Source organism: Sorex fumeus, unplaced genomic scaffold, assembly GCF_029834395.1.
Source record: "Sorex fumeus unplaced genomic scaffold, SorFum_2.1 ptg000043l, whole genome shotgun sequence".
Lineage (NCBI taxonomy): Eukaryota > Metazoa > Chordata > Mammalia > Eulipotyphla > Soricidae > Sorex > Sorex fumeus.
In genome coordinates, this window is record NW_026606100.1 from 35,902,866 (window position 1) to 37,056,298 (window position 1,153,433).

A 1,153,433-nucleotide genomic window follows, 5' to 3' on the forward strand; every position below is an offset into this window, starting at 1 on the left:
ATCTGCAACTGTATGTTACTTGCAGAATTGTTCATAATAGCAAGAATCTGAAAACAACCTGAATGCCAGAGAACAGAACTGGTTAAAGAAACTTTGGTACATCTACACAATGTAACGCTATGCAGCTGTTAGGAAAGATGAAGTCATGAAATTTGCTTATAAGTGGATTTTCATGGAGAGTATCATGCTAAGTGAAAGGAGTCAGAAAGAGAGGGACAGACATTGAATGACTGCACTCATTTGTGGAATATAAAATAACATAATGAGACTGACACTCAAGGATAATAGAGGCAAGGGACAGGAATATTTTTCCATAGCTGGAAGACTTCCTCATGAGCTGAGGAGAAAGAAGCTGGAATAAAGAAGAGATCACTAAGTCAATGATGGTTGGAGGGGTCATTCAAGATGGGAGGTGTGTGCTAAATGTAGATAAAACATCAAATGTGATAGCTTCCCCATATGTACATTGCAAACCATAATGCTACCAGAAGTAGAGAGTATTGGGTAAATTGTCTGCCATAGAGACAGGGGAAGGGTGGAGGAGGGGGAGGGGATACTGGGGACATTGGTGGTAGAAATGTGCACTGGTGGAGGGATAAGTGTTCAATCATTGTATGATAGAAACTCAAACATGAAAGCTTTGTAACTGTATCTCATGGTGATTCAATAAAAATTAAAATCGGTAAAATTATCTTCAAGTATAAAAAATTGTAATAGAAACAAAAACTCTAAGGAAAAACAATATTCTTGGGTTGCATTTGATTGCATTTGAACTGTTTTCTTTCTCTGCCATGTTTGGGATGCTTTACATAATTGGGTTTAAAATGATTCTTAAAAGGATAGAAACATGAGCATCAATGTTCCATATGTGATTTTAGATGCACAAAAAATGATTTAGAGAAAACTCGTGAGGGATGAAAAACTCTTGTGGGAACAAAATAATATTTATAAAATATTAATGAAACTGTTTGTTTTCCTTATGCAACCAACAAGACTTATTTTATTTTAAATGGGCATCCTATAATATGTGCTAGCTCATGAAATGTTCTGAAATTTCCCAAGGTTTTAAACATTTAATGATAGATAATTGTTAACCTGAGCCATGATCTAAAACTAAGGAGAAAGTTTCTTCCACTTCTAAAAATTTGGAAGTAGTGAGAGTTGAACCCTACAGGAAAGTAGTTTAGGCTCATATTTTGTGAGTGTATCTTCAGATATCCTGGAGGCATGAGAATTTATCTTTTTACCAGAGATTACAATTAATATTTTAAGGTTGAATTAAATCTGCTCACCAAAGATGGAACAAAACACCCTAAAGAAAACACTTCAGAGAGGGTATATAAAAAGACAAGTTACTGCCTAAAATTATAACTGTAAAGGTATGAAAAGCATCCACCAGATAGGAAAGTACTGACTTTTCCCTGAGAAAACATTATAGTAAATCCTATCTTGGTTCTTTTGGCCTGAGGTAAATATTTAAACTCTATATACAACATATTCCTTTTGGAGATGGACTATTGAATCACTTGAGAATCTTTGAATATAAAACACAGAATAAAATAAATCCAAAGAATAATTCAAAGGCAGGTTCTTCCCCTACAGCATAAAGTATTTCCCAGATCTCCAACCTAATGTAATTTCCTACAACACAAAAAGAAATCAAATATCTAAATACTGATTCAGAGTAGAAAACCCAGTACCACTCTCAGAGCTGCACACTTCTTTGTAGAGAGCAAGTTCCTAAATGGAGTTATTGCATTTAAAAATCATTTCATCGAGAGCTTCAGTTAAGAAATATCCAGTTAGAGCCCCAGAATCTAATAATGAAGGTAACTCCCTCATTTAAGTTGACTATAATTAAACTGACATAACAGTTGTGTTGAGTTTAGCAGCACTGCCCCAACCATTATTGAGCTCTCTGAAATACTATAACCATCAATGGGCTTAGCACACTATGATTCATGGGCATGACTGCTACTTTTGTATGATCCATAAACTAAGGCTGAATTTTACACTTTTAATAGCCAAAGAACCATTCAAAAGAAGAAGAATTTTTGCACATAAACATATGTGGAATACAAATTTTAATATATCTAAATAAATGTTTATTGGAACACAGTCAACTTAATTTATTATTATTATTTACAAATATTCCAGGACTCCTTTTACCCTAAAAAAGGTCAAATAGTCATAAGAAGTGTGTTTGGTCCACAAACTTTATTTATTCTTTCATAGAAAAATTTTGGGTATTCAACCTGTATTATTTAACATCAAATATTATCTTTCATAATGTTCATGAGTCCCAATTATTTTTTAAAAAACACATGCTCTCTAAGCTAGAAATCTTTGATATTACAAATAATTCAATTCTTAAAATTATCGAGTTCATGACATAAAGTGGAATTTCTAACAGGAATTGTTGTTCCCAGAGGTTAGTGTTTTGCTTGGAACCCACTAAAGATTCTAAATGTTAAGCCATTGTTTAAAACTAAATGAGTAGAGGATCATTCATAGTAGAAAACCCTTAGCTATTATCCGTATATTTACTTATTCAGTAACTTTATAACCTGAGTGAGCCAACTGTGCTTAGGAAGCTATGCAAACTGTGTCATGTGCATGGCTTCCGCAATCCAAAGAAGAAAAGAGTTATCCACCCTCAAAAAATATCCATGTATGGACTGAAGGAAGCATAGCGGGTCAGGTGCTTTGCCTTGCATCCACTTGATCTGGGTGTGAATCCGGCCCCACATATCCTCCCATGAGTCCCTCTAGAAGTGATCCCTGAGCGAAGAGCCAGGAATACATGCTGAGAATCATCAAGTGTGGATCCAAAAAACAAAACAACAAAAAAGAGTCCATATCTTCTAAGGCGGGAAATTACAGAATGTTTTTAAGAAATAATCAGATTTGTGTTTCCTATATTGTTAGTGAAAACAGTAAAACCAGTTATATTATTGTTAGTGTATTATAAAGTCACATTTGTTTAATTTTTAAAAAAATATTTTAGAATGCGGGCTGGAGCGACAGCACAGTGGTAGGACATTTGACTTGCACGCGACCGGCCCTGCAGAGATGGATTTGATTCCTCTGTCCCACTCGAAGAGCCCGGCAAGCTACCAAGAGTATCGTGCCTGCACGGCAAAATCTGGGAAGCTACCCATGATGTATTCAATATGCCAAACACAGTAACAACAAGTCTCAAAATGGAGACGTTATTGGGCCTGCTCGAGCAAATCTATGAGCAACAGGACAGTGCTATTCTAGAATCTAGAGAGACAGTATAGGGGTTAAGGTGCTCACCTTGCGTGTGGGGGGCACTGTTTGACTCTTGGCATCATATGTGATCCACTGAGCCCTCCTGAAGTGATCCTTGAGCACAAAACCAGAAGTAAGTAAGACCTGAGATTTTCTGGTCTGGCCCACCACCATCCCCCAAATTCCAAATTTGATAATTGTTAAAGTTTAAAATTCTTTATATTAGTAAAGAACTGAATAATTTTAGTAAATGACAATTTTTCTATTTATATTTTGTACTAGTATTACATATAGTGTGATTTTATGAATAAAGGATATGTTCAGATCCCCAAGTTAAAATAACAGTAATAATATCCATTAAGTCCCACTCTTTTAACTACTCACCTGGTTGGAAGAAAATAGATTCCAAAGAGTAGAAGTATAGCTGGAACAGTTGATAGTGAGTTGGTGATTTTAAATTGTCCAGGATCAATTGTGACCAAGTAAAAGATAAATAAATAAATAAATAAATGAATGCATGAATAAATTTATGAGTCAAGTGGAGCTACTGAAAGCTTTTAAGTTCATCACAGCTTTGGGAGAGCTGTGCTTCAGACAGATTAATTTGATTATGGGAAGTGTTACCCAAGGAGTAGACTGAGGATAGGAAGAGCACCTAGAAGAATGCTATGGTTAGATGAGATAGTGAAGTCCTGAAATTAAAGTAGGTGTGGTGATAAGAAAGGAAAAAGAACAGTTGGGAGACCAATGCAGAGTCAGGCTGGACAGAACACTGATTCTGTGACCAAAGGTGATAGAGATATGAGAACAGAAAAAGTCCAAGATGCCATATGGACATCTGGAAAGAACTTGATGTTGTCCATAGAAAGAACACATGGTGAACTAAACAGTACAATGGGTAAGGTACTTGCCTTGTACACAGCCACCCTCCCCCGGGGTTCAATTCCTTACACCACTAATGATATCCGCCCCCAAAACACTGTCCCCCTAAATCTCACCAGAGTAGATCCAATGATAGACCCTGAACACAGATGGGTATTACCAAACCCCTCCACCCTGTTTAAAGAGCAAATGGTGAAAGTGGAACCTATTTTGTATGGGAAGAAGTGTCTAAAATTGTAATATTATAATACGAAGAATAGCAACTACTCTGTATTTAAAGCATAGGGTCTTGCTACTGAAAATGTGGATCTAACTTAAATTCTGTAATTTATTTAAATTCTGTAACACTGTCATGATTTTTTTTTTGCTTTTTGGATCATATCCAGTGATGCTTCGCAGTTACTCCTGGTTCTGCATTTATGAATAATTTCTGGCAGTGCTCAGGGGATCATATGGGAGACCAGGGATCAAACCTGGGTCAGCCGCATGCAAGGCAAATGTCCTACCCACTATACTAATCACTCTGGCCTCCCATCATGATCTTTTTAATATAATACTTAGATATGAATCTTCCTGGTGCTCACAGGTAAAGAAACAAAGAAATATGTATATATACATATATCACTTAATCACTTAATCACTTAACTTCCCATTAGTCGTCGATTTGCTCGAGCGGGCGCCAGTAACATCTCCATTTGTCCCTGTCGCATGCTAGTGTAGCCCAATGGCATCTGTTTGCTCCGGGAACATGAAGGGCCTGAAACTGATCGTTCATGATCTTGACGAAGAAGTCTGACCATCTGGTAGGTGGGCGGCCACGCGGTCTTTTGACATCCCATGGAATCCAGTCGGTAACAGCTCTAGTCCAGCGGTTGTCTTTAAATCTCATTACGTGACTAGCCCATCTGATTTTCGACACCTTGGCAAATGAGACAGCATCCCTGATTCTTGATCGTCGACGGATGTCAGAACTCCGGATTCTTTCTCTCATTTGAGTGAAACGTGATATTCCAAGCATAGCTCTTTCTATTCCTCTTTGGGAGACCTGAATAGCGTTCTCATCTTGTTTGCGTAGGGCCCAGGTCTCCGAGGCATATGTTAATGCAGGAAGAACAGTGGAATCAAAGAGATGTGCCCGGAGTCGGAGGTTCTTCGTCCTCTTAGCTATTTCTTCGACGTTCTTGAAGGCATTCCAAGCTGCTCTCTTCCTCCTGCACATCTCGGGTGCCAGGTCATTTGTCATGTTGAACTCTCGACCTAGGTACACATAGCTGTTGCATTCGGAGATGGTCGTTCCATTGAGAGCGAATGGGGCGTCAGGAACAAGGCTGTTTCTCATAAACATTGTCTTCGTAAGATTCAGCTGTAGTCCTACCTTTCCACACTCACGGTCAAAGTCGGCCAGCATTTGTGTCGCTTGGCTGATGTTTGGTGTTATTGAAACAATGTCATCAGCAAAGCGGAGGTGGTGTAGTTGCCGACCATCTATCTTCACTCCCATTCCTTCCCATTCCAGTTGTCGCATGATGTTCTCGAGGGTGGCACTGAAGAGTTTCGGTGAAATGGTATCACCCTGCCGAACCCCTCTCTTGACATCAATGATTACTTCTTTGTAGAATGGTGAGATCCTGGTAGTGAATCCACAATACAGCTCACGGAGGATCCTGATGTATTGGGCTTGAATGCCCTGATTGGCTAGGGCTTCAATGACCGCTTCCGTCTCAACAGCATCAAAGGCCTTCTTTAAATCAATGAACGTTAAACAGAGTGGCATCTTGAACTCCCGAGAAACCTCAATGAGCTTGGTTATTGTGTGGATATGGTCGATGGTGCTGAATCCTTTGCGGAACTCTGCTTGCTCGCATGGTTGTCCTTCATCTAGTGTTCTGCCAATCCTATTTAGGATGACTGGAGTGAACAAGTTGTAGATGACAGACAATAGGCAGATCGGGCGATAGTTGCCAATGTCATGGATGTCTCCCTTCTTGAACAGTAGTACGGATGTCATGGATGTCTCCCTTCTTGAACAGTAGTACGGTCCTGCTGGTTTTCCATTGGGACGGAACCTTGCATTCAGACAGGTAGCGTGTGAAGAGCCGAGCCAGTGTATAGATGAGTACTGATGGCAGGTTCTTCAGGTGTTCAGGTCTGACCTTGTCTGGGCCGGGTGCTGTTTGTTTCTTTACCGACAAAATGGCATGTCGGATTTCGGAAGGGAGAACATTGGGAACGACATATCCATCCTGTGGAATTTGGTATGTCGGCAAGTGGACATGGCTATCGAAGAGATTTGAGTAGAAGTCATGGATAATCTTCTCCATTGCCGTTCTGGAGGATGTGATGGATCCATCAGGACGTCGGAGGGCAGTCATCTTGGTCTTATAGTTGGCGAAGGACAGGCGGGTGTTACAAATACTTTTCCCAGCTTCTGCCGCATCTACCAGTACTTCTTCTCTTCTCTCTTTGAGGTCTTCCTTGATCGCATCTCTGCACTGCTTTGCGAGCTTGGACATTAGCTTGCGGTTGCCTGAGGCATGCGCCAAACCACGCTGGCGAATTAGCTCAAGAGTTTTCGAAGATAGGCGATTTTTTGTGGATATCTCTCTCTTGGCATTCCTCGCACATTCATGGAGGTGCTGAACCAGTCGATCTTATTCCTCGTCAATGTTGTCAACAATGGCATCTTCCCATGTTGCCGCAATAGTACCAAAGAGTTCCCAGTTGGTGGTTGTTCTGGGAGTTCTCTTTTTGAACTTTGCAGCCCTTTCTCCCCGCTCTGTGAAGTAGAATTTTGCACGAAGGAGACGGTGGTCCGATCCCGTTCGAAATTTTGGGACAACAGCGACATCAGTCAGGCAAAACCGTCGATTGAATATGATATGGTCTATTTCCTTGTGGAATCGTCCACCGGGAGACTCCCATGTCCATCGTTTAGATTCTGCCTTCTGGAACTGTGAGTTACCATGAATGGTCTTGGTCGACATGATGAACTCAGACAGTCTCTCACCCTGTTCGTTCCATTCTAGGCCATGGGTCCCGATGTGAAGTTCTTCAGCTGATCTTCTCGGTCCTATCTTGGCATTAAAATCACCCACAATGATCTTGTATATATTCCCCAAGGGCTATAAATACTGGGCATCTTAACATATAACTAAGTCACTACAATGAGGGCTAGCAATTCTTGAGAGCTATGATAGAGCAACCCAGAATAGAAGAGGATCATTTAATTCAAATAGGCTTATAAATTCCTAGTTTCAAGACACAATAGTGATACTTCAAATTTCCATAAGAAATCAGCATTTCTGTATACATGCTGCATCAACTACCCACTTGGCTCTGGCAAATAGTGTACTGCACTATAAAATTATCACTCCAACTGCTTTGCTCCCAGTACCTATGACTATGGATCATAAATAATTCTAACAATTCTAAACTTCAAGAATGTAATGAATTATGAGCTTTTCATCAGAAGACACGAGAATCAATAGAAGCAGAGGGTTTCTAGATAAGCACATTCTATAATTACTGCTTAGGTCTGAATAAATCAATTTAATCCACACTTCAGAAAAGTTTTCAAAATGTATTTTCCCCCAGATTTATTAGAGTAATGATATGTTGGTTCATGGTTCCATCCCATCTCCTTCTTAATATAACCTTTTAAGGAAATTTAATTTCTACTTCAAAAGGAGTTACATGAAACATCAATTCTCAATAAATGGATTTGACACATTTATGTTTTAATTTTTTTCCTCTAGAGGAGATGAATCAATCACCCAGCTACTTCTCCATTTATCTTATTTTTTCAGTGTTCCAATTATTTAAATGTATAAGGCTTATTTAGCAATTAGATAATAAATAGATACTCAAATATTCTTTTTTATATAGTCTAATAGCCCAGGTAATGAGGCTGAAGTAAACTGCATGATGCATGTCTAGCTGGACACTTCTTTCAAATTTAATAAACCTTTTGAATAATAATTAAAAATTCACACTTGCTGATTACCTAAACAGTCCACAAAACTATACATAATTGAACACTTTAACATCAATGACAACAATGGTAAAAAAAATCATTTAGGTCATTATTTCTGTTTTAAGATGCACATTAAAGATTAACAAGTGCCAAATTACAAAAGTACAATATTTGTTTTCTGGCCTGGGTATATATGCATGTATAAGTGTATGATTAAAAATTTACTGATCTTCTAAAAATCTGTTGACGTATCCAAGGGACAATCACAGTTAACCACTGCAAATGCTGCAAAGATTATATAGCTGATGTCTTACAGATTGAAAAAAAACAATTTGATAAAACTGACTATCTAAATAGCAAAGACTTTCTCATGGTTATTCTTAACTAAAAATGATATATATATATATCACATATTTTAGAAATTTATGGTTTCTGTAACATGTCTTATAAGGAAATAAATAGAGTTCTATGGATGTAAAAAGGAAAAAGTGAGATCAACTATCAGGAAATTTTAGTGGAAGAAGGGCTATTAGATGGTAAATAAGTAATCTGTGATGCTTATAGAAATTCTCTTGTTAGCAATTCTAGAATCAAAGATCTAGTAGACAAAGAAGGTCAAGAATTTAGAGTGTATAAAATTACAGACTTAAGTGGTCAGGCAAACTCTTCCTTCTTATTAAAGGACTCAAAGGCAAGGTCAGGCAAGAAGAAACCCTCTCGATCTCCCTCTTTGCATTCAAAATATCCCCTTGAAAACACATTTCCCACACCCAGGTTTCTGAGGCCACATGACTATAACTCAACCCCAAGAGAAATCAGTATACTAGAACTAAGTAGAAGATTAGTGTTGGGGAATCAATAACATCTGCAGAGATAGCAATTTTTGATTTTATTTTCAGTAACAAAAATTTTTAAAATTAGATTTTGAAAGAAAAGCTTGAAGAGAATGCCACCATCATTTACATCATGTATTTAAGTTCTTATCTCTGGTACAGTTCATGAGTTTCATAGTCCATAGGTTTTGTGTTTTTTCTACTTGTATTGTTTTGGGAGTTATTTAATTTGGGAAAGCAGTTTTCAGAAAATAAAACTGCTTTTTTTCAATTATTGAGAGTTTTTAAATCTTGGGTTTGGTTTTTAATCATAGCCAATACAATAGGAGTCTGAAAATAGAATGGAATTTTTTTTTCAAAGAAACAGAGAACGTGTCCTTTCGTAAAACAAAGTTTAAAAATAAAGATTTAATATAAAATTCACGAGACTTAGTTAACCTCATAATTTTTTTTATTGATTTCAGAGAGCTTAAAAAAAAACCTAGAAAGCAGACTGATTTTCCTAAGAACTCTCAATTGACTTTAAAAAGAAAGAATTTTTGTTAAACTTCTACCCAAAGATTATCATTAAGAATTTTTGTTATACTAAAGTTCTACCCAAAGATTATCATATACATATTCAGTCAGCATTCATTTGCACTCATCATTGAACATGAGATATGGTGATGGTGTTAATTTCAGAGAATGGCACTGAACAGCACATCATGGCAACCAAATGAAGACAGCTTTGCATTATCAGTGTCACGGTGATCAAGATTGTAACTGGAGGTGCCTTGGGGAGTCAGAGTAATAAAAGCACTTGGCTTACAAGCATGAGGTCACAGGTTTGATCCCTCAATATCTGACATGAGCACAAACCAGTAGCTCTTGCTATTATCATTATTATTATTTGTAATCCCCATGTAGTATAATAGTTTGTGACTTCTAATACATTGCAGCCAGATGTGTGAGATCACTACAACTAAAGAGTATCACGATCACGACCATCCTGTTATTTGTTGACTGCCTCAAGCAGGCCCCAGTAACGTCTCCTTCGTCCTAGCCCTGAGATTTTTTTTAAAAAGTTCCATATTCAAGGCTCTTTCAGAGTTAGGAGAATGAGACCCTTCATTGTTACTGGTATTTGGCATATTGGGTACACCACGGGGAGTTTGCCAGACTCTGCCGTGTGGGCAAGTTACATTCGGTAGCTTGCCAGTTTGTCCAAAGCAGGAATGAGATGATAAGATGGCATGCGGCCACAAATGTGGCTGCGCGCTTCCGGGAGCTGGGTTTTATAGTCTCTGAGTCTTGGGCATTGATGGGATTACACGGCACCAGGGGGCCAGTTGGTGGGTGTGACCCCCGCCTACTGGAATTTGGAGGATCTGGGTGGAGGATGCTCAGCCCCGATCCGAATAGACTTGGAGATCTCAGCCCCAGGACCCGCATGGCTTTGTTCCCCTGCTGGTACCTTCATGTGTGCGGAGAATGGTTTCAGCATTGTGGTGGCTGGTTCTGGAGGTCTTTGGCTGCCAGATCCCTGATCGGGGTGGGGAGGAAAACTCAACCCACTCCCCTCTAAGGGGCCCCGGCGAGGACAGCCAGATGCGGGGGCACGAGACTGCGCTCTTCTCTTCCGGGAGCTGGGTTTTATAGTCTCTGAGTCTTGGGCGTTGATGGGATTACACGGTGCCAGGGGGCCAGTTGGTGGTGTGACCCCCGCCTACTGGAATTTGGAGGATCTGAGTGGAGGATGCTCAGCCCCGATCCGAGTAGGCTTGGAAATCTCCAACTAAAGAGTATAATACTCTCCAACTTCCCTGTGAATAATGCAACTAAAATTGTGTGAGCACCTTGGCCAGATATAGAGGCTGCAGTGAATATGTATATAATAATCATATAGGAAGTACCACACCAAGTGTTTGAGCACCACAACCAACACACATGTGTGTTCATACGCCTTTACAGCAATAGCAACAATAAAAGGAAAGGCTATTTTTTAATATATTGCAGTTGTACTTAACAACTAATTCCTACCTCTAGAGAAGCTCCCACTAAAAATATTTGCTTCTATTAAAAATACTCCTAAACACAAATTAAAACTGTAGGCATCCTTTTCAGTACTGAGTTGAAAATTGACTTTACTTCCACTTATCTGGGTCCTCCTATCAACAGCAATTTTACTTCAGGAGACATTCCACCAATGTTACAAGAAAAATGAATCCTATGAAAGGGAAGATTTATTACAAATATTTTTCATTAAACCAATTTATGTGCCTACAACAGTTTCTCAGCTCCAGTGAATAATCTTTCAGGATGAGGGTTGGCAAAAAGAAAGATTTCAGTGGACTGTTCCTGAACTCCAGACACATTGATTCCTTCCCATATTGCTTGCTTTGTGCATTGCACCTCATTTTTAATCTTCTAAAAGAGGAATGAGAATGATACAAGTATCCAGTTGAGCCATCTCAGTAAACGGAAAGTTTTGTAAATAACATGAATAACGTTATAAATATTAAATATAGAAAGAGAGAAACAGGAAGCTAATACATTCAGAATTTCAAAGAGCTTGAAGAGTTTGCCTGTAGATGAAGATTAGAATCACTCAACCTTAGAAAAACAGACTTTTTTTAAACCTTTTTTTTTCTTTTTCACATTTCCAAGTATTGAATCTATGACACCACAGATGCAAAGCATGTGCTTTACTATAGAGTCATATTCCTGGCCCTGGGTACAGACTTTTAAATCTGAATACATTTGGAAGTTATTTAGGTATTAGACCATGTTATAGGAGGTAAGAATGAAGGTAGGAAGTTGGGAAGGAAAGAGCAAAGGAGGAAAAAATGTGTGTGAATAACATAGGGGTTTAGAGCATTGACCTTCTATGTGTATTATGATGAGTTCAAATCCTTGGTGTATTCTGGTATATCTGCTCTCTGAGCCTGGAAGATTTGTTGTCCAGAATTATCCTCAGTGTCACAAGTGAGTTTGGTTGCACAATAACCAGGTGTGTGTGTGTGTGTGTGTGTGTGTGTACCACACAAAAGGCCGTGCCCAAGGAACCAGCATAACTAACAAGATGTGAGAACATTATTATCAGAAAGTGCAATCTCTGGCAAGTTGCATTTATATACCCCAAAGAGGCCAGAGAGCACCAACATGATAACATGTGTGCCACAACTACAAGTGTGTCCTAGAAGGCATGTTCTAACCACAACTAAATGGGTGCAGAAACAGTGAAGTGTGTAAGCACCACAAGCTGATGCACAACTCTCAGTGAGTTCCATACTGAAAAACATGTGAACACCTATAGTCAGGTGAGGTCATCACAACTAATCAACAACAGCAAAGGGGAGAGAGAAGATACTTAAAAATAAAATAAATATTTGAAGACAGTAAAATATTAACGCAGAATAAACTCTCAATTAAAAAGGCTAAATAAAATGTTCCAGTGTGGTCATAATAATGCCTGAGTAGATTTCATCTTGTGTTGGATATTATACAAAAACTGAGTTCAAAGTATTCTCGTGATCTTATTTTGATGGCACTGATGCCAGTTTAACCCCTCCCGCTCTCCCAAACCCAGCTCACCAACTCACTGTGGATGATGATGCATTGACTCAGCATGCCAGGCATGGAATTCCGCGTGTGATCCCTGCTGGAACTCTGCGCATGATTCCTGCTGGACATTACCGGCTGCTTTTCGGGATTAATACAGAACGGCGTTTGCAAGGCGAAGAAAAACCGAGGCAGCGGCTACAGCATCACTGTCTCCCCTGGCTGGGCCGAGTCACAACACCATCGAAAATGAAACAGTGACAGTAGCGCTCACAAAGACTTGTCCACTGCAGAACACTGTCCGCCAACCACCGAGTGTCTTGGGACTCAGCACAGGTGTTCGACCTGGCACAGGCCCTATGTGATGGGGTCTTGTTCTGCCAAGCTATTCCACAACCTCCCAGCGCACTCCATCCACCTCAAGGAGATCAACCTGAGGTTGCAGATGCCCCCAGGCACTGCACGGAGGGCATGCAGGTGCATGTTTTCAGCGTACAAATTATCACCAGCGTACAAATTGTCACCAGGAGCTTACATTCGCTAGACTGGGAACACCTGCAGGGACAATTAGAGATCGCCACCCCCCCCCCCCAACCTCCATCTCGCCCCTCCTCCAGAGCCTGGCAAGCTACCCGTGAAGAACCAAATATGCCAACAGTAGCTTAAGTGGGTCTCATTTCTCTAACCCTGAAGGAGTCTCCAGCTGAGTTGGGAAGAACGAGAGGGCTAAGCAGACAGTGCACATGTCAACAAGTAGGAAGGTGCTCCGCAAGCAGCTGGCCACCAAGGTGGCCTGCAAGAGCGTGCCAGCCTCGGGCAGTGTGGAGAAGTCGCACTGCTACCAGCCTGACACCGTGACACTACGCAAGATCCACCACTACCAGAAGTCCACCGAGCTGCTCATCTGCCAGCTGCCATTGCAGCTGCAGGTGCCAGATCATGCAGGACTTTAAGACCAACCTGCGCTTCCAGAGCCTGGCCCTCACGGCCCTGCAGGAAGCGTGTGAGGCCTACCTGGTGGGATTCTTTGAGAACAGCAACCTCTGTGCATTCCCCCCTCCCCCCAAGCGAGTCACCATTATGCCCAAGGACATATAGTTGGCATGATGCACCGTAGAGAGAGAGAGCATAAAGTTTATGATGCTAAAATCTCAGAGCTGGGACAAATGCAGACGCTACTGGCACCCACTTGAGTAAATGGATGATTAAAGGGATGAAAGTGACAGTGATAGTGATCTTATTTTAAAAGTATTATTTATATGCTATTTTGTCTTCCACGATGTCAAATGTACAGTAAGCGTCTTTGTATTCTGTTTCTATAGAGCCCTATCAATATTTTAGTAAAACAATATAAAATCTTAAAAATAAAAAGTATTGGATTTAAAGATGGTTGATGCCCAAATCACTCTTCTCTAGTTATGAGATCTTAGAAAGGCAATTTTAATTTTTCTTTGTATTTCTTACCTGTAAAATAATAATAGCTTATCTATATAAAAATGGTTTTATTAAGTGTAATAATGTAGAAACTTCTTGAAATGAATTTTAAAATCCAATGCGCCTTGTTGCTTAATATTATGATGCTTAGAATAGCATTTTAATTATTATTGAAATTTATTTATAATCAAAAAAATGATTCTGATTCCTCAGGTTTTGTAATAGACTATTTAAAGAAAACAGAGGTGTCCTTGACTTAGTTAGAAAAGAGAATATTTATTTGGGAAAGGGAATTTCTGACTATGACTGCCTTGCCTTATCTGCATCAAACAACTTCTAATTATCTCTTGCAGTGAAATGGAAGAATAAATGAGGAATACAGAAATCAAAATCATTAGAAGAAGAATAAGTGAAAAGCACTCAAATCAAATGATATAGACTACAAACATGTGGGAGGCAACTTGACTTTCTGTTACAGGAAAAGTTGAGAGGAAAAAAACAAAAGGCTCTTCTTTTTTTAAGTATTTTGCAATATTGGTGAACAACCTATTACCTGAGTTAATTATTGCTAGTAAATCCCATAAAACTCTAAAGAACTTTGTCAAACCTGGAAAGCTAATGTAGAATAAATTAAAAAAATTCTCTTACAATTTTATTTAAACTGAAAATGCAAATATCCTTCTATACTGTGTTTTTCTTATCTTTGTGAATGCCTTTCTTGCTCTAGAAGGATTCTTGAGTCAAAACTCTCCCTGACAGGTAGACAGATCTCCCCAGAGGTTACTTGAAATAGAACCAGCACAGAATAAATCTGGAAACAATCCACTGCCACTGCCATAGATAACTTGGTGAAACATCTAAAGATTTAGTGTTTGCATGGTCAAGTTCAGATCATTTACATTTCACAGTTTGTCCTTGATTGGCAGTGTAGCAACCTCTAAATATTTTAATATCAGGAAAGAATAAGTCAGCATAGACAATCCGTTAGGACAGTGCTACAGAACTTGAAATCTGAATCAAGTTTAAGAAGTGTCACAAAAGAAACCCACCTAGTTCTTTTTAGTTCAGTTATATTATTGTACACCTCAGAGGCAAAAGATGTGGAGTCCATGAAACGAAACCCTAAAGGCTTTAATTTCTCACCAAATTAATTTGATAAATTAGGTAACAGCAAAGAGAAATAGACCACAGAGGATTTTCTAAAGAGATATGTCAAAAATAACTGAAATACAGTCACTCATTCCTCCAACAATGTGACATTTACTGAAGATATACAATATATATGGTACTCACTGAGTATAGGGGGTAGAGACTTTCCAAAAACATACAATTAAGGTATCCATGATTAAACCTAACAAAATGTGCAAGCATTTATAGATAGAATTGCAAAATATCATTGAGGGATATGCATAAGTGAAAAAGACAGTGCAACTGAATTTTAGATTCGAAGATATAGCACTGATTCTGTCATACAGAGTAGGGCTGGTTTTTAGCTGTAACTGTCACAATATGAAAAAAATATACTCTTATAAATTTATCAAAATATTCCTGATTTTTATGGTCATTAGTAATTGTAAGAGGAAGCCTCAGTTTCTCCTTGCCAACAAGAGGGAAATCCCCAAAACGACATTATTCTGTCCCAGAATTAGGAGTCACAAGACTAAGAAAAGGAACCAGATGCAAGGCAGGTGACCAGAAAGACAAACCAGCCAAACCACCCTGTGGATCCCCCACATTCTCTGTTGATACTTGTTGATTGGTGCAAAGGGCCTTTAAAAAGGCCCACACAAAGCTCTTCCTTTTAACTTAGTCCTGTACTAAATTCCTCCCAACATGGGGAGTTCTTTTTTCTTTCTCTTTCCAATAAACTTTCTACTCTCCAACTCTGTCTGAGCATCTTAATTATCCAGTATTTTCATTCTTGAAAATATTGAAGAACCTGGGAATTGTGAACAGAGTGCCACTGCCATCAATTTTGCCTCACCTGCTTCATAACTATCACAACTATTTGATACATAACTCATTATATCACTGCTGTTTTACTAACAAAGCTACTGAATTAAATCAAGAGAAATACATTAAATTTCAACAAGTATAATTCATAAAATTTGAGCAATTTCAGTATCTATGTATTTTTACTATCATCTATCTATCTATCTATCTATCTATCTATCTATCTATATGTATCATCGTTATACCAAGAATAACAAAGACATTTTTGCAGAATAAAGATTAATAAAGAAAACTTATCCTATTATATATCAAAATGCATAACATCATTTTGGTGCTTACACAAAAATAGGCAAGATGACCATAACCAGACTAGCAATCACAGGGAAGAAATTCTGCTGAATATATTCATACTTGATCATATTATGTAACAAAATTATTAAATAATTTGTTTTAAAGGTAAAGGTAAGGTAAAGGCCCTCCCGTTGATCGTCGATTTGCTCGAGCGGGCCCAGTAACGTCTCCATTGGAGACTTTGTTGTTACTGTGTCTGGCATATCGAATACTCTCGGTAGCTTGCCGGGCTCTCCGAGAGGGGCGGAGGAATCGAACTCGGGTCGGCCATGTTGGCCGCGTGTAAGGCAAACGCCCTACCCGCTGTGCTAATTTGTTTTAAAATGTAATAATATTTAATAAATTGCTGAATAATTAGTTACTTGGATGGATTTGTACTTAAAATGTTATACAAAAAGTAATTTATAGACATATTAAATATATGTAGCACTGGAGCACTGTCCTCCCATTGTTCATTGATTTGATCAAGCAGGCACCAGTAACGTCTCCACTGTGAAACTTGTTGTTACTGTTTTTGGCATATCGAATATGCCATGAGGAGATTGCCAGGCTCTGCCATGCAGGAGGGATACTCTTGGTAGCTTGCTGGGCTCTCCGAGAGGGATGGAGGAATCGAACCCAGGTTGACCATATGCAAGGCAAACGCCCTACCCACTATGCTATCACTCCATCCCAACATATATTAAAAATATGTATTTAATTTTACATTTAAATATATAAATGTAAAAACTAAACTTAAAATTATTAGACATATAAATGTATTTAGTGGTGTGAAAATGCATTATCACTGTATCACTGTCCTCCCGTTGTTCATCAATTTGCTCGAGCAGGCCCAGTAACATTGTGAGACTTGTTGTTGTGTTTGGCTTTTATAAAAATGTAATGCCATAAAAATAGAGCATTAAAATGACGATATAATGGAGCAATTTATATAACATAAATTAACAACTAAATTAAAGATATAAAATAATATTTAAAGAAAGCAGAATACAGATGCACAAGACTGGGATCTTGTAATCAGAATATACAGACTTGTTTCCCTTGTACTATATAATTCAACAGTTGAAAAAATAATAAAAAATTCTCAGATTCTATAATTCATTGAAAATACAAATGTCCATAGAGCAATTTTACTTTCCACCTAAGAAATTAAGTATAAATAATAGGGCCATAAATCATTCTTTTTAAAGTCTATATTTGACAAACATTGGCTGGAGTTCTCATACTCCATGGGGGAAGTAAACTTAATATAAAAACAAAAGCATCTGCAATATCATGTAGAAGATGTATAATATTTTTCTACCAAAACATCCTCTCATAAGTATGCACTCATCAAAAACTTCAAGTAATGGTCTCAGAAGTATATGAGAGTACATTTGTCATATCATTGTAACAATCAAAAGTTAAACACAGCTCCATTATTTATGACAGGATGATTGCTACTTGCTTTGTGATCAAGTCCCACAAGTGTTACCATAGTATCTAATAAAAGAATTCTAATAAAAGTAAAGTAAAGTAAAGGCCCTCCCGTTGATCGTCGATTTGCTCGAGCGGGCCCAGTAACGTCTCCATTGGAGACTTTGTTGTTACTGTGTCTGGCATATCGAATACTCTCGGTAGCTTGCCGGGCTCTCCGAGAGGGGCAGAGGAATCGAACTCGGGTCGGCCATGTTGGCTGCGTGCAAGGCAGACGCCCTACCCGCTGTGCTATCGCTGGAGCGAATTCTAATAGTTATTAATATTATTCATTTGTTTTGGGGTCATACCCAGCAACGTTCAGAGTGTATCCCTTGCTCTGTGACCAGGGATCACTCCTCGAAGTACTTAAGAGTGCCTAGACTGGAGTCATTCGAACCCAGGACTTGACTTTCCCTGCATAAGTGCCCCAGGCATCCTCTAGGACCCTGGGACGCTTACCATTCCTGAGCCTCTTCTGTTCATTCCCCACGCTGTGCCCGGTCTTCTTCCTCCCCCAGGTTGTACCCTCACACACACCAGGTACCTGTAGGGGGGTGGCCTCTTCAGAAGTGGGCGTGCCTATTCAGAAGTGGGTGGAGCCTAAATTTGGGTCGAACAACGCTCACGTGGCCGCAGATAGTTTACTCATACCCAGAAATCTCATATAACATCTCAGTCTCCATACCTCCACACCAACACGAAGAAACAACACAAATCCCTACCACAAGGGGAGGACAATGAAAAGTGTCCAGAAGCCTCATTAGGTGCTACTCACCTAAGGGACCTCTCTGGGAAAGAATTCAAACATGAAATAATGAAGATGTTCAATGAACTCAATGAAACAGTGAGACAGATATCCAGTAAATTAAAGAAGAACATGAGGGAAACAATCGAGAAAATACAGGAAGAAATGAGAGCAGAAATTGGAAAGCTACACACAGAAATGTCATGAATAAAAGATTCGGTAGATGAAATAAAAAATTTAGTCTGTGCCCTGAACAGTGGAATGGCCACAGCTGAAGAAAGAATCAGTGAGCTGAAAGATAAGCTGCACCAAGCCTACAGGCAAAAACAAACAATGGCATGAGACCGCAAAATAGCTCTAGAACAAATCAGAGCCCTAGGTGATGATTCCAAGAGGAACATTAGAATCACTGGAGTACCAGAAGGTCCCAATGAAAAAGCCACGGTTAAACAAATCAATGCTAAAAATTTTCCAGAGCTGGACAATGCAGCCATTCAGATTTAAGGAGCCTGAAAGGTGCCAGCTAAAAGAGATCCTAAAAAAAAAACACCGCAAGACATATCATAGTTAGAATGATGGATACCTCGAATAGAAACACAATACTGCAAGTAGAAAGGTCAAAGAAGAAAAATACATACGAAGGAGCACCCCTTAGATTAAAAAAAAACCTATCAGAGGAAACCCTCCAAGTCCGAAAACAATGGTGGGATATAATGAAAAAACTAAATGTAATGAATGCTTCACCAAGAATACTCTATCTGGCTAAACTCTCACTCAAACTTGAAGGAACGGTACACCATTTTGTGGATAAACAGCAGCTCAGGAACTTCATAGACTCAAAACCAAACCTAAAAGAAGGGCTAAGGTGGCTACTATAAGACAAAACAAACCCTACAAGCAGAAGAGACCCTTAAAGGAAGATGACACAAAACACCATAACAATAATCTCTCTCAACATCAAGAGTGGTATAAATTCACCAATTAAGAGACACAGAGTGGCAAAATGGATTCAGAGACAGAACCCAACATTCTGCTGCCTACAAGAAACTCATCTCAATAGTCAGAGCAAACACAGACTCAAAGTTAAAGGATGGAGAACAATCCTGCAAGCAAACAGCTCCCTCAAAAAAAGATGAGGTAGCCATATTAGTATCCGAAAACATCAATTTTAGGTTGAAAAAGATTAGAAGGGACAGCAAAGGCCATTTTCTATTAATCAAGGGATACGTACAACAGAAGAAATCATACTCTTAATTGTATATGCTTATTTTAAGGGAACAGCTAAAAATTTAAAACAACGGCTAACAAATTTTAAGAAGAACATTACTACAAACACAATTCAACATCGCCTCATCACCTCTGAATAGATTAACAAAAACAAAACTCAGCAAGGGAACTTTGGCTTTGAAAGAAGAAATAGAAGAGAGAGAGCTTATAGACCTATACAGGGCTTTACACTCCTAAAAGAAAGAATACACATTCTTCTCCAGTGCACATGGAACATTTTCCAATATAGACCATGTGCTAGGCACAAAACATACCTCAATAGAATCAGGAAGATAGAAACAGTGTCAACAATCTTTTCAGACCACGATGCACTGAAGATAGAAGTGAATCACACACAGACACGGAGAACCAAATCAAACACCTGGAAATTATACAACTCAATGTTGAACAATGAGTGTATCAGGAAGAAAGCCAAGGATGAAATCAAAAGATACCTGGAAACAAATGAGAATGAAGACATGAGCTACCAGAACCAGATACCAGCTATGGGATGCAGCTAAAACTGTGTTAAGGGGAAAATTTATAGCTCTGTAAGAATTTCTCAGGAAGGAGAAAGGGCCCACATAAACAACTTGACTTCACATCTCAATACCTTAGAAAAGGAAAAACAAAAGAACTCAAAACAGTAGAAAAAAAGAGATCAAAAAATTTACAGCAGAAATCAACGACTTGGAAACCCAAAAAACAGTCTGAAAGATCACTGAAACCAAGAGCTGGTTTGTCGAGAAAATAAACAAGATAGATAAACCACTAGCAAGACTCACAAAGAAAGAGAGAGAGAGAGAGAGAACACTAATAAACCAAATCAGAAATGAGAATGGGGATACCACAACAGAAACCAAAGAAATTCAAAAGATCATCAGAGACTAATTTGAAAGTCTGTATGCCACAAAACAAGAGAACCTGGAAGAAATGGATAAATTCCTGGATTCCTACAATCTCCAAAAGCTGAATCAAGATCTAGAGTACCTGAATAGTCCAATTAACATCAAGGAAATCGAAACTGTAATCAAAGGGCGCTCCTGTTGATCATTGATTTGCTCGAGCGGGCCCAGTAACATCTCCATTGGAGACTTTGTTGTTACTGTGTTTGGCATATCGAATACATCATGGGGAGCTTGCCAGGCCCTGCCGTTTGGGTGAGATACTCTCGGTAGCTTCCCGGGCTCTCCGAGAGGGGCAGAAGAATTGAACTCGGGTCAGCCATGTTGACTGCGTGCAAGGCAAATGCCCTACCGTTGTGCTATCTTCCCAAAAACAAAAGCCCAGGTCCAGATGGATTCACCAGCAAATTTTTTCAAACATTTAAAGAGGACCTATTGCCAGTTATTCTCAAGCTTTTCCAGTAAATTGAAAAAACAGAAACTCTCCTAAACAGTTTCTATGAAGCCCATATCTCTCTAATACCAAAAGTAAACAAAGATACTATAAGAAAAGGAAACTACAGGCCGATATCCCTGATGAACACAGATGTGAAGATCCTCAACAAAATACTAGCCAACAGAATTCACCAACTCATCAAAAAGACCATACACCATGACCAAATGGGATTCATCCCGGGGATGCAAGGATGGTTTAACATTCTGAAATCAATCAATATAATCCATCATATCAACAAAAAAGATAAAAACAATATGATCATATCTATAGATGCAGAAAAAGCTTTTGACAAGATCCAGCACTCGTGTATGATGAAAACCCTCGCCAAAATGGGTGTAAAATGGAATTTTCTCAATATAGTTCAAGCCATCACCACAAGCCTATATCAAGCATCATCCTCAATGTAGTAAAAACTGAGAGCCTTCCCTTTAAGATCAGTGACGAGACAAGGATGCCCACTCTTGCCACTGCTGTTCAATATAGTACTGGAAGTACTTGCAATAGTGATTAGGCAAGAAAAAGATATTAAGGGCATTCAGGTAGGAAAGGAAGAAATCAAGCTCTCACTATTCACAGATGATATGATATTATACTTAGAGAACCCTAAAACCTCCACCAAGAAACACCTAGAAATAATAGACTTGTATAGTAAAGTTGTAAGCTATAAAATCAATACTCAAAAGTCCATGGCTTTCCTATATGCAAATAATGAGAGAAGAAATTGATATGAAAAAAAAAATCCCACTGACAATTGTGCCCCAGAAAATCAAGTACCTAGGAATCAGCTTAACTAAGGAAGTAAAGGACCTGTACTAAGAAAACTACTAGAGGAATTAAAAGAGGACACAAGAATATGAAAAAACACTACTAGAGGAATTAAAAGAGGACACAAGAATATGAAAAGATATCCCCTGCTCATGGATTGGGAGAATTAACATTGTCAAAATGGCAATACTCTCCAAAGTATTGTACAAATTCAATGTGATCCCTATAATGATACCCATGACATTCTTCAAAAAAATGGAACAAACACTACTGAAGTTAACATGGAACAATAAGCATCTATGAATAGCTAAAGCAATTCTTGGGAAAAAGAAAATGGGAGGAATCACCCTCCCTAACTTCAAATTCTACTACAAAGCAGTAATAATTATAACAGCATGGTACTGGAACAAAGGCAGAGCTGCAGACAAATGGAACAGGGTTGAATATACTGACATCTACCCCCAAACATATGATCATCTAAACTTTGATAAGGGAGCAAGAAATGTGAAGTGGAGCAAGGAAAGCCTCTTTTATTAATTTTGCTGTCAAAACTGGACAGCTACATGTAAAACATGGACTCAGACCTCTGCCTAATGCCATGTACAAAAGTAAGATCAAAATGGATTAAAGGAAGAGGTGTGGCCTGGAAACTGGGAGAAAGAAAATCAGGAAACTTCTCTCCCCCAGGCACTGTTCTTAAGGTCCCTTCACCCTACACTCATCCCAGGAACCACAGAGCAGGGTTCTGTAAGAGTCATCACAGGTCAGCTCATCCACCGGTACTTGAACCCGGGACTTGGACTTGGATCTCTCCCTGCAAGACCACAGGCGTCCACCCAGACGCCTGGAGAAAAGCAGCTCTGAGTGTCTGCCTTTCCCTCTCACTCCTGACACGCTGATCTCCTCCCAAACCCAAGTTCCCATGGGGGCGTGGCTTCTTCAGAAGTGGTTGTGGCTTCTGTAGAAGTGGGCATGGTCTATTTTTAAGCGGGCAAATGCTCACACGGCCAGAGGTACTTTAGCCATTCTAAGGAACCTAGTCCCCAAAGAACCTAGTCCCCAACCTACACAGAAATATGAAGAAACAACGCAAATCCCCACCACATGGGGGAGGACAACGAAAAGAATCCAGAAGACTCTGTCTATACTGCTCACCTAAGGGACATCTATCACAAAAAATTTAGATACAATGTGCCCGAGAACAGATGACTGGTTCAAGAAACTTTGGTCCATTTACACAATGGAGTACTATGTAGCTGTTAGAAAAGATGAAGTCATGAAATTTACATACAAGTGGTACTACATGGAAAGTATCATGTTAAGCAAAATGAGTCAGAAAGAGTGGGATAGACATAGAAAGATTGCATTCATCTAAAGTAACAAAATGGAAGACTAACACCCAGGAGTGGCCGAAATTAGTACCAGAAATTTTGCTCCATGACTTAGAGGCCAGCCACATGTGCTAGAGGGAAAGGAAGCTCAGATAGAAAAGGGAACACCAAATAAATGGTGTTGGGAGGATCCTCCCAGGATGGGAGAAACATGCTGAAAGTAGACTATAGACCAAACATGATTGCCACTCAATGCCTCTCTTGCAAACCACAGGACCCAAAAGGAGAGAGAGAGAACAAACGGGAATGCCCTGCCACAGAGGCAGGGTGGGATTGTGGAGACGGGGGGTGGGAGGGATGCTGGGCCCTGTGGTGGTTGAGGAAGGGCGCTGGTGGAGGGATGGGTACTTGATCATTGTATAACTGAAACCCAAGCACAAAAATTTGTAAGTCTAAAAAAAAAGTAATTTGACTGAAATGATGAAATAGATGTTATACTACTGGGGAAAAAAGGAAAAGATAAAAATAAATAAATAAATATAAGTTGGACCTCAAAAAAATGGATTAAAGACCTCACCATCAGACAGAAATCCATAAGGTACATTGAAGACAAGGTTGGCAAAACGCTCCACAAAATCAAAGCTAATGGTATCTTCAAAGATGATAGGCCACTATCAAAACAAATGAAAAAAAATAGACAAACAGGACTATCTTAAACTAAGAAGCTTCTGCACCTCAAAAGAAACAGTGACCAAAATACAAAGACAGTCTGCAGAATGGGAAAGAATATTCTCCCAATACCCATCTGACAAGGAGTTGATATCAAGGATTTACAAAGTACTGATGGAACTCCTCAAGAAGAAAACATCAAACCCCATCAAAATATGGGGCGACGAATTGAACAGAAATTTTCTGAAAGAAGAAATCCCAATGGCAAAAAGGCACATGACATAATTCTCTACATCACTAATAATCAAGGAGATGCAGATCAAAACAACAATGAGACATCATCTCTCACCACTGAGACTGGCCCACATCCAAAAGAACAAAAGCAACTAGTGTTGGCATGGATGTGGTGAGAAAGGGACCCTTCCTCACCACTGGTGGGAATGTCGACTGGTTCTGCCCTTTCAGGAAACAGTATGGACAATTCTTAAAAAGTTAGAAATTGAGCTTCCATTTGACCCAGCAATACCACTCCTGAGGATATATCCCAGAAAGGCAAAAAAGTACAGTCAAAATGACATCTGTATTTCTATGTTCATTGCTGCACTGTTAACAATTACCAAAATTTGGAAAAAACCCAAGTGCCCAAAAACAGATGACTAGGTAAAGAAACTTTGGTACATCTACACAATGGAATCCATGCAGCTGTCAGAAAAGATGAAGTCATGAAATTTACATACAAGTGGTTCTAGATGGAAAGTATCATGCTAAGTGAAATGAGCCAGAAAGAAATGTAGAGATATAGAAAGACTGCACTCATCTGGAGAATAACAGAATGGAAGTCGAACACCCAAGAATAATTGAGATAAGTACCAGGATGTCTGCTCCAGGGCTTGGAATCTGGCCTCACATGCTGGGGAAAAAGGCATCTCAGATAGAGTACGGAACACCAAGTAAAAGATGTTTGGATGACTTGCTCGGGATGCAAGATGCATGCTGAAAGTAGACTATAGATCAAACACAATGGCCACTCAAAACCTCTATTGCAAATTACAACACCCTAAGGGGAAAAGTGAGCAAAAGGGAATGCCCTGCTACAGAGGCGGAGTAGGGTGTGGGGGTGGGAGGGCTACTAGGATCATTGGTGGTGAAGAATGGACACTGGTAGAGAGATGGGTACTCCATCATTGTATAACTGAAATCCAAGCACAAACCCAGGTAGATCATTTGGAAGGCAAGCATCCTGTTGTACTAGCTCTTCTGCAAAAAACTTCTTTTGGAGGGGTTGGGGAAAGATAAGGTTGGGGGAATTTTGGTCATACCCAGCTGTCCTCTGGGCTTTCTTCTGGTTCTGTGCTTAGGGCTCACTCCTGGTCATTTTGGGGGACCACATACACAATGGAGATTAAACCAGGGTTTAATTTAATTAATTTAATTTAATTTAATAATCATTAGTTTTTCTATTGTATATATCTAAAAAAAATAAACTTAAGCTATTTTTAAGCAGTTACGGTACTTGCCTCATGTACCACTGACCCTGGTTTAATATCCGTTGTGGATATGGTCCCCCAAAAAAAACCAGGAGTGAGCCCTAAGCACATAACCACACCTACCTAATATCTGATGGGAATGGATGCAAAAATTCTGCACTGAATTATAGCAAATAAAATTCGACAATGAACCCAAAGTTTCAACGATAATAAAGAGTTTCTGGACTTATTTACTTAATGCATCTTCTCAGGAAAATAAAACAGACACATACATAGTGCATCCTGGCAGGTTTTCTCTCTTGGAGAATAAAAGAAACTGCCTTCCAGTTGGACTTGAGACTGATAATCACTTATGCATCTACTTTTTCCAGTATCCCTATACAGATGCAGTGTACCCCTTTTCAGGAAATACCACAGAGCATGTTTCTAATATATAAAGAGGTTCAATATATATTGGAATATACTATATTGTTGAAAAGTAAGATAAAAATCATCTGAAAAATGTGGTGAACATATTGACAAGTGTCAGTGTCTATTTATGGTAAGAAAAAACCCTCAGTTTTATGGTGATAGAAAGACAGTATTTCAGCATAATAAAGCTATAAACTATAAATATGCCATTCCTGTTATAGTCAATAAAAAATTAAATTTTTTACTTAAAAGCAAGACTATGACAAAGCTTTCCACTATCAATAGCTCTCTTTTCATTATGAAAGTGCTAGTCAGAACTATTAGACAACAGCAACAAAAATAAATAAATTTAGATTTATAAAAGAAGTGACATTGTCATTACTCGCAATGACAAAACAACATATACACACTGTAGCACTGTCCTCCCATTGATCAGCGATTTGCTAAAGTGGGCCCAGTAAGTCTCCATTCTGACTTGTTGTCACTACTTTTGGAATATCAATATATCATGGGTAGTTTGCCAGGCTTTATCATGTGGGCGGAATACTCTCGGTAGATTGCCAGGCTCTCCGAGAGGGGCAGAGAAATCAATCCCGGGTCGGCCGCATACAAGGCAAATGCCCTACTCACTGTGCTATAACTCCAACCTAACATATGCAAGAACCTTTTAAAAGTTATTACAATTAATAAAACAAATTGTCTGATTACAAAGATGATATAAATTTGTTTTTATCATATCTATATATAATAAAGAAAACACTGATAATCTCATCGAAAATAAATAGATAAAAATAAATTTTTATCAAGTAGGTGAAATTTTTACAAGTAGGTGAAAGACCTGTTTAATGAAAACTTTGAGATATCATAACAAGGCATTAAGGTATAGCAGACAAAATGGTTCAGCATATGTAAATCAATTAATATAGTACACCAAATTAGTAAAAAGAAAGGTAAAAATCATATGATCATATCAATTGATGCAGAGAAAGCCCTTGACAACATCAAATATCCTTTCATGATAAAAATCCTAAACAAAAATAGAGGTGAAAAGAAATTTCCTCAAAATGGTAACAGGCATCTTTAACAACCTCACAGCCAGTATCGTTCTTTGTGATGAAAAACTGACAGAGTTCCCCGAGATCAGGAATGAGGCAAGGATATACGCTCCACTTTTAATCATCATAGTATTGGAAGTCCTAGCTACAGCAATCAGGAAAGAAAAACAAATCAAAGGGATCCAAATTGGAAAAGAATTCAAATTAGCACCACTTGCAGATGACATGATGATATATAGATATATAAGACCATAAATAATCCACAAAGAAGCTTCTAGAAACAATTAAGCAATATAGCAAAGTGGATGGCTACATAGACATTACACAAAAATTGTTCATCTTATATACAAACTATGAATCAGAGGAAAAAGCAATCAAAGAGTTTATAACATTAAAATTATATCCAAAAATATAAAATATCTAGAACAAAAGACATTATATACCATAATAAGTTTAAATCACTTCAGAAATAGAAGACCTTAAGAAATGGAAAAATAGCCCATTCTCATGGATTTCAAGAATCAATATTATTAAAACGACTATCCTACCTAAGATTTTATATAGATTCAGTGAAATCCAAATTCAGACGACATTCTTTGGGGATCTAGAATAGTCAGTAATAAAGTTTGTATGGATACAAAAGAGATCATAAATAGTCAAGCCATACTGAAAAAGAGAAAGTGTGAGGTATTTCATTACTGAATTTATAACTGTTTTATAATGCCATCGTGATTAAAACTGTATGGTACTGGAATATAGATAGGCTCTCAAATCAATTGATCAAAATCAAATATTCTGGGGTGGTGGGAGGGATATTGGGATCATTGGTGGGGGAGAATGGGCACTGGTGGAGGGATAGGTACTTGATCATTGTGTGACTGGAATTCAAGCACAAAAGTTTATTAACTCTGTAACTGTATCTCACAGTGATCCACTAACAACAACAACAACAACAAAAATGGAATACCCAATGACAGAACCACAAATATATGGACAGTTAACTGTATTCATATTTACAACTTACACATAATGGACCTTACACAAACGTCAATTCAAAGAGAATCAAAGACCTTAAAATCTGACCAATCTATAAATATATTGAGAAAAATATAGGAAAATGATACAAGATTTGAATCTCAAAGGCATCTTCAACGTCCTGATACCACTGGCAAATACAGCTAAATAAATAAATGGGACTGCATAAAATTAAACAGCATATGCATGGCAAAAGAACCAGGTTAAAACTAAAAACAGCTAACTGAATGGGAATAAATATTTGCATTCAACACATCAGATAAATGTTTGATATATAGGATATGAAGGCCCTCCCGTTGATCGTGGATTTGCTCGAGCGGGCCCAGTAACGTCTCCATTGGAGACTTTGTTGTTACTGTGTCTGGCATATCGAATACTCTCGGTAGCTTGCCGGGCTCTCCGAGAGGGGCGGAGGAATCGAACTCGGGTCGGCCATGTTGGCTGCGTGCAAGGCAAACGCCCTACCCACTGTGCTATCGCTCCAGCCCTGAGTACTCACAAGCTTCAACCAAAAAAATAAAATAAAATAAAACCTAATCAAAAAAGTGGGGAGAAGAAATGAATATACACTTCTCAGAGAAACATAGGAGCATAACAAGTATGCAAATGGAAAAAATGCTCAATATCACTTCTCATCAGAGAAATCCAAATCAAGACAACAAAGAGGTACCATCTCACACCAGAAAGAAAGCCACATATCAAAAATAGTTGGGGGGTGTGGTGAAAGAGGAACTCTCATTCACAGCTGGTGGAAATTTTATCTCCTACAATCCCTGTGAAAAACAGTATTGAAAGATAGCAGCAAACTTAGAATTAGACTTCCATATGACCCAGCAATTCCACTTTTTTGTACATTTACCCCAATACATAAAGACCTTCATTCAAAAGCATATATACAAACCACTTTTCATTGCTTCACTCAAGTACAATAGCTAAGATATGGTATTAATCCAGGTGTACAACAACAGATGAATGGATTTTGAAGATGTGGTGTGTGTACACAATAAAACACAATACAGCTGCAAGAAATGATGAATTCATGCAATTTGCTGCAACCTAATTGGAGCCAGAATGTTGAGTGAAGTAAGCCAGAAGAAGAAAATAAACACAGGATGATCTCACCTACCTGTGGTATATAGAGTATTGGATGAGGAAATGCATTGTAAGTGGGGGTTGCCTAGATCAATTTTGACCCCAGTCTATAGAGAGGAGGACAGAGAAGGAAAAAAATCAAGGGGGGAAGAAGATAAGGAAAGTAGTGGGTAAAAAGGAGTTAAGGCCTCAGTTATATTGGTGATATAGATGAATGGTAAAATGCATATCCAAAACTCTTACTCAACCACACTGAAACATGAGATCCAAGCTGTAAGCAATCGAACTTGTAATGTGCCTGTCAAGTTGACAGTTGAGAATGGGACGGGGGTTTAGGATGGGGATGGATATGGAAACACTGGTGGAGATAAGTTGACACTGGTATTGGAGTTAGTGTTGAAATATTATATGTTTGAAACTCAACTATCAATAACTTTGCAAATTACAATTCTTTAAAAAAAATTTAAAATAAGTATCAATAGAAAAACTAGATAGTAACATGCAACAGGATAAAAATTCTACTGCATTTTTGACCCATATAAAAGAAGTAATTAAAATCAATAAAAGACCATGTGATATCTATAACTATAAACTACATAACAATAATATAGGTGAAGCATTTCATGATATTAATGTTAAAGATGTTTGGGGGAATCCATTCTCAATACCAAGGGAAATGAAATAAAGCTAAACAATTGGGTGGGACTTCATTCAGCATAAAGGTGTTTATGCTGCAAAATAAAATAGGAACAGAAATTTAAAAAAACTGAATGGGAGAGAGTAATGGCATATTACACATTTGATAAATGGTTAGTATCTCACTATTATAAAGAATTCATGCAACTAACCAAGCACAAACAAAGCAAACAATAACAAAAATAAACTACTCAATTACAAAATGGGCAGGTGATCTGAATGGACACTTCTCCAAAGATGACATATATTTGGCTGATACCTTGCTTTTGAACTGTGGGAAAGTAAGTGAATATGGGTGACATTTTAAAATAAACTCTATAATTTTTATGACTATTTACATATCCATATCTCTGGATTATTTATAAATAATCTAAGGTCTAAGCCCGAATTTATAGCCTTGGGAAATTGTATTAAGGAATTTGCAGGGATGTTTAAAATGTAGGATGGGGACAGCTAAAATATAGCTGCTTGCAGCATCTGACAAAGGGAAACTGAGACTTCCTCTTCCCTTGGGAAAACATATAAAGGCAGAATGAGTTATAGTTGTAAAGAGACTAATAAGCAAAGATATAAACAAAATATAAAATATCAAAATAGGGTCTTGTAATGTAGCACAGTATAGCTCAAAACATATATTAAATAATGCCCAATTGCAAGTGTGAGGCTAAGGGTTTGATCTTGGCACCACAACATATGTCCAGTGTCATCCCAGAAACACTGAAATTGATGGTGCAGGCCATCAAATAAAAAGTGTGTGGTCTCTGGTACACCCAATCATGCACAAGGGCACTGCAACTAAAGTGTGTCACCCACGGAAAACACCTCAAACAAGCGTGAACAATACCTGGTTAATGCAACAAAAAATGAAAAAGGAAGAGGAAACTTAAAAAGTAACAATGAAGGGGCAAAAAAAGTTCATTAAATTACATGGTAAAAATAAATGTTAATAACATTCTCCACTTTCTCTTTTATTTGAAATAATTTACTACAATTATTTCCAGAGCTGACTCAACTTATAAATATAACTTCTAAGCTGAAATTTTGAGACTGCCGTCCTTGAGGTTTTCAAATAATAAATGAGTCAGATAAAAATATCACACTCTTGATGTTAGCAGAAGGAAGACTTCATTTCCTGCAAATGAAGATGATCAGCCCTGACCTATTCCTTGACCTCACAGTCAGGTAAATCTCTGCATTTCATCTGAATGTTCTACTACTCTCTGTGTCTATGTAGGGTTCCTGGATTTTCTTTAAAAGTTTTGTGTTCCTGTACTCTTCTCATTTGCAGATAAATCTAACTCCAGCCTTTGGTCACCCCTGAGGCACAATTTGTTCTGCGTGCTTGAAGAGTACAGGGCTACCTCAGCTCCATCCTGAGAAACAAACTATTCTCTGGTTTAAATTTGTACAAAGCTTTGCAAAATCACCATAAAACTCACTCTTCTATGAAACTGGTGAGGCAGATCGCTGGGAAGACACTGGAGGAAATGAGTTTGGGAGCGATCTCAACACCCTGCAGAGATTTTGGCTTCACTTCAATATTAAAATCCCCTCCCTAACCTATGACCCATCTCTCCTCCCAACAACTACATCAAGCCCCTCAGTTAAATGGATTATTTTACTAACACTTCAATTTATACACAAAATTTTACGCAGCAGGAAAATAATGTTAGAACAGCAGAGACTACTATAATCAAATAGTAAAGTCGAATAATTGGAAAGAACGCATTATTTTAGAGTTTTTCCAGCACCAGGCCTCACACTTTCAGGGCACGATGACAATGCCATCCCTAGCGAACTGTTTTATAAACCTTGTTGTCTTCCATGACAAAATTGTTGCTCTATCTTAAAATGTAAAGACTCTCTATTGATAAACACATCCATTTTATGTGCCTCTGTTACTACTACCACATTTATTCAAACCACCATCTCTCAGGTCAGGGAAATAGTTCAAATGGCTATGATGTCCTTCCCTCCCTTTTCCTTTCTCTTTTCCTTTCCCTTTCCCTTTTTCTTTCCCTCCCCCCTCTCCCCTCCCTCCTTCAGTCCTTTCTATTTTCTCTCGATGGGAAGGAAGGAGGGAAGGAAGGAAGGAAAGAAGGAAGGGAGGGAAGAAGGAAGGAAGGAATGAAGGAAGGAAGGAAGGAAAGAAGGGAGGGAGGGAGGGAGGGAGGGAGGAAGGAAGGAAGGAAGGAAGGAAGGAAGGAAGGAAGGAAGGAAGGAAGGAAGGAAGGAAGAAACTTCCACTTGATTCCGTTCCCTACCCTAAGTATTCCCATTGCCCCTTAAATAAGTGGCTCTGCAATTACTAATGCTCCTTAGGAGAGAGGAGTTCTTACCTGTGCTGTTAAAACTTATTTTTCAATAATATAAATTCCAAAATCAGACTTTCTCTTTAAATCAATTAAATGTTTATGATGAATGGGAATAATCAACTTTTACTCAAGGTAAATTTGTGTAGGGAGGAATATTGATTTTGAAAGAAATCCTAGATTATAGCCTTGAGAGCAAGAAATCAAACAAAGGATAGCAGAAGTTTTCTAGTTTGGAAAGTATAATAAAAACACAGATACAACCTTTGAACAGTATATCCTTACTAATATATTACTTATAGGTGACAAGGCCATCAAAACTTACATTGCTTTCTCAGTATTGATTTATATATTCCTTCCAAGAAATCAAAAGTACTTCCCCAGAATCTTTTTTATGAGATAATACCCTGCATTTTGAATGCATAATTCATGTCTAAACTGATTTTATATCCATTATCTCATATGATATTCACACATAGCCACCAGTGACATCAATAAACCAGCGGATTCCCATGTGGCATTAGAGGACAGTCAAACACAAAAGTTTTGTTGAATGTCTATGATCACACTAAATTCATCAAGCACTTTGAATTGTTCAGCTAAATATATCACTCTACTGTTTTTCTGTAAGAAACACTGCAAAAAAGAGACCAAGAAGTTTCAATGGATAATTAGGAATCTGAGATCAAAAGTTGTTTTCAAGTCTGTGTCAGAAGAGAGTGATAAAGTTATATGTAAACTGTAAAGAGAATAAAGTACCACATAGGAAAAGTACAATTTGATAGTAATAAGAAAAATTAAAACATGCCTGAAAGGAAATGATTTAGTGGAGTAAAAGTTTAGCTTATTGCACATCAAAAAACACACCTTCTTAGTTTTCCTCCTAAATTATATATCAATAACTCAAGAGAAAAGAAGCATGAAGAATGTTTAAATCTTCTAAAATTCATTAAAATCCTTAATTGTTATTATTCAGAGAACCCTCCCCTTAGATATTTTTAAACCCCCTTTATTAAAATGGAATTTGAAACACAACTATGATTACGGATGCTCATAAATTAGTTATTAAGTCTACTAAGTCTAAGTCTAGTTGATTATGGGGAAAGGACAATCCTATTGTGCTCGGGAATCACTCCTGGTGCTGCTCAGGGGACCACATGGGATATTGGGATCGAAGCCAGGTCAGCCATGTGCAAGGCAAATACCTTACCAATCTATTGCTCTGGCCCCTGCTTTATAAATAAGATTAAATTTGCAATATGAAAGTGATTTAGTCAGAGAGTACCTAGTACTTTCATAAAACAGTCCACAATCAATACTATCATAACTAAGATCCCATGTTGCTGTTTATAAAAACATATTTTTATTCTCTTTATAGAGAGATATTCTTTGCAGTCTAATTTTAGTATATGTAGACATTCGATATAATGATAAACACTGCAAAGAGAAAATAGAAACACAATAGGTTATGGAAGACCTGATATTAGCTGTGTTGTGATTGCTTACTAATAATGATAAAATATCATGGGGAGTCAGGAATTCTTGACAAGGCCACCAAATTCTTTGCCAGTAGAAGATAAAAAAGCAAATGAGTCCTAAAGTCTATCTCTAACCTGCATTTCTCAAACCCTTTATGGGAAAAGGGAAATAAGTCTATATATTCCCTTTCGAAGTCATCACAGATGAGTATAGTAAGTACTTTACTGTACTATGAGAAACATAAAATTAAAAGCCTAACCCTAAACAACAATACTAATACATTGGTTTTAGGTCACAATGCAGGAAAGGATATTGGTCAAGGGTCATAGAACACTTACTATGAAGGAAATATTTTTGTTTTTGTTTTGGAACCACACCCTGTGGTGCTCAGATCTTACTCTTGACTCTGTACTCAGGGATAACTTCTGGTGGACTCGGGTAAGCACTAAGTGAGACCATGCAAGAGAAGCACCCTCCCTATTGTTCTATCACTCTGACCCTAAATGAAGTATCATTATAGTAAATTGTTGATGTATTTATTTATTTTTATTATTAGTGAAACACCATGAGGTACAGTTGTAGATTTACAATTTTTTGTGCTTGGATTTCTAGTATACAATGATCAAATACCCATCCCGCCACCAGTGCCCATTTTCCACCACCATGGATAATATCCCTCTCACCCTCATCCCTCCGATCCCACCCTGCCTCTGTGGCAGGGCAATCCCCTGTGTTCTCTCTCTCCTTTCGGGTGTTGTAGTCTGCAAAAGAGGCTTTGAGTGGCAAACATGTTCAGTCCATAGCTAACTTTCAACATGCATCTCCCCTCCTGGGAGGATCCTCCAAACACCCTTTATTTGGTGCTCCCTTCTCTATCTGAGCTGCCCTTTCCCCTAGAATGCCCGGCTGGCCTCTAAGCTATGGAGTAATTCTCCTGGTGCTGATTTCAGCTATTCTTGGGTATTAATCTCATATTTTGTTACTTTATATTCCCCAGATGAATGCAATATTTCTATGTCTATCCCTCTCTTTCTGACTCATTTCGCTTAGCATGATACTTTCCATGTTGTACCACTTGTATATAAATTTCATGACTTCATCTTTTCTAAAAGCTACATAGTACTCCATTGTGTAGATGTACCAAAGTTTCTTTAACCAGTCATCTGTTCTTGGCATTCAGGTTTCTTCCAGTTTCTGGCTATTGTAAAGAGTGCTGCAATGAACAAACAAGTGCAGATGTCACTTCGACTATATATTTTTGCCTCTCTGGGATATATTCCCAGGAGTGGTATTGCTGGGTCAAATGGGAGCTCAATTTCTAATTTTTTGAGAATCATCCATACTGTTTTCCAGAAGGGCTGAACCAGTGGACATTCCCACCAACAGTGAAGGAGTGTCCCTTTCTTTCCAAATCCGGGCCAAGCATTGGTTGCTTTTGTTCTTTTGGATGTTCTTTGGATGTTCTTTTGGCCAGTCTCTGAGGTGTGAGATGGTATCTCATTGTGGTTTTGATCTGCATCTCCCTGATGATTAATGATGTAGAGCATTTTCTCATGTGCTTTTTTGCCATTCGGATTTCTTCTTTGAGAAAGTTTCTGTTCATTTCATTACCCCATTTTTTGATGGGGTTGGATGTTTTCTTCTTGTGGAGTTCAACCAGTATTTTGTATATCCTTGATATCAACCCCTTGTCAGATGTGTATTCGGCGGATATCCTTTCCCATTCTGTAGACTGCCTTTGTATTTTGGTCACTGTTTCTTTGGAGGTGCAGAAGCTTCTTAATTTAAGATAGTCCCATTTATCTATCTCCATTTTCACTTGCTCGGCCAGTGACGTGGCATCTTTGAAGATAGCATTAGCTTCAATGTCATGAAGGGTTTTGCCAACTTTGTCTTCAATGTACCTTATGGTGTCTGGTCTGATGTTGAGGTCTTTAATCCATTTTGATCTTACTTTTGTACATGGTGTTAGGCAGAGTTCGAGCCCATTTTTTGCATGTAGCCGTCCAGTGATGCCAGCACAATTTGTTAAAGAGGCTTTCCTTACTCCACTTCACATTACTTGCACCTTTATCAAAGATTAGATGATCATATGATTGACGGGAAATGTCAGTGTATTCAACCCTGTTCCATTTGTCTGCAGTTCTGCTTTTGTTCCAGTACCATGCTGTTTTAATTACTACTGCTTTGTAGTAGAGTTTGAAGTTAGGGAGGTTGATTCCTCCCATTTTCTTTTTCAGAAGAATTGCTTTAGCTATTCGTGGGGGCTTATTGTTCCATATAAATTTCAGGAGTGTTTGTTCCAATTCTTTGAAGAATGTCATGGGTATCCTTATAGGGATTGCATTGAATTTATACAATGCTTTTGGTAGTATTGCCATTTTGACAATGTTAAGTCTCCCGACCCATGAGCAGGGGATATCTTTCCATTTCTTCATGTTCTCTTTTATTTCCTGAAGTAGCGTTTTGTAGTTTTCTTTGTACAGGTCCTTTACTTCCTTAGTTAAGCTGATTTCTAGGTACTTGATTTTCTGGGGCACAATTTTGAACGTGATTGTTTTTTTCATGTAGTTTTCTTCTCTCTTACTGTTTGTGTATAGGAAAGCCATAGACTTTTGGGTATTGATTTTATAGCCTGCAACTTTACTATACAAGTCTATTGTTTCTAGGAGTTTTTTGGTGGAGGTTATTGGGTTCTCTAAGTATAGTATCATATCATCTGCGAATAGTGAGAGCTTAATTTCTTCCTTTCCTACCTGAATGCCCTTAATATCTTTTTCTTGCCTAATCGCTATTGCAAGTACTTCCAGAACTATCTTGAACAGCAGTGGAGAGAGTGGGCATCCTTGTCTTACAGGGAAGGCTCTCAGTTTTTCCCCATTGAGGATAATGCTTGCTGTAGGCTTGTGGTAGATGGCTTTAACTATGTTGAGGAAAGTCCCCTCTATACCCATTTTGGCTAGGGTTTTCATCATAAAGGGGTGCTGGATCTTGTCAAATGTTTTCTCTGCATCTATTGATATGATCACATGCTTTTTATATTTTCTTTTGTTGATATGATGGATTATGTTGATTGATTTCTGAATATTAAACCATACTTGCATCCCTGGGATGAATCCTACTTGGTCATGCTGTATGATCTTTTTGATGAGTAGTTGGATTCTATTTGCTAGTAGTTTGTTGAGGATCTTTGCATCTGTGTTCATCAGGGATATCGGTCTGTAATTCTCTTTCTTTGTGGTATCTCTGTCTGCTTTTGGTATCAGTGTGATATTTGCTTCGTAGAAACTGTTCGGAAGTGTTTTTGATATTTCAATTTCATGGAAAAGCTTAAAGAGCATTGGAAGTAAGTCCTCTTTAAAGATTTGGAAGAATTCACTAGTGAATCCATCCGGGCCAGGACTTTTGTGCTTGGGGAGACTTTTTATTACCATTTCAATTTCCTTGATGGTGATAGGTCTGTTCAGGTATTCCAGGTCTTCTTGGTTTAGCCTTGGGAGTCTGTAGGAGTCTAGGAATTTATCCATTTCCTTGAGGTTTTGATGTTCCGTGGCATAAAGCTTCTCAAAGTACTCCCTGGGGATCCTTTGAATTTCTGTAATTTCTGTTGTAATGACCCCCTCTTCATTTCTGATTCGGTTTATTAGGATTTTCTCTCTCCCTTTCTTTGTGAGTTTTGCCAGAGGCTTATCGATCTTGTTAATTTTCTCGAAGAACCAGCTCTTGGTTTCATTGATCTTTCGGATTGTTTTTTGGGTTTCCATCTCCTTAATCTCTACTCTGAGTTTTATTATTTCCTTTCTCCTGTTCGGGTTGTGCTCCTTTTTTTGGTCCTTCTCCAAGCTCTTAAGCTGTGAGGTTAGGTTACTTATGTGTGCTCGTTCCTCCTTCCTGAGGAATGCTGGTAGAGCTATAAACTTTCCTCTTAACACAGCTTTTGCTGTGTCCCATAAGTTTTGGTAACTCGTGTTCTCATTTTCATTTGTTTCTAGGAATCTTTTGATTTCCTCTTTGATTTCCTTTCTAAGCCACTCGTTGTTCAGTAGCGCACTGTTTAATTTCCAGGTGTTTGATTTAGTTTTCTGTTTTTGTGTGTGATTTACTACTAATTTCAGCGCATTATGGTCTGAGAAGATTGTTGATACAATCTCTATCTTCTTAATTTTATGGAGGCATGTTTTGTGGCTCAGCATGTGGTCTATCTTGGAGAATGTTCCATGTACGCTTGAGAAGAATGTGTATTCAGCTTTTTGTGGATGAAGTGTCCTGTATATATCTACTAGGTCCCTTTCTTCCATTGTTTTCCTCAGATGAAGTATGTCCTTGCTAAGCTTGAGTCTGCTTGATCTATCAAGAGGTGATAAAGCGGTGTTGAAGTCTGCCACTACTATTGTGTTGCTATTGATGTCTTTTTCCAAATCTATGAGTAGTTGTTTTAAGTATTTTGTTGGTCTCTCATTAGGTGCAAATACATTTATTATTGTAAGTTCTTCCTGTTGTACAGATCCTTTGATCAATAAGAAATGGCCTTCACTGTCTCTTATGACCTTCTTCACTCTGAAATCGATATGGTCTGATATTAGGATGGCTACCCCAGCTTTTTTATGGGAGCTGTTTGCCTGTAGAATTGTTTTCCAGCCTTTGACTCTGAGTCTGTGTTTGCTTTGACTATTGAGATGTGTTTCTTGCAGGCAGCAGAATGTTGGGTTCAATTTTCTAATCCAGCCTGTCACTCTGTGTCTTTTTTTTTTATTTTTTAAAAAAAAATTATTAGTGAGACATCATGAGGTCCAGTTGTAGACTTACAATTTTTTGTGCTTGGGTTTAAATTATACCACAGCGGGTAGGGCGTTTGCCTTACACGCGGCCAACATGGCCGACCCGAGTTCGATTCCTCTGCCCCTCTCGGAGAGCCCGGCAAGCTACCGAGAGTATTCGATATGCCAGACACAGTAACAACAAAGTCTCCAATGGAGATGTTACTGGACCCGCTCGAGCAAATCGACGATCAACGGGAGGGCCTTTACCTTTAAATTATACAATGTTGAAATACCCATCACTCCACCAGTGCCCATTTCCCACCACCATGGATCCCAGTATTCTTGTCAATTTTTTTTGTCTTTTTTTCCCTTTATTTTATTTTATTTTTTTTTTACAGATGTAGATTTACAATTTTTTGTGCTTTGGTTTCAATTATACAATGATCAGATACCCATCCCTCCACCAGTGCCCATTTTCCACCACCATGGATAATATCCCTCCCACCCCCATCCCCCCATCCCCCCTGTCTCTGTGGCAGGGCAATCCCCTGTGTTCTCTCTCTCCTTTTGGGTGTTGTGGTCTGCAAAAGAGGCATTGAGTGGCAAACATGTTCAGTCCATAGTCTACTTTCAACATGCATCTCCCCTCCTGGGAGGATCCTCCAAACATCCTTTATTTGGTGCTCCCGTCTCTATCTGAACTGCCCTTTCCTCTAGGATACCCGGCTGGCCTCTAAGTTATGGAGTAATCGTCCTGCTGCTGATCTCAGCTATTCTTGGGTATTAATCTCATACTTTGTTACTTTATATCCCCCAGATGAATGCAATCTTTCTATGTCTATCCCTCTCTTTCTGACTCATTTCGCTTAGCATGATACTTTCCATATTGTACCACTTGTATGTAAATTTCATGACTTCATCTTTTCTAACAGCTACATAGTACTCCATTGTGTAGATGTACCAAAGTTTCTTTAACCAGTCATCTGTTCTTGGGCATTCAGGTTTCTTCCAGTTTCTGGCTATTGTAAAGAGTGCTGCAATGAACAAACAAGTGCAGATGTCACTTCGACTATACATTTTTGCCTCTCTGGGATATATTCCCAGGAGTGGTATTGCTGGGTCAAATGGGAGCTCAATTTCTAATTTTTTGAGAATCGTCCATACTGTTTTCCAGAAGGGCTGAACCAGTCGACATTCCCACCAACAGTGAAGGAGTGTCCCTTTCTCGCCACATCCACGCCAGCATTGGTTGCTTTTGTTCTTTTGAATGTGGGCCAGTCTCTGAGGTGTGAGCTGGTATCTCATTGTGGTTTTGATCTGCATCTCCCTGATGATTAATGATGTAGAGCATTTTCTCATGTGCTTTTTTGCCATTCGGATTTCTTCTTTGAGAAAGTTTCTGTTCATTTCATTACCCCATTTTTGATGGGGTTGGATGTTTTCTTCTTGTGGAGTTTAACCAGTATTTTGTATATCCTGGATATCAACACCTTGTCAGATGTGTATTCGTTGAATATCCTTTCCCATTCTGTAGACTGTCTTTGTATTTTGGTCACTGTTTCTTTGGAGGTGCAGAAGCTTCTTAGTTTAAGATAGTCCCGTTTATCTATCTCTGTTTTCACTTGCTCGACCAGTGGCGTGGCATCTTTGAAGATACCATTAGCTTCAATGTTACGGAGGGTTTTGCCAACTTTATCTTCAATGTACCTTATGGTTTCTGGTCTGATGTTGAGGTCTTTAATCCATTTTGATCTTACTTTTGTACATGGTGTTAGGCAGAGTTCTGAGCCTATTTTTTTGCATGTAGCCTTCCAGTGATGCCAACACAATTTATTAAAGAGGCTTTCCTTACTCCACTTCACATTACTTGCACCTTTATCAAAGATTAGATGAGCATATGATTGAGGGTAATGTCAGTGTATTCAACCCTGTTCCATTGGTCTGCAGTTCTGCCTTTGTTCCAGTACCATGCTGTTTTAATTATTACTGCTTTGTAGTAGAGTTTGAAGTTTGGGAGGTTGATTCCTCCCATTTTCTTTTTCCCAAGAATTTCTTTAGCTATTCGTGGGGGCTTATTGTTCCATATAAATTTCAGGAGTGTTTGCTCCATTTCTTTGAAGAATGTCATGGGTATCCTTATAGGGATTGCATTGAATTTATACAATGCTTCGGTAGTATTGCCATTTTGACAATGTTAAGTCTCCCGACCCATGAGCAGGGGATATCTTTTCATTTCCTCATGTCCTCTTTTATTTCCTGAAGTAGCGTTTTGTAGTTTTCTTTGTACAGGTCCTCTACTTCCTTAGTTAAGCTAGGTACTTGATTTTCTGGGGCACAATTTTGAACGTGATTGTTTTTTTCATGTGGCTTTCTTCTCTCTCACCTTTTGCGTATAGGAAAGCCATGGACTTTTGGATATTGATTTTATAACCTGCAACTTTACTATACGAGTCTATTGTTTCTAGGAGTTTTTTGGTGGAAGTTATTGGATTCTCTAAGTAGAGTATCATATCATCTGCGAATAGTGAGAGCTTGATTTCTTCCTTGCCTACCTGAATGCCCTTAATATCTTTTTCCTGCCTAATTGTTATTGCAAGTACTTCCAGTACTATATTGAACAGCAGTGGAGAGAGTGGCATCCCTGTCTCGTCCCTGATCTTAGAGGGAAGGCTCTCAGTTTTTCCCCATTGAGAATGATGCTTGCTGTAGGCTTGTGGTAGATGGCTTTAATTATGTTGAGGAAGGTTCCCTCTATACCCATTTTGGCTAGGTTTTTCATCATAAAGGGGTGCTGGATCTTATCAAGTGCTTTCTCTGCATCTATTGATATGATCATATTCTTTTTATCTTTTCTTTTGTTGATATGGTGGATTATGTTGATTGATTTCCGAATGTTAAACCATCCTTGCATCCCTGGGATGAATCCTACTTGGTCATGGTGTATGATCTTTTTGATGAGTAGTTGGATTCTATTTGCTAGCAGTTTGTTGAGGATCTTTGCATCTGTGTTCATCAGGGATATCGGTCTGTAATTCTCTTTCTTTGTGGTATCTCTGTCTGCTTTTGGTATCAGTGTGATATTTGCTTCGTAGAAACTGTTCGGAAGTGTTTTTGATATTTCAATTTCATGGAAAAGCTTAAAGAGCATTGGGAGTACGTCCTCTTTAAAGATTTGGAAGAATTCACCAGTGAATCCATCCGGGCCAGGACTTTTGTGCTTGGGGAGACTTTTTATTACCATTTCAATTTCCTTGATGGTGATAGGTCTGTTCAGGTATTCCAGGTCTTCTTGGTTCAGCCTTGGGAGTCTGTAGGAGGCTAGGAATTTATCCATTTCCTCGAGGTTTTGATGTTCCATGGCATAAAGCTTATCAAAGTACTCCCTGAGGATCCTCTGAATTTCTGTGGTTTCTGTTGTAATGACCCCCTTTTCATTTCTGATTCGGTTTATTATGGCTTTCTCTCTCCCTTTCTTTGTGAGTTTTGCTAGAGGCTTATCGATCTTGTTAATTTTCTCAAAGAACCAGCTTTTGGTTTCATTGATCTTTCAGATTGTTTTTTGGGTTTCCATCTCGTTAATCTCTGCTCTGAGTTTTATTATTTCCTTTCTCCTGTTCGGGTTGTGCTCCTTTTTTGGTCCTTCTCCAAGCTCTTAAGCTGTGAGGTTAGGTTACTTATGTGTGCTCGCTGCTCCTTCCTGAGGAATGCTTGTAGAGCTATAAACTTTCCTCTTAACATAGCCTTTGCTGTGTCCCATAAGTTTTGGTAACTCGTGTTCTCATTTTCATTCGTTTCTAGGAATCTTTTGATTTCCTCTTTGATTTCCTGTCTAATCCACTCGTTGTTCAATAGTGCACTGTTTAATTTCCAGGTGTTTGATTTAGTTTTCTGTTTTTGTGTGTGATTTACTTCTAATTTCAGCGCATTATGGTCTGAGAAGATTCTTGATACAATCTCTATCTTCTTAATTTTATGGAGGCATGTTTTGTGGCTCAGCATGTGGTCTATCTTAGAGAATGTTCCATGTACGCTTGAGAAGAATGTGTATTCAGCTTTTTGTGGATGAAGTGTCCTGTATATATCTACTAAGTCCCTTTCTTCCATTGTTTCCCTCAAATGAAGTATGTCCTTGCTAAGCTTGAGTCTGGTTGATCTATCAAGAGGTGACAAAGCAGTGTTGAAGTCTCCCACTAGTATTTTGTTGCTATTGATGTCTTTTTCCAAATCTATGAGTAGTTGTTTTAAGTACTTTTCTGGTCTCTCATTAGGTGCATATACATTTATTATTGTAAGTTCTTTCTTTTTTACAGATCCTTTGATCAATAAGAAATGGCCTTCACTGTCTCTTATGACCTTCCTCACTCTGAAATCGATGTGGTCTGATATAAGGATGGCTACCCCAGCTTTTTTATGGGAGCTGTTTGCCTGTAGGATTGTTTTCCAGCCTTTGACTCTGAGTCTGTGTTTGCTTTGACTATTGAGATGCATTTCTTGCAGGCAGCAGAATGTTGTGTTCAATTTTCTAATCCATCCTGCCACTCTGTGTCTTTTAATTGGTGCGTTTAGCCCATTGACAATGAGAGAGATTATTGTTATGGGATTTTGTCCCATTGTTCTGTTGAAATTTGGTGTATTTGAGGGACCTTTCTTGACTTAAAGTAGCCCATTTAGTTGTTCTTGTAACCATGGTTTTGAGTCTATGAAGTTCCTGAGCTGTTGTTTGTCTGTGAAACTGTGTGTTGTTCCTTCTATTATGAATGAGAGTCTCGCTGGGTAAAGTATTTTTGGAGAGGCATTTATTTCATTGAGTTTTTTCACTATGTCCCACCACTGTTTCGGGCCATGAGGGTTTCATCAGAAAAATCAGCTGTGAATTTTAAGGATGCTCCTTTGTAAGAGATTTCTTTCTTCGATCTTGCTGCCTTCAGAATTTTGTCTCTGTCTAAAGTTTTGGTCATTTTGATCAGAATGTGTCCTGGCGTATTTTTATTCGGATTTCTTCTAGCTGGTACCCTTCGGGCCTCCTGAATGTGGTCACAAGTTTTCTTCAGCTCTGGAAACGTAGCAATGATGTCTTTGACAGTTTCTTCTTCATCAAGGTTTTCTTCCTGTCCCTCTGGGACTCCGAAAATTCTTATGTTACCCCTCTTGGCTTCATCATGATCTTCTCTTGTCATCTGTTCCCGAATTGTGGTCTCTTTTCCATTTTCTGCTCTTTTCTGGAGAGTCTTTGAACTTCATCTTCGAGCTCACTGATTCTGTTCTCAGCAGCTGTTATTCTGCTGCTGAGGCCTTCCACTGAGTTTTTCAATTCGCCTACTAGGTTTTTCAGGTCTGACATTTCCGATTGCATTTTCCTCATTTCTGCCTTCAAATCCTCTTGTCTGTTGTTGGCATTGCTTTCCATTGTATCTTTTAGTTCCCTAAGTATCCTAAGTAGCTCCCTTCTGAATTCCTTGTCAGAGAGGTTGTCTAACACTACAGTACTGTTGATGTCTTCTGGGCTAGACTCTTCTATAAGAAAGGTTGGTGGGCTTTTGCGTTGCTTTACCATTGTGACAAGTGTGGTTTAGTCCTTCACGTTAACTATTACTATTCTGCTTGATATGCAATGTGAGTTGAGATAGGCTTATGAGTTATTGGCTACTGTGTTTCTAGTGGCTGAGCTAAAATAGAGAAGATTTCATCTAAGAAGGTAGCTTATGGTTCCTAGGGCATATGTAGTGGGAGAATATTTCGCGGCTGCATTAGCGGCCGCAGCTCCGGAAAGGGTCCCTGCGCTGGTCCCACGTAGATGAGGGGAAATAAACGGCTGTTCTATGAGATCGAGCTAGCTGCGCATGCCCAGAGAGAGTCCCAGGCCCTGGAGGCGGGCTGTACCTGGTAGGTATGGGGAGAGGGTACCTGGACATGTTCAGCTTTGTTCCTGAGAGATGCGGCTCAGTTCCCATCCCGCACAGATCAGGGGAAAAAACCGGCTGTTCTATGAGATCGAGCTAGCTCTGCATGCCCAGAGAGATTCCCAGACCCTGGAGGCGGACTGTACCTGGTTGGGATGGGGAGAGGGTACCCAGAGACGTTCAGCTTTGTTCCTGAGAGGTGCGGCTCAGTTCCTGTCCAGCACAGATGAGGGGAAAAAAATGGCTGTTCTATGAGATCGAGCTTGCTGCTCATGCCCAGAGAGAGTCCCAGGCCCTGGAGGCGGGCTGTACCTGGTTGGAAGGAAGTGTCTTATAATGTGACTAATAGGTTTGATCTCTGAGTCACCGGAGACTGGGGGTAGCAGATAGAGAATCTCCTCTCTAGGTTCCATTGAGTCCGGAGTCCAAGGTCACAAAGTTCCACATTATCTGGGTTCTGTGGGACTTCATTCTTGCATGAGGCTCAGCTTGAGCATCTGGAAAGCGACCTGGAGCATGACAATGGTTGGGCAGTGAAGGTTCACTGCCGGGATTGGGTCCCTTGTGGTGGGGAGGGCTCTTACGCACCCCACAGCCTCACGTGGAGTCCCTTCAACTCATATAACTTGTGTAAATATTTGGCATATTAGTTTAATAAGGTTGTTTTAATGAATTTATCAAGGCTATCTGGGCAAATACTTCTAATGTAATAAATAACTTTGAGACAATGCCACTAGACAGAACTTTTAAGTTGTAGGCAGAGAAGCAGATGGGTTCTTATAACTGTTAAGCTATTCATGGTTCCTCAGAACTGACCTTCTCCTCCATCTCTAAGTTTGTCCTGCTAGCTAAAGTTTAACATTTACCACGTTGCAGGGCATCTGTAAATAGACTGCTCTATGGGCCACTAAAGAATTAACTGAAACTCCTGTATCTCATTATGTTGTTCAGGAAAAAATAATTTACTATAGAACTGAGCATCGAAGAAATAGAACTGACGGCTAAGCCATACCAAAGGCTTTTAACTTGCAAACCAAGGAATCAATCTGATTGCCACCACTGTCCTAAATCTACCAGCTAAGACACTTTGATTCAAACAACTGTGCATCTTTTCAATTAATTGTCCTAAAACTTGGCATTTGAGTTTCTAATCAATGCCAAATACTAATTTAGCATTTTATTTTATTTTCACAGAAATCCTCATTAAATATCTAATGACTAACATATTGTCTAACAAATATGTTCCATGATAAGTTCCATGATTCTGCTGGTTCTTAAAGAACAGGGAATGAACAAGAAATGACCTTCTAAACCAGAAAAAAAGATTAAATATCCTTTTCTTAAACAAGAAGAGGAATGCACAAAACTTCCTTTCGACCACAGTTTAGTCTTACTCCTTTGAGCTCTCTTTGCTCACAGGTCCCATTATTGACTTTTTTAGCTAGTTTTAGCGAGAATACTACTAAGCCATATTAACAATAAAACATTAATATCTGATCATCTCCCACGTTTGATCTCTATGTCCTTGGCCTACTTTCAGAAAGAATACCCAAGATGTTTCAAACCAATATTACATCATAAAAAGATTAAGCAAAACATGATTAAAATAGGACAAATAAATTTAAGGCCAGCTTTTCTTAACTACAGAACTCAACAAACAAAATAAGAAAGGGATAATATTAATTTTAAATTAATCACAGAGAGCATATTTTAAAAGCCCTGACAGTGAGGCAGTTTTTCTTAATTATGTTACAAACAGTATATCCTAGGCTCTTAAAAGCATTAACAGGGTGGAGAAATTGAATCCTGCTCTTCCACTTACTAGCTGTATAACTTTTGCAAACAATGCATATCTCTATTCTTCATTTATATGTAAAATGGGAATTCAATACTTAAATCATTAGATTATTGTGTTTTGTATATTAATACCTATGAATATGTTCAAAATTATCTGATATAGAGTAAATATTTAAGTGTTCTTTTTATCGTCATCATGATATTGCTACTTCAGTATGAATGTTAGACAAGAAGTGTGATACTCTGGAGTAGGTTTTATATTTCTTTTTTAATATACTGATAAAGACAAAGTGAAATAGATTAACTACTGTGTTAATCTAATAGGTTAGTTGAGATAAGATAAGAAATATTAGATATAGGATAAGATAGAAAATGTTATAGGGGTGTCTAAAACTTATTTTCTCGTAATCACTACATCTTGTATTTATCACCAATAAGATCTTTAAAAACATAATATTTTCTTTTTTATGATCTATAATTTTTCTGATGAATTCTTGAAAGTGTTTAAGATCATTTTTATCCTTCTGCTAGGTCAGTTATTTCAGAGTTTGGCTAAGGCAGTTCATTTTTTTAACCACTTTTTGATTTTTGTGCTCTAAGCACTAACATTTTTTCCTCTTTCTTTATTCCTATAAAGAATATCAAGTTTCAAATAAATAAATCTTAGTCCAAATATTTTAAATACTTCATAGTACATTTTAACTTTTGGCAACATTGCTAAATATTATAACTAGAGATGCAATTTGCAAACTTCAGAATGCCTTTCAACTATGGATAAAAGGAAGATGTGCAATATATTTACCATTGATCACAAAATAATTCACAGAAATAAGCATATTTTATTTTTTATCGGGTCATTGAGAGAAATAAAGTCAGGAAGGTCAAGAAGAAAATTGTCTTTACCCACAAATCTCCCAAGGTATTATGAGATATTAAAACTGATCGTACTGACTCTATTAAGGGAACACAGTGTCAGGAAGCTTGTGAAATTTCTGTGGCCTCTGAACCAGAGGTCTGACACATTCAATCATTTTGGTTGATAGAGATCTCATAATTCCTACATGTTAAAAAGTTTCCATGAACTACAGAATATCATGCTAAGTAAAGTCAATCAAAAAGAAAGGAATAGATACAGAATGATCTCTCTCATAGCCAAGACTTAAAAAAGTGCAGGGTGACATAGCAACAAAGGTCTAAAGGCATTGTCATGGAATAACAGATATACAACAGAGTAGTGGGAAAGGGGGAGGTGGGGTGGTGGAAGGAAGGGATGTTGGTGTCCATAAGAGACGAAGAGAGGAGGAGATGGTGTTATGGTGATGGTTGTGCTGTTGGAATTATGTGACTGAGGAATCATCATTGAAAGTACTGTAAAGATAGAATGTTAATTAAAAAATAAAATTAATAAAAAGATTTCACGAACTTGTTTCTACTTATCTTGGCAGATTTCAACAAGGGGAGAAATACTGGTTTCACTCTTTAGCCTTTTTATGAGCTCAGTGTCACAAATTATGACAAAGAACACTGACCTTTGACTCGGAGCCTCTCGAAATAACTAATCTGGCAACCTTATTTCATAATTAAAAATAGTCTTTGCCATTTCTCAAATCTCCTTGGTGGCAAGAAGCATCTTAACTTTATATCACACACATTATCTAAACCTGGTAGTTTGTGTTCAGTATTCATTAAATACCTTTTCTAATTTAGTTGATTATTGTTCATCTATAAGACCAGAAATGGTGCATTTGTTTATAGAAATGGGGACTTTAATGGAAAAATCTTTAGATAAATTGTATACTATTTTGCCACATAATCATCATGTCTTAGAGAACAGAGTTACACAGGGATGAGTTTTACACAATTAAGGAGAAAAAATTAATTGTTTCCTCAGATCAAAATGCCAACGTTGTATAAATTATATCACAATATTCAACACAGAAACATGTTTTTTTCCAAGACCAATTTAAAAGAGAAAGAATATTGTTCAGTTTGAATAATGAAAGTGGGCAGAATTTGTCCTTAAAAGTCATGATAAAATTGTTATTAAGGTTTGCAGGACTGTAATTACCCTGGGGCTAAATGTTGTAAATACACCCTGTAAAGCAAAAAATAAAAAGGAAATATAATTAGTTTCACTCCTTAAGCTATTATGCCTTTTGATTATGGGGCTGGGCAAGGTGGAGCAGAATTATTTTTAAAAATCACAGTCCTCACTAAATGCTGAACAGAATAGTTCACCGGAAGAATTTCTCCTTCAAAGAAAGTTGTATAACTTCTGGTGACTCTCTATTTAGAATATAAATCTAAAATAATTAAATTTATGGAATTTTTAATGTTACTCAAATATGAAAATTTAGATATTCTTATGTGGTTTTTTGTTGATATTTTTCAAAATATAAGCCTTACCACAATTAGTTTTCTATGGCTAAATTTTATCCAGTATATATGTATAATAAACTACTAACAGCAAAGCATTTCCCTAGGAAACCTCAGAATTTTATGAACTGGTCAAAAAGTCAACCAGTTTCAATATCTGTCTTCTGAGACCATCTTCACAGGTATGAGTAACTCTGACCTAGACAAATGTGGGCTATGAGATTATATCATAAGGAGCTAAATCATAGATACTCATGGAAATAGAGGAATCTGGCCTCATGTACAGAAATGAGGAACTAGTAAATAACAACAGATCTGAGTGAAACTATCTCATCTAAGCAAAAGAGCTCGAAAAAGCATGCATTGAGCCTTGGCAGAAATGACAATGGAGACAGTGGTTTCTGTTTTTGTTTTTCTTAATACCCACCTATTATGCAAGCTAATAAAGCAATAATTCCTCTAGAACAAAGGCTTTAATTTGTCAGTAAAATTATTTACTAGCCTTCATAAATAAGTAGCATACAAAAAGCAAGTAGATTATACTAGCATTAAGGTTTCTCTAATCTGTTGTACAAATTAATTGAGCCAAAACTTGTAACTTGTACTCATTCTAACCAACACTGTCCCTTCACTTGTGTACATTGTCCACTGTCATGTCCCCATTTCCTTCATGCCACCCTACCCACCACCCCAGCCTGCCTCCATGGATCCATGGAGGGCACTTTTCTTATCTCTCTCTCTCTTTCTCTCTCTCTTTCTCTCTCTCTCCTCTCTCTTCTCTCTTTCTCTCTCTTTTCCCTTTCTCCTCTTTTCCCTCCCTTCCTTTCCTCTCTCTCTCTTTCTCCTCCAAATTATAAATTTGGGGCATTATGGTTTGAAATACAGGTACTGAAAGTGATAAACTTATGATAGAATATATATATCCCTTGATTTATTTTCAGCACTCAGTTCTTGTCCAGAGTTCTAACTATCATTGTCACAGTGGACCCTTCTCTATTCTAAGGGTCCTCCCCCACCCTGAAACCTGTGGCAAACTTCCAACTGTGGACCAATATAATCATTTTCAATTTTTAAAATCTTCTTGAGGACTTACTGTAGATAAGCATATGTCAGCTTAGGGGTTATAAATCCTCAGACTATTTCAAGGGTGCCAGAGGTGAAAGTCACATAAGAGTGTGCATGGATGATATAAGACTAGGGTTCAACCATCAGAAAAGGAGAGCTAAGGAAGAAAATCAAGTCATTTAAAGACCACCGAGGCTGGCAAGACAGTACAGAGATTAATGAGTTTTCCTAGTATCCTGCCAACCTGGTTCCATTTCCAGTATCTCATCAGGTTCCCCCTAGTACTGCTATGGGTCATCCTTGAGCACATAGTCAGAAATTCAGAAATAACCCATTAGTACCTGTGGGTATCACTTAAACCACCACCAATACAAATAACAGAAAAGAAAATGGAAAGAGGGCATAGACAAGAAAAGTTTGATAAAACTGTTCTACTAAACTCCATACTATTCAAAGAAAAACTTGTTTTTACTTCTCAGTTGCCCAGAATTTCATGTTATATATACTGTCTCTGTCCTCCCGTTGTTCGTCGTTTTGCTCGAACGGGCCCAGTAACTTCTCCATCGTGAGACCTGTTGTTACTGTGTTTGGCATATTGAATACATCGCGGCCGGGCTGGCTGCGCGCAAGGCAAATGCCCTACCACTGTTACCCTACCACTATTGCTCCAGCACGATGGTGTGTGTGTGTGTGTGTGTGTGTGTGTGTGTGTGTGTGTGTGTGTGTATTATGGGACTGGAGTGATAGCACAGCTGGTAGGGCATTTGCCTTGCACGCGGCCAACCCAGGTTCGATTCCCAGCAGCCCATATGGTCCCCTGAGCACTGCCAGGAATGATTCCTGAGTGCAGAGCTAGGAGAGACCCCTGTGCGTCACCGGGTGTGACCCCCCAAAAATCTCTATCTATCTATCTATCTATCTATCTATCTATCTATCTATCTATCTAAAAAGTCTTATAGCAATGGGAAATTGGTACAATAGGAGTATATGGAGAGTGTTGTCAATTCTTAGATGTGCAGGGGCTGGAGCGATAGCACAGCAGTAGGGTGTTTGCCTTGCACACAGCCTGCCCTGCTGAGCCAGATTCGATTCCTCCATCCCTCTCGGAGAGCCTGGCAAGCTACCAAGAGCATTTCACCCACACAGCAAAGCCTGGCAAGCAACCAGGGGCATATTGAATATGCCAAACCCAGTAACAACAAGTCTCACGATGGAGAGTTACTGGGCCCACTCGAGCAAATAAATGAACAATGGGAGGACAGTGCTACAGTGCTCTATGGAAATTTCATCAGGGAAAAGATGCTATGTGATTCTCAAGTAAGCGTAAGTATTTAAGTTTGAAAAGAAGAGAGGAGGTCCACGAATTTTAACTCTTCCTTCCAATTAAAGCCGTTCATGGCTACTTATGTTCCTAAGAAAACGTCAAAGTCCTCATTAATAAGGTCTTCATATTCTACATAATTTGACATCAATGAACTAAACAACATTGTTAATGCATGTTATCTACTATAATTTTAAATGTGCACTTGAAAATAATTTATTGTATTTCCATGAAGTTGCATTGTGGAGAAAAATTATAAATCAGAGAAATACTGTGAAGCACCTTTAAAATTTAGTGGGGAGAAAGATAAATGCATAATGACCAAGTAAAATTATATCATATAGTAAGTGCAATAAAATAAATAAAGTTGTCATAGAGCAAAGAAGTGGGAGTTAATATGCTAGATGGCGTGGGCTCAATGAGGAAGCAATTTGCTCAGAGATTTTAAGTTTAAGAAGGAACATGCCTTAATTGAAAAAAAATCTTTCCAGACTTAGAGAATTATTAATGCAAAAGTCATAAGAGAAATTATTACATCCATAAAAGGAATAATATCAGTCAACATTGAAGGAGTTGCTTATGAATTTTTTAGAACCCTACTAAAAATATGGATTTTATTCAAGGTCAAATAATATATACTGAACTTGCCTTCTACAAGTTTCATACATATGTACCCACTGCCTGAAATGCGCTATTTCTAATTTCTTCACTTGGAAATATGTTAATGAATGACATTAAAGACCAAAGCTAAATTCACTTTTTCATCTTTAGATGGGCTGGAGCAATAGCACAATGGGTAGGGCATTTGCCTTGCACGCGGCCGACCCAGTCAGCCCAGGTTCGATTATTCCATCCCCTTGGAGAGCTCAGCAAGCAAGAGTATCTTGCCCGCACAGCAATGCCTGGCAAGCTACCCATGACGTATTTGATATGCCAAACACAGTAACAACAAGTCTCACAATGGAGACGTTACTGGGCCTGCTGGAGCAAATCGATGAATCTAGTGTATACTTGGTGTTTGATGAAGAAAGTAATGGAATAGCAAGATGATCCTTTTACTAAATACTGCTTTTGAGGAATTGTAGAATTCTTTTTTCAATTTCGATGTGGACATGGAAAATAATACCAAGATCCGGTGTCAGAGGAAATATCATAAATGTGAAGAAGGAATCTCCCTATTTCCATTGAAATGTATATAAAGTAGTGTGCTTCATTCTTTACTTTTTACAGTATGTTCCTTATCTTTCTCTTTTTTCAATTGACTTCCCAAATGGTATTTATGGGGTTTGGAGGCAACTTTCAGAAATTTACATTAATCCACTGCTAGGGCCCTAGAATGCAATTGTGCTTTAGCCATGTGGTGCTGGGAATGGAGCCTGGATCAGGGCCCTGATATGCATATGACTTAACCTCTGCATCTTTTTCTCGCCAATAGTTTTGTTTTGATTTTTGGGGTCATGCCCCAAAACCATTGTTGGAATTACTCCTGGCTCTGTGCTCAAGGAATCATATTTGAAGGTACTCAAGGGACCATATCAGATAAGGCATTTAAAAGGCAAACTCCTAAAACACTACTATGTCTCTAGATGTAACCAAAATTTAAAAAAAAAATTACATTAACCACCATGATTTACAATGTTAGAGTATTGCAAATGGTAGGGTTTTATGCATTCAGTGTTTTAACACCCTACTGCCTATCATAGTATCCATTTCTCTCTCCCATTGTCTCAGCATTCCCCCTTCTCAAAATCCTCTCTTTATTTCTCACATTTCACTGCTCTGGTAAGCTTCATTCTGTACACCGGTTCTTAGATTCTGTTATTTATGACCCATTTTTTTATTCTTTTACTATGAGTTTTTATATTCCACATATGAGAGAAATCATTCTTTCTTCTGAGTTCATTTAGCATAATACCCTTCAGTTTCATCCACATAGTATCAAATTGCAACATTTTATCATGCCTTATAGCTGAGTATTATTCCATTGTGTACATGTGTAATTATAATTTCTTTATCCAGTCATCTGTACTTGAATATTTATGATGTTTTCAGATTTTTGATATTATTAGTAGTGCTGCAATGAACATAGGGGGCACAACTAATCTTTTGTGAGTAGAAATTTTGGGTCCTGGGATAGTTGCCCCTATGAAAACAACATGACAAATTCTCAGAAAACTAATAATTGAGTTTCTATATGACTATTACTGAGTCATGTAGAAACTGAGTCATGTAGGAACACAATTCTTAGTTTTTTGAGAATTTCTCAAGTTGCTTTTCCAAAAATGTGGAGCCAGTTGACTTTCTACTAGCACTTTTCCCCACAGACACACCAACACTGGTTGTTTTTATTGTTTTTGATGTATACTGCTCTCATTGGTGTAAGGTGATACCTCATCACTGCTTTTTAGACTTCACTGATAACTGATGACAAGAATTTATTAATATGCCTATGGCCATCTCTGTTTTTTTGAGGAGGTTTTTATTAATTTTTCTTTTTCTGTGAACAGATTTGTTCTATTTTTTTTCTTGTTAAGATTCTCAAATGCTTTAAATATCTTAGAAATTAACCCTTTGTCAGATGAGTGGTGGGAAAATATTTTCTTTCAGTTTGTGGATTGTCTTTTTATTCTAGTCGTTTTTTTTTTTCAAGGTGCAGCAACTTCTTAATTTGACATAGTCCTATCTACCTTTCCTTCCTTTGCTTGCCCAAGAGTATTGAATTGTTGATGATTTAATGGCAGGATTCAATGTCAAGAAGAGTTCTATGCTTTCTTCAATATAATTTATGGATTGAGGTCTTATATCTAGGCCTTTAATCCAGTTTGAATTTACTTTAGTACATGATATAAGATAGGGGTGGGTTCTAATTTTTTTCTTTCTTTATTTAAATGTAATTGATCATTTTTCTCAACACCATTTGTTGAAGAGGCTTTCCTTACTCCATTTCATGCCCTTAACATTTTTATCAAAGACTAATTGAAAATACACCTGTGGATCTTTTTCTTGGTCCTCAGTTCTATCCCATTGGTGTGGGAATCTATCATTACTCAGAGGGGTGAGGAGATGACTTGAGCCAAACTCCCAGCAGTGATCAGGACTTGCTCCTGGCTCTGCCCTCAGGGATCACTCCTGGAAGTGCTTGGGGACTATATGTATTGAAGTTAGGTCAGCCACATACAAGGCAAGTACCTTCTCCTGTACTATCTCTCTAGTCCCTGAGACTCAGGAGAAAAATATTTTCAACTTTTTTCTAAAAATTTTTCATATATATATATGGTTTCACATTAGGTAACAAAGTATATTTTATTATTAATGGGTTACTTTCAGGCCACACCCAGAAGTGCTCACAGCTTCCTCCTAGCTCTGTGCTTAGGAGGCATATTGGAGCCAGGATCAAGCCTGGAGAGGCCACATGCAGGACAAGCACCCTACCTATTGTATTATCTTGGTGGCCTCACCAAATATCTATTTCTAATGCTGACACCATGCTGCTGTTTGGCAATGAGAATGTGATAACACCTCTATGATCAAGGATAAACTGAACATCTCCCACAAGGAATTTCTCAGCTTCAACAAGATATTTTTGCAGATCATTTTTCAGGAAATATTGGTGAGCAGGGGCAATAATTTCTTTCAATGAATATAGTTTCAGTTGTGCAAAGGAAAAAAAAAGCAGCCAATTGTTATGAGTAAAAATATAAATAGGAAAATTTTAACAAGAGTAAACTTTCAATTGGTCATTCACATCAGTGAGATGATTTTATGCTTTGTGAAAGCCATTTGGTGAAAAGTAAATTCAAACCTAAGATTTATTTTTTAAGTTTTCAGTAAAACACATTTGACATTGGATTATGGTTTTTTAATAAGCAGTCATAAAAAGAGGCTTTTTGAGGAAAAATATTCTCTCATTTCTTACCTTGTGATATCTATGTATTATCAGAAAAACTTTAGCAGTTATAAACTATAGAAAAATTATGATTCAATCTCCTAGGTGGGTGTGGATAAAACATCTCTCTAAATTTATTTAGCTACATTTATAATTCTAGCAGAACACCTGCAAACATTCATTTAATTTCATTTATATTTATCAATTTTAACATTTCATATAGCCTTTGAAATCTTTAAATGTCAGATAGATGTACCTCTCTTCAAAATGTGACATCCAGAAGCAATATCAACATCTATATATAAATACTTTACTTCTGTGGTCTTTGTGGAGATTTGTATTTTTAATAATAGATCTGGCTAATGAAAGTCTTCTTTCTTTGTAGTAAATATTTTACAGCTACATACACAATTTAAATCCCCTAATGTAATGAGGGTTTTTATGATTTTAAAATAAAAACTTAAAATCCCACTGTGTGATTCATCTTCTATGTTGAGAAATAACCAGAATGTACCAATTAACTGAAGTAAATGAATATCTTGAGATTAGTTGATGTACTGATAAAGCAGAAATTGAATTTTTTTTCCTATAGTCAAACAAGAAGTATTTTAGACTCCAGCTACTCAATACAACTTTCAGGGCTCAAAATCTAGACTATGCATAAAGGGGTGTATGTGATCTAACAATTTTTTATTTACAAAAACAAGTTATGAGCTGGAGTTGACTTATGGCCCATAAGTCAACTTTTTATGTCTCTATACATATAAGAGTCATTTTATACTAAATATGCTTTGAAGACACTTTCATCATTATACTGAAGCTATAAAATTTCATTCAAGATTTACAAAGAACAATATTCACAAAGAACCAAAAAAGTTCTGATAATATTTCATATGTGCAACTTGTATATTTTATGTATATTTGGTACTTTTGCAATATTTTACAGCCATTTGATATACCAATTAATAACTACTGTTAATAATCCTCAGCAAAATTATTTGTTTAAAACTATTCCATATTTAAGAAATGTAATTATTTAGTTATCTCTTATCTCTTGAGTATTATAATTACATAGAAAAGCAATTCTCGGGGGCTGGAGCAATAGCACAGCGGTAGGGCATTTGCCTTGCATGTAGCCAACATGGCCAACACAGGTTCGATTCCCAGCATCCCATATGGTCCCCCGAGCACCGCCAGGAGTAATTCCTGAGTGCATGAGCCAGGAGTAAGCCCTGAGCATCGCCGGGTGTGACCCAAAAAGCAAAAAAGCAAAAAAAAAAAAAAAGCAATTATCATGTATTTTCCTATACACAAACTCTTCTTTGAACCTGTATTTAGTTGCCAGGATGATCAATGATAAATAGAAACAAGTCATTTCTCTTTATCCAGTTTAAAGCTTCTAATGCTTCTATATTAGAGTTTAAGATAGCACTGTAGCACTGTGTTTCCATTGTTCATCGATTTGCTCAAGCGGGCCCAGTAATATCTCCATTGTGAGACTTATTGTTATTGTGTTTGGCATATCAAATACATCACGGGTAGCTTGCCAGGCTTTGCCGTGTGGGCGAGATACTCTTGGTAGCTTGCCGGGCTCTCTGAGAGGAGCGGAGGAATTGAACCTGGGCCAACTGGGTCGGCCGCATGCAAGGCAAACGACCTACCCGCTGTGCTATTGCTCCAGCCCAGAGTTTAATATAAGGACAAAAAAATTGGCCTACCCAAAGTCTTAGCTTGATTTTGCATGTAAATTTCTGCCTCAACCTCTTCTTTGATTCAAACTGTCATGTATCTTAAGGGGATTGCATATACTGTTCACTGTGTATGAACTAGAATTCTTTAAATCTCTCTTTCTTCCAGTTTCCATGAAGGTAAGTAGGCATGATAGAAAAGATACAAGCTTTCAGCTTGCTCTTATCTGCAATAAACATGTTTATTAGTTGCGCCCTAATCTGTATCTTTTTCTATAAAATCTTCTGAGTCTTTCCCTCACCTTGACCATGTAGTATTTCAGTTTTCATCAAATCTAAGTTCTTTTACAAAAATTTTGACCACTAACACTAATTATAAAATAGAAGCTTTCATCAGGCAATCTGAGATCCTTGTAGGGCTTTCAGAACAATGGAGAGCTGGCAACATGCCCAGGTTTTAGCTCCAACCTGCTGACAGCTTAGAGTTATAAACTATGCAAAAGAGCAAAGCTGTTAAATCAATTTGTCTTATACAAGTTCTCAGACAGTTTGCTCATGCACACTTTCTTTCTGATATGTTCAGCAGTGTAGAGCTCTTTTGCTGAGCTGACGAGACACATGACTTACCAGATGCTAAAACAGCTGTCAGGTTCACCCCTAGGGGATCCTGCAATTGCTAAAGTTTTTGTGTATTTTGTTTTTCTTCTAGATGAAATTTGTAAAATGTTAGAAACTTCACCCAGTGAGAGCTGATCTTTCTCATCCAATGTTTCTGCAAATCCTCTTAACTTTGTGAGTTGTGCAAGAGTAAGGCTGTAGAGAAGAAGTGGAAAGTCACAAAACTCTGGATAGGATTTTCAGTGAAATGGTGTAATATCTAAATCTTGTGAATTATTATGAGGCCCTGGATTCAACTCCTAGTACCTTAAAATAGATATCAATAAAACATAAATACTTCTTGTAAACTGAAGAGTATCTTTGATTCAGTTTGGGGGCCATACCTGACTGAGTTCAGGGCTTACTCCTGAATTACTGCTGGTTGGCATAAGGGACCATCATGGGTGACAGGGATTAAATCTAGTCAGCCACTTGATCACTTGATCACTTGACTTCCCGTTAATTGTCGATTTGCTCGAGCAGGCGCCAGTAACGTCTCGATTTGTCCCTGTCACGTGCTAATGTAGCCCTAGTCAGCCACATGCAAGGCAAATGCCCTACTTGCTGTACTATCTCTCAGACTACTGAAGAATATGTGAATTCCAAAATTTTTTTAAGAGGAAAAGTACTTAAAGAATTCCCACCAGAAAGAAAAGTACTCAAAAAACACTAAAGTATCAGGAACTGAATGTATCCTCAAACTCTTATTTATGTTTGATATTAACAATCACAAAAATATTCTTGGTTAATAATCTGTTTCAAAGTCGTATTTTTCTCAGTATTTTTTGATGCTAAGAAAAGAGAAAATTTCATTCAAAGATAATTTTTATATAAAATATATAATTATACATCATTTAATATAGAGTATCAATGTATAATATAAATGCATATTATATATTATAATTATATAATGTATATTTTCAATGCATAGCAAATGTTTACTCTATAAATACGTAATATTCATATATAATAAATTATTTAAATATATATTTGCATGTATACCCAAATACTTTTGAAGGGAATAGAAATTACAGTTTCAAAATATTTTACTCTATAAAAGAAAAACTTTTATAAAAAGTAAGAGAGAAAATATAAAATAAATTTCCAGTAAAACTGGCTATTTAGTGACACAGCCTGAACCAGAATTCTGTATACTCAGTCTTAGTTGAAACTCATTTTCCAGTACATCACACCAATTGTTGTACTAAAAGGAAAAAAAAGAACTTCAATTCTGTCATTCTACAAATAAATTTCCTACTTTAATTAAAATGTATGATGATTTATTTTTCAACTCTGCTTTAAAATTTGCAACTCTAAATTTCATGCAAATAAAACTTTCCCCCTCTGTCTTAAGCAACTAAGTAAGATTCACACATCAACTTACACTAATTATGCGCATTTGACATCCAAAGGAATAGAAGCTTTCAAGACTTAAAAAAAAAAGCAAGGAAAATAATTCCACATATTTATAGAGCACACTTTTTTTTTTCAGAAGAAATGCTTTTTGTTTGTGTTCTGTGAGAATGAAGAAATTGAAAGAGAAAAGTGCTGAGACTATTTGCTGCAATATTTTATCATTAAATGCAATTTGAATTAACTCTGTCCTCTGTTTCCCTGAAATTAGGACAGATTATCTATAATAAACCATAAAGATAGGTTTTAGAACCCCGTAAGAATCCTCTGAATATTGAACAAAGATTTTTTTTGCAAGGAAAACAGAGAGATATAAAATATAGGACAATAATTGTCAACCACATTAAGGAAAAGTTTTTAATATAATCCTACTGTTGGTAATTGTAGCAAGATTAACACAAATAAATCTAGGCACTAAAACTATAGCTATTTCTGTCATTTTTACCCAAAATAAAAGTTTGAATATGCCTTATTATTATATGGTGTCTTTGCAATAAGACAACTGGAATGTTTTAACTTAAAGAATAAAATACTTAATTACATAATCACCTACTGATTTAAATCCTGTGTCATGGGAGGTTATCTCTTGGCAGGACTTAGTTAATGCTCTTTCCTGGCATAAGAACTATTTTCAAAAGGGACACTCAGCATGCATTCTTGATCATTCAACCTAACCTCATCAGACGTTCTATCTTAAGACATTGACTCAGGCAAGTTCATAGTTGAACACAAAATGCATGACATAGTGATTGATACAAAATGAGTCCTTCAAGATAAAAAGTGGAGCTGGAGCGATAGCACAGCGGGTAGGGCATTTGCCTTGCACACAGCCGACCTGGGTTCATTCTCAGCATCCCTTATGGTCCTCTGAGTACCGCCAGGAGTAATTCCTGAGTGCAGAGCCAGGAGTAACCCCTGTGCATTGCCGGATGTGACCCAAAACGCAAAAATAAATAAATAAATAGATAAATAAAAATCAATGCTAGGTGTGTTTGCTCGAGTGGGCCCAGTAACGTCTCCATTGGAGACTTTGTTGTTACTGTGTCTGGCATATTGAATACTCTCGGTAGCTTGCCGGGCTCTCCGAGAGGGGCGGAAGAATCGAACTCGGGTCGGCCATGTTGGCTGCGTGCAACGCAAACGCCCTACCCGCTGTGCTGGAGCGATAGCACAGTGGTAGGGCGTTCGCCTTACAAGCGGCCAATATGGCCGACCCGAGTTCAATTCCTCCGCCCCTCTCGGAGAGCCTGGCAAGCTACCGAGAGTATTCGATATGCCAGACACAGTAACAACAAAGTCTCCAATGGAGACGTTACTGGGCCCGCTTGAGCAAATCAACGATCAACGGGAGGGCCTCTATGTTGTAGCTGTGTTAGGAATCTGTACATTTCAGGCAATCCAGAAGAAATTAAATAAAAAATTGAGTTGAGTAATAAGAATTACATATTGTAGAATTGTTTTTGGATTTCAGGAAAATTTTGGGGGGAGCATTATTTCTCCATAGAAATAATTATGAGTTCTTGTTTCAGCTTTTTAAGAATCCTAATTTTGTTTTCTATAAATGTAGCTCTGTCCTTATATTTGATCTCTGTTCTCTTAGCCTTACAGAGCTTAATTCTCTAGAAGAAGATACTAGTTAGGAACTTGAATATCTTATCTAATGAAAAATGCTTGATGTTTTCAGGCAGAGGGGATAGTGTTAACACTGTCATCGTTTGTCCCTTAAATGCAATTAGCTAATATGATAATCACTTTGATAGAACAGAGAGAAATGGATTTCTCTTCATAAATTCCTTCTATTCATAAGCCCATATTATTTAAGATGGCAACATAACTTTACATGCTTAATTAGCTGCTTTAACATTGTGAAGGACACATACTAAACTGGTTTGTGTGTTTTCACTCTTCCTCTGTATATTTTCTCCATGATTCTACAAAAAAATATGAACTTTCTCAAACTACAGACCTAACATTCAGGAAAGCAGAAATGAAAAGTGTCTATAAACAATATGTCTTCAGAGTTGACACTAATAGGTGACCTTGGAATATGGTAGATATTCAGTCACCACATCCTGATTTGTAATGCTTAATTTTAGAACCTAAAGGGACTTTAGATAATTATCATTTATTGAGCACATATGATGAGCCAGGCATTTAATTTACATGATCTCATTTTAATCCCACATCAACCTCCAAGTAGAAATCATTATTATCTCTATTTTAAGGATAAGATAAATGAGGCTTGGAGAGGTCAATGACTTACTCAAAGAAAGGCCTGTCTGTAACTGTGCAGTTAAAATCCCACATTTAGGCATGAAAACTTGCACTTTGAACCAATGTCTTTGAGTATCATTTATGCTTTGTAAACCCATTCTCATTGCAAGGGAAAAAATGGAAGTTTTTTTTGAAGGGTTTTCTCTTTATCCCCCAAACTTAGATGATGTGAGATTAAATACATTTGATGAAATTCATATGATGACTCCATGACATAGCTGGACCTGTACATTTGCTCAAAAGATGTCCTGTCATTCTATGTTATGCTTGATATTAAAAGTGGGCAGGTGACACAAGTGTGCAATTTGCTTGATGATCTTTGGTGATCTTTGCTAAATTATTTTAACTTTTTGTAGTACATTTTTAAAATATTTAATATAAGGACATTATTCTATTAACCATAACTTCTTTTTTCTTGTAGTCTATGGTATTATTAATCTCTAGAAAATATTTAAGTACTATAGCAGCTTTTTTTTTCTTTTTGGGTCATACCCGGCGATACACAGGGGTTACTCCTGACTCTGTACTCAGGAATTACTCCTGGTGGTGCTCAGAGGACGATATGGGATGCTAGGAATTGAAACCATGTTGGCCGAAAAGTAAATGCCCTATCTGCTGAAGCTAGGTTCCAGCTTCCAAGAGCAACTTTGGATCAAGATCAGTATAGTATGAATTATATAACTGTATTCATAATTTTATAAATCTGAAAATTTAAAATAATATAGCTTATATAAAAAACAGCACAATTTTTTAGGTACAAATATTGAGGGGAGGCTGAAGCAATAGAACAGTGGGTAGAGCCCACCTGGCTTTGAACCACGACACTCCATATGATCTACCAAGCTTGCCAGGAGTGATCTCTGAGCATCACAGGATGTGGTCCACAAACAAAACAAAATTACTGGGGGGATTTAAATAGCTCTGGACCTTAGATATTACACTTAAAAATGAAATTAATATTTTTTCTTGATTGGAGGATGGTATGTCAAGGTAAAAGTAGGTGAGGTAGGTGAAATTAGATGAGGTAAATGTGATATCTCAGAGACGATGAGAACTGACAGGGTAAAGCACTCAATAAACATAAAATGATAATGATGAGAATGCCTATCTCTCTCTCATATACACAAACACACACATACACACACATACACACTTCTCTCCATATCCTCTTATTTCCCCTTCCTTTTCTCTCTTAATGAAATTAATATAAATGAATTTCCCTTAATGATATAAGAATAATTTTTAAATATGCAGGACATCACAAAGAGTTTTGAAACAATTGTACATATAAATATAACATATTTCTATAACTTCTATTATATAGATGTTATAGATATTATATGCTTGCCAGGCTATCCGCTGTGTATTCGATATGCCAAAACCAGTAACTACAACTGGTCTCATTCACCTGACCCTGAAGGCTTCACCGACATGGCAGCACTGAGAAGGATGAGAAAGGAGAGGCCGACAAAATCTCAAGGCCGACCTAGGCTGCCACAACGAAGGAAGACAAAAATGATCGTCTGTACTTTCAATGCACGTACGCTAGCATCAGATGCATCCATCGAGGACCTGATGGTACAAGCGCGAATGATCAAGTACGACATCATTGGTCTGACCGAGACAAGAAGACACGAATCTCACCATGCCGTTTTCGACACTGGAGAAGAATTGTTCCTCAGAACATGCGATAAAAGAGGTGTTGGAGGCGTCGGTGTCCTTATCAACACAAACGTGGCCAAGAGCATTGATTCATTCGAATGCCTAACAACCCGAATCGGACGTTTACATTTGAATAGATGTGGCTCACTGCCTGCAGTTTCTATCTTCGTTGTCTACGCACCAACATCTCATTATGATGAAAGAGAAATCGAGAAGTTCTACATGGAGCTAGAGAAATTCTATAAAGAAGACCACACCTTCTACAAGATCATTGTGGGTGATTTTAATGCCAAGATAGGACCGAGAAGATCAGCTGAAGAACTTCACATTGGAACCCATGGCCTAGAATGGAAGGAACAGGGTGAGAGACTGTCTGAGTTCATCATGTCGACCAAGACCATTCATGGTAACTCACAGTTCCAGAAGGCAGAATCTAAACGATGGACATGGGAGTCTCCCGGTGGACGATTCCACAACGAAATAGACCACATCATATTCAATCGACGGTTTTGCCTGACTGATGTCGCTGTTGTCCCAAAATTTCGAACGGGATCGGACCACCGTCTCCTTCGTGCAAAATTCTACTTCACAGAGCAGGGAGAAAGGGCTGCAAACTTCAAAAAGAGAACTCCCAGAACGACCACCAACTGGGAACTCTTTGGTACTATTGCGGCAACATGGGAAGATGCCATTGTTGACAACATTGACAAGGAATACGATCGACTGGTTCAGCACCTCCATGAATGTGCGAGGAACGCCAAGAGAGAGATAGCCACAAAAAGTCGCCTATCTTCGAAAACTCTTGAGCTAATTCGCCAGCGTGGTTTGGCGCATGCCTCAGGCAACCGCAAGCTAACGTCCGAGCTTGCAAAGCAGTGCAGAGATGCGATCAAGGAAGACCTCAAAGAGAGAAGAGCAGAAGTACTGGTAGATGCGGCAGAAGCCGGGAAAAGTATTCGTAAGGCCCGCCTGTCCTTCGCCAACTATAAGACCAAGATGACTGCCCTCCGACGTCCTGATGGATCCATCACATCCTCCAGAACGGCAATGGAGAAGATTATCCATGACTTCTACTCAAATCTCTTCGATAGCCATGTCCACTTGCCGACATACCAAATTCCACAGGATGGGTATGTCGTTCCCAACGTTCTCCCTTCCGAAATCCGACACGCCATTTCATCAGTAAAGAAGCAAACAGCACCCGGCCCAGACAAGGTCAGACCTGAACACCTGAAGAACCTGCCGTCAGTACTCATCAATACACTGGCTCGGCTCTTCACTCGCTACCTGTCTGAATGCAAGGTTCCATCTCAATGGAAAACCAGCAGGACTGTACTACTGTTCAAGAAGGGAGACATCCATGACATTGGCAACTATCGCCCGATCTGCCTATTGTCTGTCATCTACAAGTTGTTCACTCGAGTCATCCTGAATAGGATTGGCAGAACACTAGATGAAGGACAACCATGTGAGCAAGCAGGGTTCCGCAAAGGATTCAGCACCATCGACCATATCCACACGATAACCAAACTCATTGAGGTTTCTCGGGAGTTCAAGATGCCGCTCTGCTTAACGTTCATTGATTTAAAGAAGGCCTTTGATTCTGTTGAGACGGAAGCAGTCATTGAAGCCCTAGCCAATCAGGGCATTCAAGCCCAATACATCAGGATCCTCCTTGAGCTGTATTGCGGATTCACTACCAGGATCTCACCATTCTACAAAGAAGTGATCGTTGATGTCAAGAGAGGGGTGCGGCAGGGTGATACCATTTCACCAAAACTCTTCAGTGCCACCCTCGAGAACATCATGCGACGACTGGAATGGGAAGGAATGGGAGTGAAGATAGATGGTCAGCAACTACACCACCTCCGCTTTGCTGATGACATTGTTTTAATAACACCAAACATCAGCCAAGCGGCACAAATGCTGGCCGACTTTGACCGTGAGTGTGGAAAGGTAGGACTACAGCTGAATCTTACGAAGACAATGTTTATGAGAAACAGCCTTGTTCCTGACGCCCCATTCGCTCTCAATGGAACGACCATCTCCGAATGCAACAGCTATGTCTACCTAGGTCGAGAGGTCAACATGACAAATGACCTGGCACCCGAGCTGCGCAGGAGGAAGAGAGCGGCTTGGAACGCCTTCAAGAACGTCGAAGAAATAGCTAAGAGGACGAAGAACCTCCGGCTCCGGGCACATCTCTTTGATTCCACTGTTCTTCCTGCATTAACATATGCCTCAGAGACCTGGGCCCTACGCAAACAAGATGAGAACGCCATTCAGGTCTCCCAAAGAAGAATAGAAAGAGCTATGCTTGGAATATCACGTTTCACTCAAATGAGAGAACGAATCCGGGGTTCTGACATCCGTCGACGATCAAGGATCAGGGACGCTGTCTCATTTGCCAAGGTGTCGAAAATCAGATGGGCTGGTCACGTAATGAGATTTAAAGACGACCGTTGGACTAGAGCTGTTACTGATTGGATTCCACGGGATGTCAAGAGACCGCGTGGCCGCCCACCTACCAGATGGTCAGACTTCTTTGTCAAGGTCATGAATGATCGGTTTGAGGCCCTCCATGTTCCCGGAGCGAAGAGATGCCATTGGGCTACACTAGCACGCGACAGGGACAAATGGAGACGTTACTGGCGCCCGCTCGAGCAAATCGACGACTAACGGGAAGTTAAGTGATTAAGTGATTAAGATATTATATATCGATGTTATAAATGTTATATATCATGGTAAATATATATATGTATATATATATAACTGTAGCACTGTCCTCCAATTGTTCATTGATTTGCTCAAGCAGGCACCAGTAACATTTCACAACAAATTGTGAGACTTGTTTTGTTACTGTTTTTGGCATATCAAACATGTCTTGAGTAGCTTGCCAGGCTTTGCCATGAGGGTGAGATACTCTTGGTAACTTGCCGGGCTCTCTCTCTCTCTTTCTCTCTCTCTCTCTCTCTCTGTCTCTCTCTCTCTCTCTCTCTCTCTCTCTCTATATATATATATATATATATATATATATATATATGTAGCACTGTCTGTAGCACTGTCCACTGTCCTCCTGTTGTTCATGGATTTGCTTGAGTGGGTACCAGAAATGTCTCCATTGTTGTATACATATGAATTTGTATGAAAAAATCCTTAAAAGTTAAAAGTTAAAATACCTATATTGTGAAATTCAATAAACTTAACTCATATGTCTTATAAATGTCTGCTTTTCACAAATCTATGCAGATTTTCGTTGGATATTAACTCTAAGTGTTTTAGGCCTAATCAGTGAATTGCCCTTTCCTCCTCCCAGAGAATCTTATCATGCTCTTGCTAGAATACCTAATTTAGTTACCTTTATCTATAATCTTTCCTTTGTTAAAATTATATGAAAATATATACCTACACTATAAAATAAGATGATAAATATAATTTAACTCATTATTCAATAGTTCACCTAAGAGGCAGTTATATACTTACAATTTATAAAACTTAAAATTATTTGACATTAAGCTAATTATTGAATATGAGCCTTAACATATCCTACTATATAACTTAAATAACTATTTTCCTCACAGAATGATCATGAGGATTAAGTGGGGGAAAGGTGGAGAACCTGTAACGATGCTCCACATTTGATAACCCCAAATAGCCAACCCTCCCCTGCCTCCCAATTCAATATTATTAAGTCTGCCAGTACCTGAGAAATGAAGATGCTAGACTCATGGCCTACATACAGCTGCTAAATCCAACATCTTTGCATTCCCATTGCTTTAAAAATTCTGCAAAAATTTATAATCTTTAACATTACATATAATTGAAGTATCACTATCTAATTTTTAAAAAAGCTGGTATGAATATTTTTAAAAGAAGAAAATATCAAGTCAAATTATTATCCTGATAAAAATTGTTTACAAGAGTGATTTTTTGTAGGTAAAGAGATAGTTTGTCTATGAAGAATGATCTTGATGTATAGTTATCTGCATCAGTACCTATGCCCTTCTGCAGAGATGAGGAATCTAGTAGAACTGCTTTGGATTCAAAGACGAAAATTCACTTCCAATCACCATATATTCCATGCACTTAACTCTCATGTTGTTCAGTCATACTCTCTATTACAACATTTTGTTTACTGAAAAAGCAAAAGCTTAGGACAGAGAAGAAAAGAAATCAAGAAAGGAAGATTAGAATGGGATTAATGGGTGACTGGGCACCAGAGCTTCAGTATACTGGTGATATGGATGAGTGGTATAGCCCTATACCTAAAACACAAACCCAACAATATTGAAAAACATGAGGTCTAAGCTGAAATCATTGGAACTTTGTAATGTGTCTGGGTTGGGAATATGGGAATAGAAGAACACTGGTGGAGGGAAGTTGACACTGGTGAGTGGGATTGGTGTTGAAATAGTGTATGCCTAAAACTCAACTATCAATAACTTTGTAAATCACAGTTCTTCAATTAAAAAAAGATAAACTTGGAGTTAACACTTGAAATTAAGTCCTCAATGAAAGTAAAATCTGAAACTTAGCAATTACTGTACAATTGTGTTTGCAAATATTTGATTTGGAAAGATACAAGTTCAATTGAAAAGCCCATTCTTTTAAACATGATAGTATCATTAAGTGAGAAACAATTTAATGAAAAAAGTAATATTTGGTCAGACCAAAGGCAAAGCAACTATATTCCCCTGATTATTGTGAGTTATCTAAGTGTTTCCCATACACTTGACGATTTTATTTTTGCTTTTTGGGTCACACCCAGCGATGCTCAGTGGTTACTCCTGGCTCATGCACTCAGGAATTGCTCCTGGCGGTGCTTGGGGGACCATATGGGATGCTGGGAATCGAACCTGTGTTGGCCATGTTGGCTGCGTGCAAGACAAACGCCCTACCCGCTGTGCTATCACTCCAGCCCCACATTTGATCATTTTTAATGCATTAATATATTAATATCAAATCTGGTATTTCTTCTTGTACAGTGTGTATATATATTATCAGCAGGATATTAACTTAATATCCAAACTTAATATACTTTACATCTAGAGTTTCTATTTGGATAACAGAGTCTGGGTACCTGGTGCTGAAGATAAGGTGTAAATGAAGATAAAACTCTGTTACAATTAAAATGAAATTAGACATAAAAGAAAATTTTAAAGACTATATACGAATAGCCATAATTTAGCATTTCAAGTAGACTAGACAGCTTAGTTCTCATTTATTTTTGTTTCTCTTAGTCTTTCCAATATGCTAATTATGATCACATATTTCCACATTAATTATGATCATTTCTATTTTATAGGTTATAAAATAATTTTATTATTCTTTTCTAAATATCTACCCTGAACTATAGCTACTTAGAACCATAACCATTTTATTTTTTTAAATTTTATTATTTATGGCAATAGGTTTTTTTCAGTCCCTTGAGATCTGTGGTATTTTTTGAGAGAGTTCAAAGTGTCAAAGGACTTCAGAGTTAGAGATGGAACGATCTAAGATCATGTCATGTTCAAACATAGCTCAAAGATTTCTTAAAAATTAAAACTTCTGGAGATGGATTCATAGTACATTAGGTAGGGTTTTGCCTTGAATGAGACTGAACCAGATTTGATTACTGGCTTTACATATAGTACCCTAAACTCTTCCAGGAGTAATTTCTGAGTGCCAAGCTAGGAGTAACTCCTGAGTACTGCTGGGTAAGGCCCCAAACAAACAAACAAATGGGGGTGAAATAGCACCCTTACCCTTGCTGCTGGGGAAAGTGGAAACTACAAATAATCAAAATATCTAACATAACTCTATTCAAAAATGATTAATGAAATTTGTAGAACATGTAGCATATAAAACTCATCCTTTTAAGCTGAAAAAAATCAGTAAGCTTTATCATTATTTTATTGAAAATAATCCCTTTTTTCCAAGATTGATTTGCCTATTATAAGTGAGTCTTCCATTTTCTAGTTCACATAGTTTTACAACATGTGCTCCTACTTCACCATTCTTTTTGCCCATCTGTATTACAAGCAAGTTTCATAGGTTTCAAGGGAAAAAAATCTCATCTCAATAATATTCATGCTCTGATGCCCCGACCCACAGGGCTAGTCAACGTGGATAACCGGGACTTCAGAGTTAGAGATGGAACGATCTAAGATCACCTCATGTTCAAACATAGCTCAAAGATTTCTTAAAAATTAAAACTTCTGGAGATGGATTCATAGTACATTAGGTAGGGTTTTGCCTTGAATGAGACTGAACCAGGTTTGATTACTGGCTTTACATATAGGGTGCGCAAGTGGGAAAAAGAGATAGAAGAATGGGAGCAAGTCAAGACTCTGACAAGCTCCAAATCTATTTCTCCCAAGCTAGCTTTTTATAATTGATTACATTAGGAAGTGGGCAAAATGGGGAATTAACAAAGCATGCAGATTTTCAATAAACCATGGTGTAAGCCCTAACAGTGGGCTCATGGCACTTATCTCAGGAATAGCTCAGAAACTTACACAATATATTTTAACATTTTTCCAAGAAGAGATTAATTTTTAAATTGCAGGTCAGGCTGTACTGACATTTTGGCTCCTTGTACTCTGATTTTTCTGTCCTTTCAGGAGATGTGGGATATTGGTATTGTTTGGTAACTTTTGGAAACCAAACAGATCTCACGTGCATGCAAACTGACAATGACAAGCTAACAGCCTAGGTGAGCAGGGTAAAGAGAAGTGTCTGTAGATAAACTGCCTTTACCTCTTTTTCTTGTATCACACCTCACCACTGAAAACAGACCCTAGAATTCATATCTACATAAGTTTTACCATCTTTCTCTAATTCTCTCTCCAGACTCATATTTCTATATTCTGCGACCACTTATCAAATAATTTAGCCGCATACAAGTTTTGGTAAAGTTTTGCAATCTAAGAGTACTCAAATTCTTACAAATCCCTAAACATCAGCACAATTATGAAGGCAGTAATATATATTGATCATATACTACATATATAGTATGAAAAGAGATAGTAAGAGATAAAGGCCTTCAGATCATGATTTCTCTGCTTTCAACTCCACCTTATTTTCACCATAAAACAGAATTTCTGTTATATAAAGCTGATTTATGTATATTGATTTTTAGGTTATTTCTTCACAGCAAGCTGAAATGCAATAACTCAAAAAAATCTGTTGATGCTAAACTCAAAATTTTATATATTCAATGTTTTTTTCATTAAACAGAACCTGTATAAGCAGATATTTTTCTACATTTAGAATCTGTCTGCATTACATATGGTGGAAAACTTTACCCATCATCTGTTAGACTAATTCTGGTGCTATAAATACCCCAGCCTATTTTTGTTTCTTTGGAGTTCTGACCCAGACAATTTTCGCACTGAGTCACACCATCTAGATATGAAGCTTCTTTGTTCTCTTACCAATCTATAGGGCACCCTTTCTCTCCTGTACCTTTTAGGCAACCATGTGATATTATTTGCCCTTTTCCAATATTGTCAGAGAATTATCCAAATAAAGTTTTTGTTTGTTACTATCACATGTAGCAATATTTTATTCTGATTTTCTCACAAGTATTTTGAACACCGTACACTCATTTTGAGATTATTTTCTCTTCACTGGCCTAGGTGCTAAACAAAAGCAAGCCCTTAAAAATCAAGGAGTGATATGGACTAATACAAAGTGAGTCTTATTTGAGAGAGTAAGGAATGGATTTATAAAATATACTGCCACAAGAGGTAACTTGGGTTGAGCACAAAGCAATGACAAGAAAATTCAGATAAATTGAAAAATACCAAGGCTATGCTGGTTTATAAATATTGTCATTTTCATATGCTTTTAAACTAAACAAAGAGTATAAAAAGCAAAAAGAGTATAAAAAGCAAGAAGAGGATCTTTTTGATTTTCTAGCTATCCTACATAACTACTAAGCAAAATTGCTTGCTAACACAAAAAATATTTTTTTAGACTTCTTAAAATGAAACCAGTTTTTCAAATTCCATTTTCATCGTCACTAAATATGTGATAAAAGAGACATAGGACAGGTCCATGAGGGTTATTTTAATTTTTCCTGTGTGTGTCAGTTTTGGTAGATATCCAGAACACAAAGTTGATTTTATCTTATAATTTCAATTAATTAGTTTCCATAAAGCTCACGTACCACCTATGAAAATAATTTATTTGATTCAAGATAATCATTAGACAAACTTAAGCTCTACTGATCTTTAATATATCTATAGAAATCAAAATTTCAAAAGTATTCTAAACTATTCCCAAATTTTACAACTTAAGTCATAATGATATTCATATAATGTAATATGATTTAGAAAGGTCAGAGTGTATATTCAGAATAAAGGAGCATTAGAAAATTTGGAGCTTGGGCAATCAAAGAAAATGGGTATTTCTTCCTATCTTATTAGAAGCATTATCTTTCCTACTTATTAATATACAAAAAAGTATAGTTAGGCCATATAGTCAGTGATGGGTTAAGGCACTTACCTTGCATGTGCTAACCCCAGTTTGAACCCAGACACTGCATAACATTTCTCAAGCACCACCAGGATTAATTCCTGATAACAGACTTAGAAGTAAGTCCTAAGCACAGACAATGGCAGGTGTGTGTGTGTGTGTTTGTGTGTGTGTGTGTGTGTGTAGGAGAGGGAGGTGGAGGGGCAAACAAACAAACCCCCCCAAATCCTAAATAAGTCAACTTGTCTAATAATCTGGCAGTTTTTAATTCTAGTTCAACTCACATAGATTTCTTGTAAGGTAAAGGTAAGGTAAAGGCCCTCCCGTTGATCGTCGATTTGCTCGAGCGGGCCCAGTAACGTCTCCATTGGAGATTTTGTTGTTACTGTGTCTGGCATATCGAATACTCTCGGTAGCTTGCTGGGCTCTCCGAGAGGGGCGGAGGAATCGAACTCGGGTCGGCCATGTGGGCCGCGTGTAAGGCGAACGCCCTACCCGCTGTGTTATCGCTCCAGCCCGGGCTGGAGATTTCTTGTAATTTCCATAATATTATGAATACTTCTGATCTTTTACATCTAAAACAATTCCTAATAACTTTGTTTTATAATTAGTATTAATATTATATCACACAAGTGTATTAATACACTGACCATGAGAGTTTATCCCACACCCTTTCCTTGCTCATTCAATTTTCCAGGTTAACCTCCTGACTGGTGCATTTTGAAGCCTGAAGAAGCAGCAGCCTCCACATCTTATCTCTGCCATATCCACATCTCAGACCCTTTATTTGCCCACTCAGCTCTGCAAGCTCACATTCATACCCCATACACAATTATACTTGTTGCTACTTGTATTCCAAACTGTGTCTGCTTAGATTACAGTGTGCACCCTTATACTCCTGCTATTGGGTGAAGAGCAGTAGAGAAGGAAAAAAACAAGATTAAATCTAATACTGAAGATAGCTACCAACAGGGATTAACTACAAAGATTTTCATCCGTAGACCACAATAAGCAAAATGAAGAGGTGCTGTAGGTCCCACAAAGCTTAATAAATGAAGATTCTACCAGTACCAACCACTTTTGTAACCTCTCAGATAATGATACCTGATGAGGATGTTTAATGCACTGAAAGAAATGATGGTACCAGTAGTCAGTAAAGCACAGGAAAGTATGAGTATGGCAATAAGAAAATGATGATGTAAGGTGAGAAAGAAGATTATGATAGGTGAAAAACTCAATAGAATCAGTGAAATCCAAAATGAGATGCAGAAAACCTCTAGAAAACAAGACTAAAAGTGGAGAGAACCTAAAAAAAAAACAGTACAGAGGGAATTATGGGATGAGTTCAAGAACAATAGAAGAATCAGCAGAGTCCCTGAGAACAGGAAGATAAATTTGATAAAGGCACACTAGAACATCATAGATAAGAATGTCTCTGAGTTGAGGAGTAGGAAAACTCAAGACATATTGTAATCATACTAACAAAATCCAAGGAGACAGATTATAGAAAGCAGAAAGATCAAAGAAGAAGCTTACGAAGGAAAACTCATAAAAATCAGGGCAGAATCCTTCCCAGCCTGAAGCCTGGCATCCACAAAAAGGGAAGCCTGACAGCTGCATCCTACAGAATTTCACCACCAGAACTACCACCCGTACAAGGCACCATCCCTCAAACCAATGGTCTAACATCTTAAAACTCAGGTGTGTGTACCACCCCAGGATCTGTACCCTCCTCAACCTGAATTCCCAGCATCCACATAAAGGGAAGTCTGAGGCTGGGTCCTGCAGCATTTCGCTGCTCGAACCATGATTTATGATTTCCTTCTAAAATCTAACCCCCAATCTACAATGATGTGAATGGATCCTTGTGAAGAGTTCATTTCATGTATATCCTTTATTAGAGGTACCAGTGAACCCAGGCCTCACATTTCTTCTCATCTCCATAACTCACCACAAATATATGAAGACATCATAACTGTAGGTTCCTAACCATAAAACAATGTACAAGAAACAACTCCAAACTGCAAAGGTCACCATGGAAAAGCAACACAGGAAACTACAAGGCTTAGCGAGTGGAGTCACTAGAGTCACTAGCCCAGATGACCCAGCCAGTAATAATGAGCTATATAATCTCTCTGATAAGGAATTCAAAATGAACTGGTAGGGATGCATAAGGAGCTCAAAGAAAATATGTAACACACAGCCAATAAAATATAAGAGGATAAGTAAAGTAAAGGCCCTCCCGTTGTTCATCGATTTGCTCGAGTGGGCCCAGTAACGTCTCAATTGGAGATTTTGTTGTTACTGTGTTTGGCATATCGAATACATCACAGGTGGCTTGCTAGGCTCTGCCGTGTGTGCGAGATACTCTCGGTAGCTTGCCGGGCTCTCCGAGAGGGGCGGAGGAATCGAACTCAGGTCGGCCATGTTGACTGCGTGCAAGGGAAATAAATGCCCTACCGCTGTGCTATCGCAAGAGGATATGAGAGCAGAAATGAGGAAAATACACAAAAATACAAGCAGAAATGACAAATCAAAAAACTTGGTAGGTGAAATGAAAAACTAACTGAAAGGCCTCAACAATAGAAAAAATAAAAAACTCACTGAAAGGCCTCAACAACAGAGAAACTGCTGCTGAGGACTCAATCAGTGATCTCCAAAGAATCTCCAGACAGAAGCAGAAGATGGAAAAGAGCCTCGAAATAAGCAAAGAGATGACAAGAGAACATTGAGATGGAGTTAAGAGGGATACATAAGAATCATCGGGGTCCCAGAGGGCAGGAAGAAAACCCTGATGAAGAAGTAACTGTCAAGGCCATCATTGCTGAGAACTTCCCAGAGCTGAAGACTGAAGGATCCAGATCCAGAAGGCCGAAGGATACCAGCCAAAAGAAATCCAAATAAAAAATACTCCAAGACACATTCTCATTAGAATGAATACAAACAAAGACAGAATATGGAAAGCAGCAAGATGAAAGTAGGAAATTATTTTCAAAGGAGCAGTCTTAAGATTTACAGTAGACTTATCAGATGAAACCCTCTGGGCCCCAAGACAGTGGTGGAATATGATGAAAAACATTCAATGAAATGAATGCCTCATCAAGAATACTTTTTCCAGCCACAATCACATTCATATTTAAAGGAACAATACACAACTTCACAGATAAACAACTCAGCAACTTCATAGACGCAAAACAATTGTCACAAGAAAAACTACATAGGCTAGTTTGAGATAAGACAAGCTCCACAATACACCAAACTCCCGCAGAAGATGGCACAAAATCACAACAATAATCTGTCTCAACACCAATGGGCTAAATGTACCAATTAAGATTCATGGAGTAGCAGAATGGATAAGAAAATTGAACCCAACACTCTGATGCCTGTAAGAAACACATCTGATCAGTCAGAGCAAACACGGATTCAAAGTCAAGGGCTGGAAAACAACTCTTAACACAAACAACACAAAAATAACAAGGATTATCATACCAGTATATCAGACAACATAGAATTCAGGATGAAGTAGGTTCTAAGAAACAGGTAAGAGGGTAATTTCTTAATGATCAAGAGATCTGAACATCAGGAAGATCTCACACTCCTAAACAGATATGAACCAAATGAGGGACCAGCAAAATACTTAAAACAACTGCTAATAGACTTAAAGAAAGACATCAATAGCGACATAACAGTAGTTGGAGACTTCAACACTGCTTTGTCACCTCTTGATAGATCAATTAGACTAAGACTTAATAGGGAAATGCATTATTTGAATGAAAAAATGGAAGAAAGGAGGTTAGTAGGTATATACCAGGCTTTGCATCCTCCAAGAGCCGAATACACATTCTTCTCCAGTGTACCTGGGACTTTTCCATGATAGACAACATATGGACCACAAAACATACCTCCATAAATTAAGAGGATAAAAATTATATCAATGATTTTTTCAGATCATAATGCTCTGAAAATAGAAATTAATCACACATAGAAGCAGAGAATCAAATCACATGCCTAGAAATTAAACAACTTAATACTGAACAAGTGGGTTGGAGAGGAAATCAAAGGGGAAATCAAAAGATTCCTGGAAACAAATGATAATGAAGATAGGAGCTACTATAACTTGTGGGGAACAGCAAAGGCAGTATTAAGAGGAAAATGTATAGCTCTGCACGCATTCACCAGGAAAGAAGAAAGAGCCCACATAAATAATCTAACCTCACAGCTTAAGATCTTGGAAAATCACCAACTAAAGTAGTCCAAACCAGGAAGAAGGAAGGAAACAATAAAAGAGTAGAAATAAATGAGCTGTAATTCCAAAAAAACAATCCAAAAGGTGAATGAAATCAAGATCTGGTTCCTTGAGAAATAAACAAGATTGATAAAGCACTAGCAAGACTCAAAATGAAAGACAGAGAACCCTAATAAACTGAGTTAGAAATGAAAAGGGGGACATCACTATAGAAACCACAGAAATTCAAAGGATCATTAGGCACAAGACAAAGCTGATGATCCTTTGAATTGAGAAACTTTATGCCACAAGGCAAGAGAAACTCAAAAAAAAATGAATGAATTCTTACATTCCTATAACCTCTTAAGATTGAACCAAAAAGATCTGGAATACCTTAACAGACCTATCACTACTTGAGTAAATTGAAGTGATAATCAAATGTCTTCCCTGAAACAAAAGCCCTGACCCAGATGGAGTCACTACTGGATTCTTCCAAACTTTTAAATAGAACCTACTCCCATTTTTTTCAAACTTCTCCAGGAAATTGAAAAAACAGAACACTTCCAAACTGTTTCTAAAGGGCAAATATCTCCCTGATACAAAAAGTAGACAGAAACACCACATAAGAGAATTACAGGCTGGTATCCCTGACAACATCCAGTACCTTTTCATGATAAAAAAAAAAAACTCAACAAAATGGGAGTTGAAGGAGCTTTCCCTAATATAGTCAAAGCCATCTACCACAAGCCCATAGCAATCATTATTCTCAATGGGAAAAGACTAAAAGTCTTCCCTCTAATACTAGGCACAAGACAAAGCTGCACACTCTCACCACTATTATTCTTTATAGTACTGAAAGTGGAAGTCGTGTCCTAGCATCAGATGCATCCATCGAGGACCTGATGGTACAAGCGCGAATGATCAAGTACGACATCATTGGTCTGACCGAGACAAGAAGGCACGAATCTCACCACGCCGTTTTCGACACTGGAGAAGAATTGTTCCTCAGAACATGCGATAAAAGAGGTGTTGGAGGCATCGGTGTCCTTGTCAACACAAACTTGGCCAAGAGCATTGATTCATTCAAATGCCTAACAACCCGAATCGGACGTTTACATTTGAATAGATGTGGCTCACTGCCTGCAGTTTCTATCTTCGTTGTCTACGCACCAACATCTCATTATGATGAAAGAGAAATCGAGAAGTTCTACATGGAGCTAGAGAAATTCTATAAAGAAGACCACACCTTCTACAAGATCATTGTGGGTGATTTTAATGCCAAGATAGGACCGAGAAGATCAGCTGAAGAACTTCACATCGGAACCCATGGCCTAGAATGGAAGGAACAGGGTGAGAGACTGTCTGAGTTCATCATGTCGACCAAGACCATTCATGGTAACTCACAGTTCCAGAAGGCAGAATCTAAACGATGGACATGGGAGTCTCCCGGTGGACGATTCCACAACGAAATAGACCACATCATATTCAATCGACGGTTTTGCCTGACTGATGTCGCTGTTGTCCCAAAATTTCGAACGGGATCGGACCACCGTCTCCTTCGTGCAAAATTCTACTTCACAGAGCGGGGAGAAAGGGCTGCAAAGTTCAAAAAGAGAACTCCCAGAATGACCACCAACTGGGAACTCTTTGGTACTATTGCAGCAACATGGGAAGATGCCATTGTTGACAACATTGATGAGGAATACGATCGACTGGTTCAGCACCTCCATGAATGTGCGAGGAACGCCAAGAGAGAGATAGCCACAAAAAGTCGCCTATCTTCGAAAACTCTTGAGCTAATTCGCCAGCGTGGTTTGGCGCATGCCTCAGGCAACCGCAAGCTAACGTCCGAGCTTGCAAAGCAGTGCAGAGATGCGATCAAGGAAGACCTCAAAGAGAGAAGAGCAGAAGTACTGGTAGATGCGGCAGAAGCCGGGAAAAGTATTCGTAAGGCCCGCCTGTCCTTCGCCAACTATAAGACCAAGATGACTGCCCTCCGACGTCCTGATGGATCCATCACATCCTCCAGAACGGCAATGAAGAGGATTATCCATGACTTCTACTCAAATCTCTTCGATAGCCATGTCCACTTGCCAACATACCAAATTCCACAGGATGGGTATGTTGTTCCCAATGTTCTCCCCTCCGAAATCCGACACGCCATTTCGTCGGTAAAGAAACAAACAGCACCCGGCCCAGACAAGGTCAGACCTGAACACCTGAAGAACCTGCCGTCAGTACTCATCAATACACTGGCTCGGCTCTTCACTCGCTACCTGTCTGAATGCAAGGTTCCGTCCCAATGGAAAACCAGCAGGACCGTACTACTGTTCAAGAAGGGAGACATCCATGACATTGGCAACTATCACCCGATCTGCCTATTGTCTGTCATCTACAAGTTGTTCACTCGAGTCATCCTGAATAGGATTGGCAGAACACTAGATGAAGGACAACCATGCGAGCAAGCAGGGTTCCGCAAAGGATTCAGCACCATCGACCATATCCACACGGTAACCAAGCTCATTGAGGTTTCTTGGGAGTTCAAGATGCCGCTCTGCTTAACGTTCATTGATTTAAAGAAGGCCTTTGATTCTGTTGAGACGGAAGCGGTCATTGAAGCCCTAGCTAATCAGGGCATTCAAGCCCAATACATCAGGATCCTCCGTGAGCTGTATTGCGGATTCACTACCAGGATCTCACCATTCTACAAAGAAGTGATCGTTGATGTCAAGAGAGGGGTGCGGCAGGGTGATACCATTTCACCGAAACTCTTCAGTGCCACCCTCGAGAACATCATGCGACGGCTGGAATGGGAAGGAATGGGAGTGAAGATAGATGGTCGGCAATTACACCACCTCCGCTTTGCTGATGATATTGTTTTAATAACACCAAACATCAGCCAAGCGGCACAAATGCTGGCCGACTTTGACCGTGAGTGTGGAAAGGTAGGACTACAGCTGAATCTTACGAAGACAATGTTTATGAGAAACAGCCTTGTTCCTGACGCCCCATTCGCTCTCAATGGAACGACCATCTCCGAATGCAACAGCTATGTCTACCTAGGTCGAGAGGTCAACATGACAAATGACCTGGCACCCGAGCTGCGCAGGAGGAAGAGAGCGGCTTGGAACGCCTTCAAGAACGTCGAAGAAATAGCTAAGAGGACGAAGAACCTCTGGCTCTGGGCACATCTCTTTGATTCCACTGTTCTTCCTGCATTAACATATGCCTCAGAGACCTGGGCCCTACGCAAACAAGATGAGAACGCCATTCAGGTCTCCCAAAGAAGAATAGAAAGAGCTATGCTTGGAATATCACATTTCACTCAAATGAGAGAAAGAATCCGGAGTTCTGACATCCGTCGACGATTAAGGATCAGGGACGCTGTCTCATTTGCCAAGGTGTCGAAAATCAGATGGGCTGGTCACGTAATGAGATTTAAAGACGACCGTTGGACTAGAGCTGTTACTGATTGGATTCCACGGGATGTCAAGAGACCGCGTGGCCGCCCACCTACCAGATGGTCAGACTTCTTCCTGAAGATCATGAACGATCGGTTTGAGGCCCTTCATGTTCCCGGAGCGAACAGATGCCATTGGGCTACACTAGCACGCGACAGGGACAAATGGAGACGTTACTGGCGCCCGCTCGAGCAAATCGACGACTAACGGGAAGTTAAGTGATTAAGTGATTAAGTACTGAAAGTACTTGCCATAATAGTTAACTATTAAGTTAATATTAATAGTTATATGAAGGCTGGAGCGATAGCACAGCGGGTAGGGCGTCTGCCTTGCACGCAGCCAACATGGCCGACCCGAGTTCGATTCCTCCGCCCCTCTCGGAGAGCCCGGCAAGCTACCGAGAGTATTCGATATGCCAGACACAGTAACAACAAAGTCTCCAATGGAGACGTTACTGGGCCCGCACGAGCAAATCGATGATCAACAGGAGGGCCAAATAGTTATATTACTACTATTATACAGTAATATTAATATAGTTATATTAATATAAAATTAATTTTAATTAGTAAAACAAATTAATATGGAATCAAGTACTTAATATTAAATATTAACTATTATGTTGATATTAATAGTTAACTATTATGCAAGGAAAAGATGTCAAAGACATACAGATAGGAAAGGAAGCAGTCAAGCTCTCACTATTTGCGAATGACATGATACTAAGAAAATCCTAACAACTCTAAAAAAGTTCCTAGAAGCAATTGTTTAGATTAGTAAAGTGGAGTCTAAAAAGTAAATACCCAAAAGTCCATGGCTTTCCTATATACAAATAATAAAAGAGAAGAAGAGATACTAAAAAAATCTCTCACAATGTGCCTCAGAAAATCAAGTACCTCAGAATCAGCTTAAATAAGGAGGTGAAGGACTGTACAAAGAAATCTACAAAACACTATTGCAAGAAATAAAAGAGGACGTAAGGAAAAGATGACACATTCCCTGCTCATGGATTAGGAGAATTAACATTGTCAAAATGGCAATACTTCCCAAAGCATTATACAGAGTCAATGCATCCCTATCAGGATACCCATGATATGTTTCAAAGAAATAGATAAAACACTCCTTGAAATTCATATTGAAAAATAAACCCCCACAAGTAGCTAAACAATTCTTAGGAAAAAGAAGATGGAAGGCATCACCTTCCCCAACTTCAAACTGTTCTACAAAGTAGTAATTTAAAAGGCATGGTATTGGAATAAAGACAGACACATAGGCCAGTGAAATAAAGTTGAATATCCTGACACAGACCCTCAAACATATGGCCATCTAATCTTTGAAACAGTAGTAAGAAATGTGAAGTGGAGCAAGGAAATCCTCTTCAACAAGTAGTGCTTGGAAAACTAGACAGCTATATGCAAAAAAGAAAATTAACTCAGATCTCTCTCTAATGCTAGGCACAAAACTCAGATCAAATGGATTAAAGGCCTCACTATCAGACCTGAATCCCTAAGGTTCATCGATTTCTCTAGCTGGCCCAATAATGTCTCCATTGTATGACTTTATTGTTACTGTGTTTGGCATATCGAATACGTCACGGGTAGCTTGCCGGGCTCTGTGGTGCGGGTGAGATACTCTCGGTAGCTTGCCGGGCTCTCCGAGAGGGGCGGAGGAATCGAACTCGGGTCGGCCATGTTGGCTACGTGCAAGGCAAACGCCCTGCCGCTGTGCTATCGCTCCAGCTCCCTAAGGTACATGGAGAAAAACGCAGGAAAGTCTCCATGACATTGAAGCTAAAGGCATCTTTAAACATTAAACATCACTGACCCAACAAGTGGAGGCAAACACAAACAAGCGGAACTCTCATTTATTGTTAGTGAGAATGCTGACTGTTCCAGCCTTTTTGGAAAACATTACAGGCATTCCTCAAAATACTAGAAATTGAGTTTCCATGTGACCCAACAATATCACTTCTGTGAATATACCCTGGGGGTGCAAAAACACACAGCAGAAATGCCATCTGCACTTCTGTGTTCATTTGCAGCACCAAGTACCTGAAAACAGACACCAAATTAAAAAACTATGGTACATCTACACAATGGAATACTACATGGCTGTTAGGAAAAATAAAGTCATGAAATTTGCTTATAAATGGATGGACATGAAGAGTATCATGCTGAGTGAAATAAGTCAGAAGGAGAGACACAGACACAGAATAATTGCACTCATTTGTGGAGCATTAAAAAATATGGTATGAGACCAATATCCAAGGACAGCAGAAACACCAGCCAGAAGGATTGGTCCTCCTGGTTGGAAGCCTGCTTCAGATGCTGTGGGAGAGGACAATTGGGATATAGAAGGAACCACTATGATAATGATAGTTAGAAATGATCGCTCTGGATAAGAAACACATGCTGAAAGTAGTTAAGAGAACAAACATGATAACCTCTCAGTATTAGTATTGCAAACCACAATGTCCAAAAGGAGGGGGAGGGAGAGAGAGAAAGAGAGAGAGAGGGAGAGAGAGAGAGAAAGCACTTGCCACAAATACAGGCTAGGGGTGAGAGGTGAGAAAATAGGTTCACTAGTGGTGGGAATGTACCCTGGTGGAGTGATGGATGTTGGAACATTGTATGACTGAAACATTGTATGGCAGATCATGACCAGCTTTGCTCTGTAACTGTGTATCTCATGGTAACTTAAATAAATAAAAATCAGCACAGACCCTGTATGATTGAAACTTAATCAAGAAAAAACTATATTGCATGTAGAGTCAAAAAATAATTTGAAAAAACTATAGCAAACCTTTGTGATGAGACCAGAAGAGAATGATTGGTTATAGCAAACTCAGTGAAATGAATACTTCACCAAGAATATGTTATCCAACTAGATTATCATTTAGATTTGAAAAAATAGTGCAGAGTTTCAAGTACAAGAAGAGCTAGATAGTTCACAGTCTTTAAAGGAACTTCTGCCTTAAAAGATAAGGTAAATTTCTCAACACTTCAATAAGTATGGTTGCATTTTACTGGATTATGAAGCTTTGTTTATATTTATTTTGCTAAGGGCTTTATACTTTTAAAATAATAAATGTTTTGTGTACTTTGAATGTTTTTTCTATGTCGACTTAGCTGATTATTTTTATATATATAAAATTTTTTACTTACTAAAGCAGCTACTTAAGACTTAGTAATATTTTTAACATAAAACCACCATTTATAAAGATTCCAAAATTTATCAATTTATCATTGATTTACAATTATTTGTATTTCAAGACTTTAGCTTTATTTATCTATGCATAGTTATTACCACCTCCATAACAAAGATCTCTCTTATGATGGGGGGGGGGTGGAAATAAAGAAACATAAGGGAATAGTAAAGAACCAAAGGTATCAGAACTGAAAAGTTTTTCTATAGAACTGAGTTTACCGGAGACAGTGGGATTAGGCAGAACACAGATGTGGTGGCAGATTCAGTGGGTGTTTAAAACTATCTGTAAAAAGTATTGCAAATCAGGGCTGAACGATAGCACAGCGGGTAGGGCATTTGCCTTGCAAGCGGACAACCCCGGTTCAAATCCCAGCATCCCATATGGTCCCCTGAGCACCGCCAGAAACAATTCCTGAGTGCAGAGCCAGGAGTAACCCCTGTGCAGCACTTGGTGTGACCCAAAAAGAAAAAAAAAGTATTGTAAATCACAGAATCTTAATAAAATGGGAAAACAATCTAAATAAAGAATGCAAAAGCTGCCGCCTCGGAGCTTTTTGGAAAGCCAGGTATGAGTCGGAGGTGACAGGGCAATTGCAGCCTCATGGGAAGGGGGTTGTTTCCACCTCGTCCTTCATGCCCTACCGAGGTCACGAATTGCCCCCCACAAGCGGCTCTCCGGCACGGCCATTGCTCCAGAGCCACAGAAACCAATCTCGTAATTACCTGGCTCTTGGCAGAAATCCCTCCAGACTTAATAAGTAAAATATCAGAAATCCAAAATCTTTGGCCACAATAGCAGCCGCACGACATCATATGGTTCTCACGACCAGCTGTAGACAACAAATAATTTCACAATGCCTTTTCAGCAGTTCTGATTGTTGGGTGTAAACTCTAACAATAATGGTGCATCTTTTGTCAAAATAATGGCTGTAATCAAAATAGGTAATTATGTATAATTCATCTGCCTCACAGGCTTTGGGAGGGTTGGAAGAGGGGGTATATTGCGGTTCTTGGTGGTGAAAACTAAGTACTGGTAAAGGAAAAGGTGTTTGATCATTGCATGACTGAACTTAAACCTGAAAGCTTTGTAACTTTTTCCACAGTGATTCAATAAAAAAAGAATGCAAACGCAAAAATTATTTTATCATTTTATGAATCATATTTTCTCTTATTCCTTCTTCATGTTACACTCAGCTTTTGTCTTGTTTCATTATGTACTCAAGTAGGCTATTTTCATATAATTTGTAATAACAAATAGCATGTAATATATTGTAATAAAAGCTATTAGATATGATAAAACAAACTTTAGTTATTTTTGTTTGAAGATTTGGATAGCATAACACTTTGTTCAGATACTTTCCCTGAACCTGTTGTTCATGTCATTGTTTAGCAACCATATGACATGAAGAGTATCAGACTGGTTTGTCCAAATGTAAGACAAGTGCTTTACCTCCTAAACTGCATCACTAACCCCTGAGAAAAGGCCATATTTTTACTTGCTGTGTAGATTCTAAAACTTAGAAAACTTAATTTCTATCTATCGGGTTTGGGGCCATCTTCCAAATTAGTGCTTAAGGGATCCAGCACCATTCCCTGCTATCCTCTCTCTACCAATGCCAGGACTAGAGGACACAACACTATTTGGGCCATGTATTGTCAGAGACCACATGGGCCACACCTCAAAATACATGGAAGCCACCAGGATATCACTTATCATGTTCAGGGAGCGAAGTGGGTTTGTGGGATGTGATGTCAAAGATTATATAGAGCTCAGGTGCATGCTTTTCATATATCCTAATCCGTATCCTCTCAGAATCCTTAAATTTTTAAGTTATTTTATTTTGGGGGGAGGGGAAAACTTGGTAGGGTAGTGTGCTCAGGGTTTACTTCTGGTTTTGCTCTGAGGAATCACTCCTGGTGGCCTAAAGGGTCCATATGTGTATGCTGGGATATTATCTGGGTTGGCTGAGTGCAAGACAAGCACCCTACCTGCTGTCCTTTGACTCCAACCCCTAAACTCTTATTTCTCAACCTCAAGCCTCTCATATATAAAAAGGTATCATACACAGAATGACTGCACTCATTTGTGGAATATAGAATAGCATAATATGAGACTAACACCTAAGGAGAGTAGAGTTAAGGGCCAGGAAGATCACATCTTATTTTGGAAGCCAGACCTATATGATAGGGGAAAAGGCAGTTAGGATGGCAAATCACAATGCCCCAAATTAGAGAGAGAGTAAGAAATACTGTACCTGCCACAGAGGCTGGGAGTGGGGTAGGGTGGCAGTTAGGATGGCAAATCACAATGCCCCAAATTAGAGAGAGAGTAAGAAATACTGTACCTGCCACAGAGGCTGGGAGTGGGGTAGGGTGGGGGTGGTAGGTGGGACACCAGGAACAATGGTGGTGAAAAATGTGCACTGGTGGAGGGATGGGTGTTTGAGAATTGTTCGAATGAAATGCAATCATGCAATTCTGTAACTGTATCTCACAGTGATCCAATACATTTTTTTATTAAAAACAAAAAAGGTGTCATAATACTTGTCCCACAGGAATAAATTTAGATAGAAATGATATTATATATGACAGATTGTCTGGGTCATGTTAATTACCATTTTTATCTTACCCATTATTTGAAAATAAATACATTAAATATGTTAAAAGTAAATATATACTTAAAATATAATATATAAGAACACAGACATCTGAATTTTTAATCATAACAAGATATAAGCATGCTTCTTTTGGTTGGGGGGAGGAGGGTGAGCTTGGGGGCCATGTCCAGTAGTGCTCAGGCTTTTTTCAGGCTCTGCGCTCTGGCAATATCTAGGGGACCATATGAAATTTTAGCTATTGAACCCAAGAGGGTCCTATGCAAGGCAAATGCCCTACCTGCTGTAATATAGCTCTGCCCCCTCACATTTAACTAAAAACTCTAAAGAAATGGGAAATAACCATATGAAGAGATACTCAACATCACCTGTCAATAGGAAAACATAAATAGAATAAATTTAAATGAATTATCTCCTTGAGAAGAACCGAGTAGCTGAGACCTTTACTAAGTGAAAGAATCATGTCTCTGTTTTATTTCTTGCTAAACACAAAATCACCCTATTTTAAGTACATTATACATTCATGTCTGATTCAAAATATATTTTACCTTCTTCTGTTTGATTTTCACCCCTTTTACAAGCGGATTTGGATCCTGATCCTGTGGTCCTTGACTAAATTGTTTGATTTCTCATCGTATAGTCCTCATTCATAAAATAGAAATAGCCAATTGAGTAGTAGTTGTGCATTAACTGCAAAGCCTACGTAGAAACAATAAAAAAGAGACTGATACACAGGATGTACCTATATTAGCCAGTATCACACTTTGCTCTTTATCACTCTCTTTACTTATCTAACTATGTCTTACTAAATTGTTTCACTTTCTAGGTATAATTACATTAAATAAAAAATGTCTTTCCTTTGTGATAAAGTCCCGCTTATTGTACTCTTAAGTATATATGTCTTGAATATATGCTTAAAAATTTAATACAGTATTGTGATAATATTCATTCCTGTTTCTAACAGGCTATGCATTAATATACAATTTTTATTCAGTGAATGTGAAATCTAAAATAGTCTATTTTCTAAGGACTTCAATTTTAAGGTAGACTCTTCAATTAAAATAAAGTGTTTTCCAATTCTTCTTGTTTTAATGAAATGATACTCATCAAGTTGGATCCTTGTCAGTGATACTTAGACCTTCCCAAGTGAGCTGGTCATCAACACAAAAAGAAAATCAGTCAAAATGGACCTTCACAGATGGTTCTCTTAGACAATAGAAATTTTATGAGATAAAAAATTTGACCAATAGGGTGAAGATGAAACAATAAATATGTCACTCATAATTTAAATCTTAGAGCATTATTAACTTTATAGTACAGCTACGCCACATTCTGTACTGTTTTATTTTTCTAAGCATGCTAAGAATCTTTCCTGCCTATGATCTGCATTTGCATCTGAATGCATTTGGGAACCAGTGAACTAAAAACAATATTATTTATGCAAATCATGCTGTGAACTGCATTAATAAAAGAGTTTTAAGAACATTTGTGATATTTTGCATTTAAATTCTGTCTATATCTTCACCCTTTGGTGACAAAGGGCTTTGCACAAATGGTAAGGAGTTGAAAATCAATTCATTTTTTTGTGACAAGCTTGCAAATGTGAAGGTGAATATTAAAGGAAACTAAGAAAATATAGGAAGTACTGAATTTTTCACAAAAGAACATTTCAAATATTGCCATGACCAAGAAACAAACTAAAAGGCCAAAAAAGTAACTCATGTATATGAATTCCTATATGATAAAACTGCCAAATTAGAGATCTTTAAAAACTAATATAAGGATTAGATTTTGGTTGTACTGCACACATTAGCAACCAATCCCCTAACTCAAATGCAGAGAAAAATTCAAGAATTCTAAGTGGAGAATCTGTTCAAGTTGTATATATAATTAATGTTATATCACACAGAGTAAAGAACTAATTAACACTTTTTCCTTCCATAAAAAATAGCTTAAATCTTACAGTTGATACTAGTTTCCATGCATTACTATATAGATCTTCAATACAAATACAAAGTAATAATGAATAAATTGAAAGTGTCTATTAAGTCTTAAAACAATCTTTTACCTGAGAATAGTAAATATTACCTTAATAGAGGCAAGAAAAATAAAACGAAGGAAGAGGGGATTTACCCAAAATAGCAGGTGAGAAGATAGGATTTGCCCAAAATAACTATTCTTCTTCATCCATACGATTAAATTTGAGAACTACGTCCTTAGGAAAAATGCATAGCTAATTTAGACTAAAGCTTTCTATGTTGAATTGTGTCTTCTATATATTTATCTACCAATAACATTTCATTGATTTGAGTTGTAATATTTTCTACCATATAATCATATTGCAGTATTGTTATTACTGCATAATATTAATATAAGAAATGTAGCTCTTTAAAAAAACAAAAATTCATTATCTTATAATGTGTGTCAAGAACATAGACATGGCAAAATTGCATTATTTGCTTAGTATTCTTTTAAGCAAAATTGTTTTATTTTAAAAAATTACTTAGAAAAATGTGAGGTGGTTCAACTTTAATCATCACTTATAATCATAATTAAGAAATAAAAAGAAAGAGGGGCTGGATCAATAGTATAACTGGTAGGGTGCTTGCTTTGCATGTGACCCAAAGGAGAAAACCCTGAGCACTACGTGTGTGGTCCCCCCCCAAAAAAAGATAAGGAGATCACGATGATCTAAGATGGGTCAACACAATTTATTGATTGCTATTTTATGCTGGTCTTAACATGAAGTCAATCTGAAATTTTATTAGAATTAAATGTTGATTATATATAATTATATATTTTATATTATATATTATATTATATAATTAAATATATAATTATATTTACTATATAAAGCTCTTAGTACCTTTCTTACATTCAATGTATATATTTCCTATATTACATTTTCAGTCAGAAAATTTCCATTTATGAGTGCTGTAAATGATCTTTATTGGTTCTTCCAACGCAAGTTCTTTTAAGACTATAGCAAAGACATACTAAAATCAAATAAGGATATCACATGGGTCTTTTGTACATCCAGTTTAACTTGTAAAGAACTTCTACAGAGAAAACTTGGTAAAACTACATTCATTAACCTCAGGGTTGATGTTTATATTCTCTTTGATTGTCCCTCAGTGTCCCTTGATTTCCTTTGTTTACTGCAAAAAGTAAACATGTCTGTTATATAAATGGAGGTAATGCAATCTGGAGTTAGTGATCCTTTCCTCTGCTTCTACATGAAAACTAGAGCAAAACACACTTTCCCCAAAGCATTAATGGTACACTTAATCCACAGAAAGAAGTCCTTTAAAATTTCAAGTCAGTTTGATTGTAGCATTATTTCCTCTGCACAAAGCATTCCTGCTATATTTTCCCCCACTATAACATGACATTTTATTTTCATAACCATTTTTGTGCAATTGTTCAAGTCTTAGATTATTAATATTTGAAGTGAATATAAGGATTTTAATGAGAAAGTTTGCAATTATTGTTAAGACTTTAATCTCTGTAAATAGGTTGAGTTTTGTATCATCGGGATACTTTTCATATAGAGACAGACTTTATTTTTAATGATAGTAATATGTGAGAGATTTCAAACTGCTCATCTTGCAATAGGAAGTAGTATAGCAACCATTTATACAGATAATCTATTCCATGCTGAGTCAACTGAGTTCCAGCACCTGTTTTCTTTATTAGAACACATTACTACGCTGAATTATCCTGATTACTGTTTCAGTTCTCCTTTTACTTTGCCAGTGGGGATGGTTTGCCAATATCCAGGCCTTCAACCAAGAATGACAAAAATCCACAGGGGACTCCATTTGGATTTTGCCAACCAAGGAAAGAATTGGACTAGAAATATGAGCTGCTCCTTAGACTCTCCTGGTTGATTTCAGCTTTTCTCTGTCCTTCTAAAAATGCCTATTTATGTACGTACATTACAAACCAAGCTATATAATTCACTTCAACTATACTCCTGTACTGTAAGACTGTTGCTCTTAATAGCACTCAAATTTCCAAGAAAACAAGGATTTACTGGTACTATCAGTTCCTGATACTGTAACACTGCCAGTTTAGAAAATAAAAAATCACATGAGCTGTAGCTAAACACACTTGATCACTTGATACCCCGTTACTCATTAATTTACTCAAGCGGGGACCAGTAACGTCTCCATTCATCCCTGTTGCGTGCTAGCATAGCCCAATGGCATCTGCTCATTCTAGGAATATGCAGAGCCTCAAACCAATCATTCAGGGTCTTGAAGAAGAAGTCTGACAATCTTGTAGGTGGGCATCCACACGATCTTTTGACATCCCATGGAATCCAGTCAGTAATGGCTCTAGTCCAGCGGTCATCTCTAAACCTCATTACGTGTCCAGCCCATCTGATTTTTGATGCCTTGGCAAATGAGACAGTGTCTCTGATTCTTGAGCGTTGACGGAGATCGGAACTCCAGATTGATTCTATCTCTCATTTGAGTGAAGTGTGATACTCCAAGCATAGCTCTTTCAATTCCTCTTTGAGAGACCCGAGTAGCATTTTCATCCTGTTTTCATAGGGCCCAGGTCTCTGAGGCATATGTTTATGCAGGAAGAATAGTGGAATCGAAGAGATGTGCTTGGAGCTGGAGGTTCTTTGTCCTCTTAGTTATTTCTTCAATGCTCTTGAAGGCATTCCAAGCCGCTCTCTTCCTCCTGCATAACTCCGGTGCCAGGCATTCATCATGTTGATTTCTCACCTAGGTATATATAACTGTTGCATTTGGATATGGTGGTTCCGTTTAGAGTGAATGGAACATCAGGAACAAGACTGTTTCTCATGAATATTGTCTTTGTGAGATTCAGTTGTAATCTGACCTTTCCACACTCACGGTCAAAGTCGGTTAGCATATGTGCCATTTGGCTGATGTTTGGTGTTATTAGAACAGTGTCATCAGCAAAGTGGAGGTGGTGTAGTTGCCTACCATCTATCTTCACTCCCATTCCTTCTCATTCCAGTTGTTGCGTGATGTTCTCAAGGGTGGCACTGAAGAGTTTTGGTGAAATGGTATCACCCTGCCGAACCACTCTCTTGACATGGATGATTACTTCTTTGTAGAATGGTGAGATCCTGGTAGTGAATCTGTAATAGAGCTCATGGAAGATCCTGATGTATTGAGTTTGTATGCCCTGATTGGCTAGGGATTCGATGACTGCTTCCATCTCAACAGAATCAAACGCTTTCTTTAAATCAATGAACGTTAGACAGAACGGCATCTTGAACTCCTGAGAAACCTCAATGAGCTTGGTTATGTGTGGATATTGTCGATGGTGCTGAATCCTTTTCGGAACCCAGCTTGTTCACCTGGTTGTCCTTCATCTAGTGTTCTGCCAATCCTATTCAGGATGACTCGAGAACAGTTTGTAGATGACAGACAATAGGCAGATTGGGCAACAGTTGCCAATGTCGTGGATGTCCCCCTTCTTGTATAGTAGTACAGTCCTGCTGGTTTTCCATTGGAATGGAAACTTGCATTCAGACAGGTAAAAAAAAATGGAGTTAAACACACATCATCCAATATTTTGTAGGTTAAAAAAAAGTGTGAATTCTCTTTCTGGAAACAAAAAAAAAGTGTGAAATGAAAACCATGTATCTCAATATTGCTTTTACTATTTATGTAAGTCTCCTACCCTGTGCCTGACTATCCTCGCCAGGGCCCAACAGCTGAAGACCTCCAGGCCCCAGCCAAGGCCTTACAGGGGCCACTCTCCACACACTTGGATAAGCCTCAGACATAACAGAACTGGCAGAGGAAGCCAGGTGTGTGGGACCCGGGGCTGAGATCTCCAAGCCTGCACGGTTTGGGACTGGACCTGTCAGTAGCTAGATAGTTACACCCTCCAACTGCCGTGTAACCCCAACAAAGGCCAGGATCCAGAGATTATCACAACAAGCTCCCGGGAGAGCACAAGGCAGAGTCTCCTACCCTGTGTCTGACTATCCTCGCCAGGGCCCAACAGCTGAAGACCTGCAGGCCCCAACCAAGGCCTTACTGGGGCCACTCTCCACACACTTGGATAAGCCTCAGGCATAACAGAACTGGCAGAGGAAACCAGGTGTGTGGGACCCGGGGCTGAGATCTCCAAGCCTGCACGGTTTGGGACTGGATCTGTCAGTAGCTAGACAGTTAAGCCCTCCAACTGCCGTGTAACCCCAAGAACGTCCAGGATCCAGAGATTATTACAACAAGCTCCCGGGAGCACGCGGCCGCTAATGCGGCCGCGTGACTATTTATTTACTTTTCTCTAAGTTTTCAGGGTACCTTAAATATCCCACCCGCATGGGGAGCCTGGCAAGCTATCCGTGGTCTATGCCAAATAGACCAAATTGATATGCCAAATCCAGTAATAAATGGATCTCATTTCCCTAACCCTGAATATGCAGAGTCGAGAAGGATATGGAAGGAGAGGCTGATAAAATACCAAGGCAGAAATAGGCTGCCAAAACGCAGAAAAATGAAAATGATTGTCTGTACTTTTAATGCTCGTATGCTGGCATCTACTGCATCCATTGAAGACCTTATGGTACAAGCACGAAAGATCAAGTACGACATCATTGGTCTGAGCGAAACGAGAAGACATCAATCACATCATGCTGTTTTCGACACTGGAGAAGAACTGTTCCTTGGAACATGTGATAAAAGAGGCGTCGGTGGTGTCGGTATCCTTGTCAACACAAACTTAGCCGGGAGCATTGATTCATTTGAATGCCTAACAACCCGAATCGGACGATTACACTTGAATAGATGTGGCTCACTACGGGCAGTTTCTATCTTTGTTGTCTATGCACCAACATCCAGTTATGGTGAAAGAGAAACTGAGAAGTTCTACATGAAGCTGGAGAAGTTCTATAAAGAAGATCACACCTTCTACAAGATAATTGTTGGTGATTTTAATGCCAAGATAGGACCAAGAAGATCAGTCGATGAACTCCACATCGGGACCCATGGCCTGGAATGGAACGAACAGGGTGACAGACTGTTTGAGTTCATCATGTCAACTAAAACCTTCCATGGTAACTTACAGTTCCAAAAGGCTGAATCTAAACGTTGGACATGGGAATCTCCCGATGGACGGTTCCACAATGAAATAGACCACATCATATTCAATCGGCAGTTTTGCCTAACCGATGTTGCTGTTGTCCCAAAGTTCCAAATGGGATCAGACCACCGTCTTCTTTGTGCAAAATTCTACCTCACAGAACGAGGAGAAAAGAATGCAAGGTTTAAGAAGAGGACTCCCAGAACGACCACCAACTGGGAGCTCTTTGGCTCTGTTGTGGCAACATGGGAAGATGCCGTCATTGACAACATTGATGAAGAATACGATCGAATGATTCAGCACCTCCATGATTGTGCGAAGAATGCCAAGAGAGAGAAAACCACAAAAAACCGCCTTTCTTCGAACACTCTTGAACTTATTCGCCAACGTGGCTTGGCACATGCCTCAGGCAACCACAAGCCAACATCCGAACTGGCAAAGCAGTGCAGAGAAGCCATCAAGGATGACCTCAAAAACAGGAGAGCAGCAGTACTGGTAGATGCAGCAGAAGCTGGGAAAAGCATTCGTAATGCCCGCCTGTCCTTCACCAACTACAAAACCAAGATGACTGCCCTCCGACATCATGATGGATCTATCACATCTTCCAGAAGGGCAATGGAGAAGATTATTCATGACTTCTACTCAGATCTCTTTAATAGCCATGTCCACTTGCCCACATACCACATTCCGCATGATGGATATGTCGTTCCCAATGTTCTCCCTTCCGAAATCCAACATGCCATCTCGTCGGTAAAGAAACAAAGAGCTCCTGGCCCAGACAAGATCAGACCTGAACACCTGAAGAACTTACCATCAGTACTCATCGATACATTGGCTCGACTCTTCACACGCTACCTGTCCGAATGCAAGGTTCCATCCCAATGGAAAACCAGCAGGACTGTACTACTATACAAGAAAGGAGACATCCACAACATTGGCAACTATCGCCCAATCTGCCTATTGTCTGTCATCTACAAACTATTCACTCAAGTCATCCTGAATAGGATTAGCAGAACACTAGATGAAGGACAACCATGTGAACAAGATGGATTCCGAAAAGGATTCAATACCATCGACCATATCCACACAATAACCAAGCTCATTGAGGTATCTCGGGAGTTCAAGATGCCGCTCTGTCTACCGTTCATTGATTTAAAGAAGGCCTTTGATTCTGTTGAGACAGAAGCGGTCATGGAAGCCCTAGCCAATCAGGGCGTACAAACTCAATACATCAGGATCCTTCGTGAGCTCTATTGCGGATTCACTACCAAGATCTCACCATTCTACAAAGAAGTAATCATCCATATCAAGAGAGGGGTTCGGCAGGGTGATACCATTTCATCAAAACTCTTCAGTGCCACCCTCGAGAACATCATGCGACGACTGGAATGGGAAAACATGGGAGTGAAGTTAGATGGTCGGCAACTACACCACCTCCGCTTTGCTGATGACATCGTTCTAATAACACCAAACATCAGCCAAGCGGCACAAATGCTGGCCGACTTTGACCGTGAGTGTGGAAAGGTCGGACTACAGCTGAATCTTACGAAGACAATGTTTATGAGAAACAGCCTTGTTCCTGACGCTCCATTCGTTCTCAACGGAACCACCATCTCCAAATGCAACAGTTATATATACCTAGGTCGAGAAATCAACATGATGAATGACCTGGCACCTGAGTTGCGCAGGAGGAAGAGAGCAGCTTGGAATGCCTTCAAGAGCATTGAAGAAATAACTAAAAGGACAAAGAACCTCCAACTACGAGCACATCTCTTTGATTCCACTATTCTTCCTGCATTAACATATGCCTCAGAGACCTGGACCCTACGAAAACAGGATGAGAACGCTATTCGGGTCTCTCAAAGAGGAATCGAAAGAACTATGCTTGGAATATCTCAATTCACTCAAATGAGAGATAGAATCCGGAGTTCTGATCTTCGTCAACGCTCAAGAATCAGGGACGCTGTCTCATTTGCCAAGACATCAAAAATCAGATGGGCTGGACACGTAATGAGGTTTACAGACAACCGCTGGACTAGAGCCATTACTGATTGGATTCCATGGGACATCAAAAGATCACGTGGACGCCCACCTACAATATGGTCAGACTTCTTCGTCAAGACCCTGAATGATCGGTTTGAGGCTCTGCATGTTCCTAGAACGAACAGATACCATTGGGCTACGCTAGCACGCAACTGGGAAGAATGGAGAAGTTACTGGTACCCGCTCTAGTAAATCGATGAATAACGGGGATTAAGTGATTAAGTGATGATTTATGTAAGTAGTTAGTCCAGTCAACCGTACCCAAATCATATTAAAAGGCACTTTTGAATTTAAGGACTACAAAGTCATAGATTACTTTAATAATTGCCCTGGTTTTTGTTCCATACTAGGATAATTAAATTCTATTAAGAAGAGAATAAGTCTGGGATTGGAGTGATAGTACAGTAGATATGGTACTTGCCTTGCACATGGCCAACCTGGGTTTGATTTCCAGCATTCCATATGGTCCCCTGAGCACTTCCAGGAGTAATACCTAAGTGCAAAGCCAGGATTAACCTCTGTACATCACTGAATGTGCACCCCCCACAAAAAAGAAGAGACTAACTCACATACATTTGAAAAGTAGAGGATTAAATTCTTAAAATAATCTTTAAAAATAAAAAGATTGATGAGCCAAAGGAGGAAAATATTGCCAGTGTAGAGGCAAAGAAAGTAAGAAAAAATATGTCAGAGGAATACATATACATATGAAAACACAATTAGAAAAGAAAAAGAAGTGGGCAAGTCATAGAAAGCTCTAATAAAATTGAGCTTTGAACATGATTATCTTTTTCAGTCAAAAATTGTAGCAAGAAAATTTAAATATTATTTCATGAAAAGATTCTGGAAATTTGACATTGCCAACATATTTTATTCAGTGCCAGCATAAAAAAGGTTCAATGTACAAGAATAGTGATCTAAAGACTACAAATGTTTTGGGAATGACTTAAATGCAAAAAGAAAAAATTTAGATCAAATATCCAAACTCCAAAGTATTGCCATATGAGTTTCCTAAGAAGTTACAAGTTATCTCAACACAGTAACTTCAAAAAGTTCTATATTTATTTTCACTTAGTGTCAAAAAACTGGTTTCAGTATAAATGGGATCTCCATGCATGGTATCATAAGACTGCAGTCAAGATGCCAGCCAGTTTATGATCTATTTTAAAGGTATGAAATCATCTTTCAAGCTCATGTGGTTATTGGCAAAAGTGAATTACCCACCTTTGTAAAACTGGGCCATCTTAGGGGACTCACCCAGTCCCTTACCATGGGTCCTCCTTTCTAGGCAATTTATAACATAGTCACATGCTTTTTAAAGACAAATGAGAATCTCACCAGTCTTCTAAAATCGAATGTCATAAACATTCTATCATCTTTGCAATAGCACAGCGAGTGACAAGCAATCAACTTTGCAATATTCTATTGTTGAGAAGTAAATTACAGATTGTACCTCTACTCAAGGAGAAGTGTATATACAAGGATGTGATGCACTGAAGATTCTTTTTAGGAAGTACTTCCAACAAGTAAAGTTACTATTGATTTTATCTTAATCAGCATGCATTGACTTTTTGTCCATGAATGCATTACCATAATATATATTCCTTTTCTTAGACACACAAAATCTTTAATTTAGGCACCTGACTCAATGCTGTAGGGATTCCTAATATGGAGAATAGTTATGTCATTCCATATGGGAAACAGTCGGTAGAGTCAAATCAATAAGGCCAGCTGGAGCCTACATACTCCAATGTTATTATTATTATTTGTGTGTGTGTGTGTGTGTGTGTGTGTGTGTGTGTGTGTGTGTGCATGTGCGTAGGGGCGGGTTTCTCCCAAACTCAGGAATTTGGAGAACTACACCAGCGAACTGAATATTGACAACTGACTACCAGGTCAGGTCAGTGCTAGGAATGAAGGCTGTGATGCTGCTTGGGTCCTATCATTTCATCTAAGCTATCCTGGCCATGCTTAGGGTCCCCCAGAGTGCTCAGCTGCAAGTTTTCTTCCCATGGCATTTTGTCCTTTTCCTTTGTCTTACCTCCTAAGAATAGGACAGGTCACACTGATATGTAACTTTAGGTCTTTAGGTCCTAAAAGTGGTACCACGGATAACTCTTTCCAAGAAGGTATTGACTGATGGAAACTGGAACTTAAAACCTGACTTTCTGAGTTCAGGCTGGAAATCAGAAAAGAATCAAAGAAGTAGGTAGGTATTGAGGATTCTCTAAGTGTCCTCTACTGCAAATGCTACTGGTAGTTCTGATATACAGAATTTATACAGATCTAAAGGATAAATTGCAGTTAAAGGGGATCATTTCATTCTTGGTCATGGTTCATTCTGGAACTGAAAAGAGAGTCAAAGAGGTGGATATTGAGGATTCTCTAAGTGTCCTCTTCTGCAAAAGTTACTGGTAGGTCTGATATACAGAATATATACAGACATCAAGGACAAATTGGACTTAAAGGAGATCATTTCATTCTTGCTCATGGTATCTTTGAAAATCCATTCAAATATTTTCCCTCTTTGCAGAGCAAAAAGCAGTTTTTTGAGAACTTGGAATACAAAGTGCCACCTCAACAGTAAAAGCAAGCAAATTAAAAAGCTCACAACCATTCCAAAAATAAAATGGTTCTCCATAGGATAATTATGATATAAGATGCCTGGACACAAATGTTTTCAACTATACATTTTTAAAGGAAATGAAATAATGTGCAAGTATGAGGCATGAGAAATGCAATAAAATGTTAAATGCAAAACTTATAAGAGACCCTGGGGAAAAGAAGAAAAGAAATTTCTCATGAAAGCTCATTAATTGGAAATATCATTCAGAAATGAAAAAAAAACCTCTCTGAATTGAGGTTTTACTGCTGAACACAGAGCATCTGCAGCTTCTCTATTACTAGAGAATTGTAAGAGAATCAGGTATTAATGCTACTCCTTGGAGGCTGTCCTGTCTGTTTACAATATGGCTTTGGAGAGGTTTTGGAACTCAATAGCTTTCTTCCAAGTTTTCATCTTCCAACTTCATGGCCATTCCAGATAAACATCTGTTCTTCATATCGTGTGCTGGGCACATTGATACTGAACTGGTATCAAATGGCTTTTCCTCCATCTGTTGCCTGCTGAGGTAATACTTGATTAAAATTTTCCTAAAAAGCAGTTCAGTCACATCTCAACTTCCACCACAGTTGACACCTAAAAAGAGAGACAATCTGGGGAAGAACTCATTTAACATTAATAGCAAAAGGAATTTGCATAAATTGGACTTTCTGTAAGAAATTAGAATACAAGTACCTTAGTAAGGATTGTTATAATTTGCCGTGGGTTTCACTTAGTGTATGCATAGTCATACCTGAAATCTTAATGATAGAAAATACATTTGACATAGACCATAAAGTGTGAGTCTGAAGGGATGTTACATAAAGTTAATCACTCTAATTAATCTAGTTACTATTTTTCCCAGGAATACCTTATCATTTGTTTGTCACATATAAAATTTAATAATGGTCAAAAAGATAAAGTCAAAGAGGTTAAACATGGCCCCCCAGCACGATCTTACAGCACACAGCAACAAAGAAGAAAACCGACTGGAGGGCCCCACAGCTCCCGGAGAACACTCCAGGCCCCAAACAGAGCCAATATCACCTGGAGATCCCAGATGGGGTAGGTGCTGCCGTCCCACCTTCTCCAGATAGAAACCCGGTGACCATGAGCTTCTACAAGCATGGCTCTGGCATGCAGGTACCAGGCCATTTTTTCTGAACTGCAATGGGGCTGCCCCGGCTCCCATGAAACCTCTGATTCCGGAAGTCATGCCCGCAACTTGCCCCCACAGCGTCATCTTACAGCACACAGCAACAAAGAAGAAAACTTACTGGAGGGCCCCACAGCTCCTGGAGAATGCTCCAGGCCCCAAACAGAGCCAATATCTAGCTGACATTTCCTTATATGCAAAGTGATCAATGGAAAGTAAATGACACTGCCACAGAGGCAGGGTGGGACGGGGGGAGGTCGGGGAGTGGGAGGGATACTGGGACCCGTGGTGGTGGAAAATGGGCACTGGTAGAGGGATGGGTGTTTGATCATTGTACAATTGAAACCCAAGCACAAAAAATTTGTAAATCTACAACTGTACCTCATGGTGTTTCACTAACAAAAATTAAAAAAATGTAAATAATAGAGAATGGGCACTGGTGGAGGGATGGGTACTGGATCATTGCATAACTGAAACTCAAGCACAAAAATTTGTAAGTCTACAACTGTACCTCATGGTGTTTCACTAATAAAAATTTTTAAAAAAGAGGTTAAACTTTAGTTTCCTCAACACTGATGAGTGCCAATTCATACTTTCAGTTTTTCTAACAATAAAAAATGACACTGATCTTCCTTACAAACTCTTTGTTTTGAAAAATTACATTAATCAACCAGATGACAGTCATTAATTTTTCATATGATCATTGTTTATTATAAAGATACATGTTGCTGTCAATCAATGTGATTCATTAGTAAGAACTTATAACTGATTAATTCAGTAAACTGATCTAGGACAAGTCGAGCAAGATCAAAAGAAATTAGACTTTCAGCTAAATGGACCTCAGAGTGTAAAATATTTAGGATAAGAGTGAAATAAGAAAAATTACATAAGGCAGTGATTTTTTTTTCATTTTGTCAAGTATATCCATTTGGAACAATCTTTCATTGTAGGGTTATGCTTTTCCACTTTGTTTGTTTGGGGGAGGATCTCCCAAAAGGTCCTCAGAATGCTTAGAGATGTCTGGAGTGATAGTACAGTGGGTTGGGTGCTTGCCTTGCATGCACCTGATCTGAGTTCAAATTCCGACATCGCATATGGTCTGCAGAATTCCTAGAATCACTTCCTGATGCTTCTGAGCTATCTGGGAATATAAGTCAATGCTAAAGCTCAAAGATGCATTTCTCCTTAGGCCCTTCAGTGACTGCCTGGTCCACCCTAGCAGTGCTCAGAACCCTAGTGATGCTCAAGGGACCATGTAGTGCTAGAAATTGAACAGTATCATCTGCTTGCAAAGCTTGAGCTTCAACCAGTTTATCTCCTGTCTCCTTTCCCCTCCCCCTACTTTTCTTTTTAAATATTGATTTTCCCATGAAACATACTGATAGAAAACATTTTCCCTTTTGTGGGTAAGTGTTAGATAAGAGTATTCTTTCCATTGAGTAAATGGAAACACACAACTATAAGTGATTCCCATATTTTTGTATTTTTTTTTGAATTTTCAATGCTATAAAAAATTGATAGCACAGCGGTAGGGCATTTGCCTTGCACGCAGCCAACATGGCTGACCCGAGTTCGATTCCTCTGCCCCTCTCAGAGAGCCGGGCAAGCTACCGAGAGTATCTTGCCCGCACGGCAGAGCCTGGCAAGCTCCCCGTGACGTATTCGATATGCCAAACACAGTAACAACAAAGTCTCCAATGGAGACGTTACTGGGCCCGCTCGAGCAAATCGACAAACAACAGGAGGGCCTTTACCTTTACCTTTACCTTTATAAAAAATTGAAAAAAAAGTTACCATGTGTATGCTCTGTCATTAAAAAGAACTTTTGTATGTAAATTATAGGAATGTTTGCACTATTTACGAAAAAAATATTTAGTATGCTAAATCATTAAGACCTCCTATTGTACTCTAGCTAGGAATACTGAAAAGTAGCATTTGGTAATATAAATTTGGTTTCCAACTAGAAGTATACAAAGAAATGAAAAGTAAAATAAAGCAAGTTAACAAAATTAACAAAAAATGCTAAATGTTATGTTAATTTAAAATTACTTCTTTGGTTTTGGGATGTAAGGAAATAAGGAAATAAGGATATAAGAATATAAGGAAATTGTTATCTCCTTAAGAGTAGGGATTTTCTTTCATTTACCCAACAGGCTACAATGGAATAAATACTGCTCCACTTACCATAGAGTGTTCAATATAACAAATTTCATAGCATTATATTAATATATATAATATATTAATTATATATTATATACAACATTATATTAATGTGGATATAGTTGACTTCCTCCTGAACTGATTTTTGATTATAATAATTCTTAACTAGTCACAACTCTGAGTTCAAATAAGAAGTTATAGGTTTATTGAAAGCATACAGTATAAACATGACTCAATTGCAAGGACAGTGTATCAGAAATTCTTTTCTGACCAGCTTTTAGTTTCTATGATTCTCAATGTCTTTTTCACAATCCTCTGTCCTGCAAGGTTCTTTATTCTACACTTCTGTCAAAGTTCTTGTATTTTTCCCCTCTTATTTTCTTTTCTCTGTTTTTGTTTGTTTTTGGAGCACACCCACTTGTATACTCAGGGCTTACCTCTGGCCTGGCTCTGCACTCAGGGATCACTCTCAGTGAAGCTCAGGGGACCACATGTTATGTTGGGGATCAAACTCAAGTCAGTCACATGCAAGCAAGAACCCTACCTGCTAAATTCTGTAATCCAGACTCTGTGGTTTTATTTTTCATATAAGATTAAATCCCCAATATGCAATGACTGTAGTTTCCATGTCAACTACTGCCTTTGATCTTTTTTTTCTCAGCGAAAACTCCTAATAGATCATTTAATTAACCCGTAAATGGTGTTCTTTACTCACTCATGTTACATCAACAGATATCAATTATCATAAGCTTGTATATCTCAAATGTATTTCCTGATAAAATTACATTTTTAAAAGCAAATTGAAAAATACAATATATACCAAAGATGTGAACATGTAAATTAGTATGGATCGTTCAATCACTAATTTGTAAATTAAGTTGTAGACTACATTAGGTCAAAGACATTCCCAGTCTTACTCCTCCCATAAAGGAGACAGGTAATTGCATGACCAATCTCTCTTTGAGTCAAGTTCTAGGTATCTTTAGTCTGTAAGAAGAATAAATTGTTTTTGATATTTGGAAGTTTCATTACAATTGCAGACAACTATGCTTTCTAAAGGGTATTGTTATAGCAGACATAATAAAACAAAAGTCCAAAATTGCCTTCTGGAAGGGAACAATAGTGAAGAAAGGCTGATAAACACTGAACACTGCCGATATATAGTTGTGATAGTCATGGCTGACACAATATGTTAAAGTTCAGTTAGATGAAGAGAAAGTATATGTAGCAAAAACATTTGCCCAAGTGACATACAAAATGCTAGTGTGGTTGTGAGGTATGAGGACAAATGTTGGAATTATAGAATGTTTCATTAAACTATAATAAAATTAAAATATATGAAGACTTATTTAATAAATTAAATATTAGGGTCAGAGAAATAGTAGATTGACTTGCATGCAGTCGATACAGGTTCAATCCCTGGCACTTAATATTCTCTCTAGAGTCCTACCAGGAATGAGTCCTGAGCACAGAGTCAGAAATAAACCCCAAGAAAAGTTAAGTACGGTACAAAAACAAAAAGTGAATTTTACATGCAATTTTTCATGCAGCCCTCTTCATGATCATTTCCTGTGCAATCAATTTAGATGAAACTAAAGAATTGTCGATTGCCTCGAGCAGGCCCCAGTAACGTCTCTTTCATCCTAGCCCTGAGATTATATTCAAGGCTATTTAGGAGAAAGAGACCCATCATTGTTACTGGTATTTGGCATATTTGGTACGCCACGGGGAGTTTGCCAGACTCTGCCCTGTGGGCAGGCTACATTCGATGGCCTGCAAGTTTGTCCAAAGTAGGAATGAGACAATAAGATGTCATAAAAAAAAAGTTCTAGTAAGAATTGTAACCAGGTCAAAAGATGATTCAGAGGCAGGGTGGGATGGGGGGATGGGAGGTGGGAGGGATGCTGGGACCCGTGGTGGTGGAGGATGGACACTGGTGGAGGGATGGGTACTTGATCATTGTATAACTGAAACCCAAGCACAAAAATTTATAAGTCTATAACTGTATCTCATGGTGTTTCACTAATAAAAAAATTTTAAAAAAAGACGATTCAGAAGCAGTCTTTCTGGAAAAGAAAGAGAGCCATAGTTGGTGAAATATATAGGAAAGTATGAAACAAAACTTCTGCTATAGGCTCTAATTCAAAAGAGAGAGGGGAAAACAAGAATCCTTTGCCATGCAAAGCTGAAACTCACTAGTTTGAATATATATTGAACACTGCTTCAAAGCATCCATAGTGAAAGTGTAAAAGACTCCTTAAACTGCAGCAAGTAAGTCTGCGGGTGAATGCAGATACCCTTTTCAAGCAACTGGAATATCTGGTGAATGAGAAAGACTTCTATATTATGCACTGAATTACCACCAAGTATATTTAGATCGCCAAATTCAGAGTTAGTATGGTTTCTTGAAAGAGTATGTAAAATTCTAATTTCCTCTTTTCTCCAACCACCTGATCTTCCAGATACTTGGACTGACAGTAAAACATCAACAATAGCTATCCATTTTTAACAGCACAAATATGAATAATGAGAGAAATCAAGAGAATGTAAAAACCTTGACTATGAACATAAAAGAGATGCATAAACATATGTTCAAACAGTGATAAGTAGTAAGTGGACAACATTTGATGCAGTCTATAAATCATTCAACAACATTGAAATAAACAGAAGCATGCCACTTAGAATCCAAAGGAGATGCTTTCAAGTGAAGATATGTTGAAAGAATCAAAAATAAGGAAAATATCATATTACAATCAATGAAATCCCTTTATGAAGACTGTTACATGACAATTATATAGTAAGAGTTTTCAATAGCAGCTTAAATGTCTTTATTAAAAGCATACCAAAAGGGTACGAAAAGATAGTACAGTGGATAGGGCACTTGATTTAGACATTGTTGATCTGGGTCCAATTCCCTACATAAAACATAATCCCCACCCCCACTCAGAGTAATCCCTGAGCTATATCCAGAAGTCAGCCCTTAACACTGCTAGGTGTGAGTCAAAAACAAATAAAAAAGTATTAATACACACACACTGGAAAAATAGCTGTCATAATAGCACTCATAAAATAAGTAGGAATGGTTTTTAGAGATAAATGTTTAGTGGCATAAAACAGCATATTTATGAAAAATCTGTACAGAAAATTAATTACTTAGATTAAATAAGGCCATTTGAAAGAGATGAACTATAAAGTGAAGTTTTTTGCACTTCCAAATATTAAATAATGATGGTCTAGCATATCAGAAAAAGATAATTGAATTTTACCAGAGGATTGAACATATGAAAAAACTGATAATTTTTAATGCAGGGGAAGATAGGTTGCTTGTATTTTTTATGTATTCTAGGAAAATTAATTAAATAAAGGATAGAATTGGATTCTCTACTCCACACTATAAATAGAAATATAGATGTGCTAAAAATATGAAATGTATTTACATTTCTAATGTGACAAATGGGTTGGAGTAGAAGTATGCATTCAACTATCTCATTTTCCAAAGAACACAGGCTTTGCAAACACAAAGTCAAGAACAAGACAAAAATTTAAGTATATAAAAATATAACACATTTTTTCTACTTAAACAACATCATGAAAAACATTATCAAATACGATGAAAATGACTAACTGGACAATAGATTTGTAACTAGAAAGGCTAAAATGAACTTATACGTTTGTGAAATAACAGAAAAGATATTGGATTTCAAACTTTTTATTTTTCTATTCACATAGGTATATTTCTTATACTCTTAGCATTTAGTAATTATATTACTAAATCTCGGGCTGGAGCGATAGCACAGAGGATAGGGCATCAGCCTTGCACACGGCTGACCCTGGTTTGATCCCTCCATCCCTCTTGGAGAGCATGGCACACTGCTGAGAGTGTATTGCCTGAATGGCAAAGCCTGGCAAGTTACCTTTGATGATTTGATATGCCAAAAACAAGTCTCACAATTTGTTATAAGATGTTACTGGTGCTGGCTCAAGCAAATCAATGAACAAAGGGAGGACAGTGCCATAGTTCTATTACTAAATCTCACAAGTGACCTAAAAGTGACACTTCATTTCATTTCTTTAATCTTTAAGGATAGATTTTCTAGAAATATTTTTTTAAAGATTTTCTTCATATTAGAGTGACTTAATTCTACTTTATCCCCTATAATTTTCAATAGATACAGAATTAACAGTAAATAATTTTTAGTAAAAGTACCTTTCCTACACATAGAAAATATCGGCCCTTTATCTCATAGATGGTTCACAAATATGTTCAGCTGTCCCATAGATTTTATTTTTGTTATATCATTTGTTCCTTTTGCATTTGTTTTAATGTAATCCTGCTTATATATTGTTACCTGTGTTTTCTATATCAAACCCAAAAACAAAATCAATTATTTTTCCTAGGATCTGCTTTGATACTTTCAGGTATTATGTTTAAAAGTCCTTGGTTCATTTTAAATTCATCATTAAGTAGAGTATTTTATCATTTCGTTTTTCTTATTGCACAGGAATATCCAGTTTTTCCATTACCATTTATTCAAGAGACTCTTTTTAACCCACTTTATGTTCTTAGATGTTCTTAGTACATTTGTCAAAAGTTTGTTCACCATATATGCCAGTAGAATAGAACTTCTACTTTATGTAGCCATCTAATGAAATCTGGAAACTCAAAATCTGTGATTAATCCACAGCTCTTTTCTTCTGACTCAAATTACTTTGGCAAGTTTGTCTCTATGTCTCTTCCTGTGAATTGTAGCATTGCTTCTCTATTAGTAAAGTAAAAGGCCCTCCCGTTGATCGTCGATTTGCTCGAGCGGGCCCAGTAACGTCTCCATTGGAGACTTTGTTGTTACTGTGTCTGGTATATTGAATACGTCACGGGGAGCTTGCCAGGCTCTGCCGAGCGGGCTAGATACTCTCGGTAGCTTGCCGGGCTCTCCGAGAGGGGCGGAGGAATCGAACTCGGGTCGGCCATGTTGACTGCGTGCAAGGCAAACGCCCTACCACTGTGCTATCGCTCCAGCCCATATATTTCAAATATATTTGAAATATATTTCAAAATATTGAAACTTTGAAATATTTACATGAAGCCTTTGGGAAACATTAGATAATACTGATATTTAAACTATTAATTTTCTCAGCCCTGAACAAGGGTTTACATTTCCTTTTGTTTGTGTCTTCTCACCTCCAATATTTTCATCACTGATCATAGAGCTATTTCACTTCTGTTGTTAATTTATGGGTAAAGCATGTATTCTTTTAATGCTGCTGTAAATTGGTTGCATCTCTTAGTGCCTTATTTTGTTATAAGTGCATAAAAATGTGACTGGTGTACTACATTGATTTTTTGGCCTTTGAATTTTCTGTGGTTCTTCTGTTGTTATGTGTGTGTCATTTTGTGGTATTTTTTAATTTACTACTATACTCTGAAAAAAGAAAAAATTTCATTTCTCTTTTTCATTTTAATGCTTTCAATTTTTTTTCTTGTCAAATTTTCCAATCAAGAACTAACTGTCAAGAAGGGACAAAAATATCATGCCACTGATCTTAGAGAAAATATCTTCAATTTTTCATCATTGAATATGAAATTAATTGTGTGTCATTTATCACTATCATTGTATAGGTATATCTCTCCTTTTGATCAGAATATTTTAAGAGATAAAACTACCTTTCAAAATATAAAATAATGTGGCTATATCCTGAATATAGAAAACTAATCCTACAAAAAAAGACAGTTGAAAAGTCAATAGCATTAATAATTATCTACATTCAAATATAGAGAGCTACAAATTAATTTTTTAATTTCATGTATTAAAAAACTCTAATGTTTAAAATAAATGGGACTCAGGGATATAGTTAAGAGGAAGAGTGTATGTCTTGCACACATGGAGTGCTGAATGAATTTGCAGCACTAGAAGTACAAAACACAAAAGCCCTCACTCATTCATTTTTTACTAGTGATTTTGAGAATATGTGATCTGTCTTTTTCAACTTTCAAAGCAAGAGTTATAGTAGTGCTAGTCAATGAAACAGATTGCATTTAAATACAAAATAAACAATCATTCCTTAGGGGGGAACCATATTATTTATAGATTCCACATCCAGTATTTCAGGAAAGATCAGCAGAACATAAAATGCAGTTCATTTTATGACTGCACCTTCGTTAACTGTGTGAGACCATTGAGTCAGCAGAAATCAATTCCTTGTAGCTGGAACACCAAGGGTTTTGGAGTTTTGAATGAATTTACTTGCTGTTGCCTTGAAAAATTGAAGATATTGCCTTAATTCTAGGAGATGCCCACATTCCCTTGCCTTATATCAGTTCCCAAATAGGCCTGTGCTTCCACAATTAAGGTGACAGAGATTCTAGCAAGGCACTATTACCATCTAATGAAATGTACTCATATGGTTAGGTGAACAATAACAAAACACCCCCACACCTGTGTCATATTGTATTGCTTAGAAACAAATTGGTCTGTGAAAGTGCTCAAGGAAAGAGATCACATAAGGGCATGCACACTAGGAGATGCAGATCATGACTTTCTTTCTTTGTTTTTCTACCACATGAGGATAATTTTCTTTGTCAAATAAATTGAAGAAATTTTTCTCCAAAGAACTCTGCTATTATTGATTTGTCATCAAATGGAAATAAAATTGTGGTAACTAGTGAGCTGACATGCAGAGCTGAGAGTGGGGTCTGGGAGGATGGAGAAATTACATAAATGATATAATTAGAAATTAGGTTTGACTGATGTTTTTCAAAAGATATATTTCCTCATATATTTTCTACATTACTTAAATTAATACAGATGAAAAAATTGAAAGTGAAAAATTGAATAACTGAGGTAGTTACAGGACTTCTGAATATCTGCTTCAGTTCCCATTATCTCCGAGAACATCTGTCAGCGTTCCCTATTTCTTTCAGATGAGGTAAAGAGACCTCTGACATTTCAAATGCATCACCCTAATCAAATCCCCATTCTCTGGAATTATTACAGAGAATGTATTACAGGCCTAAGGAAAGTCCTGAATGGCTAACATTTCCAGCATAATAGATCAACATGGAAAAAGAGCTAGAGAAGAAAACAATAGGCCAGGGTTTCAGATCAGGCACTTTCACATTCCCCATGATGGAGGCAGGAAATTGGCCATATAAACTGTGGAACAAATGAAAGCATATATCTACGCAGGCATATAACATCACCCCTTTGAGTGACACATTTTAGCTTTTGCTATTTGCAATGCCAGACCCAAAATTATCTGGGGGCAAAGGAGAAACCCTGTACATAAAACTTTCATTGGCCAGAAGATAGGAACAACCAGTCATTCAACACACAGGTCTGTCTCTCCTGGTGATTGCACTGCAGGCATTTAAACGGGGACTTCCAGTTCACTACTTGTCTGGCTTTGGTGAATAAAAGTACCTTAACTTCTACAGACCTCAATCTCATTTTGTGAAGTGAGGACATGTCCTTCATTTTCACAGTCTCCCCACTGAACTGAGTCACGCTAGTAAGAGACATCCTTTGGGGAAACTATTTAAAAATACAAATTCCTTGGTCTCTCTCCTTAAAGATGCTCAAATGGCAGTATAGCCGTTGGGTAACTGTGTATTTATCTTTTTCCTAAGGGGTTAAAATGTAATTTGGAAATTGTTAATTCTTAAGGATCTTTTGTATTCATTATGCTAATTTTTCCATCCGTAGAATTCCAGGTCTCCCGGGTCTTAGGAAAACTTGCTAATGAGGAGAGCCTGAGTTTGAGGATAGCTGGATTAAAAAATAGTGACTGTTATAGCCAGACTGAAAATAAGACAGGATATACAACTGAGACAAATGTGGCTTCCACTTTAGTTTTAGCGTTTCATTTTTTGTTTTTGGGCTACAGCTGGCAGTGTTCAGGGATCACAGCTGAGGCTCTGGGAATTGAACCCTGGCCAGATGTGTGGAAGACAATTGTCCTACCCACAGTACTATGGCTCTTGCCCCATCCATTAGGATTTTAGTTATTTACTGAGTATTGTGATTACTTCCTTTACTTATGTTGAAGATTTACTATTTGCGCCTTCACAAAATTCACATGATGAGACTTGATCCCCAATATTATGGCATTTAGAGTGTTGCTTAGCTCTTGAGGATAGAGACCTTATCAGTGGAATTAAGATACTACATACATGAAAGAAATTCTAGACAGCTTCCTGTCCCAGTTTCTCCATGTGAGAGCACAGAGGGAAAAATGAATATCTTTGAACTAGAAGTAGCTGCTTAGCAGACACTAAACTTGTAAGTGCCTTGATTTAGGATGTTTTAACCTGAAAAACTTAGAAATAAATTTCTGTGTAAAAAAACGCCCCATCTATATTATGTACAGAAAATTGAGTGGACAAAGAATCCATTGTACTGGCATAGCCTTTGGTACATCACCTTTTTAAGCAGAGCATTTCTTCTGTTCTGGGTCTTGTTCCAATACTACATGATCCTTTGTGCTTCAGAACTGACCATTTGATCCAGATATGCCTCAGTGTATTCCAGCCCAATTAGTTTGCCTTCCTCTTTGATTCAGAGATATGTATATAAACATGCCAAACTTGATTCTGGTTGCATTGTAATTGGAAGTATGGGTGCTGAATAAGTACTCTCTGGTACTAAAGAATCAAGCAGACAACAGAAATGTTAGATCAAGAAGATAGCACTCTCTGTCCACTGTAGCACTGTCCTCCCATCTTTCATTGATTTGCTCAAGCAGGTACCAGTAATGTCACCATTGTGAGACTTATTGTTACTGTTTTTGGCATATAAAATATGCCACAGGGAGCTTGCCATGCTCTGCTATGTGGGTGGGATACTTTCGGTAGCTTGCCGGGCTCTCAGAGAGGGACAGAGGAATCAAACCCGGATTGGCCCGTGCAAGGCAAATGCCCTACCTGCTGTGCTATAGTTCCATCCCAGATCAAGAGGATACACAGAAATAAACCTAAAGTCTATTAAAATGATGTAAATATACTCTCCTATATATGACAATTTTTTGAAAATTGATTCCCTTTAGTGATTTCTCCTTTACACTTAGGGAATCTATTCATCCAATTATTCAAGGCATCTTACAAGTAGTCAATTGATCTATATTTGGATAAAATAATATCTCTTACCAACAAAGCCGTAGAACCTATAATTACGTTCCTTAATAGAACAAAGGGATGTAAGAACCTTGGAGTGAAAAAGTTCTCCTTGACTATATAGATATGTCCAATGTAACTCTATGTACTCTTCAAATTAGAGTATCATAGTAGAACAGAGAAATACAGCACTTGATACTGTTGATTTTGAAAATAAAGGAAGGACACAATAAACCAAAGAATGCAAATAGCTTAGAGGTATCCCAAAAGACAAAGTATAGAACCATCTGCCTTTAACTTTTCAAGAAAAAAATCTAGACCTGTTAGGGTTTATCCCAGTGAGGGTTTTCCAAATCCAAGGTTGTTTTTTTGTTTTTCCCACAAGAGTGTACATGTTCATGTTTTAGGGGTGCAATTTCACAGTACTAGGCCTACTAGCAGAATTCTAATATCCTTCCACCACTCATCACAGGACCTTCTCTCATATCTTCTTCCTCAGGTTATTTATAATTTAAGTGCTGTAAAAAATAGAGCCTTTTTTGTCCTAAGCTTATAGTGTGGAAATCTGTTACATTTGTTATTGAAAACAAATATATCCCACATTGAAACATTCATTATCTCAAACGTTTGTTCCAACTGACCTTACAAGCAAACTATTCTCACCTTCCCCAAATATTAAACTTCAGTTTTTGCATTTGTGATCATCTTACTCTCTCTGTCTTTATATTTGACCTTGCATACCTGTTAAGATAGAGCTAAAAATCATATCTTTTTTCAACTTTGTGTCACATCAAACAATTGAAAATGAACATCCAAGCTCTAATAGCGATATACACACCATTTTCCACTTTTATTTATAATAAGCTAATATTTATTTATAATAAGCTAATCCCCTCTTGGAGAGCCCGGCAAGCTACCGAGAGTATCTTGCCCACGCGGCAGAGCCTGGCAAGCTCCCCGTGACATATTCGATATGCCAGACACAGTAACAACAAAGTCTCCAATGGAGACGTTACTGGGCCCGCTCGAGCAAATTGATGATCAACAGGAGGGCCTTTACTTACTTTTACTTTTAATAAGCTAATACTGCAACATAATTTGGTGCTTACATCTTAAGAAATGCACTTAATGGCAAATACTATTTCATAGCAATTTAAAAATTACAGTTATGTACTGAAAGAGAGCAGTATCTAATAGATGTATAGATAGATAGATAGATAGATAGATAGATAGATAGATAGATAGATATGTATATATACATAAATAGGGCTGGAGCAATAGCATAGCAGGTAGGGTGTTTGCCTTGCACACAGCCAACCTGGGTTCAATTCCTCGGTCCCTCTCTTAGAGTCCAGCAAGCTACTGAGAGCATCCTGCCCGCACTGCAGAGCCTGGCAAACTTCCCGTGGTGTATTCGATATGCCAAAAACAGTAACAATAAGTCTTACAATGGAGATGTTACTGGTGCCCGCTCGAGCAAATCGATGGACAACAGGAGGACAGTGCTACAATGCTACAGGTAGAAATAGACTACTTACCTGAGACATTGTAATTGGCGAAAAATGAAAAAATTGGTAAAATAGATTACATGTTAATATATTTTGATAAACTTTGAAGTGACAGCTGTGAATGAGCCCAACGCAATGACTATTAAACTCAAGTACATGTGGATATGACTATTCAACAACCAATATAGATTTTTAAATATTATGCATGGTTTTACATTTTCAGACTATGTTATTGATTTCATTATAATTCACTCTGAAAGGTGTTTCAAGAGAACAGTGGGGTTTTACAACGTATGATTCTGACCTCAAAATTTTGAAGTACCTTAAGGTTGAAAAGAGAAACCAGAGTGATTGTGTCCAAAGATCAATAAAGAACTCAGTGGATGATTGAAAAGAGAGGTATCATGGTAAACCATCATAGTCATTACATCAAAACTGAAACTCCTTTGTAAAAGATATTTAGGAAGTGAGAATTAATTATGTAATGGTTTTGTGGAAGAGAAACTTGAACCATTCTGCCTGCTGAAAAATATATCAAATGATTATAGTAAATACAGAAGTCAGAGATATATTCCCAAAACCAAACAAACACAGGTCAGGGGTGGGTGTGAAGAGACTGAGAGATGTAACAATTATATATTCAGCATTAGAAGTACTGCATTCTGGATACTGAGAGAAATAAATGACTCATCAAAACTCAACGAATCATCTGAGCTATTTCTGGGTGCTTGGAAGAAATTAGATAAAATGGGAAAGATGCAACAAAGCTGGAGGTGGGTTAATAGCTTTCCAAGACTCAAAGTGAAACAGGCAGATTTTGCAAATGCTTGACTAGCAAATGTTATGTAATCTCCAGGAAAATTTCTAGAATAATGTTGTAAAGAAGTATTTTGTGGGTTTTAAGAGATAAAATTGTGTTTTCTTATTATATGGGTAACTGAAAATGAGCAACGTCAAACTAATCATGTTCCATTTTTGTACATGTATAATAACTAATTTATTATACATGGCATCAGTTGATTGTCATAACATTTAAAAATTCTTTGTTAATATCAATATGTAAAATAAAAAATGAGTTTGAAACCAGTAAATTTTGGTACATTAATATTAAATGAAGTACAATGCCCGAAGAGTAGCAGTTAATGACTCAGTTCCCTCAGGATTTAGACCTAGCCTATTTCAACATCAATATTTTTGTCAGTGACTTTGCTGAAGGTGTTAGAGACATTATTTATCAAATCACAGTGACAGAAACCTGAGTGTTATGAATATTATACATAAGCAAATTGTGATGTCAGATAGATGGGAAGAAAGGAGAATTTTCATAGATTCCTCAGATTTTATAAATGGGGAAAATTTTGGTCAAGATCTTCATTTTTTTTATTAGTGAAGCACCATGAGGTACAGTTGTAGATTTACAAATCTTTGTGCTTGGGTTTCGGTCATACGATGATCAAATACCCTTCCCTCCACCAGTGCCCATTTTCCACCACCATGGATAATATCCTCCCCCCCTGCCTCTGTGACAGGGCATTCCCTTTTGTTCTCTCTCTCCTTTTGGGTGTTGTGGTCTGCAAAAGAGGCATTGAGTGGCAAACATGTTCAGTCCATAGTCTACTTTCAACATGTATCTCCCCTCCTGGGAGGATCCTCCAAACACCCTTTATTTGGTGCTCCCTTCTCTATCTGAACTGCCCTTTCCCCTAGAATACCCGGCTGGCCTCTAAGCTATGGAGTAATCCTCCTGGTGTTGAAGATCTTCGTTTTTTTATACAAGGTAATGACACAGGTGGTAATTTTATGTATTTCAGTAAGAGTTAATATAGCAACCTTTGAGATTACAGGAAAGTAAATAGGAACAGTAGATTAAAAATAACAAAAAAGAATGATTTACTGGTTTTCTCAAGAAGTTATTTAAATATACTGTCGTCTTTGCAAATGCCGTAGAAATATATATATATATATATAAAAGATTGAAAAGCCCTACAGCCATCCCATTCTGCATGAATAAAGATGCAGTTATTGATGACAAGAGGATTTTAGATTTATTCCTCATACTTTTTATACATTTTAAAAGTGTAATATAGTATTTACAAAGACAAAAAAGACAAATTAGTTTCTATACTGATATTTTTGTCTTGGAAAAATACTCCATATGAAAATGACTTTATAAAATGTGGAAAAATGACTTTATAAAGGAAGCCAATGTGCTGGGAGGGGAAAGAAAAAAATGTCAATCTGCAATTTATTTTTAGAATTAAAATATACTAATTCCAGGTTTTCAGGTAGTGTCAATAAACATAAACACTAGTATAAGAACTTGCTGTTACTACCATTGATATGAATCATTGTGTGTCAAATTCTCTGAAATGAAAAAGACAAGAAAATCATATTCCCTTCATAAAGATAGAAGAAAGCATTTCCTAAAGGAAATGACAGATCTTTTATAAATGTCTGAAGTAATATAGCACTGTAGCACTGTCCTCCCATTGTTCATCGATTTGCTTGAATGGGCTCCAGTAACATCTCCATTGTGAGACTTGTTGAGACTGTTTTTAGCATATCAAATACGCCATGGGGAGCTTGCCAAGCTTTGCTGTGCTGGGGGATACTCTTGGTAGCTTGCCAGGCTTTCAGAGAGAGATGGAGGAATCGAACCCAGGTCGGCCGTGCCCAAGGCAAAGGCCCTATCTGCTGTGCTATTGCTCCAGCCCATTAAATCACCATTACCCAATCTGTGTATCATCTGTGGTGCTGGACCTAAAGTAATATAAGCAAAAATATTTTAGAATACTCAATTTGTATGGACATTAGAGTTAGAAATGAAAGTTTCTTTTCTCAGCTCAAAGGACAAGGATTAGAAGAAATTTCATGTTAAGGAGAAGGATGATTACATCTGCTGATATAATTAAATATTTATTGAAATTGCATGGGAATTACACTTGATGACATTAATTAAATTACTCATTTATTTCTTCCTGTGATCATTCAACTAATTTCAATGAATATTTCCCACATGTCAGACACAGTTATAAGTACTGTATATACACAGAAAAATAAAATGCAGCCCTCATATACACAATTTGCAGTCTTTTAGAAAACACATAAATCCCCAACAAAAAATTTTGCAATGAAGCATAATATATACTATAAGGATCAAGTCTGTTGGGTAATGGTTATTTCATGGAGGAGAAACATCACCTCTCCTGTATGGGTTTTCTGTAAAAATGGCAACACAAAATCTACAGTAGTAAATTTCAAAACTTGTTTTGAGTTTCTTGATGTCTTTGCTTAGGACAGAACAGTTGAGGTGACAATGATCATGATACTGGAATATTAGTTATGAATAACTGAGTTATAGATAATCACAAAATCACAAATCACAAATCATCCTGTTAATCGTCGATTGCCTCGAGCAGGCCCCAGTAACGTCTCCTTCATCCTAGTCCTGAGATTATATTCAAGGCTCTTTAGGAGAATGAGACCCATCATTGTTACTGGTATTTGGCATATTGGGTACGCCACGGGGAGTTTGCCAGACTCTGCCGTGTGGGCAGGCTACATTCGGTAGCCTGCCAGTTTGTCCAAAGTAGGAATGTGATAATAAGATGTCTCTGGGTCTTCCGGGAGCTGGTTTTTATAGTCTCTGAGTCTTGGCCGTTGATGGGATTACACGGCGCCAGGGGGGCAGTTGGTGGGTGTGACCCCCACCTACTGGAATTTGGAGGATCTGGGTGGAGGATGCCCAGCCCCAATCCGAGTAGGCTTGGAGATCTTGGCCCCGGAACCCGCGTGACTTTGTCCCTCTGCCAGTACCTTCATGTGTGCGGAGAGTGGTCTCAGCATGGTGGTGGCTGGTCCTGGAGGTCTTTGGCTGCCGGAGCCCTGGTCGGGGTGGGGAGGAAAGCTCAACCCACTCCCCTCCAAGGGGCCCCGGCGGCGAGGACAGTCAGGCGTTATAGATAATAGCCATAAGAATTTAGAAACATTCATATCTTTATGGTGGAGTGGAGGTGGTCTTTGGCACTTCAAGAGTTGTAAAAAACAGGTAATATGTGCACAAAAAATCATAAATATTAACACGAATGAAAAAATGTACTTCAACTATATTTTTATAAAAGACAAAACAGTCACTAAAATTGCCTAAATCCTATCAACCCCTAATTTTCTCAAACATCTCTATTAATATGAAGTAGTATCATCATAAAATATCATACGAAATTATTCTGATACCCAAATTGTAACTCTATTAGCAATCTACATAAAAGGCCTCCTTCCCCAACTGAACTGAAACCTGTATCTCAGATATTGATGTATCCAAATGAATACTTGGACACTTAACCTCAGAAGAGATGAGATAATAAAGAGAAGATTCACAAACTGGGCTGGATTCTCATTCATTCCACATAGAATGGAACAAATGCAATGGCAGCTGTATCCATGCACAGCATTTATAGTACACGCAGAAATCAGAATTGTAAGAAATTGCCCTGTTGAGTGTAGGAGATGGGGAGACAACTGCTATTGTTTTAACACCAGAGATATAGAGATATACCCCGCTTCCCAGGGCAACATGGACCAAGAGAAAAATGGCACACAATGTATGCTGTCAATTGAATGTTGGTGTGGAAGAATACTTTCCTTATCATTTGTCATAAAACATACTTGCATATTAGAGTATATATAGCAGCAATATAAGGAATTTCCATCCATTTTTATAATCTTATCCATCTATAGTAGCATCCTACAAATTAGTATATATATTTTTCTATTTTATTGAATCACCGTGAGATATAGTTACAAGCTTTCATGTTTGAGTTAAAATCACACAATGAGCAAACACCCATCCCTCCACCAGTGCACATTTCTCACCACCAATATCCCCAGTAGTAATATATTTTTAACTTGTTCTATTTATATAATAGGCTTTAAAGTTTGGGCAGTAGGGTGTCTCCCAAGTGGTTCTCAGGGGGTAACGCCTTGGTGATTCCTGGCCAGGTGCATTAGTGGTTCAATAAAAGGACCTAAGGATGCAGTGTTGCTTGAGCCTGGGATTACCTTAACCCAGGTGGAGTTTGAAGACACCAGACCCACACCAGGCAATATTTAGGTGACCACATAGTACTGGAGAATGAACCAGGTTTAGTCACATGCAAATTCACACATATTAAGCCCTGCACTCTCTCACTAGGTACAGACTTTTAAAAGTTTAAATGGTACCAACATCTACTTTTTTTTCCTGGTAAATGCAGTGAGTGTTTAATGATATTTTAAACAAATAAATAAGTTTAAAAGCAAAAAAAAAGAGGAAAGAAAAAAGATTATGGAATAAACATTTTAAATGATAGCATTAAAAATAACTAACATTCACACCAGTCAGCAAATGTAATAACATTAAGTGATAATGAGTAAAAGACAGTATCTGGAAAAAGTGACCTATACATTTCCCTTACTGATGTAATTTTACCATAAGTATACTAATACTTTGAAGATTGTCTTACCCCAATATTTCTTGATGCTTAAGAGGCCTGTGTACATCATCTTTAGACAGAGAACTGTTGCCACTCAAATTGAATATATTTGAAACATTTCCTACACTAACATTGACGGAATGCCTGAGAGAGATTTGTGAGTGCCTGCATTCAGTTGGTAGAACCATTTCCATCATAAAATGCGGGTGGGCAAATGTTGAATGGTTTCCATGGCAATAGGACGGTGAGTGTCACCATAGCTATGAAATTAAGGATGGAGTTCAGAATAATGAACCTCTAAACAGTTTTAAATCAGAAGAAAATTAAATTTCATGTTGTAAGAATATGGCCCAGGGATGTTAAATTAAGAATAATTAAAAAAAAGAAAGAAAAGAAAAGAAAAGAGGATGTTTTGGGAAAATTTTATGGCAAATTGTATAATTCAGAGCAAAGCTTTCAAGATCCACTGTACCCTGGGAAAGTATTAGCTGAATTAATTTTCTAGTCAGAAAATCAGCTGAGAATTCACTTCATCAACATGGCTTTATGTGTAATTAAAGCAAGATAGTTTATGAACAACCGCTTAAGGTCCTGGCATTCATTTGCTACACTAAGGACTTTTACCAAGAAAGAATTTCCTGTTTCTATCTAATCTGGTTATCACTGAAAAGCTGATATTTATAGAGCATTCTGTAGACAAAAAAGATCTTATTTAAAAATTATTCCTCTCTTAAAAAATATAGGAGCCCTTGTAGGACAGTGTCTGTCACACATCATTCTTTTCAAGCAAAATTCTAAATATGTTGGTTCTTTGCAAAAAGGAAATAACTAGATTTTAGTCACTGAGCAAAACATTATGGCCTTAGTTACACAACATTGACTAATTTAAAAAGACTCAACTAAGTCTATTTTTAATTTAAATCGTGAAATTACTGTTCATCAGCTGAAATTAATTAAAGCTGACTGAGTTACATGCTCCTCTCATCATGCTTTGTGCACACATGTTAATGAAAAACTTGCTTTATATTAGTCCTTTTGTGTCCTTTGCTACATTAATTAGTCACAATTTCTACAATCTTTTAATCTTAATATATACCATGTAGAACTAGGAAATGCTATCCCAGTTTGCATTTTTACGGCACCTTTTATTTCCACAGAACTTAAATTCATTGTTGTATTTCAACCTAGCAGAACAGTGATGTAGTAAGAATAAAATGTGCCCCTTATCTTAAATCACTTCAACAATTATTTTCTACACAAGGAATATTTCTTGAAAATCTTTATCCAAGAGATGAGGAGACCAGACTTCTGCACTTAATCTTTTTCTAGAATATTCAGTTTCTCAACAGAGTGACTTAGCTCCTTTCAATAATTCTATGCCAGCAATTTTCAGTCGTTTGTGTGTATGTATGTGTGTGTGCGTGTGTTTATTTGTGACAATGCTTAGGTCCTCCTACTCTCATAATTCATGAGTTTACTAGGTTTTGTTTTGCTTCTTTTGGTTTGGAGTAACAATGTCATCTGATGGGTCTCTTTCCTGGTTACAAATTGATTTGCAATTACACAAAGCACTGTAGTCACTGAAGGGTGTTGAGATTCTTTGGTTGAGACTTGGGTTCCCTCTTAAACATTTGTCTTCCTAGTCCTGGAATCTTTTATTGCCTGGTCTCTACTTCTGAGGTTTCCTTGGGACCCCTCTATTAAGATCATTTTATGTAGGGGAGGAGATGGAAGCATTGACATGTTTTCACCAACTCTGTCATAATACCCAACTTTTTTTCTTTTACCTCAACTTTTCCCCCGTCACCACCTCCTCCCCTTGTTCCTCTCAGGCATGGTCCATACATTTTATAATCTTTAATTTGAGGAGGGCTGGAGCTATAGCACAGCAGGTAGGGTGTTTGCCTTGCACATGGCAGACCCAGGTTCTATTTCTCTGCCCCTCTCAGAGGGCCCAGCAAACTACCGAGAGTATCCCACCTGCACGGCAGAGCCTGGCAAGCTCCCTGTGGAGTATTCGATCTGCCAAAAACAGTAACAACAAGTCTCACAATGGAGACGTTACTGGTGTCCGCTTGAGCAAATCAATGAACAATGGCAGGCCAGTGCTACAGTCCAGTCATTTGAGGATTCTGCAACAGTGAGGCATACCCCTATACTGTGCTAATTCATCTGACCCTTCACTCAAAAACCATATCATGGAGTAAAATGAAACTGAATGAATCTACACTGTTTTCCAACTCCTGAATGCACTAACTCAAAATTCACTAACTCTTTCCCACTCAACTTGTTTCTTTAATTGGCCAGTACAGCACTAGGCAGTGCCATCATTTTCTAGGTGTGGTTCAAGTACTATTGATGCTACTCCAGGTGGATCTATGATCCAGTTCTGATAACTGACAATACTTCAACTCCAGAGAGGTATTTCAAGTGGTAGCAGATAGGACTTGCACCTAGGTGGCCTTGAGTTAGATGCTTGGAATTACAACCTTCTCTTATAAGTGTATGGCATTCAGTGCTGCTGTATGTGGCTTTTGTGCTCCACAGATTCATTGGGAGTGATCACGGCTAGACATCATAATTTTTTAATTTAAATAATCATTTAAATTATGATTGGGATTTTGGGATGTGCTAATTATTCATGAATAAAGAAGTCATCTGGGAGTGGCCAATGAGAGTAATCCTAATCCCTGCACAGTGACACAAACAACAAAGGTCCCTGAGAATTACAAAAACCTAGAATTGCCCACAGTGATCCTTTGCACAAAAAGAAACACTGTCAATAAAGGAAGTCACTCTGATGAAAACAAAAGAAACTGGTAAGGAAAACAATGCTCTGATAATAGTATTTGAATTCAAATATTGAGTTGAACCTTTGACTTCAGTGGTAAGAAATCCAATAAGATTCCATTTGGTAGTTTTTATAAATTGGCATTCCTTAGATATGTGCCCAGGATGACTAAAATGGGACAAGAATTTAAGACCTGAGTTCTCAAACTTCAGTGAAGCCTCCCACTGTACCTAGAGCTCTTGTTCAGCAGATTTAAGATCCACCTTAAAAATTTCTGTTCTAACCAGTCATGGGTGGTGCTAAAGCATCTGGGGTGTGGCTGTTCCAAGAACAATACTTTGAGAACTTGTTTTAGAGAGATCATTTAGATGACAGTTTGGTAGATGGAATAATTCTGTGCAGTAGAGCTGAGAATTATAGTACTCCTACTTTACTTATTACTCTTAAAATCACAACAGATTCAATGAAAATGTTATTTGGTATCTGACATCTTATAAGTGCTTCCTTTTTTCAGTGATGTTCAGAACAAAACCAAGTCTCAAGCTTCAGGGCCTTAACTAATTTCCATGCAAATGAATAGATTCAGGTTGCTCTCACAATATCAGAAATTATTTGCACACCCCTTTCAGAGTGGAACTTCATTGCTACCAGATTAATGTAATTTTCTATAGCAGAATTCAAGCTGCAGCGATTTCCCTGGAGGCCAAAGGAGTTTATTATTGCCTAGCATCAACAACAACCCAAAAATGTAATCACATGCCACCTGGTCATGTATGATGATGTATCAATTTTGATAGCAGGCACTCATCTAGGACCTCTCCAATGTGAAATCAGTCCAACAGGCATAGTCATTTAGATGGAATACTCCCCCCCTAGAACCTCTATAGGTCAAAATATTTTGTCAATCAATGAATACATTTCTAGATTCAAGTTTCAGGCTGCCTTGGAAGATAGAGGAAGGGAGAATGTAAAGATTCCAAACTTTCAATCACCTCCATACTCAATGGCATGAACTAAAGAAGTACCCCCAAAATAGGGACATGATACTGACCTAGAAATCTAGGGGTAAAGGCTTCAGTGATTGTTTGACTAAACTAGGAAGAAAAATCTTGGAAGACTACTTCCCTGAACAAAGCTAAGAATGACACACAGTTAATGTTCCATTAAACTACTTGAATTAGATTTCTCTTTCCTGTCTCCTACCCTTTTTATTCCCCTAGTAGAGGTGGTGTTCTGACCTAGAATTCCTTTAGTGGCAAAGAAAGCCTGGTGATAAAGATCAGGAAACAAAGACAACAACAACAAAACAACTTTCAATTCAAATACAACTGGCACAGATGCATGGCTCTGCACAGCATACCTGCACAATCCTAGATAGGTTTACTAAATCACTGAGTTATAACTTCCTCATCAGGGAAATTGAAGTAAAAATACTTACCTGGAGGGTTCTTGTGAGGATTAGAGATAATATATGCAAAGCAGCACTGTGCATCAGTTCTCAATCAAGGATGGTATAAATCATTTGGTATCTTAAGGAATTTTCTTGAAGTCAAAATTTCTAAAGGTAGACCATAAAAAAAAAATGGCAAGGAAAAATAAAATTCAGCAGAATGAGGGCCTCATTCAGCAGAGTTCCTTCCTGAGTGCTTCTTTTGTCATAATAAAATATCTGAGTTTACTAGGGGCCGGGGGTTGGGGGGTGGGGGAAACACCCAGCAGTGCTCAGGCCTTACTACTGGCTCCGTCCTCAGGGATCACTCATGGCAGGCATGGGGAGCCATATGTAATGCCAGAGATCAATCCCAGGTCAGCTACATGCAAGGCAAGAGCCCTACCTGCTGTACTAATGCTCCAGCCACTAAAATATATAAATTTTAGCTCACATTGTTTCTGTCATGTCACAGAATATGTATTTGTGTAGTGCTTTATTTCCCTTACTCTTAGGCACCAGACCTGAGCTATAGTCTTATAAGGAGCATCACCTGGCTAACCTGTTAAGGCTAACCTGAGTAGAATCGTCTCCAATTTTGCCTAGTTTAAATGTATTTCCATGGCTGCTTTTGGCTAATGACATGATTGCTCTCTCTGTATTCTGCCTCTAATACTAGTGTGTTTGTAGTGATAAGGACAAAGATAACCAATATTTCTATATAAGTGAGCTAAAATGAAACATGGTATTGGTGACTTTTTGTTTCTTCTATACCACTATGAATGGAAAAGAACAAAAATGCTTCTATGATTGCAGTGACAGATGATGGAAATAATCAGAAAAAGCAAGAATAAAAGGAGTTTCAAAGACAAAAGCACTGGTACCAACACAAAACAGCACTAAGGACAATTTCCCATTTCTAAGTCTAATGGTGAGAGGCAAAGGCAAAGAGCTCAGGGGGAAAGATTATCTCCAGTAATAAATAACAAAGACTGACCTTCCCATACTCTGGTAACCAAGGACAGATTCTGCAAAATAACTTTAAAGCTGGTAGGACTCTTAACATCTGAATGGAGCAATCACTGAGAAATCACCAAATCTAATGTTGCATTTCTGATAGCTATAAACAAATTAGATTTATTCAGCAGGGCAGTCTAAATGTCTGAGCCACTCCTAAATTGGCCTAGAGGTAGGAGGATGATCTTAATGACGTATGACAAGACTTGCATTACAAAATAATTTCAATTACTGGACACGTTAGAAAGCCACTTTGCAGCTGTTAGGAAAATTTGCAAATAGACTTTAAATACCTCTAATTCAAATTAGGCTTTAACCTTTTGGTTCCAATTCTAATATCATTCTAACCTACAGAAGCAAGTTAGGGAAAATATACAGAAATGAAAACAGGATGTTCCCAGAGAAATTGAAATAAAATAAATTTCAGAAAGATGCTTCTAATTGAGAAGACACACCTTTTTAGGAGTGACAAGATAGAATTAAATGATGATCATTGAGTTATGATTTTCTAAAGAATTTAGCACAGAAGATCTATAGATAAAGATTTATATTGAGTAAATTGAAAACCAAGTAATTAGTAAAGCAGACCAGGCAAGAAAGTGTGGAGGTTTGGATGAGAATTATGGTAACTAAGAGAAAAAAAAATTGTAGAAAGACACACTTGGTATATTGCAAAAGTAAAAGTTGATAGTGGATGTTAGGTGGTAACTGAAGATAAACACAAAGTTAAATTTTATCTTTTGGATTTTTTTTGTATAAGCAACTGAGTGGTGGTTTTTGTAATTAGTTAAATGGAAACAAATTTAGACTAGGTAGAATAAGGGTGATTAAATTTATATTTCAAATTTTAAGATTTCTATTAGAAATATCAATGGTATGTGGTTAAATATATATTTCTAGAGTTATGGGCACAGGAACTGTGAAGAGAACCTGTGAAGGTCAGATTTGTATTTTTAGGAAGAAGACTGAGTGAATTCACCTAGAAAAAATGGGTACTTAGGGAAGAGAAATTGGTCCAGGAATGGAGCAACAATTAAATGTCGAGCAGAGAAAGTACATTTAGCAAAGTAGGTCAACGACACATGCCCGCCACAGTAGAAAAGCTCAAAAGTATTCTGACACAGAAACCAAGAGGAGTGTTGAATGGTTATGAAGTAATCAAGCATGGTTAAAATTATGAGTTTAAAATAAGAGCAAAGCAGATGATATGATACTATTTCTTGAGAATACTAAATCCTCTACCAAGAAACTCCTAGAAACAATAGACTTGTGCAGTAGTAAAGTCGCAGGCTATAAAATTAATGCCCAAAAATCCATGGCCTTCCTAAACGCAAATAATGAGACAGAGGAAAGTGACGGGAAAAAAACAATCCCTTTCACAGTCGTGCCCCAGAAAATCAAATACCTCGGAATCAGCCTAACTAAAGAGGTAAAGGACCTTTACAATGAAAACTACAAAACGCTACTCCATGAAATAAAAGAGGACACAAGGAAATAGAAACATATTCCCTGATCATGGATAGGAAGAATTAACATTGTCAAAATGACAATACTCCCCAAAGTATTATACAGATTCAATGTGATCCCTATAAGGATACCTATGAAATTCTTCAAAGAAATCGATCAAGCACTCCTGAAATTCATATGGAACAACAAACGCCCATGAATAGCTAAAGCAATTCTTGAGAAAAAGATGTGGGGAGGCATTACCCTCCCCAACCTCAAACTCTACTACAAAGCAGTAATAATTAAAACAGCATGGTACTGGAACAAAGGCAGGGCTGGAGACCAATGCAACAGGGTGTGATATCCGTACACACAACCCCAAATGTATGAACATCTAATCTTTGATAAGGGAGCAAGAAATGTGAAGTGGAGCAAAGAAAGTCTCTTCAATTAATGGTGCTGGCATAACTGGACAACCACTTGCAAAATAATGGGCTTAGACCTCAACCTAAAACCATATGCAAAAGTCAGATCAAAATGGATTAAAGAGCTTAACATCAGGCCAAAATCCATAAGGTACATTGAAGACAAGGTCAGCAACAACTTCCACAATATTGAGGCTAATGGTATCTTCAAAGACGACACTCCACTGACCAACCAAGTGGAAACAAAGATAAACAAATAGGACTATCTTAAATTAAGAAGCGTCTGCACCTCAAAAGATAGAGTGACAAGAATACAAAGACAGGCCATCTTTGAAACGTTCAGAATAAGAGAAGGAACACATGGAGGGTGCGGGATCCCGGAGGAAAAGAAAAAAGAAAAAACAGGTTCCAAAAAGAGCCGAGAGCACCGGCAAGTTCCAGATGGAGTAGGCGCCGCATCCCGCCTCCCCCAGATGGAACCCTGGTGACCAGAAGCCTCTACAAACACAGCTCGAGTATGCGGGAACGAGGACTTTTTCTCAAATCTGCCGGACTACACCTCCCAGGTAACCTCTGATCCCGGAAGTCACGCCCACAGCCCGCCCCCCAGCGCCATCTTTGAAACGTTCAGAATAAGAGAAGGAACACATGGAGGGTGCGGGATCCCGGAGGAAAAGAAAAAAGAAAAAACAGGTTCCAAAAAGAGCCGAGAGCACCGGCAAGTTCCAGATGGAGTAGGCGCCGCATCCCGCCTCCCCCAGATGGAACCCTGGTGACCAGAAGCCTCTACAAACACAGCTCGAGTATGCGGGAACGAGGACTTTTTCTCAAAACCGCGCGGCCGCTTATGCGGCCGCGCGACATCTCTCTATGTACAAAGTGATCAATGAGAAGTAAACCACCCAATCTTTCTCCCTGAAAATCAGAGTTAAATTTGGAGCATGGCCACAGCCCCAGAAACACAAGGACTTAATGCAGAAACCAGCAGCTTAGAGCGGAAAAGTGAACGGACGATGAGTTAACCCAGGCCATCATTTCTGCCCAGAGGGGAAAGGGTGTTGCCCCATTCGCCCTCTCTTCTCTGGAAAGAAGGATGGCGGCCGCATGGGAGCCTTGTGGACAGCAGGTATGAGCCGGGGGTGTGGGGGCGACTAAAACCTCATGGGAAGGGGGGCGTTCCGGTCCGTCCTTCACGCCCTACCGAGGTCACCAGTTGCCCCCCACGAGCGGCTCTCCAGCACGGCCACAGCCCCAGAAGCACAAGGGCTTAATGCAGAACCCAGCAGCTTGGAGCAGAAAAGTGAAAGGACTATGCGTTAATCCAGGCAATCATTTCTGCCCAGAGGGGAAAGGGTGTTGCTCCCTTCCGCCCTCCTCCCTCTGGAAAGAAAGATGGCGGCCACATGGGGGCCTTGTGGACAGCAGGTATGAGCCGGGGGTGTGGGGGCGACTAAAACCTCATGGGAAGGGGGGCGTTCTGGTCCGTCCTTCACGCCCTACCGAGGTCACCAGTTGCCCCCCACGAGAGGCTCTCCAGCACAGCCACGGCCCCAGAAGCACAAGGACTTAATGCAGAACCCAGCAGCTTGGAGCAGAAAAGTAAACGGACTATGCATTGATCCAGGCCATCAAGTCTGCCAGAGGGGAAAGGGTGTTGCCCCATTTGCCCTCTCCTCTCTGGAAAGAAAGATGGCGGCCACATGGGAGCCTTGTGGACAGCAGGTATGAGCCGGGAGTGTGGGGGCGACTAAAACCTCATGGGAAGGGGGGCGTTCCGGTCCGTCCTTCACGCCCTACCGAGGTCACCAGTTGCCCCCCACGAGCGGCTCTCCAGCATGGCCACAGCCCCAGAAGCACAAGGGCTTAATGCAGAACCCAGCAGCTTGGAGCAGAAAAGTGAACGGACTATGCATTGATCCAGGCCATCAAGTCTGCCGGAGGGGAAAGGGTGTTGCCCCATTCGCCCTCTCCTCTGGAAAGAAAGATGGCGGCCACCTGGGAGCCTTGTGGACAGCAGGTATGAGCCGGGAGTGTGGGGGCGACTAAAACCTCATGGGAAGGGGGGCGTTTCAGTCCGCCCTTCACGCCCTACCGAGGCCACCAGTTGCCCCCACGAGCGGCTCTCCAGCACGGCCACAGCCCCAGAAGGACAATGACCTAATGCAGAACCCAGCAGCTTGGAGCAGAAAAGTGAAAGGACTATGCATTAATCCAGGCAATCATTTCTGCCCAGAGGGGAAAGGGTGTTGCTCCCTTCCGCCCTCCTCCCTCTGGAAAGAAAGATGGCGGCCACATGGGAGCCTTGTGGACAGCAGGTATGAGCCGGGGGTGTGGGGGCGACTAAAACCTCATGGGAAGGGGGGCGTTCTGGTCCGTCCTTCACGCCCGACCGAGGTCACCAGTTGCCCCCCACGAGCGGCTCTCCAGCATGGCCACAGCCCCAGAAGCACAAGGGCTTAATGCAGAACCCAGCAGCTTGGAGCAGAAAAGTGAACGGACTATGCATTGATCCAGGCCATCAAGTCTGCTGGAGGGGAAAGGGTGTTGCCCCATTCGCCCTCTCCTCTGGAAAGAAAGATGGCGGCCACCTGGGAGCCTTGTGGACAGCAGGTATGAGCCGGGAGTGTGGGGGCGACTAAAACCTCATGGGAAGGGGGGCGTTTCAGTCCGCCCTTCACGCCCTACCGAGGCCACCAGTTGCCCCCACGAGCGGCTCTCCAGCACGGCCACAGCCCCAGAAGGACAATGACCTAATGCAGAACCCAGCAGCTTGGAGCAGAAAAGTGAAAGGACTATGCATTAATCCAGGCAATCATTTCTGCCCAGAGGGGAAAGGGTGTTGCTCCCTTCCGCCCTCCTCCCTCTGGAAAGAAAGATGGCGGCCACATGGGAGCCTTGTGGACAGCAGGTATGAGCCGGGGGTGTGGGGGCGACTAAAACCTCATGGGAAGGGGGGCGTTCTGGTCCGTCCTTCACGCCCGACCGAGGTCACCAGTTGCCCCCCGCGAGCGGCTCTCCAGCACGGCCACGGCCCCAGAAGCACAAGGACTTAATGCAGAACCCAGCAGCTTGGAGCAGAAAAGTGAACGGACTATGCATTGATCCAGGCCATCAAGTCTGCCGGAGGGGAAAGGGTGTTGCCCCATTCGCCCTCTCCTCTCTGGAAAGAAAGATGGCGGCCACATGGGAGCCTTGTGGACAGCAGGTATGAGCCGGGAGTGTGGGGGCGACTAAAACCTCATGGGAAGTGGGGCGTTTCGGTCCGCCCTTCACGCCCTACCGAGGCCACCGGTTGCCCCCCGCGAGCGGCTCTCCAGCACGGCCAGGACTCCAGAACACAGAAACCAATTTCTTAACTATCTGACTTTCAGTAGAAATACTTCCAGGGTCAATAGGTAAAAGAGCAGAAATCCAAAACCAACATTTAATTCTTGAACCCAGCCGTAGAAGGCAAATCACTTCACAATGCTTTTTCAGCATGTCTGATTTGGGGGGGGGGGTAAACTCTAAATAATAGTGATGAATCTTTTATTGAAACAATGAATCTAATCAAAGCAGATAGAGTGTTAACTAGAATTCATCTGCTTCACAGGGACGGGGAGGGGTGGGGGGGGGTTTATTGGGGTTCTTCATGGTAAAAAATAAGTATTGGTAAAGGGAAATGTGTTTGATATTTGCATGACTGAGACATAAACCTGAAATCTTTGTAACCTTTCCCACAGTGATTCAATAAATAAATTTAAAAAAAAAAAAAAAAGAATACAAAGACAATCTACAGAACAGGAAAGGATATTCACCCATACCCATCTGACAAGGGATTGATATCAAGGATATACAAAGGACTGGTTGAACTCCACAAGAAGAAAACATCCAACTCCATAAAAAGAAAAATGGGGTGATGAAATGAACAGTAGCTTTCTCAAAGAAGAAATCCGAATAGCTTAAAGGCACATGAGAAAATGCTCTGCATCACTAATCATCAGGGAGATTCAGATCAAGACAACTATGAGATATCATCTCACACCACAGAGACTGGCCCACATCCAAAAGAACAAAAGCAACCGGGGTTGGTGCGGATGTGGCGAGAAAGGGACCCTCCTTCACTGCTGGTGGGAATGCCGACTGGTTCAGCCCTTTTGGAAAACAGTATGGACGATTCTCAAAAAATTAGAAATTGAGCTCCCATTTGACTCAGCAATACTACTCCTGGGAATATATCCCAGAGAAACAAAAAAATATATAGTCAAAATGACATCTATACTTCTATGTTTATTGCTGCACTGTTCACAATCGTAAAAAATCTGGAAAAAAACCTGAGTTCCCAAGAACAGGTCCCTGGTTAAAGAAACTTTGCTACATCTACACAATGGAGTACTACCCAGCTGTTAGAAAAGATGAAGTCATGAAATTTACATATAAGTGGTACAACATGGAAAGTATCATGCTAAGTGAAATAAGTCAGAAAAGAGAGGGACAGACGTAGAAAGATTGCATTCATCTGTGGAATATAAAGTAACAAAATAGGAAACTAACATCCAAGAATAGTTGAGATAAGTACCAGGAGGTTCATTCCATGGCTTGACGACCAGCTGCACATGCTAGGGGAAAAGACAGCTCAGATAGAGAAGAGAACATCTAGTAAAGGGTGTTGGGAGGATCCCCCAAGGATGGAAGATGCATGCTGAAAGTAGACTATAGACCGAACATGATTGCCACTCAATGCCTCTTTTGCAAACCTCAGAACCCAAAAAGAGAGAGAGAACAAAAGGGAATGCCCTGCCACAGAGGTGGGATGGGATGGGGGAAATGGGAGGGTGGGAGGGATACTGGAATCATTGGTGGTAGAGAATGGGCACTGGTGGAGGGATGGGTACTTGATCATTGAATAACTGAAACTCAAGCACAAAAACTTCTAAGTCTACAACTGTACTTCATGGTGTTTCACTAATAAAAATTAAAAAACAAAAAGAAAAAAATAAAATTTAAAAACAGAAAAAATAAATAAAATAAAATAAGAGCAAAAAACTAATCACAAGGTTAGGAATATGGCTCTCACTGATAATTGAAAAAGGAGCAGTTTTCTCAGTGGAGTAGAGTAGGGAAGCACAATAAGATGAGTTGATTAAAAAAAGCAACGTTATGAAGTTAAAAGCACCACCATATGCCACATTTTTTACAATGCTATTTAAAAGGAAGAATAGAAGGACGGTATGCTGACAAGAAGTTTGTTAGAGTCAACAGATGTAATTTAAGATAGGAAATACATGGGTAGTGAGAACAGAATTATCCACCAGAGGAAATATGACGATGCTAAAGTGAGTGTATTTAAAAAGGAATGAGATTATTGATCAGAGAGAGTAAATTTAGAGCCTAAACTGATGGGTCAGTCTCTCTAGGAGCAAAAACTAATTCAGCTAGTATAAGTTAAGGGGAGTCAGAATATGATTAGAAATTCATGTGGGTTGGTAAATATGTTGGAAGTACCTACTGATCATTTCTATTAGCTCAATAAATTATGAGGGAACCTATCAGTTGAGGCTAAGTGACTATTAAAATGCAGGGGGGTTGAGGAATGTCAATAGGACCACATATGGTTGTTTAGAGAGTGAAAAAAATGTACATAATTGACATGAATAATAGAATTGCTGGAGAGGGCTATGTCTACATTTGAGAAAGGGAATGAATGTGAAATGAACAAAAATCACTATATTTTATTTTTCTCCATCAATCCTAAGTATTTGCATGTAAGCAGGAAAAAGAAATTGTTGAGGCAGTTCCATTATTTATGTATCATAGAAATATTTCCCAAACAACCAAGAAATATTTACACAATAAAGGACAAAAGAGGTGTAAATATTGGCCATGCAAAGTCAGAGGTACTGATGAGGCAGGACCAAATACTTAGAATGAAGAGAAAAATGAAAACCTGTCTAATATAGACCGAGAACAAAGCTTTTCCCAAGTAACTGCAGCACATTGGAGGAAAGTGAAGTCTCTGCAGTTTTACTGATACAGGACACTTATACCAGCAGTTCACACTTCTTGAAGCATCCTAGCCCACAAATTTCCTCCTGTGATGCTTTCCTTGTTCAACTTAACGAATGGGTCCCTACAGTCTATTTTTCCTAATAGTCTTAACTGGCCACTACTCACTATTGACTTATGTAGAGATGATTATCTTCTCTAAGAAGGTCAATTCACTTTGTTTTGAATTTTTGAATCAAGATGAATTACTGCTCACTAGTCTTTCCTGGCACTCTGATACAGATCTATAAGCTCAGAAACTAAAGAATGAAGAAAAAAATCTGAAAAAATAGAGATATAAAATTATATATCTGGAAAGGGCTAACTTTTCATTAAATTTTCTTTAATTTTTGATTACTTTACACACTACAGATTTAATTGTACTCCCCAGAATGAAAGAAAGTTCTATATCCTTAAAGTGATCTATCTTTATGTACCTAAACATTTTTAAGTAGGTTTTTGCAACTGGTAAACAAAGAGATTCCCATGGCACAAAAACTTCTATGCCTTAAAAAACTTTGCATACTTATATAAACAATGGCAGTACCCTCCTGAAATTGTAAAATGATATAAGGGATCAATAGCTCAGCATGGACCCATGCACTTAGCAATAGGACATAAGAAATTATTATGCAAAGGCAAATTCTATCAAAACAAATATTCTTGCCTCAGCTATTCTAAATAAGAGATTTTACTAGCTAACAACTACTGAAAAAGAATAAATATTGCAGCTCCCTGTGTAGGATAGTTGGCATATTTAATCATGTTAACATAGATGATGGAACACATACATATATAATCTTATAAGGGATTAGGTGAGGTGATATTTGGGCACAACAGTTAGAGCTTACTCCTGTCTCTTTGTACAATCGTTACTCCTGGCAGTACTCAGGGGACCATATGCAATGGTAAGAACTGAACCTGGGTCGTTACGTAAGGCAAATGCTTTTCTCACTGTACTATTTCTCTGGCCCATATTCTTCTCACATAGTATAAATTCAGTTAGTGTCAATCTTGTTATGAATTTCATAAATTTTAAATCTAAGATCCCTAAAATGTTCAAAATAAGCAATGAAAGAGAAATTCTCTACCTGAATAGTCATGATTATTACTGTCAGGCTGAGTAAATTAAAGTAAATAATAATTTGGAGAAGGAAATGTTGCTTTAACTTACATCAATCTGGACATATTACAAGTCACATCATAATGATCTGTTATGATGAATCCTGCATCTTGGAAGGGATAGACTGGAATACAGAACTGAGCTGACATACTTATTACTGCTGCTAATACCAATTCCCACTATTGATAAACATTCTTTGATGGTAGCATGGAAGCCTTGAGAAATGACTAAGGAACCACCATGTTTTAATTACTCGGTCTCCTTTCCCCACTTTCCCAAGCATGAAAAAAAAAAACTATTCTTGTAAAATAGTTTTATTTTACAAGAGAAGGGAAACAGAATTTGGGGTGTGGGAAATAGGGAACTCTGAAGTAATGCACAGGAATTGGGAGGCCACACTGTGGTACTCAACTGAATGGACCAGATGGTTTTAATGTTTGGGCTGCCCTGACACAGTGTTGTTAATGCTGCTCAAAAATCTGTAGGGCTAGAACCAGTGGTACTATATAGGGCCATAAGATACTCAGAACTTCATGACCACAAAGGATTCCAGCACTTCAGCTACTTTCCCATCTTCAAATAGAATTTTTCATTGCAAAATCAAGAATATTTTATCTATTGGGTATTATTTACCTATGACTATAAGAATGTGAGAATTATTTTAGTTTTTCATAACTATAGCTTGTTCACATCAAACGGTTTTAGCTATTAAGCTCTATCATTCTTTTCTGCTATTATTGGTTATGTTAGTAAAATGAATGAAGATACTCAGTTGGTTTTTTGGAACGTTACTGTTGGCTTTACATTCTGAAATCACTCCCAGATAGGCCTGGGGGACCATATGGGATGCCAGGAATTGAACCCAATCAGCCACATCCAAGGCAAGTTGCCCTACTGGCTGTACTATTTCTGAGACCTCAGAAAATCAATGTAGATATCCAATTCTTACTGCAAGAAAAATAATAAAATACATATTCAGTGTCTCCCTGAAATGGATGCTACCTATATGAGCTATCAGAATTAAATTTCTTAGCAGTGATTTACATTTAACTGAAAATAGAGAACTAAACCTCTATTTCCATTTTAACTGTTTTCATGTTTTATGTAACTATAAAGATATATATTTAAACTTTCAGTCAATTTAAAAATTTATACAAGCAAATGACTAACAAATGTGAAAGGTACTGCATTGATTCAATTAAATTTGACAAATATTTATTGAGTAATTATTATATGCTCATTTGTGCAGTTGATACTGATTGTGCTACAGTAACTGTTCATAGTTTTGAAGGGAGAGTTTTATTAGAAAAGTATACCAACAAAAGATAATAAGTAATGGATTGTAATAAATAGAAGATGAGAAGCTCTTATAGCTATTTTAGCTATAACGGCTCAGATACAATTCTTTGAGACAGTAATAATTTTATTATTTTATTTTATGCATTTATTTTTATTTAGATCCCGTGATTTACAAAGTTGTTAATAACAGAGATCCATACATGCAATGTTCTCTCGCCAAACTCACCACCAGAATCTGAGTCCCTTTACTAATGAGCCAAGGTTCTCTTCCTCTCGCTTTCCTACCTTCTTAACAATATTTTCAAGCCTAGTAAAGTCTTGAAGATGGAGAGAGGCAGTCTGTCCATCTTGCCAGACACAAGAAGAACTTGCTGCTGAGATGGAAAGAAGCTGAGGTACTCAGGAAACCATGTGGTGGTTAGTGTGGATGAAGCAACTGTGTGCTTGTGGGGGAGAATTGGCAAAGAAATCAAAGAGACAGCCTTGTTCAGTCATGGAAGAAATTTTATTTGAAAATTTTACCCTATTTTTAGCTTTGGTTCCATCTCCTGCTGCACTCAGGGTTATCCCTGGCTCTTTGCTCAGGAATGCCCTGATGGTGATCAGGGGAGCATCTGATATTAGGAATCCAACCAGGTTTAGCCACTTGCAAGGCAAGTGCCTTGCCATTTGGACTCCCTATACAGTTAAGGCATTTAATTTTGACTGAAATGGGAGGCTACAGAGGGGTTTTGAGCAGAGGAATGACATAATATGATCTTCTAAAATAATTTCAGTTATTTTTCTTTATTGGAGATCTCCCAAAATGGTATTTAAGAGTCCTATTGCTTCCATTCTGTGGGGCTCAGAGATCTCCAGGGCTGACCCAGTAATGCTCAGGGAACCATATGCTTCTGGAGGTCATCCCAACGTCAGTAAGGCAAGCATCTCAACCTCTCAACCTCTCAACCTCTACCTTATTTCTTCAGCCCGAATATGATTTTTTAAATATCTGCCTGCCTACTTCATAAAGAATTCACATGAAGAGGGGAAAGGAAGAATAAAGAAGATCAGGTGTGAGACCAACAGTCAGGCAAGTCAGAGAGAAGGTAAGCTTGGATTAGGAAGGTAACAATAGAAGTGCTCAAGTGTAAAGTTCACAGAACTTGCTGATTGGACATATCTATATTTGAATAATTTGCACTTGCTTGCTTGATTTATTATAAGTTCTATTTGGGAAATTGTTTGATCAAGATTCCGACTAAAACTTTGATAGAAGGACTGGAATGTGCAACTGGATTTTTACATATAGAACTCAAGGGAAATGACAGACCCTGAAATTAAACTGGGGAGTCATCGACAAAGGCATTCAGAGCCATGAGACTAAATAATGTCATTTTAAGAGTGGATATAGAATAGGAATAAAGACCAATCAGTGACCAAGATAAATGGAAGTATATATGGAAACCAGAGCTAGTAAGAGTTCAAGATAGCTCTAAGTGTTGGCATAGGCTAGAGAAATGTACATGGATGAAAATGCTTGCCTTGCATGTGACTAACCACAGTTTGATTTTTAGTGTTATATATGGTCCCTAGAGCACCACCAGAAAGGACCTCTGAACACATAGCCAGGAATAGCCCCTGAGTACTGCCAGGTATGGCTCAACAAACTTTCTTTCAATATACAACAAAGAAACATTTTGGAATATACTATTATAAACTATAATTTTCAATAACATATTAGTAAAGTAAAATGCAGATATATACATAGTCATATAGAAGCACAAATGCTCACATTCTAAATTTCTCATCCTACACTAGTTATTATTACTTTGAATATTTTCCTTTGCAATCTTTAATTCACACAACTTTACCATTTTTGCAAAACTTAATAATACATAACCTACTATTGCCCCATATATATTGTAAGTGCATTATGGTCAATTGCAAATGTGACCTACAATAAATGAAGGTGCAAGAATGAGATCACTCATGAGTATTATATATTAAGTGGTTCAATAAATATTTGCTGAAATAATAAATGAATAGGTATATTCTATATCATATCTACAAGTCAGAAATTATATTTATGGATCACTAAAAAAAGGAGATCAAAATTGCCTACCACTTTTAAAGTCCCTTAGGAGTATTATTGGAATAACATTTCCTTTAATCTTCAAGCAAATATTTCTCAAAGTCACACAAAAGAAAGATAGCCAAGAATTCTCCCACCCAGTTTCTCATGATGTATTTTTTAAATATATCATTGTAACAGAACACCTCCAATATTTTATTACTGAAACGAAATATTAAAAAAATATTTCTAATAGCAAATAACCAAAAATGCTGCGAATGTTTTTTTGCTTTTTATTGCCGCTGTTATTATTTCTAAAATGACCATACTTTAAAGGCCTAATAAACAAGAAGGACTTTGAAAGAGGGGTACTCATTTGTGTTAATAATAGCTACCCTATTGACATAATTATATTTTACCCACTGATTATTTCATTTCTTTTCCTTAAATATGTCTAAGTATAGAATTATACTTCACACTTGAATTTACTTTTTAAGGAAAACCAGTACAGGTCAAGAGAAGCTTTCTTTACTAATAATGATAGTGAAAACTGGAAACTACCATTTTCCAAAACTTTTCTCTGTGTTCAATTTATAATGATCTTAATGGAGCATCTCTTTTCATTTTAAAAAATTTGTTTATTGAATATCCATGAGATAGACCATTACAAAGCTGTCCATGATTGTGTTTCAGTCATATAATAATCCCAAAACCCATAAATCCACCAGTGTACATTTCCAAAGACCAATGTTCCCCGTTTCTCTCCCATCATCCCCCTAACCCACCCTCTCCCCCAGACTATGTTTACGGCAGGCACTTTTCTTCTTTCTCTCTCTCCTGTGCATTGTGATTTGCAATACAGATACTAAAAAGTCATCTTATTTGTTCAGGGCGTTCAGCACTTTTATTGGGAAAATAAGGCTGAAGTACCTTTTTTTTTTAACTGAGTGGAACCTTTGGAGGGGGGTGGGCGTGAATTCCGAGGCTCCTGGAATTACAGGGGTGTGGGAGAAGGTAACCTATCCTGACCACAAAAAAGCCTGGGGATTTCTGTTACAAAACCTGAGTACCCAAATTTTTAGCAGATTTTAACTTGATGATGTCCATCCCAAGACAGTGGAGTCTAGCTGCGAACATGGTGGTGATTTTAGGTTATGGAAGGAAGTGAATGCTAGGGCTTCTGCTTGGGCAGGCACCAGGCTGACATGATCCCTTCAGATTTACCCTGGTCTGTTCAGCCTTACATGGGTACAAGATTAACTGCAGCTTTTGATCTCTTTCGAGATTTATTTATGGGTCTCTGAAGCAAGGCTGGTAAATGAGCTTGTAAATCTTCCACATACCTAACTTTTGGACCTTTAATTCTCAGGAAACTTGGTTCCTAGTTGTTGGGGTCCAGCCAGAGGCACAATGGAAATTTTGGGGTATCAGGAAGCCTGAAGGCACCATGAGGCTGCTGATGGATATGCCCTGAGTGGTAAAGTTGACCTGCTGGGAATACCACAACCCCTCTTTGTTTTTTTTTCTTTTTGGGTCACACCTGGCAATGCTCAGGGGTTACTCCTGGCTCATGCACTCAGGAATTCCTCCTGGCAGTGCTCGGGGGACCATATGGGATGCTGGGAATCGAACCTGTGTCTGCCATGTTGGCTGCGCGCAAGGCAAACGCCTTACTCGCTGTGCTATCGCTCCAGCCCACAACCCCTCTTTTTAATTTTTTTTTTTGCTTTTTGGGTCACACCCGGCGATGCTCAGGGGTATTCCTGGCTCTGCACTCAGGAATTACTCCTGCCATTTCTCTGGGGACCATGTGGGATGCCAGGGATGGAACCCGGGTTAGTCACGTGCAAGGTAAACATCCTCCCCACTATACTATCACGTCAGCCACCTCTTTTTAATTTTTATATTTTTTTCAATAGTTTGTACATTTCCAGTGGTGCTCTGTAATCTCCAAAGCAATACCTAGCAGTGTCAAGGGGGTTCCAGGTGGGGGTTAATATCAAGCTTCATCTGTACATGCTAGACATGAGATATACCACTTGAGCTATTTCTTTAGCCCCAAAGTTGAAAGCAGGAGCACTGTGCTACGGAAAAATTATTTTAAAGACCTCAGAGGTTTTGTACAATGACTACTGATACTACTGGTGCAGAAGGTTGGGTGGTGATGGAGAAATTTTATAACCAAATATTCTTTAGTAAAATGGCAGTTACTAAATATCTTTGAATCTCTCATATGTAAAAGTAAAATTTTTTTCAAGCCTAGATGGACTTGAAGTGAGAAAATATATGATAGATATCAGTATTGCAGTATTGTACTTAATTCAAAGGCCACTAAAAATCTCCATTTATATATTTACAAAGCAGATATGTGTGTGTGTGTGTGTGTGTGTGTGTGTGTGTGTGTGTGTGTGTTGAATAAGTAGCACTAAGGAACTGTTTTTATTTGTTGGAAATCAGGAAAACTGTCAACTGAAGTATTTCTGGGAAGGTGAAGATCCAATTCTATTTCCATTCCTGGGGCATAATCAATGGAGAGTTAGAGTATTAGGTAGAGCAGAGTTTAATGAGCCACAAGTCAGCTTGGTAGAAAAGGGCAGATTCACATCCTAGAGAACCATCTTGCCTGGAGGGTCACAAGGAGCAGCTGTACAGAAAAATAATAAGGAAGCCTATTTTTAGAAAGGGCAGGTTGCAGACAGGTGGACATCAGATGGTCAATCAATTCCCTATGGGCTGTCCCCTGAGACATATTTATATTGCAACTTTCATATTTTTTTCAGATTTTCGGAAGAATAAGGTGAGGGAGACTTTTATTTATTTGTTTGTTTTTATTCTCAGCAACCAAAAATATTTCTTACTTTTTGTTTGTGTTTTAATACTTTTTGTTTGGGGGCCACACCTGGTAGTGCTCAGAGTTTATTTCTGGCTCTGTGCTCAAGAATCTTGTCTCAAGATAGTCAGGGGACTCTATGCAGTGCCTGGGATAGAACTGGAGTGGGTCTGCTACTTGCAAGGCAAATGCTTTCGCCCCTGTCTCATCTCTTCAGTCCCAGTGTTTGTTTGGTGTTTTTACATTTTTAATTGTCTGTTTACTTATTTGGGGCCAGTTTCAGAATGTGTCTTTATCTTGGGATTAAAAAAAGGTAAAATAATTTGTTGTTTTAATTATAAAAATATAGCCCACTAATTCAGATGTTTTCTTTGGTGCCCATGTCCGTAGTTGCTTCCTAAAGAGATCACAAATGACTTAGAGTAGCAGAATCAGTCTATTTCAGGTTGAAGCATTGCCAGAGTAAATTATCTTCTTGACCTACAGTCTCAGGAGTGCCCAGTCCTTGGAAGTAAGATACTTACACGAGGGAAAACAAAATGTGACTCTATTAGGAGTGTTATTAAGACTAACCCCAGAGCCACAGAATGCTTAGAAATACCAAGGTGTGGCAGTGATTGAGGTCATTGTCACTGTCCTCCCGTTGTTCATCGATTTGCTCGAGCGGGCCCAGTAACGTCTCCATTGGAGACTTTGTTGTTACTGTATTTGGCATATCGAATACATCACGGGTAGCCTTCCAGGCTCTACCGTGCGGGCGAGATGAGATACTCTAAGTAGCTTGCCGGGCTCTCCGAGAGGGGCGGAGGAATCGAACTCGGGTCGGCCATGTTGGCTGCATGCAAGGCAAACACCCTACCGCTGTGCTATCGCTCCAGCCCAGTCATTGTATTTTGGTCATTGTATTTTGGTAATTTTCTCAGGAGTTCCAGACTAGAAAGATTCAGGGTGTGTAGCAGGATTGATAGGGCATGTGAAGGTGAAATCTGGTGTGTGTGTGTGTGTGTGTGTGTGTGTGTGTGTGGTGTGTATGTGTGTTGACAAAAAGAATTACATTCAAGAGTAGCTACAAGGTACTCCAGTACCTTTTTAGTTTGGTGGAATGTCAGATCTGATCGCAAATTAGGGAAGCTATGGGATTACTCACTGAGAATAACCAAATAATCAATTAATCAAAATGATGAACACAGCAAAAGGGTATTGTCAGCCATAATATTTACTAGATTAAGTGTTATACACAAAGGGAAAAGAGTAAAGACACAATAAGAGCATACCAATCAAGGTCAATATTATCAGCTGAGTTTTAGAAATTTTAATTATGGGAGTCAGGCTGACGGGTATAAGTATAGCTCTTTTATTTACTATCTGAGTGACCTTGGGTAAGCAATTCTAGTCTGTTTCAGATCCCTCATCTATAAAGAGCAACAGGAAGAGTACCCTCTTTATGGTACTGTTAGAGGGTTTATAGTGAGAAAACGCCAGCACAGTGCTTGATATATATATATTATCAACCTAATAAATGTTTGTTGTAATGGATATAGTAATAGTCAGTATTCAATAAATTTTTGTCGTTACTATACACTAGATATTGAGTCAAATGTATTTAATCTTCCTAACAATCTTTTGAAATAAACACAATTATTTTCCTTCTATAACCAAGAAAAAGGCTGAAGCACTGAAGACTCAGTAAGTTGACAATGAAATACAACGGGTGCATGACAGAGTTAGAACTAAAATCAAAGTGATATGGTTATATGAACTGGAATTGAGAGCTAGGACAGTCACTAGGATGATGGTAACAATAGAATTATAAAAGTGTGGTAGTCTATTAAAATAAAATGGACATCATTCTTTTCTAATCAAGCAGTGAATAATTAATGCACTTACGAAATTTGAAATGTGCATAGCTTTCTACCAGAGTGAGATTTAGACATCAATGACTAGTTTCATAAGAACCTATGAAATTCCTAAAGCAAAAGCATATATTAAAATTTGAATTAAAGTTCTGCTAGTACTGTAGGATACAGAGAATGTTGCTTAACTCCGAAGATTCAGGTCCTTTTCTTTAGTGAAAGTTCATAGTATTACTGTCAAACACTGTCCTCCCGTTGTTCATCAATTTGCTCAAGCGGACCCAGTAATGTCTCCATTTTGAGACTTGTTGTTACTATGTTTGGCATATTGAATACATCATGGGTAGCTTGCCAGGCTTTTGCCATCCAGGCAAGATACTCTCGGTAGCTTGCAGGGCTCTCCAAGAGGGGCGGAGAAATCGAACTCAGCTCAGCCCGGCTGGCTGCGCCCTACCACTGGGCTATCGCTACCGCCCCTCCAGCACCTTCATAGTATTACTATGAAGACTAAATAAAAGAAGATAAACCTATAATTTATTTCATAGAGCATTCTATAAATGAAAAACCTGTAGTTTTAACTAGATGGTAGGACTTATTTTCATATTAAAAGTTAAACCAAAAACCATAATGTGTGAAATATCAAAGTATTTTTTCCTTGACCTTTATTTTGACTTATATTTCTTCATCCTTTCCTTCCTCCTATCTTTCATCACATACTGTATATTCACAACCTACCAGTATTATCTTTTCTTCCCATTGAAGAGGATATCAGAAACAGACAACAAAAATATGATGAAGTATTCTACTTAATGTTCCAGAGGGAGAGATCATGCCCTGTTGAAGTGATGGGGTATAGTCCTTCACTGAAAATGAAACTTGGGTCTGCCCTGAGGACAAAGAGCCTGAAAGACAACCATGCTAATCAATATTTCACCAACATTAGGAACAGAGGATCTGGGAAAAATGTAATAGAAAGGTAGAAAGACAATGGCAAAATATTAGAAGCCAAAATGTGTGAGGATTTTGGTAATCAGATTGCTTGCTAAATGAATTTTCCTTAGAAAAGTGACACTGTAAGTAAAATAACCCCGAATGTATCCATGGAATCCTGGTCTAAAACACCTGCCAATGAAACATAAACCAGATGATACCAAAGTATTCTGTTTGAAGTTGGGGTGGGGAGTGGAATATCCAGAGATATTTAACAAACATGTGTCTTGCTCCAGGGCATGCATGGAGATTCCCTCTGCTCTTTTCAGCATAAAATCTATAGCAAAAAGGAAACAAAGACTAAAAGTTCCTTCAGAGCGTAGTGAAAGCTTAATAATTCTGTTGGGAAAAGTCTAATAACAAAGAATGAGTAAACAGATATAAAGCAGAAATTGAATGATTTGAATAATAATATAATAAAAAATACATTGAAGAAAAATAACCTTCGATGAACATACTGAGTTGAAGGACTAAAATTTCATTTACAAAGTGATTGAGTGATTATTATTCATCTCATTTTAATGTGCCCCAGAGATTCTTATAGAAAAATCAACATGATCTGATTGCAATATGAATCTATACACAAATTTACTTGAAACTATGAGGATCTCACTTTCCCAAGAGAAGGAAGTGGAGTTCTACTATTTTCTATTCATGTTAGAAATCTGGACACTTATACATATCAAATGAAAATGCACAAAACACTTGTTTTCAAAGAGACTTTTCTCAGATCAACCTGAACCTACACCAGTAATTTCTATCTTTCCCTACAAACAAGAGTCCCATAGACAAATTTCAGTAAGTAAATTAGCCTTTGATTTGATTCAGAACATGTCTCACTGAACACCTTGATACTGCTTTAGATTAAATGGTGCTGATTGACTCTTTGCTTGAGGAATAAAAACTAAATAAAACTTCCGATGTTGTTCCAGCTATCCTCTATTCCCTGCTTAGACATGTCGTGCATAGAATAATGATCGTGCAGGAGGCCCATCATTTAAACTCTGGAACTTATGAAACTGTTACCTAACATAGCAAACAGTACTTTTCTGAGATGGTTAAACTAAAAGTCTCAAGACAGGAGATCATTCTGGATTTATTCTGCGTAGACCCAGAGTAATCATGAGAGCCCTTAGAAGCAAAAGACAGAGAAAGAGAGAGGGGAACAGTGAGGACGAGAGCCAGTGTTGCTGTAAGAGAGTCTCAATAGGTCACTGTTTCAAAGTTGGTGATGTGGTGGTATCTAAAAACTTGAAAAGGTAGTAAAAAAAAATTCTTCTCTTGCGTATCCAAAAGGAACATAGCCCTACCAATATTTAGTCTTTTAGCCTAGTAGAACCAGTTTTGTTCTGCTGACCTTCAAAAACTGTAAGGTAATAAATTTATGTTGTTTTAAGCTACCAGATTTATGGTCATTTTTCATATCAGCCATGGAAAACAACTATAAATCAATCTCAGCAATTTGATAGATATCAAACTATATAGAGTATCAGTACTCTCAAAGAGCTTACAGAGGAACTCATTACAGATGCTTTGTAAATATTGACGTATGTTGCTATATAGTAACTGCTCATTACTGATGACATGTAGTAAATTATTTCTTTATTGGCAGAGTGAGAGCAAATATCTACTAGTTATGCTTATAAATATATGATTTGTTAATAAAGACATGGTAGGATGCTCAATACTCTTACATAACACTCAGTATCTTTGACATATGAAGCTATATTAACAAGTATTTTCTCTATCTCTGTACAATTCATATATGTAATTACTAAATATGTACTACAATGTGGCAAGTGTCATTTACTCGTTGAAAGTAAATTCTACCAGGAGAATAATTCTGTGCTTATACCTCTGTGGAAGAAGCCCTTTTGCTTTTGGGGTATACCATAAAATTTTTTCTAGCCTATAATGATACAGAGAAGTATAAAAGTATAACCAATCTACTAATGCTCGAACTAATGTGCAATAGAATATCTTGTCCTGTATGTCAAATTGACATGGGGCTTTGACCAAATGCAAAAAGTTTCCAAGCAGGACATATATTTTACTTTACTGGTCTCTGAATTTCTCCAAAATTCACCTCTTCCCAGCTACAATATATACATTCCCTAAAAATCTACCAAATGAAAACAGGAATACAAATAGAATACATCATATGAGCCTTGAAACCTGAAGAACTTAAGCATAGCAGGGTAAACTGGAATTTCCTAAGACAAGATTAAACTGCAGTTCAGGGAAAAGCCACTGAAATGAAAACTTCATATTCGAAGGCAACATATATTTACAGAAAATGAAATCTTGGTTAAAACGTTTTTGAATCATGCCTAAATGTTCACTATAAACTAGAAAGATTTTCCTTGATTTACTTGGTTCAATTTCTAGGCTTTTCCCCCCTCTGTGCTAATGGCAAGTTATCAATCATCAAACCTGTAATCAGATTTTGCAGAAGGCCACCAGCATCATTTTCAATCATTTAAACTTTGCCAGCCTGCAACACTCTTTATGAATCATGGAGATTAATGTTAAGGGATTTATAAATGCGTTTTAGAAAAATTAGCAAATTATGATTGTTCTTTAACTCACAGACTACCATTTCATCAGGCATTGTGTGCAATCTCAAGTGTACCTTCTAATAGCTTTATTTTAAGAAGTGAAAAACAAAAATCAAAACCAAAATCCATAGAGAATGCAACATATAATTAAAATAGTGGAAAAATCTTTTGAATATATGATACACCTATTCAAAATAGAAACCTCTGCTAGAGGTGTATTTGTTGTTTTATTTATCCCCCTTCCTGAGTGATTCTCCTGAATATCTCAAGATAGAATGATAAAAATAAAATTATATAAATTTTACTTCTAAACTGGTTACCATGTGAAGTACCTCATAGATTCTCTAAGCACACAATTTCAATTTCAATTTGGACATGAATATTTTCAGATTTTTCAACCAACAATTTACTTTAAAAATCTGTTTACCAGTGTATTGAAATCAAATTTAATATCTTACTGTACAAATATTTCAATAAGAAATTAAAAAAACAAATTATAACAGATACATTTAAAATGGTCTAAAATTCTACATGTTGAGGCAACAACCTTTAATCTTAAAATGATTCTTATAGAAATGTACACAAATTTTAATGCTTCCTTCTTCCTCCTTTTTCTTTTTCTCACTCTTGCCTTGCTTTTTTCTTCTTCCCTTTCTCCTCAACATCCCAGTCTTTCTCAACAAAAACTAAGTTAACAACGTAAGGGTTCTCTAAATATTTCATCATGTCTACTTAAAGCATACTATTGTTAAGTATAGAACAACTTGACAAGCAGAAACTTTTATGTTTGTATAAAGCCTACTATTTTCAAGTATAGCACAGACAGGAAAGCAGAAAGTCAGTGATGCAATAGATGTACATAATAATGACATCAATCACTGGGTATAATAGATATCTATAGATGACTTTATTTACCAATAGCAGAGGATGTAATATTATCAGGCTAAAACAGGATGTCTACCAATTTAAACCACATTCTTGGACCAGTGACTGTATCTTAGTAGATTTTTAAAATAGAAGTCATACAATATGGGATGAAAAGATAATACAGTGGTAGGGCCTTGTATGCAGACCTGGGTTCAATTCTCCTGCCCCCCAAAGGGTCCCCAGAATCCCCCAGGAGTTATTCCCTAACCACAGAGTCAGCAGTGTTCCCTGAGCACCGTCAGGTATGGCCCCCCTAAAAAAAATTTGGTATGCTGTGCTTACTCTCGAACAACAATGCAATAAATCTAAGATTACATAATAGAAGGACAATTCAAAATCCAAATATACAAGGGGAGGAAAAAAGTCACACAATTCTAAATCACAATATCATATAAACCAAATAGGAAATATCCAAATAGGAAATATCAAGATAAAGTAAAGAATAAGCAAAATTGTGAGTGAGCATATAAGTTATCAGCTCCCGGAAGAGAACAGCTCAGAGTCTCCTGCCCCCACGCCTGGCTGTCCTCGCTGGGGCCCCTTGGAGGGGAGTGAGTTGAGTTTTCCTCCCCGCCCCAACCAGGGCTCTGGCAGCCGAAAACCTCCAGAACCAGCCACCACCATGCTGAGACCACTCTCCACACACATGAAGGTACCAGCAGAGGAACAAAGCCACATGGGTCCCGGGGGCCAAGATCTCCAAGCTTGCTCAGATCAGGACTGAGCATCCTCCACCCAGATCCTCCATCTTCCAGTAGGCAGGAGTCACACCCACCAACTGGCCCCCTGGCACCGTGTCATCCCATCAACGGCCAAGACCCAGAGACTGTAAAACCCAGCTCCTGGAAGACATCTTATCATCTCATTCCTACTTTGGACAAACTGGCAGGCTACCAAATGTAACTTGCCCACACGGCAGAGTCTGGCAAACTCCCCGTGGCGTACCCAATATGCCAAATACCAGTAACAATGAGGGTCTCATTCTCCTAACTCTGAAAGAGCCTTGAATATGGCACTTTTTAAAAAAAATCTCAGGGCTAGGATGAAGGAGACGTTACTGGGGCCTGCTCGAGGCAATTGACGAATAACAGGATGGTTGTGATTGTGACATAATTTATCAAAATGTGTACATTATAGGAAAATTTACAGAATTTATAGCACTTATTTCATACTTTTGATAAGTTTTTAAATAATTCCCTTTTATTTCCATCTACAGAACGCAGAAAATACATGTATATTACATCCAAAGATAGGGCTGAAGCGATAGCACAGCAGTATGGCATTTTCCTTGCATGCAGCCAGTGTGGCTGACCCAGGTTTGATTCCTCCGTCCCTCTCAGAGACCCCGGCAAGCTACTGAGAGTATCTCGCCTGCATGGCAAAGCCTGGCAAGCTCCCCGTGACATATTCGATATGCCAAACACAGTAACAACAAGTCTCACAATGGAGACGTTACTGGGCCCATTTAAGCAAATGGATGAGCAATGGGAGGACAGTGCTACAGTGCTACATCCAAAGAAAACTGGACAGAAATATTGAAAATTGGAGCAGAATTAATAAAATTAAAAACAAAATCAATTGATAAAAATCTATGAAACAAAAGCCTTTTATTTAAAAAGACAAAAATAAAAATCAATAGAGTTCTAGCCATATTAGGAATAACAATAAAGATGCAAACTTATAATTGATAAATATATATATATATATTTGCATTTTGGGTCATACCCAGCGATGCTCAGGGGTGACTCCTGTCTCTGCACTCAGGAACCTCTCCTGGCAGTGCTTGGGGGACCATCTGGGATGCTGGGGATTGAACTTGGGCCGGCCACGTGAAAGCCCTACCAGCTGTACTATTGCTTTGGTCCATAATTGATAATTAAGGAGAGAATATTACCATAGATTCTATAGACATTAAGTGGATAAATTAATATTAAAAACAACCTTATGTCCACATATTTCATAATATATGAATCAGATCAATTCCTTAAAGGACATAATCTGTCAAAAACTAGAGGAATATTATTCCTATATAAGTTTAAGAGAAGTTGAATTAATAATTAGTGAGTTTTTATAAAAAATGACAGGATTCTGACTAATTCTGGTAAAATATATCAAACATTTAAAGGAAAAATTATGCAAATTTTAAATAATCTACTTCAGAAGTTAAAAGCAGAAGGGATACTTTCTATCTCATTTTATGAGACTAGAAGAACAATTTATACCACAACCAGACCCAAAAGAATATAGAAAAAAATACTACAGAATATGGAATAAAATAATTATGAAGAGAATTGTCTACAGATCAAGAAAGCTTTAACTTAGTCATGCAAATTTGTTTCAACCTTAGAAAATCAATTTAATTAATAACAAGAGTGTAAATTGAGAAAAATTGCTTAATCATATTAAGTGATCAGTGAAATAATTTAATAAAATTTAATAACCATTTATGGTAAAAAAATAAACCACAGATGTATCAACTATAAATAGAAAATTCTTCAACTTGAATATGTACCAACAATCTATAGTTAGTATTGTACTTAATGGTGAGAAACAAACATTTTCCAACAATTCACTGAAAGTATCAACACTAAAACATAAGAAAAAAATAAGAGGTAGGCTGATTTGTAAGAAAGAAATAAAATGCACTTTGCTTTCAGATGACATGATTATCTATGTAGGAAATCTGTGAGAATCAAAATAAAACCCCTTGGACTACAAAGCAACTATAGTAAGAGTGCAGGACACAAGGTTAATGTACAGAATGCAATTGCATTTCTTTTTGCCAACAATGAACAAGTGGGATTTAATATGAAATTTAATGCATAATATTTACAAAAGATTGCTGGAGCTATAGCACAGCAGGTAGGGCATTTTGCGTTGCACGCGGCTGACCCGGGTTCGATTCCTCAATCCCTCTTGGAGAGTCCGGCAGGCTACCAAGAGTATCCCACCCACAAGGCAGAGCCTGGCAAGCTCCCCATGGCATATTCAATATGCCAAAAACAGTAACAATGAGTCTCACAACGGAGATGTTACTGGTGTCCACTGGAGCAAATCAGTGAACAAGAGGAGGACAGTGCTACAGTGCATTTACAGAAGTACCTCATAAGTGAAACGTTTATATGTAAATCTAACAAAGTACTGTGCCTGGGATAATGACTCAGGGGTGATCTAGGCCCTGAGTTTGACCCATGGCACTGGATGACCCCCTCCAGGTACCACTACGCTCATATCTGGTGACCACTGAGCCAGAAAGTAATGTAGATCTAGACCTTAACATTGCACCATGCAGTCCAGTTGGTATCACTGCTCAGAATGACCCGCATGACCACTCTGAGCACTGTTTGCAAGCTCCGGAAAATAGTGCTGTTTTACTGAATCACAGACACCATGTTGATGTATGAAGTGTTTTTGTTTGCTTGTTTGTTTAAGAACTGGGATCATCTGTAATTAGAGACCTGCATGAGGAAAGAAGAAATGCTCTGTGGCTGAGTCCTGGTAGAATTTGAGCCTCTGTTCTGAGACTGATGCTTTCTGGGGGCTGTGCCTCCATGAAGAAATATTTGAAACACGAATTCTTCCCCAGTATTCCATGCTAGTTTCTGTTTTCAGGTCCGTTGCATGAAGTCCTTAGTTCCAGGTTACTGATTAGTGTCTATTTTGAACCTTGCCTAAATCTTTACCACTTGAATTTAATTACTGCTTTGGATAGAACAAGTTCTCAGTGAGTTGACTTAGGTATTTAAGTTTATTAAGTGGCAAATATTCATTACACGTATGTGCAGTATTTGTTAACTCATATTTTTTAAAGATATGGCCAGAGTGATGTGTGAAGGGTGCTTGCTTTGTGGGTGTTCAATTTGGAATCCATTCCTGGTATTCTGTGTGGTCTCCCAAGGCCTGCCAGGAATTATCTCTCAGTGCAGAGTCAGAAGTAAGGCCTGAGAACTGCTGGTGTGGCCCCCAAAAGTAAATAAATAAAACAAAACAAAAAGAAACATTTATTGTCTGTTACATTCTGTTAAATCATATGGCTGTACTAAATAGACCAAGACTAGTCCCTGACCTAGTCTGTTTTTGCCAAATAGGTCAGGACATTGCTACTCTGCCCTGCTTTCTCTTCTTGGAATTGTAATAAACATTATGTAAGTGGAGCTTATTATATGTTCTAACTGTGTTAGTTTAAGCTTGATTTTCTTCTGTTTTTATGTACAGGTTGATTTGCATAAAAAAGAAAAAAAAACAGTAGTAACATAATAGCTAATTTAGTGAACCTTTGCCAACTGTTTCTCGGTCTGAACAGTCTGAAATGTTTGATCCATCTGGTCACTTACCACTCATCATCAGCACCAAGAACCAAGGTTCCTTTCCTGCCTTCCCATTCTTAGAGAATGTGTAGCTGTAAACAGACAGAAAGGCAGGATCTTGGCACTGAGCTTTTCCAAGAAACTGCCAACTCACCAGCTCTGAAGTAACCCAGAGGCCTGAAGATCACATGCCTTTCAGATGCAAATACCCATGAACCCTTTAGAAGAAAAGATGTAAATGTGGCACCACCCAAAGAAGGGTGGGTCCCTTATGAAAATCCCTTACTTCTTCCCCATGAATCAATTTGGACGAAGCTTTACTTACTATACAATCAGTTATGTTAAGGTTTGTGCAGTGCATTTTCCCCAGTGGAGAATTGGTCCATATCTGCACCTGAGATCAGGATTTTTCCCTTCTAGAGAAGTCAGACACATGTTGCTCTCTTTCTCCCCACTTTTTTTTTTGTTTGCTTTTGGGTCACACCGGCAATGCACATGGGTTACTCCTCACTCATGCACTCAGGAATTACTCTTGGTGGTGCTTGGGGGACGAGAGGGGATGCTGGGAATTGAATCTGGGTCGGCTGCATGCAAGGCAAATGCCCTACCCGCTGTACTATCTATCGCTCCAGCCCCACTCTCCTCTCATATTTTTATAAGTAAATTGCTTTAAATAAAACTATTTTACTTCATTCTTATCTCCTCCTGACATTAGTTTCTATGAGGGAAGATAGAATTCCTGGTAGAGCTGTGCAAAGTTCAGGACTGACTTTTCTTTTCCTGCAAAGAACAATTCCTCACTTCAGCAAGAGTCCATGGCTCCCTAACAACTCAGATACTTGAAACCAAGTGGTCTTCAGATACAGCTTGACAGCTACCCTGATAAGTTGGTGGTAAACTACCATCCATGTTAGTTAGGTGCTTTTGGCAGACTTGTCTTAACCCATGCCCCAGATGATCAGGTGATCGATATGTGTCAAGCAGAGAGTGGGGAGTAATATTACACTACACTTCCCATAAGTCACCTGTAACAGGTGTGACATTATTTATTTATTTAGTCAAAATGAGTAACTGTACCAGCTTGGTAATGATGGTGCTTGTGAATAAACATTGTCGTAAATTTTTGAAGAGTCTTAATTTTTAGAAATAAAGAAGTTAATTTGTAGCGCTATAGCACTGTCCTCCTATTGTTCATCAATTAGCTTGAGCAGGCACCAGTAACGTCTCCACTGTGAGACTTGTTGTTAGTGTTTTTGGCATATTGAATATGCAATGGGGAGCATGTCAGGCTCTTCTGTGCAGGCGGGATACTCTCAGTAGCTTGCTAGTCTCTCCGATAGGGATAGAGGAATCAAACCCGAGTTGGACCTGAGTCAGCCACGTGCAAGGCAAATACCCTACCCACTGTGCTATTGCTCCATAATTATGATTATTCATAATCAGATTCTTAAAAAGCAACACTGATGGTATGAATAAAACCTATTAACAGATGTATCCTCTGATTTTTAAACAGATGCTTTACTTTGACTACATAGTTAGGTTTCTTGGAGGTAGACTAAAGGATGAGAAATGAGCGAGCATCAGATTTCAAGCCAGAAGCATGTTAATTTGATAAAAACAAAAACAATCATAAATTGTCTTAAGTTTCTGTCATCATCTGCAGTATGATCTTCTTTGCTCCTTTTCTAGAGGACCCTTATTTTTACAAGCTGAGCTTACCTATATTTTTTAAATATTCTTTTTCTTTGGGGGAGTTGTGGTGGTGGTGGGAAATCTAGTGGTACTCAGGGTCACACCTGATTCTGTGCTCACTACATATGTAGTGCTGAGATTCAAGCCACTGTAGTAATGGCAGTTGCAATTACTTCAAGTGCCTTAACCTCTATACTAACTCTCTGGCCCTATTTTGTTTGTGGTTTTCTTGTTTGTTTGGGGGCGACAGCCACTGGTGTAAAGGACTTACTCCTAGATCTGCACTCATGGATCACTCCTGATATACTTTGGGGAACTGCACTGGGGTGCTGGGGATTGTACTCTGGTCAGCCACATGAAGTCAAGCACTTGACTCACTGTACTATCTCTCTGGCCCTATTTGTAAAAACATTCTTGCTTTATACCTTCTCTGACAATTATCTTAGCAGCACTGTTGTAAACAGATAGATGAGGGGGGACCTGGTGATAATTTTTTTTAATAAGAAGCAGATGCTGATTTCTTTAGAGATAGAGTAGGAACTGCATAGATATAGGAGCTGAGGAAACACCCAGAGAAATGGAGAAACTCCATTGACAAGAATATGAAAAACTTTATCTAGTCTAAGGCTCTTCCACTTAAAATACATACACAATCCCCACCTAAAAGCCACTCAAGGTTTTAACCTTTCTGAAGAATACATCTGTATCCCTTCCATGAGTTCCCCATGCGCACACACACACACACACACACACAGACACAAAAGGCAATGATCCTGGAAAACCTGGGCAGAGATAGGACTGATTCTCCTTTTCTTCACTGACGATGTCTCCTCTTCTTCACTGTCAATGTCCTCCTATAGTTCATCTATGTGCTCGAGTGGGCCCAGTAACGTCTCCATTGTGACAACTGTTACTGTGTTTGGCACATCAAATACTTCACGGGTAGCTTGCCAGGCTTTGCCGTGGGGGCGAAATACTCTTGGTAGCTTTCTGGGCTCTCCGAGAGGGGTGGGGGAATGGATCTCGGGCTGGCCATGTTGGCCGCTTGCAAGGCAAACACCCTACCCGCTGTGCTATTGCCCCCTCCTTTTCTTACAAAGACTAATTCCTTGCTTCAGCTTTCCAAAAGCTATAATAGGGACCATTTCTCTTGATATGTGGACCCAAGGTCCAGTCAGATATTTGCCAGTGGAACTGGTAGGATTCTGGTTCCACACCAGGAAGCACTCATACAGACTTTGCCAGCCCTAACCCTTTCAGGATTTTTCCAGGTTACTGAGATGGACAGAGCAATAGGAAGTAAACTAATTCCTCAAGGCTACTTTTCTTGTGCCCCATTAACACTATCATCTACGATATACATTCAAGCATCAGTTTCATTATTCTACATTTTGTTCTCTGATGAGTCTTCCTGTTTCTTTGTGGTGGTAAAGATGAAACCAGGGCCTCAAATATTTTTCTATCACTGAGCCACATCTCCATTGCCCCCTGACCACAGTCAAGTTTTCTGGTTCCTTGAGATTAGGAATCACATAAGAAAATTATAATTTTCTCACATGAAAAGAGAAAGAGGACTACTACCTGAAATTTCATTCATTGATGCTAGAAATAATCATTGAGGCTTCTATTATGTTATAGACACTGTGTCAGTCATTTAACTGTCAAGACATCCAGCGTACAGAATGTCTAGTATACAAGAAGAAAAAGGAAAAGAAAAAGAAATTCTAAATAAAAGAAAAAAAACAGAAGGCACATTGAGATAGCTCAAAGGGCATGTGCCTGGCACAGAGACCCCAATTGTGGTTCCTGAAACCACAAGCAATAGAAAGTGTAGCTCTGGTAGCCCCTGGGAAATGCAGTGTGTCCTTGCTGCCCCCAGCATGCTAGATTTGAGAAGTATTGAATTGTCAGTCTGAGCATTAAACCACTGAGTACATGCTCTCTATCACTAGGAGAGACCCATAGACCACTTCAGCATTGCTTGGAAGATGACCCAAAAAGAAAGATTATTGAGAATTACTTCTGCCTTTATTTCTTTTAATTTTTATTAGTGAAACACCATGAGGTACAGTTGTAGACTTATAAATTTTTGTGGTTGTGTTTCAGTTACACAATGATCGAATACCCATCACTCCACCAGTGCCCATTCTCTACCACCACTGATCCCAGTATCCCTCCCACCTCCCATCCCCCCATCCCACCCTACCTCTGTGGCAGGGCATTCCTTTTTGTTCTCTCTCTCTCCTTTTGAGTGCTGTGGTTGGAAAAGAGACATTAATTGGCAATCATGTTCGTTTTATAGTCTAGTCTCATCACGCATTTCCCATCCTGGGAGGAACCTCCCAACACCCTTTATTTGGTGAAGAATTTTATATTTTTAAATAAATGGTGATATAGATGTCTATAAAGAGAAACCATTGTAGTCCTCGTTAGCAAATATTTAAATTTCCTAGGGAAAGAGGCAGGAACGAAAGCACAGTGGGTAGGGCATTTGCCTTGCATGCAGCCGACCTGGGTTCAATTCCTCCGTTCCTCTCGGAGAGCCTGGCAAGCTACCAAGAGTATCCCACCTACATGGCAGAGCCTGGTAAGCTCCCCATGGTGTATTCAATATGCCAAAAATAGTAACAAAAAGTCTCATAATGGAAACATTACTGGTGCCCGCTCAAGCAACTTAATGAACAGTGGGAGGACAGTGCTACAGTGCTACCAGGACAGAGATACTGGTCTTTATATGAAACACATTAGGAAGTTAAGAAATTAAGACTTTCTGTCATGAATAATTCTGGTGAGTGAGGGTTTTCTAACTATAAAGGGATTAAAGTATTCTACAACAAATATTCGTTGATTATAGTTCACTGGGGCTGGAGCAATAGCACATTGGGTCGGATGCATGCTGCCGACCCAGGTTCAATTCCTCTGTCCCTCTCGAGAGCCTGGCAAGCTACCAAGAGTATACCACCCACATGGCAAAGCCTGGAAAGCTACCCATGACGTACTAAATATGCTAAACACAAGTCTCACAATGGAGACAACACTGGGCCCACTCGAGTAAATCCATGAACAATGGGAGGACAATTCTACAGTGCTATATTTCACTGAAGATCCCAAGCTAAAGTAGGCAATTATTTACCCCAGATTTATATCCTTGTGGTTTTCTGGTTAAAAGGGAATATGAAGCCTCTCTTAAAATGTCTAGAATTATTTCTTAAAGCTATCCAAATTGAACCTCAAGTTTGGTAGTACTTCCTTTGGAGCATTCATAACAAATCATCATTTTTCACCTTCATATGACATTATGAGCTCAACTGCACTCCTTTCCCAGTTCATGTTAAATTCATATGCCCTAACTTTCTAGCATCTCAGAATGTTACTATATTTGGAAACAGGATTTTGAAAAGGTGATCAAGTTGAAATGAAGTCAGAGATGGGTCCTAGTTCAGTATGATGGTGTTCTAATCAGAAGAGGTAGAGGCACTAACATGCATGTGTTCAGAGAAAAGGTCAGTGAAGCTACAATGTGAAGATGGCCATATGCAAGTCAGTACATTGGCCTGGGTTTGGTGGTCTCCAGAACCAAAGAAAATCAATTTCTCCTGTTGAATTACCTCATGATTTGTGTCTTGATAGGGCATCCATTGCAATTTAGTGCATGCAGTCAGGACAGATCAAATTTCTCCAAATTCCCATCTTTTCTGATCAAAATTTCTGCTGCTGATGAATAGAACATGTACCTCTTCCTCACAACCCACCAAGATGTCACTCTCCTTATTCTTCTGAAACTGTCATTTTATTATTTATTTTGAGGGTGAAGGGGAATTTGAGCCACAGCCATAATGCTTAAGGGTCACTCTTAACTTTGTTTTGGGGGACCATGTGCAATGCTAAAGCCACATTTAAAGAAAATGCCTTACCTCCTGTATGATCTTTCTAGCTCCCTTTGTTTGTTAAGATTAAAATGGAACACTGTTCTGCCCCACACCTGTCACAGAAAAAATTCAAATCTACCTAAACACTTCTCACATTAAACACTATGGCATGGGATGCACTGAGACACAGAGAAATCATTTCTTACCAACAATGATCTGCTCTTTTCTAAGATATCCTGATGCTTGGGATATAGAACTCCTTTTCCCAAGCAGTGCCTTCACTGAAAATTATTGCCATAAAAGTAGGAAAATTTAAAAAAAAACTGTATTCAAAAGAGATCAGGTATATTCAGGGTACTAAGCTGCAGACAATAACTCTAGTCATATTTTATTCAACTAGTTCCTGGCCTCATTGCCTTCTCAAGGTCCATATAATCCGTAGGTTTTCAGTGCTCTCACCTGAATTATTATTTCTCAAGTGCCATGACTTAACTTGTTGGTAAAATATCTGCAGAGGAGCTAGATAAACCTTGAGGGTCTTTGATTTATTATTTTTCTAGTTGCAAGGGGCTTTTCAAAGGGCATTTTACGTTTGCCATTAGGAAGAACTGTGTCTTTGGAAAAGTACCTTTCACACATGATATATCCTCTCTCCTTGTTCTGAAGCAATATTGTATAAGAATAAAATAATCCTTATTGAATTCTATTAGGTCATATAACATTCTGGACAACTGAAAAGACTCTTTCCTGGAATTAGATACGGGACATTGCAGAATATTCCCGGCAACACTCTTCGGTTGCAGGGGTATATAATGTGCTCGGGCCAGCACTTTTATGGCTCAAGAGAGTCATTATCTGAATCATCTGGAGTTAAGAAAGTTGTTTAAACATTTCAGAGAAAAAATTAAATGTAGGCAAAATGTGAAAGGAAGGTTAGCATGCAGCAGCTTATCTAAGACATTTATAGTCTCCAATGATCATTTGTTATAAAGATAAATCTAACGGTTTTCAAGTAGATACCCAATGCTTTCTATAAATTTTTCTATATTTAATGCTGACAATCTAAAATGATGTGAAACAAACACCTCCAATAATATATTAGTCAATGATCATTTTACTTTCATTTTATTATCATATTCCCAGAAATATAAGTGAATTTTATTCATAGAACTCTAGTAATTTGCTGTTAGTAAAATAAGTGCAGCAAGAAATTGATCTCACAGGGCATATTATTCACCATTATAGAATGATGAGTTTTCAATACACAAATTTTGCATTTTACCTCAAAACTAGGCACTCAACAAACTTGAAAAGAAATATAAAAAATAATCTTTGTTCATATATTTAACTAGTGTATTAAGAAAAAAATGGAGAGTAAATAGCAAATACTTTAAGATTTCTCTAGCGGCTATATTTTTTGATTATAACATATAATGTTTAAGGTTAGGATTCAGCTGGTTGAAATTTTGGATTGATGCAGAATTTTTACCCTCTTCTGAAAAAGTCCCCCAGAAAGGATGTTAAGTTGTATTTAGAAGCCATATTTGATAGAATCAGATGAAATTTTCTATCATACCCATTCTTTAATATCACTATGAATAGAGCAGTAATCCCAGAGACTTGAAAAGTTACACAATTAGTGATTTCCTTGGAATAGAACATTGATTCCTTCATTTTAGACCATATCTATCTCTAACTGAGCATACATTCTTCTAACTTCAATTTAGACAGACTGAAAAATTCCTTCCTTCCTTCCTTCCTTCCTTCCTTCCTTCCTTCCTTCCTTCCTTCCTTCCTTCCTCTCTCCTTCCTTCCTTCCTTCCTTCCTTCCTTCCTTCCTTTCTTCCTTCCTTCCTTCCTTCCTCTCTCCTTCCTTCCTTCCTTCCTTCCTTCCTTCCTTCCTTCCTTCCTTCCGTCCTTCCTCTCTCCTTCCTTCCTTCCTTCCTTCCTTCCTTCCTTCCTTCCTTCCTCTCTCCTTCCTTCCTTCTTTCCTTCCTTCCTTCCTTCCTTCCTTCCTTCCTTCCTTCCTTCCTCCCTCCCTCTCCCTCCCTCCTTCCTTCCTTCCTTCCCTCTTCCCTTCTCTCCTTCCTTCCTTCTTTTGTTTTCATTTTTGGGCCACACTCAGCAATGCTCAGGGGTTACTCCTGGCTATGCACTTAGAAACTACTCCTGGCAGTGTTCAGGAAACCATAAGGGATGCTTGGGATTGAACTCACTGTGTGCAAGGAAAATGCCCTACCTGATGTGCTATCACTTTCACGATCCAGCCCCAGAAAGGAAAATTTCATGGAAAATTCACACTGCTCATTCTCAAAATAATCTGGTCTTGAGAAATGTCTATTTAGGAAGGTAGTTATTATAGCAAAGTAAAAAACATCAAATAAGTCAGCCTTAATGTCATTTGAGGCATTTATCCTACAACAAACTTTTTAATGTCATTATCAACAAACCCAAAGACAGGTGAAACATAATACTCAGAAACTACTCGTATGAGGGTATTTTGAGCCCAGTCAATAAATTAGTAACCGAAGGACTGAGGAGAGTAGACACTTTAGGTAGTCTCATCCATCAAAGCGTTACTTAATCCCATCATTTATAACATTAATATATTGTGAAATAGGCTACTAGACATTTTCCAATATCACAAAAAGAAGCAAACAGCTTGCAAGTATTGATATGTGGGTAGAGCAGTAAGATTGGCACAAATATGCCAAAATATTAAGTGTCCATAGACTTATGTTATTATCTTGGGAAAAGTGTACTTCAACATTCCTATTCATATTTTTTGCATCATTTAATTATACTGGAAGGAAAAGAAAGCGCAATGTGAATGGAATGGATTAATCATGCAGTACTCTTCAAATAACTTAACCTACAGAAGATTTTTAATAAAAGTGACATGAACAATCTTCTTCTATAAAAGCAACATCAATTTCTCTTGGCTACTTAACTAGCTTCAACCTAAAACTTTTCTAGCTAAAGTAAAATTTCATAATTAATGTCTTGCTTTGTTCTTAACAAAAATTTTTACTTACCTATTGAGTTCAAGGTCAAAATCTGGAAATATATCAATGTGGCTCTCATTTTAAATTAACAGGAAAGTTTTAATTCAAAACTGTGTTTCAAAGACTGTGCTTCATTGTTCAATATTTTAATACAGCTCTTCGACACTCTGCTACAGTTTTGTTGACTCTAATTGGTAAGTTAATATTTTTTAAAGTGTACTTAATTCCTTTCCATTTTCCAGGGATTTTACTCTCCATATTATAAGAGAATTAAGGGAGATAATATAACAGGCAGGGCACTTGGCTTGCACATGGCTGACCCAGGTTCAATCTTCAGCATCCCATATGCTCCCCTGAGCACTGTCAGGAGTGATTTTTGAGTATAAAGCCAGGAGTAATCCCTGACAATCTCTGAGTGTGACCCAAAAACTAAAGAGAGGGAGAGGGAGAGCGAGAGGGAGAGAGAGAGAGAGAGAGAGAGAGAGAGAGAGAGAGAGAGAGAGAGAGAACACAAGCATGAGAGAGAAAGAGTATTTTAAATGTTTGAGAAGAAATAATATATAAAAATGAAGCTGGGGATGAAATATGGATAGTAAAGCAGCACATGGTTGCAAACTCTGAGACAATAACTTTATTGTAATTATATTTGAGAAGAAATTGAAAAGAAATAAGGGGAGTGCCATGCATATATCCAGAGAACAACTATTTATGAAAGAAAAAAGGAAAAAGCAAAAACTCTGAAGTAGAAATGTGTGTAGCTTATTTTAAGAAAAGCAAAAGAACTCAGTGCAGTTGAATAGTGAAGATTGAATGGACAAGTAGTTGAAAATGAGAAAGGAGAGGGTGAGGTCCTAAGAACTTTAACTGTTACCATGAGCAAGATAGAAAAACATTACACTGGTCTTAGATTTTTAAGCAGAGTTATCAAATACCCACTACCATACAGACACTCAACTACAAAGGAACAGAAGTGGAAACAGGAAACTTAGGGATCCCTCTACTGCAATAATCCACATGAGAAATATGGCGGCTTAGACCAAGTAAGAACTGTTCAACATATCTATTGTTTCTCAGTTCGTGTAATGAATGAGAGTCAACCTTGTAGGCCTGATCTCTTCCTTTCTTCATATAACTTCCGGAACTAACCAGGTTTTCTTTCTATCCCCTAACCTATATTACTATCACTAGAGTGTGGTGTCAGAGCAGAAAACGATTTATTATCCTCTTTGTAATCAACTACAAGGAGCATTCTGAAGGGGTCTCATGAGAACCAATTATTATGCAATATATATTCTCCTTCCACTCTGTAACAAGGCTCACCCCTTAGCTAAACCTAGATTTTTCTTACTTGATGGGGAAAGTTATGCAGAGGGATTCTCCCAGATTGTATAAGGAAGTTCGTGTAAAAGGGAATGCCCTGCCACAGAGGCAGGGTGGGAGGGAGGGATGGGGGGGGATATTATCCATGGTGGTGGAAAATGGGCACTGGTGGAGGGATGGGTATTTGATCATTGTATGACCGAAACCCAAGAAGAAAGATTTGTAAATCTACAACTGTACCCCATGGTGCTTCACTAATAAAAAAATAAATAAATAAATAAAAATAAAAATAAAAATAAAAATAAAGGAAGTTCGTGTGCTATGAGTTTTACTCTTCATCCTGATTTAGAGAAATAGGCAGGATACAAGTATCTCTCTTCCTGTTTTGTCCTTTTCCCCTTTTGTTATTTTTTTCTGAAATAAAATTGATCGTCTTTACGTAATGACCTTTGGAACATATTATCCTAAAATTTAGCTTCAGGACTTTGCTTGACTCTAATAGTGAAAGATAATTTCTCCATGTTAAATATGAAATTCTATCTCTTGTTGTTTAGTATTACTGAAAAAGCTTTTATAGTTTAATATGGTGGGAAGAGTGCTAAATTTTATGATGTTGGTGTACAAAATTACTGCACACCACCACCACCACCACCATCACCACCACTACTACCAAAGTACCTATGATTCTGCATCACTCTCCTGTGCCATCTGTGGTCTGATCTAGGTGTTGTTGTTTACTGACTAAACAAATATGGAATAATATCTGTCTGACTGTCCTGCTAAAGATACCTGAAATTTTGCTAAACAAGTCAAGTCACTTTTTCTTTACATGGAATAGAAAAGTTGAACATTAGGTCCCCAAGAAAGGAATGTTACAAGGAAATACAATTTTAGACAAGAATATACCAATACATCAATTTGCCAAATTTCTCTGGAAAATAAAATGGTAAGTATCACTGTCACTTTCACTGTCCTCCCATTCTTCATCGATTTGCTCGAGCGGGCCCAGTAACGTCTCCATTGTGACACTTTTTACTGTGTTTGACATATCAAATACATCATGGGTAGCTTGCCAAGCTTTGCCGTGCAGGCGAGATACTCTTGGTAGCTTGCTGGGCTCTCCAAGAGGGGCAGAGGAATCGAACTGGGGTCAGCTATGTTGCCTGCATGCAAGGCAAACACCCTACCCACTGTGCTATTACTCCAGCCTGGTAAATATCAAATATAAAATAAATATGGATAATTATACATATTTAATGAATGATTTATATTAGTTTATTCTCTCTACTATAACAAATCACCATAAATTTATTTCCTTGGGAGAAAAGAAAGTGCACAAATAAGTTTCCTCTACATTTGTAGAGGTCAGAAGCATACAAACTCAATAGGATAAAAATCGAGGAGTCAGCAGGGCATGGTGCATTGTGAATATTCTAGGAATCTACTGCTTTTTTGTTCCCAGTTTCTGGAAATTATTTGCATTCCTTGACTCATAGCTATTCCTTTCATTTTCAAAGTAGGTGACTCCAGTTTCTGCCTCTACAATAACCTAGACTTTGACCCATTTGTTTCATTAAAAAAAAAAAAAACTCTCTTGATTACATTGGGCCCAAACAAATAATCCAGAATAATTCTTTACCTCAAGATCCTTCATTAATTAAACCTGCAAAATTATTTCTGCCAAGTAACATGTTTATAAGTTCAAAAGGTTAGTATATTTTATTGTGGCATTTATTATCAAAGGTTAGTACATTTTGTTGTGGCACTTATTATCACATTTTGCTAGAGAAAATATTTAATCACTTAAAATAAATTAAAGACAGTAAATTATATGCATAATATAATGCAATAAATTATTCACAGATTAAAAATTCAAATATGGACATTAAGAGCAACATTTATAAAACCTGGGACCTTATTACAGATGACAGAAAGTTGGAAGTGATATGAAACCTAATTAATTTCTTATTCTGTTTATTACACATATGTGGGTAGGTGAGGTAGCTAAATAGGCTGAGTGTAAGCTTTTTGTCTGGGAGGGGAGGGAAGGGAAGGGAAGGGAGGGGAGGGAAGGGAGGGGAGGGGAGGGGAGGGTGGGAGGGAGGGAGGGAGAGAGGGAGGTGGAAGGAAGGAAGGAAGAAGGAAGGAGGAAGGAAGGAAGGAAGGAAGGAAGGAAGGAAGGAAGGAAGGAAGGAAGGAAGGAAGGAAGGAAATATGTAATGTTAAGGGTTGGGGAAATATGACAGAGGCCATGTGTCCAACAGCAATTCAGTCTCTATTACCCAATGCCCTCAAGAACTACCAGGTATGATCCTGGTGATCTTAGAACAACATCAGGTAGTCCAGCAGGCCCCAACACCACATCATTGGACCATCACATTAAACTATTGGACTTAATGGCTAAGAGTGGTCCCTAGGATTCCTAAGCACCACCTGGGAACCCTCCCTACTCCTTCTCCAAAGAAAATATACTGTTATTGCTTATTTAGCTTTAAGCAAGTAGCTAAATGAAAAATGGAGACATGTGTAATATGCTTTAGAATTAGAGTCATACGATTCTCAAAAAATTAGAAATTGAGCTCCCATTTGACCAGCAATACCACTCCTGGGAATATATCCCAGAGAGGCAAAAATGTATAGTCGAAGTGACATCTGCACTTGTTTGTTCATTGCAGCACTCTTTACAATAGCCAGAAACTGGAAGAAACCTGAATGCCCAAGAACAGAAGGGAACACCAAATAAAGGGTGCTGGAAAGATCCGCCCAGGATGGGAGATGCACGCTGAAAGTAGTCTATAGACAGAACATGATTGCCACCCAATGTCTCTTCTGCAGACCACAACCGTCAAAAGGAGAGCTAGAACAAAAGGGAGGCAAGGTGCGATGGGGGATGGGAGGGGTGGAAGGGATACTGGGATTGATGGGGGTGGAGAATGGGCACTGGTGGAGGGATGGGAACTCGATCATTGTATAACTGAAACCCAAGCACAACAACTTGTAAGTCTACAACTGTACCTCATGGTATTTCACTAATAAAAAAATTAAAAAAAAAAAGAAACTTTGGTACATCTACACAATGGAGTACTATGTAGCTCTTAGAAAAGATGAAGTAATGAAATTTACATACAAGTGGTACAACATGGAAAGTATCATGCTAAGCGAAATGAGTCAGAAAGAGAGGGATAGACATAGAAAGATTGCATTCATCTGGGGGATATAAAGTAACAAAATATGAGATTAATACCCAAGAATAGCTGAGATCAGCACCAGGAGGATTACTCCATAGTTTAGTGGCCAGTCGGGCATTCTAGAGGAAAGGGCAGCTCAGATAGAGAAGGGAACACCAAATAAAGGGTGTTTGGAGGATCCTCCCAGGAGGGGAGATGCATGTCGAAAGTAGACTATGGACTGAACATGTTTGCCACTCAATGCCTCTTTTGCAGACCACAACACCCAAAAGGAGAGAGAGAACACAGGGGATTGCCCTGCCACAGAGGCAGGGGGGGGATGGGGGGATGGGGGTGGGGGGGATATTATCCATGGTGGTGGAAAATGGGCACTGGTGGAGGGATGGGTATCTGATCATTGTATAATCAAACCCAAGCACAAAAAATTGTAAATCTACAACTGTACCTCATGGTGTTTCACTAATAAAAAAAATAAATTTTAAAAAAAATTAAAAAAAAAAGAATTAGAGTCATAGAAGAACATTGGTGGTATTCACTGAGACAGGATTTTCGTCATGGTTTGCCTGTTACTTTTGTTAATGTCTAAATAAAAGGATGGTAATCTAGGTTCCACTTTTAGTTCAAACTTTTTGACAAAATTGGTTTATCTCATATATCTAACATCATTTAATCAAATAATGCGAAAAAGACAGTACCATGATTTTTATATTGTCCAAATTGAAAAGTGCCATTCAAGAATTTTATAAAATTGGTATATAGATGCACACAAATATTACACACATACTTATGTATGCATACATATGCGCTCTCTCAAATCATCATTTCTAAAGTATTCTTTATTTAATACATTGGAAAAAGACATGTTTGTGAAATCTTATATAAAGGCTGCTTCCAGTGATGCAAATGCCAGAAAAGGATAGTGTGGAGAAGATTCAAACCATATTGTACCTCCATACAAACAACAATATCATTGGTTAAAACTATAATCAGAGTGTTTTTAAAACTCTGAAAACTAGCCAAAGGCTTACAGCAATTAGGGAACTGTTTTCGCAAGAAAACAGCTGACTCCCTAAGATCTTCAAGATATCTGGCAGTTTAACCTACTCTATTAACAAACTCACCTTCTTAGATCTGTAGTATTCTTCAAAACTGATAGTCCCAATCAGAATGAAGATCAATCTGGAGGAAGCATCAAGGGTTAGAACTTCAAAGACCCAAGGGAACTGTCATTATTTGATTTGTCTGTTGGCTCCCTGGAACATTATGTTTGCAAGACTAACATTTTTGACCTGACTCAGTACACACAGTACCAAAGCATCCTTTTTTCACAAGGTATCTAATTGAAAACCAGAGGCAATTGTGGAACACAGTAACTCCTTGAATTGCTATATAACAGGACAAACAACGAACTACCCTAAAGTTAATTGTACTATCTGGGGTATGTGACATTTGTAAGTAGTTTTGAAAAGTTCAGAACTATTTCTCTGAAATCTGAGCATATATATTTACACAGAAGTATAAATGCTCAGGAACGACCAGAGTAAGCCCTAAACTCTCCTTTATAACTAACCTGAGCCTCCTACACAAGCAGAAAATTATGGTTAATATGGTGTTGTAAACTTCATGGCTAGTCGAATGTGGAAAATATATAACCCACATCAGAGCCCAACAAAGACTGAAAAGCTTACTGATTCCAGATATCAAAAGAAATATTTTTCCATTCATTAACTGATTGCTAGAAAACTGATTGAATATAACACTCTATGACCACATATGAGAAAGGTTATAGATTTTATATAATTCATTTGAAAAAAATCACCAAACAAACAATAACACCAAAAAACAACAAACACTGGGACGTGGGAAGAATAATTTCCAGTGCTGTAATATTATCTCGAATACTCATTTTAAACATTACAATTCAAACAAAGATTAGGAAACAATAGAAATTCTATAGTAAATGAAATTGTCTTTAGTATGAAAGAGAAATTAATACATTCTGAGATAAGCAAAATCTTGAGTATTTGTCCATAACTGACCTGCCATAGAGATGTCCAGGAGAGATGTGAAAATTTGAAAGAAGATTAAACAGTAACATAAAAACCCATGAAGAATTAAAGAATATCATTAAACATAATTGCATAAATATAAATTATAAATTTTTATTGAAGTAATTTTCTCCTATTTTATTTTAAAGACAACTACAAATCTACTAATTATAAAACTGAGTTGTTGTGCATGTCTAAAAAATGTACTTGATGTGGACAGTTAAATTATGACAAAAGGACCAAGAATAAGTAGTGGAGAAAGAAAAAGCTCTTCAATAATTATACTGGGAAAATCTGGACAACACATGAAAAGAATAAAACAGGATCGTTCTTTCACACAATACACAAAAGTTCACCAAATGGAGGAAAGACTTAGGATTAGATCTGAAATTGTAAATTGTATCTAATAAAAATCTTCAAATGATAATGTCACATGGTCACAGAAGTTTCTTCAATGTTTAAACTCTACAGGCAAGGGGCAGGAAGCAAAAATAAGCATACGATATTAGGACAAAACAATAGAAACCCTCATTAAAACAAACAAAAAATAAACTACTCTGGGATAAAATATCCTCACACCATACACTGGACAAAGTGTTAATATCTAAGTTTTATTAAAACATCACAGACACAATAACAAGAAGCTCAATAGAAAATAATTATCAAAAATTGGGAAGAAAAGCTAACTAAACACTATAACAAAGACAACATTAAGATGGCCAATAAGCACAAGGAAAAATAATGCTTATTATAACTTATTATCAGTGAAATAAGAATCAAAACGAGAAAATATCACTTTATACCTGTAAAATTCAAGAGTCAAAATCCAATTTCTGGCAGGGATGTAGAATAAAAGGAACACTCTTTACTAATTGTGGGAAAACTGATCCAACCTCTATGAAAAAATAGGTATGGGGAACTTCAAAATAGACTGTATGATCCAACAATCTGCAACAAGATATATATTTGTAAAGCACAAAGATAATAATGCAAAATAATATTCACACATCTAGAGCTTTATTTGCAACAGCTAAGATAAGAAAACAACCCAAATCAAATAGCAGACAAAAAAAATATATTATATGAGTTCAGAGCAATATGGGTTCAGGTAGGGCACTTGCCTTACATAAGGCCAAACAAGATTCAATCGATTCAATCCCTGGAACCCCTTATGGTGCCCTGAGCCCATCAGTAATTATTCCTGGGGTTAGAGACAAGGAGTAAGCCCTGAGCATTCCCAGATGTGGTCTCTTACCCACAAAAGAAACTGAAGAATTGTTATATTTATGCATATGTGTATATATGTATGTGTGTATATATACAATACATATGTACATGTATGTATGTATGTATGTATGTGGGCTGGAGCGATAGCACAGCAGGTAGGGCATTTGCATTGCACACAGCCGACATGGCCAACCCATGTTCAATTCCTCCCCGCCTCTCGGAGAGTCTGGCAAGCTACCAAGAGTATCTCACCCTCATGGCAAAGCCTGGCAAGCTACCTGTGACATATTCGATATGCGAAATACAGTAACAACAAGTCTCACAATGTTACTGGGCCCACTCGAGCAAATCTATGAACAATGGGAGGACAGTGACAGTGATGTATGTATGTATATATGTAAGTATATATGTATTCACACACATACACATGCTACTAATAGATTTGAAAACCCTGTCTGGCATGGGCAGAGATACAGAAACAAATAAAGTGACAGAAATAAGATAAGTTTATTGGGGTGAGCACCTAGATGGAACTCTATGAACCATGGGTTAAGCTGGGGTAGAGCCACACCCTGGGAGAGACTAAGGGGGCTTTTAAGTTGTGTTGGGAAGTAAAAGGGAGAAGGAACAAAGACTAGTAGAACCAGTGTGCTTGGTCTGGCCTGTTATCTATAAGGGATAGACGTGAGGAAGCATAGAATGCAGCCTGGTTGCCTCCTATTGCCAAGTGGGCCATCAGTCCTCTCTTCTCCTCTGGGGGCAGGTTGATCATTGATTCTCTGAATGCCACCATTTCATTTTCGGTCACCATTTGGTCCTGAGCAAATCTTACAGCAATGAAATTCTATTTAGCTATGAGAAAAGAGGAAATCTTGCCCTTTGCTACCACAAGGCTGAAATGGAGAATCAATCTAAGCTAAATGAATCAGAAGGGGAAAGACAAATGCAGAATAATATCACTGCATATGTGGTATATAAAGAATTAAAACAAGGAATGAGATAATGTACAACAAAACAATCTTTAGAGTTTAACCATATAATTAAGGTGAGTGAGAAGTGCAAGTGTCTGAAAACCTCCTGCACTGTGGTATAACATTATGTCCCTAAAACATATTAATATTTACTCTACAAATCAATGTTACTCAATGGAAAATAAATTTAAAATAATTAAAATAAAGGTTGAAAAGATAAAATAGTACAAGGTAAAATCAAGTAATGTGGCTCTAAAAGAGCATAGCACAGTGGGTAGGGCGTTCGCCTTCCACGCAGCCAACATGGCCGACCCGAGTTCGATTCCTCCACCCCTCTCGGAGAGCCCGGCAAGCTACCGAGAGTGTTCGATATGCCAGACACAGTAACAACAAAGTCTCCAATGGAGATGTTACTGGGCCCGCTCTAGCAAATTATTATAATTAAGTTAATATTTATGTAGATTTTAATGGTAATACATTAGATCATATACACTTAAGACAAAATAAAGTATTAAATAGAGAATTTTATTTCTAAAATACATGACAAAAGAAAATACGTAGAATTCGTGTCCAACCATATTGGTAATTTTTTATTAAATGAATGCAATATTTTAATTAGAATGAAGATGGGTAGAAACCTTTAAATAAATAGTACAACTATATACTGATTCAGAGACAAATAAGTTGAAGTAAAAGGATGAAAATTATACATAACATGAAGCAGTAACAAAAGAAAGCCTAGCTACCGAGAGTATCTCGCCCACACGGCAAAGCCTGGCAAGCTACCTGTGATGTATTCGATATGCCAAACACAGTAACAACAAGTCTCACAATGGAGACATTTCTGGGACCACTCGAGCAAATTGATGAACAATGGGAGGACAGTGCTACAGTGCTACAGACTGATAATACTATTATTAAACAAATAGAAAAATAATGTTTACTATTGATAAAGACCTTTGATAATGTGTGGTCCATCTCTGCCTTTGAACCTCATGGACTGCAACTTCAATTACAGTCTTACAGTTAGTTTCCAAGAATGAAACAAATGTAGTGACTTTCCAAGCAAGGAGCTGTTTGTTTTTATTTAGTCCCATATTAGTTTCTTCCAGTGCCCAACATGTTGGCCTTTATTTACTAGTTATCATAAGTTTAGAACAAAGGAGAAATCTTTACATTGCTATGACCATAAGGTGATAAACATTTAGCAAGTACCTTTTATGCATAGTTCAGAAGTTATGGTAATCTTCTCTCCTATCCTAGCAGGATGTTTCTTGCTTGGCTATATGTTTGTAGCCATTATAATTCTATTAAGTTTGTTTTACCCAGGGATTATCCTAACCTGGGGTTTAATTAGTGAGGTGATTTCCCACAATAATAAAACCTGGAAAACTGTTAAAAGGATGTAATAAATATTGATACAATAAGCTACCAACAAAAGATATCCAAAATACAGAAGCAAAAATTCAGATTAAAGGGAGAAGTGACTGATTCAAGAATAGTTATGGATAGGAGTACATTAATTATCACATAATAAATATAGAAAAGAAGACTTGTAAGGAAATAAAGACATTAAGAAAAGCAGAAACTAACTTGTTCGAACAGATGCAGATATCATAGTCTATTCAAGAGCAAGAGAATGCCAGATGGCTCTAAGTATACATACAATAATCCACAGGACAGAATAAATTTTCAGCCATAAAAATTAGCGTCAATGTACTTAGGAGGCTTAGCATGTATGATATCTGATATGGAATGAAATTAGAAATAATGATAGAAAATAACATATTAACAAAGAAAAAGTTTATAAAGGAAATATGATTTATACACTGAAAGCAGATTAACTGTTGTTTAAAGTAATGAAGTACTAAGTGAAAAGAAAAATATTTAGTCTTTATGAATTGGAAAGGGTGGTATTGTTATAATGGCAAAACTTGACAAATTGATCTATGATTATTTAATGTAATCAAATTATGACTGCTTTCAGTATTGGCTGCTACAAACAATGGTGATCAGGGACAGCTCAGGGATCATTCCTGGCAATGCTTGGAAGACCATACATGGTGCTGGGAAATGAAATGAAAATAAGGTCAGGTGTAAGCAAGGGAAGTACTTTAACTCTTGTACTACCTCTTAGCCCTCAACTGCCTTTTTAAAAATAGAAACTGACTAGCTGATCCAAAACTTTATTTGGAAATGCAATGGGAACAATCATGACAAAATTGGAAACCAAAATTGGAAGATTCATTTTTGCCAATTTCAAAAGCTATTGTAAACCTAAAATAATACATATAATAGTAGTATGACAGAAAATGTATAAAAGTAATGGAGTAAAATTCAGAGTTCATTTATATGCATATATTCATGTATTCAAATATATATTGAATGAGTTCATGTATGAGCCATGGATACGATCACTATCAAATGTTAATATCTTTTGAGACACTATTTTTGGACTATGCCTAAGGAACAATGGCCATCCATGAAAATATATGTTTTAATTGTTCAAAGATTATAAAATTCCAACTATAAGCTAAGTTCTTCAGTAAAATGCAAAGCATGGAGATTATGACCAATAATAATGCATTATATGTTTAAAATTTTCTTTAAAGGTAAATTTTAAGTACTAGACACAGTGGTGACTATATGAAGTGATAGGCATGTTAATTATCTTGATCATGGCAAGACAGAGATACTTATATCAAAATAGCATGTAATATAACTTATATGCAAGTAAATATATGATTGTTGTCTCAATGAAGTTAGGGAAATAAGTAGATCTAAGTTACTAAAGTAAATTATTTTGTTTAAAGAAAACATTCCTATCAGAGAATATAAACATATCTATGTGCTTGGTAAAATCAACCTGGGTGCTGGTTCAGCTAGAATTATTTATGAAACTACACTTTTTTTCTGCCTTGATGTCATCTGACAGTTGTAAACATGCTTATTAAGTTTCTTATATTCTTGTCTCAGATAAATCTTGGTATTAAAATTATAAGTATCCTAATTAATACATGTAGATATATTAGCTACGTTATGTTTTTAAGAGTGGCAAAACAAACAGAACAATATGGTGGGGCAGAAAAAGCAAAGGAACTGTCTTTTAAAAGAGGTGGGCAATCTACATCTGCATGCAATAATGTAGGCCTGTATGAACCAACTGCCTAATTGAATTCTACATTATGTGGGATGAAACTTTTCTTCCAGCCTCTGATTGGAAATATAGTATATCATTGTCCTACTTTAAAGATCGAGACACCTGCCTGAGCTATAACTACTGAACAGTGAATAACAAGGCAAATAAATTATCAAGTCCCAGAAGCTCAGCTTCTGTAATGAAGTCCTTTGTTACTTTTCAAAAGTGATTCTTGGGAAATGCAGAATGGGAAACAATACTTTCATTGATGAGAAATGAAAATTGCTCTCTCATCCCTCGGATGAAAATTTATGAGAAGAGAAAAAAGGAATTGCATAATGCCAATGTGTTCTAGGGAGAACAGTAAGAAAGAAAAAGAAAATTTTATTTTTTTCCCCAAAGTTTGGTAAGAGTGAGTCAAAATTCTCTACCTTAATAAAGTCTCCTACCACTCAGAACATTATGGTGTTGTTGCAGATCTAAATTGCAGCTTCTTAATAATATAGTTCAGGTAAACAAATGCCAGATAAGATTCCCATTAATTTTTTTTTAAGTCTCTGCTTCTATTATGCTTACACTGCTGCATAATTAGCTACCAACAAGTTTAGTGACATTAAACAAAACACCTTTTTCATAACCGTTGTGTATCTGATACTTGATACTCCATTCAGATACTAGAAAATGGTTTGGTGGAGTCTGTTGCTTTGGGACTCACAAGTTATCTAAACAACACATATAGATTGCATTTCATCTTGACTGGGAAAAAAATTCTACAAGTCCATTCAGGGAATTGGCAAATTCATTTTGTGTGACATAAGGGCCCAAGATGTTCCTTGTTAGTTTGAACCCACCTTAACTCCAACTCCAAAAGTCTACTGACAATTCTTAAAGATCCTCCAGTCAGTTTCTTGAATTACAGGGGTTTCCACAGCAAAGTCACTTGTTTCAAGAAGCCCATAAAGATAGATTCACTCTGATAGGCTGAGCCTCTCGTACTAAAAATAGCAGGGATGTCACATCATCTTTATCATATATCACAAACTCATCAGAAAATTGTATTCTATCACTGTTGTATTCAATAGCCTTAAAGAAAGTCGTTCATAGAGAAGGGATACATTCATTTCAAGGGCAAGGGACACACAAGAGTGTGTCCGCAAAGGTTAGTTGTAATCCCAGAGTCCATCTGCCAAACTTCTCTTTGGCTGTTTTTAAATCCAAAAAGTCATTCTAGGGATTAAAAATATTATCCTCAAAATAAATTATTATTTTTCAGACCTGGTTTGTGCTGCAATAGCAGCGAAATAACAACAGTAGTACATAATAGTAATAGGTACTGTTTGCTTCAGGAATACCATAGCAGGAACAGCCAGTTACTTGGTATAGACAACTGAGTTGCTAATGATATCACCCACACCTCAATGATCATATTCATGATCCTTGCATAAAAAAGCTCCTGCAGAAAGAATGTAAATGCAATCCCATGTAGAAGCCACTTTAAAAGACACCAAACACTAGCTGCATTGTCATATCCCTTAAAATGAGATTGTATGCATTGTTATCTTTTGCATTTGTATTCTGTGTGTAGCTTTCTTTTATTTCTAAATCTAATAGTCTGAGTCCTTGGTACCTTCAGGACCAATTAATTGAAGGCTATATTGGACATTCCTTTTCACTTTTTTTAACTCTCTATCAGAGGCTGAAAATATGTGCATCTATGTACCCTAAGATTGCATGAAACTATACCTGTTACCTATTCACATCTGTAAGGAAGTGAAAATCCATAAATATCCAACCTCAGGACATTTACTTGATTTAAAAGATAGACATGCTTTGTTTTCTTTCATTCTGAAGGAACGAAGTATACATCAGACTCAAGTATTAAATTGATGACAGCATTGTTGCTGCATTTGATGTAGCATTAAAATGATTCCAAAAGCAGATCTTAATTCTGGAAGAAGTAATCAACCCAGGAAAGAAAGCCTGGTGGAAAAATGTTGGTAGTGGTGGATGAGGTGGTAAAACAGCTCGAATAGCCAAGAAATAAGCAACAAAATTGATAATTTCTTCCAAAATCTCAATACTACCTTTTATTTTGACCTAGTTGAGACAAAAAAGAATCGGTTCCCACTGCAATTTCAGCATAGGCAGTTAGTTTTCTAAACAGCAGAAAGCCTTTTTGAGAGAACTTTATTCAAAACTAAGTTGCTTTGCTCCTTGAAAAGATGGGTGGAATGATGAACATATGCTATGAACACCTTAAGTAAAACCTTCTCTCCCCCTCAGCCTCCAGAGGGGAATCTGTACCACTAACCCCTGTCATCAAATACAAATTCTTAAAAATTAAGTGCTGTGTGTGTGTGTGTCAGGGGGTAGGGGTGGGGTGGAGTGACAGTATTGCTTGAAGAAAGATCTATCTTTTGGGGTTAAAGAAGGCAAAGACAAAGTTTAATGGTCAAGGAAAGTCATTTCAGGTGGTCTTATGGACTGGAATTTTATAAAAATGACAACAAGCTATACTGTGGTTCTCAATTGAGGCTGTGCATTAGAGCTAACTGAAATGCTCACTGTTATTCCAAGGCCTAATCAAAAATAATTATAGCAGCATCTCCTAGAAGTGAGGCTGTCATGAGCTTGATTTAAAGGCATCCACATGATTGTAATCAGTAGCAAGAGGGGAAAACCTCTGCTTATAGCTACAAAAATACCATATTTTGTTTGTTTGTTTGTTTGTTTTTCAGCCCTGGTTCTGTGCCCAGGGATCACTTATGGGTGCACTTAGAAGACTGGCATTAAACCCTGACTGACCACATGCAAAGTAAGCACCTACCTACTGCACAATTTCCCCAGCCCTGAAAAATATCAGTTTTATATGAACACCAATGACCTTGTTAGTGCTAACCCTCTTAAGCTTCATTTTCAAATTCTTGGGCATATCCATTTTCAAATTCTTGGTCATAGCCATTGAATTCTCTGAGATGGTGCTCTGAATAATATATTTTAGCTCTCAAATTCACTATGATATGACCTCTTGACTGATCCATGATTCATAGGTTTTAAAAACCATGATTCTGGGCTGATGGTTCTATTTTTTTCCTTTTCTTTTTTCTTTTCTTCTCTTTTTCTTTTTTTTACCCTTTCCTATTAATTCTTAACTGTTCACAATTCGGAGTTCAGGATGGCAGAGTCTTAGATAATTTGGATACATTGCAGCACTATTCACAGTAGTCAAAATGTGGAACAACCCAAGTGCCCAATAACTAATGACTGGATAAAGAGTCTATGGTACATATATAAGATGGAATATTATTTGGTTATAAGAAAAGATGAAGTCACGCAATTTGCTGATAAATGAATGCGTCTAGCGAGCATAATACTGAGTGAAATGTGTCCGAGGGAGAGGGGCAGACATAGAATGATAGGAGGAATCTCACTCATATGAGGGATATAAAGACACAAAGTAGAGGAATAACCAAGGCCCAAAGGCAATTTTAATAAAGAGCAGGAGAATTGGTCCTTAGTAGGAAGCTAGCCAGTGGAGGGGAGTTGGTGGGAAGAGTTAGGTCAGGAAAGGGATCACTAAAACAAGGAAAGAGGTAAGTGGCCACTCTGGAAGAGGACTGGATGCTGAAAGGTAATGTGATATGGGCAATTCGCCATCCATAACACTACTGTAAACCACAGTACATAAAAGGAAAAAAGAAAGTGCTTTCAAGGAGGAAGTCTGGGGGTGGGAGGAAAATCAGAGACACTGGTGGAACAAGTGGACAGTGGCAAATGGATTGGTATTGGAATACTGTATAACTGAAATTTAATCATGAATAACTTTTCAACTTTGTTATTCAGTTATAAATCAGTTATTCAATAAAAATAAAATAAAATTTATAAAAAGAAAATTTGTCTATTGTATTTATCTACATGTATTACAGTTACTTTAGGCTTATTTATACAAAGATAAATAACATGTGGGCTGGAGCAATAGCACAGCGGTAGGGTGTTTGCCTTGTGTGCAGCCAGCCCGTCTGAGCTGAGTTTGAGTCCTCTGCCCCTCTCGGAGAGCCCTACAAGCTACCAAGAGTATCTCGCCTGCACAGCAAAGCCTGGCAAGCTCCCCATGACGTATTCGATATGCCAAACACAGTAACAACAAGTCTCAAAATTGAGATGTTACTGGGCCTGCTCGAGTAAAATCGATGAACAATGGGAGGACAGTGTTTGTTTGTGGTTCCTTTTTATTAAAGCACCATAAATTACAAAGTTATTTATAGTTTGGTTTTCAATATAAAATGTTCCAGCACCAATTCCACAACTAGTGTCAACTTCTCTCCTCCAATGTTCCCAGGATCCCTCCCATAACTACCCACCCCCAGCCGGCCATCTTGCCAGACACTTCTTTAAGTTTGGTTTTAAAGTTTAGATCTCATGATTTCAGTGTTGTTGACTCTGGACATTTAGCTCTTTCTTTCCTTAACACTACTAATGTAATTGAATCCCCTTGATCTCCTGCTAACCCCCTTATTTTTTTCATCTATCTCTTTTCCACCTCCCTTCCACTTTCTTTTCTTTTCCTCCCTTAATCTTAATCTAGGCATTCCTCCCCGCCCCCTTTATTTTAATTTTGTTTTGGCTTTTTGGTCACACCAAGTGATGCTCAGGGGTTGCTCTTGGTTCTGCATTCCTGGCGATACTTGGGGGACCGTATGGCATGCTGAGGATCGAACATGGGTCAGCCACATGCAAGGCAAATGCCTTACCACTCTACTATCACTCTGGCCCCCGTCATTCCTTCCTTTAAATCGTTGCATTCTCATCCAGTTAGTCTAAATATCACAGACAAGTGATATCTCCCTGTGTTTATCCTTTTTCTTCTGGCTTCCTTCATTTAGCAAGATATCTTCCAGTCCCTTCAATGTTGCAGGAAATTGCATTATCTCATTATTCCTTACAGATGCATAATATTTCACTGTGTATATATACCACGCACGACAGAGTCTAGCAAACTTCCCCCTGTCGTACTCAACATGCCAAATACCAGTAACAATGATGGGTCTCATTCTCCGAATCCTAAAAGAGCATTGAAATGGCTCTTTTAAAATCTCAGGGCTAGGAAGAAGGAGACATTACTGGTGCCTGCTCGAGGAAATCGATGAACAACAGGATGATCGTGATCGTGATATATACCACATCTTCATGATCTACTTATCTGTCTTTGGACATTTAGGTTGATTCCAAATCTTAGCTTCTGTATTGAGTGCTGCAATGAATAATAATGTACATAGGTTGGTCCTTTTGATTTAATGTTTTTCTGTTGTGGGGATAGATGTTTAAAAGAGGAATTGCTGGGTCATCTCACAGCTCAATTCTGAGTTTATTGAGAATCCTTCATAGTGTTTTCCATAAGGGTTGGACCAGACAACATTACCCTTAAGCAGTGGATGTGAGTTCCTTTTTCACCACATCCTCACCAATACAGATTGTTTCCCTTATTTTTGTTATGTTGTAAGGTCCCTAGAGACCCTGAGAAAAATTCCAGAGCTAAACTCTGCTAATTAGTAACTCTCCCTTTCCTGCCCCCTCCCTAGTAGACCCTTAGCTGTGAAGCCCTTCCTTATTGGGATGTAAATTATGAAACCATTTGTTGACTCTTTCTTGCTGGGATGTTAATTCGAAAACCATTTGTTGGCCCTTCCTTATCTGTTACCTCTGTTAGGAACTTTTCCCTTAGGTTCCTCCACCATAATGCAGGAGCCATGAGCTTTGTTCAAAGCAAAGAAGATAACCAAATGTTTATCTTCTTTGTTACCAGATGCCCACTAGCCACAATACCTATGTACGTAAATGCTGATCTTTGAATCTATAGGCTAAGGAGTGATGTACTTTTAAATGAATTGGTTAAGAAAGTATATGTTGTTACAAATCTATTGGCTATGAAATGCGCGGGCTTTGCTGTAACGGCTAGTAAAGGCCTATATAAGATCCCCGTTGAGGAAGTTCAAGGTCTTGCCTGATGGCTTGACCCTGGCTAGCCAGCTCAATAAACTACCTGCTTGCTAATTGCATTCCTGCGTGGTCCTTGCTTGCCGTGGTCCAAGATCCAGAGTTCTGCCCTAACAATGTGTCATTCTCACTGGTTAAGATGTTATCTTGATTTGGATTTCCCATAATATATGGTTCTTAATTACATATTGCCAGAAGACTGGAAAGGCTCACATTTATTGACATGTTATTACTTGAGGGATTCAGGAAAAATTACTCAGGGAAATATTATGAAAGTAGAAACATATTTATTGTGTCTGTAGCCTTAAAGGTATAGATAGAATTAGAATTCCAAACAAAAGAATGAAATTGGAGAAAGTTATTAATAGAACTGACATAATCAGAATAAAAAGGTCAAGATATACTTAAGAAATGGAAATATACTGAGGATTAATATTAGATAACACTGAAAATGGAAACTCAAAAATAACCCTATTTTGTGTTTATTCATAGAAGCAAAAACTTGTGATAAGTGATAAATTATAAACTCATTTACAGGTGGAACCAGCTATATCTATAAATAGGCACATCTTGAGACCAATTACTACTGGGGAAATCAGTCAAAGATGAAAGCAATATCTATACACTCAAGTGAGAATAATTGACATTTATTGATTGTCTAGGTTTTGCCTAATCACTCTCATTTCCAGCTTCTTTATCACATTTTGCAATAAATACGCTTACACACATATATGCATGATATATGTGTGTGTAAGCAGTCAAATGTATAGCACACAAACTCAAAAAGAAGAGAAAAAAATTCTCTGTTGCTTATTCTCTGAATCATGCTGAGAGTGTGAAATAAAATATTCAAAGCTCAATAAAAACATTGAAATTAATTTGAGAGATAAGTGGGATTTAGTTTCTTTTTTCTACTTATTAGTAGCATGACCTTGAGAAAATTGATTCCAATTCCAGCAACAAATTTCTAAGAAAACAGATAGAGGTAGCAATGTAAAGATGAAGGTAGGTAATTAAGTCCTTAGGCTTTTGAGAATTGTGTAGCTTTGGCCATATGTTTATATGTATTGGCAGAGTAGGATTTATAATAAATCAGACCTCATCTTCTATCAAAAAAAAAACAATAAAAGACTATTTGTACTTTGCAAACATTCATTCTTTGTTCTCACTATAGCTATAATTTCTTTGACGTGGCAAAGCATTTACAGATGAAGGTAGAAAAGATGGAGGGAAGTGGAAAACTCATTTGTGATAAATGAGCATAGCATAATTCCCTACAGTTGTTATTTTTATTACATTTATTAACAAATTATAAATGTGATACATAAAGATTTAAAAAAGTTAAGTCTCTAGGGAGGTGGAGGGGATGTGGTAGGGAGGAAGATAGCTTCCTTAGTAATGTATGTTGGGGAAAACTGACCAAAAACATATATGTCTTAAGGCCTAGAGGCCTTTGACACAAAGGAAGCATCTCAGGAGGTAAGAAAGCCACTGAGGTGCAGATTTCCAGGCTGCACCCTCAGGCTCTAGTTTGGAGAGGTGACTGGATTCCTTGGGAGGAGAGGGTAACCCAAACAAAAGCCACACAAAAAGTAGCAAATGAAAACCATCAACTGCACCAAACTCTCCCCCTTGGCAAACAGGGACTGCTTTGGGAGTGGGAAGCAGTTTGGGAAAAGTGTATAACCTGACTAGGCTTGCCCATGTTGTCAGAGCCCACATTGTAGCATCCATGGTGCCCTGCATAAGCTGCCTTTGCCCCTACTGCCCTCACACACACATGCCACCCAGGTCTCCCCTCTTGAGTTGTGGACTTTTATACATTCTCATATTAATGTACGGTTATGTGTTGGCTCTCCCCTTTCTGAAGAAGCCCATGTTTTCTCTTGAAGTTGTATCTGAATCTGCCTCTCACTTTATGACCATTTATTTCCCCAGTAAACTTATTCTACTTAAAAGGAGAAAAATTTTATAATTATCTAAAAAGATAGTTTAAAAGATCAAAGGAAACAATGTCCATAAAATCCTGTTAAATAATGACTTAAAATTGATTGTTCTTACCTTAATATTACGTCCTAGACAAATAAACTATTGGTACAAAAAATTACATATTTCCAGAAGGTAGATTAACACCATATTGCATTTTTTATGTAGGTTTCTGTAGTTTAGTGGTTATCACGTTCACTTAACAGTGAAAGTTCTCCAGTTCGAAACCGGGTGGAAACAATGATTAATTTTATGTAGAAAGGTTAAAAAAGTCAGCAAAAAAGAAAAATCACTCATAATCATAACACTCAATCATAAAACTAATTATAATTTTAACTTACCTTGTTCTGCATATTATTTATATAGTCGGACTTGCATTTTGACTTCTCATTTGCCTTATAATTTTTTACTGTCTTTAAATACTTGACAACCTCCCCACCCCAACGAGACCCCAAGTTACCACCAACAAACAGTCTCTCTGGCTCCTGACCAAGCTGCTTAATGACCATGATCCCAGAGACTCAGAAACACATCTCGGGACCTAACAGCTTTTGGCAGAAATGTGTCCTGCCCCTGCAGTAGGTTACTGGCACTGGGCCACCCAGGTGAGAATAGGTTTCGTGCTTTGGTCTGTTCTCCTTGGCGGCCTGGTGGCCATCATCCTCCAGAGGCCACTGGACAGTCAGGTTTTGGCCACAGTGATGAGACACACAGGGCCTCATGGGATGGGGGTGGAGCCGGCCCTTTCCTCTCTGTCCCAACGAGAGCTTGAGTCGCCACCCACGAACAGCCTCTCTGGCTCCTGATCAAGCTGCTTAATGGCTGTGATCCCAGAGACTCAGAAACAGATCTTGGAACCCAGCAGCTTTTGGCAGAAATGTGTCTAGACCTCTCATTAGGTTACTGTCGCCAGCCACCCCAGCAGGGAAAGGCTGCTGTCCCTCTACCTGCTCCCCCTAGGCAGCTTAGTGGCCGCCATCTGCCAGAAGTCATTGGACAGTCAGGTTTGGGCCCACAGTGATGAGACACATGGGGCATCATGGGATGGGGGTGGAGCCGGCACTTTCCTCCCCTTCCCAATGAGACCCCAAGTCGCCACCCATGAATGGCCTCTCTGGCTCCTGATCAAGCTTCTTAATGGCCATGATCCCAGAGACTTAGAAACAAATCTCGGAACCCAGCAGCTTTTGAAAGAAATGCATCTGGACCCCGCAGTAGGTTACTGCCACTGGTCCACCCCAGGGGGGAAAGGATGCTGTCTCTTTGTCTGCTCCCCCTTGGCAGTTCGGTGGCCGCCATCCTCCAGAGGCCATGGGCCAGTCAGATTTGGGCCTCAGTGACAAGACACGCAGGGCCTCATGGGATGGGGGTGGAGCTGGCCCTTTCCTCCCCATCCAAACAAGACCCTGAGTCGCTGCACACGAATGGCCTCTCTGGCTACTGATCAAGCTACTTCACGTCATAATCCCAGAGACTCAGGAACAAATCTCAGAACTCAGCAGGTTTGGGCAGAAATCCCTCCCAGATTTTATTGTTAAAATTTCAGAATTTCAAAATCACATGGCCACTACTGCAGCTGCGTGACATCATATGTTATTCATAACCAGCAATAGAAGACAAATTGTCTACAGTTGCCTTTTCAGCATATCTGAATGTTGGGGTAAAATCCCAAATAATAATGGTGGGTCTGGTGTCAAATGTAGAAATCATCTGCCTCACAGGTAGGGGGAGGGTGTGGGAGGGGGGTATACTGAGGTTTTTGGGGGTGGAGAATGGGCACTGGTGAAGGTATGTGTGTTTCTTTGTATGACCGAGACTTAAATCCAAAAGCTTTGTAACTACTCTCATGGTGATTCCATAAATAAAATTATAAAAAAATGAAAAAAAAGTAAGGTGGCGTTCATACCCAATTCAATCAGCCTAATCAGTGGCTGAATAAATAGCAGTACTCCTACATTAAAAAAATAATAATAATAAATAAAACACTTGGCAAATATCATGTTTATCTTTTTTCTTTTTGTGTCACACCCGGTGAAGCACAGGGGTTACTGGCTCATGCACTCAGGAATTACTCCTGGCAGTGCTCGGAAGACCATATGGGATGCTGGGAATCAAACTCAGTTTGGCCTCATGCAAGGCAAATGCCCTACCAGCTATGCTATTATTCCAGCCCCAAATATCATGTTTAATGCTATATTATCCTTTATGTTGTAAGGCAGTTTCAAGAGAAGCAGATGAGGCCTCTCAGAGAGGCCAGATTAGAAGTCCTTATTACAGAAGCAGTTGATGTGTCCCAAAGAACTTGTGGTCCTGATGACAGTTAGGGATGAATTTATGAGGATAAAAATCACATCCTACTCAAACAACAGATACAATGGCTCAGGGGCTAGTAGAGCTGTGATCAGCAAAGCAAGTTACAGAAGCAAAATGACCTAGTAAATAGTGAAACTAGTTTTTGGATATGGAGTACAAATGGTTTTTGGTTATGGACTACAAACATGGTTGGGGGCTAAAGATTCAGGAGATGAACTTATGGGCTGTACTTGTTAATAGGCTACACTGATTAGAACAATGATGAGGAGCTCCCTTCTTGCTGACAGACTAGGAGAGGAATAAAGTTGAATTCCTTTATGTTAGGAGCTGGTATCTCAATATAATACTTTTAATATAACATAATATATTAATATAATATATTAATATAATATAATACATATTACAATATAATATTATATTGTATTAATATAATATAATACAATATAATACTATTTTCCACTATATTGTATCAAATATTCCCAAAGACCTCTATTTAAGAATGGAATATACTTTAAAACAAGGAAATGTATTTTTAAGGTATCTGTCTCTTGGTGGATGGACTTGTGGTCCAAGTAGCAGGATACCCACCTTATATGTGTAAGAGACTGGGATCAATCCCGGCACCAAATGTAGCCTGAGAGGATGACCCCTCAAATAGTAAGTAGCCATTATGTGATGGTCTTACACTGCTATACGTTATTCTGCTAATTTTTCCTAAATTAATAAAAAAGTTTTTAGTGACAAAACTGTCTTTTTGAGACCGCAAATCAGTTATTAAACTTCAGTTTCACTTTAAATCCAAATGGCTCAGAATAGCCGATGCTTTCCGAAACTAGATACTTTGCTGTTGATATTTCACTGTTTGAGACCTTAAGTAGGTTTCAACCCTCAAGGTACTACTCATCTTCCAGAAAATTTGAATTGATGCAAATTTCACCAGAGACTCACATATAATAAAATAAAAACATATTACAATCTCTTGCTTTCTATAGTCTATTAATTTAGTAATACTATAAAAAAGTCATTAAATTCCATCTGTCACAGTTTTTTCTTTATAAGCCAATTATATTTATTGTTCATGATTTTGTTACCTTTGAGAGGTTTTCACAGGTCTTGTTTTAAAGTCCTCCCATTATTGAAGGATTTAAGTTACATTGACTAAACCATAATTACCATGATAGTGGTTATTTCTACTCTATAAAATTGATATAATGTTGGCATTCAATTTTGTCATTTCCCAGTTCTCAGAAAATTTTCATAAATAATCATCAGCAATAGTTCAGTAAGTTTTTCAACAAAACTCATTAACACCTTTGATGGTAGATCATTCAGACCTTGCACACTTATTTTGCCCAAGTGCATTCTTACCTGTTTTTAATCAACAGCTATTTTTGAAAGTATTGTGTTACATTGAAATCCTAGAGTGAAAATAACGATTTTGTGTAAAGTAATTTACTTGCGTGAAATATAATTCCCATATTCTCACTTACAATAAAAATGACAGTAGTCTGAGGGGATACATACATTGGTCACTAATAGACTATAAGTTCTGTGTTCAGAGACTAAATCCTTCCTTCTCTGAGTGGTCCAACATGAATCTTTTCCTCTTGCTGTGCAGAACACTCTGTTTTTGTCCCCAGAAAACACCCAGAAGTGTTTGGGGTCCTTAATGCTATATCTTCAGTACTCAGGGAACAATGTGGTGCTGGAGTTAAAACCAAGGTTGGTTGCATGTTTATTATTTTTAAACTATCCATTTTGAGTGAATTTTGATAGCAATCGCAGAAATCGAATAAAGAAACTTTGAAGGGAAATACTAAATAATGTGGTCAATAATATTTAAATACGGAACTTTTATTCATTTGCATTCAGGTAAAAGACAAATTTGAAATTATCTTTGAAGCAGGATCTTTACAAGGCTGCTACTGTACAGCTTTTAGTTTCTAATTAGGAACATTAGGATCATAGTCATTTCTAAGTTTCATTTAAATTTCATTTTATTTTTTGTTTTTAGGTCATACCTGGCATTGCTAAGGGTTTACTCCTGACTTGGTGCTCAGAGGTTATTCTTGGTGATAATATGCAGTGTTGGTGAGCAAGCTGTTGGTGAACAAGCCACATGCACGGCGAGTTCCTTAATCCCTGTGACTCCTATATTTTTAGTTTTAAAATTGTTCTCCATATAGTTTAGGTAGCATGTTAATACTACTAATGCTAGCATGTTAATGCTATAACTAAGCTTTAATATTTGTATTCTTATTTCATGTATAAATGACAACACCCTCCACCAACCAAATAGTCAAGCAATGACCAATGGCACTTCTAGTTCACCTCCAAATTCCTTCAAACTCTTCATTTGACAATCTCAGTTTTATAATTCAAAGTCAAGGGCTTTTCATAATTTTTATTCTACATCAACCATTCCCATGTTTAATGTCTATTTTAAATGAGTGAGATCATCCGATATTCTCCCATGATACCGGTTCATAGCCCTGTACATACAATCCAATAGATTTTTCTGCAGGTTGTACTGGAAAGGTGAATGATTTCCTGGAACTGGCTAGTGTTACTAGTTCTCAGAATCACTTTAACCACAGAAAATAGGATTAGTGAAGGATTTATGATTTTGACTATTGGTTCCTTTCACTAGATTTTGACACAGTTCTGATCCATAGCCTATAGACCTTAATAGGTTCCAACTATAAATTAAGAAATTACTTGTAAAACTTTAAAGACAAATTGATTCTGGTGCATGTGTATGTATGTATGTGTGTGTGTGTAGGTATGTGTAAACTTCAGCTAAATATAACTGCCCTACGAACAATCTAAAATATTCATAGGCTACAAGTTGCAATGTTTTACTGCAAAGTAATAAAGTAGCTCATCCAAAACTATTTTAGGTCCTTAAAATTTGGTAGATACAATTTCTTCTAAGCTATCTTTGATTTATCATAGTTCATTTGGAGCACCATGACAGGTAAAGTCACCTCACTGCCTTCAAAGTCAAGGAAACACTTCCTCTTCTCATGTAAAGATGAGGAACCTCGAAAATCAAATTCAAATAATATATAATGACAAAGAAACTAAAAATTATTTTAGTTTATATTTTTACTAAATTTATATTTTTATTTTATTTATTTAGATTTATATTTTTACTAAAATAATTTTTAGTTTCTTTGATTTATATTTTTACTATATCAAATCACTTTGATTTATATTTTTACTATATCAAATCACTTTGATTTATATTTTTACTAAAATAATTTTTAGTTTCTTTGGGGAAGGTGGATAAAGTGATGGTACAACATATAGGATATTTGCCTTGCATGCAGTTGGCCTGGGTTTGATCTCTGGTATTCCATATAGAGCTCAACCAGGAGTAATTTCTGAATGTAGATCCAGCAATAATCCTGAGCATTGCCAAACCAAACCAAAAAACAAAGACAAAACCAAAAACCACATGCATTGCCTCTTGATCTCAGCCCTGATTCTTGTCAGGGACTACATTACTGAACTAATGAATAGATTATTATACTTTTACCCCTTTAGGTTATTAATATTGCATTATGGTTAATACACAATATTTTAATTTTTATATTTAATATTTTCATATTGAATCAGTTGTACATACATGGATAAAACATAAGCATATTTAGCAAAGGTTCATGTGTTGCTAAATTTAATTCATTTATCTGATTAAGGCATTTGGTATTTATTTTCATATTATTTGTAATATTATTTTCTTGTACCTTTTTACTGTGGTTTTACTATCATTGGTTTTGTCCTTATTTATATTAGTAAAGTCTCTGTTTTCATATTTTCTGGTAAAACTCATAAAGAATTGATTTATTTATTAATTTATAAAATTCATCAGTGAAACCAAACATCTAGCTTTTTATTTAGGAGGATTTTAACTATACATTTAACATATTTAGTAACTATCAACATTATGCTGGGTGAATATGGTTAATTTTTTCTTTTCAGAAAAACAAAGCCATTTTATCCTAACCAGCAGACATAAATATGTTGAATTATAGCATTCCATCATTATGGTTTAAATATCTGTAGTGTCCATATTAAAATTTTGTTTTTCTATTTTTATGCTCGAGCTGGAGCGATAGCACAGCGGGTAGGGCGTTCGCCTTACACGCGGCCAACATGGCCGACCCGAGTTCGATTCCTCCGCCCCTCTCGGAGAGCCCGGCAAGCTACTGAGAGTATTCGATATGCCAGACACAGTAACAACAAAGTCTCCAATGGAGACGTTACTGGGCCCGCTCGAGCAAATCGACGATCAACGGGAGGGCCTTTACCTTTACCTATTTTTATGAGTAATTAGTGATTGGCTCTTTACATTTTCATTCTTTATCAGAAATGCCTATTTTCTTGTGTTTTGCTTTACTTTGATTTATTAATATTAAATATTAAATTAAAGGCCCTCCCGTTGATCATTGATTTGTTCGAGTGGGCCCAGTAACGTCTCCATTGGAGACTTTGTTGTTACTGTGTTTGGCATATCGAATACGTCACGGGCAGCTTGCTAGGCTCTGCTGTGCAGGCGAGATACTCTCGGTAGCTTGCTGGGCTCTCCGAGAGGGGCGGAGGAATCAAACTCTGGTTGGCCATGTTGGCTGCGTGCAAGGCAAACGCCCTACTGCTGTGCTATCACATACCCCTGTTCAGTTCCATCAGGCCCTGATAAACCATGAGTTCACAGGAGGTTCCTAAACTTCCAAGAACAACCAGGCTTGGTTTTCTCCCCAGGAAATAAAGTATTTGACTATTTAATGTATGTTAGTGACATAAATTTCAGCAAAGTATTCGTTTAAATAAAATTTCTAAAAAAGTATAAAGAGTATTTGAGCAAAACCAAAATGTACAATTAACTTGTAATGTAAAAGACATTATGTTCCCTAATACATAAATGCCGAGGGATTTGTTCTGCTCTCCCTTTTCTAATAAATTGTATATTAACAAGTCAGGGAAGAGAAACAAAAGCAATAAAAATCAGAAAAGAAGAAATACTTCTCATTTGTAGGTGTGATTAATGTCTTCCTAAAAAATTTCAACAAGTCTACCAAAAAAATTTCCAAGAACAAGTGATATAACAAGACGTAAAGTCAACATGCAATATACAGTATCAATCATACCTCTATAAACTATCAGTTATTACATACTGACATTTAACAAATAGTATTATAAATGTAAGAAAACATGTACTAGAGCTATATGCTGAAATCTATAATGTTGATAAATTTCAATAAAATGAATAAAGTAAGAATATATATGTGGATTTGAGATTCAAAATAGCACAAATCCTACAGATAGATATGTAAAATTTGTTCTCAATATCTATGATTCCATTTCATATTCTTTTTTTTTTTCTTGGTCTTTGGGCTACACCTAGTTGTGCTCAGGGCTTACTCTTGTCTGTGTCCTCAGGCATCACTCCTGGCATGCTTGGGGACCATATAGGGTACAGGGAATCCAAACACTAGATTGGCCACATGCAAGGCAAGCACCCTACCTGCTGTACTATTGCTCTGCCCTCTCACTAATACTGTCTTTTCTGCTCTCAGTTTAAAACTCAAGTTTGGGTCATGCCAAACTTTTTTTATTTGTATCAATCATATCAATCAAATACAAATTTTCTTACATTTATAATACTATTTGTTAAATAAGTTTGATTTTCAGCATCCCAGCACTGCCATGAATAATTCCTGAGTACAAACCCAGGAATAACCCCTGAGCATCACCGGGTGTGACCCAACACCGCCCCCCTCGAAAAAAAATCATGTTCTGAAACAAATGTTCTAAAATTTCATGTGATCAATGTCAGATGGAAAATAGTTGCTCTTGGTTGGCTAAGGTCAAGCTCAGAGAATTTATACCATATGTAAAACAGGTAAATCGATATTTTGTCTCTTTAATGTCTCCTCTGAAAGGAAAGTCACAGAAGAAAAACAATGTCACTTTGTATATAGCATTATTTAGCAGATAGATACTTTTTTAATGATCTGAGTTGGAAGCATACATTATCTAAAAATCGCCAACGTAGCATGGGCTGAGAAATCATTTTATATGACCTAAAATATGTAGAATAAATGTGATAAAGTGAAACCTAATGCACACTTTGTATATATTTTATATGATGGTGGCTATTTTAAGTCCTTTTGTGCAATATAAATTTAACATGAATTTTTAAATATGGGAAAATACATTTGTATTCATGATTTAACTGCATTGAAAATCTTAAATGTCAATGAGTTTCTTTTCTCACTTGAAACAGTAATACATTCCCAATGTGGTTGCATAATCATTGCGCCTCATTCAAAGAAAATGTCCATACAAATTCATTACAGGGCTTTCTATAGCATTCTGGTATAGTTTCTTGTTTAAGTACTATTCTTTTAACAGCCTTCCTTCTTCAAAATTAATTAGCAGTTTTCCAATACTTTTAAACAAGCATAAACATCAACACATAACATTTAAAACATTTTATAGAGAGACAAAGAGAGATAGTACAGGGGTTAAGGTGCTGGCCTTGCACTCAGCCCACTATTGTTCTACTCCCAGCACATCATTTCTCCAGAGCAACACTATGAGTGACCCCTGAACACACAGCCAGGGATAATCCCTGAGCATTGGTGGGTGTACCCCTCCCGTCCTTGAGAACCAACAACCACCACAACAGTAAAACACTGCATAGGACTGGGGAGGAAATTTCAAGTTACAGAGCATATGCCTAACATACTCCAGACTTCGAGTCTCTTTCCGTGAATTGCATGACCACTTCCAGATTGTCCCTGATATTCCCCAGACCCAAGTATCAAGAACAGAATCATCAGATTCACCACATCAGACCTGCAATACTGGGTCGGAAATGCAAGAAATGCCACTTCCCTGCACCCAAACACACACTCTGATACCACTAGGGGTGGCTGGCATTAAATGGGCACACATTTTGTAACTTTATAATATGGTCTGAGCATGTATCATATACATACATTTCCTAAATTCAGCTTTACTGACTTATCATATTTGATGAATGTGCTTAAGTTAGAATGACTATATCAATAAAATACTCTCCTAATTTTTTAGGGGGGCACTCAGCAGTGTTCAGGGGTTATTCCTGGTTCTGCATTCTGAAATTACTTCTGGCCATACTCAGGGCACCATTTGGGATGCCAGGATGAACACAGGATGGTCACATGCAAGTCAAATGCTCTATCTGCTGTATTTGCTTTGCTCCAGCCACAAAATTCTCTCCTAAATTAATCCTTGCTTATATTCTTTCACTTTAAAATGTAATTCTCCTCGTGAGAATATCTCTGATTATTTCACAGATAAAAGTGGTTTTTTTTCAAGTCTTTCTATTTGCTTTCTACTTAAATTCTCTAGTAACCACTGACAAACAATTCAACATAATCTAAGTCTTGCCTGTTTTCTATCCCTTAGTAATTAGAAAGGACATTTTCTCCTTTCTTGAATCTTTAACATTTTCCATACCTAGGACAAATAAATAATTCAGTATAAACCTTCCAAATGATGGAATATAAAATCAGCCATGGTCTATGCCAGATTTATAGTATGTGTGATGTCTTTCCTTATACTTGTAATATTTATATTTAATAATTATAGCTTTGAAATTTATCTTCTTACACACACACACATACACACACAAACACACACCTCATTTTAAAGCACAGCTATTTCTTGAAGTGACAAAAGATTTGATTCTTGATATTGCTTATTAAATTCTGATCCTTAAATTCTGGTCCAAAACCTGAGTTCCCTTAATAAGTATTTGCTAAAGTATATAAAGGAGAATTAACATAAAGTATATGGCAGACCCTATATACAAATGTCTCCTGATACCAGCACTAATATGAGTTATGGTGAGTAGTAATAAATGTACATTGTGAAAATGAGTGAGGAAAATGAGAGAGGGCTGGAATGTCAATCAAGTAAAATTAGAAGGACACTTGGAATTCTAAATGCTCCAAAAAGGAGAATCATGCTAGAAATAGCAACTGAACCATTGAACTCAGGACCTACCCAAAGAGAGAAAGAGAAAGAAAGAGAGAGAGAGCTAGAAATAGACTTTAAAGAGAATTAATGCTTACCAACTTTAAACTATATGATGCCAATTTACATGCGACAGTTCATCCTTATGAAAAAACATGGACAATAGATATCATCAAACCATTTTACAGCACACAGCAACGAAGAAAACCAGCTTGTGGGCTCCACAACTTCCGGAGAATTCTCCAGGCCCCAGACTGAGCCGATATCACCGGGAGGTCCCAGATAGGGTAGATACTGTCTCCCCACCTTCTCCTGATGGAATCCCGGTGACCATGAGCTTCTACAAGCATGGCTCTGGTACGTGGGCACCAGGTCTATTTTCCAAACTGCGTGGGGACCACCCTGGTTCCCAGGCAACCTCTGATTCTGGAAGTCACGCCCACAACCCACCTCCAGCACCATCTTAAAGCACACAACAGCGAAGAATACTGGCTGGTGGGCTTCACAACTCCCAGAGAATTCTCCGGGCCCATACGCAGCCCCATGACATCTCCTGATACGCAAAGTGATCAATGGGAAGTAAATGAACTAGCATTTGTCCCTGAAAAACAGGCTTGAATAGTGGTGAGCAAAATATAATGCCCAGCCGAAATGCATCTGGACTGTGCATTTAACTATGGTGCTATGCCGCCCTGGGAAGGAAAGGGTGTCTGTCCCTCTGCCTGTCTCCTCTCGTGGCAGCGACACGGTGGCCTGTATCTTTTAGAACCTAATGAACAGCCAGGTATGAGACTGCATTGACGAGGCACGTCATGGGATGGGGGGTGGAATTGCCCCGGCTTCTGAACGACCATGATCCCAGAGGCACAGAAACCAATCTCAGAACCCAGGGACTTTTGGCAGTAATCCCTATAGGTTTATTTCTAAAATATTAGAAATCCAAATTTGTGTGACCACTATTGTGGCCATATGACATCATATGCTCTTCATAATCAGCAGTAGAAAACAAATTATCTAATAATGTCTTTTTTGGCAGGTCTGAATGTTGGGGAAAATTCCAAATAATAATGTTGGGTCTTTTGTCGTAATATTGAATGTGATCAACATAGAGAGAGAGAGTAAAGTGGAAATCTGCCAGACAGGCAGGGTGTGAGTGGGAGGGGGGCATACTGGGGTTCTTGGCAGTGGGAAATGTGCACTGGTGAAGGGATGGGTGTTTGATCATTGTATGACCGACCAAGACTTGAACTGAAATGTTTTGTGACTGTTCTCATGGTGATTCAATAAATAGATAGATAGATAGATAGATAGATAGATAGATAGATATCATCAGTCTTTTATGCAATAGTGATGTGGGTGTATTTTTAAAGGCATGTTTTGTTAGAGATAATATGACAGAAATATAATTCTAGCCCTATGCTTATTGCAGTAAACCCATGTTGCTTTTAGCAGAAGCTTCTTACAGAATAGTTATTTTAGACATGACCAAAGGTTTTTATACTACATAATCACGAAAGTCCAATTCTAAAGACTAGAGTTGATCACACAAAGGATTGTCTGAGTCCCAATTTTATATAATAATCCCTCTCTTATTGTGAAGAGAGAGGCACTAGAATGAAATTCTTTTAGAACCTACTAATATCAACTCACTTCAAAATTACCTGATTACACAGCTCCTTTTGAGAATTTATATTAGTGAACACTATAAACTACTCAGAATATCTAACCTGCTAAACACTCTATCAGATCTATTAATAATACCAAATAAAATTGAACAATTTGGGGCTGAAGTAATAATACAGTGGGCAAGGAGTTTACTTGCAGGTGACCAGCCTGGGTTCAATAATCTACACCCTGAGCACCACCAGAAGTGACCCATGAGCACAGAACCTGGGGTAAGCACCCCTGTGTGTGCCTCTTAAAAATAAAATTGAACAATCTGAGTACAATTTTTGGTACTCTATGATTTTCCTGTTATCAGGACTTATGTGACAGTTCATTCTGACTACTGACATATCTTCTATATCTTCTATATCTTCTTCCAAATCTGGGCACTTAATTTGTTGTTGTTGTTGTTTGTTTGAAATTTGTTGTTGTTGTTGTTTGTTTGCAGTACAGGGATCAAATATCCAGAGTGTCACACATAGAAGCATTTTTCTCTATCACTGAGCCATATCTGATAACTCCTTAATTTCTCTATGAGGAGAAAATACTGGTCCCAAATAAAGAAGAGTATTTGAGGAGGGGGCATATCTGGTTGTTCTTGGAGGACCATGGGCACAGAGGATCCAACCCAAGTATCTATCATGCAATTAATACACTTATACCTTTGAGGTATTGAAGTCAATGGGTCCACACGGGTGGCTTATGTGAGGTAGGGAGAAGAAAAAGTCACTTTCTCCCAATCCACCTCTGCTACCCAAGGACCCACTGGGAAGACTGGGACTGATAAAGTCTGTGACAAACCCCTGCACAGCCTGGGCCAGAGCCTCAACAGGTTCACCAGGTGTCAGTGAGGACACACTTGACATCTGCTTGATCTTCTCAGCATAGAAGCTGATCCCCACCACCCAATTTCTCAGGGAGCCATGGACACAGGTTGGTGCAAGGATTTGCTTTTTTCAAGAAACCAAAGTCAGTCCTAGGCCTTACTCAGGATTTCAGAGTTCTTGTCTCACCTAGCAGAAAAAAATTTCAGGAGTAGATGAGCAGTGAATTAAAAACAGATTTTATTGAGAGAGTTTTAGGAAGAGGAAGAAGGGAGAGAAAGTGAAAGAGAGAGAGTAATGAACTCCAAGAGAGAACAGAGGCTTCTCCATAGATGGAGAGAGACCCTACATACATTCCAGCATTACATATGAAAGCATGAAAGTGAAAGATAGCTCCCATGACAATTGTGCCCTAGCAAAGCAAGTCCCAGCCCATATTCTGCCCTGCAGCTACGTCCGGCTGACAACACCAAGTACCCCCATCTTCTCCTTGCCCCTGGAATTCGCCAAGTAAGGCCACAAGGCCGGAGAAGGACTAATGAGGTATTTCCTTGCCCTGGAATTCATCTAATATGGCCATAAGGCCAGAAAAGGCCTAATTGACTGCCCATTGGGATGGCCTGGTGACATGTACAGAAGAGAGTGGCTGGTACTGATGGCTTGTTGAAAAATGATTGGCTGCCTGTGTGCCGCTTCTAATGTAATAGTTCAAATGTATTGGATGACTTGTACGTGGGCTTTCTGAAATGCACGGGAAGATGCCCTATAAAAAGCCCCCTTTGAAGAGGCTCAGGGCTCTCAGCCACTGACTGTTTGCGGTCACGCTGTGAGCACGAGCATGCTCGAATAAACCTCTTGCTTTTGCATGGACTTGGTCTCTCAGAGTTTTCCTTGACAGGTGTGGTTGTCCTGTGCTCGAACCTTAACAAAAGTACACAACTGAAGAGGAGAGACGTGGGTGACATATGTGCTCAGGAACCACGTATACTCAGTCATCTGGGCACAAGCAGCACATGGGCTCAGGCAGCATACGTGTGTGCTTCCTTTGTTCAAGGTGACTTTTATAGGGCTTTGCCATCCTACCCCATGTGGAGACTCTACCTAGGTAAAAATATGTTGCTAGGGAGGTTGCCAATGGAGCAGAGTAGGGAGTGGTCTATGGACTTCTTTGAAATTCCTGTTCTGAACTTTTATTCCTGCTGGAGCTTCTCTGGGAGGGGATCCAGCCTTCTCTGTGTCTGTTACTGGTGCCTGGTAAAAGTCTTATGAGCCCTTAGTTCCTGTGCTCACAAGGTGGGTTCTGATAGCCTTAAGGCTAGGTAGTTTTTATAACATACTAGGAATTCCATTTCTGAGGGTCCCTTCCTTGTCTACTTGCTTACATCAGTATTTCTCTGATCCAGAGAAAAATTCTTTGACTAGAGTTATATTCCTATCCACTAGAAATCCCCGCATATGTTCTTTAAGCCCACTGATAGTAAATCATAAGAGTATAATCATAAACCAGTATAAGGAACTGAACCAATTAAGTCACCATTCCAATTTTGTTATTGGCAGTTATAAAATATTTGCCAACTGTAAGTTTGGCCCATTAGTTGACTCCTCAGTCCTTTCTTTATTTTTCTTGGATTATAAATCTAATTTATCAATTCATATTTCTTAAATATTACAATGCATTTCTGGTTCTTTTTAAAACGAAACATATGAACTGTCTTCCCAATTTCACACCAGTCTATGAGTCCCACTTGTCTTTGCTATTCTTCTCCTCACTTGCACTGTCCTCATGTTAGTCTTCAATCTCTGCTGCCATCAGTTTCATCACGGTTCCACTTCTTATTCTCTCTGCCTTCAGAGCTCTTTTCTATTGCTCCTGAGATCTAGTTTATTTCCCCTCACCCCTTTAGATCTCAGCTCCAATAATCTAATCCTACTAATCATAATCCTGCAATTACCTTCAGAGACCGTATAGTGGCTTGTATTTTTTATTGTTTTTTTTCACTAGTTGATTGAATTTCTCATTATACTGACATATCATATTTCTCTCACAATAGAATCATCTTTATTCCATTTATTGCACCATTAAATATTTATTTAGCACTTAGTTTGTGCCAAGCACTGCTGTTGGTATTGTAGATATGAGAAAAGCAATGTTTGATTCTACATTATGATTTCTTGTCAGCAGACTAAAAAATTATAAAAGCAAAATTTAATCAATTTTCATGATTAGCAGTAGGCACAGCACTGCAATGTTCTAGAAAATGACCATGGACACTGAATCATGGTCTATTAAATGACTGCTCTTGGGGGAATAGAGGCTAGATAACTACCAGCTTCTGGTCATAGTATTTTTGTGGGAATTAGTCCTCCTAAAAACAACAACAACAAAACAACAACAACAAAAAGCCAAAGATGAGATATGCCAGTAGGTAAAATGGTTAGGTTTTAGAAAGCAAAGGGTTTGCAAATGTGCATCCAGGACATTGCATCACAGGAAAGAATAGAACAGATGACAGATATCCACCAACCACAAATGTGTGCCAGACAAGCATATGAATAAGACTATTTAGATCCTTACATGTAAGGGCACAATGTGCAGAAGTGAAATAGGAAACTGCCAGGACTTGTTTATTTTAAGGGTACCTGCTGATAGCAATGTAAAATGCCCCACTCTCTGCTCTTCAAGTACCTATTGAATGTTGTTGTATTTACTAATTGTCCTTAAAGTCTGTCAACAATGGCTCAACTAATGAGGGGGGGAGGGTAGTGTAGGTGGGGCAGCAATACTGTACTGAATAAAGGTCAGCTTTGTGAGACCAGCAATGTTTGCCCAGGTGACCTAAAGCTTGAACAGTCTATGTATACTTTGCTTGACTCCTTATATGTGCTTGTCTCCTTATATGTTTGTCTAATTCTCTGGGACTAACCTCTGCTGGGTGGAGGTTGAAGGAGCCAATCAGATTGGTAATAGACTTATTTTATCAAGCAATGAATATATTGCCTTGATTTATGTGTGTTTCTGTTTGGAAAAAAAAAAAACCTTTAAAACAACTGATGTAGGCAAGTATAAAGAGAAGGCCCATGGCAATGGAATTCCTAGGATAATAGAATAAATAGCCCAAAGATGCAAAGATCCAACCTTGTGAGCTCAGGCCTGATAAGACTTTCACCTGGCACCAGCAATAGACCCAGAGAAGGCTAATTTCCCTCTAGATGCTCCAGAAAGAACAAAAGAACAGGAAAAGAATTTCAAAGATGAACACTAACCACTCCCAATTCTACCTCTTAGGAATGGATTCTTACCTAGCTAGAGCCCCACATGGGGGCAGATTGGAGAAACCCTATAAAAGCCACCTTGAACAAAGGAAGCATATGTTGCCTGAGCCTATGTGCTGCTTGTGCCCATGTGGCTGAGCACATATGGCACCCAAATACATGTGGCGCCCACAACTCCCCTCTTGAGTTGTGTAATTTCATTATTTCAATTCTAATGCTGGAGTGTGTGTAAGGCCTCTCTCCATCTTTGGAGAATCTTTCATTCTCTCTTGGAGTGTGTTACTTACTCTCACTTTCTCTCCCTCCTTCCCCTTCCTAAAACCCTCCAAATAAAATCTGTTTTTGCTTCACTGCTCATCTATTCCTGAAATTCTTTTCTGTGAGGAGAGATAAGAACCCCAAAACCTTTGGTAAGGACTAGCACTGACTGTCCTTTCCTGAAAAGAGCAAATTCTTGCTCCAACATGAGTCTGTGGCCACCAAGAGACAAGGTAGAAGAGACCAATTCTCATACCTAAAAGACCAAGTGATGATAGGTGTGGCTTGACGGCCACCTGGTGGGGCTGGCAGGGCTCTGGCTTGTGCTGTGCAGAGCCTCATCGCAGACGTCACAAATACTAGGCTTTCCAGTCAGTCCTGGGTGACAAAGGTGTTTCGGGAGAAAGTGACTGTCTCTCTTCTTTGTCTCACATAAGCTACCCAAGAGTCCCGCCAACTTCACAACTATTGATTTTATACTATTTACTGTTATTGATATTATATATATCAATAACTACATGTTATTGATATTATATATATTTATTATACAACATTTAAATTATGGCCAACACTACTTTGACTCATGGTTGAGAGAATGTGATTTAGTGTAGATGCTTTATCTTTAAGTCACATCATACTAAGAACTTTGGATCCAGTTAAGATCACTTGAACCGTGAAAAAACAACAAAGATACAAAACTAAAAAAGATACACAACTAACAGATTATAAAAATGATAATGCTTTTGGTATGCAAACTGAAATAAGAAAGTAGAGCCTACCTTGTTTGACCTCAGCTGGTAACAGAGAACATCAGGCGCTTAATTCTTTTTCACCACTCCACATCTCTATTATTGGCCATGAAAATGCTACAAGCACTTTTGGGGGGATACAAATACTCTTTAACAAGTGGGACAATTCACAAATTTGGAATATGTGATAATAGATGATCAGTTATAATTAGAGATGATTAAAGTGTGGTATCACCCTGCCGCACCCCTCTCTTGACATCAACGATCACTTCTTTGTAGAATGGTGAGATCCTGGTAGTGAATCCGCAATACAGCTCACGGAGGATCCTGATGTATTGGGCTTGAATGCCCTGATTGGCTAGGGCTTCAATGACTGCTTCCGTCTCAACAGAATCAAAGGCCTTCTTTAAATCAATGAACGTTAAACAGAGCGGCATCTTGAACTCCCGAGAAACCTCAATGAGCTTGGTTATCGTGTGGATATGGTCGATGGTGCTGAATCCTTTGCGGAACCCTGCTTGCTCACATGGTTGTCCTTCATCTAGTGTTCTGCCAATCCTATTCAGGATGACTCGAGTGAACAACTTGTAGATGACAGACAATAGGCAGATCGGGCGATAGTTGCCAATGTCATGGATGTCTCCCTTCTTGAACAGTAGTATGGTCCTGCTGGTTTTCCATTGAGATGGAACCTTGCATTCAGACAGGTAGCGAGTGAAGAGCCGAGCCAGTGTATTGATGAGTACTGACGGCAGGTTCTTCAGGTGTTCAGGTCTGACCTTGTCTGGGCCGGGTGCTGTTTGCTTCTTTACTGACGAAATGGCGTGTCGGATTTCGGAAGGGAGAACGTTGGGAACGACATACCCATCCTGTGGAATTTGGTATGTTGGCAAGTGGACATGGCTATCGAAGAGATTTGAGTAGAAGTCATGGATAATCTTCTCCATTGCCGTTCTGGAGGATGTGATGGATCCATCAGGACGTCGGAGGGCAGTCATCTTGGTCTTATAGTTGGCGAAGGACAGGCGGGCGTTACGAATACTTTTCCCGGCTTCTGCCGCATCTACCAGTACTTCTGCTCTTCTCTCTTTGAGGTCTTCCTTGATTGCATCTCTGCACTGCTTTGCGAGCTCGGACGTTAGCTTGCGGTTGCCTGAGGCATGCGCCAAACCACGCTGGCGAATTAGCTCAAGAGTTTTCGAAGATAGGCGACTTTTTGTGGCTATCTCTCTCTTGGCGTTCCTCGCACATTCATGGAGGTGCTGAACCAGTCGATCGTATTCCTCGTCAATGTTGTCAACAATGGCATCTTCCCATGTTGCCGCAATAGTACCAAAGAGTTCCCAGTTGGTGGTCGTTCTGGGAGTTCTCTTTTTGAACTTTGCAGCCCTTTCTCCCCGCTCTGTGAAGTAGAATTTTGCACGAAGGAGACGGTGGTCCGATCCCGTTCGAAATTTTGGGACAACAGCGACATCAGTCAGGCAAAACCGTCGATTGAATATGATGTGGTCTATTTCGTTGTGGAATCGTCCACCGGGAGACTCCCATGTCCATCGTTTAGATTCTGCCTTCTGGAACTGTGAGTTACCATGAATGGTCTTGGTCGACATGATGAACTCAGACAGTCTCTCACCCTGTTCGTTCCATTCTAGGCCATGGGTTCCGATGTGAAGTTCTTCAGCTGATCTTCTCGGTCCTATCTTGGCATTAAAATCACCCACAATGATCTTGTAGAAGGTGTGGTCTTCTTTATAGAACTTCTCTAGCTCCATGTAGAACTTCTCGATTTCTCTTTCATCATAATGAGATGTTGGTGCGTAGACAACGAAGATAGAAACTGCAGGCAGTGAGCCACATCTATTCAAATGTAAACGTCCGATTCGGGTTGTTAGGCATTCGAATGAATCAATGCTCTTGGCCAAGTTTGTGTTGACAAGGACACCAACGCCTCCAACACCTCTTTTATCGCATGTTCCGAGGAACAATTCTTCTCCAGTGTCGAAAACGGCATGGTGAGATTCGTGCCTTCTTGTCTCGGTCAGACCAATGATGTCGTACTTGATCATTCGCGCTTGTACCATCAGGTCCTCGATGGATGCATCTGATGTTAGCGTACGTGCATTGAAAGTACAGACGATCATTTTTGTCTTCCTTCGTTGTGGCAGCCTAGGTCGGCCTTGAGATTTTGTCGGCCTCTCCTTTCTCATCCTTCTCAGTGCTGCCATGTCGGTGAAGCCTTCAGGGTCAGGTGAATGAGACCAGTTGTAGTTACTGGTTTTGGCATATCGAATACACAGCGGATAGCTTGCCAGGCTCTTCCGTGCGGGCGGAATACTCTCGGTAGCTTGCCAGTCTTTCCGAGAGGTATAGAGGCTTTTGGGGTGACCTCTAATCCCCCTTGTAGGTGTTACCATATTTGAACCCTATCAAATATGGTACGACAATTCCAGAAGACAGGTATTTAGTGTCTTATGATGTGCCGCGCGGCCGCTTGCGGCCGCGCGGGTCCGGAAAGCATCCTGGAGTGTGGCGACGGCTGGGTAGTGGAAGTAGTGTCGAGAGTGGAAGTCTGCCAGTGGGGTATTTATCTGGGTAGGGTGGGTCTCCTGTGCACAATTCGATCCCTGGGTGGTTGATGGAAGCAGACAGGGCAGGGTATGGTGGGGCTCCTGATTAGAATCCCTTTGTCACCTGTGGTGGTGGGAGCAAGCAGAGAAGCTCTGTCCCTGGGTCCGGCGAGCCTGGAGTCCAAGGTCTCAGAGAGTTCCGCTTACCTTGTTCTGTGGGTCTTCAGTTGTGCGTGGGTCTAGGCCGGAGCTGCCGCGCGGATCCGGAAAGCGTCCTGGAGTGTGGCGACGGCTGGGTAGTGGAAGTAGTGATACCATTTCACCAAAACTCTTCAGTGCCACCCTCGAGAACATCATGCGATGACTGGAATGGGAAGGAATGGGAGTGAAGATAGATGGTCGGCAACTACACCACCTCTGCTTTGCTGATGACATTGTTTTAATAACACCAAACATCAGCCAAGCGGCACAAATGCTGGCCGACTTTGACCGTGAGTGTGGAAAGGTAGGACTACAGCTGAATCTTACGAAGACAATGTTTATGAAAAACAGCCTTGTTCCTGACGCCCCATTCGCTCTCAATGGAACGACCATCTCCGAATGCAACAGCTATGTGTACCTAGGTCGAGAGGTCAACATGACAAATGACCTGGCACCCGAGCTGCTCAGGAGGAAGAGAGCGGCTTGGAACGCCTTCAAGAACGTCGAAGAAATAGCTAAGAGGACGAAGAACCTCCGGCTCCGGGCACATCTCTTTGATTCCACTGTTCTTCCTGCATTAACATATGCCTCAGAGACCTGGGCCCTACGCAAACAAGATGAGAACGCCATTCAGGTCTCCCAAAGAAGAATAGAAAGAGCTATGCTTGGAATATCACGTTTCACTCAAATGAAAGAACGAATCCGGGGTTCTGACATCCGTCGACGATCAAGGATCAGGGACGCTGTCTCATTTGCCAAGGTGTCGAAAATCAGATGGGCTGGTCACGTAATGAGATTTAAAGACGACCGTTGGACTAGAGCTGTTACTGATTGGATTCCACGGGATGTCAAGAGACCGCGTGGCCGCCCACCTACCAGATGGTCAGACTTCTTTGTCAAGATCATGAACGATCGGTTTGAGGCCCTCCATGTTCCCGGAGCGAAGAGATGCCATTGGGCTACACTAGCACGCGACAGGGACAAATGGAGACGTTACTGGCGCCCGCTCGAGCAAATCGACGACTAACTGGAAGTTAAGTGATTAAGTGATTAAAGTGTGAGAAATACTAAAAATAAGAACAACAGAAATTTAAAGGCAGAATAAAATGGATTAAACGTATTCTTCTGCATGGTCTATGAGGGAAGGTCACTCTTATGTAGTGAAATCTATATGAAAAAAAATTTTGTCAAGGTAGAAAGCTGGGTTGAACTGGGAGTCAGTGTAAGGGATCTTGGGAAATAAAGAGGAAGCCTCAGTCTACTCTTGTTAGGTACTGTGAGCAGTCCTGTTTTGACTGCCCCATCCTACATTTTTGACTTCCTGAGGATTCTTGGTCTCTTTATGATAAACAGGGTGTTAACAGTTTTCCAACATAAAATTATACACTAGAGCTTAGGCTCACCTTGAAGCTAAGATAACGGGAAATACCTAAATTGAATGGCTAGACCAAGGATCTATGAGATCCTTGTGTCCGCTGTAATACTTGTCATTGATAAAAAAATATTTAAAAGGGTCTATAGAGAAACCCTTATTTTTAACTTCCCTGCATTCTCTGTAACACCAAGACCCAGTTTTCCTGTTAAAAACTCCACAAAAAGATCCATAGTTAAGTTACTCCTGTAAGTTCCTCCCTACTTGGAGAATTTCTTTACCTGTCTCTCCTATTTTCCAATAAACTTTCCCAGCCCTGAGACTAACATCTTTATTACTCAAAACTTTTGATGTAGGCAGGTAGAAAGGAAAGGGCCCATGGCAATGGAATTTCTTGGAAGTAGTAAAACCAGTAACTCTAAGGCTGTCTAAAGCCCACTTTGCCGAAACAGGAACTAAGGCCTGATAAGACTTCACCTGACACCAAGAGACCAGAAAAGACTGCCCCTTCCCCCCAAGTTCCAACAGAAACAAAGGTCAGGAAAGGAATTACATAGGCAAAAGCCCCATATGGAGGCAGGTTGGAGAAACACTGTAAAAGTCACCTTGAACAATGAAAAAAGGTTTATATGCTGCCCTAACCCATGTGCTGTTTGAGCCCAGATGTTTAAGCACATGTGGTACCCAAGCAAGTGTCACCTGCACCTCCCCTCTTGAGATGTGTATTGGGGCTCTCTACATCTTTGGAGAATCCCGTGTTCTCTCCTGAACACCTTATTCTCTCTTTCTCTCTCTCATTGCTTTCCTCAAAAACCTCCAAATAAATTCTGGGTTTTTTTTTTTCTGTACTGCTTATCTCCCCTAAAGTTCTTTTCTGTGATATAAAACAAAGATCTGTAAGGCCTGAGTAAGACCTAGGACTGCTTTTCTTTTCCTGCAAAGAGCAATTCCTTGTTTTCACCAGCTTGAGTCTAGGGTTCCCCAAGAAATAAGGTGGAAAGGATCAACACCCATGCTAAGAAGATGAAGCAGACATGCATGGCTCGATGGCCACCTTGTGGGGCCATGGTATGCAGGAGCTCATCTGCACTTCATCAGTCCGAGACTTCTCAGCCAGTTCTGGGTTGGCAGAGGTAGACTGGGTGAAAGTGACCATCTAAGCCATCTCTCTGCCTCATATAAGCCATTTGTGGGGCCAACCAACTTCACTTTTGTTCTTAAAAATATTGGAGAACTGGGAACTGTGGATCAACACAGGAAACAGCTGCCACTGCTCCTGATCAAGAACACTAACGGCAAGAAGTTGACTCTGGTCATAGAATTGGTGCTGGAACACTGTATATGATAGACTCAACTATGAGTAACTTTATAAATCATAGTTCTTTAACAAAATAAAATTATTTTAATAGAATCTAATAAAATGAAAGAACATATGTTTATATTTGTGGAGAAAAGTGTACCAAACCTACTGAAGGCAAAGGGCAATATCTGGGAGAGAAAACATAACTGCAGTGAAAGGAGGTCGACAGAGTAAAAGCGAATTACATAAAGGGGCTGAGGGAGAATGTGGATACACCATATTGGCCATATTTGATATCATTATTGGGGCTTTGATGCTTACCTAGATTTGGTAAGCGTGAAAAGCACTAGAGGTTTTCTTAAGCAAGGTAGTACCAAGACCTAAAATTTAAAAACAAAAATTCTGACTGTGCAAGAAATAAAAGACAAGAGTTATCTTTGGACGCTAAACCTAATTAGGTTGATATCAATATTCTAGATGAGAAAAAATTGTGGCCTATTATACATAGAATAATGACATTATTTTGAGGTGATAGAATTGGGGGTATAATTCAGAACTACCATCAATATAATTAACACATTAACAGTATTAGATTTTCATGTTATGAGAGAGATATTAGAAAGTTTAAGATTATAAGAGACAGAGATAGTGACAGAGAGATGGAGGAAACAGACTAATTGTAAGCTTTCTTCCTGGCAGATAAACAAAATAGGAGAAATTATTTTGTGGATGGAGAGAAGGGAAGATAAAGAAGTAGAAGATGTTGTTGACAGTTAAACAGTGATCAGTGGAACACAAGAGGTCTATGAGTTTGAAAAAAGTTTCCCATTCTGCTCAAGTCTAAAGATCTAGTTTATATGAATCAGTGGAAAAGCAGGATCCTTTATTTCAAACTAAGTATGGCTATTATTAATTATATTGTCTCATTTATAAACGCTAGTGGACACCAATAATGTCTCCTTTGTGAGACTTGTTACTGTGTTTGGCATATCGAATACGTGCCAAACACAGTAACAAGTCTCACAATGAAGACATTACTGGGCCCGCCGGAGTAAAATATTGGTGTCCACTACTGTTTATAAATGAGAAAATATAGCTAATAATAGCCATATTTAGTTTTGAAATAAAGGATCCTGCTTAAGTCTTATGGAAAAACGTACTTAAAATGCTTGTCAAATTATTGTTTCTTCAAATCATCATGATTATAATTTTATTTTAATGATTCAGATTTCTCAGAGTAACCTAGTTATCATTGTACAATAATTGCTAGTTAATAAATATTTTTTGAAGTGATCATAAGTTCACCTAACAACTTGAAATAAGTAGGCACAGTTGTGATTACTTTTTATTTTAATGAGATTTTGGGAAAAAAGCCCTCGACAGAATCACTTTTTACTAATGTCAGAGAGAACTGAAATATCTGACAATGAAATATCATACTTGTCTTTAAAGAAATCAGTATACTGAGACATGGTGTCTTTGAGTAACTCAAGTCACTATATTTCTACATTTATTCTTCATGTAAGTATCATTGTGTAACATCACAAATGCTTTGTCAGAGTATTATTTTTTCACAATGAAGGTACCTTCATTCTGTAACACTATCAGGAGAAAGGATTTAACCAAGGTCCCTCACTGAGTGGATGAATAGAATATTAACTATACTCAGATATTAGTACATTCTTTATAATCAGCTGAGGATAAGGGCATTCACTTGAGAAACCTCAAAGAAGCTGAAGGACTCCAATTAGGAAATAAATTTGATAGAAGAGGTTTATGTTCAAATAAGTTACAGGTTAAAAAATGCCAATTTGAGGGTTGTAGGAAATAAGCTGTGAGCTCACACAAAGAGAAATTTGCTAGGATTGGGGGAAGGGGCATAAATCTAAAAATTTTCCTGTAAAATTCTGTTAAGTATAAAGCCTAGATTATATTTATGGTAGCAGTGTGCCTTATTCTATATCAGCTTAATTAGTTGTGCAATTTTCTATGTCCTTTATCCTTTCCTTGATATGCTTATAGCTGGTAGAAAAGAAGCTGGACATGGTGATAAGACTAAAAATTAAGGAAAGAGAAACCCTATATCTACCAAAATGATTGATAACAAATTCCTGTTCCTGACTGTCCCTCCAGGCCAGCTAAATCAGAATTCACAAGGAGAGCACCCAGAAATAATTATTTCTCAAAAATATTCCAGCATTTCTCAGGTCACTAAAAGGTGATTCTTTTTCTCAAAGGGAAGATTAAAAAGAAAAACAAACTCAGGAAGATTGCCTTTATCACTTTTTCCTTCTTACATAGTCTCAGATTATCTTCTGCTGAATATTCTAAGTCAATGTTTTCTTTAAGTAGATTTTTTTCTCATGAGTTTTTCAATGGATTTTAATTTCTTCATATTCACTCCAATAATAAAAAAAAGTTATTTCTAACCCTCAAAAAGGTACATTGAACAATTCCTTACTAGCTCTACCCACTTATTTTTTGAGCTTCAATTCAGATGTCAATTTTTCTCTGGAAAATTTTTTTTAACCTCACTTCTGGAATAAATTAGGTGTTCCTCCTCTTGTTTCTAAACACCCTATATTTATTTCTGAACACTGTTATAGAATCATTTGTTTTCTTCCCTATTTTCTAAACTAAAGATCTTTCATATCAGATTTCGCATTATTTGTCATTCACTTTTTTTTCTTCTAGCTTCTGAACCAGCACCTGGAATATGACAAATACTCAATAAATGCTAGTTCAAAACAAACATGCACACATGAATAAATGCATAAAATTATGATCCTGAAAGGAACATTCAACAAGGCAAGCCTGAAACCATAATTTCAGGAACCAGAATTTCATTCTCTTGTTGACACATAAGGACATATCTGAGAAGCAGTTCAGATTATCTGAATCTTAGGATCTTGAGAAAATAAATCCCAATTGTTATCTTGTCAAAGCATCCGTTTCCCAAAACAACTGAAAGGAAAAACTAGACCATTATTCTCTGCTGTGATTCCAAGGTAACCAATGTCTTAAGTGTTTTACCCATGACAAGTGAGAAATGCTTGTACACTAATGGGCTTCCTATTCATCATGCAACATGCAGACTCAAAAATATAATTAAACAACTGAAAACTTTAGAGTAATAAAAAATAACCTAAGACCAAGGAAAGAAACTCTGAATTATCCCTTCTTTGTTTCCTGTGCTCTTAGAGTATAATGCCCTACAATATGGAGATTTTTCTGCCATGTAAAATGAATACTTTAATAAGTAAAAGTAAAGTAAAGGCCCTCCCGTTGATCATCGATTTGCTCGAGCAGGCCCAGTAATGTCTCCATTGGAGACTTTGTTGTTACTATGTTTGGCATATCGAGTATGTCACGGGGAGCTTGCCAGGCTCTGCCGTGCGGGCGAGATACTCTCGGTAGCTTGCCGGGCTCTCCGAGAGGGGCGGAGGAATCGAACTCGGGTAGGCCATGTTGGCTGCATGCAAGGCAAACACCCTACCGCTGTGCTATAGCTCTAGCTATATTTTAATGTATATGCAAAATGTGCTACGAGCACATCTCTTTGATTCCACTGTTCTTCCTGCATTAACATATGCCTCAGAGACCTGGACCCTACGAAAACTGGATGAGAACGCTATTCGGGTCTCTCAAAGAGGAATCGAAAGAACTATGCTTGGAATATCTCGATTCACTCAAATGAAAGATAGAATCCGGAGTTCTGATCTTCGTCACTTCACTTAATCACTTAATCCCCGTTATTCATCTATTTATTTGAGCGGGTGCCAGTAACGTCTCCATTCATCCCGGTTGCGTGCTAGCGTAGCCCAGTGGTATCTGTTCGTTCTAGGAACATGCAGAGCCTCAAACCGATCATTCAGGGTCTTGACGAAGAAGTCTGACCATCTTATAGGTGGGCGTCCACGTGATCTTTTGATGTCCCGTGGAATCCAATCAGTAATGGCTCTAGTCCAGCGGTTGTCTGTAAACCTCATTACGTGTCCAGCCCATCTGATTTTTGATGTCTTGGCAAATGAGACAGCATCCCTGATTCTTGAGCGTTGACGAATAATAATAATAATAATAATAATAATAATCCAGTAATAAATGGATCTCTGATCTTCGTCAACGCTCAAAAATCAGGGACGCTGTCTCATTTGCCAAGACATCAAAAATCAGATGGGCTGGACACGTAATGAGGTTTACAGACAACCGCTGGACTAGAGCCATTACTGATTGGATTCCACGGGACATCAAAAGATCACGTGGAGGCCCACCTACAAGATAGTCAGACTTCTTCGTCAAGACCATGAATGATCGGTTTGAGGCTCTGCATGTTCCTAGAACAAACAGATACCATTGGGCTACGCTAACACGCAACTGGGATGAATGGAGACGTTACTGGCACCCGCTCGAGTAAATCGATGAATAACGAGGATTAAGTGATTAAGTGATGCAAAATAAATATGCTTAAATGTATTTACTATATATATGCTGTGGTAAGTGCATTTATGCTTACACAGCACAAATGTTTATAGTATTTCACTGATTTTAAGGGTGAGATTTTTCACATGACATGACTGAAGATAGATTGTGGAAATTTTCAAGAAGGAGGAGGAAAACTTTCTCATCTTATTTACAATGAATCGCCAGAGGAGAGTCACCAGCTTGCCACTATTGAGTTTTAGTTTAGTTGCTTTTCCACAAATCTCCAATTAAAGATAGCCTCTTGTTGACCAATAAGAGCAACAGAAAATTAAATGGGTTTCACATCATCTATTTGCTGAAATTCATAAGATATAAATTGACTCATGGTGACTCCTTAAATAAATCCATTATTAAGAGATATCTGCCAAGGTCAAGATGAAAAGAAGGGATCAAGACTGACTAACATAGTCACCTAGCTAAGAGTTTCCCCTTCAAGACTTTTAATGTTTCCATCCCAACTTAGCACAAGGAAAAATAAACTAGCAGAACTTTATCCAGTGCATAGCTTATACACTTTCAAACTATTCGCGATGGTTCTGGTTTTGCTAGATGGTGCTTAATGGCAACAAACCAAGACTTAATGGAATATACCTTATTTTGACATTTTAGTTTGGAGCTCCAAAATTAACTTGCATATTATTATTTCAATATATGATTTTCTTTTCTAGAAAAAGAAATATTTAAATATAATTGAAATATTTCCTTAAACCGACAACTTTTATTTAAGCATGGTATAGGATCACAGCACCCCATTTGGGAGCATTGTATATCTATTGGAGCCAGAAAAATCTGTTAGCAGAGAATATCAGGAGCACCTGGGGACCATTGTCTAAATTTATAACCTAAAGCAAGAAAATTCTTGCTCTGGAAAAACTATAATTCATTAAATTAGGAAGCCAGGGAGAAAAATATAATTACAATGCATGTAAATTGCATCATATAAAGTATAACTAAATTGGTAGTAGGAATTAGGCCCCATCCAGTGGTGCTGAATGACTATTCCCAGAGTTCAGGGGTCACTATTGTGGTGCTTGGGATCAAATGAGAATCACTTTCAGAGAAGACAAGCACTTTAAACACTAGACTATCTCTCTGGCATGAAGTGTATTGATTTTACCAAAAAGGGAGGCAACTAAGGGGAAACAATGATCCCAGAACCCCATATTACCAAAATAATTTATTTTCCTCCACTATTAATTACACGGAGAGTCAATGAAATTTTCTTAATAATAATCACAATCTACATTCAAGGGCTTTTAAATTGACAATGTTTATATACAGAAACTTTTTTAAATCTCAACCTAAACAGCAGAAGTTATTGTTACTCAAAACTGTTTTTTTAATTTAAATTTTGTTTTTAATTGAAAGAAGCAATATATAAATGATAAATTTTCAAACAAAACAAAGAAGAATATAAAATATAATTTAAATATTTCCTTATTTGTTAGCTATGGTGTCCCTACAACTTCCACACAAAAAGCTTTATAACCAATTTCTTGGTCATTTCTCCAGAAATAATCTACATATATAATGTTCAAGGAAATTCATTGGAAAGATAAACTACACACGATAGTTTGCTTTATAATTAATGTTGGTATTACATGGCCTGCATTTGGGGCACATGAAGTTTATCAGATTTTTAGAGTTTTTATAGATTATATATATTCTTATTTATTTAATCATCTTACCTTAATGGAAAGCAAGGATTTACATGGAGCGATAGCACAGCAGTAGGGCGTTTGCCTTGTGTGCAGCCAGCCCGGCAGAGCCAGGTTCGATTCCTCTGCCCCTCTTGGAGAGCTCGGCAAGCTACTGAGAGTATCTCGCTTGCACGGCAAAGCCTGGCAAGCTACCCGTGATGTATTCGGTATGCCAAGCACAGTAACAACAAGTCTCAAACATGGAGATGTTACTGGGCCCGCTCGAGCAAATCGATGAACAATGGTTTGTTTGTGGTATTTGTACATTTACATTAACATATATTAAATGTAAGGATTTTATATTTACATTTCTTTACAGCAATAAAAATATTATTAATTACTTTTGTGTACCAAATGCTCAAAAATCTCAATGTGATAAGCAATAGTATTCATTTTATCTTATAGATAAGGAAATTATTTTAAGAAAAGTTAGAAATGTCCCCAAAGTTAGTGAGGTCTGGATGCTTAATTATGATGTCTTCTAACACATTTTTCTATTTATTTTTTCTCTATCTCTCCCCTGCTTATTATTTTTCAAAACTTTTTTTCACTCCCCACGTTATAAACACTTACACTCCCAATTGTTTTTTTCTCTTCCTTCTCCCCTTGTTGACTGAGTGAAGGGAAGAGCTCAAATAGCTCAGATATATTAAATTCAGAGTGAATATGGTCATGGACTTTAAAGCAAGCACTCTGTCTTTGAGGAAAAAAAATTGTACTGACGAAGACTTTATCATACCTGTCTAGAAAATTTTGCTAAACTTTTTATTCACACGGAAATGGGAAAGTTCCATTTAGAGAGCTGATATTCTCTCAAACTCTTCTTTCTCGCTTCTTCTCTTATACTCGTATCCTTTTTATTCTTTTCCTTCTGCCTATTTTTATTTGTAATCGGTCTTATATGATAAAGTCATTAATTTATTTTAACTTTTGTTCTTTTGTTTTGCTTCACTTGTGCTTTAGTTCACATGTTTTGGAAAATGCTCAGACCAGTCTGTTCACGTCTGAATTACCTGTTCTACTCTCCAGGACTGTCATGTCACCATTTCAACTCTTACATGGAGTGGTCAATAGCAGGTTCTAATATTTTCAGAATGATCCTTTGAGTACTTATGTATCATAGATACTATTTTCATATAAGGTCACATTTTAAGGAGATATATCCTAAAGTGGTCAAGTTTTCATTAGATTTTTTTTATTTTTTCAGTTGTAGGGTCTGGAGCAATAGTACAGCGGGTAGGGTGTTTGCCTTGCATGCAGCCAACCCGGGTTTGATTCCTCCTCCCCTCTCAGAGAGCCCGGCAAGCTACCGAGAGTATCTTGCCAGCACCACAAAGCCTGGCAAGCTACCCAAAAACAGTATTAACAAGTCTCACAATTTGTTGTGAGACGTTACTGGTGCCTGCTCAAGCAAATTGATGAACAAGGGGAGGGTAGTGCTACAGTGCTTAGTAGTAGGGACGGCAAAATTCAACAAACAGGGTACATTTTCTCAATTAACATTTCTATTGTTCAGAAGCAGGAATAATTAACATTTGTAGTAACATTTTTTTTGCTTTTTGAGTCACACCCAGAGATGCCCAGGGGTTACTCCTGGCTTTGCACTCAGGAATTACTCCTGGCGGTGCTCAAGGCACCAAATGGTATGCTGGGAATCGAACCCAGGTCGACTGCGTGCAAGGCAAATGCCCTATCTGCTGTGCTATTGTTTCAGCCCCTGTAGTAAATTTTTTTTAAATAAATAAAAAGGAACACTGAGACTTTTAGAGATTTCGTAATGTACTAGAAGTCAAAGCCCAAACAGCATTTTTTTAATATAAAAAAGAATCCAGGAATATAGCTCAAGAGGCTAAATCTGGGTTGTATTCCTTCCACACAAAGTCCTTTGAGGTGGTCCCTGAATACTCCCAACCACTACCACTTCCCCCCCAAAAAAAGTTCCCAAATGAAGTATTACTTTTAAGACCTGGTTGCAGTTTCACCCTCTTTCAAAAAACATATTGCTGGTCCCCACAAGTGCATAAATTTGCATGGTAAAACCCTTCTGCTTTTTTCCTGAAAGAAGGTAGAGATATTACTTTATTGTGTTTTTAATTGTAGATTTATTAATTAATATGCTAATAATTTCTCCCACTCTCTTTTCTTGGCTAAAAAAGCTTTAATTTTGTTCAACACATAGCGGAGCAAAATCTTTGACCTTTCAATTTGCTAAGCAGTATGCCCAATACAGAAACCAATAAAGCCAATCATATCTTTAAATATATTCAGATGAATGTTGATTTTTAATACCAGGGCAGAGTTCATATTTATGCTAAGACATCTTACTTTTTACCCTGAGTCCCTACACATTCTGTATAGTCTCCTTACAGAACAGACCCCTGTAGTCTACATTGCGCTGGTTAGACATTTTCTATTGCAGCATCACATGGCATGTTATAATGTCTATACGTTAATTGCATAAACCTTTAGTAGAGGAAGATGTGAGATAAGATTATAAGTAATTATTGACAAAGAGTTGGGTCTTATCTGCCATAATAGGAGAAATAGGAGAATAGCAGAAAGAAACAGGTCTTATTCCTTAAACAACAAACTGATTGATGGGGGCAAAAGTTTCCATCACTTGATCTTATTAAATGTCAATCATATGCCATCTCTGACTGCTTGTAAACCATTCCTTTGTTTTAAGAAAAAAGTTCTAAATGTGACATTCAAAGATTTTCTTTTCTCTGTAATCCTTAGCATCCTCTAAAATATGTTATCTTTAAAAACATATTTCTGTGGTCATATGTCCAGGGCCAAATGAGTCATCTTTTAGTAACCGAGAGCAGTTTTACAAACAAATATTATCCAGAGTAAAGATTAAAGTATATCAAAAAATACACTGGATCCACACCAAAGATTCAAAACTACTTCAAGAACTTTTTCCCAACTCTGCCACAAAAGGCTGGCTCTTCTCATGATTTGAAATATATATATATATATATGTATATATATATTATATATATATTTGTACATATATATCTTGATGTAGAATGCTGGAGAGTTCTCTGGAGTATATGAGTGGATTTATATCTCTTAAGACTAGGTGTCATCAATATTTCAGATTTGCTCAGACTCATGTCTTTATAACTTGAGTATTTCTAAAGTGAATGTTACCTATAAAGAAAACCAAAGATAAAAATCTGAGGCAGCTGACTATTCAAAAGGACTTAAAACAGTAAATTAACTTTGGAGGCCTATAGTGACCCAAGATATTTATTATGTGCTGGGTACATTATACATATTAAGTCTTCAAACCTATTTAATAATGCTAGAAGTGTTATTAGAGGTCTCATTTCATTTTGTTCTGAGGTACAATCACCTGCAAAAGTTCGAACCAAAAGCAAGAGAACCAGAAGCAGCTTGGGTTAGCTGGATTTCAAAGCCCAAATGTTTAAACTCTCAGAATATTGTCTCAACTTACAGCTGATCGGTGCATTTCATTTTATAGTGAAAGAATAAGACAATTTAGACTTAATGTGACAAGTTTAATAAAAATGGCAAACTCTGTCTCTTCTATTTAGCAAGGACTCTGATTAGAGTTGGTAATGACAAAGTATAAAAGGAAAAAAATATCTTCCCTTGCCAAACTCTGTGAGCTATTTTGAATTTGAAAATAATTTTCACTCTTGAAAATTTCCCTCTTCCTATCAAAGCAGCATGTGTAGATCCAAGCTTTGACAGAAACCCAATGAGCCAAAATTTTGTTGAAACAGCTGTTCTGGAGACATTTCTAGACTGACTGAAACCAGGAGACTCTGAAAATACCTTAATTCATAAACAGTAAATATAGATGTTGTTTGTTGTTTAAAATTATCACTGAGTGTTTGTCAAAATTTACCTTGTGGGATACATGTCAATGATACATTTCTAGGCTTTTAAATTTGTTTTCTTGAATTAAAATTCACACAGAGGCCATCTCAAAGGGGAATGGTAGCAGGTGTATTTTTATTACGTAATAAATACAACGCAGAAAATAGTGAACATTTGTCATAATTATTGAGTGAGAAAAAATGCTAATACCCTCTATTCCAAGTCTTTATTGATGGATTGGGTGTATTAAAATGTAACTGTCTTCTTTGAAAATCTCATATAGGAACTAAAACTATAGCATTGTAAATATTTTTCTTGTCATTCTATTATTGGTTAAATGAGATCCCAAGCTTATTAATATGGATTAGTTTTTAAAATTTATCTTTTGAGATCTCTAATTTATGTTGAGTATTTTATGCTTGAATTAGCTTATTTTTTCCATTATAATTTTGATGAATTTTTTCACCAAAGAATAGTTCACTAGCAATCACATTCTACTTAATTCATGCTAACCTGACTAATCCCACCAAATATTTTTTATAGCAAGATTTCTTAGAATTAAAATCTTCACGTGTATAATTTTCTTCAGAAGATGTTCCCAGGAAGATTCCATATTTAAATATACATGGACTGTTTCCCAATAATACATTTGGTTAGAATAAATCAAAATTTTAAAAGATAAAGAAACATAAAAATAATTTAATTTAGAGGCTTTCAGTGGAATGTAGTGAAATTTAGTGGAAGTCAGGTTGTTTTGTAGAATAGATTTAGTATAAGTTCAACTATCCAAAACCAAAAGATGGAAAGATCTGGAATCTTTAATAATGACATAGAACCTACTCTGAGCCCTTACATCTGTCCTTAAACAGTTTTGTTTTGCAGCTTTTATGACCTCATTGAAAGGATCTTAAATCCAGCCGTGTTCGAGTCCTCCACCCCTCTCAGAGAGCCCTGCAAGCTACTGAGAGTATCTCGCCTGCACGGCAAAGCCTGGCAAGCTACCTGTGATGTATTCAATATGCCAAACACAGTAACAAGTCTCACGATGGAGACGTTACTGGGCCTTCTTGAGCAAATCAATGAATAACGGGAGGACCATAACTGTGACATCCATTCACAATCCTGGAATGTAGTCTGTATTGAACAGAACTAAAGATGGACTTTAGCCCAAAACAAAAAAGTTTCACTTTGGAAACAAGGAGATAGCTCAAAATCTGGAACACTGGTTTTGCATATGGGAGCCCTGGTTTCTTTCTTTCTTTTCTTTTCTTTTTTTTTTTTTTTTGCTTTTTGGGTTATACCCAGCGATGCTCAGGGGTTATTCCTGGCTCTGCACTCAGGAATTACTCCTGGCGGTGCTTGGGGGACCATATGGGATGCCGGGGATCGACCCAGGTCGGCTGCGTGCCAGGCAAACGCCCTACCCGCTATGCTATCGCTCCGGCCCAGGGAGCCCTGGTTTCAATCCTCATGATTACATGGTCTCCAACCACCACCAGGAACAACTCCTGAGCACCATATTGTAATTAGTCCCAATCATGGCTTAGTATTGCTCCAAAAAAACCAGGAGAAACTTCCCATCAAGTGGTATTAAATATGAGACTCACTAATAGTGGATATGATTGTCCTCTACTAGATTAAGAAAGGTTAAAAACATGTAGCAATTAATCATTACAAATTGACTTTTACTAATTTATTTCTATTGCTGTTCCTTTAAGATTTTTGGACCAAGTAATATGAAATAACTTTGTTATATATCTGCCAAGGGGGAGGGAAAAAGCCTTATTTGTGACAGGAAAGATATAATGATTTATGCAATAAAGTTCAAGCATAGAAAATAAAATTTAATGCAATGTTTTATTTGCCAGAGTTGAAAACTTATTTATATGAATGAGAATAGGTAGTATACTATATTGTATTCAATTATTTTAATTGCCATTTACATAGGTTAAAATCACACAGTAATTAATCACACAAATTGACTTTTGTTGCTTTATTTTCTGATAATTTCATTTGTTATTCCTTTAAGTTTTTCTGAAGCAAGCAATATGAAACAAATTATTATATGCCTGCCAAGGGGACAGGTGATAACAGATACGCTGGGCATGCTGGTGATGGGATTGGTGTTGCAACATTGTTTGCCTGAAACAATGCTTTTATAAACAACTTTGTAAATCACAGTGTTTTATTTAAAAATAAATAAATATAATTTTTATAAAAATAAAACAGACAATAAAAATTTTTGCTTTTTCCTGACATTTATCAGCATGGGCACATACATCACAAGTTCTACTTCTTGCATTGGTCCTGCAACAAAAATCTGCAGTTAAAATCTTAGAGGGAGAGAACTAAATTGCCATTATCTCTCAGAGACTCAAAAGAGGAGTGTTAATTTTTTCAAAGAACTTTAAGTAATGTAAAGTCTTTGCTAATTTTTCAGCAGTCTGACAAAAGATTGGTAATTAGTTCTCTTACATTGTATCCCTATACCCATATTTTACTACTTTGTTTGCCTGTTAGATCTATAATGCATGATTTATTTTTTTTCAGTTTTTAACATAATTCTTGTAGAAGCAGTTTCTTTTTAATGTGAATTTATTATAATGTACTGGCTTTATTTCTAAATACTAGAATCTTCAAATCTACAGTTTAAGCTTATCATGAGTGCAATTACACTTTAACCAGTAATTATATCAAGTCATATGATTCAATTTGCATCAAATGGCACAAATTTTTGTGACAATTTCTAATTTACACTACCTTTTTCAGGTAAAAGCTATCTTCAGAAAGATTAATGATGTGTGTATGTGTCTGCAAAAGTGTGTCTTACCCCAATTATCTTTGTAAGAAGTTTCTGCTAAGATCTCTGGCTTCTGGTCAAAGTATCATTTAATGAATTGATTGAAACCACAAAAATCTAAAAAGTTTTATTTTTCACTATTCAGTATTTGCATATTCATTTTGTTCCAGCCTATTTGCTAGGATCTTTGTTCCAGAATTTTTCGATTTGAAATTATATCAGCATGCCAGATCCTGCTTGACTTCTTTCCTGAAATGTGGCCAAATGATTGCAGGCAGTCATCCTATTATCCTATTCTGTTTTGTAATGTTAGCAGCGGGGGATTGGGAAGGCTCTGTACACCTGGTGGGGTTCAGAATTCACTCTGTGCTCAGGGATCACTCCTGCTGGTGCTTTGGGGACCACTTGAAGTGCTGGGAATAGAACTAGGTTAAGCACTTGTAAAACAAGAACCTTAATCCTTGCAGTAATTCTCTGGTCCCCAAAGAGTTTTACTGCCTTAGAGCTCTTTTAAAAATTTGAATAGAGGGGTTACATATGTCAATAGAAAGTATAGGGACTTTTTTCCCCACTTTAAGTACTTTAGAATACCAAATGTTTGCTAGTCCAGTGCTGAAAAGATTCCAATGCATAGATTTCAGATTTTCTTCTGATTGTGTCTCCAAGCGTACACTTTTGTATTCTTAGACAAACTGGGAAGATACACAATTAGTTAATACAATTCAAAAAGTTCTAATATTGCAGAACTGTTCTCCTTGGAATTCTCTAGGTAGAACAGCTCCAATAAATCTTCACTTATCCACAACATCAAGAACACGAGTGCCATCCTTCTTGCAGCTTAGACACACACACACACACACACACACACACACACACACACACACACACACACTGCCCTCCTGTTGTTCATCAATTTTGCTCAAGCAGGCCCAGTAACATATCCACTGTGAGACTTCTTGTTACTGTGTTTGGCATATTGAATATTCTCAGTAGCTTGCCAGGCTCTCTGAGACCAGCTTAGTCATTGTCAACTAATTAACTTTGCCCTGAGAGTCAACAAATGTCTTCTAAAATTCTAACTATTTGTATATAAAAAGTTCCAACAGAAAAGGACTGTTTCTTCCCTATGTCTTTTATTGTAAGTACAGCAAGCTGTCCCTAGAAACCTTTCCTTTGTCTGCCTTCAGCCAGAATTATATCATATACCTACTCCCAAGCCATTCACAGGGAAAGACAAATTGTATTCCTGGGACTAGCTTAGTGAGATATAGGGCCATGTTAAGAAGATTGAATTGCCCAAACAAAAATGCAGTTTTGTTAGCATCTATCAGATAGACAACTGGTCATGCCACTACAATATTATAGAAAGGGAAAGTAAAGCTGGACTCTGCTTTCTCTAGATAGCACAAAATTTATATTTGATAGCACACTCTAGTGGAAACAAAAACAAACATAAAAGAATATATTGATTTCACGATCTTTCAGAATAAACATTTAAAAATAAATATTTGTTTTTAATTAGTGGAAAATTATGAAAGTCTGAAAAAGTCAAAGTGGGCAAATTGCTTTGCTTATGGCAGTATTATAGTTAATGTTTACTAAATGATGCTAGATGACAAATATGAATAAAGATGTTAAGACCCATAATTATTTTGGGAAATAGCAAACAACAGTTGAATTCATGATTTGAAAGGGTTCACACATATATTTTAGGACAACCACATTCCCTAAAATGCTCTCTCACGAGCATCACATAAAATGTTCAGAGGAATCATCATCTTTATCTGTAAAGCACCCTGCTTCAAAATTTTCAGGACACTTTGGATTGCTAATTGTTAATGGAAACTAAGGTATAGTAAGGAATAGTTCTTTAAAAAATACTTTTTGTGGGGGTACACCTGTATAATCTCCTTGCTCGTGGTCGCTAGGAGCAATCACACATTAATGGATGCTCGTGGGCTCTCCAGGTGACTCTCTCTCACTGTCTGTGTTCAGTTCCCTCCAACTGCTTCTCCACTTGGGATGTCCATTGCTCTGGGCAGAGCAAGGAGGAAGGAGAGCCACGCTGCTTGGTGATTAGTTTTCGTTTATTCCATTCTCATCTCTCCCAAACTCTCTTCACAACTCTCCCCTCCAGCCCTCTCTCTAACTCGCTCCACCATGCTCTCGCTCTCCCCAACTCTCCCTGAAACTCTGTCTGTCATTCTCCCCCTCACTCTGCCCTCAGCTCTCTCCACAATTCTCAATCCCAGCTCTCTCCACAATTCTCAATCCCAGCTCATCTCACAACTCCTGCTGCAGCCACCACCCCAACCACCTCTTCTTTAAGTCTCCCAAACCAAGCACCCCACCCCCACAAAGCGCAATCAACATGTTTATCAAGCTTTCCTGACCACCTGCAATCCCTGAGGGCAAAGTAGCATTTAAAGTGTGTTTCTCCTCTCCTTAGATCAGTAAGTAATATTTGTCATTCTTTATGGACACAGTAATAGACACATTTAGGCTTCTAGGGTGACTAATAGTCATATTTACAAGTCAGCAGAGTCTGATCAGAAGACAGGTTGGGGAAGCAATCAACAAACCCAAGCTCCCAAGCAGCCAGGGAGCAAGGGCAAACCAATGTTACCCTATATACACCTCCTAATCCTCAGGGATTATTTCTGGTTCTTCCTGCACTCAGGATTTATTCATGGTGGTTATCAGAGGACCATATGGATACCAGGAATGGAACTAAGCTTGGTTGCATGCAAGGCAATCCTCCTACCAAATGTACTATCACTTCAGCATGTTGGATTTTTTTAAATTTACTCTTACATTTTAATAATTTTCTAGAGGGGAAATTGCTTAGTAAATAATTAAATTACATCATAATAAATATAATACTTAAAAAGTAAAAAAATACAGATGGGCACAGACCACTAATCTTTTAAATGTGATAGATTTAAAAACTTACTTTCACATGCAGATTCAGAAGATTTTATGCTTAAAAAAATTGGGCTTTTTCATATCTTAACTCTTTAAGTTTTGAAAATTATCTTAAAGTCCAACCGCTAAATATTATCAATATGCTATTTCAAATCACAAATACATCTTAATTTCTTGAATTCTGGTTAAAATCTATCTCACTGTGATTCAATAAAAAAGTAAAAATTAAAAAAAAAATAGACTATCCAGACTCAAAACACACACATGTACCCTTAACAAAGAGTTTTAGATTGCAAACCATTTTAAGTAAACAGTAAGCAAATTTGGTTTTCTTAAATATTATAGGAGCATCTAATAATGAGCACCTAATGCCTCTTGGTATATCGGTGCCTTTGTTCTTTGGAAGAGCATGGCCTTTTTGAAGATTAAAACAAAAACAGAAGGAAGAGAGCGACTTGGAATGCCCTCAAGAGTGTCGAAGAAATAGCTAAGAGGACAAAGAAACTCTGGCTCTGGACACATCTCTTTGATTCCACCGTATTAACATATGCCTTGGAGACCTGGGCCCTATGAAAACAAGATGAAAATGCTATTCAGGTCTCCCAAAGAGAAATCAAAAGAGCTATGCTTGAGTACCATGCTGCACTCAAGTGAGAGAAAGAATATGGAGTTCTGACCTCAGTGGATGTTCCTGAATCAGGGACGCTGTCTCATTTGCCAAGGCATCAAAAATCAGATGGGTTGGACACATAATGCGATTTGGAGATGACCGCTGGACTAGAACCATTACCAACTGGATTCCATGGGATGTGAAAAGATCATGTGGCCGCCACCTACGAGATAGTCAGACTTCTTCATCAAGACCCTGAACGATCAGTTTGAGGCTCTTTATGTTCCTGGAGTGAGCAGATGCCACTGGGCTACACTAGCACGCGGCAGGGATAAATGGAGAGGTTACTGGTGTCCGCTCGAGCAAATCAATGAGTAATGGGATGTCAAGTGATGAAGTGATCAAGTGAAAATAAAAGCAGCACAAATGACTGTTATCCTATAGAGATTCCTATGACCATTATGCTAACCATTGTGTGATACTTAATATGCTCTGATTTTTATCAGATTAGTCCTAAGGCTGACATCAGCCATGGAATTCTAGAAAAATAAGGCAAAGAAAATTGCAATTTTTTCTTTAATGTAGTTCTACTGGTATATAAGAGATGGGCTGGAGAGATAGTACAGCAGGTAGGGCACTCATCTTGCATGCAGCTAACCCAGTTTGATCCCCTTTATGGTCGCCTGAGTCCTACAAGAGTGATCCCTGAGAACAGAAAAAAGAGCAAAAAGTAAGTCTTGAGCACCACTGTTTATGGGCCCAACCCCCCACCCCACACACTGCTCCAAGAAAAAAGAACCTAAAAAAGGAAAAATATATGTAAAACCTAATCATCTATTAAAAATAAAATAATAAAGGCCCTCCCATTGACCATCGATTTGCTCGAGTGGGCCCAGTAACATGCCCATTGGAGACTTTGTTGTTACTGTGTTTGGCATATCATGGGGAGCTTGCCAGGCACTGCCGTGCGGGCAAGATACTCTCGGTAGCTTGCCGGTCTCTCTGAGAGGGGCAGAGGAATCGAACTCGGGTCGGCCATGCTGGCTGCGTGCAAGGCAAACGCCCTCATCATCTATTATAGACAGGAAACTCATTCACAATATTCACTTTTAAAATTGTCTTCTGACTTATAATATAAGATATAACAGATGGAATTGAGCCATATAGAAACATATATTACATATATTATTAATATATAGCTATAATATAATTTCTGGGTCAGGGAGTTGTCTAAGTGGTTAAGGGTATCCAAGATTGATCACCACTCTGCCTTAGCACCACTGAGTGTGGTCCTGCTGCCCACTAGTAGTGCTGAGATGACTTTCTCTGGTCAGCCACAGCATCACAGAGCCAGTTGCAGAGCGCTATCACCAGGTCTGAGCATTGAATATCTGGCTAGGTTGGTCAAATGTCACAGGAAGAGGCACTAATGTCCGCTTTAGCTTAGCAATGACAACATGCTGACTGAGGTGAACAGTGAGACCCAGGTAAATACAACGTTCAATTTCTACTATCTATCATTCATTCTGAGATCTCCAAGCCTGCTTGGATCAGGGCTGAGTATCCTCCACCCAGATCCTCCATCTTCCAGTAGGCAGGGGTCACACCCACCAACTGACTCCTCCCCCCCTCCACCCCGGTGTTGTGTAATCCAGTCAACGGCCAAGACCCAGAGACTATAAAGAAAGCCCAGCTCCCGGAAGTAATGCAGCCACGCGACATCTTACTATCTTATTCTTACTTTGGACAACCTGGAAAGCTACCGAATGTAACCTGCGTACACGGCAAACTCCCCGTGGAGAACCCAATATGCCAAATACCAGTATCAATGATGGGTTTCGTTCTCCTAACCCTGAAAGGGCCTTGAATATGGCACTTTAAAATCTCAGGGCTAGGACGAAGGAGACATTACTGGTGCCTGCTCGAGGCAATCGACGAACAACAGGATGATCATGATGATCACGATCGTGATCATTCATTCTCAAGGCAAATCTCAGACTTGTTCATGCAGCATATTTTCAGTTTCAAATTTCAATAGTATCTACTTACTATTGGCATTCATATTATTTGCTAAACCAGATCCCGCCCCCCCGCCAGCAACAATTTGAATTTTAGGCACAGTGATTTATAAAACTGTCGGTTTTAGGGTTTCTGGCATGAAATATTTCAGAACCACACCCTCCACCAGAGTGCCAGCATCTCTCCACTGTTGACCCAATGAACTCGACACCCTTCCATGCATGACAATGACAACCCCCACCCCCCCCCCCAGCCATACTAAGCTTCCTATCAGTTCTCAGTTTTTGTTGCCTTTGGGTATTTTTATTTCCTTACTAAGTCCTCTATATCTTACTGGATGAGAGAATTCATTCTTTATCTGTCTCTACTATTTTTTTTTGTTTGTTGTTTTTTGGGTGGATCCCACCTCAAAGATAGCCTCTGAGAGAATTTGGGCAAACTAAATTTGAGGGTCTGTTAATCTATCTACAAAATGAGAGGGATAAATTTTACACTTATCTCAAAGTCCTCTTTCACCTTTAATTCTTGAAGATTGGATAATTAAATGAATAATAATTTTGTTCACCAATCAAATGGTAAAAAAAAATTACATTTACAAGTGGCTATTAGACAATCTATGAGAATAATGAAAAATGGAATGTCAAAAAAAAAAATGTTTCGAGAGAGGTCTCCTAAGCTGACATTCTATGAAGCCTCCTGAGACGGATGCCAGTCACAGAAACATGTACACATGTACTAGAAGTAGAAACAGCAACATTTACAGGTTTTTTCAAATTTTTGCCAAATTATTTCCATATTTGTAACTTTCCTAGAATCTCAAAATAACCTCAGAAGAGAAATGGTTGATACCATTCCATTTTTATAGGATAATCAACTTAGATCAGTGGAATAAATGATTGATTCTAATCTTAAAGCTCATAACTTAAATCGGATATAAAGCTTTTACCATCTCAACCTATTTATAACCCCGATACTTTCCCTTTAAATTCAGTGTGATAATGAAGATGAAATTTGGTCTTTACTTTGTTCTGGGTTCCATTGTGTCTCTAATGCTTTTCTCTTTTGGTTTTTATGTGCCAATATTCACTGAATCCTGCTCTTAATCCTATTCATAAGATAGAGACATTCTTTAGTTTATTTACCAGTCTCATTATGTTTCTTCTATATCTCCTCCCAAATTTCTCTCTCTGGTCTTATATGTCCTAAACTTTGGCAGTTAGCTCTTCGCAGATAGATAGCTGATTACTCCTCTAGTAGACTGCCATATTTCTAACTGCCTGGTGGCAATTCCCCTTTGAAACCACTCTAATGAACCTTATCCTTCTTATGCATTTTATTCCTTATTTTGGTTAATTACACCACCTTCTTTATATTCACTGCTGCATGAAATTATAATTATTTATGACCCTATTATCCTCCCTTAATTTTTATTATAATTACTCAGGGATCAATGTCTTTTAGTTTTACCCTGGTAAACATTCAAATCTTTTATAGCTATTCCTCCTATTATATTTGCTACAAAAACTTAAAATGAAATTTTATTATTAAAGTAACATAGATAATTTCAATAATCTATAATCTGAAATTTCTATTCCTTGCTTTTCCTTCTAAACAAAATAGTCTGCTGCTGTTCCTCTGTAATCCCTTCTTATCTGTAACTTTCATTTAATGATGGCTGTACATACAGACCTTTCGTTGCTCCCTAAAAACTTTGTCCAGGCATATAAAGCCTTCTACTTTCAAACTCTAAACTATCTGCCCCAGCTTATCTCTCTATACTCCCTTACCTATTTCCTTCATTTTATTCAAATAGAACTAATTTTCTTATGTGCCACCTGTAGCTAGCAATATAAAGAAATCATCTACTGCCCACCCCAGAATTTCTGCCCTCTGGTTATTCAATCAAAGACTAATCTACTGCTGTGAAAAGATTTTGCAGATGGAATTTAAATCACTAATCAGCAGATTTTAAAATAAGGAAATTACACTTGATTATCCGGGTGGGTACAATGTGATCACATCAGACTTTAAAAGCAGAAAAGAAAGCAAAAGTGTCAGTAAGAGGGGGTAGAAAAAGAATAGGGGAAAATGCTAAAATAAAAGCCAAACTCCACCTCCAAATTTAGGCATATCTTTTGGAGGGAAAAAAAAAACAACTTCTGGAACCACCAAGATTCTGATTTATCAATACCGAACCCAAGAGTAGCAAGGAAACAGAGACCCTAATCAATCTTACCATTTGAATTTGGTTGACAGCCTGAGTGACAGCCCATAATGCATACATACCAGAGTCTCCAGAAAAAATAAAGTTTTTCCACTGTTATTAGCCTTGCAAAATGATAAGCGGAGTATCTAAGTGAGAGTGTATCCAGATTTCTTATATAACTGCAACATGAAAAATTTCTATTTCATTTTTCAAGCTAATAGAGTTGTGGGAATTTGTCTTGATAGTCATAAAAACCAAATGCACTACCTCATTTATATGTTGCAAATTTTTCCCCAGTGGATTCCACTTTTTAATATGGAGTAACATCTGACGTGCCTTAGCCTACATGATCCACACAATGCCTGTGAGCACTCACTTGTCTTCACATAAACATTCGGGATGTGGCCCCCTTCTAGTTCTCTTGATGGCAAGACACAAAAACTAAAAATAACAAGAAAACTCATAAGGTACAGGTTCATGAAGGTAGATGCATGTCTGGCATCACACAAGGGGTGAGTTGGATAGACACAGAAAACACTGCCCTGGGTTTCTGCTTTCATGAGGGTCAAGGCTAAGCCTCCTAGGATTTCTCTTTTCACTCTCTGTTGGTGAATTAAATCCTAAAACTTAAAACATGAAGCCAAATGGTCTATTACTGAAAGCAGCCAGACTACAAAAAGGGAGATCCTGGGCTTCTAGCTACTATAAAGCTGGCAACGCATTAATTCCTGAGAGCTGTCACTGAAGTGGACACCTAGACAAGCATAGCTTATTGTCAGGCATTTGTTTTACCCAAACCAAACACACTGTGTCAGATACTTACACTACACTTACCTTCTAGATCTTCCCTTGCTCACTACTCTGCATAAATCCAACTTTCCTCTTAAAGTACCTCCAATGCTGTAATCTTCATAAAGACTTTGTAATGCTCAGACTTCTCAGCTCCTTTGTGAACACTATTCCTCAGAATACTTTATGCTTCTTTCAAAACGTATCTTATTCACTGAATAGTAGGCTTATTTCAACATTGTCTCATGAGGACAACCTTAATTTCTTTATCAGTCAGTTTTTGTAGTGCAACAAAAGAACTATAATATTTCAATTGCCTGTAAAAGATGTGTTTATTCTCTCTTGTTCTTGACTTGCAAGTTAAGACACCCATTAAGGATTTACCAAATAAATTTGTGTGGTCAACACCAAGTGAGATAGGTACATCCAAGGCACAGTCTAAGTGACTATATTAAGCCAGAAATTAGAACTTGTAGAAATTGGAACCTCATGATCATGCCATTCCTCATGATGATACCAGCATACTCCCTCATCCAATACAAGAAAAATGTAAAGTAAAGTAAGTAAAGGCCCTCCCGTTGTTCGTCGATTTGCTCGAGCGGGCCCAGTAACGTCTCCATTGGATACTTTGTTGTTACCGTGTTTGGCATATCGAATACTTCTCGGGAGCTTGCCAGGCTCTGCCGTGCGGGGGAGATACTCTCAGTAGCTTGCCGGGCTCTCCGAGAGGGGCGGAGGAATCGAACTCGGTCATGTTGGCTGCGTGCAAGGCAAACGCCCTACCGCTGTGCTACCATCTGTATGCTAGGTGGTCTTATGGAGTTGATTTGTCTTCCAAGACATTGTCTATCCAGAAGATCTGATTTCTTTATTATCATTCGCAACATATATTATTTTTAACATCTACATATTTTCCAATATCAAGTTAGCATTCAATTCATTTAGGATTCTAAAAACTTATTTCCATCATATATACTTTTCTGTATATACTTTCCCAATGTCATGATTTTCTAAGGCTTCTACACAGTTCTATCAGAGAGAGGAATAAAGTGGTTACTCAGTAAGAAATCGATGAATGCTATTTTCACAAAAAATTATGGGTCTTCTTACCGGAATATTTTCAGAACATGTAAACTGTCTAACTATTTGAAGGACATCAATAGTGTTCCTCTCCTTACAAACTTGAGTGTCAGCTTCAGTTGTATTTTATTTAAAGGTGAATAATGATACATAAAAGCTTTCATAGTACTTTGAAGAGCTGATGTGTTACATTTTCTGTCAATCTAAGATTGTTCTGTCAGGTTAGCTGAGACTGTTCTGAAAATTCCTACTGATAATTTTCCTGCACTGTGGGGGAATTTAAAGAATCCTTTGGTATTGTACCAAGTTGTGGGCAATAATATAATGTTACTATTTGTTTAGCTTTTAGAAACTTGAGTAGTTGAAGAAATGCAGGGCAGCCAGGAGACTTGGGAGTGGAAATTATGCTATTGCTGTATTTGATTATATTAAATAAGATAAAACTGAGGACAAAAAAATCTTTTAATATACTCTTTGGCTGCAAGATAATATAACCAATTTAAATTCATTATTATTCATAAGTAAGCCTCTGACAGGTTAACAAACTTTTGCAAAAGGCTCCCATGCATTATAGTTCATGCTATTAAGAATAGGCATAACATTAGAAATTAAACTGAACGAATTTCTTAAAGATTTCAAGCTGGATGTATCCCACAGTAGTTTTAGGATACTGAAAAGTGTTGTGGCTTCAGTTCAGTATAAGTCACAAGGGGTGTTGGCAAAGTAATCACATTGGCATGTATATAAAAAGGACAGACTCAGCCCGAATCAGGGGGAAAAATTCACATAGGAGCAATGATCTCAGTAATACAACAAGATTTCCTTCTTAAATTCATGAGTAGACTGTGATATAGTAACATTATTTATTTCTTTAGTTAATAAGGATTAAAAGTGAGAACAATGAGTGACTCCTTATCTACTACATGACTTAACCAGACTATTGAAGACAAAGGCTGGGGATATTGTAAAAATCATGATAGAAGAATAGGAGCATATAGGCATTGTGCCACAAACATTACATTTAAGTCAGAGGAATAGCATAGTGATTGTGCACAGTGAGTTCATCTCTGTGATTCTCTATTTTTCCTTCATAAAACAGAAAGTGATTTATCTTGATTTCCTTTTTCTTAGTTGTAAGGGATGCTGCTTGGTGTATTTTTAAATGGTCTTGCAAACCAATAGTAATGTATAGAAGAATGGTTAAAGTTTTGCATTTGAGGATTTCAGAAATATTTTCAAGGATATGACCATAAAGAGAAAGACAACATAAACAAAAATAAACAAATGGGATTAAATTAAGTGAGAAAGCTTCTGCAAACTATCCCTAAGAGCAACAATGGGTGTGACCTCCCAAACAAACTAATAAACAAACAAAAAACAAAAAAAAATCTCTGTACAGCAAAAGAAACTCAAGATAAAAGACACCCTATAAATTGAGATAAAATATTTTCACAAAATACAACAGACAAAGGACTAATATCCAAGATTTATAAAGCACTCACAAAGCGCAGTAACAAAAAAATTCTGACAACCCCTTACAAAACTGGGGAGACCAAATTAATAGACTTTGTGCCAATGAAAACATCAGATAGGTGATAGTCATATGAAACAGTGTTGATCATAACTTATGATTAGGAAAATGCAATTCAAAACAACAATGAGCTGTTATACCAGCATGGATGGCATATTTCAAAAAAATCAGAAAATGATCAGTATTGGCAAGGTTGTTGTGAGAAAGAAATTTTTGTTCACTGTTAGTGAGAATGTCATCTATTTCTAACTCTATAGAACATAATTTGGAGATTCTCAAATAAAGTAAAATTAGAACTTGCCTATGAACCATCAATACCACTTCTTGGCTTCACTCTACAAACACAAAACATTAATTTTAAAGTATACATATGTGTGTGTTCATTGCGAATCTTAATAAAATAGCTGATATACTGAAACAGCCCAAATGCCCAGCCATGGATGAATGGATTAAGAAAGAAAGAAAAAAATCAGGTAATTTGCTGCTTTATAAATGAGTGAAGTCAGTCCAAAGGAAAGGGAAAGATGAAGGATGATCTCACTCATATGTGATGCTTAAAGATACTTAGTGAGGGAGCAATAAATGGTCAGAGAAAATGAGGCAGGAAAGTTGGTCCACAAAATTGAGTTTATTGAAGTAGGTTGAAAAGGAGGAAACTTTGAAACTTGATGGAGGAAAGTGAGTACTCTGATGGTGATTGTGGTATTAGAATTATGTATGCATAATTCTAACCAGCACTTACATTATTGAAAGTCAAAGTACTTCAACCAGGGTTTTTAAATAATATTTAAAATAGTTTTCAAAACAATTTCTCAAAAATAATTTCAAAAACTATTTTGCTTGAGATTCAGATTTAGAAAAACTATTTTCCCCAAACTATGATTGTTATCAGTGGGTAGTTATAGAATAACAACAATAATAATAGCATAAAATTAGGTAGCACATAGTTGGAATTTACTTTCGCTCACAAATCATGCACAGTCTAAGATTAGTTCTATCATCATTTTATACATCTATATTTAACTTTCATAGAAACAAAGTATAAAATTGATACTGTTAATTCCATTTTCTAGTCCCAAAATCCAATTCAGATTTTTAGTAACATGTCGGAATTTGCACAATTAGCAAATGATGGAACTAGGATTTGAACAAAGTTAATACTCAAAAACTACATTTGTATAACAAATTACAGAAATATAGTTTTGAAATATGAAAGATATGTTTTGATCAATTGTAAAATTTTTTCAGTCTGTTATGAATATTAAAGTAATATTTTCTATGTCCTAGAAGTTGCAGAACACAAATTTTCTTTTTATCCCTGGGCTAATTTTGTTGTTGTTCCTCTGAATCTTCTCAGAGTTATTTGGTTGTGGCAAGAAATGTTTCTTGTTTACTTTGTTTTGCTTAATTTTCCTCATGACTCTGCGAATATACTAAGTACTGTGTCTTCTAATGTTTGCATGTGAATCAGTCAGACCATAACCATAACCTGACTTCTCAAATCATAATGAAGGACACTCAACTTGCTTTTATTTTGGTCCTGAATTAAAGTTAATAACAGGTTCAGTAATAACTCTAGTAACTGCCTTATATTAAAAATGTAAGCCTGAGGCTGGAGTGACAACATAGGTGGTAGGGCACTTGCTTTGAATGTTGCTAACCCAGGTCTGATCCCTGGCATCACAAATGGGTCCCTTGAGCACTGCCAGGAGTGATTCCTGAGTGCAAAGCCAGGAATCCTGGAACCCCTGAACATGACCAGGTGCAGAAGAAAAAAAAAAGTATGCCTGATTTCTAAGTAAATCGATGACAATCTGCCCTTGCCTGTCATAAAAATCATTCCTGATAGTTCTTTTCAAACGCCCACAGCTACATATTCTCTCTCTCTCTCTCTCTCTCCCTCTCTCTCTCTCTCCCTCTCTCTCTCTCTCTCTCTCTCTCTCTCTCTCTCTCTCTCTCTCTCTCTCTCTCATACTCTCTTTCTCACCCTTTCTCCCTACCCTCCTCCTTCCCCCCGCAACTTCTTCTCCTCCTAGGTAGTTCTCCTTTCATTCTCCCCTTCAGTCCTCTTCCCTCCCACACACAAAGAATATGTCTTGAAGTGTGCTGCTTCGTACTTGAAGGAATTCAGCTTAGTTCTGGCAGACTAAATTCTAGTTTAGTTAATGTGCATTTGAAATATAATAGATCTTATTGTTGGGATAAGCTTTCATAATTGAACTGATGCCTGTACTTTGCCAAAATAGATAAAAGAAAATATAAAACCAGAGAGAAATAGTTCTGTATACATTGCTTATAAGACTGAAGATTGTCACAAAATCTTAGAGGACTTGATATCTCTGTTATAAAGATCCATGGATTATACATGGTTTTACAGAGTTGGTTGCACAGTTAAAACATCCACCACTGTTGTGTAACTGACTGAGCTCATGATACATGTTATACACATGTACAGAGAAATTTTCTATATAACTTATACTTAATATTTTGTTCATTTTGATGGGCTGGAGCAGTAGCACAGCAGGTAGGGTGTTTGCCTTACACACAGCCTACCCGGGTTTGATTCCTCTGCCCTTCTCAGAGAGCCCTGCAAACTACCCAGAGTATCCCACCTGCACAGCAGAGCCTGGCAAGCTCCCTGTGGCATATTCAATATGCCAAAAACAGTAACAACTAATCTCACAATGGAGATGTTACTGGTGCCCATTCAAGCAAATCGATGAACAACAGGAGGACAGTGCTACAATGCTACTCATTTTGACCATGGCAAAAATCATATACCAAATTTTCACCAAGTAGTTACTTTGTGGATTAGCTAAGAATTCTTGGCACAGACTTGTATTTGCATGAATAATCAAATTTGTAACCCCGACATTTACTTAATTTTAATTCTTATTGAAATTATAAATTATAAATGAAATTATAAATGTGTCAGAGTAAATCTCACACCTATAGACTGTAATAATGTAAGTTCCATAAAATTTTTGTCTTGAGAGAAATGATACAAGAAAAATATAAGACAATCCATCTATGTGAATTTTACATAGGTCATATCTAAAATGATATCTAACCAAGACTGTATTTCATCTTTACCTAGATTTTAACCTAAGTCTCATTGAGTGTTATCTTGATGGTGATATTTCACCACCAAAATACCATTTCACTCATTTCAGTAGTACCCCTGCCCTTTTAGTCTAATAATAATAATTTTCAAAGGATCTGAAGTAGAGCACGGCAAAGCCTGGCAAGCTATCCGTGATGTATTCGATATGCCAAACACAGTAACAACAAAGTCTCACAATGGAGACTCTACTGGGCCCACTCGAGAAAATCAATGAACAACGGGAGGACAGTGACAGTGACTAGAAGTAGAAGTTTTTTCTGTGTTTTTCTAGTTGGTCCACTTTTACTAACATCACACTTACAAATGAAAGAAAATATAATTGTTTGACATATTCACTTTGCTTAGCCTGCCCCCTTCATCTGTTTTATGTACAATGGCTCGATTTCATTATTTTTAGTGTCAGAATAGTATCAAATATGCATATAAAATGCACACACATATATAATGTTTTTGTTACATCTCCATATTGTATATATATACATATATATGTCTGTATATATGCACACACCTATGTAGATGTGCATGTGTGTATATATATATGTTCTTCATACATGTTCTTTGTACAATATACATTATATTACATATATATCATTTCAATGTAGTGCTTTCATATTTTTTAGAAAAATGCCTTGCAACAATATTTTTGATATTTTGATATCATATGATATTTCCATGTGTGTGTATGTGTGTGTGTAATATCTACCTATTGTTTTATATAGAAACAGCACTGATTTACATTTTCAGTGGTTACTCAAGTAACATTCCTTCACAGTCTCATCAACTCTTAGTGTTTTTGTATTTTTTGATTTAGGCCAATCTCACTGCAGTGAGGTATTATTTTTTTGTGTTTTTATTTTTCATTTCCTTAATAAGTGATGCTGATAATTTTTTCCATGCTGTTCTAGACTATCAATATGTCTCTATGTGGAAATATCAGATCTTTTGCACACTTTCCTACTGGGCTAGCATTTTTGTTGAGTTGAATGTCCCCGCGCCTGACTGCCCTCGCCGGGGCCCCTTGGAGGGGAGCGGGTTGAGCTTTCCTCCCCGCCCCGACCAGGGCTCCAGTAGCCGAAAACCTCCAGGACCAGACACCACCATGCTGAGAACACTCTCCACACACATGAAGATATACTGGCAGAGGGACAAAGCCACGCGGGTTCTGGGGCCGAGATCTCCAAGCCTACTCGAATTGGGGCCGGACATCCTCCACCCAGATCCTCCAAATTCCAGTAGGCGGGGGTCACACCCACCAACTGGCCCCCTGGCACCATGTAATCCCATCAACGGCCAAGACTCAGAGACTATAAAAACCAGCTCCTGGAAGACATCTTATTATCTCATTCCTACTTTGGACAAACTGGCAGGCTACCAAATGTAGCCTGCCCACACGGCAGAGTCTGGCAAACTCCCCGTGGCATACCCAATATGCCAAATACCGGTAACAATGATGGGTCTCATTCTCCTAAAGAGCCTTGAATATAATCTCAGGGCTAGGATAAAGGAGACGTTAGTGGGGACTGCTCAAGGCAATCGACGAATAACAGGATGGTCGTGATTTGTGATTCGTGAATGAGTTATTGATAAACTTTGAATACAAAATCTCTCGACTGCTATAATGTCTTTGGGGTTTTGCGGTTGAAGCAGGCAGGCAGGTAGACAAACAGAAGGCCCTCCATCCCCATGGCAATGAGTACTTGGAAGAAATAAAACCAAGAGATGGCATTTGAAGATGTTACTCTGTCACTGGGCTGGAGCGATAGCACAGCGGTAGGGCGTTCGCCTTACAAGCGGCCAACATGGCCGACCCGAGTTCGATTCCTCCGCCCCTCTCGGAGAGCCTGGCAAGCTACCGAGAGTATTCGATATGCCAGACACAGTAACAACAAAGTCTCCAATGGAGACGTTACTGGGCCCGCTCGAGCAAATCGACGATCAACGGGAGGGCCTTTACCTTTACCTTTTACTCTGTCACTAGACCTAAAGCTGCCAGGACCCACCTTGTGGACACAGGAAGTAATTCTGATAAGACCTTTACCTGGCTCCACCGCAGGCATAGGGAATATTGGAACCCCCTCTGAGAGTAGCTCAGGCAGAAACAATGGCCAGGAAAGGAATACCAAAGACCATCAACTCCCAACTCTTCCCCACCTTAGCAATGGACTCTCACGTAGGTTAAAAGCCCCACGTGGCGCAGCTTGGAAGAAAACTTATAAAAGCCATCTTTTAGAAAAAAGAAGTGCTCTGGCATGCTGCCCCAGTCCATGCACTGCCTGTGCCCATGTGTTGCTGCTGAGAGCATGTGTGTCAAAACATGGCACCAGCTTCACCCCTCTTGAGGTGTGCACTTTCATACCTTCAAACTTTAACACTGGGATGTCTACTGGACCCCCCCACTTCATCTCTCTCTCTCTCTCTCTCTCTTTCTCTCTCTCTCTCTCTCTCCCCATTCTCTTCCTCTCCCTCTCCCTGTGTAAACTCAAAAAGGGGGCACAGCACAGCAGCGGTGGCTCTATCTCTCCATCTCTCCCGCTGCCTGCGTTCGGTAGTCTCACACCGCTTCCCCCACCCCGGGGAGGTCGATGCTGATGGGGAGGCAAGGAAAGGAACGAGGTCCAGACTGGTTGGTCTTAGTCGCAGTTTATTCCAATCCTCTCTCCATCCACTCCAGTCTCTCTCCTCCGCCTCTGCCCCTGCTTCTTCCTCCCCCATGCTACTTCATTCTCCTTCTCCATCCCCTTTCATCCTCCTTCTCTGGAGTCTGGATTCTGATCCTGATCTCCTTTCTCCTCCTTCTGAATCCCCAGCCCACTCTTACAGTCTAGTAAAATCCCAAAGCATGAGGGGTTGGGGTAATAATTATGCATAGGTGTGGTCACAATCAATAGGGGTAGAATCCTTTCCCTCAGGGAAAGCTGCTCCTGGGACAGATCCTCTCTCAGCAGGATGACCCACCCTAGAGCAGAATCCCATGAGTGTGTTTCTCCTCTCCTTGTCAAGCATATAAGCATATATAATATAAATCATTTTGTATGGATACAGTAAGAAATATCTTAAACGTATAGAATTGCTCTCCTAGGGCCATCTCAATCTCAGACTACAGTGCTCAGGCCAGATAGTTTTTCCCACCCCTAGCAGGATCCTAGTCTCGTCGTTACTTTTGGATCATGACAGCATTTGTCTATGATCAAACTCTTAACTTATAGTTAAGAAATGTGGCACTTTGACCTGGCCCATTTCGATGCCAGGGTAGCTCACCACTTGCCCTGGGTCCATTCAGTCCCTCATCAGGACCCTGCTTTGGGGGTGTTAGGAACTAAGGGCAACTAAGGCTTAAGTCGAGAAAGCAGATACCCGGGAGTGAATAATATTCAAATCCTAAGTTACAAAGCATAATGTTAACGGTCTTCCTGTATCTATACAAAGAGGGCATTGCTTTAAAGTAAACTGTTCAGAAGGCATAAGCAGAGGAGAAAGGCAATATTTCACTCATACATATAAAATCATAGATTTCTGAGGAGTCTAACCTTACAAGTTAACAGAGTCTGATTAGGGGGAAAGCTGATTAAGTGGTTGGGGAGGAGAGTATAGGGAAGAATGTTTACAGATAAACACAATGGAATGGAAATGCCTCAGGAGCACTGTGATGAGTGTAACCAGATAAACCTAAACTCCTTGTGGAGGAAAGACAAAGCAATGTCATCCTACACTCCCCCCTCTGCCTTCCTCTTCCTCTTCCCCTCCCTCTCCCTTTTCTTCTCTCTCTCTCTCTCTCTCTCTCTCTCTCTCTCTCTCTCTCTCTCTCTGTCTCCCCCCCCCCCCCATTGCTCATCTTCTCCTGAATTTCTTTTCTGAGAGGAAAAAGGCAACAAACCCTCAAGACCTGGTTAAGGTCTAAGACTAACTTTCATGCAAGTTCCAAGGTTCACAGCTGACTCTTATCACCTAGATTTCCCCAGCCATTGCCCAGATGGTGGAGATGGATAGAGAGAAAGGTTGCTTCTCAAGGTTGCTGCCTCTTTACTCTCCTCTTTGCATAGTCATCTGAGGACCCTACTGGCATCTTGGTGCTGTGTAAAAGCTTTCTAGTTTTATTTGTTCCAATTTTCTTATTCTTGCTTTTGTTTCCCTTTCTGCCGCCATTAGACCATTAGAGTTGAGTCTTTAAACTCATATCTGTTTCTAGGCCCTACCGTAGGCCCTGTCTATGTATCTTATGACTAAGTCTCTAAGTATCTCACACTACCCATTTTTAATTGATTTGAGTGTTGATATTATGCAGAGAACTATTTTTTTTCTGGAAAAAAATTGATAACAAAAATCTGCCACTTTCAGAAACTTCTGACAAAAAGCTAATTTCACAGGAAGCGTCTTGAATGCAGATAAGATTGACCAAGCAATCAAGTTAACTCGTGTTCTTTAGCTCCACAAAGGATTTTGCTCTTGGGTTTTTGTACTTCCTAGCTTACTTAGGACACATGTAGCAATTTCACTGGTATACAGCCCTGATAAATCTTTGAAAGCTGCATTCACAAGGAAACATCTCCCTTAAGGGTATGCTTAAGGAAGATCTAATCAATGGGGAAGGCAGAACTTGTTTCACAGTGACTTTCCTGATACTCTTTCTGTCTAATATTCCTCTTCTTCTTAGTAAAATCCTACGTGTTAGCAAAGCTGCTTGAAAATGGTGTCTAAGATCACAGTCATTCAGCTTTGCTGGCTCTCTCCCGTAGCTATGTTATACTGAGTTTCTCCTTACTTTTATAAGTGGATCTCATAATTTTTAAAAAAATTTTTTATAATTTTTATTAGTGAGACATCATGAGGTACAATTGTAGACTTATAAATTTTTGTGCTTGGGTTTCAATTATGCAATGATCAAACATCCATCCCTCCACCAGTGTCCATTTCCCACCACCACGAATCCCAGTATCCCTCCCACCCCCCATCCCCCCCATCCCACCCTGCCTCTGTGGCAGGGCATTCCCTTTTGTTATCTCTCTTTTATTGGGTGTTGTGGTTTGCAAAAGAGGCAATGGGTGACAATCATGTTTGGTCTATAGTCTACTTTCAGCATGCTTCGCCCATCCTGGGAGGATCCTCCCAACACCCTTTATTTGGTATTTTGTTCTCTATCTGAGCTCCCTTTTCCCCTAGCATGTGTGGCTGGCCTCCAAGCCATGGAGTAAAGTTTCTGGTACTAATCTTGGTCATTCTTGGGTATTAGTCTCCTATTTTGTTACTTTATGTTCCCCAGATGAATGCAATCTTTCTATGTCTATCCCTTTTTCTTTCTGAGTCATTTCACTTGACATGATACTTTCCATGTAGTACCACTTGTATGTAAATTTCATGACTTCATCTTTTCTAAAATCTACATAGTACTCCATTGTGTAAATGTACCAAAGTTTCTGTAACCAGTCATCTGTTCTTGGGCATTCAGGTTTTTTCCAGATTCTGGCTATTGTAAAGAGTGCTGCAATGAACAAAGAAGTGCAGACATCACATCGACTATACTTTTTTGCCTCTCTGGGATATATTCCCAGGAGTGGTATTGCTGGGTCAAATGGTAGCTCAATTTCTAATTTTTTGAGAATTGTCCATACTGTTTTCCAATCATATTTTTAATTATTTCCCTAGAACATGAAGAACTCATAGGAATAATGGGAGGATGGAATACAAGAAGGAAGGAAGGAAGGAAGGAAGGAAGGAAGGAAGGAAGGAAGGAAGGGAAGGAAGGAAAGAGGGAGGGAGGGAGGGAGGGAGGGAGGGAGGGAGGGAGGGAGGGAGGACAAAGAAGGCGGAAAGGAAGAAGAGTTAATGACAAACATACTGATCACATAATGCAAGCTGGAGACAATAATTTTATCCTGGACTCATGAAAGAAAAGGATTTGTTACTCACAATCTAAAATCACAAGCCTGCAAAGGTAAACCAAGCCCCAGATTGCTACACATGTTTTATCCAGCCTCTGAAATGTTTGGGAACTTTTGACTCTTTATAATATATCAGAAACAATTGCTAAAAGTTTTCCTTATACATTCATTTTGGTCAAAGAACAGCATACACATGAATTAATGAATCTCTACAAAATCTTCCTCATCTTTTCCAATAAGAAAGAATGTAAATTATAAGATTTACTGATAATAAAAAAGGCCTTTTTTCTTGATTTTATTTCCTAGTCTCTGCTGCCAAGTCTTGCACACAAGCAATTATAATGTTTTGAGTACTAAATATTATTGTATGGAAAGAATATCCAAAAGACACACTCAGGGACCCACAGCATAATACTCCTGATTCACTTGAGAAACAAACTAAAGGGTGTTTTTCACTTTCTTCCTTAAAATAGAGTAGGTCACAATACAATATTTTCATTGATAAAGACAAGAACTTATACCATCTCTGCTTTTTCACCATCTCCTTGGATGTCTTTTTAGAAACTGATTAAGGAAGAGTTAAAAAAAAAAAAACTTTGTAGGAATATCCAAAGAACCACATAAAATCACTTTTTCTGTTTGCTTGTTTTGGGACCCAAGTGACTGTTCTTGTTATTTACTGGCTGTTCTGCACTCAGGGATCACTCATGATGGGACTTAAGGGACCATTTGGATACTGTATTTTAAAGGGAAAAAAATACTGGCTTATAATCCTTATAAACTACTCATTAGGATCATAAAGGTATATTATAAATTACCATCTTGGTCTCATAGGACATGAACTAAATTGTTTCTGGCTTGTCATCGACCATGCTTCTTTCTGACCACTTTAACCTCTTTATGACTATTTTATGGAGTCCTATCATGCATAAGAATCTACTACTCCTAAAAGTACTTTCTCTATAGAGCACATTATTTCCATTTACCTGTTCTTGGGCTATGTGTTAAGTCCAGCTAAATCAATTTTAACAAGCCCTTTCTTCAGTTGTGAAGAAGCAATTAGCACCCAGTGATGTCACCCAAGTTCCAGTAATTGTGAAGAAAATGTCTTCCATCTTTTCTGGCTGATTTTAAAATTCTGACAACTTGGCATTGTTACTGATCCATTTGCAAATGAAATTTCATTTGTCTTTTTTAAAGCAGCCCAGTTTTCCCCATGTTATCTAAATTACACATGCAAAGAAAATAATCTGACAGCCAGAAAAATATCTATGAATCTCTATGGCTTTTATGACAAACCTATTTTAGAAGAGTTTTCTATTAAGAATGGGTATCAATTCTAAGAGAACATGATGTCTGATTGACAGAAATTCTCTCCCCTTTCTTCCACCTTCTACCTTAAAGTATCATGACTAAGTAAAGAATATGTGCACAGTTCTCATTTCAGTTTTCTGCTTCCTTAATTCTGGTCTCATTACACTATGCTAATCTTCGTCTTGCTGAATTTGTTGCTTATTAGACCTCATGCTGAAATAATCAAAATGCCACTGTGTTTCAGTGTCATGGTCTCTTTGTCTTTCCTCTTAGCCTAATCCCTCTAATATTATTTGATGTCACAGATCTTTCTCATGCCTGGAAGTCTTCCTTTTTATCTCAGTCTCTCTTATATAAAACAACAATGAGCACTTTGAAAATTTGATGTCTTTGATACTTTAAAAGAGACCTGTTCACAAAGTTGCTTTTATTTGAAGAAGAGATGATGATGACATTGATGTAAATTTGAGAATGAATTTAAGTTATCTCAATTCCCAACCTTTGAAATAAGGACAGAGTCATGGATATATAATCTATATTAGGAAACCTCCCTTTGTATCATGGACTTTCTATTTTTAGGAGAAGGAAAACATAAGTTATGTCCAATTTTACTCACAATAGAATAAACATGCTATGTTTTTGTACCGAGTAGTCTGATCCCAGTGCCCTTTTGAGGACCAACAAGATTCCACTACTCATTGAGTGCCAAATAAGAGACAGTGATGGGTCAAAAAAGAACTTAATGGGAAAGGGACCATGTGTTGGAAGAGGGCAGATCCATGTTCTCAAAATAGTTATCTTGTCTTCATGGTCACGGTCACGGTCCTCCCATTGTTCATCGATTTGCTCCAGCGGGCCCAGTAATGTCTCCATCGTGAGACTTGTTGTTACTGTGTTTGGCATATTGAATACATCACAGGTAGCTTTGCCAGGCTCTGCCATGTGGGCGAGATACTCTCGGTAGCTTGCGGCCTTTCCGAGAGGGGCGGAAGAATCGAACTCGGGTCGGCCATATTGGCTGCGTGCAAGGCAAATGCCCAACCGCTGTGCTATCGCTCCAGCCCAGTCTTCATGGTCACAAGAAGTTTTTATAGGAAAAAGAACAGGAAAACATATTTCTTTAAAATGCTATGTTGTAGACTCGCAAGCACCAGAATGATCAAGGAATTCCCTGTGGATTGCGTTCCTTCATCACACTTCATCGTACACGTAAAAATTAACAATGACTTCGGAGTAAGGGTTTCTTCAAACAAACTCAACAAAAAAAAAACAATAACACAGAAGGCTCAGCTAGCAATAAACAACTTAATTAATTCTCAGACAAGGATTTTTAACAACCTCATGATCAGATATAACAATTTTCACATGAAAATTGACTTTATATACTTATTTGTTTTAATATTGGAGCTTTGTTATGCAATCAATTTCAAATCTAGTATTGTCTCAACTGTTGTGGCTTTTGTTTATATTGAAAAAAAAATTAAATAAAATAAAATAAGATCCTGTCTTGGTTCAATCAGGGTCAAAAGAATACAACAAGATAACTTCCTCCAGAGACTTTATCATATACTACAAATTATAAGCCTCATACAGTCCTGTTTTATTTTCTTAATTTCGAAGAGTCCTTCCAAATATGAGGGACATAAAAGGAGATAGAGATCGTGCAGGAAATTGCAAAAATACTTGATGATTTGATTACTTAACCCAGATGATAATAAAAAAGAGAAAATGGTAAAAATATCACTAAAGTTACCTGTTATTCACTTTAAGTGTTTCAGATATTTATTTGTGTGTCAAGTAATGAAAAGATAAATACAATCGATCTTTGAACACTTTTCTGGGAAGGCTATTTTACACGTTTTCTGAGCCTCCAAGTCTTCCAGTATCTTCCTTTATGCTCTCTGAAGTCATTAAAATTTTTATTACAATGCATACTTTGGACTGAAAGAGAAATATTTTTGTTTTGTTTTTGTGTTACAGGAGGTGAGGTGGGACTCTCAAACAGTGTTTTGGAGACACAGGACCCAGGGCTCCACTTTCAATGATACTTGACCAACCAGACTTGTCGTTTTGTACCTGAAGATTAAGCACAGCTCTGGTCCTGTGGTGCGACCTCTAGGACAAAACCCAGTAATGCTCAGGGAGTCATCAAGGCTGACCTTGGCAATGATAGGGAACCAAGTACAAGGCATGTGCCCTTACCTCTAAACTTTATCATTGCTTCAAAAGAAGAGTTTTTAAAATTTGGTCACATCTTTGGCAGTATCACATTTTTGTCAGCAGCACAGAATTTATAGCAAATTAATTTAGTTTATTTCTCTTTTATAAATAGGTTAGACTAACAGTAGCAAGAATATTGAACATAAAACTCGTACATATTTCTTTGGCATCAAGTGTCTACCTCCACTATCCAGCCGCCACCACACTCCAGGCCGCTTTCTGGACCTTAATACCCATGTTTCAAGATTACCGCACCATATTTGATGGGGTTCAAATATGGTTTGAACCATGGAAACAACTGCAAGGGTGATTAGAAGCTGTGCTAAAAGCCTCTGTCACTTTTGGAGAGCCCTGCAAGCTACTGTGAGTATCCCACTTGCATGGCAGAGTCTAGCAAGCTATCCGTGGCATATTCAATATGCTAAAAACAGTAAATACAATGGGTCTCATTAACCTGACCCTGAAAGAGGCCCCAATAGGACAGCAGTAAGAAGGATGAGGAAGGAGAGGCTGATAAAATCTCAAGGCCGAACTAGGCTGCCAAAACGAAGAAGGACTAAAATGATTGTCTGTACTTTCAATGCACGTATGCTGGCATCAGATGCATCCACTGAGGACCTGATGGTGCAAGCACAAGAGATCAAGTACAACATCATTGGTCTTACCAAAACAAGAAAGCATCAACCACATCACACCATTTTCAACACTGGAGAAGACTGTTTCTCGGAACATGCGACAGAAGAGGCATCAGTGGTGTCGGTGTCCTTGTCAACACCAACTTGGCCATAAGCATTGATTCATTCCAGTGCCTAACAACCCGAATTGGACAATTACACTTGAATAGTTGTGGCTCACTGACAGCAGTTTCTATCTTCATTGTCTATGCACCAACATCCAATTATGATGAAGAAGAAATTGAGAAGTTCTACATGGAGCTGGAGAAGTTTTATAAAGAAGACACATCTTCTACAAGATCATTGTCAGTGATTTTAATGCCAACATAGGACCAAGAAGATCAGCCAAAGAACTCCACATCAGGACCCATGGCCTAGAATGGAATGAACACAGTGAGAGACTGTCTGAGTTCATCGTGTCGACCAAGACCATCCATGGTAACTCACAGTTCCAAAAGGCCGAATCTAAACGTTGGACTTGGGAGTCTCCCGGTGGATGATTCCACAACAAAACTTACCAAATCATATTCAACTGATGGTTTTACCTGACTGATGTTGCTGTTGTCCCAACATTCCAAATGGGATCGGACCACTGTCTCCTTTATACAAAATTCTACTTCACGGAGCAGGGAGAAAGGGCTGCAAAGTTTAAGAAGAGAACTCTCAGAATGATCACCAAATGGGAGCTCCTTGGCACTATTGTGGCAACATGGTAAGATGCCATCATTGGCGACATTGAAGAAGAAAATGATCGACTGCTTCAGCACCTCCATGATTGTGCAAGGAATGCCGAGAGAAAGCCTGTCTTCAAAAACTTTCGAGCTCATTCACCAAGGTGACTTGGTGTGAGCCTCAGGAAACCACAAGCAAACATCTGAGCTCGCAAAGCAGTGCAGAGAAATGATAAAGGAAAACCTCAAAGGGAGAAGAGCAGCAGTACTGGTAGATGTGACAGAAGCTGGGAAAAGCATTTGCAATGCCCTCCTGTCCTTTGCCAACTACAAGACCAAGATGACTGCCCTCTGAAATCCTGATAGATGTATCATATCTTCCAGAAGGACAATAAAGAAGATTATCCATGATTTCTACTCGGATCTCTTCAATAGCCACATCCACTTGCCCACATACCAAATTCCACAGGATGAATATGTCATTCCTAACGTTCTCCCTTCCAATCTGACACATTATTTCATCGGTAAAGAAGTGAACAGCACCCATCCCAGATTAGGTCAGACCAGAACACCTGAAGAATCTGCCATCAGTACTCATCGATAAGCTGGCTCAGCTCTTCACACGCTACCTGTCTGAATGCAAGGTTACATCCCAATGGAAAACCAGCAGGACTATTTTAATATACAAGAAGGGAGATATCCATGACATTGGCAACTATCACCCGATCTGCCTGTTATCTGTCATCTACAAGCTGTTCACTCGAGTCATCCTGAATAGGATTGGCAGAACACTAGATGAAGGACAACCATGCAAACAAGCTGGGTTCTGCAAAGGATTCAGCACAATTGACCATATTCACAGGATAACCAAGCTCGTTGAGTTTTCTCGGGTGTTCAAGATGCCGCTCTGTCTAATGTTCATTGATTTAATGAAGGCCTTTGATTCTGTTGAGACTGAAGCAGTCATTGAAGCTCTAGCCAAACAGGGCGTTCAAAGTCAATACATCATGATCCTCCATGAGCTGTATTACAGATTCACTATGAGGATCTCAGCATTCTACAAGGAAGTGAACATCAATATCAAGAGAGGGGTTTGGCAGGGTGATACCATTTCACCAAAACTCTTCAATGACATGCTTGAGAACACCATGCGATGACTGAAATAGGAAGGAATGGGAGTGAAGATAGACAGCCAGCAACTATAATACCTCTGCTTCACTAATAACATTGTTCTAATAACACCAAACATTAGCCAAGCAGCACAAATTCTGGCCAACTTTGACCGTATGTGTGGAAAAGTTTGAACTGCAGCTGAATCTCACTAAGATGGTGTTTATGAGAAACGGACTCATTCCTGACATTCCATTCGCTCTCAACAGAACAAACATGTCTGAACGCAACAGTTATGTGTATCTATGTCGAGAATTCAACATGATGAACAACCTGGCACCTGAGCTGCACAGGAGGAACAGATCTGGGTGGAGTGACTTCAAGAGCATCGAAGAAGTTATTAAGAGGACGAAGAACCTCTAGCTCCAGGCACATCTCTTCGACTCCACTGTTCTTCCTGCATTACATAGCCTCAGAGACCTGGGCCCTATAAAAACAGAATGAGAATGCTATTCGGGTCTCACAAAGAGGAATGGAAAGAGCTAGGCTTGGAGTATCATGCTTCACTCAAATGAGAGAAAGAATCTGGATTTCTGACCTCCATCGATGATCAAGAATCAGAGATGCTGTCTCTTTTGCCAAGTCAAAAATCAGATGGGTCAGACACATAATGCGATTTGGAGATGACCGCTGGACTAGAGCCATTACTGACGAGATTCCACGGGATGTCAAAAGATCACATGGCCACCCACCTCTGAGATGGTCACACTTCTTCATCAAGGCTCTTTGTGTTCCTGAGCTAGCAGATGCCATTGGGCTACACTAGCATGGGACAGGGACGAATGAAGACATTACTGGCACTCACTCTAGCAAATCGATGACTAACGGGATGTCAAGTGATCAAGTGATCAAGTATCTAATGTTGGAAATAGGCAGGGGCTAGGTAAGGTTTTAGGGATAGAACAAAACACTGTAGCACTGTCCTCCTGTCGTTCATCAATTTGTTCGAGCAGGCCCAGTAACATCTTCATTTTGAGACATATTGTTACTGTGTTTGGCATATCTAATATATCACGGGTAGCTTGCCAGGCTTTGTTGTGCAGGCAAAATACTCTCAGTATCTTTCCAGGCTCTTCAAGAGGGGCAGAGGAATTGAACCCGGCTCGGTCGGGCCAGCCGTGTGCAAGGTAAACACCCTACTGTTGTGCTGTCGCTCCAGCCTGGGACAGAACAAAATGGGTATGGAATTATAAGAAATCATAAAGTCAGGATACTTCAAGAAAAATCTATTTTCACAAGTATCTGAGGCCAATCCTTTGTTCTGAGATGCTGATAATAAATACTTCTTTTTATAACCTCAACCTCTGTATGTTATATCTTTATTTCTTCTTTTTCTTTCCTCTTCATTTCCATCTCATCCTCTTTGACCGTTTCATTCTTCCCAACCTTGATATTTTGATTCAAAGACTCAACCACCAAACCTATGTTATTTGCAATAAACAAGTTACATTCACATTTTACCACAAACATAGGTGATGGAAGTCAAGTCGTGAATTCTTCTGTACTCATAGAGTATGCATCTTTTATTATACTGATCTTTTGCTCCAACACAAGTGAATATTTACCACATGGATTTTTTTTTGTATTTTTTTATTATTTTTTTTACAGTTGTAGATTTACAATTTTTGTGCTTGGGTTTCAATTATACAATGATCAGATACCCATCCCTCCACCAGTGCCCGTTTTTCACCACCATGGATAATATCCCCCCCACCCCCATCCTCCCATCCCCCCTGCCTCTGTGGCAGGGCAATCCCCTGTGTTCTCTCTCTCCGTTTGGGTGTTGTGGTCTGCAAAAGAGGCATTGAGTGGCAAACATGTTCAGTCCATAGTCTACTTTCGACATGCATCTCCCCTCCTGGGAGGATCCTCCAAACACCCTTTATTTGGTGCTCCCTTCTCTATCTGAACTGCCCTTTCCTCTAGGATACCCGGCTGGCCTCTAAGTTATGGAGTAATCCTCCTGGTGCTGATCTCAGCTATTCTTGGGTATTAATCTCATACTTTGTTACTTTATATTCCCCAGATGAATGCAATCTTTCTATGTCTATCCCTCTCTTTCTGACTCATTTCGCTTAGCATGATACTTTCCATATTGTACCACTTGTATGTAAATTTCATGACTTCATCTTTTCTAACAGCTACATAGCACTCCATTGTGTAGATGTACCAAAGTTTCTTTAACCAGTCATCTGTTCTTGGGCATTCAGGTTTCTTCCAGTTTCTGGCTATTGTAAAGAGTGCTGCAATGAACAAACAAGTGCAGATGTCACTTCGACTATACATTTTTGCCTCTCTGGGTTATATTCCCAGGAGTTACCACATGGATCTTGTTCATACTTCAGTTCCATAACAAACATGATGTACAAAGATAGAAACAAAAGGTTTATAAGGCATAATTTTTTTCTCCAAATTATCATAGCTTTGATATTGTTTCTGTTGATTGCTACCATTTACAAGTAATCAAGTTAATGCCATTGCACCACAAATACTTTATTATATTCATTTTATTGAATCTGCTTGAAATCCATCCATAACACTTTCTATTCTTGATCACTTCAGTAGCACTGTAGCACTGTCCTGTAGCACTGTCCTCCCGTTGTTTATCAATTTGTTCGAACGGGCCCAGTAACATCTTCATTATGAGACTTCTTATTACTATGTTTGGCCTATTGAATACATCACTGGTTGTTTGCCAGGATTTTCCGTGTGGGTGAGATAGTCTCAGTAGCTTGCAGGGCTTTCCGAGGGAGGCGGAGGAATCAAACCTGGCTCGGCTGGGCCGGCTGTGTGCAAGGCAAATGCCCTGCCACTGTGCTATTGCTCCAGCCCAATCACTTCAATACAAACAAGAAAGTACAAGTTCCGTGTTTGAGTAGTCTGCCATAAGACACTGTATAACAATCATGGTTCCAGGAGATAATTGTAATCGAAAGAAATGGACTTTGTCTTCTAGAGAAGGTAATTGCATAGACTAGATTTTTTTTCCTATAAATATAACATTTTTATACAGTGTTATTTGCCTCCTGGCTATTAAGTTTACTAAATGATAGTTATTATAAGAAATGGCTAAAGTTTATTAAATTTCATTTAATAGTAATTTAAGCCATGTTACTTATATACAAATGTATTCTAATCCCAATACACAGAGCTATAACAAAGTTCTTAATATTTATTTTTTATAGTTGAGTATGTCTGGATTCCTCCATAGATTTGTGATCTCCACTGAAGACAAACATATTAGGGATCCTCTACAGTAGGTCAGTGGTAGGTCACCTTTCTTGCATATATTAGGTCATGCACACAATGTCTTGTGCTGCCTCACATGCCGATGTGCGTGACAAAAAAATATGCTCTTAGAAGTATTGACTTTTGGGCCAGCATGATTTAGACAAGTCCACTGAACCACCAAAATTCAGAATTTGCCTCTAGTGCTTGCTATAAATGTTTATTTATCTCTAGTTTCACCAGTCTGAGACTTATCATTAGGCTTATCTACAGGCTGAACATATAAACACTGTAGCACTGTTCTCCCATTGTTCATTGATTTGCTTGAGTGGGCCCAGTAACATCTCCATTGTGGGACTTATTGTTACTGTGTTTGGCATATACAGTACATCACAGGTAGCTTGCCAGGCTTTGCTGTGTGGGCAATTATTCTTGGTAGCTTGCTGGGCTCTCCAAGAGGGACGGAGAAATCGAACACGGGTTGGCCGGGTCAGCCGCGTGCAAGGCAAATGGCCTATCCACTATGCTATCGCTCCAGCCCTGAACATATAAAACTGTATCAAACATATAAAACTATACCATACATATAAAACTGCACCATATAAAACATATAAAATGAAATATAAAACTGTAACATACAAACATATAAAACTACCAAAATTCTATTCACTCTTTGACTGCAAAAACAAACAAAAATACAAACAAAAATACCCTTCCCTTTTAGAGTCACCCCTGAAGTTTTTATTTTTACTTTCTTCCAATTTATGCAGTCAGTCCCAATCCAACAAAGGTTCCTTTTGTGGTGAACACTCAAAGCATCTTTTGTTTATGCCAGGTAACAACCTGGCATGTTATAATAATTTTAGTTAGTATAATAATGGATTCAAAAACAAGATGCTGATAGAGTGGCTTCAAATAGCTGAGGTCATTGACAAAGTACCATGGTTAGGGTTCTTCCCCTCCATGTGATCAACCCCAAGTTTGATCCCCAGCTCTCCATATGGTCCCTCTGAGCCTGCGAGGAGTGATCTATGAGCACAGAGGCAGGAGTTTTCTAGACAATCCCAGATGTGGCTCCAAAATAGACAAGCAAAAAATTAAACAACTGCCTCTTATTTCCTCCGACTTTCATGGAGATGGCATTCTGCCAACTAGCCTTATTATTGAACATTCTGTGAAAGTTCGCCACATATTCTATAATAGAGATTCCTCACCTATATTCCTTAACTGGCACACGTCAATAGAGATCTAAAAGAAATAATTTCACCTGAAATTAGGAGTAACTTCAGAGGTCAATTTGGTGCCCTAAATGAGCTCAGCCTTGAAGGAGATCTACATGGAATAAAGTTAATGATTAAAAAAGGATCCAGATCCAAACTTCTTTCAAAGCCTAAATCCTTAGCTCTGACATTTTAATAAAAGTTAAATGTTATCGATAGGGTTAAATATACACCAGCTTTATTGTAAGACACAACAGAGTCACACTTCAAATAAAGCTAAAATTCAAGTATAAGTTTGTGTTGAAATTACTTAATTAGCAATTTAAACTTCTGAAACATAAATTGGATTATAATAGCTCTCAATAGGAGGTCCTGATTTCATTCTTCATGGACAGTAATTATAATTACAAATGGAATGGCACCTACATGAGAAAAGACAAAAGCACTGATTTCTATTGATGACCGGTTTGGTAGAAAAACTACTCTGTTTAGTGTCAGGGATCTGGATTTAATTTTAGTTCCAGTACTTACTAACTGCATGATCTTGATGATTCTACTATTTTAATGCTTTATTCCTCTATGGTGCTGAAAACTAACATTTTGCTGAATTTTCTCTATATTCCAGACTCCCTGCTGGTGCTGTAAGTGTGTGTTACTTCATTTTCTTGTTAGATCTATTTGGGTATTTAATATTATCCCTATTATATAGGCTGAGGACCTAAAGGTCAAGGAAATTAAATAATTTTACCAGAAACAGCAACTATTTAACATAGCTAGGATTTTTTTAGCGCTATTTGACTTCAAAATCTCTTTGATTTACATATGAACTGACAGAGAGAGTATGTGAGGGATACCTTGAGCTTATTGAAGATAGAGATGTGTAAAAGATATAATTTTAATTTGAGAATTTGATGTCAATCATACCATTTAGCTTAACAAATCCTTCCTATACCACTTCAGTGGGCTAGGACCCATACATCCCTTTTGGACATCATGCATCCCTTTCTATGGCTAGGGGCAAAAATTTCAACTGCTGGCACATGGATATCTTTGCCAGACATCTCTTTCTGGTCTTCAGCATCTCTTACCATTTATACTGGTGGCTTGACAAAGCAGGGAATTATAATATCTATCATATGCATCAGTCTAATAGTGACTAATGAAATTTGGTAAGAAATCCATTTCTTTCATCTCTCAACTAGGACAAATCTGGGGTCACACTCTGTACTTTTTCCTTAGTTTTTGAAATAGATAAAATTCTAACTGGTGATCCTGGAAACTGACTTATCTAACAGAACTTATTTTTCCCCTTTTCTTCCTTTTTCTCTTTTCTCTCATTTACCTACTAAAAATTCTCATATTCTAATCTGACTGGAGACCTACTTCTGAGAGACAATAGAACTAGACAGACATTTTTTAGCTAATACCATCAGTAGAGTTAGAAATCAACAAACAAAACCTTTCCTTTGTGTTTTAAACTAGAGTTTTCAAATTGTTAAAAGTTATCATATGATAGTGAAGCATATAATTACTAAATTATTATAATTACTAAAAATATGATCAGTATCTGTGGGACCCTCCTAACATGACTTTTCAGAATTATGTAACTATTTTCTTTTCTTTTTCTGTTTTTTAATTTTGTTTTAATTTTTCCCCACATCCAGTGATGTTCAGGAGTTACTCCTGGCTCTGCACTCAGGGACCAATTCTGGCAATGCTTGGGAAACTGTAGGGGATGCCAGGGATTGAAACTGGGTCTATAGCATACCAGGCAAGAAATCTATCCACTGTACTCTCTCTCTAGGCCGTCTGTAATTATTTTTCTCAGTCTCAGTAAAACTTGGACAAGTCATATCCCATTACTCCCACATCAGAAACTGGAGAATATCTTGGTCTTTGGGCATAAAATTCTGATAGAAGGAAGAGAATATGGCTGTTAGACCAAAGATATAGTACAGAATGCAAGGAGCTAGTTTTGTAAGTAGCTGACTGACCCTCCTCTCCCATAGCCCATCCATGGCGTCCTATATAGTCCTCTGAACACTGCATGGAGTGATCCCTGAATACAGAAACAGGAGTAAGCCCTAAACATCACACTGCTTCCCCCAGGTGTGGCCCCAAAACCAAAAATAAAGGGAAAGTGGCTGATTTTTCTTGTCATACCTACCAATTAGATTGTCTATCTCTAGAATTAAAGTAAAGAGGCAAGATGAATGAAAAGTATTGTGCTCACTGATACCCATCTGTGTGGAAGGAAATCATAATGTGTGGGAGATAAAAATGTTTATAAAATGTATCCAAAGAGAGAAGAGCACTTTAGCACACAAGACACAGTGTAAATATCTTTTAAGATGTCAGTATTAGTCACCTAATCTTTCCAAATCTGATCAGTTTTCATCTTTAATCAGGTTTCTTTTTACACACATGCACACACACACACACATACACACACACAAACCAGAAGTCCTGTATGTGAATGACAACAACAAAACTAATTACAGATGTCTTGACATCAAAAGGTGAAAACAAGACTAACCAGAACCAGGTGAAAGGCATATGTGAGCAACAGATAACCCAACTTACTTATTTAATAATTAAAATGCATTTGGATTATAAAATTTTCACACACTCCCACCATGATAGTTTACAATTGATATGGCAACTAGCATTAGTAATCAAAGTATAGGTGTTGCATTGGCTCCAAAAAAATCCCCACTTCATTCTCCCTCGTTTTCTGAGCTATTCCAAATCTATTCCACCTTTCATTAATTCACCTTATGGCTGTACTTATATAACCTAAAAAGTTGTAAGAATTAATGCTTCTTTCTCTAGAACAGGGCTTTTCAAACTTTTACTACTAGTGACTCCTCTTTTACAAGAAATCTTTATGTGATTCAAGGTTGACAGACAAATCTGTTTACTGATATTAAATCATATAATATTGATTTTGAAATGATTCCTACATTCAATTATGTGGCCATGTATAGAGTTAAACCTTCGGTTTAAGAAACTATACTATACTATACTATACTATACTATACTATACTATACTATACTATACTCACCTATACTATATGCTTGCATTCAAATTCTTAGGAGTGTACTTTGCTTTAATAAACTACATAGCGTACTATATTTTTCTGATTCAAACATGAGATTTTCTTCTTTAATGAAGCCAAGAATCTGGACTCCCATGATTCATGGAAGGACTATAGCTTTGTTCCTGACTAGGTTTTCCTATAATAGTACTGTTATCTAATAATACTATTATTATTTGTTGACATTATGTACTACAGATATAAGCCAATTCAAGTCTTACGGTCTTATTACAAATGCTGAAATATTTTTCTATCTTGAAGTCTTTTGAGCTAAGATTTCAGTGTGTTTGTTAGTTTTATTTTTGGGGTCACACTTGTGGATTGGACCCAGTATGGTGACAAGACAAGAGCTTTACCCACTATAGAATGCTTGCCTTTTACATGACTGACCTAGGTTTGCTCTATCTCTGGCACCCCAAATTGTCCCCCAGCCTTCACCAGGAGTAATCCCTGAGCACAGAATCAGAATTAATACCTGAAGAGCACATGGTTGCCTCCACCCCCCAAAAAATATATAGAAATATATTATCTGGTAGAAATGGAAAAAATTTCATTTATAGGGTATAATAAGTAAGTAAGTAAAGGCCCTCCCATTGATCATCGATTTGCTCGAGCGGGCCCAGTAACGTCTCCATTGGAGACTTTGTTGTTACTGTGTCTGGCATATCCAATACTCTCGGTAGCTTGCCGGGCTCTCCGAGAGGGGCGGAGGAATCGAACTCGGGTCGGCCATGTTGGCCGCTTATAAGGAGAACGCCCTACCTGTTGTGCTATCGCTCCAGCCCAGGATTATAGGGTATAATAAAAAAACACCCATTTATAATATCTTAAATGATTGCCCTTATATTTAACTTATAATCAAGAACTTAAGGACTGTTCCATAATTTAAAATCATGCATTTTTTTAACACTTGATCATTTAACACTTGACATTCCGTTACTCATCGATTTGCTCGAGTGAGTGCCAGTAATGTCTCTATTCATCCCTTTCACATGCTAGTGTAGCCCAATGGCGTCAGCTCATTCTAGGAACATGAACAACCTCAAACCGATCATACAGGTTCTTGACGAAGAAGTCTGAGCATCTTGTACGTGTGTGGCCATGCAATCTTTTGACATCCCGTAGAATCTAGTCAGTGATGGCTCTAGTCCAGTGGTTGTCTCCAAATCTCATTACGTGTCCAGCCCATCTGATTTTCAACTAGGCAAAAGAGACAGTGTCTTTGATTCTTGACCATCAACAGATGTCGGAACTCTGGATTCTTTCTCTCATTTGAGTGAAGCATGATACTCCAGGCATAGCTCTTTCGATTCCTCTTTGGGAGACCCAAATGGCATTCTCATTCTGTTTTCATAGGGCCCAGGTCTCTGAGGCGTATGTTAGTGCAGGAAGAACAGTGGAATTGAAGAGATGTGCCTGGAGCTGGAGGTCCTTCGTCCTTTTAGCTATTTCTTCGATGCTCTTGAAGGCATTCCAAGCCGCTCTCTTCCTCCTGCACATCTCACGTGCCAGGTCATTCCTCATGTTGACTTCTCGACCTAGGTACACATAACTGTTGCATTTGGAGATCTTCATTCTGTTGAGAGTGAATGGAATGTCAGGAACGAGTCTGATTCTCATAAACACTGTCTCCGTGAGGTCAGCTGTAGTCCGATCTTTCCACACTCACAGTCGAAGTTGACAAGCATTTGTGCTGCTTGTCTAATGTTTGGTGTTATTAGAATGATATCATCAGTGAAGCGGAGGTGGTATAGTTGCTGGCCATCTATCTTCACTCCCATTCCTTTCTATTCCAGTCATCTCAGACATTCTCCAGGGTGGCACTGAAGAGTTTCAGTGAAATGGTATCACCCTGCTGAACCCCTCTTTTTACATCGATGATCACTTCCTTGTAGATTGGTGAGATCCTGGTAGTGAATTCGTAATACAGCTCACGGAGGATCCTGATGCATTGAGTTTGAATGCCTTGTTTGACTAGGGCTTCGATGACCACTTCAGTCTCAACAGAATCAAAGCCCTTCTTTAAATCAATGAACATTAGACAGAGCGGCAGCTTGAACACCCGAGAATCCTCAATGCGCTTGGTTATAGTGTGGATATGGTGCTGAATCCTTTTCAGAACCCGACTTGCTTACATGTTTGTCCTTCATCTAGTGTTCTGCCAATCCTATTCAGGATGACTCGAGTGACCAGCTTATAGAAGACAGAAAACAGGCATATCAGGCAATCGTTGCCAATGTCGTGGATGATTCCCTTCTTATACAGGGAAACAGTCCTGCTGGTTTTCCATTGGGATGGAACCTTTCATTCAGACAGGTAGCATGTGAAGAGCCGAGCCATTTGTTTTATATAATAAATTAATAGTTAAGAATACTTTAAAGGAACAAAGAGACAGTACAGAGCATTGAATTCATAGGTAAATAACAAGGAAAGAGAAGTATTTGATAATATAACATATATTTTCTATTTACTAGTCTCCAAATAGCAAATTTAAAATGTCTAATGATTTTAATTTTGCTACTATTAAGAAAGTAATTGTTATATAATTTTGCAGCATTAGATATCCTATTCAAGACTTCTTGATATCCACTACCCTTTGTTTGCTTAGTAGTCAATTCTACTATCTTTTTTACATTAATCAAGAAACAGTCAAACTCCAACTTAGCTACCAAGTATCTTGAATCTACCAAAATGTCTCACACAGAAAATGATTATAGAAAATCCACCTAGCAGATTTTTAGATCTCTGATTATAGGTACAGTGTGTTATTCATCTTTGCTAAAAGTATATATGTCTGGGGCCATTAAATGGATAGAAAATCACTGCTTTTTGCTTGTGTCTGGACCACACCTGGTGGTGCTTAGGGCTTTCATCTGACTTTTTGCTATATTCCCTTCTGGTAGTGCTTAGGGATCCCTATATCTTGTCAGGGACCAAACTAGGGTTGCACAATTCAAGGAAAGATTCTTAATTCCTATATTTTCTCTCCAGCACAGAAAATTGCTAATAGTTTTAAATAATGATATTGGTCTCTAGAAACACCCTAAGAGTCAAGACAATTTAGTTTGAAACACGAGACATTGGGGCCAGAGCCATAATATAGTGGGCAGGGTGCTTTACTTGCCAACTCATTTTCCATCCCCAACACCACATATGGTTCCTACCAGGAGTGAACCCTGAGTGCAGAGCCAGAAATAACCCCATAGCTGGGAATGGCCCCAAAACAAACAAAAAAGAAACACACACCATTACCGTTGTTACGTATAAACTCTCTTCCTTACATTAATTACCACAAAACTCAACTAACTGTTCTAGAAAAAAAATGTTTCTGATTATTCTGGCTTTTCTAAATCAACTAGGCATAAATAGGATTTACGAGCAGAATAAGATCTTATTCTGTCCATACATAATGACATTCAAAAACAGGTACATCTCTCTCTAATCAAAACTGAAAGATATAAGGCACTGGAGACATTTAGTAGACATGTATATTACAAATTGACTGTGATCTTTTCCTTCTTGAACATTTAACTAAGAGTGTAGGGAGTTGCCATACAATTTTCAGATTTCTAATAATTCTCTATTGAATTATATAATATAATGTTTTAAGGTAATCACAGTATTACTTAGAGACTGTTTCTTTATCTTTGAATAAATATAGGTAAAAATGGTTATATATTGAATTTTGTAAGTGAACTAATAACATAAAAGGAAATCTAAGAATAAAAGTCACTGTTAATCTGAAATATCACAAAGTCATATTTTGAAATATTCATATTTCAAAGTTCATTTGTACTCTATTGTCATCATCCTTGGAAAAATCACTCATAAACAGGGGGTGCAGTGCTACCACCAGGTCAGCCTGGACATACAGGGTGAGTGCATCCACAGCCTTCTGGCTTCCTGATACCCCCAAATTGTCAGTGCCTCTGGCCAAGTTTCCTGAGAAATTAAATTGTCAAAAGTTAGGTATGTGGGAGCCATACCCACAAACCACCTTTGGCTCAGCTATACAAGCTCATATATTGGCTTTGCTTTAGAGACCCATAAATAAATCTCAAAAGAGATCAAAGACACAATTAATTTTGGACCTGCACAAGGCTGAACAGACTGGGGTAAATCAGAGGGTAGCAGGTCAGTCTGGTGCCCACCTAAGCAAAGCCCCCATCAGCTGCTTGCTTCCACAATCCAAAATTGCTGCCATCCCCCCAGCAAATTCCACCATATCAGAATGGACCTCACCAAGATAGAATCTGCTGAAAATTAGGGCATGTGGGTTTTGTGATTGAAATCTCCTGTCTTTTTTGGGGGTCGGAATGGGCTACCTTATCCACCTTCCTGTACTTCCGGAAGTCTCAGCAGTCACATTCACACCCCAAGATGTCAGCCAGTTAAAAAAAATTACTCCAACCTTACTTTTCGAATAAAAATACTGAACTTCCTGAACAAACACCATGGTCTCTTAGTACTTGCATTGCAAGCCATAATGTACAAAAAGAGAGAAAGAAAGAAAAAGTGTCGGCCAGGTGGGGATGGAAGGGTGTTGGGGGGGGGGGTAGAGACAAACAGGGCACATTGGTGGGAGGAAATGAACACTGTTGAAGGGATGGGTGTTTAATCATTGTATGACTGAAACTCAATCATGAACAGCTTTGTAATGGTCTATTTCATGGATATTCAAATTTTTTTAAAAAAATCACTCATAAATGCTCATTACCGTAGAGAAACACGCAAACATGTATATAAATACACAAAGACACAAATATGCATGTATACTATAGGATAATCAGTAACAGCAAAATTATAATACAAGAATAAGCCTGAAAATATATACAATAAAATTGCTTCCTATCATCTTTTCAATTTTTACTTCTCTATTTATGTATTTATTTAATTTTTCCCTAGCAAGGACTCAGATTCTGGGGGAGTCAGGATCAATTCCATGTATTTGCTGTAACAGGTACTCAAGCTAAGATTAACATTTGATGTTAAACAATGAGTCACCTTCCAGACCCCTTTTCACCAAATATGTTAAACAGCAGAGCAGTTAGGATCATTGTGTACTTTCAGCAGTACCAGAGTTTGAAGTTATGACCTATCCATTAACTGAGCTGTCTTCTGAGCGCCACATTTCATATTTTTAAACCTTTTTTCCCCTAACTATATGAATAAAACATGACGGTAGTATAAAACTGGGCAATGAAATAATGTCAACTTCAGACATTTCGTTGTTGGTATTTTAATTCATATCTCTAATATCGCTCCAGCCCAAAAGTAAAGGGCCTCCCATTGATCATCGATTTGCTCGAGCGGGCCCAGTAACATCTCCATTGGAGACTTTGTTGTTACTGTGTCTGGCCGGCAAGCTACCGAGAGTATTTGATATGCCAAACACAGTAACAACAAAGTCTCCAATGGAGACGTTACTGGGCCCGCTCGAGCAAATCGATGATCAATGGGAGGGCCTTTACCTTTACCTTACCTTTACACATTTTAACCAAGAATTCATAGAATTGAGCTGAAGATTATTGAACAATCTGAGATATTATCTATGATCTAGTATTTCAATAAAGTTGACTAGATGTGATTTAATACATCCAATAGGGCTATTAAAATAGTAGAAAGGGTAATTATTAATTCACACATTTAATAAACAAGTAATGAGCTATATAAACTAGATGGCTTAAAATAAATTTTATGGCAGAGATGGCATGGGGTTTGCCTTGGTGCTACGTTGTTGAGAATAAAGAGAAAAAGTTAAAACCAGTGTTTCAATATTTTTATAAAGACAAAGGCCTGAAATCACTGCAAGAAAAAAATTTATGCAATACAAGCATAGAGTTTTGAAACAAAAAATCAAGTTAAAAATCACATGTGTCATGAACATTTACTGAGTCTTTACCATTGGTGTTTATAAAAGTGGTATGTATTAAGGCTACTTTGTTTTGCCTTCACTTCTATGGGATCGAAGGATGTCTGTGAAAATAGTAACAGCTGGCTCTGAAGAGATTCATTAAAGGGATGGGGTAGTTTTTTGGTGTGTAGGAGGTCAGGGTTCAAACCCAGCACTCAGTATCACCAAGAGGGACCCAAAGCAATGACTTAGGGGTTAACCTCTGAGGACTACTGCTTATTGTAGACCTAAACAAACAAAATTAGTGGCATTTATGATAATTATGTGATAATATAATGAAGGCTTTGAAAATCAAAGCACACTATGTTGATTTGAAAGTGCCAGGTGATGAGTGATTTACTCTGTCCAAATCATTGAAAAGAGGACTCTTTACAAACGAACAACAAATCATTGGTTAAAATAGTTATAAAGCAGATTCGACAAGTTAAAATAATTCTAAACCTCACTGATTTAGACAGTACAACTACACCCTGACGTTCCAATGGGAAACTCTCTTTTTTTCTACTTTTATTCCAAGTTTTGATAAAATACCCATGGTCAATTAGAGGAACTCTGCAGTCCATCTGCAGTAATCAACACCAAGATAAATCTGGAATTCAAACCAATAAAATGCAATTGTGGGACTGGAGCGATAGAACAGCAGGTAGGGCATTTGCCTTGCAATCGGCTGACCAGGGTTTGATTCCCAGCATCCCATATCGTCCCCTGAGAACCACCAGGAGTAATTCCTGAGTGCAGAGCCAGGAGTAACCCCTGTGCATTGTCGGGTGTGACCCAAAAACCAAACAACAACAACAACAAAACCATAAAATGCAATTGTGAAATTCTATGCTCAGTTTATAAAGACCTGGGGCAATATATATATATATATATATACATATGTTGAAAAGAGAACATATCTATATATATGTACATATATATGTGCACACACACACAATCAGCAGGAACCTGCCGGAGGATATATCCAAAGAAAATAAAACTGATACACGGAGTTAAATAAACTAAGTACTAATAATCTGACTTGAAAACCTGAAAGTGGTCATAAATAAGGTAAAATTCAAATTCAACACTGGGATTTTCAGTAAATCAAAGAATTAAAAATTTAAGAAAGGGGGAGAAGGTATGTGTGTAATAAGTTCCACTTATTTAACTCCCTTTGTTCGAATTACACTTTATTTGAATTCCAGTGTTTGTGCTGAACTTATAAAATGTTGATTTTTATAAGGAATTAATGGTAAACATGTTTCTAGATGAAGAGCCAAAATATATGAAGGGAAATTTATTCCCCAGTGAAAATAGATAAATTATTTCTCTACGAGAGAACTTATATTTCTAAACATTGTCACCAGCAACACCTGGCATGTGGCAATATATTCTACTTTTATAATACACGTACCAAGAAAGAGAACCTCTTTATTTCTTAGTTTGAGAGTCATCATCACTAAACTAATACTGTTTGTGCTGATAAAAATCCCTCTTAGGGACCCTATATGTTTTATTTGTTTTGTTTCACACAGAGAAATTTTTTTTCTCTGCAATTTCTCTTATTTTCATTGACATGCCAGCAGTGTTAGAGATGGATTGGTGTGACTCCTTTCATTGGTACCTTCTGAAATGAAAGCTGCCACATAATAATTACTGGTGAGAAACTGCCTAGCTATGGAATTGCTCGCTGCAACAAAATAGAGATAGGTTTTACTTAATCTCCTTCTTTGGAAGGCTATTTGTTTTATCATGGAATTTGGAAGCTAGATTTCTTTTAAAGAAAACCGGACAAAGACATAAGTGGGCATTTGTATATTTAGAGAAATAGTAGAAATGAGCATTGTTACTAAATTAGAAACCTATCATTCTTTGGCAAAACTGGTTTTAAAAAATGAATAGAGAGTATAGTAGAAGGTAATCATTAATACAAAGTATAATGGCTTCCTTTGACTTGATATTAATCCTCTTTGGGAAGCATAAAAATATCTGTAGCTACCAACATAGTATCGTTTGTTCAATTAAACAACTGGTATTTTAAAAGTAACTAACCACTGATCAGATAAATTGATACTATGGTGGGTACAATCACTGATATTATTCACTTGCAGAATGATTTTTAAATAGCCTAAGGAAAAAATATACATATTTATCGGTATTAACTTCATTATTACAATTTAGAAATTTACTCACTGCAAAAATGGACTAGAATTAGCTCTTAATCATAAGGAAAACAACAAATCGAATTTGTCCCAACATCAATTACTAATTATGTCGAACTATTTGTAGAAGAATTGAAGAGTTCATTTATTTTCCTGCTCCTGCTCCTGCTCCTGCTCCTCCTCCTCCTCCTCCTCCTCCTCCTCCTCCTCCTCCTCCTCCTCCTCCTCCTCCTCTTTCTTCTTTCTGCTTGGTTTTGCTGTATCTATTTAGGTAGAGGGAGGTTGTGCTGTCAAATTGTAGCCATACATCCATACATCCATGGTAGATTTGGTTCATTCACTCTAATATGAAAATCACAATAAGTAGCATCACCGTCTAATTATAGCATGCCAGCAGCATTTATAAGTCTAAGTGTGAACAGAAAACATGACAAAGCTTAGCCTAAAAACAAACTCTTCTCCCTAAACCTAACAAAATGACCCATGAAATCAGAAGATAAAATGCAGTGATTAAGAAAAGATTAACCTACTTTGTGTGAGAAAAAAAAGGCTATACTTTTCTAGCAGAGATTTGTTTGGGGGGAGGGGTTGGAAAGTATAGACATGAGGTGGGGAATTTTGAAGTATTTCAGGAAAAAAATTGAAACAAAAATGAAACAAAGATGCAGGCAAATAGTAGACTAAGATACATGCATTGAATGAACTGGGTTTTATGTAACTTCCCTCTCTGATGTGTTCATACCCCTTGTGTACATAGACGGCCTATGATTATCTTGAGGTAGACCCACTTGAAGTGTTTCCATGATTTTCTTACTGGGTCACAGACTTACCACCAATGCACCTTCTCTTTCAGGCATCATTCCCAGCAGTTTGACTCAGGAAACTGCCTCAGTGCACTGGATTTTACACTCTTAAAATGGATCACATAATTATGTACTGACAAAATAAACATGTTATGCCCAAATCCAAACAAAATAGCAGCTTTGGTCCCATTTCTTAATCTTCAATTCATAATCACCTTTATTTTTTTTCTGTGTCTTTAAGTGATTGTCTCACACACATGGTCAAAAACCTACAGAAAAAAATGCATGTCTTTTCTGCTGGCTTCATTGACATGCTTGATTGTACCACCCATTTCAGGATAGTCAATTTTAAAACAACATACTGACTTTTGATTCCTGTTTCTGATTATCCTCTATCTATCATTAGTTAAAGGTGATATTTATACTTTTGCAAAATCTTTCCTATGCTTCTTCATTGTTCAAAATCTCACATGCGCTTCAAGAGCTTCCTATCTTGTCTAATTTTAGTCTTATTACTGCAATACAGAATACATCACACACTGTAAAGAATCTGGTTTATGCAGAATTTTTTTCTGATTCTGGCAGAAATGTTTCTTGAGTTTCCAAGCCCTTTAAATATTGTTTTCAGCATCATCAGGCTTCTCACATATTTGCTGTTTCTTCTTCCATATTTGCTCCTTCATTCCTTCAATCCTTCCTACTGATATTGGGGCCACAACTGACAGTGCTTTGTGACTATTTCTGCCTTGATGCTTGGGGGTTTGCTCTCAGTCTTGCTCTAGGGAACAATGCACTGCTGTTGATCAAACCAAAGCTTCTTATATGCAAAGCATGCATTCTAGTGCTTTGAACTATTTCCCCAGTCTTGAGCAGCTTCATAGGATCTCTTCAAAGAACACTAAGTGTAAGACTCAATCACTGACAGGTTCACAAATCCCTTGGAACCAGTGCAGGTAACTGAATTTTTGCATAATTTTCCATTTTAACTTTTCGGATAGATTATTTTGATTTCTTTGATTTAATTTCTAATCCTCCTTGAATAAGCAAGCATATCAAACATGGAATAAATAATACGAAAAATTAACTAGTTTACTATAAAATAAAAGTAGGCTCAAAATTTTTTAAGTGAAGAAAAATAGAAAAAAAAATATCCTTGTCATAGTTAGAATACATTAGTAATTTGCTATAGTGAATTACACTATAAAATGCATTCTTATCATTTCTTTGTCCTGAACTAATCTTGAGTCCATAGAATAGGAAAACAGCATGGAAGCATGTTCAGGGTTTACAGAGCTACCTAGTAAGCACAATTAAAGATAAACCAATCGGTTAGATTCATCTCAACATTTCTAACTGTCTGCAAGACAGCTCTGCTATGAGTAGCTTTCATTTAAAGAAACCAAATAAAGTCTACCAGAACTTCATCACGTCAACTTTAAAAACCTCAAGTCTCTTCGCCCTGAGGTTCCCTTGTTTTGTTATTGATTACACTCTTTAGAAAACACTGGTGTAAACATGTCTGTTTTCTTTTAACCTGGCAGTGCTCAGGGTCTATTCTCTACTAGGTGTTTTGTGATCATCTTTGGTAATGCTCAGAAGACTATGTGGTATGAAGAATCAATTATGGATCTCCCACGTACAAAGAATGTGTTCCAAACTTTTCAGCAATCTCTCTGATTCCAGCCTCTACTGGAATCTATGTTCTCATTTATAATTATATGCCTATCATGAGACTAAAAATCTGACAATTTCTTAGCTGGAAAACTTAACTAAGCTCAAGAAAACTATCTTTCCTTTTGGTAATGTACCATTGCCAGAATTTTAGCACCTGGGTTATGGCCTCGCTCAAAATATTTATTCTTCCATTTTCAAAGTTACTAGGCCTAAGCTAAATGATTTGTGGATAGGCCCATTACTTTACCAGTATAAAAATGACAGGGTCATCTTCATTTTCACTACTATATTTAGAACATATTTATAGATATTTTTTTAAAAATCCGTAAAAAATATTTATTTCCATGATACTACTATGTTGAACTAAACAAGTTAAAGAAATAACAAAAAAAGGTGGATAATGATGCATGGACCAATAATTCCTCACAATTACTCTTTGCCAGACACAATGCTATTAGAACCTTCTCTGTATTAAACAATTCTATGTAATGACTACAATAAGAAACAAAAATAAAGTGCCCCATTGTCCAGCTTCAGGTTAATCTTTTCTTAATCACAGACCAGAGCTTACCTCTAAAAAGCAAATGTTATTGTGTACCTTTATAATAAGTTCAGTTAAAAATTCTGAACAGACGGTATATTTTGATGCTGGCCTAATTTCCTGTCTTATCATTTTCTATTCCATGAAGTAACACATCTCCAGAGCACAGTTCCCTCTTGTGTGGAACACCTTGTATTTTTTTCACTTTTACCACATCTTTTAACCTGTACTCTTCCTTCTACTGGATATTGAAAGACTGCCTCTATTAATGTTTGCAACCAGTTGTTGATCTAAAGATTTTAATTACCCATTTATATGTGATCTAGTCATCTTTAGAAATGAATACATTGCTGCAAGTCTTTTAATATTTATCACTTTATCACTTTCCAAGTTGAAATATATAATTTGTGAACATATTTTTTTCTGACTTGTCTTAAATATCACTGGAGATGCCTGTATTCTCATCTTTCTTTTCAGAACAGAAAGGAATAAGTTGGTGGATATAAAAACACATAGAATAGTATCCATTATATGGCAAATGCTCAACAAAAATGAAGTATTATTAGCAAGAGAAAATTTAAATTTTCATGAGAATTCCAGTGGGAACAGAATCCCTTAAGTATTATTATCCCTCTTTCAGAAGGGAAGAAGCTGCAACTCAAATAAGCTTAAAGGTATTATCACATTTTTGTATAATAAGCAGTGCTAGGCAATAAAAGCAAAGTTTCAAAGCCAGATAACTTCATGATGCTCTTTTATTTATAAGATTTAATTGCTAGATTTTTGAATTAAAATTGAAATAAACGAGCTGTTCATCTGAATACTCAATGCCAGGTCAAAACTGATCTTACTAGGGTGTAGCCATATTTATTTGTTTGATACTATTGATGCATTCATGGCAGAGTTGCATAGTAGTGACAGAATTGAATGGCTTTAACAAACTTAACATTTTCCCCTTTTTATTTTGTTACAGAAAAATTGTTCACTTCCTATCAGAGTGAATATCAACTCTGGTGCCCTTCAGAACCAACTACCTCTGGAGATTACATTGCTCTGGATACATTGGGCATATGTGGTTTTAAGAGTCTCTCAAGGTGATTCTCATATTCAGTCAGGCTTAAGAATCACTGGCTAGGAACTGCTTTACAAAGTGATTGTAATGACTGCCTGAGTCACTGGATACGAAATTAGAAAATGGAACCAAGTCACAATTCAGAATTGTGTAATGTGCCTGGCTGGTAAAGATACTGGCATGATTAACTCGGTGATTGCATGAGGCTTGCAATGTATAAGCACTAATTTTCTGGCTCTCATGATAAAACCATTGGAAAGAGGAGTGAGAAGCCTCATGATAGACTGGGATTAGACTACCTCTACTTGATTTTCCTAAACAAAAAATTGCATTCATTCCACTGGATCAGACAAAAGCATTAATTAGAAGATCATTTGTGCCTAGCTTAGGAGTCTCACTTCATGAAAAATACCAAATGGCACTTACATTAAACACAATTGAAACAAGTGGAATACAGCTTTGGTGCTTGTGTTGTCAATTACCCACAGAATCAGCTTATAATTACAGCTACTCTTGTCATGTGCATCTCATAATAAAGAATGATTCTTGAATAGTCCCTCCTACTGTCACATTTCAGTTCACATTACATAAACAGATTTATGAATGGTGCAATTTTGAGGCTGGGGTGGGCAGAGGGAGAGAATCCACCTAAATACTTCTAAGATTAAATTCATATTTTGCACCCTACAGTTTTATAGCAATATAATATCTTTTGTGAATAATGAGAAAGGATTTAAAGAGGGATTCATATGCACATAGGAATTTTTCTATTTTATATAGTTACTCGGAGAGCCTGGCAAGCTACCGAGAGTATTCGATATGCCAGACACAGTAACAACAAAGTCTCCAATGGAGACGTTACTGGGCCCGCTCGAGCAAATCGACGATCAACGGGAGGGCCTTTACCTTTACCTTATAGTTACTCAACCCATGAAAGATACTCTTCATCTAATCATTTCAAAAGGTATTAGGGAGTTTCTGGGGAGGTAAAATACTAAGAGGATTGTCCAGAATATGAAGAGCTAGGATTAGAGTTAACTGACATGTGTCACTAGGCTAGTTATGGTTCCCACTATTGCTTTTCTATTCACTGTGAAAATATTTGCAGTTCTCCTGATTAGGAAATTTATATTGATACACCATTGTATCTAAATCATTGCCACTGAAAGAAAAAAGTCACAAAAATAATAGAAATATAATGTCAGTAAAAATAATTTCCTAGTAATGTGCATCAAGAGAACTTTTATTGCTTAAATGTAATGAAGATAAAGATTCTGTATCTCTTCTTTCTAAATAGCTTCTCATCACTGGAAGAGTAATGCTTTCTTTGACTGGTAAGAGCACTACATTGCTAGACATACAACCATATTTCTTTCCTAGGACTGACATGTCAATGACTGTGTGTCTCCTATCTTGAAATCTTTGCTTTTTTGTGTTCAACAAGATAACAGTGTGGCTATCTTCTCTGCAACCAGCCAGGTAAGAATCTCATCTGCAGATGCAGCTGTCCCATCTGAATTACAGACTTAAAGAGGAGAACGGATATGATGGGTAACTATTCTAAGATTCCTGCTCTATTTTAAATCATCATTTTGTAATACTGAAGATAACGCCACTGATTCAGAATTTAGAGAAAAAATAAGTGTGATTCATTGATGCTTCAAACCTCTCCACTAGTTTCTAACATATTGACTATTTTTTTATGTGACTCAAAGCATTCACCTTTCATAATAACCCTGTGAGGTCATTAAAATAAATACTTGTTTTAAATCTTTTGAAGGCATCTGACTAATCCTTCCAATTAAGTCCAAAAGCATTTTATATAGCATGAAGTGGGTGTTGGGCCCTATCCAGATGTGCTTTAGGCTCATCCCTGGCTCTGTGTTCAGGGATCACTGTGATGCATGGGATTGAATCTGGTGAGCTGTGTACAAGAAACACAGCTTAACTGCTCTACTATCTCTCCAGTCCTATTCCCATAAGTTTATTTTTAAAGAAGCTACAATAATTGATTCCTCCTACTGCCCCATCCTTCCATCACACTTCCATCAAATGTGTTTCTGTTAACAAGATTTATCCTACATTTTGTTTCTTCTCCAACGAACTTCATTATGCAATTTGGTTTTCACTCCAAGAAAGTTTTCAGTCACTTACCTAAGTAAAAGAAATCATAAAAAATTTTTGTGGATACACTTAAGTGTAGAATGGAAGAGAATAAAACTATAATCTCATTATCTAGATAAAAATAAGGGCTTTCTATCACAAGTTAGGTACTGGACATATAAAAGAAAAATATTGGTGGCCTGTTCTTTTAGTGAGTTCATAATCGAATGGGTAATGTTTAGTGCATTACCATGATCAACAACTCATTCCTATAAAATCAGCGTTGTCCTATTGTTTCCCAGTATTCAGTCACTCCCCCAGACCATCGTATATGTTAACAAAAAAAAAAAGAAGAGTATTTGAACTGGAGTGAGAGTATAGAGGGTAGAGGACGTGCCTTCCATGCGGCCAACCAGGATTTGATTCCCAGCATCTACATGGTCCACCAGCAGTGATCCTATAGTAAAGATCCAGGAGCAAGCCCCTAAGCATGGCTGAATATGGCCCAAAATCAAGAACAAAATAATACTGTGCTCATCTTATACCTATAGACATGAATTAAATACAGTTATTATAAAAAGTCACATGGACTTCATTTTCAAAGTTTCTAAAGCCCATTGTTATACTTCTTTACTTATTTTAAATAAGGAAATAAAAACATTTTGTGAGACTTGAGTCTTCTTCCCCAAACCAAAGAGGTAAAAATATGAATTGCAAATGAAAATAGAATAGAAAAAAAGAGTAGGAGAAGTAGGTGAACTTTTAAAAGGAAAAACTGCATCTCCACTCAGCTGTGTCATGAAAGAATTACTTCCAATATTAAAAATATGAAGAACACTAGATGCAGTAAATAGCAACAGTTGTTTCAAATGTTATAGAAAATTTTTAAAATACCCTGAAGCATCAAAAGTTAAGATTCAGCAATCGAAATAAACACAACTTGCAGAATTTACACATTATTTTGAATTTGAAATGAGGTTCACATTTTACAGCTTGAATCTATGTTAAGACAGTCATCACAATTTTAATAACATCATGAGATAATCTTGAGGTTTCATTTAGACACTGTAAATCAAACAATTAAAAAACCTATTAGTTGGAATGAAAATTTTATTTTATTATAAAACAATAAAACCCCAAGAGCCAGAAAAATGGTACAGCAGGTAGGGCACTTGTCTTGTCATGACCAGAATTTAATTTTCATCTGGTCTCCTGAGCACCTTTAGGAGTGATCTCTGAGTGCAGAACCAGGAGTAACCCTTAGCACTGTCAGGTATGATCCAAAAAGCACTGTAGCACTGTCCTCCCATTATTCATCAATTTGCTCAAGTGGGCCCAGAAACATCTTCATTGTGAGACTTTGTTGTTACTGTGTTTGGCATATCAAATATGTCACAAGTAACTTGCCAGGCTTTGTCGTTTGGGTAAGTTACTCTCAGTAGCTTGCCGAACTCTCCAAGAGGGGTGGAGGAATTGAACTTGGGTCGGCCAGGCTGGCCACATGCAAGGCAAATGCCCTACCACTGTGCTATCACTCTAGCCCCAAAAAGAAAACACAAAAATAAAAAAGTAAATAAAACACCAAATTGTCCTGCAGAAATATATATATACATATATATATACACATATATATACATATATATACATATATATATATATCACAGCAGGTAGGACGTCTGCCTTGCACGCAGCCAACATGGCCGACCCGCGTTCAATTCCTCCGCCCCTCTCGGAGAGCCCAGCAAGGTACCGAGAGTATTCGATATGCCAGACACAGTAACAACAAAGTCTCCAATGGAGACGTTACTGGGCCCGCTCGAGCAAATATATATATATATATATATATATATATATATATATATATATATCAGGAAATAGAAAATCTACTCAGTAGGGTGGTGAGATTATTGTAATACATGCTTAGTATTAATCATTTTGTTAATCATTCACCTGCTTGACTTTTTTTGGCATGAACTAGCAAAAACACATAACATATAGGCATATAGTATGTTGTTATTTTTCCAATATATCAGTAGAAAAAAATTTTGTTTGGGTTCTTTATTTCTGATGTGTAACTTTTACTGCCACCTGATGTCCTGGGTTGTGAATTTTCTAACTAGAACAGAAATGGTTAATAACTGCCAGGAAATACTGCTGACCCTTAAATATATTAACATTTGCCTATGTGAATTATTTCCTTATGCTTGCTGAGAGGACAATGTTTACCTGAAATGCTGCAGTATAATAAAATCACTCTTGAATAATATATTCTGGGTGAGGGGGTTTTATATCCCTCAGAAAAAATTTTCAGGCCTTAAGATTTCTGCAATCAAGTCAAGTAATCAATGGGTTTTTGTAGTTCATAATGGATGAATTCATCTTTTACTTAAATAGCCTGAGATAGCTAAAAGCTTCTGGTAATTTTCTCATTATAATTTTTTTTGTTTAAAGATAAACTGTTTTTTAAATTTGACTAAGCATATTGTATAAATCATAGTTCTGGCAGCTTATTCTTACAACCCTATATAAATATCTTCCTTTCTGAAGTAGATTCTGGATTCATAGAATATTCATTTGTGTGTGTGGACACTTCATCAAACAAAAAAATCTGCATGATTAAATTGAATATATTATTCCATTTCTTTATTTGCATAATAAATCAGATCTACACCGTAGATCACTGAGCGCTAGTTATAACATAAAGCGTGCCTTCTGCCTTGCTCAATGTTCAAGTTAAACTTATTTTAATGGTACAAAAGTTTCTCCACAATTATGAAATTGCAAATGTATATTTAAGAATACGTGAAGTATGTGAATAAGAACATTGTAACATGATGCAAATTAAATAATTCTATCAATTACAGAGTTCAGTGTAACTCTGCAATTAAATGAAGCAAGTTAAATAATTAAATACTGCAAACTCAATAATTTTATCAGCTACAGAAATTTGCCTACTATATGATAGTAGACTTTTAAGATTGAACATAGCATTAGGATGTAATAGACATGAACTTCTCTCACAGTGAGACTCAGTATTAGGAATGGACTGTCTCAGCTTTTATCATTATGCCATTCTGACCGTCCTTTCAAGTAAAATGTTATTTAATTTTAATCATGTTCAATAGATTCATATATCAAGATAACTAGACTCAAATCATAAATATGCTTGCAGCTAAATATTTAATTCTTAAAATACTGACATTGAAAGGAAAATAACTCAGACAGTCCTTGTTCTGCTCATTATTAACCATTAAATGCACAATATGTGTAAAAATAGATGTCCATGTGATAACAAAATTACGAATTTTATTACATATAGCACACAATTAAAAGTCATGGTACGGTCACAGTTCTACCATTGTTCATCAATTTGCTCGAGCGGGTCCAGTAACGTCTCTATCGTGAGACTTGTTACTGTGTTTGGCATATTTAATATGTCACAGGTAGCTTGCCAGGCTTAATTTAAAATAAGTTAACTAGTAATAATATACCTACTACTTAAGTAATGCTTCCAAGTTGGAAGATAACTTACATTATTGAATATTTACCGAATTGTGTTTAATGATGAGTGAGACTAGGCCTCAAGAAGTCTATTGATGCAATAAATACAGTAGCATTCTGAGAAATACTTACATCAAAAGAAATGAGAAGTTTTAAGTTGGAACATTAAGCTGGTCCCAGCACAATAAATCCTTAAGTTGGAAAGACAGTACAGAATGCAAGAAGCTTGCCGTAAATGTGGCTTTAGAGGCCACTACCACAGTTCAAATTCCCAGCAGTATATGTAGTCACCTGAGCACTGCAACTGCTTACTCCTGAGCACAAAGCCAGGAAAAGTCCCTGATAACCATCAGGAGTGATCCAAAAACCAAACTGACAAAAACAATAGACCCAGGGAGAAGAGTCTTGAGCAGAAAAGATGAATCAACTTTAGAATCAAGTTTTCATAAATTTACAAGTAGATTGGTTAGATATTTTTAATCAGTAAAAAGAAAGGGACTGCCTGGCTGAGTTTTGTGAAGGCACCAAAGGAATGAGGTCATTGTTCTTTTTTATGTGGACAACAAAATGAATCAATAATAGGGGAGCAAAGTATCATCTCAGTTACTCTTATGTGTTGGAAAAGTGTGGAAGTTTATATGAACAAAGATATAGACCACATAACAACAGGAATGTATACTATATCAAAAAGTTTTTGATGGCCTCAACAGATGAAGCACAAAACAAATAAAATAAATCTAAGTTCATAGTCATATAGAGTATCTCCTGTATACTTGGATAATTCTTTGAATCAAACTACATTTTTGCAATGTTTTGTCTTTAGTTTCATAACATATAAACAGTATAGAAAAATCACAAATTAAATATTCATTAGTCATTAACAATATCAGAACTAATTCACTGGGAAATAAAACTCCCATAGAAAAACACTACAGCTAATAATAACTACATCAAAATTCTTTTGCTGTTACTGGATCTCACATACATTCCTCACCAAATGGTCTGAATGGTTTTATGTATTCACATTAGCATACTAGAGGTAACCAATGTTTGTGACTCATTCATTAAATAGCTTATTTCCTTTGATTACTTAGAAGTCAAATTTTAAGTCACGATTGTTTTAGACCTAGGTAACAGCATCCCTTGAAACATGGAGTCATGAGACCAACAAAATATCTAAAGAGTCTCATAAATATTTTCTTGCTTAGTTGAATGCTCAGCTTATTCTCTTTTACCTTGATTTTCTTTCAGGTAAACTAAAGCAATATACCTCTCCCAGAAGAATTCAACACAGTGATTAATATTGTCCTTTGAGATGTAATTTTATGTCATAAAAATGGAACCAATAGCAGCAGCAGAATGATACATATTGTAAGCTTCTCTATAATTGTGGTTTTTAATATGTTATCATATTTGGACTTTTGAATGTTACATTACAATTGTCATTTTCTCGGATAATTTAATGTAGGTTATGATACTAGTGTCATTTATTTCTTTTGTTTAGACAAACATTTATGTGCGTTGTTCATGCAAATAGACAGGTATGCATTGTTGTTTGGCTGTATAGTAGATATACATGAATATCATGTAAAACCCAAGTTATACACGGCAGCTGAACATAGCTAAGCTTTGTGCCATAACCTAAAAGAAATATTAAAATCTAAAATTTAATTTTAAAAAATCATCCTTATTAAAAAGTTGTCTAGATAAAATTAGGCATTTGACATAGTATGCTTCCGCTGCAATTATCTGAAAATATTTGAATCCTCACTAATTGTCTATTTCTTCACCCATGATATAGGATCAAAGAAATTTATATTGAATAAATGAATTAATCCGTCTAGCTATGAATATAACACAGTTTTAAATATTTACTTGCATAAAACTCGGTAGTGTTTATGGAATGTACCATGGATGTCATAGTCAAATTATGGAAACCATTACTTTATTGCAGTATTGCTGACACCAGTATCTGAAAATCTGTTTTGTTGAATTTCCTACTCAACTGCCCTTCCCTGTACTACACACAGACTTGGTCACTATCTCCATCATCTCACTCCTGAGCACAAAACTTCACATTTGATATTGTATGAAATTTGAACTTAAATTTCTTTTCCTAATTTTCAAAGATTTTTATGATATGTGGCATAGTGAATCCTATTGCCTCTTATTCCTCTTGCCATTCTTTCATTTTTTTCTTGCATTAGTTTTTCATGTCTACTATTCTATGATCACTCAATAATCATTCTTATGTCCTGCAATTCATATTATCAAGTTTTTCACATGCAAATAATCTTTTCTTCCCTTTGTTCTAAATTCTACATAGTTTTTAATATTTATGCTAAAGTTGTCTTTACAACTCTTTTTAAATAACCTATGATTTATTTCCTGCTTATTCACTTAGGGATAGAATTTTCCTGAGCCAGAAATACAAATATTCATATAGTTCAGGTCTAAGTTTTAAAAGCCTTGCATTTTAATGTGAAAATTCAATATATAAAACTATGGCAAAGCACAAATTTCAATGTATAGACATTCAGAAAATAACTCACGGCAGAGCCTTGCAAGCTACCCATGTCGTATTCGATATACCAAAACAGTAGCAAAGCAGGTCCCATTCTCCTGGTGCTGAAAGACTCTCCAATACCGCAGTGTTTGGGAGGATGAGTAAGGGGAGGCTGCTAATATCTTAGGGCTGTGATGAATGGAGATGTTACTCGAGCAGATTGATGAACAATGGAACGACAGTGATACAGTGATATGTTAACTATGTGTATATATGAATATTTTTTAAGGTTCTATGTTCATTGATATTAAAATATGTTAAATTTGTGTATACATGTACAAGGACTGGAGCAATAGCACAGTGGGTAGGGTGTTTGCCTCACATGCAGCTGACCTGGGTTCAATTCTTCCACCCCTCTTGGATAGCCTGGCAAGCTACCGAGAGTATCCCGCCCGCATAAGCAAAGCCTGGCAAGCTACCCGAGATGTATTCGGTATGACAAACACAGTGACAACAAGTCTCACAATGGAGACGTTACTGGGCCCGCTCCAGCAAATCAATGAACAACAGGAGGACAGTGCTAGAGTGCTACACCCAACTTCAGTGATAGCTATGGATTCCACATAAAGAAATAATGAATAGATAATAACTATCCTTAAAATTATTTTGAGTTGATAAGCCTAAAAGCATAGATGTTGACTAAATATCTGTATTATTATTAGTTATTATTATTATTTTGGTTTGGAGACACACCCAGTAATGATTAGGGCTTACTTCTGGCTCTGTGCTCAGGGATCACTTCTAGCAGTGCCCAGGGAACACATATAGTGTCAGGAATCAAACTAGGATCTGCATGCAAAACAAGCACGTTAACTCTTGTACTATCTCTCCAGTCTCTCCCCCTACCTGTGGAGAGATGATTTTCACATTACTCTCTCTCTATTTTGATTACATTCAATATTTTGACACCAGACCCACCATTATTATTTGGGATTTTACCCCCACACTCAGATCTGCTGAAAAGCAACAGTAGATAATTTGTTTTCTATTGCTGGTTATGGAAAAACATATGATGTCGCATGGCTGCAGTAGTGACTGCACGATTTTGAAATTCCAAAATTTTAACAATTAAATCTGGAGGGATTTCTGCCAAAATCTGCTGAGTTCTGAGATTTGTTCCCGAGTCTCTGGGATCATGGTGGTTAAGCAGCTTGATCAGGAGCCAGGAAGGCCATTTGTGGGTAGTGACTCAGGGTCTTGTTGGGACGGGGAGGAAAGGGCCCACCCCACCCACATCCTGTGAGGTCCCATGTGTCTCGTCAATGAGGGCCCAAACCTGAATGTCCAGTGGCCTCTGGAGGATGGCGGCCACCGAGCAGACTAGAAGGAGAAGGCGGAGGGACAGCACCCATTTCCCCCTGGGGTGGCCAAGCGACAGTAACCTACTACGGGGTCCAGACGTATTTCTGCCAAAAGCCATTGGGTTCCGAGATTCGTTTCTGAGTCTCTGGGATCAAGGCCATTAAGGAGCTTGATCAGGAGCCAGAGAGACCATTTGTGGGCAGTGACTCGGAGTCTCGTTGGGGTGAGGAGGAAAGGGCCAGATCCAACCACATCCCATGAGGCCCCGCATGTCTCGTCACTGTGGGACCAAACCTGACTGTCCAATGTCCTCTGAAAAATGGCGGCCACTGAGCCGCCTATGGGGAGCAGGCGGAGAGACAGCACCCTTTCCCCCTGGGGTGACTTGGTGACAGTAACCTACTGCAGGAATTGGACGCATTTCTGCCAAAAGCCGTTGGGTTACGAGATTTGTTTCTGAGTCTCTGGGATCATGGCCATTAAGCAGTTTAATCAGGAACCAGAGAGGCTATGCCTCCAAGTACATAGCTGAGCTGGAGGTGATTTGTGGGTGTGTCTCCCACATACCTAACTTTTGGCTATTTACTTTCTTGGTAAACTTTGCCCCAAGTTTTTGGGGTCTGGCCAAAGGCACAGCAGCAATTTGGGGGTATCTGGATGTCTATAAGCGCCATCAGACTGCTGATTCACTCGCCTCACAGGTACAGATTGACCTGCTGGCAGCAGCATAACCCCTAATAGTAGTTTTTATAAAAGGATATTTGATGTTGATGAGAGCTCTTTTGTCCTCACAGAGCTGAAGATCAGTGATAGGACCCAGATATTTGTTTCCTTTCGAAAAAGATCTATTAAGTATATATCTGCTTGATTCTGAAGTACCTGCTTAAGGGAAATAAACTGAAACCATTCTGTTTATAAACAATGTACAACATTTCCTGCTCGGTTCTAGTGAACAGTGGACTTGATTCAGTCACTGAAGAACAGTAGCTAATTTTCCATTCTAATCCCCAGAGTATACTTTGAATTAAATGGAAATAGTAAATTGGTCTATAGAAAGCATTTAATAAATGGTGAGAAAAGTCTTCCATACTCTTTGGATGAGTCCTTTTGAAAGAATATTTATTATTTTCATTTTATAGATAATGAAATAGATGCTCAGGCACTTTGTAAAAAGTTGGCATATAACATATCTGGATTTGAACCATAATTTTACCATTTTCTAACATTGTATCTTTGGGAAAAATCTGTCCTTTTCCCATTAAATCAGTATATATCCATTTTCCCCTTCAACAAGCAATCAATAGCACTCACACTTTGTGGAACTTCCTTATCCATTGTCTCCCTTTTATTTTGGATTGCCCTGACTGGACACAACAGCAATGATCTCTCTGCAAATATACTCTTGTCACATCGCGATGTGTGCCCTTGTTCTTACATGGCTGATGCCAGGGGAATTTAGAGCTTATTGTTCTGCTCATGCAAAGCTTAAATTGAGCTTGGGAAGTAGTCCAACTTTCAAAAGTGATTTGTCTTTTTGATAAAATTTCATCTGATACTTCATAAAAAAAAATCAGGGAAAGCTATCATACTACAGGGCACCTTGGATAGATCAGAGCTCAATATTACAGAAACTTTCTTCCAGATTTTTCAGATCATCAAGCTAAATAATAAATCTGAAGCTTCCTGATGTCTTTTGTGCCATGCAGTTTAAATTGGATGTAGTCTCCCTTGGGTATCATTCAAAAGGGTTTTAATGACAGTGTAAAAATATTGAAAGAAGCTAAATGAGATTCTTTTATTTAAATATACATAACTATATATGTACTAACTTCACTTCATTGAAATGAAAAGGAAAGAGCTAAGTTCAATGTTAATATCTTTCTCTCATTGCTTGACTTTACATATAAATGCCAATAATTCTAAGGCTTTGCAAGATGGATACTTATAATTACTGCAGATTTCATTAGCTAAAAAGTCAGCATTAGAAGGCAAAAAATTAGATTTTAATGAACAATTCTTTAGAAGGATGTCATGAATTGGTATCTGGAGGATATAATCATGACTTAAAAATCAAGCAGATTAAATGAGTCCAGGAAGGAACTAGATAGAATAAAGATTAATATAACTTCAAAGACAGGCCCCTATTGAAACATTTTTCTCACCCAATGGGAAAAATGACACAGTAAGAAAGTAGATAAGAAAGGATAGATGTGTGTTTTAAAAATGTTATTTGTGTTTAATGCTTTATATTTGGTGGGGAAAATTTGGGTTGACAATTTTTTACAGTAGTGATTTAAACACAGCAAATTAATGGCATTGGCAACAGATGAATAGATTCACAGAGATTAGTACTGAAATTCTATGGCCTTCCATAGGATATGGTCCAAACTCTGCCTTGTCAGGATTCATGAATCCAGCACCATCTCAGGAGAGGTTAATGAGCAAAATAAATTTAGGATATGAGTTTTCCAGTGCAGCCAGAGAGATCTTCTGCAGATGATGACAGAAATAATAACAAGTAATATTGTTATCATAGCCAAATGCGCAGAGCTCTTTTCTATGCCTTGTACTGTGCTAAACACACCTTATGCATAAAACATGTTTACTTAAAGAGATCATTTAACAGGGAGATTTAAAAGCCAAAAACATAAGGAGAAGCTTGCCTTGCAGTCTTAGTTTATTTCTGTTAAGTATTGTGCTTTGGGTTATAATAACTTCCCATCAATTCAACATGAAATTGCTTTGTATATTTTAAAATACTACTTTTAAAAATATAGGACATGCAGAGTGTGAAGTATAAAACTTCACATCTGAAACATAAATACTATGATCTAATTCTATTTCAATAAAATAATTATAAGATAAAATAGACCTTCTTCCTTAAAAAAAAGAAAGAAAAGAAAAGATAAAGTTCCCCTCTATCTACTCTGCTAATCATTCAGCATGATCTCTTCATTCTCAGTAAGGACACTTATAAGAAGTTCTGAATTCACTAGCACTATCTAACAGCATTTGCTGGTTTAAAGTAAGTTAGGCTACTTTTGTGCAGCAAAATTAGTAATTCAGCCTACAGTGATAAGTCTTACTTTATACTCTTGCCCAGTTCCTAATATCCTTCCTTTTTGACAAAATATATCTTTCTTTCTACAATATTATTTAAAAAATCTCTATTTGAATCTAGATAAAGGGAATAGAACTTATCAAATGGCAAACTGTTAGCCATAAATTATAGAACTGAAAATACCAAGGAACACAGGCAGAAGAGGAGTTTGGGGATGATGAGGTGAAATGAAGGTAACATAAGAACGTTGGTTGAGGATCCTGTGCACTTTGGAGTTGAAGTAACTAAGTATAACAAACACATAAGTCTTAACACTAATGTAAGCATGCAGCCCAAATTACAATATTGTTTAAGGGTGGAATGTCACCTTGTTGACACCAGTGGTCAGTGTAGAAGTGAAACTCTATCAATAGTATTGTAAATCAGAGGCTAAATGAAAATTTGCAGAAAAAATAATAAGGAATTTTTGTTTGTTTCTGGCTATAATCGGGGCTTCTTCCTGGTTTTGCATCAGGGATCAGTCCTGGCCAGCTTGGGGGAACATATGTGATGTCAGGGATCGAATCCTGGTCTGCCACACACAAGGCAAACTTCCTACCCATTGTACTATCTCTCTGGTTGCTAATTTTTTTTAATTTTATTGAATCACCATGAGAGAGTTACAAGCTTTCATGTTTGGATTATAGTCACACAATGATCAAACACCCATCCCTCCACCAATGCACATTCCCCACCACCGATATCCCCGGTATACCACCCCCCCCCCTTTGCAGACAATGTTCCCCATAATCTCTCTCTACTTTGGGGCATTATGGTTTGCAGTACAGACACTGAGAGGTTATCATGTTTGGTCCTTTATCTACTTTCTAAACACACCTCCCATCCTGACCGGTTCCTCAAGCCATCATTTTCTTAGTGATCCCTTCTCTATTTCAGCTGACTTTCTTTTGCTCATAAGGCAGGCTTCCAGTTATGGAGCAATCTACCTGTCCCATGTATCTACTATCCTTAGGTGTCAGCCTCATGTTGTTTTATACTCCACAAATGAGTGCAGTCCTTCTGTTCCTCTCTTTCTGACTCATTTTACTTAGCATGATACTCTCCATGTCTATCCATTTATAAGCAAAGTTCATGACTTCATCTCTCCTGACAGCTGCATAGTCTGGTTGCTAATTTTAAGGAAAATCTTCATTTGTGGGAGTCTTTCAAGCAGTGCTCAGGTCCTTCCCATTGATTCTCAGCCAACCTCAAGGGACCAAGGACAAAATGTAGTCACTGATCCCCTGCAGTACCAGTGATTACCCAGTGGTTCTAGGGGTCCTCCTGGACTTTGTGTAGTGATGTTTGGGGAGAATTTGATGCTCACACCTCACCAAAGTCAAATGCTTACAAGAAATAAACATTACTCCTATATTATCTCTGGCATCTCTGTTCATTTTATTGGTGGGGTGGGAAGGGGGCACATTCAGCAGTGCTCAGGGCTTACTCCTGGCTCTGGGTTCAAGCATCCCTTGTAGCAGGGATCAAGCACAGTAGTACGTGCTGAGAATCAAATCTGAGTCAGCCAATTACAAGGCAAAAGCCCTAATCACTGTACTATCTCTCCAGCTCCTGACCCCTCTATTGTTAAATTTATTTTATAAACAAAGCAAGGGGCTAGAGCGATAGCACATCAGTAGGACTGTTGCCTTGCGCGCAGCCAGCCCAGACAAGCTGGGTTTGCTTCTTCCGCCCCTCTCGGAGAGCCTGGCAAGCTTCCAAGAGTATTTTGCCTGCACAGCAAAACCTGGCAAGCTACCCGTGACGTATTTGATATGCCAAATACAGTAAGAAGAAGTCTCAAAATGGAGACATTGCTGAGCTCACTCAAGCAAAATCGATGAACAACAGGATTGTTTGTTTGTTTGTTTGTAAACAAAGCAAGGAGAGGGAATACTTTACTGTTCTGTGTCTGTCCACAAGTCCAAGTTGACTGCCCTCCAATGTTCTGATGGATCTATCACATCTTCCAGAAGGGCAATGGAGAAGATTATCCATGACTTCTACTCGGATCTCTTTGATAGCCATGTCCACCTGCCCACATACCAAATTCTGCAGTATATGTCATTCCCAAAAGTCTCCCATCTGAATTCCAACACGCCATTTCGTTGGTAAAGAAGCGAACAGCACCCAGCCCAGACAAGATCAAACCCGAATATCTGAAGAACCTGACGTCAGTACTCATCAATACACTGGCTCGGCTCTTCACATGCTACCTGTCTGAATGCAAGGTTCTGTCCCAGTGGAAAACCAGCAGGACTCTACTACTGTACAAGAAGGGAGACATCCATGACATTGGCAACTATCGCCTGATCTGCCTGTTGTCTGTCGTCTCCAAGCTGTCTACTCAAGTCTTTTTGAATAGGATTGGCAGAACACTAGATGAAGGACAACCATGCGAACAAGCCAGGTTCTGCAAAGGATTCAGCACGATCGACCATATCCACAGGACAACCAAGCTCATTGAGGTTTCTCGGGAGTTCAAGATGGCGCTCTGTCTAACGTTCATTGATTTAAAGAAGGCCTTTGATTCTGTTGAGACTGAAGCGATCATTGAGGCCCTAGCCAAACAGGGCGGTCAAATTAAATACATCAGGATCCTTTGTGAGCTGTATTGCAGATTTACTACCAGGATCTCACCATTCTACAGGTAAAGGCCCTCCCGTTGATCGTTGATTTGCTCGAGCAGACCCAGTAACGTCTCCATTGGAGACTTTGTTGTTACTGTGTCTGGCATATCGAATACTCTCGGTAGCTTGCCGGGCTCTCCGAACCATTCTACAGGGAGGTGATCATTGACTTCAAGAGAGGGGTTCGGCAGGGTGATACCATTTCACCGAAACTCTTCAGTGCCACCCTCGAGAACATCATGTGACGACTGGAATGGGAAGGAATGGGAGTGAAGATAGATGGTCGGCATCTACACCACCTCTGCTTTGTTGATGATGTTGTTCTAATAACACCAAGCATCAGCCAAGCGGCACAACAGCTGTCCTTCTTCAACTGTGAGTGTGGAAAGGTTAGACTACAGCTGAATCTCATGAAGACAAAGTTTATGAGAAACGGTCTCGTTCCTGACATTCCATTTTCTCTCAACGGAATGAACATCTCCGAATGCAACAGTTATGTGTACCTAGGTCGAGAAGTCAACATGATGAATGACCTGGCACCTGAGTTGCACAGAAAGAAGAGAGCAGCTTGGAACGCCTTCAAGAACATCGAAGAAATAGCTAAGAGGACGAAGAACCTTCGGCTCTGGGCACATCTCTTCGATTCCACTGTTCTTCCTGCATTAACATATGCCTCAGAGACCTGGGCCCTAAAAAAAGAGGATGAGAATGCCATTCAGGTCTCCCAAAGAGGAATCAAAAGAGCTATGCTGGAGTATCACGCTTCACTCAAACGAGAGAAAGATTCCAGAGTTTCTACCTCTGTCAGTGATCAAGAATCAGGGACACTGTTTCATTTGCTAAGGCATCAAAAGTCAGATGGGCTGGATATGTAATGAGATTTGGAGAGGACAGCTGAACTAGAGCCGTTACCGACTGGATTCTATGGGACGTCAAAAGATCACATGGCCACCCACCTATAAGATGGTCAGACTTCTTCGTCAAAAACCCTGAATGATTGGTTTGAGGCTCTTCGTGTTCGTAGGATGAGCAGACGCCATTGGGCTAGACTAGCACGTGACAGGGACGATTGGAGACATTACTCCATTACGAATGGAGAATGTAGTCCCACTTGAGCAAATCGATGAATAACGGGATGTCAAGTGATCAAGTGATCTGTGTCTGTTGATAATTGTGTTGTGGGGGCATTAGTGTGTGTGTGTGTGAGAGAGAGAGAGAGAGAGAGAGAGAGAGAGAGAGAGAGAGAGAGAGAGAGAGAGATAGAAGAAATAGAGACAGAGAGATCAGGGAATAGATTCAATTGCAAAAGGTGATAAATAAAACTAAAACACCTTAGTAGGCATACCTTTGCCCTCAGTTGTCTCTCATTCTTTTCTGATTCATTCTAAAAATCTTAGTTACAGAATAGCTGTACTTTTTCTTGCATTTGCTGTCACAAAATAATGTTTAGTGTTGTCATAATGTTGATATAAAAAAAACTGATCCTTATCAACAAAAGAATTTTCTTTCATATCTCTCTACCAAGATTTAGACTATTTCTCAGGATGTAAGCCAATATATCCACTATATCTATATAGACATTTCTTAACATGCAGGTAAAAATATACTCTCATATATCTAATATCACATATCTAACTCCCCGTGGCATACCCAATATACCAAATACCACTAACAATGATGGGTCTCATTCTCCGAACTCTGAAAGAGCCTTGAATATGGCATTTTTTTAAAAATCTCAGGGCTAGGATGAAGGAGACGTTACTGGGGCCTGCCCGAGGCAATTGACGAATAACATATCTAATATCTTTAGAAATATTCTCTTGAGTTTGTCCACATGAGATTCTACTAGTCACAAATTACCTCTTTTACCAACCAAAAAAAAGTTTAAAGAAGGCATTCATGATCTCCAAGCCTACTCGGATCGGGGCCGAGCATCCTCCACCCAGATCCTCCAAATTCCAGTAGGCGGGGGTCACACCCACCAACTGGCCCCCTGGCGCCATGTAATCCCATCAGCGGCCATGACTCAGAGACTATAAAAACTAGCTCCCGGAAACGCGCAGCCGCAAATGACATCTTATTATGACATCTCATTATCTCATTCCTACTTTGGACAAACTGGCAGGCTACCAAATGTAGCCTGCCCACACGGCAGAGTCTGGCAAACTCCCCGTGGTGTACCCAGTATGCCAAATACCAGTAACAATGATGGGTCTCATTCTCCTAAAGAGCCTTGAATATAATCTCAGGGCTAGGATGAAGGAGACGTTACTGGGGCCTGCTCAAGGCAATCGACGAATCGACGAATTCCTGATTTGTATATTTTTATACTTATTACTGCTCCGTAGTTTGGGCCCCCACAGAGAAAAATGATATAATATGAATGTTACCATAGCAGCAGCTATGACCATTACTTTCTCTTCTTCTCCTGGTCAGCATTTATGAACATACTTTAGTTACCACAAACCTTAACAGGCACAGTTACCACATACCTTAACAAACACAACTGAAATTATGCACAAACTCAAAGAAACTTACAAAGTTGGCATTTGTTAGTTTTCTTTTGTTTCAGTATTGGTTCACACCCAGTGGTGTTCAGGGCTCATTCATCACTCTGTACTCAGGGATCATTCCTGAAGAGGCTCAGTGTGTCCTATATGGTGCCTACAACTGAAACTCAGTCATCTGTGGTGAGGTTTGAGACATTCATTGTACAATCTCCTTAAGGTTGTTATTGTGTTTGGCATATCGAATACTCTCGGTAGCTTGCCGGGCTCTCCGAGAGGGGCGGAGGAATCGAACTCGGGTCGGCCATGTTGGCCGCTTGTAAGGCGAACGCCCTACCCGCTGTGCTATCGCTGTGCTATCGCTGTGCTATCGCTCCAGCCCTTAAGTACCTCCTTAAGGTAGGTACTAATAATTTAAACATACAAATAAAATGCAAAAGAGGTTCAATGAAGTACAGTGTCATTGTCAACATCAGTGACAATGCCAAGACAACCTTGGACTGTCTGGTTCTATTTTTACCTCTGTTCCCTTTGCTAGCCTTTCTTCTCTCACGCAGTATTTATTTGCATACTGAAGAACATAGAGAGAGGGTGCCTTTAGCCCTATTGTACATATTGTACAAGAATGAAAACATATGCAGACAGTAGAGGAAGAATGCGACAGAGGTAAGTAAGCACATTCCTGGGACAAATATATTGTTCCTCTATGAGAAATGTGAGTGGCAACTAAAGAGAAACAAACAACAACAACAACAACAAAAATACACCTTTCACCACACCATGATCTCCTACAGTGAAATGTTATGAAGTGAGACAAAAGCCTTTAAAGATATTTTTCAATTGCTGATACTCAGCTCCAATTTAGATCATATAAAACTTCTGCTTGAAAAGCAGAATAACCTCTTCATAATGAGGAACCTGTAATTCATAACAATGCATTTGTACTGAGATTATAAACTGGGAAGGTGTTTCAAGCAGAAATTACTGTATATGTCTAAATAGTGAATTAAGTATTCATTATTCATTATCATTAGGATACATAACAAACATTTTCATTATTTTACTAAGAATAATTTTCAGTAGCTTTTTGATTTTTGTTTGTAGCTCCATTGAATTCCATGGAGCTCATACTATTATTTTGCTGAATCACTGGCAATATTACTCTAAGAATTATGAATTATGTCTGTTGGAAAGAGAAGGTGATTTTTTGCAGAACCTGATACTCTTTTTTGATTCTCTAAGAAGCAATGTATTTAATACAATGTTTCAATTTCAAAATAAATTATATAGGCTGACATGAAATTCTATCTTCTCTCCTTTCCCCAGAAAAGTACATAAAAATCAGGCTATAATCTGTTTTAACAATTGTCTGGCAGTCCTGATACCCAGATATAAAGTTATACTTATTCTGCTTAATTAATACATCTCAAGATATAGTATTACATATATTATATATTATTTTTTTCAATATTAAATGTTGCATAATACTTAGGCAAAAACGTCAATATTTTATTTAGAGACCAACTCCTGCAAGCCCCCCCCAAAATTAATCTCGATAGAAAATACAATCTCGATTGTTGATGGTATTACACATGGTGGTCGTTAAAGATATTCACCAAAATTATATGAATATAAATTAAACAAATTGAGATCTATCTTCAGAAAATGAGCAAAATCCTTTGGAATTTCATATGATACAGCAAAACTCTTCCTATACATTAATTCAAACAATTAGAAAATAGTAATTCAAAAGGATATTTCACATTCATGTTCTTAGTATTGTTTCAATAGTCAAAAATGGAATAAGGGGAGGAAGGGATAGTATAAAGATTAAGATACTTTTCTTGCATGAGATTGTGGCCACAACAATGTCTCAAATCCAAGTACCACATACAAACTTCTGAGCACTGGAAGGTATGGCAACTGAACCCAGAGCCAGATGTGGTCCTTGAGCAGAAAGTCAGCTGTGGTCCCTGAGCACTGTCAGTTGCATCCCCCCACCCTAACTTAATAAAACCAACCTGTATATTCACTGATAGATGACCGAATAAAGGATACAAACATATAAAAAATATATATCTAAATGTATATATCTAGATATGTAGATATACATATGCACATCTATATATATATGAGTATGTATTCAACAAAATATTACTTGGTCATTGATATGATAAAACTATGATCTTTGGACACAATCGATGTATTATGAAGTGAACAAGCTAAGTAAAATAAATTAGAAAGTGAAAGAGTATGTTGGGGTTGGTTTCACTTAAATGTGAATTATTAAGTGTGAATTATTAAAGCTAACAAATGGATAGGAGACAAACAAATCTAACCTCTAGACTTGGTAAAATTGATGATTACAAGAGGGAGAAGGAAACAGGAGTAGGACAAATAAGTAGAGGGGTCTTTTGGTAATAGAACGATCACTGAAATCTTGATGTCAGCAATGGGGAAAAGTATGCCTAGTAAAATACAAAACTAAATCCTTGAAATCCTACTCGGTTGCATACTATTGACAAATCAAAGAGAAAACAAATTATAGTGGGAATTAGTAAGTATAAGCAAAGTAAACAAATGACAAAATTCTGAGATCTATTGGAATTTACCTTGGTTTCAATCTAAACTGAAAATGCTACCAAAATAATATCTGACTACTATAGCATAAAATAGCAATTCCTGTAAACACGGAATAATCAAGTACAACTATTTAACAGTCAACTGTTACTACTGTTTTTCATTTATATGTACAAAATAATACATCATATACATAGCACCCACTCTCCCTGAATATGTCAACACATCAATCTGGCGTTCTGACTTGTGTAAGTTCTCAATCATCTTTAAATGAACAAATAGTCACATTCTCAGGGAAGCACATATTCTAATATATTCATGCTATTATTGTTCCTTGGAAAAGAGCCAGAACCTCAATAAGGCAGTGATTGGAAATGCACAAAGTATTTTAATATCCTAATTATTTTGATTTAACTTCCTTTAATAGTTTAAATTGATACCGAATTTATTTAGAACCCATTAGAGGTTTTTTTTTTCTCCCTTTCTGAACAGATCATAAACACAGACTGAGCTTAAACTCAAGACAAAATTAATTATTCATGCTTCAAATTGCTGATACACTTTTCCAAAAATCTGCCACCCCTTTCTACATTCTGTTTTTTATTTAAATTTCTTTTCCATTTTAGGAAAGTAATTACTGGCAATGTATATGTCATTCTGAAGAGCAGTGAATTTGAACACAAATACACAGAGATAGAAAGAGAGATGTTGGTTGGTGTCACCAATTCAATATCTCCCACCTAGCCTATATTTCCTTGAAGCCGAGCAGACCAGTGAAAAGGACAAAAGTCACAAAATCTATTTTGTGTTAATATAAGAGAACGAACCATTAAATTGTCTCTCGCACAGCACAGAAAATTCAGCACTATTTCCTGTAAACCTGGTGTCCCTCTGTCTTTTCAAATACCTTTTATTATTTTCACATTTATTTTGTCTCCATACATTCAGGAATTCAATGTTTCTATGGCATACTCACTGCCAAATTATCAGCAACCTTTGACATAGTCTCTAGATCCCACATCATCTCCCTAACACCCACCCCCCAACTTTTTTTTCCCTGTCACATCTAACTTTGCTCAAGGTTTACTCCTGATTTTGCACTAAGGAATCACTTCTGGCAGTTTAGGGCACCATGTGGGATGTCGGGGATCAAATTCCGGTCACTGCATGCAAAGCAAGTGCCTACTTACTGTATTATCTCTCTGGCTCCTCTTGATGCCTATGGACAGCTACCCCAAAAAACAAATTTTGTGAATAAGAAGAGGTTTGGGTCATACTTGGAAGTGCTCAGGGTTTACTCCTGGCTCTTTACTCAGGGTTTAAACCTGGTAGTGCTAGCAGAACCATATATTTCTGCTGGGAATCAAATTAGGATGAGCCACATGCAAAAGAAGTGCCTTAATCCCTATACTATCTTTCCAGCACTACTCCAGGGTAAGATATTAATGGCACTAGCTCCATCAGCTGAGTCATTCCATCTCTGGATTCTATTATATAGCACTGTAGCACTGTCCTGTTTTTCATCCATTTGCTTGAGTGGGCACCAGTAACATCTCTACTGTGAGATTTGTTAATGTTTTTGGCATATTGAATATGTCACGGGTAGCTTGTCAGGCTCTGCTGTGCTGGCGAAATACTCTTAGTAGCTTGCCGGGCTCTCTGAGAGGAGCGAAGGAATTGAACCCGGGTCGGCTGAATGCAAGGCAAACACCATACCTGCTGTGCTATCACTCCAGCCCAGATTCCGTTACACTGTATCACTGTCCTGTCACTGTCCTCCCGTTTTGCTTGAGAGGACAGTGACAGGACAGTGATATAGTATAATGGAATTGGCTGGAGCAATAGCACAGTGGGTAGGGTATTTGCCTTGCACGCCGCCAACTTGGCTGACCCAAGTTTGATTATACTGTATAAAAAGTGATAATTCCAAAGAATCACTTTTAAAAAGCTGCAAAGATTTTTCTTTTTATGAAAACCCATTTCATTAAAAAAGAAATATTTTCCTCCCTTTTTTTTTTCTCTCTGTACTAATTTTTGTTGCGTAAAAAGGCTCTGATCAGTGATATACCCAGGGCCTAGGGCAAAGAGAATGATCGACTAAAAGACAGCCAGAGGGATGAAGCAGCAGACTTGTCTTTCCTTGGCTCTGGTTGAAGTAGCAAATGGAAATTAATTCCATAAGTCATCTGTCTAGTATAGGATAAAACCTATTTCTGTTATTCAATTTCTAGTATTCCGAACCATCACCTTGTTGGACTGTGCAGGAGCATACTCTAAGCATGCCAAAATATGTAATTTGGGCATAAATTGCAAAATTTTCAAAATAATTACAATTTTTATCCCCTCTTATTCCTCTGTGAGTTTTACTTTTTTATTCAGTTTCATCTGTTCAAAGAGCAGAGAGTGTTAGTTTCACATACACACCACCCAGAGACTCTCTTTTTGTCATAGAGTAGCTATTAAAATCCCTGAAGCTGACCCCAAAGTTTTGTGAGTTTGGGCTTGTTCTTAATATTTACCAAAATTTAACATTCTCATCGTTTAATGGAGAAATGTAGTCCATGACCAATAATTTAAATATGCTAATATATGTAAATATATTATGGTGGCATATATAATACTTGAGTAGGAAATGTCAATTAGTGTTATAATTTGTGTTATCCAAAGGTCTATTAATAAACACTTTCACTGTGTAAATTATAGAGCTCTTTTTTTTGCTTGTGTTTTTAACTTGTTTGATGGCATTCACTTTTTTAAATTTTTTATTTGATATCTCCTCTTTTAGAATTTTTTTCAGGTGTAGCTTTCTTATTCAATTTTGAATTGAAGGAGATATGAGTTGTCTGTTTCTATATTCTCCATACTACACAGTAGAGTGCATACAAATACAAGGTGCTTGATAATATTTGATATGTAAATATATGAATTAATGGGATATTTGCTGGGCTTCTGACAAGGCTTCCTCTGAATATTTCACTTGCTGCTTCTTCTGGCTCCTACAAGAGTCTGATGTTTGCAATATCTCTGTCCAACATGTACTAGGAGGTCAGTGTTAAGCTTTCACTCCACTGTGACCCATTAAGAAAGGACAAGATTCATACTGGCAGGCTGAATGCATTTAGACACCAGGGCACATGGGCTGAACAAGAGTTGGGATGTTCAGATGATTGACAAGACAACACATTAAAATTTCAAGAGTATCTTTGATGCCAAGTGAACAAACATGTGCTCACCACATACTTACAATATTCTTCTTAGTAGGAATACCGCTACTGAAACTTTGGTACAAATACCACTCTTGCAATGAGCCCCTTGTAAGGAATAGAGAAGTATTGTGCAAATTTTCCTGACTAGAGAGTGATTACAAGAATTACCGTAACTCCTCTTATTGCATGAGATCAGACCCAGGGATGGCGCAGTGCTAAGGAAGGACCTGAATGACTTCCTGTTGTGCACAGCTCATTATTACCCAGAAAGTCCTAAGAAGTATCTATTAGTCCACATCTAGGTCCATTTGATCTGCTGAACAGACTGTAAATTATCTCTTGCCATCCTGAGTCTCATAAGAACTGTGGAAACTAGACTGACATGAGATTTAGGGAACCAGAAAGAAAAAGAAGAGGGACTTGCATCTGAATGACAGATTCTTATCTTTATGATGGAAGGAATAATTCAAGGACAAAACAGTGTAGAGATGACAGAGGGAATTTTTTTAAAGCAGAATTCACACCTAGAATTGGGTGTTCTTGCTCTATAGGAGAGCCATGCACCAGGTTTTGGCATAATTTGAATATACTAAAACTGTTTATGCATGTTGCAATTATATGGTTATTCATATGACCCATGAGCCACTAGAGTTATGCAGTTTAGGGAGCATCTGATTTTGGTTTTTTGGTTTGTTTGTTTTTTTTATAAAAATCTAATTATAGTTTAAGCAAAATATTTACAATAAAGTTTATAGTATTGATATATAACCAGACCCAAACTGTTTGTCCATGATCTCCCCCACTGGTCCAATGACCTCTGTTCCAATCTTCATTTTCCCACACCACATGCCTTCCCCCAACTGTTTTCCACTTAGATTTGTAATGCAAGATCAATACTGTCAATTCCTTTATTTCATATTTCTATATTTCATAGATAACTGAGATCATCAATAATTGTTTTTCTCCCACTTATTTTGGCCTTAATGGAGGAAAACGTATGATTAAGGTGAAAGTTCTGTTCTCTTTGCATATTCTGGTTAGAGCTAGTTTTCAGAATTTTCTGAAAACTAATATATTAGACAGTTGGTAACTATAAGATTGTGGGACTCACAGCACATTTCTCTTTCCTGATGGTCTTTTGGTAGTATCAGGAGATAGTACTTTTTGTTACTTATGGCTGTTTGCCACATTGACTTCAATACCTCAGTATTAGTCTCTTCTCTATTTGAAACTGAAAAAAAGATCTGAGTTTTCCTTATGCAAAAGAGAGTAAACTGAAAGCACTCAGATTATTTTTAATATGTGCACCTTTCTGGGGGAAAAAAATATATATATATTGTAAAACACAAATTGCATGGAGTAATAAACTACGCCAGGGTAGAGAGTAGTTAAAATTAGAAATATTTTGAGATTCACTTTTATAAAACTATTCAGTTTAATAAACTTGATCCCTATCTCAGTAAATCATGTCCAGACAATTCAATAATGATCTGACATTATCAAAGTCACCTGATTTGGAATTAGAATGAAATAGGATTACATTTCATTTGACACATCTCAGAGTTATTTCAGAATAAAGTTACACATAAACAGAAAGCAAGTGAAGGTTTTTCTTGATAAAATATTTTGCAGTAAAGGATATAAGGTTAAAAGAGATGGTATGTGTTTGTTCATTCATCAATTCATTCACTTTCATCTTTGAAGGGTGTGAGTGAAAAGCACTGGAATGTATTATTCTTACAGCTTTTATATAGATCAGTTTATGAAGACAGAGTGAACTTTTAAAATCTTTTCTTTCTCAAAGAATGCGAAAACAAGTATAAAGATCTGGATTTAAATAGTTCCTATTGTTTAAAGTCTGGGACCTGGAAAGTCCTTCATTTGAAATGCATATTAGAAACTACCTGAGCTGAAGAAATAGTTGAAGGGGTGGGCAGGAGTATGTGCTTTGCATACAGGAAGCTCTGGTGCAATCCCCAGCATGGCCTGGTCCCCTGAGCACTCAGAGCAAGCACCTAGCAAGGAGTCAGTTTAGAGCAAACACCAAGCAGGGAGTGGGTTCTGAGCACCTCCCCACTCCCTACACCAAAAGATTTCTAGCAATTTCCTTCGGTCTCCCTGGTGCCCTTACATGTTTATCAACATCCCTCCAGCCCACACTCATTCTACCCAAGTGCATGCCAGGGGTGAGACTAGGTCCACGCAGGAGAAGAGAAGAGAGGAGTAGGTACAGGTGGTGCAGGAAGCTGTGTGCCATTTGTAACTATTTCCCCCAAATGTTCCAAGTTGCTTGGCAGCAAGCTACAAGTAAGTTAAATCTGAAGTGCTAATTTGACACCTTTTAAAATTAGTCACATCGATTCTCCACATTAATTTTGACATATTATTTTTTCTTTCATTCCTTTTTCTCCTTGTAGTATTTCCAACTGGAACTGGAAAATTATTTGGTGAAAGTAGTCGTTAGCGAAAAATACGAGCTCCCTGCGTCTGGCTCTAGGTGAGCTGTAGTTCCTGCCTCTCCTGGGTGGCAGGAACTATTTTCTTATTAGGCAGAGAAATCGGCTGTTACTCTCACTCTGTGCCTTTGACTCTGGAGAGCTGATAAATGGTTCTTATTTCCACTCATGACCTAGTTTGTAAGCTCATAAATCACAGCTAACACCCCGAGACCCATTTGCTGGAGTCTCCTCTTGATAAACAATAGAGTTAGGTAACACATGGAGGTTAGGGGTTCAGCCCTGAGATTTGGGTTTGCACTACTAGAGCGCATTAGGCTCACGAGGAAGTTTTTTTAGTCATTAGGATACTGCCAGGAGGAATGTTTACCATTAGATGACTATGTGTATGTCAGAGGTTTATTACATGCCATCTGTGGGAGATGAGTGTGTGTATGTGTGTGGTGTGTATTGTGGGGCGTAGGTTGAGGTACAGAAAATTACCGGTAAAGTAACATGAAGGGTCACCCTGCTAAAGTGTACTTAAAAATAACCCCCCCCACACACACACACACAATTGAAGCAATGCCATTTTGCCTTTATGACTTTTACCACATTCATGCTCCCCAAAATAAATTAGAATGTTTTTAAGCATTCATAATTTCCTATCAGGTTAGATTAACTCTAAGTTTTTGGCCCTCATAACTGATTGGCCATAGAGCAATTTTGACATAAATGAAAAAATACCTGCATGCTTATTTGGTTTGAAAGTTTGGTTTTGTCTGATGCATTCTGTTTTAGAACACAGTAACCTTCCTTCCCAAACCCTTAGTGAAAGGTCTTCTTTTCATCATCCCTAATCAAAGGTTTACCAAACTATGGCAAACATGGAAGAGGTGGTCATAAAAAGACTTTGAGAGCAGTTCTTTAGATACTATGGCTAGTACTTTAATAACATATTTTGTCAATTTATAACACAATACTACAAATTGGAGGCAAGATAATTGAACCTTTCTCCTAAAAATGAAATATTGCATGACTTGAGGAATACAAGTCAAAATTGTCTTTTGGCCTACTTGGTAAGCAGCAAATAAATTGCAACAAAAGAATTTCTGGTGAAAATACCTAGAAGCGTATTTTCAATTCGGTATCTACCTTAAGACTTGTCTTTAAAATAACCATGAGTCCAGAGCAATGATACAAAGGACAGGGTATTTGCCTTCTCCAACTTTACTCCCCGGCACCCCAAATGGTCCCTGAGTACCACCAGATACCCGAGTGCAGAGCCAGGAGTAAGTCCTGAGTGTCACCAGGTGTGACCCCAAAGCCAAAATAATAATAATCAGTGGGCCAGAGTGTTAGTGCAGTGGGTAGGACATTTGCCTTACTTGTGGTCAAACTGAGTTTGATCCTGGCACCACACGGGTCACCTGTGGCCCACCAGAAGTGATCTACTCCAAGCCTGCTCGAATCGGGGCTGAGCATCCTCCACCCAGATCCTCCTTCTTCCAATAGACAGGGGTCACACCCACCAACTGGCCCCCTGGTGCTGTGTAATCCCATCTACGGCCAAGACCCAAAGACTATAAAAACCCTGCTCTTATTATCTCATTCTTGCTTTGGACAACCTGGCAGGCTACCAATTGTAACCTGCCCACACGGCAGAGTCTGGCAAACTCCCCGTGGTGTACCCAAAATGTCAAATACCAGTAACAATGATGGGTCTCATTCTCCTAACCCTGAAAGAGCCTTGAATATGGCACTTTTTAAAAATCTCAGGGCTAGGACGAAAGAGACGTTACTGGGGCCTGCTCGAGGCAATCGACGAACAACAAGATGGTCGTGATCGTGATAGTAATGATGGAATTACTAACAAAAATCATGCACTTCTGGTTAGTAAATTCTATACTGTACCCTCAGAAACTGCTCTAGGACAGAGGTTCCCAATTTTACTTAAATCAGCTGAAGAACTCATAAATTTCCAGGGTATAATTAATAGTCTTAATAGCATGCCTACGGGCAGATCATAATCAGATCAGAATAATCTCTGATGGTGAACCCAAGCTTTAAGTTTGTTCGTGTGTTCTCAAAAGGTCCAGCAGCGCTCTATCTCTCCTGCCACCCATGTTCCATAGTCTCAAGCCGTTTCCCCCACCCCGGGAAGGTCATTGGTGATGGGCAGGCAAAGGAACAAATGAAGGCCAGGCTGTTCGATATCAATTGCAGTTTATTCCAATTTTCACTCTCACCTCTGACTCTGCCCTCTGGAGCCCGAGCTCCCAAAGCCCGAGCCTGCGCCTCTACCTGAGCCTCAGTCTCTGCTCTCTCGAGCCCAAGCCCGAGCCCGAGCCTGAGTCTGAGCTTCAGCCTCCTCCTCAGCCTGAGCTGTCTCCCTCCACTCTCTCGAGCCCCAAGCCCCCTCCAAGCTTACAGTCTTAGTTTATATAGCAATCATGAAGGGTGGTGACACAAAAGTGGGCTGAACATTAACAAATCAGCAAAGAGAGGTAAGACCACTCCTCGAGGAGTTTAACTCAAGGATAAAATCTCATCTAAAGAGATTATTCCAGATTACTAGGAGATCTGATCAAGGGTGGGATCCCAACAAGGGTCTATTCTTCCTCAGCTAGTAATCTACTTAAATAGTTGTAGTAAGTCTACTTCTAATATTTCTAGCAATTCATTCTGTATGGTAGGAGGGGGTCACACCCACCAACTGGCCCCCTGGCGCCAGTGTAATCCCATCAACGGCCAAGATTCAGAGACTATAAAACCCAGCTCCCGGAAGAGAACAGCGCAGAGTCTCCTGCCCCTGTGCCTGGCTGTCCTCGCCAGGGCCCCTTGGAGGGGAGCAGGTTGAGTTTTCCTCCCCACCCCGACCAGGCCTCCGGCAGCCGAAGACCTCCAGAACCAGCCACCACCATGCTGAGACCACTCTCCGCACACATGAAGGTACTGGCAGGAGAATGAAGGAACGCGGGTCCCGGGGCCGAGATCTCCAAGCCTACTCAGATCGCGGCTGGGCATCCTCCACCCATATCCTCCAAATTCCAGTAGGCGGGGTCACACCCACCAACTGGCCCCCTGGCTCCGTGTAGCCGTGTAATCCCATCAATGGCCAAGACTCAGAGACTGTAAAACCCAGCTCCTGGAAGCGCACGGCCGCTTTTGCAGCCGCACGACATCTTATCATCTCATTCCTACTTTGGACAAACTGGCAGGCTACCGAATGTAACCTGCCCACATGGCAGAGTCTGGCAAACTCCCCGTGGTGTACCCAATATGCCAAATACCAGTAATAATGAAGGGTCTCATTCTCCTGACTCTGAAAGAGCCTTGAATATGGCACTTTTTTTAAAAATTTCAGGGCTAGGACGAAGGAGACGTTATTGGGGCCTGCTTGAGGCAATCGACAAATAACAGGATGGTCATGATAGTCGTGATTCTGTATGAGCACAGTAAGAGATATAAACTTAAGGTTTGGTTCTTCCTGAGGACATCTCACCATATATTCCGCATTCCTCAGGTCAGGTTAGTCTTCCTAGCCCCAGCAGGGTCCTAGTCTCGTTGTTACTTACTTTTGGACCATGACAGCATTTGTCCATGATCATGCCGTCAACTTATAGTTGAGTACCGTGGCGCTTTGGCCTGGCCCATTTCGATGCCAGGGTAGCTCACAGCTTGCCCTGGGTCCATTCAGTCCCTTGTTGTGACCCTGCTTTTGGGGTGCTAGGAACTAAGGGCAACTGAGTCAACACGCAGATGCCCAGGAGTAAATATTATTCGGACTTAACTCCCAAGTTACAAAGCATAATATTAACTGCTTTTCTGCATCCATACAGAAAGGACATTGCTTTAAGGTAGACTATGCAAAAGACATAACTTACAAGTTCAGTGTCCTTAGAAGGATCTGATCTTACAAGCTAACAGAATCTGATTAGGGAGAAAAGGTGATTAACTGGCTGGGGAGGAGAGCACAGAGAAGAGTTTACAGATAAACGGAAGAATGGGAGTGACTAGGGAGCATTGTGTTGGGTGTAACCCAATAAACCTAAACTCCCTGTGGCAATGTTATCCTACATTTGTTGAGATAAATTCAATGCACAATCAACTTTAAGAACCTCTGCTGCAGAAGATTCATTACCAGTGGTACTAAATGTTGATGTGCTTTAGTATAAAGTAGCTAAATTCTTGGTGAAAATGTTTTTATCTATTTTACTTCTAAAACTGAATGGGACCTTCCTAGAGATTATATGGCAGAATTCCTTTAATTGGTTTTGAATATAATTGATTTTAATAAAAACTATGCATAATATATTCAGTTATAAAAGAGAACTTTAAAATAAGAGACACATATAGTACATTATTTAGTGCAAAAGAAAATGCTTTATTATTGAAAGGCAACATACAACTCAGAGTAACGTGCTACATGTCTACTTTGAGACTACTGAGAAAATCTGAACTTTGCAACTCCTTTCTCTTTTGGGACAGAGACTTCAAGATTTCAAGTAGGAACATGAACAAATCTTGAGTCAAAATTGGGATATAAGGGTCTTTCTAAATCATTTTTTAAAGTATTTTGCTCTTCTTTGGGGGATGACCGTTATTACTTTACTTATTATATTATTCATTATTATTATTACTTTATAGTTGAGTTTATTATGTATGCTGGATATGAGTATGTATGCTGGATATGAGTAATTCACTGGATCCAGGCTTACTGTCTTTCTGCTTTATAATTTCCTGAGATTTATTGAATACTGAAATTCCCAATTAGAGCTGGGCGTTTGCCACTTCTTTTTTGTGAATTTGAATTATAGAGTTTCAGATACATGAAGTGTATTTGAAATCCTCTAATTGAATATAATTGAGGTTTCTAAATCACTTAAATTCCTGATTTTCAAATATGAATAGGTTTAATCTACAATCCTGCCGTTTCCTATATATAAAATGCCTGAGTCTGTTTTTTTTTTTTTTAATTATACTTGTGTCCCTTTCCTGTGCCTTGGATCAAATTAATGTATTCTATTTTATGCTATGTGTTAGTATAATAGCTGCTTCTTATTTCACAATATGTGTCCAAAATGTGAAAATGTATCAGCCTAAGAACAGCAACCTTTGCAGGGTGACAGTTGCAAGTGTGCCCTGAATCCTGCTCAGTTGTGCCAATGCTAACCTCATGGCCAATTGTTGGGCTCTCAGGCCATGGGTTCTGAGTTCTGTGCCCTTCACCACTGCTGGGGCACCTGGTCCATCCCAGGAGTTGAAGCAACCAAAGGAGGAGCCCAGCTGTGGCGGAAGAATCTAACTCAATGGAACTGCAGATATTCCAGTTGCCTTATATAAAAGTTCTTCTCTCTAGTGGTCTCTAGGATCTTCCTGCTTTCTTGAAGACTGAGGAGTAATTTGTGGTTCTCATGGATCCCCCAAGTTTCTTGGAGTCCAGGAAAACAGCTAACAGCAATGATGGAGATTCTTCTTCCCTTCGAGGCTATCTGGATTTATTCCAGTGTATAGCAGCTTCTAACAACAGCTTCAGCTGGCAACCTTTGGTCTTCCAGGCTGGGTAGCTCACTGCTCTATCTCTTAGTTGCAGCTCTTTTCCACTCTGTACTCCATTGGACCAACTCTTTAGACCCTGTCTGTGTCTATGTATTTGTCTGTCTCTGTTTCTGTCTCTGTTTTTGTCTCGTTGTCTCTCTATTTCTGTGTCTCTGTTTCTCTCTCTCTCTCTCTCTCTCTCTTTCTCTCTCTCTCTTTCTCTCTCTCTCTTTCTCTCTCTCTCTCTCACCACACACACACACTCACACACACATACTGTTTATAGTTAGAGCTCTCTTCCTTGGGTCACTGTGAGTTGCTCTGAGGGGTCTGAGTAGGTAGTGGACTCCTCCACCCTTCCTTGGTTCTCTGGGCTCATCTCAGAGGCCAGGGTTTGTGTCAGTTTGACAGGAACCCCATGCTAACTTGATCATTCTTACAGGGACAGGGCAAAGAAAATGCAAAAACCTGCAGAAAAATAAATTCTTACAACCCTGGTGTATTCAACAAACCCAAGTTCCACTATTTTGCCTAAATCAAGGTCTCATTCCCAACACAGACCCTCAAATGTGACACCTGGAAAGTAGCCCCGTCAGCCTGAGTTCTATGTTTAGTGTGAGGAAAAAAGCCTAATTCTTCTACCAAAAGCTCCACAGTATTCATTTTCCATCTTTGGTACTTTGGTACTTTGTATTATTCTGATCATATATATTCCAACATACATTATAAAGCCCATAAAAAATTGCTGTATTTTAAACCATTAATTTTCCTTTAACGACTATAAAAATTGAAAAACTATCTTTTATATTGACTATTTTGGGTGAACTTCATTTATTTATTCAAATTCAACTGACTCTGATATTATTCTTTCTAGTTGAAAAGTCTTAAAAATTTCCCATAGTATGAATTTACATATTTGATGGGGTTCAGACAGTAGGCAACAAATCATAGAGGGAAATATATAAAAAAAATATATATATATATACATACACACACACACACACACACACATCTCAGAGAGTCCAGAAAGCTACCGAGAGTAACCCATCTGAACAGTAGAGCCTGGCAAGTTACCCGTGGCATATTCAATATTCCAAAAACAATAACAATGGGTCTCATTCCCCTGACCCTGAAAGAGCCTCCAATATGGCAGCATTAGGAAAGATGAGTAAGGAGAGGCTGCTAAAATCTCAAAATGGGATGAATGGAGATATTACTGGCACATGCTCGAGTAAATCGATGAACAACAGGATGACAATAATACAGTGATGAATTTACTGTCACCCATTCTTTCCACTTTTGTTGAGATGAATGAAGTTCATTCCAGGTATTTCATGGGGACCACTCCTAGCTGGGACCATGTGGTGCTGGGGAGTTAACCCAGGACTCTCGAATACAAAGCATGTGCTCCAGGCCTTTGAGCCATCTTTCTGGTCCTGTTCATTTCCTCTAACTTGTGAAGGATCTACTTTGCTGGATACAGACTTCTAAGCTCTTATACTTGATTTTTCATAAGCACTGTGATTTTTCTCATTTGTCTTTTCATCTACATAGTTTATGATGAGAGAACGTAAGCAGCTGTTGTTATTTTTTTTTTTTGCATCGGTGTGTTCTTTTTCTCTGTGGTAATGCTAACCCTGATTGCTTGATATTTGTTTCTATAAATATACTGATATTTTCACATTAGACTTTTCCTAGAATTTTTACATTAGTCTTAATATTTTTAGTTTATTTTATTTTAATAGAAAATTATAAGAATATCACACAGGACAGACAACATTCAAAATGTGTGCTTGCATGCAGTATATCTGTTAAAAATTATAGTGAATGATGGAATCTACTGCATAATAAAAAATACTACCAAAAGCATGTAGTTGTGGGGGTATGGTACCACCAGCAGGTCAATCTGTACCTGTGAGGCGAGTGCATCAGCAGCCTGATGGTAATGTCAGACTTTCAGCTACCCCAAAATTGCTGCTGTGCCTTTGGCCAGACACCAAAAAATTGGGGCAAAGTTTACCAAGAAAGTAAACTGCGAAAAAGTTAGGTATGTGGGAGACACACCCACAAACCACCTCCAGCTCAAGCTATATAATTGGAGGCATGGCCTCTCTGGTTCCTGATCGACCTGCTTAATGGCCATGATTCCAGAGACTCAGAAACGAATCTCAGAACCCAAAGGCTTTTGGCAGAAATGCCTCCTGTTCCTGCAGTAGGTTACTGGCACTGGGCCACTCCAGGTGAGAATAGGTTTCGTGCTTTGGCCTGTTCTTCCTGGCGGCCCCGTGACTGCCATCCTCCAGAGGCCACTGGACAGTCAGGTTTGGGGCTGCAGTGATGAGACACACAGGGCCTCACCAGATGGGGATGGAACCGACTCTTTCCTCCCCATCCCAACTAGACCCCGAGTTGCCACCTACAAATGGCTTCTCTGGCTTCTGATCAAGATGATTAACGGCCGTGATCCCAAAAACTCAGAAACAAATCTGGAAACCCAGCGACTTTTGGCAGAAATGCATCTGGAATGCATACAAGGTGGCCGCTGCCTCAGAGCTTATAGGAAAGCCAGGCATGAGCCAGCGGTGACAGGGCAACTGGTACCGGCTCATTTTTCATGGCCTACCGAGGTCACGAGTTGGCCCCCCATGAGTGGCTCCCCGGCACAGCCATAACACCAGATGCACAGAAACCAATCTCGTAATTATTTGACTCTGCAGAAATTCAAAATCGCGGCCGCATGGCATTATACGATTCTCATAACCAGCTATAGAAAACAAGTATTTCACAATCAATGCCTTTTCAGCAATTCTGATTATTGGGGAGGGGGGGAATTCGAAACAATAATGGTGCATCTTTTGTCGAAATAATGAATGTAATCAATGTAGAGAAGAGTTAAGTAGAAATCATCTGCCTCACAGGCATTGGGAGGGATGGGGGTTATATTGGGGTTCTTGGTCGTAAAAAATGAGTACTGGTGAAGGGAAAGGTGTTTGATCATTGTATGACTGAGACAAACCTGAAAGCTTAGTAACTTTTCTTGCTGTGATTCAATAAATAAATATAAGATGAAAAAAATTAAATAAAATTATAAAAAAAAAAGTAAGGTGGAGTTCATGCCCAATTCAATCAGCTAATCAGTGGCTGAATAAATAGCAGTACTCCTACATAAAAAAAAAGCATGTAGTTGCATTTTGTTTTTAATTCAAATTCTGGCAGTATACAGAAAAAAATGTAAAGGTAAAGGTAAAGGCCCTCCCGTTGATCGTCGATTTGCTCGAGCAGGCCCAGTAACGTCTCCATTGGAGACTTTGTTGTTACTGTGTTTGGCATATCGAATACTCTCGGTAGCTTGCCGGGCTCTCCGAGAGGGGTGGAGGAATCGAACTCGGGTCGGCCATGTTGGCCGCTTGCAAGGCAAACGCCCTACCCGCTGTGCTATCGCTAAAAATGAACAGAATTATTTGTAATTTTTGTAATGTAAAACTGCTGAAACTTTTTTACTGAAACATGTGTACTTGAATTCTATATTTAATGTATCCACATTTATATTTAAAATTCACAAAATCAAAAATAGAAAAACTGCCAGTATCACATTTCTGTTCTTTCTATTCTGTTTTTCCACTTCAAACCATGGTTCAAACACTACCCCTAAGCAAGGATGTGAGGAAATTTTAGTAATGTCTACAATTACTTCCCTTCTGTGGGGCATCACATTTCAGCACTTCCTAAATCCTCTAATGTGTAAACACATAAAAGGGAAAGGCAAAGGGATGGCAGTGACCTATCTCTCCGGCAGCTCAGGCCCACTCCAGGGAGTGGGGATGGTCCATGGCGATGGTCCATGGCCCACTCCAGGGAGTGGGGATGGTCCATGGCGATGGTCAGGCGAAGGAAGGAAATGAGGACCAGGCTGGTTGGTCTTAGTAGCAATTTATTACATGGAAGAAATATACCTCATGGAGGCCCCAGGATCTCTCAAGCACGTGCTCCTTTGTACTCTCAGCTTCTGTTCCCATTCTCTCAGACCTGTCTCTTCGGTTCTCTCAGTACATCTTCCCAGGTTCTCTCAGGCACGTGTTCCCCAGAGAGCCCTGAAATCTCCCTTATATAGATCATGGTACCTCTAAAGGGCGCAATACAGTGATGTCATCAAAAGGAGTTACAGAAAGAACATTGAGGTGGCAAAACATACATTGTTTCTTTACATCTGCAGGCCAGTAATCTTGGCCTCCAGAAAGAAGATACAAAACCAAGACTGAAACCTTTCACAAGCACTTTCACAAGCTACAAGCCCTTGGATTTGCATCCAGAAGACCAGTCTGCTAGAGTTTGGAATCTACATTCCAAAGACAAGTATTTGAGCTCTGCATCCCAAAGGCTAACCTGCTAGAGCAGGGAGTCTACATACCAAAGATCAGGCCTGGCTAGCACCTGAGATTTCTGTGAGAAAAGGGAAACTGCTTCTTACAATATACAGAAATTATTTACTGAAGGCAATTTGAAGGGGAGAAATGTTCAGCTTCATCCAAGCTAGTCAGGACACACGGGAAAGCTGCTTCTAGGACAGATTCTCATTTAGAAGATCAACCCACCCTAGAACAGAATTTTCTGGGTGTGTTTCTCTTAACCTTGTCTGACCAACATTTAAGCATACATAATATAAATCATTTTTTATGGACACAGTAAGAAATACTTTAAGCTTATAGAATTGCTCTCCTAGGGCCATCTCAATCTCAGACTGCAGTGCTCAGGCCAGATATCTTTCCTATTCCTGACAGGGTCCTAGTCTCTTCGTTACTTTTGGATCATGACAGCATTTGCCTATGATCAAACTCTTAACCTATAGCTAAGAATCGTGGCACCTTGGCCTGGCCCATCTCGATGCCAGAGTAGCACATAACTTACTGGCTTGCCCTGATTCTATCCAGTCCCACGTCAGGACCCTGCTTTTGGGGGCGCTAGAAAGTGAGGGCAACTGAGGCTTAAATTGAGAAAGCAGATGCCCGGGAGTGAATAATATTCAAAGCCAATTAAATCTTAAGTTAAAGCATAATATTAATTATCTTCCTGTAATTATACAAAAAGGATATTGTATTAAAGTAAACTATTCAAAAGACATAAGGAGAGGAGAAAGGCAATATTAACTTACAGTACAAGTTCAGTATCCTAGAAGAATCCGACCTTACAAATTGGTTGGCGAAGAGAGCACAAAGAAGTAGTTACAGACAAACAAAGTAATGGGAGTGACTCAGGAGCACTGTGATGGGTGCAACCTGATAAACCTAAGATCATTGTACTCCAACACTCTAAAAATAATCAGCTAGTATATATTTCATGTTTAATAGTTGTCTCTGGTCCTTTATACTGAATTTTGGTGAGGAATTGAAGGAAGTCCTGTTCTTTACGATGTTTTGATAAATATACTATGCTTTAGTATATTCACAAGACAGTTTGAAGTTTCAACTTTTGGTACATTATGTAAAGCACTGAATTTGTGTTTATGCCATGCCAAATATCCAATGAAATATAGCTTTTGTCTTTCCAAAATCATAAAGAAATTTCATTATTACACTGAAAATAAAGAGAATATTTAAGTTAACCCTTGTATGATGCCTGAATGACCTTTTTCAAAACTGTACTGTTTTATTAGCAGCTTATATTTAAACATCTGTAATGGTGTAGAACTCCATCTCCCCAAAGGAATTGTATCCTATGATAAGAGAGCACTGTTGCAAACTGCTTTCTTAAATTGAACTAAATTCTTTAGCTTTCCAATATTTGACCCTTATGCCAGTGACTGAAATCATCCAAAATTTAATTTTTTAATCATTCAAATCCTATTTGCTTCCAAATCAAATTTGAAGCAGTCTATTCAGACGATATGCATGACAGATATTTGATGCATGAGAATAGCTCTTAGGTCCCCTAGGCAAATCTAGTCCAAATAAAGCATTTCTGGTCTTTCAAATATTTCTCATTTGATTAGCGATTAGTGCTCTTTTCAAAGAGAATCTCTTTTCCTCTCTCTCACCCTCCCACTCTCATGTGAGGACAAAGAAAAATATGACTTTCAGACTATAAATCTCTCATCAAGGCCTAATCAAACCAGTCACCTGATCCAGGACTTTTGATATCCATTATTAATTTTTAAATCATCTTTAAATGTTATATCATATAATTTATGGTATGTTGATCTGGAAGCCTGAGCTAACCAATACTCTCACATTTGTGGTAAATTTATTTACAATAGAAAGAGGTGGAAGAAACTAAATACCCACTGATGTTGAATAGATAAAGAACATGTGGAATCCTTATCTTTTTCCAAAAAAGGGAATTTTCTATATTACACTACAACAGATAAATCTTTAGGATGTTATTCTAAATGAAATAATGTGACCGCAAAAGACAAATACTATATAAAAACAATCACATGCAATATCCAAAGGATTAAAACTTACAAAAAGTCAATGTTTATTTGACAAAAAGTCAATGGCTATGGGGACAAAAGGGGTAATGTTATTCAGTGGTATATTGTTTTCATTTCAGGATTAAAATAGGATACTAGACACTTTTTTTTAAAAAAATACAATGCTGTACAATTAGAAATGGTCAACAGGGTAAATATGTTGTTTACCAAATTTTTTTGTCAGAGGGTAGTCACACCTGGTGATGTTCATGGGTTACATCTGACTCTGCACTCAGAAATCACTCTTGGCTGTGCTCAAGGGACTATATGGGATGCTGGGAATCAAACCAAGATCGGCCACATGCAAGGCAAACACCCTACCCACTGTGCTATCTCTCCAGCCAATTTACTAAAATTTTTTAAAAAATTACAATGTATAGATGGTATAAGAGCAATTGAAGCCATAAGGAGTAAAACTTCTCTCTGAGAGTTAATGTTTTCACTCTATTTGGCTTCCATCATAGATCTTATCAATGAACATGTCAAATTAATCACTGTTTCAGTGATCAGTGAGTGTAATTCAGGGTGAAAGGAGAGAGAAAGTTGAGCCTCGAAAAGGCTCCAAAAGCCAGAAGCTATAATTGAGACATCAGTCTCAAACAACAAAGTCATTGTTGCTGGTCTCTTGTTGAGACAGCATTGTCCCAGGACTTTAAGGTTTTTACATTGGATTAAAATCAGCACTGTGAACTTGGTAGCCTCCTGAGAGCCAGTGCAAATTAATGTTCTGGACTAGAAGTCAGTCAACTGGTCCTGGGAGATGCTGCCTGCTAGATGTGGACAAGGAGAGCTTCTCTACTGATCAAAAAGTGAAAGTACCTTGTGAGACTATCATGACATGACCTGCTGTAGTTCACTGAGTAGAGTCACATGCCATACGATATTATACACCAGGGGTCTAGAGTGACATGAAAGGATTCTGTTGTTATGCCTCTGCAGAATCAGACTGTCCCTCACTAGTCAAACCAACTTGTGCTCACTCTGGGAATTCCCAATCTGAATCCACATGGAGTGGACGTTGCCAAATCACCTCAGTCCTAGATCAGATACACGACATTGGCCAGTCAATGAATTTCTTTCTCTCAGTCATAGAAATTCTTTTTTCCACTGGTCAGAGTCAAAGGATTATATATAATCCAAAGTGGGTTTACCAGACTTAAATTTTCTGGAATTATGAAGAAATTTATTTTCCACTTCAACTACTAAGCTAAAGAAAGATAATTTCTAGAGGCAATTTCTAGAGGCAGAATGATCTAAGTGAAAGGAAAGAAGTGATTTCCAAATGGTTCTTTGTGAGCATATTGGCTTACTTCATGTCAAAGTAGGAAGTTCAAAATATCCCTCAAGTCTAGGTTTATTTTAGCTGTTTTGCTGTCATGTGTAATGGAAAGTGATCTGAAAAATAATATTTTAGCAAGAAGAATCATTTAAATTTTTTTCTCCTCACTCCATATAACTGTACCTCATGTCTCTGAGACTTTGACAATGGCCTGAGGACTCTCAGAAAGACTTTTTTTTACTTTCATGACTAATCATACTGAATACAGCAATACTAGACCATAAATTGTGCTCAGTAAACAGCTGGTGATTAATCCCCAGCTCCCCAACCATCACTTGGTCAATGACATCTTTTCTGATTTGAGGAATTAGAATTTTTTTTTGGTGTTTTTGTTTTCTTTTTGGGTCATACCCGATGCTTGGGGGTTAGTCCTGGCTCTGCACTCAGGAATTATTCCTGGCGGTGCCTGGGAGACTGTATGGAAAGCCAGGGATTAAACTCAAGTTGGCCACGTACAAGGCAAACACCCTACCCATTGTACTATTGTTCCAGCCCCAAGACTTAGAAGTTTTTAAAAGAAACATTTATTAGTTTCCTCCTCACACCCCCTACTACACACAAGAACAAAATCAGTCCTTCACATATCTGTTTCAGTCTTTTTTCTGCTGGAATCTTAAATTCCAGTTTCAGACCTATTGCACACATATAATAAACACAGCCTTCCATGAAAAGGATTTGATAAATGCTGACATGAATCTATCATATCCAGTACTTACTTTTTTATGTGCCAGATGTTTTTATTAAATCTCTTGAATATTTAAGGTTAAAATGTTTATCTCTAGGAACAGGGAGATGAAAAATTTGCATTGCAAAGTCCAAAAATAAAAGAGCAAGTAGACTGTTTATAAATAATCTGAGCTAACCTATTGGCTCCAATAAACTCTCCTTATTAATGAGAAACAGAGACAGAGGGAGTGAGAGAGAGAAAGAGAGAGAGAGCGAGAGAGAGAGAGAGAGAGAGAGAGAGAGAGAGAATAAGGCAGTTATCTTAGGTGAAAATTGATAAGCACTATTAAATTGGGAACTCTGGGGCGGTTGGTGGTCCCATCTAGTTTGGTGATCTGACTAATTATATTCAATTAAAAGTAGCACCGTTGTCCTGTTTTTAACCGAATTGCTTGAGCGGCACCAATAACGTCTCAATTGTGAGATTTGTTGTTACTGTTTTTGGCATATCAAATATGCCAGGAGGAGCTTCCCAGGCTCTGCCGGGCTCTGACGTGCAGGTAGATCACTCTCTGTAGCTGGCCAGGCTCCCCAAGAGAGGCAGAGGAACAGAACCCAAGTCATCCATGTGCAATTCAAACGCCCAAATGCCCTCCCTACCCACTGTGCTATAGCTCCTGTCCAATGAAAAGCTATTCTAATTTAAACACTACTTTTTAACATATAAGTTTGAGTGAAATCTCTCACCTTCCTGTGACTTTGTTTCTTCACTGTCAAATGAATTCATAATAGAATCCATCCCATCAAATTATTGTGAGGATCAAGTAACACCATACATACAAAACATCTAAAGAAGTACACAGAGTACTCAATATGTTAGCTTTGCATCATAAAGTAACAAGAGGATAAATAAAGGAAAGGCAAATTCTGTAGGCTCCTTATTATCTTTCTCAGAGAAAAATCCTAAATAAAAGATAAAGAAAACAAACAAAACAAAAACCAAAAAACATTCATTGATTTTTTTAAAAAATGTCCTTTATTTCCCTCACAAGCTAGAGAAAAGGTAAGTCACTTCTAAAAAATAACAGAGTTAGAGATGTATCTTTGTGCATCTTCTACATTATATTATTTTCCTAAATTCTAAGGATCTTTCCTAAATGTTATGGACCTAGATTGAGGAATGTCAGTTCTTATCTGATCTGTGGTACTATGTTTGTTTTCCCTCCTGACACCTTAAAATAATGATAAATATCACAATTGATGAAAACTGGATACATTTTTACTCATTACTTTGTTTTCAACTTGTCACGCATTAATTACTGGAGAAATGTAAGATTTTTTTCTTTTTCTTTCTCTCTCTCTCTCTCTTTTTTTTTTAATTTGGGCACCTGAGAGTGGAGGAATGAAGTAGATAGTTCATTTAGAGTGGATCATTCATCATTAAGTTCCAGTGACTATTAGCAGATTAAGAATGAGCCTGTGCCACTCTAGAGCTCATTTGTGGGTACTATAGGATTATTTATTGAGGTGAGGCTTTGTTGCTGGAAATCATCTTCCAAATCACCATAAAATAAATCCATCTTTGCCCTTCCCCAGATTGATTTCATCTGCACCTCCACCTTTATTCATTTCTCTCAACACTGTACTTTTTCTGTTCTGCCCCACTACTTATTTCCAAAGCCAGTCCTACATATCCATGATCCCAACATTTCCTTTTTCATTTTATTTGGTGGGAACACAAGGAAAAAATATGAAGAAAGAGGACAGTATGAGCTGAGGAAGACTTCTAACTGACAGCATGGTTCTGAGATCCTAAGTTCTGTATCCTCAGGAAAATAATTTTGCCAAGTATGTGATGCACTTAAAAAGTTATTCCTCCCTAGGTGATATTTTCCCGTGATAACGTAGTCCTAGTCACACCTTGATTACAGCCTGGGAGATGCTAAAAAGAACATCCAAACGATCCATGCTCAGCATCCTGACTCACAAATATTGTCAGTTCAAATTCCATTACAGGTTGTCTTCATATTATACTGGATCACTCATTAATGTATACATGCAATTAAGAAAATCATTGACATATGCAAACATGATATTTTGCTATTGGGGCTCTTTAAAAAAAGAAAAAAAACATGCAAAATTAGGAGGTACATGGATACACACAGCAGTTATGTACATATATTCATTCACTTGCTTACTGTAAGGAACTAGCTCACATAATTATAGACACTGTCAATTCCCATATCCAAAGTCTACAGTAATACAGCAGCATGGATACCTGGATATTTAGAAAATCTGGTGACTCAGTTTGGGTTTGAGTTAAGGCAATGTGTAGACCTGAGAACACTGATGATCCAATTCTGTCCAAAATTTTCTCTTGCTCCACATTTTAGTCTATTCATTCCTATAGCTGAGTATATAAGGCTAACCACACCTTGGGGGGAAATTTGATTATTTATAACTTACCAGTTAAAGCTGTTAAGTTCTATAAATCCCTCTAGATCAACCTATAAAAGTAGCAAGGGCTGAAGAGATAGTGCATCAGGTAGGGCATTTATCTTATATGTAGCTGACCCGGGTTTGTTCCTCAGCATCCCATATGGTCCCCAAGCACATCCAGAAGTAATTTATGATTGCAAAGCCAAGAGTTACCCCTGAAAACTGCCAAGTATGACCCTAAAACAAACAAAAGTAGCCCCCACAGATACCTTAACTATTGGAGAACAGTTATCCTCAACAGATCCAGACTCATTGCACACTCGGGTGGGGCAGGAGCCTGGTCGTGGAGTGAAGAAGGACAGGCGTGCAGAGAAACCTCTCAGGGAGCAGTTGATCACAGCTCACTTTATTGTCAAATACACACATTTTTAAAGAGTCTTGGCTTACAGGGTGTCCAACCGCATAGAGCTTAACACTGTTGGCCTAACACCTTTTCCTCTCTGCTTTGCCCCGGGTCCAGTACCCTTCCAGGCTTTATGTTGTGGTTATAATAACTTGTGAAAGGCATACTTGACAGTTTCTGCATTTTTAGGCTTATGTGACTAGGGGATCAAGTAAGCTTCAAGGACGGACATGATGCAAGCACTCTCTTTTGCGGTCTCTGCCCAGTTACTCTCTCTTACGAGGTTTCACTTCAGGGCCGCTTTGCAAGATCACGTTTTTCCTGATCCAGTGTCCATGGCCTGCTGGTTAGCTCAATGGTAGTGTACATATCTGAAAGGCATGAACTCACTGCTACCAGGAGTATAATCCTGGAAAAAAACATGTGTGTGTGTGTGTGTGTGTGTGTGTGTGTGTGTGTGTGTGTGTGTGTGTATGCACGCCCGCGTACATTTAAATGTATGGGAAACTCTTGGTCATCATAACAACAAAGGGAAGGAAGGAAATAATCTTCAAAGATGTTTATATATAAGATATAAGGACTTCTAAATAAGATTTCTTTTAACAAGAGAGATAGGAGGTGCTAGCCATTACATTAAGAGAGGAATTTAAAAATTCATAATAATCCCTGAAATTAAAGGGAAAGGGCATGTCCAATAGAAAACTAGGGAGAAGATGCTCCAAGTGTGGGTGCCAGTGAGTGCAGAGGCCTAGTACAGACACATACTTCTCTAGAATCCACGGCGGAGGTCAGTGGAATGGTATCTTAAGTAATGTAGGAGAAGGAATAGCAATTGAGGACAGAGAGAAAATGCGAAGTCAGATCATTAGTCATGGAAGAGACATAGGGTTTTAATCTTGGTGAAACAGCACACCATTCAATGCTATGAGTAGAGATAAAGCATGATTTCGTTGTTCATTATGTCTTTTATTGATATTATTTCAATTAAAAGAGTTCTACAAAGTAGTAAGACAGACATTATTTCAAACATGTCTTATATGTCATTTGAACTAAAGTTCAAAGCACTTAAGTGAATTATTGAAGGTCACAAAGCTAACAGACAAAGCCAGATCTGATTCTCTTCTTTTTTAACATAATATTCTATCATCCAGGTCATTCTGCCCCTTTCTAGTATCTGGAGGTTTTCTGGGCCATTATTTGGTGATTTAGATTCACAATGACCTGAACTGTCATGTGGCTTTTTCAGAAAGAAGAATCAAATTAATGTAAATATAAAAACATCCAAATGTATACATTTTTCCATGAGCTTACAACTTTAAATTATATGCAGTGATAGGAACCCTTCCTATTTTCTTCTTAAAATTGTCAGCTTGTTCATTTCCCCAGATTTCAATCTACTCTGTTATGTAAATATAGGGTTTTTTTTCCTTCCTTTTTCTACTCAGGAGGGTAAAAAATATTTCCCTAGATGATGATATTACAATATTCAACAGCAGCTCCCTGGAGAGAAAGGATAATTCAAAATCTTAAATAAGATATTCAATTTGAGATTAGTTAAGTGGTTATTTGGCTGAAAGCGATTTGACAAACAAAAATCACTTCTATATATCAGGTAAAGAAAAAAGTGGGTTTTAATTAGCAGCGGGATTTTTCTGGCACTTCTCCATTATGAACCTTCAAGCACTGAAAGGATAATTAAAATTTCTGCAGGTTAATAATCACAATAAGCTTTCATTTAAAGAATGAGAATTTTAAGCTCAAGTGCAAAATACTGGTGTGGAAGTCCCAAGTGTATTTCCTCTGAGATCACAGTTCATAAATACAGACTGTAGTCATGCATTTTATTAACAGTTGTGGTCTTGATCAATTTGCTTTAAATCACACAACTTTCAAGCCTGATAATTTTAGGCTTGGAAGAACATGCATCATGAGTAAACATTGGCACTGAGTTTCTTCGAAGTTCTTAAGTGAATGCGTTATCCTCTGGCACAGAAGAAACATGTGTTTGAAGAGAGCTTCTGTCTTTGCTTAGTTGGCAATCCTTTGAAGAGGTAGGGTGGCTCTGTGCCAAGGATACCCACTGACCAAAGGCAAAATGAGGCTGGGAATTATAGATGTGCTGGCAGAAGACAAGATGGGTATCTGTTTTTTTTTTTTTTTTTACTTTGAACTCTCATTTTACATCTTCTAAGCGTGGAGGGGCATGATTACTTTTCTTCTTTTTTTGAAAAACAAAAATTCTTTCCTGGGTCTGGAAGGACCTTAAGCACAACATAGAAAAATTCTACTGGGTTGGAACGATAGTACACTGGGTAGGGCATTTGCCTTGCACATGGTCGACTCAATCCCCAGCATCCCAGATGGTTCCCCAAGCACCAGCACTGCCAGGAGTAATTCCTGAGTGCAGAACCAGGAGGAGTAATCCCTGAGCATCAATGGGTGTAACCCCCAAAATAAAAGAAATATAAAAAAATTTCTACTATAACGGATGATTTGATTTTGTTCATTTGATTTTGTTCAAATGATTTTGTTCATTTGTTCATATTATTTGATTTTGTTCATTTTTGTTTGTTTGTTTGTCTGGGCCACACCTGTTCTATGCTCAGGTCTTACTCCTGGCTCTATACTAAAGGATCACTCTTGACTGAGCTTTGGGGATACCAAGGAAGTTTTGAATCTTGCACTCTAGTCAGCTGCATTCAGGCAAACACTTTGCTATCTCTCAAATCCTGTGATAATGGACATTAATGGAAGAAGTTTGCTTGTTTTTAGGTACTTCATTTATGAGAAAAGTGAATGCTTTAAGTGAAGCAGTCATACTGGCAACGCCTAATTCAAATATCAGATGATTACAGTCTGCCAACAGCTTGATGGCTACACTAAAGAGGAACCTTGAATTAGAATTTTTGAGCAATTCCTGAGCCCTGAAAATGGAGATAAGACATATTTGTTTTTAATTGGGAGGTTTGGGGCTAGAGAGATGGCTCAAAGGGCTTACGGAACTTTTTAATATTTTTCCTGTGGATCTCCTGAGTTTGATCCTGGCAATTCTTAGTTCCTGAGAATTGTCAGGAGTGACCTTAAAAGAAAATAAACAAACCAAATAAACCAATACAAAACTGGCAGGTTTAGAAATAACGTCTATGAAACAATGAAGAGTAACAAAGGCATGCGGGTAGCGGCAGAGGAACAAAGGCATGCGGGTCCTGGGGTTGAGATCTCCAAGCCTGCTCGGATTGGGGCTGAGCATCCTCCACCCAGATCCTCCATCTTCCAGTAGGCAGGAGTCACACCCACCAACTGACCCCCTGGCACCATGTAATCCCATAAAAGGCCAGGACCCAGAGCCAGCTCCCGGAAGAGAACAGCACAGAGTCTCCTGCCCCCGCGCCTGGCTACCCTCGCCGGAGCCCCTTAGAGGGGGGAGGGTTGAGTTTCCCTCCCCACCCCAAGCAGAGCTCCAGCATCCGAAGACTACCAGAACCAGCCACAACAATGCTGAGACCACTCTCCACATGCATGAAGGTACTGGGAGAGGAACAAAGGCATGCAGGTCCCGGGGCTGAGATCTCCATGCCTGCTCGGATCAGGGATGAGCATCCTCCACCCAGATCCTCCATATTCCAGTATGCAGGGGTCACACCCACCAACTGACCCCCTGGCGCCGTGTAATCCCATCAATGGCCAAGACCCAGAGACTACAAAACCGAGCTCCCGGAAGTGCGTGCCCACATTTGTGGCCACACGACTTCTTATTATCTCATTCTTACTTTGGACAACCTGGCAGGCTACCAAATGTAATCTGTCCACATGGCAGAGTCTGGCAAACTCCCCGTGGTGTACCCAATATGCCAAATACCAGTAACAGTGATGGGTCTCATTCTCCTAACACTGAAAGAGCCTTGAATATGGCACTTTAAAACCTTAGGGCTAGGATGAAGGAGATGTTACTGGTGCCTGCTCGAGGCAATTGACGAACAACAGGATGATCGTGATCATGAACAATGAAGAGAAAACCAATCTAATTTTTACCTTGCTATGGTGCAACTTTGCCTAAAATTCTAAAGACTTTAGCTTTGCAAGAAGAAGCTTTGTGTTTCTAATCTGGTACTTATGGTTCTTTACAATACCTCAAGAAACACATCTTTTAAATATTATATCTTAAAATACTGTTTCAGATGATAGTTCAGCAATCTAGAAGATTATTCTCTCTCACACACACATAAATATATCTTTATATATCTTTATATATATATATATATAAAGGGGGCTGGAGCGATAGCACAGCGGGTAGGGCGTTCGCCTTACAAGCAGCCAACATGGCCGACCCGAGTTCGATTCCTCCACCCCTCTCGGAGAGCCCGGCAAGCTACCGAGACTATTCGATATGCCAGACACAGTAACAACAAAGTCTCCAATGGAGACGTTACTGGGCCCGCTCGAGCAAATCGACGATCAACGGGAGGGCCTTTACCTTATATATCTTTATATTATATTTATATATCTTAATATTATGCTGTTATGCTGTGTATTTCCTATCTTATTCATCACTTGATCACTTGATCACTTGATCACTTGACATCCTATTACTCATCGATTTGTTCAAGTGGGTGCCAGTAATGTCTCCATTACTGGTGCTACTGTAGCCCAACGGCATCTGCTCACTCCAGGAACATGAAGAGCCTCAAACCATTTATTCAGGGTATTGACAAAGAAGTCTCACCATCATGAAGGTGGGTATCCACGCAATATTTTGACATCCCGTAGAATCCAGTTGGTAACAGCTCTAGTCCAGCAGTCCTCTCAAATCACATTACATGTCTGACCCATCTGATTTTCAACGCCTTGGCAAACAAGACAGCGTCCTTGATTCTTGATTGTAGACGGAGGTCAGAACTCCAGATTCTTTCTCTCAATTTGAGTGAAGCATGATACTCCAAGTATAGCTCTTTTGATTCCTCTTTGGGAGACCCGAATAGTGTTCTCATCCTGTTTTCATAGGGCCCAGGTCTCTGAGGCATATGTTAGTGCAGGAAGAATGGTGGAGTCCAAGATATGTGCTGGAGCCAGAGGTTCTTCATCCTCTTAATAACTTCCTCGACACTCTTGAAGGTTTTCCACGCCAATCTCTTCCTCCTGCATAGCTCAGGTGCCAGTTCGTTCATTCTGTTGAGTTCTCAACCTAGGTACACATAACTGCTGCATTCAGAGATGTTGGTTCTATTGAGAGTGAATGGAATGTCAGGAATGAGTCCGTTTCTCATGAACATTATCTTTGTAAGATTCAATTGCAGTCTGACATTTCCACACTCATGGTCGAAGTCAACCAGCATTTGTGCTGTTTGGCTAATGTTTGGTGTTATTAGAATGATGTCATCAGTGAAGTGAAGGTAGTATAATGGCTGACTATCTATCTTCACTCCCATTTCTTCCCATTCCAGTCATCATATGATGTTCTCAAGGGTGGCACAGGTTCCACTTTACCTGGTTCTGTGGGGCTTCACTCATGCATGAGGCTCGGCCTGAACAGTCCATAAAGTGGTCTTGAGCATGGTGGCAGCTGGGTAGTGGAGATCTTATTCATAAAATTCCCAAAGAGGAATGTAGTATCTTTGTTATAGTGATTGCAGGACATTTAGTGTTACCATCTTTTGTAAATTCCTTTCCTTAAGGAAAATTCCACATTAAATACTTCTCATATATAGCACCTTGAAGGACTCAGTCTTAGAAGGAAAATGAGAATCACATCTATTCCAGGTTATCTTGCATTAATGTGGTTAAAGGTATCTAGACATTTGTTTTGATTGATCAAAGGACTCAAAGCTCTTTTCTCTGTCTCCTCTGCTGTCTTTGCCTTGAATCCACTTCCTCTAAAGCTGCTGCTTTATGGCACACCCTGTTGGCCTGCCTCTAGCAATTTTTTTGTCCTAATTTTAATTTTTTAAATTGAATTACAGTGAAATATACAGTTACAATTGAGATTCAGTCATACAATGTTCTAACACCCATCCCTTCACCAGTGCACACTGCCTACCACCCATGGCCCTAGTTTTCCTCTTAGCCACCCCTTTTCCCTATTCTCACAGCCTGCCTCTATGGAAATTATTATTTTCTTTCTCTCTGTGTGTCTTTTTAATTTTCCTTGTGCCTCTAGTCTTAACGATTACTTTACCTCCCCACTAGGGAAGTGCTCTATTCCTGCTTGAGCCGTGGAAACAACAATTTATTGTTTTTTTCAACTATTCATTTTCTCTTATACTTTTATTCCCCTCCCCCCCCCCCCCCCCCAGCATTTGAGCTTAATAGAATGCAAAATATACGACACACCATCTTCTACTTACTGGGTCTTCTGACCATCTCTATCCTGCCTGCAGTTTCATGAGGCACATAAAGAAATATGGAGGGGCTGGAGAGATAGTATGGGAGATAATGCACTAGTCTGGCACTTAGCTGACCTTAGTTCCATTCCATGCACCATACATGGTTCCTTGAACATCCCCCCAGGGGTCGTTCCTGAGAACAAAGTTAAGAACAGCTGCTGAGACACACTGGGTATGCTGCCTCCCCTACCCCACCCTCACCCCCCAGCCCTCAAAGAAGTAAACATTGATGTCACCTCTAGCCCTCCAGATGCTTCTCATCATACATACAGTTATGTCTGTGGATTTGATCAAGCAACTAGTTCAAGCATGATTTTCCTATAAAAATGTCTCTCCCTTTCCCCTTTCTTTTTCCTTGTTCTTGCCTTCAGGGTTTTCATTTTCAGTTGTTATCAGTTTCTCTTTTTTTCCTTCTCTCTATGATTATGTGCTGTTCTTCATGCTTTCACAGGGTGGAAAGTGTGTTTGTGCAAAAAGTAGTAAATATTTCCGTAAGATATTTTTTCATGAAAAAAAAATAAACGAGTAGTTTAGCATGTAGCAGCAGCTGCTGTAAAGAGGGTAAATTTTGACTTATGTTGGTGTCATTGGATTAATGATGGGGAAATCACAAGTACTGATTCGCTCTGTCCATTTTAGCGATCTTAGTTTGATTATAGGAATTAACTAAGGCTTATTTTCATTCTAGCTGCCTATATTCAAAAAGGCCTGAAGAGCAGGTCATCTGACATGGATGCATTTCTAGAGGATTGAAAATCAATCACCCCAAAGTATGTCTTTAGCAAAAGGTTATTTCTAGGTAAGACTGTGAAGGCTGGGCAGAAGTTGTTTGTTTGTTTGTTTTTAATTTTCAATGTGATTTGTTTGAACATAATTTTTCCCCTAAAAGCCTCTTCCTGAAAAACTTGATCTGTTTTTTCTTTGAGAAGGTAAACCTCAAATGAGCATACCTTGTTTACAATGCATTTTTCTTGACAACCTCCATAAATCACCTCCCTTTTTTCTTCTCACTCTTCTAAACTGTAGTCAACATCTGTAAAGATGGCATATACTGCTATACAGACAATTTCCTTGACTTTGCAAAGTTTCTTCTCATAAATCTGAATACTACTGTATATAATATATATACATATGTCTCTCTATATATTTCTTAGTCTCTTATCTATTTATCTGATGCTTGTCTGATTATTGTTCAGTCTCTACAAGATCTAAAGAGACAAGGGATGATTTCCTTTGAGCCCCAGGACTGCTAGCTAACATGGTCAGTTACTTTACATATTTCTAGTGTCTTGAGGTCTCTGGCTTCACAAGTTTTATATCCTAATGAGAAAAAGTTTATATTTGCATCTACAAGACTGCCACACACATGCATGCACCATTTCTCAAAAAACGACCATCTACTGATTCTCCTAAATGAACACAAACTCTGAGTAGGAACATAAGAAATTGAAAATACAAGTATCTCCTAAGGAAGAACTCAGATCTGCTCAGGAAATAAGTGACTTAGCTGAGGAGAGTGAGGGGTAAAGGAAAACCAAAAGGGCAAACATAGTACCTAATGGCCAGATAAGTGTATATTCTAGTGCACTAATGACAATGATGACAATGGTGATAAGTAGATTTTCTTGACAATTTGGCTATGGTGCTTGAGTACTTGGTTAAACACAATGCTTTTGTCATTTTGATTTTTTTTAGATAAGAATTAATTTTTAAATCTGTAGCCTTTGAATAAAACATATGACCATTCATAATAATGGGTGAGCTTTATCCAATAAACTGAAGGCCTTAAGAGAAACAAACAAAGAAAACAAAACAAAACAAAACAAAAACTGTGATCCCTAGAGGAAAAAGGCATTCCTCCATGTTTGCCTATTTATTAGTCAGTCCACGAGAGCAACATATCTGGATTCTCAATTTACTGGTCCGTCCTGTGAATTCAAATTTGAAAGCCCCCACAATTCCAAGGAGGCACAATCCCAGAAAATAAATGCATGCATATATCATCTTAGTTTTGCTTCACTGAATACTCCTGTCTAATACATGAAAACATTGCATTTAAGCTTCATTTATCATGTCTTATTTCAAATTACCAGATCCAAAAACCACAATATTTCCTGCTTCCTCCTCCTCCTCCTCCTCCTCCTCCTCCTCCTCCTCCTCCTCCTCCTCCTCCTCCTCCTTCTCCTTCTCCTCCTCCCCTTCCTTCACCACTATTCCTCTTCTGTTTACTAGAATTTTCCTGGTTAGCATTTATTGCATTTTTACCATATACCAGGATGTACACTAAATATTTTCCATAAATTATACTTTTTAAAATCATACATCAACTGTTTGAACCATTACATTCATACTATTGGATTTAGAAAAAAAGATAAAAAGGAGAGAGCAAAGAAAAAAAAACAAAAGGCAAGACAAACAAAAAAAAGAAAACAAATAGGGCAAAAAAAAATCATTTTCCATGCCCACAGTCTCACTAAGAGAAATCTTCAGAAAATTGATCCCCATAGAACTCTGATGCCACGGCACTAAAGGTAAAAGCAGGAAAGCCATTAGTAACTTGTCAATGGTGATGCCAATATTAGCAATTACAAGCACATTTTTAGAAGTCCAGTTTAGTGATCCTATTAACTGTCATTACTTCAGGATAATTTCTAAGTAGCTGACTCTGGAGAGAAATGGCTTTGGGCGGGTGCAATGGTATAGTGGTTAGGGCACTTGGCTTGCACTCACCCAACCTGGGTTAGATCCCAGCCATCCCCTATGGTCTCTGAGCAGTGCTTGGAGAAATTCCTGATTGCACAATCAGAAATAATTCCTGAGCATTGCTAGATATATCCCCCAAACAAAACAAAATTAAAAAAGGGTTTAATCTAAAATGGGGCTGGAGCGATAGCACAACGGTAGGGCGTTTGCCTTGCACACAGCCAACATGGCTGACCCGAGTTCGATTCCTCCGCCCCTCTCAGAGAGCCCGGCAAGCTACCGAGAGTATCTCGCCCGCACAACAGGGCCTGGCAAGCTCCCCGTGACGTATTCGATATGCCAAACACAGTAACAACAAAGTCTCCAATGGAGACGTTACTGGGCCCGCTCGAGCAAATCGTTGATCAACGGGAGGGCCTTTACTTTACTTAATCTGAAATGAAAAAAAAATAGTGATTACAAAGCCATAATTTTTATATTCAACGACCAGATTTGCTGGCTTCCTTTGAATAATGAAACTATAGAAAAGTCACAGTTAGCTTATTTAATTTGGGTGTCCATCATTAGGGCATTTGGATTATGGCATGAATGAGTTTTCTTCTGTTCTTTTTTTAAATAACTGAAACATACTACTTCAAATGGCAAAAGTACTACAGAATAATAGTTGATGAGTTTTCTAAAACACATTTCCCTTGCCTTTTCCCATCCTAGGCTGAATATACTAAAACTCAGGAGCACATTTCTGAGGTGGTTCCCATCAGGTCGGTCCGCACATCTTTATTCAGAGGGATGCTGTACAGAAGTAATGATGCACCCAAGATTCTCTTTACCTGCTCTACAGTGCATGGGACACCTGAGATTTTATTTTTCATTTAACATGATGGGCCTCCCAATCTTGCTTGGTGGCCAGGGATTGGTGTGAGGTGCGACTCCCATTGTTGTGCCTGGTGCTGCTCTGATGAAAAATGGAAAACAGAAAATTCCATTCTGCAGGAGCTGGTATAGAACAACACTAGGGCCTAGGGATGGAGCAAACTGCAGCTGGAGTGCTTGTAGCTGCAGATAACTGGATCAGAAAATGGGGGCATCAGGGGTTGCAGTATATATCAGACTATCACAAAGCTGCCCTGCTTTGTGATACATGTGCCCCTTCCTGATATTTGTGGTATAAAAGTGCTCTTAGCCTTGAGTCAGGGCTCAGCTTTTTTGGTGCAAACTGGCTTAATACCACTGGCAAAATAAAACTGTTCTCCCTCCATGTGCCATCTGACTTCTTCCGGAATAGTTAGGTGCTGGCAGTGGTACTGTGGGGCTGTTTTGGGTGCTGGAAGTTGTGAGGGTAATGCCCAGCAATGCTTCAGCAGCTGCTTGGTACCAAGGATTACAAGGCTTGTGCTCCATCCACTTACCATATCTCCCCAACCCTGGGACCACATATTACTGTCCACATCTTACATTTCAATTTGCTTATATTACTTGCTGTTATCACTCACCACTGCAATTTAGCAGATTATATTGGTGCCTAGAAGTAGTGTGTCTATACCTGAAATCATTTTGGCATATTGTTTCAAATAGTATTGCCTTTCTCCCTGCTCCAAAAATCATAATACTGTTTACTTTTTATTTCTCCTTTATCCTATTTTACATATTTTCAAACTTTATTGAATCTACTACTTCCCATCAATTCTAAGGGACTTTTTAATATAATTGTCAGACAAGATTTATTATAGGTTTGCATTCTCTTCCCTCTCACTCATCCACATGTCTAAAGAGAGCTTTAGGAATGCAGAACCAAACGAATGGGTAAATATCTGGGCAGAGACTGGATTTCAAGAGTAACCAAAGTTATCTTATATCGTAAAGAAGTCTGGGCAGCAAGAGCCTTTAGGAGTGCGAAGCAGAAAAAAATAATTAGAGGTAAGGGCTGACTGTGAGCAACTCCAAGGAAATTATAGGAAGGAGAAAACTGGGGCATGCAAAAAGTTTTGAGGATGGTTGGAAGGGTTATAATCACATTCTCAATAACATTCTTTGAAAGATACAAGAAGAGGTTAAACTTTACTGTTAGTGAAGTATGATGACTCTGCATTTATTGACACATGTATTGATTCCTTGTTCATTATAGTGGGTCTCCCAAAAAATGCTAAGAAGGCCAGGTGCCCCAGCAGTGAGTTTTGGTTACCTGGGCTGGTGGTTAAATGTAAGGCACTGAGGCTGTTTGGGCTGTGCAGTGCCAGGGACACCAGGACACCGAGTCAGCATTGGGGACCTTGATGCTCTCACCTAATGGTACTTAGGGTCCATATGGTACCAGGAATCAGACCCAGGAAAGGAACATATTTCTGCACCTCCTTCTTGTGAAATTATACCCTCTAAGACTGTCTTGTGATTCAGTATTCAGAATAAGTGAGTAAGTAGATAAATAAATGGATAAACCAATTCTTAATTCTTTTTTAAGAATTTCATTGTATCACAGTATCACTGTCATCCCGTTGTTCATCGATTTGCTTGAGCAGGCACCAGTAATATCTCCATTCATCCTAGCCCTGAGATTTTAGCAGCCTCTCTTTACTTGTCCTTCCCAACAATGCTGCGTTAGAGGCTCTTTCAGGGTCAGGGGAATGAGATCCATTATTGTTACTGTTTTTGGCATATTGAATACTCCACGGGTAGCTTGCCAGGCTCTGCCATGAGGGCAGTATACTCTCAGTAGCTTGCCCGGTTCTTTGAGAGGAAGAATTAGACAATAAGAAGTTGCAAATGCAGCCTTGTACTTCCGGGAGTTTTGTTTTATAGTCTCTGGATCTTGGCCATTGATGGAATTGCATGGTGCTAGGGGCATTTTGTGGGTGTGACTTCCTAGCTGCTGGGAGGTGGCCAATACAGGCCAGAAACTCTATGCTTTCAAGCTAGCTGGGCTGCGCTGTGAGCAACTAGGATTTGCAGGGTACCAGTCTGAATGACCTGGGTCACGGCATGGGATTAAGTGACAGAAATAAGAGTAAAGACATGAGATCAAGATGCTCACAGTTTTATGGACTGAGGTCCCTCACTGTTCTGCATGTTCAATACTTAGTGCTTCATCATCAGAAGAACATTTTTTGGTCAAATGCCAATCTTAACCCAGCAGTGCTAAACTTTACACAACAGAGGGACTTAGCATATGGGGAATGAGGGGTGATATGACATTTTTATAATGGGCTTTCTTAAAGGGAGTTACTTCAGAGAGAAATGACAGATATGAAAAAAAAATTTTTTAAGGATTTAGGATCGTGGATACCTGAAGAGTTTTGGTTTGTGGCATACTTATTCTCACTTCTCCTGGAATCTTTTTTCTTTGCTCTCAGGATTTTAGCTGTGTTCTGCATCCATGGGAATGGGTGGAGGTATCAAAGAAATTACACTAACAACATGCAATGTACATGGATGCTTAATCTACCTGCAAGAACCTTTGATGCTAAATTGCTTTATTCCCATGACAAAAGAGTCAGGCCTAAGTCTAATGAGGTGATGTACCACACCTAACCAGTGCTCAACAAACACTCTCAAAATTATTTCTAATTTCCTTTCAGCTTCAAAATTCTGAGGTTCATATTCCAGCAAAACAGTTTGGACAGACTTGACTGTTAATAAAGACATCCCTTGAGTGCTGAAACTTTGGACTCAGGCAGAGTTCATATTTTCTCTCCTGCTTCCCACGAGTAGATGGATGGCAGTTTCATTTGTAATGCTGTTGAAATTATGCAGAGTGGGCTACTCTAACATGCTTAATAAACCATCCTGGAATTGTTTTGTTTTGTTCCTAGAAACTGCCTACTGCATATTAAACCCCCCAAAAGTATATCTGCATATGCGCAGTGAACACAAACTGCTGGTTCACTAAAGCACCTCCTCTGCAAAATAGTTCCAGGTGATTATATCTATGCATTGGCTTTATGTGTGAACCCTTAAAATCATAAAGACCCGGTAACAGATTAGTGTTGATGCCAGAGAAGGAAGAATAGCCTGGGAAGTGTTAGGGGAAATAAACTTCCCAGTAAATAGGCTGGAATCTTATAGCAATAGACAATCTCTCTCTTTAGTTTTTTCATGCCACTGTCTGAAGACTGTCAAGTTCGGAAACTATCACGTATCAACTCCTGAGGGTCTGCAGTCAGTGGGACCCACACTGGCCTGGAATCAAGGTTGACAGGATTGGAGAGTAAGTTGGAAATGACCATCACAGAATGGCTTTCGCATATGGTCCTGCATATGCAGTGGGGTTAGTTCTGGACACTGAAGTCTTAGTTGATTTCGGCTATTCTTGTCTCAGTATATGAATAAGACCTTTTATTTGACCTCAGCCTCAGCTTTTTACTCAGAACCCGGGCTCTGTCCTGCTACATCAGCCTATTAAAACTAATGTCAGAGGCTCTGATTTATTTCTGTCACTCGTTGGACTTCAGGGTCAATTCTTGTTGACCTTCCAAACCCAGGCTCTTGAGTAGTGATTCATAATAGACTGATATTGATGACTGAGAGCACTCAAGGGTCACCTAGATTATGGCTACTAACCTGATATGTTGTATAATCATGATTGGACTCTTCTATGGTATCAGGTCTGGCACAATCTAAATTTCCTGTGCCTCGTTGACTCCTACATTATCTTTACCCAACAGCAGCTCAGTTGAGTCAATCCTGCCTCACCAATCCTTTGCGGTCTTGCCTTCTTCTTTCTTCCCACAGTGTTCTCACCATAATTTTTGACATAGCAGAACTTACAAATGAACCATTATTTCTGTTTACAATTATACTGCAGATTTACAATTATACAATTATAACATCAGTTATAAATATACAAATCAAAAAAGATAGTCAAATACACCCATGTCTTACAGAGTCACAAGACTTTATTCTGAATTACTGCAAAAACATTTGTTAGTCCCGTATGCCAAAGCTGGGAAGGAGTTTTGCCTCAGATTCAGGCCACTAAAAAGAAAGTGGGCTTCTTTTCAGTGCACGAGCTCCATGCAGAGGGCTACATAAGGCAATTAGGAGTCCATTTCTAATGGGTAACCAAGTTTATAGCTATGGTTTATCTGTAGTTTTCTGGAGGTTGTGAGCTGCTGGTTGTTAGATTCCCTAGTGTTGGCATTTGGAAAACACTTCCTATATATCCACTAGTTTACACAAGATAGTAGTAAATAACCCACCTTCTCTCCAGGAACACTCAGTATTTTGTTGCCTATTTTTCCCAAGCACCATGACAAATTAGGTAAAAAAAAAATTAAGTATTTGTGCAACTCAATATCAAGAACTGGCATGAGATTTAGTATGTACTATCAAACGAATAACACTTTTCTTATTTGCCGTTCCTACAACCGTATTTAGAACAAAAAATTATATGAACCAACCCGGGTTCGATTCTTCTGCCCCTCTCAGAGAGCTCGGCAAGCTACTGAGAGTATCTTGCCTGCACAGCAAAGCCTGGCAAGCTACCCATGACATATTTAATATGCCAGAACACAGTAAAAAGTCTCACAATGTTACTGGGCCCACTTGAGCAAATCGATGAACAATGGGAGGACAGTGGCAGTAACAGTGATAAAATTTTTATTGTAGTTTTTTAATCAGGACCACACCTGGAAAAGCTGTGGGCTACCGGGCCCAAGCCCAGCCATGCTAGTGTGGGTGGAGTGTTGGCACGTGGCATGGAGGGTTGACCTTAGAATCTTGCACATTAGGCATGTGCTCTAGCACTTGCATAATCTCTCTGGCCCAATGTTTTGATTTCAAACCCAACTTATGACTTAGCTATAAAAGGATTGCAAGACAGGGTATGTAGAGTGGAGAAAGGACTAAACATGTCAATGTGGATCATTGACTTGAAATTCTGCTCTCACTGGTATGTGACCTTGAACAAGTGACTGAAACTTTTTAGGCAGAGGTTTCTGCAATATTAAATGAGCAGAGCTACCTAAAATAACTTGCATGCTTGAAATAACTTATTTTTTTACTACCCAGAAAACATATCATCTACCTCACCTTTTATAGCCTCCTTCTTATGCTCCTGTCCCTGAGTCTCAACACTTCTAACTACTGCATTTAGTTAAGAAGCTAAGAAGAACTGTTGATAGCAAGACATTTGGAATCACATCTACAAACAGATCAGACATGACAAATTACTTGCTAGTGTGCCTGCAATTAAAAAAAAATTAACATTTATCTATCTTTCAAAATTTTTTGATTTTTCAGATTATTTCTATGAGATATATCATCTCATATTAATCATTGGTGTTATTCTGACTAGTCTAACAATTTACCCTCCTACTCCCCATCTTCTAACACCCCCCATCCTCCCCACAGAATAAGAGCAAACATTCAGGAGAAAAGTCCATTTTACCAACTTATTATGCTCACCTTTTTTTTTGTCCTGGCTGCCCAGTGATATTATTTCGTAAATATCCTGGGACTCATATTTAATCCCAAACCAGAAGAATTCCACAGAGCAAGAAGGAAAAATTGGATCTTTTCTGGGCATCCTTCCAGAAGGTATCTTGGCCAAGCATGTCACTGAGGACAACTGTGTCTGCTGTGCTCAGTGTTGTCTGAAATGCAGCACACCAGAGAAATCGAAAATGGTCCCATTGCATCAAGCAGATTTTCCTTAAATAATCTAGCACATGAGAGGACTTTTGTTTTGGAGTAGATCTGGTGTTGTTTCTCGTCCTTTTTTTTCTTTAAATCAGCCCAGACCTCACATAAACTGTCCATTAACCACTTCGATGTGTCTGCATCATTATTCATCTTTTTTGTCTGCTTCTTGGGGATGACTTTTAATGCCTGGCAGTGTTCTTAGGGCTTACTCCTAGTTCTGAGCACAGGTACCACTCTGAGCATGGTCGGGGGGACCAAATGTGGTACAAGGGATAGAACTCGGGTTACCACATATAAAGCAAGCACCCTGCTCACTGTACTGTTTCTTTGGCCCCAACATTATTCATCTTTCAGGAAGAAACATGGCAGATGGGGTTGAGGGATAGTAGCAGGTTGCAGCATTTGCCTTGCATGTGGCTGAGCTCACCTGAATCCACAGTCCTGCATATAGTCTCCTGAATACAGATATAAGAGTAGCCCCTCTCTATATTGTATAAGCAAGTTGGTGTCATATAGACCTGCTACCCTGTAATCACACATGAATCACTTAACTTTTCCGCAGCCCTTTTACACTAAATTAAAAAAAAAAAAGAAAGAAAAAATATTACTTTAGGAACCTGTGTGAGTGAATGTAGACAAACAAAAGATTTAAGGAGTCCTACATCATGACCCACGTCATGTTCAAAAGCAGTACCTGTATAAGTATTTTTAACACAGTAACAAGTGTCACAATGGAGATGTTAGTGGGCCCGTTCGAGCAAATCGATGAACAACGGCAGGACAGTGACAGTGACAGTGACTATTATAGTTTATAAAACTTCCATTCACAACTTCCTTGTTCTATACTTTGGTTTCAGTCTTATCGTATAATTTTCATGTAAATCTGAACCCTCAGCTTGGATATTCATTGTGATAACTGGCTGGGTTTTGGCCTTAGTGTTTCTATATGCTCCCATGACGGTTGGACCATGGCTGTTGGCTGCCCAACCGTGTCCCTAGCCAACTCTTAACTAACCTAGGGTAGGGAGATTGAATGAGGTAAGTCAGAGGGCATCATCCACTGCTCATGCAGAAGTAACCTGCTAAATATTCTCCATCTCACCCTGTTTAGATGAGGATCATGATGCCTTGAGAACACCATTAGAGAGCTCTGACGTGGGAGACTCAACAGAGTTTAATATAGACCCATTTATTAATAGGACTTGTTGCATGTTGATGGCTCATTAGTGACTGTCACCTCATTATTTCACTGTCTATGTGTGTGGGTTATTACATCATATGTGTATGTTCATATATCTAAATAATGGGAAAATAAATATGCATAACTGCACCTTATATTTATACTGTGACATTTTATTAGTCCTGCACATGAGTATGTATGCATATATAAATATATACTGCATCTATAATTCATGGTAAAGTTTAAAAGTTAAAGTTTAAATTTTTATCATTATTATTTTTTTGTTGTTGTGGGGGTCAAATCAAATTGTACACATGTTTGGTAATACTCAGAATCAGTGGTTCTCAGTGGCCACTAGAGTGATACCGGGCATAGCTCAAGAAGAGGGTGCTGGGCATAACATGGTGGGAATCACACTCAAGGCCTTCCCCAGGAAAAGTATGAACTCTACCACTTGAGAAATATCTGCTGGCCCTAACATTACATTTGAAAGATTTAAAATTCTACAAATTCAACTATAGATACACAATAGCTATGTGCTTTATCTCAGTATAATTTAAGTTGACAAAAATAAAAAGTGTCTTCATTCAGAAGAGCTCTTTTAAGAGGAATTTGAGCATAGAGTATCCACTATTATGAAGTAAGTGACTATACACTTTATTCTTCACATTAAATAAAAGAATAATTTATTTAAATATGGCTAATTCATTAAAACATATATTTAAAAATTTTATTTGTAGTACTTCTGACGATGCACTATATGTTATTTCAGGAAAAAAATTAATCATAAATATCATTGAATTTTGAGTTAGAGATAACCAATATTTCACATTTCAATTTCTGCTATATCTCCATATATTTTCCATGCAAATTATTTTCATACACTGTGAAATCTCAGTATTGCATGCATTTTTATGCCATAAAAGTCTTGAGATAGTTTTAATTGGAGTATTCTACTTTATTGTATAACTATAGACCATAATTCATTGTTAAAAATTATTTGAAAAAATCTTGTTTACTGAATCTTTTTCCACAGCTACAAGCTATTATTGTTTACACAGGCAGGAATGTTTTTATAAAGACTTGATTTGCATTAAATGAATTATCTTAGTGTTGGTTGTAGTGGTTTTATTCTCTAGTTAAGCTTATCTTTAAAATTTTTATGGTTTCCTTTGTCCCCCTTTTTTAATTGAATATCTTGTAACTAAATTTTTCATATTTTTCATTACCTAAGAGTTCTGACCATAATTCAGCATTCTTTAATTTAACATCCTCTTCTTAAACATGAAGTTGTTGGGATTGGGTAGAAATTGAGTGATGCTTTTTTTTTGCTTGTTTTTAATGGAATCACTATGCATTACGAAGCAGCAAAGATATTTATGACTGAGTTTTGGGCGCATATTGTTTTCATATCAATCCCTTCACCAGTGCTCATTACCTTCCAGCAGGGTCCAGAATTTCCCTCCTGATCACCAGCAGGCCTCTATGGCAGGTACTTTTCCTCTCCCCATTGTCTTGGTGTTCCCTTCCCTAACTTATCCCTCCCAATCCTTCCCCAGTGGTGAGCGTTCTACTAGAGACCAGTTCTCCTGCTTTTCATTTCTGATGCCTATGGGCATTTGATATCCCATACGAAGTTTCTTTGTATTGCACATAAGAGGGAGATCATTCTGAGTTTGTTCCTCCCTCTGACTGATTTCACTCAACATGATACTCTGAAGGCCTGTGAAAGTGTGCAAGGCTCCTCGTCTCCTTGGGAAAACTCAGCTTGAGAAGATGATGAGAAAGCAGCTTTCTCTCTGCTAACAAGTAAGACATTATTCTTCTATCCGTATATTCAAATGACTTTGAAACCTAAATATGGATTACAGTCAGATTTGGTATGCCCAGTAAACACTTTTTTGATAATGTAATGCATATATTAGGGAAGAGCCAGAAATAATGCAAATTTTGAGGGTCTTTTTATGCATCACTTTGTCAATGAGAAACACTAGCTGAACTCAGAAAATTGTGGAAAGACATACTCCCCAGGCATCTATCAGCTTCTCCCATTGGGCTGTATGTTATGAGCAACACACAACACTTAGTGGCACAATTTTCGAGATGATTTCAGATCACTCTCCTTCCAGTAATTCACAAAGGCAATTTTTCAAAAGTTGAATGTTTGTGAAAACACTTTACAAGGAAAGATTTGGTCTTGAAACATAAGTATGAAGTTGGCAGGCAGGCAAACATGTGGTGGGATGGGAGGGGGGCCCCCTGGCAGAGAGCGAGACATAAAATCAACATGTAAGGACTTCCTGCTGCCAACCCCCAGCCCTAGACTGAGGCAGCCAACAGGAACCCCAAGGTTGGTACTAAAGGCCCTGATAAGGCTTAATCACAGCCACCTGAACTCCAAGTCTCCCTTGATAACACCCTCGCACTGGACTCTAATCTTCACAGAGAATTTGACACAGAAGCACAGCAGAACAATCTACAAAAGCAGCTTCACAAAATCAGTGCACAAATTCCATTCAGGATTAATGGCACCCCAACTAGAGATGTGTCATTTTTGTCCCCTAAGTTAGGGGTCCTCCCTTCTCCCTTCATTCTCTGCAAAAGCCTGCATCCTGTCTAGGAGGCAATTTATTTCTCCCAATGTCTTTTAACATTTCTTGGCTTCGCGAAGTATTGTTCTCTGAAATTCCTTCCTGTGAGTACAGGCAGTGATGCTGAGAGACCTGGGTGGGGGTCACGCATGACTTTACCTTTTCCCACAGACAGCATAACGACACATCAGAGAGAGAACCATGAAGCTCCAAATATTCAGGGGGCACAAACCAGCAAGCATCAAGTGGTTTTCAGGTGTAGCCTGTTGGTTACACTGGTGGGGCTTCCAGTGCAAGAGTATCTGTGCTATCAGAAGCACATGCCGACTTCCATGAGCGCAGCTCTCTCTGAGCAAACACTGGCAAGTCCACGGAGCACCAAGCAGGAGAGAGACACACTCTACTGTGGCCACCTCCTCCTGGTCTATACTGCCCTACCTATCCTACTAGTGTCAGATGTCTGAATATTTTTTTTTCCGATTTTTGGCCACAACCAAGGGTGCTCAGTTATTACTCCCGCTGAGGCTTGGAGGGCCATATGAGGCTTGGGGGACCATAAGAACAAGGCTGATACATGCACTATCAGCCTCTACTACAGAGAGAAATGCTGTTATAAACCACCTTGCCACCTCTCTATGAACTTAAGTTTGTATCCTGTTTTGTGTGTGACACTGACATCATTACACATTGCTCTGACATGGGAGAAAATGTGTGCGTGTTATATTCAGGTCCTATTTATTTCTATGCCTGGTGGTTTTTAGAAAGTCATTTTGCATAGTGAAGTGATTTTTAGTAACACACATGTCATTATAGTCAAACTGAATATATATATGTGTATATATATATATATATATATATATATATGATTCCTTCACTCCCTAGAGCAATTCCTGTGCATGAGAATGGTGAGAACTATTTCTCCTTAAACCTAAATATTTCTCATAGTGATTGAGGTCCCAAAAGTTGTTTTCTTTTGAGATTTTCCTAAGATTGACTTTGGACACTTTGGGACAAATGTCATTGTCTCTAAGGAGCTGGTTTCTTTATAACCTTCAGATCTCAGAGAAATGAGCAATCAGCTGCCTCACTTCTTCATCCTTATGCTTGGTTACTTTGCTCCATGATGTGCTTAGTTCTTTCATGTCTGTATCTTGAAATTACCTTATATTTATATGAGCATTGTATATGTAACATAAAATTATATTAACTTCTCTTTTTATTGGAATATGTGCTCATAAATGCAGATTCTTTATCAGGTTCACAGTTGTGCTAATACCATCTAAAACAATCTTGAATCTTATATGTATATGAACATTGCATATGAAATATAAAATTATATTAACTTCTCTTCTTATTGGAATATATGCTCATAAATGAAGATTCTTTATCTGGTTCACAATTGTGCAAGTACCACCGAAAACAGTCTTGACCATACATAAATTAATATCTTTATTATATAGATCTAAGGTTTCCTTTTCATGTGTGTAACATGAAAATCTTATAACAGCCATGTCTTCACAGATTTCCATCAGGAATTATTAGGAGACCCCCCCATCCCCATTATAAAAGCGAACATTATGAGGAGAACATGCATCTTTCAAAATACTTTCACACCCTAGGCATTAGGTAACTAAATTACATAAATATCAAGAAACCAAACTTGGGCTTTTGTTTTTCATGCTGCTTTTCTAGCCAGCTTATCCCCTTGTTTCTAAACTGCAATTATTTCACGTAAATTAATGTCTAAGAATAGCTCCCGGAATACAGCAGTTTGAGTGGTAAATGAGAAGGGCAACGATGTGCTGATTCTTGACAAATGCCGATTGAACATGTAATTAGAGGTGCTAGAAGGGTAAGGGGAGTCGGACCCTAGATGGCACCTCCGAGATCTTTGCTAAATAAAATGGACTTCCAATGCAAAACTGAAAAATCTAACATTTCAGCAAACATTTCTCTAGCGCCCCCTAATGGCGATTTCTGTGCTACAGCCTGAAGGAGAGAAAAGGAAATAAAAGATCTTCCTTTAAATGATGATAGATTGAATTCAACGAGAAAGAGCTAAATACAAACAAAATGCTGTATTTTAAATGTGTCTTATTTAAAGGAAATTATGCACAAGAACAGGAGTGCAGAGAATGCTATTTATTAAATGCTCTGGGCTTGGGGAAGATTTGTGAGATTTGACATTAAAAGATCTCTGTACCAACCCCTTGTCTGGGCTCCAGTCTACTCCTCACTCCTCTCCTGCTCTGCTTTCTATTTCAGGACACTGGGTTTCCATGGCCCCACTGTCCATTGGCTCCCAGGCTATGTGGAGGTCAGTGGGAAATCTCGGCTGGAGAGAGTGTTATAGTAGAAAAAGAGGGTTTGCACGTAATCTCATTAATCCAATAGGCCACTTTAAATCTCAGCTGCTGGGAAGGGGGAAACTGATGAGACAGTGGAATAGTTTAGAATGAAAAAAGTTAGTCTTAAAGGAGGGCACTGAGCAGGTGGCTTCCTCTCTGTATGTAGGAGAGCGGAATGAAGCATCAGTCCCCCCATACCCCCTAAAACACACACGCACACACACACACGCTGAAGAACTGAGAAGTTGGAGGGTAAAAGACAGTTAGAAATCATTAATATGGAAGAACAGACACTGAGGCAGGTGCCAGAGCCCCAGGGACCAGAGCAGTGGACCTCAGACCTGGATTCCCTCCAAGGGAAGGACAGAACTCTAAATTCAATCCATGGGAAGGAGGGGGACATAGGCATTGGCTGTAGACCCTAAAAGGAACATACCTGCCTTAACCATCAAGAAGCCTTGATTCCAAAGTCATTTGGGCTTCTTTGGGTTAATTTTACACATTTTTTTTGTTGTTGTTTTGCTTTGTTTTGTTTTCCCCAAGGACCCAGAAAGCTAGCCAGAATACACTGTGACAGTTGGACCATCAGACCAAGGAAAAGATATGCTCCCGCTCTGCCTCTGCTCATTCGGGCAGCATCTATGGTTGTGAGCACAGTTCCACTTGGACTCCCGTTCTTGTCAGCTGCATGATCCATGTATTAGCTTCAGTTTCCAGGTCTTAGGCTCTGGGCACTGGTAAAAGCTGCATCCACGCAGCCCACAGAAGGGAGAGACTTCATACTAACACTCTTCTTGGCATCACCTCCTCTGCACCCATCGGTATCGTGGCTTTTCTATTACTAAGCAACCCTGTCCCTATATGTCTTTTCCATGTTGGAAATCTCTAGGGACGATTGTTTGTCCTCCTGTTCCTTCCCTGATGCAGGAAATAAATTGCCACTGAAAAGGTAAAAACAGTAGAGAACTGGCCAGTGGACCAGAGCGGGTGAGTGTTGAACTGACACAGGGCCGACCCAGGTTTGATCTCTGGCACCTTGAGGACCGCCAGAAGTGATAACTCAGTGTAAACCCAGAGCACAGAACAGATGCAGCCCCCAAACCCAAAAACAAATAAACAAAATTTAAGGATGACTAGGATGATTTTGCCTAGGGAAAGGAAAGGTTAATGGTGATATAAATAACAATAGATAGTATACCCAGGCCCAATGTTGGAGATCTGCCTTGGGTTCATCTGCAAACAGAAGTGATAAGATTTCCATTTCACACTAATGGTACTTTAGAGGCAGCACCATTCTGTGCCCAGTAGGTGTTTGGGAAGGTTAGCTAGGGTTCTTTGTCAACAAAAAGTATTTCGATTCAATATCAGGTCAAAATGTTGCCAAGAAGAGAGGCTGCCAGATTGAAAAGGTCTGAATTCAGTCCATCTCCAGTAGCTGCTAGCAGTTATTAAGGGATGTTTGGGTATGTCACCCTTTATGCCCCAATTCCAGAGTTAAGAGGGCTCTTTTGGCTTCAAATTATATGCACGCTGACATTGAAGGTTTTGAATGGTAGAGCACTCTACTTTAGGCTATAGAGGGCAGAGTTTCAGGGGACTCCCACTCTTGATTCCTGGCCCAAAGTCATGCCACACTCTCACCGAAACCTTCCTTGCTTTCCAAGTTTCCATTCACTACTTATAGGTTTGATCCTTCATCATTTGAAGACAAGGTACAGACCGAATAGGTTTTTTTCCATATTAATGATTTCTAACTGTCACTGTCATTGTCCTCCCATTGTTCATCGATTTGCTCGAGCGGGCCAAGTAACATCTCCATCATGAGACTTGTTGTTACTGTGTTTGGCATATTGAATACATCACAGGTAGCTTGACAGGCTTTGCCATGCAGGCGAGATACTCTCAGTAGCCTAACACAGTGGTAGGGTGTTTGCCTTGTGCACAGCCGGCCCAGCCAAGCTGGGTTCGAATCCTCTGCCCCTCTCAGAGAGCCTGGCAAGCTATTGAGATTTCTAACTAGGAGCTTATAATAACGAACATGTTCCTTATCCTGAATACATTTAGAGTGATATTTAAAGTCATGTAACAGAAAAAATATAAATTCAGAAAGTAGAATGTATCCTATAAAACAGGAAACAAATCCAAAACAAGAAGAGGGCAGCTACAAAATAACCCAAGCCTGGAATCCTCAGGACCACATATTCTCATGCAATGGCTTTTGAAAACTTCATCTGAGCTTCACTTCTACAGGGAGATAAGACACCAAAGTTAGAATCAAAAAAACACAATGAAGCAGAAACCTTATAGACATTTTCTGTTTAATAAATATGATTGTAAAAGCAATAAACAAGAGCAATTATACATTACACTACAGAGTATTTAACAAAAAATACATCAAAAAAGTCATTTGAAAATTAGAAGTAGTTCCGATACTATAAGAAAACTTTTTTTTTGTTTTGTTTTAAATTGGCTTCCTATAAAAATAAGTTGGCAAATGAGGGATTTCAATGCTCAGTTGGAATCCTGGAAAACACAGAACAGCTGCCAAGCACCCCACTGTTCTCAAAGTTGCTGTTTGGAACTTCTGAAAAATACCAAAGCAAATCTTTGCACTTTGGACTATGAATCCAATTAGAAATAAGGCAAAGGAGAAAATGGTGGTTAGATAGTTCAGGGGAGAGAGTTTGCCTTCTGAGATTTTTGAAAGCAAAGCAGGATCAGACTTTTTAGCTTGCTCTTAATCTGACCTTCCAAATCCATTCCTCCCCACCCACTCCTTTGTCCTTAAACCCATCAAACTCCTCACTGTGTTTTGTACCTGCTGCTAGTGAGTAGGTAGGCACTTGGGTCCTTCCAATTTGTAGGCTCTGATTAGTATCTTATCTTTGGAACTGAGTTGGAGTGGCCTAAAACAGAGGTTCTCGAATGAGCATACATTACAATAATCTAGTGGGTTTAGCAAACCAGAGGGACCCATTCCTTGAGATTCTGATTAAGTTGTTGGAGGATAGGGACTTCAAATTTGCATTTCTATCAAGTCCAAGGTGACGCCAATACTGCTGGTCCAGAGAGCGAACTCTGAGAACTCAGGGGCATGGTCATAAGAACAACCCTGAGCAGTACCTTGCCTCGCTAATCTCCTACAGGTGGAGGGAAGCTTTGCAGAGAGGAACGTGATGAATCTGGAGACGCTGAACTGGAGTTGGTCATCTTTGGTCACTTACCAAATTTCCTGGGATCTCATGTCCATCTCTATTTTCACAAGAATCCCACCCCCAGCCCCGCTTCATTCTTCCACGTGACTTTTTATGTATTCATATATTTATTCCTTTAAGGAATACTTGTTTTACTCCTACTCTAGGCAAGGCACTGTACTAGATTAAGAGTGTTATTTTCCTCTTTCATTATTTTCTAATTAAATTGAACTGGACTGCAACTCTAAGGACTCCCTGAACTGTTTTGAGCAAGCCTCTCTTGATTTCCAAATGCTTTGTCATCCAGATTAAATCTGGGAGAGTCCAACTGAATAGAATCAATGGGGATTTTTTTTTTCCTATGAGATAAGGAAGCCTGGCTAATCAGGGATTCATTGAGTTCTACAAATAGATGATTGCCTCAGGTATAATCCATTTCCCAGATCTATACTGGACATCCTCACCCATAAATTCATCTGCTTGATTCATTTGTGATTAGAACTTTGCTAGTATCTACTCACTATCTTAGCTATCAAAAGGCAGGGGTCATTAGGATCTTTAGAATCCCCCTTTTACACACAGGGCCTATTATACTTGTTGGCTGGCGTGGGGCCTTAGCCAACAAAGGAAACTAAGCTTCTCAGTGGCCCTTCAAATTTTCTTGCATTTCATTCATGCAGAAAGCTGAGCGGTGCCCATTATATAATATTTCCAAGTCTTCTCTGGAGCCTACTATATGTTTTCTTTGTCATGAGTGACCTGGGAAAACTAGCATTTCTTTATGCTTCTAGAAAAGCTGAGTTTGTCAGCTAACTCATCCCCTTTAAACTTTACACTCTTTTTCTTTGCTGATATTCTGATATCAAGAGAGAAGCAAGCATCCAAGTGAATTGATTGGGATCACCTTACCTAACCCAAATTCTCTCCCAATGCAAAACAAGACTTCCATATGTTCTCAGACTTTTTTGACACCCTTAAACATGAAATCCATTAACCTGCTGCTGCCTCTGGTTAAAAATAAGCTTTATTTTACAAATAGCTTTACTGGACTGTAAGATAAGAAATACCAGATAACAGCAACCATCACAGGAGGAAACTGGCCTGTAGCATAGGAACATGTTCAAAACATTTCGCACAAGAATCTTCTAGAATCTGACTGCATAAGATTTGTTAAGGTGTGAGAATACCAGGTTTCATCTGTATGCTTTTTTTTTCAATGTACATGGACATAAATTTGAATTGCTTTGCATATATCAACTCTTTTACACATATTATGTTTCCAGGTGGGAAAAAGGCAAGGGTATTTGGAAGGGGCAGGTTCTACAGGAAGAGATGAGGATTTATGAAGCTGAGCCTCGCACAGGAGGATGCAGCTTGGTCAGTGTGTACAGAAGTTGGCATGCTTGGGAGTGTACAAAATTGAGAGATCAGAAACTTGCGGGCGGGGGTTGGGGTGGGTGGGGACAGGGGCAGGATTGGCAGAGGTGAGGCCAATATTTAGGGAACATCAGAGTTAAAGTTCAGAATCTAGCAATAAGATTGGGAAGTATAGGTAGGAGCAGTTTGAAGGACAACTTGGGGCTCAGAAGGAAGAGATACAAAGACATCAACAGATCATGACCACATAACAGCAAATCAGAGAAAGGCCAGGTGATGGGGGGATTCTGTTCTCTTCCTAAAGGTGCAGTAGGGAAAACTCCAAGGGAAAGGAGTCATTTCAGAAGGGGTGACCATGAACCAAGGTCTGCTTCTGATGTGACTGCCTCTTCCGGTCTTCCTTTCCTCCCTTCCCTCCCTTTTTCCCTCCTTCCTTCCCTATTCTGTCTGCATACAAGGAAATGCAATGCATTTCACCGTCCCCAGGGCCTAACAGAATAGAGAAAAATCAGCCTATGGCCACTGCTGGTCAATAGAGCCATCAAATATAATTCAGTAGGGAAAATGACAGTAAGGGAGGTGAAACAGAGAAACAGCTCAGGGGCTGAACCTCCTGGGCATGTTTCTGTGTCTTAGGAAAAAGGCTGGGGTGGCTAACCCACCCATTAGCCTGGAGTGCTAAAATAGCTGTTAACTCTAGAGCCAAGGATATTTCCAAAAACACATGCAGGTTTCCTTGGCTTCTCTGTTATGAATTTTCTACAAACACGACCGATCAGAAAAAAGAGAAAGGAAGAAAGGGGGGAGGGGAGTGTTTTCCGTTAAAAGAGAGCACCTGTACACTGCCCCTCATAGCATGTTCTCAAGGTATTGTCCACATGCACAGGCTTAAAGCTAAAAACCCTTGTTGTCTCTGTCTGAAGAATTAAAAAGTCCCGATGCAGTGAGTGTTTAGTTTGTTTTGTTTGTTTGGATTTTTTTGACTGTTTTTATTTTATTTTTTTTTGTTTTTGTATTTTTGTTTGTTTTTACTGGCGTCCTCCATTCAAACATTTACATAGGTAGGGATTTCTTTTGTGCTTTGATTCTCAGCAACTATGGAAATACTTCCTGGCAAAATAGGAAACAGAACAACAGAGGAAAGAAAAAAAAAACATAAAGTTAGTGGTCATGAAGGATGATGCACTTGACAAGAGCGAAATTCTTTTCCTGATCAGCAGGTCTCCTGGAGCCTTTTGGGGCTGTTCCTTAAATTGCAAATTGCGCCCCAGCAGATCCCCGCTTTGGCGTTGCAGGTGGAGTGGCGTGTCTTGCTCTTTGCAATCGGAGAGATGAGTCACCAGGTTGAGTAGAAGGGGAGGGAGGGGAGGGTAAAGCTACTCTCCTAAGAGAAAACGTGTAACACTTACTTATTTAATGACACTGGAAATGGAAAGGTGTCAGAGATTTTTTGCAATGGACAGCAAGATGGTCCTGGTGAAGGAGGGATTGCGACTTTAATAAAGTAAACAGCGGCTGTGTTTCATACCCCGTGGAAACGGGATTGAAAACCAAGTGACCCAAAAAAATGCACTTAGAAACACTGGAAGTGAATAGACAGGGCAAATGCATCTCTGAACTCGAAGACAGTAAAGCCTTTTTCTTTTTTTAACCCAAAGCAATTACACATTTATCACCTTGTCTCACCAAATAAAAGAAAGTGCATCATGAAAATTGGGCACCAGATGTGACTGCAGTTGTTATTACCTCCGACAGGAGCTAGTCATTGCATTTAAATTTCCCCTTAATACAACCACAGAATCTTCCAATATCTATTTAAAGAGAGGGATGTGTTTCTATTTAGGGACTCATCTTTTCCCCCAGGAGCAGAATAAGTATCCTAAGAAATGGTATTGAGGTGATTGGGCATTAGTTACATTTAGAATGAAGCATAGAGAGTTACACAATAACTTATCCATCATCATCAGCAATGCAGGACCTATAGGGAATATTTACAGTCCAACTCCTGATGCCAACAGACAGGAAGAAATAAGGAGAGAAATAGATCAGCAATGGTGGCTCCATGAATATATCTACATTTCTGGAAATTTTCCCTTGCAATAAAGAGTGGAACTTGGCAATTCCACTTTGGATTCTACACCTAGCTGCGGGATTTCCATGCCTACATCACAGGCAGAGAACTCTATGGAGCTATGAGGAAGTTCGTTTTAAAACTTCTGCTAGAAGACAGGGTAAAGAGGAAATAGACATTGGCCAATATCCTCTGTAAATATAGCCCACCCCTGTTCTCTCTCAGGAAGCACCATTTCCAGGAGGTTCTATAAACTACCTCGCTGTAAATGTCTTAGTGTCCTCAACATTTTAGGCTTCATTCATTCTGGAGAACGGTTTTCAGATTACTGCCCAACTAAAAGAAAAAATACCCAGGGAGGTAAGGTTGTCACTTCCGGTCAGGGCTCCTGGTAGCTTTGGTCTCTGAAGCAGTTGACCCGCATCAGAGTGGTCTCCAGGTGGTGCTGGCTTTTGCTCTCCTCAGTGCACCGCTGTCCCTCAAATAATGCAGGGCCCTCTGGAACTTCAGACCTGGCCTTGGAGGCCTGTCTTTCTTGTGCTTGGTGGTTTGCTCTCTGCCCAAGATCATTTAAAGCCCAATGTGTTGAAAGGAATTTTTGCGAAACAAGGAATACACTTAAGAGAAAAATAAAACTAGAGATAAAAGCAAGAAGGGTTCCCCGCACCCCACATTCTAATGGAAGAAAGCAGGGTAGGAGGTATCTTAGCTGTTTCTCTGACGAACGTTAGAGCAGAAGAAAGTGGTTATGTCAAGCCAGAAAAAGGTTAGAGAGAGACTCAGCCACTGACTACGAAGACTGAAGAGCTTAAGGCTACTGGGAATCATTTACCTATGAGCTGTGACTCCACCTTCTCATCTATCAGCTGGCCAGGCCTCCTGAGTTCAGTCTGAGGGATATGGGGCCTGCTTTCGGGCTGACTGACTCGACTGACCATCTCTCGTTCTTTCTCATTCTGCATCTGGGCATAAACATTAATCCCCGGGATTTTCCTAAAATATTAACAGAAACCATCACTGCTCTGTGCGACTGAGAGACTTTCACTGCGATGTATGCTTCGGAACCTGCCAGGGAGAAGTGGGGGGTGGAATTGGGTAGGGGGGTCTGCATGGATGGACACATACCTTTTGAACTTGTAGATGACAAACACTGCCAGACCCACAAACACCACCGAAAGGAGCATCAGCATGGCAGAGCCACTGTGGGTGGGATTGAGGTCCACCAGCGGAGCTAGGAGAAATCACAGAGAAGGGTGTGAGGAGGAAAAAGGGTGGCTGAGATGCCACGAGAGATGACCACTACGTGCGCAGAAGTACCCTAAGTCCCAGAACACTGCTTTGATCCTTCACACAGCCTGTTAGAGCCAACTATCCTATTCAAGAAGGGCAGTGAAGCAATTAAAATGAATTTAAAGAGGTTCAGTGGAACAATCTCAATTCCACACACAGGAAGCAGACTGCTTGGATTTAAAGTCTCCCTTACTACTAAGGCTTCCATAGGTCTTTCACATGGAGGGTGCATTGGTGGGAGAGGAAAATGAGAACACAGTCTCACCAGGTTTTAGCTGGACCTCCAAGAGACACTGCATGTGAATCCCTGATAACAGTGCTAGACCCCTAGTAACTGTTCTGTACGTATCCCCTTTTATTATTACTGCTGTTACTATTTTCAATCAATATGCATCATGATATGATAATTAGACATTCCAGCATTATGAACACAAGCTTTCCCCACCAGGTAACACAGATAACCAATGGAAAAAGAAAACAACAGCAGAAATATTTTTTCTGAATTATTCTGTTGTGCTCACTCCTATCCTTGATAGAAAAGAAAGGAAGGAGTAATGGAGCATGCTGGTATATTTTGTATGCAGGAATCCAATAGTGGAGTGAATATTTATCAAGGGAAGCCACTCTGTGGATGAAGAGGAGGTAAAATCTGGGATTCTCACTACAGCCCTGACAGTTCTGTAGACCAGAGCAGCTCTCAGATGCAGTCACTTCTCTCAGGCCAAACAAGACCCTGCCTCCCGGGGTTTATTTACCCCTAGAACATAATTCTGGGAAACATCTCTCCTCTTCAAAACTTCTTCCATCTCAGGGTCAAACATGTTGCATTTTAATGACTTTGCAACTAATTTTCACCCTCTGGAAAACTGACATTTTCACACACAGAATAGCTGAAGCATAAAATACAAGGATGTGTATCCACATAAAAGACCAAATGTCGACCTTTACCTCCCAGCAATTTAAGTGCAGCCTCATACCTAGAGATGCTAGTGACCTTTCAGCATCATTTTCAGTACTTTGTGATGAATCAGAACTAGAAAAATTATGCGCCCCCACCCCCAAGTTATAGAAATTCAACAATATACCTCTTAGATAGGGTGCAAGATTGTGTTGCTTAGGTCTGGCTAGATTTTATAAGATTATATCCCAGCCACTTCTATACCAACAAGTATGTTCTATACGTTTGCTAGTTTTGGTGGAACACAAAGTGAAGGTCTTTCTCATGAAATATTTTTAGCATAATGGAATTTTAGCAGGTACTGAATATAAGGAACCCCTCCCTCCTCCTCCTCCTGGGATCTGTGATCCTGTGTCAGGGGGGCTGTGGTTTCACCACAGTGGGGATACCCAAAGGACATTCAATTTGATATTGGAAAGAAAGTAAAGGTCTCTTTAGTTGAAGTAGGCAAACAAAGCCAGCAGCAAAGGAGTCCAGAAATTCTTCTTAATTCAGAATACAATTGGTGGTAAGTCACCAGGGAAGAGAATACCTTCCCTATGTAATGCACATTATGTGGCTCTCAAAGCAGAGCAGAAAGCAGCTGCAGTTGTTTTCATCAGTTCTCCCAAAGAACTCTGAATTAGTCAATAAAGAGTGTGAGTTTGAACTTAAATTCACATAAAGACATGGTTTTCTTTACTTTTTTTTATACTCAATTCAGTGCTAATTTCAGTAAGAAAAATCAGAAAATGAAAATGGCATTTCTAAGAATGGGATTTAGAGCTAAAATTACAGACACAAAACAAATGAAAAAAAGACACAGTTATATTAACTTTCTAATAGGTGGGGAACCTTTTTGCCAAGGGTCATTTGGATATTTACATCATTTATGATGTATCCTTTATGATGTAAATATTCCATAAATATTTTATGGATTTATGATTCAAATGGGCTGGAGCGATAGCACAGCGGGTAGGGCGTTCGCCTTACAAGCGGCCAACATGGCCGACCCGAGTTCGATTCCTCCACCCCTCTCGGAGAGCCCGGCAAGCTACCGAGAGTATTCGATATGCCAAACACAGTAACAACAAAATCTCCAATGGAGACGTTACTGGGCCCGCTCGAGCAAATCGACGATCAACGGGAGGGCCTTTACCTTTACCTTATGATTCAAATATGGATTTATGATGTAAATATTCCATAAATATTCCATAAATACACAATACAGACAAAAGATCATGGGCAGTGGATGAGAAGCATATGTGTCTGTCCTGGCATGTGCCAGGGTCAAACGATATGATTTCACAGACCTTAGTTGACCCTGTGTAGGTTGGATATTCCCCATTCTATTTGAAAAGAAGCAGTTAAGATCATAGATCAGACACTCCAATTCTGATGGCAAATACATTGTATAAAGATATATGTGTACAGGCTGCCTGATATTTTGTACTCATGTTTGTATGTATGTATATATGTGTAATATGCATATGAGGGAGTCAAAGCTTTGGTTTTCTATCACCAAGCTCCAATATCCATTAGCCCATTGACAGTAGTATTTTATTTCCCCCATGCAGCCTTTACAATGCCAACTACTGGATTACTTTAAAGTAAATGTCAGCTATCATAATGTCATTTGTAACTCTAATGATAAAGTTTCTTTCCCTTCCAGTGTCCTCAGTACTCTCTCTATTACCATCACAATACCATTATCACACTTGAGGAATAATAATAGGATGATATTTGAAAGATAATCATCTAGTACAAACCCTTAAGTTGACAGGGAACAAATGGAGGCCAAGAGAGAAGACAGAGATAGGACAATGAGAGGCAGGTTAGTTAAACTTCTTATTTCAAGATGAATGTTCTTAAATAATAAGCAGAATATCAGTGGCACAACCAGGAAGAGTGCCAAATCTGCTTGACAGACTGGAATTTCAAATGAAGAGAAATTGCTTTGACCAGGATTTCACACAGACACACAGAAATACAGACACATAGACACACAGACATGTGCGCGTGCACACGCGCACACACACACACACACACACACACACACACACACTCCCCTTCTACCCAGTTCCTCTCTTCTCTTTCCCCATCACGAGCTAAAATATTTCAGTTCCAAATCATTCCTACTCAAATCATCATTCATAAGCAAGCAGCATCAACACTGTTAAGCAATCAGCACATTACTTGGGGAACACGAGCTTCTGCAATCTGAGTTTGAAAATGTATGCTATCTCTTCTCTGGTTGTCCCCCCAACCCCCACACACCCTTCGCCTCTCAGTCACTTCTCAGAGCCAGCAAGCAGGAAGAGGCAACAGCAGCAGGAGATTGGACACCACTGGTCTCTGTTCCCTGGGTGGCTTCTGTTGGCTCATTGGGGAGCGAATATAAAAGGGGCCTATTATTGCTCTGCACAACAGCAGCTGTGTATCTTAGTTTGCCCAACACTTAGGTGCATTTGTGTGTGTTTTGCTGAGGAATGGAAACTTGTGATAAATGGGGTTTAGCATGTTGTGTAGAATTAGCATAAATTAATCTGTCTCCAATTGCAGCCTAAATAAGGTGGAAACTAGAAGCGTGGAGGGAAGTGCTGAGCAGCTTATTTGCCATTTTTCATGCAGAGTAAAGATCAGCACAACAGGCTTCAAAGGACCCAACATTTCTTAAGTCTGGGTGCAGGCACACAAGCTCCCTAACATCTTGCAAGGAACTCAGAACTGCACTGAGTGTGTATGTTGCATTCATTCGGGTCTGAGATGCTGATATTGATAACAATAGTTCTCTCAGGAAAAGTGAATGGCATCTGGTGAGCACTAAATATATGGTTATAGGTTGTACAAACAGGATCAATTCAAACTTCTATGTTTAGAATGAAGCAGCTGATTTGCTCCTTTAAATTAGATTCCAAGTTTGACATTTATGGGTTAACGGACTTTAACTTGAACCTCAGCTACAAGATGGAGAGAAAATATAGTGTTTTAGAAAGTTGTGAGAATAAAAACAAAATAAATGAGAAAAAGTAAATGTAATATTTTAGAAAGTTGTGAGAATCAAAAGCAAAGAAATGAGAAAAAGTAGTTTTATTATTTCTTTGGCAGGGCAGGTAAATTTAGCTATACTTGGAGCTTACTCCTGGCTCTGCACTCAGGGATTTTGTCCTAGGGAACCAGATGTGGTGCTAGGGATTAAACTCAGGTCAGCCCCATGGAACGAAAACATGTTACCTGCTGTACTAATTCTTCAGCCCTTCACAAATGAATTTTTAACTTATTTCATTTTGAAATTAATTTTGGTGAGGGGACCACACAGAAAGAGTACAAAAAGGATGGAGAGATTATGTATAATAAGAGAAGACTTATGAATATGATAGTTCTTCCTTACAGTTCAAATGCAAACTGAATCAGATTCTTAAGCAAGGCTTTTTTTTTTTTTTACCTTACTTGGTAGAGCAATGAGTCTGGATCCTAGACTAGGTGGAAACTGACAGAAAGGCTCTAATGACTAGGGATTCATCAGTGCATATTTTAAAATAAGATGGAGTCTTCCAGAATTTCTTAGAATCGGGAGTTGAGGTCAATGGGCCAACTAATTTCCAGCATGGTACTTTGGAGAACAAACTTATCAAGGTGTTTGAGATGGATGCCTTTTGATTTTCTAAGGTTTAAAGTCAGTGAAGAACCCTGCTTACTATGCAAAATATTTCTCAAAGTGTGGTTCATAGACTACCTGAATCATAATCACCTGGACAACCTGTGAAAATTCAATTTTCTTAGACTGTGTTTGAGAAAAATAAATACCAATTTCTAAAGTTCTACCCCAGAAATCTCTAAAGGTATCAGGCTGAACAAGTCAGTGTGCGTATGAGTTTGAGAGCACTGCATGGTAGACTTCACTTAGTCACTCATTCAATAGCCTTTATCTTTTGAAGTGTGCCTGATCTTTATATTTTCTAGGTTACTTAAAGATAATAAACCAACACCCCATACTCCTTGACTGCTAACAATAGCCAGGTTTGGTTATAGCTTCAGAGTTTTCTAAACTACATAAAAGCTTTTCAAAGCCTTTCCTAAGAGAGAGCCCAGTTTCCTGCAGAACTGCGTTGTTGGAACTAGTTTTCAGCTGTCTCCCTGCCCAAGCCTTGTGAAATCTGAATTTCAAGCTTCTTCTATAATTAGTCATGACCTGTGCTCTCTTTTCTCGACTCTGAGATGGCATCATAAATTGGACTAGTAATGGAATGAAATAAAATTTATGAGATAGCTGATTATGAGCTTCAAGGTTTTGTGACTTTTCCACTATCATGGAATCCTATCATAATTGCATGTAGACATAAACCAAAGGCATCTTGTTGAAAGCTGAGAGACCACATAGAGGACAGCTGATGTACCACAACCAAGGCCATGATAGATAAATGTTTAGTCAGCCAACTTCCAACTTGTTGAGCCAGCCCCATCAGGGTTAACAGAATTCCCTACCTAACATTCCATAACTCATTGAAGACACAATTAACATGGACAAAACCAAAAGGATAATCTGGTGACTCAAGCAATAATTAAAAGGTATTGTGACACCACTGTTTTGTTAATGAACAATCACTAGTATATTTACTCTTTAAAATTTTCTTTTTCAGTTTTCAATTAACAATATTCCCCTTTGAGTACTATATTACCCTGTTGTTGCTACAGATTTCTGTTATCATTGACCAGCTATAAGATGACCATGAATGGTCTCTTTTAAAAGAAGATATTTGATGAATGGAAGGGAAGGAGATCAAAGCAGAAGCAGACACAACAGACAAAAGCTAGAGAACTTAAGTTACTCTTGGCACAGGAAACTTGGTGTCTAAAAGGCAGCTTGTTCCTGGGAGCCCAAAAATACAATGCAGAAACACCCTCTGCACTCCAATTGCTGCACTCTCATTGCAGCACTATTCACAATACCTAAGATTAGTATAGCCCAAAAGCCCAAGAACGTATAAGTGGATAAAGAAATTATGGCACATCTTCACAATGAATAGTATGCAGATGTTATGAAAAAAGGAAATTATGAAATTTACTTATACATGGATGGACATAGAGAGTGTCATGTTGAGTGAAATGAGTCTCAGGGACAGACAGAATGATTGTACTCATTTAAGGGATTTAAAAAAAATAGTATGAGATATATACCCCAATACATATACCAATGACAGTAGAAACAAGGGCCAGTAGGATTTGTCTGTGGTAGGAAGAATGCAACTAAGGAGGTGGGGGAATGCAGTTATGAAAAGAAATGTCCACTATGACAATGATAGTTAGAAATGATTACTCTGCACGAGAACTGAGTGCTGAAAGTTCAGTAACAGTATTGTAAACTACAGTGCCTAAAAGGAGGGAGTGGGAGAGAGAGAGAGAGAAAGAGAGAGAGAGAGAGACAGACAGACAGACAGAGAGACAGAGAGACAGAGAGAGACACACAGAGAGAGGTATCTAGAGGCAGACTATGTATGTGGGGGGGAGGAAACTGGGGATATCATTGGTGGCAGGAAATGTACACTGGTAAAGGGATGGGTGTTGGAACATCCCAACACCCAGTTGTTCATGTGAACAACTTTGTAACTGTGTATCTCACAGTGATTCAATTAAAAAATATTTAAAAGTCAGCATGTCTTAGATTCCTATATCTTCTCCTTATTTATATTTATTCTCCTGCTTTACACCCCCCTCAACACTCTACAGTCAGTTTCTCTTGACTATCTGATTAACCTTCGTCACCCTGGGGAAAGGAATCTTCTATTTTATAATTAACACTTACTTCCAACGTGCTGCATGCCTTTCTTTGGGCACCTAAATGTTGCCATTCATTTTAACTTTCCCCCCACTCTTATCATCCTAGAATCTGTCATAGATTTTCTTGGTATATCTTCAGGCCTAAAAAATTCAATCTGGTTATCTTTTAGGTATTTTAGGCCCTTTTGTGAAAAGAAACTTAAAGATGGCAAAGGAAGAATCTATTTGGCACTGATCAGATACCTCATTGTGGGTCCCTACTTTAGTTATAAATAGTTACAAATGTTTTGCATTCATCTAATCATATAGGAGAGACATGTTTAGGCATATTAATACCTATCATTACTTATAACATCATAATGGCTTAATAACTGTATACAGCTATTGGGCTCTTATGTCTGTGAAATGGTTCAATTATTTGTAGAGAATAAAAATTTATTTTGAGGAAAAAATAGAGAGCAAAATACTATTAGCATAACTTTATTCAAAAAAGGCTAGGATAATAAATGATAATTGTGTAAATAAGAAGGCAACTAGAATCTAAAAAGGCAAATAAATTTATTGGTGGTAGAAGAATTCCCAAGTAGTAATTTCATCCTTAAATGGAAAATGTTGTGCCACAACTTATTTTACTTTATAGCTCTGAGTTCTACAGCTAGACAAAGTAGCAGCTGCATCTGTAACAATATGGCTTTGATTATACTGTATTTTCTAATATTTTGTGACTGATACAAATGCAGCCTACAAGTATAAATGACTAAATGTGAATTTGTTGAGAAGAGTCGTGATATATGATAGTCTAGACTGAGTTTCTTTCTGAGTTCCTTAACCCCTCTCACATGAGCTCATCACATAGCCAGAGGTAGCCACTGAAGCCTGGAGTATTAATTTTCTAATATCTGTGATAATATCTTTTTATTACACCTGAAAAAGAAATTGAACCAGTCAGCCACAATCACAGAGGCCAAGATAACACAAGATCACAGTTTTATTAAAAGCCATACAATACCCTTGACAAAGGACAATTATTCTAAACAGAAGAGCTTTAGTAAGGGAGTCAGAGCAGCATATATGTGTGTTTGTGTGTGTGTGTGTATAATTAATTTTTAAAATATAATCTGGGATTTGAGACTCTTCATTTGAGAAATATTGACTTTCATGTTTCTTAATCACGTGGTTCCAAAACTCTGGAAGAACAGTGACCTCACTGGAAAAGTAGAAATAGAGCAGCATCCTGAATGTCTAACACACGCAAAAATATAGCTAGATGCAGTGGTATTGTTTTCTGCTTATATTAGCACATTAATAGCATCTGGATAATATCATTTATTTAAATTTTATAAAAGTGCATGGCTGTTCAATTATATCTTCTGCTATGATCTTAGTTTACTTTGTGGTAATCATATTTTAACTGTTTCATGGCTACAACTCTTGACTGACCTTTGCCATCCATCTAGATTATGGATATGCTTTGTCCCCCAAGTCATAGATACACTGTATTTTCTTTACTCCCACTGTCACCTAGCCATACTGTCAGTTTGGTTGGCTCTGGAGATGCTGAGAAATTAGATTGTAATGTTTATCACTAACTTCTTCCAACTTCAATATCAAAGGCAATTATTAAGGCAATAATATTCTGGAGCTATAAATCAGATTTACTTGAACTTTTCCTTGATAGTCACATGACTTTCTATCCCTAGAAAGCTACAGGGGACTGGTTGTGGAGACCAGTGAAAGGTCTGCCAGCATAACATCATTTGGGAAATTTAGAAAAAAAAACACTGATTTCTCAAGAGTACTTCCTGGGAGTCTCAGGATTTGTGCAGTAATGCTTCAAAAAAAACTCTGAAGTTCTGTGGGTGACTATTATAGAGTGTCAGGGTCAAGAATAATACTATAGGTGTTGGAGCGATAGCACAGGGGGTAGAGTGTTTGCCTTGCACGCAGCCAGCTGACCCGGGTTTGATTCCCAGAATCGCATATGGTCCCCTGAGCACTGCAAGGGTAATTCCTGAGTGCAGAGCCAGGAGTGAACCCTCTGCATCGATGGTTGTAACCCAAAAAGCCAAAAAAAAGAAAGAAAAGAATAATACTATAATGTCCCTTTGCATACCAAATGTCCTCCCTGAGTCCAGCCAGGAGTGATCTCTGCCAGGTGTGGTCCCCCCAAAAAATTAAAAAAAAATACAAAGAAAGAATCCTGTTGCTTTATGACAGGATTCTGAAGGTTTATTTTTTCTTCGAGCTATATAACAGGGGTTCATTTTTTAATTTTTTAAGGAAATGGATCTGTTCTATCCATTCTAGTCTTATTCTATAGAGGTTCTGTCAATCAAGTTTCTGTTTACCTGATCAATAAATCTCTTGTGAAATGCAAATTCTCACTGAAATTCTACTGCTTGTAATTGAATAGGGATCAGTTGGGTTAGGTTTGTGGTTGGCAATGCTGCCCTTGCTTGCTGGGTCTCTAACACTCACACTTATATATTACCTCATTAATTCTACCATGGAAAAATCAACTTGCTGATACCATTCGTTTCCACCTCTGCTTGTTTATTTTCCCAGTCTCTGAAGAACTTGGAGAATTCCCTTCATTTCACCCTAACATTAAGGACAAATAACAATTTGATAAAACTTTAAAAAAATGTTTCAGTAATTAGTGTTTCAGTTTATTACCTGATAGCAGATTCCATCACCTGGAACTCTACCAAGAGGTGGTAAATTTCAGGTCAAAATTGAATGCACCACCTGGTCTTGATCTTTTCAGAAGAAATGCAAGCCCCTCTTTCAGCTTTCTGATTAGATTTTTGATTTATATGTGAACTCAGAACATCAAGCACAAAAGCAATCTTCTTCAGCAACCAAAAAAGAGGGTCCTAATTCTAGATACTCGTGTCTATCAAACAAATTACCATCATTTTCAGTTGGGTTGAAGTTTCTTGTAAAATAATTTGGGAAATATATCTCATCTTACATGGAAAGGGGTGGATTTTAATGAAAGAATTATTGACTAGTGCAGAATATATTGTTTTGCATGTAATTTCATTTGCCCATTTCCACTGTTTCCATGTTTTGCAGACTTTGAAAATTTTAACTTACCTATGGATGAACAATATTTATAATGTGTTATATTCTTCATCTGTATTTTATCCTTCTCTTTTGCGTTATATTTTACCCCAGATTATATACCAATTAGGAAATTAGGAGGACATGCAACTCAGAGATCTAAGCTATGTCACATTATTCACTTTGTATGCATACAATGTCACCTTTCTCTATCATTGCTCAATATATTCCTTTTTAGTTCAGATTCAACATTAATGTTTCTTTATTCATAACCTTCAGTATGAAATTATTTTAATCCACTTTATTTAGAATTAGCAAAGCTTTTTAAAGCTAGCATTGTTTCAAATCCCATCTGATATCTGAAGTGACAATCCTAGTTTATCTCATTGCCCTGTAAGGCCCTCCCGTTGATCGTCGATTTGCTCGAGCGGGCCCAGTAACGTCTCCATTGAAGACTTTGTTGTTACTGTGTCTGGCATATCGAATACTCTCGGTAGCTTGCCGGGCTCTCCGAGAGGGGCGGAGGAATCGAACTCGGGTCGGCCATGTTGGTCGCTTGTAAGGCGAACACCCTACCCGCTGTGCTATCGCTCCAGCCCTGTAAGTACCGAGTTTTTAGAAAAATGGTTAAGTGTAGATTCATGTAGGAAAAATATTGAGATATCTTAAATAGACCTTTCTATTGAGTAAATTTTGAATTATCAGAGGCAACGAGGAGACTAATGACATTTAAGTGCATTTTTCTAACTCAAGTTTGTTCGACCATTAAGTACCATAGATATCAAGTACTCTGCATCAGATTCAGTTTTCCTGTGCATCTTTGTAGAAAAACCCTCCTTAATATGAGACAGCTAGTAAAACAGAGAGGAATGTGCAAAATTGATGACAAGCAAATACAAAGAAATTACAGAATATTTATAAATCATGAGTGAGAAAGTACACAGAAGAAAGTTCAATAAAACAAAACAGAACAAAACAAATGAAATGTCTGCTTTGTTTGACTAGGTAATAAGAGGGTAATCTAAGGTGTGCGACCCTTACATCTCCCATGATTTAATGCTGTTCTCTCATACTAGGACACTAATGAGAGCATCCAGAGCAGTCCAGTAAGGGCTTTTGAAGTTATTTTTTGCTTGGTATCACTTAGCAATAGTACTCTTACCAGTCTTTCCCCCCTTATGTCAAAGTTGTCTTGTTCTGAGATACATAATTACATGTAGTACACACCCACTTTTTCTTCAACTGTACCCATTCTCTAAAATGTGCATAAAATATCAATAGTAACATTAAAAAGTTACTAACAAAATAAAAATTCAAAGATTGGTTTTTCCTGGATGATCACCTGGCAAATTAAGGCATGACTTTATTCACCAGTAATCTGATAAGAAATAGGATGTCCTACAGATATGCTCACTGAATAAATCAGAAGATTAAGAGAGGCTTGGATGGGAGTAGGTTGGGAGTTTTGACTATACCTCTATAAAGTAAAAATAGATTTTCTATCTAGTTATTTACATCAGCAATAACTATTGAACATCTGATATAGGCAAACTCTGTGGTATTATAACAGAGATGATATCAATATGATAAAATATATCCTCAATAATTTAAATTGGAGTGATAATCTCATAGAAATATAGATTTAAAAAAATCCATGTAGTTGAGACAAGGGATTGATGGTATAAGGTAGAGTTTTTAGAAAGTAGCCATGAAAATGTGGGCAAATTTTATTGAGTTTTTACACAAAAAACCTTTACAAAAAAAGGTTTATGAGATGTGGGAAGGTAAAGAGGGAATGCTTAACCCAGTAGAGCATGCTATGAGTAAAAGTAAAATACCAGATTTTTCAGTCCAATACCCAGTTTGACTTTAATTCCCTTTTCCAACTGTCTAGGTTGTTTAGCCTTTGTGTACTAAACAGGGATGTTGGGTGCCACCAAGTCCTAAAAACCAAAGTAAGCCCCTTAAATCACAGTCCTGTCTGACCTTCTTAACTTATTCCCATCATCTCCTTGTTCTCAAACAATCTCAAAGCTCTCCTTTTGACAGTGGGAACATCAGAAATAGCTATGAGGAATGGTCAGAACTTAAAGAAGAATTCCAAAGAAACAGAAGCAGAGGAATGGTTAAGAAGAAAACATGGCTAGGGTTTAAAGTTGGGCTAAATTTACAGAATAGAGATAATAAATTTACCAATAGAACATGGGGGTAGGAGCTTGGAACCAAATAAATTCAGTTTCTGGCTGTTCAGATACCTGGAAATGCTTACCTTGTGTTCCCATTAAAGTGATCAGGGAACTGAATTTAAAAAGCAAAACAAGGCCAGTAAATTCTTGAAAAGAGACAGTTCTTTCCCCTTGGAGACAAACCAAAAAAAAAAAAAAACCGCATTGGTTCTCTAACCAGCAACATACTCTGGCTGAAATATTTTGAAAAAAAGTCTGCCGAACATCTGCCGGGCAATTAATGTGATGCCGCAGTGCGCGGGAATGGTCCCTGGGAAGGTATCAGCAATCCTGCTTATGAGACATGAAATGTTGCAAACAGTAGTCCTTTTTTTTTTTCTTCCTCTTTTTAAATTTTTTTTTTAATTTTATCTTGCCTGGGGTGGGGGTGTGAGAGGAAAGAAGAAAGATTGGAGGTAGAAGTTCTAAACCAAATTCTATTCCTTCTTTTCAATGTCTCTAAAGCGACCCACTTTAAGATTGGGCTTTCCCCCCACTTTCATTCTGTTGTTGTCGGTGTTGTTTTCATAGTAATTTTGTGCAACTGTGGCCCTAAAGGGACAAAGCTACTGACAGTGATGAATTAGATGAAAAATCATAACTTTTTTCAGCACCTGCTTTGCAGAAGCAGTAAACAGGTTAAAATTGTTTTATGCAGGAAGCAACAATTTGGAGAAACTCAGATATCCCAGTCCTTCTAGCTCACCCTTTACCTTCAGAACACTTGGAAGGATTTAAAGATTGTTACAGATTTCCTTTTAGGGAAAAATAAGAAAATCATCCTATTTGTTGCCATCATCATCCTATTTATTCTGAGACAGTGGTGTTTCACCACAAGACCCCACTTCACTTTCTACCAAGATCCACCCCCTGTGTCAAGAAACAAGACAAGATGGGACTTGTAAAATTTCTATCTGTAGAAATATTTCAGAAGCAAAGAGACAGAGAGATTGAGTTGACCGCTGTTCCTGCCTCTTCTGTGCTCTGGACATTAATAACACTTTTCTCTTCTTGCAAAAGCCAGAAAGACAGTGTCTGCCTCCCTGAAGCACCAGTAAGTGGGCCCTTGTTTGGCTTCACCCGCTCATACAATGCTGTCTTCATACAAAGACTCTAGCAAGAGTCTTTCCTTCAATCCCCAGGGCTCTTGCCTCACCTCTTAGAAACATGTTTTTCTTCCCAGAAATCACACTCCTGCTCAACAAATTCCCTATTTGGAATAAACTATAAACAATGATTTGGGAGTATTTTCCTGATCTTCCCAATTTTGTGTTATATTTTGTCATCATCAGTGAGCTTTGCTCACTCCAGTGGGATTAAACTCTTCAAAATTATTGGGTGTTTAGGCTTCAATTCTTAGTTCAAGTTGATTTTACTGTTCTACTAAATCCCTGAATTTAAATATATGTGCATATGTCTACATATATATTTCTAATATGAATGATATGAAAGTGGAAATTCACAGAAAATTAGAAAAAAAGTTCTTTGCAAGGTTAACTGATTTTCAAGATTTCAGTTTATCCGAAGCATGCTATATGAGTAAAATTGGGTTGAGTATGGAAGTTATTTTCCAGGGATTAAGGAAAATGATCTCTTATTGATTTAGGGATTCCTATTGAGGTCAAAATACCAAACAAAAGAAGAAGTGATGCCTTATTTCTGATTAGCTGTGTTCTCATCTCATTTTGTTTGGCTGAAATGACAGAAAGAAATACCTCCTTTCCAGAGCCACAGACCCAGATCAAGAATGCCAAAACTTACCTGCTGTTAAGTGAGCTGCATGGACAAGGACTTGGACTCCAGGCTTCAGCTCAAAGTGTACCAAGTTTTGGTTGAGCTTGTGGATCAAAAGCTCTGATATCTGAAAGAGGAAGTGTCACAGTGAATGCCACCATCATCATGCTTCCAATAAAACACATGCTGAGGAGTATCTACTTATGCATCCCAATAGTATACCTGTTAATTATATGAAGCAGTTTTAAATGATTTGGAGCATTGATTCCAGAATATGCAGACATATTTATTTTCATTCATTACCTGACCTTCCACCTAATTGTTAGAATAGAAGACGCATTATTTGCTTGACACAATTAATACTCTTAGGGAAAGTGCCTCAAGAGGCTGGAGTGTGTACTTCCTGTGAGAGTCTTGGATTCCATCCTCAGCACTGGTTAGTCTCCTGATCACACAACCAGCTGTAGCTTCTGAGCACAACCAGGTATGACTCACATACATGAATATTATACTCTTAGAAATTATCCTGTGTTATCTAAGTGTAGTCACTTCCCATATATTGAGACAGGTTTGTTATAGTTAGAACTTAAAAGAAGTAAGTATGTACACAATAAAATATTCTGATAAGACTGACACATATTTATTTGCCTTCATTTAAAATGTATCAATTATATCAAATTTAGTAGAATTAAAGTAATGTGTTTGCAACTGTGTTAACATTTATGGTCTTGGTGTACAGTTGCCTCATCTCCTCTTCACTGCAGTGCCCCACTCCCACACCCATGGCCCATCCTTTCATAAGATCCAACTTATTTCTCGTCGGGTCATTTTATGTACCAGAATGAGGTATGTTTTCAAAGATAAAACTGTTTACTTAATTATTACTAGAATGCCCAGCTCAATTTGTTTTATTTTAATATTCTTTAGAGTAATTTCAAGAAAACCATCAGGGAAAATCATACTCTAGTTATTGGTATTTGGTTCCCTTGTCTTATTTTTAATATTCTAATAATCAATTTACTGTTTACTGTTTCATTTAATATGCTTTTAAAGTTCAATTAGATGCCTTCATACTGGCATTCTGCCAAATACATTCTTAATTCTTTCCTTTTATATTCATCATTTCATTTATTCTACTCAGTTGTCAAAATAAAACCTGCAATCCATTTGGAAATTAAGCTACATGATGGCTTTGTTTTGAAGCAGAAAGCTCTTACTGGTTAAAAAAAAAATTTCCTGTAGATTAACCTGTTTGCCAAACTGTAGGTTCCTAGGAAGAATTTCAGTGGTCAGTGGTTGAATGAGTGCCTGGGATCCAATGAATAGTCAGCCTCTTATTTGCATTTTTCAAACAAGACAATGATCCAATTATGTTGGAATAAATTTTATTCTTTATCTTAGGTTATTCTTTTTTCCTGGGATTATCAGAATGCTACAGATTTATAGTAAGACTAGATCTGGGGGTGGGGATTATTTGTTTCTTTATTTTTGGACAATATCCTCTGTGCTCAGGAGTACTCCACTTCAGTATTCCCTGGTTGCTCCCAGCCGTACCTGGAGGACCATATGTTTCCAGGGATTGAGCCAGGGTCTCCTGCATGCAAAGCATGATCTCTAACTGAATTAACTTTTCAGCTACAGAAAAATCAGATTTCCAACAGATTGTGCAGAGTGCTTTTTCTTTGAAATAGTGAAATGTAAAGCTTTCTATTTTATGTTATTCTTTTAGTTTGTTTGGTTTGGAGGTCAGATCTGGTCATGCTCAATGCTTACTCCTGGCTCTGCTCTTGGGATCACTCCTAACAGGGCTTAGAGGACTGTTTGGGATGACAGGGATTGAACCTGGGTTGGCTATGTGCAAAGCAAGATAGTACCTCCTTTAGTATCTCTCTGGTCATTTTACCTTATTCTTACTCATTCTGTAAAGTCTTTCCAAGAGTCTGACATTAGAATATAATAGAAGTCAGAAATGTTTGGTTATGAAATATACATGAACAGAAAATTTGTGTGTATATATATAGATATGTGTGCATGAACAATACATTATAAATGTTTATGAATTATGTTTATACATGTAAGTATAATAAACTTATATTTCTAGGAAAATATCATTTACATAAAAAAGAGATGTAAGGTGTAGGTAATGAATTGTCTTGTCGAGAGTGCGGCAAGAAAAAAAAAGGAAAACATGTGTTTATAAGAGAAAGACTTCTATCTTTCAACCTGTTGAAGTGTTACTCATTTTTTATCTCTGAGAACATTTTTTCCTCAAGTGAGAGACATAAATAACTAAATTAGAAAACAGAGTTCATCAGAAGAACGTACTTTTAATTTATAATCTCCAGGAGAGTCTCTTGTTAAAATAATTAACTTCCAGATTTGTTTTGGTTTAACACATTGCTTCATTGGTTTTATCTGCATCATTTACAAAATTAAGCAGCCTATGCAAATACAATTTGGCAGCAGAAAGTATATTTTATGCATTTAACTTTCATCAAAGGGCATGCAATAAAGAACATGTGCTTTGTGTGGAAAAATAATGCAGAGACACAAAGTTAAATAAAAACTACATTTCATACAAGAATAATATCAATTATAACCATGTACTTCTCTACTCAAATAAATTGAGTATGAAACTATTTTCAGATTTTGACACTAGTATTAATGTTTCTATGCCTGTTGCAGAAATGTTTATTCTGATTTATTTTCATCAGATCATGAGTTACTTATTCTCTCTATCTCTGAATATATATGTACATATACATATGCTTATATATAATATACAAATAATATATTTTATATGCTTTGAACACCTTATATTGATAAGGCTGAAGATATCTTCTGAATTTTTTCTAATGGTATAAACAGCTCCATGGAAAGTATGAAATTTACATGCCCAAGTTTACAGTTATATTTATAGAGTTGACACTAGGTTTCAACTTTGACTTCTAATCCTAGAGTATTTTTGTTATACAACATCTTCCTTAAAAACAATTTTTCTCGGGGTGAAGCGATAGTACAGAGGGGAGGGCATTTGCATTGCACACGGCAGACCCGGATCGATACCTGGCATCCCATATGGTCCCCTAAGCACTGCAGGAGTAATTTCTGACTGCAGAGCCAGGAGTAACCCCTGAGCATCATTGCTGGGTATGACCCAACAAGAAAAAATAAATTCTCGAACCAACAACAAAATGAAAATGTAAAGGCATTTTGAAAAATAACCTGGCTGATTAGGCTTAAGATGTTTCAAAATACAGGGTTATATTAATTATGTTGCTACATATCATTCATCCGTGAAACAGGCAACTTTAAATCCCGGAATCACATCAGCAACCAATGTGAGCTAACAGAATTTCTAACCTGATCCTTACAATTATCACATTTGGTTCTCCCACTAATGTAACTGATAAAGTGTGAGAGTTCTGGCTCTGAAAGGAGTGGAATGACTGCAATCTCCTGAGAGGCTGCAGACCCTACGTGCAAAGAGCAAAATTCTGCAGGATAAAGACTCACGTGAAGTTACACTGACTGCTGAATAACTGAATCTGATGCAGTAAGTTGACTTAACTTTCACTTGCTGTCTACTGAATGCAGATTTTCCCCCTTTTGGAATATTTCCCATTTTACTCTCATCTCTCTTTGCCATGTTCCTATGCAATCTATTTCCCACCCTTCAGCTAAGTCTCATAACCAAAGCAGCTTCCTATCATTCTTTGTATCTGTATATTTGCCTGTGATTCAGATGCAGCCCACAGTTCACCTCAAGTGCCACTTCAAAAAGACAGTGGGGACTCAGTACAAATACTTGCAAAGCAGCCATCAAAAGGAAGCTGCAATAGAAAACACAACTCCTCTCCATCTTTTCAATAGGAGAAATTTGAATGTTGCCATCTGAATAAGCAAGGTTAGACTAAGGGAATAACAATGCTAAATTCTCAGGGACTCCCAACCATGAAGGCACATTTCTTGCTCACACTAGGGAGTGATGCTGTGCATATGATGGCGAAACAGGGAGACAGGCTGGTGGTGGAGTCTCCACAAACATTTCCATTCATAATATAATAGGAGGGGATAGGAGCACACAAGGTCCTGTAACTAGCATTTTGACTACAAAGTAACACACACTGCTTCTGCTCCCAACTCATTAGTTTTCTCGAGGCTCATGGTTCTTCCCCAAGAAGAGACCTATGGATATATCTGTATCATCCACCCAGAAGGCAGTCAGCTGGAAACCATCATGCTGATTATCACACTAAAGAATGATCTGAACCATTTTAATGAAGTTGTAGGGGAAATTCTGCTCTCCGACTATTATCATGCAAGTGCCAAGCATTAAAACCCTAAGAAGTTTAGGGACGACAGGCTAGTTAGTAAATGTATAACCACAATACACAAAGCTGTGGCATAAGTGAAAGCAATTGATTCAAAACATGGCTTAACCAGTGTCAATGCCACATTTAGGTCAAAAGTAAATGCTGATATAAAAAAGTGTTCATTCTCAATTATAGCACTGTAGCACTGTCCTCCTGTTGTTTATCAATTTGCTTGAGCAGGCACAAGTTGCTTGACATATTGGATACATCACAGGGAACTTGCCAGGCCTTGCCATGCGGGTGAGATACTCTCGGTAGCTTGCTTGGCTCTCCGAGAGGGGCAGAGGAATCTAGGAACCTAGGTTGGCCATGTTGCCTGCGTGCAAGGCAAACACCTAACTAGCTGTGCTATCACTCCAGCCCAATTCTCAATCATAATTAGGGAAATTATATCCTAGTTATTAGAACACATTTTCTAAATTAAATTGTGAGGTGAGGACTGCAGTCAAATACTAAATCTAAATACTAAATAACTATCTCATTCAGTTCCAATTTCTTAGCACAAAATAATTGTTTGTCAAAGTGCTAAAGAAGTTTCCCAGAAGGAACAATGAAGAAGAAACTATTTAAACATCACCCCCTTCCTGGTATTCCTCATCAATAAGCATTACTCAGAGAAACTCTGTTTCTAATTTCCATTTTTGCATTCCTCTTACCCCAACTCTTACCTACACTATTTCTGTCCTTGTTTCCTGTTTTATGAACTTTTCTTGTCAACTCCAAAGTATTTCTAGATTCAAGTCCTCACATTAAAATCAGAGGATAAGGCAAATCATATGAGTATATGGAACATAGTTTGAGATCATCAATTAAATTTTATAATGCATCCTTAATTCCTTAAAACACTGCCAATCATCGATTTAATTTTCTCAGATGTCATTCCTTTGTATTTCAGATTCTGAAACTGTTGACAGTGACTCTATTTTTTGTTTTATAGCACAGTGGTAGGGCGTTTGCCTTGCACGCAGCCAACATGGCCGACTGGAGTTTGATTCCTCGGCCCCTCTCGGAGAGCCTGGCAAGCTACTGAGAGTATCTCGCCTGCACGGCAGAGCCTGGCAAGATCCCCGTGACGTATTCGATATGCCAAACACAGTAACAGCAAAGTCTCCAATGGAGACGTTACTGGGCCCGCTCGAGCAAATCGACGATCAACGGGAGGGCCTTTACCTTTACCTTTTACCTTATTTTTTTCAATAGTCATTACACAGGTTTCAAATGCTTTCATTCTCTTTACAGATAGTGTAAGACAATAAGCAGACTTCCTATCTCTCTTGTAACATCACAGAAAGAATGATGCTTTTTCCCTTTGCTTTGGACAGTCAGAAACACATCTCTGGCCACCCCTGGGGTTTCACTGCGGCAAGGAAGTATAGTGGGGAGGGCTTTAGAATTCAAGTGCTTGTCCACACTGGAGCAGATGGCCTCTGAAGCAGGATGTGCTGTCCTGATGAGGCCAGCGAAGGGCAAGTGAGCCTTTTCTCACTCCCCAGATATCTGAAATAGAGACTGGTAAGAAGCCCTTGACAGAGGTCACCTGATTAACCCAGCCCCCTTTCTCTCGGTAACAGGGTCAAGTACTATTTACGATGAAAGAATTTTTTATTTATTTCATAGACAAGATAGCTCGATCAAAGTCAGGATGCTATTTCCCCTGAGATTAGTATTAGGAAATGCTTAGGAATGAACATCACAAAAACTTTGCTGAGGCTTGTATTCTTCAGGGTCTATAGGCAACTGGGTCTCGTGCCTGCCCCTACCAGGGCAACTAGGAGTTATCTTTAGAAGAAGGAGGTTAAACCATTAAGAGATGATAAGATTAGGCCTCCTTTGTTTCCTCTGTGATTCAGAATGTACCCTTCACAGGAAGGAAGTTCTTTCTGTGTGGCTAGTTTTGCATTAATTTTGAATTTCTGTGTAATTTTTTATAAGAGGAGTCAGCTTCTTTTTGCCTCTCAAGTGTCCCTTAATTTCCCTCCACATTTTTCTTTAGGGCACCATGTTCTTTGCAAGTTTCAGTTTCATTTTGATTCTGCAGGAGCTTCCTACCCCTCGGATCCAAAAGGGGATAAAACATCTCAGTGATCACTGATTTCACTCTCTCTGTCTGATTTCATAAGCTGGTAAAAAGATGTCCACTACACTCAGGTTATGGGGCCTGGAAGGTGTTCCAAGGAGACTTTTTTTGAGCAACCAGGGCCCTGTCTAAGGGTGGGGTAGTAAGCTAAGAGAACCTTGGGATATATATGGTCACTCCTGAGATTTTCTGTGCATGTTTACTCTGTCTCAAACACACATTTCTTGTATGTTTACTTTTTTTTCTTTTTCTGCTTTTTGGGTCACATCTGACGAAGCTCAGAAGGGATTATTCCTTGCTCTGCACTCAGAAATCACTTCTAATGTTACTCATCGGACCATATGGGATGCCCAGGATTGAACCTGTGTCTACCGTGTTAAAGGCAAATGTCCTCCCCACTGTACTATCACTCTGACCCCAGTTCTTCTTTGCTGCACTAGTCTCATGTGCAGCAAAGAGATGAGAGAGAGAAAGATGAAGGGAGGGAGGAAAGGGAGTTAGTTAATGACATTATTGACTGACTAAATTCATCCAAGTCCCTGAACTATGTTAGATATCAATATCCAATTTAATAAGTTCATATTTTTAGCACCCTCCCTCCTGCTTAAATCTGTGATATTTGGCTAGCTAACACTTACATAAGAAAAAAATGAAGTGAAAAGACAAAAATCCAAACCAATAACAAACAAATTACTCTTCCTTCTGTTCCAGATATAACAATCTTGGTATCTGGGGACTCATAGAAGTGAAATGCTATCTAACTCCAGATTCATGTCTGCATAATGGATTAGTTGGGGGCCTTTCAGCTGGAGAAACAGAGCTAGGACTGTAATCTTCTGGAAAGTTGTCACCTGAAACAAGTTACTTCTCTGTTCACGTCACGGTCCTCCTGTTGTTCATCGATTTGCTCGAGTGGGTCCAGTAACGTCTCCATCATGAGACTTGTTGTTACTGTGTTTGGCATATCGAATACATCACAGGTAGCTTGCCAGGCTCTGCCGTGTGGGCGAGATACTCTCGGTAGCTTGTCGGGCTCTCCAAGAGGGGCGGAGGAATCGAACTCGGGTCGGCCATGTTGGCTGCGTGCAAGGCAAACACCCTACCGCTGTGCTATCGCTTCATTTTAGTGTCTGGTTAAGAAAGAAGAACCCAAAGATCCCTCAAAGATTGAAAACTATAGAGTTATGATAAACAGCTCCAACTCTAGAGGCTCTTGAAGACTTGGGTTCCAGTCTATATGTAGATTTCATTATTGGACTTCTGGAAAGCTAGCCGTGATACATTCAATATGCCAAACACAGTAACGAGTCTCACAATGGAGACGTTACTGGGCCCACTCAAGCAAATCAATGAAAAATGGAAGGACAGTACTACAGTGCTACAGTGCTACAATCAGCATAGAATTTTCTACGAAAAGGTAACTGATTTCTATGTGCTCGGCTGGTTTTAGTTTGGTCACTGCATTCACTCAGGTTTGAGTCTTGGATCAGATTGATAAAACTCTCAGCATCCCTTAAACCAGAATTACAAATCTCTAGCTGTGCTCTTTGAAGGCAATATGTCTGCAAGGTATCTCAGATGGGTCATTCTCGCCTTATTGTCTTTGTTCCCTGTGCAATTTCATTCATATTGTTTTCCCTTTCACCCTCATTATATTTTTATCTAACAACTGCCGTTAGCTACACCAGTCTTAAGAAAAAGGGTAACCACTTGTTTATTTTGAAGACACCTGTGAAGGTGCTCAGAGTTGACTGCTTGCTCTGTTCTTGGGGCTTCTTCCTAGCAGTGATCATGAGGCCCTGGGGTGCCTGGGATTGAACCTGTGCTTCCCTCATGCAAAGCATGTGCTCAGTCCCTGGAGCTATCTCTCTGGCTCCAAAAGTGTAAAAAGGCAAAGGTAAAGGCCCTTCCGTTGATCGTCGATTTGCTCGAGCAGGCCCAGTAACATCTCCATTGGAGACTTTGTTGTTACTGTGTCTGGCATATCGAATACTCTCGGTAGCTTGCCGGGCTCTCTGAGAGGGGCGGAGGAATCGAACTCGGGTCGGCCATGTTGGCTGCTTGTAAGGCGAACGCCCTACCCGCTGTGCTATCGCTCCAGCCCTCCAAAAGTGTAAAGCTACAGTTTTCCTTCTAAATACATCCTTCTATCATAAAATAACCAGCAGTACAATGCAATCAATCATCATCCATTTACCATCTGTTGATCACATCTTCTAAAAGTCCAACTGTTTGTATATCATTCCTTTACTCTTTCTCAAATACTTTATGATTTGGGGACTGTGTGTGTGTGTGTGTGTGTGTGTGTGTGTGTGTGTGTGTGACTTTGCTTAAAATTTTTGAGTTTTCTGGTCCTAACTTTTTTTTCTACAAAAGAGAAAGAATTATCAGGACTGTAATTTAAAAACAGGTATATATTTTTCCAAATGTATATTTTTTTATAATTATAGTTTGACTGCCCAGATGCATGCCGAATGATGTCACCTAGTGTTCTGCAAGTCAACTGCTTTCAGATCTGATGAAATGGTTCCTCAAAATCCTATAACATGTTCTTAAAGGAGATGTTAAGACAAAAGAGCAGAAGAAAAGAACTCCAGAGAAAATACACAATCAAAGCAAACTGTATTCCTACATAAAGTAAAAAAAAAGTTTCTTTTTCTATACTTCCCTCTGAAAAGGACATCTAGAAATGATTTGCAAGGTGTTGAGAAATAATCCATTCGTTCTCCCATGAAATCAAGGTACAGACACTAATTTGTAGAACTGTAATGGGAGGTTGAGTGTCAGGGTTGGGCAAGGTCAGATGCAAATATGCTGGGTTACCTCATTGCAGTTCTCTAGGAAATGGGGCTCAAGGGGGCTCCATGACAGCTCTCATCATCATTACTTGTACGTGGGAAAATTATAGAGGTGAATACTTTGCCAAGTATGAAAGCTACATTTGAAAAGAGGGCATGTTCTAAGAGGGAGACCAGGCTATAATTTTATGTTCCTGCTAATAAAGATTTTGCAGGAGGTTCTTAAGACATTTGGGAAGACCAGAGATCAAGCACTTGTTTGTATGCTTATTTTTAGTGAAAAGCTTGAAGCACAGAGAGGAAAAAGCCCATATTTACTTTTTTGTTTGGGAAGAACTCTAATTTTAATCTATCTGCTAGAAAATTTCAAGAGACTAAAATCATGTAGTTTCTAATAGGGCAACCAGATCAAGATGAATTATTTGAGCCAAAAAGATCAAAAACAACATCTTAATAACAGTAATTTCTTCTATAGAGATTGATTGTGGTCTTAAAAAGTTAAAAACAGGGCCAGAGAGATAATAGTGTGCTGTGTGCATGCTTTGCATGCGGGAAGCATGGGTTTGATTCTGCATGGTCCCCTAAGAAACACCAGGAATGACCACCGGCACTGAGTTTGGACCATTATGTAACTCTTAGGGATTAGATGAGAGAGATGAAGAAAAAGAGACCCATGCCAAAGTCCCAGACAGTTAAGGTACAGTCTGGAGCCAAGATTACTCAAGTGTCATCAATGCCAAACAAGTCATCTTCGCAGGCAGGGGTGGGAGGTGGTTTAGAGGGGTGGGAGGGAAACTGAGGACACTGGTGCTGGAAAATTACACTGGTGGAGGGATGGGTGTTAAAACATTGTATGGGGCTGGAGCGATAGCACAGCGGGTAGGGCATTTGCCTTATGCGGCCAACCCGAGTTCGATTCCCAGCATCCCATATGATCCCCTGAGCACTGCCAGGAGTAATTCCTGAGTGCAGAGCTAGGAGTAACCTCTGAGCATCTCCGGGTGTGACCCAAAAAGCAAAAAAAAAAAAAAATTGTATGACTGAAACCCAATCATGAGCACCTTTGTAATGGTCTCACAGTGATTTAATAAACTAATTTCTGTTCTGTATTAAGTTGTGACTTTAAAAACACAATCACACACAATCACAAATCATCCTGTTATTCGTCGATTGCCTTGAGCAGGCCCCAGTAACGTCTCCTTCATCCTAGCCCTGAGATTATATTCAAGGCTCTTTAGGAGAATGAGACCCATCATTGTTACTGGTATTTGGCAAATTGGGTACACCAAGGGGAGTTTGCCAGACTCTGCCCTGTGGGCAGGCTACATTTGGTAACCTGCCAGTTTGTCCAAAGTAAGAATGAGATAATAAGATGTCATAATAAGATGTCACGCGGCCATGAATGCGGCCGCGCGGTTCCGGGAGCTGGTTTTTATAGTCTCTGAGTCTTGGCCGCTGATGGGATTACACAGCGCCAGGGGGCCAGTTGGTGGGTGTGACCCCCACCTACTGGAATTTGGAGGATCTGGGTGGAGGATGCTCAGCCCAAATCTGAGTAGGCTTGGAGATCTCGGCCCCGGAACCCGCGTGACTTTGTCCCTCTGCCAGTACCTTCATGTGTGCGGAGAGTGGTCTCAGCATGGTGGTGGCTGGTCCTGGAGGTCTTCGGCTGCCGGAGCCCTGGTCGGGGTGGGGAGGAAAGCTCAACCTGCTCCCCTCCAAGGGGTCCCAGTGAGCGAGGACAGTCAGGTGTGGGGGCAGAAGAAAGACTGCACTCTTCTCTTCCGGGAGCTGGTTTTTATAGTCTCTGAGTCTTGGCCGCTGATGGGATTACACTCAGAGACTATAAAAACCAGCTCCCGGAAGAGAAGAGTGCAGTCTTCTGCCCCCGCACCTGACTGTCCTCACTCGCCGGGACCCCTTGGAGGGGAGCGGGTTGAGCTTTCCTCCCCACCCCAACCAGGGCTCCGGCAGCCGAAGACCTCCAGGACCAGCCACCACCATGCTGAGACCACTCTCCGCACACATGAAGGTACTGGCAGAGGGACAAAGTCACGTGGGTTCTGGGGCCGAGATCTCCAAGCCTACTCAGATTGGGGCCGAGCATCCTCCATCCAGATCCTCCAAATTCCAGTAGGAAGGGGTCACACCCACCACCTGGCCCCCTGGCGCCGTGTAATCCCATCAGTGGCCAAGACTTTAAAAACATACCATGTATATCGAGTCATTGATTCTTATGACACAGAGAAAACTTCATAAATAGTATGTAAAGGAGTTCAATTTCTAATCTTCAGCTACTGACTTTTTATTCCCACTCACTGTCCTGCACAGCATGTCAGTATGCACAGACTGAGCTGATTCATCATAAACACTGTAAGGTAAAGGTAAGGTAAAGGCCCTCCCGTTGATCGTCGATTTGCTCGAGCGGGCCCAGTAACGTCTCCATTGGAGACTTTGTTGTTACTGTGTCTGGCATATCGAATACTCTCGGTAGCTTGCTGGGCTCTCCGAGAGGGGCGGAGGAATCGAACTCGGGTCGGCCATGTTGGCCGCTTGTAAGGCGAATGCCCTACCCGCTGTGCTAAACACTGTAGACAATTTTATACTGTGCATACACTGTGTGACTCAGTCACTGCCTACAATAAACATTCCTGCATGCTTTGGTGAAGCTTAGTCAGGATCATGAGTTTCTAGATGGAAAAAAAAGAAAACGAGAGGAAACAAAGTCCACAAAGAGCTGGTTCCTGCCCCTTAAATCGCAGCATCTCCAGAAATCCTTGGAAGCTGGTCTAGTAGCACCGAGAGCCTAGCAAAGCCAAAATATTCCGCAACCAGATGCATATGCTGCTTGCGCCCATGTTCTGAGAACATACAGTGCCTGAGCACATGTGTCACCCGCATCTCCCCTCTTGAGATATGTACTTTTATGCTTTCATGTCTACTGCTGGGACGTGTATAGGGGCTCTCTCTGTCCTTGGAGAAACCGGGTTCTCTCTTGAGCACATTACAGTCCACTCTCTCCCTCTTTCTCTCCCTCCTTCCCTTCAAAACCTCCAATACAAACTGTGTACACTATCTACTCCTGAAATTCTTTTCTGCAGGGCGAGACAAGAACCCAGTAACCCTGGGTCCCAGGTGACAGAGGTGGATTGGTAGAAAGTAACTATCTTTCTCCTCCCCACTTCACATGAGCTACTCGTGGGGCCCACCAACATTAGTATGGGATCCTATCTCATTATTGTTTTGGCCTGCATTTTCCTAATACTAATAAAAGATAAAGAATCTTTAAAAAATATTCTGTGGCTCACCTGTTCCAGGTCCTCTGCTGACTTTTTGTTTTCTCCTGCAGGATCCTGATAGGGCAAGACAAAAAGCTCTGCAGCAGTGGGCAAGCCGGGGAGCACTGCCACCAATATGTGTTGGCCTGGAACTCCTGTGACCTGAGGGAGAGACACAGAAGTTCATGGAAATTCTGCAAGAAAGGAGTTAAGGTTAGGCTCAGTCCTCAGTGGGGAGAGGTAGGTTGGAGCTGAGCAAACGCAGGTGTGTGCGTGTATGGGAAAGTGTGTAGGCTGGGTCCAGGGCCCACTGGGAAGGAAAGAATGAGAGATCCCAGCCAGTGCTATAGAAGTTTGAGCTAAACCCTAGCATTATGAGTCCTGAAATACATTGCTATCCCTCTGTACTGACATTTCTCTAAATAGAAGTATGTGGATAATAGCAGTATTTGCCATGTAAAATTTGATTTCAAGAATTAAGTAAGTTACAGTACAAGAAGCACTTGCAGTAATGCCTAGGGAATCAAACATTAGGTCTTCTTCCTAAATGGTCCAGTAAGTGGGGACTCGCAAAGAAGACATCCTCTTACTGAACCTATCTCTTCTTTCTAACCTTAATCCTTTCCAAGACTGATTTCTCCTTGCTGCAGCACTAGTTATTCTCCAGACTGACCAATCACATGCCAGTCATCTACCCAAATAGGATCACCCATATTCAACCCTGAGGTTATCTTTTCAACAGCTCCTGAACCTGAAGACCAGCCCATTTCAGAAAGTACTTTGAGCTTTTCACTTTGCCATATTGAGGCTCCTGTTAACATAATATCTGTCACGCAAGGACTTCCTCTTTTGAGCACATATTCCATTAAGATATTAATTTCTCTCCCTGAGCAGGTTTACAATAGGATTTTCATCCCCAAGAGAGAGGAAATCATATCTAGATTTATATTACTACATTCCAGCTCTGATCAGTTTCCTTAAACAGTTTCCTTGTTCAAATTCTTGTAATGGGTCTCATTACCAAGTGGATTAAACATATATTCAGTGCCTTCTGCAATATGGCTCTGCCCTTTGCAAACAAATGTTTCACTACTCACAAAGCCATATGCCCAGCTAAATGGAATTATGTATAAAGCATCAATATTCCAGATTTCTCCTGCAAGTATTTTGAGCATGCCAGCTTCCCAGCCTGTCTTTTTCTCTACATCTGTAGCTAGAACTCTACCCTTCAGGCACGTTTAGAAAGTCCACTTCTTTCAGTATATTTAATTTTTTTTCCAATTAGATAACTGATTTTAAATTTCACATTTGTGAAATCCCTTTTCAAAACAATAATGCCTTATTATATTTTTTGGGTTGTGATCATGTGTCAACTCACTTGTCAGTAATAGTGCAATCACTAATCTCCAAAAGACGGTGGGATATTAGGAACAGGAGCAAGATCCATTGCCTTTTAAGACTGGGTAATTACCAGTCTTAGAAATTTTATTGTGTTAACCCTCTGTTGAGTCAGGCTGTTTATTGTGCAGTTAATTCATTATATTATACAGCAGGCTAGAAACACTGCTGAGAAGTCACTTCTAACCAACTGGACATCTGGTGGAAAGGTGAAGATTAAGGGTACCTGATCCTTAGACAATCAGTACAAAGAAAACTGGGTTTGGAAGACCGGTTGCTGCTGAGTTATCCTTTGTTAATAAATCACCTAAAGGAATTTGCTGCCTGAGAGATCAATAGAGGTATGAATCCAGAGAACATTGCACCTGAAGGAGGTTTGAAGTGGATACAGTGAGAGGCAGAGGACGTCTTTGACAGTAGAGAAGAGAACCCAGTTTTCATACAAAGGACAAAGAACCAATGGCTGAAAAGTCCTGCCGGGTAGTAATTATGTGTCTTCTTAGTGTAGAGATTCCAACATAATGGATGTTACAAGTCAAAAAGGTAGAAATGGCATTTACTCAGAGACTCTTTTTCTTCCCCCCACTTTCATTCATCTTTGTTTCTTCATGTAACACAGCATAGGATAGTAATAGAGTAAGTAGTTAGGAAGCCACATAACCAAGTTCCTAATCTTGAGGATCTAATTCTGGGAACTGGTTTTTAACTGTATGACATTAGGCAAGTTATCGGTTACTCACGTTTCCCTCCCCACCCTGAGCAGAGCTCTGGCAGCCAAAGACCTCTGGAACCAGCCACAGCCATGCTTAAAACCACTCTCCATATTTTCAGAAGAGCCTCATGCATGAAGGAACCAGCAGAGGAACCCAGGCATGTGGGACCCGGGGCCAAGATCTCCAAGAATGCTCGGATTGGGACTGGGCCTCTTCCACCCTGATCCCCCATCTTCCAATAGGTAGGTGTTACACCCACCAACTGCCCCCCCCACCCCCCGTGCCATGTTATCCCATCAACAGCCAAGACCCAGAGACTATAAAACCCAGCTCCTGGAAGCTCACGGCAGCATTTGCGGCCACACGAAATCTTATTATGTAGTTCTTACTCTTGTAGAACCCGGCAGGCTACTGAGAGTATCCTGCCCATACACAGAGTCTAGCAAACTCCCCACTATGTACTTCTACTATCAGCACATCTACTGATGGCCTAATTGTGAACACTGTTAGAAGACCATCACAGATTTCCATGTTCTTCTTATCAAAGAAGAAGAAAAGCTTCACAGGTAACTAGGTTCACATGGTAATTTACAGTTGAATTGGTCCCTAGCATCTTGGATTTGTCTGCCAGCTGTAGGCTTTGCTTTGCAGATATCAGGCAGACTAACTAGATCTCTTGTGAGTTCTACATCTTTCACGTCACTTTGTAGTCCATTGGTCTTTTGACAGGGCTCTTCAAATAGAAGAGAAGCGTTCTTAGGAAATAAAAAGAATTTTCTGTACTTACTTCTACCAGGGACTTTTTGATGACTCGGCTAATATCTCTCCTCCACTCGGGGATGTCTGGGTTGTAGTCGTCCAAGTTTGGAGAAAAAGAAAGACGAAGAGATCGGAACTCCTCTGGGGATACAACACAGTCCAATGGTTATTATGTGGAATAGTTCTCTGCAAAAGTCTGTTACATATTGCCTTGTACACAAAGCTGTAATGAAGGGCCTTTCCCTCCGTAATCACCACACACCATTTCAAGATAGATAATCTACTATTTCATCCTTCTTAAATGTCTGTTCCTCATTTTCTGGATTAAAGTCCATGGTTCTGACCCAAACCTAGCTCTGAAACATCTGCTTCTGAAATTCTCTCTTTTGGATGCTACAGGGTCCTAACCCTGGACATTTGCACACACAGTTACTCCAGTTAAAATATTCCACCCCATGCTGTCCACGTACAACACAGTCTAGCTATGGGCCAAGCATTTACTACTTTCATTCAGCTTGAGCTTACCCACCAGGTGGTTTTTTAAAAATGGCTTTATTATCATGTTCACATATTTTTATTATCACAATATGAAATTATAACAATCATAACTATATTATTATATGGTTATAATAATTATTGTCTGCATTCAATTGTTATTTTATGTGCATGCAAGTTTTATTTAATGGAACTTTAAGTTCCTCAATTCAATGGTTTTATTTATCTCTGTAGTCACTGGGTTGATCTTGGTCTCCTAGGAAGTAGAAGGGTATTCAAATTGGATTTTTACAGAAAGCATGAGGAGGTACACGGAAACATTTGTCGCCTCATTAGACACAACGCATATGTAGCACCTAGTGAAGAGAAAGCGGGAGAGAAAGTGACCGCTCTGACATCTGAAAAAGGTTAACCAAGACTGCTGGCATTTGTTGAAGCCAAGGTCAGTTGAAGAAATGTTCTGTGTTCCAGGAATAAAACCCTGTCTCCCCAGTCATGCTGTTACCCATATCACTGGTTGCAATCAACTTCTGGATGGTGAGGAGATGGATTTTGGAATATAATTCTGGAAGTTTTAACCCCTCACTGGGTTCAGCATGTGGTCTATATAGTTAGATCATGTTGCTACCCTAACTCACACAATCTTAGGCTTCCATATGACCAGGTATTGACATTCTCTCCTGCCTCGTGTTCTGTGGGCTTCCCTCACTCCTCGGGGTCTTTCCTGCACTTTAGGGTTCTATTCCTTTCTCTCCTCATGCTCCTTCTCACATTCTTGCCTGCTCCTCCTTAAAGCAATGGCTCTTGATAATGTATGCATTTACATGTGCAAAAATTAATTTCTTTCTTCTTTCAAATATGTCACTGTGTTCCAGTAGAAGTTCAGTGTTCTGGCAATGCCAATTATACATTCAAGAAACATAAAAGCCTTGTACATTCCCTAACAATGAAAATTACTTATCAAACACTGGTTTTGAAGACTCTCATATTGTAAGCAGCATATCTATGGCAGTCAGTCTATTTCAAAGACTTATTTTTCATAAATTAACTACTTTATGAGTCACTGGTCACTGAGGTGAGTTCTACTGCTTCAGTTCTAATGGAGAATAATGAAATGCATATTAATTAATACCACGGTAAAGAGCAGCATCAAGAAATCACCGAATGAACCCTAACCTATCTCTTTGAAAATATAAGTATATGCAGACTCTTATGAAGCTGTAGGATTTCATCTATGGGGAAGATGTTTATCTTAATAAGGGATACAAATGAGAAAATGATACTGCACCCTTTGTAATTATTCACATGATGTTAACAGAGTAAGGAAGGGGAATATAAGAAAAACAAAATTCAGCAAATGGGGCAGTACATAGGAGGGCTCAAAAGGAAAACTCTAATATATATTTTGCAGCTGCTAAGAGAGATAAATTCTAAACATTCACCTATTTTTGTTGTAGCTTCTGTTTAAAAACAAATTGAGAAAAACAATACAGCATGGATTTCCAGTCATTCAAGTCGACTGGTTAGCAATAAATAGATGAGTTTTGGTCTTCTAACTCTCCAAATGTAGTGCCTCTTTCATTATGATGAGAATAGTCTATGTTCGCCTCTGATTAAAAATGTTGGTGATGTACCTTCCTGGCTGCAGACTCTAAACTCCCTTTCCTTAGAGTATTTACTTTGGAAAACTTTCACTCATATGTAATTCTTTCTTTGCCCTTTGAGATAAAAGGTCATTCTCAATCCGGGAATGCCTTTCTTAAGTATCTGGGAGCCATCTCATTGAAATGTCATGAGAATAGATAAGACACCTCTCTCTGGGGGTGTAAGAACTAATCTCCATAAGCATACTGAGCAAATCTAGTGAACTAATTCCTTTTTTCCTAATTCCTGTACTGTCTTTTTGACTAGATAACCCCAAAGTTTAAAACATCTTCTTGCCTATTATGCTAGTAAATTGCTGTTACAATTTTCCTGCAACAGGTTACACCTGTGATTAAAGAACCCCCAAGAGTTCTATAATCACAGGTGTTGTGATTATAATCTATAACTGTAATCACAGTTTCATATATATGTGTATACTTATACATATATATGAATATTTGAATTGTCCAGAGTTTCATATATATGTGTATACTTACACATATATATGAAACTCTGGACAATTCAAATTACTTAAGACACATAAAGGATCTGTGAATAGATCATGATTCCAGTTGGAGGAGGAATTTCCTCTGCTTATACTTTTTGAGGAGACCATTTCTAATGAAAATTCATTTGTTGGAGAGTGAGCCACTCCTTGATAGTGTCATTAGAGATTTTAAGAAAACAAAAACTCGGCATAGACAGGGGTATGAGATACTTGGAAATATTTCCTCTGGGTTCAGAATTTTTAGATTCCGTTGATTAACTTTGTCTCATTTGTAAAACAGAGATAATGATAGCATATTTTTCATAAGTCTACTCTGGAGAATTCAATAAAACAGATCACATATATCAAGTGCTTTGAACAGATGCTAGTAAGGGTTTCATCAATGTTAATTACTACCTGACTATCACTATTGTTATTACTGAATCTGCTACTGAATAGCAGAATGATTTTAATTCAGTAATTTCCTATTTCAGGGCCACAGTTTCCTATCTATAAAATGACAGGTTGGACCCAATAAACCCAAAGCCTTTTAAGATTGAAAGTTAGCACTGTGATTCTAATGAGGAGGCACTCACCCCAGAGCACATCTGTTGGGCTTTAATGGGTTGGTGCTCATTACTTCCACCTGGGACTCACAGATGGGGAGAAAAGGAGAAAAAAAAAGAGTGGGAAAAGATAGGAGGGTCGGTAAACTAGTATAATTTCTAAGCATGGGTCCTTGCTCTTGCTGGGCTGAGTTGGAAGCCTACTTCTACTAGCAGGGAGCGGTTACCTCTCAAAAAATAGGTGTAGTAATAACACTTCCCTTATACTAGACTTGTGACGATGATGAAATGCACTCCCGGAGAACAGACGGGAGATGGAGAAGGAGCAGAGAGGCAAAAGCTCTTCATTCTGACTGCCTGGCTGAGAGGTAGCCTAAGTGGCTGAACTGGGCTCAGAAAATTGCAGCCCTGGTTTACTTTCAGTTGTTATTTGGCCTCATCCAGCCTCGGGAGTGGGAGGGCTGATGAGAAGGAACTAGGGCCAAATGAGCAAGGGTCCTTAAACACATTCAAATTGTTCACCGATTGCTTCCTGAACTCAAAAGCCAAGTGGACAAGATAAGAAATGTAAACCGGGACCAGCATCTATGGCAATTCATGTTGGAACTATGATCACGAGCGTGTTATTATTATTTGAACCGCTAACATGTGTTGGCTATTCTCCAGGAGAAGAGGGTAAGTTGAGATAGTCTCTAGCGCTCTGCTTCCTAACCAACACAGCGGAGCACTGGACATGGGAGGAGTGGCCAGGGCAGATCACTCACCATACACGGCGATGGTCTTTGTGTCCTGCAGGATAGCATTCCCAGCAGACACCTGCACCGTGATGGTGTTCATCCCTTCAGAAGTGAACTTGAACGAAAGGCTTCCCTCTAAGGTGATCAAGGGCTAAAATAAACCAGGATCCAAAGTGAGGGCCAGCACTTCCAGATGAGTTGAAATCAGTTACAGATGAATTCCCATTTAACAATCTACTTAAATCACCAAAGTGCTCCTGGGGTACTCCAGGTAGAGACCTGCTTCCCATTTCCCCACACTCTCAGAAAGGGGCTGCGAGAGCTATGACCCAGAGAAATTCTTCCCATTTCTTCTGAATCAGACATTTCCTCTGTCGGGAGCCTCCTGATTCTGTGCTTGCTTGGAGGTCACTAGGTTCTGCTTGTGGGTGGGAAGCAAATCACATATCAAGCACATCCCTTAATATAAAGAAACCCTCCTATCAAAACCAAACAGGAGGTGCCTATTCATTCAGACTGAAGCAGTGGTCACAAAAAGCTCTAAGCTTCTTGTTCATCTCCAGGGGCTGCTAGTTATGTGAAATGACAAGAGAGCACAGCAACCACGGACACCAAAGCTGCACTAGTTAGACAGGAGTGGCCTGATGTGACTTGGCCACTGCTAAGGAGCCCTATTAGCAGTTTCCTCCAAGTAGCTGCTATGGAAACAAGTACTAATTGGATAGTGGTTTGAAAACTCAAAAATAAAAAAAGGGGGGGTGGGGGTGGGGACCGAGTTGTAGTAATGCCTGCAATACAATCAGATGCTGGGGGAATGGCAGAAAAGACTATTAGCCTACTGACCTCCCTGGATTCATTCTCCAAACCATTTCTTTTCTGTCTTTTTAAAATTATTGTTAAAATCAAAATTCAATCAGCTCCCTAGATGGCAGAGGGGAGATGAAAGATGAAAGCCCAGCATGAAAAAAGATCTATTCAATACAGTTTCTTGAAAATTTGTTTTTCTGTTAAAATAGGGGTGTGTGTGTGTGTGTGTGTGTGTGTGTGTGTGGGACGGGGGGGGGGGGGGGGGAGCATGGCAATGCATCGAAAAAGAAAGAAGACAAAAAAGTTATTTTAGTACTTCTAAACTTTCAGTTCTAGCTTGCAGGCAGGAACCAGATAAACTCTTCCACTATGGGCAGCAGTCTGATTTGGTGCCAAGTTTTCAGGCACAGTTTTAGTGGAAGTAAAGCGGAGCTTATTTTAGCTTTCTGATGTCAGCTGAGAAGTGAGATTCCTTCTACAGCAGATTGGTCACAGTCTAGAGGCAGGACAGGTTTTCTCTCTGGGCTTCTGCAAAAAAATTTTTTTTTCTAGTTAAGACCAAACTTCAACTTCAGCAGGGAAAGGGTCACTTTTAAATAAAACATATTGCAGTTGAGCAGCTAGTGTGCCCAGAGAAAGGAAGTGTGAGAAAAAAGCTCACCAGAGCAGTTTGTGCTGGTGTTTTGGAATGAAAGAAGCTTTAGGGCCTCTGACCTATGGCTTAGCTAATATCAGCAGGGACCTTTTAGATTTTGAGAGTGGAGGAAGTTCAAAACTGGTACAGAGCATGCAGTGAGGTATGAGGGGAAGATAAATTCACTTAGACCTCAGAAGGCCTTGACTTTGGCTTTGGCATGAACCAGCTAAATGAGATTGGAATCAGCCACTTCATCTACATCGACCTTACTTTTTATATCTTCAAAATAAAGGATCTATGGTAAAGGGGATTGAGGGTTTTAACTGTCTTTACAACTGCAGCTAATCTTGGCATGCAAGCATCAGGGAGAAGGATAAAGATGATCTAATGGCCCTGTCTGACTCACGGTGAGCAAGAACTTCCGGGGCATGGTTGTAACAGACATCTCTTGCTTTATCCTGGCTGATATCCATCCATTTACCTCTCCTACTTGAGGGCTATTTCCTTCCTTATTTGTTCCAAGTACTCACTTGAAGACTTCTCTCCCCACCCATCACACTACATCCAAGGTCTGGCCAATGATATTTAATGGCAGGGTTTCTGTTAGAACTTCTGGAAAAGAGCTGGTTTTCTCTGCTATCTTGTGAGTAGAAAGTTCTGGCAACTGCTAAAGTTCACTGCACAGTCCAGCTGGAGAAGAACGCTAACATGGAGGGCAGTGGGATGGGAGGGAGGGGAGAAGGGTAAGACAGAAAGAGGCGAAGTATATGACGAGATACTGGGACATCAAGAGCCTGCTGGTACTGATGCTTGGGACACTCCCATCCACTCTGGAACTCCACCCCACCATTTTATTCCCATTTGGGCATCAGCTACTGAAAGCTAAGATTCCACTAGAGCCCAGGCAGAAGGCAGACCCACCTCTGTGTTGTTCCCATACCACCACACGTAAGTGAGGGTGCCCACTTGGCTGGGCCACAGCACTGCAGTTGCATTGACTTCCTTGTTCTTGGTGGTGACAAAGGGAAGGGATAGGTGCACATGCTCCAGAGGACCTGAGGCACAAGAAAAAAGAAGAGCCATAGAGAGGAAGGAACATCCTTGGTTTCAGCATCCCTGCTCTGAAGACGGTTTCATTCTGAAAGCATCTGAAATGACATGGCCATCCAACCAGAGGGAAGAGCTCCAGCTCTTCTTTTCTCCCTGCTTGGGAGAAAAGAAAATAGTGAACCAACATCTCAACATTTCCCACTGACTGGATCTTTTTTTCATGCCTACTACCTGAGTTTTTTATGTGTGAAAGTGAAGAATTTGACAAATACTTGATGAATATCTTTAATGAACGGGCATCATATGAGCTTTCATAGGGAGATGCAGGTCTCAGGGGTAAATGAGATTTATGAAAGTCTCACAGTATCTATGGTGAGTAGTGGCAAGGCTACAAGTTTTTCTATACACTTTGTGGACATGAGATCTGTGTGAGTATATAAAGGTGGCTGTATTTGTCTGAGTGTGGCTCAAAGTATCTGTGGAGTTGAGTGAAGATTTTCCAGGACAAAAACATCCAAGAGTAGGAGGAGAGAACTCTGTGGTTATCTGATTCGTAGGAAATATCCAACTGCATACCAGAAGGTTCATAACCATGGAGGTCTGTTATATCCAAAATCTCGTTGAGATTTCCAGACCCAAAAAGCTACTAAAAGTTTCACAGAGATCCACTAAGACCTGTTCCATGACCCTGAGCTCCTTGAATGACAGTAGGCACTAAAGGCAGTTTCCTCTGAGAAGAAAGTGACAAAAACCAAAACAACACAAAAAAGAATCTGTCCTTCACACCATTATTTCAGGAGTTACAGAAATAAATGGCACCAGAGACAACAGATTTAATGACTACCCTGCCTTCTGCTGGGCCTTTCTATTTGCTTTCCAGAGTGCTGTCTTTAGCCTGATTCTGGCCCTCGTGTACTCTTCAGTGGGAAATACTACCCACATCCTGACCTATAAGGCAATATTTGGGGCTTACAGCTCTAAAGCACTTTCTTGGCTCCAACTCAATTAACAACAATGATTCCCAAGGAACCATTATCATCCCCATTTGGTATCGTCCAAATCTTAGTGAACAACACTGGCGTTGATCTAAGGGCCTAACCCAGAAGTGGAAAATCAACCTAGATTCTTTATTCTTCCTCTTTTATGGCCTGAATTCACTTAGAAAACCCACAATTTGTTTTTTCTGAGCATCTCTCAGAGCTTCCCTGCTCTGCAGACCTGCCCTGGTTCAGACACTGAGCACCATCCCCCCTGCGGCTCTCACAGCTCTTGACAGATGGACCTGCCTTTCCCTTTCCTGCTCTAACCCAGCCTCCAGATTGTTGCCAGAGAGAATTTTATCCTAGAAAGCCAAGCTGACAAACGACTCACTTGCTCAACATTAAAATTCCTATAACCTAATTATCATAAATAAAGACAGTTTCCACAAATGTATCTAATATTTGTAAGACAGGGAGTACAAGCTGCCGCCTTATGAGGAGTGAGGGGTAGTCTTTAGTATTTTTCTCAATAGATAAAATACAGTGTGGTACCTCACTTGTAGCAGAAACCTGTACATTCACTCCCCTTTCTGCCTTGTCTGTACTTTTCTCTATTTCCAGAACTAGAGGTTTGTTGACCAACAGGTAGAATACACTTGATTTTTCTCACATATAAACCATTAATTAAGAAGGAATTGACCATAAGCCAGAATGGTTCAATGAAATAATAAAATCAGCACACTTATTGACTAATGGCTCTCTGCTCATCTATTCTTTCCCCACCACATTTAATCCTCTTAATTGTCTAGGAAAGTAGGTGCTGCTCTTTTCTCTCTCCCATAATGAGATGAAGGCAACTTTCCCAATGTCCCACATGAGGAAATATCAATTCTAGGGTGTGAACCAAAGTAATTGGACTTTTAGCTCCTGTGATGGTCAGCTAACAACTGTTTGATAAGATTTCCTTCTGCAACTTAACAAAACTGTATTGAATCACTACTAGAATGAGCATGAGGCTCAGTGATATTGGACATGCCTGCATGTATGAGGCCCTGTGTTCAATGTTTGGCATCATAAGTACACATATACATACACAGAGTCACTACTGATTATAAGAGTTTTCAAGATTTTGAAAAATGTACTTTACAGAGTCTCTAACTTACTGCGTGGAGTTTGGTATTCCCCAACACATGGCTGGCTTGGGTAGGTTATGCCTTGCCCATTCCAACTCTGTTCATATACACTTCTTATGGAACCTGCCAATCCAATTCTATGTTCCCTCCTGGGGTGAGCCTCTTCCTGACTTCACTAATCTGAGTGAAATAAATGTATCCGTTAAACTATCAGAAATGGATGCGTGAATTCTATTCCAAAGGGTTCCATTCCCTTTGTCCCCATGAAAGAGAGTATTTAATCATTTTTCTGAAGTCAGAACTTCAAAGCAAGAAGAATACGTGTTTATCTGCTTTAGGCCCAATGTGGAATCTGGCTAGAGAATTCCAACCCTTCATTCACTCATTACTGTTTGAGGACTTCAATGTGTTGGACATTACTCTAAGTATCGAGAAGCCATGGCAGTTGGTGAGTTTTATGCATGATTGCAGGAGACAGGCAAGGAAGAAAGAACAGAAGTAGGGGAGAGCGTGCTGTGTGTGAGAAGGTTAAGTAATCAGAGGAAAAGACACTTTGAGAGGTGAATGGATGAAAGGAAATGAACTTCAGTGAATATTTCTTTGGAATGCTCCAAGATGAGAGGGGAGCAAGTACAAAGATCTGGAGAAAGGTGTGTGTGTGTGTGTGTGTGTGTGTGTGTGTGTGTGTGTGTGTGTGTACCATGTCTGAGAGGTAAAGAGCGACAATGTCAAAAGGATGCAGTGGAAAGATGAAGGGAAATAGGGGAAGCTGGCAAGATCTAAGAGGTTCTCAGAATACACAAGACACAGTTCTTGTGGGCCCTGAGATATTTATGAATGTCTTGACAAGCTCATGTACATTATGCATCCATATGTAGCATTTACCAAATTTCTGCAACTTTGAGGATTTGCTACTTTTCAAGTGTTTTATTTTATGCCTAGTTCCTGACGCTCTACTCTCTTTTAAGCAATCTATTTTTTTGAACAGAAGACACAGTCTGTCCTAAAGGACTATGGGAAGTGAAACTGCAGCCACTGAAGGACTCAGGATAGTTGCTTTAAGCCAGAACTGAGCCCATGTCACCTACTGACAGGTGCATGATGTGATGCATAAAAAGGCCAGCAGGTGGAGCTGCATCACTCCATATGAATCTTCCCAGCAAGGTGGTTGAGAGAAGCAGGGAATTACTTGTGCCGGTTGGGTTTCCCTCCTCTCTTGTAGTTCAGAGTTCCTGTGCTGTAAGAAATAGTTTGTGTATTAAGGCTGCATATCCTGGGTATACAGACTGATTATATCATTCTGGTCTGCTTCTAGCTTTTATTCTGGAGACGGTCTCTCATCACCTAATTAAATATTGTGAATCACATTGCTGTTTGCCTGAAAAAAAAATCCTTTAATCCACTTGAAAAGTAAAAGTGGTTTTAAATAACAGAACCCAGATGGGGTCATTAACAATAAGATCCTAAAACACCCTCAAAAATCAGTGTGCATAAGAATCATACTGATATGTAGATTAGGAGACCACTCTTAAGAAATTCGAATACAGTAGATCAGAAGTGGAGTCCAGGATAATGCAGTTTTACCATGCAATGCCCAGGCTGGGGCTGCTAGCTTTTTAGACTGCCCTTCACAAAATTTAGGTGTGACTTTTATAGACTGAGATAATGATCACGATCATGTAAATAGATGCAAAAACACACAGGCTGGAGGGTAGGGAAGGGGACACATCATTTTAAGAAGACAAAAAGCTGTGAATGGCTCCTTGGTAAAGGAGCAGTTGGGGAGAGAGGTTGAAGACTAGAATACCCACCTCATCCTGCAACAACTCCCATTTTGCAAGCCTGCATATTCTCGAGGCATATTCTTGGGGATCTTGTTTTCTGCAAGGCTAGCTGAGCAAGGGCAGTTTCCTGGGCAGAAAGCTGCATGTCCTCTAAATTCTCCCCCCATCCAGCTGAAAGCAACACTGACTGTGCCTCCTGTCTCATTAGTTTGCAAACTAGCAGAGCACAGTGAATACTATCCCCAAGGAATTTCCAACTGTCAGGCTACAACAGATTACCCAGCCGCCCAGCAAGGGCTGCTAGCCCACTCCTGAAAACATTACAGGAGGAACATTATCTCCATTTGTTTCTGGTGACCTTTGCAAACCAATACTGAAAAAAAAAAAAAAAAGCAAAGCCCCAAATACCAAATCACCTTTCTGAACTGGAGAGTGGAGGAAATGTGTGTTTAAGTTAAGGAAAGGAGTAGAGTTCATGCCCCATTCAATCAGCTTAATCAATGGCTGAATAAATAGCAGTACTCCTACATTAGCACTGTCCTCCTGTTGTTCACTGACTTGCTCGAGTGGGCCCAGTAACGTCTCCATCGTGAGACTTGTTGTTACTGTGTTTGGCAAATGGAATACGTCACGGGTAGCTTGTCAGGCTTTAGGCCGTGCAGGCAGAATACTCTCGGTAGCTTGCCGGCCTCCAAGAGGGATGGAGGAATCGAACCCAGCTCGGCCGGCCGGCGGCATGCAAGGAAAATGCCCTACTGCTATGCTATTGCTCCAGCCCACTCCTATGTTATAAAAAAATTAAAGTTAAGGAAATGGGCTTCCTGGAGAGGGGAGGATGGAGGATGCTAGAAGTACTGAGTCTTAATGGGTGGCTTCTCGGAACCCCCTAAGTCCAGATGCATGACGTAACACTTGCTGCTGATGGGAAGTTATATTTGACATGTTGACAGAAAACTCTTTATTTTGCTGAACTGCTGAGGAAAAAAAATGTGATTCTCAGAGTCAGGAGCAATTTGAGGCTCAGAGAAGTTGAATGATTTAGCCAGGAGTTTAGGCTCACAGCTGGCTCTAACCACTCCCAAGTCACTTCAAGGCTTAATTTTAATTTCCTTCTCTCTCTCTCTCTCTCTCTCTCTCTCTCTCTCTCTCTCTCTCTCTCTCTAAAAGACAGTCTTTCCACCTAACGTCTTCCTTGTATCTTGGTCTTGACCATGGGACTGTTTAAGTGGGAAGCAGCTGTGAGTAGGAGTAGCTGAAGGTATTAATTCTACAATCTCTCGGTGTAACTCAGGCCGTAGCCAGGCACAGAAGTGCCTCTTTGTGTCCCTCCATTCGGAGAGAAAGGCAAGAGCTGTCTCTACTGGGACAAGTGTGAGGGGAAGCAGAGACATTGATGTGCGGAGCAGTCCATGGGTCTGTCAGGAAAGAGCCACTTAGGAAAATGTGTCAGAACCTGCTGAAACTGCTTAGGACATAAGTTTTGATGCAGAGGAGCAGCGAATAAAGGATTCAAAACAATCCTGCTTGGATACAGTTATCACCAAAGAGGTAATTCTTGTCTCCCAGGATCGGCTTAGAGAGGGATTCTAGTCTCACGGTCTTGCTTAGACAAGCATTTAACCCAAGGTGAGTTTTGAAAAAGTGACTATCAAAACACAAAGCTGCATGTTACAAATCATCTGCCTTTGAGGTTAGAGGCAAACAGTTTAGGCACTCAGCAACAATAGAAAAGCAACTGAGCCAAAAGTCTTTTTCATAAAAGGTATGGGTTCTTCAGTACATAGTCTTTTTTTTTTCCTGTTTGCTTTTTGGGTCACACCCAGCGATGCTCAGGGGTTACTCCTGGATCTGCACTCAGGAATTACCCCTGGTGGTGCCCAGGGAACCATATGGGATGCTGAAAATTGAATCCAGGGCAGCTACGTGCAAGGCAAAAGCCCTACCCACTGTGCTATGCTCCAGCCCTCAGCCCATAATTTTGAACAGAAGCGAACTCCATGCTGCTTTGCTTCTTGAGATTTGGCAAGCCTAGGAAGGAGCTGAGAGAGAGAACTATCAGGAGATGTGATTGTGGGTTTGACAAGGAAGACTCCAAGGGGTGATGTGGAGGCTGAGCTGCAAATGAGCCCGCTGGAGATTGCAGGAAATACAGAGAGCTGCTGTTGATTTGCTGAACAATTTCTCAGTATTTACATGTGGCTAAAGTATGCTAATTGTCTAATGCAGAGATGGTATATGGAATATAACTAGTGTTTTGTTTTTTTGTTTGTTTGTTTGTCTTTAGCTTTTTGAGTCATACCCCGTGATGCCCAGGGGTTACTCCAGACTCTGTACTCAGGAATAATTCCTGGTGGTGCTCGGGGGACCATATGCAATGCCGGGAATTGTACCCAAGTCAGCCGCGTAAAAGGCACACACTCCACCCACAGTATTATTGCTCCGGTCCTTAATTATTATTATTTTTAAGAAGAGAAGCCTTCAAATGAAAATATCCCTAATGGGACAAATGGTGGAAAATACGCTGCTTGTTAGGTCGCTATCTCTGAAAGGGTTCTCACTGTGTTTCAAGTGATTTTTACTTCTAAATAATACGGCCATGATATTCTTTTAAGGTTTTATGATTATTCCTATATAATACAAATGGGGATCTGCCCCCAAAGATAATGTTTAGAGGGGGAGGTATGTCTTAGAGGCAACTCCAGAAAGTATAGCACAGTTTACAGGACTGGAGTTGACAGGAAAGAAATAATGTCTGAAGCTCACTGGCTCGATAGCAAAGGCCTGCTTCTAACTTAAATGTTAATGTTGCTTTGGAACAGTCTGCAAAGACATGACGAAATAGAATAGCTGATAAGACTTTGTTATTCACCCCCAGAGACACCACTGGCCCTGTCAGTGTTAACCTTAATGATCAGGAACTTGCAGTGCTATATTGCTGAGTCAGGAGGCCCTGAATCTGAATCCTGGCTCTGTCAGGTGGTAGGTTTGCAACTTCTATGGATCATTTTTAATCTCTAATTCTCATCCTTATTCAGTAATGTAGGGAATTCGGTAGCGCCTACTTCATTAGGTTCTCATAGGATAGCAGATAGCAACAGTCTATTTAGTATATGCATAGTACACAGTAAAAACTCAATTAAATTTAGCTGGGTAAAAAAAGATTGGTGACACTCTTGTAAACATTACTTAAATCAAGAAAGGGTGGTGTGTTTCTTTGAAGTTCCTCTGTCATGAGTATACAGTAGATAAAAGTCAAGGATTATAGATTTGGCAGGAGTATATACAGTGACCCCTGAAGGATCTCCAGAATCGCAGCAAGTTTGAAGTAATGCTCAGTAGTACTTTCTGCACTCAGTTTGGTCTAATGAGTCAGTGGGAGGCATGGGACACTTCGTGGTCTGAATTTTGAGGTCATGGCTTAGTACTTGGGGTTAACTTGAATAAGATCAACCATATAAGAGAACCATTTCATTTTAAGGCAAAGCATCTCTCTATCAACCAAAACTAGCCCTGTGTTGGTTTGGTGGATAACTGTGCAGAGGGATACTCATGAGGGATACAAGGGACCAATTTTTACCAAGTGTAACATAAGCATTTTCATTGTATTATCATATTTAGTATGCTTGTAGATTCCTCAGTGGAAAAAAGCTTTAACAATTCCTAAAAGCAGGTTTCCTAGGATACCTTCTGTAACAGAGATTTACACATTGCTAACTTCCCTCTAATACCAAAGCATTTTGTACAGAAACTGAGAATACATTTAAAAATAAAAAGGGCACGATTATAAGAAACCACTATGAGACAAAACATGAGGGGGAAAAGATCAGAGGGGGGAGAAGTCCCCTTAAATGTTCAAATACTTGTTGCATTCATTAAATTGAGCCTTGTATATGGCTTGTTTTTAAATGCATCTGACTGAAACCCACCCCTGAAAAAAAAAAGATAAAAATCATATATGCACTCAAGCTCCTTGGCAAATTGCTTCAGCTGAATCCCCAGAAAACAAAAGTTATATCTCAGGGTCACCCGGAAAAGTCAGAATGAGTGCAGGATTCAGTCCCAGAATTTTTTAAATGATGCTCTGATTTGATTATTCCTTCCTCTTCCCTTTAGCTCTATTACACGCTATTCCCCTCCTATTACTAAGGAAATTATTATATTTCAGAGAAGAACGTTTGGATTCTATTTCCCAAAGGGCACACTATTTGAAATACGTCATAAACCAACAGCAGTAATAACATACAAGTTACATGTAAGTACAGGACGGCGCTGTCAGACCCCAGACTGTTGTCCACCTGCACGGTCACTCGGAAAATGCCCACATTGTGATAGACGTGCTTGATGCCATCCTCCATGGAGCTGAGATTGACGTAAGATACGGCGATACCATCCCCAAAGTCCACTTGGATAAACGTCCGCTGCACGTCACCCTGAAAAACATTAGGACAGCGGGTCAGGGCTTTGTGGTTTCTGTTTGAGAGATGGTAGTTGGAGTTAGTCTGATCTCCAGCTCCAGATTTCCAGATTATGGCAATCCTGAATAAAACCCCCACCTCACCCCTACTCCCACTGTGAGGAACATCTGTTTGACAGAATCTCTGTGACATGCCTTGGCAGACAAGATCTCCCAAAGATGGATGTTCTCCAAATCTGAAGGACACTGATTATCACAAGTCTCAAGTCTGGAAAACGAAGAGTTGGATTAGAAATTGCAGTTTAATATTCATGGCACTTCAGGCTCTGTTTACAGTCTGATCATTCACACGGCCGAAACTTGTGCATGCACACAGTTCAGAGTCTAGCCACCTAGGCGTGTTCACATGAAACGTTTCTGATCATTCAGAGACCCTCAACCTCCCTCCTGACTTCCCTTGCTGGGTTGAAGAAAAGGAGGCACCTTTCCTAACAACTGATAAGATATTATGTTGAACTCAGCAGCCTTATTATCCTATTATTATTTAATTGGGGTTAATCCTTTTACAATTCCACATTTAGTGCCATCAACATGAACTCATTTTACTCTTCACAGATTGAGGTCGGAGAGAAAAACAGACAACAGTTGTTCATTTTACAGATGACAAAGCTGAAGTCAGGAGAGTTTTAAATATTTGCTCCAAACTAATAGAGTTGTAAGTTGAGATTGAAATCTTTCTACATTTCATTTGTTATTGAAGGAACATGGCATCATGAGTAAAGTATGACCATCGTGGCCAGAATTGAGTCCTAGTGTGGCAGTAACACAGAGATACTTCATGCAAGTCATTCAGCCTTCTTGGGTGGGGTTACTAAACCTATGAAACAGGCATCATTATGTTACTAGTTACTAAACCTATTAAACAGGCATCATTATGTCCATCATGTTAACTTAAAAGGTTAGTATAAAAGGCAGGTTATATTAGAAAAAAGCATTGGCCCTGTTTAAAAAAAAATGATGACATTTCCTTTAAAGCTCAGTAAGAAACACACAATTATAAATTTCCCACTTGGACTGCACAACAGCAGATATTTAGAAAATCTCAGGCTTGAACAAAAATACTGGTCTTTGGAATTATAACTGAGATTCCTAAGGAATAGCACTGCTTAGATCCAAGCGACAAAGAGCACTGTCTCCTACACAGAGCATCCTTTAATAAGCTTTGTTTTTGTTAGCTTGGTTTGCTAATATTTCCTTCTTTCAGGGAAGAGGCAAGAAAACCTTTGAATAAGAAATGTATTTTTGATTAAGTAAGGTTCATATGGTATATTTTTTGAAAAGGCCAAGTTTAAAATGCTGACATTTAAAAGACGAATTCATAGGGAAAGGAAATGCAGTTCAAATCCTTTGAATCTATGTGACCTAATCTTCTGATCTCTGCCCAGTCAAGCATTGTGGGGCTACTCACAGCAGCTAAGTCTCAGGACAAGGGCAAAAATTCTCCCCCAGGGTAGGAAAAGAAACCCCATTCAAAACATCAAAACAAATATCCAAAAGCACATAGTGTAATTACTTGAATTCCCTTCACTAATAAGTATAAATGTCACTATTTTTGCTGACTTATCTTTCATTTGGATAAGCAAGTGTGGAATAATCAATTTCTCTTTCTGTTTCTACTTAGTTTTCACTCTTAGGTTTTAGGGATTTTCAAGAAAGATGCTACTAGAAAAACCTTTGTGGAGTGTATGGAGTAACTACAGTCCACTAAATAATGCACCCAGATAATCTCCAAATAATACAACCACAATTACTATATAGTCTTTTTTTTATTTTATTGAATCACTGTGAGATACAGTTACAAGCTTCCATGTTTGAGTTACAATCACACAATGATCAAACACCCATCCCTCTACCAGTGTATATCCCCAACCACCAATATCCCCAGTATACCCCTACTCTCCTACAACCACCCCCCACATGAATGGAGACAATATTCCCCATTCTCTCTCTCTACTTTGGGGCATTATGGTTTGCAATGTAGACACTGAGAGGTTATCATGCTTGCTCCTTTATCTACTTTCAGCATGTTTTTCCATCCCGATGGATTCCTCCAGCCACCATTTTCCTAGTGATCCCTTCTCTATTCCAGCTGCCTTTTTGTATGAGAGGAAGAGAGAAAGAAAGAGAGAGAGAGAGAGAGGAGAGAGAGAGAGAGACAGAGAGAGAGAGAGAGAGAGAGAGCACACCTCTACAGCTGATAATAATAAGAACACAGTCACGGTCACGATCCTCCCATTGTTCATCGATTTGCTCGAGTGGGCCCGGTAACATCTCCATCATGAGACTTGTTGTTACTGTGTTTAGCATATGAATACGTCACAGGTAGCTTGCCAGGCTCTGCCGTGAGGGCGAGATACTCTCAGTAGTTTGCCGGGCTCTCTGAGAGGGGCGGAGGAATTGAACTCGGGTTGGCCATGTTGGCTGCATACAAGGCAATTGCCCTACCCGCTGTGCTATCGCTCCAGCCCCTAATAAGAACTGTTCATATAACTGGGAAAAGTACAACCTTAGCTTCCTTTTCCTGAGTCTACGTTGCCTTTTCCTTCCTTTCTGCTATTAACCACTCTCCTCTTTTTCTCCTGGATTAAGACCACCTATCAGTCAACTCCATTGGTCTGGTTGTGTTCCTACTTTTCTGCTTATGTCAATCTTTTCTATGAATATATCAGGTGAAAGAAAGAAGCTATAAAGTGCTTGGAATTCACAAGTCTGCCTTATAGAATAAGGCTTTTAGAGTATTAGGGCTATTATAATATGAGTTATTACAATATCAGCTTACCATGTGTCTGAATGTCACTGTGAGTAATGGCATGGAAGGTATCCACTAATCAAATCTAATGGTTCCAGAGCATACTGACCTGTGCACAGGTCTCTGAGCTTATATTCTGTATCATGATACAAGATTAACTGTCAGGTCAGAGCAATGGTACCATGGATCAGGCTCTTGCCTTGCATCCTGCTGACCAAGGATTGATCCTGCTGCACCACATATGGTTCTCTAAGCACTGTCAAGTGTTAGCCCTATGTACAGAGTCAGGAATAATCTTTGAGCACCACTGCACATGACCCCAAACTAGCCAATCAACCAACCAACCTAATGAACTAAGCAGGATTTTTTTCACTGTTACTGTTGCTTTTTCTATGCAAATGAAGGCAAGTGAATCTCAAGCCTTTGCATTCAGGGGTCTCAGATGCTTGGGAAGCCTAACACAACTGTTACTGCATCACTTTGGGGCTCATCAGTCATGATCATCCAACTTCTGGGGACACTGTTACCATCTGAGGAAGAAATGCCAGCTCCTTGCAGAGAACAAGAAACAAAGAAAAATGGAAGACACTGACATTCTAGAACACCATTTGGTTTGGCATATTTACTTCATTTTAACTGACTTGTAGACTGTTTGTTTATTGAGTATCTATACCATATCAATTACTATATGGGAAATGCTGGTCAGTAAATTGCAGCCTGACAAACAAATTAGATTTGGGTTTTTGAAAGAATTGCTAGTGGGGCAGATATACTTTAACTAAATGACTATACAAATAAAAATTTAAAACAGCAGATAATACAGAGAGAGGTAAATGAGTTGTAAACCTGCACAAGAGGGCGAGGTAGAGAGATTTAAAAAAAAAAAGCTGATTGAATTGAGAACTCCAAGGCATTTTCCCAGTGGAAGAGATATCCAAGTCGAGAAAAGCTAAAAGAAGGAACAAAAGTGGCCATAAAAAGGAGGTGTATGAGATGTAGTTAAGGAAATTTACTCTAAGGGTATACTAAGAACCAAATGTGCAATGACACAGAGGCAGAAGAGAGATGGTATAGTTAAGGGGGACTGCAAAGTGGAATTCAGTTAGAACACATATGAACTAAGGCTGGAGAGGAAGAACACTGATTCACAGATTCCTGGGCCAAGACTTGGTTCTTTGTCCTGACTAATGGGAACTGACTAATGTGTCCTAAGTAGGAATTTGGAGAAAGATAGCAAAGTGCTATCTTTAACTAAGGAGGACCACTCTAGCTATGATAAGGAAGGTGCCCAACTTCCTTATTGGGAGGAGGCCCAACTATTGCGGGGAGCCAAGTCAGGATAAAAGATCAAATTATGAGTTGCCAGAGGAAATCACATGCACCTTCTTGTCAAAATCAACTCCCATATTTTACTGGCTTTGAGATAACTGAATTTCAGCATTGATATAAGCAAGTCTCTAGAAAAAGATAATATCTGATGTCTAACAACCACGCAAGATATATCCCCTGGATGATGGCCAGTGGGGGTGAGAACAGATTTGGCTATACTTTGAGAAGATGCCCAATTGATGTACACTGAAAAGTGAGGTCTTCTCATTCAGAATGTTGGACAACAGTTTTTTTTCCGTAGGGCCAAATTCATCTACAGTGGAATATAATCTGGCACATTTGATGCTATTAATTCATTTTGGTACCATGGTACGTTTTCCTGGATGTTTTAGGATTCTAAGTTCTAAGATGGTTAACAAAGCAAGAAATAGGAGCTAAAACTACATTCAGTATGAGGGACTGGTATGCGCAAATACCACAAAGGAAAGACCCACAACACATATAGTCAAGATTAGCTAACCTCTCTAGAAAGAAAATCTTCTGAATTATAAAAGCATAGTTAATGTCAATGTGTAAAGGCTATGGCATGCTGTTGGTGGCTGTGGTCTCAGCACTTGTGCGTGCAGACAATTTCATTATGCACAATAACTTTAAAATAATATTCATATCTAATGTGCATGATCATCAAAACATTTTCCTATTAAATATTATCTATTTTTTTCTAAAACAAAAACACATATTATTTTTAATTTGCTATATAGGAAGAACCAGGACATAGAGAGTTTACATACGATATTGCTAGTCCCAGAGCCAGTGGGAGACTTAAAAAACGGTTTAAGATTATCTGTGGTTTTGCTCTATCTCAGCAGTTCAGTCCTTGTGCAGTTTCTTTTCTTTCTTTTTCTTTTTTCTTTTGGGATACCAGGACCAATGATCACTAGCTGCCCTACTGCCAAAACATCATGGTTCCAAAATCTCTTGATACCAATTCCACACATAGAGCAAGCCAACTGGTCTATGAGTACCACTCACGGCAGAAGCCCTTTTTTCCTTGTGGAGATTCTTCAATGAAAGATGTAACTCCTTTCTGACTGAAGGGGGAGGTGGTAGCAAAGATAAGATATCGCTTTTTGTTTTTTTAGATTCTATTTCTGGCTTTGGCTCATTTCCCCCCTCTCATTATATATATATATATATATATAATGTTATATATTGTGATATATTATATAGTGTATTATAAATTATATGTATATATACATGTAAATACACACACAATTTTTGAGCGCACCCATCAGTGCTCAGTGCTCTGGCTCTGCACTCAGGGATAGTTCCTGGAGTGCTCAGGGGACCATATGGAGTTCTAATGATTGAATCCAGGTCAGCCATGTACAAGGCAAAGACCCTGGTATATAGTAATAGGATTTACCAGGGCGTACTCTGGTTCTGATAATATTTTTGACTAAAAGTGGGAAGAAGGGTAGAAAGAAATTCCAAATCCACTCTGCAGGCTTTCTTTCCCTCTGGAGGTGAAACGATATCATGTTCAAGTCCTAAAGAAGGGAACACGAAGGGCAACAGGTAATCGTCTCAGTACACAGGAAAAAGACTTTCAGATAATGGAGAATGACTTGACCTTAATCACAAATTCTCACCATTTCTGAATATATTTTCTCACAAATATCTGGATTACCATTAAAATTTCTTTCCATGCAAATCTTTTAGCTTTGTCTTACTGAAGATAGGAATCTGAAGACATGAGCACGGAAGAAGGAGGGCTGGGAAAAGGTTACAAAAGTCACACAAATACCCATGTGGGGATTATCCAAGTGCACTACTGACTTTTGTAATATATATATATATATATATATATATATATCAAGGGGCTGGAGCGATAGCACAGCGGGTAGGGCGTTCACCTTACAAGCAGCCAACATGGCCGACCCGAGTTCGATTCCTCCGCCCCTCTCGGAGAGCCCGGCAAGCTACCGAGAGTATTCGATATGCCAGACACAGTAACAACAAAGTCTCCAATGGAGACGTTACTGGGCCCGCTCGAGCAAATAGACGATCAACGGGAGGGCCTTTACCTTTATATATCTCAAATGGTCACAATGAAGGCAAGATTTCTGCTGCACAGACTTACTGAAAAAATGAAAAAACAAAAATACAGTTGCTAATAACTGACATCAAACTCATCCAGAAATGAGACTCCAAGGTCCCTAAAGATAATCAGGCCAATCACAGACAGAAACTAGCATCACAGGTCAGAGTCGTGTCCTTGCAAAACTGAGAGTGGGATAGCTCAGGATTCCCCAGAACTCGGTTTTAAAAGGGACCTTAAAACTCACGCAGATAAGTGACTATAGTAGAGGCCAGTATCCACTGAATACTGTCACTGTCACTGTTCTCCCACTGTTCATCGATTTGCTCGAGCGGGCCCAGTAACGTCTCCATTGGAGACTTTGTTGTTACTGTGTTTGGCATATCAAATACATGGTGTTTCAATTCTCTCATAAAATGCTACTGGCTGAGCCCTTCTTATGGATCTTTGCTCCTTGTGGTTTGCCTAATTCACTGTCACTGTATTCCTGTTGTTCATCGATTTGCTCAAGCGGGCCCAGTAACGTCTCCATTGGAGACTTTGTTGTTACTGTGTTTGGCATATCAAATACATCACAGGTAGCTTGCCAGGCTTTGCCGAGCAGGCGAGATCCTCTTGGTAGTTTGCCGGGCTCTCCGAGAGGGGCGGAGGAATCGAATTCGGGTCGACCATGTTGGCTGCTTGCAAGGCAAACACCCTACCCTCTCTGCTATCACTCCAGCCCCACACATCCCAGTATTAGGCATGAAAGCATGAAAGTACATATCTCAAGAGGGGAGATGTAGGCAACACATATGCTCAGGCACCCCATGTGCTCGGTCATGTGGGCACAAACAGCACTTGGACTAGGGCAGCATATAAGGTAAAGGTAAAGGCCCTCCCGTTGATCGTCGATTTGCTCGAGCGGGCCCAGTAACGTCTCCAATGGAGACTTTGTTGTTACTGTGTCTGGCAGCATATCTTGCCTAATTAAAATATCTTGCCTAATTAAAATATCCAAATACTTCTGATGCGTTTGGTGCACTCAGGGTGTCATGGCCATTGATAATATCCAAGTACTTATGGATTTAATGCCCAGACCCAGAAATTCTGATGGGAACATTATACAAGAGTTTACTCATCACTTGCAAATGAGGCAAAGCACCATGTGTTTGAATGAACAGCAAATTGTCACATTTCCTTTTTATGTTTTCTGTCCTGGCTTCTGGGTTTGGCTTGAAATGAACAGGCAAGCATAAGGCAGCTAAAATATTTGGCTTTGTATAAGCAAATAAAAAACTTTACACTGAGGCCTCTTTATCTATGTATTAGGACATAGAAGGGCACTGTGCTTTGGAAATGGATTTTAGATCATAGAGAACATTGTTATGGTATCTCCTACATGGTGACTTCAGAAATCAATTCAGCAGGCTGCCAAAGGACATAAATCTCACAAATTATTACAAATTGTTCTAAAGAATCATTCAAAAAGTAAAAAATGCAGAAATGTAATAAGATCAAAATTACACATAAGATAGTGGTAAAAATATTTTATGAATATATCTATATGATGAGTAGTGAGATACATAACCAAACTAAATCAGCTTTAAAAGAGAGAAATACATCATATTTATCCATTAACAAAATGCAAAAAATACATAAAACAAGGGGGAAAACTGCCTATAACCAAACTACCCACTACCAATAGATCAATAAGAATGTACATGGACACACACATAGACACACACATAACCACCACCAAGAACAACATTGTAGTAATGGACATATGCTGTTTTATGTTATGCAATCAACATTTAAATTTTACAGTAAAAATTTACAAATTATTAGGTGATGGAGCAATCTAAGTGACTTTATACAGAGGTCTTCAGAGGTGTTCTCTGTATAGGAGGTGACCTCCAGAAGTCAGGAAGTTAGGAGATACAGTTATATGGCCTTTCAAATGCATTTTACATTTTGACCTCAGTTGCCTTTAAAGATGAACAGAATAAAGATGATCCTTGTCATTCCTAGCCCAGAAAACCTTTTGTTTATAATTCTATTATTCTTATTTTTGGTTTATGATTAGATATCCATAAACACCAAAATCCTCCTAAGATGACTGAAACAATTTTACCTCTCAGATGAAGAGACAGAACTTGTTCATATAACACCATCAGCTGGTGGAGCCTCTTCATGGCAACAGTGGTGGATGGCACTAAGAACTGGGAAGAAGACCTATGAACTAAAGATCTCTAAAGTACAAAGTTAATAGCTTGAGGAAGCTGCATACTGGGCAATAATTTCATGGATTGACAAAGCCCTGATTCAAGATGGCGGCTTCCCAGGTAGATGCAAAGGGATATCAGTGTTATAAGACCCACTGCACACAGGCACACAGACAGGCCAAGAGATTGAAAATCCAAACTGACACTCTTTAGTGACTCCATCCATCATGGAGCTCACTGGATTGGAATCCTAAAGAATGTCAATACCCCAGTATATGTGGACAGATACTGAGTGGAGAGAAAGAGTTGCTAACCAGTGGGACCTGAGGTTCAGACACTAGGCCTCTAGCTCTAGTCTCTCTATATTTCCTGTCTCATTTTCATCTTTTTTTAAGCAGAAATGAAATAGCCCAGTTGCCTTTCTAGAGTCAAAGAGAATAAAACAGAAAGAAGGAATAAAACACGAGTAAACCTTTTAAATCTCCACAGCTCATTGGAATTAGCCCCTTTTCCTTTGTGCGGAAGGAGAAAAGAGCTGAAGCTTCAGAGTGAGATCTGAACTGGCTTAGAAAACTATGCCTGCCTCGACTTAATGCTGCCTTAGCTTTGTGACTTTTCTAAAAATAGCAAATTTTCTTCAGGTAGAAAAAGTCAATCAAATACTTTCTTAAATTCAACAAATGAGGGTCTCAAAATATTTCATAGTCCTCTCTAACATGAGATGGCTGTTGTATGTTGCAATATTTATGGAGTGACATTATATTGTAGTTACTCTTGTATTTCTGCTATTCTTTCAATGTTTGTAAAATTACAGATCATTGAAATCTATCTGATGAAAGCAGCCTTCTCATTTTAGAGCTAAATCTCACAAAAAGTTATTATCAAATTTTTTTCTTATTAAGTTCCGGTCTTTGTACATAAGTTGAAGTATTAAGACGATGAAATACAGATCAAGGTTTTAATTTCAGTCCCTCGTCTCAGATTTAATTTAAAAGTCGTAAATTATTCAATGAATTGCATCTCTTTATTCTTACAGCTGTTTAAAACAGATTTAATTATCTTCTGTAACATGCAGACACCATAGTTCTCTCAAATAAATGCCTTGAAAATTGGTTTCTTGAATTCTTAAGACTGATTAGATCTTTCACCATCTATCCCATGCCTTTGAGTTCTTGCATTGGATTTTTCTCTAAAAGCCAACTCACTGCATTGACAGTCTATAGGCTCATTAGATGCTCATTAGTGGTTCAGAGGATATTTATCTCGAGTGAGTCTCTAGTCAGTGAGTTGCCATCTCTTAGTGAATAGAATGCTTGGATCACCTTTGATCAGCTTCTTAAAATCCATGTGTAGCTGTGATATATTTGGCTTCTTAGACACAATTTCATGGGTTTCTCTCTTTCTCTCTTTTTCTTTTTTTTTTTAAGTCTATGGAACAACTGCTCCTTATCCTTAAGGAAATTCCCTCTGTACGCACGCACATTTGCATATGCAAATACAAATGTGGTGGATGTGTGTTTTTGAATAAGCCACAATGAATCTCTGATGGAAGCAAAACTGTTTCCTTTGCCTTGTTACTTTGAATGACTGTTATTTCATTAGAGAATGTTTGGAGGGAACCCTCAAAGCAACAGGAGTGGGTTTTTCTGACTAATCCTTAACTTATCAACTTCAACAGAATTATATGATTCTCTGAATAAGAAAAGTTAAGGAGTTTCATACTAACTAAGTTATGAAGACAATTTTTTTCCACCTAGATGTGAAGGGTGACATTATATGCTAAATATAAGAAGAGATTCCATTTCCTTAACAGGTAAAATCTGCAAAATGATGGATGAAGTATAAGTTATACACTGAGTTTTAAGTTAGCATCAATGTATTCCTTTGTTCATCTTCTGTCAATAAGTTCTCCTCTTTCCCATGGCTTTAAGGGTGATTCTATTGATATTCTTATGTTAGAATTAGGACATCCTCTGTCTGTCCTCCCGTTGTTCATCGATTTGCTCAAGCAGGCCCAGTAACGTCTCCATCGTGAGACTTGTTGTTACTGTGTTTGGCATATTGAAATACGAGGACATGCTCTAGTACAGAATAAAGGAAGAAATTTGTTTTTCAGATAAAGACTTTAATATATTTTGGACGTCATCCAAATTTTAAGTCATTTACTTTTAAGTTTGGATTTCATCTCTAAACTCCTTGGAGAAGAGCATCCAAATCCACACATATTTTCTGAGTCCCCATTAATATGTTAGACACTTTTAACAGAAATGCTAGAATCAAAGCAGGAATGGCATGACTCTTAGTTTAATGATATTTATGCTCTATTGGGAAAACCAAACATTTATTATAATGAAGTAAATTAAATTTTTTTCCTTTCAAATAAATACTAAATATCTAGTATTTTCTATTTCATGTGGATAAATTTAATTTAAAACAATATATATTTTTTTAATTAGCAGAGCTCCTAGTTACCATCCTGTAAAAAAGGTACTTATGCAAATTGAATTAAGTCTACATAGTGAGGATGAGTGGACATTATAAAAAAACTATAGCACTGCAGCACTGTCCTCCTGTTGTTCGTCGATTTGCTTGAGCAGGCCCAGTAACGTCTACATTGTGAGACTTGTTGTTACTGTGTTTGGCATATCGAATAATCCACAGTTAGCTTGCCAGGCTTTGCCGTCCGGGTGAGATACTCTCGGTAGTTTGCCGGGCTCTTCGAGAGGGGCAGAGGAATCAAACTTGGGTCAGCCGTGTGCAAGGCAAACGTCCTACCACTGTGCTATCGCTCCAGCCTAAGAAAAAATTGTAGCTTAACAAAATGTTGAAGAATATATCACTGTATCACTGTCATCCTCTTGATCGTCAAATTACTTGATTGGGTGCCAGTAACGTCTCTATTCCTCCCAGCCCTGAGACTTTTAGCACCCTCTTCTTACTTGTCTTTTCCCAATGATTGGAGGCTCTTTCAGGGTCAGGAAAATGAGACCTGTTGTCGTTACTGTATTTGGTATATTGAATACGCCACAGGGAGCTTGCCAGACTCTGCCTGTGTGGGCGGGATACTCTCAGTAGCTTGCCGGGCTCTCTGAGGGCATATCTTTATGCATTTTTCTCAATGATTTGTTGCCTACTATCTGAACCCCATCAGATATGGTGTAGTAATACTGGAAATGGGTATGAAGTGCCTTAAAGTGGGTTTGGAAAGAGGCCTGGAGCGTGGCAGCGGTTGGGTAGTGGATATCGGCTGCCAGGGCTGAGTCCTTGGGGTGGGGAGGGCTCTCACCCGTCCCACAGCGTGGCGCGGAGTCTGATGGCATAGTTCTGGGAGCCTCATTTTATACTCCCGTCTGGGAGGAGCATCCTGAGTTCTAGGAGGTGGCCAATGAGGATATTATCTGTTGCTCATTGGGTATGGTTTATGGGTGTGATCCCTGAGTCACGTGGAGACTGGGGGAATCAGGCATAGGATCTCTGTTCCAGGATCCTGTTGAGTCCTGAGTCCAAGGTCACAAAGTTCCACATTATCTGGGTTTCGTGGGACTTCTTTCATGCATGGGGCCTGGAGCATGACGGTGGTTGGGTAGTGGACGTAGGCTGCCGGGGCTGGATCCCTTGGGGTGGGGAGGGCTCTCACCTGCCCCACAGGCTGACACGGAGTCCAGTTGAAGAATATATATAAAGAAATATTTTAAACTATTTTCTGGAAAGGATTATTTAGGCTGTGTTGTTTTTAGTTGACATGCATAGTAAATGGAACTGATATGAGGGGTTGTGTACAAATAATCCGGGCCAAAACAAGGAAGAGTACATCAGTCCTTAGTCCAACTGAGTGGCATAGAGAGAATACAAGTCTAGTTTAACTTAAGGACGTCTTTCAGTCACTTCTGCATTACACACTCAAGTCATATCAGAATATAGTGGAGGTCTCTTGATGCCTATGAAGAAAACATCCCCTTGACCCCTGGAAAACTTGCTACTTGATGGAAATCAAAAGCATGGCACTCACACCCCTGTTTTTATGAATTATTGTCACTAACTGTGAAGAAAAATTATCAGAGCCTATAATTCTAAATATAGCACAGTGGGTAGGGCTTTTGCCTTGCACACGGCCTACACAGCAGACCTGAGTTCAATTCCTCCGCCCCTCTTGGAGAGCCCGACAAGCTACCAAGAGTATCTTGACCACACAGCAAAGCTTGGGAAGCTATCGGTGACATATTCAATATGCCAAACACAGTAACAAGTTTCACAATGTTACTGGACCTGCCTGAGCAAATCGATGAACAATGGGAAGACAGTGACAGTGATAGTGATAATTCTAAATAAATTTATGAGTATCACATTCAAACGAGATGAAGTCTTAGTTATTCCTAGAAGATCTGAGAGATCCCATGCATTGCCAGTGACAATGTTAAGTGATTTTGTTTGTATAGTTTTGAAATTAGTTAAATATTAGCCTATTACATAAATAATATTTTGAAAAAATTGGTAAAAGTCCATGAGAGATGCATTCAGATCATTTTTTCCCTATCTTTTTTTTTCAGAATAAATAAAGCATCAGTTACGTAGAAGTTATTCAGTAATGGTTTAGTTTTGTAAAGAAGTTTCTTTCCCAAAATATGGTTCTTCCATCATAGGAAGCATAGAAAAGTAGGATACAGTGAGTGAGCCTAGATTTAACTGAAAGCTCTAATCCTTAGGTCCATGTTCAATCTGATAAGTACATTTGCCTTCTTATGCCCTAGTTGTGCCATCTATACAATGAAAATTATATTAGTATCTAGTAAAGTAAGGTTGCTTTCACTCCTAAATACAATTTAGTTCATGATATCACTCACAAAATGGATCATCATTTTGGTAAATGTTGTATGGCTGAATTGTTTTATCAAATTTCAGTGCTTCCCAGCGTCTCAGAGAAACTTTCCTTTTTCATTCTGCTTGCTCGTCTCATACAAACTTATGCCTATGTACATAATTCAGAGATTAATAGAAAGACTGAGGTTGCTCTGTAAGGGCAGCTTATAAATCATTAATGTAGAATCCCACAGTCCAATGTGAGATCCCTAGGGTCTCCTGATGCAGAGACAGTTCTTTCAGCTTGGAACTCTGCATCAGGAGACAAAACATCAGAGTGGGCAGTCTGGACAGCTGAAGAGAGCAGATTTCATCCCCGCTGTTGTAGTTTTGACCACTCAAGTGGAATAAACTGACTTGTTATTTTATCCTTGTGCCCACAAGGCATGGATTTACACATCTTAAACCAACTTCCCCAATCTGTTTCCACAACTATCAGCCAAGTTTTAAGAAGCCTGATCATCTTTGTTATGTGGGAAGTAAAGTTGAAACAGATGAAATTTTCCCTCCCGGGAGAACATACTCTATCCTTTATAGAAAGATACAGCTGACGAGGAGTTTTAGGTACCTTTGTTCAGATATTACTCTACTATGATTTTAGAAATGGAAGGAAATCTTTATTCTGAAGGATGCTTCTAAATAAATACCCATGGCTTCGAAATTGATGATCATCTGAGTATCATGATCACATTCTTTAGGTTTCTGGGAAAGACACTGTGATATATACTTGGTATATAGATAAGCTAAGACACAGGAAAATGTATCCTTCTACATAAAAATGTAAATGTAAAATAGCATAGAATATAGAATTAAAAAATCATTACCAGAAAACATTCTAAAGAAAGCTTCTCTATACATGTAGAATGTATCTATACAAGAAGAAAGCATGCCAATCTAATTGAATAACTTAACTTACAAACCTGAATTATGAAGAAATTTAAAACTGCTAGTAACCCTAAGGTCCTCCTACCACGTATCTTCAAAATATATTTGTGTAAACTCACACAAATAGGTGGCACGGCACCCACACGGTGGCGGCTCTATCTCTCCCGCCACCCGCGTTCGGTAGTCTCACCCTCCTACTACCCTGAAGAGGTCGATGGCGATGGTCAGGCAGAGGAAGGAACGAGGGCCAGGCTGGTAGGTATTAGTCGTAGTTTATTCTGATTCTCTCCTCATCTGTCTCTCTATCTCTGCCCCCATTCTTCCTCCCCCAGCTACTTCATTCTCCTTCTCCATTCCCCTTCATCCTCCTTCTCTTTTGATCCTCTCTGAACTCTCTTCTTCCTTCTGCCCCTGTCTCACTCCTACAGTACAGTTAAATCCTCTCTCCATGAGGAATTGGGGGAACAAATACACATAGGTGCGGTCACAATCAATAGGGGTGGAGATGAACAGGGGTAGGAATCTTAGCCTCAGGGAAGACCGCTCCTAGGACGATCCTTCCTCAGCAGGAGGACCCACCCTAGAGCAGAATCCCATGGGCGTGCCTCTCCTCTCCTTGTCCGACAAGCATACAAGAATATAATATAAATCATTTTGTATGGATACAGTAAGAAATATCTTAAACTTATAGAATTGCTCTCCTAGGGCCATCTCGATCTCAGACTACGGTGCTCAGGCCAGATAGTCTTTCCCACCCCTAGCAGGATCCTAGTCTTGTCGTTACCTTGGATCATGACAGCATTTGTCCATGATCAAACTCTTAACTTATAGTTAAGAATAGTGGCACTTTGGCCTGGCACATTTCGCTGCCAGGGTAGCTCACTGCTTGCCCTGGCTCCATTCAGTCCCTCGTCGGGACCCTGCTTTTGGGGTGTTAGGAACTAAGGGCAACTGAGGCTTAAGTCGAGAAAGATGCCCGGGAGTGAATAATATTCAAGGCCAATCAAATCCTAAATTACAAAGCATAATGTTAACGTTCTTTCTGTATCTATACAAAAAGGATATTACTTTAAGGTAAACTATTCATAAGGCATAAGGTGAGGAGAAAGGCAATATTTCACTCATAAATATAAAATCATAGATTTCTGGGAAACTGATCTTACAAATTAACAAAGTCTGATTAAGGGGAAAGCTGATTAACTGGGTGGGAAGGAGAGCATAGGGAAGATTGTTTACATGTTTACATGTAAACACAATGGAAGTGGAAGTGCCTCTGGAGCACTGTGGTGGGTGTAACCAGATTGATGGGTGTAACCAGATTAATGGATGTAACCAGATAAAACCTAAGCTTCTTGAAGGACAAAGCAATGTTACCCAACAATATTAATGAGTCTTACTACTATCATCATAAATTAGTTACTTCTATTTTTATAATTTTATGCTGTAGAACCATAAAACATGTACTTTAGTCTAATGCTTATAGTTCAATAATGAATAAGAATTTTATTCAAATTTTATGGGTAATAGAATTTTTTTCTTTTTCATTGAAAGAATTTTATTTTATAAGTCTAATAGATTTATTTCTTTATACTGTTCATGAATATTTGTTATTTCCAGTATTAAACTTTTCTTTTCTCTTAATTTTTGGGTCACACCAGTGGTGCTCAGGGCTTACTCCTGGCTCTCTTCTCAGGAATCACTCTGCGTGGTCCTCAGACGACCATATGATAGGGTGCCTGGAACTAAACCCATGTCAACTGTGTGCAGGGCAGGTGCCCTACCAACTGTCCTCTATGGCACCTTCAGTATCTCATTCATGAATACTTACTACACATATTACTTTACATATATTAAGATGCATATTTGTTAAGTATATACTTAAAAATAAATATTTTGGATCATGAGTTGTACATATGATTAGCTATACTAATTCATGTCAAACAAGTCTCTAAAGTAGGGCTATCATTCTACATACCAAGTACATCATATGAATGATCTGTGGTCTCCCATTTTCGACATCAGTAGTATTAGTCTTTTGAAGTATCAATTTTCTGATGTGTGCACAGCAATATATATTAATTTTCAATGTCTTTATAGTTAGATGAGAGTTTTCTATGCTTATTGGATATTTAAACATCCTCTTAGAGAAGACTTTAAAATTATTGGTATTTTATATAGGATTACTAAAATTTCCTTATTGCTTTGTAGGATTATCTTATTTTTCTAAATCTGAGTCCTTTATTGAAATTATGTGGTATGAATACCTTTTTCCCTTCTAAAGCACTGGTACTCAACTGGGAACTATTGGAGTCCACTGTGTGCCTCTAAAATGTTACTAGAGGTCATAGATAAAAAATAACATCAATAAAGGAGAACAACACACACATGATGGGTAAGCAGTAAGAAGGGAGCACAGGACATAACAAGATTGGGAAAGGGCCATGGTCTGAGAAAGTTTGAAACATTCCTCCAAAATTGAGCAATTTTTGAAGCTGGCGATATTAAATACATCTTTTAACCTGCCTCTCCCCCAGCCCCTCCCCCCCCGCCAAGAACTCTTGCTTATTTGGGATCTCTTTTAGTTCAAATCAGTTTTACAGTTTTATTTATTTTTGTTGTCTTTCTTAGAAAAATGGTATTGGGATTTTTATAGGGACAGGTCTTGTGTGTGTGTGTGTGTGTGTGTGTGTGTGTGTGTGTGTATGTATGTTCAATATGGTTATTCCAATCCTTGAGCAAATATCCAATAAATGCTTTCTTCAAACTATAGTACAGTGCATCAGTAATCTAAGATGTACAGTGCTAGAATAAAAGCTTGGAGCGATAGCACGGTGGTAGGGCGTTTGCCTTGCACGCAGCCAACATGGCTGACCTGAGTTCGATTCCTCCATCCCTCTCGGAAAGCCCAGCAAGCTACTGAGAGCATCTCGCCCCCATGGCAGAGCCTGGCAAGCTGCCTGTGATGTATTCGATATGCCAAACACAGTAACAACAAAGTCTCCAATGGAGACGTTACTGGGCCTGCTCGAGCAAATCGATGAACAACGGGAGGACCGTGATATGACCGTGATATATCCAAACATTACTGAAACAGAATTGATAGTCCATAAATAAACTCACACAAACAATTCATAACAAGGAAGCAAATATATACCAGAGAAGTAAGTGTCTACAACAAAAAGTTCTGAGAAAAATGGACAACCAAATGCAAAAGTATAAAACTAGAAAAATAACTAATGTGCATAAAGTTGGTTCAAAGTAGATTAAAAATTTAAATGAGAGATCTAATATATTAAATGCATAGAAGAAAGCATAGGAATATCCTTCTTGACACTGGCTTCAGAGAAGCATTTGGGGATTTGAATCCAGCAGTAAGGGAATCAAAAGCAAAAAAATAACAAACAAGACTATCACAATAAAAAGACTTTGGCACAGTAGAAGATACTGTGTTTTATTCAAAACAAAGAAAAATTCTACTGAATGGAGAATATATTTGCAAGTCATACATAACAAAGTATAAAAATAACATAAAATTTAATAACGAAACAACATGGATAAAGAACTGTACCTCATGGTGTTTCACTAAATAAAAAAAAGAACTGGCAGATGATCTGAATAGACTAAATTTCCGGAGAAGACATACAGATAAATGAAAGGTACATGAAAAATATGTTTCTTATATCAATATTAGGACACTTCATATTAGCACAACTGTCAGTTATTATCATTATCCCGTGATTATTAGCTAAAAGCAAAAAAAATCAAGTGTAAGGAATAATATGGAGAGAAGGTAACAAACACATATTGCTCGTGATTTAAGTAGGCACAACAACCATGAAAAAAGTATGGAGATTTCTCAAAATACTTAAAATAGATGAATTTAAAAACACTAATCTGAAGATAAATGCACCCCCAATATTCACTGCAGCACTATTCATAATTGCCAAGTGCCCATCAACATATGACCAAATAAAAGAGATGTGGGGTAAGTTATCATAATGCACATGATAAAATACTATTTACTTATAACAAACAAAAGAAGAAGAAACAGCTAAAATCATGCCTTTTGTATCAACATGGAGAGACCTAGAGAGTATTATGCTAAATGAAATAAACCAGATGGAGAAAGACAAACACCATATGATTTCATTCATATGTGGCATATAAATACATAAGACAGATGAATGAACAAAATGAAACAAAAATAAGCTTTTAGACCGTAAGATCAAATTACCAGTAATTGGAAAGGAAAATGAGTAAATCAGCTAAAAGTGGCCAACTGTATGATGAAAGTTGTAATTAGACTTTTAGTGGTGAACACAGTAATATCAGATGTTAATTCATCGTGATAAACCTATGCAATGCAATTCATTAATGTTACTGCAATTAAAATTTTAGTATCATCTTTTGAAGAGAATATATTCTTATTTTCCATGCAATCTAACTTCTTGTTGTTGTTTTGTTTCATTGGGCCACTTCAACTATGTTCTGGGCTTACTACTGGCTCTGCATTCAGGGATCATTTGGACAATGTTCAGGGTACCCTATTGGTACTGGGAATTGAACCCAGGTTCTGCATCCTGCAAGGCAAGCAACTTGGCCTCTGTACTACCTCTCTCGTACCAATGAATTCTAATTAAACTTTATTGTCCTTCATACCAAGTAGATTAACTTCTTGTTATAAACAGCTTCGGTCTTTTCTTTTAGCCTAGTAGTATTCCATTGTGTATATATACCACAGTTTCTTCATCCAGATGTCTGTTTTTTGACATTCAGGTTGTATCCAGATTTTGACTACTAAGAGTTTTGTAAACAATGGAGTTCCAAATAAAATTAAAATAAAACAGGTAATTTCTCTAAACCCAAGGCCACAAAATAGTCTTGTTTTGTTTTGTTTTGCTATTTCTTCTATTTTTATTGATTCTCCACACTCTATAAAGCAGAATACAGAAAAAAAAAACCTCTACAGTCTTGAATTTCAATGTATGTTACTTTTACTCCAATTCATATGCATCTATTTTTATTTTATTTTATCAATTAATTAATTTTTATTGAATCACTGTGAGAGATAGTTACAAAGCTTTCATGATTGAGTTTCAGTCATACAACGATTAAACACCAATCCCTCCACCAGTGTACATTTTCCACCATCAATGTCCCCAGTATCCCTCCCGCCACCTCCACCCTCCCATTCCATGCCTCTATGGCAGACAATTTCCTTCTTACTCTCTCTCTCTATTTTTGGGCATTATGGTTTGCAATACAGATACTGATTGGCTTATCTTTCAAAGTTAGATTGGAATTACAGTTAGAATTATCTTGGGATATAATTGAGAAGTCAATATTATGTGCTTCCAAAAAAATATTCACCGAAACAATGTAATTCGTTTTCTGTACTTTAATAGCTAATTTATCATAAATAAAGTGGGCATATGGATATGGATATGTATTTTTACTCCAGTCATTTTTTTCTTAGATATCCCTGTGCATACACACATATATAATAACTACACTTTCTTAATTATTATAGTTCTGTTATAACAAACTTTGATATCTGGTAATACAAGCTATTCATTTTTCAAAATTTAAGACTTTCTTTCCTATTATTAAGTCCTTTCTTTTTCCGATTAATTTTAGGCTCATTTCATAAATTTTGACCTACAAAAACACATTGGATTTCTATTTCTATAAGGATTATCTTAAATCTAAGATAAATGTGTGGAAAATTGACATCTTTTCATAATAGTACCCCTTCCAACCAATAATCATGGTTGGTTCTTTTCATTCAGTTTTTTATATGTTCTAAATGTGTCTATGAGAAGCACTATCAAAAACAAATCGATTTCTCTGTTTTGTTTTCTGATTTATAATTTGTAAAAATATTTATGTGTGTAAATACCTACAAATATGGCTTCCAAATTATTTGGAAGGTACGTGTGTCCAAATACTAAAACCCACTTGAAATTTATAGTAACTAAAATGTATTTGAAATTAGCAATTAACATTGATTTGAAATACAAGCTAGGTTGGGTCGTAGGTCAGTACTAGAGTGTGTGCTTTGCATGATCTATTACAGTGATTACCACCTGGACTCACAAAACTTAGAAATCAAAACAATGGAACAAAACTGTCTAGAGAAGTTAGACCTATATGATCAATTCATAAGGAGCAAATGCTATTGAAAATTTTGTTTGAGAATCATTGTATTACAATCATGGTGGGTCAACTCCATGCACATATGGAATCATAAATTTTGGAATCTGCCCTAAATAATTTTAGTAAAAATGGATCATTTATTTCAATGTGAAAGCTAACGAAAAAATGTGGGTATATGTTTATGACCTTGCATGAATCACTGTTTTTTTTAAAGTATGTCACAAAAAATCTTGCTTCACATGATGACATATATTTAGGTTCATACCTATAATTTTAATATTTGTTCACTTGTCTCTTCTGCAGAATGTATATTCCTATTTTTTTTTCATTTTCTTGCCTTATTTTGGATCGATGAGGCACTTGAAATATCATTCTAATTCCCCTGTCAATATCCCTTTCCTATTCTTTTAGTTGTCATTGTCGATATTAAAATATGTTGTGGACATGTTTGTGCCTAATATAACTATCACTATCTCTTTCTGACACTTAAAATAATAAAATAACTTCTACTTAATTCTTCCCATAGTCTATTGTATTGTTGTTGTAAATTTTAATTTTACAAATACTTTAAAGCCCAAAAGTATCACTATTGGACTACAAAGTTATAAATTATCTCCCTCATACACCCTTCATCTTGCTCTTTATTATTTCCATTATTTTTGTGCTTTTGCCTTAGGTAATGTTCTTTATGCTTGAAAAGTAACTGACAATGTTTCTTTTTACAGAAATCTGCTTATGTTACTCATCTCAGTTTTTGGTTCTCTGAAAAATGGCTTTATTTTACTTTCATGTTTCTTCCCCCAGAACTTCAAAGATGTCATTTCATTTTATACGATGCTGCTTTCAAAATTTTTGGTTTTAGTTTTAGTAGTTTGAATATAATACCTAGTGTGTTTTTTCTTTACGTACACATCACTTATAGTTTGCTTGAATCTGTGGGCTGACATGCTGACTCTTTAGTCAGTCTTGAAAAATTCTCATTGTTTCTCAAAAAATGTTTCCTTCTCTTCTAGGATTACAATTACATATATATTAGCTCTTTCAACCATCTTCAATTTGTCAATTATTACCCATCCCTTTTCTATATCTTATGCTATTCCTCTTATTCTCCACATGGTATATTTTCGATTAGTTTTCGCAATGTATTGATTCTCTATTAATCTGGATACAATTTGTTGCAAAATTAATTTAATTCCTTATTTCAGTGGATACGTCCTCATATTAACAACTTCCGTTTAATTATTATTACCTCTGAAGAATTAATGCTATAAACTTTTATATAATTAAGTATTCCATCTTGTTTCATATTTATGAACATATTAATTTAGACAACTGTTCTTTTTTTCCAATTTCTATCATGATTGAATTTCTTAATATATCTTAGTTAAATAGTCAGCATTTACATGAAATATAGGGAAGGCCATTGATTTATATTATCTTCCTCTAAACTTTGTTTTACCTTCTCATGAAAATTTAAAGTTGTGATAGGTTATTATAAACCAGTTAGACCTGAAAATAATTTCAGGGTTTAAAGGTCATGGCTTTATCCTTTATCCCCTTCACTCCTAGGATAGAGCTTTCCAGAAGTTCTCAGAACAGAGTTGTGTGCTATTCACCAGGTTTCTCATTCTTCTTATGTCCTGAGTGTAAATTTGTATCTACTCCAAATGTAATAGTTTTAAAAACTACATACAGAGTCTAGGAGACAGTTCAGGGATTAGGATGCATATCTGGCATACATCAGACCCAGGTTCAATTTCAGGTACCACAAAATGCCCTGGTCAACGTGGGTGCAGCCTTGGAATCCTCCAGCATCATCTGGGGGGATATCCCTGGCAGTGCAGTCTCACACCGTCAGGCCCATGAGCTAGCTGGACTACAATTGATATTGAGTTCTCTGAACCTCCTGAGCACAGCTTGAGAGATCCTGCACGTGTACACACACACACACACACACACACACACACACACACCCCAAACAAGCAACAACCAAATAATAACAGCAACAATAAAGACCCTACACATAATTGCTTATTCTGCCAGTGATTATTTTTTTTCCTCTTTGGGTTTGCTGTTCTAGCTATCGTCTTAACTCTGAAGTTGTTTTATCTTTTGAGTCCACTAACAGATTTTAATTGAACATGTTCTGACTGACCAACTCTAGGAAATTGGCGACCTGACCTCTTACATGGTGTGATACCAAAGTTCCTGTGGGAAAATACACAGTAAAGTTATCGAACTTACCACAGTAAGTTTCCCAACTATCAAGAAAAGAATCGAGCACCTAAAACCCTCTTGATGGTTCTCTCCTATGTTCTGTCTTCTTTACTGTTTCACTCTTATCCCAATATGCACAACCATATTTTGTTTGCTGCAAGCTAGCCTATCATAGCTTCAGGCAGAAATATCCCAAACTTTTATTTTTGTGAATTTCAAGTAACTCCAGCTGGCTTACATTGGCCTGTAATATTCAAGTTCCAACAGAGAAATTTTGGGGAATATTCCAGGGAATTTAAAATTGACAGGCTGAAAATAGACAACATCTCTTAAGGATAAAAGAGGAGTATTAGGTTAAAACATCAGTTTTCTGTGTGGACCAGAAATATAATTATCATCAGAACCAGTTTCAAATTCATTAAAATATAGTTATTGTTACTAGAATGAAAGTGCTAATAAATTTAATGAAAGGTGACAACAAAATCTGAATAACTTTTCTTTTTTCTTCAAGTAATAATCCCCCAAGTCTCTTTTCCTTTAGACTTTGCACTTTCATTTTTGTTTTCATGTGAACTATGCCTAGTATATATTAATAGAAGTGTATATTCTTGGGTCATGATCAGTGTCTTGTTGGAGAATCTTTAGAGATGGGGCCAGCCAAACTGTATCAATTGAATCAGCATGTGATTCAAATTCATGTCAAAATTTCAGGGTTATTATCAGAAGAGGAAGGAAAGTCAGTGGTGTTTGGATCTTTTTGTGGAATCTCTATCAATTTATGAACTCCCTTTGTTTTTACACAGCCTACATAAATCTCTCAAAAATATGGGTTGCAGGATTATGTACCAAGTGCACTGAATGAAAGTGCTTATTCTTTAGAGACAGTTTACCTCTTTTATAAAATGACAAAAATCCCCAGGTGTATTCTAGATACACAGTACAAATTTCATCTTATCCACCCTCTACTCAGAAATTTACAAAAACCATAATTAGACAAATAATAATTGATACATGTACCGATTACCTAAGGTGCTACAAAAATTATAAACTCCCAATTGCCAAATATATTGTATTCAATTATGTTTGTATGTTACTGTTGTTACTGTGTCTGGCATATCAAATACTCTCGGTAGCTTGCCGGGCTCCGGGCTCTCTGAGAGGGGCAGAAGAATCGAACTCGGGTCGGCCATGTTGGCCGCGTGCAAGGCAAACGCCCTACCCGCTGTGCTATCGCTCCAGCCCTTCTTGGCATTGTCTGCATAACCAGCATGGTGTCTTTAGAAAACAAAAGCCGAGTTTCCAGCTTGAAAAGAAAGAAAAGATTAGCATTTTTCAAGTTGATCCTGTATGTGGGTGTGTGGCATTATTCGAGGAATACCATTACCAGAATCTGAGAAAAATACTTGCTAAAAATGCTTAAAAGGTGATGTCAATCCAAACACAAATCCTAAGAAATGAGTTATTAAGTAGAGGTGAAGAACCACTTGCGGTGAAGTGAAAATAACTGAAGCGGATGTCAGGGAAGATAACATAATGCCATCCAATGAAACACAAAGTACAATAAAAATTGAATAAACTTTATAATTAATACAAATATATTTAGAGGTTAGGGAGATACCTCAGGGGCCACAGCGCAGGCTTTGCATGCCCTGGGTTCAATCCTCAGCTCTGCTTGCATCCCAGAACTCTGTTAAAATCAACTTCTGGACTCCCTCATCCTTACTCCAGGTGCTTTTGCCTGTAGAGTGCCCTGGCATTGCTTGAGGGTACAGAAAAAGAGCAATTCCCTCCCCAGGAAGACTGTTTCCATTGGGACCTATAAGGTGAGCTGACAGCCACTGTTGGGTGGGATCTGATCTTGACTTTCTTCGAGCAGCAAGGAGAGATGTTGGGGTCAGTGAGAGACAGAATCAGAAATGGCATTGCACTGTTTAGTTTGGGAAGAATTCCTAGCTGATGAGAAATGAAAAGTGCCAACCTTAGATACAGAGCCGGGAGCAGCCACTGCACTCTGCCATGTATGCAGTCCAAGCTTATACAAAAATAAAATCAAAGGATAGTTAGGAAGATTTCCTGGATCTAGAAGGTTAGCAGAAGATAAGAATCAATCCTACCTCTTCCAGTTGCACCATAAGCGTGACATTATGTCCTTGTTCTGCTGTCAGCTTCCCATCAGCAGTGACAATCCGGAGCCCCCGAGGGGCCTTGCCTGGACACTTTTGGGGTTTGGCAGTATATTGCTCTCTCACTCCATCAGTGCAGTTATTAGAAACCACCTTCCGGTACCTAAGTAGAGAAAAGCTCAAGTTGGCATCCAGCTTATTGTCATTCCGATCACTCCCAAATCCTTCCCGACTGTTGCCTAGTCCCGAGGGTCAGGTGTAATGACATATCATGCTGCTCTGAGGACCTGCATGATTTTATTCAATGTACTCATGAAGTAAGTCATCAGAGGTATGCACGGTACCTATTATTATTTTACTTTTATTCTTTTATTCATATAGTCAATCTATCAATCAGTTCACTTTGGAGCTGTGGGAAATGTACAGCAAGAGAAGACAAGGCCCTTAGCCTCACTAAGCTGATATTACAGCTAACAGACACCTGTTGATAATAGTGGGGATACTTCACAGGCTATACAATTTGGGAGTAGAAGGATTATTGTGGGGTCAGAAATGTGGCTTAGTGATGAAGCAAATTGGTCAAAATTGCTAGTTTATACCTAGTATTTGACGAGTAGTTATATTAAGTTACTTGAACCTCACCTTAAAAAGGCTTCAGGTACAGTGCTCTGAGAAAGCACACATTTTGGTCTTACAGTCTGAGTTTGTTTTTGTTTCAATTTATTTGTTCATTACTTTTCTTTGTCTTTTATCTATGAATGAAATCATACAGTATTTGTCTTTCTCCATCTGACATTTCATTTATCAAACTGCTCTCAAGATCCATCCATTTTGTCACAATCCAAATGAATATCGATGGATGAACGGATAAAGAAAATGTGGTATATTTTTTAATGACTCAGATATAATGCAATATGACTTTGTCACTTAAGGAAAGTAAACAAGGAATAAAAACTTCCCTTGTATGAAATTCTTACCATGTATTACCTTGTTTATTTTAAAAATATTTTTATAATGAAGTTATTGTTCCCAACTATATAAGTGCAGGTGTTAATTAGTTTTCTCTAAAACAGTTCCATTTGTTTTCAGAATTCATCCACTCTTTGCCACTACATGGTAAACAGATGTTTTGTCTCTATCAACTGAATATGTTCATTTGTCTTCCAAACTTATAAGGAAAGCCATAGGGTTTATTTGGTAGGAATCATTTATGCCTTGTATGATTTTAAGTCTTGCATGTGACTATGAACTTCCAGCTCCTACAGGATGCTCTTTATTCCAGACCTGCAATGCAGAGTCAGGAGTAAGCCTGAGCACTATGACAACTGGGAGGTCCACATCAGGATAATTATTCCAGTACAACTATTGAAATATCTGCTAACACTCATTACAACTACTCCTCCATATCTCTCAAAGGCCTGTTTTAAAAGAAAAAAATCTACAGCTGTATGGATAAAAATTCCTGAAATCCCTGCTTCTTCTCACAATTCAGCCTCTAAAAGGTGGACCTAGAATATCACAGGACCTTTAAAATTCTGCACCTGACTAAAATCCCATCCTTTTCTGATTTTCCCCCACTCCTCCCTTTCTTTTTTCCTCCCCTCCCATCCCCTTCACTTCCTTCTTTCTGTTTTTGCACTATACCCATCAAGGCTCAGGGGTTACTACTGACTCTGCATTTAGGGATCACTTCTTACAGGGGCTCAGAAGAATCTTTTGTGGTGCCAGGAACTGACCTTGGATAGGCTGCATGCAAGGCAAGTCACTTACTCACTATACTATCTCTCTGGCCCTGATTGGTCATTTTTATCTGAGCATTTTCAACATCATCATATGTGCTGTTTTTTAAAATCCATTGTAGGTCAGGCAAGGGATGTGTTTTAGTGATAAAGTATATTCCTTGCATGCATAAACCTGAATTGATCACAAGCATGTGTGTGTGTGTGTGTGTGTGTGTGAGAGAGAGAGAGACAGAGAGAGAGAGACAGAGAAAGAGAGACAGAGAGATAGAGAGAGTGACACAGAGACAGAGACAGACAGACAGGGACAGAGAGAGAAATAAAGAGAGAAACAAAGAGAGAGAGAATATGTGGATTAAAATGAAAATAATGACACATAGAAAAGGGCAGACACAGAATGATGACATTCTGGTACAAGAAAAGGAAACAAGAAAAAATGACCTGCAATCCTAGTTGCAATTACGTCAGCCAATGAGTTCAGCCATGCCTCAGAAGCTCCCTGTGTGTTGCAGAGATAAGGATCTATGCAAACTGAAGGCAGGTTATGATTTTCAATTGCTTAGCATTGAAGTATACTTGTGACTCTGCTTTAGTAAGCAGCAATGAGGTATGGAACAACACCCCCCCCCCCGCCCCCCCCCACACACTCCCCCTCCCCCATCACAATGGCAGTTTCTGCAGGCTAGAGAGCATTCCTTTTGTTTGGGGTGTTCTGGCCAATCATTGCCCCAGGCATTCCTGAATCCTGCAGCAACTGGAGTTCTGCTTAAATCCAAAGCACAATGCCTACCCCACCAACCACTCTCGGGATTCGGCCACAAAGAACATTGTTGGTAATTTTTTTAGTGCTCATTAAAAATCATTTTGAAACCAATTTATTTCCTGGGTAAAAATGGCATCACATTACATCTACCAGACCTGTCCCTAGAATTTAGAAGAAAATTGTGCAGAAATACAGAGTTCATTTACTCAAGTAAGCACACACCTGCTTTGTGCATTACAGAATGGTTCTATTTTCATCTCAGCAGCTGTCCCTGGGTCTGAGTTACATAAATGAATAATGCATTTAATATGTTATTAAATGGGGCTGCTCCCTCTGCAATAACAAGGCAACTTATGATTATGTTGGACCTAAGCTCTGAATATTGCCGGGATGCATTTAGTTGGTAAAGCATTCTTCAATCTGCCAAAAAGAAAAGTGCTTTGTAATGGCAAGGGAGTCTTTGTACCATTACTGAAAGGGAAACATTCGGCAAATGCGCCTTTGATAGTACAGCCCACTCATCAGTAGAGAGTGTCTTATTACTCCAACAACCCCAATTCAACTACTCTCTTCTTCCGATTGAGATACACCTCTGTCACCTCTTCCTTTTTACCCCTACCTTCTTTGATTTTGCTTTAGTGCTGCTACCCAGTCTTTTTAAAAGGATGAACATAGATTTTCTTTGTAAGAAAAAAAATGGATAGAAGCGTTGAAAGGCTTTTACTATTTAATACATTTAAGGTTTTACTATTTAATACATTTGTTCTCTTTGTGACTGAATTGGTAGTAGATGCTATAACAATTCAGTGTCTGTTAAAGTGATGCTATAGTTTGGTTTGGTAGACCACTCTCCACTCTGAACTTTGGAATCACTTGGTGGAACATTTATAATATATGGACACCAAGATTCTCCTCCTGGGAATTATAAGTCCTCTGACTACTTTAAGGTGAAGCCAAGAATAAAGACCCATGCCTTGGCGGTTAATATTACTGATGCAGACTCCAAAACCTGAGTTTAAGTTTATGATCTTGCTCACAGTGTGAGTCAGGGCAATTTATACAAACTCTATTGTTTGTGTTCCTTGACTATAAGAATCATTAGAGAATATTTCAAAACTCCTTGGAAAGATTAAATGAGATGATGAATGCATAAGCGTTGAGGCAGAATCTGTTGTGATGTAAGAAGTTAATAATCACTAAAATATCAAATGTAGAAAAAAGTTAATTTTTAAACTATTTAATATTTACTTATTACACAGCAAGTTCCTTGAAAAGAGAAGCTGCACTCTTCTTGTTAAGATTTTCATAAGATCAAATCCAGTTACACTAAAATAATTCAAAACCTACTATGGCTTACTTAGAAAAAGCATATTTTATATTAAATATCTGGTCCATGGTCTGGTCTCAGCACTGTATTTCCAGCTTCAACAATTTCCATTGCCCTGTTGGATTACAGTTCTAAACATTTTAGGCTTAACATTGGTTTGCCATTTCTCTTCTGGCCTTTCTCCAAAAAAAAAGAGCTTGGATTTACTCTGTAACACCCATCACAGTGCTCCCAAAGCACTCCCATTTCCTCAGTATTCCTCTTTAACTTCTCCTTTGTTCTGTTTCACCTGTCTGTTATTCACTCTTTTCCCCTAAGCGGTGATTTGTAAAGCCAAATTCCTCAGACATCTCTGATTTGGTAAATATTGTTTTTCTCTTCCCTTATGTCCTCTGCATAGTTTACTTCAGAGCAATGTCCTTTTTTTATAGACAAAGGAAGACAGTTAATGCTATGCTTTTGTAACTTGGGAGTTGATGCCAAATAATATTTACCCCTGGGCATCTCTCATATTTACTTGACTTAAACCTCAGTTACCCTTAGGTCCTAGCACCCCCAAAGCAGGGTCCTGACGAGGGACTGGATGAATCCCGGGCAAGCTGTGAGCTACCCTGGCATCAAAATGGGCCAGGTCAAGCGTCATGATACTTAATTATAAGTTAAGAGCACGGTCATGGACAAATTCTGTCATGAAAGAGTAACAACTGGATCAGGGCCCTGCTAGGCTTGGGATAGACTAATCTAGTCTGAGCACTGTAGTCTAGGATATATAGCTAGATATCCCCAGGAAAGCCACCATACAGGCTTAATGTATCTCTTACTCTGTCCATACAAAATGACTAATATTAAGAGGTAGAATTAAGATGAATGTTTAAATGGCTATTGGACTAAGGAAGGGAGAAACACATTCTTAGACAGTATTTCACCATTGAGAGGATCTCCTGGCTGCAGGACATCTTTGTTTTATTTTAAGAGCATCCCTGGAAGGAAAGGCCTTTACATAGGTGGATCGTGCTACCTGTGTATAATCCCTACCCCCTACCCTTGGAGAGGGGGAATAACTAGTCTGGGGGAGTGGGTGGATTGAGGTGGAGGATATGGGCAATGAGTGAGATTGGAAGGAAGTGGAGGAATAATAAATGGTAACTGATCAATAACCATCCTGGCTTCTGTTTTATTCTTCTTTCACCCATCACTATCAGCCATCCAGGATGGGAAAATGGCCTAACGACCAAATGCACATGGAGAGAGAGTGTGTGTGCCCCCATTTTATTTAGTGATTACACATTGCCCAACTCGTTTTCCAACATCAGGTCTTCCTGAAGTCTAAGTTCTTCCTGTATCTGTGCTGTGTATTAAGTCTGGAGTGTTCATTGTATGTTAAGCTTTCTTTATTCTTAGAAATTCAGTTACAGAATCCGGTCTCTCTATGATGTTCTCTCTTCACTTTGGTGTCCCTCAGGTGTGCTTCTAAATGGTACAGTGCACGCTCCTCTGAATTCAAGGGAAAGCTCTCCTGTATCAATGATACTTGCCTTATTGAACAAAAAGATGAAAGAAGTCATGGGGGTAGAAAAGGAGCTAGTTCGTGGCATAGTATTTGGATAATATTTAAACTCTTTCTAGACCAAACCACCTCAAAAAAATGGAAATGCAACAAAATACATTAATTGTGCAATCTTCAGGTGTGTAAATTAAAAGAGCCATGTAATTATAGACATCTGGCACTGGAGAACCAGGAATATGGTGCATGATTTAACAACTGGGCAGATAGATACTTCAATTCATGTATGCCAAAAAAGTACTTTTGGAAAAACAGTGTGGTAATCTCCCAGAGCTGCAGATATGCTAAAAAGGAATTGCATCAGGCTTCTAGGATGTCATACCTCACTGGTAGCTATGCAAAAATTTTGGAGATTCTTCAGTAGACATGGTCCCAAAGACATCACTTATGTTTTATCAGGGATTCTCTATGTGAAGGTATGCTTAGTGTGTCAATAAGCCCATTTCAATGACAATCCTATGCAGCAGCCATATCCTCAAAATACAGAAGGTAATGAAATTCCACAGTTAACTATGGAAGCTTCCAAGTTTCTCTAAATACAATCCTTGTTAGAATTTGTTCCCAAAAATGAGTAAGGAGACCGCAAGATTAGAGAACTATTATGAGAAAGACTAGGTGGAGTTAAGAAATTTGATGTTAAGCCTTTGATGCACACAACATGATAAAAGCACAATTTATTTTATTTGAAGAGTAAAAGGGAATGAGAGTGCCTACTTGGTTGAGGCGTGACATATGACCATGGCATAAGAAGTGACCTGCTAGCAAGTATGATAATAAAGCTGAAATATATGCCCCAATAGAGTAAGGAAAAAAAACAGGAGCAGGATGCTACTCATTGACTGTCTGACTTATTTTAAGAAATGGTCCCTTCCTTTGAGCACCTTCAGTCCCAGGAATTCTAATGCTGATATAGTCTATGAAATAATATTGGTGCTGGACATATCAGGGGATGCATTGATCTCAAAAATCCTCTAGCATGATCCTTCTGTTTTTATATAAGGAAAAAGAGTTGTGGTTTAGAGTTTACCACAGTGACAGAGGAGGCAGTTCTGGGCCTCTGGACTGAGTTTGGTGACTCTTTCCAGGATGCCATACCACCTGCATAAAAACTATTGAAGGCAACATAACACCATCAACATGAACAAATGCAGTCATGACAGGAACAGAATCCCCGTATACAATGAGAGCTACTGTCTTCTCTATTGTCCATCCCTAAGCTATTCCTTTAAAAACAAAACACCCACACATCTAAGCAAGGTTGTTATGAAACATGAAATGAGCAGCCACACTTAATTATTGAAGACTTCATTGAGACATCATGGTGCTGTGGTAGAAAACTGCTGCATGAGCCTGTGTAAGGTTGAGTCTATAATGCAAGGCTCTTCTTTCTCTAGACTTTAAATATATGCAATGCTTTTAGAAGCATTTTTTTTTCCATGATACTCACTTACAAAACTGGCTGAGGTGAAATCCAAACATTAAAATCCCCAAGAAGCACCCGGAATGGGGGTCAGCTGGGAGATGATTCCATTGAGATACTGAAAATAGTGATTTCAGAGCAAAAGCAGAATAGCCAGGATCTGTTCCAGTGGCTGATGCAGGGAGGACTATGTATATAGAGATCATTTCATAAACAATTGAAACGTTGCTTGATAATATGAAGATTGATGATTTTACTGGAACTTATGTAGGCAATATTATATTTTTCTGTCGCCACTAAATATATCTATATAAATATTGACTTAATGGTGCTTTAAATTTATTTTTAAGCTTTCTTAGTAAATAGTCACACTGGGAGCTGGAGCGATAGCACAGTGGGTAGGGCGTTTGCTTTGCACAAGGCTGACCCGGGTTCGATTCCCAGCATCCCATATGAACCACTGAGCACCGCCAGGAGTAATTCCTTATTGCAGAGCCAGGAGTATCCCCTGTGCATCTCTGGGTGTAACCCAAAAAGCAAAAAAAAAAAGTACATTGGTACAATAACCGTAAGGAACAATGAGACACTGACACTGGGTCTCATTATTTTATGAAGGATTAGTGGTTTCTCTAAAGAATCTTCACTTCAAAGACTGAAATTCCTATACATTTTTTTTTCACACATCTAGAACTATCTGGAGCTTAATAGCAAGAAAAAAATAAAAAAATCTATCCCTGAAGAAGTTTATCTTGGTTTCTTAGAATAAGCCAGCTCAATGCCCACTTTATTTTATATTTACAGGATCTTTTATGGTTGGCATGAAACAAGGACTGTCTTATTTAATTTAGCAACTTAAAATATTTGCAACATGTTTCTTGGATCCAAAGCAATATAAACAAAATTTAACCACATATAAGTAGTTTATGACTGTGTATGTGCAAACGAAGTTATATGTAACTGCAAAGAAACAACGGGAAAAAGCACTGGGATTTTTTTTGGCACTAACATGCAAGAAAATTTATAAATGAATATTTATTTCATTTTAACAGAACAACACATCCACTAACAAGGCAAATGTTTTATCTTCTTTGAGGGACATAGAGGTACATGCATGTACTTTGGAATACAGTACTTTCTAATTACGTAATTTTTATGAGCCTATGCTGGTTTTTGTTGCTGTATTACAGATAAGTAAACTGGAGCTAGGTTAAATATTTCTAGATCTCAGTATTTCAGTGACTATTGACTATGAGATAAATGTCTGGACTACAGATACACGATAAGAAGAAGCTATCCCCTCATTTTTCTTTCACTCCAAAGGAACCTCAGATAGTTATTATTGGTACCAGCAATTGCAATTTGCAAATTGCCTACTACCTCCAAGATGCTATGCCTTAGGCTTCATCTACTCAAATCTTAAAATAAAATAGTATAATTGTAGAGGTCTGTAGCACTGTAGCACTGTCCTCCCATTGTTCATCAATTTTCTTGAGTGGGCTCAGTAACATCTCCATTTTGAGACTTGTTGTTACTGTGTTTGCATATTGACTATGTCAGGAGTAGGTTGACAGGCTTTGCCATGCAGGTGAGATACTCTCAATAGTTTGCCAGGCTCTCCAAGAGGAGCAGAGGAATCAAACCCGGCTTGGCTTGCCAGGCTGGCTGCACGCAAAGCAAATGCCATACCACTGTGCTATTGCTCCAGCCTAGTGTAGAGGTCATGAAACTTAAATTTCAAAGAAAAAATGGGTTTTGAAAAGAAAGCAGTGCCTGACAAAGGTATATTGAAACTCTTATTTGTTTCATTATGAAATTAATTCTTTTCATCAAAGAAAATACCCTTATTATATTTCATTTTCTCTCCATACCTGTGTAGGTTCCCCCAGTTTCCTGGTTTTTCTTGGAATGGAGGTGTCAAGGCAAAATGGGTAGAGGTTGGTAGCTTCAATATAGGGCAAAACTTGGTTCCTACGTTGCTCTATGGTTTTGATGAGGCAGGATTGAAGGGTGGGGCACTAGCTGAATTTAGCTGGTCACTTTAAATCTCAAACACAGAACAGATAGCCGGTCAAATCAGATAACAGGATGGCTGAGGTGGGAAGATTGCAGCAAATAAAAGGAGGCCCCTTTATCCCCACATCTCTCCCCAGTCTCCTTCCCTGGACCCACGCTCTCTCTTTGCACATGTGCAGGCAGACAGCAAAATTAGGTAGGGCTCCCAGGCCTGGACAAATGGCTGAGTACAGGCAGGCCCCATAGGCCTAAGAGGGGCAGAATACAGGCAGGAGTTCAGGTGACCAGAAAAGTGCAGATTCAGAGCTTAGATGACCAGGCAGGGATAGATGGTAAACACAGGAACCTCACCCATGTACATGTGGCTGTGGCCAGAGATTAGGAAAGTCAGGACAGAATGACAGGAACTGCTGGGATACAGGTGGGAGGCCCAGCAACTGGTATACAGTGCACAGCAATTTTGCCCCCACACACATGGCCAGGGCCAGGAACTAAGGTAAGCTACAATAAGACATCAGGGAACAACTGAGGTACAGTCCAAGAAAGGCCAAGGACATGATTTCAGACAAGGACGATATCTACCAAATGGAGAGTGAATTGGGGACAGAAGAGGAGTGGACCACATGGATATTGTCCATGAGACAGGGCAGCACTAGGGATAGGACAAGTGATGTCCTTCATGGGTAAAGGAGAAGCCTGGGCAATTGGGCTGGGATCCAGACCCATCTATGTAAATCATACAGTTGGCTAACTTTCAGTCTGATGCATTTTGTTTTCAAATATTTCATATAATGCTCAAAATCGCACCAGCACAGGAAAATTCACTTTCACACTGTTTGAGCATCAGAAACTTGGACTCCACTAGAACGACTACGAAAACAAGAGTTTACTGTCACCTGGTGGAATTTTGTATTCTCCAATCTAGCCAAGAACTAAAACAAAATCACACAACCATTCACTTCTACGCAGTGAACCTGATAAAATGCTGGGCATCTCCTCAAAAGAGCATTTCTGTAGGGCATAACAATAACTGATGCTAGGACTTCTTCCATCATGGTGAAGTGGAGTGAACTTGAGAACACTGCTATATATAAAGGGTAATAACCTGACTGTGGAAGCAACCATAACCATTTATAAAATAAAGCATTTGAAAAAATATAAAAGGAAAAGGATGGCGTACCTGCACACTTCCAACTAAACTTTCAGAAAGGTGATGCTGGGGCATTATCTTGTTAAGCTTGACTGACAAAGGACAATTGTCTAGGAGACCCCATCCAATTCAAGTTCAGACAGCATGTCTGCATCATGTGCTCTGCTCTGAGGGACAGAGGTGAGTTGGTAAAGCTAGGGGGGACTAAGATGTATGATGAGAGTAACTCTCAGGATGACCTTGCACTTGTGATTCCTCTACCCTTCATCCTAGCCTAAAGCTAGGTATGACTGAACCTGAGATGTCCACGGATGGTTAAAATGAAGAGACAAGGCGCCTTTGCTTCCTGAATTCTATTGGCTTCCAGGCACTGACACAAATACTTGTCCTTGAGAAAACTACCAACATCGACTTTTCCCAAGGTCAGTTCCTTTTGTTTCTTTTGTCTGGAAAGAGATTCCGCACCTTGTGCATTTGAAACGACCCATGTATCCTCTAATAAATCTAGAATTCAAGGACTCACAGACAGTGTGTAAGCAAGAAGCTAGTGTGCTACCTCATATGAAGATAAAACAGGCAATGCCTAATAGTTTGAGATAAGAATTTAGCAGATGGCTATGTGGCATTTACTTTACCAGCAAGAGAAATACCTCCAATTGCTCAAGAAAAAGACTCTAATTACCTTGTTTTGGGGTTTGTTTTTAATAACATTTTTTTTTCATGGTAAGAGGCCAGTAACTGCAGCATTGTTCACGACAGCAGAAAATAGGCAATGACCCCCATGCTGATGAAAGCATAAAATGAAACTGTCCCAGGTGCTTTAATCCCAGGAATTAGAAGTAATTATAGACAGGAGATAGCCCTGTGTATTTGAACTTGGAAAGATGTTCATGAAATAGCAAATGGACAATATATTTAGTAGGAACCCACATGTATAAATAATGTCCCAAATTACTTTTGTATTTTTTTCTCTTGGCATAATTGAAAAGAAATACTTATTTAGCAGTGTGCAAACCAAACAGATAACAGTTGTATGGGGAAAAGGGCCAGAAATGGGGTGATGCTCTAAACTGGATTTGTAAACATGGAAACATATGTGTAAATTTCTTGTGTTTTTAAATATTTTTATATGAAAAGCTAAATATTTCATAGCAGTCTGAGACTGGCAAGAATATTTAAATAATGAATCTGTGCTCATAAAATTCCACGGAATCAAAATCATCAAATGAGGGACTAGAGTGATATGAGGGAAAGCAGAGGTTTTTGTTTGCTTAAAATTTAAAATTAAATCAATTTAATTTGTATTCTTTGACAACTCCTAGGTTGGCTAAAGACATTGCAAGTAAAATTCAGTTCTATGAGGCCTTCTTGGAAGATGATTTTAGGTCCCTACTCCAGCTGAAGGTCTTTTTGCACCTAATTCAAATTATGTTGTTAAGACAATATGGCCTTGTCACTTCTGTCCGGTGACCTTAACTCACAAACCTTAGGCAAACAGTCACTGCATCCATGAGTTCTTAACTTATAGAGCAAGGTACTTATTGTGTCTACTGCTATCTGGTTTTAATCACATGTTCTCTTTACACAAGTTTGCACACTGCAATTTGCGAAGTCTTTCTTAAAAAGTCTGAACGAAATAGATGAAATAAACATATAAAGTAGCACTGTAATATGGTCCTCCCATCGTTCATCGATTTTCTTGAGTGGGAACCAGTAACGTCTCACAACAAATTGTGAGACTTGTTGTTACTGTCTTTGGCATATTGAATATGTCACAGGTAGCTTGCCAAGTTTTGCCATGTGGACGAGATACTCTTGGTAGCTTGCTGGACTCTCTTGAGAGGAGCTGAGGAATCGAACCTGGGTGGGCAGCGTGCAAGACAAACGCCCTACCCACTATGCTATCGTTCCAGTCAAGAACAGAAAATATCAGTGTAATAAGCACACAAAAGATATAGTAGGTTTGGTTCTAGACCACTGTAATTAAGCTAATAGATTAACAATGTGCATGATATGAATTTTTGCTTTCTAGTGCTTTAAAAATTATATAGTACAGTCTATACTATACTGTAGCCTAAGATGTATAATCATCGTGTCTAAAATAAAAGAAGCCACAATTGAAAAAATTATTGCTAAGACTTCGAACAAATATTAAAGCTATTGGAAAAATGGATATAAAAATGGATAAACAGATAAGATAACAACAGAAATCCACTAGGATCAGATTTTCTAATGTTATACCCAATAACAAAAATAAACATGTGGGACTGAATATCAAATTCTAGGCAGTAATATTAGTGATTCTTCAACTAATAATTACAAATTAATTGAGAGACAGTTTTGTGCCTGAACACTTACAAGATGTGACAATCACATCTTGTCAAAAATAGAACTTCAGGGGCAAAGATATAATACAGCTGGTAGAGCAACTGACTTACACATAGCAGGCAAGGGTTTTGTTCTTGGTGGTACCACATACAGTCCCATGAGCACTGCCAGGAAGGAGTGGTACCTGAGTACAGAATCAAGTGAAAGCACCAGGCACAGCTGGGTTTGGTCCAAAATTAAAGACAAACAATTCCGCAGGACAGAATATATTCTATAGTAATATTCCTGACACTTTCTTTTATGAGCTTGTATTTACTTGGATTTCACTTACTATATTTGGTAAAATTAGGTGACATTTCTTTAAGGAAAGCTTAGCAATGTTTATGTGAACATGTATGTGGTAGTAAATCAGAAATTGAGGGCTCTTGGTCTCCATTCTGTCCATTCTAGTGTTTGAGTAGCATTTGGAACAACTCAGACTCCTCTGCCCTTCATCAGCTTCCTCTCCTCAAAATCAACAAAAAAGTAATATGACTTCCCTGATTGCTTTAGTAAAAAGAAAATAATAAGTTTTTAAGTTAATTTGGGGGGTTTCTAATCTTCTTTACAATGGCATCTAAGTAAAGTAAAGTAAAGGCCCTCCCGTTGATCATCGATTTGCTCGAGCGGGCCCAGTAACGTCTCCATTGGAGACTTTGTTGTTACTGTGTCTGGCATATGAATACTCTCGGTAGCTTGCTGGGCTCTCCGAGAGGGGTGGAGGAATCGAACTCGGGCCGGCCATGTTGGCCGCGTGCAAGGCAAACGCCCTACCCGCTGTGCTATCGCTCCAGAGAGAGCCCAGCAAGCTACCGAGAGTATTCGATATGCCAGACACAGTAACAATGGCATCTATAACTAATAAAACTTATTTATATACGTTTTTAAATGCTGTTTAAATTAGAATCTAAGTAAGTAATAAAACTCCTTTCTTTGGCATTCCTTCATCATTAAAACTGGCGATTTAATCAGCCTTTTATAATATTCTACCATGATACCATTTCTAAAAGCCTTGCTCACTAATTACTATAAAATGCTACTTCTATTTTTCTCAGATTTTGTGTTAGTACTCAAGTAAATCAAGTAAATCATGGCATAGTAAATCATTTCTTTAACCCTTAATATCAGAGATAGAGATATTCAAGGTATTTATCTGTGTTTGTTCATACTTTTAAAGTAGTTAAAACTATTACTTTAAAATATATTTAAAATATTTATTTAATATATTTATACAAGACCTGGAGTGATAGCACAGTTTGTAGGGTGTCTGCCTTGCACTTGGCTGACCCAGGTTCAATTCCTCCGCCCCTCTCAGAGAGAGGCTGGCAAGCCACTGAGAGTATCTCATGTGCACAGCAAAGCCTGGCAAGCTACCTGTGAAAGAGACAATATGCCTAAAACCATAACAAGTCTCAGAATCTGTTGTGAGACGTTACTGGTGCCTGCCAGAGCAAATCGATGAACAACAGGAGGACAGTGACAGAGACAGTGATATTTATACAAATATAATAGTTTATATGTATTTATATATTTGTATAAATGTAAATATATCAAACAAATATATTTAATACATTTCAAATATATTTATATTTTAAAGTGATATTAAGGTTACATCTCTTTTCAGGTAATACAACTGAATTCGGTGATGCTTTAAAATTGTGTCAGTTTGACTTACTCCACTTTTAGGTATTTTGGTCACACATTATCCAGGATCTTTCTGCAAAGTTTGAAGTGTATGGAACGAACATTTAAATTAACAAAGTGAATAAAGCAGACTGCAGTTCATAATGTAGGTGGGCCTACTTGATCTGTTAAAAGCCTAAAGGTTCACCCTCTCCTGGGTAAGACAAATTGTTCCAGCATTCACTATATTCTAAGTGGACAGTGTGTTTCCCTGCCTCTGCAATCATACTGAAATATCAATTTTTATTGGGTTTTAAGTCAGCTGCCCTTTACACAAAACTTGTCTCTCCTTGTCTCTATTACTGGACTGAAATTAGCTCCAACTTCTGATTCATGTACAGGTCTTGGGATGTGAACTGGACCACGTTCACAATAATAGATGTCATATACAAATACCTTTCGGTGGAGAAATAAAATCATGTCTCTGGGAAATCCTAACAGCTCCTAATCATCTGCTGTTTAAATTAGAATCTAAGTAAGTTTTACCCTATTTTAAAATGTCTTAGAATGATTCCCTTCTTATAGTACTTGTTTGATATAGGGTCATCTTCATTGCCAGTGATGCTGGAGAACCTGGGGCTTGCTCCTGGCAATGTCCCAGAGGTGTGGACCTGAGAGTTTGATGCTTCTATGAATCTATGCAGTGCTGCATCAGGACAGGTGGTACTTTGGGCGACCAGGGTCATGTCCAGTGGTGTTAGAAGAACAGTGAGGACCTTAGCATTGAACTCTACTACTTATTCAATGGTATTAGATAAGCTACACAACATCAAATAAACAATAACAACAAGAACAAAATACATTACTTTAAGTTTACAAAAACAGAATGTATACCTTAAATGTATACCTTAAATAATTAGGGCTGGAGCGATAGCACAGCGGTAGGGCATTTGCCTTGCACGCAGCCAACATGGCCGACCCGAGTTTGATTCCTCCGCCCCTCTTGGAGAGCCCGGCAAGCTACCGAGAGTATCTCGCCCTCACGGCAGAGCCTGGCAAGCTCCCTGTGACATATTGGATATGCCAGACACAGTAACAACAAAAGTCTCCAATGGAGACATTACAGGGCCCGCTAGAGCAAATTGATGATCAACGGGAGGGCCTTTACTTTTTACTTTATACCTTAAATGTATCAAGACTGGATTACCATATATTTTGAAGAGTCACTGAGATTTTTTTCTGTAGGCGGTTTCCACATTCATAAAAAAGGAATGGACACATGAAATATTTATTTTGCTTCCCCATTAGGATGCAGTGAAGGTAAAATGCAGCCTCGAATAATTAAATAGTTCTGAGATCAAGTACCAAAAAGTGAATACATGTGTTCATGTTCATTTTCATTCAAGGAACTGTTTCCTTTATTTGTAAGTAGAGACTTCACACGTAATCTGCACCATTAACACAAATCTGTTCTGCATTCTTAAACTGAATATAAGGAAATAATGCACTATAATTAAGGATTCTGGTTTTTGATCCGAAGTTATTCAGTTAATATTTAGCACATGCTGGGAAACAGCAAACATTGCTCTCTCACAGTCACTACTTTGGATACTCACCCAGTGCTATTGAGGTAACTCTGTCCCAAGCTGCAGTCCTTAGACAGAGAAGATGGATTGAACCAAAATGCTGGCAGGCATTGACCATTGCTATGTCGCTCATAACCATAGTCACTATGGGGAAAAAGCCAAGAGAAATCTTTTAGGAGGTAAAAAATTACTGAGAATAAAACCATGCTAATCCACAGCCAACCTCTGCCCTAAGCAATTATTAGTCCAACCAAACGGGGAAAAAGCCATTTAGTGAATCAATTTCTTTCTAATATGGAACTGTGTTTTTGCACAAACTATCTATTAGTTACTCAGAAAAAAAAAATCCTACAGAACCCAGACGGAGAAATGCTGACTCAAAGATCAAAGCTCAATTCTCAATAATTACAACAAAACACTTTTGAGCATACAGAGGCGAGATTTGCCTTAGGAGCATATGCAGTGCTGACTGAGTTTGAACTCAGAGAAGTCAGTAATTAGAAAGGAGGTCCTGGGGAAAGCTCAGCATAAAACTTCATCAGAGAGTAGGACGGCCACATGTGGCCAGATCTTCATTACTGATGATGTCTTTGGGGTGCTCTTCCAAAAAGCACATCTGGATCTACCAGGTAGAGCTGAGCCATGCCTCTCTGTGCATGAGCCATATGCTTCAAAGTCACAGGAGAAACCACAACGTCCTTCAGGAGTCTTGTGAGTATTTCCCCAAGGAAAACTTTTGTTCTAGCCAGTTAGCATTGCCAGACGGGGCTATCTGCTTTACATCCTCTCTGTTTGCAAACAGACAACGACTTTCAGTTTCTCATTCTTGCCTCCCTGAGCCTCTGAGTTCCCTGACAACCTTGACTTCTGGAAGATGCACTTGAACACAAAGGATGACAACGAATAGCATCGCTCCATGTACAGGCACCGATCCGGTCAGCAAACAGTCTGAACTGGCACATCTGTGTGAGGGAAGTGAGGTGCTTGTAAAGGGAAATCGGGAAGGGAGATGTGGGCTCAGTGAAGGGGTCTGTCGCCAGGGAGCTGGCAGTAAGAATTCTGCACAGACCAGCTGGTTTTGGTGCTGGTTCAACACAGCATGAGTAGGGAGATTTCAGAATTGCTGCCTAGAGGATACCCAGAGCTCATTTTAAAGAGCTACATTACAAATAATGGAGAATGACAGGAAAGGTCATCTGGAAGCACATCCTGTCCCAGGGGAGAGCCAAGTCGCCAAGAGGGAACATAAGATGTAACCAGCTTTCATTATGTTAAGTGGAATTCTTGAAGTTCCAACTATTGATGGATATTTAAAAAGATCATGCGAATCTTCCTAAATATTTTCAGACATTGTGTCATTCTAAACTGTAGGGTAACAGTTTAGAATGTTAAACTAACATTATATTAGTTTAACATTGAGGCTTGTAGGGTTTTGTCCTTCCTGCATAGCCTCAGGTAGTTTAGGTTTATTGGGTTGCTCCCATCACAATGCCCAATTCCTCTGTATTTATTTGTAACTTCTTTCTTTGTGCTCTGTTGACTTGTAAATATTGTTTTTCTCTTCTTTCTAAGTCATAGTTTATTCAGAGCAATGCCTTTTTTTGTATGGACACAAGAAGACAGTATATGCTATTCCTTTGTAACATGACTCTCAGTGATATTTTCCTCCAGCGCATCTGTTCTCTCACCTAAGCCTCAGCTGCCTTTACTGCCTAGTAGCCCCAAAAGCAGGGTCCCGAGGAGGGACTGGATGGAACCAGGGCGAGCGGTAAGCTATATGCTACCCTGGCATAGAGATGGGCCTGGCCAAAGTGCCATAACGCTTAACCATAAGTTAAAAGTTTGGTCATGGACAAATGCTGTCATGATCCAAAAAGTGGTAACTAGATTCAGACCCTGCTAGGGTTAGGAATGATTAATCTGTCCTGAATGCTGTAGTCTGAGTCTGTGGCAATATGTTCCCAGGAATGCTGCCCTACAAGCCTCAATGTTATCTCTTACTGTGTCCATACAAAGATAAGATGTAGGTTGAGTTTTTAGATTAAGGAAAGGAGAAAAACACCTTAAGAGGTATTTTGCCTGAGGCAGTCAGGAAGGGCTTTAGAATATCTCTAAGGTGGTGTTTCCTTTGAACTTGGTGGGCCTTCAGGAAGGGCTTTCTTATGTTGATTTGGCTACCAGACTGGGTGCAGTGTCAGCCTAGTGTGCAAGAGAGCTGGAGACAGGGAGAGAGCTGGAGAGGATGAGAGAGAGAAGGCAGGACAGCAAGATGGACCACGGGAGAGGCTAGCAAGAGGGACAGAGGGAGAAGAATGTAGAAGAAAAATACAGGGGCAAGCACGTGGAGAGAGAGAGCCCAGATTGCAAGATGGAGTGCGGAGAGATGAGTGGGAGAGAAAGGAGGAGACTGGAATGAGGAGCAGTGGAGACTAGAATGGGAGGCTCAAGGAGACTGGGGCAGACGTGTGGGTAGAATGGAAAAAACGGCATCTGATCAATCAACCGGCTTAGCCCTCATTTTGTCCACCATCTGCCCCATTGATGTAGGCAGGTAGACAGGGAGGGCCCCCTCCCGAGGCAACGACAAAAGCCAGCCCTGCAGAAAATAGGACAACGGGAACTAAGGCTTGATAAGACCCTCACCTGGCTCCAGCAACAGACCCAAAGCTCCTCTAGGAACCAAAGGCCAGGAAAGGAATTTCAAAGAAGACCATCACCACTCCCATCCTCCCTGGTAACCTCCTTAGCAACGGGACATTTACCTGGGAAGAAGCCCCACGTGGGGGCAGGTTGGAGAAACCCTATAAAGGGCACCTTGAACAAAGGAAGGGCGCGCATTCGCTGCCCAAGCCCATGTGCTGCTTGCGCCCACGTGGCCGAGCACATGTGGTTCCCGAGCACATGTGTCGCCCGCATCTCCCCTCTTGAGATGTGTACTTTCATGCTTTCATGTCTAACTTTACTCTCTCACTCCCTCTCCCTCCCTCCATACTGAAAAATCCTCCAAATAAAATCTATTTACTTCACTGCTTGTCTACTCCTGAAATTCCTTTCTGCGAGGCGAGACAAGAACCCAGCAACCCTGGGTCCCGAGTGGCAGAGGCGGATGGGGAGAAAGTGACTTTCTTCTCCCCGCTTCACATAAGTCACCCGTGGGGCCCACCGACATTACCATGACCCAGGCCACCCAGGCTGGGTGAGGAGCCCGGGGCCCAGCCCAAATGCCGTGGACAGCTAGTGGAAGAGCCATCAGGGCCTCCCCCTGGGCGCCCATAAAGATTTTATACACTAAGAAAAATTTTACAATGTCCATTTTTATTATTCATTTCCAGTTCTCAGAATACATTTGCATTATCAGGATGTGTAGCAGATTCCAGTTACAATGAATGCAAGAACTGAGTCAAGAATGAGGATCCTGAGTGGTAGGGGAGTGAACAAATCTAACTGCCTTCCCTTCACTGTACACCATTGTCAACTTATTTATGTCACCTGTGTCTTAGCAGATCAATAGTTGAAAACCACTGTCATTTAAACAGGATGATTTTTTTTTTCATGGACCTGCAGGGAATTTCTGGTCAATGAACTGGTGGTTGAAAACCACAGCTTGGAGAAGCTTGTAATTTAGAAAGAAAGAGAATTACAATGACAACAAAACACTGGCTTATTTTAGAACCTAGCAGAAAATCTCCTCAATAGCACAGCGGGTAGGGCGTTCGCCTTACAAGCGGCCAACATGGCCGACCCGAGTTCGATTCCTCCGCCCCTCTCGGAGAGCCCGGCAAGGCTACCGAGAGTATTCGATATGCCAGACACAGTAACAACAAAGTCTCCAATGGAGATGTTACTGGGCCCGCTCGAGCAAATCGACGATCAACGGGAGGGCCTTTACCTTTGGGCTGGAGCGATAGCACAGCGGGTAGGGAGTTCACCTTACAAGCGGCCAACATGGCCGACCCGAGTTCGATTCCTCTGCCTCTCTCGGAGAGCCCGGCAAGCTACCGAGAGTATTCGATATGCCAAACACAGTAACAACAAAGTCTCCAATGGAGACGTTACTGGGCCCGTTCGAGCAAATCGACGAACAACGGGAGGGCCTTTACCTTTTACCTTTACCTTTCCAGGAGGTAAAGGTAAAAGGTAAAGACCCTCCCATTGATCGTCGATTTGCTCAAGCGGGCCCAGTAATGTTTCCATTGGAGACTTTGTTGTTACTGTGTTTGGCATATCGAATACGTCACCGGGAGCTTGCCAGGCTCTGCCATGCGGGCAAGATACTCTCGTAGAGGGGCGGAGGAATCGAACTCGGGTCGGCCATGTTGGCTGCGTGCAAGGCAAACGCCCTACCACTGTGCTATGAGAAAATTGTGTTAGCTCATCTCCTTTTCAGTTTGGTTTTATAAGAGAAAATATATTTGCCCTTTGAAAAGTGTATTTCATTTGCCAAGAAACTGGCTCTTTGGTGTGGCCAAAATATATCTCATTTGAAAAGAAAGTTGCTAAAAGTAAACTGCCAAGAGGAAAATGGTTGCTCTTTTAAAAAATCTTCTGTGAGATGAGAAGATGAAGAGAAGCATGAAGGGGTATGGTGATTTAGAACTTCCACAGACCAAGGACTGTAGTGATAGTGCAGCAGGTGGGTTTCTTGCCTTGCACGCACCCAACTCTCCCTGGGGCCTTATATGGGTCCTGGAGCACCATCAAGAATGATTCCTGAGTGCAGAGCCAGGAGTAAGCCCTGAAAACCTCCAGGTTCAGCCACTGCTTCCTCCCCCACCCCCCTCCAAAAAGACATTTTTCATTTTTCCTGTGAATGCATTTCAACGTGTTGATTTCAAAAGCTACCCCTGATGTACTCGATATGCCAAAAACAGTAACAAGTCTCACAATGGAGATGTTACTGGGCCCGCTCGAGCAAATTGATGAACAATGGGAGGACAGTGCTACAGTGCAGTGCAGATTTCAAAAGTTAGGATAGAGATTTAAAAAAAATTGTCATTTCAAAATTCTCATAAATTAAGCAGACATTTGGGAGTGCGCTACAGAAATCCTCATATACCCCATAACTATTGATGCTCTGTTGTCTTCTGGGTAAACCCAGAGAGATTCAGCATTGACTCTTGGCTTGCCTTATCTACAAGATAAGGAGGTGGGGTTGAAGGGGAAAGTGGTTAACTTTGCTGGGCCAGTGCAGTGCTATTGATTTCGAGACCACTCCCATAAGTATATAATAAGGTTTCCCCACCTCCCATGTATATGTACATCACCTCAACCATTAATATTTTGATTAACAGCTATGTGGTCTGTGATTTCAATATAATTACATTTTTGATGCCATGACTTTGGTTCTTATGCAAGGAAATTTTTAGTCCTTTAACATTGAAGGATATATCTAGCAGTCCCTTATTAAAACTAAAATTGTGTAAACAAAGAACGAGAAAGAGGGAAAGGAACAGAAAATGAATGTACCTAGCAAGGAAGAGACTACCTACTTTTCGTCATAACTCATTATTTGTCAATGCACCTGAACGGTACACATTCTCTAAGAATAAGGTAAGAACATTGTGCTACAAACTAGGTTTCTGCTTAGCAAAATGCTCGAGAAGGTTTGCTAGGGTACTCCCAGTTCTTGTAACTTCCAAGCTCTTTGTACTTTTCCAATTTATATAGACTTAATTCTAGTAAAGGAAAAGTCTGATTCAAAACTCAACTTAAGAGCTGTAGACTGAATATTATTGAGTCCTTCTTTCCACTGAATTCATAAATATCTTACAAAGCTCTCCTATGCAAAGGCCAGATGACTACTTGATATATACGTGTGGAATAGAAAGTCAGTCACCTTGCAAAAACATGTTCTAGGTACTAAGAAGTTTTTATTTTGAGCACAAGTAATAGTAATTCCTGAGAAGTCCACTTCTTTGTTTGTAAATGTTACAACCTGAAGAAAATCAGGTTGCTGAGATCTATCAAATTTTTTAAGAAAATCACTGGTCCTCTCCAAAATATTCCTTTAGGATGGAAAAAAAGGAACAGTCTCATAGATATCAACATGTCCCAAGAAGCAATTTCACAAGAATACGAAGTTTATCACTGAGCTCTGTGTAGGTTAGTATTTCAAATCCAAGTTTTAGTTCAGGCCCATGTGGATTTGACAGGTTGAATGAACAACTCTATGGAATAGCAGTGCAAGCTTACCAGTCAAAATCTGCCTCTGTGCAGACACAGGGTTCAGATTCCATAGCTCCGGCATATTTTCCTTGCATGCACTTTCGCTCCGATTTTCGCTTCTTATATATCCGTTTTGCTCCCATGATGCATGCTTCCCCCTACAGAGAGATAAGGATCTCAAACAGTCGGGAAACAGAGTAGGGACCTTCTCTGTTCTATATCAAGGCAGTTCAGGGAGATGGTCTCAAACCTTAACATAGTCCAGTCTTAGATACTGTGTGCTTTGTGCTTATAGCATTCTCTTCTCACTATTTAGAACTCTATGATAGAATGAGCCTAAAAACCTTAGAATCACTAAAGCAGTATCAAGAAACATCTTTCTTTCTTTATGGAGTCATTAAAGTTTTCTTAACAATGTGTCAGGCACAAAGTTCCATTAGGGGTAGTAGAATACAGACAAAAATAATTGCATTGCCAACAACTTTGGAATAATTAAATTCAATGCTCTTGTAATAAAAAGTATACACACTGGTCTTTTATGAGCATATGAAAAACATTACTAAGAAATATAAGACTTCATTTTGTCCTGATTTATTTTGCCTCTGCCTACACAATTTTATACCTGCACGTCAGTCTAAGGAACAGGTGAGAGTACAGCATTCAGTGTTTCTGCATGAAACAAAAGCTCTGAATATTACAATACTTGTGCATCCCAAAGGAAGACACATTAACAATGTAAATGGGTGATACTTCTATTGTGTCTTTGAATAGAGTGGGTGTTGCTAGCTGGTTTATCCCTCACTGCCAGGCTGTGTGTGTGTGTGTGTGTGTGTGTGTGTGTGTGTGTGTGTGTGTGTATGCATGAGGACTAGAGCAGAGTTTCTGTAAGTTATTACAAACTTGTTTTTTAAAACAAAAACAAAAAAACCCTCATTTGAACTGTTCCAGGACACAGCTACATGTAAATATATTACTTAGTCTAGGTCTGGACTAGATTATGTGTTACTGGCTAAACATAGTGAAAGCTGTGCCGCAAGAACCTTTACTATATCATTTGAGAAACCAAGCAAAAACTTTTCTTCTTCAGGTAATCCAGGAAGAGTAACTTTCACTGGCGCATTTTGATTGGAGTTGCACAGCTGAAGGGTCAGGACAAAGAAAAAGTTCCTATCAACAGCTATATGTTCTTATACCACAAAGACCTTGCAAGAAAGCAAGACCTACCACCTAATCCAAGGGACTCAAACCAGAGCAAAAAGTTTTCTCTGGCACTGCTCACCAAATACAATTTTGTTATTTTCTGTCTCTGTTTTCACTGCAAGATGAAATGAAGATGGTTTCCTCACTCCTGCTCCCTCCTTGCAACCATATGCAGACTCAGATAAATTATGTTTGGATCTCAGTGCTGAGTTGGTATTTCATTGGGAGTTGTAAGTCTAACAGAGCACATTTGAATTTTTATCTCATTATAGTGTTGTACAATAAAAATAGAAATTACTTCACGACAGACTATCAATGTTCAGTGTGTTCACTGCTACTGAAGACAAAGCACGTAAGAGAGCATGAGGTGAACACTTTAACTGACAGCATGTCAACTGGTCTCTAATGCAGTTTCCCCCAATCCGGTCCCCTGCCTCCCTCCCAGGAGCCAGCATCAACTCCTTCCCTCCTACCTGGCTGTGCAGCTGCCAAGGTCTGTAGTCCTCCTCAGCACAACGTCTATCAAAAATGGACTTATAGTCCACTTTTACCAGCTGCCACTCAGAGCGGTGACTGAAGTGTCCAAACACTCTACAGAGTTCATGATGACACAGAACAATCACAATAATCACAATGCCAATAGTTGAAACAACAGCTAGCATGGGCTGAGTGCTTACTGTGTGCTTAGCATAGTTCTTAGCACAATACATGAATTGTACTGTGAAATGAGCTTAGTCCTCAAAACACATTTAGATGGAGGTAACTATTATAGATTGTCCTTTATATCTGGGTCACCAGAGGCTCAAAGAATTAACTCAAAAAAAATCAAAGCCAAGTCACTAAATACTCGCAGAGTTAGAACTCAGGGTTTTTGACTTAAGAGTCTACTTCTACATAACTTTGCACATATTCATTCTCTCCCCAGGACCTCAGCAAAAATGATTAAGGAAGCAATCAGCAATGCCATATTTTATGTGTTTCAAGGTTATACTACTAGATTATCTTGCTAATGTACATGGTTCCCATCGTTTATATGATATTCTACCTTCAGAGCAATCCCAAGGATTGGTCATCAGGAGAATTTAATGATAACAATTTCCTTCACTATACATTTGACTATCCTTAGACACTCAATGAGGTATTTCAGTTAAGAATAACAGATAAAGATAAGTCAAAAAAAGACCTTTATGCCAGCTTTTTTACAAAAATGCTTGCAAAATCAAAAGTAAATAAAACAAATTTGGAAGAATTTGTTAATTGAATGAAAATATGGAAAAGCGGGTAATTATTAGACATATACTAAATATGTATTGATCTTTACTACATCAACAAATGGTGCAGGGAAGAAAAAAATAGGAGATACATGAACTATTAACTTGGATTTTAAGTTCTCATGAGTGACAGGATTGACGACTTGCAAATCTCTCTGTTTTCCATGTCCATATTTTTTTCAGGGAAAACCACAGTTTCATATTTCAAATTCAAAGCTCATGTTTGGAAACCCACAGGCAGGCAAGTCATTAATCAAGTCCTTCACAAATTAATGATCATCACTTTCCAGACAAGAAGGAGTGCAAATGCAATTTCACAAGAACAGATTGTTCTCATGGTTTTCTTAATATGCCTCACAATTGGGTTAGGGAAAGAGCCAGGGAAAAATAAAATCCTTTGTGGGATTTTCATCAAGCTCTGAGTTCTGCCTTAAAGTGAAATCCTTCTTTTATGCTTGTGACTTTCTATATATCAAGTTTGTTTATTATTAAGGCTGTAAATTTATGGCCTTTTTTTCTATAGAAATGATCCCGTCTAATTTCCCTAAGCTCATTCAAGAAAGAAATAAGCTGCACCCCTTTGCTGTAAACATTTGGTGTGGGCCTCTCAAAAACTAGCAAGAAGCCAAGAGAAATGGCTGCTTACATTATTCTTTCTCTTTAGTAAAAATGCATGAAACCACAGTTACTGGTTTTGTGTGCAGACTCATGTCTAAAAGTAGAAAAAAAAGGTACACCTAGCTAAAAATCATTTCTATGGATAAAAGCATGGAATCATAGTTTTGTATGCAGATTCAAGTCTAAACGTAGCAAAAGAGGTAGACCTAGTTAAAAATCATCGCTATGGGTTCGAGATAAGCCATCATGCTGTTCCACTTACGTCATGATGAGTGTCTCTTCCCCAGGTTCACCCAGAACCCCATCCACAAACAGTGGGATAGATGTGAAACTGTATTTGCTCCAAGATCTTCCTTCATCAAAACTCAACCTAGGGACAACAAAAGAAGAACTGATAAATCTATCACTGGATCTCAAAAGAAAAAAAAAATCCTTCTGAAAAAAGTCACTTTCATCTAGGACAAAAACATTTTAAAACTGGGGTCTTTTCGAAGTAAGCCTTCCTTAGCAATGATTATGGTTACTGATAACATAAAGAAGGGATATGGGTAGAGGGATAATGTGTTTTACCTTCAGTAATGGGAGAACTTCAGGAAATGGGAATCATAACATTCAACTGGTAGATATTTTTTCAAATGTTGATATATTTTTTATTTATTTTTCTTTTTTTGGGTCACACCCCATGATGCACAGGGGTTACTCCTGGCTCAGGCACTCAGGAATAACTCCTGGCGGTGCTCAGGGGACCATACGGGATGCTGGGAATTGAACACAGGTTGGCCGTGTGCAGGCAAACTCCCTACCCACTATGCCCTACCCACTCCAGCTCCTCAAATGTTGATATACTTTTTTAAATTAAGTTCCTTTTATTACAGAGGAATTTATGATTGGGTTTCAATCATACAATGCTCCAACACCTGTCCCTCCACCAGTGTACACTTCCCACTATGTATGTCCCCAATTTCCCTTCTGCCATCCCTTCACCATGCTCCCCTTCAATGGCAGGGACTTTCATTCTCTCTCTTTCTCTATCTCTCTCTTCTCTTCTCTTCTCTTCTCTTCTCTTCTCTTCTCTTCTCTTCTCTTCTCTTCTCTTCTCTTCTCTTCTCTTCTCTTCTCTTCTCTTCTCTCCTCTCCTCTCCTCTTCTCTTCTCTTCTCTTCTCCCCCTCCCCTCCCCTCCCCTCCCCTCCCCTCCCCTCCCCTCTCTTTCCCTCCCTTCCTCCCCTCCCCTCCCCTCCCCTCCCCTCCCCTCCCCTCCCCTCCCCTCCCCTCCTCTCCTCTCCTCTCCTCTCCTCTCCTCTCCTCTCCTCTCCTCTCCTCTCCTCTCCTCTCCTCTCCTCTCCTCTCCTCTCCTCTCCTCTCTCCTCTCTCTCTCCCCTGTCCCATCTCTCCTCTCTCCTCTCTCCTCTCTCTCTCCCCTCTCCCATCTCTCCTCTCTCCTCTCTCCTCTCTCCTCTCTCCTCTCTCCCCTCTCCTCTCTCCTCTCTCCCCTCTCCCCTCTCCTCTCTCCTCTCTCCCCTCTCCCCTCTCCTCTCTCCCCTCTCCCCTCTCCCCTCTCCCCCTCTCCTCTCCTCTCCCCTCCCCTCCTCTCCCCTCCCCTCCCCTCCCCTCCCCTCCCCTCCCCTCCCCTCCCCTCTCCTCTCCTCTCCTCTCCTCTCTTTCTCTCGGACATTATGCTTTGCAATACAGGTACTGAGAGATCATCATGCTTGTTCCTTTACCTACTTTCAGCACAGTATTTCACTAGAAATGTCACTGATCACTGCCACCAATGCCCCCCACTAGAAATGTGATCTCTCAAAAACCCCACCACCAGGCTTGAAGGAACTAAGCACATGTTTTGCATGCAGAAAGTCTGGGATTGATCCGCCACACCAAAAAGTCCTCTAAGAAATTCTAGGAGTGACCTCTGAGCATTGGGCCATGAGTATCCCTTGAGCACTGCCAGATGTGATTCCCAAGCAAAACAACAATAAAACCACAACCTCACTGAAATCTCACAGCAATGCTTTTAGGCGATTTAGAAGAACAAAACCCTTATGACATCTACCTAGATGAACTTACACAGCATCTGTAAGTAATAAAAACCCTGTGCAGCTTCCCCTTAGGGAAGCTTGTTGAAATCCCGGCTGACATATTGAATGAATAAAGAATAGACCCCTGAGAGTAGGAGGAGTCAGAGTCAGTGACTTTCCTGGCCACACACAGCGCGTTCCCTTGCTCTCACTTTTGCTCAGGATACTTTTCCCCAGGCAAAATCCGTTTCTCTTATTTATGCAACTTTCCCTTTCAGTGACCAAAAAGACTAAGGCTTGAGGGAAAATCAGGCTTATGTGCTTGAACAAGCTCTCATTTGGAGAGAACCTCTTTCAAAAACACAGAGGAGAGAGTACATTGGAAACCCTGCTGGCAAATAGGCCTCACAGAGCCATCTGTTACAGACCTACAGATAGAGATGTAAAATGACATGCCCCCCAAAGGAAGCAGAGCACGTAGGATCAGAGAAATTAGGTGGGAACAGCAGCATAACACACTTCACTTGAGCAGAATGCATGTAAGCAATGTGAATATTCAACTCCATGAAAAGCCATTTGGGAAAGGTGACAGCAAATGCTGGATTACTTAGAGATAATAGCTAACAGTCCTTTCTACCTCATTCTTTGATATAATCTAGCTGAGAATAAAATATTTGGGAGGCTACTGTCATGTTTAAAAACCTTAATATAGTTCCTCTCTCTAGAATAAAACCTCTCTCCTTTCCTCCCTCCTTTCCTATTCTTTTTTCTTTCTTCTACCTTTTGAGAAACTGCAGATGATAATCTTATTGTATCATAGCAAAGATGTAAATTATACTTTAGCAGATCCTGGTTTTTAAGATTTTTAGTACAAACACAATCGACAGCCTGAGTCTTAAAATGGTCTGAGCAGTATAATGCATAAGTTCTGAAAGCCTTTACCAAAGATGTCGAATGGGGAGAGATGTGTGCTTCATAGCCACCAAGACGCCACCCTGATCCAGATACAAGACACTGTGTTCTTCTTCAAAGATCTGGAAGAGAAAAGGAAAACCTGAGGGAAACTTATCCACATCCACACATTCTCAAGAGTTTAGAGAATCAGCTTTTATATGAGGAGTCCCATGACAGAACTAGATTGTTCAAAATCTTTGGGAAGACAAAGCTATGAACAATGCTTCCCATGGTAGACCATACATACTATTAGTTGTGATTATGATTGTAGGTATATCAAAAAAGACATGTGAAACATCCATAGGTCTCCAGCCATGTTGATATTCTCTTTGCAGTAATAAGTTATATAAATTTTCATTTATTATGATATCAGAGTGTTAGCACAGTGGGTAGGGCATTTGCCTTGTATGCGGCTGACACGGCTGACCCAAGTTTGATTCATCCGCCCCTCTAGGAGAGCCCAGCAAGCTACTGAGAGTATCTTGTCCACACGGCAAAGACTGGTAAGCTACCGGTGACGTACTTGGTATGCAAACACAGTAACAAGTCTCAAAATGTTACTGGGCCCACTTGAGCAAATAGGTAAACAACGGGAGAACAGTGACAGTGACAGTATGATACCAGAATATTTGGTACTTTATTGGATTACACATTTCGATCAAAGAAAGCAGAGATTTTCATGCCAAATTCTTATTGACACAGATGAAGTGAAAAGTAGTTCTAGAGACATGATGAGTAGCCTCATTAAGAAAGACCTTGCATAGTGGGTGTTGGAGCTGAAACTTACAGCATCACACTTTCATGTCAAGAAGTAATCACTTCTCTTTTTTTTCTAGTTTTATAGAGGCAACAGTCAAATGAGTAGTTCTGATCAAAATCACATAATCATCTTTGAGCCTGTGTGTGAGTGGAACTTGCTTCAAATATGGAGAAATCAATTTAATGTAAAACAATTTCTAAATACTTTATATACAGAAAGCATACTGCTATCTACAGGTGATCTATTAACAGAGTATTATTAGAGCTATACTAGGGAGATAAACTTTCCTACTCTTTTGTTTTCTTCTTTTCCCTATATATGTTACAAGATTATAGAAGTAGAGGCTTTGACTGCTTTGTTTTGTTTAGAGAAATGGATGGTAAAAAACCTGGGATCATGGTTTTACATTCTTCATAAGAAAATTAATAGTTCATATTCCTACTTAGATACCAGTAAAAGCACCTTGGGATTTCTTAAGTCAATTTATTTCCTGCCCTGTTTTTTTTTTTTCCTCAAAGTATGTACATCCCATCGAGGATCTACTATTCTAAAGCCAAGAAATGGCAAATGAACCATGACACCAACATCCCCAATTTTTAAAGCAGTGATCTCATGCTGTGTGATTACCTGTGCATTAGATTTCAATTTACGTGCTAGTTATTATATGATAATTAAATGTCAGTGGATTATTAAAATTTATTTATTGAAGTGTAACAACCAAGCATTAGGCACATACCTTCTTATGATTGCTAGAGCTCATTAAATACCTAAATTATATGCCATGTGTATCTAATTTTCATTGAGCATACAGAGAGCATTTAAGCTAAACACACTGGTATAAAGTGATTTCATTTCTTCTTTCCTTAACATATGCACATTGATGTTTATTACTCTGTCTTTTGCACATGAGATTTAAACATCTCAGAATACCACCTGGGTAATAGCTATTTCTAAATCACTGCATTCTTCATTATGCCTACTAAAAGGCCAGGGGGATTTATGGAGGCAACTCAGTGCTAGGCAGATAATCTACCCTCCAGGCTCCATGTTCTCTATAAGATAAATTCTGGGATTTTGGTTTCCTTTTATGGGGAAAATTCTGTCCAACTAAATTTGGCCTCATTGTTACTTATCAAGTTTTGCATACATGAAGTTGATGTAAGGCTATTATTTATTGGATTTACAAAAATATCAAGTTCCACAGATATTTGCTAAACTTTGACTTATTAAGACTTTCATAAAACAAAAACAGAGATAAAAATACACACACACTGGAACCCTTTAATATTGTGTACCAATTAAGTTCTATAATGGAAACAAGTTGAATTATTCCATGTCATTTAAACTGTAATGACTAGACTACAAACCATCTTACCTGTCTCCAAGTGTTCCCTGCATCTGAAGACACAAACATACTGATATCACTGTCTGATAACTCTGAACCAATATTACCTAGAAAATATAACGCCATTAGTGAATCAAACTTTCTATAAAAATAAACAATGGGCTATAACTTGCTGTCTGCATTGTATGAGATATATCCAGCCTGCATGTATCATATCTGAGCAGTATTTTCCATTGTACTTGCTTCAAGGACAGTGGTTTAGGTGTTTTTAAAAAACATATTTAGCTTTCTCATTAAGTTCCAAGAACAGACACCTAACTTCTAAAAATAAACATAATTTAATGCAGTGAGCTTCTTACCTGAAGCCACAATAATGCTGGGAGCTGTGTCTCGGCTGGCAATAATCCCAGATGTATAGGGATTCTCAGAAACCTTCAGGTGAAGGTGTAGTGAGCAATAGGGCTGAGAAGAGGAGAAACAAGTGTCAAAAAATCACACAACCTAAATGTTAAAAGGAAAAGTTGAAACTAAAAGCATCCATTTATATATCCAAGCAGTACATCTGTCCACACCCATTTCCTCACTCATCTTCTATTAATGTGTCTGTAGGCCACCAAATATGAAACAGCTGCCAGATTGGTAAGAAAGGAGTATGTGGCCTTAATTTCCATTTGGCTACTACATGAACATTTTGGTACTTGACCTATTAGACATCAGACAGATATTATGAAAGTTACAGTCACTACAATTTAGTTCCTGCTGTGATAAAGTGTGCAATTTAAGATCTTCCTATGGATCTTCTTAAAGATAGAACATTATATGGGTCATAAGATCAAACAAAATGCAAAATTCCAGAGATGTTGAGTCTCTCCACTTTGAAAAAAAAGGAGGCTCCCAGGATAAAATAGTATCAAAACCAAAGATGGGTAGAATATGAAGTGAAGATGCAATATTCAGGCAGATAAAGGTCATTTAAAACTTTTGAATTATACTAATAACAATGAAAAGAAGCAGAAGATTTAAGATACAATACTCTATATAGTCAGGCATGACTGAGGAAGACAAATAGGATATGAAATCAGAAAAGAAGCTTCAGTGAAGGTTAGTGGGGGTTGAAGAAACCATTTGCCCTCTCTTGGTCTCTATCCATTTATCACCTTATTCACAGTTGTATGGAATCTATGTAATATGTGAAACTCTCCTAATATCTACTAAACAACAAACATACTGTCTAGTTTACTAAATACTAGGTTAGTAAGAGTAGTATTCAATATAAACTCATATTTGTAGGAAAAAATGTTGGCAATAATTGTTTAAACAAAAAATTGAGGGATCTGTTTACCTATGTATAAAAACCTTGATAAAATTCCCTGATTAAGGTATCAACAGTTTCACAAAAACAGGATAATAAATCTTATATGATTTTCACTTAAAATAGGTCTTGTACTGAGTTGTCAAAACCTCCAGGTTTGTGTTTGAACCCACACTTCTTCTCATCTCTCAGGAAGATTATTGTCTAATCTTATCGACTTGGGCTTCTAGAATCACCGATGTATCTCTGTTATTACTTTTATTCTGCTCTGTAAGTCTCAGCCAGCAGATATTTAGAGAGCTACCGAGATACAGTGATTAAATTTATATTGGGTAGAGTAAAGCACAAACTAAAAATGAAACCAAGGAAGAAAAGCTGCCCAAATATCAGCAAAATAAAAACAATAGATCACAAGAAGATCCTTTTATTGCTGACATAGGAAGCAAAAGTCTCAAGTGACAGCATCAAGGCATTATTTTTGCAGGAAAATTTTTCAAATGAGGATTTTTAAATTTTATGATACTCTGTAAAACAATTTAGGCATCAACCCAATATGGAGAAACAGATCCAAGCACCTAACTTCCTTCTATTCAGTATGATAACTTCAATGGGAACAATTTGATGTGGCAGAGGTTCTGGTACAGCCTGTCAACATCCTGATACTCAGCCAGCATAAAATAGAGGGATCAAAATTATTTCCTATGAGTATTTTCCATATAGCCACAGTCTATGAGGCTCCCACTTCTCTGATCTACATCTATTTACTTTCCCAGGCACTATCCTTACATACTTGAGATAAATACAGTTTTATCTCTCTCAGACATAGACACTAGAAATAAAAGGAAATTTTGAAGTACTATTTCCTCCTCTTCTTTCTGCTGCCTAGTATAGAATCTAAAAACAACAGTAAAAAAACAAAACACTAGAAATATAAAGCCACGCTTTTATGTTAGGGCATGAAAGATATTACTGTTTTATTTATAACAATATCAGCAGTAAGTGATTTTATTTATAAGCTGTATAACCAAAGTGAGTATCTAGTTGGTCTTCTGAGAGGAGCACCATTTCTTGGGGATAACACCTAGACATTTGGTTTACTGGAGGGCTCTTTATAGCACCCAGAGAATAGGGTACACTTGGTTGACAATGTCAAGCCAGCCACTTGCCATATACCTCATCACTCAGTAGTTTGTAACATGAAGACCATAAAAATGAGTTGCCATCTCATATGAGGATTATTTGAAACAGGGCACTTGTGATTATAAAAGGGAAACGGCCTTTTCAATTGGCTCTCTCTGCACAGCTCCGTTGCCATGGCTTTTAGAGTCCTGCGATAAATTAATTTGAGAAGAAAGACACCGACTCATGCGGTAGCAGCAACATTAAAAATGATCATTTTTGTGCACACTTTTTCCTCTACTATGATATTTGTTGTACTGGATTGCCCCCAGCTGGTACAAGGAGAATATTCTGTGGCTTTTTTCCTTACTTGTTTTTTTCCAAGGAAAATATTGGCCTCATCAATGCTTGAAGTAAAGCAAGAATAAGTGATTCATGGTGCTTAACTAAAACTTGTGTATTTGACCAGTTTTGAGCATTTGTCAACGTCAGTGAAAATCAATTAGTTTGTTATAATAGTAATGTAGTCACTGCAAACTCATGAGGACATGGGGCAAGGTTTTTAAACATGTTCATTTTACCCAAACAGGGGACACTTTGTCCTACTCTTCATTTTTTCCTTTTCTGCTTTTCTGCTTTCTTTTCATACAAAAAATAGGAACCAAATACCTTTCCAGAATCATGTCCAATTCAGAAAAGTCATAGCACAGTTTGTTTCAAAGGCTCTTATCTATTTCCTGCCCTTTCAGCTTAAAACACACACACACAAAAACACCGAACTATTCACTAAAACACCATGTGTGAGCAGCTAGCTGACCTACAGAGATAGGAGGGCTTTATATATGTATTTGCAAACTGCAATTATTCACATGTTATGATTGGACATGGAATATCATTAACAGATCAAGAGATCAGCTGTCGGGACTAGAGCTTTAGTCACTATCTTCTCAGGATCTAGTGTAGAGTTCAAACATCTGGAACAAATTTAGGTCTCTTTCCTAAGAAAAAGGGCACAAAGGGAAGTGCATACAGAGTTTCCAGAAGTTCACAAGCTCCTTATTCCCATGGTGGACATTAAGACATTTAATTCCTTTCTGGTATAATGCATTTTAATCAACAAAAGTTGTTGGTCATTCTGAGCATTCAAAAAATATGATGAGTTCAACTAATTATCTAGAAACTATCTCCATAATACAATGACTAATCAGTGGAGTCACTGAATGATAGAAGAATAGGAGACATTTCCTCACCAAGAAATACATGATCTTTAAAACTGCTTGAGTATCTAAGGGTGAAATAGACTTTCTACTTCTTTTCCCCATACATATTTTATTACACTACCTTTGTTCCTAGGACTCCTAGTCTACGGACTACAGTGAAAGCCAAATGAGTCCTTTTAAAAGTAACACTCCCGTTGTTCATCGATTTGCTCGAGTGGGCACCAGTAATGTCTCCATCGTGAGACTTGTTGTTACTGTTTTTGGCATATCAAATAGACCACAGGGTGTTTGCCAGGCTCTGCTGTGTGGGTGGGATACTCTTGGTAGCTTGCCGGGCTCTCCGAGATGGGCAGAGGAATCAAATCCGGGTTGGCCGTGTGCAAGGCAAGCGCCCTACCCACTGTGCTATAGCTCCACCCCTAATTTTAAAAGTAATAAAGCAATAAATAAATCCCAAAATCTTCTAAAGTATCTGTTCTACCCCTCCCCCCAACACACACACACACACACACACACACATTGTTTCAGATGCTGTACTGATGCCAAGAGTTAATCAGATCTTCAGTAATGAGGTAGTGACAAGGAAGAAGAAAATCCCTGAACAGATTGCCTGGGTATGAGGTGTTCAGCCCAGTGTTGATTCTGAACAGGTAGAAACACAGCCAATGCAAGGAAGTTGCAAAAGCATCAAGAATTCCCTGGCAAATGAGCTCAAGTAGAAAACTTCCAACTCAATCCATAAAGAAGTCATTGCTTCTTTCTATGAAACGTGATGTTTTCTCGAGAGACCCAAAGATTTGTCACAGACTCCACTCACATCTTAACCCTTGGAGACAGGTGGGCCATGACCTGTACTACCCCATCTAATTGTACAATGCAACCTTCAAAGGAAAGAAATCCCAGCTGAGCTCTCCAGGCAATCAGTCTAAAAGTTCTAAAAATACAGCCCCAAATTACTCTGGATGTCTTATTTCTATAGAATACATTTAACCAGGAACATTCCATTTGGGCCTGTAATTCTGAACTTGTTCCACATCTGTAACAGCCCTGCTGGAAAATCTCTTTTCTAATCACTAGGCCGTGCTTTTAGTGACACTGTCACTTTCCAAGTACTCACAATCTAAAATCGCTTTCTATCTTCCTTCTGTCACCAGCTCCCACGAAAAGAAGGATTTTTAACAGTCTGAGTCTCCTGTAGCTCAAAGGTTTTCTTTCCTGTTTTGTGCATTTCATAAAATGATTTTTCACTCTCCTCCCTACTCCTTCCTCTGCCCCTACATATTCCCCTCCTGACTCTGACCACTGTTTTGTAAAATTGAAATTAAAACTACATTAAACAACATGGTTTATAAGGGAGGAAGGATTTAAAATAAAAATCAAACTTGCGAGTACCATGTATATACCTGGCATTAATTGACACTTTATTAACCTTAAGGAGCCTATTGATATTAACTTTGGGTTCAACTTGATTCTTTGGATTTCAGAAAGAGAAAATACAGCAAATAATTTAACATGCTCCAGTGTGAAAGTTCAAAAGTGAAGTAAACAATACTGTCAATATTGAATTGACAGATTAGATGTCAGCTGGCCATCTATTTTAAACAAATACACATAACTTATGAGTGGAGCTCCTACCATGAGGCATATAGTGGGGCTGATTCTCTGGTGTAGCAAAGAGAGCCACAGTTCCTGCACTCACTGATTTCATATTCTAGCAGAATATGGACATGAAGGCCTAGGAATACTTGGACTGAGTTCAGATCATGAGTAGGGTCATGAAAAATGAATTCAGAAAAGTACAGGATTCAAGAATGCTCTATAAATCTATCCAAGATTAAGGTAATCAAGTAAGAATCCAAATGCCAAGGAAAAGCCAAGTGAGGAGAAAGGAACTTTAAGAGAAATAATGGGAAATGCCGTCTATGACATGAATTCACAATGTAATTTCATGAAAGAAAATACTCTTCTCTCCCTACTTATAAGGATTATATAGGAAAGATAAGAGTCTAGGATGAGAAAGGAACAGTGGGCAGGGATCTGAGCCTATGGAACATTGTAGGCTGTGATAGAATATTTCAATTCTATTTTACCAGCATTAGGAGTCATTAGAAGGTTTAAATTAAGGAGGCATGCAATCTCACATTGATTCCATTTAATGCTTACATTGATTCCATTTATACAAAATTTAGGAAAGAGAAATATACTTTGTAGTGAAACAATAGTAGTTATTCTATACTGACTACAAAAGAATAAAGAACAATTTGGGGGATGGATAATAAAAGTGAACTTCCTTGGTCACAACAGTAGTTACATGGAAATTACTTCTACAATTACTTTGTGAATTTATCAAACTGCTCTCTGAATACAGGTATTTTCTATGTATTTTCCTCTCAAAACATTGTATTTTTCTAGAAAACAAAGTTCTCACTGCCAGTTCGCTAGAAAATAGATTGCTAGGTAGAGAAAGGAGAATAAGTTAAGTCTTTCACTGTAGAAGAGCGAAAAATAACAGTAACTTGGATTAGGATGGTCCTAATGGAGATGGAGAACTATGGTGTTATATATTTATTTTTTCAAGGCTCAGCCATAAGACTAACAGTAGTCTAAAAACAACAACAACAAAAGAGCACCTTGCTAAGATTTTTGTGTAAAAGGCAATTCTAGTGGTCCATGTATGATGCCAGAGTGTCCAAGGAAACCTTCGAAGTTTATATTTTATATTCTCTCATGAGCATTTTACCCCAAAGTGCATGGTAACAGAGGACCATATCCAGACATTGGGATGTTCCATGCATCTTTGGCTAACTACATTATTCTATCCCGGACCAGCTAAATAGCAGGGTGGGTTTGTTTTTCAAATGTCACTTAGCTGCCTTGATGGAATAAATTTTAAATAAATAACTGCTATATTTACTGTGTTATTGATTTTGTACAGACACAATTATAGCTGGATTTTCCTCTTGGAAATTACCAAAAATATGGATGGAAGTGGAGTGAGAAGCTGATTTCAGACTACTTTCCTAACGCAGTGACAACAGTTATATTTTCTGTAAGGTCAAGCTCTGATGGCTGGCATCTTTTCAAGGAGGAGAATGAACTGTCTAAAGCTTTATGATATAAATCTGCAAATTGAATCTTCAGACTTCACGGATAGAGGTAAGTCATATGTGTGTGCATTATAGTAAAGTTAGAACTATTATAAGGAGTAGGAAAACAGCATTTTCAAACTAAAAAATGTACCTTATAATTTGACTTACTATTGGCCATTCTCTTTGGTGAACTTAATCACAAATTCTAAATTATCTTCCAGTAATCAGCATTCAATTATAACTCTTGAAATTTATCCCTTCCTACACTCCATTTTGCATTCACTGAATATCCATAGAAGCATCAGGTATGGGACTGGTGCCAAACTAAGAAGTGAGATTTATTATCTTTTATTCAAAAATCTAGTCTTCTCATGTAGGTTGCAAACTCTTCGAAGACCCACCGTTGATCCTTGTTTTGAATGTTCCTATATTATAAAATATGTAAATCAAACCATATTTATTTACTGACCAAATGCTAGTCATCTGAAAAATGATAGTCATACTTCAAAGCAGAGGTCAGCAAATTGTTTTTCACAAAGCTAAATAATAAAAATATTGTTTGGACCCCTTTATGACTACTGGATTTTGCTATGGTAGAATAAAATCAGTCACAAATAATATACAAAGAAGCAGGGTGATTTTTAATAAAATGTTATTTGGCACATAATCATTGAACTGTATTTGATAAACAGATCATAGCTTGAAAACCCAGCTTTATAGAATTAGACCTAAAGAAACATGTCATAAAGAGTTTACTCAGGGGCTAGAGTGATAGCACAGAGGGTAGGGTGTTTGCCTTGCATGCGGTCGACCTGGGTTTGATTCCCAGCATCACATGTGGTCCCCCAAGCATCACTAGGAGTAATTCCTGAGTGCATGAATGCATGAGCCAGGAGTAACCCCTGTGCAATGCTGGGGGTGACCCAAAAACCAAAAAAAGAAAGAGTTTACTCAATGGTTCTTATCTCATTGCCTCGTTGGAAGGCATAAACTTCTTTAAAAATGTAATTAAACATCTTCATTAAAAATACATCTACACAATTCAGCATTCAACTTACCAATTCTATAGCTGAACTTATGTAATATTAAATGCTGCAATAAGCTACAGGTAAATCAGAGTGCCTATCCCAAAATAGATGGAAATATCATGTTCTCTGTAAACTACAGTGTGAGGCTACTGTTAGAATTTGGGTTATAAATGAATATCCTCAGAAGTGAGCAAAACACTCATGTACTTCTGTCTCATCAGGCAATCATAAAAAGCAGAATGGTGACCCTCCCATATCCCCTTCTGCTCTTCAATTTGCACAATAAGCTCCAGAATCACCTTCATGGGATAGTCTGCCTCCATTCCCAGGCCTTCCCTCTACCAGGCCCTCTGCTCCAACATGAAGACTTACCAGTAAACAATGTACGGGGTCCCCTCTTAGATCAGTGTCTGGAGCTTGCAGCAGACGCCAGTCTCGGCCTTTGTTATATGTAATGAAAGTCTTCACCTGGTTCTCAATCTTCTTGTTAGCCAAGAACATTCCCTTTATCCCTGCTACCTGGGAAAAATTGACATGGCTGAAAAATACATCAATTTTATAAAGAGAGCAAATGTTTACTTGAAAAACAAACAAACAAGCAGAATATCAATTTCAGCTCTGACCATTTGGTTTGGAGAACAGAGAGGTTCAGGAAAAGGGAACAAAAGATGATACTTAGGGGAAGTGGGTCAGAGACAGAAAACAGTAATTAGTGCATCTAAAATGTGGGAATCACAATTCAAATTTGATCAATGATTCAACTTATTTTAACAATTCTCTTGGGTAAATGTCACTTAACTCTGTTTCACAGGTGTTTTTACAGGTGTTTCACTCTGTTACTCATTCTGGTAAAGTGACTTGTCCAAAGTCCTAATGTCTAATATCTCAAATTTTTAGAGGTCCTAAATATTCTGGACTGACATTGAACTCGGAATTCTATTGCTTTACAGCACAGGATTTTAATTACTATCAAATTATTTAGTGATATTTAGCCTTTAACTGTTGAAATGTATAAAAGTATGTGATCCAATTATGATTGCTTATTTTCCCTATAAAAAATAAGCTCTACCAAGTTACTAAAAAACACTGAGCAAAAATAACAGAATTTAAATACAGAGAAGCAATGGTTTCTTTAAATTGTCAAATAACACTTCCATTTCTCTAATACCTTTGTTTCCACATTAAGCAGTCCTTATTAATTACATAGTTCTAAAAATAATTGTTGTCTTTCTTCTGTATGTTAGGAGTGGGTAACAATTAGAAAACTTGCAAAACTGGGCAATAACAAATCACTAATTGTGCACTGTCTTTAAAGTGTTTTAGATACTAAGCACATTCATCCATATCTCACTTCACACAAAATTATGACAACTAGAAAAACCGAGGGAAATAAGAAAGGGGCCTTTATGTGTAGAATAGTGTATTTCTACCGATAGCACAGCGGCAGGGCGTTTACCTTGCACGCAGCCAACATGGCCGACCGGAGTTCGATTCCTCCGCCCCTCTCGGAGAACCCGGCAAGCTACGGAGAGTATCTCGCCCACACGGCAGAGCCTGGCAAGCTCCCCGTGACGTATTCAATATGTCAGACACAGTAACAACAAAGTCTCTAATGGAGACGTTACTGGGTCCGCTGGAGCAAATTGATATCTCATTTAATGCTCATTATCATTCAGGAAATACAGTTACATTTAGTTATATCTTGAGAATGAGAGAAACAAACAGATTAATGGGTATTCTGGAGCACACAGAGTGTATTAGTGAGCAAGTATATTTGAACCCCTTTAACAACACAGACCTTTTATACTGTTCTACAGATTTATGTGGACAGTATGTCCTAAGTAGCACTCAGGATTCTCAGTGTCCCGATCTGTAATCCTTGGCCAACCTGGAATGTGGTTCAATGCAAGAACCCAAGAATATCATGTTGTTTAGGTCCCATGGTGCCAGAAATTGCCCAGACCTGACCCAAGCAGTGCTTGGAAGCTGCATAGGGTTACTTGATGCCTAGAGAACCATGCAGTGCAGGGGATACAATTGAGCTGAAGATGTCCTAAGCACAGTACTAGCACCTGACTGCTATATGCAACACTCATAAGTAGAAAAGTGAAGCAATAGCTGCTCCCCTGTTAATCACTGAAAAGAACCATGCCCAATACTTTCTATACAAAATATTCAATATCCGGGCTGGAGCGATGACACAGTTGTAGGGTGTTTGCCTTGCAAGCCGCCAGCCTGGCCAAGTTTGGTTCGATTCCTCTGCCCCTCTTGGACAGCCCGGCAAGCTACTGAGAGTATCTCGTCCGCATAGCATAGCCTGGCAAGCTACCCGTGATGAATTCGATATTCCAAACACAATAACAAGTCTCACAATGGAGACGTTACTGGGCCTGCTGGAGCAAATTGATGAACAACGGGAGGACAGTGCTACAGTGCTACATTCAATATCCACTCTAGACCTGTAAATAGCTATTATTTCAATTCTATGGGCGAAGAAACAGAAGTGCATATGGAATTTAATTGCTTAAAGTTACAGTGTTAGGTTTCCCTCCCAAATCTGACTTCCAATGTTCCCTGAACAAATAAAGCTCCAAATTTATCAATTGAAAGAGGCTGGGTTTCTATCAATAGAATACGCATGATTTGCCTTTGCTTTTGACACAGCTAAACCTCATTAGTTTGTACCTGCTGATTTTGCATCTGCGATAATTTAGAGTTGGGCTAATTTCGTACACTTTTGAAACTGCAAGTTTGTTAAGTAAATAAATAGTATAAAAGAGTTGCTGGAAGGAATATATTGAGCCATTTAGGAAAATAAGCTTCAATTGTGGCAACTCAAGGCAGCCAGAAATTTTTTAGGCATTTTTGATTCTTAACAGAAATAAGATATGTAAACTCCAGGAGCATACTACCTTCCAACGTTGGTGTGTTAATTACAAATAATATTTAGTTATTCACTGTACTAACTCCATAGGAACACTCACCAGGAAAGCCCATATTGCTTTTGCATATGTTTGAAATGCTGTAACATATTTAACCATGACTAAACTGCCAGGTCTTTAGAAATTAAGTTTCATAAATCAGAATCTCCACACAGTTCTACTAACCTTTCCCTCCATAGCAAAAGTCTAATTGGGAACAACCATATCTTTCATTCTGCACCCTGGGAGCTTACAACAAGGACAGAGAGAATAAAAATATTACTTCTGCCAGTAGTTTCATTATCATTTTCTTTCCTCTCCTCTCTCTCTTTTTTGGCCAGGAAGTCTGAACAAGATTATATATGTTTAAGAGATAGTTCATTTGATTGACAAAAGAAAAGATTTTGTTGGCCCCCAACTGCTTGGCTATATCAAAGGCTGAGAGCTCTTCTTTGTGATGCATCCCTGGCAGATAGACCTTCAGGTTTATATGGAGGTATAAAAGCTTGGCAAAGCTGAAGATCTGTGTGAAAACAGGCCACGAGATTGCAATGGGTGTACTCACTTTGGGCCAAGGTACTTTATTTGTTTAAATTCCATTTTGAGGTGTCTTTATTTTTACTTCTTTGCCTGACCTATAAAACAGATGCTCTGGGGTGTGTGTGTGTGTGTGTGTGTGTGTGTGTGTGTGTGTATGTGTGTGTCTGTACACATGCACGCTTCTGTACACACACGTTTCATTGCCCCTTTTGCTCTGAGTCTAAAAGTCCGAGTTTGTGGTTGTTTCAGGGAACCCCCTATACTAAAACTGATCCCTCAGTGTTTCTTCTGTGAGAGCTCATCGTGTTTCTTAGAACCTCTACAAATTATTATAAAACACGGGATCAACATTAATAAGAGAATTTAAATTTTGTATGTGGCTATGCAAGAAAATGCACCTTTGTTTCTGTGTTAATGTAAGGATCAGGGTTCCGCTGAGGATGAGAACATATCTATTTAGCAAGATGGGTTCTCTGTAGAGCTAGAATATGTGTATATCTGTGGAATTAGGCAGGGCTAAAGATGGAGACAAGGGTTAACACTTCTGATTGAAGATAAACCTTCATATAAACAAAGAATTTCCAAAGAAGATATCTGGATGGAAATAAGACACCCCACTGTTAGCTGTTAAACCTCAGGATAAATCTGAGGATAAAACTGCTAGAGATGAATCACAATTGCCATTCTGAATTCTCCAGAAAGATTGCTGAAAATGGTGAATACGCCGGGAAAGGAACTTTGTTTCTTAGCCTCTCTTTTGGGAAAATTTGATACCATAAGTCTCAAAAATAATTGGTAATTATTTATTCTTCTCTATTGTCTTAGAGAATATGCTAAAAAATCATTTCAGTTATTCTAAAAATATGAAGTCAACTCTAAGCACTTCAACACCTTGGCTGTGGCCAGGATGAAAATCTGAAAGTGCCATTTTATCTTCTGCCACACCTTCCCTACACACGTGAATAACTTCCTGACATGTCTTACATATTCATCTCTCCCGTCCGAATGAATAAGCTTCCCTAGAAATAGGAGTCATGTATTTGAATCAAAACTCTATTTCTGTCCTCAAATTTGTCTTTCATATATATGGAATCTATGCCTTGACTCTCACAAGATTCTTAGCGGCTTACAGTCTTCCCCAGAGTGTTTCCACTTGCCTTACAGATTATGGTATCTCACTAAAGTTGAATTTTTGAGTTATCTTTTAATTCACCATAAACCTTCATTAAAATTAAGAACAGAAAGTCATTTTGTATAAAATACTCTGTATTTCTTTTAGATAGCACAGCGGGTAGGGCGTCTGCCTTGCATGCAGCCAACATGGCTGACCTGAGTTCGATTCCTCCGCCCCTCTCGGAGAGTCCGGCAAGCTACCGAGAGTATTCGATATGCCAGACACAGTAACAACAAAGTCTCCAATGAAGACGTTACTGGGCCTGCTTGAGCAAATCGATGATCAACGGGAGGGCCTTTACTTACTTACTTACTTAGTGAATCACATGAGGTAGAGTTACAGACTTTAAACTTTTGTGCTTATGTTTCAGTCATACAATGATTGAGTACCCATCCCTCTACCAGTGCCCATTCTCTACCACCAATGTTCCCAGTATTCCTCCCACCACCCCCGCCCCATCTCCCTTCCCCCCACCTCTTTGGCAGGCACATTCCCTTTTACTCTCCACACATCTCACATCCCTAGTGGCCCCTCCAAGCATCCTTTACTTGGTGGTCCCTTCTCTATTTGAGTTGCCTTTTCCCCCAGCATGTGAGGCTGGCTTCTAAGCCACGGAGCAATCCTCCTGGCCCTTATCTCTACTATTCTTGGGTGTTAGTCCCCCCTTATGTTACTTTATATTCCACAAATGATGCTCTGTATTTTAATAAAATAGGTAATAAGAAAAATGCATTAGATGAGGAAACAAGTATATATATATATACATGGCTATATATATCACATTTATTAAATAGTTGTGAAGTGTCAAGTACTACACAAAAGGCTCTTCAAGTGTTATCATGTCACTATTTTAATGCACTCTAAATGGGAAGACTGGATGTCATCCTTATTTTACTATCACTGTCACTGTCCTCCCATTGTTCATAGATTTTCTTGAGTGGGCCCAGTAATGTCTCCATTGTGAGACTTTGTTGTTACTGTTATGTGTTTGGCATATCAAATACATCACGGGTAGCTTGCCAGGCATTGCCTTGCAGGCAAGATACTCTCAGTAGCTTGCCAGGCTCTCCAAGAAGGGAGGAGGAATCGAACTTGGGTTGGCAATGTTGGCTGCATGCAAGGCAAATGCCCTACCCGCTGTGCTATTGCTCCATCCTTATTTTACAGGTAAGAAAAGTTTTACAGAAAAATCTAACTCTGATGTAACCAATCAACTTGGTTATGTCCTACAGAATCTTGAGGCATGCTCCAAATGAGTTTGGCTAACACTAGAATCCACACACTCCACTTTGGCCACAGTGTTTCTTCAAACTTTCATCTTAGAGTATTTGGAAATAAATATCATATAGGACTATGAGGCTTACAAGGAAATTACTTGTACTCATTCTTTTCCATATATTTCTTCTTAGCGCTGGGAATACAGCATGACTATCTAAGCATGTAAGCATTCTATTTAACAGCTGGTTTTGATTAGAAATGTGCTAAGAGCAGGGGATTTGATTTCTTGAGTGATTGAAAGGAAGATTCGCAGATAACAATTTATTCTTAAATACTGATCAGAGGATCATTTCTTGTCTCAACCTTCAATGTAATTCTTATGGAAGTTTGAAAGACCCTCAAACAAGATTTTTTTGCTTATTTCTGCCTCTGATGCTGACCAAAGTCTGAGTCCTCTATCTAAGAATTTAATTCTAAATCCAAAAACACTATATCTTTGAAGACAACAGCGACAACAACAAAAAGATTAATCTACAACCATGGCAATAAGTAAATAGATCCATGACTGTAACATTTGTGTGTTTCGGATAGAATATTTCTCTTTTTTACAGGCAGGCTCTAACCTAGGAGATTCTCCGAGTCAGCAGGCACCAGCATTACCTCTGCCATCAAATAATTCTTTGTCTGAAAAACAAGTCTAAGTATTTTTTCCTTCTCTGTTGCCTTGATCAAATAGCACTCTCTGCCCAGGATGCAGTAGTCTTAAGCAATTAGATGGTCACTTCTATGTGCTGTAACAATTTGTTCTGGATAGGAGAATATTTTTCTTTCCTTTTTTCCACACTGGATTGTAAGTGGCAGGCTTTCCCTTCAAAAATCAAGGTGTAAACAAAAGCATTGCAACCATTGAATTTAATATTAGGGTAAACATAACATATATACATGGCATGAGAACATGTACTGGTCACTGATTGAGCATCTTCATGATGATCCATCAAAAATTCTGTGCATGCTGAATGTCTCAGCCAGGTGGCTAGCCTACAATACAACCCTTTTTCACTCAGCTGGGGTGAACTGTCATTGTACATTAAACCAAAGTGCTCTTTATTATCATTAATTAATATCCCCTGCCCAGAGGAGAGAGGCTATTGTCCACAACTCTCATACCCCTCTAATTAGCCTCTGCAGATGAATACGCTAGGCATCACACACCCCAGTCACACTTAGCATTGCTTTTGCTCTGGTCATTAGCAGATATGCAGTAATGTATTATCCATTCCATACCATGTCCTAGAACATTTATACTTTGCTCAAATGATGGCATTTTAGAACATTTGCTTCTGTGCTTCTTTTACACAAAAATATCTGCCAGAAAAGAAAGAAATAGAACCACCACACAATAACACTGCCTGTGTTTAGCTCTAACTGTGGGCTCAGCTCTGGGTTGAGAAGGTGGTAAAGAGGTTCACAGCAATCATCTACTGCTTTTGTTTCAATCTATTTCCCTCCCTCACTATTTTCTTCCTCCTGTTATAGTTTTTTATACTATGAAGTATTTTAACATTTATCCTGCCCTCCAGGGTCCTTTTATCTTGGGCTACTACTTGACCCATAACTTAAATACTTCTACATCCAGAGAGACATGATAGTTTGTAGTTAATAGTTTCAATACTCAAAGATGCTGATTCAAATTTTGTCACCTACTATCTCTGTGGGGCTGGAGCGATAGCACAATGGGCAGGGCATTTGCCTTGCAGGTGGCCGACATGGCCGACCCGAGTTCGAGTCCTCCACCCCTCTCAGAGAGCCTGGCAAGCTACCAAGAGTATCTCTCCCACACGGCAAAGCCTGGCAAGCTACCCATATTTGATATGCCATCACAGTAACAAGTCTCACAATGTTACTGGGCCCGCTTGAGCAAATCGATGAACAACGGGAGGACAGTGACAGTGACAGTGACTATCTCTGTAATATTCCAAAATTAGCATACAGAACTCCATGACTCCTTATTTATGTGTAAGATGGGAGCTATTATAGCACCTGTGTCAAAAGGTTACAATAGTAGGTTATTATTTTAAACAGTGCCTCACACATAATCACTCAAAGATATATATTAGTGTTATGATCTTTCATCAACAGAACTACAATTTTACGCTCGCATGCACGCACATGCACGTGCACTTGTGTGTGTGTGTGAGAGAGAGAGAGAGGGAGAGAGAGAGAAAGACAGAGACAGAGAGAGATTACTCCGGGCTCTGAGTTCAGGAATCATACATGATGATGCTCAGGGGAAGACCTATGGTACTGGTGCTGTGGACTGAATTTGGCTCAGTTGCAGGTAAAGCAAGCAGCCTAGTATTTGGTCCCAACAGAAACACTTTTTAACAATTTTACGTGGGTGACCCGGGTTTGAGTCCTCCATCCCTCTCGAACAACGGGGGAGGACAGTGCTATAGTGCTACCCTGTTGTATTCTTCCTTGTTCACATATACATATATATATATATATATATATACATATACATGTGTGTGTCTATATATGTATATAGACACACACTTTATTTTTATAAAGATGTTCCCAATATTTGATTAAATTTAATATTCGAACACCAGTCCCACCACCATTACACCTTCCCACCACCATATTTCCATCCTGAACCCCAAACCCTCTCCCCAAAGCAGAATCGAAATAATTTATTTTGTATTGCTTGTTATGAATAATCCACTAAAAATTATCCAAAATTTTCCTTAGAGGAAAGTTTATAAAGATTATTGTCTTTCACCCAGGGGCCATTAAGTCCTTCTATATGAGATTAGTAGCATGTTGTTAAAGGTTGAGCCTTGTGTGTTTATATCTATATCTGTATAAATATGTTTACCCCGAAGATTAGTTGTCTTCTACTTTAAAACCAATTAAATGTGTTGTGTGTTACTCCTGGTGTATTAGAGATGTAAATTATGAGATGTTCAGGAATAGGTTCACTATTCCTATAGTGAATAGGTGAGGCTTGTTTGAGTGTGTAGAGAGTGGCTGTGTTGCTCACATATATTTGCTTTTTGTTGTTGTTGTTGTTTGTTTGTTTAATTTGGATTCTTCTGCTGCGATGGGGACCCAGAGTCTGAATATATCAGGCAGGCTCTTTGAGCTATTTTCTCACCATCGATATTTATTTACTTTTGAATAGATCTGTGTTCTCTGTCACACTGGGGGAGAATATTGGCATTTCAATCACGAAAGCATTTGAGGTGGTCCCCAACCTTCTGTCCCCAACACCCGCCTATCTCACCACAAGCACGGGCATCAAGTATCATTCTAGTGCAGAGAGAAACTAAAGCTTTCAAAAGGTTGCAATGAGTGTGTGAACAAAAAGATCTCTTTTAATGAGAACTGACTTCCTTCTACACTTCCCACAGTGACTCAACAATATATATTCTTAATACACAGACTCATCAGGCACACACATTATACAGTTCACCTCTATAAAACAGCTTAAAGAGCAAACAGATATTGGAAGAGCAAGTAATTGGCATGCGGAGGCACACAAGTAAAATACAAAGACCATTTTTCTCAGTCAACCCCAAATATGAGCTGGCATACACTCCATATATCCTATATGTGTCAGCCTCTCCTAGGATGTTCCTCATCTCTTCTCCTTATTAATTCATTTATGGATCTTTTTTTTTTTTACTTTTCATTTATCTCTAAGCACTCATCATTCATTGCAATTCTGCTGGAAAATTCATGCTGGATGGCTTTCAGCTTCCTGCTAGCCAGAACAATCAGATTTAAAGAACGTTTGTGCCAGGTTCAGTGTCAGCCAATATTCTTTCTATCTAGGTAATCAGCAGATACGGCACTGCTGCACTGATCACATCAATTCCAATTCAAGTTGCTGTGAACTGTCAGGCTAATAAAACAAAGACTCTTCGCTCTGGCCCCAGGATGCAGAACACCTTTACATAATGCAGTCAAAGTGCTCAAAGTGATGATAATAAGAGCCAGCAGTTTCCCTACAGATAGTGAACTGCAGGAGAGACACAAAGACGAAACACAAGAATTAACTAAAAAACAGTGTCCTGTGTCCAGAGAGGTCACCTTGCTTCTGCTTCTCATTCTGTATCTATTAGCCATGTTCAAATTCACCAAATCATTCCTGAAAACAGTCACAAATAACAGGACATTGCAAGTCACTCCTGTCCAGATCTGTCATCTCTTCCATCACCAAGGGACCAATTAAAATGGTCTATAACTTGGCAGAAAACACAGTTTATCCAGAGACACTATTCTATGTTGACTTGAAATGGGGGGAGAAGAGAATCAGGAAAAAAAGCAGCCTGAAAATCAGAGCATAGTTTTGGGAGGCCAAGGATATAGTTGAAATCAGAGAAGCCAACGGACTGATTACTCTGGTCCTGCTGCTTTGCCTTCCTATCAACCTAGTACTCAGAACAAGATATTTCCATTGTCAGTGTTGGATAAAAGTAAAAGAATACGCAAAATTTGAGTTATTTTTTGCATTAAGTGAAAATTTATAGCACCAAGTATCCAACCTACTTATCCTCAGTAAATATTTAGGTTATTTTTATTTAAAATGTCAAATCATAAAGCAAGCTGGGCACAATACTTGTACAGGCCTTTTTATTACAAAAGAGGAAATAAATATGGAAATTTATACTTGTTTATAAGAAGACAACTAGTTTGTGTAAGAGAAAGGAAGAAGGGGAAGAAGGGGTAATCAAAAATAGGGGAACGCATTGGACATTTAAATAATATGGGTAGATTTAAAGACTATAAGAATAGGACAGTGAACTGAGGCTTAACGTCACTGTCTCATAATTTTAATAAGACTCTCTATACTTTCCTAAGCACTACACACACTGTTTTAATGATTTAACTTTAAATGTATTTTATTCGCTGAGATGAACTCATTTAACCTTGAAACAAATTCTATCAAGTTTGTACTAAGTTTATATCCATATTTTAAGTGAGGAAACTGAAGTTCAGAAGTCATTGAATTTGTTTCATGAATACATACATGTGGGTAGCTAGGATATATGCCTAGTCAATCTGCCTCCAAAGTTTCTACTCTAAACCACAGTTTTCTCTGACATGAATTTGAAACTAAATCACCAGACTATGTAAATGTTTTCCAGAATATGTGTTCAGTTTGAGGCTGAGATATCTTGTTCTATATTTATCTGGAACATGGGCAGAAACGGAAGTGGAAGAAACTTGCGAATGCATAAAAAGTTTGCAGTAGATTTTTCTAAATTTATATGTGAAAGCTATGTCCTATGCTAGTCTACTACAATTTCCATTACAAATACTTGGACACTAAATTGGCCATTATTAACACACCTTCACACATACAGAGAAGTCTAGATACTGGAAGGAAACCCCACTACCAACTCTTAAAAGATAAAGAATATAAGGGATTATACTGGTAGGTTTAGATTTCTTTAGTGAAATTATTTTTTTTCCTTTGAGATACTAGATCTGATTCTTTTGTTTGCATTATATAAATAAAGTTTGATTCTATCAACTTACATGCAACTAAATGATAGCATAATTATAACTGTATATATCTGACTCAGTATGTTTTTTAAGAATATAGGTGTATGATTGCACTCTCCTAATCCTGAATATATTTTATCACAGATCATTATAAGCCATTACAAATCTTCAGAGAATATATAAAGCTGACAAATGGCTAAAATTATCTCAAAATAGTAGATTTCTACCTATCTATGAGATTAGTAGCATATAAATTGCAATTAATGTGTTGGTGCTTCTCATAAAAATGAATTGATGTAACATACACATGATTTATATTATAGGTATATAGATATTATATAATAATAATCTATATTTCATATATACTATAGAAAATATATATTATAGTATTTATAGATAGAAAAATAATATATGCAAAATAATCATTTTATTTGCATTTTGTCATTTTAAGAAAGAGTGACACACAGTTCCCTTAGGGGAGCCTGGTAAATCTATTTTTCTCCCTCTCCTACAGTTTAGGAATGGGAGGCCTATTAATATTACCTTGTTTATTGATCTTCTATGAGGATGGAAAATAACTGAGGGAGGTTACTGAGTGGGAAATTTGTTCAAATGTAGAAGGAACATCTTCTAATACCATTGTACAAAGGTGAGCCCTCCATTCTTTCTTCATGAGGGAGGTAAGGAATTTCTCCAATGCTCACCACCCCGACACTCTGTAGGCCTTGCAAAATGATTTTTAAATTTTATACTGTAATCACTCTTCTCCAAACCCTTGGATTGTCTACTTCCCCAGCCACCTTCCAAGCCCTCAGGTTTTTGGTCTAAAGGAAACCCTCCCAGATTGTTCTATGACTTGCACATTAGCTAGTACAAACATTCTGCAAATCCTAATGTTCTTCCAAATGGAATGAGGTCACTTAAGGAAGTATGAACTAATGTGATTAGTTTTAAATCCTTAAATCATGAAACCACCAATGTTGGTCCTTCACTGGTCAGTCTAGACAGTCCCATGGCTCAGAGCCACATATGCCTCGTGACATACCTCATAGAGGTCGATCATGACATTGCCCTCAGGGCCTCTACTGCTCTGGACATTCTCAAGGGCCAAGGTAAAGTAGACACCCCGGGTGTCTGAGATGTAGAGGTTGTAGGTGTCATTCTGGTTCCATTCTTGAACTGCTGCGAACACTTGATTCTCATCTGTACTGATGACATGCATATCCTGAAGAAAGATAAGTAAAAGAAATATGTTATAACTTAGTTTATGGTGTCTCAAGAGTGTGGAATCTAGGGAGGGACACCAAAAAGGCAGCTTTAGGCACTGCTACAGAATAGAAAAGAATTTTCTTTTGCATATTTGTAGAATAATAATTAGTTAAGTGTTAATCATATATTTCTTTTGTTATGTGTGGGGTTAGAGAATAAGGCCATGAGAAAATAGAACAGAGAGACGGTTGGTAGCTCAGTTATAATTAAATTGCCTCATTAGATAATTTGAGGAATACTTTCTGGAATCATATGCCTGTGGAAAACGAATCATTCTGATCTATTTGCCAAGCATGGTGCATGCTTAGAAAGCTTATTTGGGATGAATATGAAGAAAAGCTCAAGGGCCTGAGGGAGCATCTACAAGCCCTCCATTTTTTCAGGGCCCTGTATAGACCAGCAGCAGGATTATTAGATACATCAAACCTCTGGCTTCAACTGTTAAATAAAAGTCCACATTTTAATAAGATCCCTGAGTGATTAATATTAGCATTAATATTTGAGAAACAGTACCCTGAGACTCAGCAACCTCCAGAGGTCCCAAAGGAAAACATTCACCTGAGAACCCCAGAACACTAATCTTCATGTTAGTGGGTATCCAAGGATTTTATTGCTTATTTAAACCTTTGCTCTCAGAAGTTACGTTGAAAACCTCAAGCAAAAGAGGAGGGGAAAGAACCTGCATAATTTATGATGTTTTCGCACTCAGGCAGTTCTGGGAGATAGAAACAAGACAAAGGTAATATGGAGGGAGCGAGCGAATCACCCTAAGGGTGGGAATTCCAAATCCTTTCTTCTCCCATTCTGAATTTCAGAGAAATGAATGCACTGCCCGAGACTGACACAAACCAAAACTGGTTTTCTTCTTTAGGGAATACTATGCCTAGAAAGCCTTTCACCCTTTGCCCAGGCAGCAGGAATTGGTATATACCTTTCAAAAACAAAATGCCAAAACAAAGAAAATCAAGAGACATACACAAAAGCACAAGGGTAGAAGAACAACAAGAAACTTTTCTTGATTCTGCATGCAGTTCAGCATTCAGATCTTCCCAGATGGATCATCCTCTAGCCTTGTGCAGTTTAAGGAGAGCTGTCAATCTAACTTGGCAATATATCCACTGCTGAAAAAATTCTACCTAACTTCTCGTTTAAAATTTTCATTGTGGTATTTGTCCACATTCTCTCTACCAACCCATCACTCAACAATTCAGCTTAGACTTACCTGGAGACCTATATCGAAGAAAATGGGCTTACTATTTAGACTTGATCACATTAAACTCATGATTCCCAAAGGAACAAGTTCTTATCTAAAAGATTTCATATCCTCTTTCTACTCAAGCCTAAACATGGCCTATTCTAGAGTTTGGAAATATTTTTGTAAAATAAAATTTTGGGGTGGAGAGACCAGAGATGAATTTTGTTCAATAGTTTAATGTTATGTCTAAGACAAACTGTAGCACTGTAGCACACTCCTCCCATTGTTCATCGATTTGCTCAAGCAGGCACCAGGAATGTCTCCATTGCGAGACTTGTTGTTACTGTTTTTGGCATATCAAATATACCGCAGGGTGCTTGCCAGGCTCTGCCGTGCAGGTGGGATACTCTCGGTAGCTTGCCAGGCTCTCCGAGAGGGACAGAGGAATCAACTGGCGTCGGCTGTGTGCAAGGAAAATGCCCTACCCACTGTGCTATTGCTCCAGCCCAAGACAAGCTAAGGTTTTTATTATAGTCGGTTATATCTACACATGTATAAGATATGACTTTTATTTCCAACACCAAAAATAAAAGGAAATGGAAAGTAACCATATCTCATACCAGACCAACTATTTACAATTCTTCTGATAATGGTTGTTAAATGCTCATCTCTGAAAGACAAATTTATCTCTTGTAGTAAACCTTTGCTACAATCTTCCTTTCTTAGCACAAGAAGTGAGTCTGTAGTCTTGTCATTCAGAATAGTCAATTTTGCTGAGAATAATGATTAATCAGTGATTGATATGTGATTCAGCAAAGTCAACTACACACAGTACTGTAATGACTGTGGAATTCATTAGTAGAGAAACAATAAGTATATCTTACTGTTGTTTCATAAGCAATACAAAACAAACAAACACTACCCCCCCGTTGTTCATCGATTTGCTTGAGCGGGTTCAGTAACGTCTCCATTTTGAGACTTGTTACTGTGTTTGGCATATTGAATACGTCACGGGTAGCTTGCCAGGCTTTGCCGTGCAGGCGAGGTACTCTCAGTAGCTTGCTGGGCTCTCTGAGAGGGGCAGAGGAATCGAGCCCGGCTGGGCCAGGCTGGCTGCACACAAGGCAAACGCCTTACCACTGGGCTATTGCTCCAGCCCAATTCTAGAACTGATGGGACATTCCTGGAAGCAGAGGATTTAGTTAAACCTGAAGAGAATAGTCTAAAGAACGGAAAGGTCAAATTCTGTGGCATTCTTTGAATGTAAACAGCTACACAACTTGACCCCTGTGTAAACCTTACAGATGGAGAACACAGCATAGTAGAATTGTATAAAAAAGAAACTGTGATGGAAATAAAAACATTGAGTTCATATCTGCCTTTATGACTTATGTGTGGAAACTAAACACTGTGCCTCAGAATTTACACTGTAAAATAGAGATAGCTATGTGCTCTCCAGTGAACTGTGAGCACCGGAACAGTAAGCATTATACTTTTAAGATAGGACTTGGAATTTAGCATCTGCTCCATATTTTCTGTTAAGCAAACCTTTAATCCCTCTTTGTTAATTAAGCATGGTTGATTTTTACCTTTCTCTTCAGTGAAACAGTTAGGGTACTAACTAATACACTCAAAATATGTGTCTCATTCTAATGAACAGAATTCACAGTGGAAAATAGCCCAAGTGCCATTCACCTTCTATGGAACCAGGCCAGAATGATAGCATAGCAGGTAGGGTGCTTGCCTTGCATGTGGCCGACCCAGGTTTGATCCCCAGTATTCCATATGGTCCCTTAAGCACTGCCAGGAATAATTCCTGAGTGCAGAACAAGGAGAAACCCCTGAGTATCGCTGGATGTGACCCCCCCCCCAAAAAAAGCAAAAAAAAAAACACTTCTATGGAACCCCACCTATAGAACTAACATCATTATCCTGTAAGGGCATTTAGAATTCTCATATACTTTCAATTCATTCTTCCTTCCTTGTAAGCAGTATGAAACAGCATCTCTACCTTAAAACAAACATATTTTAGCACCAATTTCACACTTTTATGATTAATATCACCTTTGTTCTTCGGAGTGACTTTATGTACTAGACTTCGGGTTACAATAGCAATTTTATTACATAATCCTCAGTGCTAGTGTAGATCATTGTATTATCATCACATTACCTAAATTTATCTCTATTTTCTAGATCTAGAATGAAAACACATCTGGCCACTTGGAGAACTAGCTGCATAATAATATTAAAACCTCCAAACTTTAGATAAGGCACAAGATAAGAAAGAAAAGCTCTTCTTTTCTCCACTTTTATTTTTGGACCACACCCTGCTGTGCTTTGTATTTACTCTTGGCTTTGTACTCGTGATAACTCTAGCAGTACTTGGGGTCCCACAGGTGATGCCACGACCAAACTCAGGTCCTCTGCTTGCAAGGCAAGTAACTTATTCACTCTATAGTACCTTGCAAAGTTACACAGTAGTTTACAAGGCAAGTGATTAACTCGTTGTATAGTATCTTCATACCCTATTTCATTTTATTATTTTCTAATTGTGTTTCTGGGTCACTCCCAGAATTTACTTCTAGCTCTACACTCAGGGACTGGGTTACCACATGTGATGCTGGTGAGTAAAGTTGGCCATGTGGAAGACAAATGCTCTAACTGATGGGCTATCACTCTAGCCCCAACAGCACCTATTTTAATTTCATTTAGTGCATTTTTTCAAAAAATCATATTGTCTAAAGAGTTTTTATGTCTAAATATTTTATTTATTTTTCTTATCATTATATCTTCTTCCTGTGCAGGGAAAAATGTGTTTTTCTTTTTTCCCTCCAAATAGTACCATTTTATGTTGAGTGCATTCATTGGTACAAAACAGTCACAGTCACAGTCACAGTCCTGCCGTTGTTCATCGATTTGCTGGAGTGGGCCCAGTAATGTCTCCATCGTGAGACTTCTTGTTACTGTGTTTGGCATATTGAATACGTCACGGGTAGCTTGCCAGGCTTTGCCGTGTGGCCAAGATACTCTCGGTAGCTGTTGGGCTCTCCGAGAGGGGCGGAGGAATCGAACTTGGCTTGGCAGGGCACACTGTGCGCAAGGCAAATGCCCTACATTTTAAATAAAGAAATATCTTGGACATCTTCTCCTAAATCTTTCCCACAGTCTGGCCCACAATACAGCAATATTAATGAAATTTAATATCTATATATATTTTTTAACTGAGCCCTTTGATATTTTGATTAATGCTGAATTAAATAGTTTGTTGTTGTTGTTGTTGTTGGCAGGACCTCTCAGAGCCTTCACTGGCAAGGCACATGAAATTCAATTTATTTTTTAAAACTTTGTTGATCATAGAACACAATTTTCACGCAGGAGGTCTAAGGACATTTTATTCTGGGTACGTATTTCAAAAAATGCTGTGAAACTAATTTAAAATTGCAAAAAATAATCAAACACATGACAGCAGCAATAACAAAATACAATAGAAGAATAGAAGTGGACAACCCAGCCCAAGTTTCAAAGTGGGTCAATGCCATATCACGGTCTGGAAATAGGATCTCCCCACACAGTTGAAGAAACCCTCATCCAGATGGATATTATAATCATGCGACCAGAGAGACAACTAGATTCATAATCACTGTCACTGTCCCTGTCCTCAGGTTGTTCATCGATTTTCTGGAGCGGGCCCAGTAACGTCTCCATTGTGAGACTTGTTGTTACTGTGTTTGGCATATTGAATACATCACTGGTAGCTTGCCAGCTTTGCTGTGTGGGCGAGATATTCTTGGTAGCTTGCGGGGCTCTTGGAGAGGGGTGGAGGAATTGAGCCCGGCTCAGCTGGGCCGGCTGCGCACAAGGCAAATGCCCTACCGCTGTGCTTTCGCTCTAGCCCTAGATTCATAATAATAATAATGATTTATTATTAATAGCACTGTAGCAGCACTGTCCTCCTGTTGTTCATCAGTTTTCTTGAGCGGATACCAGTAACGTCTCCATAGTGAGACTTGTTATTACTGTTTTTGACATATCAAACATGCCATGGGGAGCTTGCCAGTCTCTGCCGTGCGGGCGGAATACTCTCAGTAGCTTGTTTGGCTCTCCGAGAGGGACAGAGGAATCGAACCCAGGTTGGCCATGTGCAAGGCAAACACCCTACCCGCTGGGCATCCCGTGGAATCCAGTCGGTAACAGCTCTAGTCCAGTGGTCGTCTTTAAATCTCATTACGTGACCAACCCATCTGATTTTTGACACCTTGGCAAACAAGACAGCGTCCCTGATTCTTGATCGTCGATGGATGTCGGAACTCCGGATTCTTTCTCTCATTTGAGTGAAAAGTGATATTCCAAGCATAGCTCTTTCAATTCTTCTTTGGGAGGCCTGAATAGCGTTCTCATCCTGTTTGCGTAGGGCCCAGGTCTCTGAGGCAAATGTTAATGCAGGAAGAACAGTGGAATCAAAGAGATGTGCCCAGAGCCTGAGGTTCTTCGTCCTCTTAGCTATTTCTTTGACATCCTTGAAGGCATTCCCAGCTGCTCTCTTCCTCCTGCACAGCTCGGGTGCCAGGTCATTTGTCATGTTGACTTCTCGACCTAGGTACACATAGCTGTTGCATTCGGAGATGGTCGTTCCATTGAGAGCGAATGGGGCATCAGGAACGAGGCTGTTTCTCATAAACATTGTTTTCGTAAGATTCAGCTGTAGTCCTACCTTTCCACACTCACAGTCAAAGTCGGCCAGCATTTGTGCTGCTTGGCTGATGTTTGGTGTTATTAGAACGATGTCATCAGCAAAGCGGAGGTGGTGTAGTTGCCGACCATCTATCTTCACTCCCATTCCTTCCCATTCCAGTCGTCGCATGATGTTCTCGAGGGTGGCACTGAAGAGTTTCGGTGAAATGGTATCACCCTGCCGAACCCCTCTCTTGACATCAATGATTACTTCTTTGTAGAATGGTGAGATCCTGGTAGTTAATCCGCAATACAATTCACGGAGGATCTTGATGTATTGGGCTTGAATGCCCTGATGGGCTAGGGCTTCAATGACCACTTCCGTCTCAACAGAATCAAAGGCCTTCTTTAAATATTGTTATACAACAATTATTTTAATAATTATCACTTATTATTTAAAATTATTTAATAATATTATCATAATAATAATTACTATAACAAAATTAATAATAATAATTAACTTGCTTTTTAGAGGACCTGTTCTCTATGATGTTCAAAGCACTTTCACTTGTATTGCCTCATTTGTCTCACTTCAATAGCTTAGCTTCAAGTCAACTAAGAGTCACAAAATCTCCCCATTTGGAAAGAAAACCCCCACCTGACTCTCTGTTCATTTTCACGACTGGTATTAAACCTTTGTTTCTTTTTTATTTTTTAATTATTTATTTATTTATTATTTTGCTTTTTGAGTCACACCCGGCGATGCTCAGGGGTTACTCCTGGCTCTGCACTCAGAAATTACTCCTGGCAGTGCTCGGAGGATCATATGAGGTACCAGGGATTGAACCTGGGTCGACTGAGTGCAAGGTCATTGCACACTGTCCTATCATCCCAGCCCCTCTTATTTATTTATTTATTTATTTATTTATTTTGCTTTTTAGGTAACACCTGGCGATGCACAGGGGTTACTCCTGGCTCATGCACTCAGGAATTACTCCTGGCGGTGCTCAGGGGACCATATGGGATACTGGGAATTGAATCCGGGTTGGCCGCATGCAAGGCAAATGCTCTATCTACTGTACTATCACTCCGACCCCTCTTTTTTTATTTTTGAACCTGTTGGGCTGGAGCGATAGCACAGCGGTAGGGCGTTTGGCTTGCGCACAGCTGGCCCCGACGAGCCAGGTTTGATTCCTCTGCCCCTCTCGAAGTGCCGGGCAAGCTACCGAGAGTATCTCGCCCGCACGGCAAAGCCTGGCAAGCTACCTGTGATGTATTCGATATGCCAAACACAGTAACAAGAAGTCTCACAATGGAGACGTTATACCGGGCCCGCTCGAGCAAATCTATGAACAACGGGAGGACCATGACCTTGAAGAAAATTGTGATGTTTCCAGTAAACACAATGGCCGTCAATAATCAAGGAAAATTTGAGCATGAACAGTGCTGGCTTGTCTGGATTCCTTTTGTAGTCATGATGCTTTGCTCATTTCTAGCTGCTGCTACCTTGATTTTGATAGCTACCCATAAGCCCTTTGGCTAAGATCACGCCACCCAAGTTGGGAGTTTTCTTTGAACCTGTAATAGGATACTAATGGGGCATCTCATTGCCTTAAATAACAAACACCCACTTGGTGTTTATGATACATTCATTTGCTGTACTGGCTCCTATTTTTCTGGGGACAACTTAAATTAATCACAGTATTCTACCCTCAGACTTCAAATGAAGCCAAGTAATGAACCATGCTCATGTGGGAGTGAAGGAGGAAGGAGGCAGGTAAGCACTCTGGTGCAAAGCCAAGTCTTTCCATACAGTTTGTTTACAGGCTACAAGGGAAAGCTGTCAACAGTGATCTCTGCAATGCCTATACAAAAAAAAAAAAAAAAACCAACTTGTAAAATATGTGCTCCTTAACGCTCCAGAGATGGTCCAAAGATGTTTCTTTGATTTTTAAAGGACCACTTTGAGCCTGTTCAGGTTAATGAACCCTTTTCTTCTTCTCTTGATGCCCCACCCTCACCCCCACCCCCACCAATTGGCTACAAATTTGGAGAATTTTATATACTAAGGTATCACTGTGGGACCCGGGGCTGAGATCTCCAAACCTGCATGGTTTGGGACTGGACCTGCCAGTAGCTAGACAGTTACACCCACCAACTGCTGTATAACCCCAACAACGGCCAGGATCCAGAGATTATCACACTCAGCTCCCGGAAGCGACATCTTATCTCATTCCTACTTTGGACAAACTGGCAGGCTACCAAATATAACCTGCCCACATGGCGGAGTCTGGCAAACTCCCCGTGGCGTACCCAATATGCCAAATACCAGTAACAATGAAGGGTCTCATTCTCCTAACTCTGAAAGAGCCTTGAATGTGGCACTTTTTAAAAAAAATCTCAGGGCTAGGATGAAGGAGACGTTACTGGGGCCTGCTCGAGGCAATCGACGAATAACAGGATGGTTGTGATTGTGATTGTGAAGTTATCACTGTAGCACTGTCCTCCCATTGTTCATGGATTTGCTTGAGTGGGCACCAGTAACACCTCCATTGTGAGATGTGTTGTTACTGTTTTTGGCATATCAAATACACTACAGGGAGCTTGCCAGGCTCTGCCTTGCAGGCGGGACCTGGGAGGACATTGCTCATAACAGAACTTATCCATGATTTCAAGGGAACAAGTCTAAAACAAAGAGCCCAAATCAGGGGGTCAGGAGATGAGTTCTCCAGCCTCAGCTCTCGCATTCTATTTGATCTTGTTTGATTCTTGTCAAAAAGCAATTCCCAGGAGTGTGGATGAGAACAGTGACTTGAATCTGAGGCATCCTGTTTTTGTTTTTATGCCCACATGCCTCCTGAAAACGCATCTTAGTGTGTTAACTACAATAATCATTTTTAAAGGTATAAATCTAGCATGCCAATTACTCTTATTTGGTGAAGCTTCAAAACACTGATTTCTTCCCCCAGCCTCCACCACAGCCTAGGCAAAGAGGGAAAAAAAAAAAAAAACAAATAAAAGAAAAAAAAAAACAGTTCTGCTTTTGGACCATACTAAGTGATGATGAAAGGTCATTTTCAAAATACTTAGTTTTCCTTTTACATATTGACTTTATTCAATTCTCATTTGAGGCACAACTCCAATGTTGCAAGCTCTTGCTTTTTAGGAAAACACTTTAAGTCAAATTAAGAGCAAAGAGCATTTAAATGTACACAGGCAGAGACTACAGTTCTGGGCAATTACCATTGTCATTAATCTTTTAGTGGCTGAAAATAATAATAATTGCTAACATAGATACAGTTCCTTAGAGTTAATAGTGCAATTTAATATCTGTTATTATCTTTAATGGGCTGAGGTTTACAGCCTATCTTGCACTATGCCAGGTTAGGGGCAGAGTGCTGTCTAAGAATTCTACCTAAAGTCAGAGTAATCAGCTACCACTGGTTTTCTGGGGAGACGAGAATACAAGGCCCACATTCCACTGGAATTTCTGGGCAGTGAGTGTCTGTTGAGCAAGACAGCCTATGAGGAATACTCATGGGTAAAGAGACATAAAAGAATCATCCCTACAAAGTTCTTTATATTCTCTTGTTCAGTCTAAAGGTTTTAAAGGCTGAACTATGAATATTTTTATGTTTACACATCCCCTTTCTCGCAACTGCAAATATCCCCCTTCTTCAATCAAGAGCAGATCTCAATGCAAGAACAATTTCTAGCAACTCAGATATGTAACAATGGCAGCAAAACAGTAAATCCACAGCTTTGAACTTCGGTCAGCTTGACCTCCACTAGGTGGCGCTGCATATTAACACAGTTTTCCAGCGTTTCTGGAACGAGTCAGCAATGTTCCCACTTGAGGATCTTTAACATGTTGACCACTGCTTTTGAAAGGGCTGTGACTCTGGGGGAGCCGAAACAATTAGCTGTGCTTTCGGACTCTGAAGACAGCCTGGCTCAAAAATTCTGTGGAGAGAGCAAAGGTGCTGCTCTGCACTGGGTCTTGGGAAATGATGGATGATGAAATGGGAGAGAAACGTACCACATCTGTTGCACGACTAGACTGTGCAGTTGGAAACGTCCATGGTTTGGTAGAAAATCAAAGCATACGTTTGAAAAATCTTAACTTTTTAAAAACAAAAGCACATTGTTATTCAGTTCACTTTGATAGCCTTGTAATGAGACTGAGGAAAACAGTAGCAGCTAAGGAAGGAGAACTTGAGAGCCGGAGTCAAGTGATGAAAAAAAGAAAATAGATGATTATGAGTGACTTAAGGGATCCCCAGGAAAGAATGGGGGTGGAGGGTAGGCAATCGTGAATCAGAGGATATAATAAAATAAAACTAATGGAGGACCTACCTTAGGCAGAGCATATTTGGGTAGTTTCATCTGGGCAAAAGCATTCCTCCGATAGGACACGTAGTAATGCGGTCGCCCCCCTGAGGTCAGCTGCATCAGAAATACCAAGGTTATAAGATCAGTGACTGCAACAGTCACAACTCACAGGAGAATAGCCATTGAGTGCAAGGGAGTAACTGACAATACAAGAGCACAGATGCCCGGTGTGGGCAGGTTTCAGGAACTGGCACTCTGTTCAAAAACAATTTACACAGCGTGTGATTGAGCCAAAGGCTTAACTGAACCCAGCAGACAAAACATAAGTCCCCAATTTTCACTGTGGTTCAGAAGCCATGAAATTAGTATATATTTTTTAAATTCTACGCATCGAATAGTTAGCTTACTGTTCATCAGTAGTTCATATATCCATCCCCCAGAGCAGGGCTATAGAAACATCATGTTGGAAGGAAACCCTTCAGGGCAAATGTTGGCAGAAATGGCTTCTCACAACTCTGGCCCCAAAGTCTAGTGTGGTGCTGTGACACTAGAGGGTATGGTCTCATGCGCAGCACTGCTACTGATTCATTAGCAGCAAAGGCAGGCCAGGATCATGGCCCCCAATCCACCTACATATTCAGGTACTGGAGAGAATTTCCTGCCTAACTCTCCCAAGTCTTTCCTGGACAGAAACACAATGAACCTGGTGGGCTCAGAGATTTGTGGTTTCCTTCTCAGCATGAGAAAGAAACACTGAGCATGGAGAGTGTCAAGGAAGATCTCCCATCTCCCTTTTTTAGGGGCTCCTTTGCCAGCTTTGCTGGGCTATCACTGACATATATTAGGTATGCTTAGAGTAACTACAACATAGGTTTTTAGCTGATTTTATTTGGAGGGATTTAGGGCCACTCCAGCAGTATGCTCTTGGTGGTACTCAGGGGACCATATGTGGTGCCAGGATTGAAGCAAGATCAGCCTTCTGTCAGGCCAGTGCCCAAATCCCTGTACTACCATGCATAGCTGATTTTTTTTTATTGTTGTTGTTTATTTATGGACAAACTGGCAGGCTACCGAATGTAACCTGCTCACACGGCAGAGTATGGCAAACTCTCTGTGGCATACCCAATATGCCAAATACCAGTAAAAATGATGGGTCTCATTCTCCTAACCCTGAAAGAGCCTTGAATATGGCACTTTTTAAAAAATCTCAGGGCTAGGATGAAGGAGATGTTACTGGGGCCTGCTCGAGGCAATCGACGAACAACAGGATGGCCGTGATCGTGATCGTGTTGTTTATTTATTTGGCTGGTAGATTTTGGGCCACACTGGATTACTAACTGTGTTTCTCAGGGCTCCTATTGAGTCTGCATGCAGGGTCTACACTATTCCTGGGGAAGATCAGGGGTGCCAGGTATCAAATCTGGGTGGCCCTGTGTAAGGCAAGGGCCTTACCCACTATACTATCTCTCTGGCCCCAACATATTGTTGTTGTTTTAACCGAGGCAATGCTTATTCAACAGTATGTGTTTTTCAGGTTGAATCTTACACTTCTTCACTGTATGTATTTTTTCTAAAGCATTATTTAATTTCATATCATGTGAAATGATTAACACAGATTTGTTGACACTTGCACCCTTCCACTTTATTCCAATTTTATTTTTATGGTAAGAACATATAATTCCACTCTCTATAACAACTTCCAAACACCTAAAAGAGAACTGTTCATTACATTCCCCGGAATATACAATATGTTCCCAGAATGTACTTATAACTTGGCACTTATATCCTTTGATCAACAGTTCCCCCATTATCCTTCCCCAGAGCACCCCATGATCACTGTTCTGTTCTCTGTTCTTATGACTTTATGTAGCAACTCAATCCACTGAAATAGCTGGAGTTTGAATGACAGCTGGATTTTGTGTACGAGGAATGTCAATAAATGCTTGGAGTGAATATTCATAAGACACATAAAAATGTGATCATAATGCTATCATGTTCACCATTATGTGGTCAGTTCGCTTCATAGTCCACATGATGGATTGCAGACTCACAATGAAATTGGCATGGACAGAAAATATATGAATGCTAAATTCAGAATTAATTCTCATCTGCAAGTCATGTATGTGGATGATAAACTGTTATTTTAAAATAGAAAGGGTTCCTGGGAACAACACTGACAGAGTTATAAATTAAGGTAGAACTTAACAACAATAACAAATTAAAGGTGGAACTAATACTTATACAAATATATATTTTCTACTATAACATCATTTGATAATTTGACACTGAAGTAATCAGAGAACACTTCTCCAGGGAAAAATGAAATGTGTACGCATGTAAAGTTTTTGTGCAAGAAAAATCCTAAAAGTATATGGGCTTATGTTTGGCTTGAACATTTCAGTTGTTACCTCCAAATGTGAATAATATTTTGAATGATCATTTCTTTACAAATAAATATTATGATATTCAGACTGTGTCCTAATCATATTATAATTCGGTACATGTGTAAACATGCACACAAACATACATGGAAAAATAAACTATTTAGCAATGATACCTTTGTGTTTTTAATGTGCAATGCAAGAACTGCCTTTTGATATCTTCCAGATAAGCCTAAACTTTTCCTTTAATACTGAAAACAGAAAACTATTATTGCCCCAGGTTTCTTCTAAACATGAAATCTAGACATCTCAAATCGTTTCAACTTTTCTTTAAAGGTTTACAACTGGCTAAATGAATGAATACTTTCCAACTAAATTCTCTCTATTCTAATCAGTTCCTGCAAGACAGTAATAGCTGATTAGACTCCTCTTGGCCTCCTATCTCCTCCAGCTACACTCCTGGTTTCCTGTTCTCATATGTTTCCCTATTTTTAAGGTTGGGAAGGAAACTGATTGACTGACTAGTTTCCTGATAGGAAAAGACTGGCATATGTGCTCTTTCTCTTGATAACTGACAGGAACTTCCACAGAATGCAGATGAGAGGCATGAGAGGAGGTAAGCATTATTCTGGACACAGCCTTAGTATTCCGAGCAGGGCTTCTGTGACCCGAGTGAATAAGGCCCTCCAGAAACTGCCCCCGATAACTAATTAATATGCTATTAGCATAGAGCCATGGACACTTGGTAATGTTTCTTTTGTTGAAAAGATTCATCTTGTTTTTATTTTTTTCCCTTCTTTTTTTTTGGCTATTCTGGGAGTATAAGCAAGCAAAAGGGGATCCATCAGGGACAGAAACAGGGAAGACAAATGTCATTGAGACAATCAATAGCTGGAGATCTTTTATACCTGAACAAACACATAATCATCCTGGACAATCAAAGAATCTGGGTCAATGTAGCCTGGGAAAGGTTTACTTCTGTTCGCCTCTGTGCAGTTCTGCATCCGGCAGGTTAGGTATTGTGAATCTGGAAAAGAAAATGAACAGGGTAGGAGTGATGAACATATGAAGGATTAGTCAGAGCGGCCATTTCTATTTTCTTGCTATCTCCAAGTTTTCAAACAAATCTCACATTCTTAGCTGATTGCATTGTTATTATTATTGTTAAGAGCCATCGCTATTATTTTACTCTAACACTATCACCATCACTTAGTGCCACTATTAACTATTCCTTAGGTCAGTGTTTAATGTTTTTCAAACTTTTTTTGAATGCAGTCCCCTGTCCCCTTCTAATCTAATTTCTTTCCAGTGACTTTCAATTCTTCTGCCCCTCTCGGAGAACCCAGCAAGCTACTGAGAATATCTCGCCTGCACAGCAGAGCCTGGCAAACTACCCATGACGTATTCAATGTGACAAACACAGTAATAACAAGTCTCACAATGGAGACATTACTGGGCCCGCTCAAGCGAATCGATAAACAACGGAAGGACTGTGATGGTGACAGTGATAGCCTGTCTCACTAGCAGCCCTTCACCCCTTTCCCCAGTCACTCTATCAGCTGACCCTTGAGTCTCCTGTTGTGACCTCCCACTATTAAATTTTCACCTGTGGACTTTCTGAGATACTTTGGGGAACTCAAAAGAGAGCATATGTCTCCTGGTTGAAAAAAGTTGATCTATGCTATCCCAGAATAATAAATTCTCCTGTATTAATTTTATCTTCCAGACCTATACAAAAAATATTGTTTAAAACTGGTAATAACAGATGTGGTTTCATCAACATTAGTAGACTTTATCTCCACACTTTGACCTTTGTCCAATAGAGAAGGACACACAGACAAAAATATAAATCACTAATCCTTTTTTTCCTGAAAGTGTTGTTCTTGATCAGACTCTCTGCTGCTACTAAACAGAAGGGAAATGGAACAAAGAAGATATTACTGAGTCTAACTATGCTGTCAATTTACAGAGAAGTACACTGAGATGCTGAGTGTCATCTGAGTCTGGACACAGGTAGTAAGCATTTCAAAAATAACTCTTTCCTATATTTGATCTCTACTACTGATAGTACAGTGAATCATGGAGGTTTTCCTTACTTTTTGCCACAACCGTCCTACCCCATGTACTGATCAGCTGTTACTTCCTTTTATTAAACATTTCCTATCTACCATTTACAATAGATTCCAGTCTTCTACCAACAACCACTCCATCTGCCCTAATGCCATCTTCTCTCCTGTGAATCTTCTTATCTGGCCTTACTCATGATGAGGAAACTAGTTAAACTTTCTATCATATTATCATATTAGAGAGTTCTCAATTTGTGTTTCCTCTGCCTGAACATTTTTTTCTTTAGGATGGTCCCAATGAATATTCTAGATTTCAGACCACTGTAACTGTAAAGAGTCGTGTTCTATGATGACTTTTAAGGGTGTTCTATAATGACTTCTGATAAATACTATTCTGTTAATTCCCTTTATGGAAATTATCACAATATATAAAATCTCTTCATTTATTTATGTTCATACTCCTATTAGAATATAATATGCATGATGACAAATTCTTCTTTGATTGTTGTTTGTGACTGCACTCCAGGATCTAACCCACTGGTTTATATGTTGAACACAATAAATCACATTCATTTGGAACACCCATTTTTATAAAAAGATGTATTATTTGAATGAAAAATATGTCATTTTGCTTCTTTCTTGACTTTAATAAATGGATAAGTTTGATTTTAGGGCATTAGCAACTATACAGAAATTATACAGAAATGCACCCTTTCAAACAAAATAGGAAATCTTCACATGAAATAAAGATAAGCACTAGTGTGTCAATTAGAGATATAACACTTCATTAATGACTTCCCTTAGGGAAACTTTCAGAATTACCTTTACTTATAAATCTTGGATAATCAGTGTTCCACAAGTATCAGCGTTAGGAATGGCACACATTTTTGCTTTATCTGACTCATGACTGATACATTTGAGAATACTGATGGAGGACAATCTCCTTTTATTTCCCAAACATATCCCGACTGTATGTCCTTCAAGCATGTTAACTCATCTCTTTTTGTGAGATATTTTTTCTATTTTCATTTTAAGGCAAAACTCATTGTATTTGTCCATTAAGATGATTCTGTAACTTATCCGTCTGAGAATGAGACTCCTCACATTATGCGCACACGTGCGCCCGCGCGCCCACATGCACACACACACACACACACACACACACACACACACACATTTAATTCATAATTTCACTCTCCAGTAAATTCTTCTACAGATTTTGGTTAACTTCCTTTTATCACCAGGAACCTATTGAAACCTATTTAGAAAGATGAGAAGAGATACAAAGGGAGAAGTATGTATTCAAGAGAGAAATAAGCAAGAAAATAGACACAGAGATAAGCTAGCAAGATACATTTCAAGGGAGAAAATGGGCTTGAAGAGCAAGTCAATACATTCCTTGCCTCTATGCTAAAAAAAGAAAATGATGTAACTATTGGTTTTCTATCTTCCAAGTAAGAAGTAAGTAAAAGAATATATTCATTCATATATAAGAGATGCAGTTTTTTGAGTCTTTGCAAAATCACAAGGGGTTGTCTTCCCAACCCCTTGCCATTAATAGGTTTGAGAAAAGACATTTAAGCCCGATCATCCTGTTGTTTGGTCGATTGCCTTGAGCAGGCACCAGTAACATCTCCTTCGTCCTAGCCCTGAGATTCTAAAAAGTGCCATATTCAAGGCTTTTTCAGGGTTAAGAGAATGAGACCCATCATTGTTACTGGTATTTAGCATATTGGGTACGCCACGGGGAGTTTGCCAGACTCTGCCATGTGGGCAGGTTACATTCAGTAGCCTGCCAGGTTGTCCAAAGTAAGAATGAGATAATAAGATGTTGCTTTTGGGAGCTGGGTTTTATAGTCTCTGGGTCTAGATGGGATTACACAGTGCTGGGGGGGGGGGGCAGTTGGTGGGTGTGACCCCCACCTACTGGAAGACGGAGGATCTGGGTGGAGGATGCTTAGCCCTGATCCGAGCAGGCTTGGAGATCTCAGCCCTGGGACCCCCATGCCTTTTTTCCTCTGCCAATATCTTCATGCGTGTGGAGAGTGGTCTCAGCATGGTTGTGGCTGGTTCTGGAGGTTTTCGGCTGCCGGGGCTCTGCTCGGGGCGAGGAGGGAAACTCAACCTGCCACCCTCCAAGAGGCCCCAGTGAGGACAGCCAGGAGTAGGGGCAGGAGACTCTGCCAATTTAAGCCCAGCTCTAATAAATGGGAGGTCTTTATTAAGTGGTAGGTGTTTAAGGAGCTGCAAAGAGGTATCAAGAGATAAGAAAGATCATTTTTCATCTGTTACAAGACTGAGCTCAATTTGATTACTGGAACTATTCTAGCCTTCTTGAATGAAGGAGCTAGACTTAATGTTAAGCTTATGTAATGAACAGGACAAAGGATAAGAATTGTCCTTTGATTACATCATTGAGCTAATGATTCACTGAGGCTACAATTGCCTCTTTCTGTACCTCTTCTTTTGTGAGATCATGAATAAAAACAATGGTTAACCACATTGAATCAAAGAAGTTCTAAACTAAAAATTATAAGCACAAATACCAATTAATGAGGACTTCTTGATAGTGCATGTTTTATTTGTAAAGAGGGCCAAGAGCTTTTTTCTTAAGACATTTTTCTCCTCAAAAGCCCCTTAAAAAGTATGTTATGGAAAATAAATAAGTGCTAATATTTTCAAATTTAAAACTCAACTATATTAAATTACTAATTGAATGATAAAAGAACAGAGTAATTAACATTGTCAATCACTTATATGCCAGGTACTATACATATAGTATATTCTCATCCTCACAATATAACAAAGTATAATATATCAAATACTTTTGCACATAAGGAAAATAAACTCTTTGAGTGATTTATAAAAATGACAATAAAGGCTCAAACTTAATTGGTCTTTATATTACATCAAAGATTATTTTTAACTATACGTTGTACTAAAAGCACCAGCATGTTTGAGGCAAACTTTTGCTATGTATATTTTGACTTTTATCAAAATTTATTTGCTCGAGCGGACCCAGTAATGTCTCCATTGGAGACTTTGTTGTTACTGTGTCTGGCATATCGAATACGGCACGGGGAGCTTGCCAGGCTCTGCTGTGTGGGCGAGATACTCTCGGTAGCTTGCTGGGCTCTCCGAGCGGGGCCGAGGAATCGAACTCCGGTCAGCCAGCCATCTTGGCTGCGTGCATGGCAAACGCCCTACTGCTGTGCTATCCCCCGCTAACACAAATACTACCTATAAGTGTATATTTTTATGAAATAATTTGATAAGAGGAACAAGTATTTATAATCTTGTGTTCACTTCTGAAAAATTTACCAGAATAAATAGTGATTGATACATGTATGTACTTCACTACTTAAATATTTATCCATGTTTTGAAATAGAAAAGAGAGATTCAATGAATAACAATATAGGGATTACTTAACTGTGAAACATATAAATTTGCTTGTTTATACTAAAATCTTTCTTTTAAGACTGAAGACAGTACAGAGGGTAAGACGCTTGGTTCGCATGCAGCTGGATGATTTATTTTATTTAATTTTTATAAAGTTTTATAAAGTTTTTCACAATATTTGATTACATTTAATATATTTTGAACAGCAATCCCACCATCATGACACCTTCAAACCCCCATATTTCCATCCCAAACCCCAAACTGTGCCCCTGAAGCAGAATCAAAATAAATTATTTTGTATTGTTTGCTATGAATAATCCACTAAAAATGACCAAAAAGAGTTTCTTAGAGGGAAGTGTATGAAGATTATTAAATTTCACCCAGAAGTCATTAAGCCCTTCTTCTATAAAAGATTAGTAACATATTAAAGGTTGAGGCTTGAGTGCTTATCTCTGTATCTGTACATATTTCCCCCCAAGATTGGTTGTCTTCTACTTTAAACCCCATCAAATGTGGTGTGTTACTCTTGGTACTCTTGGGCTGGAGTGATAGCACAGAGAATAGGGCGTTTTTTTTTGCACGAGTCCTACCGGGTTCAATTCCTCTGTCTCTCTCGGAGAGCCAGGCAAGCTACTGAGAGTATCCCATCTGCACGGCAGAGCCTGGCAAGCTACCCGTGGCATATTCGATATGCCAAAAACAGTTACAACAAGTCTCACTTCGTGTTCCTGGAGTGAGCAGGCACCATTGGGCTACACTAGCATGCCAGAGGGATGAATGGAGACATTACCGGTGTCCACTCAAGCAAATCAATAAACAATGGGAGGACAGTGCTGCAGTGCTGCTCTTGGTATATTGGTAATGTAAACTATGAGATGTCCAGGAATAGATTGACTCATGGGTAAGGCTCATCCGAGCGTGTGGAGAGTGGCAGTGAGAATAGCTGCAGTTGCATTCTGGAGGTTTTCAGCTGCCAGGGCTGGTTCTGTTGAGGCGGGGAGGGGAGCTGGTTCAGTTTTGATCCTCAATATGATCCCTGAGCAGAGTAATAGATCCCTCGGAATAGAGTTAGGAGTAAGTTTGGGTTAAGCTGGGTGTGGTCCCCAAACCAAGATTAACTAAACATTAAGAATAAAAATTCCATTTTTGAAGAGGACTTGAGGATGGATAAAATTTAAATCCAGAATTGAGTTCAGTTCATTATTATAAAAAATAGCTTACTAATGAATAATATTCTGTCAATTTTAACTCCTTAGCTTGGAAAACTAGATCATGGTTATAGAAGAAGTTAACATTAGGAGAGCTGGATAAAACTGTGCTATCTTGGCAACATTTTTGTTTATCTAAAATTATTCCAAAATAACAGTTCTTCTAAAAGTAGGTTGCCAAAATATGTGCAAGGGGACCTGATTTTTTGCAGACTGAATATATAGCTATCTACACATTTATGTTTGCACAGGAAAAATGAATCTTTCTCTCTCTCTCTCTATGTCAACAACAACATAGAGACAGTGATAGCAGAGAGGTAGACAAGTTCTGTGAAATCCTCTGGTCAGCAATTCTCAGCGAGGTGAGTGGGAACTTGGGGTGGGGTTATGTCAGCTCCTGAGATTAACAATCTTTTGTTTATTTGACTATTTTAATGTTCTCCACTACCCTGTCACATACTGAGGAAAAGCTGTGCAAAAAGTCTGTTTCGGGGCTGAGAGTTATCAAATGTACAAATAGGTGACATAAGCGAGTCTCCACAAGATGTCTTGAAACTATTTCTTGCTCAGAGTGACTCAAAGTGAAATTTGCAAGCTGAAGGGGAAAGAATCAATTTTTGAGCTGCTTGCCCATGCTAAAGTGCTCCTGGTTTGTTCCTCCTAATGGAAATAGAAAGAAATTGGCTGCACTTCATAATGAGGAACCAATCACTCTTATTCCCCTTGGGGTTCACTGTAATAGCATTAAGTATGATGAACTCCTTCCATATTCAATTCTGGGGAGTGTACAATGTGGTTCCATAGGAAGTATCTTTTAATTAGGCATTAATTAACGTCAATTAATGTATGCAACTGCTAGACTTTAGAATTAATTTCATTACTTTCCCCACACAGATGTTTTCCTTGCCATAGGTAATGAGGATACTGTGCTGTTCTTTTCAAGGCCTCTCTCTGCGACAGCTGCTGCCTGGATGACAGTGCAACCGTCCTCTTCTCAGATCTGTGTTAATCTGGAGGAAGGAAACTGCCATCAGGTCAGGCTTTCAATGGAGAACAGAGATTGAAGGCGGGTCCATTAACAGGAGGTGGTGAATCGAAATGATCACTTGATCTCTCTAAATGCTGATCTTTAAAGCTTATACAACATGATAGCCTTCCAGTTCCTGTTTTGCAAACCATTATTTGGGGGAGGGTGGGGGAGGGAGAGAGAGAGAGATAGAGAGACAGAGAGACAGAGAGATAGAGAGAGAGAGAGAAGATGAAACAGAAAAGTGACTGCCACAAAGGAAGGCTGTGGGCAGGGGAACGGGAGGGAAACTAGGGAAGCTAGTGGTGGAAAATTTACACTGGTGAAGGGATGGGTGTTGGAACATTGTATGACTGAAACCCAATCATAAACAACCTTCTAACTGTGTATCTTATAATGTTTAAAAAAATCTTTAAAAAAAAATAGCACTGTAGCACTGTCCTCCCCCTGTTCATTGATTTGCTTGAGTGGGCCCAGTAACCTCTTCATTTTGAGATTTGTTGTTACTGTGTTTGGCATATTGAATACGTCATGGGTAGCTTGCCAGGCTTTGCCGTGCGGATGAGATACTCTCGGTAGCTTGCTGGACTTTCCGAGAGGGGCGGAGGAATCAAACCCAGCTTGGTCTGGCTGGCTGTGCTCAAGGCAAACGCCCTAAAACCAAATAAATTTCAAGTTTGTTCTAATATTTAAAAACAGTAATTATTAAAATGGAAACAATGAGATCCTTAATTGCCTGTTATGGCAGAAGACTTCAGTTGTTCAATAGTTTTGGTCTCGTGCCTCACTGGACAGTGCTGAGACCATGGCCACCTCCCTAGTGGAACTCCTCCTCTTTGGCTACCAGTTTCAGTCACGTATCTCAAGGGAACCAACTGCACCACACCTCAGTCATGTCAACCTGACAAAAATCTCTTTATTTTCAAGTTTTGGTTTCAGTTAAACTTCCCTTTAAATGACAATTTTAAAACATGATAAAAATAGTCTCCTTGCATATAGTGAATATTCTGTGTGGGCAGTGTGAGGCCACAGTCAACAGAGAGAACTGGAAAATAACTAGGGCTCTGTGGAGGAAGGGGAGTTAAGACAGAGCTTGCAGCCTGCAGCCAGCTATCTTGCAGGCACCCCCTCCTGCTGAGACATGTCTAAGTCCAGAGTCCTGATGCCAATATATTGGGGGACTCTGCACAGAGCATTGACCAAGTGAGGGTTCAGAATTGTTGTCCATATAAGAAGTATTCTGAAAACTTTAGAACTCAAATGATGTTCAGGTCAGTTGAAGATCTGACAGGTGTTTACCATATTTCACCCACGGAAATCAATTTCCTAGCCATTCTTGCCCAAATGAAGGAAATCCCATGAAGTCACTTACATCTGTATTCAGGGCATCTGATACTTCTAAATACATATTCAGTCCTTACTGACCACTTTCCACCTTGCCAATATGTATTAAAAGAGTTCCTCTGTCCAATATCCTCTTCAAATAGATCCACCTCCTCCCTCTGGGGAGTGTTTCCTGAGGCACAGACCAACCTCTCCCTTTCCAGATTGTCTCCATGGTAGCAACAGCTGCAGGATTAACCTCTGAAATTACCAAAGAAAATTTTCTTCCGGGTCTCGAACAGTGCTAAACGGATCAGATGACTTTCTTCTTTTAAACTCTGTGAGAAAACTAGAAAAAACTCTTTAATATAAGTAAATAAATCCAGACTCACTTATGAGATTTGTGTATGTTTATAGGCTAGAAAAGACTGAGCAGTATTATTTCACAAAACCCTGAAATAATACTGATCTATTATTAAACACATATTTATTTAGGACCAATTATTTTAATACTCCTTCATATTATAGCAATTTAATAAAGCCAAAAACTATGCATGCAAGCATGAACACTTTAAAAATCACATCTGTCTCCTATCAATATTTAACTCAAAAGTCATTCATTACTGTATCACTATCCTCCCGTTATTCATCTATTTACTCGAGTGGGTTCCAATAACATCTCTATTCATCTCAGCCCTGAGATTTTAGCAGCCTCTCCTAACTCATCTTTCCCAATGATTGGAGGCTCTTTCAGGGTCAGTGGAATGATACCTGTTATAGTTACTGGTTTTGGCATATCGAATATGCCATGGGGAGCTTGCCAGGCTCTTCCCATGCAAGTGGGATACTCTCAATAGCTTGCAGGACTCTCCAAGAGACATATATATATATATATATATATATATATATATATATATATATATTCCTCTCAATGATTTGTTGCCTATTCTCTGAACTCCATCAAATATAGTGTGGCAATTACAGAAAATGGGTAGGGAGTGTCTTATGATGTGTCACAGCCATGTGTTCTGGAAAGCGGCCTGGAGCTTGGTGGCGGTTGGGTAGTGGAGGTCGGCTACTGGGGCTGGGTTGCTTGGGGCGGGGAGGGCTCTCGCCCACCCCCCTCTAGGGTGCCCTGAAGGAAAACAGCAAGGCACAGTTCATACTTGCATAAAAATCTTTTTGTTTTTTATGTTGTTCTATGTTTTAGACCCTTCTAATTAAATGTTCTGAAATGATATATGACAAACACAAACACTCAATAACCTCATGTTCGTCTAAGATCTGTTCCTCCCTGGGTCCTAGAGTTCTGTGGACCATTTACTGCTAAAAACAGATCTTCAATGTGAAATTCTAACACACCCTCATAAAAAAGAAGAAGAAATGAAGAGAATCCTGCTCAAAGAGGACACACAGATGTTGCAATCATATCTGTATTGCAAAGCATAATGCCCAAAAAGAGGGAGGGAGGGAGAGAGAGAGAAAGAGAGAGAGAGAGAGAGAGAGAGAGAGAGAGAGAGAGAGAGAGAGAGAGTAGAAAAGTACCTGCCATAGAGGCAGGCTGGGGCAGTGGCAGTGGCAGCGGTTGGTGAGAGGGATACTGGGGACATTGGTATTGGTGCTGGGAAATGCACACTGGTGGAATTGGTGCAGGGATGGGTGTTGGAATTGTATGACTAAAATCTGATCATAAAAGCTTTGTGACTGTGTATCTTACAGTGATTCAGTAAAAAAAAAGAAAGTCAAAAAGTATATGAAAAAATATTCTTCATCACTTATCAGGGGAATTCAAATCAAAACAATGAGATATCATCTCACATCAATAACTGGCATACCTCACAAAGAACATAAAATCCATCACTGTGGATATGAGGAAAAGGAAACCTGCATTCATTGCTGGTAGAAATGTTGACTAGTCCAAACTTTGGGAAAAACAGTATGAGCACCTCTCAAAACTAGGAATTGAGTTTTCATGTAACCCAGCAGTCCGATTTCTGGGCATATCTATCACAAATACCCAAAACTCTATTTAGAAAAGACATCCTTACCCCTATGTTGATTGTAAAACTGACTATCACTATGGCAAAAATCTGCAAATAACATACTTGTTCAAAAATTTGCTCGAGCGGGCCCAGTAACGTCTCCATTGGAGACTTTGTTGTTACTGTGTTTGGCATATCGAATACATCACAGGGAGCTTGCCAGGTGGTATATATTCACCATGGAATACTATCAGCTATAAGAAAACAATGAATTTGCTGCTATGGGGATAGAATTGTAGAGTATAATGCTGAGTGAAGCTAGTCAGAAGGAGAGAGATAGACATAGAACAAGCTCCATGATACATGGGACATAAGAATCTTAGTAGAGGAATAACATTTGCCCAAAGGCAACAGAAATGGAGAATTGTAGTAGGAAGCTTACCACAGGGAGTGGTGAGAAGATGGGACACAGACAATGATGGAGAGAAGCAGACACATGGGTGGAGTGTGGGAGGCATGAATATTTCATGTATAAACTCATATTAGTAACAGTTTTTAAACCACAGTGCCTAAAATATTTTTGAAGTGTTCTTCAAGCCTTGAACAACAAACTACACTAGATAGAAGACAAAAAGTAAAAATGTAAAAATTTATAAATGTAAAAATGATAAACCTAGATCAAATGTTCTCTTTTATATTATGAATTCATAAAATTATTTTCTATAAAAAATCTCTTGAGTTTTGATCTGGTGTACCAAGTATTTTAGTGTTAGCCACTGGACATTGATGAAGTCGTGTCTACTATGGGAAAAGATGTGAGAACATAACTTACTGCTCAAGTAAAGTCTAGGAATGAGGAACATGAAAACACCAGAGCATAATCATTGAGCTGAAATACAAGAAAGCCATAAATCAGTTACAAAGACGTATAAAGAGGGGGTCATAGGGAGAAGCAGGGTTGTGGGTTTAATATTAAAGGGTACTTGTCCTTCCAAATCTGCACAGTCAGAATTCGCTGTGTCACAACTTCTGAGCCTTGGCATTTATTTTATTCCACATCGTGTCAAATTGTTATTTACCCACATCGATAGAAACAATTTTACTATCCACTATGACACAGAAGGGCGGTTCTTTTGTATGGGGTGAATGTGTCAACGACACCCAAGGAAATGTTCATAAAGAAACTGAAAGAACATGGAAAGCTGGCTGAAAAATGACAAGCTGAATCATTATCCAGAAAGAGCACAGGATTAGGGTATGTGAGGTATGTTTGGGGAATACTAGCTATCTACTTTATGATAAAGTTATAACGGAACTACAGTGTAAGTTGAGAAACAACGTAGATATAAACTTATGTATGTGGTCACACCTAAACATGAAAAAAGTGAAAACACTTTTGGGTAACTTTTCAAGTTGAGAAAGTGATGAGAAGCCAAACACAGTGAAAGAGAGAAAGATAACAGCAAAGAGTGAAAGAGCTGCATGAGTGAAAATATAAAATAGAGCATGGAATAACTGATAAATAAATGAAGAATTTAGTATGTAGGGTAGAAAATGTACAATAACATTGCTTTGTCCTTTCTGCCCTGACACAGGAAGCTTAGGTTTACTGGGTTACTCCCATCACAGTGCTCCCATTCTTCTGTTTATTTGTAACCTCTTTCTTTGTGCTCTGCTTCCCCAACCGGTGAATCATCTTTATCTTCTAATCAGACTATTAACTTGTAAATATTGTTTTTCTCTTCTCCTTAAGTCCCTTTCATAGTTAATTCAGAGGAATGTCCTTTTTGTATAAACACAGAAAGACAATGCTATATTTTTTGTAACTTGGGAGCTAAATGACTCTGAATGATATTCACTCCTGGGCATCTGTTTTCTCAACTTAAGCTTCAGTTGCCCTTACTTTCTAGCACCCCAAAAGCAGGGTTCCAATGAGGGACTGGATGGACCCAAGGCAAGCTGTGAGCTACTCTGGCATTGAAATGGGCCTGGTCAAAGCACCATAAAACTTAACTGTAAGTTAAGAGCATGGACATGGACAAATTCTGTCATGACCCAAAAAGTAACAACTGTATTAGGACCCTGCTGTGGTTAGGAAGGACTAATCTGGCCTGAGCACTATAGTCTGAGATCTATAGTGTGATGTCTCAGGAAAGACACCCTACATGCTGAATGCATCTCTTACTGTGTCCATACAAACCAGTCTGGTTCATGCCACACCTATTATGCATTCATTAAACAAGGGCTTTCATATGTTGATTGTGCTACTGGACCTGAGTCTGGTTGCTACCTCGAATGTGGGGGGAGATGAGAGAGACTCGAGAGAGAGTAAAGTGGCAAGTTGGAGCATGGAGAGATGAGCAAGGGAGACGGCAGGAGACAGGAATGAGGGATTTAGTGAGATTGGAACAGGCCCGTGGGGGAGAATGGAATAAACAACAGCTGGTCACCATCCAGTCTGGCCCTCATTTTCTCCTTTGTCCGCCCATGGCATCAGCACTCTTAAGCAGCCCAAGACCATCAAACACAGGCAGCAAGAGAGAGCCATGGGATTCCTAGTCATTTGATTTCCTTTCAATAATTTTTCTTTTTTTTAAAAAAGGGACTATAATACTTTTCAGATGTGTTTATGTATTATATGAGGCCCAGCTGGAAGAGCACTAATGTCTCACCGAACTTGTTTAATGAATGCATAATAGGTGTGGCATGAACCAGACTGGTTTCAATTTTTAACTCGAGACAATGATAGCAACATTTAACCATTGTATATACCATTTTTCTTCATGGTTAATTTGAGGGAAATATACAGCAGTGTAAATTAGTATTGCCTTGCATTTTTTTGAATGGGAAAATGAGTAGAATTAGTGTATGTAAGATCAAAAACATTGAGTGCAGCCTTATCAGTCATATAATAGGGGCATAATCAATGGCGCCCGGATCAATGTTGCTGGATAACATACAACTAAGAAAAGAGATAGATGAGTTATGGAAAATTTGATGCCATTTTTCCCCTTTGGCCCACACCTGATGGTGCTCAGGGTTTTCTCCTGGATCTGTGGTCAGGGATCACTCCTGATAGACTCTGGGGAACTTATCAGTGCCAGGAGTAACTATGGGGGAATGACATTTGCCAAAAGGTAAGGAAAACTGAGAACTTCAGTAGGAAGCTGACAACAGGGAAGGGTTTGGAGGTGAGATACAGACAATGGTGGACAAAGCATTTGGGTGGAGGGTATGGGGCTTGCATATTTCATGTATAAAACCCTATTTGTAAACCACAGCGCCAAACATAAAATATTTTTTGAAATGTTGCTCTAGTCTTGGAAAACAAACTACATTACATAGAAGATGAAAAAAATGTCTGTAGAGATCATAAACTTAGATCAAATGTTCTTTGATCAGCTACCTGCAAGTCAAATGCCTTACATATCTCCATCACAATTCATACTATTTTTTGTTAAGCAAGAGTAAGAAGCATTCAGAATATTCCAAATTCTTATAAAACATCAAAGGTTCTGTGTGTGTCTCTGGGGCCTTGGAGATCTGATGCAGCCAACTGAAACTCAGTCCTTTTGGTAGAGTCAAGGTCTTGGAATAAAAGTTTCTCATGTGTACCCAATCTCAGGTGGGAGACACATATTCCCCAAATGTGTGGGCACCTAGGTTCCGGGGAAGACACGATGAAAGAATAAAAAGAACCTGGTGAAAGATGCCTAGTAAGCCTGTTAATGCACTCTTTTTGTATATCAGATTTTCAAGGCTGCATGGTAAAACATGTGCTGTCTTATTGCACCGTTTCCCGGTTGGCCTTCAAGGCTGCATTTTGCCTACTGAATCTAAAAGTCCTCTTTGAAATGACTAGTAGTTGAAATCAAGAGGCTTTGACTTTACAATATGAAAAATGGACTAGGAAGGGGCTGTTAAAATGAAAATCAAAGTGCAGCTGCCACTGTCCTATTCAATCTCTGAGGTTTGATTTAGAAGAGGAGAGGTGAGAATGCGTTTGGTCAGCAAGTTGGGATGTGATGGAGAGTGCTTGGGATCTAAAGGGAAGCAGAAAGGGACACTTCTAACCTCTTCCCTTGTTCCTCTCTGAAAGCAATTAATAAACAAAATGATTAAGAAAGCAACTAAAGGCTATGAAATGGGTGTGGGGGGGTAATAATGTCAATTGATGCACTAGTGTCAGAACTGGAGCAAGATAGTAATCTTGAACATTTTTTAGATTTGCATGAGAATATTATAGTAATATTATAGATATAGCAATATCCTCTAAATATTGAACAGAGTTGACATTTTAAAAATGAGTAAGAAGGAAATTAAAATAGTCAAGAATTTTTTTTATAGTTTTGAGGCCACATTTAGCAGTGTTGAGAGGATAATTTCAATTCTGTGCTCTGAGGTCACACCTAGGAAAGCTTGCAGGGAGTATATTGTGCTGGAGATCAAATTCAGGAATATTGCATGCAAAGCATATGTTCAGCTTTTTGAGCTATCTTTCTGGCCCAAAGAAAACAGACTGTAAATTTATTTTTAAAAAATCTCTTGGGGTGATTGTTTCAACATGGTATATTTTAGGAATATAATTCTGCATCATTTAAAATGTATGTTACCTCTCCATGTCCACCCAAATTACCATATCCTTCCACTACAGTCCATTGGATCCCCTCTATCCATCCTATCAACATTTTCTATCATATCTCATTGAGAACTCAGTAAATGAAAGTTCTTACCTCATTCCTAATTTAAAAAATGCAAGTTTAAATAAGTACAGAATGTTTTGTTCTACTTCTCATCAGATAGGTTACTTAAAAAATAATCTCATAATACTACAGACTATAGAGGGTTTGCAAAACTTGATGTTGAAATTTTGAAAATTCCTGATGTTGAAGGAATATGCATTATTATTTCTCTGGTTAATAAATTTTTGTTCGCAAAAAAACATAAACACTGAGAACCAGGGATTTGTCTTCAATATAATTGTGCCTTGTTATAGCATACATGCTTACTAACCAAATACTGTGTACAACGAGTATCAAAACGTTTCTTGAAACAGTCAAACAACTATATATTACAAAAGATACAGTGATGAAATAAATCATAGTTTATTGTATAATGGAACCCTCTGTAGTGATTAACCAAGATGTGTCTACATTTGTATGTGCTAAATGCAAATCCTATCAACTTGCTATTGTACTTGCCAACTTCTTATTTGGCATGATTTCACAACATGAACATTTGTGAATTTGTATATAAGTGTATACATATACATATCTATCAGCATTAGTTCAAATATTTTTTAAAAAACAGATTATTTTAAGAAAACTACCTCTTGGGAATGGAAATAAGGTCAGGAAATGGATCTTACTTTGCACTTGGTACATCTAAATATCGCTTATCCATTTTATTGCTGTTCTTGCTACACCTGTTTGGTATAGAAATAAACTGTTTTTATAGAAAAAACTTCTCATGGTCAGGTGAATGAGAACGCCTTCAAGAGCGTCGAAGAAATAGTTAAGAGGACGAAGAACCTCTGGCTCCGGGCACATCTCTTTGATTCCACTGTTCTTCCTGCATTAACATATGCCTCAGAGACTTGGGCCCTACGTAAACAGGATGAGCATGATATTTGGGTCTCCCAAAGAGGAATTGAAAGAGCTATGCTTGGAATATCACGTTTCACTCAAATGAGAGAAAGAATCCAGAGTTCTGACATCCGTCGATGATCAAGAATCAGGGACGCTGTCTCGTTTGCCAAGGTGTCAAAAATCAGATGGGCTGGTCACGTAATGAGATTTAAAGACGACCGCTGGACTAGAGCTGTTACCTACTGTATTCCACGGGATGTCAAAAGACTGCGTGGCCGCCCACCGACCAGATGGTCAGACTTCTTCATCAAGATCATGAACGATCGGTTTGAGGCTCTTCATGTTCCTAGAGCGAACAGACACCATTGGGCTACACTAGCACGCGACAGGGACAAATGGATATGTTACTGGCGCCTGCTTGAGCAAATCAACGATTAATGGGAAATTAAGTGATTAAGTGATTAAGTGATAGCAAAAACACTAACACCCTAGAGCTAATAAACTGAGGACAGAGGAAAACTAAGGTCCAAATCATCTCTTTGCAGTATTTTATCAGTTTTTGCCTTATCCAGATATTGATATGCATGCCATTACACATGAAAATTAGACTGGAAGGTTAGGAAATGAGAAGGAGAATAAGGTGTCAGTTTTAAACAAGACCAGAATTAGTGGGATTATAGTTATCCAAATATATGTACCTCCTTTGATTGTGTTCTAGTTGTGAAATGCAAGTTTAGCTTTGTTTCAGGAAGAATTTGGGGTAGTTATTTCTACAATTAGGAAAGATCACAGCTGGTTTTCCCCAGAGAAAGAAATTAGCCAGGCAAGTTGTTACATGGTCAGTTACTTATTTAAATAAACACTGGGACTAAAAAATGTTTCATGGCCTTTGCACTTGTATGGGTCACCACCAGCCTAAACACACACATGTCACCAGCTGGCCCATCCCTTTCACAATTAAAAAGGAGGGGCTATACTGGCTAAATTGGTGCAGTAGGTTGTCTTATAAATTGATAGATCAGGTGAGAATGAAAACAGAACAAATATGCCCCTGAGAAATTGCTTATTTAAATTTCTGAAGACAGTTATGTTGTTTTTCTCCCAAACCAAGTGCACTTACTATGTGGTACACTATTTCAGAGGACAGGTGAGATTCTTGTACTCCTTCATTAGTCCTACAGAAATCCACAGACTGGATGATTAAAGATTCTTCTTTAAGAAGACATGTCAATGGAAGATGGTGTGGGTAGATTCAGAACTGACATAAGGATAATGATGGAGAGCCTTAGGCATTTTGGTGGGAATTGACTTTGAGAAAATACTTCAAAAACAAAACCCCTCAATAGTATCATAACCATGTTATCTTGATTTTAATAAAATATTAAAACAAAGATATGTTTACATAATGACACTAATATCTTTATTAAGTCAATAAACATTAAATTTGTCAGACTCTGAATTATGTTTTACACATATAACTAAAATGAAATAAGATGTGCTTTCTCACAAAGCTTTCAAGCCAAGAGTTCAGTGAACTATTTCTCTTTAAGTACATACATTACACACAGACACACATCTCTGCACCCATAAAAGGAAAAGCAATCAAATGTAGTGTTTAAAGATGCCAGATTACGGTCTAACATACAGGGTGCACACAACATGCACATACACACACACACACGATAATTAAACAGTAAAGTCATTGTTTCCTTGATGAGGGCCTGTCAAATTCTCTTCATTGATTGTAGGGTCCAATAACAAATGTCACATCCAATAAATATGTTAAAAGTTAGCCAATAACACTTCCTGTGATCGATTGTAATTGAAGTTGCTCACTTCAGCTTGCCTTCAATGGCAGAGAAGTAATACATCAAAGAATCATATTCTTGTCACAGTTGTGACTACCTGATACCCAGATTTCAGAGTGCAGTTGGCAAGAAGCTTCTATGCCATTCACAGCCCCATACAGACCAAAGGCTTTCCAGAGTGCCTGTACCCTACAGTGAACAAGAAATTCATTCAAAAATGTTATTTAGAAAGATTAAAAGGACATAGTTCAAATAATAAGCCTAGAAAATTCCACCACATATAAATGGCCAAATAAGCAAGTGAGTGATCTTTTCGTATCAATACCTTAGTGCCTTGGTGCCAAAATACCTTAAGCCACTAAAATCAGATAGAAAAAGAGTTGTTTGTAGTTCAACAAAACTCTTTAGTTTTTTTTCTATATGCTTGGAATATGAAATGGAATATGCTTATCATTTTCTAAATGATCTACAGCTAGGAAACAAAACAATGGCTTCTTGCATACTGAAATTATGTGGCAAAACAGTCAAGAAGGATAGACAAGGGTGAGAAATCTCAATCATGGAATGAGAGAAGCTAACACATATAGATATTGAAACTCTTGGAGCAAGTGGCCAATGAGGAGCCTGATATTGATATACTTATAAAACATATTTATTGTTTTTTTTAAAAGGTCAAGTTCATTGTTAGGCTGAGATCCTTTATTTCAATTGGGAGCTGTTTCTTTACCATTCTTCTCCCCCCCCCCCCCCTGCTTTTTGACAGGGGTAACCTTTGTTTTTCTTTACTTTTCTAAATTTTGTTTTATCATTTTTATTAGGAATATGCTTTTTTTAAAACAAATCACCATGAGATAGTTTACAAAGCTTTCATCATTGAGCTTCAGTCATACAATGATCAAACACCCATCCCACCAGAGAAGGATAATTTTTCTAATTAAATCCATTTATTATGTTTTCATCCTTAGATAGTTTCTCAAGATTCTGCTTTTGAAAAATAATAATCACAATAGTAATAATAAAAATTAGAACTGATCTATTTGATGCATGTGAAAGCTGATCCTGAGATGACAGTTTGGTATTTTCAACGTTTTGTTTTCAGAGAGGACTGGAATAATGCAGGGTGAAAGAAATCGTGCAGTTCAGGGCAAGTGAAGGCCTTGGTTGTTTTTAGGACAGGGGTTATGTGCATTAGATACCACAAGCAAGAATGCAGCTTTATCCCCCAAAGCTTGAAAATGAAAGCAATCTGGGATGCTCCCAGTTTCATGCAGAGCTTTCTAAACAAGGGCTGTCGCCATGGGAAACAGACCCTAAAGCTCTTTTATTAGTTTTTCCTTGTGGGACTTTGTCACGCAGAGCATGTGCCACAGTCCAGCGGCGGCGGCTTCACCTGGGAGCTTGTTAGGAATGCAGACACTCCAGTCCCTTCGGAATCAGAATCCATGTCTTAACAAGAGCCTGAGGGGCATCTGATGCATGCAAATTTGGAAGTAATATTCTAAAAAGCCCAGACCATTTGGATGAAATTAGCTAGCCAGACGGTAACCCTGACAATTGATCAACTATGCATTCAGTCGCTCAGCAAGTGTTTATTAAGCCACGTCTACATATCGACATGGGCTGGACACACAACACTGAACAAAGATATAGATTGTCCCTGCACACAAAGAATTTATAGGCTGGTGGGCAGAAAAGACTGAGATCAAACAATCTTTCAAATGAAATGTGTTTCAAACTGAGATAAGCACAATGAACAAAAAAGAACAAATGAGATGAAAACAAAACCCGTCATGGGCTAGAGAGATTAAAAAGGGCTGAAGGTTTATGCCTCACATCCAGGCAACCCTATTTTGATCCTGGCACCACAAAGACTTTCAAGTGATCCTTAGTTAAGTCCTTCCCCAACCGCAGCCAAGGTTTCTGGGAATAGTCCCTGAGCACTAAATCCTCAGACCCTCAAACTGAGCCATCTCCCTCTGCAATGATCAGGAACACAAATGAAGGAAAATCAACATCTCATTTTTTTTTTTTTTGCTTTTTGGGTCACACCCAGCGATGCTCAGGGGTTACTCTTGGCTCATGCACTCAGGAATTACTCCTGGTGGTGCTCGGGGGACCATATGGGATGCTGGGAATCGAACCTGGATAAGCCATGTTGGCTGCATGTAAGGCAAACGCCCTACCTGCTGTGCTATTGCTCCAGCCCCAACATCTCATTTTAATACAAGATACTAGCTGGGGTTAAAAGATGAGGGATATGGAGGGGCTCTAAACTATAGGGGGTTAAAATTATTTTTAAATTATCAGTTAAAATTGTAATAGTGTACATCCATTTTCCTACTTTAAGTGTTCAATTCTTGTCCAGAGCGATCATTTCCAACTATCGTCATAATGGTTCCAGTCATGAACAACTTTGTAACAGTCTATCTCATAGTGGTTCAAACAAAATTCTTTAAACAAAAATAGAAATGGTTGCTTTACGAGCTTCATCAACCTGATTTATTACACTAGATTGATAAAGGAAGAGATTAGAAAGGAGAACATTCTAGGCAAAAGAAATAATAAGTATGTGATCTTTGTGGTCAGATAGAACTCTGCATGCTTCAATAATTGAAAGCAAGTCCACAGACCTGCAGGCAAGAAGTGAGGAAAGGACAGAATGAGATGAGCTGAGAAAAGGGGGAGACTGTGATGGTACTGGATCTACACTGAAGGAAAACTTTGATTTTTTCATCTAGGGAACAGGAAGTAAATCAAACAGTCTACCAGATGACATGACTACGTTTGCCTTAGGGGAAGAATGCTCTGGCTATTGCATGGTAAAAACTGGACCTTGGAATCTAAGATAACATTATCAAAAAACCTGCTGAGAAAGTGGAAAAGGTACTTTATGACATTATGCTCACTCTGTGTGAGCCCTGGCCCTGGGAGTATTACATAGGGCACTCTGCCCTTCCTTACAAAGGAAGCTTGGGTGCATGGCAGGTTCAGATTCTGCCAATCAATGTAATCATTTCCTCATAGAGGAGGCAAAAGCCCCATCACTGATCTCAGGATGTGTGTCTAGTTAGCAGGTATATGTGGTTTCTGGAAATTTGTGAGTGCAGGGGTAACCTGCTTATGTCAGATGAAAGCAAGAAATCTGTATCATCAACTTCTACACCCAGAAGTGACAGGGTAACTGTGCAGAGTGGACAGTCCATTATCCTTCTCTTCATTATATTCCTTTAATCTAGATATTTTCTTTCCCTCTCCTCAATTTTCTTCTAGACATCTTACTTTTTATATTTTTCTTTGATCTCTTTAATTTTTCTGCAATGCCCTCTCTTTGACCTAGTGGTGCTTTCTCAATTGTTGAGTGCTTCTGGATTCTTTAGAACTAGACAAGGGGAAGGGACGATGTCATTCTTGCTTAAATATATTAAATTTTCTGTGCTTTAGTTTCTTCATCTGTGAAATGGAAGTGACAATTTAAAAGTTTGGTAAAGATTAATTGTGATAAAGAATTGAAAGTGTTTACCATAGATTTTTTTTTGCGGTGGGGAGTATGGGGTGTATTCATAAAATGAATACAAAGCCCATGGCTCTCTCTTGCCACCTGGGTTCAGTGATCTTGAGCAGCTTCCCCACCCGGGACTGCCAATGCCAAGGGCAGACAAAGGAGAAAACGAGGGCCAGGCTGGTTGGTATCAATTGCAGTTTATTCCAATCTAGTCTTCATTTTCATCTGACTCTCCTTCCCCAATCTCTTTCTTCTCTTGGATTCCTTTTGATCCTCCCTGATCCCCCAATTCCTCTCTCCTAGACCCTGCTCCTACATTTTTCTCCTCTACATTCTTCTCCTCTACACTCTTCTCTCCTACATTCTTCTCCTCTGGTCCCCATTGCTAGTTTTTCCATACCCCAACTTGACATCCTATTCTCTCTAGTCTCACACCCTCCAAAACCTTGGCCAAAGCAAAGTCCTGTAGCACAATCAACATATCAATACCCTTCCTTATCTCCTGCAGCCAGGATATCTGCTCAATTTCAAAATACCACCAATGGCGCCCTTTTCTTTTCCTTAGTCCAACAGTCATTTAAACATTCATCTTAATTTTACTTCTTAAAAATATTAGTCATTTTGTGTGGACACAGTAAGAGATACATTAAGCTTATAGGACAGCTCTCCTGGGGCATCTCGCTATCGATCTGACTACAGTGTTCAGGCCAGATTACTCTTTCCTAACCACAGCAGGGTCCTAATCCAGTTGTTACTTTTTATATTATGACAGAATTTATCCATGACCATGATCTTAACTTATAGTTAAGTATTATGGCGCTTTTCCTGGCCCATTTTGATGCCAGGGTAGCTCATAGCTTGCCCTGGGTCCATCCAGTCCCTTGTCAGGACACTGCTTTTGGGGTGCCAGGACCTAAGGACAACTACTAAGAGAATAGATACCCAGGAGTGAATATTATTCAGAGTCAATTAACTTCCCAAGTTACAAAAGAATAGCATTAACAGTCTTCCTATGTCTGTACAAAAAGGACATTGCTCTGAATTAACTATGTAAAGGACATGAGGAGAAGAGGAAAGTAATTTTTACAAGTTAACAGAGTCTGATTCACAGATAAAGGTGATTGACTGGTTGGTGAAGCAGAACACAAAGAAAGAGGTTACAGATAAACACAGAATGGGAATGACTCAGGAGCAATGTGTTGAGTGTAACCCAATAAATATAAGCTCACTGTGGCAAGGCAGAAAGGACAAACCAATATTATTCTACAGGTAAAGATTAATTTTGATAAACAACTGAAAATGTTTAGCGCATATATATATATATATATATATATATATATATATATATATATCACAGTGGGTAGGGCATTTGCCTTGCATGCAAGACAAGTACCCTAGCCACATACTACGGCTTAAGCCCTCCTTATTATAATTTCTGTTCCAAGGGCAAAGAGTCAATTCCTTCAGGAATTATAATTAAGAACTCTCTTGACTTACAGTTGAAGAAACTGAGGCATGAATGATTTAAACATATTTTCCAAATAAAAGGTAAAGGCCCTCCCGTTGATCGTCGATTTGCTTGAGCGGGCCCAGTAACGTCTCCATTGGAGACTTTGTTGTTACTGTGTCTGGCATATCGAATACTCTCGGTAGCTTGCCGGGCTCTCCGAGAGGGGCGGAGGAATCGAACTCACGTCGGCCATGTTGGCGAACGCCCTACCCGCTGTGCTATCGCTCCAGCCCTATTTTCCAAATATACACTATAAATGATAGGAATTTTAAGTCATTCAGACATGGATTCTACATTTTTGGTTTGCAACTTGTTTTCCTACTAAAGCTACGATATCTACATGAAGCATAGTTATTGATATAACTATTGATACAACTAATGGTAGTTAAGAAATTCTATGAGACAAAAGATTGCCCTCTCCTGATGCCTATAATGAGGTAGAAATGGAAAGATCCCCCTTCAAAATTCTTTATGAATCTTCAAAATTGAGGCATTACTTTATAAGGCAAAGAAAATGTAAAACAAACCTAAAGAAAAATAGCAAAAATAACAGAGTAAATACACTATATGTTAGGAATAAGGATTTTTGAAGTTTTTTTCATTATCAGGAAAGAAAACGTACCTGCTTAGATGTGAACACTGTTAAAAGTTATTAAGACAATTCTAGCTGACTAAAAAGGATAAGAAAAGTCCTCAGGTTCAAATGACTTGAATACTTACACTTTGCTTTCCTAAACAGATTTGGTTCATGATAGACTCAAAAAACAAATACTATGAGCATTGTGGGAATGTTGATATACTTACGACCATCCACTGTCCTGGCCTCAAGATGCACGAGATCTGTATCCTTGTTGGTTCCCATCACAGACCTAATAAGTGAAGAAACACCAACATTAATGATTTAGAAATTCTGTTGAGCCGACAACAAATGCCTACCGGATTCTAAAACCATGAAATTTGCAATATATTTATCCTATTTATTTATGTAGCCTGACAGAAAAATTTCCACTTCAAATAAGAATGATGATGAAAACTTTATTTGATGAGGGACAGACTTAAGTTCGGTAAAGATATTATGTATTATTAGTTCAGACTTGCAAATAAGTCCTATATATGGCATATGGGTCCTCCTGCAACCATCTTCCTGACAGTATATTAAACTTTCAAGACTTATCAGGCAGATGCCAGGCAGGCTGCTTTTGCTGGATGACTGGAGTGCTGATTTACATAGCAAACTGATCTAATTAAGTTTTCATTTGAAAGTTACAGACTACTTCCTATTGTACTGTGAACTACATGCAAACTGTGTGACCCAACCAATGCAGTAGAGCACAGTGTGACTATTTCCAGTATCCTGTTACAGCCAGTGAGAGGGGAAAAGCAGATGTGCTGGGTGCCTTGATTCAAAACCCTGGGGAAAGGAGGACAAAGCCTATCGGAAATGCCTCACAGGCACATATTATTCACTGTATTCCTGTAGGAGACATATAAACAGAAAATAGTTATCTTGTTACATAAATAATATGCACGGCTTTATTATATCTCCTGAACTTTTAGACGGCAAGAAGAATTAAATTTGGGACCCTATGGACATTTTTATCAGGATTTACAGACCTTTGATTTAACATATTCCTTTTTGACATGAACATAGTGGCCTCCTTCACCTAGCCCAACTTAAAAAAAATCCATGTAAAAAAATAGCAGATGTTAAAATTACTCAAGGCTTTCTGGACTCCGTGTGGGACCCAAGCCCCTGTGCTGGCAGATGCCATGTGCTTTGTTTCCCAAAATACAGTGACAATGAAAGATTTATCTTCCCTGAACTACCTGTGTCATTCCTAAAGTCTCAGTTTCTCTCTTCTGTTCACACTGTAAAGTCACATCTTCCATTAAATATTTCCAAGTTGCGCCCTAAAAATAACTCCTACCAACTATTATTTTGGGGCTGTCCCCCTTGTAAAAGCAGCCACACCAACACTAACATGTTCCCAATATCTCCATTTTTTTCAGAAAAAAAAAAGTACTGTCACTGTCACTGTCCTCCCACTGTTCATCAATTTGCTCATGCGGGCCCAGTAACATTGTGAGACTTGTTACTGTGTTTGGCATATCGAATATATCACAGGGAGCTTGCCAGGCTTTGCTGTGCAGGCGAGATATACAGAAAAAAACAAACAAACAAAAAACCTTTTTTTGTTTCCCTTTGGATATCTACCTTCTTTAAATCAGCAAACAGAAAGTGACCCCGAATTTCACTAGAAAATACTACCTTCCCCCCTGGATCTGTTATCAGAATTTTTGGGAACTAGTATCACCCAGTTCAGGAAATAGTATATTAAAAAGTAAGACTGTTTTTTAGTTTTTTAAAGCATGATATAAAAAAAAATATATAGTTAGCTATCCATGTCTCCATGGGTTATGGAAGATTATGAAACGAGGAAGGAAGGAAGGAAGGAAGGAAGGAAGGAAGGAAGGAAGGAAGGAAGGAAGGAAGGAAGGGAGGGAGCGAGGAGGGAGGGAGGGAGGGAGGGAGGGAGGGAGGGAGGGAGAGGGAGGGAAGAAGGGAGACCTAGAATAAGAGGAAAGTTGGGGAGGAGTGAAGAAGGTAAAGAAGAGGGAGGATGTATATAAAAGTCTGTGAACTCTTTGAAACTGACAAATTAATCATTGTCCTAAGGGCATGCCCAGGACTCTTCTTATTTGAAAATGTTATTTTACATGTGTAAAGGGTCTAAAGCTGGGCTAGCTTATTCTATCTCCATTTTAAGAGATGAAGTCTCCTTAAGGCACTATTATCATTGTCAGTTAAGTTTTCTCTGATTGATATATGGCCTGATATTCAAAGTCAATGCTTGAAACATTAAATCCTGCTTTCTTCTCCTAGAAGCAGCAATGGCCTAATGAGGGCTCTTGGAAGAAACAGGAAATATGTCTTTGCCCAACACATAGCAGAGGGATCTGGATACTGCCAAAAAGAGGCACATAGGTCCTTACTTTCAGTTAAGTACACAGCAACTGCTGATCCATCATGATAGCTGTCCACCTCTGCCACCAAAATGTTGACTGGGTCTAAAGGTGACTTCTGATAAGGCCACAGTCCCAAGCATATAAAAAGAAAACAAGCTCTCTAGCAATTTTCAAATGAGAAATCTCAGCAGTGAATCCCATTTTTCCCCCCAAATGATTACTAAATAGTTATTATCCATGGCCCACATTTCTGAAACCTGAATTTCTTCTTTGAAATGACTAGTACCATGCCAACCTACCTGCTTGGCTTAGGGTTAATGTCAGCGGGAAACAAAATAATTACCCTCCATTCAGTTGTGTCCTTCCCAGTTCTTGTGTCCTTACATAAAACAATAGTCTCCTAAGATATTTTATTATCATGGGGTAGGAGCTGTCGTTTCCATTAACTTTGCCCTTCGTAACATCTAACAAACAGATACAAGGACAAAATATAATGCTCTGTTTCTCCGAAGCCTAGGTAGTTAATTGTCACCCTTTTTCTGCTTAAAAAGTTTCTAATGGGGCTGAAACAAAGGTACAGCAGATAGGTGCTTGCCTTGCCATGAGGCTGCCACAGGTTCCCTGGCACCCAGCATGGTCTCTGGGGCACCTTCAAAAGTGATCCCAGATTGCAGTGCCAGGTGTGAGTCCTGAAAATTTCCAGGTCTGGCCAGAATACCCACCCTACGCCGAAATTTCTATTTTCAATAAAGCAACTTAAAAAATAAAACGTTAGAGTTAAATCACAAATTTTTAAGTTTTTCCTTGCCAATGTGCTTTTCCCTATGGAGTCTATGGCGATCTCTAGATTTACATTCACACAGACTGAAATAATTATTGATTCCTTCTACTTTGTGTTCCTGGTGAATTCTCAAAAGTTCAAACCAAGCAATTCTAGATGTCTGCAGAGGCCCTGGTTTAATGGTACTGTTTATCATTAACCGGACATCTTGAAGAAGCACATCGCTTCAGATGACTCAAATTCACTTTAGTTAAGTGGTAAAATCCTTTCTATCTTCATTGCAGTTGATTTTTATGTCTGCATTTTAGTTAGAAGTATATATTTAAGTGGGTTCTCCTTGTTTTAAGACCAACTTACGTGTTTGGTGATGATAATAACAGTAATGGGGACCATAAGTTTGGGAAAAAGGGAAGCTGATAGTAAAAGACTATAGACTTTCAATTAGACGATGAACAAGGCCTGAAAATCTAATGTGTAACATGGTGACCATAGTAGTAACATTGGAAAATTGAAATTTGCCAAGGAAGTACAACCTAAAAGTATTCACTAAAAACAAATAAACAAACAAAAATGTGAGGTGATTGATGTGCAGACTCAATGCTCTGTAGAAACTGTCATATAAATTCATATTAAATATAATATATATGTAATCTGCTATGCAGTTTATATATATTACGACTGGATCCAGGGAGAAACTAAAGTGTTTAAGACACAGGTCACATGGTCCTGAGAGCATGCTGAGGAGTAGCCCTGGAGATCTGCTCATACCCCCAAGGTCACCCAGGTGGTCTCTGCCAAGGAGCCTGGGCAGCCTCATAGCATCTTCAGGTACTATCATTGAACCATTTGATCCAGATGGTTAAAAATTGCCAGAAGTTACCCCCACCCAGGACCCCAGAGCACCATTTGGGATGTCCCTACACTCACACAAGACAATTGATTAATTCAAATTCTACTTGTCATTTTTACCTTAAAAAATCTGTAAAACAGCAATAAATTAAAGTAACATAAGTACACAATTTAATCCAAAATGTGTACTTGATGATTTTATTTTTATTTTTATTTATTTTTTGCTTTTTGGGTCACACCCGGCGATGCACAGGGGTTATTCCTGGCTCTGCACTCAGGAATCACCCCTGGCGGTGCTCAGGGGACCATATGGGATACTGGGAATCAAACCTGGGTTGGTCGCGTGCAAGGCAAATGCCCTACCTGCTGTGCTATTGCTCCAGCCCCAGATGATCTTATTTTTAGAGTGAAGATTTTAAGAATGGCTGTATTTCTGTTCAGATAGTTAGTGAATCTTACATTTGATAATAACCACAAAGAGTTGACCACCTTTGCTTTATGTGTCTACATTGTCCTATATAATCCTCATCATGGTTCATCATGGTTTGCTGAACTTCTCTGTATAAATGCATCTCTTACTTCATTAAGTTAGCCAAAAGCAAGTGACCATCTGTCACTGAATTCCTTGTGCTTGCCAAAGCTTAGAAGAAACGTTTTCCTCCTCTGTACAGCTATCTAGCTAGTTATGCATAGACACACAAGCATACATATATACATTTTCACAGTGGTGACTATTGATTGCTATATATTGCACACAAGTCTCACAATGGAGATGTTACTGGGCCCACTTGAGCAAATCGATGAACAACGGGAGGACAGTGCAGTGCTACAGTGCTACATACTGAGTTATTCAGTTTTGGACTCAGAAAGAATCTCATTAGAAATATAAAAAGGAAAATGTTGGTCCAGGATTCTTTATAAAAGGTCAAATAGATCAATATATTTTGTATATTTTTAGCTGCCTTTGTAGCTAATTGGGAAAATCAACTGCTTCTTGGACTGAATTTCACAGAAAGTAAGAGGGAAGTCTTTTGAACATATTGGGGTTTCTGCCTTAAATTGCCTCTTACCTTTCTGCCTCTTTAACTGTTATGGTCTGTGTCTCAGCTGTAGGTAAGTGAAGTTGAAGGCTTTTCAGTGGAGAATCATGTAAGCGATGGTGGTTATTTCTTCCAAGACTTTCAGAACCATTAATATAGTTTTTCAGAACATAAATTTTGCCTTTTTCAATTGTTAATTTGTCTATCTTCATTGACAGAGAGACTCAACTTTTTCTGTAGTTCCATGTCAGACACTCTAAATGCCATAGGTATATTTTAAAACTTTTTAATGAATGTTTTTGGATAAAAGAGAAGGCATAATCAGTCATATCAGCATGTGTCAATTTTTCTGTATGTGAGACAGTTGGCAACTTGCTTAACATCTCAATGCTTTAATTTTTTAAGCTATAAAAAGAGGATCCTTTTTTATGGAATATATATATATATATATATATATATATTTTAAAGCAGCTAGTAAATTCCTGGCACACAGCTCAAAACGAAGCTGATTTATTTTATTTTTTTCTTATTTATGGAGGTAAGCAGAGAAAATTAATACTCATATTTATTTTAAAATTATTATTGTTATAAAGAGCTTTTTTATACCATAGGTACCCCATTTATTAAGTGATTAACCAAGATGATACATTATCATAAATCCATAGAGGAAAATAGTCAATTCCCAGATAAATAAAATCACTTTTTAATTTATGAAACCTTACAAGATCCTATTTTGCAATAAAAACAGGGGTCCTGTATTCCCTGTCATTATGGGCTTTAGTATTAATATAAGAGATAGCAATCTTATAAAGCAAGGGTTCTAATATTAAGGTTGTTATTTGAAAGTAGAGGAGGAAGACAATTTCATTTGCATATTGAGACATGGAGAAGGAAGCTTTTGAAAAAGTAAATAGTCTGAATGAATTTTCAAGAATATGTAATCATGGGACTGTCCAAACAGTACAGGCTTAAGGCACTTGCTGTGCACACAGCTGACCAAAGTTTTATCCCCAATACCACCATGTGTAACCCCAAAATCAAAGAAACCAAAAAAGAATATGAAACGATGTTGTCAATGGGCAGGGAGATGGGGGGATAATTCTATTTAGAGATTAAACAGCAGGAATAAAGACATTAAAGAAAAGATAACTCTTATGTAGGCACAACTAGATCTACCCAACAGAGTAGATCTAATAATTTCAGAGGAAACATTAAATAAAAAAATGAAAGGGTCCAATTATGAAGTATCTTTTATACTATGCAATTGTTTCTAAAAGCTTAGAGAATGCTACTGCAGAAGTTAAGTGTTTACATTTGTAAGCAGAAGAAAAGAAGAACCTGTTCTTCATCCATCTCTGTGGAGAACTCCCTGTCCAAGAAAGGAATAAAGATAAGATGAGGGCCTACAGGTCATGCTAGATTCAGTTCTGTTGATGGGGGGGCACAACCCAAAACCAAAACATAACCTGTACTTGCAGTATTTTAATGGGTGTTTACTCTTAGAAGTTATTTTGCAATAAAATCTAAGGACTACCAGTGTCAAGAATGAAATAAAAGTACAACCATTTCCTGAAAAATGTACATGATGATGTAAGCAAAGCAACATCAGCTTCCTGAAATATAATCAGCCAAATGCTGTCTTTGAAAGTATATTCTACAAAAAAAAAAACGTCAGAAATGTCACCAGTTTATCATTCTCCTGGCACTTTGTCAGAGTTTATTCCAGTTTAATATAGTGCTCAATAAATGCTGCAGAGTCACAAAATGTCCTGATGTAGATAACCGCTGAGCAAGTATTAAAAAACAAACTCCATGATAGATAAATAGATAGCACCTATTTATTCAGATTATGAATTGCAGTTAATAGCACACAAAGGAATGAGAAGTATTTGCAGAGGGACAGAGACCAGTGTTCAAGACACGTGTCTTTCTACTTTGCGATACAGATGGGGCATTTGTATTGCCACAGGCTCTTTACACTAAAAAATGCACTGAAGAAAGTGGGTCTTCTGCAACAGAGCAAGAAAACAAAGAGTGCTAGCAGGTATTAGCAGCTAGAAACTTGATTTTTCTCTTTCTACAGCAAAAGATTTCCCTTTCATCTGCCATCATTTAGGCTCTTAAATCAAGTGTCATCAGAAAATCCTGGCAAAAGAAAGTTTTTATTCTTGAAAAACACAGCTTAATATGCCTTGGTCTTATCTGTCCATATTAAAGAAATGAGCTAAATTAAAAAAATAATTAATTATAAATAATCTTGAGTGTCATTAAAATTAATTTTAGTCACCATGAATTAAAATCTTGCCAATGATAAGATTTCATGTTTAGCTCTTCCTGCACTCTAAGAAATGTGCATTTTCCTTTTTAGTCTCTACATTGCGTAAAGTTTTCCAAAGTTCAAAGCGGCAACTACTAATAACAATCATATGCTTAGACAAACAAATAAAAATGACACTTAGGTCCTTGAACGTATAATAGATACTGAGAATCACCACGGCTAACACCCTTAATCAGCAAATTATGTGGGGTTTCGAGAGATCACACAGCAGTAGGGGGTTTGCCTTACATGAACCAGTCTGGATTTAACCCCTGGCATCCTATTATGGTTCCCCAGGACTGACAGAGGGTGCTCCCTGAGCACTGAGCCCAAAGTCAGCCTGGAGCACTGCCGAGTGTGACCCAATTCCCACCACTCTGAAAACAAAGTTGAAGCAAATTCTGCATTTTGCCATCCTTCTAAGGACAGTTTGTTATCGGAGATCGACAACAATGTGCTTGTGTGTGTGCATATAAACACGAAAAGACTGGGGAAAACGGGAGAATGAAGTGTCTGACCAGAATAAAAGAGAGGAAAGGAAGCTCAGAAGGGTAGTGAGGAGATGCGGATATCTGCAGCACAAAGTACTTGACGGAAATAAAGATGAGAGAGGATGAGAAATGCTTAGAAACACACTGCACGTCGCTCTGAACTCGAAAACCACTAGGACAAAATCCATCAGCACACACCCTTCTGCGGCTGATCCTCCCTCTTCACGACTTGCCCTTTTCTCACATAATGACTTTGCTACTTATACCAAATTGCATTTGTTTTTTTCTTATTTCCCACTCGCAGAGTCCCTCCCTGGCTCTGTTCTATTGTTTCCTGGGAATGGATGAGGGGCTCTAGAGAGTCCGATCATGAATCTGATCCCCAAACAGAAATCATGGTGGCAGGATACAAAGAAACATAAGAGGTTTGTTTTTCCTTCTTATTTTTTTAAATCTAAGTAAAAGGAGAACTTATATTATTTAAGAATAAGTTCTTTTAGGCTGGAACAATATTTTAGTGCCTTGCCTGTGACCAACTCGATTCGATTCCCACCATCACATGCGGTTCCCAAAACACTAAATCAAAATAATAATAAAGTCTTCTTTGACATTTAAAGGTTTAGTGCTAGCATACTTTATGCACTTTAATCTTAGTGCTAACTGGACTAAAAAATAAATTTTGAGATTGTCCCATGATATAGCATAAAATTAGTGCACTAAATATAAAAATATTTATCTAAAGAAAAAATGCAATTGGAAATACAAACTCAAAATATATAATATGGTCATTTACAGAAATTTTTGGAAGTGGGGTTTATAACCTAAGGTATCATTTTCCTTAAAAACAACTTAAAAACTGTACAAAAAGACGCACCTGTCTACAGTGCTTTGACATTACTAAACATATTATTTTGACAAAAACAAGATAGTTTATTCTATATGAAAAACAGTAATAAAGACGCTGTGTAATATTTGCAAATCACATGGGGATAGAGAAGAGGAATATGTAAAATGTATACAGGAAGTAGAGCTGGAATTCTCTGAAATCCAGAACAATGAAAATTCTGACTTAAAAAAACTAGTAGGAAAACTGGTGCTGTGGCTAGGATGATCACTGCTGAGGACCACTGGGAGTGGGGAAATGTGTGTGGACCTTTAATTCGGGGTAGAAAGTACAGAAGTCCTCTTGGGAACAGAGAGATCGTAGTAATAGGAGACAAGGAGAGGCAAGAATGCCTCTACTACTATACATTTCTGTTTAGAACAAGATGATTCATATGGTAAAGCAAAATAAGTATAAAGGAAACTGGTATTTGAGTACTTTCCTACTGGCAGCAATCTGATTCAAAAAAAGTTATACTTCACAGGATATCTCAAAGATAGCAATCTTTAGATTTTGGGTTTTGAACACATCCAGTAAGGAAAGGAAATAAAGAACAGATCCTGATATAAGATGGGTTTTTAGTTGTAAATATAAGAAATGCATTAGAGTCATTACATACATGATTCTGGGAAATACGCACAAAATAAAAGCAAAAGATGCCCAAGAAATTCTAACATTTTCTCCCACACCTTTGAATCAGCTGGTACTGGTAAGTGGATTCCAAGATTACCCTCAACATTTGGTAGTCATGGAGGACAATGCTTCATACCCTGTTACATACTTTATTACATATTTGTTACATATTGTTCCATATTTTAATTAATGGAATCAATGAATATGTACTGAAGACTAACACAGTGTCAATAATAAGTTCAGATGCTTAAGACTTAACAGTAAATAAAACAGCAAATTCCTGGCATCTCATAAAACTTACATTTCCATATGGAAGACAGGGAATGCCTTTAATTGTTATTATGTAAAAAATAATAGTAATAAAACAGCATTTATTTTGATTATGAATATATGCAATTATAAACACATGTATGGTGATAATAATGTTTTTTAAAGGTTGTAAAGGAAAAATAATGTACAAAGGGCTTTAACTGCATTTAAAAGACAACACTATGTCACATGAATGATTGTTAAGAGTGAGATCAGTGTCACATAGAGCCTGCAGGGCAGTGCTCTTGTTGATATTCTCTGTCACCTGTCAACAAATTGGATAAGAATATATGTTGTAAGCCTCAAAAATTCACACATGACACTGATCTAGAATGAAATAATGATAAGATTAAGAGAAAAACAATACTGCTTTGAAAAATTATTTACTGACATAACAAATGATCAAATTGGGATATACGCTTTTTAGTTAGAGCATTTTATACCATTCACAAAATACATGATAACAATTATAATTAATAATCAGATTGTTATGAAGAACTGAAGAATAAGTATATGCACTTGCCATTATGGTTAAAGGCTTAAATTTAGAGATCCATTAGAGAGGAAATGTGTATTAATCAGTCCAATCCCTTCCTATCACAATGAAGAGAACTGAGGCTTCAAGGTAACAAATACTTATCCACGCTCACAACACTCAGATAACACCAAGGTTAAGACTACAAACATCGGTTCCTGCTTCATCCCTGTGATCCTCAGAACAGCATCCCTTTAATATTATTCCTCTAGATTTCCAGAAAAGATAATATTAGCTCCAAATACAAAGTGTATCTTTGTTTGTTTGGGGGCCACAGAAGGTGATAATTGGGACTTACTCCTGGTGATGCTCAGAAGTAACTCCTGGCTCTTACTCAGGAATCACTACTGGTGGTGGTGAGGAAATCATACGGTATCTGGGATTGAACCTGGGTTGGCTGCATGCAAGGCAAACATTCAAACCACTGTAAAATTTCTCCTGCCCTATCTAGTGCACATTTTATATTAAAAGTATTGTGAGAAATGATTGCAATATCATGCCAGGCTTATGTGTTGCTAAGGTTCGAATGTTTGTGTCTTCCTCCCAAATTTGTATGTTAAATCCTAACTTCAAAGGTGTTTGCTATTAGAAAATAATTCGTGATATCTTTGGAAAAGGATCTGGTCACGAGAGCAGAGGCCTTATGAATGGGGTTAGCATCCTTATAAAAGTCACCCAAGCTCCACTAGCTTTTGGTCACTTTTATAAGGTCTCTTGCTATTTAAACCATGTAGAACCACTTAGGAGAAAATCAAGAGGTTGTTGAGATAGCCCTTCAACAGAACCTTATAATACTGACATTCCAATTTTGAGCTGCAGACACCATAACTATAAAAGATATATTTCTATTGCTTCTAAGTCATTCCAGTTTGTGTTGTTTTGTTGGAGAAGTCAAAGAAAATATGCTGTGTGGGTACTAGTATATGCGACTCCAGGATGGTTATGTAGTCCTAGAGATTTGAAACAGATGAGCTATCATTTTGGTTTTGTCCTCAAAGATAGGACTCCAAGTATGAATGACTCCAGGTAAATTCAAAATGATTAAGAAATTATGATTCTTCTTAGTCAGCACCTGAACTTTTTTTTTTGCCACACCCGGCAGTGCTTAGGTGTTACTCCTGGCTGCACTCAGGAATCACTCCTACTGAGCTTGGGGTTCCATATGTGATGCCAGGGATCGAACCCAGGTCTGCCCGTGCAAGGAGAAATGCAAAGTCAGACGGCATTCTGTGCTTCCTGTTTCCTGGACTCACTTGTTTGGTTTAACCATTTTTAATTGCTTTGCTATATTCTTTGAATCCATTATAAAATAAAAGTCTTCCTGCTTTATTGTAAGTATTATTATTCTACCAGAATACTCTAAGAGATTGTTGTTATCCACAAGCTCCTCAATGAAGAAAAAAATGTGATCCAATCAGTCATTCTGAGATGCAAGACCATAGAAAGATTTTATATGGGAGAAATTGGATTTAGTTCCACAGGATAGACAGAAATCCTTGAGCATCAAATGGCTGCTATTTTCCTTGGAAATGTGTTAATTTATAAATAATTTATGGAGTTCTGAGAATAAGGCATGAAACAATTTGAAACTAGACATATACATAGAAGATATTTGGTGAAAATACCTTGAAGGATACGATAGACCATCCTCAAGATTATAGTCATTGCTTGACCAAGGAAACTAAAGTGATGGTGAAAAAAAGAGAACATCTGTTGCCATGTCATAAAAATCAATACTCCATTAAGCCAAACATTAGAATTGAAATACCTGAATGTGATTCAAAGGGGGCTTATGAGAAGAGGAGAGAAAAACAGAGGAGGGAGTCATAAAAGAGGGTGAAAGAGAAGAGTCTATGTGAGAAAGAGAAATAAGAGAGTGAGGAAAAGAATCAATAAAAGATCAGACATCAGGATGTGTTGGCAAAGTGATCTCGTAGGAGAGAAGGGTATCCACTCTCTCTGGTTATTAAGTAGTAGTTACGGTTTGTCTTCAGTTGATTAATTCACTCCAACATTCTTGGATGCCTTATTATTTTTTTCATTTAATCACTTATCACTTAATCACTTAATTCCCATTATTCATCGATTTACTCGAGCGGGTGCCAGTAACGTCTCCATTCATCCCGGTTGCATGCTAGCGTAGCCCAATGGTATCTGTTCGTTCTAGGAACATACAGAGCCTCAAACCGATCATTCAGGGTCTTGATGAAGAAGTCTGACCATCTTGTAGGTGGGCGTCCACGTGATCTTTTGATGTCCCGTGGAATCAAATCAGTAAAGGCTCTAGTCCAGCGGTTGTCTGTAAACCTCATTACGTGTCCAGCCCATCTGATTTTTGATGTCTTGGCAAATGAGACAGCATCCCTGATTCTTGAGCGTTGACAAAGATCAGAACTCCGGATTCTATCTCTCATTTGAGTGAATCGCAATATTCCAAGCATACCTTTTTCGATTCCTCTTTGAGAGACCCGAATAGCGTTCTCATCATGTTTTCGTAGGGTCTAGGTCTCTGAGGCATATGTTCATGCAGGAAGAACAGTGGAATCAAAGAGATGTGCTCGTAGCTGGAGGTTCTTTGTCCTTTTAGTTATTTCTTCAGTGCTCTTGAAGGCATTCCAAGCTGCTCTCTTCCTCCTGCGCAACTCAGGTGCCAGGTCATTCATCATGTTGATTTCTCGACCTAGGTATATATAACTGTTGCATTCAGAGATGGTGTTTCCGTTGAGAGTGAATGGAGCGTCAGGAACAAGGCTGTTTCTCATAAACATTGTCTTCGTAAGATTCAGCTGTAGTCTGACCTTTCCACATTCAAAGTCCTTCAGCATTTGTGCCGCTTGGCTGATGTTTGGTGTTATTAGAACGATGTCATAAGCAAAGCAGAGGTGGTGTCGTTGCCGACCATCTATCTTCACTCCCATGCTTTCCCATTTCAGTTGTCGCATGATGTTCTCGAGGGTGGCACTGAAGAGTTTTGGTGAAATGGTATCACCCTGCCGAACCCCTCTCTTGATATGGATGATTACTTCTTTGTAGAATGGTGAGATCTTGGTAGTGAATCTGCAATAGAGCTCATGAAGGATCCTGATGTATTGAGTTTGTATGCCCTGATTGGCTAGGGCTTCCATGACCGCTTCCATCTCAACAGAATCAAAGGCCTTCTTTAAATCAATGAACATTAGACAGAGTGGCATCTTGAACTCCTGAGAAACCTCAATGAGCTTAGTAATCGTGTGGATATGGTCGATGGTACTGAATCCTTTTCGGAATCCGGCTTGTTCACATGGTTGTCCTTCATCTAGTGTTCTGCTAATCCTATTCAGGATGACTCGAGTGAAGAGTTTGTAGATGACAGACAATAGGCAGATTGGGCGATAGTTGCCAATGTCGTTGTTGTGGATGTCTCCCTTCTTGTATAGTAGTACAGTCCTGCTGGTTTTCCATTGGGATGGAACCTTGCATTCAGACAGGTAGCGTGTGAAGAGCCGAGCCAATGTATTGATGAGTACTGATGGTAAGTTCTTCAGGTGTTCAGGTTCTGATCTTGTCTGGGCCAGATGTTCTTTGTTTCTTTACCGACGAGATGGCATGTTGGATTTCGGAAGGGAGAACTTTGGGAACGACATATCCATCATGTGGTATGTGGTATGTGGGCAAGTGAACGTGGCTATTAAAGAGATCTGAGTAGAAGTCATGAATAATCTTCTCCATTGCCCTTCTGGAAGATGTGATAGATCCATCATGATGTCGGAGGGCAGTCATCTTGGTTTTGTAGTTGGTGAAGGACAGGCGGGCATTACGAATGCTTTTCCCAGCTTCTGCCGCATCTACCAGTACTGCTGCTCTCCTGTTTTTGAGGTCATTTTTGATGACTTCTCTGCACTGTTTTGCCAGTTCGGGTGTTTGCTTGTGGTTGCCTGAGGCGTGTGCCAAGCCACGTTGGGAAATAAGTTCAAGAGTTTTCGAAGAAAGGTGGTTTTTTTGTGGTTATCTCTCTCTTGGCATTCCTCACACAATAATGGAGGTGCTGAATCATTCGATCGTATTCCTCATCAATGTTGTCAATGACAGCATCTTCCCATGTTGCCGTAACAGAGTCAAAGAGCTCCCAGTTGGTGGTCATTCTGGGAGTCCTCTTCTTAAACCTTGCATTCTTTTCTCCTCATTCTGTGAGGTAGAATTTTGCACGAAGGAGACGGTGGTCTGATCCCATTTGGAATTTTGGGACAACAGCAACATCGGTTAGGCAAAACCGCCGATTGAATATGATGTGGTCTATTTCATTGTGGAACCGTCCATCGGGAGACTCCCATGTCCAACGTTTAGATTCAGCCTTTTGGAACTGTGAGTTACCATGGAAGGTTTTGGTTGACATGATGAACTCAGACAGTCTGTCACCCTGTCGTTCCATTCTAGGCCATGGGTCCCGATGTGGAGTTCATCAACTGATTTTCTTGGTCCTATCTTGGCATTAAAATCACCGACAATGATCTTGTAGAAGGTGTGATCTTCTTTATAGAACTTCTCCAGCTCCATGTAGAACTTCTCAGTTTCTCTTTCACCATAACTGGATGTTGGTGCATAGACAACAAAGATAGAAACTGCCGGTAGTGAGCCACATCTATTCAAGTGTAATCGTCCGATTCGGGTTGTTAGGCATTCGAATGGATCAATGCTCGTGGCTAAGTTTGTGTTGACAAGTATACTGACACCACTGACGCCTCTTTTATCACATGTTCCAAGGAACAGTTCTTCAGTGTCGAAAACGGCATGATGTGATTGATGTCTTCTCGTTTCGGTCAGACCAATGATGTCGTACTTGATCTTTCGCGCTTGTACCATAAGGTCTTCAATGGATGCAGCAGATGCCAGCGTACGAGCATTAAAAGTACAGACAATCATTTTTGTTTTTCTTCGTTTTGGCAGCCTATTTCTGCCTTGGTATTTTATCGGCCTTTCTTTTCATATCCTTCTCGACTCTGCCATATTCAGGGTTAGGGGAATGAGATCCATTTATTACTGGATTTGGCATATCAATTTGGTCTATTTGGCATAGACCACGGATAGCTTGCCAGGTTCTGCCGTGCAGGAGGGATATTTAAAGGTACCCTGAAAACTTAGAGAAAAGTAAATAAATAGTCGCGCGGCCGCAAATGCGGCCTTGTGCTCCTGGGAGCTTGTTGTGATAATCTCTGGATCCTGGCCGATGTTGGGGTTACATGGCAGTTGGAGGGTGTAACTGTCTAGCTACTGACAGGTCCAGTCCCAAACCGTGCAGGCTTGGAGATCTCAGCCCCGGGTCCCACACACCTGGGTTCCTCTGCCAGTTCTGTTATGCCTGAGGCTTATCCAAGTGTGTGGAGAGGGGCCTCAGTATGGCCTTGGCTGGGACCTGGAGGTCTTCAGCTGTTGGGCCCTGGCGAGGATAGTCAGGCACAGGGTAGGAGACTCTGCCTTGTGCTCTCCCGGGAGCTTGTTGTGATAATCTCTGGATCCTGGCCATTGTTGGGGTTACACGGCAGTTGGAGGGTGTAACTATCTAGCTACTGACAGGTCCAGTCCCAAACCGTGCAGGCCTGGAGATCTCAGCCCCAGGTCCCACACACCTGGGTTCCTCTTTTAAATTTCATTTAAAATTGTTTATTATAATTTGCATTTCAGTATTGAACTAGTTTTGACTTTCTCTTTAATTGAGTTACCGTGAGTTATTTACAAAGTTCTTCGTACTTGCGCTTCAATCATACAATTTTCCAACACCCAACCATTCAACAGTGTACAATTTTCACTACCAATGTCTTTAATTTCCCTCCAACCACCACCCACAGCCTACCTCTATGTTGACTACATTATTATTATTATTATTATTACTATCAATATCAATGAAATTAAATGGACTTTTAAATATCTAATGGCAAAAGTAATATAGGTACATTTAAAATAGAATAGAGGGTCAGAAATACAGCTCAATGTACTGAGATGCTCCTTTTCATGCAAGAATTCAAGATCACATGGTCTCCAAGCATCACCAGAGGGGACTTTCAAGCATCAAGCTAGGAGAAGCTCTAAACTCCACTGGGTATGGTCCCCAAATTTAAAAAAAAATGAAAGCCCAAAGAAATATAATAGAAAACAAACCAAATTATAGAGCAAAAATAAAATATTCCCCAAACTTTCCTCTAGATATAACTACCTTTAACACTGTGTGGTTGATTTTTAAGTCTTGTTCTATGTTAAAGAATTCCTTTTTGTTCTAAAACAGTCCTGCACCATTCTTTTCATAGAACGTAGAGTAACTTAATATAATATCAAACTCCACTCTTCTATAATGTAATGTTCTCATCATAAAATAATAACAGCGTCTACTGATGGTACAGTGTTGATTATTTTTGTAGGTAAACATTTTCACGCCTCTAATTTTTCTTACTTTTTAATAGGTAGACAACATTTTCCTGACTCAAAGAAAATAGTCATTTAAGACTCGTAGTATACTGTCCAAATGGCCTCCAGAAAGTTTATAGAAATGATACTCCTAACTACAGCACTTATGAATTCCCTTTTTCAAACTGCCCACAATGCAAAATTCTTTTTTTTTATTTTTGGGTCACACCTGGCAATGCTCAGGGGTTACTCCTGGCTCTGCACTCAGGAATTACTCCTGGCAGTGCTCGGGGGACCATATGGGATGCTGGGAATTGAACCCGGGTCGGCCGCGTGCAAGGCAAACGCCTACCCACTGTGCTATTCCTCCACCGCCAAGGCAAAATTCTTTTCCAAACATTAATACACATGATTCGTTGTCTTCATTTTAAATTTTTTATTTTCTATTTGTGAGATTATACATACTTATGTTAATTTACTTATTTTTCTTCTTTCATAAATCACTGATCATCTTCTGGCTTTATATCTATAGAGTTTATTTTATTCATGAGTTTTAAAATTCTTTGATATATTTATCCATTTCCTATGCTATATTTCATGTATTTTTTCCATTTAGATGAATTTGGATTCTATGTTTTGGGTATTAAAACCAATATTAAGACCCTGGTATCAGCTTCTTTCATAAAGGCTTATTTTATTTGGAGTAGAAAGTTTAACTTTATTTCTACTTGGCACAGACAGAGGAGGGTCAGGAAAAGGCAGAGGAAAAGCAAATGAGACAAAGAGAGACAGAGGCAGACACAAAGTGTGTGTCCACATAAGAACCTGCCTATATGAGTATGAAGGGTATCAATGGAGAGTAATCTCTAGTCATTCTGTTTATGGTGAATGTGTGAGACATCCAGCTCAACAAGGAGAGAACCCATAACTACTAGGTGAAATTTTTTCCTGTGAACAATTATACAAATGTGTCGATGGGAAAATGCATTTTATTCTAAAGTCTTTATCCCAGACCAGACTCAAAAAGTACCTTTTAAAAGAACATCATTAGGCAGAGAGAACTTAGTTGTGTTAACAGATGACAGGTAAATGTCACAGTAATAACTAACATGTGTCATTTAGTCACGAGTTTGGAGTCAATGCACAATGATAACCCAAGGTAAGAATGAAATTAAAACATATATATATATATATATATATATATATATATAATCCAGAGTGATAGCACAGTGGGTAAGACATTTGCCTTGCACGTGGCCCACATAGCTGACCCGGGTTCGATTCCTCTGCCCCTCTTGGAGAGCCTGGCAAACTACCGAGAGTATCTCGCCTGCACGGCAGAGCCTGGCAAGCTCCCTGTGACATATTCGATATTCCAAACATAGTAACAATAAGTCTCACAATTTGTTGTGAGACGTTACTTGTGCTCGCTCGAGCAGATCGATGAACAACGGGAGGACAGTGCTACAGAATAGTGCTAATATAATCCAGGGTTGAATTTATTCATCGCATTCCTGGTACCTTTATTTGGCTGAATTATCAGACACAGTATATATAAGTAGTCAGGAAGGGGATAATCGTTCAATCATTCTGCATATAAGAATTCTAATTATTAAATGTATGAAAGTAATCAAATGTTTCCATTAGGTACCACACGAGAAGTTTTGCAGGCAAGATTGATGAATACTAATTAGAAATTGAGCTCCCATTTGATCCAGCAATACCACTCCTGGGAATATATCCTGGAGAGGCAAAAAAGTACAGTCAAAATGACATATTCACTTCTACGTTCATCTCTGCACTGTTCACAATAGCCAGAATTTGGAAGAAACCCGAGTTCCCAAGAACAGATGACTGGTTAAAGAAACTTTGGTACATCTACACAATGAAATACTATGCAGCTGTTAGAAAAGATGAAGTCATGAAATTTACATAGAAGTGGTTCTACATGGAAAGTATCATGCTAAGTGAAATGAGCCAGAAAGAGAGGGACAGACATAGAAAGACTGCACTCATTTGGGGAATATAAAGTAACAGAATGGGAGTTGAACACCCAAGAATAGTTAAGTACCAGAAGGTCTGCTCCAGGGCTTAGAAGCCAGCAGCACATGCTGGAGGGAAAAGGCAGCTCAAATAGAGAAGGGAACACTAAGTAAAGAATGTTTGGAGGACTCGCTTGGGATGTGAGACATGTGCTGAAAGTAGACTATAGACCGAACACAATGGCCACTCAATACCTCTATTACAAAATACAACACCCTCAAAGAAAGAGTGAGCAAAAGTGAATACCCTTCCACAGAGGCGGAGTGGATTGGATAGGATGGGGAGTGGGAGTGGGAGGGCTATTGGGATCATTGGTGGTAGAGAATGGGCACTGGTGGAGGAATGGGTACTTGATCATTGTATAAATGAAACCCAAACACAAAAGTTTGTAAGTCTACAACTATACCTCATGGTGTTTCACTAAAAAAAATCCTTTAAAAAAAAGATTGATGAATACTAAAATTAGGACATAAAATATATTAACCTCAAATATCTCTCAAGATATTTGTTAATTATTGTGATTTTTAACATATGCTCATAGTATTTTTCGTACTTATCCTGCCAAAAGTTGGAACTTATTTTTCCTTCTTGTGTGAGTGAGTTGGAGTAAATGACTCACTTCTAGCAGAGTATATAACATATAAACAGTAGTTCTGCAAAAGAGAAACATTATCTTACTCATGCAGTAAAGGTTCACATCATTGTTAATAAAAAGTATTGGCATCTTTTACTCTGGTATTTGATGTGAAGAGAGATTGTATGATTTCTGTCATAATCTTTCCAGCTATCCATAATAATAAAATCAAGAGGAAACATCCTATTTATTCAATTTGAGAACTGTTCTATGAAATATCTGACTAGCACACCTTAAAATTGTCCAGGTCATCAAAGATACTGACCAGCGCATATTTGAGAAGAGAAATAGATATAGCAAATAAATATAATGTGGGGTTGTGGGTTAACACTCCAGATTAGAAACAAAAGGGACATTAGATGGAAATCCGGAGAAATCCAAATAATGTCTTCAGTTTAATTTGAGACTAAATATCAGACCTTCCTTTAAGTTGAGTGAGGTGAAGAATATTGGGTCACTGCATCCTATCTTTGAAATATTTCTATAATACTAAAATAACATAAAAATTAAGTTATTGGAATAAAATCTATAGCAAAATTTGATAAGAGTATGCATAATTATAGCAAAATTACTATAAAGAGGAAAGTGAGCTATTTTTAACTCCTTGTTTCACCTGAACCTAATGGGTCACATTTTCATTTAGTCATGTTGATCATCGATTTGCTCGAGCGGGCCCAGTAACGTCTCCATTGGAGACTTTGTTGTTACTGTGTCTGGCATATCGAATACTCTCGGTAGCTTGCCGGGCTCTCCGAGAGGGGCGGAGGAATCGAACTCGGGTGGGCCATGTTGGCTGCGTGCAAGGCAGATGCCCTACCCGCTGTGCTATCGCTCCATTTAGTCATGTAAAGAAAGTAAATTACTGTAAAATTTCAACTTTGATATATTTGATTAACATTTCTTTTAGAAACTTTAAGAATTTTAATTGGCTCTTATTGCTGGAGTCTTAATCTCTACTGGTTCAGAAGAAAACTACGTTGACATCTGGAGGCTTTCTTTATACTAGGGCGATCCCAGTTACTATGGGAGGATTGTAATTGCATCTGGCAACATAAAAATGTTAGGCCTGAGAGCTGTTGAACTGTGAGGTGAACTGCAAATCTTGTGCCTGCCTGATGTTGCTGTGTTCTGAGTCTATTTGGGATCCCACTGTAGGCATTTTGTTAGCCTTGGCTGCTGAATCACTGAGAAAAACATACTGCTCTTAGGAGGCACATGGAAGTGCTTGTTTTCTCTCTGGGTTGGTGAGGCAGAAGCATTCTAAGCACATAAATATTCTAACAAGTTTCATCTTGTCACAATAGAGTCATAAAGTTGCTCTGTTCAGCACATGATAATGGCTTTGTAATTCAATTATTGGTAGTATTTGTCTTCTGGGATTTATCTGCCTTAAACTCCAACACTCATGTAAAACCCTTTACCATAAATCTCATAAAGGCTGTAGCAGGTTCTATCCCCAACCCCAAGCACATCTTGCCATGCTTGGAGAATCCTTGACAGTTTCCTCTAAATTATGGAACTGCTCTGCTTAGAGGTGTTGATGTTTTAAGTGCCAAAGCAAAAAACAGTGGGGCAAGGCCATTTCCTCTGTTAATTCTCTTTAGAGGGAGAATGAACCTGATAGACAAAATTCCATTCTCAATGTAAAGGGCTCTTTGACCTTTAAAATATTATAAAAAAATTCATGCCAGTTATAGAAGGTTAGAAGCAATACCATCTTCTAACCTTTCGAAGAATCCTGAGTTTCTGCTGCAAAAACACCTCCTGATTTTACTAGTTTTCTAATTGGTTTTTAAGAACTTTCCAAACTTTGCCTTTCACACTTAACCAAAAAAGTCAGTTTCTTAGTCTTTTCTACACTCCCATCTAGAAGTACATATCAACATTGAATAAAATACTTCATATCTGTTATGACAAACCTATCCTATCTAAAATTTACTTTGAATAAATAGATAGCCCTTGCTTATGTATTACCAAAATGAATTCCTCAAATTTTATTCATTCAACAATTATTTATTGAATATCAACTTATCATTTCAATTTTTTATTTTTATGAGTACTGAACCTGCCATCAGTACTCATGAATGCACTGGCTCGGCTCTTCACAGGCTACCTGTCTGAATGCAAGGTTCCGTCCCAATGGAAAACCATCAGGACTGTACTACTGTACAAGAAGGGAGACATCCATGACATTGGCAACTATCACCCAATTTGTCTATTGTGTGTCATCTACAAGCTGTTCACTCAAGTCATCCTAAATAGGATTGGCAGAACACTAGATGAAGGACAACCATGCGAGCAAGCCAAGTTCCAAAGAGAATTCAGCACGATCGACCATATCCACATGATAACCAAGCTCATTGAGGTTTCTCTGAAGTTTGAGATATCGCTCTGTGTAACATTCATTGATTTAAATTTAAGTCATTGATTTAAAGAAGGCCTTTGATTCTGTTGAGACTGAAGTGGACATCGAAGCCCTAGCCAATCAGGGCATTCAAACTCAATACACAGGATCCTCTGTGAGCTGTATTATGGATTCACTACCAGGATCTCACTATTCTCCAAAGAAGTGATCATCATGATCATCAATGTCAAGAGAGGGGTTCAGCAGGGTGATACCATTTCACCAAAACTCTTCACTGCCACCCTTGAGAACATCATGCGATGACTGCAATGGGAAAGAATGGGAGTGAAGATAGACGGTCGGCAACTACACCACTTCTGCTTTGCTGATGACATCGTTCTAATAACACCAAACATTAGCCATGCAGCACAAATGCTGGCCGACTTCGACTGTGAGTGTGGAAAGGTTGGACTTCAGCTGAATCTCACAAAAAATGTTTATGAGAAACAGTCTCGTTCCTGATGTTCCATTCGCTCTCAACAGAATGATCATCTCCGAATGCAACAATTATGTGTACCTAGGTCGAGAAGTCAACATGAGGAATGACCTGGTACCTGAGTTGCGCAGGAGGAAGAGAGCGGCTTGGAACGCCTTCAAGAGCGTTGAAGAAATAGCTAAGAGGACGAAGAACCTCGGCTCCAGGCACATCTCTTTGATTCCACTCTTTTTCTCTTTTTCCTGCATTAAAAATATGCCTGAGAGACGTGGGCCTTACGAAAACAGGATGAGAACGCTATTCAGGTCTCCCAAAGAGGAATTGAAAGAGCTATGCTTGGAGTATCACGTTTCACTCAAATGAGAGAAAGAATCCGGAGTTCTGACCTCTGTTGATGATCAAGAATCAGGGCCGCTGTCTCATTTGCCAAGGCATCGAAAATCAGATGGGCTGGACAAGTAATGCTATTTGGAGATGTGTGCTGGACTAGAGCAGTTACCGACTGGATTCCACGGGATGTCAAAAGACCATGTCACTGCCCACCTACAAGATGGTTAGACTTCTTCGTCAAGATCCTTAACAATCAGTTTGAGGATGTTCATATTTCTAGGATGAACAGGCGCCATTGGGCTACACTAGCACATAACAGGGACAAATGGAGATATTACTGGCGCCCGCTCAAGCAAATCTATGAGTAACAGGAAGTCAAGTGATCAAGTGATTTCACTTCAATATCTCATAAATTACTCATAAATTAGCATTAAAACTAATCCAGAAGGAATTCAGAGCTGAATTCAGAGTTACAATTAGAAAACTATGCTGTTACTTATTGATCAGAGGATCTGTACAACAGGAAGAACTTACAATAATAAATGTATATGCACCTAATGAGAGACCAGCAAAGTACTTAAAACAACTACTCATAGATTTGGAAAAAGACATCAATAGCAACACAATACTAGTGGGAGACTTCAACACTGCTTTGTCACCTCTTGATAGATCAACCAGACTCAAGCTTAGCAAGGACATACTTCATTTGAGGGAAACAATGGAAGAAAGGGACTTAGTAGATATATACAGGACACTTCATCCACAAAAAGCTGAATACACATTCTTCTCAAGCGTACATGGAACATTCTCCAAGATAGACCACATGCTGAGCCACAAAACATGCCTCCATAAAATTAAGAAGATAGAGATTGTAGCAACAATCTTCTCAGACCATAATGCGCTGAAATTAGAAGTAAATCACACACAAAAACAGAAAACTAAATCAAACACCTGGAAATTAAACAGTGCACTATTGAACAACGAGTGGATTAGACAGGAAATCAAAGAGGAAATCAAAAGATTCCTAGAAACGAATGAAAATGAGAACACGAGTTACCAAAACTTATGGGACACAGCAAAGGCTGTGTTAAGAGGAAAGTTTATAGCTCTACAAGCATTCCTCAGGAAGGAGGAGCGAGCACACATAAGTAACCTAACCTCACAGCTTAAGAGCTTGGAGAAGGACCAAAAAAAGGAGCACAACCCGAACAGAAGAAAGGAAATAATAAAACTCAGAGCAGAGATTAACGAGATGGAAACCCAAAAAACAATCCGAAAGATCAATGAAACCAAGAGCTGGTTCTTTGAGAAAATTAACAAGATCGATAAGCCTCTAGCAAAACTCACAAAGAAAGGGAGAGAGAAAACCCTAATAAACCGAATCAGAAATGAAAAGGGGGTCATTACAACAGAAACCACAGAAATTCAGAGGATCCTCAGGGAGTACTTTGAGAAGCTTTATGCCACGGAACATCAAAACCTCGAGGAAATGGATAAATTCCTAGACTCCTACAGACTCCCAAGGCTGAACTAAGAAGACCTGGAATACCTGAACAGACCTATCACCATCAAGGAAATTGAAATGGTAATAAAAAGTCTCCCCAAGCACAAAAGTCCTGGCCCGGATGGATTCACTAGTGAATTCTTCCAAATCTTTAAAGAGGACTTACTCCCAATACTCTTTAAGCTTTTCCACGAAATTGAAATATCAAAAACACTTCCGAACAGTTTCTATGAAGCAAATATCACACTGATACCAAAAGCAGACAGAGATACCACAAAGAAAGAGAATTACAGGCCGATATCCCTGATGAACACAGATGCAAAGATCCTCAACAAACTACTAGCAAATAGAATCCAACTACTCATCAAAATGATCATACACCATGACCAAGTAGGATTCATCCCAGGGATGCAAGGATGGTTCAACATTCGGAAATCAATCAACATAATCCACCATATCAACAAAAGAAAAGATAAAAAGCATATGATCATATCAATAGATGCAGAGAAAGCATTTGATAAGATCCAGCACCCCTTTATGATGAAAACCCTAGCCAAAATGGGTATAGAGGGGACCTTCCTCAACATAATTAAAGCCATCTACCACAAGCCTACAGCAAGCATCATCCTCAATGGGGAAAAACTGAGAGCCTTCCCTCTAAGATCAGGGACGAGACAGGGATGCCCACTCTCTCCACTGCTGTTCAATATAGTACTGGAAGTACTTGCAATAGCGATTAGGCAGGAAAAAGATATTAAGGGCATTCAGGTAGGAAAGGAAGAAATCAAGCTCTCACTATTCGCAGATGATATGATACTCTACTTAGAGAACCCAATAACTTCCACCAAAAAACTCTTAGAAACAATAGACTCGTATAGTAAAGTTGCAGGTTATAAAATCAATACCCAAAAGTCCATGGCTTTCCTATACGCAAACAGTGAGAGAGAAGAAAGCAACATGAAAAAAACAATCCCATTCACAATTGTGCCCCAGAAAATCAAGTACCTAGGAATCAGCTTAACTAAGGAAGTAAAGGACCTGTACAAAGAAAACTACAAAACGCTACTTCAGGAAATAAAAGAGGACATGAGGAAATGGAAAGATATCCCCTGCTCATGGGTCGGGAGACTTAACATTGTCAAAATGGCAATACTACCGAAAGCATTGTATAAATTCAATGCAATCCCTATAAGGATACCCATGACATTCTTCAAAGAAATGGAGCAAACACTCTTGAAATTTATATGGAACAATAAGCCCCCACGAATAGCTAAAGCAATTCTTGGGAAAAAGAAAATGGGAGGAATCAACCTCCCGAACTTCAAACTGTACTACAAAGCAGTAATAATTAAAACAGCATGGTACTGGAACAAAGGCAGAACTGCAGACCAATGGAACAGGGTTGAATACACTGACATCTCTCCTCAATCATATGCTCATCTAATCTTTGATAAAGGTGCAAGTAATGTGAAGTGGAGTAAGGAAAGCCTCTTTAATAAATTGTGTTGGCATCACTGGACGGCTACATGCAAAAAAATAGGCTCAGAACTCTGCCTAACACCATGTACAAAAGTAAGATCAAAATGGATTAAAGACCTCAACATCAGACCAGAAACCATAAGGTACATTGAAGATAAAGTTGGCAAAACCCTCCATGACATTGAAGCTAATGGTATCTTCAAAGATGCCACGCCACTGGCCGAGCAAGTGAAAACAGAGATAGATAAATGGGACTATCTTAAACTAAGAAGCTTCTGCACCTCCAAAGAAACAGTGACCAAAATACAAAGACAGTCTACAGAATGGGAAAGGATATTCACCGAATACACATCTGACAAGGGGTTGATATCCAGGATATACAAAATACTGGTTAAACTCCACAAGAAGAAAACATCCAACCCCATCCAAAAATGGGGCAATGAAATGAACAGAAACTTTCTCAAAGAAGAAATCCGAATGGCAAAAAAGCACATGAGAAAATGCTCTACATCATTAATCATCAGGGAGATGCAGATCAAAACCACAATGAGATACCATCTCACACCTCAGAGACTGGCCCAAATTCAAAAGAACAAAAGCAACCGATGCTGGCGTGGATGTGGCGAGAAAGGGACACTCCTTCACTGTTGGTGGGAATGTCCACTGGTTCAGCCCTTCTGGAAAACAGTATGGACGATTCTCAAAAAATTAGAAATTGAGCTCCCGTTTGACCCAGCAATACCACTCCTGGGAATATATCCCAGAGAGGCAAAAATGTATAGTCGAAGTGACATCTGCACTTGTTTGTTCATTGCAGCCCTCTTTACAATAGCCAGAAACTGGAAGAAACCTGAATGCCCAAGAACAGATGACTGGTTAAAGAAACTTTGGTACATCTACACAATGGAGTACTATGTAGCTCTTAGAAAAGATGAAGTCATGAAATTTACATACAAGTGGTACAATATGGAAAGTATCATGCTAAGCGAAATGAGTCAGAAAGAGAGGGATAGACATAGAAAGATTGCATTCATCTGGGGGATATAAAGTAACAAAGTATGAGATTAATACCCAAGAATAGCTGAGATCAGCACCAGGAGGATTACTTCATAACTTAGAGGCCAGCCGGGTATCCTAGAGGAAAGGGCTATTCAGATAGAGAAGGGAGCACCAAATAAAGGATGTTTGGAGGATCCTCCCAGGAGGGGAGATGCATGTCGAAAGTAGACTATGGACTGAACATGTTTGCCACTCAATGCCTCTTTTGCAGACCACAACACCCAAAAGGAGAGAGAGGACACAGGGGATTGCCCTGCCACAGAGACGGGGGGATGGGGGGATGGGGGTGGGAGGGATATTATCCATGGTGGTGGAAAATGGGCACTGGTGGAGGGATGGGTATCTGATCATTGTATAATTGAAACCAAAGCACAAAAAATTGTAAATCTACAACTTTAAAAAAAATAAAATAAAATAAAGGGGGGAAAAAAAAAAAAAAGAAAACTATGCTGGTATTAGGCTGATGAGACTATCAAAAATATTTTTCTTATTTTTTTTCCATCCAAAAGTATATATTAAAAAAGATATAGCTTGAACCCTTCTGAGTAACAGGAACCCTTGTGACTCCACGAAGGACTATTTTTACCATGTTTATACTGCAATCTTCAATGTTCATTTTCTAAAAATTTACTTCATAATTCTTTTCCCATATTAACTGCTTTGTGTGTACCTGTAGACAAGATAGTTATCTCTGGCACAAGTCCATCATCTCCCAACTCACCAGCCAGTCACTAATATGGAACCTTCTCAATTCATCATTTTCAATCCTCTCATCCCAGGATTGACTTCTTTGAGTTGTAGCCAAATAGAATCTTTGTTTTCTGTGATAATATGTCTTAGAATCATTGAAATAGTAAGAAGAAATGTCATAAATCTTTTGACAGCTATATAAGATAAGAATGTACCCTCAGGGCCTAGAGCAATAGCATAGCAGGTAGGGCATTAACCTTGCATGTGGCCCAACTGGTTCGATTCCCAGCATCTCATATGGTCCCCAGAGCACCTCCAGAGCAATTCATGAGTGCATGAGCCAGGAGTAACCCTTGTGTAATGCCATGTATGACTCAAAAAGCCAAAAGAAAAAAATCTATCTTAAGCAACCTTTCAGATTGGTGATACATGGTATATATCAGTCACTGTTTTAGGAATTTTTCTCATTTTTCTATCCTTGATCTTCCTATCAAGACCTATCATTTTATGAGTTACTTTCCTGAGTAAACATTACTTAAAGAACCCTCAAGCTATAACATTATATTGGTATACTTGTGTGGTATATACTTCCTTTTTTTCTTCTCTCCCTCTTCTCTAAATTTATATAAGATATGATAATGGATAATAATTTACATCTCAGTATTTTGAGTCTTGTATAGAGAAAAGTAATATACAACTTAGAAAAAATATTAAAGATGTATAATGTAACCTATCCAACATTTTCTCATTTGGGGGAGATATCTTCTAAGTGATATAGGAGGAATCCCCATCATGCTCAGTAGAAATATGATTTTTTGCTTTAATTTGGGAGTTACAAATAGCTTAAAAGAACATGTACAGGTGTCAAGATACTAAGGGGTAGACTGTGGAGATTTTGTACTATACAAATTGGGCCAAGTTACAATGATATTATCCAGGGTTTATGTGGTTTCAAGTTAGAAACCAAGGAAAATAGTGTGAGATTTGGGAGGTAGGAGAGATGAAACACTATTTCACTCTGAAGGTTGTTTAGATTCAAGGTGGTGAGAGGCAGTGCAGAAGTGCTGGTAGATTCCAGCTTATTATTCTTTTCTGATCCCTCTTCCATGCCATATTTTCTTTCAGACTGTCACCCTGTGACCTTATAATCCAAGACTGATGTTTGGTGCTAATTCACAGAGGGATTACTCTTAGAGTCCTTCCAGAAACTTTTCATTGCCATATCTTTCTCAGTGCCTCCTGACTAGATATAGATACCTTGAGAGCATGAATTATAATTTCTCTATCCTCATGGCTGAAAGTTAGCTGTGAATATTATTCAGCAGGATATAAATAAATTGATAAAATAAATTTGTAGATAATTGAGATCATACAAGTGAAAATAGTAACCTGATTTTCTATTTTGATTCTGAAGAAGCAACAAAAGCAAAATTGATGCATATATTCAAATTTTTCATTAAGGTTATAAATTATCTATTTAAATACCAAAAGAAGACCACCACATTTCAGAAACTCACTAATATCATCTTTTACCTATTTCTCTTCTTTAATTAATTCTTTATTAATCATGCATTGTATTTGCTTCAAGTTTCATCTGAATTCTCATTTAGTCTATAAAGATACTGTATATGAGGAAGACATTACTATAATGACAATTTTACAGATGAATATTTTAAGCCTTAAAGAAGTTCATAAAATAGCTAATCATAATGATCTTTTCAAATAAGATTATAACAATGGATTTTGATTCTATAGTGATTATTTTTAGATACTACCCATAATTTCTTCTTAAGAGTAATATCAGAAGGTGGCTAGTGATTGTATAAGCGAGAGAAATCACATGCCCAGAAGCTCTTGAACTTGAAAGCTAAGTGATGTCTGATTATCTGATTACTAAGCATAAGTCAATTAACAATTATTTTAAATTAGGGAACCATGATTATGAAGATTCTCTCTTTCACAAATCCATTGCCATTTCTTGTACTCTGCTAGAATAAGGGTCCTTAACAAAAATCTAGAAAAGTGACTGATTTTCAATTGCTGCAGTGCAGAGATGCATTCTCTGGTGACAGAAATTATTCAGATCAACGAGTCAATGAAGGTCAATGGGAAAAACAACAAACATAGGGGAAATTGCTAATTATAGCAAGAGATTAAGAATACGAAAGTAAAAGAAGGTTGGAAAATAGAAGATGAAAGTGTAAGAAGTTTGGAAAATAGCACTCCTGTGCAGATCATTAAAAAAATCAAAAGATAAAGAAATAGATGAAGCTTTAGGTCTCAAAAGTATAATAGAAATCCTTCAATTTATATACTTAGGACAGGTAGAAAAAAAATCCCAGTGTGGATCTTAGGACGTGATCTCAGGGGTAGTTTGCCGCCAATACTGTTTCTTCCCCAAATCCTAATCAAAGCACAGCTCAGAAAATAGGGGAGGGATTTAGGGGCTGAAGATAGTGCCTGGGAGGATGAGGCTGAGAATAAGATGGGGATATCATACTTTCAAGATACAGTGATACTGGGTTACCTTTCTGAATTTACTCTGAAGCTCTGAACTTATCCCTTTCAGAACTTTATCCTGAAGTGTGAAAAGTATCTGTCAGCATCAGAAATCTCGGGTGGAACTCTTGTGAGAACAATCAAGGGTGCAGTGACTCCAATGTGGCCCCAATTCCTTTGCTTACAGGGTGCTCATTACATCTAAGGATAACCTGCAAAGTTAACAAATTGCTTCCAACACAGAGAAGTGTTCCGTTTAACTTATCTAGCATCCATCTACTTCAATAAACACTATAAAGGACTGGAAGTTTAACCTTTAACGCTGAAAGCAAAATCAGGTTATCTATAATGGTTCTCTAACAAAAGAAGTTCAGATGTATTTCAATCTGTGTGTCTATATGTGAGCATAAATAAACACACACACTTCATTGGATTTAGTTTTTTTTTTATGTGCATGCAGAGACACAAGTTAATTTTAGTCATTTACAGCCATATACAACGTAAAGAGAAACACTAAAGACAGTATTTAGGTACATTTTAGTGCCTAAAAATTATCTGTGAATAGAAGAGGGGAGAAGAGTGAATAAACAAAAAGATATATATGAAAAATACACGATAATGTTACTTGGTAATAACCATAAGAATACCATTTTAAATACTCAAACTAAGCCTTCTGACAAAGCAAATTGAAGCTCAGGATGATGAGGTTAGCAAATACAAAGTTGGAATTTGAACCTTGATACGCTGATTTGGAGTCCTTACTATTTCTACCAATAACATATACATGCTTCTATACATATATATTATGGTCCTCTATATTTCATTTGTGACATAATCAAATCAAATTTAAAGAATAATTAAAACAAATAACTGCAGTTTATAACCAAATGGAATATTAATGAAACCACAGAAATAAGAATTAATACTGGTCTACAGGCAACATAGTCATTGAATCACCAGATCAATTGGACTTTAGCACACAGAATTGGAACTATGGGAGATAGGTTGGAAAGTGTACATTCCACCCCAGGATGGCATGAACCTATGTATAGCTCTACTCTTTCCCACTTTATACACAATAAGGAATGAGGCAAATATTTAACGAGGGACGCACTTAAGAGATTCTTTAGGCAACAGCATGATGCGGGGGGATTATTCATTCATTATTCCCAGTGTGAGAAAAGGAAGCTGGACCAGCGCAATGCTAGGAGAAATGGAAGAAGAAATGGGAAGGCTTAAGATTATGGAATGAACTAGAACTTTCAAGTGTTACAGCTGAAACACAGGGGTTTTAGGAACATGGAAATCTGAAAGAAAAGCTGATTCAGAACGGTGGCATGTTCCAGTGCTATCTAAAATGAATTGAAAGAATAGAAGAGTGTTGGGGCTGGAGCAATAGCACAGTGGGTAGGGTGTTTGCCTTGCACGCGGCTGACCTGGGTTCGATTTCCAGCATCCCATATGGTCCCCTGAGCACGGTCAGGGGTAATTCCTAAGTGCAGAGCCAGGAGTAACCCCTGTGCATCACCGAGTGTGACACCCCCCAAAAAAACCATAGAAGAGTGTTTTAATTTAGAAGTTCTTTTCAGAAAATGATCTTTTTTAATGATTTTGAGGGAAGAATGATACAGTTCATTTCAAAAGGGCTGAAGATATGACTCAGAGGACCAAAGCACATATGTTGTTTGGGTTTAATTCCTGACACTGCGTGGTTTGTGAACAACTGGGAGTTATCCCTGAGCATCAAAAAGATCACCGAAAACCTCCAGATGTGGCCTCTAACTCCCCTCCCCCACAAAAAAAAAAGCACACACACTATAAAACAAAGAAAACTTCACTCCATAATAAGCACTGTCTCTAAACACTGTCCTCCTGTTGTTCATCGATTTGCTCAAGCGGGCCCAGTAACGTCTCCATTGTGAGATTTGTTACTGTGTTTGGCATATTGAATACAAATACGCCACGGGTAGCTTGCCAGGCTTTGCCGTATGGGCGAGATACTCTCGGCAGCTTGCCGCACTCTCTGAGAGGGGCAGAGGAATCGAACCCAATTCGGCCAGGCTGGCTACGCAAAAGGCAAACGCCCTACCGCTGTGCTTTCACTCCAGCCCTATCGCCGTGCTATCACTCCAGCTATCACTCCATAATGGAGTCTGTTATTTTGATAAATAGAAGTTTACTGGGGGGGGGGCACTCCCATATTCCCAGTGTTGTTAAGGGGCTACTCCAGTTTTCATGCTCAGGGAGTTCCGCCTGGAGGGCTTCAAGGGAATCATCTCGTGTAAGGGATCAAAACAAGCTTCATCAAATGAAAGAGTGCCTTGACCTCTCTAGCATAAGACATTTACCATTTTTAAAAAATTTTTTAATATATTTTTTAATTTTTTAATCATTAAATTCCAATTTGTTTTTGGGTTGTGGGACCTGAGAAAGGAACATTGCAAAAGCCAGCATCTTGTATGGAATTTATTAAATATAGGAAGGAGAACAGTAAGACCATCCAAGCCACCTTCTCCAAGTCCCTGGGATGTAAATGGCTGCATGCCTTCAAGACGCTGTGGTGAATGGCTGTGCAAGAAGGGGAGATGAGGGAGGGGCATGGTGATTTGAGATGTATAAAACATCACAATCATTTTCAAGTTCATGACACTAAAGAGAACCAACTTTAAAACTGGTTCCAACAATATTTAAGCAGGACTTGGAGCATGAGAGTTGGTGAAATGAGTGTCAAAGAAAGTGACTATTTTTAAATCCCGAAGTGTTTTCCTATCAAATGACAGTTATGTTAGCAAAAGTTTATCGCTCTTCCTTGTACACTTGAAATTAGATGCAAAAGAGTGGGGGGGGGCAAATGCCAGATATACAGACATCTATGACTTGAATGAGAGTGTAGGGCTCAGTGAATGAAGCCAGCAGGAAATAGCTGTTAATTTAGCAGATCTGGACTCAAAAGAGCTTTGTGGAATGGATCCCTCAGAGATGTTCAAGAGAACTAGGCTCTAGCCCGATTTCTATTGGGCATAAACACTTACCAGGAGAGAGTATAGTATGGCTCGTGATAGCATAGGCTGCTTCACTAGACAGACCTGGGTTTAAATTTCATCACCATAGGCTACCAGCAAGTGATAGGAAGGAAAACCTAGTTTACCATTCCAGTTTTATGTTTTCTTTTGTATCTTCTTATTTAGTAGACAGATATAGGAATTAAAACATCTACCAGCAACGAAAACCTCTTACTGAGGCTTCTTGTGAAACTTTTTGCTGACCAATCTTACCCAGACATCTCTGGGGTGTCATAATTTCTTGTTTTTTTGTCTATATAGTTTATTGAAATTGATTTCCCCCCCAGGTCTACATGTAGACATGTCACTCAATTGGGACCCATAAGTTTTAGTCAGAGGTGTTTTGTTGCAACAACAAAACTATTTGCCATTGGAATGAATCTGCCAAGATTTTAACTGCCTGAGGCCACTGGAAGTCTATAGCCTGCCTGAGAGAAACCCAAACAGAGGACAGTAGAGCTAAATGATGAGAAAACAACATTTGATGACTTCGATAAACATCTGGATCTACTAAACCCAAAGAGATTCAGTAGCCACAAGCCAATATAATTTATTTTTCTATTTAAAATAGGTGATTTTCCCCATCACATATATTTTTAAAAATAACAAGTTATTTCACCGCACTGATTTAAGGACTAGTTGAAACAAGGGATATGTAGTTTTTAGCACACAGACTGGAATTGGGAGTACGTTTCAACAAACGAGACTTGCAAAAGATGTGGACTGGGAAGTCATTTACATTCTGGTACAGCACTGTGGGAAGGAACATGAATGTGTATCATATTCAAACAAATTTAGCATGAAGTTGCATTTCTTAATTTCTCTTCTATATTGTATAATATGGTTGTCACAGCACAAGATAGACACAAGACTGGCAAAGATTCAGTGATGAACCAATTCTTCATCGTCTATATATGAATCAGCTACAGAAATTATGTAATGACTACTCAGATAGCTCTGTTTCTAGTTTTCTTCCTTTATGTCTCGACAACATGATCATTAAGGCAAATCCAGATCTATTTTTATTAAGTAAACTAGTAAAGTTTTCTCTGAATTTTGCATAAATGATACAACTTCACAATTATGTTAAAATTATTATTGTTTTATTTCAGGACTAAATTATTATTTTCGCCAAAATTAAGTATGTTTTTCAACTGTGTCAGGTGATGAGGAAAAGCTATGAAGCCACCATCATTTTTTCTAAATAAAAATGATATATTATTATCTAGGGTAACTTCACAATTTGATTTAGCCATAGAACAGTTCTCCTAATTCACTTTTTCCCCATAACAGTACAAGTTTTGAACAGAAACTATTAAAGGGAATTTATTTTAACTAAATCTTTGGGAAAAAAAAAAAAACTCCAGATAGCCCCACAGTTTCTATGTTATTTGAAGAAACTGGTTTCCAGGAATAAGCCTAATAAAAATTTCTTTCCTTAGCACCTTTTCTCCCAACCTAAAACCTTAACATCAAAACTACAGGTGTAGAAAAAGATGAAGATCTTTTCATGAATAGAGACATGCACCATGTGGTTTACAAGGTTTTCCACCTTCTCTGGAAATATAAGCAAGTTCAATGACTCCATAGAGGTTATTTACCAGGTCCAGCTGAAGAGCATACATGTAGGCACGATGGTCAAAAGTGCTCCAGCTTTTTTTCGACTCACTCACCAAACAGCATGGATTTCTAGGATTCAGAGCCCCTGCCTAGAAAGAACATGATCTTGGGGGCCAAGCTACCTGCACTTGAAATCTGGCAGTACCAGCTTCCCACCACATGACCTTGGCCCAATTCCTTAACCTCATCATCTTGTAGGTCCTTGTCTGTAATGATGATAATGAAACTTGTATTTAATAAGATAAAGATTAAATAAATATGAATAATGTTTATCAGAATATGAGAGCCTGGATGAAGATGATTTCTCTCTGCTCTCAAAGGCAGAGGGAGGGAATATATATTTATTTTACTTAACAGAAACACTAATTAGAATTCATACACAACCATGTGTAAAGTTTTTATAAAGATGAAAATACACATCATTTGATTACAAGGGCTTTACTAATCAGGCTTTCAGAGAAAAGACCACCATTCAGAGTATAAGAATTGATTGCAATTAGCACCAACCAGAGAAAAGATGGGATCCATTCATCTCCTATTGCTGTGCTCCTCCTTTATGCATTTACTTTCTCAGGTCATTTTATGCACATACAACAGCAAACAGTGGATGGGAAAAACAAACAAACATGATCCTTTCTTCCTAAATAGTACTTAAGGGACTGGGGAGATGGCTGAACCAACTGGAATGCTCTGTGGATTTGAACCACAACATCCCCTGGTCCCCAGAACCCTGGAAGGAGTAAATCCCAGCACTGAAGTGAAGCTAGCCCCAGGATACTGCTGGGTTTAGTCCCAAATAAGAAGAGTGCTTCATAATTTATAGACAAACATTGATGTGCAGATGTGCCATGAACTGGAAACAACAAAGGGAAAAAGAGAGAGAAGAAACACTGACATGTAAAAAGGTGACAGCAAGATGAATTTCCCAAGAAGAGAGATGCATCCAGATTTTGAAAACAAGGTTAGAGTCACTACTGAAGAGGAGCAGTGAGTGGGAAATGGGTGGAGGAGCAAGTGTCTGGGCAGCAAGAATCTTTAGTTAGAAATTACCAAAAAATGGGCTGGAGCAATAGCTGAGCTGGAGCAATAGCACAGAGGGTAGGACATTTGCCTCGCACATGGCCCACGAGGCCGACTGGAGTTCAATTCCTCCATCCCTCTTGGAGAGCTCTGCAAGCTACCGAAAATATCTCACCTGCAAGGCAAAGTCTGGCAAGCTTCCCATGACATACTCAATATGCCAAACACAGTAACAACAAGTCTCATGATGAATACATTACTGGACCCGCTGGAGCAAATTGAAGAACAATGGGAGGACAGTGCTACAGTGCTAGTTTCTTTATGATAGAGGGTAAAGGTTATCACTCCTTAAGGAAGTCACTATGTGATACTGAGACAGTTTGTTTGCAAATGACCTGTCTTTCACTTTTCCAGGCAGTTTCACTAATGTTTTTAAGAGATCTCTCTAATGCAGTTCTTCGGCTTTCAACTCACATGTGGGTTTTAGGACTGTGTTTGAAACTAAGTAAGATAAAACTACATTTCTCTTAGAAATCAAAAACCTGGGTTAGGGCTAGGGAGTTTTAAGCACTTTAGAGAAGAATTTCTGCATATTACGTCTAATGGCTAATAGAAGAAGAGTGATTTTACTAGGAGAGAAGGTAAGATGCCTTTCACTATCTTTGCTAAAGGAAGTCCACAGGTTACTAATAGGTCACTGCCTCAGTGATGTGCATGACTTCCAGAAGCAGTCCCCCCCAAAAAAACTAAGACAAAGCAAACAAAAATTATACTTTCCCTGCCCCCACCCCCAAATAATGGCATGTCTTATTAACTGCATCCTCACCCTAATAAATGAATAAATAAATAAAATAGCATGTATAAGCTAACAATTATGTAAACTCAAGTCTATGGACTGAATGTCCCACTATTCATATGTTCCACTATGTGTCTCCTCATATTCGTATGTGGAAGTCCTAACCTCAAGAGTGATAGTACTGGGACTTGGATCTTTGTGAGACAATAAGGTTGGAATGAAACTGTAAGAGTAGTTGCCTGGGAATAGGATTTGTTTTCCTTGAGAAGAGGCCCAGATCAGAGTTGGGTCTCTTCTCCCTGGGAAGACACTATTAGGAAGTAGTGTTCTACAACATGGGATATAAGCACTTACTAGGGACTGGTTCTATTGTCACCCTGTTCTTGAATGTTTGGTCAAGTCAACAGATCTGTGGGAAATAAATATCTCCTTTATAAGTCACCAAGGCTGGAGCAGCTTGTTATTGAAATCCAAGCCTAATAGAATAACTTGTGCTACTTTAGAAGTAGAATATCACTGCACCAAATTACCACAAATAAGGAAAAATCTTTGGAACTTGGGAAGGGTAGTTGTTAGAGGGTTTTGTGGTCTATGTTTATAATAAAGATGTTTAGGCCGATTCTGTTGGAATGGAACTCATGACAGAAACCTGAGAGAAATCAGCCTCTAACAATATTTAAATATCTAACTTATTTATGTGTTTACATAAATTTATATAAATTATATAAAGATATAGTTAATATTAAATTAAATATTTAAATATCTAAGAATATTAAATAATCATCAATACCCATTTAGAATGGTGATCATGAACAAGTGATCATGAACAAGTACGCTGGTAGAAACATAGACATATAAGGGGCAGGTCTTTGGTCAGTGGAGACAATGCTGTCCCTTTGCCAAAGTAAGAAAGATTGGTTAATCTGCATTCTAACATTCTGTGGAAGAGAGAATTTAGGAGAGATGAAATTGGATATAATAATCAAGGAGATCTGTAAGCAAGATGTTCACGGAAGAGCCTTGTTCCTCCTATCTTTTTATGGTACAAATTGAGAAGAGAGAAATACATTGAGGAACTGTTAAGTAAACTGGAGTCAGAACTTAAAGATTTGGAAAATCTTCAGACTATCTGTGGTCCAAAATGTAAGAAGGCTTATTCTGGAAAGAACTCTAAGGGTGTGTCTGAGAAGAAAAAAATTGAGGATATCATTATAGCTGTGAAACCATGGACATAATCAGCCATCACAGCAGCAACACTGCCAGTTCAAATTGAAAGAATAGACACAGGACAGAATGAAGGGAGAAAGTCAGATTTGTTAGATTCAATTAGACTATTCTATAGAGCTTTTTAGCTACAAATCTGCTCTGTTCTTGAAGATAAAGGAAAAATGACCCAGAAAGTTGAGGTATCATAAGGGATGCCTCTTGAATGAAGGTAGACGTGGAGAGGTGACAGGAAATGCACTTATGCTTGGTTCCCATATGCCCTGGAGACACAGTAAGAACCCTGAGGGTAAGGATGACTGGAATATGGTAAAGCTACAAAAGCAGCACAACTGTCCCTGCAGATTCAGAAGGTGGAGCAGTAAAGCAAATAGGATTATTTCTGGAACCATAAGAATTTATGGAAACCAAAATGAGAGCATAGGTGTAAAGCATATGCCTTATTTCATTCTACTCAGGTTCAATCCCCAGCACCACATGGTTCCTCAATGATAATCAGATGTGACTCTGGAGGCCCCAGATCATGGTTAGGTGTGGACTTGGAAGCCCCTCATGGCCCAGAGCACTTCCAGTGTAGCCTGGATGGTTCACGGCACCGCTGGACCTGAGCAAAACTGCAGCATCTTCCAGTCCTTGCATTTTATTATTTGGCATAATTGGCTGAGGATTTTCAGGAATGGATTTTCAGGACTCCTGAAGACCATTTAGAAGGACCAAAAAAAAAAAATTAATTAATAAATAAATACAATTTTCAAAAGAACAAAAAAGTCTTTGGTGCTTTGGTGGTTGTAGAATGCACTATCAAATGCATAAACGTGAACATTATTATAACCATGTTTCCTCAGTAACAATAAGATATATAAATAGATAAAGGACATCAAATTATATAAAGAAACATAAAGATAAAAAGAAGGAAGAATGAAGTAACTGGGCTTCCCTGACTAGATTTTAGGTTACTTGAAAACTATCATTTGACTTCTCCTTTTTTCAAAGTTAATTTATCTTTGGTTACCAAATGTATAAAATTTCACAGTTACTGCTTTATAACTTTAAATGTGCACAAGACTATCATAACCACCTGTGAAGTTCTAAAAGGCCATCCCAAATGATCTCTTCTTAGATTTCTCCCAATACCATACTCTGACCCCATGCAACTCTTGATTACTCTGATCACCAGCTTATGTTTCACTGTCAGGAGCTAATTTCATTGATTTAAATTTTCTGTCAGCTTATTTTTTTACTCATACTTTATATATGAGTGAAACTATCTGGTAATTGTCATTCAATTTTATTTCACTTAGGATAATCACCTCAAAGAAAGTCTCTCAATTTCATCCCAAAGGTACATTTTCATCTATTTTAATATCTAAATAGTCTTTGTGATGTGTATATATCACAGCCTCTTTAGCTAGTTATCTATTGAGGCCATTTGGGTTGATTCCATATTTTGGCTATTGTAATTTATAGTGCTATAAGCACAGGGAAACAAATACCATTTCAAATTAGTGTTTTATATTCATTGGATAAGTGCCCAAGAGTTGTAGTCTTTAGGTCTTATGGGGTTTTTACTTAAAAAAATAAAAAATCTCCAGACAATTTTCCATGCTGGCTATTTCGCTTTATATTACCATTAACAGTGAGCCAGAGTTTCTTTATCTCCACATCCTTGCCAATTTTTTTTGCTTCCAATCCTGTAGCTATAGGTCACTCTTACTGTTCTGAGGCAATATCATCATGTTTTTTTATTTGCATTATCTAATAATAAAGTTATGTTGGGCAAGTTTCCCCATGAGTCTATGGGCATGACTCATTGGTTTTCTTTAGAGAAGTGTCTGCTTTAAAGAAGTGTCTCTTCAGGTCTCCTGCTCATATTTTGATTGAGTGGCATGCTTTGTGTTACTAATGTGAATGAGTTCTTTATCTCTTTTGAATATCAACTCTCAGAGAGTCAGTGACATTTTTGTATGCTATAATATATAGACTTACCAGTAGAACCTGTTTGGAACAACCCCTTCCTGGATCAGCTGCCACCTTCTCCCAAATTCAGCAGAGCTGTACAACTGTAGAGAAGAGAAATTACTCAAAACCATTGCTCTGTGGTACTCAAATCCATGCACAAAACATCAATTCAGAAGATCAGTGATAATAAAACGTACAATTTTGAATACCTGCCATATCTCAGGTAAATGTCATCACACATAATATTTATATATCTCATAAACATTCTTTACAGCAGATTTTAATATTTGCATATTGCCATTAGCAAACTAAGGTTCAGGGATATTATGAACGTTGACAGAACTCAAATGCCTATTAAATATTAAGATGAACTGAGATTCACACTCTCTTCTTCCTGGGCACAAAATCAGCTGTAGCACTTGACCTCAAATACGCAGATCACAGTGTGATTTATAAAGAAGTGCAAAATCCAGACCTCACTCTCAAAGAATGGACAGTATACTATGAACTGGACTAAAGTAATGAAAAATGAACAAGGCAACAAGTGACACACAAAAGCAGGGGAAAGAGATTCAAGAGTCAGTCAGAATTGCCTCACAGATATCAGAGAGATTAAATTGGGATACAAATAAATGACAGCATTCCAAATGACAAAAAATGGGGCAGGCATTACTCACAGAGGGAACAACAGGAGTCAAAGGGTGAGGTATGCCAGGACAGTAAAGGATGGTTTGGCTTACCTAAGTAAGTCTAGATGGAAATGTTGAGGGAAATGAAAAAGGTTTTGAAAGCAAGCTCAGGAGATTACTATTGATCTTGCATACATGAGAAGCCACTGCTGGTCTTTATAACAACCCGAAAAAAATTAGGCTATAATAATAATACAAACTAAGCTCTTATTATGATCATGAACTAGGCTCTTATTGTGATCCAATTGTATTTAATGCATCATTTGTTGAATGCGTACACAATTCTTTTAATATATAAAGTTAATCTGACCCTTCCACTGAGGGGCACATAGTAAGATTACAAGTTCATTAGTTACTCTGCTTCAATATCTGCCCAAGGCAAACACACAGTAGCAGATTCTAATGTTTCACTTCCCCATATCCCCCAAAATTTCATTTTCCACTTATGTCTTATATTCCTTTGTTTGCTTCATAGTCCAAGTGTCAAGCCCTCTTCAATGACTTTTTCACCACCATGGAACCTCTATGCCTCTAGAAATGTCCTACTGCAGCAGCACAGAAATTGCTGTTTCTCTAGAATTCTGGTTCCCATGGGAACTTGATTAACAAATTTGAAAAATATCACTGGGGACATATCCTTTATTTGTGATCTCTAAACCCACTCACACACCAATCTTCCACCAGAGCATCTGTCTAAATTCACAATTCTGCACAGTGAGTCGTGCTGTACTAAGAACCGTGACTGCCCAGACTCATCTTCTTGGTGCTTTCTCAGCCCACAGTGAAGGGTCAAATGACTCACCAAGTGATTCACCAAGACTGCAGATGCATAGGCATGTCCAAGGAACACGTCAGCTCAAGTGATTACTTACTGAGCCTTGGAAGAGATTCTGATGACCTTGGATCCAGTGGAGTAAAACATACTCTGAAGCCAAACAGAGCTGAACTATCTACTAAAGAAAGCAGCTTAGTTGGCTCTGGCTACTCAATGTCTGAGAATTTGGGCATATAGCCAAGGGGAATCTGTGACTTCTTCTTTCAAGTATTATTATTTTTCTCTGCTCCATTGTGACTGGGGGAGAAAGGTTTCTTGGATACAATGCATGCATGGTTCATTGTAAAGTGTCACAGAGAAAACAGACGATAGTCCAATACCCTGCCTCTAAATTTGGTACCCAAGCATCCAGTACACGTGCCTTCTTGCTTGTTCCCCAGTGTGCCTTAAACACTTGCACACTAATATACACACACTTGTAAAACAGCACCGAGTGCCCATTCTGAGAGGGTCTGCTTCTCTCTCTCTCCCCCCTTGTTCTTTTTTGTTAAATGCAGAAATCCACTTCTTTCCATGAGCTTAACGAGAACTGAATTCACACCATTGTGTGTGCTTATGTCTATATATAAATATATGTTAATACCTATATTTATATACAAAGATTTATGCAAATGAAACAGAACTGGGGCACTTTAAGATAATAATCCTCTGTGTGATGGCTGGATTCACACAAATATTGAAAACCATATATTTGCTCTGAGGGCTACAAGGAATTGACATCTTTGATCCCATGCAGAATTCATTTCTCAGAGGATTTGTGGGTGCTAGCACCTGGAGTTCTGTTCCTTTTATGCCTTTTTAATGGATTCCTCTAGGCTTAGATTTAGCACCTGTGGGCCAGTCAGATATATCCCTGAATATTTGTTCCTATTCTCTTCAAGGGGCTTCCTTGTTATTTTTGAGAATCTAGAGGCCCCTCAGGCAGTGGATATTACCAATGATCCAATAAATCATGTGTGTCTCATTCAGCTCAGTGACTTCCTTTTCAGTTTCCTCTTTTGAAAGGCACTCTTCAGGCTGGGTGAATTTGCCGGCCCATCTTAGCCTTCCTGCTTGGGCACACATTCCCTGCCAGGCCTTCTCACTGATGTCACGCACTCTGGGAGAGGCAGTTTCAGGACATGCCCACTTTAATACTTGTTTCAGGCCCAGATCATGGTCACCTTCTCTATGAACTCTCTTCTACACACTAAAATTCCCAGTCACCTTATTTCTAGAGAACTGCAGTGCAACAATTGATGGTTTCAAACTATAGGTCACATTTTTCCATGAACCTTCTTAGTTTTTCAAGAGAGCCTTCTACAATTGCAAGATAGAATTTTCTTTCAATCTAAAATCACACTAAAATAGCCAAGACTATTCTGTGGTTCTTTGATAAGATCAAAAAGCTCTTAGTAGTCAAGAATTCTCTTTCCCTCCCTCCCCCTCCCTCCTCTCTCTCTTTTCTCTCTCCTTCTCTCTCTTTCTTTCTCTCTCCCTCTCTCTGCCTCTGCCTCCCCCTCACCCCCACCATAGAGAATGTCAAGAGGGAAAAGTACAAACTTGTGCACTATGTAAATCCCCCCTAGAGATGAATATACCTAAGAAAATAATCTGTTTTTGTATTTGGGAGCCATACTCAGTAGTGTACAGGGTGTGCTCTTTGCATCTTTGGTGCTGGGAATCAAACTAGGGTCAGTTGCATGCAAGGCGAGCACCTAAACACTATTCTATGTCTTTGGCTGAAAATAATTAGGTTTTTCAATGAAAGGACAGATCATTTATGAGAGGAATATATTTTGCTTCCATAACTGCACAGCTAGAGGTCATACTACATTTTTAAAAAATGAAGTCTAAAAATGGGCAATCTAAAAATCTTTAAAACTTCCAAGGATGTGCAAGTAGGATTTTGCAAATTTAACTCTAGACAAAGGAGTTCTGCATACCCTACTTTTTCATTTCATTTCATTTCATCATCCTGTTAATCGTCGATTGCCTCGAGCAGGCCCCAGTAACGTCTCTTTCATCCTAGCCCTGAGATTATATTCAAGGCTCTTTAGGAGAATGAGACCCATCATTGTTACTGGTATTTGGCATATTTGGTAGGCCACGGGGAGTTTGCCAGACTCTGCCCTGTGGGCAGGCTACATTCGATAGCCTGCAAGTTTGTCCAAAGTAGGAATGAGACAATAAGATGTCGCTAGAAGTCTCTGCCCCCGCGCCTGGGTGTTCCTTCCCAGAGTCCCTTGGAGGGGAGCGGGTTGAGCTTTCCTCCCCGCCCTGACCAGGGCTACGGCAGCCGAAGACCTCCAGGACCAGCATACCCTACTTACTACTTGAAATGATTTCTCCCTAAGAAATTAATTTCCTGGCCTGACATTGTACTAAGAAGAGGAGAAAACAACATTTTATAGCCATTCAAGTTAATGTATTAAACCTACAGGGTCTGACAGCAATTCTCTTCCATAAAGAACAGAAAGGTATCAAAGCCTTTTGCCCAGTGACTCTCAGTCAGCGGAAGGCTTTTTGTGCAAAATGAGTCAATGTCCTTTAATAAAATTCATAGCATTGGCAGCACCTAAATAAGATTTATATCCCTCCACATCTGCCTCCAGCTCCAAGGTTTCTTTTGACTGTCAGAACTCAGAACTGAGAACTATCATTACGATCTGTCACATCAGAGAACGCAGCAGAAGCTTCCTCCTGCAATACCAGGGTGTGTGTGTGTGTGTGTGTGTGTGTGTGTGTGTGTGTGTGTTTACATTAGAGAGCATTCTATTTTTGGAAGGAATTTTGTTTTGTTTTGTTTTGTTTTATTTTATTAACACTGGTACAAACTATTGGGGGAAAGTTGAAGAAGTAGAAAGTGATCTTGGTTGGGGAGGATTCAGGTTGACTAAGAATGCAAGGCAGAGAACGCTTCCTGCATAAAATCATTCTGAAATATCTGAGACTAATTCTCTGCCTTGTTAAATATAAATGAATAAGCACCATCCCAGTGCTCAACTCTCTCAAGATCTATTAGCACTCTCCAGGTTAAACCATTTACTTAGTTACTCTCTAAACCTGAAACTGCCCATGCCTTTTATTTCCTGACATGTCCCTCTTCTAGTGTTCTGAAAGATATCTCCTTACATTGACTTGATTTCTTGCCATCTGCCTCTGCTATAAGAAAAGTGTAGATAAAAACAGTAATTGCAAAGGATGTCATTGCTTGGGATAGTTGTATGAGCTGCTAATTAACAGTTCAGTCATCTCTGGTGCCATTCTCAGGAACTCTGTAGAAATGCAGGTTGAGTGATGGGAATGTGGACCAAGGATACTAAAGATACCATTGACGAACACAAAGGTTCAGGGGGAAAGAGCAAGATTTACTGAATTTGTACAGAACTGCTGACAAGTAGATTCAGACAGGAAGGAAGGAAGTGGTGTGTGACAACAGTTGTTTGCATCTTTCATTTTCCATATTTTTACCATTCTCTGTTTGGTTGATGGGACAGAAAGGCAACATCTCTCCTGGAAAGGGAATTTGAGACCAGTGTGTCATAAAGTTTGTAATCATCAATGTTCGCTGTCAAGACTTCTTACATCCTAAACCAGAACAAGATTGCTGTGCTTTTCAGAATGTTAGGTAAACATTATCAATTTTGTTTGGGACTGAAGATATCTGCAAGGACACGATGTCATACAAAGGAAGAGTGATAACATGTTTTAAGTCTGGTTGATGAGGTGATACTGTGGACCGCAAGGAAATTCATAGTCATATTTCTGGTCAGGAGGGGGCTTCCTGGGTCTCCTCTGAGCAGGCAGATCCCTTTGATGGTGGCACACTTCTAGTTCCAGGTTCTTTTCCAGGGTTCCTGCTCACTCCTCTCTGTCCTTAACATTTTAGAGGCAGGACTCCTGCAAATTGCACATCTTGGAAAGGCTGATAGAAAACACTGCCAGTTCTATTTTATTTGCCTCATCCTAATACTGCCCTGGGGAAAGTCTTGGTACAAAGCTCTCATCTACCTCATGATTCTCAAGTTCTTGCTACTGTTACTGCACTCTTTTTAGCAAGAAAGAGATGGTACCTTGAGGACTTCAAATAAATTCCTAATGTCAGGCCCAAAGCATTGCAAATATCAAACTCTTTCCTCTACTAGCCTCAAAAGGAAGAAAGAGAATTTGACTAGAGAACTCCATAATCTTCAGAAGGAAACTCTTATATTCTGCTTCTACAATACTGGAGGGGTCAAAACTTAGTCAAGGGTGGAAAGACATCCCCAAATGTGGTACCTAAAACAATACTTCACTAAATGCTGAAAAATCATTTCCTTGGCTGTCTGTTACAGGGGTAAATATTGAAAGAAATATGATGATGATTCACAAGCCTCCTCTCCTCCAACAGATGCAGTTTCCTCAAAGAAAAAGCTAGACTAGCAGACTCCATCACTGACAGTATATATTCACACATGAGATTTGGTTCCGGGTATAGGGATGCAGGTGAGTGCTAAAGCAACTATCCTGCCTATATATGGTTTTGAGTTCTATCCCTGGGATCACCCCAAGTTGAGATCAGTCCCAGCACTGTCACTGTGACCCCTAGAACAAGTCTGCAATTATGCACATGACATTCTGATATCTAACTGTGTAGCTCCCATATGACACAAACACCAAGTGTGTATGTGCTGCAACCACAACAACAACTGTAGTACTACAGTACTGTCCTCCCGTTGTTCACTGATTTGCTTGAGCGGGCACCAGCAATGTCTCCATTATGAGACTTGTTGTTAGTGTTTTTGGCATATTGAATATGCCACAAGGAGTTTGCCAGGCTCTGCCTTGCAGGTGGGATACTCTCGGCAGCTTGCCAGGCTCTTTGAGAGGGGCAGAGGAATCAAACCCGGGTCGGCCGCATGCAAGGTGAATGCCCTATCTGCTGGGCTATCACTCCAGCCCACAATAGCAACGATAAAAGCAAAAGCACAAGTACAACAAAAGAGGGCGGGAGGGAAGGAAACGCAAGCACAACTTCTGCATGCCTGTGTTTTTCTTTGGGGACTACACCAGGTGCTGAGGTAATCCCGGAGTTTGAACTCAGAAAACACTCCTGGTGGGGTGTGGGGGGCCATATAAGACGCCAGGGATTGGACCTGCTGACTATACTCTCTCTGGTCCCTCAAACTACAATTTGGTTCAGAGTGTTATAGATGCATTTGGAGGAGTGAAGAATTTGCAAAACTTCTATGGCGTTGGGGATGTAGAGCTAGTACAGTGGGTAGGGAGTTTGCCTTGCATGCGGCTGACCAAGGTTTGATTCCCACTATCCCATATAGTCCCCCAAGCACCGCCAGGAGTAATTCCTCAGTGCATGAGCCCGGAGTAATCCCTGAGCATCACTGCGGGTGACCGAAAAAGCAAACAAACAAACAAACAACTTTTATGGTGAGAAGATAAAACTGAAACTCTCCAGATGAAGATGTGGAGAAAGGGGAAAGGGAAAATCTTAAATAAATAAACAGAGCAGGAACATTCAGGATGTGTGTGTATGGGGGTGGTGGTGTCACCGTTCTTGTTTTCCCTCAACTGAGTCAGATTTGTCCTGACTGGGATGCATAAAGAACAGTAAAATGGAAGCAGAGACTCTAACAGGCCTGGGCAAGGGAAGGAGAGAAGCAGCCCTAATAAAAGTTGCAAAGATCTAATGCAACCTGGATGTTAATGCCTGCAAGGTCAAAAGGCAACAGTACCAAGTCTGACTGTTCAGGCTTTGCTGATGAAGAGTGAGCTGGATGCTGACACATCCCTGGCTCCATCAATCTCTCTTCAGGCTGAATTGATCAAATCTGTCACTGGCCATTCCCTAACTGTCAGTGGAGTCTGTCACATGCCCTGTAGTTGGGTTTGGTTCTCTGAGACAGGCAGGTTTGGAAGATGAGACATAGGAATCTGGGGTCGCTGGACAGAAAGGGTCAGGAGGTGACAATGGGCTAGTTTGAATTGCAGACATTTCCTTGAAGCCAGGTCTGGAAATAAACAGACAACTTAGAAGAGATGATTGGCCTTGAAGGTGATAGAAAACACACAGAGAAATAAATACAAGATAAACAATTAGGAGCTCAAGTAAGAATCTCTTTCACAAGACCCTTAATATCAACACACTAATGTACAAAGAGACTAATCCAAAATAACCACAGAATCATACTTGATAATACCCCCCACCCCTTTGGTATGAAATTCATCTCTTGAAATGATTACTGCAGTATCGGGTGTCCATTAGAAAGAAGGGCTGTATGGTAGGCTGGGCAGGGAGGAGATATTTAAGTGAAAATTGAAAACAAACTGAAAATTAGAGAAAAGGTCACAATGACTTTTTAGAGAAAAATAATTTTGGAGGTGGTGCTCAGGGTTTATTTCTAGTTGCGAGCTCAGGTATCACTCCTGCCAGATGGGTGGTACTGGGGATCCAACACAGATTGGCTGTATTCGAGGCAATATCCTTACTCAGAATACTATGGCTCTGGCGCCGGAAGCTTTGATGCAAGGAGGCCTGAGGGCCAAGCAAATCAAAGTCAGGTTAGACCCTTAGCTCTTCCAATCATTTTATAAGCAACAGTGGAATTCTTTCAGTCCCATGAAGCCTCAGTTTCTCTAAATGCTAAATAACCATAAAGTTACACCCAAGGCTTGATATAAGAACAAAGTTGAGTCACCAAAGTGAAAAGCCTAGCAGGACGCTTGCTATAGAGTGTTTGATACCTCTCTCTCTCTCTCTCTCTCTCTCTCTCTCTCTCTCTCTCTCTCTGTCTCTCTCTCTCCTCCATGCCTGCTGCTTTAGCCTTAGCTGCTCACACACCCTGAGGGAGGGAGGTATGGCAGCAACAGCAGATGGAACTGCATTTTTATTCCAGACTTTCAGGAAGCAAAGAAGTGTCTGAGATCATGCTTCCAAGTCCCCCGCCTCCGAGATTGAGTATTGCTTAGCCTGGCCTTTCCTGGAACAGCTGAGGCTGTTTGGCATTGGATTGCAAGTATTTTTTTTTTCTGGAATATTTTCTCACCATGCCTATAGCTAGAGCATACAGGCAACAATCGGAGTTATGCAAATCAATAGAAAGGGCACGAGAGGGGAATGGGGGTGCATAGAAAGAGGAAAAAAAAGAGAATCCTGGAGATATATATTCAATCTTCTATACGAAGAATGTGGCTTGATAAAGGAAACTGGCAATTTTCTGAGGGTATTGATTTGGCCTATCACTTTCCAGTTATTAGATCCTGGCTTAGACATTGGAATTTTTGTAACACCAAAATATGCAACATATAATTCTTACTATCCGTGCCTCTTGGAGAGCCCAGTAAGCTACCTAGAGTATCCCACCTGCACGGCAGAGCCTGTCAAGCTCCCCGTGACTTATTCAATATGCCAAAAACAGTAACAACAAGCCTCACAATGGAGATGTTACTGGTGCCCGCTTGAGCAAATGGATGAACAATGGGAGGACAGTGCTACAGTGCTACACTGCTATAGTTTTTACTTGCAATATACTGTTACACAGTATACACACACATATATATCCATATATATGTATATATATATATATATATATATATCTCCACTGTCCTCCCGTTGTTCATTGAATTGCTCGAGCGGGCCAAGAAAATTGGTAGGAAAGTCAGCCCTACCATTGTACTATATATATATATATATATATATATACATATATATTCGGTTATATATATATTTGGTTATATATATATATATATACATGTATTCAGTTATACAATATACCGAAGATACAGTTTGGAAAAGACAATGTTTTAACATTTTCTTAAAGTATAAAAATCGCAGTTATAAATTCACAGAATGTTTCTTTTAACATAAGGCTGACTTCCTCCTCCTCAGACTACTCCCACCTGTAGCATCACCCTTGATCACAGCCATGTTTGACAAGAAATAATACAATAAAATCTTTATTTTTAGATTCCTAAGGTCAACCCTTAGAACAATGGTATCTGAATTGTTGACTCCTTTCAGCTATTTGAGATCAGGATCCATACTTTCTTATGAGGGAAAATGTCCTTCAGACTTGCACATGCTAGTGCAAGATGATGAAGATATATGTATGCATTCAGGTAACTGGGATAGCACAGAGCCCACCAAAAGTGTTGCATTACTGCACAAGAAGAATAGAACTCTATCTCAAAGCTTTAATATTCATTAAATTATTCTTGTTAGACCTCCCAAAATCTATCACTTATTTATTTATTTTATTTATTTTTTATCACTTATTTATTTAGGTGATTTTGGGGGTTAGGGGGACAGATACACTCAACTATGTTCAGATATCTCCACTCAAAGTATCGCTCCTGGCAGTGCTCAGGGGACCATATGGGATGCTGGCATCTAACCCCGGTCAAACGTGTGCAAGACAACAGCCTTACCTGCTGTACAATCTTTCTGATCCAAACATATTTATTTAAAATTGCCCATATTCCACATTCTTGCAGTTATTTCATTCAAACAATTAGAAACAGGTAAATCAGACTGTTTCATGTAGAAACTGAAAACTGATGATACAACCTGATTAAACAAGGTATCTGAGGTGAATCCAGGCCTTTCTTGTTTGCATATGATGGCATTTGAGCTTCAGAATTTGTTTTATAAACAAGCATTGGGGTTGACATTTAGCAAACTCCCTGGTTTCCACTCTAATTGTCAGTTTTGTACTTGGATACTTAAACTATTTACATATTCATGAGATTAGGAATCAGCTCTGACATTGGGAAATTTCAAGCACATGGAAATCTTGCCAAATCAACCATGGTATATAATGATCAACATATTTCTTATACATAACAGAGTGTCTTTTTCCTTAATGCAGTGCCTTTGGGAAATGTTATTGCACTAGGTAGTTATCAGTTTTCTAAGTGTTGGTGCTTGTACAGAAATCATTTGAATATCCTCAGGAGAGGTGAATTTCAAGGGGATATTTTTTTCCTTCATTTCAATATTGCCCTTTTGACATTTGACATGCTTCAAAAGCATCTATTCAAAAGCAGTAGAGACAGTGTAAAGATTAATATTTTAGAATTTAATGGTCAACTGTTATTATACCCCATATTTTCAGAGTACTTTGCATTGGTCTTTTCTTGCTCCATTCATGTTAGTTCCAAAGATGCCTTTCAGTGATTGGCCAAGAAGAGATTCAACAATGACTAGAGTGCTTATAACTCAAGTATCAGGCAAGTACCATGTGGACTACTAAATAACGCATGCTTCTACCATATCAAACTGTTTCTCTCTCAGGTCTCTAAGACACTTGCTAGCATAAGACACTAGCTAGTATAAGTGTCTTATATGCTTGCTATGTGCTGGCTATTTATTAAATATACCTACATTCTCTCAGCATCCTCAAACATATCTGTGACTCAGGCCTTGTTACCATTATTTTCACATTCATCTGGACAAAGTAAAAGTCAAATGATATCCTAGCCCCACTGGCCATATCCCAAAAGCTGGCATAGTAGAGTCTATTTTTTTTATTTGATTTGGAGTCACACCCAGTGATGTTAAGGGGTTATTTCTGAATCTGCACTCAGGAATTATTCTTCTCAATGCTTGGGGGGCCATATGGGACACCAGGAATCGAGTCTGGGTCAGCCATGTGCAAGGTAAATGCCTCCCCACTGTACTATCTCTTCAGCCCTTGCATAGAAGAATATTGATGCTTCTAAACAGCTTGTGCCATCATCCATCAGATCAGCAAGCCAGTCACCCTTGATTTTTAAAATGTTCTGCCACCATCTATTTCCTTTATCTTATTATTCCAGGAATTCCAGCTTTTTTATTTATTTAATTTTCATCAAGTGATTTTATTGTATTTTTAGCACTTGGCAAGTATACTTGTCAAAGACAGCTTGAAAGCCAATGAAGAATCATCAGCTATATTGTATAACTTGGGCTGGGAAGGAGAATGATTATACGAATTTGGTCAAGAAAATGTCATTATCAAGGACAGAGTGAATGAGAAGTCCAGTCTGATTTGCAGAGAAGGGCTAAAAAACCAGCATAAGGAAATGGGTCAGGCACATCTTGCAGTGTTCAGGGGGCACTGAAGGGGATTTTTGGAGATCAACCCAGAATGGATGGAGAAAACATAACATAAATGACTTAACTATGTCTTATGTCCCTTTAAATCATACATTAATTATTAAGAAAGTGTGGTTCTAACTGTGTTAACATTTACTCTCTTGTACATAACTATTATAACTCCACCACCAACAATGTGCCAGAGATCATCCCCCACTGCTCCATGCCACTCTGGCTCGTGCCACTTCTAGTAATGTCTTTCTTCCCTCCACCAACCTTTTCCCTGCCTTAGTATCCTCAATTCTACTGTCATAGTCCAAGGGGGGAAGGTCAGCATTCAAAGCAGTGATAATAAACAACATTCCCTTGTTAGAACCTGGTCAAGTCAAGTGAGCAAAGATTACAAAGAAGTAAATTAGACTGACTTTTAAGTTAATATAAAGATGTCTAAATAAAATGGCTAATTGGGAGAGAAGAGACAAAAGGAGAAGGGGGAGGGGAAAAGCTGAAGAGGAAGCATGCAAGAGAAAGAGAGAAAGAGAGAACATAATTAAAATTAGTATAGGCGTGCAGTGTTAGTATAGTGGGGGTCAAAGATGCACCCATAGGTGCTCAGGAACTATTCCTACCTCTGTGCTCAAGAGCTACCCTTAACCATGCCCAGGGACTATATGTTGTCCAAGGATTCACACTAGAGTAGGCTGCATGCAAGTGAAGTGCTTAACTCCTCTAATGTCTCTCTGGTCTAAAATAGTGCTTTCTTTCTTATTATGCAAGTTACTAAGTTTTTATTATATGCAATCAAGCTGTCAAAGAAATAGAAATCCAAAGGAAACAATACAGAAAATAGTAACTTTCCTTTTTAAATTTAATTGTGTGTTTGTCTGTGTTTATGTACACATGTGGTGCCAGAAATTGAACCCAGAGCCTACACATGCAGATTAAGTGCTCTATGGATGAATCACATCCTTGGCCCAAAACTGTCCTTTTCTGCCAATGTTCATGATTTCAGTTGAAATTCACCACACATTTAGAAAACAGATTCCTCCGTTTCTTATAAAAGATTCCAATGACTTATGAAAATTTAAAAACTGCCCTATGAAAACCTGCTTTCCCCTCTATTATAATAATATTTTGGTTTTTGTTTTGTGTCTTATATAAGCATTGACTACTGAAGGTGAGAGCAACTGCAAGTACTATGATTCTTCAATATCTGTCATAAGTTATGATTGTCTAGAGAATATAGATCAGGAATCCTGAAGTTCTCTCTTTGGTAGTCCTGGAAAACTGACTCCAAGAATTCAGGGAAAGTGAGGACAATATAATACTTGCACGCTGAAGAACTGTCTCTCTACAAGTGGCAGAGTACCTGACTGTCCCAAAGACCATCTGCTCCCTTACACAGACTGATCAGGGACACAACGCTTTAATATCATATAATAATTTACTATCCACTGAAATAAAATTCCCAGGAAGATCCATGAACAAGAGAAAAAACTCAAAAAAAAGGTGGGGGGGGAAGAAAAGGGAAAAGAAAAAAATGGCACTTGGGAACGAATTCAAGGTAGCAGATGAAGTTTCACTGTAATTTTCTTTTTGCAGTTATGCAGTTTTCTATTTTGAAATTTGGAGTTGCTTGTAAACTCAAAATTATACATTTCAAGCAAAGCATAATTACTTCCCTGGAAAAAAATCTGAATGAACCATGACACTGAACTTCACTATCTCTAGGGTAAAAACATCAAGCTGGAGTTTGCTGACACCCTCCATCCACCATCTCCTTATTCAAATTGGAAACTGGGGTTGGAGGGATAATACAGGGCATAAGGTGCACGCACTGCACGAAACCATCTTTGATTTGATTTTCTAGGACCACATATAGTCCTTCGAGCACTTCCAGAAGTGATCCCTGAACATAGAGTAAATCCTAAGAATTGTCTGGAGCCAGGAGTAAGCTCCAAGCAATGCCAGGAGTTCCTCACAATTCCAGGGTGGGGATTCCTGGAAACTGTTCTCTAGTTTCCCATAGCTCTGATCCAACAAATGTGCTCAATTAGATTTCTTGTGAGTCCACATAGAAACTTGTGTTCATCTACATCAATATTTCTCAAAGTGGCAGATACTGTTCCCAATTGGGATGGTGTGGGTGGCACTCGAATGACTCGAGCACTGGTAATATTCTGGAGAACAATGTGAGGCACAGTTTCTTTTTGTTTAAAGAAGGTTGATTCCTGGGGAATTCTGAGTAATTTCTTTAATTAAAAATGGGGTGGAAGGACGAATAAGGTTGGGAATCGACGTTGATTGTTTAACCTTTATCTATTTGCAATATCTTTTCACCCAAGAAATTTTTATGCAACTCTGACTATAGTTTATAGGCATATAGAATAAATGTATACATCATTTACTTTTAATAAAACATTAAAATCCAAATTATTAAGATGTTTTGTTATCTTCACATTCTGTTACTTGATTCTCCATGGGGTTATGACACACAGTTTAAGAAGCTAGGGACTTGGGGCTGGAGAATAGAGGGGTTAAAGAATTTGCCTTACATGTGGCCAGACACGGTTCAGTCCCCAGAACCACATGGTTGTCTGAAAACTGCTAGAAGGAGCAGAGAGCATCACTGGACTATTTCAGCATCCTCCATCCCCAATAAAAAAAAGTATAAATGAACTTGACTGTCCAGAGAGTGGAGAGAAACAGCACACTGTCCAGAGTGGAGAAAAGAAAAGAAAGAAACAAAACAAAACAAAATAAAACAAAAAAACCCAACAACAACAACAAAACGGCATCTGTTCCCTAAGGGAAGGACAGCAGAACCTTCTGCAGAGTTGCCTGAGGAAGGAGTCAAGTCAGTCAGGACCAAGAACCAAAATAAGTAACAGCTCCTGAGCTGTTCTGGAGATTGAGCTGCACAAGCGTTTGTTTGAGTTTGGCAACACGCTAGACTTTCCCTTTCACAAACACTCCTCCAGAGCCAGTCCCAGCCAGAGGCCCAGCGCCCAGAGCCTCAGGAGGGTTGGCAAAGTCTAGGTACATGCATGTTCGCATACTTTTCTCCTGTTTTTTTTTTCCTTTCAGAAACATCTGCGTTTTGTTTTTTCCCCTTTCAAATGTTTCCCAACACATCATGTTTAGTGAGGTGTTTAAGACAGACTGAGAGATGCTGTTGGAGGCAATGTTTTATAGCACAGTTTGTACACTAGTTTATTGCCAAATTAAAATAAAGATGGAATCTGGCAGACTTCAGCCTGCTGCTAAGTCTTTCTTGGGTGGTTTCTTGTATCGAGGCAAAGAAGTGGGAGAAACTCTCAATGAAGTGAGGAATACTATCTCCAGCCTCCTACCTGCTCAGGTTTTGAGTGGTAAGGAACAAAAGAATAAGCGGGATGGTAGCTGGGTCTATGGCTTCATTACAGAAACAGAAAGGAAAGCAGCAAGAGCAGGATGTCGGTGTTCGTACAGCAAAGTCATGGCATTCTTCCTAGTGCCCTTGGTTAATTCATTAGCTCTGTTCTGTGCAAGCTCACTGTGACTTTTTGTCACTGCAATCCCTTTGCCCATCTGCCATGAATTTTTCATAATATCTGAAACACTTATTTTTATTTTGATCAGAAATTTCACAAGCCGGAGTTATATTGCAGGGGGTAAGGCATTTCATTTTTATGTAGGAGACCCAGGTGCCATCCGTGGAACCCCATAGAGTTTCCCGAGACCACCAGCAGTGATCTTTGAGCTCTGAGCCAGAAGAAAACCCTGAGCATCACTTGGTGTGGACCAACCTCCACCCCCCCAAAAAGGAAATTCCATTCTACAGTTATAACCAGACTTTCAGTACTTCAAAAGGGGATAGGTAATTCCAGAGTCATCTGGAGTCCGGAAGGTCCACTCAAGAAAGCTTTCTCGTCTGTTTCCTTTATTTTGGAGCCACAGCTTGGTGGCTGCTTAAGGACTTCCTTGAATTAGAGTGTGGGGATTGCTTCTGAAGATACTCTGCGGGCCATGAGGTGTTAGGAATTGAATCCAGGCTGCACTCAGCCTGTTGAATGATCTCTCTTGCCAATTCAAGGATGTTTTTAACTTCCTGGCAAATACCTCCATATTGAACATCAAACATATAATTCTCCCTCTAATATCTAAGACATCAAAACATCCTGTTTTTCAGATTCTGAGGGCATTTAATCATACACATTTCTTCCTGGTTAAAAGCTTTAAAAAATTAAAATATGTTTTTTTACAGAATGGATGATGGTCAGTAAAATTATCTGCTTATCAAAAGGACAATCTGCTTAACAAAACCTTTGTAATACCCTAAATGTTCACACCAAAACACTACTACAGTGGGTTCAGACTTTTACTTCAGATAAAATGCAGTCAGAGCAAAACGCTGCAGCCCAGAAGGACTCTGTCCAACAAGTCAGCGATGTAGACTAAGGGCCCTAAGGACCTCATTCACTGAAGGAGAGAAAAAGCCATCTCAGGGAAATGCGAAAAATGAAGGAAGATGCTATGCATTCAACAGAAAGTCTGACACATAAGCCTGAAAAGTGAAAGTACAGCAGACAAGGAAAGAGAAGGACTTGGTGTGTGGGAGAGTACTGAGTGCTGCCTCTTGAACAAGCCACTTTGTAAGAGGCAGCATATTCTGCCTGAGGATTCTGCTCACCAGACGTTTGAGCAAATGAGCATCCCAAAGAGTATGCTTGATACTAAGGCAAAGATCTTCCCTGGAAATCCTACAACAGCAGCAGCAGCAACAACAGCAGTCATAGCTGTCACCAAAAAAACTGATGAACAATACTTATATAAAAATATAAATTGTCTGCTCTTCCTGGACAAATATAGTCATTCACCCACCAACACCAGCACGGGGCCCTCCTGGGGGATTCACTGCTGCATCTCATCAGTGCTAAGAGCTCCATGAGTTGGAAGCGCTTACCAGCTATTATTTCCATTTGAGTGGCCACAGACTTGCTCCTTATCCATGACTTCAAGCCAACAGCAACATCCAATGACTCACCTGAGAGCTGTAGCCTGCCCCCAGTTCAGCTCATGTACCATTCCTGTCTTTGTGAAGCATGGAATGCCCAGTCCTTTGACCCAACCCCTAGAGCAGACTAAGTGTGCTATCTCTCCATTCTCACATGTCCCAGGGCTTCTCCCCCTTCATTATTTCTAGAAGAAACAGAGATTAAGTAACTGAGGGCTGTTCGGCAGGTCATCTCCAGTTAATCACCAAATTTCACTTTGATGATTAACTGGAGTTAAATTTGGTGATTAACTAAAATTAATCACCAAATTTAACTGTTCCTTAGTCACAAAAGACAATTTTTTTTCTTTTTAGTGTAACCAGGACTATTGTTGTAGCATCCTGACTGCTATTCTTCAGGATTTTGACTTTATAATACTATGATTCAGCTTTTTTGATCAGAGTAAACTTGCTCATCTGCCCCTTCAAACACACTATTTCATAGGCCAAACTTTTCAAGGTTTCCTAATTAGAAACGGACTTATTTGTCTGAATCCAATAGTTAAAACAGAAAAAAAGCCTAAAATAAAAATCAAGATTAATTTCCAAAAGTACATAAAATAAAATTAGTCATACCAAATTTCAGCTTCATCCTGAGGAATTAACTCTAGAAATTAGAGATTGGTTGTTTCTAAATGTATGACACTTCTATTGGATAAAATGTTCCCTCCTGGTTTAAGAAGATATTCATGAGTCAAAGCGCATGTGCATGCTTAAAGCCCTAAGTATGACTCTTAGTCCTAAATGTCCTAACCCCTGGAACCACACAGATGGCCCTGGTAGTCCCCAAGATTTCCATGCGGAGATAGAATCATGTCTGGCATCTCTAGGCGCCAGGATCAAGCCACCAGATTGTATCACCAGGAGTGCTCCCTAAGTCCTAGGCTCAAAGCACAACCTTAGTGATACATAAAATGTGCCCCCAAGTGACAAAGATATAGCAATTTCTTAATAGTTCAGATGAAATGATTTCAGAACCCCCCATCTTCCAAGCTTGTGCTGCAAAGTTCACATAATCTGAGTATCTGCTGTGTATAAATCATGGCATGCCTTTCAAGGCCCTCTTATTTTGGCAAACTCACATGCATTTTCCTCTTCTCCTTAAATGGGTTAAAACCTCTTCCCGTAGTCTTCTATTTCAACTATGGAACATGCAAAGAGTACATAAAGCATGCAGAATGTAATGTTTTCCCCCAAATTTCACTGAGAGTAAATTTACAATTATAATTAGCCACAGAGCATATTTTAATGCAATAGAAAGTCAGCCTTAAGTACTGCCCCCATAAGCAGTCTGAGGTGGGATCACCACCCAGATGTGCTAACTCATCCAAGGTCATTGGCTTAGCTGCAGTGCTCATGGGAGATGTGCTAGGACATGAAGGGCTGCATTTTGAACATTTTTTCCTAGAGATGCCTCGTTTTCATTCAGTCAGGTAAATCTGGCCCTTGATGTGCCTGTGGCATGAGAGGGGAAGTTAGCCAACTGTCAAAACTAAATACAATAACCAGCAGATTAAATGAGTAAAACTCTGTGTCCTGGCCGCTCCATTCTCTCCACTGCTAACTGCACCATCCTGGACCAGATGCACTGTGGCTGGACTCCAGGAATGAAATTGTACATTCTGCTGAAAGGGTAGCCAGGCTGATGAAGAGGAAAAAAATACTAATTGTAAATCTTCTCTATTTTTAGATTTAATGTGAGTTTTCTTTGTCAGTAAGGGCAACATGAATAAAACTCCCATCTTAGGGATTTTAATTTGTTTCCTACAAAAAGCTACTATCAGTGAAGACCTTAGAAAGTGACTTAAAATGTTTTCTTCATACAAGACGAACTGCATGTAGTTACACAGAACCAGACTGATAAAGTCCTAGAATATCTACCACCCTCACATAAGCCCAGCCTATCTTTAAATATATCAGAATTATCAGAATTTATCAGAACTTCTGAATTATGCATTTCCATAAATTCACTTTAACAAAGCATTTCAATATTTTTCCTAGTTTCCTTTTGGCTTTTAGAGACTTTCCCCACATTTCTCCTTGGGTATATTTTCTTTTAATTTACATTTAGTGTTAATGGTTGCTATCAGCTTTATTGATATTCTAATTGATTATCTAAGTTCCTAAAAAAGAAGAGTTTAAAAATTGAATACCATAATTGTATAGAGTATGTGATAAAATATACAGTAAGATATCTATAAGATGCACAGAAAAGTAAATTTACATATAAGTATATACTCATATTCCCATAACAACATAACTTCATGTAATTCTTCCTAAGAAGTGAATTTCCCTTTTAATCTTTACACCAAGAGAAAAGTTCAGAGGTTACCTAAGTACCTCATTTTAGCTATATACTTTATTCATTATTACTCCTTTGGCCATTTCCCTCACTGTTTTTGCAAGTCATTATTTACCAGTTAGCCTTTTCAGAACCTCTTTTCCTTTTAAAGAGTATTAGACAAACCATGCAGCCTTTAACCAGAAAAAAAAATTCTACATAGAAAAAGGACTGTCTAAAATTCCCTGCTGTCAGCGTTTCCTAAGGCCTATAACATCTCGATGAAGACATTGTTCCTCCATAATATCTTCCTTTGTGCCTACTTTTCCCTGTACATGTTGTTTTATATGTTTCAACTTCTCCAGCCAGTAGAGATACTCCTTTCTGGCACGTACCCTCACCTCACTGGCACTGAGCTTGGGTCACTGCAGAGAATAAAATGATCATTGTGACATGATTAACTAGTGTTCCTTTCCCCAGAGAGCCATGCGACACTGTCTCAAATAAGAAAATCATACCCACCTTTTGGTCTTGGCTGTATGCCAGAATCCAGTCCTCTTGCTTTGGGTGAAAAAGCAAGCTCTGAATGTAGAAGTTGAGTCGGTATTTCTGATAGGTCGCCCCTTCATCTGAGCTGATTAGCAAACTGCTCTCAATCTCTGGGTCAGTCAGTAGCATAATCTGTAGCAAGGAATTGTTGGGGGAAAGAAAGTGATAGAAAGTTAAATTCACGAATGCATAGACCTTGAAAACAAGCGAAAATGTACAAAAATAAAGAAACAAGGATTGACAAAGACTGCTTGGCCAAGCTGGGCCCTTGAGTCTATCACATTCATTAATTCACCCTAGAGCAATGTCATGGAATTGTTTTCACTAAAAACATAAAATGGATTATACAGGCTGAAAGGAGATGACTGGAAAGATAGGTGTTCTTTTTCTTCTCTTCTAGATGGTTCCTTACCAACCAGCATGGTTACTTCCTTGATCCAAATTATTACCCACTACCTCTCTAATCTTGACAATTCTTTAGGACTCTCCATTTAGGGAAACTATTTTAGCAAAACTAATCAAGCTCCTTTGTAGGAGAAATAGGAAGAGAAAGAAGATGGATCCATTGCCTTGTCTCTTCTGGCATAAACCCCTTGATCACATCACAATAAACCATGTCATCCTACAGGAGCCCAGCAGATATTGATGTTCTATCAATTTGTGAAAAACAAGTGCATGAATGGAAAGTGTTTTCTGAGCAGTCAGGTTAGAGCTAGAATGATGCTCTGAACAGTCTGAGCAGCAAAGTTGCTCTACTCCATCGTTAGTCTAATGACACAAGAATACGTGATACCTATGTAAAAATCCACAGCTTTGGGTACTTCACAGTCTCTCCTCAGGCTTGTTAATCTCAGGCAGAGAAGTGTGAACAATCCACCTTGGGAATGAGATGGAGGAGCTGCCTGGCAACTGGGTTTTGATTCACTTCTGTGATGCCTCTAGGAATGTGAGATAAACTAGCTTATTCCCCACTCTCTGCAGGTCTCTCTTCACTTAGTCAAAGTTCACCCTTAATGTCTCCAGACATGTGGTCTTCAGACTATCACTAACTTCTCTCCCCCTTCCATGGATTAATTGGAGCTTACTGAGTTTAGACGGGAGACACATGAAGGATGTACTTAATGCGTATGAAGAAAACTTGCTGCAGCCCAGGGGTATCAAGATTACCAGCCGAGGACACAGTTCCAGGAAAAGAAGAGAGTGGCAGGAAACAGAGAGCTATGTCAGGAAAGAGTGGAGCGCATGGCTGGCATGGAACTTTCTCAAGCACTTGGCGGCAATCATATTCAAACCTTGGAATAGTTAGTGTCATCCTCAGAAGTGGCGTCCTGTCACAGCCAAGAGCACCTGAGGAGTGCATTTCTGACACTTTCAGCCTGAACCGTGATGATATTATCCAGGATGGATTTAAGGCTCCTTGCTGTTCTTTATAAACCTCTCCTTCTCAACAAGGAGAAAAGGGAAGTGGAGGAGTGACGGGGAAACTCAGCTGTCAGCTCGCACCAGACGACAGAGAGAACACGCAGAACTGGAGACTAACTGCCTGGTAACCTATGTTTCAGCGAGGCCACCGCCAACCATAAATTCTGACTAAGCTATGTATTTCTTTGTCTCCTGCTGCAAGCAGACAGTATTTCTTAATTGGAAGGCTGACACACAGCCGTCAGGTAATCCTCTAAGTACAAACTCAAGCAGCTTCATTAAAATCTATTGTATGTATTAAGCAAGAGCTGTCAGATGACTTGGAAATTCACAAGAATATCTCCAGGTGGTTTTCTCTTTACTGGCACATATTAAAGCTGTTGTTTTCCCACTAACAAAAATGTCATCAAATGATCACACTGCTTTGTGTCTCCAACTGCAATTAACAATAATCTATAACAACCTTTGTACACTATTGCCGAAGGTAATTTCCATGATGATAGGCAAAGGGTATGATTTTACAGAACATCTATTATCTCAGGCAAGGCACTTCCTCCACCTATTTATTTTTCTATTTCCCTATTAACCAGACTCTGCTCTGCTCTCACCCACTGCTGCTTCTGGCAGATGACTTTGTCAAAATAAAAACAGTGGCCTTCTATGATGCCCCCGAATCCAACTGAGTTTTATTTATCATTTGCTTAAAATATCCTTGGGATCTGTATTGGAAAGTTACAATTCAGGGAGTGCTGGATCAGAGGGTGGATGGACAGCTCTAATAACACAAATGATTTGAAACACAGAGATGCTAAATATTTTATTTATAAAGCTCCTGAATTCCTTGGCTTTTCTTCAGTCTTATTGAACATGTAGATGAGAAACATTCCTTTTCTATTCAGTTCTTATTTGACGATATGTATTTGGGAATGTGACACTTTGGACATGGGGGGAAGATGTCAAAAAACATCTGCCATGGGTCTTATAGGAGGTCTTGTCCATAGTGAATAAACCTCTGTAGCTTCTCACTCAAATTTTGACTGGGATCCATTCAAAACAAATAGATAGACTTAGACACTTTCTGTTTAGTCATTCTTTTATCATATAAACAACTTTGTAACTCCACAAGCAGACTTTAAAAAATATAGAAATGAAGATTTTGCAGGGCCAGAGGAGTACTCCAGAAGTTCAGATTATTACCTGGCATTCAGTAAACCCTGCTCTGATTCCATGTACCCCACATGGAGCCCTTAGCACCACAGAAGTGATCTCTGAGCACCAAATCAGGGGTAAGTTCTGAGCCCAGCTAGCTGTGGTCCAACTTTCTCCCCAAATAAACTGTTCATGACCCTATGTCTTTCACAAGCTAAATTATACTTGTGCTTTTATTTACTTTTATTCACAACTAGACATTATATCACAGATTCATCTTCTTTCTGAATTTTTTTAATATAATATCATGACATATCCATTTTCAGCTAAACCAGAAGCACACAATTTTGTATATACACAGTAATATGATACTGTGAACACCGTATTCTGATTACTTAATTTCTACTTTTAACAACCAGGTTACAATTGGTACAGTGGCTGAACCACAGTAAATACATAATGAATTATTGTTAACTTAGTAAGTGTAATTTTATCCTTTCTGCCTTCAAATTCAAAATGTTTAGTGATTTTATCAACAAAAGAATAAATAAAAATCATATGATCATATCAATAGATGCAGAGAAAACATTTGACAAGATACAGCACCCATTTATGATGAAAACCCTAGCCAAAATCGGGATAGAGGGGACTTTCCTCAATATAGTTAAAGCCATCTGCCACAAGCCTACAGCAAGCATCGTCCTCAATGGCAAAAAACTGAGAGTCTTCCCTCTAAGATCAGGGACGAGACAAGGATGTCCACTCTCTCCACTGCTGTTCAATATAGTACTGGAAGTACTTGCAATAGCGATTAGGCAAGAAAAAGATACTAGGGGCATCCAGGTAGGGAAGGAAGAAATCAAGCTCTCACTATTCGCAGATGATATGATACAATACTTAGAGAATCCTAAAACCTCTACCTAAAAACTTCTAGAAACAATAGGCTTGTATAGTAAAGTTGCAGGCTATAAAATCAATACCCAAAAGTCCATGGCTTTCCTAAATGCAAATAGTGAAAGGGAAGGAAGTGACATAAAGAAAACAATCCCATTTACAATTGTGCCCCAGAAAATCAAGTACCTAGGAATCAGCTTAACTAAGGAAGTAAAGGACCTGTACAAAGAAAACTAAAAAAAGCTACTTCAGGAAATAAAAGATGATACGAGGAAATGGAAAAAATATCCCCTGTTCATGGATCAGAAGAATTAACATTGTCAAAGTGGCAATACTTCCCAAAGTACTGTATAAATTCATTGCAATCCCTATTAGGATACCCATGACATTCTTCGAAGAAGTGGAGCAAACACTCCTGATATTTATATGGAACAATAAACCCCCACGAATAGCTAAAGCAATTCTTGGGAAAAAGAAAATGGGAGGAATCAACCTCCCTAACTTCAAACTCTACTACAAGGCAGTAATAATTAAAACAGCATGGTACTAGAACAAAGGCAGAGCTGTAGACCAATGGAACAGGGTTGAATATACTGACATCTCCCCCCAAGCATACAAGCATCTAATCTTTGATAAGGGGGCAAGAAAAGTGAAGTGGAGCAAGGAAAGCCTCTTTAACAAATTGTGCTTGCAAAACTGGACGGTTACAAGCAAAAAAAAATGGGCTCAGATCTCTGCCTAACACCATGTAAAAAAGTAAGATCAAAATGGATGAAAGACCTCAAAATCAGACCAGAATCCATAAGGTACATTGAGGAAAAAGTTGGCAAAACCCTCCATGACATAGAAGCTAATGGTGTCTTCAAAGATGTCACACCACTGGCCAAGCAAGTGAAAACAGAGATAGACAAATGGTACTATCTTAAACTAAGAAGCTTCTGAACCTCAAAAAAACAGTGACTAAAATACAAAGACAGTCTACAGAATGGGAAAGGATATTCGCCAAATACACATCCGATAAGGGGTTAATGTCAAGGATATACAAATTACTGGTTGAATTCCACAAAAAGAAAACATTCAATCCCATCAAAAATGGGGAGATGAAATGAATAGAAACTTTCACAAAGAAGAAATCCGAATGTCTAAAAGGCACATGAGAAAATGCTCCACATCATTAATCATCAGGGAAATGCAGATCAAAACCACAATGAGATATCATTTCACACCACAAAGTCTGGCCCATATCCACAAGAACAAAAGCAACCGGTGCTGGCACGGACATGGCGAGAAAGGGACACTCCTTCACTGCTGGTGGGAATGCTGACTGGTTCAGCCCTTTTGGAAAACAGTATGGACGATCCTCAAAAAATTAGAAATTGAGCTCCCATATGACCCAGCAATACCACTCCTGGGACTATATCCCAGAGAGACAAAAATGTATAGTCGAAGTGACATCTGAAATTGTTTGTTCATTGCAGCACTCTTTACAATAGCCAGAATCTGGAATAAACCTGAATGCCCAGAACAGATGACTGGTTAAATAAACTTTGGTACATTTACACAATGGAGTACTATGTAGCTGTTAGAAAAGATGAAATCATGAAATTTACATACAAGTGGTACAACATGGAAAGTATCATGCTAAGCGAAATGAGTCAGAAAGAGAGGGATAGACATAGAAAGATTGCATTCATCTGGGGAATATAAAGTAACAAAATAGGAGACTAAAACCCAAGAACGGCCTAGATTAGTACCAGGAATTTTACTCCATGGCTTGGAGGTCAACCACACATGTTAGGGGAAAAGGGAGCTCAGAGAGAGAAGGGAACACCAAATAAAGGGTGTTGGGAGGATCCTCCCAGGATGGTAGAAGCATGCTGAAAGTAGACTATAGACCAAACATGATTGTTACCCATTGCCTCTTTTGCAAACCTCAACACCCAATAAGAGAGAGAGAACAAAAGGGAATGCCCTGCCACAGAGGCAGGATGGGATGGGGGGGTTGGGGGGGGGAGGTGAGAGGGATGCTGGGATCCGTGGTGGTGGGAAATGGGCACTGGTGGAGGGATGGGTATTTGATCATTGTATAATTGAAACCCAAGCACAAAAATTTGTAAGTTTAGATCTGTACCTCATGATGTCTAACTAATAAAAAATTTAAAAAAAGAAAAATAAAAAAATATTTAGTGATTTTATTTCAAATGTACAGACTTATTCTTTCATATTTGTGGTTATTAGAAAAAAACTATTAAGTCATTAAAGATGTATGTGCACATGTCCGTGAGTGTGCACATGTGTGTATGTGTGTGCCTACATACACATGTGTATGTGTGTGGTGCTGAGGATATAAACTATGGAATTCACATGTGTACGAGTATCAAGGAGTCACATCCCTGGCTCTAGTCACTATAGAATTTAAGTGAGACTAAATAGAGAAGTTTACCCTGCTTAGGAGAAAATGCATCACTGTCACTGTCCTCCCATTGTTCATCGATTTGCTTGAGTGGGCCAAGTAATGTTTCCATTGGAGACTTTGTTGTTACTGTGTTTGGCATATCGAATACATCACGGGTAGCTTGCCAAGCTCTGCCTTGTGGGGGAGATACTCTCGGTAGCTTGCCGGGCTCTCCAAGAGGGGCGGGGAAATCAAACTCAGGTCGGCCATGTTGGCTGCGTTCAAGGCAAACGCCCTACCGCTGTGCTATCGCTTCAGCCCACTGTAATTAATGTAAGCCAATATTTAGGTGCAGATGATGCCATTTATAAATAAGTCCAATCTTCTTAAGAATGTACTATAAGAGTGGAGAGGAGTACAGTGGTGAGGAGCACAGGTTTTGCATGTACAGGACCTAGTTCCATCCCTAGCATTGCATGGTCCCCTGAGTACCAGAAGTACAGGCTGGTGTTGCCCAGTACTATGACACTGCAGCTCTGCAGCCTTGGCTCTAATACTGAACAATTCCCCCACACCACCTGATACTGCTCCACAGGAACTGATTCCCCTCTGCATATTGGGATTTGGCCTGTTCTGAATGACAGAATTTTTTTAAATAAGGCATACATTCAAGTTCTGCACAATTTCCAAAGTGAGTGCTCTAAATAGAAGCATCATTGGCTAGTCTGACATAGGGCCTGGTCCATACATCTTTTTAAAGAACAAATGCATGGATCTTCTTCATCCTTGCTTTCTTCTGGATGGAGTCCCTGAACCTCTGCAGTGTTGGTTTTTTTTTTTTTTTTTGGAGGATACTGGTCTGCTTGCAAAACTGAAGAGCAAGAGGGAGATTTCTTTTCACAGAAAGTCACAATTCTCTGTTCAAATCAACCCTCCTGTGATTAGAATCCATTTATTTATGCCTTGCAGGGTGTGCAGATGCAGCATTGATAAAATCTGCAGATGAAACCATTTCCATAGGAAGTCAATAACGGGGACACAGGTTCCCACCACCCAAATCTCAGCACTCACTATCATCCACCATGGGAGATGGAAGAAGCTTTCTTTGCTTTTGCTAGAGATGACAAATGGACATGAAATGAAATATATAGATTTCAAATACATCACTTCTGCATGTTTTAATTATGAGTCCTAACAGGTTAGTGTCATCAAATTTTAAACACATAGGGTTGACAAGATAGTTCAGCAAGTAGGGTGCTTGCCTTGCACATGACTGACCCAGGTTCAATCACTGACATCCCATATAATCCAACAAGCCCCATCAGGAGTGATACCTTGAGCAAGCACAGGGAACCCTTTGAATGTACTCCAAAAGCAAATAAAACAACAACAACAACAACAACAACAGCAAAAGCTGTTGAAAAATAATAGTTGGTAAGTTAATGATCCTTCAAGCTGTCTAGTGAGGATACTTCTCACAGAGAAACATTATTGCTATTTAATTGTACAGATTTGTTTCCTAGGTATGTATGTTATTCTTAGAACTCCTTTACCTATCTTTAAGGTGGGTTGGCGCTAAATAAAAGGCAGCTTTACTATCTCAAGGCATCTACTTTTTTTTCAAAGGTATTTTGGTCTTAAAAAAAAACATTTATTTTTTGTCTTATTTATTATTTATTTGCTCATTTGCCTTCTCCTTTTCATTCCCAGACTCATAACAATAAGAAGTAGTGTACTGAGAATATCTTCTTTATTCATTGCAAATCAGTCCAGATGCCAAAATAATGTATTATAAATACTTTCTATGATTATAATAGTGATGTCAAAGAAAAATAGCAACGGTAGCAACTGGGCGATACTGTTGTCCATTCACTTAATGAAAACAGATATGTATCTATAAACAGTATGAGAGTGTCATTACAACCCTTTTGCGTATTTTCCTTTTTCAGCAAAATAAGCAAAGTCCATTCAGTGCCAGTCAGTAATCTGCTAACTAATGTGTGTGGAAAAGCTGTTATTCCCACAGTTAGATAAGCATTTATCTTATCTAGATGAACTGATAGTGAGAATATTGGATGGTAACTAGAGAACAATAGTGGGAAAGTTATACAGGATCCCAAAATTACCCATGAAAATATAATTACTGCAGTAAAGACAATAGTGAGAAAAGGAGAGGAAAGTGATTACATAGGAAAATGTTTGATCATGAATAAGCTAGTAGAAAACGTCTATGGAAAGACAACCCCTTATGTAGTTTGTTCTGAGTCTCACCTCAACACACAAATTCAGTGAAGCACATTCAATACACAAACCATGTTCATTAACACAAAACTGTTGCGAATTTTAAATTTTAAAGAAAGCGTTAGGGGCTTGATAGATGGCACAACAGGCTGGGTAGATGGTACAGCAGGCAAGGGACTTTCCTTGATATGGTTGAACCACATTCAACCCCCAGAACCGTCATGGTCTCCCAAGCACCGCTAGGAGTAAACCATGACCAGAAAGCCATGGGTAAGTCTTGAGTACCACATGGTGTGGCCCCCTAAAAATGAAGCAAAATTTAAAAAGCCTCAAAACTCCTCCTTATTGTGCCAAACACAAAATCATACATTTTTTTCTGCAGTGGAGGGGAGAGTTTCCAAGGAGTGTATAAGTAAGTAAGTAAGTAAGTAAAGGTCGATTTGCTCGAGCGGGCCCAGTAACGTCTTCATTGGAGACTTTGTTGTTACTGTGTTTGGCATATCAAATACGTCACGAGGAGCTTGCCGGCTGTGCCGTGTGGGCGAAATACTCTCGGTAGCTTGTCGGGCTCTCCGAGAGGGGTTGAGGAATCGAACTCGGGTCGGCCATGTTGGCTGCATGCAAGGCAAACGCCCTACTGCTGTGCTATCGCTCCATTCCTCACATGTTTCTTGATAGTTTTACAAAACTGAATGATCGTTTATTCGAAACTGTACTTATTAACTCTCTAGAATATGCAGAATGAAAAGAAGATTCCTCAGGAATAACACAATATGAGTTTTACTTATTGGAAGGTAATTTTTAAAAGTTTACAGAAGACTTCATATTTTTGTTGAATTACCGAATACAACTATTTGCTTTGAGCCAACTAATTTCAAACTTATTCTGTGAGATTCTGCTTCTGTTACTGTAGATGGCACTGACTATCCACTAAGGAAACATTTATACATGTGTTTGGGTGGGTTGATCTCTAGGGTTCCTCTTTACTTCTTTGTTGGGATTAGCTGTTCCATATACCTGAATTTCTGTGCTCTTGGTCCTAAGGATCTGAGAGTTTGTCTTTATTCTAGCACCACGCTGTCTTGATTAATCCAGTTTTGAAGTATAATTTAGAGTTGCTAAAATCTTAAAGTTGTAATTTAACATTGATTTTTTTTGTATTCTGGTAAATGTACTTTTAAAAAATTTTTATTAGTGAAACACCATAAGATACAGTTATAGACTTACAAATTTTTGTGCTTGGGTTTCAATTATACAATGATCTAGTACCCATCTCTCCACCAGTGTCCATTTTCCACCACCACTGATCCCAGTATCCATCCCACTCCCCATTTCCCATCCCACCCACCCTGTCTCTGTGGCAGGGCATTCCATTTTGTTCTCTCTCTCTCTCTCTCTCTCTCTCTCTCTCTCTCTCTCTCTCTCCTTTTGGGTGCTGTGGTTTGCAAAAAAAGGCATTAAGTGGCAATCATGTTTAGTCTATAGTCTACTTTCAGCATGCATCTCCCATCCTGGGAGGATCCTACCAACACCCTTTATATGGGCCTCCCATATAAATCTGAACTGACTCTCTGACTATCTGACTATCTGAGCTGACTTTTCTCCTAGCATGTGCGGCTGGCCTCCCAGCCATGGAGTGAACCTAATGGTACTTATCTCAGCTATTCTTGGGTGTTAGTCTTCTATTTTGTTACTTTATGTTTCCCAGATGAATGCAATCTTTCTATGTCTGTCCCTCTATTTCTGACTCATTTTTACTTTCCATGGAGTACCACTTGTATGTAAATTTTCATGACTTCATCTTTTCTAACAGCTACATAGTTTCCCCATTGTGTAGATGTAATAAAGTTTCTTTAACCAGTCATCAGTTCTCAGGCACTCAGGTTTTTTCCATATTCTAGCTATTGTAAAGAGTGCTGCAAAGAACAAACAAGTGCTGATGTCACTTTGACTATACTTTTTTGCCTCTCTGGGATATATTCCCAGGAGTGGTATTGCTGGGTCAAATGGGAACTCAATTTCTAATTCTTTGAGAATTGTTCATACTGTTTTCCAAAAGGGTTGAACCAGTCAGCATTCCCACCAGCAGTGAAGGAGGGTCCCATTCTCGCCACATATACACCAACACTGGTTGCTTTTGTTCTTTTGGATGTGGGCCAGTCTCTGTGGTGTGAGATGATATCTCATTGTTGTTTCAATCTGCATCTCCCTGATGATAAATGATGTAGAGCATTTTCTGGAACAAAGGCAGAGCTGCAGACGAATGGAACAACGTTGAATATACTGACATCTCTCCCCAAACATATGGTCACCTAATCTTTGACAAGGGAGCAAGAAATGTGAAATGGAGCAAGGAAAGCCTCTTTAACAAATTGTGCTGGAAAAACTGGACGGCAAAAAAAAAAAAATGGGCTCAGATCTTTGCCTAACACCATGTACAAATGTAAGATCAAAATGGATGAAAGACCTCAACATCAGACCAGAATCCATAAGGTACATTGAAGACAAATTTGGCAAAACTCTCCATGACAGTGAAGCTCATGATATCGTCAAAGATGTCATGTCACGGGCCAAGCAAGTGAAAACAGAGATAGACAAATGGGACTATCTTAAACTAAGAAGCTTCTGCACCTCAAAAGAAACAGGGACCAAGATACAAAGACAATCTACAGAATGGGAAAGGATATTCTCCAAATATACATCCGACAAGGGGTTGATATCAAGGATATACAAAGTACTGGTTGAACTCCACAAGAAGAAATCATCCAACCCCATCAAAAAGTGGGGCAATGAAATGAACAGAGTCTTTCTCAAAGAAGAAATCCGAATGGCTAAAAGACACATAAGAACATTGAGAAAACTTTTAAGTTGAGAAAAATCCTCCCATGATTTTTCTAAAATTGCTTTGTCTATTCAGAGGAGAAGCGTTATTACTAACTATAAAACTAAACAGCATTTGCTCTATTTTTTAAAGAGTTGTTATAGTTTTATTTATATTGTTATCCATCTCGATTTTTAAGTTTACCCCCAAGTATCTGAATTTTTGAGACACAATTGTGAACTGGATTAAAAAAATACTCTCTTCTATTACATTGCTTGCATAAAGCAATGTCATTGATTTCTGCAAATTAATTGTGCTGCCTGCCATGTTACTATACAAATAATTTTATTTTCTCTGACTCTTCGGGGTTTCCTAAGGAGTTTTACTTTCTCTGATTATTTAGCATTTTCTTAGTAAAGCAGCACGTCATTGGAAAATAGTGGGAAAAGCTATTCCATGTCTGTATAAGATTACTAGGGAATTCTTCCAAATCATAAAGAAGACCTATTTCCAATCATTTATAAGATCTTACAGAAAATCAGAGAAACAGGAATGCTCCTAACAATTTCTATGAAAAAAACATACAAAGATACAACTCAATAAGAAAATTATAGATTATAGCCCTGATTCATATAAAGATCCTCATCAACATATTATCAAATAAAATCCTACAATGTATCAAAAATTCATATAGCATGTACAAGTAAGATTTATTCCAATGATGAAAATATAGCTTAATATATACAAGTCAGTTAACAAAATATAATGTTAATATACCAAAAAATAAAATACCAAAAAAACTAAAAAAGCTATAATCATATCAATAGATGCAGAACACAGTATGTGACAAGAAAAAATACTCACTCTTCATTTTCAAAAAGAGCTATCAGGTTCCTCTCTGGGCACGCGCAGCTAGAAACAGCCCCAAGACAGCCGGTTTTCAACCCCTGATCTGCGTGGGATGGGCACAGAGGCCCAGCTCTGGGCAACAAAGCTGAGCGGCTCCAATTCCAACAGGTACAGTCCGCCCCCAAGGGCCTGGGTTCCTCTCTGGGCACGCGCAGCTAGAAACAGCCCCTAGACAGCCGGTTTTCAACCCCTGATCCGTGTGGGACGGGCACAGAGGCCCAGCTCTGGGCAACAAAGCTGAGCGGCTCCAATTCCAACAGGTACAGTCCGCCCCCAAGGGCCTGGGTTCCTCTCTGGGCACGCGCAGCTAGAAACAGCCCCTAGACAGCCGGTTTTCAACCCCTGATCCGTGTGGGACGGGCACAGAGGCCCAGCTCTGGGCAACAAAGCTGAGCGGCTCCAATTCCAACAGGTACAGTCCGCCCCCAAGGGCCTGGGTTCCTCTCTGGGCACGCGCAGCTAGAAACAGCCCCTAGACAGCCGGTTTTCAACCCCTGATCCGTGTGGGACGGGCACAGAGGCCCAGCTCTGGGCAACAAAGCTGAACGGCTCCAATTCCAACAGGTACAGCCCGCCCCCAAGGGCCTGGGTTCCTCTCTGGGCACGCGCAGCTAGAAACAGCCCCTAGACAGCCAGTTTTCAACCCCTGATCTGCGTGGGACGGGCACAGAGGCCCAGCTCTGGGCAACAAAGCTGAACGGCTCCAATTCCAACAGGTACAGTCCGCCCCCAAGGGCCTGGGTTCCTCTCTGGGCACGCGCAGCTAGAAACAGCCCCTAGACAGCCGGTTTTCAACCCCTGATCTGCGTGGGACAGGCACAGAGGCCCAGCTCTGGGCAACAAAGCTGAACAGCTCCAATTCCAACAGGTACAGCCCGCCCCCAAGGGCCTGGGTTCCTCTCTGGGCACGCGCAGCTAGAAACAGCCCCTAGACAGCCGGTTTTCAACCACTGATCTGCGTGGGACGGGCACAGAGGCCCAGCTCTGGGCAACAAAGCTGAACGGCTCCAATTCCAAACAGGAGACATTCCCAACTCCTCGCCCAGTGCCAGGGACTCTTTCCGGAGCCGCGGCCACGTTAGCCGCTCAGATCTTTGCCTAACACCATGTACAAATGGGCTCAGATCTTTGCCTAACACCATGTACAAATGTAAGATCAAAATGGATGAAAGACCTCAACATCAGACCAGAAACCATAAGGTACATTGAAGATAAAGTTGGCAAAACCCTCCATGACATTGAAGCTAATGGTATCTTCAAAGATGCCACGCCACTGGCCGAGCAAGTGAAAACAGAGATAGATAAATGGGACTATCTTAAACTAAGATACTGTTCAAGAAGGGAGACATCCATGACATTGGCAACTATCGCCCGATCTGCCTATTGTCTGTCATCTACAAGTTGTTCACTCGAGTCATCCTGAATAGGATTGGCAGAACACTAGATGAAGGACAACCATGTGAGCAAGCAGGGTTCCGCAAAGGATTCAGCACCATCGACCATATCCACACGATAACCAAGCTCATTGAGGTTTCTCAGGAGTTCAAGATGCCGCTCTGCTTAACGTTCATTGATTTAAAGAAGGCCTTTGATTCTGTTGAGACGGAAGCGGTCATTGAAGCCCTAGCCAATCAGGGCATTCAAGCCCAATACATCAGGATCCTCCGTGAGCTGTATTGCGGATTCACTACCAGGATCTCACCATTCTACAAAGAAGTGATCGTTGATGTCAAGAGAGGGGTGCGGCAGGGTGATACCATTTCACCAAAACTCTTCAGTGCCACCCTCAAGAACATCATGCTACGACTGGAATGGGAAGGAATGGGAGTGAAGATAGATGGTCGGCAACTACACCACCTCCGCTTTGCTGATGACATTGTTTTAATAACACCAAACATCAGCCAAGCGGCACAAATGCTGGCCGACTTTGACCGTGAGTGTGGAAAGGTAGGACTACAGCTGAATCTTACGAAGACAATGTTTATGAGAAACAGCCTTGTTCCTGACGCCCCATTCGCTCTCAATGGAACGACCATCTCCGAATGCAACAGCTATGTCTACCTAGGTCGAGAGGTCAACATGACAAATGACCTGGCACCCGAGCTGCGCAGGAGGAACAGAGCGGCTTGGAACGCCTTCAAGAACGTCGAAGAAATAGCTAAGAGGACGAAGAACCTCCGGCTCCGGGCACATCTCTTTGATTCCACTGTTCTTCCTGCATTAACATATGCCTCAGAGACCTGGGCCCTACGCAAACAAGATGAGAACGCCATTCAGGTCTCCCAAAGAAGAATAGAAAGAGCTATGCTTGGAATATCACGTTTCACTCAAATGAGAGAACAAATCCGGAGTTCTGACATCCGTCGACGATCAAGGATCAGGGACACTGTCTCATTTGCCAAGGTGTCGAAAATCAGATGGGCTGGTCACGTAATGAGATTTAAAGATGACCGTTGGACTAGAGCTGTTACTGATTGGATTCCACGGGATGTCAAGAGACCGTGTGGCCGCCCACCTACCAGATGGTCAGACTTCTTTGTCAAGATCATGAACGATCGGTTTGAAGCCCTCCATGTTCCCGGAGCGAAGAGATGCCATTGGGCTACATTAGCACGCGACAGGGACAAATGGAGACGTTACTGGCACCCACTCGAGCAAATCGACGACTAACGGGAAGTTAAGTGATTAAGTGATTAAGTGATCTTAAACTAAGAAGCTTCTGCACCTCCAAAGAAACAGTGACCAAAATACAAAGACAGTCTACAGAATGGGAAAGGATATTCACCGAATACACATCTGACAAGGGGTTGATATCCAGGATATACAAAATACTGGTTAAACTCCACAAGAAGAAAACATCCAACCCCATCCAAAAATGGGGCAATGAAATGAACAGAAACTTTCTCAAAGAAGAAATCCGAATGGCAAAAAAGCACATGAGAAAATGCTCTACATCATTAATCATCAGGGAGATGCAGATCAAAACCACAATGAGATACCATCTCACACCTCAGAGACTGGCCCACATTCAAAAGAACAAAAGCAACCGATGCTGGCGTGGATGTGGCGAGAAAGGGACACTCCTTCACTGTTGGTGGGAATGTCCACTGGTTCAGCCCTTCTGGAAAACAGTATGGATGATTCTCAAAAAATTAGAAATTGAGCTCCCATTTGACCCAGCAATACCACTCCTGGGAATATATCCCGGAGAGGCAAAAATGTATAGTCGAAGTGACATCTGCACTTGTTTGTTCATTGCAGCACTCTTTACAATAGCCAGAAACTGGAAGAAATCTGAATGCCCAAGAACAGATGACTGGTTAAAGAAACTTTGGTACATCTACACAATGGAGTACTATGTAGCTCTGAGAAAAGATGAAGTCATGAAATTTACATACAAGTGGTACAATATGGAAAGTATCATGCTAAGCGAAATGAGTCAGAAAGAGAGGGATAGACATAGAAAGATTGCATTCATCTGGGGGATATAAAGTAACAAAGTATGAGATTAATACCCAAGAATAGCTGAGATCAGCACCAGGAGGATTACTCCATAACGTAGAGGCCAGCCGGGTATCCTAGAGGAAAGGGCTGTTCAGATAGAGAAGGGAGCACCAAATAAAGGATGTTTGGAGGATCCTCCCAGGAGGGGAGATGCATGTCGAAAGTAGACTATGGACTGAACATGTTTGCCACTCAATGCCTCTTTTGCAGAACACAACACCCAAAAGGAGAGAGAGAACACAGGGGATTGCCCTGCCACAGAGACAGGGGGGATTGGGGGATGGGGGTGGGAGGGATATTATCCATGGTGGTGGAAAATGGGCACTGGTGGAGTGATGGGTATCTGGTCATTGTATAATTGAAACCAAAGCACAAAAAATTGTAAATCTACAACTTTAAAAAAAATAAAATAAAATAAAGGAAAAAAAAAGAGCTATCACTAAAAATGGGGAGAGCAAAGTAATTTTCTTCAATATCATTAAATCCACTAGCATGAACCCAAAGCTCACATCACACTTAATTGTGAAAAACTGAAGTCTTTTCTCTAAAAGACACATCTGTCCATTTCCATCACTAGTTTTCAACACTGTATTTTAAATCCTTGCCATAAGAATTAGGTAAGAAAGAGATATTAGTAAGATCGCAACTGTAAAAGAACAACTCAAACTTTCACTATTTGAAGGTTATATCACTTTGAAGAGATAATTATTTGCTTAATATTTTTTTCTTTAGCCTAGGCTTTTTTGACACCACAGTTTACCTTTAGGGAGCATAAGTTGTATAATAGGAACTCTACTAAACTTGGAGCTGAGATCTCCAAGCCTGCTCAGGTAAGGACTGGGCCTCTTCCATCCAGATCCCCCATTTTCCAGTATCTAGGCAGTTACACCCACAAACTGCCACAGCCATGAAATCCCATCAATGGCCAAGATCCAGAGACTATAAAACAAAGCTCCCGGAAGCTCACAGCTGCTTACAAGACCTCTTATAGTCTAGTTCTTCTCGGAGAACCCAGCAAGATCCTAAGAGTATCCTGCCCTCATGGCAGAGCCTGGTAAGCTCTTGTGGCACAGTCGAAATGCCAAAAAAGTAACAATGATGTGTCTCATTCCCCTGACCCTGAAAGAGCCCCCAATGCATCACCGTTGGAAAGGACGAGTACGAAGAGGCTGCTAAAATCTCAGGACTAGGACGAATACAGACGTTACTGGTGTCCACTTGAGCAAAATCGATGAATAACTGGATGACAGTGATACAGATATATATATATATATATATATATATATATATATAATCAAATTGTTCTAAAAATTACTTCAACTAGATATATATTCATGTATCTGATGAGGAAATGAAGCCATTTTCTCCAAGACCACAGAAGTCATTCGTGGTCACATTGTCAATAGTATCACTGCATATGTCATCTGTGTGAAAGCAAAGTATGGGTCTGGAAGATAATACAAGTGCCCTGAGGGTTCATGCTTCAATGCAGTTGATCCCATTTTCATCCCAGAAACCACCTGGTCTTCCAGACAGTATAGAGTGTGGCAATCAGTCAGCCAAGAATCACTAGAAAAATCACAAGAATCACTCCAGGCCTTCTGAGCAATCCTGGGGTCACTCCTCCACACACCCAAAAAATTTTATCAAATTTTATGCAAATGTTACTATCATTACAATATAAAGGGTGGCACATTTAGTCTCTATGTTCAGTTGTGAGTTTGAATTCTAAAAAAAAGAGGAGTAGATAAAACTTGCATTACAAATATGTCATAAAAATGTGTTTTGTGGCAGCAAGCTAGAACTAGGAGGTAGAGAACAGATTCTCATTAAAATGTTATTGGTGAGATTATTTAGAAATTATAAAGACTCTGAGTGACATTAAATATAAATTTGAAATTAGAATATCCAATTCTGGTTCACACTCAATTTTTTAATGGCCCTGACCTCCTCCTACTTATCCTTCCAAAAATCACTCCTCCATATAGCTGGTTTTATGCTGTGTCATAAATATGAGGAGAGACCAATAAAAATGATCCTAAAACTCTGACCAAATAGTATAAGTGGGGAAAAATTATTCCCACATAACTTCATTCTCAAAGGAATTCATGCTAAACAAAATAAGAATAACTGTGACGCGACTATTTTTATAATTAGCAGATTCTATGTCTAACAGGCATCTAAAATTAAACCAGGTTTGTTAAAAAAAATACAGCTATTGTCATACAAAGTTATAGAAGAAGAAGGCATGGGCTGTTCATTATTTTTAAAATATGGTTTTAAAACATATTTTTGGAAGGAAATGAGGGTGTGTAGAGTCAACAGACATTTGTATTATTCAGTCACTATGGAAACTGATTAGATAATAATAATAATAGTACTGCCTTTAAAAAAAACTGCATTATTCCATAGACTCCACTCAAACTCAATCAGAACACACTTCTATAGTCATTTTAAGTCTGAGAGTAACTTCTCTCTTAAATCCCCAAAGACCTATAAATGCCAGAAGGTCACATCATTTTAAAATGTTAGCTACTATCAGAAGGAACAGCGATGCTAGGAAAATGGACATTCATCTTCTTGGCTCATGGGAAACTTTACAAGGGGCGATGTTTATTTAATGATAAGAAATCTCTTTATTCCACCAGAAATGGTAAAGAAGAGAAGGTGGGGAGGAAAAGAAAGAGTCATAATTAGTCTACTTTCACATTGATTTAGGTGGGGAGAGAGTATTGTGGTAAAATCTAAGTCGTTCATTTGATTTTAAATAAATGTCAAGTTGAAAGTCAGGAGAAAGAAAAGAAGAGGTGGTAGGAATGAACCTCAGAAAAGGATACAAAATATATTCACATAGTTTTTGCTTTGCTTTACTTGTAACATTACCTAAATAAGTATCTTTTAGTTTTACATTAATGCTGCATGCTAAATGGGCAAAGATTACAAAGGACTATTGGGTAAGATTAATGAAGACTCAGACTCATGAGACCTTGCTAATGTATCTGACTATTACAGCTCTCCAGGGAAGATTATGGAGACCACCAGAGGTTTCTCTCAGACAGGATTTGCAGACCACCAGGGGTTTCTCTCATACAGGATTTGCCTATCAGTGAAGTGAGAATTACCTCTGCAGCTCCTCTGCAGAGCTCCCAGGAAGGCAGGCAGGAGGGGATCATCCAGGGAAAAGTGCCTCCTGTTAACCAGGAGATCTATTTCATGTAAATCTTTTCCTTCCTTCTTAAATGACTTAATGACAGGCATGGATCATCTCAAGTTGTTTTTGAGAGGCAGAAAGGGGTGAAAGTGTTTAATCGACATGCCCCTGAGCATAATTACATTATCAGAGGCATTTCCTCTCCTTTCTGCCTTTTCCTTTACTCAGAGCAAGCAATCTAACAGGATGGTATTTTAAGCAGATGATTTTTCTCCATGATTGCATTTACTAAGCAGTTCTCTATTTTGGTCTATTTCTTTGCAAAGTGCACATCTCAGAAGTAGCAGATCTGGTATAGTATTCTAAGGAGAAAAGTCTCTATTTTACCTGTGATGGCTGTGTGGAAAATGACCTCAGATCAGTAACATGATGAAAATTTAATTTGGGTATTATCTCATGGGTCAGGAATTCTGCAAGAGCTCAGCTGGGTGGTCACTAAATGAAGCAGAGTAGAGATCCACTTCCAAGACTTTTTTTTCTCATGTTATTTGACTATGTCTCTCTCTTCTCTTCAAGGCATCCTTCCCTCCAATTCTCTCGCCATGAGTTAGAACTTCATAGAAGTGTTTTCTTTATTCTGGGCCACACTCTGTGGTGTTCAGGTCTTCTTCCTGGCCCTGTGCTCAGGGATCACTTGAGGTAAACATGCAGTACCATATTAGGTGCAAAGGGATCAAAGTGGATTGTATGGTAGCTTCATTTCTTCACCAGTGGCTTGTTTATTCCAATGTGCACATCCCACGAGTAAGTATTACAAGAGACTTGAGTGCAGGCAACAAGACTCTTTTTATTTATTTATTTATTTATTTATTTATTGAATCACTGTGGGAAAGGTTACAAAGCTTTCAGGTTTAGGTCTCAGTCATGCAAATATCAAACACATTTCCCTTTAGCAATACTTATTTTTTACCATGAAGAACCCCAATAAAACCCCACCCCCCACCCCTCCCAGTCCCTGTGGGGCAGATGAATTCTAGTTAACACTCTATCTGCTTTGATTAGATTCATTGTTTCAATAAAAGATTCACCACTATTATTTAGAGTTTACCCCCCGCCCCAAATCAGACATGCTGAAAAAGCATTGTGAAGTGATTTGCTTTCTACAGCTGGGTTCAAGAATTAAATGTTGGTTTTGGATTTCTGCTATTTTACTTATTGACCCTGAAAGTATTTCTACTGAAAGTCAGATAGTTAAGAAATTGGTTTCTGTGCTCTGGAGTCGTGGCCGTGCTGGAGAGCCGCTCGTGGGGGGCAACTGGTGGCCTCGGTAGGGCGTGAAGGACGGACCGAAACGCCCCCCTTCCCATGAGGTTTTAGTTGTCCCCACACTCCCGGCTCATACCTGCTGTCCACAAGGCTCCCATGCGGCCACCATCTTTCTTTCCAGAGAGGAGAGGGCGAATGGGGCAACACCCTTTCCCCTCCGGACAGACATGATGGCCTGGACTAACGCATAGTCCTTTCACTTTTCTGCTCCAAGCTGCCGGGTTCTGCATTAAGTCCTTGTGCTACTGGGGCTGTGGCCGTGCTGGAGAGCCGCTTGTGGGGGGCAACTGGTGACCTCGGTAGGGCGTGAAGGACGGACCGGAACGCCCCCCTTCCCATGAGGTTTTAGTCGCCCCCACACCCCCGGCTCATACCTGCTGTCCACAAGGCTCCCATGCGGCCGCCATCCTTCTTTCCAGAGAAGAGAGGGCGAATGGGGCAACACCCTTTCCCCTCCGGGCAGACATGATGGCCTGGATTAACACATAGTCCGTTCACTTTTCTGCTCCAAGCTGCTGGGTTCTGCATTAAGTCCTTGTGTTTCTGGGGCTGTGGCCGTGCTCCAAACTTAACTCTGATTTTCAGGGAGAAACGTTGGGTCGTTTACTTCCCATGGATCACTTTGTATACGCGGCCGCGCGGTTTTGAGAAAAAGTCCTAGTTCCCGCATACTCGAGCTGTGCTTGTAGAGGCTTCTGGTCACCGAGGTTCCATCTGGGGGAGGCGGGATGCGGTACCTACCCCATCTGGGACTTCCCGATGATCTCGGCTCTTTTTGGAACCTGTTTTTTTTTTCCCTCCGGGAGCTGTGGATCCCACCCTCCATGTGGCCCTTCTCTTCAGCTGTATCGCAACAAGACTCTTAGGAAATGTCTTCTGAATTTCCAGGATGTGCATTGTACAATATCATATGGGTCAATCAAGTCAAGTATTCAGGAATTTTTGAATAAAAAGAGGACAAATAGACTCAACATTTCAAGGGGACTTGAGGGTAAGGATGGACACACACAGACATATTAACAACAAGAATTTATGGTAGTCATCATAGACCTATTATAATTGAGACTAATTTTTATATGATTTGTCACTTAAAATTAATAGTACAGGAATATATAAAAAGTTTTCACTGTTATATTAAACACTGATAACAAGATGTTCTCAAAAGCATAGCATATACGGGATATTTATAACTAAAGGCTGTCTCAATGATTTTTCATTGAGTTTCGATTGTGAAACAGATATGTGTGAAAATTTTGAAGATTAATGTCTTGATCTGGTGCCACTTATAGGTAAATTTTCGGGGTATATGGTTGAGCCACATTGTGATGCTGAGTGGCTTCTCTGGGCTCTGTGCTCAGTTGTTACCTGGTAATGCTGAGGTTATTATATTCAGAGTTAAGGCCTAAAAGACATTTGCCATATGAAGACAAGCATTTTTATTTTTTTACTTTTTGGGTCACACATGGTGATTATCAGGGGTTAGGCCTGGCTGTTCACTCAGGAATTACTCCTGGAAGTGCTCGGGGGGCTATATGGGATGCTGGGAATAGAATAATCCAGGTCGGCAGTGTGCAAGGCAAACACCCTGCCTGCTGTGCTACTGCTCCAATCCCAAGCATCTTAACCACCATAATAACCTCAAACCCTAAGTGAATGTTCACTAAAGTAGGTGACTGTTCACTAAAGTCGAAATAGATGTTATCATTAGTATCAACAACATCAAAGGAGCCAAGTTTAATAAATTTCAGTGTATTGAATTCCAGAATGCATAAATTACCAAGATTAATTTATGAAAGGATAGATCTGTCAATTTTTTATTAAAATGTGTCTGATGAATACATTATAAGAACGTCCCCTAATTAGAGATTACAATTTCATCATTTAATTAGAAAAAGACTTTATAATATATTAGTTTCTTAAGAGAAACCTTTTTTATTCCTTTACATTCACAATGAAATACAAATATCAATGAGAACAGAGTAAAAAAGTTGAAAACAAGATACATATTTTTCTCCTAAATCTGAAAATAAACTTACTGACTTTTAGGTAGCCTACATCAACACAAACAATAATGGGCCATTTGGGTCTAAGGGTGAATACAGCTGAATGGTAAATTTGTCCCAGAAACATACAGCAAATATGTTTTTATCATGTGTAAGTCCATGTAAAACCATCCACATTTTTTATTTTATGTATATCCTGCTGCATAGCTCAATTTCTACTACTCCTATGACAACAACATAAACACTCATCTATTCCAAGTTACTACCAACAGGGAATCCATACTTTAAGAGAATAACCTCAAAACCAGTTCTCTTCACTTTTTTATTGGAATTCCTCAGCACTTTGATAAAAGCATCTTAGGTTCAAAAGTTAAAAATATAGATTTCATAACACCTCTATAAACAATGTGATTTTTTTTTTGTATCGAGACTCTGTAATTGTAAGAAGGTAATATCAGAAGTTAAGCACCAGAATTCAAGTATCATTCTGTTCTCACTATTCCAAAGCATTTTCAGACTGAGACCCATAGTTTATATATACATATATAGATATAAATATATGTATATGTATATGTGTGTTAAATATGTCTGTAAAGACACTATTTTTGTAAGGTGTGCAGGTTGTTATTTAGAAGAGAGTTAAGAAACATATGACTTTCTCTAAATGAATCATAATTAGGATAAACATATGTCATATTTTGTCCTAGATAGTTACGGACTTGTCCAATTTTACTCTAAATATTACTGCTGATAGAAATGCATCATCTAGACCATATTTTACATGAGTGTCCTAGTTAAATGAAGATTTGCTTATTTGGATTCCTCAGAGAATTTCTCCCAAAGGTAATTTCCTCAGATCACTGAACAAATTTAACAAAAACAGAAATCATTCTTTAAAAAACAAACAAACAAAAAATCTCACAGACATATTCATGGATGCATTCCTTGATAGTACATACTGGATATAATTGACCTTTCCTTGAAATTCAAGGTTATGAACATACATATTTAAATAAATTGATTTTAATAACTTAGAGTCATGCTATATGTAGCTACTAGAATAGGCTGGGTTCTAAAGAAGGGGAGGTCAGTTTTGTGAATGGGAAAGTGTTTTTATTTCATATCATTTTCTTTGTATCACCTCTACCCCTATAACCTTTCCACTATCAGGCAGGCTTCTACTAATATAACAGAAATTTCTTTTCCACATTCAATTTAATTATTTCTTCTGGAATTACATTTTTGGAACAAAGCTATCAGTAAATCTTGTACAAAAATGAATTTACATTTTTTCTATAAACTGTACTCAAATATCCTGATACCAAAGGGAGTCTCTCCAAAGAAGCCCTGAGTGATGACTTCAAGATCAGAGACATTTTAGGCCTTTCTATGTATGCACTAGCAACCAAAAACTCGACCTCCCCTTCTTTAGAACTCCAACTATACAGAATCATGTCCTTCAACCTTATCCTAGCATCAGACTGCAGCTTATGTATTGCACTGGGAGCACTTCAAATCTGGTCCTTTCCAAATTCATAAGCTGATGCTGGAATTAATTCCTTCAATTTAGAATAAAGAGATAAAGAAAAGGAGCATCCAAGATACAGGAGTGCAGATTTTTAAACTACTTGGCAGGTGTTTAATTTTTGCTAAATAACAGTCTCTGTGCCAGTGCCATAATAATTTTCTTCTAGTTCTTCCAAATTTTATTTAGGCACCATGATTTACAATACTATTAATAACAGACTATAATGTTCCAACCCTTACATCCATCATGAGAGTGTAAGCATCACTCCAGCAGTATCCCAAGTTTCCCTCCCAATACTTTACTTCTAAATTATTAATATTACTTTAAAATTTAGTAATGCTTAAAATATAAATAAGAATTAAGATGCATCTGTTGCAGAAAAATAGTACTTAGAAATAAGAGGGGGGAAATCACATAACATCACTTTGCAAAGAAAATTAAAACTACTAACACTTTTGACTTTTCTTTTTTAATACTTCTTTATATACATATTTAGAGTACTCATGTAAAAATTGTGTGGGTATCAGGGGGAAGCAGACATGCAAATTTAGAGATAGAGTGATTGAGCTAGAGAGAATTATATACTACTTAGATATAGACAATACTTTTTGATCTTTAAACCGCCTTCCTCATTTTAGAACTATACAGTATTTTCCAGCTGGAAATATCTTCTGTTATATTTTTATTGGTTACACTGATTTGATCATATGGTTATGCAACTGAGTAACTTCTTATTAGAAGTTCATGACCTAATGTAGTGTAGTATTTTTAAATATATATATTAACTTTATAAAAATACAATTTGTGGCCCAACTAATATTAATTCTAATCTAATTCATAATTTTTGGCAGGAACTTGCAGATACCTATCACAAGAATTTGAGGTTCTTTTTTTTCTCTCTTATCCATATTTTTCTAAGCTTATTTTGCAACAATAAACATTACTAAAAAGTGAATCTTTCCTTCCTTCCTTTCTTCCTTTGGTCGATGTGTTTAATCATTTGAATATCCTCATTTGGGAAACCGCCAGCTCATATTTTTCTCCATTTTAAATTATGGTCGTCTTTCTTACTGACTTGTACAAATTTCCATTACTACTTCATAGTCTATTTTTAAAACCGTTTATGCATATTTTCTTTCTCATCTAAACTTACAGAAAGGCAACAGAATTGTTTTGCACATATACACAGTGACCCCAGGTAGGTGTTTCAAGTTTAGAGAAAAATAAGCAACTAGAAACTCTAAATTATGAAACACTTGAGTGATTGTGTTTCCTAAATAGAGAAGATGCAGAAAACTATTGTTTCTCCATTTCTAACTATCTTGTCAACTCATAGGCAAACCTTTCTTGCCAATCTATTTATCACAGACTGTAAGATATTTTTAAAAATAGCTCATTGCACAAAGAAATTAAAACTTGTTAAACTACTTTTTTCGAAAACTCTTTATGTACATGGCATTTTCCTTTAAGCATTATATTGCACTTAATAAAGGTTAATTAATATATATTCAATTGGAAATTGAAGCAAATTTCAGTGAAAGAAATTAGCAAGGGAAAAGTAGAATATAATTGCTATATGATTTTATGTCGTTTCTATGGATCACATCTAAAAATCTATTTCCTAGGTCTGCATTCTAAAATTAGATCACAAAATACGCACATCCTCTTAACCAGTGAGCCAGGGCTGAGGATAATTATTAATGAACATATTAAATTTGTCTAAAACATGGCAAACATGTTTAAATTTGCTAAAACACAATACAAAAAGTCAAGAAATTAATTTTATCTTTTTAACAGGTTAATTGAAATTTTTAAATGATGCTAACAATGAAAGCTCATAATCTATGTACTATTTCAATAAAAATAAAGAAATGCATTTAACATTTATAATTCATAGAATCTCTTTGGGTGCATTTCAAAGGAACATAGAAGGCATGATTTTTTGGAATATGGAGATTCTTAAAGTGATTTTCACTCCTTGTGGAGTGACCAGATGTTCTCCATTATCACTTACTTTTCATCCCCTCCTCCACTTTTCTTTTTTTAATTATTCATTCATTTCTTCTTCTTTCTCATAGAGGTTTTAAGCACCAGAAATAGTTATTTTACTTTAACCTTGGAGATTGAATGATAATAGAACATTGAATTCCTTGTTAGATGCATGCTTTTATAACTAGTTAAAAGTGATCGAATTCAGGAGAAAACATGAAGTTGTATAGGAAGTCACATACAGAGTGCTGTGAGGAGAGATGTTGCTTTGTTCCTGTTGACAGAATGAGGGAAGGTGCATAGCACATTTGACACTAAACTGGGCTTTGAAGAATGTGTAAGCATTCGAGAGAAGGGGTGGGAAAATAATTTCACGGCTGAGAAGTCAACATGTACAAGAACAGGTAAGTGTGATCATGAATTTCCTGTTCAGGTAGTAGCAAGTTCCTCCTCTGTCAGAAGTCAAGCAAAATCAAACGAAAAGATCCTCACTTGCCAAAAAGGGTATGTGATTAAACTGCCAAAGAATTCATTTATTCTAAGCCTTGCATAGAAACTCAAGATGTTAAAACCAAGATCAGAATTCCAACAGATCATTCCAATGAGATTTTTGTTTTGCTTTCAAACATTTGTTGCTGTCTTTCTGGAGCCACACCCACCCAGTGGCCTTCATAGGCTCGTTGATACCAGTGTTAGGAGAGTATGTGGTGCCAGAGAGAAAACCTAGGGTTCCTGCTAAGGTTTCTTTTAGGGTTTCAGAGATCAAAACGAGGGTTGCTGCAAGGGTTCCTACGAGGCTGCAACTTCAGACATTTGCAACTCTAGACATCTGAGCTCTCCCCCAAGACCTAGAATTTGGAGGTAATATAAAAATCCAGATTAAAGAGAGAGGTGTCAGAGACACCTGGACAAACTTTTCTATAAGGATTCCAGCCCACTGAGATTCCAAACATAGCTTATTCCAAACATCATTAGTCCCAATCAAATTTATATGTACTGAGAACTCAGGAAAGAGTTTGTCAGAAATGTACCACTTGGGCAATTAGAGCTGAGTCTGACAAGTCACTCTCTTCAATGATCTAATAGGATGGAGAATAAAGAAAACACAGGTCTTGACACTTTAGTGCTTGCCAATGTGTATGAACATGCATGCCTTATTAATGTTGAACAAATTCCTCAGGCTACAGAATTGCCACAAAGGAAACCATCAGACTGAAAGGAAGCATTTCAGTGACACATTTTCCCTGGCAAGCAGCACAGAAAACCGCAGAGGTGAAGCTGGTAGTCTACAGACCGACTCTGACTAGCATCCAAGATCTGTACAATGCAGACAATATTGTCCCAAAAAGCACTATTCAGCTAGGATTTTACACCAATGTCTAGATTTCCTAAGGCTGCGGTCTAATTTGGTCATGATCAACAAGTGGGTAGAGCAGCTGTCCCCTCAAGAATAGTCTTATGCTTTCCAGTTTATCATAATACACATCCTCCTCCTTTGCTTTCTATACTTGTCATAGATAGAATGAGATAAACCCAGACTGAGTTCAAAGTGAAAATAAAATAAGTATTGCATTATTGTTGCTGTTTAAACAAAGACAAATAAACAACAGATTGAGAGGGCACAGAGCACATTACATATATTAGATAAGCACATTAGTGGGCACTCCTCGCTTCCCCCAATTCATATGCTCTTTCATTGTTTTTCCTTAATAATAACTGCAAGGATATGGAGATGATTGAAAGGAATGGAATGCATGCTTTGCATGCCATTACCTTGGATGCTATTGCAGGACCAGATCAAAAACAAAGCAAATAAAAAAAATAAGTAAATCACCTGTTCTTAATGAATTCCTGGACACATTAACCCTTTTCTGCTCAAGTCAATCAGTAATCAAACTGAGATTTCTACAGGGCTAAGAACAGACTTAATTGTGGATCCGGTTTTACTTCGTGACCTTTGGGAAATCTATATTTCCCTAATATATGTGATTCTTTATTTGCATGACTATGAATATGTTCGCTTCACAAATTAGGTGTCTGATAATTAAATGGATCCAAAGTATAGAGCACAGCATTTTCAAAGAGTAATTACGAGTTTTAATTCTATATGAAAAAAAATTAAAGGTTAACTTTGTTTTATCAACATCTTTGAAAACTATGCTCTGAAGCAAAAAATAAAAAAGGAGAAAGGTATTGGTAACATTTGCCTAATTTGAGAAGGGAATCTGTTCTAGTTCATGGAGCTTCTAGAAAACTGTGTCTGTGAAGAATATTTTGGGAACTACCAAATGATTGTGTTCATTGCTGACTCATAGAAAACCTTAACTGGGGTTACTGTACTGTTGTTTGTAGAGTTTCTCCATCTTTAGATCAAACTCAGTCTTTGGCAATGTATCTGTAAGAACAAGACACAGAGCCCTAAAATGGGACAGGTCAGGTGATATAATTGACTACAAGTATAGGAGAAGCTCTGATCCAGGTGGCTTGTGTTTAGAGAAAAGACCAAATCTGTATAAATTTGAATCTTCAGAAATGGATGTTTCTGTTATCTTTGACATTTATATAGATCAAAAGAATTGGGACTTGTTCTGCATCATAAGTAACTCTAAAACGGGCTACCACCATAGGGTTGCAAAGAGAGCCAGTGTTTACTTGGAAATGTTCTGTCAAGAAGGAGATCTGCAGCAGAGACAAATTTGAGAAAGTCGGTGGGTAAAGGAATCGGGAAAGAGATCAACCTCTATCCTGGTCTAAATTCAGGACACTGGGTTAAGCTATTTAACATCTCTGAGCTCAAATTTCATCCACTTAAAATACTGGCTGAAACAGAAAGATCATTTATAGATTTCTATTTACAGATTAAACATTCTGTAATTTGGGGAAGTGAAAGATATATTCTATATAGCATTGCACTGTAGCAATATAATAATAATAGTGTTAATGCATATGCTTTTGACATTCAAAGATATTGCACCACCACAAATGATTTGCCAAAAATCCCCCATTACTTTTCCTCATCCCTCCCACCCAATTCCCTTGCTTCCATTCATTGGAAGCTCATTCCATTTCTGTTATCCAGTGATTTATTTTCACTAGATACTTTTCATTACCTTGTTTTGTTTCCTGATCAGATTTGAGTGGCACTATCCAGTATTTGTCTTTCTTTCTATAACTTATTTTGCTTAGCATGACATCCAACAGTACCACAAAGTTGTAGCAAAAGATACAATTTCATTTTTTATAGCCAAACATGAACCCATTGTGGCTATGTGTCACAATTTCTTTATCTACTTATCTTTCACTGAGCTTGTGTGTTCTTTTCAGTTCTTGGCTAAGGTAAAAAGTAACATGCATCATTTTAAAAAAAATATCTGGGCCATTCTCAGTGATACTCCTTTCACCCTTTGTGAAGTGCTGGGGAATGGAGATGGGGTATCCGATAGCGGGGACTGGGTTCAGTGCTTTATATTTGCTACACATATGTTCAACAATTTGACCTAACACTCCCTTCCACCCTCCTTATTCTTTATTCTTAATGGATCTTTCCTAGGCACTGGATCATGGCAATTGAGTCTTATATTCCCTCTTATTTAGCAGAACTTTCAAGGAACACCTCTATTAAAAACAACTCCAGAGAGCCAGAGAACTAATATAGGTCCTAGTGAGTATGAAAGACTCTCTATCAATTCTTGGAACCACATGGCCTCCGTCGGCGGTGGTCCCCAGTATCAGAACTACATTAGCAGCCTCTAGCATTGAACCACTACCCAACTGCCCAGTTTAGCTAGCATTGCTGGGAATAGTCCTCAGACTACCTGAGCACTGTTTTGGAATCCCCAACAGAAAAAAAACATATATATATATATATATATATATATAACAATTATTTTAAAAATATCTAAAAATGTCTCTGCTACCTCTTTGTCAAATGAAAAGTGTCTTAATTTACATGTTGGTAGTTCATAATTTCTAAAATTAATTTAAAGTCACAATAATAAAGACAGCAAAAGGAAAGTCTGTGCTAAATGGAAGATTTAAATTTTACAAAGTTCAGCATGCTTCTAAGATCTCACATTTTCAAGAAAACTTAGATCTTACTGACATATTGTTTGTCATCAGTCCCCTCATCAAATTTGTTTTTCCCCTAAAGGTGAATTCATCTCCTGCTGCATTCATAAGTTCTATCCCACCAAGACTCCGAGGCCAATAATGTGCATATGATTATATTTACTTCTTAGAAGAACTAAAATATAAAGGTTACCTTTTTTTAAATTAAGTCTCAGCCTTCAGGCTAATTTTTTGGTTAACCTGAAGCTGTGCAAGAGAATTGTTAAGAGGAAGGAAAAGAGAGAAAGAGACAGAGAGAGAGAGAGAGACAGAGAGAGAGAGAGAGAGAGAGAGATAAACTTTTTAAAAAAAATTTATTAGTGAGACACCATGAAGTACAGTTGTAGACTTACAATTTTTTGTGCTTGGGTTTCGACTATACAATGATCAAATACCCATACCAGTGCCCATTTCCCACCACCACGGATCCCAGTATCCCTCCCACCTCCCCATCCCCCTCATCCCATCCTGCCTCTGTGGCAGGGGATTCCCTTTTGTTCGAGAGAGAGAAACTTTTAATGATCAATTGTTCTGAAACCGAGATCCCTGGATTCTAACCAAGTCTAATTTGGCCCATCTACAGTTGAACCAGAGTTTGCACTTCAAACCAAGAATAAATCTCTTAGAGAAGAGATAGCACCTTTCATGAGAGGATAATGTTTATTCCAAGCAATCTATCATCTTTAAGAGGTTCACTACAGATTATCTACTGGGAAAAAAGTATCATTTTGTTCTGGCTGTTTCTGTCTGCATAGAGTGCATCAAATACCTACAAGCATTTTGGAATTCATAAGCGCTATGATCCAACCCAAGTTTTCATTTTTCAAATATATCATTTGGCTAAAGGATGTTTTGCTCTGATGGAAAAGTAAACTGCGTGATGCTGCTAACTCTTAGGATTCTTGACCCGAAAAGCACCCATCTTTTCTGTTCCCAGCACCTATACTTATGTGATTTTCATGAAAACTACTCAAATTTTCTCTAAGCTCTGAATACAACCTTTTCCAATTCAGTCTCTAAGGCAGCTTTTGGCTAGCCAGCGTATGTGAAAACCAGAGGATAGTCACAACCAGGTGCATCCATGAATATTTAAACCAGGTCTTCAGAAAAACATGCAAAACAAAATCTCTCTACCTACCTTTGGGAAATAACCTTTAATCTAAAAAGGATCTACCATCATCTCTGTCTTATGTCTACACCAACCCCAAATAGTGAATTTACTTTACAACCTTCAAATCCATGTGGTCAGCCACTCCTAGGTGATGACTTTGACTGAGGCTCAGATTTAGCTTCCCAGGGTACCCAGGTTATCCTGGCATTTTTCTAGTATCACAAGAATAGATTAGCAAGCTAATCAGAGAATCCTGCAAAAATGCTTAATAGAAAGAAATACAACAGACGACAAAGTTTGGCCAAAAATTAAAACTCTCACATGAAACGTTTATTTGACTGTTCTCTGACATATGAAGGACTTCCTTAGCGATCCTAAAATAGAAATTGCCAGTCATCCTTTTGTTTTTCATTTCCAATAAGAAAGCCTAAGATTCTAAGATTCACGTGGAGGCTTATAAATCTTAAAAAGCAGACCTCTTACATGTGTATTTAGAAGTCTAGAATTTAGTTTCAAGAGATACAAAAAAAATCCTTTGACAGATTATAATCATCAAGTCATTGTACTTTGCAGTAATTGACACCCAGGTTTTGATTTTAATGCACCATGGGAATTGGTGGTTCTTTCAACATAATTGATCAACAGTAAGTAGTACCTTTACATATTTTATTTCTCAGCTATAAATCCAATCTTTCTAGTAAGAAGTGAACATATATTATTAAATAAATACTCACTCTATAATCTCATACTCTCATGAATATATTTTAATAGCAAAAAGTAATCCATAAATTATATTTACTCAAAGCTAAGATAGGAATACAATTCATCTTAAAAGAAAATATTTCTTTTCATAGCATTGACAGAATTACTAACTCCGCCATAAATCAAGGGGTTAAAATATCTATATGCTCCAGCTCTACAGTGAACTACCGGTAACACAAAAAGTGAATAGTTTGTAGATGAATCCTGAGATGTCAGGACTTCCCCTATGTACTCAGCAGGCAGGCTAGGTGACTTTTCTTTGTTCTTTGAACCTACAATAGATTTTATGCTACTAGGCCAGTTAGCAACACAGTGTTATTGTTATCTTAAGTGTGCTGGACCTAACTGGAGTAGATCGGACAGGACACTGAATTTTCTTTTCTTTAGTATCTTCTACATAATCAATATTTGATGACAGAATAAATAAAATTGGGTTGGATGTATGACAATTTATTCAAAATGAAACTCATTAAATGTTTTCCTATATATGTTTTATGTATTAACAAACTTTGATTTTTATTAATTAATAATATTAATAGTAAATACTGACTAGTTAGTATAACATGCTAGGACTCATTCTATGTGCTTTATGTACATACCATATTTCATGAAAAACCATCAATGATGCATAATATGTACTCTTTGTTTTTAAGTAGTACCAGCACAGTGTGTTTGTTTTTCATTTGGGGGTCACACTCAGCTGTGCTCAGGGGAACTTCTGGTGGTTTTTGGGAGTCCATATATGGTACTGCGTATGTTCAGGGGTCACCTCTAGTGGTGTTTGGGCCTCCACATATGGTACTGGGTATGAAACCAATTTGTCTCTATGCAAGACAAGTGCCCTACTTCCTCCACTATTTCTCTCATGCCCATAATTTTTTAAAAATCACATAATGGTTTCAACCCAGAATTTCGCAAAAAAGTTTGTCATAAAATTAATTATGTTTATATAATAAAATGCAATAGTGGACCCCCAGGAATCTCCAGAAATAATCCTTTAGCACAGAGCCAGGAGCACATCCTGCATACAGCAAACACCAAATACCAAAAACAATTAAAATTTAAAAAAGGAGATGAGACAGGAAGGGAGGAATCATTTTTCATCATCCCATTCAGAGATGATCTTGATTTTCTTACTAGGGAAACTGAGTCACATTTCCTTTTTATCAAATCCCATGTGATAACCTTACTATATGCTAAGTTAAAACTAACAAAAAATACAGACTTTAGGTCCATGCCTATGTTAACCAAAGTAAAATAACCCAATTTGCAAGATTTAAAAGGAGATGTCCTTAGCCAATGTCCTGAAACTATAAAATTTACAGTTCAGGAATGAGGGCAATAGGAATGAGAAGAAAACTGAATTTCTGTATTTATTTAAACACAGATGCCTTCATAAATGAGTATAGTTGACAGTAGAAAGGAATTTAAATTAAAATATCATCAGTGGATGGAGGAAAGAAAAACGAGAGAGAGCTCTGTTTGTCAGAGTCTATGCTGAGGGTTGCCCAGAGGAAGAATCCAACCGAGAGAGTTTGTTATGATTATTTGCTTGCTACCTCCTCTTGGAGGGGTTCCTACTTCCATATAGTAAGGGCAGCTTGGCTATTCTCAATAGAGGGAAAATCTACCTGAAAGTTAAGCCATTTGTCTTCACAGGCATTTGGCAGTTCTTAATATTCTTGTGGAACAAGAAACTGTGTATTATGAATTTGAGATCTGTCATTGTCTCTGAGGCAGAACACATTCTGTTCAGGGAAATACATATTAAGGGACAGCACTTTAGAAAAAAACAGTTTTTATAAAAAGTAAGATTTTTTATTTCATTGTGAGATTGTGGTCTTGGCCATTACAGGTTGTAGCCTTTTCACACAGTTACAGTAAAGGAGTGGAACGGAGAGAAGTTAAGGTATAGGGCTCGGCAAAGTCTGAAAAAAAAAGCGTTCCTTCTTTTTTTTTTATGCCTGCATTAGAATAACTGCAAATGTATACCCCCGCACACACTTTTATTTTATATGGAGCACCGAGTTCTTTGCAAAACACTGAGTAGTAGGGAAATCTACAAATTTGGGGCTACTAAGTAAAATTACTCGTCTCTATATTCCCATTCTTGTAAGAAGCTACACCTACACCAGGGACATGCAGAGAGACGCACAATCTTGATGCCTGTGAGTAGTTTTCCTTTTTTGCCATGCTCTGTATATTTGACCGATTGGATTCTGTCCTCTTGATGGTGTGGTGGAGGTTGTTAGTCAGAATCCATGCTGTTCTGGGTCCTGGGAATACTCAGGAGCTCCTCAACAACATCTATCAGCTCTTTAAGCCTCGTTATCTCAATGACACATCTTGGACTTTCTCCAGCTTGTATATTGTTTATTGATTGATGCGAATGAGGTAGGGAGAGTAGAACATTCTCTAGAAGTTATGAACAACCGGTAAAAGAGGTTCTGAATGTAGTATCTGTCGGAATCGTAACAGCTGAGGGATGTGATGAGATAGATTACTATGATTCTTCTCCCTGGCTCCCAATCTAGGCGAGCAACAAAGAATTGCTGGGGAAAGTTTCCTATTACAGTTGATTTCTACAAGGACATTTTTCATATCAAAATCTCCAAACATCAACTGTATAGATGATCTGAGTGAGTGAAACTGACAGGCAACCATATAACAATCAGCCTATCTTATAGGCTAAATTTAAGGAGGATATGGGGCCAATTTGTAGGGGTAGAACTTAAAGAAAGGAGGGGAGGGCGAAGCATCTAGAAACCTGGTGTGGCATTAGAAAGAGGTAACCAGCTGGAAACAGTATAGGAGATTCAAACAAATTGATGGGGGAGAAACTTAAAAAAAACATTTATAACTGTGGCAAAGGAATTCTTTTATTCAAAAATGAAGACAGTGAGCCCAGGGCCTAATTTGACTAGTTGCCATATCAGCTGCAGTTTGGAAACATAATTAACAACTGTGTGTCTGGAAATAATTAATCTATGCTCTTGGGGAATATGTGCAGTGCAATGTTGTTCTTCTGAATAGATAACAAAGGCTGATGCATTGGAATTCAGACATCGAAAACAATGCTTGCAAAGGAGAAACTTCCATGTCAGTGATGTCACTGATGCACTTTTGGTGTTTGGTGTGTTTTGGGGGACAAGAGATGAGGGACGGTATGCTAGATAATGCACACATCAAAACACGGAAGCATTCAGAGAGGTCCCCAGAGTCCCTTTAAAAATTAAGCTAGGCCTTGATCTCAAGTCAGGAGTGGTCCTTCAGCATCTCCAGATAAAATCCTCCCAACATGTTTTTAAAACTATAAACAAAACCTCAGGTCAGCTAATAAGATTTGCAGACTCAGAGGACTTAGCGTCTAAAGTCCTTACAGAGAAAGGCCCTCCCGTTGTTCGTCGATTTGCTCGAGCGGGCCCAGTAATGTCTCCATTGAAGACTTTGTTGTTACTGTGTTTGGCACTGGGTAATATTAGGTAATGCAGTGGAAAAGGAAATTTTCATCTCAGAATGTCTGGCTCTGTTTGAATCTGCGTATGTTTTAAGGGAGTAACTCCAGCTTCTATAACTCCGCTAAATGTAGAAGTAATTTTCTTCCTAATTGCCCAAATAGCAAGTGTTTTTTGGTATCTCAGCGTGCTTGGATTTAGTCTCCTTGATCATTTCCTTCCTTTTAATCAGGTACTTCCGCCTGACTCATCCATTATGGGTAATATACACCTGGTGTCTCCAATAACAGCTTGTTTTCACTAGCCAGTTTCTCTTGAAGTAAACTGGCTAGTAAATAGAAAAGTATTCCCTTTTTTCCCCAGAGATTATCCCCTGGGATACTAAATTATTGTCCTGCTTCCTCTCCCCTATAAAGAACTTTCTACACAGATATCACACTAGCAAAGCTACATTCAAGAAGTTTGGATGAATTAAGCTGGAGTTTCAATGCTTATACATCAGTGATAAGAAAATGCCACCAACTGCAGGTTGAGTGGGATAGAAATCCAAAGCCAAGCACAAAAAATCGTACCATCTTAAATGGAGTTCCTGTGAGAGAAAATGCTACAAGCTAAGATGGAAAATCCTAGCCAAGAGTTTCAAAGGAGTTCTACACTATAGTAAGAGACTAACCAAAATATAATTGCATTAAATTTAGTCTTTATAAAACTCCCATTCATTTCCTATTTGAAAATTTCTTATTAGAAGGAAAGCAAATAGAAAGTGCTTTATATAGGTATATAACAAAATATAAATTTTGAGAGTAGAGGAATTAAATTAATGGTGAATTTATCTGTTTATATTTATTTGAATTTTAATGTTTATTTAGAGTAAGTGGAGAGTAATGGTTATTTAGAGTAAATGGAGAGTAAAAGGATAACAATCTGATAACTAATAGACTTTATTTTATATTATTTAAATAACTAACAAAATTAATAATGTACCAATGTAGATGTAAGAAAGTATTTATTTAAGGATACACTTCTTTATACTTAAAACAAAAAGAGGAAAAGGAGATTATCTACATTAAGTTGTAAAAATTTGGGTCAGCCAATAAAAATTTCCATATATATCTATTTTCTATTAAGAAGAACATAAAATGCTTATATAATAATAGAAATTAGACTGCTGTATACTTTATTTAATAAAAAGTAAAAATGCAATACATTTTGAAATATAGCACTGCACTGTAGCACTGTCCTCCAATTCATCAATTTGCTCGAGCAGGCACTGGCAACATCTCCTTTCTGAGACTTGTTGTTACTGTTTTTGGCATATTGAATAAGCCACGAGGAGCTTGCCAGGCTCTGCCGGTGGGCAGAATACTCTGAGTAGCTTGCCGGGCTCTCCGACAGGGATGGAGGAATCGAACCCAGATTGGCTGCGTGCAAGGCAAACACCCTACCCACTGTGCTATCACTCCAGCCAACATTTTTAAATATATTTTAATAAAATAAAAGAGGTAAGGTAAAGGCCCTCCCGTTGATCGTCGATTTGCTCGAGCAGGCCCAGTAATGTCTCCATTGGAGACTTTGTTGTTACTGTGTCTGGCATATCGAATACTCTCGGTAGCTTGCCAGGCTCTCCGAGAGGGGCGGAGGAATCGAACTCGGGTCGGCCATGTTGGCCGCGTGTAAGGCGAACGCCCTACCCGCTGTGCTATGTCTTCTAAGGATAAACTTCTGTTCCCTAAAATATTGAGGTCCATAGAGTACTAAGGGTCTAGAGAAATATTAAATATAAACATATACATGTAAATATATTAAATATAAAAGGGGCTGGAGCGATTGCACAGTGGTTAGGGCATTTGCCTTGCATGCAGCCAACATGGTCCATCCGAGTTCAATTCCTCCTTAAAGGTAAAGGTAAAGGTAAAGGCCCTCCCGTTGATCGTCGATTTGCTCGAGCGGGCCCAGTAACATCTCCATTGGAGGCTTTGTTGTTACTGTGTTTGGCATATCGAATACTCTCGGTAGCTTGCCGGGCTCTCCGAGAGGGGCAGAGGAATCGAACTCGGGTCGGCCATGTTGGCCGCTTGTAAGGCGAACACCCTACCTGCTGTGCTATCGCTCCAATTCCTCCTTAAGGCTGTTTTAATTCCTCCGCCCCTCTCAGAGAGCCCGGCAAGCTACCAGGAGTATCTCGCCCACGTGGCAAAGCCTGGCAAAGCCTACCTGTGATGTATTCGACATGCCACATACAGTAACAACAAGTCTCACAATGTTAATGGGCCCGCTCAAGCAAATTGATAAACAATGGGAGGACAATGACAGTGACAGTGAAATATAAAAGAAACATTACATATAAATATATATGTATATTTATGTATATGTATATGTATATGTATATGCATCTTCCACCCAGATCCTCCAAATTCCAGTAGGCGGGGGTCACACCCACCACCTGGCCCCCTGGCGCCGTGTAATCCCATCAGCGGCCAAGACTCAGAGACTATAAAATCCAGATCCCGGAACCGCGCTGCCGCATTCGCGGCCGCGCGACATCTTATCAGAACTTCTCTTTATGACATCTTATTATGTCATTCCTACTTTGGACAAACTTGCAGGCTATCGAATGTAGCCTGCCCACAGGGCAGAGTCTGGCAAACTCCCCGTGGCGTACCAAATATGCCAAATACCAGTAACAATGATGGGTCTCATTCTCCTAAAGAGCCGTGAATATAATCTCAGGGCTAGGATGAAAGAGACGTTACTGGGGCCTGCTCGAGGCAATCGACGATTAACAGGATGATGAAATGAAAAAATGAAAATATATATATATATATATATATATATATATATATATAAGCTTAAAAAATACAGGAATCAAGTCAACCTCTGCTGGATTCCTGGCACTGAACATGTCTCCCAGCCAGGAGTGCTCCTTAGCACAGAGTCAGAAGCACATTCTGTGCACAGAGCCAGGAATAATCCACGGCAGCTTGGTGTGAACACCAACAACTCTCCCAAATAGAAAGTAAATAAATAAATATGCATATATGTGTGTATACATAGAGATGTATAGATTCCTCTCTCTATATAAAACATGTATATAGAAGTTATATATTATATAGTATATACTAAATATATACAAGATATAAATATATAAGTATATAATATACAAATATATTATATACTATACACACTATTTATATTAAATATGTGGAAATCTAGAAACATAGAAACCCTTGGCATATATTAAACAATGTTGCTGAGGATCCCTGTAAAAATGGGGAGCCACTTGCAGAAGATCTTGCCTAACTACCGGTGGTTGGATAAGAAGGCCAGAATGTGCACTTCTGTCTGGATCATGAGATGCTGGGGACCACCAGGGTCATCTCATCAGTCCATGGAAGCTTCCAAGGCTGCATCAAGTGATGTGTTGAAGACCACGCAGTGCAGCGGTGCTGCGGATTGCACCCGGATGGGCACATGGTCCTCACCTCTGCACTATTTCTTTTGCTATTAAGGCTGTTTTAATGGGGATACTTTATGAGAACAAGCCCACCCTATGGAAGCACATGCAAAATAAGCAGGTATTTTACTAAAATGTAATGGGTTGAGAGATAATCCATCACATGGAAAATAAGAACACTTCAAATATTCATTTTTATTTACTTTTGCTAATAGGTGGTTGGTTATTCAGTTATTTTCGGAATAACCTTTCACAGATGTTTTAAAATTAAATGAAACTATGAAACATGAGGAGTTATCTTAGGATCCAATCCTCATGACTTTACTTTTAGCCTTCATATGCATTATAAATGTATCATTCTTCAGAGAAGTGGAAGGCATTTTATCTCAATATACAGTATTTAAGATCATTCACTATAATCACTTGCTAATGGATATCTAGACTGCAAATTAGAATAAAATGGTGTTTAGAGATAAAAAATCAATTGGTTAGATTAAAGGATATTATCAAACAAGCATCAAAAACCCTTATGATAAGGAACTAACAGTGGATGTTTGAAAGGATTAACTTTTCTCCTTGAAGAGATACCTTCCATCTTGTAAGGTTTGGAATCAGTTATCTTTAGGGCCATTAAATTCCACTAGCCACTGGAAATTACATAGGTTTACAAAACCAAGGTCAGATAAAGAGAGCAGATTGTAGCAACATCAAAGGAACTAGAATATGATAAATGGACAAGACTGAATGACATTTGTATGAGATCCTAAGACCAGTTACCATGAAAATAAAAAATTTCATGATGTGAAGAATTAGATTCCCACTTGCCAGGAAGATTTGCTACACTATACAAAACATACAGTCTATTGGCAACATCCAGGCTTGCCCACAGTGAACTTATGGCTCTAGAAAATTGATTTATATACCTGTGTGGCATTTAGATGTGATTTTTTATTATGTTATCATTTTCTCGCACACATAGTTTCCCATATATTATTATAATAATCTAAAGAAAACATTAAGGAGAAATATCTTTCTTGAAATAACTATTATACCTGATTATTTCAAACAATAACAAAACTGTAAATTATAAGGCAAAATCCTATGGGACTAGATTTCATATATATGGGTGAGAAAGTAAGGCTTTTAAATAAAGAAGAAAACTCTACTTTCTCTATTACCCATGGCAAATGCATAATTGCTTGGCTCTTTTTAACATCTTATCCCACTCACTTAAAACCTTGCTGTAAGTGGAGCTGAGACACTGTATTTTAATTTTCATCTCCCTGAACAGAATATCAATGAAGCCATATGAGAAAAGCACACATGTTTATCATCGTTCTTCTCTTGGAAATTTAGCACAATGAGATTAACTCGGGGGAACCCTACTAGATTTCCCTTTCTTTCTCATCTTTCTCTTTAGATTACTTCTGTAGCTGCTTAACTTGTACTGTAATGTAGGTCAATGACACTATCAAAAGGGTTTCTGCTAACATGATAATCTGCTTTGGAGAAAGGAAGGAGAAAAATAAGCTGGGGAGAAAGGGATTTCATCAAAGAATACAGACTTGAAAAAAAAGAAAAAAGAAAGAAAGAAAGAAAGAAAGAAAGAAAGAAAGAAAGAAAGAAAGAAAAAGAAAATTTACTCCTAAAGATTGGTCCTTAATAAGAGATGGAATAACAACTCTGAGCTGGAAGCTGCTCTTTTTGAAAATGTAAACTTCTCTTTAAAGGACACTCAAGAATGATATAATAAACTGTTTTATTGACTAAGCAATGGCGCTCTGGCTTACATCTCTCATGCACTAGCCGGAAGGTCTTATTATGGTGGCCCTCCCCTCTGGGCTCAGATGTTGAATTTGCAGATCTGTGCAAGAATAGTGATTTTTCTTGGCTGGTGAGTTTTGGCTGTGGCTTTGCAGGCTTTTCACTGAGATGTAAAACATAGGTCCTGGCTGCTCAGAGTCATTAAGGCTCCCTGGAAACTTTCTACAAGAGTAGTGATATTAACAGCAATTGCCCTGGCCAGATTCCATTCCAAGTAATTGCATTCCACCAGGCAGTTTGCAACAAAAGCCACTTCCCATGCCATAGTGTTGGGATCCTCTGCCAATAATATACCAGCTGCTAAGCTCCAACTATTTTTGGGTCAAAATAGTTTTTGAAGCTAAATCATTTGGAGCATGTATGCAGTGAGCTAAATCCCACAGCAACCTTGGTCATCGGCAATGTTCCCCAGGTTAGCTATACACTGTCAAAGCATTGGGTAAGTCTTCCATTTTCCAAATCTAGCTCAAACCCACTCTCTTCCAAATAGCCTTTTATTAAAAACTTGTCCTGCAGGGATTAACCAGTTCCTCTCTCAAATTTCCTCTCCAAATTATTAATGCATTTTTCAAATATTGAATTTAGTTCAACAAATAGGCCTTCTTTTATCATTTTCTGGTTCTCATCCATGTACTGGGCCAACAGCATAGGTATTATTATTCCTATTCACGAATAAAAAAGTAAAGACACCCTCAAACAGTGTGGCTTTTTATGTGCTTCAAAGAAGAATATTTTATTTTTAAGGCAAAATAATGAACAGAAGTCTTTTATTAACTGGGGTTGTAATTAAAATCAGAAAGTTCTGATGTCTTTATCCTAGTAAGGGATCTTTGTTCTCTTTCTGAAATTCCTTCAGCTTTAAAGGAGGCATTATACTTTAATCCAGCTCCTGCCCCCAACCCACACACGGCCAAAAATGGAGGGAAAAAAGTGCAATGTGTTTATCAGGAACATGTTTTCCTACATTTTTTTTTTTGGTTACTCTTGTTTCTCCACATTTCAACAAACATCTACCAAATAAAGCAAACCTTACTACCAAGATGACTTTTTTTTCCCCAAAAACTTGTCTTGGAAATAATAACAAAAGTATTGATCTTATATATCTGAGCTTGCTTTTTCAACTACAATATGTGTCTTCATATATAACTGCATTTATTCTCTTAATGATCCTGAGAGGCAGTGGAAATAGTATCTTCTTCATTTTCCAGGTGGAATGAGATGCTCAAGATTCTACTCCCAGATCTGAAATGAACCAACATCTATAGTAACTCAGAAAAATGCTTCAAACCCTCCTGGTCTTCACTTCCTACAAGACTGTTCCTACTAGCCCACACTTCTGGTACAGAGTCATAGTGCTTTACTATAAAAGCTCCCTGTAAGAACAAATGCAGACTGTTACTTATGGGAGGAAATTGGAGAGGCGGGCACTCTCCCGTGCAATTGCATTATGAGTTTTCTTTAAATAAAAGGCATGCCAGAATGAAATGTCCAGTATATATGAGGTTCGTACAGGTAGAATATAGTTTGAATTAATATGTGCGTATAGTACATAGTTGGTATTCAAGGATATTCTTTATGAGTTTTATGTGTGATGTTTTGTTGAATGTTCACCATAATCTTGCCCTTATCTTCTTCCATATTGCACAGGGGAGCATAACCTCAAGTACACACACAGAGTATTGGTGGGAACTAGGTAGAGACTGGCTGCTTCCAAGATCCAGACACTTAAAAAAAAAATGTTTTGATTTTGTAGCTACAACCAGCAGTGCTCAGGACCTATTCCTAGCTTGGAACTCAGGGATCACTCTTGGTGGAGCTTGGTGCATAAGGGGTACTGGGACTCTGGGGTTTACAAGACAATAAACCTATTCACCATCTCTCTGGTCCCAAGATCAACACTCAACATTCCTCAGAATTCCTTAAATTCAGGTATGATTAATTTTTCATGGCCTATATTCATTTGACCTCTCTTCATTGCTACATTTAGTAGTCACAAAATTCCTTCTTGAATTCCTACAAAACTTAACAAACCAGAAAAACAAATAAAAATAAAAATGATACTGAACTTATTGACAGAAAATCCCTGAGTGTGATCTCTCTCTCCTCTCTCTCTTTCTCCCTCTCTTTCTCTCTTTTATTCCCTCCCTCTCCCTCTCTCTTACTCCCTTCCCCCCTACCCCCTCCATATTTTTCTCTTTTTCCATGATTTTCAGGGCTTTTTTTTTGGGGGGGGGGTCACATCTGGTGATGCACAGGGGTTACTCCTGGTCTGCACTCAGGAAATATTCTTGGTGGTGCTCAGGGGACTGTTTGGGATACTGGGAATCAAACCAGTGTTAATCACGTGCAAGGCAAACGCCCCACCTGCTGTGCTATTGCTCTAGCCTCTCAGGGCTTATTCTTTTTTTTTTTTTTTTTTTTATTGAATCACTGTGGGAAAGGTTACAAAGCTTTCAGGTTTAGGTCTCAGTCATGCAAATATCAAACACATTTCCCTTTACCAATACTTATTTTTTACCATGAAGAACCCCAATAAAACCCCACCCCCCACCCCTCCCAGTCCCTGTGAGGCAGATGAATTCTAGTTAACACTCTATCTGCTTTGATTAGATTCATTGTTTCAATAAAAGATTCACCACTATTATTTAGAGTTTACCCCCCCCCCCAAATCAGACATGCTGAAAAAGCATTGTGAAGTGATTTGCTTTCTACAGCTGGGTTCAAGAATTAAATGTTGGTTTTGGATTTCTGCTATTTTACTTATTGACCCTGGAAGTATTTCTACTGAAATTCAGATAGTTAAGGAATTGGTTTCTGTGTTCTGGAGTCGTGGCCGTGCTGGAGAGCTGCTCGCGGGGGGCAACCGGTGGCCTCGGTAGGGCGTGAAGGGCGGAGCGAAACGCCCCCCTTCCCATGAGGTTTTAGTCGCCCCCACACTCCCGGCTCATACCTGCTGTCCACAAGGCTCCCATGTGGCCGCCATCTTTCTTTCCAGAGAGGAGAGGGCGAATGGGGCAACACCCTTTCCCCTCCGGCAGACTTGATGGGCTGGATCAACGCATAGTCCGTTCACTTTTCTGCTCCAAGCTGCTGGGTTCTGCATTAAGTCCTTGTGCTTCTGGGGCCATGGCCGTGCTGGAGAGCCGCTCGCGGGGGGCGACTGGTGACCTCGGTAGGGCGTGAAGGACGGACCGGAACGCCCCCCGACCCATGAGGTTTTAGTCACCCCCACTCCCCCGGCTCATACCTGCTGTCCACAAGGCTCATCAGGGCTTATTCTTGATTCTACATTCAGGAATTATTCCTAGCAGTTCTTGGGGGATGTTGGGGATCAAGCCTGGGTTGGCTGCATGCCAGGCAACACATAACCTGTTATACTATCTCTTTGGCCCCTATATGTAGCACTGTAGCACTGCCATCTCATTGTTCATCGATTAGCTCCGGCGGGGACCAGTAATGTCTCCATTGTGAAACTTGCTGTTACTGTTTTTATCATATCGAATATGCCACAGTGATCTTGCCAGACTCTGCCATGTGGGTGGGATACTATTGGTAGCTTGCCAGGCTCTCCAAGAGAGACAGAGGAAGCATACCCAGGTCAGCCGCGTGCAAGGGAAATGTCCTACACTCTGTGCTTTCGCTCCAGCCCATATATGTATATATTTTTATTATTATTACTTTAATCGACAAATGAAAGCTTACAAAACCAAAATATTCACACCCCAAAAGTCTCCTCCAAGTTCCTGAAACAGAGCTTGACCTTGGATTTGGCAGAGGGAAGAAGATGTCAGGGATGGAGTAACTCACTCTTCTCTTGGCTGGGATATTCTGCACCCAGCCTGACTCTTTGAGAAGATAGTGTGCGTCTCTCTGCACTGGTCTCCAACCCTTGTTCCTTCAGTGTACCAGCCTATTACGTGTCCATTCAATTCCCAGTGTTCCATTTCAAGAAAGATATTACAGCTAAACTGCAAAACAGAGAGAAGCGACAGCCAAACATTGACCATGTTGGGGTAAGTTAGACAAAGGAAGAGTCTGGTCGTATCCAAACCATTTACTCTTTTCGTATTGTCTTCATGGGCTTTCATTCACAATGCACAGCATCTCCAGAACCTAATAGTCTGATACAAGCATCTGGTTCTGTATTAAACTGAGAGAGATCTCTCCCTGTATCCGAGTCTCTCTTTTCAATCAGGAGTCCTTTCACTTCTTTCTTAACTTTCCCTTTCACTTAGCTAGTGTCTGTGGGTGGGGAACTTTTTCTTCTGAAATTAAAAATCTTCTGGTGAGTACCATATCTTTAAGGAGGGTTGTGAGGTGGCTTAGGCTCAATGTGTAAGAGTTCACATACCTGATTTCTTTTCCCTACCTCCCACTGGTTCATGCAACACGACTGTATCCTTCCCTTTCACCTATTTTCCAACAACTAACAATGGCACATTGCGCAATGACACATTAGATTTTATTTCAAAATCTATTTTTAATACCTATTTCTTTTTGTTCTCATGTTTCTCTCTCTCTCTCATGGGTGCTTTGAATAGCAGTTTGTATCCATTTAATTAGCCTCTGTGAACTGCCTGTGTTTCATACCAAGACAGAGCTACTTGCTGTGCAAACGAATGAAGTTAGAACCCTGGAATAATGGAAGGAAAATCTCAAAGAATAAAATTTCATGAAGCACCCCTTCCAGAGCTTAACAAATGTCTTTGAAAACACTGTAAAAGTGGCCTCCCACAGTTCTGCAAAGCTAAATTGCTAGTAAATAGTCTGTGCCCTGAAGTGATTAAGAGGGATTTATTCCAGTGCCCACTTACTTCATTTCTAAGTAGAAGGCCTACATGCCTTGATATAGGTGCTTTCTCAACCTACTCCAAAGACAGAGGTTAATTTATATTCTTAAATCTCAGTTGCCTGTATGTGTCAACATGCTCTTGACATAAGTTCCACCCACTAAACAAATAAATAATACAGAGGTCTTTCTGTAACAGGAATAATGAGCCCAGTTTTAATATCAATGGGAAAAATAGAAATAGCATCATTTCCAATCAAATCTTCCATTGTCCAGTAGAGGGCAGCTGATTCCAAACACGTAACATTTTTAGATCTGTGTCACAACACTAAGAGTTTTACATCCTTATTAAGAAAAATGAAACTAAGTTGTTCAATAGAAAAATAATCCCACAGAATGAGTACAATTTATCTTTGTTTCGTAAAGCACAGTCTTAGTTTTATAGATTACTGTTATAGAAAGATGGAGAGGTTGTAACTGCAGGTTCAACCACAGACTCTCAAAATAGATTCTGAATCAGAATTTCTAATAGACTCCAAGACCTAACATTCTAACAATTTGTCTAGATGAGTCTTTGTATTCGAATTTTAAGAATGTGGTACTGATTTTCTTATTTTGTTCCAGTTATATCTAGAAGACAGAGGGACATATTCTTTAGAATTTCATGTTATGAAATCTGATTTAATGTATGATATCAAAATATCCAGTGATGGAATGGGATCATAACGCCTATTTATAGTCCATGAATAGAGCAGTAGATGGGGAGGGAAAAACTGTAATTCCACTAGCACATGTAATGATAGAAGACACATTGTCTGTTGTGATTTTGTTAAGGAACATCATTCAGGAAAATGGAATGTACCACTAAGCACATCCATCCCCACAAAAGTTTGGTCCTGGTGACACAGGTCTGATGAGCAGGATAAAATGCTTTGCTACTCTTCATTTTCTCTACTGGAATGTAGTAACTCAGTGTATATGAATACAGTGTGAATAAGCCATGAGTAAACTGAGGTCTCCTGCTGGTTTATCTGGAGAGCTAAGAGTCATGACACACTTAAGAGGACCCAGGCACAGGAATGGCATATCACTAATAAAAAGCACTATCAAAGATATTGTTTCCTCTCCCCTATCACGATGAATCTATCTTTATTATTGCCAGCAACTCCGGTTTTTGAAATAAACATATTTACTAACTTTATTCTAGTTATTTATTTATTTGTTACTTGACTATTTATTGAGCTCTTCTTGGGAATCACTACTAAGAATTGGAGGTAAAATAAAATTCGCTTGGCACCTTCTTCAGGAGTTCATTCCAGCTTTCAAAAGACTGTCTGGAACCACTGGGTGTGGTCTCAAAGCAAAAAATACAAACCACCAAAATCACCGAGATTACCTTGTAAAACTCTATAGGTTGCTGCCAGAAAATGATATGCAGAAATGGAATTATACAAGTTGACTTACAATACCACATATCATTTGTCTTTGTCTTTTCTCTATGCTCTGCATATTACCTGAGATTAATGATTCATAGTTAACACATGAAATGTATTCAAAGTATATCATGGACTCAACATTTAGCTTTAAGAACGGAATGAGATGAAACAGATAAGACAACTAGAGGACTTTTGGCAAATGATGAAATACAATGTAAGGGCCATAGGGTAGTACTGCAAAGACATGGCTTCCAGTCAAACACAACCAGTCGTTTCTAGGTCTTAGGTCCAACATATTTAACTTCTCCTGCCTTCCTCACAATGTTTTTGCATGGAAGCAGTTATGGCAAACGCATCTCCATATTTGTTGCAGCAAGGGAGAATGAGAAAATGTTACAGACAGGCACTATCTAATTTCAATGCCGTTCTCTCCTAGATATTTATTTCGGTTCTTTGTAATTCCCCTGAGTTGGGATTGCATGGAAGAAAGATAATGAACCATGGGAGAAATTTTGTAATAAATGGAACCAACTGGTTTGGGTTTGATGATCTTCTGGGCTTTATCATTTGAGCTGTACCAGTTTTCATTTGTTACAGGGTAATAGAATGCCTACACAAATCTCCAGAGAGTCAGATAACTTTCCACTCACTATGCCACTCACCGAGGCAGTCCCAAGGCCCATGGGGTGGGAAGAGAGAAATGGTGTGGCTCTTGGGAAATTTTAAGCCCTCATACAAGTATAATTTCCTCGAGTCTATAAAATTTCAAATACTAAAGAGAGGAGAAGGAGGGAGGATAATATATCTACGGAAATAATTTTCTCAGTAGATCAAAGAATTAATTGCAGTCTCTCAGCCTGCTGTTCCTCCGAACAGTGTGAGGATGAGGTGGGAGGGAGAGGCCGTTTCTACAAGCAAAGGACAGCGCTTTCACTCCAACTTTTACTTGCTTAGATCTGAAATTTAAAACTCATCAGGAAAGGCAAATTTCAAGCTCCATTTACTTTTAGCAAATCTGGACTTCTTGTCTCATTCGGAACCCAGACACACTGCTCCTGGGACCTTGTTTACATGAGGGCCAGTTTCTACCAAATAACTGGGTCCGTAGAATTTGGCTTCCAACCTTATAAAATGTCAGCATCATCATACCTGCAGCGTAATAGAAGGTGGGAAAAGAAAATTAAAAGACAGTAATACTTCTGGACACACTCATATTTCTCAACGATCATGTCTTAAAGCTACTTTGTCTGCCAGGGATTCCAGCCTTCATAGGGCAAATGGGGAGCTCTCAGACAAACTATTTCCGGTTTTAAACATCATCACAGACAGGAATATGGAGTTGACTTTAAAATTAGCACTGATAACTCATCTGAGCTAAAGAGTGCTGGGTGCCTGACTTCCTGCTTCCCTTTCAGCTGCCAGGGAGCAAGCCAGCTCTGCCTAAGGCAGAATGGCCCGGCAATTAGCAAATCACTATCAGGAAGTCACTGGAGAGCTCTGAATAAGTGAATCTGGGCTCAAGCTCTAAGCAGTGTTTCAGATTTTGCCAGATTATTTTGTTTCTTTAAGAGTTTCATTAATGCGGACAACTAAGATGATTTAGTTAAAAACGCACCTCAATCTTCTTTCTTTTTTTTTCCCCCAGAGAAAGCGTACATTTCTCTTTGCAGGTCACCCTTCTTATTTGGGGAAGAAAAAAAAGACAACAGAGAAGAATGCATCCCACCGGCTACACTGGGCTTTAAGCCAGAATCACAAGTTCTGCAGGGGTAAGAAGCAATAGATTTTAATTGGTGGCTAGGGGTAAAGGTCAGCTTTCTTGGAACAATGGACATCTATGGTGGTAATGGACTGAGCCCTCTGTGGGAGTCTGTAAATGTCAGTAATGTACTTTCAAATGGAAACACAAAAGACTTGGTCTCACAGAACAAAAACAGCATTAGCCAGCAGAGAAAATATGTAAATTGGTTAGTTAAGTAATGCATTCAAAAAGCATAGCTGTGGAATCACACAAACATACTAAATACCATAAATTCAAAGGAAAACAGACTACTTCAAAAATAAGACAAATGCCTTTTTACGACCCAACAACTTTTTCCGCAGAAGTTCAGTTCTTTTTCCTTGTCATCCTCTAGAATTCAAACACTATAATTATTTGAGCCACGCTGGAGGGGTTTGGCTCAGAAAGCTACATCCAATCCAGTGCAATTTGGGTTGGTTTGAAGGAGAAAACACCAACATTTGTTAAGAAATTGGAGCTGTTCTCTTTCAAGGAACTAGGGACCACTTTTATAAATCAGTATGGGAAAAGAACTAGTCATTAATGGTATAGCAGTGGCACCTCGTGACTCCTTACAAATACTTGACCACTTACTTTATTGCCGTATGTCACTCCATACTTCTCACGTTGTCTTGGTCCCAAATAGTAACCTACTGCCATTATCTCTGTGCTCTATTATACATTTACAAAAAAAATCGAGTGGCCTACAGATAGTATAGTGGTTAAGGCCAGTTCCTTAGCATTACATATGGTCCCAGGATGGAGCTCACCCACACAGCAAAGCCTGGCAAGCTACCTGTGACATATTCGATATGCCAAAAACAGTAACAACAAGTCTCACGATTCGTTGTGAGATGTTACTGGTGCCTGTTCGAGCAAATCCATGAACAATGGGAGGAAAGAACTACAGTGCTACATATGGTCCCATAAGCACCACCAGGGGTCACTCCTGAGCATAAATAGTACCTGAGTATCACAGAGCATAAATAGCACCTGAGTACCACAGAGCCCAACCTCTGCAAAAAAAAAAAAAAAAAAAAAAAAAAAAAGTGGCGACTGTGTTTATAAATAATAAAAATTAAGATGCGTAATCTCTCAAAGGAAAATTTCAGGGGCAAACTATTAGGGTTTTAGGGTTTGAAGTATATATTATCAAATTTTTAACATTTTAAGAAATTACCTATATCAATGGTACCTGAATGCTCTCACTTCCTTTCATATACATACTGTCCTCCCGTTGTTCATAGATTTGCTCAAGCGGGCCCAGTAATGTCTCCATTTTGAGACTTGTTGTTACTGTGTTTGGCATATTGAATACGACACCGGTAGCTTGCCAGGTTTTGCCATCCAGGCGAGATACTCTCCGTAGCTTGCCGGGCTCTCCAAGAGGGGCAGTGGAATAGAACCTGGCTCAGCCGGACTGGCTGCATGCAAGGCAAATGCCCCACCACTGTGGTATCATATTTTTAAGTTGAGATAACATTTGGAAAAGACCCTACTTTTTGCATGCTCATAATTCTAGTACCTAATTCTCACTAAATGTTGGTTCAACTAAATTACATTTTCTTATGGTGGGCATCAGAACTTTGTGTCATATGAGCATGTTACTTTGGGAAACTAAGTCTTCTCAGGCTGCATTCCAGCCTGAAACTATAGTCCTCTCCAAACTCTTGGGGCCATTCTCATTAGAGCAAAGCAATCCATCATCTTCTGGCCTATGCTGCTTATTAACCACATCCCTACAATGAAGATGGTAAACTCCATAAGGGCAATAAAGGAACACTTATTACATTTTTTAGTATTCAACTAATTTGTTTGTGAAGTGCTGGGCACAATTAGGTAGCCAATAAAATGCATGCTAATTTATTTCTTTTTGGATGGGGATGAAGGGTACACCTGGTGGTGCTCATGGAATACTCATAACTCTTTACTCAGTGGTCATTCCTGGTCCTGCCAAGATGGACAATATGTGGTCTCAGGGATTAAAATAGGATTTGCAAGAGACATAACTCCTATACTATCTCCGATCCATATTTCTCCTTAAAATTTCCTGACCCTGATTTCTCCTTAAAATTTCACCTCTAATACATCTGAAAAAATGAGTTACTTATGGTAAATACTAAATATAGCAAACTTTAAGTACATTTTCATTTTATATAATTATATTTTTTTAGAGGGGCTATACCTACTGCTCAGGGATAATTCTTAGCTCTGTTCTCAGGATTTACTTCCAACTGAGCTAGGGAAAGATGTGCAATGCCAGCGATCCTACTAGGGTCTGCAGCATGCAAGGGAAGTACCTTGCCTCCTGTACTTTATCTGTGGACCTCTTAATTAATTAAATCTTAATAATGTCACAACTGTCCATTTGTTTAAATTATTGAAGACAGAGAAAAAGTTTATTTAAAAAAGTTATAAAATTTATGTTAGAGCTATAATTCAATTGGGTCATGAATACTTAATTTTACTCATTTTAGTTGATGAAATCACAAATTGTCAAGCTTTAAGAGTCAACATATACACAGATTTATCTATTTCATACATGTAAATCAATCAAAGCTCTCTGTGCATTGTCATTTCTGAACAAAGATTCCTAGCAACAAAAAAATGACAGTTTTCATCTTTCTTTTCTCTCTCTCCATTGACAAATATTTACTTCTCTGTGATGTCTTTCTTGGATTCCCAAAGATAGAGCTCTATGTACAGAGCTATTAATATAAATGAGTTTAGATCTGTAGTTAACCGTTTATGCATTGGTCTCTTTTTCCAGACCGCAAAATCCTTAAGAGAAAGGGCACACTGTCTCATATTTCTCCCATAATTCCTAGTCAGTGAATAATTTTTACTGAGCTGACAAATGACAGCATAAGTTATAATCTGAAACATATTTTAACAACAACAGATTATAACCAAAGCATTTTTTAAATGTTTTCTGTGTGTCAGGCAATTTTCTGTTTTGCTTATTTTAACTTTTATTACCTTATGACAATTATAGTACACCTATCACCGTTTTCTTTAAAGATGAAGTTAATACCAAAGAAAAGTGCAAATAAGACCTTGTTCAAGGGTAAGTAACTAGTATCTGACTTAACTGGAACATAAAGCCTGACATTATATTAATAATTGTGCAGCTAATGACTTCACTTGGCAGAATTTTACAGAGACCACCATCAAACAGCAAACGTAGCTCCGTTGAAACTGCAAACAGGTGCTGAGTTATTACATGAACAAATACAGGAACTGAGCGATGCGCACATCAGTCCCAGAGAGGGATGGGAGAGGGAGGGCTTACACTCAGGACAGACCTTCTCCCAAAGACTGTCATTACATTAAGTGCAGCAGAAGCAATGACACTGGAATCTGCTTCTGGGGAGCTGGGATGCCTAGATCTAGCCCTGCCAGTCTTCCACACTTGAGTCATAATTGTGTTTTCCTTCATGGAAAAACCAATTTCAGCCACAGCCATTACCATCTTTTACCTCTTTGGAAGCACTCAGGAAGAACAGAGAGATAAGAGCAAATTGAACTCCCTTGAAAATCTTAATAAGTAACCTGATAAATTATCCCTTCTCTTTCTAAGAAATCTCAAGAGATTCTTGATCTGCTGCTGAAAATATTTATGATTTTTTTCCATTTTTACCTTGTCTTCATTGCACCTTTTGGATTAACTTTCCCTCATCACTATTTTGTTACTTCAAATTCTTTGCCGAAACCTCTGCTACTTCTTTGCTGGTTTAACATCTGTGTTTTTCCTCCCATCCTCCTTCTCTTATCTGTGAGAGACTGTGCATTCAGGGTGTTTTATTGCTCCCCATTCTTTGTTTTGGGGATTCATCCACATTGTTCTTTTCTCTAAGATAGGCATGTTCATTTCCTGGTAACAGAATCTGTCAATCATGGCAATATTTAGTATTCTAGTCCCCAAACAAACACACACAAACCAAGCAGAGACTAAGAAAGATAGCACTTTTTGCTGGTCATTAAATAGTATGACTCATAAGTCTTGCCTTATTACCTGTGAGAGATTAAGCCCATTGTATTATCTATAAGCTAAAGTTGCTTTTGTTCTGCAAAAGGTATCAGTAAGTACTTGATGTGGAGAATTGTGTAATGACTGAGAAGCTGGACTCCAGTAAATCTTGAGGTGGATGCTTAGAGGAATAGTCTTGGTCTTGGGCAAGAGAAGGGTCAAGTTGGAAAATGGAATGGCAAAATGGGAATGCTTTTATTCCTGAGGCTGGTGCAGTTATTTCCAATTCTCCAGAGGAAGAAAATATAGTTTTATTAAAGATTCATCAACACTGGCTTTTTGTTGACAGCCCAAGAGAAAGCTGGGGCCAGACCTGATATATGGGAGTGAAACATCCGCACCCTAGTAAATATGGCAAATCTCCTGTAGCACCAGGCATCCATCTCCATCCATCACAAAAGCAGCGGAGGCCATTCACTGGAAATAAATGTTCTAGATACAGTATGTCAAACACCGGATGATGGAAACCTCTGAGAAACCACAGGGAGCTTGTTGGAAGCTAACAGACCAGAATGTTTAAAAGACCCCTGACCATTTTACACAACAGACGGTAGCTTGGAACCAACCTGAAACAATGAATTTGACCTTCATGAAAGGGTAATGGATGGGCCTTTAATGGCCAGGCACAATTCAGAGGACAGGAGCTATAATAAAGTGAGGAGGAAAAGCAAAAACAAAGCAGACAACTGTATTAGTAGACAACTAAATAGACAATGAAAAATAAGTAGCACTGTAGCACTGTCCTCCCACTGTTCATCGATTTGCTGGAGCGGGCATCAGTAACGTCTCCATTGTGAGACTTGTTGTTACTGTTTTTGGCATATTGAATATGCCATGGGGAGCTTGCCAGTCTTTGCCGTGAGGGTGGGATACTCTCGGTAGCTTGCCGGGCTCTCTGAGAGGGACGGAGCAATCAAACCCAGGTCAGCTGCGTGCAAGGCAAATGCCCTACCCACTTTGCTATTGCTCTGCCCCCAAAATAAGTAGCACTGTTGCACTGTACTCCCGTTATTCATCAATTTGCTCAAGCAGGCACCGGTAACGTGTCAACAAATTGTGAGACTTGTTGTTACTGTTTTTGGCATATAGAATACGTCATGGGTAGCTTGCCAGGCTTTACCGTGTGGGTGAGATACTTTTGGTAGCTTGCCGCACTCTCCAAGAGAGAAGGAGGAATTGAACCCAGGTCAGCTGTGTGCAAGGCAAACGCCCTACCCGCTGTGCTATTGCTCTGCCCCCAAAATGAGTAAAGGCAAAGGCCTTTCCGTTGTTCATCGATTTGCTCGAGCGGGCCCAGTAACGTCTCCATCGGAGACTTCGTTGTTACTGTGTTTGGCAAATCGAATACGTCGCGGGGAGCTTGCCAGGCTCTGCTGTGCGGGCGAGATACTCTCGGTAGCTTGCCGGGCTCTCCGAGAGGGGTGGAGGAATCGAACTCAGGTCGGCCATGTTGGCTGCGTGCAAGGCAAACGCCCTACCACTGTGCTGTTAAAAATGAGTAAACAACTAAATTTTTAAAAATTGATTTTCCAGGGTTGAAGGGATAGTACAGTGGGTAGGTCACTTGTTTTGCATGTGGCTGACCTGAGTTCAATCTTTGGCATTCCGTAGAGTTGCCTAATCCCTACTAAGAGTAACCCCAAAACTCAAATCTCGGAGGAAATCCTAAGCATTTCTGGGTGTGTCCCTCAAACCAAAAGTAAATAAATTAGTTTAAATCTGTTTCCCAGAATAAGATGAAACAGATGGTTTATTGTGCACCCTTGAAATCTTTTGACCTTTTCACATGGACTTCCCTTCCTGAATGGGCTCAACTCTCCACCTCACCATGGAAACAACTTACCTTTTGAGACCCAGGCAAGAATATAAGAAATGCATAGCTTTTAGATGAGTCTTCATACTTGGAGACTAATTTAGGCTTCCACTCTCTCCCAACTCAATTCATTTGTTTAAAAAGAATAAAACCAAAAGGCAACATTCTAATTATTTCTCCATTGCTAGAAAATAGTCTACCAGATGCTAATATGTTTAAACTTTAAAAATATATTATGTAAACTTAGAAAAGGGTGATGCTCTTTGTATCTATCACCACTCCCTATCTATTTAGCTCTTTCTTTCCCCAAACAAAAATATCACTTATAAAACTCTGGCTTCTGAAACCGATTTGCTGCAAACCTAATCTACGTAGTCTACATACAGATCAATTATATTTGTTATTATTAATTTGTGATTGGACTGGAGTAATAGCACAGCAGGTAGGGTGTTTGCCTTACACGCAGCCGACCCGGGTTTGATTCCTCCATCCCTCTTGGAGAGTCTGGCAAGCTACTGAGAATACCCTGCCCACACGGCAGAGCCTGGCAAGCTCCTCATGGCGTACTCGATATGCCAAATACAGTAACAAGTCTCACAATGGAGACGTTACTGGGCCCGCTCGAAGCAAATTGATGGACAATGGGAGGACAGTGCTACAGGACAATGCTACAGTGCTACAATTTGTGATTAATATTTAATGTATTCAATATGTAATTTATAAAATAGACATAATATCTCAAAAATGAGAAATAATAAGTCATGAGGATTTTGAAAGTTTTTTTTTAATTTTTTTTCCATTTTTTGCTTTTTTGGTCACACACAGCAATGTTCAAGGGTTACTCCTGGCTCTGCACTCAGGAATTACTCCTGGAGGTGCTTGAAGGACCATATGGGATGCTGGGAATCAAAAACGGGTTGGCCGTGTGCAAGGTAAATGCCCTACCCACTATATAATGGCTCCAGCCCTGATTTTTTTTCTAACAGAAAAATATAGTTCTATATTAAAGAGTATGAGTAGAACTAATCTGATAAATTCAATATTCTTCCTTTTCTTTAACTGGTATCAGAGAGATACAGGTAAGTTTCAATAAAATCAACTGGACCCTCGTAGTTGATGTATTGTGATAAAAGATCGGCATTTTACCATTTATTTATTCATTTATATTATCATAAGTTGCTTTAATTTAAATTGCAAGAAGTACACAGCATTCAAGTATAGTTCTGTATACCGAGGGGGAATAGCAATATCAGTGTGTGACCCAATATACTTCTCTGGTGTCTAGGAATCATAAGAAGTCCCCAGGCTCATTCAGGGCTTAAAAGAGAGTTTGCCATGGGCATTGCTTCTGGCACCTTGCCCTGGTTTCAAACAGAGCATTTGCACTTATAATTCTACAGTTTGTTTGAAAGCTTAGACTTAGTAAACTGTTGTAAGTCACCCAGAAGGGGTGAAAATGTAGATGTGACATACTTTCAGTGGATCTGATTTGCTTTTTGAAGGTTCACAAAGAGTATAGAACAATGCTCGATGAACTGAAATAGTATAAGTACTCTACAGTACACAGGAGGTATCACAGTCTATAATCTTACTGTTCAACCAACACAGCCTGTAGGAAAGTAAGCATCCATTGACCAAAAAAAAAAATAAGTTAATTTTATTGATATTTGGAAAATGCCACTTTTACAATACTGCTTACTTCATATGACATGTTTATTTAATGAATGAAACATACGTTATTTTTGAAAGATTAGAGGAGCATGCATGATACAAAGGGACAGATAAAAGAGCTAGCCTGGATGAGCAAGTGTTGAATGTCTGCCAAAGGAAATGTCATGCACCCCCTTTGATGTATTATACAATACGCTTGTTCCTCTTTGCCTTGCCAGATAATGTTGAGTGAATGTTATGCAAAGTTCTGGCACTTTAAATATTAATCATCCTCTTCTTGGCTAAGAAAGATAAAATTCTACATTATGACCTAGAAATGACTAAAACTTTTGGAGATTTTCTTTTTTTTTATTAGCCTTGTTTATTCATTTAAAAGAATTGATTTCATAATTAAAGAAAATAAATGAGTCAAAACTGGACTCATTGCTATTCGTTCCTTTCCTTCGCAAGTTTTTTCTTCAGAATCCAAAGCTCAGTTAAGTTCTGTGCAAACCCTAAGTAGTAAGCGTTAGACCTAATGTCTATACCACAACTATGCACTTGTCATAGGGAAGTCTACTAAGCTGATTAAAGCACTTTATTCTGTCAAGGACCCTACATTATAAAGAGTAAACTAGACAAGGTCAAAATAACCCTAATGAGAAAGAAGAGAGAGAAAAGTTCTAGAAAAGAGAAGCATATGCTTCAACAATAAGAGGAAGTGGAAAAAAAATCATTAGTGGAACCGATATAGAGAAGTGGCATTTGAGGTTTACAATGTCATTACATTTTTACACACCAGTTACATACGTCTTTAGGCAAGTTATTAAACTGTTTGATTATTTGTTTATTTGTTATTTATTATTTGTTTTGATTACTGTTCCACAGCTCTGAAATAATAAAATGAGAAGTAGAATCTGAAAACTCACACCACCATTCAGGTTTTGATTCATTTATTCCATATGTTTCCCCCGAAGTGAAATTGGCAGTCTGCATGCCACTTCCCTTGTACCAAAAGTCACATACATAAGAGAACAACCAAAAAAATGACATGAGAAGTAAAACATGCCCTGCTATTGTAAAGAAAAGCAGTGTAGAAGGTAATGATCAAATGCATTTTGTAGAAAGCCCCATATCCAGTGAGGTAATTAAAACCTAAACATCTGGAGAAAATGAAGTGTTTATTCAACGCTGGCATGTATCAGGAGACCCGTATGAATGATCAACGTGTTCTGCAGTGTGAGAGTCTTATTTATAGGATGAAAGTTTGGGAAGACCCTCTCATCAGGAATGATACTAACTAAGTGGTGCTAACATAGAAATGAGAAGGAACAGTGGGTTGGAATGGTCACAAAAAAATACAAAGAACAAACACTCTCTAGGTTTTTCTTGATACGGAACAATAATCTGCCAATGAAAAGTAATAACAACTGAATAAACTGACTGTCCCAAACAACAAAGCACTGTTTTCTTATTCTCTCTCCTTTATGAATTTTACTTGAGAACTTAATCTTTGTAGATTGTATACAGTCTCTTGGGAAGGGAGACCAGCCAAAGTTTGGTGGGAGTAATGGGATAGGGATTCTAGAAAGACACACGCAGGGTGTAATGAGGTTTCTTTTTATTTATTTATTTTTTCTTTTTATACTTACATTTTTATTTGATTTCACAATGGAAAAACCAAAAACATAATTGAAAGACTATCAAAATAAAGAGGAAAATACAAGTATCTTTTGTTTGAGATTAAATTCATCCTTATCATGATTTTAAGATCTACAGCTCAGTGGAGTTTAGTATATTTAAAATCCTGTGCACCCATCACCACTAATTTCAAAACACTGTACCATTCTCCCAGGTGACCTGTCCCTCTCCCAATCTGTCTTGCTCCCACACCCCAACACCACAAACTTACTGTCTTTACACACTTGACTTCCCTGGATATTTCATATGAATGGACTCTTACAAAATATGGCATTTTGTAATTTAGTTTCTTTGAGCATAAAGTTTTGTAGATTTGACTTGTTGTAGCACATATTAGATAACTAGGATTCACACCTCTTTCTTTATGAGAATACGTAAGTTTTGGCCTGAAGATTTAGGTTTCTGACTTGATTTGAGTTAAATTTTCTGTATGATATGAAGTAGGACTCCCAATATATGCTTTTGCTTATGAATATTCAGTTGATCCAGCACGGATGTTGAAAAATCTATTCTCTCCCCTGCTTATTCTCTCTGCTACAGTCTTGGCTCTCCTGACAAATATCAATTGACCATAGAGAACTTGGCTAAAGTTTGGATTTTTTGATTCCATTCATTGGCTTGTTCCATTCATTGGTCTATCAGGACCATACTATTTTATTTTATTTTTTTAATTTGTATTAGTGAGACACACATGCTAGGGGAAAAGGGAGCTCAGATAGAGAAGGGAACACCAAATAAAGAGTGTTGGGAGGATCCTCCCAGGATGAAGAAGCATGCTGAAAGTAGACTATAGACTGAACATGATTTTCACCCATTGCCTCTTTTGCAAACCACAACACCCAATAAGAGAGAGAGAACAAAAGGAAATGCCCTGTTACAGAGGCAGGGTGGAATGGGGGGGGGGGATGGAGGGTGGGAGGGATGCTGGGATCCGTGGTGGTGGGAAATGGGCATTAGTGGAGGGATGGGTATTTGATCATTGTATAATTGGAACCCAAGCACAAAAATTTGTAAGTCTACAACTGTACCTCATGATGAGGTTTCTTTTTAGAAAGAACACAAAGTCAATGAGAATTTAAGAGCAATGGTGAGATTTTACCATTGATTTCCTTTTTCTTGGTGATGTCCTTATTAGATCTTCCCCTCATTCTTTACAACCTAGCTATTCCAGGTACTGATTAAGTCACTCCAACTGTTCCTTTAAGGTACCTATTAAATCATCTTTTCCCATAGCATATTATATGTATGCAGAAAATAAACTACTTCTGACAAGGACAACCTTTGGGATTTATCAGGAACTGGAGAGTGGGTGAGTGTTCTCTATCAGAACTTGGTGACAGGTAGCTAGTACTGCATTCTCCTGGACTAGGATCCACTCTTCCTTGTGTTTTGGAATTATACTTGAGTATAATATACTTGAGACCAGGGACAAGATTTCTTTGAAAGAGAATGTGCTGAGCTTGGGTAATACCTGGAAGCATCCCTTCTGCATCTCTTAGTAAAGGTTTACTAGAGTGACCAATAATGGGATTATAGTGTTATACTGGAACAGACACATCCAGAGAAGCTGTTATGATTTACATTAGGCTTGCAGAGAAACCGCCAATGGTTGATGACAATTCAAACTGTAAATAAGGACTGCTTTGTTTTGGACACTGATCTCAGTAATGTTCCTAACAAGCCACTTGCAAAGCCAGGGCACAATGCTCTGCCATTGGACACACGTTGATCGAAGAACTGCTCTTGTCCCCACAAGCTGCTAAAACAGCAATAACAAGAAGGCAAAATGGGTTTCTGGGAACACAAAACAGTTATCCTGACACTAGTTTTATTCCATTTGCTCCCACAGAAGTGAAAAGCAAAGAAAAGTATCTGGTACAAAAGATGTTAACTTGCTAGATAGCACTCTAGAGACGAAAATAATTAATACAACCATTTAAAGGAGCAGCCTGCCTTTTTATGAGGATACAGAAGTCCTAAGAGAATTGGAGCAAACTTGAACGTCTTTGTTCTGCCTAATTAACAGAGCCTGGCATTTCTTTTCTTCTTCTCTCCCCAGTTGTTCAAAACATAAGCTATCATTGATTGGGAGAAGTAGATTTACACTTTAAAATGTAGTGCAAGTACTATCCCCTTTGGTTCAAATATAGCCCTTTGTTGGGGGAAGCATATATTTCATGGTGATAAATTCACCTCTTAAGTAGAAAAAAAACTATACACACATATACTGATATGTCAACTTTATTGATTCTTTATACCATTGTAAAGACCTTCATTGTCCTCCAACATTTCTTAAACCTACCAGTAACTCAGAAAATAACCCTGAAGGCCTCATTTATCTGTGGGGAAAAATTTTCTTTCTCTTAGGTTCTCCCATAAACAGTGTGATTTAAACAGCAGATCTGCTTCTGCTACTAGCAGATAACCAGCTGAAGAAATCGAACCCTCATAGTCATGGACAATACAAAGACTCCTTCTCTTTCTCTGGATATGGGATCTGCCAAGTTTTCATGATAGCTAAAAGCCCATGCTGATGGCTACAAACCCATCTTAATGTCATCCATATAACCACAGATTAAGAATGAAGGCTGACTGATACTGGTATACTGATGAGGGGCTGGGATGTTTGTGGGTCTTGCAGTGATTCTTTGATTCTTTGATTAAGCCTTTGAGCTACCTCTGGACTTGAGAGATCCACTCTTCAAATTCTACATATGTGAACAATCTCAGAATCTCCAATTTGCCTCTACAGAGCATGCAACTATAGGAAAGTTTATGTTACACTCAATAGTTGGCATCCTATTCCTTTTTCATATTTCTCTCTAAGGGTATCAATTAAAATAAAACAATTCTGAGGTCTTCTCCTTTATTTTCTTTTTATCACTTTACTATGAAAAAATGTACATGGCTGGAAGTCATCAGCTATGATGAAGCAAATTCCAGAGATCTTTTGATTTTAATTGATCACATTGGTCATACTGCACAGGACATTAGAACACAGGACCTGTAGGAATGCAGTGATACTTCACTTCTCTTTGCACCTGAAGTTGCACAGTACTTTCCCTAACAGTTTGCTGAATGCAGAGCAAACTTTACTAAAAAGTAAACACGGAGAAATTTATACAATAGGAATCTACTAAAAGTAAAAAAAAAAATAAAGAACCAATTAGGTCTTAAATAAAATAAAGCAAGTTAACTTTCTCAATTTTAGGCTATAAGGCTGATCACATCATTTACATTGGTGGTTTTTTACTCAGGTCCGTAGACTACTATCAGTCTGAAGAAGTTTCCAGCCAGTCCATGGAGAAGTTAACATTGTTGATCTGACAGTGGGTTTTCAGCTAGTATGCAGAACAGCTGGAAAATCCTAAAAGCCACTTGTTCACATGTAATTGTTGGTAGACCATTGAACCATCAATAAGGACAATGTTATGAGATTAACATTTTTTATACTGTGGCCATCAGCCATTTTGGCTGTTTAAATAAAATTAAGTGGAAAACAAGACGTGGTTCTTCAGTAATTGTATTTCTATTTTAAATACTTAGTAGCCACGGTAGTTAGTTACAATAGCATCACGCAGCTTAAATATATTTTGACCATTCTAAAAAATTCTACTGAACACTCCTATTTATGGAAGTTCATCACACTACTAATACTTCCAATAAGTACAAAAAGGAGGATAAAGTGAGAAAGTAATCTCTATTTAAATTTTGTGACACTGTGCTTTGGGCTGGAGCGATAGCACAGTGGGTAGGGCATTTGCCTTGTATGCAGCCAACTAGGCTGACCCGGGTTTGATTCCTCCACTCTTCTTGGAGAGCCCGGCAAGCTATTGAGAGTATCTCGCCCACACGGCAAAGCCTGGCAAACTACTCGTGATGTATTTTATATGCCAAACACAGTAACAGCAAGTCTCACAATGCAGAAGTTACTGGGCCCGCTCGAGCAAATCAATGAACAATGGGAGGACAGTGATAGTGACAGACATTATGCTTTAAAAAATAAATAAACCACTAACATTTTTGCATTTATATTTTGGGCTAGCTGTTTTTTTTTTTCTCAAATTACCTGACAGAACCTTGACTTAACTGGCTAATTATACTAAAGAATTTGAAAAATGTAGAATCAGAAAGAACTTTATGCTTATATACTTGGTTCTCAATCCATACCTAGCAACTGGGGAGCTTGCTTATGGTTGTCTTACCTGAATTCTAATCCAGAACCTAGTTGAGGCCAGGACTTAAATATTTGGGGATCAACTACTTCTTTGAATGCATAAATTGGAAGATAACTGTTGAGAGTTGTTCTCATATACTCTTCACAGTCCAGATAAGAAAATACAGAATCTACCCAAAGTCACTAAGTTACTATTCACATATCTGAAAGGAGGAGTAAGTTCATGTTGACATTACCATGAATTTTTTTTAATTTATTTTTTATTGAGTCACTGTGAGATACACAGTTACAAAGCTTTTCATGACCAGGTTTCAGTCTTACAATTTCCCAGCACTACAATGAAGATTTTTTTGTTTGTTTTGTTTTGTTTTTTAAAGAACCACACTAGTGATGATAGGGAGCCCTAACCCCTCCCCGTGATGTTCAGCTTGATGATATGCATCTGATAGTTTAGTGCTGAGGCCCAATAATATGGGGCTAAGGCTCAGAAATGCTCAAAACCATGGGGTAAGCCTGTTGGAACTTAGGGACCATGATCCTGACAACCTTCCACACTGTGGGGACTATGCACCTGGGATTAAACTCAGAGCCCCACACAGGTAGACATGTGTTCTGCCAGTTAAACTCTCCCCAGCTTCTAGAATATGATTTAAGGTATATTAATAAATATGATTTTCTTATTTCTTCATGAATATTGTTGTATAATTTACATAATAGAATTTATATCTGAATTCCTATTTTGAAAATGCATGTTTATAAAAACCAAAATAAAAATGTACCAATTACCTCCTGAGATTAACAAATCTTTCTCATTTAGACATAGGGGCTATGGAGAGAGAGCTCAGAATTCAGAATGCAAACAGTTCCCAAGTGCAAAGACCCACTTAATCACCACTTAATCACCAGCACTATATTGGCTTAGTCAGGTGGCTTAGTCCTGGAAGCCTTTAAGCACCTCCAGTTGTGACCCACTTGTTCCCCATCTCCACTGGGCCTGAGCAGTGCTAGCGGCATCACCAGGCTCTAGCACTGAGCTTTCTGATCTGGTGGCCGCATATTCCCAAGAGTGGCCTTCAGGGTCCCTGTGTTCCGCTTGGTAGTACTCCTCAAATGAACCAATACATTGATTTCCTTCCTCAGAAAATAACATCTCTTGATAGCAGCAGCATAATGTTGCAGAAATAGTATGACTACCAGTCCAAAATCTGAATTGTTATTTCAGCTGTGACCATAACTCTGTGATGGGGGCAAATTACTTCCCTTCCACAAATTTGAATTTTCTCATCAATAAAACTGCAGAATAACCTCAAAAGCTCCTGCTAGCAGTGCCTTCATTCTAAAATTCAGAGCTGAGGAATCCAACCTGACAGAGAACATTGTTTTTACTTCAGTTCTAGCTGGTTTTCTTAGTTTACATTCAGGGTAAATAGGGGAAAATCAATCCAAAAACTGGTCGGCCCTCTGTATTGTCAAGGCCTACCTGATTCTCATGACTGGTGGGACAGAGCTTTTACAAGTGTCAGCAGCATCCACTCAACAACATTCATTCCCTGTAGCTGCCTTTCAGAAATGGTAATGACAGACCTACCCCTCACCCTCCTACATTCACAACTGCTGATCTGAAAATTATGATGTGTCAGACTTTTTACCACTTTAACTCCATCAAACTCATCTTTATATCTATAATCCCCACATACTGTAATGGAATTTTAGGTGGCTAGAGTATCCAACCAAGGCAGAAGACACATCATGAATAAGTAGCATGCTGAATATACATTTCTTACCTTACGCTTATTGGTAGGACACACGTAGAGATAACTCAAAATTGTTTTCAGCCCAACTTTATCATTTAGCTTCTCATAGGTTGTTCCATAATCAGTCGACCTATAATTCAAAAAGAGCATTAATGAGGACAAAACTATATGCCATTCAGGTGCTTGTTGGTATAATTTATGTTTTACTTAGAATGGCTCTTGGGGAAGTTTCTAAATGATTCATGCAGTATATAATGATGCTTAATTATGTACACAGTAGCATCATGCGAGTGTTTAACATTTGCATTTAAATTGAATTGGTAAAAATTAAAACTCCATCTCTCTCTACTGCTCCTTAATATATGCACACATTGCATACAGAATGTGGTTAATTTGAAAAGAAAGTAGGATATTCCTTGAACTGACCAAATACAAGGAGGTCTTAGATTTGACATTTCCAAATTTTTGCTTTATTTATCTCTAGCATAGTGAAAAAGCAGGTTCTTTCTGATTATCCACAAATGGTGTTTTCTTTTATGATTCATAGAAGGAGAATCAATTGTGTCAAAGGTTACTCTGTCTTTTCCTATTATTTAAGAGAAAAACCATGTCTTCGAATAACTAGAATTCAACAGTCTTACTCAGTGGCCTTTTCTAATGTTAAGCAATGTAGAATACAGGGTACCCAATTTCATGACTATATTTTTTCAAGTGATACTCTCACTTTTGTCTAGCCTCTGGTCAATGACTTATTAATTCAGAGTGAATAAATAAGACTTTATTCAACTTTACTAAGAAAGTTTATATATACTTCAAAATTATAACTGTAGTAGATAACATTTACACCATCAGTATTATTACTTAATTTGAAGACACCAATGGAAAGAATCTAAGTGATCTACCACTAGCTTCTTAAACTGTGGGCTATCATTCACATGGGATGATATACCTGAATATACAGGTAAAGGTAAAGGTAAAGGCCCTCCCGTTGTTCATCGATTTGCTCGAGCAGGCCCAGTAACGTCTCCATTGGAGACTTTGTTGTTACTGTGTCTGGCATATCGAACACATCATGGGGAGCTTGCCAGGCTCTGCTGTGCGGGCGAGATACTCTCGGTAGCTTGCCGGGCTCTCCGAGAGGGGTGGAGGAATCGAACTCGGGTCAGCCATGTTGGCTGCGTGCAAGGCAAACACCCTACCGCTGTGCTATCGCTCAAGTCACATCATATTTTAAATAATTTTTTCATTATTGATAAATGCTTGATTTATATACTTATATATATATTTATAATCTGGGATTACATAAAAATTTTAGTCTAGGGGCTGGAGATATAGTGAAGTTGGAAGGATTCTTGCTCTGTACGTAGTCAAGCTAATCCCCAGCACTGCACATGATCCCCTGAGCACAGAGCGAGAGCCACATGCCCTGCGCACTACCAGGTATATCTCTTCAGCAAAAACTAAGTAATTAATGAATTAAATAAAAAAACCCCAAATAAAAAAAAGGAAAACAAAATACAACCTTCAGGTCAAAGAGGTTTAAATGAAGAGTTTAGACTCTCTTTTGTCTTCAAATTTTTATTTAGTCACTTTGATTTTAAAACAATAAATGCTGTTAAGAAAGAATTTCACACCCACAACCCACCACCACAGAGGAGACTTCACCTGTTCTTCAAGGCCCTCTTCCAAGTCCCCACTACCCCCTGTAAACAAACTTCTTCTTAGAATTGAATTATTATAGTTTAGGTCACATGCTTACAATAGTGTTGATGCTTATAGTTCTGGTGGACACATTTACTTCACCTCTATGATAGAATTTAAATTCAGGAATATAAATCCTGAGTGAGTCCTGTGTTAACTCTATAAACGTGGTTCCCCACCCCCCCACCCCACCCTAGCAAGTATAAAATTTATTTTCAGTACAGCGGGTAGGGCGTTCGCCTTACAAGCGGCCAACATGGCCGACCCGAGTTCGATTCCTCCGCCCCTCTCGGAGAGCCCGGCAAGCTACCGAGAGTATTCGATATGCCAAACACAGTAACAACAAAGTCTCCAATGGAGACGTTACTGGGCCTGCTCGAGCAAATCGACGATCAACAGGAGGGCCTTTACCTTTTATTCTTTATACACACAGGGAATCTCTGTGAAAATATAATTTATTCCTTTACATTTTAAGCTATCCCTAGAAATACCAAGCTCTGTGATCAGGGCTAGTAGAACAGCACATTGTTCCTACTCTCAAGAATCTATTTGAGAGATGGAAATATAAATTAAAATTGTGTTAAATGTGATAAAGATATGAGTTATACATAGAAAATAAATTGTGTTTAATTAAGTTAAATATGCAATCATTCATTTCCAACACTAATAAGAGCAACAGATTTCTGCATAACAAAGAATTAAGTAATTAAGAGATTTTCTTTCAGAGAATCTGGGTGCATTTCCTCCTACAATTTGTACAGATAAAATGATACTTGGTGGCACTATTTTATAGCATCAATATTTCACAGATATTACAATTAATGCCATATAGGATTTTAATGGGCTGGAGCGATAGCACAGCGGGTAGGGTGTTTGCCTAGCACGCAGCCGACCCGGGTTTGATTCCTCCATCAAGCTTGATAGCTTGGAGAGCCCTGCAAGTTATCTAGATTATCCTGCCCACAAGACAGAGCCTGGCAAGCTCCTCGTGGCATATTCGATATGCCAACAGCAGTAACAAGTCTCACAATGGAGACTTTACTGGTGCCTGCTCGAGCAAATCTATGAACAAAGGGAGGAGAGTGCTACAGTGCTAGGATTTTAATCGCACTCCAAATCACTGAAGATAAAAATATTATGCAAAGTTTCTTGAAAAACTATTGTGTTTGAGAGATGGATAGGATTATAAAAACTGGTGAGAGCATCATAAACCAGCAGGCATTCTGGGTTGGTTCTGTGCATATCAGTGGTTATATTAAGGATTACCTGTGCCCTTATGTCCAATATAATAGCCTGAAAGCCACTAATATTTCAAGAACATTTTAAAAATATTTGAGGAACAAATCCAAAATATTTGTCAGAACAAATCTTATATAAGCACCACAAAAAACTACTTTAAATTCTCCTTTCATGTACATCTTTTTCTTCCCCCGACTCACAGCTCATGTAAAACTTCCACCCTAAGTAATGACTGAAGTCTTATCTCCTTACTTAGTCCAGTCCTAATGGCAGATATCTGATTTCTGCGTTAATTTGGTCTTCCAGAGGTGAAAAGTATGGAGGGTAAATAAGAACATTCTCCTGTTACTAATATTTGCTTGTTTGCAAAAATTTACTAGTCTTCCTATTGCTTCTTCTTTAAAGTACTTTTCGGTTTATATAGCTTTCTATTCATTACTGAAGGTGCTTTATTTTTGTTTTGTTTTGGATAGGTTTTGAATCGCAGAGGCAGTAGTTTCAAGGCTTATTCCTAGAACTGTACTAAAGGATTACTCTCAGCAGTGCTTGGGTGTTCCTGAGTGTTACTAAGGATCAAATCCAAATCAGACACCTACAAGGCAAATCTCTCTTTGCTGTACAATTTCTCCGGCTCAACACTGAGAGTGTCAACAACAAATATGCAAGTGGATAATCTTCCTCATGCAGCTGGAGAGATAGTGCACCGTGCACCCGGCCAACCTGGATTCAATCCCTAGCACCTCACTCAGTCCACCAAGCCTCATCAGGAACGATCCCTGAGCACAGAACTGGGAGTTAACCTAAATCAGTGCTGAGTATAGCCTCATAAAATAAATAGAAAAATAGATCAATAGAATTATAAATAACAAACCAATAAAATAATAAAAAAACAAATTGATAAATATATAGACAAGAAAAGTCTACCTGTGTGGTGGTGAGATGATGAGATAATCTTATTGCAATGTACTCTTATGGTAATGTAACTTGCCTAGTGGATTATTAATAAATTTCTCTCTTATGTTGATTGATATAACATGTTTCCTAACTGAGAAAATAGGAAAGAAGTTTCAAGAAGTAGGGACCAAGTATACACAATCAGGAATTATCTATAGAGGGTGTGACAGGGTTTTTTTTTTAATAATTTTGATGAATTTCATCCCTGCACCACTCAATGAATACCTTTACATTGAAAAGAACAAAAATAGAGACAATAATGAACACATAAGGAATTTCTATTGACCCATTCTCAATTCTGCATATCCCTGTATGTGTCTGATCAAAAAATTTACTTGAAATCCCCTTGTAATAAGAATGGATGATCATGTCAGAATTACCTTCATGACTTTTTTCCAGATTTTTAGTTATATTTTATATGATTGTCAAGCTATATATTTCAAGATATCTATTATTTTGTTCTAGATTTTTTGTCATTGTTGTTTAAAAGTTTAAAAACTGAATAAAACTTGATAATTCAGAGTAACATTTTTAAACATTAATATGCTATAATAAATGGGGGAAATTATGCATTTTCACATATCCAAATGACATGAACTGATAACTATTTTACAGAATAGAATTATATAGTATGGGCATGCATCATGAATAACACTTATCAACTAGGACACATTGGTAGAATGGTTCAGCACTTGGAAAACAGTTGACCAATAGTTATTGCCCCAAGTCTGAGAGTTTACTTCTCCAACTCGCCATTATGACTCCTAGATCTCATCAGTACCCAACAACCAAAATCTTGAGATGAGTAATTCTTGAAAAATATTTTCTAGGAGTCTAAAAGATAATCAATTCTTAGTCCTCCATATATGTCAAACAGCTTAAGCTCCTGGGAAGGAGATAGATTTGAGAGCACCGATGTACCTTAAAGATAATTTTTGGCGTCCATCTGCAACCCCTTCAGAAATAGCCAATGTTTCTAGTTATCATTGTTCTGTAGGAACTTTGGGAACTGCAGTCATGTGAGATGTGGGCTGTGGACCAGCAGAAGAGAGATGGACAGTTGAGCAACAAGAAGGCTGATGATGAGCATATGTACTAGCTTTTAAATATTCTAAGTATCACTCCTTTGTATGGAGGAGAAGTGGGTTTTCCAAGACCAGATAAAAAGTCAGGTTATGTTTGATTGTATTTCAATCATTTGCTTTGGAATTCTGGTTTTGACTATAAATATATACACAAATACACACTGACTAATTTGAATATATAATGGACCCCCTCAGTACATATTTTGTGTAGTGTTTTCCAAATCTAATTGATTATAAGATTCATTCTTGAAGCATAGTTCATGTTATTAATGTTCTGTGTAACATACAATGGAAAATACAGTATTAAAATTTTAAAAATGCAAAAGAAAGATTACATTTATGATTTCATTTTAAAAGGGTGGAAATAAAAATAGTTTAAATTAATTCAATTTGCAACAATAAATGTTAGTGTATGCTAAATATAAAGTAACTCCTGCTATAAAAATGTAAAAAGTAAAGCCATCTTAACAAATATCTATATTATACAAATCTTTATTAGGTAAAATATAAGCTTCCTTGAAATGTCAGCTTGCACCATTTTTGAAAAACATTTCAAAGTGAGCAGTTTTTTTAGGTTTTTACAGGCTAACTTATAGATGAAAGACAGATCTTCTGTCAACACCTATGATATTCTAGAAGAATATCAAAAGCTTAATAGTAAACATTCCAGGAAAATAAATACAACTGATTAAATCAATATTCACATATTTTGCTTTGATACTTAATCCTCATACTATCATTAAAATATATCTTAGTGACATTAAAATAAAACAGTTTGCATGTCTTTATTTACGTATGTATATGTGCAGAGATAAAACTAAATAATCTGAGAATACAAAAAAAATCAAATTTAAGATATGGCACCTGCCTTTTAAAACCATAATTGGTCTTGTAGTGATGGCAAAGTTCTCCCCCATGTCTGTAACAAAATCCAATATAGGACTCAACTAGCTTCCACAAGAAATGGCTGAAATCAAATGTGTGATTTGATTTACTCCAATATAATCTATAACCGTCAATATAACCATCAAATGACATAAAACAAAATAATCAAAGAATGGGGGAGAGTAGGCTGAGTTGGGTGGGGGTTTGGCTCTCTTGTGGAGAGTAATGCCTTCGACTATTGTGTGAACAAAATCCTATCATTAACAGCATTTCATTGTCATTGTCACTGTCCTCCCGTTGTTCATCAATTTGCTCAAGCGGGCCCAGTAATTGTTACTGTGTTTGGCATATTGAATACATCACGGGTAGCTTGGAGGCTTTGCTGTGCAGGCGAGATACTCTCGGTAGCTTGCCGGGCTCTCCGAGAGGGGTGGAGGAATCGAACTCAGGTTGGCCATGTTGGCCGGAAAATAAAATAACAAGGAGAATTCAAACTGGTAAAGAAGAAGTTAGTTTATCACTAGATATAGTGGGCATGGCATTGTACATAGAAAGCCTAAAGACTCCTAGAAATTATAAAGCTGTACAGCAAAGTTTACATAAGTAATAATACATAATCAATGCACAGAAACTGGTTGCATTGTTTTATGTAAATCTTAATATAGAAGAGAAATTTTAAGAAGTGATTCCACTGTTATTGGACCGTAAAGAAAAAATCTAGTATCTAGGAATCAGTCTAATAAATGAGGTAAAATACCTATTTAGTGATATCTATAATACACCTATAAAAAGAAGAAAGAAGGAAATAGAAATATTCCTTATTCATGGATTGGAAGAATTAACATTGTTAAAATGACCGTCTTATCCAAAGTCATTTACATATAATAAAAGATCCTCCATTAAAACTCTCATCATATTCTTTATGGATATAGAAAATACTTCTAAAATTTATATGGAAACATAAAACTCCCAGGGTATTCAAAGTAATTCTGAGAAAAAAAAAAAACAAAACAAACAAAGAAATTAGTCATTACATTTCCAGACTTTAGTCTTTCCTACAGAGCTGTACTGCTCAAAACCACCTGGTACTAGAATAATGACAGACTCTCAGATCAGTGGAATATATAATCGAGAGCCAAAATATAAGCTCACACATCTAGGTACAATTAATTTAAGACAAAGAGACTTGGCATATGAAAAGGAGAAAAGCATCTCTTTAACAAATCATGTTGGGAAACTGTCCACATGCAAAATAACGAATTTTGACCCCTATCTCACACTGTATCTAAAGATCAATTCAGAGTACACTAAAGACCTTGATATAAAACCTGTATCTATAAAAAACACTCAGGAAAACACAGGCATTACTTTCCAAGATCTTCACCTCAGAGATGTCTTCAACAATAATATCATCTCATTGCCAAGGAAGACAAAAGCAGAGATAAACAAATGGCACACTACCAAACTAAAAAATCTTCTGCACTGAAAAGAAATGAGACCAATACATATAAAAGACACCCCGTGAGAGGGAAAATATATTTTCATATGACACATCAGACAAAGAGCTACTTTCCAAGGTATATTAAAGTTTTCTGAAAGCTCAACAACAAAATAAATCCCATCAAAAAATTTGAGGAGAAGATAAAGAAATAAAGATGGCAAACAGGCACATGACAAAAAAAAATGTTCATCTTCACTGTTAACAGGGAAACGGAAATCAAAATGACAATGAAATAACAATTCACGACAGCAAGATGGTTTATATAAAAAAGCCAATATACAGTAAATGCTATCAAGGATGTGGTGAAAGAGACACTTGTTCAATGCTGAAGGGACTGTTGCATAGTTAAACTACTGTGCCAAACCATTCAGAAATTTCTAGAGCAGTATAAATACAGCTTCCATGTGGCCCAGTCATTCTGCTATTACCTACTCCAAGAACATAGTACTGTAGCACTGTCCTCCTGTGGTTCATTGATTTGCTTGAGCGGGCACCAGTAACGTCTCCATTGTGAGACTTGTTGTTACTGTTTTGGCATATTAAATACGCCACTGGGAGCTTGCCAGGCTTTGCTGAGTGGGCAGGTTACTCTCGGTAGCTTTCTGGGCTCTCTGAGAGGGGCAGAGGAATCAAACTGCGTCTGCAGCATGCAAGGCAAATGCCCTACCTGCTGTGTTATTGCTCCAGCCCACTCCATGAACATAGAGTATTAATATATATATATATATATGTTGTGCGCATGTGCATATCTATATGAATGTGTTTCTATGACGATGATATTTACCATAACTAGAATCTAGATACAACCCAATGTCTAACAGCGATCACGATCACAATCATGATCATCCTGCTGTTCGTCGATTGCCTTGAGCAGGCATCAGTAACGTCTCTTTCGTCCTAGCCCTGAGATTCTAAAAAGTGCCACATTCAAGGCTCTTTCAGGGTTAGGAGAATGAGACCCATCATTGTTACTGATACTTGGCATATTGAGTATGACACAGGGAGTTTGCCAGACTCTGCCATATGGGCAGGTTACATTTGGTAGCCTGCCAGGTTGTCCAAAGCAAGAATGAGATAAAAAGATGTCCTGTGCATCGGGAGCTGAGTTTTATAGTCTCAGGGTCTTGGCCATCTATGGGATTACACGGCGCTCGGTGGGGGGGGGGGGGGGCAGTTGGTGGGTGTGACCCTTGCCTACCGGAAGATGAAGGATCTGGGTGGAGGATGCTCAGCCTCGATTCGAGCAGGCTTGGAGATCTCAGCCCCGGGACCCACATGCCTTTGTTCCTCTGACAGTACCTTCATGCGGGTAGAGAGTGATCTCAGCATGGTTGTGGCTGGTTCTGGAGGTCTTTGGCTGCTGGGGCTCTGCTTGGGGTGAGGAGCGAAACTCAACCTGCCCCCCTCCAAGGGGCCCCGGCGAGGACAGCCAGGCATGGGGGCAGGAGACTCTGCTAACGGCAGATGAGTTAATAAAGAATTTGTGGTAGGTGGGGCTGGAGTGATAGCACAGCGGGTAGGGTATTTGCCTTGCAAGTGGCCGACCCCAGTTCGATTCCCAGCATGCCATATGCCAATTCATCTTTACTGCTAACAGGGAAATGGAAATCAAAATGACAATGAAATAACAATTCACACCAGTAAGAATGGTTTATATGAAAAAGCCAGTAAACAGTAAATACTATGCATGCCAATTATTCCTGAGCACTGCCAGGAATAATTTCTTAGTGGAGAACCAGGAGTAACCCCTGTGCATCACCAAGTTTGACCAAAAAAGTGAAAAAAAAGTGGTAGGTATACACTATGAGAAACATAATATATTTGAGAAAATATAAAACCTTCTGGTTTGCTCCAACTTGGATAAAATTGGAGGGTACTTTGCTAACTGAAATAAGTTAGAAATTAAAAGATAAATAAGAGCTTAGAAAATCCCCAGCGCAAATAAACCCTGAGGTATGAACAAATGACCTGGAAAGTGAAGTGACTAAAAGACATATGAAAGGGAAAGGTCCATGGGACAATGGTGAAGGAAGCCTGAAACACTTATGGAGAGAGTGACACAGTAGCTTTACGATAAAATTGTAACTTAAACAGTATTTTAGATTATGGTGCCTCATTAAAAAATATCAAAAGAATTATGGTAATTATAAAATCAAACGATAAAAACTACAAACTATAAAATCCAGCTCCCGGACGAGAACAGTGCACTCTGTCCCCGCGCCTGGCTGTTCCTCGCCGGAGCCCGTTGGAGGGGAGCGGGTTGAGCTTTCCTCCCCACACCAACCAGGGCTCCGGCAGCCAAAGACCTCCAGGACCAGCCACCACCATGCTGAGACCACTCTCCACACACCAGGAGGTACTGGCAGAGGGACAAATCCACGCGGGTTCCGGGGCCGAGATCTCCCAGCCTACTCGGATTGGAGTCGAGCATCCTCCACCCAGATCCTCCAAATTCCAGTAGGCGGGGGTCACACCCACCACCTGGCCCCCTGGCGCCGTGTAATCCCATCAACGGCCAAGACTCAGAGACTATAAAATCCAGCTCCCGGAACCGCGCGGCTGCATTCGCGGCCGCGCATCATCTTCTCAGGACATCTTTTATGACATCTTATTATTTCATTCCTACTTTGGACAAACTTTCAGGCTATCGAATGTAGCCTGCCCACAGGGCAGAGTCTGGCAAACTCCCCGTGGCGTACCAAATACGCCAAAATACCAGTAACAATGATGGGTCTCATTCTCCTAAAGAGCCTTGAATATAATCTCAGGGTTAGGATGAAAGAGACGTTACTGGGGCCTGCTCGAGTCAATCGACGAATAACAGGATGATGAAATGAAAATGAAATGAATAAAATCAAACAAATAAATCGCATCATTTTTATGAAGAAAAAATATTCTGACAGATGACAAAAAAATGAATTTTTTTGGGGGGCTTACAACATGATCCCAGTTCTTCAGAGCAATGCTGAGCACAGATCGTGCTCTACAGTACATAGAAGAGGACAGTGTACCTACCCAAGCCGCATCACTAGCCCCATGCAGCCCTCATGCAGGATTCCACACTGAGCCCTCCTGCTTACAACATGCTTCACAACTCACCAAAACCAGTGATGGGAAGGGGGAAATATTCACATCACAGAGCTTAGTGTTTTCTGTGAAGGTCCTATGAATAAAAAAACTGAAGTTCTACAACATCAGAACAAAATGTAACTGTTCCTCATTGAAATATAATAAAACAATAGAAGGCAAAAGGACCAAACGTGATAGCCGTTCAGTATCTTTATTGCAAATCATAATGCCCCAAATTAGAGAGAGAGTAAAGGGAAAATTGTCTTTCATAGAGGCAGGAGGAGGGGTAGGGTGGGAGTGTGGGAGGGATACTGGTGGTGGAAAATGTGCACTGTTGGAGGGATGGGTGTTTGATCATTGTATGACAAAAACTCAAACATGAAAGCTTTGTTACTGTATCTCACGGTGGTCCAATAAAACAAATAAATAAATAGTAGCAGAAGGCTAAATCTAAAGGTTGGACATGGGAGTCTCTTGGTCGATGGTTCGACAATGAAATTGACCACATCATATTCAATCGACAGTTTTGTGTGATTGATGTCACTCTTGTTCCAAAATTCTAATAGGATTGGACCACTGTCTCCTTGGTGCAAAATTCTACTTCATGGAGTGGGGTGAAAGGGCTGCAAAGTTTAAGAGTACTCCCAGAATGACCACCACCTGGGAGCTTTTTGGAACTATTTTGGCAACATGGGAAGATGCTGTCTTGACAACATTGACGAAGAATACGATCAACTGGTTCAGCACCTCCACAATTGTGCGAGGAACACCAAGAGAGAGATAGACAGCAAAAGATGCCTGTCTTTGAAAAATCTTGAGCTCATTTGCCAGTGTGACTTGGTGCGAGTCTCAGGCAACCACAAGCAAAAGTCTGAAATCACAAAGTAATGCAGGGAAGCGATCAAGGATGACCTCAGAGAGAGAAGAGCAGCAGTGCTGGCATATGCAACAGAAACTGAGAAAAGCATTTGCAATGCCCACCTGTCCTTCATCTACCACAAGACCAAGATGATTGTCCTCCGACTTCCTGATGGATCTATCACATCTTCCAGAAGGGCAATGGAGGAGATTATCCATGACATCTACTCAGATCTCTTTGATAGCCACGTCCACTGCCCACATACCAAATTCCGCAGGATGGATATGTCATTCCCAATGTTTTCCCTTCCAAAATCTGACAAACCATTTTGTCAGTAAAGAAGAGAACAGTACCCGTCCCATACAAGGTCAGACCCGAACACCTGAAGAACCTGCCATCAGTACCCATTAATACACTGGTTCGGCTCTTCACACACTACCTGTCTGAATGCAAGGTTCCATCCCAGTGGAAAAACAGCAGGACTGTACCACTGTACAAGAAGGGAGACAGCCATGACATTGGTAACTATTGCCCAATCTGCCTACTGTCTATCATCTACAAGCTCTTCACTTGTGTCATCCTGAATAGGATTGGCAGAACAATTGGGAGTTCAAGATGCTACTCTGTCTAACGTTCATTGATTTAAAGAAGGCCTTTGATTCTGTTGAGACTGAAGCGGTCATCGAAGCCCTAGTCAAACAGGGTGTTCAAACTCAATACATCAGGATCCTTCGTGAGCTGTATTACAGATTCACTACCAGAATCTCACCGTTCTACAAGGAAGTGATCATCCATGTCAAGAGAGGAACTCAGCAGGGTGATACCATTTCACTGAAACTCTTCAGTGCCCCCCTCGAGAATGTCATGTGACGACTGGAATGGGAAGGAATGGGAGTGAAGATAGACAGTCATCAACTACACCACCTCCACTTCACTGATAACATTGTTCTAATAACACCAAACATTAGCCAAGCGGCACAAATGCTGGCCGACTTTGACCATGAGTGTGGAAATGTTGGACTACAGCTGAATCTCACGAAAACAATGTTTATGAGAAATGGTCTCATTCCTGACATTCCATTCACTCTCAATGGAATGAACACCTCCGAATGCAACAGTTATGTGTACCTAGGTCGAGAAGTCAACCTGCAAATGACCTGGCACCTTTGTTGCACAGGAGGAAGAGAGTGGCTTGGACCTCCTACAAGAGCATGGAAGAAATAGCTAAGAGAACGAAGAACCTCCAGCTCCAGGCACATCTCTTTGATTCCACTGTTCTTCCTGCATTAACATAAACCTCAGAGACCTGGGCCTATGAAAGCAGGATCAGAACGCTATTCAGGGCTCCCAAAGAGGAACCGAAAGAGCCATGCTTGCAGTATCACGCTTCACTCAAGTGAGAGAAAGAATCCAGAGTTTTGACCTCTGTCAATGATCAAGAATCGGGGACTCTGCCTCATTTGCCAAGGTGTTGAAAATCAGATAGGCTGGATTTGGAGATGATCGCTGTACTAGAGCCGTTACTGACTGGATTATATGGGACGTCAAAAGATCGTGTGGCCACCCACCTACAAGATGATCAGACTTCTTTGTCAAGACCCTGAATGATCAGTTTGAGGCTCTCCGTTTTCCTGGAGCGAGCAGACGCCATTGGAGTACACTAGCAAGCAACAGGGGCGGATGGGGACTTTACTGGCGCCCACTCAAGCAAACTGATTTGTAATGGGATTATAAGTTATCATGTGATCAAATAGTAGCACTGTCAGCCCATTGTTCATCAATTTGCTCCAGCCGGCACCAGTAATGTCTCCATTTTGAGACTTGTTGTTATTGTTTTTGGCATATTGAATATGCCACGTGGAGCTTGCCAGGTTCTGCTATGCAGGCAGAATAAATAAATAAATAAAAATAAATAAACAGAAGGCCAAAAGTGGAGGGAGAGAGAGAGAGAGAGAGGGAGAAGAAAAGTGCCTGCCATAGAGGCAGGCATGGGCGTTGGGGATGGTGAGGATCTGGAGGGAACTGACAGACTCTGGTACTGGGAAATGTACACTGGTGGAGGGATGGGTGTTAGAATACTGTATAAATAAAATGTTAAACAATGGTTGTTGCAGCATTATTCACACTGTCACTGTCACTGTCCTCCCATTGTTCATCAATTTGCTCGAATGGGCCCAGTAACGTCTCCAGTGTGAGACTTGTTGTTACTGTGTTTGACATATAAAATATGTCACAGGTAGCTTTCCAGGCTTTGCCATGCAGGCGGGATACTCTCGGTACCTTGCTGGGCTCTCTGAGAGGGGTGGAGGAATCGAACTCGGGTCGTCCAAGTTGGTCGCATGCAAGTCAAATGCCCTACTGCTGTGCTATCGCTCCAGCCCCCATTATTCACAATAAACTAAAATATGGTAGTGAAAAATAAAAACAAAACAAAACAGAGGGCTTGTCAGGGATAATCAGTTTAAAGAAAATTATAAATGAAAATGCATGATTTATCTGAGGAAAAGACGGATAAAAAAATCTGTTTCACCCTTCTCCTGGGAAAGCTAGAAATATGGACAAAACAATCGGGATCAACCTGCTAGTGATCTGGTGCTGCCTTATGCTGGCTACCAAGAAGTCATTTCATTTCATTTCATTTCATCATCCTGTTATTCGTCGATTGCCTCGAGCAGGCCCCAGTAACGTCTCTTTCATCCTAGCACTGAGATTATATTCAAGGATATTTAGGAGAATGAGACCCATCATTGTTACTGGTATTTGGCATATTTGGTAGGCCACGGGGAGTTTGCCAGACTCTGCCCTGTGGGCAGGCTACATTCGATAGCCTGCAAGTTTGTTTGGTTTGGTTTGGACAAACCAAGAAGTCACAGTGTAGTAATGCATACGGGTTTGAGATCAGAGCCCACCCATCAGAAGCAGGTTCTCTGAGTAACCACCATTTTCCTTCTTTCCTCAACACCCGGTTCTCCCATTGATTTTAGCCTGATACATAGGCTTTGCAATTTAATTGTGAGACATCAGGCCCATATTCCAACTTATTTCTGTAAGTCTTGCGTTCACTAGGGTGCTCCCTAACCACTCTGCAACTCCAACCTTGCCGTTCTCTTGACTAAAGCTAGTGACTGCTCACCTATTCCAGGTCAGAGGGCAGGCTGACCTGGACAATGAAGGCTTGATTTGAATGAATTTCAGGTCAGAGGTCATGCTGAGACAACCACTCTCAGGCCCCAGAATACTTGATCTCCTTTGGCCTCCTCCCACCCCCCTCCTCTTTATAGCACATATCTATATATCTATCTATATATCTATCTATATCTATCTATCTATCTATCTATCTATCTATCTATCTATCTATCTATCTATCTATCTATATGCCTCTCGGAGAGCCTGGCAAACTAACGAGAGTATCCTGCCCACAGGGGCAGAGCCTGGCAAGCTCCTCATGGCATATTTGATATGCCAAATACAGTAAAGACAATAGGTCTCATTCACTGACCCTGAAAGAGCCTCCAATTGCTGGGAAAAGATGAGTAAGAAGAGGCTGCTAAAATCTCAGGGCTGGGAGGAATAGAGACGTTACTGGTGCCCACATGAGTAATTCGATGATCAACGGAATGATAGTGGTACAGTGATTTCCCCTTCAGAGGGAGTCTTGTTAACTTTTGACTGTCCTTCTCTCTCCACCAAAGTGTATGTTCTAGGAGAGCAGGGGCAGAGTCCTTATGGTCCTGCTATGTCTTCTGAGCTTACAGATGGTATGACTGAAGAACCTCCCCATTTGTGTCTATATGGCTGATGTGATGGCTGCCTGGTCTTCTGTGTGGCCCACAAATTGTCTATGAGGTCAAGATAAAGAAATTTGCATAGTCCAGCAAGATCTGTAGCAGTTCCTGTCAGCAGACAGCAGAGACCGTGTGGAACCAGGTGGAACTCTTACCAGGAGCACATCCAGTGATCCTTTGCAAGATAGCTTTGTTGACCATTCTTTTCTTGACTGCTCAATGAGCCAGAAGGGCAATGAGCCCCTCTTGTTTTATATCCCTGATCCACATTTCCTGTGAGCTTACTGGCACACAACAAGCCCTTTCTCTATATGGACCCATGAAAGGAAGTCAAACAGGCATTCTTTGAACCAAGCAGGCCCCTTCACAAAAAAAATAAATAAATAAAAAAGGCTTTAGAAAGTATGTAAATCACCTGATCCATCCTTTCCTGCTTCCAGGCCCCAGAAAGGAAAAAATGCCTTCTCCTAGACACAAGTATCAGAATGCCAATTTCACCAAACAAAGATGTGAGTCACAGATGCAAACTCAAGGTCAAAAGACATGGTACATCATTCAAATCAACGCCTTCGCTGTCCAAGAAATGGAATGATGCTCCCCTCTAAATCAAGCAGTGGTGTCTTCTGTGTTTTGTTTCTTTCCTACAATCATTAAAGGGAGCCGCTTTCATTGCTCAAGCACATTCAAGGGTATAAAAATAGCTTCCAAAGCCAAAGTTGCATTGGCCGTACCATGGACTCTGCTCCTTAATAACTTAGGATGCATGAGGTTAAAGCAGTGAGAATAATTTAGGGTTTGGAAAATGTTTGTGAGTCGACATTTAAATAACTTCATTATCATTCATTGACAGATTTTTTTCCCCAAGATGTCAGTGCAATTGATATTTCTATTACCACGTTATAACAAACCCCTGCACATTTTAAATACAGTCACCAGATTCCATTAGTCTATCCACTGTCAAGAAAATATCTCCAAATTCATTTTTTATAATACCTCGAGAATATAATAGGCAATCTACATCAAACGATGATGCGGAGCTGCAGGAAATTGTCTCCTGCTTTCTAAGGATTTTGTCTTGAAATACGTTTGCCTGTCAGCCTAAACATATAATTTAAATGTGCTGCTGCTGAGACATTATTGTGTAACTTGAGCAGAGCAAGCTTCCCTCTGTTTCCTGGATGCCCAGAGCTTTTCAAGTTAACTTGGAGGATTAAGGTATAGGGAATTAAAGACAGAGTTTAGGGGGCAGATCATCAATGTTATATAAAGATATTCCCATGTTGCCAGATGGCTCACAACTCTTAACTTAATTTGCAATTTGAAAGGCTCAATTTTGTACATGCAAAGGAGTGGTACTTAGGCATTAAATATTCTCCTTCTCTATCCTGGAATCTTTCTGTGACATGCTCCCCTTCTCCCCCACCCACCTCTGTTGTCATTGTAGTTTATCAAACAATGATCCTGATGTTCCTAATCAAATAAGACAGCTGAAGTGAGAATTTTATTTGAACATTACTGCATCATATTGTTCTAAGAAAAATACAGTATATGACACATTGCCACAAGTCTCATGCATTTCTACTGTCAATACAATTGTTAGTTTATATAATAAGGAAATGATAAAATAAGGAAAAGATAAGGGCTACCTGGGCTGAAGTGATAGCACAGCGGGTAGAGTGTTTGCCTTGTGTGCGGCCAGCCGGTAGGTAGACCCAAGTTTGATTCCTCTGCCCCTCTCAGAGAGCCTGGCAAGCTACTGAGAGTGTCTCGTCCGCACGGCAGAGCCTGGCAAGCTACCCGTGACATAGTCGATATGCCAAACACAAGTCTCTTAATGTTACTGGGCCCGCTCTAGCAAATCGATGAACAAACGGGAGGACAGTGCTACAGTGCAGTGCTACCTGTACTGTGAAATATCTTCTAATTCATTTTTTGTGTATGCATGAACATAACAAAATTGGCATTGATAACTTGATCTCTGGACTGTTTCTATTTAAGACAAGAAGTAATTCAAGTAGAGGTCTCTATTATAGAAGCTGATATGGAAAAGAATATGATCCTTAACTAGACCAAGTTGCTGAGTTACTCTTCATATTCTCTTTCCTTGTATCTGTTGATCTGTATTGGACTGTGTCTGTCTTTCTCCACCCTCCATCTTTGCCACTGTCTCTATCTGTCTGTCTGTCTTTCTCTCTTTCTATTTCTCACATACACACACTCCATGTCTTTTATACACAAGCACACTCCATGTTTTTTACACACACACACACACACACACACACACACACACACACACACACTCCATGTCTTTTATCTGTACCCTCCAATTTAGTTCTACTTCAATCCCAGGACAGATCTTCAGAACCTCTGCCAGGGCTAGAACTGAAAGAGTAGTCAGATCCAGATAAAACTACTACTTGCTTTTCTTCAGATAAGCAGCCTTTCTCCTGACCCCAAGACTTTGCAAAAGCAGCATCTATGGTAAGCAGGTGAGCTGTTTTTAGTGGTGGGAGGGCAGAGGGTACAGCTTCCCTCTTCTCTTACTCTCCACAGTCACATTCCCCAGGATGCTTCTCCTGAGAAAGTCAGTTGGCTAGTGGACTTTTCTTCTTTCTTCCACCACATCCCAGGCACCTGGAGATTTTATTGAAATTGTCAATTTTCAAAGCTTTTTATACTAATAGACTATGTTCTCTGAAGGTGAGTCTATTTCACATTTATCCTATCAACTTCTGTAGGCCCATAAAAATTCACCTGTATGCTTCAAGGATGAATTCCTATATCTCTTAATTCATTGAACTCTCTTACTTCCCTCAACTGAAAGACTCTCTCCTTTATAATCCATGGAGCTCATCTGACCCTCTCCTATATAGCTTTTTGTAGCCATGTGTTTTCTTTTATGAGTTTGAGTTCTTTTCTTATCTGATGGCCTTCTAGTAGACAAGTTGGATTTATGCTTCTCTGTGTCTCTCTTTGCCATGCTATCTTCTTTATATAACTGGAAGCTACTCAAGCAAGGTTGCATTGCTGGTTGAACTGAGCATACTACACTGAATATTTCTCCTCTAGTACAACAAAGTAAAATTTTAGTAAAGGTAACAGATTGGGTTTTGGTGTTTCTTTTTGTAGTATTGGAGACATGATGTTTCAACTTTATAAAATGTTTTGTCTTCTGATATGATCCTAACCTTTAGGCTTATTTCTAATTCTAATCCAAAGCATAGAATTTCCATCCTCATGCTGAAATCACATCTTTAAAGGCTACATTACCACATCTTTATAACTAATTGACTGTGAAAATTGTAAATAATAATAGTGAACATTCACTAAATGCTTAAAATAGATCAGAGGTAGGACTATGTGATATATGACTTACCTCACTTAATTATCCCAACTTCCTATAAGCTAAGTGCTGATCTGATCCATATTTTAGAGATGAGGGGGTTGGAATTTAAACCTGATAACTAAATTTCCCAACGTCACTAAAATGAACCATACCTGAATTCACTGAAAACCCAGACAATGACTTGCCAAAGCCTAAATGTTTAATATAAGGACATGACTATCTCATGTGTTCAATTACTACATTATTTAGACAAGTAGGAGTAATTCGTTTCGGGGGGAGGAATTTCCCTTTGGTGCTTCCAGAACTTAGATCACCTGCCCCTAAACAACAAATTACTATAGTTTGTCGTATCGACCAATTATCATCTCTCAATTTTCGTTTTGTATGAGGACCTTTAGTCCAAGTACCTAATAAACCAAAACTCCAGTGGTACTAGAGACTACTACAGAATCCTCCCCCTTGTTGTGACAAATGCACTGCATTATGTACAGAATGTTATATATAAATATAAATGTACATATACATGTATATGTATACTTGTACACATATTCATTAATAACCCCAGTCAAAACCTAATGTGAGATGCAACTGCTTACTGACAGTGTCATTTCTGCAAGAGTGTTTCTATCTCCATTCTGTGTTTTGTCTGTGTTTGTGTCTATATCTTTCTGTCTGTCTGTCTCTCACACCAACACACACACACACGGACTCCATGTTTCTTATTTGTACCTTCCAATTCAATCTGGGATGGATAGATATTCTGCTGCCAGGGCTAGAACTAGCAGAGTAGTTCCAGATAAAACTTACTTGATTCTGTAGAGTAAAAATGTTGAAGTAATCTAAATTTTAGAGGTATTCTCTGGGTATCACAGCCTAAGTTCTGTTCTTTTGGGTTTTTTTTTTGTTGTTGTTGTTTTTTTTTTTTTTTATAGATTAAGGGAGCCTAAGTCTTCTGTTGAGTATATAATCTTTCTGAGCTTGATGTCTTTAGTATTCTAAAAGTTAAATGAAAAGTGAAACAGAATATGAGAGAATGACTTCATTCTAAATAATTGGGAGTAAATGAACCAGATGATTTCTAGCTTTGGTGATAACATTTCAAGTATCCTTATCACAGGAGTTTTCAGAACCCTATAGTCATAGTCAAACCTACAACTCAGTTCTGAGAAGCAAGATTCAAGGATAATTACCATCCCAAAATTATATAGTACAACTGTGACTTGGGATATCCAGATGGAAACAGGTCTTCTTTACAGCACCTTGTCTGTTTTCTACTTAAACCTCTTCTCACTGAAATAATTGATCCTAATTAGAAATCACATGTTGTTCTGCATATAACTGCAATTTCTTAAATTGTCACCATTTGTGAGAAAAAGTACTATTACTCTGAGGAAAACTAAACTCTGAGAATGTTAGAGATTCAGGCCCTGAAAATGTCATTTGTTTTTAATTTGGTTTTACTTGTTTAGCACCAAACTAGTTTAAGGTCCAGTACAATTCTTTATTACAAAGATATGGAAATAACCTCTCTGAACACTAATCCTTCACCTAACACTGCACACACCCTAGTTCTGCTCTTGAAGTTACACTTTAGTAACTTCTGGTATATTGAATTCAAAATTTTGAATCTGGGGTCTGGATGACAATACAGCGAGTAGGGTGCTTGCCCTGCAAGCAACCAATCCAAGTTTGATCTTCAGTATCCCACAAGGTCCCCCAAGCACCATTAGGAGTAGTTATTAAGTGCAGAGTCAGGAATAACTCCTGACCACAATTGGGTGTCCCTGCAATCCCCCAGCACTCCCTCCAAAAAAAAACCCTTTTGAATCCGCAGATGAAGATGCTGAGACTCAGAGTTAAATAGGTCAAGAGCAAAGTAAAGCCAAGCATTATGCTTACAAGAAACTCATAAAGAGAACCAGTCTCCATTCCAAGTAAGATACTTCTCAAAGTTATAGATTATCGATTATGTAAAAGTAATTGTTTATATCAAACACACATACACAAATACACACACACCACTTTGTAGGGCCTGTGCAGTTTAGGATTAATATTCTAAAAACCAAACTCAATACTATATGTGAAAAAGATGATATACAGCACCGTAGCACTGTGGCACTGTCCTCCCATCATTCATCGATTTGCTCAAGCAGGCCCAGTAATGTCTCCATCGTGAGACTTGTTACTGTGCTTGACATACTGAATATGTCATCTTTAGCTTGCCAGGCTTTGCCGTGCGAGCAAGACACTCTCGGTAGCTTGCTGGGCTCTCTGAGAGGGGCAGAGGAATCAAACCCGGGTCGGCCGGGCCGGTCACATGCAAGGCAAACGCCTTACCATTGTGATACATTGCATATTAAATAAATAAATAAACAACGACAACAACAAAATCGTGAGAAACATAAAAAATTATTATTTAGAATCACACCAAACTGATTTGTTTCTCTTTGTTGTACCACCTTGGCAGTGCTCAGGTGCTACAGAGGTTCTGTACTGAGGGGTCTGATCACAGAGGTGGAGGGAACTATGAGGTGCCAAGAAGTAAACCTGATCCCCCTGAAGGCAAAGCATGTGCTCAGACTATTGAATCATCTTTATAGCTATCAGTTAAAAATCATGCTTACATCTGGAAAGGCATCAGTATATGAATGAAAAGAGATCACTTAATGCTTTGGGTACACAAAGTTACTGTACTTCTGTGAGACCAAAATGCCAGGGTTTTAAGTGCATATAATACCTCAGAAAGCATATTCCAATATCCCCTCAGAGACTACACATGAAAAGTAAGGCCCATAAAGGCTTTTGTCATTGATCATTATCATTATCCACTCCAGTCTACATGCAGTGATATCTAATTAATCTACAGGCAATCATCATTTCACAAAATCAGGATGGTGCAGTGAACTGCAGACAGTGAGGTGACCTATACCATCATTCATCATACTCTGCCACACTAGCGGAATCCACAAGGACCAGGAGAACTATCTGGTCCTATTGCCCTCAGCTTTCACAATTTCACTGAGTGCAGCCTAACCCCCCCCCCCCCCCCACACACACACACAGACGCAAAAATATAAAAGCCAGTACCATCTACATTTTGCTATAGCTTCTTACACCGTAGCTTTTTAAAAGCTTCAAAAGGAGCACTGTATAACCCAAAATATTCAACTCCTTCTTCATATCTTTTTGAGGTACTGGGATATATTGATATTTGATGAATTAGAACACTTAGTGACTGAATCCAAAACAGACCCATTGTTAACTGTACTGAAATGTTTGCAAGTAAACCAAAAATTTCAACCACAGTTCAAGACTTTTGATTCTTCATAAACAAGTGTAATACAAAGCTGTTGTTGATCTCATTATTAGAAATACAGTGCATCAATGTAATAGAAGAGATGGTTTATTCATTTAGAAAATAGGTTGCATTTCCCGTTTTTTGGGTCTTGTCTTTACATTGGGCCTTGTCTCTTTACAATAGAGAATGGAAGGAGAAGTGCAAAACTTTCCTGTTCTCTGGAGCTTAAATCCTAGTACTAAGAAACAGATCACAAATAATGTGTTGATAAGTACCTTAAGTAAAAGGAAAAAAAGAGAGCAAGACAGGGTACAGTGTGGTTGTGCTCTTGAGGATGAAAGAAGGCCTCTTAGGTAAGGTTTTAAGAATAAGTCGAAATAGTCAAAATGCATCAGTTACCTATGCAGAAGAGAGCTCAAAACAGAGAGAAATGTGAGTAAAATGACATAAATTCAGATGAAAATGCAGGTGTTTTATTTACGGAAAGGAGGTAAGCATGCCTGGTCCAAAGACTATAAAATAGGAGAAATGTGGAAATAGGCTTGTCAGATGAAAAAGGGAGAGCTTGAAGACCATATCAATCCCTTTATCCATGTTAAGTTTTCTCAAGGTTTTGAGAAGAGACGAAGTATAATCTTATTAATGTTTTAATAATTAAAAATTCTGGATATTCATGTGAGAGTTTAGATTCCTTGCATGTAAAACAGAGATAAGAATGGGTAAGTATTTCACAAGATTGATAGAAGGAATACATGAGATAGATACTCCCCAGAAAGTTCTTGATATGTAGTAACCATTGTAGTTATCAGTCAATTAAGGAAATTTGTTTCCTAGGAGGAGAGTCAAGAGATACAACTGGAAGGTTCAGGGACCAATATTTCATGGGAACAATAGAACACTACTTAGAACTGCTGGGCTTAAATCTCAAAGGGAAACAAATGAATGGAATCTAAGATGTAACAGGATTTCTTAAAACTTGGTGCATTTTTCCTTTATATGTATTCCCAGGGGATCTATAACAGAACATGTTTATAACACGCTGGGCTTCACAGACTGAAAAAGCACACATGCTTAAATAAGGTTCCATTTTCACAAAACATTGAAAAGCATTGCTTGATGGAAGTAAGTGCATATTATTTTGGAGAGCTCAACTTATTTCTGAAAAGAACTTATTTTTGATACCAAAAATTTACACTCTTCCTGAAATATTTTACTTTACCTGAAATATTATGGCCCCAGAAAGTCAGCCAAATTAATTTTATACCAATACCCATTGCTTTTTACTGTCCAATTTTTCAAATTACATCCTTTTTCAATTCTATCAAAAAATATGTCCTCCAATTCACCTCCATTAAGCAACATTTTTAATTTTCAATTTTCAGTTGGCTCCAGTGTCTAATTGCACCAATAATTCCTTCAACTTGAGGCCTTTACACTTTTTCTCACTTTGGAACATTTAGTGTTTATATGCCTACCTTACAAGAAAAGTGATTAGGGGTCACCCTTCCTGGAGGAGTCCATGCCAAGGCTTGTCACAGTAACGGGCTCTGAAGTTGCCAATGCAGACTTTGCTGATGACCTGCTGAGTGACTGTGGGCAAGTTGCCCAACCTCTCTAGGCCGTTCTATATTTTTAATAATGCTGATTGACCTCACAAGGTTGCTGAGAGGAATCACTAATTATCCTGATCGTGAAACACTTAGTCAATATACAGCACATTACAAATATTTACTAATATACAATGAGCTCACTGCATCTGAAAGCCAAAAGGTTTGCACAATCACAAAAAACCTGTCTGTATCCCCAAAATATCAGCCAACACAATACCTAAATTGGTCATTTTCTCATAATTAAGAGTGCTCTTTCTGGGAAGATTTAGGTGTCTTATCCTAAGTAAGACAATGAATAAATGAATAAAATCAATGAAGCATTAGTTATGTATGGGACATATAAGAGAAGAAATAACAGTTCTAGAATCTAACTGGTATAACTATCATGGAAAGAGTATGTATAGTATTAAATTAATTTACCACTCCACAAACCAGATGAATTGAGCACAATTTATGTCACCAAAACTGGGAAGTAGAGATAAAATATTTAATTAAACAATCAAAGATCCTATTCTCAAAGAATCTAAGGATTTTTAGATAAGAATTGTTCCTAGTAAGACAAGTTGATATATTCTATTAACATAAGTACTAAATAAGAACAACACAAGGTGATTGATAGGTAGTCTGACATTTTGCTACATCATGATTGGAAGTAGAGGGATTGATGTTTAGTTAAATAAGTCAGAGTGAGAAAGACTAATACTATATAATCTGATATGTGCAATATAAAGAAATAAAGCAAACAGATAGTGCTCATTGAAAATAAGCCCTAGGATGCTGCCAAGAAAACTGTGTTAACTAACTTTTGCCCCCAAAGTGCAATGATTTATAAATATGTTAAAATTCTTAACATTCTGTATTTATTATTTATAAAGCTTTATGACTTACAATGATTTTCTCAACTCATGCTCTTCTTAAACATTATCTGACTCAGTGCCTAGTGCTGCCTTTTCATTTAGAACCAGGCATTGCTGAGTTATTCTGGCTCTAGATACAGTAGGAAGTGTGGCTTCTTTGACATTGAGGCTGCTGGTTTTATAATCAACATGAATAATTCAGGAGTATATTAGTTGTGCTTTATTATTATCGTTTACTTCAATGAGAACCATAGTTGGAGAATTATGGACTTTTTTTTTTTCAATCAGCAAAGCTCATCCATCACATTGCATCCAAGGGATCTGTCAGGTTATAAAGTTGGCTATTTATAGCAACAATTGTGATTTGAAATGAGAATCAGTATTTTGTTCCCTTGACATCTCACCTGAGGTCAAGCACAGGATCTACAGATGGATTTTTACGGGGAGTGAAATGAAAGCACCTTGCTGGAGATTAATGCCAGAGCGAGCGCTCAAGGGAATATGCTCTCTGGCTGTTTCCAAGAAGAAAAATAGTCAGGAATGTAGATTGTGTGTCAAAGCTCCACTGAGGGGTAGCACCAAAATGACAGCAGGGTGACCTGGCTTTTATATATCAGGGTGCATGAGCCTAATTCTCTTAAAATGAAGTATGAGCTTCCGAAATCTTATTCACAGATGGCCTTGAGAAAAGTGTATCCAAGAAGCATTACTTAATTCAGATCATCTTTCGGGCATTTACTGAGGTCCACGAATGTGGCTCGCTTGAGCTAAACTTCCCTCCCACTTCACATTAAAACTTCTGTCGCTGGCAGATATCATCACTAAACCTCTGATTTCATCAATCATCTGTCCTGGTACCCAAGATGTGCTGTCATATTGTTCAGAGTTTTTTTTTAGAGTGAGTTTCCCAGGGACAAAGGTTGTGCCTACACAGTTGTTTCCTCTCTCTGTTACCTGACTTAAGTTACTTAAAACTGTAAGTAATTCAGTATTTATCTCAGGTACCTGATGATGGAGAGGCTAATGAGAATCAGTTGCTATTTCCATACCTCTGAAGGCATTTCAACTATTGTTTGCTTTAAAATATGTCTAAAAATCCTGGAGGAGAACTTTTGTTTTTGTCACAGCTGGTTTATTATGCAAATTATGTATAATAAATAGAATTAAAAACAATTTCAGGGAATTAAACTAAAGCAAACTAACAAGGGACTAAAAGGACTAAACATGTGTTTGAACATGGGAGACTCAATTTCAGCCAGCACCAAATGGCTCCTCAGAACTGCCAAAAGTAAACCCTAAAACTACTGGGAGCAAGATTCTCCCTTCTGATAGCACTCCAAGGAACGATTGGATTACTGAGGCAGGAATAATTCCCGAGTACTGCTGAGTATTGCCCCCAAATAAGTAAGTAAAACATACTAGATAAAGTTCAGACAATAAAAACAAAATAGGTATCCCTCCCGCCGGGGCAGAGTCTGACAAGCTCCCTGTGGCATATTCAAGATGCCAAATACAGTAACAACAGTAAGTTTCATTCCACTAACCCTGAAAGAGCCTCCAATCCTTGGGAAAAGATGAGTAAGAAGAGGCTGCTAAAATCTCAGGTCTGGGAGGAATAGGGATGTTATTGGTACACACTCAAGTAATTTGATGATCAGTGGGATGACAGTGATGCAGTGATACAGTGAAACTTAGGAGAAAATGTAGGCATCAGCCTAGAAATGAAGAGGTAAACGTCTAATAAAATAATGCATATAGTCTTCAATAAGAATCCCCAAAGTTGACAAAGTTTGGTGAACTGTTAAAATCAACATTTGAGCTACTTATCATGACAGACTTCAAAGAGCTATGGGATCAACATTCTGGAGAAAGACTCGGGGACATTCAGATTTAGCAAGCGACCAATGTCACTGTACACATTTACCAAGGCTTTCTACCTTAAGATGAAACATTTGCTGTCTGTAGAATGTGTGCTGGTATTGAGGTATGGTGAAGAATATATGGGTTTGCCGGAAAATAACAGAATCTAAAACAAAACAGGCTTGTCCACAGCATTGAGGTAACATATTGTAGTTAGTTTTATATTTTGTAGCTGTGAAAATCAACCTCTGAGACTAAAGAAACATGTCCAGGCTCACATAATGGACAATGGGGAGAATCTTGTTTCAAATGTCAGTCAGAATCCAAAATCCATACTTGCCTAATTTATACCAAATCTTATCATCCCAACATACTGTGCCCAAATGGACTAAATATTGAAGGTCTTCCTGTCACTCAGTTTTTACCTGTACATATTATCTTCTATGATATAAATGATCAGATCATCTGAGGCTTAGTGAGTCAGATTTTGGTGTGCTAAATCTTTATAAACAGACCAAGAAGCATAAAGCTTCTGATAGCCTCATATACAATTAATATTTCCATGATTAAAACTTTCTCTTCTCATTCTGCCAGTTCATTCAAGGATCAAGACTGTATGCCTTGATCCTTGAGATGACTTTGAAAATGCATGTGACATAGAGTCCATGGAGGTCTGGTGACACATGGCATCAAACTATCTCATCGAATATCCCACTAGGATTTCATGTTGCTCAAAAAAAAGAGCTCTCAGGTTGGAGCAATAATACAGCTGGTAGGGCATTTACATCGAAGAGCACTGGCCTGGGTTCAATCCCCAGCCTGACACATGATCCTCCAAACAGAGCCAGGAGTAACTCCTTAGCATCACCATGATAGCCTCCAAACAAAGAAAAATGACTCTGGAATCAAACTCCATTATATGTCTAAATTCTTTGCAATCTAAATATATATTAAAATTGATTAAATATGACTCTCAAATAACTTGAGAGATTATACTCTTTTGAAAAACATTATAGGCCATGGAGATAGTATAGCAGGACTCTTGCATGTGGCCTCTGCTGATTGCATTTCCAGCAATCCATATGGCAACTCACCCCTGCAATGAATAAGACCTGAATACCCCTAGGTGTTGCATCAAATCAAACAAAACAATTCTTGAACATGTAACCCTGAGCTATTTGTCAATTCTGAAAAATCACAGTGACGACCACATTACTCATAGATCATAGGTTGCCAGTCCTGTTCTCTTGTATGATTCACCACTGCTCTTTTTCAGACAACTTTCTCCCTCCTGTTCCCCATATATCCATTAGTGGACTATGGTTTACAATACTGTTAATGACAGTTTTATGCATACCTTGTTCCAGTTTAATTTTAGCCTTGAGAAGCAAACTAGCAGAGTTTTCATCTGGACTCTGATCTGTAGAATTGTGAAGTTATATAAGGGTGCTTTTTACAGCTGCTAAATGTATGATAATTAATCAGGCTGCAGTAGAAATCTAATGCAATTTCATGTGACATATTAGTTCTGATAAAATTGATCATGACAGCATTGGGGATATGGTGGCAATGGTAATAGAAATACAAAATATTGTCAGTATCTGTGTCTCTCCTTATTTGGACCCTGGGATAGGTATTGATCAGGCTTCTGATGGCCTTAAATGAAGTCTTTGTGTCCAAGAGCTCCATTTCACTTATTATACAAGCATGTTCTCTTCTTTCTGATAACTCATAAAAAAGAGTTGCTGCACTTCAGTTATACCGTAGCTAAACACATTATGAGCTGAAGAATAGTTTGCAACTAAAAAACTGTAAAATTATCTTTATTCTTGTTTTAAGAAAAAAGTTCTATGTTTAGGTAAACAACATTTCTAAGTTGAGAGGCTCTTATATCTTGTCACAAAAAAGCATTCAAGAGATAATGCTATAAAGTTGCCTGAAAATTAGAGTGGAGGATAAATTAATTGAGCCTATTTGAAATTCAGGTTCCTAGGTTTTATTCCCAGGCCTTCTAATAGAAGGTCCAAGAAATAGTTGGGAATCTACATCTTAAAAATCCTCATAGAATTATAATTACCTATTTTGAGATGAAGTTTTGAATCTTTAAACATCTATAGAAAGAGGAAAATCGAGTTAACAAAAAGGTCAAAAGTGGAGAAGGAAAATAGAATAGAAACATAAGAGTTCCTCTTTAGGCAAGTGTGCAGAATCAGCTGCTACTATCCTAATTAAAAAAAAAAGAGTTTTAAATCATACTTTGAAAACTAGAACAAAACTCATCAAAAAAGAACCAATTTGTTTTGTTTGTTTCTGGGCCACACCCTGCAGTGCTCAGGGCTTACTCCTTGCTCTGAGTTCAGGGATCACTCCTGGTGGGTCTCAGGGGACAATATGAAGTGCCTGGGATCAAACTCAGGGCAGTCTCTTGCAAGGCAACTGTGCTGCCCACTATAATATTGCTCTGTCCCTGGACCAATTACTTTTGGACAAAAAGACTACAAAGGTTCGAAGGAATTTTGGAAACAAGTATAGTTCCATCCATTCATATCCTGACTAGATTACTCACAGGTGAAGAGAGGCAATTTTTCCATTTTATTTTTCAGAATATTTCTCTACAAAATGAGAATAATGTCTCCTAGGGTTTACAGCTGTGGTAAAGATTAAAAGAACTATTATAATGTTGGCATGCTATAGTTATCTAATAAATATCTATTATTCTGTCTCCTCTCTGTTAGAAACAAAGGTTCCAAGGGTGATAAATAAATTCTAACTTGACTAATCCCTACCTCTGGTCTTTAACCTTTTCAGAGAGAAGAGCTTGCATCCCATTATTTTTAAAGGCCAGCAAAGGAAATTCATTAACGTTTCTTAGTCATTTATTCCAGTAACATCATTTATACCAGAAACACATTTTGCAAATCCCACATAATAAAATGCAGGCTTATTCTCTATCTACAACATGTACTTATGAAGAAGTGAAAAAACCGAAATGAGACATGGAAGGTAATTAGAGACCAGTGGGATTAACACAAGAGCTAAGAAGATTAGAATTTGCTGCCAACCTACTAACCATTCTGAGAATAGATCTCTTACCTAGTATTTTTTGAATCCCAGTGGATTGATGATAATTATGGGCCAGATGCCCTTTGATATGCCTTCATTTACTCAACCAACATGTACTGAACATTTGATTACATGCCACAGGCCCTGCAAATACTTTGGACCGGTAAATGAATATTAATTGGTCTCTTTCCCTCTGGGATCTCTGAGGGAAAGCTCATCTACAGTGAAATCTAAGTAGGTCTTTTAGATGCTCAATGGAGGAAGCAAATACCCAAATTCTCTGACTTTAGATGGCATAGAGTTGCTCCTGGCTTGTCTATCTATTTCATCTTTAATCTGTGATGCACCTGGTTTTGTAATCTGGTTATAGATATATGATTAAAATGGGTGTTGATAAGGGCTTGGCAAACTTATTTTTGTAACTATCCAAACCCTAATGATGTGCCTGTATTAGACTCTGCTACTGTAGCAGGAAATATGCAAAGAGATAAGTTTGCATATTTCATTTATAAAGTTTCAATGAAACTTTATAAATGAAAATAAGTGGTATGTAGAATTTGGCCATAGGCTACTGATATGAGTCTAGATTTTAAATTCTTTAAACCAGAGTTCTTACTTGATATCATTAAACTTTTTACTCTAAGATTGTGACGGAACATGAATAAACATCCCACCAACACACACATACACATGCACACGTTATCTAATTGAAGAAGAATGACAACCCTTCCCCAAAATCTGTAATGGTTCTTCTGATTGAAGATTTTCCTAAATAAATTTATAACATTATGTAAAATACCTGTATTCTCTGGATATGTGCTCCAGGACTATACATGGATTTTTGCATTAAATGACTTAAGGTTTATTAGTTAGGTGCCTTTTTAAAAATTTTCATCTATTTTATTTTAAAGTAAACTATTTTATTTTAGAAATGTGAGAGAGGGAAATAAGAGTTAATAAAGGAAGAGAAAAATAACACACTGAACACACCCAAAGCCAGGACAAAGGCAGCTCATTTGTTTAGAGTTTCTGTATCTCTAATCAAGGCACAGAGTAATGTTCAAACTTCATAATAAACCCATGGTTGAGCAGCTGGAGAGATAGTACAGCAGATAAGGGGCTTGCTTTTCATGAAGCCGACCTGGGTTTGATATCTGGCATCCCGTATTGTCTCCCAAGCCAGGCTAGTAGTGAGTCCTGAGCAAAGAGCCAGATGAAGCATTGAGCGCTGCCAGATGTGGGCCCCAAAATAAATGAATAAATCCATAGCTGGAGTTCTTAGCTACCAAACTGATAATTTCCCATAAGTCATTTTTTATGTTGCAACGCTGTAGCACTGTAGCACTGTCCTCCCGTTGTTCATTGATTTGTTCAAGTGGGCCCAGTAACGTCTCTATCATGAGACTGGTTGTTACTGTGTTTGGCATATTGAATACGCCACGGGTAGCTTGCCAGGCTTTGCCGTGTGGGCGAGATACTCTCGGTAGCTTGCCGAGCTCTCTGAGAGGGGCAGAAGAATCGAGACAGATTGGCCAGGCCGGCTGTGTGCAAGGCAAATGCCCTACTGCTGTGCTCTCGGTCTATTGCAACTCTATAATTTTTCCCCCTTTGATTTTGTACTACTGGGCATCTGGGAATATTGTCACCCTATACTCCTTCTCACCTTCTTCCTGTTCCTTACTTATTTCTGTCTCGATTTTAAATACCTGTAAGGCCTTCCTGCTGTGGATTTTGAGACACTGGGTTCTTGGATTTTAAGAATATGAAAACAAATTAGCTTTCAATTCCTTACTATAAGATGTTCTGTAAATCAGCCACAGCACATTGTGGAATGAACAACTTTCTTTCTCTCAAATAAAGTTCTGAGATAATGTAAGATTATCCACTGGGTGTTAAAGCATCCTAACCTTTACATTCTTTTCTCCACCTTACATAAACTTATGGACAACATTTAGGAAGATTTCAATTTCCAATTCTAGTATTTGAAATTGATCTACATTTAAAGGAATTTAATCAAATTTTGGTGACAAATATAGCTTAAAGCAAAACTTCACTTAGGACTTCCAAGTAAATATCTGTTGAAAAGGTCAATTTCTAGCATTTGTCAGTTATAGCTGCAACGAGACAAATTAAATTTTCTTACATTTGTCTGGAGCACAAACACTCTTAACACTGAATATTATCAGTTGCTATCAATTGATAATTCCTATAAAAACAATTACAGAAATTAAGAATATTTTAAGAAGACCTGAATGATAATTTATTTGAGTAAAAAGATTGATATAACTAAAATTCAAAATATAATGGAAAAACATGATCTGACTTGATAATTAAAATTAGTTAATACTTCATCATTTGAATACCATTATGGAGAATATAGCAGGGGACATAGGGAAAATCTATATCCTTACTGAAAGTTATGAATCTCACTGGGGAAACAAAAGACACTAAACTATTGGAAATTAACATGAAACTATCGTTAAGAAGAAAGTTTAATAAAATCTAGTCCCTGTGTTGTACTAAGAGAGCATATGCTTTGTATCGAAGAAAATGTGTTGTTCTGAATTTCTGGTAAAGCTTTATGGAACAGGAAAGCTAATATAAGTAGTAAATTTAGACAGAGTGCTAGATGGATCACTTTATGAGTAGGGTTTTATTTGATTTGCATGTCTATGTTTTCTGATTTCCTACATCATACATAAACTATTTTCTTTTAAGTAGTGTAAAATTTCTTGGGGAATCATATAGAAAAGAAAGAAAAACGATTTCTCTTTCAATTTCCTCAGGTCAGTTTCAAGTCAAAAAGTACTGTGCATCCTAGGTTCTCTCTCTCTCTCTCTCTCTCTCTCTCTCTCTCTCTCTCTCTCTCTCTCTCTCTCTCTCTCTCTCTTTCTCTCTTATAAAACACTATGCACGCAGAAGGTTGTGTGTTCCCCGTCTCTCTGGATGGCTCTATCTCACCGGAGCTCTAGAGCCTTTGTGTGTGGCCTGGATCAGGACAGCTGTTAGCCAAAGGCAGATGAAGGAAGAAGCGAGAGCCAGGCTGGTTGATCTTAGTTGCAATTTAATCCAATCCTCTCTTCATTCACTCATGTCTCCCCCTGCCTCTCTCTCCAACTCCCTTGTCTCTCCTCTCTCCCTGGTCTCTCTTGCCTCTCCAACACTCCAGCACTCTGGGCTGACACTGCTTTCAGTCAGGTAGCCAAGTCAACATAAGAAAATCCTTCCTGAGGGCCTACCAAATTCAAAGGGAACACCACCTAAAACGCATTCCAAAGCCCTTCATGACTACCCAAGGGCAAAATACCTCCTAAGGTGTTTTTCTCCTTTCCTCAGTCCAATAAATATCAACATATCAATACTAGCTATTTTTGTATGAACACAGTTAGAGATAACATTGAGACCTGTAGAGCAGCTCTCCTGGGAACATCTTGCCACAGACTCAGACTACAGAGTTCAGGCCAGATTAATCATTCCTAACCCTAGCAGGGTCCAAATCTAGTTATTACGTTTGGATCATGACAGCATTTGTCCTTGACCAAGCTCTTAACTTATAGTTAAACATTATTGGGCTTTGACCAGGCCCACCTCGATGCCAGGGTAGCACACAGCTTACCACTTACCCTGGTTCCATCCAGTCCCTCATAGAGACCCTGCTTTTGGGGGTGCTAGGCGGTAAAGGGAGTTGAGGCTTAGGTGAGAGAACAGATGCCCAGGAGGAAAATATCACTGAGAGTCATGTTACAAAGGCATATCATATACTGTCTTCTAGTGTCCATACAAAAAGGACATTGCTCTGAATAAACTATGTAAAGGACTTAGGGAGAAGAGAAAAAAACAATATTTACAAGTCAACAGAGCACAAAGAAAGAAGTTACAAAAAAAAACACAGAGGAATGGGAGCACTGTGATGGGAGCAACCCAATAAAACTAAACTACCTGAGGCTATGCAGGAAGGACAAAACAGTGTTATCCTACTCTCCTCTCTCTCTCTCTCTCTCTCTCTCTCTCTCTCTCTCTTCTCTCTCTCTCTCTGCCTTTGTTATTAAAAGGTTCATAACTTACTCTGAAGAAAGAAATCGTGGCTAAACACCTCATGATTTTTGTCTATGAGGTCACAACAGCAAAGAACTGAGATGTGGCAGTTCTTAGAAAATAATGCATTTATTGTTCCAGAAAATCTGTGTTGCTAATAAAGATAAATCTAAATATTTCTTGGGAGAGAACTGAACAGTAACCTGAGAGTTGAGGAAGTCAGAGACTCATTTTATTTTGTATATTCTTATTTTTTTTTAAAAAGAGACAGACGCACAATGAGAGCCAAAGAGAACTTTATTTTAGTCCTTAAAATCAAATAATACACACCACACACACACACACACACACACACACACACACACACACTTTCTCATCAATGTCATCAATGTCTGAGCAGCAACACTAGGGAAGCTGTCCCAAGATGACAAAGGAGGCTGTCTTTTCCAAGCACCCATGGCTACTATCGATCTGTTCCGCTCATGCTCATTGCAACCAATCTTACCAGGCTGGTCATGAAAGAAGAATGTATGTTATTAAAGATCCTGAGTAGCTGCTTTGTAAATATCATTCATTAAAAGTAAATGCACTGACTTCTAAGCACACAGATTCTGCAGCAAGTCTATTCCCATTCCATAGCTTCGAACTTCTAATGTTAGAAAAAAAAACAGATTGAATTGGAGGCACCTACTTAGGATATGGAAACAAAACATTTTAGAAATAACTGGGCAAAGTAAGAATTATAAAGAAGCTGGATAAAATAACTAGCAGTTATTTATTAAGCTATCATGTGTCCCAAGAGTATGCCAGACACTAATCAGAGAATAAAGCAGGGAACACAGGGAAATTAAATGTCCAGGCAAAGACACAGTCCAGTGATCTCACCATTTTGCATGGAGAAGCCCTGAGTTCAATCCCCAGCATCATGTGGGTCCCCTGAGGACAATCAGGTGTATTGTGGACATGATGTCTCCTAGGTTCTCTCTAAGACATGTGGACATGATGTCCACAATAAAACGAAAAAAAAAAATACCAAGAAAACCTAGGAAAATGTGTCTAAATACATAGGAGTAACTTTTGACACTGTAAACATAGTGGCTTACATTAAACAAAAATATAAAGTCAAAGGATCTAAAATTAAAACTTAATATAATAGGTCTGAAGATAGAGAAACCTAAATGCAGTGGGTTGGGCATTTGCCTTGCGTGCAGCCAGCCCTGTTTTAATCTCCAAAATCCCATATGGTTCCCAGAGCACTACCCTGAATTCCTGAATGGAGAACCAAGAATAACCCTTAGGCACTGCCAGTTGTGTCCCAAAAATAAAAATAGATTAAAGTAGCAAACCCCAGTGTAATACATGCAGATACATATTAGTCACAGTATTAGCAATAGGCCATAATTGCAACATACCTTTAACTCAATAAAACACAGTTATTATAAAAACGATGGAACTATTGGTACGGCATGTTAGTCTGTCATATAAGCAGTTCCATAAATTTTACAAACTATAAAGTAAAAAGTAAAGTAAAGGCCCTCCCGTTGATCATTGATTTGCTCGAGCGGGCCCAGTAACATCTCCATTGGAGACTTTGTTGTTACTGTGTTTGGCATATCGAATACATCACAGGTGGCTTGCCAGGCTCTGCCGTGTGGGCGAGATACTCTCGGTAGCTTGCCAGGCTCTCCGAGAGGGGCGGAGGAATCGAACTTGGGTCGGCCATGTTGGCTGCATGCAAGGCAAATGCCCTACCGCTGTGCTAATGACAGTAAATTTACACTACTTTAGAGAGTTTTATATTAGCAGTAATTCACAGCATAAACTTTATAGATTTGGAATTAAATAGAATAAAATTAAATAGAATTTAAAGTAGGAAGATGGCAGGATCACACCAGACATTTAATAATCTTAGCTGTATTGAAGGGAAAATGGAAAATAAAACATATTGCTATTGTGGCACACTTTTCTGAGATTCCTGATTTGAGTAAGTTTACCAATTAAAATGAATATAAAGTGTATATAAAGTGCTTAGCACATAGTAGGCTTTCAGTAAGTAGTAACAATTATTATGACAAATAATTGAGTTATAAAATATTTACGCAAGTGAGTTATAAAATTACTCTAAAAAGGAAGTATTAACTATTTAGAGCATATCATAGGTTTATTCTTTATTTTTTTTTAATTTTGGGGTCTTACCAGAGGTGATAATTGCTTTCTCCTGGCTCTATGCTCAAGGATTGCTCCTGGTGGTGTTTAGAGGACTTTACATTGAGCCTGAGGCTGAATAAGGGACTACTCAATCAATGCAAGGCAAATGCCATAAACCCTGTTCATCTCCACAGTCCTAGAATTTAAAATATTTAAATGACTATAATTTTCATAACACAAGTATTATTTCCTAAGTGTGAACAATTTGTCAAAAATCCTGGAATTCTGTGTTCATTTTGCACATACATGCACGCGCACACACACACACACACACACACACTCACACACACACACCCGCAACAAATCTAATAATGAAGTGGCTCTGGAGAAATACATAGAATCTGTTCACTATCATAGTTTTACTGGGTTATATGAAGCAAATCCTTCACTTCTTGGACCTCAGCTTTATTTAACTGCAAATGGGGACACCAATGACTCCCCTCTTTGGCTCCCATCACTATATAGAAATAAGTATAATCTGAGCATAACTTTTGATGCTTAGAAGAAAACTCATGGAATACAAACTACTTCACCATTAATCAGAAGCCAATTTGAGTAGTATATAATTGATGGGAGAATACAACATAAGTCATCTAATAAAGAGGAAAATTCTTAAACCTCACTTCAGGGACTCTTAAATAAAGTTAATCTGATAAAGGACCTGTTAAAAAATTAGATGCCATTTGGAGCTGCTGCCTTTTTGGTAAGGAAGTTAGAGCTTTAATTTTCTTTCTTTTTATTCTTGGCAGAAATCATACTGAAAAAAAGTCATAATACAGAGACCACGAGCAACATGTGAAGCAATTGAGACTGTTCTATTTAGGAGAGATCAGGATTTTCGTGGAATAGCTGAAATTATGAGTGATCAATAAACATGTTTTGAATTGAAAGCTTTCAATTCTTTTATTCTTGAGATTAAATCAGCCTTAGTTATATTACGTAAAATAATGATAATTGTTTGCTGCTTGGCCTCATAAGCTTTTATTCCATAATCAATTCAAGTGTCACTTCAATGATCATCTCAGAGAGAAATTACCTGTTATCCACTTTATTAAACATTATATTTTCATGCAAAAAAGTTGAGCCAAGGATATGGAATTATCTCTCTCTTAGATATAAGCTCATATTCCATATATCAATTAATCACAAATATGAAAGTATCCAAAAATTCTGAAGGCATTAAAAGATACTGTGTTTAGAAAAAAATCTACCAAAGTCATACCAATATAAACCTTTCTTTTCATCAGATGTAAATAAGAAAAAAAGAAAAAGGAATTGTTGTCTGTGTATTAAGTGTTGAGAAATTATATGGGATTTTTTTAGATAGCATCCTAGAATAATAGGAAAGCCGAGATATAAATAAGAGGTCACAGCACAAAACTCTGGAGCCAAACAGTAGGACAGGGTGTGAAAGAAAGGACACTAGTCCAGAAGGGAGTCAAGAAGAAGTTGAGAATTATTGATTTAATGCAAAAAAAATCGCAGTCCTCGGCTTAGATGTACAGTTGGATATACTGCTTTTCAAGAGACTTTACACTGTTGGTTTTAAAGAGTAATATGCAAAGAACTACTTACTGGGATGTAAAAAAAGGATGTTTGTAAAAATACATATTCATGGAATCTCTAAAATATTAAATTTACTGATGTGGGGAGCAGTAATATAGATTTTTATATCAGCATTCAAGGTGATTCTGGTTCACACTGAATTTCTGAATCGCTGCATTATCACATGCCATTGTTTGGCTCTAAAGACCCCAGCTGTTTTTCTCTCCCACTTCTCTCTAAGAACTCTGATTTTCAGGTTGTCTTTCATTTTTCTCCCTTATGTATACAGTTTGATTTTTTTTAAATCTCTAAATCATTTAGGGTTTGTTTTCCTCTAATAAAATGGCTACACTCCTGATTAAGGAATGTGATAAACCTGCTGTCAATTACAGTAATTGATCTGACAACCTGATTAGACCCAGAAACGGGATGGTTTCCTCTGTGAAGCCTTATTAAAAAAGAGAAAACAAAACAAAGGCCCATGTAATTAAAATGTGATCGCTTGCAATGAGTATGTAAAATCAGCCCTGAGAGGCTTCACTGATGAGAACACTTTCTAAATGACATCTTAAGAAGACAAAGGAACACAAGATGGTCAAATAAATAAGTGGGCTATTAAAGAAGAAGGTTGAGCAAAAAACATAAAGCCACTTTTCTCAATTCCTAACTAGCCGATGGCTTCAAATGAACAATATTCATTCTTGGATGATAATGGAGGAAATACAGTTAGTTACTGGCTCCCTTTGTGGCACTAATAAACCCAAGCAGGGGACAGTTACTGGCACCATTCATAACTTAAATGAATTATCCCACCCCCCCTGTAAAAAATGCTTAAAGCTGACTCTCCTCAACAGGAATGTTTGAATTATCAGTCTGGTACAGAGTTTAGCCTGTTGATATCATTTCATTGTGCCATGACTGTTTCAGCAAAAAGGTCAGTGCTTAAACACGTTATTCCAGACTTGAGTACCATTCCTTCCATTCTTTTTTAGTAAAACTTATAATCCATTTTTTTTTTGGTCTGACTCATTCTTAGTAGAACACATTTTCTGAGTTTATCATGTACCCTAGAAGTTCCCTGGTCATCAAGAACAGGAAGTTAATATGGCGACTGTGTTATTTCACACAACAAAAATATCTAGGTCCCCAGAGTACTGAGAAATAGAATATTATTAGCTAATTAGGATGAACTGTCACAGTGGAGTGCTTGATTAAATTAATTAATCAAGCTGATGATTGGTCTGGAGGGGGTAGGAAGCTGTTTTTACAGTGCACCTGGTAAATTGTGATATTAACCAGTGCCCCCTTAGAAATTTAAAGCAAGAGTGTTTTTGAATGAGAGATAAACAAGTTAGCATAATGTCGACCGCATTATCAGAATGAACAATAAATCCTGTGGACAGTAAGTACTAAATATGTTAGATGATTGAACAGTCTTTAGAGTTCCCTTGATCCATAATGATACATTAAAGTTTCACAGCACATAGTTTTTGACAATTAAACAAAATAACATTAAAATATCCTTTCTACGAAGAATCAGTATCATAGATGTTTTTAAATTTAGATCTTCAACTAACTCAATCTGTACTTTAGTTACTTTTAAAAACATGGAGAATCAAAAATTAAAAAAAAAAACACTTCTTTATTTGAAAATCTTCTTAGAAGTCCACTTCACTAAGACTCAGTATTTTCATATCCTTTTGGCAGTAGATAAATCATCTTTTCTACATTATACTTCTCCAATTTGTTTAGCATCAACATTGTGTTGATTTTGACCTCTACACTCCAAGTCTAATACTCTATGCTGTGTAGGGTGACATTGCTTTGTCCTTTCTCCCTTGCCACAAGGAACTCAGTTTTATTACAGTGCTCCTGAGGCACTTCCATTCCATTGTGTTTATCTGTAAATGCTCCCCTATGTTCTCCTCCCCAACCAGTTAATCAGCTTTTCTCCTAATAAGAATCATTATTTGTAAGGTCAGATCTTTCTAGGACACTGAACTTGTATTACAAGTTAATTTTGCCTTTCTCCTCTCCTTATGTCTTTTGAATAGTTTAAAGCAATGTCCTTTTTGTATAGATACAGGAAGACAGTTAATATTATGCTTTGTAATTTAGGATTTAATTGGCTTTGAATATTATCGACCCCCTTGCATCTGCATTCTCGACTTAAGTCTAATTTACCTTAAGTTCCTAGCACCCCAAAAGCAGGATCCTAAAAAGGGACTGAATGGACCAAGGGCAAACTGTAAGCTACCCTGGCATCGAAATGGGCCAGGCCACAGTGCCACAATTCTGAACTATAAGTTAATAGTTTGATCATACACAAATGCTGTCATGATCCAAAAGGAACGACAAGACTAGGAACCTAGTAGGGAGAGGAAAGACTATCTGGCCTGAGCACTGTAGTCTGAGATCGAGATGGACCTAGGAGAGCAATTCTATAAGCTTAACGTATTTCTTACTGTGTCCATACAAAATGATTAATATTATAAATGCTTATATGTTTGTTGAGCTGGAGCAATAGCACAGCGGGTAGGGCGTTTTCCTTGCAAGCGGCCAACATGGCTGACCCAAGTTCGATTCCTCCACCCCTCTCAGAGAGCCTGGCAAGCTACCAAGAGTATCTCACCCACACGCAAAGTCTGGCAAGCTGCCCGTGATGTATTAGATATGCCAAACACAGTAACAATTGTCACAATGGAGACGTTACTGGGCCTGCTCAAGCAAATTGATGAACAACGGGAGGACAGTGACAGTGGTATGTTTGTTGGACAAGGACAGGAGAAACATACCCATGGGATTCCGCTCTAGGATGGGTCGGTCAACCTGCTAATGAGAATCTATCCTAGAAGTGGCTTTCCCTGAGGGAAAGAACCCTACCCCTATTGCTTGTGACCACACCTATGTGTAATTGTTATCCCAACCCCTTATGTTGGGGGATACAACTAGACTGTAAGAGTGGACTGGGGGATCAACATCCAGACTCCTGAGCAAGAGAAGAAGGGGATTCAGATCTAGATCTGAGAGCCGAAGGAGGATGAAGGGGGATCGAGAAGGAGAATGAAGTAGCATGGGGGAGGAAGAAGCAGGAGGAGAATCAGAGGAGAATGGAGATGGAAATGGAATAAACTGCAACTAACACCAACCAGTCTGGCCCTCATTTTCTTCCTTGGCCTGCCCATCAAGATCGACCTCCCCGGGGTGGGGGAAGCTGCGTGAGACTACTGAACTCAGGTGGGAGAGATAGACCACTGCAGTCTTTTGTATTTACACAATGCTGCACCAAATTTACATGTGACCCTGTATCTGTGAGTAAAGCCCCCTGAAAGTTAAGGTACTTTTTGAGTTCACTTTTAGGCTAACAGGCAGATGGGAAATAATATGAAATGGTGAAGTCCCTGCAGTCAGATGAATCAAGATAATTGTAAACAGGCTACTGACACTCCTTATTGGTGCTAGAATTAAGTAACAATTCAAATAAATGTGTAACTGCATAAGGTCATCTCTTTTCCTTTCTTTTATAATTTATTTTTATTATAGTTTAGGTAACATGATTTCAATAGTGTGAACATTTATGGTATGAAAGTACAAAGTTACTGCCTTTGGAACAACATTTTATTTTTACTCACCTATTTTTTGACTTATTTTAGACACATGTGGTTGTTTACCCAAGTCAAATGGTCCCAAGACATGCCTTCAATCATAGCACAATGTTATCTGGGACAGCGTAGGACTATCACTCTTACGCTCTCTACAACATCAAGCACATTTCACTATTCCATGTCAGCATTTACCAAAGTGTTCTCACAGATCAGAGCCTTTATCCTTAAATTACAAAGGTTGTGGAAATATATGTTGAACATTATCAAGGCTCATGATAGTTCATTTTTTTTATTCACTCATTCATTTCACAATCCTTCATAAAATCTCCTTTAGGCAGTATTTAAATGTAAATCAGAACAGGTCCATGGGCAGGAGAGCTAGTACTGAAGGCTAGGCACTTGCTTTGCATGCAGCTGCAGCTGTGACAATTGTCTGAATCCCGAATCCTGACACCCAGTATGGTCCCCTGAACACCTCCGTCAGGTCCCTTGAGCACAGAGCCAGGTGTAGACTTCCAGTTATTTCCCCCAAAAAGTGTAGTTCATGTCCTAGAATTTGCAGTTTACAATATGAACATTTTAATGATTTTAACAAAATCAAAATCCATTTCACATCATAAATGACACACTGAACATATCTTAGATGAGAGTTTTGTCTATAGTTTTTATCGTTTCGAACATACGCCTCATAAAATTATGGGTGAAAGGCTCATTTGGAAACTTTAACAACAGCAATTCCTTTATCTCATCTGATGATAGTTTTTGTCATCATATGCCAAATTTGGTCACATTCACCATATACCAAATTTGGCCACAAAACATTCACAGGGGGAAATGTGACTGGCAGGGAAAACTAAAAACAAGAGTGGAAGGGAGGTCAGCTTAAATGACAAACTAAACATTTTTATTCAATACTTCATGCTCTCCAAAAAGCATAATTATCTCCTTGCTCTTCAGGCCAGCAGTATGAAGCTGAATGCATCATCAGTACTGATATAAAACATGAATTTTCAAGTAAACAGGAAGTTTATCTTATAAAATAGAAGGTTTATTTAGCATTGAAGTTATTCATTAATAACAGAAATGGACTTTCAAATACTTTTTACAGCTGTGGTTCTCTCCCTGACATAGGGAATTTCTTAAAGGAAAAAGAAGTAGAAGACAGAAATTTTCAACAAACCCAATTCAGTTTATTTTTCAGAGAGGTGGTGGAAAAACAGCAGGTGGCAAATTCAGTTTTAGCTAATAACATTTGATCATGTGATATGTATTACTTCCAAAGTCAATATAACTTAATGAACAGCAAATTGGGAAAAATCTGTCAACATGCCGGGAGTTAGTAGGACATGTGTGTTTAGACATATGATCTTAATCTGTCTCCCTCTCTGTCCCTCTCTGTTCCTCTCTCTGTCTTTCTGTCTCTCTGTCTCTGCCTGTGTGTGTGTGTGTGTGTGTGTGTGTGTGTGTGTGTGTAACAGGAAGGAATTTGTGATTTGTAGTGACAGTGAAGGAACAAGAGAGTTACTATTATATGACTTGAATAGAAAAACTATTAAGACACTAGTTTCAATCACCATTGAAGACAATATGATTGGAAAGAGCATCTTTCTTAAATGACGGAAATATGATAATCTTGGGTCTGTTCCTTAAAGGAAGGGTCTTACAAAAATAACCTCAAATCTAACAGCAGTGATATAGGAGACCTCCAGCTGGTCTTACAAAGATTGTGTGGGGAACTCTGTGCATTTTACCAAGGATTACCAGTAATTGGGAAAACTGCCATGCTGATCATTTCCACCAAGGAAAGTAGATGTTTCTGAGTTTCAAATAAAGTTATTCCTACTCTTGGATATGTGTAATAACAGCAAAACAGTTTTGGTAAGGGGATCGAATAAAAAAAATCACTTGCTGTTGTCTTATATTGCTAACATTTTCAAGAAGCCTTAATTCTGCGGGAAGAATCAAGAAATTTGGCTAGGGAATGGAGAAACAGAACAGCAGGTAAGGTTACCTTACCTTGCATGTGGCCAACACAGATTAAATCCAAGATCCTATATGTCCCCTGAGTACCATCAAGAATGATCCCAATAAAGCAAGGAGTAAGCCCAGAGCACTATAGGAGTAGCCCTCAAACAAAAACAAATACAAAAAAAAAAAAAGAAAGTAAGAACTCTGGCTTAACACTTTTAATATCATTGTGAGTAAGCTGTTTTCAGACACACTTCAGTTTCCTCAGCCCATAAAATAGGGATAAGCATATGGGGGTGTTCATATGGCTGCTGGGGAGATTGCAGGAGTCTCCAAACAAATATTAGATTTTCTCAAAAAGATGTAATCCAGATGTCAGCCAGAGGCATTCTTGACAGAGATACTCAGGTAAACTGAATGTAGACAAGGTATTATACTGCATTTACCTTAATTCATTTGTAAATTCAATTAGATCACAAAGATGCAAATTTCTGGTTTGCTATCTTCAAGTAACTCCCAGCTTTTCCTGTTCCATACCTTTATAGCAGAGATTTTTGAAACCCCTGGGGGCTTCCAAGAAATGAGGGAAAACACATGTTGGAAACCCTATCATTCAGAACTGTAAATCTTTCCTTGCCTGAAGATAAAATTGTTTTGTCTTTTTTTCTTTTTTTTCCTTTTCTTTTTCTTTTTCTTTCTTTTTTTTTATTATTTTTAAGAAAGAGAACATGAGCTTCCCTAGAGGAAGGTTAAAGCACCCTTAAGCTTTTGGGAAAGGATTACATATAGATTTTCTACAAAAAAAATCTTTGGCTGGAGTTCTCTGACAGATAAGAGTTGTCAAAGGGGAAAGACTAAATTTTTGGAGGTCTTTTTTCCTATTATTACCATAGTCTTTTGTTCCTGCTGAAGGGTTTCCTGTCTTGAGGGGATCCAGTCTGCTCTGGGCTGGATCTGGTGTCATTCAGGATCTTACTAGGAACTTACTCAGTTCCTTCATGTCCAAAGGAGGCACAAATTTGTTCTGGTAAAAGGATGTTCACAGATTAGCTTTTATTGCTTAGATTATATTTTAGGTTTTATTACTTCCTGATTATCACAATCAAGTGTTGCCTCTTGAACTACCTCCATATTTCATGTGCATAAAAATGAAATAGTATTCTACTTTGTTAAAAAAAAGAGGGGCCAAGGAGAAGTACAATGGGTAAATTGCTTACTTTGTAGTTTGCCAACACAGGTTAAATCTCTAAAGACAGATCCAATACAATTGATAAGGAGCATACTTTTCATGTCATCTATTTTATTTCAAACCCAGTCTGGAAAGAACTTTGGGGGCCACAAATTAGGTGTGGCCCCCAAAGTAAATTAAGGAAACTCAGAGGACAGAATAAATCAAGGAAACTCTTATTTTCACAAGAGGAAGAAATATGGTATATATTGTGTTAAGTAAAATAGGCTATCAAAAATGATAAACAAGGTTCCACTAATTTGAGAAATCTCAGACAGTCAAAATCATAGAACAAAAGTAATGGAAAATACAGATATTGAAAGGAGAGGTGAAGTTAATAATCAGTGTTTAAAGGTTAAAGGACTTTAGATAAACCAATGGCAAATTCTGGAGATCTGCTACATTTATAATGCTTACATTATAATGTACATTATAATGCTTACATTATAGTGTACACTGTTAAATTGTACACTGGAAATATAAAATCATCCATGCAAGATGGGAAATCTTAGGTTGTTCTTCTGAACCACAATTTTCCCCCAAACACAAAAAAGTAAAGTTTGCAGACATTCCAGCTCTAGTCCCTGAACAATTTCCACCAATTAAAGCATCATAATAGATATCCAGTCTATACTTTAGTGATACTGAATTTATAAAAATTAAATGGATCAAAATCTGGGACTCAGAAGACCTACCTTCTCAATTGCCTATATTCAAAGCATTAAATATTGCTTTATTAATATGTTGCACCAATGAAATCTGAAGTCTTTAAAGGTAGCTTGTTACTCATCATTCAACTGCTGTTGCTATTCTTAGACTTCATTCTATACTATCTAAACTATTTCCTGCAGAAAATAAGTATGCTATTTCTACCCATTCTCCATACACTGAAACCATAATCTTTGGAAATCCAATCATTAAAAAATAAGTAAAATTTTGTGGTTAAACTGCTCTACTACTTCTTTTATTTATTTATTTTTTCTTTTTGGGTTACACCCTGCAATGACAGGGTTTACTCCTGGATCATGCACTCAGGAACTACTCCTGGTGGTGCTTGGGGGACCATATGTGATGCTGGGAATTGAACCTGGGTCAACCACATACAAGGCAAATGCCCTACCTGCTGTGCTATTGCTCCAGCCCCACTGCTCTACTACTTCTACACTGAAAATCAATCTCTCTCTCTTCTCTCTTCTCTCTCTTTCTTTCTCTCTCTCTCCATTTTTCCTTCACAGCATTCAAATGGTTAAAACATGCCTGCCTCTCTTTGTGGAATTCAAAGGGGTCAGTACTTTTTCTTTTCCACTAGGAAAAACCATAGAGTAATCCAATAATCAAAGCTTGGCCAATGGAACACACTGACCCAGTATTTAAAACTTTAAGTCAGAACATAATAATGGGACAAACATTCTAGATCTTGAGCATTTGCTATCAACATCCAGATCTGATCCTTCCTAAAGTGTCTGCTTTCCAGACCTCCAATGAAGACTTGGCTGCTTTAAGTTGGCTTTGCCCCTAGGAATTGTGTAAGCACCAATTATCCTGCAAATGAACCACTCTTCAATTAAAATTGCTGAAGTTAGTTCCTATTGTCTGTGACCAGGAAACACTATCTCACAAGTTGCACAGGTTAACTTTGAAAAGCAGCACAATGTGTGGTTGCCATCCCAGCAAGCTCCTGGAATATCTGAAAGCTCTGCATCCCCATGGATCTTTTATGAAATGGTTTTGGAAAAACGTCGCCATGCTTCTACTTTCAGTCCTGTCAGTTTGCTCTTTAGATTTCTTTCATTCCACGCTGCTGTTCTGCCCAACAATGTCCCCAACACTATTAAAATAAACCCACCTACAGCACTGAGTCTGTTAATCATCCTCCCACATAATTAGATGTCTGACAGCCAACTTCTTCAGCAGGATTTCAGTCCTTCTGTTGGATTTTCTATGGAGGAGTTTTACAGGTAAATTAGGAACTAGTTAACTGCCCCCAGCCATAATCTTCCTCTGCATATTCATAAAAGCATGACCATTCTGACCATTATAAAATCAGCATGGCACAGGAAGCTAACATTGAGGATTAAACAAACGGCCACTGTCACGTATTAGAAAATGAAAATTTTTTGCGTGGGGGTTGCTGGGAGGTTACCCTCAGGGTACAGATCTAGGTGACAGTGCTGAGAAGACGGAGGTGGTGGGCTGACAGGAGCCAGTGCCAGACTTGTGTGGGAGTGACAAAAACATGGGCTGCTGGCCGGATTACAGCGTTTTCTTACATTCTCTGTTTTTCTTTCCTTATATTCCCCAATGACATGGTTCCAGACTTTATCATCATCATGGTTTCTTTTCTGTCCGAAGCCATTTATCGCGGTCTTTACTTTACCTTTACTGTTTTCCTCAGAGACCTAAAAACATGATCATTATCCACGGTTCCCTGGTACAGAACATAGCAGTTGCAAGGCCTTTTGCTCCTCTTGTTAGAATAGTGTTGGCTTTTAACTTTAACTTATTTCATGTCTTTCTATATTGTTTTTATATTCAAATAACTATGATGAGTTTCCCAGGATTTTTTTTTTTCAGTTTTTTCTTTGACCACCCTGGCTGTGTTCAAGGTTTATTCCTAGCTCTATATGCAGGAATCACTACTAGCAGGGCTCAGAGGCTCATATATGGTGCCTGGAATTGACCCTGGTTGACCAAGTGCAAGGGAAGAGCACAAAACCCCCAGTCCCCACCCTGCTGTACTATCTCTTTGGCTCTTGCCAAGAACATTCTTCTTATTCTTTTTTTTTTTATGGGCCACACCCAAAACCAATGTTGATGCCTGGTTCTCGGGTGTTATGCCTGGCTCAGCACTCAGGAATTACTCAAGAATTGTAATTCCAGGAAACAATGCCTTAACGGAACTTGGGGATCAAGCCCAATTCAGCTGCATGCAAGGCAAGTGCTTTCCCCCTGTCCTATTACTTTGGCCACCTACTAGGAACATTCTTACAACCATGTCATTCTCTTCTCACATGTGAGTTCATGTCATGCATCACCCAGTGTGAAGTCCTATGTAGAGTAGGTGAGAATATCGGACCAACTTGTTTTTTCTAGTAAATTTCATCTTCACCCATGTACATTTCCTTTCAGCAACCACATGATCCAGGGGGCAGCCATGAAGCTCCCTCTCCAGGTAGTACAGATCTCCCATTGAATGGCAGTCATCTGAAGTCTAGAAACCTTGTAGCTCATTCCATCTAACTCATCATACTTTCCTGCCCCCTGGCCTGCAGACAGCACCTCTTTACTATGAGATACATTCTGCCTCAGAGTCAACTCCGTAGCACTGCACTGTAACACTGTCCTCCCATTCATGGATTTGCTTGAGTGAGCACCAGCAACATCTCCATTGTGAGACTTGTTACCTTTTTTGGCATATTGAATATGCGAAGGAGAGGTAGCCAGGCTCTGCTGTGCGGGCAGGATACTCTTGGTAGATTGCCAGGCTCTCCGAGAGGGATTGAGGAATCGAACTCAGGTGAGCCTCATGCAAGGCAAACGCCCTACCCGCTGTGCTATTGCTACTTTCGTTAAATTTTCTACAATTATCCCAGAACCGGTTTCCATGCTTTTAGAAACTCATTCCTACAAAATATCTCTGAAGGGCATACTCCAAGAGCAATCAGTGCAATATTTCCCATGATACCTCAAGGATCTCTCAAGTTCTTACAACTTATTTCACAATATCCTCTACATCAGAGTACCAGTAAGGTTCTATAAATTCAAAAATTACTATTCAACCAAATGAAGACTTCCTTCCAAGTATATGGAAGGAAGATTTTGTAAAACTCAGGCTAAGATACTTTGTTTCATTTGTCCATGCTTTTGCTCATTATATTATACAGATTTTTTTTTTCTCCAGCCATGTCTACCCTTTCCTTTTTTGGAAAGAAAATTTTCCAAAGGAAAGAAATCACTCCTAACTCAAAAGTAAGAAAGCAATACCTCTTATGAAACCATCTTCCAAACCCCAGTAAATAAACCTCACTTCTCCCATAATATCATGCTTGCCTCTTCAACTAAATTTTATATCATTCAGTATTTGCATTTGAAGCAATATGCATTTATCACATCACTCATGGCATTATGCCTCCATTAATAATAAAGTTTGAGATACTAGAGTTCAGAAACTATCTTCACTCATTATATCCCCAGTGGTTCACACAGGGTCTGATAATGTTATTTGCTGACAAGACCGACGATTACAAATTACATTCCTTGTTTTTTTTTTTCCTTTGGTTTTGTTCTGTTTTTGTTTGGGGGACACATCTGAGGATGTTCAGGGGTTACTCCTGGCTCTGCACTCAGAGATTACTCCTGGCTGGGGTACCATATGGGATCCCTGGGATCAAATTCAGGTTGGCTGAGTGCAATGCAAATGCCCTACCCACTATATTATCATTCCAGTCCCTATATTCCTTAATTCTGAGGTAAAGCAAGATGATCACAACAGGATTCAGATATGAATTGACGAGGGACTTTTATCCTCTCTTAAGTTGGAAACAGAAACAAAGCTATTAGTCCTCTACCATATCTATCTACATCTCCTTGGCTCCATAGTATATATTATCTGATTCATTAATGTGTTCTTACACATATTAATACCCTATTTCAACCTGTGATTTTCTCAGGTTTCAGGAGACTTTCCCCCTCTAATAAAGAACTGCAGTGGAGAGAGGAGATTACAGAGAACTAACATGTTCTGAAACATGTCTCAATCAGTAGAATAAGATAAGAATTAAGGGAACATGTTCTAATCCCCTAAATAAGTTCTATACTGACTCCTCAACCTTCTCAGTTAGAAAAAGTAAGAAAACTGTTCACTGCTATCATAGCTTTCAATCTACCCTCTATTGTCTGGCTTCTTATAACTGTCTCACTTCTTCATTCTGCAGAGTTCATTTTCAGAGACCATCTTACAAATAAGATTTTTATTAGAATACCACTCTCAGAAACAACTAAGATCGTGTGTGATGTTATTTTTTTTTTAGTTCAAAAATATATGACTCTAAGGAGTGGGAATGAATACTATTCTTATTACACATTTGAAAAAAACTTAGGTCACTTTCATTAAATACAGATCACATCAACTGTAGAGACAATCTGCCGTAAGTGTCCTGGCTGGTTTTTCTTTCCTCATTGGTTTAGCTGATCTGAGTCTTCACATAGCAGCTTTGATTTTAAAGGCTTATATACTAGTTGGTGAGGGTGCCCTCTCTGCAAAAGGTAGCCCTATGAAGAATATTTATGAGTCAGCACATAAAATAAGTGCACTTGGCAATTTATTACAGTTGCATGCAAGCTCTCCCTAAAAGAACAGAAGTGCCAAATACACAGATCCTGGAAATCCTACTGACATCATGGTGATCACCCAGATGATTGGGGATTCTACATATAAATAAAGCAAGATATATTTCTACGTATACTTTGGTAGTAACGAACAGATCATGGAAAAAGGTATATATATGACAGAAATCTACAACATAAAATAGAAAGAGTAGAATACATTAGAAACCCCGAAGTCAGAATTAGAATTTCAAAAATGGGATTTTACTATTTCATCACAAAATCTGCATATCTTATTGAGATAGGATAATGTGTGATGTTTATGCAATTTCAATAAACTTTAGGCACTCTGTATTAAAGTTAGCTAGGGGCAATCATTTAAAGGTATTAATGCTATCAATTGGTAGATTTAGGGTTGAGGGCATAACTAAAAGGACTTGAATGCATGATTAGCATGCAGGATCACCAGGTATAATCCCTGAAACTGCACAGTCTCCAAAACTGTCAGATGTGGTTCACTGCAGTGAAAAAAAAATTATAGAATCTATATGACCATTTTAATGGAATATTTTAGTGGTTTTTGATTTTGTTTTTACTTTTGCTATACCAGTGGTGTTCAGGGATTACTCCTGGCTCAGGTACAGGGATCACTCCTGACGGGGCTCAGGTCACTATATGGGGTGACAGGGATCCAAACAAAGTTGACTGCATGCAAGACTATAATTCTTGTACTATAAAAGCTATAATTCTTGTACTATATTTCCAGCCCATTAAAAAAGTAAAGGCCCTACCGTTGATCATCGATTTGCTCGAGCGGGCCCAGTAACGTCTCCATTGGAGACTTTGTTGTTACTGTGTCTGGCATATCGAATACTCTCGGTAGCTTGCTGGGCTCTCCGAGAGGGGCGGAGGAATCAAACTCAGGTTGGCCATGTTGGCTGCGTGAAAGGCAGACACCCTACCCGCTGTGCTATCGCTCCAGCCCATTAATTGACATTTTATAATAAAAATGAATATAGATCCTAACATTTCACTCAAATTTTAATATTCAGCAAAATTTGATCCAATGAGCCAGAGAGATAGTTCAGTAGGTAAGGCATTTGTCTACCATGCAGCTGACCCAAGTCCACATCCTGGGACCACTTATGATTCCCTGAGCACATCAGGAGTGATCACTGAGCACAGGGTCAGGAGTAAACCCTAAATACTGCTAGTTATGGCCTGAATCCTCTCACCAATGCCCTGAAAAACAAAATTAACTCAATACCTTTTTTTCCTATAGATTTACCTTAAGTCTATAAATGATGTGTGTATGTGTGTGTGTAATAATTTGAGAATTACTGAAGCATTATTCATATGGTAAATTAAACAAAATAGCTCCTAAATTCCTATTATAATAGAAAAATTAATTATGATTCAATAAGATGTTATTATTCTCAAAATGACTATTAAAATTTGAGTTTGAGCTTCTCTAACAAAAAGTGGCATTTAAAATAACATATAAGCCTTCTTTTTAAATTTTTGTTTGTTTTCATCCATACTTGACTGTACTTTAAGCTAACTCTAGCTTTGTGTTCACACATCATTGCTGGCAGGTTTGAGTGACCAAATGGTGTGCTAGGGATTGAACCCAGGTCAACCATATGCAAACTAGGCACCTTACACACTATAATATCTAGTGCCAAAAAGCTTCTTAAAACACGTAGTGTTGTGGTTGGAGAGATACTACAGCATGTAGGGTATTTGCCTTGCAAGCAGCTGACCTGAGTTCAATCCCCAGCATCCCACATGATCCCCCAAGCACCGCCAGGAGTAACTTCTGAGTGTAGAGTCGGGAGTAACCCCTGAGCATCGCTGGGTATGACCTGCCCCAGAAAAAAAAGCAAAAGTGTTATCATTTGTATGAGACATGAACATACTTTTCCATTATCAATAGCACTGTAGCACTGTCCTCCCGTTGTTCATCGATTTGCTCAAATGGGCACCAGTAACATCTCCATTGTGAGACTTGTTGTTACTGTTTTTGGCATATCAAATATGTCATGGGTAGCTTGCCAGCCTTTGCTGTGAGGGTGTGATACTCTCGGTAGCTTGCCAGGCTCTCTGAGAGGGAGATGGAGGAATAGAACCTGGGTTGGCCCAAGTTGGCTGCAAGCAAGGTAAGCACCCTACCCAATGTGCTATCAATTAGCTTAGAAAAATAGACATAGACACATCATGTGATTAATAATTATTATAACTAGCAATAGGATTAGAAATGACTTTCTTATTTACATTCATGAGACTCCCAAATGTTTTATAATACACATGCATACATCTTGTATTTGTGTGAAATTAATTTGCAATATAAATTAGCTATGCCTGGGAAATGAATCTAGGATGTACTTCTCCATAACTTAGTACCAGGCATTAATCGAGAATAAAAATTATCAGGTAATACAAAATAATTTATCTATTGTATCTTTTACTTATGCCCCTTGCCTTTCTTTTTAATGTTTCAGTCTTAACTTACACCAATTGCGAGATGGGTGGTTATTGGGTGATGCCACTGCTAAGGGCCTATTGGATTCCCATATGAAGATATTTATTTCTACTGGTTAAATTAGGGTGGCAATTGAAGATCAGACATAGCAGAAAAGCCAAGGCGATGCATTAATAAATGACTTACCTGGGTTGAGAAAAAAACAGATTTACTCTGAGAGTTAGTCCCTTCCTATCATCTTTAAAAGTTGCCAAAGAAAACTGAGAAAATAAAAAATGCAATCCAAGACAATCCTGTTATGACTTGTCTCTGTGTTGATTTTCCACAACATTATCTTTAAACAATTTTGCCTGAAACTCTGTGAATTAGGGAACACTGTTTATTTTGGAAGATCAAACTTAGCAGGACTTTTTCAAAAACATGAAACAGTGAAGATTATGAAGGGAAAGCAATAACTAACCCAAATGTATTTTTAATTACCTTTAAATTACATTAATAACAACATCCTCAGTGGGGCAAAGGGATCAAATCCTACCTATTATGAGTAGTCTTATTAGCTTAGGAATGAATTTCCTTTCTTCTTCTGTTGCTTGGGTTTTAGGAAATGAACTACAGATATTTTCAAATCTTGCAATTTCTGTCCATAGTTCTATACACAGGACAAAACAATTGCCTTTGTCTCTTCTCTAAAGTCTCTTGAGCTAAACGATTGCTTTGCATTATCATTCCTTTCCTCAAAATAACTTTTTTTCTTCTTTTTTACTCTTTTGGGTCACACCTAGGATGCACAGGGATTATTACTGGCTCATGCACTCAGAAATTACTCCTGACGGTGCTCACAGGACCATATGGGATGCTGGGAATTGAACCCCGGTTGGCCGTGTGCGAGGCAAACGCCCTACCCATTGTGCTATTGCTCCAGCCCCTCAAAATAACTTTTTTAAAAAAACATCTCTATTGTTTTTTAAAAAGTTTGTCTTCCAATAGAGATGTTTTTTCAAAAGTTATATTGAGGGGCTAGAGCTATAGATACACAGGACAGGAAGATTGCTCCATAGCTGGGAGCCTCCCTCATGAGTGAAGGGGAGAAGGCAGCTGGAACAGAGAAGGGATCACTAAGAAAATGATGGCTTGAGGAACTGTTCGGAATGGAAGATGTGTGCAGAAAGTAGATAAGGGACCAAACATGATAACCTCTCAGTGTCTGTATTGCAAACCATAGTGCTGAAAAGTAGAGAGAGAGTATGGGGAATATTTTCTGCCATGGTGGCAGGGGGAGGGTGGGAAAGGTGGGGGTGTACTGGGGATATTGGTGGTGGGATGGGTGCACTGGTGTAGAGATGGGTGTTTGATTATTGTGTGATTGTAACCTAAACATGAAAGCTTGTAACTATCTCATGGTGATTCAATAAAATTTAAACAAACAAACAAATAAACAAACAAACAGAAAATATCTCTAGCTTTTATTTAGGACTCTATAGAAACCAGGACTCTATAAAATTCTGGAAAAACACTTTTTTAACTTATAGAAGAAGCAAAGAGAATTTAATTGATGTCAATTAAATTCACACATTTGCTAACATAATCATGGATATTATCCAACTCCTTTAAATTTCCCCCTGGATTATTTTCAATCTGAACAAATGGGAGACCCTCTCTACTGGGAAGGAAAAGCTCTGCTTTTCCCAGTCAGTCTCACAGGAAGTCATGAAATCTTTCAAATCAAGCAGATTTACATCAAGAGGAAAATTAAAACTTGGTAGCAGCATTTATTAAAAAAACTAGATTACTTATAGAATATACGGTAAATTATGCCTAGGCTTCGATCAAGACACAAGAACCCAGATGGCTTTCTGGGATCTCATCTATTAATAGAGATGAAATGGAGACCCAGATAGACCAAAAGTCACAGTGAGAAATGAATTTAAGGGCCACAGGGTGAGAGAGAAAAACCACACCCCGAGATTATGAGGTGAACAGAGGAAAAACACCCTATGACATCCATGGAGACTTAAATAGAATTTTAACTTTTTTTTGATAGAATTCCAGGATTTTATTAGAATCTAGATCCTGCTCCCCTACCCAAGACAGTAATAAAACCAAAAAAAGATGCTCAGCCATAAAGATAGGAAAATAAGGTTATAGCTAAACTGTGCAACATTTGGAAAAATTCTACCTAATTTTCTGACAGACATACCCAACTGTTTTAGTTACCCGAGGACTTGTATTTAGACCTCTGACCTGGAATAGGGAGATTTGCAATTTCTAAACAGCTACTTTGTTACTTTCAAGAATTAAAATTGTAAAAGAAAATAATTTTTCCATGAGATCAATGTTTCATTAAGAAATCAAAAACACTTTCCAAAAAAGAAATTCTGAAGGAAGAAATAAAATCTACAATTATAGACTAATCAGAAAATAATGAAAATGCATTCCCATTTAAAACTTGAGATATACCACACCTATACTGAGTAAAAAGTAATATTTAACCATAGATGCTTTAAATATTAAATATTTAAAATTACAGCTAAAAAAGCAATCACTAAGCTTAGTGACATAAAAGTTAATCACAGCCCTACAAAAACAGGATAAAATAAATAACAAATATAAAGACATAAGAATATGATATTGCAGAATAAAGGGGAAAAAAGAAAAACATAATTGGTCAATAAATCCAGGAGGTATTTTCAAGTGAAATTTAATAAGTATACTAATGTCAATGATTTATACATGTCTTGAAATTTTATTAATAGAGAAAATAAATACATTTAAACAAGTAAAAGATAAATTTAGCACTTAAATAATGTATCTATGTCCTTATATATTTGATATTAATGTATTTGAAAGGCTGGAGAGATAGTAGGGCATTTGCCTTGTGTGCAGTCAGCCTGGCCGAGTCAGGTTCAATTCCTCCACCCCTCTCGGAGAGCCTGGCAAGCTACCTAGAGCATCTTGCCTGCACTGCAGAGCCTGGCAAGCTCCCTGTGGCGCATTCTATATGCCAAACACAGTAACAACAAGTCTCACAATGGAGATGTTACTGGGCCCGCTAGAGCAAATCGATGAACGACAGGAAGACAGTGCTGCAGTGCTGCAATGTATTTGAAAATCTAGATGAAAGAAATTTCTAAGATATTATAAAAACATAATAAACAATTGAAAACCTTTATGAACTGAGTCATATTTTTTAAATTAAGCAAACTTTTACTCATTCTTCCCTATGTTCTCCTTCTCCATAAAAATGAAGCAATAGCGTAAAGCAGTTTTGTGAGTAACTTAGGTATACATGAATAAATTTATAAAATTTTTATTCAAATAATTTTATAATTAAAATTTTCAGCTTTCAATAAAAGGAAAAATATGCCAACGGGTTTTGAGGATTAGGCTGTGTTATTTTTAATAATTCATAGTGAAACTTGGGTCGAATTACTCAACTTCTCTGATTTTCATTCCATTTCTCTGATTCTCACATTTCCTTATATTACAAGTACTAATATATATCTTCATGTGTCTGTGTGAAGCATGTGTGTGAATTTTAAGTGTTTCAGATGAACAGATTATACTGAATGTCTACCAAATATGCTATTAATCATGACAGCACTGAATTTAAGAGTCAGGAATCTCTAAAATACTTTAAAAGGACCTTACAAATTATCTTCAACCCCCCCCCCCCCACAATCTATTGCAAACTCTTAAACTATCTCTATGTTAATAAGTAAGAAGTTTTCTGTTTACTATAATCCCAGCAATAGCACAGTAGGTAGGCCATTTGCCTTGCAAGCGGCTGGGTCGGTTGACCCAGGTTCGATTCCTCTGCACCTCTCAAAGAGTCCTGAGAACTTCTGAGAGTATTTTGCCTGCAAGGCAAAGCCTGGCAAGGTACCCATGACGTATTCGATATGCCAAACACTGTAACAAGTATCACAATGGAGATGCTACTGGTCCCGCTGGAGCAAATGGTTAAAAAATGGGAGGGCAGTGACAATGACTATAATCCTAATCTCATCTGTCTCATAGCTTTCATATCATCACCACTCTCTGTTTTAAGGGACATTTGGGTTCCACAAGTAAAACTTAGATGAACAGGTGAGATTGGTTTAATAAAGCCCTGTGTTTCCATGTATTGGCTACTGTACTAACTACAACAATGAACACACTTGTGCATATCTCCTTTTGAATTAATGGTGTGTGTGTGTGTGTGTGTGTTTGTGTGTGTGTGTGTGTGTGTTTGGGGGATAGGTGCTAAAAAGTCCATCTACATCCTTGGGTCCAGTTCATAGATCTCTTAAAAGGCCAAGAAAGAAAAAGATGGGTGGGAATACTTTGTAAATTGCCAAGCATAGCACATGTACACAGTTTATATCCAAGAACCACTCATTGCTAATAATGATAGAGTAGATTTATCTTCAACAACATAGAAACTTTCATCACAAATCGTGGTTGATGGATCACTGAGGAGTCCATGAGTGATTGCTACCAGCCTATGGCACTCTGGGGTTGCTCCTGTAGCACAGATGACCATTGCCCACAAAGTTCTCTAAAGGGAACAAAATCTGAAATGTCTTTGTTTTTTTCCCTTGACTTTATTTTTTTTTTCCATTCACATGGTCTATGTCCTCCATATAATACCTGTGCCTTCTTGATATCAGGATCAGGAAACCAGGATTCTGAAGTCAGTATAGAATTTGAAATCCCTGTAGATAGATGGCCTGACCCTGTGAATATTACAGTCACACTGAGAACTTTGAAAGTCTCTGTCAGCACAGGAAATCATGTGATTTTTCACATTTCTCTAAACAGAGGTTTCAATCCTGGCTGTACATTAGAATCACATTGCAGAGATAAAAATAAATCACTGCCGGTATGGGTATCATTCCAAAAAATGTTTAGTTAGGATCTCTTTGGTAAAGATAGGAGTTTTGACATCAGTTTACATCAAATTTTTCTCAAATATAAAGTAAGATAGGGAGCCAGGATTTTGACTAACTATTGCCAGACTGTAAGACTACATGCATCTAATAAATTTAGAGATATGTATAAATGAAATACAATGATTATGTTTAATTTGGCCACATACTATAAGTCCTAATAACCAACCAACCAAACACACAAAGAATGAGATAGATAAAGACAAGCAAAACACAATGACAGTAACTCTCTTCATGCTATACAGTGCTTCTGATATCTCTTGTAAAAGATTTTTCTAGATTGTAGATTTCTGCTCTCAACCCCAAAATACAGGAGTCCATCTCTGGGTGCCAGAATGCACACATTTAAGCAAGTTTCCCAGAGCATTTAAATCCAGAGACATTTAGAATATTATTCTCTATGCATTTGCATTCATTAGAGGGCTGTACAATATTTGAGGAGGAGGGGGAGTAACAATCCTTTCTGGGTTCTCCATTCTGGTTACACAAGAACTCAACTATCTTAGCTTTAAAATGCATTCATCCATGGGTATTGGACGTGGGACCTATATTGCTTACTGTTAAAAAATAGCTTCATCTAAGACACCAATAGTCACATTGTGAGCCTCTGCTATGATGGTAATGCCACTGGACATTTTTTAAAAATTAAAATGCAGGGTTTATATTGCTAAAGTCTACTTTCTTTGGTCAGGTGTGACTGTCCAAATTCCTTTATATCTTTTCCCTTTAGAATTAAAAAAAAAGAAGAAGGAAGTCTCCTTCCTGTCAATTTGCTTTTTGCACAGAAAGGAACACAAATTTAGAAAGTATTTAAAGCAGTGGGCACTCTAAATGTTCATTATTCAATGCCGGAACCGAAGGCTCCCCAGGCATTATTAAACAAATTGATGAGCACTGTGGTTAGATTTAGAGCGAAGAAAAATGCTGCTGGAACTAAAATACACTGATTCTTCATCTAAACGTCTTGTAAGTTAAGACCCAGGAACTGACTTCATGGATTTTTCACATAGAGGTGAAAGTATTTACATCTCAAAAGCCCACTGCTACTGCCTTTTCAGTTATTCTGGCTATTGAGTATTCAGAGAAGGCACACAGGATGAAACACAATTAATTCTATCTATTAAGGGGAGAGGGGCTTCACAAATTTCCCTGCTGGGTGCTCTGCAGGGTGAGACAGTTATTATGGCTCAAAAAATGCAAGCCCCTGTCAGTCATTGCTTCAATCATTGCTGGTTGTCTTAAGAGCGAAACTTTGAGGCATTTGAGATGGAATGCTGCTTCTTGTCTGAGTTCATGACTTCACACAGAAGGATAATTTTTCCTGTAAGTGCTCATGGCAGAGGGAACCCCCTGGAACAAGCAACTATAACAGCAGGCGCTTGCTGGAGCTGGACCCAAGGAGAGAAAGACGCCTAAGAAACAGTGTTATGTCAGTTTTTAGGTCACAGTAGAGAAAAGGAGAAGCCACCTACTTCACCAAGAAAGGGAACTGTAGCTGGAAACCCCGGCCTGTGTATAAGCCCTCCCCAAACCAATCTAGACAACACCTAGAATCCAGCAAAGAAAGACAGTTATGAATTCCTATCTCTCCCAAGTCTGTGATTGGCTTCAAAATGTTGCCATCAATCATCCTAATAAGCACTTCAAAAGTAAATCAAAGGCTATTAAAACACTTTTGACATTGAGCTTCCTTCCTTGAGCAAACCATAAATGCCCAGAATTTACAACACTTGCTGGGCAGAAGGAGGAGGATGCTTATTTTAAAAACAAAGTTATTAGCTTGTTTCTTACACTGGTTTCTCTTTCAGCCCCCTAACTCCCCTTGAGACAATGATAAACTAAAATTGCTGGATGCCATAATAGACTGCTAAATCCATACTTAAGGTTCATATCATTACACAAGCCATTCTAGATTTCAGTGGGGGTGATTTATAAACATGCACCAGCAAAAGACCATAAACCACACTGTCTGTTAGCTAAGGAGGCCGAAGATTATTTGATTATCATCTATAGTCAAGGCGTGTGGCAGAGAAATAATACTCTGATGCCAGTGCACTATCAAAATTCAGGGGGACAGTGACACAGATTATGGTGATATAAACTGGAAAATCAGGCAGCTACTTTCCACTACTAATGTGTGGCAAGAAATTAGATAAGTCATTTATCCTCTCTAGGCCTTAATTTTTCTCGACTGCTAAGACTAAACTAGAGAACTTTGTAGGTCCCTTTCTAAACTAAACTCCTACCATCTAATTAGCACTGCATTACTCAGATAATTTGAGACTGATATGACCGGCTGATTTTCTTCTGCCCAAGGGATGGAAGCAATCCTTCACTTGCCCCACCTTCACACTAGAAAACATTCATTTGGGGGCTGAAGCGATAGTACAGTGGCTAGGGCATTTTCCTTGCACGAGACTGACCCAAGTTCAATCCCCAGCATCCCATATGGTCCCCAAGCCGTGCCAGGAGCAACTCCTGAGTGCAAAGTCAGAAGAGACCCCTTAGCATTGGTAGGTGTGGCTCAAATACCAAACAAAAACAATTCATTTTTTAACCTTCACTTTCTGCCCTTCATAAATGCTCGAGACAAATTGTGTATTAAACACTCTAGAAACCTTTCTCAGTTTCAGAGGAGGGTGCTGTCAGTTGGCAAGAATAGGTGTGTTCATATTCAAGCTCACAAATGAACAGATGTAGCCCAGTGATAAGGGTAAATGATGGGTTTCCACAGAGGGAAAATTGCCACCCTGTCATTAAGCTAAAGGATAGCAGTTGCCTATCTGCAAACCAGACCTTTTCTCTGAGTTCCAGATCTTCATTGGATAACTTCTGTTGGGGATCTCAAATATGCCTTAAAATTAACTTTCCTAAAAAATAAGTTTTCCTCTCTCACTGAATGGTAATATTAGCTACTCGGGGCCCTGCAGGCACCCAGCCTTTATCCTTGACACCTCCATCTGCTTCAGCTGATTTATCTGCCAGTCTTCCCTGCCCCAGCAATGATTACTTCTGGAATATGAACAAATCAATATGTGCCCACAAACATGACCTTTACCACATCATACAAAAGTGATATGTTAACACTTTTACCACATCATAAACTCTCATGATTTTTGGCAGTTTTTCTACCTGATTTGACCACATTTTCTCTTGGACTTTTCCTAAATATATTACTTACTTCTTCTACTCCAGCTCCATGCTTCCTTTTTCCCTATCTATTCTAAAAACCAGTAGGTTCCTGTTGTATATTTTAAAAAAATAGTGTGTGACTAATATCTAACGCCAGAAAAAAATAAACAGGGGCCAGGAGTACTGGTCAATGGTCAGAAGCTTGCCACAAGTATGGCGAGTGGCGAAGGGTACTTAGGATAGAGAAGGGGCCAGTATGATGATAATCACTTTGAACAGGAACTGAATGTGGAAAGTAGGTAAAGGGATATAAATACCCAATAAACTTCAGTGTCTGTATTGCAAACCATAATGATCAAAAGGGGAGAGAGAGAGAGAGAGAGAGAGAGAGAGAGAGAATATAGAAGAGAGAAGAAAAGTGAGAAAAGTGCCTGCCATAGACGCAGGGGTGGGATGAGAGGAAAATTAATTGGGGACATTTGTGATTGGTGCTGGGAAGTATACACTCGTGAAGGGACAAGTATTGGAACATTATATGAAACCCAATCATGAACAACGTTGTAACTGCATCTCGCTGAGTCAATTAAAAATTAATGCACTGTACAGTAGCACTGTTGTCCTGCTGTTCATCAATTTGCTAGAGCAGGCACCAGTAACATCTCCATTCATCCTTGTTGCGTGTAGCCCAATGGCATCTGCTTGCTCCAGGAATGCAAAATGAGACTTGTTGTTACTGTTTTTGGCATACTGAATATGCCATGGGGAGCTTGCCAGACTCTGCTGTGTGGGCTGAATACTCTCAGTAGCATGCCAGGCTCTCCGAGAGGGATGGGGGAATCAAACCCAGGTCGGCCGCATGCAAGGCAAAGCCCTATCCGCTGTAAATTTATACATTTAAAATTTACATTTAAAAATTAATGAATGTAAATTTAAAAAATACTAGTGGGGTAACATTTGCACTCTACTTCCCATTAGCTGTCTTCATATCTGTCATTGTAGAGTCTTCAGTACTTTCTTGCCATGATTCTTTCCTTCACATTCTCATAACTGTATATTTTATTTTTTTCCCATTCATTTTATATGGTCAATTTCTATAGGACTTTTTGGTCATCCTTCACAGAGATATCTTCCCTTTTACCTCTGTCTTGCTAGAGATATTTTTTAGGGGATGTGGGTAAAGTAAGAGCATTTTCACTGAAGTTTATTTAGAAAGATGTGAGGGTAGAGAAGGAAAGAAGCTCTGGCTTTTCCAGAGTGAAAATAGGTAAACAGAGAATCACAGATACAGAAAGTTCAAGAGATGGGGCTGGAGCGATAGCAGGTAGGGCATTTGCCTTGCACGTGGCCAACCAGGATTCGATTCCCAGCATCCCATATGGTCCCCTGAGCACTGCCAGGAGTAATTCCTGAGTGCAGAGCCAGGAGTAACCCCTCCGCAATGCCGGGTGTGGTCCAAAAAGCAAAAACAAACAAATAAAAGAAAGTTCAAGAGAGAACATGGGCTTTAAGAGCAAGCTTTAATCACAGATTTTTTTTAAATGGAATATAAATCTGTTCACTCATTGCTTAAACACTTATTTTTATTTTAATGGAGCTTCCAACCCAATTGCAAACTTTCTGAGAGCTGAAGGCATACCTGATATTGTGTACTGGTATTTCCTTGATTAAATAAATAAAAATAAAAGACAAATTGAGCAAATGATCTGGGCAGATATGAACAAAAATATACAATATTTATATCTCATTCTGAAATCAGTGATTAGTTGATTGCCCAAGTTCTAACTTTGAAAAATATGATTTCCTCTGCTACAGATCATAACATTGCACACATAATCAACCCCTTTCCCCTTTCTTGTTTCGTATTTTTTGCACTGAGCACATACTGCCACCAAAAAAAGGGGACTCACTTAAACAGTGCTCTGATGAATGCATTTCTCTCCTGAACCACTTTAACCCAGTGAAATAAGATATTTTGTTTCCCTTTATAATCAATCAGATATGCTCATTTTTTTCTCTCTAAAGCTTTGCCTATAATTCATCCGACCAACCTATTCACCTACCCCACAACCTCAATTACTTATTTCGTTCTATTTTTGGTGAACTCTTACCTATATTTATTTCTCTCCATTCCGATGTTTTGCCAGATTTGAGGACCACACCAGGCGGTACTCACGGCTTACTCGTGACTCTGTGCTTGGGGATAACTCCTGGAGGTGCTCAGGGGAACATATGAGATACCAGGTATCGAACTTGGATGAGTCGCATGCAAGGCCAGCACCTTATCTGCTATACTATCACTCTGGACCCTCTATTCTAAATTGTTATGAGGTTTATATCTTGGCAATTTCTCTACTGGATGTGCAGGCACCATGCAACATCCTAACCACCCCACCACTCAAGAACAGATTCTGTCTGCATAAGTGCCTGGAGCCATGACCATATTGGCTTATTTTTTTCAACTACAAACAACACCAAGGTAGTAAAGATCACTTATGGATAAATAATTATTTCAATGAATGGATGGATGCTCAGTTTTGGAGATGTCCGAATTTAAGGTTCTAAATCTCTCAAGGGTAGAGATGATATTTCTTGCTGGTTTCAGAACCCCAATGCTTCTAAAGTTGGTCATGTCAGTATTTCTTAACTCTGCAACTATTGCCATCTTTGGGCCAAGAACTCTTTATTCTGGGATGTCTTGTTGACTGTAAGATGTCCACAGTAGCGTCTCTGGCTTCCAGCCACTAGATGTCAGTAGCAAGCCCTGAAATTCTGGGTCATAAATGGGTCATAAACCAAAATGTCTCAGTGAATTGTTAAATGTGCTCTCTGGGCAAAATCTCTCAGCATCATACTTACCTCCTTCTGAGAACCATTAGATTACGTGTTTAACTCAACCAAAGTTGATTAATGAATTACTAATGAATTACATGTTGGTTGGGGATTGCTGGGTTCTCCAGAGTCCCTTAAACTCTCGAAGGAATCTTCCTCTACAGTCAAGGAATAGAACACAGATATTAAAATACCTGACACTTCCTGTGAGTGCCGCTTACTTTAAGTGCTAGGAACTGCAGCCAAATTGGCCAGGAGCCTATGCTAACTTCTTCCTTCCTAATTGTTTTCTCAATAGCTGCAGCTCATTTTGAACATCCTTGGAACACTAGGCGAATTTTTACATTGTTTACTATCCCCTAAACTCACCAATTAAGTTTTCATCATCATTTTTTTTTTATCTTCCTGTCCGCTGTGCTTTACTCAGGGGTATGAAGCTGCACCTGTTTTGCTTCTTGCCTTCTGCCAGGCACAAGAGCAAAGAAAGCTTCTCTAATAAGGAATGTGTGGTTGAACTTTGCCATCCACAGTGCTCCAATACCTATATTGTTTCATCAAACTGTTGAAAGACAGAGAAGAGGAGATGTGATGAGGGCAAGTGGGAATGAAGATAATGTATCCACTGCTCTAAAAATCTATGACCAGGAGTGAAAAAACAAGTAATTATCTCTTTACTATAAGTTTCAATATCTGGACTCAGGAGCACAGAGACAAAGAGACAAAGCTGGAAAAGTTTTACTGTAGAATGAAAAGAACTACTATGAGTTTTCATAATGACTGGCTGAAGGTTGTTTAATACAGAAGGTAGTTCAATGTCCTCTACAATTCTCACAATTTACAAGGTTCTTCATAAATGATTAATGGTAGGATGGCAGTGCCCTTTTCACTGGGTGAAGATAAATATTTACTACACCCCCACAACTTAAATACTGCCCATTATGACCCTGCTTACTCGAATAAGGAAAACACCTTATTTCTATTGATTTCACATCTTCTGTACTGCCTGTTCCAGACATTTATTTTCTTTCTATTTTTAATTAATTTTTCATTGCTTTGCAATACTAAAACTTTCAGGAAATAATGTAATATGCCTATATGTGTACAGGACTACAGATCTTCACATTTCCAATGTCATTCTGTTCACAAAAGGACTTTCTTCTCGTTCCTCTCACACTTCCCCACTGACCCTCTATCCAGAAACACACACATTTTAACTGAATTTTAGGTGTTAATTTTGTCTTTTGTCAGTTTCTTTGCTTTTTTCCTTTTTAATATGTTGCTACCCATATTGTTATGGATAGCAACATATTAAAAGGAAAAAAGAGAGTAAAAATATCATTACGTCATAACTTTTTTCACTTGATCACCTCATGTTCCATATGTTTTGTTCCAAATGGCATGATTTCATCATCTCTTTAAATTAGAAAGAGTATCCATCAAATATATATATATATATATATATACACATATATATGCATATGTACCATATATTTATATAACTTCTTGATCCAATAATCTGTCAATGAACTTGATTGCATGTTTTGGTTATAAGAAATAATGCTGCTATAAACATAGGGGTGCACATAGTTTCAGGAATTAATGTTTTATATCTTCAGATATGTGCCCAAGACTGGTACTGTAGGACCAAATATTATTTCCCTCTTTAGTTCTTTAATCATCTTTGTCTTTGACTCCCTGGGAAAGGTGTTTCTGTTGGGACCTCTATTTGGGTACATGCAAAGATTCTTGGGGTAAAAGACTGCCTTGTAATTTGATATCATGCTTTAGATGTTTTTAATAGGGATGTGACCAATGATATTATCAATCATGAAAAGAATAAACAATAAATTCCCTGAGCTACTTGGTTAAGGGGATGGTTAATGGTGTTACATGGAAAATGCCATGAAACCACACAGAAATGAAATGGTAGAGCGTTCGCCTTACAGTGGCCAACATGGCTGACCCGAGTTCGATTCCTCCGCCCCTCTCGGAGAGCCTGGCAAGCTACCGAGAGTATCTCACCCGCACGGCAGAGCCTGGCAAGCTCCCCGTGACGTATTCGATATGCCAGACACAGTAACAACAAAGTCTCCAATGGAGACGTTACTGGGCCCGCTCGAGCAAATCGACGATCAACGGGAGGGCCTTTACTTTTTTACTTTTACTTACAGGGGAAAAAAAGAGTCTAGTTGTCTTGTAACTTAAGAGAGTAATATGGACAGACTCATCTTTATGCATCCTGTAGAATAATTATAAATGGCTCAGGAAAATCTCCACTTATGTCTCTTTTCTCAACATGATTACTGAGAGTGTCCACTATCAAAAGGGTTACAATTTGCAAGTCAAATCATGGAGAGGGTGATACTAAATAAGGCTGTAGTTTCACAAGGTACATGACTGGTTTAGTATATTGACTTTCATTTTTCCTGTTTTAACTGGTTATGTTCTTTCATAGTTTGTAGGTTTTGTAAGTTTTAAGAAATCTGTAACAAATCACTCCCTGCTTAGATGCAATAACCCATCCTGAAAAAAATCATTTTATATTTTTTAATCCCCCAAGTATTACAGTGTTTATTTAATTTACATAAACACACCGCTGCAGTGGGATTCCTGAATACACAGCCCACCTACCACTGGGGGATGGGGACCAATGTCCATATTAACAGCTATACTTATAGCCATGGGGTCATTCAAATATAATTCAAAGCAATTTAAAATATGGTTCTATTGTCTTCCCTTAGATTTGATATTCAAGGAGTGTTCTTTCCCTTAATCCCATATAAAACCTCAGGCTGGACCTTGGGTTTTCTGTTTTAATGTAATGGTCTCAAAGTGACTATAAATTAAATAAACTGTCTTAATTCAGCAATAAAGATATGCAGTTGAAGACAGTAATGAAAAAGCTCTATTTGACTATGTTTCCCCCACACCTCCCTTGCTGTCTATTGCCCCCCTCCATGTTATCTTACTTCTTTACCTCCCACTCTCTAAACCCCCAACTCCTTTCCTCTGGGCTCCTGCAAGGAGGTGTGATCTTCTGTTCTCTGAACAGACTAATCCAAGTTCCCCAACTCTCCACCTGCTATGCTGCTCCAGGACATCAGGGAACAAGGGGATGATGAGAAGTGCAGTTTCCAGAACTCTGTGCATAGCGGATAATGAGGTCTTCAGGGTGTTCTGCAGACCCTTACCTGGGTGTGAAATGCACAAATAATAACTGGATACCTTCTCCCCAGCTGGTGGTTATCTAATCCAATCCTCATCTCTTTGCCTCATGGCACAGGTCTAGAGAGGAGGACTTGAGGGAATCCAAGTATATTCTCTCTGGGCTGGTCCCCTCCTAAAGTGCTCCCACTCCTCAAAACTCAAATACACCAAAGCAGGGACATCTTACAATACAGCACCTCGTGGGTTATCAGCTCCCTTCCCTGCCCGTAGGAGTCAGACCTCAAACCCCATTCATTATTTCCAACAAGAGTCAGAAAATGGTCTAAGACCCTGATATATATCGCTCTTGAGAAATCCTCCCCACACAGGTCCACACATGCTTGGCCAATTAATTTTCCTTGCACCTGTGACCCTTACCAGGTTCAATTTGAGACAGATATCAACCTCCTGAAGAAGAGAAACTGGAGTTCAGCGTATAAATTTCATCTGAATATATCCACCTTACAAAATTCTCTCACCCTGCTGACCTATCTTAATAGCCTTTATCTGATTCATTTATTTGATTGAAGGGTCTATGCATGAGTATAATTCATTTGCCCTATAAATCAGTACTGAAGAGGCAGGATTTGTGGAGAAAGGGGAGTGTTCATGTCACATGGAATATTGGATCATGACATAGAGCACATTGGCACAATGTATAACACAAACCAATTCAACGGAGATAAGGAGCTTCAAGTTCTCTCTGGGTATTAAGATAAAGGGTAGTGCCCAGGAAGGCAAAACCAGGTAATAATGCTGACATCCTCATCCTCCCATTACAAATTCAACAGTAAAAAGATCATTTATCCCTGTGTCACTTGGGTTTCTAGACCTGCTCTCTATGGCCCCACCTGTACAATCCAAGCACCTTTCTCCCACAAGGGAAATCTAAGAAATTGCTTTCCTGTGTGCTATGTTTTATACTTTGCTGAGAAATCCCCTCTGATATGCTGAACTTTTGAGTCCCAGATGTAGGGAACACTAGGAAATATATATTAAAAAGGTCAAGACTCTGAAAATGCCATTTGTAAATGGTCAGTTTTATTGAGAACATATATTTCCTCTGGGGATAAACACTAGGGCTTTAGAAAGGTTTAAGTAGTTAATTGAACTTTAATTTTGATCCAAGAACAAAGTTCTAATTTTCTTTGGCCAGGTGTCATATCTCATGTGCTCATCATCTAAACACCTCTCAGCTCTAACGCAGAAACTCAAAAGGGTAGGAAATTACAGGGCAGCTTCTTTAGGTACATACTTGAGGAAACTAATTGCTTCACCTTAAGGTGAAAAGTCCAGCTTGTTCTTCTGCCAGCACTGATCACCGGTTCACTAGAAGGACTTATAAGAGTAACCAAAAGACATAGAAAATTTTCAAAAATAAAAATCATACAGGAGTATGTTGCTGCCAGCAGGTCAATCTGTACCTGTGAAGTGAGTGCATCAGCAGCCTGATGGCACCGTCAGACTTTCAGATACCCTAAAATTGCTGCTGTGCCTTTGGCCAGACCCCAAAAACTTGGGGCAAAGTTTACCAAGAAAGTAAATGGCCAAAAGTTAGGTATGTGGGAAACACACCCACAAACCAACTCCGGCTCAGCTAGATAAATGGAGGCATGACCTCTCTGGTTCCTGATCGAACTGCTTAATGGCCATGATCCCAGAGACTCAGAAACAAATCTCAGAACCCAAAGGCATTTGGCAGAAATTTGTCCTGTTACTACAGTAGGTTACTGGCGCTGGGCTGCTCCAGGTGGGAATAGGTTTCGTGCCTTGGGCTGTTCCCCATGGCGGCCCGGTGACTGCCATCCTCCAGAGGCCACTGGACAGTCAGGTTTGGGCCTGCTGTGACAAGACATGCGGGGCCTCACCAGATGGGGGTGGAACCGGCCCTTTTCTCCCTATCCCAACGAGACCCCAAGTCACCCCCTACAAATGGCCTCTCTGGCTCCTGATCAAGCTGATTAATGGCCATGATCCCAGAGACTCAGAAATAAATATCGAAACTCAATAGCTTTTTGCAGAAATGCATCTGGACCACATACAAGATGGTCGCTGCCTCAGAACTTATTGGAAAGTCAGGTATGAGCCAGCAGTGATGGGGCAACTGCAGTCTCATGGGAAGGGGGATAGTACCGTCTCATCCTTCACACCCTACAGAGGTCACAAGTTGCCCCCCACAAGTGACTCTCCGATATGGCTCCAGAGGCAAAAGGACTTAATCCAGAGCCCGGCAGCTTGTGGCAGAAAAATGAATGGACCATCGTTAAACTATGGCGCCATGCTTCCCTGGGAGGAAAAGGGTGTTTCTCCCTTCCGCCTTCCCCCAAACCCCCTGCAGCAAGGTGGCCACCACCTCAGAGCTTATAGGAAGGCCAGGTATGAGCCGGTGGTGATGGGGCAACTGTAGTCTCATGGGAAGGGGGGCGGTACCGGTTTGTCCTTCACGCCCTACCAAGATCAGGAGTTGCCCCCCACGAGTGGCTCTCCAGCTCAGCCATGGCTCCAGATGCAAAAGAACTTAATCCAGAGCCTGGCAGCTAGCGGCAGAGGCAGAAAAGTGAATGGACCATCATTAAACTACAGCGACATGCCTCCTGGGAAGGGAAAGGGTGTTGCTCCCTTCCGCCTTTTTCCCTCCTGGCAGCAAGGTGGCTGCCACCTCAGAGCTTATAGAAAGGCCAGGTATGAGCCGGTGGTGATGGGGCAACTGCAGTCTCATGGGAAGGGGGGTGGTACCGGCTCATCCTTCACACCCTACCGAGGTCATGAGTTGCGTCCAACAAGCGGCTCTCCTGCATGGCCATCACACCAGATGCACAGAAACCAATCTCGTAATTATGTGGCTCTTTGCAGAAATCCAATATCGCATGGCTGCTATTGTGACTGAAGGACATTACATGATTCTCATAACCAGCTATAGAAAACAAAGTATTTCACAATGCCTTTTCAGCGATTCTGATTGTTGGGAGGGAAATTCTAAACAATAATGGTGCATCTTTTGTCAAAATTATGAATGTAATCAATGTGGAGAAGAGTTAAGTAGAAATCATCTGCTTCACAGGCATTGGAAGGGGTGGGAGAGGGCATATATTGAGGTTTTTGGTGGTGAAAAATGAGTACTGGTGAAGGAAAAGGTGTTTGATCATTGTATGACCGAGACTTAAACCTGAAAGCTTTGTAACTTTTCCCACAGTGATTCAATAAATAAATATAAAAAGAAAAATAAATAAATAAAATTATGAAAAAAAGTTAGGTGGAGTCCATGCCCAATTCAATCAGCTAATCAGTGGCTGAATAAATAGCAGTACTCCTGCATAAAAAAAATAAATAAATAAAAATAAAAATCACAGCACTGATATCAATAAAGAGAATTTTCAGAGATATCTTCTACATTGTTGGGGATTCAAATGATGTGGTGGTCAGTTCCATCTAGGCATGTGCAGTCATTCTGGGTATTAAGCCCCTGACCTCACCCTTGTCCCAGGTGACTTTAAAGACACTGAGATATCTTCAAATATATTTTTAATAATCTTTTAAAAATACTTGATTGTCTTAGAGCAAGTTTAGATTCTGGCAAAATTAACTTGAAGACTTAATAATAACAATATATATTATATAACTTAATAATTTAATAATATAACAAAATAGTAATAATTTAGTAAAATAGATTAATAATAATACTAAGTTCAAATAGCTTAATAATAATACTAAGTTCCAATATGTCACTAATTTCAAATATAAAGTCTCCCCTACTCCTAGTGTTAGAATCCGCATATCAATATTGAGACATCTCTGACCCTGAAAGTTTTAAGCTTACATGAATCAACTTTCTGTCCTGTCTAGGGAGGTATGAAATGCATATAATGGCTTTTACTGACTACTGTAGTATTTTACTTAATGATTTCATTGTCTTAAATACTCCCTGATTATCACCTATTCATCTATACCTCCTCTCAACACCTTCAAGATCAATGGTGCTTCTATAATCTCTGCTGTTCGATTCTTTTCACAATGTCATATTATTTGAATCATGTAGCTCTTCAGATTGATTCATTTTCCTGGTAATATGAATGAAGATTCCTCCATATCTTCTGATCACATTTGACAGAAAACTCTGCCTAAATGCTAGATAATATTCCATTTGCGGATATACCAACATTTAGCTCTTGACCAGATGCTAAAGAACATCTGGTTTGAACCAAAGTTTTGAAAATTATAATTACAGTTCCTATATATATTCATAAGTTCCTTCCTTCCTTCCTTCCTTCCTTCCTTCCTTCCTTCCTTCCTTCCTTCCTTCCTCCCTTCCATCCTCGCTCACTCTGTCCTGCAGTGCTTCATTGTTTCCCTCCCTCCTCCCTTCCCTCCCTCCTTCACTTCCTTTCTTCTTGGATTACACTTGACTCTTCACTCAAAGAAAACTTCCAAAAGACATAGACAACCATATACAGTGCCAGGGATTGAACCTGGATTAGCCTGTGCGTGGCAAGTGCCCAAACTGCTGTACAATCTCTCAAACCCAATATATTTTTTTAATTTTTTAGTAGGGGGGTAGGGGGCGGCATATCCAGCAGTGCCAGGGGATATTCCTGGCTCTGCTCTCAGGAATGATTCCTGGAAGTGTTCAAGGGGCCGTTTGGGATGCTGGGGATTGAATGCAGGATGGCCCTTGCAAGGTAAAGCACTGTACCCATATGCTATCACTCTAGCGCTTCCAGTACATCTGTTAAAGCAACTGTGCCATTTTGTATCTTAGAAGTAATGAAGGAGATTATCAGCCACTCTACACTCTCCCCTGCATTTGGTTTTGTAAATATTTTGGAATTTAATCATTCCACAACATATACAGTAAAAAATTCATTAACTTGTAATTCTCATGTTCTATATGATAGCAGGTGTTGCCTTTAAGTGGTTCTTTTATTTCATATTCAAGAGTGATATTCTTTTTCTCTTCAACAGTAAAGTGTCTGTTTAAAACTCTTGTCCAATTTAAACATTTCACTCCTTGATGCATTTTTTTTTTAAAGTGGGCATGGTGTTGGTACTCAGGGTTTTCTCCTGGTCTGTGCTCATGAAACATTGCTGGCAGGGCCCAGAGGACCAGTGCTGCCAGGCTACAACACAGGTCAGCTGCACATGAGACAAGTGGCTTACTCACAGTACTTTGTCTCTAATCCCTTTTACCATGAATTTTAGAGGCTTTCTATATTTTGGATTATAGGTCTTTATGATATGCAATTTTCATGTATTTTCTTTCCATCTATAACTAGTTTTCCATTCTTTGAGCAATAGCTATTTAAATTGTCATCCACATTTCAAATTAAAAGCAGTGGGTTTTAGCGGAAGGGGATATGTCAATGACTGGAAGTTCATCTTTAGCATATTTACATGATAGAACTGGCAATTTTGGGAAAGCAAAATAAACAAAAGGAATAGAAACAAAAACCCTAACATTTATGAGAACCTTACAAACTTCACTCTGATAGACAGACTGAAACTAATTTAAAATGCAAGAGACAAGGGAGGACTTGGAGGGGTTGGGGGTGGTAGGGTAGAATAAACAAAGCAGATGCACAGTATAGAAGGACCATGCCAAGATTTTCCCATCATCCTCTTTTCCTTTTTCTTGTTGATGATAGTGATGCTGCTAGGTCATCCCTTGGCAGGCAAATGAACTGGGATCTTAATTCAACTTTATTTTCAAAAGAAGATTTTAGTCAGGTAACATATCTTAGAGGTTTAAACTACCGGAATAGTTTAAGCTTAAAATTTTGAATTTATAAGCAAAACTATCTGAGAACTTTTATAAGTAGATAGGAGCTTTGTTTAATTTTTAACAAGCCTCTGAAGTTATCTGTGCAAAATGACTATTACTTTGTTGAATCATGTATTTATACTACAGAAAGACAGATGCACCCTAAAATGTATATAAACCTCAAAATTAATCTTAATTGTACTTAATTTTATGATCCTGCATTTGCCTTATATTAAATCATAAATACGCTTTTATGCCATTGAATCCAACGAAATCTAAATACAAAATCTCCAAGAGATTGAGTTGGGACCTTTGAAGTCTTCCAATCCTGGATAAATGATTGCCTTAAATGTTGCTTTTTGCTGTTCTGCACAAAGATCTCGCAAGTATATTGCTCCTTCTGTACCATCATTTCACCTGCTATCTCTGTAGTAGGAATTTAACAGCTAAAGAAGACAGGTCCCCTGCTTAGCATAAAATTAGTCTAAAATACAACTGCTAATGAACAGCCATTCTTCATGGCCTCAGGTTTGCTTAATGATGTGCAACTATTTTTTAGACAATAGAACAAGAATCCACAGAGTTTTCTATTTGGAAGCACCCTTCACACACACACACACACACACACACACACACACACACGCGCGCGCGCGCGCGCGCGCTTCCTCCTATTAGAAAACAACTTGTGAAAAGTTAGAATCTTCAGATCGGACAATTTGTTGCTCTTTTCATATCAAGAAAACCTGAAATTTGTTCATGGAGCATTTTAGATATGATTACTTCAAGATTGCTTCTGTTTTTATGATGAAATTGTTCCTTCTAGTCAAAATAATTCAAAAGGAAACAAGTGACCTATAATTTGGGCCAAAAATGTGTTGTATTATTTGGAAAAGTACAGCCAATGACTTTGCTAAGCTCTTTCCCAGTGATGGAAGCATCCATGGTTTCAGGTAGGAGAATATATCATTTTAGAGACAAAATAATCTTGTTTCTGGAAAAATATACACCCATCTAATATTTTATATGGCTATATTACCAGGATCCTCCATGAGCTTTATTACAGTTTCACTACCAGAATCTCACCATTCTACAAGGAAGTGATCACTCATGTCAAGAGAGGGGTTTGGCAGGGTGATACCATTTCACTGAAACACTTCAGTGCTACCCTCGAGAATGTTATGCGACAACTGGAATGGGAAAGAATGGGAGTGAAGATAGATGGTCGGCAACTACACCACCTCCGCTTTGCTGATGACATCGTTCTAATAACACGAAACATTAGCCAAGTGGCACAAATGCTGGCCAACTTTGACCCTGAGTGTGGAAAGGTCGAACTACAGCTGAATCTCATGAAGACAATGTTTATGAGAAACGATCTCATTCCTGATGTCCCATTCATTCTCAATGGAACGAACATCTCCGAATGCAATAGTTATGTGTACCTAGGTCAAGAAGTCAACATAATGAATGACCTGGCACCTGAGTTGTGTAGAAGGAAGAGAGGGGCTAGGAAGGCCCTCAAGAGTGTCAAAGAAATAGCTAAGAGGACGAAGAACCTCTGGCTCTGGGCACATCTCTTTGATCCCACTGTTCTTCCTGCATTAACATATGCCTCAGAGACCTGGGCCCTATGAAAACAGGATGGGAATGCTATTCAGGTCTCCCAAAGAGGAATCAAAAGAGCTATGCTTGGAGTATCACGCTTCACTCAAGTGAGAGAAAGAATCCAGAGTTCTGACCTCTGTCAATGATCAAGAATCAGAGATGCTGTCTTATTTGCCAAGGCTTCAAAAATCAGATGGGCTGGACACATAAGGCGATTTCAAGATGACCGCCGCTGAACTAGAGCCGTTACCGACTAGATTCCACGGGACGTCAAAAGATCAAGTGGCTGCCCACCTGTGAGATGGCCAGACTTCTTTGTCAAGACCCTGAACAATTGGCTTGAGGCTCTTCGTGTTCCTGGAGCGAGCAGATGTCATTGGACTACACTTGCACGGTACAGGAACAAATGGGGATGTTACTGGCTCCTGCTTGAGCAAATCAATGAGTAACGTGATGTCAAGTGATCAAGTGATATTACCAGTTAACTTAGTATTTCACACAGATACAGATTACATTATTTGATTCTCTTAGCCACCCACACGGAACAATCCCCTTAATTTTTGCTGTGTTGTTATTTGTGGGGCCACTACTGACAGTATTTGGGGCTACTCCCAACTTCCTATTAAAGGGTTAGAAAATATAGAAAAATAAAATACTTTGAAAGTAAAAACTGACTTGAAAACTGAGAATATCTTACTTATTGACAAGTTTAGAGGTTCATATTGAACATTATTCACCTCTAGAGGACAGAGGAGTAGGTTTATGGGTAGAAAATATTTTAGGAAATCTGAGATATAGTACAGAGTTTAGAATCTTTTCTCGTCTTGTTGTCAAGTGGATTTGTTCCTCAGCACAGCATATCATCCCTGAGCACAGAGTTAGGAATAAACCCTAGGAAAATCTGAGTGAATTACTAGCCAGGACTAAGATCATGATTTATATATTGATGGCCTGGATTCATACCCCTGAACCACACCATTCAACTTCATTGCAAGAAACATTTCAATAGCAAGCTGGGAGTAGCCCAAAGTACTGTCAGTGGTGGCCCCCCAAATAACAACAAAACGAAAATTAAAGGGCTTATTCTGTATGGGTGGCTAAGGGAGTCAAATGATGTAATCCATGTGAAATACCAAGTTACCTTTCCCTGAGCTCTTAGATGAATCATCTTTATTTCAAAACGGCCCAAAATTGATAATTTCATATTCCTAAAAATACACAATGTTTGAAAATAAGACATCAAATAAAAACAGACAATAAAATTTTATTTAGAGGCATGCTCACAAATCTAACAGTTGTTATTACTGAAATAAAAGTTTTGTTAATGAATTTTAGTAACATTAAGATGATAATAAGGGCCACGGTTACAACTCAGAAGCAGAATGCTTGCCTTGCGTTTTTGAGGTCCTGAGTTTAATCCCCGGCAACTTTATAAAAGCAAAATAAAAGTCTGAAACTATAACCATTCTTTCCTAACAAATTTTTAGGAAGTTAGAGATGTACAAGCTAGAAACAACCGTACATGTCTAGGTCAATTCTTATTTATCCAGAATCTAAGAGGGAGGGAATCACCATATGTCACAAGGTTGCAGCTAAAGAGAAGAGAGAACAGAAGAGAGCACTCAATCCTAATTTCCCTGAATCAGAAGTCCCTTTGGAGCATAAAACCTGCCATTTCAAGGGACTAACGGCAGCGGTACTCAATTTTTCTGGGATGAAGCAAAGAGTGGTTGGGAAAAGAAGGCTTTTCTACAGAGGGAAAGGGCACTGACAACACTTTCCTTTATACCTTATCTATCTTTGCTCACTTTTACCATTTTCTTTTTTTTCTCTTTGCTTTTATTGAACTTTCTACATTTTTTTGATTTTTTACAGTGTGACTTCACAGAAAAAAATGAATATTTCCATAATCATTGCTATATAATTTATAACCTTGAATGCATAAAAAGTTATAAAGCAGCCTTACATTTATAATTTTCTGTAAAGCAGGAACTTATTTACCTACATTTCAATCCAGTTCAAGATTACTACTCAACTACAGTGATGACAGGTCACAAAAAATGCCACAGGAAAGGCACACATAAGAAATCCATGGTCCCTTTTTTAGTGCCTTGTCTCCATGAACATACTTCAGTAGTTAAGAACTGCTTCATGTTCAAGGGGGGCTTAGCCTTAGAGGAGGGACTTAGTGGGGGATTATACTGAAGATCAAAAGAGAATGAATTTTTCCAGAACAAAAGATTTCTAAAATCCTTAGAAATTGTGCCTTGCTCATCCCTTTTTTCATTTCCTTTATGATACACATTATATGTAGGTCTTACTTACGTGTATGCCAGTAAAAGAAAATTCAAATCATGAGAAAAGAAGACCTGGGATATTAGAGTAGAAAAAGGCATGAATTGGCCCATTAGAGGAAACTGACATCTCCAGAGATAAGACCCATGCATGCATCTATAAAACAAAGGCACTCACTTTTACTTTCTTGCTCTCTCTTTTTCTCTCCCTAATAACAAAGTCACACTGAGAAAGATCAGCATTCTAATCAGCTGCTGGGGTAGCAGATCACCCAAGAAAGGCTATCTTGCAGGATTTCTGGTTCATTTTCCCTCCCTTGTTTTAGTATCTCGAGTGGATGAAAAAGTAAACTTTGTCACCTAAGATGCTGTTCTTGGCTGTACTTTGGAGCAGTCAGCAAGGTTTTTACAAGAAACAAATGACAACAAACATTCAAGAGGTCATATGCATTCACACATGTACACATGCAGGTACTATCTCTCTCTGTCTCTGTCTCTGTTTCTGTCTCTCTCTCTCTCTCTCACATACACACACACACACATACATACACATGCATATGTGTGCACAAAGTCCAGTTAGAACATTCAACTGCTGGTATGCCACCAAGAAAGATGAAATTCAATAGTGTACAGCCATTAAAATTTTCAAACCAATAATTGTGTGTATGGTATAAAAATCAATGATTGCTAAGAGAAATGATGAGGGAGGTCCTTTTTTACTTGAGAAAAATTAATTAATTAAAGGGTTCAGACTGATTTGTTAGAAACTCACAGGAAAGGTCACTCCTATGAGAGTCATTATGCTTAGAGTAAACAGTCATCAGCTTAGCCTGCAAAATAAGTGGCAGGGCTGCTGTATATCTGAATACAAATTATTTGCAGAACCCTCTGCTAGCCTTGCCTTATTTTGCCACAGGGAATATGCAGAAGCCGACATCTGTAGGTTGATGTATGTATGTATGCATTTGTGCATCTCATTATAAATTACTGTCTTTGTAGTAAGTAAAATAGCCAAGCCATAGATATAGTACAATACAGGCAAGCTCTACCTATGACCCAAATGCTTGTATCAGGTGCATCTTGTTTTGTGTTTATGTGAATGTTCTTGTGTCTTCTTAACAGAGCCTAAAAAGACTCTTGGCTCTTATGAGTCATAACTACTATGTTGTCGTTTTCTGAATGACGCTGTTTATTGGCTAAGGCCTAAGTGAAATTTACCTAATTGGGTGAAATTTCAGAAGTCTAGGAAGCACTTTGATACCTGGCCCACATCGCTATCTTGAAACCATATCTACTCAAAATCCTTAGAATCCAGTATTAGACATGATAAAGTGTTCTTTTAAAAGAAAAAAAAATCCTATCAGATTTCAACAGAGCATTGCAAACAAAATTTTGAGTCTAAATGTGGTGGAACTGGCTAGGATTTCTATTAATGCAGATATTAAGACCTTTGATTCCCCCAAAGACAAATGTACAATTTGAAAAGCCAAAAACCGTGAGGTAGAATCCTGGGAAATTTTGTACTAGCTGTCTGATTAGTTCCCAAATTTGGGGGGAAATAAAAAACAAAAATAAAACAATAACAGAAAAATATTTGTCCTTCCCTTCCTTTCTTGGAAGACTTGCAAATTCTAACAATATCTTCTCTCAGATCCTACCTAGAGAATTCCAAAAATACCTCTATGGATCTTTATTCATTCAATGACTCAATCACTGAATTAATTTTAATGAGCCTATTTAATTTGCCAGGCGCTACAGTAGGCAAGGGACACATAAAGAAATGTCCTGCCATAAAAGGGTTTACAGTAGAAGTACGACGGGAAAGTGATGAGATACACTGAACACACTGGAGCTAAAAGCAGCTGCAAGAACAGAACTCATTAGAGAGATCATAGAAAGAGGCTAGGGAAAATACTTGGTACTAAGCACAGAAATCTCTGTTTCACCATTCTGGACTTCAGTGTCAACTTCTTACTCTGAAAGTTGGCAGTTCCCCCCAAGTACACAAATACAGATGCTTGCTTGTTTACAACTCCTAAATCAGAGAGCCACCAGTTCAGAGAGCCAGTAGCTCATGGGACAACCTCCCGCCTTTCTCATTACTTGCACCTTATGAATAATGGAAACTTTCAAAAATTATTTTGGTTTAAGATCAGGGGTAAGTCCTTCACGGGGGGCTGCATATATCTGCAGACAGTGTATTCTATCAACATGAACACCCTGCTGCTCATTTTTCCGGGCTTGCAAGTCTATTTGTTAACTGCCATCGATTATTTTTAAACATTTCTGGAATCAAAGGTAAGAGCCAAAAGAGAAACGAAAGGGCAATAAGGACATAAATGCACTTCAAATTCAGGCTACATGTGTCAACAGGATTGGAAAGATGTCTGGGAGGGGGGAATTGAGGATTCTACTAGAATAGTAAAAAAGTAGTCGACAGCCTACTTAGTTCCAAGAGGCTCAAGAAATCAAAGGGTTTGGGGTCACTGGCACTTATACTCAGGGTGGTCACAGGGGAAATGATGTGTCAAGCAGAGAAGTTGTCCATTTGAGCTCTTATTTCTAGAGCAATAACATTCTGTGAGTTTTTACCCACCTCCTCATTCACTGCTAAAAGCACATTATGATATTAATATACTCAACAAGTATGTTATTATGTTTGAGGATTGCATGACATCTTTTGAAATACCTGCCGATACCCTGAGGTTTTTAAAAACAGAGTAGAAATCACTGCCTTGAGTAAAAATAACTTCACATTTGGCTGCTGATAGCTCCCCTGATACCATTCATTTGGCATCTAATCACCCTTTTTTGAAGTAGCTCACAGCACTCCTGTCACCCTGTATAAATTATTGCTAGAATTTTGAGTTGTTATTTGTCACTGGAAGACAAAGCAAGGGTATATGCTACTGCCGTAGAGTGATACTGATATTTCCCTAAGTCCTCACCACTTGTGGATACCTGTCTGTGGCATAACTTATATTTGCTTCTTGGACAAAATGACACTTTAGCGGGACTTGGGAGTTAAAAAAAGAATGAAAATATTAACCATCCAAGAAAAACATGGCAATATAATACCAAAGAATCTGGACAAGGTATTGCTCTAAGGAAACAGTGAAGAAATACACACAATGTGCTGGTCTGTTCTGCCCTCCACTGGATCAGAGGTATTCTCATAGTGAACCCTCTCTCCACACAGCAAGGGCAATGTTCTAGTGGTTTAGTGTCATTGGAAATGCAAAACAAATACTTACATGGTATTAGGCTCCAATTCCAATTACCTTCCATGCATCATCTCCTTATTTCATAATGTTTTCAAAATTACCAAAGAGTATGATTCTGAAACCTGTTTCTGACCCAGGTCTCTTTAAAAGGTAAAGGCCCTCCCGTTGTTCATCGATTTGCTCGAGCAGGCCCAGTAACGACTCCATTGGAGATTTTGTTGTTACTGTGTTTGGCATATCAAATACATCACGGGTGGCTTGCCAGGCTCTGCCGTGTGGGCGAGATACTCTCGACAGCTTGCCGGGCTCTCCGAGAGGGGGGAAGGAATCGAACTTGGGTCGGCCATGTTGGCTGCATGCAAGGCAAACGCCCTACCGCTGTGCTATCGCTCCAGCCCTTTACCAGGTCTCTTTACTTTACAAAATATCTGCTAACGTTAATTTTCTCCATTCTTATTTAAATGTAGTCCTTCACACTAAAAAAATGATCTCAGTTTATGTTTTCCATGGACAACAGGATGGCGTTTCAGAACTGGATGCAAAAGATATTGTAGAGTTAATGTGGAGGATACATTTGTATCTGTATTGATCTGTAATATTTTAGCCATTACAAATGGGAAGATGGAAGAACATATTCACTCAAACTTGGATTCCCAGATGTAAATAATTAGAAACATCAGCCAATATCCCTTTAAAGAAAAACTCAGGTGAATGGATCATAAGTTAGCTGGTTGATCCTATGTGTTTCTCACACATTAAAATAATGGGCAGCTTTTAATGTACTGAAGTATTTGGTTCAGATGTGCGGACTCTTTTTAATCACCTTTGTGTATGATCACACGTAATATTTTAAAAAGTGGCTCTGAAGCTTGAAAGGTAGCCCTGAAGATTCAAATGGGCCTAGATATTGAGCATGAAATATACCTAGCATATTGCCACGCATACACTCAAAACAGTAGTAGTAACAGTAAAATCAGTCATCATAATTCATTGATTCATTAAAAGGGATCTTTATCGAATATTAACTGTGTGATAGGCAACAAGACAAAGATCAGAAAACCAAAAACTTCTCCGGGAATTCAAATTGAGTACCAGGGTGTGGTTCACTGGTAGAGTATCGCTTTGTTGCATGTGGAGGACCTGACTTTGCCAGCATGCCAAAAAATAAAATTTGAGTCTTTGTTCTAGAGACCTACAACTCCTTCACAGCTGAACTCAGGCTGCTCCTACCATGGTGGAGGAAAGCCATGATTCACAGATCTTGAATACCCATTTTGCTGAGAAAACTGAGACTCACCAGGGCTTTTCTGTAATAGCTATTTCTCCCTCTTTGCCTTTAAAATCAGTAGAACTAAGTTTCAACCATGTGCCTACTTCTTAGAATTTATAGTACCAGACAAGTTCCTAAAATATTTTATTCATCTGGTTGGGTGATAGAATTATTATTATACCCAATATGAAATTCAAGATTCAATGATCCAAGACAACATAATCCAAGTAATTCCCTATTTTCTATCATCTCAATTTGGGATATAATTTTTCCAATTTATTGGTCACAATATACCAAATTTATTACTGCCACAAAACCAGAGTGAGTTTTTCTGCCTCTGTCCAGAATGTGAAGTACTAGTCTTTGTTTGTTTGTTTGTTTGTTTGTCTTAAAATAGCAAATTAAAACATGCAAAGTCATCTGTTTTTTGAGCAGGACAAACTCTGGGATGACAACTCTTAACAATAGATAATGTTATAGCAATTTTGGGTATCAGAGATTATCCAGTATACACTTTTCTTCTGATAAATGAGGGTCCTGAGACACTGACATAAAACCATTTGTCTATGATTAAATAATTAGTTGGTAGTGCTAGAACAGAACAGAAAACAAGCTCACATCAACTTTCAGACTACATGGGACATGGTATTCACTTATCACAGGATACATCAACAATCTCTCCAATAGCCTTGAAGTAAACTTTAATATTTTATTATATTTGCAACTTTTAAAAGAAAACTCAGGTCCATGATATTTCTCAAATTTTCATTTAGAAAATCTAAATGCTTTTCTTTTTTTAATAAAAGTAAGTACTCTAAATTTTAAGAACTGTCAGACTGCAAGCTCAGTTCTTTTGAATAAACATCCTTCCATCACCATTTGATTGGAACATACTTAAATGTTAACTAATCTTTACCACCTCCTGAAAATCTGCAAAACTGATCCTTGCAGTATGGTGTAGGAAGCGAACTGCTCTTATATACTGACTGATTTATTACTGAAAATCTCAATTCTCTAACTTGTGACTTGGCCCCACACCCGCAGCTGTGACATAAGCACTCTACTGAGTCTTTTTTCCTTCCTATTTACCTTGGGTATTACACAGTACACTGTGGGCCTTAGTTGCATTATTTTATTGCACAAAACATCAAAATGATTACTAACTCATTTTCCAAAATTTTATGTCAAAATACTGCATAGAAATGAGATAAAATGTAACAAAAGGAACTGAAACCCTGGAAATGAGCTTAAATTTGGTTAATAAACCTAAGAGATTTCTCTTAGAGCCTTTAACATCTTTCAGTGTTTTAATGATGCCAACATCTTCAGCCATCAAATAATGAATGTATGGAAAATTCTGCTAATAGAGAAAATGTATGTTTTATAAGAGCCTACTATGTATCTGAAGCTTCAAATATGAAACACACACATCAGTGTATCATTATCATCCTGTTGTTCATTGATTTACTTGAGTGGGCACCAGTAACATCTCCATTCGTCCCAGCCCTGAGATTTTAGTAGTTTATCCTTCCTCTTTTTTTCCCAATGATTGGTGGCTCTTTCAGGGTCAGGGGAATGAGACCTGTTATTGTCACTGTTTTTGGCATATCAAATATACCACGGGGAGCTTGCCAGGCTCTGCCATGCAGGCAGGATACTCTCGGTAGCTTGCTGGGCTCTCCAAGAGGCACATACATAATTCCCTCTAAGAATCTTATGATGTGTTGTATGGATGCTTTGTAGCCATGGGTCCAGGAATATGTTCACTCATATGTGTGGCTTGGCCCGAGTGTGTGAAAAGCGGCCTGGAGCACAGTGGTGGTTGGGTTTTAGAGGTTGGCTTCCAGGGATGGGTCTCTTGGGACGGGGTGGGCATATATATATATATATATATATATATATATATATATATCTCGTGTGTATGTGTGTACACACACATATATATATGTTTCTCACAGTAAATCTGAGATATACTTTAGGATATTATATCTTTATGGATACTGGATACTGGAAGACTGGATACTGGATACTGGAAGACTGAAATCAGTTATTATTTAGAGACTACTAAACTCAGATTTCTTCCATGGATGAGATGTGGTTTTGATGATGACAGACCTGGTCTAAATACTAGAGAATATTTATATTTCCTCAAAAGGGCTACCAATTACAAAACTTATCTTTGAATTTAGGGGAAGTACCACTATGAAACTATTTAGTAAAAATGGAGAGTAAGTGTCTAAAATACAGGTTTCTGTCCTATACAAACAAAATCATTAACAATTCTTGGTGGCCACACTTTTATATGATTAACTGATAAATGTATGCCCTTGCTTAAGTGCAATAGAAATTCAGTCTAGTCATAAATTCCCCCATGTATGCTCTCTGTAATCTAAGCTGGTATCAGTCTCAATTATCAGAAAGAAAAATGGGAATAGAGCATGTAACATTAAGATTTTAAAACACTAAGCATACATCACAACTTTATTTTATCTCTATCAACACTTCGTAAGGAAAGAAAAGGTTATAATACTACCTTACCAGTGGATACAAGGATTATCAGGTTGCAGGATGTGTCTAATCATTGAAGAGTTCAGGACTATTATATGAGGAATTAAGGACCAAATCCTGCAGTCTCTACATGCTTTAGTTTCAGAAAGTCTAGATCCGGCCACCAGACTTAATGTTTACCACAATAAACTAGATTGATACTGGGTCCCTTAACCCTACTACTATGGGTCTTTGAATTTCTATTTTTAAGAACTTCAAAATTTCCAGTCTGATTATATCCTGAAGATCTATATCTGTAGAATACAGATGAATGAATAGCACTCAAGAGCAAAGGTTACAAATCAAGGTACATCAGACTGCCATGCTAGCTAGAGAAGCTAAATGAATTAGAACTCTTAGAGAAGCAGCCACTTCTAGCGAAACCCCATTACCTAAAGTCAAGATAGTAGCTAATGTCGTTGCTCCAAGCCCACGTGCTACTTGGTGATTGGAAAAACAGCTATATCATATACTCAGGCTGCCCAACAGGCATGCACTTTTTGAAGAAGAGCCTTCCAGTTTTTCAGTTACTGTAAAACTGATCTATATATAGACATATAGAGTGCATTTATAAGGAAAGGTCAATGATTCATAAGTTAGCTCAGCATCAAACTATCAGCATCTCACTTCTGCAAAATGACTCAGAGGGAGAAACTCAAGGCTAAGCCTTGTTGAAGAGTAGGACAGTAGCAAAAGAAATACATTGTTAGTACAAATCCAATTGCCAGGGATACTATAGGCCAGGAAGCTTGTAAGACTACAGTCACTTGTCCTAGCACTCCTTTGTGAAATCAGACAGAGGTAGGTCTTAGAAACTTATTCCTACAAAACCAAAAGAAGAAATATCCCATGCAAAGTAAAAGAAAGAGGGTAGTTTAAATGCTGGCATTCCTCTCACGTTGGAAGCAATAGATCATTCACTTGGAGAAGGAAAAGAACACACTGAGAAAGGGTAACACAGAAAGTTTAGAAATAATGCCAATAGTAGTGAGAAAACTATAAAAGTATATATTAGTATGTAAGTGTCATACATAATATATATTGGTATGTACAATAAATTGTAAGACTATCAGGCAAAATATTTACTTGCCCCATCTAAGATATCTTATTGTTCTGTGGGTTATTTGAATTCCACATTTTTCCCCAAGGTTATTTAATCAATATACCTCAATAAGCATACAATTCCCAATTAATTTGTTTTAGATTTAGGAAAGGGGAAAACAGACGTTGGTGAAATCATCTTATTTCTTACAGACTCCAAGAGTAAGAGCTAAGTTCAGATTGGTCTAACTCAGTTCTTATTTGAAAAGGGTGATGAAGCAAGACAGTTAAAGATAAATTCTTTTCAGAAAAGCTCTTTTAAGTCTTGGTCCCTAGAAATTCTGGCAGAAATAAATATACATTTTTTCAAAGGAAAAAAAAAGTACTATGCCTTTCATGAATTGATTGCATCTCCTGCTTCTGCAAGCTAAGAAGTCATAATCCTCTGCAATCACAGATTGTTTGAAGCCAATAAACCAAAGGTGATGACCTTGCTAATATATCCCAGCAGGAGAAAGAAATAAAGCTGTGCTGAGGAATAACTCTTCAGCACACCATTTCCTTTTAGGAAAGAAGAGAACAGAGCCAAAAGCACCCCAGCTTGATTTATGGATGAACGGTATTTCAGAAACTGTACCTGAGAATGAGAATAAGGGTTTTCTAAAAATCTCCAGTAATGCTGCTTCCATCCCTCTCTCCCTATGATAAACAGGGCAAAGCCCTCACCCCTGGATACCTGCTCCACTGAAAGTGTTCAGGAACTTATAGATCATAGTGAGATTTTTGTGTCTTATAACCCCCTTCCTAAAATATATCCTGAGAGTGCCAGTGATAGTACTCAGAATTATGAGTCCAAATGGGCTCAACATTTTATTTCTCGTTAAAAATCCCCCTGATGTTAACAGAAAAGAAAGAATGTAGAATATACGCATATAAATAAAAACACCTCCAGTTTCCAACCAGTTTCCATCATGTTAGCATCTAAAACACTTAGAATTATCAACAAAGATGCTCAACATAGAAATGTGAATCTACATAGTGAAATCAAATTAATATTTATCACCTCCTTAGCACATTATGATATATTTTAGCAAAATTTGACATTTGAGTGAAACCCCTTTGATTACCTATAATATATACTATGGTACGTGTTTATCAAAAATTAATTTATGTCCCCAGATGATATGATAATGTCTTCCATATTCTTCCCACAGTAAATATGTTTAGTTGCTCTTTTTGAGTAAATACCTACAGTGAACTAATGACTAAACTTGGTGCTTAAAATCCAGTGTTGAATAAGACCATAGGAAACCTTCAGAGTCATCCTTGCAAGGATAATAAACACACTGTCAGTATTTAGAATGCAAAGTAATACCATTAAGTAAGCATCAACACACACACACAAACACACATACACACACACACAGTAATTTGTTTTCTCTGTAAGATCGTGGGTATAGAAAGGATAACAAGAGATAGTCCCTGTGGGATTGAAAACCTTGGTTCTGGAGCCAGATCCTCCAGATTTACAGTGCTTCTTTACAGCTAAGTATTTGCAAGGCCCTGTGCATAATTTTCCTATTTATAAAATGGGTATAGTTATACAAAAAAACCCATAGGATTGTAGAAAATATATAATTGTACGTATAAATCTCTGTGCCTAGAAAAAAAAAAGTAATCATAAATGGTTCTCTTTTATTGAATAACATTGGGTCATCCGTGCTCCTCCCACAGGAAGCTTATGTTTATTGAGTTATTCCTATAACAGTGCCCCAGAGGCACACCCAATTCCATCAGGCACTTGTAATTCTATATTGCTTTTCTCTTTCTTTATGTCACTTGCTTTGTTTAGCAATGTCCTTTTTGTATAGACATAGACCTTTGATGCTATGCTTCTGGAACATGGGAGTTAACTGACTTCAAATAATATTTACTCCTGGGCATTCATCATATTTACTTGACCTAAGCCTCAGTTGCCCTTTCTTCCTAACATCCCCAAAAGAAGGGTCCCAACTGGAGAAAGGCCTGCCTTCCTCCCCACTCCGCCTTCTCTGTCGCACCCAACGTATCTCAGGGCTTCTTCCTGGCCATGCACTCAGGGATCACTACTGGCAGTGAGTGGTACCAGCTTGGGTGCCGGGAATCGAACCTGGTTCTTCCTTCTGCAGGGTAAGTGCCCTATGCTACAGGAAAAAAAAAGGCTCGTGGGGCTGGAGCAATAGCACAGCGGGTAGGGCATTTGCCTTGCACGTGGTTGACCCGGGTTCAATTCCTGGCATCTCAAACGGTCCCCTGAGCACTTCTAGGAGTGATTCCTGGGTGTATGAGTCAGGAGTAACCCCTGTGCATTGCTGGTGTCCCCCCCCAAAAAAAGAAAAACAGGCTTGTGTCCAAGTGACCTCCAGGGGAGTCTGAGGGGAAGTCCCCGAAGTGTACACCCCCAAAACCATTCCACTGGGCACAGAAGGGAAGAGAGCCCTCACCCACAAAAGAAACATGTGGTGTTTCTCCATGCACCCGTCATCCTTCACCCCACTTCTGCCTGGACCCGGTGTGTAGCATGTCCGGGCACATTGGGGAAAAATTTCCCCTGAAGGAGCGGGGGACTTACATCTGTTTGTTATTCTGATAACGTTCAACTCCACCTATGTGTACCCCAACCCTTCGAGATTCTTCATACAAGTACAGAGAAATAACTATGCTGTACGAGAGAAGTAGGAGGAAGGGAGAAAAGAGAAATAACTATACTGTAATTTAAGAGTAAGGAGAGAGAACAGGAGAAAGCAGAAATAAATGTTCCCTCAGTACCAATCAGCCTACAGTCCCCATTCCCCCATTTGTCCATCACTGTCTACTGCCCTGGGAGGCAACTCTCTGCACTGATCACACGTTCTGTGCACCAGGCTTTTTGAACTCACAATTAGGTTTCAGTCACACAGTGTTCCAACACCCATCCCACCACATCACTTTAATACAATGTTAATAATTGATTACAATTACTGGAAACGGAGCTGGGGGTCTCCACTAACTTCAGACCCCAGGACTCATGACCAGTGGCTGGTAGAAACCAGTTTTTCTCTGCATTCCCATAAAACCAGCACTATTGGCCTCAGTCTCAGATTGGCAACCTGGTCCCTTTCCTCCTTCTCTCAAGACTGAGTAGAAAGCTCCGTTTCTCCCTTTGCCACCCCCCTCACTGCATCGTCAGACAAGATTCCCAATGGACTTGTACAATTTCCTCTCTGGATTCCATGGAGACTTAATTTACCCTTCAATGTTAGGCCCTTAAAGCACTGCATGCACTTGACAAGGGCACAGGAGGGGCCAGAGGATTGGCACAGCAAGAAAGGTGCTTGACATGCACACAGCCGGGCTGGTTTGGATACCAGCAGGACATACAGTCCCCTAAGCCTCCCCATAGTGATTTCCGAGCACCACCGGGTGGGGTCCAAAACCAAAACCTAAAAGGGCACCGGAGAGGGGTCAGAGCACCCTGCCTGCACACGGTCAACCCATGTTCAGTCCCTGGTGCCATACAGTTCCCGTGGAATGGAACATGGCTGTAACCAAGACCCTCTCATCAGATAACATAAAAGCCGCTTAAGCAATGACATTTTACACCCTAGCCTAACCAAAAATGCCCTGCTTCTGTAACAAACTGCTGCTTCTGCAGAGGTACCCAAAACCCACATCCAAAGCAGCAGGGCACAAAGCTTTGTTTTCTCGGGTCTATTCTATATACACTAAGTGGGAACTTTGTTTGGGGGGTCCAAGGCCACGGAGTGGGCCCAGCTTACAAACCCTCAGCTCAGTGAGATTAGTAATAAAAAACTTTGTGGAAGTTCCTTTTCAAAAAAAAAGGAGGATCCCGATGAAGGGACTGAATGCACCCAGGGCAAGCTACAAGATACTCTGACATCAGAAAGAGACAAGTTAAACGTTATAAGAAGTATAATAAGCTATTAGCATGGTCATGGAACAACTCTTTCATGACCCAAAAAGAAGTAACTGAATAAGGATTCTGCTTGGGCTAGGAAAGACTAACCTGGCATGGAATATATAGCTAGATGTCTTCAGGAAAAGCCAAACTTTAAGCTTAATATTACCTTGTATTGTGTTCATACAAAATTACTAGAAATATTATAAGAAGTAAATTTACTATGATTGTTTAAATGGACTACTAGCTGAAGAAAGGAGAAAGCAATACACCCTAGATGGAACCCTGCCTCTGAGCAGATCCCCTAGTAATCTAGAATGCTGAACCCTCAGATGAGATTTTGTCTTTGAGTTAATCTCCTAGAATTTCTCCTGAAGGAGGTGTTTTACATCTGTTTGCTGTTATGATAATATTCAATCCCACCTATGTATATCCTCATTCTTCATGATTTCTATATAACTAAGCAATAAGGGATAAGAGGGGATTAGAATATGAGGAGTAGGACTAGAATGATGGAGCAATGATGACTGGGACTACGACCACAACTACAAATACGATTATGCTGTAAGGGGAGAAATTGGACTATGCTAGGGAGTAGAGAGAAAAAAACTGGCTACCAACAAGCCTGGGGTTCAGACCTGTTTTTTCTGTCCCCCCAGTCCTTTGTCCATCTGTTGCTGTGGGCTGGCCAGGGGAACAGCTCTTGACTACCAAAAGCTTGATCCCGCATGCCCATGTGCTTTCTTTTGAAACTCACACCCTTTATTATTAATTAAATATATAGAAGGGAAAATGTCTTTAACCAAGTATGGCTACATTCAAGACCTACTGTTTTTTTTTCTTTCTTTGTTTTGCATTTCCTATTTCGTATTTAGGAAGTGATGTTCATTAAAGTAAGTGCTACACAATTCTATGATATGAATACTAGTGTAGCCTTTTATTCTGGTCAGGAAATGAAGCAGAGGGATTCAGAAAGCTCCCAACCAACTCAGAGCTAGCAAATGAAGAGAACCTGGATCCATGCCAGGGAAGTCTGTGGTTCAGGCCCAAGTGTTGACCTGTTTATGGACTAGCCTTCAAGAGCACATGTTGTTTGGCAACATCGACAAGCAGTTCACCATGGTGAGAAAGTGGAATTTTCTTTCTTTATTGAGAAATCTAGTAAGTGGAGTGGCTCAAGCCGAAGAATGTGAATACCCAAAGAGTGAGAGGTAGGAAAAGCCAAAGTCAACGTCAATTGGAAGTTTGGAAAAATAAAAGCTGAAAAAAAAAGAAGCAAAACAAACTTTGAAATATAAAACAAATACATTTGACATATCCTCTAGAGCAAAGTTTGGAAAACAAAAACAAAAACATGTGACCAAAACGGAAGTCAGCATCATTTCAATATATCCATTGGGCTAGTTTCCTTACCCAATAAAGATATCAGCATGGATCCCAGCTACGGTGAAATACACAACTGAGATCTTGGACTCAGGAACTGCCAAGAGAAAAATCTACCATCCCCAGCTAAGCAGTGAGAAGGCATCTCAGTGTTCCCCAAAGAAGAGGCAATGTGGGGGTGACTCATCACTCACTAATACCTCAGGATAAAGGCGACCTGATAGGCAGCCCTAGCTGTTCCTCACACTTGCAAACATACAGCAACTCCTTCTCCCACTGAGCTGAGAGGATTTCTTAGGAGCAGCTTTAATAAAAGGCTTTGTGAATGAACTCTATTGCTCTTACCAGCTCCCTTTCACAGAGTGCCTCGGACCTTCTAGGTCTCTAAGTTTAATGATATATATGAAAACTGATAGCACAGCGGGTAGGGCGTTCGCCTTACAAGCAGCCAACATGGCCGACCCGAGTTCGATTCCTCCGCCCCTCTCGGAGAGCCCGGCAAGCTACCGAGAGTATTCGATATGCCAGACACAGTAACAACAAAGTCTCCAATGGAGACGTTACTGGGCCCGCTCGAGCAAATCGACGATCAACGGGAGGACCTTTACCTTTACCTTTACCTATGAAAACTCACACATTTTTGGATTATTATTTCCTTAGGGTTTTAAATATGTTTGGATGGGGGGGGGTGATCCTGCTGCTTCCTGTTTGTCTTTCCCAATCCCCAGATTCACCTCTGTTTTGCATGAACCCCCTCATGTACCACACTAATCTGCTCATTTACTTTTTGCTCTTGTCCTTCAACGTATCTCTACAATTGTCTCTCTGTTCACCCCTGGAGCAAAGGCCCAGCCACGCATGTCTCTGAGCAGGTCTGCTAAAGTCTCCTCCACAGCTCCTCCAAAAAGCCAATTCCTTGGGCTGGAGAGATGGTAGAGCAGGTAGGGTGCTCACCTTGCTCTCAGCTGACCCAGGTTCAATCACCTGCACCCAATCTTTTCCCTTGAGTACAACCAGGAGTGATGCTTGAGCATAGGGCCAGGAGTAACACCTAAACTTTACTGAGCATGGCCAAGAAATGGTCAATTCTCTTCCACTTACCCCTCACCACACACCCAAGGCCAGAAACTTCCTCAACTCCCAGGCTTACAGGAAAGCTCATTTATCTGTGCTCAGCTCTAGCCTCCATCCTCAGTAACACTATGCTCCTTTCTGCCCGTTGCTCACTAGACCTTTATCTACAATGGCTGGATGATTCCTTGAGGGATTGCAAAAGTCATATCTTCTCCCACTTCTCCCAAGCTATATTTGCTCCTGTTTTCCAACTTGTTCAGACTCTTTCAATTCTTCCTCCCTGTCACCCTCCTACCCATTTACAAAAACAAAACAAACAAACATACAAAAAGTCATGCTGTCTTCAACTAAGGAAGAGGTTTGTTTTTAAAAAAAACTTTCTGTAGGCAACAAAATCATGGTCCATTTGTTATAGGGGACCTGCCTAGTTCCAGGTCTGTACCGCTGTGCAAGTTTGTCAGTCAGACCAATAGATGCCTTTGGTTTCACAGCTTTGTTGAATGGTTCATGTTCCTATATCTCTGCGAACTGCTGAAAGTCCAGGGACCATCTATTTGGTGACAGAAACACCAAGAGCCCCTCATACCTCAGAACACTTGGCTCTTCTCACAGTTTGGTGCTCCTATGTGTTGTGTTCGTTGCTCTCAGGTCTGCCACACAGCTGTCTGGTGTTTCTGGTTACCAGTCACTAACCAATTATTGGTCACCCTCCCCCAGCTCAGTGTTGCTGTCTTCCTGCATTGCCCTCGCTCAGCTTGGTGTCTTGTTTATTCTCCTTTTGCTCTCTGCTCATCTGTCTGAATGTGGGTATTATCTCCTTGTGGCCAGCTTAAATTCTGTTGCTTGGCTGCTGGTACTCAACTACATTCTACAGCTCAGGGCTCCTATTGGTTCTTCTTATCCTCTGTCTGACCAGTGTATTAACTAGCGGGGCTAAATTCATATGAGAATCTTGTGTTTATGTTTAACAAAGCCCTGACTTTCACAGTTTCTAGTATCTGATGGATAAGCAAGATTTATTTTATTTTTTAATTAATGTATGGGGGTAAAATTAGGCCAAATATAGTGTTGTTCACATTTTATTCTGGGTACTGTACTGGTACCTGGTACACTTCTGGCAGCACTTAGAATACGACCTGTGGTGCTGGGGATTGAACCAAGGTTGTTTACCTGCAAGACAAATGGCTCTATACTATCTCTCAGTAAGCACGAGTGAAAATGACCAATTGTTTTTTCTAGATTTCCTGACACACCTTCATCCCCAAATTCCACCATAACACTTTCATTATTTTCCTACATAGCACATTCCGAAGGCGAAGTCACTATATCATCTTTTAGCCATAGGCATCACCCTCAGAGGTGTTCAGTCACATTAATTGACCTAACGCATGTGGTAAATGGCCATCCTCTGGACTAAGACAAAAGCAGGGTAGTCACTGCAGATATATTTCTTCAGTTTCTCACTCATTCTGATAGACTCTTTTTTAAAAATCTTAATAAGATTTATAAGAATCACTGCTATCATCATTATCCCCCCATTCTCCATTCCTTCAAGCTCCCCCCAAGTCATCCCTGGTCATTTATTACTGACTTTTTCCTTCTCTGAGACTTCTATTCCCATAATCATGTTTTTCTCTTTTCCAAGTAAATCCTTAGCATGACATCAGGATTGTTTTTCTGCAAAATTCACTTATCATCAAATCTCTCCCTTACTGTAAATTGTTCAATGATGCATTACTTCCTCTAGGATAAGTGGCATAATACTAAGCACTTACTGCCGAAACTCAGTCCTAGTATTCCAAAACCACTTCAAAAACTCTAGTCAAATATAGGTTAGATTGTGATCTGGTGTAGTTTCCTCAATGTGTCATATTGATAGCACTTAAAAATGGCATATAGTACACAACAAATAATTAATGTTTGTTACTAGTTTGATTTCTACTTGTTGTTCAAGAGTCAGATCAAAAATCCTTTAATCCAGGAATCTTTCTTTCCTTTCCCAATCCAGAGCACATTATAGGAGCTCTATTATGGCACTTGACACTCTAATATAATCTATCATTAATTTGCCTCCCCAATCAGACAGTGAATTCCTTAGGGGTAATAATCAGATCTTATTCATATTTGGAGTCAGAGCATTTAGCATGATTACAGGTACATATTTATTTACACATTCAATTAATCGGAACAAATCCAACTTGAATGTGTAGATGCTTTCCTCTGAGATAAAATGGAAAGTAAAGGTGAAAATGTGTTGTCCTTTGGGTGTTCATATTATAGAATTGACTTCGATGCAAAGCAATAAATAAAGTTCTTGGGGTTCCTAAAATATACAATATAAGAAATGATCATAGAGCTACATTAGAAAGAATGGGGAAGGTCTCTTTTTAATAAGATAATTATAAATGACTTCTTAACAATAAGGTGTCATTTGGTCAGAGACCTTAATGAGGAAGATCTAGTCAAGCTGACCAAATAATATGACTTTGCTGCTGAAACTTAAGCATTCAATTGCTTCTGAGTATCTACAACTTTTGTGCTTTATACAGAGTTTAAGATCCAGCCAGCATTTAATTCTCATGTCATTAGCAACTAATAAAAAACTCAATTTTGACATTGAAGGACGGGCCAACAAATCAAGTGAGTAGGAACGCTCTCTGAGGAAGTCTAAGGATATAGAAACACTTAGCTTTTATCAAAGAATTAGAAGGATACATCAAGGGTCATGGGAGAGGCAAGGTTATCTATATGTTAATCACAATACACCAAATTGGAATTAACAGTCTGAATTCTTTCTAAGTTTATGACCATGTTTGATATTGGAATGCCAGTTCCTCTTGTTCTTATCTCTCTAGCAAAATTTTCTCCATTGGCTTCCTGGGCTCATATTGATAAATTCACTGGAACATCAGGGCAACGATTGCTTTTGTGTATATCTCATCCATTACTTGCTAAAAGAAGTGGAGAACTCAGCAGAGTGCCAATCACTGAGGCAAATGAGGAGTGAAGAGGTGCAATCCGAGGCCAGACTCTCACAGTGATCTCAGGATGCTTGCTGTGACTCTGGGCAGAATACATGCAACCAGTTTTTTTTTGTAGAAATAATCTTCATAGGGGTGTACAAGAAGATTTTGTCAAAACTGAGAGTCTATAAGTAGACAGAGTGTTCTATGATCATAACCAAATTCCCAGCTGGAATCTGGGAATTTTATACTTGGCATTGAATAGGCTCTAACTTTGTGTGGGCATGGGTGTGTATGTGTGCATGCAATGTGATGCCATTTAAGATCATGAAGCTCATTATTCAAAAACACTTTCTCCCACTTAAAAAGCATTCAGTTAAAAAAAATTAAGATAAATATAAGATACATACGTGTTTTTCAGAGTGCAAACCATTTCTCCATACTCCGTCTAAGCAAAATTTAACTGTTTAATAATATTAATATGTTCCAAGTTCTAGTTTAGTTGCCAATAAGGTAAAAGCAACTGAGGTATGACCATCATATTTGAGTTCCCAGGATAGTATGGAAATAGCTTGTGCATATTTTTGAATTTATTTAACAATTTTTATTGTGACTAATTTTGACACTGCATTTGATGACCCTCTAAAATTAATTTCTGGGTGCTTTCCTTGTATATATTTTGAAATTTTGGATGGAATAAATCATTTTACATGTATCATTATTCCCAGACTGTCTTGAGCACAGTGGCTAGGCTTTGAAGTCAAGTGATGAACAAAATATGTCTGGTAAACTTTAGAAGAACATACACAAAGGTCAATGAGAAAATAACATCTATCTTTCTTGGGTTTTAGGGTGGAAACGGTTAATTAGTAGAGACAGGGAATTCACAGTACTTTAAGATCAATAAGCATGTGAAAAGGTACTTAAATGTCACTAATACTCAGGAATGTATTCATTAAAACACAGTGACCAAATCTCTGGCAATATTTTAAGTATGGACAGTGACCAATGTGGTTAAAACACAGAAAAAGTGGGGTTGGAGGGATAGTACAGCAGATGGGACACTTGCCTTGCATGCAGTCAACCCTTGTTTGAACTCCTGAATTGCAAATGGTCCCACAAGCCTACCAGGAGTGAACCCTGAGAGCCAGGAATCCGTCCTTAAGCACAACCAGGTGTGGTCCAAAATCAATCAAACAAAAGAACATGGGGAAATTGTTCTCTGTAGGAATGTGAACTGTTTCAACCTTAGAAAACAATCTCAGGTACCTCTTAAAATGGCATGTATTGCATGTTGGCAATGCAGTATAACCACTAATTTACAGAAAGAAAATTACCAAGAGGTAAGGACATGCTTACACATAGTTTATTGAAGTACGATATGGAAGAGGATACACTATGGAGTGTAGCCAAAGATCTATTAAAAAGTCAATGGACAAGCAACATAGTCGAGGCATTAACAGAACAGATTCAGGAATCAGTTCTGCTCCTGACAACATTAGGACTGCTGAGCATATTACTTAATTTTCCTAAGCCTTAATTACGTTATTTAATTATCTAATCTGTAAAGTTGGAATACTATTCATGCCTACTTTAGAGGATGGTATGAGTCAAAAACACAGACAATCCAACTGGGTACATATGAAATACTGCCTAAATTAATTTAACATGCAGTTATTTAACTTGATATACAACATCCATACTGTGTGATGATTATAAAGTCAATCTTTCTTTAAAAAAAAATGTATTCACCCAGCAAGACAGTCATTAGTCATTCATTGCTAAGCAAATTAAAGCAAGTTGTCAGAGTTCTGTGAATAATTGCTCCTATTTTCTTAAACAAACAAAAAAGTAGATCTGCATTAGACACATACTCATTAGCATATTTCTTAGTCAGGTATAAAAAATAGGAAAAGAATTATCCAAAACTTCTAGCACCACAGCTCAGGAAAGTTAGATGTGTGAGAGAAGGAAAGACAGATACCTCAGAGATATTTAGGGTTTGCTTTCAGACTACCTTAACAAAACAATTGACTCTTTAGCATAGTAAAGCAAGTGACTGGATTTTGTTTTTTAACTCCCCAGGCAAATCAAAGTTATGCTTACTAGGAATTATATAATGTTAAAACTTTAAACTAAATATGCATAGAACTTAATAAAGAATTAACAATATTTTATTGCCCTAAGAGATAAGACAATGGGTAAGGCACTTGCCTTGCATGCAGTAAAACTGATCCGTGGTACTACTTATGGTCAGTCCCCTGAGCACAGAACCAGGAGTAAGTTTTCAGCACTGTTGAATGTACCTCACCACCAAAACCAAATCATTAAAGTAATAATTTATTGCCAAGATGGCTAATCATTACAGAAGCCTTCAGGAACTTGTAATGTTTTTGCTGGTGGAGGGTCCTTTGAAGACCACACTACTGGAGAAATACAACAAAAGGGGATATCGAGGCCAGAGAAACAGTAGAGTATATTGGACTCTGCCTTGCATGTGGCTGACCTGAGTTCAATCCCTCATACTACATCTGGTCCCTTGAGTACTTCCAGGAGTAATCCCTGAGTGCCTTACCCTCTGTACTACAAGTTTGGTTCCGAATAAGTATGATATAAGTTTAAAATTAATTTATAAGCCCTTCAGGGTCAGGTGAATGAGACAGTTGTAGTTAAATCTTAAGTGATTAAGTGATTTAAAAGCCCAGGAGCAAGCCACTCCTTTGGTCAAAAATATAGAGATGAAAGGAGCAGAATTATAAAACTCCCATGACTATGGGGTCCCAAATTCAAATGGCCAGAGACTTAAAGCAAATTCTAATCCTATTGCTTCTGGTCCTGGATCAGCTGAGACCCTGGGGAGGCACCAAACAAACATGTATAATCACAGGGGTGTCTCTGGTCATGGGATTTGCATGACATAAGGAGAAATGATCACTCTAGCTTTCGTCTTCATTTTAGGATGTACTAAATCCGTATTTATGTAGTCTACTGAAAGCTGGTTTTGTAGTTTGAAAAAAAAATCGCATAGCAGGTACTAAGAGTGCATCAAAATCTCTCTTTGCTTTTCCTTGAATGAAGGGTATTAGGGGAAAAGAGAGTTCCAACTAATGGGAATCTCCGACAGGGCTGACAGGACAGCTTAGGTCTGCGGAAATACCAGTTGCTCTATGGAGAGCTCTTACTGCTGGGACAAGCCCACACAGAGGCTGCCTCCAACACTCAGAGGCCATTCTCTCCACAAAGACTTCCCTGGGAAGCTGCTTCTGATAATGGCTTCATGCCTAAGAAGAAAGAAAGTGGCACCTGACCAAAGGACATATGATCTGGCATCCCTGGGTAGAATCAAATAGAAACCCTTAAGCCAATTGCTGGCAGTCACACCTTATGCAGCTTGAAAAGCAGGCATTGTTGTTTTAAGAAGTGCATCATCTAGGAGCAAAGCTTACTTGTGTTTTATGTAGATCTGAAAATGGGCTCTACCGAATTTGTAACACACTCAGCCAGACCACTAACCTCTGGACCAACCAAGGCACCACAGATTACATGTCCTTTGAAGAGAATACTTTCAGCTCTTTCCAGAAAAGCCCTGGGCTTTCTCACTGGCTAAGCCTCCCTCACACAATGCTGTTTATCCTGACACAAGAGAGAAGGAAGATTAAAATAGAGCAGAGTTGAATATTCTGACACATACTCTGTATATGATCACTTAATCTTTGATAAAGGAGCAAGAAAGGTGAAGAGAAACAAGGAAAGCTGCTTCAACAAGTGGTGCTAGGAAAACTGGACAGCTACATGCAAAAAAATGAACTCAGACCTCTGTCTAAGGTCAAGCACAAAAGTCAGATCAAAATGGATTAAAGACCTCAATATCAGACCTGAATCCATAAGGTACATGGAGGAAAATGTAGGCAGAACCCTCCATGACATTGAAGCTAAAGGCATCTTTAAGGATGAAACACCACTGACCAAGCAAGTAGAAACAAATATAACAAATGGAACTCCATTAAACTAAGAAGCTTTTGAACCTCAAACGAAATAATGACCAAAACACAAAAAGAGTCAATGGAATGGGAAAAATTATTTACGCAATATTTATCAGATAGAACTTAAAACCCATGATATACAAGACATTGGTAGAACTTTACAAGAAAAAAAACCCAACCCCATGAAAAAAAATGAGAGAAGATGAACAGAAACTTCCTCAAAAAGAAATTCAAATGGCCAAAAGGTACTTGAAAAAAAAGCTCTACATCCCTAATCATCTGGGAGATGCAAGATGCAAATCAGAACAACAATGAGGTATCATCTTACACCACATAAACTGGCACACATCTAAAAGAACAGGAACAACCAGTGCTGATGCAGATGTGGAAAGAAAGAGACTCTCATTCATTGTTGGTGGGAATTCTGACAGGTCCAGCTATTTTTGGAAAACAATATGCACATTCCTCCAAAAAGTAGAAATTGAGCTCCCATATGAACCAGAAATACAATTTCTGGGAATATATCCTGGGGATGAAAAAAATCACAGTAGAAATGACATCTGCACTTGTATGTTTACTGCAGCACTGTTCACAATAGCCCAAATCTGGAAAAAACCCAAGTGCCTGAGAACAGATGACTGGTTAAAGGAAATTTGGCACATCTACACAATGGAATACTATGTGGCTGTTAGAAGAGCTGAAGTCGGCATAATCTCCCGACCCCAAGTCAGGCTGTCTTCACCTGGGCACCTTGGAAGAGGGCAGATTGAGTTTCCCTCCCCACTCCAAGCAGAGTCCCGGCAACCGAAAACCTCCAGAACCCAGCCACAGCCAAGCTCAAGGCCACTCTTCATGCAATTGGACGAGGCTCACCTATGAAGGAAACCACAAAGGAACCCAGGTATGTGGGACCCATGGCTAAGATCTCCAAGCCTGCTCGGATCGGGACTGGGCTCCCTCCACTCAGGTCCCCAGTTTTCCAGTAGCTTGGCAGTCGCACCCACAACTGCATGCCCCCCCCACCCCCTTGCAGGCACCATATAATCTCATCAATAGCCAAGCTCCAGAGACTATAAAATAAAGCTTCCAGAAGAGAGCACAGCTAGAGAGCACAGCTGCGGCCTCTCATACTCTAGCCCACTGATGTACCTAAGGTGGCACACGTCTGTTTAGTTTTAACATACTTGCTTGTATTCTTGTGTATATGGGCTTAAACAGCCCCATAATTAAATACACAATCTTCACACACTTCACTCTTATTGTGGTGGGAGGATGCTCGCTGGTCATGTGGCTCTTTGAATATTATCTGTAATGAACTACTGTGAACTATTTTATGAAAATAAAATGTATAAAAATCATAAAAAAAGAAAAAAAGAATGAAGTCATGAAATTTGGATCTAAGTGGATGGACATGAAAAGTATCATTGTAGGTGAAATTAGTCAGAAAGAGAGGGACAGGCATAGGATGACTACACTCATTTGTGGAATATAAAATAACAAAACATCAAACTAACACCTACAGTCAGTAGAGATAAGGGCCAGGAGGATTGATGCATGATTTGGAAGCCGGCCTCATGTGCTGGGGGAAAAGGCAGTTGGGATGGAGAAGGGACCACTAAGTAAATGATGGTTGGAGGGATCGTTTGTGATGGGAGATACATGCTGAAAGTAGACTAAAGACCAAACATGATGGCCTCTTAGTATCTATATTGCAAACCATGATGCCCAAAAGTCAAGAGAGATTAAGAAGGAAGGTGCCTGCTGCCAAGGCAGGTGGTGGGATGAGGTGGGGGTGGCAAGAGGGATACTGGGAACATTAGTGGTAGAAAATGCTCACTGATGGAGGAAGGGGTGCTCCATCTTTGTATGACTGACACTTAATCATGAAGGTTTGTAGCTGTATCTGAGGGTGATTCAAAAAAAAATTCTTCTCAGGGAGATACTGTATCGAGATTTTGACATTTTATTTATTTTAACCTTTAAGCTTATCTTGCTTCAATGGTGAAACCATCAGCTCTCCCTAATCGCCCAGCTTAATCCACAAGAAGGTGAAGAAGATTCTGAGGTCTGGTTAATTGTTCTGTGTCAGATGATTCCCCCCTTCCTCTCAGCTTGATTCCCTGAGTGAGCCACACAAAACAAAACAAAATCAACAACTTGCTGCAGGATTAAAGTGTAATCAATGACAAGACCAACTGGGACCAAAACTCATTACTTCCGTGCAGCAGCATCTCACTCTGCCACCCAGGGCTTGTTGATCCAGGCAGACTGAAATCCTGAGGGCATCCTTACAAGGTCAACTGCCTCTTGGCCTTTCTCCTAATACCCACAGGTATTTGGTCCTTTCCCCCCTTTTTACTGTTCAGCTGGTAAAAAAGTTGCTAAGAAGAATGGCCAAACTAAAAAGAGGAACATTTACTTGCTGGGAAAGAAGCAGTTTCCCTGTTGCCCAGGATTTTTATTATCATTATTATTATTACCATTAATAGTAGTAGTATTTTGCTGTAGAGATGATACTGCTTAGAACCTTGCTGTGCTTTCAAATATAATACATATGATTAAATTTCTGTTTGCTTATTTGCTTCAGTATATGCCAAACACAGTAACAACAAAGTCTCCAATGGAGACGTTACTGGGCCTGCTCGAGCAAATCGACGAACAACGGGAGGGCCTTTACCTTTACCTTTTATAGAAAGATCAATAAAGAAAGATCAGAAGACAGAAAGACAAGGCGATAGAAGATAGGTAACTGCTACTGAAGCTTTCTAACTAGCATGACTTTTAAGTGTGGGGGCTCTTATTTGCTAATTGTTTGATCTGACTACACACTGTAAAAATAAATAGAGAGTTTGCAGAAATGCTTTCTAGCACTTACCATAGTATCAAACACACACTGAGTTCACAATAAAAGTTTTTAGTATTGTCATAATTGCCACTATTACCAGTATAATGGTATAATAAACCAGCAAGACAGTGGGGTTAAAGACTAGTTGAGAAGAGAAAAAAATACCCAGAATAAAGTAAATAAATGACACTTATTTATTAAAGCACAGATGTATCCACGTTAAAACTAACTGTTTATGTTAGATTTGTCTGGTTCTGGGATCTGGCAGTTCTAGATGACTGTTAAGTACCTTATTCAATACAATTATTCAAAGCAGATAAATTTCTCTCTAATATTAACTCCACAGACTATTGCAAAAAATTCTACACAATACACAGAGGAAGACAGCCCCTATATAATGTTGATCCCCCTATCTGCCTAGAATATAATAATATAAATCAATAATAGAATGGTTATCTTATTGTAGGTATACAAACAATGAAAATGTATGCATTCATATTATGTGAATATGCATGCATATACATTTGTATACATATTTATGTAAACTAATATATAGCTAATATATATATACAGCTAATATATATAATATATATAGCTAATATATATATAGCTAATATATAACTAATATATAGGGGTTGGAGCAATAGCACAGCGGTAGGGCGTTCGCCTTACAAGCGGCCAACATGGTCGACCCGAGTTCGATTCCTCCGTCCCTCTCGGAGAGCCCGGCAAGCTACCGAGAGTATTTGATATGCCAAACACAGTAACAACAAAGTCTCCAATGGAGACGTTACTGGGCCCGCTCGAGCAAATCGACGATCAACGGGAGGGCCTTAACCTTTTAATATATAGCATCGTGCATAGAAATATATATAATAATTGGTTAAAGAAACTTTGGTACATCTACACAATGGAGTACTATGTAGCTGTTAGAAAAGATGAAGTCATGAAATTTACATACAAGTGGTACAACATGGAAAGTATCATGCTAAGCGAAATGAGTCAGAAAGAGAGGGATAGACATAGAAAAATTGCATTCATCTGGGGGACATAAAGTAACAAAATATGAGATTAATACCCAAGAATAGCTGAGATCAGCACCAGGAGGATTACTCCATAGCTTAGTGGCCAGTCGGGCATTCTAGAGGAAAGGGCAGCTCAGATAGAGAAGGGAACACCAAAAAAAGGGTGTTTGGAGGATCCTCCCAGGAGGGGAGATGCATGTCGAAAGTGGACTATGGACTGAACATGTTTACCACTCAATGCCTCTTTTGCAGACCACAACACCCAAAAGGAGAGAGAGAACACAGGGGATTGCCCTGCCACAGAGGCAGGGGGGGATAGGGGGATGGGGGTGGGGGGGATACTATCCATGGTGGTGGAAAATGGGCACTGGTGGAGGAATGGGTATCTGATCATTGTATAATCAAACCCAAGCACAAAAAATTGTAAATCTACAACTGTACCTCATGGTATTTCACTAATAAAAAAAATTAAAAAAAAGAAATATATATAATATGTATGTATATATGTATCTATATGCATGTCACTGTCACTGTCACTGTCCTCCCATTTTTCATCGATTTGCCCAAGTGGGCCCAGTAACATCTGCATCGTGACACTTATTACTGTGTTTGGCATATTGAAAACATCATGGGTAGCTTGCCAGGCTTTGCCGTGCGGGCAAGATACTCTCGGTGGCTTGCCGGGCTCTCCAAGAGGGGCAGAGGAATCGAACCTGGGTCGGGAGGGTCAGCCACATGCAAGGCAAACGCCCTACCCGCTGTGCTATGGCTCCAACCCTATCTATATGCATATAGATACTAATATGTATATATTCTATTGAAAGGTAAAAAGGCAAAGGCCCTCCCGTTGATCGTCGATTTGCTCGAGCGGGCCCAGTAACGTCTCCATTGGAGACTTTGTTGTTACTGTGTCTGGCATATTGAATACTCTCGGTAGCTTGCCGGGCTCTCCGAGAGGGGCGGAGGAATCGAACTCGGGTCTATTGAAATCAGTTCTAATACCTGAAAGTCATGAGGTTATTGTTGCCACATGTTTTCTAAACCTGAAAGCTCCCTGTCAGAAGGAAGAACTGATAATATAGGGATGTGTTGTCATTTTTATTTCCCTAACCTCACTTTTGATTTTTTTTTAAAAAAAGAACATTTTTCTAGACTCTGAGAGAAAGCAGCAAGCTGAACCTGAGCTTCGGTTGCCGGGACAAGCTGCTCATCACAGGCCTCCAGCAATGCCTTCTGACTGCTAAGGTTGAGAGTTGGAAGAATTATAGCTGCTAAAAGCCTCTGCCCAACTGAGACAAAATTGCATTTTTTTCCTTATATGCCAACTATACTTTATACAGCAGATGCACTGCAGAATAAAATCTGGCTTCTACTTTCATATATGTACATACATTAGCAAAATCTATCAAGGAAGTATAAGCTTACTCTGAATCAAAGATTCCAGTGAAGAGGAACAGAATTTAAACAATGCAGAAAGTGTCAAGCCCTTAATGCATTAACAAGTATGTTTCTAGAGGTCCTTACCATACTTCCCACACTTTAATTCTGTTACACAATTCCCCCAAATTATATATTCCACAATGGGATAATGTGTAATTGGCTCCTTGGTTGGGGGAGGAGTTCAATAATCACAATGCTTAACCACAGATTAAAGAACAGAGTGTATTCTTTTCTTCAATCTATAAGGTTTTCCTAAAACACAGAATAATTTTGTGGGGACTTTCTGTGTTGAGTGTCAAAAGAAATAGCAATTAGAAACAAGTTCACACAAATTTGAATGATCTCTCCTCCTATGAGATGAGGCAGATTTATTTGGAGAATCTAGGCAACTACAAATTTTCTCCTTGTACAGAGAGAGAGAGAAGAGAGACAAAGAACAAAGAGACAGAGAAAAAAGAGAGAAAGAGAGAAAGAGCGAACAGAGATAGAGATCCTAAAATCAAATTGATATAGTGTACGTCAACCTTCCTTCTTTCATCACTGTTGACTGTATTAGGGTGTCTGCTTGACACAGGATCAATGGAATATTTCTCCAGACCTCAGTCCTGAGACACAGAGCAAATACCCAATCTCTTCTAGTCAGATAAACTGACTTAGAAGGAATTCTCCCACTGATCTTATCTGGAATATTTGCAGAAACTTTCTTTTGCTTTGAGGTGATTCCTGATATAACCATTTCCATTTCATTCACAGACCAGGTGTGTATAAGATGGGGTTGCTGATCAGACATGGTATTCAACACAATCCACCATCATGATCACCATCACCACAAGGACAATATAAATCAGAAGAGACACTGGACTTGACACTAAGACTGTAACCACTGAATATTATCTCAGAGACTGTCTCCATCTAGAGGACATGCTAATCTCACTCTTCATAGCACTGTAGCACTGCCCTTCTATTGTTCATTGATTTGCTGGTGAGGGCACCAGTAACATCTCCATTGTGAGACTTGTTGTTACTGTTTTTGGCATATCGAATACGCCACCGGGAGCTTGCCAGGCTCTGCCATGTGGGCAGGATACTCTTGGTAGCTTGCTGGGCTCTCCAAGAGGGATGGAGGAATCGAACCCGGGTTGGCCATGTGCAAGGCAAATGCCCTACCCACTGTGCTATCCTTTAAGCTCACAGATCAGAGAGAACTCTGTTCTAAATAAATGAACGCAATCTAATGAATAGATTAAAAGTATCTCTGTCTTTTCTCCAAAAAGTAGGATTGGAGCTCCACAAAACCCAGCAATTCCATATCTTGGCAACCACCCCAATGACGCAAAAACCGTACTCAGAAAAGACATGAACATGTGAGCTCCTAAGCGTGCTCATAATAGTCAAAATCTGGAAACAACCCAAGTGTCCAAAAGCAGAACGCTGGATAAAAATCCATTGCACACATACACAACAGGATACTATTCAGCTATTTAAAATATATATAAAAATAAAATCATGACATTTTCTGCTACTTGGATGTAGAGAATGTCTTGTTGAGTGAAGTCAGTCTGATGAAGGACAGACACAAGATGATGTCTCTCATATGTGGGGTAAAATGAAACACAGTAGGGTAATAACAAATGCTCAAAGGAAATAGAAACTGAGAATTGGTCTTTAGTGACATGCTCGCCAAAGGGGAGAGAAGGGAAAGATACAGCAGAAGACAAACACTGGGATCAGGGTGGAGAAACTAGTAGTCACTCTAGTGAAAGGCGTGATGCCAGGATGTTTTTGCATGAAGCCACATCAGTGACAATATTGTAACTTTAAAAAAATCTGTGCTTCAGCAACCGATGCTTGCGCGGATGTGGTGAGAAAGGGACACTCCTTCATTGTTGGTGGGAATGTCGACTGGTTCAGCCCTTCTGGAAAACAGTATGGACGATTCTCAAAAAATTAGAAATTGAGCTCCCATTTGACCCAGCAATACCACTCCTGGGAATATATCCCAGAGAGGCAAAAATGTATAGTCGAAGTGACATCTGCACTTGCTTGTTCATTGCAGCATTCTTTACAATAGCCAGAAACTGGAAAAAATCTGAATGCCCAAGAACAGATGACTGGTTAAAGAAACTTTGGTACATCTATACAATGGAGTACTATGTAGCTGTTAGAAAAGATGAAGTCATGAAATTTACATACAAGTGATACAACATGGAAAGTATCATGCTAAGCGAAATGAGTCAGAAAGACAGGGATAGACATAAAAAGATTGCATTTATCTGGGGGATATAAAGTAACAAAATATGAGATTAATAACCAAGAATAGCTGAGATAAGCACCAGGAGGATTACGCCATAGTTTAGTGACCAGTCGGGCATTCTAGAGGAAAGGGCAGCTCAGATAGAGAAGGGAACACCAAATAAAGGGTGTTTGGAGGATCCTCCCAGGAGGGGAGATGCATGTCGAAAGTAGACTATGTACTGAACATGTTTGCCACTCAATGCCTCTTTTGCAGACCACAACACCCAAAAGGAAAGAGATAACACAGGGGATTGCCCTGCCACAGAGGCAGGGGGGGCTGGGGGTATGGGGGTGGGGGGATATTATCCATGGTGGTGGAAAATGGGCACTGGTGGAGGGATGGGTATCTGATCATCGTATAATCAAACCCAAGCACAAAAAATTGTAAATCTACAACTGTACCTCATGGTGTTTCACTAATAAAAAAAAAAATTTAAAAAAAATCTGTGCTCCAAAAAAGAAGTCTATAAGGAAGGAAAGGTCTAGCAATAAGTTCAAAACCAAGGTTAAGAGAAAGAGATCAAAACTTGAATTAAAGGACTACACACAACCAGAATACTTCCCCAATTAAAAATAAAATAACACTGGGAGAGGGAAGAGAATTCCTGGGCACCACGTTTAAATAACAGTCATTATTAGCACAATTTATCTACATACCTCCAAAGTGAGCTCTCTGTGACACTCCCCAGGTTATAGTCATAGAGCTTTGTCAAAATGAGAATCACCTGAAGGCAAAAGAAGAAATCATAGTTAGTCTCAAACAATTACAATCTCATAGAACTGAAATGGCCCAAGGGAGGGCTTAGAGTTTCTTTAATGGGCGCTTAGCATAATTGAATGAATTGTTACAGCATTCACTTTACACAGACTGGGGAAATCCTTGCCAGGGCCTTCCCTGAAACCTATGAAGCCAAATTCTCTCCCCAACTTCTTCCTCTAGCCCTACCAGAGTTAAGTGCTGACCCACTGCATTTTGCAGCCTGGAGAATCTAATACTTTCAGGCTGGACTAGCAGAACTGTCCAACAGGAAGCCTGCTAGGCCAACTGTGAGCGGGTGTTTGGGAGAGAGGAAAGGCAAGGACAGATCCTTCTTATTTTGCCAAAATGAACAGGTTACTCAGTTTCTCAACTGCCAACAGCCCACTAACGTGCAACCCATTTCCCAGAAAGGGTTGCTGTGAGGAGTGATAGTGCATGTTAATGCAAGTTACTCTTCAGTTAGTATGAAATTCTTAAATATTAAAAGTTAAAATAGGGGGTATGGTGCCACCAGCAGGTCAGTCTGTACCTGTGAAGCAAGTGCATCAGCAGCCTGATGGCACCTTCAGACTTCCAGATACCCCAAAATTGCTGCTGTGCCTCTGGCCAGACCCCAAAAACTTGGGGCAAAGTTTACCAAGAAAGCAAACGGCCAAAAGTTAGGTATGTGGGAAACACATCCACAAACCACCTCGGGCTCAGCTATATAGTGGGAGGCATGGCCTCTTTGGTTCCTGATTGAACTGCTTAATGGCCATGATCCAAGAGACTCAGAAACAAATCTCGAAATCCAACAGCTTTTTGCAGAAATGCGTCCAGTCCCTGCGGTAGGTTACCGGTGCTGGGCCAACCCAGGTGGGAATAGGTTTCGTGCTTTGGCCTGTTCCCCTTGGCGGCCCGGTGGCCACCATCCTTCAGAGGCCAATGGACAGTCAGGTTTGGGCCCCCAGTGACGAGACATGCAGGGCCTCACGGGATGGGGGTGGAGCCGGTCCTGTCCTCCCCGTCCCAAGGAGACCCCAAGTCATTGCCCATGAATGGCCTCCCTGGTTCCTGATCAAGGTGCTTAATGGCCATGATCCCAGAGACTCAGAAACAAATCTCAAAACCCAGTGGCTTTTGGCAGAAATGCATCTGGACCCCGCAGTACATTACTGTCGCCAGGCCACCCCAGGGAGGAAAGGGTGTTGTTACTCCGCCTGCTCCCCCTTGGCGGCTCAGTGGCCGTCATCCTCCAGGAGGCTATTGGACAGTCAGGCTTGGACCTGCAGTGACGAAACTTGGGCCTCACACTATGGGGGGAAGCCGGTCCTGTCCTCCCCACCCCGACAAGACCCCAAGTCATCGCCCACAAATGGCCTCTCTGACTCCTGATCAAGCTCCTTAACGGCCATGATCTCAGAGACTCAGGAGCAAATCTTGAAACCCAGTGGCTTTCGGCAGAAATCCCTCCAGATTTAAGTGTTAAAATTTCAAAATCACATGGCCCTACTGCAGCCACGCGACATCATATGTTGTTCATAACCAGCAATAGAACACAAATTGTCTACTGTTGCCTTTTCAGCAGATCTGAGTGTTGGAGTAAAATCTCAAATAATAATCATGGGTCTGGTGTCAAAATATTGAATATGATCAAAGTAGAGAGAGAGTCATGTGGAAATCATCTGCCCCACAGGTAGGGGGATGGTGTGGGTATACTGGGGTTTTTGGTGGTGGAGAATGGGCACTGGTGAAGGTATGGGTGTTTCATTATGACTGAGACTTAGACCCGAAAGCTTTGTAACTGCTCTCATGGTGATTCAATAAATAAAATTATAAAAAATGAAAAAAAAAGTATGGTGGAGTTCATGCACAATTTAATCAGCTAATCAGTGGCTGAATAAATAGCAGTACTCCTGCATAAAAAAGTTAATATTAAAGTTAATTAATATAAAAGTTCTTTTCCTTTTATCTTTCCTGTGCATTTGATCAAGATTTTCTTCTCTTCTCCCAGGTGCTAGAGAAGTCAAAGCATGGGAGCTGCAAGAGCTAAGCAACAGTGATTGAACAACATCAGATCTGCTTTCGGGTGTCCTGAACCATGCAGAACTTGGGAACCAACTTGAAATTCTGTTCAAACATAGGAACAAGTAATGCCAAGAGGGTTGGATGTCCAGAGGAGGGCGACAAGCACTGACGCAGGAAAAACCAGACCTTACAAAGAGCCCCTGAAAATGACACCTCCCAAAAGGGAGTAACTGGGCAGAGACAGCAAAACAGGGTGCCTGCATCATGCATTTGGCCTTGAGCCTCACTGACCTCCTAGTCACATAAGCTTTAAAATGCAGAAACCATCACATACACCTTAAGAAAGTCATTCTAACTGCAACATATAACTTTGAAGGGGATTGGATCCGGGGCAACGTAGAGAAGAAAAGGTGATACGCCAATAGTGTTAAACTCTATGTGATTGGACCTCTTGTAAGCCAAGCCTCTATAAAAATGTGTGTATTTAGCAATAAAGTGAGCTTTGATCAACTGCTCCTGGAGGGGTTTCTCCACATTCTTGTCCTTGTCTCCACGAGCAGGCTCCTGCCTGGATCCAGTGTGCAATGTGTCCGGGCATGTTGGTGATAACTGTTCCCCAACAGGTGATCAAGGGGCACTGAAACTTGAGCCATCATTCGATTCTCAGCACATACTGCCTCTGATTTAGATCATCTGCCTTCAATCCTGCTCAGACAAAGCCCAACGATTGTCCCTCTTTGAGACCTCAACACTTAGTAAGCACGTATTAGAAGTTCAAGATTTTGCCTGATGCCATAGGGAACCACAAACACAGATGGAGCTCGGGAGTCTGTGACAAAACTTGGAAGGACGTGTGCAGGGAAGTAAAGATAAATGGATAGAGAGCTAATCTGCCCCCCTCTCACTGACACCGGAAACCATGCTGTTTGGTGGCTCGAGTTGCTGCTTCTTCAGACACCAGCAGCCAGACCAGGGCCCGACTGATGAATCAAAGTACATTAGCACAGGACGGGAGCATTATGTGTTCCTTAGCACAGATACCCTTGCCCCTTACCTGCTCTTATAGAAGATAGAAGGAAAAAAATTCCTTTGTTACACATACATAGAATATCTGGTCTACTTCTACTGTTCCTAACCCAGAAAAAAAAATAGTGGCATCAATTACCAGCTCTTTTCTGACAGCTAAAGGTCAAGGTCTCATCACAGTGAGCAAAACATCATTCTAAATTTGAATTCTACAGCAGTGAGATGAGTAGGATTGCTGAATCCATCTGGGTTCTACTAAGCTACAATGGGGTTTGATTTACTAAAGGCAAAAGTATTCACAAGTCACAGACATTTTTCACAGCAAATGATGCAGACACCGTTCACAGCAAATAATGACCAAAAGTCAGTTTCAAGTTGCAGGGCAGGTAGAACTGTGGAAGCAATTAGAGTGGAAGGAGTGGGAAGATGAGGGCTACCAGGTTATCAAATTAATTTGACTGCTCCAGTCAAAATACACCATGGCAGTGACTGGGTGTGAAAATAGTAATAGAGCAAAGAGGAAACTAGTCGGCTCACACGTGAGGGGTCAACCTCACGTGTGCCCTAGTGGGTGACTGGAAAGCAACAATTCTGACTCATAAGAATGTGTCCTGAGAAGAAAAAACAAAGGGACAAAAAGTGACTGGGCTACTGGCCTAGGCAGGCAGGTCTTGGTGTCCCAGGGATGGACTACAGAGCTTCAACAATAGAGCATACAGAACAATGTTGGACTTGAAGAGAAAGAACCAGTGACCAGTGTGGACTAAGGAGGAATTAGGTGAGAATCAGCAAGAAACCAGTGCAAGGACCGGACACAGCACGGATCCTTGAGGATCCAAAGCTACCTTCTTCCAGCTGTTGCCTGGTCTTTCATAAGCACCTGGTGTCTTGTATCAAATGCCAAGGACTGTTTCTAAGGCCTCCTCTGTTCTAAACCACAGCCCAGGCTACCTTCAAGGATCTGCTCACAACTTGCTTCTTTAGCAAAATCTGAGCATGTGTGAGGTGCCGAGCCCCCCGTGTGCACATCAGATGGCGCGCCTGCAGTGGGGCATATGCTGAACAGATCCGTGTGCCAATTAAGTTGCTCTAAGTGCTAAATTTCAATCACCGCCGTCCCAGGAACGCTGATCACGGGCAGCAGGGTGGCTGTTTGTTTGAAGACACACAGTGAAGTTGCTGCTGCACCTCACAACGATTTTGCAGAATAGGCCCATAAATCCCCCACCAAGAAAATGGGTGTGTGGGCATAAAGCATTTCAAGGTAGTTGCTCTCTTGATACAATATGGCAGTCAACTAAATAATGAAGTGGAGCTAGTCACCGGCTGTGTCTCCCTTCCATCTGACAAGGGAATTCAGTGGAGCCCCAGAGAGGAAACCTTTTAACACAGCATGCAATGGTGTGGAGTCCCTCACACACACATAGAGAAATTATTTAAGCAATTCCTAAGCAGGTGGGTAGGGTGGCAAAAATCACACCCAGCCTCCTCTTTCCGGGCAACCAAAACTAAATTACCAATGATATACTCAGGCAGTTTATTGATATAGCACTGGAAAATGTCCTTTATGGCCTTTCAATGCATATCTGGCTGAATCAATGTAATGTTTCTGTTTCGAGAGAAAGACTAAGAAAGGAGCGAGAACTACTAACCTTTACTTATGTTTTCATTTGATTTTTGGAAATCTTTCTTCCCTGTTCCTTTCCCGTTAGGATGTGCATCATTTACCGCCTTGTTCTTGGATAGTGACGCATCATTAAATTATGTATGTTTCATTATGTTTTTTATCCTGTTATAGTGAGTTAGCAATACTATTTAACAGAATTAGCACTCTTGAACGCAGATTCAGCCCAAACCATTACTAAAAGAAAATAAAAACGCAATTTTCAAGCAATTCTGGTTCCATTACATACTATTTTTAAAAGTTTTAAGATAAATAAAACTCTTTAGTCAAGTGATATGTGTATTTACTTAAATAACTTACATAAAGTAATATACATATCCATTCTGTAAACAATTTTCATGTATAGATTTAATTTTGATGAATCTCCATGTGTAGCATTTAATTATGAATCTGATTCGTGAGCAAGGTTTTTTTTTTTTTAATAAATCCACAATCACACAAAATGGAATATCCACCAGCATCTCTCTCTTTTTTTTCTAGCTTGTTTCCATTCTTTAGTGCCAAATTTGCTAGATTCAAAACAATCAGTGGTTACCATATGCTAACAGCTTTCTTAGGTTCCTCTCTAAATCTTAGAATACTTTCTTTAAGTAGATATAATTCAGTATCTACAGTTTGATAATCTCTACTTACATTGTGCCAGGACCTCAGTGCCAGTTATTTTTGGGACTTGCACAGTGATATGTCTAAGTATTCCCCCCCAACTAATCTAGGAGCTACTGTCACTATATACCATCTGTCCTATTCATTTGCTGTGGCTCTTTGCCATATTCATGGCTAACAAAACTTCTGGGGAGAACTCCATATTGTCCATACTTATAAAGAGCATTCTAAGGCCCACCCACCAAGCTGTTGTTCTTATTTATTCTATTCCTTGGAGGGTAGGAGCGTGTCAGAATGAGAGCCAGGCTCTTTGCAGGGATAGGCGAGGGTCTTCCAGGAAAGAAATGATCATGGCTTTCCTTTCATCAGAGAGCCAAATTTTCTCCACCTGTTGGTCATCGAAGATCACTACTTTCCCTGTCATCTTCTAAAGCTCCTACTAATTCCAATAATTCCAGTCTCATCCCATCCCTTTTTATGGCCATTAATAAGACACTATACAAGTAAAATGTGATAAAAGTCAGATCAAAATGGATTAAATATCTCAACATCAGGCCAAAATCCATAAGATACATTGAAGACAAGGTCGGCAAAACCCTCCAGGATATTGAAATTAATGGTATCTTCAAAGATAACATTCCACTGACCAACCAAGTGGAAACAGAGATAAACAAATGGGCCTATCTTAAGTTAAGAAGCTTCTGCACCTCAAAAGATACAATAACCAGAATACAAAGACAATCTACAGAATGGGAAAGTATATTTACCCAATACCCATCTGATAAAGGGTTGATATCAAGGACATACAAAGCACTAGTTGAACTCTACAAGAAGAAAACATCTAACCCCATCAAAAATGGGGTGATGAAATGAACAGAAACTTTTCCAAAGAAGAACTCTGAATGGCTAAAAGGCACATGAGAAAATGCTCTACATCACTAATCATCAGGGAGCCGCAGATCAAAATAACAATGAGATATCATCTCACACCACAGAGACTGGCCCTCATCCAAAGGAACAAAAGCAACCAGCGCTGGTGTGGATGTGGTGAGAAAGGGACCCTCCTTCACTGCTGGTGGGAATGCAGACTGGTTCAGCCCTCATGGAAAACAGTATGGACAATTTACAAGATAGCCAACAGCCAATCGCAGGACAAAAATACTGTCATTTGCAAAATACAAATAAACTTTGAAGGTATTTTGTTAAGTGAAAGAAAGCCAGAAAAAAAAAAAAGACAAGTGGTTTGTATCATGTAGCACTGTAGCACAATCCTCCCACATCGTTCATCGATTTGCTTGAACGGGCACCAGTAACATCTCAAAACAAATTGTGAGACTTGTTGTTACTGGTTTTGGCATACTGAATACATCACGGGTAGCTTGCCAGATTTTGCTGTGTGGGCAGGATATTCTCGGTAGCTTGCCGGGCTCTCCGAGAGGGATGGAGGAATAGAATCCGCGTCGGCCACAACAAGGCAAATGCCCTACCTGCTGTGCTATTGCTCCAGCCCAATGGTATCATACAAATGTGAAAATTCCAAGCAAATGCACTATAACAAAAAGAATTATTTCATAGAAGCAGAATAAAGTGTCAGTTGCTAGGGAAGGAGATGTAGGTTGAAGGGTACACACTTTCAGTCATAAAAAGTAATAATGTTGGTTGCGCAAGGAGGGTGCTTGCTTTTCATGTGGCTGACCCGGTGCATTCTGCGGCACCCCATGTAGTCCCCTAAACCCCACCAGGAATGAACTCTAAGTGAAGAGACAGGAATGACCCCTGAGCACAGCCGAGTGTGGCCTCAAACAAAAATAAGAGTTAATGCTTAATATCTAATAATGCACAGCAGCACTTCTCTACAGGGTCCACGTGACTCATCATAGCCCCTTGGCACATTCCCTAGGTCACAAAAATGAAATTTGCATAAATGGAAGGTCATGGCACAAGGCTAGGGCGGACAATGGATAGTACAAAAAGCTAACAAGGTCAGAGAGAGGACCAGAGTCAGAAAGGGGGTGAGAGACACTGATATAGAATGAAAAATTGAGTTAATTCACTTGAAAGTGGCTGAGACTAGGTCTTAAACACTCAGCCAAATGAATCATTAATTGGGAGTGCTATGTGAGGTGATGGAGGTGTTCTTGTCATTCTGTCAATCATTCCACCCCATCTATGCACAGAAATCAGTGCCATGTACACTTCAAACATATACAATTGTATTTGTTTATTACTCGGTAAATTTGGATAAAATTCATCACAATAACCTTGGAGATACAGTACATTTATATGCCACACCTCCATTCTTCTCACTCCTTTTCATGTAAAGGATTAAATGTAAAAGACAAACGGGAATGAGAACAGTGAAGAATTTTTGTCTGGTTTTGTTTTGCAAATATAATTTTTTTTTTTGTATCAGGAACGAAAGCCAGCAGTGCTCATGGTTTGCTTCTAGCTCTGTGTTTAGAGATAACTCCTAGTGGGAAATATGCAGTGCTGTGGATTGAACCAAGGATGGCCGCCTACAAGATAACCCTACACAAAGAATTATATTTCTAGTCTTATGTAGGAGATGTTTTAATAAAAAGAACTCTAGTGAAAAATATCAAAATCCAAACAAAATTATTGTGTTATTTCAAACGCATGGAAAGCCTCATTTCCAAGTGTAGATTTAGAACAAATTAATAGGGAAGCAGGCAAAATTAACATAGTGGCAGTCCCTAATATGTCAAGTATTTAGAAACACTTTGAAATGTGAATTCAACGGAAAATCAACTATATAAATATAATTTAGAAATAAACCCAAACATATTTAAAGAACTCCAAGAGCTCCTTCCTGGTGACCCTAATAGGGGGGAGGGGTCAAAACAATAGTACAGTGGTATTTGTCCTTCCTCCTTGGCCTCTAGGAGCTTGTGTTTGTTGATTGGCCCCAACCTGTCAATTACCTTTTCCTCCTGATCAGACTCTGACTTGTAAATATTGTTTTTCTCTTCTCCTTACTGTTCTTTGCATGGTGAGTTACTTCAGAGCAACTGCTTATTGTATGAATACAGGAACACAGTTAAAAAGACAAGCCTGTGCCTTGGGAGTTGATTGACTCCAGATAATACACCTCCTGCACATCTGCTCTTTAGACTTAAGCCTCAGTTGCACTTACTTCCCATATCCCCAAAAGCAAGGTCCCGATGAGGGACTGGATGAACCCAGGGCAAGCGGTAAGCTATGACCTACCCTGGCATAGAAATGGGCCTAACTAAAGTGCCTTAATGCTTAACTATAAAGTAAGAGCATAGTTGTGGACAGATTCTGTCATGATCCAAAAGTAATAACTAGATTTGGACCCTGCTGGGGTTAGGGATGATTATTCCAGCCTGAGTACTGTAGTCTGACTCTGTGGTAAGATGTCCCCAGAAGAGTCACCCTACAAGCCTGAAAGTGTCCATACAGAATGGTAAATATTAGGAGAATTAAAGATTCTAACTGAGTTGCAGGTCTAAGAAGAGGAGAACTACACCTAAAGGCTATTTTGCCCTTGTGGGCTGTAGACGGTTGGGGAGTCTGGAAAAACATTCTTGGTCATGCTTCCCATGGCAGGCTGGTTGGGGAGGCATGATGAGAGGATAAAAAGAGCGGCTGCAGGGGAAAGGGGATTGTTGTTGGATTGTTGAATGGATTGATGGATTGAAGGAGAGGGGATTGAAGGAGAGACAGTTACAGAGACAGCAGAGGGAGAAAGAGACAAAAAGAGAGACAGAGAGATAGACAGGGAGACAGAGAGAGATCGGAGATGGATACGAAAGGAAGACAGAATTGTGTTGTTACAGAGAGATAGACACACAGAGAGAGTGAAGGTTGGAGGGAGCTGGGAGAGACAAGAGATTGAATAAATGGCAACTATTCAAAACCAGCTTGGCCCTCATTCTCCATTCATCCGTCCAAGGCAACAGCCTTCCCAGGTGGAGAAGCAGCTCAACACACCGAACGTGGGCAGTGAGAGAGAGATGCCCCAAGAGCCCGCAGATATCCTTTCACTTGTAATCCCCACGCACATGAGGGGCTTACACAGCCCTACCATCTGAGGATTTGCACAGCTCTGTGCGTGGGGATTATTTTTGCACAGTGGATACCTGAGTGCAAAAGCAGGAGAAATCCCTGAGCACTCATTGACAACTATCCCCCCCCCACAAATAAACAAACAACAAAACAAAAATCTCTTCTACAAAGTAAACTTCTGGAAAATGAATCAAATAGAATACCAAATGTTTTCCACATTCCTATGTACATTAAAAAATTATCCATTAATTATAGTAGATACACGGGACAGATAGATTGTTCCACAGCTGAAAGCCAGTCTCATGAGAAAAAGGGAAAAGGCAGCTGGAATAGAGAAGGGATCACTAAGAAATGATGACTGGAGGAATCAGTCAGAATTGGAGATGTGTGCAGAAAGTAGATAAAGGACCAAACATGATAACCTCTCAGTGTCTGTATTGCAAACCATAATGCCCCAAAGTAGAGAGAGAGTATGTGGAATAATGTCTGCCATGGAGGTAGAGGGAGGGTGGGAAAGGGGGGATATACCAGGGATATTGGTGGTGGAGAATGTTCACTGGTAGAGGGATGTGTGTTTCATCATTGTGTAATTGTAACCCAAGCATGAAAGCTTGTAACTATCTCATGGTGATCCAATATAATAAAATAAAATTAATTTTCTTTGTTAGAACTTGAACTGCCCCTGTTGGTGCTGGAGCTGACTCCCAGGTTGGAAGCAGGATCCTGAGAAGCCTAGGCTCATATCTTGGTTTCCTTCATGCACACCAAGTGTCCAAGCACTTTAATCCATCTCCCTGGTCCAACATTATTTTTCTCAAGGGAAAACACAGTGTCTTGGACGTCTGAGAGATATTACAACACAGTAGGGCACTTGCTTTGAACAAAGTTACCTAGGTTCAATTCCCAGAACCAATTACGGTCCACTGAATCCTGCCAGAAGTCATCCCTGAGCACTTATGCAAGGATATGCTGTGAGAACAGCCAGGTGTGGCCCAAACCTCATCTCAAATCATGTCATATCTCTCTCTCTCTCTCTCTCTCTCTCTCTCTCTCTCTCTCTCTCTCTCTCTCTCTCTCTCTAATGTCTTGTCTCTTTTCTTTGCTATTTTAAATAAACAACAGTGGATGGTTGGGGAGGTACATGATGGTGACTGAATTATAATAAAACTGTCTGTTATTTTATGATCTATAACATGAAATTGGCTTAAACATGAAAGTGGCTTAAATATGAAATCGACTTATTTTATATGGAAGGCACAGAGAGACAGAGAAAGATAGAGACAGAGACAGAGAGACAGAGACAGAGACAGACGAAAGACAGAGGGACACAGAGAGAGAGAGCAGAGAGAAAAGATCAGGGGCTTGAGTGCATGGTTCATATGTAGGAAGCTCAGCTTTCACCCCCCACACCACATGACTCCCTAAATACCACCAGGGATATTCCTTAGCTCAGTCAGTGTCACTGCTATTTTATTTATTTACCTTTTAGAACTACAAACAAACGCAAGAGGAAGTGGAAAAACTGCAAAATTAAAATACTCAAAACAAAACTCTTTGCTACGGTTAATTTATAGAATGCATTAAATGCCTATTCTACCTATAAGGCAAATTTCATCAATAAGGGTATCTCAAGTTATTATCTTTACTTTTGTTCTGATGAGAAAATTGATGTACAGAGCTCTAACCAAATAATTCAGTAAATAGTGAACAAATTTAACTGACATTATAAAAAAAGATACTTGTGCTAAAATGTCTCCATGTTTTACGGTCTAATATGAATATGACTATAAGTAAAGGTAAAACAAAACCATATTAGGAGCCTCACTTTGTCTTCAGCTCAGAACTGCTGTTATCTTTTAGGCATAGTTCTGATCCTACTTTTTCATTTTACCTTTCCCCAGATGGTACTAAAATGAGTTATCCTTACAACACAATCACACTTAAATTTTAACTCTTTACTGACTTCAGGTGAATAATACAGATTTATGTAGTTTTAAATTAGTTTTTTTTTCCATTCTTGAACTATTGTAGAATGATTCCTTTAGAAGTTTATTTGTCCAAATAATTCACTGTAGGCTCACCCAGATAGGTGTTTCCTGGAAATGAATACATACATTAAATCACATATTAACACATGATCCCAACAGTGCGAGATGAATGTGTAAACTGTATTTCACTAGAATAAAACAAAGCGGGGCCGAGATCTCCAAGCCTACATGGATTGGTGTCGAGCATCCTCCGCCCAGATCCTCCAAATTCCAGTAGGCGGGGGTCACACCCACCACCTGGGCCCCTGGCGCCGTGTAATCCCATCAATGGCCAAGACTCAGAGACTATGAAATCCAGCTCCCGGATGAGAACAGTGCAGTCTTCTGCCCCCGCGCCTGGCTGTTCCTCGCCGGGACCCCTGGGAGGGGAGCAGGTTGAGCGTTCCTCCCCGCCCGACCAGGGCTCTGGCTGCCGAAGACCTCCAGGACCAGCCACCACCATGCTGAGACCACTCTCTGCACACATGAAGGTACTGGCAGAGGGACAAATCCACGCGGGTTCCAGGGCCGAGATCTCCAAACCTACTCGGATTGGAGTTGAGCATCCTCCACCCAGATCCTCCAAATTCCAGTAGGCGGGGGTCACACCCACCACCTGGCCCCCTGGTGCCGTGTAATCCCATCAACGGCCAAGACTCAGAGACTATAAAATCCAGCTCCCGGAACCGCGCGACTGCGTATCAGGACATCTTTTTATGACATCTTATTATCTCATTCCTACTTTGGACAAACTTGCAGGCTATTGAATGTAGCCTGCCCACAGGGCAGAGTCTGGCAAACTCCCCGTGGCGTACCAATTATGCCAAATACCAGTAACAATGATGGGTCTCATTCTCCTAAAGAGCCTTGAATATAATCTCAGGGCTAGGATGAAAGAGACGTTACTGGGGCCTGTTCGAGGCAATCGACGAATAACAGGATGATGAAATGAAATGAATGAAAACAAAGCGAAGATTTATTTAATCATTGTTAGTCTGTCTTAAGAATCTCCGAAGAGGAACTGAAAAGTTAGCTTATGTGAGGAAGAACACACACAACCACACCTGTACACTCAAAGGCATCAGAGAAAAATAATACAGCACAGATAAACACAACTTTGAGAAAAAATTAGAAAAGGGGGTGGGGGCGTGTAAATCTGAAATATATAGCCTGCCAAAAACAGTTATAATATTTTTAAAAATCTCAAATGGCCCTTATGTTTTGCAAGATTCCATATACAATTTAATGCAATATTCCTCATGTTTTATTCTCCACTTGATACCGTGATGGTGTGAGTTAAACAGCCCCTATGTCCCCCCCAGGGAAATTAAAAAAGACAACAAATCAAACATATATAGGGGAACATAGACTCCCCTACATTAAGGGCCAGGCACCGAGCAAAGGACAGCACATGAGAAGATTCTTTGTGAAGTGTGTATAGGTTTTATAAACTTAGCTATTTCCCCCTCCAATATCCGCTTCCCCAGGGATCACTGATGCTGAGTGCCTCCCTGGAGCTGTGCAGTGCTGCACATGTCAAGAGTGGCCACTGAGAAAACTACTGCACTGCTTACACAAGACAACTCCTATCTGCTCATCTCTAAAAGTCCATTTCTTTCCTAATAGTAACAATCAAAAAAAGTATTTCAATATAAAAGCTAATTTGACTTCCAGCATTTTCTTCTAACTTCCAAAGTGGGGGAAATAGAAGAATATATGTACACACTCCAAAGTCCCTTATCTCAACAATCCATTCAGTGACTAATGATGTTTTAGCCACACTTTTCCTCCTCTTCATCTTAATCCTTCTTTTTAGAACAATAAGGAAGAGTATTCCCAAAATATAAATTCATACCTATTGAATAATGATGAACATTACATGATTGTTCTTTCACTATTTATATGATCAAAACCTGAATACTTTATAGTAAACCAGGGAATATAAAGTTGACGCCAAATTAAATAATCAATTTATTTCTCCTACATGACACCCAGATGTCAGTAATAATGTAGTTTCTCAAAATGGCTAGGATAGAATGGTGAAGAAACAAAACATGAAGAAAATAATTTTTTGTCGATTTGTTTATGAGGATATTAAAAGAGTAAGCAAAGGAGAAAATGAAGAATAAAAGGCCAGCAACAACCCAAGAAAGCCTCACAGAATTTCATGAACAAGTCTACTGCTTCAAGGTTAAAGAAACAAACTATGTGAAAAAAATGACCTCACCTTTCCTTTCCATACTCAGAAAATATATCAAAACGTCCCTCATAAGTGAACCCCTATTCAAACAAGGTCCTCCAGTTCTTGGTCACATAATCAAGAACACTGCAAAGTGTTGTATACTCAGTTATAAAACTATAAAAAATACTTCTTGGACCATTGCATGCTGGTAGAGAATGTGTGTGTATGTGTGTGTGTGAAGGGGGCTATTTATGTGTGATATGTGTGGGGGTTGGGCTTGCAGGACAGACAACTGGAATGGAGCCACTGATTCTCCAATTCAAAAGCAGCCAAGAAGCACGTATGCTGGAGACCCACTGAGATGCAGAAAAAAATGCCAGTCAAAATTCTAACTGATGCCAGCACAGACTGGACCCCCTCAGGAGAAGAGAAACTTTGGCAAGAATCAAAAGGCTGTGATAAGAACATGAAAGATGACCACCAAAAGTTTCCCAGCTCTTTCACTTGACAACACCTTAGCAATAGATGATTATGTACATATTAAGTGCCAAATGGAAGCTGTTTGGAAAACCCCTATAAAACCAACTTTGAAGAAGTAAACAAGGAATATTTAACCATCCTGGACTCACCCACATCTCAAAAGGGATGTGTATTTGCCACTTCTCCCCTCTGGAGAAGCTCACTTTCCCTTTGAACATGATTTTCTTTTTCAACCCTCATAATTTCCAAGTAAAAACAATATTATTTCACTCTTCATATCATTTGTGAAATTCTTTTATTTGAGGATCGATGAACTGGAAGAGGTTAGCATCATTTTCTATTTTCCTGTAAAGAACAATTCTTCAGTCCTGCTTAGGATCAAGATTCCCTAAGAACCCAGGTGGTGACCATCGGATCTTGCACCACTTGGAACTAGAATTCAGGTGGAGCTTAACAGTTCCACAGTGGGACGGGAAAAATGCAAGCATCTTCCTGGTATTGGTACTCGTGGCATATCTTACCAATTTGAGTGTTTCCCCCAACTCAGCACTATCCCAAGTGACAAAGGTGGGACAAGCAGAAAGGGAGTATCTTCTCATCTGAAGGTTATCACGCCCGCCCCCCCCCCCCCCGCCCACACACACACACACACACACACACACACACACACACACAACTTAATCCAATTCACCTGCAACAATATTATCTTCTCTTTTGGAAACCTTGAATACATAGTGAAGAGGCCAGTCATAGACTTTAGTGCTGTAGGAAGAAAACTACTACCTGAAAGGAAGGCTGGAGATGTTGAAAATGAATAAATTCCCTTTCAACTCCCTTTTCGGCTGCTATGAGAAAGACAGATGTCCAAGCTCTGAAAAATAACTCTTGGAATTTGAACTATCTCAATATTAAGACTCTTCCTGTGTGAGAAACCACATACAAAGGGAGCACACCATTAAGCAGCAAACTGTGTGTTAATGATGAGGGGCCCTTCTGCACATATGCTTCCTTCTATTAAGCTTAGATACAAAGGCATAATGAAAATCCTCCTTTTTCACTGATCCATCTTGGTTCTGTTCTATTATTCAAGGATCTGAAGATGTTAATTCAATTTTTAAAAATATTTCTCAAGGTTAAAACAAGACACTTACACGAAGCTAATAAATAAGGATATGCATATTTGAGATTCCATTGTCAAAATAAAAACTCAATGAGATGCTAGAATAAAAAATAAAAAAGAATGCATGCTTTTCATATTTGTAACATATTTTCTAAACAGGTATATATTATAATAACCCCACACGTCCACAAAAAAAAAAGGAGAAAGAAAAGAGGAAAACATCAGAAATTGTAAGTTAAATTAAAATATTTTGCTTTGCTGTGGAAACTTTATAAGGTAGACAAGGGAGAAAAAATAAATAAGAGAAAATAATAACTACCCTGTTAGAATTTATTCTGTTGGCCTTGGCCTGGAACTGTTATAATAGGGCATAATTTACCTAAAAGAAAATACAAAGCTTAAAAAAATCTTAAAAGTGAAACTAAAATGTCGTATTTAAATCCCAAGCTAAGTGTCATAGTAAATAATGCAGATTTCTGTTGGTGAAAAAATCCTGTAGCAGTTAAGTGATTTGCACACATTCCATGTCATTTAGTCACAAAGCCAAATGTGAATCTAGTTTTAATCTTCTACATCTAGTGACATCTAGAATATTGGTGGATTGCTACAAAAATTAACATACTGTATCACTTTAAAGGAAAATTTAAGTCAAAATTAGAAGAGACTTAAATGCTCATTTCACTCCAAGCACTTCGCTTAACAAATGATGTAGATTACACTCTTAGACCAATCATTTCATGTAGGTTACACTTTTAAAACAATAATTACTTGAATGAGGAACTTCTAATAATACAGAGCAATAGTAACAATATAATATATAATTATTTGGTACGTAAATCACATCAGATATAAGAGAAAGGACTGATGGACCAGTTCTAAGATGGGGGAGAGGGTTGGAAAAGATACATCAAGCTTAACCAAGTTGTTTTAACATAAGAGTCAAACACTGTGGGAGAGCTCTCTTTAAGAAAAATAATTCAGAAACCCATGGCTTTGTTTTGGAAAATAATGTAATGTAAAGGTAAAGGTAAAGGTAAAGGCCCTCCTGTTGTTCATCGATTTGCTCGAGCGGGCCCAGTAACATCTCCATTGGAGACTTTGTTGTTATTGTGTTTGGCATATCTAATACGTCACGGGGAGCTTGCCAGACTCTGCCGTGCGGGCGAGATACTCTCGGTAGCTTGCCAGGCTCTCCGAGAGGGGCGGAGGAATCAAACTCGGGTCGGCCATGTTGGCTGCGTGCAAGGCAAACGCCCTACCGCTGTGCTATCGCTCCAGCCCAATGTAATGTAAGAAAGGAAATTTTAAAAATTCAACACCATTTGTAATTGTGCCTCAGAAAAAAACAAGTAACTGAGAATCAGCTTAACCAAAGAGGTAAAATATTTAGAAAGAAAACTATAGAACATTATTAAAAGAAATAAAAGAAAGCATTAATAATTGGAAGCAAATCCATGTTCATGGATCGGAAAGATTAATATTGTCAAATGATAATCATGCCCAAAGCACTGTCCAGGCTCGGTGCAGTCCTTATAAACATACCAATAGCATTTTTAAAAGACATAGATAAAATGCTGTTGAAATTTACACTGAATAACAAAACCCTAGGAGAGCCTGGCAAGCTACCGAGAGTATCTCGCCCACACGGCAGAGCCTGGCAAGCCACCTGTGATGTATTCGATATGCCAAACACAGTAACAACAAAGTCTCCAATGGAGATGTTACTGGGCCCGCTCGAGCAAATCGACAATCAACGGGAGGGCCTTTACCTTACCTTTAACAAAACCAACAGAATAGACAAAACAATCCTAAATGGGGGCAGCGAAATACATGGGAGGCTTCTCCTTCCCCAGTTTTAAATTATATTTGAAAGCAGGGGTCATTTAAACAGTGTGGTACTTGAATAAGGGTTGACTCTTAGATGAATGGAATTGAATTGCAGATCTATAACTACAGGTGTATGTGCAGTTAATCTTCAATAATCTTCAAAATTATGAAGTCAAATAAGAAATGCCTCTTCAGCACATAATATTGGTAAAACTGGTCAGTCAGATGCAAAAAGTTATCTAAGATCCTTTTCTAACACCATTCAAAAAAGTAAAATCAAGTGGATTTAAGACCACAATATCAGACCTGAATCCATAACTTACATTGAGGGAAACATAAGAAGAACACTTCATGACACTGAAGCTACAAGTTACTCCAATAATTCATAATTCAAAGTCATTGGCCATATATACTGAAATGAAGATAAACAAATGGGGCTATGTAAAACTAAAAACTTTCTGCATTACAAAGGAAACAATGTCCATAATAAGAAAGACACCCCAAACTCAGAGAAAGAATATTTGCACACACCCACCAGAAGAACAGTTAATACCCAGGTTAAATAAAGCCTACCAGTACCCTACAAAGAACAACAGCAACCACGCCCAACAAAAAGTGGGGAAAAGAACAGAAACCTGCTCAAAGAAGACAAAAAGATGGCCAAAAATATCACTATCACTCCGTTGTTCATTGATTTGCTCGAGTGGGCACCATTAATGTCTCCATCTGTCCCTGGCACGTGCTAGTGTAGTCTGATGGCATATTGGGGGCTCTTTCAGGGTCAGGGGAATGAGGACCATCATTGTTACTGTTTTTGGCATATCAAGTATGCCACAGGTAGCTTGCCAGGCTCTGCCGTGCAGGTGGGATACTCTTCGTAGATTGCCAAGTTCTCCGAGAGGGATGCAGGCTTTTGGGGAAGCCTCTAATCACCTTTACTGGTGTTCCCAGTCAGGCATATTTTTGAGAAGGAGACTCTCGGTAGTCTGCTGGGTTCTCTCAGAGCGAGAACTAGACAATAAGAAGTCCAGGAGCTTGGTTTTATAGTCTCTGGATCTTGGCCGTTGATGGGGTTACACTGCAGTTGGTGGGTGTAACTGTCTAGCTACTGGAAGATGAGGGATCTGGGTAGAGGAGGTCCAGTCCCGATCCAAGCATGCTTGGAGATCTCAGCCCTGGGTCCCACACACCTGGGTTCCTCTGCCAGTTCCTTCATGTGTGAGGCTTGTCCTAGCATGTGGAGAGTGGTCTCAGCCTGGCTGTGGCTGCCAGGGCTCTGCTCAGGGCAGAGAGAGAAACTCAACCCGCCCCCCTCCAAGGGGCCCCGGTGAGGACAGCCAGATGCAGGGGCAGGAGACTCTGAGTTGTTCTCCTCCAGGAGCTTGGTTTTATGGTTTTGTCCAAAAATATATATGAAAAAATCTCTACGCATCACTTATCAAATGTAAATCCAAACAACGAATTACTCCTCATATCAGTAAGACTGGCACACATCACAAAAATACAAAAACAATCAGTGTTGATGTGGATGTGGGGGAAATGGGACCTCCATTCATTGCTGGTAAGTATGTCAACTGGTCCAACCATTTCTGAAAACAATATGAATATGGACATTTCTAAAAATAATTAGGAATTGAGCATTATATGACCCAGCAATTACAATTCTGAGTTTCTACTCCAAAACTTCAATGTACAAAATACAATTTATAAAAAAATTCAAATTTATAAAATACTTTTGTACTCCTATGATTCATTACAACACTATTCACAATAGTCAAGATTTGTAAATAACCCAGATGCACAAAATCTGATGATTAGATAAAGAAACCACAGAACATATACAATGGAATATACTTGGCTGTAAGAAAAAATTATGAAATTTGCTTTCACATGGGTTTGGAGAGTCCAATGCTGAGTGAAGTGATGCAGAAAGAGAGGAGATACAAAATGATCTCTCTCATGTTTGAGGAATAAAAGAACAAAATGAAATGAAAAAACAAAAACCAAAAAAGCAAGAGAAACTGAGAACTTGTCTTCAGTAGGAAGCTGGGGGTAGTATTGGTGAAGGATAGTGGTGGAGTGATGTGAACACTAGGGTGACGAGTGTGATCGTTGAATAAGTTCACATATGAAATCCTACTAATTAAGAGTTTGTAAACCAAAATGCTCAAAAGAAAAGACAAAGTAAAAAAAAAGTATTAAATATCAATAAACTGAGGTTCAATGTGAACATATTAAAATGAGAGATTAGAATACCACCAGTGCTTCAATTTGCATATTTCTCTTCTGAGACATATTAATTCAAGTAGCTAGGCAGAAAAAAAGAGAAATGTTTTCTGATTGCAACATGGCTTTTCCTTGTCCACTTGAAATAATTTACAAGTCCCTCCAATTCTCAGCTGTCAGAGGACTCCCCCTGACTATGAAGGGTCTGATGTTTTAAATTTTATTAGCTTCATTGTAAATCCACCTTTCAGTGAGACTCCACATTACGTGTTCTTTAAACCTTTTCAACGCAGTGCCCCACCCTTGGTCCCTGGGCCCTGGATACATTTGAGTCTGAGACCGGATGTCAGTGCCCTGTGAAACTGAGGAAGTCATTGCACATCTTTGAAGTCCACTTTCTTTATGGTCACAGTCCATAATCTTGAAAGCTTCTTCCTGTAATAGCACTGTAGCACTGTCCTCCCATTGTTCATCGATTTGCTAGGACGGGCACCAGTAACATCTCCATTGTAAGACTTGTTGGTACTGTTTTTTGGCATATCAAATATGCCACGGGGAGCTTTCCAGGCTCTGCCATGTGGGTGGAGTACTCTCGGTAGTTTGCCAAACTCTCCAAGAGGTACAGAGGAATTGAACCCGGGTCAGCTGCGTGCTAGGCAAACGCCCTACCTGCTGTGCTATTGCTCCTGCTTCAATACTATTCAATAGTGAACACTTCGAGTCTACCGCAGTGTTGTCAAAATTAGTAAATGCTCTCGCCTCTAGCTGAAGCTACATACAGATTTGAGGTTTCTATCCCACTCTTAGTTCCCTCCAAATGAATGAATTGCTAAATTCTATATACCTCTCGCATCTAACTTTACTGCAAGCAAGTACAGCTTGCTGCAGTAGCTGTGAGAGCTCTGTTAGCATCACATCTAGTTTCCCTCCAGCCGAATGATGCATGGCTACCACTGTAATAGGCTTTGTACTTTAACTTTTATTTCCTAATGTTTGGTAAGGGATTCTAAACTAGCACTCTTGTCACATAATCACACCACGTAAGATATTTCTGTGGTCTTTCACTAATGTTAAAGATTAAATTTCATAACATTGCCCAGAAGGCTCACTATGATCTGGCTCCTACATTCACATTTAAATCAATGTCATACCACCAATACCCTTTGGACTCTCAGTGCTCCATGGGAAATTAGATAGAATGTCCTCCAGGCGACCTAAAGAACGCCAATGTCTATGGATGGTCTAGTAGTCGTTATATTGGTGATGGGCCTTGCCATGCATAAACAATAAGTTCTAGTAATGTGACCAATTATGATGCCAAGCCTCTGCTGGAGAGCAGAATCACAAATTCATGAGTAAGTGCAAAAACAGAAGTATTGCCATTTCATTGAGTTTTGATTTTAAGAATGATATTCCAAAGGCTTGGATATCATCTTGTAAATTTAGGCTGATTAAAGGATTAAATGATACAGATAATTCAATCCTGTATAGCTCTTCGGGGAGGGCAGAGTAGTTGTAAAACATGTCTATGATCCAATCCAAAGGTTTATTGATTTTTCTGTCCTTTCATTCAAAAGTGTTCGCTTTGATGCACAGATCTGTGAGGCGTCTGAAGGTTGGCCAGGACACTGCAGAGATCTACTTACCATTCTGTGAGTTTCTCCTCCCTAGGAATGGATAGCCCTGGGTGAGTGTGAACACATCACAGTGCAGATTTAGAAATAAAACCCTGAATTACAGATCTTTCATCCATTAACCAACAAGGCTCTCAGAATCACCACTTCCTTCGAACAATGGGACAGAGTTTGAATGAGTCGAGCTTAAAGGATGGGGGAGGGATCCCAAACCTAGAGGTGTGGTGGGTGAAATTTTCACTAGAGAACCATTTTTTTCTGGGACCAGAGAGAGAATACAGTGGGTAAGGCACTTGCCTTGCACATGTTCAACTGTGCTTTAGACCCCATAACCCTTTCCCCCTGTTCTCCAGGAATGATCCCTATGCACCGAACGAGGAGTAAGCCCTGAGCACCACCAGGTATGCCCCCCAAATAGAATAAACTAAAAAGCCATTTTTAGTTTCTAATGTCCTATGTTAAATTGTTCTTTATTTCCTTCTTCCTATTAAAAAATAGCTAATAAAATTAGAATTTCCTTTTCCAACTGGATTTTATTACCAGTTTATTATGTAATTTCAAAACATCACTTTGCTAAGCACTTTGAACAATATAATCTAAAGATATCCTTAACTATCCAATAAAGTGGTTGTTGTTTTAGGTATTTTTCAGAGGATGGTCTAGAGATGTTTGGGATTTGCTTACAGTCAGATAAGCATAATGCTTTGGTCTGAACCCAAATTAAGCCTGGAGCTCAGGTCTCTAACCATTTTGCTATATGACTTCATTATATTTTGTGAGCTTGATTCTTTTTAAATTTTTTAATCAATTAAGGTTCCGTGATTTAAAATGCAGCTAATGATGGTATCATGCACATAAATTCAATGACAATTATTACCAATATACTGACCTCTCTCACCCTGAGAACCCCAACACCACTCCTAGAAGTACTTCTGGCATGTCATTTCTTGCTATCAGCCTAAAAATAAGCTCTATTTATCTATCTCTACATCTATCTACGATCTATGCAATATATTTTCAAAGAATTTTTGGGCCATGTATATATTTTTCAAAAAGATATGGGGCTGAAAAATGAAAAACACATACCTGTTGCCATTACACATTAAAGATAAGAAAAGATTCCTAGGACTGATGGATCAGAATCTAGTGCTTTGGAAACTAAGAACTATGAATAAAGAAAAAAGAACAGTTCCTAAAGAGACACAAATCAGAATCGTCATTCAATTCACTTAATAATAGTAACATCAGCACCAATAATAATTTCAGGGAGATCATTTTGTTGTTCTTTTATTTATTATTTTTTGGATCATACCCAGTGTTGCTCAGTGATTACTCCAGGCTCTACACTGAGGAGTTACTCCTTATGGTACTCAGGGGACCATATGAGATGCCAGGGATTGAACCCCAGTCAGCCATGTCCAAGACAAATATCCTACAAACTGTCCTGTCACTCTGTCCCTGGTTTTGTTCTTCTATACAAGATTGGGTGGGACTGGAGAGATAGACAGCCTGCCCTGCATGTGTCCAATTGGGGTTGGATCCCCAAGATCCTAAGCAACCCCTCAGAAGTGATTCCTGAGTGAAGAGCCTGGAATAATCCCTGGGTATTATCAGACACAGTTCAAGAACAAAACAAAATTAAACAAGATAGAAGTTGGGGTGAGCGGGATGTGGCACATTGAGGCCAAGATATCCCTGGCTTCTGATCTGGAGTTAGACCCATAAAGGATGGCTGTCCTGGCTCCTCCTCCATTTGATAAGAAAGCAGCAAGTACAGAGGGCAGAGCACCATCTTCCTCTTGCTCACTAAATATGCAGAGGTTATTTTCAAACAAGAAGGGGTGGGAGGAGCATCTCAAGATTCTGCAAGACCATCAGCTCCTCTACAAATATAAGTGACTCAAAAGTCTCTAACTTATTAATTCTTGAGTGCAGAGCCAGGAGTAATGACTGAGCACCTTGGGTGTGACCCAAACTCCTCCTCTCACTTCCCACCTCCCGAAAAATCTCAACTCAACCTGGGGAATGAAGCATCTGGAAAAAAAGAAAAAAAAAGACAGGGATTGGTGGGGAGGGGACTGGAGGGGGAGTGGAGGGAAGAGGAGGGAAGGAGAGATGAGGTTAAAAGAAAAAGAAAAGAAAAAGATAAAAGAAAAGGAAAAAAGAAAAGAAAAAGGCAAAGAAAAGAAAAGAAAAGAAAAGAAAAGAATAAGAAAGACTTATCCAAATGACATCTCTATCTCATGAGGAAAATCAGTTGCATACATGGCTAAGAGTGTCACTGCTACTTTTCTCACTTCATAATCTTTTAATCCTGAATCAAGACACCAGTGAAATTTAAAACCAATACCCTGTCTGCCCCAGTAAATGCAAATTTCCCAGGAAAGAACACTGTTCCTGGTCTGTGACAGGCATTGGACCATTGTAAATCCTTCTCCACAGAGAAAAGGACTACATTGTCCCAGGGTTGAAGGGGAGTATGAGGGTCCGTAGGTCCTGTCAACAGCTTCAGTAAAACATTCACAGTGATTGAGAGAAGGGAGTTCATGCTCCAGAACTTTCTGCCCGGCTGCTTACAGTGAGCTGTAGAAGAGAATAAATTTTTTGTTAATGAAATCTCTTTTTTAGATTTTTTTTCCATTTTTTTTCTTTAAACTGTTCAAGATTAATGTAGCAAAAATAAAATGCCCCACAGGCTGCTTATTTTGACGCTTACTATGGCACATAAAAGTGAAGAATTAGCATGGAATGAATAATTTATTTAGCGCTTTACTGTTGTTTTAAACAAATCACTTCCACGAAAGCAATGTGTATTCAAGCAATACATCACTGTTCAGCACTCTGTTGTGAAGAAAAGACACCACTTGGCAGAATTGTTGAATGGAGGAGTCAGAGAGGGAAGAAGGCATAAAAAAGAGAAAGGTGATGCCCTCCCATTTGTGGGGACCTGGAGGAAACTAGGTTTGAGTGAGTTAGTATGCCTAGTCTTTTTTTATTCATAAGGCTTAAATAAGCAACTACTTATGTTACTGTGTCTGACACCACAACAAACATAGTATATGACTTCTCATGCCACAGCTACTATTATTCATTTTGCTAATGCAATCGCCAGGGGTCAAAATCAGAGTTTTAAGTGTCAGGGGTATGTCATGGAAACAAATGAGCTGTATACCCTAAGTTGATCTCTATGTTGAAGGGCTTCAGAATATATAAAATGTAATAAATACCCTGGTAGTGCAGCTGTGAGGAAGTGCCAAGTCAGGACAGGATGGGGTAGTGGTGTAATCGGAATGGATTTCATCGAAATTTGTCACTTTTCAAACTCTGGTTTCACCTGGGGGCTAGGAAAAAGGGTAAAGAGTATTCATTGCAGAACTTTGTATGAGACAGAGTAATGTTCTGTGAGGCATATGGAATAATTCAGTAAGGATGCAGAGTATCGACAGAAGACACTTGCAGGAGAATGCAGGATGACCTTGAGGACCACAGAAACTGTGCCTCCTTGGGTAAGATGGCCTTAGTGATCGCAAATCAAAACTCATTTTTTCTGCAGCAAAACAAGACAAATGAGAGCTTTATTAGCCTGACTATACAATAGCTCTGTATATATAGGGACCATTAAAAGTGGCATTGGTCGGGCTGGAGCAATAGCACAGTAAGTAGGGCATTTGCCTTGCATGCGTCCGATCTGGGTTCGGTTCCCAGCATCCCACATGGTTCCCTGAGCACTGCCAGGAGTAATTCCTGAGTGCAGAGCCAGGAGTAACCCCTGAGCATCACCAGGTGTGACCCAAAAAGCAATAAATAAATAAATAAATAAATAAATAAATAAAAAACGGCACTGGTCAAAATACAGAAAGACCCTATACTCCCCTCACAGCTAATTCAGAGATAGATTTTTTTCTGTGGCCCAGTGTGGCACGTCTTTGGGATAAAATCATAATCCTAGACTGCATGGAGGAAAGAAGAGTTAAAGAAAATGATCTCCAATAAATTTCATAAAGTCTTTTCTGCTCTCTTAAAAGCCAAATCTATAAACATTACCTGAAGCCTGACACTCTAAACATGAGGCTCACAGACCTCCATTACTTCTGGCAATTTGTGGTCTATTAATCCATTCTGGTGATTCCCAAAAGGCTCGATGTTTACACATTTGGAAGAAGAGTACATCCACCCAATTATTCATCTGTATTTTTCATATCCTTCTGGTTTAAAGAATAATAATTAATAGCATGGAATATTCTAGGAGATAAGAGAACCAGTTACTTCCCAACTTCACTTTAAATATTTCCAGAGGAAATGGCTTGTAGCCTCTATTAGCTATCTTTTTCTTTGCCAGAAAGGTGTTTAATAGTGCAGATAACCCTTCTGGCTACTAGAGTAAAGGTGACAGGCACAAAGAAATGTTGTGAGCCAGTTGCTCCTCATCACACCAAGAATATTTTGAAGTGTTAGAGGACCATACCCAGCAGTGCTCAGGGCTTACTTCTGCTTCTGAGTGAAGAGATCACTCCTGATGAGCTCAGGGGACCTTATGGGGTGCCAGGAATTGAACCTGGGTTGACATATGCAAGGCAAGAGTCCTACCTGCTGTACTATGGCACCAGCTACTCAATATTATCTGCTTTAAAAAAAACTGTGTAGTTTGGTTTCATTAATTTATCAAGCACAGAGAAAACTCACAATGTTGCTGACTAGCAGATAGACAGAAATGTTTATCCCCAGAAATTCATCAATGAGCAACTCTCTATTGAATGTCTACTAAATTTAAGGCAGAGCTCATAGACCTGTAGGAAAAAGACACATAAAATAACATTTTGTCACCCAGGAATGACAATCTCAGTAGGACCAGTCTGGCATTCTCTTGTTTAGAAACAGTTATGCTTCCTTGCCTTTACAGAATTACCTCCTGTTTTCTTCAACAAGATATCCAAGTTCCACTCTATAAAGCACACAGCTCTTTTCTAGTTTTATCTGTTGTTATTACTCCTTGGATACCTCCATTTTTTACCATCAAGCTTTATTTTGATGCATCATGAGCTTTCAAAACTCTGGAAGTTTCCAGTTGGCATTAATCAATTCAAATACCATCTCCTCCAGGAAGCCACCCTGATAATTTGTTACTTCCTAGGTAACTTGCTGCTTCATATATGTTTCTCCAATATTTTGTTACCTCTCTGGAATAAGCACCCATCTTTATTTCTTGTTTTCTGTCTCTTTCATTACAGTTTAAATGAATCATTGAGTTTTTTAAAATATAATTGCTCAGGCTGGATCAGAGCCTAATCAAAAAAACTTATCAGTGTACTGTCAACATGTAATTTTATATCGGATTAACATGCATGTTTAAAAACACAAATCAATACGGGGCAGATGAAATTATATGTTTACTATTACTCTCATCCCTAATCATGATAGAGTCTCAAATTTCACAATTTCCACTGGAATCATAAACACAGACTGACTATCACAGTTTAAAGAACAATGAATTAGATGGAAAATGGAAGCCAATTCCCAAAAGGCCAGAGATAGAGTGAGAAAAGCAAGAGCTGTGTGTTTTGTAGAGTGATTCTTGAGTGTCTTATTGAAGAAAACAGGAGGTAATTTTATAGAGACAAGGAAGCATAAATGTTTGTAAGCAAGAGGATAATCAGACACCATTCTAATCAGAGACCACAGCGATGTGGGAACGGAGAAAACCCGACTGGACAGATAAAGGATGCTTGTGGATGGTTTCTAAAACCAGACTGAGAAATCATGAGAAGTATGGAAGTTGGGGACAGTTTGGGGTAATAGAAAGCAAAATGATTTATTCTGAACCCAGAAATGATACACATAAAACCGAAGATACAAAGTTTAATTAGACAGCTGTAAAGAGATAAACATGTGCCATCAAATATTTTTCTTAAAGGACAAGTTAAATTTGTGTACCACAAATTGTTTTTCAGTATAACTTGATTCTAAGGCTGTATGAAAAACAGTCATAGACAAACGTATAAATTGATTTGGCTGTGTATCAAACAAATAAATTAAGCTCTCTAATATACAAGCACAGACCATGGGACCAAGTAACAAATTTGTCCATTAGGCTTTGATTTGCCAGTCCTGGATTGAGGCAACAAGTGACCGAAATAAAGACTACATTCAAGAATCTGTTTAAGGGGCCAGATTGATAGTCCAATGCGTAGGGTGCTTGTCTTGGAAGAAGCTGGTCTGGGTCTTCCATATGTACCCTGAGCCCTATAGGAATGATGTCTAGATGCAGAGCCAGGAGTAAGCCCTAAGAATCTTTAGGAATAGCTCAAAAGCAAACAAAATTCTGTTCAAAACATACTGGTGTAACTTAGTAAAGGCCTCTAGCAGGATGGCAGCTGTAAATTGGAAAGAGGAGAACAAAGAGAAATTACATGGCTAAATGTGGAGTAGAAGAGGTAACTGAGCACTATAAGCAATACAAGAAAGAACCTAAGATAACTTTTTACGGTTTTGAAAAAGAGAAGTAAAGAAACAGAGAATTCCTTTTTAAATTTTTTATTCTTTTTTTAAAATATCAGTGAGACAACATGAGGTACAGTTGTAGACGTACACATTTTTGTGCTTGGGTTTCAATTATACAATGATCCAATACCCATCCCTCCACCAGTGCCCATTTCCCACCACCACGGATCCCAGTATCCCTCCCACCCTCCATCCCCCCCATCCCACCCTGCCTCCGTGGCAGGGCATTCCCTTTTGTTCTCTCTCTCCTATTGTGTGTTGTGGTTTGCAAAAGAGGTAATGGGTGGTAATCATGTTTGGTCTATAGTCTACTTTCAGCATGCTTCTCCCATCCTGGGAGGATCCTCCCAACACCCTTTATTTGGTGCTCCCTTCTCCATCTGAGTTCCCTTTTTCCCTAGCATGTGTGGCTAGCCTCCAAGCCATACAGTAAAATTCCTGGTACTAATCTCGACCATTCTTGGGTGTTAGTCTTCTATTTTGTTACTCTAGAAACAGAGAATTCTTAACAGAGAATTCTTAATAAGAAGAATCACCTTTGCAAGATATTTGGGGAAAAAATCTTACAAAGTACAGAAGAAAGCACTTTGAAAAGATGCACAGGCAGAGACTGGAAACTCTTAATCAAAGCAATCAGAGAATTCTGGTTTCAAATGAGGACTTTGATATTCAGTCAAAATTGTCATTTTATAGTGTAGCAGGCTGAATAGGACTGAAACCATATATCAGTAAGCAGATGATCATCAGACGACAGTAACTTCAAGTCATATATTTTTTTTTATTCTTCAAAATACTAGACTTTGGCATTCTTTTGTTTTAAAAACATGGGAGAAGGACCTGTGAACTCCTCCAAGGACTAGGCATATGCTTCTCATGCTCAAAGCCCTGAATCTGACTCCTGGTACCACATGCCCTCTAGCACTGCTGGGTATATTGAGTACTACTAGGATGATCTGGGGGCCCCGGCATCATTGGGGCCTAAGCATCGAACCACCAGGCACTCACTGAAAGGCTGAGTATAACCAAAAATTGTCTCCAGGGTCTGAGACTGAGCACTGTTTGAGAAATTTAAGAAATCAAACAAGAAAAAGAATATGAGACAGTTTCCCTCATTTGAATATCATAATTCAAATAATCTTAAAAATAAAATGAAATTGCAAAACAAGGATGATATTTATACAGCAAAATCAGAAAGATACATACTGCTCCATCCAGCTGACAGATGAACTCTTAACCCTGGATTTAATATCTGGGCTTTGGAGTCAGAATACCAGGCCAGAGAATGAGCTCTTCCATCTTCTTGTGGGAAATTCTTCAAACACTGTAAGGTTCAATGTCCTCATCTCGGAGGTGCCCATCCTAATTCACAGGACTATGATGAGGACAAACTAAAAGATGGTAGGTAAAGTACTGGCAATGATAGTCCTTCCAAGGTCAGATACTGAATGATTATCAGTATGGTAAAATTCAAGGTCGGAGAACCTACATGAATTGTCCAGGCTACACTGTTAACTTTTTTTACCAGAACCAGTATTAGAGTTCATTTCTCATGAGTACAGTGCTATATCCAATATGCTGAGTTATGATCCAGCATAAGTAGAAGGAGGATGTTTAGAAAACCTTACCAAAAATACACTGTAAACCAGAAATTAAACAGTAAGAATAATTCAGACATGACAGTAGTTCAGTATGATTAACTGTTGCCGTGAATCAGACCCAAATGAATAACATGGGATAAAATACAATGCTGTGACTATGCCCTAACTTTTCTGTCAAAGTCACATAAAGAAATTCTAAATATCAATTTCTACCATTGATCATGGTCACGGTCCTCCCATTGTTCATCTATTTGCTCGAGCGGGGCCCAGTAACGTCTCCGTTGGAGACTTTGTTGTTACTGTGTTTGGCATATCGAATACATCACGGGTAGCTTGCCAGTCTCCGCCGTGCGGGCGAGATACTCTCAGTAGCTTGCGGGCTCTCCGAGAGGGGCAGAGGAATCGAACTCGGGTTGGCCATTTTGCCTGAGTGCAAGGCAAACGCCCGACCGCTGTGCTATTGCTCCAGCCCACAGCCATACCACCCTGAATGCGCCCGATCTCGTCTACCATTTATACAGAACAAAAAAATATTGTCCTCTCAAAACAGCAGTTTGTGACTTTAGATGCTTTCTATCCCAAAGAATTCATGCTATGATGGCTGGCAAAAACACACTATAGCTACTCTTTTCTGTTTATGAATTCTAAGTCCCTGTCTTTTGCAAAAGTGGAGAAAAAGTGCTAAGTCAACCAACTTCAGCTATTTTTTTTCCTCTTTGGTGACTGTAAATCAATGACAAGTAAACTTCTAACACTTTCACCTGGCTGAATGTTTGCTGCCACTCACCATCCATCACTTCTCTCAGTAAGTGGCCTTGCTGAGCTCTGTCTAAATGGCATCCTCTTCTTTAGTTATATGCATCCCTTCCTTTCTGCAGCCTCCAAGAAAATATGCTGGTGACAGCTGTTTGTAATAAGCTGAAGGCTTTGTGAGACCAATTGTAATGCAAAGGTCATATTTTCTAAGCTGTTTATAGATCGCAATTTGTAAGGTTACAATGTCACATGTTGTCAATAATTCAAGGTGAAGAATTACAAGTGTTAATAGGTCATTAATTCTTCATACTTCTCTTTCAACACTCACTCCACTACGATCATTAATTTTATTCATTTATGCATAATTACTTGAATTTTATTTTACTGTTTTTAATTTTTTAATTTAAGTAAAATTCTGTGGTTAAAAATGGTTCTCATGCACATAATTCCACATCATACCCATAACAAGTATATCCCCTCCTCCCAAAGGACCCCAATACCGCCTCCTTTCAAAATCTGCAACCACCAACTCAATTGTGTGGATAAAGTCTCCCTTTATTTTATCTTTAGCCACTGTTGCTACTTTGATATGTATGGTTAAGTCCTACAAGTGAAAAAGATCCTTCCATATCTACCCTTTCTTTCTGACTAATTTCACTCAGCAATATATCCTTTAGTTTCATTCATCCATGTTGCTTCAAATTGCATGGTTCTGTTCTTATTTTGAGCTGTACAGTTTTTTTTTATAGTGTATTTACACCACAATTTCTTGTTCCATTCAACGGCATTTGAGCATTTGGATTGCTTTTATGCCTTACAATTCCTTGAACTTTAAAGGTCTCATTTTTTTTTTAATGAGGAAAATAGAACAGAAAGCATGATACATTGCTAATAATTACTTAACAAGTTTCAGGGGATTTGAAATCAAAAGATTATAGTTTAGAGGATTCATAAAGTCTATTTTCTATTTTCTGAAAATGTGTTCATGTTACCAAGACCTAAGAGGCCAAAAACCCTTCTCTGTACCCACCCCAAAGTAATTAAAATGGGGGTAAATGATCATAAAATGCACCAAATACTGGAAATGAAAGCAGCTTCTACCTGCCTGCAAGACTGTGTTGCCTATAATTGTATGCTGCCTGAAGTCAGTATACATGCTTTATTTGGAAAAAAAGTTAAATCTGATCCTTAGTAAGAGAGTGAGCGATCGTAAGTGCTGAATATGTTGCAGCTCTGTTAGTGGGTGAGGCTTGGTGGGGAAGTGAAAAGCTTCTTAGAGTATCTGATAACAACTACAGATACTACATTTACAACATCTAATGAACAATGGTTAAAAAATTCTGGGACAGGGGCTGGAGCAATAGCACAGCGGGTACGGCGTTTGCCTTGCACATGGCTGACCTGGGTTCTATTTCCAGCATCCCATGTGGTCCCCCAAGCACCACCAGGAGTGATTCCTGAGTGCATGAGCCAGGAGTAACCCCTGTGCATCGCCAGGTGTAACCCAAAAAGAAAAAAAATTCTGGGACAAGCTTCTTTAGCTTATCTATAACTTTAAGTAAAGAACTTAAGAACTTTGGCTATAGAGGTATAGTTCTTTTTTTTCTTCCCATACAAAAAATGTGGTTTCAAAATAGAGGATAGAAGCAAAAGGTGAAACCACTTTTCACTGTGTACTTCTAATCTCAGAGGATTCCAAAGAATAACTGATTTTCATCTCAGAAATACACTTCCCTTTTTCAGTCTTTAGATGGAAGGGTACCAAGAAAAGGCTCTGAAAAACAATCATTAACCAAAGAAGACATGTAGGACTGGGATACTCTTACTAGTATCAGGGAGCATTAACCAACTATTTGTTTTATTGTTTGCTTATTATTCCTTTTATCTCCTTACTGTAAATATTTACCCAGCTGAACTGTATTCTTAAGTGATAAGGAAGAACAGCACTGAAATGTAATCCAGGAAAATATAATCTTTAGACTCAATCATGACTTAATGTCTATGTTTAGCATTGTAGTAGTTTGAAAGATAATGTTAATATATATTAATACATAAAAATTGAAAGACAAATAATATGTGTGTATATATACACAGATATATATGCAAATGTATATAATATATATTTTAAATATTTATTTATATGGAGGATTTGCTAACAAATTGTATTTCTGTTTTCCAAGGTAAGGATCAGGTTTTTTCCTCCATACTGTATATTCATTAGCCAAGATAGCTAAGCTCAAAATTTCACAGTATGTTAGCCCGTGGAATAGGAAACTATAAAATAGAAAACTGTGCCCAGTTTCAAAGATGAGCATACTAGTTTAATTTTATAAGGGAGAAGGGGTGTACTCCTCTTTCATCAAACCATTACTATTTCTAGAATCTATTTAAACTTAACATTTAAGAAAAATATTTGAAGGGACTCAACTGTTAAAAGGAAAACACCATTGATTTCTGTTTTCTTGTGACTTACACTTTATTCTTCAACCTCTTAAAGGGATCAGCATCACAGGCAAAATATATCACCAAATGAAAACAAAGTTATGTCTTGCTCTAGATGCAGATTACTCAATGCGCACTTCAACATTACTGAATTACCAGCATTTGGATAAAGTATATCTCATTAATATGTCACCACTTCACTGATCACATCATTCTAATAACACCAAAAATTAGCCACAAATGCTGGCTGACTTCAACCGTGAGTGTGGAAAGGTTGGACTACAGGTGAATCTCACCAAGACATGTTTATGAGAAACAAACTCTTCCCTAACGTTCCAGTCACTCTCAATGGAACAGATATCTCTGAATGCAACAGTTATGTGTACCTAGGTCGAGAAGTCAACATGATGAATAACCTGGCACCCGAGTTGCGCAGGAGGAAGAGAGTGGCTTGGAATGCCAAAAGAGCATCAAAGAAATAGCTAAGAGGACAAAGAAACTCCGGCTCAGGGAACATCTCTTAGACTCTACCGTTCTTCCTGCATTAACATATACCTCAGAGACCTGGGCCCTACGAAAACAGGATGAGGACGCTATTCAGGTCTCCCAAGGAGGAATTGAGAGAGCTATTCTTGGAATATCACGATTCACTCAAGTGAGAGAAAGAATCTGGATTTCCGACCTCCGTGGACGATCGAGAATCAGGGACGCTGTCTTGTTTGCCACTGCATCGAAAATCAGATGGGCTGGACACGTAATGCGATTTGGAGACGACCGCTGGACTAGAGCCATTACTGACTGGATTCCACGGGATGTCAAATGATCGTGTGGTCGCCCACCTACTAGATGGTCAGACTTTGTCAGACTTCTTCTTCAAGACCCTGAACAATCGGTTTGAGGCTCTTCATGTTCCTAGAGTGAACAGACGCCATTGGGCTACACCAGCACGTGACAGGGACAGATGGAGACGTTACTGGTGCCCGCTCGAGCAAATTGATGAGTAATGGGATGTCAAGTGATCAAGTTATCAATATGTGACAATTGCCAGTGTGAACTCAACTCTTTCAAGGATAGGAAATAACTAATTTCATGAGTCCTGAAGCCATACTGTAGCACTGTCCTTCCATTATTCATTGATTTGCTCAAGCGGGCATAAGTACTAAGAATTATTTTATATGAAAGACACTGTTATATTCATATCACATCACAAAATTGACTTTCTGGCAGATCTGTTGTATGACTGTTGGTTAAATGAGTAAAATACCAAAAGTGCTGAAGGAGTATTTTCAAACTATTGCTGTTTTCTTAATATTTATTTGGGCAATAGTTTACATTTTATTGTTTCATTAGATCATTATATATAGATACTTTCAATTATGGGCTGGAGTGATAGCACAGCGGGCAGGGTGTTTGCCTTGCACGCAGCCAACATGGCCAACCCAAATTCGATTCCTCTGCTCTTCTCGGAGAGCCCGGCAAGCTACCAAGAGTATCTCGCCTGCATGGCAAAGCCTGGCAAGCTACCTGTGATGTATTCGATATGCCAAACACAGTAACAAGTCTCAGAACGTTACTGGGCCCACCGAGCAAATCAATGAACAATGGGAGGACAGTGACAGCAACTTTCTATTATAATTTAATTTATTATTTATTCCATAAATTGAGCGATAGAATAGTGTGTAGAATTATGAATGTGCAGAATTTAAAAAAAAACACCAATTCATTTCATTCCACAAGACACTGAGGTCCCAAATAAAAGCAGCATTGTTTCATTTTATTCTCATTGTTGCAATAATTTTATGCAGTCATTCAATTAAACACTGCGTCCTGCTTCTCCAGGATTTATTTACTTTTCTGTTCAATATAAGTAAAACTGAGCATAATTTTCAGACCAAATTCCGACCACAGTAATATTCTTACTTATGAAGAATAACCCCAATATGTAAATCCATATCCTGCCATCACCACAACTCTGTGTTGAAGACTTCAATACAAAATAGCAGCAACAGCAATGCAGAAGCCGAAAGCACTTACACAGCAGCAATTTGCAAGGAATTTTTCAGCAGGGACACCAAATGGCATGAATCTTATATCTCTTAAGATATCCAGGGCCTTAATGGCAACTTGTAAAGGTCATAGCTAACTTAGTGTTCATAAGGAGGGTAATAATTAATCAGGGAGAGATAATAACATTTTTTAAAAGGGCAGTTGATAAAAAATTTTAAGTGCAGAACCTAATGACTCTCAGTAATCCTTAGGTTAATGGAAATTACTAATATGCATTATATAAGAGAGGAATTGAAGTGTAATAAGTGGAAATACATATGCTCATACATTTCATTTCTTTTCATTTCATCATCCTGTTATTCATTGATTGCCTCGAGCAGGCCCCAGTAACGTCTCTTTCATCCTAACCCTGAGATTATATTCAAGGCTATTTAGGAGAATGAGACCCATCATTGTTACTGGTATTTGGCATATTTGGTATGCCACGGGGAGTTTGCCAGACTCTGCCCTGTGGGCAGGCTACATTCAATAGCCTGCAAGTTTGTCCAAAGTAGGAATGAGATGATAAGATGTCATAGAAGATGTCCTGATAAGATGTCCTGATAAGATGGTTCCGGGAGCTGGATTTTATAGTCTCTGAGTCTTGGCCATTGATGGGATTACAGGGCGCCAGGGGGCCAGGTGGTGGGTGTGACCCCGCCTACTGGAATTTGGAGGATCTGGGTGGAGCATGCTTGACTCCAATCCGAGTAGGCTGGGAGATCTCGGCCCCGGAACCCGCGTGGCTTTGTCCCTCTGCCAGTATCTTCAGGTGTGTGGAGAGTGGTCTCTGCATGGTGGTGGCTGGTCCTGGAGGTCTTCGGCTGCCGGAGCCCTGGTCGGGGCGGGGAGGAAAGCTCAACCCGCTCCCCTCCAACGGGCCCCGGCGAGGAACATAATATTCAAAAAATAGTAGGTTTTAACCAACTATTTAAAAATTTCCACTGATGGTACAGTAGGCAGTGTAATGGTCTTGTATGTCGCCAACCCACGTTCAGTCCCCAGAATCCCACGGGGTCCCCCAACCACTGTCAGGAGTAATTCCTGAGATCCAAGCCAGAGGCAAACCCTGAGCATCTCTGGGTATTGTGCCAAAACAAACTTAATCAATCAATTAATTAAAAACCATACTGACATTTACTTTCAATCATTAAAAAGATATTATCCCATGATTATTTACACATACGTGTGATTCATGTATAATTTTAATTTAGAAACATTTCCAGGATAATAATCTATATACAAATATAAATTTCCTAACCAGTGCATTAAGTACTTCTCAAATTTTCTTGCAAAGTTATAGATTAAATTAACCAATTTAATCCTCATAAGTAAAATAGCAATTTCCATTCTTATTTGTAAAATTTTCTATTCACAAAATCATCTATGCAATACTCAATGACAGGGAGTAAATGCGTTCTTCATAGACACACTTAAGAAAGCATTTCAGAGATTTTTCAATCCAGAAGCCACATAAACTCATGCCTCCAAAAAAAAGTTAACAGATATGGACTGTATTCTCATTAAGATGCTTAAAATTTCTGGAAGAATGACTGACACATTTTCAGAGATCTCTTTTTAATGCATGTTTTTCATAGTCTAAAATGTGAAAAAACTCCTTATATTTAAAAATATATATATATTTCTGTTGAAGTTACTGTATTACTTTGTCTCAGAATTAAAAAGTAGATTCTTGATTGTTTGTTTTGAATACACCCAATGGTAATCAGGGTTTACTCCTGCCTTTCTGCTCAAGGATTATTTATGTAGAGGTTGGGGGACCATCTGGGGTGCTAGATGATACACATATACCAGGTGCAAGTCAGGTGCCTTACCCACTATTCTATCCCTCAGTTTCCCAAAGTAGACTCTTTTTTTTGTCTTGCTTAAATATACTTCTAGGTCTTTTGCCATAAAGAACAACCAAAATCTCTTATAATCAAAGGCACTCAAAATGTATGGAAGCAGAAAATAAAAGAGGAATGAAGAGAGCACTTTTTACCAGACATGTGCTCAGTCAATGCATCTACAACCATCTCACTCAAAGTTCACAACAGACCATAGTTACACATCTTAAATATGATCAAACAATATATTTGAGCTAAGTTTCAAAGCCAAATCTGTTGGTTCACAGACCTAGAAATTTTCTATTCTACTATTCATCATGGTATAACAATTAAACATTTCTTAAGAATTAAGTCCTATAGGCACCAGTACTGCCAGGGCAGTCTGGCAATATGTGACTCTACAGGGACCTCTGAAGCATCGCAGCCCCAGGCCTTTGCACTGAACCATCAACCTGGCAGGCTGAGAATCACTACTGAGGCATCTGGGCCTCCTGATCACATCTTTCCACTCCAAAAAGAATCAGATTCATATTTGATAAAAGTCATGTGTCAAATGAATTTTAAGACATTGAGTAGTGTTGCAGGTGAGGTGGCTCCGTGGTAGAATACTTGTCTTGAATGTGGAACGTAATAGTCTCATCCCCAATACTATCCAACCTGTGATTTCCTTTTATTCTTTACTGCTTGGACTTTGCTGAGATTCTCAGATGTTCAATTATTTTCCTCCTAATTTCATTGATACTGTGATTTACAAAGTTGTTTATAATAGAGTTCTTTTAGGCATACAATGCTGCATCTCACATTCTAAATTTTTTAAAGAGAATGTGTGAACTGGGGGATGTGGGTGATTTTATTCTCATTATCCTTCACATTTGGGCAATTTATCTTGTCTTCAATTTTATTAATTTTAAATACTAAGTCCAATCTGTTCATCCAACACTTTCATTTCATAATCCAATGTATACTTTCTCTTCAAAAAATATTTTTTTTCTTTGAGGGATAGCAATTGTTTCTTTTCTGAAATGCCTATCTATTTCCTAAGTCTGACCATATTTCCTCTGAAGTTCTTCAGCCAATGGGTAAGTCTCAAGTCTTTTTGCTAACTGATTAGGTAATATCTTCATGTTTGTTTTTATTGAGTATTTTTTCTCTGAACAGTGAGTATCTCCACTTTTTCTGTATAACTAGTAACCTTTTATTCTTTGAACATTGTGGATATTAAATTACAGAGCACTATATGTTGCTATCTTCTAATGAAGATTTATTTTCTGCTTAGTAAGCAGCTAAAAATTACTGACTGATCAACTGGAATTTGTGAAAGCTTAGCTCTGTACTTTATGAAGGATAAAGTAGTATCCTACTTTATAGTAGTAAAAAATTACTATGTTGTAGTTTGGATTTTCACTTAGGCTTTGGGAAGATTCTTTGCATTGTCTTTATTGATAAAACTTGTTCATCCATGTTTTAATATAAGACTCAAGGTACTTACTCAGACTCTCTAAACTATCAATTTGTCTTTTCTTTGCATTCCCAGTGAATCCTCCATACTGTATCCAATTAGTTATCAAAAGAAGTAGTTTGGAAAGAAAGAAGCAAGCCAATATCAATATCAACTTTGAAAGCATCTTAATGTTAGCAAATAGAAGCCTCATCATATATACATCCATTTATATACAAGGTGTATTCAACCTATCCTCGAGATCTGAAATAGTAGAGAATGTTCCAGAGAGGTACCAGAGGAAGGGTATCTTAGCTCTTAAGAAGACAAGTGAATTCTAACATATTCTCTTGTCTTACCACTCACTTCATTCAGCCCTTACCTTACTTCAACTCCATTGGAGTCAGTATCTAAGTTAACTTATCCTGAAGAGGATTCCAATTCGATGGAAACACTAAGTTGAACGATTTATAAGTAGACATTTATCTTACTTCATTTAAAAAAAATCTCTGCATTCTTTTAAAGGTAAAGTAGGGCAGCTCCTAGGAAACGTCTGACTTGCCTAATTCTGGGCATCAGCGAAATAAGAGAAATTCATTAATATTTAACATTCATATAACAGTATAAATGCTTCCAATGGTCTAAAATAAATAAAACCAAGCCACAGAATGTGACTTTTTAAACAAAATTGTAACACAGAACTATCTTTAGAATTTTTAATAACCTCTCAGAGGAAGCAGACATTGGATCTTTGCAAACAAAGCAAACAAAGCAGACATTGTTTCTTAGACTGGTCTATGAGACAAGATCAAATGTCCTTAGGTGGCGCTTCTTTCCTATAATATAAATGATGTTAGAATATCCAAATGCCTTCCCTAAAACACCTCTTCAGGCTGTCTATCTCCCCGGGCAGTATATTCATTCTGTCAAGCTTACTGATAGTAAGTAGTACACTTGATGTGTTAGAGTTCACTCCCTCACACTCCGTTCCTCTTCTACCGTATTCAAGAATGAGCCATTTTTTATTTCCACTATCAGAATACTATGAACTCTTTAACTTTCACCTTCACTATGTTTCTCCATTGTCACTGATTTCTCTCCTTTAATCGCATAGATGTTCCAAGGTAAGGTAACAGTAGTAGGAATGCTTCCAATGCTATTATGCTTTCTAACACAGAACTTCCTGATCTTTCACAATTCTTGGGAATTGACTGGTTGTTCAATGCCAGTCAGATCCAGAGGAAATGCAGTCTACAGGTAATTCTCTGGTGTTGGGGAGAGGCGGGGCTCCACGCTGAAAATCAAATGCAGGAAAGAACCTTAATAATCTTGCTAGGCAAAAACCTTAATAATCTCTTCAGCCTCAACAAAGCTTCATTTTTTTTATTTTCTAGGATTTTTATTTTATTTTTTAAAATTTATTTATTTTTTTTATTAGTGAAACACGATGAGGTACAGTTATAGACTTATAAATTTTCGTGCTTGGGTTTCAGTTATACAATGATCAAGTACCCATCCCTCCACCAGTACCTGTCATCCATCACCACGGGTCCCAGCATCCCCCCCACCCCCCATCCCCCCCCATCCCATCCTGCCTCTGTGGTAGGGTATTACCCCTTGTTCTCTCTCTCTTCTTTTGGGTACTGTGTTTTGCAAGGGAGGCATTGAGTGGAAATCATGTTTGGTCTATAGACTACTTTTAGCATGCTTCTCCCACCCTGGGAGGATCCTCACAACACCCTTTATTTGGTGCTCTCTTCTCTATCTGAGATTCCTTTTCCCCTAGCACGTGTGGCTGGCCTCCAAGTCATGGAGCAAAATTCCTGGTACTAATCTCAGCCATACCTGGGTGTTAGTCTCTCATTTTGTTGCTTTATGTACCCCAGATGAATGCAATCTTTCTGTGTCTATCCCGCTCTTTCTGACTCATTTCACTTAACATGATGCTTTCCATGTAGTACCACTTATATGTAAATTTCATAACTTCATATAACAAAGCTTCATTTTATGTGCACAAACTTCTTTTTCTTTTTGGCTTTTTTGGGTCACACCCAGTGATGCACAGGGATTACTCCTGGCTCTGCATTCAGGAATCACCCCTTGTGATTCTCAGGGGACCATATGGGATGCTGGGAACCAAACCCGGGTTGGCCGCGTGCAAGGCAAATGCCCTACCTGTTGTGCTATTGCTCCAGCCCTGCACAAACTTCTTAAGTTCAGTCTCATCCTTGTTGCTAATAATGTTAAGGGTTATTTATTGAATAAGTAGAAAAACGAATGGCCTTGACAAATTTATTGCAATGAAGATACATCTAAAACAACCATTTCCATTTTTAAGGACACTTGCAAGAAGAAGGTAGTCATTTTAGGGTAGTCCTTCAAAGTGTCTGGCTGAAACAAGCTTTCATTCGACTGAAAACTCAAATCCCTGTCACATCCTATATAACTTTGGTGGTCTAGTACAGGTTTCAAATGATGTTCCAAATTATTTTTTCTTCAGAATGGATGTGACTATGGGTGTCATGGTGTATGATAGTACAAATCAAGGGAGCAAAGGAAAACCAAAACATTGTGATTTAGAATAGAGTTTAAGGAGACTGAAGAGAACTCAGTCTTAATTTGGCACTTTCTATTTTTTAATTTATTTTATTAGTTATTTAGGAACCATGATTTACATAGTTATTCTTAGCTGAGTTCCAGACATAAAATGTTCCAGCACTAACCCTGTCACCAGTTTTGACTTCATTAAATTTACCACCTTCTATTGCTAACTATACCCTATTCATTTTACATAGGCACACACATTGTTGATGCAATAGGTTTATATTGGCAGAGCAAATGGATCCTTAAATTACAAAAAGGCGACTTTTAGTATGACAGAAAAGTGGGCCAGGAAAATAGATCAAAGGGCCGAGCATGGCTTCACAAGCAGGAAGCAAAGTTAGATTCCTTCATCATCCCCAGGTCACCAGAAACAACCCCCAGAATACGGTCTCCTGGAGCTGCCCTACTGTTCATGACTCAAACAAAAAAGCAAACAAGATAGTTAATTAAAACTTGATTATAATTCCATCATAAAATTATAAAGAGATTTATAGATACTTCTTTTAATAAATGAAACATACCCCTTTGTCAAATGAACAATGATATTTTAATCTGTGCTTCATGGAGTTAATAGATTTTCACAAACAGATCTGTGAAACGGAGTCTCTTCCATAGACTATGATCACTGGAGCTCAGTTATTCCACAACACGCTGAAAAGAAAGCTGCTACTTTCCACCTGTTCAGTATTCCATGAACCTAACTAATATGACTTATGCCTAGGTTCAGCCATTTGTCAAATACCAGGTACAGCATAGAACTTTATATTCTATTACCTTTGACTTATGCTTTGCATTTGACATGTAAGGCCCTTGGGATACAAGAGAGATTTCCAAAAGAACAAATCCTTACTTGGCTTGTGTTCTGGAAGCAGGGATGTTATTTCCACTTTCACGTTTCCTGGTTGCTGAAGTTAAATGGCTCAGTAATTCTTCCTACAATGATGTGTCTGACAAGCTGAAGTGGGAGAAGTCATGACACACTCACCCTGATCTTTATATTCCTCAAATATAGAAAACTGAAACCCGAAGGTAGGAGAATACAAGCTTAGCTGAATTTAACCAGTCAGCGGTGCTGAAATGTTTGAAAGAGCACACACCTTAATTGCAGTGGGCATTTCTAACTTGAAAATTGATTTTCTCTGAACAGATCTTTGTGTGAGTCCCCAACTCACACCTGCCAGCTCTACTGACAAAAGTAGTTATGCTTTTTGGAACAAAATCAACAGAATCAGGGGAAGGTGAATCCATAATCTGCAGACTTGCACCATGGACAATTATCTGCCTTTAATTAAAATATCATTATCTCTAGATCAGAGCTGGATTTTAACTTCCCATTACATTACAGTAAATTGTTGTAGGGGGAAGTAGTAAAGTAGTAAAAGTAGTAGGAATAAAGAGAAAAAAAGAGAGAGAAGAGAGACAAGAAGGAGAAAGAGCATGAAGTCGATCAAGAAAATTTTGCAGTTTCGTCTTAAAAACATGTGAATGCCTCATTAATTTCGACATTTAGAGTAAGTTTCTGATGGTTAGAATAAAATTATTCTTTAGGGTATTTTTATCTCAACTTGAACCAATGACAGATCTAGCAGAGATGAAATATTTTACACAATTAAACACTGTATGTTTTAATATGGCTCAGTAGGAATGCTGTGACAATAATTTAGAGTAAACAGAAGTACAAGAAATAAAAATGTGAGAACTAGGCAATCAATACAGGATCACAATGGATTGGCTGTTGGAAGTGTATCTGTAATTAGCCTATTGGTACATTTCTCAAGAACTAGTCAGTTAGGCCTTAAAATGACAGGTCTGGACGAAAGAGCTGCTGACTTCCTTACACGCTTCCCAACAGCATGATGAACAGAATTCTTCTCCTCATCATGGTAAGAAGGAACTCGAGTAGTCTTCTGTGGAGCCTCAAGCCAGGAAAATAGAGCTCATTTTTGGACGTAACAGCAATGGATTACACAGAGTAGAAAATACCATATATTTACCATATCGTTTTCCAATGCAGAGAAAATATAGAGTAGTATCTAACGATGTGTATTACAGATCACTATACAAAGACTTCTTGTCAATTCTAAAAGTCAGATAATTTCTTGCAGGATGTTTTCATCACATCAAGATCATCCTGGGCTGAGATTCTGAGAACTAATCGAGTTCCCCAGGACAGCCCGGGGAACTTATAGATTTTCTTCAAGCATGGCACCTAACAGGAGATGTCTTGCTTGTGTCTGTGACAACTTTATGTGACACCCCACCGGTAGTTTTGAGTGTATTCCCATTCACTCATACTCTAATATAACCTTCAAATTACCCCTGTTACTATCATTTTCATTGACAGATGAGAAAATTGAGGTTCACTGAATTAAGATTTAACTGTCAAGGACATAAAGGAAATAATGGTAGTTGAATTCTAAATTAGAATTTTTGTATTTATAAAGATACACTAAAATCCCTATTTAAAGACATGTTTCTTAATGCTAACACTAAATATTTTTGTTCAGTCTGTAGCAAACATTTATTAAATCTGGCATGGTATCATGTTTTAACATTGAAAGGGAAAACTATCATCACTTTATTTTAAATTCTGTATGATAAAAGTGCCACTTTTATGTAAATAATAAAACAAGCAAATGTTATTCATACACTGATGAATAAAATTAGAAATAAAGACTAGAAACATCTACTTAATTCATGATTCTGTAAGAAAAATGAATTAAATTTTCTATTAATCTAGGTTCATTAAAACTCAAATTAAAACTAGAACCAAAGAGTTTTAGAGAAGCTTCATGATAATGATTATTTCCCTTGTAAAGAACTGATTTGAGGTGAATTCTTCCTGTAAAAAGACCACAGCATGAAAAAATCATAAGAAAATATGCTAAATATCCTAAAAATACAGGAATCAGAAGAAAAATAATATAAGGTATATCATCTCTACTAGTATTCTACTACTCAGTTTCTGATTTAACTCTGAGTAATCAAGAAATCTTTTTAAAATGAGCTTATAAAAGTAAATAAAGATTTCAGAGATAGAGTTCTTGCAATTGACCTTCTTTTTAAAGCCAACTGAGAGTTTGGGAAAAGATTTTGAAAAGGGATTTCTTTTAAACTGCTATCAATTTAAACGATGATTTTTATTTAGGCAGCCCATTATAAATATTTTGGACTGTATGCCACTGAGCTGTTTTGTTTTGGCTTTACACTGAAATAAAGTAACAGTTCAGACTGAGTTCAAATTTTGCTAGAAATATGCTATTTAGCATCACTTACATGTGAAAATGCTGGTGAAGGTATAACAATTTATAATATAACAATTTTACATGGTGCTAAATGCTAAATATTTTCAGAAAAAGGTATATGATAGCAATCTGGCCAGGGTTAGAACTCCTTGAGGTTGGCACCATTACTTTTTTGTCAACTCTTGATTTAATAACTGTGCACAAACTGAAAAAATAAAATGAAAATTTCGTCAGTAAAATGGCTATTAAGTAAAAGGAGGGATAAAAATACATGTGAAAATGGATTTTAAGGTTAAAAAGGTGAGATCAGAAAAAAAAAGAAATCTTAGGAATGAATTAGACATTTGAGTCCATCGATACTGAATCATGTAGTTACACATCTCTCTAAGTAGAGAGGAAAAATAATAGAGTTCGTTTACATGGCATGGTCTATCATTCTATATTCTGGTAATTAACACTTATTGCAAATGACACTAATACCATGTTATGCTGAATACTGAGAAGGGATCAGAAAAATACATCTCGATGCACATGGTATTTCACCTTTGGTAGGCCAGGTAAAATAGGTTAATAAAAATCACATAATTATTGCTTTGCTTTTCTGGAACAGCATATTGCTATTTTTCTTCCTCCATTAGTACTGCACTGGAGGTTGGGCATTAAATTATTCCAGGACTGGAGTGATAGCACAGCAATAGGGCATTTGCCTTGTACACGATTGAGCCTAGTTTGATTCCTCTACCCTTCTCAGAGAGCCCGACAAGGTACCGAGAGTATCTAGCCCACACAGCAAAGCCTGGCAAGCTACCTGTGACATACTCGATATGCCAAACACAGTAACAAGTCTCACAGTGTTACTGGGCCCGCTTGAGCAAATCAATGAAAAAAGGGAGGACAGTTCTACAGTGCTACTAATACAAAATTGGAAGTGTGATATCTGTCGATGTCAGTTACTAACATTCTATTAAAATGCATGTTGAGTACTGGCATTGTATTGTCTTATATTAAAATATAATTTTAAATAATCATACAGTACTAATTTAAGTTTTAAGAAAAAAAGAAAAAGTCAGAAGGGAAACTGGGGACATCAGTGGTGGGAAATGTACATTGGTGAAGGGACAGGTGTTGGAATACTATATAAAACTCAATCATGTTCAACTTTGTAACTGTGTCTTTCACTGTGATTCAATTAAAAAAAGTAAAGAAAAAAAGGAAAGAAAAAGAAAAAATGTAATTCTCGTAACAGCATAAAAAGAAATCACTTAATCACTTAATCCCCGTTATTCATCGATTTATTTGAGCGGGTGCCAGTAACGTCTCCATTCATCCTGGTTGCGTGCTAGCGTAGCCCAATGGTATCTGTTCGTTTTAGGAACATGTAGAGCCTCAAACCGATCATTTAGGGTCTTGACGAAGAAGTCTGACCATCTTATAGGTGGGCGTCTACGTGATCTTTTGATGTCTCGTGGAATCCAATCAGTAATGGCTCTAGTCCAGCGGTTGTCTGTAAACCTCATTACGTGTCCAGCCCATCTGATTTTTGATGTCTTGGCAAATGAGACAGCATCCCTGATTCTTGAGCGTTGACGAAGATCAGAACTCCGGATTCTATCTCTCATTTGAGTGAATCGTGATATTCCAAGCATAGTTCTTTCGATTCCTCTTTGAGAGACCCGAATAGTGTTCTCATCCTGTTTTCGTAGGGTCCAGGTCTCTGAGGCATATGTTAATGCAGGAAGAATAGTGGAATCAAAGAGATGTGCTCGTAGCTGGAGGTTCTTTGTCCTTTTAGTTATTTCTTCAACGCTCTTGAAGGCATTCCAAGCTGTTCTCTTCCTCCTGCGCAACTCAGGTGCCAGGTCATTCATCATGTTGATTTCTCGACCTAGGTATATATAATTGTTGCATTCGGAGATGGTGGTTCCGTTGAGAGCGAATGGAGCGTCAGGAACAAGGTTGTTTCTCATAAACATTGTCTTCGTAAGATTCAGCTGTAGTCCAACCTTTCCACATTCACGGTCAAAGTCATTCAGCATTTGTGCCGCTTGGTTGATGTTTGGTGTTATTAGAACGATGTCATCAGCAAAGCGGAGGTGGTATAGTTGCTGACCATCTATCTTCACTCCCATGTTTTCCCATTCCAGTCGTCGCATGATGTTCTCGAGGGTGGCACTGAAGAGTTTTGGTGAAATGGTATCACCCTGCCGAATCCCTCTCTTGATATGGATGATTACTTCTTTGTAGAACGGTGAGATCTTGGTAGCCACATCCACTTGCCCACATACCACATACCACATGATAGATATGTCGTTCCCAATGTTCTCCCTTCCGAAATCCAACATGCCATCTCGTCGGTAAAGAAACAAAGAGCACCTGGCCCAGACAAGATCAGACCTGAACACCTGAAGAACTTACCATCAGTACTCATCAATACATTGGCTCGACTCTTCACACGCTACCTGTCTGAATGCAAGGTTCCATCCCAATGGAAAACCAGCAGGACTGTACTACTATACAAGAAAGGAGACATCCACGACATTGGCAACTATCGCCCAATCTGCCTATTGTCTGTCATCTACAAACTATTCACTCGAGTCATCCTGAATAGCATTAGCAGAACACTAGATGAAGGACAACCATGTGAACAAGCTGGATTCCGAAAAGGATTCAGTACCATCGACCATATCCACACAATAACCAAGCTCATTGAGGTATCTCGGGAGTTCAAGATGCCGCTCTGTCTAACGTTCATTGATTTAAAGAAGGCCTTTGATTCTGTTGAGACGGAAGCGTTCATGGAAGCCCTAGCCAATCAGGGCGTACAAACTCAATACATAAAAAGAAAACTGATTAAATATTTGATTTTACTCATAACTCAAATATTTTACTCATATTTTACTCTGGCAGATATTAAAACTAGACATGAGAGAGGTCAAAAATAGTGTCAATGGATACAGGTGAAAAGAAAAATTGAGGGGCTGGGAAGAAAGCATATTGGATGGGGCATTTGCTTTACACGTGGCTGATCCAGGTTCGATCCCCAGCATCCCATACAGTCCCGTGAGATACTCCAGAAGAAATGTCTGCATGTAGAGCCAGTAATAACCCCTGAGCACTACTAGAAGTGAATCGCAAACAAACAAAAAAGAAAAAAAGGAAAGAAATATGTAAATATGCAAATATGCAAATGATCCATCCCAAGGATCACTCAGAAGCAAAAGAGTGCTCACCTTGCAAACAAGAGGTCCCAAGTTCAATCCACAGTGCAGAGGACATGTGCTAAGCAAGATTCACTTCAGCTTTGTTGTCATGAACCCCTTGGCTCACAACACTGTTTTGATCCCCAGTACATACCTGGGTGTGTGAGTACCAGTGTTAAATAGTGCCTTTCCCCTGACAAACATAACAACTAAAAGCTGTATAAGCTCCACCAGCACAAACTAGTATGAGGACATGTGTAAGTAACACAACCCAAATATACCACCTCCATGAGCAGCACAACCAAGCATGTGTGAGACTTCACAAAACCAAGGGAAGGGGGGAAGTTATCTTCAGGGAGTTGGGAGAGTCAGTGGAAATTCTACAGGTCAGGAAAAAAGTTATCTTCACAGAAAACTTTTTGCACTGCTATTTCTATAATTTAAAGAATTATATAAGAGCTTTCAAAAAACCAGAAGCGTGTGCTCTAGACAGTGTATAGTTCCCCACTGAGGCACAGATTTTTCCTACAATGGTGAATTGTTTGAGCTAAAACTGCAAACCCAGGATCCTTAGAAATCTGTTTGAATTCCACATTAAAGTTACATGCATAACTTCTCCCAGGCATTCCCCCAACCACCACCCACCTTGCTTTGTACCATAAAATCAGAAGCATATTGTTTTCAGAGCTACAATCTCCCCATTTTCAAAGGAGACTTCCCAATGACATAATAGCAGGTGGCCAATGTGGTGATCATTCTGGATTATTTGACCAGAGAGTGCATGTCACCTACATAATATGATTAGTGCTGAGACCCGGGAAAATTAGAAAGCCTGATTTGCAGGAAACTAAAATTTAATATATCTAATGCTCAAGAAATCTTGCCTGACGTCTGTCAGCATGGCAGTTATAAAGGAATATCCAAGACGTTTTTTTCTAAATATGAAAGGAAATGTTTTAAAATCACAAGAGAAACATATGGGGCTCCATTTCCATTGCTATCTTTTCTTGGATTTTCTTTTCATTTAAGGAAAAGGAAAGAGTAGGAGGAATGCACCAAACTCTTCTTACAGTTATTTTTAAAAATAAAATTACACCAGAACAGTCTGGTGCCTTTAAGTTGCTGGGTATGTTGTATTCACAAAGCTGGTACCACATAATGCTTTTCTATTCTTTTCTCCAGTAAGGTTAACTCCCCAGGGGACAGGAACCCTGTGTTATCTTTCCATATTCAGCATAGTGCCTGACACAGTACACATGTTATAATTCACTGGTGGACTAAACTGGCCCGATTCTAAGTCTTTACCTGACTCTCCCCATATGTGTCCATCCTGATTTCTGATACCTAGTCTTGTTCCTGACTGGTAGGGCTTCTGAATGTCTGACTCATTTTCCACGTCTGCAACTTTGGCTCCTAGAAATTCACTGTTTGCACGGATATTCTGAATTGTGATTACTGATGGGTACTGGCTAGGCTTCCAAGGAAAATTCCCACTGCATTTCTAGTAAAATAACTATACTAGCTTGTACCAATCTGCAAGTGTTTTATATGCATGCAACTAAGGGTCATGTTCCAAGTCATCTAAGGACAGAATTAGAGCCAGAATAAAAATATATAACTTATTTTGAAAGCCTCCCAAAGGGCACTGGAAGTGGAGAAATGTGTGCTATGCTGCTAAAGGCTTTTCCTAAATGCCCACACATGCACGGTGGTTAAAAGTGCGCATACAGGACTTGGACCATTTTTCTAGTAGTAAATTATAAGCAGACTGTACATCATGCTTTTGTACAGTGTGCTTCCCCTCTCTACCACACTACGGAGCACTTCCTCTCCACCCCACCCCAGCATCTCTCTCTCAGCTGCCTATGCCCCTGCTCACAGCTGCACGGTTGGAGAAAGCAGACAGAATAGATTTTGCATTGGAGACGATTTGTTCTAGCTACGTCTCAGATTCAGCAGATATTCTGACTGTTTTTAACTTTGGAGAAGTGCTCAACAAAATGCAACAGATGAGTCAACTAACAGGACAAAGAAAAAAACCAAAGTAAAACACATCAGCTCTCCAACTTAATACACAAATTCCAGTTCACATATTCACACATGCTTGGATTCAGTGCCTTGACTTGACTTGCTGATTTTTTTACTCAAACATGCTGTCATCAAAGGGTCAAGGTGTCTGGTGCAAAGTACCAGCTCATAGAGAGCAACTTCATCTTCCAAAGATCATGCCTCTCTAACATCAACATAGTGCTCTAACAAAGCTGTCTTGGCCACTTCTTCGTGTTCTAAGCGGAGCTATTGGGGGTCACTTCTTTCATGTTTTTAATGCTCAATAATAAAACACATTTTGAGACTGGGAGAGGGGTGGGGTAATGGAACAATTAAATACAATTTTATCCTAGACTTATTTTATTTTTAAAAGTGCACTTTAATATCACAGTCAGTCTTAAACCACCTTTAAAAGGCTGAAGACTTCACCTGGAATAAAAATAAGCTGTGTTAGATACTTTCAGGTATATTGTTAAAGTGAAGCAGCCATTATCTTTTTCACATTAAGGGAAGGGAAGATTGCCATCCCTTCTTATTTCTTCAGTAAATCCAATAGAATTATTCATTAGTACTAAATGTTTCCAAATACGACCCACCATACCACAACCCTTACAAGATACACTTTCACCATTATCACACGTTAAACAAGTAGCTTTATCTTCTCAAAAACTAGCCTCACTGATCTTCTAAAGTTTTGGGCTTCGCCAAAATTAATTTCTGGGCTACAAAAACTAACAGTCTCTAGAGTAGAACTAGACAGTAAAAACAATAAACTAGCAATTAAAAAGCAGTTACTTCCATTGTTTTTCAGTTCTCCCATTCATCATTGACTATAGAACTTCAGAGCTGAATAATTCTTAGTATCTGAGGTTGGTAAGGAATCACTCTAAGCAAAATACTGAGAAATAGCAATAAGAAAACTTCAGAATTACATTTTGCTGAATGTAAGAAGGTTCTTAAAGGCCTTTTCTGTTTTCTAGAGCTTCAGTTATACCTTTTAGATATGCAAAATTTATGTTATGTCTAACATCTTCAAACCAGTAACTCTGCTCACACACATATTCCTTCAAACACACACATGTACCCAAGCACATGTGTATGTGCACACATGTGGATGAACACACACACATCCATACACACATACCAGGAAACTGCCAATAAACATAAGCAGATACATGCATATCATCACCAAACACATATATACACACAAATATAAACACCTAGGCACCAGAGTGTTTTTCATACGGGTTCTCTCTTTCCATCGATGCTTATCATTATGCATCTGTTCTGTCCTGTTTTGTTAACAGAAGCTCATCAGAGTTACATCAAAAAGTGAAGATGTACTGTTTCTATTACTATTTAGAGCACCATTTGTTTCCTTTAAGAGTATGTGCTTAGACGTTGGTCTGAAATTACACAGCAGAACCAAGATTCCAAAATTCAAAGTGCTTGTTCATTCTTCCATCTTTTCATTTTGTCAGGAGAGAAATCATGCCCAGTTGACTTCTAAGACAAACTGTTTCCATTTGTACTAGCAGGCATTCAGCAGTTCCAAACAGTAACGCAGCTTCAGGGACTTCTGAGTCATTCTCCTTCCCAGATCAGGTTTTTATCTCCAGATTCTGCCTCCATAATTCAGACCTTACAAAGCCAGACAAGAGCTTAGCTCAAATTTTACTTATGCATGATGAAAATGAAATTTCTCAAGTGTAAAGAGATAGGGAAGATTGAATTGTTTTAACAACTGATACTAGCATTTGCCTAAAGAGAAAAACTAGCTGCATGAAATTGAAGCTGGGTCCTAGATACTTTTGGTTTTGTTTATTTTTTGTTTGGGGGTCACAGCCAGCCTAGCAGCGCCGGTGCACAGGGTTTACTACTGGCTCTGCACACAGAGATCATTCCGGGTGGGGCTCTGGAGAACATATGGGATGCTGTGGATCAAAATCAGCTCAGCCATGTTCTAGGCAAGTGACCTATGACTGTACTGCTTCTCCAGTCCTTGATCTTTTTATTTTGTTTTGGGAGAGGATCCCAGCAATATCCATCAAAAGTAGGCAGAGAGGAGAGGGGAGAAGGGAAGAAGAGAGCAAAGAAAAAAAAAAGACCAAAGACATGGCCATAACCTGTGTTCCTGTACTAACCCTTCCTTATCACCTCAGGTAAGATCTTTGATAAAATACAGAAATCTGACAGATTTGAAACAAGTTATTTTTGAAAACTGTTACTACAGAAATCAGAGAATGGCCTATTCGAATGTGTTCAGGGAAGACCTGGAAATTGGACAGCAAAGCAATCTGGATTCATACTCCTAAATTCCTCCAAGAACTTAGAGAAACCTTGGAAGGTCACAGAAAAGATCAATTTGACTTCATATGGGTATCTCAGTAAACCTCAAATACATAGTTGGCTCATTGAAGTCAATACTAAAATCAAATGAATCAGCAACATAAGGAGGTTAGAGAGGTAGTACAGTGGTTAAGGCACTTGCCATGGACTCTACTTAGCCAGATTCAATCTCCAGCACACTGTATAGTCTCCTGAGCACTTCCAGGAATGCCTGAATACCCCCAGGTGTGTCTTTCCACCTACATCCTCTCAAAAAAAAAAAAAAAGAAAAGAAAAAAGCAACAACATTTAACAAATAGAAAACAAGTACTACATGATACTCATTTTGCCCCTGAAGAGACCAACACAAAATCTCCCGACCCCACGCCAGACTCTCTTCACTGGGGCAACTCAGAGGGGGTGAGATGAGTTACCCTCCCTGTCCCAAGCAGAGTCCTGGCAGCCAAAGACCTCCAGAACCCAGTCACAGCCATATTCAACGCCACTAGCCACATGCTCGGATGAGACTTACCAATCAAGGAACTGACAGAGGAACCAAGTTATATGGGACCTGTGGCTGAGATCTCTAAGCCTGCTCAGATAGGGACTGGGCATCCTCCACCCAGCTCTCCATTTTCCCAGTAGCTTGGCAGTCACACTCACAAACTTCCCCGGCGCCATGTAATCTCATCAATGGCCAAGATCCAGAGACTATAAAATAAAGCTCCCAGAAGAGAGCAATGCAGTATTTCCTGGAGCTCGCGGACACACGACCTCATACGAACATACCTAAAGTAGCACATGTGTGTTTAGTTTTAACATACTTGCTTGTATTCTTGTGTATACGGGTTTAAATGGCCCCAGAATGACATACAACAAACCTCGCTCGCTTCCCTCTTATTGTGGTGGGAAGATGCTCGCTGGTTGGGTAGGTGTTTGAATATTATCTGTAATGAACTATTGTGAACTACTTTATGAAAATAAAATGTACAAAGTGGAAAAAAAGAAAAAATAAATAAACATTGAAAAAAATTTAAATGGTACTCATTTTCATTTGTTTTCTGTTGTTGGTGTAAGGGTGGTGTTCAGAGCTTACTCCTGATTCTGTGCTCAGAGATGTCTCCTAGTGAGGCTCAGAGGACCACCTGAGGTACTGGAGATCAAACGTGGGTGATCTGCATTCAAATGTTATACCCATTGTACTCTTTCTTTGACTCAGAGCTCATTTTTAATATATTGTTTTCAGGACTGTGCTTGACTTTGCAGGTCCATGAAATGAAGGAGAGAATCACTATCCTCAAGGAGTTGACAATCTAGTTGAGGGAATAAAGCCGGGTCTCACATTATTAGAATATGAAACAAAATATGAAATGTGGGAACACAGAACAAGCTTGTGGGAAGGTAGAAAATAAAGACAACAATCACTATAAGATGATAGTCTGTATGGATAAAAATGGAGAGAGAATGATGAAAGTTTCTCATGTTATTATCTCCATAATGATAATTAAATGACAGAAAGTATCTCACATATCTTTACAATGCCTAGAGAGTCTAGGCCAGTATGCAAAATATTGCCTTAAATTCATGTTGCAATGAAATTCAGGTTGAGGAGTACAACAGCACAAAGATACAAGAAGAAGCTTGGGAGTACAGACAAGAAATTCCCACCAAAGTCTAGTCTGTCTGGACTTTCTGATGCCTAAGGGACAAAACTGCAAGGAAAAGTGTGGTGATGACAGATGGGCACTGGATGCAGAACGGTGAAAACTGGAATTTTATTGTTTTGGCTACGGGAGAGGACAGGAGAGGTCAGGGAAATATAGCGTCGGACACATTTCAGACCCTGTGCCTCTTCACCTCATGCAGAAAAAAATGTAGGTTGGTTTGCAGGTGAGGAGTCCTGTTACAAGCCATTTCAGCAGTCTAGGTAAAAGCAAAGCCATAGAGATTCAAGCTGAGATAAAGTAACAGGAACAAAAAGAGGCAGATGCTATAAAGGATAGGATGAAGATTTCACAAATGGAAACTCACTTCAAGCAAGTTTAACAGCTATTTATTTAGTACCTACTCTGTGCTCTGGTAAAGACAGTTAAACTAGACTCTGAAAAGGTGCATGCCAAAAAGTTATTAGCTACATAAGATCTGCATTGGAAGAGGAACTTATTCATATTTTATACACTATTTGATCCTATTGGCTTCATAGAGAAGTGCTGTGTGATTTTTACGATTTTTTAAGAAAAAATACTGCAAGGATACACAAAAATTTTTACATTTAAATAAAGTTTTATATAGCGAACCAACACAGCAAAGACCAGTGGAAATGCGTGCCACATCAGAGAAAAGAATGGCCCTGAGCGAATTAAAAATCATCTTTATTTCATCATTAAAGCAAGCCCAGGAGCATCGCCACAAAAGGTGTTAAGCTATTAGTTTGTGATTTTGAATGTAGCCCCAAGTAATAAAGCCATGTTTCAATTTAAAATTTTACATTTTTCATACTTCTCATTAAGTCAAACTAATATCTCTCTCAATAATTCTGAATTAGTAAGATCAGACTCTATTGGAACTAAAAATAATTATGGAGTGAATGAATCTTCACTATCCCCTTTAATTACTCTGTCAGACTGAGGCCCTGAAAAAGCTTCTACCTGAGACTAATTTAGGAAGCTCAGAGACGTAGTCACTCTTTGGGGCTATTAGAAGCTGTTTCTTTTGCTCTGTGCAACTCTTTTCAGTCCACAGTAGCTAACAAGCCTGCATTTCTCTACAAAACCTGAGAGACTTTCAGAAAACAGTGCAAAATACCTGAGTATGCTCTATCATATGAATTGTATAAATGGTGGAGTCGTTAATTATGGCAAGCAAATCCAGGCTGCATTCTGTACACATAAACTTTATCTTAATTTACCTACCACCTCTCAATCTATCTGCCAGTCAAGAGATTCTGCTAGTATCTCTTCATAACAAAAGGTAGGGCTGCAAATTCCAGTAGAATTAGCCTGGGCTATTCTAAAAAATGCAGAGGTGCAACATGCCTTTGCCCCACTATTTTCTGACATGTATCATTCAGTGTGGTGTGGGAGTGGGGTATTACAAAGAATCCAGTGCAGTGCTGATACTCTGATGACAAACAGCCCTAAAATTGAATCACTCTCCATCCATTCATTCTATAAAAAATTGTGCAAAAGAGGCCTAGCTGAATAAGTGATATATTTACACTCTGCATTTCCCAGTTCAATAATAATAATAGAACACATTAATATGAATGTAATGTATATGCATATGTCACTGGTAAATATGTGCTACTGATCTGGATTCATCTGTTAGAGAAACAAGTCTTGCTATTAATCATTTAAATATATGTCAAAGGACACTATTAGATTAACTTTATTTGGTGTTTCTTTCAGATCTAAAATTCTAGACCTCAAATTCCTATTCCAGAATATAGCATCACACTGCACTTCAGCCCTTAGAATAAAGGCATTATTTGCCTTGGCTGTGTAATTCTGGATAGAGTATCTGGTCTTCTGTAAAGGGAGATGCATGGTATGGGCAGAACGTCAGAAGATCCTAACTCTAAAGACCATTGTGTTTTTTATTAGCTGTATAATGTGGCTCTGAATATTTCAGACAAATTTGGAAGGTGGGAAGGAAGGGACAATGGGAAGAGAAATGGGATGGGAAGGAAGAAGACACAAATTAAAATACTATAACCATTGAAACATAATTTAAAAACAATCCATGTGGTTACAAGTCACAGCTCAGACTTTTAAATACTTGAAAAATCCATTAAGTATTTGAATCACAAAGAGAAAAGGTGAGGGAAAAGAGAATAGGTGAGGAAATGGATATGTTTTTTGTTTTTATCTTATCACTCACAATTCCAAATGGTAGTCCAAATATACAATTATTCCATTATCTATTCTATATAACTTATCTATTCTATATAATTTATCCCTATGATTGAATTTATAAATTCATGTTTAATTATTTTTTCATAATCATATACTATATTTACTATATGAATAAATCTTAAGGTCTTTATACAGTTGGAAAAAGTGACAATAAATGAATGATTTGATGACACATTTAATACTATCACTAAAAGAAGATTTAATAAATCCTTTAAAGATTGTCATTCCCCAAAATCCTTACACAGACCCTACTTTAAAAGTATAGAATCTGGGATCTGGAGTGATAGTAAAGGAGGCAGGGCATTTGCTTTGCATGCAGCCGACCCAGGTTCGATTCCCAGCATCCCATATGGTTCCCTGAGCACCGCCAGAAATAATTCCTGAATGCAAAGCCAGGAGTGACCCCTGTGCATTGACAGGTATGACCCCCCCCACCAAAAAAAATAAAGTATAGAATCTTCTTGTTGGTATATATATACATTTGGATTTTTGGATGGGTCACTCCAATAATATTCAATTCTCCTTTTGGTTAATACCTAATTATTCTTTATGATTCTGCTAAAGTGTCTAATTTTCAGGGAATCCCCTTTTGATCCCTGTGAAACCCTCATATTCAGAGCCATACTTTGTGTTTGGAAGGCATCTATAGAAAAGTAAAACATATCCTCCCCATTGTAGTCAAAATATCAGTAGATGATAAAGCGTAGAGAAATATCTCTAAGTGTGCAATGTGAATATGTGAGTTTATACAAATGTGATGCTTCTTTTTGTGTTTTTTGTTTTTTTATAGCTTGGGGACACACTATGCAATGCTCACGAGTTACTTTTAGTTCTGTGCTCAGGGATCACTCCTGGGAATGCTTGGGGGACTATATGTGGTGTCAGGAATCAAACTAGATTTGAATGTATATATTTTGCCTAGTACCATATTTTTTCTATGTGTGTTTTTTAATTTTTTTAATGAGTTTTAGTTAATTATATACAACACCTGAGAGAAATCAAATGGTAAATGCCCATAGGTGATGCTTAGTAAAGAAGTTGTAGAATAAATGCTCAATGTAAAATTATTTAGCTTTTTTAAAAGATCGTGTTGGGCTGGATACATAGTACAGAAAGGAAGGCATTTGCTCAAGACTTGGGCTCAAACCCTGGTACCCCATAATTCCCCTGAGCCACATCAGGAGTGAGCCCTCAGTATGGAGCCAGGCAGAAGCCCTGAGCACTGCCAGGTGTGGCCCAAGAACAAAACCCAAAAAAATACAAAAATCAAATTTAAAGGATTGAATTGTGCTTTTTGTAACAGCATGGATAGAACTTGAAATGCCTCAATTAAGTAAAAAAAAAGTTTAATTGTTTTAATAATCATTATTAATAATGTTACATAATCAGGTGTATTACAACTAATATGAACATACAGAGAGAAAGATTTGATTTTTCTCTCAGATTATTTTATTTCCTTGTGTTAACCTTAGTCTAAAACTCCTCCTGAAATTCCTATGCAATAGTTTAGAACTTACCATAAAGATACATTGACTCTAAAAATGAAAAAACTTTGTAATAATTGAAGATAGGACTGATTCTTTGAGACCATCTCAAAAGGGAAAGAAAAAAAAACTGCTGTCCCACTGAATCTGCAACGTGCTCAGTGATTGCTCTGACAGCAGAACACAGTGGAAGTGATGCTGTGCTACCTTCCAGTCTAGCTGACAAATTGTCACCTTCTAAAACGTGTAACCTTGTTTAAAACCAGTCTCTACTCTATGAGGAAGCCCTAGAAACCCTACAGAGAGGTGTCACTAGAAAAGAGAGACTCTTGTCTGACAGCCCTAGTGGAACTCCCAAGAAGTGCTCACCATCATCTTTTGAGTTCTGTAAATCTCATTCCAACCATGGCTAAACCTCACTCTGACAAATCACAAATCACACTCTAAATCATAATGTTTTAGAGTGGTTAGGAACAGACTAATGGGATATTCGTTGTAATGGCTTCAAAATAAATTTTAACTTGAAACAACTTCTCCATTGCACAAGATTACACAACTAGTAAATTCACTAGTGCAGCATAATGGGCCATAGTAGATAATGCAAGTTTCATGACCAGTTATTAACTCTATGGTAACAAATGAATATATCTTTAAAGAATTTCGTGGTCAGAGAGAAAGTACAGTGGGTAAGTTCCTCGTCTTGCATGAAGCTGACCTGGATTCAATCTCTGTCATTCCACATGGTCCCCTGAGCATAGCCAGAATTGATTCCTAAGTGGAGATTAGCAGTAACCCCTGAGTATTGCTGAGGGTGGCCCCTCCAAAAACATAACAAAATACCTATAAAAAAGAATTTTAGAGCATTAAGTTTTAGGTCCTCTGATAATTATAAAGTATCAACGGGAGGACAGTGCTATATATCTTGTAATTTTCAATTATTCTATTCATTTAGTGCAGGCTGAGTATACAGAAATGTATAGCACTGTAGCACTGTAGCACTGTCCACTGTAGCACTGTCCTCCCGTTGTTCATCGGTTTGCTTGAGTGGGCGGCAGTGATGTCTCCATTGTGAGACTTGTTGTTACTGTTTTTGGCATATCAGATCCATCACAGGAAGCTTGCCAGGCTCTGCCGTGTGGGTAAGATACTCTCGGTAGCTTGCTGGGCTTTCTGAGAGGGATGGAGGAATCAAACCTGGGTCAGCTGCATGCAAGGAAAATGCCCTACCTGCTGTGTTACTGCTCCAGCCACAGAAATGCATAATATATGTTATATTATGTTATACACAAATGCTGCACAAATGCTGGCTGACTTCGACCTTGAGTGTGGAAAGGTCAGACTCCAGCTGAATCTCAAGAAGACAATGTTTATGAAAAACAATCTTCTTCCTGAGGTTCCATTCACTCTCAATGGAACGACCATCTCCGAATACAACAGTTATGTGTACCTAGGTCGAGAAGTCAACATGATGAATGACCTGGCACCTGAGTTGTGCAGGAGGAAGAGAAAGGCTTGGAACGCCTTCAAGAGCATCGAGAAACTAGCTAAGAGGATGAAGAACCTCTGGCTCCAGGCACCTCTCTTCGATTCCACTGTTCTTCCTACATTAACATACGCCTCAGAGACCTGTGCCCTACGAAAACAGGATGAGAACACTATTTGGGTCTCCCAAAGAGAAATGGAAAGACTATGCTTGGAGTATCACGTTTCACTCAAATGAGAGAAAGAATCCAGAGTTCTGACCTCTGTCAACGCTCAAGAATCAGGGATGCTGTCTCGTTTGCCAAGGCATTGAAAATCAAGATGGGCTGGACACAGAATGTGATTTGGAGACGACTGCTGGACCAGAGCCATTACCAACTGGATTCCACAAGGCATCAAAAGACAGTGTGGCCTCTCATCTACAAGATGGTCAGACTTCTTTGTCAAGACCCTGAACAATCGGTTTGAGGCTCTTCGTGTTCCTAGAATGAACAGACCTCATTGTGCTACACTAGCATGTGATAGGGACAAATGGAGACGTTACTGGTGCCCACTCGAGGAAAGCGATGATTAACAAGAAGTCAAGTGATCAAGTGATGCATTATATTTTATTATATACATTATATTATACATTGGGCTGGAGCGATAGTACAGCGGTAGGGCGTTCGCCTTACACGCGGCCAACATGGCCGACCCGAGTTCGATTCCTTCGCCCCTCTTGGAGAGCCCGGCAAGCTACCGAGAGTATTCGATATGCCAGACACAGTAACAACAAAGTCTCCAATGGGGACGTTACTGGGCCCGCTCGGGCCATATTATACATTATATAATATACATAATATTATACATGTATAATAAATAATGCATATAATAATTATGCATGCATATAAATCATGCATGTTTAATATGCATTATATTATACATGCATAATTCTATATAATATACAGAAATGTATAATATAGATGAAATCAAAATGCACATTAGAAATGCATCATCACATATGTTGAGGATTTTTTTATACTGAAAGAAACTGATCATCTTCAAAAGAACATAGTAATTCATATTGTACTTAGATCATGAGATTTATTTTAATGAGTGCCCAAGACTTTATTTTTTTTAAAAAGTGTGTCCTCAATATTTTTTTCATAAAGTTTCACAAAAAAATGTTAGTAAACCATAACGTCATTAGTTGTGGAGGGGGGGGCAGAGCACACCAAATAATTCTAAGGACTTATTCTAACTAAATCTAAGAACTCTGGGCTCAAGGATTATTCCTGGTAGGCTCTGGGGACCTATATGTTGTGTCAGAGATTGAACCTGGATTGGACATATTCAAGACAAATATCTCTACTTATTATACTATCTCTCTGGCCCTCAAATTTATAGTGATGCAAGTCCATGTCCTTAATTTATGTAGTACAGATTTATAAAGGTGTTACAGCCAAGTCATAATGTCATTCTCATTAAAATTGTAAATATCCAGGTTAAATTTTCTTGAAGACAAACATACAAATGCTATCAAAGAAGTATATGCAAAGAGAATTCAAAGTGTTGGTGAAATGTTGTTATAACATTATTCAAGACAAATTGCTTTGTCACATGTAAAGGATAATATGGCTATGCTAGACAAAAAAGTTTAATAATGTCTTAATGGGCTGGAGCTATAGCACATCTGGTAGGACCTTTGCCTTGTATGCAGCTGACCCTGGTTCGATTCCTCCATCTCTCTCAGAGAGCCCGGAAATCTACCGAGAGTATCCTGCCCACACAGCAGAGTCTGGCAAGCTCCCCGTGGCGTATTCGATATGCCAAAAACAGTAACAACAAGTCTCACAATGAAGATGTTTCTGGTGCTCATTTGAGCAAGTTGATGAATAACAGGATGACAGTACTACAATGCAGTATCAATGTCTTAATACTGATATCACAATTACTAGACCCATGTGTTGCTAATGCAAAAGTAAAATAAAAGTAGGGACATGATTTAAGAAATTAATCCAAAAATAGAACCAATTATGTCAAATATTCTATGTAACAGCTAAACTACCTTGAATTTAAGTTAAACATAATAACATGAATTCAGCTGTACATGAAAATACTTATTGTACATCACTTTGTTTACTTAGGTAAATTTTAACAAGACAAAGAGTTCTTAGAAATGTTTGTTATTTTGGTAGAACTTTTTTCTGTTTTTAAACAATGGAAACTCAGTCTGTATATGTTTCTAAAATACATGATGCCATATGACAAAATGTAGATAAGTCTGTACAGATGCCAAGAAAATAATATATAAAATAAAAACTCTCAAGTGTTGTGGACCTTGCAAAAGCTATTCCCCAAATATGCTCCAGCAGTCTTTTCATCTTGCATAAACTAGCACCACTTTTTAAAGATGTCATCTTCTATCAAAACTGTGTTAGATAATACATTGTTGACTGTTCACTGAATTAGAGATTTTCAGAATTATTCCGGCAGTGAATTCCACTTTTTTTTCTCCTCAAATGTTCTTTAGCTCTACTGAACAATGTGAGGTGCAAATATGAGTTCTCCCAATGTGAAAAGAAATCATTATTGTATATTTCTAAATAGAATTGCAACAAGATTCTAAGGAATCTTTTTGATCATTTTCAGTAAACAAAACAAGCTAAATTTGACAGTGCAGGGCATAATGCTATTTAGCTTATAAGTACGGGCAAAATAACTGGAATGGAATTGAAATTGAAAGTTCGTACTCAACATGCAAAACAAAATAAATTTCCTGTTTTGAAATATTGAGTCACGAAGAAATGTATCAAAAATACACAACTGTTAAAATAAGATATGATTGCGTTCAAAAAAGAAAGACTTCTTTCTCAAGTCAGTAACAGAGGAAGCTTGCTGTGTTGACAGTCTGTTAGCTGACTCTACAAGTTTCACATTCCAGAGCACAGCATTCTTACCTTCAGCTTCCTGTCAGTGGCCCTACACATTTTACACTGCCAGTTCCTACCCTTCAAACAAAGAAAAAGCTGCTCCCTAAAATCTGCATATATATTTTTGAGTGACTCCTCCCAACTATTATTGAAAATATTATCTCATAATATCTGTAACAGTTTTTAAATTTAAAATTTAAAATAATGTAGCAAACATGTTTCTAAGTCCAATAATTGTTATCTATAACATCTATTTTTAATTTTCTGTTAAGCAAAATTCACAAAATTTGAACCTATGGATTTTAAGTCTGTATAAATCTGAATTTATTAATTAGTTAAATGACATAGTGTTTAAATATTTTTTGGATGGAAGGAGTACAGGCAATTTTACCCAAACTTATCAAATAGGTTTCAAGGTAATTGAATTTGAAAAGCCATTGGGCCAGAAACTCTTTCAGTTGCTCTCTAGGACAGAATATGAAAGAAAACTCAGTCATACTTGATCATGCTGCACTGATCTGAGGCCAAGTTACCTGCACACAAGCCAGAGAACTTTTCCCCTAAGTTTTCTCTGAATGACTCTTAATCCTCTCGTTAGCCACATGCTCAAAATTTGTGAAATCAATCCAGCTAAAGAGAGTTGAGTAAGAATAGATTAAATAATTTAGCAGAAGGGCTGTGCTTATTCACCAAAGATTCATGTGCCATTAGATAGTTGCCCCTTCTCTAGTCTCAGGTTGAGCTCATACACTCTGATGGTCATAACAGGACAGTGCAGTGTCAATATTGGCTGATCTCTCCTGCCTTGTTTATTTCTGCTGTATTGAACATGTCTTGCAGATAATTTCACTTCTCTCATGTTAGAACTTTCACATCAGATATCTCCAACAGAGACAGGAACACTGATCTTTTTACACAGTTCCCCTGAAAATGCCTAAGTTAACTAACCCATATTGAGCCAAGTCTTGTTAATCTGAAACACACTGCATGATGGCCCAAACTGACAAGGGCAATTCCTTCAAATTGTCCAGAGCAACAGAACCTTAGAAGAAAAGGGAAAGGAATAAATTTGTTTCAATCATATAGTAATGCCCAAAAGTTCCCAATAAAGTGTAGTTCATTTTATACTACATTTTGGCTCTGAACAAAATGAAAATCCCTGTTTTGGATCTGCTGTAATTCCACTGTCGCTTTCATAGAGCATGTCCAAAGAAGGGAAAACTTGCCAGTTTTTATTTCTCAAATTCAAATGCCACCTCTTTGGGGAAGAATGAGTTCAATGAAAACCTAGGAGACATTAAAAAATCAAATAAAGCAATGGACAATTGCTTAATAGAAAGCAATGCTAAGAGTCAAAGAATGTGCTACAAATGCTGAGACCTTGCCTCTTCCCTGCAAATAACTGGATGATTTGTTCATTTGATGCTACATAGACTCTCATGCAGTACCTATGTCCATAAGTAGTCTCTATGTCCTTGAAACTTCTTGCGAAATTCTAGTTCTTCAAAGATCTTGTAAAGCCCCTTCTTGGGAACATTTCCAAGGAGGTATTTAGATATTTATCAGCGTATACAATGGAATACAATGGAGAAAACAATAAAATTGTCCATATTCTCAAATACCCAACTTAGTTCTTTTTAATTTCCCTAAAAACCAAAAAGTATTGCCTATTCAAGGTGGGGGGGGGTTGTCCACAAATAGGTTCTACTAACATATTGCAGAGAAGATGAATTAATGTACAACCTAAGGTATTTTAGAATATAATACACACAATCGGTAGGATGAATCTGCTCATACTTCAATATTGCACTATTTTATAATTCCAATGAGAAGCTGGTGAGATATATTTCTAAAAGAAACACATAAACACACACACACACACACACACACACACAATATGCTTACTGCTTAACTCTCTCCTTTTTCCTGTGATGAGGTTCTTAAAATCATAAACACACTATTGTAAACATGTTACACTATGAGGACAATAAAATCTAAATTAAAAGAAAATAATAAGGCTCTGGAGAGACACTTTGGCGAAAGAGGCATGTGCCTTGCATGCAGATGAACTAGGTTTAATTCACAGCACTGCCTATGCTCCCCTGAGCCCTACCAGCCGAAATAGTAAATAGTAGTGTTTATCTCTTACTATGATAAGCACTTTCTATATAGCACCTTATTTTGCTTTTACTATCACTGTGTAAAGCTGTATTATCCCTACTTTACAGTCAATGACCAAGATATAAACAGGTTAAACAGCTTGAATTAGAAGGTTAATTGTCCAGGGTCAAACAGTTAATTGAAGCCTCTGCTTCCAACTTTCAGGTACCATACCCTACCACTAAATTATATGCAAAAAACTGGTACAGAATTACTGTTTACTCACTGACATCCTGCCCCTGACCTCAGCTATTGCCTTCACAACATTATAGTTCCCTAGAGAACCCTGAGACTTATTACATTTTTTTAATTTATAACATTCTATCTACCCCTGGCATGTTCATCTCCCTCTCTCTCTACATTTCTCTTAATTCTTACAAAGTATGAAGGTTTTATCTCAAGCCTTCACCTCCACTATGAGTCTTATTCCTTTTCCTTCCAGTCTAAATTGCTTATTGCTCTTAAATAATGTCTTAATGCATGTTGATATCACTTCCCATTATCTTTCAGTGTATAATAATGCCTTACTACATGTTGAATTCACTTCCCATTATCTTTCAGTGTGTCCAACTTCCACCTTTGAATAAACTTTGAAAGAAGGAAAATAGCATTTACTTCTATATTCCCAGGGACTTACTCAGGAGCTGGCACACATAACAGGTGCTAGTTAAAGGAAAAACCATTTGTAAGCTAAAGGAAATATAGGTACTGCCCGCCAAACCTGGTAGGTTCCCTCACAAAACTGAACTGTTTATGACTTATGAAAGATTTGGAGCAAGACTTTTCCTACAGGAAAAGTATGTATCCCAGATGGTGTTTAACCCAGAGTCAAGGACTTGTCGAAATTCAACATGAAGCCCTACAGAAGATAATGTCATATAAAAGATTTCAGATCTAGGCAAGAACTCCACAGCACATGGATATAGAGTCTGCCCTACCACGAGGAAGGTGATTATTTCTGAGGTACCCATGAATCTTAGGTAGACCACAGGAGACTCCTCTTACTTCAGCTAGACTAATAAGAGGCCATTAGACATCCATTCTTTATGTCATGCTATCCTGCCCTTCCTGCATTAGCTGCAGGATTAACATCAATAATGGGCTGTCTGTATATTTACACAATGTAATTAAGCCTAGGTGAAACCCAAAGAGCTCTTGAGGGATATTTATTATTATGCAGGACTGCTTCAGTTTATAGGCTATCACTGGTCAGTGGCTGAAAGATAGAATTAAATGAATCGTTGACTTTATTTGCAATGAAACCATAAATTCCCTCCAGACCTCCTGCTGCCAATCATCCTGACTTCTTCTTGCTTCAAGAAGGTAGGTCCTGAAGCCTGTTTCCAACAAACTGTTTCAGGGTTAGAGTCTCTACTATCATGTAACTTACAAAACTTGGTTTATATACCTAGCAATTCAGAACCTCTAGATTCCCATCCAGCAGATCTTGTCAGTTATTTCTACTCACATATGGAGGTGATTCAAATGTGTTTAGTTCAAAAAATAAAGAAAGAAAGGGAGGAGAAAAGAAAGGAAAAAAAGAGGCATGAAACAAATACAAACCATTTCCATCAAGAGCATGCACCATTATATTATACATTTCTCTAGTCTTTGCTTAGCACTGCAAGGTATTGGCTCACTTAAGTGTCCTGCTCTCCACTGAAGCAGATATATCAATGCTACAAAATGCACAAAATTATCAGATATTGAATTTTTCTATGGAAAAATGAGGGATTGACAGGATGTGAAATGTTACTTTGTGGGGCAAAGCGGTAGCGCAGCAGTTAAGGCATCTGTTTTACACACATATGACCAGGGTTCGCTCCCTGGCACCTCATATAGGCCTCCAAACCTACCAGGAGTGATATATGAGCACAGAGTTAGGAGTAACCCCGGAGCACTGCTGGGTTTGCCACCCTAAAATGCTTCTTATTCTTCAAAGTCATACCCCAAAGTGGGACTGATGCCAAGCTCCATTTGTTGATTGTTTATAACAGTGGTTCTCAAAAACTGAGATTTGGACCAGAAGCAACTGTTAACACACAAGGACTTGTTTGAAATACAAATTATATGTAGTTTCTCAAACAACAATAACAAAAACTAAAGTTGGGAAGACGACAAGTCTCAGTGGGAGAGCACATGTCTTGCATAGACAAAGTCCTTGTTTCAATCACTGAAACTACCAAAAATTGAGGGAAAAAACAACCCACAGATAAAGAAGCACATATATGATGGAATGCTGCTCTATCATTTAAAAAGATGAAGATTTATATTTTGGAATAAAATGCATAGAACCTAAGGTGACCAAGCAAAGTGAATATATATATAAAAATGTGGGAAGTGAAGGATATTTACTGGGTGTTTTCACTCATTTGTGGACTACATATAACTGAATATTGAGAATATATAAGAACTCTTCAACCAAGAGAAAAAATTACTGAAAGAAAATGGAGAATTTTTAAATCAGAACCAAGTGGCTACGAATAATTTTGTAAAAAATGTTTAATTTCATTATTCTTTACAAAAATGCAAATAAAAGTTGTATGATACACCTCAACACACTCACCTCAATAACATATGTATACATATAGAGATATATCTATTTATATGTAGAGGCACATATATATGCATATCTATCATTATCACTATATATATATGTAGTGAACTAGAATAAAAAAACATAAAATATTGTGCTGCTGAATTGTGGAGCAGCACAATTAAATTGTGGAGAAGCACTTTAAATTCCCCTAAAGTCCTAGTGGGAGTAAAAGCAGTAGATTAACTACTCTGGAAAAATTCTTTGCTTTTTTTTGAAGTAATCTATCTATAATCTATTATCAGAGACTTCATTTCTAGATACAGCCAACAAAAGTACATATATTGGGAAAAAGAGAACTTAGTGGATGAATGAACATATCAGTATTATTTGTAGCTATCAAACACTAAAAACAATTCATATATCCACAAACAGTGAAAAGGATAATTAATCGTGGGGTATTTCAAGAAGAGAGTACTATAAGCAAATGAAGTGAATATACTACCACCACAGCAGGAAACACAGATGTGCTTCACAATCTTACAATTATAAATAAAAGGAAATAGACATGAATTAATTCAGCATCTAATTATCTTTTGTAAGACAAACCAAAAAAGAGAAAAAATCTAAAATGATCTAGTATGTCAGAAATCAGGAGAACTGTTGACTCGAAGGAGAAAGGTACAGGAACATCAGGAGTGGTGGGAAGCTGGGAAAATTCTTTTTCATGACAGTAAAGGTGTAAGAGGTACATATCCTTTGTGATTAATTCCTTGAGCAGTGAGTCCATGGCTTGTGTGTTTATGTGTACATATGTTATAGTTTAATAATTAAATATTACTCAAGTGTACTGAAGGAAAGGAAAAGTAAATATAAACTTAAGACACAGCACCTTAGAGAAAGAACACCAATTAAAAACTAGAAGTCTTAGGTTGTAGCCCAAGTTTGTTATTTCATATCTGTAAGATACCTGGTAATCTCACCTTAGTTCCTATATCTATATAGGGGAGGCTGTCCTTAGAGGCAGTTGTCAATATTAAATGAGATAGTAACAAAACATCTTTTGTAAACTTGTAAGCATCCTAGCAATATGTGACGAGACTACAGATTTAAACTGCAGATCTAAAAGTAGTAAACATTTCTTTAAGAAATAGTTTTTTTATATATTAGCTGTTCCTTTTTATTTATTTATTATTTATTTTATTTCAAATACCCATCCCTCCACCAGTGCCCATTTCCCACCAACACGGATCCCAGTATCCCTCCCACCCCCCATCCCCTCCATCCTACTCTGCCTCTGTGGCAGGACTTTCCCCTCTGTTCTCTCTCTCCTAGTTTTTAAATAAGAAAAAAATGTATTATTACAAACACTGCTTTCAGATTATGATGAGTTTTTTTTAACATTTGAAATTTTGTCATCCTTGGTTCAAATCCCTGCTGGCAACAACTGAATAAAGTTGACAGTAGCTGGTCATCATTCAATGGCTGATATTTCATGAAGCCTAGCACAGTTTCATTCATTCATTTTATTTTATTATTAGACCAGCCATTATAGGAATATGGGCTCGTGATCCACAAAATAAGGAATGAAGATTTTTTTCTGTGAGACAAAACTCAGAAATCAGAAGAAGGCAATCAGACGACAGGCTCCAGTCTGAATAAGAGGTCAGCCTCTACCGGGCTGTGAGATTATTCACTCTGCCTTTTCTTTCCCTGGGCAATGAAGTTCAGTCTTTGTAGACTCAGGGATCCCCTTTTAAAGCCCTAAAACAACTCAAATGAAGAAAGTGCCTTTTAATCAAAAAGCATCTCCCAAATTTCTCAGAGTGGGGACACTGTGCAGAACCCACTGAGACATGCCTCTGGATTTTTGGATCCTTCTGTAGCCGGTGGTTTGTGTGAAGTAGAGAAGAAAATTTGGCAACCTAGTGTACTGAAGTGTACTTAAGGAAATATTATGAGGAAATATTATGAATAATGAGGAGGAAACATATTGCTTTTCTCTACCTTCCTCTGGGGGAAGTTCCTGGGAGATTCAAGACAGATGGAAGTCTGCCATGAGACACTGCCAACTCTGACACTCATACCCCACCAGCCCCAATGAGCGAGTCAGCCAGGCATCAAGCTACTCCCGACTTCCACTTGTTGGGTCTGGTGTGGGAGATGACTTTTGGCAGTTGATTTCTGGGATGATGTGGACTCAGACTGGAGCAAAGAATTGCTCACTCCAGGAAAGAAAAATCAGTCCTACTCTAACCCATGTCTTTTGGGTTCATCATGTTTCCCTGGATGAATTTCAGGAGATGATGAATGGTGAAGTATAATGGGTTTATTGATGAAGTAAAGGGAAAGAAGGAGAGATGTATATTAAAATGTATGCTCAAGACAGAAAACATTTTCTCCAGAAGAGAGTGCCCAAAGTAGTATTTGGGGGAAGGTTAAGTATGAATATTTTCCATACCTGTCTTCGTCCCAAATTCTTTACACAAGTAGGAGGTAATGGGCACTTTTCCTGGAGTAAAGTTTTTAATTCTGGTGGTCCATTCTGGAAATGCCATGATAGCCTTTGTCCATGCATCCCTCTCTTCTTGGGGATCCATCCCTGTTTGGTCTGTGATTATACATTCCAATGGCCTTCCCTGTTCCTCTGTGTCAAAGGCCCTCAGGTCTTTAGGATGGGTTAGGTTTCAGAAACAGTCTTTTTCCAAGGAACATTAGTACCTTTTCCCCTTATCTTCCTACCTGCAACACTATAAAGAAGCTTCAACACAGAACTCAGTTGAGCTGACAAGGAAAGTAAATGCCAGGACAAGAGCTGCAAGTAGAGCAAGTGTTCTGGGTTGCAAGAAAGAGCAATCACTGCAAACTGCACAAAGCAATCCCAGAAGGTGTTTTCAGAGCAACAAGTCATTGAGGAGATGGACCTAAAATTTAATGAGCCAGAGACTTTCTGCTCCCTATTCTCAGAGAGGGTCACCCCAAGTCCTCTCAATCCTTGGATCAATGATCACACAATTAACGCAATGTAGGATGAGTGTTTTTATTTCAAAATACTTAAGCAATCTGCCTAGAAGACAATAGCTAGAAGAAGAAACTAATAGTAAAAATCCCCTTGTCTTTTTGTAATAAAATTATTATTATTTATTTATTTTTATTAGTGAGACACCATGAGGCACAGTTGTAGACTTACAAACTTTCACATTTGGGGTTCAGTTATACAATGACCAAGTACCCATCCCTCCACCAGTGCCCATTCTACAACACCAATGAACCCAGTTGCCCTCCCACCTCCCCCATCCCCCCTCACCCCACCCCACCTCTATGGCAGGGCATTCCCTTTTGCTCTCTCTTTTCTTTAGGGGGTTGTGGTTTGCAATAGAGGTATTGAGTGGCCATCGTGTTCAGTCTATAGTCTACTTTCAGCACACATCTCGCATCCCGAGTGAGACCTCCAAACACCCTTTACTTGGTGTTCCCTTCTCTATCTGAGCTACGTTTTCCCCCAGCATGTGCTGCCAGCTTCCAAGCTGTGGAGTAGATCTCCTGGTACTTATCTCAACTATTCTTGGATGCTCATCTCCCATTCTGTTACTTTATATTCCCCAGATGAGTGCAGTCTTTCTGTCTGCCCCTCTCTTTCTGCCCCTTGTCTTTTATGTTGACTGCAAGCACAGGATTTCTCTAATGGGATTAAAAAGGAGGCTGAAGAGATGGTACAGCAGCCAACCCAAATTTAATCTTTGCCACCCATATGGCCCCCTGAGCACTTCAGAAGTGATCCCTGAGCTCAGAGACAAGAGTAAGCCCTGAACAATACCAGGTATGCCTCCCAATACCCTCACCTTCAACCAAAAGAAAGAATAGAAAAAAATGTCTCTTTAGTTATATTTATCTGATGGTAAATAGATGATAGTATGGGATTACAGCAATTCTAAAGTGGTCTGGTCTAGCATGATTGCCACACAATACCTCTATTACAAACCACAACACACAAAAGTATATAGGACAAAAGGGAATGCCCTGCCACAGAGGTGGGGGGTGGGGGTGGGGAATGGGGTAGGGGTGGTGGGAGGGATACTGCTCAGAAGCTACTCTTAGTTCTATGCTTGAGAATCACTACCAACATTAAGTAATCAGGGGACCAGGCAGTGCCAAGGATAGAAGCCATCTTCAGTTCTTTAAGCCATACTTCAGACCTTAATTTTTGTTTTAATAGAGGTTACCATTAAAGACTCAGACAATTCTTCAATGGGAAAACCTGTTTAAACCTGGAATTCATAAATGATTTTTTAATTAGCATCATATATTAAACACTGTTAGAGTCAATGTTCCCTTTAAAGGGAATTCTGTTTCCAGAACTTATTTTTGTTCAAATCCCCAGAGAATGTGGAAAACAGTGCCCAGAAATTGTGTATCCTGTTTCTCTTCACAGTACAGTTAGAAACAGACCTTTCATTCTGGAGGCAATGCAGAACTTCACACTTTTAATTGAATGGTTGATTCAGAGGATGCTATTTAAAGAATGTTTGAACAATACAGAGTAGTGATCTCTAAACTTTACATTCAAAAGATCTGAGGGGAAATAAATTTTCAAAGTCTATCTTAATTCTTTGCACTTACTCTGACTATGCACACACTAAATACACACACATACACACAAGTAAAAACACATACATAAGGCATGGACTTCAACTGAAATAACTAAGCTTTCTTCTCCATTTTTTAAATGCACAATATACAAAAGAGAGCCATTTCTTTTTCTTGAGTGATTACTCCACACCTGATATTTTCTGGTATTTTGGGTAAAGGTAAAGGTAAAGGTAAAGGTAAAGGCCCTCCCGTTGTTCATCAATTTGCTCGAGCGGGCCCAGTAACGTCTCCATTGGAGACTTTGTTGTTACTGTGTCTGGCATATTGAATACGTCACGGGGAGCTTGCCAGGCTCTGCCGTGCGGGCAAGATACTCTCGGTAGCTTGCCGGGCTCTCCGAGAGGGGCAGAGGAATTGAACTCGGGTCAGCCATGTTGGCTGCGTGCAAGGCAAACACCCTACCCCTGTGCTAAAACTATAAATCAATTAAATTAGATAAGGGAAACACCCTACCCACTATACTATCTCTCTGGACACCAGCCAATTTCATTTTAGCATTTCAAAATTTAGGAAATATTTGAGGTTTTATCAAAGTTTACTTCATTAAGATGGTAAATGACACTTTTATCCCTCACAAACATTTAAAAAATTTCAAGATTTTGGGTAGAGCTGTGAGAAAGAAATTATGAATGAAAAATAAGTTTGTGTCATAAATAAATGTACGTATACATCTATATTTTATACATATTTATGTCATTGCACTTATATATTTCTTTCATAAAATATTATAGGCACAAATATATATTATAAATTATAATACTGACCATGGAGAAATTATTTTATCCTGGAATGAGGGGAGGAGACCTCAGTAAAGGAAACCTAGTTAGTTAAAAATATATAAGAGGAAGTTGTGGTTACAGTTTTGGAAAATTCTACTTACAAATAAAAGGTGATAATAACTTGCCTCTCAAAATTTTTGAAAGTCCAATAAAAGGATCAGTAACACTCCACACCAAAAATCTTTTAGAAACACAGAATCGCACTCAATCCTACACTTCCCTAACCCAAATCTTCATTTTAACAAGATCTCCATCTGATTTATATCTTAAAATTAAGAGGAATATATAGAAAAAATATGTACGTATCTCCCTTTGCAACAGTCACTATCACAAGGTTCATCTTCTTTTATTCCCACACTCTCACTATTCTTTTGGATAATTTTAAATGAAACCCAATATATGCTAACATGGCATTAGTAAATTAAATGGTTTCCCAGGGCACATCTTTAAAAGGCATTATCTCTTAAAAAAAAACCATGGGTTTTTTTTAAGTATATCTGAAAATATAAAGATTTTGGACATCATTAAATATTTAGAATAGGCTAAAAAGAAGGAAACTATTCTTTTCAGAGAAAAGTAGAGGCTGCTATTCAGGAAAAACTTCAGAGATTTAACTAGCTTGTTTGGAGTCAAAGGTTAGTCTCTGTACCTGAGAACCATGAAGCTGAGAAGAAGCAAAAATTACTTGGCATAAAGCATAGTACATTAGTATTTTTCTATGTTAAATTATTTTTCTTCAGTTTTGCAAAAGGAATCACAAAACCAGTATCTAAAATCTGAGGGAAAACATATGCATATGTATATTTTTATGCACTGACTTTAAGTTACTGAATATGAAAAAAAAGTTTGTGGCCAGAGACAGTACAGCATGTAGGGCTCATGCCTTAGATGCAGACCCAAGATTGATCTCTGGCATCTCATATTATCTCTAGAACTTTGTCAGGAGAGAGCATAGAGCCAGGAGTAAGCCCTCAGCACTGATGGCCGTGGTCCCCAAACAAACAAACAAACAAACAACACACACACACACACACACACACACACACACACACACACAGAAACACACTCACATACATGCATTCTAGTGAATGGTAAAGCTATAAAGAAAACTAAACTTGTGACAACTCAGCAGAACTTTCTGGTTAAAACACAAAGATTTAAAATTATACACATGTAAAACTCAGTCTGGACAAAAAGGATCAACTGAGAAAAGCCCTCCTGGAGTATGTATCATCCTTGAAGACTCCAGGGAACCCAGAAACGTGTTTGAAACTTGTCACTAGAGAATCTTTAAGAAAATCCTCTTCCTTATTTTAATCAGGAGCTGAAATTACAATGAGGGGCACACCATAATATCAACTATTTGAAAGGTTTAGGTGATAGAGGGGTATGTTTGTCATCCTCAGTGTTATAACAAGAATATGTTTCAATACAAGAAGATGATGGAAATGGAATACGTTGGAATAAAACCCAAAACAAAACGTGTGCATTGCTTTAAAAGCCTTAAAAAATGGCCAGTTTCTATATCTCAAGGGTACTCCAAGGGGAATCTAAAAGGCCGACACACTTGAGGAACATGAGTTTAGTCAGGAGAAGGTGAATTTTTGGAGGGCCCTAGGAGTCACACAGAGGAGCCGGCACTTAATTCCTCAGGCACTAGAAGCCCTAGGAGTCTTTGATGGAATAAAAATGGTGCATCTAACAACAGCAGTAAGCAAGGAGAGCCCCAAAGTGGGAGGACCAGTGAGGGGATTGCTGAAGTAATCCTGGCACGAGATAAGCCCTGGAAGGGATGGAGGTCAACTGAATGTCAGCCCTGAGAATTACATCAGTCTCTCTTCACACAACATAAAAGCTCTACTCTCTTCCACCCTGGGTCCTGTGGTTGCCAACCTGAAAATCCACCATCTGCTGCAGAAATGAGACCTCCCACATTAAAAGAAATCTCAAGCATCTTGTTAAAAATAAAGGACTTTGAATCTCCACAGACCTTCACACGAGTGTGCATTAAACATTACTTTTTAAATTTTTTTTTTTTACTGAATCAGTGTGAGATAGATCCTTACAAAGCTGGTCATGATTGGATTTCAGTCATACAGTATTCCAACATTCATCCCTCCACCAGTGTACATATCCCAGTACCAGTGTCCCCAGGTTCCCTCTCATCACCACCACCCCTGCGTGCCTCTATGCTCTATGACAGGTCTATTCTTCTCTGCTCTCCTCTCTGTCTCTCTGTCTTTCTCTCTCTGTCTTTCTCTCTGTCTTTCTCTCTCTCTCTCTCTCTCTCTCTCTCTCTCTCTCTCTCTCTCTCTTTCTCTCTCTCTCTCTCTCTCCACCACCGTCTCCTTTCAGGCATTGTTTTTACCCTGCAATATTCTTGAAAAGTTACCAAGATAGAGGCAGAATATTCTTGACCTGGGTATCTTTAACAATATGATTTCTTCAGGTTACTAGAACAAGAAGTTTATCTGGAAGAGTGACACAGTTACTAAAAGGGATGCCTTATGCCTTGAATAAAGCAGGCAAGCCAAAGCTGTCCCTGAAAGATCCCCTCTCTACCTCTCAGAGAAAGAAAAAAAAGAAACAGGGGGGAGTGGAGCAAAGAGGAGAGGGAAGAAAGACTAAGAAGAAAGCAAGAGAAGCACAAACGGGGTGGTGGGAGGTGGTACCCTGCACGATGTGACTGACACCTCTTCATGACCACGCACGGTGACAGTCAAGTTGCCAAACACAGAAGATAAGTGATGTGGGAGGACTTGTATATTTATGGGTATAAACCAATTAAAGAGCTGAGTGTCAGCAAACCTGCAATCTAGCTTATATGTGCAATTAAATTTCTGTACGTCAAATTGTGAGAGCATCTCTTAAAGGAACTCTCTAATGAGTTCTTTAACAATATGAATAACACACCCCAATTTATCTGCTTGGCAATTAAAGTGCTTTGAAGATCAAGCTTTCTTAGACACGGGGGAAGGGATCCTCTAACTTCTCCTGAAAGCATGGCAGGCAGGAGAAAGCCTAGTTACAGGAGCTGTAACGTATTTGCTGCTAGAAATAGGGCTGTGGGCTAGGTGCGGGGAGGAAGGTCTGGAAAGCTTCCAGAAAGTAGCTGAATGATGTGCCTCCTCTCACCAGATGTAATGATGTTGTCAGGCGCTGACTGAAGGATGAGCAAGGTGATGGTGGCTCTCTACTCCTCACTAATGTCCCCATCCAAACATCCATTTTCTCATTTACCATCTCCTTGACACGGACTCTATTTACATGGCATTGGGATTAATCAGCCAGGAGATTTTTAGCTGCAGGAATCAGGCAACCCGTGTAACTCAGCGTGGCAGCGTGACATTATCACCAGCTAAGCAATATTCGTTCTGTATGATCACCATCTCCAGGGGACTTACCGTGTGATAGGACTTCAGGTGCTGAAGTCATAAACCATTACACTCATCCCCAAGCAGCTGTGTGACACCTTTCCTCAAGGACAGTCCTGGGAAGCTACACAGTGGATCCAGCCTGATTTATTAGTAGAATCAGCGAGGGCACCACAGAAGTTTCAATCACACTCTCTACTGCAGGCAAAGATACCCTGTCGTCAACTCCTCTGGCCTGTTCGTATAAACAGAATTACTTCAGACCCCCAAACACAACCCACTGGCTCTGCAGCAAATGGATTTCTGTCAAAAAAACCTATACGCTGCATCACAATTACTTGTTGGCTTTTTGGCCACCCCCCAGCAAAAGGTGTACACTTTAATGGAAAGTACAGTGACCTATTCATTTCTACCCTCCATTCCCCACCAGATGTGTTTTACAAAACACATTACCAAATTATGTTTGGTGACGGAATTGAGTAAAAGAATAAATACACGAGTCTTGGTGAATGAGATCCTGGCTATATTTTATATTTACAGAAAATCAGGAAGTAGAGATTATATATGTAATATTATTATATATAATATTATTTGTTCAATTTGTGAACAAATTGAACTATATATATATATATATATAGCCACTCACCAATTGAACAAATTAACCTTTTATTGATAGGAAGGGAGGTACTTTCTATATCACTTAACTCCTGCTAGGTAAGTTAGAGGCTGTTCCATCCTTATCTGATGAAACGCACAGGACAGCAAAGATAACTTGAAGGATTAGGTTGACACATACAATCTAATATTGCATGATTACAGCATACAATATTTCACTAAATATTTTCTCTTTGATTTTCCTTACGTATTGAATTACCCATATAAAGGTAAAAAGGCCCTCCCGTTGATCATTGATTTGCTCGAGCGGGCCCAGTAACGTCTCCATTGGAGACTTTGTTGTTACTGTGTCTGGCATATCGAATACTCTCGGTAGCTTGCCGGGCTCTCCGAGAGGGGCGGAGGAATCGAACTCGGGTCAGCCATGTTGGCTGCGCGCAAGGCAAACGCCCTACCCGCTGTGCTATCGCTCCAGCCCATATATTGCTATGAAAAATAAGACAGAGCAGATAATGGTTAATGTTCAGTAAGTCTAGAATATTGATAATTTTGAACTATAGTTCATCTTTTTTATCGCTTCCTGTTTCTATAATTTTGGTTGATTACCTTGGTGCCTCAGTTTACTTATATGTAAAATAATTCTATACTATATGTAACTGTAGCACTTACTATACCTTATATAAAACAATAAAGGATAAATTTGAGAATAAAGGCTGAAAAGTACTGCTTGTGATGTAGTAGAAGCTCTTAAAATAAAATAAACTGTTATTAGCCATCAATTGCTTGCAAGAAATTATTAATAATTGACCAAAGTTTCTGGAATCAGCTGGTCATGTTGTCTAAATCCTCAAGAAACCCTTTACAATGCAACCAAGCCTAACTATACAAAAGTAACCACAAACCATGAGACAGGACTAAAAACGACTAAATGTAATCGGGTGCACTCTCAAGTTTCTACCTCTAAGCACTGTCATTTTCTCTCCCCTTATTTCCACTGCAGGGTCATAACTTATGGTATTTGCTACTTCTAAATTAAAGAAGCAGATACATGACCTTTGCCAAGTCACTTAACCTCTCATTGCTTCTGTTTGCTCATTGTTTGAGTGAATCATTTAAACTGGAGTACCTCTGGGCTTGAGAGATAGCACAGTGTATAGGGTGTTTGTCTTGCACACTGCCAACCCAGGTTCGAGTCCCAGCATCCTATATGGGCCCCTGAGCACTGCCAGGAGTAACTCCTGAGTGCAGAGCCAGGAGTAAACCCTGTGTATCGCCAGCTGTGACCCCAAAAAAGCAAATAAATAAATAAACAAACAAACTGGAATACCTCTACAGTCATTTCAGCTCGATAATCTGTAATTCTAAGAAATGAATTTTCAAAGTTCCTAGAAACAATCAAGAAGACAGTCCCATTTAAGAAATTAGAGAAATTAAACTCAATAACTTTCTTATCTTTTCTTTAATGTAGAGAGATTTATTATTAAACTCAAAAGATACAATGACGCCCTCTCCTCTCTGGAAAGAAAGATGGCGGCCGCATGGGAGCCTTGTGGACAGCAGGTATGAGCCGGGGAAAACCTCATGGGAAGGGGGGCGTTCCGGCCCATCCTTCACGCCCTACCGAGGTCACCAGTTGGCCCCCATGAGCGGCTCTCCGGCACGGCCACGACTCCAGAGCACAGAAACCAATCTCTTAATTATCTGACTTTTAGTAGAAATAGTTTCAGGGTTAATAAGTAAAATAGCAGAAATCCAGAACCGCGCGGCCGCTGTTGCGGACACGTGACAACATATGATTCTTGAACCCAGCTGTATAAAGCAAATCATTTCACAATGCTTTCTCAGCATGTCTGATTTGGGGGGGGGGGCGGTAAACTCTAAATAATAATGGTGCATCTTTTATCGAAACAATGAATCTAGTCAAAGTAGATAGAGTATTAACTAGAACTCATCTGCCTCACAGGAATTGGAAGGGGTGGAAGGTGTGGTTTTATTGGGGTTCGTGGTAAAAAATAAGTATTGGTAAAGGGAAATGTGTTTGATATTTGCATGACTGAGACCTAAACCTGAAAGCTTTGTAACCTTTCCCACAGTGATTCAATAAATAAATAAATTATAAAAAAAAATTAAAAAAGATACAATGAGCACAGTGCAAGAAACTCTCATATGTAATTTCAACCAATAGGTAGATATAACTTAAGTAGGTTCCCCAAGTCAAGTCTGACTCTATGACTGTTCTGATAAGGATGTTCTGACGACTTATCACAAAGCATCATATTTATGTAATGGTGGGAGAGTACTATAAAGAAAATTGCATTATAATCCATTTTTCTTCCAGGAATCAAGAGGATTGATTTATCAGTTTGGAAGCACATGGGCCAATTAACTTAATCATAGGAAGCTTATAGCCATTTTATCAAATACTACTCATTCAATATGCAACTACAAAAAACAATCTACATTTCCCCTTCAGTCTCTCCAGATCACATGGAAAGTAAACATTCATTAAATCTTAGCTCACTCACTTCCATCAAAACCCCATGTTAAAGAGATCCACTCCACTGAAGCCTATTGCCTATATTTTCAATCCAGTAAATATATAATGGACTTTTATTTTGTGTTAGGTCAGTACTAGATACTCAGAGATGGTAAGAAGTAAAGAAAATAGATTCTTGGGGCAGGAACTTAGCTCAACATGCTAGAACATATGCATTATATATGGGGTAAATGGGTTCAAACTCTGACAGAACTTAGCCAACTGAACAATAAAGGCAGCAACCTCCAAGCATAGAGCTGGAGGTAGCCTCTCAGTACCACTACTGTGACCCTAAAATAAAAGAGAAAAGAAACATAAGAAGGTTCTTGATTTCAGAGACATTGCAACTAATGACACAGAATAGATATTTTTCAAATATGACCACACAAATATAATTACATACTTACACACCCAGTGTGTATCCCAATCTATTCTAAATTCTAGGTTGGCAGACAAAAGACATTCTTGAATCAGTTATCTTTCTAGTTTTAAAATCACAAACCGAATTCCAGGAAGAATACACTTACATGGTCCTCTGTACAGCAGGAAGGAACATCAAGGAAGAAAAATAGACATACTGAAGGTATGTCTTGAGTGGAGCACTAGGAAATAGAAATACCTAAAGTGAACTTTAAAGACATATGAAGGTTGGACAGAATTTCTAAATTATAAATGCAAACCCCTTTCTAATATCACACACAAAAGTTAAAGAAAAATGGATGAAAGACCATAAGACTTAAATCCATCAATTATATTGAGGAAAACATAAGTAGGACACTTCATAACTTTGACTAGAGAAATCTGCGATGATTCAGTGTCAGTGGCTGAGCAAATTAAAACAAAGATAAAGAAATATAACTCTGTTAAACTAAGAATTCACTACACAAGAGAAAGCAGGAGAAAAATAAAAAGAAAACCCAAAGTCTAAGATAACATATTTGCCTACCACTTATCTGACAAAGAATTAATATTTAAGATATATAAACAGCTAGTAGAATAAGAAAAACAAAACAAAAAAAAACAATCCCACCAATAAGTGGGGAAAGAGACGTTTCCTTGAAGAAGGTATACAAATAGACAAAAAGTATGGAGAAGAGCATGGAAAATACTCTTCATCATTTATCCTCAGAAAAATGCCAATCAAAGCAAGATGATATCATCTCTCACCAGTGAGACTGGAAGACATAATAAAGACCAAAAGCAACCCTTCTAGGTGGGGATGTGGGGGTAAATGAACTTTTTTCCACTGATTGTGAGAAAGTATAGTGGGTCAACCTTTTTTGGAAAACAGCATTTACACCTCTCAAAAAAAACTAGAAATCGAGCTTCCCTATCACCCAGAAATTTCATTTCTTGGTGTCTACCTCAAGGACCCAAACATTCTGCTCAGAAAAAACATTTGCACTCCAAAATTCATTTCAGCATTATTCACAGTAGACAAAATCTGGAAACCACTGAAGCATCCAGAAACAGATGACTGGATAAAGAAACTACAGTATACACACAAACTAAGGAATACAACTGGCCTATAAGATGAAATCATGAAACTTGCTGCTAAGTGGATGAAACTGGAGAGTATCGTGATGAGTGACATTAGTTAGAAGGAGAGGGACAGATACAGAACCATCCTCTCATAGGGTGACTATTACAAAAACATAATAAGAAAATAGCAAATGCCCAAAGGGAAGAGGAATTTAGAACAGGCCTTCAGTGGGAAGCTTACAGCAAAGTGGTATATGTGGGTGGGCAGTTGTGTGGGTAGGAATGGGGGCAAACTGGACAACGATGGAAGGAAGCTAACACTCTGGTGGGGAGTATGGTTCTCTAAAGATCTAGGCAAAAATCCTATCATTAACATTATTTTAAGTTAAGGTGCCTAAAATTTAAAAATAAGAAAAGAACAGATTTTAAATTCATTTTAACCATTTCACCAGTTGAAAAAGATATTCTGCCAAATGGACTGTGTAAACTCATCAAGAATGGGCTACTCTATATTGTAATTTTTAAAAACTATATGTTGGGCCACACTCAGCTGTGATCAGGGCTTACTCCTGGCCCTGTGCTCAGGAATCATGAGCGCTGAGGGTAACACATGAGCTTTCAGGGGTCAAAGTTGGGTGTCTACTAGCAAAGAGGCACCTTACCTGCTTATCTCTCCAACCCACAATGTTGCTTCTTTACTCATAAGATAATTTCTACTGTTGTTCATGAAATTTTTCTTACTTTCAGTACAGATCAACAGATGACTTTGAACAAGCCTAAGAATAGCATTATTCATTCCAGTGACAGTCACTTAAGTCCTAGACATATGGGCTAAGTTCTCTGTTACCTACATACTCATACAGACATTATTTTTATCACCCTGGGAGAGCCAAGAAAAGGGATTAAAATGTATCAATTGAATTCATACAACTGTGCAATTATGTCTAAATTTAAAAATGTATGATTCGAAAGTCCTGTGTGCTTTTTTCTTCCCATTCTTTGTGTCTCAGTGTTCTATCCCTGCAGCTCTAATCTGTGGAAGAGGGAAAATCAAAAATACAACAGGTGCAGGCATATTGCAAAAAGATGCTTTTAACCTAATTATGGGCTGGAGCGATAGCACAGTGGGTAGGGTGTCTGCCTTTCAAGTGGCCAACACGGCCGACCCGAGTTCGATTCCTCCGCCCCTCTCGGAGAGCCCAGCAAGCTACCGAGAGTATCGGTAAAGCCTGGCAAGCTACCCATGACGTATTCGATATGCCAAACACAGTAGCAATTGTCATAATCAAGATGTTACTGGGCCCGCTCGAGCAAATCGATGAACAACGGGAGCACAGTGACAGTGAACCTAATTACATGAATGCGAAAAAGAAATTTTAACTACTCAGTGTTTGTGTCTTAGAAGGATAATAAGAAGTTCAGGTCAAAGCATATCCATGGACAAAATAATCTGGACTAAACACATTGTTGTTCAATTAATCACATCACTTTTGTAAATGCAAAGGTCGTTTTATATTATACTGAAAAGATATGGATAGAAATACAGGTAAAAGGTACTGGGTATGGTGGCGGGGGTGGGGCGCAAAAGAATAAAGATTGGATCATACAAACACAAAATCAGAAAGGGAATAGAAGGGCAAGTAAAATGAATAAGAATTGGCAAAGTGGAAATAAACCAGAGGCGCCAATATTCCATAACATTTGTGAGGCTCACTATCTCTAGTCTCATCACTGGACTCAGAGAAAGAACTAAAAGGGTAACCCCACTGACCACAGTTCTCAAAGTGTTATTTTCCCAGAAATTGGTTTGTTCCTCAATGGGCTAGATTAGTTTACCTGGGTTGGAGAGAAGAAAAGAGGGATGGCATTAACATCTGACTGAAGCAGATGTCTAAACAGATGCAGTCACAGTAAAAGAGAGGAAATGTGTTCCTAGAACAAACTCTCCTCTCCCTAGCCCTTGAAATAACTGGACCATGACAACCAATAAGCATGTCAATAATGTCTAATTTCCTTAATGACTAAAGCTACCACATATGATTTCATTTAAAAAAGAACTTTCCTGTGATTCTTTCCAAGTCCTGGCAGAATTTTTACTACTGCTTTCCTAATGCATATTTTTCTTCCATAGCCTGCAGTGCTCTTCGGATTAGCAACCCAAAGGCAATGGATCACATCCATAGTCACTTTAGGGATCAATGCCTAGAGCTTAGAGACAGAGTAACATCATTTGGCAAACCGCCTTGAATGACTTTATTTCCATGTTTACTTAAATGACTCAACTGACTTTGGGGAAAGGCTTATGTGACGTTGCCTTGAAAGAAGAACTTAGCATTCACAGCCTCAGGACGTGAATGACTCTCAAACTTCACTGAGTTCCGGCTTTTTTTAAAAATTCTTATTAGTGAAACACCATGAGGTACATCTGTAGACTTACAAATTTTTGTGCTTGGGTTTCAGTTATACAATGATCCAGTACCCATCCCTCCACCAGTGCCCATTCTCCATCATTTACATTTTTTTTTTAATTTTTGTTAGTGAAACACCATGAGGTACAGTTGTAGATGTATAAATTTTTGTGCTGGAGTGGGGGGGGGGCAAATAGAGTTCTGGCTTTCAAGTCAGCTTGTGGCCATCCATCCCCAGGTCTTCTCAGACACTTTGAAGACCTACTTGTACTGCACACTAAACTCAGCTTCCCTGCTTCTCTGCCTCCCTTTCCCAACTTCTGTTTTCAACAAAGAAATAGGGACTCATGTCCTCCTTCTTATCCATACAGAATCTCACACGTGCAAAATTACATAGGGCCAATGAGAAGAAAAAAGCCATCACCATCCACAAAAACATTTGTCATCTTCTGATAGCCAGACCCAAGGATGGAGTCTCATGGCTTCTTCCAGGGTCTGAGCCAGACTTCAGAATTGGATCTGTTGCAATCCGCTATCCGGACACATAAATATACATCAGCCACATAGATATACATCTATTAGGAAAGACTCTGTGGTGGCAACAATTAAATCAATACCAGCTGGGGCTAGTTTAAGCAAAGAGAAGAAAACAAGGGGAAAGTTTTACATACATAAAGGGGCAGGGGAGAGAGAAGGCTGAAATCAGACAAGAAAACCATGAAGATCCCAGAAGTGATTCTTGGCCATACCTGTTCTGATTTCTCTGCTTATCTGCATTTTCCCCCTCTCTGGATCTTCAGCCCACATGCTGGGTGGAAAATGGTCCCCCCAAATTCTCAGCATAGACATCTGTTCCCCTCCGGGGTTCAAATTCTAGTTTGCCTGGGGTAGGAACTCTGATTGATTTCAACCATCTCTGAGTTAGGAGAGGTAAGCCTCTTATCAAATAAAAAATGTGCCAGTTTACAGGTCTGCTGCACCAATACATGGGGCATCAGGGCTGGAGCAATAGCACAGTGGGTAGGGCATTTGCCTTGCATGCGGCCAACCCAGGTTCGATTGCCAGCATTCCATATAGTCTCCAGAGCACTGCCAGAAGTAATACCTGAGTGCAGAGCCAGTGTAAGCACTGTGCATCGCCAGGTGTGACCCAAAAAGCAAAAAAAAAAAAGGGACATATCCAGGAAAAGCAAAGGGGTCTTGTGAAAGCTGGAACTTTCCCACAGTATCTACTGTCAAAAGGAAATGACAGCAGAGTGACTGTTAGCAGAAGCTGTTCACCAATCCAGGCCATCAGCTAGAGCTGGAATGACCACAAAGGCTTGCTCACCTCCACCGGCCCTTGCACCCTCACTCAACACACTTCTGACTGTATCACAGCCTCAAACACACCATGGCAGCCATCTATCTAGAAAAAAACTGTTGACTAGAAAGATTTTTACCACAATCACTACTAAATCTGCCCAACACGAAAACTGCCAGTAGAATAAATTAACCATTCTTTTGAAAGGGAGTCATTGCTGCTGGATGCAAGGTGAGTGCTATGTTCTATCTATTGAAACTCAGCCTCATAGCCACAAAACAGCAACCGTTCAATTGTGGTCACAATCAAGGGCCACCGGACAGGCATTGCAAAATGATGATCCAGTTCAGTGTTTCTCAACTGAGAGGCATATGGCTTCCTGCAACTTCCCAGGGCAACTCATGGGGACCACAGGTGAAATCATATAAGTGGGAAGGGGGGTCTGCTCTACAAATTTGGGGAGTCAACTAATAAATTGGGGGTGGGGCTAAAGGATGGAAACAAATGGGAGGGGGCCATGGTCAAAACATTTTGATAAATACAGATCTAGTCCAGGTACAAAAACAAAACATAAAGAAAATATTAATTTTAATCTGCTAAGAGCTATGCTAAACTCTTGATCCAATTAGTATGTGATCAGATAGCAATTCAATAAAATGAGCTATTCTTCATTTTACAGAGAGAAAGACAGGTGAGAGAGTTTACATATTTCCATAAACACCATCAAGTGTATGGTGGTTGGTTGCTTTGCCCTTCGTGAACCGTATTAAGTTTCTGTTGCTTTTCTTAAATCTCCACCCACATACACTCCCTCTCCCCCAACTCCCACCTCCTTTTATTTCCTGGGTTCTGTTATCTATACTGCAAGTATTTTTTCTGCTTCCAGGAGAACTTTTCAAGCATGCGGAGTGAGAGAGAGCAGAGCCGATGAGCCTCACAGACTCTGGAATACAGACTGGGGTAAGGCACCTGCAAGAGGCACATTAATCACTCCGGATGCTCTGGGAGCCATGAGATACAATTATAAGTCAGTTAATCCCCTAGTTCATTGGGAGCAGGATGGGGAAAGTGCTAATCAGCATCATAAACACATTCCGAAAGATAGTTCCACAGAACAACTTGGAGCGAGAATGCAGATAGGCAGACCAACTCAAGAGGAAAATCTCTTATTTGTCACGTCTGGTAGCAACCTGGTTAAGTCTTAATTAGACTGTGAAGTAAAGATCACATGAACAAAAATAGTGGGTAGGGGCATGGAAGTGATAGGGAGGGACAAGCTCCAAGGATGATGAAAGAGAGGAGTGGGAAGGGAGGGCACAGGGGTTGCCAGAGGAGGGAGTGGAATGGGTATTTGCTACCTTTCCTGGCTCCTACTGCACTTGAAAATGATGCTAGTCACTCTAATTAGTTTCTCTCCAGATTCATCCAAACTCTCTACCACAGAAGAATAAAAGTTGCTTATTTTTCTGAGTAAAGGATAAGCTATTATGGTACTGGCTCCAATCCTCTGATTTTTTTTCCCCCCTCACAGGAAGTCTGTTTCCTGGTTTTTATTTTTATTTATTTACTTACATTTTGGGTCATACCTGGCGATGCCCAGGGTTACTCCTAACTCTTCACTCAGGAATTACTCCTGGCAGTGCTTGAGGGACTATATGAGATACTGGGAATTGAATCCAGGTCAGCCACATGCAAGGCAAATACCTTACACACTATACTATTGCGCTAACCACTTCTGACTTTTTTAAAACATTTTATAAAAATGTTAACCTGACCTCAAAATTGCTTTTTCTATAATCAATATAATATATTCTGAATTGATTGGTCACAATCAATTGCTTCTTTAATCAAATTTCTAAAATCACTTTTTTCTCCTGATTTTAAAAAAATTAAGTTTTATTAAAAATCATCATTTACAAAGGTGTTCTTTACACAATTGTTTCAAGCATGTAATGTTTCCAGCACCATAAATGGAGGAGTTCCCAGTCCCAGTTCAAGCAGGCTTGGACATCTATGCCCCGGGTCCCACACACCAGGGTTTCTCAGCCGGTTCCTTCATGCGTGAGGCTCGTCCAAACGTGTGGAGAGTGGTCTGAAGCATGACTGTGGCTGGAACCAGAAGTCTTCAGCTACTGGGGCTCTGTTTGGGGTGGGGAGGGAAACTCAATCCATCCTCCTCCAAGGGGCCCCGGTGAGGACAGCCAGGCACAGAGGCAGGAGACTCTGCGCTGTTCTCTTCCAGGAGCAGGGTTTTATAGTCCCTGGGTCTTGGCCGTTGATGGGATTACACAGCACCGGGGGCAGTTGGTGGGTGTAATGACAAAATTCTTGAAGATGGGGGATCTGGGTGGAGGAGGCCCCAGTCTCAATCCAAGCAGGCTTGGAGATATACGCCCCAGATCCCCCACCAGTATGTAGGCATTACACCCACCAACTCCTCCCAGGGCCATGTAATCCCATCAATGGCCAAGTCCCAGAGACTATAAAACTTTGCTCTCGGAAGTGTGTGGCCCTATTTGCAGCTGCACAACATCTTATCATCTAGTTCTTACTCTGGAGAACCTGGCAGGCTACCAAAAGTATCCTGCCCACCCGGCACAGTCTGGCAAACTCCCAGTGGCATATTCAATATGCCAAAAAACAGTAACATTGATGGGTCTCATTCTCCTGACCCTAAAAGAGCCTCGAATGTGGCACTTTTAAAAATCTCAGGACTAGGACAAAGGAGATGTTACTGGGGCCTACTCGAGGCAATTGATGAACAACAGGATGACAGCAACAGGATGACAGTAACAGTGACAGCACCTCAAGTGTGACTTGCCCTCAACCAATATCCCCACCTCCCCTCCCAATTCCAACCTGTCCCTTAAGAACAGAACCAATTTGCTTTATTTTGCTTATTCTAACAACACATTGAGAAATGGCAAATAGAATGATCAGAAAATAAATAAGTGAGAGAAAATTTGTATAATCACTTTTCTATATATTTTTTTTTGATGGGGAGTTACTTCTGACTCTCTGTGCTTAGGTACTACACTGGACTTGGGCTCAGGGCCAAACCTGGTGGTTCACTAGGGGCCATAAGTGATACTAAAACATTGTCTCGGCCACAGCCACATACAAGGCCAATGCCTTAACCTCTCAACTCTCTTTATCCCAACTAATGTAATCTCAATCATATTGAAAGTCTATCCCAATATAAAAGACGAATGACTCAGTTATTCTGTATAAGAATGGAAGTACATGTACAATTTCAAGTGGGCCTTTGTAATATGAATTTTGGCTTCCAGTTTCTTAATACCAAAATATCTCCACAATGACTGGAAGACAAAGCTGAAAAAGATCTCCAGACTCCTAATGCTTTTGATGATTATCTTTCAATGTTATTGTAAGATATTTGAGAGTATCCTGCTTCAGAGAATAATTCCAGAAGAAACAATCACACAAAGCATTATAAAGCATGATTATTTAGGGGAAAACATAGTGAATGACATGCTTTATTTCCCAGGAAGAAAGTTTCTCTCACCAACTCAAAAACAACATCTTCAATTAAATTCAGTGACTTAGTGCCCCACTTTTCAGACAACTATGTTTTAGAGAAAAATGGAGCAACCACCTCACATTTATCACTAGTAACAGATTAAAAGTTAGTCAAGGTTAAATGTATAGCACTGTAGCACTGTCCTCCCATTGTTCATCGATTAGCTTGAGTGGGCACCAGTAACGTCTCCATCGCGAGACTTGTTGTAACCATTTTTGGCATATTGAATATGCCACAAGGAGCTTCCCAGGTTTTGCCATCCAGGCGGGATACTCTAAGTGGCTTGCCAGGCTCTCCAAGAGACATGGAGGGATCGAACCTGGGTCAGCCATGTGCAATGCAAATGCCCTACCCACTGCACTATCGCTCCAGCCCAAGATTAAATATATAGTGTTTTATTATCCCAGCTTCTGTTTCCAGGTTAGTTTTCCATGAAGAAGGCACGAGGCTCATTGTCTAATTACAAACATCATCTATAATTTGGAATTTACTTCCTCAAATACATTTTTTAGTGTCAATGATAAATCATACATCTCAACAAAAAATTATTTCACATTTGAGGATCATTAAATCTCTAGTGCTTTTCAGGATATGGTACAAATTAGAGAGAAAAAATTTTTAGGATGATGACACTCTCTTTATTTCACACCAATGATCACATTTAGTATTAGCAAGAAACTTCCCATAAAATCATCATGGAAGGGGTCATAGACATTGTGCAGTGGCCAAGGCGCTTGCTTGCACACAGTTGACTTGGCAACCTTGAGGAGTAATCTTTAAGCACAAAGCCAGGAGTAAGCCCTGAACACTGCCAAGTGTGGCACCCAAAACAAATAAATAAAAATCAAAACAGCATTGTAATTACTATCGCCTTTTATCTTTCAGTCATTTTTAAGTAGCAAACCAGGATATTACTGAGTATACATGTGCATAATATGCCACAATGCTGTACCCTCTAAGGATGAAGAAGCATTAAAGATAAACCTGGATGGACAGGTTTAGATGAAATATTTTAGTTGTTCACTTAAATTCATCTAGTATAAAGAGAATATACCAAATATTGTGGTAACTAAAAAATGTGATGTTGCTGGGTTATTTCATTTTATACATATTTTAGGGGAAAATTGTTAGGCATTGAAACAGCAGGGGCTGATATGTGTATAGCCATGGAACAGGTAGCAATCAGAACAAATAATGGGATGGCTGGGATTAGGATACAGCAGCAAATAAAAAGCCCCCTAGCCCCCAGTGCATCTCTATCTCTCTCTATTTATCCTTCTCTCTCTCTTCCCCCCCTCACACACACACACACACACACAAACATATACACACAAAACCCCATAAGCCCCCAGTGCATCTCTTTCTCTCTCTCTCTGTCGACTTTTGTTTTGCTCTGTGAGAGAGAGAGAAAGAGAGAAAATACAGAATACTGGCCAGGCTTACACGTCCAGCAAAGCTCAGACTCAGGCAGGGCTTAGACTCTGAGGTAGTCACCATGCATACTTGGCCATGGACATAGACCAGGAAAGCCAGTACAGGATGGCAGGAATTACTGGAGTACATTTGAGAGGCCTAGAGATGGGTGCAGAGCACAGGGATCTTGCCCACACACACGTGGTCATGGCTGGAGAGTGAGGAAAACACACACTGGGTAGGAGAGCGATGCCCTGGCCATCATTCACAGGAAATGAGTAAGCTACATGGTACAAGACAGGAAAGTCCTTCATGGGACAGGGCAGCATCAGAACCAGAACTGGTGACATCATTCATCAGTAAAAAAGAGGCTTGAACAGCTGGGAGGGACCCGGACTCATCTACTTTATCTGTACAATGAGCTAACTTTCAATCTACCGAGTTTTGTATGCAAATCTCTCACACAGATCTCAGAACCCACCAGCACAGGAAAATCTGCTTTCACAGGAACAGTAAAAACAGTAAAAAACAGGAAGAATCTTGAATCTGTACAATCAGAACATTTTATGTTCATATACACAAAGTATCGTGTGCTGCCAGAGTTACTGCCACTTAAGCAAGTCAACTCAAATTCTTTGGCCCACCAATCTGTGAATGATCTCATCAAGATCTTTAGGTGACTTGGTCCACAGATTCATTGTTTCTGAGGCATTTCCACACAACTACTATTGTGGAGACTGCTTTTGGGTTAGTATAAAAGCATTAAAAAACAAAAACAAACAAACAAACAAAAATAACAACTTTTGCTTCACATCTAAGGTGCTGGGAACTTCCTTGGTTGATACTCTCCCCTTCTCTGCATTGCAATCCTCTGTAAAACTGCCTAGCATTCAGACCACAACACTCTTATTTGGGTGAAGAAAACCTCTTGAAGAAAATTTCAGTTTCTGAAATATTGAGTTGTGTTCTATAGCTGTCCTCCCTTACTATTGAGGATTCCATTTATAAAGATTCCAATTTTTTCTAACTTTAGTAACTAAAGATATGAAGCTGATCTTTGCAACAGGCTCAATGATTATACTATACTCCCAAGGTGATTCAACTTAGGTAAGGAACTGAAAAATATTGAAAAAAATACTGAAAAAAAATCCCTAATTGAAGACAAACCTTTCTGTGCTCATTGAATGCCTGCATATTGAACTCAGTGGTAGCTCAGTAAGAATTAAACAACCAATTAAAAAATTATTTTGAATTTTAAAAAAGTAATTAAACAACCACACAATGTGTTCATTTCCATCTGGATCTAGACCCAAAGAAGAGTGAATGGATATTGGCATACATTATAAACAACTGTGGGATTAGAGAAACCCAGTGTCTTTCTCAGATGAAACCATTTCCAGGAAAAATCACAAAGAACCTTGCTGCCATTCTAAAAATATTGAATACGATACTGTTAGTCCTGAAAATGACTCATCTAATTCTTATCACATCCATTTGAGGTAAACACCAGAAAAGGATCATTAGTCTCAATTGCATTAGTCCCAGAGGCCAATACAAGGAATTTGCTCATCAAGCCCAAAATGCTTTTCTTTGTACTTTGTTTTCAGGACATGTTCTCCATTTGCTCTCTCCTCCATTTAGTTATTTAAGGCAAGGTGTCACCAAAGTTATGAAGGGAAAAAAGAAGATTGATCAAAGAGTACCAAATTGAGACTTCAGAAGATTATTTAGCTAAAAAAGAAAAAGCAAAAAACACCTAAATTTCTCCTAATTTTGTAAAAATGTGTAGTAATAAAGACAAAGAAAAACAAAGTATTTAGGCTAAGAAAGGGATTCTGTCTCTGAATTCACTCTCTGATTTGACGGCTTAATAACTAAGGATCTTGGCAAACAGGTTAATTCTCTTTGTTTTTAATGGGTAGAATGCAGAGAAAATCAGAAACTTCTGGGCTGGAGCGATAGCACAGCGGTAGGGCGTTCGCCTTACAAGCGGCCAACATGGCCGACCCGAGTTCGATTCCTCCGCCCCTCTCGGAGAGCCCGGCAAGCTACCGAGAGTATTCGATATGCCAGACACAGTAACAACAAAGTCTCCAATGGAGACGTTACTGGGCCCGCTCGAGCAAATCGACGATCAACGGGAGGGCCTGGGGAGGCAGGAGGATCGAGGTAATGATCACTTAGCATCTCCCAAATACATGACATACACATACGTTCCAAGTACAGCAAAGGTTATATTAGAACTTCAGTTAGACATGGCACATTAACTTGAATAGCTAAGACTAATTTCTATGTCAAATTAAATATACATCATCTATAGAAAAAGAAGCTGACTTCCCATTGGCAGAATCAATTAAGTTATTAATAATATTTAATATTAGGTTTGATATTGTACTATAGTTTTTAAACTGTAGGCTGTGACCTCACATGGGGTCACACTGCTGAATGTGGAGTCTTTATGAAAATTAATTTCTTTAGTATTTATTACCAGGAAATCTTTGATATGTTTAACTATAGTTAAACTACAATGTACTTCAAATCCAGAATGCCACAATTAAGCAAAATAAATAAATTGAAATAATATGAGAAGTGTAAAATAAAGTGTTACCCCCTTAAATTGAAATTCCAGTCCTATAGAATGATGAATTCTTTTATTCTGTAAAAACTTTGGCAGTTCACATACACTATTGTATTTTTTAAAGTGTCTAGCCTGATTATGTCCTGAAGCAAAGCCCATTTTTCCTGGACTTGTTGGAAGTGCCTACTTTTCTCTCTGGCTCTTCTTGGGTTTCGCTGGGAGGCAAGGGCGCCTTTTTCACTCAGCAGCGTCCAATTAACCACCTCCTAAGAGCTCAGCAGCTGATCTATTTTTTTTAAAAGACCAGACAATCCACCACTGCAATCTATGTTAAATAGAGCTAAACATCGGGCTACAATAACTGAAGGTTAAATAAACACATCTCCACACGGAATTAAGCAAAACAAGGCTACTTACCAACAACTGACTGCAGGAAGCCAAGGACAAAGTGACAATGTTCTCATCCTTCAAGTATTCCTAAGTCGTTCTCATGACCACATTAACCATGTTATACAACACTCCATGATTCTTCTGAGAAGCATGCCCTACTCTAAGAAATATTACTATTGCTTTAACTAATGGACCACTTGGGGCTTTTATTTTTTTTAGTTCTCCTTACCATGTTAATTACCTCTGGTTTGCTAATGCTGAAATCAGTAAGAAAGTGAGTAGCAACTTTCTATTGTCGACTTTTGTTTTGTTCCATATTTAATTATGCTAGATACCAAAAGCAGAAATATTTTATAGAATCCAATATCACATATAAGAAACACAGAGATAAACATATTTGTGGATTTGATTTATAATATATTTTTCCAAGACAAATATCTTCCCTGAGTGACAGACAGTCCAAGAAACATATTCTCTACCTTTAAAGTATTAAGTTCATCTACAATTTACCAGTGAAAAGACACCTTTTTTAATCTCCCCTAACTTCTGCATCATCTGTACAATAATTATAATGCTAACGTATGGTAACACTCACAAGATTGTAGTACCAAAGGAGAACCATTAATATAATGCCTGGCAAAGAAAGACTGTTTTATAAAAAATTTGGTAGCAGCAGCAACAATAATATTATGACCTGTAAAATTAACAAGGAGTGAAACTTTTTGAAGATCAAATGGCACTCATTAAAGTTGGGAGCACATAGCTTTTAATAGTAGAACTACTTCCTGTTATCTATCCTAGGGAAATAATCTCAGAAAGAATTCAAAGACCTAATGGACTATAGAGATGAGGTATTGTTTTCTATAGCAAAAATGACTTAAATAACTCAAAAGATTGTGATTAGTAAAAATTTTTAAACAATCAATATTGTATCTGTATGATTTAATGCCACGTAACAGTTGAATAGAACTATAACTCCATGTATTCATCTAGATTTTCAGGGAGAAGAGAAAAATCAAGTTCTAAGCAAGAGCATAGTATTAAATAATTTGTATTTCAGGGAGAAATGGCACTAAAATACATTTTTCCAGGTACAGTCCTACTTGTTGATTTCTCTAGGAGAGCACGTGACCTTGCCGAATGCAGTAAGAGGCAACTGCAGCCTGAGGTTCCTTCCACTGGAAGAGACAGTCTCTTCCTGTGCTGTGGGCTAAGCGTTTCATGATTGTCAGACACCTTTATCACCTTCTGTAAGATACTAGTGAAGAATGAAACATAAAAAAGTGTCCGGATGAAAGCTGTGCAGAGAGATTTATGATGGCGAATATACCAAGATTCAAGGACCCCTGAAACTGGGGAGAGTCCTCCTGTCATCATAATTATAGGAGCAATTCCCTTCATCATGACTTTATCTGAGTCCCATTTGTGTTTTCCGCTTGAAAATGAAATAGACTGAAACTCCGAATACATTTCTCTAATCAGTACACTAATAGTTTTAAACATGTTTAGCTCTACGCTTTAATAGAATTTTACAGTAAACCCAGGTATGCATTGGAAAGAAAGGAGAGAGCAGGTCACAGACCTCAACCCCCTGAAATAGCTCAGTCGGGACAGTGCCTTTGAAATTGGGCTTTCAGAGTATATATATCCGTCTTTCCCTAGACAGACCAATTAACCTTTCAGTGCCTCAATTCCTTTATCACCAATGGGAATAGTATTTCCAAATCTACCTTTTAGGTTTTAATATAGCAGAAAATAATAGCTCTTAAGGCACAGTGGAAAATGTAAAGCTTTTTAATATTAAAATCCTTATTCCAGTTTCGATTCTGAGTGCAAAATAAAGATTCATTAACCTTAAAAAGCCCCATCACAGACAAAAAGAATGAGTGCATTTAAAACTTTACAATACTATCAACCCTAAAGTAAAGCAAACTCAACTATATCCGCTGTAATTATGCTTGAAATAACCTGCTAAATAAAAGGTACTGGCAAACCATATAGTCACATATCCCTGTTGTGGTTTTGAGCTTATACTATACATTTCACTCTGTTTTAGAGTCTGGTGTATTCGTTTCTTGCATGGTGTTAGGGAGAAAAGTTCAGTATTGTAACAAAACCAAGAAAAGAAACTATGCACAAGAATGAAAATAATTAGTAAACAGACAGGAAAGGATTTGAATTTGACTAAATTCTAAAACATAAGACCTAAGAAGACACATAAACTTATACCGAATATTGTAAATACTGGGAATCATCTAGAAGCAAACTTATAAATAAGTTTACTCTCTAATGCTCATACCAATGACTACAGTGAATGCTGGTGGTGACAGTGGCGGTGCTCAAGCGTCACAGACTGAACGGGACAGAGTCAAGAGGCCATAATATGCCAGGAATTAAAAAAAAAAAAAGGCCTCACACACATACAAGGGATGTCTCTACCACGTAAGCCACACGTCCTACAGAGTATTCTCAATTTATCTCAGATGTGCTTCATCAGTGGGAAGGGAGGGTTAAATATGGCTGTACTTAGGGTGGATAAAAACTTTGTGATGCAAAGGCCAGAGAAATAGTACAGCAGGCAGGACACTTACCAAGCATTTGTTCTAGGATCGGAACCAGCATCTCATATAGTCCCTGGGCACTGGCAAGGGTGATTCCTGAGAGCAGAACCAGGAGTAAGTCCTGAGCTTGCCAGATGTGCTTGGAGATTTCATGAACATCCTCAAGTGAAATTTACTGGTTATATTATTTGAATTAATTCCCCCGTCTTCCATAACCCCAAAAGATTACCAGCTTTTATTTCAATTTTCCTTATATGTTAAATTAATATATATATACATTTCATCATTATGCATATATATACAGAATTATGAAAAAATGAAAGAAAAAACCCTCTACGATGATAAATTTGATAGCAGTAAATTTTATCTAGGGAAATACTGAGACCTCTGGATCTTCAACCATAAAAAATAATACAAAGAACTGAGAACATCCAGAGAAGGAATGGAGATCATTATTATTGAGTTTGTTCTTTTCATTACTCTTCAGGAAAGGGCATTTAGGAATATATAGTTAAGTTTATTTTTGTTACACATTTTGTTTTGGTGGTTTTTTTGTTGTTTTTATTTTGTTTTATTTTTATTTTGGGGCCACACCCAGAGGTGCTCAGGTCTTACCCCTGGCTCTGTGCTCAGGGATCACACTGCTGGGCTCAGGGATTCATATGAAGCAACAGAGATCAAACCCAGGTTGGCCATGTGTAAGGCAAAGAGCCTACCTACTCTATCTTCCTGGTCCAGTTTCTCATTAGGTTTTTAATCAATTTACAAGTTTTCAATACTGAGTCATATACTATTGATTCTGTCATATGAATAGTTCATGTTCTTCCTTACAGATGAAGTGACATTATTTCCATGAAGACATAAGGGAAATAGGAAATAGCTGCATTAAGTTTATAAGAACAACAGTCTGAAAAAACACAAAACAATAATGATTTTCTGATTTTCTTCAAAATGATTAAGCAGTTAACAACTATTTCTTAGCACTCACTGTGGCTGCTTCCCTTTGTTTTATATGGACCCAAATCTTGCTGTGTGCTTATTTTGGACTAAACTTTAAAATTTTATTATGTTAAGTTTTTTTATGTTTGAAATATGTGTTATGCTTAAAATCCATGTTATGTTATTATCTACAAATGTTATGTTAAAAATTACTTAGGGCTTTGATCCATATTTTTCATTGCAAAAATCTGACCAGATCTTATCCCTTTCACCTACGTGGTTATAAAATAATACTTTAGGCTTAGTCCTTTCAAAGGAAACAATAGTTTTTACCAGAACATGCAACTAATTTTCTCTTCTATAGAATATGCTCTTTAATGTCTGCCTACGAATAAAAAGTTTCATGAAGAAAGATCTGTGTCTTTGTTTGGTTCAAAAAATATTCAATGAATTGAACTAAATTGTCTCATCAAAAACCCTAATCATTTCTTTTCTGGGCCTTTGGTAATGCAGTCTGCATTACATTATGAATTCTATGAAAGCAGAAATTACACTTGTCTATTTTTTGTGTTTTCCCAATCTGACATATATACCATTCTCATATTGAGTCCTCAAACTTGCTTACACAACTAGAGGTCACCTGTAACGAACAACATTGGATTTTTTACTAGTATTTCTCTTCTTTTTTTGCTGAACAACAATACCAAAACACAAAACCCTAATATAAGACCTGCGATGGAGAAATGTTTGTAATAAATTAGGGAATCGTTCATTTTTAACTCTATGTCAATTTTTTCTGGTGACTTTCACCTTCTGAATCCATTCTTATCTTACCAACTAAATGCATATGCTGACTGTAAGGTGGAGAGAAAGAGAGAGAGAAAGAGAGAGAGAGAGAGAGAAGAGATAGAGACAGACACAGAGAGAAAGAGACGGAGACAAAAGAGATAATCCTAGCTTGGATGCCTAACATTAATTGGATATTGCCTGTCATTATTAAAAGGGATTAAAGGTATAAATAATTATAAATAAATGTATACCCTGAAAGCAAACAAAAGTAAATAATAATGTCCCCAAAAGAACTACCATAAATAAGATTTGTTTTTTAATAAATAAGCATTCTAATTTGTAAGGTAGAATTCTCAACTTAAAAATGCAACAATATTATAGATGAATTGTCAGAGATATGGCCAGGGCCAATTTTATACTAAAGAGTGAATACTAGAAGTATTTGTTAAGATTCTCTCACAAAGCATACAAAAATGACAGTGCTGTGAAAATAGATAATTCTAAATTCAAAGAGAACAATATGTAATTCCATATCTTCAAGAAACAGAGTAAGGTATTATGAAGAACAATCAGTGCCAGGTTAAAGAGTTTGGCAGGGGAAGGAGAGAGAGTACAACACGGGTAATCACTTGCCTTGCAAACAGCAAACCCGTGTTTAATTCCCAGCATCATTTACGGTCCCCCAAGCACCACCAAGAGTGATTCTTGAGCACAAAGCCAGAAATTAAGCCCTGAGTACCACTGAATATGGACAAACAAACCAACCAACAAATCCTTGGCTTTAGCATAGGAGAGAACTGCTAGAGGGTAGTAACTCAAAGACAGAGGCTCTAAGACTAAGTCGACATAGACTTATTTCACTCAAACAATGAGATTCTCATTCTAAATATCTGATTCCACTAAGTGAAGCCTATGAAACTGAAATTTCATTGAGAAGCCCCAATTGAACAAGCCCTTCTAGTTCTTACATCAGTTTTTTTTTAAGACTTCTAAATTCCTTCAATTTGCTTCAAATATAACACTGCAGCTGTTGCTTCCAGATAGTGCGAAAAGGTCAATAAAATGAACCTGACCTTTCCCCAGGCTTCTACTATACAACTGGGAGATATTTTCCAAGTATGCACTAGCTGACTTGACGCCCATATTTGTAAAATCTTATGGGGCATGAACAAGTTTGGATCCAGTGACGCATACCCTCTTTCAATTCAGCTTATACCAGTTCTCCATGGAAAGGAAGAAGGACCAATGTCTTTAGGGCTGAGTTCCTAAGACTCACAGTTTTATAGGGGACCAGGATAATGTATTCTTTGATTTTAAGCTCAGAAAAAAAATATATGTACTTTAAAAATTTTAAATAACATTTTAATATCTAATATATGTTATTTAAATACTTAAATAACATTAACATGATTATTTTATATCAATTCAGTGATATATATCCCATTTTAATAAATTATATGGGTACGTACGATAGCACAGTGGGTAGAGGGTTTGTCTTGCATGCAGCCGACCCGGGTTTGATTCCTCCGTCCCTCTCGGAGAGATTGGAAAGCTACCGCTACCAAGAGTATACTGCCTGCATGACAGAGTCTGGCAAGCTCCCCGTGGCATACTCAATATGCCAGAAACAGTAAAAACAAGTCTCGCAATGGAGACGTTACTGATGCCCACTCGAGTAAATTGATGAACAACAAGAGGACAGTGCTACAGTGCTAATAATATAGAGGAATGGGACTCCAGGGATAAAATGACAAGAACCTACAAAATCCAACAATGTCCAGAAAAGTAAAAGGTAGGTGGGAGAGAAAAGAATAAAGAAATAATAGTTTTTCTCTAAAGAAAAGTTATTTATTCTGATATGAAAACCTTTTTGTGCTGGGTACAGATCTGAGCATTAGGTAGGTAAAATTTGTAATAGACATGTGTTCAGCATTCCAATAGAAAGTCAATATTCTAAAAAGAGGAAGGATTTTAATTTCAGAAAAAAATAACATTTTTATTTTCAAATTCTGATAATAATTTGTGACTCAAAAAATCTTCCAGAAAATGCAACCTTTAACTAAGATCTATCAGCAGACCTCTAGTTCTAAATATTTAAAGTCGAAGGAACAAGAAATAACACGATAATAAGAATTCATACCTCCCAAATATCCCTAATCCATGCTAGAGGTTACATATTTGAATTTCATATTGTTTTTAGAAAAGAACCATCTGGCATTCAGTTTTATTTTTAGCTATAAACCAGAGGTCTGTGGAACAAGTAATTAAAAACAAAATTACTGCAGGTGATATCAATAAACAGGCATGATATTTGCAACTTTTTCCACTCCAAGACTGGCTATACATTACCCATACATTAGTACAGCATTAATTATTCCACCTTTCTACTAATTTTGTCATCAGCAAGTTTTTGTGTTTTACAGAATAAAAAATGCTTTTCTAATAATTAACACACACACACACACACACACACACACACACACACACACACACACTTTTATACTTGAACTGGGTTTCAAGGCCCTTCCAAACCTGGCTACAACTAAACTGTAAGGTGCTTTGTAAATAGTATCTGACTCTTTCACTACATTCCAGCCAAAATGGACCATTTGATACTGCCAATATTTTCCAACATCATGCTCTTGCTCTTGTCATTCCCTGTGAATGGGGCCCTGTTCTCAGCTGAGGCCACCTCCCACCTCCCTGTTCTGGGAATCCTTTATGTCCCTGCTGTCCAGATGGGCCCTTTCTCTTTTTCCAAAGCTCTTTGAAACCATTCTGACTCTTATTTGTACCTCTCTTATTGACTCAATTATTTTCAACACTATCCCGTAGCTATTATTATTCATTCCCTATCTCCATCATTAGACTGAAAGTGCATTACAGGGAATGGGCTTTTAGCACAAAGTATTGCAGTATAACTGGTACTTAGAAATGCTCAGTAAGCTCCTTAGTAACCACACAGAGGATGCAGCATATCATCACATGACCGTTTCCTATTTTTGCCTTATTGCCTTATAACTAACTTTGTCTTATTGCCTTTAACATCATTTAAAATCATTTGTTTGAACATTTGGCTTCTCATTAGTGTACAAACTCCCTGAAAGCAGGGGCCTGTTATTCCATTCAGCAGGTGTATCTCCTGTGCCAAGGAGGTCGTCTGGGAGATGTTACTTACAAGTAAATTTTTTAAATAAATTAATAAATAAAAAATTATCCACAAGGGAATATACTCTGGTGTATGTCAAGACGCAAATGTCTCATTTAACTCTCTCCTCTGAGCATGACCTTAAGATTTAGCTATCTCTTCTTAGCATGTTTAGTTTAGGTGCAACTTTTCACACCCATTCAGGTAGTATGAAACGTTTTGATGAAGTAGAAAAATAATATGCATTATGCTGAATAAAAGGCCATGGAAGAGACACGACAGCATTTACAGACACAATATGCAGAATATTCGACATCCTTCACAGGAGCAGGTATTCAGACAAAGCCACATAATAAGAAAGCTACTCCATGAGAAATTTAGTGGTGAGTACATGAGGTTTGCTGTGATACTGAACTTCCAGAGATTCATAGTCTTGCAAACCAATGGTCAATCAATAAAAATCATTTTTTTCTTTTCTCTGTTTTCAAAGAAAGACATATTAATGACAATCACATAGTCTTTTAGAAGACAATTCAACCTGAGGTTCTCAGAACCACATACATACAAAGAAAATAGACCAAACTTAGACCAAGTTCTAGATTTTGATAAGAAGGGCACAGATATCTTGGGAATCACTGAAGCCACAGTTGAGAAATTGTCATTCATAAATTGAGCAATCCTGACTGTTCATGAATATTACGAATTCCGCTAGGCACTGAGTGATTAATAAACAAAATACAATTTGTAGAAAATTAACAATCTAGACCCTCAATGAACTCTTTTCTCCTCATGTACTATTGGCACCCAAAGCAAACGGCAACTGAATATAGTGGGCAGTTGTGATGTTAAGGCATTAAAATTGAAAATGTTGAAGAGGAGCAAATTAAGAAAGGAGACTGGGATGAAACCTTGTGGCAGTTGTTAATTTTGAATTCACTGCTGGTGAATTCGCAGCTATCTGAGGAGACACTATTTTACTTCTGCTTTAGGACCTGTGGTAAGACTAAAACTTGCTTATTTTTACATTTTTGCTAATGGAAAATTCCATTGTATAACATAATACAACTTTCTCCTTTGTTTTATTTTTTTTAACCAAGCATTGAAGTTTTATCTTTAATGTATTATTCAGGTTGGAGAATGATTAATTAATCAGAACCCTTTTGTAAGAAGAGAATAGAACTAGGCTCTTGGCTAAATAACACCAGATGCTTCAAGTTAGATTCTGTCAAGAGAATGACAGTGTCAAACATTATTGTTAATTATGCAGTAAAAATTACAAGAGTATAGAAATGAATGGGGATTTTTAGAGAAATTGTTTTCTTCTAGAACTTTTGGCATACAGAGGATGCTGCTAAAAATTCAGTTCTGGGTTAATGGCTTGGCTATAGAGAGAATAATCAGTATACAAATTCAATATGCCTCAGTTTTGGCTTCCAGCCCATTTAATAAGGGATATTAGTACATGAAATTGTGTTTGTTGTTCTGCAAGTATACATGCATATCTTAAGTTTCAAAGAACTTATCCCACTAACACAGGTTCCTGTGGGAAGAGGTCTAATGAACCAGAAATCTTAACTTTAAAAACCTAGCCTGAGGTTGGAATTTAACCAAACAAATCTATCAGTTAATCTTTTTGAATGCTAGATCTTGGTAAATAAGATTCAATAGGAGATAGTTACATATAAGGAACAGGTCTTTTATTTTATTCTGCAACTCTCTATCCATTGCCAAACGGCTTTCAGAGAAAATGGTCACTTTTAAACACTTGAAAGGGAAAATTAGATATGAGCCATGAATCAATCAAATAAGAACAAGGACTTAGACATCAGCCCTAAGGAAAGCTCCTTTTCAACAATCAGAAAGGGGTAGAAATCGAGGAGAAGATTCTAAGACATTGCTTTCTGATTTTGAAGGATGTATTTTGATTGTAGAGCATTGAAATAGAAGCCCTGTGATAAAAAAAAATGCCTGCCATTTTAGGCATTAATTCTGGAGCCTTCTAGTTCTGCTGAAGGAAAGTAGGTTCAAAATGCTTTTAAGGGAATCTCTTCTCAAAACTGGATTCTGGGCAGAATTATATATGCCTAGATTTCATCTCCTTGGTAGTCAGACCAGATTTTCAGAGTCGAACCGAAAAATGGATCAATGGGAACTCAGTCTGTTTTTACATGACACAGGAAAGGTAAGCAGATCTCTTTCTTTTAGGACCCAACATATCAGCCAAGACTACTTAAGGATGAGATAATGCAATGGATTTTGCAAGCTAGAAAGTGAAACTTTCTATTGTATCAAATAAGAGTGAGGGTAGATTTTGTTCACTGCTCTGCAGCAATGTTGCCTCCAGAAGCTTACAACAATTCCCAATGCTTTTCTTACACAGTCATATTTTTTTCCAGGATTTTATTCATTTAAACATTTCATAGGGACTGTGGGGAAAATTCTATGTAAAATAATGATCCTTCTATTTCTTCTTCCCTGCCCTCCTTCCATCTTTCTTCTCTTTCTTTTCCTCTCTTTCCCTTCTCTTCCAGCCTCCCTTCACAAATGACCACTGAACACTGACCAAGGATCAGACATGGCTTTAGGTATTGACCACCAAGGGGAAGATAAGCAAGGACCATATTCTTCGGGATCTGCAATGAACTGAGCTGAAATTAAAGATAAGATAATTTTGTATTAAGAAGATAACAATGTCTAGAGAGTGTCTGAAGATTGCTTAATGTCTTTGACCTTTCTAAGGAACATAAATTATATGGCTATGAAAGTCCTAGGGAGATGACAGAGTTAATAGCAATAGCTCAGACCCTAATTTGAGAGACAATTTTGCTTATTGAAAATATAGATAATTCCAAGTGTGGAAAGAACACAGAATGGGAAATTTACAAAAAGTTCACATTCCAATACAGAGGCTTGTAGTGTCAACATTATCAAATATATGTAAGGGATAGATATATTTTCTCCAGAACAAAGCCATGTTCAGGGGTACACAAAACACCAAACATTTGGTATTATTTTTTAGGGGAAAAGTATGGCTCATGGATTCCTTGAAAATACTTAGATATTTACAAAAGATTCATAGATTAATGTGGAAGAAGATATAATGATTTCTGGTATCATGATGCTATTCTAAAAACATGATCTCACCTATTTATATTGACTTGCACACACCCATGCCAAGCATATCCAGCTATCATTAGTCACAAGTCAATAACAAAACAAGCAAACAAACAAACAAACAAAAATCCAGTAGATTCAAATCCAGTAGTTATCAAAACATGTTAGCCCATGGAAGGGGCTACTAAAATTTTGATGATAACCTCAAGTCTTATCCTGTCCCTGATTTTAAGACTAATGAAACTGTTTCCACAGAATCTTCAATAATAAGGCATATCTTTATTCTGCTCCACCTTGCTCTTAAGGATGCCTGATGCAGCATAAATCGCTTTAGAAAGTCACCCTCCATGTCCCGGTATAAATTCTATTTAATTCAGGCTTCGGTTGCTGCATCTATCATCAACAAACCTAGCGTCATCTGTAGGTTTCATTAGTAAGCTGCTCAGCACAGCTCTTCGAGTTCATTACTAGTGCTATTAAATACCTATGGTCTTGATCGTTCATCAAATCTTAATGGTTGGATATCTAGAAGAACTTCAGACAAGAGGATGGCATCTTAGTCCAAATAAAGGATCATTTTCAAATTTCAGGATTTGCATAATCAGTTGCAAGTTAGCTACTGAAAACCTATGATAAAGGACTTATTGCTTATAAGGAAATGATAAAATTGCCTGGATATTACAGAAATATTATAGAAATACTAAAAAAGGCTCAAGGAAGAAACAGGATCCAAAAAGCCAGGAGGTTCACTTCTTTAATTTTGTTTTGTTTTGTTTGGGAGGGTCACAGGCAGTACTTGAGGCTACTCCTGGCTCTATGCGAAGATTCTCAAGGGTTTTATTTCTGGGTAATACCAAGGTTTTCTACATCATGAACTCAGCCTATTGAACTATCTCCCTGACCTGAGGCTTAGTATTATTTTTAAGACACAATCCATCAAAGTAAGAACATTTTTTAAATTTTGTTTTATGTTTTTATTTCTTAATTTTGTTTATAGTTGAATTAGTTGTGGCAGAGTCATGAAGCAGTACATTTTTTATGAGTAAATTAAAAATCTACGGGCAAAAACCATGGCTTTTCTCTCACTTAAAATCACTCTATCATTTACTCAACCACTTAAGAAAACCTGTCGCAAGACAAATTCTCCTACATAAACTCTTTAATTGTGATTCCCACTAACAGTACTGATGCATTAGTCTCTCCAATAACACCCTATCCCCTTAAATTTTAAAATGTGTACTTTCAGGGGAATCCATTTTATAAATTTATGATTTATTATGTCAAAATAGGGATAGCTTTTAGCAGGGTTTTAGCATTACTGAAAGACTTTAAAATGTTTATTTCTAAAAAAAAAGTAATAATACAGGCCACATTTTCTGACTGGTAAATGAAGTGTGACAGGAAAGGTTAAGTGGATAGAGGAATATGAACTGCAGAGTGAGTCAAATATTTATTCTTTTTCACTTGTACATTTTTTCCCTAAGATCAGAAAAACATTTTCTCAATTATAAAAGTGATTCCAACTGGAAAAGAAGATTGACTTGCAACTTTATAAAACCATACTACTTTAGCTCTGAATACCAATACAAAGCTCTCTTCTGAAGTTTACTGTACATGCTTGCAAAAACATGCCTGAAGCAACAGAAGAAGAAAATAAAATAATTCAGAAGCCATGTAGGTTTCATTAAAAACACCAATAATTAGACACTCTGGTGTGTCTCATAAAGATCGACTTTCTTAGCATCACTGCTAGGAGTTTATGAAGTTCTTTCAGAATACAAGTTCACCTCCTGTTGCATATAACTTGTCTCCATTTGTAAAATGCACACAAACACCTGTTTCACAAAAAAAGCATTCCCATATAAACACTATAGTGTGTGATCATTATTCAAATCAATATTTTTCAGTCCATGTTGCATTCTAGAATTAATACCCTAGGGGAACAGGAAAAAATACGGATAACTCGAACCCAATCCTAAAAGATGCCAATATAGGACCAGGAGTAGAACCCAGCTACAAAAATTTTTTAAAAGCCTGGTGTTTTGATTCAAGGTTGTTAAGCTTCCATTTAGATATTTATTTGGAAAGGCCTCAACAACAATTGGTCGAAGAGGGATATGGAATATGGTGCAGAAAGTGGAAATAAGTAGAAACTGTCACAACAGACAGGATGGAAGTAGAAAACTGAGTAGCACCTTGAATAGGTTTAACTTATGTTTTTCAATATTTTCACTGTGACTGGTGAGGAAGCAGTGATGAGCTCAAACCTGCTGCAGGCCCTTAAACAACAAAACTAGAACTGTAATAACTTTTGTAAAAGAAAAGGTTCATGGTGCTGTGAGAAAATATAACTGGAGGCTTTTTTCAGGGCATTTCCAGGCACAGTTTTAACTTATAGTGGAAGGAGACCAAAAAATGAATCAGGCTAAGAAAGAAGGGTTCCCGGCAGAGAGATCAGGGGGTCACACTGCCTGTGCAACAAGAAAGGAGCCGGACACTTGGTGGACAGAAGAGGATAAAGTCTGCTGGGAGACAGCAAGAAATATAGAACAGAGGTTACAGTACACCCCAACTGTGCTGGTTTGATTCTCTGAATCACACATGCGTCCCTGAGCACTGCACTGCTAGGAGTGATTCCTGAGCATAAAGCCAAGAGTAAGTCTTGAGCACCAGTGCTGGGTGTGATCCCAAACCACTGTGTCCTCCTCCATCCTTGATGAAAGTCCCGCAAGAAGGGAAGTACAAACAGGCAAGAGTATCACTGGAAATCAACGTTCACTAGAGGAATGCCACATTCAAAGATATGCTCAAAGACTAACATGACAGCTCAGAGAGTGAAATGCGTCCTCTATCGCCAAGAGCTCTACTCCCCAAGACATTCCTTAATCAGCGGTCAAGTGGCAATGCACAGGACAGGAGATACGCACAGATCAGAATGGTTTGGGATGGCCAAACTCATTTTCAACACTTGTTTCCCATTTGACTTGACATCATTATTGACTTTCTTGACTTTTATGAATCCTTTGGGGTACAGAATCTTTGTTGTCTCAGGGTCTTTGAGGTAAAGTTAAGCCAGATCACACAGGTTGAAGTTCTGTATTATAGTCCTAATTAATGTCAACAATTCTTCCTAGAACCCCCAGGGCCTACTGAGTAGTCAGAAACTATGAATCAACACATTTGCCTCAGATCCAACAGGAATTCCATGGAGAATGCTTAGACAAAGTACTTTTAAAGGAATTGATTTTGAATCATGGGTCTAGGGAAGGCTTCATGGAGAACTAAGAGAATCCTTGAAGAACAAATACATAACATTCCTATTCTCTTTTGATCAATTTTGCTCATACCCTAATTCTTTTATCCCTCTATGATGCAAGGGCAAAGCACTAGCATCCTTTCAAGTTAGTCCAAAGCATTAGAATGAAAACACGGGTACAGGAGAAAGAGTCACTGATCTATGAAGCAGTGTATGATTTCAAGTTAAACAGGCAGGACATAGTAGTGAATAGTGCTTAACAAACATCAGGTTGGAACATTCCAGAGAGGTGACAGATGCCTGATGTGCAATTGAAAGGGTGCTTTCTGTTGTATCTTCAAGAAGTTAAATTTCCAGGAAGGAGCTGAGTAATTTTAATCTTAAAGGGTGACGGAAGTCCAAGTAAGTTTGGAAACCTCTGCTGGCAGATGACTGTTACATTTTTAGAAGCCACAGGGAAAAAACAAAGTTAATGTGTTATAAAAACCATTTTGAACCAGCAATTCTGTTCTTCACCAGTATGCAGAAAATATTACTCGAAGTATAGTGTGCTCTTGTGATTCTTCAGTGAAGGATATGACTCACTGACGTACCCATTCACATGTAGAACCTTGCTGTTCTTTCTTCCTCCAACAAGAGAGCAGCAGTGGCATCTGATTCACAATGGGAAAGAGACCCACTAGGATGGCTGAAGATAAGGAAATCATATACTCCGACATTTCTAATTTAATGCCTAGTGTCATTCTGTGGTTGCTTCAGAAACAGAGAACATAACAGAATATGCCTGGCATCATCTGCTTAAACCTCAGCCTGTCTCAGCATAAATTGGCTCAGGACTGAAAGAAGGAATGATTCTGTTCAAAGGAGCTACTATCAGTCCACCCACCCCCACCCCTCCTTTTTTTTTTTCTATTTGAAGACTGAAGTCACTCTGATGGAGCACTCTAAGAGATTACCCTTTTTTACACACACCCCTTCAATAATCGTTCAGGGCATAATCCTGGCTCTGTGCTCAAAGATCACTCCAGGCAACTTGGGAGACATACGCAGTGCCAGAGAGCAACTGGGTTGGTCATGTATAAAGAGAGTGTTCTACCCCACTGTACTATCTCTCCAGCTCCATATTGAGTTAATTCAGACACTGGCCATTCCTTATAACATTTGGCAGAAAAAAGAAAGCAAAAAGCTGTAGAAATAACTCCTAGCAGACATTGGTGGTTACGGAGTACAAATGTCTGGGGGGCTTTAATCCTGACAAACCATTATAAAATAATGTGCCCAGGAGTAAGAAAGAAACTCATAAAAACACCTAGATGAAGCGATGTACTGGAATGGTTCAGCGGGCTAGCAATGGGCCAGGGCCCCGGAGATTCCAAACGGCTGCTGTGTCCTGAAAGAACAAGTCACTGACACATCCTGCTCTCCTGCCTCACTGGGAAAGCAAATGGCATAGCTACTGCCTCACCTTGTAGGCAGCACAGAATGAGAGCAATGGGCCAGGGATCTGTGAAATACAGACCAAATGGACCTTGGCCTCTGAGCTTCTCTTCCAAATCTTAAATGTTGTCTATATCTTACTGGGTAATGGAATAGTGGGTCACAGATTCTAGTGGCACAGATGTTAAGTTTTCAAAACAAAAATAAGGACAGGAAAGAAAATTTTCTAATTATCTACTGGGCACATCATCACTACTATGTAATTCAAAAATTCATGGAAGGAAAGTATAATATTTGTCATTTTTATTCACCTTCTCTGTAAGAGACAAAGACAAGAGGGCCAGAAAGAAAGGAAATAAGTTGACCCAACAAGGTGATGCAATGGCTAAATTATTCCACTGCCCATCCGCACTTCTTCTGGAATAAGGAGAGTACACTGGAGTTTTGTTCATAAATATACAACAATTTGATAATAAACATTTACTGTCAAATGACACAGAAGAGGATTGTGTCACCAAGAAACTTCAGTTAACTAATACTCTAACAAATGCAGTCTTCTAAATTTCTATTTATGAATTTGCTTTTATTCCTCCTTTGTCAAGTCTTGCATGGTCTTTTACCAGATACTCAGAAACTTTCCTTATCACTTCTGTGCTGGTTTACAAACTACTGTTTTAGTTTTCAGCTGCCTAACCACTGACCCTTTTTTGCTCTAAGTGTCATCATTAAAACTCAAATTTAAAAAAAAGAGAAGAAAAGAAGAAAAAGAAAACATCACATGACAAGAACATAGAGAAGTGAAGAACAGATCCACAAGGGAAGGTTGAAATTCACATTGTATATTCTCAAATAATTGGTACAGAGCCACATGATGAAATATATTTATATCCCAGTGGAAAAAATCATACATAAAATACATTCCTAGACTACAAATCCAACTATCAAGCAATATATTGTCAAACCAGTAAATGTTTTCATTCTGACATATACTCACTCACAACTCAATAACTTAGAAAAAGGAATCAATTAAGATAATGATCTATTCTTTATATAATAGGCATTAAAAAAACATGATCTGTATCTGCCTCTTTGGAGTCTCAGCCCCAGATAACTTGTCTCACCTTTCCAATTTGCATGTCCTCTATCAAAGGCTCAACCTTAGATCCAGAAAATGTTCTTCTTTCTCACATTACTCAGATATAAGTTGTTGTAGCTGTATTTTCTTTAGGTCAGTCTTCCTTTCGATTTGAAATATGGGTACTATGGTGCCTAATAGAACTAAGATTTAATATCTTATTTTTGTCCATGTAACTTACCACTATAGAAACAGATTTAAAGATTGCTTTCAGTATGAAAATCTCATATAGTTCATTCACATTAAAAATGGCATAATTAAATAACACACAAAAATAAAAGTAGGACCAGAGAGATAGAACAGTGAGTAAGGTGCTTCCCTTGTTAATAGCTGACTTGGGTCTGATCCCCCATACCACATACGGTTCCTTACCCTGCCAGGAGTGATCCTTGAGTGCAGAGTCAGGAATAACCACGGAGAGCTGCTAGATTTGCACCCACCAAAAGAAACTCACAAGAGTAAACATATATAGCAAACAACACACAGCATTAAACTTTTCTATGTACTTCTTCATAGACAACCTGGTCCACAAATGATGAAAAGGCAAGGAAACTCTCTGGAGTTTTTTTTATAAGGTAATTAATCCTACCATAAAAGTTTTACCTGTGTGAGCTGATAACCTCAGAGAGACCTTGTTTCCAAACATAAATTGATTAAATGAAAATTACATTTCAACATATGGATTGTGAGGGGGCAACAATATTCAGATTTTAACACCTAAATGAAAGAAGTTATATGAATGAAGGCATATGATTCATAGACCATCTACAAATGCATCTCGCTACCAATGCAAAAAGAGTACTTAGAATGTTTTACAAAGCTGTAATTTGTTGGTGGGCAGGAGAGGATTGGGACATATCCAGAGGTACTCAGGTCTTACTTCTGGATCTGAGCTCAAGAATGATTCCTAGGGATGCTTGGGGGCCCATAAGTGATGCTGGCATCAAATGGCATGACCAAGTGCAAGGCAAAAGTCTTGGCTCCAGTACTATCTCTCTAGCCTGCAATGTAGCAATTCACCATAATCTTAGAGCAGAAATATACCTATGTCCCCATTTCAAAGATATCTAAGATACCCAATGTCATTTTTTCCAGCATTATGGTAAGATGGGAACTGCTACTGAGTAAATATTCTAGTTGATAATTCTAATTAATATAGTAAACAGATTGTTGGTCAACTATATGTATATTATATTTTATTAAACAATAAAATCACTTTTACTGTGATTTTGATGATTCAAAAATTATTCCTCTCTATATGTTACACTGTTTCAGGGAGCAAGAACTCTTAATACAGAAACCCCAAATTTGAATTTTATCTTGTTAACTAACTCATGCAGTAAATTGCTCACTGTGTGATTTGCCATTTTGTTTATTACTAAGGTAGCACCAATAACAATTCCAATCTAACTGTGTAAAGTAAGCAGTTCTCACATACAGGAACTTGAAAATAAATGTTAAAAATGGCAAATTTGTGAAAATCAATTATCTTTACACAAAAGTATTGGCTGACATAAATTTTGGTTTCTAATTCCAATTGCCTAAAATTTTACTTTCAAGTGAGGAAAAAATAAAGCAATGCAAATTTGAATCTGACAGCAAATGGCAATAAGGTAAACATAATTTTTCAACTTCTCAGCAAAAACTAAGAAAGTCCCCCAACTATAAAAGCACATTGTTAATGGTGTTGCCCTGGGTATATTTCATGTGCACAAACTTCCCTGTAATGCATCTTGTGACAGGAAACCAATAAACCATTTTTATGTTTTCATTGATCTGCATTTGTTTCCTATGACTAGTGTCCATATAAAAATTCTTTAGCATAAACTAAATCATCTCTAACACAGAACATAAAACCCCTCTTTGTTGTTTTGCTCACTGGAGCCTAGAGTTACAGGCAGGCCAGCCAGTTTGCTCCAAAATGAGGGGAATTCACTCCACAGTGCCAGCTACTACAATGAGGTCAAAAGCAAATCCCACGCACATGTTATAAAGATACTCTTTCAGAAAAAGTGACAAAGGCAAATAGTCTGGTTTTACTGAACCTGTGACATGAGACACCCATAGTTTCCCACACTATCTTATTTTTCAATGCATCCTATTCTAAGATAAGGACCTTGAAACAAAAGCAATTACTTTGCTCTGTTTTAGCCTGTTTAAAGGTGTTATCTCTGGTAGAAACAAAGGTTCTCTGCTGCCTGATAAGTGCAGAAAAGATATTTTAAATCCCAGTAAAACAAGAAGCTCAGATTTCCTGCAAAGTCATAAATGATAATGAAAGGAAAAGTTCAGAAACACTGTGGAAGTCAAATTCAAGGAACTGCAGTCCCGCTGTTGTAAAGAATCCAGGTGACTCAGTATAAAGGCTGGGCCTGTGCAGAGCTTAGACTCAGCTTTATTATGAACAAAAACAGCAGGAGATGAGACAATAATGAGTTCTATCAAATGAAAGAGATCTCATCTGACTCTGGATATCTAGATATCCAGCTGACTCTAATTCACCATCAAGCAGGCTTATGTCCAGGCAGAAGAGATCCTACTTTATGTTCCTGGATGCCAAATAAAAACAAAACCCCTCAGTAGCCCACTCACAGACTCAAGAGGGGATGTTCTACCAACTGAAATAAAATTAAGTGAGGAAATACACCACACTTTCTAGAGATTTATTATTAGAGTCAAAGATAATTTCTGACAAACATGAAGATCCATCATTTATCAATTGCCCTCATAGGAAAAATCCCTATAGAGACTAGCACTCTACGGTAACTAGCCAATTCAGTCATTCTTCCCCAGAAACACATAATAGCACATATACACACCTACACTACAAGACTAAAGTGAAGCAGAGGCAAGTAAGGGTTTAGAAAGTCTGGTTTCTCCACATCTTTTGCTCACTTAATCTGCTGCTCAATGATTTATAACCTATCTCTTTCTTTCTCATTGGGGAGGGCATTTGCCTTACACATGGCCAACTTGGGTTCAATTCCTCCATCCCTCTAGAAGAGCCCAGCAAGCTACCAAGAGTATCCCGCCCACATGGCAGAGTCTGCCAAGCTCCCAGTGGTGTATTCGATATGCCAAAAACAGTAACAACAAGTCTCACAATGGAGACGTTACTGGTGCCTGCTTGAGCAAATCGATGAACAATGGGAGGACAGTGCTACAGTCCTACAAAACTGGGATATTAAGAAGCATTTTTAAGGATTAAAATGAGTTAGTGTTAATTCATATTTTTCACTGAGAATTTTCTTAATTTTTCCCATTCTTACTGCATTTTACAGCTATAGGTTTTATCTGTCTTATGCAAATTTAAAAATATGCTAGAACAGAATTATTCAAAATATTAATTCTTAAATTTGTATACCTGTAAAAAGGAATACTATACAGTATGTTTAAAAATCAGGACCTTGGAGGCTGGTGTGATAGCATAGCGGGTAAGGCGTTTGCCTTGCACGCAGCCAACCCGGGTTCGATTCCCAGCATCTCATATGGTCCCCTGAGCATGGCCAAGTGTAACTCCTGAGTGCAGAGCCAGGACTAACCACTGTGCATTGCCGGGTGTGACCCAAAAATAAAAAAATAAAAAATAAATAAAAATCAGGACCTTATTATTGACTTATAGTCCTGAATAATTTTAGTTTAGTTCTATTTGTCTATGTGTGTAGCCGCTACCAACTCTACAATAACGATAAAAGTTTTTAAAAAGATCTTTCATATGTGGAATAAAAATAAAACATAGTAAGGACCAAAGTAATCAGTAGAGGAGATCGTGGCTAATAACTGAGTTTATAGGAGAGAGGGGCTGGAGGAGTCCCAAGGTTACTGGTGGAGGGAACTGGGATCTCTAGTAATGAATATGGTTTTGGAATTACATTTGGATGGAACATATGATTAACAGTATATGGAATTTACATGCCTCTATAAAAATGGCGCTCACTCCAGCAAATCGATGAGAAATGGGATATCAAGTAATCAAATGATAAAAATGGTAGAAAGGCTTAAGTTATATAGAAAAAATAATAAAATAAAATTAATTAGTATATGGGAAAGACCTTAAAATGATAAAGTACTCATTTAAGCAAGTTTCTATACTGTCTTCTTTTATTGATGGGTATTGTAAGACCTCAGATGTCCCAAATCTACAAATGAAAATTAACAGATTTTTTCCGAGTTCACATAAGAGAGTTCAGTATTTTGGCAGGGCCACATCTGTCATTGATCAGCACTTACTCCTGCTTCTATATTTATAGATTACTTTTGCCAATGCTCAGGGGACTATATGCAGTGTTAGGAGTTACCTGCGTGTTCAGTCTTTATATTCCCCAACATGCCTTGGAGTTTACACCTTGATCAAAAACATTCTATTTTCACAAGAAGGAGCTATCCATCTCATGATCTTCATCAGCAACCCTCATCTTTATTTGGTAGTAGCTAGGACCACAAGTCTACAATTCACAATACTCTCTTCTCTCATTTGAAATTAACTTGCTCTAACTTAGACAATATAGTTTTTACATGAGAAAAATTACTTAAAGTAAATTCTTTTTGTTGCTTTTTACTACAGGCTTTTTGTTGTTTCTATGTTTCGTTGTTTTCCTTTTCCATAACTGTTAAGAAGACTAATTTTAGTTAATAATTTTTCATAAAAAGTTTTGATTGAAATTTTTTTAGAAATATATGAGAGGAGAAAAAGAGAGAAGTATTATGTTCACAAAAGAACACAGGATTCTCCAGGGTGGAAATAAGAAAGCAAAGAAACATAGAGATAAGCAAGTAAGATGTTTGTCCAAATGAAGAGCAAGACAATTTTAGTTAAGTTTATGTAATGATCAGACCAAAACCAATACAGTAAAAATTCTGAGTAAATTTAAACTGAATCAAATACTCACAGCTTTTCTAAATTATCTCAAGATAGTTTTTTTCTGTCTCCATTCTATCCAGATACAATGTGAATAAAAAATCCTGATAGTAATCTTGCCTGACAAGAACAAGTGCTATGCTAATGATGTATTCCATCAAGAAACAGAAAAGACATACTTAAGGAAGACTAGACACAAAAATGAAACAGTTCAAACTCTCTACAAAGTAATCAAATGGTTCCCAACAAAAATTTTTGCCTCTTATTCTGATAAGTCTTGGGTGGAAATGCACACATAAATGACAAAAGAATATTCCAAATCATTCACAATGGATTTTTTAAAAAATGAAATGTAAGTTGAATAAGTAAACTTTTTGTATGATATTTCCCAAGTGAAAACCACTATACCATCCTAAGAAAATACCGCATATTTAGTTAAAAGTCTTTACCAACCTATAAAAGGGAAAGAAAAGTACATGATTAAAAACTATTTCTTATTTTTTGTAGAAAAAATGGTAACAAAAAAAAACCATTCATTTGGTTTACAACATCCATCATATAAAGTTCAATGCAACACATTCCTTTGAGATTGTACTACTACAGAAAAAAAAAATCCTTGGAAAACAACATGTCTTCCTTTATGAGACAGTAAAAGCTCCACATTTCACTACTTTCATTTTCTCCTTTTCATGAGAAATAAAAGCAAAATTCAGGGCTCTATAATAATAGCTTTCTTAGTCTAGTTTCTAATATAATTAATCCCCATCCTATTATTTGGCTGTTTTATTTCACTCAGATAATGTATGGCATCATTTTGTCTGCATAATATAATACAAAATATCTTTAAATTCTTTTGAAAATAGGGCATAATAAATACACAAATGAATCATTAACAGTTGCAAATATGCTTATTACATTGCAATACAGAAATAAATTAACTGAATAAAGCTAATTCAATAATAAATCTGAAATAAATATTAGAAGTTAACCTGAATGGGTTGTATTATGAGTCAAATTTTATTGAATAAATTTTGTTTTATCAAACTGTTAAATGAACTATGTGTTGCATTAAAATAAATAAACATTCATAACAAATACCTGTAAGGTATTTATTAGCAATTATCAATTCATATAGATGAAGAAATTTAAGGTACAGAAAAGTCAAGTAATATGTACAAAATCACTCAGTTTTCAGGTTATATTTACATAACTGTAAAAATAATATTGTCTTAAATTGGTATTTATATTCCAATCAACAAAATTGGATAAGAGGAACAAACATTAAATTACTTCTAAAGTTGATAGAAATCTAAAAGTAATCTCATACTTTAATCTTCACTATTTTTCATGTTTTATTAACATTTTTTAGTACTAATAATACAATTCTCTTGTTTCTATATGTTAATCACAACATTGCTAAAATTGTTATATAAAATTAACTTGTGGAAGGTGGATATTTACATTAAAATATCAGTCCATTAAACCATTTTTGTGAAATATTCACAAAATAGAAGAATATACAGTATTAAAATATTACAGGAAAATGAAGCTATTGATGACCTACCTTTCCTCTCTCAGAATAATTAATGCAGTACAGGTGAAACATATGGTCATGATTTCAAGGTGAAAAACACAGAAGTGAGTTTTATAAGTGAGAAGTGAGAGACACTGTACAAAAGGAATGTAGCCAACCCCTACATGCATATAGACTGATCTGAACATCACCTGGAATTATGTCATGCCTGGAATTATGTCATGCCTCTGTCACTTCATTTATCCTTTTTTGGTAAGTCTTTTTTCTCCAATTTCCAGAAGCTCACCTAGGTCAGGGATACTGCACCTTGTATGTAAGGTGAGTAGTAAGGAAACATGCAAACAGATTTTTTTGTTCCTCAGTCTGGTGGTTATTATTTTTTGGCAAATTATCTTTCTGTCAAGGGGGTAAATATTCATATATTGCTTCATATGAAGCATGTAAAAACAATACAGAAATTAATGTGTTTTCATAAGCTCAAGTGGGTGACCTGTCCTTCACCCATAAGAAGCTCAATAGATGAATGAATATTAAATACCAGAAACTTAGCTGGAATGTGTGTGTATGAGCAGGTGTTTGTGTGTGTGCATGTGTGTGTGTGTATATATATGAGTTTAAGTATCCTCACACATTTTTATGCGCATTCAATATGTACATGTGTATTCTTATATATGTCAGAAAATGTACTAACATATTAGAATTTATTTTTTGTTGTTTTGTTTGGGGGCCCAAATCATTGTGCTCAGGGCTTAGTTCTTGCTCTGTACTCAGGGATCGCACTTCATGGGCTCAAGGAACCGAATGAGATGTCAAGAATTGATCCTGGTTTAGCTGAGTCCAAGGAAAGCATGTAACTCACTTTACTGACACTGAGGATTCCTTTTTATTAGTGAAAATCAGGAGTTTTTTTGTTTTTTATATAAATATTCATTTTTATTATTTCAAAACTGAATTGGTAGTAGTTTTACAATGAAACTATGTGAAATATTACAAAGGAAATCAGGACACTTGAATACTTTTCTATTATTATTTTCATGAGAGAAAATCATTCCAACTTTATGACAAAGCCAACAAAGTTTGCCAGAACAAATTATTTAAAAGATGGTGGCATTTTCAATTCTGTTTAACAAAAAATATGCATGTACACCAGTTTCAGTAAATCAATTCTCAAAATTTAGGATGCATAACAGTCTATATTTAGCATTGTTTTATAATAATTAGAATGAATGGAGAACAGAGAGAACAGTAAAAATATTAGGCTGAAATAGAAGTCCAGTACTGGCAAAAAGTTCATTGAGCAGAAGGGCATTAGCCAACTATCTTGATTATTTCCTTCCTTGAATAGTTTTTGTTCATAAGTGCTTAAAATATTTAGGCAGCCACCCGTGGCTTTTAAGTTCATCATTTTAAGTCCAATCTCTGTCAGCTTCAAGTCACTTCTGTTTTAACATTTAACTATCCACCTTGGTGAAGAATAGAACAGATTGGATAAACTATAAGCAGCTGAATTTACCATCTTAGCGTTTTATACTGAATTAGAAGGGACACTGAAAATTAGTTAAATATACATATCCTATCCTGTTCTTTCTGACTTACACAATTGTATTTCACACACTTAGCTTAATTAATTCTAAGTCTTCAGTATCCTATTGCTCAAAGCTATACTCTGTACCTGAGGAAGAGAAATGTAAGCATCTGGTATACGTGGTTCACAGTTATCAGGTATTTCCAGGGAAACAGGGCTTAGAGCAAGGATTGATAACCAGCAAAGTTATTCCCCCTTGAAGCCTTCCCTCCAGTCTGCTTCCTAATCAAGCTCCATTTATGTAAATAACTGCATGTTGACCTACACTTTATATGCTGAAATTCTATTCTATTTACTACCTCTCGAAAGTCTATACAGAAGTTGGACCTACTTCTTCAGGAGAGAGAAAGTCTTCCCTGTTCTCTTCTTGACACTAAGTAATTCTGTTGTTGAAGTACTATGCTATGTTTTTGTATAATTAGGCTCTCACTGTAAGTTCTGTCTGCAGACTTTATTATATACTTCCAGTAGTTTTGATAAAGATTAAAGGTAGAACTTTATGGTGCTAGTTTTGCAAATAGCTTTCATTACAATGATCTTCATCCATCTTCAGGATAACCATGAATTATCATTCACTAAGATTCTCATTTAATAGAAGAAAATGTGCTTTATGATTCTTGACTAAGGGAACCATTTAAATAGAGATAATCAGAGTACAGAACCAAAATGAAGGTAACCCTTTCCTTTGATCTTCTATAAATGGCTGTAATTTGAAGTATTCTCTCCCTATAATACACATAAAGCCTAAGAAACTCTACAAAGGGTCAGAAATTGTAAGTAGAATACTTGAATGCAGCCACAAGAATTCAGCAAAAATCACTTAATAAGGAAAGCAATATTAACATTTAGTAAATGATTTAGCATCCAACATCACACTGGAAATTCCATACACAATCTTGTTTATCTTATCAGAAACTCTAAAGATGAATACTATTGTTTTCTGCATCTTATAAAAAGCAAAACGGAGGCTCCAGCCCCCAAGCCTAGTGAAAAGCAGGGAGAAGATTAAATACAACCTGCCTGATTCTGAGAATCATAATGTAACCACCATCTTCTTATTACAATGAAACATATCTCTCAACCTTCGGAATGAGATCTGTGAGTCCCTAGGAGACTGAATTGTCGAAGAGAAGTGGAAATGTTAATGGTCATTAATACTTTTATGACTTTTTCCCAAAGTATTAAAGTTGCATCAAATCAGTCTAGATGGCTCTTTTTCTCATTTTATCTGAAACTGAGAGGGAATTTGTAGCTCTGAGTCTATCCCTGGGGTTCTAAGCGTCACAAGCACTTTCTATTGCCATTTAACCATGAAACAGCCCCTACTTTTCACCATGGAGTTGTCTGTTCCCTGCATTCCAAGAGTCTAAATCCCTGCAGGCAGAAAACTGCTCTGTGAGTTACTAACATGTTCATTATCCTTCAGTGATTTTACCAAATAAAAAATGTTTTTGAGAGAAATGAGAATAGGTTATGTAAAACATAGAGAAATAAAAAATACTGTTTAGTATCTATAGTGTTCTTTTTAAAGATAATAGCTATCTGAAAGTGAAAAGCCACAAAAATGACTCGACTGCCCTAGACAACACTAGAGACTCAGGGTTAAAGAAAAATGAAATAAGATAATAAAAGGCCATTGAGTTAATGGTGACTAATTCTTGACGCTTACATCATAAGATTCAAAATGCTAACATTGTTGTAATAATTTAATCCTATTATTACATGCTGAACATTTGAAATTTTTTAGAGAAGAAACTCAAAATGAAACCAGGTCTTTTGAAAGATGAGTAGAAATTAAAGTAGAAAGAATAAAGTTTGTGTCCCCACCCAAATAAACGGAAAAGAAAAAATATATAGATTTAGATCTGTCACCATTGCTTTATAAATATCTTATTTCTGGCCACATTATCATCTGTTCATTCGTTAGTTAATTTTAATACTTTAACTGAGGATAATACAAAAAGTTCTAAAAATGCACTGCAAAACAGGCACCTCATTTTTAGGCTGAGAAACAAACAAACAAAAAATCCAAGTGTTAAAATGGAGAATCTGAGTGGGATATGCAATGTGAATATATACATATGTGGATATGTACACACAGGGGGTTGAAAATGCATACTCTCTCAAGGAATGGGGGTAATCTGTAAATCGTTTTGGAAATGAGGTAGTTTCAGCGATTTCAACTGTGGGAGTTTGAGGTCCTTACCATGATTCTGCCTCTCATGGAGTCATGTGACATTTGACATTATTTCTCCTACCAGAAAATAACAGAGTTTTTCAAATCCAAGTCCTAGGGGAGGGAAAGGTGGCTAGTCATTTCAATTTATTTCCCTGGACAACCAGCTACTGATTATTCTCTCGGGACTACTCTATTGTCCTTACCCTGTGGTCACATAGATTTCCCTGAGTTGGCCCATTTGGGAAAAGTCATTTGGGAAAAGTTTCTCTGTAGTGGAATATTCATCAATCTGAAACTACAAAACACCTTGTATAGTTTTATATGCATATAAGATTTATAAAATGCTGTGTGGTTTTTAGGCAGAACAGGAGTGAAATTTGATCCAGCAGTACAGCTTTTGAAGAAATACTTTTTTAAATTGTATACAAGAATATTTAATTTATCATTCTGAGCAACAAGTAACATGAGGCCTGATGGATACAGATTCTGTTCTCTCCATTATTATCTGGGTTATTTAGGACAACTCACCCAATCCCCATGACTGTCACTTACTTGCTAAGGTCATAAAGCAAATATAGCAAATATTATGGTACCTACTTTATTCTGTTATTATGAGGACTTAGTAAAGCAGTATATATAAAGAACTTAGAAAATGCCTAGCACATTAAGAACATCCCCAAGTGTTGTTGTGATGACAAAGATGATGATTATTTGAAGTCCCACAAAACTGCAAGAGAAAAATAAAAAAAGAATTTTATTCTGCCTCCACAGAAAGTGTGGCACAGAATTATTTTGTGATTCCTTTTAAGACGACACTTCTCAGAAAGAAGAAAAGTGCCTGTCAAAGAGGTAGGCTTGTGGAGGGGGGCAGGAGGGAACTTTGAACATTGGTGGTGCAGATTAGTGAAGGGATGGATAATGGAACATTTCATGACTGAAACCCAATCATGAACAACTCTGTCACTTGTCACCGCATATCTCACAGTGATTATACACATATGTTTGTGTATATATAAATACGATAGCACAGTGATAGGGCGTTTGCCTTGCGCGCAGCCAACATGGCCGACCCAAATTCGATTCCTCCACCCCTCTCGGAGAGCCCAGCAAGCTGCCAAGAGTTTCTTGCCCGCACGGCAGAGCCTGGCAAGCCACCCGTGATGTATTCGATATACCAAACACAGTAACAACAAAATCTCCAATGGAGACGTTACTGGGCCCACTCGAGCAAATCTATGAACAACAGGAGGGCCTTTACCTTTATATATATATATATATATATATATATATATGTGTGTGTGTGTATTTATAAATGACTCTACCTCTCATTTCCTGTCTAACATTGTACCATTATAAACAGTAAATATATATATTATATATTCTTTATATATAAAGTATATATATAGTTGTGATATAATTATCTCCATATATATTAAAAAACTAATCTCCGTATAATATTTTAATATACATATTAAAAAACCCACCTCTCATTCTCTGTCTAAAATTGTGCTATTATAAACAGTATTGCCGATAGAAAGGCAAAGGCTACCTTCTTTTTGGTAACTATAGCCCTACTTCCCTTCTGGAGCTTAGGCAATCCTCTTTCTCATGGACCATGGGGCAGCCTAGTGTGAGAAATCTCAATGTTGCTATGTGCTTGGGCTATGAGAAATAAAGAACTGGAATATTTGTAAAATATACATATTGCTGAGGATAGATAAATGCAGGGTGATCTCACTCATCTGTTTTATATAGTGAGGACTAAAGTAGAAAGCAAAGGAAGACAAGCCCTTGGGGTTTGATTGCAAAATTAATAGTAGCAAGTAGTATGGAGGGGAGGAAGGAAGATTTGACTAGGGATGGCATAAGGACAGAGGTAGAGGTTACGTAAGGGCACTGGTGGAGTATATGTATAGTAACTGAACATGAAGAATATAAGTGGGAACCCTCCTGCAATTGTACTATCTAAAGTACAATAAAATTCATATTTCCCCCACATCCTTAGTGAGCACACCCACTGGCTGAATTGTCAAAAGGAATAGAGGCTACTGGGACATAGGACTGATTCATTCTTCAACGTCGTTCCATGCCACACAATCATTTCACCATTTATATCTTTTGACAAACCACCAAAAAATAGTAAAGTGATTGATACTTCCTACAGGTTAAGAGATTAGTAGGTCTTTGACCAGCACTGTTTTAGGCACGAATGAATTGAACTATAACACTTAAGGGTTTGCTTCCCCTTAGAAGGCTGACTGTGATCTGGGGACTAAAAGACCATAGCATATTCAAAGTATGACAATTCATTACATATGGATATAATATATACATACATATACATATATGTGCATATATTATATACATAGATTTGTACCTATCTTTCAACTAAATATGTCCTCTACCTAAAGTGTCTTGAATGCATTGTTATACTACAGGATAGATATGGATTTAGCAGCACCTCCAGGATAGCTCAGTGCTCCACAGCTCCACCTAGAGAATCCTCCAGCATAGGCATGGCTGAGTATCCATGACTGGGGATCAGCATATGGCCATAATCCTTCATGTCCATGCTGACCCTCATCTTCATCTCTATCGTTTTCAGGCTTCTACTTCAGAGTAAATTTTAAAGATCATGTTCCATTCTTTAAAATTTTGATTTAGAAAAATCTCATTTGGTCTTTGGCAAAGGAAATGGAGAATTCAAACAATTTATATGTCATAACTCTTTCTCTTAATGCGAAAAACTGATTACATGGTCTCTTTAAATTATTTGACCTGAGCTATTCAAAAAAACAAAAAATCACTAGTGGTGGGTGGAGAGGTAGTATAGCTTTACGCACCTGGCCTGGGTTCCATCCCTGGCACTCCATATGGTTTCCTTAAGCCCTGCCAGTAGTGATCCCTGAATGCAGAGCTAGGGGTAAGCCCTGAGCACTGCCAGTGTGGCCCTAAAACAAAAAGAATGTCACTATGTTTAAGCACACAACTCATTTTTCATATATTCTCTAAATCCAAAACGTTTTAGTAAATCAAGAATAAATAAAACAGAAACCCCAAAATTCCTCTTATCAGTCACTGCCCTAGCTCCTCTATGACCTTAGTTCACTGTCCTATTTCCTGTCTATTCGCTGTGAAATTGTCTAGAGTGGAAGCACTGTAGCACTGTCCTCTCATTGTTCATCGATTTGCTCAAGGGGGAACCAATAACATCTCCATTGTGAGACTTGTTGTTACTGTGTTTGGCATATCAAATATGTCACAGGTAGCTTGCCAGGCTTTGCCGTGCAGGTGGGATACTCTTGGTAGCTTGCCGGGCTCTCCAAGAGGGGTTGGAGGAATCGAACCCATATTGGCCACATGCAAGGCAAATGCCCTACCCTCTGTGCTATTGCTCCAGCCCATCTAGAATGGTAATTTCATATAAATAAAACTGTATGTGACATTTGTGTCAGACATTTTTTCACTTAGCATAATGCTGTGTTTCAGGCATGTACTTTGCCACTGAGCTACATAACACACCCTTCACTTATACTAACATTTTAATATTTATTCACACTGCAGAACACATCAGCACTTTATTATTTTCTATTGTATATTATTCAAAATCATGGATAAATAAAATTTACCTATCATTTTAAACATGTGTTGTATTCACTTTTTGGCTAGCAGGAGTAATGCTGTTATGAACATTCAGATGAATTTCTGTGTAAACACATGTTCTCAATAATTCTATATCTATAGCTAAAAGTGAAATTACTGGGTCAGATGGTAACTCTAACATTCTGCGGTTCCATGAAGATGTTTTCTTCAGGAGATGCTCTGCTTTGTACTCCCACTTAACTGTCTTTTCTCACTCAGAGAATAGGAGTTAATGAAAAATAACAGAGAAGAGTTGCAGAACTTTTAAAAAACTCCATTTTGAGCACTTATACTCCATTTAAAGAATGCTTTCCCAGACATCCTACTGGGTTTGGGTTTGGATTCAATGTCTGAAAAATCATTCTCAAGGAAAAAAAAACTTTACTTTCCCCTCTTCATTCTCTTAATCTCATTTAAAAAAAAATCGACTCTACCAACTCCCCATAGTACATCAGTAGTGCCAAAAAATAACACATGCTTTGTAATGATTGTATAAATTACTGGAAAATTCTCAAAATAAAAGCCACTATCATTTATCTAATATATTTTTAAAGTTTGGTGAATATATTGTATATACATATATACATACACCTATCTATGTGTTTATTTAAGTATGTGTATATAAACCCTGAGAATATATTTACTAAATAAGAAGTGTGATATAAATCTCCTGGTAGTGGTTTTCCACAAAAATAAAGCAGCTTGGGGTATGGGGCAGCAGGACTCCAAAAGCCATAAATTAGGATTGCACTTGACTGAGTCAAAAGATTGGGCATCACTGAGCACCTACTACGTGTCAACAGTGAACAATACAAAGATACACAATGCAAACATCTGCCTTGGTTCTCTCCAAACTGAGGCTGAAGTCCACTAGAATGGCGAACATCAGGAGACTCATAGTCCATCTGGCTAACGGTCATGCTGCAAAAGTGGGAGTATGGACCATGGCAGAAGTGAACTGTTCTCCCCAACATGGCTTCAAGAACAGAAAATACCTTTTGAGCTGATATAAATGCCCCAAATAATTCTCAGGTTTCTCATTTTCTAGTTCATTTGAACCTCCTTTCCAAAGAATGCACTACAAAGTGTTTCTTGTGATGTTAAGGGTCGGTACTCCACTTAAAAACAGGAAAAGGCCTTTCCTTCAAAAAATTTCCTGCTCTTGGGCTGGAGCAATAGCACAGCGGGTAGGGCATTTGCCTTGCACACGCCCAACCCTGGTTCGATTCCCAGCATCCCATATGGTACCCCAAGCATTGCCAGGAGTAATTCCTGAGTGCATGAGCCAGGAGTAACCCCTGTGCATTGCCGAGTGTGACCCAAAAATCAAAAGGAAAAAAGTTCCCTGCTCTTAAAGTTGGTACACGGTATCAGCTGCTTACAGAGAACCCTGAAAACAACCTAAGAACCTCCTCAGGGATCCCACTTCACTGTCTGGAGTCATTTCACTATGGGGGTGCTTGGCTGTGGAAGAGAATGTCCAAATCCTTGGTAAGCAAGTTTTTGATGATAAACATGATCATTGTTTTGCTTCAGTCCCATTGAGGGTACTATATCCCTGGAAAATTCTGCATTCAAATCAATTCACTTGCACATTTCTGTATTCAGCAAGCCACCACCCAATTTGCATTTAGCCAAATGGAAAGACCCAGTCCTAACACACGAATCAGTCAGGCCAGAAACCACATCACTTATTTCCACAAAGAGAATTTGAAAATGAACTGTTAACTAGGAACAAAATGTTAATGTGGTAACAAAAGCATCTAATGAGAGCAGGAAAGCATCCTGGCGGAAAGAACTGCAGAAAACTGGAGGGAAAATACAAAAGGAGGAATTACAAAACTAGAAATAGAAAGAAAAACACCCATAAGTCAGAAACACACACCTGCAAGGAAGGAAGCTTCTAGGCTTCTCGGGGGCATGGTGGCAGGTTCTTGGAGAGATAGAAAAACAGCAAATTGAAAAATTGGATTCAGCAGCAGCTCCAGGAAAGATTGTCTACTGCTCATGCGGAGAAGGGTCATTGCATTGATAATCTTGCAATAGAGCCTGCCCTCAATTCCCAGGTAACCATGGTTTTTCTCTAGCATCCTGTTATGGTGGGGTCTTAAATGGTGCCTCCAGGCAAAGTAGCCAAAAAGCAAAGGACAGACCCAGGGTCATTTCTCAAGGCCACGTACCATCGTACCATCCCAGGGTGGTAGGTTTAGAGTCAACAAATCCTACAAGCCAACACATTTCAGTGAAAATCATAAGATATATTCCAGTTTTTTTTCAAACTACTATTAGAAACTTTTTTACATAACACATAGAGATATCTTGGACCAATTATTCACCAAGTACCTGCTAACTGCGAAGGACTGTGCTGATTTAGTTAATCTGTACCCTTTCACATACACAATACAAATCTCCTTTCCTTTCCATTTCCTTCCCTTTCTATACACCTCATTAATGCACACCTACACATATAATATAATATATGTATACACATATAGATATGAGCTACAGAAAGGGAAATAAAAAGGAAAGTATTTAATATAGCAAAAAATTGAAGAAAATGAAATTGTGCCCTATTTAGATCATCTCCAAAAATGCAGTATAATATCAAGTCCTAAAGTAAAGAAAACAATCAAACAAAAAACAATTACCAACAGTTTGAGTAATTTTCCCAGAAGCCGCACACAGTTCTGACCTCCCAACTCAGGGCTCTTATCTATACTATCTCCGCGACTGTGTCTATAGGACCACTTCCCTAGTAGGTGCTCAGTGATGTTCATTGACACGGACATAAAGGCCCATTGTACACAGTGCTGTGGGGTTACTAGAGTTCAGTGGGCTACGAAAGCCCCAGCACGGGTACACGCTGTCTGTTTCCTGCCCGCTGTGCTCCCACTAAAACCTATTCACTGATGGTCTCAATTACTTCTAATTACAATAAGCTACTGCCTCAATTACATGCAGCACATACATTATTCTATAATTCTTCCTTAAGGATACCACTTTAAGCAGAGAAAAAGATGCAGAGTGATGGAATCGCACAAGGCAGAAAAGCCATGAAGAAAAGGGTAAAGAGTTACAACAAAATTCCTAAGAAGCATTTACCTAATGCTTACAAGTTTTACACAGTGCAGGAAAAGTACAGTCCAGCGATGTACCCGGTGAATTGACACAATGTCCATATTTATTCAGGGCTTACCATATGTCCACAGATAAAGATGCATCAGGTAAATCACTGCCATCTAAGAGGTGATAGTACAGCTGAGAGTAAGCGTTCTATTCAGTGAGAACTGCTTTTGTTTAGTTCTAGTACCCACCAGTCACTGTTTAAAGTGCCTAATATGTACTAACTCCTAAATACAACAACTTATAAAGCAGATTGTTTTTGTTTTTGGTTTATACTCAGTATTTCTCAGTGCTCATAGTTCCTTCTCCCAGCTCAGAGTTGGGGAGTTGCTCCTGGCCGAAGTCAGAAGAACTTGTGTGCAGATCAACCCCTGCCTCCTGCATGCTAGGCAGGCATTCTGCCTTTTGAGCTATGTCTCCAGCCCCAAGGCAGATATTCTCAGTATCAGCATTTTACAGCATAGAGAATTTAAGCAATTTTGTCGAAGTCACATAGGAAGAGGCAGCATTTAATTTGAGACACTCTGAGTCCAAGTGCTATGTGCTGACCTAGTATATTGCTGCTGGTTGTAATGGCAATAAATAAATGACAGATGCGGAACCTTTGGACTGAGAGAAACAGCTCTAAGATGGAGATATATTCTAAGTTAGGAGACTAGAGAAAGTTATGTGAAGAAGATAGCGTATCATCTGTGCCTGTATCTTTTAAATGGGTTTTTGTTGGTAATGGTAATTTACATTTATTGAATCTTTACTATTAGGTAATAAATATTTGCCCATAAATAAGATAGCACAACGGGTAGGGCGTTCGCCTTACAAGCGGCCAACATGGCCGACCCGAGTTCGATTCCTCCGCCCCTCTCGGAGAGCCCAGCAAGCTACCGAGAGTATTCGATATGCCAGACACAGTAACAACAAAGTCTCCAATGGAGACGTTACTGGGCCCGCTCGAGCAAATCGACGATCAACGGGAGGGCCTTTTATTATTTATACAAAACCACAATAGCATACATCTATTAGAAACCAGTCTATGTACACTTGAAAAAAAAATTGAGTGTTAAAGTATATAAAGTGACCAATTCAGTTCTATAACGAATCTATGTTAAAACAGAGGGCTTGGCTGGTAGAAAAGACGAAGTCACGAAATTTACATGCAACATGGAAAGTATCATACTAAGCGAAATGACTCAGAAAGAAAGGGATAGACACAGAAAGATTGCATTCATTTGGAGAACATAAAGTAACAAAATAGGAAACTAACAGCCAAGAATGGCCGATATTAGTACCAGGAATTTTACTCCATGACTTGGAGGACAACCACACATACGAGGGGAAAAGGGAACTCAGATAAAGAGGGGAACACCAAATAAAGGTGTTCAGAAGATCCTCCCAGGATGGGAGAAGCATGCGGAAAGTAGACTATAGAAGTAGACTATAGACCAAACATGATTGTCACCCATTACCTCTTTTGCAAACCACAACACCCAATAAGAGAGAGAGAACAAAAGGGAATGCCCTGCCACAGAGGCAGGGTGAGATGGGGGGCATGGGGGTTGGAAGGGATACTGGGATCTGTGGTGGTGGGAAATGGTCACCAGTGGAGGGATGGGTATTTGATCGTTGTGTAATTAAAACCCAAGCACAAAAATGTGTAAGTCTGCAACTGTACCTCATGATTATGTCTCACTATTAAAAAAATTTTTAATAAAAAAGGAGGGCTTGGGGTTCAGATATCACAAGTTAGAAATAGTGACTCCTCAATTAATCCTAATTTAAGAAGTAATTTCATCATGAAATAGCAGCAGGGTGGTACATGGGAGAAAGTTCAGAAGTAAGATTTGTGTGAATGTAAATGCTGTTACATTTCTTGACCTCAGTCTCTTCATCTAGAAAATGCAAATCAATGTCTTTATTGGAGTTAATGTTTTGGGCAGAGAGTATGTCTTGGGAAATTAGACAAGTATTATTGTCCTCCTATGGAGGTGAGAGTGATACTTTTAAATAGGATAAAAAGGATAATGACTATCAAGTATTCCAATACAAAATTACAAAAGTACTGTTTCAAACTCCTGAATTTCCTCATTCATATATTTCTAACATCACATACTTGTTCCTATCTATCTGCGCAATTTTTTTTATCAATTTACTATTTCAGGAAAGTTATATTTGTGCACCAAAAGCAACTTTTTAAAAAAAATTAACGAATCACTGTGAGATAGTTATAAGCTTTCATGTTTGGGTTATAATCACACAATGATCTAACACCCATCCCTCCACCAGTGCACATTCCCCACCACCAATATCCCCAGTATACCCCCTTTTTCCCACCCTCCCTCTGCCTCCATGGCAGACATGATTCCTTATAATCTCTCTCTACTTTGGGACATTATGGTTTGCAATACAGACACTGAGAGGTTATCACGTTTGGTCCTTTATCTACTTTCTGCACACATCTCCCATCCCGACCGATTCCTCCAGCCATCTTTTTCTTAGTGATCCCTTCTCTATTCCAGCTGCCTTCTCCCCTTTTCTCATGAGGCAGGCTTCCAGCTATGGAGCAATCTGACCCGTGTACCTACTGTCCTTAAGTGTCAGCCTCATGTTATGTTGTTTTATACTCCAAAAATGAGTGCAGTCCTTCTATGTCTGTCACTCTCTTTCTGACTCATTTCACTTAGCATGATACTCTCCATGCCTATCCATTTATAAGCACAAAAGCAACTTTTTAAAAAAAATTTTACTTTATTTTATAAAGTTGTTCACAATAATTTATTACATTTAATACTCAAACACCATTGTATCTTTCCACTACCATATTTTGAATGTTTCCACCCCAAATCCCAAACCGTGCCCCACAAGATAGAACCAATACAATTAGTTTTGTATCACTTATTATGAATTTGCTCGATTTCCTCGAGCGGGCCCAGCAACATCTCCATTTTGAGAGTTCTTGTTACTGTTTTTGGCATATTGAATACAACACGGGTAGCTTGCCAGGCTTTGCCATGCAGGTGAGATACTCTCGGTACCTTGCCGGGCTCTCGGAGAGGGGCAGAGGAAACGAACATGGCTTGGCCGGGCCGGCCGCGTGCAAGGAAAACACCCTACTGCTGTGCTATCGCTTCTAAAAATAGTCCAATTAATCGGCTAGTGCAAAAAAAATGGCCTCAGATCTCTGCCTAACTTCATGTACAAAAGTAAAATCTAAGTGGATTAAACACCTCAACATTAGACCGGAATCTATAAGGTACATTGAGGAAAAAGTTGGCAAAACCCTGCATGGCATAGAAGCTAATGGTGTCTTCAAAGATGTCACACTGCTGACCAAGCAAGTGAAAACAGAGATAGACAAATGGGACTATCTTAAACTAAGAAGCTTCTGCACCTCAAAAGAAATAGTGACCAAAATACAAAGACAGTCTACCGAATGGGAAAGGATATTCCCCAACTACACATCTTATAAGGGGTCAATTTCAAGGATATACAAAGAACTGGTTGAACTCCACAAAAAGAAAACATTCAACCCCATCAAAAAATGGGGAGATGAAATTAATAGAAACTTTCACAAAGAAGAAATCCAAATGGCTAAAAGGCACATGAGAAAATGTTCCACATCATTAATCATCAGGGAGATGCAGATCAAAACCACAATGAGATATCACTTCACACCACAGAGACTGGCCCATATCCACAAGAACAAAAGCAACAGGTGCTGGCACGGATGTGGTGAGAAAGGGACACTCCTTCACTGTTGATGGGAATGCCGACTGGTTCAGCCCTTTTGGAAAACAGTGAGATATTAGAAATTGAGCTCCCATTTGATCCAGCAATACCACTCCTGGGAATATATCCCAGAGAGGCAAAAAAGGATAGTCGAAGTGACATCTGCAATTGCCTATTTATTGCAGCACTCTTTACAATAGCCAGAATCTGGAAAAAACCTAAGTGCCCGAGAACAGATGACAGATTAAAGAAACTTTGGTACATTTACACAATGGAATACTATGTAGCTGTTAGAAAAGACAAAGTCATGAAATTTACATACAAGAGGTACTACATGGAAAGTATCATGTTAAGCGAGATGACTCAGAAAGAAAGGGATAGACATAGAAAGATTGCATTCATCTGGGGAACATAAAGTAACAAAATAGGAAACTAACACCCAAGAATGGCCGAGATTAGTACCAGGAATTTTACTCCATGACTTGGAGGCCAACCACACATACTAGGGGAAAAGGGAGCTCAGATAAAGAAAAGAGGGGAACACCAAATAAAGATGTTGGGAGGATCCTCCCAGGATGGGAAAAGCATGCTGAAAGTAGACTATAGACCAAACATGATTGCCACTCAATGTTTCTTTTGCAAACCACAACACCCAAAAGGAGAGAGAAAACAGAGGGGAATGCCCTGCCACAGAGACAGAGTGGGATGGGGGGGGGGATGGGGGGTGGGAGGGATACTGACTGGGATCCGTGGTGGTGGGAAGTGGGCACTGGTGGAGAGATGTTATTTGATCATTGTATAATTGAAACCCAAGCACAAAAATGTGTAAGTCTGCAACTGTACCTCATGATGTCTCACTATTAAAAAAATTTTTAATAAAAAAATAATAAAAATAATTTAAAAATAAAATAAAATAAAAATGGTCCAATTAAGTTTCTTAGAGGAAAGTGTGTGAAGATTGTTGTATTTCGTTCTGGACTCATTAAACCCTTGTATAAGTAATTACTAACACGTTTGTTAAACCCCATCAAATGTGTGTGCATTAGTGGTGTAGAGTATGAGAGAATGTAGAGTATAAGAGAGTATTTGCAGCCAGGCACTCCAGGAATCCTAAAATATAGAATACGTTTATACAACTGATTATCTCCTGGGTGAGGCTCTGGATTAAGAGTCTCTGGATCCTGGCCATTAATGAGATTATATAGTGACAAGGGCAGGATGTGGGTGTGACTGCCAAGCTATTAGTAAACTTGGGAGATGGGAGGAGGAGGTCCATTCCCCCTCTGAGGGAACTTTTGCAGCAGAAGACCTTAGTCAAATCTGTTCCTAGATAAAAATCATTCATTCCCATTACAAACCACCTGGTGGTTTTGCTTCTAAGAAGGAAAACTACTACTGAATTCAGTTTTCACTACTGAATACCTTTATTTTCTGTTTTCTGGCTAAGATTTTCTTGGAGGTCTTCATATTCATTTTTATAAAGAAGCAAAATCTTTATTGCTCAAAAGGTTGAAAGGAGAGAAGGAAAGCTGAAGTTGTCAAAAACAGCTTGATGCATGAATTAGCTAAGTGACTATTTAATGCCTGAAATTTAAATACTAACCTGGAAAGATAACAAATTATCTCAGTTTAGGCTTTGCAGGGTGGACCACAATTCAGCAGAACTGCAAATATCAAAATCTGTTGCTAGGCTTTTGGCACTGTGTGTAAAAAACAGCAGAGCTAAAATATTCTAAAAATCTTGGGTTCTAGTGAAGTCACCTTAGCAATACAGCCACCTTTGTGATTAATATTAAAGTTTATGAAATCCTACAGAAAGAAACCTACTTAATAATGTATAAGTCAGCATAAACCAAACATGTTAGACTCTGCAGGCCTTTTAACTATTTTTTGTTAACACCTAGCAATATCCCGAATGTTGACATTCTTCATAGCAATCTCGTAAATAATAATCAAAGTCACTTACTGAGCACAAAATGAGCTACACCCAGTATAAGATGTGATGTTTGAATAAAGTTTAATTCATTTGTTCTACAAATACTTACTAATTATTAATAATATATCAGGAGAGGATGTTTGCTCATATGGTTCAGACAAAGCATCATTCGCTTTCATGTTCTCAGAGTCAACATCTAATAAGCCCTGTGATGAAGCTTTTGAGCAAACAATGTATAGATTTTAGTGATAAAAAAGAGACAAATATTTTTATCCGGGCTTCCACTGCAGTGAACATCATGGTGAGGCGCTCTCTTTGAGCTGTTCCCCAGTGTTTATTTTTTGCTTCTTGGAAGGGTAGCTGCTATTTCACTCATATCCCTGAAGCCATTTCTAGCAATATTGTAGTTATCTGGGACATTGGAATGAATGCAATCTTTCCATCATGAGAATAGTTAGCGTGTTTATTCAATATATATTAAGTCCTTTGTGACAAATCTTGCATGGCAACTTTCACATTTGACAGGCGTCCTTTATCTGCTATGCTTTTTCAAGATGAAAGTAGCTTGCTGATTATGTGCATCTGTTCCTTCTCACGACTCTCCCTCCAAGGTATTGAGCCTATTTTTTCCATTTTCAATCATTCTTCTTTTTTTTCTCTTTACTCTCTCCACTCATCTAGAGTTTCATGTGTTACAACATAATTTCTTTCTCTAATACTTTTAGTTTTTCGCCTACTATATCTCTGAGGACTAACATGCACTTAGCCATGTTCCTAGGCTCTGTTAATGTTACATTTATCCACATTTAATTATGTAAATTTTCAGAATCAATGTTCATTTTATCAGCAATTTATGTTTTTACTGAATATCACCAGTTCTATAAATTCTAGACTCAGCCTCACATAAAATTATACCATAGATATAAATTTTGACTTACCTATGCTACACATTACTGTTAAATGTATAAATTAATGTATATAACCTATTGTGCCATTAAATGAGTTCTTACGTAAAAAGAATTATAGGATGATCCACAGTAAATTAATTTATATAGTCAGCTACTGATAATTGCTGATAATTGTTGCTTCTATATTATATAGCAAAAATTTCACATACCACATCTCATCCAACCTTCCAAACAATTTTTTAAATATCATTATTTTTGTTATGTTATAGTTGGGATCTCTGAAATACAGAAGAGTGGAGAACAAGTTTAATTTCACACAACTATGAAACACAAGTTAGTTTTCAAACTTGAATTTCTCTGATGCGAGTTCTCTCTCTTATGTTTCAGTGTTTCTGAAAAGGACTATTCTAAAAGTTGGTCCAAAAGAAAAGGAACATATTTTGTATAACGTATAGCAATGGTGGGAAGAGAAATCTTAGGAGGACAGGTGGTGGTTATGGGGGGGAGACAGGGTGTTAGATGGTGAATCCAAGAGAGAATTTGGGGAATCATAGAACTTCAGTAATTTCGTGATTATGAGCTATAAGATACTGTCTTGGAAACCCATGGTTCCCATCTGTTAAATGAAATTTATATTACTCTATCATTAATAATAAATAAAAATATTATGAGTTCAAGAGATTAAGAAATTTTAGTGGTGGTCCAAAATTTGTTTTGAAGCAGTTTTTCTAGGTGATATACACTAAATATTATCTCAAAATGTTTTGTACAGTGGTGTAATTTTATTAATTAACCACTGAAATAATCTATTGCAACTATTTTCACTTTTTTTTTTTGAGAATGGTACAGTGTTAAATAACTCTTAGCCAGCAAAAAAGGAGTTTACCCTTGGATAGTAAAAGTGTTTGTGATAAAAACTACTCATTCAATTTAGTCTAGTTTTAACTCAGTTTGCAGATAATTCAAAACAAGATTAGAAATGAGAGGGCAATTTATCACCCAAGGGAGGGGAATCTGTCTTTGACATTGAATTATGTGGTAGGGGCTTGGCCTGTAAACTCTTTTCTGTACAGCATTCTGCCATAGTGAAGAGTTCTATGAAGAATTCCAAAAATAATTCCTTTGGTTTGGACACACTTCTCCCATTCAGTCCTCCATCAGCATCTAATCTCATTTAATCCTGGGAAAGCTGCTATCTAATTTACTCTCCACCATCAGTGTTTAGGTAACTCTTCACATTTTGTCTAACCTAAATTTTATCCGGTTATTCCTTCAGGACCACAATAGAGTTTGAGGGAAATACATCCCTCCTTCCTGAGCTCCCAAAGCAACAGCACTGTAGCACTGTCCTCCTGTTATTTATAGATTTTGCTTGAAAGGGCCCAGTAACGTTTCCATTGTGAGACTTATTTTTACTGTGTTTGGCATATCAAATGTGTCACAGAGAGTTTGCCAGGCTTTGTCGTGCAGGTGAGATACTGTTGGTAGCTTGCCGGACTCTCTGAGAGGGGCAAAGGAATCGAACCCAACTTGGCTGGGCCGGCCATGCGCAAGGCAAACGCCCTACCACTGTGCTATCGCTCGAGCCCAAAGCAACAACATCCAGTATTTTATAGCTTATAACTTAACAATAGTAAAATGAGTTATTGTTTCACGGTGGATATATGTAGGTAATACATTCTCTAATTAGTTATAAATTCACTAAATCCAACTACCACGTTTAACAATATGGGATGGATCATCAAATAATGTAAAAGGCACTCAAGAAATCAATTGATTAACGTGTAGTGAGATCATAAGGGAATGTTCTGAAGGACAAATATTTCTTATAAAATATATAATTTTTACTATTCTCTGGAAGAGTTCCATTAGTGTTATAACAAGGAATCTTGTGGAATTAGGTCACTGGTGTTAAGCAACTAAGAACTACATATTTTTAAATAGCCACATTCTATAATATTTGTAAGATTGGAAGTTTGATTTTAACATTTCTCGTGATCTTACCTCTTATTCCTGAAAGAAATGCTAAGATATTGAGCAAGCATCACTTGCTTCTGTAAAAAAAAAAAAGACTATGGATATTTTTCGTTTACTATATCTTTCAGGTTTTTTAAATTTTTTTATTTTTTAAGTTTTATTAGTGAAACACCATGAGGTATAATTGTAGACTTACAAATTTTTGTGCTTGGGTTTCAGTTATACAATGATCAAGTACCCATCCCACCACCAGTGCCCATTTTCCACTACCACGGGTCCCAATATCCCTCCCACATTGCAGCACTCTTTACAATAGCCAGAATCTGGAAAAAACCTGAGTGCCCGAGAACAGATGACTGGTTAAAGAAACTTTGGTACATTTACACAATGGAGTACTATGAAGCTGTTAGAAAAGATGAAGTCATGAAATTTACATACAAGTGGTACTACATGGAAAGTATCATGTTAAGCGAAATGAGTCAGAAAGAGAGGGATGACATAGAAAGATTGCATTCATTTGGGGAACATAAAGTAACAAAATCTGTGACTAACACCCAAGAGTGGCCAAGATTAGGAATTTTGCTCCATGGCTTGGAGGCCAGCCAAACATGCTAGGGGGAAAGGGAGCTCAGACAGAGAAGGGAGTACCAAGTAGAGGGTGTTGGGAGGATCCTCCCAGGATGGGAGAAGCATGCTGAAAGTAGACTATAAAACAAACATGATTGCCACTCAATACTGTATCTTTCAGTTTAAGGCAAAGAGTAAGAGAACATTTGCAATGTGCTGAGATATCAGTTCTTTAACTCTCTAAAAAGACTCTGCTCTACATATGAGAGACCAGACTGCATCCATCCTTTTTGTTTTGACTGACTCCACTCAGCATGATGTCCAAATGGGAGAACTGATCCACACAAGTGAGTTGTAGTAGGTGGGGGGGAAAGCGGTGAGAAGGAAGGGTGTTGGGGTGCAGGAGATAGATATATTAGTATAGGAGAGCGATATATATTGGTGGTAGTGTGGCGTTAGAATCATGTGCATGAGAAACATATTATCAATAGTACTCTAAAACACTGAATCACAATCCAAAAAATTTTAAATGAAAACTTAACAAACTTTGTCTTTCTCTGCCCCCACAAATCTGAGGCACAAGCTTCCCCAGAAACAAACGAGGAAAAGTCCTGTGAGGGAAACTCATGCCATCTGACTAGAAGCATACCCTAAGAGAGTGACAAGTCGGTGGAATCAGCACAGATGCCGCAACAGCACTGCCAAAGGGAAAACTCTGGGCTGACATGAAACCTGGATTTACTGGCCAACCATGGAGGTATCTTGGACAGACCCAGAGACTCCCTTTGGCGGGGTTACAGTTTTCCTCATAAGCTGGCCTCATTTAAAAGATTAATAAAATAAAACGCATGATAAAAACAGAGATTGAGCTCTTAAATTGTAACACAATTATGCACATGCAATCCAAATAATTCTCACCAGTCTGAAATTCCTGAGAGGCCCCACAGAATATATTGCAAACACTCTCGGTTGTAAAGCCCATGTTTTGCGGCAATGAAATTGCTGCAATAAACATTTGGGTGCTTTTCCATTTTTAGAACCATTTTGAACAACCTGCTTCTAATGTATTTTATTAGACCCTCAAAGTCTTCCAATGAATGACAAAACCCCCCAGTGTCGTGGGTTATTTTTTTTTCCTGAGTGGCTGATACTAAACAATAATGTTGTTTTTCAGTGTGCAGTTTTCCCACTGCCAAGTAAGAGCTTTCAGTTCATTTCCTCAGTACTAAATCTCTCACAGAAATAACCTGCGCGATCTACAGGCAAACAGTAAAATAAGATGATCTCTTTTGAACTTTTGCCTCTCCAGCTTTAGCCAAAAGGACTTGCCAACAGCAATAAACTTCCGATTTAAAGAAAACTTGAATTCTTGATTTAAACAACACAACAATGTATACTTTTAATAATTATCTGCAGCACCTCTCTAACGCCAGATAGTACTGATTTTGATAAGATGGTCTTCAGTCAAATGGCATATGCACTTTTAAACATTTCTATAGATGAAGGCCCACTGGAAGTTCTATAGCTAATACATTTAGAAAGTATTACATTTCTATTATAAGTATTTTGCATATAAAAGCAAAATGCTGTCTCACAGCTATAATAATTAGAAAAGCAAATTCAAATGCACTATTTGTTTTATTCAGCCTTTAAATGTGATTACAAAAAATAAACAAAATATAAAATCTCCTGAGCTATTTGTAGCCTAAAGATGTTGATCGATCTGTTTTAAATGGACCACAATTTCAAATAAAATCTTAGAGTCAAAAGACCCCATGAATTCTCAGAATGCCCTTCCAATTTAGAACCTTCTCTCTCTTTCCCCTTTGCTAGAGTTCCTTAAGAGTGTTGTGGGAGTATATTTGTGTTATATCTAAATCACACAACTATTTTAATAATATTGCTGGTATAACCATTTTATCAATAAACTGATTTATAGAGGTCAGTTAACCCAATCACAAAGGTAAACATTGCGAGTATAACCCAGTTTTAGGACTTTGTAATTATAGAAACTCTACTCCTATCAATTCTACAGAACTACATTGTAACTGCTTTTCTCTCTGGTCTATAGAAATCCAATCAGACCAAAATTTATGATAACTATATAGCTCAAGATAAAGTAAGAAAACGTCATCTAGAAAATTTTCCTAAAGTAAGTTTCAGTTCTCCAAGAAACAGCCTGATCCAAATAAAATTATCTAAAAGGACATGGTAATGCATTTCTTCATAGGAAATTCTCTGTAATTAGTTGAAATAAAGAAGGTTGACTCGATTTCTTTTATATATGATGTGAATATAGTGTGAGTTCAGGGCCATTCCTGTCACTAGAGTAAACTACAGTAATTTGACATACGAGATCTCCTTTGTTGAAAACTGGTAAGGCCCCTAAAACAGTATTTTTAAAAGACTTATTTGTACTTCTATGTTCACTGTAGCACTGTTTAGAATAGCTAAGATCTGGGAACAACCCAAGTGCCCAAGGACAAATAACTGGATAAAGAAATCATGGTACATTGGCTGGAGCGATAGCACACTGGGTAGGGCGTTTGCCTTGCACATGGCTGACCCGGTCAGCCCAGGTTCGATTCCTCTGCCCCTCTCAGAGAGCTTGTCTAGCTACCAAGAGTATCTCGCCCACACAGCAAAGCCTGGCAAGCTCCCCGTGACATATTCCATATGCCAAACACAGTAACAAGTCTCACAACGGAGACATTACTGGGCCCGCTCGAGCAAATCGATGAACAACAGGAGGACAGTGCTATACAGTGCTATACACAATAGAATACTACTCAGCTATAAGAAAAGATCAAATCATGCAACTTGGCAGTACAGGATGCAACTGGAGGATATCATACTGAGTTAATTTAATCAGAAGGTGATGGACAGATGCAGAATGATCTCTCTCATATGTGTGATATAAAGAAACACAGTAAGGGAACAACAAATGACTCAAGATAACAAAACTGGGTCATGGGTCTACAGAATTTTTTTCTTTTGGATGGAGCAAAGGGTAAAAGAGGTTTCCAAAATACTGGTGGAGAAAAATGAACCCTCTGATGGTAAGTGTGTTGTTGGAATGATGTATGCTTTCATGAAACTTATTAACAATATTATAAATCATAGCATCTCAATAAATATGGGCAGAAAAGATAACTATCAAAATCAGAAGCAAGCAAAAAAAAACAACACACTAGTAACCCCACCTCAAGTCTGCCATTTGGGGGTGAAAAACTTAAGAACCTTTTCCCCAGGTTGGGGATGTGGCTCAAAGAGCAGAGAATATATCATGTATGTGCTAGGCCTTGGGTTCCATCCCTGATGCAACATGAGGCAGCTGCCCCAGAGTATGAGAGTGGCCATGCATGGCCCCCAAAGCAATCAAAAATGAAATGAAATTTTGAAAAGACCAATTTCCATTACTGATGCCATCTCTCCTTTGCATTCTATAAAAAATTGCCTATATCCATATTCAAAAAGTTAATCTCACATTATATGCTATTTGAGTATGTCTACCTAATATACTTCTGCAATGCAACAAGTTTGTGGTACTAATAAATATATAAAAACATAGTGTGCTGGGGGTATGGTGCCGCCAGCAGGTCAATCTGTACCTGTGTGGCGAGTGCATCAGCAGCCTGATGGGGCCTTCAGACTTCCAGATACCCCAAAATTGCTGCTGTGCCTTTGGCCAGATCCCAAAACCTGGGGCAAAGTTTACCAAGAAAGTAAACAGCCAAAAGTTAGGTATGTGGGAAACACACCCACAAACCACCTCAGGCTCAGCTATATAATTGGAGGCAAGGCCTCTCTGGTTCCTGATTGAACTGCTTAATGGCCATGATCCCAGAGACTCAGAAAAAAATCTCGAAAACCAGTGGCTTCTGGCAGAAATGCGTCAGGTCCCTGCAGTAGGTTACCGGTGCTGGGCCAAGCCTGGTGGGAATAGGTTTCGTGCCTTGGCCTGTTCCCCCTGGTGGCCCAGTGGTCACCATCCTTCAGAGGCCACTGGACAGTCAGGTTTGGGCCCCCAGTGATGAGACACGCAGGGCCTAATGGAATGGGGGTAGAGCCAGTCCTGTCCTTCCCACTCCAACGAGACCCCAAGTCATCGCCCATGAATGGCCTCTCTGGCTCCTGATCAAGCTGCTTAACGGCCATGATCCCAGAGACTCTGAAACAAATCTCGAAATCCAGTGACTATTAACAGAAATTCATCCTAACCCCACAGTAAGTTACTGTCACTGGGCCACCCCAGGGAGGAAAGTGAGTTGTCACTCCGCCTGCTCCCCCTTGGTGGCTCAGTGGCCGTCATTCTCCAGAGGCCATTGGACAGTCAGGCTTGGGCCCGCAGTGACAAAACTTGTTGGACCTCACAGGATGGGGGAGGGGGATCCGGGCCTGTCCTCCCCACCCCAATGAGACCCCAAGTCATCGCCCATGAACGGCCTCTCTGGCTCCTGATCAAGCTGCTTAACGGCCATGATTCCAGAGACTCAGAAACAAATCTCGAAACCCAGCGGCTTTTGGCAGAAATGCGTCCGGACCCAGCAGTAGGTTACTGTCGCCGGGTCACCCCAGGGGGGAAAGGGTGTTGTCCCTCTGCCTGCTCCCCCCTGGCGGCTCGGTGGTCGTCATCCTCCAGAGGCCATTGGACAGTCAGTTCTGGGCCCTCAGTGATGAAACGTGTTGGGCCTCATGGGATGGGGTGGAGCCGGGCCTGTCCTCCCCACCCCAAAGAGACCCCAAGTCATCACCCACTAATGGCCTCTCTGGCTCCTGATCAAGCTGCTCAACGGCCATGATCCCAGAGACTCAGGAGCAAGTCTCGAAACCCAGTGGCTTTTGGCAGAAATCCCTCCAGATTTAAGTGTTGAAATTTTGAAATTTCAAAATCACATGGCCCTACTGCAGCCACGCAACATCATATATTATTCATAACCAGCAATAGAACACAAATTGTCTGCTATTGCCTTTTCAGCAGATCTGAGTGTTGGGGTAAAATCTCAAATAATAATGGTGGGTCTGGCGTCAAAATATTGAATGTGATCTAAGTAGAGAGAGAGTAATGTGGAAAATCATCTACCCCACAGGTAGGGGAAGGGAGTGGGATGGGGGTATACTGGGGTTTTTGGTGGTGGAGAATGGGCACTGATGAAGGTACGGGTGTTTCATTGTATGACCGAGACTTAGACCCGAAAGCTTTCCAACTGCTCTCATGGTGATTAAATAAATAAAATTATAAAAACTGAAAAAAAAAGTAAGGTGGAGTTCATGCACAATTCAATCAATCAGTGGCTGAATAAATAGCAGTACTCCTACATAAAAATATAAAAAAATAAAAAAATAAAAACATAGTGCGTTAATGGAAGAAAAGGCCTACAAGGGAACACCCACGAATAATATTAACTAAAAATAAGAACCACTTAATAATCATTGACCATTTTTGCTATCCATCCAGAACATACTCTTCTTATGATCCAGAAAAACACAGACTTCACAAAGAAATATACTACAAACAGCTTCCTAGCTTCCTATACTGATGGTAGAGTTCCAGAAGAATCTTCTTGCTGTCTTTCAGTTTAAAACAAAGATAATACATGTGGTTGGTTGTTTCTATGAAAGAAAAAAAAAAGTTGGTTTAAAAGTGAATAAAAGAGAACCTACAATTAGACAACAGCACTTTCCCATTTCCATTTTGTTAGAGGCGACAGTGCCATCCATTTCTAAATTTTCCAATTTGCAATGGAATTGTATGGCTTTTTCTTCATTTTAATTTCAGGGTTTGTTTGTTTGGTAATCACACCTGCACTTTCAGGAGCTCTCAGAGCAAAGATTTTCCTATTGTCAAAGCATGGCTTCCTTGCTGTCAAAACAGGCCTCATCTGCCCTCGGGGGGGCTCTGATGAGGAAACAAAGGGGGCTAGCAATTTCTGAATTTTATTTTCTCCACTCTTGAAAGGGAACTTCAAGATTAAAAGATGTTAATTTCAATAAATAAATATAAGAAGAAAAAATAAATAAAAAAATAAAATTATGGGAAAAAAAAGTAAGGTGGAGTTCATGCCCATAATCAGTGGCTGAATAAATAGCAGTACTCCTACATAAAAAACAAAGATGTTTATTTTACTTTAAACATCTTTGACATTTTTCTTCATCTTATATACTGTTCTGTTCATGAGTGAAGTTTTTTGTTAGTACTGATTTTTAATACCCAGAGAAGAAGTTTATATAAATACTACACATAAGATCTAAGATCTGAGTTTGTCTGTGTGAGAGGGGAACTGTGGGTGTCAGCTACTTGAATATGTGATATTTAATTTTCAACATTTAATATTCCAGGTCACATTAGTAAAATAAAGGAAGCAAAATGGAGGTAAAGTTTTCCTTTTCTGATTTATTCTCACCAGTGCTAAATGAAACTTACAGTTTTGGTGAGCATAGTTAAAAGAGGCAAAAATATGAGTATAAAGCAGTTACCTGTGGGGGCAGGAGCAATAGTACAGCAGGTAAGGCATTTGCCTTCCACGCAACCAACCCAGTTTGATTCCCATGTCATCTGAGCACCACCAGGAATAATTCCTGAATGCATGAGTCAACAGAAACCCTTGTGCATCGCCAGGTATGACCCAAAAAGCAATAAATAAATAAATAAATAAATAAATGTATTTCAGAATAGACCTCTGGTGTTTTGTTTTCACCGCTAAACTTCAAATTCATTCAACTATGTATTTTTCTCAAGTTATCATTACTCCAATTCCACTTTTCTTCATTTTCTTATTCTATTTGTTTTTTTGTTGGTTGGTTTGTTTATATGGAAAATACAAAATTTCCATGGATGAGACTGCATTTTTTTCATTCTTTTGGGTTTATTTGTTTAAGTTTGATTCTGGCCATACCTACCTTCATTCAGCACTATTTCTGCTCTATGCTCAGAAATGTGGTGTGTGTGTTGGGGGGGGGGGGAAGGGGACAGCTGGGGGTGGAGTGGTATAGGAGGCAGGACAATATGTAGGATTGGTGGCAATCAACTGCTCATTGGTTGTGTGCAAGGCTAGTGCATGGCTTAATCCCTGCACTATCTCTCTATCCTTATAATTTTTATTCTTCTCTTCAGGAGACTAAGTAGTATTCAGAATCAGTTTTTAAACCCGGGTCCTCCTTCAAAACCATTACTTCCCTGATTCTAGAAAATCGGACATATTTCAGAGGATTCCTCACTCACCCCTACATTCAAAATGAGTCCGAACTACTTCTGTTAAAGATTGCCTTCTCAAAAAGTCTACAGCTATGAAAGAAAGAGGCAAAGGTGAGCAGAGGAGTTGCTTATTAGCACTCTGAGGACACAGTTGATGAGAGTGAAACAAGTACTGCACTCTACTTAGAATCCGATGCTGAGGGGGTCATTTTAAGGGTCAGGAGACGATATTGCTGCCTGATCATGTGGCTTGTTGCCCTGCAACTAAGGGCACTGGGCAAGAAACAGTTGGGTATCCTCCAGGACCGATGACACCCCTCTTATAACTTTGTTTCTTCCTGTGTTGCCCACACCACCTTGTCTTACCAACTGATCCTTCTAGCCTCACTCTGTGGTTCCAATTTATGCAATTTTCATCTTTGCACCCTTAAAATATCCTGGGGGCCCATAGTAGGCCATTTGGTTCTCTGCAGAGAAAAGTTATCTTAGATAAAAGAACTTTTTGCACTTCATTACATTCAAAATGTAGGCATCTAAAACTGTAAGGAGTAACACTAAAAGTTAATGTGAACATAGACAGCAGAAGAAATGTTGTAAATGAGAAAATCTATACTGTTTCTCATTGTCAGAAATAAAAACTTCACTTAAACTATAGTTTTGTATATAATTGTCCCAGATGTTAATGTGTGTATATATATATGTATATATATATATATACACACAAATATATATATAAACATCAAAAGAGGAGAGAAGAGAGTGTGAAAGAGAGGGAGAGAATAATAAATATTGAAATAAAAATATAAAAATTCTGGGTAAAAAACTAGGACTTCAACAATTTCTATGTAATTTTATCCATAATCATAAATACTAGCTTACAACAGAGTTACAATACAAACTAGTCCAATACACTGGCCTTTTCATCTAACAGATACATGAAACACAATAATGAATTGATAGATGCACTTCCCAACTAATTTCCTACCTTATAATGTGACCACACAAATGTTTCAAACTACAAAAACAAAACAATATTTTAGAAATATTTGAACTTATCTAAAGAGAATATAGCTTCCAAATTATTTGGAGGGCTCTAATCCTATTCCTGAAAGGGAGTGGGGGTGGGGTAGTGGAAACATAGTTTGTCCTGATTACAAGCTTACTAAAATATTGGTGATTTGCCTGATATGACTCAAATTCTCTGAAGTATCACACCTCTCTCAATACTTATACTGGATCTAGAGAACAGGTTAAAGCAGCATGAAATTTCTCTTTTATTGAAGAGAGCTCAAGTTCCACAAGGGGAAAAAAATCTTGGTGACACAAGAAGCAAAGTCCTTTAGCCCGGACACATTTGCAGAGAGAGAGAGAGAGAGAGAGAGAGAGAGAGAGAGAGAGAGAGAGAGAGAGAGAGAGAAGAGAAAAGGCAGGGACCAAGAAAGATAATGAGAGAGATCAAGGCTGTTTCACATTTTACAAATTATCCTATTGCAAAGAGTTCTGAAAAAAAATCTATAGTCTGGTTTCTAGAAAAGTCTGATGTGCACGTAAGTAATCCACTCAACAGCAGTAACGTAAGCTGGCCAGAGTGTCAACTTAAAACATCTCAACAGAATCAACAGGAGTTTCCTCAAATTGGAGTAACATTATGCAGAGTTAAGTGCTTAGGCTTCTGCAAATAAATGTGAAATTTACTTCCAAAGTACAGGAACATGATTAGACCTCATTTTGTAGTCTGTCCTTTATGGACAAGGCATGTCATGTTTTATTTTATTAAATTCTTAAATAATTTACTCACAATCAAAAAGCATCCTAATTAGAGACTCTAATAAGGGACATACAATGTGTCCTTGGGGAAATGTAAGAGAAGAAACTGCTAGTGACTCTTTTGAGGAGAAATAGGGCAAGTAAATCAAGGTCCCGAGAGCATTTGCTCCATTTCCCACCTCAGAAAACACAGAAGTTTAGTGACACCCAAACATATGTCACACTTGAAGATGCATCTCAAAGAATCTACGAGGCTGAATATTGTAGAGATACAAGCAGAATCCTTTTTAACAGCTCCACAGTGTTCTTTCTCAGGAGAAGTCGACAATGAGCATTTTGTATTATGCCAAGGCAATTGCACTACAGACACTAGCTCTATATTTCACAATCACTCACAAAGCAATTGGAATTTGACAATAAAACAAACCAAGGCCTTTTTCTCATTACCAAACAAATTTCTTCTAAGCCGTATTGTTAAAAAGAAGAATGTGACTGAATAGAGAAGTCCACAGCATGGAAGTGACTTAGGCTTTAAAGCACTTCCCCAGATGCTGTCAAAATAAGGAATCTGAAAGCTAGCTTTCACACTGAAGAGAATTCAAGCATGGAAGAAGACGCTGAATCATATAATCTACTCACAAAATCCACAGGGCGCAAAGCTTAGAGAGACATAGAATCATTAAATAGTCTCACAATTCACACAGAAGTCCTAATCCATTACATATTGGATTAAACCTCAGCCAAGACCACAAGAAGTCCAAATATGATTGTGCAAAAGTAATCTATTCTAAAACCTCCTAGGTGAGAAGATAATGCATTTAATGACACAGCTGTCATGAGGAAATGTACGGGGATGTCTAAATTTATTAGAAAATTACATATTTTTGCTTGGGATTTAGGTTTGGGGGTCACATGCAGTGTGCTTGGGGATTCCTCTTGGCTCCACACTTAAGGATCCCTCCTGGAAAGAGTCAGGGAACCGTATGTGGTGAAAGGAACTGAATTCAGGTCAGCAGCATAAAAAGCAAACACCCTACCTGCCCTACTATCATTCTGTTCCTAAAAACTATAGTTTTTAATAACTGAAATTAATATAGGACAGTTTAGAATGTTGAAGTATTTTGAATTCTTTTTATCCTTGAATTTTCATCTATTCAAAAACAAATGCATCAAACTTTAAATAATATGACAGAGTGAAAAGATGGTGAATTAGGCATCAAAGATTTAGATTCAGCATTATGACTGTGGCACTTACAATTGTGTGACTGTAGGCGAGTTATTTCATATGTTTTTTCTTCTTCTGTATTTTCTAAAAATGAAAATCTACTAAAGTGACATCTAAAACACAATTATTCCAATGAGGTAATATATCAGCATGTTTTTTTGGAAATAAAGCACTCTGTTAGTGACACTTTTCATTTCCACCCATAAAATATTATAGGCAATGACAGAATAAAATTTGGGGAAGACTTTATAAAATTTGAATTCCATATTTATTTTCCAGGGATTTTTTTGTCATTATCTTCTTTGCTTTATTTTGCTCTTGTACTTGAAAAGAATAACTGATCCATCTCAAAGGATAACTGATCCATCTCAATCTCCAGAAATTCAATGCATACATTCTGTCCCTCAGTTATAGAATATTAGCTTTCTTTGTTGTTGTCCTTTTCCTAGAAACAAATGGTACTGTTTAGTAACATTAACCAGTTTGGTTTTATTCAGCATCTTCATCCTTGATCCATATATTTAGTTATTCTGGTAAAAGACTGTCTTTGTTTTTTGAATGAAAGGAACACATTTATCAAGCCCATAGCCTGAGAGAATCATGTCGATTGGTTCTACTACTTCTTATCTATATTATGCACATATGTATTTTTTTTGAGGGGCCACACCCACCAGTGCTTAGGGCTTATTCCTGCATCTACACTCAGGGATAAATCCTGGTGGGGCTCTTGCAATCAAGGGGTCATGTCCAGCTTGGCCATATGCAAGGCAAGCACCTTACCTACTGTACTGTAGCTTGGGTTCCTATTCATATTTTTAATGTATCTGGATAGTTATTAAGTCTTCTCTAATACCACTTCATGAATTGTTGCAAAACTATATGATCATTATAGATATAATATATACACGTGTATAAAGGCTATTGAAATTCTTTATAAACAGGCACATCAGGAAGTCAAATATTTGAGGAATGAAGATTTCATTCATAGGAAGGCTGGCAAAGATGGCATACAGTGAAAGGGCAAGATAAATACTAGCATAAACCTCTTGTCCATACAATCCTTCCTGGAGGAATTATTATTTGTTTTTCTTTTGGGTTTGAGAGTTTTTACATTGCTATTAGTTGGATAACTCAAAAACGGAATTTTTAATGTCTTGAATGAATTGATTTTGGTGTATCCTCCATCTTTTCCCCATGCCACCCCTCTCCCCCACCAAAAAAAATAGAATATATGTTACACAGATAATAGTTAAAATCACTATTTATTTATAGACTGCAGAACTGGAATACAAGTAGAGAAAACAATCGGAAGGCAAGTCTGTCACTCATGAAATTCACTGATTGAAAAGCCACAGTGAGTCTGGCTCTGCTCTGGCCCTGCATGTGGATTCAGCTCTGGTTGAGGCAGCTTTTTTTTTTTTTTTTTTTTTTTTGCTGGCCAGGTAAGGGATGATTGGCACCTCTGGTTGGCTTTGTGTTAGCTGTTTTATACTAAACTACCGTACCTTTGACACATTATGGGGAGACAGTGTAAATTGATATGGCAGGTCCATCAGTGTGGGGAAGCGGTACACTCCCCAATTGACTGAATCATCTTCTTTCACAAAGTCAGCTCTTACAGCCATACTGGGTGATAAGCAGCTTTAGGTCTCTTTCCCTCTGGGTATAGTTTACAGGCACTTGGTGGAAACTGGGACAATTGCAGTAACAATCTCAGTCATTTGTAATTTAAATGCAGAGTTTAAGTTGCATCACTGTAGGGTCTCACAATAAAAGTGCATGAGTCACTCTACTGTAGTGTCTGGACTTACCAAGTTCCACTTTTTACTTGAACCTTTCTGTGCACCTTTCCCAGAGATTTCAGAAATTAGAGCTGTGTGCTTTCTAATCAGTGCCTCCTTTTTCTATATTAATATGAGAAAATTACCATTAGTGTTACTATAGTGGAGTATTATTACTTATTGCTATTATATTACTTATTGCTAAATAAGTAATAAATATATTACTTATTGCTCTTGACTATATTTGTTATAGTTAAGAATCATGCAATACAAAAGCAAGTCCTGAAAATGAGTCTATCAAACAAGAACTAATCTCTAAGACATCAATGAGTTGTCACCCCAAACAAAATGCCTATATTTTCCATATAAGCCTATAATCAAACCTTGTCATTTGGGAAGCTTTTAATCTGTTGCTATTTTTTTGCTGGTGTCTTTATTTAAAAACCACCTAAATTTTTATAGGATAAGCTAGCAATCTGATATTTCTTAAAATACAAGTAATATATCTATTGACAAATAAAAAAGACACTACTGTAGGTAAGTCTTGAATGTGACCAACCCCAGTTTGAATCCCTAGTACCACATATGACACCCCAGCAACTCCAGGAGTAAATTTTGAGCACAGAGCCAAGAGGAAGCACCAAAATCCACTCACTGGTGTACCCCTATTCTTTCTGCCCTCCCCACCAAAGAAAGAAAGAAAGAAAGAAAGAAAGAAAGAAAGAAAGAAAGAAAGGTACTGAGATTTTAAAAAAAGAGACACACACAAAAATTTAAAAAATTAAAAAAAGAGAGACAGATTATTTCAATTTCATGTGACACTAGTTATCACTTTCCGAAAAAATGAATGCAATAAAAATCTATCTTGTCTTAAAAGTCAGCATATACTAAAATATATTTTCCATGTGATTTAATATCATCTCACACAAAGTGCCTCTAGGTCTCTAAGGGATCAGGAAAAAGTAAATATGTAGTTGCTTCTGCATCCCCATAAGTGAGAATAGAGTCAAATCTTAAGCAAGTCTCTGAATAATTACAGTATAATAAATTAATGAGAGAACAATGATAAAGTAGAACAGTAATATAGAAAAAAGAATACTATTCCAGTTCTTTCCAGTGTAAAAAAAGATAAAAAGTAAAGTAAATACTCCCTACTTCCCCAACCCCATCCCCATATACCAAAAGCACTCAAGTTTGAAAAAAGCACAAAACTATATATTACCTCGTTTCTGTTTTTTCTTTAAATCTTGGAATAAAACCACCACTGCTTAACAGTACTGATTTCATCCATCCATCTTTCCCAATTTTAAAAGGACTGAAAATACTCAAACTCTTTTTATACTTAAAACCCCGAGCAAAGGATGAGGAAAACTCCATAGACCCATTAGACCATGGTCACGGTCCTCCCGTTGTTCATCGATTTGCTCGAGCAGGCCCAGTAACATCTCCATTGGAGACTTTGTTGTTACTGTGTTTGGGATATCGAATACATCACGGGGAGCTTGCCAGGCTCTGCCGTGTGGGTCAGATACTCTTGGTAGCTTGCCGGGCTCTCCAAGAGGGGAGGAGGAATCGAACTCGGGTCGGCATGTTGGCTGCGTGCAAGGCAAACGCCCTACCGCTGTGCTATTGCTCCAGCCCTCCATAGACCCATAAAACCCCTAAAATCTTGTTTACACTATAACTCAGCTGTCGATGACAAAGCAGTACTACAAAGTAAAAAGACTGGATCTGTCTCTGATTGGAATAAGACTTCAACTCAATCTCAAACTATAATGCTAAAATGTAGCACTGTCCTCCCCTTGTTCATCGATTTGCTGGAGTGGGCACCAGTAATGTCTCCATTGTGAGACTTGTTGTTACTGCTTTTGGCATATAGAATACTCCACGGGGAGCTTGCCAGGCTTTTTCTGTGCAAGCAGGATACTCTCATTAGCTTGCCAGGCTCTCCAAGAGGGGTGGAGGAATTGAAACCCAGTCGGCCGCATGCAAGGCAAATACCTACCCTCTATGCTATCGCTCCAGCCCTATTCCTCCGTTCCATTAGTGCTACAATAAAATTTTAAAAATTACAAAATTTAAAAGCTAAAAATATTGATTTTTTTTAATCTCTTCCCCTGCCATGCACGCTGACTTGCAAGGAAAGGAGAGAGATAGAATGGGTTTTTTTTTTTTCTACTAGAGGTTAACTGAGCTGAAAGCTAGAAGACACATGAAAACGTGAAGTTCAGCCTCCGGTTACCATGCAAACTGGGGAAAAGCTGAGTGTTTCCCTGATGTGAGTCAAAAAAAATAATTTTTTTTACACATTTTCCCATAGAAAGAAATCCCAACATGATTTGGATTAGCAATTTAGGCTGGATCATACCTGGCTTTGCAAATTTTTCTTTTTTTTCAATTTATTTAAGACACTCCCTTTTTCAAATGATGATAATGACAAAGAACAATAATAAAGGTTTTTACTTTTGAAGATTCACTACCAGGATTCGCTACCAGGAAATCACCATTCTACAGGGAAGTGATCATCCATGTAAAGAGAGGGGTTCAGCAGGGTGATACCATTTCACAGAAACTCTTCAGTGCCACCCTCGAGAATGTCATGTGACAACTGCACTAGGAAGGAATGGGAGTGAAGATAGACGTTCGGCAACTACACCACCTCCGCTTTGCTGATGACATTGTTCTAATAACACCAAACATTAGCCAAGCGGCACAAATGCTGGCCAACTTAGACCATGAGTGTGGAAAGGACGGACTACAGCTGAATCTCACAAAGAAAATGTTTATGAGAAATGGTCTCGTTCCTGATGTTCCATTCGCTCTCAATGGAATGAACATTTCTGAATGCAACAGTTTTGTGTACCTTGGTTGAGAAGTCAACATGACAGGAGGAAGAGAGCAGCTTGGAAGGCCCTCAAGAGCGTCGAAGAAATAGCTAAGGGATGAAGAACCTCCGGCTCCGAGCACATCTCTTTGATTCCACTGTTCTTCCTGCATTAACATACACCTCAGAGACCTGGGCCCTACGCAAGCAGGATGAGAATGCTATTTGGGTAGAGGAATGAAAGAGCTATGCTTAGAGTATCATGCTTCACTCAAATGACAGAAAGAATCCGGAGTTCCAACCTCCTTCGATGGTCAAGAGTCGGGAATGCATCTCATTTGCCAAGGCATCGAAAATCAGATGGGCTGGACACGTAATGAGATTTGGAGACAACCGCTGGACTAGAGCCATTACCGACTGGATTCCATGGGACATCAAAAGATTGCGTGTCCTCTCACCTATGAGATGGTCAGACTTTGTCAAGACCCTGAACGATCAGTTTGAGGCTGTTCATGTTCCTAGAACGAGTAGATGCCATTGGGCTACACTAGCACACGACAAGGACAAATAGAGACATTACCGGTGCCTGCTTGAGCAAATGGATGAGTAATGGGATGTCAAGTGATATTTTGAAGATATTAAATTCAGTCCACAATTACTTGAGTGAATGTTACACTTTTCCAAACATGTCAAATCCCAAATAAAGTTTGCAATGTTCACTGGGGTCGCAGATTCTGGATATAGAAGATGTAGGGGAAACTGATAGTCTCAGCTGCATTGACTTATAATTTATTTGGACCAAAGGCTATAATTTTGTGAAGAAGAATTCCATAAAGTTGGTCAATAAGTCAATGGGTTAGGATGCTGCTCCCAAATGTGCCAGACACACAGCCATACATTTTCCTCTGAGCTCTCTTACCCTTTACAGATTTCACAGATCAAATGATAAGGCACAGCATGCAGGAGAAACCCCAATTTAAGATAGACTCGCCCCACCCCACCCCCGACACACACGCACACTTTTGAGAGAAGTGAAAAAATATGAACAGAAAGGAGAATATTCACATGAGGAAAAAAATCTATCTACACCCTCTGTAAGTTTCAGAAGAAAGCAGCAAAGAGTTTCTAAAGCATTTGGTATGTGACCAGTTGGGAAAGCATCAACAAAAGTGTTAATATCCTCATCCATTATTACTTTTTGCCACTGTTCTTGTTCTATGGTTACTGCTGATACTACTTCTCTACTAATCCTTTCCTGCCTGAGCAATGGAGCTGGTATGTGGTCCTAGTTGAGCCTTCCCCAATAAATCCCAGAATCCTTCCCTTTGTTTAGGAGTATCTAGCATCAATAAAAATGGATGCCTGAGGATTCATAGTATTTTTCCCACTGCTTGTTTTTATGAAATCAATTTTCTAATGATGACAATACATTGTTTTATCATTTCACAGCATCATATAAATAGTAAGAGGATGGCTAAAGTTAATATGGGACAGTAATTCCCATTTCTAGTAGGATAACTCTTCTGATGCTTCTAAATTTCTGCCCCTGGCCTTTTGATGGTCCTGTAAAATCAGGAAGAGAAATGGAGTATCTCTTTTAAAGTAATCCTTAACTGCTCATGCACCAATGTGGACTTGAAATTTTAGGAACTAAGTTCATCTGCTACTATATTAAGGTACCAGGCAGAGAATAAGTCACTGAGATTCAATAACCTTCTGTAACATTGCTTACCTCAGAGCTGCTGTGTAAAAGCTTTAGAATTCTGCAAAGCCATAACCAATGGAAAGCCTCACCTGCTTCCAACAGTTGGACTCCACCCTCCAAAGCTTTAATGATTCATTTGGCTATAATTTGTTTCTCTCAACTCATTTCAGTCTTCTGTATGGGAAACTTGGGTCACTTTTGCTTCTCCCAGAAGTCAAATGACTGCTTTTCAAGGTTTCATGACCCATTCCTCTGATTATCCTGTAGCTGTGGGTAAGTGAACTCCTCAATGAAGCCACTAGAATACACAACACTGAACCTCAACATATGCATGATCCCATACAGGACAAGAACATATCAGTAAATATGAGACATGTGACAAACATGATACGGGCTTGAAAATTAGCTCATGTGAAAAAATGAAAAGATATTTGATTTGTCAACTCTAGAATTTAAATAAGGGTATGAAAAAAGAAAATCCACAGACCTGAAAATCCACAAATGAAACATGTACTCCTTCATAGGAGGGCAGGACATACTCAGCACTACTGAAAATACTGGGCTCAGAAAAGATACTAGATGTTACATGCACCCTGCACTGGACTGCAAGAAGCCAAGTACACGTTAAGACCTAATTTGGCCCAAGATATTTGGTAAGTTACTTCTGCAGTGAATAAAAGAAAAATAGGATGTGAGACAGGACTTCCTCAAGTCTGTTTTTGTCTATAAAAACAAGTGTTATTCAGCCTCACTTATCTGAAAAGTAGGAATATGATCACCTGTATTTCAGCATGAAAGTTAACGGAGTTGACACAGTACAGCACTAAGATCTGAATGCATAATAGCTATGAGTATTGGCTCTAAAATCTTTTTTATTCTGTTTTTTATTCCTCCTTGGACATAAAAAGATTTCTCTCCATTATGCCTACCAGTGAAAAGACTCTCCAGAATCTTCTTTCTCCCTCTCAGTTTCCATTCAGGAACCAAACATATACTATAGGTCAGTAAAGAATAGGCCTGAGAACTAAGTGACTTGAAGTGTGAGAGACCTTTCACAATTTTATTTTTACACCTTCTTTTCTCAGTAACTATAATATAACAACTGAAACTTGTTTTGGTGTTCAACTTGAAAACCAAGTGCAGGACTTGAAAAACAGAAGACTCTGTATTTCACTGCTAAGCATTTCTACCAGACAAATCCTGAAAGCTTTTTGGAAAATATCCCCAGATTCATGGACTGAAACAAATGATCCAAAAAATCCAAAATGCTTCTTGATTCCAACTTTCTTCTTCTCTATTTCAAATATAAAAGAAATGATGACAATCGTGATAACAGGAGATGACTTGAGTTTTATGAGAGAGGCACTCATTTAGTTTCTTTTCATGCCATTTCTCATGCATATAAGATCTCTTGTGGTTTTGACTTTATTATTGCATCTCTAAGCTGAGCAAATGCAGATACTAGTACTTGCACTCACGAGACTAGTACTTGCATTCACGAGACTTTTAATCCTAATACAGTATGGGGGTTCCAAAGCTTATGGGCATTTTCTATGTATTTATTCCTTCTAGGTTTACATTTCTTACATTCAACTTACATATTGTTGCATTACTGGTCTGAACCAGCTCTTTCTTGTTTGCTTTAATTTCTAGAATACTCTACTAAATATAGAATCTCTTCATTCTGTCCTTCACTGCAGTCTACTTTCAGCTAAAGTAATTCTGTTAAAATTGAAGCCTTGCTTAATAACTTTCAATGGATTCATCTCCCTCAGGATAAAAATTATACTCCTAATGATCAAAGCAAAAACTCACAGAAGCTCCCTTCCACTACCTTGTCACTGTTCTTTCCATCCTTACTTTAAGGTACCAAGCATCCTTGCTCTTTGTTGAATGTTCATGCCTCAGAAACTTCCCATTAACCAGACCTTCACCCTATTCAACCACTCTTCATCCAGAGAAACACAAACCTTGGCTCTCTCTGCCTCAAGATGATTTGATTCTTTTTTTTTTAACAATTTATTTATTTATTTATTTATTTTTTTAGTGAAACACCATGGGGCACAGTTATAGGCTTACAAATTTTGTGCTTGGGTTTCAGTTATACAATGATCAAGTGCCCATCCCTCCACCAGTGCCCGTCATCCATCACCACGGGTCCCAGCATCCCTCCCACCCCCCATCCCCCCGTCCCATCCTGCCTCTGTGGCAGGGTATTCCCCCTTGTTCTCTCTCTCTTCTTTCTTACTAGTATATTTAAAGCTACAAAAATATCACCTAATTACAAAGATGACTGCCCTCCGACCTCCTGATGGATCTATCACATCTTCCAGAAGGGCAATGGAGATTATCCATGACTTCTACTCAGATCTCTTCGATATCCATGTCCACCTGCCTACATACCAAATTCTACAGGATGGTATGTCTTTCCCTATGTTCTCCCTTCCGAAACCCGACACGCCATTTAGTCGGTAAAGAAATGAACAGCACCCGGCCCAGACAAGGTCAGGCTTGAACACCTGAAGAACCTGCCGTCAATACTCATCAATATGCTGGCTCGGCTCTTCATACACTACCTGTCTGAATGCAAGGTTCTGTCCCAATAGAAAAGCAGCAGGACTATACTACTGTACAAGAAGGGAGACATCCACGACATTGGCAACTATCACCTGATCTGCCTATCGTCTGTCATCTACAAGCTGCTGACTCGAGTCATCCTAAATAGGATTGGCAGAACAAAAGATGAAGGACAACCAGGCGAGAAAGCCAGGTTCCACAAAGGATTCAGCACCATCGACCATACCCACACGATAACCAAGCTCATTGAGGTTTCTCGGGAGTTCAAGATGCTGCTCTGTCTAACGTTCATTGATTTAAAGAAGGCCTTTGATTCTGTTAAGACGGAAGCGGTCACTGAAGCCCTAGCCAATCAGGGCATTCAAACTCAATACATCAGGATCCTCCGTGAGCTGTGTTACGGATTCACTACCAGGATCTCACCATTCTACAAAGAAGAAATCATTGATGTCAAGAGAGGGGTTCGGCAGGGTGATACCATTTCACCGAAACTCTTCAGTGCCACCCTCGAGAACATCATGCGACAACTGGAATGGGAAGGAATGGGAGTGAACATAGATGGTTGGCAACTACATCACCTCTGCTTTGCAGATGACATTGTTCTAATAACACCAAACATTAGCCAATTGGCACAAATGCTGGCTGACTTCGACCGTGAGTGTGGAAAGGTCGAACTACAGCTAAATCTTATAAAGACAATGTTTATGAGAAACAGCCTCGTTCCTGACGCCTCATTCGCTCTCAACAGAACAACCATCTCTGAATGCAACAGTTATGTATAACTAGGTCGAGAAGTCAACATGACAAATGACCTGGCACCTGAGTTGCACAGGAGGAAGAGAGTGGCTTGGAAGGCTTTCAAGAGTGTCGAAGAAATAGCTAAGAGGATGAAGAACCTCCGGCTCCGGGCACACCTCTTTGATTCCACTGTTCTTCCTACATTAACATATGCCTCAGAAACCTGGGCCCTATTCAAACAGGATGAGAACACTATTCAGGTCTCCCAAAGAGGAACTGAAAGAGCTATGCTTGGAATATCACGTTTCACTCAAATGAGAGAAAGAATCCAGAGCTCCGACATCCGTCAACAGTCAAGAATCAGGGACGCTGTCTCGTTTGCCAAGGTGTCAAAAATCAGATGGGCTGGTCACGTAATGAGATATAGAGACGACTGCTGGACTAGAGCCATTACCAACTGGATTCCGCGGGACGTCAAAAGACCGCGTGACCGCCCACCTACCAGATGTTCAGACTTCTTCATCAAGATCATGAATGATTGCTTTGAGGTTAACAGGAAGTCAAGTGATCAAGTGATCAAATGCTAATAACCATTTGATTTTCTTTAGTTAGTTTCTTCTCTAGACCACCAACTCTATGAGGGTAGGTGGTTTTGTCTCTTATTTTCTATAACAGGGAACACTTCAAATAGACCTGCATGTAAATATTTGTTGAATGAATCCATAATTTTAATATTCTAAGGGAAATCTGTCAATCATGTAGAGAATTTCAGCTCACAGAGAAATTTTTTGTACTAAGTATTCTTTCAAATTGACATTAAGTAACTCTGATCTATTATTAAAGTTGAAATAATATTTCTACAATATTACCCAAATCATACTCTCCTTGGTAATTTTAGTTTTCTTTCCATATTTCTTTTTCATTATTGTATCAGGAGGTTGAGTTTCAAAAGAAAAGAGAACCGACAGAACTAGAAAAATAAATTCACTATTTAATATTAATTTTCTCCGAATAAGTGTATTTTTCAAAGACAATACTTAAACAAACTGTGTAGCACTCAAGATTAATTACAATAATTACAGTAGTAGCTTTCATTTTTAATATCTTTAATTTTATATTATTCAATGGTTGACAGAACAAGAGTAAAAAGAGTATTGAGTAGGGAAGGCTATTCCAACAGTCTTCTAGTCAATTCCTCTCCTTTACACACACACACAAAAAAAGAAGAATTGAGAAACATTTGATCTGGAGGTGGGAACAATGAGAATTAGAGAGGCACCGTGGTTGGATTGAAAATTGGTCAATGATATAGCTAGTCTTGAAAACTTTGGAATATATATCTTTAATTTGAAAAATAGTCATAGTTGACTAAATGCATTCAATAATTCCATCTGGCCACAATTAATTTAATTTCTTTCTGGAACAGGGGAGAAAGCATTCCTTTAGATGTCTTACATCATCATAGTGGAAATAGTGGAAATAACCATATTTATAGACTGACTTAGTTTTGGACATGGGTGTCTGTTTCCTAAGGGAAATTTGCTAGTCAATACACAAGAAGAGAAAATACTGTAAAGAAAGTAGTAGGTAGTTTCCAAGCTAGGAATTAAATGGAAAACAAGTCTTGAGTAAAAACTGTCACACAAGTAGGCATTAAGATTGAGGCCTGGTCTATCTCAAGAGAATTCAACTCAGTATACAACACAGAAAACAGGGAATAAAAAACAAATTATTTCATTAAACACTGTATCAGAGATATATTCAACACACACACACACACACACACACACACACACACACACACACGCACATAAACAGGCATGCAAGTACACACACCAGGATCTTCCTCAGTGAAAGTCTACAAGAACCCGAAGGTCATCTTACTTCAATATCTCCCCACTTCATCACAGTACATTGTTTCTTGAACTGAGCATCCCCATGAATGCCGGTGAAAGAGAAAGCAACTTGGGAGTTACATTTAACATAAAAGTGATAGACTGGAGCTTGAAGTGAGCAAGATAAATTCAAGTACTAAGTAAGTATTCCTTAAGCAGAAATGGGTCCCGGTGAGTAAGCAATATTCAGTTATGGAAAAATACAGTTAGATAAAGTTTTATTTCATGCTCCTGAGTCACAGAAAATAAATTTTAAATTCACTCTATGTAAGAGACAGTGATTTACCAATGCTGTTTTATAGTAAAAAAAAATTTCTAGAAAGTTATCAAATAGCTAAGTATAAGACAGAAATCATAAGGACCAAAAAAATAAAAAGTTAACTCTCATCCAAGGTGGCATGTGAAAGTGATTCAACTAAAAAATTATACAGTTAAATAAGAAAAATAGTAGATACACATTTTACAATAAACTATATAACCTCAACAGTTATTATCAAATGGTGTGTGGGATTCCATTTACATAAAACCTTAAGAAAAAAGGCACATCTCACAACTTGCTCAGGATTACTTCTCTTCTTTGTATTTCCCAGTTCCATCAAACTGAAAGTACCATGTCCATTATAGAGTGTACTCCACTGTCAGTTAATCATATCTGCTAGTTGACGATTGCATCCTGTCCAGTGCTTACAGTCAACTGAAGGACATATTCATAACTTATTAATTACTAATAATTTTTTTGTTTTCTACAGAGGTGAGCCCGGCAAGTTACTGAGATTATCTCGCCCACACGGCAGAGCCTAGCAAGCCACCCGTGATGTATTCGATATGCCAAGCACAGTAACAACAAAATCTCCAATGGAGACGTTACTGGGCCTGCTCGAGCAAATCGAGGTGAAAAATAGATATTTTTAAATGAGGAATAAGATTGTAAAGGTTTCTAGTTTTGCTTTAAAAGATGTTAACATGTCAAAGTGACATGAGGTAAACCAGATACTTAGTTCCAATGCTGTTTGTTATTGGTACAATCTTTAATTTCTTTAATGACTCCATTAGTGATTAATGAGTTAAACATATATTAAACATTCAAACCAGAAATGGTTCTTAAGAAACAATGCTTCTGGAATCAGACATGTCAGGTCCTCTCCATTGCATTAATAAGGCATTTATTTATTTTGGATTTATCTTTTCTCCTGTAAAATAAAAACCCAAAGTAGCTGGACAATCTTAAAGTACCCTTTCAGATACATTATTTCTCTTCTAATTCTCTTTATTGTGTGTTGTAGTGTGCTCAATTTTGAGGCAATAGCTTTGGAAGGGGGGGGAGGATTGGAGAGGCTGCAATGGGAGGAATTGGCAGAAGAAACCTAAGTTTGTTTTGTTGTTGTTATTATTTCAATCTCTGTCCCCTTCTCCTCTGCCCCTTTATTTTATTTTATTTTTATTTTATTTCATTTCATTTTGCTTTTAGGGTCACACCTGGCGATGCACAGGGGTTACTCCTGGATCATGCACTCAGGAATTACCCCCAGCGGTGCTTAGGGGACCATATGGGATGCTGCGAATAGAACCTGGGTTGGCCCAGTGCAAGGCAAAAGCCCTTCCTGGTGTGCTATCACTCCAGCCCCCTCTGCCCCTTTAGCATGTTACAAATTAGCAGTGTCCTCTTCTTTCCATGTTAACTTTTTCACTCTGCTTCCCACCAGCCTACCTTTGTGGGTCTCTCTCCTGTTTACCTCATTGGCCTTTGCCTCTTTGGAAAGTGCTTGAAACAGAGACAGACTGGGGGAGAGACGGGAGGGTTGTGAGGGAAACTGTGGGCATTGGTGGTGGGAAATATACACTGGCAGAGGGATGGGTGTTGGAATACTGTACGACTGAAACTCTATCATGAAAGTTTTGCAACTATCTCACGGTGAATCAATAAAAAAAAAGAAAAAAGAAAACATGGTGAAAATGATACTAGTGAAATGCCCCATTCTGTTCTTATCACACAGAGTCTAGATCAATAAGTATTCTTAAAGCTTTTTTCAGATAACATGTGTACAATACTGCTAGTGTTTATGCTTCAGGACTACAAATATAGTTCACTGTCACAACCACCAAATATAAGACCTCCTCCGTGATCCTTTTGTCACTTCTAGTCTGTTCCTTCTCTCGCCAACGACTTCCCACTTTCTACTTGGTAAACTAAGTTCTATAATCCATGCCCAAGTGGTGTTTGTTTTTATTGGAATATTCCATTCCTTTGCTTTGTTTCTTCATATACCACACAGCCTTTATAATTTATAACTTAACTTCAAATCCTCTAATTCCATCCAAGGTCTGTAGTACTGTCCTCCCGTTGTTCATCGATTTGCTCGAGTAGGCACCAGCAACGTCTCCATTGTGAGACTTGTTGTTACTGTTTTTGGCATATTTGAATATGCCATGGGGAGCTTGCTAGGCTCTGCTGTGTGGGCAGGATACTCTCGGTAGCTTGCAGGACTCTCTGAGAGGGACGGAGGAATTGAACCTGAGTCAGCCATATGCAAGGCAAACGCCCCACCTGCTGTGCTATGACTCCAGCCCAGGTCTAGCAAAAGGAAATATTTCACCTTTTATTATAGCTGAGTAGTATTCCATTGTGTATATAGATCACGGATTCTTTATCCACTCATCTATCCTTGAATACTTGTGTTGTTTACAGATCTTGTCTGCTGTAAATAGCATTGCAAATGAACATATGTATGAATATATATCATATAAATCATCTATTTTTTAAGCTCATTCTTTTTGCAAAGGACTATTGTGATTGGATTCTTCTCTATGTGGATTATGTCTTAGCTGTATAATGGCAGTTGCAATGTAAACTGGAGAGTAGTCAAATTTTTAAGTACTGTCTTTTTTTTCTGGTTTACCATTCAGGTTGTTCTTTATACTATGCTAAACAACTATTGTCAGGGGGTTAAGATATTTCTCATTAAGCTTCTCTTTTCCAGCTTGTTTATATTTAGTTGTTTTCTCTCGTCAGTCCTCCCAGTCCTTAATCCTGTGGCTTTTTTCTGAACATTAAGTGTGTCACTCAACAGATAATAAAGGGCCCCGAAACAACCACTGTTTTTCACAAACGGCTTGCCATACTAAAGAATGACTTTGTTTTCCTACTGCAGAATGGTGAGCTATCTCTGTGGCGTAGGATCAATAATTGTATGTTGGGCTGCAAAATAGGCAAAATTTACTTATTATTAGGATGAAAGACCTGTCATATGAGTGAGAATCAAATAGCAGAGAGATATCTCCCATTAGGAAATTTACTATTCTCTGTTTGGGCTCATCTCATACCATGTTCTTATCTATGTCATTTATAAATTTATATAGACTTAGTCATTTATATAGACTGAGGATGTGATACCTGATGTATAATTCCCAACATATTTGGAACAACTTTGTTAAAACTGAAATCAGTTCCTTTAAGATGATCTGGTCTCATACCAACAATGATTACACCTATTTTTGTTTAAATGTCTATATATGCTACCTTTCGTGTGATTCTTCTGTGTCACCTTTAGATTATTTGATTATTTAATAGCCATGTATTAATGTCACTGTTTTTAAATTTTAAAAGCTATATATGTATGAGCTGGAGCAACAGCCCTGCAGGTAGGGCATTTGCATTGCACATGGCTGACCTGGGTTCGATTCCTCCATCCCTCTCAGAGAGCCCAGCAAGCTACCAAGAGTACCCCGCCCATACAGCAGACCCTGGCAAGCTCGCCATGGCATATTTGATATGCCAAAAACAGTAACAACAAGTCTCACAGAGGAGATATTACTGGTGCCCACTCGAGCAAATCGATGAACAAAGGGAGGACAGTGCTACAGTGTTATATATGTTACATATGTTATATATGTATAGATCAATATATCAATATATACATATATAATATATATTACCTTTAAATCACTGAACACGGAGATAAAGTAATTCTCATTTTTTTATTCTGGGCATTGTCCATGTAATAATACATATGTTCAATGAAATAAACATTGTCCTGACTCTTATTTCTTAAGGGATATACTTAAAACCTCTATATTTTCTTAAAAGGGGAATATAGAGAATGTATTATCCAATGTCAATGTAATTACTTACCTCTACTTCTTAATTTTGTTTCAATCACAACAAATGTTAATAAGCAGTTGTATAAGGAAATATCTTTGCCTCTTGAGCAATTATAGTCTTTCTGAGTCACAGAAACTTTATTAAAAAGTATGATCAGGTTTTCTTCCAGAAAAGAAGGTTTTGGGGTATGGGTTTATTAAGAAACATTTTAATGTTCTTTTTTTACTTCATGTAGACTCAAAAATAATTTTTTCAAACATGAGACAGTTTAGGAACTGTAATAAGAGGTAACAATTAAAATGGAGTCAATGCTACTTTGCTAGGGATACAAGAGAAAACAGCACTTAGTATTTAAATTTAATATATATATACTGAAAAAAATATACTGAAAATCAGCTATTTATTGTGCTGGCTTAAATCTTCCTAGGTGCAGAGGGAACTGTTCTCATCTTTAGGTATTCAAGCTGAGCAATACTCAGAGGAGAGAGCACTACTTCTAACCCACGGCTTTGGTGGTTAGTGGGCTGGATCCTGATTACTCTCTCCTGACACTGCTTTTAGAGCTAACTCCTACAAAGGATCCAGGAGAAGAACAAGAAAATATGTTCTTATGAAAGAACAAAAGTTTATATGAGAAGATTTATTTTTACTTAACTTTAAAAACCCTGCTTCTCTAAGAAAATACTAATTATTTCTGCTGGGAAACAATGAACAGATATTTTTGAATGAGAAGCAGTCACTCAAAATATAAGAATGTTATATAAAATATTTCCAGAGACACAAAATTTTCATGCACTAAAAGTACATGAATATGAGTATATGTTTGTAGCTGGCAAATTTGATGCAATGTTCTTTAAAGTAAAAATAATTTGAATATTATTCTGACGTTCTTCAGTTAATTTCAAATTCCTTCATGCTCTATTAGTTCTCAACTGATGCAATTTCTATGCATCTAAGTATAACCGGCCTGCTCACTTTAGTTTTTTGAATACATAATCCTTGATAAATAAATTTTACCTGTTATTTTTTTTATTGCCAAGGAATATGCAATGTGTATTTTCTAACATAAATTGGACCAAAGAAGGAACTTTCCTTTTCTGGGTCTCAAAAAGCTATATGACAGTGGTTAAAATGGTTGAGCAGACTTCAGGAAATAAAAGAGGACATGAGGAAATGGAAAGATATCCCCTGCTCATGGGTCGGGAGACTTAACATTGTCAAAATGGCAATAATACCAAAAGCATTGTATAAATTCAATGCAATCCCTATAAGGATACCCATGACATTCTTCAAAGAAATGGAGCAAACACTCCTGAAATTTATATGGAACAATAAGCCCCCACGAATAGCTAAAGCAATTCTTGGGAAAAAGAAAATGGGAGGAATCACCCTCCCGAACTTCAAACTGTACTACAAAGCAGTAATAATTAAAACAGCATGGTACTGGAACAAAGGCAGAACTGCAGACCAATGGAACAGGGTTGAATACACTGACATCTCCCCTCAATCATATGCTCATCTAATCTTTGATAAAGGTGCAAGTAATGTGAAGTGGAGCAAGGAAAGCCTCTTTAACAAATTGTGCTGGCAGACCTGGAAGGCTACATGCAAAAAAGTGGGCTCAGAAATCTGCCTAACACCATGTACAAAAGTAAGATCAAAATGGATTAAAGACCTCAACATCAGACCAGAAACCATAAGGTACATTGAAGACAAAGTTGGCAAAACCCTCCATGACATTGAAGCTAATGGTATCTTCAAAGATGCCACGCCACTGTCTGAGCAAGTGAAAACAGAGATAGATAAATGGGACTATCTTAAACTAAGAAGCTTCTGCACCTCCAAAGAAACAGTGACCAAAATACAAAGACAGTCTACAGAATGGGAAAGGATATTCACCGAATACACATCTGACAAGGGGTTGATATCCAGGATATACAAAATACTGGTTAAACTCCACAAGAAGAAAACATCCAACCCCATCCAAAAATGGGGCAATGAAATGAACAGAAACTTTCTCAAAGAAGAAATCCGAATGGCAAAAAAGCACATGAGAAAATGCTCTACATCATTAATCATCAGGGAGATGCAGATCAAAACCACAATGAGATACCATCTCACACCTCAGAGACTGGCCCACATTCAAAAGAACAAAAGGAACCGATGCTGGCGAGGATGTGGTGAGAAAGGGACACTCCTTCACTGTTGGTGGGAATGTCGACTGGTTCAGCCCTTCTGGAAAACAGTATGGACGATTCTCAAAAAATTAGAAATTGAGCTCCCATTTGACCCAGCAATACCACTCCTGGGAATATATCCCAGAGAGGCAAAAATGTATAGTCGAAGTGACATCTGCACTTGTTTGTTCATTGCAGCACTCTTTACAATAGCCAGAAACTGGACAAAATCTGAATGCCCAAGAACAGATGACTGGTTAAAGAAACTTTGGTACATCTACACAATGGAGTACTATGTAGCTGTTAGAAAAGATGAAGTCATGAAATTTACATACAAGTGGTACAACATGGAAAGTATCATGCTAAGCGAAATGAGTCAGAAAGAGAGGGATAGACATAGAAAGATTGCATTCATCTGGGGGACATAAAGTAACAAAATATGAGATTAATACCCAAGAATAGCTGAGATCAGCACCAGGAGGAGTACTCCATAGCTTAGTGGCCAGTTGGGCATTCTAGAGGAAAGGGCAGCTCAGATAGAGAAGGGAACACCAAATAAAGGGTGTTTGGAGGATCCTCCCAGGAGGGGAGATGCATGTCGAAAGTGGACTATGGACTGAACATGTTTGCCACTCAATGCCTCTTTTGCAGACCACAACACCCAAAAGGAGAGAGAGAACACAGGGGATTGCCCTGCCACAGAGGCAAGGGGGGATGGGGGGATGAAGGTCGGGGGGGATATTATCCATGGTGGTGGAAAATGGGCACTGGTGGAGGGATGGGTATCTGATCATTGTATAATCAAACCCAAGCACAAAAAATTGTAAATCTACAACTGTACCTCATGGTGTTTCACTAATAAAAAAAAATTTAAAAAAATGGTTGAGCAGGTATCTCGAATAGGTGAGGTTCTAGCTTAGATCAGAGAGAGAGAGAGAGAGAGAATATTCATATTCCATGCATTTTTGCAGGGTAGGGGGTGGTTGGGCCACACTGATCATTGGAGGGTTTAGTTCTGAGTCTGTGCTCAAGAAGACTTATGTGGTTGGGATAGCCGCATGCAAGGTAAGCTCTTTAACCCCTATATTATCTCTTTAGTTCTTCACATCAATCTTTCTTAAGAAACTGTATTTCTATCTCTGCCACACCCCACTTCTATTTGGTACCATGATTCACAATGTATTTGCTTCATATATACATCTTTCCAACATGATTAGCCATCACCCAAATGCCTTTTTTCTTCACCAATGTCTCAAGGACTCCTCAAATCCTCCATACCCCATCCCATTCCCTGCAAATCAAGTTCTATAGACCAATTCTCTAACTGCTCTGTCTTGTTGGCGTTGGTCATTTACTGCCCTCTCATTATGTTCCTTTGTATCCCACATAAAGATACTGTATCTGTTCCTTTCTTTAGACTGGCTGAATTCAGCATGATGCTCCTGTTCCAACCATGTTGCAGAAAGCTGCATGATTTTATCATTACCATAGCTAAATGGCATCCATTGTGCATACATACCACACTTTCTTTTATCTAGTCATCTGTCACTTCTGGAATATTTCCTTCTCTTGGCTTTTGTGAACAGTGCTATAATGAACATAGGGTAGATATAAAAAAGTGCAATTGCTGGGTTGTACAGGAGCTCAATTCTTAATTTTTTGACAAGTGTCTTAATTGAGGTATCTATACTTTTATCTATTTCCCTCTAAAGGTTAGCATTATGTGACACGTTAAATATATCTTAATTAAATAAGTTAATAATGAATGAATGGTTAAAATTAGTCATTGCACTTCAATCACTTGAGTTATTAAGTCTTCATAATTTTATTTTATTAGTGACTCAGATACTGTGAATATAAACTAAAGGATGTAAAGGAAGAAAAATCTTAAGATCCTTTTGAAGAAAATGGATAAAATTTTGTGGCCCATTTTATGAATACTAACATACGTTTCCCCTCCCTGGATTTGGATTTGAGGAGAATATGAAATAAAGTAGGTCAAAGGAAATGGTAACCATTTAAACCAATTAGAATTTGGTACAATCAGTAAGAACAAACAAATCAAACCATAAAAAGACATTACAGCATTAGCAGCATGATATCAAATTTCAAGTAGCTCAAACGTTTTAATGGTATCACTACTTTTGAGTTACATGTGAAAAGAGAATCTAACTAGGATTTATTAAAAATATTTTATTTGCTTCCTGTATCTCAATGGGCAGCGTGTTAGTGTTTTACTTCAGCACTAAAAAGAACAAAGAAAGAAGGAAAAAGTCTTTTAAAATCAAAGAATTCTGCACATTTCCCTATAAGATGCAAAGCTATAAATTGGGTTTTCTCCAGTCTATCCCAGCCTTTTCTACTCTGACAAATGATTAGGCTAAAAATGCACACACAATTAGAGGGGCAAGTATTTCAAAGAATAATAATAAAACTAATGTAAAATCTTTACATATTGTGAGCAGTAAGATGTCTGCGATTATTGTTCACACTATTTTACCAGCATTATGCCTACCATACTAAGGAGTCACAAAAATTGCTGCAATATTGCTTCCAAATGCTTGATATCAATCTTCCTTCTTCAGTGAAATAGCACAAAAATGGTGCAGAAGCATTTTCTGCCTATCTTATTATGTCTATATCCATACTTCTCTTTTTCCACAATCATACCTAGGCAGTTTTCCAAAATCACAAAGAATTCAGAAGAATATTTTCATAAAGTAGTTTATTATTTTTTTAAATTCTCTAATAATTGTAGTTTAATAATTTAAACTAGGGAAATCTGATTATGCTTCATTTAACCAGAAAGAAGATTGAATCTGGTGGACAATGAATAGTTTCTACACTGCATTTTTCCACAAAACAATATAAAAAACAAAGAACAGGATAAATGCTATCCCAGTCCTCAATGTGTAAATAATTGACCTGGCTTAACTTTTGTCATGATGGAAGGCAGTGGTGTCAATTAAGGTTTATTAATATGATCTCTGCAGGTAGATATAGAATACCAGTGGTTCTGGTCATCCCAGAGCTCTGGAAAATTAACAGAGCAGGCTTTACTTTTCTTGCTCATTCTTTTTTCACCACAACTTCCTTCAGATCAAAATTCTTTGTCCCAAAAATACTGATTTTGATCATCTTATTTTTAAATACCATAGCATGCCTAAGGCTTGAAAACTACATGTGTCTTTGCTCTCAGTTCAATATGCTCAGTGGGAGAAATTTGTCATCGGATTTGTTGCTGTTGGAAAAATATAGAGATTTCCTTTCCCCTCAGTCCCCAAAGCATCTGTTGCCTGGACTTCTGTTTGTGTTAATGAAATGTGCCATCTGCATTGTGTAGGCTTTTACAATTCAGTGGGAAGCAAAAAAGGGAATCCCAAAGAATCCATCAGCCATAGTATGGCCCTCTGTGCTACTTTGGTGTATAATCCAATGATAAAATACTTCTGACCAACTTTAGCTACTGTCATGGGCATAATTATGAAGTGGGGAAACTCAAGTTCTAAACAGGCCATCATTTCATTGTGAGCTAACTGATAATTCACTGCTCTTATATTTAGATTCAATATTTTGAAATAAAACATATTACAAACATGGGTTTTCCTCTGTTTTAATCAATGATGCAATGATAGGTTTATTTTGAACATGAATGACAGAAATTCAATTCTATCTGATAAATATATATATATATTACTTGGGACAGAGCAACAGTACAGCGGGCAGGACTCTGTCTTGCACACGGCTGACTTGGGTTCTACCCCTGGCGTTCCATATAGTCCCCCAAATACGACTAGGAGTATTCCTGAGAGCAGTGGTAGGAGTAACTCCTGAGGATCACTGGGTATGACCCAAGAAGAAAAAAAGAAAAGAAAAGAAAAGAAAAAAAAAGAAAAGAAAAGAAAAGAAAAGAAAAGAGAAAAAATATATTACTTATAAAACTGAGACATTAAATAAGTGAATCATCACGTATGATTGTCTCCAAGTGTTCAAATATGTCAGAAATAAGTCTTTCCATATTATTTTCAGTTTAGCTTTCTGTAGCACTGTAGCACTGTCCTCCGGTTGTTCATTGATTTGCTCGAGCGGGCACCAGTAACGTCTCCATCGTGAGACGTTTTGCTACTATGTTTGGCATATTGAATATGTCACAGGTAGCTTGCAAGGCTTTGCCATGAGGGGTGAGATACTCTCAGTAGCTTGCCGAGCTCTCCAAAAGGGAGGGAGGAATCAAACCCAGCTCGGCTGGCTGCGCACAAGGCAAATGCCCTACCACTGTGCTATCGCTTCAGCCCTAGCTTTCTGTGCTTTTGAATTATACTCAACAGAATTATTACTAGGTTATCAGCCCCTTGCAATAGATTTGTATCACATCTATTTGACCCCTGTCCGACATTCAATAGATTCAGTTAAGGAATAAAAAATGATACCATAAACTTGCAAGCTACTGTTTTGTTTATTTTCATTGTCTTAGACCATTGTTTCTATCCAAGGGTGGACGCTACCATTTATGGACAGAATAGAGTCCACTCAGGATCTGAGTGAGGTATCTACTCTTCTATAAGAAGAACTTAGAGGAGAAAAGTATAAAAGTGTTAATCTCCTTCAGTGTTATGCTCCCAGAGTGGATATTAATCAAAGATGTTTACTCCAGAAACAGAAGCCTAGAAGACCTCGCAGTTTAAAAAAACTTTGGAATTTGGGAAAAACATTTAATGTCATCTGATTCAAGTATAAAAGAGTCCTTTGTTTTCCAAATAATTCATTATGCTCTCTCTATTTGAAGAATTTCAGCTGGGTTTAGGCTGTCAAAAATGGCAGGGTAGATGATAATAGTCAGAACTAAGAGGTAAGGACCCAGAAAGTATGAAATCACCTATGTGTGAGATGGAATCAGAATAAATAGCACAAAAGTCAAGATCAATCTGAAAACTAATGATGCAGAGAAATAATCAGCAAGTGGGAGAAATACTGGGTTGATATCCAACTTTAATTCTTTATAATGAACATATTTTGAAATTGTAAACATAGCTATAATAACCACACCCTGCCAGTACCAGATAATCTCCTCAAAGGCCACCCTCCAAAACTCACAAATGCTTCTCCCAGACAGGAATATAAAATGAGGTTCCCAGAACCATGCCACCAGACTCTGTGCCAGGTTGTGGGGAGGGTGAGAGCCCTACCCACCCCAAGGAATACAGCCTTGGCAGACAACCTCCACTACCCAACCACCACCATGCTCCAGGCTGCTTTCTGACCATGTGGCTGCTTTGTGGCCACATGACACATTAAAAGACACTTCCTACACATTTTTCACAATTACTACATTATATCTGATGGGATTCAGACAGTAGGCAACAAATCATAGAAAGAAATACATAAATATATGCCGATAGTAGAGCCCGAGAAGCTACCGAGAGTATCCCACCCACACGGGCAGAGCCTGGCAAGTTCCCCATGGTGTATTTGATATGCCAAATACAGTAACAACAACAGGTCTCATTCCCTTGACCCTGAAAGAGCCTCCAATCATTGGAAAAGACAAATACGAAGAGGCTGCTATAATCTCAAGACTGGGAGAAATAGAGGCATCACTGGTGCCCACTCAAGTAATTCGACAATCATTGGGATGACAGTGATACAGTGAACTATAATAACAGTTAACACATTTGAGTTTATGCATTGAGTACATGTATGTGTATATATGTATGTATAGCAAGACATGGTTTTGCAGAACGTGAACATGCACATTATAGCTCAATCATTCTGCTTAGCATAGTTAGCCTAAAAAAGGAGTTGAATCTGGAGGGTGAACATAGGGGCATCTCAAAGTAATTCTGTGTAGAGCCAAAGAAGCTTTATGACAGAAGGTGACCTCTGAGGTTGATTTGAAATTGCAGAGCTCATGAATGAAAGGAGTGTTTCTTGTTGGCTAAAGCAACACACAATAATGGAAGGAAGAGGAAAGAGAAGAAAAGTCCCAGAAGGTTAAGTACAGGAAACAAAATGAATAAACTGTGCTGAACTTGAACTTTTCCTAGAACTCTATTGTTAAACTAAACAGAGACGGGGATCTGAAGTTTAGTGCAGGTGAGAAAAAAACCAACATACTTCAGCAGATATCCTCCTGTTGCTGTTGTCATTCAGATCTTATAAATGATATTTATTCTTAAGGCAATTTATGCTAGATAAAACTCAACTCCATTACATATTTTATAAAAGAATGATGATTTTCAACAAATAGTAATCATTTAATCAGTCAATTATCTATATCTATACAATTATCTATCTATCTATTACCACATACAGAGAGCATCTAATCTTGTGATTTTCTAAGTCTAATATCACACACCACATATTGAAAGCTCAGTGTTGATAGGTTATCTTTTATAGATAAATGAGCATAAAATAACTACTTACATCAAAGAAGACATTATAACTTTTCATCTTGTCTACAATTATGTAAGTCCCAAAGAAATGCCATTCTTTTTACAATCATCAATCTAAATGTTGAATAACATCAGAAGCAACAGCTTATATTTTGATGATGGGCTTTTTGAAGAGGCCCTTTTCAAAAACCATACTTAGTTCTTACTTAGTTGGTGTAGGCAGACCGCATACAACACAGGAGCATGGGAGAGGGATCGTGGGCACTTTTGTTGATGGCTATGTGAGGTAATGGTGTATCAAGATCAGAAACTAATGCTATTGTAAACACATTAACTTAACTATAATAAAATTTGAAAAAGTATTTGTATTTCTTTTTAACAATGTTTTATAGCCAAGTAAAAATCCTAACCCTTTAAGTACATGAAATGTATTTTTGCTTTAGCTTCTATAAGAGGTTGTAGTGAATTTGATAATCAATCTTTGAACCTTAACAAGGTAAACACCCCTGAAAAACTTATTCTTATTTAATTTTTACTATTTTCATTTACTAATTTAATACACAAAGTCTTTTTATTTTAAAATTATACTTATCTTCTCCATAAAGTTGTGAGGGAACGAAGTTATATAAGATAAAATGAAAAAATAAATCAATGATGCTAAGCTATAGTTGGGTAAATAAAACCTATTCTGATTTTAGACCCTTGTTCACTTCTATTTTCTCCCCATTTCTTGAGGATATCTGGAATGTTAATCACATTTTCTTCCATCACAGTAACTATATACTTAATACAATAGAATCTTAATTGTTCCCTCTATTTTTAGTCAACATAAGAACATGTGATTAGAAGTCAGCAATAGCCAGTGACAATAAGTGACAGTATATTTAGTTATAATTCTGATTCAATATAGCTTTCTTCTTGGTCTCAACAGCTAGCAAAGAGATAGGTAGAAGAATCTTCATTGTCTGGGTTCCCTGCTAGGTAGAGTACCCAAATGATCCATTCTGCTTATATAGTATAAGTAAGAAATGATCCTTTTCTGTATTATGTTTCTTTTCTTCCTACTTTATTTATTTACTGATGCCATGGCCCGTGGTACTCGGGAGCTGTCCCGGGCTCTGTGGTCAGGAGTGAGCCCTAGCAGTGGGACCAGATATGAGGCAATGCTTTATGTCCTGTGCTATCTCTCCATCTTTCATGTTTCAGATAAGCTGGTGTTGCTTGTTATTGCAGTATCAGCTAAGCTTCTCCGGTGCTATACCCTAATAAAAATGGAACCAAAGGCCAGTAAGATAAAAATCATTTTCCAAAGTGGCTAATCAATGGATTCAGAAAGTAAAAAGACAAAGAAAAATATGAAAGTTCCATCACAAATGTTGAGAATGCCTTCGTGGTTATGCCAAAGAACTGGGAAGTATTTAGAGATAAATGCCAAAATTCATTAGGTTCAACACAGGTACAGCAAAGAAATATTGAAGGTGTTGCTACTGTTTCCCTAATAAATCTTGTTGCTTAGTACAATTCATGCACTCACCTTAAGAGTACAGTTGGCTTCAAAGAGAGTGTGGCTTTTCCCCACTCTGGAGAAGAACTATTCTATCTCAAACATGTATCTCTTTCTTTCTCTCCCCTCACCCTTCTCTAAATTTCTTTCAGTAGAAATTCAGAGAAGTGAATTTTGCTCCACTAAGAAAAATAATTAACATATTTTAAATACAGTCTGCATTTCAAGGGTCCATAGAAGTAATCCAATTTATCCTTTCAAGAACAAAATGAGGCAAGGGATTTGGATTCAGATATATCTTAACATATCTAAGACTTTGAAAAAGTTACACTGCCTTTCTTGGCCTTGATAACTGTTTAGTAAATGAAGAAAATTGGGCCTATCTTTTGGTATACGACAATTCAGTTATATTCTCTAAATAAAAAATATGGCCCACGGCAGAGCCTGGCAAGCTACCCATGCATATTTGATATAACAAAAACAGTAACAATAACGGGTCTCATTCCCCTGACCCTGATAGAGCCTCCAATTAGGCAGCATTGGGAAAGATGAGTAAGGAGAGGCTGCTAAAATCTCACGGCTGGGAAGAATGGAGATGTTACTGGCTCCCACTTGAGTAAATCGATGAACAACGGGATGACAGTGATACAGTGAAATAATTGGCCAAAAAGAAAATGCTGTAATTGTGGAAAGCCTCTTAAAAGCGTTTTTTATGTGACAACTGAAAAGTATCATTACTAGGAAATTAATCTAGCAAATCTTAGAAACCTAGTTGTGCCAAAGCTGGTTGGAATAGCTAAAAAATTGTTATTCCTCATAGGTAAAGTGTGGGATTTATGTTTCCTGAGAACCAATCAAGATTTGTAACAAATACAGTCAAAATAATTTCAACGTATATAAATTATTATTGATGATCAGAAAAATGCAGTGATAAAAATAAAAGCACTGAGTTTAAAATACATAAAAATTATTAATTTAGAATCAAAATTTACCATAGCCACTGATACCACTCACCTTCCACTTAAGAGCATCTTTCATGACTTCTTACATGTATCCCAATATCTACCTTTTCAAAGTACAAAATATACTATGGGCCTGCTTTCCCACATATCTCCTATGTTGTTAGCATTGCTATAAACTTTTACATTAGCATTGCCTCAGAATTAAATGTATCTATGGTCATAAATAATCAGAAGTCAAACTCTTTGATGTAACAACCTCACAACATTATGTGTCTATGTATCTAATTAAGTCATAGGTGTTATCTTACAGTGTGACAAACATACTAGGAACTTATTTGTATTTGTTGAATGAATAAGCACATAAATGTCAAGCTAAAAAAATGAAATTCACCTTTCTGTAGCCAAGTGCCTAAAAAAGATGATTACATATTACTAGAGGACCCTATTCTCTGATGCTGAGAGTATGATTTAGACTGGCAGATTCAAAATAAGTTAAAAAAAGATTCATACCAAGAAAATTGTAACAGTGATACTTATTAGTTTATAGAAAGAGACCAAAGACTTATAACATGGGTCACTTGAAATAAGGATAAAGCAAAGACCCAGCAAATTCACAGCAGTAAGCAATCTCATAATGCACAGGATAACCTAATACATCGTTCCCACCTGTTATTTCTCTGAGGGAGGATTCCTTCCTTGAAACGAGAGATGACTAACTTGAGAGGCAAAGCACGATTGCTTAAACCAGCCATGCATCACTGGCACCAAATTGCTACAACGAAAAATGCAGAAAGCAGGCTAACACATTCAAGAAAGCCCATTTAATTTCCATAGAACATCCCCTCTTATAAGATGTTCCTTGTAGGAAGACCACAATGAGAAAATCCCTAGTTCCATATTTCAAGTCTCAAGTGCAAAAAAATAGGAAGCATTCTTTTCATGGAGGAACAGCAGAAGCTGGGATAAGACAGCTTTGTTTAGGGTGTGAATGGAGAAAGAAAAAAGATAAATAGCAATAAACAGCCCTTTGAAGTCTAAGTTACAAGGAAAAAGGCATAGTAGGTCAAAAAATGCCATAGAGACACAAGAATTTAAAATTAAACGCACCATTTACCAGAGTGTATGTAATTGCAGACAGGTTACTTCATTTCTCTGTGCATCAATGTCCCTTTAATATTGAGAACAAAATGCCTATTTTTCACACTCACCATAGGATGACACGCAATGGTTCCTGAGCGTGTCTGGCATCTGTTAAGAGCTAAGTAAAACTTAATGTCTTTACCCCTCTCTTGGAGGTAGTTTTAAACAGAAATGTGTAGAATATTGAAAATATTTATAAAATGTATGGATATAAAGAGAGCAGCAAGTCAAAATGATCATTCATTCTCCCTTCACTCCCAGAACTAGACATTCCCTAGTCAAAATTCAAACAATGTGTGAGGTGGTCCCTTCTAGCCTTAATCTCATTGTAAAATACTATTCTACTGTAACAATCTCAGGGTAATCTGTAAGTAACCTCTTGTCAGTTGGCCCAGAAATATCATTTAAAGAAAAGTCAAAATTAGCATGGAAGTATAGACAGTATACAAAAAAAGTTAGAAAAAACACAAACATTTTAAAGTGTATCTTGAGGCCAGAGAGATAATGCTGGGGTACGCTGCTTGTCTACACAGGACTGAACCAGATTCTATTCCCAGGGTTCCCCCAAGTAGAGCCAGGAATGATCCCTGAGCACAGAACCCAGAATAAACCGAATACCACAGAGTGTGACCTACCTAACCCCGATATAATAAATAGTGCATCTTTCCTTTTAAATGTACTCACACACATAAAAATATCAACTATATGAAAAAAAAAAACCAAAATGGTTCTTTTTGGCCAGAAGGAGAGGGAACCTAGAAGATGCCAATCACGATATAAATTGTCTTGATTTTTTTTTAAACTAGAAACATTGCCCATATGTTGCCTGGAGAAATGGAACAAGGGCAAACACTTCCATATGCAAAAGTCAGCCGCTGGGTACAGATGTCCCAACAGGAGGGAAGCAGTCACTGGACCCAACCCATGAATGTAGATATGCATGTGGTACTGAGTGTTAGGGTTAAGAAGTACTACAGAGCACAGCAACACAGAGGTCACCTCATAAGGGGGAAAGACCCTTTCAAATGACATCCTTATTTTGTTCTCTCTCTTCTCATGCCGGAGCTCAATACGATCAAGTGCCTGCTTCTCCTGACCTTAGTCAACCCTGGCATTTCTTCCACATGTTCTTTCTTTTCCCTCCCTTCAGGTAAAACCATCAGAAGTCTGTTTTCCATTTCCTTTATTTTCTTTTCCATCGAGAAAGAGAACTGCTGAGCGGAAAGTAGCAGGAGTTCTGCTCTAATGTCAGAGTTCTGCTTCTGTGATCACTAAACCAGGAAAGGTGGGGAAGAAGCTACTCAAATTAATTATAGATAAAAGTAGGGCACTTGGCTCCCGTGTGTGTGTGTCTGTGTGTGTGTGCGTGTGTATGTGTGTGTAAATCTGAAGAAAGAACTTAAGATCTTAATTTTAAATGATTCACAAATGAACAGTGTGTATTGGCTATTTTTAGTGAATAAAATATCTTTCAATAGATGTGGCACAACAGCCAGATGGTGACTTCAGGAAAATCTCAGTGTCATTAAAAGGTATCTATCATCTCTTTATAAGCTGAAAACAAAAAAAGAAATCACGTTTCAGGGACAAAAGAGAGTCAACAATTTGGCACTTGTCTTATAGCCTGAATTTACAGCTGAAGGTGAGCTATGCATTGTGTCTGGAAGAGGATCAGGCAGGAAAGAAAACTCATGTTGGAATAATGATAAGTAAATCCTCGATGTTGTTAATGTCATTCTAGACACTGTTAGAGATGCATACACAACATCAATATTTTGACACATCCCTTCTGTCCACTGCTACAATTTTCTAATGCTACCTTTGCTCACCTTCAAGGAAAGAAAGCATGGTCCCTTCATACACAATTCTCTTTTTCACTTTTTTAGCTTCAAAAAAGGATTGGGTAGAGTCAAGTTATCCCCCAAAATATGAAAACAAGCAAATGAATGAGGCCCAAAGTATGACAAAGCAATTCACAACCTGTCAATGAATACATGATACAGATTGTAACAAAACTTCCTTTCCCTAATAAAATGACTGTTCCTTGCTTTCACAATTTCGTCCCCCCAAAATGATGCTGAATGTTAGATTGTGTGAAATAGTGTATATAGGACAATGAAACAATATGGTTTATTACCATATAGTTTAATAAACAGTGAAATGGAAATAAAGATGGACTGGAAGTATTTGAATATTAGTTACTGAGAATAGGTTGAACTAGAGAAACTTGTAGTGAATAAACGAAAAATCACGAGGCCGAATATCTGCATTGGGGAATACAGAAAGTGGCTTAACTTGTCTTGTCTTCCCTGCCATTAAATCATAACCTAGAAAGCTAGTCAATAAATATTATGCATTTTATATAATATTTGCTCGAGCGGGCCCAGTAACGTCTCCATTGGAGACTTTGTTGTTACTGTGTTTGGCATATCGAATACTCTCGGTAGCTTGCCGGGCTCTCCGAGAGGGGCGGAGGAATTCAACTCGGGTCGGCCATGTTGGCCGCGTGTAAGGCGAACGCCCTACCGCTGTGCCAACATGGCCGACCCGAGTTCGATTCCTCCGCCCCTCTCGGAGAGCCCGGCAAGCTACCGAGAGTATTCGATATGCCAATCACAGTAACAACAAAGTCTCCAATGGAGACATTACTGGGCCCGCTCGAGCAAATCGACAATCAACGGGAGGGCCTTTTATAATATTAAGATTAAATACCAGAAACTGAGTTGAGTATTACAACATCAGTGGATGATTTTTATAAGTTTAACTCATTTCCATCTTCTTTAATCTGCAAAATATGTCTTAGAGTAGAAATTGGGAGGGGGGATTCTGTTGACAGTGAACAAGGTACAAATGCATTCTGTAGAATTTCTGGAGTGAGTTGATGCTTAGCCATTTCTAAGTCTGAGTTAGAGACAGTGCTGAAACAGTACTTATTAAGGGCATAGGATTAAATGATAAAGTATTTTAAACCTGGTTTATGCCAAACTTTGTGGTCAGTAGGCTTAAGAAATATGTGGAGTTATTATATTTGCTGAGTCCCCTTCAAAAGAAAAGATATGCAGTGCTGGCCTTGATATGCATCACCTGTTCCCACAGTAGAGCTCTCAATTCAACTACTCAAGCAGGAGAGACAAACTTCTGTTAAATCTACTTAAATTTCATTCCCGCTGAAGGCCTGAGTTGATTCTTAGGCTCAGGTATGTAATAGGAAACCTTTCAAAGAATGATGTACAGCAAAATCAAGACTGATCAGTTTTGAAATTTATGTTTTTCTCCCAAACAGGTGATTACTTAACTAGCTTCAAAGTGTCATAACTTAACATAGAAAATGAAAAGAAAGGCAAGTATATCATTAACAAACTCGAATATGCCTTGTCTGTTTTTCCCTGGGAACTGAGAACATTTTTTTATCTGAGCACTAAAGGTAGGTGGTAGAAAAGAAAAAGGGAGTATTATGCTGGATGAGTCAGGAGTCCATCAACTTGAGAAATTCTGCTACCGCTACCCCTAAAATTTCAACAGAAGAAAGGAAAATGTACAATTTAATACATATCTAGTCAGAGTGCATATGAATCTATTATCTTATTTTTTAAATTTCATAGAGCTGGCAACCTGATCAAGGGAATGGTCAGCAAAATGCAACTGGAAGAGGCAAACTCTCCCAAAATTGTCATTACTCCCATCTGTCTCAAAACAAAATGCCTGTTATGTGTCTTCTAGAAAGACTTAAAAACTTCTCCAACTGGCTTTCTCATAAATGTGCAAGGATTACAGTAATATGTGGCTACTTTATCATTAAAAAAATTGCTCTACTGCTATCATCTGAAGCTGGGACTAACTAGAATCATTTCACATTCTGTAACTACTCTGCATGAATCCTATTTTCATTGTTACACAGACAAAAATACCGAGCTTTGATTGAGTTTATTAGTTTTATATTATTAATATAATATTCATTAATTGTCAACTAATGACCAACCAGAATGAATACATTCACCCTAAGCCCCAGAGTAAAATCAAGACAGATCTCCTCCAAAATTAATGGTTAAGGGTCATACAGACACTCAAAGATACAAGTGATTCAATATAAACCTCTTCAAGAAAATCCACTGCTTATAACATAGAGATGCATGATTTGTGTTTGTGTGTGAGTTTCTTTCTCTCTTTAGGGTAGTTGTTCCTGGTGTTTGTAGGACACCTTCACAAAACTTTCAATTTTATTGCTAGAAAGATTCTTAAAAGTTATGTGCTACTCTCCCTTCAATGTACTGGAGGGAGAAAAACCTACAGATGCTTTAAATTATATACACCTACCACTGAATAGTAGTAAAACTGGACCCCAATGAACTTAATGTTCTTTGGAGGTGATACTTGCCCTTTTCCAGCAAGGTACAACTGTGGCCTATTTTGAAAAATGACTGAAAATATCCATAATTTGTTTTATAGAACATGCTAGTGAGCTACACACCAATGTGCCCTACACACATCAGGAAGTTTCACTAAGTTCCCTAGTTCCAGGAGGCAATATCTCAAACACTGCCAGTATCTATCATTTTGGGGTTGGTGGGCGGGGGGCAAACTGCAATGGAGGGGAGGGCATAGGTATTCATTTCCAGATACTAGTCCCCTCTCTTCCCAGGGAGCTGCATTGCCTTTTTTGCTAAGAAGAAATTACTTAATGTGTTTGGAGCTGAACTAAAGCTCTGGAAAATCTGGCAATCAGGGGACTGGGAGACTAATAATAATAGTCGATAGGGAGAAAAATAGGCTTTTAGCCAACTTCAAAATCAGTATTTCTCGGTCATAACAGGAAAACTAATTCAGTGCCATAGACATCTGGTCGCTTGTGTCTTAATTGAATAATTCAGGGTTTTTTTTCCTCTGCTACTAATAACTGAAGTTTAATGGGATTTTAACATTTCCAGCAAGGTGGCACACATCCACAGCTCTCACAGAAAGGTAATTGACCAAGATTGTATTAAACCATCATTATGGGAAATGCTCCGGGTCCCAGAAGAAAAGCTACCAATGCTTCTAAATTGAAATGCTCTTCCTTCTTTCGTCCCTAAGGTGATTTGCCAATAAACTAACATGTCGGCAAATGTCTATAACGCATGATTAAACATGATTCAATCTGATTAAATACCTATTTAAGGTCACATTTATCTCTGCCTGACTTTATTATCTCCCTTCTGACCTACTTGTCCCTTTTTCTTTGCTTCTTTCCTTTGGAAGAGCCTCCTGAAACACAATATTCCTTTTCATTTCAAGCTCTCTTTAAGTTCTTCCATAAAACCAATAGAATCCCATTACCCCTGTCTAAAACAAAAATAAGTAACATTCCCTCCAAGGCCTACACCTAAATTTTAAAAGCCCAATTATATAAAACACTTAAACATTCTAGGACTTCTAGGAAATATGTTCAGCATCTTGGACAAATTTCCTGCTCCACTCAGAATAGCACAAACAAAAAATATCTTAGACAGGTGTCCACTTTGTTAAAATTCGTTTATTCTAGACTGTAATCAAATTTTAATGAGAAACAAAAATAATATGCTCTCCTGTTAACCTTTTATATAGAAGAACTCCTGTGATCTTTCACATTCAAATAATTTGATCGCAACCACTTTCAGTCTCTGAGATGAAGTCAGAAATCCCTGCGACCCTTTCCTTGCACATCTCTGAAGAGCTTGTCGCTGAGTCTCTAGCCTCATTAGAAAACACCAAGGAGAGGGCAGACAACAGTTCTGCTCACTGCCAGGGCACTTCTTTTGATCAATGTGATTTTTATCTCCTCTAATTGTGGGCATTTCCCTGCATCCCAGTTATGAGGAAGGATCTGTGACCTCAACATAATTGTATTAATGAATCAATTCCAAGCAGAAGAAACACAGTCTGTCCGTGACAAAAAAAAAAAAATGAACCGAAAAGATTTGTTAGGAACTAATGAGCAAATTGGGAGAATACTTGTAAGCACTCTGCCTGCCATAAATAGCAACGGTGAGGGAACAGAGCACAGTTTAGTGCCAGGGGCAAGTGGCCTTTCTTTTCCACATCCTCTCACGTGAGCCCAGCAGTGGTTACGATGATTTACAGATCTTAGGTGGCTTCAGCAGCAAATGAGATGCCAACCTCAATCTTGTTTGTGACAGGTTGATTATTCAGAGAAGAAGCCTAATTGCAAAATATGCCCATGGTACACTGGATTTCAAGAAAGCATGCTGATAAGAAGCATAAATGGCAAACAAAGAGATCTTAAATAGTGCTGAATTCTACATTGCTCTTTGAGGCATTTATTTTTCTTATATTGTGGAACATTTTCACTCAAATATAGGCCCGTCTGCATTGGGTGCTGTGCTTCAAATTGTAATTCTGCCTAAGTCTATATAGATTCTGACTCCACAACTTGGGTTCCATTAGGAGGCATGTTTGTGAGCATTTGTACTAAACTGGTATATTTTTAAATTCATTTTCTTAAGTCTTCATGTGTCTTATTTGTGCATTTATCCCACAAAACATAAGTTTGTTTAGAGTCTAGTTAGTTCCCAGGATAGCAGAAGATTGGTTCGTTGCTTTCTGAGGACAGCAAAGGAGCTGACATAGAACAAGTGCTAATCACATCTTGTGTATGCACTAGTTTGCCTGCCTTTCTGATTCTATATCATCACATGCATGGTACTTTCTACATGACCTCATCACTTCTTCTGCCCTCATGTTCAAATGCTCAAATTATTCCTTTCCATATGGCTTTTTTCAAACCTGTACCTGAAGACACACTCTCTTATATAACAAGGAGTTGGGCGAGTTGACTCTGAAAAGTTTGGAGTCAGGAAGGTTTGGAGTCAGGAAGGTCTGGTATTAATTCTCATTCTCTCACTCTCTCTCTCTTTCCTCCCTCCTCTCTCTCTTTCTCTCTTTCCTCCCTCCTCTCTCTCTCTCTTTCTCTCTTTCCTCCCTCTTCTCTCTCTCTCTCTCTCTCTCTCTCTCTCTCTCTCTCTCTCTCTCTCTCTCTCTCTCTCCTTCCCCCCCGCACAGTTGTTGGTCTCTGTTGGCTCTGTGCGAATAAATTTACATCTTGGAGCCTTGTCTCTGCTTATGAGGGGGAATTATTAGTGTCTTCATGCTGTTTCAAGAGCTGAATATGAAATAGCTCTGAAAACTAGCCATGAAAGTGACAAAAATTCAGGAGGTCCTAAACATAGAGTTTTCTTTCCAATGTTTCTTCTAGATTTTAAGCACAAGAGCTTACAAATCTTTGTAGGCATAAAACAAATTCCACAACACTCATATCCCTGTTGAAAAGTGCTAATCCTTTCTTCCATCTGACTGTCAACAGTATATTCTAGATGAGAAAGAATTTACACAAATGCCACACGAAACAGAAAAGCTCTGTGAAAAAAAAAAAAAACAGGATATAGATCTAGGTCCCTTCTCTTTACATGAATGGGAAAGTCCATAGAAAGCAACTGGGAACTTTCCTTGGCATGGGCAAAGAGAAAAGACAAAGTGGGTAGAGTAGTTTGGAATCATCTGACTGGTATTTGATTCTCCATCCGTCATCTGACTTTGGACAAGTTTTGAAAACACACTGGATCTCATTTTGTCTCCTGTAAATTGGGAATGACTACAGTGCATTGAAAGGAATAAAACTAATGAAGAAGTATGTATAATGTGCATATCAAATATAAACAAGTAAGAAAAAAGAAGCAAACAAAATCACACCATAGGGAGCTACTGAATAACTGCCACCCGTATTTTTTGCAGGACATATTTTCCTAGCTGAGACTTCATTGATTCTAGCATGGCTTGTGCATGGAGGCTAAACTTTTCCTCATATCACCTCCTTGCCTTCTGTTGCTGATGCATGTTTTTAATTAACATGCATTTTTCTGGAATTTTTCCTTCCTGGCCCTGAGCTATGATCTCAGTATCTGACAAGCTTTCTGGGGTTCTGCTTCCAAGTGGCATATTACTTCTGGCAATCAAGTTTGGAAAAGGAATACCTTTCATTTTGTTTTATGATGTGGTCTCTGAAAAACATAAAATATACAATAAAAAAAACACTTTGAATCCTTATATTATTTGCAAATAAGGACGATGCTTCTCAGTACTGGTCTCTGAGCATGAACTTGTGCAAATACCAAGGCAATATAGAAACTTTCAGTTCTGATTGAAGATGCCAAGCACAAGTCCGGCTGGAGCAGGCTTCTTCAGCTGGTTGCTACTGACAGCAGACTGGGTAAAATTGCTCCGAAGTACCACATGCATGATAATAGCTGTCTAGATACAGCAAATAGATATAAGCAAATGAATGGTCTTGGAACTGTCTGCTGTCATTCATTTAAAAAAAGAGTTTCTCTGAGATTGACTACCTTTGTTCAAAAATAAATTTAACTAGAATTTAGCTGCTGTGGGACGAAAGAACACGGAATAAATCAGACAGGCTCAAGCAAGAGCTGCCAGTCCCTTCAACGTCGAGAGAAACACAATGATTGGGCTCAATTGCTCACTGGCATAAAAAGGAGGGAGGAAAAAGAATGTGCAAATAACTCTGTTGTTCTTAAAGCTCCACAGGAGGCTGAACAATGAAATGATGCGTTTTTTCATTAGGGATGAACCAGGTAGATGTGGATTAACGTACTAATTAGGAAACTGCTTCATCTAAGTACAGTTTTTTTGATATTTTATTCACATTTTCCAATTTGCACCTCATTTGAAAAGAGGAGCATCAACTTATATACAAGAGGCTTGTCTGAAGGACACCCTTCAAAGGAGTATCTTTGAGATTTTCAAACTGTGCTAATTCTCCGTTCTCACTGCCCCCTATAACCTCTCTGATGCCTTGCCTGAAATCTCTTTTCTTCATTGATTTTCGTTTCCCTGTCACTAGAACTATCGCTATTGCTGGGTTCTACATGAGAGACTATTGATCATTTTCTGAAGTTCACACAGGCTTTACCCTGCTCGAGTGGGAGTTTCTGTGGGTGTCAGTGTCAGTTTATTTATTGGAAATGAAATTATGTAGCTCTGCATTGCAGAGGAGATTCCATCCCCCAGAATTACTGAAGACTTAATAATACTGTTTGCTACATCTAAGTTTAGCCATTCAAGTACCCTTAGAGACAGAAAAATATTTTTAAAACAATTTAGAATTAACCAGAAAGACAGTAGAGCAGGTAAGGTTCTTGCTTGGTGTGCAACAACCACAGGTAATGCCAATCCCCAGTGGCATTAGATGTGGCCCTTGGAGGCCCACCATGAGTGATTTGTGTGCACAGAACTAGAAATAAGTCCTAAGCAATGACATGTGTACCCCACCTCCCCATCCCCCAAAAGTGAGACACTTCATCTTAATGACCGCTTTTATTTGCAGAAAGAACAATCTGACACTATCCAGTAAACTGTCTTGATAGCAACAAAGAACAAACTTTTTTTTGGCTTTTTGGGTCATACCTGGTGATGCACAGGGGTTACTCCCGGCTTTGCACTCAGGAATTACTCCTGGCAGTGCTCAGGGGACCATATAGGATGCTGAGAATCGAACCTGGGTTGGCCATGTGCAAGGCAAATGCTCTACCCTCTGTGTTATTGCTCCAGCCCCTCAACAAAGAATGTTTTAAACTCGAATTTGGTATTTCAATTGCCTTTAAACAATAAAAGGTAAAGTACTATTGAAGAAATAACAGAAAAGAGATGATTTTAAAATCTAAATATTCTTTAAACTGACTGATCAAAAAAACTCTCTAAACCTAACCAGAAAAACCAAGACTTAGGCCATTTTATTTAGATTTTCCAAACAATTCAGTATCACAATGGGTGGCTTTGTAACTCAGGGATGGGCTTCTAAGCAGCATATAGACAATGACACATACACCAAAATAAAGTGATCTTAAGACTTAGGAACTGATATCAACTTCTGCTTCTAGTTTTGGAAAAAAAAAGTTGAGGTGAATAGATTTCCTACTTGGCTTTGATCCTAGAGCTCTTTCTGAGAAGGTAGTTATTTTGCTAACCCTGGAAAAGGCTATATTGGGGTGTGTGTGTGTGTGTGTGTGTGTTAAAATAAACACAATGAAATTTACCCTTTTAACCACTTTCAAATCTGCAATTCAGCGCTATAACATATATCTACAATGCTAATGATGCTTTGTTACCCTTACTGCTGCCTATCTCTAGAACATAATTATCATTCTATTTGATACTCTGGAACCACTGAACAATCATTCCCCACTCCTCTGTCACCATACCCATGATACCAGTATTTCTCTCCCTTTCTCTCTCTCTTTCTCTCTCTTTTTCCTCTTCCCTCACTCTCTCTCTATAATATATATATGTGTATATATATATATATCTATCCTAGAAAAGTGTAAGGGATAAAAGTTAAAGTAAAAGTTAAAATTACTTTGCAATGCTTCCTCACTGCGAGGAACACACACAGGGTATGAGGCCCTGTAATTGCTGGATCCTGACTTACATTATTTGTCCTAGTTTTGATTGAACTCTTTCATCTTGGTGGTGTTGGATTTTGTTTGTTTACTTGTTTTTTATTTTATATCTGCCCACTGGTGCTGATAGGACCATTCATATTAGCATGCCCTCTTTCCCTAGGTCACTTACTGAAATCATACAAGGTTTACTTAGACCTGATGCACTGGCTATTCCTTCTTCTCCAAAGTTTGCCTCCTTCTCTTATAATTAATCTAGCAATTGCAGAGTTTCCTCAAGAACTGCTTCTCCCAGAGGTGATTTCAACCTCTCAAATTTTTAACTTGTAGTACCTGAAGGGAAAGTCTAGTTTTGTTTTTTGTTTGTTTTTAATCATTTAGAGTGAGTCTGGATAGAATCTATATTGCACCAAGACACTACTCTGACAACCGGTTGTGACTAGACTGTCACTCACCCATTTGAACACTGGCTGTTGACGCACAGTCACAAATGAGAAAATTCCACATCACCCTTTCTTCTTGATACCTATCCCAGCCTCATTCCAGCATGAATAGCTGCTATTGTAAAAAAAAAATAATTTGATTTCCCTCAGTGTTTCTGTTTTTTGTTTTATTTTGTTTTTCAGAAGAAAGTCAGACAGGGGCTGGAGTGATAGCACAGCAGGTAGGCTCTTTGCCTCGCACACAGCCGACCCGGGTTCAATTCCCAGCATCCCATATGGTCTCCTGAGCACTGCCAGGAGTGATTCCTGAGTGCAAAGCTAGGAGTAACCCTTGAGCATCTCCAGGTGTGACACGAAAAGCAAAAAAAAAAAAAAAAATAAAGAAGAAGAGGAAGAAGAAAGTCAGACAATAAAATTCCAGTAACTGGCTTGACTATACCTGATCCCCAAGTTGATCCCAAAGCATACAGTCACCTGAACACCTCCAGTTGTGGTCCTGGAGAACCCCCAGTACTGCCAGGCTGGCACTACTGTAATGGCAAGCTTAGGCCCTAGAATTGGCCCTCTGGCCGGGTTGGTCAAAAATTGTGGGAACAATGGCCCAAAATCACTGCCTTGAGACTAAGCTCTGGAGAGACACCAAACTGCTGAAAATTCCAGTACAACAATCTTCAAGCTGAGAACCTGGGTCTTCTCTTAGTGTGGAGAGAGTGGGGAGAACAGCCTCTCTCCAGCCCCATCCTCCAACCCTCCCATCCTTCCAGAAGTCCCAGCAGTTACACACATATCCCACAACCACCGCCATGAAAACTCACAGTGTAGTTGAATTTTCTGGAGTTTCTAGAGTGCACAGCAACACTCAGGACCACGCAACATCTCCAAATTCTACAATCCTGACATCCCAGTAGGAGCTCACCAAATTAGATGGAAAAGTAACAGAGAACCCAACCAAGCTCAATAAACAAAAGCATTAACACAGAAGGTCCAAGTAGCAACATCAGCTTAGTAAATCCTCAGACTTAATGACCCCATGGTGAGATATAACAATTTTCACAAATTTTCTTTTACCGAAGTAATTTTATAACCCCATTAGCCAGTTAGTTACAACAAGCACATAAAACAAATTACTTTGCGCCTGATAAGAGGGCAGGCTTGGAGCATAGTTGGGAAATTGAGGACACTGGTGGAGGGAAGGTCACACTGGTGGTGGGACTGGTGTTGCAATAGCGAATGCTTATAACAAATGCATCATGAACAACATTGTAAACCATGGTGTTTAAAGAGAAAACTAATTTAAAAAATAAATAAATGAAAGAATTGCTGAGAGTGACTCTTTGAGATCAGGTTGGTACACACTCCCTCCCTCTCTTTCACCCCCCCAAAAAAAAACCTTCAAAATATAACATATTAGACTTAACTGAGTTGGAATTTAAAATAATTCTATTTTGCCCGTCATTAAAGGTTTCAAACATGGGTCAGTCTGTCTCCCTCCCCATCTTTCCTATTTCCTTTGTCCCTCTTTCTTTCTTTCACCATTCCCATCCCTTTCCTGTAACTCCTCACCACAGAGTCAAATTTCTATAAACTCCAGGAAGTTCCATTACTTGTCCCTCTACCCAGGACATTATTTATTTAGAGACCTTCTTTTTTTTTTTTTTTTGCTTTCCGTGTCACACCTGGCTATGCTCAGGGGTTACGCCTGGCTCTGCACTCTGCACTCAGGAATTACTCCTAGCGGTGCTCATGGGACCATATGGGATGCTGGGAATCGAACCCAGGTCAGCCGCGTGCCAGGCAAATGCCCTATACACTATGCCATCGCTCCAGCCCCTATTTAGAGAACTTTTCTGTTTTCCTACCCAAACCAACCTACTCTGACACATCCACTGAGAACCCTATTTCCTTCCACAATGCCTAAACCAACCTCTGCTCTCAATCGCTTCGCTATGTGTGCTCATTTCCACTAGGTAGCGTTTAATTTTTAAAGTAGTTAACACAAAATCCCTAGTTGCATACTCCATCTCCTTAAAAACCGGTTATTATGTATGATTTATATTATGTATCCACCACAGCGCCTAGCAATCTTTAGCTCAGAGACAGACAAGAAATACTTGTTGCTTGATTGATAATTCAGTCACAGCTGGGCTGAAGTTTATCTCCTTACTGTCAATGAAATAAAGGGCTTGCTAAGCAAACTAATACTGTAAACAGTGAGAGTTTGGCCTACTTTAATGTGAAAATCAACATACTATATTAAGCACCACTTCCGTGGCTGCCTCCATTCAAAGAATCAATGCGCTGATTGTGATTATTGTCTGTTTGTTAAAGCATTAACAAGATTCACTCAGATTACCATCTTCAGCAGCCCATTGTTATTCCATGTGTGTAACCATACTTCTGCATTATTTCTTATCTGCCACCCTCCCCCCAACCTGCCACAGAGTATTTTTCAGATTAAATCTGAATACTGAGTCCCCTGCACAGTTTACCTCATCACGTGCATCAGCTTTCTCTTTGCCTTGGAAACATGGTGACACTTTTGGAAGAGACTTAGAGCAATTTAGTTTTGTTTTTCCCTTGTCAGGGATAAAAGGCCTCTTGAAAAGACTCAAAAACTCAATGGCAGGAAGAGCTTTGTGGGAAGATCCACTCACCCCTGCTGCTTTCCTCACTCACTTCTCTTTTGTGTCTCTTTCACGCCTTTTGGCACTTGAATGAAATCACAACTTTTGAAAAAGCTCGAATAATTAGAACTGCAAGAGACTGAAAACCAAACCAGTGTCTAGTCACATCCTAGAAAAGAAGATCTCAATTGTGCCTCCAGATTTCCATTACACTTCCAGACATTCTTCTGCTGTGTTTGTTCTCATTGTTGTTAATTTTATTTCAGTCACCGTGATTTACAATATTGATAATGGCAAGGTTTCATCAAAAAAATACTCTAGTGGTAATCATGCCCACTTCAATCAGCTTAATCTTTGGCTGAATAAATAGCAGTGCTCTTACATTTAAATATATAAAAATAGGGGCTGGAGTGATAGTACAGAGGGTAGGGAGTTTGCCTTGCATGCGGCCAACCCAGGTTTGATTCCCAGCATTGCATATGATCCCCTGAGCACCGCCAGGAATAATTCCTGAGTGCAAAGCCAGGAGTAATTCCTATGCATTGCCAGGTGTGACCCAAAAAGCATATATACATATATATATATATGTATATATATATATATTCACTGTTCTCCCGTTGTTCATCGATTTGCTCAAGCGGGCCCAGTAACGTCTCCATTGGAGACTTTGTTGTTACTGTGTTCAGCATATTGAATACATCACGGGTAGCTGGCCAGGCTCTGCCATGCGGGTTAGATACTCTGAGTAGCTTGCCAGGCTCTCCGAGAGGGGTGGAGGAATCGAACTCGGGTCGGCCATGTTGGCTGCATGCAAGGCAAACGCCCTACCACTGTGCTATCACTCCAGCTATATATATATAATTTTTTAAAAACAAACTTTCTTTTTTTTTATTAGTGAAACACCATGAGGTACAGTTGTAGACTTTCAAATTTCCGTGCTTGGGTTTCAGTTACACAACAATTGAGTACTATCCCTCCACCAGTGCCCATTCTTCATCAGCAATGATCCCAGTAGCCCTCCTACCTCCCCAACCCACTCCCCCACCCCATCCCGCCTCTGTGGCAGGGCATTCCCTTTTGCTCTCTCTTTCCTTGAGGGTGTTGTGGTTTGCAACAGAGGTATTGAGTGGTCATCCTGTTCAGTCTATAGTCTACTTTCAGCACACATCTCACATTCCCAGCGAATCCTCCAAACAGTCTTTACTTGGTGTTCCCTTCTCTTTCTGAGCTGCTTTTACCCCCAGCATGTGCTGCCAGCTTCCAAACTGTGGAGCAGACCTCCTAGTACTTATCTCGACTATTCTTGGGTGTTTGTCTCCCATTTTATCACTTTAAATTCCCCAGATGAGTGCAGTCTTTCTATGTCTGTCCCTCTCTTTATGGCTTATTACACTTAGCATGATACTTTTCATGTAGAACCACTTGTAAGTAAATTTCATGACTTTATCTTTTCTAACAGCTACATAGTACTCCATTGTGTAGATGTACCAAAGTTTCTTTAACAAGTCATCTGTTCTCAGCACCCCATCAAAAAATGGGGTGACAAAATGAACAGACACTTTCTCAAAGAAGAAATCCACATGGCTAAAAGGCACATGAGGAAATGCTATACATCACTAATCTAATCATCAGGAAGATGCAGATCAAAACCACAATGAGATACCATCTCACACCCCGGAGACTGGCCTACATTCAAAAGAACAAAAGCAACTGGTTTTGGTACGGATGTGGTGATAAAGGGACCCTCCTTCACTGCTGGTGGAAATGCCGACTAGTTCAGCCCTTTTGGAAAACAGGATGGGCGATTCTCAAAAAAATTAGAAATTAAGCTCCAATTTGACCCAGCAATACCACTCCTGAGAATATATCCCGGAGAGACAAAAAAGCATAGTTGAAATTACATCTGCATTTGTATGTTCACTGCTACACTGTTCACAATAGCCAAATTAGTATTGTTATTACTATTATTATTATTTATTTAATTTTTTTTTTTTTTTGCTTTTTAACAAGTAAGGAGAGGCTGCTAAATTTGAAAGGAGATAAAAAATTCTCAGGGCTGGGATGAATGGAGATGTTACTGGCACCCGCTCGAGTACATAGATGATCAATGGGATGACAGTGACAGTGACAGTGCCAGCCTCCTGTCCCCCACCCCCTCTTATGGCTACACGATTCCAATTAAAGAATAGTCCTGAGTTTCTGTTGCCTTTGAATATTTGTTATTTCTTTACTATGTTAATTTACATCCCACATATGAGGGCAATCATTCTTTATGTCTGTTCCTTCTGACTAACTTAACTCAGCATGACAGCGTTGAGATCCATCCACATAGGCTCATATCACAATCTTTCACTTTTTCTTATAGCTAAGATGCCTGCCGCTGTCTTTATCTCACAACACACATATATATACTCACCTGCTCTTTCACACTAAGTGTGAAAGGGCTGTAGAAAGACAGAAAAATATAAAAATGTAAGAACTTATGGGCCGCTGTGTCCACTGCTACTGCTAAAACCAAAAGAGTCAGAGAATCTTATATGCCCGGAAAATATATAAAATTTTTTTTATTCTAAAAGGAGTGATAGATGAGGTGGGATCACCTGTGAGTTATAAGAAGATAAATTATATGGGTACAGGTCATTCCATAAGCCAAGCACCAGCATTTTAATAAAAGTTCTGTTTTTATGGAGTTTTGGGGGGCCAAATTCAGTCATGTTCAGGGATCACTCCTGGCTCTTTGCTCAGGATCACTCTTGCAGTGTTAAAATGAGCATATAAGGTGCCAGGGATTGAACTGGGGCCAGTTTCGCAGTCAAGGGAGGGGCCTTTCCCTCTGTACTATCTCTCTGACCCACTAAAAGTATGTTATAACACACTTTATACTGCAAACTTTTATGAGCAGGTATTCCTTCCTAGTCTTACTAGAATGGTTCATTTAAGGTCTTATGATGTCTGTCATTCCACAGTTCTTTCATCAAGCTAGATCCTAGTGGAAACGATGTACTAGAGTGGGTTGAAGAAAGGTTTAAAAAAAGGACAGATAAGTATCATTCCCACAGGCAACCTGGAACATCGTGGAAATTTGAAAGGAGATAAAAAAAATATATAATTTATCTTTGAAACCCTAATTCTAGCTCTTGAGGTATATGTCATGGGCCAGACCTGAATACTTCTGGCTTTCAATTCCATGCCTAAGATAAGGATTACACAACATGGTTGAGATTTAGAAAGGAAAATAAAGTTGCTTGAAAATCATACCTTATTCCACATATAACTCTGCATAAATATGTCTTTGTGTGAGGACGCTAATCTATTTGCCACTGTAAATGCAGGGCTAAACAGTCTCATCATAAATAGTAAATGCCCCATATATTAGTGAATTGAATTCAAATAGCCAAAAAGGGGGCTGCAAATCTTTCTTATGGCAAATTTATTCAAAAGAAAACAAGGTCTTTAGTTTCCATTAATCACTACATTTCTCTTCTAAGATTTAGCACCATCATGGGATTATTTGCATTATTCATGCATATGACTCTCTCTAGAGTTCCAGGAGACTACAGAATCATATCTGCTCACCCCACATGGCACCGAGTGGAGTGTTCCAAACACAGAAGGTAAAAATTGAATTCATTTAATGTCACTGGTCTGTAATTTCTTCTAACCATACATCCAAGTAGTAACAATGCCATACAGATAGATCATGATTTCCTTCAACAACAACAAAGAAATATTCCTAAACAGCTATGGGACCAAACACTATCAGTGAGATCTTTAGTTGTAAAGTTGTATGAATGAACAGAAGTCACCAGAAAAAGAAAAGAAGAGCCCTGACTAAACTACTGTCTTCCTCAACAAGCTGACAAGCTATGAGCATTCTTTCCAGAATCTCAAACACAGAAGATGGGAAGATGCGGAGGGAGTTTCTTAATGGCTCCAGCTTTTAACACTGTATATTCCAGGAAGAAATGCACCCTCTGCAATGTCACAAATGAATAAAAGAATACAATAAAAATGGCACACATTAAAAATAAAAAGCATAAAATGCCTAGCTGGTAATAGACCCATAGTACTTCCGATCACTGTTGCATTTGTTTTACTGTTTAAAACTATTGTTGAAATCTCATGTTCTTTTGTCAAATGATCATAGGTGATTTTTTTAAAATCAGAAACCAGAAGATAGATTAGATACACTACTACAAGCAAAGAGGGAAGAAAATACAGATATTACATATGGTTGTTATAGCAACAGAAAGTGTATCCTGAGCTCTCGCTCATTTTCCCCACTCTTTGCCATGATGTTGTTTTGGGATAAATAACCTCTGGTTTTCTTTTTAAGTTGTTCATCAAGATGAAAGTAAACTGTAGTCCTTACTTACTAGCAAAGAATCTGCTATGAGGTAGTTTTTTTTTAAAGCCAAAAAAAAAAGGGCTGGAAAAGAATAATAACAAAATGACTTGAAATAAAAGAGAGAAGCCAGAAGTCTGTTTAAGACAGACTTATGGAAACATTTTATCATCTAAGACTTATCACATGAGTAATTTTGATCCATATGCAAAGGACAAGGCTAAAACCTTTGCTTCTCTTCAAGCAAGTAATTTATTGAAATCTAAAAATTAAAGGGAGTGAAAATAAAATATAAATAATAAATCTTGGATCTATACTAGGACTCCATGCAGCCTGCCATGAAAACAAATTGCATGAAGTTCAGATTGTGTGTTCTCCAAGCCAGAAGCAAACATTGGTGCTTTAATTGTCAATATCAGGAGGATGCAAAATATCCTTCAGAAGTTAAGATTGAGTTTCAAGCGCTATAGTACATGCCTTGCACATGTGAGGAACTGGATTCAATCTTTGGCACTGTGTGGTTCTAAAGAATGACTGCATGTTAATCCCATAACAACTGCAGCAGTGATGACAATGGGAGCCTCATACTTTGTGTTACGATGTATTGTGTGATGACATCATTTTAGTTGTCAAGAATAACATGTGTTACAGTAAAATAGACCTCAAAGTTTGGGTGCAGATGAAGAAACTGAGGTTGCAAAAGGAATGTGATATCCCCAATGTTTAAGTTCATTAAAAAAGTAGTTGGTCAGAATTCATAACGATACCAAACAAAAGATGCTGAAATGAGATCTACAAGCCCCAAACATATCAATCTTTATTATGATATTCATGATCAATAAGGAACTAGGTATGAGGGTAAATTAAGCATCATGACTGAAATTAACCAAAAGGGTTATCAGAACTAAAGTTCAGGTCATTAAGTGTCAGAAGTCTTTTTCTTAGTGTCTTTCCACTCCTCAGGAGTTGGTATCTGCCAGGTAAGCAGATATCATGTGTCTTAACCAACAGTCAAGTAGAAAAATATGTCATGTCTAGTATTGAATGAACACTATTATAACCGTAGCATCTCCATATTGTCTCAGAGTATGCAGACTCCCTCCCCAAAATGCTCCAAACCTCTTCTACTTCCCTTTCTTCCATTTGCAAAACCTATTTTGGAGAACAAAACAGTATCACCTAACTCTATTAAGAAACAGATTCCTTTCAAAACTCTACTTGACAGGTTGAAAATAATGGCTGAGCAACTGCCCTCAACGTAAAACCATGCCTAGGGTTCCATTTTGGAAAGTAAATGTTTCTTTAACAGAATAGTCTTACTTAACTATGTTTACATGGCTCACCACACCTCCCTCTCAGCTGTAGTCTTCCACAAGACATCCCTGAGATCTGAAATTACTGTCTAAAGGCCCCAGTACTCATTCCTCCAGCCTGAGAATCAAATCTCATATGGACAGAGAGAGTTGGAAGAGAGGAATGGCAGTGATGCACTCCAAATCTGTAACTGTCATGGGCAGCAGAAGACTGTCACTGAGGCATTCATTCTGAGGCCCACTGTACTCATCTCACTCAGCCCTTTGTTGTCCCCAAAAAAACTCTGCAGTCAAATCTCTTTCCCGTTCCAGTTAGCAATTTATACAAATAAGATATGAGGACCGGAGCAGTAGTACAGCAGGTAGGGCATTTGCCTTGCACGTGGCCAACCTGGGTTCAATCCCCAGCATCCTATATAGTTCCCCCAAGCACCACTAAGAGTAATTCTTGAGAACAGAGCCAGGAGTAAACCCAGAGTATCATTGGGTGGGACCCAAAAAGCAAATAAATAAATAAATACATGAGGATGTGCCATTTATGATTTGTAGTTATAGCATACTTCAATAATTTTCTTCCAGGAAATATATCAACACTGTTCTTTAACTGACATCTTTCTTTACCTAGTAAATTCTGCATTCTGCATGGGTGGGGAACACATGTATCCTAGTAATCACCACAACTATGTCTCTGCTATTACCTCATCTATGTGATTTGACAACAATAAGCTCTTTGTATGTGCTTTTCAGTGGAAATGTTTAATAAACTATTTCTTTCCTCATCACCAAAATAATCAAGGCACCTCTGCCTTCAAAGTGTGTCAGCACAAAAATTACATTTGTTTTGTTACCACTGAGCTTTTGTCACTGGCATAGGATCTAGCATATAGAATCTATTCATTTGATATTTTTTTGTTGTTATTTTATTTTAGGCACCATTATTTACAATACTGCTAACAAAGGGTTACATGCATAAAACATCCCAGCACCATACCCACCATCGGAGTATCAGCTTCCTTTGACCATTATCTCAGTGCACCCCACCAACCTATCTCTCCCCTACCCCTCTGCAGTGATACGCTTCCTACTAAAGACCAGTGGATATTCTTGACTTAAAAGAGTGACTAGTTTTCTTTGTTAATGATCTCTCCATCCTGTCATCCTCTCTGACTTCTGGCCTGCTCATTCTTATTTTAATTGTCTTTAGATGACTTTTTATTTACAGTACTTACTTATTCCTTAATGTTCATAAGAGAGATATTTTGGTGTCCAGAATCCAAAACGACTTTGAAAATGTATTTATTATCATTGTACATGAGGATCTATCCAGAAAGAATGTCTATACTTCCCTTCCTATACTTCTCTGTTGCAATCAATTTTATTCATATCTGTTGCTAATTATATTTGTCTGTAAAGTCCTTCCATGGTTCGATCATCCTTATGACTTATCCAACTTTTACTAGTTCCTTCTTCCAAATGACGGACAAAAGACATTCAATCATACATATTTTATCTAACATAGACATGTAATCATGCTATAAGCAACATATCTTTCTTAAGCCTTATAAATTCTTTCTAAGCATCAGCATATTCCAATCAGCATATGCGCCAGCCATAATTTAAAAGTTTATAAGACTTACTATTTAAGTCAAAGAAGGTATGTTGTAAAACAAATATATGTGTCTCCTTGAAAGTGCAAAAAACTGATCTTTGTATTTACTTCATGCTCTTGGCTGTATTTTCCCCTAAACTGGTCATCAGGAAGAGACTGGGCAAGAGATCATGGCTGCAGGATTTAATCCAAGAGATGTAAGTGTCCCTTTTCTAGTCTCCACACTCGCTTTCCTGTCTCTAGTCACACAAGATGTAGCTTTGTGAGAGATTCCTCTGGTGCCAAACCCAAGAGAGTAAACAGAATCCATCTCCCCTGGCAAACTTTCTCCAATCTAATTTGTGTAATTACCTATCTCCCTAATGATGTGCTTGTTTACAGATTAAAACTATGAATCTAAGCACAGAAATAAGATTAAATCTGATGAATTAGGTTTCCATTTGCTTAAATTATCTGGAGGTTCTTTCTTTCTTTATAAGGAAATTCCTGGTGGAAAAAAGGACTTAAAGTTTTAGAAATAAAAATACAACACACATTAAAAATCAGAAATCAAGGTGAACAGGCAGAGGTGTATATTTAGTTTTTAGCTGCAGTGGTGGAAGATGACCTCATTTGGAAATTTTTGGGGAAAAAATAAAACAAAATGCAATGTTCCTTATTGCTTATTCTAAAATCTTTCCAAATGAAATAAGGATGCTGTCACCTGGACCCTGTGGCTTGGCCCTGCAATCTACTGGGGACCTAACAGTGAACTCAGAAAATAACAGAAAACAGAGAGCAGAGGGCCAAGGGAGAGAGAAGAAAAGAAAAGGGAAAGGAAAGAGAGAGAAAGAAGTAGATATTTAAAGGCACAGTCGGACAAACGTGCGCACGCGTGTCTGTGTACGCGCACACATACACACACACACAAACACACACACACACACACAGCAGCTATTCCATAGCCAAATAGCTGCTTTGATTGAATCTATATTCTACAAGACAAAATAAAACCAATTTTCAAGGGCAAGTGCTTTGGCAAGGTCTTCCTTGAGCTCTTTTAAGTGATTGTGCACTCTATTCTGAGAAACCCAGAGTCACCAAGATATGAGAATAATAACCCAAATGTAGAGTTAATAAGGATAGCTGGCAGATATTCAGATCCCACATGCAACTAACCAAACATAAAGTGTTTATATATGTTCTCTCATTTGTCTTTCAAAATATCCTCATGGGATTATCAGGCCCATTCTGAATTGAAGAAATTGAGATCTAGCATATTTAAGTAATTTGTTAAACAGTCGCTTGTCTGGTTTAAAAAAAAAGTGAAAATAAGATGCAAACCTAGATTTTGTGGGTCTCCAGTGATTCTTTAACCATTACATTTTACTTCTACTTATGAATAAAGGCAATGCTGAATCAGCATTCAAATTAAATCCAATAATAAAACAGTCTCAATCCTGATCTCACTCATTCATAATTTTCATTTGCCTACTATTCAAAAAGAAAGCGTAATTATGTTTTAGGCAATTATGCTTAATATCTCAACATTCAGCAACCAAACTTTTCTTGCAAAATTTGAGAAGTTAGGTTACCACCACCATCACTATCACAATTATTTTAAACATATCAGTTCCACAGATATAAGATTTCAAAGAAGAATTTTAAAAGTGTACTATATGAAAAGCTGCTAAAAGTTAAACTTCTTGTCTCGTGACATATGCAACTTTACTGTCAGCAATAATTTCACATTTTCAATTTTTGTAGATTTTTTTTCTTTGTGGCTCACTTGTAAGCATTGAGTTATCAAATAAATGAGTGCATATTTGTTCTTATTGGACCATGTTGTCATAGATATAGACTTAAGCTCTGAATGTGCTTGATGAATGCCTGTTATGTTGCTATTTTAAATTCTACAACCCAATTTTAGTAGAAAGTTCTTATGGTATGAATGCTGTATCTAATCAACCATTATGAAAAGGATATATTATATATTCCTGTAGCAAATTGTTTTCAAGACATTGACACCCTCTTGTTTTCAAGACATTGACACCCTCTCAGATATCCTATTTGACAGCTCACCTTCTCAAAAGGCTTTCTACTAACAGATCGTTTAACATACTCTGCAAAGTCTTTCATATACAAGACCTCTGTAGCTGGGATTTATCTTGTTAGACAAAGATAATGTTAGTTTCAGTTTATGAGTAAATAAATGGTCTTGGAAAAGTTAATTACCTAAGTTCGCCCTACTAGTAAATATCAGAATCAAGAATCCAACTTAGTGTTTACATGTCCCTTGGTCCAATCCAAGGCCCCTCATGCCCTGAAGTCCTTCGCAAAATACTGGATTTAGTCTCTGTAATTTGCGGATGTGATTGTGCAGGGAGCAGAAGTTTCCGGCAACTCAGATGGTCAGATGGATGCTTGTGAGCTGATGATCAGACCAACAGCAGCTGCATCCCACAGAATCGGCCCAGGACTATCCCCACACACAGAGCGAGAGGCTCCCAGCCATAGCCAATAAGCCCAGTCACAGGCTCCCCCATCCACGGCCTAAGTGGGCTGGAGCGATAGCACAGCGATAGCACAAAGGGCTGGAGCGACAGCACAGCGGTAGGGCATTTGCCTTACACACAGCCAACATGGCCGACCCAAGTTTGATTCCTCCGCCCCTCTCGGAGAGCCCGGCAAGCTACCGAGAGTATATCGCCCACACGGCAGAGCCTGGCAAGCCACCTGTGATGTATTCGATATGCCAAACACAGTAACAACAAAGTCTCCAATGGAGACATTACTGGGCCCGCTCGAGAAAATCGATGAACAATGGGAGGGCCTTTACCTTACCTTTACCTTTTAATTTGTGGATGTGTTATCTGGAAAAAGAGGATAGAAGAAGGAAAGAATACAGAGACTGTTCTGCTTCAAGAAGGAATGCATACTTAACAACACGCAATTACTAAAATCAAACTAATGGAAAAATCAAAACTAAACGTATCCAGCAAAAAATCCTTGTGTACTCAAACTGAATTCCAAAGGACCCACACTGACTATTACTGTATCTGGTCCACTTTAGAGATGGATGAGAGGACATACCCAGGTTATTATTTAGCACAAGACAGATCAAAATGATTAGCATTCTCTAGGAGCACACATCAACTTCAATAATTACTCCTAAGCCAAAGGTCATCAAAGTTACTTTTCTCCAAGCTGGAACAAACTGTGAGAGTACACCTTTTCCCAAGAGGTATTATTGAACTATTTTTCAAGAAGCCAATAGTTATGCAATGCAGACTTGCTTTGGGGCAATGCTCAGATCACTGACTCCAAATTTTTCCTGGCTCTTTACTGTATAATACAAAGAAGTTATTATCCCTAGTTCTTGTCTGCGTGCACGCAGATGTCCTGGGCAGTGTGGAGTGGTGACAAGCATGCGGCAGAGGAATCCCTGGGGCTCCTAGTTAAGGGCCTAATTGGGTCTATTTTAAAGGATAACTGTTGCGACACGGAGTTTTGCCTTTGATCATGACTCCCCAGATACTTGACTTCATGCTGAACACACGCTCTTCCCCAGCATGGTCCCACCGTGTGGCCTGCACAGAGGGAACAATGCTGAGACAGCAGTGTCATTCTTTGTTTCTGAATCATCTCAACCTCCCAGAATATAGCACAATCAAAAAAACTCCACCATTCATCTTCCTAAAAGCAGTCAGATTCTGTCAGGAAAAAAAAAAAAAACAGTTTTGATGAATTAAAACACTTAAGTGCCGAGGAAAAGACACTGGACACCTTGTCTCATTACCCCCAAACAGTATAACGATTCCTTCCAAAGCTTTTTGGTCAATTCTGGGAGAACCATTCACCTTTTTCTCTGGAGTCCAAATCCAGCAGAGGTTTGGGAGGAGGAAATATATTGAAACCTGAGCCTCAGAGAGACCTGGGGAGAGTTTAGGAGAGTTCTTACTAGGGATTGATTTTTAAGCATCCTACTGGGAATTGTAGTGGGAGGATGAAGAGTGCAACACTGAGAAACCATACTCCAAGAGCAGTAAAAACCACAGCACTGTTGAGGTAAAATGTTCAACAATTTTAAACCGTCTCAAGTCCAAATAAGAAGGGAACTGGTTAGGCATAGCGACTTGAGGAAAACAGATATCATCTGTTCCTTCAAGCTGCTTAAAACGAGTAAAAATATTTAGAAAATATCACCTGTTTGCACAGCAAATATATGAGATGAGTTCTATGGGTATACATCCTATGTTTACATGCTATTAATATAGAGACCTATACGATTTCTTAACATGGTTCTAACCTATAATCTATCTTCCTGAAGGTCTTTAGATCTACAGTCCTGTTTGAATTTCATGTTCACCAATAGTTCTTCTTGTTGCCATCTGAAATCTTTCTCATAGTTGAATCTTAGGTCAAGTTGTAGTGACAAGTTTTTTTTAGAAAGGGGAGACATCCTCACTATTATCCAGTTTGTCGTTTTCATTTTGGAATTTAAGAAAGAAGCCCAGAGAACTATCATGGCTATCTTTAGGTATACATGAAATTTGTAGTGGAACTGGGAGTCTCGACTCAGACTTATTGATTTGTGGCACAGGCCTTGCTCACTGGAATTCCAACTGCAATGGTGGAACTACAGAGCAGATAAAAGATGAAATGCAATTTTCTGAGACCTATACACTGTCCACACCTACTTTACTGCTATGTATAGAGTATGTGTGAACACTGCAAAGTACTCAGTGTCCATCAGATCCTCAGACACTCACAGGGTGCCTCAGATGGGTCCATAGATGAATGAGTTCTCCAGAAGCCAGTCTCTCTTCTCCAATAATCTGTACATCCAGTTCACCATGGCTATTTTTAATTTCCGCACTTCAATGTTTATCATATCACTCCCTAATACTTTCAGAATATACTCTAAACTATTGGTTTGGTTTGTAAGCGCCTTCATGATCTAATACGAATTTGCCTCTAAAAACTGCATGTTCCTTCTCCACCTCTTACCTCTAGTCCCCCTTTCATCCTGCCCTGTTTCTGGATGGCAACATGTGCCAATTGTTTATTGTGTGGGGCTTTTCAGTTATCCATCTTTAAATTACTAGTTACCCTTAATATTTACCAGCAATGTGATATCATTTCATTGTTTATTATGTCTTTGCTGTTATTATTACATATACGGATATAGATGTATATATATATCCATAGCACTGTAACACTGTCATCCCATTGTTTATCAATTTGCTTGAGCGGGCCCAGTAACGTCTCTATCGTGAGACTTGTTGTTACTGTGTTTGGCATATCGAATACATCATGGGTAGCTTGCTAGACTTTACCATGCAGGCAAGATACTCTTGGTAGCTTGCCAGGCTCTCTGAGAGGAGCAGAGGAATTGAACCTGGGTCGTCCCAGGTCAGCTGTATGCAAGGCAAATGCCCTACTTACTGTGCTATCGCTCCAGCCCATATATATCCATATATATATGGAAATTCTTATCCTCCACAAAACCTCTGTATTGTACTTACCAGGTTGTATTTTACCTATTTACCATACCCATTTTTTGAGATTTTTGAAGGAAGACTATTTCAATATTCTCAATACTATCAGGGGTAGGGCGTTTGCCTTGCATGCAGCCAACATGGCCGACCCGAGTTCGATTCCTCTGCCCCTCCCGGAGAGCCCAGAAAGCTACCGAGAGTATCTCACCCGCACGGCAGAGCCTGGCAAGCTCCCTGTGACGTATTCAATATGCCAAACACAGTAACAACAAAGTCTCCAATGGAGAAGTTACTGGGCCCGCTCGAGCAAATCGATGATCAATGGGAGGGCCTTTACTTACTTTACTTACATGCAGCCAAACTGGGTTCAATTTCTCGCCCCTCTCAGAAAGCCCAGCAAGCTACTGAGAGTATCCCGCCCACATGGCAAAGCCTGGCAAGCTACCCATGAAGTATTCGATAAGCCAGACATATCCAGCCCTTAGAATCAGTAGAATGAAAAAAAGGGACACTCAATCCATACTTTAAGCATGATCACTTCCTTCTTCTACTTAAGTCTGTACTGGCCAAGTATGATTTTTCTGTGTATTTGAAAAGTCAACAACAAAGTTAGCTCCCTGTAACACTACCTCACCATATAAAGGGCATGTACCATGTACATGTGTAACACAGCCTTGATGTAAAAGAAAACCTGACTCTGAAGTTTGTTCCCTATGTCAAATAAATAGCCCATGACATTATCTTAGCCAGTTCTTAGCAGTGAGGGACAGAAGTTCAACACAGGAACTAGCTTCAGCACTGACTCACAGAGAACAGCTCCACCTACTGAATGCCCTGACTTCCTCTTTCTTCTCTCAGTTTCATTTTCATTTGCATGGGAGTGGACAAATTTTTGAGAAATGGTAGCATCCCATAGGAGGACAGAGAAGAGTTCTGCATTTAGTCACCAGTCTGTCTTTTATACGAGGACATACGAATATATATGTGACAAACATCTGTGCCATCTCCAGGAAAGGAGGGTGGGGGGCGGGGATGTGTATATTATGCCAAGACTTTCTATAGTGCCTCTTCAAAAGAATTAAGCCATCAGGATAGAGAATTCTCTTTAATCTATCTTCCTCTTCTTCAAGGTGGGGCAATCTCTCTGTCACTGTAGATGAAGGAGGAGGTGTGAAAGCATTCTGATTTCAGTTCATATACAACTGCAAAAACTAAGTGATAAACATCCATGTGAGTAGTAGGTGGTGTTGAAATGGGAGTCAGCAATGAATAAAGCAGACTGGTAAGAAATTCTTGGGCAAACACATTAGGCATTTCCTGATTATGCAAGTTATCTGAACTACCAGGAATAGTGAACTGAATGTTGCTGAATTGAATCACCTAAAGAAGAAAATGAGAAGATTGGAGAAATGCCAGGGACCAACAACTTCTGGGAAAGAAGCATCCTGCCAGTCATCCTAGGTGGAAGAAACGGTTTTGTCTATAGGATGTAAAAAAAAAAACATTCATTATCCTAATTTTGCTCTCTGGATTGGAAACCAAGTGCAGAAGATTGAAAACTGAAACTTTCCAACATTAAATCACTCTGAAGGAAAATTAACTAGCATCTACCAAGTGTTAAAACAAAGAAAAAGAATGATCCATAATTAGAAACTGGCAAGAAATTTAGCATAAACACTACTTAAAGAGGTCTCAAAATAAGAATGTCCACTAAAAACACAAACAAGCTATCTCTATGGTAGTTTTAATAATAGATCAAAGTGAGGCAATTCAAAATTCTTTTATTGAATTAAGAAAACGTCACTGGTGGGGCAATATATAGCAGGTTGCACAAAACACAATCTAGCATAAATCATTCTTGATTTTGCATTTTGAAGGTCACTGGCACTGGCACTGTCCTCCCGTTGTTCATTGATTTGCTCGAGCGGGCCCAGTAACGTCTCCATTGGAGACTTTGTTGTTACTGTGTTTGGCATATCAAATACATCACGGGTAGTTTGCCAGGCTCTGCTGTGCAGGCGAGATACTCTCGGTAGCTTGCTGGAATCGAACTCGGGTTGGCCATGTTGGCTGCGTGCAAGGCAAATGCCCTACCACTGTGCTATCGCTCCAGCCTTTTGAAGGTACGGAAGCAAATAGCCTCCTTCTCAAATAGAAAGGAACATTTTCCAAATGAGAAAATAAGCCACTGCAAGAAAGAAGGACCCCAAATTGTTTGCTAAATAACTGTCATATTAGCTCTATTTTTAATTCAGTGCTATAGCTATTACAGCATTTGAAAATAGTTTTATCATTTTTTTCATCTACATATAAAATGTTCACTTAATCATACAACTGGGGCAAGCATTCTGGTTTTTGTAGAAAAGTGGTCCTACAGTTTTATTACATCTTCATGTTATAGAACTTGCTTCAAGTAATAAAAGGAGATACTGAATGAGGTTATCCTGCTATAGGTATAAGAACAGTTGATTATATAAATGTAGAGGTAGAAATAGAGATGAGTTGTGTATGTATAAATATTATTCACACACAAATATTAATTTTCCAAAGACCACGATAAAGAGAGCCCTGTGTTTAAATATTTATATGATATATTTACACTAGTTTAACTATGATAATCACTATACTACTTGTTTCCTAATAATGTTCATCTGACTAGAAAAAATGTTTTTCACATTTTCAATAAGTCCCCAAGAAATGAGCAAATATTTGTGGTTCTGAAAGATACTGTCGTAATGACTTCAGGATCATAACCTCTGACACCCTCTATAAGTGAGTGAACAAACATTAAGTACATGATCAAGATTATTACTTCTTTTGTTCAGTTTCGTTTTTGTGTCACAGCCACCAGTGCTCAGGGCTTACTCCTAGTTCTGTGCTCAGGGATTACTCCTTCAAGGTTAAGGGAACCATATGGGTTGAATGAATGAATTGGGTCTCCCACAGACAAGGCAAGTACGCTACCTACTGTACTATGTTTCTAGCCCCTACTTATACATTTTTGCTGAGTGTGTCTGAAATGTTATGAAATTGATGGGGATTAGCATTACATCTCTAAATGATTTTCCTCAACACTACCACCAACCAAAGTCCTAGTACCCTCCCACCATCAAACATACCCACTCACCAGACCATCCTTTCCCTCTGGTAACATTGCAGTGTTCATCAAGTCTAGAGGTTAATGTTGTTATATTTTGTCAGGGCTTTTTTTTTAAATTTAGTGAATTGACATACCACATGAGTATAATTATCTGATCATTAGTTGTCTTTCTCTGATTTCACTCAGCAATCATCCTGAGATCCAACCATTTTGTCGTAAGAGCCCAATCTGTTTTTGTAAATGCAGAATATTTAATAGTATAGTATTTTTACCACAAGTTCTTTATACAATCATCTGATGTTAGTTCTTACTAATTTTGATTGTGAGAACATCCCCAGTAAGTGATATGTATTAGGTACAGCATAATGAAGGAAGACAAGAAAACTTGAGGATATTTGAGGAAGAATGTCATAGTGTTCCAAACGTAGCAGAATATAATGGCTAAAAACTGAAGATTTTTAGAACAAAATTGTCCACATTAAAATGCCAATTTTACCTTTTGCTATCTCAATGACCTTGGGTAAATTACTTAACCTCCATCTTTCAGTTTTGTGCTTCTAAAATGAAAATAATGGCAGTACTTAGTGTCTATCATTGCTAAACGTTATAACAAGATTAATAACTCCTGGCATACTGTAAACATCTAAAGAACAGTGGCTATCATTAAATTAATTATCACCTCAACTATCAATAAATAGCGGTGTTTGCAAATTTAACTAATATCTTATGACTTCTAAACTTACTTGGAATACCCAACAACTTTCAATTTATCTTTTCAGGTAAGTTAGTCTGAGAGAGTATGTAAATTGAACCAATAATTATTTTCTCATTGTCACTGTGCTTTAGGCGTAGTTCATTATCACAGCAGCAATGTAATTTCTCATAATGCAACATTTCCTCATTGTTTTTCAAATGTCTGGTCCTCGTGAGACTTTTGTATTATGGGGCTGTTTCTTAATCCAGTTTTTAAAAAGAGAAATATGAAGATATTTTCTCCCTTAAGCCTGAGGCTATGCTGACCCCAATAGGTATCTGCTCATTCCACAGCTGGAAAACCAGGTTTCTTCAAGACTCATACCTACACAGAAACTGATTCCAGCACAATATGATCTGGATTCTCTCTCTCTCTCTCTCTCTCTCTCTCTCTCTCTCTCTCTCTCTCTCTCTCTCTCTTCTCTTCCCCTCTCTCCTCTCTCTCATTCTCCTCTTTCCTCTCTTCCCTCTCTCCTTTCTCTCTCTCCTCTTTTTTCTTTCTCTCTCTCCTCTCTCCTCTTTCTCCTCTCTCTCTCTTTCTCTGTGTGTATATGTGTATATGTATGTGTGTGTCTCTAATTATATGTACACATATATGTATGTCTGGTTGAGTATATGTACACGTTTGATTTTATATTGTTTTAATAATATTATTTGAATGAAGAAGCCCTCTTTATGACATTTTACTGCAATTTATTGCATAAATATTGTAGATTTTATGTCAAACTTTTTTCCAGAATATTTGAATGCAAATATGATGTGAAATGGCTGGAGGGGATACTACAGGAGTTACAGTACTTGCTTTGCATGTGGGTTACTGTCACTGTCCACCGCTTGTTCATCGATTTTCTCAAGTGGGCCCAGTAATGTCTCCATTGTGACAATTGTTACTGTGTTTGGCATATTGAATCCGCCACAGCGGGTAGCTTGCCATGCAAGCGAGATACTCTCGGTAGCTTGCCAGGCTCTGCGAGAGGGGCGACAGAATCAAACTCAGGTTGGCCATGTTGTCTGCTTGCAAGCCTATGTGGACACCCCAGTTAAATCTTTCACATCAGCATTGTACATGGTACACTGAGCACTGCCAGGAGTGATCCCTGAGAACAGATCCAGGTATAAGACCTGAGTACTGCTAGAAACAAAAACGCAAACAAGGCACATATACTGCCGGAGCCTATGCACTGCTTGCACCCACGTGGCCGAGCACATGTGTCGCCCAAGCACGTGTGTAGCCTGCATCTTCCCTCTTGAGATGTGTACTTTCGTGCTTTCTTGTCTAATGCTAGGATGTGTGTAAGGGCTCTCTCTGCCCTTGGAGTAGCCGCAGTCTCTCTTGAGTGCATTTCTCTCTCTCTCTCTCTCTCTCTCTCTCTCTCTCTCTCTCTCTCTCTCTCTCCCCTCCTCCACCACACCTTAAAAACCATCCAAATAAAATCGATTTACTTCAAAAACAAAAGCAAACAAACATTGTCTGATGTGATGTGTGTGTTAGTGCTACTTTCAAACACAGTGCAAAGATTATGTGGTGGTGATGATAATGTGGTGTAATATGGCATAACTCAAGAGTAAGGGTTCCACTATCGAAGATAGTCTATAATAATTGGATCTCAGTTTCTGCATTTACCTTTCCTATCACGAAAATTCAATAAAATACCTTTCCTTAGAATTTTGAGTTTTCTAAATATGCTTACCAGGCATCTTTTACATGCTAAATACTGGTATAAAAAAAATGAATGGATTTGTGTCAACTTGTTCGCCATTAATTGGGATAAAAACCAGAGAACACTTAGCACTTAGTGCTTGGAAAAAGGCACAAAGAAACTGACCTGGCATCTAAGATCTCATCTCATTAGAGTCAGGTATCATTTCTTGGAAACAATGAGGAAAACCTCAGAAAAGCAGTGATACCCAAATGATGAGAATAAAAACAATCTAATGCTGGAAAGAAAGATAGTGCAGTGAGGAGGGTATTTGCCTTGCTTGTGGCTTATCCAAGTTGGATATCTGGCACTCATTGGTCCACCATGCCCTGCCAGGCATGATCTCTGAGTGTAACTTCTGGAGTAAGATCTAGATACCACCAGGTATGCACTTCACCCCACCCCCCCAAAAAAGATAAATAAATGATTTAACTGGGCAGAGACATGACATATTTATTTCTAATCAGAGGAAATAATATGAGCAAGGGAACAGGAATAGGGAACAAGGGACTGCACCCGATGACTAGAAATTTAAGGTGTATGTATTTGACACAAGAAAGTAAAGGACAAAGACTATTCATTTGAGTTAACATGCAGATGAGAATTTCTGTATCCTCACTGTTCCTCTGTTAACATTCTTTATAACCCCCTAGAGAATTTCTTGTAAGAGACCTGAGGATAAACATTTTAGAATTTGTGGACAATACCACCTCTGTTACAATGACTCAACTTTGTTGTTAAGCAAATTCGGCCATTGACATTATGTAAAAGAATGAGTGCATTTGTGTTGCAATAAAATTTTATATACCAAATATGTTTTGGGTCCACATCTAGTGTTGCTCAGGGTTTACTAGTGGCTCTGCATTCAGGGTTCTGCACTCCTGAATGCAGATTGAACCATGGTCAGACACAGGCAAGGCAAATGGCCTGTCCACTGTTTTAGTAATACTGTATATTGTAACAGTAATAGTGTACCAAGCCCAGTATCACATCATTTTTATATGTTATAACATACAATTTTTTCACTTTTCTCAGCCATTTAAAAATGTAAAAAAAAATGATGGTTCATGGGTTGTAGTTTACCTTTGCTTGAAACAAATTATATTTATGCACTAGGGTACTTCTAAGTAGATGCATTTTGGTTTGTTCGTTTGATTTTGTTTTGGGGACACACCCAGCTGTGTTCAGAGCTCACTCCCAGCTCTTTGCTAAGGTTCATTCCTGATGTGTTTGGGGAACCATATGGGTGCCAGAGATCAAACCCTGACTGGCTACATGCAAGGGAATACAAGCAAGGGATCACCTCTCTGTTTTCCTATCTCTGTGGCCCTACAGTGGCATAATTATTTTCTCTTTTCCTCTATGACTTTTCTTAAATTTGTTGAAGCATAAAATCATATATTAAACAATAAATCTCATTTACATATTCAAGAGCTAATTTGTGGATAACAGTCTACATCCTCTAAAATCAATATCATAATATCAAAAACTATCCTAATATTTTAAGGTAAATCAGGTGACTAATGAAGATGGTCCATGTAAAAAATAAACTGGCTTAGGTGATAGGAACAGAGCATTTTTAGCCCATTAGCACTTCTATAACAAAATCCCATGGCTTGAGTGTGTTATAAACCACAGATATTTATTTATCATGGTTTGGGAATCTAAAAAGTTTAAGATCAAGACACAGTCAGTTCAGAGTCCAGTAGGGACTTTTCTCTTTATCCCCACAGATTGGAAAAGGCAAGGCAGATACTAAACCACTTTTAAAAAAAATTCTCAGTTCATTCAGAAGGACTTCGAAATGGTAAGCTAATTCCCTCCCAATGGCCCAGCCTCCTAAATCATATCTTGGGGATTAGGTTTCAACATATGAAGTGTGTGTGTGTGTGTGTGTGTGTGTGTGTGTGTGTGTGTGTAAGGCAAGTTTGGGAGCACAACAATATTCAAACCAATATTTAAAATATTCAGTAATGTTCAATTATCTTAATGAATATTTATTATTTTCTGACGTCAAAATAAAACAACTCATGAGTCATCTAACTTAACTATAGTAGCACAAAGACTCAGCAAAATGTTCCTAAATCATAATATCCCAAAGCTAGCTTTTCAAACCAATACAGCATCAGCACAAACTACAGTATGTTGAGAGTTGAATTCATGCATGAAAAGAGTAGAATTCAAAAGCCATGGACTTCACTTTTCAACCATTTATGGGCTGAACCAGTATGTCAGCTTCCTCTTATCTCTTACCCTACCATTACTTTACCTATAACCTATGTCTAATCTTTTCTTTGTAGAAACTAAATAGAAGGAAGGAAAAGGGCCAAACAATTAAAACCTAAATGTGTTCTTTAGGATTTTTTTTCTGTATTTAATATATGTATGCTCTGTCTTCTATTTGAAAGGTACAAGAAGTTAAATATAGATAACCCTGGGGTGGAATACTTTATTATATTCTCTTGCTGCCTTGAATGCTTCTAATGCAATACTAAGTGACCATTCAATTCATTCAAATGCAATAGGTTACCCATATTGATTTGGAAAATATGGCCAACAAAAAAGCCATAAAACACCCACTTTTTACTCCTTAAAAGCAAAGGCATCAAAAATCAGGGATAAATCTATATATTGTATGCTTAACCAAATTCTACTGTAAATAGAGGAGAGAGCGATTCTTTAAAACTGTGCATCTGTGTGCATCTATGTGTATGTTAGGGCCAGTACATGTAAGTACATGTAGTTATGTAGAAAACGCAGAGAGGCATTTTATCCCTTTGAGAAAATCAGATTCCTCTGACCAATTTGAGGCAGAATGAATGAATGCTTAACAGGACATTTGAGATGGGGATTGTAATCTGCTATTTAAATACACTTTGAGCTGTGGTCCAGATACCCCAGATACTGCTACTAAGATGATGAAGAAAGAGGGTAGAGGTTGGTGACTGGGCTAACAACCGAAAATGAGCCTAAGACCTGAAGTAAGGAAAGTTTAAAGTGGCAGGAGTGGCCTTATCTCCTACCCAGCCCTGTTCTATCTGCAAAATTCCTAATCTTCTATAAAGACCCAGTTGAAATGTCACTTCCCTTTAAAGCCTTGCCTCCTACTCTCAGACAAAATTACTTGTCCCCCACTCATCTTTGCTCCCATAGCACTTTGCACAAAACTCTATTACAGCTATTATGCACTTATCACACTAAATTGCAATTTATCTGTTTATGTGTCTGTCCATTTCCACCAGAATGTGCACCCTCCAGGGTAAAGATCAAGCCTTCTTCATCTTTGTATTCTCAGCACTCAGCAGCAGTGCTGACACAACAGCCACTTAAAACATGGGTTAGTATTTTTATTATTAAAGAAATGCGCTCCCATGTTAAAATTTCAAAACTGTACATAGTAGTATAAGAAGAAAGGTTAAAAGTTGTCTCCCCCCATCCAGACCATTTGTCCCATTTCCCAAAGGATATTGCTCTTAAGTATTTCTTTAAAATGCATCAATATCTATTCGCCCACCCACCCCCCTGTATCATAGAACAGCTCTCAAAAGTACCTCAAGACAGCAAGATTGCCTGAGTCCGCTCATAGTATGATGTGGCTAGGTATGCAACCATGAATCTGTTATGAGCAAAAGACCAGAAAATTGCTGCCCCTATCTACAGTAGGAAAGATACAGTCAGACTAGGAATCTATTCTTGCACTTTCAATGAGTTGATAATGAGTTTTCTTCACACACTGACACTTTTGCTCATTATTTCATCTCTCATTCCCTTCTCTTTCCAGTTCTATCTTTTCTGTGTGTTTCAATCTGCTTTTCTCTATAAAGGGTCTCTCTCCTTTTTACCATTCTTTTAAAAATATTTTTGAATGCTTTCATTAACATATGATTAGTTTAAATATTACAGAATTCTCGGAGTATAGCTATGCACCTCCGTATGTATGTAATTGGCGTCAATGCCATCAGCAGCATTCCAGTGCTTTTCTACCGTCAAAACAATCCCTCTCATTTCCTCCATCCTCACTCCTTTCCCTAATGTACCACAAGTTTTTCCTGAGTCTAGGTGCCCTTGTTTTTCTTAATCCTCTTCTTCTCACCACTGTTCTTTGTCACTGTCTCTTTCATGCTCATATTCCCATTGTCAGACTTCCTCTTAATCTTTATCTCTTGTTTTCATCACCCCATATCTCTTTCCCTTTCCTTTTCTTTGTCATTGTCCTGAATATCTTCCACTAAGCTCTCACCAAGAAGCATCCTTACCCTAGTCTCATCACTCTATATCCTATTCCACTTTAAGGAGTAGAAACTTAATGCTGTGATTGCTTTGGTTGGTGTGAATAAGAATAAAGAACGTATATATTGTATAAGCACTTACAGGAATACATATAATCTAAAAATGCAAACCAAGATCAAGATCGAGATTTAAATAGAAATGCATACTCATTTTATTGGAGACTGCAGGCCACTAGAGTTTCCCAGGGGACTAGTCAGGTTGGTGAAATTACTTTCAGCTCTCTCTCTCTCTTTCTCTCTCTCTCTCTCTCTCTCTCTCTCTGGGTGGTAAACAAAAGGCATGATGGTCCCTTCTGCCTTATAGTCAGGAAAGAAACCCAGAGTGAGCTTGCTGCTTGGCAGACTCTTAGGTATGAGTTCTCTCCCAACATTAGTGACTGATGGCAAGTCAGATACCATGAATGTGAGCTCTTAGTTCAATTTAATTGACTGGAATTCAGTTCTAATGAGGTCAAGTTCACAAACTCACTTTGTTCTCCTTTTTTCTTTCAGTTTTCAAATTGCTTTTAAAAATAGTTCAAGCAATGTTTCCTTGCTGAGAAATAACAACAGCAAAACTATGAATTGAAAAAAAAAATCCTATAACCTAATCCAAATTTCCTCTTAATAAACAAACATTTTAGAGTTTTCCATTACACTATTTTTTAAAAAATAGAATATACTTATATGGAAATTCTATCTATATATGATTTTCTGATATATTCTAGGAATCTTGGGCTATAATGTGTAATTTTAACCTTTTTTTAATTGTTTACTTTTCTGATAATTTGTGATAAATTTCCCAATTTGGCTTACATGTTTACATAAGCAATTTTTAAATGACTATTATACAACACTTAAATAAAAGGTCATGAGCTGTTTGTTCTACATGAAAAGTCAATTCAACTTTTCTCCACAGAAACAGAAAATGGAGATGCAAATATTCAATAAGCTGGATATGATACTATTATTTATTATAAGAAACTGCTAGATGTTTTTCTTCCCAGTTTCTAATGAGTTTCTTCAAACCAACCTTAGCTTTTGTTATGTTAATATGGTGGCTTTAGGAACCATAGAATTATGGGTAATTCTATCCATACCTTTACTGATCTCTGGGGATGAGACAGAGACTGGAGATTATATAAATAATGAATGTTTGAAAAATAAATCAATGGTAATTGTGTAATGCTTCCTCAAAAAAACCTCAGGTTCAGTCAAATCGAACATATACAGATTAGGGAAAGTGGTGAACAAAGAGGAGGAATGCGATCTCTCTTGTGAAATCAAATCAAGGAGAAGTACCTTTTTCCCCATATCAAATACAAGATATTCTTTAGAACCTGTAATCTAATGTTGATCACTAATGAGCACATGTGGCAAGCTTTACCTGTCAATAGGACAAGTTTCTTATTGAACTGAATGGGCAATACTGGTGAGCTTTGGTGGACTAAACTTTTGGAATCTGAAACTTTCTTGGGAGAATTCAATACTTTCTCTGGGAAGAAAGTTCATACCAATGTACAATTGTGGGGCACCCATTTCATGTGAAAAATTGCTCATTGGAGTGATGAAAAGCTCCCTCCATCTACAAACATGCACCGGAACTGTGTCCATGACCCTATCTCAGGTTATGCACAAATAAAGATGTTTAGAGGAGTGCCAAAAACACTAAGGCAGACTTCTGGCCTAATTATTAGAAAAGAGAACTGGAATGAAATAATATAAATGTTGAAACAGAAGCAATATCATAAGTGCAACTTATTACAAACATCATTTAGTAGGTCACACTTGAGTATTATTAGTGCTGAATTAATACTAACAAAATAATGATGATAATAAATATAACAATAAAATATCTAACCTTTATTACTGACTATGTGCCACATTCCAATTTAAACTCGTTTATATTTGATCTCCACTAGCAATTAAGAATCAGACAAGAAAGAATATTACTACTATTTCTAAATAGCACAGAAGAAACTAAGGCCATAGTCATGGACATAATTATACATGTTCACATATCTATAGATAATGGAATGGTAGGAAGCTCAACCCAATCATTCGAGACTATGTTGTGTTTAAAATAATGTGCTATTTTAGTGACTAAGACATGCTTTGCCATGGGCATACAATATCCAAGAAAGACAATCGCCAATAATAGTGGTGGAAAAAAATCACCATCAATTTCCTGATTTAAGGAATCTTGTGTTGACCGTATGACCATCATTCAATTTTTTTCTGAGCCTTTTACTAGGTTTTCAATATTGGCATCACAATTTTTAATGAGAACCTGATCAAAGGTGTGAGCTTCAGCTCTCTGTGGGAGAGAAGCAAGTGTGGAAAGCATGTAGAATGGGATAAGGCAATGGGCAGATTACACTGACACCCAGACTTACACATGAATATTCCGGGAGTGATTTTTTAAACTTAACTGTTTGTAGCATCCTCTTATTTACAAAAGTGTTTTTCTCCACCTTTGTCCTATCAGGGTCCACTTACCAATCTCATCTTCCTGTAGTTCCCATGTCCTTCTGGTTGGTTCCCTTCTTTAATCCTATGTCCAGCCTCCCATTCATGTGATATGTGATTTTCACCTGTGGCTCCCTGGGAATATCTTGGTGGGAGGTTATTGTGGAACATATGGCCGCTGCTTGAAAATGCTATTCTAAAACATTAACGTATGGACCCCCTCAGCAGATTGAAAAGCAGACCCCATGTGAACAAACATATTGAGACAAAATGCTCAAGGTGCCTAGGAGAGAAATCAAAGCTTACTAGTTAATAAGTCCTTCGCTGAACCAGCAAAATGTAAACCAGGGTAAAAAGGGCTGTATTATGCTTCTTAAAAAAAGGCACAATTGTATCTCAAATAGCCTTTTATTTCCTCAAAAGTATATCGTGGGAGTGCTGAGGTAGGGAAAGAATTCCCCCCTCCCAACATACACACACACACACACACACACACACACACACACACACACACACCACAGGGCCCCTGGAGCAGCAAGATGTTTGACTTACAATTTCATGTTTTATAACCCTTGTTACACCAGTTAGGAGAAGACTAGAGGCATCAACTCATTGAGTCTAGACACAACATGATAAGTTGGCTACCAGAATACAAGAGTCTCATTCGCACATTCTTTTCAAAGTATAGATACTTTCCACAATGCCACTCCAGGGTCATTAAGTAGCAGAAAGAAATTAAATAGCACATCCCACACATCCTCCCAGGATAACAAGAAGACATATATTAATAATCCCAGGCCCCTACTTGTGGGGATGAATAGAGGCTAGGGTTTTGATCAAGCTACATCATGGAGCATCTTATTACCAAGTAAAGTGCCTCTTACTGCCAATCTTATTACTGAGATTGAGGTAGCCAGAAAGGGAGAGTTCTGAAATGGGTCCCTCCTGCCAAGAGATCCTCTCCCTCCCTTTTGTTCTGATGTGTAGAGTTCTTTCAAAGACAGTCAGTAACAAAATTGAATGGTCTGATTAAAGAGAAATTGTATGGAATTCAGAGACGTTCAAATTTCAGCTCCATCACCTACTAGTCAGTCACTTTATGCAAGTTCCTTACACCTTAACTAATGAGGATTTAGAACTGTGATACCACATAATTTCTTTTTTTATCTTTACTTCCACTCCACCCCCTACCCCGGTCACCCCGACACTGCCAGGAGTCAAACCCAGAGCACCTCACACCTACAGTCAGGTTTCCTAGAAGCCTGAGGGATAATAGAAGCTTTAAGACTCTTGTATGTGGCCATCCTTGGTTGAATTCTAGCACTACATATAATCCCCTAAAAACCACCAGGGGTCACTCCTGAGCACCAAAACAGAAATAGCTATGAACACTGCCAGGTGTGGCCCCAACACTCTAAGCCCCCAGCCGAAATAAAGAGGCAGATTCTCTACTGCTGAACTATACCTAATTTCTAAGGGTGGGGAGTGGATTGTATAAAAATATAGAGATATTTTACAGTGTGTTTCCAAAAAAACTATTCACTAAATTCGTGGTTTGTATGTTAGCATTATTACAAAGTGCTTTGGTTATAAAGCATATTTCCTGGCTAAAAAAGTTATCCCTCATATTTAAGAACTCCTCCTTTACTCCTTCCTTTATCTCATTCTTCAACACTACCTCACCATCTCCAATGTTAGGAGTAGAAAAAGCAATAGTAGTAACTATTAATAACTACTAATAACTAGTAACTCAATCATTATCCTTCCACAAATAGAATTCATTAATATATTATCACGCATTCCTCCAGTTTCATGATTTATGCTCCCAAATGTTGTTGGTGTTCTAGGTATCCTTTGTTGAGACTTTAGATTCAATTCTATCTGCATAAGATAATTAATGAGGAGAAAAGATGCTTATCCTCTTTTTCTCCCAACTCCAACTGCAATTAGCCCAGTCAGAAGTAATCTCAGCCCTAATGTCCATTAGCAGTAAAACATGTATGGTGAACTGATTATTGTCATAGACTGCATTTATAAGTACAAGTGCATGACTTTATATGAGGTCACTTCCTCCACAGTTTAGGAGAAATAACTTGCATTGTTGAGCTTGTATCTTAAAAGCTATAACTCAAATGTCTATCCCTCTTTCCCACATGACAAATCTCTTGCCTGTGGAAAGTCAGAGGTGAGTGGGCCAAAAGAAGAATCCACTGTAAAACATGACAAATTGTTTCTGACCCTTCTCTTTCACTCATTTGCTTTGGAACAAGGCTTGGATTCCCTATTGGAGAAACATATGTAGATGATATTTGTCTTCCCTAACTCCTAGGAATGTGGTAAGAAGAGGTAATAGAAGTAATGTTACAATCTTTGCAAACTGAAGCATTTTGCATTGGAAAAAAAGGGCAATAACTGATCTAAAGCAGTTTAACAACATTCAGGAGTGCTATAGAAATAGATACAATATCTTTTATACATGTGTAAAATTCCACGTAGGATTCCTACAGAGCATATGCTTGCTTCTCTTTACCTCCTATCTACCTTTGGAATAGTCTCTATTCTTTCTTTGTAAATGGTGCTCAGCAAGATTCCACCTTTGTTTTCCATTACTGTTCATTATTCTACCTGTCCTCTCTGAGCAGAATGAACACACCTCAGGAGAATCCACTGCACTTCCAGAGAAGCTGGCGCCAGCCCACAGAAAGCTGCTGTCTTCTCCATGATCCTCACTGGCCACCTTGTGATCACTCTCTGCCTATTTCCCCCCATTGGGCACAGAATTGCATTCTCCACACTTTCTAGCTAGTGATACAGAAGACAAAGGGAGACATACATGAAAGCAGGACAATTTTTTAACATATATTAAGTAACACAACCTAAAGCAGAAGGGAGAAAAATGTTTTAGCTTCTGGGAAAACTGGCCATCGATAATGTTGGCCAAAAACTCAGACAACGGAGAGTCCTTTGATAAAACTGCATGTGGAAAAAGTCCTGGTGAAAAAGAAAACATGAAGATTCTTACCCCCTCCCCCGTCTTCTGATGCCTGTTCAGAAGATATTTTGGGGAATAGATAAAAGCTATCTGAAGACAGACATAATATTTCTTTCTTCTTTATGTATCACTTCACATTATCCTTATTATCACGGCTGACAGAGAAGTCAATGCATATTTGTAGATTGAAAAGTGAATGTGAAAAGTAGTATAAGATTCTTACTATAACACTGTCACATGCCATTCTCTCCTTAAATATGAAATATTATTATTCTCTTCAATAAATTAAATAATTCCATCAAGCTTAGACTGTGAGTTTCTGGGGTCTCTCTTTAAAAGTGTGTGTATATGGTTGAAAAGTCAATACTCAAGTGAGTTTATTCTAGAAAATCCCATTAAAATAAAGATGTTTACATTCCACTTTTGCTGTAAGCAATCTTCGTCCAAAACAAAATGTTAAGCAGTTCCTTAACATTTAGATGTGATATAATAAATCTAACTAGATAAGATTCTGTTTTTATGAAAACTACATAGGATTGTTTATTAGGATCTAGACATCTCAGTTTCCTGTAAATAGATATGTATATGAACCATGGCAAGGAAGGATCATAAGAAATAAATAGCTGACTTTTCGATCCATTTGTGTATAGCTCCTGGCATCTTTTCTGCACCCCATCACTCCCAATTTACTTAAATTAAATATGGTATGGACATCATACCCACGTTAGAAAAGCTAAGACATTAATTTCAGTCAATGAGGGATTTTAGTGATGTTCTACTTGCTTGTTGTCATTTTCCAGAGGATGAAACGAAGGCCAGAAACTTTTAACAGGCTACGACAAAGCATGTAATTTTTGTGCAGAGTGGGAACCTTAACCCTAAATGCTTAATTAGTGAGTGACACTTCTCCAGCTAAAATAAGATATTGAATTTATTGAGCACCAGCTGTGCAAAACACTTGCTACAAATAATGTGAAATTTTCAGGAAAAATTCTCCAAAAGTCATACTATCCCTAGAATTCAGTTGAGAAAATGGTAGCTCAAAGAACTCAAGGGTCCTGCTCTCTATAAAGTGCTATTCAGTAGGACAGCTAATATTCTCCACCTCCAAGTCTACTGCTTTCCATGCCATACAGAGTTAACACTCACCCACTAGCAGTGCTAATCAGAGGAGTTACGTGGACATGACAAAAAAAAATTAAATCTTTCATCATTCAACTTTTAAAAAGTCATATCCAATAGAGAAAAATCCCAATGTCAAGATTTTATGTCAAGAGTATATGTTCAACCTCTCTCTATGAAATCAGATTTGTTAATAGCTGAGAAAAGGGATCTACTCCAGAAGAATACAAGCTCTGGGAGCTGAATGATACTTTGTGCTCAATGAATCACCAGGTGCAGATTCCATGTCTCAGGAAAGATGAGGAGGAGGCTGACGGAGAGAACAACCAAATCATTACTGAAGGCATGGTGACAGGTACAAGTGAAAGCCTTGCTTCTCTATAAGGAAATGGAACTGCATTTAAGACTCTGCCTTCCTCCATCAAATCTGAAATCCACCCCCAAAATAGGAAGATATAAGTTTCTATGTCCAACCTAGAATTGTATGTCTGTAGGCCTATGACACGCCATTTCAGGAAATTTTGAAGTTCAGGGTTAAAGCTGGAACTGATCACCCTGGAAATCAGACCCAGCTTTAACAGTGAACTTCTGTAGCTTCATAATAGTAAGTCATTCTGCCTTTTTGGAGCCTCAGTTTCCTCCTCTGTTAAACAGAAGCAATAATATGCAGTCCTGTTCTTTTTAGGAAAATGATGCCAGATCATTAATGCCAGGCATACATATAGCTGAAACATTTCCAGGTTGGTACCCAGTTTATACTTACTATGACTGAATAGAAAACTTCAAGTCCTAGGACAAATGAAGTCACAGAAACACATGAAAAATAATCATAGTATCATGCTCCATGATAAATGCAATATTAAAAATATCATAATGGCACAGTACATCAAGTTAAAGCTTCTATTAACACATCTTCTAAGACTATTTCAAGTATGAAAGGGACAAGGTGGTGAGTTGAAATATTAAAATTCAACTCCAGCACAAAAATATGAAAAAGAGAGATATTTACAGTTACCACCTACCTATTACCCAAGAGGATTTTATAAGGATTAATGAGTGTTAGCATTTTGAAATTCCTTGGAAATAAGAAATAAACACATGCCCCATCACACATGCCTATATAGATAAATATATATTTTAACAAACTCAGGATTACTATATAAATTTAGATCAAAGCACAGCATGCTTCAGATGAGTAGGGTAGGAACAATATGTTCTTGCTTAAGACACGAAGCTCATGACAAATGATTCATACCCAGCACCTTTCATGCCAAAAGTTCCCCCCCAGGTGTTCCACCAACTCTAGCAACAGTTTCCATCAAGCTAGACCGAAGTAGCGAGGAATCAGATCACACCCACGAATAAAACAAAACAGTCATGTCTTTATACAGCTGTGTAAGTCCAACCAGTGGAGGGGGCAGGGGAAAGGGAAGATGTTGCAAGAACCATCCAGAACTCTTCCGTTTGACAGGCAGCCTACAATTATCATACATTTACACCTTTAATGCTGGTGTTATTGTAATCTAAGCCTTAGTGAAGGCTTTTAGCTGAAGGAGTGACAGGTTCAGAGGATATGTACTTACCTGTGGCCCTGAAAGAATAAATCTGTGACTGCAAGATGGGGTGAAGACATCCAAATGTCAACAGGAGAGCCCTGCATCTTATTTAAATCAGGAGTTTTCCCTGGGGGAAAAGCAATAGCTCCAAAGAAGTTTATGATATTCTACAATCACAAGTTACTCTTTAAGGATATCCCAGCATACCATTCTCTGTAATCAATCTCACAGACCTGGGCCCTGTCTTTGGGGGGTGAGGGAGGATGAGAAAATTCAAACTCAAGAGAGAAATCAACTTGTCAAGATGAAAGCACAAATAAATAAAGCGAAATATTGAGTCTACTCTGTAATTTCCAAGTCACAAAGTTGTCTGAAATAATATCTTTTTCTACTTCCGTCCCTTTGAAAAATACTTGAGCGGAACTGGAGAGATAATATAGAGGTTAAGTCACTTGACTTGCATGCAGCTGACCCCAGTTTGATCCCAGGCCCCCAGGCTCCACAGGATCCCAAGCAAGCCAAAAGTGACCCTTGAGCACTGAGTTAAGACTAAATGCTGGGCCCTGCTGGGTGCAGTGCCTAACCCTCAATAGAAAATGAAATAAAATTTAAAAAATAGTTCCTAGGGGGCTATAGATCAGTGGAAAAGCTCTTGCCTTGCATGTGTGAGTCTCTGGCCTTGATCAGCAGCACTGCAAAATACACACATAGACATTTTATAAAAAACTTTGTCTTTCCTATGAATCCTTGCCAGCTTTGTATCAGATGGCCCTGATTTAGACAATTTTTCTCCTTCTACCACCTACAATGTATATACTTCAAAAAAATCCTTGTCATTGGGTAATACTGAAAGTTGGAGTGTATAGAAGAGACATCAGAGATAAGAAATTTCATTGGTTGATGTAATTTCAAAGTTCAGGATTTGAAAATGAACTCGATTATCACCTACAGTGTCTCAGATTTCCTTGCGTGATACCCATCCGGTCTTGACCCCAATAAGCCTTATGGGGTTTATATGCACCGTTACAAAAACGGCTGGCAGTGCTTGGCGCCATTTCTTAAATGGAGTTTAAAATTTGCCAAAGATGTACTCTTCTTTTCTCGCTCTTTCCAAGATCTCTCAAGAGATGAACTAAAGCAGAGGTCTATTTGGTGAGTAATATTTTACAGCTTGAATTACATTAAAAGCTAAAAATAGTTTGAGTCCAAAGGCCTTTACTTCTTGATACAAGATCTAATATGTTTGATCTATTTAAATTCTTCCCTTAAAGTCAGATGCTTTGAGTTAATTACTTAAAGTAGTGCGGATGTTATTTAATTGGTTTAAGAAGATACAAGTTCAAACTGGGAAGATTAATTTTCATGGGTATAATACGAAAGATATGATAGTTAAGGTAAGGATTGAGGGCAAGCGTCTCTAGAACTTGAAAGAATTTTAGCTCCAATTATTGGAGTAAAACAGTCATGAGAATCATAAAACCAAAGTTTCTGTCATCAAGGCTGAAATGTGGGGAAAATCCTTCTGTTACTCTCAAGATAAAGTCAGCAAAACAAAATACTATTGATCATGATTTGTCTTATTATGTTTATATATATATACATATATATATATATCTCCAAGGAATCAGTGACGACAGACTAATATCTGAAAATGTACACAACTTCTATTAAAAAGCTGAAAATGAGCACATCTCATTCCTGTGGCACTTGCTGGGAAGGTTTCTGGCAATTGCAACTGAAAACATTTTGAAAGGCTGCCTAGAGTGAGTTTGTTACACACAGTACCATCTCCATCCAGTGATGGACATGGAAACTTGTTTCAAAATCTTCCTTCATTTTACCCATCCTGGGTTTTATAGTCTTGCCTGCTTACTAGCAGCTTGGAGAAGTTTCCATAGTTTGAAAATCGTTCTCAGTTATTGCCATCAAAACGTAAACGTAATCTTTACTAGTTTGGCTCACTGAAGTTCCCGGGTGCCTTTTAAATTGGAAACGCTGCTTCAGATTCCAAACAGGGAAGCTTTCCCCAGAATTTTTAGAAAACCTTACCTGACAGATCCTGAAGCCCATGAACTGCGGTCCCCAGCCACCCCCTACACACACACATACACACACACACACACACACACACACGAGTCATCCTTCTATACTACTTCAATCCTCTTCTCTTCCTACATCAAGGCAGGACTGGGTCCTCTGTGTGAGTGGCACAGACTGGAGGGGCTCAGCAATGTGGCCGAACTGGGAGTTGTCACTGTGTTATATCTGAGCAGCCTGGCACTGAAGATGCCAGAGAACAACCACTCATTCACAGGCTGGGAAGCCCCAGCTCTCCAGACACACTGGTTGATGCTGTTAGAAGATTCCCGGGGAGAGTTCTTCCTCTCCTGGAACTCACATTCACTTGGTTTCCAGAAAGTCCTTCTACATTAAGGGCACCTTAGCATCCGCCGCGCTTCCCTTCCCTTGTGGGGAAGAAAGGGTTGGGAGTTCTGCATAAGAGTCCAATGTAAAGTCTTCTTGATCTTACTTGGGTTTATCCATAAGTCTAGCAAGTAAAGGGAAAGTCACTTGAGGGAATGTCAGCCCGCTTGGAAATTTAACCCCTTCACCCCCACACTCTAAACACTCAACCTCAAAACTCCCACCCTCCTCCTCCCCTTTATCTGATCTTCAGCTACATCCTGCACCGTGCTACGGGTGAAACAGGAACTAGGGATATGCCCTTCGGGTTTGGAGCTTGGCTCAGGGTTTGGAGTGGACTCGTGATGCTGGGGAGGGGCCGGCAGGTCCAGGACCTCAACCTCCTGGTAGGGAACATTAACTCCCGCGGGAGGTGTGCGGGAAACACTTCGGTGTTCAGCATCATTTTTGGAGTCCAGAATCCCCATGTCGCCAAATTCTCTTAGCAGATCACTCAAGCGACTTTAACCCTTTGCAGCTGCCCCTCTGGCCCGCGGTCCCATCCTACTCACACTGCTGTTGTGGCCAGACCAGTGGACCATGGCTTGGTTGTGCGCGGAATCGCCGGTCAGCGCGAACGTGGTGCTGGTCAGTCTCAGCTCCTCCATCCGGAACCGAGTGGCTTTGTCCGGGTCCCGTTCCGGAGTCCCGGGCTCCCGCTGCCCGCCGTCCCGCGGCACTCCCCGGGGGCTGCGACTCGCACCCTCTGCCCCGGCTGCCTGGTCCGGATCATCGGGGCTGCGTCTCCTCCGACCGGAGCGCGGGGTCGGCGCCGGGGATGCCCGGGGGCCCCGGGCCCGCTCCAGGGACAGCGCTCGGTCTCCGGGGGCCACCGCGAACAGGGGGCGCCCGAGGAGGGGCAGGGGCGTGGCAGGGGCTCCGCCGCGAGGGCCCGGCGGGAAGAAGACCCCGGGGGTCGGAGCCCCGCGCGGGCCGGGGCCGGGGCGCGGCGGGGGGCAGCCCGGAGCGCGGCCGCCGTGGCCCGGGGCGCAGAGCACCAGGAGCCCCGCGCCGGCCAGGAGCGCGCTCAGCCGGGCAGGGGGGCCGCCGGCGGCGCCAACTTTTCCCATCGCCGGAGCCGAGACGAGCGGCCAGGGGGCGGGGGGGAGGGTCCCGGAGCGGAGGCGGGCCGGCGGTCGGGGGGCGCTCAGGACCCCAACTCCATCCAAGTTGGGCCGCGGCGCGGGGCAGGTGGCGGCGCGGGGCCGGTGCCGAGCGAAGCGCCGCCGCGCGGGGGTGGAGCCCGAGTGGCAGCGCGGGCGGAGCGGGCGCGGGCGCGGGCGGGAGGGCGGGCGCTGCCGGGGCTCGGGCCGCCGCGTCCCGCTCCGGGGCGGCCGCTCTGCGCCGCCGACCCTCCCCCCCGGGCCCGGCCGAGCCGCCGCCGAACCCGCGCGCGCCCCTCCCGGGCGGGCGGGGGCGGCCAGCTCCGAGCCGCCGGCCCCGGCGGTCACTGGGTCGGGGACTTCCGATTCCCCGGCGGCTGGTCCCTGCCGGCCAACGGTGGTTTCCTGCGCTGCACCCCGCACACACCAGCGACACACCAGCCCGGCTCTGGCAGTTTGGGCAGCTCGAGGGCTGGTCTCTGCGCCCTTAGTCTCCCGGAGTTGGCATCTCGATCTTAGCCCGAGGAGAATCTCCCTCGTGTGTGTGTGTGTGTGTGTGTGTGCGCGCGCGCGCGCGTGTGTGTGTCTGTGTGTGTGTGTGTGTGTGTGTGTGTGTGTGTGTGTGTGTGTGTGCGCGTGTGCGTGCGTCCGGAAAGACAACAGCGGAGAATGATGTAATTAAATGGAGTGTGTGTGTGTGTGTTTGTGTGTGTGTGTGTCTGTGTCCCTCTATGTGTGTGTGCGTCTGTGTCTCTCTCTGTGTGTGTGTGCGTGCATGCATTTAGGGAGGGGTGTTTCCCATCACTGGTCCCCTAGGCGCCTTCTCTGTATTTGAAGTGCAACTGTATTTGAACTCAGTTCGCTGGCGTTTCGGGTGCAAAGTGTCTCGGCTTTCCCCAGAGACCACAAACTCATTGCGGACCCGAAGACCAGATCGGGAGCAACTTGTAAAGAGATGGGCAGAAACGTGTCTGCCGTTTCCTCCTCCCTGGTGGACACGGTGCCCTACATGGTAGGAAATCTGTCCGTTGCTAACTCAACACATACTCGTGAGTCTGTTATCTGCCTGTAGGTCAAAAGAGCTGCGAGAAAAAGCATCGGCTCGTCTAGGCTCTCTGCTGGCCGTGCCCAGCCCAGAGCTCGGAACGCTCGTGGTGCGACTCTCAGGAGCACCCTCAGGTTTGTGCTGGTTGCTCACTCACCCACTGCTTGGCGGAGGGTTGTCAGACAAATAGCAATCTGAGGACCCGCCTCCGCTTTGAAATTAAATGGTGGCGTTAGGTGACCTTTAAAAATCTTTCCCACTCCTAAAATTCCGTAATTGTATGATTATAATGTCTACCCAACCCAACTCCCAGACTGCTGTTCAAAAGTTCAAAAAAAAATTTATGGTTGTGAACAGGCTTTGAAAATTACAAAGAATTTCTCCAAATCCAAGCCTTCTTCAAATAGAAAATTTACTTCTAAGGTTTGACACATCTTCAAATATCTCTCTAGTCTTTGTGTACCTAGAACTGTAACTTATCCTAGAGTAACTAGTATTCATGAGATTTTTACTGATTGAATAAATAAATGCAAAGAAAAATTATATGTAATTCCAATTATAATTTGCTCACTTTCACGCTTGCAAAGGTGATCTTACTATAAAATCAAAATGTATTATGGAAACAACTTTAAAGTAACAGTGATCATAATTATTCATTCATTAAATTCTTTTTTATGTTATCCAAGATAGTTTTCACTTACATAAATCCAATTCAAAGTTGTTAAAAATATTGCCTTTTTCACAAGTCAATATAAAAATTATTGCTGGGGTAAGATTTTTCAAATCTGAACTGAGTGAAAAACAAAAGAGTGTCCAGTATGCCATTAAAAAAGACATAGCCTTTCTATTAAAGGCAATTTTATTTTATTTTTGGTTTGGAGGACCACACCTGGCAATGCTCAGTGCTTACTCCTCACTCTCTGCTTAGGGATCATTCTGGGCAGGCCTGGGTGAACGTATAGGATGGTAGCAATGGAACCCACTTGAGCTGCTTTCAAGTCAAACACCCACCTGCTATCCTATCCTCCTGACCCTTCAAAAGCAACTTTAAATACCCAAGTGTGGGTCCTCTTAAGAAAGAAAATTTGTCTGCATAGTTTGCCTACTCAACAGGGGAGAGGAGACTGATTTCAGCTCATCATAAAGGTTACTAATCTTTTCAGGATCATTTGCTTAATGCCTTCATTTTATACCCTGCACTGAAATAATAATTCTTTATCCAGAATAGGATATTGCCAGCTGAAAGACATATTCTTGGAGAATTCCTATAAGAGAGGAAGGCAGATTAGAGCATCTCAACCCCAAATTATTTTCATTCTTTCATCTGAATAAAGAACAGGAAATGGCAAACTGTAGAGGAGAGATTAAGGGACTGTAATTTTTTTGTGATATCAAGATTTTCCATGGTTTTGGTTTCATATTTCTTCCTTCAAATTAGTTCAAGTAGGGGTGATTTTTTTGTCCTCTTAAAATGTTTGCAATGCATATCTTCTAAAGCACATCTATAATAATGTTATGTCATTTATTATTGTTGTTGTTGTTGTCACTACTACTACTTTGTTTATGGCCAAACACAGCAGTACCTAGGGCTTACCCCTGACTTTGTGTTCAGGAAACGTTCCCTAAAGAGTCTCCAGGGGCCAAATGAGTTGCTGAGGCATTGAACCTGGAACAGCAGCATGAAAGAAAAGAGACCCATGCAAAAATAAGGATGCTATTCACTGTATGAGCTCGCCAGTCCTCAACAATCCCTCTAAAATGAAAGATTTACTGTCCATTGATGAGGCCAGAAACTTTCAAAAATGCATGATTTTATCCAATCCAACAAACCAACAAAAAAAAACAGTAAGTCTTATTAATGTGATAAATTAAGAACATATGATTTATTTTTGAATAACATAAAAATTTTATTCAATATTTTAAATTGGAGTGTTAAGCACAGTGGGTAGGGCATTTGTCTTGCTCACAGCTGACCCGGGTTTGAGTCGTCCATCCCTCTCGAAGAGCTCGGCAAGCTACTGAGAGTATCCCACCCTCATGGCAGAGCCTGGCAAGCTCCCGTTCAGTATTCTATATGCCAAAACCAGTAACAACAAGTCTCACAATGGAGATGTTACAGGTGCAGAGGACAGTGCTATAGTGCTACATACTATTTATTAAAAATATGGGTATTATCAACAGTTGGTGGAGAACATAGATCAGGAGTCATTTTGTATCTATATAAAATATTCCACCATTGTATCAGGCATCCTAATTTTTTTCTGGTCTAGCACAATAGTCTCCTTCTTGTTTTAACTACCCATTGATCTCTGTTCTATCTTTTCTCCCCAGTAGACTTCCCCAAAGTGGAGTAAAAGTACCCAAATGTGACTACGAAATAATTTACTGTGAATAGGTAAAAAAATAGCCTTGTTCTTATTTCATTAGCAATCACATCTGTAGAAATTATATATGTAAACCATTGTAAATATGCATAAATATCTGTGTTGAAAGACAAAGACTGATAGAAACACAGGAAAGAAAGAGGTCATCAGGAAAAAAAAAAAGATAATATGAACGTTTGAACATTTTGGAATAACCCACACATGATGATTAATGTTTATGATCAAAAACAGTATAAATGTCTTGATAAACAAAATAACAAAAGTGGGTCTTTACAAGGCATAGAAAAGGCCATTCCCTGCCATGATGTATATCCCTTCACTGACTTAACCTTGCAAGTGGTGTGAAATGCAAACTCCTTACTAGGTCTGTCCAGTTCCTCAGTAATCCTTGGCAGTGTTGTCCATCCTCCCCCATATGTTCCAGCCAGGCTGGGCAATCCCTTCTTTCAGGATACCAAGACCTTTTCAACCCATAACCTGTGCATATGCCATGGACCTGCAGGGATTGCCCATCACCATCATTTCACGTGACACTGCATTTCCTTCAAATTTTAAAATAGACCTTTTCAGAGTGATTTTTTTTCCTGACACCCTATCCAAGAAGAAATGACTGTCATATTTTCAGTCACCCCTTCTTAATTCCTTCTTAGCATATATTTCAGCCTTCACTGATTTTATTTGAAACTTTCTTGCTACGTGTGGATAAGGCCCTTGTCTCCCTATTCATCTGTTCTTTCCCCAAGGTCTCCTTCATTTTAAGTACTCAATCAATAACAACTGGCTAGCTAAGTGGCACTTCCCTTACCCGCACAGTTTCTAATACATAACATTTTTATAGATCCAATGTATGCACATACCAGAATACATGTAAGGAATTTACACACATTAAACATGAAATTTGGAATTTCTTTCTTTTTTTATTTTCAAAATGTATCAGAGCTGAGTACTCATTGTCCCGCTTTGCTGATCACCCTAAATAACTTGCTGGAATCAGTTGGCCATTTAGTGCAAGAAACAAGCCTTCAGCTCAGGTGTCTTATTCCTAAACAGTTCTTAACTTCATGCAAAGCTGCTTCCACTCCAAATCCAAAACATAACAAATAATGTTTATTGGTAACTTACTATGTGAATTACTCTCTAAGTGGTAGTTAATTTTACCACATTGAACAAGCAATTGTGGAAACTAGTTAACAAGTTTTAGGCTGAAGAGAAATTGTATTCTCCATTTATATATGCTCTTATTAAAGGGAATGGAATTTTTGCAATATACATATATATGTGTTTGTATATACACATACATATATATACATATTTAAAACCTTACCTTAAATACTTCAGTAGCTGTCACATTGGTTTTCTTTCTTTCCTTTTTCCTGGGATTCTTTATATCTGATGGATACCTTGGCTTTGGCTGCACTAAATCACATTATATGCCTCATCATTAGAACAATGTCTTTAATAGCTCTCAAAATACTTGGCTCCCCTTGGATACCATTGAGTCAAGGTGTCTTGCATCTCAGATCGATTTCATGAAGAACCACAAAGAAAACTGCATATAATAATATGCAGAATCTTCTTGTTGCCTGCCAAGAGGATGATGGGATTTTTAAAAACTGCCCTTCAAAATACTTTTAGGTATCAACAAATATAGGCCTAGGTCTGAATCAGTAATTGTATCACTTTTTCATGTCCTTAATATTAGTGGCTTTAACAGAAGGACTTAAACACTCTTATCTGCAAAAATAGGTCTAAGATTATCTAACTGACTTATAGGGATGTGGTACAAGTTAATTCAACTTCATATACCTCTTTGAGATAACAATACTGCCTTGTATTTATGTGATTCCTATCTCATCAAACCTCTAAAACGATTTTTGTTTTTTTTCTCCTAGTTTAATAAATCTTGCAGCAGCTCAAAAAAATAGGTAGGGGGCAGTTTTTGCCTGCATCTTACAGAATAAAAAGACATTTATCCAAGGCCATAGAGCTAAAGAAGAAAAGTTAGAATTGAATTGGATTATCTTTTCCTCTATTTTAGTCTAAATCTACCCCTAATTTGTGTACACATAAATTTCACACTATTTTTGTTTAGCTACTATAAATTACGTATATAATAAATTCAGCTTTCAGAAGAATGTATAATTAAATGGAAAGAGAGAAAGATGAAATAATATTATTCGGTATGTGAACTCATAGCATTTATTTCTTATTTAAATAGTTATACTTAATGTAACAGAGAAAATGTGAACCAAATTATATAAGCTTATTAGCAATGGTATTAGATTGTAAAAAATATAACTTAACCAAAAGAAAATCTTAGAATGCATTAATGTAATACCATTGTATTAAAATTATTCAAAATCTATAAAAAGTAGTTTCATCATATCTCACTCCTGTCTGCCTCAAGCCTCTTAGTACAATCACATGACTTTGACATAATAAGTCATAAAACTTAATTCATAATTTTTTTGGATCTCAGGTTTTCAGTACACTTGAAAAGACATACAGGAAGAAATAAACTCAGTTGCAGTTGCAGTCTACTTCCGTTATGTGGGAATTTTTGACTAGTGAAGAGAAGAGCAAAAATAAGCTGCTCCCCAAATTCTGTAAGTGTCACTAAGGATAGACCAAACTATCACATTACAAGAAGTCTTGGTGACTTTTGTTTCTGTTCCAAAGAACCAATCCAAAGATGAATGACACTAATGTTGAAGCCAAATTCAGTAGAATTCTAGGGCATGGTTTTCAATAGAATACAACTCTTTAAAATGTAGAGTGGCTATTGAAAAGTAAGATTATTCAGAGTTCTTCAGAGCATACTGGCATAGCTTGCCAAAAAGAAAAAAATGAAAAAGACAAGAAGTCAAATAAGTAGAAGAATTGGGCAGGCATTATCCAGCTTATCCTATTTCTTTGATCTTAACAGAGGAGATCTATTCCAGGTTTTAAGAGTCTAAATATCTGAACTGATATCACTCTAATAGCAATGTAAAAGCAAAATTAAAGAAAAGAGGACAAGAAACCATAAGGAGCCTGAGTTTCATGTGCTTCTCTGCCTCAGCTTTTATGGAGGCAGTGCAAGGTGTGAATGGAAATCCTAAACTCAAAGCTAAAATCCAAATTTTATATCCTAATCTCACCACTCACTAGCCATGCAGTATAATTTGACCTTCTAAATCTCCATTTTTTCATATATAAAATAGGAGTGAGAGCACCTTCCTCATATAACATAGCTCTATAAGACAAAGAACAAGTTCTTCACACATAGTAGCTATTAAATTCATTTCAGACTTCAAATGCCAATGTCCATTTGGCACTGTTCTACAACATGCCTTTCTAGATGTAAGACAAACTTAAAATCCAATTCATTATTTAATGAATTAATTTCATGCAAGAAATAAAATTAAATTTAAAGATAACAAACTTTGTAAGAAGACATAGCAAGAGTATAGGACAGGGTTGCAACTCAGAAGAGTCTCTTTGAAAGAAAACTTTGAATGTTGCTGTCACTGTCCTCCTGTTGTTCATCCATTTGCTCCAGCGGACCCAGCAATGTCTCCATTTTAAGGCTTGTTGTTACTGTTTTTGGCATATTCAATACGTGGCGGGTAGCTTGCCAGGCTTTATCGTGCAAGCGAGATACTCGGTAGCTTGCCAGGCTCTCTGAGAGGTGCAAGGCAAACACTCTACTGCTGTGCTATCGCTCCGACCCATTACAAAAACTTTGAAAAGATGGAATAAATGACTGCTTGTGAAAATAGTCTTCTACTAAAAGCCCAAGCCTACAAGTATCAAAGCCTCACAAGTTTCAAAGAGGTCAATGGTCAATTGAATAAATTGAGAATTTAATTATGTAACTTGAAATATTCTTTGCAGCTTCAAAGATTATAGAAAAGATCAGAGAGGATTCCTTATTTAATACAACATGATTATAAACATCCAATTTATCATGTAAAGGTATTTTCGACTCTGAAATCATGAATCAGCTTAGATAAATACCTGAAAAAGAATTGTTTACCATGAAAAATTGTAACTAGGAAATATTTAGATGCCTCACCTTCATTATTATCACCAGGTCTTAATGTCTGAGTCAGACTGTGCAACTGGAGTATTCATAATTTTCAACATCTGTGATGACCATAGTCAATCCACAATTGAAAAAGCAATTGGCTCATTGTTAAACTGGTGTTTTATGTCTGCTATCCAAATGCTGCGCTTCAGCAGAGACCCCTGCTCCAAGCTTTTTGTTCTGCTACACTATTGGTGGGAGTGGGGAAAGGAAGAGAAAGGCACACTGGACAATGCTCAAGAGTTACTCCTGGTTCTATCCTCAGGAATTAATCCAGGAAGTGCTCAGGGTACCATGGAATGCCAGGGATTGAACACAGGTTGGCCATGTACAAGGAAGTGACTGATCAACTGTACACTCTGACACTCTGACACTTCTGATATTTTGTTTCTATTCATCTCCTTGAGATTTCTATATTTTGGTGCTGTTACCTACTTAAAAATGCATGATTATTTTTATGTCCCTGATATCAGCTGAACCATTGAGCTAATCTTAAATTTATGGTGTAATGCTGTCTATTTTTCATAGCCTAATTGTCGATCTTTCCATGGCAGATAAGTAAGTTTCTTAACATACACACACACACACACACACACACACACACACACACACACGGACATACATAAAACTTACCAGTAAGTAACACCAATCTGGATTTAGTCCAATTAAAAAGGTCTATTCTTGTTTCAGTAGTCATAAATTAAGTTTGATCTTCTTGACCATATTTAATGAAATCTAAAAATACGTACTCTTCTGACCTACTGTTATCATTCAGTATAGTTGTACTGTTCCTTGGCCTTTCAGCTAAGATCAGGTGTAGTATCATTCAGTATAGTTGTGACATTTGTTATGCATATGTATATATATAGAGAGAGATTGTTTCATTTTATTTATTTACTTTTTTGTGTGGTATGCGATAGCATGAATATACGGCCTTTGATTCATTCTATTATTGATAAATATTTAGATAGTTTTCTCTTTAGGTGATTATGTATCATGATGAGTGTCATTTTGTGTATTATTTGGTGGACATAGTCCTTAATTTCTAAGACACAGTATTTGGAATAAAATCAATGAGTCCTAAGAAACGTAAATTTAATTTTAAAATGTGCTTTACATATTTCAAAGTGCTTGCTCCCAATAGCAATATATAACATTCCAATTTATTCCATATATTAGTAACATCTAATTTAGAAAAAAGAATAATGATTCTTGTGAAATATAACAACAAGTTCATTTAATTAACACTTCTGAATAATGGTGTTGATATTGAGAACTTTTAAAGCACCTACTATTTGGAATTATAGTTTCTGAGGGTTTTTTCTAAGGTTTTGTCAGTTTTAAAAGTTCTATATGGTCTGCCTTTCCCTTATTAATTTGCTGGAGCTTTCTCATAATGTTAATACAAATTTTACCACAATTAATTAATAGGCAAAATTAATCCATGTGTAATGTTCCAGTTTGTAGTATGCTTTTTCTATGTTGTGTTGTTTTTCTTTTGAGACATAAAAGTTCTTAATGCTTATTTAATTCATAGTACAAGTTATTTTAACATTGCTTTGTGACTCATTTTAGTATGAAAAATTTTTTCTGCCCAATGTTTATAGATTTTCTTTCTCTCTGTTTCTTTCTTTCCTTTCTTTCTTCCTTTCTTCTTTCCTTCCTTCTTTCTTTTTTTCCTTTCTTTCTCTTTCTTTCTTTCTTTCTTTCTTCCTTTCTTTCTTCCTTTCTTTCTTTCCATATTGGCTTGGGATCACACTCAATGATTTAAACTCATTCATATTGTTACTCTCAATGTTAATAAATTCAACTCTCCTATCACAAGACATAGAGTGACTGGATGGATCAAGAAATAAAATCCAAAATTCTGCTGATTATAAGAATACACTTGAAATTATATGATAAGCATATACATGGAATGAAAAAGATAAGAAATGATCATACATGCTAGAAGTTAGCCAAAAGAAAACAGAAACCACCATATTGTATCAGACCAAAAAGCATTCAAACTAGAGAAATCAGTAAGAGTCAAGTAAGGATGGAACTACATGCTGGATAAAGGTTTGATTGACCAAGAGGACTTGATGATCATTAACATATAGCTACCAAATAAAAAGTCAGCAAATTTATAGAATCTACTCTTTTTAGCTTTCTTTATTTAAATTAATATACTTCTTTAACTTCTGTCACTGGTAGTTTTTTAACTTATTGATATCTTTTATCTGAGGTTTATTAATTTTATTAAATGTTAAAACATTCTGAATATTTTGCCTATTTGCCTATTCTGAATATTTTGTTTTGTTTCTACTTTTAAAAGCAATCATTCTCCTTTGAGCCTGAGAAATAATACAGCAGGCAAGATACCTGCATTGCACGTGGCTGACTCAGATTCAACCCCTAGCACTCAGTATGTTTCCCCCAGCTCTGCCAGTAGTAAGTGCTGAGCACAAGTGGGCAAAAGTCTGAAATAAAAGAAAACTTAAAAACTATAACAATTATTGTTCTCCTTTATTCACCGTAAAAATAATAATTTTTTCATTATTTTTTTCTTTCTTGATGTAGGAATTCTTTCCAGCCGTAAAAAAAAAATATGTACAGACAGATGCACACATACATACACATACATAAAAAACTGAGACCACTCTCTACACACATGAAGGGACCAGCAGAGGAACAAAAGTATGTTGGTCCCGGGGCTGAGATCTCCAAGCCTGCTCCGATTGGGGCTGAGCATCCTCCACCCAGATCCTCCAAATTCCAGTAGGCAGGGGTCACACCCACCAACTGGCCCCCTGGCGCTGTTTAATCCCATCAACGTCCAAGACCCAGAGACTATAAAACCCAGCTCCTGAAAGAAAACAGCACAGAGTCTCCTGCCCCCAAGCCTGGCTGTCCTCTCTGGGTCCCCTTGGAGGGGAGCGGGTTGCGTTTCCCTCCCCGCCCTGACTAGGGCTCCGGCAGCCGAAGACCTTCAGAACCAGCCACCACCATGCTGAGACCACTCTCCACACGCATAAAGGTACCAGCAGAGGAACAAAGGCATGCAGATCCCAGGGCTGAGATCACCAAGCCTGCTCGGATGGGGGCTGAACATCCTCCACCCAGATCCTCCAAATTCCGGTAGTCAGGGGCCATGCTACATCTTATTATCTTATTCTTACTTTGGACAAATTGGCAGGCTACCGAATATACCTGCCCACACGGCAGAGTCTGGCAAACTCCCTGTGGTGTACCCAATATGCCAAATACCAGTAACAATAATGGGTCTCATTCTCCTAACCCTGAAAGAGGCATGAATATGGCACTTTTTAAAAAACTCAGGGCTAGGACAAAGGAGACGTTACTGGGGCATGCTCGAGCCAATCAACGAACAACAGGATGTTCGTGATAGTGATCGTGACATATAAAACTTAACAATTCATTGATCAGTGTGATGTAGTTTTCTTCATATATATGTCTTATGCATAAATGCATATATATCATATACATATATGTAATTTATGCCAGTGTTTATGAGGGATCTAATAAAAATGTAGTTTTAAATTTTAAATAAAAAATTCGAATCACACTTGTTTAGAGAAAAATAACTGACTTTTATATACTTTTACCTTCTGTAAACTAAAACTTACAAACTTCATTTTTTTTACTGATTCAGATTAAATTTTCTGCATAAGCAATTATGTCATATGTGAACAGACTATTTTCTTTCTCTTTTTGTGCATGTTCTGTCTCTTTTCTTAGCTGATTGTATTAGCAAGGACCACTAGTTCAATATTCAAAAGTCATTTTAAAGGATAGCCTTCCCTAATAACCTCATGTAACTGAGAAAGCAAAACACTTCTCACCATTAAACATGATAACAGTTATGAGATTTTTGTAGCTGATCTTTATAAAACTGAAGCATTTCCATGTCATTCCCAGTTTAATAAAAAATTTTAGTCATGAATATAAGTCAGATTTTTTCAAAGGCTCTTTTAGCATTTATTGATGTTACTGTTAAGTTTTGTTTTGTTTTTACTCTATTGATTTTTTGTATTCAATTCATGTTCAGAAATTGAACTAATTTTGTGTACTGAGGATATATTTCAGTTGGTCATAGTGTATAATTATTTTATATCTGCTTCCTTTTGGCTTGAGAGAATTTTGAGGATTTTTGCATGTATATTTCTAATAGCTATTGGTATTAGCATAATGGCAATAAAAAAGGAGTTGAAAATATTTCTCTGAGCATGTCCTCTGAGATTTCAGAGAACTGATAAAAGTTCTTCACTGTATATTTAATAGAATTTATTATTTTGGAAAGTTAAGTTGTTGACTAAACTTCAATAAATTTAGGCTGCCATATGATTTCTTCTTGGGTACATATTAGTCCATAGCATTAACTCATTTCCCTTCATTTTTATGAGATATTAGTTATGCCCTCTTTTAAATTTCTTATTTTAGTATTGTCACACTTCTATCTCGCCCGCACGGGCAAAGCCTGGCAAGCTCCCCGTGATGTATTCCATATGCCAAACACAGTGACATAAAAGTCTCACTATGGAGACATTACTGGGCCCACTTGAGAAAATTGATGAAAAACGGGAGGACAGTGACAGTGACAGTGACCCACTTCTATCATTTTTTTATTGCATGCTGCATAGGGACTTATCCATTTTATTGCTCTTTTTGAAGAATCAGCTTTTGACTTCATTAAGTATAAATTTTCTGTATTCAGTTTTATTTATTTCTTCTATATACTTATTTCCGGTATTTTGTTTTTTTCAATTAATTTTGACTAGTTTTCTAGAGTGGAAACTAAAGCATTGATTTCTGATCTCTAATTTGTTTACTTATTACTATAAATTCCCTAGTAAGAAATGCTTATGCTGCATATTAAATATTTTGATACTGTGCTTCTATTTTCATTTAATATTTACTACTAATATTTTATGGTTCCAAAGTTGGTTATTATATTTTATATGTTTATTTAGTTAAATCATATGAAATAATCATATGACACTTTATATAAGACAGACCTATTAGACGCAACATTCCTCAAGTAATTATTTTATGAAGAACTTTATTTCTCCTTTATTTATTAAAAATAATTTCACAAGGTACAGAACTCTATATTATTGGCCTTTTCTCTAAAAAATTTTAAATAATTAACTCAATTCATTTTTTTACCTGTAAGATTTCTAAGAAGCCAATCATACTTACGTTTTTTTCTTTGTAAGCAATTGTTTTCTCTTATTCTGTGAGAAATTTTCAAAAGCTTTGTAAAGAAACAAATAATATGAAAATATTATGCCTAAACTTTTCTTCTTTTCAAAACTTTATTTTATGTATTACATCTTTATATGAGCTTTATAATACTCAAACTTTTAAAAATGCTTACTATAACTTTGGATGGAATTGACTGAGTCTGTGTATGAATCTGGGAATAATTGGTTGATTTTGTTAAATTAATCACCCAATACATTAAGCATTGCAGATATTTACATTTAACTGTATTCTGTGTCATTAGTGTCATTTGTGTTTTCAGTTTTTAGCATGTATAGCATACATTTTTCTATATTTACATATATCTTATAAAGTTGAATAAAAATGTTCACATTATTCTTTATTTATTGCTTTTGAGTCACACCCAGCAATTCACAGGGGTTACTCCTGGCTCATGCTCTTAAGAATTATTCCTGGCGGTGCTCAGGGGACCCTTTGGGAGGCTGGAAATTGAATCCGAGTAGGCCGCGTGCAAGGCAAACGCCCTACCCACTGTGCTATCACTCCAGCCCCTGGTCACATTATTTAGATGATCAAAGTAGGTCACCCAAACACTCTAAGACTCTCAAACTCTAATGAAATAATAAATGCCATCAGAACAGAGATTTATTGGACACATGATCTTCATTTGTTCTTGAAGAAATACTTTATTATTATGACAGTTCTAAGGACACTTTGGCCAACATTTCTTCAACTATTACTTATGAATCTTTTTCCCTGTTCATCAGGATTGTAATTAGAAGTGTGTTAAAACTGTTTATTTTTTCTTTTATTTCTGATATTTTCTCTCAGAACATCAATCTGATTACATTATTCTGACACAATTTCTAATTAAACAATCCTCCATTATTCTCCTTTACTCAATTCTATGGTTCAAGATTATGCCTTTTAAGTTTAGAATTTGTACTTGATAATTCTTATGGCTTGTGGAATTCATTGGCATATTCATTTCCCTCTATTTTTAGATTAAATTTCTATGATTTTTATAAAATGTCTATAATTTTTTTTCTTTTTTGGGTTATACCCGGTGATGCACAAGGCTTACTCCTAGCTCACACACTCAGGAATTACTCCTGGTGGTGCTCAGGGGACCATATGGGATGCTGGGAATTGAGCTGGGTCGAACGCATGCAAGACAAATGCCCTACCAGCTGTGCTCTCTCTCTAGCCCCAAATGCCTATAAATATTAACTTTGGAGTTGACTCTCTTATCTATATCTCTCATATACATACATAGCTTCTTTGTGTGTCTAGTTTTTAGTTCTGTTTGTTGCATGATTTGTATTTTTATTCGGATCAAAGATATATTTTATGTCACCTCTGATACTCTTTTCATCATAATTGTATAACGATTTATTCTGGGTGAAAGAAAATACTTTGGGGGGAGGAGGGATGCCTAGATTCAGTGATGCTCAGGGGTAACTCCTGGCTCTGCACTCAGGAATTACTTCAGGCATTACACTAGGAACCATATAGGATGCTAGGTTATCTGCATGCCAGGCAAATGCCCTGCCTGCTATACTATCTCTCCCATGCCAGAATATACATTCTTGATCTGGATAATAGTCTACTTTAGAGTTCTTCAGAAAAACCCTTACTACTAAGATATTCAGTCTGGCTCTCAAACAAAACAACTGTAATAAATACATCATTGTGACAATTTTAGAACTTTAATTTTTATTTCCTCAGAAGTGTGTGGTGGCTGAAATTAACGTGCAAATAAGTTCTTCAATTTTTAGGCATTTTTTTTCTTTCAGCTACTTTTCCCGAAGTTTCATCCTTGCATGTGAAAATCATGCATTGCTGAAGGTAAGATCAAGTGCATATTGTCTTATTCACTTCATCTTTAAATCTGTCTTTAAAATATAGATTTATTATCCCAAACTCTAGCTTCTATGTCATTGGTCCCATATGACTCTGACATTTTTGGTGGTGGTGGGGTGCAGGTCATAATTGGCAGTGGTCAGTGCTCCTGACTTAGGGGGACCATATGGGGTGCCAGGGGTCAAATCTGGTCTACTATGAGCAATCTGAGTAACCTGATTGTTTTTTTAGACCATGACTTGCTTTAAAAAAAATTGGAGATATTTCCCAAACATGAATTGACAAATAGCCTTGAGATGAATTCCTGAGAGTTTCCTTTCATTGTAGTATTTTGAGTCCTCTGTATACAGTTTATTCTCAAGGCTGTTTAAAACAGTTACTTTATATTACCTCCTGAAGTTTATAGTTGTTTTCAACAGGGGAATTAATCTAATTCAAGGACTTCTATCTTGGCTACAACTAGCAATTTAAACTAACATAGTATATTTTGGGTTGTTTTTGTCTACTCTACCCTTTCAAATCCATAATTTAATGTTGGTAATTATTAACAAGAATATTTTTATGCCGAGGATTTATTTTTATTGAAAAAATGATAAAAATTCTTGATCTCTGTCACTATAGTACTAAACATGACTGTGAAAGGGCTAACTGGAGAGTAGAGAATAAAGAGAAACAGGATGTGACTGAAAATATAATCATCTGTGAGCCATTCTATTTATTTTTACCATTTAACCTGGAATTTTCAGTGTTGCTAAATATAAAAATCTTTTCCTTGAACTACCAGATACTTTTTAAATTGTTTATATAGAAACTTACTTTTAAAGAAATATGTGGTTTTTCAGTATATTTTATTCATGCCCCTTGATATGGGCCTCCCCAGGGTTTCTCAGAATGGTTGGGGTACTCACTGATTTTTTCCAGCCAGAAAGCTGCCAATTCCCCACAAGGACCCAAGCACGTGTTGCTACTCAGGAGCCCCTGAGTGCTGTGGGTCATACCTGCTGGTACCTGGGCATCTTCAGGTTGGCACTTAGTTATGTTTGGGAGACCATGTACTTCTGGAGATCAAGCCCACATTGAGTACATGCTAGGTATGTGCCTTCACCACTGTACTATCTCCTGGACCACTTACTTATGTTTTATTTTTAATAATAATTATGATTTTTATTTGTTTCTGTGAACACTCAGCTGTGCTCAGGGATCACCTCTGGCATGGCTCATCTGGGATACTGGGAATTGAATTTGGGTGAGTCTCATGCAAGGCAAGTGCCTGCCTCACTGTACTATTGCTCCAGCTACATTTATTTATATTTTAAAACTAGAAAGAGCAAATAAAAGTTAAGACAACTTAGGCCAGTCTACTGACATTTGTTCTGTACCAAAAGTTCAGGTCAGAATTTACACTTGAGAGTGTAAATTCTTATGCTTCACTGGAACCAAGTAGACTGAAACTCTGGATGTGGAAACAAACCATCTGTATTAACAAGCCCTGCAGGTGAATAATACACACAAAGGTGCAATGCTTTTTCTGGTGATCCAGAGACAACACTTAGAGAAACGGTCTGAGAGAAACAATATGGACCATATATCGGTGATTAATTGATGCTTATTTAATAGTTGACTAAATGGTTAGATTGTTTCACAAAATTAATCATGCTAGTGTGTTGAATCACTTGCAACTTGGAAACAAATTTCTAACTCTAAATGTGACAGAGGATCAGAGACAATAGAAGAAATGAAATCTTGTATGAGACGGGATCCTAAGTGGTGCTCAGAAGGTCTAGGGACCTTCTAGTGATTCTTAACCAACTTGGCTAGTGATTGTCTGCAAAGACATGATGATAAGGTGCTGCTCCGACTCTAAGGTACTGGGATCACCCAGGCCGCAGGAAGTATCCCAAAGCTTCTAAGACCATACTCGGTGCTGCTGGTTGGTCTGCATGTCTGCACTCAGCAATGCTATAGGGATCATGTGTTGCAAGGAATTGAGTGGGTGTTTGCTGCGTGCAAAGCATGTACTTTAACCTCTCCAGCCTCCATTTATAAAATAGTATAAAAGGATTATAAACATGCAGTTTCTGTATCCCCTGAAGGTTAATTTGAAAACAATACCACACCAGAGATATCCTGGCATCCTGTTATATTACAACAGTGATTATCAGTGTGTGATCCCTATGCCCAGCAGAGTTGGTATCACTCAGGAAATTGTTGGAAATGTAAATTATTTGTCTTCCCTTCAGACTCAGAATCTGTAGCATGAAGGCTTTAAAGGACTCCAGTGTAAATAAAATTTCAGAGTCACTACTAACAGATATATATTTTAAAGTATGCTATAAGTCATATGAAACAGTTTATAAAGGTTATCACTGGAAAATAAAGAACAAAAAATGGAAAATTCTTAAATAATCTTCCAAATTCATATATGCAAGTTTTGAAGAAAATATGTTAAATTAGTTACACAAGCCTTATAACATTCAGGTAGATAATAATGTACATTTACAAGTATGTGCATCTGTGTATAAATGTATGTTTATGGTAATTTGTTAGGGCAGTCACAGAAAATTAATACAAGGCTGAGGGTTTTTGAAAATTTAAAGTTCTATGCAAATATTGATTTTGCTATTGATAAAATATTATAAAAATGTGAAATGAAAATTGAGTATACTAAAATAATGACTGGGAAAATTTTTCAATGTTTATCCAGAGAATCTGAATCTTCCACCAAAACCCATGATTTTTCTTTTCCTCATGGCATATTCTTTTTCTTAAATGACTCATAAACAGAAATTTAGTAAACTTTCTTAGTCACTGGTTCCAGAATCTCACATTTTTATTACAGTAAAACTTGTTTCACTCTAATTAAGACAGATTTTTAAGCACATAATTATTTTATTTTTAGCTATGCTACCATAAAAAAAAGCAACTATTCTCTTTCAGAATCTGTGAATCTATTCCCACATTGAGTAAGTTTTGAGCTAAAGCCAAAGCATATCTTCGTATTATTGTTTTCTGGCAGCACCTGAAATTTATTTTGGTGTTAGATTTGTAATAGTTATTCAGCATGTGATGATAATGAAGGTAGTGCTTCTTTTAAAACCCACCATTGAATGTCAATTGGACAGTGAAGTATTCAATTTGCACTTTTGGAGGTAAAATGATTGCAATATATAAAAATGCTAGTTATGCACACCTGCTATGTATACATGACAATAATGTAATATTTTCTTCAATTAAAAACAATAAAAATACATACCCCACACCCCACACACCTTTGTGTCCCTTGATGCTGGATGTCAGACAATAAAAGTTACATGTCTCCTTTGCTAGGCTGAACCAGTAGAGGGAACTTAAATAGAGTCAGTAAGACTGGAGAACAACAAAGAAACTTATTAATTATTATTAATGTCATTACAGAAAAGGTTCATCTTGCTTGTGTTATTAGTGGTTACTTCCAGTTTGGCTCTTTGCGCCCTTCCTCATAAATATCAACACTACTTCCTTGGAAAATAGTTCCTATCTTGATGGAATATGAGGCAGGCGGGTAGGTTTGGCAGGTAGGTTTGGGAAGCTCCCCACCACCACCACCCCCAGAAGATCCAGCAGGACCAAAGTTCAAGAAAAGGAGTTTTTGAAGGCTGCACCCAATTCTACTCACTTAACAACCCTAGCCATGTTCTCTTGTCTAGGGAGAATCCCCACGTGGGGCAGGTTGGAGAAACCCCATAAAGGCCACAAAGAATGGGCGCACATATGCTGCCCGAGTCCATGTGCTGCTTGTGCCCACATGGCCGAGCACTTGTGGCGCCCAAGCACATGTTCGTTCTCATCTCCCCTCTTGAGATGTGTACTTTGATGTCTGATGCTGGGATGCATGTAGTGGCTCTCTTCGCCCTTGGCTTCCCTCTTGAGCATGTTACTCTCCACTCGCTCCCATTTTCTCTCCTTCTTTCCCTTCAAAAACCTTCAAATAAAATCTGTTTTACTTCACTGCTTGTCTACTCCTGAAATTCTTTTCTGCAAGGTGAGACAAGAACCCTGAAAATCCTGGGTAAGTCCTGGGACTGGCATCTCCTTTTCTGCAAACAGCAAATCCTCGCGCCAGACTGAGTCTGTCCCTCCCTGAGAAATTGGGTGGCAGGGATCAACTTCTGTGCCTAGAAGACCAAGTGGACTTCAAGTGTGACCTGACAGCAGCCCAGTGGAGTTGGCAGGGTCCAGGCCCCTGTTGAGCAGGGACTCATGGCAGATCTTACCAGTCCTAGTCTTCCTAGTGGGTCCTGGGTGGCAGAGGCTGATTGGGAGAAGTTGCTGGTCTTTCTCTCCTTCTTGACTCGCGTGAGCCACCTGTGAGGTCCTCTAATATCAATTCTTCCTCTATGATTCTAACACTGAGTTTCTGTCTATGGATGCTTCCTTCTTTAAGGACCAAATCTCAACTCAGCGAGAGTCCTTTCTTCACTTAACTTTGTTGTTCGAGGTCCTAGGTGTAGATAGCTACTTATTTTTTTCCATAGTCTCATCTAGCTCAACAAGTTACATCAAATTTGCCCTGTTTAAATTTCTAAATCTTAACTGTTACTTAAAAGATACAAAAATTGATTGCAGAAAATCAATCCTTGAGGAAGAGAATTTGGGAATAATTTGTCTATGTCTTTGAGCTTGGACGTAGTGCTGTATTCCTGAAATAGCAGTGAGATCCCAAAGTTCCAAGGCGTGTAGTGATCGGATAGTTATCTGCTTATTATGTTTATTTGGTCTAAAGCAATCAACTATGGCTTTTGCCTTTGGGGCAAAAGCTCTTTTTGCATTTGACTGATGGTGGTAATGATCAGGGGTCAGGTGAAAGAGACCAGTTGTAGACCTGAACACCTGAAGAACCTGCCATCAGTACTCATCAATACACTGGCTCGGCTCTTCACTCGCTACCTGTCTGAATGCAAGGTTCTGTCCCAATGGAAAACCAGCAGGACCGTACTATTGTTCAAGAAGGGAGACATCCATGACATTGGCAACTATCACCCGATCTGCCTATTGTCTGTCATCTACAAGTTGTTCACGCGAGTCATCCTAAATAGGATTGGCAGAACACTAGACGAAGGACAACCATGCGAGCAAGCCGGGTTCCGCAAAGGATTCAGCACCATCGACCATATCCACACAATAACCAAACTCATTGAGGTTTCTCGGGAGTTCAAGATGCCGCTCTGTTTAATGTTCATTGATTTAAAGAAGGCCTTTGATTCTGTTGAGACGGAAGCGGTCATTGAAGCCGTAGCCAATCAGGGCATTCAAGCCCAATACACCAAGATCCTCCATGAGCTGTATTGTGGATTCACTACCAGGATCTCACCATTCTACAAAGAAGTGATCGTTGATGTCAAGAGAGGGGTTCGGCAGGGTGATACCATTTCAACGAAACTCTTCAGTGCCATCCTCGAGAACATCATGTGATGACTGGAATGGGAAGGAATGGGAGTGAAGATAGATGGTCAGCAATTACACCACCTCCGCTTTGCTGATGACATTGTTTTAATAACACCAAACATCAGCCAAGCGGCACAAATGCTGGCCGACTTTGACCGTGTGTGTGGAAAGGTAGGACTACAGCTGAATCTTACGAAGACAATGTTTATGAGAAACAGCCTCGTTCCTGATGCCCCATTCGCTCTCAATGGAATGACCATCTCCGAATGCAACAGCTACGTGTACCTAAGTCGAGAAGTCAACATGACAAATGACCTGGCACCCGAGCTGCGCAGGAGGAAGAGAGCGGCTTGGAACACCTTCAAGAACATCGAAGAAATAGCTAAGAGGACGAAGAACCTCCGTCTCCAGGCACATCTCTTTGATTCCACTGTTCTTCCTGCATTAACATAGGCCTCAGAGACCTGGGCCCTACCCAAACAGGATGAGAACGCTATTCAGGTCTCCCAAAGAAGAATAGAAAGAGCTATGCTTGGAATATCACGTTTCACTCAGAGAGAAAAAATCCGGAGTTCCGACATCCATCGACAATCAAGAATCACTGATGCTGTCTCATTTGCCAAGGTGTCAAAAATCAGATGGGCTGGTCACGTAATGAAATTTAAAGACGACCACTGGACTAGAGCTGTTACTGACTGGATTCCATGGGATGTCAAAAGACCGTGTGACCGCCCACCTACCAGATGGTCAGACTTCTTCGTCAAGATCATGGACGATCGGTTTGAGGCTCTTCATGTTCCCAGAGCGAACAGATGCCATTGGGCTACACTAGCACGCGACAGGGACAAATGGAGACATTACTGGCGCCCACTCGAGCAAATCGATGACTAATGGGAAGTTCAGTGATTAAGTGATTAAGTGGTAATGATCAGATAACAAGGGTGTTGGTGTGTTTGCTACCTAGGATAATTTGTTCAGAGAATTGCTGCATGCTTAAAGAAAAAGTGACAAGCATGAGTCACATTTAAGGAATCAAAAATCTTTAAAGGTGGTCCCTCAAAAATCGTGTTATTCTGTAGCCACAGGGTTATGATCAATAAATTCAGATACAAATGTTATTTGTGCAATTTTGGATTATAATGTATGCTGGATTCATAGGTTAGCCAAGTTTTTCAGGTGAAGAGACACTCCAATATTATTTGAATATTTGGATTTAGAATGGGGATAGTTGGGTGGACTCAAAAATGAAATTGAGAATCTTGATTCTCAAGTTGTTTTGAATCTTTATTGACAAATAAAATAGCCTACTCTACATTTCACTAAATTGATTCAAGTCGGAAGAGGGGCTGTGTTATAGGAGAAGTTCTATTATAAGTTTCTTCATAAATTCAGTTATAATTTCACTAAATCTTAGCTTAGAATGTTAGAATACTAGCTCAGAATCCTCAGAACAACACAAAATATGACACAGAAGAAAATAGATATGATTCTAAAATGTTTTCAAGATATTTCCAATTTATGCCAATATAACCTGATTTTAATCATACCAGAAATAGATACACATCTCTATATGCACACATATTTATATAACAGCTATACCTATCAATATACCTATGTCATGTATATATGCATATGAAAATAGATTCTATACACAGGAGAAGAGAGTCCAATGATTTTTGGTAGATTTTTAATTATAAAGCAGGATGTGATATAAGCCTTAACTAGTTTTAAATATACTGATGTGTGTGCAAATACTAGATATTTTGGATTTAATATTCTCAATTTAGGAGAGTTTATTATAGATTTGATAATTGAATAAAACTTGAACATAAAAGTTTACCTTATTTACTGTTATTGACATTCCACAATTTACCTAGCCCTAATTCCAATTAAGTCATAGCCTTGGGCCTTATTTAAGGATGCATTGTTAATGGGAGCATTTTAATTGGCCATTGTAAGATTACCCCTCCAGCTTTAATTGTAGAAATAGAGTGGAGCCTATTTTTCTCATACAAATCAGCCAATACTAGTTTTATAACTCTGCTTATCTTATATCTCTCTGAATAACAAACATTGGTACAACTTCTAGAAACTAAGGATAGCACTATCACCTATGACCTATAAAAATGCCCAATAGCTGCTCTGAGATATTACCCTGCCCTGATCAACCTACTCAGCCAACCTCAGGATAGATTCTGTTCTATATCCTGACTCTTTTCTGACCTAAGTGATACTAAAATTTCTTCCTGTGGCCTTTTCTTTTTTTGTGATGCCTTTAGGATATCTGTGAATAGCATTAAATTTGTTTTTGCAAAGGCATTGGCCCCTAGGTGTCATCCCTTTGTAATCTCTATAAATTAACATTCCATAAGCCTCTAAATTGTCTTCCATCAGAAAGTCCATTTAAGCATGCTCACCCCTCCAGGTCCCAAGATATTTTAGAGGCTTGGTTATCTGACCTGCCTGGACCAAGTATTGCCTGCAGAATAAAGCTTTAAAAGTATGTATTGACACTTTTCCTCCTGTAATTATGCTCCCAAGTCTTTGTGTTGAATTCTATTCCTCTAGACAAGTTTTTAAACAGAAGCAAGGAATCCCAGGCTCTAAGCAACATAATGATAGCTAGGTGAGTGAGATGATTATTTTTTCTTTGAAAAAACAAACACTGTAGTTTGGTATTTAGTATAGGCAGGCCTCACACATGAAGGAACCGGCAGAGGATCCCAGGTGTGCGGAACCCGGGGCTGAGATCTCCAAACCTGCTCAGTTTGGGACTGGGCCTCCTCCACCCAGATCCTCCATCTTCCAGTAGCTAGACAGTTACACCCACCAACTGCTGTGTAACCCCATCAACGGCCAAGATCTAGAGACTATAAACCAAGCTCCTGGAAGCGACCTCTTATTGTCTAGTTCTCACTCTCAGAGAACCCGGCAGGCTACCGAGAGTCTCCTGCCCACATATATGCCTGACTGGGAACATTTGTAAAAGTGATTAGAGGCTGTCCCAAAAGCCTCCATCACTCTTGAAGAGCCGGGCAAGCTACCAAGAGTATCCCACCCACATGGCAGAGCCTGGCAAGCTACCCGTGGCATACTTGATATTCCACAAACAGTAACAATGTTGGTCCTCATTCCCCTGACCCTGAAAGAGCCCCCAATACGCCATCGGGCTACACTAGCACTTGACAGGGATGAATGGAGACATTACTGGTGCCCGCTCAAGTAAATCAATGAAGAACGGGGTGATAGTGATAGTAGTTTGGTAACCTGGCTGTGATAATGTTAAATCGTGTGGTTTTGATGTACAAAGTCTTTGTACCCTAACCACCATCAAACTGCCCAACATCCTCTACCACCATTCTTAGGTCACTTTCTGTCTGTTTCTTCCTTTCGCCTTCCACTACACACTCCTCCAGTGCTGACTCAAATTAAACCAACTAGACTTTAATACCTTTCTAATTTAACTACTTGCATGAACCTGAGATATATGAGACAATAGAAGCAACGTACGAAGAGTCTACAGAATAGCAATCATAACAGAAATCTTTGTTGTTTTAATTAAATTATAAGGTGGTTTATAGGTGATTTATTATACAAAAATTTATGCTATACAAAAATTTATAAAAGAGTCATTGGTCTAGAAATCACGATCACAATCACGATCATCCTCTTGTTCGTCGATTTTGTCGATTTTGTCAAGCAGGCACCAGTAACATCTCCTTCGTCCTAACTCTGAGATTCTAAAAAGTGCCACATTCAAGGCTCTTCCAGGGTTAGGAGAATGAGACCCATCCTTGTTACTGGTATTTGGCATATTGGGTAGGCCACGGGGAGTTTGCCAGACTCTGCTATGTGGGCAGGTTACATTTGGAAACCTGGTGTAGAAAACCACAGAAAATGTTGTGATGAAATTCACTTGTGTCATTAAATACCTTCTGCATACATTCTTATAGACACATATCCACATATATTTATAGATCTTAAATATAGAATATGAGACATGTTGTTAAAAGTTCCTAATAGGTAAAAAGTTAAAATTATCTCTCTAATAGTCAACACAAATTTGATTAGTAAAAGTCAAAATGGAAAATAATTCAACTGGGTAACTTAGAGCCTTGTGCTAGACAATACAGAATTAGAACAATGAATTCTCTTTAAGAATTGTTTTAATGTTTAAATTATACAGAAAGCACATAGTTCAGTATGCAGCATGTGTTAAATAATTAACTATGACAGACATTACTGATCCCACATGCCTATATGAAGTATTATGGAATTTTCATACATCAATTACATCAATAATAATAAAACAGATAGACAATTCATCAAAACACATGGGCAGAGATCTTCATAAACTTCACCAAAAAATATCATTATCAGTCAACTTGGGCTGTCATAACTCTATACTTAGACTATCACATATTGGGACACTGAGAATTTTATTCTTACTGTGCTGAAGATCTGAATTTGAAGATTCTGGTGCCAAGAGGATTGGTGTCTGGAAAGAGGTCTCTCATAGGTTTAAGGTAGCCATATTCTCATTGCGTGCTCTCATATCATCTTGGTATGTGGTAATATGGAAAAAGAGAGAAAAAGAGAAGAGAGAAGGATCATGTTCTCCTGTCTCAGCTTATATGAACATTAACATTGTCTTACCAGTGTTTCATTGTTAAGATGATATTAAGCCTTGAGTATTGCATTAAAGAACCCATTCAAAATACAATCAATCAAAGTGTTGGGAGGATTAGACCTCTGACATATAAGGTGTTTGGGATACAAACATTCATCTCATAAAACAATATCTCAGTGGACAAATAAGCTCTTTAAATAATAATGAATATCACTTTTGTAGGCCAATGAAAATGAAATCATTGAAGACATATGCTGATCTACTAAGATAGGAATTTGCTCGAGTGGGCCCAGTAACGTCTCCATTGGAGACTTTGTTGTTACTGATGTCTGATAAAATAAGATGTTGGCCTTGAGATTCTGCATTCATTGATGATGACAAATGTCACTGTCCTCCCATTGTTCATTGATTTGTTCGAGCAGACCCAGTAACGTCTCCATTGGAGACTTTGTTGTTACTGTGTTTGGCATATCGAATACATCACAGGGAGCTTGCCAGCTCTGCCGTGCGGGCGAGATACTCTCGGTAGCTTGCCAGGCTCTCCGAGAGGGGCAGAAGAATCGAACTTGGGTCAGCCATGTTGGCTGCGTGCAAGGCAAACGCCCTACCGCTATTTTCAAGCTCTATGATAAGCAGAAACATGAGTTTATTCCTAGCTAGTTGGACAAAGTAAATAAAACTAAATATTCACAAAAAATGTTTAGGCTAGAATTTTTATAGTGGCCTCATTAATAAAAGTTAACAATTAAAAACATGAGAACACCCAAGACTGACACCAGTAGAAGAATAATAAAATTAAAAACATGAGAACACCCAAGACTGACACCAGTAGAAGAATAATAAAATTAAAAACATGAGAACACCCAAGACTGACACCAGTAGAAGAATAATAAATTAATTGTTTTGCAATCAAACAATAGAATATTACTCAGACATAAAAATGATAAAATAATTTATTATAACAAAAAATCATTTGATCACTTGACATACCGTTACTCATCGATTTGCTTGAGTGGGCGCCAGTAACATTTCCACTCGTCCTTGTCACGTGCTAGTGTAGCTCAGTGGTATCTGCTCGTTCTAGTAACATGAAGAGCCTCAAACCTCAAACCCATGGTCTTGACAAAGAAGTCTGACCATCTCGTAGGTTGGCGAACATGTGGTCTTTTAAGGTCCTGTGGAATCCAGCTGGTAACATTTCTAGTCCAGTGGCCATCTCCAAATCTCATTACATGTCCAGCCCATATGATTTTTTTATTTTTTTTTAATTTTTATTAGTGAGATATCATGAGGTACAGTTGTAGACTTAGAAATTTTTGTGCTTGGGTTTCAATTATACAATGATCAAATACCCATCCCTCCACCAGTGCCCATTTCCCACCACCACGGATCCCAGTATCCTTCCCAACCCCCATCCCCCCCCCCCACCCTGCCTCTGTGGCAGGGCATTCCCTTTTGTTCTCTCTCTCTTATTGGGTGTTGTGGTTTGCAAAAGAGGCAATGGGTGACAATCATGTTTGGTCTATTGTCTACTTTCAACATGCTTCTCCCATACTGGGAGGATCCTCCAAACACCCTTTATTTGGTGTTCCCTTCTCTATCTGAGCTCCCTTTTCCCTTAGCATGTGTGGCTGGCCTCCAAGCCACAGCCCATATGACTTTTGATGCCTTGACAAATGAGACAGCGTTCCTGATTCTTGACTGTCGACGGAGGTTGGAACTCCATTCTTTCTCTCATTTGAGTGAAACGTAATACCCAAGCATAGCTCTTTTGATTCCTCTTTGGGAGACCCAAATAGCATTCTCATCCTGTCTTCAGAGGGCCCAGGTCTCTCAGGCGTATGTTAATGCAGGAAGAACAGTTAAATAGAAGAGATTTGCCCAAGCCAGAGATTCTTCACCCTCTCAGCTATTTCTTTGATTCTCTTGAAGGGATTCTAAACTGCTCTCTTCCTCCTGAGCAACTCAGGTGCCTGGTCATTCGTTATGTTGACTTCTCCACCTAGGTACACATAACTGTTGAATTCGGAGATGGTATTTTCGTTGAGAGTGAATGGAAGGTCAGGAACAAGACTGTTTCTCATAAACATTGTGCCGCTTGGCTAATGTTTGGTGTTATTAGAACGATGTCATCAGCAAAGAGGAGGTGGTGTAGTTGCCGACCATCTATCTTCATTCCCATTCTTTCCCATTCCAGCCATCGCATGACGTTCTCGAGGGTGGCACTGAAGAGTTTCGGTGAAATGGTATCACCCTGCCCAAAGCCTCTCTTGACATTGATGATCACTGCTTTGTATAATGGTGAGAACCTGGTAGTGAATCCATAATACAGCTCACCGAAGATCCTGCTGTATTGAGTTTGGATGCCATGATTGGCTTTGATGACCACTTCCATCTCAACAGAATCAAAGGCCTTCTTTAAATCAATGAACGTTAGACAAAGTGGCATCTTTAACTCCCAAGAAACCTCAATGAGCTTGGTTATCATGTGGATATAGTTGATGGTGTTGAATACTTTGCAGAACCCAGCTTGCTCGCATGGTTGTTCTTCATCTAGTGTTCTGCCAATCCTATTCAGAATGACTTGAGTGAACAGCTTGTAGATGACAGAAAATAGGCAGTTCGGGAGATAGTTGCAATGTCGTGGATACCCCCCTTCTTGTACAGTAGTACAGTCCTGCTTATTTTTGATTGGTTGGAACCTTACATTCAGTTAAGTAGCATGTGAAGAGCTGAATCAGTGTATTGATGAGTACTGATGGCAGGTATTCAGGTGTTCAGGTCTGATCTTGTCTGGTTCAGGTGCTGTTCGTTTCTTTACCGACGAAATGGTGTGTCGGATTTCAGAAGGGAGAATGTTGGGAATGACATATCCAGCCTGTGGAATTTGTTATGTGGGCAGGTAGACGTGGCTACAAAGAGATCCGAGTAGAATTCATGGATAATCTTCTCCGTTGCCCTTCTGGAAGATGTGATAGATCCATCAGGACTTTGGAGGGCAGTCATCTTGGTCTTGTAGTTGATGAAGGACAGGCGGCGTTTTAAATGCTTTTCCCAGCTTCTGCCACATGTACCAGCAGTGCTGCTTTTCTCTCTTTGAGGTCTTCCTTTATCACTTCTCTGCACTGCTTTGTGAGCTCGGATGTTCGCTTGCAGTTTCCTGAGGCATGCACCAAGCCAGGTTGGTGAATAAGTTCAAGAATTTTCGATGACAGGCTTTTTTTTTTGTGGCTTTCTCTCTTTTGGCATTCCTCACCCAATCATGGAGGTGCTGAATCAGTTGATTGTATTCCTTATCAATGTTGTCAACGACAGCGTTTTCCCATGTTGCAGCAATAGTGCCAAAGTGCTCCCAGTTGGTGTCGTTCTGGGAGTTCTCTTCTTAAAATTTTCAGTCCTTTCTCCACTTTCTATCAAGTAGAATTTTGCACGAAGGAGACGGTGGTCTGATCCCATTTGCAATTTTGGGACAACAGCAACATCCATCAGGCAAAACCGTTGATTGAATATGATGTGGTCAATTTCATTGTGGAACTGTCTACCGGGAGATTTCCATGTCCAACATTTAGATTCAGCCTTCCGAATTGTGAGTTACTATGGATGGTCTTGGTCGACATGATGAACTCAGACAGTTTCTCACCTTGTTCTTTCTATCATAGGCCATGGGTCCTGATGTGGAGTTCTTCGGCTGACCTTCTCAGTCTTTTCTTGGCATTAAAATCACCGACAATGATCTTGTAGAAGGTGTGGTCTTCTTTATAGAAATTCTCCAGCTCCATGTAGAACTTCTCAATTTCTCCTTCATCATAATTGGATGTTGGTGCGTAGACAATGAAGATAGAAACTGCTGGCAGTGAGCCACATGTATTCAAGTGTAATCATTCGATTCAGTTTGTTAGGCATTCGAATGAATCAATGCTCATGGCCAAGTTCATGTTGACAAGGACACCGACACCACCGACACCTCTTTTGTCTCATGTTCCAAGGAACAGGTCTTCTCCATTTTCGCAGATGGCGTGATGTGATTGATGCCTTCTCGTCTCGGTCAGACCAATGATGTCGTACTTGACTTTTGTGCTTGTAACATCATGTAGGTCCTCAATGGATGCATCTGATGCCAGGGTATATGCATTAAAAGTACAGACAGTCATTTTTGTCTTTCTTCATTTGGACAGTCTAGTTTGGCCTTGAGATTTTGTCAGCCTCTCCTTCCACATTCTTGTCAATGCTGCCATACTGGTGCCTCCTTCAGGATCGGGGGAATGAGACCCATTGTATTTACTGGTTTGGGCATATAGAATACACCATGGATAGCATTCCAGTCTCTGCTGTGTGGGCAGGATACTCTTGGTAGCTTGCCAGGCTCTCCGAGAGGAATAAAAGCTTTTGGGGTGGCCTCTAATCGCCCTCGCATAATTTGAAAATAAATTATTTCCATAAATTTATTAATAATATCGAATTGCTGTTAATAGTCTGGTTTTGATAAAGTAATACAAAATAATTAAAATATATACACTATATAGCGGGTAGGGCTTTTGCCTTGCATCTGGGTTCCAATCAACCCAGGTGCATCCCAGCCAACCTGGGTTCAATTCCTCTATCCCTCTCAGAGAGTCCTTCAAGTACTGAGAGTATCTTGCCTGCTTGACAGAGCCTGACAAGCTCTCCGTGGAGTATTCAATATGCCAAACACAGTAACAAGAAGTCTCACAATGGAGACATTACTGGTGCCCATTCAAGCAATCGATGAACAAGGGGAGGACAGTACTACAGTGCTTTGTAGTTTGAGAAAATATGCACAATACTTTTACTTTCCTCTCAAATGGTCAGAAAAAAAAAGGATGTGTGTTTGTAAACAGACACCCACGACAGAACAAGTGTGATATGTCTAATGGTAGATACATTTGTGTAAAATGTATTTTCAAGTGATACTATTTTAACTTAAAATTTGGAAATCTTATAAAAGAATTATAAGTTAAAGTGTGTAGGGCGTTTGCCTTGCATGCGGCCAACCCGGGTTCGATTCCTCTCTCCCTCTAGGAGATCCTGGCAAGCTACTGAGAGTATCCCGCCTGGATGGCAGAGCCTGGCAAGCTACCCATGGTGTATTCGAAATGCCAAAAACAGTAACAACAAATCTCACAGTGGAGATGTTACTGACGCCCACTTGAGCAAGTCGATGAACAATGGGAAGACAGTGCTATGGTGCTAAAGTAAGAATGGTTAGCCCAGTCTGGCATGTTGAAGTGCTGAATCAATTAACCTTCTCCTATTGCCACTAATACGTGGCTTTCACTACACTTTACCTCCAGATAGAGGAGAATTTTTACCAGAAAGCAGGCTTAAACCCTGCCCCTGCTTTATCTTTATTCTTTTTTAAATATTTATTTATTTTTTAATAGTGAGGCACCATGAGGTACAGTTGTAGACTTACACATTTTTGTGCTTGGGTTTCGATTATACAATGATCAAACACCCATCCCTCCACCAGTGCGCATTTCCCACCACCACGGATCCCAGAATCCCCTCCCCCCCCCAGCCCCTATCCCACCCTGCCTCTGTGGCAGGGCATTTCCCTCTCTCTCCTTTTGAGTGCCAAGGGCTTCTTCCTTATTACTGATAGTCCTTTGAATTTTACTTGCCTTCTTCCCTCCCTCCTTCCTTTCCTTGCTTCCTTCCCTCCATCTTTCTTTCCTTTCTTTCTTTCTTTCTTTCTTTCTTTCTTTCTTTCTTTCTTTCTTTTGTTTATTGGACTACAGCTAGTTGTATTCAGAGCTGATTCCTGAGTCTGCTCATGGATCACTCCTGGCAGAGCTTAGGGTACTATGTTCAGTGCTGAGGTTGAGCCAGGGTCAGCTGCATGCAAGGTAAGGCAACTGCCTTAATCAATGAACTCTCTCCCTCTCTACTCTGAATTCCAATGTTCAAATTCAAGTCTATATTGTTGTCATTAAAGGGCCTTCTTAACACTCTAGTGTGTCATACTGCTATGTATTTATTAAAATAAATAAATTTTTATTTGTTCAATTTATTTGTTAATTTGTTATTTGTTTAATTTTACATAATGGAATAATGGTTCTAATACATCATATATGCTTTTATATTATTTTTTTGGAGTAGTTCTTGTAACTTACCACGTAATGAAGAGGATCCTTAGATTTGGGGACTTTGTATCATAGGTTCTCAATGTGTTATTATTGTGTTCTCATGGAAGTTTCCTAAACAAATGGTCCCTTTGTTTAGTTTATAAAACATGAATAATGACACTTCCATAGACACAACAGTGTTGGGAGATCAACTAAGGTGATACATGGGTTAATAGGTATATAGCACTTAGAATAGAGCCTCCACTTACTGCTATGGAAGTTTTTGTAAGCCATGGAGTGTAGGAAAAAGATAGATGTTCAGTACATTCTTGTTAACATTTTGGTTTGAGTAATCTCAAGTTTTGTATATTGTGTGAAATTTAAAGTTCATAGCACAACTCTTTCACATGAGCATTTTATAAGAACTAGTTTATGAGAAATTAAAGATTTTCTTATACATATAGTGAAACAAATCAACAATAATAACAAAACAAACATAAAGCAAGCTTTGTCCTGTCACAGTTGGTTTCTAGACTAAAAATAAAACGAAGCGAAACAAAAATATCCTAAATGGCAAACAAATAGAAATGAAAAAGAAAGTCCCTTATATACTGTAACTAATATTCATTATTATTTTTGGGTATATTCGCACATTTTTATACTTGGAACTGAAATTATTTCAGCTAAAAATTTCTGCCACTTGAGAAGCCTGAGTTCATATTTATTATTAACATTGCAGCAAGGAGATGTGGCCCAGCTTTAATATAAGAAACATATTTTCCACAAAGTTAGGTAATGGGTTGTAGTTGCCTCAATTTAGGCGTTTCTTGAACTCTTCTGAACACTCTTAACATCAAATATCAAGCATCCTCAATGTTGCATACAGAGAAATCTATGTCCTCAAGTTACTTAACACCTAATATGTGTCCATGGCTATTATAAAAGGGGACATTTGACATAATTCCTGAGAGCTGTAGAAGTTCTGGAGGACCCCTCTGGGACAACCATCAGAACCACTTGAAGAGCAATGTTCAGTAAAAACTCAGTAGATGAGGTATTAATAGTTGCATGACCTTGAAGTTCGGTTAGCATTACAACTGAATAAAAATACAAGAAAAAGCTAATGACCTGTGTTTGGTTTCATGAATATGGTAGAGCTGACAAATAATGAGACTCTGTCCTCAGGAGATACTCTGTTCAGTTTAATTAGGAAGACAGAAATTAAGAGTAATAGGCTCAAATATTCAATTAGAAAGTCTTTGTACAAAAAAGAGTACTCATAACTAAATTTTAATCTAAACATCCATTTCTTAACCAAAAAAGATTATTAAAATCATAAATGAGTGAGATTCTCACTTATATGCTTACACATACATGTACATACATATAGATGCATATATACATACATATATACATATATATATATATATACAACTTATTCTTTGCATGAACTAGAATTTCAGAACTCTGCTAGGTTTTATTGCTTATCATCAAGGAATGTCCGTGATGGTAAGCAAATAAGTTATTTTATTGTAATAATGCCTTGTCACCTATTCTAAATCATCTGCTCTAATATTCTGCAGTGGTGTGTTTCACTCTACCAATTTGTTTCTTATAAAAAGGGTACACACTCATATAATGTTTAGCAGAGTAAGAACTCTGAAAATTTAAGTACAATGCGGCTGTAGCTACCCTTTGAAGCCAGGAGGTACCTTACAGGTGTTTTCCAAGATCCAGTTTCTAGAATAAGCTGGATTTACTACCTAATGACCACTTACATGAAAAAACTACTTCCAATATCTGATCACATAGTGATGACCTTTCCTTTATTATATTTTCTTTGTTATTATCACTGAAAAGTTAATACCTCTGAAGGTCAAAAGGCCAGTAAGAGATTAGTCTGCCAAGGATAAACTTGCAATTGACTTGAAATGAAATTTTAGGATTGAATCCGATTACACAAGATGGCTAGCACAAACTGAAAAAAAAAAAAAAGAGAGACCTTATTATTGTTGTTGTTGTTTTGCTTAATATCTCCTCTTTTGACTACAAAATTCTATCAATTTATTTCCCATAGACCATAATCATTTTTTTACATTGGTTTAACCCAAAAAATATTTCTTTTTATTTTATTTTATTTATTTATTTATTTATTTATTGAATCACCATAAGAACAGTCAAAAAGTCTTTCAGTTCAAGTCTCGGTGCCATACAATGATCAAACATCCATCCCTTCACCAGTCCACATTTTCCACCAACAAGAACACCAGAATACACCCCCTCCCAACCACCCCCTGCCTGTGTGGCAGATTTCTATTTCTCTCTCTCTCTCTCTCTCTCTCTCTGTCTACGTTGATCACATTCAATATTATGACAAAAGACCCAACATTGTTATTTGGAATTTTCCCCAACATTCAGACCTGCCACAAAGACATAATTAGATAACTTTTTTTTCTATTGCTGATTATAAAGAGCATCTGATGCCATGTGGCCTCAATAGCGGCCACACGAATTTGGATTTCTGATATTTTAGTAATAAACCTAGAGGGATTACTGCCAGAAGTTCCTGGGTTCTGAGATTGGTATGTGTGCCTCTGGGTTCATGGTCAATCAGAAGCCAGAGGAGGTGTTTGAGGGTGGCAACCTGGAGCACTGTCATGGCAGGGAGCAGGACCTTTTCCACTTCCCATCTCATGAAGCCCCAGGTGCCTCGTCAATGCAGTCTCATACCTGGCTGTTCATTAGGCTCTAAAAGATGCAGGCCACCATGCCGCCACCACAAAGGGGGACAGGCAGAGGGACAGACACCCTTCCCTTCCCAGGGTGGCATAGCATCATAGTTACACAGTCCAGATGCATTTTGGTTGGGCATTATGTTTTGCTCAGATTTTCTCATCACCATTCAAGCCTGTTTTTCAGGGACAAACACTAGGGATGATCATTTACTTTCCATTGGTCATTTTGCATATCAGAAAAGTTTGTGCGGCCACTTACACAGCCATGTGGTTTGAAAAATAGTCCTGATACCTGCATGCCAGAGCCATGTTTGTAGAAGCTCATGATCACCGGGATTCCATCTGCAGAAGGTGGGGAGACAGCACCTGCCCCATCTGGGTCCTCTGAGTTGTGGTTCTTTTAAAATCTAAACAAGTCATGTAGCCTCTCTTAACATGTTCAACAGCTTCTAGTAACTTTTAGAAGACAGACATGTTTCACACGTGTCATCTGATCTCATTTCTCTGTAGATTTTTCTCTCATCACACTAATTCCATGTCTCTGTTCTAGTTCCAACTCTTTCTACTGGGGCTGGTAGCTTTCAAATCAAACTTTTACAATACTATTTCCTGCACTTGGTTACAAAACTTCGGGTTGCTCATTACCATTTTGATCTTCTGTTCTCAACTAAAACATATTTCCTCAGGAAGTTATACCTGTCCTTCTTTATAAGATGCAATAAACCTTGTATCATCTTGCGCCTCTCCTTTGAAACACCTATCACAGGCACCAGAGAGATAGTACAGCAGGTAAGACAATTGCCTTTCACATGGCTGACTGAGATTCAATCTCTGCCTTTGCATAAGAAAGACCTCTTAAAATAGCCAGGTGTGTATCAACCCCCACCCCCTATCCTCAAAATTGAACACCTGTCACAGCTCTGTAACTATTTATTTGCATAATAATATAACGAATGTGTGATAATTTGTTTTTCTTATTGACTTTTAAGTCTCACAAAAACATTACAATGTCATTTTTCCTCTCACCCACCCACTTGGTAAATAAGAGTTTTCACAGACAATGGTATATTCATTGAATTAATATTTATTGAGCACCATATAACTAATTATTTATTTCATTAGAATTGTTTAAAGTAATGATAAATGAAAGAATAATGATTATGGACCCCTATATTAGAAGCAATATAGTATGAAAACTTTTATATGAAATGAAAGTAATTTTATTTCAGTTTTAATCTTCTACAAGAGATACATTCATGTATGCCTCAATTGTGTCTGTGTGTGACTATTATAAAATTTTGGTTTCCCAGGGACTAAAAATTCATTCTAATCCTACTTTAGAACATAAAAACAATAGTAAGGAGTTGGTTAGAGCTCTGAAAAATAAGCTTTGGGAAAATAATTTTATTTATCTCTGTGTGCCTCAGTATACAGAGACATAGTTTATATTTGTTTAGTTGTAACTTCACTTAAACAAATTGTGTGTCACTGGATAATCATATAACAGCTGTTAGAGACAGCTAAATTTTCATCTCTGTAGAGAAATGATATAGCAAAAAGCCTAAATGTTAGCCTAAAAGGAATTTTACAAACTGATATTATTTGTAACTTTTTTCCTTTGGTTTTTGGGCCATACTGAGCTGTACTCAGAATTTACTCCTGGCTTTCTATTTCTGGAGGTACTAGGGCCAGGGATCAAACCCAGATCAATCATAAGCAAGTCAAGTGCCTAACGCACAGTACTATCCCTCCAGACCCAATTTGTGAGTTTCTAATGATAAACTTTTTCATTGTAATTTATAATTGCAAATATTTATTTCAGAAGTGTCTATAAAACAATATGGTAAGAATAAAAATTGAAAATTTCCACCCCCCCAATTTTTAAAGAAATATTATTTTTACTAACATGCTCAAAATCACCAATCTGTGTTATTTGTATCCATATTTTGTTCCTGTGGAACAAATATACTATATGAAATCTCCCTAAGGCATTCGATTGTAAGTATTTTATGGCTTTATAAATGTACCACGATTAAGTGTGCTTTAGTAGTCAACAGAATAATGGTTTGTATCACCATGAACAAGCTTCTTTCTTGTCTTTTCCTGGGAACATTGAATATACAAAACAAAATTTATTTTCATTTAGTATATATTAGTATTAAACCTAAATCTTCTGTTAACATCAAAGAAACAGAAAGAAGTTCTGCATTGATCAACAATTCTCCTCTATTCTAGAGCAGAAATGCTGTAAAAAAATCTGATTATAAATCCTTAACTAGGTCACCAATTTGTTGTGATACCTGTGCTACTTAGAATTGGAAAGAGGATCATTGGAAAGGTGAAACCTTTAAAGAGAAACGGGAATGATGTGAGTAAACGTGATAATACAAAATCACATGGTCAGGAACAGAGAAAACCTGTGGTTCTGAGGTTAAGACTGGAATGCAAGAAAACAACCAAATGATTTAAGTCACAAAAAGTCCAGAGTAGGATTTTATTTTTTATTCTGTGACAATGGGAACATTTCTCAAAGTAACCTAATAGAAATTATTTCCTTACATCATACATCAATGGAAAAACACGCATTTCTGATTTCCCTGTGGGAGTTACAAAGAGACAAAATTCATCACTTTCTATGTGATATTCTCAAAACCTCACAACCCAGAATCTCCTACTGAAATAGAGTTAGATTGAGAGCTCTGTTAGATTGGGAAATTACATGCATGTTTGGGAGTGTGAGAAATGAAACGCTTTCTTTACAGAAATAAAGACCTAATGAAATAGAGATAATTCTTCTGTGTTATGTGTCCTATTTTATCCCTGGCCATAATTAGAAAATCATGAAAAATACTATACGTTCATGTAAATGTGACAATAAACTTTATCATTAAAAGTAGCCCAGCACTTAATTTTAATTATGGGGAGAAATATTGAAATATTGATACCTGCAATAGCACAGCGGTAGGGCGAATGCCTTACAAGCAGCCAACATGGCCGACCCGAGTTCGATTCCTTCGCCCCTCTCGGAGAGCCCGGCAAGCTACCAAGAGTATTCGATATGCCAGACACAGTAACAACAAAGTCTCCAATGGAGACGTTACTGGGCCCACTCGAGCAAATCGACGATCAACGGGAGGGCCTTTACCTTTACCTTTACCTATGGGGAGAAATTACAATTACTAAGCAATATTCAAATATAGTATGTAGGGGCTAGAGCCATTGCACAGCAGTCAAGGCATTTGCCTTGCACACGGTAGAACCGGGTTCGGTTCCCAGCATCCCATATGGTTCCGCAAGCACTGCCAGGAGTAATGCCTGTGTGCAGAGCCAGGAGTAACCTCTGAGCATTTCTGGGTGTGACTGAAAAGGAAAAAAAAAAGCAAATATAGTATTTAAAAGAGTATCTCATGCCTACTCTTATGGGCGTTGTTTTTCCCTCCGTTTTTTCCTGATTCTAACCCTCAAAACCACCAGGGTGATATGGAAGAAAATATGTAAACTATGGCAAGAATTCCATCTAGACTGAATTTCAAAAGGAGATGTGAGCTTATATGTGGTGATCACTTAGCAATTTCTGATGCAGGGAAAAACACAAGAGTTGCAGAAAACTAGAATTTTCTTGCATCTTTTTCTGCTAAATGAGTAATTGGAAATCAGAGACCTGAGATTAAATCACAAACAAGTGGGATTAATATAATCATCAACTATCATATCAACAGTCCCATTCAATAAATCCCTACTGACTTAAGCCAAAAGAATGAAATTTTGAAAATAAAGTATGGAATTATTTAGCATGATAACTTATACATAACATACATTTACTCAACTCTCAGAAAATAATTTTTTCTATTGGAGAGTTAATGCTTGTTAGGTCACACATCTGTCACCAGTGTCTTAAAGTTAATTACTTTTATATAAAGAAATTCAGACATTAATATACTTGAAATCTGCTGACTACTTCAAGGTGACCTTTTTTTTTTTAACCTATAGTGAAAACAGCAAGTAACTATGATTCATGGTACTTTCACCTATCTCAACTACCTGCCTCATGCTCTAGTTCCATCTCCTTTTTTTTTTGGTTCTTTTTATTTACTTATTTATTTTTTGCTTTTTGGGTCACACCCGGTGATGCACAGGGGTTACTCCTGGCTCATGCACTCAGGAACTACGCGGTGTTTGGGGGACCATATAGGATGCTGGGAATTGAACCTGGGTCGGCTGCATACAAGCAAATGTCCTACCCACTGTGTGATAGCCCCTAGTTCAATCTCCTTAATGAAGTCTTCCGGCATGATCATTTTTCTACAGATATTCTTGTTTCCTAATTGCCCAGAAGTTACATAACTTGGATTACATATTTTACTTTGTAATTTTTTTAATTTGATATTTTTAATTAAATCACAGATAACAGAGTTGCAAGGTTGTTCATGGTTGGCTTTTATTCATACAAGGTCCAACACTTGTCCCTTCACCAGTGTACTTTTCCCACCACCAATGACCCCAGTTTTCCTCCCGCCACCTCTTCATCCCACCAGCCTACCTTTATGGCAGGCACTTTGCCACTTTTCTCCTCTCTCTCTGTCTTTTTCTCTGTCTCTCTGTCTCTGTCTCTCTCCCTCCTCTCTTTCCTTTTTGGCATTATGATTTGTAATACAGGTACTGAAAGCTTATCATATTTGTTCCTTTACCTATTTTCAGCACTCAGTTCTTGTCCAAAGTGATTGTTTCCAACTATCATCGTCATAGTGGTTTCTTCTTGATCCTAGTTGCTCTCACCCACCACTACGATTGGCAAGCTTCCAACCATGGACCAGTCCTCCAGATTCTTGCATCTACTCTTCTTGTGTATTAGTCTCATCCTGTGTTTTTAACATCCCACAAATGAAAGCGATCATTTTATGTCTGTCCCTCTCTACTTTGTAACGTTTACTTTTTATAAATGCCATTTTAATCTTAAACTTTTCTTGAAGAAGGTAAAGTAAAAGTAGTTACAGGGTGTATATGAAAGATGATTATATAAATGGACATAATATACATTCTTCCCTCCCACAACTTAATTATATCACTCTTTGCTTGAAGCCGTTGACGGTTCCCTGTGGCTGAATTTCCTGTTGTCCATAATGATTCATCCTCCCTTTCTTATACAAAAATAGCTTTAGTCAAAAGCATGATTTTACTTAAGATTTCAGTTTCCTTGCTCTCTTGTACTTGGTTTTGTCAGAAAACTAAGAGAATGATTTCTCAGGCTTATGCTTTTAAATGCTCCGTTAAAGCAGGACTTGTGTTTTCTTTGTCAGATTGCAGTATGGAAATATGGAATAGGCACACAATGAGAAATCATTATACTTATTACTTAATTAATCAAATTTTAGTCAGTTGTGAATCATTTTTCCGTGCTTGATGCAGGTCTCCGTGTTATAAAATCAGGACAACCATATCTACTTGCAAATTTTTTTTTATTAGTGAAACACCATGAGATACAGTTGCAGACTTACAAGTTCTTGTGCTTGGGTTTCAGTTATACAATGATTGAGTACCCATACCACCACCAGTGCCCATTCTCCACCCCCACCAATCCCAGTATCACTCCCACCCCACCATCGCCCATCCCACCCTGCCTCTGTGGCAGGGCACTCCCTTTTGTTCTCTCCTTTTGGGTGCTGTGGTTTGCAGAAGAGGCATTGGGTGGCAATCATGTTCGGTCTATAATCTACTTTCAGCATGCATCTCCCATCCTGGGCGGATCTTCCCAACACCCTTTATTTGGTGCTCCCTTCTCTATCTGAGCTGCCTTTACCCCTAGCATGTGCAGCTGGCCTCGAAGCCATGGAGTGAACCTCCTTGTATTTATCACAGATGTTCTTGGGTGTTAGTTTCTTATTTTGTTACTTTATGTTACCCAGATGAATGCAATCTTTCTATGTCTATCCCTCTCTTTCTGGCTTATTTCTCTTAGCACGATGTTTTCCATGTAGTACCACTTGTATGTAAATTTCATGACTTCATTTTTTTCTAACATTTTTTTCTCCATTGTGTAGATGTACCAAAGTTTCTTTAACCAGTCATCTGTTCTTGGGCACTCAGGTTTTTTCCATATTCTAGCTACTGTAAACAGTGCTGCAATGAACAAACAAGTACAGATGTCATTTCAACTATACTTTTTTGCCTCTCCGGGGTATATTCCCAGGAGTGGTACTGTTGGGTGAAATGGGAGCTCAATTTCTAATTTTTTGAGAATCGTCCATACTGTTTTCCAAAAGGGTTGAACCAGTTGGCATTCCCACCAGTAGTGAAGGAGGTTCCCTTTCTCGCCACATCCACGCCAACACAGGTTGCTTTTGTTCTTTTGGATGTGGGCCAGTCTCTGTGATGTGAAATAAAATCTCATTGTTGTTTTCATCTGCATCTCAAAATCTCACGAATTTGAGACCGTCCCTGAATTTCACTCTTCCGGCAGGAGAAATAAATTAGTCCTTCCCAAAATCCTATTTGTTATAATGGTGAAATTATCTTTTTTGTACTCCTATGAAAGTCACTACTAATGTACAATAGCCTAGATTTAAGGTAGCATCTAGTATGAAATTTTTAAAATTAAAGATTTATATGAGCTTTATCAAATTCAATTAAAATAAATATATTTTTTAAGTTTGTTATGTTTTTATTTCCAGGAAACAATGCTTGGTGACAACTAAACATGCTTTAATTGTGAATGATAAGGGAAAAAATATCAATAACAATTGGAATTATCTTCTATAAGTCATCACTTCCACAAACTACTTTTATTAATGTTCTAATTGTTTTTGTTTTGTTTTTGTTTTTGTTTTTGCTTTTGCTTTTTGGGTCACAAGGGTTACATCTGGCTCTGCACTCAGGAGTTACTCCTGGTGGTTCTCAGGGATGCTGGGAATCGAACCCTGGTTGGCCGCATGCAAGACAAACGCCCTACCCTCTGTCCTATGTCTCCAGACCCAATTGTTTTGTAACAGAGAAACATTACTTTCTCTGGGTTATAGTAAATATATACATATATTCTATAAATGTATATACACATTTTCTGTGTGTAGTATTTATATGGGCAGAATGATATCACAGAAGGTAGGGCATTTGCCTTGCACGTGGCCAACCCAGGTTCGATTCTTCCATCCCTTTCAGAGAGCCCACCAAGGTACCGGGAGTATCCCGCCTGCACGGCAAAGCCTGGAAAGCTCCCCATGGCGTATTCGATATGCCAAAAAACAGTAACAACAAGTCTCACAATAGGCATTACTGGTGCCCGCTCAAGCAAATCAATGAACAACTGGACAACAGTGCTACAGTATCTATATAGTATATCTAGTGTTAATATATAACAATCTAATATATGATATATAGCAATATGATATATTCTCTGTCATAAACTATAAAATATATTTACTATACTATACATATCCACACATACATAGGAAAGGACTTGGATCCATATCTGGCAATACTCAGAGACTACTCCTAGATCTATTTTCAGGGGTTGTTCTCAGAGTGTTAAAAGGATCAAGCAGTGCTGGGCATATAACTGGAGTCAGTCACATGCTAGACAAGTGCTTCAAACCTCTCTGATTTCTCCAGCTCCTTTCTCTTCTTCAAAGAAAATGAGTTTCTAAGTATGTGGCAGAAATGTCAATGTGATGTTTAAAAGTTAGCTAGGTTGTTTACACAGTTGGAAAGGTCAAATACATAGCATAAACAACCCATTTCTCAGATTTGTGGATGATTTTGTGATACGGACATAATTTTTGTGAAATACAAACTTCTGGAAAATAAGTCGATTATGAACTTTGTAGGTGTCCCTTCTACATCACCTACTGTGCTTTCATATTTATTCATGAGAACATATAAAATGTTCCTTTTAGGATAAACTTCTTTTGCCTTTATGATTTGGTTCTATTCAACTTTGCTTTTTTTCAATTCTCAAGTTCAAAACGTAATGAATTAAACTAACTTAACAAAAACTCATTTCCTGTACACTTTCATATTTCTACTTTTAACTAAAGATCGGGCTGGAGTGATAGCACAGCGGGTAGGACATTTGCCTTGCACATGGTTGACCAGGATTCAATTCCTCCGCCCCTTCAGAGAGCCTGGCAAGCTACCGAGAGTATCTCGCCCACACAGCAAAGCCTGGCAAGCTACCCATGATGTTTTCGATATGCCAAAAACAGTAACAACACGTCTCACAATTTGTTGTGAGATGTTACTGGTGCCCGCTCAAACAAATTGGTGAACAACAGGAGGTTAGTGCTACAGTGCTACAGTGCTAACAAAAGATTATTTAATTTTCAGCTTTATTAAGATATAAGTTATTTTTGTTACTCTGTACATTTAAGTTATACAATGCATGGAATTGGTACAATTATTTTTATTTTTTATTTTTTGCTGGGCTAGAGCGATAGCACAGCGGTAGGGCATTTGCCTTGCACGCAGCCAATATGGCTGACCCGAGTTCGATTCCTCCGCCCCTCTTGGAGAGCCTGGCAAGCTACCCTGAGTATCTCACCCGCATGGCAGAGCCTGGCAAGCTCCCCGTGACGTATTCGATATGCCAAACACGGTAACAACAAAGTCTCCAATGGAGACATTACTGGGCCCGCTTGAGCAAATCAATGATCAACGGGAGGGCCTTTACCTTCTTTAAAATGCATATTAGCAAAAAACACTGATATCACATTGTGACCCAGGCTGTATAATTCACTGAGACCAAGACAATTAAGGAGTAAATAATTCAGACTTTTAAAGCTTTCACAGCTTCCTTGAGAGTTTGACATTGTAAATGTGATGGTGATAAGCTGAGAAGGGTTCACACTGACCAGTGGGATGGTTTCCAGTGGAAGTAACCCACAGATGACTTCTAAAGAATAACAGAGGTGAAGCCAAAAAATACATGTGGTGTGAACTGTTAACACAGTAGAGGCAGTAATTAGGAAATGTTCAAAACTTAGTGTTGCTGGTGTGATAAACTATTTGCTTGAAGAAATCCTCTTGTCTAAAATGTTCTTCAGCTTTGGGCAGAATCTCCTGCCCCCGAGGGGGGAAGGTTGAGTTCCCCTCCCCACCCTAAGCAGAAACCCAGCAGTCGAAAACCTCCAGAACCCAACTGCAGCCATGCTCAAGGCCAATATCCACAAGCTTGGGTGAGCCTCACGCATGAAGGAACATGCAGAGGAACCCAGGTATGTGGGATGTGTGACTGAGATCTCCAAGCCTGCTCAGATTGGGTCTGGGCCTCCTCCACCCAGATCCCCAGTTTTCCAGTAGCTTGGCAGTCACACGCCATTACCTCCACTACCTCCACTACCCAGCCGCAGACACGCTCCAAGATGCTTTGTAGACACTCAGGCCAAGACTCACACATGAGTGAAGCCCCACAGAGCAAGGGAAGTGGAACTCTGTGACCTCGGACTCCAGGCTCAACGAACTCGGGAACAGAGATCCTCTGCCTGCTCCCAGCAGCCTGGCGGACCTCCATTACCTCTACTACTTCCACTACCCAGACATCATAAAACACTTAATTCAAAATTACTGCACCATGTTTGATTTCTTTGAAATATGGTTTGAACCATGGGAATACCTGCAAGGATGATTAGAGGCTGCCCTAAAGCCTCTATCCCTCTTTGAGAGCCTGACAAGATACCAAGAGTGTTTTGCCACATGGCAGAGCCTGGTATGCTATCCATGGTGTATTCAATATGCCAAAACCAGTAAATACAATGGGTCTCATTCCCCTGATTCTCAAAGAGCTACCAATGTGGCAGCATTAAGAAGGATGAGGAAAGAGAGGGTGATAAAATCTCAGGGCCGACCTAGGCTGACAAAACAAAGAAGGACAAAAATGACTGTCTGTACTTTTGATGCACGTACGCTGGCATTGGATGCATCCATCAAGGACCTGATGGTGCAAGTGTGAAAGATCAAGTACGACATCATTGGTTTGACCAAGACGAGAAGGCATCAATCACATCACACCGTTTTCAACACTGGGAAGAACTGTTCCTCTGAACATGCAACAAAAGAGGTGTCGCTGGTGTCGGCGTCCTTGTCAACACGAACTTGGCCATAAATATTGATTCATTCGAATGCCTGAATCAAACGATTAGACTTGAATAGATGTGACTCACTGCCAGCAGTTTCTATCTTCATGGTCTATGCACCTACATCCAATTATGATGAAGGAGAAATTGAGATGTTCCACATGGAGCTGGAGAAGTTCTATAAAGAAGACCACGTCTGCTACAAGATCATTGTTGGTGATTTTAATGTCAAGATAGGACCGAGAAGATCAGCTGAAGAACTCCACATTGGGACCCATGGCCTAAAATGGAAAGAACAAGGTGAGAGACTGAGTTCATCATGTCGACCAAGACCATCCACGGTAACTCACAATTCCAGAAGGCCGAATCTAAATGTTGGACATGGGAATCTCCCGGTGGACGGTTCCACAATGAAATAGACCACATCATATTCAATCGACGGTCTTGCCAGACCGATGTCACTGTTGTCTCATAAATCCAAATGGGTTCAGACCACCGTCTCCTTTGTGCAAAATTCTACTTCACAAAGCAGGGAGAAAGGGCTGCAAAGTTTAAAAAGAGAACTCCCAGAGCAATCACGAACTGGGAGCTCTTTGACACTATTGCAACAACATGGGAAGATGCCGTCATTGACAACATTGATGAGGAATATGATTGACTGGTTCAGCACTTCCATGATTGTGTGAAGAATGCCGAGAAAGGGATAGCCACAAAAAGACGACTGTCTTTGAAAACTCTTGAGCTCATTCGCCAACATAGCTTGGCGTAAGCCTCGTGCAATTGCAAGTGAATGTCCAAACTCGCAAAGCAGTGCAGAGAAGCCATAAAGGAAAACCTCAAAGAGAGAAGAGCAGCAGTGCTGGCAGATGCAGCAGAATCTGGAAAAAGCATTCGCAATGCCTGCCTGTTCTTCGCCAACTACAAGAACAAGATGACTGACCTCTGACATCCTGATTGATCTATCACATCTTCCAGAAGGGCAATGGAGAAGATTACCATGACTTCTACCTGATTTCAATAGCCATGTCCACCTGCCCACATACCAAATTCCGCAGGATGGATATGTCGTTCCCAAAGTTCTCCCTTCCGAAATACAAAACGCCATTTTGTCAGTAAAGAAGCGAACAGCACCAGGCGCAGACAAGGTCAGACATGAACAACTGAAGAACTTGCCATCACCACTCATCAATATACTGGCTCGACTCTTCACATACTACCTGTCCGAATGCAAGGTTCCATCCCAGTGGAAATCCAGCAGGACTGTACTACTATACTAGAAGGGAGACATCCACGACATTGGCAACTATTGTCTGATTTGCCTGTTGTCTCTCATCTACAAGGTGTTCACTCGAGTCATCCTGAATAGGATTGGCAGAACACTAGATGATGGACAACCATGTGAGCAAGCCGGTTTCCGAAAAGGATTCAGCACCATCGACCATATCCACACAATAAGTAAGCTCATTGAGGTTTCTCGGGAGTTCTCATTGAGGCTGCTCTGTCTAATGTTCATTGATTTAAAGAAGGCCTTTGATTCCATTGAGACTGAAGTGGTCATCAAGGCCCTAGCCAAACAGGGTGTTCAAAGTCAATACATCAGGATCCTCTGTAAATTGTATTGCTGATTCACTACCAGGATCTCACCATTCTAGAGGGAGGTGATCATTGATGTCATGAGAGGGGTTCAGCAGGGTGATACTATTTCACCAAAACTCTTCAGTGCCACCCTCAAGAACATCATGCAAAGACTGGGATGGGAAGGAATGGGAGTGAAGATAGATGGTCGGCAACTACACCACCTCCACTTTGTTGATGACATCATTCTTATAACACCAAACAGTAGCCAAGTGACAGAAATGCTGACTGACTTCGACTGTGAGTATGGAAATGTCGGACTACAGCTGAATCTCATGAAGACAATGTTTACAAGAAACGGTCTCATTCCTGATGTTCCTTTCATTCTCAATGGGACGAACATCTCCGAATGCAACAGTTATATATACCTAGGTCGAGAAGTCAACATGATGAATGACCTGGCATATGAGTTGTGCAGGAGGAAGAGAGCGGCTTGGAAGGCCTTCAAAAACGTTGAAGAAATAGCTAAGAGGATGAAGAACCTCTGGCTCTGGGCACATCTCTTTGATTTCACTGTTCTTCCTGCATTAACATATGCCTCAGAGACCTGGGCCCTACGAAAAACAGAGTAAGAACGCTATTTGGGTCTCCCAAAGAGGAATCGAAAGAGCTATGCTTGGAGTTTCTTGCTTCACTCAAATGAGAGAAAGAATCCGGAGTTCCGACCTCTGTTGACAGTCAAGAATCAGAGACTCTGTCTCGTTTGCCAAGGCGTCAAAAATCAGATGGGCTGGACACGCAATGATATTTGGAGATGACTGCTGGACTAGAGCCGTTACTAACTGGATTCCACGGGATGACAAAAGACCCTTGGCCACCCACCTATGAGATGGTCAGACTTCTTCGTCAAGACCCTGAACGATCAGTTTGAGGCTGTTCATGTTCCTAGAACTAGCAGACGTCATTGGGCTACATTCACAAACAACAGGGATGAATGGAGACGTTACTGGCACTTGCACGAGCAAATCGATGAGTAATGGGATGTTAAGTGATCAAGTGATCAAGTGGCAGTCACACTCACAAACTGTCCCCTCTGTCTTGTAATCTCATCAACGGCCAAGATCCAGAGACTATAAAACACAACTCCTGGAAGAGAGCAACATAGTATTTCTTATATGTGGGCTTAAATGGCCCAGAATGAAATACAAAACCTTCACACACTTCCCTCTTATTGTAGTGGTCGGGTAGTTGTCTGAATATTATGTCTAATGAACTATCGTGAACTACTTTATTAAAATAAAATCTATAAAAATCGTAAAAAAATGAAATGTTCTTCAGCTTTCAATATTAAGTTCCCCATTTACATCACTCTTTATTAAAGTGCTTAATCAAAATACTACCTATGAGGTCTTTCTGATGTCAACAGGAAAAAGTTACCAGTGTTTTCTATTATGTGTATATAATTCTCTTTAAATATGTAGTAAGAATTTTTTATAATCACTAATATACATATTATGTTTGTTTCTTTGATATCAAATCTCACAATCATCAACAAATATTCCATTATCAACTCGGCCTTCTTGCCTGAACCATTTTTTCCCCATCATTTGTTCAACGTCAACAACTTTCCCTACATTTATTATTTTTCAATAACTTCTACTTGCTATGTGTAATTGGACAACTTTCACATTAGTCAGTGTTACAGATTTGTTCTATTTGCACCTTAACGACCAATTAATTTTTACATAGAATCTCAGACCTGAGGAAACTTTAAACTGTATCTCTATATCTAGTTATGAGTCTGGTGATGGATAAGCCATGAGAGTTATCAATAAAGTGTAGTGGGAAAATAAAAGTTTGTGGATTTTCCAGTTTACTCAAAGATGTTCTACATCATTAATCATCAGGGAGATGCAGATCAAAACCACAATGAGATACCATCTCACACCTCAGAGACTGGCCCACATTCAAAAGAACAACAGCAACCGATGCTGGCGTGGATGTGGCGAGAAAGGGACACTCCTTCACTGTTGGTGGGAATGTCGACTGGTTCAGCCCTTCTGGACAACAGTATGGACGATTCTCAAAAAATTAGAAATTGAGCTCCCATTTGACCCAGCAATACCACTCCTGGGAATATATCCCAGAGAGGCAAAAATGTATAGTCGAAGTGACATCTGCACTTGTTTGTTCATTGCAGCACTCTTTACAATAGCCAGAAACTGGAAGAAACCTGAATGCCCAAGAACAGATGACTGGTTAAAGAAACTTTGGTACATCTACACAATGGAGTACTATGTAGCTGTTAGAAAAGATGAAGTCATGAAATTTACATACAAGTGGTACAACATGGAAAGTATCATGCTAAGCGAAATGAGTCAGAAAGAGAGGGATAGACATAGAAAGATTGCATTCATCTGGGGGACATAAAGTAACAAAATATGAGATTAATACCCAAGAATAGCTGAGATCAGCACCAGGAGGATTACTCCATAGCTTAGTGGCCAGTCGGGCATTCTAGAGGAAAGGGCAGCTCAGATAGAGAAGGGAACACCAAATAAAGAGTGTTTGGAGGATCCTCCCAGGAGGGGAGATGCATGTCGAAAGTGGACTATGGACTGAACATGTTTGCCACTCAATGCCTCTTTTGCAGACCACAACACCCAAAAGGAGAGAGAGAACACAGGGGATTGCCCTGCCACAGAGGCAGGGGGGGATGGGGAGATGGGGGTGGAGGGAATATTATCCGTGGTGGTGCAAAATGGGCACTGGTGGAGGGATGGGTATCTGATCATTGCATAATCAAACCCAAGCACAAAAAATTGTAAATCTACAACTGTACCTCATGGTGTTTCACTAATTAAAAAAAAAAATTTAAAAAAATGTCGATTAAAAAAATGTGCTTTTGCCATCACTATTTAAGCAGGTGTTTGTCCATATACTGGATGCCAAACTTCAGGGTTACATATGAAATTAGCCATTAGACCCTAAATAATAATGTATTAGAGCTTGGATGTGGCCCAGTGATAGAGTGCATGTCTCCCATTGTGAGACCCAGGGTTCTTGGCATAGCAATTGCAAAACGAGCACTATTATATAAAGTTGCCCCAGCTTCACTGTAATGTGCCTGAAGGAAAAAAAAAAAACGCCCATTCAGACTTTAAATAATGGGACCAATTTGGATTTTTGCCCGCCTTCAAGAAGTGCTTTATTAGTTTAAATAGTTTAAAAGCATTTTCTTCATTTTTCTCTTCTTTCCCTTTTGACTCCATTATAAACTAGAACAAAGAGAAGACTTCAAGTTCTGAAAAAAATAAAAGCCAAAAACAAGCATTTCAAGAATGAAGAAAATTTCCAATTCTAGACAACTCTGGATTTTTTCCTTTTAAACATCTCTGAACTGTTTTGTTAGATGTGTGCGCTGGTGACCACAGAAACTTTCTGAGATAATTTTCTGTTAGTTATCACTCAGGTAGAACAGCTGATATAGTCATAGCAGATGCATAAAAAGTGTGCAGCTTAACTACTGTACCATATATTTGACCTCTAAGTTTAAGTTCTATTTATCAAATGAAAATTTATAAATTGGGACGTTATATTGGGAAAAGGTACACAAAGCATTTACTGAACCATTGAACCAAGTCTTCTATATTACAGAGCACATCTAGAATTGAAGACAAGCATTGTGATTTACAAATGTGATTTAGCACTCTTTGTTCTTGATAGAAAGATTCAATATATTATCAACAATTCTTTAATAATCCAATGAGGATACTTTTACTTTTGGTAATGCATTTTGTAATGTTTCTTCTATATTGTTGACATAATCTTTATAACTGAAATGATGATCTTTCCACTTAATTTGTATATGTGTATGCATACAAATAACCTGGCATATTAAAGTTAAGATTACAAGTTCCTTGTTAGATCATTTAAAATTTATTGTTATATGTCTACTTGTGATTATGTCTAATGTTTATTTTTATATCATGCGGCCAACATGACCAACCCGAGTTCAATTCCTCTGCCCCTCTTGGAGAGCCTGGTATCTTGCCCGCATGGCAAAGCACGGCAAGCTACCTGTGATGTATTTGATATACCAAAACACAGTAACAAGTCTTACAATGTTACTGGGTCTGCTCAAGCAAATTAATGTACAAGGGGAGGACAGCGACAGTGACAGTGATATTGTTTGAGAAAAATGTATTAGATTCTTCATATATAAGCTGAAAATGTGTTAACAGGATTGACTCATTTCATTTGGACATGCCTGGCATTTCTCAAGGTTCACTCATACCTCTGTACATAGGGGTCACTCCTAGAGGCTTGGAATTGAACTTGTGTCAGCCTTGTTCAAAGAAATTGCCTTACTTGCTGTACAATCTCTTTGGTACCACTATTTACTCTTTAAATCTTAATTTTTCACAAGCATTAAATATATTTTCATTTGCTCTATCTCAAATTTTTGACAAACTGTTTTATACTATACATTACTGCCCAAACATTGAGAGTCCTTATGTTTGAATTTCAAATGAAAAATTGTGTTCATACTTATTTTTTGAACATGAAAAACAATGTAATTATATGCATATAAGATGATAGGTATTTAAGTTTAATTGCCAATTACAATTCACACAAGTATCCTTTGATTCATAATGCCTGTATAACACATTCAAATAAGCATGTTCAGTGTTACAATATACAAGAAAAGCCTTTCTAATTAAATTAGTCTGTTGATGCCACCTCTCTTGATAATGCGTTTATGTATAATACTGAAAATCATGCATTGTATTAAATGAGCAAGAATCACAACAGAATTATAATACATTATATAAGTTTTACTCTAAACATTAAAAGATACCATCCAACAACACTGTGTTCATCCAAGAACAACGAAAATGCATTTTGGGGGGCCGGAGTGCACATCTGCCCCAGATTTTTTTTTTTTAATTTTAGTGAATCACCATGAGGGTTACAAACTTTCATTTTGGGTTACAATCACACAATGATCAAACACCCATCCCTCGGCCAGTGCACATTCCCCACCCCCAATGTCCCTTGTGTACCCCTCCAGTTTCCCACCCACCCCCCGCCTCTATGGCAGACAATATTCCCAGTACACACTCTCTCTCTCTCTCTCTCTCTCTCTCTCTCTCTCTCTCTCTCTAATTTTGGGCATGGTTTGCAATACAGACATTGAGAGGTTATCATGTTTGGTTCTTTATCTATATTCACATCTCCCATCCCGACCAGCTCCTCAAGCGATCATTTTCTTAGTGATCTCTTATCTATTCCAGCTGCCTTCTCCCCTTTCTTCATGAGGCAGGCTTTCAGTTATGGAGCAATCTACCTGTTCCGTGTATCTACTATCCTTAGGTGTCAGCCTCATGTTATGTTGTTTTATACCCCACAAATGACTGCAGTCTTTCTATGTCAGTCCTTCTCTGACTCATTTCACTTAGCATGATACTCTCCATGTGCATGTCGTTTATAAGCAAAATTCATGACTTTGTCTCTTCTGACAGCTGCATAGTATTCCATTGTGTAGATGTACCAATGTTTCTTTAACCAGTCATCTGTTCTAGGGCACTTTGGTTGTTTCCAGATTTTGGCTATTGTGAACAGTGCTGCAATAAACATATAGGTGCAGATGTCATTTCTACTGTGCTTTTTTGCATACTTGGGATATATTCCCAGAAGTGGAATTGTGGGGTCATATAGAAGCTCTATTTCTAATTTTTGAAGGACTGTCCATATTGTTTTTTAGAAAGGGTGAACTAGTGGGAATTCCCACCAACAGTGAAAGAGTGTAACTTTTCCCCCACATCCACGCCAGCACTGGTTGCTTTTGTTCTTTTGAATGTGTGCCAGTCTCTGTGGTGTGAAATGATATCTCATTGTTGTTTTGATTTGCATCTCCCTGATGGCTAGTGATGTGGAGCATTTTTTTCATGTGCCTTTTGGCCATTTGTATTTCTCTTTTGTTTAAACGTCTGCTCATTTCTTTTCCCCATTTTTTGATGGGGTTGGAGGTATTTTTCTTGTACAATTCTCCTAGTGCCTTGTATATCCTGGATATTAATCCCTTATCAGATGGGTATTGGGTAAATATTATTTCCCATTCTGTGGGATCTTTCTGTATTTTGGTCACTGTTTCTTTTGAAGTGCAGAAGCTTCTTAGTTTGATGTAGTCCCATTTGTTTATGTTTGCTTCCACTTGCATGGTCAGTGCTGTTTCATCCTCAATGATGTTTTTACTTAAATGTTGTGGAGAGTTCTGCCTACATTTTCCTCTATGTACCTAATGGATTCATGTCTGATATTGAGGTTGTTAATCCACTTTGATCTGACTTTAGTACCTGACATTAGACAAGGTCAGAGTTCATTTTTTTGCAGGTTGCTATCCAGTTTTTCCAGCACCACTTGTTGAAGAGGCTTTCCTTGTTCCACTTCACATTTCTTGCTCCTTTGTCAAAGATTAAGTGGTCATATATTTGGGGGTCTGTGACAGAATATTCAACTCTGTTCCATTGGTCTGCAGGTCTGTTTCTAGCCCAGTACCATGCTGTCTTAATTACTACTGCTTTGCAGTACAATTTGAAGTTGGGGAGGGTGATGCCACCCATCTTCTTTTACCTAAGGATTGTTTTAGCTATTTGTGGGGGGTTATAGTTCCATATGAATTTCTGGAGTGTTTTGTCTATTTCTTAAAAAATGTCATGGGTATCCTGATAGGTACCACATTGAATTTGTATAGTGCTTTGCTGACCCAGATTCTATCCCCAGAAATCCATATGGTCCCCCGAGCATCTCCAGGAGTAATCCCTGAGTGCAGAGCTAAAAATAACCCCTGAGAACTGCTGAGTTTGGCCTAAAAACAAAACAAAAAAGAGAAAAAGAAATGCATTTGTTTTGTTTTAGGATTTAACTTTTAATTTAAAGTCATTAAAATACAATTTAATACATAAATTAAAGTTATTAATTCAAATTGCACTAATCGCCACATTTCACGGGGTTCAGTTTCTATTTGTGACTTAGGGATACCACATTGGAGAGTGTAGGAGAAGTCCTGATTCCATGAGTAAGGAATAGTTATATTAGTAGAAGTATCATGAATCTCGCTTAAATATTTCTTTCTTATCTGAACAATCTAATCTCCTAAATGACAATACATTAGAAGACCAAAAAAAAAAGTACCATCTTGCTGTGAGTATTTGGCCCTCATCATCATGAGGAGATTTAGTGATTCCTGCATGAATGTGGTAGTAGAAAATTCATTACTTTGATGATCCATCTGGGATCTCTTGATGTTTCTTTGAGTAGGCTCCCCCTTGTGTGAGCAATTATAGTACAAAAATTGCTGAAGGGTACAGAATCTGTATGGTACAGAAACCTGTGTTTCAGATGGCATAGTCATTAAGATCTCTTAGATACCATTTGAGGCAACAGAAGTAGGAACAAAGAAAAAGTGAAATAAGAAACAAGTTAGCTAATGTTTTTAGGCCAGAGAATATGAATACTTGTTGCATCCTAGAGATTAGCAGCATAAACAAAGGTTGCCACTCATCTTGATATGCTTTCTTTAGAAAAAAAATCTTCAGAAATAGTAACTAAGCATAATTTCAAAGATGCGTCACTGATTGAAATAAAAAAATATAAAATCAACTGAATATTAGTGGGACATTTAAAAGACTATGATGGACACTGGTGGAATCTTCCTCGATCCTTCTCTTCATTTCACTGTTTCTGTGTGCCCAGTCCTGCTTCTCTATGCATTCTTTCTAATGACTCATCATTACAATTTGCTTCATAGTACTGTCCATGGATACCAGAGCTGCTCGATCTATAGCTGCAAAAAACTGAAGTCTGTATTTCAACAGTCCCTGGCCACTGACTGCCAAGGAATGAAATCATGATTTTCTTGCCTGGAAGTGGGGAAGATTATAAATTTAAAAATTTGTGTTTTAGAATACCCTATGGGCACAAACAACATTTGTCAATAATCACAAGTTATACTGGATTTCTCAAACTCATCCTAATCTTGTAATTATTCTCCATTCTATTAATGAGTCTCCAGAGAGCAAGTTCTTAATAAGTCACTGTATAAGAATATTGAACTCAGGCACTTGTTCTGAAGTACCCATTCTAAGAAACACACACACACAAATGCACAAAATCACTATGTTCATTTTCCATGGCTTTTTAATTAATGCTGTGAGTGAGACATGTACATTGTGTGTATTATGTGCATTAAAAATTAAATTTGATTTTAGAAGACTTCAAGGCACTTTCTCATCTTCTGACTTTCTAATTCTCTTTTAAAAATTGATCATAACCACTGAGCTAGTGCAGATAGAAAGTTTAGAATTAATTTCTTTTTCTTTTTTGTTTTATTTATTTATTATTTATTTTTCTATTAGTGAAACACCATGAGGTACAGTTGTAGACTTACATATTTTTGTGTTTGGGTTTCAATTATACAATGATCAAGTACCCATCCCTCCACCAGTGCCCATTCTCCACCATCAATGAACCCAGTAGCCCTCCCACTCCCCCATCCTCCTCCATCACACCCCACCTCTATGGCAGGACATTCCCTTTAGCTCTCTTTCCTTTAAGGTGTTGTGGTTTGCAATAGAGATATTGAGTGACCATCATGTTCGGTCTATAGTCTACTTTCAGCACACATCTCGCATCCTGAACATGTCCTTCAAACACCCTTTACTTGGTGTTCCCTTCTCTCTCTGAGCTGCATTTTCCCCCAGCATGTGCTGCTGGCTTCCAAGCCGTGGAGCAGACCTCCTGGTACTTCTCTCAACTATTCTTGGGTGTTTGTCTCCCATTTTGTTACTTTATATTCCCCAGTTAATTGCAGAAAAAAGACACAGACCAATGGTGGTGTGTGTGTATGCATGTGTGTATGTGTGTGTGTGTGTGTGTGATTTTAATCCTGTTCAATGTTAAAAAATGATCAGATGAGCCTGAAAATGGAGACTTTGTGATGAAGTGGTAGTAAACACAGGTTTCATGGATTATTCATTTAACTATGAAATGTAATATGAATCTTGATTTCAAACAATTTTTATTCAGTATCAAGATTGGTAAATACCATCAAAGCCATGACTGTGTAACAAGTCCAGATTAAGTAAAGTCTTTTGTAGTAGTTGGCAGAAAATTTTGTTAAAAATTTTTGAGTCGGGGGCATGGTGCCACCGGCAGGTCAATCTGTACCTGTGAGGTGAGTGCATCAGCAGCCTGATGGCACTGTCAGACTTTCAGATACCCCAAAATTTCTGCTGTGCCTTTGACTAGACCTCAAAAACTTGGGGCAAAGTTTACCAAGAAAGTAAAAGGCAAAACATTAAGTATGTGGGAGACACACCCACAAACCACCTCTGGCTCAGTTTTATAATCAGAGGCATGGCCTCTCTGGTTCTTGATTGAACTGCTTAATGGCCATGATCCCAGAGACTCAGAAATGAATCTCAGAACCCAAAGGCTTTTGGCAGAAATGTGTCCTGTTCCTGCAGTAGGTTACTGGCAGTGGGCCACTTCAGGTGGAAATAGGTTTCATGCCTTGGCCTGTTCCCCCTGGCAGCCCAGTGACCGCCATCCTCCAGAATCCACTGGACAGTCAAGTTTGGGCCTGCAGTGACCAGACACACGGGGCCTCAACAGATGGGGGTTGAACCGGCACTTTCCTCCCCATCCCAAAGAGACCCTAAGTCGCAGCCTACAAACAGCCTCTCTGGCTCCTGATCAAGCTGATTAACGGCCGTGATCCTAGAGTCACAGAAACAAATCTTGAAACCCAGTGGCTTTTGGCAGAAATGCATCTGGACCGCATACAAGGTGGCCGCTGCCTCAGAGTTTATTGGAAAGCCAGGTATAAGCCAGCGGTGATGGGGCAACTGCAGTCTCATGGGAAGGGGGACAGTACCAGCTCGTCCTTCATGCCCTATTGAGGTCACGAGTTGCCCCCCATGAGTGGCTCTCTGGCATGTCCATGGCTCCAGAGGCTACAGAACTTAGTCCAGAGCCCAGCATCTTGCCTTTTCAGCAATTCTGATTGTTGGGGGGGGGGGGGGGTAGGGAGGAATTATAAACAAAAATGGTGCATCTTTTGTCGAAATAATGAATGTAGAGAAGAGATAAGTAGAAATCATCTGCCTCACAGGCATTGGGAGGGGTGGGAGGGGGTGTATATTGGGGTGGTGGTGAAAAATGAGTACTGGTGAAGGCAAAGGTGTTGGATCATTGTATGACCTAGACTTAAATCTGAAAGTTTTGTAACTTTTCCTACAATGATTCAATAAATAAATATAAGAAGAAAAAAAATAAAATTATGAAAAATAAGTAAGGTGGAGTTCATGACCATTTCAATCAGCTAATCAGTGTCTGAATAAATAGAAGTACTCCTACATAAAACAAAAAAAAATTTGAGTCATTTTCTGAGTCTTCAGGGTGACTACATAAATGGCATTGATTTATTTTTTTAAACATACACTGTTATAGATGCATGAATGGACATTTCCTGTGCATAAAAATCTCAATCTCTTAAAATCTTAATCTCTGTCCCCTCTATCAAAGATAATATATGACTTCTCTTGCAAATACTAAAATACTTCACTCAGTCCAAGGACAGAATATACTCAGCACATTGTTTTTACTGTGATTTCATGGCAAGCTACCTGTGATGTATTTGATATGCCAAACACAGTAACAACAAGTCTCACAATAGAGATGTTACTGGGTCTACTCGAGCAAATCAATGAACAATGGGAGGACAGTGACAGTGATTTCATTATTGTGTGCCCCATTACCAAGATTGAAGAACATTTATTTATATTTTAGGGGGTTATTATCAACACAAAAAAAACAAAATCAATCATATATATTAGTGGTACGCTAGAAAAAAATAACAGTAGTGTCAATACTGCCTTTACCTACATTTTTTATGTCTTGTATATTTTAGGTGGTTTCTGAGTTAATTTTGATAAAACATATAGGCATGTATGGGTGGACTGAATGTGGCACAGTGGCATGGTTGGTAAATCTTTGCCAACTTGTTAGTGGTAAAATGAAGTAGCTGTGTATACCATGACCACACTGTCAACACTCCTGTAAACACAGGACTAACTAGTGACGCATTTTTTTAGTAATTTAAAAATAATGTGTGCCAAAACAAAGGAGTATTGGCATGGAACATTGCATATATTTATTATTGATTTTTTGAGTACCCCTATTAATTTTGCTCATGAGACCTTATTAGCCTCATCCTAGTCTTGTACCGAACACATTTTCTATACCTGTGTTTCTATTTTGTTAGGTACTGTGATGTAGCTACATTATTTTGGTCAAAAATGAACAACTCTTTCCTCATGAGAGATACTGCTGCTCACGGCTGAGTCTCTTCAGAGGGGCTACTGAATAATGGTAGCTGTCTTGTCTATACCACAGTTCCTTTCCACAGATATATAAAACTGAAGATTTCTTGTCCCAATTTGGAAAACATCTTAAGACACTTAGAACTCCCTAGAGATTTGTCTTTCCTATTACTACATCATGGACATTCATATTCCTTTTTCTAATCTTACTAACTTCACATCTTCCTCCAGAGGAATGGAATCCAAGATGATTCATTTCTCAGTACATATCCTTATCCCAATCTCCATCTCCTAACCTGACTTCCACTATCAAAACCTGTGGCAGGTTGTATCCAGGAATTCTATGATAGAGTGGTTCTTTGATGAGAATTTTGAGATGAAGCATTCACTGGTAGACTGGGTGTAAGAATGCCATCATAAGTGTTGTGTGGAGGCCAGACACCAGATTTAAATGTCACTTTAAGAGTGGGGATATGAGATGGAATATTTGTGAAAGGAAATATATTAAGTAGCTCATTGCAAAAAGTATTTTGGAAATACTGGGAAGCAGTGACTAGATTGTCAAAGTTATAGAGTACAAAAATGCTCTGAAGAAAATTAATATAAGTCTGAGGAAATTCAAAGCTAAGCATGAAAATTAGAGTGTCTCCTTAATAACATCTAAGAATATTCAGATATTCTACAGATGGAGACTTAATATAGATGTGACAGTTCCCAGGAATTACTCTTAAGACTAATAGAGTTTCAAAGAGTGTTGGGCTCTCAACTCTGATGGTCTGTTGAACTAAAATTAGAATTCTATTCTGATTCTCCCTACTTTGTTTACCCCCATCACCCTTATTTGAATATTAGATAGAAAAGTTTTACATTTTAGATGGTACCTCTACTCTTGTTTACTAGACCATTAACGAGACATAATGCACAGCATAACCCAGCCATCAAACGCTGGGGTTATTAAAAAAGGAAAAGACCTATATCATCAAAGGCTTGAAAATGCTGTAAATTTACTAGGTAATAACGGAAAGCCTCTGAAACAAGATTTTGAAGATGTTGAATCAAGACTGGTTGAGATGGAAGCTGTGTTGGGGTAGTTTAATTATTATTGGATTATTTACTCAAAAAATGAGAAAATGTGAACATAGTAAATGGGTAAAGAAGTGCTATAAATTTTGTGGGAGAAAGTATGTTTAAAAACCCCAAAGACTGAAAGAAGTAGGATCTGTAGAGATGCATTCCATAAATATCTTGAGAACATAATAGATGAGTATAGTTTTTGCTTTTCCATGGAAAGACCTAAAAAGCATGCATATATCAGAGAAAAAAGAAACATGTTCTTGAACAGGAATCAGCCCATTACAGAGCTGAGGGGTGACAAGATTTTCCTGTTCTGTTAGTACATAGTCTGGAGAGACCAAAGTCATCAAGATACTCTAGAGCATCACCTTGATAGGTTCATTTATGACATCAGGTTAATCAAACCAGATGAGAAAAATGACTTAATCACTTAATCACTTAACTTCCCGTTAGTCGTCGATTTGCTCGAGCGGGCGCCAGTAACGTCTCCATTTGTCCCTGTCGCGTGCTAGTGTAGCCCAATGGCATCTCTTCGCTCCGGGAACATGAAGGGCCTCAAACCGATCGTTCATGATCTTGACAAAGAAGTCTGACCATCTGGTAGGTGGGCGGCCACACGGTCTCTTGACATCCCGTGGAATCCAATCAGTAATAGCTCTAGTCCAACGGTCGTCTTTAAATCTCATTACGTGACCAGCCCATCTGATTTTCGACACCTTGGCAAATGAGACAGTGTCCCTGATCCTTGATCGTCGACGGATGTCAGAACTCCGGATTCGTTCTCTCATTTGAGTGAAACGTGATATTCCAAGCATAGCTCTTTCTATTCTTCTTTGGGAGACCTGAATGGCGTTCTCATCTTGTTTGTGTAGGGCCCAGGTCTCTGAGGCATATGTTAATGCAGGAAGAACAGTGGAATCAAAGAGATGTGCCCGGAGCCGGAGGTTCTTCGTCCTCTTAGCTATTTCTTCGATGTTCTTGAAGGCGTTCCAAGCCGCTCTCTTCCTCCTGCGCAGCTCGGGTGCCAGGTCATTTGTCATGTTGACCTCTCGACCTAGGTACACATAGCTGTTGCATTCGGAGATGGTCGTTCCATTGAGAGCGAATGGGGCGTCAGGAACAAGGCTGTTTCTCATAAACATTGTCTTCGTAAGATTCAGCTGTAGTCCTACCTTTCCACACTCACGGTCAAAGTCGGCCAGCATTTGTGCCCCTTGGCTGATGTTTGGTGTTATTAAAACAATGTCATCAGCAAAGCGGAGGTGGTGTAGTTGCCGACCATCTAACTTCACTCCCATTTCTTCCCATTCCAGTCGTCGCATGATGTTCTCGAGGGTGGCACTGAAGAGTTTCGGTGAAATGGTATCACCCTGCCGCACCCCTCTCTTGACATCAACGATCACTTCTTTGTAGAATGGTGAGATCCTGGTAGTGAATCCGCAATACAGCTCACGGAGGATCCTGATGTATTGGGCTTGAATGCCCTGATTGGCTAGGGCTTCAATGACCGCTTCCGTCTCAACAGAATCAAAGGCCTTCTTTAAATCAATGAACGTTAATCAGAGCGGCATCTTGAACTCCCGAGAAACCTCAATGAGCTTGGTTATCGTGTGGATATGGTCGATGGTGCTGAATCCTTTGCGGAACCCTGCTTGCTCACATGGTTGTCCTTCATCTAGTGTTCTGCCAATCCTATTCAGGATGACTCGAGTGAACAACTTGTAGATGACAGACAATAGGCAGATCGGGCGATAGTTGCCAATGTCATGGATGTCTCCCTTCTTGAACAGTAGTACGATCCTGCTGGTTTTCCATTGAGACGGAACCTTGCATTCAGACAGGTAGCGAGTGAAGAGCCGAGCCAGTGTATTGATGAGTACTGACGGCAGGTTCTTCAGGTGTTCAGGTCTGACCTTGTCTGGGCCGGGTGCTGTTTGCTTCTTTACCAACAAAATGGCGTGTCGGATTTCGAAAGGGAGAACGTTGGGAACGACATATCCATCCTGTGGAATTTGGTATGTCGGCAAGTGGACATGGCTATCGAAGAGATTTGAGTAGAAGTCATGGATAATCTTCTCCATTGCCGTTCTGGAGGATGTGATGGATCCATCAGGACGTCGGAGGGCAGTCATCTTGGTCTTATAGTTGGCGAAAGACAGGCGGGCGTTACGAATACTTTTCCTGGCTTCTGCCGCATCTACCAGTACTTCTGCTCTTCTCTCTTTGAGGTCTTCCTTGATCGCATCTCTGCACTGCTTTGCAAGCTCGGACGTTAGCTTTCGGTTGCCTGAGGCATGCGCCAAACCACGCTGGCGAATTAGCTCAAGAGTTTTCGAAGATAGGCGACTTTTTGTGGCTATCTCTCTCTTGGCGTTCCTTGCACACATTCATGGAGGTGCTGAACCAGTCGATCGTATTCCTCGTCAATGTTGTCAACAATGGCATCTTCCCATGTTGCCGCAATAGTACCAAAGAGTTCCCAGTTGGTGGTCATTCTAGGAGTTCTCTTTTTGAACTTTGCAGCCCTTTCTCCCCGCTCTGTGAAGTAGAATTTTGCACGAAGGAGATGGTGGTCCGATCCCGTTCGAAATTTTGGGACAACAGCGACATCAGTCAGGCAAAACCGTCGATTGAATATGATGTGGTCTATTTCGTTGTGGAATCGTCCACCGGGAGACTCCCATGTCCATCGTTTAGATTCTGCCTTCTGGAACTGTGAGTTACCATGAATGGTCTTGGTCGACATGATGAACTCAGACAGTCTCTCACCCTGTTCGTTCCATTCTAGGCCATGGGTCCCGATGTGAAGTTCTTCAGCTGATCTTCTCGGTCCTATCTTGGCATTAAAATCACCCACAATGATCTTGTAGAAGGTGTGGTCTTCTTTATAGAACTTCTCTAGCTCCATGTAGAACTTCTCGATTTCTCTTTCATCATAATGAGATGTTGGTGCGTAGACAACGAAGATAGAAACTGCAGGCAGTGAGCCACATCTATTCAAATGTAAACGTCCGATTCAGGTTGTTAGGCATTCGAATGAATCAATGCTCTTGGCCAAGTTTGTGTTGACAAGGACACCGACGCCTCCAACACCTCTTTTATCGCATGTTCCGAGGAACAATTCTTCTCCAGTGTCGAAAACGGCATGTTGAGATTCGTGCCTTCTTGTCTCGGTCAGACCAATGATGTCGTACTTGATCATTCGCGCTTGTACCATCAGGTCCTCGATGGATGCATCTGATGCTAGCGTACGTGCATTGAAAGTACAGACGATCATTTTTGACTTCCTTCGTTGTGGCAGCCTAGGTCGGCCTTGAGATTTTGTCGGCCTCTCCTTTCTCATCCTTCTCAGTGCTGCCATGTCGGTGAAGCCTTCAGGGTCAGGTGAATGAGACCAGTTGTAGTTACTGGTTTTGGCATATTGAATACACAGCGGATAGCTTGCCAGGCTCTTCCGTGCGGGCGGAATACTCTCGGTAGCTTGCCAGTCTTTCCGAGAGATATAGAGGCTTTTGGGGTGACCTCTAATCACCCTTGTATGTGTTACCATATTTGAACCCTATCAAATATGGTACGACAATTCCAGAAGACGGGTATTTAGTGTCTTATGATGTGTCGCGCGGCCGCTTGCGGCCGCGCTGGTCCGGAAAGTGTCCTGGAGTGTGGCGACGGCTGGGTAGTGGAAGTAGTGTCAAGTAAATGACAAGTAGTGTCAAGTAATGTCAAGAAAAATGACAAGTTCACTGAATAATTTGGTAAAAGTTATTCATTTCAGAGAATGGAAAATAAGTTCCATAAATATTCAGAACTTTTCTATGTTTACTTAGGAATTCAATGAGGCATGCCAGCACATCCCCTCCAAACTAAAAAAAAATGATTGCCTCGATGGTCATCATAAATAAGAAACCCCTGTGGCATTAAGAGTGAACACATTCCATTCTGAGATGCTTTCTTGATGTATCAGGTCACAACACAGACATCTGGAAAGGGCACTGTGGCAGGACCAGGCTCCAGTGATAGCAGCTTTGTTTTTTAGTTTAAAGGACATATTGGACCCTTTTCAATAGAGGTGATCATAGAAGGAAAATACGTTTGGTAAATTCTGGCAATCACAACTAAGGTATTTACCACTCATGATGTTAGGGTTCTGGAGTAATTCCATGTAGGTTGTAGCAATCCTTTAAAAGTATGGTCCCTTAAACATTGAATATGATAAAAGTGGTTTATAAATTATACGTAGCCCCACTGAGCTAATTGCATTGAGCATCCAGAAAGCAAGGAAAAGAGTTACCAGGATGACAAGTGTCATATCTATATTCACTGGGAGAAAATAAAGATAATGTTCTTCTGTAGATGTGTGTAGAAAGATAATTTTCACCTCCTCGTCTGTGTAGTTGTCTTTTGATACCAATTATGATAATTAATAGACAAATCATTAGACTATGTCTAATAATTTTTCTTAATCTCTAAGGAAAATTCTTCATTTATTCACTAGAAAGGTGATGCAGATAAGCAAAGAGAACGTAGATTGGAGAGATGGTGGTAGTGGAGACTTTTACACAGCTACAATGATAAGAGTCACAGGCTCCACAATCCTTCCTCTTGCAAATTTACTATAGGGAAAAATGCCATCAGAATCTTGAAAATGTGTATGGAAGAAAAGTGGGCAACAGAATGGTTTTTGAGGCAGTCACAAGTTGGAGAAACATCCTTCTCGTTTAGATTATGGGCCTACCCCTCCTCATCCCTGCCCACTGCTAGTACTTCAAAACAATATGCAGACCACAGTAACTGTAAAGACAAGTCTCAATACCTACCTAACCCCAAATGTCATGATAGATTTTAATTTCTCAATTTGCATCTCCTCAGATTTAGAATAATTCCCACTTCAGTAACCATGTTCTCCATTTTGAATCCAAAATGTGCACAATTTTTTTACCTAGGGTGGTATGAATTACCATATGTCAAAAATAGATTTTCTGTCACCTTACTCTAAAATTTTCCACTGATGCAAATATCTCCCTTGTTTTAAATGCATCTAAATAGGGGTTGACCCGGAGGTTGGGGGGAGTATTAAGCGGGGGAACACCTGATAAGAATACTGAGTTGACCTCTTCCTCCAGGGAGTCTTCAAGTTAAATTTTGAGAAATATTTTTTCTTTTTCTCCACTATGGAGTAATATTTTATGTTACTGAACAAGTGACTCAAAGCACTTAATTAAAGCAAGAGAATCTGAGGAACTTCTACAAAAAGATGACATAGTGCTTCACTGCATTCTCTAAATCCCTCCTTCAGAACTAGTATCCTGTGCTGGCTGCCAATGGTTTGGGAGACTAAGATGTTATATCTTTGTTTGCCTAACATAATGTTGTAAGTTGAACAGAAGCATCCTCCCAGCATCCTTGGGTGAAAAATGTTGCAATGAAAAAATAAAAATTAAGTACTTCTTTACCTCAAATCAAAATAATTGTGCCATGTATTACTATGTGAGAGTTTCTCATAAAATCAACTGAGAATTTTGTAATGACAAAATTCCCACCCATTTTCTCCTGCTGCCATCTTCCTTTATTTCTTCCATGGGTATTGATCCACAAGCTCTTCTTAGAAAAGGTATCTTGGGTGCCTTTCCCTTTGCCAGGTCCTCTCCTAAAGTGATACCATCCCCTCTCTTAAAACTCACTGTTTTCCAATGACTTACTAACATTAGCTTAAAGTATATAAAATTTCCATTTTTATCATTGCTTTGGGCTGGAGCGGGTAGGGCATTTGCCTTGCATACGGCCAACCTAGTTTTGATTCCTCCATCCCTCTTGGAAAGTCCTGCAAGCTACCAAGAGTATCTCGCCCCCATGGCAAAGCCTGGCAAGCTACCCGGGATGTATTCAATATGCCAACAACAGTAACAATAAGTCTCACAATTTGTTGTGAGACGTTACTGGTGCCTGCTCAAGCAAATCGATGAACAATGGGAGGAAGTGCTACAGTGCCATCATTGCTCTGCTCTTCTGTGGCAAGCTTCGTTTTTCTTTTGAGAACACCAATTCTGCTTTTTTTTCAGGCTATTAAACATGATCTCTAAGATGAATTCCAAGGTGTAAATCTCCCTGTTCCTTAGAGACAGGAAGAACATGGTTTGCATCGTTAGCCTAGTGCACTAATGTCAGCCTTCTGCAGCTGATGTGTTTGATAGATTCTAAATTGAGACACATGTGAATGGAGAAGACCGTGGCCTTGTAAATGAACTTGTCACAGCTGAGGCATCTCCCTCAATGGCTGTGTGAGCTAGAACATGTGTGAAGCATAGAACATGAAGAGGCATTTCAGAGTCTAGTTTGATGGATTCATAAATCAATAAGCCCAATCCAACCTTTAGGGTCAATGGAAGTTAGTTATGTGAAAAAGACATATAATGTAGCCTGCAGTCCTCACTCAAAGGAGTCATCCTAAGGTTTTCCAAGTAATATTTTAAAGTGAGTTTAAAAAAACCTACTCTATTTTTTTCCCCTAATTTCTTATATTACTGTCACCCAGCTGGTCCAACAGCCATCAGGGCTAACTCCATTCTCTTTCAGTATTTAGTGAAATTAAACTGTCAGTCTTCATTTCTCCTGATGGCCTTAGAACTGTACCCATTTGTGACTAAGAAGGTTTTAAACATTAATTTAAAAGAGAGTTTGGGTGGATTTAAAGCTCTTAATTTCAGATTGATATCTTCTGAGGAAATGCTGGGTACTGAAGACAAAGACATCGTGACAAATGAAGCTTGGCAGCAGGAAAGCATGAGAGAGCATTTTCTTTTCTTTCCTGACCTGAAATACTCTAATTAGGAAGCTTGGGAGATTTCCAGGTCTATAAATGGGCCTCATTGTTACTAGCATGGGGTACAGGCAACTATGCCCCAAGTGTTGTAGAAGGCAAATAACAGAAGTGATTGCCTGCTGGCCAGAGACCTAGGCCCATCTCACCCACTGCCTTCTTGCCTTCATGCAATGTTCTTCTAAGGATGTCTGTGTTCCACTTGCCTTCCTTTCTTCCAAAACTACTTCAAGGACACAATCTTCAGATAGTATAGTGCTGTTGAAAATATCTGGACAGTACATGATTTAACCCAGAAAATGGTTCTATTTAAAGTTTTAAGATTTGACACAGACATGAAAATCCCCTTTTGTGGTTGCCTAAGACAAAACCTTGGGCATAACTTTCAATTTTGGAATAATTCATTCTTTTCTTCATTGTAATTTAGCCCTCTGTATTTCATAGCCTTCTTTGAGATTGCAAAGGCCTGAGGATGCAACCCAACAGTAAAATAGTGACAAATAGACTCAAGATGTGAAGAGAGTCAGAGTTTCTGGGGAAATATGGCCTAAATTCACTTTTTATGCTATCACCTTCCAATACTGATATACTAGGGACACCCCTGGTAATAATATTTGTTCATAATTCTTATTTGTTTCAGCACATAAGCTGTATCACAGAGAGTGTGCCATAAATTCAGGATCTGATAATCTTAATCCATAATGTCCTTCAAATACAGCAACAAGGATTCAAGATACTTGAAATTGACAGGCTACTCACCTTTTTCACCAAATCTTTCCTTAGCATGATTTTGATAAGTTTCTCAGTGCAACTTTGCTATCTAGGGCCTCCTGGTTCAATTTATTTTCTTCTCTTATCCTAGCTTCATTTTTCATAGGCATTCAGGTTTCAAGCTGTATTTCATAAATCCAGTCCTGACCTATACTCAGTTCTTCTGCTATATCATGACACCCCCAAATCAAAGCCATTACACTTCACTCTCTTAACAGACACATTTACACTCTCTAAATATATTCCTAAGTGTACAGCTATCAGCAGCATTTCCACTGGAACCAGTTCATTTAGCTAAGAATTAGAAGGAAAAAAAAACATAATTAATATAGATTCAGCTCAGAATAGAATAAAAATCTCGTTATTGAGGAAGCATTTACTCTCTTTGTCCCCAAAGCTGTGCTGGTCTTCTTCCCCACCCCGATCAGTTAATCCGCTGGTATTCAAACCCGGGATTTGGCTTTCTCCTTGCAAGCGCCCCAGGCGTCCTCTCAGAGCATGGGACAAAAGCAGCCCTGAGCCTCTGCCTCTTCCTCTTCATCTCCAAAGCTCTGCTGGTCTTCTTCCCCACCCAGCCTTTACCCGCCCTCCCTGGCCCACACGCATGCACACACAAACACACCAAGTTCCCGTGGGGGCGTGGCTTCTTCAGAAGTGGGCGTGGCCTGATTTTCAGCAGGCCAACGCTCATGAGGCCGCTGGTAGTTTAGTCATACCAAGAAATCTAGTCCCAATACGTATACACCGACATGAAGAAACAACGCAAATCCTCACCACGTGGGGAGGATGATGAAAAGAGTTCAGAATCCTACATAGGTGCTACTCACCTAAAAGACCTCTATGACAAAGTATTCAGATATGAAGTCATGAAGATGTTCAATGAACTCAATGAATCAGTCAGACAGATATCCAGTAACATGACAGAAAAAATCGACAAATTATGGGAAGAAATGAGAGCAGAAATATCACGAATAAAAGACTCTGTAAAGGTAAAGGTAAAGGCCCTCCCATTGATCGTCGATTTACTCCAGTGGGCCCAGTAACGTCTCCATTGGAGACTTTGTTGTTACTGTGTCTGGCATATCGAAAAGACTCTGTAGGTTAAATAAAAAACTCAGTCTGTGCCCTCAACAATAGAATGACCACAGCTGAAGACATAATCAGTGAGCTGGAAGATCAGCTGCGCCAAGCCAACAGGCAACAAGAAACAATGGCAAGGGACCTCAAAATAGCTCTAGAGAGAATCAGAGTCCTAGGAGATGATTCCAAGAGGAACAACATTAGAATCATTGGAGTACCCGAAGCTCAGGGAAACAATCCTAATGAAAAAACCACAGTTAAACAAATCATTGCTGAAAAATTCCCAGAGCTTGACAATGCAGGCATTTAGGTTCAAGGAGACTGAAGGGTGCCAGCTAAAAGAGACCCTAACAAAAACACTCCAAGACATATCATAGATAGAATGATCCATGTTGCTAATAGAGACACAGTACTGCAAGCAGCAAGGTCAAAGAAGGAAATCACATACAAAGGAGCACCCCTTCGATTCACAGCAGACCTATCAGAGGAAACCCTCCAAGCCTGAAGGCAATGGTGGGATATAGTAAAAAAAAACTCACTAAAATGAATGCTTCACCAGGAATACTATATCTGGCTAAACTCTCACTCAAAATCGAAGGAACGGTACACTATTTTCTAGATAAACAGCAGCTCAGGAACTTCATAGTCTCAAAACCAAACCTAAAAGAAGGGATAAGGACTACTATAAGACAAGACAAACCCTAAAAACACAACAGACCCTTACAGAAAGATGACACCAAACTCCATAACAATAAACTCTCTCAATGTCAATGCTCTAAATTCATGAATTAAGAGATACAGAGTGACAAAATAGATTCAGAGACAGAATCCAACATTCTGCTGCCTACAAGAAACTGATTTCAACAGTCAGAGCAAACACAGACTCAAAGTTAAAGGATGGAAAACAATCCTGCAAGCAAACAGCTCCTTCAAAAAAGCTGGGGTGGCCATACTAGTATCTTACAACATTAATTTCAGGTTGAAAAAGATTAGAAGGAACAGAAAAGGCTATTTTCTCTTCCTCAAGGGATACATACAACAGGAAGAAATCACACTCTTAAAAGTATACTCACCCAATGAGGGAACAACTAAATATTTAAAAAAAACTGCTAACAGATTTTAAGGACATTGCTAGCAACACAACAGTTGCTGTAGACTTTAACATCACCTTATCACCTCTGGATAGATCAACAAGAACAAAACTCAGCAAGGAAACATTGGCTTTGAAAGAAGAAATAATAGAGAAAAGGCTTATAGACCTAATCAAGACCCCAAAAAGAAAGAATACACATTCTTCTCCAGTGCGCATGGAGCATTTTTCAAAATAGACCATGTGCTAGGCCACAAAACATACCTCAATAGAAAAAGGAAGATAGAAATAGTATCAATAAACTTTTCAGACCACGATGCACTGAGAATAGAAGTGAATCACACACAGAGATGGAGAACCAAATCAAACACCTGGAAATTAAACAACACAATGCTGAAAAATGAGTGGGTCAGGAAGGAAGTCAAGGACAAAATCAAAAGATACCTGGAAACAAATGAGAATGAAGATACAAGCTACCAGAACTTATGGGATGCAGCTAAAGACGTATTAAGGGGAAAATTTATAGCTCTGCAAGCATATCTCAGGATGGAAGAAAGGATGCACATAAACAACTTGACTTCAAAGCTCAAGATTTTAGAAAAGGATCAAGAGAAGGAGCCCAAATCAGGCAGAAGTACAGAGATCGTAAAACTTAGAGCAGAAATCAATGACATGGAAACCAAAGAAAGAATCTCAAAGATCAATGAAACCAAGAGCTTGTTCTTTGAGAAAATAAGTAAGATAGATAAATCATTAGCAACACTCACAAAGAAAGAGAGAACCCTAATAAATCGAATCAAAAATAAAAATGGAGATATCACAACAGAAACCAAAGAAATTCAAAAGATCATCAGAGACTACTTTGAAAGTCTGTATGCCATGAAACAAGAGAACCTAGAAGAAATGGATAAATTCCTGGATTCCTATCATCTCCAAAAGCTGAATCAAGAAGATCTAGAGTACCTGAATAGAACTATTAACATCAAGGAAATTGAAACTGTAATAAAAAGTCTCTCCTCTCCCCCAAAAAAGCCCAGGTCCAGATGGATTCACTAGCAAATTTTTTCAAACATTTAAAGAGGACCTATTGCCAGTTCTTCTCAAGCTTTTCCAGGAAATTGAAAAACAGAAACTCTCCCGAATAGTTTCTATTAAACCCATATCTCTCTAATACCAAAAGGAAGCAAAGACACCACAAGATAAGAAAACTACAGGCCAATATCCCTGATGAACACAGATGCGAAGATTCTCAACAAAATACTAGCAAATAGAATTCAACAACTCATCAAAAAGATCATACACGATGACCAAGTGTATGACCTGGGGATGCATGGATGGTTTAACATTCAGAAATCAATCAACATAATTCATCATATCAACAAAAGAAAAGATAAAAATCATATGATCATATCAATAGATGCAGAGAAAGCATTTGACAAGATCCAGCACCCCTTTATGACAAAAACCCTAGCCAAAATGGGTATGGGGGAACTTTCCTTAATATAGTTAAAACCATCTACCACAAGCCTACAGCAAGCATCATCCTCAATGGGGAAAAACTGAGAGTCTTCCTCCTAACATCAGAGACGAGACAAGGATGCCCACTCTCTCCACTACTGTTCAAAATAGTACTGGAAGTACTTGCAATAACAATTAGGCAAGAAAAGCATATTAAGGGCATCCAAGTAGGAAAGGAAGAAATCAAGCTCTCCCTATTCGCAGATGAAATGGTTCTATATTTAGAGAACCCTAAAACCTCTACCAAGAAACTCCTAGAAACAATAGACTTCTATAGTAAAGTTGCAGGCTATAAAATCAATACCCAAAAGTCCATGGATTTTCTATATGTAAATAGTGAGAGAGAATAAAGTGACACGAAGAAAACCGTCCCATTCACAATTGTGCCCCAGAAAATCAAGTACCTAGGAATCAGCTTAACTAAGGAAGTAAAGGATCTGTCCAAAAAAAATTACAAAACGCTACTTCAGGAAGTAAAAGAGGACACGATGAAATGGAAAAATATCCCCTGTTCATGGATCGGGAGAATTAACATTGTCAAAATGGCAATACTTCCCAAAGCATTGTACAAATTCAATGCGATCCCTATTTTATACCCATTACATTCTTCAAAGAAATGGAGCAAACACCCCTAAAATTCATATGGAACAGTAAGCCCCCACAGATAGCTATAGCAATTCTTGGGAAAAAGAACATGGGAAGAATCAACCTCCCTAACTTCAAACTCTACTACAAAGCAGTAATAATTAAAACAGCATTGTACTGGAACAAAGGCAGAGCTGCAGAACAATGGAACAGGGTTGAATATACTGACATCTCACCCAAGCATATGATCATCTAATTTTGAAAAGGGGGCAAGAAAAGTGAAGTGGAGCAAGGAAAGCCTCTTTAACAAATTGTGCTGGCAAAACTGGACAGCGACATGCAAAAATATGGGCTCAAATCTCTGCCTAACACCATGTACAAAAGTACAATCAAGATGGATTGAAGACCTCAACATCAGACCGGAATCCATAGGGTACATTTAAGACAAAGTTAGCAAAATCCTCCATGATATTGAAGCTAATGTTATCTTCAAAGATGTCACATCACTGGCCAAGCAAGTGAAAACAGAGATATACAAATGGGACTACCTTAAACTAAGAAGCTTCTGCAGCTCAAAAGAAACAGTGGCCAAAATACAAAGACAGTCTACAGAATGTGAAAGAATATTCGCCGAATACACATCTGACAAGGGGTTGATATCAAGGATATACAAAGTACTGGTTGAACTCCATAAGAAGAAAACATCCAACAGCATCAAAAAATGGGGAACGCAATGAACAGAAACTTTCTCAAAGAAGAAATCTGAATGACTAAAAGGCACATGAGAAAATGCTCTACATCATTAATCATCAGGGAGATGCAGATCAAAATAACAATGAGATGTCATTTCACACCACAGAGACTGGCCTACATCCAAAAGAACAAAAGCCACCTGTGTTGGCGTGGATGTGGCAAGAAAGGGACTCTCCTTCACTGCTGGTGGGAATGCCAACTGGTTCAGCCCTTTTGGAAAACAGTATGGACGATTCTCAAAAAATTAGAAATTGAGCTCTCATTTGACCCAGCAATACCACTCCTGGGAATATACCCCGTAGAGGCAATAAAGTATAGTCAAAGTGACATCTGCACTTGTTTGTTCATTGCAGAACTGTTTACAATAACTAGAATCTGGAAAAACCTGAGTGCCCGAGAACTGGTTAAAGAAACTTTGGTACATCTACACAATGGAGTACTATGTAGCTGTTAGAAAAGATGAAGTCATGAAATTTACATACAACTGGTACTACATGGAAAGTATCATGCTAAGCGAGATGAGTCAGAAAGAGAGGGACAGACATAGAAAGATTGCATTCACCTGGGGATCATAAAGTAACAAAATAGGAGATTAACACCCAAGAATAGCCGAGATAATTACCAGGAGGTTTACTTCATGGCTTGGAGGCCAGCCACACACTCTAGGGTAAAGGGAGCTCAGATAGAGAATGGAGCACCAAATAAAGGGTATTGGGAAAATCCATCAAGGATGGGAGATGCATGTTGAAGGCAAAACATGATTGCCACTCAATTCCTCTTTTGTAAACCACAGCACCTGAAAGAAGAGAGAGAACAAAAGGGAGTGCCCTGCCACAGAGGCAGGGTGGGATTGAAGTGGGGGGTGGTAGGGATATTGGGATTAGTGGTGGTGGAGAATGGGCATTGGTGGAGGGATGGGTATTCAATCATTGTATTACTGAAACCCAAGCACAAAAATTTGTAAGTCTACAACTGTACTTCATGGTGTTTCACTAATAAAAATTTTTAAAAAAAGGGAAAAAAGGAAGCATTTACTTTTTCAAGAAGTGTACAAGCTAACAGAATCACCTAAAGATATGTCTGTGTTTCGTTCATGTTCTTATATAATGTATTTTTTATTGCCGTACCCTGAGTAAGTGAGGATTTCAAATATATGTTTCTTAAATGATCAGTGTTGATCATAACCATTCACTATGATCAAATGAATTAAAAATTACTGAATGAAAAACTAACTTTTGTGGTTACAATCACAAATGTTTGTGTGAAAAAAGACTGAGACTGATTTCTAGTTAACTTGTTCTTGTGGAAATGTAGTTTTGTAGGCAAGTTATAAAACGTTGCTAATTTACAACTTCCTCATCTATAAAATGGGTATTGCATTACTTTTCTCACAACGCTGAGCTTATTTTTTCTAAAGTGTTCTAAAGAATCACCTTCACATAGGTATAATATGCTAATACAACAAAATAATACTAATATAACAAGGCTATTTCTTGTCTATAAACTACATTTTAATTTTGTGTGCTGTTTATTAGATCCTTTCTTTGAATCTCAACTATTCCTTAAATTCATTTGATCTCCAAGGAAAAATACAAGTGCCAATAGTTAAAATTCTATCATCTTCGTCTTGTAAATAATACAAGGGAGTGGCATAAATCTCATAAAGACTACGAGATTCCATTAAGACTCAACAAAGTTTTCTCTGAAATACAGGTAAGAAACATTTTATGCTTTATAGGCAATACATGACTTTTGCCAAACATCCATAGAGACAAAAACTTGTGATCATGACCGTATTCTCATGTAACTTTGTTTATTAAAACAGACAATCATAAGAAGTAAAACATTGAGGTACTGAAATTCACTGCTGAGTGATACCCCATTTAAATATGTTTTAACAGCTTGTTTTTCATACAGGATCCATAAAACTTTCTTATGTTCTTTCAGAAAATTCCATTTGCATGCTTAATAAATCTTTAGACAAATAATAGATTCACACAAAATAGAAGAGATGCTTGACTTTACTTTGTCCCTAGGCTACAGTTTGTAAAGGGGATGTGAGGTCACAGTAGAATAGGTGAATTAGAGTGGATTCACTATTATTTCCATCAAGAATTGACAGGTGCAACTCTAAAGAAGTCATCCTTTCTTCTCATGAGTTGACCTAGTTCTATCAGGGAATACAAACTTGCACAGAGGTAATAAGGCATACGTTGCAAGACCATCCGAGGACATGAAGTCAAAGTAAGTGGATTCAATAACTTACTTCAGCACCTTGTCAATCAGTGTTTTCAGGTTGTTATATTTTTTTCTTGGTGAGGAGAATGGTTGGTTACAAAATCAGTTGCTGTGGTGAGTTTCTAATTTATGACAGTAGAAACTGCTATTTTTTCCAATACAAACATAAAAAATGGGAGAGAAACAGGAAGCGGGATGTTAACTTTTGTTTGTTGATAAATTATCAACAGTTAGTATCTTCTTTCATTTGGATACATAATGAATGCATTCATAGTAGATTAAATTGTGACAAATAAGTAGCCATTAGGAGAAATTACCCCATTTATAATGAAAAGAGAAGGAAATTTACATTTTAACCATCCTTTCCTATTTTTCTCCAAGCCTTTTAATCTCGGGGGGGAAAAAGTTTTATAACAAATCTGGTGGCCCTCACTTCTAACCATATTCCATCACAACTTTTAAACAATATAGAAAATCAATAAAACAACTTTCGCATACCAAGAACATTAAAATGTCCACAACATCCCAAATGGGAATGTCATAAAAAGTAATAAATGTACCAAATTCATTTATTTTGATTCTCAAAATTTATTTATACAGACATGTATTACTCATTCTATTTGAGTCTGGTTATGAAATACATTTAGAATAATTATAGATTGTCCAGTTATCATTGCCCTGGAAACTAGTGTAGTTTTTATAGGACCAGATAATAATATATAGTTTCCTGTTTCATTACATTTTGAATGTGTTGTTGGTAACACAGAATGCCATAGAAAATCAAATTGCAGGACTCGGTCTATCATACACATCAGAAAATCATAACAGATATTAAATGAGAATAATTATTACTGAACTTGAATGTTCATTGATGATACATTTTCACTTCAATTACATTTTGTTATTGGTTTATTATTATTGTGTTACTATTATTCTCATAATTCTTATGATTTTCCAGTGTACAGTGATTTCTTCCCAGAATGATATAATTTGAAATCAAAGGTGTCAATTTGTTTTTTTTAACACCATTGTAGAGGTAATTGGTTGGTCAGTATTTCATTCAGAAAGCACAGAACAAGGTGTAGTTATAGTTTAAGAACTCAAAATTGAGGAAATAGATCCTGTGGAAAAAGCACTGAATTTCAATCTAAAGTTTGTTTCAAAGAGTCATTATGACCTTGGGCAGATATTGCAACCCATACAAAGCTACCTTTTGGGCTGGAGAAGTAGGAGAGTGGGTAGAGTACTTGACTTGCACAGGGCTCATGTATTTGATCCCTGGCACCACATTTGGCCACCCGAGTCCATTACGAGTGATCCCTGAGTTCAGGAACAGGAGTAAGCCCTAAACACTGCTGGGCATGACACAAAAACATAAGGGAAAACTAAATTCTCTTCTTACTATCAAGTTTAATCTATAGTGCACAAAACCTTTATTTTTCCAGGTAGAGTTATAGGATAATAAAAACAACATAGTTTTCACTGTTGCATGAGTACAAGTTGGTATTTAAAAATTTGGGTTCCTATGGAAATTTGTTTAATTTTCTGTTTATATATCCATTTTTCACCTTATAAAACATCTTAATTTCTTGAGGGGATGGAGTTGTGCTTTGTTCAGATTTATATTTGCAGTATTCAGAATAGTTACGTATACAATATTTAGTTAATGTTAATTAAGTTTCTACCCCTATGAAATGAGGATACTGGTGTCTGTGTTTTCATCTCAGAGTTGTCACATAAATAAAATAAAATTTTAAAAGATGCATGGAAAATTTGCTAATTAAAATGAACATTATGCATTTATCACACGTTTAATGGACTCCCACCGAGGCAATGTAATCTGGACAAAAAAATAACAATCATCATTAATACAATGGTTACCTGTGCATAGTAATCAATCTTATTACTTAAATGCCATGAACAAAAATTTTAATTTATCCTTTGTTTGAAAGAAGAAGAATTCATGTGTTTTAAAAAATATATGAGGGTTAATAGTTAAGGGCGTTGCAAAATAATTAGATAATTTAAGTAAAATATTCATTAAATAAACAATAAAATCATGATTTTTCCTTCAATTACACGGTTAACTACATTTTACTCTGGAATGAAAGGTCTTTCCTCTATTCGAAAAATTCAGTGAAAGAGAGTATGGTTGGTTACATGGCACCTGTTTCTTTATTATGATTATGAGAATGTATATCAGTTTAAATATCTATCCATACTGAATAAAAAATATGACATGCAAATGCAATGAAGTACTGTATAATAAAAATGAACTGCTACCAGTGTGAAAACTTGAGTGATTCACACAAATGTTATATGAAACATAGAAGCCAGTGCTTTAAAAGAAAATGCATTACTCTATATGAAATATTTATCACATAAAGTTAAAAAAGACAAGTAATTGTGGTGATGGACATTAAAACACTTGTTAGTTCTTGTTTCGTTTTTGTGTGGGAAAAGAAATGAGAGCACTTTTATTGTAACATAAATAAATATGTCCTACGTAGGTTTGATAAAATATCGAACGTCCATTTTAAGATTTGTGGATCTTATTCCAAGTATCTAAGTCTTCAATAAAGGTTTAAAAGTAAAACAAAGAAAAATCCATATTGAAGTTCATGAAGAATGTTTGTGTGAAGTAGTCAGATTTACTTTACTGTACTCCTAGGTGATGACTAGTATACTTAGCTCTACATCTCTTTCAGTATATGCATTTTTTTTTATTGATGTTGGCAGTCCTTTTGGGCTGATTTCAGCTTGTACTACTGTGAATAAATCTGCTATGCACATTATTTACCTGCCTTTTATGTGGTCATATGTACTATTCTGGTTTGGCTATACACTTAGGAGTAGAATGACAGGTGGCACATAATAGTTTATGAATTCCCATTCATCTGATCCAAATGAATGCACGAGGAAGTGAATAAATATGCTTGAAAACAACCCATGCAGAGAGAAGGGACTTTGGCTTTATTTTAGCAGCAGAGTGTTGCACCAGGGTGCAGACAGGATGGAATGAATGAGTCATAGCTCTAGAGAGGACTGGTAAGAGCTCGGGGGCTAATTTCTCCTCTGAAAGAACAACTGGGACATCCATCTTTAAATGCCATATTGGCTGGAGCAGTAAGATCAGGAAAAATCTCCCAGCCTACTTAAATTTCCTAGTAGTCACTAATGCAACCTCTCAATCCTGGTACCTATCTCTGAGAAGGTCCTAGAGGAAGACGGGAGCTAGATTCAGATCTATCCAAAGATGTGTTTGAGTTCAAATAAATTGCTTTGCTTTATTGAGTCCCCATTTTCTCATCTCTAATTGTAGAAAAGGGGCAGCCAACTTGATGCTTCTCTGACATTTTCTGATCTCAGAAAAACAGCAATATTCCTTACAGTATTTTTCACAGTTATGCAAATTGCTCATTTGCATTCACAGCGTATCTTATGTGTTATAACATAAAATAATGTCTATTTATAAAAGTCCCTAAGGACATAGAAATCACCCCTAGAAACAGTATTGTTTAAGCTGCTTATGTCCCTTGCATTATCATCATACAAACTGAAAGCTAGTGAACTCAGAGTCAGATAATCTATCTCCAAGACCTCAAATTTAAGCAGACAATAATTTCCACCATCAGGGACCTGCCACAAAAAAATAAATGGACAGTTAGTACTCTTCTTTTCCTTGATATTCTAGCCAGAAAATTGTTCTTTAATAGTCATTTATGAATAACACAAACATATTATTGAGTATATCTCTGAGTTCAGTGTGTTTATTTGTTAATTGATAAATTCATATCTTTTCTTTCATCCTACATTACCAAATCTGTGATCAAGTTAGACATCATTCAGTAAAAAGTTTCTTAAAAAAAATCACACTATCGTGATTCTTTGATGTTTATGATAACTAGTCATTTTCTTACAGCTAAAAAGCTGTGGAAAAATAATCATTTAGAATTTTGTTCTTTATTTTCATGCTATTTTTTACCTCTTGGTAATTATAATTGCAAAACTTGCTCCAGTAGTGGTAAACAGTTGTGTTTTCCATTTAAGAAGAATTCCCGAGTTTCTGATGATTAACTTCTAAAATTGCTCCTGCTGTTTTGCAAACTTCCCTCCTGAAAGTGCAGTAGGGGCCAAAAAGAAATTGTTCCTATTTTTCCAGTCTTTAGAAAAACACATCCATAATGAGAATAGAGAAATTACACAAGCCTTCAATCAGAATGTGGCTTTAAATCAGAATGCTGTGATCAGCCCTCAGTAGAGAAAGGGAGGTGCTTCTGTCTCAAGTAGATGAATTTGCTTAGATCTTATTAGAGGAAGAACACAATCCCCAGTCTGAAGGACCATCTCAAGGACATATCTCTTAGTCATAACAGGTGACAACCTGTGCCACAGAAAATAATGTTTTCAGCTCCAGAACATCGAGTCATTAATGTGTTGTCTTTTGAGAGCAATAATTGCACATGAGAAATGGGAATTAATCTCAGGGGGGAAATATGTTGTCATCCTTTGCATTTACATGTCATGCCATAATTATTCACATTGAAATAAATCTCCAAAACCAACTTGTTTCTCATGTAAGAGTATAAGTTCATTTAGGTTATTTTAATGTAATATCATAGGTTATGTGACTTATCCATAACGTTTATTCCTCACAGTTCTAAAGACTGGAAAATCCATAGTCATCCTGCTGACACATTTGGGTTTTGTGATGCATACTTTTAATTCTCAGAAGGATATGACTCTGCTGTGCTCTTATGTGGCAGAAAGGGAAAAAAGTTCTCATGTTCTCTTAAATAAGGATGTCAATCCCACTGATGAGGGTGCTGCTCTTATGTTCTAACCCACCTTAACTTAATGTGTTTACAATGGTGCTGATGTGTTGTAAACAAAAGTAATTTACAATTACTTTACCTTCCCCACAACCCAAGTGCCCAAGATTCCATAACTCATGACACTTTTCTAAATGCTCATTTCCAAATAGTCCATATATTATACTATTAATTTTAAATATGTGATTTGGTTTTATCCAACTACATTATGGTGGATACTTTATTTATAATATTCAATAAATGATTAATATCATCAAATATTGTACTAAGCACTCAGACTATAAGATTTCATTTAGTCTTTAGGAAGCTACAGTGTTATTTTAAACCTTAAGATCACAGAGTGAGGCTTTTAATTAGGGCAAATAGGTAGTACAAGGTCAAAAATTATAAGTGGATAAAGTAGAATTCAGATGTGATTAATATTAATTTTGGATGAATCATCAAAAATGCCATGTTTGCCATTTTACTTCTGTAATTTGATAGTATGTTACTTATGTCTAATAAAATTGTCTTTATTTTATGATAGTTAATTAAACTTGTGGAGGATAGGCACTATACTTTAAATCTTTTTCTCCCCATAATATCTTTACATTTTTTATGTATAGATTTTAATGAATGTCGATTTAATGCATTTATATTTATAGCTAAGCATGCTGTTGAATTCCAATAAACAAAACTTACCTTAATAAGATATTACTGTAATGTAGTGTAGAAACAACACATTAGTCTTTTGGTGAGTATCCTCAAATTTGAATATAGTTTTATCACTGACTTGTCACCCTCTTTCTCAGTGTTCTGATTTCTATTTTAAAAGCATTGACTTACTTGGCCAAATAACAGAAGTAAAAATTAGCAAACACTAAGTATCTAGTATTCCAGCACTGTAAAATATTTGTACAATTTAGCAAACAAATAAACAAACACACAAAACATTTCCATCTAAAAATGGGAGAATAGCTGAACAGACCGTTTTACATAGAAGACATACATGGTCAATAAATATATGAAAAAGTGCTCTTCATTAATTATCACCAAATAAATACAAATCAAAAAAACAAATCAACTTATAGTTAGATTGACACATTTGAAAAAAAAAGAAACAATCAGTGCCTGTGGAATAAGGGGAAAGAAATCCTCACACGTTATTGTTGCGATTGCTGTTTTGTTCACATTTTTTGGAAAACAGAATTAAAACTTCTCAAAAAAAACCCCCTAAGAACTGATTGCTCAATAAAGTCTTTTTGAAAATTAAAAATATAGAGCTTCCATATGACTAAGTGATATACTTCTTAGCATCTATCTAAGGAGCACCAAAAGGATATTTTGAAAAGATATTTGCACTCTTAAGCTCATTGTATGTTCATTCACTATAGCCAATATCTATAAACAGTCCAAGTACCCAAGAACAAATGAGTAGATAAAGAAATTGTGCTGTATATACATAAAGAATACTATTCAGTAATAAAAAATCCCCGCAATTCTGTTATGTGGATTAATGTAGTGTATCATGTTGAGTGATCAACTCGAGTGCGATTCCTCCACCCCTCTTGGAGAGCTTGGCAAGCTACCGAGAGTATCTCTCCTGCATGGCTACCCGTGATGTATTTGATGTGCCAAAAACAGTAACAAGTCTCTCAATGGAGACGTTACTGAGCCCGCTAGAGCAGATCAATGAACAAGGAGAGGACAGTGACAGTGACATGCTGAATGATTTCAAAGGGAAAGAGACAAAGAAAGAATGATCATGTTGTACTTGGAGTAAACAAAGGGAATTAAAGCTGGCCAACGTTAATAGTCTCTTGACAGTAAAGTGCAGAACTGTGTTTGCAAAGGGGGTATGTTGGGAGATGTGAGAGTTCTTGGGATGTTGATGCAAGATTGTTGGTAGAACATTGTACATCTGAAATACTATTAACATATTTTTCATTGTAGAGACAATTGGAGAAACATGATTGTTTTCCCATTTAACACTAAATTAGGAACTTAATTTCAATAATTCCATGTATGTTTCTTTTTGTGTGTGTTGTAGTTTTGGGGTAACAGCCGGTGATATATAGTGAATACTCTTGGCTCTGCACTTAGGTAAGACCTCTGATGGATCTTGGCTCTTTTGGGGGTGCCAGAAAACTCTTTATGAGAATATTTTTGATGGGTAATGATTGTAAAAACATTGGACTACATTCTTTTCTACCAAATCACTTGGTTTTCTCCTCTTCCTTCCTGTTATCTTCATTATCCTTTTCAATGTATAATGTAAGAGATAAGATTTCCACTGATTCTCATATCCACATTATCTGGCTAATCTAATAATTTCAGTTGCAAATTAAGATCAGAATATTTAGGAATTTTCTGAATATTAGAACAATAGTCATATTTTCTTTTTAAGGAGTGATGTTATCTATGTTGGTCTTCCATGAATGCAGCCATGCTGAAAACTTCTTAAAATATTGCCTTCTCCCACAGATTTATCCTACTAATTTCCCTCCATAGTACTTATATTATTCTCATATTCTCATGAGATTTAATCCTTCGTACAAGTAACTGGCATGTTCTTCTGAAGAAAAATACATTTCCAGATTCATGAAAATGTAAATTAAGATTTTAGTTCCCCACTTCACAGCCTGGACACATTCTCAGGCAATAAAGCATGTCAAAGCAATATAAAACTAATAGGGAAAAAAATCCAATATGAGCCTTGAAATAACAAGCAGACACTGGAATACATCTTCAGGGAAAAAGGAATTCTAACTGATATCCTTGCTTACGGGCCCTTAGCAATTCTGATAAGCTCTCAATTTGGAGGAAAGACTTGACCATCTTCTCTGTGCTGTAGCAGATTTTTCACAAGCAAAGTAAATTCTCTCTAGCTCCCAAAGCTACTCTCTACCCATAAGTACAGGCTGGCCGCAAAATATTAAATGTTTTAAATTTAAAAGTTTACCTGAACTTGGATTTCTATACTTTGTACCTTCAACTTCTCAAATTTTCTTTGGACAGGGGGACCACACTTTTGATCATACCTTTACTGAGATCTTCAGAGCTCTAAGATTTGATGATAAAAAGAGAAATTAGGTAACAGCAGTGAGATTTTGGATATTTTATTGCACTTAAATTATTTGACAAATGTAGATTTCTAAGCTACTTGCAAGGTAAAGAACCTGAGTCATAGAGAAGATAAATAAACGGTCTCAACTATGGAGCTAGTAAGTCAAATGTGCATTTCAGCACGAGCCTTAATCTAGAAATCTAATATAAGTTTTTCAAGATTAGTTGGTATCTTCATTACTGAACTGTTTGAGAGCAATGGTCATTTATTTTGGAATAAACTGGACCTAGTCCATAATTAAAGAAAGACTAGATATTCATTAAAAGCAGTTCCAACAAAGAAATAGGCAATAGGTGGTGAGGATATTTTTGATGATTGAACAATGTTTCAGACTCCCAATCTCTTAACTCATACTCAACTATGATAGCCCAATGCTCAATTGTCTCTAGCATCACCAAAGATAAGGAAAAGTTTGTATTCTTGCTGGTGAGTTGATCTCATGTCGAATGATTTCCTTTCACTTAATATTAGACCAATGGAATAAAGAAAACTTGTTCAAGTTGTTCAGCTTTTGCTATGTTTACCCACTTACTTTGACCCTATTGTTACATTTTTGCTTATAGGAAAATGCATAAAAGAAAATGTTTGTAAAAGAAAATAGAAAAGTCTAAAAATAATTTATTGAAATATATACATCTTAATATTTAAGAAAAAACTTTCAAACTGATAATAGGTAGGAACAGAATAATAGGAAAGTTGTGGCAAGAAGATTCTAGTTCCATATGACTTTGCTTGCAAATTTTAAGACTCTGACAGTTAATACCAATTTTGTCACAAACTCTCCAAAAAAAAAAAGTCAGCAACTTCATTTAAATGTCAAAAAATTTATAAATGACACAAACAACAAAAGCTAGTACAACAAAATCCAAATAGCTCAATATGTAGCAAATGCATTAAATTAATAACCGATATTAATGTTAAAGTCTTGGTAAGAATGTTTTCAGTGTTGAATTATATCAAAAACTAAAGGGAGAAATAATGAAAATTCTATACTAAGTCTTTCAAAATATCAAGAAGAAACATTTCCTTTTCCAGACTCATTTTATGAGACTAAACTTATTCTTATGACAAACTCAGAAAAAAAGGCCTTACAAAAAATAAAAATTACTAACTTATTTGATTTCTCAAAATAAATAAGAAAATTAATATAGCATTAAAAATAAAGTCCAAAACATATCATTAATGGCAGATATAATAAATTAGTAGGATTTATGCCTTAAAAAAGATTGTTTTAACATTGGAGCAATAAATTATCTTTATCATATTGACAAAACAAAAATAAACACAATTATATAAATATATGCAAAAACATTATACAAATTAAGCTAAGGAAAGAACTTCAACTTATTAAGAGTATTTATAAAAAATTCAGAGCTGAAATAGTACTTAAAGATGAGAAAAAGAAACTATCTGCTTAAGTTTAAGATTAAAAGCATATATGTCAGAGAAAAGAATTAAAGCTGCCTTTATTCATAGATGGTATACCAAGTAATTTACAAATAAAAATTTATAGACTAAGATATAGACATAATGATTCATATAGGTACTAAAGCAAGCATAAATGTCAGACTTATTAATAGTTAATACTTAAAATTTTAAAACAAAAACATCTAAAGCAATAAGATATAAAATAGATAAAAATAGAGCCAAATAAGTGATTAAATACTGAAAACTACAGTAGTTTGCTCTGATAAAGTTTAAAAGACCTAATAAATTGAGATGTATGTCATAGTAATGGATTGGGAGACTTAATGATGTTGAAAATGTTGGCTCTCCCAAAAATTTCTCCGTGGATTCAAAATAATCTCTGTAAAACTCTGAGTAATACTTAAAAAATTCTGATACTAATTTTTTTGGAAGTACAAAGTATTTAGAATATGCAAAATAATATCATAAAGAAATATGTGCTAGAAGCACATTTCCTAATATCAAAATTACCAAAAAGATGCAATACTTAATGCATGTCATATTTGCATTGAAGTGGACATAAATCAATTAAGTAGAACAGAGAGACTAGGGGTTTAGAAATATAAAGATATAGTTTATCTATCATTTATCTCTGTATCTGGAAAAATCAATTGACCTTTATCTCATATTATTTGCAAACATTTTAAGTCCATTATATAGCTGAACAAAAATGCTGCAACATGGACTCTTCATGGATTTTTAGAAATTACAGTTATCTTATATAAGACCTAGTAAAAATGAACTATAATTAAAAACATTAACATATATAACATTTAAAAAAAGATCAGAACATCCTTTTCAAAAAAAAGTGAGGTTACTAGGACAGACCTCTAAAGCTCTATGTGGTGCCATTAATATTCTCTGTAGCTCTGTGATATACTTAAATCTCATTTCAATAGAGGTGAACACACTTGTTGATAACATTTCTTCATGTTTCATGTTATTTACTTGGACTTTCACTTAAGCATTGTGATCATGTATTTTACTGCAGTGTAGTAAGGTTAATGGATTAGGACTTGGTATCTTCATAACCCTATTTAGGAAGTTTATTAGTCAAAGGAGGAAATGGTATATTCTTCCTAAAATTTATAAATATGGATATCACTTGCATTTACAAAATTCTGAACTTGAAACCATGATTATATTCAAAAGCTGAGAGAGTAGCAAGATACATTAAGCAGTTAATATGCACACTCCCTGTATTATGAGGTTTCTAAATATTAAATCATGCAATTCTTATGGAAATCTCCTGAGGTGGTCAAGTTCTTAATTTATAGATAAAGAGGCTGAGATCTTAATAGGGCCACTCAGATGGCAACAGTTTTACCCTTATTTCATCCTATGCCACTGCTATTCACTGATTTTCATTTGAAAATGGCCATAAAATTAGGTAGATAAATAAACTCAACTCCATTCATGAATATTCAACCCACACTTTAGATGTTATGTGACAAAAGTAGTATTCAAAGTCAAACTTCCCTTAACCTTAGAAAGTTTCAAGATTATGCAAGACACGTTTCCTTTTGGAAAATCTCTGGCAAAAAAAAATAAAGTATTAAATTTTTGAGATATCTTTTGACTACAGCACCACAAAATTACTTAGCTAAAAGGGAAATTCAATTACAATTTCCTTGTAGACAGGGGGGATTTGATTTCCTGATGTGTCAAATGCCTTGCAGGGTTATGGGGGTGGAAAGGAGCCTCAGGTTTCCAGATTCTGAATCTTGCCTTCTTTATGTTTCACCCGAGATCTGCAATAATGTGCTAGCTACACAGTCCAGGGAGGATGAGAAATCACGGTGAATCAGAGGTAATAAGCAATCCTGGTTGGCATTCCTGAAGCTGTTTACTGAACACCCAGAAGAACAGCAAGAATATAAGAGGAATTGGCAACACGGAAGCAGGATCCTGCAGTGCAGAGGAGGTGGAGTAACCAGAAGGAAAATCTCATTAGCATCAGATGTTGGATGGACAGCTTATTGATTTTCTCTTCATTTTAGTCACGATGCACATCAGTAAATAGCAGATCATGTCATGGGAGCCAAACTGAAAACGGGAAAGACTAGGGAGGGGGTGTAAGGCGGGGGTGGGAGGGCAGGGGGATAAAATTCAGCCTTGAAGGGAAGGCTGTTACAGCAACCATCTCACTTCCACACACAGCTTCATCTACTGCTCTTTGAGTCAGAGGTCATTTATCCTGGCTTTCTTGCTAGTACTCCAAAGTAACAGAGCTTCCTTCTGGTGTTCTATTATTTCTATTCTGGACGGTTGAATGGCAAGAAAAAGAAAACTTGGTTCTTTCCTTCCTGAGAGCAGCCAGAGAAGTAGATGCCTTCATTATCATGTTTTGATAGTGGATAGAGGGGTTGTAAAGATGTTTGCTGGACAGTCTGGAAATCTCCAGGTCTTGATCATGAACTGAGTCCCCAATGACCTGAATATCTACTAAGGAAAAAGCAATTTATGACTCTAAATCAGGAGGTCTAGACTTCCAGGCATCAGTTGTGCTGAAGAATTGCACTGATGTCTGTCATTCAAATTGCTTGATTTCCTCCAACCATCAGGAAAGCAAAGGGTCACCACTGAAATAGGAGTGATTGGCATTGGCATTGGGCATTAGGAGAAGCGAAGATCACTGTCATAGAATGGTGCCCCCAAACATGTTTTTCTCCTATGTTTGACATTGAAATATTCCACCTGGGAATCTCGTGAACAGCTGTTAGGGTAGATAAACAAGCAGCTACCAGATCCAGAGAGAGCCTTGATAACTGAACCATTGAATGAAGGCCAATCACCTCACCAGTCCATTCACGTCTTTTCTTTCTGCCATTTAGCTCTCTAAGGAAGGCAATCTGCAATCAATGGGAGATCTAGAAAGTGAGAAGTATGTGTCCTGACCTAGAAACCAGCCATCTTTATGCAGGATTTATATAGAAAACCACAAATATTCTCATATAGCCCATTAAGTGGACAGCAAAAACAACAACAAAAACTAGCTCCTAAAATTATAAAGATGCTGCTCACGGGGCAAGAAAGATGGTTGGGGGTTAATGCACAAGGGGCTGACACTGGTTAGATACTGGGATGGGCAACTCATATGATGACCGGGTATACTGCCAACAGTGATGCCTTAGAACAGAACCAGGAGTTAACCTTGAACATTGCCATGTATGTCTTTTGTCCCCTCCAGGCTCCCCCAATAAACCACTCTCAGATTTATTGATTTAAGAAATACAAATGTCCCAAGAGGTTAAACGCAATATGCATTATGTTACACTAATCTAAGCCTTTTAGAATCAAAACACCCATTCACTTAGCTTCTTGGTGTATTATGAAACAATGGTAAAAACATGGTTTTCTTTTAGCGGGGGTGGCAAAACTTTTTTCTGCCAAGGCATATAGGAATTTCTAACCTCATTCAGGGACTATGTAAAGCAACCAAACAAGCCTTGAAACAAGAAACAAAAGTGTAGGCCACAAACCAGGGCCAGAGCATATGACTTTGGAGAGTCTTATATGACACACAGGCTGGTTGAAGAAATCCATCGATTTTTGAATTTAATTTTATTTTTATAAAGCTGTTCACAATAATTCATTGCATTTAATATTGAAACACCAATCCCACCACCATTGCATCTTCCCACCACCATATTATGAATGTTTCCACCCCAAATCCCAGACTGTACACCAAAAGCAAAATCGAAATACTTAATTTTGGATTGTTTGTTATGAATAATTCACTAAAAATGGTCCAAAAAAGTTTCCTTAGAGTAAATTGTGGGGAAGATTGTTGTATTTCACCCTGGAGCAATCAAGCCCTTGTGTAAGAGTTTACTAACATGTTTATTAAAGGTTGAGTCTTCTGTGCTTTTCCCTCTGAGATTGATTGCCTTCTACTTTAAACCCCATCAAATGTGGTGTGCTACGCTTGGTATATCAGTGGTGTAGAACATGAGATGTCTTGTGGCCATGGACTCCAGGAATTCTAAAATTTAACATAAAGCTGTACAGCAGATTCACTCATGGGTGAGGCTTGTCTGAGCCTGTGGAGAGCAGTCACAAACATGTCAGCGATTGAGTTCTAGTGATTTTTGGCTGCCAGGTCTCCACCAGAGCAGGGAGGGGAGCTCACCCACCTGCGTCTGAGTTGCCCTATCTGAGACAGCCTGACACAGGGTCTGGAGGCATCTCTGTGGCATGTCATTTGAAGAAAGCCACCTTGTCCAAGATCTCATCTATTCTCAGGTCAGGTCTCATCAGTAAAGAAATATCAGAGAGTTAAAGAGTTTGGAGTAACACCAAAGTCCTTCGTGTTTCTGTAAGACTGCAGTACTCTAAAATCAATTATTGTTACTCACCTTATAATATGATACATATATTAATACAGGTATTTATAGGCTTACAAAATGCCTGAGTGTTCCAGTGTTGTTCTTAGAGTCCTCCCCAGTGAATTAATTCTCTGTTTACTTTCTAGAAACTCCACCTGTGACATCTTTATAGTTCACCTTTATTCTATGTCCTTACTCTTTGCAGTAGTTCCATACTTATATCCATGATCATTTTTTGGTTTAATTATGCAAACAAAAATTTCTTCCATATTCATTAATTTAAAATGTCTGCAAATTACTGCCAATTGTAGTTCACAGCCTCCCTGGAATAGAATTCTAGGAATACACAATATTTTTCTCTCTTTTTTTACTATGTTAGATATATTATTTAATTGGCTTCTGTTTTAATCACTTGCATGATTAAAACAACCATCAGTTTATAATTGTTTTCTTGAAGGTAATCCATCTGTTTTTCTTCCCTTTGGATGCTCTTAAATTATTATTATTGTCTCTGAGTTTTAATTGTTAGTGTATCGTTTGTCTTGAAGAACTTTTACTTTAATTTTCCTTCTTGGGATTCTTGGAGATTCTTTAATCTTGTCAATTGTAATAAAAAGTGAGTAATTCTTCCATTATTATTTTTTACGTGAGATTTTTAGTACATACTCCATATAATGTTTTAACATGTTGTCTTTTAAAGTCTTCTCTTTGACAGTTCGGGTCTCTGCTTCAATTTGTGCATTTTCTACAGACTTCCCGTCATTTATAATATGATAAATTTAATATTAATTTTAGTGACTAAATTTTTTCATTTCTGGGTTTTGTTTTGATATTTTATTTCTTCTATTTTCTTCGATGAATTAACTGCGATCATTTTAAATATTTTCTATCTGAAAAGTCCGAGTTGGTTTGGCCTTTTTTATTACTTCCTTTACCCTGTTACTTCAAATCATTTTCTCTTCATTTTTGAAAAAATATTAATTGGATAATAGACTTATGATTATAATAATAAGGAATGAGTGACCCTTCACAACATTTTCTTTTTGCATGAGTTTAGCACTTTTATTGGAGCTGGGGTCAGGCGACTGCTATTGTAGCAAATAAACTTTATTTGCTTAAGAATGTTTTAAGAGAGGCCAGAGAAATAGAATAGTGGCTAAGGACCATGGCTTGCTTACGTATGGTCCCCTGAGCTCTGCCAGGAGTTATCCCTGAGCATAGACTCATATGTATCCCCTGAGCACAGACCTAGAAGAAAGCTCTGAGCATTCCTGTTTGTGACACTTACCCATAACCGCACAAAAGAAGAAGAGTTTTAGGCTGCTAGAAGGATGTTTCTGTAGTCTGAGTGCATAGTGCATGATTTGTATGCAGGAAGAAATCTAGATTTAATCACCCTTCCGGAATTGTGTGGTCCTCTGTCCCCTACCAGAAGCAAACCCTCTTTATTCCCAGGCCCCAAGCCACCTCCCCCAACCCCCACTCAGTAAAAATCTGGGAGTAGCCCTAAGTGCTGCAAATTTGGCCAAAACCAAGCAAACAAAAATAATTGTGTCAGGTCTGTGTTTTATTCTAGGTAATAGTCTTTATTCCTGAGATCAAGCCCTTGTGAGGGTTCTAGCTGAGACCCTAGGTGTATACCAAGGCTCCTGTCATTATCCTTTGGATATTAATATCTTCTCTTGCACCAAGTGATAGAGAATGTTGCCTTTCCAGTGTTCCATTTGTTAGTTAATATTTTTTTCTGTGCTCATGGAGTCTTCCCAGTTCATATAGAATCTGAGAATGATTGAATTACTAGAGGTTATTTGTAATTCTGATTTTGAGTTTTGTTTCTTTGTGCTTCTCTCTGCTCCAAAACATATATCCTAATATTTCTTTTCCATCATTTTGAGCATTGCAAAGCTGCTTATGATTGGGTTTCAGTCATACAATGATACAATCCCTCTATTGTATCATTATACAATCCTCTACTAGTGTATCTTTCTCATCACCAATGTCTGCAGTTTCCCTCCCACCATCCCCAATGCCCCCACCTCCACCTCTCCACCTATCTTTTCTTCTTGTTCTTCTTGTTCTTGTTCTTGTTCTTGTTCTTCTTGTTCTTCTTGTTCTTGTTCTTGTTCTTGTTCTTGTTCTTCTTCTTCTTCTTCTTCTTCTTCTTCTTCTTCTTCTTCTTCTTCTTCTTCTTGTTCTTCTTCTTCTTGTTGTTCTTGTTGTTGTTGTTGTTGTTGTTGTTCTTCTTCTTCTTCTTCTTCTTCTTCTTCTTCCCCTTCCCCTCCTCCTCCTCCTCCTCCTCCTCCTCCTCCTCTTCTTCTTCTTCTTCTTCTTCTTCTTCTTCTTCTTCTTCTTCTTCTTCTTCTTCTTCTTCTTCTTCTTCTTCTTCTTCTTCTTCTTCTCCTTCTCCTTCTCCTTCTCCTTCTCCTTCTCCTCCTCCTCCTCCTCTTCTTCTTCTTCTTCTTCTTCTTCTTCTTCTTCTTCTTCTTCTTCTCCTTCTCCTTCTCCTTCTCCTTCTCCTCCTCCTCCTCCTCCTCCTCCTCCTCCTCCTCCTCCTCTTCTTCTTCTCCTTCTCCTTCTCCTTCTCCTTCTCCTTCTCCTCCTCCTCCTCCTCCTCCTCCTCCTCCTCCTCCTCCTCCTCTTCTTCTTCTTCTTCTTCTTCTTCTTCTTCTTCTTCTTCTTCTTCTTCTTCTCCTTCTCCTTCTCCTTCTCCTTCTCCTTCTCCTTCTACTTCTCCTTCTCCTTCTTCTTCTTCGCATTATGGTCTGTAATACGGGTACTAAGATACCATCATGTTTGCTCAGGGAGTTCAGTATTTTTATTGGGAAGGAACAGCTGAAGTAGTTTTTTTTTAACTGAATGGCAGTTTGGGGATGTGGACATGACTGCCAAGGCAGGCTTCTGTAGGTATGAGGAGGTGGGGGGAGGTAGCCCGCCCATCCTGACACAAAGAAAGCCTGGAGATTTCAGTTACAAAACCTGCATACCTGAATTTTCAGCAGATTAGTACCTTGGTGGTACTAATCCTGAGACAGTGGAGTCCGGTAGGGTCAAGGTGGTGATTTTGGATTGTGGGAGCAAGGGGCTGCCAAGGGTCTACTTAGTCAAGCACCAGGCTGGCCTGCCCCCCTTCAATTTACTCCAGTCTGTTCAACTTTGCATGGGTAGGTCTAAGATTAACTGTGACTTTTGACCTTTAATCGAGATTTATTTGTGGGTCTCTGAAGCAAAGTTGATAAATAAGCTTGTAAAGTTTAGATGGTGGTGGTTTGTGGGCAAGGCAACTATACAGCTAACTTTTGGCTATTTTATTTCTCAGGCAACTTGGTCTTGAGTTGTTAGGGTCTGGTTGTTGGGGTCTGGTCAGGTGTACAGAGGCAATTTGGGTGTATCAGGCTGCTGATGCACTCACCCAACAGGTCCAGATTGACCTGCCTATGGTACCTTATCCCCTGGGCCCCAGTGGAGACATAAGTGATGGTGTTGGCCAGGACCACGACCAAGGCCATAACTGCTACCCTTGGTGGCCTGGGCACCCTGAGCAGGCTGCAGCCACCAGTCCAGCAGAACCTGACCAGGGGGCACACACCTTCAGCCTGGGTCTCTCAGACCATTGGCGCTTAGGGCGATTTTCCCTCCATAGTATGCTGCAGATGGCACTCCTTTTGAGATGTGCTTGGGGCAGCACGCGACAGAGGCTTTCATCTGGTTGGTGCACTGCAGAAGCTATGAGGCCCTGAAGGCGGGAGTGACAGTGAAGGTTGTTAAGTCTTGGTGCGGCTTCTGGGCTCAGCGTTGGCGCCTGACCAGCCATGAGTTTCTGGGGCTGCTCATTCATCCAAGGCAGCTGCTTCTGGTGGGTTAGGGACCCACTGCAACATGGGAGTGGCAGTGTAGATTTTGTAGTCTTGGCACAGCTTCTGGCCCACACGGCCAGCGGTGTGTTTCTGGGACTGCTTGGCAGCCCACGCCAGTGGCTCATGACAGAAACCTGGAGCCATAGCAGTTCCGGACACCTGGCTGGCCTTGAGTAGTGCCTTTAGGAAATAACACTTACATGTAATCCTGCAAAATTAAGCAGTTTCTGTGCGGTTGTGCCTCTCAGTACAGAGTTCTGTGAGCTGCCACCGCTCCAACTATCCCGGCATCTGCATCCACGTCACCACCACTTTGCTTTTCCTCTTCCCTCTGCCCTAATCTACCCACTCTCTCATAGCCCTGGCATCTATTCTCAGATGCCTTAGTTGGCTAAACCTGGCACTTACTGTTTGGCAACAGTAATCCCTTCTTGCACATTTCACAAACCAGAAAATATCAAGGGAAAACAATGAACTCGATTATTAACTTTCACTTTATGTATTATCTTTCTCCTTTTTCAGTATGGATATACTATTTATGTTGGTTGCTTGTTTATGTATACATCTAGGTACAGATTTTTTCAATTTTATGTATTTATTTTTGTGGAAGTCACATCCAGTTGTGCCAGGGCTTACTCCTGACTCTGTGCTCAGGGTTCAGTCTTGACAGGACTCTCGGAACTATGTGTGATGCCAAGGATTGTATACAGGTAGTACACATGAAAAGCAAACACCTTAACTTCTATTACAACCCTCCATCCTAACCGTTAATATATTTATGTACACATATTTACATTTATTATTTTTTCTTATAATAAAGGAAATTTAATACACATGCAGTAAGCTATCTCTCCATTAAATTTCTACTCCAGCATACTGGCATATTTATTATTGTCTGAACACTGATTTTTCTTTTGTCTTTGCTTTTAAATAAGTGATTTTCTCTTTTATCTATGCTCCCCCCTAAAGCTATAACTTCATAAAAATCCATTTTGTACCAAATCAACTCTTTTTTTACAATTATCAATTGATTAATTTTCTCATATGAAAACTTTAATGTGCTTTCCTGTGACAATATCATTTTTATCTATATTATGATTGAATGTTCATTTGTCTTTTTCCCTACATTGTGAGATTTTTATTAACAGGGATTTTTTTTCTGGATGTTTTAATAACTTCAGGATTTGCTAGAATAATACTTATATTATCATAAGTATCATTTCTTCGTGGGTTTTTCAATTAGTACTTTTGTCACAATAGACTTCTTAATTGTAGAGACTATTTGGATAAGCAGATTTGGGGGTTTTGTTTGGGGTTTTCTTCATTTGCTTGGTTTGCCACCACCCAACCTCAGCAGTGCTCAGAGATTGCTCCTGATTTCATGCTCATAGTAGGTCCCAGGAGACCATGTGTAGTGCCAAGGGCTGAACTGGCACGCACAAGGCAAGAACCTTATTTATTTTCTCTCAGGCTTGAACAAAGAAGTGATTTTTGAACTGCATTTATTCTAGGAAGAAATTCTTGTTGAGAAGGGAAATCTCTATCATCACCAGCCCAGGAAATCAGCCAAAAGGCACTGACCACTAATTTCACAACTTTAAGGTGGTGAATTGCTTGTTTCTGATAGATCTTCAGATTTTCACAGATCTTGTCAATTTATTTTTGCCTATTTTTCTTTGTGTTTTATTTTCTCACAGTAGACTAGTATATTTCTTGTTGATAGGTAGTAGGCAGTTCATATTTTCCTTGTTTTGTCAAACATCAAAGTAACCAGCACATTTGTGAAATAATAAAAAAATAACAAGAAATGTCACCCAATGGAATAAATGTGTAGTCATCAGACTCTTTCAGTTGGGAAGGCTGCAGATATGCTGAGTAATAAGATGATTCCTTATTTTAAATAACATTTTCATAAGAACTCAATGACTTTACCTCATACTTTTTTTATAACTTAACAATTCATGTTATTAGTATATAATGTAGGACTAAGTGGTGCATTTTCTTAAATTGGCTTTCTTCCCTCCCTCCCTTCCTTCCTCCTCCCTCCCTTACTCCTCTGTCCTTCCTTCTTCAGTCCTCTTCCCTCCTTCCCTCTTTCCCATTCTTTGTCTTTCTCTCTTTTTTCTTTCTCTATTTCCCTCCCTCCCTCCCTCCTTCCTTCCTTCCTTCCTTCCTTCCTTCCTTCCTTCCTTCCTTCCTTCCTTCCTTCTTTTTATTTCTTTCTCTTTCATATTTCTCTGTCATCTATCCAAATAGGTGACAAATTGTGAATAAAAATGACACAAACTAGACAAAATAAAAAGAATAGACTGTGTTGAAAACTAGATAAGATAAAAAGAATAGACTGTTACTTTTAAACTTGTCATATTTAAGCAAAGGTATTCCAATTTTTGTTTGCCTCTGAAACCTATACCCTTCAGGAGGCAAAATCTTTCTTATGACAATGGGTGTTAAACACTGCTAGTTCTTCTCCTATCTCTAATCAACAGGAAACTGTTGCTACCATTCATCCGACATTCTCAAAACCTAAGAAAGGCCTTTCTTTATGTCCTGACCTAGTGGTTGTGTAGTGTAGTTTGAGTTTGCTGGGGAGTCAGGGAATTGATAATCCTAAAATTATCTTGATGTTGATTAGGTGCAGGGCTAATTTCTTCATCCCAGTGGAGTAAAATCCAAGACAATTTGCATGAGAGCTTCCCTATGCATAAAAATTGATTGCAAGTAGATAAGCAGTAATCGCTTCTGGGGTACTGATTAAAGTACTGTATTAATATATGTGGTTATTCGGCCAGGCATATGTTGAGAACCAAGGTCAGAGATAGGGAATACTTAAAAATATTCAGCTATGTTTTCCCAGAGACTAACATCTCAAAACAAAGTTATAAACATCTGAATTCCAGCTCTGCCTCTAACTCACTATATAATGTGGAGCAAATGATTTCTCCCTTCAGAGTTATTGGTAATATATACAATCTTCACCTTAGAAACCTGAAATAATTTTTCAAATATAGTTAATACTACTAGTTGTCTCATAAAGCTGTTTTGAGGATCGAGTGCAGAATAATTATAAAAGAACTAGTATTAATTTACTGTTGCTGTCATAAAAATTATCATAACTAGGTGACTGAAAAATTCATCATCTTACATTTCTTTAGGATTAATTTTAGCAAAGCTGATTACTTTCCAAAGTTCCTATGTCCTTCCAATTCTAAGACACCTTTTGCATTTCTTGATTCATTACCCTTTCTTCTCTCTTTAAAGCAAGAGATGGTGAATCATTTTTTGTAACATATTTTGACTTACTCTTCTACCTTTCTTGTTTGCATTTAAGAACTCTGCATGGATTTCAACAGTCCATCTGAACAAATTGAGGCAGTGTCACCATATCAAGTCCCTTAAATTAATTGCATTTATAGAGTTCACTTACCTTGCATTATAACATATCCATAATACCAAGGAATTAGGATACTAACATCATTGTAGGTAACATTATTCAATACCAGTCCTATAATCTATGACAACTGTGCACACAAGTCACAGTACATTTTTTTTATTGAATTTTGCACATAAACAGAGGATATAACTTATCTCACTCACACTGGTACAGAAAACCACTTCATTTTCCTTTAAAAATACCTTTTTTTAAATGAAGGTACCATGCTTCACAAATTTTCACAAGCCACTTTATTTTTTCATGAACATAAATGAAATGACAGGATGATTATATTTAAGTGAGTGTATAAAAGTAAGTAAGTAAAGGCCCTCCCGTTGATCATCGATTTGCTCGAGCAGGCCCAGTAACGTCTCCATTGGAGACTTTATTGTTACTGTGTTTGGCATATCGAATACATCACGGGGAGCTTGCCAGGCTCTGCTGTGCAGGCGAGATACTCTCGGTAGCTTGCCGGGCTCTCCGAGAGGGGCGGAGGAATCGAACTCGGGTCGGCCATGTTGGCTGCATGCAAGGCAGACGCCCTACCGCTATATTTCACAAATATTGAATAAGAAACATTTACAGTAACAATATATTATACTAGTATCTAACTGATGGGTGAGGGAATAATATGGTTAACTAAAAGTTGGTAACTAAGCCTGTGTCCTGTTACTTAACTGAGACATGAAAGAGTGAAAGAGATGGCGGATCCCTAGTACTCATTTTCTCTTATATAATATCACAAGTGCTATAGTCAGGCTGTGTAGTACAGACTAGGGGATCATTTTATTGTCAAAAATCTTACAAAGAAGAGAGAGGTAGTGTGTTTACTTTTCAAACAGTTGACTAAAATAGAACAGTTCCTGCAAAAACAGTTCCCACTTTTATTTTTTCTATTGTTTGTTTTAATATTTAATTTTTTTTAAATTGAAAACCCCATGAAATACACATCTACAAGCTGTTTATGGTCAAGTTTCAATCATACAATATTCCAACACCGACCCCTCTACCAATGTGCATTTTCCTCTCTCTCTCTCTCTCTCTATATATATATATATATCTTTCTTCTCTTTCTCTCTCTTTCTTCTCTCTTATTTTTGGGCATTATGGCTTGCAATACAGGAACTGAGAGGTTATTATGTTTGTTCCTTTATCTACTTACAGCAGTTTTTTTAAAAATTTTTATTAGTGAAACACCATGAGGTACAGTTGTAGATTTACAATTTTTTGTGCTTGGGTTTCGATTATACAATGATCAAATACCCATCCCTCCACCAGTACCCATTTTCCACCACCATGGATAATATCCCTCCCACCCCCATCTCCCCCATCCCACCCTGCCTCTGTGGCAGGGCAATCCCCTGTGTTCTCTCTCTCCTTTTGGGTGTTGTGGTCTGCAAAAGAGGCATTGAGTGGCAAACATGTTCAGTCCATAGTCTACTTTCAACATGCATCTCCCCTCCTGGGAGGTTCCTCCAAACACCTTTTTTTTTGGTGCTCCATTCTCTATCTGAGCTGCCCTTTCCCCTAGAATACCCGGCTGGCCTCTAAACTATGGAGTAATCCTCCTGGTGCTGATCTCAGCTATTCTTGGGTATTAATCTCATATTTTGTTACTTTATGTCCCCCAGATGAATGCAATCTTTCTATGTCTATCCCTCTCTTTCTGACTCATTTCGCTTAGCATGATACTTTCCATGTTGTACCACTTGTATGTAAATTTCATGACTTCATCTTTTCTAACAGCTACATAGTACTCCATTGTGTAGATGTACCAAAGTTTCTTTAACCAGTCATCTGTTCTTGGGCATTCAGGTTTCTTCCAGTTTCTGGCTATTGTAAAGAGTGCTGCAATGAACAAACAAGTGCAGATGTCACTTCGACTATACATTTTTGCCTCTCTGGGATATATTCCCAGGAGTGGTATTGCTGGGTCAAATGGGAGCTCAATTTCTAATTTTTTGAGAATCGTCCATACTGTTTTCCAGAAGGGCTGAACAAGTCAACATTCCCACCAATAGTGAAGGAGTGTCCCTTTCTTGCCACATCTGCGCCAGCATCGGTTGCTTTTGTTCTTTTGAATGTGGGCCAGTCTCTGAGGTGTGAGATGGTATCTCATTGGGGTTTTGATCTGCATCTCCCTGATGACTAATGATGTAGAGCATTTTCTCATGTGCTTTTTTGCCATTTGGATTTCTTCTTTTTTTAAAAATTTTTTTTATTAGTCAAACACCATGAGGTACAGTTATAGACTTACAAATTTTTGTGCATGGATTTCAGTTATACAATGATCAAGTACCCATCCCTCCACCAGCGCCCATCCTCCACCACCAGGGGTCCCAGCATCCCCCCCACCGCCCCCGTCCTACCCTGCCTCTGGGGCAGGGTATTCCCCCTTGTTCTCTCTCTCTCTATTCTTTTGGGTACATGAGTGGCAATCATGTTTAGTATATAGACTACTTTTAGCATGCTTCTCCCACCCTGGGAGGGTCCTCATGACACCCTTTACTTAGTGCTCTCTTCTCTATCTGAGCTTCCTTTTCACCTAGCACATGTGGCTGGCCTTCAAGTCATGGAGCAAAATTCCTGGTACTAATCTCAGCCATTCCTGGGTGTTAGTCTCCCTTTTTGTTGCTTTATGTTCCCCAGATGAATGCAATCTTTCTGTGTCTATCCAGCTCTTTGTGACTCATTTCGCTTAACATGATACTTTCCATGTAGTACCACTTGTATGTAAATTTCATGATATCTCAACATGATATCTCATTGTTGTTTTGATCAGCATCTCTCTGATGATTAGTGATGTAGAGCTTTTTCTCATGTGCCTTTTTGCCATTCGGATTTCTTTTTTGCGAAAGTTTCTGTTCATTTCCTCGCCCCATTTTTTGATGGGGTTGGGTAATTTCTCCTTGTGGAGTTCAACCAGTACCTTGTATATCCATGATATCAACCCCTTGTCAGATGTGTATTTGGTGAATATTCTTTCCCATTCTGTAGGCTGTCTTTGTATTTTGGTCACTGTTTCTTTTGAGGTGCAGAAGCTTCTTAGTTTAAGATAGTCCCATTTGTCTATCTCTGTTTTCATTTGCTCGGCCACAATTGTGCCCCAGAAAATCAAGTACCTAGGAATCAGCTTAACTAAGGAGGTAAAGGACCTGTACAAAGAAAACTACAAAACGCTACTTCAGGAAATAAAAGAGGACACGAGGAAATGGAAAAATATCCCCTGTTCATGGATGGGGAGAATCAACATCATCAAAATGGCAATACTTCCCAAAGAACTGTACAAATTCAATGCAATCCCCATAAGGATACCCATGACATTCTTCAAAGAAATGGAGCAAACACTCCTGAAATTTATATGGAACAATAAGCCCCCACGAATAGCTAAAGCAATTCCTGAGAAAAAGAAAATGGGAGGAATCAACCTCCCTAACTTCAAACTCTACTACAAGGCAGTAATAATTAAATCAGCATGGTACTGGAACAAAGGCAGAGCTGCAGACCAATGGAACAGAGTTCAATTACTGGCATTTCCTCCCAAATAAATAATCATCTAATCTTTGATAAGGGGGCAAGAAAAGTGAAATGGAGCAGCGAAAGCCTCTTTAATAAACTGTACTGGCAAAACTGGACGGCTACATGCAAAAAAGTGGGCCCAGATCTCTGCCTAACACCATGCACAAAAGTAAGATCGAAATGGATTTATGACCTCAACATCAGACCGGAATCCATAATGTTTATTGAAGACAAAGTCGGCAAATGATAATGAAGCTAATGGTATCTTCAAAGCTGTCACACCACTGGCCAAGCAAGTGGATTTCTTCTTTGAGAAAGTTTCTGCTCAACTCATTGCCCCATTTTTTGATGGGGTTGGATGTTTTCTTCTTGTGGAGTTCAACCAGTACTTTGTATATCCTTGATATCAACCCTTTGTCAGATGTATATTCAGTGAATATCCTTTCCCATTCAGTAGACTGTCTTTGTATTTTGGTCACTGTTTCTTTTGAGGTGCAGAAGCTTCTTAGTTTAAGATAGTCCCATTTATTTATCTCTGTTTTCACTTGCTCGACCAATGGCGTGGCATCTTTGAAGATGCCATTAGCTTCAATGTCATGGAAGGTTTTGCCAACTTTGTCTTCAATGTACCTTATGGTTTCTGGTCTGATATTGAGGTCTTTAATCCATTTTTATCTTACTTTTGTACATGGTGTTAGGCAGAGTTCTGAGCCCATTTTTTTGCATGTAGCCGTCCAGTGATGCCAGCACAATTTGTTAAAGAGGCTTTCCTTACTCCACTTCACATTTCTTGCACCTTTATCAAAGATTAGATGATCATATGATTGAGGGGAGATGTCAGTGTATTCAACCCTGTTCCATTGGTCTGCAGTTCTGCCTTTGTTCCAGTACCATGCTGTTTTATTTATTACTGCTTTGTAGTACAGTTTGAAGTTCGGGAGGTTGATTCCTCCCATTTTCTTTTTCCCAAGAATTGCTTTAGCTATTCATGGGGGCTTATTGTTCCATATAAATTTCAGGAGTGTTTGTTCCATTTCTTTGAAGAATGTCATGGGTATCCTTATAGGGATTGCATTGAATTTATACAATGCTTTCGATAGTATTGCCATTTTGACAATGTTAAGTCTCCCGACCCATGAGCAGGGGATATCTTTCCATTTCCTCATGTCCTCTTTTGTTTCCTGAAGTAGTGTTTTGTACTTTTTCTTTGTATGGGTCCTTTACTTCCTTAGTTAAGCTGATTCCTAGGTACTTGATTTTCTGGGGCACAATTGTGAATGGGATTTTTTTTTCATGTAGCTTTCTTCTCTCTCACTGTTTGCTTATAGGAAAGCCATGGACTTTTGGGATTGAATTTATAGCCTGCAACTTTACTATACAAGTCTATTGTTTCTAGGAGTTTTTGGTGGAGGTTATTGGGTTCTCTAATTATAGTATCATATCATCTGCCAATGAAAAGAAACAAAAAGCACCTGGCCCAGACAAGATCAGACCTGAACACCTGAAGAACTTACCATCAGTACTCATCAATACATTAGCTCGACTCTTCACACGCTACCTGTCTGAATGCAAGGTTCCATCCCAATGGAAAACCAGCAAGACTGTACTACTATACAAGAAAGGAGACATCCACGACATTGGCAACTATCGCCCAATCTGCCTATTGTCTGTCATCTACAAACTATTCACTCGAGTCATCCTGAATAGGATTAGCAGAACACTAGATGAAGGACAACCATGTGAACAAGCTGGATTCCGAAAAGGATTCAGTACCATCGACCATATCCACACAATAACCAAGCTCATTGAGGTATCTTGGGAGTTCAAGATGCCGCTCTGTCTAACGTTCATTGATTTAAAGAAGGCCTTTGATTCTGTTGAGACAGAAGCGGTCATGGAAGCCCTAGCCAATCAGGGCGTACAAACTCAATACATCAGGATCCTTCGTGAGCTCTATTGCGGATTCACTACCAAGATCTCACCATTCTACAAAGAAGTAATCATCCATATCAAGAGAGGGGTTCGGCAGGGTGATACCATTTCACCAAAACTCTTCAGTGCCACCCTCGAGAACATCATGCAACGACTAGAATGGGAAAACATGGGAGTGAAGATAGATGGTCGACAACTACACCACCTCCGCTTTGCTGATGACATCGTTCTAATAACACCAAACATCAGCCAAGCGGCACAAATGCTTGCGGACTTTGACCGTGAGTGTGGAAAGGTTGGACTACAGCTGAATCTTACGAAGACAATGTTTATGAGAAACAGCCTTGTTCCTGACGCTCCATTCGCTCTCAACGGAACCACCATCTCCGAATGCAACAGTTATATATACTTAGGTCGAGTAATCAACATGATGAATGACCTGGCACCTGAGTTACGCAGGAGGAAGAGAGCGGCTTGGAATGCCTTCAAGAGCATTGAAGAAATAACTAAAAGGACAAAGAACCTCCAACTACGAGCACATCTCTTTGATTCCACTATTCTTCCTGCATTAACATATGCCTCAGAGACCTGGACCCTACGAAAACAGGATGAGAACACTATTCGGGTCTCTCAAAGAGGAATCGAAAGAACTATGCTTGGAATATCACGATTCACTCAAATGAGAGATAGAATCCGGAGTTCTGATCTTCGTCAACGCTCAAGAATCAGAGACGCTGTCTCATTTGCCAAGACATCAAAAATCAGATGGGCTGGACATGTAATGAGGTTTACAGACAACCGCTGGACTAGAGCCATTACTGATTGGATTCCACGAGACATCAAAAGATCACGTGGACGCCCACCTATAAGATGGTCAGACTTCTTCGTCAAGACCCTAAATGATCGGTTTGAGGCTCTACATGTTCCTAAAACGAACAGATACCATTGGGCTACGCTAGCACGCAACCGGGATGAATGGAGACGTTACTGGCACCCGCTCGAATAAATCGATGAATAACGGGGATTAAGTGATTAAGTGATTAAGATCATCTGCCAATAGTGAGAGCTTGATTTCTTCCTTTCCTACCTGAATGCCCTTAATATCTTTTTCTTGCCTAATCGCTATTGCAAGTACTTCCAGTACTATATTGAACAGCAGTGGAGAGAGTGGGCATCCTTGTCTCGTCCCTGATCTTAGAGGGAAGGCTCTCAGTTTTTCCCCATTGAGAATGATGCTTGCTGTAGGCTTGTGGTAGATGGCTTTAACTATGCTGAGGAAAGTCCCCTCTATACCCATCTTGGCTAGGGTTTTCATCATAAAGTGGTGCTGGATCTTGTCAAATGCTTTCTCTGTATCTATTGATATGATCATATGTTTTTTTATCTTTTCTTTTGTTGATATGATGGATTATGTTGATTGATTTCCGAACGTTAAATCATCCTTGCATCCCTGGGATGAATCCTACTTGGTTATGGTGTATGATCTTTTTGATGAGTAGTTGGATTCTATTGCTAGTAGTTTGTTGAGGATCTTTGCATCTGTGTTCATCAGGGATATCGGCCTGTAATTCTCTTTCTTTGTGGTATCTCTACTTACAGCAGTTTTTATCCAGAGCAATCAATTCCAACTGTCATTGCCACTACCAGTCTTAGTCCTGGCTGCCTTCTGCCCCAGCACCTGAGGCAGGCTTTCAATAATGGACCAATCCTCCTGGCCTTTGTTTCTACTATCTTTGGGTATTAGTCTCATACTAAATTTTTCGTGTGTGTGTTCTACAAATGAAGGCAATCATTCTATGTCTGTCTCTCTCCTTATGATTCATTTCACTCAGGATGATTCTTTCCATGTCCATCCATTTATAAGTGAATTTTCTGACTTCATTTTTTCCTAACAGTTGTATATTGTATCATTGCATAGATATACCACAGTTTTTTTAACTAGTCATTTGTTCTCAGGTATTCAGGTTGTTTCCAGATTCTGGCTGTTTTGAATAGTGCTGCAAACATAGGTATGGAAATGGCATTTCTTCTGTATGTTTTTGAGACCCCAGGGTATATTTCAAGAAGCATTATTGCTTGGTCATATAGAAGCTCAATTTCTAACTTTTTGAGGACTGCCCAAATCGTTTTACAAAAAAGGCTGTACCTGTCTGCATTCCCACCAACAATGAAGTTCCCACATTTATTTATTTATTTATTTATTTATTTATTTATTTTGATGACACCCAGCGATGCTCAAGTGTTACTACTGTCTCTGCACTCAAAAATTATTCCTGGTGGTGCTTGGGGAACCATATGGGATGCCAGGCATTGAATCCAGGTTGGCCGCATGCAAGGTAAACACCCCACCCTCTGTACTTTCACTCTGGCCCTGAAGGTCCCACTTTTAAAAGGGACAGAGAAACTAAAGGGAGGAAGAAGGAGAAAATCTTAGAATGCAGATAATTGAATTGAAAAAAATTAGAGAAAAGTGGCCATGGAATTGTTACTACATTAGGGCTGAACTAGAGTTAGAACTTGTGTCTTAAAATTTGTATGTGTCATTCAGTTCTCATTCTTGGAAAGTGAAAGAGATGCTGTTCTTCCTTTCTCCATCACCCCAGGACTCTGGTAAAAGAATCCTGGCATAAGCTTCTAGAACTGCCCCAAAAGGGGTCTCCAGATTGAAGTCCTCCTCCAGAGGTGTTTGGGGTAGAATCCTTGACTGCAACCTCCCCAGAAAACTGAGTTAGGCATGAAAGAATATAAGGGCTTTAGTTTGGAGCCAGAATACTTAGCAGGTTTATATTAAAAGCAAGCAAACAAAGAAACACAAAGCTACATTTCAGAATAGATGCTGTAATATCTTACAGTCAAAAAATATGTACTTTTTATGGGGTGAAAATATTCTTTTGTGGGTAAAAATAACATCTAGTAATTACAGAAAGTGGGAGCCTTAAAGATAGTATAGCAGTTAAGGCATATTTTATGTTTAGCCTTATGGTCCCCATATGGTCCCTTCAAAACCTGCAGGATCAGTCCCTGAACACAGAGTCAGGAGTAAGCCCTGATCACCACCAAAAGTGGCCCTCCGTTCTCCCCCCCAAAATACAGAAAATTATGAACAAATAGTTAGAAGGGTTAAAATATTACTTTGCAAACTTTCCTCAGTATATTATTGACCTATGTTATTATTATTATTATTATTATCAGGTTAGAAACAAACCAGTGATTTAAAATTTGCATCTTAAAATTTTTTTCTATGAACTTATGCTGTGTCTTGATAATTGGAAAGATTATTATGACTTACTGTGTGCCAAGTTTAAGGAGTATGGTTGCAAAGAAACAAGACACTGTCTGTCTACAGATATGATTTAATTAGAATCTGAAGAATTAAGTCTAAAGAAAAATTGATCTAAAGATAGAAAATTAATCTTCTATCTCAATTTTTTCATTCTAATTTGACTGGAGCTAGACTTTACTGGAAGCACAGATTGAAGTTGGTTTAAAAATACTTCAAGCAATACCCTTCAGTTGATGATCTCTTTATTATTATAAATGGAATATCTCCTGGAATCTACCATATAATAGAAATGATTTTGAGGGAGTTTTCCATATAATATTCTTATATTGAGTGCTGATGAGAATTTTTCCTTATCCAAGTTAGTCTACTTGAAGAAATCAATATGAATAAAATAACCATAATGCACAAGAAGACATAGTGGTAGTTAGTTGGGTGGAATAATGAATATTTGTCAGTGTTTAGTTTTTTTTTTGGTTTTGACTGTAGTTAAGATACTGGCAGAGACCTTTAGTACCAGGCTACACTGAAAGAAAAGATGTGCTGAGAATACACCAAAATAAAAACTGTGCCTTTGAATGAATGTAAGGAGACAGCAGCACTCACAAACTCTTGCCCTAGTCCTCTTCACTTTCCTTGTAAAATGAATCTCAAGGTGCCAATCTTGGTAATGACTGTGGATTTTGATCAAGCCCCATACTGTTAGTTTCAAATTGACATATAATTATTCAAAACTCAATGCCTGGAATTAGGAAGATGGATCAGGAGTGAGGGATATGGACCTGTCATGTGGGGTGTGAAGTCTGAACCCTGGAATCACAGACCTGCTGGGCCCATACAGGACCACAGAGCTTCCAAGGAACTTTGAACCATCGGGCCATATTGGTGAATATCACTGGAAGTGGTACTCAGACTCCATAATCATGGTTTGGACAGTCTCTCTGACAATCAATTTCTACTTTTATTCAACTGCACTACAAGTGTTTGACTATTTGAGCTAGTGGATTGGGAGAATTTTAGTAAGGAAATAATACCCAAATTCTAAAATTAGAAATACAAGCCTGATACTTTACCCATAGTGTGATACCAATCCCCTTGCCAGCACTCAAGACATACTTGTCTGTTAGACTTATTCTAGTTATTTGAATAAACTTCAGATTCCTCAATTCAAAGGACCACCAGGCCCCCCTTGATCTTACATTTCTCATTGGTCAACTCTTTGGTCAGCTTTTAATTTTTGATATTTTTTGTTTTGTTTTGGAGGCCACACTGAGCTGTGCTCAGGTTTTACTCCTAGCTCAGCACTCAGGGATCACTGCTGGTGGGGCTCAGGGGGACATATGGAGAGAATCAAATCCAGGTTGGCCATCTGCAAAACAGGTCTCTTACTGCCTTACCACCTGTACTATCCTTCTGGCTCACGTACTGATCAACTTTCTAAAATGTGCTTCACTCCTCTGACTCAGGGCTTTTCACACTGAAAGCTCACTAGGCATTCTTTCATATCTTTAACCTCCCTTGATTCAATCCCATTGACTCTACCTTATTTCTGAACTATTAGTATCCTCAAATATAAAGGGTATCTAAAATACCTATTTCTATGCAAGGTTAATTTATCTCTTTTTGATCTCTCATAATACCCTGCAAATTTCTTCCACAGCCCCACTTACATTGTATAAATGAATAGGTAAATATGCATTTGTGTCTTTTTGCATTGTCTAACTTTAATATATAACACTTTTTATTAGTATTATAATGTATTATAAGTAGTACACATGGTACAGAGTACAAACTATATAGCATTCTATTTAATAAATAACTTTGCTACAACTTCAACTAAAAATTAACAGTGATTGCCCAAATTCAGAGATCTATATGTGCATATTTAAAGTAATTGAACTGAACAAAGTTTCTTTCCAAATGGACACTTATTTACTATCTTTTTAAGTCATCAAAGTAAAAAGGTAAAAGGTAAAGGTCCTCCCGTTGATCATCGATTTGCTCGAGTGGGCCCAGTAACGTCTCCATTGGAGACTTTGTTGTTACTGTGTTTGGCATATCGAATACGTCACGGGGAGCTTGCCAGGCTCTGCCGTGCGGGCGAGATACTCTCGGTAGCTTGCCGGGCTCTCCGAGAGGGGCGGAGTCATCAAAGTACCATTTTAAAAATGAGCAATAACTGTTATTCAGTGGTTCATTGGAACCAACTGATATTGGATTATTAGAGTTGATTATGGTTTTCTCAATTCAATATTGCCCCCCCAAAGCTTTTGGATCACACCTAGCAATGCTCAGGGACTACTTCTGTTTCTACACTCAGAAATTACTCCTTGCAGTGCTCAGGGGACCACACGGGATGATGGGGATCCAAGTCGGGTTGGATGTATGCAAGGCAAATACTTTACTACTGTACTATCGCTCCAGCCTGAAGTCAGACACAGTAGGTATATTTATGCCATAAAATTTAAATATACCAGAAATCAGGCTATTGTCCTTGTATAGCTGGATATTAAATATTTTGTACCACATCCCAAAGAAAAAACAAATAAACAAGCTAAAACCCTAAAACACAACAAGCCCAATCTCAAACTGATAATATTATTAGTGATGATGAAAGATTGTCTGTGTATTGTGTGAAAATTTTAGATTTTCAGCTGTAAATAGCAAAGTGTGCTACTGAATTTTGGGAAGAAGAAATTCTCCATAATTCACAAACAAATGTCCCTCAATTACTCAGAAATTGAATGATTCATAGATACAAACAGGTAAATGTTAAATTTAAACCTTGCAAGCATTGATGTAATTTAAATTGATGTAGTTTAAATATAAATCTTGCAAGCATTGATGTAAAGAGTAAAAAAGAATAATTCAAGTGAATTTGGAAGGAAAAAAATTTACAATCAGTGTTTTGGTAAAGACACATGTATAAATAAGAGTGATTGAATGGGAGTTGGAGAACATGGGTTAGGAAGCTTCCCTTGAATGTGACTTAACTGGGTTTTATCCTGGCACCCTGTGTATTACTGGGAGCCTTCCAATAATGAGCCCTGAGCACAGAGTCAGTAGTAAACCCTGAGCATCACTCCCAAAAATGTCTTCAATGGGAAAATACAAGGGTTTAGAAATTACGTAATCACAAGTCTAAAACACAAATTAGCACTAAATCTGCAATGGCAAAGAGTGAGTATTTCTTATAGACTGCTACTGAAGATTGAAACCAATTAGACAATCTTAGGAAGGGGGTCTTATGGTCACATTTTTTAGAGTACTTCTAAACTGGAACTGAATGTAGGGCGTTCGCCTTACAAGCGGCCAACATGGCCGACCCGAGTTCGATTCCTCCGCCCCTCTCGGAGAGCCCGGCAAGCTACCGAGAGTATTCGACATGCCAGACACAGTAACAACAAAGTCTCCAATGGAGACGTTACTGGGCCCGCTCGAGCAAATCGACGATCAACGGGAGGGCCTTTACCTTTACCTTTACCTTTATCATAACAACCAAAATTGAAGGACCGAGGTCAGGATACAAAGACTCAGTAAAGTGACCAGAAAGTGCAAACAAGAGCTCAGTTCAGACCTGTCCACTAGAACTGTTTCCACTCTTATGTCCTATGTTGAAGCCTTCTTTACTCCCGTCCCTGGTGCTCTTTGCATTAAAAATATCTGCATTCATTGCCTGTTTTGCTTACAATGAATTAACTGTGAATTTCCTTGATGTCATTATTTCAAATTGTAGCATCTTTAGTCATTCTTTTTGCTACCTCTAGGACAGTCACAGAATTTGTTGCCAATAGGTATCTCATTTAAAGCAGCTACTTACAGAATATGTTTAGTTATACTCTGTAATATATAAACAACTAAGTTACAGCTATCTGTTATGAAATAATCACGAGGCATACTCTACCAACTCTTGCTGCATATATTGATTCCAAATCTGAATGGTCAACTGGTAAATTTTCCACCTTAGTTATGCAATGCAAGTATGTTCTTATTGGAAATTAAAGCAATTGCAGCATATTGTTCATAAAAATTAAAGTATTGGAACTTTATATTTCCTCTTATTTTCTTTTAAAAATTCAGTTTTGAACAAATACAAAATCTCAGCTATGCAGGTGGTATAGTTCTGTGCAGTGCTGTGTGCTTTAACTAAGCTTGTTTCTGGGTTACACTGTTTGTTCCCTGCTGAGTGTTCCTGGACCCTGAGCTTTGTGGGAGTTCTGTGTGAGACATTCTATTCTCTTATTGAATATTGTGGTAGATTATTGAAAAACTAATGTTTTTATTTGGGCCACATATATTTGTTCAGTTCACAATTGTGAAATCTATTCACCAGTTTTTATATTTGATTTCTGTGAAACTTTAAATATAGAAGAAAAAAATCAATAACTAGAAAGTAGGAGAAAGAAATATTTTTATTTTTAATTGCTATCCTTGTTATTTATTTTTATTCTGACTTTAATTTATCATCAACAGAAAATGTGATAGGAACAGAAAAGCTTGGTGTATTCTTCAATTTTAGGCATTATATTGAATAGAAAAACAAAATGGGTCCCTTCTCTATTTCAGCTGCCTTCGTCCCGTGCTCATGAGGCAGGCTTCCAACTATGGAGCAATCTTCCTGGCTCTTGTGTTTACTGTCCTTGGGTGTCAGTCTCATGGTCTGTTATTTTAGACTCCACAAATAATGGCTGGAGGGATTGGTTGGGATGGGAGGTGTGTGCTGGAAGTAGATAAAGGGAAAAACATGCTAACTACCCAGCATCTGTATTGCAAACTGAAATCCAAAAGTAGAGGGAGGGTTTAGAGAAAATTGTCTGCCATGGAGGCAGGGGTAGGGTGGGAAAGGAGGTATACACTGGGGAGATTAGTGGTGAAGAATGTGTACTGGTGGAGGAATGGGTGTTTGATCATCGTATGTCTGTAACTCAAACATGAAACTGTATCTCATGGTTAGTCAACAAAAGAAAGAAAGAAAGAAAGAAAGAAAGAAAGAAAGAAAGAAAGAAAGAAAGAAAGAAAGGTAAAATGTGGACTATAATAGACTAAACTGAAAGTTTTCACTCTCTAGGAGAAAGACCATATGGGATGACAGGGATCGAACATAGGTCAGCTGCGTGCAAAGCAAGCATCCTACCCTCTGAACTATTGCTCTAGTCCCTGTGTGTTGAGGTTTTATTTATTTATCTATTTTTGAATCATGCCACCGGACTCTGCGCCAAGCTGTTCTCACTCGGGGAACCCCAGAGTGGGGTAGGTGAGAGCCCTCCAGCCCCAAGGAACCCAGCCTGGGAAGCCGACCTCCACTACGAAACCTCTGTCAAGCTCCAGGCCACTTTCCGGACCACACGGCTGCTTTGCGGCAGTGTGACGCATCATAAGACAGTTCCTACCCATTTTCCATAATTACCATACCATATTTGATGGGTTCAGATAGTAGGCCACAAATCAGAGAGAAATGTGTGTGTGTGTGTGTGTGTGTGTGTGTGTGTGTGTGTGTGTGTGTGTGACCCAAATTTGATTTCCCCACCCCTTTGAGAGAGCTTGGCAAGATGAGAGTATCCTACCAGCACAGGCAGAGCCTAGCAAGCTCCCCGTGGTGTATTCGATATGCTAAAAACAGTACGATAACAGGTCTCATTCCCCTGACCCTGAAAGAGCCTCCAATCTTTGGGAAAGATGAGTAAGGAGAGGCTGCTAAAATCTCAGGGCTGGGAGGAATAGAGACATTACTGGCGCCTGCTCCAGTAAATCGACAAACAAAGGGATGACAGTGATACAGTAACAAGTGAATTACATTGAGCACATCACTTTACTTTTTCAGTTCCCCAATTACTTTATTTGAGAAATGAATAGTTTTGATATTCTTTCTGGTTCTAATATTATGAATGCATCATATAGGAGTCATAAAGTTCTTAAAAGGCTAGAATTGCTTTACTTCTGTGAATATCTGGCTAAGTCTGAAATAAAATTCATGGATCCTCTTAAAACTTAAGAGACAGGCCTAGAAAAATAATGCAGCGATAAGATGCTTACGTTGCAAGTGCTGAAGTAGGTTAGATACCGGTCACCCCAAAGGATCCCCTGAGCACTACCAGGAATGATTCTTGCGTGCAGAGCTAGAAGTAAGCCTGAATACTGCCTAGTGACCTACCCCTCGTCACTTCAAAAAAACTCTAGAAGACGAAGAAGTGTTCAGTTTTTGTTTTTTTGTCCTTATAATAGTGGCATTATCTGTAGGATATTCACATGTGATGTTATGCAATATGATAGGAGAAAACAGCAGCTAAGTTTAAAGCCAGTCTTAGCATTTGCCAGACACTCTGCTCAGTATAGTGCTCAATCTTCACTGTATAGAAAGGTAATTGGAGGCTGGAGTAATAGCACAGCAGGTAGGGCATTGGCCTTGCATCTGACCGACCTGGGTTCGATTCCCAGCATCCCATATGGTCCCCTGAGCACTGCCAGGGGGTAATTCCTGGGTGCAGAACCAGGAGTAACACCTGGGCATCGCCGGGTGTGACCCAAAAAGCAAAAAATAAATAAATAAAAAATAAAAATAAAAAGATAATTTGCCTAATGAGAAATAACTAACAAAAGCCTCAGAAAGGTAATTTGTCTAATGAGAAATAACTAACAATTCTTTTTGTTTCACATTCCAATCCAAGATCTGAAGAAATTGTCTAAGAGGATCAAGACTGCAGTCTTGGGTCTGGAGCATCCCATATGGCCCCCCAAGCACCACCAGTAGTAATTTCTGAGTGCATGAGGTAGGAGTAACTCCTGTGCAATGCTGGGTGTGACCTAAAAAAGCAAAAAAGACTGCAGTCTCATCCTAATCTTTGTTATTTTTCTGGGTTTAGCACTTGCACATACCCTAGAGAAATTGAGTCCAGCATTCCCAGGGAAGAGTGCAGGACATTGTGTTTTGGATTCTGTGTAGAAATCTTAATGTCCTCATTCAACAGGGATGCTTTAATAAAATAGAAAAAAAAGTCATCTCAAAGAGGTACACATTGAGCACTGTCTCCTTCCAAAGAGATAGCGTCCCAACTGTAGTTACCAACAATCTCTCAAATGACAAGCTGCCATCTTGTTTCCTGAACAAGTGGAGAGTGAACTAATTTACTGGATGAATGGTCCTGTGCCCAGAAAATCAAAGTAATTTTACCTCCAAGTAGTTCCTGGCTATGTATGCAGATTACTGTTTGTGAATAAAATACAATTTGATTTTTATGTCATTATCTTATCACCCCTTCTCTTTCTTTTTTAAGCTAGCATTTAAAAAGGCAATAATCAGTCTCAAAGTTTGTGTTCTGCCTTGGTCCTGGAACAAAGATATTCAGTAGATGCCTTCATTGCTATGCTCTATCAGAAGATGTAAACTCTGAGTGGTTTTAATAGCGTTGGAGTGTACAGAGTTACCCATTTGTTTATGGATAGGCTTCATTGACAATGGCAATACCTACCAGTGTGATTTTTAAAAAGAGATTATTTGTGACAGCTGTATCCTTCAACAAACTCCCTCTTGAGCTTTTAAGCCAGAGACCCAAGAAGCTGTCTAGTTTGGTTTCACATTGAGCAGGGCTGGGATCTAACAGAGAACTTTCCTCTAGTTTCTGTTATTCTTTATTCATTGGTAATGCTTAGTTTTAAATGACAGGAAAAACATCTTACCAAAAAAACATTGGAATACATCTTAGAGACTCTGGAAGAGTCATAAAGAAATACAGAAAAATTTCTGAGCCTCAGAATTAAACTTCGGCACTGCAAAAAGGAATGATATCAGGAATCAAATGATCTTTCCAAACCACTAATATTTCTGCTTCATGTAGTCACTATTTTTAATTCTTAATTCTTTATACCTGCTTTTCCTCTATAATCACAGGAAATGGCAAAGTTCCAAAGGCTGCTCTTTGGCTCTTTAAGTGACAATGAGTTGTCAGACATACAATAAAGTATTCAGATTGACTGTGTGTTACTTATTGATGTAGATAAAATAAATTCTAGCTTGCTTTATACCTGCAAAGAAATAATAACAATATTTTATTTTCATGCTTTATGGTGATCAGGGTTTCTAGATTTTAGCAATCCATGTGCTTTTGTCAATAGATCACAGATCACAGATCATCCTGTTATTCGTCGATTGCCTCGAGCAGGCACCAGTAATGTCTCCTTCATCCTAGCCCTGAGATTATATTTAAGGCTCTTTAGGAGAATGAGACCCATCATTGTTACTGGTATTTGGCATATTGGGTATGACACAGGGAGTTTGCCAGACTCTGCCGTGTTTTGTCAATAGAATATTTATTAATATGACAGGACCCAGAAGAAGCATTAAGTATAATTAGAAGTTCAGCCGGTTATATTCCAATTATTTGCTGATGGAAGAACCATACTCTGAGTAGCATTTTTTTGCTTCAATCTGGTATTTCAAATAAATATATATGTAGAAGATATAAACTAAACCTGTAACGTGTCACTGAGTCAACTTGGATAAGCCAAACTGAAGCTGGAATCCATAAAATAATATTAATTATAAGCTGTAATCAGTTGGCATCTGCAGTGATTTAATATGAACATAACTGTGTGATATTTCAGTGATATATAAATAAGTACTAGACATTGTATTTTATCATAATAAAAATCTAAATTACTATTTCTGAGACTGGGTAGGAGCTCTAATAATGTCTAAAATATGCTAAAAATGTGACAATTCATGTTATTTAGTGGATAAATATTTTTTATATTTATTATCTTTGGTAGATTTGAAAATAAGAGGTATTATTAAAAAACTTGGATCTCCAACTAGGTTCTTTTGAGTCTCAATATTAAAAATGTGAGCTGTTGGCCTTGATGAGTTTGATAACTCACCATTACAATACATCAACTCTAAAAAATTTTCAAATGTACCTGAAAACAAATATGTACAACTATTTTATGAACAACTATTTTATGTTTTAATATGTTTTAATGTTTTATATAATGATATGTACATATCATTACATAATATGTGCATATGTACATTATGTACATAATATGTGCATATGTACATTATGTAATAATATGTACATATTAAATATGTACAACTATTTTATGTACAACTGGCAGTGTTGAAAAGGAATTAATCATTTAAAATGTTTGTATAGTTGAGAAAAACTGTCAAAGTTCGAAATTGAACACTACAACTTTGACACAAACTAAAGACAAAGAATGTCTAGCATACAGTTTTCACAGTCTTTGTTAAGAAACTTGGAAGGATTAAGACAATTTAGTGATTCTTTCAAGTGAACTAAGATTTCTCCTCATAATAAAAACATGATCCCATAACCTTCTATAAAACCCAAAGTTTCTTTACTTAATTCTAAACTCTAGAGATGGAGCAAGACAAGTCATAAAATATTTGTGAATACAACATTTTGGAGCACTTGGACTCTGAAACTCAACAGTACACAGAGTAATTGTAGACTAACTTTTTATATGTGGACACAAAATGGGCAACTCAGTATTGGAATTGGCTCAATAATTTTATATGATGAGTATTATTTTTTTACCTGCCATTTTTTCCTCTAGCCCAGTGTCTGTTTCCCAATTTTACTTGGATTCTTCTGACCCAGTAATCTGATAGAGATAGCTAGATTTCCTTTCCTCATGTAACACATTGATGAAGGCATCAGCTGGAATGAGTTTCCTAAACTTTTATCATAAAAGAGGTGACTGTAAGAGAGAGAAGACAAAATCAACATTTCACTTTGTTCATGAAAATCACCCATGTACTTCAAGACATGTTAAAATAGTAATGAATACTGGTCAGTAATACAAAACACAGGAAAATGTGACTACATTTTTTTTACTGGACTATTACACTTGAAGAAGAAATCACCAATTCTTACTGCTTCCAATGCTATTTCCACTCTGATGAAAGTCTATCTTTGGAGAACAAGGGTTAAGAGTAAAAAGAACAGGCAACAGGATGTTCTCATGTTCTCACATCAAGACTCCACTGATTTTATGTGCAGACTTTGAGAGAGCAAAGTCTGGGCATCTGTTGGCTCTGTCTACAGACACCTACTGGATGTCCATGCTCAGATCTTTGTGCAGGTTATACATACCTGCACAAGGGTGAGAAATTCATTTTATCTCCAAAAGGGAAGACAAAGTATTACCAAAGCCATTCAAAGTAAAAATGGTTTGAACCACATATTAAAAGCTAAAGTTGAAGTTGAAGGGCCTGTGTTAGGAGATGAACATAATAAGCACATGCTTCTTAATTGTTGTTTATTTTTTCAATGACAAAATGCTGAGTCAGTATAGGAAGAACAAATTAAACTAATATATATTTATATATACATATATAAATTTGCCTTTTTGTTGCTTCATTCTCACCATATTCCATAAACTACTCTGCTCTTAAAAGGTAAGATGTAGCTATACTTGGTCTTTGCCTATTGGTGCTGACTTCTGTGTGCAAAGTAAGGTAATTCTTAAAGGAAACTAAAGTTTTTCCTAAAAACACTAGTGAGTAAGAAACCTGTATGGAAGGTTTTGTGGAAGATATAAGGACAGGATTAGTAATTATTAGTTATTTCAATGTGCGTAATAGTATATCTTTTTCAGCAAGGCCATCAAAATTAAAGAGTAATTTACCATTAATTAGGAATTATATTCTACTAAAAGTTCTGCAAGTTGAATAATAGTTTGCCTGTTGTATACAAGACACAGGCGTTAGAATTCCTGGTAAAGAGGACATTTTTGAATAAGCTGGAAATAAAATTCAGGCTGTCAATATGCGGTGAGAGATAGTAAAATTACTTGATGGAGAAATGTGAAAACTCATAGAAGTAAAGGTTGTTACTTTGTCATATGTATACACTCTGTAGGGTCACTATAAATTTTTTAAATGGATAGTAGAACGAAACACACTATCAAAATTACTGGGTTTGACTCTCCTTGCAGTTGTCACGAACACAAAAGGGATGATGTTTTAGATTTTAAAATACAAAATGATTTTATAGAGTGCAGTTAACAAAAAATTGCCTAAAACCATTAAGAACTCTGGAAGAGAGCTAAAAAACAACATTATTGCTTTCAAGTGAAGGGATGAAGATAGAGAGGAATGGTTTTCTGATACCTGGGAAGATGTTATAATGACTAACATTAGTGGCAGAATCTTTCCAAAGTGCTCTAGCACACCAAACACAACAACCAAACAAACCCTTATTACTTCTGGCATCTTAGTATTGTTGCCCAACCTCAATTACATCATTTCCCCTCATTACAAAATTCAGGGATCCTAACTTCCCAAAATGTAATTAAGCTGCTCTAAAATGACTAAAATGACTGGAGAGATAGAACTGCAGTAAGTGCTTGCCTTGTACGTGGTTGACTCTGGGTCAATACCTGTACCTCACATCGTTCCCAAGCCCATCAGAAGTAATCCCTGGTCCCTAAGGAGTAAAGCCTTAGCACCACCAGATGAGGCTCCCAAACTTAACAAACAAAAACAAAACAAAACAAAACAAAAAAGCAACAAAAATGATAAATAAAAGAAGCATCTGCAGCCTAAGGCATCACATTATTCGCACTTTACATTCCTATGTACTGCTGTTCTGTCTAAATGTTTTCTGTTTGTCCTGGCTACTTTTCCCCTGCATTTTTTCCTAGAAAAAAGGAAATAAAACTCTCTTTATTACATTGTTTACAAAAATGTATTTTGAACATACATTTGTTATTTCTGAAGTATTATATTGTATTTTTGTTGAATCTACCTAATATTGTCAAAGGTTTTTAAATATTTTGCTTTGTTTTTACAATATTATTTTATAAAGGTACAGTAACTTTAAGGTACTTTGAGAGATAAAGAGTTGAATAGAATGCAGTTACTGCTTTGACAGAGGTCTTGGGAAAGAAAGGCAGAGAACACTTTAACATATATCAAGTTATATATTGCATGCTAAATCTGCTTTAATGTCTAAGCTTGAGCTTACAAATCTTCATTCACTCATATAATTTGATATTCATACAGGGCACAGTTGGGCATATAAAAATGCATAAGATGTGATCATTCAACTTATTAGAGTTGGTGGGATATGTCATAATTCAGAAAAAATGGAATTAAAAATATTTCTTTAAAATTTTTCCTGACTAACTACCATCTTAAAGTAATATATAGCTTAAAGGTAATATATAGCTTCTGACCTAAATCAGATTATCCAGTTGTCTTAACAAAAATCATCCCCACACATACCACACATTTTAAAAAGTCAAAGTTCAGATAAAAGCTTAATATTTCTGGGATAACTTGAAATATTAAACTGTGAAGCTTCAATTTGTGTATTTTGTGTGTGTGATGCAAAAAATAATTTTATTAAAAGAAATTTAGAGAGATGTGAGGGTAGAGAAAAAGAGAGATACATGGCTAAGAGAGAACACAGGCCTCTCCAGAGGGGGAAAAAGCCAAGGCTATGTATTTTTAAATTTATCTTTTAATCATGGTTCATATTAATTGTGCATAAACAGTCATAAGCAGTCTAACGTACTCAGTTATTTGAGTGCATGTAAAGCTAATGTGAGTCATAGCTATTTTTTCCCAGTTTTTCCTAACACAATAACTTTGTTAAATAGGAATAGGGAAAGTACAACATGTCACTGTGTTCCAAGAGACATCACAAAACTAACTTTCAAAGTCCTACCAGAATTAAATATACAAAAAGTAAGAAAGTGAAGTAATTCTCTATATACACATATATTATGAATCTTATGATTCAGGAAATTACAAACTATAAACGATGATGTGGCTTTAAAAGAATATGCTTTCCTATTTAAAAATAAAGTAATACTTCTTTCAGCATCTTTTTATGCAACAGGGAAACCTGGTTTTCATTTTTACTTTTTTCCCAGTAAAATTGACACCATGGCAAAGTCATATATCCCATGATTCCGCAAGTAAGGATTGATCTCCTATGTCAAAATCCTTATTTCCTGTGTTTTTGAGTGGTAAAACTCTAATTGTAGGTGTGGTTAACATCTCAATGACTCATACATACTCTTCATGTATCCTATACATTATGCTTTTAAGCATACAGTACAAAATCCTGTATCACTAATACCCAATGTACTCTCTTTGTTAATACTTATTATGCATATGTACGCTATGTGCATTTAGTATAAATATTATTTTTAGTGTATACATATTCCCCAAATCTAGACTCTTACATGAAACTTTGAATAATTTATCACTGCTTGCTTCCTATATTTCAACTGTAGATCAGCAGGGGCCATAAGGTTCTGATTACAGTTATCTGCCACAAGTTTCTTAATCACTAAACATCAGAGTTCTTGATAATCTTATACTCACAATATCAAGAGAGCTGAGGCTTTTTCATATTTTTCACTTGCTCACTTCCTGCTTTCATTTGTTGTAAACTTCGATTATATTTAGAAACATCCTTTGAGGAAGTTTAATAGCTTTTATTCTATTCTACCCCCAAATGACATATTGATAGCTGTACTTTTTCTTGTACTTTAGACTCGAAAAAGTTCCTTTATCTCTAATATGTTAGTTTCTTCCACTATAAAAAAGAATAACATTATATATCCCTGTAGATGGTGAAAAATATAATAAAAATGCTCTAAACCCAAAAGACATCCTAAACATTGAAATTATAGCATAATTCTAATTCTCTATGAAACAGAATATCTGGCAACAAAGACATATGGTTGTTTTCATACGTGGGAGGGAATACACTTTATACATGATGAGTAAATGATTAGTCTGAGAAAATGCTGTACCAGAGAGAGGTGGATGTCTTCTCTGAGAGCCAAGAGAGAAAGAAGCAAATATGAGGTGGTTAGGGGCAAGATCCACAGAGCTCCTGCCACAATACCTTTGAGAGGAGAGCAAAGTAACTCTCAATAATTGTTATGAGCCAAGAAACTTACTTATAAGACCTAGGAGTCTGAATGCATTACCCCCAGATCTAAGCCTGTGAAGTCAAAAGAACTCGTGGGTGCTCAGGCTTGTAAGACTCTGAAAGTCCGTTAACTTAAGCTGTGCGTTTCCCATTTTCAAAAATGACAGGAAGAATTTCTCTTCTAGGTATATTTTAGAACCCTTGAGCATTCGAAAATAATGTTATTTGATTTGGGCCACATTTGCCGGACTTCTGAACAATTGTAAATACATTAAGACTCTAGATTTCAGCTTCCTCTACATATTCTGGTTATTTGAAATGTTAATTTTTTTCACTTCTCCTGTTCTCCCTCAAGATTTTTGTTTGTTGGATGTTTGGTTTCACCATTTTTTCCTGATTTTTAAAAAAAGCTTAACAGAATGATATTTAATTACTCAATGGATCTTTTACATCATATAATCTCTACTTCCTAATTGGGAAATAAGAAACTCCCTTGTTTTTTTTTTATTGTAAAAATGAATCAAATTAAGATTTTCAAAATCTGAGAGATGACCATTGTCCATAGGCATTCAGTATTTTTATATGTTTAGAAAGCATTAGAATCTTTCTACTCTCCTATCCTTGAAGCATAAACTGTCTTTCCTCTCTATCTCACTACACACATCTATATTACAACACCCAGGTTTATTGTAGGTTTTTGGCCTCAATACTTTGACAGAACTCCCCAAAAGTATGTTACTATCACAGAGAGACCATCTTATATGTCCTTGGCCCAGACCCTCTAGTTCAGTGAGATGAGTTGGAAGGAGACCAAGGGTTCGCTTTAACAAGCAGGATGTATTTTCTAATGATTGATCACTTCCTCTATAAATTTAAGAGAATCCCTCTGCTGAGGCCAATGACTTGTAAGAAACCTTTCAAGCAGTAAATCCCTTTGTCCACCTATCTATAAGCAGTAATGGCATTGCTAAGCCATAGAGAAATATAGGACTAATGTTTGCTGAGGTGATACCTTTCAGAAAGAAGACTTTTATTTACAGTAGGTAGGATTGCTAATAACCTCAATTAGCAGCCTTATCCACCTTAGTTCTCATATAGCAGGAACTCTGGAATGATGTGAACTGGTTTCAAGAGTTGAGTCGATTGGAAACACAAACTATGGAGAAAAAATTTCTTAAGCACCCAATTTCATAAAAAGAATTGCATATATTTTATTAGGCATTGATTTTGGCAGGAATAATTTTAGTGTCAATTATTATAGGAGAGGTAGAAAAGAAAAGGAGGATACAGATGAAAATACAGTGTATTATACCCAGTAACTTGGTTCAGTATGGTCCCTGAGAAGAAAGTTATTATAGAAAACTAATTGAGAGCAGTGTCAGTCCTCAGCTCAACTATTATCAATTTGAAAGAAAACATATAAAACTAGCAAAGGGCAATTTTCCCCTGTGTGCAGAGAATTCCATTATTCTTTAAGAACTCACAGACTTTGGTGCATATGACCTGGGTACTCTATACACTCAAGTGTTCTCACAGGCAAAGTAAGTGGACAAAAGTCATACATGAGTGCTGGAGACAGAGTATAAAAATAGGAAAACAAGGGAAGATTTTAAAATCAAATGGATAGACTATTTTCTTATTAAACATAAGTCAGGCTCTGAGCGAAGAACGTTAACAATGTTACATCCCATAATTATCAGCAAACTTTTTATAAAATTGTTTTTATACCCATTTTTCTGTTTTGGGAGAAGTTTTGGGCTCATATACTGCTGTGCTGAGGGTTTACTGTTGGCCCTTTACTCAAGTATCACTCGTGGCAAGGTTCAGGGACCATATGTGGTACCAAGAATCAAACCCGTGTCAGCCTCAAAGTAAGTGCCCAACTGTCTACTATTGCTCTGTCCTTCATACTCATTTCACAGTTTTCTGCTAAACTTTTAAAGTCAGTGGTTAGTCCACCAAGAACTTGTAAATACTGAAAAAGTAATTAGAAGCCATGGAAACTCAAGCTTAGAGTATAACACCTACCCAGTCTTTCACATACTTTATATGGTGCATCTACTCCCCCAAACAATTAGTTTTTCTGACTTTGCAGGCGAAAATAATCTTTGTCAGGAAGCTTAATTTGCATTGTTCTACTTCTGGCAGACAATTGAAAGAAGGGAGATATCATTTAGAGGACACATAAAATCAAGGGCTTTACCACTTAACGTCAATAAAATCTTCACGATGCATTTTCCATGACTGTTCTGGATAAATTCCAGTTGCAGCAATTAGCTTTAATGCCTTTAACTGTCCCCAACACTTTAAGTTGCTTAGTATATTACAAGTGTCCAACTAATTTTTGGTTCATCACTGATTCTGCATTGTGAATGTCAACTTCCCTCAAAGCACAGCAAAGAATATGTTCCAAGGAGAAATCAATACAGATAATCAAAATACTGTAGTAAGCACAAAGAATAGAAACTCATGAATGAAGGAAGTAAGAAGGAGAAAGAAAAATGCAAGGGAAAGTTCTGAGAACTAAAAAGAAAAATATGATCATAATTATAATAATCATATCAGTAAATTTTCTAAAGCAAGGATGATTTTTATTTTGTAGATACATTTTTATGAATTTTAATTAATATATTTATTTTTGTCATTTGGGACCACTTCCAGCAGTGCTCAGGACTTATTCCTGGCTCTGTCAAGCGTCACTTCTTGGACTAGCATGGGAACTACATCCAGTGCTGGGGATAGAATTGGGATCTACTGCATATAAAACAAGTTATTTAACGCCTATACTACCTCACTAGCTTCTATTCTGTGAAGCTTTTATCTTTTTCAGAATTTATCATTCATTCCTCAAGTCAATTCTGTGAGTTTGTTAATATAGCCCTATTTTGTGGCCATGACAACTGCAGCAGAGAAAATTTCAGTAACTTTTCAGGTAATTGACCTACCTATTAGGAAGAAGAGCAGGTTAACAAACCAGATGTAATAAATCCAGACTGCAAAATATTAAGCAAAGGGATGAGATATCTTATGACAGAATCAATTTGAAATATACATTGCTGAAGCCAAAAATGTGGAAGATAATTACTTGCCCAAGGGTATCATAAAGAAATTTCCTAGCCTCAAATATCTTTCACACTGGTGTTTCAGTGATAAATAAAATGCCTTTAAAGTTGTTTCCCTATTGTGATAACCAAAGTATATTATCCTGTTCTGACCCACACATCGTATACTTTACTGTGCATATTAAGTAGGTCTCAATAATTTCTTCATTTGCAGTTTTCTAGAAGTTAGTGGTGAATTAAGAGAGGCACCATTAACCATCAACTCAGACTTAAAACAGAGAGCCCAGTTTTCAGACCAGCATACCGAGAAGACTTCTATTTGTTTTCCTGCATAACGATCAGTTTTCATGTGTTTCTGCAATCATGTCTGACTGGTCTGCTCATTAGTAGGGAGCATACTTACGAAGATAACCAGAGCTTTCTACTCTCTAAAGAAAGTAGCATAATAGAATTTTAAAAGTCAGGAGATTGGACATATGAAGCCATGTAAGTTAGACCTCTTCTGGGAAAAATTAGTAAATTTTGGCACAATGGAGGTTGGGAAGCATATTTGGAAACCTCTTTGTCTTTTTTATGGGGGTGGGGCCTTGGGCTACACCCACCTTTTTCTTATTTTTGGAAATAAATGACCAATATAACCAGCTCTCCCATGAAATATGTTATAAACAACCCCTGAGCACTGAGCACTGCCAGGTGTAAGACACAAATACAGCAGCAAAAAACACTAGCAACTTTAGTTGATAAACATTTTGCATTTTTGTATTTTTTAATTTTCTAAGCCCCAACATTTAATGACTTTTATATAGAGATACTAATTGCATCTATATTAATCCAATGAGTAGCTTATCTGATAATTTATAATTCTCAAGTTATTCATCATAATCGTGTTCATTTATTGGTTACTTTTGCTGACACCCTAGTCAGGATGTAGCACATTACTCTTTAGTATTTAATTACCTGCATGTGATGATTAACCTGAAGGTTAAAATGAAATATTCCAAGGTTGTTTGTGTGAATGGAGCAGACTAAAGGCAGTATTGCAGCTGTCATTAAATGTTACTCAAATATAAAAGGAAAACTATGTGATGTAGGAGGGCCAATTTCCCTTGTTGAAAATACATTAAACCTTTTCTTTTACAGATCTGGTAAATATTTTTGACTATCGGATATTGCTCAGATATTTTTCTTTTAGGATTTTATGTTATTGATTATTTAGAGATTCTGCCTACAATTAAGGCAGATTGACACCACTTTTCCCCCCTCCAGATTAACATAGTCACGCATTTACTCAAAAGCATCTTGATGAATTCATTGGGGAAAAATAATAATTTCAGATGGCAATGTATGTGTAGATTAATGTGACCACTCCACGAAATTATAATGGTGTAGTCTGGTGTTTACAAGCTAATGATCATTAAGATGTTAGCTTTACTTTCTTTTTTCCTTGATTTATGTGGGCAACATGAATTAATTTCACACTTGGCATCCCAGTTAATGGGAATGTGTGCTCTTTATGCTTAATTTTATAGAGAATGAGAGATGGGGACATTTTTAATTTCCTCAATGCATGGCTACTAGAAGTTCATGCAACAAAGCGGTACACATATAAACCATTTTATTTTTGTGACTGTCCATTATTATATCATGAATATTGTAAATGTTATTTCCTTTGCCCATCTATGAACTCTAACCTGGATTAATTCGAGAACTGGCAAACAAACAGAACTTCATAATGTCAGAAATAAGGTAACCTAGGAGATTCTTGGTTCTTAACATTGTAAAACCTTCCAAGAATTTTGTTTTCTTTTCTCTTGCTTTTTTCTCATTTTCTTTCTTTTCTTTTCTGTTTTCTTTTCTATCCTTTTCTCTTCTCTTCTTTTCTTTTCTCTTCTTTCCTTTTCCTTATATTTTTTCCTGTTGTTGACATGTGAAAATCATAGCTTTGGTGCAGTAAATTTTTACCTGCATCAAAAATCAGATAGCTAATGTATAGAAGGATGAATGAACATATGCAAGAAAAACATTAGTGGATCATTTCTGGAGTTTTCTGCAAAATTTTTTTCTTTTCTATAAATTTGCATGTGTCATATTAAAAGATTGGGGTAAATAGTTAAGTAATTTTTTAGCTTGGTGGAAAGTGCATGAGGATTCGTTTGATAATGGTAATTGTATAAAATGTAAAAAAATATTTAATTTGCTCCTTAGCTTGTGTATTTTACAATAATAACAATTATTCTAACAGTAAGTGAGGTGCTTTGGTGAGTGATCCTAAGTGAGACCAGGGAAAGGTAGGGCCTGTAATGGCAGAGAGACTGGGGGAATCAGAGGGTCTGTGTTAGAAAACAAAGAACCAAGAATTTATTTTCATACATATGAGGCTATGGAGGAAATCTTTGATTCCTGCCAAGGTAACACTGCTAGAGATGTTGCTGATACAAGGACACTGATAGACAGGTAGTAAGCTTATTCCTTCAAAGTAACGAGGCCCTCAAAAATAATAGGGCAAAGGAAGGAAATATTGATGGTTTTGTGTCCCCAGACTGATAGAGCTATCACTGACCAACTTTTCATTTCACTATTAAATATTAGATCAGATTGTATGACTCCAAGATCATATTGTAAAGCAGAGGTAAAGTAGAATTTAGGACTTGTATTCTGGACTTTAGGCTATTTCTGTGAGTTGTGAAAAATTTATTAAATGGTAAAATAAAATAGTTAATACATATTTATTTATATCCCTGATGACAGCTATGTGCCAGGAAATTTCCTATGACCCCGGGGGTCAGAAATGCATGAAAGAAGGAAACTATCACTCCCTTGTAGTAAAAAATAAAGTATAAGAATATATAAATTATCACTGGAATATATTTAGTGTCTAAGTATAGAAGTTTGGGGAAGATCAGAATTATGTATTGTTAGACTTCTCCTTCTCTTTGGGTAGAAAACTGAAGAGACAGATAAGAAAGTTCTTAGCATGGAGAAGATGTTGAAGATGAAAATAATAGGTTGGAATTATTTAGAAGGAAGAATAGATAGCAAACTTTGACATTCATTGGAAATGGGAGATAATACAAAAGGGATTTCAAAGGTAAATTTTTATATCTTAAAGGTGGTAGCTTTGTTCCAATTATTACTGTGGGAGAATAAAGATACTCAGTCACAGAGACCCACCCAGAAAGATGTACTTTAAATAATGGAGGGGTCACTATTCGGGGATAAGCTGAAAAAACATTACAGGTAGTTTATAAAGCCATAGGAGTAAGTATTCACCAATGAATCATGTGCGGAATAAAGGTAGTACAAGAAATAATCTCAGAATATTAGCAAGTGAAAGACAGACAGAGAGGTAAATGGGAACTGGGAAGGAGAGAGGCAGACAAAAGGATGAGAAATTGGCAGATAATTAGGAGAAGAACCCTAAAGAATCTTATTTTTTAAGAGTTTCTTATGAGAATGAGAGAGGATCAAAATGGTGATGGAGGAGTTTTATGATATCTGAAGGTGTGATAATTATTTTCAGAGATGTTAAGAGGACTGGGTTAAATTCTAAAAAGAAATGTGCAGAGAGTTAAGAGAACAAAGTCATCAAAAACGGAGCAGATGAGAAATATTTTAATGCATAATTGGATTGATTAGGCAGGGCAAAAGAAAGGATGCTTTTTGGTTGAAACAGAAGAGAAAGAGGGCGAAATGAATATTGATTGAAGCCGCAATAGGGGTTCAATGTGCCAAATTTTTATAAGAGTTTTCTCCTTTTTATTTTTTTTGCCCTGGAGTTTGTTGTTAAAAGGATCTTTGAGATGAATCTTAATTTATATACAGGATTTCCCGTGGAAGGCAGAATTCTATCTGGATGCTCTCAAAATATGTAGTTCCGCATGATCAATATAAACAAATATTTGAAAACTTGCCCAGAACCAATGTCACAGTGAACCGTGTCTCACTTATCTCATTTATCATTAAGTAATCTTTGATTTTCTTGGTAATAAATTATTAGAAATGTTGATAAATGGGGCCTGTGGAACAATACAGGGGTTGAGGCAGTTGTCACTTGTTTCTTTAATTAAAATATGAATATAAGTCCTTCAGCCTCTAAAAGGAGTGATCCCTGAAATCAGAACCAGGAGTAAGTTCTAAGTACAGCCAGTTATGGCCCCCAAATAAAAATAAAACAAAATAAAATTACTTCATATTAAGATTAAGTATAGTTGAGAAGAAATAAGAGCAAAGTAGAAGCAAATTTTGCTCTGTGCTAACTAAATGAAGTGTTTATTGGGCATATTAAACTTATTCTTCATCAAAATTTGAAGTTTGTGTTGGCTACAATTAGAATACAATTATCTAGAAGCTTAACATAGATTCCTACATCAAATCTCTAGATTTCTAAGAAAATCTCAGTTCCTTCAAGGAAAAGTTTTTCTCAAGGAGTATCTTAAAACATTGCCTGTTTCATTAATTTTTACTGGTCTTCTCTACACACCTAGAATATAAATCCTGTAATAGATCATACTTATCTATTTACTATTGTATCTCTAGCTCTTTCCTATACATAGGGATATTTTATAGGAATATAAATAAAAATTAACAAAACACATCTGTGATTTTTAAAGAATAGTGTTAAAAAGAAAATAAAGATTGAGATTTGATTATTCCATAAAATGACCACAAGTTAAAGATTTTGAAATTGATAACATTATCACTGTAAAGAACAGAAGAAAGATGTGATTATGCATTTTTAATTTGTGGTTGTACACAGTTTTTCCTCTCCTGTTGCACACATTTTAATTACAAATTCTATGAGCACGAGTAAATTCTAGAGTAAATATGTAGAGAACGTGAAATTGATATCAGGACCATTTCTATATTGAAAATTAGGGGTTTCAGTTCTTATACATCATCTCCACCCACAGAATGGGCACGCATTAATTACTTAAATTTTATCTTGATTCCATCTTAAAATGAGAATCACTATTGAACTTACTATTGGTAAGGCCCAGAATAAAATGAGTAAGAATATAAAGTGAGAAAAAAAGAAAGGAGTCTTTGGAAAGGTGAAAAAATATCAATTCTTAGTTTTGTCCTAGAATCCAATGAAATAACTAAAGCTCTGCTTTCTCAAAGGAGTTCAATGATATATACTAAGCCTCAGAAAATATGAGTGAAGATCTGATTTTTTGTTCCTTAGCAACATTATTTCCTCATTAAGTGAGAGGGGATAGAAAAAGTTGTTCCCAATCTTGTCTTGGGAATTCAGTTCATACAGCTCTGTTCTGAGCAATGGCAGGAAATAAGGTCATTCATCCCTACTACTTCAGATGGAATCTTCACTATCTATTTTTTATTGCTTAACTACCCCTCCCCCACACACAAACACACACGTACTAAGGGTCTTGTTGGAAAACATTGTTTACTTGGAGAAACTTTATTTTTCTTCCTATTATTATGTCTACATCTCTCTTTTGCTGAGAAGTTCAATGAAATTAAAGCAGAAAATAGAATTACATTTGATGTAGTCTACCATGAAGTCATTAATAAATTGGGATAAGAAGAATGGTAATATCTAAATATATAGTACATTTTTCTGATATTTTCTCATAATTCCAGGAAGATTTTTGTAGAACTATCTGCAAGTTGACTCAGGTTAGCTTTATGTATTGTGTTTCTTTCTCTACTCAAAAAACTTTATAGCTGCTATTGCCAGTTAGAACCATTTTAAGCTTCTCTGGGTAGAAGTCAAGATTTTCCACTTCTGTCTGTTTCTTCTATTCAAGCTCCTGTTATTTTTCTTTCTTCTGATTAGTTTTTTCTGGGTACCCTAAACTTTGCATTTCATACATTTTTCCCCCAAAAGATAATAATTTCCATTTGTTTTGTTTCTGTTGTGACTTAAAATCTTTGTGTTGAGTTGTTTTTTGTGTCTGGTGAAAATAGAGGGTGTTTTTTTTAAACAATAAAGGCTAAATTTATTTCTAGAAAATAACTCATAAACATTTGCTGCAGGGACAAAAGTGACAGTTTAATCCCTAGGATACATGCCTTACTTGCAGCTGACCCAGTTTGATTCCTAGCATCATTTAAATATACCTGAACCTTGAGAGAACTGAAACATGAGTGCAGAGCCAAGAGCAAGACCTGAGTAAGGCTGGGTATGGCCCCCAAACAAAAACAAAACATAAAACATAAAACATATATTTTAACCAAAAAAGTTAAAATATATCAGAAAATAATAAAATTGTATGCAATGGCTAGATTATCATCTATTTTACCTATATGGTTCCCTGCTTTGCATCAAATTCACTCTCTGTGAGGACATTGAGGAGGTGTGTGCTTTCTTTATCTTTCTCTGTTATCCTTTCTGCACAATGGTGATGACAACAAAATTCCCCAATTTTGTCTTGAACATGGTGGAACTGACACTTGGACAACTGTGGTCGCTGGATCAGTCAGGAGAGTTATACAGTCCAAATCTGTATCGAACTTTCCAAATAGGATGTAAGATAAATATTTCTTTATTGTGGTAGGAATTTGCAATTTGGGAAATGCATACTACAAGCATAGCTTGTTCTACAAAATGTAGGCACTTCAAGGCTAAGATTAATTAAATTAATTAAACTAAACTAAAATTAGTAAGGCAATTAAAAACTCATATGAATGCCAGTTTCCATTGCCATGTTAAACGTATGAGTGGAAATATGTTCTCATGTCCTTCCAAACAAAAGCAGTAATCACTTTAAAAAAAAATCAAATTGGTTAGCATAATATGTATGCATTTATATACCCATTTATATATCCTTGACTATTCAGTATAAATGACCTTCTAGATTTTAAAAAATGTTTTATCTGTTAAAGCTAATTAACTTGAATTACATCTTCATATAAAATTAAAATACTAAACCATACCAAGAAAAAAATCCTACTTTTTGGAGCTAAAGGAAGATTTCCTCCATTTTGCCTATGTTCCAGCAGTTTCCATACCTGACCTCTCTCATATCAATTACTCCAGCTCCATGTCTTCTGAACCTTATGGCTATAGTTATAGCTCTACAATGACCAACTCTTCAAATTTCACATCGCTCACAGTTATATTTTGTGTTACAAAGTGATAGTGGGTGAGGGCGGAAAATACCCCCCCCCCCACTTATTAATCTCTCAGATATTCCCAGGGCAGGCTAACTGCAAAGATGAACCCTAAGCACAGCAAACTCAGTGCAGAAGATGCAGAAAAGACCAAGTTCAATGTCACTGAAATGGAAAAGTTTGTCTATAAAAATGAGATTATATGGGAGCTGATATGGGAGCTTCAGAGGAATCCTTGGATCACTGGTGGTAGGAAGCATGTTTTCTAATTATAGGTGTGGTGGTGGAATAACGTATGCGTGGAAAGTCTAACAGTATTGTAAGCCCCAATAAATCATAACAATGATTTTTTTTAAAAAAGAATCCTGTTTAGGATTTGTATATTGTTACAAAATACCGTTACTATATGTCACTGTCATTGTCACTGTCCTCCGTTGTTCACTGATTTGCTCAAGCAGGCCCAGTAACGTCTCCATTTATGAGACTTACTGTTACTGTGTTTGGCATATTGAATACATCACGAGTAGCTTGCCAGGCTTTGCCGTGCAGGCGAGATACTCTCAGTAGCTTGCCAGGCTCTCTGAGAGGGGTGGAGGAATCGAATCAAGCTCGGCCAGGCTGGCTGCACGCAAAGCAAATGCCCTACCACTGTGCTATTGCTCCAGCCTCATCTACTATATGTATAAATATTATATGTATAGATTATAAGATTATGATATTTAGAAATTTGAAAGTATATGCTCATCAATTGCTAATGATAATGGCATCAGAGGTCATTTTTACTTTATGAAAAAACAGGTATTCCATGCCTTGCTCAAAAGATAAAATAGTTATATAATAAGCAATAGCTAACAGTGGTTAGTTGTTAATGATATCAATATACCTTATTTTCTTTATTTCTTCCTTTTTGTATTTAAATTCTTCTTCTAAAAGGAAGTACCTAGATTTTCATTTGAAGGTGCCAGCAATATTTATATGAGCTTTTACCTGCCTGCTGTGGCTCTTTTGAGACACTTTCGAGGCAGGTCTCAACATGTTTGCATATATAGATTCAAGTTTACTTATGTTTATGCAATATTTGGTTCTGCACATTTTTATGCTATTTGCTCTTTTAAATTACTGTTATAAAAAAATCTCTGCAAAGATGATCAAAATCTACTTAAAAAAAACTGTCAATGTCAGAATCCATTGATTCCTCCATTCATCATTTAGTTTGTTTCCAAATCTTACACTCTGAATAAGTGCTACAGTGAGAGTTACTGCGTCCTTCTGGATCACAAGTGTGTTCTTAAGGTATATGTTTAGAAATATGTTTAACAAGATGGGTTCTCACAGACAGTTTTAAAAAAAATTTTATTAAAACTTCAATCCACGGTGTCTTTACAAATTTATATTCCTAAATAAGCAGTGTCATTCCTTTATTGATCTGTAAACATTTCCAGTTTCCAGTATTTAGCCCTCACATTTTTTCTCTACTTTAACTTGGTTTTAGAAAATTACATATAAATTATGATCCAGCAAATGTTGATTACTCTCTTGTGCTCTATCTCTTTTTCACCTTTTCTTTTTGTCATGTTCTTGAGTAATGTAATGTAATGTAATGTAAAGGCCCTCCCGTTGATCATCGATTTGCTCGAGCGGGCCCAGTAACGTCTCCATTGGAGACTTTGTTGTTACTGTGTCTGGCATATTGAATACGTCACGGGGAGTTTGCCAGGCTCTGACGTGTGGGCGAGATACTCTCTTGAGTATAGAGAAATTTTTATATGTAACTGAGTCATTGTAAAATAAATGCTTTATGAATATACAGAAATGTAGAAAAGTACATAATCAAAACAAACATTACAGAGTAACACACATTTGATGCATTTTAAGAGATTAAAAGGGATTCTCTTAAATTAGCTGTAGGATTGGTCTTAAAATACACACAGAGGCATGCACACACACACACAGAGACACATACACACATAAGATTGTGACCTTAAAAATTTCTGGGTGGGGGAATGGAGAGATAGTAGAGAGCAAGACACTTGCCTTGCAAATGCAGAGAACTCAGGTAAGATTCCTGACATCACATTCAATACTTCAAGCCCCATGAGGACTGACTCTCTCCCCTAAGTAAAGAACTGGGACTAAGCCTTAAGTACCCCAATTGTACAACTATCTTGAAGATAAAACCTTCATTGGGTCATGTAAGTAGGATAAATATGTAAAATTAGTCAAAGTTAAGAAAATTAGCTTAAGAAAGAAAGAAGGTGATGACCTTTGTAGGGGTGTAAAACTTGTGAATAGTGACAATAGAGTTGAAATGCCAAATACTGAGGGACAGGCTGCTATTCGAATACTCGCTTCCCTGAGGCCTTAAGTATTGATTTTGAAGATAAATTACATTCTAAATAACTATATAGTTTATCACTTGTATCACTTGTCATCCCCTTGTTCATCGAATTGCTCGAGCGGGCAACAGTAACTTTTCCATTCGTCCCTGTCATGTGCTAGCGTAGTACAATGGTGTCTGCTTGCTCCAGGAACATGGAGATCCTCAAACCGTTTGTTCAGGGTTTTGACGAAGAAGTCTGGCCATCTTGTAGGTGGGCAGCCATATGTTCTTTTGACATCTTGTGGAATCCAGTCAGTAACAGCTCTAGTCCAGCAGTAGTCTCTAAATCTCATTATGTGTCCGACCCATCTGATATTCAACGCCTTGGCAAATGAGACAGCATCCCTAATTCTTGATCGTCAATGGAGGTCAGAACTCTGGATTCCTTCTCTCACTTGAGTGACAAGTGATATTCCAAGCATAGTTCTTTTTATTCCCCTTTGGGAGACCCAAGTAGTGTTCTCATCCTGTTTTTGTAGGGCCCAGATCTCTGAGGTGTATGTTATTGCAGGAGAATGGTGGAGTCGAAAAGATGTGACTGGAGCTGGAGATTCTTCATCCTCTTAACCACTTCTTTCATGCTTTTGAGGGCATTTCAAGTCAATCTTTTCCTCCTGTGCAGTTCAGGCGCCAGGTTGTTTGTCATGTTGAGTTCTCGGACTAGGTATGCATAACTGCTGTATTCAGAGATGTTCATTCCATTGAGGGCAAATGGAATGTCAGGAATGAGTCCATTTCTCATAAACATTGTCTTGTGAGATTCATCTGCAGTTCTACCTTTCCACACTCACGGTTGAAGTCAGCCAGTATTTGTGCCACTTGGCTGATATTTGGTGTTATTAGAACGATGTCATCAGCGAAGCAGAGGTCGTGTAGTTGCCAATTGTCCATCTTCACTCTCATTCCTTCCCATTCCAGTCATCACATGATGTTCTCAAGGGTGGCACTGAAGAGTTTCAGTGAAATGGTATCACCCTGCCAAACCCCTCTCTTTACGTTGATGATCACTTCCTTGTAGAATGGTGAGATCCTGGTGGTGAATATGTAATAGAGTTCACAGGGGATCCTGATGTATTGACTTTGAATGCCCTGTTTGGTTAGGGCTTCGATAACCACTTCAGTCTCAACAGAATCAAAGGTCTTCTTTAAATCAATGAATGTTAGACAGGGAAGCATTTTGAGCTCTCTCCAAACCTCAATGAGATTGGTCACCATGTGGATATGGTTCATCGTACTGAATCCTTTTTGGAACCCAGTTTGCTCACACAGTTGTCCTTCATCCAGTGTTCTGCCAATTCTATTCAGGATGACTCGAGTGAACAACTTGTAGACGATGGACAACAGGAAGATCAGGCGATAGTTGCTGATGTCAAGGATGTCTCCCTTCTTGTATAACAGAATGGTACTGCTGGTTTTCCATTGAGATGGAACCTTGCATTCAGACAGGTAGTGTGTGATAAGCCCACCCAGTGTATTGACTAGTACTGGTGACAGATTCTTCAGGTGTTTGCATCTGACCTTCTCTGGACTAGGTGCTATATGCTTCTTTACCTACGAAATGGCATGTCAGATTTCAGAAGGGAAAATGCTGGGAACGACATATCCATCATGCAGAACTTGGTATGTGAGCAGGTGGACAAGGTTATTGAAGAGATCCGAGTAGAAGTCGTGGATAACCTTTTCATTTCCCTTCTGGAAGATGTGATAGATCCATCAGGATGTTGGAGGACAGTCATCTTGGTCTTGTAGTTGGCGAAGCACAGGTGAGCATTTCGAATACTTTTCTCGGCTACTGCCACATCAGCCAGCACTGCTGCTCTTCTCTCTTTGAGGTCTTCCTTCTCTGCATAGCTTTGCAAACTAGGATGTTAGCTTATGATTGCCTGATGCTCGCTCCAAACCATGTTGGCGAATGAGCTTGAGAGTTTCCGAAGACAGGCCTCTGTTTGGCTTTCTCTTTCTCGGAGTTCCTCGCAGAAACATGGAGGTACTGAACCAGTCAATCATGTTCCTCGTTGATGTTGTCAATGATGTCATTTTCCCATATTGCCGCAATAGTGCCAAAGAGACCCCAGTTGGTGGTAGTTCTGGGAGTTCTCTTCTTGAATGCTGCAGCCCTTTCTCCCTACTCCGTGAAGTAGAATTTTGCATGATGGTGAAGGTGGTTTGATCCCATTTGGAATTTTGGGAGAACAGCAATATCGGTCAGGAAAAACCATCGATTGAATATGATGTGATCAATTTCATTGTGGAACTGTCCACCAGGAGACTCCCTTGTCCAACATTTAGATTCGGCCTTCTGAAACAACAAGTTGCCATGGATGGTATTGGTGGACATGATGAAGTCAGACAGTCTCTCACCCTTCCATTCTAGGGGTGGGTCCTAACGTGGAGTTCCCCAGGTGACCTTCTCAGTCCTATCTTGGTGTTTAAATCACCAACAATGACCTTGTAGAAGGTGTGGTCTTTCTTATAGAACTCCTCCATCTTCATGTAGAACTACTCAATTTCTTCTTCGTGGTAGTTGAATGTTGTTGCATAGACTACAAAGATAGAAACTGCCATCAATGAGCCACATCTATTCAAACGTAAGCATTGGATTTGGGTTGTTAGGCATTCAAACAAATCAATGCTCATGGCCAAGTTCATGTTGACAAGGACACTGACACCACTGGCTCTTCTACTGTCACATGTTCCAAGGAACAGATCTCCAGTGTTGAAAATGGCATGATGTGATCAATGTTTTCTCATCTTGGTCAATCCAATGATGTCGTACTTGGTCTTCTGCGCTTGGACCATCAAGTCCTCTATGGATGCTTCCGATGCCAGTGTCTGTGCATTAAAAGTGCAGATAGATTTTTTAGTCCTTCTTTGTTTTGGCAGCCTAGTTCAGCCCTGAGATTTTATCAGACTCTCCTTGTTTGTCCTCAATGCTGCCATATTGGGGGCTCTTCCAGGGTTAGGGGAATGAGGCCTATTTTTTTTTTTACTGTTTTTGGCATATTGAATATGCCATGGATAGCTGTCTTGGCTCTGCCATGCGAGTGGCATGTTGTAATCGTTTGTGTGGTTTTGCTCTTCGCCATTTGACACAGTTGCTGCCCTCTTGCAATGATGAGGCGGTGAACCGTCGAGGTCAGTGGACCTTCGTACTCCTCTCTTGTCTACAATAGCTGGCCCCCTCCCTACTCCTCCTTTAGAGAAGGAGGAGTAGACAAAAGAGGAGTAGGGTGGGGGCAAGCTACTATAGACAAGAGAGGAGTAGGGTGGGGGTCAACTACTGTAGAAAAGGGAGGAGTAGGGTGGGGCCAGCTATATAGTTAAAAATTTTAATTTTTTATTGAGATCAAATTTATAAAATATGTGTACAACATGAATATTGGGTACTTCTATGTACTGAGAAATAATCAACACATAATTAATATCCATTAACAGAGTAACTACTTTTTTTCTTGAGATAAGATCTCTCTCAGCAAATTTCAGTAGGAATACTATGTTTTGAACTATAGTGATCATGATGTATATTACAACTCCATAATATGTATTTTAAAACTGAAAATGTTTACCTTTTAAAGCCCTTAATCAATTTTGCTTATGTTCCCATCCCTCCAATCCCCTGCACACACACTTCACCTGAACAAACATAGGTATCTCTTCTGTATCTTATATGTAGGATATTAAATTAAAAATACAGTTTTGGGGGCCGGAGTGATAGCTAAGTGGATATGGCATTTGCCTTGCACGCTGCCAACCCGGATTTGATTCCCAGCATCCCATATGGTTCCCTGAGCACCGCCAGGAGTAATTTCTGAGTGCAGAGCCAGGAGTAACCAACCCCTGTGCATTCCTGGGTGTGACCCAAAAAGCAAAAAAAAAAAATACAGATTCAAAATATAATTTTTGTTCAAATAAAACAACTTAGAACAACCACTCCCTTGAGATTTGCCTGTACACTTCCAATTATAAGTGGAAAGTCTAGCATTGCAGGAAAGCTTGATTTATTTATTGGTCTTCCTAGTTCATCCAAACTCACAGTATAGATTATATTCACTGTAACTGCCACCATCACGAAAACATCACATGGTAAGGAAGTATAAGAGCAAAACTTTGGATTTTGAACATAAAATTAAATGAGGGGAACATAAAATTAGTAGAGGGGAGAAGGGAAAAGTAAGAGGTGGACTGAAAGTGACATTAGAACAGTGGTGGAAGGTCTTGGAGATGGTGGTGGCAAAGATGTAGTAGTCTCCTATGACAAACATATATAGGTTATCATCACTATGTCCCTGTTATATAAAGTACAATTAAAATGGAACTTCTGTCATTGACAATTTTCATTATTATTTGGGCTCTGCTTGCGGGACCATATGGGATGCTGGGAATTGAAACCTGGTCAGCCGTATGCAAAACAAATACCCTACCCGCTGTACTATCGCTCCAGTCCTGGATGCAAGGCTTTTGAAACTTAAAATATCACATAAATCCCAGGGCTTCTATATTACAGAATCCCCAGCTCTGACACTTTTAAAAAATGTTTTTGTAAATAAAAGCATGAATGATTTAGCAAAGTATATCTGGTACAAGATACATACAGTATCTGATTTGTAAAATTATATCTTAAAGATGAATATAATACATTTTCTAAAATCCTGGTTAATTAAAAACTAAAAGAAGCTGAAGGAAAAGTATTTCAGGTTAAGGTCAGAGATTGGTCCTATCACCAAAATGAAAAAAAAAGGCATCAAATATGCTTATGGAAAATAAGCAGTCTAGATTATTACAACTTTCAAGTGTCAATGTAGTTTTCAAATAGTCAAAAGCTACCACATAGCTAATTGGTTCATTACTGAAATTAAACAAAGGTGATTTCAGGAGTCACAGAGAATCATCGATCTTTTGTACAATCATATTATCTGATAAGTATTCCAAGCACTATTATTCTGTTTCCTGTTTTCTTTTCCTTCCCCCACTGCAAAAAGCATTTCAACTTTTGCAGTTGACATTCTCAAGTGCCACCAGCTAAAAGCCCTCAAGGTTCTCCCCACAAGATGTGGCAGGAATGATACATATTGTTTTTGATGAGAACAACATACAGCACTCCTGTCTAAGGATTTGAGGTGCACCATCACCATAGTAACTTGACAAAAATATAATTTGTATAATGTACTTGAGAAAGGTGTGGTGCAAAGGCCATGCCTGGGAGAATAGAAGAGGATGGGAAAGAAAAAATATGCTTCAGTCCTTTTTATAATAATGCAAAGAATTAAAACATACCATAACAGTTTTACATCGAGAACTCATTTTACAGTGGAAAAAAATTAGATAGAAAATTATATGCTTTTTTTACATCAGTTCAGTGGCTGGACACTTTGCTCTCTCCTAAAGTCAGAGCCTAGCAATTTACTTTAAATGAGAATTTGCCCCAAATGCAAGAGAAACTTGTTTAGTAAATACAGTTGATTGTTTTTTTTTTTTAAAATAAATTGGACAATAGATCCTCTTCGTTGGAATTTTTTTGACGTAATTCTAGGAAACATAGTAATTAAAGGCTGCCTTGGGTTTATTAGGTTTAATCCTTTCAGAGAGCTCTTGAAGTCAGTATAATACATGTTTCTGAGTTATTTCAAGATCCTTTATGTATTGCTTACCCATTATTCATTTGTTGAAGATTGCTCCTGGGTATTCTGGCTCTGGAAATGTGAGCATATTCGACATGCAGGCAGACCTGGCAAAAATAACTAGAGAATACCTTTAATCAAAGAGAGCATATGTTGGGAACTGGAAGAAAGTGTGTTTCAAATAACATATATATTGGGCAGCAGAGTTTCTACTATGGCTCATCTGTCTGTTATAACCTCTTTATGTAACATATAGTTGCCCTCAAAAATATTAGCTTATGCTAACCAGCCATTAATGCATGATTATATGAATGGCATGTTATATGAGACTATGAAAGGTGTAAGAAGTTGGAACTAGTGGGGAGAAATAGAGAGAAGGGGAAAGGAGAAAGATTGAAAAGAAAGGAGATTGTAAGACACCATTACTATTTAACATCTGCTTTCTTACCAAATATTCTAAAATCCCCCTTCAGACTATCCAGGCATTTTGTTACTCTACATTGATTACTAGATTGTTTCACAAACCATACCTGTATCCCTATGGGTATGATCTATTTTTTACGCCTTACTGAACTCTGGTTGTAACTACATATTTATGGTTGTTCTTCTGTATAGAGATGCCAAAATATGTTCCAGTGAATACACTAAACAACAGACATCTCTCTGTTGCATTAGGTAGCGGCAACCAAGAATGATAATGGACATTACTATTACAAAATAACAACTCCTTTCTCTAACTACTCACAGGACAATATAAAATACAGGATGACCAAAGCATTCACATTCGCATATTTACTAGAACTTTTATTTTATCCTTTAGTGCAATCATTAAAATCTTTAAAAAACTGAACTTCTAACCCCATAAGTATAGAAGAGAGTTTCAGGACTGAGAAAGATGGTTGATGGATCCATTCCTAATACTATCTCCTAGTTGGGATTAGCAATATCTTTTAAACAATTAGGGAAATTGTCATTAATAGGTCTGTCATTTCAAGTATAAAGTTTAAAAGGTCAGCACCTTCATTCCTCAGGGGAGGTTGCCTAGGCTCTAATATATGCATTTGTGAGGTCATTTCCATACTCAATTAGCTGATGTTGTTAAACAGAGGTTGTGCATGGTGTTGTAAATGGATTCTGTGCTCATTTATATTTATTAAAGCTCCTTCAATTTAGAATGGGCATCATGATACTGAGTGTATTTTGGACTAATTCAATCATGTAATTACTTGATAGATTGTGATCAGATACTTCAGGTACCATGATATTCTCCCTTTCTTCTTCTTTCCCTAATTTCTTCCTCCTTCTTTACTCGTTCCTTCCTACCTTTATACATTTTTACTGACTTCATTTATTATTTTGGTTAAGTGAGTGAGGTTTTATTTCTATATTATCAAGTATTTTATTGGTTTTATTATATTTTTAAATTTTCTTTGTATTTAATTTGTTATCATGCACTACTTGTAAAACTAAACTTAGTTTTTAAAAAAAGTCTTTTTAAATCATTAGATTGATGTTTCCAATATTATACTATGCCAATCTGAAAGTATACAGCAATGCAAATTTTTTTGTAGTGAACATCACAATATTCACCACTCACATTTTACTGTACTTGATTAGATCCACTCTTCTTTCTTCCTTTCAGTTTCATTTGTGCTTTTTTGATTCTTTGGTTTTGACCCTCAGGGCTTGTTGGTGGTCCTCAGGGTTTACTCCTGGCTCTTCACTTAAATATCTCTCTTGGAAGAGCTCAGGGGATTATATGGATTTCCAGAGATTGACCCTACATCAACCACGTGCAAGGCAAATGCCTTATCTCCTGGACTATTTTCTAGTTCCTACTCTTTTTTTTTAGTTTAATTTTGTCCAATTTATTTAAAGAATATTAGTTTTTGTACTTTCAATATCTATGTATCAGACATCAGTTTTATAGAGACCCCTAGTAGAGAAAATATTTATATAAGTAGCCAGAACTTTGTTTCATTGTTTTCCTTCAGATGCAATTACGTGCAATAACTTATACAACTCTTTATAGTCATCAAGCTTTGAGAAATGCTTAAAAATGTATAACTAAAATGGCTCTCAATATATGAACATTACCAAATTATTAATTTCCAATTCAGTGATTTATAATTAAAGGTAGATATAAAGTTATATTAATATCTAGATATTTTTAAAAATTGAACATTATAAATATTTACCTAAGTCATCTTTCAGAAATTAGAAATATGCTGAGTTTTATTAGTAATTGTCAATTTTTTTCTAGAGTGATGTTATTATTTACATCTTCTTACACAATATATTAGTCTTTAGTTTCTTCACACAATATTTGCTATTGCTAAAATTCTTTTTTTCATTTAGTTGTTGACATTATTGATATGGTGAACACAATTTTTGGTAGAGTGTGGCAGGGCTATATAATTGTAATAAATATTCCACTTTTCTTTTTAGAAATTAACCTGGTGTTTAATAAAATATTTGGAAATATAAGGGATCTAGTCTCTGTCACTGTCCTCCCATTGTTCATCAATTTGCTTGAGCAGGCCCAGTAACATTGTGAGACATGTTACTGTGTTTGGCATATCAAATACATCACGGGTAGCTTGCCATCTAGTATTACTAAGATAATATTATAGAATAACAAATTCTATATCGTACTGATGGATTTATACTACAGAAATAAAGATTTAAAAATCTACTGTGAAGAACTATCCAGAATTTTATTGTAATTGTTAGAAAAATAAATTTTTAAAAATCCCTAAAGAAACTATATAGTATGAACTGACATGAGAATATAAGCAATTGGAAAGAGTAAAATTTCTGTAAATTTATCTACAATTACTCAGTATGTTAAGTGTGAGTTTCCAATAAAGCACATGGGGGCATTCGGGACTCGAGCATTTGGTAGCTAAGAACCATTCCCCTGGCCGGTCCATGGTGACAGACAGACAAAGGACCTGGGGAAATGGAGAAACAGGGCCTGAGCCCCAGGCTGATTGGTAGTCAGTTTATTTCTCTCTCATTCCCAGTGTAGTCTGATCTCTCCCTTACAGCACAACCGTAGTCATACTTTTGCTCATAGTCCCAGTCATCGTAGTTCCATCATCCTAGTCTCCTCATAGAACTCAAAGTCCTCTTAGTCCTTTTCTAGTCTTCATATATTCCTTATATTTATATTCCCCTAGGTGGGGTTTAACATTGTTGTAACAACAAACAGAGGTAAAGTCACTCCTTCAGGGGAATTTCTAGAAGATTAACTCAAGGACAAGATCTCATCTGAGGGTTCAGCACTCTAGATTACTAGGGGATCTGCTCAAGGGCAGAATTTCATCTAGGGTGTATTGCTTTCTCCTTTCCTCAGCTAGTAATCCATTTAACCAATCAGAGTAAACTTCCTTTTTGTATTTCCAGCCATTTTGTATGAACACAATAAGAGATACATTAAGTTTAAAGGTTGGCTCTTCCTGGGAACATCTTGCTATGTATCTCAGGCTATAGTCCTCAGGCCAGGTTGTTCTTTCCTAAACCCTGCAGGATCCTTATTCAGTTATTTCTTTTTGGGTCATGACAAAGTTTGTTCCATGTCTGTGCTCTTATTTTACTTATAGTGCTTAGCTTGTCCCCTTTTGATGTCTGGGTAGCTTACAGCTTACCCTAGGTCCATCCAGTCCCTTCATCTTGGCCCTCCTTTTGGGAGTGTTAGAAAGTAAAGGCAACTGAGGCTTCATTTAGGTAAATATGGTGGATGCTCAGGAGTAAATATTATTTGAAGTCAGTTAACTCCCATGTTACAAAGCATAACTTCAACTGTCTTCCTGTGTCTATACAAAAGGAACATTGCTAAACCATGCAAGTGACATAAAGGAAAGAGAAAAGAAATATAGGATTATTAGTGTCTGATGGATTTGGGTGTGCCTCAAGGGCACTCTTGTGGGAGTAACTCAATGAACTTACACTCCCTGAGGGAGGAACAAGGACAATGCATAGCTATACAACCTTTAAGTTGTAATTTAAAAAAAAAGGAAATGACAACTTTTCAATACCCATATAGTAAAGTAAAAGTAAAGGTCCTCCCGTTGATCGTTGATTTGCTCGAGCGGGCCCAGTAACGTCTCCATTGGAGACTTTGTTGTTACTGTGTCTGGCATATCGAATACTCTCGGTAGCTTGCTGGGCTCTCCAAGAGGGGCGGAGGAATCGAACTCGGGTCGACCATGTAGGCCGCTTGTAAGGCAGACGCCCTACTGCTGTGCTATCGCTCTACCTCTGTGCTATGTATACCCATATACATACATAAAATATCTGTATTTGTATTGGAGAAAAAATATGTCTGGAGTACTATTTATTTTCTTATACAACAAACAAATAAGCAAATTAAAAGCACCTCAGATTGGCTGAAAGTATAATATAAGGAAAGACAAGAACTTTGAATCACAGGAGAAAAAATTATTATTTGTGAGTTTCATTCCAAGTTGCAGCAAAATTCATGACTCCTTGCATAATATTTCATCGGGTATATACACTGCACCTTCATTATCCACTCATCTGCCATTATATATAGAGATTTATTTTTGTAGTCTAGCCATCGTATTAGTGCTGCAGTGACTAATTATGTACATGCATTTATTTTGAGTTAATGTAATAGGAGTGTTATTTTTAATGAAAATTACTAGAAACTATATAAACCCGAATCAGTACTAGAATAGACCTATATTCACATAGTGAAATTCACTGTGGCAATGAGAAAAATTGAACTGATTGATATTACAGTAGGATGAATTGTGTTTTACAAACATTATGTAGAATGACTGAAACTAGACACAAAAGAAAAATTATTTTCTTCAGGAAATACTAACCTATGAGGCTAGAAGTGAGGAAAGTGGTTAACCTGGGAATGAAAGTGGTTGGAAGAAAGCTTAAACTGAGTTTATGGGTACTATGATTTACTTTTATTTGATAGGGATGAGTTTAGTTTATTAAATTTTACTTTCCTGTAAATATATTCATATTTCTCTAAGCATATTTAATATAAATAATTTAAAAAATTACTCTCATTCTTGGTTGATCTGACCTCAACATATTCCATCTCAAGAGGTACTCTGGATTATCAGTTTCAACTCTCTTAGTTTAAAACCAATGTATGTTATCTGAGGAATAATACATTTCTTTTTCCATAATTCTGTCCTTCTGTGTTTTCTTTCTCATATCTTTTATCCCTTATCATTCATACCTCTGCAAATTTTAGCGGAAAATAGTGTTCTCTGTCGGTCCTGGAATTGTTTTACTCACATACAAATAATTCCATTCCTCTTTCCTGCTGTTCCCCTATATATTAAAAACTTCAAATATATCCAGACAGAAAGAACCTAAAGAAAGATAAAATTCTCATAAGAACCTTCAAGTCATAAGACTCCTTGCAGTTAGAGAACTGGTTTATCTGCGGAAGAATTCTTGTGAGTATGACACACTCTACACACTCAGAACAAAGTTGGCACTGACTTATCCCTCTATCCACACATACAGAACCTGCTATAATAATTCTTTGCTCTTCAGAATATGCTCTTAATTCATGGCTGGAGTTGTTTGTGATCTTTTTCTGTACAGGTCTTCTGATACTTTCCCATAACCTTTCTTCCATAACCAATCCAAAGTTCATGAAATGACAGATGAAAGATATTCCACATCCTCCCAAAGAAGCGTTTTCTTCACAATATGAAATATATGTCTAACTTGCACTACCATTACAAACACAGTTCATCTCTTAAAAACTATTAATGGCATAATGCATAATCCCCCAATGCCTTAGATGACACCATTCTGACTTAAAGTTATTTAAAAGCATGCTTTAAAAAGCTTGTCATAAATTTTGTCTTATTGGTTACTTTAATTTTCTTTTATTGCATCTTGGCAATTCACATTAAGCATATATCGAAATAATGAGATATTTTACAGCATGGATTAATTACCACATTAATAACAGATATTGTAGCTAATCTTTTAAAGCTCACAGTGACCAACTGGAAAGACTTGAAAATACCTCCTATTATGTTTTCTCCAAGAAAAGCATATATTAGTAATAATTTGCTTTTTCCCACAGCACAGTAACATTTACACTAAAACTTTGACTATTCACAGAACTTTACATCAACCCCCAATACACAGGATATGGGAGAATACCCAGATATATTTGAGTCGGAGGTGGATTCTTCTCAAGAAAACAACCCATCAAAGAGCAACAGTTTGCTTTCCTAAAGAGAAGCCTAGGGCATAGCACTCCTAGGAACCAGAGAGGGTTAAAATAAACACCAGCAACCCAAACCTACAATCCTATACCTAAAACACCAGAATGGAAGAAGAAAATACCAGATATAATGGGGTTATAATCGCTAGCAGGGTTCATTTCAGCAAACTCTACAACCCCTTTGGGGAAATGCTGTTGTTGTTTTCTTAATACCCCATCTTGAAGGAACATTTGAAAGGGAAGGGTTAGCTCCATCCATCCCAATCTATTCTTAAAAATTCCTGGATGCTGAATCAGACTTGCTTGAGTTTCATCAGATTCAGGTTCTCCTACATCACATCCAACTGCTAGCAGCAAACTACATACATACAGTCAAAAAGTACTCTGTGAAACTTCACAAAAATACCCAGCTAATGAGAAAGTCCCTACTGCATTCCCTTTATAACTTATAAAAAGAAGGCAGTAGGGACTGCCCCCCTCCTGGTAAATCTTCCCTCCATCACCCCCACCTTGAGCACACAAGTTACTCCTCAGGTACAGACCCATATGACCATAGCAGGAAAGTCAAATGCTTCCTTAAAATCTTAAGTTCTTGAAGCACTCTGCTTGTGCCCAAATAGTGTTTAAATTTAGTACAGCTGTGCTAGTGAACATTTATTATTCTGAACCCTAGTTTTTATCTACATCTCCTAAAGCTGCAGGTGTGTACTATCAATCACAAGCACTAATTCCTTCTTACTGTTCAGATCTCCCCCAATTTGGTTCACAGATAACTCAAATTTGGTGAACAGAACCAGTGATATTTACTGTTTGATTGTAGGCCACACACTCAAACTTGGTACCACAGAACTTGCCAAACATTTAAAATGGGATGTTTCCCAGGTTTGGAAAATAGTAAAATTATAATGAATGATGTCCAATTGTAATAGAATCTAACAGGGAATTACTTAATCGCACAGAGAAAGCATCACCTTAGGTGAAAATTTTGCACGTATCAATTAATAGTTAAAGTAGTCAATAACATTGTCTTCATAAAACTGCGCAATAGCAAAACCCATTGAAAAGCACAGTATAATTTATTTAAATTTTGACTCAGCTGAAATAGAAGAAAAATTAGAGAATCATAAAAATTATAACTCAACATAAATGGGAGAAAAATAAGAGATGCCATTTAATTGATGAATTTATTAGTTAACTAAATGCAGGACTCAAAAATTAAAAATCAAAAAAATCTCAACAAAGATTCCCAAATAGATTCACATTTGGGAGAATCTAATAGCTTCTAAAAGAGAATAATAATCAAATGTAGAAGATTAAAAACAGAATATAATGAATATAGGCAATGCATACAGAAGTTATAAACATAATCAAATGAAAATAATGATGACAGTGTTTGAATATAGAATATTTGAAAAGTTGTTAAACTGATGAAATATATAAACCTCCAAATTTAATGAGCTCATAAATATTTTCTTTTTTTTTCTTTTTTTTCTTTTTGGATCACAGCGGCAATGCACAGAGGTTACTCCTGGCTCTGCACTCAGGAATTACTCCTGGCAGTGCTCACAGGATTATATGGGATGCTGGGAATGGAATCCGGGTTGGTTGTGTGCAAGACAAACGCCCTACCTACTGTGCTATTGCTCCAGCCCTCTCATAAATATTTTGTAGCATACATACAAAGCATACATACAAATATATTTAATACACTATCCTGCATACTTTTCAAGCAATACTGACAAACTCAGAAAATAACACAAAAAATAAATAATATGGAAAGGTGCACTTGATAAAGGGAAAGCAAAAATAAGAGGATAAAAAAATCAAATTAAAAAAATGACAATGGGAGATACTAAACCTCTCTTGCAAATAACATTATATGAATGAATAAGTTGTTCCAAGTGAAAATTTACTGTCTTATGACATTTTGGAAGTAAAATTTGCTTATTACAAACAAAATTTAAGTATTAAACATTGTAATAATAAAATAGCAAAGAAAAATGCTGAATTTCCCCATACAAAGAAACAAATATCTGACAACACCAGTAAAATAAATACTAAGCAAGTAGAATAAAAGGAAAATGTGCTTTGTTTACCCAAACCAAAATCTTACATTATAATCTTTAATCAACTTTTCTTTAAATGTTCATTCATTTACTTCTTGGGGTTACTTGTCTCTTGAGATACTTGTTTACTTTGTTCTTTTAGACATTTAAAATTGTCTCATCATGAAAACTTAGATGACATCTATGTAGGCATAAAGTTCCCATCACTTACTTCTACAGTGTTTTCATTTCTATTTTTGTTCTATTAGCAAAAACAATTTTGTAGGCAACTCAGATAATTTTAATTCCATTTGAAATTTGAAATCATATTTCAAAACTCCATAAAGAATTCAGAAACTCAATTGCGATATCAAGGTGACCAGGAATTTAGAAGAATACCTTTCAGAAATGGAACTTCACACCTATACTCTCTTATTATACCCCAAGTTTTGACAGGGAATTTAACAAGGAGGAAAATGAAGTTCATAGCATGAAAGAACTAATTCTTCTCAAGTTCATCCATGCAACTAACTAGTTACAAATAAAATAGAACTCTGATAACTTTTTCCACTATATGGAAAGAATTGAATGTTTTTTCAAATATGTTTTCTCTCTAATACTCCACTGTGTTTTAAAATTATACTGCCAAACAAACAATTGCAGTGGCTTTTAAACTAATGATACAATCCCATGGATAATTTCCTCTAAATAGCTCAGAGATGTGAATGAATGGATCATATATCATTGCAGGAAGCAATTTCCCTCAATGTGTTCTACCTGCTGGAATTTCAATTCATTACAGATTGAGTAAAATTTTTTATTTGCAATAAGACTCAAACTGACTTTGGAGCAAACTCTGAAGCCTGAGGGTAGACAGCTGTTAATATATTTAGAACTCCCCGCTCTCTGGGGGGGGCCTCTGTTCCAAATATCTCTCCTTTAGACACAGTTACTTAGTGACGTATCTGTAAGCAATTTCCTACAACTTGGAACAGATTTTAATCTCCTTGATGTTTGTATTTATCCTGATGAGTTGCCAAATCAAAGCATTGTAAGAAAGCTCCCCTCTCATTTTTATCTCTGTCTTCTCTTCAATATGGCATAGGTATAGGGATGTTTCTCAGTTTAGTAGGAAACCTTAATAAGCTGAATCTCTGATTGTTCCTAGAATCTCACAAAGACAATTTAAACAAAAAACAACTCCAGATAAATTTTTATCTCTTTGAAATTGTTTTCCAATAAATTTTAACCACAACACCCAAAAGGAGAGAGAGAACAAAAGGGAATGCCCTATCACAGAGGCAGGGTGGGATGGGGGGGGATGGCGGGCGGGAGGGATACTGGGACCCGTGGTGGTGGAAAATGGGCACTGGTGGAGGGATGGGTACTTGATTACTGTATAACCGAAACCCAAGCACAAAAATTTATAAGTCTACAACTGTACCTTATGGTGATTCACTAATAAAAATTTTAAAAAATATATGTTTTAAAACAGTACTAAAGATAAACTTAATTTTATATAGATTTAAAAAGTGTAAATATCTTCCCTTAAATTAGGATAGAAATTAAACATAATTAATGTGCTCATTTCTCATTCCCTCATTGCTTCTTGGCTCGACTTGGTACTAGGTCTGAAGAATGAACAAACAGATTTTGGAAGAAACTTGAGGTCAGAAAGGACAATTGATTTACACAAAGTCAAAACCTGGAAATTGTGGCTCAAAATTTGAAAGCATATTTTATTTTATTTTATTTTTAGTTTTAGTTTATACAACTTTGTTATTATGGTGTTTAATTTTATAGCTACTATATGCAAAATGACTTCATACCTCCATCACCAAACCCATGACCCTCCACCACTGTCCCTATGACACTATTAGTTAGTTCTTCATACCTCCCCTCCCTCCACAACCATTTTTTTTATTTAACAGTTGTAGTTTGGGTACATTACTCACTTCACTACCACCAATGTGCCTAAATTCCTGCACCAATACCCTTGGCTATAGGACAAAATGCAAAAATAGAATAGACGCTGTTGATGCACTTCCCATGTTCCTTGTAATCCCTACTGATGTTCTATTGTAACCATACTTTAGTTTCTTTGAGATTTGTTCTTAAAGACTTGCATTCACAATTCTTTTTAGGTTACGTTCTTTGGTTTTAGAGGATCATTTCTTTTAACGAAGCTCGAGAAATTTCTGGGAATTACATCAGCTTAATTGGTGAGACTGAAGCTGATGACCCATAATAACTTGATACAATAGCAATATTGTTTATCAACATGAAAAGATTAGGGGTTGTTTATTACTTAGGAGATACTCATGAAATAATACTAAGTGTAGGGAAACACTGTTTTGTCCTTCCTGCATAGCCTCAGGTAGTTTAGGTATATTGGGCTGCTCCTACCACAGTGCTCTCATTCCTCTGTGTTTATTAGTAACTTCTTTCTTTGTGCTCCATTGACTTGTAAATATTGTTTTCCCTATGTCCTTTGCATAGTTTATTCAGAGCAATGTCCTTTTTGTATGAACATTGTTAGGATGCAAATCATGATCTCCCTTTAACAACAAAGAGACTCCAGAGACTGCAAACATCAAGCAAGGTTTATTGTAAGACTGGCTAGCCAGGGTCGAGCCGCCTGCACAGACACACAGGTCAGATAGGTGAGGCAAGACCCCAAACTTCTTCAAAGGGGATCTTATATAGGCCTTCACTGGCCATTATAGCAAAGCCCGCGCATTTCATAGCCAATAGATTTGTAACAACATATACTTTCTTAACCAATCCATTTAAAAGTACATCATTCCTTAGCCTATAGATTCAAAGATCAGCATTTACATATATAGGCATTGTGGCTAGTGGGCATCTGGTAACTCGGACATTTGGTTATCACCTGAACTTCCTTTGATTCTCAGCTCATGGCTCCTGCATTCTGGTGGAGGTGGATAAGGGAAAAGTTACTAACAGAGGTAATAGATAAGGAAGGCCCAGCAAATGGTTTCTAAATTTACATCCCAACAGGGAAGAGTCAACAAGTGGTTTCAGAATTTGCATCCCAGCAAGGAAGAGTCAACAAATGGTTACAGAATTTACATCCCAATAAGGAATGGTTTCACTCTAAAGCTCTTCTAGGGAGGGGCAGGAAAGGGAGAGTTACTAATTAGTAGAGTTTTATCTCTGGAATCTCCCTGGGGTCCCAAGGGACCTTACAACACAAGAGGACAGTATATGCTATGCTTTTGTTATGTGACTCTCAGTGATATTTTCCTCCTGGGCATCTGTTCTCTCACCTAAGCTTCAGCTGCCCTTACTTCCTAGTGCCCCCCACAGCAGGGTCCTGATGAGGAACTGGATGGAATCAGGGCAAGTGATAAGCTATGTGCTACCCTGGCATCTGAGATGGGCCTGGCCAAAGTGCCATAATGCTTGACTATACGTTAAGGGCTTGATCATGGACAAATGCTGTCATGATCCAAAAAGTAATAACTAGATTTGGACCCTGCTAGGGTTAGGAATGATTAATCTGGCCTAACCACTATAGTCTGAGTCTGGCAAGATGTTCCCAGGAGAGCTGCCCTACAAGCCTCAATGTTATTTCTTACTGTGTCCATACAAAAATAACTAGTATTGAGATGTTGATAGAGTTATTGAACTGAGGAAGAGGAAAGGAGAAAAACACCATAGGAGGTATTTTGCCCTTGGGCAGTCAGGAAGGGCTTTGGAATACCTTTTAGGTGGTGTTCCCTTTGAATTTGGTGGGCCCTCAGGAAGGGCTTTCTTATGTTGATTTTGCTACCTGACTCTGTGTACTGTGGGCCCAGAGTGCTGGGGAGTTGGAGAGACAAGAGAGCTGGAGAGTGGGAGAGAGCAAGGTGGACCACGGAGAGGCTAGCAAGGGGCACAGAGAGAGAAGAATGTAGAAGAATACAGGAGCAAGCACGTGGACAGAGAGAGAGCCCAAGCTGCGAGATGGAGTGCAGAGAGATGAGTGGGAGACACAGGAGGAGACGGGAATGAAGAACAGTGGAGACTAGAATGTGAAGCTCAGAGAAACTGGGGCAGGCGTGAGGAGAAAGGAAAAAACGGTAATTGATTAGACAACAATTGATTAGACAACCGGCTTGGCCCTTGTTTCCTCCACCTTCTGCCTCATGGCCCAGGCTACCCTGGATGTGGGAGCAGCCCGGGCCCACTGGAACCCAGGCGGCAAGGGGAGGAGCCATCAGATCCTCCCCCTGGCCACCTCGTGAAGGGTTTATACAACCAAGTATAGTACTTCAATTGAAACTGAGCCCTAGGTAGACTTCTCTTTCATTAGAAATGTTTCTTTTAGTCACTCATTAGTTTCACCTGAAAATATTTAATAAGCCATTAGTCTGTTACTTAACTTTTTGTGATTCTTTTAGAAAAACTGACCCTAAACATTTAAATTTCTTAGAAAAAATATTAACACTTGGTTTAATTATCTCAACATGGAAGTTCGGATTTGTAGAAATGAAATGTGCTTGCCATTGGCATGTTGTACAAGTATGATTGTTAAAGTTTTTAGTTTCTGATGAATTGGGACAGAACAGTGATGGATGGAGTTATACGGTTATATTTAGATTTTGAAAAGTATGGGGAAAAGAGTATTTACAAAGACAATAAGGCTGAATGATTACAAATGAGCACGAATGAAGTAATGAAAAAGAAAATGATGAGTATCACCAATTAAAATTTTAAGAAAATATATGAGACACTGATGGTTGAGAGGGAAGCATATAAAGTCACCCCCATAAGTTTCCTGAGAGCAAACTTATACGTTCACTAAAGACAGGATTTAATTGTCAAAGCAGCAGAAAATGACAGAAAGATGAATTTTTGAAGGGGTCAATATCTAATGCCAAGCTCAGACCCAAGCAAAAAGTTCTGGAAAACTTATTCTTGGATGAGTAATATTTTTAATTTTTTTTCCTTGCTGAATTCCCTGGAAACCACTTGATCTCATCTGAAGAAGTAAACTTCTTCCCTTTGTTACAAGCCAAGTCCATCTTTTGTTTGATGATTCTGCAGAGACCTCAAAGGAAACATATCAACAGTATTATAGTTATGAACTTATGGGTATAGATGTTCCTAGTATTACTTGCTCTCATAGTCTTTTGGATTAACTATGATAAAAATGTTCATCTAGTGAACAGATTCATAACTAATCTCAAATATCAATATGGTCTTCTGTGGAGGTAAGAGAGAGAGAGAGAGAGAGAGAGAGAGAGAGAGAGAGAGAGAGAGAGAGAGAAAAGAGTGAGGAGGGGGAGTGAGAGACCTGAAAGTATCACAGATAATACAATAAAGTAGCATTGTAGCACTGTCCTCCCATTGTTCATCGATTTGCTCGAGTAACATCTCCATTATGAGACTTCTTGTTATTGGTTTTTGGCATATTGAATACAGCCCAGGGAGCTTGCTAGGCTCTGCTGTGTGGGTGGGATACTCTCGGTAGCTTGCTGGGCTCTCTGAGAGGGATGGAGGAATTGAATCCGGGTTGGCTGCATGCAAGGCAAATGCCTACCAGAACTGAAAAATGTCCCTGACTGAGTATCTTGGTTACATTGACACTCTTTCCTAAAACTCAATATATGATCCCTAGGTCAGAACCCTAGGATTTTTTTAACTTAATACCCTTCTAGGATAGCTCTTAGAAAGTTAAAAATACTATTTAACATCAAGAAAAGTGCAGATGCCAGAGCTACTTTGGCAGTGTGTTAGGTAGAGATTAAAAGCTCAGAGAACTTGGAATGCTATTATGGATCTATTATCTAAGATTTGAAAAATCACCATCTGGCCATGCTCTTACAGAAGTTCCAAATATAGCCCCTTTGCTAAATTGATAAGGAATATGCTTGGGAAGAAAGGCATTAACTTTGGAAAAAAGCTCGGTCAATGGAATATTCTCTAGGTAACAAAAACAGTAGAAGATACTGCCATAAATTGAGTGCTGTAATAAAAAGAAAGTTAGTAGAGTCTGAGGAAGCATAAGGCTAGGAATTAGCACAAAAACACCAATAGTAAAGTGGATATAATTATGGAAAAAAGTATATACAGTGGGCTTTGATTGACAGACATCACTTAAGGATGATGTATTTGGGACTTTAAGACTTTTGGTATGTTTTGATAGTTGTTTAATGAATTTAGAGAGATTACTACCATATATATTTAAAAATATATATATATTTTAGAGAGATAGTACTGAGTATAGGGCACTTGTTTTGTATGCAATCAACCTGGTTTCAATCCTCATATGGTCTCCTGAGCACAACTAGGAGTGACCCTTTAGCACAGAGCCACGTATAATACCTTAGTACTTTTGTGTGATTCCACAAATACATATAGATAATTATATATAATATATAACTTATAATTATATATTGCATAATATATAATGTATATAATATATACTATATATAACATAATGGGTCTCATTCCCCTAACTCTGAAAGAGCCTCCAATACAGCATTTTTGGGAAAGATGTGTAAAGAGAGTCTGTTTAAATCTCAGGGCTAGGACAAATGGCGCCTGCTGGAGTAAATCGATGAACAACAGGATGACAGTAATACAGTGATACAGTGATGTGATATATGTATTTATATATAATGCACCCGCAAAGTCTGGCAAGATACCTATGACGTATATGATGCACCAAACACCGTAACAAGTCTCACAATGGAGACGTTACTGGGCCCACTTGAGCAAATTGATGAACAATGGGAGTATAGTGCTATTATATATAATACATATATATATATATTTGAATATATATACACATGTCACTGTCACTGTCACTGTCCTCCCATTGTTCATTGATTTGCTCGAGCATGCACCAGTAATGTCTCAGAACAAATTGTGAGACTTGTTGTTACTGTTTTTGGCATATTGAATACATCACGGTGAGCTTGCCAGTCTTTACCTGTGGGTGAGATACTCACAGTAGCTGTGCTCTCCTAGAGGGGCGGAGGAATAGAACCCTGGTAGGCCGTGTGCAAGGCAAATGCCCTACATGTGTGTATTTTTTAACTTGCTGATCTCCTAAATTGGGAAGTTTATTGTTTTGGATGTATGGAAAACCCATAAATAAGAAACTAAAAAACATGTGAGATTTTTTATTTTAATTTTTATTAGTGAAACACCATGAGGTACAGTTGTAGACTTACAAATATTTGTGCTTGGATTTCAGTTATACAATGATCAAATACCCATCCCTCCACCAGTGCCCATTCTCCACCACCACTGATCCCAGTATCCCTCCAACCCCCCATCCCCCCAACCCACCTTACCTCTGTGGCAGGGCATTCCCTTTTGTTATCTCTCTCCTTTTGAGTGCTCTGGTTTGCAAAAGTATCATGCTAAGCGAAATGAGTCAGAAGGAGAGGGACAGACATAGAAAGATTGCATTCATTTGGGGAACATAAAGTAACAAAATTGGAGACTAACACCCAAGAAGGGCCGAGGTAAGTTCCAGGAGGATTACTCCATGGCTTTGAGGCCAGCCGCACAAGCTAGGGGAAAAGGCAGCTCAGATAGAGAAGGGAGCACCAAATAAAGGGTTTTGGGAGGTTCCTCCCAGGATGGGAGATGACCGATGAGAGTAGACTATAGACCAAACACGATTGCCACTCAATGTCTCTTTTGCAAAACACGTGAGATTTTAAAGATAGATTACAATTAATAGATTATGAAGCTTAAATTCAGCCACAAAAACAAAATACAATTTCCAAATCAAAATTAGTTCTCAGACATAGAAAGTATCATTTTAAAGCAGTACTAAATTACTTTGAGAGGGATAAACTGCAATTTTATAGCAAGTACAATTGCAGAGATAATCTCTAAAAAAGGTACTATATTGAATTATCAGCTAACTGTATATATGACAAATCACAATGCCCCGAATTTTCAAGAGCTGTCAATACAAAGGTGGGACTAATAGATATAAAGGGAAGAAAAATACCAAATGCCATGTGATTTCTAATTTTATAAATCAATTTTCCTGGGAACAGTGCCCAGAATATTCTGGATATTTCCTTGAGGATATTTTAGATTATGATTAGCTTTTAAATTAGTGGACTTTGGGTAAAAGCAGTTAAGCACCTGCAATGTAAGTTGGTGCCACCTATCATTTTAGTTTTGCTACAACAGAAAACTTCCCCTGAGGACAAGGAAATTCTGCCATTATGCCGCCTTTTGAACTTTAGTGTATTATTAGCTTTCATAAGGATCTCCAGACTGGGTCTCCAATCCACTGGCCTACCCTACTGAGAGAACATCTTATTGTTCTGTTACTCAGGAGAACACTGATTTATGTTGTTTTCATCAAGAAAGTAAAGTGTACAACTTTCAAATGATAAATTAATTGTTGGCTTACTTGTATAGTGATGCAAATTCTGTAATGTCAACTTGGAAATATAGAAAAATGAATACCATTCAAGAAATGCTATATTAAAACAGTGAGCTAGGGACTTGGAAATAATTCAGTGACAGAACATCTGCCTTGCTTTTGATGTTCCTTCCCTGGCACTAATTAATAGTCATATATAAACAAAGAGAAATCTTATAAGACAATTTCAGATATTAGGAGAACTATATTTTACTAATAAAGGAAGAATAAATAAAGATCGGGTATTTTATGGAGTCCTGGCTAATATTTCAGCATAATAGCCATTTTATCCTTCCCAAATGTATGATAGTAAAAGAAATAATAATTTTCATGAAACAGACATTAGTTATTTAACATGCTAAAACAATAGCTATTGTTAAAAGAAAGGTGGAAGTCTGCAAAAAACAAAACAAAACAAAAAACCAACAACAACATCTGCCTTGGTTCTATTAAAAAGATCTTAGTTGTAAAGGCAGAAATTAATATCACTTCTAAAGGATTATGGTGTTTTTATTATAGATCTTTATATATACACATATATCTGTCTTCATACCACTTTATTATTTCTAGCTATTAATTTGTATTTATTTTTATCTTAATGTAATGTAATTAATATTAATATTGTACTTATAAAGATATATATTCCGTTTTTTTCCTCTCCAATTAACTTACAATATTCGATTCATGGTAAAAATTAGTGGACTGCTGAAAACTAATCATTTTAAATGCAATTTTTATTGAATATGTTTATTTACCATAGCAAATAAATCTGATATTTGGAACATAAAATTAGCTTATTGATCTGTTTAATGTTTTATATTTAATCATTAGCATAACATGAATTGAATGTGATTAAATTTTACCTAAGTTGACAAAAGCATAACTCATCTCTCTGGGTCATCCAGACATTTCAAAGGTCAACACACTGACCCTCTCAATTATTTGTCTGAGACCAGTCTAATAAGATGTATTAAGCATTCTAGCTCTTCAGTAATCCAAATGACAGGAGATAAACCCTATAACCATTTAAGTTTTTAAGGCTCAAATTAGTTGGGCTATATAAGGACTTTCATTCAAAGTAAGGGAATGAGTTAGTGTACCCTGCATATATTATTACTAAAAAAGTGAAAACAATTTTAAAGCTCAATGTTATTGCAAATATTTCATTTATGTGATGTGGGTGCTTTTTATTTCACTTACTAAGTGATGTGAATGGCTATTGGTTAGCAGGAAGCCTAGGAAAAGAGAACCCTGAGAAAGGTGTATATATATATATATATATATAGTGAATGGTGATCTACATTGTGTAATGGCATTATACACTAAATTTCAGAATCTCAATTAAAATTTTTTTAAAAAACACCAAACTTCTTTGGCTATCCAAGAAGATTTATGATTTCATACTAAAGGTAGTAGTATTTCTTCTATGTCCTCAAAGAATGCCATTGGAATTTTGATAGAAGTTAACAAAATCTCTATAAAAATTTTCGGCAGGATGGCTTTTTTAATCTGTCAATTTATCCAAGTCATGATCATAAAGTATTTTTACATTTCTATCTATAATTTTCCTTGTATCCTTTAGTTTTTTATTTCATGACATCATTTACTTGTATTAATCTTTTATTCCTTGTTGTAGTTAGGTCATTATCTTTAGCAATTGTTCCTACATTGTATATACTTTACCTGATAATTGACTCTTCTTATTTAAAAACAAAGCAAAACAAAAAAGTGAAGTGAGTGAGCTATGGAACAGAGTGTAGGGCCATTTGCTCTGAGTGTAACTGACGTGAGTTCTGTTCCTTGTATCCAATATGGAGCATCGCCAGGAGTCACTGTGACTGTCACTGTCCTCCCGTTTATTTGCTTGAGCGGGTCCAGCAATGTCTCCATTTTGAGATTTGTTGTTACTGTGTTTGGCATATTGAATACGTCATGGGTAGCTTGCCAGGCTCTGCCATTCAGGCAAGATACTCTCGGTAGCTTGCTGGGGTCTCCAAGAGGGGTGGAAGAATCGCACCTGGCTTGGCTGGGCTGGCTGCATGCAAGGCAAACGCCCTACCACTGTGCTATTGCTCCAGCCCATCTCCAGGAGTAGTTCCTAAATATGATGCCAGGAGTCAGCCCTGAGCATTGTCAGGTGTGGGCCTCCCCCCACACACATGCAAAGAATAATGAGGTCCAAGCAATAGTACAGTGGGGAGAACACTTTCCTTGCACGCAGCCTACTGGGTTAGATCATCCATCCTCGCTATTGCATCCATTCCCTCAAGCCCCACCACCAGTAGTAATTCCTGAGTGCAGACATACGTTCCAGGGAGACATTAGTAGCTTTCAGAAACCTCTATACAGAACTGATTTCATTGTGGTTCTATGATTGTGAGTGAAAGATAACGGCTTTTAACTTTTTCTCTGCTAGTTCCCAGTAACTGTCACTCACACAAATTTGTTAACAACTCTGATGCTATAAAATTCTATAATCCCAAGTTTATGTTCTTAAGCATCTCTCATCATATTTTTTGTGCTCCAAATTCTTATATTATCCATTTTCTGATGGAGTCTAACTCATGAAATTGGTAAAGATATAAAATAAATAAAATATAATGACTTGATCTAATATGTGTGTAACTGTGTATGTGTGTACATCTATGTGTGTACAATGCTATATATTATTAGATCACAATGTAGATCACCATAAAATTATCAAACTTACATAATGTGATCATGTCAATAAATAGAGTCAGACTTTTGGCGAAATAGGGAATGGGGCCAGAAAAAGAATGCAGTGGGTAAGGTATTTGCCTGGAACAAGACTGATTTGGGTTTGATTCCCTTAGTCCCCCATATGTTCCCATGCCCTGCCTGTAGTGATCACTGAGCATAGAGCAAGGCTGAAATCCTGAGCACAGCCAGGAGTGTCTCTAAAACAAAAACAGTGCAAAAACATTTTAGCAAAATATAACAACCATTAAATGATAAATAACTCAGCAATTAAATAGAAGACAACTTTCTTATCTGACAAAACATATTTACAAGAAATATACAACAGATTATATGGTTATGAAATGATAAAAAAATTATCTTACAATTGAGAAGCCAAAGAAGAAATCTGATTTGATCCTGTTACTGAGAATAAGCGAGAGAAGCCTGACCTCAAATGTTTTATTTAATTATTAAGTTCTGTCCAGTGCAAAAAGTCTGGGAAAATGAAATATTGGGAAAACAAAAAATAAAACAGTTATTGTTTTATAAATGTTTTGCAAGATTGCATACCTAAATAGATGGTTATATGACTAACAATACTAAAAGACTCTGTACACAAATGAAGTATATTGTATTGATTGTAGTAAGATGTCAGAATTTCAGGCATTAAAACACTACACTATAAACACTATCCTCCCGTTGATCATCGATTTTCTCGAGCGGGCCCAGTAACGTCTCCATTGTGAGACTTTGTTGTTACTGTGTTGTCATATCGAATACATCACGGGTAGCTTGCCAGGCTCTGCCGTGTGGGCGAGATACTCTCGGTAGCTTGCCGCGCTCTCGGAGAGGGGCGGAGGAATCGAACTTGGGTCGGCCATGTTGGTTGCGTGCAAGGCAAACGCCCTACCGCTGTGCTATCGCTCCAGTCCTTCAGGCATTAGACAAAAATAAATTTTATTTTTATAATTTCACAAGTAGAAGATAAAAATATGAATATCAGAAGGACAAAAGTATAATAATGATAAAATCATAGAACAAAAATATAATATATAATGTTTATTTCCAAAATTACAAATCTTCATTGGAAAGAATATTTAGGGAAAATATCTTGTTTATGAATTGGAAAATAATAAAAAACATTAATTATCTCATTCAATCATAATCAGGATGACATGCTAATTTTTTAACAACATGCTAGTTATAAAAAAATTTGATATGCAAATGTCCAAGAACAACTTGACAGTGATATTGACAAAAAATAAATTCAGATTTATGTTCTCAGATAAAAAATGTTCACTGTAAGGGTTTTGAAAAAATGACAGCATTTTACTTCAATAAAGTTAAATTGTGTATTAATGCCAAACATTAGATTATGTATTTATTGAAAATACTATAGTAAGGAAATGGTTTTGATTTTTTATTTACCACAAGATAATGTTTACATGGCTACTGGCATGGAAAACATGCTCACCTGTCTCTTATCATGTGCAATCATTAAGCTTTCAGAGAAAAAAAAATAATTACTTCATAGTTGCATAATACATGTTGTTTTTGATAGAGAGTTTGCTATTTTAAAATGGTGAAAAAATAGTCATATCTGTCATATCTGTCCTCCTGTTGTTCATTGATTTGCTCGAGCGGGCCCAGTAACATCTCCATTAGAGACTTTGTTGTTACTGTGTTAGGCATATTGAATATGTCACGGGTAGCTTGCCAGGCTCTGCTGTGCAGGCGAGATACTCTCGGTAGCTTGCCGGGCTCTCTGAGAGGGGCGGAGGAATCGAACTCGGGTCGGCCATGTTGGCTGCATGCAAGGCAAATGCCCTACTGCTGTGCTATAGCTCCATTTCAGAAATTCTTTCAAAAATACTGCAACACTTTTTCCCCCTCGGCAGCAAGATGGTGACTGCCTCGGAGCTTTTGCCTCATGGCATTGGGAGGGGTGGGAGGGGAGAATATTGGGGTTCTTGGTGGTGAAAAATAAGTACTGGTAAAGGGAAAGGTGTTTGATCATTGAATGACTGAGACTTAAACCAGAAAGCTTTGTAACTTTTCCCACAGTGATTCAATAAATAAATATAAAAAAATACTACAACACAAATAAATGTATTTGTATTATCTAAAAGGAGATAGAATATATTTATATTATATGTTAATGATAAAGAATCTGTCACTATATGAGACATATACATACATAACCAATTTACATTTGCAACTATTATAAATTAATACAGAAAAGAGAAAGGAATTGATCATGGGTGGGAAATTAGCAAGAACATCATAAAGAGAATAATTAAATTGTACCCAACAGACTGAAGAAGCTAATTTCTTTTCTTTTTTTTCTTTTTTTTTTGGCTTTTTGGGTCACACCTAGCGATGCACAGGGGTTATTCCTGGCTTTGCACTTAGGAATTACTCCTGATGGTGCTCAGGGGACCATATGGGATACTGAGAATTGAACCTGGGTCAGCCACATGCAAGGCAAACGCCCTACCCGCTTTGCTATCACTCCAGCCCCAGAAGCTGCTAAAATTTCTTAATAGGAAACAGAAAATTCAAACATAAAAGGTGATAAAAGAGGCAAAATGATAAATGGAAAAGAGTCAAAAGAAGGAAAAAAACTAACTCATATATGGCTGATGGGAGTATAAATTATTGTAATCACTGTAGCACTGTAGTACTGTCCTCCCGTTGTTTATCGATTTGCTCAAGCAGGCACCAGTAACTTCTCCATTGTGAGACTTGTGGTTTCCGGTTCTGGCATATTGGATATGTCACTGGGGAACTTGCCAGGCTCTGCCGTGTGGGTAGGATACTCAGCTTGCTGGGCTCTCCGAGAGGGACAGAGGAATTGAACGCGGAGTGCAAGGCAAATGCGCTACCTACTGTACTGTCAATCTAGCCATTGCAATCACTTCACAAAATATTTTAAACATACGTGCCAAAATTACGTATATGTATATATCTTAGATGAACCAACAATTTTACCCTAATGTCATTAAAAGTGACTTTCTATATCTATAGATCATAGGGCATCGACTAGAAAGTCTATGTAAATGCTATTTAAAATAACCACAAATTGGAAACTTCCCAAATGACAATCAATTGTTAAAAGCATGAGGAAATACCATAAAACGCTAAGACTAGACAATCTATAGTTTACATTGATACAAACAGACAAAAGAAATTATAAGTATAGGCTACAGACATTATGATTGTGCTCAGATGCAGCTCAAAAGCTACCAAAATAAATACATTTCAGAATTAAGGTTAATATTTTCCATCAAGGCAAGTGACTGAGAAAGAATGCAAGGAAACAATTAATGCTGGTGAGGGTTTGTTTATTTTTAATTTGGGGCTGTTTTCTTGGGCCCCTTCTGTTGCTGAAAAATCCATTGAGCTCTGCAGATTTAAAACTCTCGCAACTCTGCAACCCTCTTTGCTATTCTAACATGTGTAATGTATGCCTGCCTCAGAGTAGATACACAGAAAAAGTGTTATTTAAGCACAAAGCTCTAATTGAATTAATCATTTTAAAAGTTAACTCAAAGAACCTTGACGTGGTGTATTACCTGTTTTACCTCAGTATAAATCAACATCGCTCTAAGGCGGCTGCAGTCAGGGATTTTGAAGCTAATGGAGTTAATGTAGTTCTTTCTCTTGTGCTATGAGCCTGTGTGATGACACAGCCTGTCCAAAGATAAATGTTCAAGTGACTGAGGAGCAACGCTCTTACATCTTCCTTTCCCCTACAGTCAAAAATCAGAATAACAAAATGCACCTCAATATTTGCTTCCACTGTATATTATCGGGAGAAGGTAAATCTGCCATCTGCTGTTCTTTTGTACTGAGTTAGATCATCTTCATATTTCCTCTGATTACTGCTTTATTTATGCTTTGCAGCACAGATGACATTTATAGATGAGAAAAAAGTACTATTATTTCCCTAGGAAGGGGATAAAAAAGATCCATATGGAAATATTTTTTGAACTGAGATCTGTGGCTCATGAATCCTGCACACAGGAAGCAGTCTCCCTCCTCTCTCAATCTTACTATAGGGGAGAGTCACACTATGCACATTTTCTGCTTTACCTGAACAGGTGCCAGGGAAGAATGTCAAATTATTTTAGAATCACTGTTTCATAAAAATCGATGAGTGTTTATTTATTAGGCATGGAGGGTGGGGGTGAGCTCAAAGAAATTCTCAATGACTGAGGGACAATACTCAACCAATTCTGTCCATTTGGGGAGAAGTCTCTTTAGAGGTGCTCAGATGCTTACTGGAAATCTTGGACTCCTGGCCTGGGTGCTTAATCCAAGGGTTGGAGGATGTGACGCTGCTCAGATTCTGTAGTGCTGAGCATTATCTGGGTCACCCTGGCAGTGCTGGGGTGCTCAAGGATGATAACCAGCAGAGACAACTGGAGACCATTGTTCAGTGCAGGAATTGAAGATGGGTTGTACTATACCCTGACCACTGTGTTACATCCTGGCCTTGAGAGTCAATGGGGTCCAAGGATTGGACACAGCAGAGCTGGAGCCTAATAGAGCCATGTCTGATTGTGTTGAGGGGGGTTATGTGATGTTGGGAATCAAATGCAGGGCCTTGTACATGCCAACCGAGTGCTCCATCAACTATCATTCTATTCTCCAAAATTGTTTGGAAATATACAACAGTGCCAGAAAAAGCCCTCTGTCTAACAGATCTGGAAATATATTTAATATTCCCTCTACACTTAGAGAGTAATCACTAATATTAATATTCTAAAGACTAAAAATTGCTGCAGTGTAGATACGTAACAGACTCCTGAATTTATTTCAGGCTCATTTTGTTTATAGAATCCTTTATCATTAGTTGACAACCATTAATAATGCTCCTCAATTGAAATAATAAATAATTTTGAATACCTCGAACAGTCATTTCTAGTATATTTCTTATTTATATCTTAGCAAATATCTCTTATTGAGATAGGTATAAAAACAAATGAAAATGGTATAGACTGACAAATACAAAATTGTATTTTAAGATGCATTGTACATCTCGTGCTTTCAAAGAAATTTATTGTAGGGACCTGAGTGATAGTCCAGCGGGGAAGGCATTTGCTTTGCATGCAGTTAACCCCATTTTCCTCTGAGCACGGGTAGGAGTAATTCCTGAGTGCAGAGGCAGGAATAATAGCTACTGAGCACTACTATATGTCACCCAAAAAGACCCTTCCCCATGTTATTGTACATTTTCAACAATTTTATGATAATATACTTAGGTGAAGCGGAAACATATAGGTTGATAACATTGGAATTTTTTAGCCTTATGTCCCAAATGTCATAAACTTTTTTCTAAATCTTAAAAAAAATAATTATTGTCTTTTGAAATAAGCTTTTATCCCACCCTCCTTTCTCCTTCTGGGGCAATCATAATATTAGCACAAGTATAGTCTGTCCTAGCGATCCCATAGACATTTTTTTATTTTCATTTGATATTTCCTTTTACTCCTTTTTCTGAGTAATTTGAGATATTCTGTTTTCAGGTTTACAAAATCTCTCTTCTGCTTAATATTCCACTAATTGATATTCTTTTCCATAGTTTCCCTTTTCATTCACTGTATTCTTCAGCTCCAGAATTTCTTCTTTTATTTCTCTCTTTATTGAACACACCATTTTGTTTATACATTATTTTTTATGAGATATTTCTTATATATTCAATTCCCTGATTTTTCTATTTTTAAACTTTATTTTGAAAATGTTTTTGTTTATTTTAGTTGAAGTAATGTGTTGACATTTATAATCTTGGTGTACACGGTGACCTTACTACCTCTAAATCTTGTGTCATCTTTTTAGATTACTGAACTTCCCTAGAAAAATTGTTTTGTATTATTTACAGATTTTCACTTGTTCTGTGTTAGTTACCAGAACATCTTCTTTTTTAATTTTTATTTTGTTTTGGGACCACATCAAGGTATTCTCAGGGCTTATAACTGGCTTTGTGCTCAAGATTCAGTCCTGGCAAGGCTATCCTGGTGATTAAACTTGATTCTGTTTTATACAAACCAAGTTTCCTACCTGCTGTTCTATTGCTCTTGCTCAGACCCGTAGACCAGTGTATCAGCTTTTTCCTTTGATATCAAATTTCCTTGAAATTGTATGGTCTTTGTATTCTAGTATTGCTGTTTCAGTCACCTATGTTTTTAGTCTTATCTTACTATGTTTGACATAGATGAAAGGCTTTTACCAGCAAAAAATAAATAAATTCTTAGGCTCTTTTATGATTACCTATTAATGTACTATATTTTTACCTTTTGGATGACATTTTATTGGGAGAGGAGCATTTGGGCCACACCCTGTGGTTCTCAAGAGCTTCTCGTTGCTCTGGACTCAGGTTTCACTCCTGGTGGGGCTTAGAGGACTGTCTGTGGTGCCAGGGATCAAATTTTGGTAGATCACTTGCATGGCAAGTGCCCTACCTGCTCAACTATCATCTGGCCACAATCTTTCTTAATCATTGAACATCCATTCTTCAATGTTAAGGATCTAGCAATCCTGCCTGTTCTATGAAGCTGCCGTAAATCATTCACATTTTTGTTTTCCTTACAATACCAATGAGTCAAGCCGACTCTTTGCACAAGATTTTTATATTTTCTATCAGAGTGGGTATACTGGGGCAGATGATGTGACAGAGGAAGTGACTGAGGCATGTGTAGCATCTACCATGACTTGCCCTCACTTTGGATACACTTCACAGCCAAGGAGTCATATACAGCCCTTTGGATTTCACAGGGTTATTAGTAAAATGTTTGACTTCTCTTTTTTTGCTCCCAGTGTCTCTTAACCATTCACTTGTGATAGAAGAAATGAGAAAACAGTTTACTCTGGTGGAAATAAGTGATCTGCATGACTGAAGCTTGCCTGGGAGACTCTCACTAAAACTTGGTATGTTGGAGAAATCCATCAGTGAAATACTTGTTGCCCTGAGCTCTAATGTCCTGCTGGAGAAATGACAAAAGTAAGGTGAAAATTCTATTCTTACCTTTTTAATGGACCTAGTCTTGAATTTCTTTGCTTCATTGGTGTGTTGGAATATCTCTTATACACCACCAGACTCCCAGGTATGTTACCTTTGTGAAGGAGTTGTACAAACTAATGCTTCTGTCAGCGATTGATAATATATTTCTGTTTCATTGCCTTGTAGCCATTGTTTCTTGGTCCTTGCTTCAATATAATACTAAACAATAGTTTTGTGAGTCATTAAAAACCTGGTAAATAGATCTTGAAACTGTTTTCTGATTGCAAATTCAGTTTTTTTAATGTATAGTATATTACGTGAGGTCTACTGTGGTATATCTGGACCTATTTCTTCATCAAAACAGAAATACTTTATGTAGCTGTTGTTAATATTTTTTGCTGTTAAACATATGAGTTATGTCAAAGTTAAATTGCTTCTCATGTAGATGAAATAAAAGTGGGCAGGTAACTTTTTAAAAGCCAACTACAAATATGTGATTCCTAGTAAAGAAGACAAGTCTCAGACATGTTTAGGGTCTCTTAACATGAATCCTCTGCGTATTTGGTGGTTCCTGAACATGTACAAATACTCTGTAGAAATATTATAATGTAAAAATATGAGAATACTGATATTCCTTTTGAATATTAAAGTAGATCAGTTTGAGATAGAGAAAATACTCATCTTCCCTTCTTTCACATGAAAGAAAGTCATATTTAGAGATTGTTATCTCTGAGATTATTCAAGAGATATATTTATAGGTAATAAAATAATGACAAACACAGTAGATCATGTAACTTATAGCAACTGCTGGAAATCAAGGAACAATAATTTTCAATGACTATTCATGATATTATAGCACAATCCTCCATCTGAGAGCTGAAGCTATGATATTTTAAAACTAGTAGTTTTGCCCTGGTATTATAGCCATTCTCCTGAAGTGGGGAGTAAATTTAAGTTAAACAGTACTCCAAAAGTGATTGCCAAGGACACAGAGTCTTCACACAATTATTCACACAGTTGCTCACTTGAGGATTTTGTGAGGAAGAAGATATATTCTGGAGTCATCCATTTCATTTTCATAAAATTATTTTGGGACTATAAAATGGCAACATATTTATATTACACAAGCTATAGCAATTGACTAATATAGTTCTTGTCACTGATATACCTCTAAGAAGAGGACATGATATACTTAGCAAAGTACACACCAGGAATGAAATTCACTTGGTGAAGAATTGCAGGCATTGGTAGGGATAGTTTAAATAGTAAATGTCCAAGTGGCACTTGTCAAGTTAATTGATCACTCTGAATCTGGGAAATGAATGTGAAGGAGAAATGATAATTTTTTCTATGCTCTTGTTTCATATATTTGGGTTTTTGAGAGATAGTCTATATAAACACTACCTCCAAAGTTGCATCTTTACAAAGTAGTTTCTATTTATAAATACCAAGTCATTAATATCTTAAGGGCTGTATGTGTATTATTTTCCAATTAGACTTAACTGCTTTTAGAGCAGGGACCAAACCTTATTTTACTTTATCCCTTAATTCTCTCTTGTCATTTAGAAAGAAACTTAAACTTTGGAATAAGTTATGCATATATATTCATATATGTCTATTTCTTTATAGTGAATGAATAGATTGTGATATGTTCTAATTGTATTCTTTATATTTAATCGTTTATATCTTTTTTAAGTTGTGTAAAACATATAATAAATTATAAAGAATAATAATTACCAAAATGTGTCATCTACACACTTTAACCTACAAACTGCATTTCAATATACTCTCCTTTTATACTCATCAATAATTATTATATTGAACTTGTTATATTTATATTTGTATGTGTGTTTTTTACCTATAGATGCCTAACAAGACATGTAAATCTTTTCTTGAAGGGGGCACATCTGGTGGTTCTTGGGGCTTAGTCCTGCCTCTGTGCTCAGGAATTGCTACTGGATGGCTCGGTGATCAAATGGGATGTGAGGGATTGAACTGGTGTTGTCTGCATGCTAGGCAAGCAAGCACCTTACCCCCAGTACTATCTCTCTGGATCCCTAACTGTTTTTTGTGTGTGTGCATGCATGTGTGTGTGTATGCTTGTGTGAAAATATTACAGAGGATATAGCACTTGCCTTGCTTGTGGCTAGCCCTTGTTCTAACACTGGCATTTTACATGACCTCTTGAGCATCAATAGGATGGACTCCTACATGCAGAGGCATTGTAAGCTCTGAGCTGCATAGAGTGCATCCCCAAAACCAAAACAAACAAACAAAACAAAACGTTACATAGTTTTTATGCATTGTATTTTTGCAAATTGCTCTTCACATTGATGCATAGGTAGTAAATAAGATCATGTTGATATATGTCCATTCTATATGCTTATGTTTTCTGCTCAGTTTTTATTCATAATTCTCAGAATTGAATCAGTCTCAGGAAAGTTGAGTTTGTAGGCTCTTATTTGTTTTTAGTCAAAACCCTCTATAAGCATATACCTTTCTAGAAACTCCCCTCAGTAAAAGAGATCAGCCATGACCCAGGTTTTATCTTCCTGAGATCAACTATACAATGACTGGTCAATTAAAGTACAGGTAAAGTAAAGGTCCTGTTCCCTTATGCCAGTATTTTGGATGACCTTGGAAATATGTCACCATAGTATTAATGAAAGTCTTTTTAGTGACAGCATTATAGCAGAATAACTTTTGTCCAGCCTTGATTCATGCATTTCCTTCTAGATATTGTTCCTAAGAGCAATTCCTAATAAGTTTACTAAGGTCAATGTATAATTCACAGTCACTTTTATAGAGAACCCAATCTTGAATAATGTTCTACTTAAATTGTTTTCTCTGCTGAATAGTGTTTCATTCATACTATAAATCATCTATTCTACTATTGATAGGACTCTAGATTGCTTTAATTAAAATATGCTAAACACTCTTATAGATATCTTTGTCTGCATGTGTGAGCGGGATTCTTTTGTGATAAACCCTGCTTACAATTGCCAGTAATAGGTTTTCTTAAGCTCAGTCTTTCAAGGAAGTATGAGGCCATCGTCAAAATTGCTTTACAATTTGCTACCTTATCAGTTCACAGATTATACGCTTTAGTTTTCTAACACAAAGTCTTGTACCTTTGGGAACTAACTTTTATTAGTAGATATTTGCTGCAGACAAGCTTACCCAAATGTTTTGCCTCCAAGTCTTAAGCCTTTGTTATCTGTTATGGTATAATGGTTCTGTCTTGACTTGATCTAAAAGAATTCCTACTCCTGTATTACAGTCACTTGATATGAATTCATATTTCCAAGTTGCGCAGTGTCCAAGGTAAAAGATTTTCTTTCTTCACTAAGAATTTTTAAATTCCATATACAAGTTAAAGTTGAGTTCCACATTTAATATTTAAAAATTGTGTTTATCTAAATACTATTGTGTTAACAGGACTCTATTGGATTCAATTCATATTGTCATGGTCTCTGTGTTGTCTGACACCTTAATATCCTGTTATATTATGTGGTGGGATCTTAGCAGTCAAAGCAATAACATTGCTGTTAAGGTTCTGTGGTCATTTTACCTGAGTTTCAACTCCGTGCCTCTTATCTTTAATTTATTAATATTTTAGTAATCAGAATACCCTTTATTAAAGAAATTTAAACTCCATATTTGAGCTATATTTCAAAAAGAAAACAATGTTTACTAATCATCTAAGAGTGTATTGCTAACAATATCCCATTCAGTTTTATTTTTGAGGTTATTCTGATTTTTTTTTACTACTTACAGATAATTTTGTCTGCAGTGTTTCCATGCAAACTGACAATACAAATACAATACAAATAAATTTATAAAGGCCCAGGATCATTTTTGTATCACACATATTCTCATGTTTACTTGAGCTTAATCTTTTCAAATAAGTTTAGTTTGCTAGTCATTTCTTCCTGAAACTTAAATAGCTTTAAATTGTCCACTCCACATGTGATTAAACTAATATCAAAAGGGAAGAAACATACCCCACTAAGTCACTCAGAAAGAGGATATAAAATTTAGAGTTAAATTTCCATTTACATGATTAACACCCTATTTCTGATATGTCATTTTCTATATAATATGTGAAAACCAAGATTATTCAATTTGCATTCACATTGACTTCCTTTCTTGTTTGGTACATCTCTGAAAAGGATTTATTGAATACATATAGTTTTTTATGGATGAGTCATATATAACAATAAAACCTGATTTTATTTTTTGTTAACTTATATGATAGAAATACTGTTTTTTATATTAGCATTCCTGTTTTATTAAAAGTAAAATAATAAAAAATATCAATGGTGTTCATTTTAAAACAATCTTCAGCAAGTTTTAGACTGTGAACGAAAGTTATTGGGCCCCCAGGGGTGGCTTATATGAGGCAGAGAGGAGGGAGACAGTTACTGTCTCCCAATCTGTCTCTGTCATCCCAGGACCAGCTGGGAAGATTAGGATTAGGATTGTCAATGTCTGGAAAGACAGTCTTAGCCCACTCTGGGTTGACAGATTCTTTGTCTTGCTTCTCAGAAAAGAATTTCAGGATTAGAGGAGCAGTGAAGTAAAATTATTTTATTTTACGAAGGGGAAGGAGGGAGTGAGGGGGAGAGAGAGAAAGAGAGAAAGAGACAGAGAGACAGAGAGACAGAGAAACAGAGACAAAGAGATAGAGAGACAGAGAGACAGAAAGAGAAAAATAGAGATAGAGACAGAGATGGAGACAGAGAGAAAGAGAGAGAGAGAAAGAGAGAGAGAGAAGAGGGCTTCTTCAATGGCAGAGAGAGCCTCTATAAACATCCCAGCATTAGATATGAAAGCATGAAAGTACACATCTCAACAGGGGAGATGTGAGCGACACATGTGCTTGGCTATGTGGGCACAGGCAGGAAATGGGCTAGGGGGACATAAGTGCACCCCTCCTTTGTTGAAGGTGATTTTATAGGGTTTTCCATACCTGCCCCACGTGGGGCTTCTACCTAAGCAAAAGTCTGCTGCTTGGGATGTTGCCACGGGAGGGGGGGTGTTGGAAGTGACCAATGGACTTCTTTGAAATTCCTTTCCTGACCTTTTGTGCCTTCTGGAGCTGCTCTTAGAAAGGGGGTGCAGGCTTCTCTGGGTCTGTTACTGGCAGTCAGGAAGTTTCAACAATCCTGAGCTCACAAGGTAGGCTCTTTGCAGAGTTGGGCTACTGGTTGGTTTTATTACATCCTAGGAATTCCATTGCCTTGGGCCCTCCTTGTCTACTTGTTTACATCAAAAACAACTTCCAAATACTTTGACTGAGGTTTTCATATACATTAAAGCAGCATATAGTGCATTTGATAGATAAACAAGAATCTTAATGATTTTTTTACCATATATAAGCTACATAATATTTAAAGAAAGTGACTCCAGTTTTCTGATTCTTGTATTATTTCGCTGGAAAACACACACAGGACAATATAAATTTACTTTAAATTATATTACGTTAAAATTAATTATAATATCACTTGTATCATTTGTCATCTCGTTGATCGTCGATTTGCTTGACTGGACACCAGTAACATCTCCATTGTCCTTGTTGCATGCAAGTGTAGCCCAATGGCATCTTCTCTGTCCAGGAACACAATACAAAGAGCCTCAAATTGATCATTCAGGGTTTTGACAAAGAAGTCTGACTATCTTGTAGGTGGGCAGCCATGTGACCTTTTGACGTCCTGTGGAATCCAGTCAGTAATGGCTCTAGTCCAGCGATTGTCTACAAATCGCATTACGTGTATCACCCATCTAATTTTCAATGCCTTGGCAAACAAGACAGCATCCCTGATTCTTGAACGTCGACAGAGGTCGAAACTCAGGATTTCTTCTCTCACTTGAGTGAAACGTGAAACTCCAAGCATAGCTTTTTCAATTCCTCTTTGAGATACCTGAATAGCGTTATCTTCCTGTTTTCCTGTGCTAATTATAATATTTGAAAGTATTTAGTTAAGTGCATGGCTTAAAGAAATGCATGGTAAATGATAACTATATCTAAAGGAAATCATATGCATGAAGCCATTTCAATTTATTTTGGGACTCTCATAATGCTTTTTTGAAAATCAAATAGGTTGCAGTATTCTCCATTCTTATAGAAGATAGCAAGGGTCATTTCTCATCCCATCTCCAGCATGAGATTTAGCTAACAAACAGATCAATACATCTCATGCAAATAAGAGAAGATGTGCATGAATATTTCTAATAATACTGGAAGAAAGTGTCCTCAGAACTGTCAAGACATTCCATGTTTTAACCAGAGATCATTCAAATACAATGACCAATACCCATTCTGAGTGGCTACAAACATCCAGAATTAAAATGAAACCTGAGCAGCTTGGAGTATCAACAATCCTATAACCATGTTGACATGTGAGTCTTCATGGATTCCACAGAAATGTCTTCCCAGGGTGGTTATCTGTTGTGCATCTCTATATAAACACTCAATCAGATCACTGCTCATACATATTGACTTAGAGTATCCTCTTTTTCTTTCTTCCTCCCACCCCTCTACATTGTTCCTCTTGCCTCTCACTCTGACATAAAATTTCTAATTCCTTATGTTAATTAATATAGAAGCCTCAAGACACACAAAAAATCAACTAAGGACAATGTTAAGGTTCTCTTGTACTGAGAAGGAAATCTTACACAAAATCAGGGACACATTTTTTTATGTTTCACTTTACCTGTCCTGGCTGATCACTCTGGGACACAATTTGCTTCCCAGAGAATGAAGATGCTGAGAGAACTTCAAAAGATTCACTAACTCATAGTAGACTCAGCTTAAAATTATGTCTGAGTGTTCAGTGTGTGAAGTATTTGCCTAATGAGAATTTCACAGTCACCTCCCATGATATCTTTACAACATTTAGAAAATGGAGACAGGCCTTAGAACCAATAATTACCTATTACCCCTACATGCTGTAACTTCTTATACACTCACTCCTAACAAAACAGTATTTTTTTCAATAGGTGCTTGTCTATTGAAGTTACGTGATCTGGAATGGTTCTCAGCTGTGCTATTTATTTGCACAATAACTTCATTCAGTTTCTCTATGGCTCCGTTCTTTTGTCTCACTGTGAAACACTGTTAAAGCCCCACCTACAGAAGAGTTCAGTTGACTGAACTTTTATATTCTTTACTTCTCCCAAAGCTCCAAGTCTAGTGTCAAGCAATTTCAGCTTACCTATTTGCAACTTAGTGTTCTAACTAAAGGAGTCATCTATAGCATCTCTATTTCCAACCACTTGATGGCCAGAACTATCATCACAGTCAGTGAAATGGCTGCATTTTCCTTAGTTCTTAGATTCATTGTATTTTTAAGTGTATCTGGTAAAGAAATCTGGGAATTATAAGATTCATCTTAACATTTCCCTATTTACAATGAATATAGTTATGCAGTAATATTGCCCACTATTCTAAAACAATTCATATATATTAATCAATTTTAAAATTTAAATTCAAAGTGATGAATAAAATTTCTCTAACAACTACCTGAGTTCTGATAGCTTATCTAAATAAAAAATTAATTGGCAGATATATAAGGAAAAAGATTTTTTTTAGAAATTGTTTTAAGCATATGTAAAATAAAGTAACACTTGCTATTTGTTTAATAAGTGGTTTGGGGACCAGAAGTGGTTAAGGCATTTACCCAAATGTATACTTGATTCCTGGTACCACAGGGTACCCCAAGCATTGTCAGTTATAGCCAGAGAGACCCTGAGAACTGCCAAGTGCGATGCTAAAAGTGCAATGCATGGTATTGGTCAGGTATTCCCAGCAACACAGAGCCTAACCAGCTTTGCATCCTCTGGTCCTTACATTGAATTACAATCAAATTGGTTTAGAATCACTATTAGACTTTGAATACTCATAAACACCATTTGGCAGGCCCCCAAATACACACAAAAACAAAAATTTAATTTTAAATAAGAAAATGAGATGATATGTCATTGTCATCTTGATTTGGATTTTCCTAATAAATGAGAATGAGCATCTTTTCATGTGCCTATTGGTCTTCCTCAGAGAAGTGTCTGTTTATTTTTTCTCTCCATTTTTGATGAGGATTTTAGACTTTTTGTTTGTTGATCTTCATGAGTTTATAGACTCTCAATAAATGTACACCAGCCCTTTAACTGATGTGTTGAGTGCAAACATTTTTTCCCTCTCAGCTGTAATTCAGTTTTAGCCTGAGTTTCTTTTGCCACACAGAAACTTTTAAGTTTAATGTAAGCACATTTGTTCAGTTTTGATTCTGTAGTCTTTACCAATGTCATCGTATCACTGAAGACTCCTGTGAGGTCTAGGTCTTGGAGCATTCTGCCTACATTTTTCTCAATGTACTTTATAGATTCAGGTCTGATCTCAAGATCTTTGATCGTCTTTGAGTTGATTTTAGTGTAAGGTGTAAGATATTGGTCTAGTTTGAACTTTTTTGCAGGCCCTTATCCAGTTCTCCCAACACCATTTGTTGAAATTCGACTGAACTTTTATATTCTTGAGAGCCCGGCAAGCTACCGAGAGTATCGATATGCCAGACACAGTAACAACAAAGTCTCCAATGGAGACGTTACTGGGCCCACTCGAGCAAATCGATGATCAACGGGAGGGCCTTTACCTTACTTACTCTGGGAAATCTGGGAATTATAAGATTCCCAGGCTGCTCTCAGGTCTTTCGTCAGAAATTAGCTGATCACATATGTGTGGAGTTATCCTTGAATAGTCTATTCTGACCCATTGATCAGAGTCTTTCTTTATTTAAGTACCATCATATTTTGATAACTACGGCTTTACATCATAGATTCAAGTTAGATAGTGAGAATCCACAAAGTTTCTTATTTTTCAATATGATTTTGGCTACACATAGTCTTTCATAATTCCACACAATCTTTAAAATTGACAGTTCCAAAAATGGTGGGACAAGATTGAAGCAGGGTAGAAAAAAGAATAAACAAAAATCAAATAAAAAATGAAAGAAAACTCAGGAATAATCTCTAGAATATAACCTCAACAAAGACTTTCCTAGTGTTTCTAGCTCAGTATCATGGATAGTCTTTGTTGGAGGGACATGATCAAGAAAAAGAGAAATGTTTGATCAAAAATAAAAAAATTATTCAAAAGCTATTTCTCCAATTTTGGTGTTTTTATTTCATCCTCTTCAAATGTTGTGAATTATCAAACATATATTCTTGGTGTGTATGACTAGAAATAAATTCCTTTGTAACAGGAAGTTTGACCCTCAACTTGCTAACTTCCACCTGGGTAGAGAGGTTGTATGTATAACCCAAGTAAATCACTGAGAAATACAGTATTATTTATTGAGGAAATCTGAGTGACAAGATAAAAGGCTACACGTCAACTGGTAATCAAAGGGGGAACTTACAAATCACTAAAGTGAAGTTCAGAGGATCAACTTGAATATCTGTAGAAATCAGCAGTCCAAACTTCACAGGTTACTCTAGCTCCCAGTGCAGCAGAGATTGCCAGCAGAGATCGCCAGAATCAAGAAAAGGTTTCAGAGATCTTGACATATGAATCCAAAACATCTCAGATAGACTGAATTTAAATTCCTATTAATAATACTTTCAGAGTTAAACCTTGGCATATGGAGTCCAAAACCTCTCATATAGAATGAAAACAAGTTCTATATTAATACTACTTTCAGAGGTGTGTTATCAAGGCCATACGTCAGTTTCATTTGGACCAAAACCTTTATCCTTGCCACTCATGTCCAGTTCTATCTCTCTCTTTATCAATGTTCTCATGAACAATTGGTCATTTTAATTGACAATTTACTTAATTTCAAGAAAATTTTTTGGTCAATCAGCATCATTACCATATCATCACACATTAGTATCCTTCTTTCACAAAAAGTCAAAGCTTTATACTAGGTGAAAAAGGCAAGGGAAAACAGTTCCCAAACGGCTTCAGGCAATTCATCTATAAGGCAGAATTTCCACAGTAAGAAAACAAAAAGTCTATCTGAGAATGCCAGAAGCTATTGTGTTCTCACTACTACCTTTTCCTATAGCCAGAGTGTCCCTATAAGCAATGCAGAGCAGATCCTGGATTGCTCTAGCTTCAGCATATCAACAACCCAAAGGATTTTCCCAATGCTGGAGGAAGTCTATGAGAACACAGTCTGCAGATGTCTCCAAAGAAGTTCACTTTATTTGGAATAGAAGATGGAACAATTTGAGCCTAAGGACAAGAACTCCCAAATGGATATTTTCATGGTAAGCAAAGAAAAAGTGACATGAAGATTCAAAGGGGAGAAACTAAATTACTGGCCAAGGGGTTTATCAGATTAAATCATGCAGAGACAATTAAGATTACTCTGCTCCTCAGGTTCCGAGAATCACCAGTAGTTGTAACATAAACATTATCTCAGGGGGGGCAAAACAACAGTAGAACAGGTTGGCTCTTGCAATTACTTGCCAAACCCTTGCATCCCATATGATCCTCTCCAAGCCTGCGATGAGTAATCCCTGACAAAAGTAAGCTCTGAGCACAGCTGGCTGTGACCCTCAAAATTATAAAAGGGGGGAAAAAAGACCCAAAACTATCTCAGTAAGAGAGGTAAAAACTACTTCACTGGATTACACTGTGTGTCAATTTATGCCTAGTGGCATTATCAATAACAATAGAGAATTTTACAAGAAAATAGTTGTAGATTAACAGATGTGTGTGATGCTAAAGGAAATGAAGAACTTTACAAAGACATCAGGGAGAGGGAAGGTGGATCCACTAGCTGAACCTTGAAATCCCAGGACTACTTTGCTCATGCCCAGAGCAATGTGTTCTGATTATCAATTTAAGATTTTAGCTGTTTTTGTTTTTGACAACTAAATTTGAAGATCGCTGTTTTGCATCAAAACATTATTGATAGACTTTTTAAGAGTAAATGAATTTATAAAGCATGCTGTGCTATTTCTCACAGCATGTGCGGCCAGTTATATCAGCTGCTCCTGAATCGCTGAAATAAAAATTTATATATTCAATGCTATAGCTAAAGTTTCATATCTATGTGTCTGTGCCGAACACTACTTTGGATCCCAGAGAAAGAAAGAGAGAAAGAAAGAAGGAAGCAAGGAAGGAAGGAAGGAAGGAAGGAAGGAAGGAAGGAAGGAAGGAGAAAGAGAGAAAGAGAAAGCAATAGAGAGAAAGAAAGAAAGAAAGAAAGAAAGGAAGGAAAGAGAAAGAGAGAGAGAGAAAGAAAGAAAGAAAGAAAGAAAGAAAGAAAGAAAGAAAGGAAAGAGAAAGAGAGAGAGAGAAAGAATGAAAGAAAGAAAGAAAGATAGGAAAGAGAAAGAGAGAGAAAGAAAGAAAGAAAGAAAGAAAGGAAAGAGAAAGAGAGAGAGAAAGAATGAAAGAAAGAAAGAAAGAAAGAAAGAGAAAAAGAAAAAAGAAAAAAAAAGAAAAAATGAGAAAGAAGACAGAGCAAACGACGAGGCCAAATGGAAATGCTCTTGGTAGGATTCAAGAAGACCTAACTTATTCTAGTTTTAGCTTCTTCTCCTAAAAGAAAGAAAAAATCAAACTCCAGAAGGATAAAATCTTAACACTTATGAGGTAATCTGTGAGATTAAGACTCTATTCCTATTTCTGCCTTTCCTTAAGGGTAGTTGCCAGAAATAATCTGTTTTCTTTAGCTAGTAACCTTTATATGTATGAGAAATAATCATATATAATATATATCAAATGTGATCATATGTATTTATTCTCAAAGCTATATAACTATTTCTCATATACAAACCCCATACAATATTTTTAAAAAACTGTTTTACTTAGGATATGTTTATTACTCTGATTTGATGCCTTAGGAAAACAGAGAGGTAGTTAGTTATATGTGCACATTTATAATTTTTTTTTGCACATTTATAATTAACAAAAATAATCTAAACCAGGAAAATTATGTGGTTTAACTTTGTATAATTTCTAATTTTATTTATTAATTTTTGGTCTAATACTTGATGTGCTCAGTTCTTACTCCTGGCTCTGAACTCAGGGATCATTCCTGGCAGAGCTTTAGGCATTATATTGGGCACCAGGAATCAGTACTGGGTAGGATATGCACAAGGCATGTTCCTTATCCTCTCATCTATTTCTCAAGCCCTTATAAAATGAGGTATAAAATAATTATACCTCACAATCTTTAGGATGGCCACTATAATAATAATAATAATAATAATAATAATAATAATAATGAACATTCCTGAGAATGTGGAGTATTTGAAAGCCCATGGGTTCTTTTTATAGAAATCTAAAGTGATGCAATCACTAATAAAGATTTAGTGGCTCTATCTCAAAAAGTAAAAATGGAATCAATATCTGATATAGAATCTCCACTTCTGGGTATATAACCAAAGAATTCAAAAGGGGGTTTCAATGAGATGCATACACATTGATTCGCAAAACCATTATTAACAATAACCAAACATATAAACAAAAGAATGAATAAGCTAGTACTACATTAGTTTATTAGAACTGGATAGGCTATGCTTTTATTTATTTCTATTAGATTAATAATTGGATGTAGTAATCGTTCTTTAATTCATTGTCTTAAAGGCAATATAACTCTTATCTATCTGAAAGCAAATCACCTTTACATTGAGCTGAAAACTTCAAATTATTGAAACTACGTGTATAAAGATTTAGGAACATGCTCATAATCTTTGTCCCAGAATAATACTGACTCTGACTCAGCCTCACTTCAAAACACATCTTTTATTGGAGACATAGTTTTTATAACTCAAACACAGGGATAATTTATTAAGAATCACTTGAGATGTAGCCAGAATATTTAGTGTAGTTTTGTAAAGACATATAATCCATATATTACATACATTCTTTCCTACTTCATAACTACATCCTGCAAATAAGCCCAAGAAAAAGTAGGCGAGATTATAAAGGATATATTTTATATGGAAACTCATTGAGAAATTAATTATCCAAAGGACTACCAGAATATCTAAGGGAATGTTTTTTCTGCAATATCAGCTAGAAGAGTTTCTAGATTTTTTTCTTACACTTAGATTTCACACATCTGACTCCCCAAAATTATTGTTACAGAAGTCTGTGGCTTCAACTCTCAGATCTCAAATTTACTTTTGTGCTCTATACCTCAATAAAAATATTATATTTTCTAGAATCTTAGTATAGTGAAGATAATTAAAATGCATAAAAAGGCCCTCCCGTTGATCGTCGATTTGCTCGAGCAGGCCCAGTAACGTCTCCATTGGAGACTTTGTTGCTACTGTGTCTGACATATTGAATACTCTCAGTAGCTTGCCGGGCTCTCCGAGAGGGGTGGAGGAATCGAACTCGGGTCGGCCATGTTGGCCGCTTGTAAGGCGAACGCCCTACCAGCTGTGCTATTTTTACATATTCAATGCTATATTCAAAATTTCTTATCTATGCATCATTTTTCTTTAAATATGTGTTATGACATTATTTGTAATGTGAAATACAAAGGAAGGAAAATCTCTCCATCCTGTTAATCATGTCAAGATGGAGATCATGTTTTTACATCTAGAAACTCTTCTAGCTGATATTTCAGAAAAAAAAAAAAAGAGAAAAAAACATTCCCTTAGACATTATGGTACTCCTTTGGATAATTAATTTCTCAATAAGTTTCCAAGTAAAAAATATATTCTTTGTCATCTTGCTTATTTTGGGGGGTTTATTTGCAGAATATAGTTATGAAGTAGGGAATAATGTATGTAATGTACATCTATATATCTTTTCTAAGATAACACATATACTTATTGTCTAGTACTAAAGCTTGGGTGATGATATAAAATCTCACCCAGAAAAATTTTCAAACTACAAGAGTGTCTGCATATGCTGAGATAATTTGGAAATGCAATGTCATAAGAAAAGGCAACTTAAAATTAATTCAAATTAAATACGTAGATGTAAAGCAGGAGGTTGGTAGGAGTGGGCCTTGGGACATTGTTGGAAGGAAGAATCATCTTTCAGAGAAAGTGGTGAATATTGTACTAGAACAGTGTGTATAAGAAAGTCTGTCCTTACCAGTATTGTAAATCATGATACCTCAATAAAAATGGAATGGGTGGGGACCAAGGCAGAGAGAGATAATACAACCACTAGAATGTTGGCCAGGCCTGTAATGAACCTAACTTCAGTCCTCATCACCACATATTGTTCCCTGAGCCCTTCCAGAAATGGTCACTGAGTGCAGTCCAGGAGTAAACCTTGAGCACTGCCAAGTGTGGCTCCAACACCCCTAAACATGGGGGAGAATAAAAGGTTCCGAGACCTAGTTTACATAATTTGTGCAAGTTAGGAAATACTATGAGGGTGATTGAGAGCATGTTTCATAATGTACAAACCTAATTTTCTTCAGACTATCTGCAGTTGTTTGAACATAAATTGAGGTAATGTTTACTGGACCTAGAATAAATGCCTAGAAATTTATAGCTATTACCAGAAAGCAGTTTATGATAGTGGTTATAATGATAGGCTCTGAAGTTGGACTGCCAATATTCAAGTGAAGATTATGATATTTATAAACTGTGTGTTCCTATGGTATTAACTTAGTATATTATGTCCATTTTCTCTCTTTTTATGAATAGAATTTTGGTATTACCTAATTCCCATATTGAAGGAATTAAATGAGGTAGTTTGTTGATAGAAGTAAAACATAGACAAAATATTAAGTATTCACAATTCTAACAGTTATAATATCGCTGCCTTTACAGCATTACAATAATGTATTATAGAGTATATCAATATACTGATAATATAGTAAATGGAGTAGTACTCATAAATAAAAATACAATGAACGTAGACACATCAATCTGACTTAATCTCAAATGCATTATTACATTTGACAATAACTAGACTCAAAAGACTATTATCCTTATACTTCCATTTATTCTACATAATTGCATTTATTACGACAATATAGCAACATTATAGGAGCAGAAATAAGATCGGTGTTTGCCAAGAACTAGAGAGGGAATTTAATCATAAAAGAAAAATGCAAGATATATTGTGAGTGTGAAATTTTTGTATTAGTGTGATGTTGGATACAAGACTGAGTATGCTGGCAAAAACATACCTTGTTCTATACCCAAACAGTTAAATTTACTTCATGAAAAATGAAGTCATAAGAAAAGGCAACTTATGATTTACAATACTGTTAAGGACAGACTTTCTTATACAGACTGTTCTAGTACAACACTCACCTCTTAATAATCAAAATTCAAATAAGTAACACAAAATTTCTTCTGTCAAAATAGGGCTAAGATTTAAATTGAAAATTGAACATATAAGAACATAAATGCCTAGAGATAAAAACTCTCACCTAAAAGTAGTACTGTCTCCCTGCTAGTTCTTTTTTCTTTTTTTTTTCTTTTCTTTTTTGGTCACACCCAGCAATGCTCAGGGGTTACTCCTGGCTCATGCACTCAGGAATCACTCCTGGCAGTGCTCGGGGGACTATATGGGATGCTGGGAATCGAACCTGTGTCAGCCATGTTGGCTGCGTGCAAGGCAAACACCCTACCCGCTGTGCTATCGCTCCAGCCCCTCCCTGCTAGTTCTTAATGGGGACATCCAACTACCTGCCTCAGGTGAGGCTAGAACAGAAGTAAACATTGCCCACTCTCACCACTTCTGTTCATTGTGTAGAAGTGCGTGCCATAGCAATTAGGCAACAAAAATATATTAAGGACATTCAGATTGGAAAAGAAGTTGTTTACTCTCACTATTTGTTGATGACATTATACTATATCTAGAAAATTCTAATGATTTTACAAAAAGTTTCTATAAACTATAAATGTATGTAGTAAAGTGGCAGACTACAAAATTAACATGCAAACGTCCATGGCTTTCCTATATCCAAATAATAAAACCGATTTTTAAAAATCCCATTCACAATTGTACCTCAGAAAATCAAGTACCTCGGAACACACTTAAATATAAAACTCAATGACCCACACAAGGAAAACTACAAAAGACTACTTAAAGAAATAAAAGAGAACACAAGAAATGGAAATAGATCCCATGCCCATGAATTGGAAAAATGAACATGGTTAAAATGACAATAATCCCTCAAACATTATACAGATTCAATGCAGTCCCTAAAATAATACCTATGATATTTTTCAAAGAAATATATCAAATACTCCTAAAATTCATATAGAGAAATTACCCACATCCTCCATCCAGACACAAACATACCCCTCAAAAATAAATAAAATAAAATAACCAAAGAAATGCTTGGGGAAAAAAAGATGGAAGGCATCAACTCTCTTCAACTTCAAACTGTACTGCAAAGTGGTAGCAATTAAAGTGACATGGTATTGGAATAAGGAAGACCTTCAGATTAAGGGAATATAATTGAAAATCCAGAGATTCACCTTATGGTATATGGTCAGTTAATCTTTGATGAAGGAGCAAAATGTATGAAGTAGAGCAAATGGTGCCAAAAAATACTGGTCAGCCATATTAAAAAAAGAACCCAGAAATATTTCTAAATCCATGCTCAAAAGTTAATTCAAAAACTGATTAAATACCTACATATTAATCTTGAGTCCATAAAGTACATGTCACTGTCACTGTCCTCCCGTTGTTCATCGATTTGCTCGAGTGGGCCCAGTGACGTCTCCATTCGAAACTTTGTTGTTACTGTGTTTGGCATATCGAATACATCACGGGGAGCTTGCCAGGCTTTGCCTTGCGGGCGAGATACTCTCAGTAGCTTGTCGGGCTCTCTGAGAGGGGCGGAGGAATCGAACTCAGGTCGGCCATGTTGGCTGCGTGCAAGGCAAACGTCCTACCGCTGTGTTATCGCTCCAGCAGGTATGCGCCATAAGGTACATAGAAAAAAATATAGGTAAAATTCTCTATGACACTGAATCTAGAGGCAACTATAAGGATGTAATGCCACTAACCATGCAAATGGAAGCAAAAGTGAACAAATGGGATGATATAAAATTAAGAAACTTCTGCACAGCAAAGGAAATGATGGCCAGAATACAAGAACAGAACACATATTGGAAGAAATTATTTTCCTGCCATTCATCTGATAAAGGACTATTATCCAAGATATAGTAAGTACTAATAGAGAACTCTCAAGGAAGAAAATCTATCCCTCTCAAAAAATGGTGGGAAGAGATGAACAGAAACTTTTTCAAAGAATAAACACAAAATTTCAAAAGGCATGTACAAAAGTTCTGAGTCACCAATCATCAGGAAAATGCAAATAAAAATAATGAGATATCGTCTCACATAGGAAAGATACGGTATGTCTAAAAAGAGCTAAAACAATCAGTGTTGGCTAGGAGGTGGGGAAAAAGAGACCCTCATTCACTATTGGCGAGAGGTTCTATTTGTCCAGATAATTTGGAAGACAGTATAGTCACTCTTCAATAATCTAGGAATTGAGCTTCTATACAACTTAATGATTCTAATTCTTGGAATATACCTCAAGACCCCAAAAGCTTAATTTAGAAAAGACATATGCTCCTATGTTTATTGCAGTACTATGTACAAGAGCCAAAAAGTGGAAGCCAACCTAAGTGCCTCAGAACTGATGACTGGGTAAAGCAACTATGGTGCATATACACAATGGAGTACTACTTGGCCATAAGAAAAAAATGAAGTGATGCAATTTGCTCCTATATGGATGAATCAAGAGAGTATTATGCTGAGAGAAGCTAATTAAAGGAAGAGGGACAGACAGAAAACTCTCTCATACGTGGGATATAAAGAAACTTCATAGAGAAATATCAAATTCCCAAAGGAAATCGAAACAAAGAACAGAACTGGTCTTCAGTAGAAAGATTGTCACTGGGGTGGGAGTGTGGGGGGAAGTTAGGGAAGGGAACACTAGGACAATGGTGGAGGGGAAAAGTGTCTGCCATAGACACAGTCTGGGGGGCAGAAGGAAAACTAGGGATATTGGTGTCTACTTCCACACTTGTGGAGAGATAAGTGTTGTAAAATTTTATGTCTGAAACTTAATAATTAATAGCTATGTGATTCTGTAGGTCAAAAATGACCAAATTAAAATATTAAAGAAAAATAACATCACTCTCTTAAATTTGTTGTAGGTGAATTTTTGATTATATCATTTTAAATGTCAGAAAATAGATGCTTAATATATGTTCTTCTTTCTTTCTGATATTCTGCTTGGAGTTTAAAATAATTTAAACAAAATTTTCAGGATAGAAGGACTAAAGTTTTGGCACCTCTTGCACTTAGTAGGGCTGGAACGATAGCAGCACAGTGGTAGGGTGTTTACTTTGCAAGCGACTGGCCCCACCAAGCCGGGTTAGATTCCTCCACCCCTCTTGGAGAGTCTGGCAAGCTACTGAGAGTATCTTGCCCTCATGGCAAAGCCTGGCAAGCTACCCATGATGTACTCTATATGCCAAACACAGTAACAACAATTCTCACAATGAAGACGTTACTGGGCCCGCTAGACCAAATCGATGAACAACGGGAGGACAGGGAGAGGACAGGGACAGGGACAGTACACTTAGTAAATTGGTCACTTTTATTATAGAAGTTTCTAAATTATTAATGTTATTCATAGTGATATTTGTTGGCAGAACCAACATCTTGGTTAAGTAATAAGTGATTTTTTCAAAAGAGTAAGCTGACAAAATAATAATTTCATGATCAAAGAATACAAGATTCAACTTTCTCAAAACTGTCTGAATTTTCTAGTTTTGGTTGCACAGGTTTGTCAAGATAGTAATGTATATTTCTCCCTTAATATGTTTTGATGCCAGCCAGTTTTATTCAGAGAATATGAATGGTTCACACTTTCCTAGGCATCATTTATGCTGATAATTATTATCCCTACTAAGAAGACAATGGATCCTATACCAATGTAACTAAAACAGAAGATTTTAGAGTGCTCTGTGGTACTGTTCAAATGTTAAAAAAAATAAGAACTGGTATTTATTTATTATACCAAGAGGGAAAAGTATTCTCCTTTTGTACTTGCTTCTACTCTTCTCTAAGTTTAAAGAAACTTCTCACCAGATCTGTGATCGACCCCTTATGGGTATTGTCTCATTTGCTTTCTCATGCATTAAGTGTATACTATGCATTATTAAACTGATACAGCTTCATTAAGATCATCATTGTATCATATACTTATAACCTTGAAAATTTCTCACATTCATCATTAGAAATGTATGATGATCTAACTCCTAGAAACAAAAAACATAGTCAATCGTTGCTTTGCTCTTTGGTCTGCTACTACTACTTGAAAGGACAATCTGCTTAGCCTGCCTTTACTCAAAAACCCTTCAATGATCCCTTCCTTTAGTATAATTTATTGAATAGAATTGAAAGGAATTTTGTTTGCAATATAAACTTGAGATCACAGATCACAGATCATCCTGTTATTCGTTGATTGCCTCGAGCAGACCCCAGTAACGTCTCCTTCATCCTAGCCCTGAGATTATATTCAAGGCTCTTTAGGAGAATGAGACCCATCATTGTTACTGGTATTTGGCATATTGGGTACGCCATGGGGAGTTTGCCAGACTCTGCTGTGTGGGCAGGCTACATTCGGTAGCCTGCCAGTTTGTCAAAGTAGGAATGAGATGTCATAATAAGGTGTCGCGCGGCCACATGGTGGTGGCTGGTCCTGGAGGTCTTCGGCTGCTGGGGCCCTGGTCAGGGCGGGGAGGAAAGCTCAAGCCGCTCCCCTCCAAAGGGCCCCGGCGAGGAGTAGCCAGGCGCGGGGGCAGGAGACTGCACTGTTCTCCTCTGGGAGCTCGTTTTTATAGTCTCTGAGTCTTGGCCGCTGATGGGATTACACGGTGCCAGGGGGCCAGGTGGTGGGTGTGACCCCCGCCTACTGGAATTTGGAGGATCTGGGTGGAGGATGCTCGACTCCAATCCGAGTAGGCTTGGAGATCTCGGCCCCGGAACCCACGTGGCTTTGTCCCTCTGCCGGTACCTTCAGGTGTGCGGAGAGTGGTCTCAGCATGGTGGTGGCTGGTCCTGGAGGTCTACGGCTGCCGGGGACCCTGTCAGGGTAGGGAGGAAAATAAACTTGAAAGTGACAGAAATATATGTGATGCCCTAATTCTAAGTGCACTCTTAAACATTATTACTCTTAAACATTATTCAAACAATCTATATTGATGTGCCTGAAAATTATGGGAAAAATACAACTACCAATTGTTGAATTGAAAATAATGAGATGTGTTGGTTGGTAGAGCAGCAGAGCTTAGTTACTCAGAGTAAAGTTTCCAGCATTAGATTTCTAGGCTTGAATCTGAGTTTTACTTTTAACAGTTACATGACTATAAATCTGTTGCATCTTTAGCTGTAAAATTAGGATTACATTATCTGCTTCATCAGCTGTTGTATGAATTAAATGCAAGATTGCATGTAAAGAAATTAGTAGAGGGAATAAATTTTGTCTAATTAAGACCGTGGATGACGTCCTAATTTCAAACCCTATCACTGTAGGTGCTCCATTACTTCATTTCCTCATTCCCATCGATTCATGTACAGTTACTTCTCCTTTATCCAGAATTGCAGACTCTCTTAAGTCATTCAAGCATATTAGCTATCCCATCACTCTGGCCATGACTTCTAAATGTATTTTTTCCTCATCATCCCCCTTTTAATACTAACTGTTACGGTTTGCTAAGAGTATTTCTTTTCTTATTGACATAGTCCCCTTGAGATATTATTTACATTGATATATAAAGGAAATCTAGAGATTTGGTCTTTGAATCATATTAATTCAAATGCTATTCAATTATAGTTTCATATCTTCTGTTCAGAACTATTTTCCTAGTGATCAATGCATACGACAGTCTATTTGACACTTTTTAGCTGGAGACCCTAGAGTTTCTTGGAGCCCATCTCAATCATCCCAATCCCACAATAGTGTACTGTCTCTGATATTACCTTTCTCAGTGTGTGCAATTGCCAGTCTTTCAGTGATATGTCATCTAAGGGGTATGATTAAATTGATAAATGTGCTCCATTTTTGCCACTCACCTTTGACACCAAAGCAGCTATGATGGATAGTTGATATTACAAACGCATCAAGTTCAGTTCATCGTTACTTTGAGTCTCTTCTTGGAACTGTTCTCATGTTGTGTCCTCACAATCTCAGCTACCCCTTTAGTCATTCCTGTTTCCACACAAATAGTTTAGTGAAATCCCTCTTTATTTCTACCTGGATATCTGAGTGTCTACTTCCCAACATCACCTCTTATATAATATATATATATATATATACATGTATATATATATTCCCATTTGCAGCAAGAAATCCAATGCATAAATTTTCCAGAAAGACCTCCATAACACACTAAATGTCTTCCTAAGTCTTTTTCTATAGGAAGAAACTTTTAATACATAAGAATAATTATAATAAGTCAAACCAAAAATGTTTTATACTCAATGACCACAAAAGTATTACGTCTGTGTAATGCTATATCTCTTCTGTGTTTTTTAGAGGCCGAACAAGTCTTCAAACAAGTTTTAGACAGGATGATTAAAAAGAAAGATATGATAAATTTGTTAATAACATGTATAACTCCTGTCCAAATGGTAAAGAAAAGGAAAAGTTGAGTAAGGCATCTTCTGGTCTTACACATTTTTTGTAGTTTAGCTAATGAGAAGGAGTCCACTAAGTAGGTTACTAGAGAAGAGCACAATGGGTCCAGAGAGAGAGATCTCAAGGTGATGGGACATATGTTTTTCATGTAGGCGGCCCTGGTTTATACCTCAGCACTGTCTGGAATATAAACTTGAATCTGAGGAATAATCCCAAGCACAGTTTGGAGTAAACCCTCAGGAATAATCCCAAGCACAGTTTAGAGTAAACCCTCAATACTGCCTGGTGTGGTTTAAACACTAAGACAAAACAGCATAGGGAAGGGGCCAGAGATAATCAGTGGCTGGGGCACTTGTCTTGCCTGTGACCGAATGGGATTTGATCCTTGAGGCCCAACCAGAAGAACCAATGGTAAGCCCTGAGCACCACCTTGTACGGCACAGAAAACAAACTAAGAAAAAACAGAAAAATAAAACCAGCATAATGAAGTATGAAGATTTAATTTCTATTGATTATGTCTTCTTTTACAGGGAAGAAAATCTTCTGGGAGAAACTTGCATGAGCAGATTATTTTAAAAATAATCTCTCTTATCTTGGGGCTGGAGAGGTAGCACGGCAGGTAGGGTGTTTGCCTTGCACGCAGCTGACCCGAGTTTGATTCCCAGCATCCCATATGGTCCCTTGAGCACCGTCAGGAGTAATTCCTGAGTTCATGAGCCAGGAGTAACCTCTGTGCATTGCCGGGTGTGATTCCCCCCCCAAAAAATCTCACTTGTCTTTAGGGGTCTCCCCATGAGACTTATCATTGGTTAAAGAATTATTTTGGAGAAGCAGAGTTTTTTTCCCTGTCATATGTTTGTGCAATCCATAATACATGTTAATAACTCATGTTATATGTTTGTACAACCTGTAATACAATAACACCATGAGCGTAACTACAATGTGAACTACAAACTTACAGTTATTAGATCAAGGAAGAATCATATTTCTTAAGAAACTTTCTGTTTTCCTCTCAATTTTGGTATAAAAACTGTTCTGAAATATAAAGTCTTAAAATTCTAGGTTGGTTGACAATAAAAATTTAATTACTCTTTTACAGAAAGGAGTGGACTGAGATAAGGAGTTTTTACTGAAATAGTTTGAATTGAAGTGAAAAGAGAAAAACATTCTGTTATTTTTTCATCCATTGATTAAGCTGATTGAAATGGGCATGAACTCCACATTACTTTTTAAAACATTTTAAATTGAATATCCATGAGATAGACCATTACAAAACTATTCATGATTGGTTTCAGTCATACAATGATCCAGCAGCCATCTCTTTACCAGTGTACATCTCCTACCACCAATGCCCTCTGTTTCTCTCCTACCATCCCCCAACACCCCACTCCTCACCCCCATAGAGGGAAGAACTTTCCTTCTTGTTCTCTCTCTCTCTCCTTTTCCTTTTGTGCATTATGATTTGCAATACAAGTACCAAGAGATCATGGTGTTTGTTCAGGGCGTTCAGTATTTTTTATCAGGACAGTAAGGCTGGAGTAGCTTTTCAACTGGGTGGCAGCTTTAGGGTGTGGATGTGACTGCCAAGACTTCCAGAATTACAGAGAGATGGGATAGGTAGCTCATCCCAACCCTGAGAAAGCCTGAAGATTTCAGTCACAAAACCTGCATGCCCGAATTTTCTTTTTTTTTTAATTTTATTTTTTTATTATTATTTTTTATCATTTTTTTTATTAGTGAAACACCATGAGGTACAGTTATAGACTTATAAAATTTTGTGCTTGGGTTTCAGTTATACAATGATCAAGTACCCATCCCTCCACCAGTGCCCATCCTCCCCCACCACAGGTCCCAGCATCCCTCCCACCCCCCATACCCCCCCCCCATTCCAACCTGCTGCTGTAGCTGTTCTCTCTCTCTTCTTTTGGGTACTGTGCTCTGCAAGAGAGGCATTGAGTGGCAATCATGTTTGGTCCACAGAGCACTTTCAGCATGTCTCTCCCACCCTGGGAGGGTCTTCACAGCACCCTTTATTAGGTGCTCTCTTCTCTATCTGAGCATCCTTTTCACCTAGCACATGTGGCTGGCCTTCAAGTCATGGAGCAAAATTCTTAGTACTAATCTCAGCCATTCCTGTTGCTTTATGTTCCCCAGATGAATGCAATCTTTCTGTGTCTATCCAGCTCTTTCTGACACATTTCGCTTAACATGATACTTTCCATGTAGTACCACTTGTATGTAAATTTCATAACTTCATCTTTTCTAACGGCTACATAGTACTCCATTGTGTAAATGTACCAAAGTTTCTTTAACCAGTCATCTGTTCTCGGGCACTCAGGTTTTTTCCAGATTCTGGCTATTGTAAAGAGTGCTGCAATGAACAAACAATTGCAGATATCACTTTGACTATACTTTTTTGCCTTTCTGGGATATATTCCCAGGAGTGCTATAGCTGGGTCAAATGGGAGATTAAATTCTAATTTTTTGAGAATCATCCATACTGTTTTCCAAAAGGGTTGGACCAGCCTGCATTCCCACCAGCAGTGAAGGAGGGTCCCTTTCTCGCCACATCCACGCCAGCACCTGTTGCTTTTGTGGATGTGGGCCAGTCTCTGTGGTGTGAAATGATATCTCATTGTTGTTTTGATCTGCATCTCTCTGATGATTAGTGATGTAGAGCTTTTTCTCATGTGCCTTTTTGCCATTCAGATTTCTTCTTTGCGAAAGTTTCTGTTCATTTCCTCGCCCCATTTTTTGATGGGGTTGGGTGATTTCTTCTTGTGGAGTTTAACCAGTACCTTGTATATCCTTGATATCAACCCCTTGTCGGATGTGTATTTGGTGAATATTCTTTCCCATTCTGTAGGCTGTCTTTGTATTTTGGTCACTGTTTCTTTTGAGGTGCAGAAGCTTCTTAGTTTAAGATAGTCCCATTTGTCTATCTCTGTTTTCACTTGCTCGGCCAGTGGCGTGACATCTTTGAAGATACCATTAACTTCAATATCATGGAGAGTTTTGCCAACTTTGTCTTCAATAAACGTTATGGATTCCGGTCTAATGTTGAGGTCATAAATCTATTTCGATCTTACTTTTGTGCATGGCGTTAGGCAGAGATCTGAACCCACTTTTTTGCATGTAGCCGTCCAGTTTTGCCAGCACAATTTATTAAAGAGACTTTCCCTGCTCCATTTCACTTTTCTTGCCGCCTTATCGAAGATTAGATGATTATATGTTTGGGAGTAGATGTCAGTATATTCAACTCTGTTCCATTGGTCTGCAACTCTGCCTTTGTTCCAGTACCATGCTGTTTTGATTATTACTGCTTTGTAGTAGAGCTTGAAGTTAGGTAGGTTGATTCCTCCCACTTTCTTTTTCCCAAGAATTGCTTTAGGTATTCGTGGGGGCTTATTGTTCCATATAAATGTCAGGAGTGTTTGCTCCATTTCTTTGAAGAATGTCATGGGTATCCTTATAGGGATTGCATTGAATTTGTACAGTGCCTTGGGAAGTATTGCCATTTTGACAATGTTGATTCTCCCCATCTATGAACAGGATATTTTTCCATTTCCTCGTGTCCTCTTTTATTTCCTGAAGTAGCGTTTTGTAATTTTCTTTGTACAGATCCTTTACTTCCTTAGTTAAGGCGATTCCTAGGTACTTGATTTTCTGGGGCACAATTGTGAATGGAATTGTTTTCTTCATGTCACTTTCTTCTCTTTCACTATTTGCATATAGGAAAGCCATGGATTTTTAGGTATTGATTTTATAGCCTTCCACTTTATTATACAAGCCTATTGTTTCTATGAGTTTCTTGGTAGAGGTTTTAGGGTTCTCTAAGTATAGTATCATATCATCTGCGAATAGTGAGAGCTTGATTTCTTCCTTTCCTACCTGGATGCCCTTAATATCTTTTTCTTGCCTAATCGCTATTGCAAGTACTTCCAGTACTATATTGAATAGCAGTGGAGAGAGTGGGCATCCTTGTCTCGTCCCTGATCTTAGGGGGAAGGCTCTCAGTTTTTCCCCATTGAGGATGATATTTGCTGTAGGTTTGTGGTAGATGGCTTTAACTATATTGAGGAAAGTCCCCTCTATCCCCATTTTGGCAAGGGTTTTCATCATGAATGGGTGCTGGATCTTGTCAAATGCTTTCTCTGCATCTATTGATATGATCATATGATTTTTATTTTTTCTTTTGTTGATATGATGGATTATGTTGATTAATTTACGAATGTTGAACCATCCTTGCATCCGGGATGAATCCTACTTGGTCATGATGTATGATCTTTTTGATGAGTTGTTGTATTCTATTGGCTAGTATTTTGTTGAGAATCTTCGCATCCGTGTTCATCAGGGATATTGTCCTGTAGTTTTCTTTTCTTGCGGTGTCTTTGTTTCCTTTTGGTATTAAAGAGATATGGGCTTCATAGAAACTGTTTGGGAGAGTTTCTGCTTTTTTCAATTTCCTGGGAAAGCTTGAAAAGAACTGGCAATAGGTCCTCTTTAAATGTTTGAAAAAATTCGCTAGTAAATCCATCTGGTCCTGGGCTTTTGTTTTTGGGAAGACTTTTGATTACAGTTTCAATTTCCTTAATGTGAATAGGTCTATTCAGGTACTCTATATCTTCTTGATTCAGCTTTGGGAGATGATAGGAATCCAGGAATTTATCCATTTCTTCTAGGTTCTCTTGTTTCGTGGCATACAGACTTTCAAACTAGTCTCTGATGATCTCTTGAATTTCTTTAGTTTCTGTTGTGATATCCCCATTCTTATTTCTGATTCGATTTATTAAGGCTCTCTCTCTCTCTCTGTTTCTTTGTGAGTGTTGCTAGTGGTTTATCTATCTTATTTATTTTCTTGTTTCTTTGTTTTCCATGTCGTTGATTTCTGCTCTAAGTTTTATGATCTCTTTCCTTCTGCCTGATTTAGGCTCTTTCTGTTGATCCTTTTCTAAGCTCTTGAGCTGTGAGGTCAAGTTGTTTATGTGCATCGTTTCTACAGTCTTAAGATAGGCTTGCAGAGCTATAAATTTTCTCCTTAATACAGCTTTCGCTGCATTCCCTAAGTTCTGGTAGTTTGTGTCTTCATTCTCATTTGTTTCCAGGTATCTTTTGATTTCGTCCTTGACTTCATTCTTGACCCACTCATTGTTCAGCATCGAGTTATTTAATTTCCAGGTGTTTGATTTTGTTCTCCGTGTCAGTGTGTGATTCACTTCTATCCTCAGTGTATCATGGTCTGAAAAGATGGCTGATACTATTTCTATCTTCCTGATTCTGTTGAGGTATGTTTTGTGTCCTAGGACATGGTCTATTTTGGAAAATGTTCCGTGCGCACTGGAGAAGAATGTGTATTCTTTCTTTTTGGGGTGTAAAGCCCTGTATAGGTTTATAAGCCCGTACTCTTCTATTTCTTCTTTCAAAGCCAATAATTCCTTGCTGGCATACCCGAATTTTCAACAGATCAAACCTCAGTGAGGTCAGTCCTGAGACAGTGGAGTCAGGCCCAGATATGCTGGTGATTTTGAATTGGGGAGCAAGAGGGTGCTAGAGGATCTATTTGGGCGGGCATCAGCTTGACCTGCCCCCTTCTGATTTATCCTGGTCTGATAAGCCTTGTGTGGATCTGAGATCAACTGCAGCTTTTGACTCTTTTGAGGTTTATTTATGGGTCTGTGAAGCAAAGCTGGTAGTAGAACTTACATGGTGGCACTGGAGTTGGTCCGTGGAGGGTGACTGCTAGTTCTTCCAAGATTATTGGGAAGTGGGCGGATATAGCCCATTTCAACTCTGAGAAAGCCTGGCAATTTCAGTAACAAAACCCTCATACTCAAATTTTCAGCACATTATATCTTGTCCTGAGATGAGGGAGTCAAGCCAGGGCTATGGCAGTAATTTCGGACTGCGGAAGCAAGCAAATCCTGGGGATTCTGCTTGGGCAGGCACTAGGCTACCCTGTTCCCCGCCCCCACTCCAATTTACCCAGGTCTGTTTAGCCATTTGTGAGTCTGAGATTAACTGTGGAGAAAAACATTCTCCACAACTTCTCAATCAACTAGCACCCAATCATACTAAATGAAAGATTTGTTGATAAACAAAAACTGAAATGTATCTATGCTAAACACTATGTTGCATCATTATGTGCAACAGTATCTTTCTCTATATTTGGCTCAATCCCTAGACCTAAAATGTTCCAAAATCTTATATGTTACTGAAAAGTGGTAAATTGTTTTCAACATTTTCCCAGCTTGTCAGAAGTTTCGTATTGAATGACAGCTGCTCTGCACAAATAACAGCAATACTGTTCACGGGTCCTGAACTTGTCACTACTATTCTGAGATTTACAATTTGGAAGGGAATATCAAGTATACTAAGGTTTTTTTTTTTTAATTTGTTGGGGGGGGACTTCCCATGATTCTCAGGGATAACTCCTGTCTCTGGACTCAATAATTACTCCTGGTAATACTCAGGGAACCATAATGGATACAGGGTACTGAACTTGGGTCTGCTGCAAGCAAGGCAAGCACCCTACCTACTGTATTATCTCTTCAGTCCTTAAGGTTATTAAATAATAATTATTATTATTATGAGGTTTCCTTTTCAACATAGACTCTCTTCCTCAAAACTTATCAACATTCACTGTTTCTAATTGGTTAAGATTTAAAAAAACATCTTGGAGGATCTTCCAAGAAGCACTCAAGAAGCCCAGGGGCCCTCCCCAGTGACTCTTGGCTAACTAGGTCAATAGTTCTATGTATGGGTCTGAGAATATGGTGCTACTCAGACCTTGCAGTGCCAGGGACTTTCTGGACCACCCCAGCAGTGATTATAGGGTCTCCAGGACCACACTGCACAGTGTTTGGAATCACTGGCATATATCTGGTCTACGTTAAGAAACCATGTGGTGACAGAGAATAGGAATGGGGTGGACTGCATGCAAACCATGAACCTTAACTCCTGTACTATTTCTCCAGACCCAAACTTAATAAGTTTTTCTAAAATTACAATTGCTTCGTTGATGCCTTTCATTAATAATTGGGCATTTCTTCTTGATTGCAGGGTGTTTGTTCTTCTATAACATGGTTATTTGAAATTATAAATAAATGTATACATTTTGGCTTATGAAAGCAGTAAAACTGTAAAGTATTTAGGCAACTACCAGGTCAACTACAGGTCAACTGTTTGTCCCACACAGAGTTTGCAAACATAAAGGTAAAGACCCTCCTATTGTTCATTGATTTGCTCGAGTGGGCCCAGTAACGTCTCCATCGGAGACTTTGTTGTTACTGTGTTTGGCATATCGTATACGTCATGGGGAGCTTGCCAGGCTCTGCTGTGCGGGCGAGATACTCTCGGTAGCTTGCCGGGCTCTCCGAGAGGGGCGGGGGAATCTAACTCGGGTTGGCCATATTGGCTGCGTGCAAGGCAAACGCCCTACCGCTGTACTGCTGTGTTATTGCTCCAGACCAAAAAAAAAAAAAAAAAGCAAGGACTGTAGCACTGTAGCACTGTCCTCCCATTGTTCATCGATTTACTCAAGCGGGCCCAGTAACGTCTCCATTGGAAACTTTGTTGTTACTGTGTTTGGCATATCGAACACATCACGGGTGGCTTGCCAGGTTTTGCCTTGTGGGCGAGATACTCTTGGGAGCTTGTCAGGCTCTCTGAGAGGGGCGGAGGAATCGAACTCGGGTGGGCCATGTTGGCTGCGTGCAAGGCAAACACCCTACCCACTGTGCTATTGCTCCAGCCCTTGCAAACATAATATTTTGTAATATGTGTATATATTTAGAACATAAAAATATTTATGTGTAGATAATTCATTAAAAATGAGTGATATTGCCACACATATGTTTTCCTGTAACTCTACACAGAAAGTCAGGCTTCTTTAAATGGACTTCCAGTTTGTCACACTCTCTGCTTCACTGCTTTTTTCCTAAGTACTGAGGTCCAGTTCAGAGCTAATCTTGGGCTAAGAGTTTCTACTAATGTTTAGAAAGAAAGGGGAGTATTCATCCAGACACGTGTTTAGTAAATTATCATGGAAATTATCATGGGAGACTTACATGGTTCCATAAAGAGCAGGAGAATGATAATAAAAGTCAATGGAAATGAAGACTCTTACATGCTTATATGCAAATGAAATGTAAATATGTGAGAAAAATAATTGTTGCAGATTTGTTCCACTAATTTATATTTCCCTATTAGCAATCAGTGAGGGGATGGGATCTATACAATTTATACAATAGTTTCTAGCCCATCAGAAAAGCAAGGAAGAGGTTGCACTTGCTATAATATGGTGGTCTGTGGGAGAACTCCTAGAATGTTGAAATAAACCTGTGAAAAGGGGTTCTGTGAAGTGAGAGCCTAGACAGGTGGAAAGAGGTACCACCTGGTCTTGGTGTCTTTGGAGTTGTATTGTTTCACAAATTGTACAATAAGCATCAGAATCAACTGCTGGTCTGGAAATACATAGCTATTACCAGGTAGCAGTACTATACAGCCAGTCATAGGATTAGCACTGTCCTCCCGTTGTTCATTGATTTGCTCGAGCGGGCCCAATGATGCCTGCATTGTGAGACTTTTTGTTACTGTGTTTGGCATATCAAATACGTCATGGGTATCTTGCCAGGTTTTGCCATGCGGGGCAAAATACTCTCAGTAGCTCTCTGGGCTCGACGAGAGGGGTGGAGGAATCGAACCCGGCTAGGCTGGGCCGTGGGCTTGCAAGGCAAACGCCCTACCACTGTTCTATCGCTCCAGTCATGGGAACAGATGCAAAATTATGAACAGATATAAACAGAAATAGTTCCTTCCATAGCCTTCACTATTGCCTTCTACAGGTATAGTTTATAGTATTGTCCGACACCAAAATGGATTTCAGATCCTACCATCACAAAATACCATTAAGATGGGAAGCTGGGAAGTTGAGAATGAACAGTTCATAAAGTGAACAACTTAAAAAATTCTAAATATGTTTACAATTTTAAAATGTTTATATTTTATATAGTATATTATGACCTAGAAGGTAATTTTACAATTTGGATAGTTAATTCAGCGTACCACTTTAGCACATAATCCATGTTCATGAAAGACATGCATGGCTGTCATGAATGCAGCAATTTGGCATAGGGGGAAGTTGGAATAAATAGAAGGCTGGGGATATGCCAAAATCTCTTATCAAATTCAGAATTGGGAGCAAAATTATCTGTCTACCAGATCATTGTTTCATCCCTGCAGCAGGCAGTTTCTATAAATCCACAGGTAACTGGACTCTTCAACTAAGTCCATGAATCCTAGTGCCTCGGGGAAAAGAACTTTGGTGCTTGGCACGGCTCATTGTCCCAGGTCAGAGATGAAACTCATTTGTTTGCTGGCTGGTTTTATTAAGTTCTAAAACAGGAAAAAAAAATGTGTCTCTAGTTAAGGGTATTGGGATATTTGAGGACAATTGAATTTAATGTTTCCTGGAACACCAATTTTATGTCTTTTAAAAACCCTGAAGGAATATTCCTCAGCTTATTACTTTCAAAGATCCATGTCTTGCTTTGAAAACTTTTTTTCCGACATCAGTGAAGGGCATTGTTGTGAGGTGTGTGGTGATATTTTCCTATCATCTGTGAAGGTTGAATTTAGATGAATTGTTGCTGATGGGGAGAGCATCCTTTCTTTAATACATGTCATTGCCCAGGCTTGAGTGATAGACAGCTGGTAGGGAGCTTTCCTTAAACATGTCCAACTGGGATTGGATTCTCAGCTGTCCATATGGTCTCCTGAGCCCACTAGATGTGATCCCTCCATGTGATCCCTCCATGCCAGAAAGGAATAAGGCCTGAGCACCACTGGGGTGTGGCCCCCCAAACCTAAAATAAATAAATGAAAATTTTAAAATGTTATTGCCATTGAAAGTAAACTGGATGAATCACTATCATATCACTATTACTATCATCCTTTTGTTCATCGATTTGCTCAAGTGGGTGCCAGTAATGTCTCCATTCATCCCTGTCACGTGCTTGTGTAGCCTGATGGCATATTGGGGGCTCTTTCAGGATCAGAGGAATGAGGATCATCATTGTTACTGTTTTTGACATATCCAGTACGCTATGGGTAGCTTGGCAGGCTCTGTCGTGTGGGCAGAATACTCTTGGTAGCTTGTCAGGCTCTCTGAGAGGGATGGAGACTTTTGGGGCAGCCTCTAATCACCTTTACAGGTGTTCCCAGTCAGGCATATATGCGGGCAGGATACTCTTGGTAGCCTGCCGGGTTCTCTGAGAGCGAGAACTAGACGATAAGAGGGCTTCCGGGAGCTTGGTTTTATAGTTGCAGTGAACTGGGTTAATAGTTGCAGTAATCCATGAAAATCAGACAAAAGACTTACCCAGACTTACCAAGTATATAAATTAAATAGTGGAAATGGCAATATGTTTCCTCAGGCTAGTTCATATGCTACTAAAAATTTTAAGATGGGAATATGAGGTATTGATTGTTTAACCAGTGTCTGCTTTAATTCTAATGCTGTATTTAATTAATTCTTTAATTAGCTAATGAATTAGGCCTTTTTTTTTCAAAGACTCACAGCAGTAAACATGCTATGTCAAACAAATCTGGAATAACATTCCTTTATTTTTTATAAGGTAAAGGTAAAGGCCCTCCCGTTGATCGTCAATTTGCTCGAGCGGGCCCAGTAACGTCTCCATTGGAGACTTTGTTGTTACTGTGTCTGGCATATCAAATACTCTCGGTAGCTTGCCGGGCTCTCCAAGAGGGGCGGAGGAATCGAACTCGGGTAGGCCATGTTGGCCGCTTGTAAGGCGAACGCCCTACCCGCTGTGCTATCGCTCCTTACTTCAGCTGTGCTCAAATATAGGAGCCCTACTCCTTCATCACTGATGGGATCTCAGTATTTGTGGAGATAGGAGTGAGACACTTCTGATTTCTTTAATTCCATGAAGGTATTTTTATTTTGACTTCTATATTCACATGATTGTGCACACACAGATATGCCATACACACTTGGACAATCAGATATTCTCCTTTCTAAGTGGAAGCTTTAGTTCCTTTGCCAATTATCTATTTATGACTCATGTGAGAAGCAGATTTTCTAAACTAGAAGATACTGTAAGGGAGAAACTTACATTAATTAAATGTTCAAAAATAGAAAGACTTGGAGACTGAACTATCAGTACAGGGAGTAAAGTCCCTTCTACGTGACTCAATTTCCTTTTTTTTTTTTTTTTGCTGTTGTTGTTGTTGAATCTTGAGCAATTTTTCCCTTTTAAGGAGTCTTTTTTTTTTGCTTTTTTTGGGGGACTCACACCCGGCGATGCTCAGGGGTTACTCCTGGCTCATGCACTCAGTAATTGCTCCTGGTGGTGCTCGGGGGGCCATATGGGATGCTGGGAATCGAACTGGTGTTGGTCATGTTGACTGCATGCAAGGCAAACGTCATACCCGCTGTGCTATTGCTCCAGCCCCCATGTCTTTTTCTTCACAGTGGATTAATCTGCCACTCTTAGCCTCTTCATTTATGACCCAATGGAAAGATTTAAATTAAAGCTTTTGGTAGGAAGACATAAAGGATTGTCCAATCCACTTTCATCAATAATAAAAAGGACCTATTGTCAATTTGAATCACCATTAGGTTCTTATTCTTAATTGTTATTACTAAACTCTTAGCATTGAGAGGGACTATTACAATTAACACACCTAAAAATTCAAGAATAGCTGTTGTGTTTCAATGACTTTGATTATAAAGTACCTTGTTTTACAATAGTAATGCCATGATTGTTCCAGTAAAATTGTTTATCTCCTTATAATCGGACAGATTGCAAAAACAATTGGGCAAATGCTTGTCAAGTATGCTGAGAGAAAGTTAAAACTTTGCATATTAAAATTAGGTGATATTTAATGTGATGCACAATCATACAAATCTATTTTTATAGTTAAATTTAACTAAATTTATATGCAAAAATTCAACTTTGTGAGGTTCAGAATGGCATAGCTCTTAAATTGTCTTATGTTGGTGCCCTAGTTCTATCATATATTTTCTGATTCATCAAAAATGTTATTTTATTAACATTATTAAACAATTGTATCTTAGTTTGTGAAATAGTAATGATGGCAATATTTTTACATAGAAATCTTGTGTGGCTGGAGCGATAGCACAGCGGGTAGGGCGTTCGCCTTACAAGCGGCCAACATGGCCGACCCAAGTTCGATTCCTCCGCCCCTCTCAGAGAGCCCGGCAAGCTACCGAGAGTATTCGATATGCCAGACACAGTAACAACAAAGTCTCCAATGGAGACGTTACTGGGCCCGCTCAAGCAAATCGACGATCAACGGGAGGGCCTTTACCTTTACCTTTTACCTTAGAAATCTTGTGAAAATTAAATATGACTTTTGTAAATAATATAGCACCCACTCTATTGTAAACACTTCAAATTCTAACTGGTCATTATAACGGAATATAATTGAAAGCATAAAGAATAATTGATTCAACAGAAAATAAGCAAACCAGATACTACTGTTGGGTTTGAGAGAATAAATTGTTACAGATATTTCCTTAGCTAGTGACACAGAGATTTCGAAGATGCCATTTCACCTTAATCCATTTGTAAGATATGTGAAGGTATATAGCCTGCACCTCCATCTAGTTTCCCACTTTCATCAACCCACAAATAAACATTATTCTGGTACTATGTTTGAAACGGTCATGGTCACAGTCCTTCCGTTGTTCATCGATTTGCTCGAGTGGGCCCAGTAACATCTCCATCATGATACTTGTTGTTACTGTGTTTGGCGTATCGAATATGTCATGGGTAGCTTGCCAGGCTCTGCTGTGCGGGCGAGATACTCTCGGTAGCTTGCCGGGCACTAGAGTATAAAACTGGAGCCTAAGTGCATATTAATAGCAATTCTTTTTAACAAAGTATTGACAGTTTTGTTACAATCAGTGAACTTGGATATATAACGATCAATGGAAATTAAAACAGGCTTGATCCTTATTATGATGTAAAGTGACTAATAGTTGGAATGGGGTAAATGATAAGACAATATGCAGGAAAATTTTTATCTGTCCCTTTCCCTTTAATGAGGGTGATAACATTTGTTTGTCATGTGATTTTTCAGTTCCTTGAAATGAGAAGTGATAACTTGTTACATAGGGTTTCTCACAATAATTGGTTTCCATATGGAATCTTAGCAAAAATATACTCAACATAGAGGTTTAAGGGGCTGGAATCATAGCACAGTGGAAGGGCGTTTGCCTTGCACGCAGCCAGCCCATCAGAGCCAGGTTCTGTTTCTCCGCCCCTCTCAGAGAGCCCAACAAGCTAATGAGAGTATCTCGCCCATGAGGGAAAGCCTGGCAAGCTACCCATGATGTATTCAATATGTCAAACACAGTAACAACAAGTCTCACAATGGAGACGTTAGTGGGCCCGCTCAAGCAAATCGATGAACAATGGGAGGATCATGCTACCATGCTACATAGAGGTTTAACTTGCCTATGAATGGGCCTTGCCATAACATACTGCCACTAGGAGCTTTCTGCAAATGTTTGCAGTAGTCAGAATGTCTGCTTCTTAGTGCAAGTTTGCATTATTTAGGAAGCAGCATAAGGGAATTTAAAAAATATTTTAGAACCTTATCTGGATAGTTGTTACTTCAATATACTTATATTTTAAAATCCATTAAACAAAAATATTAAGCATTTATGTATATTATTTCTGATACATATATACCTGCATGCATAAACACTCACATGCATGCCCATAATTAAGAAGAAAAACTTTGAAGAAATATTGCATCAAGTAAGTTAGAGATCATAAGAATTGACATGTTGAATTTTGCCAAATATTTAAGTCAGATAAAAATCTCTAAATGTGCCATGTCTCTCAAAATTGTATAGTAGAGGTTACTTTACTCTGTGAGAGAAATTTTCTTGAAAAAATGAGAAGGAATACATTCCATTTTATAATTGATATAATACTGAATAGAGGTGAGAGGCTTAAGGTTATATCACATTATAACACTTTTTAAAAAACTTTTTTCAAACTTTGGAGCCAGAGAGATCATTGTGGATAAGATGCTTGCTTTGCATGTGGCTTATCATGGTTTGGTCCCTGGGACTGCATATAGACATCCAAGCATTTGCTGTGGTGATGCCTGAGCACAGAGCTAGGATAAGCCCTTAGCAGAGTTGGATGTGCCTCTAGGAAGAGCAGAAAGAAAGAAAGAAAGGAAGGAAGGAAGGAAGGAAGGAAGGAAGGAAGGAAGGAAGGAAGGAAGGGAAAAAAGAAAGAACGGAAGGAAGAATGAAAGAACAGAGGGAAGAATGGAAAAATGAAGAAGGAAGGAAGGAAGGAAGGAAGGAAGGAAGGAAGGAAGGAAGGAAGGAAGGAAGGAAGGAAGGAAAGAAGGAAGGAAGAAAGGAAGGGAAGAAAGAAAGAAGGAAGGAAGGAAGAATGGAAGGAAGGATGGAAGGAAAAAAGAAAGAATGGAAGGAAGAATGAAATAACAGAAGGAAGAATGGAAAAAATGAATGAATGAAGGAAGGAAGAAAGGAAGGAGAAAGGAAGGAAGAAAGGAAGGAGAAAGGAAGGAAGAAAGGAAGGAAGGAAGGAAGGAAGAATGGAAGGAAGGAAGGAAGGAAGAATGGAAGGAAAAAATAAAGAATGGAAGGAAGAATGGAAAAAATGAAGGAAGGAAGGAAGGAAGGATAGAAGGAAGAAAGAATGGAAGGAAGAAAGAGGTGTTGGAATAATAGTATAGTATGTAGGCCTTTTGTTTTGCATGTGATCAAACTGGGTTTGGTTCCCCAGCACCCCATATAGTCACCTGAGCACTGCCAGGGTGATCCTTGGGAATAGAGCCAGGTGTAAGTCCTAAGTATCACCAGGTGTGGCCCAAAAAACCAACCAAGAAAAATATAATGTGGATTGATGACAAAAAAAAATCCAGAAATTAGTATCTAAGACTGATGGTACTACATAAACTTTAATATAGATTAGATTAGAAGTAATTAAACAAAAAGAATTTGAGATCATGGAAGAGAGGGGCAGTAAAAATAAATAAAACTATTTCCCTCTTTGAAAAACTTACTTATTTTAACTAAATACAGTGAGATACACAGTTGTGACAAGGTTGTTCATGATTGGGTTTCAGTCACATAATGTTCCAAAACTCGTCCCTTCACCAGTGTGCAGTGTGTCTTTATGCCACCTATGTCCTTGGTATTCCTCCTGCTATGGCACTTTTATTCTTTCCCTTCTTTCTTTGTATTGAAAATCATAATTCCCAAAAGGAGAGAGAGATAGAGGGGGGGAAAGAGGGAGAGACAGACAGAGAGAGACAGAGAGAGAGGCAGAGAGAGAGAGAGAGAGTGAAATATTTCTCTTTAAAATTTGATAATTCTAAGACAATTTTCTTTAATATTTCATTGTTTAGAAAATTTGCTTTACAAATAACAGTTTAATACATGTTAGGTGTTACCATTTTAATCAGCCCTGATCTACACTTATGTGGCTATAAGACTCTAAGATTTAGACTCAGGTTTTATAGTTCATAACTTCAAACAATAAAGTTTTGCAACACAATCCTTTAATTCTACAGTACAGTTACAAACCTTAATTTCTTATTTTATTTTTGATACTTCAGGTAACAGTTTTCTCATAAAAAGACCACACAAGTTTATAGACAGAAAATGGGCTAAATGGCTCCCCCTGGAAATCTAAGATTTATTACGAGGATTGTCTTAGGGTAGATTTTCTTTAAAATTCTCCAAAAGGCCCTTGTGACTCCTCAAGTTTTAATCTGTCTCTTTTATTTTCACAAAACAACAACATTTCTTACTTCCTCTGTAAAATTGTCCTGTCACTTGAGACATTAATACAGAGGAAATCACTTAAAGGCAGTCTTTAGTTCTCTTGATCTTACAGCACGTCTCAACTCAGACATTTCTCAAGTATAAACATCGAATCTGAGCTTCCCTTTGTGGATTTCAAGAGGGATGGTGAGCGGGTGAGGAAGGTTAGTGAGAGAGAGGTATCTCTTTGCTTTATGCTTTTTACTCTGTAGCACTGTAGCTCTGTCCTCCTGTTGTTCATCGATTTGCTCGAGAGGGCATCAGTAACGTCTCCATTGTGAGACTTGTTACTATTTTTGGCACATCAAATATGTCATGGTCAGCTTGTCAGACTCTCCGAGAGGGACGGAAGAATCGAACCCGTATCGGCCATGCGCAAGACAAACACCCTTCTCTCTGTGCTATTGTTCCAGCCCTACTATTTACTTCAGATTTCAGAAATTAGATATGAAAGGAACTTTGGAGATCATCTAAACTGTACCCATCCCACCCTACACTCAGACTGGAAGAGACACTGACTAGGAGATTTGTGTAGGTCTTCCTAAGTTCCTGAAGAGGGGATCTGCCCTCTATGGTGTGAGCACTGTAAAGGTGGCAATGGGTGCCTGACCTGTAATGAACTGTATGCAACGTACACTCATGATCCAGACATCTTGGTGATAATTATTCTTGGCTGTATGCGACGTACACTCATGATCCAGACATCTCGGTGATAATTATTCTTAAAACCAGTATCAGACCTTGCCCACATTGTGTAGTTGCATTCCACACCTTGTGATTCTTGAATTAATGTTCAGTACTTGAAAATTTTAATAATACAGAACAGAGTTGACATGGTCTGCAATCTTTTGAAAGATCTGCTTACATGAAGGTATGTCTTTGACTGTAAGAAAGGAGAGCATGGTTTCTTCCAAGAAGTAATCAAGGGTTCCGGATTCCTGATGACTCATTTTAATGCCAGGGATCCCATGATTCAGGTGTTCTCTGGTCCAGCTGTGAAGGAGTCACCATGGTACTGTCCAGAAAAGCTGATAAGGCCAAGTCGTGCCAGGGATGGAATCTGGCCTAAGGATGCAACACATTCACTCCTGACATCTAAGCTGTATCCCAGTCCCAGGCTGAATTCTGTCTGGATGCTTAGACTTTGTCAAGTTCTCTAAGGTATCAAACTGTTTTGTCTGCCTGGGGCACCAATCACAGACTGATTTCCCACTGGTAGTCTGGAGTTTGATAGATATGGATGGCTACAGTGCTAAGGAAACCAGTCCATAATAGAAATGCTGCATTCTGAGTTTCAGATGGGCTTCTCTGAATAAAAGAACTAGATATATGTTTCATACAGCATTTATAACTAGAGAGAAGTGCTCGGTGTGTTGCCATTAGGGAAAGCAACAGGAATTGGTTTTAGAAATCCAAATCTGAATTTGGATTTAGTAACTAGACTTGCTTGATAGGTTTCTCCCTCTCCACTTCCATGTACTTTTGTGTGTTTTTACTGAGTTATTACAATATACCTTGGCCATGAATAAGACTATACACCAATGTCTCTGGAGCCCTTTGGGAAAAGGCCAAACTTATGATGACCATGGTCTGCGGAAACTAATTATGTCAGAGAAGTTTGCACAAACAGTGAAACAATGACCATATATTGACACAGCACTGTAACACTGTAGTCCTCTTCTCCCCTTGTTCATCGTTTTGCTCAAGTTGGCTCAGTAACATTGTGAGACTTATTATTGACACAGACATAAAAAAAAATGTTTACTTCTTTATCTTACAAGTATTCTGGTTTGGAGACCTTATAAAAGGACCTTGCAATTCTTAGTCCTGAGGTATAATTTAGCCCCAAATAATTTTTACACATATAACATTTAATATTAGGAGAAATCATGGCTGTGTTTTCCATATTCATAGCTTATAGATATTTGATACTTATACTATTAATTTTTGTATATACATTTTTTTGGTTTTGTACCATACCTGACTCAGTGCTCAGGGATTACTCTGGGATCTATGCTCAGGAATCATTCCTAGAAGGCCAATTGGGATGCCAGGGATCAAATCCAGGTCATCCAAATGCAAACCAAATGCCTCACCAACTATATTATTGCTCTGGTTAAATTTATTATTTTTGAAAGTGAAATTTGGATCTTTTTACCCTATATCATTCCTGTCTATATTCTTCCTCCTCTAGTGAATGGCAATTTCAATTTTCCATTTCATGTGTTGGAGATATCAAACTGTATTATCGCTTATTTCTCCTCTTTTTCCTCAGACTACGTGCACATTTGATTACTGTGGGATTAACTTTAAATTATATCATAAAGTATGCCTTTTTAAAAATGACACTGCTTTCTTCTTCTGCACAAAATTATCCTCTCTCACCCAAAGTGCGGTGCTACTCTCACATCTGACTCCTTCCACCCACAGCCTACATACTCAGCCTATTCACGGTTCAGTTTCATATTAAACTAAAGTCACTTTATATAAAATATCTCTAATGGATTCCCATATCACATAGACCACAAAATTGTTATTATGGTCTATAGACCTCTTCATTAACTGACCTCAATCATTGCTGTGACTAATCTCACAGATCACTCTATCTCTTGCACATGCTCTCTTCAGTTTGAAAGCCTTGCATCTCTTCAGTTTGTAACCCCTGCAAATAGACCCTTGCTCAGTGTTTTGGAATTGTTACCACTTCTGTCTTGCATGCTTTGCTCTTAAATGTTGACAGGATTTGTACAACACTATAAATTTCTCAACTACATTTTCAACTCATTAAAGCAAATAAAATAGCCCCTTTATATCCTGTTCATAGCAGTGATCTTGTTCTTTTATCTTCACTATACTTCTTTTTTTTTTCCTTTTTTTGCCTTTTGGGTCACATCCAGGGATTCTCAAGGATTACTCCTGGTTCTGCACTCAGAAACTCCTGGCTGTGCTTGGAGGACCATTTGGGATGCTGAGGATTGAACCGGGGTCAGCTGCATGCAAGGCAAATGCCCTACCTGCTGGACAAATCGCTCTGGCCCTCTTCACTGTACTTCTTATCCTCTGAAATTGTGTGCACACATTTGCTTATTTGATTGACTTATTTTCTCTCTCCTAGAATATATGTTAATTTTCACAAGATTTCACCTGGTTCTGTCTCTTGATCTGTTCACAGTATCTAGGACAGTAGCAGAATCAGTGGCGCTGGGGAATATGTTGGGTGAATTACTGAACTAATAATTTACTGAGTTGAAAATGGAGCATGTGAAGAAATTGCCAAAAAAAAAGGGGGAATGATAAGGGGAAGACTTATTGGAACAAACTTTAGTGTGAATTAAATTTGAAGAAAAAAAGATAGAAGAGACTGACTGATTCAGGGACAAAGGTTATGATGCTGACATAATCTAGATTGAAGGGAGACAAGTCCCATTATTTTGGGCCTTTCTTCTCTCTTATTCTACTATAAATAGTTTTGGGTACCTAAAATTTTCTTTGTCCTCAGTTTCAAGTCTATGATTTGACATAGTAATTGATACAATAGGCCAGGGCACCACTCTTTCGAAACTCATCTCTGCTATGGAACCATGTTGGTGTTAGATGGTAAGGCTGCTCCTCTAGAACTAATACAAGTAATAGGGAAATTAGGTCTTTGGATTTCAGATAAAAACAGAACAGAGAGGAATGTTTTTCTTTTCTTAATTTTTAAAAACAAAACTCTAAATTCAAAATAATCCGAGACTATATAGATAAGATTACACAATTTAAAAAGAAATTGATTCAAGGTGAGAAGCTCCTGAGATGGGAACATTGCAGGAAAAGGGTAAACATACTATAGTTTAAAAAATCAGAGTCCCGTGTATCTCTCTTGATCTTGATTCAATTTTTCTCTTTTTATCTATTTTTTCTATCCCCTGAACCTGACGAGGATAATGTCACAATGAATTCTGGAGATATTGCCAGTGGTTTAGCATGACTAGGGACTGAAGTGATAGTACAGTGGGTAGAGTGTTTTCCTTGTACGTGGCCGACCTAGGTTCAATTTCTCCACCCCTCTCAGAGAGCCTGGCAAGCTACTGAGAGTATCCCTCCCAAACGGCAAAGCCTGGAAAGCTCCCTGTGGTGTATTCGATATGCCAAAAACAGCAACAACAAGTCTCACAATGGAGACATTACTGGTGCCCCCTCGAGCAAATCGATGAACAATGGGATGACAGTGCTACAGTGCTACCATGACTAGAAGAGAATTATCTTGAAAAATAAAACTCCAGTCAAGCACTGTAGGCATTTGCATGTTTTGTAAGGAAGGCATATGTATAATCTTGGGAAAGGTCTATGGGAATAAACTAGTGGGAGCAGGTATGAAAGTAGTTGATTTGCTGTCATTGTTTCACTTTAAACATGAGAGAATCTAAAATGGATTAGAGATTCTTTATTCAGATATAGTTGCAACCAACAATCTGAAGTGAAGAGAACTTTCATTCTTCTTGTCAATTAACACCATGTCCAACAACGAAAGACATTAACTGAGTATATACCACTGTCAATCAAGTACCAAAGAGCAGTGTGAAGAAGTAGTTAAAAATGACTTGAAAAGGGACTGGAGTGATAGCACAGGGTAGGGTGGTTGCCTTGTACGTGGCCAATCTGGATTCAATTCCCAGAATTCCATATGGTTTCCCTGAGTACTGCTGGGAGTAATTTCTGAGTGCATGAGCCAGGAGTAACCCCTGTGCATCGCCGGGTGACCTCTGCCAAAAAAAAAAATGACTTGAAGGGCTGATGAGATACTACAGGCTCCATAATTAGTCCAGTATGCACCTCCAGGAGTCCCTGAGCATCACTGGGTGTGGTCCAAAACTGAAAAAGAAAAAAAGGGAAGAAAAATATAGTTTAAAATCAGACCACCTGGTATCTAAACTAAATCCACTGTCTTGTCACACCTTGGAAAATTACTTAATTTTTCTTCCTCTATGTTGTCATAGGTTGGAAGATATAGAGTAGCTTAAGTCCAAATACATGCCACTGCCATTACTGATTATATGGAACACCAATTCCATGCAAAATCAATCACAATGTCAGGAAACATAGCTCTCATTCTTAATTTCAGAATTGTGTATAAAATTCTTAGCATATGTAAGATACATTCTATACAAAGTAGATAACATGTAAAAGTTATACTTTCTTAAGTAGCAGGCAATACGAGCCAGACCTTAAAGTATCAGTATATGCTAATAATATCACAATTTCACAAACCACTTTTTTATGAGAACATGCCAAAAAATAAAAAGCTATATTAACAAGAACCACTTAAAATTTAAAGTACATTTAAACAACTGTAACAACTTGCTGTAAACAACTTGATTTTTACGGAACAACAATATGTTAGGCTTTATATACCTGGATGGAAGGGAAAAGAAAGACATTCTGTGCAGAGGAGTAAACTGAGCAAGGTGTAGCACTTGGAATGGTAGACTCATTTGAAGGATAGTGCATAGCTGGACAGTTAACTGTGAGCTGGAAAGAAAACTCTTGGTTTCGAAAAAAATGAGAAGAATAAGATAAGCCATCTATGGTAATGGGGGGAGTTTAAACATAGAAGGAAACTTGAGGGCCGACAAAGAATTCCCAGTTAAAGGAAGGACTGCCTACGGTTGTGAGAAGAATTTGAAAAACTGAAACAACACTGAACTTTATATCCTTATGAGAGCTTCAAACATTATTGTCTACCTCTGAGTGTAAGTAGTCATTTCATTCTCATGCTCTTCATTATGAAACTGTGTTGATAACTCCCTTAAACTGCATCAATAACTCACTTTTACTATCCCTTTCCTCCACAACTTTTCTATGAAACAGGCTTGTTTACTCCATTCTCAGATGAAGAAAACAGAATTTTCTTCCAGAAACAGCAGGTAAACAGCCCAAGATCACATGTTTTTAAAGAACAAAGTAGAACTGGAATCCAATCCATCTTTGTGAGATTACAAAGTCTCTCTTAAAGTTTTGCTAAGAGACTTCTATCTACACCAAAGAGACTATGCAACAAGGACTTTTCTAGTCACTAGCTGTATCTTGAGGTGAACTTTTGGGTTTCCTGAGCTCACACTCTCATATTAAGTTCCATGGTTAGCTGCCCCTGCTTTCTTCTCCTTTCACTGTAATTTCCATGACTTTTTTTTATCTGTCTCTTCTTACTCTGTAATGATTTCCATTGAAAATTCATATCAACATATCTTCTTGCCATTGCCAAGTAAGACACATTTATTAAATAAAACTTTCTGGTATGAATTTTCACATGCTGTGTTGATTAGAACTTTCCTGAAAGGAGCTCTATTTTCGATTCACTTTATAAGTTCCCTTAGACATATTAGGCTTTGGATTCTTCTGTCACTGTCACTGTCCTCTCGTTGTTCATAGATTTGCTTGAGCGGGCCCAGTAACATTGTGAGACTTGTTACTGTGTTTGATATATGAAATATGTCATGGGTAGCTTGCTAGGTTTTGCCATGCGGGCAATATACTCTTGGTAGCTTGCCGGGCTCTCCGAGAGGGGCAGGGAAATCTAACTCGGGTTGGCCTTGTCGGCCAAGTGCAAAGCAAATGCGTACCCGCTGTGCTATTGTTCCAGCCCTTCATAGGAAAAGAGAACACTTTATACCTCCCTTTTCCATGAGGGTTGCTATGAGGATGAAGTCAGAGGAAGGAGCTTTTCAGTAACAGAGCACTAAATGAATGTTATTTGGAAGGCACTGTGATTTAGCAGACAGTTGGCTGTTAGAGTAGCAATCAGATGAACAGGAACTGAATTGTTGTTCTGTGGTTTCACTTGGTGTTAGATTGAAAATCTGTGCATCAACTTAAAATCCCCGAGCCTTTGAGGACATAGAGTTACCACAGTTGGTAGCTCTTTTGTCTTACACATGGCCGATCTAGGTTCTATCCCTGGTACTACATATGGTCCCTTGAGCACTGCCAGGAGTGATCCCGGAGGGCAGAGCCAGAAATAAGCCCTCAGCGCCAGCAGGCATCGCCCCCAAACAAGCAAACAAACAAAATCCCTAACTTTAGTTTTTCTGATCTGGAAAATAGAAACACAGGGTTACTTGCAGTATTTCCAGTATTTCTATGAACAGTAATTAGAGCATTTGCCTATATTTATATTTTTTGTAAAGTATTTAGATATTTACTCTACCTGATTATTGATAGGAAATAAGATTTTGACAAAATAGAAATAAATATACACAAATTAATACTGATGAGCATTTTTGTTGAAAGAATTTAAGGCTGCAAAATGAGTGTGGAAAAAGTACTGCATATCCTGGGTGACGTCTTTATGTGCCACAAACTGAAAATATTTTTTAAAAGGTCAACTTTTGAAGATCAAAATTTCCTTCCCGGGATGAGAGGTTAAGAAGACTTGGGACTAGAGAGATAGTATTGGACTTTAGGTGTTTGCCTTGGATGTGACCAACTCCCACTTGATTTATACTGCCACCCATGATCCCCTGAGCACTGTCAGGAATGAGCCTTGATCACATTTGAGTGTAGCCTAAAACCAAATAAAAGAAGGAAAAAAGATTTGGTGGATAGAATATAATTTTAGCATGAATAATTAGTAGCACTGTCACTGTTCTCCCATTGTTCATCAATTGGCTCCAGCGGGCCCAGTAATGTCTCCTTTGTGAGAATTGTTGTTACTGTGTTTGGCATATTGAATAGGTCACAGGTAGCTTGTCAGGCTTTGCTGTGTGGGCGAGATACTCTCGGTAGCTTGCCGGACTATCTGAAAGGGGTGGAGGAATACTATTAATTTCTAATAAATCATAATAGGAGCAGATGTCAGGCAAACCTTTTCTGTTCCCTACTGTCCGAAAGAGGGAGCACAGTGACTGCCTTCAGTAGGCTCAGGCCTTCATCCTTGGAGAGTAGGAGGAGCAGATGGGTTTTATAGAACAGCAAGGATGGCAGGCTGAACCCTTGCAACTGAGCTCACGTATATCCTTAATGCCAGATTCACCTACTTTATCAACTTTTCACTATAACTCAGATTTTCTCAGTGACTGTAGCCTAGAAACTTGCTGGGCTGTAAAGCCATTGACTAGATCCTGAATTATTTCCATATTACTGAAATAATGTTGGAAAAGCTATGATTTTTTTTGGGGGGGGGAAAGGCAGTATAAAAAAAGGTCAATAAGCTACACGTGCCTAACATGGATTTGGAGTTGAGTACTCTAAGGAAAGAGCAATATTCAGCTGTATTATTTCTTATTTCCTAGAGACTAGGGACTGCCCTACTTAACCCTTTTATAAAATTTTCTAGGCCCTTGGCTTTTGATTCTTTAACTGAAATGCCATGCATTGTGTTTTTTATTGTCCTATGGGCACATCATGTTTCTCTATGGGTCCTAGAGAAGGGATGCCTGCTATTTGCTGTCCAGTGATTAATATTCTTCTTTATTTTAATCAGTTGTGTCCCACCATCTGCTTTTTGCACATATGGTGCAGTTTTCAATCTACCTGCTTTCTAGCTTAGCCATATCATCAGAAGAATCTTGTCACAATTTGTTCTGACATCAGTGCCCTGCTCTGATGTCATCCACTCAATAGTTAAAGTTCTAAACTGAAAATTACTTTCTTTCTTTCTTTCTTTCTTTCTTTCTTTCTTTCTTTCTTTCTTTCTTTCTTTCTTTCCTTCCTTTCCCTTCCTTCCTTCCTTTCCCCCCCCTCCCCCCTCTTTCTTCCTTCCTTCCTTCCTTCCTTCCTTCCTTTCTTTCTTTCTTTCTTTCTTTCTTTCTTTCTTTCTTTCTTTCTTTCTTTCTTTCTTTCTCATACCTGGCAATGCACAGGGGTTACTCCTGGCTCATGCACTCAGGAATCACTCCTGGCATTTCTCGGGGAACAATATGGGATGCTGGGAATCGAATCTGGGTCGGCTGCATGCAAGGTAAATGCCCTATCCACTGTACTATCACTTCAGCCCCTGAAAATTACTCTGAGTTCTTGCCTCTTCCTGAATCTTACACATTGGTGTTGATCAGAAGAACAAATCCTTCCTACTTCAGAATTATATTTTATTTCCAGTTTCTCCTAATGTTATTATCTTCTTTTGAGGCCTTCTTCACTGAGAAAAAATTTACAATTTAATTATTTCATGTGTAGAATATTATTTTAAGTTTCAGTTCTAGCAACAAGGCTTGCAATGTCTCTCACTATTTCTTAATATTTTTAGTGACTTATTTATCTCTGTTAAAAAATGGAATTAGTAGGAGTGAAATGAAGATTATATGAGTTGATGCATTAAAAACAAGTAAAAAACTAAAACAACTATAATTTTTTCAGAAAATAAAATCTCAGTAAGTGTGAATCATTACTATTATTTTCATTGTGAATAAATTATCAATTCCAACCACCATGAATTTATCAGAACCATATTCTTGAAGACCTAATTGCAAACCTGTTAATATATATGAAAGAAAAATCCCAAATCTTTTGCTTTTCCAGATCTGGATTTGTTCCATTTTTTTCCTTTAAATACATATTTGTTTGTGTAAAACTTAGTCATAGGGAACCTATCCTGCTGTTTCACATACTTTTGCTTCTCATTCAGTTATTATTTAGAACTTCATTTTCTGCTTGATCTTCCTTGTTAAAAGCTCACAAATCAATGTCTAAAAATAGTAAATGGACCATAGAAAATTCAATAACCAGGGACTAGACAGACAGTCCAGTGAGCAGAGCTCTTACACATAGCAGACCTGGGTTTAATATCTAGAGCACCATAGGGTTAACTGAGACCTGCCAGGAGTGATCTCTGAGTACAGAGGGAGGAGTAAGCCCTGGGCACAGCTGGTGCATCCCCAGATTTTGAAAAGTCCAGGAAGGAAGGAAGAAAGGAACGTAGGAAGGAAAGAAAGAAGGAAGGAGAGAGGGAGGCAGGGGGGAGGAAGGAAAGAGGGAGGGAAGGAAGGAGGGAGTAAAGAGGGAGGGAGGCAAGAAAGGAAGGAAGGAGGGAAGGGAGGAAGGATGGGAAGGAAAGGAAAAAGGAGATATGTAAGTTGTAATGTTCATTAAGCAAAAATGAATTTCAGGAAGAATTTCAAATGACTAGAGAATTTCTTATAACCTTTGTCCTCATGAAAATCTATGCTATTTTTATTATATCTTAGGAGGAAAATAAAGACACTAGATAATGCTTATCCATTTTCTCCCTTTTACATTATTACTAAATCACTCTATTATTTTTTGAGAGAAAAGTGAAAATCAAGCATCATTTTTGTATTTGAATAAATTTATACATGAGTTTATAATAAACATTATTTACATGTATGAAAAAATAAATAGCCCTGGCTTTTACTCTCAAAAGTATTTCAGCTTTGGTGGTATGCTTGATTTTCAACCTAGGTATGTGAAACTTTTAATTAAGATTATACAAGAAATCAAATAACTATAGTAAAATAGTACTTGGTGTAGGATCTGTAGCTGACTCATAGACACATTTATTGAGTAATCTCTATGTACTACGCTCAATATTTGATTTTCTTTTAAATTAAGACCTGGTAGAGGAATTTCCTGTCTAGGCTATTTGTCTCGCTAGACTTTTATTTGAAGACACTTCACCCAATCTAAGGTGCAATATTATAGGAAATCAGGTTGAAAAGATCAAATAAATTATTTTGGTTTTGATTCTTAGAAAATACAATGTTAATCATAAAGAGAATTTGTGTCTATATAATATAAAGCTCAAATATAGTTTACTTGAGATATATTTGAATTTGAATATTCATGTCACCAGAAAATCATTGCCCCACTTTTGTTTTTTCTGTGTTGGCTTTATTCTCAAGAAAGCTTTTTAAGTTGTGGAGACTTTCAGATTTTTGAGACAATATATTTTTGTTACTACATACTCTTTTTTTGTTGTTTGTGCTGTTTTTATTTTGCGGTTACACACGGCAGTGCTCAGGGCTGACTTTTGGCTCTGAAGAATCAGTTCCTGATGGAGCTCAGGGGACCATATGGGGGTGCCAGAGATCGAACCTGTACTATTGCTATAGCCCCTGTATCTTTTGAAAAAGAAAATTCTTTTCTGCTGACATAAAAAATACCAAGTTACATTTTACTGGACTTTTTTGTGTTTGTTTTGAAGTATAAGGTTAAGAGAGTAACTGCTGATTGTCTGGGCCTGGGTCATTTGCCATCTATGAATATAGCAAACATTCTATTCAACCAACCTAAATATCATGGAATGAATAAGGAATAAAACTAAAAAAAAGTCAATGGCTACAGAATGAAATACAACAAGCCTCACACACCTCTTATTGTGGTGGGAAAGTGCTTGGTGGTGGCATAGGTGTTTGAATATGATCTGTAATGAATTATTGTGAACTACTTTTTTTTTTGTAACCAATGGTTACTTTATTCAAATCAATCAGGATTATTATAGAAATCATAAAGGTTTGAGGGACAGCAATTACACATATGTGTGGATGAACATTAACATAAAGATGAACCACTTTTATGAAAATAAAATATCACTATCACTATCACTATCACCCCGTTGTTCTTCAATTCACTTGAGCAGGCCCAGTAACGTCTCCATTCATCCCTGTCAAGTGCAAGTGTAGCCCGATGACATATTGGGGGCTCCTTCAGTGTCAGGGAAATGAGGACCATTCATTGTTACTGTATTTGACATATAGAGTACACCACGGGTAGCTTGTCAGGCTCTGCCGTGCAGGTGGGATACTCTCAGTAGCTTGCCAGGCTCTCCGAGACAGATGGAGGCTTTTGGGGCAGCCTCTAATCACCTTTTATTATTTTACAGAGACAATAAAATATATATTAAAATTTTATATTTTTCTATATTTTATTTTCATAAAAGTAATTCACATAATTCATTACAGATCATATTCAAACACCAATCCCACCACTGAGCACCTTCTCATAACAATAAGAAGCAAGTGTGTGAGGGTTGTTGTATTTTATTCTGGAGCCATTTAAGCTTGAATATGAGAATGCAGGAAAGTATTTTAGAAACCAAACAAATGTGCAATACTTTTGATAAGTAAGTGAGATAGAGTACAAGAGGTCAAGAGGCTGCCAATGTGGCCATATGCTCCGGAAATAATGGAAGCTTTAGTTTATAGTCTCTGAGTCTTGGCCTTTGAGATTACATGGTGTTGGGGGAGGTTTGTGGGTGTGACTGCCAAGCTACTGGAAAACTGGGGAGCTGGGAGGAGGAGGCATAGTCCTGATCCAAGCAGGCTTGGAGACCTCAGTCATGGGTGCCCGTGTACCTGGGTTTTCCAGCCGTTTTGCTCTCCAATGAGGTTCATCCTGTCTTGAGCGAGGCTCATCCCCTCTTGGGCGAGGTCCTCCGAGTGTGTGGCGGTTGGGCTCTGGCGGTTTTCGGCTGCCAGGGTTCTGCTTGGGGCAAGGTGGGAAACTCAACCCACCCCCCTACAAGTTGACCTGATGAAATTTTGCCAAATAGAGAGGTACTTTTATGCACACACAGATGCACACACAAATACACATACACATACACATACACAGCAATCTTGGACTACTCCACATACAGATGATTACAATTAATTTATGATAATCATTTTCAACCTTGTTTCCAACTGCTCGGTGATCCTATATTGGCATGAAAAACATACTCTTTCTCACTTTAAAAAGTAAAATAGGCACTTACTTCTTAATCAAGCTATTGTCTGATCCAGTTTTTTTTTTTTTTTTTTTTTTGGTGCTTGGCCGTGGTGACTGGATATACATGTATCTGTCAATACTATTTTTATCATTTTTATGAGCATTTCTCTTCAGGTGTAACTCTGGGTTCTCCTCATTTTCTATCTTGAGACTATTTTAAAGGTTTTTTCCAATTAGTGAAAGCCAATGAAAGTATAGAGGTATGGAATGTGAATAGGAGAATGTTATGGAGCAAGCCTGGAGGTGAATATATAACATTTTTCTTCATTTTCTTCACCCAAACTTTGGAAAACAGTTAAAGCTAAGCACAATGGGTACTGAGAATTATAGTTCATTTCAGAACACAGCAGTAGTTTGAACCTCATGAACTGAGTATAATAAGTGATGTCTTTGGGGAGATTGGGAGGACATGTTAGTCCAAACATTGAGTTTCTTGCCTTCTTTCTGTGTCAGATTCTAAAATTTATTATGATTCTAGTACTCTGAGACAATAAACTCTTTTTGCTCTAGTTCTGACCTGTCAGCTTGGACTCCCAAGCCATCCTATCTTATACCTGATGTCATTTCTCCTGTCCAGCTGAAAGATGACTCCAACATGACTAACCTTATCATAACTCTATACCAGGCTGACCACCACAGAAATTATTACTGTTTTTTACTAACTCATTTTTACTGCAGGAGTTGTTAAGTATTTACTCCCTCAGGTTCAGCAATTCTTAAGGCAATATTTCTAGCCTTGCTTTACTTAACAGACTGCCAAGACTTGATAACAATCCCAATTTATCACTCAGCTGTAAATATTGTCTCCAGGCAAAACTTGGCCCACATGGTCAAGACCAGAAGCAGTTTTATTTTTATTCATCCAAAATAAAACTTGAATTAATCAGAAAGTATGGATGGGTTAACTGGAAAAGTGGAGAAAAAATGGGCAAGCTACCTGTGCAGACTTCATTTTCTTTCAAAAAGTGGATTAGAGGGGCTGGAGCAATAGCACAGTGGGTAGGGCCTTTGCCTTGGATTCAATTCCCAGCATCCCGTATGGTCCCCTGAGAACCGCCAAGGATAATTCCTGAGAGTAGAGTCAGGAGTAAACCCTGTACATCACTGGGAGTGACTGAAAAAGAAAAAAAAAGTGTATTAGAGAAAAAATATATTATCACTTGTCAAAAAATATATATATATATGATCACCTATCAAAAGGAAGTGAGAGAAAAAAGCATGTTATAACAGAAAGTGTACATAGAAAAGAGCATGACAAGAAATAGGAGAGGGATCAGAAAAGAAGCAAGCTTATATACCTGTCTCTCTTAATCCATTTTCACTCTCCCACCATCTGTCACTTCAGCAAACAGTGAATAAGAAACTACCATTTACTGAGCATGTGGGGCATTTGCCTTGCACGCGGCTGACCCAGCTGACCCGGGTTCAGTTCCTCTGCCCCTCTCAGAGAGCCTGGCAAGCTACCGAGAGTATTCTGCCAGCATCGCAAAACCTAGCAAGCTACCCATGATGTATTTGATATGCCAAATACAGTAAGGACAAGTCTCACAATGGAGATGTTATTGGGCCCATTCGAGCAACTCAGTGAACGATGCGAGAACAGTGCTACAGTGCTACAGAATGTCTCCACAAATGTGTGATTAGGGATTCACTTTCCATTGATATAGTGGTAGATAAGTGGCAAGAGGGCTAATTGCTCTCAGAGGTTTGGGCTTTCAGCTGTGAGAGAGGTCTCTACTAGCTGGAGTCCTGTGGGAAAAATATGCCACCAATGGGGAGGAGGAGTGCAGTTAGGACAGAGAAGGGACCACTATGACAATGATAGTTGGAAACAATCACTCTGGACAAAAACGATCACTCTGAGCACAGAGAGTAGGTAAAGCGATATGCATAGTCTTGCAACTCACAGTGCCTAAAGAAAAAAATGAGAGAGAGAAAGGAGGAGGAGGAGGAGGAGGAGGAGGAGGAGGAGGAGGAGGAGGAAGAGAAGGAGGAGGAGGAGGAGGAGGAGGAGGAGGAGGAGGAGGAGGAGGAGGAGGAGGAGGTGACAAACTGTGGTGGGCTGGCCAGGGGAGGGAGGCAGGAGGAAAACTGAGGACATTGGTGGTGGAAAACGTCCTCTGGTGAAGGGACAGGTATTGAAATATTGTATAACTAAGACTAGATCATGAAAAACTTTTTATAACTATATATCTCATGGCGATTCAATTTTGAAAAAGGGGGTTAAAGAAGCCATAGCACAGTGGGTAAGGCATTTGCCAACATGGCCGACATGGCCAATCCGAGTTCGATTCCTCCGTCCCTCTCGGAGAGCCCGGCAAGCTACCGAGAGTATCTCGCCCACACGGCAAAGCCTGGCAAGCTCCCTGTGAAGTATTTAATATGCCAAACACAGTAACAACAAGTCTCACGATGGAGACTTTACTGGGCCCGCTCGAGCAAATCAATGAACAACGGGAGGACAGTGACAGTGACAGTGACAATGGAGGTTTTAGTAAATTCATGTAAACAAGTCTGGAGAAAAAGCAGGCACAAGAACTCACTTAGAAGAGAGAGGTACACTGAACTCATTTGAGGAATCTGTGGTATTGAAACTTCAATTGCTGGAAAGGTTTTATAGAGGTTGGGGAGACAAAAAAATAAAAAACAGGAGCACATGAGTGAGAATAAATAAAATAGATGGGGAGAATAAAATAGGAGTCTACTGTTGATTTTTCTTAGAACATGTTTTGTTTTATCTTTTTAATGCTAGTATATACAAATAAATTTGACTTTTATCACTTGATCACTTGACATCCCATTAGGAGAGAACATTGGGAACGACATATTCATCCTGTGGAATTTGGTATTTGGGCAGGTAGACGTGGCTATCGAAGAGATCCAAGTAGAAGTCATGGATAATCTTCTATATTGCTCTTATGGAAGATGTGATAGATCCATCAGGATGTTGGAGGCAGTCATCTTAGTCTTGTAGTTGGCGAAGGACAGGCGGGCATTGCTAATGCTTTTCCCAGCTTCTGCCGCTTCTGCAAGCACTGCTGCTCTTTTCTCTTTGAGGTCTTCCTTTATCTCTTCTCTGCACTGCTTTGCAAGCTCGGATGTTCACTTGTAGTTGTCTGAGGCTTGCGCCAAACCATATTGTCAAATGAGCTCAAGAGTTTTTGAAGACAGGCATCTTTTTGTGACTATCTCTCTCTCAGTGTTCCTCAGACAATTGTGGAGGTACTGAACCAGTCGATCCTACTCATTGTCAATGTTGTCAATAAGCATCTTCCCAAGTTGCTGCAATAGTGCCAAAGAGCTCCCAGTTGGTGGTGGTTCTTGGAGTTCTTTTCTTCAACTTTGCAACCCTTTCTCCCCAATCCATGAAGTAGAATTTTGCAAGAAGGAGATGATGGTCCGATCTGGTTTGGAATTTTGGGACAACAGTGACATTGGTCAGGCAAAACCATCAATTGAATATGATGTAGCCAATTTTGTTGGGAAACCATCCACCAGGAGACTACCATGTCCAATGTTTAGATTCGGCCTTCTGGAACTGTGAGTTACCATGGATGGTTTTGGTTGATATGATGAACTCAGTCTCTCACATGTTCGTTCCATTCCAGGCCATTGGTGCCAATGTGGAGTTCTTCAGATAATTTTCTCGGTCCTATCTTGGCATTAAAATCACCAACAATGATCTTGTAGAAAGTGTGATCTTCTTTATAGAACTTTTCCGGCTCCTTGTAGAACTTCTCAATTTCTCCTTTATCATAATTGGATGTTGGTATATAGACAACGAAGATAGAAACTGCCGGCAGTGAACCACATCTATTCTAGTGTAATCATCCGATTTGGGTTGTTAGGCATTCGAATGAATCAATGCTCATGGCCAAGTTTGTGTTGACAAGGACACCAACACCATCGACACCTCTTTTGTCACACATTCCAAGGAATAGTTCTTCTCCAGTGTTGAAAACGTTGTGATGTGATTGATGCCTTCTTGTCTCAGTCAGAACAATGATGTTGTACTTGATCTTTTGCGCTTATACCTTTAGGTCCTGGAAGGATGCAGCCAATGCCAGCGTATGTTCATTGAAAGTACAGTCATATTTTTCCTTCTTTGTTTTGACAGCTTCGTTCGGCCTTGAAATTTTATCAGCCTCTCCTTCCTCATCCTTCTTAACACTACTATATTGGTGGTTCTTTCAGTGTCAGGGGAATGAGACCCATTGTATTTAATGGTTTTGGCATATCGAATACACCACGGATAGCTTGTCAGGCTGTGTCGTGCGGGTGGGATATTCTCGGTAGCTTGCCAGGCTGTCTGAGAAGGATAGAGGCTTTTAGGGTGGCCTGTAATTGCCCTTGCATGTGTTCCCATGGTTCAAGACATATTTGAACCCTATCATATATGGTGCGGTAATCTTGGAAGATGGGTATTAATTATCGTATGATGTGTCATGTCCGCGCGGTCTGGAAAGTGTCCTGGATCATGCAGTGGCTGGGTAGTGGAGGTAGTGGAAGTAGTGGAAGTCTGCAGATGAGGTATTTATCTGGTAGGGGTAAGGTGGGTCTTCTGTGTGTAATCCCTAGGTCACTGGAGGTTGGTGGAAGCAGGTAGGACAGGGTAGGGTGGGACTTCTGAGTTTAATTGCTCTGTCTCTGGAGATTGGTGGGAGCAGCCAGAGGGTTTCTGTTCCCAGGTCTTGTTGAGCCTGGAGTCCAAGGTGACAGAGTTCCGCTTACCTGGTTCTGTGGGGGCTTCACTGGTGCGTGAGTCTTGGCCCGAGCGTTGACTTTTATATGTATACAAAATCATGATGTATTGTTAAATTCTCTTAATTTAATCATATAATTCTATTAATTTAATCTTTTCCTACAGATTTCCACTAAATAGTCCAAGGATGTAATAACCATTTTGGAAAGTTAGCAGAAATTTTTTTAACATGATTTTTTTAAACATCTCCTCCACTGTAAAGGAAGTGGAATATCTTGTTTTTATCAGCATGTCAGCAACTCTTTTTAGATGACTATTAGGAGGGAAGTGGGAAGAATAGGGCAGCAAGTCCTTTTATAGCTGTCAAACCATGATCTAAAAGTACAGCCACACTATCATATTAGAATACATTTTGCTGATACCGTTTCTTCTGAGTAGATTATAATGAGTGCCTTAATAAAGGTATAACTACATAAACCTCAGCTTGATGCATCACTGTCACTCACTTCAGCTTATTGCTTACAATGAAGTAAAAGGGAATTATTGCAATGTTGTGTGTGAAGCCTGAGATCAAACACGGGACCTCACACATGCAAGGCATGAGTTCTATTATTGAGTCACATCCCTGGACAAAATACTTTGATGAAACTGAACTTCACCTCAAATTTTAAAATGAGCTTCAATCTTAAAGATCATTAGAAAATTCTATAAATATGCTATAAAATCTTACTTATTTTAAAGATTTATTGGAAAGTATTTATCAAAGATGCAGTTATTGTGATTTTTTTCTAGAATCAAGCAGAGCATAAATAAAATAAAGATGGCACTTAATATTTTTTTAAAAAATGTTTTGTAAATCTTTTCATTTATTTTGCTTATCTAATTGAAATAGTTAAAAATTCCAGTACAATTTAAATCAGAATATTTATAGTGGATAATCTTATACCTCCCCCAAGCCTCCTGGGGAAATAATTTAATTTTTCACCTCTGTTAATTATATTTATGCTATACATTTATTCTTATACCTGTGCAAATATAACATATTTTCGTTAATCTTGACACTTGTGCCTTAATTTCTGTTTATGTTGTTAATTTTTTTTGGGGGGGGTGTTTGGAACACACCTGGTGATGCTCAGTCCCTGGCTCTGCATTCAGGAACTGTTCCTGGTGATACTCAGGGTTCCATATGGGATGCCGGGGATTGAACTTGGGTCAGCCACATGCAAGTCAAATGCCCTGCCTGCTGTACTATCATTCTGGACCCTGCTGTTAAACCTTAATCAGGAGTGTCATCACTTTTACTAAAGAATTAGTTTTTTCCTAAAGTGAACGTTCATTTTCATGCCTTGACTGCTTTTTAATTTCCGACATTATTTAGCTGTTTTACTGTTACATCGTTCTAGCTTCTTAAAATCAAAGTGCAGTCAAGTCAAGTTAATGGCCCAGAAACATATATACACCATCCCAAGCACTTGGCTTTCTTCTGTCCATAGTAATGCCACTTCTTCTCTGTGTCAGAATGTGGCAGTTGAAAGTTTTATTAGGGATCATACTCTTCTAGTTCTTTATCTCTTCCCCCCACCCCAAGATCTTTTCTCTGAATTTCTTATTGGCCTGTGTACTCAGAACTCAACAGCATCTGTCTGTCTATGTTGAGAAACCTAACCCTTTCTACTGTAAATAGAATCTGTGGCTATGCCTTCTCCACTGTCAAACAATTGTCACCTTCATTGTTGGAAAGCAGTCATGAGCTTCACCACCTTTTAAACATAAGACAGATACCTCTTTTACCCTGTGTAAACAATAAGTCTTTATTTGTGAACATAGACACACACATGTGTATGGTGTGTGTGTGTGTGTGTGTGTGTATTTATACATACACACCCAATTGATTCCCAGCAACTTGGTGCTAAGAGTTTGGCATGCACAGTGAAGAACTTACCATAAACAGTGACTAAGTTAGTGTCTTAGGGTTGGGAAGACAGCTCAGGATGGTATGACAATTGAATGCTAGGACTGACTTGAATTAATTATGAGATCTAATTAATTTACTCAACAAATACATGAGTAGATGATGTGAGTTTCTCAGTTTCAGACCAGGAAGTGAAAAAAAAACTAAGGCATTCATAAAATATAAGTATGGTATAGGTTTTCCTTCCATTGATTTGCTATTCAATAAAAATTTTAAAATCATATTTGCAAATAATGTGTGGCAACATGAGAGTATTGTCATATGTGCAATGTAAAACATGCAGGATAGCATGTTTATTTATTAATACATAAAATTCTGCATTTAATCAATCCACATTGAGTTTCTCATTTATATGAAAAACTGTGCCTGTCATTGTTAAAAAAATAAGTAAAGATGCCAATGAAAATCAGTATCCTTAACAGTATAACATATCAACAAAAAGAAAGGAAGAGAAGGAAAGTGTGTGCCACAAATAAGCATAAGATATTTAAAATGTTATATATGCATAGGTACAGACATATTGTGAGTGCTATATATTAGAATATTGTCACTGATTTACTAATACAACCAAAATCCATTAAGTCTTATGGTACATTGGAATATAAATGTGACAGGCTAAGATGGGCCGCTTGTCTGAAAATAAAGGACCCCTTCCAGTTTAATAGAGGCAATATAATCACGTTTCTAGTAGGCAATATTTGATAGGAAGAATCTACATAAGCAATACGGAAAAGAAAACATTCAGAGTATAATAAATGGTGTATGTAAATGCAAAGGCATAGAAGAAATGAACACTTCTCCACATATTGTCTAATTTGATCCTGGGGAGACTAAGAAAAATGTAAAAAAGGAATATTGGGAGTAAGAAGAGTGTCTCAAGCTCCTTATATTTTAATAATTAGAGAATAATTTGCTTTAATATTTATTCATTGGTTATGTATGACTGTAAGCATTCTTAGATTAGTTAATATTCCAATACAATAAATTCAGTCTAAATTGGTTAAGCACAATATTTTATATATATTAATGAATTAGCTTATTGCCATAAGACATTTTATACTACTTATCTATATGTGAGTAATTAGAATTCTCAGATAATATTGTGCATGCTAGATTTGACTTTCAATCAGGTCTTCACTCACACTGTATCACTGTATCACTGTCATCCTTATGCTTGTCTATTTACTTGAGTCTCTGTTCGTTCCAGCCCTGAGGTTTTAGCAGCCTCTCCTTACTCATTTTTCCCAATGATTGGAGGCTCTTTCAGGGTCAGAAAAATGAGACCTATTATAGTTACTAGTTTTGGCTTATCGAATACACAACAGGGAGCTTGCCAAGCTCTGCCCTTGTGCATGGGGTACTCTTGGTAGCTTGTCGGGCTCTCCAAGATATATATATATATATATATATGTATATATATATGATTTGTTGCCTATTCTGAACTCCATCAAACATTGTGTGGTAATTATGGAAAATTGTAGGAAGTGTCTTATGATGTGTCACGCGGAAAGCGTCCTGGAGTGTGGCAGTGGTTGGGCAATGGAGGTTGACTGCTGAGGCTGGGTCCCTTGGGGCGGGGAGGACTCTCTCCTGCCCCCCCCTCCCATGGGGCACCCTGAGTGAAAACAGCCTGGTGCGGAGTCCGGTGGCATGGTTATGGGGACCTCATTTTATACTTCCATCTGGGAGGAGCAGTGGTGAGTTCTGGAGGGTGGTTGATGAGGAGATTATCTGGTAATGGAAGAGTGTTTCTTATGGGTGTGACCCCTGGGTCACCGGAGACTGGGGGAGGCAGGCAGAGGATCTCTGCTCCTGGGTCTTTCTGAGTCCAGAGTCCAAGGTCACAAAGTTTCACATTATCTGGGTTCCATGGGACTTCACTCCTGCATGAGGCTTGGCCAAGTATCTGGAAAGCATCCTGGAGCATGGTGGCGTTTGGGCAGTGGAAGCTGGCTGCCGGGACTGGGTCCCTTTGGGTGGGGAGAGACTCGCCTGCCCCCTTCTGGGGTGCCCCGAGTAAAAACAGCCTGGAGCAGAGTCAGCTCACAATACAATGTAATTGCAACACAATGTGAGACACAAGTATATCTGATACTTACATGATCTTCATTCTGGTAAGCATTTACACTGGATATAAGGTGCTCAGATTGTCCATGTCATTATTTTGTAGAATATAATTAAAGGAGGATACCTTTTAAAAATTATTTTTACTCAGAGGTTGGAGTGCTAGCACAGCACGTAGGGCGTTTGCCTTGTACATGGCCAACCCGGGTTCTATTCCCAGCATCCCACATGGTTCCCTGAGCACCAACAGGGGTAATTCCTGAGTGAAGAGCCAGGAGAAACTCCTGTGCATCACCAGGTGTGACCCACAAAGCAAAAAGAAAAATTATTTTTACTCTTATTGAGGCAATATGGTGTACAGCAGTATTCGGTTTGTGTGTTTGGTGTACAAAGTTACTTACAACCACTACCAGACTCTCCTCTATTACTTTTATCTTACTTCTAATTCCTTTATCTTCCCCAGTCAATGTTTGTTAACCTCATTCTGTTGTTGGAGTCCAATGGTTTGTTTTCACTGCATGTAGTTCTTTTCTTTACTTCTTTATACAAGTATAAATGAGATAATGAGGCACTTGTCTAATCACTCTGATTTATTTCAATTTTTATAACCACTTTCTAACTCCATCCAATTTGTAGTAAAAGGCAATATTTGAAGAAAAAAGGCCACAAAAGGATCACTAACATTTTGCTGTAATGAGAAAGAGTCATGAATGAGTAAAGACTTATTATGTGTATGAATATGACATGCTATATGAGAATAAGCTTACATTCTGCATTCTATCCATTTAGATCATTCCAGAGGGGGCATTGCCATAACCCTAATAGGGAAATATCAAAATAAATTTATTAATCAGACAGATCATATTTTAATTTTTTAACTTGTACATTCACTTCATAAATTGACAATTGTTTAAAAAAATCTAAAATTCAAGCCATTATATTTGATAGTTAATGATAAATGACGGGCTGGAGCGATAGCACAGCGTGTAGGGCGTTCGCCTTACAAGCGGCCAACATGGCCGACCTGAGTTCGATTCCTCCGCCCCTCTCGGAGAGCCCGGCAAGCTACCAAGAGTATTCGATATGCCAGACACAGTAACAACAAAGTCTCAAATGGAGACGTTACTGGGCCCGCTCGAGCAAATCGATGATCAACGGGAGGGCCTTTACCTTTTTACCTTAATGATAAATGATAATGCCATCAAACCATTGATAGTATTACCATCAAATATCTACAAAAATGGTATTTTAATCACTTAATCACTTAACTTCCCGTTAGTCGTCGATTTGCTCGAGCGGGCGCCAGTAACGTCTCCATTTGTCCCTGTCGCGTGCTAGTGTAGCCCAATGGCATCTGTTCGCTCCGGGAACATGAAGGACCTCAAACCGATCGTTCATGATCTTCAGGAAGAAGTCTGACCATCTGGTAGGTGGGCGGCCACGCGGTCTCTTGACATCCCGTGGAATCCAATCAGTAACAGCTCTAGTCCAGCGGTCGTCTTTAAATCTCATTACGTGACCAGCCCATCTGATTTTCGACACCTTGGCAAATGAGACAGCGTCCCTGATCCTTGATCGTCGACGGATGTCAGAACTCCGGATTCTTTCTCTCATTTGAGTGAAACGTGATATTCCAAGCATAGCTCCTTCTATTCTTCTTTGGGAGACCTGAATGGCGTTCTCATCTTGTTTGCGTAGGGCCCAGGTCTCTGAGGCATATGTTAATGCAGGAAGAACAGTGGAATCAAAGAGATGTGCCCGGAGCCGGAGGTTCTTCGTCCTCTTAGCTATTTCTTCGACGTTCTTGAAGGCGTTCCAAGCCGCTCTCTTCCTCCTGCGCAGCTCGGGTGCCAGGTCATTTGTCATGTTGACCTCTCGACCTAGGTAGACATAGCTGTTGCATTCGGAGATGGTCGTACCATTGAGAGCGAATGGGGCGTCAGGAACAAGGCTGTTTCTCATAAACATTGTCTTCGTAAGATTCAGCTATAGTCCTACCTTTCCACACTCACGGTCAAAGTCGGCCAGCATTTGTGCCGCTTGGCTGATGTTTGGTGTTATTAAAACAATATCATCAGCAAAGCGGAGGTGGTGTAATTGCCGACCATCTATCTTCACTCCCATTCCTTCCCATTCCAGTCGTCGCATGATGTTCTCGAGGGTGGCACTGAAGAGTTTCGGTGAAATGGTATCACCCTGCCGCACCCATCTCTTGACATCAACGATCACTTCTTTGTAGAATGGTGAGATCCTGGTAGTGAATCCGCAATACAGCTCACGGAGGATCCTGATGTATTGGGCTTGAATGCCCTGATTGGCTAGGGCTTCAATGACCGCTTCCGTCTCAAGAGAATCAAAGGCCTTCTTTAAATCAATGAATGTTAAGCAGAGCGGCATCTTGAACTCCTGAGAAACCTCAATGAGCTTGGTTATTGTGTGGATATGGTCGATGGTGCTGAATCCTTTGCAGAACCCTGCTTGCTCGCATGGTTGTCCTTCATCTAGTGTTCTGCCAATCCTATTCAGGATGACTCGAGTGAACAACTTGTAGATGACAGACAATAGGCAGATCGGGCGATAGTTGCCAATGTCATGGATGTCTCCCTTCTTGAACAGTAGTACGGTCCTGCTGATTTTCCATTGGGACGGAACCTTGCATTCAGACAGGTAGTGAGTGAAGAGCCGAGCCAGTGTATTGATGAGTACTGACGGCAGGTTCTTCAGGTGTTCAGGTCTGACCTTGTCTGGGCCGGGTGCTGTTTGTTTCTTTACCGACGAAATGGCGTGTCAGATTTCGGAGGGGAGAACGTTGGGAACAACATACCCATCCTGTGGAATTTGGTATGTTGGCAAGTGGACATGGCTATCGAAGAGATTTGAGTAGAAGTCATGGATAATCTTCTCCATTGCCGTTCTGGAGGATGTGATGGATCCATCAGGATGTCGGAGGGCAGTCATCTTGGTCTTATAGTTGGCGAAGGACAGGCGGGCCTTACGAATACTTTTCCCGGCTTCTGCCGCATCTACCAGTACTTCTGCTCTTCTCTCTTTGAGGTCTTCCTTGATCGCATCTCTGCACTGCTTTGCAAGCTCGGACGTTAGCTTGCGGTTGCCTGAGGCATGCGCCAAACCACGCTGGCGAATTAGCTCAAGAGTTTTCGAAGATAGGCGACTTTTTGTGGCTATCTCTCTCTTGGCGTTCCTCGCACATTCATGGAGGTGCTGAACCAGTCGATCGTATTCCTCGTCAATGTTGTCAACAATGCGCATCTTCCCATGTTGCCGCAATAGTACCAAAGAGTTCCCAGTTGGTGGTCATTCTGGGAGTTCTCTTTTTGAACTTTGCAGCCCTTTCTCCCCGCTCTGTGAAGTAGAATTTTGCACGAAGGAGACGGTGGTCCGATCCCGTTCGAAATTTTGGGACAACAGCGACATCAGTCAGGCAAACGACACGACTTCCACTACCCAGCCGTCACCACACTCCAGGATGTTTTCCGGACCCGCGCGGCCGCAAGCGGCCGCGCGACACATCATAAGACACTAAATACCCATCTTCTGGAATTGTCGTACCATATTTGATAGGGTTCAAATATGGTAACACCTACAAGGGTGATTAGAGGTCACCCCAAAAGCCTCTATCCCTCTCGGAAAGACTGGTAAGCTACCGAGAGTATTCTGCCCGCACGGAAGAGCCTGGCAAGCTATCCGCTGTGTATTCGATATGCCAAAACCAGTAACTACAACTGGTCTCATTCACCTGACCCTGAAGGCTTCACCGACATGGCAGCACTGAGAAGGATGAGAAAGGAGAGGCCGACAAAATCTCAAGGCCGACCTAGGCTGCCACAACGAAGGAAGACAAAAATGATCGTCTGTACTTTCAATGCACGTACGCTAGCATCAGATGCATCCATCGAGGACCTGATGGTACAAGCGCGAATGATCAAGTACGACATCATTGGTCTGACCGAGACAAGAAGGCACGAATCTCACCACGCCGTTTTCGACACTGGAGAAGAATTGTTCCTCGGAACATGCGATAAAAGAGGTGTTGGAGGCATCGGTGTCCTTGTCAACACAAACTTGGCCAAGAGCATTGATTCATTAGAATGCCTAACAACCCGAATCGGACGTTTACATTTGAATAGATGTGGCTCACTGCCTGCAG

General features: G+C 38.5%; 1 protein-coding gene and 3 non-coding genes across 8 annotated transcripts; 1 reads left to right on the plus strand and 3 right to left on the minus strand.

Annotated features, from left to right (window-relative positions):
• Positions 1 to 323,035: 323,035 nt before the first annotated feature.
• Positions 323,036 to 929,845, minus strand: SORCS1 (sortilin related VPS10 domain containing receptor 1). 5 transcript variants are annotated; one of them, XM_056120469.1, is made up of 27 exons: positions 929,163 to 929,845; positions 711,000 to 711,067; positions 606,088 to 606,187; positions 542,856 to 543,014; positions 523,467 to 523,540; positions 484,305 to 484,369; positions 460,995 to 461,113; positions 457,730 to 457,819; positions 447,284 to 447,463; positions 435,244 to 435,390; positions 427,463 to 427,565; positions 427,134 to 427,210; positions 424,987 to 425,078; positions 422,291 to 422,398; positions 420,613 to 420,730; positions 418,967 to 419,097; positions 412,805 to 412,918; positions 397,214 to 397,385; positions 372,371 to 372,557; positions 364,102 to 364,235; positions 361,764 to 361,887; positions 357,836 to 357,948; positions 354,968 to 355,099; positions 342,436 to 342,535; positions 328,504 to 328,609; positions 328,211 to 328,371; positions 323,036 to 323,320 (listed from the first exon to the last, which is right to left on the minus strand). In XM_056120469.1, the coding sequence occupies exons 1-27, from the start codon at positions 929,718 to 929,720 to the stop codon at positions 323,241 to 323,243; spliced, it is 3,612 nt and encodes a 1,203-aa protein (XP_055976444.1). In that variant the 5' UTR covers positions 929,721 to 929,845; the 3' UTR covers positions 323,036 to 323,240. The 5 variants fall into 5 exon arrangements, with proteins under 5 accessions (XP_055976444.1, XP_055976440.1, XP_055976443.1 ...); XM_056120465.1 differs by lacking the exon at positions 323,036 to 323,320 and adding an exon at positions 325,737 to 326,417; XM_056120466.1 differs by lacking the exon at positions 323,036 to 323,320 and adding an exon at positions 326,554 to 326,691.
• Positions 377,594 to 377,727, minus strand: LOC130029967 (U11 spliceosomal RNA). Its single transcript, XR_008793415.1, has one exon. It is a non-coding gene; the product is annotated as a U11 spliceosomal RNA (small nuclear RNA).
• LOC130029969 (small nucleolar RNA SNORA49) lies at positions 396,808 to 396,935 on the plus strand. The gene has a single exon (XR_008793417.1). It is a non-coding gene; the product is annotated as a small nucleolar RNA SNORA49 (small nucleolar RNA).
• Positions 692,592 to 692,713, minus strand: LOC130029972 (small nucleolar RNA SNORA26). The gene has a single exon (XR_008793420.1). It is a non-coding gene; the product is annotated as a small nucleolar RNA SNORA26 (small nucleolar RNA).
• Positions 929,846 to 1,153,433: the final 223,588 nt, after the last annotated feature.

Coding starts and splice junctions, on each gene's coding strand:
- SORCS1 (XM_056120469.1), bottom strand. CDS start 929,720: ATGGGAAAAGTTGGCGCCGCCGGCGGCCCCCCTGCCCGGCTGAGCGCG. Junction 711,068..929,162: donor GGTCTGGCCACAACAGCAGT/GTGAGTAGGATG, acceptor TTTTGCCTTCAG/GTGATTCTCATTTTGACAAA. Junction 419,098..420,612: donor CTTGGCAGCTGCACAGCCAG/GTAGGAGGGAAG, acceptor ATCTCTCTGTAG/GGGGAAGCATGCATCATGGG.